The following is a 1,114,521-nucleotide window of genomic DNA, read 5'->3' as shown; positions in this document are numbered from 1 at the left end:
GTCTCTCACTGTTTCCATTGTTTCCCCATCTATTTGCCATGAAGTGATGGCACCCCACTCCAGTACTCTTGCCTGGAAAATCCCATGAACGGAGGAGCCTGGTAGGCTGCAGTCCATGGGGTCGATAGGAGTCGGACACGACTGAGCGACTTCACTTTCACTTTTCACTTTCATGCATTGGAGAAGGAAATGGCAACCCACTCCAGTATTCTTGCCTGGAGAATCCCAGGGACAGCGGAGCCTGATGGGCTTCCATCTGTGGGGTCGCACAGAGTCGGAGACGACTGAAGCAACTTAGCAGCAGCAACAGCAGCAGCAGATGGGACCAGATACCATGATCTTAGTTTTCTGAATGTTGAGTTTTAAGCCTACTTTTTCACTCTCCTCTTTCACTTTCGTCAAGAGGCTCTTTAGTTCTTCTTCACTTTCTGCCATAAGGGTGGTGTCATCCGCATATCTGATGTTATTGATATTTCTCCCAGCAATCTTGATTCCAGCTTGTGCTTCATCCGGCCTGGCATTTTGCATGATGTGCTCTGCGTATAAGTTAAATAAGCAGGATGACAATATGCAGCCTTGACGTACTCCTTTCCCGGTTTGGAACCAGTCTGTTGTTTCATGTCCAGTTCTAACTGTTGCTTCTTGACCTGCATACAGATTTCTCAGGAGGCAGGTAAGGTGGTCTGGTATTCCCATCTCTTTAAGAATTTTCCACAGTTTGTTGTGATGCACACAATCAAAGGCTTTGGCATAGTCAATAAAGCAGAAGTAGATGTTTTTCTGGAACTCTCTTGCTTTTTCGATGATCCAGTGGATGTTGGCAATTTGCTGTCTGGTTCCTCTGCCTTTTCTAAGTCCAGTTCAAACATCTGGAAGTTCATAGTTCACTGTTGAAGCCTGGGTTGGAGAATTTTAAGCATTACTTTGCTAGGGTGTGAGATGAGTGCAATGGTGCAGTAATTTGAGCATTCTTTGGCATTGCCTTTCTTTGGGATTGGAATGAAAACTGACCTTTTCCAGTCCTGTGGCCACTGCTGAGTTTTCCAAATTTGCTGGCATATTGAGTGCAGCACTTTCACAGCATCATCTTTTAGGATTTGAAATAGCTCAGCTGGAATTCCACCACCTCCACTAGCTTTGTTTGTAGTGATGCTTGGTAAGGCCCACTTGACTTTGCATTCCAGGATGTCTGGCTCTAGTGAGTGATCACACCATCGTGATTATCTGGGTCATGAAGAACTCGGTGCATCTTTGTGGAATAAAATTTCCCTTGGCCCCGGGGTCTTTTCTCATAAGAGACACACTTCAAAAGGCAGCCGTTATCAAACAGGAACAAAGCTGATCGCTAGTTAAAGTGGTAAGGACTGATTTTAATCAGTCATGTATCACTGCAGTAGGGAAGAGTCCAGTGTGAACTGGACTCACTTTGGTTTATGCAGGACTCACTTTGGTTTATGCAGCAGTGTTTTAAATGAAGTATGAGGGAGCGGAGGTGGGGTGGGGGGAGGAGCTCTGTATTCTCAGGGAAATGGAAAATTACAGAAGGGGGAGGGGCTGATCCAGGTGAATCTCAGATGTGCCTTTATGCGTGTTAGCAAGCCCATGGTGAAGACAGGGAAACCTTGTGTCTGCAGTCCATGGGGTCGCAAAGAGTCAGACGCGACTGAGCAACTGAACAAAAAAAAAAAACCAGGCCTTTATCAAAATGGAGCTCCTACCCTCCCACAAAGACTGGGAAACGGGGTGCTATCTTCAGATGCTGGGTGGAATGATCAGTACATTATTTTGGCTGCCTTGAGTGTTTTCAGGCAGACACTTTAAGTGGGGGGATGGGTCATCCTAAGGATGTGGCCTTGAGCTGTTGAAAGCTTTATTAGTGTTTGTTCAAGTCTTTACGGCCACGATCCACAGGCCCAGTAAAGAAGAAGGAGCCTGAGTAGAGTTTGGGCAAGGAGAGTCTTTGTCACCGTTCACTTCTGGAGAACGCCTGGGGAATCTGCAGCTCTGACTATTACAGTCCAGAGAACCCCAGACCCACACTGCCCTCACAGGCCAGCCCAGCCCAGCCCTCGCCCGGCCTCAGGGCACCTCTGACGACGAGGGGGTCAGCACATCAGGTACAGGCAGGGTCTTCCAGTGCTTCCTTCTGAATTAAGACTGTGATCTGGGGGAGGTGAACGAAGCAGTCACATCAGGCACAGAATTCAAGGGGTGCCCCCCAAAGTAGTCAATAGAAATAATATTTTAATGCAACATTGTAATAAATCAAAATTAATACAAAAAAACGTTTTGATGAACAAAATATCAAAATGTTAAGTAAAGATGGGGTCTGACAGTGCCGGCATTCGGGCAAGGTAAGGGAGGCCCAGTTATGCAAGTATGCCTCAGACTCCCTGGGCAGCCAGGCCCTAGAGGTGGAAACTCTTCTTCAGTCCCATGGGCGTCATCTTCACTCTTTCCACTAGGGGGCGAGCGTCTACCACACAAACCTCACCAGTCCCGCCGCTTAGAGGCTGAAGACATCCCTGGTGTCTTCTCTCTACTGAGAGATTCTGAGCCAAAGGGGAAAAAAAGGGCGGGGGTGGGAGGTGGGGAGAAAGAGAGATTCTGATCCATGATATTATTCGACCATGACCCTCTGCTGGAGAAAAGAAAAAGAACCCAAGAGCCACACATCTTCCTAGCATTTTCAGTTAAAGGGATTGTGCGTGCCTGCTGTGCTCAGTCACTCGGTCGTGTCTGGCTCTTTGTGACCTTATGGACTGTAGCCCCCCAGGCTTCTCCGTGCGTACATTCACAATTACAGAGGCAGCTGGCAGAGCGCAGGAATACAGCAGTTGTCCAGGAAACAAGAAATCTGGGTTCCAGCCCTAGCTCTGTCTTCCCGTCCCTTGCGTGGCTTCAGCCAAGCCATTTCACGTCAGATGGCCTCAGTTTTACTACCTGTGAAGCGAAGGATGGATCAGATGATCTCAGAATCCATTTAGCGCTAAACATTTGTGCTTCGGTCTCCAAGGCAGAGCTAAGAAAAGAGCCTGAAATTACTGAAACATAAATTAAAACAGCTGGATGAATCAAGCCAGCATGCTCTGAAGCACTGAACTTTCACATCTGGCACTTTGCTTCTTGGGAAGACAATCGTCGGTTGCTATTATTAGGTTTCCTGAGCTGGAAGACAAGAAGACTCACTACTAGTGAACGTTAGCCACATGCTGGGTGTTACATGTATCGTCTCTTCTGTTTCTCAACCCCGCTGTGAGCAGTTATCATGATCACCATTCCCACTTTACAGATGGGGACAGTTGAGTCCTCAAAAGCTTGGGTCAATGCCAAAGGTCAGTCTGAAGCAGGAGATAGATGGGCTCCAGTTTAGACATTTACAGCTGGCCTCCTATTTGCATTTCATGGGCCACAAAGAAGTGGGCTTCAGGCTGGATGCTTACAACTCTTAGCATTTCCTGAGACAAGAGATAGGTGGGCTCCAGTTGAGCAATTTTACAATCAGCCTCCTGTTTTCCCTCCAAAATGAAAGTAACAACAGAAACAGGGTAAACAGCCAGTCTTTGTCTCTTGTAAACACCTTAAGGTAATAGTCATGACAATAGTCAAGGTAATATTCACGGCAAGAACAAAGAGGGACAAAACTCTGTTTGAGTAAAGGATTACGGGACCTCCGCTTCCCCACCACCACCATTTTTTGGGGCCAGGAAGACACTACACATATGTAAAGTCTCCTTGTGGGTCAAAAGTCAGGGGATAACGCCAGTCCATGAGTCTTGCTCCTCCCGGAAGCCTTCATTTCAAGATCCATCTTGGCTGAGGGGTGCATGCACACTCAGGGGAGTTTCCTAAGAAAGGTCTGGTGTGGAAAAAGAAACAAGATAACTGGCTAAAGGTAAACAAAGACCTAGAAGAACTGACCTATATCAATGACTTAACCGCCCCTTTACTGCGCTCACTATGGGGGACACTCACACCCTTTCTCTTTGGGTGTACATCTCTACCTTACTTCTGTCTTAACTACACAAGTCATTTCTCACAAACAAATTGTTGTTGTGCTATGTGTCTAGTAATAAACTTTATACCTGCATTTATAGTTTTTGCCTCCGTGATAAACGCATTTTTCACTGGGGGCATTTGCCCCTGGATCTTTTTTCCCTGGATCTTTAGCCTATATCTGTGGTTGGTCTGGTGGCTAGGGTTCCTGCTTTTCATCCAGGCTACCCAGGTTTAATTCCTGGGTGGGAAATTAAGATCTCACCTCACGCCACCGCTCACTGCTGCCTCGCCAAGATCAAATCCAATAACTAAGACTGGAGCCAAATGGACGAATCTTGAGTCTGCACTTTGAGCGACATTGGCCATGAACAGGCCCTTCGGTGGGCAACAGGACTTCCCTGCCACACTGTGTGCACCCCGCACCCTACGGGAGGGGAGCCAGAGAAACCAGGACAGCCCAGATTTAGAAGTACTCCTGCATGGTGTGGGTTGGGCCCCAGATACTTCCCTCCCACAACATAGGATTCTGTCCAAGCTATTAAAGATTACAGATTTCATTTTCAGCAGACATCTCTAAGGCCTCAGTGTGGCAAGGCCAGGGGACTTGCCCGTGGTCCCTAAGACAAGTGAGGAGTCAGAAGCTCCCGGGGCAGAGGAGGGTGTGGACAAACCACACCTCCTCCAGCTTCCTCAGCAGGGCTTGGGAGTCTGGCCCATTAACCAAGCTCCTCAAGCCAACTTTGGAGTATAGCCACTTTGCCGATCCCTGGGCCAGGCTGAGGGGAAAACTACCAAACAAAAGACTCGGACTCTACTCTGCAATGAGGGCTGGAACCTGCGTGTGTCCCTTTTTCGTCATTTTCTCCTTTCCTGGAGTCCCTTCCACAGCCATCCTCAGGCCCCGCTGGCCGCTGACCGTGGCACTCTGAGGGTGAGATGGAAGCTAACCTCCCCTGAGAAGCCCAGCTCCTCAGGCAGCAGCCAAGGACATGAGGAGAGCAGGTGCTTACTTACTGGCTCCTAAGAACCTCTGCAAAATTCCAGGCCTGTCCCTGCTTCAGAGACAAAAGCCTAAATAGAATTTCTCAGAAAGCACCCCAAATGGCTCTGGGCAAGTCACTTCAAAAAAAAAAAAGGCATTCATCATCTGCTTTATCATTTTGCCTCAGACTGACCCTGATGAAAAATAAGAAGGAAGGAACTTCCCTGGCAGTCAGTGGTTAGGACTCTGCACTTTCACTGCCATGGGCCTGGGTTCAATCCCTATTCGGGAAACTAAGATTTCACAAGCCACAGAGCACAGACAAAAAAGGAAAAAAAAATTTTTTTAAAGAAACAAAGAAGAGTTCAGCTTCATTCTTGGAATTTATTTTCACCGACACCCTTGTAAACTCACAACACGCATTCATCCCTACCCCAAATGATTTTTCAAGCTGAGGCTGACAATTGCCCCAAGTGGCCTCCTGGTGTGAAAAGATGGTATTCCACATGGGGCCTTCCCATTCTATAAAACTCATTTAATGTATCAGCTTAATTACATGGAGAACAAGGGCCTCGGAGGTGAAAGGCTAAGGAGGGCTTTAAATTCTGAAACACTTCTGAGCAGCCCCTTCACCTGGCACAACTGTACAGACAAATCACACTTAAGCTCCTGAGCACACAGAGGTCTGGAAGAGGCACCTTCTGTAAGGAATGGAGAGGAGAGAAGAGTAGGGGTCCCGAGGGTACCTGCCCATTCCTGTAGGGCAGTCCTGTAGTCCAGGGCACTGACGGCTGGGAGTAGCTGAACTCAAACTGGTGGACTTGATCATGAGACCAATTTTGGCCAGTTCATTTATTCAACAGATATTTGAACAACCCTCAACTCAGCACCAAACCCCGAGTTAGGCACTGGGGATGCTGGGATAAGCAAAATGCAAACATGGTCTCTGTCTTCCTGAACCCTTGAGCCTAGCACAGGCAACCAGCACTGGGCAAATGACCAGGGTAATAAACGTAAAATGTCAGCTGCCAGATGGTGTCATGAGAATGGCAAGGTAGGAGAACTTTACTGGTTGAGTGATATGGACAAGCTGAAAACTGCAGGATAAATTATTGGAGAAGCAGGGTGTGTGTGTGCTGAGTTGCTCAGTGGTGTCTGACTCTTTGTGACCCCATGGACTGCAGCCTGCTAGGCTCCTCTGTTCAGAGGGATTCTCCAGGCAAGAATACTAGAGTGGGTTGCCATGCCCTCCTCCAAGGAATCTTCCCAACCCAGGGATCGAGCCCAGGTCTCCCACATTGTAGTCAGATTCTTTACCAACTGAGCCACCAGAGAAGCCCAAGAACGCTGAATGGGGTAGCCTATTCCTTCTCCAGGGGACTTTCCCGACCCAGGAATCAAACGAGGGTCTCCTGCATTGCAGGCGAATTCTTTACAGCTGAGCCTCCAGAGAAGTCCTGAAGCAGGGTGGGGAAGGTATCTGAGGGAAGAAGGAGTGAGAGGATCATATGCAAAGGCCCTGTGGTGGAACCAGAAGGGCAGGTTGGAGGAATCAAAGTAGGATGACCACCATGATCCCCAGGTCATGATGGAGGGATGGAGGAACACTGCAAAATAATAAGGTGAGGGGTCTGAACTCAGAGCTTGAAGGCTACTAGGTCAAATTCAAGACTTCTGCCTTGACTCGGAGAATAAAGGAAAACCACAGAATGATTTTAAGTGGATGGATGACATAAGCAAACTTGGATTTTGGGAAGATCACTCTTGTTGTAGCCATTGCAATTTAACCTAAAGAGGAGCTTTGCAATAGAATGCTTAATCTTGGGAAAGTAATAACAATAAACACATGAATTGGGTTTGGTTGCATAGGAACCTGGAATGTTAGGTCCATGAATCAAGGTAAATTGGAACTGGTCAAACAGGAGATGGCAAGAGTGAATATTGACATTTTAGTAATCAGTGAACTAAAATGGACTGGAATGTGTGAACTTAATTCAGATTACCATTATATATACTACTGTGGGCAAGAATCCCTCAGAAGAAATGGAGTGGCCCTCATAGTCAACAAAAGAGCCCAAAATGCATTGAAACATGTATATTATCATATGTGAAAGAGAACACCATTCCAGGTTCAATGCATGAGACAAATGCTCAGGGCTGGGGCAATGGGATGACCCAGAGGGATGGGATGGGGAGAGAGGTGGGAGGGGGGTTCAGGATGGGGAACACATGTAAACCCATGGCTGATTCATGTCAATGTATGGCAAAAACCACTACAATATTGTAATTAGCCCCCAACTAAAATAAATAAATTTATTTAAAAAAAAAAACAACAAAATGCAGTACTTCAATGCAATTTCAAAAATGACAGAATAATCTCTGTTCATTTCCAAGGCAAACCATTCAATATCACAATAATCCATGTCTATGCCCCAACCAGTAATGCTGAAGAAGCTGAAGTTGAACAGTTCTATGAAGACCTACAAGACCTTCTAGAACTAACACCCAAAAAGATGTCCCTTTCATTATAGGGGACTGGAATGCAAAAGTAGGAAGTCAAGAGATACCTGGAGTAACAGGCAAATTTGGCCTTGGAGTACAGAATGAAACAGGGCAAAGGCTAACAGAGGTTTGCCAAGAGAACGCACTGGTCATAGCAAACACCCTCTTCCAACAACACAAGAGAAGACTCTACATGTGGATATCACCAGATGGTCAACACTGAAATCAGATTGATTATATTCTTTTCAGCTAAAGATAAAGAAGCTCTACACATTCAGCAAAAACAAGACCGGGGGCTGACTGTGGCTCAGAACATGAACTCCTAATTGCAAATTCAGACTGAAATTGAAGAAAGTAAGGAAAACCACTAGACCATTCAAGTATGACCTACATCAAATCCCTTACAATTATACAGTGGAAGTGACAAATAGATTCAAGGGATTAGATCTGATAGATAGACTGCCTGAAGAACCATGGATGGAGGTTCGTGACATTGTACAGGAGGCAGTGATCAAGACCATCCTCAAGGGAAAAAAAATGCAAAGTGGCAAAATGGTTGTCTGAAGAGGCCTTACAAATAGCTAGCAAAAGAAGAGAAGCTAAAGGCAAAGGAGAAAAGGAAAGCTATACCCATTTGAATGCAGAGTTCCAAAGAATAGCAAGGAAAGATAAGAAAGCCTTCCTCAGTGATCAATGCAAAGAAAGAGAGGAAACAATAGAATGGGAAAGACTAGAGATCTCTTCAAGAAAATTTGAGATACCAAGGGAACAATTCATACAAAAATGGACACAATAAAGGACAGAAATGATATGGACCTAACAGAAGCAGAAGATATTAAGAGGTGTCAAGAATACACAGAAGAATTATACAAAAAAGATCTTCATGACCAAGATAACCACGATGGTGTGACCACTGACCTACAGCCATCCTGGAATGCAAAGTCAAGTGGGCCTTACCAAGCATCACTACAAACAAATCTAGTGGAGGTGATGGAATTCCAGCTGAGCTATTTCAAATCCTAAAAGATGATGCTATGAAAGTGCTGCACTCAATATGCCAGCAAATTTGGAAAACTCAACAGTGGCCACAGGACTGGAAAAGGTCAGTTTTCATTCCAATCCCAAAGAAAGGCTATGCCAGAGAATGCTCAAATTACTGCACAATTGCACTCATCTCACACCCTAGCAAAGTAATGCTTAAAATTCTCCAACCCAGGCTTCAACAGTGAGCTATGAACTTCCAGATGTTTGAACTGGACTTAGAAAAGGGAGAGGAACCAGAGAGCAAATTTCCAACATCCACTGGATCATCGAAAAAGCAAGAGAGTTCCAGAAAAACATCTACTTCTGCTTTATTGACTATGCCAAAGCCTTCGACTGTGTGCATCACAACAAACTGTGGAAAATTCTTAAAGAGATGGGAACAGAGACCACCTTATCTGCCTCCTGAGAAACCTGTATGCAGGTCAAGAAGCAACAGGTAGAACTGGACATGGAACAACAGACTGGTTCCAAACAGGGAAAGGAGTACATCAAGGCTGCATATTGTCACCCTGCTTATTTAACTTATATACAGAGTACATCATGCGAAATGCTGGGCTGGATGAAGCACAAGCTGGAATCAAGATTGCTGGGAGAAATATCAATAACCTCGGATATGCAGATGACACCACCCTTATGGCAGAAAGCAAAGAAGAACTAAAGAGTCTCTTGATGAAAGTGAAAGAGGAGAGTGAAACAGTAGGCTTAAAACTCAACATTCAGAAAACTAAGATCATGGCATCCGGTCCCGTCACTTCATGGCAAATAGATGAGGAAACAATGGAAAAAGAGTGAGAGACTTTATTTTTTGGGCTCCAAAATCACTGCAGATGGTGACTGCAGCCATGAAATTAAAAGATGCTTGCTCCTTGGAAGAAAAGCTATGACCAACCTAGACAGCACATTGAAAAGCAGAGACATTACTTTGCCGACAAAGGTCCATCTAGTCAAAGCTATGATTTTTTCGGTAGTCATGTATGGATGTGAGAGTTGGACTATAAAGAAAGCTGAGTGCTGAAGAATTGATGCTTTTGAACTGTGGTGTTAGAGAAGACTCTTGAGAGTCCCTTGGACTGCAAGGAGATACAGCCATTCCTCCTAAAGGAAATCAGTCCTGAATATTCATTGGAAGGACTGATGCTGAAGCTGAAACTCCAATACTTTGGCCACCTGATGCGAAGAACTGACTCATTTGAAAAGACCCTGATGCTGGGAAAGAATGAAGGCAGGAGGAGAAGGGGACAACAGAGGATGAGATGGTCGGATGGCATCACTGACTTGATGGACATGACTTTGAGTAAGCTCCGGGAGTTGGTGATGGACAGGGAAGCCTGGCATGCTGCTGTCCATAGGGTGGCAAAGAATCAGACATGACTGAGTGACTGAACTAACTGATTGTGTTTTATTAGGATTGAGACCTCTGTGCCATGTGTTTATCATGGATTAATATCTTTGGCCTTGAAAACAACATGTAAGGTATTTGTATTACTATGATGCACTTTTCACAGATGAGGGAATCAGGGCTCACAGCGGCTCAGATAGTTGGTTGAGCTCATTCAGTTGGTGAAGTTGCAGAGCTGAGAGCTCAAATCAAATTTCATCTGACTTTCAAACCACCGAAAGCTCCTAGCGGCCACAGCCCTGGTCCTCAACAGAGGTTGCACAGTGGAATCTCCTGAGTGGGGTGTAAATATTCAAATCCTCCCCTGAAGAGGTTATGATGTAATTAGCCCAGAGTACAGCCAGGACTTTGGGACTTTTTGTAGATAGGTGAGTCTATTATGAATTCCCTTCCTGCTCAAATTGGCTGTGATTTCACCAGTTCTGCTGCTAGAGGCCTTTCTCCCAAAGTGACTAGGTTTCAGGAACTGACAGATGAAAGCTGAGGGATCTTGGTGACATCAGTTTGGCTTTAATGGCTGAGCAGGGAAAGCCAAGTCCTCCAGGCTGCATCTCTAAGCCCTGCCAGCCACTCACCTTTGGCCCAGACCCAGCCTGCAGACAAGTGGAGAAGAGGAAGAGAAATGGTCAGCTGATCTCAGGTGGCCCTGTTATCAGAGACTGAAGAACTCCTCTGAGAGCCTCTGGAGCTTTAGAAAGTAGTGGGAACAGCTCTTACTGCCCCCTTGGGCCTGCTTGGCTTCTTAGGGGTTCTGCTGCTTGGAGCAGGATATGGGTATTTGACCCTCTCCTCTTTCCCTCTCCAGACACTTGGTCTGCTGCCACTCGAACCTGCCCAGTTCATTCCCCCTTCTAGGCCTTGGTATTTGCTGATCCCTGGGCTTGGAATGACTTCCCCCAGCCAGTCACTCGGCAACTCTAGGTCTGGAACCCAGGTGGGGCCTAGACAGAGCTCTGAACAGACTCTGAGTTGAGAGGCCCAGAGGCAGGCTCTATCCAAGGCTCCTGCTCCTGCCAGACACCTCCTCTCTGATACCTGGGATGAGTCTTTATCCGCCTCCAGAGAGACCACCCCCCACCCCACCCTGATCCACCATCATTCCTGCAGTCCAAAGACTCAAGTCACAAATGCTTACTTGACCCTCTCTGAGCCCATTACTCCACAACCGCAGGAAGTTAGAAAGAGATGAGGCAGCAGAGAGCAAAAACAATACCTCACATCTGGGGGCTGCTTTCTGCCTTTTCCAGAACCTTCTGCAGCTATTATCTCACTTATACACTCAGAATCTGACAGCTTTACGGAGACTACATATGCCCTGTCCCCATAATGCAAATAAGAAACTTTGAGGGGTGGTTGTTGCAGAGATTTTATGGCTGATGCAAGTCATGCGGCCTAAACTACAACTGCTGATGATGTCAATGCACGTTTGATTTTCAGGATAACTCTGCAAGACTGGCAGAACAGTATCATCAGCCCATTGGACAGATGACAAAATAGAGGTACAGAGATGAACAATCTGCCCAAGGTCACAATGGACCTCACTGGGGAACAGAAGCCAGAAACCTGCACCCTTGGCCCTTGCCAGTATGACACCACACAGCTCTGCTTCTGACAGGGGCAGAAAGAAGGCAGGCTGCTGCTGCTACGTCACTTCAGTTGTGTCCGACTCTGTGTGACCCCATAGATGGCAGCCCACCAGGCTCCTCCGTCCCTGGGATTCTCCAGGCAAGACTACTGGAGTGGGTTGCCATTTCCTTCTCCAATGCATGCATGCATGCTAAGTCACTTCAGTCGTGTCCGACTCTGTGCAACCCCATGGACAGCAGCCCACCAGGCTCCTCTGTCCACAGGATTCTCCAGGCAAGAATACTGGAGTGGGGTGCCATTTCCTTCTCCAGAGAAGGCAGGCAGGGTCCCCATAATGCCAGTTGACGTGAACGGAAAAGTTGCTTTTAAGACTATGAGTTCTCAACTGTTCAATGTTAGAGTTTGCCTGACAAGCTCAATCCCAGCTCAGCTTTTTTCCTTGACCTCTTAGGAGTCTCGGTTTTCTCATTTATTAATGAGGATAGTAATAGTCCTTAGTTCATAGATCATTGTGAGGATTAAATGAGATAAAAAGCCCACCAAATGAATAAACTGTACTCACAGGCAACAAAGAGTAGTTGCTATTTTTACTTTAATAACCCTTAGTAGAATTTCCATTATAATACTAACCATTCTGGGACTTCCCTAGCAGTCCAGTCGTTAAGACTCTGAGCTTCCACTGTAGCAGGCACAAGTTCTATCCATAGTCAGGGAACTAAGATCCCATATGCCTGGAGACCCAGCCAAAAATAAAAATAAAACATTCTGGAAAACAAGCCATTAAAACAACTTCTCTGAGGATGAAGCCTCCTGGGCTCCCAGCTTGTGAAATCAACCCAGAGGGAGTCTCTCCTTTTTGTCTTTCCTTTTTTTCCCCTCAAAATACATTGGTATACTGGAGCCAATTTGTACTGGCTTCTGAGGGCCTATTGTTCCATTTTCAGGAACTTTGTGGGCTGGTTGTTAGACACAGCCATTATTAAAAATTAAATTATATAAGCTGTTTGGAGCCAATTCTTCAAGAGTTTTTCTCATTTCAGTCAGTCCCGTGAGAGGGAGCACTAACAGTCTTTGTTCAGGATTATCTTTTCAAGCTTGTCTGTATAGTGTTTCCCTTCAGAAAAAAAGGGCAGGTTTGCTTATCGTCCAGAATAATAAAGATAATGTCTGGCTCTGAGCATTATAAAAGATGATTACTTAGCATTATAAAAGATTTGGGTCCCTAAGCTCAGGATCCCTCTCTGCACTACAGGTGAAAGTCCCAGCTGGTCCATTTTGCATCACCATTTGAGAACTGGGGCTCAGGGAACCAGTACAAGACAATGCTTACACTTTAGTTACTGCAGTTGCTGTAAATAATGAAGTCCATTGTCTCTGACCCAGGAGTCTCATGTGTTCCATTAGCTTCCATGAAACTGACAATGTATTAGTTGGCAAGTACGACAAACTCTTAGAACCTCCAAAGTTTTTGACATACACTTAAAACTGAATAAGTTATATTTAAAATAAAGTTGATAGATACTCAAAACGCATCACTTCCTACCACCTTTTATTATTCTCTATACTTCTGAGGTCATGTGCATCTATTGTAAGTGTGAGCGTATTACATAACAGCGTGCTCATACGAATCTCTTCCTAACTCTGTGCTCAGGGGCATCCTATTAGTTGCTAGCAATCAGCTAGAAGTGTTGTAATTCTACCACAGAAACTACCCCTCCCCCACCAAGATCTGGCTGTGAAACATTTACCATCACATCACCATCTAAATCCCACCAGTCCCTCCTGGAAATTTCTCAGACCTTGATATTCCCAAAGATCTGTTAAAATGCAGGCTCCGTATTTAGACATCCATAGGAAAAACAAGACAAACAAAAAAATCTCAATCTAATCTCACACTTTATTACACAGAGTAACTCTAAATTGATCATAGATTTAGGGAAATTCCCTGGCGGTTCAGTGGTTAGGCCTCTGTGCTTCCACTGCAGGACTGCAGGAACAGGTGTTTGATCCCTGGTCAGGGAACTAAGATCTCGCATGTGGCAAGGCCATAAAAAGAATTCAGTGAGAGAAAAAGTAATAGGTAAGAAGCAGATTTATTTAGAGAGATACACATTCCACAGACAACAAGCACTCTGTCTCAAAAGGCGAGAAGGGCTCTGGGAGAAACATATTCCACAGACAAAGTGGAGGCCATCTCAGAAGGTGAGAGACCCTGAAATACGGGGTGGTTAGTTTTTATGGGCTGGGTAGTTTCATATGCTAAATAGTGGGAGGATTATCCCACTATTTTGGAAGAGGGAGGTGGAAATTTCCAGGAATTGGGCCACCACCCACTTTGGGGCCTTTTGTGGTCAGCCTTGGAACTGTCCTGGCCCTCATGGGCGTCATTTAGCTTATGCTAATGTATTACAATGGCTTCCCAGGTGGTGCTAGTGGTAAGGAACCATCCTGCCAAAGCGGGAAAAGTAAGAGACTTGAGTTCGATCCCTGAGTTGAGAAGATCCCCTGGAAGAGGACATGGCAACCCACTCCAGTATTTTTGTGTGAACAGAGGCTAGGTGGTTACAGTCCATAGGGTCGCAAAGAATCAGACATGATTGAATCGACTTAGCACACATGAATATATTACAATGAGCATGTAATGAGGTTCAGGATCTCCTGGAACCTGAATCTTCCCGTCTTGAACCTAGTTGGGTCTAACCAATTTATGCTGTATCCTCAAGGATTATGTCATTCTTTTGGAGGTTGTGCCCCGTCCTCTTGCCTCCTCTTTTAGTTCCAATTTAAAGAAAGGATATGTGAAATACATAAAGACTAGTTCTCCTTTTTTTGTTTTGAATAATTTTATTGACTGATTGCTTTTTGACTGTGCTGGGCCTTCATTGCTATGTGGGATTTTCTCTACTTGCAGAGAGCAGGGGCTACTCTCTGGTTGCAGTGTGCTGGCTTCTCACTGCAGTAGCTTCTCTTATTGTGAACTACAGGCCCTACAGCAAGTGGATTCAGTAGGTATGCCTCCCAGGCTCTAGAGAACAGGCTTAGCAGTTGTAGCGTATGGGCTTAGTTGCTCTGCAGCATATGGGATCATCCCGGACCAGGGATGGAACCTGTTCCCCCTGCATTGGCAGGCAGATTCTTTACCACTGAGCCACCTGGGACACCTAAAGATTCGTTCTTACTGAGTAACTGTATGTGCAGCTGTGTTCTGGACGGTGGTGATAAAGCAGCAAACACAATAGAGGAAGATTCCTGCCTTCATGAAACTTGTACTCTAATAAAGAGAGGCAATAAACCAGGTAAAAAGGTAACATAATATGTTGCATGTTCTTAATTACTATGGAGAGAGAATAAAATAGGAGAGGACATAGGGAGCTTGTTAGAGGCAGGTAAGGAATTTAACAACAGAAAAGATGAACTGTGTTCAGAAAAGGTGAACTGTGCTGTGCTTAGTCATTCAGTCCTGTCTGACTCTTTTTGACCCTATGGACTGTACCCCGCCAGGCTCCTTGATCCAGGGGAATTTTCCAGGCAAGAATACTGGAGTAGGTAGCCTATCCCTTCTCCAGGGGATCTTCCCGACCTAGGAGTTGAAGCGGGCTTTCTTGCATTGCAGTCCGATTCTTTACCAGCTGAGCTACCAGGAAAACCCAAGGTGTTACTGCAAAGGTGGCACTTGAGCATTAGCCAGCTCACTCTTCAAGGATGAGTTGCAACTATCTGAGGGTGCTATGGGGGAGGGGAGCATTTCAGGCAGAAGGAATGACACACGCAAAGGCTTGAGCTGGCGGCTCACACCCCGTGTTCAGCTAACCAGCCACCTTGGCTAGAGAACCAATGGCAGGAGATCAGGGATGGCATTAAGGGCCTTTGACCTCACGTAGGCTTAGCATGCAGACAAAGAGACTGCAGCCATGAAATTAACAGATGTTTGTTCCTTGGGAAAAATACCTGTGACCAACCTAGACAGTATATTAAAAACAGAGATGTTACTTTGCCAACAAAGGTCCATCTAGTCAAAGCTATGGGTCTTCCAGTAGTCATTTATGGATGTGAGAGTTGGACTACAAAGAAAGCTGAGCACTGAAGAATTGATGCTTTTGAACTGTGGTGTTAGAGAAGACTCTTGAGAGTCCCTTGGACAGCAAGGAGATCCAACCAGTCAATCCTAAAGGAAATCAGTCCTGGATACTCATTGGAAGGACTGATGCTGAAGCTAAAACTCCAACACTTTGTCCATCTAATACAAAGAACTGACTCACTGGAAAAGACCCTGATGCTGGGAAAGATTGAAGGCAGGAGGAGGAGGGAACAACAGAGGATGAGATGGTTGGATGGCATCACTGACTCAATGGACCTGAGCAAGCTCCGCGAGTTGGTGATGGACAGAGAAGCCCGGCATGCTGCAGTCCACGGGGTAGCAAACATGACTGAGTAACTAAACTGAACCTGGAGAGTCCCAGGAACGTTTGAACAATAGTTTTGCATAAATGATGCACAAGTAAACAGGAAGTAAATGCAGGCTGCAGGTCCCTCTGTGGAGGTGCTGAACGTGTGGGAGAGATCTGACAGGGTTCTGAAATAGGATTCAAGGTGATCAACAAAATAAAGGAAGGGGGGTAGGAAATAGCGTCAGAGAAATCCAAGTCCCTGAACCTCGTTATGACAAATTATAGATAAGAAGTAACCCTGCAGAGCCGGGTAGGGATGTTTTCCTTCTCCTTTTTCTGCCTTGCTCTGCCAGGTCACAGCGTAGATAAGATGACACGGAAATCTTAGCAGCAATCAGGGCTGGGAAGGGCGACACAGAAGGCTACAGCATCCCTTCCTCCCCACCCTCCAGGTCCAGGCACTCCCTTAAATGCTTTACCTACAACAACTCATTTCTGCTAACTTAATCCTCTCAACAGCCTTGTGTGCTGCATCAGGGGCCTCTCTGTTTCACTATAACTCAACACTAAGAAGTAGAATTGCTTTCTGTTTTATTCTTTTTTCATTTAAAAACAAACACTATTCCTTCAAATGGGTTAATTTTAAGACACACTCTCAATATTAGAAATGTCAAAAAGTGAATGACAGAATTGAGGCAATTTGGAGTCATCCATTTCAGATAATGAAATCAAGGCTCCTGCAGTTAGAAGCATAAAACCAGAGACTTGAACCCACAACCCTTGGTTCTACCCCAAGGGCCCCCATTTGGTAGCTGGAAGAGGAGCTCGGTGGGCTACAGTCCGTGGGGTCACAAAGACTCAGCCTCAACTTAGCAACTAAACAGCAACAACAAAGGTCATCACGTTTGGTGCTTACTCAGGCATATCAGGCCGTTCCCTCTGTCACAGTGCTGACACACGGCGTTCTTTTAAATCCTCAACTAGCAGGACCTCGGCAGATGGAGCCTCCTACCACAATTCCCATCTGTTGATTTTTTGCTCCATGGCCCAGCTCCTGAATTTTGCTGATACATTTTAATCTTTAAAATATGTGTGACTGACATTCTATCATTAACATTGTATGAACACAGAAACAATATGTTTTTCTCAGCCAAATCTTTGCATAATATTGAAGTTTGATGGGAAATGGGCCTTGGCCTTGGATATGCAGAACACATTGATAAAGTCAATCCATTTGCTTCTGTGTTTCCAATTAGTCAACCAGAGCTTGCCTCTTGGCAAATACGGGTAACAGATGAAAAGGTACTTTCTGGGTCAGCATTAATGCATCGCTGAAAGCAAGTCAGTGACAATTTGTAAGATGAAGCATAAATCTAAGAGAAAGCCACCAGTATCATCAGGCTGAAATCTTTGGTGCATGCATGCTCAGTTGCTCAATCATGTCTGACTCTGTGACCCCATAGACTGTAGCCTGCCAGCCTCCTCTCTCCATGGGATTCTCCAGGCAAGAACACTGGAATGGTTGCCATGCCCTCCTCCAGGGGATCTCCCCGAGCCAAGGATTGAACCCAAGTCTCTTATGTCTCCTGCATTGGCAGGTGGGTTCTTTACCAGTAGCGCCACCAGAGTGACTCAACTGATTGACCCTGGAACTGAATCTGGACAAGGTGAGACAGTGGAGAGGTATTAGGATTCAGGACTTTAAGGATTATTGGGGTCTGGGTTCTAGAGGGAGAAAACTAGAAATTGAGCTTATGGATGGGGTGAGACCATGGTAAGGAAGATGGGGTGATTGGAAGATGGGAAGTCAAGGAATAAGAGGCCAGAATCTTGGAAGGTACATCTATCTGCTTAGATATTAAAAATACAAAGAATTAAAACAGAAGTCGGTTAGAGAGAGTGACAGTGAGCCAGACAGGCATTAAAATCCTCAAGCAAAGAAGTCATGGCCTAGTGGTCAGGAGGTGACTGCCAAGGAAAGGTGACAGGAGCTGCACTCTGATGACAAGCGGTTCCAAGCCAGAAGGTTTTACGGGAACGACAGTGGAGGAAGGTCGGGCAGAGACAAGGGGGAGCAGGGAGAGCCCCCCACCTCCAGGTCCATGAGCAGAGAGGCAGGAGCGCCACAGCTTCCAGCTGCAGAGAGGGCTGAGAAGCTGAGCTCCCTGGAGAACCAGGGTCTGTGGTTCTCCACCTGAGCCACAAATGATCAACATGGGGGGACTTTATGTCTCTGTCCGTGGTGGGGTCCACGTCTATGGAATTCTCCAGGCAAGAATACAGGAGTGGAGACTTCCCTGGTGGTCCAGTGGCTAAGACTCTGTGCTCCCAATGCAGGGTGCCTGGATTCAATCCCTGATCAGGGAACTAGATTCTGCATGCCACAACTAAAAGATTCCACATTCTTCAACAAAAATTGAAGAGCCTGCAGGTTGCAACTAAGACCCACTCAGTGAAGCCAAATATATAGATACGTTTTAAAAAAGAATACTGGAGTTGTATGTACATACAGGAAAAAACATGGTATATATAAGATTTGGCACTATTCAAGATTTCAGGCCACCACTGAGGATTTTGAAATGTATCCTCCAAGGATAAGAGGGTATTGCCACAGTCAGAGCCTAGACTATGGAGTCAGGTGAACTTGATTCAAATCTCTGCTCTGGGTGACTTTAGGCAAATTAATCTCTCTGCGCCTCCATTTTCCCAATGGTAAAATGGGGCTAACAATAGTATCCAAAACAGAGGAATTTTGTGAGCATTAAATGAGTTAAATTATGTAGGGGATTAGAAGAATGCCTAGCATACAGGAGGCCCTATTTGTGTTTTTCATTCTTTTCTTTCTTTCCTTTTTTTTTAAGCCGGGTCAGGGGGCAGGGGGACACCCTGCCTGTGGGATCTTAGTTTCCTGACCAGGAATCGAACCCATGCCCTCGGCAGTGAAAGCACAGAGTCCTAACCACTGGACAGCCAGGGAATTCCCCTGTGCTTTCCATTCTTTATCAAACATATCCCAAATCTCCTTCTCTTTATCCCTGTTGTGATAACACTGGTGCAAGATACCGTCATTGCCTGCTGAGAGTCCTGTTTTCACTCCCGTTTCTAACCCACTCTCACACAGCAGCCAGGGTGATCCTTCAAAACTGCAAATCAATCTGTGTTACTCCTTTGCTTAAAATCTACCTCTGACTGCTCACCCATGGCATTTAGAATGAAGTCCCAGATCATTATTCCTGGATTACTACGTCCCTCACCATCTGGTCTTCCTCTCTACCTCATCTCCTCACCTACTATGTCCCAGAGTCACTGACCTTTCCCTTCCTTAACATTCCAAGCACGCTCCTGAGTTGGGTCTTTGCCCAGCTGTTTCCTCTGCCCAGGTGATTGTTTTTCCTAGTCTTTGCACGGCTAGATTCTTCTTGTCCCTGAGGTCTCAACTGAGGGCTTCCACATCCCCAATGTCACGTGGCCTTTGCTCACTAATTTTGTTCATGCCAATTTCAGTTCTTTGAGGATCCTCACTACACTGTTTGCTTTGTTTGTGTCTGTTCTACTCTGCATTCCCCTCCAGACAGAGACTGAGACTAGAATTTGGGTACAGATGGCTTATTTGGAAGATATGGCCAAAAAGCAACAGTGAAAACGCAGGAACGGTGAGACAGGGAAGGTGCAAGGCCAGTGTATGTTTACAGACTCACTACCAGGGAATTCGATCCCTGGTCAGAAACTAAGGTCCCACAAGCAGGGTGGCCAAAAAAAAGGAAAGAAAGAAAAGAATGGAAAACACAAATAGAGCCTTCTGTATGCTAGGCATTGTCCTAACCCCCTCCGAGATAAGTTAACTTGCTTAATGCTCACAAAATCCCTCTGTGTTGGATACTATTATTAGCCCCATTTTAAGCACAGAGAACACCTCACAGGGTTGTCCTGCTATATATAGGGGCTACGCCTTCAGCTGCTGGCTCTGATGGCTCTTTCACTGAAGGCTGTCTCTGCGGCTTTTAATTCCCTGACTTCTAGGCTCTGCTTGCCTTTGAGCCAAGCTAGTTTCAGCTGCAAAGCTGTATTGGAGAAGGCTCTGGGCTTCCCTGGTGGCTCAGATGGTAAAAAATCTGCCTGCAATGTAGGAGACCTGGGTTTGATCCCCGGGTCGGGAAGATTCCCTGAATGAAGGGGATGGCAACCCACTTCAGTATTCTTGCCTAGAGAATCCCATGGACAGAGAAGCCTGGTGGGCTACCGTCCATAGGGTTGCAAAGAGTCGGACACGACTAAGCAGGTAACACTTGCCACCAGAGGCAAGTCAGCACAGGTCTATCTAAACTCAAAGCAGGGCTGAAAGCCTTCACTATGGGCTCAGGTGTCTGCTGCCTGACTGTCTGTCTCCCCACTAGAGTGTAGACTTTTAGTGAGGGAGACTGTTCTTTCTGCTCACTGCTATATTCCAAGAGCCCAGCATAGTGCCTGGCAGATAGCAGGTATCAATAAATACTAGTTAAAGGAATTTAATCCCTTCATCAATCCAAGCATATGTATTGCTGTTATCCTCATTTTTCCATAAGAAAATTAAGACTCAGTCTTGCTTACTTGTGGTTGCAGTTGTGGTACAGCTGGAATCATCAACCCAAGCACTCTGACTTTAGACCCCAAAGCTGAGAACTATAAGAGCTTCCTTCATCAGCAGCTATAGTTACTGAGAAAGATCATTAGACTTGGTCATCACATTTAGTTTTGGCAGTATAAAGGTACTTTTTAGAGATTGTCTGGCTTCTATGGCATAAGGCTTTCATGTCGTATTAGGATGTGATTTAGAGAATGGATAAGAATAAAAAATGCAAATGACTCAAAGGCCTTGGAGAGCAAGATAAATACTTGTAGTTGGCTGGGTTTGATATAAGAACAACTGGGGAAGTTCTGTCACAAACTGGAGGGCATGTGCTCCATTTAGAGGAAGCTCCGGTGGTGGCCCACAGCTGGTGTCTAATAGCAGGGGTCAGTGACCCTTTTTTGCAAAGGGCCTGGTAGTAAATAGGCTTAGGGAGCCGTATAATCTCTGTGGCAGCTACTCACCTCTGCTTTGTAGCATGAAAGTAGCCACTGAGCATTTGTAAGCAAATGGGTGTGGCTGTGTTCCAATAAAACAACATCCTTTACAAAAACAGATGATAGGTGATTTGGCCCTTGGTCTACAGTTTACTGACCCCTGCCTTAAAGGAATGTAGTCCAGATTTTCTGATTTTCCAACAGAAGATGGAAATTGGGACTTTATGTGAAATTTCCCAGTTCTGAAAATATCATATAGACTGCCAGTTTGTGCTCACCACATACAGTGGCTTCTCATATTGCCTGAGTTCTGTATACTTCTGTTCAGGAAGTAAGGCATAAATATCCATAGCCATAATGCAGGTGGCCTGTGAAAGACACTGTCGTTCAAAGAGAAAATTCTCTCTGGACTGGGAAGCAGTTACTAAAGGCTTTATGGAGAAGGCGGTGCACAGCTGGAGTTAAAAGTTAGGTAATATTTTTCCACATAAAATTTACAGAGTGGGAGCATTGTAAAGGCATAGGTAATGGTATGAACAGAAATATTTGGGGAACCACAAATATTCATTTTGACAGAAAGCAGGAGTTGATAAGCCTGGGAAAACAGGAAGGGAGATCAAAGGCCTGCTTGGAGTCTGGTAACGAACCTTGAGCACGGTGTTCCGAGCTTCCCTTTAGGAAGGTCCCTGTTGATAGCAATGCCACTTAAAGACCGCACTATGAAGGGACTTCCCTGGTGGTTCAGTGGTTAAGAATCCTCTTTGCAATGCTGGGGATGTGGGTTCAATCCCTGGTTGGGGAACAAAGATACCACGTGCCACAGGGCAACTAAGTCCTCGCACTGCAACTACTGAGCCCATCACCACAACGAAAGAGCCGCAAGTAAGACCCAATACAGCCATAAACAAATAAATAAAAGATTAGACCGTGAAGGGGTGACAAATGTGATTGAATGTTTGTATCCCCCACCCTCAAGTTATACATTGAATTTCTAATCCCCAAAGTGATGGTGTTTGCAGGTAGGGCCTTTGGAAAGATTACTTTCCAAAGTTTGAATAATGTCAGAGAGGTGGAGCCCCTGTGATGGGACTGGTGCCCTTATAGGGGGATGACTGGACCAGCGCTTTCTCTCCCTGCCATGTGAGGATACAGCAAGCAAGAAGCCATCTGTAACTAGAAATAGGCTTCTCTCCAAAAACCGGACCATGCTGGCACCCTGATCTTGGACCTCCAGACTCCAAAACTGTGAGAAGTAAATGTCTGTTGTCTAAGTCACCCAGGCTATGGTACTTTGTCATAGCAGCCTGGGGTAAGACAGAGTATTGAAATTGGCAATGACAGCTTCTTGAGATGTGAGCTCAGAGGCAAATTTACAGTTCTAGAACTAGAATCAGAGAATGCCAGAGCTGGGAAGAAGCTCCGAGGTCTAATCAGATCTGCCCCCCACTGCCAGGCAGAGACTCTGTGATCTGAGAGATGTCACCTGCCTGCAGGTGTGTGTCAAGTTAGGGCAGGAAGGGCCTGCACTCTGGCTTCCCAGGTACGGTTGGAAGCACATACTCTTAGGAAGGGAAGGTAGGTTTGACTATATGTATCATAAAAATCTAACATAAAATTTAAGACAGCAGGAAAAACATTTGCCACAAATGTAACAGTCTTGCTAGTTTTAATATATAACTAGCACTTTCTTTAGCAAAACTCTAACAGGCCAACACAAAGATAGATAAAGGACAGTTTGTAGAAGAAACACAAATAATCACATTTTAAAACTCCAGTCTCACTGGATAGCAAAGAAATGTGAACTGAAACAATATATTCAATATATATTCAAATATATTCAATTTCATAATCAGTTTGGAGAAAATTTTAACATACTTTCTCTTAAAAAAATTTTTTTTAATCATAATTTAGTCTTGGTGGGTCCAGGGAAGCAACATTGTATTGACAGAAATGTGTTTTGGTAGAACTTTGCTAGAGGCCCATTTATAATCTATTTTAGAAGGCGTAAAACTGTCATACTCTTTATCACAGCAATCTCACTTCTAGGAGTGAATCCTCAGGAGAGAATTGGAGAAGCATAAAGACAGTATGTCTTTAGGATTTTATTTATATTATACACACACACACACACACACACACGAAAAAAAAACAACTACAGTGTGTTACCAATACTCTTAGTCATATTTTAAATTATCCAAAAATAAAAGACTAATTAAAGAAATGATTTGGCCCTTACGCTAGAACATTATGCAGCCATTGAAATATATTGTTACCATTTTAGTTTGGCTGTGCTGGGCAGCTTGCAGAATCTTAGTTCCCCAACAATGGACTGAACCCGAGCCACAGCAGTGAAAGCTCAAAATCTTAAACACTAGACCACCAAAGAAGCCCCTGAAAATATTTTTGAAAGATATTTTTAACATAGCTCATAAAAATACTCATGAGATAATTTGGGACTTAGAAGCAGCAGGATACAAAACTGCATTCAGGTGATTACAACTTCATGATTCTATACTAATTTTGGCTCACACTTAGTGCCATCTACATACTGGGCATGAACTGATCTTCATATAACTCTATAAAGGAGGTATTTATTCCTTATTACCCCATTCTACAAATGAGGAAACTGAGGTTAAGTAGCTTGCCTCAGATCATCAACTAGAAAGAAGCAAGGTCAAGACTGTAGCACTGACATATATACTACCATGTGTAAAATAAATAGCTAGTGGGAAGCTGCTGTATAGCACAGGGAGCTTAGCTCCATGCCCTGTGATGACTTAGAGGGTGGGATGCGGGAGGAGTGGGAAGGAGGCTCAACAGGGAGGGGATATATGTATGTATATTTATAGCTGATTTAGATGGTTATATAGCAGAAGCCAACACAACACTGTAAAGCAATTATCCTCCAATTAAATTTTTAAAAATTAATTAATTAAAAAAAAAAGATTGCAGTCTGGGCAGTCGCACTCAGGACTCTGATTGAACCATGGAGCTTGCAGAAGCAGAGAGGCTAGGGTGGGGGAGGGCAAGACATCAAAAATATCCTGGGTGATGGGATTAAGGTCTCAGGAAATGAGAACTTCCACCTTCAGATACTCAGAACTAAACCCTTGGTCTCATCTTCATTCCCCTATTTCACACCCCGCATCTGGTCCATCAGCAGATCCTACCAGCTCTAACTTCCAAACATGCTCAGAGTCTGGCCCCTTCTCACCTCCCCCATCACCTCCACCCTGAGCCTCGGACCTGGCCGCTCTTGCCCCCACCATCTATGTCCCCAGCCCAGGACACCATCAGACTGATAGCGCATGGTTGCCTAGTGGTAGTGGGGCAGTGGGGTTGTTCAGGATCTTAAACATATTTTAAACATGCTTTAATAATATTTCAAGCAGAGTGATACCTGTGTAACTTAAAAATGTCAAAATAGAAGATTGCCCAGCACCCTCCCCCACCCTTGGCCTCAGGGTCCCCAGCTGAGCAACTGCTGCCCTAATTCTTGGCTCTTTGAGCCTGGGTCTCTGTGCATTTGCAAGCTTTGGAAGCCCCTCGTGGAAGGAGACCTCGCAGCATCCTGTGGCCTGAGGAAAGTGGTGCCCAGCCACCTGCAGTCAGGACCCTCTCAGCTTGAGGGGGCCATGGGCAGGCCCCAGCAGGGTTGTCTGGTTGCTTTTTACTGTCCAGTCTCAGTTTCCTTCCTGTTCATTGTCTGTCAGAGGAGGGGTGTCTGGCAGGCTCGGGGGCTTTTAAGTTAATGACGGCTTTTATTTCCTCCTGGAGTCTGGGCAGTTCTTAGGCTCCTGTTCCATTGTTCCCCACAGACTCCTAGTCAGGCTGGAATGCTCCTTATCACACACCTAGTCCAGAGTTCACAAACTGGGGCTGATTGTGAGTGTGGCCACAAGCATAAAAAAAAAAAAGGAAAAAAGGTAGATGCACACATCATTTAAAAATGGACGTTTAAGTTCCCAATATGTGGGAATTTGTTTAAAGGGTCTTAAATATTAATTTCTCACTTAAATGCTTTCTTCTCTGCAATCACCCTCTGTGTTTTTTTCAGTCTAACTTTATTGAGGATTTTGATGGCTAAGTTGAAGATTTCTCTTGGTAAATGTCACATTGGACTTGAAAATATATTTGGGTTATTTTCAAATATCTTTTGATATTGATTTCTAACATAATTCCACAATGATAAGAGCATAGACTCTGTATGATTTCAATAACTTTAGACCATGAAATTTTTGCACCTTGTTTTATGTCCCCGGATATGTTCCAGTGTCTCCTAGTTTACAGTCTATGGGAACTTGAATAGAATTTGTATCCTATTGTGTGAAAATTGTATAAATCTTAATTATGCTGAATTGATTCACAGTGCTTTTCAGGCCTACTATATCCTTCTACTTCTTTGTATATTCATTCTATTAATTTTTGAGTGTTTGATATTGAAACTCCAACTACAAATCTTAATTTAATCTACTTAAAAAATAATTGTAATATCTAGTGGAACTATATGTAGTTCTGTATTTTCCAAGTCTCCTGTAAATGTGTTATCTACTGTCATAATCTGAAAAAACAGGAAAGGAAAGGAAAAAAGCCAGTATTTTAAAATTCAGAAGATTGCTTGGTTTCTTCTTTGAAAAATCTAACCACTGGTGATAATGGAGCTGGAACAATCAGAGCAGCACAGAGGGGGCTTCCCTCTGGATGCGCCGTGAGCTGTCTGACTCACCTCAATCCTCAGCACCCTGGTTGTCCTCACCCCCCACCCCTGGCACCTTGGTGGCATGGCTGTTGACCATCAAACTTGGGCTGCCATTGTCCTCACAGAGAATAGTACTTCTCTATCTCTTTGTCTCTTTCAGAATGAGGAGTGGGGGTAGGGGAGTTACACAGGAGGGCTGGGAGCTTTCTTCCACCCAACAAGATTCTCTCATGTTGATCCCCTTGGGTTTGTGCCCCCCTAGCCCCTGCCAGGATCTAATTCCATCCTCTCCTTTGATCCCCTCCTTTGACAGAAGGAGAGACTGAGCCCTGTGGAAGAAGTGTTGCTTGTCAAGTCCCTACAGTGAGTTTGCACAGCGCTTGCTTCAGGCTCTGAAGTGCAATATCCTAGGAAGGCTCTGGCATGTTTTGTTATGAGTGATGCTATTAGAGAGCCCTTTGTACTTCCACTCACCTTTCTTTTTTTTTAAAAAAAATTGTCTTTAAAAATTCATTCATTTGACTGTGCCGGGTCTTAGTTGCAGCACGCAAGATCTTTAGTTGCAGCATTGGAACTCTTAGTTGTGGCATCCAAACTTTTATTTGCTACATGTGAGGACTAGTTCCCTGACCAGCGATTGAACCTGAGACCCCTGCATTGGGAGGGTGGAGTCTTAGCCATTGGACCACCAGGGAAGTCCCTTACCCTGCTACTTTTCATCGTCACAACAGTCTTGTAAGGAAACAAAGTTCCTCCTTTTGAAAACCAAAGAGCATAAGTGTCTGGAGTCACACAACTTTCTGAGTCTCATTTAAAAACTGGGGGTAATGCCTCACGAAGCAGAAGTCTGAGCCAGGTGATTCCTTCAGACCCTATTAGCTCTGCTAGCTACATATCCCTCATTATCTGTTAATTCGGGTAACCTGTATTGACCACCTGCTTTACATAAGGCACTGTGCTTTTCCTCAAGGAGCCTAAGTGGTGTGAGCGTAAATACTGAGGGTGAGAAGAAGGGGAAATTTTTGCCCCAATGATTGCCCGTGGAGGGGGATGGGGGAGTTCAGATTAAGCATTATAAGGTATAAGACTATCTTTGAAAGGAATGTAAATGGGTGTCTTACCCTGTTCAGGCTACTATGACAAAATAACACAGACTGGGTCACTTATAAACAACAGGAGGGCTCCCCTGATGGTCCAGTGGCTGAGACTCTGCACTCCCAATGCAGGGGCCCCAGGTTCCATCCCTGGTCAGGGAACTTGGTCCCACACGCTGCAACTAAATATCCTGCATGCTGCAACAAAGATCGAAGATTCTGTGTGCAGCAACTAAGACCCAGTGCAGTCAAACAAACAAATAAACAACAGGAATTTATTTCTCAGAAGTTCAGGAGGCTAGGAACACAAAGATCAACTTGCCAGCATGGTCATGTTCTGGTGAAAGCCCTCCTCCTGGTTCACCACCAGCGCTATCTCTCTTTGTGTCTTCCACATGGTTGAAGGGGCCATGGATCTCTCTGGGGTCTCTTTCATAAGGCACTACCCTCAAGACCAAATGGTATCCCAAAGGCCCCCAGCTCCTAACAGCATCACCTTGGAATGTTAGGATTTCAACATATGAATTTGGGAGTTGGGGCAAGGGGTGGACACAAACATTCAGACCATAGCAGTGGGTTTCCCCTTAGGTAGAGGTCAGAGGACCAGAGTAGGGAGCTAGGCTAGCTCTGGTCCTCTACAGGGACTAGTGCAAAATGAAAACACAGGGCCCCTTGTTCAAAAAGCACAGAACAGTGCTGTTAAAGTTATTAAAACATTGTTTTTTTCCACTTCATCTGCCATCTCTCAGCTTGTCATGGTTTTATTTGCTATTTAATGTTCTAAGTTAAGAGAAATTAGGAATTCCCTGGCAGTGCAGTGGTTAGGACTCCAAGCTTTTGTTATTGAGTCCAAGCTCACTATGACAGGCTAATGAATCGGAGATGAAGTGTTGAGGTGAGGAATATTATTGAGAGAGCTGATGGACCAGGAAGATGGCAGATAAATGTCTCAAAATAACCAGCTTATGAGGTGAGGGTCTGGATGCCAGGTTCTTCTCTAGATCAGAAATGGGGAGAGGTGAGGAAACAAAGTAAAAAGGCTGTTAATCCTGCAAATATATCCTAGAATGGCAAGCCTCAGGCAGGGTATGTGTTGATTCCTCCTTCCTGCCCTCTATCTACAGGCGGACAGGGTTCTGAACAAAGGCACTTCAGTTTAACAGTGAGGCAGAGGGGCTTGAGTATAAGAACAAAATCAGTGAAAAGCACATCAAAGAAGCAGTTCCAATGTGGAGTCAGAATCGGCTTTTCCCTGCAACACCCTGACGGCCAAGGCCACAGTCCCAGGCTCATTCCCAGCTTGGGAAACTAAGATCCCCGAACGCTACCTGGCAGACCAAAAATTTTAAAAAGAAAACAAAAATTTTTTTAATTTAAATATTACTGTGAGTTTTATCACTCATCTTTATATTGTGCATTGTCACTTTTCACTGCAAAAATCAGAATTTAACTCATATGCAGGATCCCTGAAATTACACAATTCGTATTTCACAGTTTGTATGTACATATGTATTTAGTTTACATAATAGCTGTGGAAATGCTGCACACGGCTAACACCAACTTTTTTTTTTTCAGATTGCAACAGGTTTAATAGTGGCCCCCAAAGGTACGCCCCAGTTGTAACCCCCAGAACCTGCAAAGATGACCTTATTTGGAAAAACAATCTTTGTACATATAATTGACATGTAATTGTGGGTTTTGAGATGAGATCAACCTGCATTAAGGTGGGCCCTTGTTTGTATGTGCTCAGCTGCTCGGTTGTGTCCGATTCTTTGCGACCCCATGGACTGCAGCCTGCCACACTCCTCTGTCCATAGACTTTTCCAGGCAACAATGCTGGACTGGGTTGCCTTTTCCTACTCCATAACACCAACTTTCTACTTCACTTCTTTTTTGTTTGTTTTTGTTTCAATAATCTACCAGTTTTTATGAACAAAAAATACTGACGCATATAAAAGGGTATTTTTGCGTGTCACTGAGCCTGGTGGGCTGCAGTCCATGGGGTCGCAAAGAGTCGGCCACGACTGAGCGACTAACTCACTACTAGATGTCCCCACTTTCTGAATGGGAAGTTGTCTTCTCCATGGATTTGACTTTCTGTTTCTCCCGGGGCCCCAGCTATCAGGGTGAACGTGGTTCTGTCATAACAGGGCAGGAGCTGCCTGTGTGCGGGAAAAGCTTGTGGCTCCCATCTGCAGCTCTCATCAGCGTTTTCACAGAGTAGAAATTGCTTTTGTCCTCTGCCTGAGAAGGCCACCAGTGAGATTAAAATATCTGCTGCAAAATGGATGTCAACCCAGGTTCCTTATGTGAGGAAGGCTAATCTTCATCTTGGAGCCCAACCCTCTGCCTGTAGTTCTCAGTTTAGGACAGAGTTGTTCTTGGATTAACTTTCAGGCATTTAAGGACCCAGCCCTCCAGCGGTGCGGGTCTGCACCTGGGCAGTGTGACCCGGGAAGGACAGAGAGAGGAGACAGCTCTAAGGGAACATATGGAGGTGGGGCCTCAGGCCACGCAGAGTCAGAGGAGGAAGGAAGGGAGCAGGTGAGCTCAGAGCCCTCCAAGTCCTGCCTCTGAGGGCAGGTGAAGCAGTGGGGCCGCAGGGGCCAGCTGAGGGCGCTCACTCTCGTGCCAGGGCCAGGGCGAGTTCAGCACGTGAGGCAGAGTAGGGTTACCAACCACTGCCCCAAAAGTCAGGTGGCCCACAAGCAACGCCCAGCACCAGGCCCTTCCCCTACAAAGAGAACCAGCAGCTGGCCAACAAGAGTGTAGCTGGCAGGCCTGACCCAATCCTTTGACAGTGGGCACAAGGTTTCCCTAAAATAAATATTAGTTCCAACTCACCAGGCGTTGGCCTTCTGTGCAGGGCAGGGGCTGGGGGTGGAGCTCAAACTCGTTGAGCAGCCCCCTCCAGACAGCCAGACCCAGCTCAGAGCCCCAAGGCAAGGGGGTCTAGGACCACTCCAGACGCTTTCCAGGCTTGCTGCCAATAGGAACGGAGGCCCAGGAGAGTCCTGGGCCCGAGGGCACCTATGTGGCCAAGACTGCAACTGCTGGCCACACATCGAATCCCCACCTGAGTGCAGGCAGGGCCTCGGGGAGGCAGAGCCTTGTCCCCTCCTGGGCCAGGGACCAGTGGACACCAAGGAGCTCTATCGAGCACCAGTCTCAGGAGGTCAAGGCTTGTTCCCTTTCCACTCCATCCTGGTCGCCCACCCTCCTCCGCTGCCCCTCCTCTGGACCCACTTTGCTTCCTACCACCCTCACCTCCACACAGGGCTGCCTGGAGGTGAGGAATCGGTGACTGAGGGACTTTTGTTTTTGTTTTGTTTTTTTAATAAAGTTATTTATTTTAGTTGGGGGCTAATTACTTTACAATATTGTAGTGGTTTTTGCCATACATTGACATGAATCAGCCATGGGTTTACATGTGTTCCCCATCCTAAACCCCCCTCCCACCTCCCTCCCCATCCCATCCCTCTGGGTCATCCCATTGCCCCAGCCCTGAGCATTTGTCTCATGCATCGAACCTGGAATGGTGTTCTGTTTCACATATGATAATATACATGTTTCAATGCTCTTCTCTCAGAACGTCCCACCCTCACCTTCTCCCTCAGAGTCCATAAGACTGTTCTATGCATCTGTGTCTCTTGTTCTGTCTCACATATAGGGTTATCGTTACCATCTTTCAAATTCCATATATATGCATTAGTATACCGTATTGGCGGAGAAGGCAATGGCACCCCACTGCAGTACTCTTGCCTGGAAAATCCCATGGACGGAGGAGCCTGGTAGGCTACAGTCCATGGGGTCGCTAAGAGTCGGACACGACTGAGCGACTTCACTTTCACTTTTCCCTTTCATGCACTGGAGAAGGAAATGGCAACCCACTCCAGTATTCTTGCCTGGAGAATCCTAGGGACAGCGGAGCCTGGTGAGCTGCCGTCCATGGGGTCGCACAGAGTCGGACACGACTGAAGCGTCTTAGCAGCAGCAGCAGCAGCAGCAGCATACTGTATTGGTGTTTTTCTTTCTGGCTTACTTTACTCTGTATAATGGGTTCCAGTTTCATCCATCTCAGTAGAACTGATTCAAATGTATTCTTTTTAATGGCTGAGTAATATTCCATTGGTTTTGTTTTTTAATAAAAACTATATAATTTAAAGTGTACAACATGTGTTTTGATATACATCGAACCTAGGTCTCATGCATTGCAGGCAGATTCCTTACCCTCTGAGCTACCAGGGAAGCCTTACCTATACACAGTGAAATTATTACTACAGTTGAGCTAATTAACGTATCCATCACCCCCATCAGAATATATAGTTACCTAGGGTTTTGGTTTCGTTTGTTTTGGAGGTGAGAGCACCTGAGATGCCCTCTCTTGGCAAATTTTCAGTATATAATGCGGTTTTTGTTTATTTGTTTGTTTTTGGACATGCCTCATGTGGGATCCTAGTTCCCTGATAAGGGAGGGAACCCATACCCCCTACCTTGGAAGGATGGATTCTGATCTACTGGACCACCAGGGAAATCCCTACAATGCAATTTTATTGACTATAGCCACTGTGCTATACATTAGATCCTCATAACTTATCCATCTTTCAGAACTCTAACTTTGTACCCTTTGAACTATAGCTTCCCATTTTCCTTAGCTCCCACTCCTGGTAATCACTGTTCTATTGCTTCTATGAATTCAATGCTTTTAGCTTCCACATGTAAGTGATACAGTACTTGTCTTTCTGTGTTTGGCTTTTTTCACTTAGTATAATGCCTTCCAGGTTCATCCATATTGTTAAACAAAACAAGATTCCCTTCATTTTTATGGTTGAATAATATTCCATTGTGTAAATATACTACAATTTCTTTATCCATTCATCCATCAATGGGCACTTAGTTTGTTTCCATATCTTGGCTGTTGTGAATACTGCTGCAGTGAACTTCTTGAGATGTGCACATCTTTTCAATACTCTCTACCTCTGGCTCACTCATGAGGAGGGAAGAGAGGAAAGGAAAAAAAATGACAGGTTGCCCCATCTGTTCCTTTCCTTCGTTGTCATAATATGTGGTTGCTTAATACAAGTAAGCAACACCAATAAGAAAGACTTTGATAGGCTTCCGTGGTTGTTCATATTTCTCAGAACGCTACTACCTTCTGTTATGGGCTGAATTGTACCCCACCAAAGTACATTAATATTTTATTTGGGCATAGGGTTGTTCTAGTTATAGTTAGTTAAGATGAGATCACAGTAGTGGGGTGAGCCCTTAATCTTAGATGACTGACTAGTGTCTTATAAGAATGTTATGGAGATGAAGGCAGATGAAGAAGATGCAGCTGCAAGCCAAGTCACCATGGGTTGACAGCCACCACCAGAGACTGGAAGAGGCAAGGAAGTGTTCTACCCAGAGCCTCCGATGGAGCATAGCCCCACTGACACCTTGATTTCAGACTTCTGTTGTTGTTCATTTGCTCAGTTGTGTCAGACTCTTTGCAACACCATGGAGACTTCTAGCCTCCAGAATTGTGAGAGTACATATCTGTTGTTTTAAGCCACATGGTTTGTGGTATTTTGTTAATAGCAGCCTTTGGGAAACTGTCACACCTTCTTTTTGCATTCAAAGCAAGTCTATTTCAAGTGGAAAGTATAGAGTCTCAGGGTTGTCAGTTCTTCCTGCCCTGTGACCTGCAGTTACAGATGTAACACACTTACCTTCTACTTCTTTGGATTTCACTGAACTCCTGTGCCTTGTAGGTCCACTGGAATTCCATGCTCCCAAGGCAGCAAGGAATAACTCTTTAAGAATTTCAAGGTGGTGACAGTAGAACATAAAAAGCACAAGGTCCGTCTGAGCTTCAGACTGTACAACTGCATAAGTCACACACCCAGGAATTGACCCAGTGAGAGGGAAATTTATTTTTTCTTATTTCTTTTGTGCCTTCTAGATTCCATACTACATTTTTAATTGAAAAAAGTAGTGTGGGCCTGCTTTATAAATATCCTAGTTTTCAAGTTTTGTTTGCAAAGTGCTACTTTTAAAAATTTGTCCTGCTGGGGTCTCAGACCTAATCTGTAGAGTTATAAGTCAAGAATTTCTAATCAAGGATCATAAAGGATTTGACCAATGTTCGTTTGACTCTATAGAGCACAGAGCTAGAAAGAGTTTAAAGGGGTTGGACTGGTTTTTGGTTAAAGACCAAAGTGGTAAACAAGGCTTATGTCTCAAAGTTTATAGCCCAGATGTCTTCCTTCTGTCCCTATAAACTGAGCCAGGCTTCGTGCTTTTAGAGCACGAAGGTCCTAAATAGAGCAATGCAAACCATTAAGACACTAAGGAAATAAGGGGGGGGGGGAGGGATAAATTTGGAGATTGGGGTTTACATATACACATTACTATGTATAAAATAGATAACTAATAAGAACTTACTGTAAAGCACAGGAAACTCTACTCACTACTCTGTAATGGCCTATATGGGAAAAGAATCTAAAAAAAGAATGTATATGTATAACTAATTCACTTTGGTATATGCCTGAAATTAACACAACATTGTAAATCAACTATACTCCAATAAAAATTTTAAAACAAACAGACAAAGCCTCTAAGGAAATACTACTCGAAGTCTAACCTCAGCTTAGGACCTGCAAAGCTGAATGCCTGAAGAATTTGTATCATGGACCCCCCTGCCACCCAGGATATTTACTGTAGTGAGGTTATGGCAGCAAAAGACTGGAGACAATGTCCAGCAGAAGAAGACTGGGTCCATATATCATGATGGATGGATCTATACTATGTGACTATTGGGTAACTGTGGAGCTTCCCTGATGGCTCAGTGGTAAAGAATTCTCCTGCAGTGCAAGAGATGGGGGTTCGATCCCTGGTTTGGAAAGATCCCCTGGAGAAGGAAATGACAACCCACTCCAGTATTCTTGCCTGAAGAATTCCATGGACAGAGGAGCCTGGTACAGCACAAAGGGTCACAAAGAGCCAGACATTACTGAGCATGACTGATCTACTAAGCACATACACACACACACAGGGTAACTGTACAGCTCTATGGGCACTGCCATGGGACAACCGAGAGGGAAAAACAAGATGCAGAAGGATGTGTTCCATACACTGCCATTCACGTAAAGGGGAAAAGGCATGGGTATTCATATTGGTAAATGCGTGGATCACTTCTGGAAGGAAATGTCAGGCACTGCTTATCCTTGGGGAAGAGATCAAAGCCTGGGAACAGGATGAGAACACATCCTTTTCACCATAAATATATATTTATAATGTGAGAGCTTGTATCCTATGAGGGGAAAAAAGACAAAGGAAAGTTAAAGTGAGCAATTGAAAAAAAAAAGTGAGCAGTTGATAATATTAGATTGATTTGTCCTCTGAGGAAGATTGGAAAGATCAGAGAAAAAAAATTATTTTCTCACTTTATAGCTGGGAAAGTTTTAGATAAGTAGGATGGTCTTGCTCTAAATCTTTGCTTCCCATACTGTGAGTTTCAGAGATTGGAAGTGGGAAGGCAGTAATTGGTTCATAGTTCATATTTGATAAAATTGTAGTTTTTGAATGAATGAATGAATACTTCTTGGCTTATTTAGTTCTCATAATGCAATGAGTGGGAGAAGTAACTCCAGTTGCATTTTTCCTCTGTCATCTACCACAGGAAGCCTCTTCTGCTAAGGGCACCGACATCATTTCTACCTGCGGACAGGACTCACTACCAAAACCATCAGTGCAGCATGTTTTTATCTTTCAGAGACACAGGGAAAATGAGAGACTCCTGAGAATGATACACAAAAGACTGAAGAACATGAATGATGTTTAGTATCCTCTTAAAATAGCCCTGGGAGAAAAGACCAAAGTCTCTGCATCTCGCTCACCTATTGGGACTCCGGATAACCGAGAACCTGAAGTCAGGAAGAGAGAACTCCAACTCAATGAACAATAAAGACCTGACCTCCTTTGGTGTATCCTGAGAAAGAAATAATAGTGCTATGAAAAAGATAAAACCAAACCAGAAACAAAACAACACTGTGAATTGTTACTTGATGGAAGGCCACGCTGTAAATATATCACGTGATTTTTTAAAAATAGCATTCATTCTTTTTTTCTGATTGTGAAAGTAATACATGTTTCTTAAAGAAAATTTAGAAAATTCAGATATACTAGAATAAAAACTAAATTAAAATTTCCCATAATACTACCACTCTGATTACACAGGGTAATGTTTTAAAAGATGCTTGCTTGCTCCTTGGAAGAAAAGCTATGACCAACCTAGGCAGCATATTAAAAAGCAGAGACATTACTTTGCCAACAAAGGTCAGTCTAGTCAAAGCTATGGTTTTTCCAGTAGTCATGTATGGAAGTGAGAGTTGGACTATAAAGAAAGCTGAGTGCTGAAGAATTGATGCTTTTGAACTGTGGTGTTAGAGAAGACTCTTGAGAGTCCCTTGGACTGCAAGGAGATCCAACCAGTCCATCCTAAAGGAAATCAGTCCTGAACATTCATTGGAAGGACTGATGTTGAAGCTGAAACTCCAATACTTTTGCCATCTGATGTAAAGAACTGACTCACTGGAAAAGACCCTGATGCTGGGAAAGATTGAAGGCAGATGGAGAAGGGGACGACAGAGGATGAGATGGTTGGATGGCATCACCGACTCGATGGACAAGAGTTTGGGTAAGCTCAGGGAGTTGGTGATGGACAGGGAAGCCTGATGTGCTGCATTCATGGGGTCACAAAGAGTCTGATATGACTGAGTGACTGAACTGGACTGACTGAATGTTTTTATGGACAATTTTTTTCTTTTAAGTGTGTGTATGTGAGCATAATGTATAATTGGGATCATAATCTAATCTCCTTTTTCACTTAATATCTTGTGAACAATTTCTCAAACAATTATTTATTCTCTTAAAAAATGTTGAGCCAAATTAATATTTAACCAGTCCCTGTTTGCTTTAATGGAAAAGCTTTGTGATGAAACCCCCTGTAAAGAAATCTGTATACTCAACTGCTTATTTTTTTAGAGTGAATTTCCAGAAGAGGAATAGCTGGATCCAGTGATACATTTTTAAGGTTTTTTTGTTTTTTTTAGTTTGAGGAAGTTTATTGTTACATTTTTACAATAATAGATGAGGCATAACTATCTCCTGCTTTTCCAGCATTTCAATATAAAAGACACTAATTGAGTGTATCAGTTAAAGTTAAAAAAAAAGCAAAAGCCTATGGTTTTGGACAGAAAAGTAACTATAATCTATGTGCTGAAAGGCTGTAAATGGTTTTAGTTGAGCCTTGCAACTAGCGATCTTTGTCTCAGATGAAGAATTGAGGCCAGGCACCTTACAGGAATAAGATGTCTGCTCAGCTCACCATGAAGTGGAGGAAGCCTTGCTGCAGGGGAGGATGTGGGTCAGTTTTGTGGGCCACGCAGGGCCCAGGCCCTCAGGCTGTCTGGCCTGCTTCCCAGTCCACTCAGAACTGCGTCTGAATACAGTTATATCGTTTATCAGAAGATGGTATTAATTTTGATTCCCACCAACACTGTATTTGTCAATCCTGTATATCGTGTTTTAAAAAATTCTTGTCAAAGATACACCCTGTTTCTAAAACATGTTTAATGTCTTGGCTAGTGAGTATGAGCATTTAAAAAAAGCTTATTTAAAAATTATAATTGTCCATTTGAAGTTCTTCTTTCACGCATGCCTGTTCATCCATTCCTGCATTTCAGGTGTTAGTGTTTTACACAGTGATTTACAAGAGGTCTATATGGTAAGATCAACCATTGTCATATTTGTTAACAACATTCTCTCCGGTTTATCATTTGCCTTTTTGGTGCTATTTGATGGCTGAGTGCTGAGTGCTAAGTCATTTCAGTCGAGTCCGGCTGTGTGATCCCACGGATGCAGGCTCCTCTGTCCATGGGATTCCTTGGGTTTATTTATTCAAATGTATATATACTCATCCTGGCCGTTTGTTTCTTCCTGTGCCTTAACCTCTAGCCGTCGTCTGAAATAATTCACCTATGTTTTCTTTTAATTATCTTGTGATTTTTTTTTTTCTTTAATGGGGGAGGTTGTCATTTGTTTGTAGTTCTTTGGGTTTGATAAAGTTAGTTCTTTATGTGGAGGCCACCCCAGGGGTCTGGCCTACATCACATATCTAAACCTAAGTCAGCCCACACCGACTGGAAACATCTCACTGTCTAGGGAACCTAAGCACAGCAATCAGAGTCCTCCAAGTGAGCTAAAGCTGGCTCACCTGACCCTAAAAAATAGGACCCCTCGTCAATCATGCCCTGTTTTCCTCCTTCTTTTAACACTCTATAAAACTATCTCTCTTTTAAAATTTCTGATTAGAGGATAATTACAATATTGTGATGGTTTCTGGTCAGCCATGGGTATACATATGTCCCCTCCCTCTTGAGCTCCCCTCCTCCGTTCCCATCCCTCCCCTCTAGGTTATCACAGAGCACCAATCTCCTGCAGGTGTTTGAGTCAGACACCAAACTCCCACAGGCTATCTACTTTACATATGGTAATATATATGTCTCAATGCTATTCTCTCAAATTATCCCATCTGCTCCTCTCCTTCCCCTACTGTGTCCAAAAGTCTGTTCTTTATGTCTGTGTCTCCTTTGCTGCCCTGCAAGTAGGATCATCGGTACTAACTTTCTAGGTTCCATTATTATGCATATAAAATTCACTTTTGCCCAAAATTCCTTGGGAAGAATGTTCTACTGTTTGTAAGGCACCGTACTCTCTCAATCCATGAGTTATTTTCCCTTGAATAAATAACATCAAACTGTCACTAAATTGTTTCAGTTTTGTCATTTGACAGGTTCTTATATTTATTTTGATGATGGTTTAAATAAATCCCTAATTTTACTTTTTTCCCTCAAATTAACTAATTTCCCCTGGCCAGTTTATTGAAGAATTTATCCTTTTCCCCTCAAAAGTGAAATGCCACATTATCATAGTTAGTTTCTAAGTATGTAGGATATATTTCTAAACTTTCGATTATTCCACTGATACTTATCCACCCAACTCTTGTGTCAACACCACACTGTTTGAATTATAAATCTTCGATGTTTTAAGATTTGGCAATATATAGCTCTATCCCTCATTTTTAAAAGATAAAAAGCTTAGCTTTACTCATTGATATTCTTCCATTTAAGTGTTAGAAAAAGAAGTGTTGCCATCCCTCACCCACTCTCCATCTACCCACAATCGTTAGAATTTTATTAAAAGAGTTAATTTGTGTAAAGTTGGTATTTTCACCTTTTTCTATTTCCTCAAATTTCTCATTCTGCTCAATCTTTGTCTTTATTAAGAGCCTGTATTTATTAATGCTTCTTCCTTGATATTTTTCACTTTTACAAGGTGGTTTTTTTTTTTTTAACATTAAAACTTCTCTTTAAGCACCTATTGAAGCTTATTAAAGCTTATTTAAAAAATTTTTTTCAGGTGGGTTCCTGCCTGTAGGAAACTAGTCAGAAACTAAAGCCTCCTTAGTAGCAGCTAGTTATTGAGTGTTTGTTTTATACTTGGCATGGGGATTATCCCTTTATACGAATTATCTTATTTAATGATGCAGTATCTCCAGCAGATTGGTGCACTTTTAATTCCCAATTTTCACATTAGGGTTCCCAGGCTTCGAGAGTCTGAGGAACATGGCAAACGTCATCCAGTCGGTAGCTGGATTTGAAACGAGTCTGTGAATCTCCAAAAGTATCACAAAAAGCAATCAATCGGTTGTTCCATCAGAGGGGCTGATTCAAGGGAGTGTCTTTTCGAAAACAAATTAAAACTAAATTAAAAAGACAACGCTTTCCATCCACCGGACCCTCCAAAAACACTGGTTTACTCCCAATGTAACGAGTAGATCTTTACTTTGCAGGAGCACAAAAGACAATCCGCTGATTTACTGAGCCTCCTTTAGAAACAGGGACTCGTGGATAATCAAGAGCGGGTTTTGGCGGCGTCCGTGGGAATTTTACATTTAGACATCCACCTCCGCATTGTAGGGCTAGTTAAAAAGAAAAACAGGTGGAACCGACTAAACGTAGGATAGAACAGCGCACGCGAGAGACAGAACTTTCTGGGGGCATCCTGCCCCGCGCCTTTCACGAGTGGCACGCGCAGGTGGCGCCGCGGTCCTAGCGCTGCCCGCGTGAGCACACCGGGTGTCCAGAAGACCACAGGGAGTCCCCGCGAAGGTAAGAGGAAGCTTTCCGCCCAGGCGCGGGTGGAGTGCGGACAGGAAAAGCAGCCAGCTCGCGCGAAAGAAAGACTCCAACTCCCAGCCCCCCGCCCCGCGGGGTGCGGGGGCCGGCGGCGCATGCGCGAGGCCCGGCCCCCAATTCCCCCAGCGAAGGAGGGAGGCCCCCGGCGGCCCGGAGGCTGCGAGCCGCGGCGGGACCCGAGCGCACACAGGGGCGCGGCGGCGGCAGGGGCGAGTAGGGCTACGAAGGCGGCCGTCAAGAGCGTGGAGCGCCCCGCGCCAGGGGCCCCTTCTCTTGCAGGCACCCGAGGGCACAGCCGGCTCGGCCCTGGGAAGGGCCCGGCGCCCGCAGCCCCCCACCTCCGGAGAGGGATGCGTGAGTTTCGCCCCGGCTGGAGGGCAGGATGTGGGAGCAGGACAAAGGCTGGGTAGCGGGGGAGGAGTTGGGGACGGCGAGCCGGTGGCCGCTGCCGGAGCTCCGGCCTCTGGAGAGCTAGCGGAGTCTGCAACTTTCTGTGCAACTTTTGCAAAAAGGAAGATAAAAATTCTGCAAGTTGTTGCAGAGCCCCAGGTCGCCTCAGGTCCCGCAAGTAAAGGAGAGGGGACGCTGCAATCTTCTTGGGTTGGGAGGCGACCGCCCTCCGCTGAGTGGGGTAGAAGGGGGCGCCCGGCAGAGCCCCGGGCCGAGGACAAGAGACGATGGGGATGCCGAGGGTAGGAGCTGGGGGGCGCGCTGCGGGCTCCGAAGTTGCTTGTGTCCTCTCAGGGTGCGCCCTCAGAGCCCGGTAGCCTCGGAGAGCGGCGCTGCAGACGCGGTGATGGATGAGCCGTGGTGGGAAGGGCGCGTCGCCTCGGACGTCCACTGCACCCTGCGCGAGAAGGTCAGTCCCTCCTCGTCCTTGTCACTCGCAGGACTGGGTATTTAAAGTCCCTTTCGCTCTTGACTGCATATCCTCAGGTCGCACTGCGTCGGAACTAGGAACTCCCGGTGCCTTTCTTTCCTTCTGCTCTTAGCCTCCTCCTGGGACATTCCCGGGGAGAAGGGGAATGAGAAACGGGACTGGAGAGCTTAAATTGATTTTTCTGCACAGGAATCCAGAGTTATTAGACAACTAAACTGTACTCCTTAAGGTGGTATTTCCCATAGTATTGTCACTCTAGATTATTTTAAAGGATACATGAACGGACTTAAAAAAAATAATTATCGTATATTTAATGTGCAATTTAAAAACATGTATCTAGCAAGCTCTGCGTAGAGTAAATGATGCTGATTTTCCATTTATTGTAACGATATAGCAGTTCCTTTAAATATAAGTTTATTTAAGTAAAAGTAGTGACATGATATAAAGAACAGTTAGGTTAATGCTAGACTAGGGCATATGTAGTAATGCCCCACCCCAAATATATCTAGGATGGGACTGAATAAGATTTTAAGAAACACTAGTCTAAAGGAGAGGCTACAAAACAAGGAGAATGTGGAGAGAAAACCAGCACTCCCCTGCCAGTGTGCCCCACTGGCAGAAGGTGGGAACAGCTGAAAGGTGATCTCTGCTCTCCCCCACCCCTTAAAGGGAGAAGTGCTGATGGGCTCTGGGAAGGTGGAGGAGTCCAGGTGGGTTAGAGGTATGGCCTGTCTTGTCTCCTGCCCCTGGGCTGAGACTGGGAAGGGTGTTTTGGGGAACAGGTGTGAAATAAAAGGTGTGTATTCGTTTCCTAGGGTTGCTGGACAAAGTACCACAAACCTGGGGACTTAATAAAAATGTACTCTCTCACAATTCTGGAGGTTGAAAGTCCAAAATCAAGGTGTTGGCAGGGCCATGTTACTCCTTGGCTTTCCTTGGCTGGTAGATGCATCACTCTGTCTCTGCCTCCGTTGGCACATGGTGTTCTATCGTATATCTGTCTATGCCTCTGTTTTCTCGCCTTATAAGGACACCAGTCGTTGGAATGGGGGCTGCTTTAATCTAGCATGACCTCATCTTAATTGAACTAATTACATCAGAAAAGACCCTATTTCCAAATAAAGCCATTCTGAGGTCCTGGGTAGATGTGAATTTTGGGGGGACACTATCCAACTCAGTACAGGGAAGGGGAGGTTTGCTTAGTGGAGTGCCTGGGTCCCTGCACAGACAGGTCTCAAATCCAGTGCATTTGCACCCAATGCCTGTGGAGTTCTGCTTAAAAAAGTCATTAGCTATTCAGAGTTTTTTCCTCATGAGGGGGTAGCTGTATTCCAGTCCAGTTATCTTTTTTCCTGTACCTACTAGTCCATCTCTGTTTTGCATTGCTTGTCAGGGCTGTGGCTTTCCTCTGCTTCCTTGGTTTTCTTCCCAGAACAGTATGGCCCAAGGTGCAAGCATATCAAGGCATCTGGAAAAGAAATCCAGATCTTGGTGGTTCAGTTAACATGCAGGGAGTGGGGGTGGTAGACCAGGTAGTAAGGTCTTGGTCCTTTTCTGGAGGTGGTGGCTAAATGAATTAGTGAGGCCTGCTGTAAAAACTGGGCTTCCTTGTTCTTTGCAGGTGCCAGTGGTCATCAGTTCTGCTTGTAGCTTAGGGGAATGGCTTTGACCTCATTGGTTCCTTTCTGGCAGGAAGGATTTCTGAGAGCAGTATAAACTCAATCAGCTCAGTTACCTGAGAATCCTCGACCTTTTGTATATAAATAAGAATGTTCTAATCTCTCCTTCAGCCACTCAAAGGAGCAGGGCAGGCAGTTCCCCATTAATTGAGCCTCACCCATGTCATAGTAGTTCACTGTTGGGCTGCCTACCTTGAGGGAGGATGGGTTTGTCCAGGTCTTACGTGTTAAGAGATTGAAAACTCACTTGAGTTAATGCCCAGAGTCACCTGTGACTTGAAACTGGTCTTATTAGTTTCTTTTTCTTTTTAATTGAAGTATAGGTGATTTACAATGTTGTGTCAGTTTCTGATGTACAGCACTCTGATTCAGCTATGCATATATATACATATTGTTTCATATTCTTTTCCATTACAGGATATTAAATATAGTACCCTGTGCTATACAGTGGGACCTTACTGTTTATCCATTCTCTATATAATAGTTTGCATCTGCTAATCCCAAACGCTTAGTTTATCCCTCCCCTCCCCTCTTCCCCCTTCAGTAACCATAACTTTGTTTTCAAAGTTTGTGAGCCTGTTTCTGTTTTGTGAGTAAATTCATTTGTATCATATTTTAGATTCCACATGTAAGTGATATCATATGGCATTTGTCTTTTTCTTTCTGACTTAACTTCACTTAGTATGATAATGTCTAGGTTCATCCATGTTGCTGCAAATGGCATTATTTGATTCTTTTTATGGCTGAGTAGTATTCCATTGTATATATATCACATCTTCATTCATTTGTTGATGGACATTTAGGTTGCTTCTATGTCTTGGCTATTGTAAATAGTGCTGCTATGAACATTGGGTTGTGAATGGCGTTTCAAATTTGTGTTTTCTCTGAGTATGAACCCAGGAGTGGGATTGCTGGATCATATGGCACCTCAATTTTTGTTTTTTTTTGAGGAATTTCCATACTGTTTTCCATAGTGGCTGCACCAGTTTACATTCCCACCAACTGTTAAGGAGGATTCCCTCTTTTCTACACTCTTTCCAGAATTTTTATTGTTTGTAGACATTTTAATGATGGCCATTTTGAGCAGTATGAGGTGATACCTCATTGTAGTTTTGATTTTCTGTTCGCTAAAAATCAGTGATGTTAGCATTTTTTCATGTGACTAATGGTCATCTGTCTCTCTTCTTTGGAGAAATGTCTGTTTAGATCTTCTGCTCAATTTTTTATTGGCTTGTTTGTTTTTTTTGTTATTAAATTGTATGAGCTGTTTGTATGTTTTGGAAATTAAGCCCTGTAGGTTACATCATTTGCGAATATTAAAGTATTCCTTTGAGCATCCTACCTGGCCCTACTGCTTCTGCTGAAGCAGACTTAGAGCTCCTCCTCATTTAACTACTTTTCTGGTGGGGTCTGGGGTGCCAGCCAGTACAAGGGAGTCAGGATTCTTCCCCATCACACCTGTGCCCTTGAACTTCTTCGCTGAACCTGAGAGAGGAGCAAGTCATCCCCACCAGGCTGGTGGTGACAGTGAGGCTCTTGGTGATGTTTTTCAGGCATATGGCCCAGGGAGTGTTCGGATTAGACCAGGTCCCACTTTTTTTTTCTTTTTTTGCCAAAAGATGCATCCAGCCATCTAAAATGAGCAGGTTCTGGATACACATGATGGAATTAAGGCAGGGGGTGGCTCTCAGCTTGAGGCCCAACTTCCTGGTCCTTCAAGCCTCTCTCCCCTCCCCCAAGTGTCCTGGCCCCAACCTCATGCTTCCCTCATGGTCCTGTTACCTGTGTCCTACTCACCAGACTGTGAGCCTCTCACAGGCGTGAGGTGTGTTGTGTGATATCTCAGCTTTCCCAGATCGGTGTGTGGTATGGAGGGAAGACAAGGGGTGTCCACTGTCTCACCTGCTGCAGGCACAGCCATTGGGGGAGCACAGAGGGGAAGGACCAGGCTCAGGTGGACTTCCTGCGGCACTTGAATGGTGGTGCAGGAGTGCTTCCCAGGGACCTTCTGTCGTGTCTCAAGCATGTCCCAGGAGGTCCCCCTGGCCTGGTGGGGGCAGTCCATGTGAGCGGCTGCAGTGCTGGCTGTGGTGCCAGGGACAGGATCAGCTGAAGGCTGCCTCCTGGCCTGCTATAGACTTAGACAGTAGATAGTCTGATTCTCTTCTGGGATAATGTGGGGGTGGGGGTGGGGAGGAGAGGAATAGAGGAGGGACTAGGAAAAGAATCCCCCACAAAGACAGATCTACTGACCTGGACCAAAGTCCTGCCTTGGGATTGTAGGAAAAGAACTACAGGTTTAGCCTGAATAATAGAAACCTAGATCATTCCTCCCACACTTCTGCCGGGAGGTTCCATTTTCCTTCCTGAATTTTATCTTTGGACGAGCAGTACAATAGATAGAACTCGCTCTGGTCTCCTTTTGACTTATGTCCATTTTACACATAATCATCATTCCAATTAGGAGGAAGTGCTTATGTTAGTAAAACAGAATGTTTGATAGCCCTCATCACTGTGATTTAAGGATTCTTGGGTATGTGGAAGACTTTCTGAATATGGGGATTTGAGCGGAGTACTTGGGGAAGAAGTACCCCCACCCTCCCAAAGCCACGTTGGCAGCGCTGGTAGCTTTCTCTTCCGGGACTCTGGGAGCCTGTGTGCCAGAGGCCTCCTCCTCCTCCAGCCCCCTCTTCCTCCATCGGGCATTCACCTTCTCCCAGGATCAGAGTCACGTGGTACCTTTGGGGTCTTCTCCATCACCCCAGATTTGAGATCAGAGCAAGCAGCCACGGAATGTATATTCCCCAAAACAGCCAGTTTTCCTGAAGCTGGCTTTCTTGTACACTTAAAGGCCTTTAACTGTGTGAGACTGTGTTTTTGGAACCAGTGGAGTGTTAAAGGACATTTTTACTGATCTGTGACTTAATTTACACAGAGAACTTCTGAAACACCAACAGAAATGATGTTTAGTGATGATAATGTTAGTGGCTACTGTTTTTTGAGCACTTCCTATGTTTCAGGCAGTGTGCCAAGCACACCCCTGTGTATTATCTCACTTAAACCTCATATTTGCCCTGGTTCTGGGACTGACCCTGTAGATTGAAACTGTAAGACAGAGTGTGTCAGTAACTGTCATGAGATCAAATCCCTGCTTGTATCAGAGCCTGAACATAAATTTTGCTTGGGAGAAAACCACCCATTTTAACCAAGAATGGAAGTACAATGCCAAAAACAATCAAGGCTCTGCCCTCCGTGACAGTGGAGGCTCTGTATCTTAGTTTGTGGTCCGATGGCTCTCTAAGAGCTGGGTTCTCCTTAAACCATCCTGAGAAACCTGGGCATGGGGAGTTGCTGACTACCTGCAGGGCCTCCCTTATCTGGTCCTGGTGGGTCCTCATGCCCCACCCGTGCATGTTGCTTCTCACCTTGAAGTGATCTGGCCTCTGCTGTTGCCTGTTCCCGGGTGCACCTGCTGGGCTGCTCCTGTTTCTCCTGGGGTGAGATGCCTCGGGACCGTCCTCTTCCTGGAACTCTGACAGCTGCATGTGGTAGGCTCTCACCCCAGCTCTGTCCTTCACCTGGATTAAAACCGCACTGCCTTCTAGTGACCCCTAAAGCATGTACATTCTTTCATTTTTCTTTTCCAACTTCAATATTCCCTCTTCTCACTCCTTCCCTTACATTCCTTGAATGTCCCCACTGCAGAGCTGAACATCTGTCTCCTTATAGAAGGTGTTGACCCAAGTTACCACTTAGTTGGTTTTTCTATTCCCTTCTCCTCAGTTTTGGGTTTCTGCACCCCCAGGGAGCAGTTTTTCCTAAATCATGAGGCACACCCAGGTCTACCCATGAGAAAATGTTCCACATACTGGGATGTGTCTGCCCAGCTTAGTTCCAGGAATGTGTCACCCAGGCCTTTCAAACCCAACTGCTGGCTGGGACAAGCCCTTGGGTACTGACAGGGGCGCTGTATGGTGGTGGTCTTCAAGCGGGAAGACAGCCAGCCCAGGGTGAAGCTTTTAGCGTAAGCAGAAGTTTCTGGCGTGCATCCTCCAGAGCTGATGCAGGCTGCCCTGGAGGTGTGTGCAGACAGAGGATGGAGGGTGGATTGAGAAACGGGGTTCAGAGGCAGGAGGAGATGGCCTTCAAAGTGGCATCTAGCTTGCAGACTCCCTGACTTCTCTGCCTTACCTGTATTCTCTAGGAATCTGGGGACAAAACTGAACCAGAACTTGGCATTTTCTCTCGAGTCCTAGCAGCCTTAGACTGTGGAAGCCCCCAGTGTGCCCTCAACACTCAGCTGAGACTAGATCTTTGCATGTTATCCGTTATCTGTGGAAGAAGCAGATTATGTCGGAGGCTTCCTTTCATCTGTAAACCAGGAGAGTGATTCCTGGTCCCTGCCTCCTAAGTATCCTGGGAGAAAATGGGTATGAGTATCCTCCTTCAGTCTCCAGGGCCTCTGGATTGTGGAGTGGGGAAGGGTCTTGGCAGGCATCCTAGTTGGCTGGGGAAGTCTGTGCTCCCTAAGTGAAGGGAGGACAGTTAAGACTTTGGGTTGGCTCTGTGCCCTTGCCCTTGACTTGTTCTTTGTCTTCCTAAACCACACAGCCCCTTGGGTAAAGGGAGTGCAGCCAGCAATTCTCTCTGAGAGAACCTGGCAGAAAGAGGTGACGTTGTTGGTCTGCTGTTTCTTTCTTTTCTTTCTTTCTCTTCTTTTGGCCATGCTATGCAACTTACAGGATCTTAGTTCCCTGACCAGGGATCGAACCGATGCTCCTGCAGTGGAAGCATGTAGTCCTAACCACTGGATGGCCAGGGATTTCCCTTCCTTTTTTTAAAAAAAGTTATTAAACACACAAAGTACATTTTTTGTTTCTCTAGGAAACTACGAAAATAAATACAAGCAAACAGAAGAAAGTAATATTCCCCCCACGATCCCACTGCTTGGAGTAATCTGTTGACATTTTAGTGTAGATTCTTCTGTTCTTTTGTGTGTGTGTCATCACATTTTTATAGAGCTTTTATTTAGTGAAGATGGAAAATATCGTTTCTTAAAACATTTGATTTCATAATATATCATGCTCACATTTCCATATCATTCTTCTTCACCCAATCCTGATTATTGGACTTTTGCAAAAAAATCGAAACAATTCATTGTGTTTATTTAGAATAGACAATATAAGACCATGAAAGGGAAAAACTCATATGAAAGGTTGGATGGTGAAGAGGCTCTGGTTCCCTCCCTGAAAGGCACCGCTGACCCCAATTTCTCGTGAATCCTTCCAGAGTTATCCTGCGTATGAACAAACCATGTGTGTGTGTTCTGACACAAGTGGTAGTAGAATTTATACCCTTCCTTGTACCATTTGATTTTTTAAATGTTTACATTTTAATAATTTAAATATTTTTATGAAACCACCAACAGAAGCTCCATGATCAGAAGGGAATTTTTTTGGTCTTTTCTGCTCACTGTAACAATAAAGGTATAGTGTAGATAATATATTTGTGTTGAATGAATGAATGAAATGTTTCTTTTTGGCCATTTTTTATCCAAATGTATACATTTTATTTTATATAAATGTTGTCATAGTGTATTACAGTATATTATAGTTTCATAACAATTTTTTTGTTAACTGTATATACTAAATAACTTTCTAAGTTAACTGTTGGTCTACAGGTACCATGCATAATGTTTTATTGTATGGGTATACAATGATTGGATTAACTCATTTCTTGGTTGGATACTTAGATGGAGCTGCTTATTCATTTTTTTAAGCTGAAGTTAATTTATACATGATACAATGCACAGATCTTAACTGGTTATGCAGTTTTAAGTATACAGCAAGTTTTGACAAATGTATATACATGTAACAACCACCATAGTCAAGAGATAAAACACTGCCATCAACCTAGAAAGTTCCCAGGTACCTTTTCTCAGTCACTCACCCCATCTTGCTCCCAACCCCAGGCAATCACTGACCTGTTTTTGGTCTGTGTGGATTAGTTTATCTTTTCCAGAGTGGAAATGGGTTTGCATATATATGCTGTTTTCTGTCTGCCTTTTTAAACTTAGTTTTTTAACACTTTTGAGATTCACCTGTGTTGTATCTATTAGGAGTTTATTTCTTTTTTGTTGCTGAGTAATATTCCACTGTATGTATATTAGATACTTTGTCCATCCCCCTCTTGATGGCCTTTTGGGTCATTTCTGCTGTACCATTTGATTTTATACAACACTGCAATAGTGATCCTACTCTGCTGTCTATGAGTGTGCTCATGAGAATAAATGCCTAGAATGGAATTGCTTGTCACAGGGTGTGATTTTAAGAGCTTTGTATTTCACCAGTTAATAAATTCTCAAAAGTTGCACCAGCTTTCACTCGTATCAGTGGTGTGGGAGGGTGTATGCTCCAAGTAACTTTGCCAGCCTTGGTATTAGCATTTTCTAAAAGTCCAGGGACTTCCCTGGTGGTCCTGTAGTTAAGAATCTGCCTTGCAATGCAGGGGACATGGGTTCAATCCCTGGTTGGGGAATTAAGATCCTACATACCTGGAGTAACTAAACCCACACACCACAACTACTGAGCCTGCGAGCCAAAACTAGAGAGTCCATGCACTGCAACGAAGATCCCACATGCTGCAACTAAGACAAGTAAAATAAATGGTAAAAAAAAAAAAAAAATAGTCTGTTCCATTTTAGTAGGTCAAAATGGCATCTCTTGTCTGTGTTTAAAAAGAATCAGGAACCCTGAATAGGAAAAATACTAAAAGATGCAAAGGAAGGGGTAGAGAACTGTGAACACTTTCCAGGATCCGGGGAGGCCCATCTGCAGCAGAGAACCATCCTGAGACTCGTGTCACGCTAGGGAGGCCTGCTCACCCTGGGCTCTGGCCACGGTACCCTCCAAGCTCCCCCTGAACCCCCCCACTGCAGTGTGTGCTTCCCTCTATCCTCACATGGCAGCTACTTGGAAATTGAATCCTGAGGCTGAATTTGAATTGTCCTGAGGCACTGGCCCCCTTGCAGGTCACTGGAGCAGATGGTACCAGAGCCTGGGTGTTCTCTTGGTAGGGACATCCCTGCTGGTAGCACCAGCTACTTACTGAGTCGAAAAATGGTCATCTAGTGACTTGAGTGGGTGGGTTGGGGTGACAGGGAAGGGTAGGGAGGATCATAAGAACGGCAAGAAGCATCAGGAATTGGATTGATTTAATTATTGTAAGGAAAAGTTGTAGAAAACCTCAGTGCCCATCAGAGAAGAATTGGTTTCACTGTGGTTCATCCACGCACTAAAATAGGTGGAATTATTAGATGTGACGAGGTACATAACTTTATACTTAATAACAATTGATTTTTCTGATCATTGTAAAAGTGATCAAATGACTTAATACTTCTGACTCTTTGGAGTGAACTTGTCCTTAATTTTTTATTGTAGAAATTTAAGAAGATACACAAAAGTAGAGAGAAGAGTGGAGTGAATCCCCGTGTACTCTCCACCTAGCTTCAGTACCTGCTTCATCTCCCCTGGACAGCATGTCATTTCACCCATAATTATCTACTAAGAGATAAAGGCCATTTAAAAAAAAAAACATAACAACTATGCCATCTTACAAAACTCACTGTCATTCATTAATAGTCTTCTGTGGCTCAGTTCATGTTCAGTTCTCCCAGCTGTCTCATAAATGGCTTTTATAGTTGCTTTGTTCCAATTGTGATCCAGCTAAAGTTCATGCATTACATTTTCTTAATTGAGTGACAGGTTCTTTAAATTCTATAGTGCTGTAAAATTTTCAGAAGTTTCACATACATGATATAATATAATCCTGTAATAACACTTTTTTAAAATCCCCCTTCTCCTATATTGTCCCTCCTCTTTTCCTCTCCCCCACTGGTAACCAGTAGTTTGTTGTTTATATCTGTGAGTCTGCTTCTTTTTGGTTATATTCACTAGTAACATTTTTTACATTACACATGTAAGTGATATCATACAATATTTGTCTTTCGCTGACTTATTTCACTTAGCATCCGTCATTGTTGCTGCAAATGGCAAAATTTCCTTCTTTTTAGGGCTGAGTAGTATTCCATTTTATATATGTATACACCACATCTTCTTTATCCATTTAGCTGTTGAAGGACAGTTAGGTTGCTTCCATACCTTGGTAGTTGTAAATAATGTTGCTTTGAATGTTAGAGTACGTGTATCTTTTTGAATTTGTGTCTCTGGTTTTTTCAGCTGTCTGCCCAGGAGTGGAATTGCTTGGTCATATGGTAGTTCTATTTTAATATTTTGGAAAATCTCTATACTGTTTTCCACAGTGACTGTACCAGTTTGCATTCCCACAAGCAGTGTAGGAGGGTTCTCTTTTTTTCTCCACATCCTTGCCAACATTTGTTACTTGTATTCTTTTTTTTTTTTTCCTTTTGGTTGTGCTGGGTCTTTGTTCTTGCAAATGGGCTTTCTCTAGTTGCAGCAAGCAGGGGGCTATTCTTTGTTGCCATGCATGGGCTTCTTGTTGCAGTGGCTTCTCTTGTTTCGAAGCACCAGCTTTAGGGCCATCAGGTACTAGGGCTCACAGGCTTCAGTAGTTGCAGCACATGGTTTTGTTAGTTGTGGTTCCCAGGGCTTTAGAGCAGGGGCTCAGTGGTTGTGGAATCTTCCCAAACCAGGATCAAACCCATGTCTCCTGCATTGGCAGGTGGATTCTTATCCACTGTACCACCAGGGAAGTCCATTACTTGTGTTCTTTTTGATGATGGCCATTCTATAGATGTCAGGTGATATCTCGTGGTTTTCATTTGCATTTCCCTGATGATTATTGATGTTGAGTATCTTTTCACGTGCCTATTGACCATCTGCATTTCCTTTCAGAAAAATGTCTGTTTCAGTTCAGTTCAGTTCAGTCGCTCAGTCATGTCCAACTCTTTGCGACCCATGAACTGCAGCACGCCAGGCCTCCCTGTCCCTCACCAACTCCTGGAGCCCACCCAAACCCATGTCCATCGAGTCGATGATTCCATCCAGCCATCTCATTCTCCGTCGTCCCCTTCTCCTCCTGCCCTCAATCTTTCCCAGCATCAGGGTCTTTTCCAGTGAGTCAGCTCTTTGCGTCAGGTGGCGAAAGTATTGGAGTTTCAGCTTCAACATCAATCCTTCCAGTGAACACCCAGGACTGATTTCCTTTAGGATGGACTGGTTGGGTCTCCTCGAAGTTCTACCCTTTTAAAAATCCAGTTGTTTGTTTTTTGATGTTGAATTGTATCAGTCTTATCATTGCAAATAATTTCTACTATTCAGTTGGTTTTCAAAAATTATTCTTAAGTCTTTCATTCTGTAATGGTCTCTCTACCTCCCATTGCCTTAAAAAATTATTTTTCATGCCATTGAATTTTGGCTAAACCAGGTCATATGTCCTGAAGGACACCCGTATTCTTGATTTGACCTATTACTTCCTCATGGTGTCTTTAACTTCACTGTTAAGTTTGGCTTGTATACTTCCCTACTCTGTGGGACTAGAACATGCTGTAACCTTCTTGTTCTCTAGCTGTCAGTCAAACATCACTTCCTCAGAAGAACCTTCCCTGGCCCCCACACAAGGTCAGTGTGGGCCCCTGCTGTGTTCTTAGATAACCCTTGATTATTCCTTCAGCACTCAGCACAATTTGTAATTGTATACTTATTAATGGAGTTACTCCGTTTGCATCTCCCTGGATGGCAGGTCTGTGAAGACAGGCTGGGACTGTGTCTCCCCAATTCTGCGCAGAGCAGCTGCTGCATATGAGCGCCCCCCGCCTCCGTTGGTATGTGCTCATCACGGACGCCTGGGCTGGGGTCTGTGCCTTATAGTCCATACCTCACATTCCTGGACCTCATTGCCTGGTGGGGTAGGTAGCATGGCTGCCAGTAACTCCATCTGCTGGGAGAGAAACAGCCTCCAAGGATTTTGGCACTTGGCCATTAAGTGGGAGAGCTGGGACCTTAAAACCTTGAGATCTGCTGTCCGGAATCTGACTTTCAACAAGCAGAGTTGCACGCAGCCTTGAAGGCAGTGATATGTAACAGGAACTTCCCCTGGTGGCGGGGCAACACCCGGGCACCCACACAGGGAGGTGAGAAGGCGGGGGCGAGTGGTACAGAGCTGTTGGCTCTGAGTGGAAATCTCTCTTGGGTCTCTTTTGTTAACTTTCTGTTTTGAAATAATTTCAAACTTGGCAGAGTTGCCAGCACAGTACACAATTGTAAACACTTTAACACATTTGCCTTATCATCACCTTTTTCTTTCTTTAGGAGTTTTTTTTCCCCTCTTGGATCAAGATGCAGACCAAGATGCAGATGCAATGCCCTGTTATCCCTTAACATTTCAGGGTTTCTTTTGCATGGTTACTTTTCTTTTTTTTGGCTGTGCTGGGTCATAGTTTCACCCTGCAGGATCTTTAGTTGTGGCATGTGGGATCTAGTTCCCTGAACAGGGATCAAACCTGGGCTCTCAGCATTAGGAGCTCGGCGTCTTAGCCATTGGACCATCATGGAAGTCCTTACATGGTTTCTTTTAAGATGGGCCGTAAATTCTGGGGGAATTTTGGTCAAACCACTAGCAACACCTTCCCAGCTAGGAATCCTCTCTGGAAGCCTGTTTTGGGTGACAGGGATATAGCAGTCAGATCAGGAGGGAGAGTGACCTGGATCTGAGTCTGGGAAGGCTAGTTCTGGCTCATTTCCCTGGACTCTCCCGTGCCTTGTTGGCCGACAACTTCTTTATCAGACAGTGCTATGGTTTTTCCAGTAGTCATGTATGGATGTGAGAGTTGGACCATAAAGAAGTCTGAGCACCGAGGAATTGATGCTTTTGAACTGTAGTGTTGGAGAAGACTCTTGAGAGTTCCTTGGACTGCAAGGAAATCAAACCAGTCAATCCTAAAGGAAACCAACCCTGAATATTCATTGGAACAACTGATGCTGAAGCTGAAACTCTAATACTTTGGCCCACTTCACTGATGTGAAGAACTGACTCATTGGAAAAGACCCTGATGCTGGGAAAGATTGAAGGCAGGAGGAACAGGGGACAACAGAGGATGAGATGGTTGGATGGCATCACTGACTTAGTGGACATGAATTTGAGCAAGCTCTGGGAGATAGTGATGGACAGGGAAGCCTGACATACTGTAGTTCATGGGGTCTCAAAACCTCATGCGTCACCTACAGACACCGAGAAGCTGTACAGAAGATATCACAGCCCCTAGCCTCACTCCTGGGGGGTTATGCTTAGTACAACTGAGGATAATCATCTCAGACCACTTTTGGCCATTGTATTTGTCAATGGTCGTAATAGCCAGTGAAAGGTAGCAAAGCTCTTTCCCATTAATGGGTGCTTGTTGTGTGCCTGACTTATGTTACCTCCCATTATCTAAATCCTCTGCTGCTGCTGCTAAGTCACTTCAGCCGTGTCCAACTCTTTGTGATCCCATGGATTGTTTTCCGCCAGGCTCTTCTGTCCATGGGATTCTCCAGGCAAGACTACAGGAGTGGGTTGCCATGCCACCCTCCGGGAGATCTTCCCAACCCGGGGATCGAACCTGCGTCTTTTAAGTCTCCTGCATTGACAGGCAGATTCTTTACTGCTAGTGCCATGTGGGAATCCTCTAAGTCCTCTAGTAGGCATTAAATTGTCTTCATTTTACCCGCACTTTACAGATGAGACAGATGCTAAAGTTTACAGAGTTAAATAACTTACCCAAAGTCATGCAACAGATAGATGAAAGAGCCAAGATTTGAACCCATGCAGACTGATTCCAAAGTGCACACTCTTAACCACTATACCCATGATGACATCCCATTGCCTGGGAAAATACGAAAAGCTTCCAAAAGAAGGTGAGACATAGAGGAATTTCATCTGCTAGGGCCCAGGGCCGCAGCAAATGGTGGTCATGCATTGGTGGTCTGCCTGGGGCAGCCTGGTAAGTAGCGAGCGGGCAGGTGGACCAGGAGTATTGGCTCTGGGATGTGGGTCTCGGTAGATGTTTACACTTATCCTGAGACATAGAGAACTCTGAGGAGTGGGGACTGGATCACTGGAAAATATCCTTGGCCTTGAAGACCTGGATGTTGGCAGTGTTCCAAAGAGATGGCCTCTGAACCAGGGCAGGAAGTGGGAAGACTTGAGAATATTAGGCAATAGGATCATAGGAACCAGTTAACAAACAGAGTGAAAGATTTAAAGTTTCTTACTTGTTGGAACAAAGTGATTTTCCATTGCTGAGGGATTGGCCTTTTTCATGGTGAAGATTGTTGTTGGAATGCTCTTTCCAGCAATTGCTAGTTTCTGTGTAATTTTTCAAGGCTCCCACTGCCCTCTAAATTAAGGGAGTAGGCGTTTATTAGGTACCACATGCCAGACATTGTTGAATGTTTGATGCACATTATCTCATTTGATTGTTAAAGTTGCTTAATTTGGGGAAGGAATACATCAAGGCTGTATATTGTCACCCTGCTTATTTAATTTACATGCAGAGTACATCATGCAAAATGCTGAGCTGGATGAAGCACAAGCTGGAATCAAGATTGCCGGGAGAAATATCAGTAATCTCAGATATGCAGATGACACCATGCTTAGGGAAGAAAGAGAAGAACAAAAGAGCCTCTTGATGAAAGTGAAAGAGGAGAGTGAAAAAGCTGGCTTAAATCTCAGCATTCAGAAAACTAAGATCATGGCATCCAGTTACATCACTTCATGGCAAATAGGGAAAGAATGGAAACAGTGGCAGACTTTACTTTTTGGGGCTCCAAAATCACTGCAGATGATGACTGCAGCCATGAAATTAAAAGACGCTTGCTCCTTGGAAGAAAAGCTATGACCAGCCTAGATAGCATATTAAAAAGCAGAGATATTACTTTGCCAACAAAGGTCCATCTAGTCAAAGCTGTGGTTTTTCCAGTGGTCATGTATGGATGTGAGAGTTGCACTATAAAGAAAGCTGAGTGCCAAAGAATTGATGCTTTTGAACTGTGGTGTTGGAGAAGACTCTTGAGAGTCTCTTGGATTGCAAGGAAATCAAACCAGTCGATCCTAAAGGAAATTAACCCTGAATATTCTTTGGAAGGACTGATGCTGAAGCTGAAACTCCAATACTTTGGCTACCTGATGTGAAAAACTGAATCATTTGAAAAGACCCTGATGCTAGGAAAGGTTGAAAGCAGGAGGAGAAGGGGGCAACAGAGGATGAGATGGTTGAATGGCATCAGTGACTTGATGGACATGAGTTTGAGTAACCTCCAGGAGTTGGTGATGGACAGGGAAGCCTGGTGTGCTGCAGTCCAAGAGGTCGCAAAGAGTTGGACACAGCTGAGGGACTGAACAGAACTAAAATGTCCTGACCAAGGCGGAGTTAGTTCTTGCATGCTGGTCCACCTTGATTCTTTCATTCAGCACATGTTTTTTAGCAGCTGATCACATGCCATGCACTGCTAGCTGGGGATATAGCACACTGGGGATATAGTGAAAGTGAAGTCGCTCAGCCGTGTCCGACTCTTTGCCACCCCATGGACTGTAGCCTACCAGGCTCCTCTGTCTGTCCATGGGATTTTCCAGTCACGAGTACTGAAGTGAGTGGCCATTTCCTTCTCCAGGGGGATCTTCCCGACCCAGGGATTGAACCCGGGTCTGCTGCATTGCAGGTAGATGCTTTTACCATCTGAGCCACCAGGGAAGTCCATATGCTGGGGATATAAGTGTGAGCAAAACAAAATTCTCCACCTTCATGGAGCTTACAGCCAAGCACCAGGCTCACATGAAGTGCTTGTAAAGCGCAGAGAGATGCCCAGCTCCATCACAGGAGGACTGAGTCAGCAAGATAGGAAATGGGGAGTATAGTAGATTACTAGGGCTGCCTCAAACTGGGTGACTTACAATAGCAGAAGTGTATTCCCTTGTAGTTCTGAAGGCCAGAAGTCTAAAATCAAGGTGTTTACAGTGTGGTGCTCCCTCCAGAGGCTTGCAGGGAGGATCCTTCCTTGCTTCTTCCAGCATATGGTGGTTGCTGGCCATGCTTTGACATTCCTTGGCGTGTAGCTTCATCAGTCTGTTCTCTGCGTCCATCTTCACCTGGCCCTTTTCTTGTCTTTGTCTGGTCTTCCCTCTGTGTGTCTCTGTTTTCTCTTCCTATAAGGACACCAGTCATTGGATTAGGGCCCACTCTAATTATCTTGATTGCCTCTGTAAAGACACTATTTCCAAATAAGGTCACATTCTAAGGTTCTGGGTGGATGTGAATCTGGCGGAGATGCTATCCCAACTCAGTACCGGGGGGCAGCCTCCATGTCTCAGTAGATCCCCATGAGATTCCAGTGCCTGTGATCAACTGGCCACAGGTGCGGGAGCCCAGGTCAGCAGGGAACTGGAATCCCAGCTGGAGCAGCTGGGGCTTAGTGGTGGTGGTTACCACTACCGACCTGTTTCTGGCTGCACAGTAGGGTCAGGATGCCCAGGAGAATGCATCAAAAGGAATCTGGAAATTAGGACAGGTAGCTGAAAGTGTGGAGTGAAAGCCACAGCTTAGGAATGGTGACCCAGGGGAAAAGAAGAGTTGTGAGGGTTGGACCTATTGCAAAGAACCAGTGTGGAAGGGGGCACACCATGACCCCTGCCCCTAGGTGACAGAGGGTGTGGAAGAATGAGGGGCACCTCCAGTTCAGAAGGTGTGGGACAGGGTCATATCAGGAAGCTGTTAAGGAAGAACTCGGGGGGGGGTGGTGGCATTTTTTCGGGGGGGTGTAAGGGTGTCACCTGGGGGGTGGTGCTCAGACTTGCCTTTGTGCCCTGAAGGGCAGTGGCTCTGTCTCCTGGGAATGAGGAAGTGTGTTTGGAGCTGGCCTTCCTACCATTTGCAGAGTTCGGGGGAGGAGGGGGGCCATGAGAGGTGGGGTAGCTCGGGGTGACCTCTCTCTGCTGGAAGGAAGCTGCAGGCCAGACATCAGCAGGAGAGGATGTGACCAGCCTTGTTGGCTTCGTGTACCGCAGGCCACCCTCTAGAGGATGTTGAAATAATGTTCCAGCAGAGAAGTTGATTCTTTACGGAAAATGCCTGCTCGAGCTCTATGAAGCAATCAGTTCGCGAAGGGGAGGGAGGGGTGGGTGATCCTCCGGCTTTGCAGGGCCTCCCAGGTCTGCAGCCTGTCCTCCTGAGGCCTCTGAAGAATCAGCCCACCCCTCCCCTTTCTCTCTCCCTTTCCATTTGCAAGTCTCCACTTCCTGTTGGTCACCTTGGTTACCCATGGTGTTTCTTCACCATCTTGCTGCTCTTTGTTCTCAGGCAGACTCAAGCCCTGGAGCTGTTTCCCAAGCAGCTGGCCCAGTGCCTGGAGGCCCAGCCTCCCTAGGGAGGCAACAGTTGGCAGCAGGGAGGAAGAGCTTGGTGGGAGACCCTGGGAGGAGACCCCGAGTGGGTTTCTTTCAGTGGCTGGTGTGGGAGGGCAGCTCGGCCCTGCTCTGCACCTTGGCCTGTTTATGCAGCAGTTGTCACACTCAAAGCCATGTCCCATCCCAGGCCTGGCCAGCTCCTCTGATGTCCATGCCAGGATTTGCCACTGACCTGCAGTGTGGCCTGGGCCATTGCGCTTCTGAGCCTCAGTCTTCTGGGTTCTGCTAGTGTTAGCGGCAGTTCCCCTGCCTGGGCCCACGTCAAGATGGGGAGTGTTGAGAGGAGAGCCTGAACTGGGTTAGGTTGTTGGGGGCATCTCTGTGTAGAGAAGCAATGTCAGAAGGGCATGTAACAAGACTTGTATGGACTCACAGTTATCTCCCAGTGCGGGATTACTGGTGATTTAATGTTCTTAGTACTCATGACATTTTCTAAAATTTCTATAGTGGTAAGATATTTTATAAACGGTTTCATATAACATTATTTTGGAAGGAAAACACAAGCCTAAATTATCCCATGGAGGCCCCAAAACATAGTATTAAGAGCACAGAGTCAGAAAGCCCAGATTCAGATATAGCCTTCATTAACTGGATGGGCTTCAGCAGGTTACTTAGCTTCTCTGAGTCGTCCTGGTCTAGAACACCAGGATGCCGGTGATCCCCATCTCATGGGCCTGTTGGAGGATGAGAGGACAAAATGCATGAGATGTAGTGTCTGCCTAATGACGTATAAGCTTTCAAATTCTGTATATGATTCATATATATGAAATGGGAGGTTATACAAAACTATTCGTCATAATGAGCAAGTCCAGGTTCTCATGAAGACCAGAGGGGAGGTGTAATCCAGGACAAAGAGAAAGCTCTGTCCTTGCCTTGGGATAGCATGTACCTCAGTCTATCCAGTAACAACAGAGATTATCAAGGAGGAACCCAGGTCTGTGTTTATGGAGGACAGGATGCTGCCAAAGTTATATATATGTTGTGTAAGATGGGCTTCCCTGGTGGCTCAGCAGTAAAGAATCCACCTGCAATGCAGGAGTTGCGGGAAACATGGGTTCTATCCCTGGGTTGGGAAGACCCCCTGGAGGAGGGCATGGCAACCCACTCCAGTATTCTTGCCTGGAGAATCCCCCCCATAGACAGTGGAGCCTGGCGGTCTACAGTTCATAGGGTTGCAAAGAGTCGGACAGGACTGAGGTGACTGAGCACGCATTCGCAGCACATGCATGAGGTGGGATGGGGTGGGCAGGGGTTAATCTGGGGCCCAGTCCCCGGACCGCTCAAGGCAGGGCACCCAGCACCTGGCTGCCTGGGACTTCTGTGGCTGGCGTCTTTGACCTCTTGTGCCCCTCCTAGGCTCCTTAATACCACTGCCATGTGGAAGTTCTTACCAGGGTCCATTCTGCAGGTGGAAGCTGTGGTTTTCCATCTCAGCAAACTTTTCAGTTAGTCTCTAAGTTTAGAGTCATCAGATTACTAGGCAATGTGCCAGGGATTTTCACCAGAGTCTTGCCTTGCAGATGTGCTGGGGTCCCAGCTGCCAGCACCGTAAAGCACCGAAAAGGATGGGTGGGGGTGATAGTGGTCAGTGGATAAATTTAACCCAGAGTTTCTCAAAACTGAGTTTTTTCTGAACAAATGTTTCTGGGCGTCTAATGTGCTGATATATGATGCCTTTTAGGAAGGAGCAATGTAGTAGTGGGCTTCCCTGGTGGCTCAGAGGTAGGAATCTGCCTGCAGTGCAGCAGACTTGCAGGAAGACACCACTTTGATCCCTAGGTCAGGAAGATCCCCTGGTGCAGAAGATGGCAACCCATTCCAGTATTCTTGCCTGAAGAATCCCATAGACAGAGGAGCCTGGTGGGTGACAGTACATGGGGTCACAAAGAGTTGGACACAGCTGAGTGACTGAGCGTGCACACTCAGTGCGGTATGCAGTGTTCCCAAACTAATGGCCCCCAGAATCCTCTTCTTCAGGGGCTGGGGTGACATGGGACACGTGTCAGGAAGCACTATTTTTGAAATGACCAAGTATGGAGGGTCTGATTTAGATTCTTAAAGCTTCCAGTCCTCTGTAAACACTGACCTGCTTCTTCCTTGGTTACCCTAGGTTGCTGCTGGGTAGACTGAGGCATACGCCACCACAAGGCAAGGACAGCTTTCTCTTTCCCCTGGAATTCAACATCTCCCCCAACCCCCGCCCCCACATTGCCAGGCTTTGAGTAGTTCAAATTGCCCAGCTAGATGAATAGTTTTATTCAACATAAGATCAGGAGTAACTCGTTTTTTCCTGCCTTTTCATTTCCAGTATTTACTGTTCCCAAAATTTGGAGATTAGAAGAATTGAGTATCTCTTTTGTGTCAGGCGTTGGTGTCCTGGAGCTGAACAAGACGAACGCAGTCCCTGCCCTCATGATGTCTGCAGTCAGGGGCGAAGAAGGATAGTGGATTGATGGATGGAGGGATGGAGAGAAAGTCCTGGACGCCCCTGAGTTCTGACAGGGCCATGCCCTGGGGACACTCTCTTCAGAAGTGACCTTTAAGTTGATATCGGCAGGAAGAGTGGGTTAATAGGCAATTAGAAAGTAACACAGCGCAGGACATCACGGGGTCAAATGAAGACTTCCTTTGCTCCCATTGTGAGAAACCAGGGGTGACTGGCTGAACTTTCACAGTGCACGTGACCCTCAGAGCCCTCTGAGGTTAGCCTCAAAATGTGAGCAGAGCCTGTGTGTGAGGAGCACACTCTGAATTTCCTGCCCACCCGTCCTGCAGCAGTGACAGGCTGGGGTCCCCGCCCAACTCTCCCGGCTGTGGGCTCCGGGTCTGTCAGACTGCCCTTGCAGCTGGCCTCACTCCTGTTTCCAGACACATCTGAGCACAGCGCAGGTGTGCAGGGCTTGCCACCTCTGCCAAGGTCAGTGCCTCTGTGCTGGGGGTGAGGGAGGGGTCTGGACACCTGGACTCTGGCCGGCCCTGCCGCCTCTGTGTGTCACTTGGTTTGGGGCTTCGTGTAGGTCGTGATTCGTTTGTCCCTGGTCTTTCTCGGAGCCCTGTCCCTCTCAGGCAGCCCTCTTTCTGCTTTGGAAGCCTCTGGAAGAGCCCTTGGGTAGGCAGGAGAGTGTTTCTAAAGGACTCCAGCCTGTCCTGACACCCATCACCCTCCTCTCTTCCAGGATGGCACCTCTGGGGTTTCTCACCCTGGGAGTGTCCCCCAACTAGGTTGGTTACCCCCAGGGAAGAGTACAGGACCAGGTAAGGGAGACCTGGGGGAGGAGGGCAGAGAAGGCCCCAGGTGGAGGAAAGTTCCCCAATTGGTGTTGCTTGGGTTGTACCTGTGTTCATCACAGAACACTCCATTCATTCACTAATACATTCATTCCCTCATTCAGCAGATGCTCATTTGCCCTTAACTGTACCAGATCAGTCCCTGGCTCAGGAAGATCCCCTGGAGGAGGGTATGGCAACCATTCCACTATTCTTGCCTGGGAAGTCCCTTGGATAGAGGAGCCTGGTGGGCTACAGTCCATGGGGTCGCAAAAGAATCGGACACGGCTTAGTGACTAAACAATAACAACTGAGATAGCAAAAGCAGGGGGTTTTTTGTTTTTTTTTTTGTTTGTTTTTTAAGATGGATTCCCACCTACCCACCCTCCCCAACCCCATCACAACCATCTGTCTTTGTGCCCCCACCTGCTCAAACTGGGCAATCAGCCTTCTGGGAGGGCAGACAAAAGATCTCCCGTCTGGCTCAGGTGATAAAGGTCTAGGGAGGAAGAGTTTCAGGAAGCCTCTGTCTGCCCCTCCCCTTCTCACTGTGGCTTTTGTGCCAGCCACACTGATGCTGCCCCTGCCCCCACCACGAGCAGGGTCACCCTGCCTGGCCAGTTCCTGCCCCCTTTCCGCCCTTGCCAGCAGCTGCCTGCCTGCCTGCCAAGTGCCTGCCTAATCCAGGAGCGCTTCCTGAGCACCCCCCTCGCTGGCTGCTCTTTTGTTTCTGGAATTCAGGCTGCTCAGCAGAGGGGCTGGCTTCATGCACCCAGCTGCCTTAGGTCAAGAGTGCTCCGGGAGGAATGCGATCCTTAGAGCAAAGCCCTTGTAATGGATGCCTTCCCCGGCACACACCCCCCAGCCCCCGCGCAATTGGGTTAGGGGAGTAATTGGCTGGACTCTCAACCCAGCAGGGTAGGCACGCTGGCGCCCTGCATTGTTGCTCATTTCCCAAAGAATCGCCCTGCTCTGAGGTGCAGAGCAGAAGCGAAGGCTCAGAGTCCTAATTTCCTTTGGCTCTCGGTCTCTGCACAGCACAGGGAGGCAGGCTGCTTTCTCTGCACCGCCACCCCCTTCTCCCCACCCCAGCCCAGCTATAAACCCTCAGGTAGAGTGTCTCCTTCAGCAGTACAAATCAGGTTCCTTTGAGAGCCCGACAGAGGCAGATAAGCTCAACTTATCTGAGGGTTGATTGCCCAGTTTGAGGGAAAGGCAGGCCTAAGTGCTGTTAAGTGCCACACGCTTTACATTATGACAGTGTGACCTCCTTTTCAGGTGAGGACAGTGGGGTTCAGAATTCACATGTCCAGGGTTAGTAAATAATGGAGGTGAGATTCCACCCCAGAGCTGCCTAATGTTACAATCCGTGCCAGGCTGTTTCCCTATGTGTGGAGGAGTATATCTGGAACAGGGAGGGATATCCTTGTGTTCATTCTTATTTTTTAACTGACTTTGTTTTTCAGGCAGTTTTAGGTTCACAGCATATTGAACAGAAGGTACAGAGATTTCCCGTGTACCCCACCTCCCCTCCACATCCACAGCCTCCTCCACTATCAACAACCCCCACCAGAAGGGTCCATTTGTTAACAGTCAGTGAACCTACAAATAGGCACCTAAATTCCAGAAACAAAGGAGCAGCCAGTGAGGGGCGGCTCAGGAAGCGCTCCTGTAGTGAACCTACATAAACACATTACCCCAGACCAAAGTTTACACTGGGGGTCACTGTTGGTGGTGTATGTTCTGTGAGTTTCGACAAATGTGGAATGACATGTCTCCACCATTATAGTACCATACCGAGTAGTTTAACTGCCCTGAAAGTCCTCTGTGCACCCCCTGTTCATCTCTCCCCCACCCAACCTCTGGCAACCACTGATCTTTCCTTCACTTTCTCCCTAGTTTTTCCTAGTCCAGATTGTCATAGAGTTGGAATCATAGTATGTAGGCCTTTCAGATTGCCTTCTTTCACTTAGTAACATGCATGTACGTTTCTTCCTTGCCTTCTGATGGATGTTCATTCCTTTTTTTAACTTGTGCAGAGATTTTTTTTTGAGCACCTGCCCCTGTGCCAGGCTCTGGGCAGTTGGTATTGGCAGGGTGGATGTGGCTCCTGCTCTTTGCAGCTAGAGTTTAGCAGGAAGAGACACGTAAATAAGTAAATACTGGTCTTGAAGAACAGCGTGCTAACAAGGGGCACCTGATTTAGAATGATGAGGGATCAGAGAAAGCCTCTCTTTGGAAGTGACGATTAAACCTGTGTCTGAGGGATGAGCAGAAGTGGAGCTGCGAAGCATCACAGACAGCTGTTCTCCTTCCTAGAAGCGTGCACACCCTTGAGAACAGCCTTTTCCATGAAGCCCTACCTGCTGACTCCTTCTTGAGCTATTATTGCCTGTTCCAAAGGTCCATAGCTGTTTTAGGTACTGATGGCTTCCTCAGAGAATCTGCTCAAGCTGGTGGGCTCTTTCTGCAGGAAGGTATGCAGAGGAAAGACGTACAGCATCTTGCTTTGAGCTTCTCCTACACAAGGGAAAATGCAGAGGATGGGAATGAAGCTCTGTCGGTCTGAGCTAAAACCAGAGAGAAGTCAGGACATTGCATATCTGACTTCTTGTGTTTGGAGCCTTTGAACTGCCTGGATGAGGGCATTGCAACCCAGGCCAAAGGTCACTTCGCTAATTTCCGGCAGCTGTTGCCTATGGAACACTAAGAGTCAGAGATTGTTGTTGCTTCTTGTCAAGAGCCTTAGAACCCTCTGCTTAGAGGAAATACACAAGTAAGCTGCAAAGTTGTGGGGGCTGCTTTAGGGTTGGAAGGGGGTCCTGGTGATGAGAGGGCTGCAGCTGCAAATTGGCTGCTGCTACCAGCTGTCTTTGGAGAAGGCAATGGCACCCCACTCCAGTACTCTTGCCTGGGAAATCCCATGGACGGAGGAGCCTGGTAGGCTGCAGTCCATGGGGTCGCTAAGAGTCAGACACGACTGAGCGACTTCACTTGCACTTTTCCCTTTCACGCATTGGAGAAGGAAATGGCAGCCCACTCCAGTGTTCTTGCCTGGAGAATCCCAGGGACGGCAGAGCCTGGTGGGCTGCCGTCTATGGGGTCGCACCGAGTCGGACATGACTGAAGCCACTTAGCAGCAACCAGCTGTCTGGCTATAAGCCAGAGCGGGCCTGACTGACAGATCTTCCCTGCAAGGCCACTCTGCTCTAAACCCTTCACTGTCATTGCCCTGCTCCAAACCCTTCACTGGCTCCCATTGCCCACAGAGCAGGTGGGATATCTTACATGTTAAGTCCCTTTAGTCGTGTCCAACTCTTTTGCGACCCCATGGACTGTAGCCTGCCAGGCTCCTCTGTCCATAGGATTTTCTAGGCAGGAATACTGGAGTGGGTTGTCATTCCCTCCTCCAAGGGATCTTCCCGACCCAGGGATTGAACCTGTGTCTCTTATGTCTCCTGCATTGGCAGGTGTGTTCTTTACCATCTTAGCAGGACATATACTGAGACCCTGTCCACCCTCGCAACCTGCTTTGTTCAAGCATATTCTCCCTCTCTGGCTGTTCCAAGGGCTCCAGCTTCCCCAGATGGGACACCAGTGTGGCCTTGCAGGTGCTGTGTTTCCAGCTGAACTTCCTTTCCCCCTTCATCTTCAACAGGTTAGTTCCTAGACTTCCTTCCATAATTTGACTAGACAGGTCTCCTTGAGGTTCCCCCTGACTTGCTACTCTACACAAGTGGCCACACCTTCCTCTGGGCCCTGGGCAGTCAGTACTCACTACTGCAGTCCCTCCCTTCTCCCCCCCCTCCCTTCCTTCACTCCTTCACCATTTAATTCCAGGCATCTGACCATGTTCTTGTCACACTAGGGTGGTAGCAAAACAAGCGGGAGTAAGAGCAGACCCAGACTCTCACCCTCAAGGAGCTTGAAGTCCCGTGGTGGTAGCATGAATCCATCACACAGTGAAGATGAAAAATACCCAAAGAAGTCAAATCCTTTCCTTAAAGAAGTGAAGACTTTGTCCGTGATTTTAAAAGTCTGCACATAATAAATGCTGGAGAGGATGTGGAGAGAAGGGAACCCTTCTACACTGTTTTGTTGTTGTTTAGTTGCTAAGTCTTTGCGACTCGGTGAACTGTAGCCCACCAGGCTCCTCTGTCCATGGGAGTTCCCAGGCAAGAAAGCTGGAGTGGGTTGACATTTCCTTCTCCGGGGCTATCTTCTTGACCCAAGGATTGAACCCACATCTCCTGCATTGCAGGTGGATTCTTTACCACTGAACCACCAGGGAATGGAATGTAAATTGGTGCAACCGCTGTGGAAAACAGTGTGGACATTCCCTAAAAAACTAAAAAAATAGAGTTGCCATTATCATCCAGCAACCCCATTCCTGGGCATATATCCAGAAAAGATGAAAGTTCTATCTCTAAAAGATACATGCGCACCAATGTTCATAGCAGCACAATAGCCAAGACTTGGGAGCAACCTAAATGTGCATCAACAGATGAATGGATAAAGAAGATGTGGTACATATATACAGCAGATTATTATTCAGCCATAAAAAAGAATGAAATAATGCCATTTGCAGCAGCATGGATAGACAGACCTAGAGAGTATCATTATCATGTGACTTACTAAATGAAGTAAGTCAGGTAGAGAAAGGCAAATATGTGGTATCACTTATATGTGGAATCTAAAAATAATGCAAATGAATTTATTTATAAAACAGAAACAGACTCACAGGCATAAAAAACAAACTTTGTTACCAAAGGGGAAAGGAGGGGTGGATAAATTAGGAATATGGGACTAACAGATGCATATAAAATATTTAAAGAATAAGGATATACTGTATAGCACAGGGAACTGTAGTCAATATCTTGTAATAACCTATAGTGGAAAAGAATCTGAAAAAATAGATATGTTAGCTGAATTACTTTGGCTGTAACCTGAAATTAACAAAATATTGTGAATCAACTATACTTCAGTTAAAAATTGTTTATTAGAAAAGATTTTCTCCATGATTTAAAAAAATAATAAAAGGTTGAGGAAAAGGATACATTAAAATTCCTCTAGTCTCAGATCTAATATTTCTTGTTAGTTAAGCCCTGGGGTTACAGGACTTTGTCACACTCAGTTTCTTCATGTGTAATGTTAGGGACAGGAAATAATTGATCAGGCGTTGGGCACCTTCCATGATCACAGCTTTAGGGCTACTGAGAGAGTGGTGTTGTGGCCTCAGGTTCTGGGGGAATAAGTCAGAGAAGAGATCCTAGCATGAAATCTCTACCAGGCTTCGCTTTCAGAGAGCAGACCTCCCCTCCCTCAGGGAAGACGAGCAGCTTTACCAGTGTCCACAGCTTTCCTCTGTAGTGCTGACCCCAGTTTGGAATTCTGCAGTTGCCTTACTCTTTGATGGTCATCTCTTTCCAACAGGGCCATAATCTCCATTAGAGTGGGTGATGTGCCCATCTAATTTTTTTTCATAGCAGCTTTATTGAGATATCGTTCACATACCATAACTTTCACCCTTTTGAAGTACACATTCAGTTGCTTTTAGTGTATTCACAGAGTTGTACAACCATCGACACTATCTAATTTAAGAACATTTTCATCATTCCTAAAAGAACCCTGATATCCATTAGCAAGTTCCTCGTGCCATTAACCTTCCCACCTGCCCCCAGCTTCCAGCAATCGCTAATCTACTTCCTGTTTGTATGGATTTGTTACCAGAAGCGGGACCCCTTCCAGGGCCCAAGAGTGGCCTCTTGTGTAACATCGATAGCGAATTGTCCGAGGAGACACATGTCCTTACAAAGCAAAATACTTTATTGGGAAGGGGAGCCCAGGCAGAGAACAGTGGGGTAAGGGAACCCAGGAGGGGGTTCCCTCCTCCTAGGCAAAGGGTTCCTCTGCCACATGGCTCACAGTCTCAGTTTTTATGGTAATGGGATTAGCTTACCAGGTTGTCTCTGGACAATCATCTTGCTTGTGCCCAGTTTTGGTCTGACTAGGGTCCTTCCTGGTGGTGCCAGGATCTCTCTGCCAAGGGAGGGTTTCTGGGAGGATGGCAGGACTTATTATGGGTTGGTGACTCCTCTCTCCTTTTGGCCCCTCCCACATTTTCCTGGTTAGTTTTCAGTGGCAGCACCATGTTCCTTATGGGTACCTCTGACCTCCTGTTGTGAGACAACTCATGCAAGTGGTTATTACCATGCCTGACCAAGGCAGACAGCTTTGGTCTACAGTTCCCTAATATTTTCCTGTGCTGCACATTTCATATAAAGAGAGTCCTATGATATGTGGCCTTTTATGAATGGATTTTTTTTCACTTAACATAATGTTCTCAAGGTTCATCCAAATTGTAACATATACCAGTATTTCATTCCTTTTTGTGGAATAATAATATTCCATGGGATGGGTATACCATATATTTCCATTCATCAGTTAGTGGACATTTGGGTTGTTTTCATTTTGGGGCTATTATGAATCATGCTGCTATGAACATTCCAGTACAAGTTTTTGTGTGGTCATCTATTTCCATTTCTGTTGAGTGTACACTAAGGATTGGAATTGCTAGGTCATGCGGTAACTCTTACATTTTGAGGAGCTGCCAAATCATTTTCCACGTTGGCTGCACCATTTTTCTTTCCCACCAGCAGTGTATGAGGGTTCCAATTTGTTCCAGTTTGTTCACATTCTCACCAACATGTGTTATTTTCCGTTTTTGTTTTTATAATAGCCATTCTAATGGATGTGAAGTGGTATCTGATTGTGGTTTTGATTTGCATTTTCCTAAAGATCAGTAATGTTGAGCATCTTTTCATGTGCTTATTGGTAATTTCTATACCTTCTTTGAAGAAATATCTGTTCAATCACTTGCCCGTTTTTAAATTGGGTTGTTGGTCTTTTTGTTGATGAGTTGTAAGAGTTCTTTGTATAGTTTGAATTAGAGTCTGATCTAAATCACTGATCTATGATTTCCAAATATTTTCTCCCATCCCGTGGGTTATCCTTTCATTTTCTTGATGGTGTCTTTTGAAAGTTTTAAATTTTGAAATCTAACTTATGCAGTTTTTTCCTTTTTTTTTGGGTTCCTTCGGTTTTGTATGTCATATCAAAGAAACCACTGTCTAACCTAATCATAAAGATTTGCTCCTGTTTTTTTTTTTTTAAGAGTTCTACAGTTTTAATCTTACAATCATGTCTGTGTCTGTCTCATTTCTGATTGTACCCCCTCTGCCTAGAATAATGCCTGATATATAGAAGTTACTTGATACTTATTGAGTGAAATGAATGAATTGGTATCTCTTAAATGAGTGAATGAACAGATATCTCCTTGTCCCAAAGCTGTTGCTATTCACAGCCCCAGGGTTAAAAGAGGGTGTTAGGCAGGGGAGCTTCACAGTTTGTTTTAATCTCATCCCCCTCACTAACCTGCCCTTAGTGAGCTCTCACAATTCCTTTTCTGCAGCCTCTTCTTTCTGTTTTTCCTGGATTTTTGCTTCTTTTTTGTTTCCCTTTTTGCCAAAATGTCACTAAGACATTTCCTAAGTAAATTGTGCCTGGTCTGCTTGGTTAAATGTATGATAGAGGTATAAGAAAATTTTTTCATTCATCAAAATCTTGGGTGACGTAGTTCTCTTGTTGCATTTACTTGTGTTAGACTGATAAATTCAGATGACACAGTAGTATATAAATTACGAAGGAAGAGTCACCTTCACATGGGACATAAGATGGCTGGAACTTACTTTTATTTTATTTTATTTATTTATTTTTTAAAATAAATTTATTTATTTTAGTTGGGGTCTAATTACTTTACAATATTGTAGTGGTTTTTGCCATACATTGACATGAATCAGCCATGGGTTTACATGTGTTCCCCATCCTGAACCCCCGTCCCACCTCCCTCCCCATCCCATCCCTCTGGGTCATCCCATTGCCCCAGCCCTGAGCATTTGTCTCATGCATCGAACCTGGAATGGTGTTCTGTTTCACATATGATAATATACATGTTTCAATGCTATTCTCTCAGAACGTCCCACCCTCACCTTCTCCCTCAGAGTCCATAAGACTGTTCTATGTATCTGTGTCTCTTATTCTGTCTCGCATATAGGGTTATCATTACCATCTTTCAAATTCCATATATATGCCTTAGTATACTGTATTGGTGTTTTTCTTTCTGGCTTACCTCACTCTGTATAATGGGCTCCAGTTTCATCCACTTACTTTTAGAAAAAGTGTGTATATAGAGAAAGAAAAGGTAAGGTAACAACTAAGAAATCTCGGTGAAGGCTATTTGGAGTTCTCTGTACTCTAGTTTTTCAAAAAATGTACTTATTGATTAGGCTGGGCCAGGTCTGAGTTGAGGCACTCAGGGTCTCTGATCTTCACTGTGTCATGCAGGATGTTTTAGTTGCGGCATATGAGATCTTTAGTTGTGGCATGTGAACTCTTAGTTGTGGCGTGTCAAGTCGTAGTTGTGGCATGTGGGATCTAGTTCCCTGACCAGGGATTGAACCTGGCCCCCCTGCATTGGGAGCGTGGAATATTAACCACTGGACCACCAGGGAAGTCCTTGTGCTCAAAGTTAACAACTTTTCTCACACTGAATTTTTTTCAAAACATCGTTTCTCACAATCCCACCCACAGAGGAAATTAAGCCGGGGACCCTGAGAGGTTGCTCGGTGTTTGATGCTTTACATCCGTTTTTCATTTAATCCTCAGCTGTTGGAAAGGAAGCCAAGGTGAAGGTGGGCTGACCTAGGTCATACAACCTGGTTGAGTGGAAAAACCTGAATTTGGACTTGGGTCTCCAAGTTAAGTCCTCCTATGTGTGTTATGGCCTTGTGCATCTCAGGCAGTTGACCTGTTGCTGGGAATGACCGGCTGCTTCCCTTGCCTCTGTCTTCATGTTGTTGACACTTTACGAGACTGTGCTCAGTGAGGGTGGGAGGCAGATGGTCCCAAGAGTTTCTAGAACAGAGGGATTGCCATCTGGGTCTTGAAGGAAAGCGAAGAGGGAATGGAGGGAATTGATGCTCCCTCACTAGCCAGCAGGTAGGCCCTGAGGCTCCCGGGAGGCAGCCCTGACCCCCTCTTCTGCCCTGCCTGTTCCAGGAGCTGAAGCTGCCCACCTTCCGAGCCCACTCCCCGCTCCTGAAGAGCCGCCGGTTCTTCGTTGACATCTTGACCCTGCTGAGCAGCCACTGCCAGCTCTGCCCCGCTGCCCGGCACCTGGCTGTCTACCTGCTGGATCACTTCCTGGATCGCTATGACATCACCACCTCCAAGCAGCTGTACGCCGTGGCGGTCTCCTGCCTCCTGCTCGCAAGTATGTGGAACCCACTTCCTTCGCTGTGCCGTGCCCTCCCGCTCCACGAGCCCACGTGCTCCCAAATTGTTCTACATTTCCATCGTCTTTGTGCATCTTCTGTATTCATCCTTAGCTGAATGCGAAAAAGTGAAGTTGCTCAGTCGTGTCCAACTCTTTGCAACCCCATGGACTGGAGCCTGCCAGGCTCCTCTATCCATGGGATTTCCCAGGCAAGAATACTGGAGTGGGGTTGCCATTTCCTTCTCCAGGAGATCTTCCCGACCTAGGGATCAAACCTGGGTCTCCCGCACTACAGGCAGACTCTTTACCATCTGAGCCACCAGGGAAGCCCTAGCTGAATGCAAACTATAGTAATAATAATCAACATTTTCTTTAGCATTTAAAGTGTACCAGGCTATAAGGCATAAGGATTTTAGCAACTTGATCTTAAAAGAATCCACATAATGACTCTAGAAGACAGATCTTTGAGTACTTGCATTTCACCGACGCCCAGAGAGGTTAAGAAATTTGCCGTGGGTCTATAGCAGATAGGATTTGAGCCCAGAAATGCACAATGCCAGAATCTGTATCTTAACCCTATGTTACCTCCTTTCTGACATGGTGCCTCTGAATGTGCTACGTGGGTGAGTGGGGAACTCTAACAACCACTGTCCTTAGATGTGTTTAGAAATGTGACTGCTTGTGTGGGGCCCAAGCAGGACCCTTCATATAGTTGTCAGGCCTGGGCACAGGCCTCTTTCAATGAGACCTCACTAAAACACAGCATGGCTTTGACCACCTGTCTGTCTGCCTAGGTAGGAAATGAACATGCTCCTGGTCTGGTTCAAACACAGTCTGCCATATCATGCTGCCACTTTAAAATCGCCCCCTGGTTTACCGACAGTCTTAAAAGGACCAGCTGTCAGGGTCCTGCCTCTCTGACCTCATGCCTTTCTCCTCTTCCATCCCTGGGTTCCAGCCAGTCCCCCTGCTCTCCTGTCACAGAGCTTTGCATATGCTGTTCCCTCTGCCCAGAGCGCTTCCCATTCTCTTCCCCCGCCCATCAGGTCTTATTTAGACGGCACTTGCGTCCCCAAGAAAGCCTCCACCACTGCCTGCAGAGTGAGTGTAAGGTGTCTCTGATATACAGTTCCACAGCTTCGTGGATTTTTAATTAAAACCCACCTCCCCCACTAAGCAGGCTTCCCTGATGGCTCAGCTGTAAAGAATCCGCCTGCAGTGCAGGAGACACAGGAGATTCCGGAGATGTTGGTTCAATTCCTGGGTTGGAAAGATCCCCTGGAGAAGGGAATGGCTACCTACTCCAGTATTCTTGCCTGGAGAATCCCATGGACAGAGGAACCTGCAGGCTACAGTCCATGGGGTCGCAGTCCAACCTGTAGGCTACAGTCCAAGAGTCGGACAAGACTGAGTGACTGAGCAGCACACCCCCACTAAGCAGTGAGTTTCAGAGGGGAAAAGGAGCACATGGTAAGGCCTCAGAATGTAGTATTTGTGGACTAAAGGAAATGAATGGAGCCAAGGGTTGCCTTAGAGTGGGGCATCCACACTTCTCCAAGTTGCCCTTAATGCAGAGGACCAGATACCCCAGAGTGACCAGCTGCAGTCGTATTTCCTTGATATCTAATCAGATTTTGCCTTTGTCGCTACATTATGTTATTGTCCTATTTTATTACAGGGGGCCCTTCCCCATTCTTTGATTCCCGCTGATGCTTCAAGAAGACCATGCCCATTTTCTCCAGTGGCTTTGTCTGTCCCTGGCACACTGCTATGAACCCTTCATCACCATCACCCAGTTCCAAACACATGGCATTAGAATTTTTTAACATTCTGCCTTGTTTTCCATCCTGGCACCTGCCACCTGCTGTTATCTATAATCCCTTTGCCAGCTTTGGGTTTACAGCCTTCCTATTTGTGATTTTCTCTACCTTGGGCCAGTTGGCTTTCCCCTGTGATATAGGGGATCCCGGCTTGCTGGGAGACTGGCCTGCTTGCTACTTCAAAGTCCCAAATCAGCACGCAGCTCTCTTTGGTCTTGGGAGGAGCTGGGGGGCTGGAGAGATGTCCCTGTCAGCAGAAGGCAGGACGGGCATTGCATTTCGGGGGCCCTCAGGGTGTCTGCGCCGTGGCCTCTGGCTTGCTGCTATCTGTGATCTGTGGGCTGCATCGAGGCCCCTGGGGCAGGGGACTTGGATTTCCAAGAGGCCACCAAGGCTCCAGCGTCTGTCTGGGGAGCTGGGGCAGGAGGTGTGCACTGGGGACTTCTTTGTGCTGTGGCTGTCATGACAGAGGGCGGGGGCCTTTCAGACAGAGAGGCGGACCCCCACACACACACACATGTCTGAGGGCAGCAGCCAGCCTCAAGTGGCAGGAACGGATTTTTCAGGACACCTGCCATATGCTCACAGGCCCCAGGAAAGAAAAGTTTCCATGACAGCCTGAAATCCTATTAATTCCTCCTTCTCCTCTCCCCAGGCCAACTGTCAGCCACAGGGGAGGTCACCTTGCTCAGGAGGTTCTGAGTTCTGCTAATTTCCTAGCAAATAATTAATTCCCAGATAAGAAGGGTGACAGTTCTTGGGTTTTTGCAGCTGCTTCCAGGTAAGGGTCTTGCATAGATGGAACCCTCTCACCTACACAGTCTCTCTGATCCCATAAAACAGAAGCCAGTCAAGGACCCATGTCTCCAGACTGGATGGAGGAAGAAGGGCAAGAGTTTGTGGGCTGTTCCATGGCAGACCAGTGGCAAAGCTGCCTTTTGCCTCTCTATGATCAAGTTTTACGTATTTCTTTTTCATCCCCTGCATTGCTAAGTAGATTCTTAACCACTGGACCACCAGGGAAGTCCCTGTATGACCAAGTTAACTTCATTTCCTTCCTTAACAGAGGAGAGACTCCCGTTATTGTTGTTCAGTCACTAAGTCTTGTCCAACTCTTTTGTGACCCCATAGACTGTAGCCCACCAGTCCTCTGTCCATGGGATTTCCCAGGCAAGAATACTGGAGTGAGGTGCCATTTCCTCCTCCAGGGGATCTTCCCAACCCAGGGATCAAACTTATGTCTCCTGCATTTGCAGGCAGATTCTTTACCTGGAGAGACTCCTACTGTAAGTATAATCTAGATATAAATGTGCCATAAATAGAATAGAGCCACTGTCTTCTGTAGTTTTTCATCTCATAGAGCACCCTCCCCAGCTGTCTTTTGGTTGTTGTTGTTGTTTAATTAAAAGGGCAATTTGACAGCACAGAAACCCCACCACTTGCAGGTGAGTTGGCTTTGACCATGCCACATAATCGTCATCCTAATGGGGCAGCTACATTGCTTACTGGTCCCTCTTTACCCGCCCAGCCCTAGGCCAGTCACTTCATACACACATCACTTAGAAGCCTCGCAACCAGCCCGTGTAGTCGTGCTGTCATCTGCCCATTCTGTAGGTTCAGAGAGGCCCAAAGTCACGCAGTTTGGAATTTTGCTTTTTTGTTTTTAATCGAGGTAGAATTCATATCACAACATAGAATCTACTGTTTTAACCACTGTAAAGTGTGCAGTTCCGTGGCATTTAGTTCACATACCACTGTTGTACAGCCATCAGCTCTATTTCCAGAACATGTCCATCACCCCGAAAGGTGCCCATGTACCCCATTAAGCAGTCAGTTCCCATTCCTTCCCACCCCCAGCCCCTGGCAACCACCAGTCTGTTTTGTGTCTGTATGGAGTTGCCTATTCTGGATATTGCATACGGAAAGGAATCATGCAATATGTGACCTTTTTATGTCTGGTTTCCTTTACTGTAAGTTTTTAAGATTCATCCATGTTGTAGCATGTATCAGTACTTCAGTACCTCATTCCTTGTAATGGCTGTATGGACGGACCACAGTTTTGTTTATCCATTCATGTGTTGATGGACATTTGGGTGGTTTTCACCTTTTGGCTGCTAGGATTAGTGCTGCTGTGAACATTTGAGTACCAATTTTGTTTGAACATTTATTTTCAATTCTTTTGGGTATCAGCATAGTAGTGGAATTGCTGCCCATAGGTGGTTATTCTGTGTTGAACTTTTTGAAGGAAACTTGGAGTTTTGCCTTTGCCTGGTTATTGCTGTTCAGAGATGAATGTGTGCTGAGTCCTTATCCCCAGGATATGGACCAGGGAAGGAGAGAAAGGAGAGAGAGAGGGAAAGAAAACCAGAAAGGCAAGAGGCATGACCAGTGGCATTTTGCTAGGATGGCAGGGCCTTAAATGTAGTATAAGATCTTATGATGATGATATAAAAAGTATGAGATATAGTAAGTCCCCGACATATGAACAAGTTGTGTTTTGAGAATGCATTCATAAGTCCAAATTTGTTTGAAAGTCCAGCAAAGTCAGCCTAGGTACCCAACTAATACAATCTACTATGTAGTACTGTACTGTAATAAGTTTGTAATAGTTTTCATACAAATAACACATAAAAACAAAAAATAAAACATTTTTAATCTTGCAGTACAGTACCTTGAAAAGTACAGTAATACAGTACAACAGCTGGCAGACAGAGGCTGGTATCGATTGAACAGGCAAGAAGAGTTACTGACTGGAGGAGGGAGAGGAGGTGGGAGATGGTAGTGCCGAAGGATCGTCAGCAATAGGAGACAGAGCAGGCTGCAGTTTCACTCACACCTGACATTGACGGAACACACATTTGCATCTTTGAGTGTTCGCAACTTGAAGGTTCATGTGTAGGAGACTTACTATATATATATATATTTTGTTTACTGTATATTTTTATTTTTTTATTGTTAAAAAGAATCCAAAAGGAACAGAAGCACCTAGCGTAAAAAAATCAGTTTCTCCCCAAATCCATAGTCCCATTCCCAAAGTTTGGGGTGTATCGTTCCAGATCTAGATGTACTTATGTATTTTCATAATTGAGAAAATAAACCTATTTTCATTTCTCAGGGTTGGCGAGGGAATGAATCATAGGTTAACAGCTATATAAACTGCCCAGTAAACAAAATTGCCAGATTTCCCCCCTTCCTCCTTTTATCATTCTTTTTTTCATTCTTTCTTTCCAGCTAATCCCAATTCCATTATACTTTCTCTTTGCAAGCTTCTGTTTTCTTTCATTGTGACTTTTAGACCCCCAACCGCTCCCTGGGAAAGCAAGGTTTCTGAGTGCTGAATTGTCAGTGAACCTCATCCTGCCCCTGACTTCTGATTTGTGAAAAGCTATGGGAGCTCAGGGGGATGAGTCCATGTGTTTCTTGGGATAAAATTCTGACTTCCATATTTTTGTAGCTGAGCTGGAGTCCAGTGCTGGGCTTCATCTCAGCCCCCATCCTCCTCCCCAGGAGAGGGAGGCATCAAGCAGGAGGGTGATCCCATGGTCTCTGCAAGGACCCCTCTCTGTACTCGGGTCTTCCTGCAGGGCAGGCTCCCTTAGCTGGGCCTGAGTCAGTCCTGCTGTGCTGTGCTTACCTGTAGTAGGCCCATCTCCCTCTGGTAGTTTTAAAATTAGCAGTGGTACGCTCACTTGTAATGAGATTCAAAGAATAAAATAAAAAATCTGTTGCCCATCCCACTCTCCAGAGACAACTGAGGGGAACAGTTTCTTACATCTTTTCCCTAAATCGGTCGAATCTATTTTCTAGGAATATTCTTTGTGTATACAAACATACAGTCAGCTTTCATGAACCAAGATTCCGTACTTGCAGATTCACCTACTCACTGAAATTTATTTGTGACTCCAAAAACAATATTTCTGGAACTTTGGGGGCAGCTCTGTGCTTTCTCATTTCAGCTCTCATGCTAATAGCAAATATCAGGTGGCCTTTTTTGCTCTGTTTAGTGCTTTGTTTTCTTATTTTTCTGCTTGTTGATGATTTTGCTGTGTGAAATGAGCCCCCACCATCATGTTGAACTATGGTATTCTGTTCTTGCGTTTAGGAAGGCTGTGCTGTGTGTTTCTTAGGAGAACATTTGTGTGTTAGGTAAGCTTTGTTCAGGCAAGAGGTATAGTGCTGTTAGTTGTGAGTTCAGTGATCATAAATCAATGATATATTAAACAAAAATACACAGAAAAGGTTATGTAGGGGTTTTTTTTGGGCTCCACTGGGTCTTTGTTGCTGCACTCAGGCTTTCTCTAGCTTCTGTGCGTGGGCTTCTTGTTGCCATGGCTTCTCTTTTGGAGCCCGGGCTCTAGGCACATGGGCTCAGTAGTTGTGGCACATGGACATAGCTGCTCCGTGGCATGTGGAATCTTCTTGGACCAGGGATTGATTCTTAACCACAGAACCACTAGGGAAGTCCAAAAAAGCTTATGTGTTGATTGATTGTCATCAGACTGACAGGAAGCTAACCCTGTATCTTCCCTCTAGGAGCATGGTTCTGTGTTCACCAGATCAGTGTGCACCGTGAATAATCAGAATTAGTTACATCTGCACAAGTGGGTTAACACCAAAGGTGCTTTCTTTGTGGTACATTAAGGAACGTCTTTCCTGTCAGTCTTTGTGGATGTACCTTACTCTTTATACTGAGTGCAGAGTTCTCGATGTTATAAACACTGGCATCTGTAGAATGATTTCTCTGTCAATGCATATTTACACTGTCATCTTTTTTTTTGTTTTAACACTGCTTTACACAGTGTGACAACAACTGTCCTTTCCCTTGCATCTTTGCACACTGAAGTACGTTTGTGGGATAAATTCCCGGAGATGTGATGGCTTCGGTCAGAGGTGTGTGCATGCAAGATTTTGGTAGGTTGCACTGAAATCAACAGCTGAGGAGATCCTTTTTTCTTCAGTTGAACTTAGTGGGCGGGAGCCTTTGGAGCCACGCTTCTCCACCATCAGAAGGAGAGCCATGTCCCTCCCCCATCCTGGCCCCTCATCACTGTCCACTAGGGCTTCCCAGCGGGGAGGGCATTTGCATCCTGCCTTTCTGCCTTGTGATGTCCAGGATACCCAGGTAAGAAATGAGTTCCCACAGCAACTGCTTTTAAGGCTTCTTAAGCCGGACATCAGTAGCCTCATCTCTTAGTGAAGGTACCAAAAGAAGCACTGCCTCTGGGCCTCCGTAGATTCTAGAAGAGGCCTGTCTTTCTCTCAGTAAACTGTCTTCCTCCTTCTCTCTTACCCCTGTATCCTTCCCCTCCCCTTCCCCTGCTTTGATTACTTAGCAGCTGAGAAGCAGCTTCTTTGCCAGCGGAGTGGGGGGATGGGGTCGCTCCCTCCGAGATTTTGAGATGATTTCGGAAACCTGAAAGCAGCCCTAATCCCTCCTGATGTCCCTCCTTGACAGGGATGAAGGAAGATGCCCCAGCTCCCCCTAAAGCCAGGGATGCTTGGGACCCCATTGGGGCACCAATCACAGGCTGCCTTGTGTGCCTGCATGCTCAGTCGTGTCGGAGCAACCTTTTGCAACCCTTTGGACTGTGGCCCTCAAAGCTTCTCTGTCCATGGGGTTTTCCAGGCAAGAATACTGGAGTGGGTTGCCATTTCGTCCTCCAGAGGATCTTCCCAACCCAGGGATCGAACCTGCAACTCCTGTGTCTCAACAGATGCAAATGGGGGTGATTTTTCCAGCTAGCCTTGTTCAGGGGTGTGCTTCAAAAAAAGTGTGAGGCTTATTTATAGGATTAGGCTCAAATCTGCAAGGAAACTTGGCTGTCCCTGTTGCGGAAATAATTTAGTGCTCCCTGCCTCTCATGCAAGAGTGGTCAGCCCTGTGTTTCCTTCCTGCCATCGTTTCACGTTTCAGAAGTCAGGATGGGTCTTACCTTTGATGCGTGCACTTGATATGACCAGTGTGTGTTACTTCCTCCAGAAAGCTGCTGCAGTGTCAGTGGTGCATATTCTAATCCGTAGTATTTCAGCAGTGGCCACACAGCACAAGGCAGGCTAGAAACAGTGGTCTGTCATGTGAGGGCCATGCCAAGCAGCTCCAGTGTTACTGTACAGAGATCGAGGACATGGTGATTTTCCATTTCCTGTTCCTGTTTCTGCAGCCTGGCAGGCTTAGAACTATTTGAGGGGAGCGATTTTGTGTGAAGTGCCTGTCAGACAGCTGACTGGGCTAGAAACTGAAAAACTGCACCATTTGCCCTACCCAGACCTGTTTGGCGAAGGCCTGCTGTTCTGGTCTCAGAGATTTTTTGAGGGGAGGGGGAATCTTGAGGTGAATGAGTTGATTTATCATGCAGTGTTCAAGAGCCTTTGACCCCACATGGGTAAAATAGTCAAAAAACCTGTATTCCGCCTTTGCTGTATGCCAGACGCAGCGGTCAACCTCAGGGAGATGGGGTGAACAGTAGCAGTTGACCTGGAAGACTCAGCGGCGCATAGTGGAGCACAAAGTGGATCAAGCCCGCCTCCTAAGAAAGCAGGCTTCAAGCCAAGCATGACCAGCAAGTCCTGGGCACATGCCAAGGACAAGCCAGTCACCCTGCTGAGAAGATCCAAGTGTCCTTACTGTTAGGAGAATATTTTGGCTCACACCATGACTAGGATATTGACGTTGGGTGCCCTCTCTGTTCCTCATGCTATTTGCAGTTTGGCTACTGGGATCTAGGCATCTTTATTTTCTTACTTAGAGTAACCTTGAACCCACCGAGCAGTGACTGCTCGGTGTCTTACGGTACTTTCTCCGCTCTCACAGCCAGGATTGCATTATAAGCATCCTCCTGCTAGTGCTGAAGGCTTAGAGGGCGGAGTTCAGAGTCCTTCATCATTGGGCCACCAGTTCCCCACACCCAGAGTCTGTCCTCCAGATTAGAGCCCCTCCCTGCCTTGCCAAGGAGACTTGGACTCTGCGTGGTGGGGTGTTCACACCTCTAGTCACAGCATTCTGCCCTCCATGAGGCACCCACCAATTGTCTGCATTGGTTACAGTAGGACCAGCAAGGCAGCGTTCGGTTCTTTTCTTTTCTTTTCTTTTTCTCTTCAGTATAATTTCCAGGCTTCCCTTTTCAGTGGTAAAGAATCCACCTGCCCATGCAGGAGATATGGGTTTGAACCCTGGTCTGGAAAGATGCCACGGAGCAGCTAAGCCCATGCACCACAACTACTGAGCCCACATTCTGCAAATACTGAAGCCCTCGAGCGCCCTAGAGCCTGTGCTCTGCAACAAGAGAAGGCACCTCAGTGAGAAGCCTGCCCACTGCAGATGGAGAGTAGCCCTCAAGGCAGTAAAGACTCAGCACAGCCAAAGAAAAAAATAAATAGAATTATTTTTAAAAAAGAAAAGTATGATTTCCGTTTTATTGTCTTTTCAGAGAACAGTATTTCTTCAGTCTTTAAGGACTCATCTCCTTTAATGGGCTTCGGTGGAGGTCGTGGAGCAGCACCCGCAGATCTAAATCAGGGTGGTGTTGTTCTGTCCTTCGGCGCTTTCTGAGAATGATGCCAGGTTGACTACTGTGCTGTGAATGGTACAGTTCACACAATAGTGTTGTTTCACATAGAGCTTGGGAAGCACAGAGACGTCAAAAACACTTGCTTCAGAATTGTCGTCCCTGATGGCTACGGCCTCTACGATGTTCCGAATGACAAATTTTTTTAAGAAGAAAAAAATACTTATTTTTGGCTGCACTGAGTCTTTGTTGCTGCGCATGGGCTTTCTCTAGTTGCAGAGAGTAGGGGCTGCTATCTAGTTGTGGTGCACAAGCTTCTCATTGCAGTGGCTTCTCCTGTTGCGGGCCACAGGCTGCTAGGGTGTGGCCTTCAGTAGTTGTGTTGCATGAGCTTAGTTGCCCCCGAGGCATGTGGGATCTTCCTGGACCAGGGTGTGGCAGGGACCAATGTCCCTTGCATTGGGAGGCGGATTCTTAACCACTGGACCTCGAGGAAAGTCTGAATGACAAACTTCTTAATGGCCTTATCCTTGGGCATGCATTGGGCGTAGTTGGCGCTGTGAACAGGCTGCACGTGAGCACGGATTTTTTTCTGTAGGATCATTGTTCCTTCTTTTCTTGGTGATCTAGGAAATGAGGTGAGAGAGGAGGTTTGTTTTAGAACTCCTTTCAGACCCAAAGGAAATGTGCCCGCCTAGCCTTCCCTGGGAGGTCAGATGAGATTAATCTTTTTCTTTTTTGGGTGGATCTTAGTTCCCAGACCAGGGATTGAACCTGGGCCCTCAGAAGTGAGAGTGTGGAATCCTAATCAGTGGACTGCCAGGAAATTCCCCCAAGATGAGATTGTATTATTTGTGTTTGCCTAGATTTTCAAGATGGTCTTCAAGGAGCATGCCTCGCCTCTCCCTACATCCTCGTCTTGAATGAGGACAGATCCACATTTAGGAACCTTCTCTGGCACTTAGTTTGCTGGTACTGGCTTCTAGGGTCCCAGCAATGGCATCTTGATTTCTGAGAAGTTGAAACTGTTTTTCCTTAGCGGCAGAGTGATATTTGTTCCTTGTAGAAAATTAGAAAACAGAAAAAAGTAGAAAGCATACAATAAAAGCTACTTGCAAACCCACTGCGTTTTTTCCTACAATCAGAATTTGGGGGTGGAGGGCAGATCCTGGCCTCAGTGATCATGGGATGATTAAGATTTATTGTTTATAGGCCAGGCAGTGGTTTGAACTCTTTGTGTGGATTTGCTCATTTAATCCTCAAAACCATCCTGTGAAGTAGGCACTGTTATTTCCTCCAGTTGACAGAGGAGGAAACCGAGACCCAGTGGTTGGGTAACTTGCCCACTGGGTGAGAGGCCCAGATGGGGACCCAGGTGGCCCCGAGTCCTTGCTTCCAGCCACTACACAACAGCAGCCTTTGTCACCCAGCAGGTCACTCTCTTCCTTGGCCGTAGCAGGAAGACTCAAACCAGCAACCGGAGAGGCTGCTGGGAGATGCCTGGCTCCTCTGCTTTTTGAGTCTGCTGAGCCGCGTTTTAGCTGACCTGCATGGAAACTTCAGCCCCAGGGACCAGGCCTCATGACTGGAAGCGGCTCCCCTTACTGACCTTGAGAGAGGCGGCCAAGGTTGCTGCCTCGCTCCTCCTCCCGCCCCCTCCTCCTCTTCTTCCTCCTTATCTTCCTCCCCCGCCCCTCCTCCCTTCTCCAAGCAGAGAAGTTGGAATAACAAAGGATCCAGAACTCCTGACATCCACGCCTTCAGCTCAGAAGAGAACTCAGTTGTCAGTTTTTCTGCGGCCAGCAGCCCAGTCAGGCCTGGTCCGGAGCTGCCCAGGTCAGCTGGCAGGGGCATTCTGCAAAGCAGTGACCTTCATCACAGGGGAGAACTCCCTTCCTCCGCACAAAGCACTGCTTGACCCTGGCCCCAGAAACCAGCTATGTACACGACAGGGGGCCACATTGCACACCCTTGCTGTTACACTCAGTGAAATTATTTGAGTCCCTTTTAAAGAGGAGCACAAGGAAGCCCAGGCTTTGCTGGGGTCGGCGTGTGAGGTCATCGTGCCAGTTGCTCCATCCTGAGACAGGGAAGCCCTCACGGCCAGAAGGGAAGCCGGTGTGTGACCCAGCTGGCTGAATGCCACCTGTGACTTGGAGGCATTTTTACAATTTCCTCCTGGAGAAAACAACTACCCGCAGCCTCACCTCCAGTCCAGAGTTGAACTCCGGAATTGAGTCAGCCTGTCAGAAATGTGCTTTTAGTCATTCATTCATTATTTATTGAGCTCTGCTCTGTTCTGGACCCTGAAGATGCAGCCATAACAGAACAGCCTGCTGTGGGGAGGGGAACGGGGAGACTCTGAAAGGCAAGGTGAGCCCGGGGACCTGATCTCGGGCCCCACCATCTCCCAGGCTCAGCACGTAGTAGGTGTGTGTGTGTCAAAGGAATCTTCAATTGCAGGGATCATGGACATTCCTTAAGGGTCTTTCTTTGTGTCCTGAGGAAGGCAGAGAGCTCAACCAGGGGAGAACCCCACTTTACCTTCCCACTGGGTCTCCCAGATGCCCCATTTTGGCTGGGATCACAGGCTTGTTTCTGCAGGACATATCCTAACCTCCAGATCCCTGGAGGGGCTGGGGTTCTTGGTTGCAGTGCGTCTGGAGTAGGTCTTCAAGGACAGACTGGGAGCATGGGATGCTCTCCACTTCCCACCCGCAGTGGTCTTTATAGCTTCTTCCCTTCACTGAAGACTGCCACCGAAGCACTGTCTTTTTTTTTTCTTTCTTTAAAGATCTAATTTTTTAAAAAATATTTATTTATTTGGCCATGCCGGGTCTTCGTTGTGGCATGTGGACCCTTTAGTTGCGGCATGTGGGGTCTAACCCGAATAGGGATCAAACCCAAGCCCCCTACATGGGGAGTGTGGAGTCTTAGCCACTGGACCACCAGGGAAGTCCCCAAAGAACTGTCTTACAGCGGGAGGATCTTCTTGCTCTGGCCCTGGCTTTCTCTCTCTCCCATCTCAAATCTCGTCCTCAGGTGAAGCTGTCACTGCACCTGTGGCTGACTGCACGGTGGGCTTTGAAGCAAGCAGATGTTTATAAAGCAGTGCACATTCCAGTGTTTGTTGAGCTCTGGGCACCCTTCTCAGCATGCTGAGCCCTTGTGTCATCCTCATCAGCATTTTGTCTCCTTCTGTCGCTCCTATTGCTCATGCCCTGAGGTTGAGACTCACCCCTAGCCACATAGCCGGTGATTGACCGAGCCTCCAGAGATCCCTGGTGACCCTGCGCACTGTGCTGGCTCTGGCTTCTCCATCACATTGCTCAGAATCTGTCTCCCCTGGTTCCTTGGAAAGACACTTGTCTGCTGCATATGAGCAGTGCCCGTTTGGGGATGAATAGGAAGCAACCTTCTGGCCTCAATAACTAAGAAAAAACCATTTTTTTTTTTTTTTAATAAAAAGCTGGTTTGGGTGGAGAGGAATCTGACCTTTTTTAAAAATTTCTTTTTATTGAAGTATAGTTGATTTACAATGTTGTGTTAATTACTGCTTTACAGCAGTGATTCACTTATACCTACATATATATATTTGTGTATATATATATATATATATACACACACATATATACACATTCTTTTCTTAATATATCCTTTTCCATTATGGTTTATCATAGAATGTTGAATATAGTTCCCTGTGCTATACGGTAGGATGTTATTTATCCATTCTATATATAAAAGCTTATATCTGCTAACCTCAACCTCCCACTGTATCCCTCCCCTATCACCCTCCCCCTTGGCAATCACCAGTCTGTTCTCTATGTCCCTGATGCTGTTTGTTTCATAGATAGGTTCATTTGTGTCATACTTTAGATTCCACATAGAAGTGATACCATATGATATTTATTTTTCTCTTTTGACTTACTTAGTAGCTAATCTCCAGGTTCATCCACGTTGCTGCAAATGGCATTGTTTCAATCTTTTTTATGCCTGAGTAGTATTCCGTAGTATACATGTACCATATTTTGTTCATCTGTTGATGAACGTTTGGATTGTTTCCATGTCTTAGCTGTGAATAATGCGATGTGAATATAAGGGTGCATGTATCTTTTTGAATTATGGTTTTGCCTGGATATATGCCCAGGAATGGGGTTGCTGGATCATATGATGATTCTATTTTTAATTTTCTGAGGAATCTCCACACTGTTTTCCACAGTGGCTGCACCAACTTACATTCCCACCAACAGTGTAGGAGGTTTCCCTTTTTTTCACATCCTCTAGGGGAGGCTATTCTTTATTGCAGAAAGTCTGCTTTGGAAGAAAAAACTAAATCTCTTTGATCATACACATCTTTAGTGGAAAGGCTCTGGGATTAAATTACTAAATGGCATAAAGAGGAGGATTGACAGAGATGAGTATTTGTGGACCACAGGGTGGTTAGATGAGGTTGCAGCTGGCCTGACACCCATGTTCATGGGAATTCCTGCGCCCAGATAAATATACTCATTGAGACTTTCTGGGATTGCAAGGATCTTTGTAACTGTATCTGAGATTTCTTGCTTATGGAATAGAAAACTCTGGACTTTGGAACCATTTATGTATTCATTTTAAAAAGAACTGCTTAAGTATTAAATTTGTGCTGGCTTCTGTGCTAAGTGAAGGGCATCTATAATGTTACAAAGACAGATGTGTTCCCATCCTCATGGAATAAGGAGCTAGCCAGACTTTTCATTTTGCTCTTGCCCTTCACAACTGGGTGATTGGGCAACTCACTTAACCTTTCTGAGCTTCTGATTCCAGGTGGAAAACACTCCCAACCTCTGAGGTTGTTCCCAGAATGAACTGAGTTTGCTTGTCAGTTCCTGAGGCTGCCCCTCCCTGGGGGCTGCACCTCCCTGGGGGCTGGCTGCATTGTTTGATGCCTGCTGTGTGGTGCTGGAGCCTGGGAGACAGAGCAAGAGTGAACCACATGCCCTCTGGGGCTCACATCCTGGTGTGTGGATTCTCTGCCTCTTGCCAACCAGCTAGAAGACCAGGAAAGTCCCTCCCCAGTGGGGAGGATCCATCCGGGAAAGGCCTTGGATCCCACACTGCCCTTGACCTCCCAGGCTCTGTGAATCTTGAAATCACCAGCAGGAGGGTGGAATTCAAGGTCACAGTCTAGGGCAAGGAGGCTGGAGCCACTCTGGCATTCTCTCTGGGGTCTGGTACAGCCCGGCCGGTGGGATCAGTGGGGCTGAGGGAGCCTTTGGTTGGACTTACTTTCACCCCTTTTTCAGAGCCCATAAGAAAAATGTTTGTAGTGACTGCCAACGCTAGTTCATCTCTACTCAACTAACAGGACTTTAGAAGAAGATCCCAGGTCCAGGGTGTGAAGAATAAATACCATGTTCAGTAAATAATAGCAGCAGCTGCTACCATTTATGAAGCGCTTGCTTTACCCTGGGTCCTATGCCAATCATATTACCTCCTGTCTCCTTGAGCCTTCCCAACCATCCTTTGGGGTGTAGGTTTCCATGTGATTGCCCAGAATCGTGCAAATCATAACAGCAGTGAGGATGGAGAACTAGCACCTGAGCCTGAACTTGAAATCCTTGGTGGGCGTGGGGGTGAGGGTGCGAGAGGAGGCATTCTTGTCTGTTTCCATTAAGGACCCCCCTCCCCCAGAATCTGGGCTTCCCCTGGTAGCAGGATGCTCAGCCCTAATTAAATATCTTGCTCAAAAAACCCAAAAAATTCCTGCTCCTCCTGAAGGCGACTTCTCTCCCCTCCCTTAAAAGAAGAATCTGAGGAAGAATTCGCATCAGAAAGATCTCCATTCTGCCTGGCCCAGCCTGGGAACTAAAGGGCCAAGTACTTCCTCTCCCAGCTATTGGGGAAAAGACCTTTCCATCAGGGCTTTCTCTTTCCTCTTGGGTCCTCACCTCCTCTACCACTCAGCACCTTCTACAGTCATGTCAGAAGACGTTAGGTTCACCTGGAGGGCCAGGCAGTCACTAGGGTGGCTCTTTACCTTCCGACCTGCCTACCACCCTTCCCTTTATCATCGGCTGCACACAGAGTAAGGCCAAGGGCTGCTGGAAGGAGGAGTAGCCATGGGGTCTCAATCTCTGATCGAGAACATTTTGTTTCTTGTTCTCAGATGAAAAGCAGGGGCGGTGGTTGTGGGCGGGGGGAGACTTTAGGAGAGCGCCCTTTCTTGAGAAAGAGCAGCTTTGCCTGTTTTAAAAGACTCTGCACTTCTTTAGCAAAGAGGAATTGCTTTCATAGCTGTTGCATTAAAACCTGTTCTCTTTAGCCAGGAGGCCTTGGCCTCATATCTGAGCCTAGGTTTAGCTCACGAATGAGCAGCAGGTAATCCTAAATGAGTCTCTTAAGTGTGTGTCTTGCCAGGGATGTAGGATTCTTGCAGGAATTAACTGGAATCTGTCTAGTGGAGAGTGGGCAACGCTGGGCCCAGGCGTGAGAAACAGGCAACTTTTAATTAAAAAGCCAGTTTTTTTAAGAAAAACTCCCATTCTGTGCTTGTTTACCTTTTTGTTTAAGGATTTTTCTTTTCTTTTCTTTTCCCCTCTTTTGGCTATGTGACATGCAGAATCTTAGTTTGCCAACCAGGGATTGAACCTGAACCCCCTGAAGTAGAAGCACAGAGTCTTAATCACTGACCAGCCAGAGAAGTTGCAAGACTTTTTCTAAAGACAGTGTAAATGTGGATGATCGTTAAAGCTTCATAATGCATTCGTGGGGTTCCATTATAATATTTTCTCTGTGGGTTTTTTTTTTTTTTTGGTATATCAAAATTTTCTGAAATTAAAAGAGTTTGAGGGGTTTTTGAAGCAATTAAAAATATTGCTTCTCTTGGTCCTACTTCAGAAAAGTCAGTATTCTATTTGATCTGCTTTAAGGCTTGATTGTCAGGACAGTAGGTAGAATAAGAAAGAGCTAATCTTTAGTCAGTTCCAAGAGACAGAAAGTAGAAAGGCATTTATCAGGGGCTGGGAGAGGGGAACAGAGAGTTGTTAAGTGGTTACAGGGTTTCAGTTTTTGCAAAATGAAAAGAGTTCTGGAGATTGGTTATGCAACAATGTGAATATACTTAATGCTGCTGATCAGTACAGTTAAAAGGATTAAAATGGTACATTTTATGTTATGTGCATTTTACTACAATTTTTAAAAATACCATTTTTTAAAAAAGGAAAAGCTATTGTGTGGGTATCCCTTCCAAGGCTTGCTGGCTTGCAGTGTCTGGCCACTGTGGTGGAGACTTTGGTTTAGGCCACTTGGTGGACACATGTCATCAATCTACTAACTGTGACCTTCCAAGAGTGGCTCAGGCTCTCTTTGAACCAGCCCCTAGGAGTGTGGGAGCAGTCAGTCAGCTGATGAGCAGAGCATCCTCAAAGGTGTTGTTTGCATGTTTCACCATCACCACTAACATTGGGCTCATGTGCATGCGACTGGCCTCCCAGATTCAGGGTGAGTGCTTTGATAGGCTTCTGTTCAGTTCAGTCGCTCAGTCGTGTCCGACTCTTTGCGACCCCATGAATTGTAGCACACCAGGCCTCCCTGTCCATCACCAACTCCCGGAGTCTACCCAAACCCATGTCCATCAAGTCAGTGATGCCATCCAGCCATCTCATCCTCTGTCGTCCCCTTCTTCTCCTGCCCCCAATCCTTCCCAGCGTTAGGGTCTTTTCCAGTGAGTCAGCTCTTCGCATGAGGTGGCCAAAGTATTGCAGTTTCAGCTTCAACATCAGTCCTTCCAATGAACACCCAGGATTGATCTCCTTTAGAATGGACTGGTTGGATCTTCTTGCAGTCCAAGGGACTCTCAAGCGTCTTCTCCAACACCACAGTTCAAAAGCATCGATTCTTCAGCGCTCAGCTTTCTTCACAGTCCAACTCTCACATCCATACATGACCACTGGAAAAACCATAGCCTTGACTAGACAGACCTTTGTTGGCAGAGTAATGTCTCTGCTTTTCAATATGCTATCTAGGTTGGTCATAACCTTCCTTCCAAGGAGTAAGCGTCTTTTAATTTCATGGCTGCAATCACCATCAGCGTGATTTTGGAGCCCAAAAAAATAGTCTGACACTGTTCCCACTGTTTCCCCATCTATTTCCCATGAGGTGATGGGACCAGATGTCATGATCTTAGTTTTCTGAATGTTGAGCTTTAAGCCAACTTTTTCACTCTTCTCTTTCACTTTCATCAAGAGGCTCTTTAGTTCTTCTTTGCTTTCTGCCGTAAGGGTGGTGTCATCTGCATATCTGAGGTTATTGATATTTCTCCCGGCAATCTTGATTCCAGCTTGTGTTTCTTTGGGCCCAGCGTTTCTCATGATGTACTCTGCATATAAGTTAAATAAGCAGGGTGATAATATACAGCCTTGACGTAATCCTTTTCCTATTTGGAACCAGTCTGTTGTTCCATGTCCAGTTCTAACTGTTGCTTCCTGACCTGCATACAGGTTTCTCCAGAGACAGGTCAGATGGTCTGGTATTCCCATCTCTTTCAGAATTCTCCACAGTTTATTGTGATCCACACAGTCAAAGGCTTTGGCATAGTCAATAAAGCAGAAATAGATGTTCTTCTGGAACTCTGGATAGGCTTAGGATTGCTTTTTATAATTTTATTTATTTATTTTTGGCTGTGCAGGGTCTTCCTTGTTTCGAGGGCTTTTCTGTAGTTTCGGCTAGTGGGGGGCTACTCTTTAGCTGCGGTACATGGGCTTCTCATTGTGGTACCTTCTCTTGTTGTGGAGCAGGGGCTCTAGGGTGCATGGACTTAGTTGTTGCAGCTCTCTGGCTCTAGAGCACAGGCTCAGTAGTTGTGGCGCATGGGCTTAGTTGCTCCTCGGCATGTGGAATCTTGCCAGACCAGGGATTCAACCCATGTCTCCTGCGTTGGCAGGTGGATTCTTTACCTCTGAGCCACCAGGGAAGCTTAGCATTTTTTTTTTTTTTAACTTTAGTATATTGATAGTGCTTCCACTGTTCAAATTTGGAACAGTGTGAAAAGAAAAATGTAGATGAAATGCAGATGAAATTCTTTTTTTCAACCCCAGTATAACAATTTATTCAGGAAAGGATCATCCATGGATGCTAAACCGTTAAGTTAAAGGTTGTTGGGAAACAGGGTATTCACTTCATCTTGAGGTGTCACCTCACAGATGACTTATTAATTTCACAGGAGGATGGTACCTTTAAAATAGAGAGATCTGGTTTCAGCTCCTTAACCAAGTGAGCAAAGGTAACATCGCTATTGCTGGGATAAACTGACCTTGTATAATTCCTGAGGCGATCCAGTAGGAACAAAGCATTACCTCTGCAGTCTTCTTGACCAAACTGTTTGATCATGAGGAAACAATCAGGGAAGTCCAGGATATGGGACATTGTACCAGACAACTGGCCCAAATTCATCCAGAGTCGGTGTTCATGAAAAACAAAGAGTGGGACCAAAGAGATGTAATAGACAGCATGTGTAACCTTGTTGGATCTGGATCCAAAAAACAAAGGTTATAAAGGCATTTTCAGGACCCTTGGGGAAAGCCAGATATGGATTAAATGTTAGAAAATGTTACTGCATTAATGTTGATGTTCTTGGAATTGTTAATGGCATTTTGATAATATAGGAAAATGACCTCAGGGATGGATGCTGAAGTAATGAGGCGTGGCATGTCATGTCTGCAACTTAATTGAAATAGTCCAGCAAAACCAATATTTATATACTACACACATACACACACACACACAGCAATTATGTGACTCTGTGTCAGCAGTTGGTGACTCTGGGGAGGGGTCATCTGGGTTCATTGTCCTGTTCTTTCATCTCTCTGGTGGATTTGTAAATTTTCCTAATAAAAAGTACATCAAACAAGTTGAAGGCAAACTGTAGCTCTTGCCTGACTTGGAAAGACTCAGACTTCTGTCCCCCACTCCGTCAGGGGACCTGCCTGAAGACTCTTGGCATCTGTTGTCTGTCCCCTTTGTCAATCAGGAGCAAGCCGCTGGGTGGCAGTGCTTGGTGCTGGCAGGCTGGGGACAAAGGGCTGCCTGGCCCCCAGTCCTGGGAAGAAGGATTCCGGGCACATGCAGTGCCAGGAAACTCATAAAATCTTTGCTGGCTGTGAAATGTATTGTTCTAAGAGCATGGCCTGTGTGAGGTCGCTCCTAGGTGTGAACCTGAGTGCTTTCAGGACCTTTTCCTCTGAGTCTCTGGGGCTCTGAACAGAACCTACCTGGGGGCATCCAGCGTGTGTCCAGCACAAAGCCTGGTGCCCAGCCCAGCGTGGGGCTCCATCCATTTCTCTGTGCTGGGTTCATCTTATAAGACTTTTCATACTGCACAGCCATGCTTTCTCCACATGGGGCATATTCTTAGAGAGGAAATGAACAGGTTTTGGATTTCAGTGCTTTTAGGTCCAGAGTCAGCTTGAGGATTCAGACCCAGTTCTGCCCTGCTCTGGCCTGCAGTGCAGTGAGTCCCCAGGAAGCTTCCCCAGTGTGGGGGGCAGAGGAAGCCGGTGAATCAGATTCCTCAGTAATCATTGGCCCTTCCATTTCAGGGTGATTCTTTGGGTCCTGGTAGCTGTGGGAAAGGCACAACTCTGAAAAGTTTGAAACCAACAAGGACAGGGAGGAGCTAATCTGATTGAGTACATCTGCCTGTTGGGATAGATTGATGACTGCCAGCAGAGCTGTAGAAGGGTCTCAGTGCCACTACTGGCATGATTCATATTTCTGCCAGAGCTGTGACCTTCACCTTCACCTTCTATTCTGGGAAGAAAAGAGCTCTAGCTATTGAGTGCCTGCGAACAGCATTGACTCAAGTGAGCCCACGGTTCGGGGAAACCTTAATAAGTTCGCAAAAAATTTTTTTTTCTTCTTAAGTTATCGAAAGAATACGTGAATCACTGGAGAAAAAATTAGGGAGTACAGATAATCAGAGAGCATCAGAGAGCAATTCAAATGGCTTGCAATTCAACTAGGGCTTCACTGGTGGCTCAGGCAATAAAGAATGTGCCTGCAGTACAGGAGACACAGGAGTTGTGGGTTCGATCCCTGGGTGGGGTGGGAAAGATCTCCTGGAGGAGGGCATGACAACCCACTTAAATATTCTTGCCTGGAGAATCCCATGGACAGAGGAGCCTGGCGGGCTACAGGCCTTAGGGTCACAAAGAGTTGGATATGACTGAAGCAACATGCACAATTCAACTATCCAGAGAGAACCATTCATTCTCTCAGCAAATAGGCATGGGACATCTACTGTGTGCCGGGGACTGTGCTGGGACTTCGGGCACAGCTGAGAACGTGTGGGACGTGGTTCCTATTCTTCTGGGGCTCACACTTGTTGATGGTTTGGTTGCTACGTCGTGTGTGACTCGTTGGGGACCCCACGGACTGTAGCCTTCCAGGCTTCTCTGTCCGTGGTGTTCTCCAGGCAAGAATACTGGAGTGGGTTGCCATTTCCTTCTCCAGGGGATCTTCCCAGCCCAGGGATCAAACCCGTGTCACCTGCATGGACAGGTGGATTCTTTACTGCTGAGCCACCAGGGAAGCTCTCATACTTGTTAGTGACCTATAAATGGTCAGGTGCTGGCCACTGACAGTAATATTTGACATTAAAAAATCTTGAGTGTGAGAAGTGCCTTGATGACACCCAGTGTCCTCTGATCAAAGCTCTGGAGGACACGTGATAAGGTGGGTGAGGACATGAGCACACCCCGCTGGAGGAGGGGTCACATTTCAGGTGTGGTTGGATCCAGTGTTTGAGGAGGGCGTGGGGCCCCGAGGCTGCAGAAGGTGGTAAGGCCTGATCAGCAGGCAGCACCCCCTCCCAGGATTTCATCATACAAAGGCCTCTTCCACCTGGGGAAGTGGCAGCACTGTCCTTGCCTTTTCCTGCCCGAGTTGCCCTGGTGCAAGGGAAGGTGTGTGCTCTGGAGGCAGGGCCGTGCCTGGCAGGCTGGGAAGGAAATGAGTCTGGGTTGCAGTAAGCCACTTTGGGACTGGTCAGCATCATCTCCTTCCCTCCTCCAAGGCAAAGACCAGAACTGCATGTCATCATCTCTGCCCATCCAGCGGGCTGGCTGTTGCCTGGCTCCCTGAGAAGAAAGATGCGGGCCTCCCAGAGTCAGTGTTTCATTTCTCAGAGGAATGTGTTGTCCCTGCTGCAGGGCCGCCTGCCTGAAGTGGTTACTTCCTTATCTCTCAGCGAGCGAGAGCGTCGGCTGAGAACTGGGTCACAGGGCGCTGGCAGTTGTGCACAGGTGTGTGGACGCTTTGTTGGCTGTTCCCTCTGTCAGAACAGATGTGTGCTCCAAGCTCAACTAGGTCGCCCATTGCCTTTTCCGACACCTGCTCCAGCAGCTGTTCTGCACACAGCGAGGTTGGACTTGGAGGCCAATGTGATGGGACTGAAGTCAGGCCTTGGGGTGCACCGTCTGATGTGTGTGTCAGGCAGCACGTGGGGACTGTGGTCAGGGAAGGCTTCCAAAGGGGAGTGGCTTTGAGGTGGAGGACAGGGTGAGCTTGGTGGAATGAGGACGATGGGAAAGGGTGCTTCAGGCAGAGGGGCTGTGCTAACCAAGGCTTGTTGGCAAGGAGGGCACAGTGCCTGCAGAAAACTTCAGTGGCCAAGGCCACAGTCTGGTGTGAGTGGTTTTCCTGAGCATTGGTGTGAAGGCTAGGAGTCCCCAGCAGTTTCCCCTGTAGAGCCGCCTCCAGCGCAGGCTGCCTGTGGGGCTTCCACCAAGGATGACTGCCCAGGGGCCTTACTATGGAAATCCTCCATTCCCTTGACCCTGAGCAGGATAACCCAAGGTTTGTGTTTTATTTTTGTTTGTATCTAGCTCCATTTGGATTTATTTCATGCAGTTTATTTCCAGGATCTTCCAGTATGTAATCATGATCTCAGTGAGGCAGCGGTGAGCGGTGGCATGAGGTGAGATCTTAATTTCCTACCCAGGAATTGAACCTGGGTAGCCTGGATGAAAACCAGGAATCCCAGCCACCAGACCAACCAGGGTTACAGGCTAGAAGCTATTTTTCCCTGGATCTTTGCCCCTAATGGAAAGTGCATTTATTGTGGAGACAAGAACTGTAAATGCAGGTACAGAGTTTATCATTAGAGACCGCATGACTAGTGGGAGAGCACACAGAGAAACAGTTTGTTAAGACAGAAGCAAGGCAGAGATGCACACCCGGAGAGAGAGGTTGTGGGTGACCCCCTTATCGAGGAGGAATGAAGTAAAGAGGCGGTTAAGTCATTTATATAGGTCAGTTCTTACAGGTCTTTGTTTACTTTAGCCAATTATCTGGTTTCTTTTTCCACACCTGACCTACCCTGGGACCCTCCCTTGGATGTGCGCACACCCCTCAACCAAAATAGATTTCAAAAAAAAAAAAAAATAGATTTCAAAGTGAAGTCTTCTGGGAGGATCAAGACTCATTATGGTCCGGCATTATTCCCTGACTTTTGGCCCACAAGGAGCCTTTCTGCACATATGTAGTGTCTCTCTATCCCAAAAAGTGGGGAGCAGAAATTCCTTAATCCTTTACTCAAGCAGGGTTTTGCCCCTCATTGTCCTTGCCATGACTATTACCTTGACTATTGCCATGACTATTACCTTAAGGTGTTTACGAGAGGCAAAGACTGGCTGTTTACCCTGTTTCTATTGTTATTTCTATTTTGGAGGGCAAATAGGAGGCTGATTGTAAATGCTTTAACTGGAGCCCACCTATCTCTTATCTCAGGAAGTGCAAGTAGGAGACTGGTTAGAAGTGTCCAGTCTGAAGCCTACTTCTTCCTGCTCCAAGAAGTGCAAATAGGAAGCCAGTTGTAAATGTCTAACCTGGAGCCTGTTTATCTCTGGACTTGGTTATTACTTCCTTTTTTAAAAAATTTTTAATTATTTTATTTCATTTATGACTGTGCTGGGTCTTCATTGCTGTGTGAGAGCTTTCTCTAGTTGTGATGCAAAGGCTTCTAACTGTGGTGGCTTCTCTTGTTGCAAAGCATGGGCTCTAGGGTGGTTAGGCTTCAGTATTGTGGTGTACGGGCTTAGTTGCCTCTGAACATCTTAGTTCCTGGACCAGGGATCAAACCCGTGTCCTCTGCACTGGCAGGCAGATTCTTAACCACTGGACCACCAGCGAAGTCCCTGTAGTCATTATTTCTTGAGTACTTTCTGAGCTATGTGACAGGTCTGTCTGTGGGATTTCACATCTTTTTGTCACTGTGCACTGATATGAGAATATTCCAGTTATCTGTTCCTGCAAAACAACCCCAAAACTTAGTGATTTAAAACAACAGCAATGTGCACTGCATGGTGGTTCTGTGTTGGTTTCACTTGGGCTCATTCATACAGTTGCTGGAAGATCCACTGGCCTTGAAGGTCCAGAGTGGCCTCATTCACATGTGTGAGAATCAGTGCTGGATGTTGCCTGGGCACGTCTGTTCTCATCCTTGTGGCTTCTTTGACTCCAGGAGGCTAAATGTGCTTCCTTACATGGAGGTCTGGGAATGACACTCCAGGTAGGGCCAAGTTTGAATCTGCAAGGCCTCTCTCGACATTCCTGGTAGTCAAGTGGTTAAGAATCCGCCTTGCAATGCAGAGGACGTGGGTTCGATCCCTGGTTGGGGAACTAAGATCCCACATACTTTGGAGCAACTAAGACTGCAAGCCACAACTAGAGAGTCCATGTGCTGCAATGAAAGGTCCCTCATGGTACAATGAAGATCCCGTGTGCCACAACTAAGATTCAACGCAGCCAAAATAAAATAATAATTTTTAAAAAAGTTGTAAGACCTCTTAAAACATTGTCTTGGAAGTTACATGACACTATGTTTTCCAGTTTCATTGGGATGCATTTGGCATTATGTATTGATTTAAAGTGTACAATATAATGTTTTGATGTATGCATATATGATGAAATGATCACAATTAGTTAACATCCATAATCTCACATAGAATTTTTTTCTTTTAAGATGAGAACTTTTAAGATCTACTCTCTTAGCAACTTTCAAATATACAATATGGTTAACTGGTCACTATACCCTATGTTACATCCCCAGGACTAATTTATCTTATAACTAGAAGTTTGTACCTTCTGATCCGATCCCCCACCCCGCCTCTGGCAACCACCAATCTGTTCTCTGTATCTGGGTTCAATTTTTTTAAGATTCTACATGTAAGAAATACTGTAACACGGTGCCGGGAGTTCAGCCCTTAGCATAGTAGCCATTGCTGTGCATCATTACTCTGCACTCTGTTACCAGGCAGTGGGTCCTGCTCAGTTATTGGTCGGTGCTTCAGTGGGCCCCGCCCACTGGCAACCAACTGTCAAAGAGGAACCGTTAGTGGTCCTTCTCTGCCATTGGACAGCACGGCAGTGGGCCCCGCCCACAAGCAACAACTGTTGGGAAGCGACAGTTAGTGAGGGGATTCAGGCAACTGTAAAGTGGTGGTCTTGAGGAGAGTGAGGTAAGAGGCGGATCGCGGCCTTCTCCCCGAGACCCCCAACTTGCCCAGCCCTGGGCCAGCGGGTGAATTGGGGGCCTAGAGAACAGACTGGGGACTGTGTCCTGTAGGGCTCCAGAGCCCTTGCCAAGGCCACTCACTGGCCTTGACCCAGGCATTAAGGCAACTGTAAACCTCTCCTCAGTCCCTGTCTGCGACCTAACAGCAGTAGCTGTCTGCCTGGCTCACAATTTTCAGGACCTGCCCCCGCCGGACGGGCGGCTTGAGGAGTGTGAGGGCCAGTTGGGTCCTGGGTGCCTGGCTCCCTCAGCGATGACAGCTGGACAGGGTATTGGGATGTGGCCCTGAGGGAGCTGCCAGCTGAGCTCTGCCTCCTCTCAGCCAGAACCCAGACCTCGGAGGGTGAAGGTTGTACCTGGGGCCTGGCCCTTTCTTGTCAGAACAGGGAATAACATTCATTTGGTGGAGCTTTATAGGAACATCACTACCTGACCTCAGGAACAAAGGATCTGACACAAGTAACCATGCCCCTCCCCCATCTTTTTACTGTTAAAATGGCTTTGCTGAAAGCTTTCGGTAACTTTGGGATTCTTAAGGCGTGAGTCATTCATCTCCTTTCATGTCCCTGTAATAAACCTTTCTCTGTTCCAGATTCCAGTGTTTTAGTATTGTTTGGCCTTCCTGTGTGTCTGACACACAGACTTGGTGATCTTCGGTAACAATATCATATAGTAGTTGTCTGTCTCTCTCATTACTCACTTAATATAATGCCCTCAAGGCTCATCCATGTTGTCCCAAATGGCAGGATTTTCTTCTTTTTATGGATGAATAATATCCCATTAAGCTCCAGGAGATAGTGAAGGGCAGGGAAGCCTGGCGTGCTGCAGTCCGTGGGGTCGCAAAGAGTCAGACATGATAACAAAAATGTTGTTCAGTTGCTCAGTCATATCCAACTCTTTGCGACCCCACGGACTGCAGCACGCCAGGCTTCCCTGTCCTTCACCGTCTCCCAAAGCTTGCTCAAATTCATGTCCATTGAGTTGATGATGCCATCCAATCATCCTCTGTTCCCCCCTCTTCTCCTCCTGCCTTCAGTCTTTCTCAGCATCAGGATCTTTTCCAGTGAGTCAGCTCTTCGCATCAGGCAGCCAAATATTGGAGTTTCAGCTTCAGCATCAGTCCTTCCAGTGAGTACTCAGGGTTGATTTCTCTTAGGATTGACTGGTTTGATCTCCTTGCAGTCCAAGGGACTCTCAAGCATCTTCTCCAGCATGGCAGTTTGAAAGCTTTGGCGCTCAGCTTTCTTTATGATCCAGCTCTCACATCCATACATGACTGTTGGAAAAACCATAGCTTTGACTATACAGACCTTTGGGGGCAAAGTGATGTCTCTCCTTTTCAATATGCTGCCTAGATTTGTCATAGCTTTCCTTCCAGGGAGCAAGTGTTTTTTAAATTCATGGCTGCAGTCACCATCCATAGTAATTTTGGAGCCCAAGAAAATAAAGTCTGTCATTGTTTCCCCTTTTCCCCCTTCTGTTTGCCATGAAATGATGGAACCCATTGTATATAAGTTACTGTTTTCTTTATTCATTCATCTGTCAGTGGACACTTAGGCTTTCTTGGCTCTTGTGAATCATGCTGCAGTGAACATGGGGTGCAGATACCTCGTCAAGATAAAATGCCCCTTTGGCTTTCGTCCCTTTTCTGTCTTCTACTATTTATAGATCTTCCCGAGGCTCACCTCCCAAGAAAACTGTTTCTAAGGGAATCCAAACTCAGAAACCTTTGACAGAGTTTAAGCTCAGTACTGAAGATACTGGGGAGCCACTGAAGGGCTCTTCCACATCTGCAAGGACAGGCCAGGTTTACAAGGTCACCGTGACTATGGCCCCCTGACCAGTCCTGATGTTGAATTAGTACAGACCACACAGGAGGACCCAGGCCCTTGCTGCTATTGCTAACTGCTATTTATTATCTTCTGTGATCCACGCGCTGGTCTGTACATTTGGTGTGTGTTATCTCATTGAATCTAACAAAAGCTTTAGGAGGTATAAGTTCCATTTTACATAGGAGAGAACTGAGGCACAGAGAGGGTGAGACATGTTTCCATGATCACACAGCTGGAAGTGATGGTGTGGGGATTCTAGCTCAAATGTGACAGATCTGTAATATGTGCCTTTGGGCTTGCTCTTCTCCTTGCCAGCACCATGTGGGTACTATAAAGAGAGCCTTTACAACAAGTGCTGTCTCACGTAATCTCTGCTTCTCCCTTAGGTAAATTTGAGGATCGGGAAGACCACGTCCCCAAGCTAGAGCAGATTAATAGCACCAGGATCCTGAGCAGCCAAAACTTCTCCCTTACCAGGAAGGAGCTGCTGAGTACGGAGCTGCTGCTGCTGGAGGCCTTTGGCTGGAACCTCTGCCTGCCTACGCCCGCCCATTTCCTCGACTACTACCTCTTAGCCTCCGTCAGCCAGAAGGACCACCACTGCCACAGCTGGCCCACCACCTGCCCCCGCAAGACCAAAGAGTGCCTCAAGGAGTACGCCCACTACTTCCTAGAGGTCACCCTGCAAGGTGGGGCCAATGTTAAGTCCTGTCCACCCTTCCCCACCCATATGGGGGCCAGGGTTGGGGGTCAATGCACCCACATCATCAGATCACCCCACTTTGCAGGGATAGGCAGAGACAGATTTGCAGGGGTAAGCAGAGACGGAGTGAGTTAGCAATAATGTGTAAGGGAGGAGTAGCTTGTATGCAGGCAACCTGTAGTCTGTCTATTTACTGATCACCTACCTGGTAGTTTTAACTCACTTGGAACACTGCAAATGATCTAAGTAGCACAGTGTCACAGGTAGGTCATTCTGAAAGAGTAACGTACAGGTAGGATGGGAGAGAGGATTTTGTTTCCATCTGCTTTAACAATACACTTTTACCGTTTGGAGACTTTTACTTAAAGTGTCTTAAGATCTTGGGTATTAAGATCTAGGTATTAGGTACAACACTAGGTCAGAAATACTGTTGATTTAACCACCTGATAACCCACTCCAAGCCAAAATGGTTATGAGTAACAATATCAACAATTGTGATATTAAGCAGTAAGTGAGCACTTACTATACACCAGACATCTTATTTTAGTGTTCTGCATGTATTGTTTCATTTGAACCTCACAGAAACTTCACGTGAAGATCATTTCTGCTATTCTCATTTTACAAATCAGTTTCCTTAATTGATACTCAAGATGTGAAGTAACTTATCCTAAGGTCATTGCTAGGATTTGAACCTGGGGAGTCTGACTCTGACTTATAACCATACCACGCTGCCTAATTCATACTTTAAGGGGCAAATGTTGAAATCATTGAAAGTCATGAACAGTTTAAGACAGCAAAGTAATGTGCAGATAACCAGCTATTCTTCATGAGAATTGTGGGAATTTGGGCAGTGCCTTTGCACATGTTAGTACCAGCTTTGCCAAGTTGCCAGATATCTTAGTAGGACATTAAGATTTCTCATATTATTTCACAGTATTTACTTATACCAAAACATCACACTGTACGTCATAAATAGATAGTATTTGTCAGTTGTTTGTCAATAAATCTGGGGTGGGGTGAGGGGAAGATTACCCAGTAAATTTATGAATATCAAATACTTACAGACATTCATTTGTTTGTTCGTTCTTCAGCAGATTTTTAGTGAGTTCTTGCTGTGGGCCAGGCTTTGTTACTAAATAGCCTTTAGTCAGCACCCCAAACAGAAGTCTTTGAAATGGTGTGTGTTCACCACTGTCTTTCAAAGGAAGGACAGATGTTTAGTGTTCCTCCTTGTAGCATCAGCAAGTCCCTTGCAGCCCCTGGAAGCCAGGGATGTATTTTGACAATCGCTGCTCTAGGCTGACATCAGAAATCCCAGACCGAGAGCTGAGGTGTTTTAAGAATGAAAATTCATGCTGTTTTAATTTTTCATGTAGACCCTCTGCACTGCGTATGGTGAACAACCTTATACCTAATCATTTGTCTCCCAGTTCTGAGAGAGTGCAAGGCAGAGCTCCAAGGCCAAGCTTCTGATGGTGACTCTCTCTCTGTGATTCTCTTTCAGATCATATTTTCTACAAATTCCAGCCTTCTGTGGTGGCTGCAGCCTGTGTTGGGGCCTCTAGGATTTGCCTTCAGCTTTCTCCCTATTGGACCAGAGACCTGCAGAGGATCTCAAACTACTCCCTGGAACATCTCAGCACATGCATCGAAATCCTGCTGGTGTAAGTTCCTCTCCTGATTCTTTTGTGTTTCTGAAATAGCCAAGTTCCACTTGCTCGTAAGGCCCACCTCAGGTGATTTCCTGCAGTTTGAGGCTTATGGCGTCCTGGTGGCTCACAGAAAGTGAACCACCATGACTCCTGATAGAATTCAGATTTGGGGAGTTGGTCCTTCCTATTTTGGGTAGCTTTGGGTTTGCAATTGTCAGGTCAAGAGTGCAGGAGAAGAGGGCTCACTGCACATTTTTCTGAGTTTTTGGGCTCTTTGACCCAGTGTATCAGTCAGTCTTCTGAGTGATCGCATGGAGAGACTCTCATTATGAGCTGCTTTTCTCAGATGTGGTCACAAAGTGAACTCTTAGCCTGCTCAGCCCAGAGTGGCTTTGCTTAAGAGACCATAGCCTAGGAATCTTGGGGAGGAAATGTTCAGTGTTTAGAGAGGATGCTTAAAGACACAGCACCCTAAAACTGATATTGGATGCCAAAGAGTACTGACTACAGGGAGGAGGACAGAGAGGACAGAAAGCTCTCACCTGGCTACACCTGGTCTCTCTTCCATCCAACAGCTGGCAGCATCTCCTGTGTGCTGGTCCCACTCACTTCGGGGCCACGCCTCTGAAGAGCCATCTCTCACCCTCCTGGTACAGCTGCCTTTGTTTCAATCCTTTGAAATCAGTCATGCTCCCTAGCCCTGATTTTAAAATCTCTGCCTTTTGAAAGCTGGAGAATATGGTCTGACCTGAATGAGGACAAGTGCCCCAGATACTTAGCCACCAGCCTTGCCTCTTCCCCGAGGCTCTGGGGTAGCCCCTGCTCAGACCTGCTACAGCTTCACTTGCCTCCTTCTTACCAGAGCCTCTAATTGTTTTCCCAAAACAAATTTATTATGGGAAGCTTTTTTTTTTTGAGATGGAAGAAAACCTGTTCTATCCTGTTTTTCAGATGGAGACAGTTAGGCCCCTGGGGGCAACCTGTTTGAAATCTGTTAAGTCTCATAACTCCATCCCAGCCAGGGATGGAGCTGACAAGAAGTGTCTTGAGGGCAGAAGGGGTGCTCACCTAAGCACCAGGGGGTGGTTCCTGTGCCCTGTGTGGGGATGCAGTGATGAGCAAAAGCAGACGGGCCCTCCCTCTCGAAACTTAAACTCCACACTAGGGGCCACGTAGTGACCTGAAAGTTATCATCTGCAGTGTTGACCACCAAGTGGGGGCAGTGCAGAGGGTCTACATGAACAGCTAGGTTAGTCTTGAGAGTTGCCAGGCTTTTGTGGGAAGCAGATCCAAGCTGAGATCTGGGGCCTGGATTTAGTCGGAGATCAGCTGAGGCAGTGAGCACAAGCCAGAAGTGGCCAGCAGCACATGGATCTCCTCGCATCCCACTCAGCAAGGCAGGTGACTAGCACTGCGGCCTCTGGCATCCCAAGTCTCACTCAGTCCTTTTCTTTCAGAGCTTATGACAACGTCCTCAAGGATGCCGTTGCTGTCAAGAGCCAGGCCTTGGCAATGGTGCCCGGCTCACCCACCCAGGTGCTGTTCCAGCCACCCACCTACCCGGGCCTCAGCCAGCCAACAGCGACGGCGCTGGCCCAATTCCAGACCCCCGTGCAGGACCTGTGCTTGGCCTATCGGGACTCGCTGCAAGCCCACCGCTCGGGGACCTTGCTCTCAGGGGGCACCAGCTCGTCCCTCCATGCCCTGTACCCCACCCTCCAGCCCCTGGACGTGTGTCCTGTGCCACTGCCCGCGTCCTTCAGCATGCAGATGGCCATCGCAGCCGAGCCCAGGCACTGCCTCGCTGCCACCTATGGGAGCAGCTACTTCAGTGGGGGTCATGCATTCCCCACAGGCTGTTTTGATAGATAGGGCACCTTTAGCCACACAGGGAGGCTTTGGAGACCCGGGCAGAGGTAAAGGTTGCTGACCAGGGAAGCCTAGCCCAGCGAGGCATCTGGGAGGGGCCATCCCCACAGAGAGCCTCAGGGCCCTTGAACAGAGCGTGTCTGTGGTCTTTTTAAGTAAAACTGACCCAGAGCAAAACAGGCAATGACATACCTCACCCAAGAGCATTCCTCTGGAAAAATGTCTTCCACTTGTGGCTGGGGTGCAGGAGGGTGGCTCGGTGGCCACCCTCTGGAGAGGGGCCCAGCGGGTCGAGGGAGACTTGGGAAGAGGCCAGGAGGCTGGAGACTGGCTGCAGACCTGCAGTCCACGAGCAGCTCCAGGTTTTAACATCGAAGACACCTTTATTCTTTGCCGATGGCAGCTACACCATTGAAAAAGGGGTGGCCTGACGTGCTCTCAGGAACCCCAGTAGATGCTGTATGCCTCCAGCCACAGGGACCTGGGTGTGCGTCTGCCTCCAGAGACACAGCTGTCTTGATTTGTTGTGGAACCCAAAACCTTTTTCAGCCTTTTAGATGTTTCACGTGTTGCTGCTTCCCGAAGTGACCTAGCTTTCTGTTCAGTAAGATGTCTTGTTTACATGCTATATCAGGGATTTTGTGATACTTGAAAATTCCTTAGGAGAAAAACATTGGTAATTGCTACACTGCCTGTCCCATGCGTGGGCTGTAGGTTTTAACCCAGCTTGGGATGGACCCCTGGTTAGCCATAGAGCTCCCTTTTGCAAAAGTGTATGGTTGGGGAGAACCACTTTCTAGGCTCTCGGTTCCAGAAGATTCCACATCTTGGATGCTCTGTTCATCTGTAGAACTTTGATAACCACCCAGAGAAAAAAGACTGTTGAAAAGTAGACAAAGATTTAACACCAGCAACCCCCACCTCCCTCCCTCCACCTCATGCTTCTAGTGCATGAGGTTAAACCCAGCCTTGGCCTTGTATTTGGCTCAGAGCAAAGGATCATAAGGTGGAATGTACGCCTGATGCCAGCTGGATTTGGGGGCATGTGGGGTCTGTGACGCCACTGACAGCCAGCAATGGGTTGGATCAAAAGCCAGTATTTGGGTCTCTGCAGTGAGAGGGCTCTCAGGAAGACTCTTGGAACCATGTGCAATATGTTTTTATTCTGACTCACAGCTTGCGCTCAACATATTTTATTTTTTGGTTGGTTTGGGGTCAGTGGTCACATTGTTCATCCCCTGGGACTGGGAGGTGCAAAGAACCATGAAAGCGTATTTTGGTTTGTTTCTTAAAGAAGAACCCATTTTGGTTTTCTTGACTTGGTTGCCAGTCTAGGAGACTGGCAGAAGGACTGCCAGAAGTCAGATCCGAAGGTGATTTTCGGAGCTGATGGGAGCCTCAGCACAGAAGCTGAGTGAAAGAAGAGCCTGGACGCCGGCACGGAGGGGTCACATTGTCACACTAGCATAGGAAAGTGCACGTTCGTTTTCTCTTTCCTTACCAGCCTCCTTCTACTTATGTGCAGCTGGTTTGGATTCCAAGTTATTGTGTCTGTCTTTTCTGGGTCTGGGCATTTGTGAGGGTCTCCCCCCAAATAGAGCCTCACAGCCAGCCCAGCCCCGAGAAAAAGTGGTCCTGCAATAAATACATCACCAGCTAGTGGCCTCTCTGGGTTCTCTTCCTGGCCTTCTCTCAGCCAGTCCTCCCTCTCTCTTCCTCGTCAGCCCCAGGGATCCACACTGGTACCCAGAGGTTGTCAGGGAGGAGTGGGTGACAGCAAGATGAGCTCCTGCCCTCTGAGCTGGAGCTACGCCTCCCTGGGACCTGGGATGGGCCGCAAGAGTCAGCCCAGCACCACCACCGAATCAGGCAGGGCTCTCCAGAAAAACAGAGCCCATTGTATATGTAGTGAGAGTGATTTATTCTAAGGGAATTGGCCAAACATTGCGAATGCCTGCATTAGAATCAGAGCTAAGGTTCCACTTCCTCATGCCCTGTAGGTTCAAAGTGCATCTCTCCAAAGCCATCTGTTCTGTCATCTGAACACTCCTCTCTATTAACCCCTTAATGATTCTCAGCAGGGCTAATTTTTGCCCTCCAGGGGACTTTGGCAAAGTCTGGAGATATTTTTGGTGGTCACAATTGGGAGAGGGGCATGGTTGGCACTTAGCAGGTAGAATCCAGGATGCTGTTAAACATCCTGCAATGCACAGGACGGTCCCCACAGTGAAAAACGGACTGGCTCAAAATGACAACAGTGCCATGGTTGAAAAACCTCAGCCCACAGAACACCTTCCAATCAGGTCTCTATCATCCCCCAGATCCCTTTCATTTTCATCATAGCTGTTAAATCATCTGGAATCATCTTGTTAGTTTCCTGAGTTTGATGGCTGTGCCCTAAACCACCTCCAGCCAATAGAATATATAGATACTTGTAGATAGTAGTGCTCATCACCCAACTGGCGTTTATTATTTGCTGCATAAAGCACTATGCTAAGGAATTCGTTCATATTATTTCCTGTAATCGTCCTAATAAGCCTCCAAAGTAGGAACTATTATCAGCTGTTATCTTACAAACCAGAAAACGGGCACAGAGGGGTTCTTTGCCTAAGGTCAGGTGAAGGAAGGAGCCATAATTCAAACTCAGGCAGCCAGGAGCTGCCCTGCCACCCTGAGGTGCCTCAGGGGTTTTGGATGAGTACAAGGCTCCCGCTGGCCACCCCGCTCACCTGCTGAAGACATGACAGAGTAATGGATATGGGTTTGTAAAAGGGTTGCCAGGCATTCGTGCTGCTGATTGACAGGGTCCCAGGGGGTTCTTAGAGCATGCTCAGTAGCAGACAAATAATTTTGCACAGCTGCCACAGGCTAATACAATTTACAGCTCCATCTGCCTGCCTCCAACAGGCTCTGACCTGGGAGGGGATCCCCCAGCCTCGTCTGTGAAGGTGAAGATCTGAGACCCTGCTTGGGGCATTCCCTGAGCATCCCCTGGGAGGGACCCTACCTCTGGGCTGGCTTTGGCAATAGCTGGTCCTGAGTCCAGCGAAAGAATCTTAGTGACCTCATTAATCTCATTCTCTGTTCCTCAGGGAAGCCCCTTGTGACAAATTTCAGCAGAAAGGCCATAGCCTTTAGCAGGAGTGTCAAATCCAAAGGCCCATCAGGACCAGGCAGGTAACGTAGTGAGTGGATCAGCTGGATGACTGAGACAGTGTGAAATGGTGGGGACTAATGAAGCCTGTGTTCCCCTGTAAGGGATATGGCTGGCTTCTGTTCAGCGCTGACTAATATAGCCTTTCAGGGATGTAAGCTGTATGTTGCCACTTCAGATTTTCAGAGAACCTGGAAGTCTACACTTTCTAGGAAATCTAATTATTTGTAATTTTAAAAACTACCTAAAAAATTGTAATGCAATAGAAGACCAATGAAACACATTGTAGGTTAGGGAGATTCTTAGCCTAGAAACTTGCAACTTCTGGTGTGTAGACAAGAGCATTGGACCTAAGAGATAGAAGATCTGAGTTTGCCTGCCTTTAGCTAGGTGACCTTGAGAAGAGCTTCCTCTCCCCTCTGAACTTCTGTCTCGTCATCTATAAAGGTGGGAAGGTTGTCAGGTTGGGCTGCATTTTAGATTTATGATAAGAAAGCATGGAATATATGGAATCATTATCCAATAGTGCATCCTTTGAGGACTCAAAAGTGGACCACTCCTTTTTGGGGGGTGGTGCTCAGATGAGTCCCAGAGCTTCACCTCCCTCCAGCCCAGCTCTGACTTTTAAGGGAGAGGAACTTAAGTGGTCAGCCTTCTGCTGGGCCATCTCCAACGAGTGTTTCAGGTTCTGCCCTTGCCAGAGCCAAGCAGACAGCATATACTAGAAGTCAGACCTTCTGCTACCCCCTGGCTGTGTAGACATGGGAAGGTCAGTCCCCTTTTCTGGATCTCAGTTTTTTCATCTGCAAAATGGGAGGATTGGGACTGGAATGGTCTGCGGGATCACACCTGGCTAGACAGCACTTGGGAAGAATTACAGCTCCCTGGTCTTCACACCTAAAGTGTGCCATTCTGTAGGTCTGCATTTGGGCCTTGGCTGCCCTTTTAATATGCCCCCCAAGAAATGTGTATGCACATCTGGATTTGGTCTTCTTGCTCTAGAAGCTCTGACCTACTGTATGCCCATTCCACCAGTCAAACCACCCGTAAGGATCCTGTTCAGTGAGCATTTACTGTGTTCCAGGCCCTGTACATGACACTTTCCTCATGCTCTCTTACCCCCTGCTCCTCTTTTGTGCTCACAACATCATGACCTAGCATTATTTACTATCACAATTTTCCAGATGATACTGAGGTTCAGAGAGGCCCAAGGTCTCACCACAGGCAATGGTGAACTGTTTTGCACTTAGATATCCTGGACTGAGGAGCCACGTGGCCTCTGAGTTGCCCCCTAAGCCCCTAGAGGACACGTGCACACCCAAGGCCCAGTCACTCGGGATTTCACTGGTCAACCACCTGTCTGGCCCCAGCATACATGCCCACCTAGGGGACCCTGGGACCACAGGTGCGTGGTGGGGCGCCACCTAGTGGTGGTCTTTAAAGGTACTTTGAGAAGCTCCTGTTACACCAAGTGAGCTTGGTGGGAGGGAAGTGGTTGATGGCGATGATTCCCAAGGTCCGGGTAAACGGCACGTTGGACCGTGCAGCAGAATGGTGATGCACATCTAACTTTCCAGAGGCCACTGGCATGGATTTTTACCCTTGCAACGCCTCTACAACCCAAGAAGGGAAAGCCTTATTAGCCTGTTTTACACAGGGACAAGACAAGACACCGCGAAACACTGCAGCATGCCCACGTGTCTTACAAGTGAGTGGAGGAGGTACTCCTCACACTTTCATCATGCTGGCTTGAGAATGATGGTGCTGATGATGGAGGTGATGGTGGTCATGGTCGCAGTGGCTAGTTAATTCGAGCATGACAACTCTTATTAGGTAAGTGCAGTTTTTATCCCCACCGACAGGTGAAGAATCTGAGGCTCAGAGAAATGGATGAACTTACCCCAAGGTGGCACAGCTTCTGGGTGGCAGAAGAGAGATTTGAACCCTGGCAGCATGACTCCAGAGTCAGAGCTCTTAACCTCTGTCCGTTCTTCTGGTTGAGGAAACTTTTTTCCAAGATACCGGTAAAATGGACACCTCACCCCATCTCACTTTACTCCACTTACTCCCATAAACTGGAATGAGAAACTGAAGCCTCCATCAGCCAGTGATGCCCAGCCCCACATTTCTCTCAAGAGACGTGCTCAGCTATGTGACCTAGATAAATCTCTTCACCCCTCTGAGCCTTGGTTTTCATATCTGAAATACAGAATTTAAACTAGTTGAGCTCTGAGGTTCTTCTGTTCTCTGAGTCTGTGACTCTATAACACTGGCTGCAGTGTTTGAATTTGTTCTTGAGTTGGTTACCAAAGCAAAAACAATCCCTCTCCTCCCAGCTCTTCCTTTCTTTTCTACTCTTTCTCTTATCCCTTCTCTCTCTCTCAGTTTTCCACCTAGTTGTATTTAACTCTCTATTATTTAGAGACTTATTATCCAAGCTCATTATGAGTAATTATTCAGTCTGGATGGAAAATAGGAGCACTGCTAGTTTAATTTAATGCTTATCTAGTTCACTTAATTAGCAATAAGTCTTGGCAAAATGCTGGAATTCACAGGGTCCTGGCTTGGTGGGTGGGTAGGGGAGGCTGAGTGCTGTTCTTGGAAAGAAACAAGTTTCAGGGCACAATGTGGGAGGAGGCAAGGACTGAGCTGCCAGTGAGCTGAGCTGCACCATCTGTCCAGGCTGAGGCAGGCTTCTGAGAGTGAAAGACTATAGATTACAGAGGCTGCAAGTACCTGAGGTCAGGTAGCATAACACTTATTAAGCACCTGTTGTATGCCAGACTCTATAGTAACCACTAATCTGTTTCTGCATCTATGAGTTTGTTTTATTTTGAAATCATATGGACCACCAGAAAAGTCTTTCTCCATCTGACTTATTTAATATAATACCTACAGACTTTAGGGCTTCCCTTGTGGCTGAGCTGGTAAGGAATCTGCCTGCAATGCGGGAGACCTGGGTTGGGAAGATCCCCTGGAAAAGGGAAAGGCTACCCACTCCGGTGTTCTGGCCTGGAGAATTCCATGGACTGTATAGTCCATGGGGTCACAAAGAGTCGGGCACAACTGAGCCACTTCACTTCACTTCAGGCTCCATCCATATTGTTGCAAATGGCAGGATTTAACTCTTTTTTTATGGCTGAATAATATTTGTGTGTGTGTGTGTGTGTGTGTGTGTGTGTGTATTAAACATCTTTATCCATTCATCCACTGATGGACACTTAGATAATTCAATTAGTAAAGAGGGTCCGTTCTTCTCTTGTCATGGAGTCCTTCAGGCATTTTGATAAGGAGAGAGTTTCCTGTTTGGTGCTACTGGCTATTGTACGGCTCTTTCCCTCTTCACAAAGGGAGGCCTAAGGCTCACAGCTTTGGCAGCAGAATCCAACTCAAAGTCAATATTGTTCAGCTTTGACTTTTTAAAATAGTTTTCATCTATTTATGGCAAATGATGTTGGCTTTCCATGTATGAAAGTGGTATAAAGTTTCCTTTGTAGTAAAAACAAATAAATTGTCCTGGAGAAAAATATGGGGTAAAAAGAAATCAAGGTGGGCACTTTTCTGGTGGTCCACTGGTTAAGACTCTGCACTTCCACTGCAGGGGGCATGGGTTTATCCCCAGAGCTAAAGGTCCTGTGTACAGTGTGGCCTAGCCAATTAAAAAAACAAAAGAGAGAAGAACTCAGGGTGGTACCGAGGAGAGAAGAGAATGAAAAAACCTCATTCAAGGTTAGGGATGATCTATCCATGGGACAGGCAGACCTCCCTCCACCTCTCCCATGCCCCAAACAGACACCGTGATCAGGCAGGGACATTTGCTCAGTTCAGGTGCGGCCCTGGAATCCTCCGTGATACTGGGGTCCAGGCACCTACCCAGGGTCAGAGTGACCTTTCTGATCACCTTTCCCATCCCACTGCAGCCTCTCCAAGTTTCTCCCTGGCCCCCCATCCAAGCCCTGCTAGTTCAATCCATGACATTTCAGTTCCTGCCTGGCACATCCATAACCCCTTTGTCATCTCATAGGCTCCCATTTCTCCTCAGTCCCTCATTGGTCCTCCTGGCCCTCTCTTGTACCAGTGGGTAAACTGAGGCCCGAAGAAGGACTCCACAGTGAATTAGCAGAGAGCTCTAGCCACACTGAAGCACTGCTCCTGGCTGGTATGTCCATCCCAATGTCTGTGCAGCCTCAGTGCCCAGCAGCGGCGAGTCCTTCCAGGGAATCGCCAGTCCTGCCCCTGCTTCTGATACACTTTCCTGTGTCCCATCTGAGAGTCAGTGTGTCATCCATCCCAGGGGACATTTGTCTCTTGAAAGAGTGATCTCTCCACCCTGAGTGTAGGTGGCAGGTAGGGAAAGGGACCACAGAGATGTGCCCACCACACCTCTTGAGCACTGCCTGTGCCTTCTCTCTGGGGCCAGGGGTCTTACGTCCACACCGGTCCACACCCCAAGTCTCTGTGGTGACATGGGGCCCACAGGGACCTCAGGGCCCAGGTGTGGCCTGCACAGCCATCCTCAGGGGTTTCCCATCTCCACCAGCCAAAACTGCCCCAAGACACTAGAGAACAAAGAGAGGTTCTGGAATGAGCAGAAAGTCTTGTTACACCAGCTTTATTGATATGGCTTTACGGCCCCCACGGAGCCCTACCCGCCAGCTCAGGCCAGCTCAGGCCACCTTCTTGCTCACGCGCTCGTAGGTCACACCTCCAAGGGTGGAGACCTGGAAGAAACAGCGGGAGCAGAGGGAGTCAGTGCAGGGGCCCCAAGGTGACCATGGGGCCTAGGGAAGGTAGACTGGCCTCTAGTCCCAGCCCTGATGGGAGTGAGCCTGTGGCACTGCTTCTCTGGGCCTCTGGTTCCCAGTTTGTTGCAAGGCTCACTCTGTTCGCTTTTATGTGGCCAAAGTACTAACATGTGACTTTCCTTGGGATAACCTTCCACTCATCTCTCCATTTCATGTCACCCATGCCAGTCACATTCCCCCCAACACTGAACTTGCCTAGTTGTACAGATGAGAAAACTAAAAGTTAGAGAAGTCAATCACCCCTCTAAGGTGGAAGGCCATGCTCACCCTCTACACCATTTAGCATTTATGGGGCCCCTGTGCTCAGTGATGGGGAGATACAGTCTCTGCCCTTGGGAAGTGTAAGGTTTTGTGGAAGAGGCTGAAAAGAGGGTGCTGTTCAGCAGAGGCCTGCTGTGTGCAGCACCCTGGGCTCAAGGCCAAGACACACTGTCATTGGATGTGTGCGTAGCATCAGTTGGTCTTGATGCCCAGCAGAGGAGAGCTGCTTTCTTGTGGGAGGGGGCGGGTGGCAAATGGAATTTTGTGGAGGCAGTTTTGTCTAAGGGCAGCAGTAAAGTGATGTGTGATTTTCATATGGGGTGGATGGAGGATGGAGTGGAGGGGGAGGCCAGGGCTCTGTGTAGAGAAGTGATGAGAGAAAGGGTGCTGGTGGTGGGTGGAGGTGGGAAGAGGGATGCTCACAAAATGCATCCCTGTGGGTGGAGAAGGAGGAAGGTGTCCAGAATGATTCTGGATCTCCAGAGATGGGAGGAAATATGCAACCAAGACAGCTTCTCTCTGGTACCTAGTCTGTCCATGTGCATATGTGTGTGTGCATTCTTGTGCCTGTGTGCATGTGTGTGTGTGTGTGTGTGTGCAGTGGCCATGAACTCTGGGCACTGCTCACACTGTACAGGCTCCATGGTCAGGTGCCCCCAGGAATTAGGAAACATTTGTTTCTTTGGGGAAGATGAGTTATCCTGTTGGGCACAAATGTGCTTCATTCTGCCCTGGGTTCCCTGTACCCCTCACAGGCTCTGCCCTGGGTTCTCCTTGCACTTCCCACGGGCTGGGGAGCTCTGCCTCTGGGAGGCAGTGCCCTCTGGCTTTCATCAGATTCTCCAAGAGGCCAGTTTCCATCAGAAAAAATGCTCGTGCTTGTGCTTAGTCACTCAGTCGTGTCTGACTCTTTGCAACTCCATGGACTGTAGCCCGCGAGGCTCCTCTGTCCATGGGATTGTCCAGGCAAGAATACTGGAGTGGGTTGCCATTTCCTTTTCCCAGGGGATCTTCCCAACCCAGGGATCAAACCCTCATCTGCTACATTGGCAGGAGGATTCTTTACTGCTGAGCCATTGGAGAAGCCTATGCAATATATATATATATATATATGTATGTATATGTGGGTATACAGATATGTACACAGAAATATTTTAAAACACTATAGATTTTCTTTTTAACTAAAATGAAGGGAGGGAAAGAAGACCCATGGCCGGGGAAGAGCAGGCAGAGTTTAGAAATCAGCCAATTTCATCTGCCTCCCCTACAGACTAGCTGTGTGGCCTTGGGCAAGTTGCCTATGTCTCTGAGCCTCTATGGCTTCTCTGTAAAATGGGAGAATGCAAGGGCATTGAGCCTCTTGAGCCATGTGCTGCTTTTCTCTAGACTGGACTCGGGTGAGGAAAACAAGGAAACAGGGAAGAGATTGCAAGCTAGAGAGGAATGAAGGTGGCAAACCCTGCCTCCCTCAGCACTTCCTCCTTGAGAGGCTTGGGGAGGACAGCCCAGCCCTCCCCTGAGGGGACTCTAGCCCAAGACATAGGCTCATGAGGGGGAAATGACTGACATGTAGAAGCATCTTCCTTTCTTTCTTCACCTCACATCCGTTTCCTTCACCTAGGGAAACTCTGGAGCCCCCGGGGAAAGAGGTGGATGGGAGATGGAGCACCTCCAACCTGTGTTTACCGAGAACCCACCTGCCAATGCAGGAGACACAGAAGAGGAGGGTTCAATCCCTGGGTCAGAATGATCCCCTGGAGGAGGAAACAGCCTGTGGGAGGGGTCAGTCCACAGGTGTGTGAGTTGGCCCCGCCAACATTTTAAAAAAAATCTATTAGTTGCCAATATTGGCTAGTCTGGAAATTTCACTTAAAGTGCCGATTTCCAGCTTCTCTTGAAACACCAGAAGATACAGCAGTAAGGGCTTGAAGTCCCTCATGGAAGTGAGGGAGTAGCAGCTGTGCTTGCAGAGCCCACCAGGACTCCCTGCTTCATTTATACTCTGGGAAGTCCAGACTTGTGCCCCTGAGGTGGCTGAGTGCTGGCACTGGAGTCTGGAGCCTAACACCAAATTCCTGCTCTGTCAAAAAAACTCTGTGCCCTCTGGCCAGTCTCTTAGTCATCCCGTGCCTCAGTCTCCTCACTTGCAAAATGGGGATAAGAATCCTTACCTAACATTATGATTGTGAAGGTCAGATGAAGTCATGTGCATCCAGTGATCAGCACACAACCCAGCCCACAGGGCATGCCTGTAAAGCCAGCTTCCCAGAGGCTGGCCTCTCAGGGCAGAAGAACATTCTCTGTATTATGTGGGAACCAGCAGGACACTTACCTCCACCAGCTTGCCATCCACAATCTCTGCGGTGTGGTGGTAGTTGGCAGAGTCCACAACCACCTTCCCACCCTCCATCTTCACCATAACCTGAAAGAGAAGCAAAAGGCAGCCTGAGTTGCAGAGCCCCCACAAATGCAGACCAGCCCTTGGGGGTGAATGGACCTGCCTCCAGCCCCAGCGGTCCCCCTCTAGGAATTAATTTGTCCTATGGACATGTGATGCTGCAGTCCATGGGATTGCAAAGAGTTGGACACGACTGAGCAACTGAACAACAACAACATAGACATGTGATTACCTATATCCGAAGATACAGATAACCTATGCAAGTCACTGGACCGTCTTGTGCCTCAGTTTTCTCATCTCTATAATGGGGATAGTACTTGTACCTACTCCATGGGGTTATTGTGAAGATTAAATGATTTACTATCATATATGTGGGCTTCCCAGGTGGTTCAGTGAAGAATCAAAGAATCTGCCTGCCAATTCAGAAGGTGAGGGTTTGATCCCGAGATCAGGAAGATTCCCTAGAGAAGGAAATGGCAACCCACTCCAGTATTCTTGCCTGGAAAATCCCATGGACTGAGGAGCCTGGTGGGCTACAGTCCATGGGGTCGCAAGAGTCAGACGTGACTGAGCGGTCACACATGATATACATAAAGTGCTTAGAGCAGTGCCTGGCTCCCTGTTGAGCACTCCTTGTTAGCTGCAGAATCTGTTATGATCATCGTTATTAAGTGATGCTGATGTCATCCGAGGGTGTTGATTGCAGCATTGATTGTAATAGTGAACAACCTAAATATTCAACTTATGTTATCCGCCAGTAAATAGCCTAAATATCTATTAATGAAGGAATGGTGACTAGCATTTCTGTACTGTAGGACACTATACCACCATTAAGAAAAGAATAAGGCAAGTCAATATGTGCTGACACTGAAAGATACCGTGAGAAGTTGTTAAATTTTTAAAATACCCAAGTGGCAGAATATCAATATTATGACTGCTTATCCTCCCCACTGGCAATCTGAGGAGCAGAGTACTTTTTTTGGTCAGGGTTGGGGGCTACAGAGAGGACCTGGGATGGGTGGAAGACCTGAGGGGCCATTCTGGGTAGGAAGGGGATAAACGGCCAACTTTCACTCTTTGCTACCCATGACTGCAGTTTCAAACCCAGATGAGTCTGGTTCTAGGGCTTGGGCAAGATTAATCTCTAGGTCACACTAGAGGCAGCATAAAAATGCAGTTATGCTCTCTGGAACCAGACTACCTGGGTGTGCAGGCCCAGCCTTGCTGTGGGATCCAGGCAGCTATTTAATCCCATGACTCAGCCCAACTCCCCCGTCTGTAAAGTGGGGTGGTAGTTATAGCGACCTCACGGGCTTACCTGCATTAAGATGTGTGACAGATCCACCTAGTGTCTGGGATATATGTGTGAAGGATTCGGCAGATGGGAACAATTTTTATCATCATTATTGTGTCCATTATAGACATATCATTAAAAACCAAGAGTGGCTAAATTGCCAGGTAACTCAAGCTCTTAACGCGTAGGCTAGACTTGAGAAGAAGGGCATCCCCAGTGGCGCCAGTGGTCAAGAACCCACCTGCCAATGTAGAAGACACAGGAGACCTGGATTTGATCCCTGGGTCAGGAAGATCCCCTGGAGGAGGGCATTGCAACCCACTCCAGTGTTGTTGCCTGGAGAATCCCATGGACAGAGGAGCTTGGCAGTCTACAGTCCACAGGGTCACAAAAGACTTGGATGCGACTGAAGCGGCTTAGCACTCACACACAGACTTGAGAAGAAGCCTCAGCTCAGGGAGCAGCCCCAGGGGACATGATGGGGACCAAGAAGTCAGCCAGAGGCCTGGGGAAGGAGGGAGGGGTAGCTAGCAGGCTCTCACCTTGAACCTCTTGTTTCCCACGGTCTCCATCTCGGTCTCCTTGCCAACAGTGAAATTGTTGGAAATGGAGTGGCCCCCGGGGTAGTGCTGGGACCAGGTGAAGTTCTGCCCGTCCTGCTGTATCTCCGAGACGACCTTGAAATTGCGGCCCTTTTCAATCGTGTCGCTGGAGAGCCCTGGGCCCGGGGACAAGCAGAGTGGCCATGTAAGAGCTGCCTACAACCTGTGGCTTTGGGCATGAGCTTGCTTCACCCATGGCAGGTTAGTTTGATAGTCAAGACCACAAGCCTCAATTCTGTCATGAGCCATGTGGCTTGGGCAAGTTACTCTCTCTCCAAGGCTCAGTGTTTTCATCCGCAAATTGGGGATAATAAGGCCCATTTCACAGGACTGTTGCAGGGATTAAATGACAGTGATTGTGTCTGGTAAAATTCCTGGCATGGAGTTGACAATAATAGCTGCTCTTCTATACTATACTAGAAATTTACTACTGTACTACTAGAAAGTAGTATAGTTAAAAGTAGTATGCTAGAAATTTGCCAAGCTCACAAAATCCTAAAATGAATGAGACCTGCAAGACTGTCTTCTACTGCTCTTGTTGTACAGATATGGATTCCTGAAACTACACTGTTGTAGGTGAAGCCAGGTCACTGTTCCTTCAGGGCCAGTCCCACTACTTGACTCAGAAGGGCTTTTTCCTCCCCATGACCCCAGGGCACACAGGCCCCTGCTCTTGGGACCCCTTTCCTACCTGGGCCCCAGGGCCCAGGGCCCCTGCGGCTGTCCTCTGAATCTAGACAGCTGTACTGCCTCACACTTGGCTAACACACCAAGATTTCTGCAGGGTTGTCAAGTCCACTGTCTCTTTGGTTCCTAACAACCAGTGTTACAAATCGAGCAGTCAGAAGAGTGGGGTGTTTGATCTTCACCCATGGTGCCTAGTGCTGTAAGAGGCCCTTGTTTGCTGAATGCTGGAGTGAACGAGTAGCTTGTCAACCCTGGTGTCTATGTTCCCACCCCTTTGTCACCTCTCCCCAGGCAGGATTTGTCATCTCATCCTTGGCTCCTGGGGGGGTGTCTCATGACCTCTGGCACTGATGCATGACCTTGGACAGGTCTCGCTGAAATGCCCCATCAGTAACATTAGGTTGGCCCATACATATAGCAAGCATTCAATAAGTGTTTGAATGAATAAACCAATCAACTCTCCATCTCACCCATTGCTAGCTTTGTGACCTTGCACTAGTCACTCAACTTCTCTGAGCCTCATGGAGTTTGGGTTCCCTGTGCAGAGCTGGCTGTGACAGCCCGGCCCCAGGAAGGTGCTCTCAGGAGCTCACTCACCCAGGCGCTTCATGAACTCATCATAGTTCTTCTCACTCTCAGTCTCATACTTGCCGGTGAAGGCCATGCTGCCAAAGAGCTGGAGCCTCAGGAGCAGAGGATGAGAAGGAAGAGCTGTGGTGCTGAGGGGCCTGGTGCCTCAGCTTATAAACCCTCCTGGATGCTGAGGCTCAGCCCCAAAGTCACCCCACTTCTCCTTCCCACCCCTGAAGAGGAAGCACTTGCAATTTTATGATGTGGGCAGGACGTGGAGGAGCAAAAACCCTGAGGTTATTCACCCTGGAGACTTGCTAGCTGGAATCCCATTGCCATTGGCAAGGCTAGGGATGGCTCTGCTGCAGGATATGAGTGGTTATCCATCTCTGCCCAGCCCTCCTCCATCCATCCATCCATGTCCTCCTTCCATCCATGCTCCCAGCATCCCTCCTTTACTCACTCACCCCTGCATTCATTGACCAGAGTGTGCTGGGTACCTTAGCGTGGGGCCAGCACTGAGGAAACAGTGAGAATACCCCCTTCCCCAAAGAGCTTCCTGTCTGGTCCAACAACAAAACACACCTGCAGAGAATCCCCATGCAAGCAGGATGGGATGTGTCCTGAGACACACAGATATGGGAAAGAAGCAATGGGGTCCAGCTGGCTGGTGCAGTTTTGCATAGCAAGTGGCATTTAATACAGGTCTTGAAAGAATTTGGATGTTTAGAGAAGTGGTAAGGTTGGAAGAGGCAGATAACATTGTAAGTTGAGGGAATAATGTGATGAAGGTGGGTAGGGCCACCAAGAAAGGAAACAATGAGTTTGTCTGTAGCAAAGAACACTTGCAGAAGCACAGGCATGAGATGGGTGTAGATGGTGTGATCATCTGCGCCCATGGGGTATAGCCCATGAGCCAGGGAGCCAATTGGAGGCAGTGCCAGTTGCCCTGAAGACCAGCTATGTGCTGGGCATGGGCTGGGAGTGTGGCAAATTTCACTCTGTTCCAGCTGAGCAACTGGGAGGGCCAGGAGTCCAGCCCCAACTTCCTGTCCCTGTCCTTTTGTGGTTGTGCCTGGATCTCCATTGTAAGGCACCGCTTCTCTAGTTGTGGCACACAGGTTTAGTTGCCCCACAGCATGCAGGATCCTAGTTCCCCGACCAGGGATCAAACCCGTGTCCCCTGAATTGGAAGGCAGATTGTTAACCACTGGACCACCAGGGAAGTCCCCTTGTCTCTGTTCTGACTCTGGCACCACTTCACACTCAAGGACTCCATCTCCTCATGATAACTCCTGCCCTGCCTGTCTCACGGGACTGCTCTCTGGATCAAATAGATTGACCATGCAAAGTATGAAGCACTTACAAAGGCTCTCATGTTTATTATTATTAAGGAAAGTTTTGCATCTGTCTTCTTTTATAGAGTCCCTTGGAATCCCCATTATTTATATGCAAAGCAGAATTCACCACAGTTGCTAACCCCAGACCTGGGACTGAGTGGTTTCTGAACTGAAGAAACCAGTTTTGCCACATTCTTCAAATCTACAATTTTCAATTTTAGAATTCCTTACCCTGACCAAGGGTCTTTAAAAAAAAAAAAATCAAGACATACCCACACTGTCTCCCCCCCACCCCATCTTGGATTTTCTGATGCTAAATTATATATATTAAAATTTCATAATTAGAGCAAGTGACAGTTCTGGCAGAGAAGTCCTTGATAACAGTTGGTATCTGTCCTCTCAGAGTTACTTTCTTCTGTAAATAAGATTATATTGTTCTGTCATGTATTCTTTATGTAATGATGTAATTACATGTGTGGCATCTGGTCCCATCACTCCATGGGAAATAGATGGGGAAACAGTGGAAACAGTGTCAGACTTTACTTTTTTGGGCTCCAGAATCACTGCTGATGGTGACTGCAGCCATGAAATTAAAAGACGCTTACTACTTGGAAGGAAGGTTATGGCCAACCTAGATAGCATGTTTAAAAGCAGAGACATTACTTTGCCAACAAAAGTCCGTCTAGTCAAGACTGGTTTTTCCAGTGGTCATGTATGGATGTGAGAGTTGGACGGTGAAGAAAGCTGAGCGCCGCAGAATTGATGCTTTTGAACTGTGGTGTTGGAGAAGACTCTTGAGAGTTTCTTGGACTGCAAGGAGATCCAATCAATCCATCCTAAAAGAGATCAATCCTGGGTGTTCATTGGAAGGTCTGATGTTGAAGCTGAAACTCCAATACTTTGGCCACCTCATGCGAAGGGTTGACTCATTGGAAAAGACCCTGATGCTGGGTAGGATTGGGGGCGGGAGGAGAAGGGGACGACAGAGGATGAGATGGTTGGATGGCATCACCGACTCGATGAACATGAGTTTGGGTAGACTCTGGGAGTTGGTGATGGACAGAGAGGCCTGGCGTGCTGCAATTCATGGGGTCGCAGAGAGTCGGACACGACTGAGCGACTGAACTGAACTGATCATTACATAAAGGTATACCACATTCTATGGTATGTATGTTTCACAATTTATGTAACTATTGCTGGGCCTTTAGGTTGTTCCCAGTCTTTTTCTGTTATAAATAACTCTGAGATAAAATTCTCATTCACTCCTCTTGGTGTACATGTCAGCTTATTTACTAAGATTATTTGCTAAGGATGAATTCCTAGACATGCAATTCCTAGAACAAAGGGATTTTATACCTAAAGTTATATATAAACTTATATGTAAGTTAAAACTATATCTATACTAGAACAGTTTACACTCCTATCTAGAGCATATGAGAATTTCTCTTCATTGATCCATTTCCCCTTATCCCCAAATGCTGCAACTAAGGATATTGAACACTGCAACTAAGACCTGGCCCAGCCAAGTATAATATATATTTAATGGCAGCTTTATAGAAACATGGGGCTGTGTTTACAAACCAGTGCTGAGCAAAGAAAAAGAGAATGGATTATTGCATTTACATGGTGACTATGGCTATTATAGGGCTTCCCAGGTGGCTCAGTGGTAAAGAATCCAACTGCCAATGCAGGACACAGGAGATGCGGTGACGACATAACAATGACAGTAATAGCTAACACTTACTGAGTGTTCACCATCTGTTGCGCATGATGCTGAGTGTTCTACATGGGTTATCTCATTTAATCTTCCCAACAACTCTATGAAGTAGGTATCATTATTGTCCCCATTTTGCCAAGGAGGAAACCAGGAAACCGAGGTTCAGAGAAGTTAAGTATCCCACTCAAAGTCACAGAGTCCCTGTGTATAGTTCATATTTACTACCAAGACAGTTTTCAGCATCATTTAAAGACATTTCCAAAAACCTTCCATAATCCCATTGCTTTTTCTTTCTCTTACCTCTTTCGCTCCTCTCTCTCCTCTCTCATCCTTGCTTTTTTTCTCACTGACTCTAATTATAACAGATATATAATAGCCATAGTCACCATGTAAATGCAATATTCCATTCTCTTTGTCTTTGCTCAGTATTGGTTTGTAAATACAGTCCCATGTTTCTGTAAAACTGCCATTTATATATATATATATATATATATATATTTGGCTGTGCCAGGTCTTAGTTGCAGCGTTTGAAATCTTTAGTTGTGTTATGAGAGATCTAGTTCACTGACCAGAGAGCAAACCTGGGCCCCCCGCATTGGGAGCATGGAGTCTTAGCTGCTAAAGTCACAAAGCTGCCATGTTTATTGTTATAAATGGCTACATAACGTTTGCTGTTGGAATTTTAGGGGGTTCCCAGGTTACCCCTTTAAATGAGAGGCCACAGTGAGCTTGTTTACATGTATTTTCTTGCATTAAAGTATTACAAAGTTATGGGATCTGGAACATTCTTACAACTCTTAATATATGTTACCACATTGGGACTGAATTGGTTAGCCCCTGATTGCCCGGTTGCTGATATCTTAAGACACCGTTTTCCCTTGCCTTTTCCCCCACCTAGCAGTATATCATAGACATTAATGGATCTTATTTCTTCATGGAAACTGAAAACTACCCCATTCATTATTTAAAGGGACTTTCCAAACGGAGATATCCACTGGTCTAGGCGTGGGAAGCCAATAAGAGCATTTGCCATCTCCCTGGAAAGCTTGGAGGAAAGTAATTTCACAGCAGTATTTGGGATGTAGGTTAGATGTAAGATGGTTAAGCTAGAGAGGTTTAGGGGATGGAATATACTCTCCTCAAATCCCCTGGGGTCTCTAGGAAGTATGCCCTTTTACCTGTGTGCCTTGGCCTGACTGGAATGACTGCTCACCTTTCACCTGTCTTTCCAAATTTGAATTGTCCTCCCAACTCCACCTTCTCCAGGGAGCCTTCTTCGATTACTCCAACCTATAGATAATCAGTTACAAGAATCTACCTGGTGTATACCAGCTGCTTGTAATGGCTCATGGGGAAACCTGGGCTTTAGAGTCATAATATTAACCGAGACTTCAGACAGAATCTTTAATCATTCAGAAAATACTGTCTGAGTACCTACTGTGCACTAGACCCTGGAACTGCCAAGTATCTGTCCTCAAGTCTTATGAGAGACCCAGCCTAGTAAACAGGCGGTTGCAGCATGGTGTGATAAATGAGATCAAGTCTGTTACATCGGGGTATTTTGAAAAACAGAAGCATCACTCTTGTCACCTCTTAAGGGTCAGGGAAGGCTGGTGTGAGGGAAATTGGCAAATAAATCATTAGTAAGTGGGAAGCAGAAGCTTGAGTCTGGCGCCTTAGACCACTTAGCCATCCTGACACAAGTTGGGATAAAAATACCTGTTTTCTGGGACTTCCCTGGTGATCCAGTGGTTAAGACTCTGAGCTTCGAATGCAGGGGGCTTGGGTTCAATCCCTGATCAGGGAACTAGATCCTGCATGCTGCAACTAAAATCCTACACACGGCAACAAAGATCCCAGGTGCTGCAACTAAGATCCAGTGCAGCCAAATAAATAAAAACAGACCTGTCTTCCAGAGACTAAATGAGGATTAAATGGGAGTATATAAATAAAGGGTTTAGCACAGGATCTAGCATTTTGTAGGTGCTCACTGAATGATACTATTATTTCTCTGTGTGTGTGTGTGCTTAGAGGCTCAGTCATGTCTGACTCTTTGCAACCCCATGGACCGCAGCCTGCCAGGCTTTCTGTCTATGGGATTCTCCAGGCAAGAATACTGGAGTGGGTTGCCATTCCCTTCTCCAGGGGATCTTCCCAACTCACGAATCGAACCCGAGTCTCCTGCATTGCAGGTAGATTCTTTACCACCGAGCCACAAGGGATGCCCACTATTTATTGTAGCATTAGTTTAACTCTTCACAAAATGTGTCTTTTATCTCCCAGTCAGATTATAATCCCTTTAAGGAAAGAGGCTGCATTTCCTACTTGTTTATGGCCATGTACCCAGTAAGCACTGGGACATCTCTGACTTTGTTTTATTGGTTCAGAGCAGTATGGAATAGGCTGTGAGACTGTTTTCCAAGTGTGGTCTTAATTATACACTGCTGAGGGTGCAGGAGAGGAGGGCTTGTGAAAAATGGAAACCTATGGGCCCTGCCCCACAGGACTTCTGATTAGTCAGCCTGGTGGGGTCCTGGAATCCCAAGTAGTTGTGCTGTAGTTGTTACCCCGAGAAGCTCCAGGCCAGGGTTTGTGGGCAGCAGCTGGTAGATGGACCAGATTGGTTCAGCAGACCCCGACTTCACTTTCTTTCCAATGGACTTCCTTGTGAATGGTCTGAACCGTTTTCTCCTCAGTAGCTCATCCAAAGCCAGCAGTACAGACAGGATGGGAAGGGCAGGGGTGTGGGAAGGGACAGGCTTGGCACCGGGACACCTGACTCAGCTGTGCTCCTCTAAACTAGAATCGCTGTGCGTTTGACCCTCCAGCCTTCCACCCACTCACACCCTCTCTCTGTCTCCCTCTTCAAAGGACGTTCACCTATTTGTTCAGACACTCATTGCAAACCTTCCAAGCGGGGTAAATGAACTCAAACTGCTTCCGTGTCACAGTGAGATTTTATGGGGCAATTGAACCCCTAGAGCAGCTATTCCCCATGGAGATAAAAATGGCCCCAAGGTTAATCCCCCTGGGCCACCCCAATTTCCCACCTGGACTCTGACTCCTGCGTCAAATCAGCCACCATTATTTCTGAGAATAACTAGTGAAGAAAGTAGCAAATGCAGGTGCTTGAGTCCACAGTTGGAACACGAGCCCTTGACCTCCCCCTAACCTTCTCACCCCAGGACTTTCCAGGGCCATGTATGAAGTGAGTGATCCATCAGGGTTATAGATTCCTTGATCAGCCACCCACACCCTTCCTCTTCTTTCTTCAACAAAGAATCTGAAATGCTAACTAGGGTTAATCCTGGAGTACCTGGGCTGAATGGGACCTCTGATGGCAATTTATTCCAGGACAGTTCTCCTAGCTTTGCTCTCAATGGTCAGAGAATAAGAAATTCAGCATTCCCTTGGAAAATCCAATTGACACTTGGTTTATCCACAAGTATAACTTAGAAATTTAAAGTTAGAAGAGATGGAGGCACTGAGGTCAGGCTCCCTGGGTTTAAATCCCAGCTCTACTACTTGCTGGCAGAGTGTCCTTGGTTAAGTTAGCTATCTTCCTATGTCTCAGTTCTCTCATCTGCAAAATGGAGATAATAATTGCTTCTAACTTAAAGTATTGCTATGAGTATTAAATGAGTTAATTTTCATAAAGCACTTTTTTCAGAGCCTGGCACAGTATATAAGAGCGTGTTAAATAAATGTTGTTGGGGCAGGCTGGCTATGCACTTTGTCTGGTCACCAGCTTTGAAGTGACAATTATGTCCATCATCACTAAGCATACAATGCCCCCGAGTTCAGTCCTCATTCTTGTCTTTTCTCTAAGCACTTATTTCCTTGGTGATCTCATCCAGTCCATGGGCTTATTACTATTTTTAATGCTGAATTTTTAGCTGGTTTGTTATTGTTGTTGTTTTAATTTTGACCGTGCTGGGTCTTTGTGCAATGCATGGGCTTCTCTTGTGGTGCAAAGCTCTAGAGCGTGCAGGCTCAGTAGTTGCGGCATGTGGGATCTCTAGTTGCCCACAGCATGTGGGATTTTAGTTCTGCCCCTAGTTTTATAGCCCATGTCCTTTGCATTGGAGGGGGATTCTTAACCACTGGATCACCAGGGGAAGTCCCCAGTTTATTGGCTTGAAATATCATCTGTATGTTGATGACTCCCAGATATTTTCCCCATCTGAGACCTCCTCTCTGAATTTACATTCAACTGCCCACCTAACAGCTCCACTTCATGTCTTGTGCCATCTCTGACTGACAGGTCCAAAACTCCTATTCTTATGCCCTCAAAAAAGCCAGCTCCTCCTCATCTCCGGTAATGGAGAATCCTAGCAGCCAGCATCTGTTGGGCACCTGTAGTATGCTAAATGCTTTACAAAAATTGTCACTCAAATTTTCCCAACCAGTCTATTGGGTAGGTCTTGATATTATCCCCACTATATAAATAAGGAAACAGGCTCAGAAATGTCACAGTTAGTTGACTGAGAAAGCAGTTTTACTTCAGGTCTTGCAGTCGTGACCTCTAACTAAAAGCAGGAGTTGAATTTGGGTGCAGCCTCCAGAACAGGCCAAGCTCTTGGAGACCATGATTCCTCCTATGGTACACAGCAGGTGATTCCTAAGTGCCAGACACAGTGCTAAGGACTCGACACATGGCATCTCATTTAATCCCTGCAACAAACTTCTGAGAAATGTGTCCTTATTCCTATTTACAGAAAAGAAAGCCTAGGCTCAGAAAGGTTAGGTGGCTTGTTTAGGGTCACACAGCTTGTTGTTGATCAAAATTGAATGTGAACTCAGTTTTCTCTGACCTGAAGTGATATTTGCTACCACTATGGCTCTCTGATGAAAAGCAGAATGCCAATCTCTGGCTCTAACATCCGAGTTATAACCCATGCATTCATTCATTCAAAATACATTTACTGAGCACCTAGCTATGTCAGGGAAGGAAGATACACAGCAGAAGAGAAAACAGTCCCCACCCCACTGAATGAATCTCCTAGCCTCATGGCTCATTCCCTTTCCCCAGGTTCGTCTCCTACCCTTAGCCTCATTTCCTTTCCTATCCAGCCCATGGGTGCTTCGCTTATTTATTTATTTGGCTGCACTGGGTCTTTGTTGCGGCACACGGGATGTTCGTTGTTTCATGTGGGATCTTTCGTTGTGGTACACAGACTTTCTAGTTGCAGCACGCAGGCTCAGTAGTTGCCACTCGTAGACTTAGTTTCTCCACGGTGTGTGGGATCTTAGTTACTGGACTGGGGGTTGAACCTGAATCCCTGCACTGCAAGGCAGATTCTTAGCCACTGGACCACCAGGGAAATCCCAGATGCTTTACTTCTTTTTCTAGGACTCTCAATGTCCTTTGGCCACCCTGGCTTCCTAGGTCCCATCTTTGGACAAAAAAAAAATTGTCTTTCCACTTCCTATCACTAGGACAGCTGACTACAACCAGAAGAAAATACGCAATTGAAGGTGGGGGAGGAGCACACCACCACTACAAATTCATGGTCGGCCCTCAGCCAGGTTTTGAACAGCTCAGTGGTATTACCCCCATCAGTGGTTCCCAACTCCATTATCTATGCCAACTACCCTTATCAAGTCTTCTACATCACTCTTACTGCCTGCCTGCCCGCCCCATCCCCTGCTATCACTCTAATGACCTTAAATTAATCCACCATATGGATATACTGGGGGGTTTCCTGGTAGTTCAGTGGTAAAGAATCCATCTGCCAAGTAGGAGATGCAGGTTCGATCCCAGGCCTGGGAAGATCCCCTGGAGAAGGAAATGGCAATCCACTCCAATATTCTTGCCTGGGAATTCTTCATGGACAGAGGAGCCTGGTGGGCTACAGTCCATGGGGTCACAAAGAGTCAGACATGATTGAGAAACTAACACTTTCACTTCACTCCCTGACCAAGGAACCTAGGCCCCCTGCATTGGGAGCATGGATTCTTAGCCAGTGAGCCACCAGGGAAGTCCCCCACCCGCCCTTCTTATAGTCCTCCATGCAAGACTCAAATTTCCAGCTCAACCAATCACTGGGTATATCGACAGGTCACTTAAACCTCTGTGTTTGGGACTCCTTGTGGGCAGAATGGGGCTAACAATTAAACGTGACTCCTAGAGACATTGGGAGGACTGGATAACTCAACACATGAAGGTGTGTAGGAAGGGGCATAGCACCTAGCAAATACTTAATAGATGCTACCTAATTTAAAGGACTATTTTTTAGTGGTCATTTTGACTTTTCACCTTGTGATCCTCTTTTCCTTAAATGATACTGAAGCATATTAATGAATACTATTAATATAAGAGAATGTAAAAATTCTCCTGAAAATAAAAAAGATTAAAAATAACTTTTAAAACAGCCAGGCAATTCAGCAAGTATCATTAAAGCAGGCCAAGTCTCAAGGTGCTATAGTGTTATTTATGTTATGATTTCCAAGTCTTAATTGGAAATTCAATTTATAGCAAATGATCTAGGAGCCTCTTGAGTCAGTGGAATCATACACAGAAATACATAGCTATTAAAAATACCATGACATTTTATTACAGTGGTAGGTTTGTGTTGGGCTTCCCAGGTGGCACTAGTGGTAAAGAACCTGCCTGCCATTGTAGGAGACATAAGAGTCGTGGGTTCAACCCCTGGGTTGGGAAGATCCCCTGGAGAAGGGGGTGGCAATCCACTACAGGCAAGTATCCTTGCCTGGAGAATCCCATGGACAGAGGGCCTGGTGGGCTATAGTCCATAGGGTCACAAAGAATTGGACATGACTGAACCGACTTAGCATGCATGGGTTTGTATGTGTGTGTATTTTTGTCTTTAAATTGCACATAATACTGTAAATAATTTATTACTGAACCAGTATGTAGATTGCCACCTGGGCTTCCCAGGTGGTTTAGTGCTAAAGAATCTGCCTGCTAATGCAGGAGACACAGTAAACTCAGGTTTGATCTCTGAGTTGTGAAGATTCCCTCAAGGAGAAAATTGCAACCCGCTCTAGTTTTCTTGCCTGAAAAATCCCGTGGACAGAGGAGCCTGGCAGGCCACAATCCATGGGGTTGCAAAGAGTTGGACACGACCGAGCAACCAAGCAAGCACACTTAAAAAAAAACAAAAAAGTACCAGGAGACAAAGTTCTGTTGGCCTAACTAGGTTGTACTCAACTCCTGGGGGTGGGTGGAGGGTCTTGACTGACAGTCCCATGAAGACCCATGTGCAGCAGGGGTAGAGGTAGCTCTTCAAGGAACAGGTAAGGACTCATACAGAGGAAGGGGAAATGCATGCTGGGCAGGCAAGAACCCTGAATCCTCTTTATAATTTCTCAGCACCCCAGAGCCACCCCGCCATGTCTCCCTGTCTGACCCTTGCTGAGGTCATAGCCAGCAAGGAGGAGGAAGCAAGGAAGATAGACCCAACAACATCCAAACAACCTGCCCTCCAGATTTAGAACCAAAGCAGCCTGTGACCCTTGAAAAATATTGCTTCAGGCCAAAGTCAGGTGCCGAAAGGTCTTCATACAGATCCTGTGCAGTTATGCATTGCCCCCTCTCCTGCCGCTGGCTAACCATGATTAATACCTGTGGCAGCCATAGGAATCACTCCTAATGAATTTCTAATGAACTCATTTGGTGCTAATGCAGTGTGTAATTCCACGGGACACTCATTATAATTTAGCCTTATTAAGTCTCTAGTTATTGGGAACTACTATTGCTCTAAGCTTATAAGCAGGAGAAAAGTAATTACCCAGAGCAGGCAGTTAAATTATGGAAAGGATTGAACACTCAGAGAAAGGCCAGGAAGTGGCTGCTCCTATTTTTTCTCCTTGGGTTGTACTGCTCTACAGTGGGGTTCCGGCTGTGTGGGTCTTTGAGCGAAGACATGAATGCCCTTCCTGAGTTTATGTCCCATATGTAATGTCAGAGCTGGGCAGGCTGCAGCCTGTGTGGTAGGATTTTTAAAGACCGTCTAAAGGTGGTGCTTGTGCTCAGTCACTATGTTGTGTCTGACTCTTTGTGACCTGGTGGACTGTAGCTCGCCAGGCTCCTCTGTCCATGGGATTTCCCAAGCAAGAATACTGGAGTGGGTTGCCATTTCCTCCTCTGGGGGACCATCCTGACCCAGGGATCAAACCCACGTCTCCTGCATTGGCTGGCAGGTTCCTTACTGCTGAGCCACTAGGGAAGCCCCATCCAAAGGTGACCCTGCCCCACATGGCCTACTCCCCTTGCCTACAGCTTGAGTCTGAATTTTCATCGTAGGGATGGATTCCTTTACATCAGAGTCCCTGATGCAGGTTGACAGGTGACCTATGGCACATGTCAGAGTTCACAAAGCAGTCACAGATAGGTTATCTCATCTGATCATCACAGTATCCCAGTTACCATCATTATACCTCTGACAGATAAGAGACTGAGGTTCAAAGAGGTGAGGCGACTTGCCCAAGGTTGCTGGGTACCGGAGCTGGGAACAGAACCCATGTCTCCCCACCCCCAGATGACTTAGCTCTCTAGCTCACCTCTCATTTACTGCTTGGCATGCATTTCCTGCTCATGTGACTCAGGCTGCCATCTCAGATGATCCTTGAGGTGGCAGCTGTGTCTGTGACCTTCTTTACCTATTTGTCTGGCCTTGGTTCAGAGCATGGCTGCAAGACTCTGGCGATAAGGGTTAGGTCAGGGCTCTGAGGACACCTGGAAAGGTCTGTCCTCCACAAGTTGATTTCATGTTTCCCTTCCCCGCTCCTCCCTGAAATTCTCTCTTTATTCTTCCTTTCTAACAACCAGCTTTATACTTCTGGCTAAAACGTAGACAAACTCTTTTTAAAAGAATATTATTTTTATTTATTTATTTGGCTAACTGGGGTCCCAGTTGAGGCATGTAGATGCTCAGTCTTTGTTTTGGCATGTGAGATCTTTTAGTTGTGGCACGTGGGATCTTCAGTTGCAGCATCTAAACTGTTAGTTTGGATGCTGGCATGTGGGATTTAGTTCCCTGACCAAGGATCGAACCCGGGTCCACTGCACTAGGGGGAAAGAAGGGAAGCACGGAGTGTTAGCCACCAGACCACCAGGGAAGTCCCTAAATTCTTTTTTTAGTTTGACGTCATTTTCTCTTGATGTTAAAAGTAACTTATGGTTTTTGCATAAAATTTCAAAAAATGCAGAAAAGCCTAAAAACTAGAAAGATCATTTGTAATCCCCTCACTCAGATATGACAGTTGTTACTAGTTCATGTATGCACCCTTCCAGACGTTATTATGATATGCACATAAATATACATGCCAACATTTTACCCAAAATAGGATTGTATCATACGTTCTATTTTAGAATTTGTGTTTTATTAAACTTTAGAAATATGAAATTTCTGAAACATGAGTTTACATTATCAGATGATAAATAAAAACTAATTTAACAAAAATATCCTTGGTAGATCATCTGGGTTATAGGAAGATACAAAAGAAGGGGGATTGAGAGAATAAAGTCCAAATAACCTCATAAGCAAGCCAGAAAGGAAATTTGCTTATTGCTACCTTATCTCCCAAAACATCTGGTTTATCAGTTTGATGTAGGAGTTTGGCATGAGAAGACCAGTGAATGGAAGGTGAAGGCCTAAGTGCAGAGTTGCTTGGCACTGGGAGTCCGGGTGATTGAACGGGATTGTGGAGTTTAGAGATAAACCCAGGGGCCTGATGTGGCCCTTGCCCCCCTCCCCAGCCTCATTTTCTGCCATGCCCTGACTTTGCTGCAAATCCATGGTCACTGGAACCCCACACACTGACGATGCTATTTTGCACCACGGTGCCTTTGCATGTATTCATCTTTACCTGGAATGCCCATTGCCATAAATGGTGAAAATCCACTTTTATGCAGTGTCAAATGTTTGCCCACAGAGAAAGCCTAAAGAGGGCCTTGGAGGGCAAGCTAGCTTGGGCTTCCTCACAGCACAGGTTTTGTGTTAGTGTGGAAGGAGGCACTGGGCAGCTGCGGGGGAGGTTTTCTTTCCCCTTGGAGGGTAGAAACAAGCTTCTCACAGCTTTCCTTGGTGCTGTGTTGAGTTCAGCCTCCATGACCACGGGGCTGCCATGCATGTCTAGGTCACACTGGAATTGACCTCCCACCTCCTGGGCCATGTTCTGGTCTGCAAGTCCCTGTTTCCTATTTCCAGAACTTTCTGTCAGTCCCAGGTGAGGTGCTGCTGGCCTCTGCCAGTGGCTTCTCACTGCAGCCAGGGAGCCCCTCAGAGCTCTATGTTTGTTGTCACTATTCAGACATGGGCAGGAATTGCTAAATTCATGTTGACATTAATGTGGCCAGTGTGTGTGTCTGTGCTTCTCTGTACAAAAATGCACATTGCCCAGGAGCGTTTATATCTGCAGTGCTCTACAAAGAAACTGCATGCATGTCCTGAGAAAGTATGTGTAGGTGCCCCTGTATCTGTGTACATAGAAGGATATACACTTCCTTTGTGTGTAGGTGTATATCACTGGGTATACATGTGGAGTATTATTATGTGCTGGTGTATCCATGCAAAGCAGAGTGCACATGTGCTCAGCTGTGACTTTCTGAGCATGACCCTGGATCTGTTTGTATATAGTTATGTGAGAGTGTTTATTTACTGAAGGGAGGGTAGATGTTAGTTGGATGCCTTAGACTTCAAGCAAAAACAAGCAAACAACCCTTCCCAAACAATAAATAAGCTTTTATCTCACGTGACTGAAATTCCAGAGGGAAGGAGGACTCTCAAGCTGACTGATTGCTTTGATCAATAATGTCTTTAAGGGCCTGTGGACAAAGGTGCATACATGCATGCTTAGTTGCTCAGTTGTGTCTGACTTTTTGCGACCCCATGGACTGTAGCCCACCAGGCTCCTCTGTCCATGGGATTCTCCAGGTAAGAATATTGGAGTGAGTTGCCATTTCCTTCTCCAAGTGATCTTCCCAACCCAGTGATCAAACCCAGGTCTCCTGCATTGGCAGGTGGATTCTTTACCATATGAGCCACCAGGGAAGCCCTTTTAATCAAAGCTATGGTTTTTCCCATAGTCATGTATGGATGTAAGAGTTGGATCATAAAGAAGGTTGAGCACCAAAGAACTGATGCTTTCAAATTGTGGTGCTGGAGAAGACTCTTGATAGTCCCTTGGATAGTAAGAGCAAACCAGTCAATCCTAAAGAAAATCAACCCTGAATATTCATTGGAAGGACTGATACTGAAGCTGAAGCTCCAATACTTTGGCCACCTGATGCAAAGAACCAACTCACTGGAAGAGACCATGATGCTGGGAAAGATTGAGGGCAGGAGGAGAAGGGGGTGACAGAGGATGAGATAGTTGGATGGCATCACCAACACAATGGACATGAGTTTAAGCAGATTCCAGGAGATAGTGAAGGACAGGGAAGCCTGGTGTCCATGGGGTCACAAAGAGTCAGACACGACTTAGCGACTGAACAACAACCACCTCTCCTCTTGGCTTAATTCTGCATTTTCTTGGTCACAAAATGACTGTAGCATTTCCATATCCGACAGTCAGACATTAAGAATCCAGTGACTGGGACTTCCTTGGTGGTCCAGTGGTTGGGAGTCCATGCTTTCCCTGCAGGGAGTATGGGTTTGATCCCTGATTGGGGAACCAGGATCTTGCATGCCTTATGGCACAGCCAAAAAGAAAAAAAGAATCCAGTGTTTCTGGGGTGACTTTCCCTAGAGAGGAAGTTTTCCTAGAAGCCCAAGCCTACCTCCCACTACGTCTCACAGGGTAGAACTAAGCATGGCCAAAGCTAAGCCTATCTGTTGAGGGGGTGAGACCACCAAGTTTGGTTTAGCCTCACCAGGATCCCTCTCCCGGAACTGAGGATGGAAACAGCCTTTCAAAGCCCAAAGCTGCTTAGAGGAATGGTAGTCAGCTGACAGTTCTGTCAGGAAGGAAGAAAAACAGGAATGGTTGTTGGATAGACAATCAAGAGGGTCTAATACAGGAGTTCCCTGGTGGTCTAATAGTTAGGTTTCTAGGCTTTCACTGCCATGGCCTGGGTTCAATCCCTGGTCAGAGAATCCTCCTAGATGCATGCTGCTATGCTGTGCTCAGTTGAGTCCAGCTCTTTGTGACCCCATGAACTCCTCTGAACATGGAATTTTCCAGGCAAGAATACTGGAGTAGGTTGCCATTCCCTTCTCTAGCAAGCTGCATGGCACAGCAAAAAAAAACCAAACAGATATCTAGTACAAAGATATGTGCATGTATGCAGGTATGCATGTACCTTTTCAGAAGTGTACATGAGTTTTTGTATATGTGAACATAAGTGAATATATGTTGTGTATGGTTGTTTTGATGACCTATTGTTGCACAACAAACTGTTCCAAAATATAGCTTAAACCAACAAAGTTTTATTTATTATTTCCCATCATCTGTGGATCAGAATTTGGGCAGGGTATGGCTGGGTGGTCATTTCCCCCAAATGGCATCATCAGGGGTCACTCACAAAGCTATATTACTCTAGTAAGTGGGCTGAGCTGGAAGGTCTAAGTTTGCATGTCTGACATGTGAATGCCCCTTAGCATGGCTTCGCTCTCTTTTATGACTAGCGTGGGCTTCCTTACAGCATGGTGGTCTCAGGATGTTTGCACTTCTTACATAGCTGCTGACTTCCAACAAGGAGGAAGTAAAACTCATAAAGCTTGGATTCAGAAATCTCGGAATGTTACTTCTTCCACAGATATCCAAGAGGAAAGGAATAGAATTTACCTTTGGATAGGTAGGGCAGCATGCACGTGCAGAGAAGAAACGAAGTAAAGGCAGCCATCTTTAAAGACGTTCTACCACAGCAGGAGTACGTCCTGAACATGAAGGTGGGTGTATCTGAACATGTGCACTTTTGCTTGTGTGTGTATGTTTTAAGGAATATGGGTATGTGCAGGGCAGTGTGTATATGTGTGCATGTGTGTGCGTGTCAGTTTACACACACACACCTGTTTATGTGCATATATGCACATGTAGGTGCACAAGTCTGTGTGGAGAAAAATGCATATACACACAAGGAAATGTGTAATGTGTACGTGCGTGCAGGTGCAAGTGTCCACCTGAGCCAGGGGCTCACGTGTGGGCACACAAAAAGAGGGAAAGTCAATGGGATTGACCTGCCCAAGCTGTGGCTTTCCTGGGTAAATACGCTGAGACTGTAAATCCTGGCCAAGGGTAACAATTGAATCATCACTGGGATCTTGCCCTTGACTGGGAGGCCTTGGGTCCTGAACCAGGAAGAAGACTCAGGCCTTATCAAAAACTAAAACCACACTCCTGGCAGTGGAGGAGGGGACCCACCACATTTTTTGATTCCCTGAGAGCTTGCAGTTTTCTGCCTGGGACACCACCATTCTCCAACAGCCAATGGGCAAGCTTAGCTACCGTATGGCTTCCCTCCATGATCCCCACCCTAGCCCCACCCAAGGGGATATAAACTTCAGGTCAAGATTTCAGAGAGAGCAGGAAGTGGAGCTCAAGGCTGCTGGCCGGGTGCCTCCTACCCTGGGGGGCCCTGAGCCATGGGCTTCTCTTTCACTCTACAGCGCATTTCCCAGTAAGGACAGTATGGCGGGGTCAGGAAGCAGGGAAGCCTGCAACTTCCCTATGGAATTTCACCCCATTTCTACAGGGAATTCTGAAGCGAGGACTCTGTGGGTCTTTTTATACAACAGGGAAACGATGCTTGGAAAGGGAGAGAAATTTCCCCAGTCACAGCCCTTATAAAGAGCAGAGGTGGGATTTGAATTCCAATCAGCCTCATTCTAGAGCTCACACTCTGTCAAACAGGAACACAGATGTCGAAACATCTTTTTTGTTTAATATTGATTAGTTTATTATTCAGCTGCACAGAGTCTTAGTTTCAGCACTTGGGATCTTTAGTTGCTGCATGCAAACTCTTAGTTGCAACTTGCAGGATCTAGTTCTTCGACCAGGGATTGAACCCAGGCTCACTGCATTGGGAGTGCGTAGTATTAGCCACTGGACCACCAGGGAAGCCCTTGTATGAACATCTTGAAGGAGATAAATAACGGTTCAACCTCCAAAACATGAAAGCACAGTTCAGGCTCAATGGGAGGCCCAGGTATTCAGATGGAATTGTTTTTTTCACTGCCCACAGATCATCTCTCAACATTGATTAAAGCCACTCATGGGTTACAGGCTTCTCTCGTAGTTCAGTTGGTAAAGAATCTGCCTGCAATGCAGGAGACCCTGGTTCGATTCCTGGGCTGGGAAGTCCTCTGGAGAAGGGACAGGCTACCTTACCCACTCCAGTATTGTTGGGCTTCCCTTGTGGCTCAGCTGGTAAAGAATCCACCTGCAGTGCGGGATACCTGGGTTCAATCCCTGGGTTGGGAGGATCCCCTAGAGAAGGGAAAGGCTACCCACTCCAATAATTTGGCCTGGAGAATTCAGAATTGGACATGACTGAGTGACTTTCACTTTCACTTTTCTCATGGGCTACTCATTGCTATGAGGGTAAGGTTCAAAGCCAGAGTCCTTACTGTAGCTTACAAAGCCCTAGATGGTCCAGCCGCTGCCACCACCCTTCTGCCTCAGGCCTTTGCACCTGCTTCGCCAGCTCTAAGCATAATGTCACTTCTTCTCCTAAGGAAAAGTTCCTTTTGTTTAGGCATGATCATGGTGTTGTGATTTTTGTTGTTGTTGGTTCAGTTCAGTTCAGTTGCTCAGTCGTGTCCGACTCTCTGCGACCCCACGAATTGCAGCACGCCAGGCCTCTCTGTCCATCACCAACTCCCGGAGTCCACCCAAACCCATGTCCATCGAGTCGGTTATGCCATCCAACCATCTCATCCTCTGTCGTCCCCTTCTCCTCCTGCCCCCAATCCTACCCAGCATTAGGGTCTTTTCCAATGAGTCAACCCTTCGCATGAGGTGGCCAAAGTATTGGAGTTTCAGCTTCAACATCAGACCTTCCAATGAACACCCAGGATTGATCTCTTTTAGGATGGATTGATTGGATCTCCTTGCAATCCAAGGGACTCTCAAGAGTCTTCTCCAACACCACAGTTCAAAAGCATCAATTCTTCGGCGCTCAGCTTTCTTCACCGTCCAACTCTCACATCCATATATGACCACTGGAAAAACCATAGCCTTGACTAGATGGACTTTTGTTGGCAAAGTAATGTCTCTGCTTTTAAATATGCTATCTAGGTTGGCCATAACCTTCCTTCCAAGTAGTAAGCGTCTTTTAATTTCATGGCTGCAATCACCATCAGCAGTGATTTTGGAGCCCAAAAAAATAACGTCTCACCCTGTTTCCACTGTTTCCCCATCTATTTCCCATGAAGTGATGGGACCAGATGCCATGATCTTAGTTTTCTGAACGTTGAGCTTTAAGCCAACTTTTTCACTCTCCTCTTTCACTTTCATCAAGAGGCTCTTTAGTAGTTCTTCACTTTCTGCCATAAGGGTGGTGTCATCCGCATATCTGAGGTTATTGATATTTCTCCCGGCAATCTTGATTCCAGCTTGTGTTTCTTCCAGCCCAGCGTTTCTCATGATGTACTCTGCATACAAGTTAAATAAGCAGGGTGACAATATACAGCCTTGATGTACTCCTTTTCCTATCTGGAACCAGTCTGTTGTTCCATGTCCAGTTCTAACTGTTGCTTCCTGACCTGCATACAGGTTCCTCAAGAGACAGGTCAGATGGTCTGGTATTCCCATCTCTTTCAGAATTTTCCACAGTTTATTGTGATCCACACAGTCAAAGGCTTTGGCATAGTCAATAAAGCAGAAATAGATGTTTTTCTGGAACTCTCTTGCTTTTTCGATGATCCAGCGGATATTGGCAATTTGATCTCTGGTTCCTCTGCCTTTTCTAAAACCAGCTTGAACATCTGGAAGTTCACGGTTCACGTATTGCTGAAGCCTGACTTGGAGAATTTTGAGCATTACTTTACTAGCATGTGAGATGAGTGCAATTGTGCGGTAGTTTGAGCATTCTTTGACATTGCCTTTCTTTGGGATTGGAACGAAGACTGACCTCTTCCAGTCCTGTGGCCACTGCTGAGTTTTCCATATTTGCTGGCCTATCGAGTGCAGCACTTTCACAGCATCACCTTTGAGGATTTGAAATAGCTCAACTGGAATTCCATCACCTCCACTAGCTTTGTTCGTAGTGATGCTTTCTAAGGCCCACTTGACTTCACATTCCAGGATGTCTGGCTCTAGGTGAGTGATCACACCATCGTGATTATCTGGGTCATGAAGATCTTTTTTGTATAGTTCTTCTGTGTATTCTTGCCACCTCTTCTTAATATCTTCTGCTTCTGTTAGGTCCATACCATTTCTGTCCTTTATCGAGCCTATCTTTGCATGAAATGTTCCTTTGGTATCTCTAATTTTCTTGAAGAGATCTCTAGTCTTTCCCATTTTGTTGTTTTCCTCTATTTCTTTGTACTGATCGCTGAGGAAGGCTTTCTTATCTCTCCTTGCTATTCTTTGGAACTCTGCATTCAGATGGGAATATCTTTCCTTTTCTCCTTTGCTTTTCACTTCTCTTCTCTTCCCAGCTATCTGTAAGGCCTCCTCAGACAGCCATTTTGCTTTTTTGCATTTCTTTTCCATGGGAATTTTCTTGATCCCTGTCTCCTGTACAATGTCACGAACCTCTGTCCATGTTGTTGGTTAGTCACTAGCTATGACTGGCTCTTTTGCAATCCCACGGACTGTAGCCCACTAGGATCCTCTGTCCATGGGATTTTCCAGGCAAGAATACTGGAATGGGTTGCCATTTCCTTCTCCAGGGGATCAGGGATTCAACCCATGTCTCCTGCATTGGCAGGTAGATTCTTTACCACTGACATATTTTTCTTTTTAAAGAGTTCTTATCTTTTGAAAGTGAAAGTGTTAGCCATGCAGTTGTGTCCGACTCTTTGCGACTCCATGGACTGTTGCCCGCCAGGCTCTTCTGGCAGTGGAATTCTCCAGGCAAGAATACTGGAGTGGGTTGCCATGCCCTTCTCCAGGGGATCTTCCCAACCCAGGAATTGAACCCAGGTTTCCCACATTGCAGGCAGATTTTTCATCCTTATCTTTTAGAGATACATAATGAAGTATTTGGGTTTCCCTGGTAGCTCAGCTGGTAAAGAATCTGCCTGCAGTGCAGGAGACCCCTGTTTGATTCCAGGGTCAGGAAGATCCCCTGGAGAAGGGATAGGCTACCCATTCCAGTATTCTTGGGCTTCCTTGGTGGCTCAGATGGTAAAGAATCTGCCTGCAATGCAGAAGACCTGGGTTCAATCCCTGGGTTGGGAAGATCCCCTGGAGGAGGACATGGCAACCCACTCCAGTATTCTTGCCTGGAGAATCCCATGGACAGAGGAGCCGGATGAGCTGTAGTACATGGAGTCCCAAAGAGTCAGACACAACTGAGCAACTAATCACAGCACAGCACAGTGAAGTATTTAAAGATGAAATAATAAGACTCCTGGGATTTGCTTCAAAATAATTGGGTGGGGGTGAAGTGGGAGAGTGGGTGGCACGAAGCAAAACAAGATTAACCATGTTGCTCATTGTGGGAGCTGGGTGACGGCTACATGGGATTCATGATAATATTTTCTATGTTTTTGTACATTTTTTAGTTCTTTCAAAAGAAATTATAAGAGCTTTTTCAAGAATAAAAGCGGCAGGGGGAAGTCACTTCCTCAGAAAAGCCTTTCCAACCCTGGAGGCTAGGTGAGGTTCATTTTCTGTGCTGCCACGTCACCTCTCTGTCACGGCATTCATACTAATTGCAGTGACACTGTTGGGTACTTGTGCATTCATAATATCTCTCTCCCCCATAGACAGCAGAAAGTAGAGTTATGTCTGCCTAAATCCTTCTTCTGTCCCAGAGCACATTTGGTGAATAGATCAATGACAAGTGAATGAATGAATGAGTTCAAAGACAGCTTACCGTCTGGGCTGGTCCAGAGAAGGCAGTTCCCTGAAGAGAGGGAGGAGGAAGTGGAGAAAGGAAGGAAGAAGAGGGGGATGGAGAAGGAATCCCAGATGAGTTCTCTTCAACCCAAATATATTACATTATATCATGTCCTATCATATTATGTTGTATTATATAATTTTTCTTTGGTCTCCATTTTCTTTCATTAAAGAGAGTTCTAGAATTAAGCTTCAAAATAGGTAGTATATTCACATGTTTCAGTATTCAAGAGTAACAAAAAGGGCCACAAAGAAAATCTCCCCTGGGAATTCCCTTGCAGTCTGGTGGTTAGGACTCCACAGCTTTCACTGCCGAGGGCTTGGGTTCAGTTCCTGGTCAGGGAGCTAAGATCCCACAAGCAGCCAGAGGTGACCTTTGCCCATCATAGGTGGAAGAGCTTGGGCCTGAGTTAGAGGATTCTGGGCCCAGGTCTGCCACCTTGGCTTGACAGGTGGCCTTAAGTAGGCCACTTTCATAATGATAATAGCTCTCTCCAGAAGGTGAAACTAGTAGTTTCTCAGTTGTGTCGACTCTGCAATAGGCTTCTCTGTCCATGGGATTCTCTACCCACTGGAGTGGGTAGCTGTTTCCTTCTCCAGGGCATCTTCCCATCCAGGGATCGAACCCAGGTCTCCCACATTGCAGACAGATTCTTTATGGTGTGAGCCACCAGGGAAGCTCCAGGCACAGTGATAAACACGTTGCATGTGTCACCTCCCACATCCCTAAGAGGCTGGAACATTTGTAGCCTGAGTTCAGAGAGATTAGGGAACCAACTCAAGGTGGCCCAGGTCTTAAGTGAGAGAGTCAAGATATACATCCAGCAGTTAAGACTCTGCACTTCTACTGAGGGGGCTTGGGCTCGATCTTTGGTTGGGAGCTCAAGACCTCATGAGCTATCAGGACAAAAAAAAAAAAAAAATCCAGATTTAACACTGTGTTTCACTGCCTTTGATTCACCCTCAGTGAGGTGAAGCAGAGAGACCCCAGCAAGCCTTTTCCATGTCAGAAAGTCACGTGGCCTGTGATTGCACAGTGAGGGGCTCAGAGAGGAACTGGTTGCAGGTAGCGGGTGGGGATTTGGAGTTCTCTCCATGGAGAAGGCCATATACAGCCCCACTTCTTACAGGAACACCTAAAAGAGAGCAAGAGGGAGAAGGAAAGGAGATGGGGAGAGAGAGGCCTCAGCAAGTGGGGCAGCAAAACTCACGCCCGCTGCCTCTGGCGGCCGCTGCACGGAGATGCGGTGACCTGGAGCGCCCTCTGGTGGCGCGCTCCGCAGGCTGTCCTGGACAGGCGGGGCCCAAGGGAGGAGGGGCGGCCCCTTTTCCCAGCCAGGATCATCTCTGGGCTCAGGCGGGCACTACGCCCAGGATTGTCATTCCGTGTGGAGGGAAGCCAGCTTAATAATAGTAACACTGAGGCACTCTCAAAAAGAGCGCCCCTGAGACTGCTGAAAGAAGGGAAAGGATGCTTGAAGCCGTGGAGTCATCATTAGAGGCTTTCTATGTGTAACTCCCCCAAGTGCCCCCCTCCACTGTGACCAGGGACATCTTGCATTTGCCTCTGATGACTCTTCACCCGTTCACAGGGCAGCTGAATTTGTGCCTCCTGCCCCATCACTCTGGGCTGAGCCGGCCCTGCCTGTGAGCCTCACTGAGCCCAAGGCCACAAAGCCTGTGATGAGGCACAAAGCTGTCAACTACAAATTGGCACTTACCAAGAGCATTGCCAATGACTGAACAACAAAGGCATTTGCCATCTGTCTCTATGGAGATTGAACCCATTCTGCTATAGCTGTTGACCTTCAATCCCTGAGGGAGTTCAGGGTGGAGTTAGGCACCCTGTGCTCCAGGAAATCTGGTGGGACAGGTCTTTAGATAATTGGATGTTTTTAGGAACAGATTTTATGATCTCAATCCTTCATCTCCTCATATCTAGAGAAGCACTAAATCCCTTCATGGAGACATCAGAGCCTCATGACTATGAAAAAACCTTTTGTACATGGAGTGCTTCACGGTATTGAACTCCCCCTTCACCAAAACCTTATATATTGACTTTCCCTCACTGCCACTTTCAGGCAGTCTCTCAGAGCTACCTGAGATGCTGCCTCCTGGGCTGCAGTCCTCATTTTGCCCCAAATAAACCTTAACTCACAACTCTCAAGTTGTACATCTTTTTTTGGTCGACAGAGTCATAGCAAGGACAGGGGCTCTTGAGACCATTGAATTGTTCCTTCTTTTGTTTATTGAGTAAGTGTGTATGGAGCCCCTACTATGTGCCAGCCACATGGGCCCTGTGGATGCAGGAATTAATGACAGACAAGGAATTGAGATTCCAGGCAAGGCGAGGCAGACAACAAACAAGGTAAGCCGTGTGGTCCAAAGTGCCTTGAAAAATATGCAACGGGAGAAAGTGCCCAAGTTTGACGAAATGTTTTAAGATGAGGAGGGAAGGGAAGGCCTGTCTGGTAAGGCATGCTGAGGACACAGGACTGGGGAAAGCAGGCAGGGGAACTTCAGGTAAAAGATGGGGGCTGAGGACCACATCTGCCTGAATGTGTGCCAGGGGTTTGGATGTTTGGATTTGATCCTGGGGCCCAAGGAAGTCACTGGAGGGCTGTGAGCAGGGATGGCATGATCTGAATTACAATTTTAATAATAGGTCATTCCATCTGCTTGGAGAACAAATGATAGGAAGGGTGAGGGTGGAAGCAGGGAGGCAGCTAGGAGAGGACTCCAGGTCTCCAGATACAGGCGGATGGTTGCTGAACCAGAGTGGGGTGGAGTCAGATTCTGAGGAATCTGAGAGGCCAGATGGAAAGGAACAGCTGGTGGGCCGCAGGTGGTGGGGGGCGAGACCAGGTTGGTGCCTCCCCCTCGATACTCCTTTCAGCCTGAGGATAGGGCCACGGAGTCATCTCCTGGGGTCACTTAGAAGAGGGGTAAAAGACCCTAGACTCCATTGCCATAGACCCCCATGGATGTGGCTCAGAGTGTTCAGAGGCTGGGGACCTGGAGGCCAGAGGGGCTTCCAGCCTCACAGAGCTCTTTTCCCTTCTATCAGCAGCCTCTCTCATTCTCATACCCATCACTGTCTCCTTTCTTTGTCTCCTTTCTTTCTCCCTCTCTCCCTTCCCTCTCCAGTCTTATACAAACAAACACACACACACACACACATGCATGCAGTTTACTGCAGCCTTATCAGAAGGAAGCCTCCTGCAGAGACAAAGAGTCTCCTGGGACAGAGCAAGAGGAGCTGACTGTGGAGTTTTGCGAGGAGGGGGAGGCAGGCTTTGCTGCCTTTCACATCCACCTCCTGTTCTTGCTGCCTCCATGCCACCCTCTCGGTTCCTGCAGCATTTTCCCCGAGACCCATGATTCTGAGCTGTACACAACTGTCTCCTTGGGTGATGTGGCAATACCTGGAAACATTTTTGGTTATCATAAGTTGAAAGGGGGGTGCCACCAGCCTCTGGTGGGTGGGAGCCAGGGATTCTGCTAAATACCCTTCAAGGCTCAGGATGGCCCCCACAACAGAAGAATGATCTTGCCCCAAATGTCAACAGTGCTGAGCCTGAGAGGGACTGTCCTCTTGTTCACAGTCCCACTGTCATCACGCTGTCATTTACCAGGCGGTTGCCCTGTGACCATACTGTGCCTGTGTTGTCTCTTTCAGTCTCTCATTACATTGGAAGGTAGGAAGCCACTGAGGCTGGGACCAAGGGAATGTGGCCATGAGTGGGAGACAGGGGAGATGGCTAGAGCTGGGCTAGGTGGCACACTGTCCTGTGGGCTAGGTAAGGTTTGGGATCTTATTCCAAGTCAACTAGGAAAGCTCCCAATGTTTTACTCTGCATTTTCAAAAGATCACAGTAGCCCTAAAGCAGCTCTTCTCCTCCCTCAAATGATAGGTTCAGGATATATTTTCGAGGATGAATCAAAACAACTTGCCAACATGGACACAGGGGAAGGGACAGCAGGAAACCTAGAGGGGGCTTAGGTTTGGAGCCTATTTAACCAGTTACACGGAAACTGTTCTCAGTCAAAAGGGCTCAGTTTAGGGGTCAGCCAGGCCCAGATTTCAGTGTTCAACCTCTTCAAGCCTCGGTTTTCTCTTCTGAAAAAAATGGGAGCAAAATGACAGATGCACATAATGGGAATTAATTCTCGTCCTTTGACCAGAGAGATTACAAATGCCTAGAAAAATAGTGTTCTGTTTGAGATCACATTGCTAAACTAAGCAACTCTAAGTTTTATCAAACAGAAGAACAAGGAAACAAGGAAAGGGGTTCTGACCTAACATCCAGTTCAAAGCTGGGCTCTGAGCCTCGGCCTCCTCATCTGTAAAGTAGGAATATGTCATCTTGTTAACCCCAAACTCGGTTCACCTCTTGGTGGATGTTGAGCCAAAAGACACAATCAAGCCCCAAAAAGGGAGAAGGAAGGATTAATATTGCACCATAGGAGCTTCCCAAGTGGCTCAGTGGTAAAGAATCTGCTTGCCAACGCAAGAGACACAGGTTCGATCCCTGGGTCAGGAAGATCCCCTGTAGGAGGAAATAGAAACCCACTCCTGTATTCTTTCCTGAGAAATCCCATGCTCAGAGGAGCCTGGCAGGCTACAGTCCATGGAGTCACAGAGTCAGACACAATTGAACATGTAGATGATAACAATGAGAACACTGGGGATTTTTCCCAAAGCAGAGTCTCCCAACAGCAAAATTGGGTAAGTTTTAAGCTAAGTTCAGTTCAGTTCAGTCATTCAGTCATGTCTGACTCTTTGCAACCCCATGGATTGCAGCACGCCAGGCTTCCCTGTCCCTCACCAACTCCCAGAGCTTGTTCAAACTCATGTCCGTTGAGTCAGTGATGCCATCCAACCATCTCATCCTCTGTCATCCCCTTCTCCTCCTGCCTTCAATCTTTCCCAGCATCAGGATCTTTTTCAATGAGTAGGCTCTTTGCATCAGGTGGCCAAAGTATTGGAGCTTCAGCTTCAGCATCAGTCCTTCCAATGAATATACAGGACTGATTTCCTTTAGGATGGACTGTTTTGATCTCCTTGCAGTCCAAGGGACCCTCAAGAGTCTTCTTCAACACCACAGTTTAAAAGCATCCATTCTTCAGTGCTCAGCTTTCTTTGTGGTCCAACTCTCACATCCATCCATACATCAGTTCAGTTCAGTTCAGTCACTCAGTCATGTCCGACAGACCTTTGTCAGCAAAGTAATGTCTCTGCTTTTTAATATGCTATCTAGGTTGGTCATAGCTTTTCTTTCAAGGAGCAAGTGTCTTTTAATTTCATGGCTGCAGTCACCATCTGCAGTGATTCTGAAGCCCAAGAAAATAAAGCCTGTCACTGTTTCCACTGTTCCCCCATCTATTTGCCATGAAGTGATAGGACTGGATGCCATGATCTTAGCTTTTTGAATGTTGAGTTTTAAACCAACTTTTGCACTCTCCTCTATCACTTTCATCGAGAGGCTCTTTAGCTCCTCTTCACTTTCTGACATAAGGGTGATATCTGGATATCTAAGGTTATTGATATTTCTCCCAGCAATCTCGATTCCAGCTTGTGCTTCATCCAGCCTGGCATTTCTCATGATTTACTCTGCATATATACGTTAAATAAGCAGGGTGACAATACACAGCCTTGACATACTCCTTTCCCAATTTGGAACCAGTCTGTTTTTCCATGTCCGGTTCTAACTGTTGCTTCTTCACTTGCATACAGATTTCTCAGGAGGCAGGTAAGGTGGTCTGGTACTCCCCATCTCTTGAAGAATTTTCCACAGTTTGTTGTGATGCACACAGTCAAAGGCTTTAGTGAAGTCAATGAAGCAGAAGTAGATGTTTAAGCTAAGGGTACATTCATATTCACGAAGGGTCTAGGCTTTAGTTGATTGAAGGCAGGAGTGTCTACATTATCATTCCCTCCTCCACCTGGGTGGGGGCCTTGGTTCCTGCAGAACTCAAAGACATAATCAGATTGTTATGTATATCCCTTAAGGAGGACCTAGGACTGTTTTATCACTGAACTATTGTTTCTTGACTGCTTTTCCTTTGTTTCTTCATTCCCTCACATCCCTTCTTCGGTTCAGTTCAGTTGCTCAGCTGTGTCCGACTCTTGGACTGCAGCAGGACCCCATGGACTGCAGCACGCCAGGTTTCCTTGTCCATCACCAACTCCCGGAGCTTACATCGAGTCATTGATGCCATGTCCCTTCTTAAGATCATTAATTACTGAGACCCATTCAAGGGCAAGCTTTGTGCCCTAGGCTTAGATCACAAAATGACTTACGCCAAAAAATGGTTCTCATCTGTCAAGAAAGCCATGCCTGGTTCTCCTTCTCTGGGACCCCTTACCCTATCTGCCTACAATTTCTATCTCTAAGCCTGAGATGATTGAATGGGATTTGCATGTGAGCAGCTAACCCAGTGGGCTTAGCAGGTAATGCTAATGGTAAAGAACCGGCCTTCCAATGCAGAAGACATGAGACGGGGGTTCGATCCCTGTGTCGGGAAGATTACCTGGAGTAGCAAATGGCAACCCACTCCAGCATTCTTGCCTGGGAAATCCCATGGACAGGGGAGCCTGGCTGGCTATAGTTCATAGGGTTGCAAAAAGTTGGACACTACTGAAGCGACTTAGCACACACACCGCTAACACAGTGCCTGTCACATGATAAGCACTCAGGAAATGGGGGAAGTGTGGGACCCCACAGGACACCATCTTGACTTCTAAGCCACCATCTTCTGCTGCGGACACATACCAGCTGCAACACAGAGAATGACATCAATTATGTAGTAGCTTCGTTTGTGGTCTGGCTTCATCCACAACCATGCTGAAGTTTGTCAGCGATTTGTAGATGGGAAAACAGCTCCAGAAAAGTGAAGGAGTCAGCCCCAAAGCCCACATTACAAAGCCTGGGCTGTAAACCAGGGGTTACAAACTGATTTAGCGTAGCCTGCTAGGCTAGGAATGCTTTCTGCATTTTTAAGTGAAAGAAACGATATATCTAAAAACAGCAATATTGTCTTGATGCCCAAGAATTAAAAGAAATTGAAATCAGCTGCTATGAACAAAGTCTTATGGGAACACAGCTCCACTCATTAGCTCACCATCCTCCATGGCTGCGTTTGCTGCCAAGGGCAGAGTTGAATAGTTGTGACACAGAACTCATGGCCTAGAAAGCCTAAACTTTTTATCATCTGGCTCTTCTTAGAAAAAGTGTGCAGACCTCTGCTGGGAAACACAGCTGCACAGCAACAGTTCTGCCCCCAAGAATACAAAATGGATAAATAGCATCTGAGATAACCCAGGGTCCACCTGAAGGCTACGGGGGAAAGAAGAGTTCCAAATCAGAAGGTATGTCGTTGCAGGAACTGCTCCAACCCAGAGGAGCTGAGTCCAGCTCAACTCCTTGGAGCTGAGAGAAATTCTCCTTGGAGAATTTGAGTCCAGCGTTCTCTTTTCATGTGAAAACTTAGACCCAGAGCCTGGAGCCAACCTGTCCAAGGCCACCCAGCACGTGGCTAACAGCCAGGTTGGGGACTGCCTCCCTCAGGGTAGAGAGGCGTGGGCCAGAGCCTGGGTTAGGAGGCCCCTCGGCCCCTGGGGCCTCTAAGGGTCAATTGGGCCGGGAGAGGGGCTGCAGCGGCGGGGGGCGTGGGGGTGTCTGTGGAGGCCTCTCCCAGGCGGGAAAAGGGAGGCCCCTGCTATTCGGTCTCCGCCGGACGCCCGCGCTCCCTTCCCCCTCGGTCTTTGCTCCCCGCCGCTCTGTGCATCCGGCGGCTTCGGCCCCCACCCCGCTGCAACCCAGCTCTAAGGCGAGTCCCGTGTTCTGCCTGCTGCCTACCAGGGCCAGAAGATTCCCCCAGGCTTTCCCACTTCGCCCAGGCTTCCCCCCCGCACCCCCTGATTTTGCAAAGCACGGAAGACACGCCCAGCTCCTTATGGCTCTGAAAGCAGCATTTGATCCGCGCCGGGTTGGGGAGCTCCTGGCTGATAAAGGATCGGTTGGAGCCTCCCGAGGGCAGCCGTAGGGTGCACAGTGGCTCCAGCTGCCGGGCTGGAAGCCGAGACCCGCCCCAGCCTGTTTCCCTCCGGGGTGTACTGGAAGAGCCTCCCCGGAGGAATTCAGAAGCTCCTTCCTCTGGCTGCCTGGAGAAATAGTAGAAGTAGTAGTAAACATTTATTAAAGGTGTGGAACAGAATAGGTGTAACTGCCAAACTCTTAGATCCCTCACCACCACAAACTCGAGCTTCCCACGGCGTCCGTCCATCCTCCATCTCCTGGACCCTGGTTCCCACAAGGCCCCCAGCACAACTCCTAATCTGACCCAGGGTCCACGAGCCCACAGTCCTCATCAGAAAACTGCTGGGTTTTCAGCCTCTTCTCTGTACCTTCCTTTCCCCTTTTTGGCCTGAAGCCTGCCTTCCCCGTGCCCACACTCTGCCCCGCCCCGCGCCCCGCCACCGCCGCCCCAACACCCCTACCCGTTCCCTTCCGGGACCCTCAGTGGGGAGCTGTTCATTTTCTCACCTACCCCTGGAGATCAGTCTGTAGGGTAGAGGCTTGCTTGCTCCTTGTGGAACTTTGCCACCCACTTCTCCCCTCTGTCCTCACTGCTTCCTGTGGACTAATTACTGCCAGTCTAGACTGCCCTCAACCTTTCTTGTAATTCTTTCCTACAGGATTCTCCTGGGCAGCTCTCACTGGTCAGACATTGCCTTTAATCCTGGAAACTGTATTTGCCTTTTGGTGGGTGTCAGCGGAAAGATACAACCAAATCAAAGATCGGGGTGATGAAAGCTTCATCACTTGGCAGCAAGTAGGGAGAATCTTACTTACCAGAGATCTTTCCTAAGATAGTGTCTCCCTGAACAGCAAACTTGGGGAAGTTTTAAGCTAAGGGCAATGCATATTCGTAAAGGGGTTCTAGGTGAGGAGGATTCAGCATAGAATTGGGGCCCTAGCTGACAAAGTCCAAGAATGAAATGGCAACCCACTCCAATATTCTTGCCTGGGAAATCCCATAGACAGAGGAGCCTGGTGGACAACAGTCCATGGGGTCACAAAGAGTCACACACAGCTGAGCACACACTACTACTACTAAGCTTTGGTTGATTAAAGTCATGTTGGTCAACATTATCATTCCATTCCCCGCCAGGGTGGGGGCCTTAGTTCTTGCAGAACTCAAAGACATAATCAGATTGTTATGTCTATCCCTTGAGAAGGAACTGGGACTGTTTTGTCACTGATAACTATTGTTTATTGACTGTTTTTCTTCTGTTCCTGTATTCCCTCACTTCCCTTAAGATCACTAATTACTGAGATTTGTTCAAGGGCAAGCTTTGTGGACAGGCTTAGATCACAAAATGGCTTAGGTCAAAAATGGCTTCTTGGGAATTCCCTTGCGGCCCAGTGTTTAGGACTCCAAGTTTCCACTGCCGGGGACCTGGGTTTGGTCTCTGGTCAGGGAATTAGGATCCCTCAAGCCATGTAGTACAGCCAAGAAAAAACGGAGGCTTCTTTTAAGTCAAGAAAGCCATGCCTGGTTCTCTTTCTCTGGTTCCCCCTACCCTATCTGCTAATGTCCCTACAGTGACCTACATGGCCCATCTTAGTCTGTTAAGGCTGCAGTAAGCAAATACTACAGACTGAGGGCTTATAAACAACATGAATTGGGGTCTAGCAGTTAAGACTTGGAGCTGCCACTGCAGGGGGCACAAATTCAATCCCTGGTCAGGGAATTAAGATTCTCACATGCTGAGCAGCAGAGAAAAATGAAAGACAGTGATCTCTTTGGTACCTCCTTTATAAGGGCACTAATCCCGTGAGGGGCTTCCCTGGTGGCTCAGACATTAAAGAATCTGCCTGCAATGCGGGAGACTTGGGTTTGATCTCTGGGTGGGCAAGATTCCCTGGAGAAGGAAATGGTAATCCACTCTGGTATTCTTTCCTGAGAAATCCCATGGACAGAGGAGCCTGGCAGGCTACAGTCCATGGAGTCACAAAGAGCTGGACATGACTGAGTGACTTTCATTTGACTTCACTTCAATCCCATGAGAGCTCTTCTGACTTAATCACCTCCTCTTTGGAGGTTAGGGTTTTAACATATGGATTGTGGGGGATGACAAACATTCAGACCATAGCCCCTTTCTGGCTGTTCACTCAACACCACTGGCCTTCTTCCCACTCCTTCCACAGGCTCCCTCCCCACGCAGGACTGTTGCACTTGTGGTCCTCACTTCCTGGGAAGCTCACTTCCGATATTGGTTCTGTGACACCTTCCCAGTGCCCAGAGGAGGCACTTTTCGTTTTGTTATAAAGTCTCCTTAGACACCAGAGCCAGCACTGTTGATGAGGGCAGGAATTTGTGTCTTTATTACCCTCTGATCTATACTGTGCACCTGGGACAGTGCCTAACACACAGGAGGCACTTCAATAGTATTTTCAGAATGTGCTGTGCTTAGTCGCTCAGTCATGTCTGACTCTTTGCGACCCCATGGACTGTACCTGCCAGGCTCCTCTGTCTGTGGGGATTCTCCAGGCAAGAATACTGGAGTGGGGGAATCTTCCCAACCCAGGAATTGAACCAGGGCCTCCTGCACTGCAGGTGGATTCTTTACCATCTGAATCACCAGGGAAGCTCAGGATAAATAAAACCGAATTCCCCACAGTCTTTAGGGCCTTTGCCCTAGCAGTTCCATTCCCCCAGCTCTTTGCAATTGAAAAGTCAAGGTCCCTTCTCTGTGCTGCAGCCCTCACATTTTCCTGATAATGCTTATCATCACCTGATAAACTTATTGTGTGTCTCCCCTTCCTGGTAGTAAATTTGACTGTCTCCCTGCAATATTTCCTAGTAGGCACACAATAGGCATTCAGTAAGTAAGGCAATGGCACCCCACTCCAGTACTCTTGCCTGGGAAACCCCATGGACGGAGGAGCCTGGTAGGCTGCAGCCCATGGGGTCGCAAAGAGTCGGACACGACTGAGCGACTTCACTTTCACTTTTCACTTTCATGCACTGGAGGAGGAAATGGCAGCCCACTCCAGTATTCTTGCCTGGAGAATCCCAGGGGTGGAGGAGCCTGGTGGGCTGCCGTCTATGGGGTCGCACAGAGTCAGACACGACTGACGCGACTTAGCAGCAGCAGTAGCAGCAAGTACTAACTAGATCAGGATTTCTCCACCACCACAGCACTGACACTTTGAGCTAGAAAATTCTTTGTTGTAGGGATTATCTTGTGTATTTTGGGATATTTAGTAGCATCCCTGGCCTCTCCCTACTGAGTGCCAGTAATACTCCCCCACCAGCTGGGGGAGACACCCCAAAATGTCTCTAGGTAATGACAAATGTTCACCAGAGGGCAAAATCACCCCGAGTGAGAACCATTGAACTAATTGAATGAATGGATGAATAAGTGAGTGAATGAATGAAAATTCTGAGCTCTACATTGAGCTCTTTACTTCCAACATTAAAACGAGCTTTCATGCAGAAAGTTCCCGAGCTCCATTGAGAGAGAGCACAGAAAAGGCCTGGCCATTCCTGTCCTCCAAAACAATGTCCCAAAGCCTTACACCCATAGAATGTCCTCCAACCACCCCCCACCTCCAATTCCCTCCAGTTGATAAGGTTTATAGTTATTCAGTATCTAGCAAAGGTTTTACCTCCAAAGATGTGTGTGTGTCTCCAGGGTGGGGATGAGTATTGGAAAAGGCACCATCCCTTCTATTACCCAATCCTTTCCAGGTCAACATTGCTGTTACTATACTTCTCCCCTACTCTCCAACCCAGCCCTGAATATTAAATAAGGAGGAAAAAGGTCCATGATTTATTTTTCCCTTTTTTTTAATTTAATTTTTATTTTATATTGGAGCGTAGTTGATTTACAATGTTGAATTAGTTTCATATATACAGCAAAGTGATTCAGTTATACATATGCATATATCCATTCTTTTTCAGATTCTTTTCCCATGTAGATTATTACAGAATATTGAGTAGAGTTCCCTATGACATACAGGAGGTCCTTGTTTGTGCTCAGTGACTCAGTTGTGTCTGACTGTTTGTGACCCCGTTGACTGGAGCCTGCCAGGCTCCTCTGTCCATGGGATTTCCCAGGCAAGAATACTGGAGTGGGCTGCCATTTCCTTCTCTGGGGATCTTCCCGACCCAGGGATCGAATCCATGTGTCCTATGTCTCCTCCATTGCAGGAGCATTCTTCACCTGCTGAGCTATCAGGGAAGCTGAGATTCTTGTGGATTATTTTATGTATGGTGGCGGTGGTGGTGGTGATGGTGATGGTGGTGATGGTGGTTCAGTGGCCCACCCCTGTCCAACTCTGCCACCCCATGGACTATAGTCCCCCGGGTTCCACTGTCCATGGGATTCTCCAGGCAAGAAGACTAGAGTGGGTTGCCATTTCCTCCACCAATGTATAGTGGTATGTATATGTTAATTCTAAACTCCTAATTTATCCCCCCTCCAGCCTTTCCCCTTTGGTAACCATAAATTTGTTTTCAAAGTCTGTGAGTCATTTTCTATTTTTTAAATAGTTCATTTGTATCATTTTTTTAGAGTACACATATAAATGATATTATATGATATATGTCTTTGTCTGACTTCACTTAGTATGATAATCTCTAGGTCCATTCATGTTGATGCAAATGGCATTATGTCATTCTTTCTTTATGGCAAGTTAACATTTCATCATATATATGTACTATACCTTCTTTTTTGTTGCTGTTTTTCTGGCTTGTGTGATCTTAGTTCCCCAATCAGGGAATCATATGGTAATTCTATTTTTAGTTTTTTAAGGAACCTGCACAGTTGTTGTACCAGTTTACCCTCCCACCAACAGTGTAGGAGGGTTCTCTTTTCTACACACCCTCTCCAGCATTTATTGTTTGTAGAGTTTTTGATGATGGCCCTTCTGATTGGTGTGAGGTAATACCACATTATAGTTTTCATTTGCATTTCTCTAATAATTAGTGATGTTGAGCATCTCTTTATTTGCTTTTTGGCCATCTATATGTCTTGTTGCGAGAAATATCTAAGTCTTCTGCCCATTTTTGACTGGGTTGTTGTCATTGTTTTATATTGAGCTATATGAGCTGCTTACATATTTTAGAGATTAATCCCTTATTAGTTGCTTCATTTGCAAATATTTTCTCCCATTCTGTAGGTTGTCTGTTCATTTTGTTTATGGTTTCCTTTGCTGTGCAAAAGCTTTTAACTTTAAGTAGGTCCCATTTATTTATTTTTATCTTTATTTTCATTACTCTAGAAGGTGGATCCAAAAAGATATTGCTCTGATTTATGTCAATGAGTGCACTGCTTTTTTGTTTTCCTCTAAGAGTTTTATAATATCCTGTCTTACATTGAGGTCTTTAATAATCAATTTTGAGTTTATTTTTGTATATATAATTTTATTTACTTATTTATTTTGGCTGTGCTGGGTCTTTGTTCCTGCATGGGCTTTTCTCTAGTTGCAGCAAGCAGGGGCTACCCTCTAGTTGAAGTGCTTGAGCTTTTTGTTGCGGTAGCTTCTCTTTTTGCAGAGAATGGGCTCTAGGGTACTGGGGCTTCAGTAGTTGCAGCATCTGGGCTCAGTAGTTGCAGTTTCCAGGCTCTGTAGCACAGGGTCAAGAGTTGTGGCACACGGGCTTAGTTGCTCCATGGCATGTGGGATCTTCCCAGATCAGAGGATTGAACCTGTGTCTCCTGCACTGGCAGGCGGATTCTTTACCACTGAACAACCAGGGGAACCCCCTATCTTTTTTGATTGGTGTTATAGAATGTTCTGATTTCATTCTTTTACATGTACCTGTCAAGATTTTCCAGCACTGATGACTGAAGAGACTGTCTTTTCCCTGTTGTGTATCCTTGCCTCCTTTGTCATAGATTAATTGACCGTAGGTGCATGAGTTTATTTCTGGACTTTCTATCCTGTCCCACTGATCTGTATTTCTGTTTTTGTGCCAGTGCCATTTGGTTTTGATGTCTGTAGCTTTGTAGTATAGTCTGATGTCAGGGCCAACACTGACTATAGTCTGCTTTGCCCCCAGCACTGTTTTTCTTTCTCAGGATTGCTTTGGCTATTCAGAATTTTTGGTGTTCCCATACAGATTTTTAAAACTTTTTGCTTTATTTCTGTGGAAATACCATTGATATTTTGATAGGGATTGCATTGAATCTGTGGATTGCTTTAGGTAGCATACTCATTTTGACAATATTGATTCCTCTAATCCAAGAACATGGGTTACCATTTCAAATATAGCTTGCCATTTGTGTCATCTTCAATTTATTCCATAAGCATCTCACAGTTTATAGACTATCAGAGTACAGGTCTTTTGCCTCCTTAGGTAGGCTTATTCCTAGATATTTTATTCTTTTTGATGTGGTGGTAAATGAGATTATTTCCTCAAATTCTCTTTCTGATCTTTCATTGTTAGTGTATAGAAACACAAAAGATTTCTGTGTATTAATTTTGTATCCTTCAACTTTACAGAATTCAGGGATGAGCTCCAGTAGTTTTCTGGTAGCATCTTTAGGATTTTCTGCAGATAGTATCATATCATCTGCAAAGACTGACAGTTTTGCTTCTTCTTTTCCAATCTGAATTCTTTTTATTTGTACTTTTTTCTTCTCTGATTGCCATGGCTAAAACTTCCAAAACTATATTGTGTAAAAGTGGCAAAAGTAGACATCTTTGTCTTGTTCCTGATCTTAGAGGAAGTGCTTCCAGCTCTTCACTGTTGAGAATGATGTTAGCTGTGGGCTTGTCATATATGGCCTTTATTATGTTGAGGCAGGTTCCCTCTATGTTCACTTTCTGGAGAGTTTTTATCATAAATGGAAGTTGAATTTTGTCAAAAGTTTTTCTGCATCTATTGTGATGATCATATGGTTTTTCTTCTTCAGTTTGTTAAAGTGGTGTTTCACACTGATTGATTTGTAGATATTGAAAAAGCCTTGCATCCATGGGATAAATCCCACTAGATCATGGTGTATGAAAAAGGTCCATGACTTTTTAAATTAACTCTTTCCAAATAACTCATAGCAGCCACAGCCCAAAGAATCATCCATTCATATATTTATTCCACTACCCTTTATTAAGCATCCTCATTGAGTAATGGAGGTAGATTTACATAACAGGGAATGATTAAAGGAGAGAACTCAAGAGGAAGAAATGAGGACAAGTGAGGAGAAGAGTGGTAGAGAGATTAAGATAATGGTTAAAAGTCTTCTCTGTGGAGTGAGTGAGTTGAATCATCAGAGTTAACTGGATGGGTCTACTCCAGTTTCAAGATTAGACTAGATAGTACTAACATCCTACCTGCAATAATAGCATTGCTGTGTTGAGTGTTACATGGTTTCAGATGATGGAAAATCACAGGTACTGGTGGAATGGTCTAGATAGCCAATAAAAAGCATACAAATAAAAAAAAGAAGCACCCCCACATACCCGGGACTATGTTAAATGCTTTCAACATTAACTATATACTTTATATCCTTTTACTCTTTACAACTCTATGAGATCATGTTGTTATTACCCATTTTACAGATGAGGAAACTGAGGCATGGGGTAAGGAAGTCTGGAGTCAGTTCTCTGCAAATCTTAAGACCCATAGGCCTGAAATCCAGGCGAGTAAGTCCAGCCACACTTTAGATAGAGCCCCTTAGGTTCTCACACTCAACAGGTCCAAGGAACTTGTCTCTCATCCTCCCAACCCCCAACCCCATTTTCTTGTCAGCCCAGTCAGAAACCAGACCTCTTCCCTGCCTCTCATTCCCATATCTAATCAATCACCCTAGTCATCCTTATCTTTGGAAACTCCATCAAACTCGCCTCCAGGCATCCACCCTCAGCCCACCACATCCTTCTTCCAGAGTCAGGCTTTCTAAGTGCAGATCTTCATGGAACAGGTAATATTCAAAAGTGGTCCCCATTTTCTTGGGTATAAAGTCCTCCTTCCAGCAGCTTCCTGAATCTCCATTTCCACTGGCTCCTCCCAAAGATAAATCTCTGGCCCAACCCACCTCTGGACCACTGCATGTGCTGCTCCCAGCTTGTCTCTGCTTATTTGGCCTATAAGTCTCAGCTTGGCCTTCTCTGTCCACTAGGACTAGGTCATCCCTAGCCTAATGAAATTGCTGTCTGTCTTTCCTGTCCCTCAAGTAGAATGGAAACTGCACAAGTACTGGAATCCCATTGGTCTTGTAAGCAGGGGCCTGGCAGACACAGCAAGCCCTCAATATGACATTTGTTGTCTGAGTGGATGAAGATAAACAAGTAGAAGGATCAACCTGGATGCCAAGCAAAGAGGTAGGCACATTTACACACTTGTCCTAGAGTGGGGGTCTTCACACTCGTGTGGTAGAGTGGCCTAGAGCCTTAACAGTGGAGTAAGATCAATGGGTTTGCATCCTGATTCTGACAATACCTGTGTGTATGACATTAGTTGGGCTCCTTGGCCTCACTGTGCCTTGGGCTTTCCACTTGTAAAATAAAAGGATATCTTCTTCAAGAGCTTAAAATAAAAAGCACAACCAAGTGAAGGGCTCTGCAGACAGTGTTTATCAAATGGTGGTTCTATCTATTTTTGCTGCTTGGCAAGACAGCATGATGACAAAGATGAGGACTTGGCAATCAGTGTGTGCGCATCTGAATATTGGCTCTTCCACCTATTAGCTTTGTGATTTGGGGCAGATGAGTCAACCACTCTGAGCCTCAGTTTTGGGGTAAAAGTACCTACCTCCCAGGGTTGCTGTGAGAATAAGATAAATATGTAGAGCAGTTAGCTTGGTGCTTCAATAATGGTTGGCTATATTTTTCACTGTAATTCCAGCAGCACACTTGAGTCTTGTAATGTAGTAAAATGGCCAGGAATCCTGGGTTCTCCATGAGTGACTCAGAGACAAATTCCTCTTCTCTGCTGTTTAGTTTTCACATCTCTACAAAGGATCAGCTCGGCTGGCTCCTTCCGGCTCTGAAATGTCAGACTTCTGAGTCCTTCCTGGGCTTCTTCATCGCTGACACTACCTGGCACCCTCTCCAAGGAAACTCACCTTCTAAGGAAAGAAGAAAGACCCCTTTCTGTCCCTCCAGCTCTGCTCCCTTGGCCTTATCAAAGCTGGCTCACTCCATTACTCATCCCCTCTGGGGGTCTCTGTGCCTCCTATTTCCAGTGGGTGCTAATGGGTTAATCAGAGGCACTAATGGAGCCCACAGGAACTCAGTGTTAGCTGACTAATGGGTCACCCCATCTGCCCTCCCTGTAACACAATGCCTTCACTCTGTAAAAGGCACTCAGAGATTTTCTGTTGGCTCCAATCTGCTGGTTTCTGACATCTTGAAAGGTGGAAGGCTGGAGAGGGAGGGAGGGAGGGGGACTGGGGAAGTGGAGACAGGGAGGACAGGAGAAGCTCTGCGTCAGCAGGCAGGACATCCGGACTCCCATCAGCTCTGACACTGATTTGCTATGTGAGCTAACACAAACCCATCCGCTTTTCTGGGCCTCAGTTTCCTCATTCCGCACTTCCTGGGCAGGTTGGGCTGTAAAGACTTTACTGGAGCTGTAATAACATTCTGTAATGATCAAGTCCTGTCACTTTTGCAGCGGAAGCGTAAATGTCCTTTCAGCCTCAGTCACTGTCCAAAAACTATAGAGGGCCTACGATGCATCAGCCTGGGGCTGGCGTAGAGTGAGGCACAGTCCATCCCCCCGGGGGCTCTCGGGCTCTGGCCATCCTGCTATTGTTTCTCTCTTTGACACATGAGAGAGAGTAGAGAGGCCTCTGTGCATACTGAGGATCCCATGTGTGCTAGCTGGGCAGAGGGCTTGGAGAAAATACAGGTAGCTGCAGATCTGTCAGTCCTCTTGATTTTCTGATTATACCATGTTCTCTTGCCTCCTGGTCTTTGCACAAGTCAAACTCTCTGCCTGGACTAGCACTCCCTTCCCTGCCCTTTGCCTGTCTAACTCAATTCATTTTTCAGGTCTCACCTTCATTCATTTGTTCGCTCATTCATTCAACCTATACTCAGAGAGTTTACCAAGGTCAGGGCTGTGCCAAGGGTTTGGGATCCAGAAGTAAGAAAGACACAGTCTGTTCCTGAGTGCATACAGATTCTTATAGGAAGAGATGGTCAATTTAACAAGTTCAGGAAAAAAAAAAATTAAGTTGAGATGAACATAGAGGGGATAGAAACAGCCTGAGAAGTGGACACTCCTAGAAGAGGCAACTGTATGTGCACAGCTCAGAGGCAGGAAAGAAAACAGCTTTTTAGGAGAGTAGAAATGCAAGGAGACTGGGGTTCAATTCCTGGGTGGGGAAGATCCCCTGGAGAAGGAAATGGCAACCCACTTCAGTATTCTTGTCTGGAGAATCCCATGGACAGAGAAGCCTGGTGGGCTACAGTCCATGGGGGTCGCAAGAGTCGGACACAACTTAGTGACTAAACCACCAGCGAGGTAAAGTGATATGCCCAAGTTCACTCAGCTAGGAAGTGATGGAGCCTGGATTCAAACCACCATGCCCCAGTGGTTTGATCACACTAGCAATTATCCTAGTTGCTCCTAGGAAACTCTCATGGCTGTATGAATGAATGAACGAACGAGTGTACAAATTATAAACACTTGAACCGAGAGGCATGGCTGAATGAGAACATTTCCAGCCCTAAGAAGCTCACCGTCTTCATCTCTTGTTTTTGGAACAGAGCGAGAGCAGAGTGCTCTCACTGGCTGAGGGACTGCTGTGTGCCGGGTACTGTACCCAGTGGCCCTTGTGGTTATCTGCTCTGTCCAGAGTGGCTGCCATGTCAATCTGGGCTGCACAGAGGTGGGGGATGGACCTCAAGGAGCACACTGCTAGCTGGGGGCTTTCCCTGGGCAGCTCAGCTGTCTTGTGAGAGCCCTGTCTCTGGCTGGCTGTCCTGCCAGCCAGAGCTCCCTAGCTCATCAATCACTCCGCTGCGCTCTGCCAGGCTGGATCTCAGAGGGAGACGAGTCAGCTGAAGATGGAATGGGCAGCAGGCTCAGGAGGGAATCGAAGACACTAGGGAGTGGGGGGTGGGGAGAGAGGCCCAAGGGGATGGCTGAGGAGGGGATCGATCCCCCCTCCACTGAGGAGGGAGGGGGGCAGGGTTCCCATTGGAAAAGCAGCAGGGTGAGCAGGAGAGGTGGAGAAAATGGCTAGTGTGGGCGGAGGTGGTTTCCCATCACAACGGAAATTCAGTCTCCCCTGGTGCCCTGGCTGCCTCCCTCGGCCCCAGGGAGCAGACTGAGGTGGGGGAGGCGGGCAGCTCTGGGCAGCTGTTGACCGCAGGCTCAGCTGCCCTCCAGCACTGCTGTGGCTCCCTGTGGCCTGGTTTCCTGGCACCCCCTGCCTCCTCTCACCACTGCTGGAGAGGCTGGGGCGTCTCTGTCTTCACCACCCCTCTCCTTTCTCAGATCTGAGCCTCCTGGGATTGCAATTGCACTGTCTCCCCAGTGAGACTCTGCTGAGAGTCAAGATGTCTGTGCAGAAGACTCCTTGGAGATCTTCTAGTCCAGAGAGGCAAACCCACAGACTTCTGTTTTTGTTTTGCTTTTCAGTCTACTCAGTTAAAAACAAACATACAAAAAGACTAGTTGATAACTTTAAAACAAAAATAGATTGTGCATAAAAATCTGATTTCTGCATTCTATTTTAAAAATCCAAAGACCTGGCTACTGTGAGCTGGCTTTCAGGAGCTGAGCCCACCGTGCTCACTTTGGCCCTCTGTGTTACTGACCAGGCCCCTGTGCGCTGTGAGTTTCCAACCCTCACCTCTTCCCAACCCCTCACTGGAGAGGGTGAGGCCCATAGTGGGAAAGAAAGGGTGAGAGCAGGGTCCCAGGACCTACAGTAGCCCTGAGACGTTAGAGGCCTCCTTGTTTCTTATCCCAGGGCTACATTTTTTTTTTTAATGTTTATTTTTTAAAAAGTATTCATTTGGCCCTGCTGCGTATTAGTTATGGCCCGCAGGATCTTTGGTTTGCATTGTGGCATATGGGATCTTGTGGCATGAGGGATCTAGTTCCCTGACCAGGGATTGAACCTGGGTCCCCTGCATTGCAAACGTGGAGTCTAAGCCACTAAACCACCAGCGAAGTCCCATAGGGCTTCTTTTCGTGAGGTATGATCTTGGACAAGTAACCAAAGAAACTCTCAGAGCTTCAGTTTTCTCATCTGTGAAATGGAGATACAGTGAACTTGTGAGGAATCATTGAGATACTGCACATTTAACATTTAGCACCATCCCTGTGTGTTTACAAGGAAGTTGCTCTTAGTTTTGAATAGGTAATATGTGCGATGATATATATGTTTCAGTTAATAATCACATATACAAAGAACTACCCCAAAACTCAGTGGCTTGAAACAGCAATGTGTCATTGTCTCTTTTGGTTCTGTATGACGATGTGCTTCATATAGGGGGTTCTCATTTGGGGCCTCTGGCATTGCCTTGGTCACATGGCAGCTAAGGGTGCAGTCATTTGAATGCTCCTCGGGGGACTGAACTTCCAAGATGGCTCTCTCACATGGTTGCATATGCTGTTAGCTGAAGCCCAGGTGGCACTGGACCACAGTGCCTACCCAGGGCCATTCCACGTGGCTTGGACTTCTCGTAGCATGGTGGCTGGGGTCTGAGAGAAAGTGTCCCAGATCTAACCGCAGGACCTCTTATGACCTAGCCTTCAAAGTCACATAGTATCATGCCTGCCATTCTTCATCCTTCTAAGCAGATGCAAAACAGTTCTGATGGAACAGGACAGGACATAGACTCCGCCTCTCAAAGAATGCGGGGGCCAAGTTTTAAAACCACCACAACACATATTTGTAAACTGAAAAACAAGTCTCACTTCTACCTCATTTCCCCAGGGCTGAATTACCCTTCCTCGTGGCAACCACTGCTAACTAATTCCCTGTGTATCTTTCCAGAGAGAAGATACATACAGACACAGGCTTTTTTTTTTTTTTTCCATATACAGACATATACAGTTTTCCATATACAGACATCCCTACTGTCTACCCTGGTTATCCAAACACTATTCCAACTCAGGGACAAAATGGATTCATATAGCCTCTTGGATGAACTGTTTGTTAATGAACTCTTGCTATTTGCTATCTGAAAGGAAAGACAGGAGCCAAAGATTCCAATAATGTAGCATCCCTTGCGTTGAATCCCTGCTATCTGAATTAAGAAACCAAATAGATCTGGATAGCAAGAGGTGCTTGTGTAAACATACACAGATATATGTGTAAATATAAATATGTAAATATATGTAAGAATATCCCCTGCTGCCCTGCCCCCTCAGCACACTAGGCACACTATTCTGTCCCTTGCCTTTTTTACTGTAGAATCTGTCTGGAAGATCAGCCTTTTACAGCTCATACAGATGTTTCATTCCTTGTAGATGCACAGAGCATTCTGTTGTTCAGCTACACCATTATTTGCTCAATCAAATCAATTCCAATTGGCTACTTTTTCCCCCTGGTCTTCTGTGAATCATAATCCACAGTGCGGTGAATAGCCTTGTCCAAAAGCCTTTATGCACTTGTGTAAGATTCAATTCAGTTCAGTCACTCAGTCGTGTCCGACTCTTTGCGACCCCATGAATCGCAGCACGCCAGGCCTCTCTGTCCATCGCCAACTCCTGGAGTTTACCCAAACCCATGTCCATCGAGTCGGTGATGCCATCCAACCATCTCATCCTCTGTCGTCCCCTTCTCCTCCTGCCCCCAATCCTACCCAGCGTTAGGGTCTTTTCCAATGAGTCAACTCTTCGCATGAGGTGGCCAAAGTATTAGAGTTTCAGCTTCAACATCAGTCCTTCCAATGAACACCCAGGACTGATTTCCTTTAGGATGGACTGGTTGGATCTTCTTGCAGTCCAAGGGACTCTCAAGAGTCTTCTCCAATACCACAGTTCAAAAGCATCAATTCTTTGGCGCTCAGCTTTATTCACAGTCCAACTCTCACATCCATACATGACTACTGGAAAAACCACAACCTTGATTAGTCAGACCTTTGTTGGCAAAGTAATGTTGCTGCTTTTTAATATGCTGTCTAAGTTGGTCATAACTTTCCTTCCAAGGAGTAGGCGTCTTTTAATTTCACAGCTGCAATCACCATCTGCAGTGTAAGATTATCTCTGTGATAAATCCCTAGAGGCAGAATCCTGGTCAAAGGGAAGGGTTCCAATGACCACCTCTTATCCATCCTGGCAGCACCTGCTCAGACTTGATATCTCTTGTGCTCTGGCCTGGACTTTTTGCCCATGCTCATGCTGGCACCTGTGGAATCCTGCCAGCTTCCAGGGCTGCAAGTGGCAGCTGCTTCCCAGCTACTCATGCAGATTATACGGAGCCCGCAGGGGACTTTGCAGGGACAGAGACAATGACCTCTGCAAAAGGAGGGCGTGGGGAGCTGAGAGGCACCTCACCCCACTTATTTGCCTCCTGGTTTTCAGCAGCAGCTGCATCTGTTTCTCTCAGATCTCAAAGCAGTTGCTGGGGATATTCAGGCTGCTCTCACTCCCTTTAAACAGAAAAACAATGCTTGCTTCTTGTGGCAGATCTGCACCCAGCTGTGTAGAGCTGGGTATAGAAGATGTGCCAAGGCCACGACCAGGAGGCACCATAGGAGCCCCAGTGGCCCCTTCCTCTGCTTTTCAGTGTCACAGGATGCTCAGAACTGCTAGGTTCTACTCCTGTACCAGACACAACATTAAACTAGAACTCAGGGATCTAAATTCCTGTCCCTACAATTCCCATTTGTGGGTGCAGTTGCCCTCATGTGCCCTGCATTTTGATGAGGAGGCTAGATGACACAAGGGGGTGGTGGTGTGCGGGTCGTTTACTGTTTGCTCTCAGACCTGTCCCTTGCCCACTGACTTCCTATTGTGTTGTGCTTAGTCCCTTGGTCTAAGTGTCTGACTCTTTGTGACCCCATGGACTGCAGCCTGCCAGGCTCCTGTGTCCGTGAGGATTCTCCAGACAAGAATACTGGATGGGTGCCATGCTCTCCTCCAGAGCATCTTCCCAACCCAGGGATCAAACCCAGATCCCCTACATTGCGGGCAGATTCTTTACCAACTGAGCCACCAGGGACTTCCTGTTAAGTTTGGCCAATGGAAGGTACTGGCAGATCAGAGAACAGAGGGTAGGGAGAACTTGGGTTGTGCCCACCTCCTCACCCCCTCATACCCCTGACACCACCATTTCTGCAGCCTCTGGCAATGACTCCAGAGGATGGCTTCTTCCACCAATATCCTAGCTCCTACCAGGAGCCAAGGCCCTTCTTGGGCTGCAGTGACACCAACTCCTCCCTTGGTCCCTTTAGCCCTGGGGAAACAGTGATTTCCTATATGGTTGTTAGGGCTCCTAGGCGGTGCAGTGGTAAAGAATCCACCTGTCAATTCGGGAGACGTGGGCTTGATTCCCTGGGTCAGGAAGATCCCCTGGAGAAGGAAATGGCAACCCACTCCAGTTTTCTTGCCTGAGAAATTCTATGGACAGAGGAGCCTGGCAGGCTACAGTCCATGGGATTACAAAGAATCCAGATACAACTGAGCACACACATGCACACAGTTGTTAATCTCTATAGTTGCCCCGCCTTTCCTTGGTTTTCATCTCTTCTAGCCCCTCTCTAACTAGTTGCCCATATTAAATTCCTTATCTTGAACTGGCTGACATGGGTTTTTGTTTTTCAATATTTATTTATTTGGCTTCCATGAATCTTAATTGCAGCACGTGGGATGTTTAATTGAGGCTTATGAACTCTTAGTTGTGGTATGCATGATCTAGTTCCCTGACCGGGGATCAAACCCCAGCCCCCTACACTGGGAGCCTAGAGTCTGAGCCACTCATGTGGACTCAAGTCGGAATGTCTGGATTCACAGCCCATCTCTAGCCCTTCCTAGTTCTGAGACCCTGGGCAAGTTATTAACCTCTATGTGCCTCAGTTTCTTCATCTGTAAAGTGGGAATGATAATAGTAGTACCTACCTCCTTGGCTTGTTGTGGAAGTCAGTTGGACTAAGTTTGTAAAGTGGTTAGAACAACGCCTGGAATATATCAAGCATACTGTCAATAATAGGCACTATTAACTTTTTTCTCATTTAGTCCTCACAGCTTCTCTGAGAGACAGGAGCTGTTTTATAAACAAGGAAAGAGGAGCCCAGAAAAATGGTGACTGAGTCACACTTCTGCAGTGATAGGATTCAGACCAGACCAGGGGGACTCCAGGTGATGGCCACTCTACCAGGCAGTAGATCCAAATCACACTCAGTGGGCAGGCTGGAGACCTAGGGGAGCTGCTGCAGCTCTGTGCTGTGCTAACTACTGAGCACTGGGTGCTTGGCCTGCCTGTCACCATATCCCTCACCCCCAGCCCATTCTTTTTTTTTTTTTTTGGTAATAGAGACATTATTTCCAATAACTCTTACATGAAATTATAATGTATGAAACAGGACAAACTCAATGTGCTCTGCTTTAAGTAATTTTATTTACTTATTTTTGACTGTGTGGTATTTGTTGCTGTGAGGGTTTTTCTCTAGTTTTGGTGAGCAGGGGCTACTCTGTAGTTGCAGGCTTCTCATTGCAGTGGCTTCTCTTGTTGCAGAGTACAGACTCTAGAGCTCACAGGCCCAGTAGTTGTGGCCTGTGAGCTCTAGAGCACAGGCTCAATAGTAGTGGCACATGGTCATAGTTGCCCCGAGGCATGTGGGACCTTCCTGGTCCCGGGATTGAACCTGTGTCTCCTGCATTGGCAGGTGGATGCTTTACCACTGAGCCACCAGGAAAGCCCCAAGCTGCTCTGCTTTAAGCTGACAAGGGTTATTACATCCTGATTCCTTCTGGCCCAAAGCTTCCTATGAAGCTACACCAGGGAAGTTCCATGCTCACAGGGAGACCAGATTGAAAGCCTCTGATGAAGAGAAATCTTGAGCTGATTTTTTTAGCCAACTTTCTTTAAATTGGAGGATAATTGCTTTACAATGTTGTGTTGGTTTCTGTTGTACATCATGAATCAGTCATAAATATACATACGTCCGCTCCCTCTTGAACCTCCCTCCCACCCTTTACCCCCCAGGCCATTCTTGCAAATGGGAAGCCAACACAGTCAGCAGCCCGTTCCCCAGGCTGGATGCAAAGGAGTGAGACTGTGTTCTGGGAAGGAAAGGGGTGACGGTGAAGGAGCTTAAGACCATTTTCACTTTTTTCATTGTGGTGACAATTCACTGAGCTCTTCCTATTTTGTGCTCAGGGTTTCACATGCCAAATGGCTTAAGAGTCTTGGAGCTTCAGGCAAAGGAAACCAAACTAGATTGGCGTGATGAAAATGTGAATGAATTTGTTCTTCAAACCAGGAAGTTCAGGATCAGATTTGATGATGCCATCATCATGATGGTGGTTATCATTGCCATTATCTTGTCTCTGTTTCCTTCTAAGCAGTGACTTCACTCACAGGTAGACGGGCTCTCCCCAAACTCATATTCTTGCAGCTCAGTACCACCAGGGAGGAGAGATCCAGACTCTGGCCAGCACACTTGAGTCTCTAATCCACCCTAGGGACCAATCAATGTTGCCAAGAAGAGGATAGTATAACTGACTGGGTGCGGTCCATGCCCCATCCCTATGGCCTGGAAGAGGCCAAGGCTCTGTGACTGAAAGTCTTTTATTTATTTTTTTAATATTTATTTAACAGCCCAATCTTAGTTGCAGTACGTAGGATCTTTAATCTTCGTTGTGGCATGAAGGATCTTTAGTTGTAGCATGTGGGATCTAGTTCCCTGACCAGGGATTGAACCCAGGCCCACTGCATTGGGAACATGGGTCTTAGCCACTGGACCACCAAGGAAGTTCCTGTGACTGAAAGTCTTAACGGAGGACACAGCGTGATGTGGATCCCAGAAGAAAGGGATGCTATGAGACAATATTTAAAAAAAAGAGTAAATGGATGAATTCATGACTCACCAGATAAGCATTCCTTTATTGAATCAGTACTATTGTTAGCTTTAGTTTGCAGAGGAGGAGACACAGAGAGGTTGAAGAAGAGGTTGAGGGTTCATGGCCCAGCTAGGGCTGGAGCCCAGTACCTCTCAAAGTACCTGCTTTTACCCTTGATCACTCCCATCCTCACAGGCCCTGCAGAGCTCAAGGAGAAAGGAGTGGGAGAGGAAGAAATCAGGAGTGGGAGAGGAGATGGAAGACGAGACTCTGGGCCCTGCCTTCAGTCATTTCCAATAGGGAGGGCCAAGCTCCCTCTGCGGGCAGAGATCACCAATACTTGTGCGGGGGGGCTCTGTTGCACATTCTTGACCCAGGGCCCTGGCTGGGGATCCTCCGCTTTGTTTTTTCCTCTGAGGCATGAGTCAGGCTTTGCCCTGGCCTCGTGTTTGGTGCTGAGCTATCTGTGTGATCACACACGCAGGAAACAGTGCTCATCCAAACCAGCTTGTCAAACAGGCCCTGCTCCCTGATGACAATCCCCTGCCCCTCCTCCCGCTCGGAGTCTCTCCCTGTCAGTCCCACTGACAGGCCGAAGCCCCGCCCACCCCCTGGAATTTGTATCTCCTGTTCCTTCCGCCTGCCTGGAAAGTACATCCTCTACCCTCTATCCGGCTGGGCTGACTCCTTCTCATCCTGTGGAATTCATCTCAGGGGTCACTTCCTTCAGGAAGCTTCTACAACATGCCTGTCACTCTCCCCGGTCTGGAGGTCCCTTCTCTGTGTTTATTTCTAGCATAGCAATCATCACATTCTGATGAAGTCAATGTATCCATCAGTCTGGTCCCCTCTCCCTCCCTCTGTCTGGTTCTCTGCCTCTCTTTCCATGGGGTCTCCTGTGATGGCGTCTTCCTCAAGCAAGCTCCCCATGTGTCATGGCCAATTGGTCTCCAAGCACCTCCAGCTGTGCATGAAGCTGATTGCTGACAATGTCTCTTTTCTCAAGAGTTCCAGCAAAATTCCTTGGGGTGATCTCATTGGACCCAGCAGAAGAAGAAATGGGCTGATCAGTCAGGCCAGGCCTGACCCATTTGCCCATCCGGGAGCCAGGAAGGAAGGAAGGCCAGGTTAGCCTCACCTGATCCACATGGGCTGAGAGTAGAGGAGGGGTGGCTTCTGGAAAGATAACTAGGGTGCTGCCAACAAAAGGAGCAAAATGGATTCCAGGTGAGGGGCAACCACATATGCCGTCTATACAGAGAGAAAAGCTGAATCACAGTCATGGACTCACAGCATCTCAGAGGCTGAAAGGCCCCTTAAGTGAACTCGTGCAACTCTTTTGTGATGGCTGCTTGCCTGTTGCCCAGGTGCCCATCTTGTCCATGCTGGTGCCCGAGTCCAGGGAGCCTGAGAGGCAGGGGGAAGGGTCCCTCTAGTGTTCCTCTTCCCTGATTGCTTCTCTTCTTCTGAAAGATTCTGGGTCACAGCTGCCCACCAGGGGCCTTGTTTATACTCCTTCTCAATGTGCTCTGGGTTCTGGCCACCTGCCAGGCTGGCGGTCGGCCATGCTGACCATGGGCTATAAACTCCCTCCTTGACACAGTTGGAAAGATATCTGGGGCTCCTCGGGAGCTAGAAGCAAGCCAGGGAGCAGGCAGCAGTCCAGCCTGAGGCTGAGGCCTAGGGCCCCCTCTGCCCTAGGATGCTGGGTCCCCTCTCCTCTTCTCTCCTCTCCTCTGCTCTCTCCATCAGCCCCGGCAGCCAGGGCACCGCCTCTCCAACCACAAACCGGAGCCTCCTGTTCAGACCTGCTCAGACACTCTTGAGGCCTGGGGCCATTATGTTTCTCCCAAGTGAGAACTGAAAGCAAGAGGAAAGGATAGTTTACTAAACACAGCCTCCCAGCCTGGAACGGACACCGCCCTCCCCCCGCCCCCCCCCCCCTTGCTGAACCAGCAGAGGTTCTGAGGCTCAGCAGAGGCCAAACCAGGTCTCAGAGATTCCCCTGCGGCTCCTGCCATCTTCTTTCCTTCCTGTCCTCCTCCTCTCTTCACTTCTCCTTCCACAGGACGTTCAGCAGAAAGGGAGCTTTAAAAACACCGGCTCCAGAGGTCACAGACTGGTGGATCGCAGATCAGAACATGTTGTATTTGGCTCTCCCATTGTTTAAGAAAAATTTGAGCCAACGTTCTAAAAACTGGGAGGTTTCACATAGAAATTCATGTGTCCAGCTTTTTTAGAAAGCACGTAAGATCCGCTAACACCAGACCTGCGTGTCCACATGGGTGCTGCTGAGGGTCAGCTGCTCCTGTCGACAGAGTAAGCATCCCTCAGCTGCCCCTGCAGACAGGAAAGGGGCTACAGACCCCTTTTGTCCCCTCCACTGAGATCAAGTGCCCCTTGCCATTTTCTTCACCGTTGGCAGTTTTGTCTTTGTTACTTTAGATAGTTTGCCTCCATAAGAAATAGAAAATGAGAGTGGCGTGTTTTAAGGAAATCAGAAGAGAACCTTTTTCTTTGTAGAAGTAATGAATACTCCTGGATATTTCTATCATTAGCTTGGCCCCAGTGAACATGTGGGTTTGCAACCTCAATATAATTACCCCTGTCCCCGCTGCAGTTTTGCAAAAGGACTAACCTGGGCCCAGAAAGGTGCAGTCCAGTCTCTGACCAAGGATGCATAGCAAGCCAGTGGGAGGGTATCCACAACTGCACTTCTTGGATCGAGAAGGGTCTTTAGGCTCCCTCCTCCATCCACACCAGCTGTCAGCAGGGACAAAAACATTCTTTCTGAAGCATTGCCCTCATCTCTACTTCTCCTGCTTTGAGAGGGAGATAAGCAGCTGGATGAGAGGCTTGGGCTCCCTGCCTATCAGAAGCTTTCTAGGAAGCAGGGGTGGGATGGGACAGACCCAGGGCTGTCCTCTGAAGAGCCATCTGGGAGCTGACATGCTCTCCAAGGCTCCAGGCTCTGTGCTGTGAGCTCTGGGAGGCACCATCATCTCGGCAGAGGGGAGAAGTTGCTATTGAATCTTGCTGTTTGAAGAATTAGCTGCCTGGGAAGTAGGATGTTCCCAGTCTTGGAGATGGTCAAGCAAGGTTGAAGGCCAATGATGAGGGTGTTGTGGGGAGATTAGAAGTAGAAGGTCTAGATTGGGCTGAGGTTCCTTTTGGGAGGTTTTCTGATAAATATCAGACAGAGGCTTTGGAAAGTCCCTAAAATCACAAAGAGTTATGTGTCTAAGGAGAGTATTTATGGCTTTTTATTTTTTTCAGATTCACAAAGGGTCACCTGAGCCTACAAAGCAACAAAGTAGGTCATTTACCAAGAGGTAGGACAGGGCAAGGTGAAGACACAAAATTGCCCTGGGCTTGCTTGGGTTCAGCTCCCTGCTGTGCTTATCGGCCATCAGCCACGCCATTCCAGTGGCCACTTACTTAACCTCTCTCTGCCTCTGTTGGGCAAGAATAATAATCGTTCCTACTTTGTGGGCTTGTTTATAAAGTTTAGATGAGCTTACCAGAATAGTTGACAGGGTATTAGCTGTTATTATTGCTAATACTCCTGTCAGCACTGAGATGCTACTGTGAACAGATTCATACATTTTGAATATACACATAATTGCTGGGGCCTAGTATAGTCTTATATATTATAGTAAGTATAGTATGTGAGATGCAATGATCTGGGAATTCTGTGGCGGTTCAGTGGTTAAGACTCTATGCTTTCACTGCTGAGGGCCTGGGATTGATCTCTAGTTAGGGAGCTAAAATCCCACAAGCAGTATTGTACCTGTGTGTGTGTGTGTCCGCGCGCATATGTGCAAGCACGTGTGCTCAGTTGCTTAGTTGTGTCCGACTGTTTGCAACCCCATGGACTGCAACCTGCCAGGCTCCTCTGTCCATGGAATTTTCCAGGCAAGAATACTGGAGTGTTTGCCATTTCTTCCTCTAGGGGATTTTCCTGGCCCAGGGGTCAAACCCACATCTTCTGCATCTCCTGCATTGGCAGGCAGATTCTTTACTACTGCACCACCTGGGAAAGCCCACAAGCCATGTATTATGGCCAAAAAGACAAGAGGAAAAAAAAAGATGCTATGATCCACAGGAGGACTTTTTAATACTGGAACGTCAATCTGTGGTAGGGTAAAGAGGGAATGCCACATAATTCCACTTAGAACTTTGTTTTCAATTAAAAAATCTTTTGTATTTATTATTATTATTTTTTGGTCATGCCTTGTGACTTGTGGGATCTTAGTTCCCAGACCAGGAACTGAACCCATGCCACTAACTACTGGACTGCCAGGGAATTCCCTAGAACTTTTTAAAATATTTATTTAATTAATTTATTTTGGCTGAGCCGGATCTTAGTTACAGCATACCGGATCTTTAGTTGGGGGGCATGTGAACTCTTAGTTGCAGATCTAGTTCCTCAGGAATTGAATCCGGATCCCACCCAAGTCCCCTCCATTGGGAGTGTGGAGTCTTAGCCATTGGACCATCAGGGAAGTCCCAGAACTTTCTTATTATGGCCTTGAATCAGTTAAACTTCTTATGGCCTTAATTCCCACATCTATAAAGTGGGAGTCATGACAGCTCCTACTTGCTAGGGTTGCTCTGGAGATTAAATAACATAATTGTTTTAGACACTCAAACTATGTCTTACACATATGAGAAAGTACTCAATAAACTATATTCGTTACTGTCATTCTGGATAGGGGGTTCTTTCTGAAGATCCTAACTTTGTAAGACATGTGTCTACTTTACTGTACATACTAAGCCTCATTTGTCATCCTTGTGTTGTTGTTCAGTTACTAAGTCATGTCTGACTCTTTGCCACTCCATGGACTGCAGCATGCCAGGCTTCCCTATCCTACAGTATCTCACAGAATTTGCTCAGATTCATGTCCATTGAGTCAGTGATGCCATCCAACCATCGTGTCCTCTGTTGCCCACTTCTCCTCCTGCCCTCAATCTTTCCCAGCATCAGGGTCTTTTCCAATGAGTAGGCTCTTTGCATCAGGTGGCCAAAGTATTGGAGCTTCAGCATCAGTCCTTCTAATGAATATTCAGGGTTGATTTCCTTTAGGATTGACTGGTTTTATCTCCTTGCAGTCCAAGGGACTCTCAAGAGTCTTCTCCAGGACCACAGTTTAAATTGATGCTTTCGAACTGTGGTTGAGCTTGTAGTTGAGATTTATTTTGTACATATTCAGGCTCCCCTCTTAGACCTAAGGCTCTGGGGACAAGAGATGGCAGCCACCACAGAGAGTGGACACAGCAGGAATGGATAGCAGTGAGTTCTAAGCTCTGCCACCAACTGACAGTCATGTCCCTCTATGCTGGATCTCAGCATTTCATCTGAATGAAAACAAAGCTAAGAATGACTCTGTTACTCCCCTGTGCTGAGTGTTGTTAAAAATGACCAAAGAAGACAATTCAGATGATACAAACACTTTAACACTTCATGAAGAGGGCAGTCCCTGTTCCCAAGGGTCCAAAAAATTGCAAAATGGGTCAGAAGGTAGGAAGCTTTTATAGGATAAAGAATAAGGAACAAGGAAATAAGTATAGAGCCCAAAGTTAGTATGGCTTTTGGTGATTGGCTGTCTGGGGATACTGTGTTTCTGGTCAGGTGGAGCATTTACAGGGACATGGAAGTTATCTGAGTTTTGGCTTGCTGACTTGGCACCCCAGGCAGAAGTGGCTTCATCTCAGGAATAGAAATATATTTCAGTAGCACACCATGCTAACTGTTGGGTGACTGATCTCATTTAACTACAAGATAACTTTGTAGTTTTCTTTGTAAGGTACCTTGTATTATTATCATCCCAATTCACAGATGAGAAAACTGAAACCTAGAGAAGAAACACACCTGACTTCAGGTTGTTACTGAGCCAAAGACTCACTGCCTGATGTGCATAGAAGTTGATACTATGGCACCAGGCTTTGAGAAAAGAGTGACCTTTATTGCATGGTGGGCTGGCAAGAAGACAGGAGGATCAGCTCAAATCTGTTTCCCCATTTGGTGGTTCTGTCAAATTTTTATGAATTAGGGGAGGAGGGCTGTTATGCTTCTTTTTGTTGTTTGCTTTTGGCCTCACCTCGGTGCATGAAGGATCTTAGTTCCCTGACCAGGGATCTAACCTGTGGCCTCTGCATTGGAAGCACAGAATCCTAGCCACTGGACTGTCAAGAAAGTCAAGGGTTGGGATGCCAGAGCCCTAGCCAGGCAGGTTCTGATTGGAGGGCTCTGGAACCTGGCCATTTAGGGTCAGGTGTGGGAAAGGGGCATCAGGCAGATCTTCCTGGACAACCAATCCTTCCCTTCTGGATTCCAGCATTCAAGTTCCAGTCTTGTCCTGGTCCTTTGGTTCCGTGGGTGGAGGGGTAGAAGGTGAATTTGGTTCCAGGTGTTGTTTGAGGGCAAAATTTTCTCCTCTGCACGCATTTCTGCATGACTTGCAGTTTTGTTTATCACCTCTGAAAAACAGCTCAGTGTCTTGTTAGGACCAGGATAGGGCCAGTGTGGCCTGGTTCTGTGGTTACAGGATCACACAGGAGGTAAGGGATGGTCCTAGGACCTAGAGCCTATGTATTTCACTGCTAAGCTGCCCTGGTTTGACACAGTGATTTCTAAGAACCCAAGTCCACAATGTACTGCCTAGACAAGAGTCAGAATCCTAGAAAAGCCAGTCCCACTCTGGGTTGTTTTATTCCCCCACTCAGCCTTATCCTCTTTACATCCATCTCCTTCCCACCTTTACCCTCAGAAACACAGGGCTTCTCCCAGGTTACCTAGACACTGGGTTCCAGCAGAGGAGTGTCTGGTACAAAAGGCCTTCATTTTCTCTCCTTTTCTTGGAGATATGAACTATTTCTGGGCCACACAGATAAATGTATCTCTCTTAGGCTGATGACTTAACAGTTACTGAAATAATTTACCTAAAGTGCCCATGTGTTGTATGACAATTTGAAGAAACGAGGCTCAGTGTAACCCCAGAGTGACTCTTGAGTGCCATTTATTTCACAAACATTTACTAAATGCCATCAACATGCTAGATTTAGCCTTTGGTGCTGAACCAGAGTGGGTCAGAGTTACTTTCTGGCAGAGGAAGGGCGAAGAATAAAACCAACAAGTATACACATAAACAATCTCAGGTGAGGATAAATGTCAGGGAGACAATAAAACCAGGTGAGAGATGGAGTGTGAAAAGGTGGTGTTCGTGCAGGGGGCATTCTTGGAGGAGTTGCAGTCAAGCTTCCCTCCAGCCAGCTGCCTTGGAGTTCATTCCTCAGAAGATCTCCAAGAGAAAGGTACCATTATCCTCATTTTACTGAGGACGAATGATGTTTCCAGAAGTTAAAGAACTTGCTCTGAGTTGCAGAGTTTGTAAGTAGACAGCTGGGATTTGAACCCGAGTCTGTAGGCTTCTCTGGCATTGTGCTGGCTTTGCTGTGAAACAAGTGGGTTAGATTAAGGCTGCTAAAAATCTTTCCCCTAAAATGGTATACATACAAACAATGTTGCAACTGACACCTCTAAGAGCAGGTGCTCTGGCTATTTTCCATCTACACAAGGAATAAAATACAAATTATGACACAAAAGCTGGGAAGGCCAGGTTGACTTATTTGCTGCCTGCCCATTGGGTTTCAGAGAGAGCATATCAAGGTTTAGCAGCTGCTGGCAGGTCAGCAGTCAAGATACTGAATGCAAATGTCTCAAGGCCCAGAAATCCCTGCCTGGTGAAGACAAAGGATGGACCCTCAGGCTGTTAGGGGGCAAGGCCCAGGTGAACTCCCCACCCCCACCCCAGCTTCTGCCCTGGAAGAGTGTGGAGACCCTTCTAGAGACTGATAGCCCTGGTGGTTTCAGGCTCATAGAAGCTACAGCTTTGGCTTCCCAGACCTGTACCCTCCATCCTGTAGCAAGGCCTCACTCCAGTGTTACCTCAGCTGTGAATGGTCCCTGGGGCAGACAACAGACAGGGAGCCAGCTTGCTTGCTTCTGCTCCCCTAGCTCTTGGTTCCTCCCTTGATTAGAACATTTGTAGGGGGAAAAAAAGGAGAATAATGAATATTCCTATGCTAAGAGGCCTTATAAAATGATCTCATTTAATCTTTTTGTTGGGATTTCCCTGGTGGTCCAGTGGTTAAGAAGCTGCCTTCTAACGCAGGGGACACTTGTTTAATCCCTGGATGGGGAACTAAGATCCTACATGCCATGCGGCAACTAAGCCTGCATGCCACAACTAGAGAAGCCAACATGCAGCACACACACACAAAAAAGCTTTTTGTTGTGATGGTGGTAAAATATACGCAGCATAAAATTGGCCGTCTTAACCATTTTTAAACATACGATTCAGTGGCATTAAGAACATTCACACTGTGGTGCAACCAGCCTCTGGTCACCACCATTCTATTTTCTATCTCTATGAATTTGCCTGTTCTAGGCATCTGATTAAAGTAGAATCACAAAATATTTGTCCTTTTGTGTCTGGTTGATTTCATTTAGCATGTCATCTTTAAAGTTCGTGTTGTAGAGTTATGAAAATTTCATTTAGTCATGTATGGGTAATATTCTATAGTATGTATAGACCACATTTTGTTTATCCATTCACCCACTGACAGATATTTGGGTTGCTTCTACCTTCTTGTTATTTTGAATAGTACTGAAACCACTCTCTATGAACATGGATGTACAAATATCTGTTTAGGTTCCTGCTTTCAGTTCTTTTGGGTATATACTCTGCCAACTGAAAGAAAAATGCATAATATAAATGTTGTGAGTTAAGTTTTATTTGGGGACCTTACTGTGGACTCTAGCCTGGAATGCAGCCTCTCAGATACCTCTGAGAAACTGCTCTGAAAAGAAAAGGGAGGAGCCAGAACGTATATAGACTTTTTGCTAGGGAAATATGTAATTAAGCATGGAAAGATTACTGCTAATCACAAAGAACAGACATCTCAAGTTAAAGATTTTAGTATTTTCCTATGTATGGAATAAGGGTTTCCCTAGTGGCTCAGTGGTAAAGAATCCACCTGCCAATGCAGGAGACGCACGTTCGATCCCTGAGGCAGAGAGATTCCCTTGGAGAAGGAAATGGCAATCCACTCCAGTATTCTTGCCTGGTAATTCCTATGGACAGAGGAGCCTGGCAGGTTACAGTTCACCGGGTAAGAAAAGAGTCAGACACGACTTGGCAACTAAAGCAACAACAACAATGTATGGGGTAGTTTGACATTTTTCATTATATACGCACTTGAATTCTCTAGAGGCCAGTATATCTAAAGCACAGAATGCTTCCTGTTTTTTCCTCCATCCTAAATTACCCTCTGGTGGGTGACAGCAGTGGCTAGTGGCTTAATTCATGGAAAACTGGAATGGCAACATTTTTTCTTTATAACCCAGAAGTGGAATTGCTGGATTGTCCACTTAATCCTAATACTTAGTTAAGAAGGAGGGTTGCCAGTGTCATCTGCATTTTACAAATGGGAAAACCAAAGCTCAAAAGAATTAATTTGCCCAGGCCCAGGAAGTGAATGAAAAGATATGCCATCCCTGCCTTCTTGGAGCTTCAGTCTAGTGGGGAAGAAGAAAGACATTAAGCAGCTAATTATGTTACTGAACTAAATTGGGGTTCACTCACCCGACATGTAGCAAAGCCAATATGCGGACACCGCGGGTTGTGCTAAAGGAAAGTACAGTGTATATTTGCAGGGTGCCACACAAGACATACAATGGCTTGTGCTCAAATGGCCTGATTTCTTCCATGGATTTCAGGGGAGAGTTTTTATAGGTAGCATTTGGCGTGAGGTAGGATTTTCTCCTGATTGATAGGTGGTGAGATAACAGGGTGGTTTTGGAAATCTTAATCACCTACCCCCTGGTTCCAACCAGTCTGGGGTCTGTGTGCTTATGCTCAGCATGAAGTCACCATCCTCCCCTTGCGTGGGGGTCTTAGTTCCGTCAAAACAACTCAAAGTTGTGTGTCAGATTGTTATGTAAATCCCTTGAGGATGAACTAGGACTTCTATGCTGAACTAATGTTTCTTGACTGCTTTTCCTTTGTTTCTGCATTCCCTCACTTCCCTAATTAGTAACAGCTTGAGTCTGCTCTTTGGAACTCAGGGAAGACCTAGGAGACTAAAGCCTTTTTCTGCAAACAAGAATAGGGGGGGCACAGAGGGACTTTTGTACCCAGGAGGGCCCCGCAGGGTCCTGCTCAGTTTCAATTATACAAAAAGTTATTCAGTCACAGCAGCGAAAAGTGCTCAATTTTCTTCTGTTCTACCTCAGCCATTCACCAAGCCCCATAGCTCCTCCATACTCCACCTTCTTTACTGTGTCTTTGCTGTGTCTCCGTGGCCACCACCACCAGTAGCCTCCCGAGGCCTCCGAGCTTCCAAGCCCTTCAGTCTGTTGGTCACCCGGTAATTAGGAGGGGTGTCAGGGAGGAGGAAAATTTCTCTTCTATCCTTGCTGAGTTCTGTGGCTGGACTAACAATAAAACTGGCACAAGACAGATTAACAGGAGAAAAAGAAACACATCTTAATTTGTGTACAGAGAGGTCCCATAGGACTGAAGTGGCCAAAGCAGGCGGCTTTTATACTTTTTAGACAAAGAAGCAATGTATTCGTGAGGAATTGACAGGACAAAGAAACCTAGGCTTTATGTGCTCAATTAATGAAGAATCTAAACAGAGTCTGGGCTTGGAATAGTAAATAAAAGATGTAACAAGGTTTGTTTATATAGGATTCTCCCCCTAATTACTTATCTTTGGTGATAAGGGTGTCCTTCTGTTAGGGGACCCACTGACTGAAACCACCTGACTTGGCCCTGCAAGATTGTAACCTTTTGTATGAGTTATCTTACAACAGGAGGCCCTGGTAAGGAACACAGAATTAACAAGTTATGGACAGTCAGAAGAATTTGGGAAAGGTCAAAAGGAGAGAAGAGACACCAATCTATATGTCCTACCAAAGTCCCAGAATCCTTCTCGTTGGAATCCATCTTGGCTGAGCAATGCGTGCACCACCAGGAAGGACCCTGAGTCAGAATGGTTGGTCAGAGACAGCTCTATTACCATAAAACCTGAGACTTTGAACCACAGGGCAGCGCAGTTCTCCTGGGTTCCCTTACCCTGCTGCTCTCCTCTCGGGTTCCCCTTCTCAACAAAGCCTCTTGCTTTGTCAGTACATGTGTTCTCCTCAGATCATTCACTTCCAAGTGTTAGACAGGAGCCCACTTGTGACCCCTGGAAGGGGTCCCCCTTCCTGCAACACCTCTATACTTCCAGATGCAAGAAGTGTACGTTTTCACAGGAGAGAGATTTCCTGTTTTTAGGGAGACAGAAAGGAGGCCAGAGTTTCACTCTTGCACTGGCCGTTTCATAAGAAAGTTTAATTCAAAATGATCAATATGCCATTGAGGCACATTTGGGGTGGTTTACCCTGGACCCCAACACGGGCTTTTCTCAAGTGCAGATCTAATCCCGTCGCTGACTCTGTTAAGCTTCTTCAGTAGCTTCCTGTGGCCCTCTAAACTAGCTTCTCAGTTCCTGTGTGCTCTTACTGACCATCCCTCCTCATGGCCATGGGACTGAAGATGGCACATGCAGATCTCCAATATAGACCTGGCCCAGGGTTTCTCTACCCTGACAGTAGCAGTATTTTGGGTGGGATCGTTCTTTGTCCTGGGGGCTGCCCTGTGCATTGTAGGATATTCAGCAGCATCCCTGGTCTCTTCCCACTAGGCTGCCAATAGCACCCCTTTCCCCAGTTGTGACAACCAAAAATGTCTTCAGACATTGGCAAAAGTTCCCTGGGGGACACAGTCACTCCACAGCTGCTCACTTCTCTGTCCTTTGTGGTTGCAAAAACCACTTACTTACCTGGAAAACTTTCTACAGATGTCCTTCCTGGATGCTTCCATCAAGGTATACCTTGTGTTTCCCCTACTAGATCTCAAGGTCAAGATCTGCATCTAATTAGTCTTAGTATCCCCAACACCTGGCTTCCAGGTTATGATACCCATTTTGTAAGAATATCTTTGTTTAGTAGCTGTTTAAATCCACTTCATAGTAGTTTCTGCTTTTTAACGAGTATTTGATATATACCTTAATTCTTTCTTCTACCCTAGAATGACTCAAAGTCATTCTTTGAGAAAATGAGTATGGTAATACTCTAGGTTATTCTATTGTAACAATCTCTTAATGTTAAACTTAAGTTAAACTTCTTGATTTAACTTAAGAAGTTGGCAGAGTTATTAGGGAGTTAATTTCATTCTTAGTCATGATAAGGTTTGGTTGGCTATGTATAAATTCCCAAAAAGTACCAGTAGTATTTGGGCTTCCCAGGTGGCTCAGTGGTAAAGAATCTTCCTACAATGCAAGAGATGCAATGCAGGAGACTTGGGTTTGATCCCTGAGTCAGGAAGGTACCCTGGAATAGGAAATGGCAACCCATTCCTGCCTAGGAAATCCCATGGATAGAGGAGCCTGGCAGGTTACAGTCCAAGGGGTTGCAAAGAGTCAGACATGACTTAGCAACCAAACCATCAATAATAACAGCAAATCCCCAGTACCTAACTTAGTGCCTGAATCTAGACTGAACTTGATAAAATATTTGTTGGATGGATGAATGAGTAAATAAGTATGAACTATACATCTTTCCTGACAAATAATGACTTCCTTTTGCAGAAAACAATCCATCTCTGGATCCCTAGTAGCCCCAGGAGGACTTGCACTTAGGTAGATCTGTTCACATCCACATTTACATATCCCTTATCATGACTCACCATTACCAAGCACTGACAGATGGGTTGCTAAGGGAAACAAAGGTGTTTGGGGGATGTCCTAACTTTTGAAGTTGAGGACAAAGAGGCAGCATGGGTAGTGGGTCCAGGGCCAGTGTAGCCCAGTAGAACTCTTCTCCATGATGCAACTGTTCTAATAACGTGTGTTTGTCAAATAGAGTAGCCGTCAGCCACATGTGGCTATTGAGTGCTTGAAGTGTTGCTGTTGTTGTTCAGTCACTCAGTCATGTTCCACTCTTTGCAACCCCATGGATTGCGGCACACCGGGCTTCCCTGTCCTTCATTATCTCCCGGCTGCTGCAGCTGCTGCTAAGTCGCTTCAGTCGTGTCCGACTCTGTGCGACCCCATAGATGGCAGCCCACCAGGCTCCGCCATCCCTGGGATTCTCCAGGCAAGAACACTGGAGTGGGTTGCCATTTCCTTCTCCAATGCATGAAAGTGAAAAGTGAAAGTGAAGTCACTCAGTCATGTCAGAGTCTTAGCGACCCCATGGACTGCAGCCTACCAGGCTCCGCTGTCCATGGGATTTTCCAGGCAAGAGTACTGGAGTGGGTTGCCATTGCCTTCTCTGCTATCTCCCGGAGTTTGCTCAAACTCACGTCTATTGAGTCAATGATGCCATGCCATCCAACCATCTCATCCTCTGTTGCCCCTTTTTCCTCCTGCCTTTGAGCTTTCCCAGCATCAGGGTCTCTTCCAATGAGTAGGCTCTTTGCATCAGGTGGCCAAAGTATTGGAGCTCCAGCTTCAATATCAGTCCTGCCAATGAATATTCAGGACTGATTTCTTTTAGGATTGACTGGTTTGATCTCCTTGCTGTCCAAGGGACTCTCAGGAGTCTTCTCCAGCACCATAATTCAAAAGCACCAATTCTTCAGCACTCAGTCTTCTTTATGGTCCAACTCTCACATCCATATGTGACTACTGGAAAAACCATAGCTTTGACTATATAGACCTTTGTGGGCAAAGTGATGTCTCTGCTTTTTGACACACTGTCTAGGTTCATCATAACTTTTCTTCCAAGGAGGAAGTATCTTTTAATTTCATGGCTGCAGTCACCATCTTCAGTGATCTGGCAGCCCAAGAAAATAAAGTCTCTCACTGTTTCCATTTTTTTCCCCATCTATTTGCCATGAAGTGATGGGACTGGATGCCATGATTTTAGTTTTTTGAATTTCGTGTTTTAAGTCAGCTTTTTCATTCTCCTGTTTCATCAAGAGGCTCTTCACTTTCTGCCATTAGGGTGGTGTCATCTGTCTATCTGAGGCTTTTTATTTCTCCTGGCAGTCTTGATTCCAGCTGTGAGTCATCCAGCCTGGCATTTTGCATGATGTATTCTGCATATAAGTTAAATAAGCAGGATGACAATATACAGCCTTGACGTACTCCTTTCCCAATTTGGAACCAGTCTCTAATTTTATTTAATTTGAATAATTTAAATCTAAATCTGAACAGGTCTAGAGCATCAGTTTCAGAGTCAAGGGACTTGTACTCTAGTCCTGCCTCTGATTTTAACTCATCTGTGTGGCCTTGAGCAAGTGGCTTTCTTTCTCTGAGCTTCAGCTGCTTCTTCTTTTTGACATGGACCATTTTTAAGTCTTTATTGAATTTGTTACAATATTGCTTCTGTTTTATGTTTTGGTTTTTTGGCCCCAAGGCATGTGAGATCTTAGCAGCCCAACCAGGGATTGAACCTGCACCCCTCACATTGGAAGGGGAAGTCTTAACCACTGGACTGCCAGGAGTCCCTGAGCCTCAACTTCTGACTTGGTAAAATGAAGCGTTAAGATTAGAGTAGGGATGACACATGTGGTTTCTCTTGCATGCCAGCCCCCATGGATTGCTGATGGCTTCCTGGAGCAGTCTGGAGGAGAATCCTGAAGCTTTTAGAAGAAATACAACGTCTCCATGAACGCATATGATGGGTTCTCAAGCAGGTTTACGACTCCAGGATCAAGTTGTTCATTCGCCTGTCTGCTGAGGGTGTTATTGGGGTGCCTCTCCAGAACTTGCCCGTGGTTGTAGTGCTACACTCCACTGGTCAATGTACATCAAGAGTAGGAGGCAATGCTGCCCAGTCATTCCAGCTCCTGAGCTTCCAGTAGGATGCACTGGGACCTTTGATGCATATACATCATAATTCAACTTCTGCAGTGCTCCAGTCTGCTTCCTTCCCACCCTACAGCTGTTGGTCCTGAAAGCATCTTTAGTAAATTTTTCACATGCAAATCTCTGTCTCAGAGTCTACTTCCAAGAGAACCCCGCTCTCAGACAGCATGGTGTTGAGGGGTGGGATGAGGTGGGCAGGTGTGTGATACTTGGGCCATGAACTTGCCGTCTAGGGCCTAGAGAAATTATAAGCCCAGTTTTCCCACAATGGCTCTGGGTACCTATACTAAATGACAAAAAAATAGCCTCACTACAGCCCTGTTTCTGGGAAACTATATCCACACCTGCATCCAGCATCTGGTGCTGCTGTTGTTAAGCAGAAGCCAAGCGTGAAAACCAGAGGGAAAGCCCACAGTTCACTGATCTCTGAAGGTTCTTTCCAGCTTCTGCCTTGCCCAGAAGACTGTGAGGCTACTCTGAGCTCTGTGACGTGCTGGCAGGCCCCAGGGAGCATTGAAAGGCCAGAGAACCATCTGACACTGACAGAAGAGACAGCCCTGGGAGGAGGGGACTTCAGGGCAGCACATGTCAGGAGCCACTTGTCAGGGCTTCTCTGCTGTGGGGGATGGAGAGGGGAGCATAGCAGGGTGGAAGACAAATCTCTTAGTGTTGGACACACTTGCTGGATGGGTCTGTGTTCGGTGTGCAAGCAAAAGGTACATTATAATCACTATCTAATTTCATCTGTACAACCCTGTATGTGTGATGGCCCCTGATCCTGTTTTATAGAGAAGACTAAACCGAGGTTCGATAAGAGCTAATTTACACAAGATTGCAAAACTAGTAAGTGGCACTGTTGGGATTCATACCCAGGACTTTCTGATTCTATCGCCTGTGTTCCTTTCCTACCACTCCCATACCCTCTTTCTGTTGTGATTGCAAACCTAGAGGCTCAGATTCATCAGGATATTAGAAACAACCCAATTCAGACACATAGCTAGTAGGTGCTAAGCTTATGTGCTAACTCTGAGCCATTGGTGGTATGGTAGCTGATTAGAACACTGTGTTGAGAAGGATTCTGAGGCTGAATCTCGAGTAGTGTGACCTATTTTAGTGACATCTGCATGGTAGGTGTGTGTATGGCCGAATACTGATCCTTTTTTTCCTTTTTCTTTAGTATTTATTTATTTGGCTGCATCAGGTCTTAGTTGCAGCACATGGGGTCTTTCAATGCATTGGGCAGACTTCTCTCTAGTTGCAGCTCGTGGGCTTAGTTGCCCCGTGGCGTGTGGGATCTTAGTTCTCAGATCCGTTTCCCCTAGACTTCCCTCAGCTCTAGGCAACAACTAATCTCGTTTCTGTCTCTACGGATTTGCCTATTTTGGACACTTAATGAAATCAAAAGATATATGGTCTTTCTGTGTCTGGCTTCTTATAGTTAGCATGGTGTTCTCAAGTTTCACCCAGGTTATAGCATGTATCAGGACTTCATTTCTTTCTGTTGCAAAATAGTTTTCTGTTATATAAGATTCCACAGTGCATTTATTAATTCATCAGTTGACGGGCATTTGACTTGTTTTTGCTTTTTGGCTATTATGAATAATGCTGCTATGAACTTTCACATACAAGTATTTGTGTGAACATATACTTCCATTTCTCTTGGATATTTACCTAGGCTTGGCATTGCTGGGTCACGTGGTAACTCTCTTTTAACCTTTTGAGGAACACCCAGCTGTACCCTTTCACTGCAGCCACACCTTTTTTATGCTCCCATCAAGAGTATATGAGGGTCACAACCTTTCCACATACTGACCAAACATTGCTGTTCTTCATCTTTTTAATATAATAGCCATCCTAGTGGGTGAGATTGGTATCTCTTAATTTTAATTTACCTTACCTGATGGCTAATGACATTACACAGCTTTCCATGTGTTTTTTTGGCCATTTGTATATCTTCTCCAGAATAAAGTCTACTCAATGTCTTTGTCCATTTTTAAATTGGGTTGCCTTTTTAATATTGAGTTATAAGAATTATTATATGTTCTAGATAAAGCTCCCTTATCAGATATGTTTTGCAAAAATTTTCTCCCATTCTGTGGGTTCTGTTTTCACTTTCAATACAGGTTTTAACATCAGAAAGATTGGGTTTAAATTCCAGTTCTCCTATCAACTTCTTTCATCCCCAATTTCTTATCCATAAAATAGGCATGAAAATACCTAACCGGTAGACATATTGTGACAATAAAAAGAGATAAATAGTGCAAAGCAATTGGCCCTATGGACATCACATGTGGTAACTCTTAGCATGATTGTCATGTGAAATCAATCAGAAAGCAACACTACATCAAACTCCCAAAAGCTTCTGGTACAATGATGTCCAAACTTATTCTGGGGACACCTAGAAAGGTCTCTAGTACCCTAGGGAGATTCTGTGAATATTTATAAAAGAGGTAATGTCAGTTTATCTAACAAAACCTAACCCCGCATGTCCTAAAGGAGTGGGCCTCTCTGTGTGTATTAGGAGTGAGTAATGAGGAGAGAGGTGATGATTGAAAGTCAAGCAAAGGCAATTTCTCCTGGTGGTCAGTGCTGAGTAAGCATGCTCCAGCCTCCTCCCACTGCTCTCCACTTTAGTTAGAGGCTCCCAAAGAGAGCCAACAGCTGTGAGGCTCTTTATTAGAGCCTTGAGCTTTGAAACAACAGATCAAAGTCTGAGGAGCCATCTTGAGCTGTCGGGAACGCTTGCTCACGGACTGAGGTCAGGAAAGGTCCAAACCCCGAGCATTCCAGGGCTTTGGGCTTGTCCCTTGCCACTGTGGAGGAGGGGGCTGCAGCCATGGGTGCGAGGCCACACAAGGTGCGTGGCAGAGTCGTGGAACCAAAGAGGGCTGTGTCCAGAGAGGATTCTCAAAGACCAGGTGCCCCTTTAACAGTGACAAATATTTTTGTTGGCAGCATTAAAGAAGATACTGAAGAACATCATTCAAGAGGTTCTTTTGAACACTGTGAGAAAACTGAAGTGTCTGAAAGCATGACTGACTGAGGCAGTGGCGAGAAGAAGGCATCTATGCTTTTGTAACTGCTGATGACCATGACTCCATACTGTCAAAAGGTACAAGCTTCCAGTTATGAGTACGTCCTGGGTATCTGGTATGTAGCATGGTGACTGTGGTTAACAGTGTTGTATGGTATATTTGAAGTTTGTTGAGAGTAGATCTCAAAGTGTTCTTACCCCACACATGATATCTATGTGAGGTGATGGCTGTGTTAACAGACTGTAATGTGATGATCATTTCACAATATATATGTATATCAAATATCACATGCTGCTGCCGCTAAGTCGCTTCAGTCGTGTCCGACTCTGTGCGACCCCATAGACGGCAGCCCACCAGGCTCCCCCGTCCCTGGGATTCTCCAGGCAAGAATACTGGAGTGGGTTGCAATTTCCTTCTCCAATGCGTGAAAGTGAAGTCGCTCAGTCGTGTACAACTCTTAGCGACCCCATGGACTGCAGCCTACCAGGCTCCTCTGTCCGTGGGATTTTCCAGGCAAGAGTACTGGAGTGGGGTGCCATTAGCACACCTTAAACTTATACAATGTTGTCTGTCAATTATATTTCAATAAAGCTGGAACATAGAGAAAGAGAAAAAAATTGTACTGACGAAGTAAGGAAACTTGGGCTAAGCAAGAAATAGCTAGTGCTTTCATCCAGCCAAAGAGTGATCCTGAAAGTCTGTGGTTGTCGTTGAGGCGGTTTTGATGGGAATGACAGCTTTGGTCATGGAGGAAACTTCAGTGGTCAGTGTGGCTTTTTTTGCAGTCATGGTGTAGTGGTGGATATTATGGCAGTGGGGACAACTGTAGTGGATTTGGTAATAGTGGAGACAATTTCAGAGGTGGTGGAAGCTAGTGATATTTACAATTACAATTAATTTTTGAATTTGAGGCCCACAAAAGGAGGAAACTTTGGAGATGAAAACTCTGGCCTTTCTGGTGGTGGAGACCAATACTTCATCAAACCATGAAACCAAGGTGGTTATGGCAGTTCCAGCAGCAGTAATAACTATGGCAGTGGCAGATGGTTTTAATTACTGCCAGGAAATTACACTTAGCAGGAGAGGAGAGCCAGAGAAGTGACAGAGAAGCTACAGGTTACAAGCGATTTGTAAACTCAGCCAAGCAAGGTGGTGGCAGTTTCTATAAAGGAGGCGTGTTTTAGTCACTCCTTATGTGTAGGGGCAAAAAACTCAAGGACTGTATTTGTGACTAATTGTATAAAAGGTTATTTTACTTTCTGTTCTGTGGAAAAATGTAAAGCTTCACAACAAAGAGTTTTTTTTTAATTGAGGTATATTTGATGTACAATGTTGTGTTAATTTCTGCTGTACAGCAAAGTGATTTAGGTATAATTTGTATATATTCTTTTTTGGAATATTCTTTTCCATTATGATTTATCATAGGATACTGAATATGGTTCTTTGTGGTATATAGTAGGACCTTGTTTTTTTATCCATTCTATATAATAGTTTACATCTACTAACCCCAACCTCCCACTCCATCCCTCCCTCAATCCTCTCCCCCTTGGCAACCACAAGTCTGTTCTCTATGTCTGTGAGATGGTTTCTGTTTCATAAGTAGATTGACTTGTGTCATAGTTTAGATTTCACATGTAAGTGATATCATATGGTATTTGTCTTTTTTTTTACTTACTTCACTTAGTATGATAATCTCTAGTTGCATTCATGTTGCTGCAAATGGCATTGTTTTGTTCTCCGTTACGGCTGAGTAGTATTCCATTGTATGTATTTACCACATCTTTATCCATTCTTGTGTCAATGGATACCTAGGTTGTTTCCATTAGCTATTATGAGTAGTGATGCTATAAAGATGGGGGTGCATATATCTTTTTTAATTATAGTTTTGTCCAGATATATGCCCTGGAGTGGGATTGCTGGATCATATGGTAATTCTATTTTTAGTTTTCTGAGGAAACTTCATACTGTTTTCCATAGTGGCTGCACCAACTTCCATTCCTACCAACAGTGGAGGAGGGTTCCATTTTCTCCACATCCTTTCCAGCATCTGTTATTTGGAGATTTTTTAATGATGGCCATTCTGACTGGTGTGAACTGGTACCTTACTATAGTTTTGATTTGCATTTCTCTAATTACTAGAGATGTTGAGCATCTTTTGTGTGCCTATTGGCCGTGTATTTATCTATTCTTTGGTTAAATGCCTGTTTTTTTATTGGATTTTTTTTTTTTTTTTCCTAACTTGTTCCACTTGAGGTCTCCTTTTCCCAGGCTTTAGGGTTATATTCCTTCTTCCTTTTCGTTTTTGCCCTTGGAGGGAAAGGTTGGTTGAGTGGTTGGTTTTGATTTCTTGTTAGGGGTGACTTGTGCCTATGATCTGTCCAACTGCAGGTTCCTAGAACTACTTCCTTGTCACCAAGCACATGTCTCCATGTTTTCACACCACTAGGCTCTTGCATATGTTATTCCTTCTTCTATGAGTTGCTTCCATTCTTTTCATGCTTGGGAAATTCCTCCACCACCTCCAGGTATCACAGGGCTCCAAGGGGGTCATGGGGCTCCATGAAGGGATTTTCTTGTTAGATTTCAGTTCCATTAAGTGTATCCATATCCTTACTGCATTTATTTCCTACCTCTCGTTGACTTTCTTCTAGTTTAAAATGCTGCTACTAATATCCTGTCCTTCAAGGAACCTGTGCAAATACTAGGTCTCCAGGGCAAATGCTTGATAGGATTGGATTGTTTTGTTTTGTTTTTTTTACTGTTGAGCTGTACGAGCTGTTTGTACATTTTGGCAGTAAAGCCCTTGTCAGTTGCATTGTTTGAAAATGTTTTCTCCCATTCTGTAGGTGGTCTTTTAGTTTTATTTATAACTTGCTATACAAAAACTTGTAAGTTTGGGTACCATTTGTTTATTTTTGTTTTTATTTCTATTGCCTTGGAAGACTGACCTAAGAAAACATTAGTACGATTTGTCAGAGGATGTTTTGCTTGTGATCTCTTCTAGGAGTTTCAACAAAAGGTTCTAATGTAGGTTTGGGGTTTTTTCTTTGTATGTTGCTAATGACTAAATCTAATAGTCTGATCATAGAAAGTGAAAGTCACTCAGTTGTGTCTGACTCTTTGCGAGCCCATGGACTATACAGTCCATGGAATTCTCCAGGCCAGAATATTGAAGTGGGTAGCCTTTCCTTTCTCCAGGGGATCTTCCCAACCCAGGGATCGAACCCAGGTCTCCCACATTGCAGGCGGATTCTTTACCAGCTGAGCCACAAGGGAAGCCCAACAATCCTGGTATGGGTAGCCTATCCCTTCTCCAGTGGATTTTCCCAACCCAGGAATCAAACTGGGGTCTCCTGCATTGTGGGTAGATTCTTTACCAACTGAGCTATCAGGGAAGCCCAAGTCTGATCATGATGCTGAATAAATGTGTCTTCTAAAAAATCAAGCAAATCCAATTAGATGTCCATAGGCAAAAAAAAAAAAAAAAGAAAAAAAAACACCTCCACATAAACCTCACACTTCATGTCTGGTGGTGGTTTAGTCGCTAAGTTGTGTCTGACTCTTACAACCCCATGGACTGTAGCCCACTAGGTTCCTTTGTCCATGGGATTTTCCAGGTGAGAATATTGGGGTGGGTTGCCATTTCCTTCTCCAGGGGATCTTCCTTATCCAGGGATCAAACCTGGGTCTCCTGCAACTGTAGGCAGATTCTTTACTGACTGAGCTACCAGGGAAGACCCAACTAGGTGAAGAAGTATTCATACAAAAGTTAAATCAAAATGGATCATAGACTTTAAAACTACAAAACTTTTAGAAAATACGTGACTATTGGAAAGACCATAGCTTTGACCGTATGGACCTTTGTTGGCAAAGTAGTTACTGCTTTTTAATACACTGTCTAGGTTTGTCATAGCTTTCCTTCCAAGAAGGAAGCATCTTTTAATTTTGTGGTTACAGTCACCATCTGCAGTGATTTGGGAGCCCAAGAAAATAAAGTCTATCACTGTTTCCAACTTTTTCCCCATTTATTTGCCATGAAGTGATGGGCCCAGATGTCATGATCTTCGTTCTTTGAATGTTGAATTTTAAGCCAGTTTTTTCATTCTTCTCTTTCACCTTCATCAAGAGGCTCTTCAGTTCCTCTTCATTTTCTGCCATTAGAATGTTATCCTCTGCATATCTGAGGTTGTTGATATTTCTCCCTGCAATCTTGATTTCAGCTTGTGAGTCATCTAGCCTGGCATTTTGCATGATGTGCTCTGCATATAAGTTAAATAAGCAGGGTGACAATATACAGTGTTGATGTACTCCTTTCCCAATTTGGAACCAGTCCATTGTTCCATGTCTGTTTCTAACTATTGCTTCTTGTTCTGCATACAGGAAAACAGTTTAGCGGTTTCTTTAAAAACTAATTATTGCAACTAGCATACAATCCAGCAATAGCACTCCTAGGCATTTTCCCCAGAGAAATAAAAACTTATGCTTACAAAATGGGCCAGTATATAAACACTCATAGCACCATTATTTGAAATAGTCGAAAACTGGTATTAACCCAAATACATTTCAGCGGTGACAGGTCAAGCAAACTGAAGTACAAACATATCATGGAATAATTTATCACTTAATAACATAAAAGAATAAACTACTGACCCATGCAACAACCTGGGTGAATCTGCATGGAATTTAGGGGGGAAAAGGTCAATTGCAAAGGACTTCATAGTGTATCTATTTATACAACCTTTTTTTTTTTTTTTTTTGCCACTCTGCACGGTGTGTGGGATCTTAGTTTCCCAAACAGGGCTCGAACCTGAATCTTAAGCACTGGACAAGCGGGAAAGTCCCATACATAATGTTTTGCAACGACAAAATTTTAGAAATGGAGGACAGATGAGCTGCAGGGGTTGAGGATGAAGTGGGGAGGTAAGTGTGGTTACAAAAGGGTAACACAAGGGGTCCTTCTGGTGATGGAGCTATTCTGTATCTTGCCTGTGGTATGGACATAGGAACATACACAGGCGATAAAATGACAACTCCTCATTCCCCTCCCCTCACCAGCCCCTAGCAACCTCTATAGTATTGATTCTTTCTATCTTTCTGAATTTGACTACTCTAGGTAGCTCACAAGTGGAATCATACAGTATTTGTCTTTTTGTGACTGGCTTATTTCACTTAGCATAGCACCCTCAGAGTTTATCCATATTGTAGCAGGTGTCAGAATGTTCACTTTTTAAGGCCAAATAATATTCCTTTGTCTATATGGACCACATTTTGTTTATCTGTTCATCCATCGATGGACATTTGGGTTGCTTCCACCTTTTGGCTACTGTGAATAATGCTGCTATGAGCATGAGTGTACAAACAACTCTTATTTCCTCCCTTCCTGGCCTGGTGAAGGCTTCTGTCCTGCCTCCTAACCCACCCAAAGACTGTTCTGCCTCCTTGGCTTGAATTCCATGCTGTCAGCCTTTGGTTCATTTGTCCATTTCTTTTTTTTTCAACGTTTGAACGGTCTTTGATTTCTCCAAAGTGCTTGGCACAGGGCCTTGTTATGGTCACAAGTCTGAAAAGCTTTGGGCTGGTTGCCAGAGTTGCCAGATGGTTGTGTAAGCCAGCCCTGCCTACCCTCAAGCCTCACCTCACCTCTCCCTCTCTGTGTAGCCACACCACCTTCTCCCAGTTCTTCCTGCAGATGCCTTCCCTTTGCAGCGCCTTTGCACATTCTCTTCCCTCTGGCAGAAAAACCTTTTCCCGCTTGTACTGAACTCCTAAAATTCTTCAGGTGCCAGCTTGAATATTATTTCCTTGGCCAGGCATTTTTTATGCCTATATGCGTGTGCTAAGGTGCTTTAGTTGTGCTCGACTCTGCGACCCTATGGACTATAGCCTGCCAGGCTTCTGTGTCCACGGGATTCTCCAGGCAAGAATACTGGAGTGGGTTGCTGTGCCTTCCTCCTGGGGGTCTTCCTAACTCAGGGATCGAACCCTTGTCTCTTATGTCTCCTGAATTGGCAGGCAGGTTCTTTACCACTAGCACCACTTGGGAAGCCCTCTATGCCTGTACTTTTCCTTTATGGCACTTTTCACAATTATGTATGTGAGGTTACTTGTTTATTTTTTGGCTGTACCATATGGCTTGCAGGATCTTAGTTCCCCAACCAGGGATCGAAGCCACCCTCTTCTCCCCACCCACGGAGGTGGAAGTTCAGAGGCCTAACCACTGGACCACCAGGGAATTCTCATGGTTACTTATTTATTCGTGCTCTTCCTCTCTAAGCTGTAGGCTTTCTGAGGCCGGGGGCTGGGATCTATGCTTATTGTGGTATCCTTTGTACCTAGCCTAGTGCCTGTCACATAGAAGAGCCTCCGTACATATTTGGTGATTGAAATAATTTACAGGAAGCAAAATGCTTGGACTAGGAGACCTGATGTTATATAATACCTTGGAGGGCGGGGGAAGATAATAGTAATAGTTGTACCAAAGATCCTAAGAACTGGGGTAGAAAGAAGGCTGACTTTTCGCTCTGTGCTCTTGAGTGGTCTGAACTGTTCACTGTGTACATGTGCTTATTGGGAAAATGTTATATATAAAGAGGGGATCAGAGGCCTATCTTGAAAAGGGGGCATTTGGACCTAGGTCTATGTACGAACTCCCCCCTGTACCCCTTTCCCTATTCTCACTGGTGCTCCAGAGAGTGATTTCAGAAAGAGATCCATCATCCTTGCAGGAGAGGTTCTGCCAGTTATTTGCACAGCCAAGCAGAAATTTACTCAACCAAACAAAGACCCAATGGGACGAGCTTTTGAGCCTGACTTTTCCTTATGCTTAAACTTGCCACAGTAGCCTGTCCCTACAAAAATACTGTCCTTCCTAGCTTGTCATGGGTCCTGGTCATGGGACTCAGGTCATTTGGAGTCCCAAATCATTCAGTCCTTTAAAAAGTACTGACCTTTGTCTAGAAAGAAAGGAAGAGAGGGAGGGAGGGAAGAAAGAAAGAAGAAAGGAAGGGAAGGTTGGAGGGAAGAAGAAAGAGGAAGGAAGGAAGGAAGGAAATAATGAATAAAGACCCCCCCTCCCCCACCCTTTTGCCTGTTTCTGCTTCTGAGATGCTGTCAGAGGAGACGGCTTGGTTGGGCTTGACTCCATTCTCAGGGCGATTTTTTTTCACTTGATTCTGTGCTTTTCAGTTTCTCCATGTGGCTACTTGTCCAAGGCCCTGCTTCGGCCACCTCCGAGAAATCAGAGCCAGGTCTAGCAAGCCTGTATCCTAGCTACCTTGGAAAAAGAAAAGGACCTTGATGAGAGACGAGCTAGAAATAGCAGAAGTGTTCAGTGAGGGAGCAAGCAGACGCAAGCAAAGGCCACAGCTGCTTTTGTATCTCAGCCGGAGAATGTTTGTTGAAAAAAGCTAGAGCCTGAGCTCAGTCTTTAGACTGAGATGCAGAAAGGGAGAAGTTGATTAAAGAAAGGAAACACTGTGTTGCATTCCTGCTCTCAGGTATGGCACATTGTGGGAAATTGTTTCATGTATATCAGGTCATCTAACCTTCGTAATAATCTTGGGGGTGATAATTACTAGCCCACATAGCCTATGGGAGAACTTGAGTCCAAAGAGAGTAAGTGATGGAGCCAGGATGTATCTCAAGGGTACCTTGCATCTCTCTTATGGCTGGTGCTTGGCCACGTTGCCTGGACACTCTGATCAGCCCTGCCCAGGCAGACATTAGCCCTAATATCCAGGGCTTCCCTGGTGGCTCAGATGCTAAAGAGTCCACCTGCAATGCAGGAGACCTGGGTTCAATCCTTGCATTGGAAAGATCCCCTGGAGAAGGAAATGGCAACCTACTCCAGTATTGTTGCCTGGAGAATCCCATGGACAGAGAAGCCTGATGGGCTACAGTCCATGGGGTCGCAGAGTTGGACACAACCAAGCATAGTGTTCTGTCTGTCTGCCAGCAGGTGAACTGTGGGCGTGGCTGCTCCACAGGCCATTAATGGAACCATCAATTGATCAACCTCTGTAATATGAATCAGTCAAGAGTTTCAAATTTGGAGTTCGACAGCTTGGGTTTGAAACTGGGCTTTACACGTGGACTAGTGTGGTGTGTTTGAGCCGTTTAGACTCTTGTGACCACTTGGTCTTTCAATGCCACAGTATGTTCATATGTGAAAGGGGGATTAGGTTGTGGCAAGGATTAAGTGACTTAATAAACATGAAGTGCTCAGCACAGAACCTGGCACATAGTAGGAGGTCTATACAGGTTAGCTATGATTTACTGAGCACCTACTACATACTAGATCTGGGGCTAAGGTTTGGAGATAAGCAACACAAGGCCCTGGTCCTTGCTCTGTTTGGTCCAGTGCAGGGGGAAACAACAAATATTAATCACACAAGTAAATAGGAAAAGCTTTGTGGGAAGCTGTCATCTGAAAGATGGAGGGGTATGTGCTAAAGAGGCAAGGAGGAGGGTATGGGGCTCCAGGCTGAAAGAAAAGCACCTTCCTGAGCTTAAAAGATATTATTAGATCATCTGGGTTTTTGAGACCCTTTCTGTTAGACTCCTCTAAGCCTGTGGGCTGGTTCCCATTACTCCAAAGACAGAGTCACATGCTGAAAGCTGATCTTTGGACCACAGCCTTCACAAAGATCATCAATGGTTCTACCAAACAAAGATTCTTCTGGGGAAGTAACAAAATATGATTAGTACTGGGTCCAAGGTGAGTGAATGGTTAAAAAGGTGAGTTTGGATTAAGACCAAACTGGGCCTAGGTCTTCAGCTTTTTGTGAGTTTCAGGTCACCTATGGATACTTTGCAGTGCATCCCAGAGCCAGACACTGGGAAATCCTGAGTTGGTGACTTTAGGTGGGGTCTGCTAATCTCTATTCTCTCATGCTTAGCGAGGAGTGAAAACAAAACCATAATGCTCTCATTTTGGATGCTGGCTCCACCACCTGCCATCTGGGTGACTTTTCACTTCTCTGAGACTAAATATCTTCAATGAGAATAATAATATTACCCATAGGGCTGTCATAAAGATGAGATGATATTAATACACATAAACATTTATTAACATAGACCTTGGCATGTGGTCAGTCAGTCAGTTCAGTCGCTCAGTCGTGTCCGACTCTTTGCAACCCCATGAATCGCAGCACGCCAGGCCTCCCGGTCCATCACCAACTCCTGGAGTTTGCCCAAACTCATGTCCATCGAGTCAGTGATGCCATCCAGCCATCTCATCCTCTGTCGTCCCCTTCTCCTCCTGCCCCCAATCCTTCCCAGCATCAGGGTCTTTTCCAATGAGTCAACTCTTCGCATGAGGTGGCCAAAGTATTGGAGTTTCAGCTTAGACATCAGCATGTGGTAAACATTCCAAATATGGAAGTTGTTTTTATTAACACTTTTGGCCAACAATGAAATATTCTATTCAAGTTTGGCAGTGGGCATGATTTATTATGGGAATCCTGTCCCATTGCAGGCTGCCGATGAGATGGATCAGAGATCTTTTTTCTTGGTAATTTAATTTATTTATTTATGGCTGTGCTGGGTCTTTGTTGTGGTGCACAGCCTTCTCACTGTGGTGGTTTTTCTTGTGGAGAGCACAGGCTCTAGGGCCTGCAGGATTCAGTAGTTGTGGCCCATGGGCTTAGTTGCTCTGTGGCACGTGGTCATCCTGGATCAGGGATCAAACCCATATCTTCTGCACTGGCAGGCCGGCAGATTCTTTGCCTCTGAGCCACTAGAGAAGCCCCAAAGATCTTTCTTTCTTTTTTTTTTTTTTGCTTGTACCAGGTCTTAGTTGCAGATGCGGGATTTAGTTCCCTGACCAGGGATCAAACCCAGGTCCCCCGCATAGGGAGTGTGGAGTCCTAACCACTGGACCACCAGGGAAGTTCCCAGAGATCTTTTTATATGACATTCTTGTCCTTCCCTTCTCCATTTCTCTTCTTTGAACTCCTGGCTGGAGTGAAGATAACAGCACTTTGGCCTTAGGGGAAAGTCAGGGCGAGAGTGAACTCATTCCTTCTGCAAAGCTTTTTTGAGGCCTACTGACAGCTAGAGACTTATCTAGGTGCAGGGATGGGGGCAGTGAGAGAGGTGTACAGAAGGGACACCCATCATTTCTTATAGTGACCAGTGGTGAAAAGAAAATAAAACAAGTAAAGGGGTATAAAGGAAAGGGAGAGGAGCAGAGTCTGAATAGATTATCATTCTTTCTTCAAATTAGTCACTTTGAGCTGCTTTATACCCAGTCCAAAGATGTTGTTATTGATTATGATTTTCCTTCTCTTGAAATAGCTTTCAAAGACCAGAGCATATACTTTTGAATAGTTTTTATAGTGGCTAATATTTATCCATTAAGGGGAAAATATCCTTATGGAAAAATTTTTTAAATTTAATTATTTACAATGTGGTGTTAATTTTTGCTGTACAGCAAAGTGATTCAGCCATATATATATATATATATATGTATTTCTTTTTTATATTTTTTCATTATGCTTTATCCCAGGACATTGAATATAGTTCCCTATGCCATATGGTAGGACCTTGCTGTCCATCCATTCTATATGTAATAGTTTGCATTACTAACCCCAAACTCCCAGTCTATCCCCCTCACCACCTCCTCTGCCCCTTGGCAACCACAAGTCTGTTCTCTATGTCTGTGAGTCTATTTCTGCTTCACATGTGTGTGTCTACGTGCGTGCTCAGTTGTGTCCAATTCTTTGCGACCTTGTGGACTGTAGTCGGCTAGGCTCCTCTGTCTATGGAATTCTCCAGGCAAGAATACTGAAGTGGGTTGCCATTTCCTTCTCCAGGGGATTTTCCCAACCCAGGGATTGAACCCAAGCCTCCTGCGTCTCCTGCATTGGCAGGTGGATTCTTCACCACTGCTCCACCTGGGAAGCCCTCCTGCTTCATAGATAGGTTCATGTGTCATATTTTAGATTGCTCATATAAGTAATGTCATGGTATTTTTCCTTTCTCTTTCTGACTTACTGAATACTTAGTATGATAGTCTCTGGTTGCGTCCATGTTGCTGCAAATGGCACTATTTTGTTTGTTCAATCCCTGGGTGGAAGATCCCTTGGAGAAGGAAATGGCAACCCACTCCAGTATTCTTGCCTGGAGAATCCCATGGACAGAGGAGCCTAGTAAACTACGGTCCATGGGGTGGCAAAAGAGTCGATCACAACTTAGTAACTAAACAGTAACAGCAATAGCAGTATTTCATTGTAAATATATAACACTTCTTTATCCATTCATCTGTCAATGGACATTTAGGTTTTTCCGTGTCTTGGTTATTGTGAACACTGCTGCTGTAAAGATAGGGCTGCATGTATCTTTTCAAATTATAGTTTTGTCTGGATATCTGTCCAGGAGTGAAATTGCTGGATACCATTTATATTTGGTTTTCTGAGGAACTGCTATACTCATTCTCATAGTGGCTGCACAAACTTAATTCCCCTCAACATTTTAGATAGCATTTTCTCCACACCCTCTCCACATTTGTTACTTGTAGAGTTATCTATTTATTTTTGGCTGTGATGGGTCTTCATTGCTGCAGGTGGGCTTTTTCTAGTTGCAGGGCGTGGGCTTAGTTGTCCCTTGACATGTAGAATCTTCCCAGACAAGGGATGAAACTCATGTCCCCTGCATTGGCAGTCAGATCCTAACCACTGGACCACCAGGAGAGTCCTATTATTTGTAGACTTAACAGAAACAACAACAACAAAATATATATATATATATATATATATATAAATATTTATTTTGCTGTGCCAGGTCTTAGTTGTGGCATGTGGGTTCTAGTTTGCTGACCAGGGATTGAACTGGGGCCCTCTAATTGGGAGCTCAGAGTCTTAGCCATTGGACCACTAGGGATGATGGCCATTCTAACCGATTTGAGGTGGTACCTTATTGTAGTTTTGATTTGCATTTCTACAATAATTAGCAATGTTGAGCATCTTTTCATATGCGTATAGTCCAATGTATTTTTTCGTTGGAGAAATGTCTATTTAGGTCTTCTGCCCATTTTTTGATCCTGTTGTTTTTTGTTATTGTTGAGTTGTGTAAGTTGTTTGTATATTTTAGAAATTAAGCCCTTATCAGTTGCATAATTTGCAAATACTTCTCCCATTATATAGGCTATCTTTCAGTTTTGCTTATGGTTTCCTTTGCTGTGCAAAAGTTTGTAAGTTTGACTGGATATCATTTGTTTATTTTTGTTTTTATTTCTATTGCCTTGGGCGACTGACCTAAGAAATATTGGTGTGATTTATGTCAGAGAGAATGGTTTGCCTATGTTCTCTTCTGGGAGATTTATGGTGTCTTACATTTAAGTCTTTAGGCCATTTTGAGTTTTTTGTGTGTGTGCATGGTGATTTACATGCAACTGTCCAGCTTTCCCAGCACCGCTTGCTGAGGAGACTATCTTTTTCCCATTTTATATTCTTGCTCCTTTGTCAAAGATTAATCGACCATAGGTGTGTGGGTTTATTTCTGGGCTCCCTATTCTGTTCCGTTGGTCTATATGTCTGTTTTTGTCCCAATACCATGCTGTTTCTTTTTAATTTATTTGGCTGTGACAGGTCATAGTTGTGGCATGTGGGATATTTTAGTTGTGGGAACACAGAATCTTTAGTTGCAGTATGTGGGATCTAGTTCCCTGAGCACGGATCCAAACCTGGGCCCCCTTCATTGGGATCATGAAATCTTAGTCACTGGACCATCAGGGAAGTCCCATGCTGTTTTGATAACTGTAGCTTTGTAGTATTGTCTGAAGTCTGAGAAGATTATGTCTCCTGCTTTGTTCTTTTTCCTCAGAATTACTTTGGCAATTCTAGGTCTTTTGTAGTTCCCTTAATTGTATAAACTGTAGGATAATTTGTTCTAGTTCTGTGAAAAATGTCATGTGTAATTTGATAGTAGTCGCTTTAAACCTATGTACTGCTTTGGGTAGTACGGCCATTTTAAAAATAGTAAATCTTCTAATCCAAGAGCATGGGATATCTTTCCATTTCTTTGAATCATCTTTAATTTCCTTTATTCATGTTTTATAGTTCTCAGCAAATAAGTCTCACCTCCTTGGTCAAGTTTGTTCCTTATGGAAAATTTTAATCATGCAGAAAAATAGATGAAAAATTACAATGCATCCAAAAACTTATATCATAAACACTTCTCATGTTAATGCAAATCTTTACGAATACAACTTTTTTTTTATGGTGATGATATTCTTTTATTTTTGAATGGTGAATTTTCAAAACTTTCTTAGAATTTCTCAATGGTATACTGTTCTTCACATGTCTGAGATCCAAGAACAAGGTAAACTCTTCATTCCAAATTCAAATACCATTTTTTACAGCAGCAACCTGAAGACAACTTTTAAAGTTGCATAATATACTACTGAGTGGCCATATTATAATTAATTTACCAAACTTTGTTAGTTAAATTTAGGTTGTTCCTTTTCCCTCGCCTTTAATAAGGTGAAAATGAAAGTTTCTCAGTCGTGTCTGACTCTTTACGACCCCATAGACTATACAATCCTTGGAATTCTCCAGGCCAGAATCCTAGAGTGGGTAGCCATTCCCTTCTCCAGGGGATCTTCCCAACCCAGGTCTCCTGCATTGCAGGTGGATTCTTTACCAATTGAGCCATGGTGCATAGTGATAAAACTCTTTGTATATAAAGTTAAAAAAAAACACGTACCTAGAAATTGAAAAATTAAGGACCTCGTTTATATTATCAAGTTGCTATTCAAAAAGAAATATCAAATTGCAGAGGCTTGAGTGCCTAAAGGAAAGCTCATCTCACTCATCTTCACTCACATTTGATATCACCATTTCTTTCATCTTTACAAGTTCTCTGGGAAAAGGCATGGTCTCTCATTTTTGTTTTAATTGGAATTCTGATTCCATCTCTTACAAGCCATGACATGACCTTGGGGAAGCTAGCTTACAGTTCTAAGCTTTGGAGTCTGGGACTTCCTGGTGGTCCAGTGATTAAGACCCTGCCCTTCCAATGAAGGGGGCACAGGTTCAGTCCCTGGTGGGGGAAGTTGCACATGGTGCGATGTGTGACCAAAATATATATATACATATATATAACATATATATGTGTGTATAAACAAATAGGTTTTGGAGTCTCTTAGGCCAGGCTTGGGGTCTTGGCTTAGCTATCACCAACTGTGTGATCAGGGGCAAATCACTTCCCTTTCCTTAGCCTGTTTTCTCATTTGTATGATGAATAAGAGTTACTGTGAGAACAAAATGATTTATTTGCAAAGCATCTAGCAAGTAATAGTTATTATAATCACAAGCCCAATATGACTAAAAGATGTGACTATTATGGCCTCCCTTTATACTTGTGGCTTTAAGATGCCAGTCTCCCTAATTACCCACCCTGCAAATATGCAATGTCAGGATTTGAATTTGGAGGTTCACACCCAGCAGCTTTCTCCTCAGCTTTCAGAAGTGTGATCTCCCTGAGAGCTGAGCTTGGAGAGCTGAAAACCAGGAGGTGGATAAGTTAGAAATCAATTGTAACTCAAGCATGGAAAGCTCAATTCTAATCCTCTGTCAGGTAGAAAGAGGGCAGAAGTGGAGTGGTCTCCCAGGGCCTCAGGCCCTGCTTGGAAAGACGTGGGTAAGAAAGAGACAGCCAGCCCAGCTACAGCCTGGCCTTCTACAGAGCTTCCTGACAGTTGCCAGCAGAAGGGAAAATGAGAGAGACTAGTTAGATAGAAAGTCCTCTTCCATATTCATGCAGGATGAAGGCAGAGGTGTTGATTTCCTCTTAAGTACACGTGTCGCTTCAACTGTAATTACCTTTCTGCAAATTTGGGAACAGACTGGAGTGGGTGGGGAAGGAAAGAATGTGAATCTATGATGGGATTCTAAAAAGAAAAACAAAAGCCACAACAGCTCATCGAATTTATAACCAAATGCAAACTGTAGTCACTTTCTGGGACAATTATTGGGACGTAGAACTGATGGAGAGCTTGCTTTGGTTGACCAGATGTGGGTTCTCATAAAGGAAATTCACATATCAGGACCCACAAAATGGAGGTTGCCCCAGTGGCCCAGCCCAAGTCACAAATCTAAGCCTAAGTCAACCCCCATCTTTTAAAAACAGCCTATCTCTCAGAGTAAGAAAACAGTATAAAATGGGATTTCAAATAAGATACAATTTGGAATCAAAACAGGTCCAGATGACCATAGGACCAATCTCCAACAATCATACCTTTCTACTCTGTGACTCAGCCTCTTTGGAATTTAATGGGCCAATATCTTTGATCTCAAGTACAAGGGCAGGGACTCCTCTGGTGGTCCAGTGGTTAAGAACCCACCTTGTAATAACGCAGAGGAAGCAGGTTTCATCCCTGGTTGGAGAGCTAGGATCCCATATGCCGCAAGGCAACTAAGCCTGTGCGTGGCAACTACTGAGCCTGATAGCTCTGGAGGCTGCACCACAACTTGAAAGCCCGCACTCCACAACAAAAGGCCCCACATTACACAAGGAAGATCCCAAGTGTCACAACTAAGGCCACATGCAGCCCAGTAAATAAATATTCTAAAAATAAGTTACAAGGGTAAGGGGAGTTCCCTGGCAGTCCGGTGGTTAGGGCCCTCCACTTTCACTGCCATGGCTGCAGGATCAGTCCCTGATCAGGGAACTAAGATTGTGCAAGCTTAGCCACCAAAAAAAAAAAAAAAATACAAGGGCACATAAAGATTGCACCCAATGGAGAAATAACCCTTGAATTCCCTGGCCCACCTGAATCACAATTATTATGTACTCCACAATTTGCAATGAATAGTATTGAAGATGTTTCACCCTATGCGACTCCAGAGTTATCTGAAGTTCCCCAGAATCTGTGGGCAACTTTATCATCAGACATTTGGCAAAATCAAGAGTGCTAAACTCATAAAAATATAATCTAGCAAATTTTGTCTAAATTGATTGGATATCCATTAATATCAAAGGCTACACAAGGAATCATCCCCATTGTTGAATCTTAAATTTTACAAAGATTACTTGTTGCTTGCACCAGGCCTTGTAATACTCCCATCCTCCCAACTAAAACACCAAGTGGGCAAGTATAGCAATTTGTCCAAGACCTAAGGTCGATAAATAAAGTTGCAATTCCTCATTTTCCAGTGGTACCCAATCCAAAGACCTATTATCACAGGTCCCACCAACTGTTAAATGGATCACGGTGGTAGACTTAAGCTCAGCTTTCTTAGGCATCCCTGTGGATCCGAATCACCAACATTTATTTGTCTTTCATGGAACACTCAGCTATATACTTGGACCACAATGCCTCAAGGATTTACTGAGGCTTCCACGTATTTTTCCTAATCCCTCTAGCAAGATCTGAGCACCCTACAATCCCCTCAGTTTTACAATATGTGGGTGATGTGTTGTTATGTTCTCCCACACAGGAAGTCTCTAAATTAGACTCAATATATTTACTCTAACAGTTTCCAAACAAAGGTCACAAGTCCTCAAAGAAAAAACTTGAGTTTTGCAATCAGTATATTTGCTAATTAGGACATGATTTAAAGTGCTAGGGGATTTTACTTTTCTCTAAAGTGCATACAATGAATACAAAACTTTCCCAAGCCTACCACAAAAAAAAAAAAAAAAAAAATGGTTTTAGGCCTGGCAGGATATTGCAGGCTTTGGATTCCTAATTTTTCCTCAAAAGCTTCCCTGCTTTATGAATTCACCAAAACCACACCAGAACCACCATCAGGGGAAGACAAACATGAAAAAGCACCTACTGACCTTTAGATGGTCCTCCGGCATGGGGTCTACCCAGCTATGACAAGTCTTTGACTGTAGTCCTCCATGAAAGGAGTAATCAGGCTTTAGGAATTTTTTTTTTTTTTTTTTTTTTTTAATTTTTGGCTGTGCAGGGTCTTCCTTGCAGCTCTCCAGCTTTTCTTTTTGCAGCTCATGGGCTTTAGAGCTCGTGGGCTCAGTAGTTGCTGTGCACAGGCTTCTCTAGTTGTGGCACACAGGCTTAGTTGCCCCACCCAGCATGTGGGATCTTAGTTGCCTGATCAGGGATCATACCCATGTCCCGTGCATTGGAAGGCTGATTCTCAACCCCTGGACTACGAGGGAAGTCCCAGGCTTTAGGAGAGGAAGAATGAGACCTGCCGAATATAACAGCAGGCCGCTGAATGAGCCAAGGCTCACCCAAATCAGCTTATGGCAGTCACAGCTGCAACTCAGTTAATAATAGCCTCAACAGGTCTGAACTGTTTATCTCAAACATCTCATGCTGTTGTTCTAAGATCAGCATCTTCTCTCAAGTAGACCCACTGCTTATAGATCCTGCTTTTGTCTCCATCTAACATCTTAAACGCTGCCTGGCTTCCCTTATCAGGTGCAGAAGAAGAACATGGCTGTGAGACAGTCACTTTCCAATTAGGTACCCTACATCCAGATCTAAAGGGCATAGGCCTACATAACCCAGATTTAATTCTCTGTGTGGATGGGTCTCATACTGAAAATAAACAGTGAAAATATCAAGCTGGTGATGAGATCACTACTCAATATGAGTTCATTGAATGCAGACCTTTCCTGCAGGTAATTCAGCACAACAGGCAGAATTATTTGCCTTGACCAGAAGAGCATGCATCATAACTCAAGAAAAATCAGTTAACATTTACTGATAGCCACCATGCCCTTGGCATGGTAGATAGATTTCCAACTTCAAGCAACTCCTATTAAAAAGAGGGAATAAGTGGAAGTTCTTCTCTCCACCATTCTCCTCCCTTCTAAACACGCTATCATTAAACTCACTCTTAAAGAACTGAGCCTGAAATATCAGCGAAAGGCATGGGAAAATTTTCATGCCACAGTCACTACATCCACACTTCCCCTACTAAGGACACCAATACTAGAAATCATTAAAACAAATTATTTAGGGGACTTCCCTGGTGATCCAGTGGCTAAGACTCTGAGCTCACTGAGAAAGGCTTTCTTATCTCTCCTTGCTATTCTTTGGAACTCTGCATTCAGATGGGTATATCTTTACTTTTCTCCTTTGCCTTTCACTTCTCTTCTTTTTTCAGCTGTTTGTAAGGCCTCCTCAGACAACCATTTTGCCTTGTTACATTTCTTTTACCTGGTGATGGTTTTGGTCACTGCCTCCTGTACAATGTTATGAACCTCTGTCCATAGTTTTCCAGGCACTCTGTCTACCAAGTGTAATCCCTTGCATCTATTTGTCACTTACACTGTATAATCATAAGGGATTTGATTTAGGCCATACCTGAATGGCCTAGAGGTTTTCCTTACTTTTTTCAATTTAAGTCTGAATTTTGCATTAAGGAGTTCATGATCTGAGCCACAGTCAGCTCCCAGTCTTGTCTTTGCTGACTGTATAGAGCTTCTCCATCTTTGGCTGCAAAGAATATAAACAATCTGATTTTAGTATTTGACTATCTGGTGATGTCCATGTATAGATTCCTCTCTTGTGTTGTTGGAAGAGGGTGTTTGCTCTGACCAGTGCATTTTCTTGGCAAAACTCTGTTAGCCTTTGCCCTGCTTCATTTTGTACTCCAAGGCCAAATTTGCCTGTTACTCCAGGTATGTCTGGAGAAGGAAATGGCAACCCACTCCAGTGGGATTCTTGCCTGGAGAATCACATGGACAGAGGAGCCTGGCAGGCTACAGTCCATGGGGTCGCAAGAGTCGGACATGATTTAGTGACTAAACCACCACCACCACCAGGTATGTCTCGACCTCCTACTTTTGCTTTCCAGTCCCCAGTGATGAAAAGGACATCTCTTTTTGGTGTTAGTTCTAAAAGGTCCCGTAGGCCTTCATAGAGCCATTCTACTTCATCTTCTTTGGCATTAGTGGTTTAGACATAGACTTGGATTACTGGGATATTGAATGGTTTGCCTTGGAAATGAGATCATTCTGTCATTTTTGAGATTGCCCCCAAGTACTACATTTCAGATTCTTGTTGACTATGAGGGCTACTCCATTTCTTATAAAGGATTCTTGCCCACAGTAATAGATAAAATGGTCATCTGAATTAAATTTGCCCGTTTCCTAACCATTTTAGATCCCACATACCTCAACTTAAAAAAAGACCCTCTTGCCACAGCCAAGACCCGGTGCAGCCAAATAAATAAAAATAAATATTAAAAAATACGTTTATTTGCCTGCACAGGGTATTAATTGTGGTACATGGGATCTTTAGTTGCAGCATGTGGGATCCAGTTCCCTGACCAGAGATTGGACCCAGGCCCCCTGCATTAGGAGCACAGAGTCTTAGCCATTGGACCACCTCAAAAGGTTTTATATCAATAAGATCTCCAAGCTCTGGGAAATTCAGAGTGGCCATTTGGTCCTCCCACAATCTCTTTTCCATAACTTATGTTCCATGACACACCATAGGAATAGGAAAAAGTATTTACAAGCTATCAGCACTTTCTTTCATGAGGGGGAGAGTGAGGAGAGTGCCAAATAGTGGCAGACTTTTAAACTTTAAAGAGGTCTGAGTGCCTGAACTGCTAAATCAATAGCTGTCCAACAAAAATCCCTGGACTCTGACCAAAGTTGTTCTTGATAATAGATAGCCCTTGATTATCTTTTAGATGAGCAAGGAGGTATCTGTACTGTGGCCAACACCACTTGCTGCACTTGGATTAATAATTTAGAGAAGTTGAGACTTGGCTGTGTAAGATCACTGAGCAAACCATTTTACTTAAGAAAGTGACTCCTTCAACAGGGTTTTTCTTTGATCTGTCTGATCTGAGTTGGTTTGTGTCGTGGGGACCTTGGCCTCAAATATTGGGTGGCATCCTGCTTATAATCATTCTAACAGTCTCCCTGGTGTGCCATGTTCTCTCAAAGGCTTTAAATGCACACGCGCAGCCTCTGGCAACCAGACAAATGATCTCTGTTTGCCTATAGCTGATCTCAGGTGGCCTCAGCCTGTGGGGGCTTGAAGCAGGGTTTTAGTTCCAGACCAGAGATGGAGGTCAGGCCACTACAGAGAGAGTGCTGAATCTTAGCCACTAGACCACCAGGTACAAGACCCTGGCTTGTCAGCTGTGTAGACATGAATTTACACATAGAGAAGAAAAGTAGTGAAACTAACAGAGTGTTTATCAGGAGGAAAAGAAGTGTAAGTGTGGATAGACACACTGGCAGGCTCAGAGAGAGAGTCGCATCCTTGCAGTGATTTGAATCACTCTTAAAGGATATTTCTTCTGGGTTTCCTTTGGCCAGTCACCTTGCTTTTCCTAGTTGTAAATGTAGTTGGCATATCTTAGGATCCTCCCATGTATACCTGTGCATCTCTTAGCCAAGATGGATTCTAGTCAAGTGGCTTATGTGTATCTTGACACTACTTATTATGAGGTGATACCCCCTCCCTTTTGACCTTCAAGGAGCCTTTCTGTGCATGTGTAGTTGGGAAGGTCTCCTGGACTTGGAGAATGAGGAGTATGTGGTCTTTTATCTCTTATCTGGGCAGGACTTAGCTATTCTCTAGATCATCATCTGGGAGTATCTGTCCCCAGGGGGACAAACTCTGGCTGCTGAGCCTGGGGCCCATTTATCTCCTGCCTCAGAATGTCAAAAATGAGATGAAGACAATAGCCAACTTAGGGACCAAGACCTTGGTTATCCTAGCCTATGAATTCCAGTTAGAGAGCCAACCTGATCCCAGCATTCACAGAAAGCAGTAGTGCAGAACAGAGCTAACACCTTAAGTATTAATCAATGCTCTAGTACAACTGAGAGTATTGATTAAACGTGAATTGATAAATCACATTCATATATCAGGACCCACAAAATGGGGCCTGGGGCTTCCCTGGTGGCTCAGACAGTAAAGAATTCACCTGCAAAAAAAAAAAAAAAAAGAATTCACCTGCAATGTGGGAGACCTGGGTTTGATCCCTGGGTTGGGAAGATCTCCTGGAGGAGGGCCTGGCAACCCTCTCCAGTATTTTTGCCTGGAGAATCCCCATGGACTGAGGAGCCTGGCAGGCTGCAGTCCATGAGGTTGCAAAGAGCCCGGGTGAGCGACTAAGCATAGCACACCATTGGCCTGATCCAAGTTATAAATCTAAACCGAACTCAGCCCACATTATCTGGAAACACCTGACTGTCTAGGAAACTAATCATAGTCCTCCAACTCAGCTAAAGCTGGCTCACCTTACCCTAGAAAGCAGGACCTCCCTGATCTCCTGTCAATCACACCTTGTTTCCACATTGCCTCATCTTATGCTCTTTTGCCCAAAATCCCTTAGAAGGAGTGCTCTGCTGCTTGTGAGGCACTGTACTTCCCCATCCATGGGTTGTTTTCACTTAAGTAAAGGACAGAATACTCATTTCTAAGATGTATTATTTTTGTCATTTAATGTTCAAATTCTGTTACCTGAAAAATGGGTTTGCCCCTTGGCTCTTGGTATGTGTTGAATCAAAGGTGGGGTTAGAAGGAAGGATTGATTATTACTAGCAGCAAGTGAGGAGAACACTGGGGATCTTTCTTAAAGCAGTGTCTCCCCAACAGCAAAACTGGGAAAGTTTTAAGCTAAAAAAAAAAAGTGTTAATCACTCTGTCAGGTCTGACACTTTTTTTGACCCCATGGACATGCAAAGTCCTGAACAGGCTTGAGCAGAGGAGGATTCACCATAGAATTGGGGCCAAGGTCGCCTTTCGTTAATTGAAGTCGGGAGGGTCAACATCATCATTTCATTCCCCACCAGGGTGGGGGCCTTTGTTCCTGAAGAACTTAAAAGATATATTATTATGTATGTCCCCTGAGGAGGAACTAGGACTTACCACTGCACTATTGTTTGACTGCTTTTCCCTGCTCCTGCATTTCTTTGTTTTCTAAAGTCAAGGATTACTGAGACCTGTTCAAGGGCAAGCAGTGCAGCCAGGCTGATTACAAAATGGCTTAGGCCAAAATGGCTTCTTTTATATCAAGAAAGCCATTCCTGGTTCTCTTTCTCTGGGGGCCTTGTAACCTATGTTCGTATAACCCCAATTTATAAGCTAAATGGCTCTCGGAGCCTCAGTTTCCTCATCTGTTAAATGAGGATAATAGTACCAATCTCATGGATTTTATAGAAATGAATGATATAAAGTATATATTATCCCAGTGCCTGCAAAATAATAAGAATGCCTGCTTTTTTTTTTCTTATGGGAGACAGTTGTGGGGGTTAATATACTGTGTTATATAGTTGAAATGTTCAATTTTATTCTTACTAAAGTCTTTTCTTTATGAAATGATATAGTACATAATAATAGTGATTTGGTGACTTTATCTGGCAAAATGAAGGGTTAGTATCCCTAAGTTTGTCCTCTACTAGTACAATATAGATAACAATATCTTTCAGATAATATTGCTGTGACAATTAAAGGAGAGAAATGTGAGGAGATGTTCTACATAGGTCAGCTGAGCTAGAATTAGAATTTTCTATACCACCTTAGTTTTATAAAAATACAATATGTATCACATATATAACTGAAAACTTTTTGGTAGCTGTATTAAAAATATGAAAAGAAATGGGTGAAATTAACTCTAATAATGTATTTTGCTTAAAATATCATTCCAGGGACTTCCCTGGTGGTCCAGTGGTTAAGGCTCTGTATTCCACTGCAGGGGCTGTGAGTTCAATCCCTGGCCAGGGAATTAAGATCCTGCATGCTACATGGCATGGTGGCGGGGGTGGGGGGGGAATATATATATATATATATATACACACACACACACATATATATGTATATATACACATATATATGTATATATGTGTGTGTATATATATATATAATTATTCCCAACATGAAGATACTCTATTTTTGAATTTTAATAATTTATTTCTATTGATGTTGATTTGCAGTATTGTGTTAATACTGCTATATGGCAAAGTTATTCAGTTCTACATATATATATACACACATATATTCATCTTTTACTATATTCTTCTACATTATGGTTTTATCATAGGATGTTGAATATAGTTCTCTGCGGTATACAGTAGGATCCTGCTGTTTACAATGGGATATTTTATAAAATTTTTCTCCCACAAGTCTTTAAGGGTCAGTGTGTATTTTATATTTACATCACATCTCAGTTTGGACCAGATACACTTCATGTCTTCAGTAACCACACAAAGCTGGCAGCCACCCTGCTGGGCAGCATAGGTCTGAAAGTATTGGCAGCAAGGCTATAGGGAGGTACAGATTTCCATTCTTCCCTTCACTTCCATTGTCGAAATCTTTTGAAAATTGAAAATCAAGCTATGAAAAGCATCTTCCAAATTCACTTTCCTCTCTATGGAATGTCCTTTTTTCAAGTACTCTGCTCCTTGGCTGACACACAGCAAAGGCTTTGGGCTCTGGGTGAGTCTGGAAGAAGATTGTAGACTTTCTGTTTTTGTCTGTGACCAGAAGTTCTAGCAGGAGAGTACTTTGTAATTTTGAAATAACAAAAACCACTTATTGACTGTCAGGCATAGTCCCAAGTGATTTATATTCATTACTTTATTAAATCCTCACAATGACTTATAAAGTGGGTTCTATTATCATGTTTGTAGGGATGCAGAAATAAAGGCTCAGAAAAATGAAGTAACTATCAAAAGTCACACAGCAGGAAAATGGCTGAACTTGATCTCAGTGAATTTGAAGCCATTGCCTGAACTAATGAGCTATTGTACCATCTTTTATCATTAGTAAATTGCAGAGTAGCATTCAAATTCACCTCTGACTCCAGTAGACCCATTCAACCACTCTCTGAAGCTTCAGGTTTCTCAATTTAAAAGGAAATAATGACAGTCACTTTGCAGGGTAATTTTAAGGATTAAATGAGCTAATTTACTTGCAAATCTGTACTGGAAATCAAAATGCTTTGTCTCCCTATGGGGAACTCTAGTTCTGGCCTTTCACCAGGGGCTCATCACAATCTGATTACCATAAATTTGGTAACCTTTAGTGACAGTCCCAGAAAGTGTGACCCCAGTGCTTGGCACAAAAGGCCAAGAAGTTAGAAAATTTGGGATCAGAACATGGGCTCTGCACACCCTTGATGATAAGAAACTGTGGGTGAGTCCTTTCTCCTCTGTAAACTGAGGGGACAGAACCAGAAGGGGTCTCAACCCCTTCCCAGCTCTGACCCTTCCCTCTGCACAGCAGAGCACTGCCTCTCTTCCACCAGGCTCAGCACCACCCTGTCACCCTCCCCTCCCTGGTTTAAAGGCCCAGGGTGTCAGCTGCACGACTGTGAATGTACTCAGTGCCTGTTCCCCCGTGGGTGGAAAATGCAGAGGTGGCCTTGTTATGAATGAATATTGAGCAAAAACCACAGGGTTGAGGCTTCAGAGAGAAGTCACTATGGTGACCAAAGCCAAGAGACGGAGAGCACAGGCTCCAAGAGCCCTCCAAGGTCTCTAGCCTTTCATTCCAGAAGTCTGCCAGGCTTCCCCCACTGGGCTCCCCCCGACCAGGAGCTCTGCTGAGTTAAGTGCCTCAAGGTCAAGGGAACAAAGCGAGGACGACAACTAAATTGGCTTGTCTGTTCCCATCTTGCCCAGCATCCACAGACCTGGGTGGAGAGGGCCGAGTATGGAAGGAATTCAGATTTGGATATGGGGGCCAGCACTTACGGAAAGGGGTCACCTCTGAGGGTTCAGGGACAGGCGGAAGGTGGGAGCCACGCCACCTCTAACAAACGCTGAGCCACAGAAACAGTCAAGGTCGAAGAGCTCCTTATGAATCATTCACAGTCCTTGAAAAACTCTTTGGGGACTTGCTTCTTGTTTTCACCCAGTAAACATATGAGAGCAAAATATGATGTGCTGTGACCCAGAGGAGAATGGAAAGGGCAGGCTGGCCAAGGCTCTGGGTTCTCAGACTGGAACTCTTGTGCCTTCTCCCCATCACATCTCAAGTCTCTGAGTCATGCTTGAGGCTCTGCACACCCAATCCAGACAGCCCATGTTTGTGATCTTCCTATTACAAGACTTCCCAGGTTCTATTTTATACACTTATTTATTTGCTGAAGAAAGATTTTAAACATTTTCTGTAAGAAATACATGTTCCATGTAGAAAAATGAGAAAATTAAGATAATTGGGACATGTAGATGGCCAAAAAGAAAAAGAGAGCCCACAGTGATCCTACTCCCTATAAATAACTATTCATTTAGTCATTTGTTTATGAATTTTACAATTTTTTTTGACAGTCCTGCGTTTGGGATCTTAGTTCCCAGATGAGGGACTGAACCCATGCCAACTGCAGGGGAAGCACAAAGTCTTAACCACTGGACTGCCAGGGAGGTTGCTACAAATATTTTTGAGGATCTCCTGTATGCCAGGCACTGTGCTCTGTGCGAACTCAGACGTGTTCAGACTCTTTGAGACCCCATGGAGTGTACCCCCCACCCCCCGACCCCTGCCCTCTGGCTCCTCTGTCCATAGGATACTCCAGGCAAGCGTACTGCATGGGATGATTGTTCCCTCCTCCAAGGGATCTTCCCAACCCAGGGATCCAACCCATGTCTCCTGCATCTCTTGTGTTGGCAAGCTGATTCTTTACCACTGAGCTGAAGCTCTGTGCTCTGTGGGAGAGGTCAAATGATGCACAAGACTGATGTCACAAGGGCATTTTTCTATGTATAGCTGTACGCACATTCCTTCCTAAGGAGAATCTCTGCTATTTTAAAAACAAATACAAATAAAACAGAAAGTAGGAATTTGATATAAAAATGAACCAAAGCAACATAAAACTGAATATTCTATTATGTTTGTATTTGCAAATGGAACAGCTCTGTTGTTGCTGTTTAGTTGCTAAGTCGTCTCTAACTCTTTGTGACTCCATGGACTGTAACCCACCAGGCTCCTCTGTCCATGGAATTTCCCAGCCAAGAATGCTGGAGTGGGTTGCCATTTCCTTCTCCGGGGGATCTTCCTGACCCAGGGATTGAATTGGCATCTCCTGCATCGGCAGGTGGATTCTTTACCACTGAGCCACCTGGGAAGCCTGTGTAGTGAGAGAAATTACCTGTGTAGTGAGAGAAATTACTGGGGGTAAGCACGGAAATAGCTGCTTAGAAACGAGTAGCCACGAACTGAATGCTAAGACTAGGGCCTGGCTGGCAGCCTCCATCTCTGAATTTATATTGTGTGCGTGCTCAGTCCTGCCCAACTCTTACATTGGATGAACCAAATGACCCCCACACTCCCACCCAGGCCTTCAGACCTTTGGGGGGGATAGTGAGAAGAGTTGCTGCTTCACAGCCCTGATCCAGGTAGAGATGATTGCTTTTTTGAGGTAGAGGTGATAGTTAACATTTGAGGCAGAGATGAGGAAACCAAGACAGAAACTGTGATGACACAGAAGTAATTCTATCAAAATGAGTTTGTGGTTTTTCAAGAATGGATGTCATATCATATGAACCTCTTTAGCTGAGATTTCCACCTGTTTTTCAGAAAGATTCACTTAAGTCTGCCAAAGCAAATGATAGTTTTTTTTTTTCAGAAAAACCACAGGGAGCTCTTTGTAATCAACAAGCAAATAGATGTTACTCTTTGGTGCCTATATTTACTAGCTGTGTGACCTTGGGCAGCTTACTTAATCGCTCTGTTCCTCAGTTTCCTAATCTGTAATGGTGATAATTATGTGATTATACCTCATAGGGCTTAATTGATTTAAGGCTTGATGTAAAGTCCGTACTTGATAAATATTAGACATTATTACTTGGGCTAGCACTGTGCTAAGGAAGCTATAAAATTAAGTCCTTACTTTACAAGGATTTAATAATCTAATAGCTACCACATTTGACATGAGGGGAGAACCCAACCTAGAGGAGTGTTAAGTAAATAAATGTTCTTGGAATTATTATGAGGGGGTGGGTACAATCAGAGGTGTTCAGAATCTAAGGTCAGGTTTTTTTTGTTTGTTTTTTTAGATTTTCTACTTTAAAGGTCAGATTTAACCTGTCAGTTTGAAACTAGAAGGCTAGACCAAAAAAATGCACACTGATTTGCCATTTACCCAAGGATCCTGTCCCAGGGGATGGCTAAGGAAACATAAGAAACAGCAAAAAGATCAAAGCTGCTGAGAATGCATTCTTTGGAGACTGTGAGGCCCAGTCTCTAGCTTTGGAAGCTTTCTTTGACCTCTCCAAGGCTCCCTTTCTTGCTCAGTTGTTGCAAAGATCAATGTTCATTTCTGTAAGATACGAAGCATGAAGTCTGGCCAACCATTGGGGTTTGCCTAGCTAGGCCTGACTGACTTGTGTTTTGTTTTGTTTTTAATTTGGGTTTGTTTGGTTTTTTTTGACCGTGCCATGCAGCATGCAGGGTTTTAGTTCTTAAGCATTTGACCACCAGGGAAATCCCAGGTCTGTTCAACTTTTAACACTGAACATCCTGTGTCGCAGGAAATATTTCAGTCCCAGACAAACTGAGACATTCAGCCTAGAACCACTGCCTCCAAAGCAGTTCCCTTAGCGTCCCTTTTGAAGGAAATATGTTGACATGGTAGCTGTTGAGCATATACAGAGAGGGGCAGGGACCACGTGAAGGAACACCTGAGACCAGGGAGGAAGATGACTCAGGACGGTGCCCACCTGTGATGTGCTTGATTCCCCCAGGCTCATCTGGCTGCTGTCTCAGCCTGACACATAATAGGTGCTCACTTAATAGCTGGAGAGATGATGGCTCTCTTTACAGAGATTTTCCTCAATATTGGGATTTACTTTTTTTTTTTAAATATTCATTTATTTATATGGCTGTGCTGGGTCTCAGTTGCAGCATGCAAGATCAATCTTCCTTGTAGCATGTAGGATCTTTAGTTGTGGCATGTAGGATCTAGTTCACTGAGTAGGCTCTAGTTCACCGACGAGGGATTGAACCCGGGGCGCCCTGCACTGGGAGCTCAGAGCCAAGGAAATCCCAGAATTTCTTTTATTTAGTATGATGGCTCCTTCCACCTGCCAGTCTGAGGTGAGGATCTGTTACTAGAGGCAGGTAATATGGTGTGGAAAGCATCTGCATTGAAAAAGAGGCTTCAGCAGAGTCTGTGGATAAGTGTGTGTGTGTGTGTGTGTGTGTGTGTGTGTGTGTGTGTGTGTGTGAGGTCTGGGGAAACATCTAGAATATTTTTTCTTTTCATCTTTTAAAACCTTTAAATGAGGTGACCATCAGCTCCCAGTGATCCTCGCCTTCTTGGTACTCATGCCCTTGTGTGATCTTCTCCTCTTGTGTTTGGGCTGGCTCTAGTGACTGACTTTTGAACAGAACACAGTAGAAGCGACAGGATGCCTCTTCTGAGATTAGGCTATAAGAGACTGTGACTTCTGTCTTCCTTGCACCGTTTCTCCCTGGCTCTTCTCATTTGCTTGTTCTGATGAAGCAAGCTGTAAATCACAAACTGTTCTCCGGACAGGCACACATGGCAAGGAGTTGAGGGTAGCCTCTGGCCGGCAGCCACTGAGGAACTGAATCCTGCCAGGATCATGAGAGTGAGCTTAGAAGTGGGCCCTTCCCTAGTCACACTTTCAGATGACACTGCAGTCCCTGCTGGCATCTTGAGAGAGACCCTAAATAGAGGACCCAGTTAAGCCTTGCCTGAATTTCTGACCTGAGACACGGATAAAATAAATATGTTGTTTAAGACACTAGCAGTAAAGGATAACTAATATAAATCTATACACAAAAAAGCACATATGTGCGCAGCTTGATGAATTTTTACAAGCTGAACATTCCTTATAACTAGTGAGTAGATGAAAAACAGAAAAATATCAGAGTCCCAAAAAACTCCATTCATATTCCCTCTTAGTCACTAGATGTACTGTCCTACTTCTCCTGCTAAGAATAACCTCTCTTTTGAGTTGTAACAGCATACGTTTGTTTTCTATGTTTTTGTACTTTATATAAATGTGATTACACAGTAGGTAAAACAACTTTTTAGCGGATTCTCAGAGATCCCTTAATACATTGAGAACCGCTGAGACACATGGAGAGCCAGTGACATGTCTGTCAGTAGTTATCATCACAATCTTGGTCTGGGAGTGGGTGATCTGATTTTAGAAGAGAAATATTGGTTACTTGGACAGAAATAGGCCTAGAACAGGAGGAGCAATTTATTCAGCCACTATGACTTCACAACCATGTGCTGACAGTTACTTCCTTTTGTCCTGAGTCTCCACTACCCATGCTTTTGTCTGTCTAATTTGATTTCCCGAGAGACCGGGCCCAGGAAACAAAAACTACTAAGACATAATTAGCCATATTTATCCATCTTCATGAAACACCACCCCAGTGTTTGGGTTTTTACTTTATCTTCCCTGGGTAGGGACGATTCTCTGGAGGAGGGTATGGCAACCTACTCTAGTATTCTTGGCCTGGAGAATCCCATGGACAGAAGAGCCTGGCAAACTACAGTCTGTAGGATCACAAAGAGTTGGACACAACTGAGCGACTGAACACATACACAAATTGTAGTACTCTGGAGAACTCAGAGATCAAAGTCTATTTGAGACAGTGAGAACCAGCTTGATTAGTCAGCTGGATTTCTTATCCCGGCCATTCATCTCTCAATCCACTCATCCTTTCAACAATTTGTCCAACCAAATAACTATTCATCTGTTATGGTCTGAATGTTTGTGTCCCTCCCAAATTCACATGTTGAAATCTCAACCACCTAGATGATGGTATTAGGAGGTAGGACTTTGGGGAGATGATTAGGTCACTAGACTGGACTTCCCAGGTGGCACAGTGGTAAAGAATCTACCTGCCAGTGCAGGAGATATAGGTTCAATCCCTGGGTTGGGAAGATCCCCTGGAGTAGGAAATGGCAACCCATTCCAGTATTTTGGCTTGGAACATTCCATGGACAGAGGAGCCTGGTGGGCTAGAATCCAGAGGGTTGCAAAGAGTCAGATGTGACTGAGCATTAGGTCACTAAAACAAGGCCCTTATGAAAAGAGACTAATGCCTTTATGAAAGAGACCCAAAAAAGCACTCTTGCCCCCTTCTGTCCGTGAGCATACAACAAGAATTATGCAAGCTGAAAGAGGGTCCACACTAAACTGTCCTGGCACCTCAATCTTGTATTTCTAGGCTGCAGACCTGTAAGAAACAATTTTCTGTTGTTTATAAGTCACCCTATCTGTGGCATTTTGCTCTAGCAGCATAAATGGACCAACCTTTCAACCGTTCATCAAAACCTCTCTCAATTCAGCAACAAATGCCATGTGGCTATCCATTCTATAGGGGTTTCCCTCATAGCTCAGTTGGTAAAGAATCCACCTGCAATACAGGAGACCCTGGTTCGATTCCTGGGTCAGGAAGATCTGCTGGAGAAGGGATAGGCTACCCACTCCAGTATTCTTGGGCTTCCCTTGTGGCTCAGCTGGTAGAGTTGAGAAGATCCTCTAGAGAAGGGAAAGGCTACTTACTCCAGTATTCTGGCCTGGAGAATTCCATGGACTATACAGTCCATGGGGTCGCAAAGAGTCGGACACGACTAAGCAACTTTCACTTTCACTTCATCCATCCTACAAATACCAAGGCCCTCCTCTATGCTGACCCTATGCCAGGAGAAGGCTGAAGGCAGTGGAGACTAGGATAGAGTAGCTGGATTCCCAGTAGATCTGGAAACCCCTGAGGGCAGATCCTTGGTTTTGTATTTGAAGTACATAAAATATGACTTCTGTTTTCCTTTCCAGCCTCATCTCCCTAACTTATCTTCTTGCTTATTCCTCTTCAACCACATTGAATGAGAGAGATTTCTCGCTCATTAGGGTCTGACTCTTGCAACTTCATGGACTGTAGCCCACCCGACTCCTCTGTCCATGGGATTCTCCAGGCAAGAATACTGGAGTGGGTTGCCATTCCCTTCTCCAGGTGATCTTCCTGACACAGGTATTGGACCGGGGTCTCTGCATTGCAGGCAGACTCTTGACCATTTGAACTACTAGGGAAGTCACACTGGTCTCTCTGTTTCTGGAGTATACCAAGCCCTCTTTTGTCACAGGACTTGAGCAATTGCTGTTCCTTTTGACCCAAATGTTCCTTCAGCAATGTCAAGAGCTGGCTCCTCCTTCTTCTTTTTAAATATATTTATTTACTTAGCTGCCTTGAGTCTTAGCTGTGGTATATAAGATCTAGTTTCCTGACCAGGGACTGAACTCAGGTCCCCTACATTAGGAGTATGGAGTCCCAGCCACTGGATCACCAGGGAAAGTCCCTGGCTCCTTCTTAATCCTTTGCATTTTGGTTAAAATGTCTGGTCCTCAGAGGTCTTTTCTGACCACCTTATCTACAAGAGACACTCTCTGCCCCTCCCCTAGCTATTCCCTATCACCTCACCCTGTTTATTTCTTGTATGGCATTGCTCACAGTTTGTAATCATGTTATTTATTCATTGCTTATTTTCTAGCTCCCTAACTAGAAAAAAAGTCCCAGGAGGCTTACATGTTCTTTCTGCATGCCTTCTGACTGCTAGCCTGGTAACTGACATATAGTGTGTGAGTGCTCAGTTGCTCAGTCATGTCCGACTCTTTGTGGCCCCACAGATTGTAGCCTGCCGTGCTTCTCTGTCCATGGGATTTTTCCAGGCAAGAATACTGGAGCTTGTTGCCATTCCCTTCTCCTGGGGATCTTCCCGACCCAGGGAACCAAGCCGGGTCTCCTACATTGTAGGTGGATTCTTTACCACTAAGCCACTTGGGAATCCTCAACTGACATACAGTAGGCCTTGAATATTTATTTGTTGAATAAATGGATGAAAGATCTCCCCAGTATTAGAAAGCTTGAAAAGCAGGGGAGAACAGACCCCAAAAGATAAAGTAGGAACAGAGAGAGCCTTGAAGGACAAGCAGAAGAGGCTAGGAAGCCAGTAGAGACTCTTGAGCTGCAGGCTGAAAATGGTGATTTAGAAGGGTTACTTGGTATGCCACTACCTGCTATAAATCCTTAATTTAAAGGATTTACTGCAGCATCTTGCAGTGAATTACTGCAAGAGGTAATCACATCCTAGGACCTGAACTATATTTTTCTCCTTGTGGGATATTATGCAATGTGGGAACTCAGTGTGGGTCTCCAAGTTTCATAGAACTATATGTTATGTTTAATTGATTATGTTGAAATATAGAAAAGCAATCATGGTAAAAACTCTGTAGGGTGGGATCCATGGCTGTTTCCTGCAAGAGATCTAGCCTGCAGGGGACAGATTATTTGTTCAATGAATGAGTGAAACAATCATGCTCTTGGAAGGGCCTGAGTTCTCTAGGATCTGTTGCTAGCCATCTGTGTGATGGCTAAGAAGACCTGTAACCTGGCTAAGGATCGGTTTCCTCACCTGTAGAACAGGGAGAAGGTTTAACTCACAGGGTTTTAAATGAGAGCTTATGGGGAAAATCTCTGGTACAGAGTGGATCAGTACATTTATTTCCTTCTGTTACTCTGGAGATGCTGAACGTGCCCTGACTGGGATTTCCTACTTGCCTTTCCCAAGAGCTCCAGGGCTTGAAATAAGGCATATGGTGATATTTCTTTCCCATTTTCAATCCTTTCAATGTAAAACTGCAGGGTTTTTTTTTAAACTGAAATATAGTTTATTGATAATGTATTAGTTTTAGGTGTAAAGTGATTCACTCATATATACACACATTCTTTATCAGGTTATTTTCCATTATAGGTTATTATAAACTATTGACTATAGTTTTCTGTGCTATACAGTAGGTCCTTGTTGTTTATTTTATATATAGTAGTGTGTATTTATTAATCCCAAACTCCTAATGTATCTACCCCCTCCCCCCAAAAAACCCCACACAAAACCTTGGAATTCTGACTGCAATTTACTATCTGAGTGACCTTGGGCACCCATTTTGTGCCTCAATTTCTTTATTTATAAAACAGGTATAATAAGAGTTGGGCTTCCCTGGTGGTTCAGTGGTAAAGAATCTGCCTGCAATGCAGGAGATGTGGCAGGAGCCATGGTTCCATCCCCGGGTTGGGAAGCTCCCCTGAAGGAAATGGCAACCCATTCCAGTATTCTTGCCTGGGAAATCCTATGGACAGAGGAGCCTGGTGCACTTACAGTCTATGGGGTGGAAAAAGAGTTGGATACAACTTAGCAACTAAACAACATTAACAGTAACTGCCTTATAGGAATATTTTAAGGATTACATGAGGTGTTATACTATGTGCTTGTGCTAGTGCCTGGCACATAGGGGATGCTCAGTAAATATTGGCTGTGATGAGTCTTTAGGATTCCCTTTTTCATTTCTAATTTTGGTAACCGTTCTCCCTTTCCTCCTGTAGGCATTCTCAGTGCCTACGATCTCTTCTGGAGAAAAGGCTCACTCTGAGGTACACTTTGAGAGAAATGGGTTCAGTAGAGTCTTCCAAACAAACAAATCAAGAAACTTAAAGTGGGAACAGACAAGTAGGGGCATTAGGACACTGGAGAGAGGCTTTTTGCACCTGTAGCATACACGAGGCAACGGTAAAGGCTGAAGCAAGAAACCGGGTGCGACCACTTTCCAGTGAATTTGGGTTGAAAAATTGCTGTTCGTGTGGAAGTCCAGCAATGCCTCGGAACTAGTCTCTGAAACATTCATCAGCTTAATCCAGTGTGCATGGTATTCTTCCTGTTTTCATTAGCATTTTCCTACTTTGAAATAAGTAGGTGCATTGTTCCTAGAAAGTGGAGAGTACTCAAGAAGACACTCCTTGTGTGGGAGCTGAAGCGGCTGCCATGAGGTTATGGAGAATGTCTTTCACATCTTTTTATCCCTAGCACTAGCACAGCGCCTAGCATAGTAGGAACTCAAAAAGTGTTTGTAGAATTATCTTCAAACTTTAGTTGTCCTTCCCAAAGAAGCTTCTCTTGCCCACACGCGGCCGCAAGCAGGTCCGCTCCTAGAAATAACATTTATTCTAAGGACCTCTGCGCAGAGATTCTTGGGAAGCGGTTCCCCTCCCTCATTACCTCGTTACTCCTCCCCTCTGAAGCCTTTGAAAGAACAGGCACGCCACGTGATTCCCTCCTTTATCCCACCTCCGAAAAACCTGGTTGATAATGGGCAGGAGCGTAGGCCAACCATAAGACTTTACTTTCTCTTCCATCCAACAGAAAGAGGCGATATGTACAAGGCTCTGCTTTTGTGACTTCCCCCGCCCCCTTTGAGCCCGCCCCCTCGCTTCTCCTCTAAGATTCGACATTTGACAACTCGTCTGGCCAATGAGAAGTTCCTACTCTGTATGAGAAGGCTGGACCGACTGAATGATAGACGTCCCCACCTGACCAATGAAATGTCAAAAGTGCGGGAGGGGTGTAAGACAGGACCAATGGCGCGGTGCCAATAACGAGCATCGGGGTAAGGGCGGGACAAAACTGTTTGCTAGAGGGAGGGGAAGGCCTAGGGAACCAAGCAGCGCTGCCGCCGCCGCCGCCGCCGCCGCTACAGCCCGAGCTGGAGGAGGGAGAAGCCAGGAAGAAAATGGCGGCCGTGGCTGCAGAGGCGGCAGCGACTGCAGCGTCCCCCGGGGAGGGGGGCGCCGGCGAGGCCGAGCCGGAGATGGAGCCCATTCCCGGCAGCGAGGCCGGCACTGACCCCCTCCCGGTCACGGCCACTGAAGCATCTGTGCCGAACGGCGAGGCCGACGGGCAGCAGTCCTCTCCTCAGGCCGACGAACCGCCGCTCCCGCCGCCGCCGCCGCCGCCGCCGGGGGAGCTCGCCCGCAGCCCGGAGGCGGCGGGGCTGGAGCTGGAGCCTGAGGAGAAGCTGCCCGCTCGAGTAGTGGAGCCGGCGGCAGCCGCGCCTCAGGAAGGGCCCAGCTTGCCACCTTCTCCTGCCCCGCCGCCGGAGGAGCCCCCGGCTCCCGAGGAGCACCAGGAACCGCCGCTGCCCCAGCCAGCAGTCCCGGCTCTCGTGCCGCCGGCGGGCGGGGACTCCGCGGTGTCGCAACTGATCCCCGGCTCGGAGGTGCGGGTCACGCTGGACCACATCATTGAGGACGCGCTCGTCGTGTCGTTCCGTCTCGGGGAGAAGCTCTTCTCCGGGGTCCTCATGGATTTGTCCAAAAGGTACCGCGCCCGCCCCCAACAGCCCCCCGGGACGCCCCGGCCTGCTCGGTCCCCGGGGAGGGAGCGCGCCCGGGCTGCCGCTTTACACTGGGCTCCCGCCTCTCAGGCGCCCCGCCGCCTGCGCAGCCCTCGGGTACCGCGCGGCGCGTGGCACGCGCTCCGAGTGGGGCAGGCGCGCGGGGCCGCGAAAGGGCGATCCCTGCCCCAGGTGGGCGCCTGGAGGCAGGTGTGCCGCCAGGTGGGGGGCGTGAGTGCTTGAGGGGCTCCCGGGTCTCACCCCGCAAGTCCCAGCCTCCTTTCACACCTGACCCTGGTTTACCCACACTGAGTTGGGTGGGTTAATGCAAAATGCAGAAGGATTTTCGCAGAGTATGGGGTACAGGGTGGGGGAGATTGCTGTATTCTGAAATTAATGAGGTTGGAGAAAGGGGTGTGTGCATTGGGGTTCTGGAAAGGTTAACTGTCACTCCTTATAAAGGGAAGAGCATTTATTCAAAATGAGCCCTTTGATTGTTATTCTTCATGTTAGAACTAATTTCCCCTATATAACTGTTCAATATGGAAGCACATTTGGGTAATTATGATAAATTTTAAGAGAAGTTTAAAGAAGAGATGGGATTTTCGTTATTGTTTAACTTTTAATATCAAGATGATGTGGTAGAAAAGTGGTATAAAATACTAACTTCTATAACTGTGGATACAGTTTGAATGATTGAGTTCACCCATAAACCTCTTTAGCACATTTTCATTTTTTACATTAAGTTGTTTTGGGGCTTTTTGTTTAGACAGGTGAAGATACTGTGTTCTGAGTCTAGAATTAAGTTAACCTTTTTATTCTCTTCTTTTGCAGATATGAAGTGCAGAGACTCCCATTCACAGCTCTCCATTCTGTTTCCTGCAACAGCACACACTCTGATGGTATCTCACCTGTTTAGAAATGGCTTATTTTAGTGTGTTTTACTTTTAACTGCTTGCCTTCCCATCAAGACACAAGAATCTTTCCTCGTTTGGGGAAGAAATACATAATAGAAGTATGGGAAAAGATGGGAGCCTTTACCATTACCGCAAACATTTCTCAAAAAATTTTTTTAGTTTTTTATTTATAGAGAATTTGGGGCTAGGGCTTTTGCACTTCTGTTTTCATAAAACAGAAAGCAGAATAAGACCAGTATGCTTTCTACTGATGTATTTATTAGCAAGAGAGAGAATGTATGGTCAGTAGTGTGTATGCTATTGAATCAAACAGAAGTGAAGGGCAGTGATTGTGTGAGAATCTGGATTTCAAATCTGCAAAAGGAAGGTGCAAAAAGGTAAGTTGTTTCTGGAAATGGAATCCATAGTGCTTTCCTGTTCGGAGGTGCTCACTGTCCAGGTGTTTTGTTTGTTTTTTAAAATTTTCTTTCATAGGAAATTGCAGTTCTATTTTACCTACAGTACTTCTAATGAACAGCAGCAGCTTTTGTTGCTCTTGTTATGAACCTTTTACATTTTAATGTTTTGAAATGAAAAGATCCTGTCATTGAAGTAGTTTTTAAAAAGCCATTAAGGGAACCATATTAACTTTTCATTCCACAAATATTTATTGAGCACATTTATGTAAGGCACCCTCCTAGCTATTCTGAATATTATATGTATGAGACAAAATCTGACCCTCCTAGAAGTTTACATGGGAGGCATACACACTATGGAAGTGGTGAGGAAATAAAACAGTTTTTAAACTTTAGCTCTTTGAGGAATTATTGGATCAGTGATTGATTAGTTGAATATCCTTTCATAATATAATTTGGAAAAATAGATCTGCCAATATTATTTTGTAATCTATGCTTACTTTGATTGCATACTTTCATGCACAGTTTTGGGGTTAACTGATGATCCAGGAGAGAAATCTTTTCAGATTTTACCAAGACTTTTTACCTGTTGCTTTAAAAATAGTTTGTATCAGGAATTCCCTCTCTGTCCAGTAGGTAGGATTCTGCACTCTCACTGCCTGGACCCAGGTTCCATCCTTGGTCTGGGAACTAGGATCCCACAAGGTCGCATGACCAAAAGATAAATAAAAATAAGTTGTTACCTATTTGAATTGGCCATTGAGCGAAACCTTTAGGTAGAAATAACAACAGTTTCCTCTATATGGGAAAAGAATATGAAAAAAATAGACATGTATATGTATAACTAAATCACTTTGCTGTACACCTGAAATGAACACAACACTGCAAATCAATTGTACTCCAATATAAAAATTAAGACAAGAGCTTCCCTGTTTTTTTTTGAGTACCTGTTAAGTAACCGGCTTTGAACCTCATGCTTTAATCTTCATAATTCTGGTGGTATTTTTCATTTATATGGGAGGAAATTCCGTCAATTTGGCCAGTTATTTAGCTTGTAAATGGCAAAGATTCAGATGTAGTTGATCTGATTCTAAAGCCTGTACATTTTCTAATTCCATATTAGAAAGGCAGTTGGGCTGGCAAATTTCCTGTTAAGTAGTAAGTAAAGAAGTGCATGTTTTTGAAATATATGCTTATCCTTCTGTTAAAAGGTATATGGGATAATACAGAGGTTGTGTATGTTGGAGCCAGGCAGATATTTTTGTCAGCTCATAGCCATGGAACCTGCTCTGGAGACTCCCCGTTTTCATAGCTGTATAGTGGGAATGTAGTAAGCTCTGAGGCCGTGGTTATTGCCTCTTCAGTGAGATACCAGAAAATAATTAACATTTGGGAGGCTACTAGGTGCATCATTGTACATGTGCTCTTCTTCAGTCTTCCAGTGGGCCAGTTAATGCTTTTATTAATTTGTTTATTCTGACATGTGTGGCACAGAAATGTCTTTTAAAGTTGGAAGAGTTGTTCATGTAGAAAGAGTGTCTGATCCTAGAGTACAGGATTTTATATATATGTGGATTGATCAAGAGTCTGCTTTTTGCAAGCATTTGTTTGACATTCTTTACCTTCCTGTCATTGAATTATTTTTTGCTTTATTTTTAGAATTATTTGATTGAAGAAGACATTTTTGAAGAGAATCTTTTTGTGGAAAAGGAGCAGGACACATGTAATTAAAAAAAAAAACCTAAAGAAAAGAAAGTGGTGCTGAATGGTACATTGATCTGGACAGAGTTTCAGGGTACATGGGTGCTGACTTCTAGCATCTGCCTCTCCAGTTAACACCTTGACTTTGGGCAAATCTCTTTGCCTGTGTGGGCTTCAGTCTCTAGTCTTTATGAGGCTAATTCATTTTGACTTAAGGCGATTCACTTTAGACACAAAGAAGCAAACAAACTTTACACCTCAGTTTATAGACCTAAATAGGGTGACCAAGTGGTCTGGTTTTCCTGTACCATCCTATATAGGTATCTGGTTTCCTGTATCTGGTTTGATTGTTATCTCCTTTCTTTATTCAAAGTAGCTTGCTTTGGCAAGTAAAAAACATGGTCACTCTAAAAATGAGGATATTTGAATATCTAGTTAAAACAAATTTTGTGTAGTGGAGTATTTACTTGAAACTGAACGGCTTTAAGTTGAGGCTTGCATTATTTATTCTAGGCCTACCCACTGTTTTATCCTCAGCCCTCTTAGGTAATTTAAATTAACCCTGTCTACTGCTGACTTCATTAGCAAAGTCTAATGACAGTAGTCTAATAACTAGCAGATAAAGTAATCAAGTAACTCCCAAATTTAGTTTGGCTTTCCTAGTGTCTTTTCTTGCTTAACCTTATGCTTTTGAAATTTTGACCTTGGTACGCTTGTTTCTTCATTTAGCATTATATAATATTATAAGCATTCCTTCAGGTTGCTAAATTGTCTTAATGCTTATTTTAGACAGAATAATGATTGGTTGTACAATATTTGTTTAATTTTCTTATGGTGAATGAACGTCCATGGTATTATGGGAAGTGGATGTTCCTTGCTCTGACATATATCAACTGTTAGCCAGGTTTGTTTTATCATATGCACACCTCCACTGGGTTATTTTGAAGCAAATCGTAAACATATCATTTTACCATAAATATTTTGGTACAGATCTCTAAAAAGATAAGGACTTTAAAAATTTAACTGTACTACTGTTGTCACATCTAATATAGTAGCAATTCCTTCACATCATCAATATATGCAGTCAGCGTCTCAAAATTAACATCTAAGTTTTGTTCAAATTAGAATTCCTAAGGTTTTCATCTGTAGTTCTCCTGCCATTACTTTTATTCTATTGCAGTTTATTTGTTAATTCATAGACTTTTTGGTAGAATTTTCCACATTGTGAGTTTCTTCCAATTGCATCCCCTTGGATGCATTTCCATAACATTTTAAAAATAGTTCTTTTCCCTCAGGAGTAAATAGATGGGACAACTGTAGCCCCCTACAGGCCCCCAAGGGCCTTGTTTTGGGTCAGTAGAAATGATACGGTATCTCTTGCCTGCCTGCAGACTTCTAGGCCTCTCCCTTAAACACACCTCCAACTTTAGTAATTCCAAACATAGAAAAGTTTAACCAGGCAAGATAACTTGCTGAGGGCAAAAGCCTTCAGTCGGAGCTTCTGAACATGTAGTTTCCCAGGCATCTCAATGTACACTTGAAACAAAAGAAGTCTTTCTGTAAGTTGTGACTGACTGCCCCACCAGGCTTCTCTGTCCATGGGATTCTCCAGGCAAGAATACTGGGGTGGGTTGCTGTTTCCTTCTCCAGGAGGTCTTCCTGATCCAGGGATTGAACTCTGGTCTCCTACTTGGCAGGCAGATTCTTTACCACTGAGCCTTTTGAAGGGACATATGAGACCTGTGGTTTCTTTCTATAAGAGGGATCTTTAAACTGTTTGTTACTATTCTTCACATCTTTAAAGTTATAAAGCCACGTTGAAGTTCTGAAAAATCTTTCTGATCCCATATTTTGGGAACTGATATGAATTAAGGGATCATGAAGTAAATGCTTACGCTTAAAAATCCTTGTGCATTCTAATTTCGTGGTACGTACTGTTAAAAGATTGTAGCTAGTTGTATTTTAGAAATGATCTTTTACAAATATTGACTTTTGTGTGTGTATGCAGGTTGCATTAACAAGAACTGAGGTGATTTCTTTAGACAACTTCAGAATTCACTAAATTCTTAAGACAGTTTATAGATTTACTTGTTTTTTTAAGGAAATATAAACCAAGACAATGATTTTTTTTCTTTACAGACATCATGAAACGTATGGTGCAATAGCCCTACTTTTGGTGGGAAAAATATACAGCCATTCTGGTGAAGCAGTGAGTAGTGGTATGAGTAGCTTATACTAAGTGTCCAGGTTGAGAATTTAGGCCCTGAAGTAGTATGCCTGAATGATTGTGTTGAGTTGTGCATATTTAAAACACTTAAAAAATATTTTTGATTATTCTGCTTATATCCAAACATGTTGATAAAGAATTTCCACAGTAAAATAGCATAGAGATGAGTGCCAATCACTTTGACCCAGGCAGCTTTAGGACAGCCACTGCTGTACTTGTATATATATGTATTGAGAGGGAGCTCTTCATTGCTGGTTGGACTGCAGTGATTTTTTTGGAAGTGATTAGTTATTGAACATTAAAAGTCTAGTTTGAATGTAAAGAATCTTGTAATATCATAGTATTGAAAATGAATTTTATAGACTAGATAACTAGATGTGTTACACACAAATTATGCCAGGCATATTTTATTGGAGTTGGGTCTCCAATAAAATGGGTTAAATTTCAGCCTTTTATGTGTGAATAAGACCATACTTCACTGTGTACTGTCTTAAAGCAAAGCTCTTGATGGAACTAGGTTTAATCTTCCTAAAATCAGCTTTTATGTGGGGAGCCATTACAGAATTTGTGTTCATCTTCTCTGTTATGGCTGAGTTAATTTCACATTGATTAAAAATGAAAGATATTTTTAGTAGTTAACTTGTGCCTCTGAAGTGCATCCTTGTTTCTTGATATTTATTGGTCCCATTCTGTCTTAATTCCCTCATTAGTTCAGGCACACCAGCAGCTTGCTTTAGTGGCAGATCATGCAGGAAAGTGGAGGTTAAATTATCCTCTGGATGGATCTAATAGAGAATGTTTTGGCTAAAATCTTTTGGGCAGGTTTTCTCAAGACAAATGTGCTTTAAGATTTCTGAGCCTTGCTCCCCCAATTTGTTTTTAACAAGCTGATTCTGATACAGATGATTCTTAGAGCATATTTGGAGATTACTGACTTTTAGGGGTAGTTTTGCCAAGATAGTAGGACCATAAATTTGTTAAACCAGTTTTTAAAGTTATTGGGTAATTTGATTGGAATGTAGTTACAAAGTAAGCAATACATGGGCCACTTGGGTGGCAGATCCAGATCCTTTGTGTAGAACTGGTAATTAGACTTGCAAATTGATCCTTAAGTCTGGTTGCCCACTAGAAGTTTAAGAAGTCAATTTTTGTCTCTTTACCTTTGGACCAAGTGGCTTTAACAGAATTGTGGGGTTTTTTAGCCTTTTAAAACACATAATTCCCATAATAATTGACTTCTCTTTTCTGCTTATTCACACCATCTAAGAAGGTTGCCAAGCTTTACTTTCTTTAATTAACAATAGTTACTATGTATTTCCCACTCCCATTCTAGGCACTGTGCCAGGTACTTTGTATATATTGTTTCATTTTACTCTAGGAAGTCCAATGAAGTTAAATTCTATTAATCCTCATTTCACAGATTAAGACACCAAGGCTCAGAGATTAAGTTAATTGCCTAAAACTGTAAGTGGTAGGAATTAGTAGGTGTATTGAAGACACCTTTTTGCTCACGCAATAAGATGAACAGCTGATAGTCACAGTGGTTTGTGAGAACTACATTTTGTGATTTGAATAGGAAAGCACTGAGTAATTGCGGAACCTTTTTTTTTTTTAAGTCTTCATTGGATTTGTTACAATATTGCTTCTCTTTTACATTTTAGTGTTTTGGCCAAGAGGCATATGGGGTCTTAACTTCCCAAGGAGGGATGGAACCTTCCTGCCCTGCATTGGAAGGCGAAGTCTTAAGGACTGGACCATCAGGGAAGTCCCTGAGGATGCATTTTTGAATGACATACAATTCTTTAAGATTTACAAACAGCCTTGTTCTAATTCTAATACATTTAACTATTTTTTCCCATTACCATTTAGCTTACAATTTTGGTGGGGAGTTACCCTTGCAGAGCGCTCTGTTCCTGACGCCATCAAAAGTAGCTGCTTGACTTTAAAATGTGAACTGCTTTTCAGTTAGCTCAATTTAGTGAACACTTTGGGGCATTTTTGAAAATGGGGTTTCTTCATATATGGTCCTAGGTCTTAAATGTTTTGCCTTGGTTGGCCTGGTCCTGGCAACAGTGGAGTCCGCTTCATGGGAGGAATCACAAAATGTCAGATTGGAAGCTTGTTGAGCACAAGATCAGCATTGATTTAAGTGCTGGATGATTGAATTGGAAAAGACTTTAAAGACTATCCGATTGTAAGTTGTTGGACAGCCTGTTTGTGGTAAAATAGAAATAGTGAAATTAGTTGCTTTTTAAAAAGTCCATCCATTGAGAAATAACTTGGACCTCTGTGTGGTAGATCCTATTGGATATAATACAGAAGAAATATCAAAAGTACACAGAAATCATAATAGAAACATAGAGAACTTAAGACTGTGTATTGGTGTCTTAGAGCCAGGACCAAGGGAATTCTTTCCAAGTGTTTGAAAACTCTGATGAGTATTTATGTTGATAATTAAGATTTCTTTTATGCCGCTGTTCATTTTCAAGTATCTTTCTCTAAGTGATGTGGTACAAAAGTGAAGTCAAAGATTTGTCAGCTCTTAAAAATATTTTGCCACTTCAAGGTCATTATCATTTTCTTGGATGGTTATTTTAAAAGAAGAATTTACTGTTAGGGAGTTAAATAATTTGAATACCATACAGATGTTGTGACCATTTTTGCTCTGAAAAAGATTGAAGTGTGTTTTCTCTATAGTTGTTTCCGTATTTCCAGAATATCCAGGTAAGTAGTTGTTTTTAGAGCAGCAGTTACCAGCCTTTTTGGCACCAGAGACTGGTTTCGTGGAGCAGTTTTTCCGTGGACCGGGGTGGGGGGTGGTTGCAGGATGATTCGAGTGCATTACCTTCTTGTGCACTGGATTCTATTGTTGTTGTATCAGCTCCACCGGAGATCATCAGGTATTATTGGGGGCCCCTATTTTGGAGGATTAGTTGAAGATATATGAGTGGGAGCTTAAACTCTAAATTATTCATGATTAACCTCTTTTTTTCTTTTCCTCCAAAAACTATATTTATGGAAGGGAATTACACAGACTTTTTAGAAGATGGAGTAGATTCTTAGGATTTCAGAGATGTTCTTTTAAAACTTATGCAGCCTGCCCATGCTCTGCACCCCCAGTTAATTCTTCCTGGCATATTCTTGTTCATAATATGTGGATGTTTTGTTTTTATGTTGAAGTCATCCTCCCTTCCTCCTCACCCGTTTGGGTACCCACAGTCCCTGCAGATTGCCTTTATAATACTTAGGGCTTTTAATTAAAAATATCCATTCACTCAGTTAACAAAATTGAATATATTTTATTTTTTAAATATTTATTTATTTATTTAGGCTAGGCTGTGCAGGTTCCCAGCCAGGGATCTTAGTTCCCCAACCTGGGATCAAACCCATGCCCCCTTCAGTTGAATGCAGAGTCTTAACAACCAGACCACCAGGGAAGTCCCAGATATGTATTAATTTTACTATAATAGTTACCATATATTATACCTAGTATACAGTAATTATATATACTCTTAATTAATCTTGACAATTCTATCAAGTTACTTCAATTCCAACACTGAAAAAGCTCTGAAACCCAATTTTCTGTTAAATTTTTTGGTGGTAAAACCTAACCTGACTGAAATTATATGAGGATATTATATGTATTTATCCTATTTAGTATGAAGTTGTTTCATTTCACCACTGAACGAGTAATATGCTTGATGAATCAGTGCTTATTGTCTTTTGAAAGCTGGGAAAATTCTGAGGCCTGTCCACCTCCATGGGGTTCAGAAAACAGTATGTGGGCCTGTTAGCTCCTCCACTCCCTTAGAGGTGGAGGAGAGGGGTCAAGTAGCTTGAGGAAGCCCGGATTTGTATCTTGGCTGTACTGCTTACTAGCTGTGACCTTGGGATGCCATTACACTGTGCTTTAGTTTTTCACCAGCTACAAATTGTGATGATGAATCAGTTGGTGTAAATAATTTAGAATAGTGCCTGGCACGAAGTAAGTACTATATAGTTGTTAACTCGTCATAGTTTTATGAAGTAGCTATTAAGTGGCAGAACTAAGATGACAGCAGCTGTTACCGTCATTTAATAGGTTTGCTTGAATAGCCACCCCACCTAAAGCATTGTGGCCTGCAGTATAATCTGCATCTTCAAATAACTTGAAAAAGTCTGTAAGCTTCAAGTAATACTGGTGAAGTATAACTTTCCCATTTTAATAAGGAAGGATGACACATATTTTATGAAGGAGTAAGATAACTAGGAGTTTTCATGATGGATGGTGAGTTATGTGTCTCAATTTTTTCTTCTCAATGAACCCCTTGGGGCAGATGGCTTTTGAGGGAAATATGAGCTTTGTCATGAAGAGAAAGTTATGGTGTCATTTGGGAAATTTAGTCCTGCTTCTTACGTGCTTCTAAAACAAAATTGAAAAGGGCTCACTTTTGATGAAGACAAATTTCAAACTTAGGGAAAAGAAGATGTTTTGTGTTCTTTTTACTTATTAAATGGTGGGACCAGACTAGAACAGCTGAACTTTTTAACAAGTGATTTGTACTTGTGGTCCCATCACTATGTAATCAGTAGTACTCTTCATCCCTCACACTCTTACCTAACCCTCCTTCATACACACGCTCGTCAACATATCCTCTCTTCCCACCAAATGGATTATCTGTATTTTATTGCTTGAGTAAGCTTCTGAACTGTCTACTATGGAAGGGGGTGTCAGTTTGCTGACGGGTAATTCCTGTGCTGCATCTTTTCACCTGTTGGCTTTTTACTGTACCTGCTCAGTTTTTTGCTCTTTAAAACTAACTTTAGTTGGTTACCAACATTCAAAAACAGGCAACCTCTCTCTGCCACTCTTGTTTTGCTCTTCACTTAATCTGCTTGGGCCCTTCCAGGTGTAGTGTATTGCAAGGCTCATTGCCTAGTCCCTAATCCTCAGTGCTTTCTTTCCCTGTAGTCTGGAACCTTTTTTTAGCAGGGACTCTTGCATTCTGTCTCACCTACTGCAGTTGATCCTAGGGCTGGGAACTAGTTTTATACTATCTGACTAATTAGCATACTTGTATTTGAATAGATTTTGTGCTTAGTGGTACTTGAGTTTGTGGGCATTTATGCTTAAGCAGAACAAATTTTCTTTTTTGTATACTTTCTTTGGAAGTTTTTTTTTCCTCCTTTTCTTGTCTGTGCCATAGCATGTGGAATCTTAGTTCCCCGACTGGGGATCTAACCCCTGCTCCCTGCAGTGGATGCATGGAGTTTTAACCACTAGACAGCCAGGCAAGTCCCTGATTGAAAGTTTTGATGGAACTGAGGTGTAAACTAAATTTAAGATTATACTTTTTAGAATAATTTTTAAACTTTGAAATAATTTCAAAGTAGAGAACTTAAAACTCTTATCTAACATTTTGCCACATTTGCTTTATCATTCATTATATAAACATGTTTTTCTCTTGAACTCTTTGAGAGTAGGTTGCATACATCATTCTCCCTTACCCCTTAATATTTGAACATTTATTTCCTAAGATCAAAGGTATTTTCATACATAACCACAGTATAGTTTTCAAATTCAGGAAATGTTGATAAAAGAACCTTTATCTGTTTTGTAGCTCGGGTTTCATTACTTTGTCAGTTTTCCCAAAAATGTCCTTTAAAACTTTTTTTCCTTGAGTAAATGTACTGCATTTAGTTGTAGTATAATATAGAATGCATGAAACGGGGACTACTCCCTTTAGTTGTCTGTTACTTGCTCATCAGAGGCTCAGGCTATACAGGCAATGCTGTGTGCTCAGGGCACCATATCTGTGGTCACGTGCCCCCACTGGTGGTGTTCAGTTTGAGTCTTCTGTCAGGTCAGGGTGTTGTCCTGTTATTCTCCACCATAATTACTATTTCCCCTGCAGTAATAATTCCTTTATCACCATGGAAATATACTGCTTCTCATCAAACTTGCCCCTCTTCATTAGACAATTAAAAAAAATTTAATTGTGGTAAAAACATAAAATATACTCTGTAAGTGTATGTAGTTCATCAGTGTTAAGTACATTCATATTGTTGTGGAGCAGATCTTCAGAACTTTTTATCTTACAGAACTAAAACTTTGTACCCATTAAGTAACTCCTGCGAGTTTGACTACTATAAGTGGAATCATACTGTCTTTTTGTGATGGACTTATTTCACTTAGCATAATGTTTTCAAGGATAATACATGTTGTAGCATGTGATAGGATTTCTTTAAGTCTGAGTAATACTGCTTGTATGTTTATCCATTTTTCTGTTAATAGGCATTTGGGTTCTTTCCATCTTTAGCCTATGGTGAATGCTGCTATGTATGTGTGGGTGCAAATATCTCTTTGAGAACCCTTTTTTTTTTCAGTTATTGGCTAAATACTCAGAAGTGGATGTGCTGGCTTGTATTTTTAATTTTTTGAGGCATAGATGCACATTGTATTTTATTTTTATAAAATTTTCTATCACACGTAGCTGACTATAGAACTAATTTCATTTGACCTAACAACCAATCCTGCAGAGATGCAATGTGAACCATAATCAGCCAGCTTCAGTTTTCCCTCCCTTATGATTGAACCTATTGGTAATTTAAGGAGGGAGGTAGATGTTCTGAAAACATCTGCTTGAAATGAGTACATCTAGATATTTTTTAAAAAGGGTTAATTGCATATAATTTTTCCTACTGTAGGTTTTTATAAGAGAAAAGAATTCTGAGAAAGGATTCCCTTTGTCTTTGCTTCATACACTTGATTGGAGGGAGGTTTGGTCCAAACGGAACACTGTCTCAACTAACTTGCCTGAACTTCTTTTCTGAGCTTTTGTTTCACATCTACATTGGCTGAAGATTCTTTTTCATATGATTTTCTCTTGCTTTGACACAAAATAACTAGTAAGCCCCAGTATTTGCCCTCAGAATTTTGATACTCATTACTCCTAGATTATTAAGATGATCGCTAGTTTTAAACTAGTTCTGAACTAGATTCACAGGAATCTGCAGAGGTAGGGCAGGGAGGTCTCCTGTCTACTTTATCCAAAAGCTATTTTTAATTAAGCCATAATACCTGAATAATTTTCCTTTAGAAGATTTGGGTACTAAAGATTGGAAATGGATAGGAGTTAGAATGAGTTGTTGCTAATGTGTTAATAAATATCCTCATGCTGCACAAAGAATGGGAAGGGAAAGAGGAGAGATGGTTTGAATCTTTCTACTCAACTCTTGGAGTATTTGTAAAAAGTTCTTTTGGAAAAAGCTCATGCAAGGAATACTAGGCTGCTTTCTTCCTCTCCACTGACCATTAAAATCTTACTCGGCTGAGGTCACTCTTTGGTGAGCATTCCACATGGGACATAAATATCTTCACCTTAAAAAAGGTAAAGCAGATACACTTGCTAAAAACTTAGATCCTGTGTTCCACCCTAGGAGATTCTTCACATTCAGTCTTGGGGCAGGGCTTAAGAATCTCCCTTTTCAAACACCGTCGTTTGGTGGTGTGTTGTAGATTTCCCCAACTGTATTTGAGAAATTAGATTTTAGGGTTTTGAGGAGACCATAGTTTTGTTGCTACTTTATATTCTTATTAAGGTTACAGTTTCATAAGTCATTGGCTTTCACACTTGAGCATAGTAACAAATATATTTTATCTGTGACCACTGTATATACACATATACATGAGACAGATGCACTGCAGTTACGTATATTTACACTTTTTAAAAAATTTAAATCATAGACATGACTCACAAAATTGATTCTGCAACCAGCCTTTCCACACTCAGTTTGAAAACAGCCATGGTATTAAGTGTTGTTCCTGGAACCGTAACCAAAATGATCACTAAGATGGAGTAGGATTGCCCTTTTCCTCTTAAAATAATTTATCGTTCTGGTTCTTTTTGGAAGTTTTGTTATCAGTTAAAAAATATTTGCCAATCCACTACCCACATTTACCAGCTAGGCTTCTTTCTTTTTTTTCCCTCTCTTTTTTGGCCTGCAGTTTCCATTATCATTATACAATTAAGTGCCTCCCTATGTTATTAAAAATATGTAATACTTGTCTTATATATGCGTAAGAGGGAAAGGCAAAAAATCTAGTGGGGAAACTAATGTTCTTATTAAAAACTCCATGAAGGTGGACATATCAGATTTCACAGCTTATTTGATATAAACAGCTTTAAAGTAATTGGCCAGATGATACATAAGAGATATAGAAAGGATCTGAAACTCAGGTAAATTATTAGTTGAAAGTAAGATCAAATTACTTGAAAAATGGTTAACATTTATTGACCTATTAACCTCCCTGAATTCTCTAAGGTAGGAAATAGTGCTATTCTCTTTTATACAAGCAAAAACTGAATTTAGAGGGGTTTTACAAAGTTGTTAAAAAACAGAAAACAAACTAAGATGATTGCAGTTTAGTTATCCATAATGAAAGGAAGAAAATTTGTTCTTTTCTCAGTTACAGAAATAAGTGAAAGTATAATGGGACAAAATGATGGCTTCTTATAGAAATTAGGGAATTCTGTTGTTAATACAAATAGTGGTCTCACCTCATTAAGTTTTTTATGTAGTTCCAGAATAAAACACAAAAATAACCTTTGCCTTCCTGTCATCTTGAAAAAGTGTTGAGCACTTATGTATAAGGCCAAATACTCAAAGTACAAATTTGCAATTAAGTAGTCAGGAAGCAAACACTTGGGTACAGAATGCTACACTGGAATAGAAAGCTACTTTAAAAAAAATTTTTTTTTTTGGATTGAAGCGTACAGTTGAAAGCTAATTTTGCAGAGTCTGACATAGGAATTTGTCCTTCCTTTGTGGATTAGCACAGACCCAAACTTGTCCCACCCTAGGTAAAGAAGGCTTTCCTCTTCCTTTGTGGCTTATATTTGCTAAAAGTTGCTGGTTTGTGGTAGTCAAGCTAACAAAAGACTTCAGGAAGAAAACCACTCAGGCCTTGGAACCAAATATCCTGGTGTTGGCTCTTCCTGTATCCCTGCCCAAGTTTAGGTATCTGTAGCCCTAAGAACTCAATCTTAAGATTTCTTTCCAATGAAGAAGTCAGTACATTTTCAGGGACATAAGGATGGTCTAGAGAATGTGAGAACCGAGACTTACCCATTCTCCAGAAAAACAGATTTATACAAAACATTTGCATCTAATAAGATCAGGGGTTCTACCTGACTATTTGAAGCCAGCTCTTGGGTTCTGCGCACTTTTGCTTTAGAGGATTGGCATTAGAACTGTATTGTGTTCAATACTGTTTTACTCAATTAGTGCTTAAAATTAGCACGTTAACATGTACGTGATGAAATTGGTAGTGTGATTTTATTTTTATGTGCAGGATTCTGAGTATATAGCATGTTTAGATTTAAGGGTTCTTGATGTTTAGCTCAGGCAGATTAAACCACAGTAAGTCCACCTGAGAAGCAAGGTTATTTGGCCCCTGTTTTATTAGAAATTGATCATTGTAGAGATTTTTGTTCTCTACGAGTGCTTCACAAACTGGGTTTGGATCTGTAAGGGAGTGTTGAAATCCATTTAATGCATCTGACTAGCATCAGAACAAGTGAAAATAGACCAGAGTAGAAAAAAATACAATTATGTATAACATATTATAAGGTTAAGTGTTAAGGACGCTTTACTCAGTTGTGTGCATTTATATATGTATGCATGCATGTGTACATGCATAAACATTTTATTGGATTGCAATGTGAAAATATTTCTTAATGTGTGATGTGGTTTTAAAAAGCTCGAAAGCCATAGTTCTATAGCTCTCTGCTTTTGAGGTTATCTGAATTTCTAATATTTCTGTTGTCCCCCCCCCCCACCCCCGATAGGGCCGGGTGGATGAAGGCACTGAGCTACAGTAGAACAGTAGAGAAGCAAATACCTGTGAATCTTTAGGGTTTAAACAATAAAGTTGAGACAGGATTTTACTGATTCAATATTTTGGAGTAAGGCCAAATTTGATTTGTGAAGCTTTTAAAAGCTATTATATAACCAGAGGAAGATCCATATACTACACATTTATAGTTGCATTTATTGGACATGTCTGTAGTTGAGAGAGTGGTACAGCAACTGACATTAAATATTAAGCTATCTGACAGAACCTCCTTACTGATTCAAGACTGAAAAGATCTATTTTAAATAACAGCAACTATCATAGCATTGCTTAGAGCAACTATTGAGTATTTCCTGTTGAGTGTATGCCAAAATGTAAGACCAAAAAAATGGAATGGTACGCTTTGGGACTTTTGTGGGGAGGTCCATCTGTAGGTTTTTGGTTTGTTTTTTTAAAGTGAAGTAGCTTTCAAGAAAGGTCACATAAACAGTAGGTGGTCTTTCAAGAAATGAAATTGTAGATACTAACTTAATGGCTTCTTTTTTTCCTTTCATTTCTTTCAAAGGTTTGGGCCCCATGGGATCCCTGTGACAGTATTTCCCAAAAGGGAATATAAGGATAAACCTGAAGCCATGCAGCTCCAAAGTAATACATTCCAAGAGGGGACAGAAGTCAAGCGTGAAGTGAATGGTGCTGTTCCCAACGACCCTTCTCCTGTCCCGCCTCCTGAGCTCAGCTTGGCCGAAAGCCTGTGGACTTCCAAACCACCACCTCTCTTCCATGAAGGAGCACCTTATCCTCCCCCTTTGTTTATCAGGGACACATATAACCAATCAATACCTCAGCCGCCGCCTCGGAAAATTAAGCGACCCAAACGAAAAATGTACAGGGAAGAACCTACTTCAATAATGAATGCTATTAAACTACGACCCAGGCAAGTTTTGTGTGACAAGTGTAAAAACAGTGTTGTTGCTGAAAAAAAAGAAATTAGAAAAGGTGGTAGTGCAAGTGACTCTTCTAAATATGAAGATAAAAAACGGAGAAATGAAAGTGTAACTACTGTGAACAAAAAACTGAAAACTGACCATAAGGTGGATGGGAGAAACCAAAATGAAAGCCAGAAAAGAAATGCTGTGGTTAAGGTTTCAAATATTACTCACAGCAGAGGCAGAGTAGTCAAAGTTTCTGCTCAGGCAAATACATCAAAAGCTCAGCTAAATACTAAAAAAGTGCTCCAGAATAAAAACATGGATCATGCAAAAGCTCGGGAAGTGCTGAAAATTGCCAAAGAAAAGGCACAGAAGAAGCAGAGTGAAACCTCTACATCCAGAAGTGCGCATTCAAAAGTCCATTTCACACGTCGCTATCAGAACCCTAGCTCAGGCTCCCTCCCACCCCGGGTTCGTTTAAAGCCCCAGAGGTACAGGAATGAAGAAAATGACTCTTCTCTGAAGACCGGACTGGAGAAAATGCGAAGCAGCAAGATGGCACCCAAGCCCCAGTCCCGTTGCACCTCTACCCGCTCAGCAGGTGAGGCCCCTTCAGAAAATCAGAGTCCCTCCAAAGGCCCTGAAGAGGCCAGCAGTGGGGTTCAGGACACAACTGAAGTGCTTGTGCCTGGTGAGCAGGAGGAACCGCAGACACTGGGCAGAAAGGGCAGCAAAAGCAGTATCTCTGTTTACATGACCCTAAATCAAAAGAAATCTGACTCTTCCAGTGCTTCAGTGTGTAGCATTGATAGCACAGATGATTTGAAATCCTCCAACTCTGAGTGTAGTTCTTCTGAAAGTTTTGATTTTCCTCCAGGCTGTATGCATGCACCTTCCACCTCCACTTCCTCCTCTTCAAAGGAAGAGAAAAAGCTCAGTAATTCCTTGAAAATGAAAGTCTTTTCCAAAAACGTCTCTAAGTGCGTCACACCAGATGGCAGGACCATATGTGTAGGGGACATTGTCTGGGCCAAGATATATGGCTTCCCCTGGTGGCCAGCCCGTATTCTTACCATAACCGTGAGCCGGAAAGATAGCGGCCTTTTAGTCCGACAGGAGGCCCGTATTTCATGGTTTGGGTCTCCAACAACATCTTTTCTGGCTCTTTCACAACTCTCCCCCTTTTTAGAAAACTTCCAGTCACGCTTTAATAAGAAGAGAAAGGGCCTGTATCGCAAGGCGATCACAGAGGCAGCTAAGGCTGCCAAGCAGCTGACCCCTGAGGTGCGGGCTCTGCTGACACAGTTTGAAACGTGAACATGGACAGTAAGGTAGGCAAGAACCTTTGGGAGGCGCCCCAGGTTTCCTAGTCTAGTGAGGAGTAACTTCTACAAGACAGCTTGGCTAAATCCGAGAGAGTTGGCTGCTTTTTTATACTTAACCTTAGAGCCATTTTTAGACAGAGAAGCTTAAACTGAACAAGCAATCAAATTTTGTCTTTAGGAAAGGAGATTTTAGCAGTATTTTTCAGTTTTGAAGTCTAAAACCATCCCAAGGCATAGGAGCCATAGCCTCAACTGAAAATGAATTTTTGCAGGGACTGTTAATTGCCATTTGTACCTAGTACTGTGTGTATGTGTATATGTATATACACACATGTACATGTATGTGTGTGTACATAGATGCGTACATATATAAAATATCGCCTGTCACTGTGTGACACAGGTTGCATATCCGGGATCTTAAGGGCTGGTGAGCTGGGGGGAATAGTGAGGATATTTAATGACTTCTTGTTTTTTAACTAATCAGTACTTTGTATGTGCGTAATGGCACAGGAGTTTGATATTTGGATGTCTGACAAACTGAGATGCTTGGTGTTAAGTTGCAGACAGGGGAAGCAGCTCAGTACTGTGGGTTAAGACTGTCAAGGCTGGCTGGGTCTGAATCATCGCGCCTTCTCTCTTGTCCAGTGGGGACTTAACAAAAACTTTCAAACTTCTGGTTTGGGAGTTTAGATAGGTTTGTCTTTGGATATGTAAATAGTTGATTGCTAAATTTGGTCAGATTTCTCCTGACTGACTGGCTGTTCCTAAATTCTTAGGATACGTCCTGGTAAATTACACTTTGTGAATTAATTGTCATATATGTAATTGTTGGATTCTGGATGTACCTAGTTTGATAATTTTTAAAAAAATATTTCCGTTTAAGGTTATCTGTTTGCAGGTCAGAAAATGAGAAACTGTAATTGTGTAATGCTTTGAAATGTAAAAAAAAAAAAAAACAAGCTGTAAATAAAATCGACTAAATCCAAATTATTTGTGTGTGTTTCTCAAAAAGCTTTGAAAAATTTCAGGATGGTAGAAAATTATTCTTTGTAATAGTCTATAGAGAAGATGAAAAAAAAATCACATATATTTTCCTATTTGCCCTATCAGGGAATATATAATCTGAGCAGAGATAAAATTCAAATGAGGGACTAATCAATATATTCTTAAAATGAGGTTTTGTAGTTTAGAGGTCTGATAAGCTTCTAGATTTGAGCCCGTCCTCCAGCCAATTTCTCATAAGTACATGGGTTTTAATTACTTCATATTTAGCTTTAATATTTCATCGCATGCTTCATTTTTTTTTGGTTTGTTTTACATTTGGGTAATTACAAAGACTCTCTTTTCTGCTTGATCTTCTGCCTCAGGTATCATTGCTTTTGGGGCTTGTAACTTAGCTAACTATTTTCTGCATGGTCCATCTGTCCCTAAGATTTGATCTCTTATTTTTCCTTTTTAGCTTTTGTATTCTTAGTGAAAAATCTGATGGCCTTTTGGAGGCAAGTTTCTCCCAGTATTTGTAAGTTGCTTTCATATTGTATGCATCCAGCTTAACCTTTAAGTATGATATAATGTCAATTTGACACTTTTGGAAACTTGGAACTTTTAAAGAGAGCAACTTTTTGTGGATTCCTAAGTAATCAGTTTGAAATACTGTAGTTCCTATGGAATTATGAAAAGATTTTAATGGAGACTGAAATGAATAGTCTGTCAGCTTCCTTAAGGTAAGGTACTGATTTCTACAAGTAGAATTTCTTCTGGGGAACTCAGTCAATGCTTTTTGATTATAATAAACACACAATTTAAAAAAGATGTTTCACTTGAATAGAACATATTCTTTCCTGCAAACAGAAATAACTAGTATTTTTAAAATTCTTTGATTATAATAGGCTGAAAGAAGTTCAGTGTGATTGAGGGGTTTTAAGGAAGTATCTTAAAGGTTTTCAGAGTATTTGTTTCAGATTAGTGAATTTTTTCATTCAGTTATTTTTTGAAAGTTTCACATCTAAGGTTTAGGAAGTTTTAAACTAGGCAGAGTCACCTAAGTTATGTCATTCCAATGTCTTGTGAAATGATCCAGGTGAGTTTTATCCTAACATGTTTTTGACAGTGGATACTGCTAATGTAGCTAAGTGCCTGGGCAAGTGTGCTCTTGTGGGATAAACTTTGTTTCAGAAGCCCTGGGGAAAAGAAAAAATCATGATTGTTGAATATAAAAGTAAAAATTTGATACAATCCATACCTTTGAGGAAAAAGTTGAAGCATAATCACAATTGTGCATGATCTCTAATCATGCCAAGTAAGCCCTCAGTTATAAACCAGCAGTCTGGCATATTTCATCTAAATTTTCAATAAGGAAACTAGTTTGGAAGAAATTCTGTAATCTTTAAGATGTATATTCTAAACACTAATCCAATAGCTGCATACTAAACAGTGTTTTATTCAAACAAATTTTTTAAGCAGCTAAGATATATTTGTCCAGGGTCTACTGTAGATGGAGATAGAATTGAATTGGGTAATTGTAGTCATTTTTCTCTTTAAGTTTCTTTTTAATGACAAAAAAGGAGACACATCTTTTTGTGCTGTGCTTAGTTGCTCAGTCGTGTCTGACTCTTTGTGACCCCATGGACTGTAGCCTTCCAGGCTCCTCTCTGTCCATGGGATTTCCTAGGCAAGAATACTGGAGTGGGTTGCCATGCCCTCCTTCAGGGGATCTTTCCAACCCAGGGATCGAACCCAGGTCTCCCGCGTTGCAGGTGGTTTCTTTACTGTCTGAACCACCAGGGGAGCAACTCTTTTCTATGCAGACAACCAAGTCGGTATTTTCCCCTGTGCAGAGAGAATACTAGGCTTAGGCCACGTCTCTAGTGGTCCAAGAAGAGTGGTTAGAACAAGATTAGCAAGGGTGAAAACTAAGCGAAGTAAAAGCTGTGAAGGCTAAAGATGTCTGTTTCTAGAAATCTTCAGAAATGTAAAGCATCAGAGTGTGTTTTAGTTTTCTAGAATTTATAAACCAGAAAGGGTCTGGTTTAAATTTGGAAGCTCTTTCTAGATGTGGAACCAGAGATCTAAGATATCAGTGAAACAGAGAAAGCAGAATTGACTTGTCTGAAGCCCATTTGCAGGACTTGACAGTGTTCCTACTTGGATATTATGAGTAAAGTATATAGTAATGAGTAGAAAAGACAGTAGGAATATAGATACGAGGGTGGACTGCAGGCAAAGGAATATGGAACTTAAAATCAACTGAATGAATATATACATTAAGTCTGAATATCTAATGTGAAAATACTGAGTTGCACCCCTATTTGAGCCGGTGGTACTTACTAGTGGTTATGCTGAAGAACACATTTACATTCCTTTATATACATATACATCCTTTTTATATAGAGTGAGTTGGGAACTGGAATACCTTAAGAAACCAATAATTTGGGTCTAAAATTAGATTTTCCCTTTTAAGTTGTGAATTTCTCTATACTTTGTGCTGGACTGGTTCACATTTGTTACTACTCAGCAGAGAAGAGACTGGCAAATGTCTAGAAAAGTTGGTAATATGTAAAGTCAGGACAGTGTTCTGATTTGTATCCAGTGGTGGTCTCCAGTAGGGGATTTGCCAGAGAATTCTGAAGACCCTATTTGTAAGTTGGGACAAATTTACTTTTTTTTCTTTGGGACTGTACTAGTATGGTTGATATTAAAACAATTAAAGTGCCTGATAGAGGGAATGCAGAAATAGAACAGGAGGCTGATGCCATGCCAGTTGTCAGGAGAAATACAACAGCTAAGCTGTCTCAATTACTTTTACCTCGTTGTGACTTAGTTCCTAGGCTCTTCATACTCTATTTGCTTGTGTATGTTTACTGTATACCTTATTTCAACAAAGAGTGAACAGGAATGTTAAAAGATGAAAGCTTTAGCAGTTAATCATAGGGATATAGATGATCTGTGTATTTTTAGTTTTCCAGGATGTCTTGGTGTTTTTACCATGGAGAGTTGATGCTGAGATGAGAAGAGAAACAGCTCAGCTCTTTGTTTACTCAAGTAAGAGACTTAACCTTTATAGACTCAAACAGGGCCTTTTTCCTGTTTACTTTTTTTGTGACTTTAGGTGGAACTCCTTTCTTCTCTTATATTAATAGAGCATTGTAATTTGCTGGGATTTTATTTTTTTGGTATTTAAAAACTCATTAAATATACCTAACCCAGTTTACCATTTTAACCAGTTCTGTGGCATTACGTGCATCCACATTGTTGAGCAGTCGTCACTACCATCCATCTGTAATTTGGTTTTGGGTAGAAGTCTTCTAAGTTTGGATGGTATTGTTCTGGCAGCCTGGTTTCCAGCATTCCTTCCTAACCAGCCTACGGTCCTGCACTGTGCTAGTGGTGCCCATTTTTAAGAACTGTAACTACCTCTTGGTAAAATTTTTAAGCAATTAGTATGACTGTATTCATCAGAGTAGGTTTTGGGTTTAAACCATCCCTTCCTAATGACAAACAATTTTGTGAATATGAAAATCATTTAAATGATTTTAGTAATGGAATTAATTAGTTTCCAAAACTTGGTTTACATGCCATCACACTCTTTACCATATTTTCATAATATGGGTACTGTTTTTCCACTTTTTATGTCAGTACTACTAATGAAAAAACAGATATTCCTTGACATAGGTAGATAATTCTGTTTGGAATTCTAAGATCATCTTGTTTGCCACACTCTGGTAGGAAATAATGAATTTTTATATCCTGTCTTAAAGTCCATCTTGGATAGAGTCAGGTTTTAATGCATCTAATTAATCTCTGAAAAAACTAATAGCCAAACTTGAATTTTTTCTTATACGATCCTATGTCATGCTAGCATAAATTAAAGACTGGTTGTGGGGATGTGTAAAGGAAATGAAGAAACCAGACTCAGAAGTTTCCAGGATTTATCAAAACAGTGAATTTGAGTCAAATTCTCACTGTTCACTGAATAAATTAGATGGCTGTAGTATATGTAGTCTAACTTGTGGGCCTTTTGTTTTAGACATTTGGGTTTGTGAAACAATTTCATAAAACTTTGATATTGAAAACTGGCCAGTTCTAAAATTACTTGTCTTTAAGCTTAAACATATATATTCTTTTAAGTTTTTGATATTTGTAAGATCTCATTAAAAAATAATTTGAAAACACAGCCATTATTTAAGTATGGAATTTTCCTTAAGAATGTGACAGTTAACTTCCTTTTATTGACTTAGAAATCTTAAGAGCGCTTTTATTGCCAGAACTGTAATTTAAACCTCCTTATGATTTTTTTCTATCCAGTGCAGCTATCTAGAAGTAAAACTAGGTACCTCTAGTTACATAGCCAAAGTGTTAATGGCTGTATTATAGTTTTTTTCATGTAAACTAAACTTGTAATTATAATGCACATTAAGTTTTAGCAAGGGCCTTTTGTTGTTTAAATATTTAAGATAATTTTGTAATCCTTGGTATCCCTCACTTAGTTGTCTGCAGCACAAAGATTCACTTAAAAGCTACGGAAAAATCTTGATAAATGTGCTCCCGAAGTGAGCACAAAAGCTACTGAAAAAGCTTGGAAGGAGTACATCCCCATCCTCTCCCTGCCACCCCCACCCCCACCCCCACCCCCACCCCCATTCCCCCAGGTACTTTACCTATTTATAATAGGCCCCCCCCCATTGCCTGGGGAGACTTCCTTTTTTTTTTTTTTTTGAAGATGTGAGAGGATCATCCTGTTGAGTGTAAATGATAGAAATGGATACTTATGAGAATATAACTTGCCAGATGCAGGTGAGCTGGAGTGTTTGTTAACATTTTGAGCTAATAGTGCTTGGTATCAGTCTTTTAATTGAGCAAAGGATCGTTCTTTTTCACTTTTCAGGCACATGGTGGAAAGTACAGGCTCTTGAGCTAGACTCCTAGGCAAAGCCTGACTTGGATCTGCCACTTCCAAGCTGTGTGATCCTAGGCAGGTTACTTCAGTGTCATGATCTGTGAAATGGGGAGAAAAATAGTACCTCTTCAAAAGGTAATTGTGAGAATTTAAATGTTCAATGCCTGGCCATAAGACCTAACATAAATACTTGCTGTTGTAACTACCACTTTCTGTATGTGGCATAGAAATTTCATTCTGGTAGCTCTGGATAGTATCTTTCTGTAACACACATGCAGTATAAACTTTTTTTAAAAAATGTTAAAATTTTCTTGTCTGAAAGTGAAGTCGCTCAGTCGTGGCCGACTCTTTGCGACCCCATGGACTGTAGCCCACCAGGCTCCTCCATCTGTGGAATTTTCCAGGCAAGAGTACTGGAGTGGGTTGCCATTTTCTTATCTGAAAATCCCATTAATCATAGTATGATCAGATACCTAAAAGTGGCATGATCTGAGTAGTCTGAACAGTCACCTGTGGAGAGCAACTGGGTTGGAGGTCATGGAGGTTGTAGTGAGAAGTCCATGAACATTGCATCTCTTGAATAAGCTTCAGACACTTGTGTACTAGTTACCAGTCACCATCTCAGGCCTTCAAAGGCATGAGCAGCGTCTGAGCTGGCAGGGCTCAGTGGGGCAGAGGTCCTCTTAGGAAGACTTTCCAAAGGCATTAGAACCACAGAGGTATACTTGTCAGCTTTTAAGTACCATAAATGAGCATTTTTTGGTTTTCTTGTTTTCCTGGAACCTCAGTGTTTATTATTTTAATTTTGCCAATTAGTGAAAAAGTGGACATTAATTTGAACATTCCTTTTTAGTGCCACTGGTATGATTGAGTAGGAGATTGTTTCCCATTTCTAGCAGGGAAATACCTCACATTCCAAAGGCCTTGATCTGTGTGTGTTGTGGTTGTATTTTCCAGAGGGTAGTCATTTCTACCCGCGGCTCATTTTTGAGGTGCTGTTGTTTACCAACCTGTGATTTCCCCTCACCATTTAGTTTTTAGCAGGGAGTCCAGCTGGGAGTGGCACATCTTGGTGTGAGTCCTGGAATGCAGGGAAGAACTATGCAGTTTGTCTAAAACCCTAAAAAAGAACTGGTTAGAAAAACAGCATTGAGGCTGAAAAACCAGAATGTCTATTGTAAAATGCTTTTCCTGGTGGTTCATGTTGCATCATGCTACACTGTATTAAGAGAGGCAGCAGGATGTATGTAATTTTAGTTCTTTAGTTTTTAATTCTGGGCTTTGCTCTAAGAGTGTGACATCTTCTACTTCATCCCTTCATGTGCTCTAAAAAAAGGAAAATCCTTATCCTGTTCTGGTGTGCCCCTTTATGTCTTTGCTTGCATCCCAGGGAGTAGTTGCCATCGTTGCATGTAAGCGTTTCTTCTTAAAAGGGACAAAATAAGTAATTTCCAGTGACATTCCTGCCTTTCATGAGGTTCTCCTTCTATTTACTACCTCACTGTCAGGGTTTTCTGGTTCTTCCTAATGGATCCTGTGTGGTCAATTCTAAAGAAAAACCTTGAGACCCTAAAAGCACTGAGGGGAAACGGAGCATTAGCATAAAAGACTCACAGGCCAAGCTCTGTGGACTGGGGTCTTGCATGTTAATATTTTACACAGCATTTCTGGGCACTGGTGGGGTTAATGCATAGGGTACGATTATTCTTTGATGCAGCTTTTTGACCCTCCTCCTGCCTAGAAGTGAAAAGGAGATTCTTTAGAATGATTGTTGAAACCTAAGTCTTACCCATGGAGGGAGAGGTTCAAAAGATAATTCTTTGTGCATTCATATTTCTACTTGTGTGACTGCTGTTGGGTTATAGCTAATAGTGTATTTGTTTTCCCATAAACAAAACCGTAAATAACCTCATTATTGAACCTCATTTAAGAAATCTGTTTTCTTGAGTTAAAATTCAGTAAGTAATCATGTTTATAGATCAGGTGTGTAAAGTTTCTTGTTTTTCAGTATCAGAAAAGCCTTTTTTAAGGTTTTGATTAGCTACTATTTCTGATTTAGAACTTAAAAATATTATAGGGACTGGACATTATCTAAATCAGTGATCCCAGAGTTGCCTACACTGACATGATACATGAGTTGTTTCTTATACTGTACTTAAAGTAGGGAAAAAAGGAAACAAGCAAATAGGTTAATAAAAAATAAGGCTTAACAGTAACCCGTTGCTTAGTGTTTGGTCTCTCTTAAAGCCTCAGAGAAAGCTTACCTTGTCAAACCTATTTCAGGCAAGTGTGACCTCACAGTAAGTTCAGCTGTTGAATAGTACGCAGAGGTGCCACTGGCGTTACAGAGAAGGGGATTCAGGCAGTTTTGGCGATTCTTCAAAGCGGAGTCTCTGAGCTCGTTAATGATATGATACAGGTAGGGATGACAGCTTTGGCCCTTGTTGAATACTGAGACGATCAGGACCAATCAGGACTGTTTCACCACTAGGCTAGTACAAAATTTTTGTCAGGAGAATTAAACCGTGAGTTAGCTTTGGCGGGCAACATTTTCTTGAGCCTTAAGGCATTTTGTGGCTCAACTGACTTGGGCTGGAGAGTGCCCTCTCCTGGCCAAGACTGGTGTGTACACACCTCAAGTCTACCAGCGCTTCCCACTGTGTGAAGCCAGCAAGCTATCTAGAATAAATTCATTATGAAAATTCAACTGAATTTTAGTCTATTTTTATTTTTTTTTTGGTAAATGGATGAAAAAGAACTCAAATGCTCTATTTTTGTTAACTTGGTTTTTTCTACCATAGGTCTCAACAAATGGCAGCTATTACATCAGACAGTGACGAGTCCTGCTGCTCCCTTACAGTGTCTGACAGACCACTGTGGATTCAGACTGGGAGCATTGAAGTTAACAGTGAAACGGGCAGGTCTGTCTGTGTTAAGCCCTGCCACAAAGTGAAGAGGGCATCATGTCATCACTTACCATCCCTAAGTAGATTAGGCTAGACGTAAAAGAATGCACTGGTTCTTTTTCCTTTGTTTTCATTGACCTTGGTAGCTGGGTGTACCTCATATTTGGTGATAGTTTTTGTGAGTGAAAATAGCTTTCGGTCAGTATTACTTGTTGTGTTAAAAAAGAAAAAGAGCCGCCTCCTGAGCACTTCATGAATGGAGAGGAGGTATCTCCTAGGGTGGGAGAAGCTGGGTGTCCAGTTGCAGAATTATGTCAAGTAGCGACTGAGGCTCCACAGAAAGTCAACTAGTGGACTTGTCTTTTCTCAGTTTTTTGTCTCTTTTATATTCATTACTTTAACTATTTAGTCATTATTTAATATATAAGAATATGTATCTGTATACGAACATACACAAGTGAATTAAATCAACCTCAAAACCATTGTCATTTACATAAGGCAAGTCAAAATTCAAGACGGTGGCGAAAAGATAATGCTGAAGTACAGCTGTAATCTATTTCTTCACATTTAGTAAAACCTCCTTGGATAATGCACAAAAAGCTTCTTTGGGACTTTTGTACGGCAGGAAGGGCTTAGGGATTTTTGTCGTCATGCTGCTTTTGAATTTAGGATCTTTTTTTTTTTTTTTTTTGCTTCCTTGAATTAATGCTACTTAACTCTGCTGTTCGAAGCTAGTGAACAGCTGTAATTAGGCTGTATTGTTGTGTATGAGCTGAAATTTGCAAACCAGGTCAGAATGGCACATTTTGGATCAGACATTGTGGCTGGGATATTTTGGACTCTATATATTATATAGGAGTCTTAGGTACTGGTGACCCCTTGAGGGAATAGCATTTTCAGTTTTCTTCATCTCCCATAGGAGGAGTAGTAAGCTTCGATCCTTGGCTTTCTTGCCGACTTGAATAGGCCTAAGGTTGAAGCCAAATATTGAGAGTCATAAATAGAAATAGAATTGTATACGGAATTGGCTCTTTACCTTTTTTTCTCTTTCAGTTTATAAAATAGGGATATTTACTTCCAAATTTCCATGAGTCTAAATTTATTATTATCATATTAGTGTTAATAGTCTTAGAAAAGAAAAACTTTTCTTAGCTCAATGTTGGATTTTAAAATCATGTTAATGATTCCATTGCTTTAGTAAGCATGGACTACTGTTGTTTTGATGTGTGCAGTATTTATGGCTAGAAGTAACTTTCTATTGCTTGAGAAGAAATGTGATAGAATGCCCTGTGAAATTTATAAGCCTTGATCCAGTAAGTGAATGAAGCATGGCAGCACTGGGAAGTTTACATAAGATCAAGAGTGCTATCAAAAAATGAGAACTACGCCTACTCTGAAATGTTTGGAAGTCAAATACTGGGAAGGATGGGGGTGGTTTTCCCTTTTTGCTTTGCCTATTATTCCACTGAAGATACCATATCTTTGGTTTAAAAATACATTTGACAAAAAGTCATCATTCTTTCCACAGATCACCTCTTTTGGAACTCAAACCCTTACTGGTACTTAGGCTTCCAGGTTGGAAAGGCAACTGTAGAGGGTTTCAGTGGGATTGTACCACTTCTTGGGATCAGAGCGAGGTCGTAACGTTGGGCCTTCTGGTCATGCTCCTTAGCAGTGATTTTGATAAGCCTCGTCCTGTATAAATATTCTGTTCAGAGTCGGGCTTTCTGGGAGGTACAGCGTAGAGTGGCTCTGCTGGTGAAACAAGGACACTGTGGTCAACGGAACCAGTTGTCTTCTAGCTGCAAAACAGTACTGCCGATGCCTTTGGATGCGCTGTGTGTCTACCCCGGGGAGGCCTCCTCCACCCCTCTCTCTCTCTGTTTCGCTCTTAGATGTGTGTAGACAGTGTCATCTGCAGCAGTTTTTACCTGGTTTTGTATATAAGTTTGCTTCTTAATCCTGTAGGTAGCCTGTGCTAGAGGAAGACTGCTGGTGTTTCATGGTCCACAGCGGCAAAGCTGACTTGCAAACTTTTATATTGTTACTTGTGAACTGGCAGCATAAAGAACAAACCAAGATCCCCCTTTTATTAGGCAAACATTCACAAAGTGTTGAAAAATGCACTCAAGTGCAGATCGACCATGTGAAGGTGACAACCATTTTATTTGTGTTGGAATTTGGCCAGATATACTTTAGAAGGAATAGGAATGCTTCTGCTGGTTTACAGTGGCAGTAAGTTGTTTTCTCAAAAAAATGCACACTGGTCAAATTTAATTGATTTTAAGTAAAAAATCAGGTGTGATCCCACAATCTATATAGGGCTTAAAAAAACAAGGACGTCATTTTTTATCATAATTACTTGTGCTTAACTACATTTTCTTCCTTTTCTTTACTATATTTCAGCACAAAGACATTAGCAGGCTGCTGGTTTCATGGACCTGTACCACAATGACAGAACACCAGAGCATCAGGACTGAATGAAATTGGAGACTCAGATTTTTAAAGCTGCACTAAGAAGTAAATGTTCAGGCAGTGGTTAAAACCAACAGTCTATAAAGAGGCACTTGCAAATTGTGCTATATTAAACTGAAGAAAAGGTATTAGGGGAATATTTTATTAAAAAAAAACTATTGCAATAAATTATGCATGAGATGAGGAGGAAAGTGATGTGAAATACGCAAGAACTCTTGAATTCTATGTGTGAAGAATCACTGACAGTACCTTCTTTTGAACGTGAAGTTCTTCTCACTACAGTTTGGACACGCCTAAAAGGCACAGATGATGACAGAAATGCTGAATTATTTTTCATATTAAAACTGCTTTCTCCAAGGTTTACCGTTAATCAGCTCAGAAAAGATTATCTAACATCCTACTAAAAGGATGGTAAAGTGTCCCTACACCCCACCAAGAAAATTTGGATCTTTTCTTTAATAAAGCAGGACTATATTATCTTAAATATACATTTGCTTGTTAGAACATATTAAGATGTATTTATTTGCCACCAGTATTTAATATTTTCTGCACATTTTCATAACTACATTCTTACCTTTCAAATTCTGACTCCAAGTGGATAGGCTAGTGTCAATCTTGGAGTGAAAACATACTCTAGGAGCTAGTTCTTAATCCTGCTGAGCTGGAAAGGCTTTATTCTCCCTGTCCTTACTGATTTTATTGAGTTCACAAAAGGTGGTAATATCTGAATTTTGATATTGACCTCTCTCCACAGAGAGCCCCTCTTTCTAAGTGCAAGAATTCCTCAGAGTGTCCGATGGGACTTGATCCTGGGGAACAAGCAGCAGGAACCATAAAGACGGTGAAGTTTTCATGCATAAAGTATGAATTCTTATTCACAGAGACCATGTTTTATCTATGAAAATTACACACTATAAAAAACCTTACTTTTTCTTTTTTAATGAATGGAGAAAACATTGAGAAAACCAGATGAACTTGTTAGTACTACATTTTTAAGGCATTTTATATTTGATGGTGCCGTACTTTTAATAATATACCTGAAGTTTTTTAGTGGCAATACTGATTTATTTTTTAAACCAGAAAGATAATCCATATGTGATTACTTAATACAAAAGGAAAAAAATGCCAAAAATAAAAATACAGAATTCATTTAAAGCAACATAAATGATATCTGAGCATTTGGCTTCAGTGCTCAAACTTTGCATAATCTTACTATATGTGTTTGGAATTACTTATTAACCCCACACTCAGGATTAACACCAAGTTCTGGGTAAGTTTTAGAACCTTGAATGTACCAGCTAGGATCTACAACTCTAGAAAAGGTAGGCAGTCTTGCTTCTAGCAAGTTTAATGCCAACCCTAATTACGCTGTAACTGAAAGTCCTGATTCCATTCTAAGAGTGTCTTTATGGAAAATTTTTTATCATGAAGTCACTGTACATTTGATCAAGTCTGAAAGAATCAGCTCAGGAACTGCAGCAGCCGGGAGCTCTAAACACAAGCGGTGCCCTGCTCTGGCCCAGAGCTCAGGCTGGGGTCCCTCTTGTTCTTTCAGATCCGTAACCCAGCAGTACCACTTCAGGCTCACTCCAAGAACCTGGTAACTCCCAGATCATAGCAGATTGTGCATAATCAAAACTTCTAATTGCAGAGTGATGGAAGTGACGAGGAAGTGTAACATAAAGGCAAAAAGAACTGGGAGAGATCAGGTTTTAAGTATCTAAATATTTTTTATGACAGTTCTCAGTGGTGTTTGTTATAAACCAGACTTTCATTTTTTAAGAAATGAAACTTGGTGGTATTTAAAATCTAGACATACCATGTTTGCTATTTCACCTTCTTTAGTTGCTTAATATTTAAGCTTTGCTTCATGCTACCTTCATCTGTATTTCAAATTTTCACAAGCCTATTTCATTTTGTAGACTTGAATGACAATTGTTTCTCATCTAAACTATGCTGAGACCTAAATGTTAAAGAATGTTGTGTAACATATATTCAATAAAGTCTTGATTTTTTTAAAATTTAGTTATTTAAAAACTATTTGTTTACAACTTAGGAGTTAAGTTTAAAAATAATCTTTAAAACCTAACATTCAACCACTTATTCTTTAGGAAGCTGTTTTTAAGTAGCACTGCTTCCTTAGGAGAACCTATAGTTTTAATCACTGGGAGATTTTACGGGATGTCTTTATGACCAAGGATAGAGGAAGGGAAACTAGCTTAATAAGGAACTTGTGCACAAACATTACTGTTTTCTGATTGCAACAAATAATCTACCATTCAGAGCCAATATCTACTGTTGGGTTTGCCTTAATTTCAAGTAGTTCTACTCTTATGGATAAATGGTTGCTTCTTTAAAAGCGGGGTACCTCCAATCTGAGGTCAAGTGTTTGACCAGGAACACTCAGTTGTTAGGAAAAATTAGCCTCTGGATACCTGCCAGACAGCTGAGATTTTTTTTTAAGGTTGATCCAGGAACTACAGTCAGGTAAATTTTTTTTTTTCTTTCATTTAAGTAAAGCAATCCTTTAGAAGGCTGCCTGTTATTCCAGAGGATATACACAGAGTCTTTAACTGCAAACATTCTCCCATTTCAGTTTACCTAAATGAGTGTAAGAAGGAAGCCACTGGAGTGTCTCCCTGGGAATGCTGGCATGTCACTGCACATAAAAGTAAGCCGTTTTCTTGCTTTTATATGTGACAGCTCATTTCTGCTCTTTCAAGTAATGATTCTTCCCTCAGTGCTTTGAAGAGAGTATACTGTAGGTGTTTCTTAAGCATACTTTTCTCTGGTGAACAGCACCCTGCCAAACCTTGGCTTATTTACAAAAAAGTTTCATCGCTTAACAATCCCTTTGCTTTGATATCAAGAGGGTGATGACCTTGGGATGAAAGAATACAACTCAGGCATTCTGTGCCAGAGGAAGAAAGAGCTGGCCAAACTAGTGGCTAGGTCATTGTCCTAAATGGTTAATACTTCTAGGATTAGCCCTTCATTGCATTGTGGAGCACGGTTTTAGAAGCAACCTCACATATAGGAGGGAAAGTGAGTGGATGATATTAGGATGATGCTTCTATCTGAATAACCTGTTTTACTCAGTAAAGACATGGATTTTAATCTTTGTTCTATCAGTTACCTTATTGACAGAAGAATCACTTAGTGGCCACACTGGCCAAGATGAGGTATGGAAAATAGGTGTCTCACTCAACTAGCTTGAGTTCCTATTCAGCCAAGGCCCAAAACACAGGTGACATCAGGGAACTCTATAGAATAGTTCACTCAGGGAATAATCTTACGTTTCTGAATTCTGCCTGTGCCCAGTGCCTGTGGATACTGAGCAGACAGCCCACACCTGTAATCTAACGGAGGCAAATGGATTCAGCAATGGGCAGTGCCCTGAGGTAAAAAGGAATCTGACGTGTCCCTGACCTAGGAAAGCATGGCCAGGGGCTTCGGTGAGACACAAAGCGACTTCTTTAAAAGAACGTGCTTCCACATAGCTGCTTTCATGCCGGTAGAAAGGGAGCGGCTGGAAAAGCTGCCTCCTGGCCTCTGGAGCCAACTGAGAATCCAATCACTCACACAGCTCTTGGAAATAAGACTTTGTCTCTCAGCTAACTCCCTGAGGTAGGTAGCACTGCAGATGACAGCATATCTATTCTGGGCAGCCACACTATCCCTCAACAACAGTCCTGTGTCCTTGAGATCAAGTACTAAAGAGTCCTCCAACGGCTCCATCCTTTGAAATGTAAACAACTTTCCTATCTCACACTGTTTCCTTGCTTCCCAACCCTGGCCTCCTCCTCATCTTTAGTTCATGCTTGCTGATTTCTGACTTGGAGGGCACTGTGTGCCTGGTGTGATGGGGTGGGGTGTCAGATGCGGACCTCCGCTGGCACAGCACTGCACCTGGTACTAGGAGGTTCCACTGTCTGCAGATCTGGCTCCTCACACCTGGAACTAAAGGCTTCCTGAAGAGCATCTGGGTTGATTCCCTTCACATCTGTCATGATGCCTGATGTTGGAGGAGCCCCAGTGCCTGATTTGGGGTTGCCATCTGGGTAGGCTGTATTTTTCTTTTTTTTTTTAGCAAGGTAGAACTAGCAGCTGGGCCTCAATCTCAACCACAGATTATTAGCTGTGGGTTTCCCTGGCAGTGGGGTGACAGGCTTTGCCGTGCTTTAGCTAAGGCGGGAATGTGAAAGGAAGCTGTAGGGAGTTGCAGTCTGGCCGAGAGAAATTCTCAGAGCTTACTCCTAGCTTGCAGCCCTCAGAGGGTTGAGAAATTAGAAAATGGAGTATTTTTTTAATCCTAGAATATTTCAAACATCTGTAAAGGCAGACTAGTGTAAGAAATAAAGCCCATGTACCATCTTTACCTTAAAAAATTACTCACAGGAAGACCGAAATTTTTGATACTCTGAAATATGAAAACATCCTCACTAGTTTCCATAAACTAACCTTCTCATTAGTTTCCTTGATTGCCCTTTGGAAGTTCTTAAGCAGTCACTCTGATGTTCATGGGCTGGCTTGTAGAGTAACCCATTTCTCATTTTCAGGAGTACTAATGGACTCAGTCTAGTGTGAGCTGAAGGCTGCTCTCCAGACAACAGGTAGTGACTGGAAACCGCCATTCTCTGCATTAGCTGTGTAGCTTCCCTGAAGAAAGAGAATTTCCAGCCACTTCTGGTGGAATGTTCACATATCAATGCTTCCTTTTGTAAAGGAAATCCAGATGATAGAAGGACTAAGTTGCTTACTACTGAAGTGCAGAGAGGGGCAGGCTGCAAAGGATGAGGAACATCTCACTGAAATTGCTTCCAGGAGATTTTTCCTAGGGTGTGGGCATGTGTTATCAGGTACACAGGATACACCCATAGGAGGCTTAGAGGAAGATTTCAGTGCCTTAAGAAGTAAGGCAGGGTCGAAAGTGATCAGAGAGCAACATGGACAGGACTGTGGGCTGGCAGTGACCCCAGGGCTGCAGGCTCAGCAAGACTGAGCTCTGGTAGCCCTGGGCCTTCCTTTTCCACAGGGGAGCGCACGCAGAGCTGACGAGGAAATGCGTTTCAGTTGCTGTTGGCTCCTGTCCAGTGTGGTGTCTCAGATTTACACTCTGGTCTTGGAAGGTTATTGGGTCCTGTCCTTTAAAGATCCTTCTCAAGATTAAAGCCGCCATTAACTTCTTTCCATCCTCCTTGGCCTCCTATCATAGCCTTCCCCTTTGACATTCCAAGTTTTGCTAAACCGGTTGTAAGGCAATTTGCAGGTCTGCTCATTAGCTCTTGGGAACAGATAACCTTCCAAATACACCTTCTAATTGGGCTTAGATTTAACAGCCACTGCTAGCTCCCCATTCCACTCCAGTACAACCCGAGAGTAACATGCCTCCATAAAGTCCCTGTGCCTGGTCTTCCTAAAGCAGTCTGGATTGAGAGCCTGAGAAACTCAACCACAGGCTCAGACACCAGCACAGAGATCGAGGAGCACCAGAAATAACTACCAGGCGCAGCCACACCTCCTCAAGCAGCTCTTGATCTTCCAACTACACAAAGTGCTGTAGGACTAAACAAACATTCACACCTTTGACTCTACTTGAGAAACTCTGGAGGTCCAGTGTGTGAGGTCTTGTCATCTTACTGCAGCTCAAACACAGGCCCAGTGCTGCAAAGTTCAGGTCATAACCTAGCAGGCTCGGCCACTCCCTGCCTCAGCATCTCGGCATGCGGTAACATTCTCTAGTCCAGTAAGCACGATAACTTGATTAAGTTATGTTATCTGGGCAGTGGGTCAGACAAGGAGCAAAAGGATAGGGAAACAACCCAGCTGCAGTGCTTGTGATGTAAGAGAAACATAGAAAAGGAGTTTTTAGAAAAAGGCTGTATTTTAAGAATAGGATTTAACCATACTTCAGATCCATGATGTGTGCAAAATGAACAAAATCCACAGTACACTCTGCACAGAAAAACTACCATCCAAGTGTGACTGTAACAGAGCCAAGCCCTGGGTAAGCCTACTGCAGAGGCTCCCATGAATGAAACAGCTGCTCACGTGAGAACCAGGAGGTGGCTAAGACATGTGGACACAAAAATAGAGAACACAAGGTGATCTGGAAGATGGAGGGGAGCATGAAACCAGAGGACAAGCTGGGGATTTCTCAAAGTCTCAAGACAAATCCTTGTAAATATCCAAGATGCAGAAATGAAAATATAAAAATCAGGAGGCATTATGTTTACAGGCCAGGGTGAATGATCACCATCTGAGGATATTCTACGTGGCTGCACAACATGGGCTCGACTGGCTTTAAGGGACTCTTCACAAATGTCTTTTTAAGCTTCAAAAAACAAATAAACCAACCAACATAGGTACTAAATAAAGAAAGGCCACAGAATCTAGAGACGTTTGGATAGAATGATTGTTCACACTGAGACCACTTCTTGTGGAATATGCTTTAACAACAGTTTACTAAGTTTCTAGTAAAGCAGTAGGTGCTACTAAAAAGATAAATATGGCCCTTACCTTCCAGAAGCTCACGGTCTATTCATGGAGGCAGATAAGGAATAAGTAATACTTTTAAAAATGTGTTTGAGTCTTCAAGGAAATTCTAGGAGATCCAAACTTTTTGTGATCCACTGCAATGTCACTGGCATAAAAATAAATGTCACAGCGTGGATTACCTTAGAAGTCTATTCTGGTATACCTTTTTTGTGGGGTGACAAAAGCATCACAAACTTTTAAATCATACATCTTATAACATGAGGTAAATACAGGCCACCATAATCTGACAAAATGACTTTCAAGGTGGTCCAGGTCTCCCCAAGGGTTCCTGGGACCCTTTCAGGTGTCGACGAGGTCAAAACTTTTCATAGTGGTTATGAAATAACTTATTAACAAAAAATAAATTTTGTTATTTTAAAGGAATATTTTTTAAATTTCTATTTTAATTTCTATATAAATACTGATAAATATCAAAAGATTAGTCCACATAAATCAAAGTGCTCTTTAAATTTTTTTTGCTTTATTTTTTTGGCAGCACAGTGTGGCACGAGGGATCTTAGTTCCTTGACCAGGGACTGAACCCATGCCTCCTGCAGTGGAAGTGTGGAGTCTTAACCACAGGACTGCCAGGGAAGTCCCCTCCTTACATTGTTCTGAGCGTGGAGTAGTGCTGAAATCAAGAGGTCGGTGGAGTGCTGGGCCAGCAGGGCACTGTTGCACAGGAAGCATGGACCACCACTGGCTGGACCATGCAGCTTTCAGCCAAGGTTTCTGTGCTACTTGTGTGATTTCTCACACACCTTCTGGGAAAAATTAGATGCCAGATTTATCATAAAGACAGCAAAGTAAATTAACCACATTCTTTTTCTTTCTCCCCTTCCCCCTTATAAACTGCATGAAAAATTTCATTTCCATCTAGGAGACAGGACTTCCCTGGGGGTCCTGTGCTTCCACTGCAGGGGACATGGGTTCAATCCCTGGTTGGGGAACTAAGATCTCACATGCTGCCCCTGCCAAAAAACCTGGGAGACAGGCTTAGCAAACCACAGAGTGTGGATACAGCAGATCATTCCACTGCCTAACAACACACGCTATGAGGCTTTGAGGAACCAATCAAAAGAACAGCACAATTCTTAACACTGGGAGCATGCCTACTGCATGTCACTTACAGAATTATACGTGTACTTCATTTCTGACATAAAACCTGAATGTCACTGCCTTTAACACTTAAACCATAACGATCAAAAGCTTTTCACCAGCATTGAGGATTAGAAAAAACTACCTTTGAAACTTCTGGGTTCATGGAATCTTTTCTGGGATTCACATACCAGCATTCCTAAATGAAGTTATTTTAAGTTGAAATCACTAAGACTGGTACTTGGTGAAAAACACTGATTTCGTAAGTATCAGCACAAACCTGGAGAGGCCCAAGACAGCTTGTGAGATGGGGTTTCTGAATCTTAGTATGTGGTGGACGCTCAGCTCCTCCAGATCGTCTTCAAGGTGGCAGCTAAGGCTCTGGGAGGACTAGACTCCAGTAACACTGCTCAAAATCAACACCGCCTCCTACAGCCAGGACGCCTTCTGCTCTAGCTGTCATTTTGGGGACAAAATTCACAACCCAGCTCAGACTGTCACAGAAAGCATTTATTACAGAGGAAACCAGGAGATGCTGGAGCCCACGCAGGGTAGTGTGCGCGATTGGAGTGAGGGGACAGCAGGCGGGGACCCCATCACGCATGGCCAGGTAGTCTCTGCCTGGCAGGTTTGCTCAGCCCAGGAGACTCCGGCTGGGTTTTTGTTTGTGGAGCTCAGGGAGGTGAGTCTAGATAAGCAGGCTTTCTCCTGGACAAAACAAAGGACAGCCAGGACCAGGGCAACAGCAGCACAGACATCACTGTAAAATGGAAATCAAATTAGGCTCACTGTATCAGGAAGTGCATTTCACCCTGATCGTAAAACAAGGGGGAGAAGGGAGTGCTGGGCTCTATGAGACAGCCTGTCTCTGAGATCAGATGCTTTTAGAAGTTAAACACTGGCAGGGCCTTGCCCCTTGCTAATACAAGCAGCACACAATTTCCAAGCCAGCTTTAAAAGCTATTGTTATCTTTGTTATCTGTTGTTATTTGGATTTTGAACAAAATTGATGGAGTAGGAGCCAGTAGAGGAATCCTGTTTGATCTGGAAATTCTCTGTGGAGAGTCCAAAAGGCCGGAGAACCAAGTTCCCAAGATCTTTTAGTTTACCTGCAACGTAAAAGCAAAAAGTCCAGTAAAAACAGGGAGTCGGCAGAAGGAGGAGATTCCAACTGCCTTCCTATCGGACTACAAAATAGAGTATCTCTCTGCAGTTAAAGAAATCCCTGCTTTTAAAATTATGAAACCCTCAGCCCCCAAAGTACCAACAGCAGAGCAGTCATTTCAGTGCCATCCACCTGAGCCATCGCTCGCACAGATGAGCACAAGGGGCCCTGCTGGGACAGCAAAGCTTCTTGGCCACGCCGGCCAGAACCCCCAGGGGACAGGCTCTCTGGGCTGAGTGATGCGCTGCTGCTCTGGGGACTGAAGGCCAAGCCTGGTCGGGGGGGGGGCTGAGGCACCTCCAAGTCTGTTCTCCATGAAACAGCAGAGCCACTTGCTGAATCTAATTCCACTCAGCAGATTTCTACTGAACCTGGGTTGAAACTCAAGAGCCTCCTGCTTTTCCAAGTCAAGTCTCAGCTTCCAAACCAAACTCATCATTTCTGGGGAAATGGGAGATCTTGTTCTCCTGCGCAGCTCCATCAACCTCAACAGCCTAGTTTCCCTCCCCTAGTCTCGGGCTTTCTTTGTCAATCACCAGGTGAGTTCACGTCATAAAGTCAAATGAACACACACAGCATAAGATTCTCCGTGTAAGAGGGACATGGAGCTTATACAAAAGTTGGGAGTTTTCAAGACATTTGGGAAACTGGGATTTGTGGGGTGACAGGATGGAATATTTGAAACTAGGGTATTTTAGAAAATCTTGGCTAGGATGGGTGAATACCTATTTCAATCATTTCTAAACTGTTCTAATTTTTCTTGCAGGTCTGCTTCCAGTGGAGAGAAGGAAGAGGGTAAAAGAGAAAGAAACCCCTGCTCATCAGAGGTACAGGTTCCTTCTCACCTTGTTGCCTTTGTTGGCAGCTTTGTTGCTGAGATCTCTCACTTTGAAATAAATCCCAGGTAAGGAACTTAAAGATGCATGCCTTTAAATGCCAAGGCCTCTCCTGGGAACTCCTGGAATGAACTTTTGCACTCAGTCTGAGATTTAGCCCCCAGAAAAGCTCACCATATTCACAGAAACCCAGACTGATCACTCTCCAGACAGGCTTCCCAGACCCGGAACACGTGCTCAGTGCCGCTGATGGAGGAACAATCAGTGCACAGGCCTTGTCCCCGCGCACTGGGGGCAGCACAGAGAGGCCCAGGGCGTGGGGCAGGAGACGGATGCGTGACTAGGAAGCCAGGAGTCAGGGCCTCCCCAGGAGAGCGGGAGTCAGCCAGAACTCTGGCAGTTTGTCTGTCTTGGGACCGAAGAAAGAGGACAGGGAGGGAACCAAACATTTAAAGAAGCCCAATAAAATGTCACTGCTGGCACAATCCTTGGCTCCTCTGACACAGAGTGAGTGAAGCAAGGAGGTGCCTGTCCCAAGGCTCTGGACTGTCAGCCAAGCCCGGGGCCACCACCCCGGGGAAGGGATCATTGCATGTCCACGTCCATGGCCAGAACAACAATCTCCAGGGCAAATGTGTGTATCAGCTGGTGTCTACTCCAGGAGGCGCTGGGATCTAAAGAGTACGAGTTACTCTGGTGTAACTTCTGAGATGCTCAGTCTAGCGAGCAGACACAGATTGGGGTGAGCCCAGAGGAGCCCCCAGGCCCGTGCGGGGGTGTGAGGCAGGCGTTTCAGGAGGGCAGAGGCTCTGAAGGATGGGAGCAGGTACTGAAGGTGGTGAGGAGGCCCCTGTATCTTGGAGATGGCAGTGAAGCCAGGGCACGAGTATTCACACTGCAGACAGAGTGGAGCTGGGGACCTCAGCATGGTTGATTCCACTGAGTGGCAGCCAGAACGCGCACTTCTCCGGTTGCAGGGCGCCTCCACGCCAAGGTCGCAGGTCCCACGGCTGTTCAGTCAGTGACCGAGCTCTGCAGGACAGAGCAGGGGCCCCTGTGACAGGCGGTGTTGGCTCCCCAGTGGCTTTGCTGAAGCGTCCCCGGGACTAACCTGCAGGGCAGGACTTCTCTGACCTAGGTCCCTGCTCCTCTCGGGGACCTGACGGGATCCCAGTCACATCCAGTTCCCTCTCTGCTCACTTCCCCGCGCAGGTGTTCCCTCCAATAAACCCCTCATATTTCTAATCAAATCTTGGCTTCTGTTTCTCCAAGGTCCCAACCTAACACACGTGGCATCACTTTTTCCTTTTATTCTCATATCTCTGCCTTCATAACATTCCACAGCAGCTTGACTATTATAGCCAGAACAGCAGAACAGAAGATGGGAAGTCTGCCTGCTGAATAGATAATGCACATAAAATCCCTGGCAGGTACCAGACATGTAATAAAGACACATGATTTAACAGTCTCCACGTAAGAAAGGACCTGAGGTTACCTGAGTTGAATTAACCAACATGTACCAACTATGTATGTGCAGTGGGGGATGCAAAGATACGTGACACTGTCTTTACACCAAAGCAAGCTTCGGTCTGATGGAAAAGCACACGCCCACACAAGCCAGTTCACATGGAGCTGAGATGTAAAATGCTCTGAGAGTCAGTAAGCAGATGATCCCCTCCAGCTTGGGCAGGGAGGAAGGAGACCTGGCAGAGCTGTGTATGTGAATCTGCATTTCAGTCACCAAAGACAGGCAGGACTGCAGTAGTCTGAGACAGAGGGCGTAGGCAGTGCAGGCAAAAACGGATGGAGACAGGTGGGCAAGGGAGGACAGTGAGTCCACAGGACTGAAAGGAAGGCGGGAGGGTGTGACCAAGGCCACTGATAGTTGGAGAACAGCTTTCAGTGTTAATAATGCTGTGGGGCAAAGTGAAGAATAAACCCAAAGAAGAGAGTCTGGAAGCGGTTCTGACAAAGAGCTAGTGCAACATTACAGGAAAGAGGCCATTTATTCACGGAACAAACAGCTGATGTCTATCCTGTCGGGTAAAGAAGCTCGGAAGTTAGGGGTATGGAAGTAACAGACACAAACTACTATATATAAGATAGATAAGCAAGAAGATACACTGGGAACTATACCCGTTATCTTGTAAAAACTTCAAATGGTGTATAATCTGCAAAAATACCAAATCACTATGCTGTACACGTGAAACTAACACAATGGTGGTGATGGTTTAGTTGTCAAGTCATGTCCGACTCTTTGCGATCCCATGGACTATAGCCTGCCAGGCCCTTCTGTCCGTGGAATTCTCCAGGCAAGAATACTGGAGTGAGTTGCCATTTCCTTCTCCAGGGGATCTTCCCAACCTAGGGATAGAACCTGCCTCTTCTGTACTACAGGCTCTTTTTTTTTTCTTCTGCTGAGCCACCTTGTAAATCAACTACAGTTCAATTTGACGATGCTCTAAGATCAGCGTAGGACCAATGAGGACATAAGGAAACAGAGCCCAACATTAAGGTAGAACCAAGCTGTGATGTCTGCACAATTCACCCTTACTGTTTACGATGGTGGTCGAGAAGCACCTTCAGCGAGAGCAAGCTTTCGGCACACGCTCACACGCTCACAGGCTTCCTGCTGCTGCTCAGTCAGGCTGGACTCTCAGAGACGCGAGCAGCTCCTCCGGACCCCAGACAGGACCATCTGCCATCTGGCCCATCTCCCACACTCTCCACTGGCTGCCAAATTTCACCCGCCCCTTATCTGGGCAGTAATCAATCAGGTTCCCTTCTTTTCACTTGTAGCAAACCTGGCACCACCACTCAGCCTGAACATGTCCACATGTCCTTAACTGTAACGATCTCATCTCTCAGACCAGATCCCATGGCAAAGAGAAGAGTCCAAAAGTGCTTGGGCTCAGACAAGAACACTTACGACTAGAGATCAAGGCTGGGCACTGGATCCAGTTCTGATAAATATTAAATTTCTGTGTCTGCAAGCAACACTGTATTATAATAAACCAACTGACTTGTTATACATCACTTCTCTTTGGAGATAGTGACTGTGCCGTAGTCAGGAGAGGCGGCAAGTCCGTTTGTTTTCACCTCCTCAAGATCACTGAGGCCTGGGCCTCATGGAATACATCCTCTATTAGGAGAATCAGACTGCACACAAGTGAATCCTGACACTGCACTTCCTCTTCTGAGGCAGGAAACTAAGCCATGCAACTGACTCCTAATTTCCTCTGAGCAAAAGGCAAACTAAGAGACAGCACAGAATACAGAAAATAAAATTTACACCCAATTCAAATGCTTATATATTAGCTCCTGGGTGAAAGTGGAAGCTCAAAGAAGCCTTACCAAGAACTAACTATCGAAGCAGCAGGAGTGATCCTCCCGAGAGGAGGAGCTATGGCAATAGCAACCAGGAAATGAGGCCCCAAAGGGAGGGAGGGCACTGAAAACCCAAAACTGGCATTCCCTACTAAGGGGCACAACAGCAACGTGGAACTGGCTGAGATTCTCTGGTGGGCAGATCACACCGCATGGCAAGTGCACAGTCTGAGGTAAGTACTACAGAGTGCAGCAGGAAGAGAAATGTGGGAAAGGAGCCTGGATTTCCACACCCACATGTATGGCTGCAGCAGCTATCAGGGACAGTGACAGGCGAGGGAGCGACCTGATTCTAGGACCCTGAATCACTTGCACAGAAGCACTTAATGCATAGGAATAGTCAAAAGAACCCTTACAATGACATGAACAAGTTATCTCTAGCTCCAAATCTCCCTTTTTAACATGGATCATACAAGATGGTATTCTTAATTTAGTTCACAAATGCACACTCATTAGGATGCTAGTGGCCAGGAGCGAACACCTGAGTAATAACTTCAGGACTCAGAGGACTGGTAACATGTTCCAAGAAGGTGGAAGGAGGGGATGGTACAAGTGGAAAGCTGGACTGGATGATGAACGAGGCCCCCGTGTGTGCCGAGCAGCTGGAAGCTAGTGAAAGGAAAGCAGGGTCACTGGCGCAACACCTCGCCCACGGCTCTTGACCTTTGAGGGAGTCAATGAGTTTCATGTCCAGTTCTAGGTTTTCCAGGTCAGGACAGACTCTCAGCTGAGGTGGGAAGACAGATCATCCAGAATGGGTGGAACAGAAGCTAGATGCTCTGTCCAGGGCATCTTTCCCACCTCATCAAACCACTGACTATACCCTGCAGTCCTTTTAAACCTTATGTTCCCTGGCTACAACAGGGAGGCTGTCTTCCCAGAGAAGAGGGCAAACAAGTAAACACTCCAGTGACTGACCCCTTTCCTCTAATCTAACGTCAGCACGATCATCCTCTCTGGCAAGGACTGTGGCACTATGACCAATGGCCACTCCTGTTCGAAGGATGACATTTACAAATGATAGGCTAAGAAGAAAGGAGCAAATATGTTCTACCCACTCATAGTTTCAATTAGAATTTTTTTCCCAAGGGGGGGGTACATTTCCAACAAAAAGGAAGCCAAGTTACAGAGAGAAAAGGAAAAGAAAATCAAGAGTACTGAACAAACTAAAAGTCATGCAGTCCACTGCAAAAAGCCTGCACAGGACTTCTAAATAAGTGACATGGCTCTGCGCATCTGGAGGGACCAGCCTCCAAGGATCTCAAAGTGCACAAATCAAAGCTAGTTCATCTGTAACGAGGAAGGAACACACCAGGGAAGCTCATACAATGCTGAGAGTGACTTCTCCCTTTAAGGCTCTCCTATGCTAGATGACACCAAAAAGCAGTATTTTATTCACTATCATTATATTCATGAAGAAAATAAAGGAGTCCAGTCATTCACACTACCGATGTGTAACAACAAACTGACATTATTTACCAAGCAACTTAAGTTGTTCATGAAAGGAACAACATAAGTAAATGCTAAAACCACAAGACAAGAAACATCAGCTTATGAGAACTGAGCGACAAGGACGGATGGAACTTAATTCCGTCTGGAACTGACAATGGCAGTAAGATTCAGTTTATATCTATCCATTTATTGTTTCATGGTGATTAAAAAAAAATGGACCCAGAGATCAGTGCCTAAGTGACTACTACGGTCATTCACCAAGTCTTTTCTTTCAGCACAAAATCCAGCTCAGCTAAATGCAAATACCTTTTTCCTTTTTGCTAAAATAAATCATCATTGTGAATAGGTGAGGAATGCCCTTTTCTTCCTTCTTTGAATAAAAAGTACCTCCAAAATAACTTTTAGGCTCAAACATGGTGTCAAATTTGATTAAAAATGTAAATTAGGGAAAGAGCCAATTTTGGAAGAACTGAGGAAGGCTCCCGAGATCTGCCCACGCCTGAAGCAGCTCTCCTTGGAGTCTGAGTCCACCCAGCAGGGCCCACACTTGGATTTACTAGGTCAGTAGTTTCTCCTCAATCAACTCTCTGTCAGAGTGATCTTTTGGGAAATTTGTCTCATTCTCTGATACTGATGCCTAAAGGCCATAAATGACCAGGCTCAATTTATTTTAAGTGATCTTTCCTTTTGGCCCACGCGACTGCAATTCATGATATAGATGATTCATAAGGAAAACACACAGGAGGTCATGAATAGACAACTATCACACAGGTTATAAGCAGCCTGTGCTGGGCAGGTCTCTGTCCAGGAACCTTTACTCCTGTTGATCAAGCAGACTGTTGACAATGAAGAGCCCTCTAATAGCAACCATAAACACGGTTTGGCCAATACAAGAAGTAACTAAAACATGGGTCAAATGAAACCATTTCCCCTGACCCTCCACATACAGTGTTTTTTCTCCTCTTCCCATTTACTACTAATTCTCACCCTCTCATGTCTTCTCAAATACTAAAGGGCCTCTGATTGTTATTTTCAAAACAAAAATCCCCTTGGTTTTCACAGGGCTTGTACTGATTGCATCCTAATGAACTTAAAGCCTGGCGTTGTTTCCTCAATGCACAAACTCAACTGTTTTTATGAAACTGATGATCTGAAAGAGAGGTTGGTGGCACCCCCAGGGTTGGGAGCTAATTATGTTTGCATTTTGAAGGCAGGAAAACTTACCAAAAAAAATAAAGAAAAGCAAAATGGAAGTTTAGTTTTTGAAAAGCTGATATGCACTGTAAACCACACCGGTCCTTTAGAGTCAAAATTGAGTAAGAACTTACAAGCCCCATGGTGCTGGTGCCCCATGATACAGGTACTGAACCAAAGAAGGGCCTCAAAGCTGTTTCCAACAGTTGAGTTCTCCCCTAATGAATAAAAGGACGGATGGCCACATCCCCCAGCTTCTGAGCTATTTATGGTAAAGAGAAGGTAAGGGAGGCAGACTTACCTAACATCTCTTCCTTCAGTCTTTCATTACGTTCTTCAATTTGCTTAGGTAGTCTCTAAGGGAAAAAGCACCAAAACAAAGGTTGTGAAAATCTTTTGGCTTTATTTTGAATTTGAGAAACATTTTAAAAAACCTTGTGTGAAAATGAGATCAGGTTAAAGCACACATATATGATCCCACTAAATATAGAAAAATCCCAAATATTTCTCTGTGGGGGCACTACAGAGACAGGGATTTTGTTTGGTTCAACGCTATGCACAGTTCCTGGGTCACTGGAGTGGACTCGGGGGCCTCAATAAAAGTCTGGTGAAAAATACACACACACACACACACACACACACAGAACATCTGAAAGGATACACATCAGATGTTTACAGTGGTATATTCAGGTAGTGGGATAAGGGCTGATATTTATGTATATTTTCTGCTCACCTGTATTTTTTAACTTGAGGTCCTTTCTTTATGTAACTTAATTGTTGAGAAAGTATCAGATCGATATTAGATATTCTGAAATGATCATCCAGTTTAGGGTTTTTCAACCTTGCTACTACTGATATTTTGGACTGGGTAGTTTGTTGGGGCTGTCCTGTGCACAGTGGAGTGGCCAAAGCATCCCTGGCCTTTAGGGATGCCAACAGGACCCTCCTATCATGATAAAGTGAGCCCCCACATAGCCAAATGTCCCCTGGAACCAGACCACCTCCAGCTGAGAGCCACAGATCTTCTCTGGGCACTTTTAGCTCTGGAGTTGCCCCTATACACTCTGTGATTCCAGTATTAACTCTGTTGTAATAATTCAAGATAAAATAAATTCTTTAAGCCTATAACAACAAGCTTTAATAAAAGGCTCCCTTTGTCGTAACACTAATTTGACAAGGATAAAGGCCACCAAGAATTTAGCCAAGATTTTAAGAACTCTATTCCCTTTCCTCATGTCCAATTTAAGTTAATCCTAACACCATTCAGAGATACGTTAAAAGTCAGATAAAGGATTAAAACTGCTTTCAAATTGCGTATGTTTTTTAATTACCCAAATGAACCTTTCTCTGATTACTCCATTTCTAGGTAAATAGAAGACCTGTTGTAACTGAAGGAACTCACCTCAAGTGGGTATAAAAACAAAGCAAAATAAAACCCAAACTACCTAGGATATTGATATTAATGCAGGGAGATGAGTCAACATTTCTCAGGTCTGCTTGGTGGAATAACAGTCCCATGAACTAAATGGGAGATCCTGTGGAGTAGGGGCTCAGATGCCCTCAGGGGACTGACAGGAAATGTAAATAAGTAATTGACCAGGTGTAAGGCAATAGCACTGGTGTGCTCAGCCATGTAATCAGAGCACTTCAGCCCCATGCCAGCATGTGCGAGTTCAAGGAGGAGCCAGCATGTCGACATTTTCCAGTTTTCAAGAGAAGTCCGACTTAGATTTTTATCCATTTAATTTTATCCATTTTAAATGGATAAAATTTTATCCACTTAAAAATTCTTTCCATTTTTAAATGTTGGCAAGTAGCCTCAATTAAAAAAACAAAACCAAAAGTCTGGCTAAATAAAAGATGCCTGTAGCTCTCTGGCTCCTGCCATCTCTGCTACATACTGGGTTCAGGACAGACCTCCCCATCCTAATGCCCCTCTGAAAAGTCTGGCAACGAAGAAACCTGTTTAGTTAAAGCCAGTGTTGGTCAAACTTATTTGAATACCTATTATTTTGGGGCAGTGAAACACACATCCAATTCTGTAGCAAATCCTTAAGAGTATACATTACTCTATGCGTTGGAGATAAAGAGTGGTGCTAAAGGTAAAAGCACAAATCTACAGTTATTTTTAAAGAGAGGAAAACAGGTAATATTTAGTTTTAATTTACAACTGACATAAAAATATGACATTTAGAAGCAAAAGGATTTTTAGTGACAAGGACAAGAATTAGAGTCATTTTAAGAAGGATAAAAAGATTAGGATACAGTCAACTGGAAATGTTCTGCACATATGACAATGAGTAGAAACCTGGTGACTGAGTAAGGAAAAGAAAACCAGACATTTATTATCTATTATCTATAATATTAAGGCTCACTTTCGACTAAACTGTACACCTATAAGGAGACAAGGTTTCCCTAGTCCAACAATGAAATAAAGTTCTTGTTAACCCTAGAGGTCAAAGGTTTATACAAGACAACAGTTTTAGAATGAAGATTAAATAGTACAGGGCGCAGTGGGTTGCAGCCACCACTTCAAAGCTCTATCTCCTGCATATTCCTTCCAACAAACTTCTCAAAAGCATAGAAATGGCATGTAGTTGTGTCTCAAAGGATTATTTAAGATTCAATGACTAGTAACACAAGGAATAGAAAATGCTTTTGTAAAAAATTAGGTTTACCATGCAAGCTTCTCTTGCTTGATGTACCGATGGGTCTTTTTCTAATATGGATTTATAGTCTTCCAGGGCTTCATCCAGCTTGTCAGTCTTCTCATACAACTCTGCTCTCCTCAGTATTGCTCTGATATAGCTGGGGTTTAGCTGAATTGCTGTAAAAAGGGAAGAAGTAACTGTTACCATGAGGAAAAAGGGCCTACACACCCTCAGTTATATTGTTTCCTCATTAATCATTCTCCATGACTCCAAAGGAAGAGTTACTTGTTAAAGGTTATACCTAGGGTCAGCAAACTTTTCTGGAAAGGGCAGGTAGTAAAGATTTCAAACTTTGTGGGACAGACTGTTATGACTACTGAACTCTGCTATTGCAGCATGAAAGAAAGACACAGACAATGCATAAGCAAATAAGGGTGACTGTATCACAATAAAATTTTATTGATGGGTACTGAAATCTGAATTTCACATAATTTTCATGTGTCCTGAAATATTACTTCTCTTTTGATTTTATTTCCAATGATTTAGAAATGTAAAAACCATTCTTAGCTTGCAGGCTGTACAAAAGCAGGCGGCATGCAGGCTGCATTTGGCTTGTGGCTGTAATTTACCAAACCTTGGTCTATACCCCAATTTCTGGTTTGCACCTACTTATCCTTCACCCACTTCAGAACAGTCCAGAACAACAGAGCTCAAATGCACAGTGAAAAAGAGAGGGAATTTGAAGGTGCATGTTAAAGAACTGAGGGAGAACAGTGGCAGACTGTCTATCATTTATTCTTTTTCTAGGACCAACTACAGAGGTCACACAATGACAACTGAGGTTATATTTTTAGCTAAATGCTCACTGTTCCTTCACATTTTTGCTCTAACATCCTTAGGTCACTAGTGTATAACATCCTTTCTTTTATCCAACAGCAAATGCCTTGTAATAATCCAGTGCCCATGTTTTGGTTCAAGTATACCACATTCTTCTATTCTTTTTTGTGTTTTTCCTTTTTCTGTTAAAAAGCAGTATCATGGCTCTAGAACTTTTTTCTTTTCAAATGATATCCTCATTTTTAAATTCATTCATGCTTTCAGTAACTGTTTATTTATACGTAATATATGCACCTGGGTAGTGCCCCTCTAGAGTACAGTGGAGACCAGAACAGACCAGGTCCAAGTCCTCATGAAGCTTTAAGCTATTCCAGGAGGCAACAGAAGATGGCATACAAATAATTTCAGATAGTGACAGAGCTACAGAGAAAAATAAAACAAGGTGATGCAAATTCAAGAGAAGAGGGGAATAAGTGACTTTATAAAGAGTGGAAAGAATAAGAAAAGGGATTATTTGAGGGAAGCCAGCTATTTGAAAAGCTGAGGGAGACAGTATAGGAAAAAGAACTAAAAAGAGTAAAGGATCTAAAAGCAAGAATAACTTTGGCATCTTGGTGACAGGTAGAGGTGCAGAAGAGATGAGGTTGAAGATACACAAGCAGGTCATGGAGGCCTTGCTGGCCAGGGAGAGGAGCTTGGACTTTTTCTGTTTTGTATTTTTTAAAAAGCTTTTATATTGGAGTAATACAGTTGATTCACAATGTTGTGTTAGTTTCAGGTGTAGAGCAAAATGATTCAGTTATACACACACACTTTTTAATATATATATATGTATATATATAAAACAGTTTGAAGGAACAGTTTTATATATATATATATATATATATATATACACACACACACACACATATCTATTCTTTTTCAGATCCTTTGCCCATTTAGGTTAATACAGAGTACTGAATAGAGCTTCCTGTGCCATAAAGTAGGTCCTTGCTGATTGTCTATTTTAGTTATTATAATTTTTATTGGAATACAGTTCATTTACTAGACCTTTTAAGTGTGATAAGCCACTGGAATTGTTTCAAGTAGATTAAGACATACTGATTTACAGTTTTAAAAGCTCACTTTGGCTATAGTGTGAAGGGTATGGGTGGAAGCAGTGAGACAGCTGGGAGGTCACTGCAATAGTCAGATGACAGAGGATGCTCACTAAGCTGCTAACAGTGGAGATAGAAAGGAGAGGCCAGATTAAGGAAATGTCTCTGAATCAGAGCCCAATGGAATGAGAGAATAACTCAGGGATGACTCCAAAGGTTTTAGAATTTCATCAAGTGAACAGATAATAATGCCATTCATTAGTATGAAAAAAACTAACTGCAAGTTGTTTTCATGCATTCATGTATGCATGGGGGCTGGGAGGCACCAGAGTCTGTTCTGGGCACGTTACATCTGCCATGCCATGGGATCAGATGTTCCAGGGAGATGTCAAGTTTGCAGTGGGATACCGGGCTCGACTACAGGGCAGGGCCGAAGATATAAACTACACGGTATGGATGGGCTACTTAACGTGCAGACAGTCTTTCAATGAAGCAGATGACAGAAATGGTGCAGTGGTTGGAAGGGGATATTGGTTTAGGAGAAGGTTTTCTGAAGAACCCAAACTGCAGGATTTCAACTTTACACACTGTCAACCTCCCCTTAGTCCAGCACACCATATTGTCTTAAAATATTTCCAACTATATAATACCATAGGAAAAAAATGCTCCAGTGACCTCTACTATATCATCTTTTAAAAAACTGAACCCTCTAATTTACACTTTAACTCCTATACTGACTGCCCCCTTGTCAACTAGTGGATAACTTCTAACAATGCAAATATTGACTGAAGAGATGGAATCCTTCCAGGATTACTCTTTTTATTGGCCGCACAGCTGACAGGATCTTAGTTTTCCAACCAAGGATTGAACTTGGACCCCAGCAGTGAAAGCACTGAGTGCCAACCACTGTACCACTAGGGAATTCCCTGTAACTACTTTATAAAAACCTCTAACATCAACTTATCACTCTAACTTGTGATTTGCTTTCTCAACCCATACAAAGAGAATTAACTTAAACTTTACTTACATGCTAAGGCTAAAAGCATAAAGGTGACTGGCATTAAATATTGTTCCACAGTTTTCATACAGTTTCTTATATAGTATTTCACAGTCAAGAATTCCAAATGAGTTAGGTCCTTTGCCAAAGTTTGTACACAGAGTGGGCATGTGTTTACTTGAGGGGCAGGGGAATGAAAGATCCTATATATCCAAATAATCTGTACTACTTAATCTAAATAAACTGTACTACTGTTAATGTATTTTGCGCATGGATTCAATAAACCATATGTAGCCATACCAACTAAGTATAAGCACATGTATTTTGGTTTAACCAAAACCAAATCTGGAAAACAAACACTTTCCCCCACTTCCTCTTATTCTCCTGGCTCCTAGTCTGAGGGCGACAGCTAGAAATGAACTGTTTTTTAGTGTATTCCCCGCTAATCAGCTTACAAGCCATTTTCTCACCATTTGGTTACCAAGAGAAGAACTTTAAAATCGAAGCTTGTTCCTAACTTAAACTCATCAAACCCACACATCTCACAGAGATTAAGGTTAAACACCTTCTTGCAAACAAAATAGTACATTTAGAATTAGTTCCAGCCCAAGATAGTAAGAGATCAGAATAAGTTTGCTAGATCCTAATGTGTTAAGTTTCGTTCAGAGACTCTAATGAAATGCCAAGTATAAAGAAGAGAGGGTGACTAATTAATGTTATTAAAAAATCTCAAGAAACAAAACAGATGAGGGAATTCATGCTTGGTCTGAGAGTAGGATTAGATAATATATAAGGTTCTTTTTTTTTTTTTTCTAATAAAGTTCTTTTAAACTCTGATTCTCTCAGAGAAAATATTATCCAAAATGGAAAAGAAAATACAAATTTAAAAAACAATATTAGCTTGAAAAACTCATGCGAGTAGCAAGATGCAAGGAACAAGATTATGTGTGTTCCCCACACCAAGCAGGTTATAAAGACAAGATAACCATCTGGCCTGTCAGGAAATTTTGGGGGGGAAAAAAACAATAATGACCCTATGTCTGGAGCTGTCTCTATGAGGTGGTAGAATGAAAAGATCATTATGGAACTCAGACATCAGATGACAAAGACTGGATTCACCGTGTTGAACTTGAAAGGATAAAAAATGATGGCAAGGAGGTTTGGATGAAGTACATCTGAACGGAGTACCAATTCCCTAAGAGCAACCACCACCACTCTCCAAGCACACAGACTCAGAAGCCCCAATAGCAGCTAAGATCTTCAATTTCAAAGGCGTGCGCGCAAGAAGTATATACTGTTTCTGTGGCCAAGGTAGGTTTGAATTTTCTCCACATATTTACCAATACAGGATAAACTGACTGAACTATCCATTCAAAAAATGCTTTCACTAAGATGACTACTGTGCAGCACACCTCTAAGAAAGACCCAAAGCTTCTCCTTAAGCAGCCCCAGAAGGGTGCATGTGTACACGCACACAGCTGACTGAGAGCCTCTGTATTTGTTGTCTAGCTGACGTAACACGCTTCCCAGGTGACTCAGTGGTAAAGAATCCACCTGTCAAAGCATGAGACAAAGGTTCAATCCCTGGGTCAGGAAGAGCCCCTGGAGAATGAAATGGCAACCCACTTCAGTATTCTTTGCCTCGGAACCCCATGGTCAAAGGAGCCTGGTGAGCTACAGTCCATGGGGTCACAAAAGAGTCGATCACAACTCAGCAACTAAACAATAGCTGAGGTAATGCTCTTGTAGGTTAACATGTACAAGACCAAAAAGCTGTACCTTTGCTGCAGTCACTGATGGCCATCTCTTTCTTGTCCTAAAAGGAAATAGATCATTAATATGTGTCACCCTAATTCTGTCTCAACAGCTCAAAGGCTCAATGACATAAACTAATCATTAATAATTGCTTACAGAGATAGGTGCATGCTTTTCAAGGAAATCACACCACAACATGCATGCCACTTCCAAGCTAAAATTCAAACTATGCTGACAGCTGACTTGAAAGCCTCCTGGCAACAAATTATTCACGGCGCTTCCTCCGGAAGTATCTTTATTTAAAGATTGCTGCAACTGGCCTGCGACATTTTACATTAGAATGTTGATAGTGATAAAACTCTGATCAATAAAAAGGGCAAATGACTGATACATGAATAACTGAATGAGTAACCTTCCTCTTTGGTGAACTGTTACATGTCACACCCAAAGTGGTATTTTCCAGAAAGTACAGAGGTGGTCCATATATAGACGAGCATGGCTTGTCAGGTAGTCTCAGTTATGAACCTTAACTGATCCACCGACCAAACAAAAATACAAAAGAATTTGCCAAATTGAGAAGCATGGCATAGTGAAAACAACACAGGATTTCAAAAGAACTAGATTTTAGCTTGAGAACTAGATTCTCAAAAGAATGAGATTCTAGCTCTGACATTCATCTGCTATTTAATTTTTCTAGGCTCTAAAATGTCTATTTTTTTCCAAATTGGAAATGTTCTACAATGTTAGAGAGATGTTCGTTCAAATAAGTGTTTAATACTTCTATAATGGCTACTATGGCAAGTGCCAAATACTTTGTAGAATATTTTAGAGCAATGTCTACCAAATTGAGCTTCAGGATTCAATCAAAAACAGTTCCAGGATGGGGAGTGACTGCTTAATGGGTTTCTCTTAGGGTCATAAAAAATTTCTGGAAATGGACACGGTGATCATTGCCTAATACTATGAATGTATCTAATGGCACAGAATTGTATACTTTAAAATGGCTACAATGGTCAATTTTATAGTATGTGTACTTTACCCACAATAAGCAAAAAAAGGTTCCATAGTCGTCTGGGAAACACTAACTACATTATCTCTTCCAATGTCCAAAACAGCAATTCACATATTAAAAACTCTACCAAGAAGTCCTGCAGTACAGACAACTGGAAGTCAGTATTTCCCCAACTTTTAGATAACTGTTAAGTCTGAGACACACAATGTCATTTTTAAAGCTTCTGATATAGGAGTAAATCTCTATAACTTGTGTGTACAGCTGATGTGGTGGCATTCTTTGTGTCCCCAAGTAACTATTTTTAGAACCTATTTTGGGGGGGGACTTTGTTTACTCTTGTGTAGTCAGGCCTAGAGCTGAAACGCTGCCCTAACTCCAAGTTTGCCTTTTCCCCTCCAGACGCAAAACATAAAGCCTGGCCAGGCATACCCCATCAGGGATGCTGAGCCTGCAAAGTTGTCTTTCAGAAATTCTTCTTAAAATAGTTAACCCATCACTTCCTTAAACTCAGAATAGGCTCCTTAAATCACTTTAGTACATTAATCCTGAGAGTCTCCAAGTCTGTAATTTTAGAATCTTAAAATATTAAGAATGAAAGTTGAAAGAATAAAACAAACAAAAACAGCCCACCAGCAAACCTATCCCTTGTAGAGGTGAGAGTTACACAGCGAGTCTCTCTGAGTTCCCCTCGGCTGTGACAGACGGAAGACTAGCAAGGCCATCCATTTTCCTAACTCAGGGACGAGTTCCTCATACTAGCCTAATGCTAGCAATGTCATTAATTTGGCAATTGTGAGAACAAAGAATCCCAAATTCCAGGAGCCAAATGGGTATAGTGTGTTTTCTCTGACACTGAAGGTGTCCTCGATCTCAATTCACAAGGACAATTTCCAGTCTATGAATGTGGCTTGATGTCTCCCAGAGGCAAAAGTGAAATCAGAATTTTCCAGCTAAGTGGAAAGACCGTTAGTTGTGAATGCTGATCGATGGTAGAACGTATTAATGAATGTTGTTTTAAATAAATCTAAAAACTGTTTTATTTCCCTTAATACAAAATGTCTGTTTGTATACTCTCTATACTCTAGAATTATTACCTCTCTCATGTCACATGAATCGCTCTAAAAATATTAATACTTCACCCTGGACACTGAGTCCAGTAACAAAACATACAAGCCTGGATTAAAATAAAACTTTTTGAATGTCCAAACATTCAAGCGCACCCCCCACTCTCCCCTTTAAAAGCCCTCATCATCCAAAGTGACTTTGGTAGAAGCATTAGAAAATTTCAGTCAACACCAAAAAGAAAATGACATAGATACCTGATCAAAACAAATAGAAAACCACTTCACCCAATCTTATGCCTGCTTTGTGGTTGCTTAAAGGTGTGTTAAAAAAAAAAACAAACTCTACCCTTTGTGCTTTGAATATAAGTAGTCTTTAACAAGTGGTACTGTTTTTTTTCAAGCTCTCACTATTTCAATCCAGCAAGATTTACTATGCTGTGTAAACAGGAATATCAACAAATCACCAATCTAACTTTTAATACTAACATGATACCAAACAAATATCACCACACTCTCCTCTACTCTACATTCACCCTGCAATACCAGGTTCTCAATCCTTTGGAAATACAAAAATGCTTTTGAATTTTCCCTGACACCTATTTTGCATTTCAGGGTACTTTTCACCCCAACTGTTGGACGCTTCTCCCTATGTCCATACTTTCAACAGAAAATCAGAATCTCAGGGATGAGCACCTTGAAGTCCAGTTTCAAGCACTTTTTCCTGTCCCTTCGAGTCTTATCTCAAGTTCCAGAGGCCTGGAATAAGCGGCTGGAGCTATTCTAGGACATGTACTATTTGGCTGTTTGCTTCATTAACCTACCTTGGTTTGGCAGAAACTGTGCCAGGCTTCCTTCTGTGAAAGTATTCACTCAGCCACTTTGATAAGGAATACGAACAGTAATCTGACTTAAGTTTTTCAAAATTATGTTTCTATCCTTCCCATGTCCTTTAAATCAGCGAAATATAGGAGTAGGAAAAGAGCAGCAGCAACTAAAGCCCCTATGCTTGTTTCTGGAGAGAAGCTACCCTACAAAAACAGTGCAAGTTCATGTGCTTCTGAAAAAGACAGGGGCCAAGATACATACCTGTTTCATCCTTGCTGCAGCTCTGTTTGAAAACAGAATAGACCGGTCTTTCTGGAAGCAGCAGGGACACGACTGAAGGGCTCGAGTATAAGAACTTTCGGCTTCTATGTAATCTGAGGATAAGGGAAAATATAAGAAGTTGTTATGATTTTATTTCTGATATCACTGTATTCCAAATGACCTCAGAATGTATAGCTTTCCATTCTATACATTCACCTTTCACTTGGCTTATCAATTTAGTAAAGAGTTTTGAAAGGGGATTAGGAAACTGGACAGATGAAAGAGACTAAAATCTGGAGTTAACAGCCCAGGATGAAAATTGTACATATATTTTTCATTAAAGATATTCTGCTTTCATGGAGTCAACCTGCCTAAAAATGCTTCCATGAAATGTCTGGAGAGACATTTTATAGAGCTAAAAGCAACTATGTTAAAAACCAGCAGTTGACTAAACACCTTAAGAGAGAAAATGGTGATAAACTCATCCATTCATTGCCACATACAAAATTATAGTTAGGATACTAAAAGATAATTGCCTAGTCACTCCTTTCTCAGGTTTGAAATATTTAATACTAAAATATAAAGAGATAAAACTTTCAGAGAACCTTTAGTTCTCATAGAAAAGAGAAGTGATAATTGATAAATCAGGATATATGAAAAAAAAGTTTTTTTTTAACCTAAAAATAACAAAGGGAAGATGTTACTGCTCCTAGATATCCAAAGCATACATGCTCTGAGACGTGACAGATTTGATAATAAGATCAAACAGTTCTCCCAAATTATAAAAATGAACCTCAATTATCCCTAAGCAAATAAAAGAAATGCAGAAGGACCATCTCTCTAGTTAAGGCATCTACAGAAAAAGGAACTTGAAAGAGCAACTGAAGTGTAAGCAAAACCCTTCTCCAGGCAGCACAGGACGCACTGGGCCAGTATTCACAGCATCGTCTCCAAGCGAGGAACTGAGACCCTCTTTTTACAGCAATGCAGCAAATAGCCTTTTAACATTCCAGATTAGAGTGTCCCAAAGCAAAAACTCAAAGGGCTTTGTTCTTCAGTATTGTTAGCAGTTCAGATCTGCTAGCTGTTTCCAAACATTCTTCAGTGTTTCTTCACAGACGCTACAAAAGAATGAGGAGTCAAGATGGCCAGCATCAGTGCTGAAAGACGCATCTTACCTCCCTTCTTAAACTGCTCATTTCCCTCCTCCTTTAGTCTCAAGCTCTCTTCTCTCCTTCTCTGAAAAAGATCAGAGAATGACATAAATACAGTATTATGATAAGTGAACAGAAAGGCCAGCTTTCATTACACATTAGGCTATTCAACGGGCAGCAGCTTGACTTTTCAGAACTGGGTCAGTTTTATCTAAATCTCAAACACACAGGAAAAAAACACATGACCATCTGGCTAAACATCAAGTGAATTCTTGACACTAAAAAGATAAAACCCAGGTTTTCTTTGTTTCTGGCTTTTGCACGGAACAGTAATTTCCATTTACTAAAAATGAAACTAATATACCCACTGGTATGCTTACCTTTATAAATTAAAATTCTGGATCTGCTACTTATTAATTGTAGATGATCTTGGACAAGTTTCAGATCTTTCTGGGTGTTAATTTCTTCATATAAAAATTAAGGCTGTAATCGATTTATGGGTTAATGTGATAATGTACGTAAAGCTTCCAATACACTGGTGAATAAGGATTCAAAAATTAGCTATTATTTTTCCGTAAAATAAATAATGTAATACTTATTTAGCTACAATTGCACTGTGTCATGAAGCAGACACACAGAGGCTGGCCGAGTGCACTATGGGGGATGAGTCTTATCTGCAGGGTCAGGCACTGTGCTGTTAGCACGTAACGCAGGGAAATTTAAAGAAACCCAGAGAAATCTCTTTTCTTAGCCTCTTCTATCAACAGAAATTCACGCAGATGGTAAAGCACTCATGGGACTCAAAGGCAGAGTGAATGTTAGTCTGTGGAGCAAAAAAGACACTTGCCAAGTCCCTATGTGCTCTCAGCCCTGAACACCTCAGCAAGTTGGCCGGCATAAGCAGAGCTAGCATGCCACCTTTGACAGCATTAAAAAAAAGAGAGAATCTCCAAAAATCTCTTCCTTCATTCTTGAAGTTTCTGACTCAATAAAAACTTCAATGGGAGGAAACAAAATTAACAAACTTTTTCATCAACAGTACAAGCTGACATCCTCAACAATTGGTACTCTAAAGATTAGGCACCAAATTAAAAAATATAATACTTCTGGAGAAGATCTATAAATGAGCTGCTGAGATCTGGGTGCTTTCCAAATACCTTATTACTATACTCTGCAAGAAAGAGAACACTTGATGAATCTCAATAAAGAAACTAAGAAGCAAGTATAAACAGAATCTAATTTTTACAACATCTATTATAGGCCAGATGTTCAGCAGACAATAATAATTCATTTTAGGATATAACATATCTGAAGAAGCAATATTCCAAGGGAATACAGGAAAAAATAAGATGGGCAGTGGTGATGACAATCAAAATACAAAAATGTGGCCACATTTACCTACTACCACCCAGAGGAAGCTGCCTGAACTGTAATATCCTCTATTGAACTGGTTAGGATTTTTTGTTGTTGTTTAGTCACTAAGTCATGTCTGACTCTTTTGCGAAACCATGGACAGTAGCCCGCCAGCTCCTCTGTCCATGGGATTGACCAGGCAAGGATACTGGAGTGGGTTGCCACTTTCTCCTCCAGGAAATCCCGACCCAGGGATCAAACTCACGTCTCCCTGCATTGGCAGGCAGATTCTTTACCACTGAGCCACTTGGGAAGCCCGGTTAGGATTTCTGGAGGCAAGCAAAAGGACTGTCTATCTCGGGCAAGATATATATATATATATATATTTTTTTTTTAAGGGAGTAAGTTTACTGGAAAGCTACCGTGAGGCTCACACGATCACGGGGAGGCCTAAAATATGGGCTTATAAAACAGACAGGACTCAAGGCAACTCTGAAGTCAAAAAGCTAAAAAACATTGATGTGTCTTCTAGGAGAAGAGTCTCGCCAAGATAGGGCTGTAATAACAGCCAACAGACCCTAACCATTTCCCTGTCTTTGTCCTAATTTACATTTAAAGTTTTGGTCAGAAGCATCCAATGAGCCAAGCGTAGTCACATGCCTTGGCTGTCAAGAAAACAGAGTGAAGAACACGGGGAACTGACCAGCATTCAGTAAGGGGTATTTCCTTCACATAAGAAAGGGAATTCTATGCTGGAAGCAAAGAAAACCCCATACTAAATCCAGTTAAAAGTTATTTCAACCCCAAATAGACAAAGAGACCTGGAGAAACAAAGCTGGAGGCATCATGCTCCCTGATCTCAACCTCTACTTACAAAGCTATAGTACTAAAAATGGTATGGTATTGGCATAAAAACAGACACATTGATCAGTGAAACAGAATAGAGAGCCCAGGAACAAACCCACACACATATGGTCAATTAATTTATGATAAAGGAGCCACTAATATGTAACGGGGAAAGGACAGTCTCTTCATTAAGTGGTGCTGGGAAGACTGGACAGCCACATGCAAAAGAATGAAAACAAACCACAGTGTTATACCACACGCAAAAGGTAACTCAAAATGGATTAAAGACTTGAACGTAAGACCTGAAAACATAATACTCCTAGAAGAAAACATAGGTGGTAAGCTCCTTGAAGTAAGTCTTGGTGATGATTTTCTGAATCTGACACCAAAAGCAAAAATAACCAAGTGGGACCACATCAGACTAAAGAGCTTCTGCACAGCAAAGGAAACCATCAACAAAATGAATGAAAGAAAATAGTTATAAATCATATACTTGATAAGGGGGCAATATCTAAAATACATAAAGAACTCATATAACTCAAAAGCAAAAACTCCCCAATCTTATTAAAAAGTGGGTCAAGATCTGAATGAACATTTTTCCAAAGACGACATACATGGTGAACATGAAAAGATGTTCAACATCATTAATCAGCAGGGAAATGCAAATCAAAACTACAATGAGATATCATTTCATGCCTGTTAGAATAGCTATTATCAAAAGACAAGAAAAAACCAGTGTTGGCAAGAACGTGGAGAAAAGAAAACCTTTGTGCACTGTTGGTAGGAATGTAAATTGTGAAGCCACTGTGGAGAACAGTATGGACATTTCTTAAAAACTTAAAAATAGAACTACCATATGACTCAACAATTCCACTTTTGGGTGTTTATCTGAAGAAAATGAAAGCACTAACTCAAAAAGATAGCTGCGTCCCTGTGTTCAACTGCAACATTATATACAATAGCCAAGATATGGAAACAACCGAAATGGCCATCAGTGAACAAATGGATAGGGAATTCCCTGGCTGTCAGTGGTTAAGAATCCGCCAGCCAATCCAGGGGACACAGGTTCAATCCCTGGTCCAGGAAGATCCCATACACCATAGAACAACTAAGCCCATGTGCTGCAACTACGGGGGGCGGGCCCACATGCCTAGATCCTGTGCTCTGCAACAAGGGAAGCCCCTGCAATGAGAAGCCCACCCACCACAATAAAGAGCAGCCCCTGCTCACCACAATGAGAGAAAGCCTGCACATGGCAAAGAAGACCCAACACAGATAAAAACAGAAGAAACATATCTCAAAAAAAACAAAAAGGCAAATGGATAAAGAAACAGTGGTTATACACACACAAAGGAATATTATTTAGCCATAAAAAGAATGACATCTTAGGGAAAAACAAACAAACAAAAAAAGAATGACATCTTGCTATCTGCCACAATATGGATACACCTCAAGGGCATTATGCTAAGTGAAATAAATCAGGGACAGACAAGCACCATATGGTCTCTCTTATATGCAGAATCTAAACAAATTATGCAACAATAAACAGCAAGCTCACAGGGTGGGGCAGGAGGGTATGTGGAGAAATGGGTGAAAAAAAAACACTTAAAAATTCTAAAATAATTTCAATTAGGATAAAATGAAAACCCTATCAATAGTAGTGACTTCATTCAATTAAATCTTAAATTCACACAAACACAAACAACCATATATCACTGGCTAATAAAGTTCTAACAAAGTTCTAATGTGAAAAATTGGTTTCACATTAGAAAATATATTAATGCAGGGTAGCATATTAATGAGTTAAGAGAAAATTACAGGATCACATGAATACATGCATCACAGGTCTTTAAGGCCTGTAATATATATTTTTTTAAAAACAGTACTATCAAAAATAAAAATTCTTCAGGCAAGGGTGGCTCATCAAGTTATTAAGAGTTCAATGCCCATCCATTAACAACTTCAATCTCTCTAATTTTAAGCTACTTTCTTATCTATAATCTGTTCTCCAATGCCAATTTACCAGGAATGTTGTATGAACACAGATCAGTCATTCAGACTGCCAGATCAGGCTCTTGTGAAGAGTGTGTTTTAAGAGTTTAATCATTATTTGGTAAATTTAGAACATTAATATTCCAACGAGAAAAGCCTAGATCCAAAGTCCACCCAGAAGGAATTATTGATAGGGGTCAGCTTGAGCAGGCAGCCTGAGAGAAGTTCACAGTGTTGTTACAACTAGGCCTAAAAGTTGAACTGGCCAAGAGGCTCTGGAACATACTTCAGAGGCCAATTATTCTAAGGGAGGCATTTTATTTTTTTGGTCTGATAAATCACAACTCAGTGACCCATTAAGTAATAAACACTGGAAAAGAGCTGTTGCTTTCACAGATTGTGTTAAATTGAGGATTAATGCAATTATCAATATCATGCTGAATATCTCCTTGGCAACAGCTAAAAACAGCACTTTGAAAAGAAAGCTGCACTGTCTCCCGGCTGTGCCAGGAGACTAACTTGATCCCAGTACAAAGACTAGGATTTATTCTGCCGCCGGAACACATTCTTTAACCAAAGGATGGCACGCACACTGTGTAATGCTATGGAATCCAAGGACAGATTCTATAGTGCATAAGTCTTACTCAGCCTGCTAAGTGCCAGGAGCATTCACACATAAGTGAACTGGTTAGGGCTGGTATCCTGCAGCATTACTGGGTACAAATCTTCCAGGTTCTGGTCTAGTGTGGTTAGGGGCCCTCTCACATGCCTGCACATTCTGGGGAGGCCTCATGGGGTAACATCTGTTCTAGAATTTTATTTCCTTAAGAATGGGAACCAAAGAAATTTTACAGGGCTCTAAACTCAGTACACTTCCCCATCACTGAAAACTCAGGGGGAAACCGTGACATTATTTTGCATTGTGAATCATCACAGGAACTGCCAAGGAAAACCTCAAAAACAATGCCCTTGATGAAGGGAATTTATTTCAACAGTTATCACAACTGCCAACTTTTCAGCCTGTTACTCAGTTCACTATAAACTCTACCAGTATAGATTTCACTGCTTAACATCTGCAGTCATACACATTAGAGCTCTACTCATCTGCTTCCCAAGATAATTCTGAGAGATGGGCATGGAGGTATTTACCTATTTTACAGGTTAAAAAGAAAATTCAAGATTCAGAAATCTTTTATTTTTTGCAACAAATTTCTATTCCAACCTACTCAGCCTTATCTCCCATTACTACACAAGCCCTCTCTTCTACATAGTTGGATCTCTTATTCCTCATTCCATTCTTTTGCTTATGCACCCACCTTGGAAATGCCATTGTTTTTCTTCCAGATTTTCCTTTCAACTGCCCAAACCAAATTTTGCTGTTTTCCAAGTCTAACACAAACCAGACCTCTTCCCCAAGACTACCTTCATGTCCTTCCCCACATGATCTTCCTCTGAATGTAAACTGTACAAAACGCCTTTAACTGGGCAATTCAATTCTACCTCAGTTTATTTTTAAAAATTATAAGAGAATTTTTTTAAAAAGCACTGCAGAAGTCTAGAAGGTTACAAAATGCTTAGATGGTTTCATGAGTTGAAGAATATTGTACATTCCTCAGGCCTGGGCAAAATAGTCCAGTCAAGGTCCTCCTCTGACTGCACTCTTCCTCCCGTGGGGCCCCTTTAGGCCATACTCCAGATTTCTTACCCAAGACTTCTTAGCCCACTCTCAGGATCTGCATGAATCTTTGCCTGGATCTATCCCCCTAAGGGTAAGCTTTGCTGCAGGTGTACATTATATTCCAAGTGCAATACTTTGTACTCTGCCTTCCCCGAACCTGGAATCAGTCATGTCTCCAAAACAAAGATCTAGGTGTTTTGAGGGAGTCATTGCTTTTAGGTCCTCTCAGTGAAGAGACTCATGAAAATACATCTTAAATAAAACAAAAATCCCAGGAGTCAAAAAGAATACCTAAAAGTGAAATCTATGTATGTATTCATATAAATGAAAGTGAAAAAGAGAGTGTTAGTCACTCAGCTGTGTCCAACTCTTTGCGACCCCATGGACGGTAGCCCACCAGGCTCCTCTGTCCATGGAATTCTCCAGGCAAGAATACTGGAGTGGGTAGTCATTCTCTTCTCCAGGGGATCTTCCTGACCCAGGGATTGAACCCAGGTCTCCTGCACTACAGGTAGATTCTTTACCACCTGAGCCACCATACCACATCAATTCCAGTAAAAACTCTAATTCCCAGTAACAGCAAAATACTTAACTCATTTTGCTCTATCCAACAATAAACAAAAGTTTCAAATACTATGCAACTATCACTACTTATAATCTACTACATAAAGTTCAAGATTTCATTTTTTTCCAACTTCAGAATATATTCTACTAAGGATATACAGCCAGAGTATTATATCCAAATTTATTGGAATTACCTTCTCTATGTAATTAACTCGAAATAGTTATGCTAACATGTAATCAATTTGTTACAGCAACTTGTTTCTGTCTATAGTCCATTTTAAGGGTTAATTTTCCTTATCCTTTCTGATTTAATTTTAACATTTGAAAGTGTAAAATACTTACACAGTTCAAAATAATACTAAGTGAGACTTCTGATGTGGCTAAACGAGAAGGTTTCCAAACCCTCTAAGAGCAACTACAAAACTGGACAAAAAGATCAAGCACAACCATTTCAGTGTCTTGGAAATGGATTACAGGCTTATGACAATGTGAATAATGCTTATTTATGAAAAACTATTGAACTTCAGGAAATCACCATGAAAATCCTTGGCATACTTCCTAGGGACTGCTCCCTTTCTTCCTCCCATCATTCAGTGTGGTAATTTTCACACCACAAGGTAGGTTGTGAATAACCAGCAGTTTTACTGCTGGAGGACTGACTTGATTTAAAGAAGGTGAAACAATCCATGCCTCGTGGTGCTGCAATCTGAGAGCCAAGCAAATGGGGAAAGCCAGGGGTTCTACTGATCTGTGGTTGCAGTCCTGGTTGGGCAAAGACAAATGTAAAAGGGCCATGAGACAGACACATGCAATGGGAAGATAAAAAGAGCGAGAGTCATAGAGGCACTTGACAAGCATTTCAAATATCCTGGCTGCCTGGAGTTGGTGTGCACGCTCGAGAAGGATGAAACTATTCACTCATCCTTGTTTTATCAGAAGCCTGTGCACATGTACTAAGGAAACACAAGAGGTGCGGACCTGAAAACTATCTAAACTTGGAATATACTTCTAAATTCACATATAGATCCACTGATAGTAAGTGGAAGCCATACTGGTTTGGTATGTTTTAATATAATCTCTGACCAGTACTGGATGGCCACTACACTGTGAGGAAACAGACACAACCTCAAGAAAGCCAGAATTAAAATTAAAAAAAAAAAACAAAAAAAAAACAAGAACAAAACCCAAAACCAACTGAACAGAGCCAGGAGCAGCCACACATCCCAGAGGAAATGAACCACACTGCTAAGTCCAGGTAACCAGATAAATTACTACACAAATAAGACAGGCAAAATAGCAACAACAAAAATAACTGAGGCATGGGGGAGGGTCAGACTTTAGAGTTGCAACAATATTACTTAAAATACCCAGATTCATCAACAACAAAAAAATTGTAAGACAGGCAAAGGGAAAGTTTGACCACAATCAGGAAAAAGCAGCAGTGGACAGAAACATCTGATTATACAGGGAGACCAGATCTAACAGACAAAAAGCGGCTATAGAAGGGAGGAATCAAGATGGTACAGTAGGAGAACAGGGAGTTCATCTCTCCTCACAAATGCATCAAGAACACAACTATGAATGGAACTATTCTCACAGAGTACCTGCAGAAAGCTAGCAGAGGACCTTGGACACCTGAAAAGACAAAAAAGATCCCCACATGAGGGGCTGGACAGGAGAGAGAGAGAAAGGAGAGAGGAGGCAGGACAGGACCTGCACTCCTGGGGAGGGGTGAGGAGCTGAAGGAAAAGAAAGAGTCCCGCACCTGGGGAAGCCCCCTAACCAGAAAAGGAGCTCTGGGGGCTCAGAGCAGAGTGCAGCAACTGGTCGGTGGCAGGCAGGACAGAGTGAGACCTACCCGGATGGTGCGTGCCACAGCCCCGCGCACCCCAGCCTGAAGTGTGGGTCTGCTAGTGTGGATGGGGTCTGGGAGCTGGAACGTGGGGTTTGGAGAACAGATCCGGGTAGAGGACTTCTGTTGGCTATGAAGAAACAGCCTGTAGGGATGGGAGCGAGAAAGTCCACAACCAGGAACCAGGAAAGTTTGTTGAAGGAGCCCGGGCCTTCGTAGAAATGAAGCTCCATGGTTGAGCGGTGCATGAAGGGCGTGGGCACTACTGCAGCCTTTTCCCCCTCACACTGGCTCCTGCCACCACGGGCACTAGAAGGGGTGTCCACGTGGGCATACTCATGTGCCCTGGGGCAGCCTCAGGAGAAGACACCAGCTGGGGAGCCCACATGGAGAGGGGGGCTGACACCACAGCTGAGTCCCAGGGGCCATGCGACTAAGAGAAGAGCTGATATCTGCTCATGGCTGTGCAAACCGCAGATTTACATCCGTGCTGCTGATTCTGTAAATTCAGCACCTATAGAACATCCCAATAAACAACAAGTGCTCCTGAAGCTGAGATGCATCCAGCTTTAGAGCTGTGGGCTTTGTGGGCAGATACACGTGGGGGCGGGGCTGGGCCAGGCCAGAGTCTGAGCTGCTTCTACAGCAACCACAGCAGGTCCAGGGGCCTGACTACTACAGTGCTGAGACCCACCTTCAGTGAATCTGTGCTGGTGGCCTGGTGAAAAGAACGCCTGAGAGACGCCAGGGCCAATCGCAGGCCCACCCACAGTTACGGTAGGGCTGAGAGCAGTGCCGACAATGGTGTAACCTGTGAGCCTGCACAATGGTGAAAGGTGACACAACAGACACACTCACAGGTGAACAGCTCCAAAGGAGGAATACTCAGTGACTTCTCTCCCAGTGGGAGTGCTCCAATCCCACCTATCTTGCACCACAGCTCAGAAACGTACCTCAAAAACACATCTGGGGGCTTCTACTCCAATAGCGAGGGAGCAGACAGCACCCCTGACAGGGCAGTGACAACCGCAGAGCAAAGGGGAGGTCTCGCTCAACAGTCAGTGCAAGCCCTGGTCACCACATCAGTCAGCCTACAGCTGTACTGAGATCACAGCCACCTCAAAACATACCCCTTGACATCGCCCTACCCACCAGAGGGACAAGACCCACCAGGCGGTAGTCACTAGAAGCAAGAGGAACTACCACCCTGCACCCTGTGGAAAGGAGCCCACAAACACAGAAAGTTACACAGAATGACATGGCAAGAGAAATGTGTTTCAGACAAAGGAACAAGATAAAAACCCACGAGAACAACTAAATAAAGAAGAGATAGGCAGTCCACCCAAAAAAGCATTCAGAGTAATGATAGTAAAGACGATATGAAATCTTGGAAAAAGAACGGAGGAACAGACCAAGAAGATACAAGAAATGTTTAACAAAGAGCTATAAGATTTAAAATACAAATAGAGATGAACAGTATAGTAACTGAAATGAAAACTAAATTAGAAGGAATCAATAGCAGAAAAACTGAGGCAGAATGAATAAGTGACCTGGAAGATACAGTGGTGGAAATTATCACCACAGAACAGAATAAAGAAAAAAGAAATGAAAAGAAATGAGGACAATCTCAGAGACCTGACCTCTGGGAGAACATTAAATGCACCAACATTCATATTTTAGGGGTCCTAGAAGGAGAAAAGAAAGGCCTGAAAAAACTATTTGAAGAAATTATAGCTGAAACTTCCCTAATATGAGAAAGGAAACACTCAAGTCCAGGAAGCACAGAGATTACTATACAGGATGAACCCAAGAAGGAACACATCAAACTAACAAAACTAACACAATCAAACTAACAAAAATTAGACACAAAGAAAAACATTAACAGTAACAAATAATTTTAACATACAAAGGAATCCCCATAGTTATCAGCTGATTTTTCAGCAGAAACTGCTGAAAAGAATGGCATGACATATTAAAGGTGATGAAAGGGAAAAACCTACAACCAAGAATACTCTACTCAGCAAGGCTCTCATTCACATTTGACAGAGAAATCAAAAGCTTTACAGACACGCAGAGGCTAAGAGAATTCAGCATCACCAAACTGGCTTTACAACAAATGATAAAAAGTAACGTTTGTAGGCAGGGGGTGGGGGTAGAGGGGTGGGAGTGGAGGGGTGGGAGGTGGGAAGGAAGAAAAAAAGAAAAAGCCATAACCTGAAACAAGAAAATCGCAAGTGGGAAAGCTCACCAATAAAGGCAAATAAACAGTAAATGTAAAAACTCATCCACACGAATAAGATATTAAAACCAGCAACTGTGAGATGAGACTACAACTGCACGAAGTGGGAGATGCATTTGAAAATAAAAATCCAGTTAACGTAAAAACAATCTTGTATAGCTGGCTTAAAATTCAACATTCAGAAAACTAAGATTACGGCATCTGGTCCCATCACTTCATGGCAAATAGAAGGGGAAACAATGGAAACAGCGTCAGACTTTATTTTTTGGGGCTCCAAAATCACTGCAGATGTTGACTGCAACCATGAAATTAAAAGATGCTTGCTCCTTGGAAGAAAAGTTATGACCAACCTAGACAGCATATTAAAAAGCAGAGACATTACTTTGCCAACAAAGGTCCATCTAGTCAAAGCTATGGTTTTTCAAGTAGTCATGTATGGATGTGAGAGTTGGATGGTGAAGAAAGCTGAGTGCTGAAGAATTGATGCTTTTGAACTGTGGTGTTGGAGAAGACTCTTGAGAGTCCCTTGGACTGCAAGGAGATCCAAACAGTCCATCCTAAAGGAGATCAGTCCTGGGTGTTCATTGGAAGGACTGATGTTGAAGCTGAAACTCCAATACTTTGGCCACCTGATTCGAAGAGCTGACTCATTTGAAAAGACCCTGATGCTGGGAAGGATTGGGGGCAGGAGGAGAAGGAGACAACAGAGGATGAGATGGCTGGATGGCATCACCGACTCGATGGACATGAGTTTGAGTAAACTCCAAGAGTTGGTGATGGACAGGGAGGCCTGGGTGCTGCAGTCCACGGGCTCGCAAAAAGTCAGACACAACTGAGCGACTGAACTGAGCTGAACTGATATAGACTGCTATATCATAACCTCATGGGAACTACAAACCAAAAAACTACAACACACACGAAAAAGGAAATGCAACCCAAACACGACACTACATAAAGATGATCCTCAAGTCACAAAAGAACAAAAGGGGAAGGGGAAAAAAAAAGACCTACAAAATCAAGTTGAAAATAATTCACAAAATGGTAGTTAAGAATTCAGATTGATAATTACCTTAAATGTAAATAGATTAAATGCTCCAACCAAAAGATGTAGAACAGTTGAATATATACAAAAATGAGACTTGTGTATAGGCTGCCTGTAGGAGACCCACTTCAGATCCAGGGACACACACAGACTGAAAGTGAGGGGATGGAAAAATGTATTCTGTGTAAATGGAACCAAAAGAAAGCTGAAGTAGCAATACTCACATCAGATAAAACAGGCTTTTTTAAAAAAGACTGCATAAGAGACAAGGAAGGACACTATATAATGATCAAGGGGTCAATTCAAGAAGATGATGTAACAACTATAAATATATATACACCCAACCTAGTCACACCTCAATATATAAGACAAATGCTAACAGTCATAAAAGGGGAAACCGACAGTAACACAGTAATAGTGGGGGACTTTAACACCCCACTAACACTAATGGACAGATCATCCAGACAGAAAATAAAAAAGGAAACACAGGCCTTAAATGACACATTAAGTGAGACAGACAATTGATATTTATAGAAAAATTCATCCAAAAGTAGAATACACTTTCTTCTCAAGTGCACATGGAACATTCTCCAGGATATGTCACATCTTGGGCCATAAATCAAGCCCCAGTAAATTTAACAAAAGTGAAATCATATCAAGCATCTTTTCTGACCACAACACTATGAGATTAAAAATAAATTACAGAAATAACAACTGTAAAAAAAAACAACAAACCAGAAACACATGGACACTAAACAATGTGACACTGAACTACCAACAGATCACTGAAGAAATCAGAGGAAATAAAAGATACCTACACACAAGTTATAATGAAAGCATGATGATCCAAAACCCATGTGATACAGCAAAAGCAGTTCTAAGAGGGAAGTTTACGGCAATGCAGTCTTACCTTAGGAAACACAAAAAAATATCAAACAACATAGCCTTGTGCCTAAAGAAACTAAAGAAAGAAGAACAAACAAATCCAAAGTTAGTAGAAGGAAAGAAATCATAAAGATCAGAGCAGACAAATGAAATAGAGATGAAGAAAACAAAGGAAAATGTCAATGAAACTAAAAGCTGGTTCTTTGAAAAGATGTAATTGATAAACCTTTAGCTCGACTTACCAATACAAAAAGGCAGAAGGCTCAAAACAATAAAGTTAGAGATAAAAAAGAAGTTACAATAGACATCACAGAAATACAAAAGATCATAAGAGACTACTATAAGCAATTATACCCACCAATTACATGGATGACCTAGAAGAAATGGACAAATTCTTAGAAAGGTACAATCTTCCAAGACTGAACAACAAACAGGAAATATGAACATATCAATCACAAGTATTGAAATTGAAACTGTGATCAAAACACTTGCAACAAATGTTAAGTCTGGATGTTAAGGACCAGACTGCTTCACAGGTAAATTCTATCAAACATTTAGAGAAGAGTTAACACCTATCCTTCTGAAATGCTTTCAAAAAATTGCAGAGGAAGGAACACGCCTAAGCTCATTCTACAAGGCCACCATTATCCTGATACCAAATCCAGACAAAGACACCACAAAAAGGAGAAAATTACAGGCCAATATCACTGATGAACACAGATGCAAAAATCCTCAACAAAATACTAGCAAATCAAATCCAACAATACATTAGAAGGGTCATGCACCATGATCAAATGGGATTTACCCCAGGGATGCAAGGATTCTTCAACATATGCTAATCTATCAGGAGATACACCACATTAACAAACTGAAGAAGAAAAACCAAATGGTCATCTCAATAGATGCAGAAAGATTTTGACAAAATTCAAAAACTCATTTATCATTAAAAAAAAAAAACCTCTAGAAAGTGGGTACAGAGAGAACCCATCTCAGCAAAATGAAGGCCATATATGACAAACCCACAGCTAACATCATTCTTAATGGTGAAAAATTTAGAGCATTTCTTCTAAGATCATCCAGGTGGCACAAGTGGTCAAGAATCTGCCTGTCAATGCACGAGATGCGAGAGACAAAGGTTTGATCTCTGGGTCAGGAAGAGCCCCTGGAGAAGGAAATGACCACCCACTCTTATTTCTTGCCTGGAAAATTCCATGGAGAGAGGAACCTAACGGGGACAATCCACGGGACAGCAAAGAGTTAGACATGACAGCACACACACACCACACCTTCTAAGGTCAGGAACAAGTATGTCTACTCTTGCCACTTCTATTCAAACAGCTTTGGAAGTCCTAGCCATGGCAATCAGAGAAGAAAAAGAAATGAAATCCAAACTGGATAAGAAGTAAAACTGTCATTGTTTGTACATGACATGATACTATCCACAGAAAATCCTAAAGATGCCATCAGAAAACTATTAGAGCTCATCAAGGAATCTGGTCAAGTCACAGGATATGAAATTAATACCCAGCAATCTCTTGCATTTCTATAAACTAACAATAAAAGATCAGAAAGAGAATTAAGGAAACAAACCCAATTACCATCACATCAAGAATAAAATACCTAGTAATGAACTTACCTACGGAGGCAAAAAGACCTGTACTCAGAAGACTACAAGATGCTAATGAAAGAAATCAAAGATGACACAGATGGAAAAATATATAGTGTTCTTGGACTGGAAGAGTCAATACTGTCAAAATGACTATACTATCCAAAGCAATCTACAGATTCAATGCAATCCCTATCAAATTACCGATAACATTTTTCACAGAATTCGAACAAAAATTTTAGAAATTTGTATGGAAACACAAATGACCCTGAACAGCCAAAGCAATCTTAAGAAAAATGGAGTTAGAGGAATCAGGCTCCCTGACTGCAAACTATACTACAAAACTACAGTCATCAAAACAATATAGTACGGGCACAAAAACAGAAATAAAGCTCTGTGGAACAGGACAGAAAACCCAGAGATAAACCCATGTGCCTATTTTCAACTAACCTACGATAAAGGAGGCAAGACTATACAAGGGAGAAAACATGGGTCTCTTCAATAAGTGGTGCTAGGAAAATTGGACAGCTATATGTAAAAAAATGGAAATTAGAATCCTTCCTAACACCATAGACAAAAATGAAAAGGATTAAAGACCTAAACGTAATGCTGGAAACTATAAAACTCTTAGAGGGAAATCATAGGCTCTCTAAGTCATAGCAATATCTTTTTTGATCCACCTCCTACAGTAATGAAAATAAAAGCAGAAATAAACAAATGAGACCAAATTAAACTTTAAGTTTTCCACAGCAAAGGAAATCATAAACTAAACAAAACTAAAAGACAACTCACAGAATGAGAATAAATATTTTTAATGAATGCAATTGACAAGGGGTTAATCTCCAAAACATACAAACAATTCATGCAGTTCAATTAAAAAAAAAGAAAAACCCCAAACAACTCAATCAAAAATGGGTGAAATATATAAATAGACATTTTTCTAAAGAAGATATACAGATAGCCAAAAAGCACATGAAAAGATGCTCAACATCACTAATTATTACAGAAATGCAAACCAAAACTACAATGAGATATCACTTCACACTGGTCAGAATGGCCATCATCAAAAGATTATATTAAGTGAAGTTAAGTCAGACAAATATCATATGAAATCACTTTTATGTGAAATCTAATAAAAAATGATACAAATGAACCTATTTACAAAACAGAACAGATCCACCGATCTCAAAATCAAACTTACGGTTACCAAAGGAAAAACACAGAGGGGAAGTGATAAACTGGGAGATTAGAATTAACATAAACACACTACTATATACAAAATAGATAACTAATAAAGACTGTATATAGCACAGGGAACTCTACTCAATATTCTGTGGTGACATATATGAGAAAAGAATTTGAAAAAGAATGGATATATACACACACACACACACATAACTGATTCACTTTGCTGTATATATGCACTAACCAAATTATAAATCAACTACACTCCAATAAAAATTTTTAAAATTTTAAGATGATAAAAAATAAAAAGTAGTTATAAATAATTTATTGAAAAAACTAAAAGGGGTATGTTTAAAGACTTAAATGAGCATGATGACAATGATTAAAAAAACAGAACCATGAAAAAAGGACAGACATTATTTACAAAGAAAAACAAAATGAAAACAAAGATGGAAGGAAGATTCAATAACTGAAATAAAATAGTCACAGATGGTCTCAGCATCGGCATAAGGAATAAGTAAACTTGAAGTTAGAGCAATAGACATCCAATCTGAAGAACTAAGGGCAGAAAAAAAAGATGGAAAAAAAAAAAAAAAGGACCTGTCACAACATGTGTGATTAGAATCCCAGAAATGTGGAGAGAACAGGTATTTGAAAAAATGACTAAAAACCTCAAAACTGTGATGAAAAGAGTTAATCTAAAGATCCAAGAAGCTCAATGAACCCAAGCACACAGATCCATCTCTAGAGACACCAGAGTCAAATTTGCTCAAAGACAAAATCTGAAAGCAACAAGATAAAAACAACTTATCAGGTATAGGGGAACAACAAAACTGTCAATATCTTATCTCTCACCAGAAACAATGAAGGGCAGAGGCAGTACAATGACACATTCAAAATGGTAAAAGAAAAAAGACTGTCAATCAAGAATTATATATTTAAGAAAACCATACCTCAAAATAAAGGCTAAATAAAGACATTCACAGATAAAGACAGAGAATTTGCCGCTATCATACCTGCCTTACAAGACATACTAAAGGAAGTCCTTTGGACTGAAAGATGACACCAGACAGTAAAAATTCATGAAGAAATGAAGGGCATTATAAATGGTAAATACACCAAATTCTCTATAGATACATTATTTTCTCTCTTAGGGCTTCCCTGTGGCTCAGCTGGTAAAGAACTGTCTGCAATGTGGGCGATCTGGGTTCGATCCCTGGGTTGGGAAGATCCCCTGGAGAAGGGAAAGGCTACCCACTCCAGTATTCTGGCCTGGAGAATTCCATGGACTATACAGTCCATGGGGTTGCAAAGAATCAGACAGGGCTGAGTGACTTTCACTTTCAAGAAAATTTAGCTAAGAAACAGATGGCTAAAATATCAGAAATATTAAAATGGTACAGTAAAAAAATTATCTAACACAAAAGACTGTAGTAAAAGAAAAAGGAATAAAAAAGACATGAGACATGTAGAAGACAAAATGTCTGATATAAATTTAACCATGTCAATAAGCATAATGTGAACAGACTAAACACCAATGAAATGACAGAAACTGTCAGACTGAAATTAAGATCTAATCACATGCTGTCTATAAGACACACTTCAAACATGCAAACAGGGTGAAAATTTAAGGATATAAAAAATATATCATTCAATCAGTAACCATAAAACAGAGTGGATGTCTTAGTTTGGGCTGCTATCACAAAAGTATCAAAGACTGGGTGGCTTATAACCAACAAGCATTCTGGAGGCTGGAAGTCGAAGATTAAGGGGCTGACAGATTCAGTATCTGGTGAGTGCCTGCTCTCTGGATCATAAAGGTCTTCTCACTACAGCCTCACATGACAGACTGGTCAAGGGCTCTTAGATCTCTTATTAGGGCACAAATTTCACTCATGAGTACTTCACCCTCACGACCTAATCATTTCCCAAAGGCTCCATCTCTTAATTCTGTCACATTGGGAGAGAGCTTCTAAGATATAAATTTTGGGAGGATGAAAATAGTGTCTATAGCAGTGCCTATGGAAGTATCAGACAAAACAGTTTTTAAAACAAATATTGCTAGAGACAAAAAAGGAACATTTCATGATGATAAAAGAGTCAAGTTAGGAAAATATAATAGCTATAAAAATGGATATGCACCTAACAGCAGTTATAACATACATCAAGAGGACAAACTGCCAGAACCTCAGACACTTCCCATGTGTCCCTTCCAAATTTGTAATAGCTTCTCTCTCACCCCAGCCCCACATCCCCAGGCAAACACTCTATTTGTTCTTCACAAATTAACTTGAAGGATAATTTATGTATTATTAACTGAGGTTAACACAATTCTAAAAATTTGAAATATTCACTTATGCTTGCCACCTTGTGGGACCTGTGTCCAAAAACGACTCAAAGATCTTAGAGGCTGCTCTAGACCCCTAAGTATTTTGCAGTCTATACTCACATTGAATTTTAGCTACAACTTAGCTAACAACTAACACTTCCTGATTGCTTTCATGTGCTAGTCATTTAATCCTTAAAACAACTTTGTGAGAAAGGTACTATTGTTATCCCACCTTATACCAAGTTAAAGGATGGAGCTAGGACAGATCTGTCTAACCCTTCATGCTTTTACCTACAAGAGTATATTGTCTTCCACTGTATGGAAATACTAAATTGTTTGCAGGAAGAAATAACTGAGCAAGACACAGAAACTGCTGCAGAAAGGTAATAAGCACAGAGCTTACACATTTCACTGTCCTAAAGAAAAAGTGACTTTAAATTCCCTTGCCACCAAGAATTAGGGCACCTGAAAGGAAGATGACACTACTTCAGAACATGTCATCTAGTCCCAGAGATTTGCTCTATAAAGATTCTGAGACCTATGTTAAAAATAAACCTCTACCTCACTGTGAATCAGGGACTTCTACCACTGGTCTCGGGTCTTTCTTCTACAGTTAATCCAAGTTCATTTTCCAGTAAGTTAGCAAAACAGATTCCTTGCAGATGGATGAATTCAATCTGCAAGTACTTAATCTTTGAAAGTGAAAGTCGCTCAGTCATGTCCCACTCTTTGCGATGCCATGGACTATACAGTCCATGGAATTCTCCAGGCCAGAATACTGGAGTGGGTAGTGTTTCCCTTCTCTAGGGAATCTTCCCAACCCAGGGATTGATTGAACCCAGGTCTCCCTTATTCTTTGCCCTTACAAATATACAGATGCATGGGATCTTTTATTCTGTTTTCTAGGAAATTATTTTCTTGGATAAGGTAACATAATTTCACATGATACAGGGCACAGTACTTTATGAAAGAACTGAAATACTACACTGCAGAAAGCCATCTCAACAGCATGCTTTTATACTTTTAAAATAATTCTCCAGTTATTTTTAAATTTTATTACCACTCAAATCTCTGGTGATCCTATCTGAGTCTAAACGAGGTTCTAATGCCACTATAACCTAAATTTAAGTAATAATCTGACAAACAGGAAGAAGGTAAGCATTTGGGAAAGGAGACGAGCTCAGCTGACACTGAAGCATCACTGGATCACTGAGGCGGAGATGGACGGTTTGCAACAGTCCTGGGACAAGTGGGTAGTTATTTGGAAAACAAAAAAATTGCTTTTCTATGGCACACCACACACAAGAATAAACTCCAACTGGACTGCAGAGCTAACTGTAAAAATCTTTAACTACTGGGGAAAAAAACAGGTGAATTCCTCTTTAAACTCAGGATAGGGAATGGCTTTCTGCGACTCAGAATCCTACAGAATTTCAGCTGACACAACTTTAAATATTGGTGTAACTGGGAAAAAATATCAGAAGCTGTTCAACCATTCCCTTATTAATCACAAAACAACCACTCTTCACCAGAGACCCTCTCGATGCAGTGGCTGGCTAGGGATATTTCCTATACTTTAGGTTAGTGAACAAAACATAAACACAACGCACTTGACTTGGAGCTTACAAGTGTATGTCCCTTCTATCATTATTAAATGATAAAAATGTGCATTAAGTAAATTAAAAAAAGCTTCTCTTAATTAAATAATTTTGTAGTGAATATGTGTTTAATAGACAACAGGGAGAAAAACAAGAGGTTCACTATCAGCAGATTAATGTCCATATTGTAAATCTACCAGCAGCTCTCTGCCTCCCCCTGCAGCTTTGTAAAGTAATTTCTACAAAATAAAACAACAAACTTTTAAAGCAGAGTAGGCAGAGATCAATCTTATCTGGGTAAAAAAGAGGAATAAAAAAAGCTACATATTTGCTAAAGGGCTGGAAAGTGGAAGCACAGACAACAAAACTTTCTGCTTCAGCCTTATTTAGATGGGAAGAGGAACCCTTACACTGAAAGGGCTAGATACACCGACCTACAAATTACCCCGAAGGGAATGGTTTATCATTAAAAAGGAAACAGAAGCTCAGTTTTGTTTTCTTTGAAATAAGCCATCATTTGCTTTCCACATTTGCTCTTTCCACAAGTCATTTTTATTAGTCTACTAGGAGCTTGGAGGGAGAATCTCTAGATTGCAGCTGTTTAGAACCTATCACTAAGTCTTATCCTTCTGAGGACAGACGACTGATCTTGGAAATAGTTTTCTGTTTCTTAGCTCAGAAAATCCCATCTCCCAAACTCAACTCAACAGAAATAAATTTTCTTATTTTGGTACTGCTTAAATTCTGCCCAACTCTTTTAATCTTTTAGAACCCTGAGCACAAGATCAGGGTAAAAAAAAATATATCCTATTAATAAGCTCTTCTTCTGATGTTAGATGGAGTCAGTATACTGGTTAGTCAATATTTCTTGTTTTGGAAGCTTAGCCATCTGCATCCATCTAGCTCTGTCTCTGAAAGTGCAGTCACAGTTCTACCTGAACCAAAATGACATGGAAAACAAGCCACAAGGATTTATTGTACAGCACAGGGAACTACATTCAATATCTTGTAATAACCTATAAAGAAATATAATTGAGAAAAAGTACAACTGAATCACTATGTTGTACACCTGAAATGAACACAACACTGTTAATCAACTAACTTCAATGGGAACACAAACAAACCTCAGGATGCTTGTTAACAAAGGAGACTCCTGGCTGTTACCTCACAATTTTGTGGTATCAGACGCTTCTCTGGGCTTCGCATGGTTAGTAAGGTTCCTGTGATTCTTAGACACAATTAAGTTTGAGAACCACTGATCTACACAATGAGATCTTCCTTAGTAAACAAAAGAAACAGTGAATGCCATTTTAACTCTTTCATCAGCAAATAACTTCCAAATGTTTTAGAGTAAACGACTCTTACTTCCCCTGGCTTAAAATCAGGATCAGAAATCTAAGGTGCCTTCCAGTTCTTAAATTCTAGGATTTTATTTAATCACTTGTCAGTAGCATTCATTAAACTTAATACTGGTAAACGCTTTGAAATTAATAAATATGGCAACCTTAGTTCAAAAGGATGCCCATTAGAAATGAAATAAAAGGGAAAGAACAAATCAGAAAGGGTTTTCCCATGAGGTTAACAGAATATGCAAGGCACTATAGAAAAGTTACTGAAAAATTTCTGGAAGCAACCAAGAGAACTGTTCCTGGTAAACATGCCCACGGTTACAATAACACTGATAAGATTATGAAAACTATGCAAAGGGGACTTCCCTGGTGGTCCAATGGATAAGACTCGGTGCTCCCGATGCAGGGGGCCTGAGTTCAATTCCGAGTCAAGGAACTAGATTCGACATGCAGAAACTAAGACCAGGCACAGACAAATAAATAAAACAAATAATATTAAAAAAAAATAATGCAATGAGGCAGCAGAAACATGGAAATCAAAAGGATAAAGTAATATGGGATTTAAGAAATACGGGAGTGACAGGGGAAAGACTAACAGAGAACTTCAGCACTAAACCAATAACTGTTTCTGGTTAAAGATTAAACAGCCTTAAAGGAAAAAACAATCCTTTACAATTTCAGAACCTAAGGAAAATGTTTTAAAATCGCAGAAACAACATGCTCTGAGTCCATGCTCACCAACCAACAGACTTTTTGTAAATGAACTCGATGTGCAAACTGGCAACAGGGAGCAAATCCATTAAAAGGATGTAATCTGCACTTGGGCTGACAAATAAAAAACCTTTTTCGTTTGCACACAAAAATGAAATCACCAGAGACCTGCCAAACTCAAAAAGCCCTCCATCATCTGCCTATTTGTAATGGGCATCACCAGCTACGCAGTAGCCAAAGCCAAGGAATCATGCTTATTCCTCTGTCCAGCCCTCCCAGTGGAATCCAGTATGTCTCGTCAACTCTTCCTCCAAAATGCATCCTGAAGCATTCACCTACCTTCACTCAATCCACAGTTCAAGCTACCATCATCTTTCACAGGCTACAGATTAGGCCCTAACTGGTCTCAGTGTTCTGCACCATCCCTGTCCCCATGACCAACAGAATACTCTTAATAAAATGTTAATAACTTTCATCTTTCCTCTGGCTTAAAATTACTGCACTCGGACAAAAAATTCAAATTCCTTACTCACGGCTCCCAAGGTATTCCATCATCAGACTCTTTCTTACTTCATCACCCCATTCTCTTCCTTAATCACTCTGCTCCAGCTCCCGGCCCCTGCACTCCTTGCATGCTCATAAACTGTAGCCTGCCAGGCTCCTCTGTTCACGGATTCTCCAGGCAAGAATACTAGAGTGGGTTGCCATTCCTTTCTCCAGGGGATCTTCCTGGCCCAAGGATAGAACCCAGGTCTCCTGCATTGCAGGCAGATTCCTTACCATCTGAGCCACCAGGGAAGGCCATGCCAAAAATACATCAAGCTTACAGCTACCGTACAAACTTTATACTAACTGCTCCCTTTATATGGAATATTTTCCCATCAGATCCTCACACACTTGACTCCTTTTTCCTGCAAAGTCTTTCCTGAAATGGCACGTCCCCAGAGAAGTCTTCCCTGACCAACCAATTTAAGGTAGTTCTGCCTACACGAAGCAACCTAGATAGATGTCCACTGACAGATGAACATATAAAAAAGATGTGGTACAGGTACATAGTAGAATATTACTCAGCTATAAAAAGGAGTGAAATTGAGTCAGTTGTAGTGATGTGGATGAACTTAGCATCTGTAACATAGAGTGAAGTACATCAGAGAGAGAGAAACAAACACCGTATATTAATACACATATATGCAATCTATAAAAATGGTACAGAAGAACCTACCTGCAGGGCAGGAATAGAGATGCAGACATACAGAACGGACTTACGGACACAGAGGGGAAAGGAGAGGGCGGGATGAACTGGGAGAGCAGCACTGCCATGTATAAGACAGAGAACTCGTGGGAAGCTGCTGCACAGCACAGGGAGCTCTGCTTGGTGCTCTGTGATGACCTAGAGAGGAGGGATGGGGGGAGGGAGGTTCTAGAGAGAGGGGATATATGTATACATATGGCTGATTCACGTTGTTGTATTGCAGAAACTAACACAATATTGTAAAGCAATTATATTTCAATTAAAAAAAATATAGTAGTCCTGCCCACCCTTCCAGGCCCCATGCCATTTTCATCTTATCGCTCCCCCCACCTCCACCCATACCTCCCAACTAGAATATGAGAAATGAGTGTTTTATTCACCACTGTTTTCCTAAATGCCTCAAACAATGCATGGCACGTGGAAGAAATACAAATATTTCTTGAATAAATGAATGATACAATCTCTGAAATCTGTAAGACCAATTACTGGTGCTCATGGGAGAGAGAAAACCTTACTCACTCAGCTATTTAATGAAGGAAGACAGTGTGCACGGTTCCAAGATAGTGGTCTTCAAATTTTAGTGTGTGCTAAGAACACCTGGAGAACTTCATTTTGATAAGCAGCCCACAAAAAAATGATTCTCTTACATCAATACCAGTACAAAGAAATATATTCTATAGTTTCCCAAACTATAAGCATCTTTGTATCATAATATTATTATAATAATAATTCTCATCTGCTACCAGGTAAGTCCACCTCAGTCAAGCCTTTAAAAATCATTTATTTGCTTTGCAGATCTAGTACATCTCAAATGTGAGCTAAAATCACATCCCTCCGGGTAGTCATCTCTACCATTTAGGTTTTCACAAATAGTCAAGATTGCTGCTGAAACACACACACACACAGTGCTTTCTTGAAGCGATTCTGCTGGTTTTAACCAAACCCTGTCTCCCTCCCTCCATTCCTCCTGATCTATGAGTTCTGCTGAGAATTGGCACCCACGGGAGCCTGGATCTTCTTCTCAGCCACAGGGCAAGTCAAGTCAGCTTGAATAACAGACTTCAGCTATTGATACTTGATACGTTTGGCAATACATAGATCCTATGACAGTAAATCTTTCCCAGATCCCCAAAGGTCAGCTTTATGTGCTTATTTTAGTAAAAAGTCTGCCCTGGTTATAAAGAATCGAAATTTTATTTATTTATATACTCAAAGTGAAGTTCCTTTTTTTGATGTTGGTCATAAATGTAACACATGCTTACCATAAAAAAAATCCTGCAAACATTATAAAATTGTATTAAATATAAATGAAAATTCTCCAATAACCACATCCTTCAGAGCTACTCACTTTATAATTTGGTGTATACCCTTCCAAGCATTCCTGTATAAACATATTTTCATGTATAAACTATTTTCACACAGGTTTTTAACTTGAAAGGAATCACTGACTGCTCTATAACCTCTGGTAAAACACCCGCATGTCTCTTCTACTCTCAACACTCACTGAGAACATGGGTAGAAGTTTCTCCCACACCAAGCAGCTCCAGCTCTACAGTGGACACTGGCCAGTGTCCTACACTTTAACTCAATTATGTCACTATCTACCTGGACACAGTGCCAGACCCCACAGGTTACGGGCTGAGTTCCACAAGACTGGCTCCATCCCCACTTCAGATGCTAATTGCAAGTCCAGGCTGTCACTGCTGGGTTTTTTTTTGGTTTATATACATATATATATACATTTTTTTAAACTAAAGTATAGTTGATGCACAATATTATATGTTATATATAAAGGTGTACAACACAGTGATCCATGATTGTAAAGGTTATACTCCACTTATAATTATTATAAAATATTAGCTATATTCCCTGTGTTGTACACTATATCCCTATAGCTTATTTTATACACAGTAGTTTGTACCTCTTACTCCTCTACCCCTATACTGCCCCTCCTTCCTTCCCTCTCCCTACTGGTAACCGTTGGTTTGTTTCCTGTATCTGCAAGTCTGTTTCTTTTTTGCTATATTCATCAGTTTATTTTTTAGATTCCACATATAAGTGGTATCATATAGTATTTGTCTTTCTCTGACTTCTTTCACTTAGCACAAGGACCTCCAAGTCCATCCATGATGTTGCTGTCACCTCTCCTTTTGACTCATGGGCTATAAATGGACAGTTTCCATGACTACCTCCTCAGGTTCAACTAATTTGCTAGAGGGGCTCAGAGAACTCAGAAAAAGAGTTCACTTATTAGATTATCACTTTATTATATAGGATATAACTCAGGAACAGTCAGATGGAAGAGATGCATAAGGCAAGGTTTCGCTCTATGGACGTGCACCCTCTCAGCCTCTATACGTGTTCACCAACTCCGAAGCTCTTTGAACCCCATCCTTTAGGGGTTTTATGGAGCTTCCATTAAGTAAGCATGATTGACTAATCACTGATCATTAGTGATTAATTCAACCTTCACCATCTCTTCCCTCCCCAGAGGTGGGGTGGAGTGGGGGTGGGGCTGAGAGCTCCAAACTGACAACCAGACCTCATCCTTAGGGGTTTTCCCAAAGTCATCTTATTAATATTAACTCAGGTGTGGTTGAAAGAGCCTTGCTATGAATAACAAAATATACCTTCATCTCTTTTCACTTAGCAAATTTCAAAGGTCTTAGGAACTCTGCGTCAGGAACTGGACAAACACCAAATATGTATTTATTACAAATCATATTATAATACCTGCTTAATTCATTTAACATTCAGGCATTAATCCATGTCAATACGAAGATTTATCTCTTTTTAATGACTACGCTGTACACCACACATAAATATGCCAAAACTGTTTAAAGTAACACCCTCTGTTCAACATTAGTTGTAGTTTTCTGAAATTATGAATGATCCTGCAACATGTCTTTTTGGTACTCACCAGCCATGTGTGACTATTTAACTAAAATTAAAAAAATAATTTTAAAATTCATTTTGTCAGCTGCACTAGCCACATTTTAAGTGCTTAATGGCCAGATGACTGTTAAAATGTGGTAGCCAGTGGCTACCATATTGGACAGTGGAAATACAGAACATTCTCATCGCTGCAGAAGGTTCCATGGTAGCCGTGATCTAAAGAAATGTTCATATAAAAATTTGCTATCTGTACACCACAGAAATGATGTAGCAATTCAAACGCTCACTGTTACTATATTAGTTCCTACTTCCTTTTCTTGTCAACATCTGAACAATGCTCTGATCTGAGAAATGAGATGTTTTAATTTGCATTTAAAAATTATTACTGAGGCTGAAAGTCTTCCCATGCAGCCCTTTGTGTTTATTTGTTGTTGTTGAATTATCTCAACTGCGTATACTTTAAAAGAATCAAGCTTAAACATATCCTTTTCCCAATGACCTATAAAACTAAACCTTATGTGCAACAAAGAGACATTTTTTCATCTGTTTAGCTGATTTCCTAATACTAATGTCACAAAGATATTTATCAAAGCATCATAAAAGAAAGCTAATACTACAACTGGTGTGAGTTACACAGGTATACACAGTTGTCAAAATTAGTGAGTTTAAGTTTTAGAACTTAAACAGTTTTACAACATGTAAATTATATTTTAATTTTTAAAAGGAAAAAAGTTTAAAAAGTATTCTATTTAGAATATTTGATTCATAAGCAGTAAAAAGAATTATTTCTAATATTTATAGAACTTAAAATTTTCTGGCCAGGAGACAAAAAGTGTTTTGCTATAATGAGAATGGGAAGCATAGTATGTAACAAACCACTCAATTGTCAAACCAATGGCATTGGAGAAAATTCACTATAGCAGGGCAAACTACATTAACGTATCAGAAAAGCATTGCTAATATTTTAACATAGTCATTTCATATCTACACCAGTGTTACGAAAATTGAGCCAAACACTTTCTGGAAAATCATTTTTCTAATGTTACTGAATAGTACTTGATTTAATTTTCTGAGCTGTTTCTGCTGGAGGTGGTTTATGAACTTGGCTCATTTTTGCCCTTTCTCGTTCTCTAGTGGCAGACACTAGCACAAAAGCTAACACATGCACGTTAAAACCAAAAGATTTGATAATGAAAAGTGACTAAGATGCTTCTCCTCACTTCCTGCTACATCTCCCCTCCCATTATTACACTGCATGTTTACCATCTCAGCCCATCACCAATGCATCATAACCTGTTCAGCGAGTGAGCGCTCCAGAGGCATAAGCTACAAATCTCACTCATGTTCTCTGCAGACAAACTCAGATGTTACAGTACCTCTTTAAGTCACCTTGCTCATGAGATCAGAAGGAAGAATATATGGAAGACACCAAGCCTCTGTCTCCTAAAATAAATGCTTGCTCAGTCACTAGCCCAGGGGCAAAGTAGCAGGACAGTATACATTTTATTAGTGCATCTGCTTTGTAGGAAGACAGTTGTTTTTGTTATTAAATTCTGCATTATATTTTACCTTTGGAATCAAAGAGATCTGGGTTTGAGAAACAGTTCTGCTACTTAATAGATATGTGATTTCAGGCAAGTTACTGTACTACCCTAAGCTGCTGTCTTATGGAGATGCTAACAGTATACGTTTCATAGGCATGTTGTGAAGATTAAATGAAAACACAAGCAACATTTTAAGCTTAGTGGTTGGCATATTATTGGTGCTTAACAAATGAGCTACTATCACACACAATTCTGTTCCTTAAGAACAAAATGTAAATGACACAGGTCCCAGTCACTGCCCTCTGTAAGCAAATCAACACCAGGATATTCAGGCAGTCATTTTTTGCTAACGAAGGATTAACAAACAGGCAGCATACCAAATTCTAAAGTTTGACCAAAAAATATACATGACAGGAATTTCAGCAGCCAACCATAGATAAGGTCATTAAAAAAAGCTAAAAGGTGTGTGTGTGTATATATAAATATATAAAATAATTACACAAGATGAACATAAGAACTTAAAGTGCACAGAAAAAAATGGAAACTTCTTTGCTAATCAGACACACTCAATGCAGCCCCACCACGTCACTGATTTATCTCAGATCCATCATTACTAAAGCAAAAGGACACAGAGGGGCAAGTCACTCTTTACCATAAATGATGCAATCTATGACATAGTATCAATCCAATTTAGCACTTTAAAAAAGTTTACATGGCAAATCATGCACAACAAATAGAATACTTACCTTTTTCTCTTCATCTGGCATGTTCTTTTCCAGCTCCATTAGATATTCTTCATCTAGTTCAGAGGAATTCATATTATCCTCAGGTTTGTTCTCAATCTTGTCCACTCCCGGCTCCTCGGTCTCAAATGAGGCACTGGCGTCATGAAAGCACTCCTCCTCCCCCTGGTCCTCCTGGGGCTGGGCGTCGACATCCTTGAGCAGCTCGCTCGGGGAATGATGCTCTTTGGCACTGGATACTAGAGGGTTAACACACTCTGCTTCCTGGGGATCTGTAACTTTCAAACCAGTGAACAGATCCTCTGGAACCCTACAGTTCTCCGACTTTTCCCCCATGCTGAATCAGTGAGGGAGGTGAAGCTGAAACTGCGAAAGAGAAAATAGGTTAAGTAATGCTATATACCTGCCTATCCTATCCTAACCATCACATTTAAACAAACTTCTGCATCAAAATTCAAATCACACCCTATCTTTTTTTCATTGATTCAGTTATATATTCATATATAAAGGCTTTTCATAAGCCCACAAACAATGCCAAATGTAATTTTAACTGCTAGCCTTTTCAGAACTTCTTACAAGCCAATAGGAGACACCGATTTTAATGTGATTCTTCCATCTTCTACTGCTCCCAGTTTTTCACGGTTGCAAAAAATTGGCAGAAGCGAAAACAATGGCAAAAAAACAATGCGTTTCTAATTTTTATTCAGAATGAATAACCAGGTCGTAAATAAGAAACTATGACCTGTCTTTCCAGCACCACTGTAGGAAGCTCAAAAATAAGTTTCTGGTAGAGCTCAAAATACAATCTGTGCCAACAGAGCAATCATCAACTTCACCCACTTGCATGTGATACAGCCCACGCAGGTTACAGTGGAAGGGAGGCCTTGGCTCAGGGAGCCCTAATCAGGATACTCGAAGGGGTCAGAATTAGCCATGAAAAGAGCGGTTCTTAACTCTGAATGCACAACGTTTACACTCGAAACGCTTTAGCAAGTATTGTTGACCAGACTGCATACTCCACAGATTCTGATTTACTGGTCTGCTGTGGAGCCAGGGCATCTGTAGTTTTAAAACGGCATCCCAGGTGACTTTCAGGTGCAGCCAATTGAGAACTAGTGCTGTAGAAGCTGAGTCAGACCATCAGCAGCGCCACTCCTCCGGTCGCAGTAAAATCACGCCAAAGACCCGTGGGTTGCGACAGAACCCGAATTCGCCCCTATCTCGTCCCAAGAAAACTTAAAACAGCACGATTTTAATACGGAGACTTTGCCCCCACAACGTTTTGTTTTTCCCCGCTCCCAGTACTAGTATAAGAACGCAGGAGTCTGAAGCTCCTGAGTTAAGGAGCGCCACCCCCACACTTCCCAAACATTCCTCCCCTAGCTGTGTCCCTCACCGCCAAGACCACAGACCCATGTGGCTACTCACAGCTTCACAAGTCCTCTCTTCCTCACCTTCCTCGCCTCTGAAATCTCTACTTCCGTTCAGTCAGGTGCTCTTCCGTCGGCGCCGGCCAATAGCGTCGTCGTTGGCAAAGCATGCTGGGGAATGTAGTAAAACCTCAGGGAGAGGGTGCGGCACTGTCGCTCTATCACGTCATTGTACGGACTGAAAATGAGCGATGGTTGCCATCTTGGGTTACGGCAAGACTCCGCGATACTGGGCTCTGGAGGAAAAAAGGAAAAGAAAAAGGCTGTTTCTATGGTGTTCCTTTTACTCCTCTGCTCTGAGCTCTCTCATGCCAGCTGTGCTGTGTACAGAAGAGCCCTGAAACATGAACCTTGTTCAAAAATAGTTTTCCCTCTAATGTTTCTCAAAGTGTATTTTTGTCGAAAGGGGTCTACAGCTAGATCAAAACCGCGTTGTTAAGTTGTTAATGCCCTCTCCATACTCCTCTCATGAATGTACAATGGATTTTTCCAGAGGATACGTGTCCTGTGATAGCGCAATGGATTGAACGCAGGAGCGACGGGAATCCAGATGTCTTGTATTAAGCCAGAGATTTGCAAAAATGTAAGACAATGCCACTCTTCACTATATATACATTTTTTTTTGTTTTGGAAAACTTAGTTATCTATAGAAAGATTATTTATGTTAGCATAGAATGGGTGTATTGTTATTTTAAGTGAATTAATAAACTAATATTACAATATTTTCAGTTATAGGTAGAACCCACATAAACAAAAGCTTTTTGTGGTCCTCAATAATATTTGAGAGTGTTAAGCAGTCCTGGAACCAAAAGCGAACTGTTGGCTTATACATTCATTCAAGAAATGTTTACTGAATGTTAATTAGACCCCAAGCATTGCCTGCTATGAATACAGAACTGAGATATCCTTTAAGGTAGCCAGATACATAACCAACGATAACAGCAGAATATTAGTTTTCTATAATTCACAGAACCTACTGCAGAGAAAGCTAGAAGTGACTTTCAAGAAGGGTATCACATTTGGTTTTTGAATTTGTGTCTGAATGAGGTTATACGTACAATTATGTTTTTGTGTGAATCAAAAGTTTTAATATGCCAAGAGCAAATATTAAAAATGTATCAGAATTTTAGAAACCTTTTAATATATTTTTTATTTTTTTAAATACAGTAAGACCTTCAAAAAGTTAAGTGATTAGGTCTTATGATCTTCAAGAAGTCCTGTTAAATTCTGGTGTGATAGGCTGTAAATTTCAGAGCAAACTAAGTAAGTACATAAATTCAACAGACACATTACAATGTCAAGTTTTTTACTAGCTGTCCAACTTTGGATGATAGTTCTAGTAGCTAGCCTTTATTGATTACATGCTTATTAGGTGCTATATGCTGTGAAAAATGCTTTAGGTGGATGAGTTGATTGCTGCTGCTGCCGCTGCTAAGTCGCTTCAGTCGTGTCCGACTCTGCGCGACCCCATAGACGGCAGCCCACCAGGCTCCCCCGTCCCTGGGATTCTCCAGGCAATAACACTGGAGTGGGTTGCCATTTCCTTCTCCAATGCGTGAAAGTGAAAAGTGAAAGTGAAGTCGCTCAGTCGTGTCCGAGTCTTTGCGCGACCCCACGAACTGCAGCCTGCCAGGCTCCTCCATCCATGGGATTTTCCAGGCAAGAGATTATTTGAATCCTAATTCTAGCTCTGCCATTTGACTAGCTGTGTGACATTGGGACAAATTACTTAATGCTTCTAAGCTTAATATATAAATGTACCTCATATGTAAAAATTGGGATGGAGCCAAGGGAACATTTCATTCAAAGATGGGCACAATAAAGGACAGAAATGGTATGGACCTAACAGGAGCAGAAGATATTAAGAAGAGGTGGCAAGAATACACAGAAGAACTATACAAAAAAGATCTTCATGACCCAGATAACCATGATGGTGTGATCACTCACCTAGAGCCAGACATCCTGGAATGCAAAGTCAAGTGGGCCGTAGGAAAACATCACTACGAACAAAGCTAGCGTAGGTGATGGAATTCTAGTTGAGCTATTTCAAATCCTAAAAGATGATGCTGTGAAAGTGCTGCATTCAATATGCCAGCAAATTTGGACAACTCAGCAGTGGCCACAGGACTGGAAATGGTCCGTTTTCATTCCAATCCCAAAGAAAGGCAATGCCAATGAATGTTCAAACTACCACACAATTGCATTAATCTCACACACTAGCAAAGTAATGCTCAAAATTCTACAAACCAGGCTTCAATAGTACGTGAACCGTGAACTTACAGATGTTCAAGCTGGATTTAGAAAAGGCAGAGGAACCAGAGATCAAATTGCCAACATCCGTTGGGTCATAGAAAAAGCAAAAGAGTTCCAGAAAAACATCTACTTCTGCTTTATTGACTATGCCAAAGCCTCTGACTGTGTGGATCATAACAAACTGTGGAAAATTCTTAAAGAGGTGGGAATAACAGACCACCTCACCTGCCTCCTGAGAAATCCATATGCAGGTCAAGAAGCAACAGTTAGAACTGGACATGGAACAACAGACTGGTTCCAAATCAGGAAAGTAATACGTCAAGGCTGTATATTGTCACCCTGCTCATTTAACTTCTATGCAGAAATACATCATGAGAAATGCTGGGCTGGATGAAGCACAAGCTGGAATCAAGATTGCTGGGAGAAATATCAATAACCTCAGATACGCACATGACACCACCTTTATGGCGGAAAGCGAAGAAGAACTAAAGAGCCTCTTGATGAAAGTGAAAGAGGAGACTGAAAAGTTGGCTTAAAACTCAGCATTCAGAAAACTAAGATCATAGCATCCGGTCCCATCACTTCATGGCAAATAGATGAGGAAACAATGGAAACAGTGAGAGACTTTATTTTTGGGGGCTCCAAAATCACTGCAGATGGTGGTTGCAGTCATTAAATTAAAAGACGCTTGCTCCTTGGAAGAAAAGCTATGCCCAACCTAGACAGCATATTAAAAAGCAGAGACATTACTTTGCCAACAAAGGTCTATCTAGTCAAAACTATGATTTTTCCAGTAGTCATGTGTGGATGTGAGAGTTGGACTGTAAAGAAAGCTGAGTGCCGAATAATTGAAGCTTTTGAACTGTGGTGTTGGAGAAGACTTGAGACTCCCTTGGGCTGCAAAGAGATCCAACCAGTCTATCCTAAAGGAAATCAGTCCTGGGTGTTCATTGGAAGGACTGATGCTGAAGCTGAAACTCCAGTACTTTGGCCACCTGTTGCAAAGAGCTGACTCACTAGAAAAAGACCCTGATGCTGGGGAAGATTGATGGCGGGAGGAGAAGGCGACGACAGAGGATGAAGTGGTTGGATGGCATCACTGACTCGATGGACATGAGTTTGAGTAAGCTCCGGGAGTTGGTGATGGACAGGGAAGCCTGGCGTGCTGCAGTCCATGGGTTCGCAAAGAGTCAGACACTACTGAGCAACTGAACTGAACTGGATGAATCGCAAGGTGGAATCAAGATTGCTGGAAGAAATAACAACAACCTCATATATGCAGATGATTCCACTATAATAGCAGAAAATGAAGAACTAAAGAGCCTCTAGATGAAGGTGAAAGAGGAGAGTGAAGATAGTCAACATCAAAAAAATTAAGATCATGGCATCCGGTCTCATCACTTCATGGCAAACAGATGGGAAAAAAAAGTGGAAGCAATGACAGATTTTAGTTTTTTGAGCTCCCAAATCACTGCGGCTGGTGACTGCAGCCACAAAATTAAAAGACACTTGCTCCTTGGAAGGAAAGCTATGACAAACCTAGACAGCATATTAGAAAGCAGAGACATCACTTTGCCAACGAAGGTCCATCTAGTCAAAGCTATGGTTTTTCCAGTAGTCACGTATGGATGTGAGAGAGACTATAAAGAAAGCTGAGCACTGAAGAATTGATGCTTTTGAACTGTGGTGTTGGAGAAGACTCTTGAGAGTCCCTTGGACTGCAAGGAGATCAAACCAATCAGTCCTAAAGGAAATCAACCCTGAATATTCATTGGAAGGAGGACTGATGCTGAAACTGAAGCTCCAACACTTTGGTCACCTGATGTGAAGAGTGAACTCATGGGAAAAGACCCTGATGCTGGTAAAGATTGAAGCAAAAGGAGAAGGGGGTGACAGAGGATGAGATGGTTAGATAGCATCACTGACTCAATGGACATGAATTTGAGCAAGCTCCGGGAGATAGTGAAGGACAGAGAAACCTGGCGTGTTGTAGTCCATAGGATCACAAAGAGTCAGACACAACTTAGCAACTGAACAACAACAAAACAGTGGTTACTCCTTCTTCAGTTTTTTGGCAGAAAATGATATAATCTAGAAGACAAGGACCCACAGGCTTGGTACATAATATTTAATGCACATTAGGGACAATAATAATATGTGACAGGCCTTGTGACAATAGCTGGGTACAGGACACCTAATAAGAAACAGTCCTTGCCTTCCTCCATCCACATGAGCTCACAGGCTAGAGGTGAAGGCTGGGAGACTGGCGATGAAGGAAGGCATTACTGAGCCTGAAGGAAGAAGCACTCCATTCTTTTCCTTTTATACCGAGAACAAACAAGCAGTTGGACCTGTTTGGTAGATCTTCACTAAGAAGATATCTGAGTTAGTCTGTTGGAGGAGGAATAATTCATTAAGAGGGTAAAAAGGACAAAAAGAGAGGTTGGAGGACACCATGAAAACCTTCGGAGCATTTCGGGGAATGAGGAGTTGGATGTTGCAGAGGTATAGAGCATGAGACAAGAAGCATTTTTAGAGATGCAAGCCCACCAATCAGTTCCAGAAACTCAAGAGATTTTGTCTCTTCGTTCTTGCAACCCTGCTCTGTCAAAGGAAAAGAAGTGTTTTCCATCTAGAGGGCGGTTCTGTTGTGATTTTCCCAGTGCAGAGACCATGTCTGTTTTGTTTACAGTTGTAAGGGGTCAGTGAACATCCTGCTATCACATGGGTGAATGATCCTCTTTCAGGACTTTTATGGCCGAAACACTGGGTAACCCAGTGCTCTCGTGGGTTGTGTAGTATTTTCAGGCTTCTGGAATTTCCTTATACCATTGTTAGAGTTAAACACAGAAAGTGAAGTGCTCAAGATAGAAAAAAAGTTACTAAGTGCTAATTAAGTGCTATTAATATTAACAGTACTTAGCATGGCAAGTGCTCCACAAATATTATTATTAATGAGGGTGTTACAGTATTATCACTATTATGACCAATTACTAATAGTAATATAACTTGATTATTAGTGTTACTAATGATAACCAATAATATTACTAATAATGATAATATTTGTGAAGCTTTCATTCACATGCCACAAGACAGGGAACTGATCGCCTAAGTTTATTGAAAGAATGAAAGCTGAACATGAATGAATGAATAGTGGATGAATGCTAGGCAGCAAAGTAGACCCTGTGGTGGGTACAGTGATAAATCTGGAGAATAGCAAAATAATCATTTACTCTTTGCTTTTCTTTCTGGAGGGAGCAACTGGGTGATTTCTTAGTGGCACACACCCATCTCTCAATCATAAGGAGTTGCCCACTTAGTCATGGCCTGCTAGCTCTGGGCTAGGAGCAGAGCAGGGACTAGCAAGGGGTAAGCAAGTCTCAGCAATGGCTAGAAGTGATGGAACTAGAGAAGAAGTCTTATATTCAAGGGTGGTCCTTGGGTCACTGACATGTCAACAGGATGCTGCCTGTTTGGTGACTAAGAGTGTAGGTTCTGGTGTCAGGCTGCCTGGGTTTGCATCCCTGCTCTGCCTCTTAGCAGCTGCGTGATATGATCTTGGACAAGTCACTAAACCTTAACACCTGCCTCAGAAAGTTTCATGAAGTTTAAATGGGGTAACGAACCTAAAGCACTACATACAGACCCTGGTACAAACTTTAACTATGCTTTAAGTTAAAGCAGTTTATTTAATTGCTTTGTGGAGAATCTGCAGGCAGAGATGGAAATCACTCCTACCTCTCCCAGTGACTTACTATGAACACACTGTCCTAAACCTTTAGGAGGCTCTGTGCATCTGTGCTCCCTGGAGCTAGAGATTTCAATCTATGCTAGACTGACTCAGTCCTTTTCCTGCTCAAAGTGAATATATTAATACCACAAGGTTACTGAGCCCGGCTTTGGGGATTCATCTTTACACCTGCAGGTTCTCTAAGTCCTGGGCTCCTTCTCCCAGAGTTGGAGTGCTTGCATTTGCTAAAGTAAGATCCAATATCCAGGAGTAGTCAGGGATGCCAAAAGAATTCCCCAAGGATGAGATACACATCAAATATATAATTAACATGCAGATCCTGTATTCTTAGTGTCTCCAAAAGATGCTATTGCTTTTTATTTTTTCCCAGTGAGACGTGAGACACTTATGTGTAACAGACAAGAACAAACCTGACTCCATATTGGATCTATTTCTTTAGCTCTAACCCATGTGCTGTGTGGCCCATGCTTAGTCATGCTGGCTTTGCACCTTTATAAAAGAATGTTGCCTATAGCCTGCAATATACAGCAGAACCCATTCTCAAGGCTCTGACCTTTAAAAATATAACACTTTTCCTCTCAAGACCACAGAACAGAGAATGACATTTGTCTTGTTGGAGGTTTACAGGAACATTGTTACCAAACAGACATACAGGAAAGGCAGCAACAAAGGATTCTGGCACCAAGATGTGCAACATCAAGCCACACCCCCTTTCCTTTTAGCATAAAAGAAACCTGAATTCTAACCTAGGGAAAATAGTTCTTTGGGACACTGGTCTACCATCTTCTCAGTCTGCTGGACTGCTGAATAAAGTCTGTTCCTTGTCGCAACATCTCACCTCTTGATTTATTAGCTTGCTGTATGGCAAGAAGTAGTAACCTTGGCCTCAGTAACATATGTTATTCTAAAAATCTTTTAAAGCTTTAAAAACAGTAAAATAAGTGAAATTAATTTATTTAAGTAATATTTAATTTAACCTAGTATGTCCAAAATTTGAACATGTAATCAATATGAAAATTATTAACAGAATTTTACATTTTCTTTTTCATACTAAATCTTTGAAATCATGTGTGCATTTTACTGTTATAGAACATCTCAATTTGGACATTAAATTTTCATCAAAAATAGTTGAATCTGTACTCAGATTTCATAAAATTTACAGCTAAAAAATGGACTCATATATCCAAGTTTTTCAAAAGTACTTCCCAAGTGACTAAGTCAAATACTAGTTTTTAAATTTAACTAATATGAAATAAAATACATTTACATGATTGCACTAGTCACATTTCAAATGCTCAATAGCCACATGAATCCACTGTCTACCATATTAGGTAAGACAGGCTTAAAGATTTTTCAGAAAAACAGCTAACATTCATAGAGAAATTCTATGTGTCAGGAGGTGTGCTCATTATTTTACCTTTGTAATTGTAGGTGATCCTTACAACCTTGGCCTCCCTGTTTTTACCCTTTTTCCCTATGATCCCTTCACCATGCAGTAACCAGACTGATCTTTTAAACACGCGAATCCTATACATATCTCAATCACTTTCATTGGCTTCTCAGGCTGATTAGAATAAAACCTAAAACTCCTTGTCATGACCCATAAGGCCCATGTGAGCTGGTCTCTATCCACCTCTCTGACCTTGTCTTGTACCACTGCCCCTGTTGGATACTGACCACTCTGTCTTCCTAAAACACATTTTCCCTGCCTCCAGACCTTTCTCCCTTTGCCTGATGTCATTTACAGCTCTTCCCATGGTTTGCTCATTCTTATTCTGCAGGTCTTGCCTCAATATCACTTAAGTAGCTCACTCTATTACATCACCCTGTCTCCTCCATATCACTGATCACATCTGTAACAATCTTAAGCATTTATTTACTCTATTATAATAACTCCCTCTACTAGACTGTAAGAGCCACAAGGATCTCATCTGTCTTGTTTGCTGTGAAATCCATAGAGCCCAGGACAGTGTGTGGCACATAAGAAACACTCAAATATTGTATAAATGGATGACAGTAATAGATATTATTATTACAAATGACAAGACTGAGGATCAGAGAAGTTAAAAGTTTTCCCCAAGGTCACACAGCTAGTTGAACAGAACAAGGACATAAAGCCAGGTCTAACCACAAAGTCTGTGTTTTTCTAAAGAACCAAAGAGGTGGGCAGATATAGTAACCTTAACTGTTAAGAGGAGAAGTGGATTTGAAGGCAATTTATATCTATAAAAAATATATGGATATATACTTGGCAGGAAAACTCAGCAGTTTTTCACTGTCAAGCAAATGGCCCAGAGCCTAGTTAAAGATGAGGCCTTTAATGTTGGTAATGGATGGATGAAGGTACCATATAAAATGGAGACTGACAGTCTTGGAGGGACTCATGTGGAAGACTGCCAAGGCAAGCATCCTGCACCCACTCGCTCAACCCCTCCTCTGTCCTCAGCCTTGGCCATTTGGATCAAGAAAGGGAATCTGCGCCCCCACCCACAAATGGAATGACTTAGCTAGCATATTTTTCCCCCTGGGACTCATCCACTGGACCAAACAATTTATTCTGAGTTAGGACACATACTTCCAACCCTCACTTTACTATATTAAATGTCAGTGCCCATTTTAAAGCATAAAGCATTGTGTTCGTGATGTATAAAACTTTGCAAGTTTAGGCAGCAAACCAATTTTGGTTCAGCAGGTGGCAAGGACGGAAGACAGAAGGAAGGAGGGCTGTTTGGTAAGTGTCAGCTGGGTGTCAAGTACCATGCTGAACGTTTTCATTCGTCATTCCCCTCACTGAATCCTCCCAGGCTCCCATTTAAAGGGGGAGGAAATCTTTCAACTCCAGAAAGGAGACTGGTTTCTTTGTCATCCTTTGCAGATGTAGTGGATATAGGGGGAACTAAATAAGCTACAAGTTCCTCAGCGAGAAGCTCTGTCCCAGGTTTCGGATCTCAGCTTGAAGGTCGCTCTCTGGGGACTCACATTTTAAAGAGCTCATGCCCCACCACTCCAGTGATTCTTTTTCACAGGGTTCCATTTCATGAATCATGGTATGTTAAAAAATTATTTTCAATTGTTTTACTTACCTCTTGTCATTTCTGTGGGAGAGGAAGCAGCAGGAGTTGGAGTTTTAGGGCAGTTTTGGAGCAGTCCCTTTTCTGTAAAGGGACAGGTAAATAGTTTAGGCTCTGTGGGCCATGTGGTCTCTGCTACAACTGCTGGACTAATACTGTTACATGGAAGCTGCCCAAGGCATCATGTAAATGAATGGGAACTTGTCTGTTTCAATAAAACTTTCTTTACAAAAGCAGACATTGGGTTGGACTTGGCCAGTGGGCTGTAGTTTGCCAACCCCTGTTTCAGAGCACAGATTGTGGCATCAGATTGGCCAAGACTGAATCCCAGCTCAGTCCCTGACTAGCCCTGTAAACTTGAACAAGCTCCTTAAACTTCTGATACCTTATCTGTAATGTAACGTGGGGTAACAGTATTTTCCTTCTAGGGTGACTGGGAAGTATTAATGAATTCACGTAAGTAAAATACTTAGCACAGAGCCTGTCTCTTAAAATTTTTAATGTTATCAACATTAGTCTTAAGTGTCAGGAGGGCAGGGGCCACATCTGTTGTGCTTGGCATAGTGCCTTGCTAAAGGTGGGCAATCAAGGAACACTTGTAAACAAATGAACGAGTAAATGAATGAATGATCTCTCATTAACATCAAGATGAGAAAACCAGAGTTTTTTGTTTTTTGTTTATAATATAGAAGTAGGCTTTTTTCTTTTTTAGTAGAATAAAAATTTTCCTCAATTCTAACTTTTAGTCAAGTCCTTCTCTATATGGCTAAGAGCAGAATCAGAGTTCCATTCTCTCAAAGCCAGAAAAAAAGGGCAGTTTCCATTGTGCAAACCAGACATCCTCTTCAACAAAAACATTGTAGGGTATTTCCAAGAGTCCTTGGGGAAACTAATCAAAATATCACCTTGTTTAGGAACCATCTTTCTTGGCCAAGCTGACTACCTCCCAGTACATGTGTCTTTGAGTTTGAGGCTATGAAAGCATGAAGTAACACCCCAAACATAATTTGAGCTCGTTTCTAAAATATTGTTTAACAAATAAGATATTTGTAGATATTTACTTTGCTTCTTAAAACATTAATTATAGTCACCTCAGCAGATTTCTTGGATGAATAAATATTTGGTAAGTACTCACAGATATTTTAAAGGCACAGACTATGAAAGAAACAAAGCAACTTTCTCAACTTTCTAGTCATTTGTCCAATTATCCCTGTATTTAGAGATTACAGAGGAAATGACTGACTGATCTGTGATTTTTTCTCTTTTAGCCATGGTTTATTGACTGAAGTTTTTCAGAAGTGAAGTGAAGTCACTCAGTCGTGTCCGACTCTTTGCCAGCCCATGGATGGAGTAGCCTACCAGGCTCCTCCGTCCATGGTATTTTCCAGGCAAGGGTACTGGAGTGGGTTGCCATTTCCTTCTCCAGGGGATCTTCCTGACCCAGGGATTGAACCTGGGTCTCCCACATTGCAAGCAGACACTTTTACTGTCTGAGCCACCAGGGAAGCTGGGCTTCCCTGATAGCTCAGTTGGTAAAGAATCTGCCTGGGTTGGGATGATCCCCTGGAGAAGGAAATGGCAACCCACTCCAGTACTCTTGCCTGCAAAATTCCATGGCTCCTAGTTTTTCAGAGCCTAGGATAATTGGAGTTACATGATCCATTGGGAAAAATCTCATTTAATCTTCTGTGTTCTTAAGTAGTTCTATCCAAGTGCATTTAAGGTACAATTTCCCCTTTATTATTGAGTTTTTTCCTAGTTCAATCCCAATCTGTATGACTATCTCAGGACACTTATCTAGAAGTGATTGAAAAAATCAGCATCTCTGGGAAATAGGTCTAAAGTTGAACAACTTAATAACCCTCATTTATTACCACTTCAGAAGCTGACTCTGCACAACTGAACAGGCATAAGCTCTGGATCTGTGGGTACTCACATGCAGATTTCTCTGGTTCTTTTAGTAGCTCTTAACTAGATAAGGCAAGTGTTATTCCCATTTTACAGAAGAGAAAACAGAGGAAGTGGAACGCTGAAGGGAGTTGTTCAGGATGACCATGATAGTTAGTGGCAAAGTTTCATTTACAGCCAGAGAGGCAGAGTTCTCATATTTCAGGAGCTTTGTCTTATTTGTTTCATGGGCTCTTTGGCAGTCCAATGAAGCCTATAGATCCCTTCTCAGAAAATGTTTTTAAAGGCATAAAGCAAAATATACACGATTATGAAGAAAATAAATTACTTTGAAATATGCATGCTCAGTCACTTCAGTGATGCCTGATTCTCTGCAACCCTATGGACCTTAGCCCGCCAGGCTCATCTGTCCATGGGATTCCCCAGGAAAGAATACTAGGGTGGGCTGCCATGCCCTCCTCCAGGGGATCTTCCCAATCCAGGGATCAAATGTGAGTCTCCTGAGTCTTCTGCATTACAGGCAGGAGACTCTTTACCACTGAGCCACCAGGGGAGCCCCTATTTTTTTAGTTACTAAAATATTAAAAACAAAATTTGTAAGCTATATCTATATAGATATATGCCTCTTAATCAACATATTAAATATGGCAGGTCTAATAGACAGGGAGGCCTGGCGTGCTGCAGTTCATGGGGTCGCAAGAGTCAGACATGACTGAGCGACTGAACTGAACCAAATAATGACCACAATTTTAGGTAGTGATGAACATAATAAATGACATCTTAACATATCTGAAACAACTATAATAGGCTCTAAAGTACCTGTGATTTCCTTTGGTAAAAAAAAGTCACAGAATCTGCTACTATTACTGTGGTCTGTTGTCTATAGTCATAATAGAAGGAAATGCTAAATTTCAACTAGAGGTTAGAGAAAATAAGAATGAAATGGTTTTCCCCATCCAAATTCACAACCCTTCTTCCTGGGTTTTATCCATGGTTCCTGTAAGGGTCTGGAGACTTTAAAAACACCTTTGCTAGTCTGGTCCTTCATAAAACAGATGAGAAAACTGGGAGTCAGAGATGGAAAATGATTACTTAGGACTGCTTAGCTATATAATAGCAAGGATAAAACCAGAGCTCAGGGGTTGTAAAGAGCTCTCATACAGGGCTGTTATGAAGAATAAATACATACATGTGAATGTCTGGCACAGTATCAGGCACACAATAGCCATCTTGCAAAAAAAAAAAAAAAATGGCCAGGTGATACGGTAGAAGCACATAGAGATAGAACTTTCTGGAAATCTCCTTAAATAAAAGGGGGACAGAGTCAGCAGTATGTGCCTTTTATTCTTGTCCCTTTGCTTTTCTGTCCAGAAGAGAGACCTGGTGTCCACATCAGAAGGACAACGCAGGCAAATGCTAGAAAGGACACAGGGTCTCCATCCTCAATGGTAAGGAGCAACCACACAAGCCCTGGGTTAACTACTCCCAAACTTTTCACATGAGAAAAAAAATCTTCTGAGTTGTTCAAACCACTGCTACTTGTATTCTGTTATGTATAGCCAGTTCACTCACTCATACACACCTCTTGCTGGTTAGTGGCCGACTCTCTCTGAGCTTTGCATCGGTAAGAGCAACATCAAAGTTTTCTGGTGAGGATCAGAGGATACAGAGGACTCAACACAGTGCCTGGCTCAATTTCAAGTGCACAGTTAAAGGTAGTTGTTTTTGCTCATACAACTCAATAACAGAATAAACGGAACAACCCAATCAAAAAAATGGGCAGAAGATCTAAATAGACATTTCTTCAAAAAAAAAAATACAAATGTCCAATGAGCACATGAAAAGATACTCAATGTTGCTAATTATCAGAGAAATGCAAATCAAAACTACAGTAAGGTACCACCTTTCACTGGTCAGATGGCTATCATTAAAAAGTCTACAAATAACAAATGCTGGAGAAGATGTAAAGAAAAGAGAACCCTCCTACCCTGTTGGTGAGAATGTAAATTGGTGCAGCCACTATGGAAAACTGTATGGAGGTTCCTCAGAAAACTAAAAACAAAACTACCATATGATCCAGCAATCCCACTCCTGGGCATATATCCAGACAAAACTCTAATCCAAAAAGATACATGCACCCCTATGTTCCTAGCAGCACTGTTCACACTAACAGACATGGAGACGGATGGGTAAAGAAGATGTGGGTCATATATACAATGGAGTACTACTCAGCCATGAAAAAGAACAACAACAACAACAACTAAAACGGAACAAAATAGTGCCATTTGCAGCAACACAGATGGACTTAGAGATTATCATACTAAGTAAGTCAGAAAGAGAAAGACCAATACCATATGATATCACATAGGTGGAATCCAAAATATGACACAAATGAACTTATAGAGAAACAGACTGACAGACATAGAGAACAGACTTGTGATTGCCAAGTGGGGAGGAGGTTGGTGTTAGCGGATGCAAACTATTACATAGAAGGGATAACAAACAAGGTCCCACTGTATACCACAGAGAACTATATTCAATATCCTATGATAAACCATAATAGAAATGAATATGAAAAATATATACATATATATAACTAAATCACTGTTGTACAGCAGAAAGTAACAACATTGTAAATCATTATAAATCAACTACATTTCAACTTTTTTATTTTAAAAAAGGTAGCTGCTGTTACTATTATTGTTTCAGTGCCTTGTGATTTGTTTTAGTGTCTTGCGGTTCAGTGCTCTTTCTTCCATATTGGCTCACAGCTTCAAAACCACATACACAGCCTCACCGTTCCTATCCACCCTCCCACCCCCTCAAATCCGCTCTCCCCCTTCCCTCTGGTACACATGCCTCTAATTCAACTTTGATTAAATACTTATCATGTCTCATTGAAAGGAATAGTTTATGAAAATGCTGACAGAGGCAAAACACCTAATAATTAGTGGCTAACAACCACAGACATGGAAGCAATTAGGAGGTTTATACAAATTCAGGGAATGAAAGCAACTTCTCATTTATTCCTCAGATTTCATGCATAAGCCTTGGAGATGTTATTTCCAACCAGCAATGCTGACTTCACAGGAAGAATGTGGGATGACAAGTGAGTGGAGAGGTTGGAGGGTGTTGCGAAGAACCTTCAGACCCCAAATGCCCCTTCCACCCTGCTCCCGTGGGTACTCTGCTGGACCTTTACCATCCGAGCTGGGGTCCTATGGGTGGCACTCTTGCCTACGGGTCTTGACAACAGGATGGTGCTATTTCCCCACTCAGTCCTTTCTTTCCTTAGACATCACTTGCCCCAGCAGTGATGGACTGGGAACCACTTGGGATGTTAATGCCTTCCAGGTAGGCTTCCTTAGCCGTGGGGCACTTCTCTGCACTCAGGCTGGTTGAGGCTCTGTATGTGTACTGGGCTGGCTAAAATCTGGCACCTCTTCCAATTAATATCCTTTTATCATCAACACCAACTATTAAAATAGTGTCATTTAAAAAATTCCTGTAGAAGAAATAGGACTAACTTGAACCCCAGAACCACTCCCCAGAAGTGATATTAACAACAATTTGCTGCGTATCCTTCCAGAAAATTTCCATGCACTGTAATGGACTGCATTGTGTCCCCACCCCCCAGTTCATAGGTTAGAACTCTAACTCCCAATGTGACTGTATTGGGAGATAGAGCCTATGAGCAGGTGATAAAGGTTAAATGAGATCATAAGGGTAAGGCCCTACTCTAGTAAGACTGATGACCTCAAAAGAGGCAGAGACACCAGGGATGTGTAGGCCAGAGAAAAGGGCCATGTCAGGCCATGGTGAGAAGGCACTGGAGAAACCAACATTACCAACACTTTGATCTTAGACTTCTAGCCTCCAGAACTATGAGAAAATAAATTTCTGTTGTTGCCAAGCCACTCAGTCTGTGGTTTGGCCACCTGGGCTGACTAATACTTCATTATGTAAGCCCATGATCCGGACAATTTATGAAAATATTTCACTGTGCTCAGCCTCTCTATCAGAGAAGGCAATGGCAATCCACTCCAGTACTCTTGCCTGGAAAATCCCATGGATGGAGGAGCCTGGTAGGCTGCAGTCCATGGGGTCGCTAAGACTCGGACACGACTGAGTTTGACTTCACTTTCCCTTTTCCCTTTCACGCGTTGGAGAAGGAAATGGCAACGCACTCCCGTGTTCTTGCCTGGAGAATCCCAGGGACGGGGGAGCCTGGTGGGCTGCCGCCTGTGGGGTCGCACAGAGTCAGAGACTACTGAAGCGACTTAGCAGCAGCAGCAGCAGCATCTGCATGGTTTAAAGGAATTTATCACTTTTTACCACCAGGCACTTAGGAAGAAAACCACTTATTCTCTCATGTAGGCATAAAGGAAAAACAAGAAGCAACATCAACTGTCTACCTTCCACTCCTCTTTCTCCTGACTTTGGGACAGGGGACACCCAGGGGTCGAGACCTATTCTCTAGGTGGAAATCTCCTACCCAAAGTCAACACTCCTGGATCAGAGTGTAGAACTCGGGTCTCCCACTCCTGTGTCTAGGAAAGCCCAGGGACAGAGCTGCTCATGAGGCCATGTGCTGACGATACATATGAGAAGTTCCGGGGTCCAACAAGGACCCCTTCCATGCCTGACCTTCCAATCTTGTCCCTTAAACTAGAACCAGGTTCCTACTGCCCATCTCTTCCATATTTGTAAACAGGACTATTCTACCCTAGGAGCTGAGTTCAGCTGGGGAGGGCTTTCTTTTGGCTAGGTTCTGCTGGGGAGTTATACAAAGTTATATCTTGATTTGTGACACACTTTGAGCCAAAATATAATCACTATTTGAACATCTTTTTTTTCTCTTAAATTCTGTTTTTAAAGAGAGAAGAAACATTTGTATGAGAATGTTACCAGGCACAGGCAGAACTAGAGCTTTAAAAATACTCTCTTTGCTCTGATTGCTAATGTTTTGTTGACTATGACCAAACACATGTATTGCACAAAGTTAGGCCTGTGTAAGGAAAGAGTGGATTAAAAAAAAGTCCACATCAAGAACTGTCTTTTAGAGCAAGAATGAGACCAATTAACTTTTCCACTTATTTACGCCAGTGATGTTTTAGCATTTTTTATAGATTCCGCCCCACTCCCTGTCCCCCCCAGAAGCTACAGAGCTGGTGTGCTATTTAATCCAGTTGTCTAAAGTCCAAGGGCTCTCAAGGCATCAGTTTGAAGGACACTGGAAACTCCTCAGAATGTTTTTTCTTATCTAGGAAGATTTTTCCAAGAACTAAAATGCAGAGAGCTGCTTTTATTATACCTTAAAATGAACAGCTTTTTAGATGTTAGATTTAGAAATAGTGCTTATATGGGGGCTTCTTAGTAATCATTGCTCTGAGGGGCTCCTTGAATGGATGAATGATGAAAAGAAGTCTGAGTGCTTGTGGAGGCTACTTAGAGAGGAGTGGATTCTGCCAGTAGCATCCTCATGGGAGGACAGCTATGACCAGCACTGTGAACATAACTCAGGAAGACCTGTTTCTAGAAGATCCTCTCACTTCAGGAGGATGAGCTGCAGTTTGGCAAGTAGCGAGACTGACAAGATTGGCTGATTCTTGGGGACTTCCCTGTCCAGTGGTTAGGACTCTGAGCTCCCACTGCAGGGAGCATGGTCCCATTCCTAATTGGGGAACCAGGATCTCACATGCTGTAGCACAGCAAAAAGAAAAAAATAATAATTAAAATAGTCTTGAAACATATCAAGTTGATTGATTCTTGTCACCATTCATCCATCCCTTCCCCTGTTGAGGACTTCTGTGAGAGAATCATGGCTGAGTCCCCAGTTACCCTCAAGGTCAGCTTCCAAGGGCCTTGGGTGAAAAGCCAGATTCTGCCTCCTCAGCTTTAATTTCCAAGCTGCAGGCCTCCCTGGCTCACTCCCCTTACTCCCTTATAGTGACACAGTGACAGGGTGGGGGTGGGTAGGGGCTGGTACAAGCTGAGCCTTAGCCAGAGCTTTGTCCACAGCCTATAATTTCCACAGGTTTGATGGGCTCCAGTTCCTGAAAAGTAACAGCAGTAATCAAACAGTGCATTGTTTCCCAAACTTCAGTCATTAGTATAGTCACAGCATGATATTTGCTATTTCTGGAGTCCTCTATTATTTCTGTATATTTAAGATAATAAAAATAATAAACTATATTTAAAAATAATTTCCAACTGAACAAAAAATAACTTCACCACTTAAAAAAATCTATTTTAAAAGGAAAAATTTTATGTCATCTGTATAGTTGAAATACTAGTGCCACTTGCTCTACAGAGAAGTTTTCAGCAGAAGTAAATACAATGAAAACGAAACAATTTGATTAAAGTTGAGCTCTGAGGCTGCCTGCCTAAAGCCCTAGGCCTGAGGTGTACTACTTCTTTATTTAAACAAGAGAGGGAGGGAGGAAGAGAGAGACAGAGAGAGGGCAAGTGTTAGAGGGGTGTTTGGGCTTTACTAGCATCAAAGTCAGACTTTCAATCTGATGTAATCGGAAGCACTAAAAAAACTGAAAAGAGAGTACTTTCTCATTTTATGGTCTATATTGTTGCCTATTCAGTGTTCTACTTAAGTCATCCTATAGGTAGGCAGCCTGCAAAGTACACTAGCTGAGCAGTTACGGGATCTTAGAAAGTTAAGATCAGGGACTTCCCCGGTGATCCAAGCAGGGTCCAGGTTGACCCCATATGCCACAACAAAGATCAAAGATCCCGAGTGCAACAGCTAAGACCCAGCACGGGCAAATAGATAAATATTTTTAAAAAAAGGATCAGAAGGTCATAATGCAATCAATTTCCTTCTTGCATAGACAAGGGGAGCTGAGGACAAACTAAATTTTTTATTGTAGTCAAATACACGTGAAATTTACTATTAGTGACTTTAGTATATTCACAGTGTTGTGGAACTATCACTGCTATCTAGTTCCACAATATTGCATCATCCCCAAAGGCCTCCCTGGACCCATTATCAGTCATTCCCCACTTCCCCCTCTCCTAGCCCTGGCAACCACTAATCTGATTTCTGTTCGTATGGATTTGCTCACACCAGATAATTTATATAAATGGAATCATGCAACTTCTGGCCTTTTGTATCTGGCTTCTTATACCTAGAATGATGTTTTCAAGGTTCATTCATGTTGTAGCATGTATTAGTACTTTTCATTATTTTTTTATGGCTAAGTAATATTCCATTCATAGTTGTACCACATTTTGTTTATCCATTCATCAGCTGGGGTACATTTGGGTTACTTCTACCTGTGGCTCTATGCTGCTATGAACATTCATGTACAAAGTTTTGTTTGAGTCCCTGTCTTCAGTTCTTTGAGGTATATACCTAGGAGTGGAATTGTCAGGTTAAATGGTCATTCTATGTTTAAGTTACTGAGGAACTGCCTATGTATTTTCCACATGGGCTTATACCATTTTGCATTTCAATCAGCGATGTACAAAGGTTCCAATTTCTCTGTTTCATTGTCATCACATGTTATTTTCTGGGGTTTTTATTTGTTTGTTGAATTGTAGCCATTTTAGAGAGATGGACTAACTTTGATTGAACACTAACTCTCCATTTCTTCTCTAATTCTCCTCTCATCAGCCAAATTAATCTTTCCAAAATGCACAACTGATCACATCATCTGCTTTTTTGATCCCAATCTCTTGGATTTAGACCAAAAAAGCCTGGAGAGTTCCCTCTGCCTGGAATGCTCCCTTCCTACACCCTCAAAGCTTAGCTCAGGCTTCATTCTCTCAGGAAAGCCACCCCCCACCAGGCTAGGGGACTTGTCCTCAGCTCTCGGAGCACTGTGCATTTCGCCTTTTTAACACCTTCCCCTGTTTGCAGTTACATATTTATTCATGTCATTATTTGGTCCTGTTGGAGAGCTCCACCTTCACTCTGTAGAGCAGTCAGCAACAAGGCCTTGGACAGTCCCTGAACTTGGAGCAATTGTCTTTCCTCTTTTCCATTCAGTCCTCCCAACAAAGGAGGATGAATTTTCCTTTCTCTGCATTCCCTTGTTCAAAGAGCAACTTCTCCCTTAAAACCTCATCAAGCATGCAGGGTTGTCTGCTGGGTTTGCTTGATTCTTAAATTCAAAAAACACTTATAGGACAATAAAAAGCATGAACACTGTTTAGGAATGAAAAAATGAGACAAACTGGAAGAAAATATTTGCAAAGCACATATGTATTCAAAGAATTGGGCTTAAGATACATAAAGAACTCTTAAAAGTCAATAAGATTTAAAACAAAAACAAAAATGAGCAGACAATTTAGACATATGACCAAAGATGTAAGCACATAAAAGATGTTCAATATCATTAGTCATTAGGGAAACACACATAAAAACAAGCACATAAAAAGATGTTCAATATCACTAGTCATTAGGGAAATGCAAATTAAAGCCACAATAGAAGCTATACACCTACTAGAATGACTAAATTTGAAAAGACTAGCATTACCAGGTGTTGGTGAGGATGTGGAGCTTCTAGAGATCTCACATTGTTGACAGGAATGCAAATGGTACAGCAATTTTGGAAAACGGTATGGCAGTTTTGATAAAGTTACCATACAACGCAGCAATTCCACTCTTAGCTATTTACCCCAAAGAAAGGCAAACATCCATATGTTCACACACAAAGATCCTCAGCTGCTGGCTGTGCTGAAAAGGTCTCCCCAGCAGAGGTCAGTCTGCTATGTGTTTACAGGGTATTTTCGGCCATCACAAAGGAGACATATAAGATGTTAAGTTATCCGTCTTGCCTTTGCTTTTACAGAGTTTTCCAGGGGATGAAATTCAAAAATGCCAGATAAAAACGCTATATAGACTTTGTGTTTCAGACACTAGAAAAACCTCCAAGTAGCTCATAAGATTCCACTGTGAGAAACACCGAGTCTGATGAGGGGGAATAAGAGTCAGGCTTCCCTTGTGGCTCAGCTGGTAAAGAATCCACCTGCAATGCAGAAGACCTGGGTTGGATCCCTCAGATGGGAAGATCCCCTGGAGAAGGGAAAGGCTACCCACTCCAGTTTTGACCTGGAGAATTCCATGGACTGTATAGTCCATGGAGTCGTAAAGAGTCAGACAGGACTGAGTGACTTTCACTTTTCCCATATTTAGTTCCTCTAGGAAGGATTTCATATCTGTGACACTGGGGAAAACTATAGGGAAAATCAGTGGTTTCTGGGACTGAAAGTGGGAGGAGAGTGGCTACATACAGGCATGAGTGAAATTTGGGGAGTGTTGAAATCTAGATCTTGATTTCAGTATTGGTCACACAAATGCATACAGTTGTCAAAATTGTTCACACAAATGCATACAGTTGTCAAAATTTATCAAACCATACACTTAAAAAAAGTCTAAAAAGATTTTTAAACTACTAAAAATAATTGTAGTTAATTCAGTGTTGTATTAGATTCAGGTGAATAAAAGTGAATAAACTATATATATATATATTTTTTTTTTTTCCAGATTCTGTTCCATTATAGGTTATTAGAAGACACTGAATATAGTTCCCTGTGGTATACAGTAGGTTCCTGTTATCTATTTTATACATAGTAGTGTGTATATGTTAATCACAAACTCCTAGTTTATCTCCAAGAGTTTTATTTTATATAAATTATACCCAATAAAACTGGCTTAAAAACTTACTTGAAATTCAACCATAAAAAAGAAATAATTTGATTTAAAAATGGGCAAAGAACTTCCAACAAGCATGTAAAAGATGCTCAACATCACTAACCATTAGGAAAGCCAAACCAAAACCACAGTGAGAGGGTCTTCCCTGGGGTCCAGTGGTTAAGACTTTGCCTCCAATGCAGAGGGTGCGGGTTCAATCCCTGTTGGGGGAGCTAAGATCCTACAAGCCTCCCAGCCAAAAAAACCAAAACGTAAAAAACAGAAGCAATATTGTAACAAACTCAATAAAGGCTTTAAAAATGGTCCATTTAAAAAAAAAATCTTTAAAAAAAACCACAATGAGATACCATCTCATACCTGTTTAGATGGTTACTATTAAAAAAAACCAAACAGAAAATAACAACTGTTGATGAAGATTTGCAGAAACTGGAATACCTGGGCACTGTTGGTGAGGATGTCAAATGGTGCAGTTGCTATGGAAAACAGTATGTTAGTTCCTCAAAAAATTACAATTATCAGATGATTCAGCAATTCCATTTTTGGATAAATATCTAAAAGAATTGAAATCTGAGTCTTGAAGAGGTATTCATACACCCATGTTCATAGCAGCATTATTCACAAAAGCCAAAAGATGGAAGCAACCTACATGTCCATCAAAGAATAAATGGATAAACAAACTGTGGTATATACATACAATGGAATATTATTTATCTCTAAAAAGAAAGGAAACTCTGACATACGTTACAACATAGATGAACATTATGTTAGGTTAAATAAGCCAATTGCAAAAAGACAAATACTGTACGTGATGTGTCTAGATTGGTCAAACTCAGAAACAGAAAAGAGAATGGTGGTTGACAGGGGCAGGGCAGGGAAGTGGAGGGTGGATAAGGAGCTATTTAATGGGTACAGAGCTTCAGTTTTGCAAGATGATTCTGGAGATTGGTACACAACAATGTGAATATGTTTAACTCCATTGAACCACACATTTAAAAATGGGTATGACAGTAAATCTTATGTTATGTGTGAGTGAAGTGAAAGTCACTCAGTTGTGTCTGACTCTTTGCAACCCCGTGGACTATACAGTCCATGGAATTCTCCAGGCAAAAATGCTGGAGAGGTGGAGTAGGTAGCTATGCCCTTCTCCAGGGAATCTTCCCAACCCAGGGATCTATTCCTGGTCTCCCGCATTGCAGATGGATTCTTTACCAGTTAAGACACCATGGAAGCCCTATGTGATGTGTATTTGACTGCAATTAAAAAAAAAACAAAAAAAACCTTAGAGCACTTTAGGAGTGTGTGTGTGTGTGTGTGTGTGTGTGTGTGTGTGTGTGTGTCCTGTATACAATAAAAGCCAAGACAGAGAATATACAAAATAAAAGAAAAACCTTTCTCTGTTCCTTTTTTCTCTTTAGTACATACTCTCATTCCCATTTCCTGTTGAGAGTCACACACACAAACACATAGCTTTAAAATGTACATAAATGGGATGAAACTATATGCATGGTTAGGTAACCTGCCCTTTCCATAGTGTCCACCTCATTTTAGAGATTTTCTATGTCAGTATACAGCCAGTGACCGCATTCCTTCTAACCATCACACTGCATTTCATAGCAGGGATGTGCATAATCTATTTAAGCATTTTTCTCTGGATGGACAGTTACATAGTTTCCATTTTTTCCCTTCCCCTGACAAAGCTACAGTAAACATCCTTGAACATCCCTGTGGGCTTTAAGAGTCTCCCTGTGGGTCACAGGCCTACAAGTGCTCTGTTGAAGGCAAGTTCCCTTAAAATGTTACAGATACTGCCAAACTGCCTTCCAAAACATCTTCGCTAAGACCACCCCCTAGCACTGCATGAAGTTGGCTTGTCTTCACACTCTCACTAGATTATCAATTTAAAAAATGTTTCCTGCTGGGCTTTCAGAAGCCCCCAGAACCCCAGCCAAATGGCCCACTTTTTCCACTGACACAGTGGCCACCAGCTAGGTCTTGTTGTTGCTATCTCTCTCTCTAGGAATGTCTTCCCTAAGCCCACTACCACCAGTCCCTTTCCCTTCCCTTTGCCTTTCCAAATCCTTCCAGGTGGGCTGCAGCTCCCCTGCCTCAGCAGTTTTCCTGGACACCTGGGCCTCACCTCCTGCCTGGAGGCCTCCATGGAGTCAAGGCCTATCTAACTGCACCTTCCACTGCTTCGTCAACAGCGCCTATTTCTTAATCTAGAGATTTTCATGCTTACCCACCAAAATCTCTACCGGCAGGAAAGAGTGAAAGCAGAACCTGGGATGTCTGGGGAGCACAATTGCAAGGCTTCCCCGGTGGCTCAATGGTGAAGAATCTGCCTGCCAATGCAGGAGATGCAAGTGACGTGCATTCCAACCCTGGGTCGGGAAGATCTCCTGGAGGAGGAAATGACAACCCACTCTAGTATTCTTGTTTGGAGAATCCCATGGACAGAGGGGTCTGGCGGACTGCAGTCCATGGGGTCTTAAAGAGTCGGGCACGACTGAGCATACATAGCATAGGGAGAGGAAAATTTCTTTCAAATCCCTCGGTTTACGATTCTAGTTTTATATTTAAAATGTTTTAATACGTCTCACCCCATAAAATTGGTGCTTCAGGAGATGCCCCATATCGATTCCACATTTCTGTGAAGTCCCTGGCACATTTGTATACCCAGGTAGAAAAATGCAATATTAGTTTGATCCTCCTCACTACTCCCAGAGTTCTCCAAAAGAGATTCAGATGTAGACTTACCTGTCTGGTACAGGGAGGAAGTTCAGTAAATCCATTCAGTGTTTGGTGCACTTTCCCTCTCTTTGACTTGTCAGCTGGGGAGGTCAGTTCAGTTCAGTCGCTCAGTCGTGTCCGACTCTTTGCGAACCCATGAATTGTAGCACGCCAGGCCTCTCTGTCCATCACCAACTCCCGGAGTCCACACAAACCCATGTCCATCGAGTCGGTTATGCCATCCAACCATCTCATCCTCTGTCGTCCCCTTCTCCTTCCACCCCCAATCCTACCCAGCATTAGGGTCTTTTCCAATGAGTCAACCCTTTGCATGAGGTGGCCAAAGTATTGGAGTTTCAGCTTCAACATCAGACCTTCCAATGAACACCCAGGATTGATCTCTTTTAGGATGGATTGATTGGATCTTCTTGCAGTCCAAGGTACTCTCAAGAGTCTTCTCCAACACCACAGTTCAAAAGCATCAATTCTTCGGCGCTCAGCTTTCTTCACCGTCCAACTCTCACATCCATACATGACCACTGGAAAAACCATAGCCTTGACTAGACGGACTTTTGTTGGCAAAGTAATGTCTCTGCTTTTAAATATGCTATCTAGGTTGGTCATAACCTTCCTTCCAAGGAGTAAGTGTCTTTTAATTTCATGGCTGCAATCACCATCAGCAGTGATTTTGGAGCCCCCCAAAATAAAGTCTGACACTGTTTCCCCATCTATTTCCCATGAAGTGATGGGACCAGATGCCATGATCTTAGTTTTATGAACGTTGAGCTTTAAGCCAACTTTTTCACTCTCCTCTTTCACCTTCATCAAGAGGCTCTTTAATTCTTTTTCACTTTCTGCCATAAGGGTGGTGTCATCTGCATATCTGAGGTTATTGATATTTCTCCCAGCAATCTTGATTCCAGCTTGTGCTTCATCCAGCTCAGTGTTTCTCATGATGTATTCTGCATATAAGTTAAATAAGCAGGGTGACAATATACAGCCTTGATGTACTCCTTTTCCTATTTGGAACCAGTCTGTTGTTCCATGTCCAGTTCTAACTGTTGCTTCCTGACCTGCATACAGGTTTCTCAAGAGACAGGTCAGATGGTCTGGTATTCCCATCTCTTTCAGAATTTTCCACAGTTTATTGTGATCCACACAGTCAAAGGCTTTGGCATAGTCAATAAAGCAGCTGGGGAGGTCAGGCAATTGCAAAGCAATTTCGTGCCTTCACACTCCTCTCGCTTAGGCGCGCTGGACGACAGGTGGCGCCCGGGTCCGCCTCACCGCCGTGCTTGTCCCACTCCCAGCACCTGCTCCGGAGAAGGAGCCCTGGAGCGGTGTCGGTCACTGCGGTGTCTAAAGTACTGTTTCCCAGTCTTGGCACGTACACAGGAAGGAAGCCCGACTCTGGGAGGCGAGGAGCGGTCCCGGGAGGCTTCATCTCTGCGGTGCACAGCTGGAGACGCGGAGGCGCCAGCCCCGCAGGAGAGCCCAGCGCACCTCCGCGCGCACTGAGCCCCCCGCCCCTGAACAGCGACCGCAACTCCTGGCAGCGGCAGAAAACACAGAAATCTAACGCCACTTATTTATGAGACTGCTAGAGAAGGAAATTGAAACCTCTTGGTGTGATTTAAAAGACATGGTAACAACTGCTGTCTGACTTCTGGGAACTGGCTCCCCGAGCTTGTTACAACACCGTCCTTCCCCCTCCAGGCTTGGCTTCTTATTCGCTGGAGGCAGGGGTGGGAGGTCAACAACTTGGGACAGAAGGATCAGAGGAGAGGCTTTCTCTGAAGCCACCTAGGCTTAAGGCGGATGGCCAACTCATAGTGTTTACCCAAGCAGGTCCTGGAAAACAGTAGACTCTGGTGTATGTGGAAGGAGAGTAAAACCTGATCCTTTTCCTGACAGGGTACATGTGCTTCTCCAAATGTGGTCTACCCACCAAAGGAATCATTTGCGAAAAATGCAGATTACCGGGCTTTACTTCCATATACTAAATCAGCTGGAAGAGGCCAGAGGTGGTAGCTGTGGGTCTGTTACATTTGCGGGAGTAGTTCTCTTACTTCCTGAGTCTGGCCAGCTCCGTATACCAAAAGCTCCCGCTCAGACCTAAGAACCAGCCTCTGAATGCCCATCTCCTTTCCAGACTGGACCAGCTCTAGTCCTACCAGAGGGTGCAAACTCTTCTAGGTCATGCAAATAGGTATTTTCAACGTTTCTGCCTAGTAAGCCCCTATCAAACCTTAGGCCCTCTTAGAAGTTTCCCCCCCAATATTTTTAGAGCCCTATGAGTTTCTTTTCCAACCCCCCGCCCCACCACCAAACCCCTTAATAATTGCTTCCTTCCAGTTGAATGAAACAGTAGCTACAAATGTAACCAGTGAAGCCCAAGACCAGAGAGAGGGCAGAGTTGGCAGAAAGGAGAAGGGAGGTTGGATAAGCAGGAAGGTGAGAGGCGCTTCCTCCCACAGACAGAGAAGGTTGCTTCAAGCTAGGGGTGTGCAGAGCAAAGTCCGGGGGGGCTGCTCAATTCCATTCCTGGCTTTGCCACCTGGAAGCCACAGAGTCTTGGACTAGTTACTTAAATTGTGTGTGTGCAGGCTCAGTTGTGTCTGACTCTTTAGGAACCCATGAACTGTAGCCTACCGAGCTCCTCTATCCAGGGTTTCTTCATGCAAGAATACTGGAGTGTGTCGCCATTTCCTTCTCCAGGGGATCTTCCAACCCAGGGATGGAACCCACATCTCCTGCATCTCCTACACTGGCAGGTGGATTCTTTATCACTGAGCTAAGACTAAAAATGAGATTATAATAATGTCTACCTCATTGATGTGTCCTTCTAACATTTTGGGTTTAGTCTCAGGGTTCTTGGGATACTTGTTACAGACTGAATTGTGTCCCCTCCTCAGTTTATGTATTGAAGTCCTAACCCCCAGTACTTCAGAATATGACTGTAAATGGACATAGGGTCATTAAAGAGGTAAGCAATGTAAAACGAGGTCATTCGAGTGGGCGTCAATCCAATATGACTAGTGTCCTCATAAGGACACAGACAGGCAGAAAGACTGTGTGAAGACACAGGGAGAAGACAGCTATCTACAAGCCAAGGGGGTAGGCTGTAGAAGAAACCAACCACGCGGACACCTTGATCTGACTTCTAGCTTCCAGAACAATGACAAAAATTTTATACATACACCCAGGACTATTCAGCCTTAAAAGAGAAGGAAATCCATGCAATAGCATTGATGAACCTGGAAGACATTATGCTAAGCGAAATAAGCCGGACGCAGAAGGCAAAAAAATACTGTATGGTCTCACGTGTGGAATCTAAAAACACTGAGTTTATATAAACAGAGTAGAATGGTAGTTGCCAGGGGCTGAGAGGTATGGGAAATGGGGGGTTGTTGGTCAAAGGGTACAAAGCTTCACTTATGAGGGATGATTAAGTTCTGGAGATCTAATGTACATGATGGTTACTCTAGTTAATAATACTGTATTGTATAGATGAAGTCTGCTAAGAGTAAGTATTCTTGCCACACACACAAAAAGGTACCGTGTAAGGTGATAAATATGTTGATTAGCTTGATTGTGGTAATCATGTCACAGTTTATACTTATATCAAACATCATGTATACATCTTATTCAATTTTTACTCTTCAATTACATCTTAGTAAAGCTGGGGGAAAAAGAAAAATCAAACCACAAAGTACAAACCCTTCCTGCCCTGATTCTCTATTCTTTCCTATCGTGCCCTCTGTCTCCTTCATATTCGTAAGTTAAATCTTGCCCAGCATTCCCTTAGCCCTGTCAGAGAGAATGAACATATCATGGGCATTTGCTGGTGCTAGGAGTAATGGTTATGTGTGTGGGTTCCAGGATCAGACTGTCCATGTAGAAATCTTAGGTCTCCCTTTCCTTACTAGTTATCTGTTCCTATAAAACAAACTTGGTGATACAAAACAGCAAGTCACTAATTGTTACCTATCATGATTCTGGGAGTTGATTGAGCTCAGCTGGGTGATTCTCACTCAAGGGTAATTTACACGTCTGGTGGTTGAGGCTGGCTGTTGGCTGAGACCTCAGCTGGCAGGAACATCTACTGTGGCCCCTTCATGTGGCCTAGGGTTCCTCATAAAATGACAGGTGGGTTCCAAAAGCAAGCATCCCAAGAGAGCAAGACATGGGGAAACTGAATTATGTTACATGACTTTGGAAGTTCTACAGGGTCACTAGGACCCTGCATTCTAGCTGCCTCTTAATAAGAAGCAGCTGTAGAAGTTTTTTAAAACCACATCTTCTAAAATCTGTATCCTTAGGCAAGTTACTTAGCCTCTTCATGCTTCAGTTTCCTTATCTATAAAGTAATGGTAACCTTGTTCATAGAATGTTATGAGAATTAAATGAGCATGTGTGTAAACCCCTGAGCATAGAGCCTGGCACATAGCAATTGCTCAGAGGTAGTGATTATTCTAGGGATTATCTCATTACCATCCACCCAAGCCTTTGAGGTAGGCATTTGACCCCCATTTTACAGGGGTCCTAAGATGATATAAAACTTTCCCAACCCAAACATCTTCCCAATTCTTAGCAAAGGTTCTTCTCCAGGAAGGACAGGGGGCATTAGAAAACAGTTACAGCTGAGTTTCTGGCCTGAGATAAGTAGAAACCCTCACCTGGAGCAGCATTCCTTAAACTACGGTTCTTGCACTGTGAAATTTAGCGGGCCACAGTTAGCACTATTTTAAGTGACCATCTAATTAATAATACAAAATGAGAAATAGAGTACATTCTGTAAGCAAGTATAAACTTTATGAAACTTTTGTTCCTTATATCTGTATGCCTCAGTGATTTTCAACCGTGGACAATTTTGTCTCCCAAAGAGATGTTTGGAAATGTCTGGAGACAGTTTTGATTGTCACAACTAAAGCGGGACAGGAAATGCTTCTGACATTGAGCAGGTAGAGGCCAGGGATGCTGCTAAGTATCCTACAATTCACAAGAGAGCCCTCTCCCCACTCCCTTAGGAATAAATTATCCAACTCAAACCCTCAACAGTGTAGAGAATAAGAAACCCTGGTACATGAATACCTATGTATCTATATCGACATGTACTGGGTTGCAGTGTGCAATGTTCCATTCTGTGGGTTGTAGTCAAAAAGCTTGAGAGCCCCTAGTCTAGAAGACTCCTTGGAAGTCCAGCTCCTGAACCTAGTTCTGCCACTGAGATTTGCTTGCCAGGCCCTGATAGCATTTGTCCTTGCTCAGAGGATCTGAATGCACTATTTGTTTTCTCCTGGTTTGCCTTTATTGTCACATCTCCCCAAATAGGATTTCTCGTAGCAGAGTTGGAGTGTGGACATAATTAGCTTCAGAAGAGAACCTTCTGGGACTTCCCTGGTGGTTCAGTGGTTAAGACTATGCACTTCCAATGCAGAGGTCTTGGGTTTGATCCCTGGTCAGGAAACTCTGATTCCACATGCTGGCGCGGAGCAGCAAGAGAACCTTCTAACACCCATTAGCCCTGGTTCAGACAGAAGGTTTTCACTTTCCTGTTGGCCAGTTCTGAGACCCTTGGTTTTCCTTGTGTCCTCACACTGACCTAATCACTAACACTAGCTGAACACTTTCTGTAAGCCCAACACTTCTCAGTTCCATGCATTGGCTCATTTCTTCCTCATAGCAACTGTGTGAAGAAGATTCTATCATGGAAGTTTTACTAGTGTGGGAACTAAAGCTCAGAGAGGTTAAATCACTTCACTAGGACCACACAGATGGTCAATTGCAGAGCTAGGGTTTGAATTCAACCTAATGACCAGGCTCTACTGCCACTTTCCAAGCTATGTTCTGATTGGAACCTAGTAGGCTTGAAACACATCTATCACACAGACAGACCAGGTAGGAGAGGGCAAATTCTAGGCTGGGGCCAGGCAGTGTTTAGTCTTGTTCTGACTCTCCCCTTTATCAGCCATGTGACCCCGGAAAGGAACTTTTAGAAGTTCAGCTTCCCAGTCTGTCAGGTGGGGATTCCTGTACCTGCTCAGCCTGTCTTAGGAAAACTGCTCTGGGAACACTATGGACATGGAACTGCTTGGGCCAGTCCTTTAAAGACACCCACCCTGTCACCTCTCACCTCTTTGACATGCCTCTTCATCCAGGTTCTCATTTGTTGCCTCTTGGAGCCTCCTGTATCCATCAGCTTGGGGTGCCAAAAAAACTCCACAGACGGCGTGGCTTAAACAACAGACATTTCTTTCTCACCGTTCTGGAGACTGGAAATCTGAGATAAGGCACCAGCACACCCGGTCCTCGGTGAGGACCCTGTTCCTGACTTGCAAGTGGCTTCCCTCTCACTACGTCCTCTCATGACGGAGACAGGATGCTCTGGTGTCGCTTCCTCTTATAAGGGCACCCATCCCGTCATGGAGGCCCTACCCTCCTGACCTCATCTAAACTTAATTACCTCCCGAAGGCTCCACCTCCTAACACCATCACATCGAAGGTTAGGGCTTCAACTCGAATCCTTTCTCCCTGAAACTCCCAAAGCCCTTTATCTACTGGCCTCCAATGGCAACGACACTGTGTCCTTCCAAAATTCCTGTGTCTTCAGGGAATGTCCAATCTCCTCTTCCAGACTGAAATTTTCACAAGACAAAGCCTGTGTTTTATTTGCTTTTGTTTCTTTGGCCCCTGGCTTTGTGTAGGTGCTCAACAATCACTTGTAGGATAAATGAAAGAACGTGGGGGAGTGAAGCACAGGTGTGAGTGGTTGCTGGGTTTCAGGTGGTGTTTGGCAGAGACACAAATGTGCTTCCAGAAGTAGCAGCTGGCACTGCATGTGAGAACAGTCACCAGGTTTTTACACTTTCATCTGCTCCTGAGCTGTTCTGGAAGCTTCGTATATAGATGCCGCTTTTCTGAATGAGGCCATCAGCAAGGGCCAATGCTCTTTATCCTACTAATCCCAATGAAGTTGTCTCCAAAAATAGCTTGTCTCTGAGGATTGTGCGTTGAGGAGAGAACAAAAGCGGAATCATAGATTGGCAGAGCTTAGGGGTTGTCTTTGACTCAGTGCTTCTGATTGTCAGACAATAGACAGAAGCCTAGAGAGGGGTGGGGGCTTGGGGGCTGGGCTATGACCAGATGCCTGGCCTTCAGACTCGCGCCTCCACTGAGGGGTATATGAAAGCACTAACTACGAAAACACAGGGGTGCTGGTTAGGCAGGGTCCAACTGACATTCTTCAGATGCTACTTCCTACAGGAAGCCTTCCCTGACCAGGACTGCCCCTGGCCCAGCTCCCAACATCAGGTTAGAGGTAGGAGCCCCTGCCATGAGGTCCCCGAGCACTCTATTCTACTGCTATGAGAGCATTCCGACACTCATGGGAGGTAACATACAGTATTCAAGCACCTACTATATGGGAAGCGCTACTTTAGATGCTGAGGATATAACAATGAACAAAAAAGACAATAATACCCACCTTCACAAAGCTTGTATTTCTAGTGAGCATAGGAAGACAAAAAACAAAACATAAAAACAGATAAAAATATATAACATGCACAGTTCAGTTGCTCGGTTGTATCCAATTCTTTGTGACCCCTAGACTGCAGCATGCCAGGTCTCCTTGTCCTTCACCATCTCCCGGGGCTTGCTCAAACTCATATCCATTACATTGGTGACGCCATCCAACCATCTCTTTCTCTGTCGTCCGTTTCTCCTCCTGCCGTCAATCTTTCCCAGCATCAGTGTCTTTTCCAGTGGGTCATAAAACATGCTAGGCATCAGTAAGTGCTGAATGATGTGGGCGGTGAGGAGGTCAGTTTTAAACAGGACAGCCAGAGGAATCAGATGACCCCTGAGAGGTGACACTTGAGGAAAGATGCAAAGGAGTTGAGGGAGGAAGCCACATGGACAGAAGGGGAACTAGGCAGAGGTGCCAGCAAGTGCAAAGGCCCTGAGTAGGGAGCAAGTCTCCCCAATTTGAGGAACAGCAGAGGCCAATGTGGCCACAACGAAGAGAGGGAAGGGGAGGGGCCTAGGCGAGAACGTCAGAGCAAAATGGACATTTGTCCACTCCCCACTTCCCAACGCACACACTTCAATGAACTAAGTAGGAAGACAAACATGTCCAATTCTTGGCTGTTAAGTTTCAGAAGGCAGGTCCAGGTACAAGGTGGGAGGACCGTGAGAGGATGCAAGTTCTTCTAAAGTGACATGACATTTCTCCATATCTTTACTCTCACCCTCAGCCAGCCTAAATAAAGATTCTGTGGACTGATGGGGTAGGGTGAAGATGGTCCTGAAGGAATCTACTGAGAGGAGGTGGGGTAGCTGGAAGCTACCATGTCTGTTTCCAGGGCCAGGTGGAAGTCCACTCAGAATCTGAGCTGAGGATTGGTTGCTCTTCTCCTGTTTGGCATCTGCTGAGGACCTCTTGGGGATAACAGGCAGGGTGAGGCCAACCTTCATCTGGAGAAGTGATGCTCAGTACTTTGCCTAGGTCCCATGCATTCCCCTCCCAAGGTCCCAGGGCACTTACCCGTCACCTCCATGCCCCAGATGGTAGATGGAGCCTGACACTGGGGGTCTCACCAGGAGAGGATGGTGGTAGACACCCCCCCACCCCAAATCCTGTCACACATGTAAATGGGATTCCCCGGTGACTCAGCCCCCTCTCATCTAGGCTGGGCTCCGTGAGGGCTCCATCTCTCTTGTGAATGTTTCTCTCTGGATTTGGCTTCTTCTATTTATCAAGGGAGTGAAATCTGTTGAAATCCATGTATCTGTTGGGAGATTTGGGCTGTTAACGCTCAGTTTTCTCTGGTTTTCAACAGACTCTTAAAGGAGCTGTTGGTTTAAGAAGGTTCAGTACACATAAGGTGGCCCACAGATATTAAAAATAATGCCCAGTCTGGCCAAGCTCTTCTGTATTTTGTCTCATCCCAATATGAGGTCAGTTCTAATTGTATCCGCTATTTTCGCGCAGGGCGATCAATCTCAGGCCTGAGTAGCTGGTTCAGACAGTGGAGATGGGCCTTGAGCCCAGGCACATGTTCAGAGCAGACCAGTGTCCCCTCCTCCCACTCCTTTATCATGGGATGCAGTATCTCTAAGACATCCAAGCTTCCCTCACACACATAGTCTGGCTTTGTCACTCTAGAATGTTCTATAACATTATTTTTTATTAAATTTCACTTTTTAGTTTGGGCTGATCACTGCTTTGAGTAATATGTTTCTTCATGCTATAAGACACAGAATTCTTTTACTCTGTTATAAACTTGTGTCTTTTTTCCTCAAGTTGGACCTGAGTCCTAAAACCCTGACATCTGATGAATAGCACTGAATTTTTTTTCTTTGTCCTTTTACTCAGATTTTCTAAACTTCATATATATCAAAGTAATGAATTGAATAAACTAATACTCTGAGAAAAGCTACCCTTTACTGGATGTTTTCCAAGTGACTGGCACAGTGTTGCTTTACCCTCTTAATCTCATTTGATCTTTCTAATATCCCTATGAAGTAAGTATTATTATTATTACTATTTTATAGTTAAGGAAACTGAGGTTGTGGCAGGAGTGGGATTTGAGCCCAGAACTGCAGGATTAACTATTGCTCTTGCCAAGCCACTGCCCTCTTTGCTTTCGTTGCTGTAAAAATGTATCCCTGTGCATGCCTCAGGGGTGACAAATGACCCAGCAGTGGTTGGGTAGCTGGAGATGATAAAGTAGGGCTGCTTTATGGCCAGTTGTGAGGTCAGAGCACCTACTCTCCCCAAGGGCTCTTGATGAACTCGTGGCCTTGTCTGGGGTACACCGCAGTGAGGCTTCCCGGAGAGGTCAGCGTAATGCAGGCCCTGGCTGGGGGGAGATCCGGAACCTAGCATTCTCTGGGGATGTGAGCCATGGCTTGGTCAACCTTCCTTCTGGAAAGAGGTATGAGGCTGTCACTGCTATTTTGTGCTGCCTGGGTGGCCTCCAAACACCAATCATGTCTGAGATCACTGGAACTGAGCAACTCAAGGAATACCTTTGGTGACTGTGGCTTCAGATACCCGAGGTCCAAATTATAACTTGCCTCTGCCCAGTGATTCACAGTTCAGTGTTTACACCACAGTGAGCTCACTGAATTCTTTGTGCTTCCTGCTGGGCTCTGATGATCGTGTCCATTTGACAGATGGGGAAACAGATGAGGAGAGGCAAGGTAATCTGCCCAAGGTCTTGAACCCAGGTCCTGTTGACTCCAAGTCCCGTTCACTGGTGATCTTCAGGCTTCATGCTGTGGAGTCCTTGAGTGTTTGGGGCAGGCCAGGGAAAGGGCTGAGGAGGTGGAGGAGGAGGCCAAGGGGCTGAGGCTCTGTCTTCCTTTTCCTGCTTCACTCCAGGCCACCCTTGCATCAGGATTCTGTAACAGACTTGTTTGCAATTTTTGTGTTGCTAAGAAAATGTTTCCAGAGGACTCTCTCAAATGTTACTTTCTTCTCTGGGAATTGGGTGCAGGCTCTTCCTTCCCTAGAACTCCCCTTTTTATATAGGGGCAGGAAGATACCTGCTCTTTGTTGGAGAATATACTCAATCCCAAGGAGGCAGCACAAGGGAAGGGAAACATACTGGATAAGGTTGCAGCAGGTCTTAGTCCTAGGTTAGTGTGACTTGGCAAGTTATTTGCCTCAGCCTCTGCATCTGTTAAGATGAGGGCATTGGCCCATCAGCAGACGAATGGATAAGGAAGCTGTGGTACATATACACAATGGAATATTACTCAGCCATTAAAAAGAATACATTTGAATCAGTTCTAATGAGGTGGATGAAACTGGAGCCTATTATACAGAGTGAAGTAAGCCAGAAAGAAAAACACCAATACAGTATACTAACACATATATATGGTATTTAGTCAATTGGTAAAGATAACCCTATGTGAGACATCAAAAGAGACACAGATAAATAGAACAGTATTATGGACTCTATGGGAGAGGGTGAGGGTGGGATGATATGGGAGAATGGCATTGAAGCATCTAAATTATCATATGTGAAATGAATCGCCAGTCCAGGTTCAACGCATGATACAGGGTGCTCGGGGCTGGTGCACTGGGATGACCCGGAGGGATGGGATGGGGAGGGAGGTGGGAGGGGGGTTCTAGAAGGGGAACATATGTACACCCATGGTGGATTCATGTCAATGTATGGCAAAACAAATACAATATTGTAAAGTTAAAAAATAGATAAATAAACTAATTAAAAAAAAACCCTTCAGTAGGCAAAAAAAAAAAAAAAAAAGATGAGGGCATTGGCCTACATAATTCTGAACATCCATTTTCATTCAAATCACCAGTGAATCTGGGGTATCATGCTTAGTTCATAGGATCTTAAACAGAGCTGAGTCACTTGAAATTCAATGAACATGTAGTAATTTTTTTTGTATGCATTTTTTTTTTCTGGAAAGTGTACCTATAGCTTTCATCAGAGTCTCAAAGGGGTCTGTGATACAGAACGTCTAGCATCTCAGGATTTTTTTCTTTTTCTCTTTTTGGCAGATATGCTGGGGAATCATATTTCTCCTTAGGGAGGGGGCTAAAGTTATAAGAATGGTGTGAGAAAGCTATTTGGAGAAAGGAAACAAGGGAAACTTATAAAGACAAGCAGAGCTAAAAGATGGAAGCTAGATCAATAACTAAGAGCCTGTGAGCAAGTGGGCGGTACTGTTTAAGCTCCTGGATCCAGCCATGACTAATACCCCAACACTTTTCAGCTAAATAAATGACTGCTCCTCCCTCCTTAAGGTATTTTCTATTTCAATCATCTATAGGATAAATGACTGATGTGCTAATATTATTGGAAGAAGTTACTGCCATGTAAAAAATTAATGAATCACAACATAGAAAAAGCAAAACATGAAGAGAAAGGGATTGAAGGGGTTTCCACTTAGGTTTTTTTTTTCAGTTTCAGGGAAGAAGAATGCTCCTTATTTTGTTCCCCATCCTTTATTCTTTTAGCAAACCAGTGCCTTTTAGAAGCAGAAAAGACCTGAGAATCAATCTTGACATTACACAGATGGGAAACCAAGATCCAGAGGAGATTAACTTTCTTAAGGTCATATACGACACTGGCAGCAGCACTGAGAGTAAAACAGAAGTTACCTTCTTCAAGGTATGCTCCTCCTCTTTGCAAAACATTCCTCAGTGATTCTTTCCCAGGCAGGCTCTTCAGTTAGCAGAGCTTAGGAAAGTTCTTGCACACATATGTGTTGCATTGACACATGGATCCTTATCTTGTCCAGAAAATTCTGCAGTCTGGCTTTCTTTTTCCAGTTCCATGGGCACCGGCGAACAATGCAATGCAGTGTTTTGTCCAAAGACATTGGAGGAGGTAAGGGACCCATCCCCTCACAGGTGACAGGCCCACCTAGGTAGCCCCAGCTAGGATTAGCGTCCTGGGGATCTGGACCAGGGCAGGCATTGCCCCGTCTTGCCCACAGCTGGAGGATTTGCAACTGCTAAGGGTCAAAAGCAGGCAAGCAGGATTTATGGGACAAGTCCAGGGGGTCACTTTCAGCCACAGGGTTAGATTAGTGTAGCCCTTAAAGGCAGGAATAGCAAAGGCACAAACGGAGCCAAGCCGGGGCCAGCACAACCATTACCCACAGGGTCGGCGGGAGAGAGGGGCATACCTGAACGCGAAGGTAAGGGAAACTCAAGAGCCTACCTGCCACCGCATTCACAAACTACTCAAAGTCGCACAGGAGAAATGACCTTTAATGTCCGACTTTTGTTTCCAACCCCACCAAAGTGACACCCTTCAGGGAAGTACAGGAGGGGCTTGAGAGGTAAGAAATCAGGAGACAGACAGCGTCCCGGCGCCTCCTGGGCGCACGCACACTCGCTCTGCCCCCCTCGCGGGCGGCCCTATACACGCACACACGCAATACACGCACATCGCACAGACACACGCACGTGACCCCACAGTTAAATACATGTACAGAGGGACTCGTTTAGATATATACAGAGAGAGAGACGGAAATCCCGGCCGGCGTCGGGTCCCCCAGGCTCTCAGCATGCTCGGCCCAGCTCTCCGCGCTGTACCTGGCACCCATGCCCCTGCCAGAAAAGCAGCTGCCCCTCTCCCCGCCCCCCTCCCCCCGTTTCCCGGTGGGGCCCCGAGTCTACCGGGCGCCGACACTCCCCTCCCCCCTCCGCCCGCCCTCCCCCCACGATGATGGGCTCCCCAGGGAAAGGAAGCGGTGCGCGGGGACCCTAAAACTGCCCGGGCGCCAGGGGCATGTTGCTTTTGAAGCCGGGCTGCCCGTTGGCCACGTCGGCTGCGGCCTCGTGGCCAGCGTCCCCGTCAGTCCCGGGGCTCTCGGGCTCGGCAAGGAGCTTGAAGGTGAAGAGCGGACCCGAGTCGTGGCGGCCGCGGCGGCCCGGGGGCTCGGGCGCGGGCAGGCTCAGGAGGGCGCCGGGCGCCTTCCACTCCGGGAAGGCGCACAGCTCGACGGGCGGCGGCGCGCCGCGGCCCAGGTAGCCGGGGCTCGGCGAGGCCGAGGGCAGGGTCCGCTGGCTGCCGCTCAGGCAGCTGCCGCTGTCGTCCAGCGAGTCCTTACGCGACTGCGAGCGCTCCAGCGAGCCGCCGCGCGTCCACGGCCGGTAGGTGTAGCCGCAGCCGCCCAGGCGCCGACGGCGGCGGCGGCGGCGGCGGCCGCGGCACTGGCACCCGAGGATGCGCACGAAGGCGCGCTTGAACTCCTTGCTGGAGCACGGGTAGATGATGGGGTTGAGGCAGCTGTTGAAGTAGCCCAGCCAGAAGACCACCTTGAACACGGCGTCGGGGGCCTTCAGGGTGGAGAACAGGGAGCCTGCAGGGGGAAGGGGTGGGGTGGGCACGGGCAGAAAGACAAACAATCGGTGAGCAGTCAGACCCTCTCTTCTATGTGATCTGCCCACAAACTGTCAACCGGTAGTATTCCTGTCTCCTGCCGCCTTGCCCAGGCCAGTTCCTCTGCCTGGAATACTGCCTTTCCATCTCAAAACACGACTCCTACATTCTTTTTTAAGTCCAACCTCCATCTCTTCACCTTTGCCCAGAAAATCTTTGCTGATTTAGCTAAACAGGATTGAAACAACTGCATCTATAATGTTCCTAGGATAGCGCTTACCACTTCCTTCGTGAATGATAATGATAATCATACACAGCTCTTGTACAGCTCTTGGAACGGCACTGTGTTGGTTCTTCACCTACTATTTTATCCTTCACAGCATGGCATGAAGTATTTCCATGGGAAATATGAGATGTATTAAAGACCTAAAGGTGAAAGGTAAACCTTTATAAGGTAAAAGAAGACAAGGTAAACGACAGTCTTACCGATGGAGAGGTGAAGAAAAACGACTTAACACTTCAAAAAGATAAACTATGGGGCAAGAGTCGGAGAAGATATTTACAGTGTTTTAAGACTGTCAAGGGATTGGTATTTAGAGTATATTAGGACTCCTGAAAGTCAACAAGAAAAAGACAGCGTTCCTAGTAGAAACGTGGGCAAAGAAAAGGAACAGGCAATTTACAAAGTAGAAAACTTGAGGGCTAATGAGCATATGCCAAGGTGCTCAAAATATTAGGCAGTCAAATAAAGTGAGAGCCACAAAATGAGAGAACATATTTGTTACATTAGCAAAAATTAGAAAGCTCGATACTGCCAAGTGCAGGCAGGGGTGTGGAAACATGGGGAGTCTTCTACTGGTGGCGGGCACAGGCTGTGAAGACCTGATCCCATTAAGTATACAGATACGTCTTGACCCAGCAATTCTGCTCCAGGGCAGGGATCTGAAAGAATGTTCACACAGGTCATCAGGGGCCATGTGTGACTACGCTCAGGGTGATGGTGTTTATGGTGTTTATGGTGACAGAGTTGGAAAACACCTGGGTGCCCCTCACTGGGAATTATGGAAATGTAGTTGGGAACATGCATAGCAGAGCAATTATGCAGTACCTAAAAGTCCAAATAGCAATACTGAAAGATCTCAAATAGCTTGTTCTTTGTAAAAAAAAAAAAAAGTAGGAAACAGAATGAGCTTTATAACATAACATCTTTTAAGTAACACACCAAACAACCAAACTCATTTGCAAAAACACTTTCAAGTTAAAAAATACATATCAAATGCAAAATGGGTGTCTAAGGGTGAGGCAGGGGAAAGGGGTATAGGGGATGGGAATAAAAGGAAATAAATCAATAAAATAAGAGAGATGCCAGACTTAGACCTATGATGATGGGGTGCTGATAACTGAGAAACATGACTAACTCATGCCTCTGAATCGAGGTCCAAAAGCATTTAATGCAAAATTAAGTTCAAAACTATTTCCATTTTAAATGCAAGGCAACTGAGACTTGGAGAGGTTAAATGACTTGCCCCAGGCCACATAGCATGTTTGTAATATAGCTGGGATTTAAACTCAATTCTGTTTGAATATGAAACACTGTTGTTTGTTTGTTTTGAATGCTATTAATTTCCCTTTGTGGAAAAATGAGAAACTATTAAAAAGCAAAAAGAAAAGAAAAAATATTTTAAAAGCACAAATAAACCCACAATGCAGAGATACCACATTTTGGTATATAAACTTCCAGATTTTTTTCCTATTGTATATACTACACATGTAAATACATATGTAAATGTTTGCATATGTACATGTAAATGTTGTATATACATATATATGTAAATGAATATATATTTGTTGTATATACATATGTAAATGTTTAAAAATGCAATTATACTTCACAGAACATTCTGTAACTTCAAACCATGTCCCTAAGCCTGCCACTCCACCCGCAGTACAGTGACTTTCGTATTCCTGTCTTAACCTCCTCTGTTATACTGTGAGCTTCCTAAGAGCCTGGTCTTTGGGATCACCTTTGGATCCATTTGAAGGAAGAGCGTATGAGTGGGAGAAATCTTAGCAAATCTTGAAATCCAACTTCCTCACTTGACCCATGGAGACACTGAGACCCAGAAAGTGGCTGAAGATCCCACAGTTGTTGCATAGATGCCATAAGAATCCCTGTTTTGGATTGCACTTGAGTTTCCCCCCTGCAGCGCTTGACCTTCTTGATTATTGAGCTCTGGCTGCTTGTTACAGGGGGCCTTCTGAGTCTCTGCTTGGCGATTCAGGGATGGTGGCTGGCCAGGGTTCCCGGTGCAGGGTTAAGTCGGGAGAGATTAAACTTGGAAGGAGGGTGATCCACACTCGGGGTGCGTGTGCGCCAAGCTGCTCAGTCATGCCTGACTCTTTGCGACCCTATGGACTGTAGCTCACCAGGCTCCTCTGTCCATGGGATTCTCCAGGCAAGAACACTGGAGTGGGTTGCCTTGCCATCCTCCAGGGTATCTTCCCCGATCCAGGGATCAAACCCGCGTCTCATAGGTCTCCTACATTGGCAGGCGGGTTCTTTACCGCTAGTGCCATCTAGTGTTAACTGTAAGTGTGCTGACTTCTCAACTCTGGGTTAGCGCTAGGTGAGGCCAATGAGGGCGCTACCTCGTGGTCTGATTCGTGATAAGGTCTGCACCGTTGGGTTTTTGTCCCACTGTTGGCATCACCGACTCGATGGACATGAGATTGAGCAAGCTCTGAGAGTTGGTGATGGACAGGGAAGCCTGGCATGCTAGAGTCCATGGGGTCTCAAAGAGTCGAACACGACTGAGCGACTGAACTGACTGTCCAAGATTATCCTTTGGACAGAAGGCTCCAGTGGAAATGCAAATATGACTTGTGAACACCTAGTATCCATGATGGGGCGAGTTGTTTCTGCCCATGCGTATGGTCTTGTTTCTGTCACAGGGTCTAAAGGGAATAGTTAAAATGGTCTTGACAAAAATGGGAAACTGGAGAGTAAATCTGTGAAGTGGAGAGAGGGAGCTAACACTTGGAAACCTTGTGCATTACTCTGGAGGGTAAATGCTGGTGAGCATGTGCACAGGTAGGCACACCACCCATGAGGACATGTTAAGGCCTGGGATTGAGCTGGAGGGGCACAGACAATTATGGCAAAGGTGGAGAGGGTCCAGAGCAGGAGAGCATCCTTGCTGAAGACAGATTTGTAACTCTGCTTGCCAACCCTGTTGAAAATGGTAGTAAAATGGCCTAAAGGGGGTGTATCCTGAAGGACCAACTTTTAAAGTATACACAAATTACAATAATACTGATAGCTAATATTCATCAGAACCATCAGTCACATTGTGTGTGCTTTGCACACATCCTACACTAAACCCTTTACACCATTCACCTGTTTAATGATCACAATAATCTCTAGATAAAGGGACTATAAGAAAGATAGTGCTAAGTCATGTCTGACCCTTGGAATCCCATGAACTGTAGCCCACCAGACTCCTCTGTCCATGGGATTCTCCAGGCAAGAATATTGGAGTGGGTTGCCATTTCCTTCTCCAGGGGATCTTCCCAACCCAGGAATTGAACCCAGTTCTCCCGCATTGCAGGCAGATGCTTTACCAACTGAGCTACACAGGAAGCCCCAAAAAGGGACTATGAAAGTGAAAGTAAAAGTGAAGTCGCTCAGTCGTGTCCGACTCTTTGCGACCCCATGGACTGTAGCCTACCAGGCTCCTCCGTCCATGGGATTCTCCAGGCAAGAGTACTGGAGTGGGTTGCCATTTCCTTCTCCAGGGGATCTTCCCGACCCAGGGATCGAACCCGGCACTATAGTTGGTCCCATATTATGAATCAGGACACCAGCATATGAATGGTAGCTTTTTACATTTTTATACATTCATTCTTTCATTTGTTAATTCATTCATTCCACAAATATGGAGCTCTGCTAAGTGCCAGGCATGAGGCCAACCTTTAGGGATATGATGAGGGGCGTTTCTGCCCTGTGGCAGTCCACAGGCTTGTGAGGAGGCAGTTCATTGCACCAGAACACACACAGCATTATGATAGGGCATAAATGCCATTCTCTCCTTCTGTGCCATATGGCATTTCTTCCTAGGTTCTTCTTCACCTGCATCACACTGAAAGCACTTTGTTAGGGATAAAGATGGGCTGGAATTTTGTCTTTATTTTCTTACAAAGCACTCTCCAAGAACCAGTGGGCTGAGATGTGCTCAGCCAAAGGGAAGGGGGGTGATGCTGATTTTCCCATGGCATTCACTTACAGCCACAGTTTGAGCTTGGGGTCCCTGAGATGCCTGTTCCTCTGAGAAGAAAGTCATTCTTTGCCTTCAGCCAATTTCGGCAGTGTGGCCTGGTGACTTGAGCCCAGAGTTTGGGATCGCAGAGGCCTGGTTTTGCATCCCTTTTTTTTGAGTATTGGCTGTTTGACTTTTGAAAAGCTAATTGGCTCTCTCAGGCTAAATTTTCTTATCCATAAATTGAGGATAACATCTGCTTCATAGGATTTTTCTGAATACATGAAAATACCAATATTAAAATACTTGATATGGGGTCTGGCACCTTGAAAATTGATAAATGGTGGCCGTTTTCCAAATATACTTTATATCCTGGCCCATTCATTGCCATCCTCTAGGAACTCTGCTGATTAACCCTACCCAACTGAGAGTGACTCCTTTATTCTGTACCCCTCAGAACATATACAATAAGATCTTATTCAGTTATTTTATTGTTTGTCTGTTAATGTTGCTGAGCCATCCTAGGGCTGGCTAAGTCCTTGTTTACCACCCAGACTGTAAACTCCTTCTGGGCAGAAACCACATCTTTATTTCTTTTCCATTCCAGGAAAAGAATATTTTTATTACATTTTATTAATATTTTATATTTTTATTATAAAAGTGACACAGTGGAGAATGAATGGGGGAGCACAGAGAATTTTTAGGGCAGTGAAATTTTTGGTATGATATTATATTCGTGGATATATGTCACTATACATTTGTCCAAACCCATAAACTGTACAACACTAAGATTGATCCCTAATGTAAACTGTGGACTTCGGGTGATTATGTGTCAATATAGGTTCACCACAGTACCTTCCTGTCAATTTGGATGTGAACCTAGAACTGCTCTAAAAAATTAAGACTTAAAAAACCTCACATCCTTAAAAAGAGGGTTTCCCTGGTGGCTCAGATGGTAAAGAATCTGCCTGCAATGCAGGAGACCCAGGTTCAATTCCTGGGTCAGGAAGATCCCCGGGAGAAGGGAATGGAAACCCACTCCAGTATTCTTGCCTGGGAAATCGCATGGATAGAAGAGCCTGGTGGGCTACAGTTCAGGGGCCGCAAAGAGTCGGACACGACTGAGTGACTAACACACAACACACACATCTTCACAAAGCTAAAAATAGAGTTTCCATATGATTCAGCAATCCTACTTTTAGGCATATATCTGGAAAAGATGAAAACTATAATTCAAAAAGATACCTGCACTCCAATGTTCACAGCAGCACTGTTTACAATAGCCAAGACATGGAAGCAACTCAAGTGTCCATCACCAGATGAATGGATGAAGAAAATGTGCTGGGCGCACATGTACACGCATACACACACACACACACACACACACACACACACAGAGGAATATTACTCAGTCATTAAAAAAATGAAATGATGCCATTTGCAGCAACATGGATGGACCTAGAGATGATCATATTAAGTGAAATAAGTCAAAAAGAGAAAGACAAACACCATATGGTATCACTTATATGTGGAATCTAAAATATGACACAAATGGGACTTCCTTGGTGATACAGTGGTTAAGACTCTGCACTGTCAATGCAGGGGGCTTGGGTCTGATCCCAGGTCAGGGAGTTGGATCCCTTGTGCTGCAACTAAAGCACCTGCGTGCCACAACTAAGACCCAGAGCAGTCAAATAAAAAATAACACAAATGAGCTTATTTACAAAACAGAAACAGACTCACAGACATAGAAAACAAACTTATGGTTACTAAATGGGAAGCAGGGGAGGGATACATTGGGAATAGTGGCCTTACAGATCCACACTACCATATATAAAATAAATAAACAACAAGGATTTACTGTATAGCACAGAGAACTATATTCAATAGATTGTAATAAACTATAATGTAACAGAATTGAAAAAGAATATATATATAAACAAATCACCTTGTTGTATACCTGATAGTAACACAATATTATAAATTATCTAAACTTCTACTAAAAAAACCTGTCACATTCTAAATTACACACTACAAAAAAATCTATATAATATAGAGTGAAAATTCTTTCTCAAGTAGATAGGACTCGAGTTAACAGTTCTGTTTTTATCCTTTCAGATGGAATTTTTAAATGGGGTCATATACATACCTTTTCCCAAATTTCTCTCTTCACTTAGAATATATAAAAGACATTTCCTCATGTCACAACATTACATTCTGTTGTCTGGATATATAGTAGTTCACTTAACTCTTTCCTGATAGTAGTGAAATAGTTGATTTTCAATTTTTGGCTATTACAAACTGCAGTAATGAAAAGCCTCATGCACTTTGTGTTTTTGCACACTTGAGTGTTTCTGCAGGGTAACCTTCTTCATGAGGAATCACTGGGCAGGTTCCACATTTAAGTCCTGATAGCTAGCCAAACTGCCTTCTGATTGGCTATATCAATTTACTATCCCATTGACTGTGTAATGAGTGTGATATTTTCCCTACATCTCCACAACTTTGTGGTGTGGTCAGTTTTTAATCCTCGTGTATTTGGGAGCTGAATAATGACCTTGCCCGCCCTCTTGTTCCATTTGCATTCTCCTTTATTTCGTCCTCCAGCAGACCAGAATGGCTCTCTCACCTTGAGGAAGCCCTCAGTGACTTCTGACAGGGACTGTCCTTTTCTTGTTAGATTCTTACTCTTGGGATGGAATCCTGGTTCTCTCACCAAACCTGTGACCTTGGGCAAGCTTCATACTATCCCTAAGCTTCAGTTTCCTCATCAGTAAAATGGGTCTAATAAGAGTATTACCTTCCCTGGGTTGTTTTGAGGATTAAACAAGATAAAACATGTAAAGCTTTTATTAGCATGCTGGGTACCAGGTTCCTGCCACCTAAATCAACTCTGCATTAATGCTAATTAACCAAATGATAATTATTCCTATAAACCACTCATTGGGCTAGAAATCTAATTACAGGAAATCGATATTTGTTAGCTTGGTGTATCATTTTGGGTAAGTTGCTTTCCCTTTCTGGGCCTCCGTTTCCCTCCTTTAAAAATGTATTTATTTATTTTACTGAAATAGAGTTGATGGACAATATTATGTTAGTTTTTAATAATTTGATGTAGTTTCCCTCCTTTAGTTGAGTGGTTTGATCCAAGTCCTGTCCAGCCGTATCATTCACAGTCTCTATGAGGCCAGCGCTAGAAGCCCTACCCATCCTTGCTTCTCCAGACCCACCACAGAGGGGCAGTGTGGGTCAGGGACTGGACTGCCACACGCCTCGGATTCCACACATATTTCGGCCCCTTCCTTCCTCTCTCTCCTGCCAGCAGCACAGTAGCCTTCCGGATTAGGGGCTCTGTTTGCCACACCAGCATGCTCTGGTGGGAGCCAAGAGCCCTCATCAATTAGGGAAGGTGCCAAGCCTCCTCGGGCATGAAAGCATGTTGGTGACAGGAATCCTATTTTCTCTGGGCACAAATACAGACCTTTGGGTGCCAACGAAGATGCCAAGGGGCTTCCCTGATGGTTCAGTGGATAAAGAATCTGCCTGCAATGCAGGAGACACAGGAGACGTAGGCTCCAGCCCTGGGTCATTTGGAAGATCCCTTGGAGAAGGAAAGGGTAACCCACTCCAGTATTCTTGCTTGGAAAAGCCCTTGGGCAGAGGAACTGGCAGGCTATAGTCCATGGGGTCGCAAAGAGTCGGACACAACTGAGCAATGAGCATGAAGATGCTAAAAGAGGGAGCAAATATCAATGGGAAATGTAGGTTCCTGGAAGCCTGCTCTCTCTGCTGGAAGTCAGGCCGGTGTCTGCTCTTTGCCAGGGTGACCAACTCTCAGTGCATGTCCTTGAGCCTGGCTCCACATCTCCTGCCCATGAAATGTTCCCATGTGCCTTAGCCTTGCGTCTTAGCATCATGGCTTGGCAGAACTGGGAAACTTTCTTCCTTAAGGGAAGGTCAGTTAGGGTGAGTGACTTGTACAAGGTCACTTGGCTGGTGAATGGCAGTATGAGAGCCAAAACCTGTTCAAATGTCCTTCACTTGATCCAAAAAAACATTTATCAAGACAGTGGAGCTCAGTGGTTAAGGACCTGTTCAGATAACACAGGCAGGTACACCTGGGTTCAAGCGCTGATCCTGACTTCTTAGCCGAGTGAATTCGGAGAAGCTGCTTGAGCTCTGTTTCTCGGAAAACAGGAATGGTGATAATTCTTTTCTGAATGGGTGAGTTGCGCTTAGGCTTGGTAAGTGCTTGGCATGTTGAAAGTACTCAACAAGTACAGCTATTCGACTGCTGCAAACACAACTACTGTTACTACTGCCAATGCTGCTGTTGCTGCTAGTACTATTGCTACCAAGATGAAGGAAATGGAGGAGAAGATGAGATCTCCTGTGCAGAGCAGGTGTCAGGACTCTCACCCTGCTGCTCTTTCCAGTACAGGCCCAGGGATAGGGCTCCAAGTGGTTCTGGAACTTGATGAAACTGTATGTGATATTCATGCAGTTTTCTGTGGGAGAATCCATAGCTATCATGGGCTTGATGGGGTCAGCAACCCTCAAAGGTTTAAGCCTCACCCATCTCAAGTCCAGAGCTTCCTAAGCATCAGTCACTCTCCTCCCTGGACCACCCATTACTTAATGCTTTTCTCTAAATCAACTCGCTTTTGGTATCTAAATTTTTTTTTAAAAGAAAGCTTTCTATTACTGTTTTAAAACCTGCATTATTTGCTATAAACAGAATGCAATGGCAGAGAAAAAGAAGATGAAGACAAAACATTATTAGTAGCTCTGGATGGCTCCATAGTGTAGTGTAGTGTAGAGAGCCGCCTCTCTTTTTCAAAGAGGGAGATTAGCTCAGGTTGAGGGGTGTTGAAGACTTGCTGGCCTTAAACTGAGGGGCATTCATTCATTCATTCCTTGAGGACCTGAAGGATTGAAAGAGAAGTGAACAGGTAATATTTCCTCACTACAGAACCTAGCCCCTGGCACATAATAGTGCTAAATAAATATTTGTTCACTGACTGACTGAATGTGATTCAGTTTTTTTGTGCCATCTCTGGCTCGCGTTTCAAGCTATCTTGCACATCACTCAGATCTGTAGTCATTTTGAGCAGCACTGTGGGCACAGCTCTGGGAAACCACTTGCAGGAGGCCCCATGGTTCCACTAGGATGCCTCTTGCTAGTCTCTTACTGAGGTTTTTTAAACAGATAAAATGAGGCACACCTCTGAAAGGGCTTGGAGGAGTTGAAAGCTTCACATCTGGGTGGGGCAAGTAAGAGGTAGAACTTGAGAGGAAAGTGATAAAGCAGCAAGCAGATGGAACAGTGAGCCCACTCATATCACATGGGCTTTGCCTGCTGAAGGGTGACTTACAGGGATGGAGAAGTACAAGGATCCAAAAGCTAAAGTGAAGCAGGATCAGCACAAGGAGAAGTACTTCCTGGCTGGACCATGGTCCAGGTGGGTCATCCTTAAGGTGCTATTCAACGAATCTGAACAGTGAATCCCCACTCTTCAAAACCACAAGGTTTGTTTGTGCAATAGTAGCTACTATGAAGATCCCCTGGGGAAGGAAATGGCAACCCACTCCAGCATTCTGCCTGGGAAATCCCAGGGACAGAGGAGCCTGACAGACTACAGTCCATAGGGTCACAAAGGAGTTGGACTTGACAGAGTGACTAAACAACAACAACAACAAATCCTGTGTCCATCACTGGCCAAATGCCTAACCATCTTCACACCCTTTTTTGCTCCTTCAACCATCTCTGTTCCTAAGACAGCTCAGCATGACTGCACCCTGCGTGGCTCTAGGGGGCGCCATTCTGCCCGCTTGGACTCCTTGGTGTCTGGGGGTCCAACCCAAGGGCGCTCACTGGAGGTCACGACTATTACAGTCGAGGGAACGGAACTAGCTGCAAGTCACAGAGCTAATGGGGGACAGAGTTTGAATATGAATCCAGGAAGCCCTTCCAGAGGCTGTAAATCACTTCCAAGACAATTCTTGGGGAAACAAAATACACATGCTGATGTGTATAAAGGACTGGAAAAATAGACATGAAAGGAGACATCAACTGAGTTTATCCTTCGGTGTGGAAATTATGGGTGAATTTTTCTCTTCTGGGCTTTTTGATGTTTTCCAACATTTTCTCCATAAACATGAATTACTTTTGTAATTGGGAAAAATCCAATGAATATTATTTAAAAGACAAAAAATGAACCAAAAGATACTATTTAATGTTCTACTTAAATGTAATCCACATGATAGTTCTATGAGCAAAGTGGGATTATCCGTACTTTTCAGATGAAGAAACAGCTGTAACTAGAAGGCAGCGCTTGTTCAAGGCTCTCTACATGTAAGGGGGGGAGGGGGGGTTGAAATGAGGCCTTTTGTTGTTAAGCCCAGCAGCCTCCTCTGTGAGTTCCTGATGTGTCTGTGGGTCCCCTGATGTGCCTTATTCTCTTACTATGGACCCTGTAATATACCTTCATTAAATATTAGTTGAAGGAATGACCAGGGGACTGCACCAAGGCATAGAGAGATGCAGAGCATCATTTATCTGGTCCCCCCAGGGCTAGGTGGTTTGTGACATCCTTCTGAGTTCTGACAATCTGGGTCTCTGGGATTATAAATTTGATTTGACTTATTTCACAGTCAGCATCACACAAGCAGATGACCTCAAGGGAGACAGTGGGTGGTAAAACCATTTTGATCAGCTTGTAAATAGAGTGATCAGCTTGTAAATAGAGCCTCTTTCAATGGGGCTGTTATTAGGAGCACTTGGCTACACCTTCAGCCAAGCCAAGTTTTCCCAGCGCAAACAGTTTGCCCAATAAAAACTAAAAAAAAATGTCAAATACTAGTTACTAATTCTTTCAGCATTGGCTTTGAGAAGGAGGTTTCCTTGGATTTGGAAATTCCCTTCGAGGTTTTTCCATTTTCATTTGAGACTTACCCCTGGAAAGAGATCACAGAACTGTCCAACAAATACAATATCCTCAGGGCCAAACAGATCCATGTTAAGTTTTAAAGCAAATACTGAAAACAATAATAATCACCAGAGCCACCATTTATAATGAACTAAGAACCAGTTATTAGGTATTATGTTTACAAACATTCTCTCATCCAATCCTTCCAGAAGCATTGCTATTATTATATTTCATTCTATGGATGAGGAAACTGAGGTTTAAGAGATTAATGAAGTCACATGTCTAGTAAGAGGTAGAGTTAGGATTAACATCTAACTCTAAAGTCTGGGTTCTTATTCATTGCTTAATAATAAGAAAAGGAAGCTTCTATTCATTTCTTTAAGCACTAGGCAATTTCCCCCTCAACTGGAACAATCTTTCTCTTCACTAAACTGTCATAGTATTTTATCTGAAGCTAAAATGTGGCATTTATCACTCTCTATCTTGAATTACAGTTGTTTAGGGCTATGTCTCATCTAAGATTAGACTGTGAGCTTCTAGAAAAGAGAGTTCATGTCTGATTCTTCTCTTTCTACTCAGGGCCTTGCACAGTGTCTGACACAGAATAGCCACTCAGTCAACATGTGTTGCAAGAATAATAGTTAGTAATAAAGACAGCAAGCCAAAATATGTTAGCCCTTCGCTACTCAAGGTGAGGTTCATGGATAAACAACATCAACATCACCTGAGCGCTTGTTAGAAATGCAGAATCTCAATGATCCAGTGAATCCGAATCTGCCATTTAACAAGATCCCGAGGTGAGAAGCATTGCCTTAGTCCACATTACAATTTTACTTTTAAAATTGTTTTCCTGGGTATCTTGGAATTCATGGATGAGCAAAGGCTGGGCCGTTAGCCACCTCACCATGGGACTGACTTCCTTGTCCCAAACCCTCCAGTGGCTCCTGTAGTTTATAGGATAAAGTTCAAGCTGCTTAGGTTGGAATTTAAGATCTGCTCAACCCGGCTGCAATGGACTGATTCTTTGCAACATAAGAGTTGACTTTTCTTGCTCTTTTCCTTTCATCTACTCTGTCCACTGGTCTGAAATGTCGGTTCTTTTCTCCTCCTCCTCTCTATCCCTTCTAGGCCTGGCTCAAATTTCTCCTTCTCATAACCTCAGCCCACAGTGCCCAGCTTCCTATGAAGTGTGAAAGTGGAAGGAAGGGGCAGGCTGTGAAGACCTGCTCAGATCCAGGTAACTGACACAACTTAGCTAATCTCGCTCTCACAATGAGGCAGGAGGGAGGAGTGGGTTCTGTAATTCTCAACTTGTAATTTACAGATGAGGAAATCAAGTCTTCATGTGTATGGAACTCACTCAATGTTACACAACTATTAAACTGTAGAGCTGGGATTCAAACTCAATTCTGCATGAGCTCCCCTGGTGGTTCAGACAGTAAAGAATCCGCCTGAAATGCAGGAGTCTCGGGTTTGAGCCCTGGGTTGGGAAGACCCCCTGGAGAAGGGAATGGCAACCCACTCTAGTATTTTTGCCTGGAGAATCCCAAGGACAGAGGAGCCTGGAGGGCTACAGTCCATGGGATTGCAAAGAGTCAGACACAACTGAACGGCTAACACTTCACTTCATTGCCTGTCCCAAAGCCGGGCATTTTTCATAACACAATACAGCCTCTGAACTCTTAAAATACTTCTAAGTTGGGGGAAGACCAGAATTATTTACTTTCTATTTGTAATGGTGTCTTTACATATATTTTATCTGGCCATTAAAACACAGAAACCAAGAATTTTGTGGCACTGTACCTCAGTGGTTCTTAACCTAAGTATTCTGGTTATGCAAGTAATTTAGCACTGCATAATTTCAGGAGTTCACAGACTCACTGAATCCCATCCATGGGTGCCCAGGAGATGCAAAGTCACCAGATTAAGAGTCTCTGCTAATCTCTCCACAGAATTCTATCACAACAGCTGCTGAACTTATTTATTTAAGAGTCTGTCGCCCTTGTTCACAAACTCCTCAAGGCCAGGGTCAATCTTACTCGTTTTTCTAGGACCAAACACAGAGCTTGGGTTATAGTGAATGTGTAAAACTATTTGTTGAGCACATAACCTCCTCTTCATGTGCCTAACCCAGTATCTATGTGATTCATGGTAGGTGTGGGGTGAGTTTCTTGCTTATAATGTGCTTCCTTCCTCTTCATTTGTTTAAACGGTAACCACAGGGACTTCCCTGGTAGTTCAGTGGTTAAGAATTCACCTTCCAGTGCCGAGGACATGGGTTTGATCCCTGGTCAGGGTCAGATCCCACACGTCATTAGGCAACTGAGCCCATGCACTGTAGAGTCTGTGCACCATGACTATTGAGCCTGCACACTCTGGAGCCTACAAGTGTGGCTCACACTATGAGCCACAACGAGAGAAGGCAGTGTGCTGCGACAAAGACCTGACATACCCAAATAGATAAATATTTTTTAAAAGGGAACCACAGGCCAATGCCCAGTTCAGTTTTTGTCCTCTTCCTGAAATCTTTTCCCGACTGCTCCAGGCCTCTTCTCCTGTATTTTCCATCAAAACAGGGGCCATATCACATAGATCAATATGGAATGTCATTCTTAAGTGCCATTTGTCTCTTTAGACAGCATCAAAGCTGTTTGAAGATGGAGTCTGTCCTATATTTCTAGCACAGGACTGGGGATCAGGTCAGTGACATCAATTGCCTGCTGGTTAATCGATGGACCCATTCCTACTTCAAAGAGGGAAGCGACCTCTTGGCTTAGGCCCAGAGTTGAGAGCAGATGGGATGGAGTGGTTTCTGTAGCACTTCAGGGTCTATCTTTGATGCCAAACTGAGTGTGTTCCACACTTTGACCTTAATGGCAATTTCCCAATAGAACCCTTTTAAAACTGAGCATTGATGGGATCTATGTGAAGGAAGCCATACGATTTTGTGAATGGACATAAAAGGAAGACATGTAAAGGGAGAGACATAGCTTGCTTTAGTATGTTGTTGTTCAGTTGCTAAGTCATGCCCAACTCTGAGACCCCACGGACTGTAACACGCCAGGCTTCCCTGTCCTTCACTATTTCCTGGAGTTTGCTCAGACCTATGTCCACTGAATTGATGATGCCATCCAACCATCTTGTCCTCTGTTGCACCTTCTCCTCCTGCCCTCAATCTTTCCCAGCATCACGGTCTTTTCTAATGAGTATAGAAAGTCCCTATCCAAGACAACTTCAGTTCTCCTTGAATTCATCTGTAAATTCAAGACAATCTCATTAAAATACCATCACGGTATTTTTTAGGGGCTGGGGTGGGTAGAGAGAAGAACCTAAATGATCTCAAACTAAATATATGGAAGAATATAGATGATAAAAGAATAACCATGAAAAAACATCCAGGTTAATTAAAACAAGTAAAGAGGAATGACAGGAGTGGTATGGGGAAAATGTGGAAACTTACCTGTATAGATAGTAAAACTTGCCAAAAAGTCATCTCACATTATAAAAGTATTTAAAAGACTCTAGGGCAGGAAGTGCAAGAAAAGGCAGATAGATCAATGCAATTATATAGTTTATAAAGAGAACCAAATATCCATGAGAATTTGATATGTCATTTCAATGCTTGTGTGAAAAAAGATTATTCTGTTAGTGGTGTTAGGACAGCAGTCTAGCTATTTAAAAACAAATAAAGCTGGATCCTTACTTTATTTCTTACATTAAAATAAACCCAGATGGATCTAAGATGTTAAATATTAAAAATTATTAAAATATTAGAAGATATAGTAAACATTTTTATATGATTTTGAAATAGGAAAGACCTTTTTAAGCATGATAGGAGTTCAGGATCTGTAAAGTATTGCTGTATTTGCCAGGACATTTCTATAAGGTCACAAAATTTGAAAACAAAGCTAAAAGAACTGAGAGAAACATTTGTAACTCAAATAACAGTAAAAGCAATAATATTTCTAGTACACAAAACTCTCTTTCAAATCAAGAAGAGAAAACAACTCAATAAAAACAAAGGAAACCATATGGATAAGCAAATAACAAGAGTGAGTAAAACGGGTAGCCAGTGAATTCGTGAAAACACCATAAAATTCCTTTACCAAGCAAATAATGCAGATTAAGAAGCAGCAAAATATTTCAGGTCTATTAGTTTGGCAAATATATACAAGATTTTCATACATTCTATGTGGGAGTGCAAATTTTGGATTAAAAAAACTGGTGTTATCTAATACAATTAAAAAGATCTTAGCTTTTGCTTTTGATGTAAATACTCCACATCTAGGAACATATCCTACAGAAGTACTCATAAACAGAACAAAAGTAAAAGTACAGAGGACTTCCCTGGTGTTCCAATGGCTAAGACTCTGCACTCCCAATGTAGGGGGCCCAGGTTTGACCCCTGGTCAGGGAACATCCACCTGCCACGACTAAGAGTTAGCACGCTGCAACGAAGATCAAAGATCCTGTGTGTTGCAACTAAAACCCAACACAGCCAAATAAATAAATAAATATTTTTAAAAAGTACAGGGTATTCCAGTAATGTCCCCCCTTCCAGATGGGAAATTACCTACATTCCAGCAATAGGGGATTGTGAAATAAACCATGAAGCATTCATGCATTGAAAAACCATACATCTATTAAAATGGTAAGCTAGGTCTACCTGGAATGAGGCTCATGACCCAGTTAAGTAGAAAAAAGCAAATTTCAGGAAAGAAAGTCTAGTATGATCTGATTCTTGTAAAAAAACATATGTGTGTGCACACATGTATGCATGTATGTGTGTATGTGTCTGTTTGTATGTTCATAGGGCTTCCCAGGTGGCTCAGTGGTAAAGAACCCACCTGCTAATGTAGGAGGTGCAGGTTTGATTCCTGGGTCAGGAAGATCCCCTGGAGCAGATCCTGGCAATCCACTCCAGGATTCTTGCCTAGAGAATTCCATGGACAGAGGAGCCTGGCAGGCTACAGTCCATGTGGTTGCGGAGTTGGACAGACATGACTGAGTGACTGAGCACATATGCATGCATGTTAATAGAAAAATCTGGGTGGAAAAACTTCATAACGGTTATCTTTGGAGAAAGGCTTTATGGGAAGATTTTTACTTTTTATTTAAAATTATTTTTGCAATGAATAATAATTACTTTTGTAATTAGAAATAGGGAGAGAGGGGAGATGGGAAAAGGAGAGAGAGAAAGAGAAGTTGAAAATATTAGCTAAAAGAGCCAGTCTAGGGCTAAATAGCTGACTGACATTTATGCCCGGTCATCACATTTCTGGGCCCCACCTCCTCATGTTGGGGGAGGCGCAGGTTCCTCAAATGAAACAAAACATGAACAAATGGTAAATCAGGTAAAGAGTATACAGAAATCCTTATACAGTTCTTGCAACTTTTCTATAATTTTGAAACAAGAGGGTTGCATTAGCACCCATCCTCCCTGCTTCTTGGATTCTCAGCTGTGCTCACCCCACTGTCGAGGTGAAAGGGAGATTAGAGGAGAAGGCAGGAATATACCTGTGGCCAGAGCGCCTTCGAGCCTGTAACAAACAGGTGGTGAAGTACTGGAGCCTGCCCTCTGAGGAGCAGATAGCCTGCTGCCTGGCCGAGACGCTCAGAGCCTTGGGATGAAAGGCTCCAGAGAGAACAGGGACCATTACTGGCCTTGGGGAATCAGATGGTAAAACGCTGAGATGGGACCACTTAGGCCATTAGGCACTGTGCGATGCCTTTGATCCTTTTTCTGAGCAGCTGTCTGCTGACCCCCACTGCCTTCCTCTTTCTGACTCATCCCTCTGTTCTGTCCTTTAGCTGGTGGGAGTCCAATCTTATCTGCTGGCTTGCTGGGTCCAGGCTGGGACCCCTGGACAGCTCTGCATCTCCTCTCCACTGGTCTGGCCTGGTCTAGGACACACTCCCCAGAGGGTCCACACCCAGGCGTCATGCCTCCCTTGTCACCTGCGGCCCTCAGGGTGCATGGTACCAGCCTGCTCTATCTAGGACGTCTTGCCTTCTCACCAGAGCCCTCGCCTGTCTTTCTGTATCCCGAGGGCCAGGGACATCGCTGGTGTCATGAATGCTGTATGATGAAATGATTAGTCTTTGCTGCTGAATACGTGCTGCTGTCCAGATTTCAGAAAATCCTCTTCCTGCTCCTCAGTCCAGGTTCACAGACCTGCTATAAAATGACCCCCAAACTGCTCCCCTTTCTCACAGCTCAAAGGCTTCTCGCTGCTAGGAAACTTTGCAGATGCAAGTGCCTAGGAGACCGTTCATAGCTCAACTCAAAGATGGCCTGTAGGCCAGAGAGCTGGCTGGGCTTGCTGAGACCCTGGAAGAATGTTTTCTGAGAATTTCCATGAAGGGACAGGATATAGTTGTTTAGTATTTACTGCCTATGCTGTTTATATATATATATATATGTACCCCTGACATAAGTTGGAGCCTTTCCTCCCCTTGAAAGCTAGGCAAGGTGATCTTGAATGTCCCTTTTCCTAACCCTGGGGTGTCTGAAACTCTCCCCCAATGTTCCTGGATCCTGGGTGGGGCAGGGGGGATAACTTCATTCCCATCTCTCCTGTTTCTTGGGCTCTATTTCCCTAGATGCCTGCTCTGCTTATAGCACCCTGAAGCAGTGATTTTGAAGAGGAAAGTCACCCTCACCAAGTATTTAAAGTAGTGCTCAGGGCTGGGCTCCCTGCCCCTCTCCTTGCCCTCTCTCTCCTCAACTCCTTTCCTCCCACATTGCTTCAGGAGTTCCAAATTGTTATTGTTCTTAAGGCGATAATTTCTGTTCTCTCTTCTGGTAGCTTTGGCATCAGCATTACTGAGGGCAATGAGGAAGACGGGATGTGGGTAGTGATGTGAGGAGATGGGTTTCACTTTCCACCTTCGGTCTAATTAAGATATTTTTCTTAAAGACAGTTCCTTTTCTCAAAGAACCAGATTTTCAGAAAATACAATTTTTTCACCTCTTTCATGTAAACAAATGCTTCTTTCTCAGTTTGATGTAGGTTTTTAGGTTATTGCCTGCAGTGGGAGGGCCCCAAACTTTGTTTCACTTCACAGAGTCTTTATTGAACAACATCTCCTAGGTGTCTGGAACTGGTTGAGCATTTAATCCAGGAGATTAACACTGACTGGGAAAGCAAGGAGATTTAAGCCAGTGAGTTTAATACAACCATCATGCCCATTTTATGGATGAAGAAAACTATGGCTTAGAGCAACTAAAGATTACATAGTGGTGGAGATATGTAATTACATAGTGGTGGAGAGGATTCAATCCCAGGCATAAACCCAGAGCATCTGATCTTTCTGCACCTCAGTGCTGATTCCTGTAGACCAGAGACTTGCTATTTCCCTGGAACATTATGTGTGAAGGGGCCTAGAAGAAAACCAGGAGATGCTGGTTACATGCTAAGATGGAGAGGTGTTTGTGGGTGATAGTTCGGGAAGGGGGTCATTAGATTTTGGGCTTCTCTGGTGGCTCAGCTGGTAAAGAATCTGTCTGCAATGCAGGAGACCTGGGTTCGATTCCTGGGTTGGGAAGATCCTTTGGAGAAGGGAATGGCTACCCACTCCAGTATTCTCACTGGAGAATTCCATGGACTGTATAGTCCATGGGGTCGCAAAGAATTGGACATGACTGAGCGACTTTCACTTCACTTCATTAGATTTTGCTACTTTCAGAGAAGTTTCCTGAAAAACCAATTCCATCTTTGCACATTTTGAGGAGACAGGAGCTGAAAAGACAGGGAATTGCATCCCTTTTGTGAGTGAGGGTGTAACAGCAGTGGGGCAGGTGTGTTTCAGAGAGCTGGTGACCTTAGACTATTTCGTGCTTGAGTAGGGAGGCCTGATATCCTATGCAGTGTGTCCTGATCACAAGGAAGTTGGAGAAGTTGGGGTGACTCTCATGATAGCTAGAAATGGACTTAATCCTTATGATGTTGCCCAAGAAGATACAGAAGATGGTGGTGATCTGAATTTAACAACAACAACAATAATAATAGCCGTTACCATCTACTGGGAGCATATAAGAGGCAGGGGCTGTACTGAACCCCTAACATGCATCATCTCAGTACCCAAAACAACTCAATGTGGGAGGTACAGTTACTGTTCCCATTTTACAAAGACTGAAATTGAGGCTTAGAAGAGAAGTTACTTCTTCAGAGTCACAGAGATATTAAGTAGTAGAGCTTCTGCTCTCCTATCTTTTGCCATTTGGACCTCGAGAGAAAGGCCACCAAAACACCAAAGACTAAAAGGACATTTTAAAAAGTGGAGCAGATTCCACAAGAGGGTACAAGAGGGTGCAAGGGAAACAGAAGAGCCATGTTGGGGTGTGAATATATTAGTTTTCAGATGACTCATATTCCCGGCCAAATCCAGGAGGAAATGTAATTATTTAGAATTGAAAAGTCATTGTCTGTCAGCTCCTGGCCTTGTAAGAGTAAGCCCCAGAGACCCAAAAAGGTGGAAGGTAAAGGGACGTTTAACCCACAAACCCTTTCATCACCTGCAATGCTGAGAACAAACATGAGAGGATAGGGCCTAGGATGAACAAAAATTAATAAACAGAGATAAAAAGAGCTAAGTCAGACAATAAAATGGCAGAGAAGCTCCCTTTTCATTACCACTCCTCCTCATGTTTCTGACAAGAATATGGTTGTCCTGTGTAGAATGAGACCTCCAAGGTGGCCACGGATGGGCAGCAAGGACAGGGAGCCCAGGGTTCAGCCTGAGGAGCTGCCTGCAGCCTCCATATGTGCCTCCTGGTGGTCTGGCGGCCCCAGCCTGTCTATCCAGATGGAGCTAAACCCTCCACTGGGTCACCCCAAAGGGCAGTGCACTCAAGAGTGCTGATTCCTCTGTCCCCCTCCTTCCTTGAAGGCTGGGACCAGATGTTTCACCCCTAATTCTGAAAAGGCCACTGAGCCTCAACGGATCATTATTAAAAACGGCCCCCAAAGCATGTGCTCTGGCCAAGGGAAGTTCCCGGAAAAAGCCTTTCTGGCAGAGTGGCATGATAGCAGATGGATGGGCGAGGTCCCGGCCCTCATGCTCCCCTCCCCTCTTGTCTTCCTCCACTGCTGGTGATAGGAGAGGCTTGATGGATCTGGGATGAGGTTTTCCAAATCATGAAGGAGCAGGATGCAAGGGGAGATCGTGAAAGACACTGGTGTGTGAAGAAGTGCATTTGGCAGAAGGAGCCCAGCCTTGTTCTTCGGAGGCTGCTGAAGCGCAGGAACGGGGGCAGGCCAGGGCTGACCTGTCCATCTGCTCTGAGGTCTTGCTGGTTTGGTGGAGGACAGCCCAACCTCAGGAGAGAATTTTGACCTGGGTACCGCCCCTCCACAGGGCAAATGGACCATTATTGTGCCTGGGCATTTTATTCCAGCTTCTTCTGATCTAGTTCCTTACACTGCAGGACTGTTAAAAAGAATCATCAGGTCAAACCAGCATTTGATGAGGTTCATTAGCCCTGTTTTTAGTTTTAGTTTCACTGAAAGCATAGGAGTCCTTAATGATGTCTGTGAATTCCCGAAAAACACAAGGTCATCTGATGTGCACATGTGCGTTTTCTGTGTAGCTGCTTTAGAGCTTCGATTAGATTCTCAAAGGGGCCCATGTACCAAAAAAAGGATAAGAACAATTAGTTTAAAGAAAATCTGTTTTGATTGGGAACCAGGTTGCACGCATGCTCTAAAGAGCATGAATAAGCTATCAGAACTCTTGACTTTATTTCTCTAAGGACAACATAAATTAATAATGCCCAGTGTTGGTAATGATGCAAGTGAGTGGGCATTCATATCCTGATGGTGGAACTATGAATTCGGACATGCTTTCTGCAGGGCAATTGGGCAATATGACTCAGAGACCTTACAATCTGTTGTATTTAGTTATCCTGAAATTACAATCCTAAGAATTTATCTTAGTGATTAAGGACACTGCCTCTGAAGTCATTATCTATGTCATTGTGGGCAAATTACTCAATCTCTCTAGGCCTCAGTTTCTTCACCTATGAAATGAAGGTAATATTATTTATTCATAGGACTCTTGGGAGGGTTAAATTTGATAATACAAATAAAGTACCACCTCACACTGGTCAGAATGGCAATCATTAAAAAGTCTACAAGTAATAAATGCTGGAGAGAGCATGGAGAAAAGAGAAGCCTCCTACACTGTTGGTGGGCATGTAAGTTGGTGAAACCACTACAGAAAACAGTATGGAGGCTCCTCAGCAAACCAAAGATAGAATTACCATGGACATATACCCAGAAAAAACTATAATGTAATTCAAAAAGATACATGCACCTCCATGTTCATAGCAGCACGATTTGCAATAGACAAATCATGTAAACAACCTAACTGTCCATCGACAGATCAATGGATAAAGAAAATGTGGTACTATACAACGGAATACTACTCAGAGGTTTGACAGAAAACAACAAAATTCTGTAAAGCAATTATCCTTCAATTAAAAATAAATAAATAAAAAAAATGAAATAATGCCATTTCCAGCAACATGGATGCAACCAGAAATTATCATACTAAATGAAGTAAATCAGAATGAGAAAGACAAATACTATATGATATTGCTTGTATGTGGAATCTAAAACATGGCACAGATGAACCCATCTACAGAACAGAAACAGACTCACAGACATAGAGATCAGACTTACGGTTGCCAAGGGGGAGGAGGGGGGGAAGAGGGATGGCCTGGGAGTTTGGCATTAGCAGATGCAAACTAGTATATATAGAATGGATAAACAACAAGGTCCTACTGTATTGCACAGGGAACTATATCTAGTCTCCTGGGATAAACCATAATGGAAAAGAATTTTTAAAAAATGTATACATATATACATATATATGTGTATAACTGAGTCATTTTGCTGTATAGCAGAGAGTGGCACAACATTGTAAATCAACTATACTTCAATAAAAATCAATCAATAAATAAAGATAATACATGTAAAATGCTTAGTACAGAATCTGAGTAATAAATACTCAATAAATGTTAGTTATTATTATTTAGAGATAAGAATTTTATTGCCACATTATTTATCATAACTAAAATTTTGAACCAATCTCAAATATTCAATATAAGTGTTTGGTTTAATGATCCATATATCTCAACCATTAAAGATTAAATTAGTGAATATTGTTGGAAAAATGTTCGTAATAGTAGGTTACAAAATAGCATGTATGGTATCATCCCATAGAAAAATGGCTGAGTAAATAAATATACGTCAAACATTTCAGTGGTTATGTGTGAACAATGGCGTTTTATTACCTTTTTGTTTTTCTGTATCTTCTAAAGCTGAACAATAAGACAAAACTAACCCAATAAAAGTTACTTATATAAAAAATAAAAACAGATGACTAATCTTAGTTGAGAAATACTGTGTGGCCTTGAGTAATTATTTCTGTGAAGGTTCCTTTCTTTGTGTCTAAAATAGGAGCTGTACCTCTTTCTTCCTGAGAAACCGGGAAACCCAAATGAAAGGGTGGGGTGTATGCGCTGTGTGAAGGGTGATACCTGACATGCACAAAAAGGCAGGGGTTCTTAACCAGAATAGCTTTCCCAAAATAATCTGCGTTGTCATGCAGAAGGGCCCCGGAGACCCAGTTGTCTGGACTCTGAAAATCTGCCCCCAGCTCTGGTCTAAAGTCCTGTTATGATTAACTCTGGGGAACTTGGTATGGATTGAGGATGAAAGGCACAGCGACTTTTAGCTACGAAAATTGGTCTGCAGTCAGGATTGCAAGTTTAATCTCTGTGAAATGGATGGGCAAGTGTGGCCATGCTTACTAATTAGGCAGCAGCAATGTAATTGATCAAATCAATTCCCTTTATGACGCAAAGCCAAAGAACCTAGGGACAGCTTGAGCTTGGAGCTTCCAGAAAGCCAGAGAACATGAATTGCTCTGCCAGAGACGTTAACACGGTTAATCTAGATTGTTTGTAAATTGCTGGCTCCCTTCTCAATAACGGACACAGTGTGGCTCCTATGTTCCTCAAGTGGCCAAGCTCTGAGTTGGGGGATTTAAATTGTGCTCATTCATTCTTTTCCTAGATTTACAGCAAGCATTAAACTTCATCAGGCTTAAACAGCCCTTGTTTTCTGGAAGAAAGTAAAGTTATAGCCAGGTTTCCCATTTCATTTACAAATTGTTGTTGTTGCCTCACCGTTAATTTCAAACTCCATGCATTAAAAAATGTAAATGGGAATCCATTAGAAGAAATGTGGCTTATTGCAGGAACAACATTTTCAATTTATTAAGTACAGATCAGAGGAAAAAAAAATGAGACAGGCTGCTTTGGTTGAGTGAAATGAGCATGGGATGTGGAGGCAGACAGAGCTTGTTCCAAGACTGGTCACTGTGAGTCCTGAGAACTTGGCCCAATTATTTCGCCTTTCCTAGCCTCAGTTTTAGGCTTCCCTGGTGGTTCAGACGGTAAAGAATCCGCCTGCAATGTGGGAGACCGGGGTTCAATCCCCTGGTTGGGAAGGTCCCCTGGAGAAGGGCATGGCAACCCACTCCAGTATTCTTGCCTGGAGAATTCCCATGGTCAGAGGAGCCTGGTGGGCCATAGTCCACAGGGTTGCAAAGAGTTGACACGACTGAGCGACTAAGCATAGCACAGCACAGCCTCAGTTTTTTTATTCAATGGAGAGAATGACTCTATCCTCAAAGGATGGTGAAGGTTAAATAAGAAAACATACTGCAACACCTAGTTCAGTGCCAGAGACATAGTAAGTGTTCAGTAAATATTGGTTCTCTGACAGTGTCTTGTCCCCTGAACAAATCCCGGAAATCATGGCTTTGTTCTATTACAGACTCATGTGTCCCGGTCCTATTGTCTGTGCTGTTAGATTTCCAGACTGTTCTAGACAACGGCAACTTGCAGTCTTAACAGAATTTGGACATGTGATTCTCAAGAGGGGGGCCTAACAGAATCTGGGAGTGGGAGTTTATGTCAGGTTTGAAAAAAGCACATTCAACATTATATTAGAATTTTTGTTTATATGAGAATACTGTTGTTTTCATACTACCTATCACAGAATGCAAGGCTCCAATCTCTTTGTTGGCTGTGTAAGCGAATCTCTGATGGCAGAGGGCATGCAACTGTCAGTTTGGAAAAAGGGGTCATGGGTTAGGCAAGACTGAGAAAACTGATTTCCAGAATGTCATTTTGGAAAAACATACTTGGAATGCCAGAGACTGACAGGACGGGGGGCTTTGCGGTGTGGAAAATTTTTTCTTTCTTGGTCTGGGTGCTGCTTACAATGATGTGTTCACTTTATGAAAACCAACAGGGCTCTGTCCTATGATTGGTGCGCTCTTCTGTATGTATGTCACACTTCAATAAAAAATGTAAAGAAAAACAAGTGGTACATACTTTGCACACATTTAGTATGAGATGGGACAAGGCCTAAAGATGTCTCAAGTCAATTTAGTAAGGAAGGAAGGGTTCTCTGTAAATCCTACATCACATTTATTTATACTGGATGGTTTCGCTTTTTATATATAAAAATAGAGCACAGTCCCAAGTCACCTTCACCTCTCTCCTGGACCACTTTTTAAACTGCCTCCCCAAAGTGGCCTTCCTGCCTCCACCCTTGAGTCTCTAAAATCAATTCTCCATTTATGCACAGAGGTCTTTAAAATATATAAATCAGATTATATTATTTCCTGTAAAACCTTCCAATGATTTTTTACTACACTCAGAGAAAACTAAACTCTTTATCATGACCAGGAAGACCATACAAAATGTCCATGCTGTCTTTCAACTTGACATCCTTTGTCATCTCTCTCCTCTTTCTCGTCACTCCAGCACTCTGGCTGCCACTTTCTTGTACCCTTCTAGCCCACCACCTTGTTTTATTTCCTCTCTAGGAGTTACAGTGACTGGACATATTGTTCACTTACATATGGAGTATTTGTCCAGACCCACTCCCCAAGAATGATGGCTTCAGGAAAGTGGAGGCTTTGCCTGTCTCATTAGAGCTGTAGTGCCTGGAAGAGACTTTGACACAAAGTAGGTACTTAACATGTGAGCTGACTGTGTGATTTTTATAAGCCTCTCAATCTCTGAACTTCAATGTCTAGACATCTGTAAAATTAGGTTACTAATAAGCCTCTCTTCTCATCTCTAGGGTTGTTGTAGAGACTGCAGGAGATATGTGAGGCACTTAGCACAGGGCCCGGCACATCGTACAAATGGTGGCTGTGCTGGCTGGTGCTAACAGCAGTGTCTTGTTAATCTGACACCTACTAGCGGGCTCTGATTCATTTATCATGAGCAAGCAGTCATCTTTTATTAGGGACACTTTGACAAAATTGTAACACGGTATGTCGAGGGACCTGGTTTCTGAACATCATCCTGATGTTTCTTTGGCTGTTTGCCATTCTCTACATGTTAATCAATTATTGACTGATTAACAGAGACCTTGTGCTGCGATCATCCTTCAAAAGGCAGGGCAGATGAGATTTGTTTCTAGAAGAATGAGCAGCCTGCGGGACACTGTGCCAGGGTCAGATGTAAGAAATGAAAACACAGGAGCAGGAGACTCCAGCCAGGAGGTGTTGGCTGGTGAATAAGCAGATTGCCAAGGCTCTCCGCTGTAACAAATGGGATCATTTGTTCTTGGGACATTCTGAGTAAACTGGTATCTTTAGAAATGTTTTTTCAAAAAAAGGAAAGGCTGCCTAAAAGGTTCAGAGGGAACAGAACTTGTCTGTTTTAAGAAGTTCCCAAAGGTAAACATGGTCTCTGTAAGATGATGATGTAAATAAATGGGCACATATTGAGTAAAGATCCTCATTGAATGATAAAGAGCTACTGGTCTGAAAGGAAGAGAACACACAGAAAAATAAAATTGGAAAACGAGAGTCAGAGAAAGTGAGAGAGAATGAAGGAGAATGGGAGCCAACTGTGGTCATAAGTCAGTCACTCAGTAATAACATACTGATTGGAAGAGAATCACCATGGAATTTTAACTACATAATGAGAAAATATTCCTTTGTGTTCTTTCTCATTTTATCTTTTTTCCTTGTGATTTGGGGAAGAAAAGACTGGGAAAAAAATTCAGAAAAACTGAATGAAAAGCATCTCTCTTCTTCCCAAACTCTGGGGAAAAAAAATCCCCTAAATAGGGTCACATTCAGTGTTCTCAACCATCTCAGCAGAGCATAGGCTACAGCAAGCATGAAAGAATCTCAGGGTTTCACCGAGACAGACCTCTTAGTGAGAGGTGATGACAGTGACACAGAGAGGAACTCACCCAGCTAACACATCTAATCAGGTTGGAGTGCAGGCCCTTCAGGTCTGGGGCTCCCTCAGCAAGGAAACCAGAGGAAGTAGCCCCACAGGAGAATTCCCAGCCCTAGAGAGTTCAGGGATAGGCAAAGTTTAAGTGTTGTATACAGCAGCTTCCTATGAATTATCTATTTTACACATTGTAGTGTATATATGGTCAATGCTAATCTCCCAATTCATCCCTCCGTCCCCTTCCCCCAATGGGCCCTCATGTCCGTTCTCTACTTTTGTGTCTCTATTCCTGCCCTGCAAATATGTTTATCAGGGAGCTCAGCTCAGTGCTCTGTGATGACCTAGATAGGTGGGATGGGGGGAGGGTGGAAGGGAGACCCAAGAGGGAGGGGATATATGTATGCAGATGACTGATTCACTTCACTGTATAGCAGAAACAACACTGTAAAGCAATTATACTCCAATTTAAAGAAAAAAAAAGTAGTTTGTTTAACCTAGGAGAATATAAGAGGTTAATTAACAAAGTATCTGATTATACTTAGGTAGTTTATTTCTTTGAAGCAAGCTCTTTGTTACATTTCTCTTTATTTCTATAGGGATGATCTAATTTATGCTTTTATTTTAATAAAGAGAGCTTTAAAAATCGTTAATTACACACACACAAATGAGTACTTTTTCTTTGTAAAAATTAAGAACCTATCTTTGACAACTGCCCTCAATTTCTGAGACCTTTCTTTATGTAGCTATTGATATCTTTTTGGTGAATAACCTTACAGTATTTTTCCCCTTTGTACACGTATTTGGAGATACTGCAGGTTTAGTTCCAGTCCACTGTGACAAAGTGAATATGCAGTAAAGCAAATCACCTGATTTTTTTTCCCATTGTATATAAAAATTATGCATATATTATACTAGACTCTATTTTAAAGTGTGCAATAACATTATGTCAAAAAAACTACATATAGTACCTTAATTAAAAATACTTTACTGCTAAAAAATGCTAACCATCATTACCATGAACCTGCAGTGAGTCATAATCCTTTTGCTGGTGGAGGTCTTGCCTTGATGTCACTGACTGAGGTTGCTGAAGTTTGGGGTGACTGAGGCAACATGTTAAAATAAGACACCAATGAAGTGTGCCACATCGATGGCTTCTTCTTTTCAGAATGATTTCTCTGTAGCTTGCAATGCTGTTTGAGAGCATTTTACCCACAATAGAACTTCTTTTAAAACTGAAGTCTGTCCTCTCAAACCCTGATGCTTTATGAATTAAGTTTACATAATATTCTAAATCCTTTGGTGTCATTTCAACCATATGCACAGCATCTTCACCAGAAGCAGATCCCATCTCAAGAAACCACTTTCTTTGCTCATCCATAAGAAGCAACCCCTCATCCATTAAAGTTTCACCATGAGACTACAGCAATTCAGCCCATCAGTCACATCTTATTCCAGTTCTCTTGCTGTTTACACCCCATCTGCATCGACTGCCTACACTGAAGTCTTGAACCCCTCAAGGTCATCCATGAGGGCTGGAATCAACTTCTTGCAAACTTCTGAGTTTTAAAAAACTTTTAAAATTGAAGTATAGTTGATTTACAATGTTGTGTTGGTTTCTGATGTACAGCAAAGTGATTCATTTATACATATATATGTATATTCTTTTTCATATTCTTTTCATTATGGTTTATTAGAGGATATTGAATATAGTTCTCTGTGCTATACAGCAGGACCTTGTTGTTTATTTTATATATAGAAGTTTGTATCTGTTAATTCCAAACTCCTAATTTATCCCTCCCTTACCCCCCTTTCCCTTTGGTAACTGTAAGTTTGTTTCCTATGTCTGTGAGTCCATTTCTGTTTCATAGATAAGTTCATTTGGGTCATATTTTAGATTCCACATGTAAGTGATACCATACAGTATTTTCTTTCTCTTTCTGACTTATTTCACCTAGTATGATCATCTCTAGGGTCATTCATGTTGCTGCAAAAGGCATTATTTTATTATTTTTTTTACGGCTGAATAGTATTCCGTTATGTATGTGTACCGCATCTTCTTTATCCATTCATCTGTTGATGGACACTCGAGTTGCCCCCATGTCTTAGCTGTTACAAACAGTGCTGCTGTGAACACTGGGCGCAGGTAGCTTTTCAAATTACAGTTTGATCTGGATATATGCCCAGGACTGGGACTGCTGGATCATATAGCAACTCAATTTTTATTTTTTAAAGGAATCTCCATATTATTTTCGATAGTGGCGGCAACAATTTACATTCTTACCAACAGTGTAGGAGGGTTCACTTTTCTCCAAACCCTTTCCAGCATTTGTTATTTGTAGATTTTTCTGATGATGGCCATTCTGACTGGTGTGAGGTGATACCTCATCATAGTTCTGACTTGCATTTTTCTAATAATTAGCAATGTTGAATGTCTTTTCATGTGCTTAATAACCATTTGTATGTCTTCTCTGGAGAAATGTCTATTTAGATTTTCTGCCCATTTTTCAGTTAGGTTGTTTCGTTGTTTTTGTTGTTATTGAGTTATATGAGCTGTTTGTATATTTCAGAAGTTAAGCCCTATTGGTCACATTATTTGCAAATATTTTCTCCCAGTCTGTAGGTTGGCCTTTCATTTGTTTATGGTTTCCTTTGTTGTAAACAAGCTTATAAACTTGATTAGATCCCATTTGTTTATTTTTGCTTTTATTTTTATTGCCTTATGAGACCGACCTAAGAAAACACTGGTATGATTTATGTCAGAGAATGTTTTACCTATGTTCTCTTCTGGGAGTTTTATGGTGCCATGTCTTATATTTGAGTCTTTAAGCTATTTTGAATTTATTTTTATATAGGATGTGGGAGTGTGTTCTAACTTCACTGATTTACATCTGACTGTCCAGCTTTACCAGCACTACTTGCTTTAGAGACCATCTTTTCTTCACTGTATATTCTCGCCTTCTTTGTAAAAGACTGACTATAGGAGTTTGGGTGTATTTGGTATATGGGTTTATTTCTGTCGTCTCTATTCTGTGCCATTGATCCATATGTCTGTTTTTGTGACAATACCATGCTGTTTCAAACTTCTGTTAATATTGATATTTTGACCTCTTCCCATGAATCATGAATGTTCTCAATGGCATCTAGAACAGTGAATTTTTTCCCAAAGTTTTCAATTGACTTTGTCCGAATCCATCAGAAGAATTACTGTCCATGCTGGCTACAGCCTTATGAAATGTATTTCCTAAATTATAAGACTTCAAACTGAAAATCCTCCTCGATCTATGGGCTGCAGACTGGATGGTGTGTTAGCAGGCATGAAAACAGACCTTAGTCTCATTATGGATCCATCAGAACTCTTGAGTGACCATGTGCACTGTCAATGAGCAGGAATATTTTGAAAGGAATCTTCTTTTTCTGAGCAGTAGGTCTCAACAGTGGGCTTAAAAAATTCAGTAAACCATGTTGTAAACAGATGTGCTGTTATCCAGGCTTTGTTGCTAGCTTGATAAAGCAGAGGCAGAGTAGATTTTAGCATATTTCTTAAGGATTTAAGCATATTTCTTGCAAAATGAGAAATGAACATGGATTTTAACTTAAAGTTACCAGCTGCTTTCGCCCCTAACAAGAGAGTCAGCTGGTCCTTTGAAACTTCCAAGCCAGGCATTAACTTCTTCTCTCTAGCTATGAAAGTTCTAGATGGAATCTTCTTCCAATATAAGATTGTTCTTTCTACATTGAAAATTTGTTGTTTAGTGTAGCCACCTTCACTACAATCTTAGCTAGATCTTCTGGATAATTTGCTGCAGCTTCTACATCAGCACTCGCTGCTTCACCTTGTACTTTTATGTTATGGAGTTGGCTTCTTTCCTTAAACCTCATCAATCAACTTCTGTTGGCTTCAGACTTTTCTTCTACAGCTTCCTCACCTCTCTCAGGCTTCGTGGAACTGGTGAGAAGGGCTTGCTCTGGATTAGGCTTTGGCTTAAGGCAATGTTGTGACTGGTTTGATCGTCTCTCCAGAACACTAAAACTTTCTACACATCAGCATTAAGACTGTTTCACTTATCATTCTTGTGTTCATTGGAGTAGCAATTTTAATTTTCTTCAAAAACTTTTCCTTTACATTACAACTTGGCTAACAAAAGGCCAAGCTTTTGGTCTATCTTGGCTTTCTGCATGCCTTTTTCAATTAAGCTTAATCATTTCTAACTTTTAAGTGAGAGATGTGTGACTCTTCTTTTCACTTGAACATTGAAGAGGCTACTGTAGGGTTTTAATTGGCCTAATTTCAAGATTATTGTGTCTCAGGGAATAGGGAGGCCTGAGAAGAGGGAGAGAAATAGGGAAACAGCCAGTGGGTGGAGCAGTCAGAGCACATACAATATTTATCAAGTAAGCAAGTCATGTATGGATGTGAGAGTTGGACTATAAAGAAGGTTGAGTGTCAAAGAATTGATGCTTTTGAATTGTGGTGCTGGAGAAGACTCTTGAGAGTCCCTTGGACTGCAAGGAGATCAAACCAGTCAATCCTAAAGGGAATCAACCCTGAATATTCATTAGATGAACTGATGTTGAAACTGAAGCTCCAATATTTTGGCCACCTGATGTGAAGAGCCGACTCATTGGAAAAGACCCAGGTTCTGGGAAAGATTGAGGGCAAAAGGAGAAGGGGGTGACAGAGGATGAGATGGCTAGATGCCATCACTGACTCAATGGAAAAGAGTTTGAGCAAACTCTGGGAGCTAGTGAAGGACAGGGAAGCCTGGTATGCTGCAGTCCATGAGGTCACAAAGAGTCGGACCTGACTTAGTGACTAAACAACAACAATGAACTGTTACACAGGCATGGTTTGTGCTTTGCACCCCCTCCTTACTATAGTAAACATCAAAGGTCACTGATCACAGATCACCATCACAGATTTGATGTTAATGGAAAGGTTTGAAATATTGTGGGAATTACCAAAATGTGACACCGAGACATGAAGTAAGCAAGTGTTGTTGGAAAAATGGTGCCCGTAGACTCGATGCAGTTTTGCCACAAACCTTCGGTTTGTAAAAAGCACAGTATCTGCTAAGTGAAATAAAGGGAAATGCACCAAAATGTCTGCATTTTTAGATATACACTCACATAAAATAAAATATTGGGGATTTTTAAAAAATGTGACATTTTACACTGTATGCAACTCTCTGAAACTTGTTTCTGCCCCGCAACAATTTGTCTTGCAGATCTTTCTTCACTAGATCGAATCCAGTCTTTCTAACTGCTGCACTGAAGTTCACTGTATGGATGTGTCAGGGATTTTTCCTCACTTGCCTACAAGTGGACATTTAGGTTGCTTCCCAATTAGAAGAGTATTTTTTTTTTAAATTATAGCTTCACTGAGACATCACACCATAAAATTCATCCTTTTAAAGTGTACAATTAGTGGTTTTGTGTGTATGCACAGAGTTGTACAACTATCACCACTATCTAATTCCAGAACATTTTTATCACCCTCAAAGAACATCTAGTACCCATAGGCAGTCACTTCCATTCCCCCTCTCCTCAGCCTCTGGCAACCACTAATTTACTTTCTCTCTCTGTGGATTTGTCCACTCTGGAGATTTTGTATAATGGAATCACACAATATGTGTCCTATTTGGCTTCTTTCCCTTAGCCTTTTCAAGGTTCATCCACGTTATGGCATGTATCAGTACTTCATTTTTTTCTTTGGCTAAATAATACTCTATTGTATGTATTTATCAAATTTGTTTATCCATTTTTCAACTGATGGACACTTGAGTTATTTCCAATTTTCATCTATTATAAATAATGCTGCCATGAGAGTTGATGTACAGATTTTTGTGTGAGCATATGGTTTCACTTCTTTTGGGTATATAATCAGAAGTGAGATTACTGAGCCATAAGGCATCTCTATGGTTAACTTTTTGAGGAACTGCCAAACTGTTTCCCAAAGTCACTGCATCATTTTACATTGCAATGAATATATATAATATAAAATATAAAAAATATGTATGTATATATTATTTTTTAAGGGCTTCCCTGGTGCTCAAATGGTAAAGAATCTGCCTGCATTGCAGGAAACCTGGGTTTGATTCCTGGGTCAGGAAGATCCCCTGGAGGAGGCAGTGGCAACCCACTCCAGTATTTTGCCTGGAGAATTCCATGGACAGAGGAGCCAAGTGGACTATAGTCCTTGGGGTTGCAGAGAGTTGGATGTGACTGAGCAACTAACATTCATGCATATTTTTAAAAGTAAGATGTAACATATTCATGAGGTAAATGGATGTGTTTATTCTCTGGAGACATCACTAACCACGTTGACAGCAAGCTGAGAAACACACTAACTCAGCACTGTCTGGTAGAACCTTCTGCAAAGATGTGCTGTCCATTATGTCAGCCGCCAGCCGCATATGGCTACTGAACACTTGAAATGTGACACCTGTGGCTTAGGAACTTTTAATTTTGTGAACTTTCAATTGTATTTACTTTTAATGAATAAATAGTTTGACTCATATTTTATGACCAATGGCTACTGTATTAGACAGCAGAGTACTTATTCTCTCCTTTCTGTAAAAACTCCAAGTTCCCCCAAAAAGTCACCTTGAAGATACTGAGAAAGTGACTTGCTGCCTGATCTGTACCTCTGAGCTCCAAACTAGCTCCTGTCACAGACATAATAGAGAAGAAATTCAGAGACTTCAAGGTCTTAAATCAGAACTGCACCACATCGAAATTCAGCAATTTCCCAACTTTTTCAGATATGTTTGGAAAACTGGCCCTTTGCATATCTCCTTTATGCTTTCAGCTCACTCAGTTTGAAGAACTGTCTTTATTATTTAGTTCTTATTACAAGACCAACACATATTTGGCATAGAGAAGCATGAGAAGAAAACACAAACAACTACAGGTAATTACTGCTAATATCTTGTGTGTGTAATTTGCGTGTGTGTGTTTGAATGTGTTTGAATGTGTGTGTGATAATGAATGGAATTTATTTATATTTCAGTTTTGGGGACAGGAACAAAGGTGACAGTGGAACCAACCAATCTTGTTTCTTGTTCACAGCTCCTTTTTATAGTTCCTGTGATAACGTGCTATTCGCTTACTGTGTTCTCATGTGTGCTGGGCTTGTGCTGGGCGAGACCCAGTCTCCTGGGGGAGAGGGACATCAAGAATCCATTCAGCCCAGGGTGACAAGGCTCTGATGGGGTGAAGCAAGGGTAGGGGAGCACAGGACAGGAGTGTCCACTACACTGTGGGGAGCTGTAGAAGATGGCAAATGTACATTTGAGTTGGAAGAATTCACAACACAGAGAAGAGGGGGAGGGGTACTACAGGCAGAGAGAAGAGCGTGTGCAAAGGCTTTGGACACGAGGGAGCAGGCATGTTCAGGGAAGGGAGAGTGCTCTCGTGTGGTGGGAGAGGTAATATCAGGGTCCCCTGTGGCTCATCTGCTTTACTGTCATTTAATTCTCCTATTTCCCTGATGAGATAAGTCAAATGTCATCCCCATGTAATAGGCAAAAGGTGGGAACTGAGAGAGGAAGTAATTTGCTCAAGGCTGCCCACTAAAGAGGGCAAAGCTGGGACTCCCGTTTGTTGAACATAAGCTTAGCCTTTGTTTTTTAATTTAACTTTTATATTTAATATTTTTAAATGAGGCATCTTTGTATATAATTTGAATGACTGTGGTGACAGCAATCCTGGTGCATTTACTGGCAGTTCAGAAAATTCATTCTTGAGTGACGGAGCCCAACTGCAGAAAAATATTTCTGCCATGCTCAGAAGCTCAGAAGTTACCCCCTGGTAGTTCAACAGGATGCTAGTGTGACTGGATCTGTGTTTTAGGAAGATCGTGTGGCAGAAATGCACTGGTGGTTTTGGAGAGAGCTCAACCCACACTGTAAGTAGGTCTTCAATTACCTGAGACTGAACTACTTTCAACACATCAAACACACACACACACACACACACACACACACACACACACACACACACACACACACACACACACACACACACACACACACACACACACACACACACACACAGAGCTTCAAAGACAGGAGCCTCTGAGAAGCCAGTGCCCTTTGTTTCTCTCTCCCTTTCCAAATGAAAATCCATACTAGCAGCTCAAGTTCTGTCTTTTCCAGACCACAGCAGGAGGAGGTTGTGGAGAGGGACATTGCTCCTGGCTGGAAGACCTTGAATAAATCACTTCTCAGGCCCTCTTTTGTACTATGAAGTTCTTAGAATTTCCATCTTTAAATGCCCTTTCCATCTTTTAAACTATCTGGCTCCTAAGAGCAGTGGGACCTATTAAGGGATTTCACTCTGGCCACACATCATGGTTTTTGGAGAGCTAAGACAGTCTGAGACCAGCTGCCCTCAGATTCAGAGCCTCTCAGCATTTTCTGCGTAAGTCTAGAGATCTGGCTTTCTAGGGATCATGGAGGACATAATAGAATTTTGTTCCCAGGCTAGACCAATGGCAGCAAATAACCTAATTAGGACCTCACAAGCAGCTTGCCCAGTGAAAGGTAATTTAATTAGGGTCTTATTAGTTGTTATAACTACTTTTTAATGAAGCTTTATTACATTCAACCACTCAGATACCAAGCAATTGTATTAAATGTTGGCAAACGGCTCATTAGTCTTTGATTTCACTTTTTTTTTGCATCTTTCCCACCTATCCTGATATTCAGATGCCGGTGGTTCATTGTTTCTCTTCAAAGCCAGATGCAACCTTGAAGGCATACTTCCCTCTCTTGTCCCATTTCTCATTTCTCCAGGATTCCCTGTCTATTAGAGTTGCATTGGAGCAATATGAAGGATAGGGAAAGGCTCCCCACTGGCCTTCCATATTCCCTAATATTTCTATCCTTAATCACTCCCAAGCTGCACAATTTCAAGGACTAAGGGCCTCAGGTTGAAGTGTAAATGGTATGGTGGAGGCAAACACAGAAAACCATTATTATGAATTAATATCTTAGTGAAGATTAGCTCCTCATATTAGCTAATTGGCTAATAAATGAGACTGCAATAGAATCAACCCTGAACTGAGTAGTTTTGATAGCTGTTGGTGTGTAAAGCGTGGGGAAAAAAAACAGGTTAATTAGTTTTTACTATGCAACAGGCACTGGGCTAGATGTTTTCATGTTTATTATCTCATTTAATCCTGTTAACAACCTTGATATGAATGTATTACAATAACTGATTTACATATGAGAAACAGGAGCACAGAGAGGTTGAGTTAGCTTCAAAGACACACAGCTAGTAAGAGGAAGAGTGAGGATTTGAAGTCCCAGTATATGAGGCAAGGGCTAGAAGAACACGATAGTGTGGGCAGCCTTGGATTCTAGGGGGAAGAATCAGGTCACTGGGGGTTAAGCATCCCAGGGGATTACCTATGGCCAGGTGAACCCCAGGACAGGTGACAGAGAGGCACTAAAGACTAACTTGGCAAGGCTTACAGTTTGGCCCCAGCAGGCTGAGGAGTTCGTGCTCTGTCTCTCTTCATCATCAGTGGGCAGTGTGATGTCATTGTTAAGAGGATAGGATTTGGTGGCAGGTTGACATAGATTCAGATCCTGATTCCAGTCCTCTTCTTGTAGCTATGACCCTGGGCAAGCTGTTTAGCTTTCTCAGCTGAAATTTTCTCATCTGGAAACAGGGATAACAGTATCTCCCTCATATTCTTATGTAAGTTAAAGAATATATGTGAAGCTTTCAGCCCAAGAGAAGCACCAATAAAGAGTAGCTCCTCCACTTCTGAACAGGTATTGGTGAGCTTTGTGAGCTTTGTTACAGCAGTGTGGGCCACGGGCAACAGGAAATGGACCCACAGGGAATGTGAGATGTGGCCTTATTAGGTTGTGTTTATGCTCAGCCGTGTCTGACTCTTTGAGACCCCATGGACTGTAGCCTGCCAGGCTCCTCTGTCCATGGGATTCTCCAGGCATGAATACTGGAGTGGGTTGCCATTTCCTTCTCCAAGGGATCTTCCCAACTCGGGGATCCAACTTTGGTCTCCTGCGTCTCCTGCATTGGCAGGCAGATTCTTTACCACTGAGCCATCTTATTAGATTAGTGGTTCTTAAACTTGAGAGTGCATCTGAATCACTTGGAGAACTTGAGAACCCAGACTGCCTGGCTGAACCCCCAGTTTCTGACTTAGTAGGTCTGGGACATCATCTCTACTAGCTCCTGGGTGATGTGGATGCTGCTGGGCTGGGGACCACACTTAGAGACTCAGAGCAAAGGCCTTTCCTAGTGGGTGCTCTCTGCGCGTAGCCCAGACCTGAGCCTGCGGTGAATCAGAAAAGCAGCGCTATGGCCTCTCTCCTTTTCCCCATATTCTACCTCGCTTCTGTAGTTTCTTGGGGTTTTGGGAGCCAGTCCTTGTGAGCAGGAGCCAAAAAGACTAGCTTTAATTACGATGCTTTAATTTTTTGCTATGCTAGTCCCTGGGCTTGCATAGGTTGAAGGAATATTTGTGGTTTAAATGAACCCATTTTGTGGCTGAAAGTGCTGATACAATTTGTTCTTTACAGAAGGAAGGGTTAGAATCTGAGTAACAACTTCCAGTTAATCTATTAGCCTGAAATTTTATATTTTAAGTAAGTTTACCACTTTAACAAGTAGAATAAGATATCCTCAGATAAGCAGAAGCAACAGTATTTGCCTTCTATCATTCTTTTTACTAAGAAGAAGCAACTCACTGACTACTAGTGAGATAATGCATGTGGAAATGTCTAACACAATATCGTAACAAATAAAAAATTATAATTTATTATGTTTATTGAATAAATAGTTTAAAGCCCTTACAAAATGATAGAATGCTTTCTATTAGGATTTCTCTACTTTGGCATAACTGAGATCTTGGGACAGGTTATTCTTTGTTGTGGGGGGCTATTCTGCGCTCTGTAGGACTCTTAGTTGTATCCTTGGTCTCTCCCACTAGATGCCAATAGCACACCCCAGTCGTGACCATCAAAAATGTCTCCTGACATTGCCAAATGTCCCCCGTGGGGCAAACTGATCCTTGATTGTGAACCACTGCTTTACATGAATAGTCTTATCTCATCCTCACAAAACCCAGTGAAGTGTTATTTGTCCCATTTTTAGAGAAGACCAGGGGAGAGGAGGAACAGAGAGGTTGAGCAATTTGCTATAGACTACCCAGCTAGTAAAGGAGCAGGAGCAGAATTTGAACTCAGAATTGACCTAATCCAAGGCCTCATTTTGGACCACTCTCCCCCTTCCTTCTGAGGGGACCCATTTAGGAAAATGTAGAGAAGAGAATCTACTTAATCAGAGGCAGCCTGGTGATTGCCTCTGAGAAAGAGAGAGATGAATGGGACAAGGAGTGGGGCCTTTCAGATGTACTTGCAACATTTTATTTCTTAAGAGAAGAAAGAAGATAGGTAGCAAATTCAGCAACATGTTAACATTGGTTAAATCTGGGTGTAGGAGTCACGAGGGTGTGTGTTAGTTGCTCAGTGGGGTCAGACTCTTTGCAATTCCATGGCCTGTCCATGGGATTTTCCAGGCAAGAATACTGGAGTGGGTTGCCATTCCCTTCTCCAGGGGATCTTTCCAACCTAGGAATCGAATCAGGGTCTCCTTCATTGCAGGCAGATTCTTTACCATCTGAGCCACCAGGGAAGCCCCAAGGAGGGCTGTCATAGGTATCATGGTGTCTCAAATTATTTTTGATCTCCTAATCTTTAAATGAGAAGGAAGTGATCTTATTTTTATTTCCCCCAAAGACATAGCCCATGTTGTCAACAGATACCTATTAAATGTATTCTGCAAAGTTGTTATTATATTAGAGGCTTCAAAACATTAATAGCTGAAATATTAATAGTTAATATTTTTGAAATATTTACAAGTGTCTGGCACCCAGCTGAGTCCTTTTCATCTATTTTCCTATTTATTCCTCACTCCAATCCTACGAGATGGTCTCAGTCTCGTTTTACAGATGTGTTAACTGAGGCTTAGAGAGATGAGCTGCAGAGTCAGGACTTCAGACCTGGATTCATCTGATTTCAATGTCCCTGTTCTTTCTAGTACTCTAAGTTGCCAGTCAAATGGAACTTGTGAAGGGCTAACAAGGATGTTGCAGAAAAGGGAAGGTGCCAGCCCTCTTTAATGGATGAAAGGGGTGCAATGGCCATGACAGGTGACTGGAAAGGCTTTCCTGAGGTTCTGAGAATCCCTGGCTTAGGATCTTCTTGATCTCCCAACTTGGTGGCAGTGGGTCAAAGTTCACCTCCTCCCTTCCCTGTCCAAGATGCTGGTTCCAGCACCTCTAGATTTACTACAGTCTAAAAATAACCCTGCCTCTCTATCCAGACCAGCAGCTCAAGGTCAAGAGTACATAACCACCCTGATGACCACGGCCCCTGGACTGCCTCTCAAAAAGCCTTCCCCAGCAGGATCTACTTGACAGGCCTTCTCCTTGCTTCTTAAGTAATGCTCAATTCAATTTTCACTTCGTGAGGCTGGCATCTTCCAGAGTCAATTTGAATTTTGCAACTAAAATGTGGTGTACTTACCATGCCCTCATCTAAATATAGACTGTCCACTGCATTTCCTGGATCCGCACAGGCCCTCATGGTCGGGTGTGGCAAGCTTGGATGCCGGAAGGAATCCTTCCTTATTAACTCATCCTTGAGTGTCTCAAAGCTGACTGTTTTCCTGGAGTGTGTGGGCAGGGAGGTGGGGGAGTATCTTGTTTATTGTTTTTAATGGGTACATCAGCCCCAGGGCCTCGAACCATTGATGTGGATCGGGTGGGCCTGCCAGCCCTGTGAAAGATCAAATCCGTTTAAACACTGTGGGTGACTGCTTTTTGTTCTCGGGTCCTGTGTGAAATACACACATTCCAATGCTGCCGCTTGCTCAGCTCCCCTGATGGATGGGGTGCTGCATTCCAAGAGGGCAGCTTGCTAGCCTGAACTCTGGAAGGCTGACACCAAATTAGTTGGAAGGATTTGAAACTTTCAAGCCATCTTATCACCTCTGAGGGGAAGCTGACTTGTCACACAGATGTCTGAAGTTTCCCCAGGCAGTGAGGAGCTATCAGCATAAAAAGTGGTTTCTTCAGCTACGCTGAAACACACTTAGTGGGAGTGCAAATTGCTACATCCTTCCCAGAGGGTAATCTGATAATGTGTCTGAGGCCTTTCACGTGAGTCTACCTTTGGATGCTAAGCGTTCAAAGTGGATTTTATCCCAAGGCAATCCTGAAGAGCAAGTGTACAAAAGATATTAAAGGAAAAATACATGTATAAGAAAATCTGTCACAGCTAAAAACTCAAAGCAATCGTACATCAAGAGGGGATGGATTATCAAACATACAAAAAGACATGTAACTTCATTCACAGAAATTTCACCTATCAAGTTGGCAAGATCAAAAAGTTTGATAGCAAACTATTAGGAAATGAGTGGTTACTCTCAAATGTCAGTCAAGGAAATACAAATTGGTACAATCACTATGAAGAACAATTTGATAATATTTATAAAAAATTAAAAATTTCCTCAGAATAGTCCACTTCCAGGATTTTAATCATATAATGTGGGAAACAGTGAAGTATGTATAAGAATATTCACTACAGCGTTGTTTGTAATAATAAAAGTGTTGAAACAACCTAAACATTCTTTTATCGAAGTCTACTGGGGAAAAAAGGAATACTATGAAGTTACCAAAAAGAATGAAGCTGCTCTGTTTATCCTGAAGTGGAAACATCTCCAAGATGCACTATTCAGAGAAAAAGCAAAGTGCAGAACAGCATGTTATTTCTATTAAAGAGAGCATATAAATATATTTTTATATGCATAGAATATTTCTGAAAGGATGTGTAAGAAACTGGTAATAATAGTCGCCTTCAGGGAGGAAAATTAGATAGGTAGGAGGGAAATTAGATAGGTGGGAACCATGGAAGTGAGAGGGACATGCTTTGCATTCTACACTTGGGCCTTGTGAATGTGATACCTTGTGTGTGTCTTACCTATTTACATAAATCTGACCACTATTGTCATAAGTGGACTGGTTAATTATGTTATGGTACTTCCTAGATGGCACTAGTGGTAAAGTATCTGCCTACAAATGCAGGAGATGCAAGAGACATGAGTTCCATCCCTGCGTTGGGAAGATCCCCTGCAGAAAATGGCAAGCTACTCCAGTATTCTTGCCTGGAAAATCCCATGGACAGAGGAGCCTGGCAGGTTACAGTCCACGGAGCCAAGAACAATTAGACATGACTGAGTGACTAAACACACACACTTTCCATTATGGATTGCAATACATCATTAAAAAGATGTGAAATATAAATTAAAAACTGAAATGATTCAGATTTATTGAAATGGTAAGAAGTCCACACTTAATATTTAGTGATAAAAGCACTACGTGGTCCTATTTGTGTAGATACACACAGGCACGCATGTGAAATAATGTGAAATATGAAGTAACACAGAGGCGTATAAAAAGTTAAAATCTACTCCTTCTCACTTCATGATACTCCTGAAGGTGACTAAGTTAATAGTTTTTAAAAATAAGATTATATATAATCCTGTGAATTATCATTTTCACTTCAATATCATGAACAACCCTCTTGCATGATAAATCTAACCTATTCATATTAACAACTTTACATTTTAATATATTTTAAATTCCTTAGATAGTAAATTTTTGAACACAATCAGGTTAAACCTAAAATACCAAATATTTCTTGTTCCAGTGATTCCATTTCTAGGAATTTATCCTGAATATGTGGGCAGAGACACAGAGACAAGAGTCCTCATTGCAGCACTGTTCTTAGTATGGAAAAATCAAAATTAACCTAATGTCAACAAACTGGGAAAATGTTAAATAGAGTAGGATACTCCACAAATGGATTACACAGCCACAAAAAGGAAAACAGTAACTACAATTCTGACAGAGAACTATGTTCAAGATATGCTATTGAGTGTAAAACGTAATCTCCACTATTGTGGTTATAAAATGATACTGCTTGTAAAAATACACAGGATGCACACACATTCCACACACATACAACTCAAATATTTACACATACACACATATGTATGTGGATGCTTACAAATAAATAGAATATTTTTGGAACTATATGCAATCTGGTAACAATGTTTGCTCCTGGAGAAAAAGACTGAGGGTGCTGGATACAGGTGGACCTGGGGTCTGATGTGGTTAGAATAATTTTTCTATTTTTTTCTTCTTTCTGTTTTAAATAAAAGTCTATGTGTTATTATAGACTTTGTTTTATTATAGTGCTTAAATAAAGAAACGAGATTCAAGAATTGCTACAAGTAAACATGCCAGATAGTTATAAAGCATGAAGGTGCACAAGTTCCCTGTGGTCCCAAGACTATATAATTTGAAAGAACACAATATAGAAAACCTCATGTCCTGAAGTACATCTTTATAATGTCATAAGACAGGGTTCTTGTTCTGGGGTTAGGGAGTCTCTGAATTAGGGTAGGAAAAACTACCTCTCTCTTTTTTCTTTTTTTTTTAATTAACCTTAGGTTGAAAGTTAGCATTTTCTTCAGCAGGAAGGCAGGCAACCAGCCACAGAAGAATTAGCAGGGTTTTTCACCCATAGAAATCAGATTTATGATGTTATATTACATTTGTTGCAAACATCTTGAAATATTTCCACTTGTCACTACCTCAAATTATAGCAGTTATTTATTTGACTTGCTGCTAGGTCTTGTTTATTTAATATGTTAATAAAGAAGAACATTGTTTTACTCTACAATAAATTTCTTTTTTCAACATTATAATAGCTATTTCAACATAATTGATTTTCTTTGAAATCCTGTGTATCTTATTTTATGTATCTATTGTGAGAAGGGGCTTCACCAGATTACCACAGGGGTCCATGCAACAAAAAAGCCTAAGAGCCCTTGTTTAAGATAAATTCTGCAGAGTTGGGGACAGGGAGCCGCAAATGACTCTGTGAGGGTGTACCTGGAAGCAGGTACCACTTTCTCATGATGCCAGGGGGTGATTGATGGCCTGAATATAGAAATCAGAGATGTAATTTTTTTTTTGTTTGTTCCAGTTGGTGGCACCCCGTCCTCCCCCGCCAGCTGCCTCTCTGGATCTTTGCCTGGCCCTGTGCTGGTGGTGTGAGCCCTGAGGCCCATGCTTGCGAATGACAGAGAGCCTGGCTTGCCCTTGGTCCTATTTTAACCTCCTTCTGGGGCATGGCCAGGGTGCTGAGCTCAGCCCCTAAGCGATGCATGTTAGCTTGGCAGGAAACTCTATCTTAAAGAGGAATTCTAAAAAGTGTGCTAAGCCAAGCCCCAAATGCATCCCAGCTTCAGGGGAACAAGACACTGTGGACAGATACCCCTGGAAGAAATTCAATGGGGCTCTGAAAGGAATGGTCTGCTTGCATGTGCTAGGACATTCTGTTTCTGAACGTTTCAGTGTGAACTGTTCATTGGCGTGACTTTTATAGTGCACTTTCTGTGCTCACACCACAGAGGGGCACTTGAATGCTCCGAGGGGGCTCACGTGTCCTGCCCCTGGGTGTGGTCACGAGTGTGCTGTTGACAGAATCCTAAGAACACAAGCCTGCCAGTGAGGATGGTACCCTGAGCTGACCTATGCTCTGTTGTCCCAGGACGGGCGTGAAGGATGGTTGGAGATGCCCCACCCCTACTGTCATTTCAGCCTGCTAAGTCCCTAAGACATAGCTCGCTTTTCTTCTCCTCCCTCAAATATTATTTCGGCCCACCTTCTTTCCGTCTCCTCTCTTCTGGAGACACTCACCATTCAGATAACACCATTTACCTTGTGCTGAAATGGGTCCTCTCATGAAGTATTTAGGGTCAGACAGCCATGGATTCAGATTCCAGCTCAGTGACTCACTTGTGCACATACGGTAAACTAACTGATGAAGACAAACATTTCCAACCAACTTTTACATTAACCTGTTTCCCACAAAAGCACACACATGAAATTGTGTCTTTCCTCCTTAAAGTCATGCGCACTTCATTCTCTCATTATTAATCTTTCTCTGTACTGCTGAGGCCTGGGTGCCGTACTCTTCCCACCCCCATCTCAGGTTTCTCAGGGAAACCAAGGCACCCTTGGCTGTTCTACTGTAAACACTGTTACTCCTGGAGTTAAAATATCAAGGCACTTTTATCGTTCACACTGAGACACTTTTGAGAATAAGAGAGGGTTATAGTAATCATCAGAGCCCTTGGTAACAGACATAAGTGGAGACTGGCCCAGGCAAAGTGGGATGTCTGGTCACCCCATTATGGAGCAATGCTTTATCACCCACAAACAGACTCAGTGTATCTTTAAAGTGTTACCAGAGCTGCTGGGCACCTTCACTTTTTTGGGAGATGCTTGGCTTCGATCCCTTGGTTGGGAGGATCCTCTGGAGAAGGGAAAGGCTACCCACTCCAGTATTCTGGCCTGGAGAATTCCAAGCACTGTATAGTCCATGGGGTCGAAAAGAGTCGGACACAACTGAGCGACTTTCACTTGCACTTTGATAGTAAAGAAATCAAAGTAGACTTCCTGGGATAAATTAGAATCTTGGCCTTCTTCCCATTTGTTTTAGGGCCGTGTGTGGTGTGTGTGTGTGCGCCTGAGACAGAATTTAGACTTTACATTTGGAAGTGGGGGCAGCATTCACTTCTCAGTATCTTGGACCTTTCTAAAGGTCTTAATTGGGCCCTGATGTAGAGTCACCAGAGTCATGCCCTCTTCTCCTACTTCTGTGGTGACCAACTTTGACCACAGCCCTCCCAGAGGTGAGAGGGAGGTGACAAGGGCTGAGAAGATCAGGGAAAATGGGGACTTACTGGCAATAGGTCTCCCAGAGGCAGAGGAATGGCAACCTTTTATAAAGAATTAAGATGTTGTTTAATTTTCAAGCTCATACCTTGGGTCCACTCTGGTCTTCACCTATCTAATCTTTCTTCATTGGCCCCATAAGCAGACCCATACTGACATTTTGGTTTCACAAAAGCAGTCAAGGCAGTTTCCTTTCAATGTGCTTGTGGTAGTCTCAAGGAATGGGACAAGTCACCTAACCTCTAAATCTGTTTCCTCAGTTGTAAAGTGAGCAGAATATTAATACCTATCAGATAGGTCATTGGCAGGTTTAAATAGTAGGTGAAGTCTGGCGCATACTGTATGAATCATAGCTGCAGTTGCTGTTCTTATTGGGAGTCTAGCAAATACACGTCTCTGGGCCTGAAGGACAGGAAGATGAGTGAAACCTGGACCCTTTCCTCCAGAGGTTTGCAGTCTGTTAACACTGCTGAAGATGTACCTATCAGTCCCGATTCCCATGAACAAACGTGACAAGCACCATACACATGGTATAAAGGCAACCATCACTGTCAGGGAAAGAGGCGGGGGCCAGGAAAGATTCCTAAGAGAGGTGTCCACAAAATCAGGGGTGTGGGCAGGATATGGATATTCAAGGGTACAGGAAGAGCATTCCTGCCAGAGGGGACAGTATGAAGAAACACACAGGGGGAGGAAAATACAAGGCGTACTTGGGGAAACGACAAACAATTTGAGTCACAGCACTCACCTAGCACCTGTATTAGGCAAGATGGAAAGATATGGTCCCTGTCTACAAGAAGTTCACATGTAAGTCACGAGGTTGCTAGAGAGAGCATTGCTGCAGTGTTTGGGGTGGACCACGGGCACTTTCTTAACCTCAGAGCTCTTCTCTTCATGGGGCCTCCAAAGCCCCAGGAAGGATCCCAGTGTGTCTCCTCCAGGTTGTATTATTTTGTAAAGTTCTCATGAGTAAGATCTATTACCTGCAACATCTTAGGACCACTGTCTATTTCCACTCCAACTTCCCTCTGCTGTATTTCCCTTCATGATCATGTTAATATAGGGGTCATGGACATTTTGGGGAACCAGCTAAGAGTTAAAGATATGTTTCACTTGGGTTCTCTTGAAAATACATAGGTGGTGTGTAGTATTTTCTTTCTGTATAGCTAGGTTATCACTAGTCAGGATTACTGCAAAGTGGAAAACCAGCTTTTAGAAATACTCTCTTGTCCATGATGCCAGCCTTTGTGACATCAAGAGGTAGGACCAGAGGCTGATTCAAGGTAGGAGAGAGTCCTATGGTGCCTGTGGTCTCAACCACACCTATGTGGTGCAGAGGTGAATCCAGTTCTGAAATGTATACAGCCAGAAATTAGGCTGTGAAAAGTGTTCTAAATTTTATGTGATTAACCCCAAAGCCCAAATTTAATAAAAGTCTTAAAAGATATATGGCATCACTCATGTGTTGAGAAGCTGAAAAAAGTCTAAAGCATCCATAATAAAAGAGAAATTGTGACTTAGCTTGCTAGGGGAAAGACCCAATTATTTTTATATTCTTTATGTTCTCACCAGGATATGATGCTTCTTGGTGGCTGAATAATAGGCAGCCACTCGCCCTTCCTTTCCACCTTCTCAGAATAGATTCTGCTTTCCCTAGGGCTTCTTTGAGCTTAGAAAAATCAGGGCTCAGAGTCCCACACCTAGGATCCCCCTGGTAATGAACCCTTTTAGTCTTATTGCCTAGATGTGAATTCAGGTTTTGGCACTAATCAGCTGGGTGAAAAAAGTGAAAAAGTAAAAATGTTAGTCGCTCAGTCATGTCCGACTCTTGCGACCCCATGGGCTGCAGCCCACCAGGCTCCTCTGTCCATGGGATTCTCCAGGCAAGAATACTGGAGTGGGTAGCCATTTCCTTCTCCAGGAGATCTTCACAACCCAGGGTTCGAACCCGACTCTGCTGCATTGCAGACAGATTCTTTACCATCTGAGCCACCAGGGAAACACCAATCAGCTGGGTAACTTGAGGCAAACCACTCAATCTCTCTGAACTCCAGTTTCCTCATCTATAAAATTAAGACAACAATAGTATCCACTTGGTAAGTCTCTGGAGAGGAGTGAATGAGAAAATACACAGAAAGCACCCTTATTGCGGTGTAAGCCAGGCACACGGCAAGACCTAATAAATGGAGCTATTAGTATTATTATTAGCAGACATGGTTAGGGAGCACAGTGACTGCGGAAACATCCTGCAGATATGGGAGAAAGCAATTTCCCAGTGTGGCCTGATGGCCATCCGTTATTTTTATGAGCCATACACACTCAGGTAAAGGGATCGCCTGCATTACAGATCTTACGAGGGCCATCTGTGATGGCACTGCAGCTACACACACACACCCGCTGGCATTTCTGTGCTCTGTTTCATCCCAGCAGTACTGGGTGCTTCCACAAATGGGCCCCAAACTATCGTATCTGACAATCATGATCCTACACACATCATCCTTCCCTGTCCCTAACTCCTGCCCCAGGTCTTTGACTCTTATAGCAAAGCTGAGGCTAATTTGTTTATCCATCACTGAGAGGATAAATCATCCTCCTCCTTTCTTCCACAAATATTTTTCACGTCTAATCATCACAGTGTCTTCCATGATTCTAAGACTTTAGGAAACTCACAGAGAAATTTCAAAAAAATTTTGGTGGGGACAAACATAGGGTTACCAACTGTTTATCTTGCCAAGTAGAACACTGCATGCACGCATACACACACACACACACACAATGACTATCATCACCACTTATTACCATCATTCCATTAAAGAAATGTTATTTCAGTTTCCCAAAATAGGACATAGTCTTTAGAATAAAAGAACAGTCATTTATATTGAGTACATTTGGAAAAACAGAATTTTCCTAACTTTTTTCTCATTTTTGTCATGAGCCAGTAAAAATTTTATCACTCATGGGCACTAGACCTCAGACAAATGTCTGGAAGTACTGTAGTAATAGCAAGAATAATATAACAAATGTTTATTGAGTGCCAAATATGGAGTCCGATAGACTCCATTTACTAGCTGTGCAACCTTGGGAAATTTACTGAACCTCTCTGAACTCTAGACACAGGGTGATGATACTGGCTCTGCAGAGGGACTGAGAGAATTATAAGCTGTACATAATATTCAGTTTTGAGCAGTGTACCTGTTACACTGGAGATCTGCTTCCATAGTGCTCATTCAACTCGCCTTCTCCAGGGAGGCTCTAGTTTGAAGAATTCACCTTCCCTCCAGTCTTCTGCCATATGGACTGGCCCGAAGGACTGGGCAGGATTGGTGATGCTTCTGGCTACACTGGGCAAAGTTTGACCAAACTTTCTTGGCTCTCCATGGAATGTTCATTCCAGGTACCAGGCATGGGGAGGGCTGGTGCTATGCTGGTGACATAATTGCCTGTGGGAACTGGTTAAAAATTGAGATTCATGGTGTCCCATATGAGAGAGTCTGATATAAAGGGTCTGTAAGGGGAATTCCAACAATCTACGCATTTGAAAGCAGTTCCCTGCCAGATGTTTCTACTGAGCATCCGGGTTTGCTCATGGTCATGGGTTCTGACTTTTGGGTTGGGACATTTTGTCTATTCAACTCATAAGTGTTAGTTGCTCAGTTGTGTCTGACTCTTTGGAACCTGATAGACTGTGGCCCGCCAGACTCCTCTATGCGTGGAATTCTCCAGGCCATCCTCTATGTGTGGAATTCTCCTGGCCAGAATACTGGAGTGGGTAGCCATTCCCTTCTCCAGGGGGTCTTCCCAACCCAGGGACTGAACCCCAGTCTCCCACATTACAGGCAGATTCTTTACTGTCTGAGCCACCAGGGAAGCCCCTACTCAGCTCATAAGAGTGTCTGGCATATCACTCCTGGCACGGTGTCTTGTGAGTCCTGATGAATGGGGTCTGAGGAGGTCCTGGGAGGAATCTTCTTGGTTGTATTTCACCTAGTAACCTCAAGGATATTCCAGATGCATCTCTTGCTCTCCTGTATCATAACCAATCCATCCCCAAGTCCCTGTACCATCTTCTTCCTTCCAACTTCACTGCCACCAGCCTAGTCTAAATTACCATTAGCTCTCACTGGGATTATGTTCTAACTGCCCCATCTTTGCTCTGTGTGCCATATGGCTGCCTGAGTCGTCTTTTAAACACATAATTCATACTGTACGCCTTGTTGGCTTCAAATCCTTCAGTAGTGGCTGGTGCAGTTTATCATAAAATCTAAAATCCTTAATGTGGCTTAAAAGCCCTGGCATGGCCTGGCCTCTGCCCACACCTCCAGCCTTGAGTCGGACCTGCGGGCCCTCTATTCTCCAGGCTCTGTCAGGTCCTTGCCAGCTCCTGCCTCAGGACTTTCAGCGGTGCCCTTCCTTCTGACTGGACCTCTCTTCTTCTACCTGCTCTGTCACTGAATTAACTCTTCCAAACTGTTCAGGGTTCTGCCTAAACGCCACTCAGGAACCCCTGTGATATACTGATCCCAGGTGTGTACTTCTAATAGCAGCACACCCCTTTTCTTCAAATCATTTATGTTTATTTGCATGTGTGTATTTTTCAGATTACCTGTGTTCCCCACTAGAACTAAATTCTATGAGAACATGGAACACAGCTGCTTTGCTCACCACTGGATCTGCAGCACAATGCCCAGACCTAGTAGGCTTCCAATAAATATATAATTATTCAGTGAATGAATGAATGCATGATAAAGATGTGGAACCAGATTTCCAGATGAAGGTCAAGATCCCACTTTTTCTTCCTGGTTGGGGTGACTAGATGCCCAGCGTAGAGAGACCCATATCCTACACAGTACAGGAGGTAAGAGAAGGCCTAGCCTTGAGCTAGAATGAGGATGATCTTCTCTAATATTTTATGAGTCAATCTTTTTCAGGGGTAAAAAGGGAATAGAAGGTTTTGTAACAGGGTTTTGTAACAGAAGTAGAATAATCAGCTTTTGACAAGGTGGCTCTAGGGCTCCTGACGAACGTTTGCTATGAGAGCAGGTTGGGACCAGAAAGCAAAAAGATCAGACATCTCCTTTGTGCACTGGACCAGGTAAGTACCTGTTCTGACAGACATGTATTCAATTTTTGTCTCTATCATTTACTTGCTGTGTGAATTTGGGCAAGAAGTCTAACCACTCTGAGCTTCAGTATCTTCTGTCAAGAAGGAGCAATTACTCTCCCCTGTCAGGGTAGCTGAGAGGATTAGTGAGATAATGTCTGTAGAGGGTCTAGCAGAATGCCTGGTACATAGTATGTGCTCTATGATAATATGACCTCACTGGGCTATGAGCTTCCTGCAGGCAGGGACCATGTTTGCTTTGGCTCAAGAACCCAGTGATTAGTACAGTGTCTAGTACATAGTAGGTGCTTTAGGAAGTCTTCATTAATGATTTCAGAGGTGGTTGAATATATTTTCCTTCAGAAAGATTTCCTTTTTCTAGGAAGGATTGAATGCATGTAAGTTGCTTCACTGGTGTCTGACTCTTTGCAACCCCATGGACTGTAGTTAACCAGGCTCCTCTGTCCATGGGATTCTCCAGGCAAGAAGTGGAGTGGGTTGCCATGCCCTTCTCCAGGGGCTCTTCCTGACTCAAGAATCAAACCCAAGTCTCTTATGTTTCCTGCACTGGCAGTTGGGTTCTTTACCACTAGTGCCACCTGGGAAGGCCCTAGGAAGGATTCCCTGTGTGTAAAATTTCCACTCACTCAAACCCAGTTACTTTCCTTGTGAGCAACTCAAATCCCTATGTTTTGAAACCTCAGAACCAGAAATTTCATGTGTTTGTGGGGGTGGCTCTGTCCTCAGTCATCCCTGAGACCCCCACCCTCCCTTATGCTCCTGTGGGAGGTGGAAATTCATTAGGCCTGATCTGAATGAGAGGATTGGAGAAACAAATCAATGGACAGAAAGATTCAGATTTGGTTCCAGTACTACAGAAAGCACAACTGTTTCTTTGAAATTGACCTTCATTTATTTGGAGGGGAAAGCAGTTAGTTCAATAATGGCTTCCTGGTGCCTTTCAGCATTTTAAAAGACGGAAGAAAGATTTGGAGCGAGGCAAGGTTCCAGTGTTTTCTAAACAACACACCAAGCTCAGCTACCAGTTGGCTGCCCAGCACTTCCTGCTATCCACCCCCACTCCCATCTTAACCGCCCCACCACCACCCTCCCCAGTGCAATGCACATCCCTCAATAGCCCAGGCACTTCTTGAACCCTGACCACCCCAGGCGGGTGGGAGATGGCCTTCATTATAACGCCACTCATGGACATCTTGCACATGGCCCATCAAGTAGAAATGCTGCTCTATTATATTCCAATTATTTCCTGTCCCTCCGTGGCCTGATTCCAGGGGCTGAATAAAGGGGTTCTTGTTTGGTGGATCCATCCCTGCTCCTGAGTAAGTGAGAGCTGGTCCCTGGCCCAACTCTGTTGAAGCCACAGGGAAAGGGTGGGGAGGAGATAGGGAGGGTGTTACAGGTGGGGAGGGCTCCACAGGAGATAGGAGGCCTGTCTCTGCAGGCAGCCCAACCACGCTCTCCAAAATAAAAATAAGGGAGGAAAGAAAACAAATGGAACCCCTAACCAGGACCCTGTAGGGGGTAAAGCTATTTCCTTCCCAGGAGGAATCCCAACTCTCCTCTCCCATGGAGAAGAAAAACACAGAGACAGAAATCTGGTGCCGCCCAGGCACCTGGATGTCTATCACCACTGGAAGTTAACTCCTACCAGGACTTTTCTGCTTGCCAGCCTCTGTCTCCCCCCAGATCTGCTTTCTCCTCTTCAGAGTGAAAAGCCTTTCATGGAAAATTTAGAATTTGGAATCTGCTTCAGATTCCAAAGGGATTATTGTTCTACATCATGTTACTTTTTTTTGGGTGTTATCTGAACTCAGAGGAAGTAGAAGTGCATATCTCCATTTTGCTCAGATGCTCTTTCTACATTAGTAAGAACATGTTAATCAAGTACCTTCTCTGTTTGAAACTCTTGAGCAACTTTTGAAGTCCATCCCAAACTCAATGCCTGGAGTCCACACTCTTTGCCCTCCAGGGGCTGGAGGTACTGGGGAGAAGCGTGTGGATGGAGTCTGCTCAGGACAGCACACTGGGAGAGAACGGCCGGCCAGAAAGGGTGCAAGTCAAGCAGAAGAGAAACAAGCTCTGATAAATCTCTGGGTGGCAAGAACGCCTCACTTTCTGTGGCATGGAAGCCAAGGACCTGAGCTGTTAGGAAGATAAGGTCTCAGAAAGGGATGAACAGAAAGAGGGCTGAAGTTGAAAGAGTATAAGGGAGAAAAACTGAGGGTGGGCATGAAGAGCGGAATGCGGACAGAAGCCACATTGTCTTGCACCACCGTGTGGGTGGGGGAGCACTGACCTGTGCAGTGTTTAAAAACCTTGGTGTCCAGGAGGCTGGAGGCTGAAGGGAACTGAGAGATCTCCTGGCTGGTGCTTCTCAAAGCCTGGTGGTGGGCTGGTTAAACATGTGATTCTTGGGATTTACTGAATTAGCTTCTCTATGCATTAGGCCTTAGAAGCTGAATTTTTATTAAGATCCACAAATGATTCTGATCCTTATTAAAGTTTGAGAGCCCTTGATTTAGTCCAACCCTCGGTGTTCCCTGGAAGTGAGAACTGAAGCCCAGAAGGTAAAGCAACAAACCTAGGGTCACAGAGCTAACTGATGGCAAAGCTCATGTACATACTCTAGTGCTCCTGACCCTCAGAGCACTGCTCTTTCCATTTGAGCATGTTGGCAGCCTTTTCACTTGTTTCCCTTGCCCCTAAAGTGAAAGCCTGCAACTGTGATCCATTCCCGCATCTTGCTGGGACCTTGTCTTTCCTGAGGATGCTCTGGTCACAGCCTCTGTCAGTTGGGGATCAGGGGAAGAAGGAAGAAAAGACGAGATCTAGTCAATAGTTCCCTTCTGAGCCTTTAATAACAAGTATAGGATTATACCTAAAATCGAGCATTTGCTGTGTACCACTGTATTAAGTCCTTTCCATGCACTAGCACAAACCCCATGGAGCAAATAGTAATTAGCCCTACTTTGCAGATGAAGAAACTGAGGCTCACAGAGCAGTCATCATTTGCCCAAGGTCACATGGCTAATTAGTAGCCAAATCACCCCATGTGTGACCGTGATCTTTGTATGGTACAGTGCAGTGTGAACTGTCATCCACTTTAACTGGACAGGCCTGCAAAAGGGCCCTGAGACCTCGGGAAAGAAAAGAAAGCTGGGCAGTGGGATGTGACCTACTGGGTATAGAGCTACAAAACCTCTCTGCTCAACACAATGAAAATATTTCTGAAAGGCACTAGCTCAAAAGCTAGCCTTAGAAATTACAATATGAGAGTAGGTTAAACAGCTTTTTTTCTTTGTCATTCTTAAACGGAAACTCCTGACATCTGTTTGCCCTCTTTCTATCTGGCTCTTTCTTTTGGAAGCAGTGTGTCTTTAGGATTTTCGTGACTTGAGGGATTGGTTATGTTTGGTTCCAACTGAGCCCCTGGTGTGACTGCAGCATTAGTGGTCCATGGCACGTAGCAGCCATGGCCTCTTCTGATATCACAGCACATGACTGCCATGATCACCTCCCTCCATTCATTTTCTGGAGCGTCCGCCAGGGACAGGGAAAGAAACTAAAGCAGATCATTGCCTCAGAGAAGGGACAAGTGTTTCCTGAGCTACGTGGACAGGATGTGACAGTACCCTCTTCTAGGTTTATCTCCTAACCAGACCTTGGCTTCATCCTTAGAGGAAGTCAGGTAGCGTTTTGAACAACTCACTTGGTAGGACTCCCCAGTCAAATGAAGATGGGCACATGTTTATAGGCTAGGAAGGGCTCAGTTTCATACTAGTAGGATTTGGTGTCTGGCAGCTGAAGGTGAGGGGCAACTATAATTTAATTCTGGGCATTCCATCAATCACCAGAGTTTGGACATTTTGGGATATTTTTGGGTGACCCTCTGACCATCATCCTTCTCTTTCAAATCTCAAAGCTTTAGATTAAGGTTGGTTGGGGCTGTGAGGCACAAAATGCTCTTATTAACTCATAATGAAGGGAGTATGTGGAGGTGAGAGGAAGTGGTGAAGGGATGGGGGCAGAATGCAGCCTCTGCAAAGCTTTAGAGGACCGTGGGTCTCTGCAAAAGCCCTGGAAATGCTGAATGAAAACTGCCTTCCCGTGTCTGAGCTGCCTCCCAGCTTCCCAAATGCCGTGTCTGCGGTAACTACAAACTATTTTGTATGCTGCATTAGTGACAGACACTGCCTTAGCCGACACATCATTACAACTGAAATAACGGTGGGATGATGTTCAAGTCCAGTGTCCTTTTTAATTATTAAACCAAGGCTGTTGAATGAGTCATTCCACATACCAGATTTTCCTCCCATGGTTCTATTTCGAGTAACTCATACCTCCCCTAAGCATGTTCTGCTAACACCTGAGTTGGTTCTTAGCCAGCTACCCAATCTGCAAAGCCTTTGCAGAACAAACAATATTCCCCAGCCTCCAAACACACACAAACTGCATAAAAAAACACCAAAACCCACGAAAACTTTATAGTAAGCTCATCAGTAATCCCAAAAGCTGAGGATGCCCAGTTCCCCTCGGCCAGTCCCCAACTTACCAAGTGGTAGAGCGATGAAGAAGGGTAACCAACACAAGATGAACATGCCGACCACAATGCCCAAGGTCTTGGCTGCTTTCTTTTCCCGGGAGAACTTAAAAAGTTTGACAGCTATGGAACTCCTGGGGTTATGGCCCTTGGCCTTGCTACTGCTGAGGGTATCCTCGTGAAAGTTCTTGGAGTGGATCCTCAAGGTCAGCTCCTTGGAGTTGGACATCTCCTTCATGACTCCAGCCTCCAGGTTCTTGGTGGTCCTCTTGGCAACGATGTAGACGCGGCAGTACATGACCAGAATGACCGCCAGAGGGATGTAGAAGGAGCCCAGGGAGGAGAAGAGGGCGTAGAAGGGTTCTTCAGTGACCCCACATTCCCTGTCATCGTTGGGTGCCGGCTCCTTCCACCCAAGAAGAGGCCCAATGGAGATGACTGTGGATAAGACCCAGACACCAAGGAGCGCCAAGATGGCCTTCCTCCTGGTGACCAATGATGGGTACTGCAGAGAGTAGCGCACCCCAATGTAGCGGTCGATGGAGATGGCGCACAGGCTTAGAATGGAGGCTGTGCAGCACAGGACATCCACGGCGGCCCAGATGTCACAGAAGATCCGGCCCAGCACCCAATAGCCAAGCACCTCCAGGGCAGCAGAGAAGGGCAGAACGGTGAAGCTTAGCAGCAGGTCGGCAATGGCCAGGTTGACGATGAAGTAGTTGGTGGGCGTCCGCAGGTGACGGTTGCAGGCCACAGACAAGATGACTAGGATGTTGCCCACGATGGCAAAGAGGATGAAGGCGCCCAGCACCAGGCCCACGGAGATGGCCCTGGTGATGTCCAGCTGAGGCAGTGTAGAGTTGGTCGAGGTCTGGTTGGGGCCAGTGAAGTTGGCATTTTTCAACTCTCCCCAGTGGGCAGGTGCTGATGTGTTGTGGCCGGTGTCCAGATCGGGATTCATTTTAGAGTCCGCCCTCCATAGCCAGGGGGGTGACAGGGCTCAGAAGGGCTGCGGCGAAGGCTCTTCAGCTGCCCTGAAACTTTGCTTCCCCCGTGGTCTTCTTCCCAGAGGTGCCCTCCTGGCGAGAAGTCATCTCCCCCGGGCTGCCCAGCCCGGCAGCACGTCTCCTGCCTGCACCGAGCCGCTCACTCGCCTGTCAGAGGGAGGAGGAGGAGAGAAGGGACGAGGCGGCAGCTCCAAGTTTAATGGTCCACGTCAGGCGCGCCAGGCCGGGCTCGCGGGGAGCGGCGCGGAGGAGCGGGTGGCGGGGCAGGGGGCGCCCGGCTCTGCCCGGTCCGCGGCGGCTCTGCGGACAGCGGCGCCTCCGCCCAGCCAGCGCCGAGGAGGGTCTGCTTTCAATGAGCCGCCTCTGGGCTGACTGCACGGCGGTGACATCAGGCGGGGGAGCCCGGCGCCCTGACTCCGCGCGGCACTAGGGGGCAATGCGGGTCCAGCGAAGGCGCCCGCAGCCCCGACGCCGCCACCTAGTTGAGCCCCGAGGCCGGCTGCGCCCCCGCCACCCCTGGGGGGCAAGCCGGTAGGGTGTGCAGTGGGGGGCGGGGTAGGGCGACCTCAGCGTGGGGATTCCCCCTGTCCTCCATTTCCCCCCTCCCCCCGGCTGGCCCACTGGGGTTCTTTTCCCTCCTGTTCACCGCGCAGTTTCAAAACTGGGGTGGGGGTGCTTGTTTTTAATGAGGGGGGTCTGGAGTGAGCACACAGATTTAAGGGGCTATGCAACTTGTGTGGAATCTAAAAGAGGCAGAATTCCATGGTTAAGCAGCTTAAAGGGCCTTGAGTCAGGTCTGAGACCAACCCCCATCCTTGCCTCCCTGTGCAGCCTTTCTGGTGGGAAGCTTCTTGTCATTCATTCATTCCCTCACTCACTCGTTCATTAAACAGATTGTTAATTGGGCATCCACTGTCTGCCCTGGGTTCTCTTCTAGGTGCTATGGGTATAGCAACTGAACCAAGTAGATAAAGACCCCTCTGTCCTTGGGGAGCTTACATTCTAGTGGGAGGACACAGACAAATAAGGAGGCAAATTCTGAGATGCGCCCTAGGTGGACAGGTGTAACAGAAAATAAAGCAAGATTGGGGAAATGGAATGGTTTGAGGGCACATTTGAAATTTTATCTGGGTGCTCAGGCTTTTACTGAAGTGATGATTGAGTCACAACCTGAAAGAAATGGCAACAAACTGTAGGCTATCTGGGGGTGGCAGTGGGGGTGGGGGTAGGGAGGGGACTTGGAGAATCCGTATTATTTGTTGATTTTTTCCCCTTTCTACCTGATATCCGTGTTGGACTTTCAGCTACAGGGACACACTCCCCAAGGTAGATGAATGGTACTTAGGAGAGAAGGTGTAGCTAAGGACGCTGAGGGAGAGCCTCATGTTAGTTAACATTTATCCGTATGTCCCAGTCCCAGACAGCGTGCTAAGTACTTTTCATATTTTCTCACAACACTAGGAAAGATAGACTATTCTCATAACCATTTCACTCTGTAGATGGGACACTAAGGTGCAGCAAAATTGAACTCTTTGCCTATATCCATATGGCCATCAAGCAGAGAATTTGGGAACAGAACTCAAATGCACGTCTATCCAAAGTTGAGCACTTAGCTGCTATGTCACGCTTTTCCCCCAGAAGAAAGAAGGGGGTGAATTCCCACCTCCAGCTTTATTGAGCTATAACTGACATATAACATTATGTAAGTTGATTTGAGACACTTATAAATTGAAAAATGATTACTATCATAGTGTTAGCTAATACCTCCAACATGTCACACAATTACCATTTCTTTTTTTGTGGTGAGACATTTAAAATCTGCTCTCTTAGCAACTTTCAAGTATATAATACAGTATTACTAGCTACAATCACCATACTGTACATTAGATCCTCAGAACTTATTCATCTTATAACTGGAAGTTTGTATCCTTTGACCAACATCTCCTCACCCAGTCCTTCCCTGCCAATCCATGGTAACCACCACTTAACTCTGTTTCTATGAGTTTCTTTTTTATTCATATATAAGTGATATCATGTAGTATCTGTCTCTGTGTGACTTATTTCACTTAGCACAATGCCCTCAAGTCTTATCCATGTTGTTGCAAATGGTGGGACTTCTTTCTTTATCTTGGCTGAATAATACTCCATTGTGTATATATATCAATCTTCTTCATCCATCCATCAGCTGATGGACACTCATTTCCATGTCTTGGCTCTTGTGAATAATGCTGCACTGAACCTGGGGGTACGGATATCTCTTTGAGATCCTGTCTTCATTTGCTTTGGATATATACCCAGAAGCAGGATTGCTGGGTGATATAGTACCTCTATTTTTAATTTTTGAGGAATCTCCTTATTGTTTTCTATAGTAACTATACCAATTTACATTTGAGATAAGGGTTAATTGATTGTTATAGATGGAGCTATCTTCGAAATAGTCAATTTTGGGATCCGAGCCACTAGTGGTGGGAAGAAACTTACATTTATTGAGTTTCCACTGATAGTCAAGCATTTACTCAATTTCTTTTATTCTTCACAACAATCTTTAAGAGAAGCATACCACGCTCCACTGAAAGTTGAGAAAACCGTGGTTCAGAGAGGGTTAGTGTATTACTGAGGTTGTATGGCTAGCAGACATGTGGCACAGCAATGGGTAGTGATAGCTGGAGATTGAAAAGTAAAGCCTGAAACTTTCTTTTATTCTCATCCAGAATCCTGCATCTTCCTACTTCCTGCCCTTGATAATCACTACAGCCTGGTGTTCAGGGATGGGGAACCGGGAAACCACTCAAGATGATTTACACTTCAGTTCTTCATCCTAGAGGTGGGTCCTTAATCTCTTTTCCAGGATATTATACACATATCTAAGGATTTACTCTTCTCCCACCAAAATTTACAGACTCTCAAATGCACAAAATATAGGATTTCAAGGAGTTCCCTAAGATTAAGGAATCTGTGGTTGAGAGAGCCCTGAAAACACTTTTTCTACTCAATTAAACTGGCTTAAGTTGTATTTGAAGATTTTAAAATAAGAATTCAGGTCTTCCAGAGCTGGCAGAACCCTCAACTTGCCCATTTTCTCATTTTGGAGGTAGTCTAGGAGGCAGAGGAAGTTGGTGAACTCCCATAACTACTCAGGTGCAGAGCTGGTTCTCAAACTCCATTTCCCTGGCCCACAGAGCAGAGAGAAGCCACAAATGGCAGCTACTCATGACTTATACAGTGAGATGTGAGATGGGGACAACTTAGGCAGGCCTCTGCCAGAGGTCCTTGTGAAGAGGAGAGACTGTCCTTGGTCTTGGGTGGCTCATGTACTAATCTGTCTGGAGATAGGGCCTGGGCTAGATGGCCTTTTGAGGTTTTCTAGTTTCCAGCGGTCAGCTTCCTTTGCTGGATAAAGTGGCCTCTGACAGCAACCTTGCTGCCCACCTCTCCCATGCATCATCCACAGTGGGGGTGGGAGCGAGGTCTCATACACTCAGCTCCCATCATCTTAATGTATCTTCAAGTCTAGGATGATGGCGCTTGTCTTGAACTGGTTTACTCCCAAGGCAGAGTGGGAGGAGGAAGAGAACGCCAGTAAGTTGGCAGAAAGCTGGCGATTAGCACAAAGTCAGGGATATGGGAGGGAAAGAGTAGGGCAAATGATGAGCAAGTTTCAAGTCCACATTTTGACTGTGGTGGCCCATTTCCCACTTCCCCGGGCATTAATTTTACCAGCTATTGAACAGCCAGCAACACACACTGAATTTACACAGACTGTGTCTACATAATCACAGTAACCACCTGCAGTGTGAAAACTTAGCCTATCCGACATTTTTCTACAGTGGCAAAAGAGCAGGGAAAAAAAAAAAAAGAGCAAGTATGAGATACAGATTTGGTTTATACTTGTTACAAAAGAAAATAGTTTATTATCTAATTGAGAACTTATATCTTGATTTAGGTGTCCGGATGTGGATTTCAGACATGTTGGCATTTATCGGCATCTTTCATGAAAGCAAAACACACATCCCATCATAAGGCAAACAGGTATTAGCCTTAACAGGAGCCATGTACCAGGACTCCACTAAGCATCGTGTTCATGATCTGGTGCTCCTTTCCTCCCTTCACTGGAGACGCCTCTTAACCCCTCTGGCTGATATGTGACCCACGGAATTGACCATTTGTTTAGGTGTCATGAGGATATTTCATTTTCTTGGTACTCCCTGGGGCAATGCCAGGCACAGAGCTCTGACTCACTCAAGGCTCAGGGAAGAAGCTTTTCATTATCCATTTGATTACATTAGAAACCTCTGATGTTGCAAACTCCCATTTCTGTGAGCCCTCTAGGAGAAGCTGCCACTGAGTTTGACCTGTGGGGAGCCCAAGGCTGTGGGAAATTCAGAGATCTGCTTAGAGGACCTTCTCTTGCTGCTTAGAGACCTCTCAACTGTGGTCGTCCACTTTTGCATGGTACTCCCTCTCTACCTCTCTCCAGTTTCAGTTCAGTCAGCCATACATAGGAGCGTCTACTCTGTGTAAGGCACCATGCTAGGTGCTGTGGGTGAATCAAGTTAAATCAAGCAAATAATAACCTAGACTGAGCTAAGTGCCATAGGAGATGATGATGATGGTAAAGCGCCCTTCAGAGAGGATGTGCTCTGTGGCAGGCACTGTTTTAGGTACTCTGTGTGCACTTACTCAAATCTTTACAACAATGCAAGGTAGGAAATATCCCCATTTTACATATGAGGAAACTGAGGTTCAGAGAGGTCCTGTGATATGGCCAAACCCATTCAATGAATAAGCAGCATGAATATTCAAAGCCTTATTGTCTGGCTCCAAAGCTTGCATCCTTCTCTCTGCATCAGACTGAGATTAAAAAAAGGAAAAAAAAAGGCAGCAGAATTTCCTTCACTGTTAGCCCTGAAGGAAATTACAGTAGAAGAGAGAATGTGATCAGGTTCCTGAGTGAGGCAGAGGTCAGTCAAGGGACGGCACGGCAGAGCTGTCTGGGAGAGAAGGTTCTGTAGAGGAGCTCCTTGGGTCAGGCTTTCTTGCCTCCCAGGCCAGCACTCAGTCTGCTGAAGATCTAAGAGCCAACTTAGTGACTAATCCTGCTTCCTTTATTTAGTAGCTGCTAATGTGACCTTGGGCAGGCTAGTAAAGTAACTAAGAGTCTGAACACTGGCACCAAACAGACCAGGGTTTATGTCCCAGGCCCGTTAATTTATTAGCTATGTGTCCTTGGGCAAGTCACTTAACCACTCTGAGCTGTGGTTTCCTCATTTGTGACAGGAAGATCATAATAGTGCCTATCTCAGAGGACTGACGTGGGGATTAAATGTGATACTGTGTGAAGTGCCTAGCACAGGGAAATAGTCTATCAGCCAGGGATTTAGTGCTTACCACGTGCTAGAGTACACATTGTGCCCCAAATGCCTTATGTACATTTTCTGGTTTAATTCTGATAATAATATTATAGATGCTGTTATTATTGACATTGTAGAGTTGAGCAAACTCAGTCTCAGAGTGGTTGCCCAAGGTGACAGCTGGCAGATGGCACAGCTGGAATACAGAGGACCCAGTAAATGAAACTTAATGACAAAAGAATTGAAGGTGTGAGGCCCCTGCTTCATGAGGTACACTGGGGTCTCTGGGGACCTGAAGGAGGATTTCTGTCCCTGCTGTGGTCCAGAAGGAAGAGGAGAAGCACCCTTTCTTCTGAGCAGGAGACACTGGCTGTAGTAGAGGCATCCTCTGCCTCTAAAGACAGCAAGTCAGAGGCTCCCAGGAGTGAGGGATTTCAGCTCCCTTGGGGCAAACTTGCTTTTCTCTCTGGTGATTATAGTTTGTCAATCTTTAGTGAGCAACGGTTCCCCCAGCCCAGATATTCTAGTTGCACCCCATCTCCCGGTAAGCAAGTAAGAGAGAGAGAGAGAGAAAGAGAGAGAGAACTCAGAGCAGCCCTTTGCAGTAAGCTGGTGAAGATTAATTGCCAAGTCACCAGGGGCTAAAGTCACATCACATGGTCCAGGAGAGCCCAGGAGCCCTGAACTGGGAGGGGTGGGGTGGGGTTTAAGGGGGTCAAAGCACAGAGTGTGAAAAGCCTATTGAGTTCGTAACCAAGAATGTGTCCTTTCTTCCTTATGCTGTATGCCCTAGCAGCTTCTCCTGTGGGACAAGGATCACCAACACCACCTCACAGTGCTGCAGGGAGAGGGCGAAGGGGAGCGCATGCCGTTTTCTTGAGAGATTCTGGTTGTGCCGTTACCATCCATGGGCTTTGCCCATCACTTTTTTCAGAAATCTGTGGTGGCCCCCACATTTCTCAAGAAATGGTCTTTGGGTTGCAGTCTGGTTTAAAAGCGGGCACACAGCTGTGTTTGCACCATGCTCTTCACAAGACAGATGTATTAATAGTTGTCCACATCAGGTGTCAATGGAGATTTTGCTGGAGCTAAAGCTCTTCCGAGCTGCTTTGTATTGCCACTGCCAGGATTTACTTTTTTTTTTTTTTTTCCTGAGCAATGGGTTTGCTTTCTTTCTTTTTTAATGTGTGTGTCTGTCTATATAATTTCATTTATTTATTTTTGGCTGTGCTGGGTCTTCGTTGCTGCGGGGGCTTTTCTCTTGCGGCAAGTGAGGGCTACTCTCTAGTTGAAGTGTGCAGGCTTCTCATTGTAGTGGCTTCTCTTGTTGCAGAGCACAGGCTCTAGGGGGCGTGGGCTCAGTAGTTGTGGTTCCTGGGCTCTAGAGAACAGGCTCAATAGTTGCGGCACACAGGCTTAGCTGTTCCATGGCATGTGGGATCTTCCCAGACCAGGGATTGAACTCGTGTTTCCTGCATTGGCAGGTGGATTCTTCACCACTGAACCACCAGGAAGCCCTGGGATTTACATTCTAACCACACTTGTTGACACTGCCAAACACGACAAAACAAAAGTTATGGCAACAAGCTCTGTACAGCTGACTTTTCAAGGCATTGGTCCCTTTGGGCTCCACTGCTGCAATCAGGACCCCGACTTCTGAAATGTCAGACTCAGAAGGACCCTATGGATCATCTGGTCCAGGGTCAGCAAAGTATAATCCCATGGACCAAATCCAGCCTTGTGCCTATTTTTGTACATAAAGTTTTATGGAACACAGCCATGCCTGTTCACTTGGGTATGTCTCTGGGTGCTTTCACGGTACCATGACAGAGTTGTGGAGCTGTAACAGAGACAGACTGTCTTGCAAAACCTAAAATATCTGCTCTTTGACCCGTTAGAGTAAATATCTGTTGCATACTTTGTAAACACTGTTGCATCAAATGTTTGTTTATCTAGTTTCACTCTTATTTTACATGCAGAGATACAAAGGTCCAGAAAGGGGGAGGAATTTACCTAGGGCAGAACCAGGGTCCATAGCCTGGATTTTGACTCCTCCCCTACGGCTTTTTATGCCACTGAGGTCATCAATTCCTGCAGCTTGGCATGGACTCAGAATTTGAATCCTAGCTTTGGTTTACCAGATGTGTGACCTTGGGCAAGCTACATAAACTCTTTCAGCCTCCATTTTTTCATCTGAGACTTGGGAATAATGCTTTCTCTTTCTTGAGATAACGCATAGCAACATAGGTGGTTGTAAGAATTAAAGGAACTATAGTCTGTAATGATTTAGCCTGGGACTTGGCTCATAAAAAACACTCATCCAAAAGCAGCACTACTATTATATTGATGTCCTCTGTAATGCTGAGCTTCCCAGTGGCACTAGTAATAAAGAATCCTCCTGCCAGTGCAGGAGACATAAGAAACATGGGTTCAATCCTTGGGTCAGGAACATCTGCTGGAAAAGGGCACAGCAACCCACTTCAGTATTCTTGCCTGGAGAATCCCATGGGCATAAGAGCCTGGCAGGCTGCAGTCCATAGGGTCCTACAGAGTTGGACATGACTGAAGCCACTTGGCACACGCATAATTTTATATACATTAATCTTATTCCTTGCCCTCCCTCCAAATTTCAAAAGAAAAAGTGATATCCCTTCCCAGTTGTTCTTTATCTTTTTGGGTCCTAGACCTTATTGAGAATCTACTGGAAGCAGTGGACACATTGCTTTATTCCACACTTTTCCTGAATTCCTAGTAGGGGCTCCTTCAGTGACAAATTCTTGGCAGGGCCCCTTGATCAATTGATCGCCACCCTGTTGCTTCTTATCTTTGTTTGCTCCTGCTAACTTTATCTTGGTGTAACCTCTACTACTCTTGAGCAACAGAATTAATTCAGTGTTTTACCATTCATTGTGGAGGAGAACTTGCATAGAATAAACTAAATGGATGCTGGCCTTTTTTGTCCTCCTGGAGTTCACAGTGTAAGATGGATAATGGAAATGTGCATCTGAGGACGTAGAGAGAATTGTGCCTGACATTGAACAGTAATGTGAGTTAAATAAGGAAACACATAAATATATGATATAGGTCTCGTGTTTCTCTGACTTCCTCTTCTTCCGCTTTTGAGTTCTTTGAACCAAACCATCAAACCTCTTTTGGGGGACTTTCACTTGTGGTGGCCACCAAGTTCAGAAAGGTCTAAAAGAAGTGGTGGGAACCTTTTTCCTTGGGGGCATCTAAAAATTGTATCTGGACAAAGTGTTAGAGCCAAGCTTTGGAGTAGACAGACGGGGCCCCTGGGGAGCAAGGCAAGGAAGTGATGTCATAGAGTGATCTCTGCCTTCTTTGGCAGAGGTGACCGGGTAGAACCCAGGAATCAGGGTGGACATGTTTGGGAAATGTGTATGACATCAATTCAGGCCCTGTGGACATGGCGGAGGAGGAAGGAGTGTGAGAAAGAGGCAGTTGGCTTTGCCCATCTCTATCGTGTCCTGAGGAACGCTGGGACAGGAAATGCCCAGCGTTTCTCTACTGTTTACTGGACGCCAGACCCACAGATTTGGAAGGTTGCCTTGGGAGTCATGAAAAGATGAAGGGAGAAGGAGGAGGAGCATTAGTTTTCTGCCTCTTGTGGGACTTCCCTGGTAAGTGCTCGGGGATAGGGTATGTGGAAGATTTTGTAGAAACTTCTAGATAGGGGCTTCCCTAGTGGCTCAGACAGTAAAGAATCCACCTGCAATGTGGGAGACCTGGGTTTGATCCCTGGATTGGGAAGATCCCCTGGAGGATGGCATGGCAACCCACTCCAGTATTCTTGCCTGGAGAATCCCCATGGACAGAGGAGCCTGGCGGGCTACAGTCCATGGGGTTGTAAAGATTCAGACATGACTAAGCGACTAAGCACATAGGGCACATAACTGCTCTGCCCCAACAGAGCAGTTAGGGCATAGTGTGAATTACAAGTTCTTGGAAAGGCTTCCAAATATCTCCCTAATTCTTTAGAGTTCTTTCCCTTTAGACATAAGCATTGCCCTCTTCCAATAGCCCTACGTTAATTAACTACGAGTATAGTTACGCATCAAGCCTGTGTCAAGCTAATTCACAGGCATCATCTTATTTAACCCTGCAAACAACACTTTTGTAGAAGACACTACTGGCTCCAATTCACAGGTGAGGAAACTGAGGATAAGAGTGATTTATTAACTTGCTCAAGATTATTCAGAGATGGGATTAGAACAGAGGTGGTTTGGCTCAAAGGTGGCACTTTTCACCTCTCAGATAACCTGAGTTTGACTGTAGGCTGACCTCACATATAAAGTGACAGGAATTTCTGGGTATCTCAGCAGGTCAGAGACCTTGGTCAGAGAGACAGAAGTTGTTCTGGTCTGTGTGCTATCGCACAATGTGGGCCCTTTTCTGGGTGAGATCTGAGGATTGCATCTTTCCTGCTAACCCCTGCCTGGGAACCTCAAGTGAGGGCAAGAGCTTGTATCAGGCTTGAGCCTTACTTCTTCCAAGAAGAAGCATAAGAGACCTGATTTAAAAATTGCCTTTAAGCACTGAAAAAGTTATTAATCTTATGATGGCAATCAACTGTTGTCTATTTGTCTGTCTCAGAGAGAGAGAGAGACAGAGAGAGCAGATATAGCCTCCTAAGACAGCATGAGAGATGTCAGTTAGACCTAAGGAAGTAACTTATTAAACATTGGATTAAATTCTTGTTGCTGCCATTTCCTAGCTTTGTCACTTTGGGACTTTGTTTAGTTAAGCTTCTGTTTTTTCGTAAAATGTGGATTTTAATAATTCTTATGAGGATTAAATGAAACTTTGCCTGGTACCTAGAAAGCTCTCAGCTAGTTATTGTTGATGTTCTGTATAATCTTAAAAACATACAACAGGATTCTCAGTATCTGGAGCATTTAGGTACAGATTTTCCTAGTTGATCTCTCACTGATACTTCCAACCCCTTACTTGCCAGTTGATACAACTGATTTCTTTTTTCTTCCCTTATAAATACCCCTAAACAAACAGTGGCTGGAAAAATAACATAAATATAAAGGACACTAACATTTGTTGAGAGTTTTCTGTGTGCTAGGCTGGAGTTATGTGCTTTATATGCACTATTCCATTTTAATACAAGCATTCTGACCAGTAGGTGGAAATAATATACCTGGCCTTTGAAAGGCAACTTGTGAGACTGGCTCTACCACACCTAGAGAGCTCAGGACCTGCTGGAAATATTTCTTCACACAGAGACTCAAAATGAGGTTGGAGAACACCAGTATGGGTGTTGGTGCCTTGAGGGGGTGGGGTATGTGGGTGGTGGGTTCTGTGAGCTTGCTGTGCAAAGAGAAAGGGAAACAGCTTGGCCTGGCAGGCAGGGCAGCCTGTAATTCTTGGTCTCTGGTAGACTCAATGTCAACAGGAGTTTTCTATATCAGACCAAAGAGGCTCACAGACTATAAACCATCACATCAGAGGTGACCATTCATGCCCTGGAAAGGCAGGGAAGGAAGGGGAGACCTACGTGAACCTCCACTGGCCCCCCAAATTGCAGAGAACAAGAGTCACAAGAAGGGAAAGAAGAAAGGAGGGAAAAGGGCAAGGAACAGACTTCAGTAAATATATATTTTCAAGTAAATCCCAGGAGTGGAGTGGAAGGTAAAAAGAAAAAAAAAAATTCAGGGACTTCCCTGGTGGTCCTGTGGCTAAAACTTTGCACTCCCAATGCAGGGGGCCCTGGTCCTATCCATGGTCAGGGAACTAGATCCCACATGCCACAACTAAAGATACCACACACTGCAACAAAAATCAGAGGTCCCATGCACTGCAAATAAGACCCAGCACAGCCAAATAAATAAATAAACAAAAATAAATATTAACGAAACACTCATAAACCTTAAAAAAAAAAATCAGTCTAGAGCTATTTTCTCTCAAGTCAGTCTGGGGAACTTGTCCCTAAAACAGCTGGACCAACTCCAGGTATAAAAGCTCAGACCTTTTGTTGTCACCTGAAAACTTTAGTAGGTTCCTTCGCTCAGTCTGGAGGACTGCCCACTTTACCTCTTCTTGGTGCTGCTCCATTGGGAACCTAGGAATTTAGAAAGAAATAAAGAGCCATTTAACAGGTAAAAGTTTGCCTACCCAGATGGTCAAACTTTACTGAGTATAAGAGTCACCTAGAGTAGCCTTAAAATGCAGATTCTTGGGACCTAGCCCCAGACACACACACACACACATACATACATACGTATATATATATATATATATATATTTTTTTGAGTTGTGAGTTAAATTTTATTTAGGAAGACAGCATTTCAGACAGCTCTGAGAAATAGCTCCAAAGAGGTAGAAGGGAAGGTCAGTACATATGTGATTTTGGTGAAGGGGGAGTACATGCAATCAAGCACATATTTTTTGCAAAAGGTTTCTGTTAGTCACAAGGAGCAGACATCACCATGAAGAATTTCAGTTCTTTTCTAGACATGAGGAGATACAAGAATTGTAGCCCAAGATACTTTGATCCAGTAGGTATTAAGTGAGGTCCCGGAATTTATATTTTTCACAAATAACCCATTTTTCATGTGTCTTCTGCTGCAGAAGATCAGTAGACCACTTTTTTTTTTTAATTAGTTTATTTTCTATTTTTTAACTTTACAATATTGTATTTGTTTTGCCATACATTGACATGAATCCACCATGGGTGTACATGTTTTCCCCTTCCAGAACCTCCCTTCCACCCCCCTCCCCATCCCATCCCTCTGGGTCATCCTGGTGCACTGGCCCCAAGCACCCTGTATCATGCATTGAACCTGGACTGGCGATTCGTTTCACATATGATAATTTACATGCTTCAGTGCCATTCTCCCATATCATCCCACCCTCACCCTCTCCCATAGAGTCCATAATACTGTTCTATTTATCTGTGTCTCTTTTGATGTCTTGTATACATGGTTATCTTTACCGATTGACTAAATACCATATATATGTGTTAGTATACTGTATTGGTATTTTTCTTTCTGGCTTACTTCACTCTGTATAATAGGCTCCAGTTTTATCCACCTCATTAGAACTGATTCGAATGTATTCTTTTTAATGGCTGAGTAATATTCCATTGTGTATATGTACCACAGCTTTCTTATCCATTCATCCAGCAGACCACATTTTGAGAAACATCGTTTTAGTCCATCATTACCATCTTACAGATCATCAAATGGAGGCCCAGAAAGTACAAATGACTTTGCTGAAAGTCGTATAGGAGGGTTCTTGGAGGGTGTAGGTCTTAACCTTAGATTGTGTGCATACCAGTACTACTAGTCTTGCCTTGGCTAGACCCATTAAAAATGACTGGTCTCCATTTGCTGTGGTTTATTCCTTTCCAGGGGCCCATGGTTCTTCACATCTCAAGTCAGGGGTCAATTCCTCAGGGAAGATTGTCTTTTCCCTCCCCACCTCAGTCTAGGTGAGGTTCCTTTTTTCTCTGCTCTCAGAAAACCACATCCCTCTCCTTCATGGCATTCCCCCTGGCTTGTGTTTCATACTCACACCTTCATGTGGTTGTTGGATCAATATCTGCCTCTCTCTCTAGACTTCAGACTCAATGAGAGCAGGCACATTGTTTCTTTTTGCTCATCTGAGGAGCCAGTACACTGTCTGATGGATCCTATGTGCTCAATAAATATTTATTAGATGAGTAATAGAATGAATGAGTGAATGAAAAGGGCAGGTTGATTTCAGCCTTAACTAAAACTCAAAATAAGGAAAAATCTGTGAAACTTTTGTCCTTCAATGGACTTTCTCTAGACATTTTTTTTTGTTCTTGTTTTTGACCCACTTTTTTGATCCCAACATCTAATCCCATCCCTAAAACCAGAACTTCTTGTAGGCAAAATTGTGTAGAAGGAAGTTTGATTTGTTTGATTGTCTGTCTTTCTTTACTGTTTCTATTTTTCCAGTGAATTTTGTGTTGGAAATCTATTCTCCTCCTGCAACCTTCCCTTCCTTTCAATTCTAACCCTTGTCCAAGATCCCAATGCTCTCTGACAGGTGTGAGGTGATATCTCACTGTGGTTTTGATTTGCATTTCCCTGATGATTAGTGATTCTGAACATCTTTTCATGTGTTTGTTGGCCATTTGTATGTCTTCTTTGGAAGAATATCTATTTAGGTCTTCTGCTCATTTTTAAATTGGGTTGTTTGTTTTCTTGATATTGAGTTGTGTTAGTTCTTTGTATATTTTGGATATTAATCTCTTACTGGATAGACTGTTTGCCAATATATTTTCCTATTCAGCAGGCTGCCTTTTTATTTTACTGATAGTATTCTTTGCTGTGAAAAAAGGTTTTAGTTTGATATAGTCCCATGTGTTTATTTTTGCTTTTGTTTTCCATCAAAATGACAACAAATAAGTGTTGGCAAGGATGTAGAGAAAAGGGAATCCTCTTGTGCTATTGGTAGAAATGTAAATTGGTGCAGCCACCATGGAAAACAGTATGGATCTTCATAAAGGATTAAAAATAGAATTGCCATATAATCCAGCAATTGCACTTCTGGGTATTTACCCAAAGAAAACAAAAACACTAATTAGAAAAGATATATGCACTCCACTGTTCACTGCAGCATTATTTACAATAGCCAAGATACAGAAGCAACTTAAGTGCCCATAGATAGAAGAATGGATAAAGATGTGATATATGTATACACACAAACACACACCCAATGGAAAATTACTCATCTAATAAGAAAAGGAAATCTTGTCATTTGTGACAACATGGATGGATCTAGAGTGTATTATGCTCAGTGACATAAATCAGATTGAAAAAGACACTGTATCATCTCATTTATATGTGGAATATAAAAAGCAAACAAAACAAAAGGAAAACAGACTAATAGGTATAGAGAAGAAACAGAATGAAGAGAGATGACGGGGTGGACAAAAGAGGAGAAAGCGATTAAGAGGTAAAAATCTGTAGTGATAAAATAAACAAGTCACAGGGATGTAATATCCAACGTAAGGAATAAGGTCAGTACTGTAGTAATGACTCTGTATGGGGACAGATGGTTGCTAGCCTTATTGTGGTGATCATTTCATAATGTTTGTAAATGACAAATCATTATGGAGCATACCTGAAACTAACATAATATTGTACCGCCACTGTATTTCAATAAAAATAAAATTCCCAGTGCTCTCAGATTGCTTCCAGACACCCCTAATCCTGATCTTTCTAATCTTCTGTTCCTGATCAAAGTCTACATGTCCAATGTCCTATTTCCTGAATGCCCTGTGCATATCAGGATAACTCTTTAAAGTGACAGCTTCCTGTCAACAGTGGATAATCACCTAATCTGTTGTTCCTTATCTTCCCCTTTAATCTGATCATCATTCTCTTAACCTAGGAGCTGGTCAAACCTTTGATATTAGGAATCATCCTCTATGGAGCCCAAGAAGCAGTGATAGGAGGAGGTTTCTAATGATCAGCAAGTGTTTACTGAGCCCTGTGTTAGGGTCTGAGAGACATATGAAGATGAACAAAGAACATTTCTTCCTCCCAAGGGTCTTTATGGGAAGGCAAGCATTCAATAATGGTGCGGGAGACTTTAATATTTAGTTGCTTGTCAAATAAATGATGGTAACATTATGAGTTTAAATCAGACAATGTGTATAACACACTTTGTATTAGGCCGGACACATAGTAGGTCCAGTCAGTAATGTTAATTCTTCTCTCTTAGGGAGGGAGAGATTTCTCAAGGCTGGAGTCAGCTAACTGGTCTCCACTGAGGAGGGCACTCTTTTAGTAGTTCTGGGAGCATGTTCAACTTCTGAAGAAACTCAACTACATAAATGTGCCCATTTTTATTCAGAACTGATTTCTATTAAGCAATAATTACATAAAAGGAATATATATATATATATATATAGATATATATATACATATACATTTGAATAACTGAATGACTTTGCTGTATACATGAAACTAACACAACTCAGTAAATCTACTTCAGTTAAAAAAAAATTACAAACAAACAAAAATAAACTGAACTTCCCTGGTGATCCAATGGTTAAGAATCTGCCAATGCAGGGGACACTGGGTACATGTCCACAAGCCTGGGAGCAATGAAGCCCGTGCGCCACAACTACTGAAGCCCACTTACCCTAGAGCCCATTCTCTGCAACAAGAGAAGCCACTGCAATAAGAAGCCCATGCACCACAATGAAGAGTATAGCCCCTGCTTGCTGCAACCAGAGAAAGTAGCAGTTGACTCTAGAACAGTGGGGATGGGGAGGGGGGCTGAGGAGGAGTTTAGGGGTCAAGACAGGAGGGTTTGCAGTCAGCCCTGTTCTTCTGTATCTACAGATCAATTGGGGATTGTGTAGTTATGTTACATAGTACATATTCACTGAAAAAAAATCTGTGTAAGAGTATCCACAGAGTTCAAAGCTGTGTTGTTCAAGGGTCTCTTCACATTCAAGCAGATATCCTAGGACCCAGCTGATCTGCACCTTTTTACTTGCTGTATGTACACAGAAGGGGAGAGAATCATAACTGGAAGAGACTGCAGAGGTTGTGTGACCATTCTCTCATTTACGGATGGTGGAATTGAGGCCAGACAAGTGACATGACCGTGGTCACTCAGAGCCAGAACTGGGACTGAGGCCTCAAATATCCAGCCCCAAACTCTTAAAATTCAGCATACCTAATAAAACTGTATATTATTTGCATTATTTAACCACTAAGCAAATGAAAATAGCTTTTAAAAAATTATCAAACTATGTGCTTACGGTAAACCTCTGGAAAGGATAGAAAACAAGAGAAATCAACTTCTTATTCCACTATCCAGAGAGAGCATCTCTGTAAACATTTTGGCAAATGTTTTAAGACCACACACACAGACATCCTGCTTGGGCCCTTAGCCTCCATTCCACATCCCTTTGTGCCCACTGCTGTCCACTGGGCTTAGGCTGACCCTCCCTTCCGGCTCTAGAAGTGGACACTCTGACCCAGTCAGAGCCAATGAGAGCCCAGGGACTCCTTGTTTGTGGGATTTGAGGATTAGACTACAAAGCGTTTAGAGTAAGGTCTGGAAGCATTCCAGCCATCATGCAACGACAGTGAGGGCACCTGTCTGGCTCTGGAGCTGAATGGAGCTGAGTAATAGTGTCTGTCCTTCCCCTAGGGCATAGTAGAATAATCCCTCTGCATTATAGTAACTAGCTGGCTATTAACCAGTGACTTTGATTCTCAGTAGAAGCACTTTGAGCAAGTCACTTTATCTCTCTGGGCCCACTTTCCTCATCTCTAAAGTGGAATAAATACTTTGGAGATTATAGTGAGAACAAGTTACTATTGCTGCTGTCAGTACTAATAATAATAATGACATTTACAACTGCCTCTGTTAATTGTTTGCTGTGATCAGAACTTAAGCCAAGCAGTTTAATATAATGTTTCATTTACTCCTCACACCTGCAGAGAGTAGAAGGGGGATCTGCCTATGCTTGCCTGTGTAATGGTGAAGGAATGAAGTACAGAACCAGATTCCAGCTGCCCTGGTTCCTGTCACAGTCATTTTGCTAACTGATCCCTTCTGTCTCTCTGAATGTCTGGTAGGAGGATCTTGGTGCGTTTCAGAACCTCTTGGCTGGAGGCCACCTTTGCCCTCTACAGGGGACAGGACCTTGGTTCCAAACTAGAGAGAGGGAAGTGCTGGCTGGGCTGTCGCTGGGAGGCTGGGACACTGGCCAGAGCCTTCTCTGCCTGCAGTGCCCCTCTTTCTGGCTGGGCCCCAGGGTTCCCTAAGTAACCACAGGGATGTGGCACAGATTTATGGCCCCGCTGCTCCTGAGCAAGTACCTGACATGTTCTGTCTGAGAGCAATGGTGTCTGGCTCCAGATGACTCATCAGGAGGAGAATAGACACATTCAGGCAGTACAGAAGGAAGGAAAACCCACTTCTCACCTCCCCAAAGCTAGGAGACCAAGAGGAATCACTCTATCACACACACTGTTCAAAAGGCAAATGTTCAAGACTCCCACTTTATAGATGGGGACATCTGCTCCTTCATGGAGTATGTGAGCATTGGTTGAGCTTTGTGCCAGGCTGGGTTAGATCACATGGGGAACACAAACATGGAAAAAACATAGACTCTGCCATCTACAATGCTGAACTAAGCAAAGGGAGAAGATGTGAAACAGGGAACCATCACCAGGGAGGGATGTCAGAGTGTGGCAGGGCTCCAGAGAGTCAGCATGTCAATCATTTGTATTTAAGTAGGTTCAACTTCACTTCACCTCACTTCACTTCATTCTTTTAGCATCCAGTAGGTGCTGAGGACAGCCAAGATGAACAAGAAACCCCTCAAGAAACTTTTAGAAAAGTGTTGGGATGAAACAGAGAAGTCAGGACATTTCTCTCTCATCCTCTTTCTCAGGAGTTCTTCCATAGCTCCTGCTGCACCAGAGAGGTTCAACAATGTCTATTTCAGTCTCTACCTGTTACCTCCACCTCCACCTCCATCTATACATACATACTTCTCAATGGCTTGCTATATACCAGCATGAACTTTCTATAAAGTATTATGCCAAAGAGATTTAACTCACAATAGCAAATAAATATGTAACACCCAGGAATAAATTCAACAAGAAATGTACAGGATCTAAATGGAAAAAATGACAAAATTTTAGTAAGGAGCATGAAAGAGGACTTGAACAAACATAAAGATGTATTATGCCTCTGGAAGTCTTGTAAAGATGTCAATGTCCCACAGTTTAATCTATTAATTTAAGACAATTCCATCCAAAATATCAATAGGATTTGGAATGAACTTAACAAAATGATTCCAAAGTGCTTCTGGAAGAATATATGCTTAAGAATAGCTTTTTTTTTTTTTTCAAAAAAGGAAGGCTACGTGGAGGGAATTGCCCTACTAGATTAAAATGCTGGATAATGAGACTGGCAGAGGGTAGGCTGGCAGATCACTGGAAGAGCATAGATCATCTGAAACAACATCAACTATGCATGAAAATTAATATGTGATAAAGGTGACATTTCTGTTCTTCACAAATGGTGTCAATGTTGGATATTTGGAAAAAAGTAAAGTTAGAACCTTACTTCTCACCTTACATAAAATATAAATTCCACACAAATAGAGATTGAATGCGACCATCTAAATCATGAAAATACTAAAAGAAAACATAGGTGCATAGTTTTAGCTTCTTAGGGTTAGGGAAATTCTTTTTAGCAATGGCATTAACATCATAAACCATAAAAGAAAGAGTATGACTATAAATAAAAATGTAAAACTTATGTGGAAAACCTCCGGCATTATCAAGTTAAAACACAAAGGATATATTTAAAACATACATTCAACTTGTTTAAATAATAGACAATTAACATTAGATATTAAAAAAATTCTTTTGATCAATCACAAAAAAGTGAGTAACATTCATTATAAAAATGTGAAAATGATATGAATGGATAAATCATAAATAAAATACATGAGTGATCAATAATCATATAAAAATTTGTATATTAATAAAGGACATGTAAATTGTATACAGTGGAAGTGAGAAATAGATTTAAGGGACTAGATCTGATAGACAGAGTGCCTGATGAACTATGGATGGAGGTTCATGACATTGTACAGGAGACAGGGATCAAGACCATCCCCAAGAAAAACAAATGCAAAAAAGCAAAATGTCTGTCTGAGGAGGCCTTACAAATAGCTGTGAGAAGAGAAGTGAAAAGCAAAGGAGAAAAGGAAAGATATACCCATTTGAATGCAGAGTTCCAAAGAATAGCAAGGAGACTTAAGGAAGGCTTCCTCAGCGATCAATGCAAAGAAATAAAGGAAAACAATAGAATGGGAAAGACTAGAGATCTCTTCAAGAAAATTAGAGATACCAAGGGAACATTTCATACAAAAATGGGCTCAATAAAGGACAGAAATGGTATGGACCTAACAGAAGCAGAAGATATTAAGAAGAGGTGGCAAGAATACACAGAAGACCTGTATGAAAAAGATCTTCATGACCCAGATAATCACGATGGTGTGATCACTCACCTAGAGCCAGACCTCCTGGAATGTGAAGTCAAGTGGGCCTTAGGAAGAATCACTATGAACAAAGCTAGTGGGGGTGATGGAATTCCAGTTGCGCTATTTCAAATCCTAAAAGATGATGCTGTGAAAGTGCTGCACTCAGTATGCCAGCAAACTTGGAAAACTCAGCAGTGGCCACAGGACTGGAAAAGGTCAGTTTTCATTCCAATCCCAAAGAAAGGCAATGCCAAAGAATGCTCAAACTACTGCACAATTGCACTCACATGCTAGTAAAGTAATGCTCAAAATTCTCCAAGCCAGGCTTCAGCAGTATGTGAACCATGAACTTCCAGATGTTCAAGCTGGATTTAGGAAAGGCAGAGGAACCAGAGATCAAATTGCCAACATCCGCTGGATCATTGAAAAAAGCAAGAGAGTTCCAGAAAAACATCTATTTCTGCTTTATTGACTATGCCAAAGCCTTTGACTGTGTGGATCACAATAAACTGTGGACAATTTTTCAAGAGATGGGAACACCAGACCACCTGACCTTCCTCTTGAGAAACCTGTATGCAGATCAGGAAGCAACAGTTAGAACTGGACATGGAACAACAGACTGGTTCCAAATAGGAAAAGGAGTACATGAAGGCAGTATATTGTCACCCTGCTTATTTAACTTATATGCAGAGTACATCATGAGAAACGCTGGGCTGGAGGAAGCACAAGCTGGAATCAAGATTGCTGGGAGAAATATCAATAACCTCAGATATGCAGATGACACCACCCTTATGGCAGAAAGTGAAGGAGAACTAAAGAGCCTCTTGATGAAAGTGAAAGAGGAAAGTGAAAAAGTTGGCTTAAAGCTCAACATTCAGAAAACTAAGATTATGGCATCCGGTCCCATTACTTCATGGCAAATAGTTGGGGAAACTGTGGAAACAGTGGCTGAGTTTATGCTTCTGGGCTCCAAAATCACTGCAGATGGTAATTGCAGCCATGAAATTAAAAGATGCTTACTCCTTGGAAGGAAAGTTATGACCAACCTAGACAGCGTATTAAAAAGCAGAGACATTACTTTGTCAACAAAGGTCCATCTAGTCAAGGCTATGGTTTTTCCAGTAGTCATGTATGGATGTGAGAGTTGGACTATAAAGAGAGGTGAGCACAGAAGAATTGATGCTTTTGAACTGTGGTGTTGGAGAAGACTCTTGAGAGTCCCTTGGACTGCAGGGAGATCCAACCAGTCCATCCCAAAGGAGATCAGTCCTGGGTGTTCATTGAAAGGACTGATGTTGAAGCTGAAACTCCAATACTTTGGCCGCCTGATTCAAAGAACTGACTCATTTGAAAAGACCCTGATGCTGGGAAAGATTGAGGGCAGGAGGAGAAGGGGACGACAGAGGATGAGATGGTTGGATGGCATCACCGACTCGATGGACATGGGTTTGGGTAAACTCCGGGAGCTGGTGATGGACAGGGAGGCCTGGCGTGCTGCAGTTCATGGGGTCGCCAAGAGGTGGACACAACTGAGTGACTGAACTGATCTGAACTGAAATAACCATGATATCTGGTTTTTACCTACTGAACAGATAGTAAAGAATAAAACTGAGTCTAAAAAGTCTGAAAAGGGTGAGGAAAATAGATTGTTTCATACAGCGATGGTGGGCATGTAGACTGGCACATTGCTAAGGGGCATTTGACAATATATATCAAAGGACTTGAAAATATGAAAGTCCTTTAACACAGCAATCCCACTTGTTGAAATTTATGTTAATAAAACAAGCAAACAAATGTGTAAAGATCTGTCATCATGATTTTTTATATAAAAGCAAAGACACACACACACATACTTGCAACCTGATTGGAAGCAGCTTAAATGTCTGCCAAGGGGTAACTGGTTAAGACATTACCATAAACCCACACAGAGAATGCCATGAGGTCTTTTAATGACAATGATGTAGAATCATGTTGTGTATATTTAATGACATTTTGCTTATAAAATATTGAAAATGAAAAAAACTGGGATGCCAAACTGTATAAATGGCTCAAATCTACTTTTATATAAATGTTTAGATGCTTTAAAAAGAGGTTATAAGCAGATAGACAAATATTAGCTGAGATTGTATCTGAGTAGGTAGAAAGATTATAGGTGATTTCATAATTTTCCATATTTTCTGAAGGTATTCTCTTTTTTTTTTTTTCAAACAGCAGGCCTATAATCAACTGTCTCCCTCCCCCTGCAAAAACTATTTTGAAAGGACGAAGTCAGTTGGAGTAAAATCTACTGAATAATATAGTAATCAAGATGGAAGGCTTTTTTACTTAGAAATCCACTAAAGCTGTACTTACCCATTTCCCCACAAACAGTTTGGCCTATTTTGTTCCTTCTGCTAGAAGTATTCATTTCAAGTTTCCTTCCACTTTATAATCCCAGTCCTCTCCACTGATTAGAGTCCCACCAGCCTTGGAGGGTTAGCTAAATCCCTGTGGACCTCTCTGGCTCTTGCAGCTGTATCCTCTTGCTCCTTCCTCACATTCTCCCACAGCAGCTCTGGCACCGTCCAACACAGCTCTGGCACCGTCCACACCTGCCCCTGGGTGTCACAGTTTCTTTGGAACCTGTCCTGTTTCTCTGTCTTCGGGGGATTCAAGATGGAGTTCTGCAGAATGGGATGAGGGTGGGGAAGCCCCAACCAAGAGAACAAAAGACATCAAGTTGAAAGGAAGGTCAATACTCACATCCAGGAAGGTCTAAATGCAGGAATCAGGGAGTGACCAAATCTAGCTAGGTGGACTTAAACTGGAATCAGAGACATGAGACCTACCAGGATCATGTGCTTTTAAGGACCCTTGGTTCTAGAAAACTAGCTCCAAGTAGATTAAGTGAAAACAGCAATTTACTGTGTTAGTTGAGTATCATAAGCAATTTAAAATCTGGCATGTATCTACGCTTCAGGAACAATTGGACTCAGGGTTCAAGACCCTTTGAATAACTCCTCACATACCTTATTTCATCTTTGTTTCTTTCCACAGGATGAAACCCTCTTCCTGTGATTTACAAGATGAGAAACAAGGCCACAAAAAGTCCTAGTTTTTATACCTTAGCATGTGGGCAGCCACAAAAAGCCTGGGTCCTTTACATCAATCTTGTCCCAAAACTTCCATGGAAGGGTTCAGGTAAATCTGAGGGTCGGAGTTTATATCTGAACCAATCAGCTGTCACTAGGCAATGGCTTCTGTCATTGGCTAGGCTTTGGTAGGTGACCAGCCCTGAACCATCAACACTGGCCAGGGAAAGGGCATCACATTTTTATGGCATGGCACCCACGGTGACCATATGGATAAGGGAGGGACAATTCTTAGTAAGAAGGTGCCTTGTAGGTATTTACTTCAGAGCACATAAGGATCCAGAATGGAATGGGGGAAAGAAGAGCCTGACAGTTGGCCTAGAAAACTACTTTACATTTGAAAATTATTTTTATGATCCAGCCAGCATATAATGTTTGGTTTGATTGGACACCTGCTTTATTTTTTCCTTCTAAATTATAAATGCTTTGAGGTTCTGGGCTTTTTTGTTGTCATTGTTGTTGCCCATCTCTCCGTGAGAGATTCTCTCCCAAGTCTCTAGCTTAGCTTCTATTCATTGATACTAACATCAGATAGTGAGAAAACTCCCAAGCAAAAGGAGTAGTCTGTACTGAATACTGCCAGAATAATGTCATAGAATGTTTTAAGGATTAAATGAGGTAACATATAAAATACTTAGATAATGACAGGCATCTTGCAAATGGTCAATAATTAGTAATCAAAATTATAATAAAATATTTAAAAATCACCTTGTTGGAATATATAAACATCTGTTTAATGTGCTAACAGCCTCTAATGTCTATATTCTTGATTTAACCCCTAGGTTATGAATGTAAGTCAGAAGCATACTTTGCTGAGTATAAGTGATAATTAGATGCTTATCAGATGGTGGGAATGTAAACTGATACAGCCATTATGGAGAACAGAATGGATATTCCTTTAAAAGCTAGGAATAAATCTACCATACGATCCAGTAATCCTACTATTGGGCACATACCCTGAGAAAGCCACAATTCTAATAGACACACATATCCCAAAGTTCATTGCAGCACTATTTACAACAGCCAGGACATGGAAGCAACCTAGATGTCCATCTATAAATAAATGAATAAAGAAGATGTAGTACATATATACAATGGAATATTACTCAGGCATAGAAAGAGTGAATTTGAGTCAGTTCTAGTGAGGTGGATGAACCTAGAGCCTGTTATACAGAGTGAAGTAAGTCAGAAAGAGAAAAACAAATATTGTATATTAACTCATATATATGGAATCTAGAAAAATAGTATCGATGAACCTATTTGCAGGGAAGGAATGAAGATGCAGAGGTAGAGAATGGACTTGTAGACACAGATGGGAAAGTAGAGAGTGGAATGAATAGAGAAAGTAGCATCAATATATATATATACTATCAGGTGAAAACTAGATACCTGGTGAGAAGCTGCTATATAACACAGAGAAGCCAGCCTGGTGCTCTGTGATGAGAGGGGTGCAATGTGGGGAGGGGAGGGGGCTCAAGAGAGAGAGTATATATGTATAGTTATGGCTGATTTGCACTGTTGTATGGCAGAAGCCAACACAACATTGTAAAGCAATTTTCCTCCAATTAAAAAATATTTTTTTAAAGTATATAAAAAATCTGTTAAGCATATGGCTCCCCCACCAAAAAAGATGCTTATCGTAGTTTCAATTGTCACACACACACACACACACACACACACACACACACACATACACACACACACACTTTCTGGGGATCAGGTTCTGTGATCTGCTGCTGCTGCTGCTAAGTCGCTTCAGTCGTGTCTGACTCTGTGCGACCCCATAGACAGCAGCCCACCAGGCTCTGCCGTCCCTGGGATTCTCCAGGCAAGAACACTGGAGTGGGTTGCCATTTCCTTCTCCAGTTCCTTTTAAAATCTAAAGGGCATAATTCTCTGTTATTATGCTTTATGACTATCTCAGGAGTCTCTCTCTCTTTCTCTCTCTTTTCCCCTGCTTTCTGTGTTCACAGGAAACCACTGAACTTGTTGGGTTGTGGTGGTGACAGGGGTCAACAGGGACAATTCTTCAGTAGTTCTTATGGGTGATGCAGAAGCAGCCAAATACGTTTGACAGAATCACAGATCAGCATAATTTGTTTGTTTCTTTAAAAATGTTTTTTTTTTTTTAGATCACAACTGGTTCTGCTGGTGACTTAGGAAAGGAGTAGCTCCTGACCTGGATAGTAAGTTGGTGAGATGGAATTCAAAGGACTGTGAGGGTGCCACTCGTTGTAATGGCTTTTGTGTTGTAAAGTTTTCATCAAGAAAAGGGTAGTGATGCAGAGAAGAGCCTTCCATCTCAAGTGCCAGGGGATGATAAGGAATGGCAGTTTGAGGGGAACATTGAGCAAGTACTCACAGTGTACTATAATACAAAATAAACTTCTGTGCCTCAAAAAAAAAATAAAAAAAAATGTTTAAAAATATTATAGTTGATTTACAATACTATATTAGTTTCAGTATTTTAATAAATTATAATCCATTTAAAATTATTATGAGATCATGACTACATTCTCTGTGCTGTATAGTATACCCTTGTTGCTTATTTATTTTATACATGGCAGTTTATGTCTCTTAATCCCATACCACTATCTGGCTCCTTCCCCTCCCACTCCCCATTGGAACCCCCACTAACTTGTTCTCTATATCTGTGAGTCTGTTTCTATTTTGTTATATTCATTCATTTATTTTATATTTTAGATTTTACATATAAGTGATAACATATGTCAAATATAGTATTTTTCTTATTTTACTAAGCATAATATACTTTAGGTCCATCCACATTTTTGCAAATGACAGAATTTCATTATTTTTTATGTCTAGTAATATTTCATTGCATATATATATGCAGTATATATATATGGTATATAAGATGTGGTATATATATATCCATTCATATGTTGATGGACACTTAGGTTGCTTTCATATCTTGGTTATTGTAAATAATGCTGCATGTGTCAATAAACATTGAGATGCATGTACCTTTTCAAATCACTGTTTTCATTTTCTTTGGATATATACTCAGAAGTGAAATTGCTGAATCATATGGTAGCTCTATTTTTAGTTCTTTGAGGAAATGCTGTACTACATACATTAGTGGCTGCACTAATTTACAATTTACATTCCCACCAACAGTGTATGAGAATTCCTCTTTTTCCACATTCTTGCCAACATTTGTTATTTGTAGACTTTTTGGTGATAGACATTTTGACTGGTATGAGGTGCTATCACATTGTGGTTTTCATTTGCATTTCTCTGATGATTAATGATGTTGAGCATTTTTTCATTGTCTGTTGGCCATCTGTATATCTTCCTTGAAAAAAATGTCTATTCAAGTCTTCTGCCCATTCAAAAAATTAGGTGATTTGATTTTTTGATATTGAGCTATTTATATGTTTTGAATATAAGCCCTTTATTGGTCATATAATTTGCAAATATCTTCTCCCATTCAATAGGTTGTCTTTTCATTTTGTTGATGGTTTCCTTTACTGTACAAAAGCTTTTAAGTTTAATTAGATCATACTTGTTTTATTATTGCTTTTGTTTCTTTTGCCTTAGGAGACTAATTCAAAAAACTATTGCTATGATTTATGTCAAAAAGTGTTCTGCCTCTGTTCTCTTCTAGGAGTTTTATGGTTTTAGGACTTACATTTAGGTCTCTAATCCATACTGAGAGCTTTTTATTTTTTTGGTATATGATGTGAGAAAATGTTCTGATTTTATTCTTTTACATGTAGCTGTCCCATTTTCCCAGCACCACTTATTGAAGAGATTGTCTTTTCTCCATTGTATATTATTGCCTCCCTTGTTGTTGGTTATTTCTGAGTTCTCTATTTTGTTCTATTGATCTATATGCCTGTTTTTGTGTCATTATCAAAATATTTTGATTGCTGTAGCTTTTTAATATAGTTTGAAGTCAGGGAGCATTGTATCTCCAACTTTGTTCTTTTTTTCTCAAGATTTCTTTGGCAATTCAAAGTCTTTCATGGCTCTATACAAATATTAGTATTATTTGTTCTAGTTCTGTGAAAAGTGTCATGGGTATTTTGATAGGCATTGCATTAAATCTGTAGATTGCTTTGGGTAATATGGACATTTTGACAATACTAATTCTTCCAACCCAAGAGCATGGGATATTTTTTCATTTCTTTGTATCATTTTCAATTTCCTTCATCAATGTTTTATATTTTTAAGAGTATTTTATTCTTTTTGATGCAAATGTAAAGGAGTTATTTTCTTAATTTCTCTTTCAGACAGTTTGTTATTAGTGTATAGAAAGGCAACAGATTGTTATATATTAAGTTTGTATGCTAAAACTTTACTGAATTTATTTATTAGTGCTAACAGTTTTTTGATGGAGACTTTAGGGTTTTCTATACATAGTACCATGTCATCTGCAAATAGTGACAGTTTTACCTCTCCTCTTCTAATTCAAACCAGCACAACTGGTGGAATAATAGGCAGAACCAGTGGCGATACCACAGACCAGCCTTGCCCAGGGCTTCTCTGATTGTGGTTTGCCATCCTGGCCAGGCAGGAAGAGGAGACAGGGAGAGAGAGAGAGAGGGAACAGGGAGGGGTGGCGAGTGTTATTGGCTTGATGGAGTTGGAGTTGGAGCTATGCCAGCCCCTGGGCTCTCAGGCATACTTGCTTTTTCAGGTGCCAGTGTCCCTTGTTCTTATCCTGCTACTGAGTGTTTTATAACTGGATAAGGAAGAGGTGGCCAAACTACTTATATATCCATGTAGATCAGAGTGACAGAGAAGGTCCCAGCAGACACGGACTTTGAAGATCATGGACCCAGACTATTCATTTTTTATATGAAAGCACTGGGAGTCTGGAAGGAAAATCTTGACTCAAATGTTTACCAACATGGACAGGTCTGGGTCCTTTTGAGGACCTAGATGGGACAACTCGGTGAAGAGTCACCTGTTGGTATTTGACCTTGAAGACAGGTGGACAAAGATTTCAGGAAACTTGGAAGATCATTGGAGGATACATTTCTGGAGGCAGAGAAAGTTTTAAAAATCTACTTAAATGACTATCTGTTTCATCCATAGGTGGGGCTGGTCAAGATAGCCATAGGAGCCAGTGGGAGAGGCCGAGGAGTTCAGGGAAATAGCCCCTGGAGTCCAAACCACTGCACTTCAATTCCAGCTCTGCCACCTCCTTGCTGTGTGACTTTTGGTCAGTTGCTTGATTGTCTGAGCCTTGATTGCCTCCTCAGCCACATGGAGATAATAAAGCTGTTGTCAAAAGGTTTCAAAGGGTTTCTGGGGGAAAAACTGAAAGGAAAGAAATGCAGGCAATTTCTAAATTGCCCATATTATATAAACAATTATTTGGGACTTGGACAGAGTTTGGCTACATGGAGCTTTTTTTTTAAATCTATTTTTATTTATTTGGTCATAACGGGTTTTAGTTGAGGCACATGGGATCTAACTCTCTGACAAGGGATCAAATGGTGGCTCCCTGCATTAGGAGCACATTCTTAGCCACTGGACCACCAGGGAAGTCCCACATGAGTTTTTTTTTTTTTAATCACTTCAGAAGGGAATTCTTGGATTCTTATATGCTGGGCACTGAGTTAGACACTTCCCCCAATCACTGAATATGTTTAATGACCCTGCATCTGTCTTAGCAACCTGGAGGAATAAGATGCTTGATCTACCCTGTGCTAGGCAGTGCCCTCTGCCCTTGAGAATTTTGTCCAGGGGGATGTTACATCTGAGATTCCAGTGGAGCATGGCTGATGAATATGTTTCCTGAGATGATCATGTTGGAAAACAAGAATGGATTTGACAGATAACTTAATGTGCTCTTCAACATGTGGTTAGTTTTGCATTATATTAAATTTCCAAGCCCTGTGAAATAAGGGATTCACGAGCCCCTCTCCTTCCTCCCCACTCTTCCACACCCACATTCACTGAACAATAGAGATCGTCAGATATTCCCTCCCCTCCCTGAGCGCACACCTTCCATCTGAGTCAGGAGTACACTGGAGAATTCCAGGAACACACTTAATCACTTAAAATTGGTCGGTGCCATCAATCTCTGGGGAACTGATACAAAAACTGGGAATTATAGCAAACGTTCTTCCGGAAGCACACTGCTGAAAAGATATCTCTTTTTAGGCTCGGGTTTGGTTTAAAATCCAAGGCTTTTAACATTTTAAGTTTATCTGAACTGATCTTGAATAACTGAATTGAAAGTGTTTTCTCTTCTTTCTTTGCCTATTGATAGCTTGTTTATTGAAACAGAAGAATGTTCCATTTAAAATTAATTTTCTTTTGAATTCTAGATACTAGTATCAGAAATTCTTAGTTGTGCTTAATCTGTAAGTAACAGGAGTGTTCTCTAATGATTCCACAAATCTTTACTGAGATCTTTCTATATGCCAAGCACTATGCTGGGAACTGGGATACAAGATTCATGGGTAGATGCTCAGCCATTCTTTCATTAATCTATTTCTTAATTCAACAGGTATTTACTGAGGACCTCCTGCAGGTGTCAGGCACTGCACTATGTGAAGGGGACACGGAGCTGAACAAGACAGAGATGACCCTTGCTTTCTTAGATCTTACAGTCTTTCAGTTCAGTTCAGTCGCTCAGTCGTGTCGGACTCTTTGAGACCCCATGAACTGCAGCGCACCAGGCCTCCCTGTCCATCACCAACTCCCGGAGTCTACCCAAACCCCTGTCCATCGAGTCAGTCTTTAGGAAGCACTAAAACATGGGCTGTGCCTTCTAGGAGCTCTCAGCTTGGTGGATGAAAAAGATAGAGCCACAACACCTGCAAACTACTATTAAGAACTTTAGGAGAGCTGTAGCAGAGCACTCTGGAATGCCAAAGGGAGGATGGGAATGACATTGGGGAAGGCTGCAGTTATAAATACTGAATGCAAGCTTTGGATGTCTGAGAGATGAGTATGAATTCCAATTCTACCTCTGGTTGTTCTGTGACCTTGGCCGCCCCTTGTCTTAGCGTCCTTTTCTTTTTCTGTGAAATGAAGGTAGTGGTGTCATCTACCCCAGGGTTGTCAAGCTTGAACAAGGCCGTATTTGTAAAGCACTTAACACAGTGCCTAGAGGCTACTTCTCTTTTTCAACCCTCAGAGTTCATTCTAGGCACATTCCTAGGAAGATGAAGATTCCTTTGGGTCTAAGATGCAGGGTGAGCTGGGGAAATAGGTCCATTTGGTCTTTGCTGCCATCCTAGTCTAGAAAGGTAATGCCTGGCAAGAGGAAGAATACTGGGCTCAAGCTGAGTTCCATTTGTTGGCCTAGGTCAGCATTTCTCCAAGTATGGTCTACATAGATAACTTTAGGTGGTGTGGAGGCCAACATTTTTATGTGTACTACAAAGGCACCATCTTTCCATTTATGGTGGTTCTATAATGCTTCCTTTAAAAATAAATTTACGTAAGTTAAAAAAACTGATTTGATTTAAAGGAGAACCCTAAGGACAAACCCTAAGGTATGTGAACATGGTAAAACCACAAATGGTACTTTTCTGTGGGGATCTGGGAAATACCGGCCTAGAACGAGGTTCTGAGTACCAGTTCTCCAGTCCCAGTCAAATGGAAGTGACAGCGTTGCATCCCAGGGAGCAGAGGCTTGATCCGAGACAGTGTGCATGAGGGCCCTGCACGGTGCTTCAGGTAAGAGTCCATCTTGAGAGGTTGCTCTGTTGCTGCCTCACTCAGGATTATATGATCCTCTTTTGATTATCTGCATTGTCTGTATCACTATCTAAAATTATCTTGTTTACTGTCCTCCTCTGTGATTCTGAAATTCCAAATGCCCTGAAAATGGAACATTAAAAAAAATGGGTTTGGCACTCATCAGTTTGTTCTTGATATAAATTTGCAGTTTTTGTAGCAAAATCTGACCTGAACTGATGTGAAACTATCTGTCTCCTTAATTTATCCGTCTTAGTGTAAATGTGGATATGTGCAGCTACAGAGCTGCTAAAGTGTTTGGTTATGAAGAGCTGGCCCAGACTCGATGGGGTATAAAGTATCTTATGAAATTTGAACAGCATGACCTCTCTAAAATGTGAAAAATTTTCTATCCCTCCCCGAAAACATCTGGTGGTGACTGTTTCAGATAAGGGATTGTGGCTCTCTAGTTGTTTGTTTCCCCAACCTGAACATATACCCCAAGGTGCAGGGACCTCATTTGTTTTATTTAATAATGTATCTCCAGACCTACACCAGAGACTGGCAAATAGTAAACTCTTGGTCCATGTGCATGGACCAAGACACTGAATAGATGTCTCCCTATGAGCCTGGCTCTGGTGAGGGAGTTTCTGGCAGTTCAGCAAGGATGGCTTTGGGCTGGCTGGCCCCTTGAGGAAGTAGGTAGCTGCCTCTTTTGGCCATGTGAGAGGTGAGCCTGAGACCCCTGAAACCAGGTCTGCCTCAGATCTTGGCTCTAAGAGATACTTGGTTTACTTGGGATTGTCCAAACGGGACAAGCCTTTCCAGTCTAGTCTCCCATAGCATTTTCAATTCCCAGAACCTGGTGGCAGATTGAATGCCTGTGAGGCTATCTGAACTACAGCAGAAGGCTGCAAGTCCCCGCTCTGTTTCCTGACCCACCAGCATAGCCCCACATCACTGGACTGGTATTTCCAAAAGCCTTTTGGTGATATATTGCTCTTGACTGCCTCGCGGCTCAGCTTTCTCAGACAGTACCAGTTCCTTGGCAGTAGAGAGCACCTTGCATGTAGCAAGGGCCGGGTAAATATTTACTGAATGACTGAATGGATGAATGGATGAAAGAAATAATGAATTGTATCTTTTTTGATATTTGACCTTTTCCCTTCTTCCTGGCTTGGTGCAACCCCCAAATCTTCACCTTTGAGGTGCTGGCATGCATATCTTGCTCCCCATTTTGTTTTACAGTATGTTCAACTCTCATTCTTGGTTTCCAGGCTGTGACTGTCACTTGGAGACCCTTCTTCTAGGCTGCATCTTCATCCTCATCTTCATCTTTGTTAAGCATTGCACGAACACTTCTTGTGGACCAGGGACTATACTTAAGCTCATCATCTTATTTAATTATTTTATTTCATCTCACATGGAGTCAAACCTAGCCTAAAGCAAAGGACTGAGGGAGCAAGGTTGCGGGAGAGTGTTGTGAAAATTCTCAGCAATGAATCACTGATGTTTTGCCTAAGAGCTAAAAGCAGTCAATTTATTTGGTGTCTTTTCACTTCCAAATCATCCAGCTCCTGCAGGAGCCTTTGCTTGGGGACATTAATTCAAGTTTAGGGCCTCCTTTTTCTGTCGTGGAAGCCACCATCCTACTTGGTTTCCTTTCCCACCTCAACAAGTTTGCTGATGTGGAATTTATTTTATGCTGAGGTGTCAGCCCTCGAGGCGCTAGGTCTTCATGAATATAATTCAAGGTGGCAGAAGTTGAGTGGAGAAAGTGTAGGGTGAGCAATTTTCAAGCCATGTTTGTCCTTAATACTGTGTAGTTTTATTTATTTATTTTATTATAAAAGTCATCTTTGAGTTTATTGATTAAATAAGCTGTGCATGCAAAAGTGCAGTGAGCCATAAAGGAGTGCACAGCTTCAAGGCGTTACTGAAATCAGTATCTTCGGGTTTGTGTGTATAGCAGAGAGCTCTATTGAGATGACATTTGCATTTATTTGCTTCTTCTCAGAAGAAGGATCCACAAGAACACCTGGGACTCACCGAGTGCAGTCCCCTTCCTAGAAGGTGGATGGATTCACTGAGGATGGGATACTTAGAAGGTCAGGTGCAGAGTGAGCTGCTACATGATCAAAGGAGAATGAATCCAAAGAGGCCCTTTTAACCTGAGAATTACTTAAGGTGATTGGGCAGAAAGTATTTTCAAGAAAACCATGTCAATGTATTTCCCATTCCACAGGCTTGTCTTACGATGTGACATTTCTCCATTGAGAAGTGAAGGTCTTTGTTTTCTTCCCTTGAAATGAGGTGGATCTTTGTAACTGCCTTGACCGATAGAATGTGGTAGAAGTGATGCCACATGACTTCTGAGGTTAGAATGCAATACTGCTTCTACCTGACTCTTGGAACCCAGTGCCATATTGTAAGGAAGCCCAAGCCATGGAGAGGCCATGCATGGGTGGGAGGTGTTTCAGCTGGTCACCCCAGCTAGGTCCTCAGCCAGCAGCCAGCATCACCTGCTAGATAGATGAGTGCATGAGCCCTTAGATGTATGGAACCTGCAACATTTGAGTTTTCTAGCTGAGACCCTCAAACATTGTGGAGCAGAGATAAGCCATACCTATTGTGCCCTGACTGAATTCCTGATCCTCAAAATCCATGAAAGGTAATAAACTACTCTTGTTTTAAGCCACTAAGTTTTGAAGTGACTTATCATGCAACATTAGATGACTAATTTAATAGATGACAATTTAGAATAAGAGGAGCGGGGTGAGTGTCCTACTCCTTAGAGATCCTTGGCTAACATTGCAAGGAGGCTGGAGGTTCTGAAATTGCAAGGGGGTAGAGTTTAGTAATATATGATAGTGCTTGGTCTGGGAGAGGGGGAGATGCAACAAAACCAAGAGCTTCCTGGATAGGGATGAATCTTGTGGGTTTTGAACTTAACCTTCAAGGAGAGTGACTCTTCTTCAAAGTCATGGCTGGAGACGGCTTGCTTCTACACCCCTGGATGCTGGAAGCTGGTAGCACACTCCAGCCTCTGAGGACTTCTAGAGGATTCTAGGCCAGTATGCTTGTTTGCCATTGCCTTTTTCTCTTGGATATTATAGGAGATGAAACTCCCTAAAACTCATGGGCAATCGTATATGCTAGACTAAAGACATAAGATCTCTGGTCACAAAACAAGGAAGGAGTTTATGCTAGTAGAGGTTCTCAGTTGCAAGCAACAGACAATTACTCTAGAGGATTTAAGCAGAAAATGAAATTATTAGAAAAATTTAAATAGTTTTCAAAATCCCTGGGCGTCTAGATCATGTCTAACCAGTTTGGTCAGGACATAGTTGCCACAGCACTGGAAAGCCTGGATATGGCTACTTCTACATCAGGATGCAACCTCCCTGACTTTAATTCTTTGTGTCACTAGCTCCTGGTTCCAAGTCTAAGAATAGATGTATCCGATTGGTGGAGCCTTGGTCATATGTTACCTCCTAGTTACAAGGGAAGCTAGGAAATTCAAGATCTAGGGTTTCATACTGTACAGTGGCGGATTCCCCCTCCTAAAAAAGGAAGATACTTTAGGTACTGGACAGATAAAAAAAACCTGCAATGTCTACTACTGGGTTGCTATTGTGGGTATATCACTTTGTCATTATGTATTTGTAGGGAGAGCACAGACCCTGGCAAAATTCCTGGGAAGAAGGTAACATTCAGAAAATGTGGTGTGATTGTTTCCTGCTTATTCTCAGCACCATTCTTGCCTTTCCACACCTTAATCTTCATTATAGGGCCTGGACTTCAGCAAACCACAGTTTCCATATCCCCTGTGTAGCTTCAGCCAAGGGGAAGCAGTGGTAGGATGTTGGAAGGTGGGAGGAAGTGAGAAGGTATGTTCTTTGTACAATTTTTGGGAGTGACTATTTCTGGAGATTCTAACCTCAGCCACAACAGTTCAGTACCAGCTTGGAAGAACCCTCCCTGGTAGTCCTATGACAGATGCAGAGGTCCCTCCTTCATGAGTCTATCACCCTTTCTGGCACCCCTAGAGATGCAGTCATAAGCACATTCCTGCACTTGGATAATAACATGCTGTCGTCTCTGTCCAAACCCTTGGAGTAGTAGCTGCTTTCTGCGTTTTCCTTGTCTCCAGCTTACCTCAACTTTTCGTATTTATTCTTCTAGCATTTCCAACACTTTGTAAGTACTTCGCTGGATTAAATCCTCTGATTTGAATTATTAATATGCTTGGTGTTTCCTGACTGGTCTCTGATTGATACACTTGGTAATTTGGTCAGAACAATATGCCTTATATTTATAACATAGTTCTCAATTTCAAAGAGGTTTAATGTTTGGAATTACTCCCATTTCTTCCCCTTTCCAACTGGTTAACTCATATGTACTGTTCAAAACTTTGTTCAGACATTAGTTCTCCAGAAGCCTTCCTGATATTACCCCTGCATTCTGCCCCTCTAAGCCCTATAGTACCACACACTCATAGGGAGGTATATGACAATAGTGTTTGTTGATATTCATAGTGACAGTTATGTAGATTAGAAGTGTATATTTGCAAGAGAATGCTTCAGTAGCATTTCTTAGGCAAGTGTGCTGATCTCTGAGTCTGGAATCCTAGTCCCGATTCCATTATTAGCTACTGTGCAAACTTGGAAGTCAGATGACTTCTCTAGGCTGTAGTTTCCTATCCTGAAAAATGAGTAGGTTCAATCAGGAGAGTGATTTCCAAACTGTAAAAAAAAATTTTTGAGTAATATTACATGAAAGCCCAAATGGAAACCAGAAATAGATGATCTGGTGGAAGTCAGGGGTGGGCATGCTAGAGTTCCATGAATTCCGGTCTTCCTCTAGCTCCAAACCCTTGGTAGCACTTTCACCATTCCTCTAGGGCTCCACCGAGCAAAGTTATAACTCTGCACTAGATCGTCTCTTCTATAGGCACAAGTAGGTGATCCAATTAAATATGATGCCCACATATTGCTCAAATTATAGTCTGCACATGTCCTTGCTTCATCTTTATTGCCATCATCATTGTAGCCAGCTTCATTATCTTCAAAGGCATTGAGCATTTACTATGTGCCAGGCATAACGCTCATCATGTCTAATCCCCACAATCATCCTACCCTTATTTTCCTGGAAGAGGAAACTGAGTTTCAGGGAAGTTCTATTACTCACTTTTTTGCATTCACTAGTTAACAAGTAACTGTATTGGCAGTCAAATCCATATGGACTTAATTATGAAACCATGCTCAAAATCATGACATCCTGCTGCTTATTTACTTCTAGAACCCCACAGTGTAAGGAGGGGCTCCTTGTTTCTTTTTGTCCTATTAGCATGGTGATATCAGTCTGTCAAGCCATTGTCAGTCTGTCTTCTTACTTATGGACAATGGGGGAGCCCTGGTGACCCATTCTCAGCTTGAAGCAGCTTCAGGTGTCGCCTTTTTTCCATGTCTGGGACTTGTGGCCACTACAGAGCTGTCACCTGACTTAGGAGACCCACTGAATCAAGACTGAAATCTGTTAGCAGGGGAAACCTGCCAACTCACCCTCCAAGTCCCCAGTTGATAGCCTAATTTCCCTGATGCTGAGAACTTCCCACTGGCAATGATGTTACCCCTGCCATGGGGAGTGTTCCAGGATTATCATGTCTCTCTTCAGTAGCTGCAAAATAGTCACTTAATGAGCTGAAAAGGCAGAAATGAAAAAGGAGATGGAAGGGCATAGAGAACCAGATAATGTGGCCAATGATTAAAGAGAAGGGCAAGACATTTAAGCCAGAGTATGAGTCCCATGGAAAGGGATGTCTTGGTTAAAGGAGAGACCACACTGTCTCCTGATCTCTGAAATCCTCACCATCCACAGGGGCATTGAAAGAGCACTGGACCTCTGTTTCAATCCTGGGATGATATTGACTTCTGGTGTGTTTGGAGCAAATCTTTTCCTTCTCTGCTATAGAGCATAGAGGCTAAAAGTGTAGGCCCTGGAGTCAAATGCTTAAATTCTGAATCTAGCCTCTACCACTTATCAGCTGATTCTGACCAATTATATAAACTCCCCAAGACTTAGTTTCCTCAACTGTAGAATCACATAACAATGATATTCATCTCATAGGGTAGCTACAAGGTTAATAAGGGAAAATTATTTCCCTTTGGCTTATAGGGCACCACAAGGTAAACAAGGGAAAATTATTTCCCTTTAGCTTATAGGGTACCAGACACAGTGACTGGAACATAGTAAGCATTCTCTAACTTCGGATGTTTTTGGATGTAAGTACTTGTAACTCCACCCAAGAGTGGTTTAAAGAAGGAACTGTAATAGCTCATATAACTGAAAGTTTAGGGAGAGGATGTCTGCAGGGTTAGTTAAACTAGTTCCTCAGTGATGTCATCAAGAACCTGGCTCTTTCCATATTTCTATTTGTGATCCTGAGTTCTACCTTAGGCTGGTTATTAGGATGGCTGCCTTGCTTCCAGGCATCATATCTAAATACATGAATGTCCTGAGGAAGAAGGATGTCTGTCCTATGACTCTCTATTTGAAGCAAAGAAATTTTTTTAAAAAATCTCACCAGCAAACTTTTGCATATATCTTATTGTTAAGAATTGGGTCACATGCCCATTTTGACCAATTACTTGTAAGAAGCATTTAACCAGTGGAACTCACCTTGGCTCTGAGGGGTACAGTCAGCTTCACCTGAGGCTACATGGAGGGAGGTTGGGTGTCTGAAGAAAACTGAAGTTCTGTTGGGAAAGAAGAAGGGACATATGGATGTTGGCTAGGCATTTGACTAAAATCTCTACCATCCATAAGTTTCACTATTATTGTTTTTATTATTACTTTTTTTTTTATCATCAGTTTTTGCTTTGGACTGCTTGTTCTCTGTCTCTTTTCTGTTCTGAGAGTCATGAGTCTGATCTTATTCAGCATTCTCAGTGTGTGCTGGGCTGTTTGATCCCTGCCTCTTCTAATGAGAGGGCAACCGAAATGTACCATTTCTATTTCCAACTTTTATTCCTTTCTCAGAAATACTTCAAGCCAAACACTCCAGATGTGCAGAGTTACTCAGAACAAGCCAACAGAAATTGATTTCAAGATCCCAGCAACTGTCACTTACAACAATGAGTTGTGTAACTGAGCTGATGATACAGTTGACTAAGTGCCAAAGTGTCTGCCTTTCTCTACTTCAGAAACATACCTGGGAATCCTTCCTCTACCCAAGATGGCAAAGCCACCTCAAATAGTGTTTTGGATTGAAGGGTGGCACATTTGAACATTTCTAGTGCCTCTGTGTGTTGTGGTCACATATTGTATGGCTAACATTTTTTTTTTAAAAAGAAGAATCAGTGTGATGGTTGATGAAAAAACCATTCCCATTTTGGAGAAACAACTCAAAACGTACTGGCATGCCATTTGGGGATTGGGAAAATATTCTTCAGTTATGTGGGACAACAAATTTCTTTTTAGTTCTCTCATCATGAAACACAGCTTAGTTACATGCATAATTAAATTGATTTTTTTCTTTTTAATTTACCCTTGGCTTTTGGCCACAATGAAGGCTGCTTGTTGAGCAGATGGCATAGACCATTTTTCCTGTCTGTTCAATCAGCTATCAGCAACTGCTCAGCCGCTGGTCAATTGGCCTGAGTCAACCAGAAAGTGATGTTTTTGGTTCCAAGGGTAGACAGGGTCTATCACCTCATGGTTTAGATAACATTTTTCCTCCAAGGGTCAGGTCAGACTCTGCTCTCTGATGTCATAAACTCCCAAGCAAATGGCACAAATTCAGCATTATGGTAGTGTTCTCAATGATCAGCCAGGAAGTCTCCAGAATCTGGCAGAGTGAATTATGGCTCATTGAGTAAGACATTCATCACCCTCTTCTTAGAAATAAATTCCCTTTGTTTCCTCAGAGAATCACAAACACTTAGAGCTAGAAGTGACTTTGGAGGTTATGCAGCAAAGTCCATGGGGTGGACCTAATTGTGTCTGCTGCAGGGACTCAGATGTAGGGATTCAGACTATCTGAAGTTCCCATAGATCTTCTTGGAGAACTAGTGAGGAAACATGTTGGAGCTGACTGTTTGCTCTAGGCTAAAATTCATGAACTGAGATGGGGAACAAGAGTTGCCCCTTAACTCTCGAATTGAACCAACTCTAAATTTGAGTCCAGTTCTTAGACGGCTTGTCAAAGAAGGGAGATAATTCTGAATGCTATGTTTTTTCGCATCTTGCCCTCTATTCTGGCCCCAAAGTAACCATCCCCAGATTTCCAGAAGAGAGGGCACAGTAAGAAATTGTATGGGTGAGCCGAAGGAATCATAACACTAGGTTCCAAGATACTGAGACAGCAAGGAAACTCTACTTGGGGGTCTGACAATAGTTTGGTGTTATGATTCTTAGAGTGATGAAAGCCTGACAAAAGGCAGGTCAAAGTGGGAAAGGTGAGAAGGAGCAAGGGCCACTTGTGAAATAGGTAGCCTGTGACTGCTTGAGCCATGCTACCCAAGACTTGGCTTAAGGGAAGCAGTAAATATAGTGACCTGGAGAGCCTGGAACAAGCAGTTGTACAAAAGAATGTCAGTGGATACTAAGGAGGTGGTCATGTAACCTAAGTTCATCCATCTGTCTCCTCCCATGATCTTGCAATCTTGGGCAAATTGATTGACCTTCATTCATTCCATCCATGGTGACTTGACATTGTCAGTTTGGAAGGCTCTTCAATATTCTCTTTGAATCTCTCTTTCATGCTAGTTAGAGTTGGGCTCTGTTGATTGTAATTAAATTACCCTAACTTCTACAAGATCCTTTTATGAATCAGGTAATTGCAAAATAGACACCTAAGGAGTGATTTTGGCCCTTTATGGGGCTTGAGCCCTGAAGCTACCAGTTCATCACTGTCCTACTGCTTGAACATTGCCAAGCACAGCTGTATGTCTGGGCTACTGGGTGATGGAAAAGTGTCAGGAGTGAACGTCTGACACTTTGCTGTAGGAAGAAAACACAGATGGTTAGCTGTCATGATACTTATCCCTGTCAAAAATCATTGTTCCCTTTCTTGTCTCAGTATGACCTGTGCCAACAGAGAGAGAGGGCTCTGGGAGTCAGCACAACTGGAACCAGCTCCGCTTGGACTCTGGCTGTCTGTGTGACCCTGAGCAAGTCATTTCCCTCTCGGCAGTCTGTTTACTCACCTAAGAAAGAGGGAAATAGCACACAGAAATGCAACATATAATATTAAAAACAGCAGAATTGCTGCGCTGCTGGTAAAATGCAGGTGAGCCAGGTGGTGGTAGGTGGAAATCTGCCTACTCAGCTGCTCCTGTTACCTCTTCCTTTGGTTCTTAAGGAACCCTAGAGGTCTGAGAAACACAGTTTGATGACTACAGGGCTAGATGATCTCTAAGGGACTTTCCAGTCTATAATTCAATCCATTTTAACTTCTTTTTACAAAACAGCCACATTCCCCTTTTTTCTAGCCCTTCCCTAACCAAAACCCTCATCACTCCATGTGTACATACCTTCTTTCTGAATACAGGAAAGAAGAAAATGGGCTGTTTATGTGTTTATTTGCTGCCTGAATCTTCTGTATTAGATGGCCAAGATTACTGATAAGATCTAAAGAGCCACAGTAACTCCAGTAGAACATCCTCCTGCAGGTTTAAAGCTTGAGCTCTCTCCAGGCCACCTATGGCCACTGGTCAGGCTTTTCAGGGCCTCATGGCCCTGAAGTGGAATTATAGAAACACTAGAAGTTATGAAAGTCCCTAGAGCCCACGTTTAGACATCCTAAGGATAAACTGCTTCTCTGAGAGTATCATGTGCCATAGAGATAGATGTAGAATCTGATACTTAAAGGTGTACAAGAGATGCCATCATTTCTATTCACCCATACTCCTTTTCCAAAGAATCTTCCCTTCCTTTAAAACATATTCTTGGAAGCTTTGCTAAAAAGGTACTGAAGGATGCATGTTTGTACTCAATGATCCCTTCCTGTTGCCTACTAGCCTATGCTGACTGGCCTAGAACTAGTCACCTGACTCAAGTATGACCAATCAGTTCCTCTCTACTGAGACACAGACCCCCTGTTACTTATGCTGATAGACATGGTGCTATATGGGAATATGGCTACGGGACAGTCATCATGTTGGACCGTGAGCAATAGTGGAAACCAGCATACCAAGAAGAGAATATAGTAGATACAAAAAGTGAAAGTAGAGATCAAAGAACATGAGGAAGCAGAGAAAGAGGGTGGTAGGTGCTCTCTGATATTGTTCTCATGCCACAAGTCCCTTTAATACTTTCGTGTTTAGTTTACTTTAGAGTCCCTTGGATGCTTCCTTTAAACCTGCAGTTGAACTAGTCAGAATAGGCACACTGGCAATGGAAAATCCTTAATTAAGATAAAAGTCTTAATGAAAAAAGTCATGGTACCATCTACCCTGAAAGGGCTTGTTTTATTCACTCAACTGATATTTACTTAACCAAATTGTGTCAGCACTGTGCATACAAGCATGATGGATACAGTGATGAGCAATTATTTAGAAATTCAAAATTATGTCAAGTATGGAATGGTTGAAGGAAACATTGGTGAAGAAACAGCTTGACAGTGGTCATCCTTTATTTGAAGGGAAGTGACAGAAAGAGGAATTAGACTTTGTTGGCCCAGAGGGCAAAAGAGTTGACAGGCAGAAATGAGATGAGGGTTGATGGGGATTCAACATAGGAGAGAACTTTCCAGCAGTTTGGCACTGTCTATAGATAGAACACTCTGTCTCGAAAGTTGAGTTCTCTACCAAGGGGCCAAATGGCCAGTTTTTAGGCATTTTATAGGGTTGATGCAAATATTAGATGAAAGTTTAGATGAGAGGACCTCTACGGTTCTGCCCCAAAGTTCTAAGTTCTTGGAACTTTATGGTTTGCGTGATTTCAGGTAAGTTACCTAACTTCTCTGAGGCTGTTTTCTCATTTGTGGGATGTTGTTGTGGTGAGAAGTAAATAATGTGGCACTTAGTAAAGATCTAGTATAGAGAAGGAACTCGGTAATTGTTTTCTCGATTCTCCTCTGCCACAGGTGAGGCTTTTCTTGAAATGCTTTCTCAACTGCCACTGCCAGTTCAGGGATCTTATTTGCTTTAAGCAGCTGTAGTGAAGATGATATAACTATGTCTTATTTTCCTTGCTTAGCTTAGGGCTGTGCACAAAGAAGGGCCTTAATAAATACTAGTAGATGTGACTTAATATGGAGGCTTAGCTAACAGTCCTAATGGAAAAATTTATGTGAGAATTCATGTTCTCTTTATCCTTTAAAATTAAATACTGAGTCACAGATAGATACGGTATACACACAGAATTCCATGCACAGATACGCATGCATGTGCCCAGACTGCACCTAAACAAATGCACACAGTATGCAGACAAGCATGGCCACGCACACCCACTCATACAGACAGGCACAGACTTTCACTTCCCCCTCCCTACAATCAAGAAGATGGAAGAAGAATCTGCCTGTGGGATGAGTCACAGAGGCGATCGGGATAAAGGGCAGGATTCAGCATCCCTGGGGAATCTTTATTTATAGCCCTGGCTTATGGAGAAGGGGCTGAAATCATTCCTAAGGAGCTTCAGTGATGGAGAGCGATAAGATAACCAAGAGATGTCATTCCTTACTGCCGGAGCCCACAGAAATGCTGTGTCACTCCAGGGCTTGTGGTCCACGGGGAGGAGGTGAGCTGACTATGTTCTAGCTGGGCTATAGGCAGCCACTGGGCCCCTTTCCCTGATGTGCAGACAATCTCTATGCTAATCTGAGCAAATCCTCCCAGCTCCAAACAAACAGAAACCTCTCTGAGCCTGTAGAAGCCTCTGATCACAGACGATGCAGTTTAGATTAAAAATGATACAGTCTAAACCACTTGCCCAATGGTCCTGCACCTGTCAACACTGTGGTTTCATAATGGGCAGAGCAAGTTCATGGGGGCAAATGCAACACCAGACTCAACCTGCCCTCCCAAGGGCCAGGGAAGGATAGGGAGGGGCAGCTGGCTCTTTGCTGGGCTTTGAGCGACACTGGCAAAGTCCAGTGGGAGCGGTGGGCAGGGAGTTCTTCGAGTGCAGACTCTTTGTCTCATCTCCTGTTGCATTTGAGGCACCCAGAACACTCCTGACAGAGGCAGTATCTAGAAGATTTTATCTAGAAGATCTTAGCTGACAACTGGATACATGCAGGATCTCCTTAGTTTCCTGGTGTATGAGGATGCCAGTTATGATTCTTGGGTAAGAGACATGCTAGAAAGGAAAGAATATTTTCTAGGGAGTCAGGAAGACCAGGGTTCCAATCCTGTCTCTTCTAGAAGACCTGGGGCAGGTCACCTAAGCTCTTCAACCTTGTTTTCTCATCTGTAAAATGGTAACTCACTGATATCTATTATGTTTGGGGGCTATGCTAAGGATTAGAGATGGTACAAGTATATTACTTATGTGTCCCCTGAGAGGGATGAATTTGAATATGAAGCAGTCAATAACATTTTAGCTGAACTAATTGGTCAGATTTTACCTGGCAGAACAGGGACCGCCAAAGTTGTCTGGGACTGTTTGTTCTATTGGCCCCTTGCTTCTGAGCCCTCTGCATGGCCCAGAGTCCTGCTCTGAATGTGGGTTCTCCTCTTAGCTCCCAGGGCTCTCAGTTGGCTTACGTGTGAGCCTAAGCCTTTGCTCCTAGCTGAGGTGGGCGATTCCTTGGGCTAGATATCTGTTGTCCAAGTGCAGACCCTATATTCTTCCCTCATATGCTCTTCCTCTTGGTCCCTGACCCTCACATTGGCTCCTGGCCCTGAATGTGGCATAAGTAAGAGCTGTTGCTCATCTCTGAACTCTTGATTCAAGTGGGTCCTTCTGGGCCTGCTGGTCCTGACCTCCCCAAAACGTCAGGATTGCCTGAGACTATCCTGGTGTTTGGTCCTGCCAGTTTCCACCTCTGATTCTCAGGCCTGGTTCAGTCTTGGAGTCCTGACGGGACAAAGTTGGAAGAGACCTGGACCTGTTCTTCTAGGATGTAGAGAACCCAACCTAGAACTTGAGCCTTGAAGGTTTTCCCAGGGAAACTCAGAGGGCAACAGAGAGCAGGAGGTGAGTCCGGGGAGAGAAGGAAGAAGCAGGAAGTGGAAGGGAGTCACACTAATGGTATAGTGCCCAAGCTTATCCATGAGATGAGGAGTAGTTACTCCAGCCACCATTAAAACACCACTGAAAGAATAACATAGTGATTACTAAAAGCCCAGGCTTTGGAACCAGACAGACCTGAGCTTGAAACCTGGCTCTGTTTCTTGCTACCTTGGGAAAGTTGTACCATTTTTCTAAGTTTGGGATCTCTCACTTGTAAAATGGGGTCAGTAATGATACCTGCTTCTTAGGGCTGTTGAGAACATTAAATGAGACGATGGATGTAAAGTGCTTAGCACAGTGCCTGGCATGCAGCAGGCATTCAATAAGATGGTGGCTATGTTGACAGACTTATTCTTTGACCCCATCACTGGTGGCTGCTCAGGGTCATCAGAAGTATCTGATGAGGCAGTGGGTTTGAAGGTATTCAGAAGCCTGGAGAGCATGATGTCAATATAAAGTATAGAAATCATTATTTTATTTCTCAGTTTTTGAAATTTGCTAACTGATGTGCTATTGGACATGGATTGGGCATCTGACAAATAGTGCATGAAGGACTCCCACGATTAGGCTCCTAGTCTGATATTTTAATATGCAGTGGGATGAAAAGGGCTTTGACAGGGTACTTCTATTGTCCTGGGGCCTTCTAGGACCATCAGCATTACTCAGTCCTTCCAGTTTAGCAGAGTGGGTTATAAGAGGAGAGGGTACTTAGGACCAGGAGCTAAAGTTTTACTTACTAACCATTTCCCAGAGCCTGTGACTCTGAGGATGTCTGGGACTGTGTGAGTCAAGGAAGAGGCAACAAGGGACCAGGCAACAAGCCCTGATTTATGACCTGAGGCTCTAATTCCAGAAGCCACATCATCGGTTCCTTTGGGAAAGAGCTTTAGCCAGATGAGCTGTCCTTCCAGCTGCAGGACTGAGTCCCAGGCCTGCTCCCAAGGGCAACGCTGTTTTACGCACCCTTAGGGGAAAGAAAACCTGGAGAGCAAATTCTGGGATGAGGTCAGGATGGGAATCAACCCTCCCAATGGCCAGATGAATATCTGAAACAAAAATGCTAGGCCCCTAACTGTGGAAAGGGATGATAGAATTCCCCCCATAACAAGATGATCTTACTGTCAGCTAGGCAAAATGGAGTCCATAAAAAGGGCAAATGGTCCTTCACTTTGTATTCCATCCTTATCTTACAACTCCTACAGATGCCACAGGGGCTGATTCTACTCAGCCATATTTTAGGTCTTTCCCAGCATCCCAGCTGACATGGAGCCGTCTTAGTAGAATCTTGGGATGTCCTGTATGGCCACATCTTTCACAGGTGGTAGGTTTTACAAACGTCTACATTCTTCCCTTCTTTTTAGCAGAACTGGGTGGGTAGCAATATACAAAGTGGACTCCTCTACTAGATCCAGGGATGAACCATGTTTGGGCTCATTCAAACATGATGATCCCATTCTCATTTGCTAACAATTGGCTTAGCAGTGGTCATGTGGCCTTGCTCCCACCAATGAGACCTGTGGCAAAGTCTTCTGGAAAGAGTTTTGTCTTTGATGAGAGACATGAGAGGAGAAACTCTAGTCTCTCTTTTCTTTCTTTTCTATGTCATTGAGTGAGGATATGGTATTTGGAGCTGTGGCAACCGTCTTGTCACCATGAGGAGAGAGCAACAAACACTTCAGAGAAGCTGACCTAGAGCCTTGAAATCTTGAAATTGTTGAGCAACTGATCTAACCCTGCATCTGCCAATTTTCCAATTCCTGTTAAAGCATTAAAAGTCCTTACTGTTTAAGCAACTTTTAGTCAGATATTTTGTTATGTGTATCCCAAAGCATTTTAACATACATACATCATGGATATATATATTTTACAAATAGTACCTCTTCTCATTTGACCTTCTCTCTTTCCTCTCTGTTCCCTGCCTTAACCCAAGAGACTCAGACTTGGTTGCCTGTAGGGGCCATATAGAAAGGTGAAACAGGCCCTGTGTAAGAGAAGCAAATTGGAGAGTCAGGGCTTCTTGTAAAGTGGCTGGGGTCGGTTAACCAGCTCTAGCTGGTAGTGGCCGTCAGCAATTCTAGCATGATGTGGTAAGATGGTTTTATTTTTCAAGAGAAATCAGAAAACTATATTTTTATGTGGAACTTCACAATTTTATATGTACATTTAAATTTTAAAGAAAGATACTACATGAACTAAACCAACACATCTGAGAACTATGCGTAGTCTAGAGGTCACACATTTGTGTCCTGGCTTTAGCCCCAAAGTTATATCTCTTCCTTGGTTTGATCTCAAGTGTGGGTTGTGAGTGACTGCTTTCTGATTTTGCTGTTGGATGGGGTTGTGTTTGTGGCTTGGAAGATACAGAGATGGGAGATAGAGGATAGGGGGAGGGAGAGCAAATGCCATAGCTGTTGCCTGCCATCAATGCACTACATTTGCAAGACTGCAAACCTTTGCCCCGCAGGATGAACTTCCTCTTTTTATACTGCATGTGATTCTACTAAAAGGGTCACTGTCATTCTCTCTACTAAGTCACATTACCAGAGACCCCTTTCTCTTATCCACACATCACTATGGTTCAGGCTGTAAGTTTGGGAGTGAGGAGAATCTATCCTACCGAACGGTCAAGAGGCTAATAAGATTAGGGAGATGGATGCAACCTCCTAGGAAGTCGCCATCCTATATGATGTTAGTAGTGCTGTGGAGACACAAATTTTCTCTGGGAGTAAGCTTCCTCAGTCCCATTTAGCCCAGTAAGTTCTCAGTTCTTTTTAGGAAAAACATATCCTATGGAAAATCCAAAGACATTGTCTGCGGAAAGGCTTGCATTGAAGTATCATTCCTCTTCCATGCTAAGAGCATTTTGGGGGTGGGTGGATGTGTTCAAACACATCCTCCAAGCAAAGGTTATGGACATTTTAGACCCTTGCTAAACTAACCTGGGGACTCTCCTCCCCCAAGGCGAGTCCAGAGTCCTTGGGGTCCTGCATGACCCAGGAAGGTGGCTTAATTTAAGCCTACAGGCTATAAAATTGGAAATCTTTGTGTTTTTCTTTAGGTCATCAAATTAAAAAGTTTCCAGGGTGCCTCTGTTGAAAGGCATCAGAGAAGAGGTAGCATGGATTTCATGTGGTGCGTTGTACACAGCCCAGTGATGCCCTTCGGTGACAGGAGAGGATGAGTCATCACCAGCTTTGGGGATTGAGAAGAAATGTCAATGAAGCCATGAATAATAGGTGCTGTACTGACATCTAAGAAGGGTAAGGGCAGGAAGAAAGAAAACAGTGTGTGGGGGAGGTTAGCTAGAGTCCTACAGAGCTTCTGCAGCTCACTGCCATCTGATTGGAGAGCCAAGAAAAAAGGAAATTTCTTTCATTTTAAAGGAAAAATATGGGTGTGTTGGAGAGAGGGGTCCTTCTTCAAGGTCAGAGAGGCAGACTTGATGTCTTCTAGAATTCCCTTTGTCATGGCTGAGAGGGCTGGCAGTCAGAAACCAATGAATTTAAGCACAGCTTCAAGCATTTTGCAGAAAGGCAGAGTCCAATCTTGGCAACTTCCAGGCAGACCCTAACATGCAGAAGTGCTAAGGGATGCTAGAGTGGGTTTAAATCCCTGCCATCAAGACAGTAAGGGGTTCTGAAGGCATTTCCTACCCTCTGCATAAGAAACAAACCGTGAGGTTAAAGAGCTGGGGGTTGTGCTTCCACAGAAGTTCTGATCAAATGCTTTCCTGGTGATTCATTCTGGGAGGACCAGCAAAGGATGAACATGAAGAAAATGACCAAGTGCCTCCCCATCTGAGAGTTGTTTCAGTTGCTTGTCAATCTTAATCAGAACAATCTCAGTGAGGGCAGATTTAGAAGCCTGTAGACAGTCTAAGAGGAAAGTAGGTAACATTACCCCTATTGCTTCCACTATAATGGATGTTCCTGCACCATCAACTAGTATGTGTAGATTGAAGGGTTATGGGCCAAGGTGAGAACAATAACAACAGAAGTCATCATAGGTTGAGTTCTCTAAAAGCTGGTACAGAGACAGGGTTGGTGTTAGGGACCAACACCCGTGGAAAGGAGATGGACCAACACCTCGGGGTTGGGCAGTGGGAAAGGTAGAACTCTGATGTTCATTTGTGTTGTTCTGCTGAAGTGCGTCCAAAAAACCCAGCCTTTATCAGTTATTGGACATGGGCTGCCAGGGAAGGGCACAACTTTGGACAAGGTGGCTCTCTGTAGCTGAGACAGTCCTGCTTGAGCTGATAGCACTCACAGCAGCGGGCATGGCAAGTCCTTCCATGAAGTGAGAAATGAAGCAGTACATTTCTGTGTCCTTCAAAAAATCCAAATCTCAAATCCAGAGAAAGTCCTCTTAAAACAGCCTCTCAGAACCCCAAGCTGCCTCTGCACTTAGTTGCTCAGTCATATACAACTCTTTGTAACCCCATGGACTGTAGCCCACCAGGCTCCTCTGTCCATGGGGATTCTCCAGACAAATATACTGGAGTGGGTTGCCATGCCCTCCTCCAGGGGATATTTCCAATCCAGGGATCAAACCCAGGTCTCCCACATTGCAGGTGGATTCTTTACCATCTGAACCACCAGGGAAGCCCAAGAATACTGGAGTGGGTAGCCTATCCCTTCTCCAGGGGATCTTCCCAACCCAGGAATTGAACTGGGGTCTCCCTCATTGCAGGCGGATCCTTTACAAGCTGAGCTACCAGGGAAGCCCCCGACCTGCTTCCCGAGGTAGGCATTTGGACAAAACAACTGGAATGTCCATGATGGTCAGATCAGACCGTGGCAAGAACTCAGGGTTTGGATTCAGATAGACTTGGACTCAAACTCCATACTAATACTTACTAGCTATGTGACTCTGGACAACTAATAACTTTTGCCAAGTTCCATGACCTGCTCCATAAAATGGGGATAATAATATATGTTGGGCCCGGGCCTTTGTGTCCCCAGATCCACGCCTTTTCCTCCCTCCACCGTTCTATGTCTCAGGAACTGATTTCTGCAAGCTGTTGTTTCCAGGCTCCTGTGGCAGCTAGCTTCTAGCTGGGTTTGGCCAATGGTGAGAGATCTGGGGGCAAGAAGAAGGGGCTAGCCAGGGCATTTTCCCCTTCCCATCAGTTTCAGGTGGTGTCTCTGGCAGCAGCTGCATCTCTCTAGAGGGATCTGGTATCACACTTTTTGGGCGATGCATATAGGGTTAAAAATTTTTTTTTAAATTAATTTATTTTGAAATTTTTTGTATTTTTGGGGTGTGCTGGGTCTTTGTTGTTGCATGTGGGCTTTGTCTAGTTTCGGTGAGTCAGGGCTACTCTGTAGTTGCGGTGCATGGGCTTCTTATTTTGGTGGCTTCTCTGGTTGCAGAAAGCAGGCTCTAGAGCATGCTGGCTTCAGTAGTTGTGGCTCTAGGGCTTAGTTGCCCTGTGGCATGTGGAATCTTCCTGGAGTAGGGATTGAACCTGTGTTCCCTGCATTGGCAGATGAATTCTTAACCAGTGGACCACCAGGGAAGTCTGCGTATAGGTTTTTAAATAATGTTGATGAGCCAGTGCTTTCCTTAATGAAGATTATTTCAGTTGATTAACTATCACTAGAGGAGACTGGCAGGCTACAGTTCATGGGGTCCTAAGAGTCGGACATAACTTAGCGACTAAACCACACCACCACATGTAGAGGATGGGATATGGGATGGGAGTTTTAATTAGGACATGGAAAAGCAGACATTGAAGTATGTCAATGCTTTGTGAACTGCAATGATCCCAATGAGTAATTAAAGTAAGGGAAAGGAGGGTTGCAGGGTGTCAGATAGTGGTGGTGAGGCAGAGGAGGGGACCCTATAGTATAGGTGTTTGAACAGTTGTTGAAGTCAAGGTTGCTAGCATTACAACTCTGCAAAGAACCCTCAAAGACATTTGAAATTGGCATTCAAAGCTGGTCAAAATAGAGCTTCAATCTACATTTATTACTCTCTTTCTTAAATTTTTTAGTGGTTTAGATGGTGGCTCCCCAAAGATATGTCCAAATTCTAGCCCCAGGTACCTATGCATGTGATCTTATCTGAAAATGAGGTCTTTGAAGATGTTAATTAAGTTAAGGATTTCAAGGTGAGATTATCTTGGATTTAGAGTGAGCCCTGAACCCAATGTCTTTTTAAGGCAAGGAAGAGAGAAGATTGAGACACAGGGAAGATGGCCACAGGAAGACAGAGGCAAAGATATGGGGACTTTGCTTCCAGAAGCCAATGAATGTGGAGCTACCAGAAGCTGAAAGAGGCAAAGCCCTAGAGTCTCCAGAGAGTATATGGTCCTGCTGACACCCGGATTCCAGACTTCCAGAACTATGAGAGAATAAATTTCTGTTGTTCTAAGACACTTAGTTTGTGGTAGTTTTTTATGGCAGCCCTAGGAAACTAATACAGACCCTCAAATTTCAGCTATATTGTGTAAGTAAGCTATTTCCTGAAAGCATAACTCTTTGCTGACCTCAGGTCTTTGATCATCTTACATTGGATACACATCATTTCTACATAATGCATGCAAATTTAACTATTTATTTGGCAAAAAAATAAGGCTAATTGGTAGAGAGAGGCAGAAAGTAAGAGTTAACTAATAGGTAAGCTCTTGGGGCAGCTCTGGCCCTTTCCACACATGAAGTGGTGAGCTCCATCCTGGAGGATGTGGGAGGTGTGGCAGTGACTGCTTCTCGCCTCTCCTGTGAATCTCACACCATGTGATTTAAGAATTCATATGGAAGAATTCATATTTTTCATTCAATATAGCACTTTATTTTTTAAATTAATTTATTTATTTTAATTGGAGACTAATTACTTTACAATATTGTACTGGTTTTCGCCATACATTGACATGAATCAGCCATGGGTATACATGTGTTCCCCATCCTGAACCACCTTCCCACCTCCCTCCCCATCCCATCCCTCAGGGTCATCCCAGTGCACCAGCCCTGAGCACCCTGTCCAATGCATCAAACCCAAACTGGCGATCTATTTCACATATGATAATATACATGTTTCAATGCTATTCTCTCAAATCATTCCACCCTGGCCTTCTCCCACAGAGTCCAAAAGTCTGTTCTTTACATCTGTGTCTCTTTTGCTGTCTCACATATAGGGTCATCATTACCATCTTTCTAAATTCCATACATATGTGTTAATATACTGTATTGGTGTTTTTCTTTCTGACTTACTTCAGTCTGTGTAACAGGCTCCAGTTTCATCCACCTCATTAGAACTGATTCAAATGCATTCTTTTTAATAGCTGAGTAATATTCCATTGTGTATATGTACCACAGCTTTCTTATCCATTCATCTGCCAATGGACATCTAGGTTGCTCCCATGTCCCAGCTATTGTAAACCGTGCTGCGATGAACATTGGGGTACACATGTCTCTTTCAATTCTGGTTTCCTCCATGTGTATGCCCAGCAGTGGGATTGCTGGGGCATATGGCAGTTCTATTCCCAGTTTTTTAAGGAATCTCCACATTTTTCTCCATAGTGGCTGTACTAGTTTGCATTCCCACCAACAGTGTAAGACAGTTCCTTTTTCTCCACACCCTCTCCAGCATGTATTGTTTGTAGACTTTTTGATAGCAGCCATTCTGACAGGCGTGAGATGGTACTTCATTGTGGTTTTGATTTGCATTTCTCTGATAATGAGTGATGTTGAGCATCTTGTCATGTGTTTGTTAGCCATCTGTATGTCTTCTTTGGAGAAACGTCTGTTTAGTTCTTTGGCCCATTTTTTGATTGGGTCATTTATTTTTCTGGAATTGAGCTGCAGGAGCTGCTTTTATATTTTTGAGATTAATTCTTTGTCAGTTGCTTCATTTGCTGTTATTTTCTCCCATTCTGAAGGCTGTCTTTTCACCTTGCTTATAGTTTCCTTCGTTGTGCAAAAGCTTTTAAGTTTAATTAGGTCCAATTTGTTTATTTTTGCTTTTATTTCCATTGCTCTGGGAGGTGGGTCACAGAGGATCCTGCTGTGATCTATGTCAGAGAGTGTTTTGCCTATGTTTTCCTCTAGGAGTTTTATAGTTTCTGGTCTTACATTTAGATCTTTAATCCATTTTGAGTTTATTTTTGTGTATGGTGTTAGAAAGTGTTCTAGTTTCATTCTTTTACAAGTGGTTGACCAGTTTTCCCAGCACCACTTGTTAAAGAGATTGTCTTTTCTTCATTGTATATTCTTGCCTCCTTTGTCAAAGATAAGGTGTCCGTAGGTGCATGGATTTATCTCTGGGCTTTCTATTTTGTTCCTTTGATCTATATTTCTGTCTTTGTGCCACTACCATACTGTCTTTATGACTGTAGCTTTGTAGTATAGTCTGAAGTCAGGCAGGTTGATTCCTCCAGCTCCATTCTTCTTTCTCAAGATTGCTTTGGTTATTTGAGGTTTTTTGTATTTAATACAAATTGTGAAATTATTTATTCTAGTTCTCTGAAAAATACCATTGGTAGCTTGATAGGGATTGCATTGAATCTATAGATTGCTTCGGGTAGTATACTCATTTTCACTATATTGATTCTTCCCGTCCATGAAAATGGTACATTTCTCCATCTATTTGTGTCATCTTTGATTTCTTTCATCAGTGTTTTATAGTTTTCGTTATATAGGTCTTTTGTTTCCTTAGGTAGATTTATTCCTAGGTATTTTATTCTTTTAGTTGCAATGGTGAATGGAATTGTTTCCTTAATTTCTCTTTCTGTTTTCTCATTGTTAGTGTATAGGAATGCAAGGGATTTCTGCGTGTTAATTTTATATCCTGCAACTTTATTATATTCATTGATTAGCTCTAGTAATTTTCTGGTGGAGTCTTTAGGGTTTTCTATGTAGAGGATCATGTCATCTGGAAACAGTGAGAGTTTTACTTCTTCTTTTCCAATCTGGATTCCTTTTACTTCTTTTTCTTCTCTGATTGCTGTGGCTAAAACTTCCAAAACTATGTTGAATAGTAGTGGTGAGAGTGGGCACCCTTGTCTTGCTCCTGACTCTAGGAGAAATGCTTTCAATTTTTCACCATTGAGGATAATGTTTGCTGTGGGTTTATCATATATGGCTTTTATGATGTTGAGGTATGTTCCTTCTATGCCTGCTTTCTGCAGGTTTTATTTTTTTTAATCATAAATGGATGTTGAATTTTGTCTCCAAGGCTTTCTCTGCATCTATTGAGATAATCATATGGTTTTTATCTTTCAATTTGTTTATGTGGTGTATTACATTGATTGATTTGTGGTTATTGAAGAATCCTTGCATCCCAGGGATAAAGCCCGCTTGGTCATGATGTATGATCTTTTTAATATGTTGTTGGATTCTGTTTGCTAGAATTTTGTTAAGGATTTTTGCATCTATGTTCATCAGTGATATTGGCCTATAGTTTTCTTTTTTTGTGGCATCTTTGTCTGGTTTTGGTATTAGGGTGATGGTGGCCTCATAGAATGAGTTTGGAAGTTTACCTTCCTCTGCAATTTTCTGGAAGAGTTTGAGTAGGATAGGTGTTAGCTCTTCTCTAAATTTTTGGTAGAATTCAGCTGTGAAGCCATCTGGTCCTGGGCTTTTGTTTGTTGGAAGATTTCTGATTACAGTTTCTATTTCCATGCTTGTGATGGATCTGTTAAGATTTTCTATTTCTTCCTGGTTCAGTTTTGGAAAGTTATACTTTTCTAAGAAATTGTCCTTTTCTTCCAAGTTGTCCATTTTATTAGCATGTAGTTGCTGATAATAGTCTCTTATTATCCTTTGTATTTCTGTGTTGTCTGTTGTGATTTCTCCATTTTCATTTCTAATTTGTTGATTTGATTCTTCTCCCTTTTTTTCTTGATGAGTCTGGCTAATGGTTTGTCAATTTTATTTATCTTCTCAAAGAACCAGTTTTTAGATTTGTTGATTTTTGCTATGGTCTCCTTTGTTTCTTTTTCATTTATTTCTGCCCTAATTTTTATGATTTCTTTCCTTCTACTAACCCTGGGGTTCTTCATTTCTTCTTTTGCTAGTTGCTTTAGGTGTAGAGTTAGGTTATTTATTTGATTTTTCTCTTGTTTCTTGAGGTAAGCTTGTATTGCTATGAACCTTCCCCTTAGCAGTGTTTTTACTGAATCTCATAGGTTTGGGGTTGTTGTGTTTTCATTTTCATTCATTTCTATGCATATTTTGATTTCTTTTTTGATTTCTTCTGTGATTTGTTGGTTATTCAGAAGCATGTTGTTTAGCCTCCATTTGCTTGCATTTTTAATAGTTTTTTTTTTTCCTGAAGTTGACATCTAATCTTACTGTATTGTGATCAGAAAAAAGGCTTGAAATGATTTCAATTTTTTTGAATTTACCAAGGCTTGATTTATGGCCCAGGATGTGATCTATCCTGGAGAATGTTCCATGTGCACTTGAGAAAAAGGTGAAATTCATTGTTCTGGGGTGAAATGTCCTATAGATATCAATTAGGTCTAACTGATCCATTTTATCATTTAAAGTTTGTGTTTCCTTGCTAATTTTCCAACATAGCACTTTAAAGGAAGCTCACAGATTCATCAGATGTTCAACTGAAGCCAACAGCAAATGACTTCAAGACTAGAGGAAACACTGGCTCTACTAGATTTCTTGAGTGATGGTATGTCATTTTCCAGAATGGTTCCTGCTGAAGTGATTTTCAAGGAATGTTGACTATCATCTAGTTGTGATTTTTTGCATCTAACCATGCTTTATGCACTGATTTTAGAACCCAAATGCTGAATAAGATTTGATTACTTTAAATTCACTTTGCTTAGAATTTTCTGGCATGCTTCAACAGTGGCTCAGCTGGTAAAGAATCCACCTGCAATTTGGGAGACCTGGGTTCGATCCCTAGGTTGGGAAGATCCCCTGGAGAAGGGAAAGGCTACCTACTCCAGTATTCTAGTTTAGAGAATTCCATGGACTGTATAGTCCCTGGGGTTGCAAAGAGTTGGACACGACTGAGTGACTTTCACTTTTGCTTTCAACATACCACTTTTTTCCAAACAATTCTTCCTTTATTCTCTCATCTGTGCTGAATTTCTAGTTTTTTAAATTTCCATAACATTTCTCTCCATCTCCCTGATGTATCTTCACTTACAGGAATTTGTGTACATATCAGGCTCTCTTGTGGCTCAGCTGGTAAAGAATCTGGCCACAATGCAGGAGACCTGGGTTTGATCCCTGAGTTGGGAAGATCCCTTGGAGAAGGGAAAGGCTACCCACTCCAGTATTCTGGCCTGGAGAATTCCATGGACTGTATAGTCCATGGGGGTAGCAAAGAGTCAGACACGACTGTGTGAATTTCACTTTCACTTTTCAGGCTCCCTTACAGGAGCTCCTTAGGATTGGACTCTACATATCTTTGAATCCTTCAGTAGAGATGGATGAATAGATGTAAGTATGATGGATGGATAGACTGGAATTTATAGATCCAGAGGAAAATCAAATGGTAACTAATAGCCAAAGCAAAGAGAACCTGTTTACACTAAGGTGAAACTTGATACACAAATTGGGACTCAGACGGACAAGTGACTTCATACCCTAGCATATAGCTGGTTTGCTTTCTTAGCTGACTTAAAATAAGGCCAGGCATTTGGCACCCCTTTAAATTACTGGTGTTTGAATATGTCTCTATTATAACAAGTTCTCAAAGAACTCTTCCCTGCACCTCCCAGTCTAAATGAGTCCCCAACTCCTCTCTTGTATGCTATCATAGCATCCTCTTTATTTTTTTCCTTCATAGCAATTGTCATAGTTTGAAACTGTATTTGTATTTTTTGACTTTTTGTCTAATATCTTTTATACCCTACTGGATGACATTACACTCAAGAAAGGTAGGATTCATGTTGTTTTAGTGTCTAGCTCAATGCCTAACATATACTACTACGGTTAACAATGTTTGCTATTGATTGACTGTATATTATGTGTCAGACACTGTTCAAAAGTGCTTTACACAAATCCTCTCCTTTCATCTTCACAGCAACTCTATGAGCAGAAACTATTACTGTTCCCATCTTATAGATGAGGAAACTAAGATACAGCAAAGCTAACCTCCCCAAAGTCTCATAGCTAGGAAGTGGCAGAGTTGAGATTTAAACCCAGCCATACTGGTCCCAAAGTCAGAACCAGTCACTAAATATTTATCGGGTAAATGAATAAACCATGATAAATATTCCTATATATTGTGGGACTTTGGGATTCAGAACTGGGAGGAGATTTATACATCTTCTGGGCTGACCCTGTGGAAATGTCTCCTACAGCAAATCTGAGAATTAGTTCTCCAGATCCTTCTGAAATGCTTCTGGTACTGGGGACTCACTAACTTTTCCAGTGGGGTAACTCTAACTATTGGGATGTTCTTCCTTACACAAAGCTGAAATTCACTTCTGTGGAACTTCTACCTGTGGATGTTTGTTCTGCCCTAAGTAATTTAAAAGAATTTTAGTCCCTCCCACATAGCTCTGATAGGAATTTTCAATTAGATGACAGCTTCTGACCCAGCAATAGCTCCAGCTTCTCCCCAAAGCTTAGGGTATTAAGTACTGGTATCTCTATTAAACTGTGGTGTCCATGTCTGGATACAAGGCTTCCAATGCATTCCAAGTGCAGGGTGGGATTATTCATCTTTTGTATTCCTGGGGATTGGTGTGCTGCTTGTTGAACTGAAATTGGGTGATTTCTATAGCAGTAATAAAAATCTCTTTATTTTATAGTTGAAAAATTACAAAACAGTTTTACATGTTCAATTTCAATTGATTTTCTCTGCAATGTGATACTTGATTTCTGTTATATTTTGAATCAAAGGTTTAAGGATATTAGTGCTACAAGGAGTGTGAGAGGTACTCTGAGGTTGAAAGAGAATGAGTGGCTTACCTAGTGTCAAGCTAGTAATAAAATTAAGATTCCTTTTAAGATTATACTTTTTGGAAGCTTTGTCCTTCTTACCATGATCTTTCATAAACCTGGTGTATTTCCCCTCCTCTGGTTCTTTTCAACATGTTAATTGTGGTCAAAATTGTATTGGCAATGAACCTCCTTTAACTGGAGCTGTGGGAACTGATAATTAGAGGAATTTGGCACAGGGATGTTGTACCCACACAGTTGAGACATCTACTGAATATTAGTCTAAATGTTTCCTCAGGCAATGTAATGTCTAGGCTTATACTTCTGTGTCACCCACAGACTGCATAGGCATCAGGTACAATTTCAGCCATAAAACTTTGAAGAGTTCTACCAACCAAATCATTTCTGAATATAGCAATACTGCTTCAGTAGGAGCCAAGATCATTACCTTCAAGACTGAAACACTGCCAGAAATATACAACTTTTCAACACTGATTACCAACTCCTTGTGGGAACTTCCCAGGACCATTTGTCCAAATCCTACTCATTTTTCATGCCTCCCTCAACTTCTATCTGCTCTGACTAGTCTTTCTCAATCCACTGAACTAGAGTGAAACTTTCTCTCCCAGGTACCACCCTAGTGGTTTGTGTCACTCCAATAAAAGGTATCCAAGTCTGCCTTATATTGTGTATGTTTTCCTGTTTCGTTCAACAATCAGTCTTGAGTTTTATTTTTTCCCTCCATTTATTATTATTGTTAGCCACGTGTCAAGCTGAGAATGTTACTTGTCCTGCCTTTTTTCCCTTTATTTCATTTACTCTTTGCAGTGACCCTATGAAATAAATGTTTAGGATACCATGATTTTATAGATGAGGAGACTGAAGTTTGGACACTGTCATTTCCCTAAGATTTCACAGTACGTTTATGCCAGAGATTAGCTTTTAAGTTTCTAGAGGACAGGAACAGAGTCATGATTCTTTATTCCTCCCAGTCCCCAGAATAGTGTTTTGTATTCAGTAGGTGTTTAATGATTTTTCTTTCTGTTGCTTATTGCACAGACCCAGAAACCATCACAGCACACTCAGGTAGAGAAAGCATGTGGTACCAGAGAATCAAAGCTGGGTGGATATGTAAGGCATTGGATGAGGTGAAATCAATCCTTACATTTGCATTGAGATATTATGATAGGAACTCTCTGCTACTTTTCAACATGTGACCACAGGAGACACTGAAAATAAAGAGCAGTGGTCTACAGTTTTGATTTCAGTCTTGGGTGGAATAAAGGCAGAAAATTCTTATTATCTTAGTTAGTCTGAGAATTCTTTCTAAGAAGAGATTCACCTTGGTAAGGAAAAAAAAAAAAACCTTGACAAGTCCTCTTACAATAGAAACTGGATATATAGTATACCTGTGCCTGAACAAAGAGGAAGGGCATATTTGCTGCTCTGGAAAGGGAGTAGGACATATGAAACAGAGACAGAGAAGGGGTAGTAGAACCAGCAAGATAGTGAAGCAGCTGTGCTGGGTTGTGCATGATATAATTATAGGATGTCTAGTCAATTCTTGGAAGCTAGCAAAAGATTTGTACAGTTTTCTCTTGGAAAATGGGGAAAAGACTGTGCCTTGGGACATGGGAGTAGAATGGTAGCAGTGAATCAAACAATAAGATTCTCAGTTTCAGGAAACAGCCAAGATCTTGAGGATGGTTTAAGGCTTTCTCATACTGAGGAACTGGGAGTTCAAGGCAATGTCACTGAGATCTCAAAAGTTTTTGGGTCGAGCGTCTGTCATTTGGTAATGTAGCCACAAGTGGTCACATGACTAATTTGAATTCAATTGGACAAAGAGTAAAGAAACAGTTTTTAAGGACTAACCCAATGCCAGGAACTGTGCCAGACTGGACATCTTCTGTGGACTAACAGGAAGAAATTGTAAAATTGACCTCTGGGAGTGCTTCCCCCAGTTGTTCTGCTGAGAATTCTCTCTCAGTTCTGCTGGTTGCTCATTGGTTCCTAAGATAATTAACCCAGATTATTCTTCTAAGAGAAAGGATCTCAGTCTGGGAGCTTTCTGTCCCTCACTTTTCCCCATCAAAATGTGTCAATTGACAAGAAGCTAACGGATTTCTTTGAGAGTGTTATGAGCTTAGACTTGGGGGACCTATGAAGAAATCTCTGCTCCAGAGCTTTCTGGCTGTTTGACTCAGGGCAAAGCATTTCACTCTGGGGAGTTGTATTCACTGTAACTTGTCTCTCTATAATGATTTTTACCTATCTGTCACCCCATACACTGTGAGTGTACGCAAGCAGTGTTATCTTATCTGTATCTTTAGCCTCCCTTATATATAGTGTTTGATGGTCAGTAATGTTTGCTGTAGAAATGAATTAATGAATGAGCACATAAGTCTTTGCTACTTCTGTGAAGCTTGAGTGAGTTAATGAATATGAAAGAGGTTTTAAAGAACCCCATTATTTGCTTGTTTATTAGAAATCTCATAACAGATAGCTGCCATATTTGAAATTATAAAGCTAAACCAATTTATTGAAGGCAATAATATTTGAGAGTTAGTTTTATGGGTTACCTCTTCTGGGGGGCTACTTGTGTCTATGCATGTGGATTTAGGGCAAAAGTATATTTTAGGAAAGGAATTTAATTAAGTCAGTAATTTGGGACAGCAGTGATGGGCATATTGAAAAAGATTTTTGGACAAGGAGCCGGCTTTCTTGGTTTCTTCAAACAGGAGATAAAATCTGCCAGCTTTAATTGTCCCCACAAATGCCATTACTATAGCATCTTTTCTAAGACTCCTGGAAAAATGCAGTACAGTTGTGACAGGCTATGTCTTTAACTCAGTCTTCATTTAAAATGAAGCAAAAAAGCCCAAAACAAATGACCAAGCCACATAGTGACTGTGGGAATTAGCAATCATCATGGGCTGTGAACCATACAAATTGCGTGTTTCTTTGGGTTTTATGCAAAAAACTTCTCACATTTCAAATTGTGACTGTTTTGCACAAGTGGTTTTTTTTTTTCCTGGAGCACCATCAATGATTTATGACATTCTGACGCCGCATCCCACAAGATTACATAAAGAAGAGAGAAAAACAAGAGATTGAGCCAAACGTTAAAAAAAAAATTTTTTTTAAGTAGATTTCATCTTGGCTTCAGTCAGATAACATTTTTTAGTCACTGAAAGTGCTTGCTTATTCCAAAGGGCACCCTATTTATGCAAGGATCCCCCCACTGATTTCCTCTCACTGAGACCAGCATATTACCATCGACTTGATGTTTGGTTCCCAGCACTGTCCTGAAATGTCCAATTGCTCCCGTTCCTCCCTTTCTTCCCCAGAGTGAACTGGGAAGTTGGACTGTATAAAAAGCCTCATCAGGTTGGTTGATGATTTGACAAAAACACTGATGGGAATCATATCTACCGAGCTTGTCAGTTCCTTAATTTTGAGCTAATAGAACTGCAGAGTTTGCAGGGGACTGGGACCATCTATTTCTACCTGTTATGCGACAGATAAAGAAACTGATGACAAGAGAGCTGAAGTGACTTACTCGAGGCCACACAGTGAGAGGAGCTCAAGCAGAGCGATGGTGTAATTCAACCTCAGGGTAGTGTGGTCTGTGCGTATTGACCAAAAACGCTCATCTCCTTATTCAAGTTGTAACATTGGATGTTACTTTTAAACTACAGGGAATTTGGAATCTCTGTTGCTGACTAGTTTATGAAGCCAGAGTCAGACTAGGGAAGGTGAAAAGGCTTGTGTTGAGGGTTGGGTAGCAGGATGGGTGGGGTGGGATGGCTCACCAGAATGGACAAAAGTGGCCAGATCATGGGGATGAGAGTTTGTTTGAAACCTGCGGTCTGGTCAGTGGGTCTCTATACAGTATCCGATTTGAGGGATAGGTGTAAGATGACCACCTGTAGTTGATACCAATGTGAGGAGCTAAGATATGAGAGAGGGCAGGACAGTTGAAATGAGTGGTCAGGGTGTGGGCTATGATAGAGTATTGGGGCCACCAGGTGGGACTAGGGCCAACCACTGACTTACGGGAGTAGGATTGAATCATAACAAGTTTAAAGACAAGGACTGAAAACTCTTTACCTTTGAGAAAAACAAGCAAGTTACAGAACAGTGTGTGGACTATGACTCCACATATACATAAATCTGTCTAGACCAGTGGAATGGAGGGTACCATACATATATTTTCCTGGTTAAGAGCATGGATTTAGGAGTCAAAAATCCTGAATCTGCTTTTTGGCTCTGCTTATTACCAGCTGTATGGTTCTGGGCAAGTCACTTAGCCCCTCTATGCCTTAGTTTTCCTAACAATAGAATAAAACCTACTTTATCAATTTGCTCTTCTAAGATAATGTATGTAAGACACTTAGCACAGTGTCTGGCACATAGTAAACGTAAAAAAAAAAGGTTGCTATGTATTGTTTAGACTTGTTCTTTGAAATAAGGTAAACCTGGAGTTGAAACCTAGCTCTGTTACTTGTTAACTGTGTGCTCTTGGGCAAGGCACAAACTCTCTGAGCCTCAGTTTCCAATCTTTAAAATGGGGATAATAATTGCCACATTGTGGGGACGTTGTAAAAATCATGTGAGGTAAGATAAGGGGCTCAGCCCAGTGGATTCAAAGAAAGCTAGTTCTAGGGAAATGGAAGCAGCAGGATGAAGTTAAAATGTTGGGTGACAGATTCAGAGAAGTGAAAGGAAGAATGTTCATAAAAATGTTGACAGTGATTTTTATTTTCTTCTTTGTTAGCATCTGTGCTACTTGAAAAAAATTGTGTTTACAGTTTTCCTGTTTTATTGAAAAGAAAAGAATGACTAGTAAATAGAAAACTTTAAATCAACAAAAATAAAAGCTACTGCTTGCTTTACAGTGCTCTAGTGCTAATGGTAAGTAGATAAAGCCAAAGAAAGACAAGTCTAGGCTGCAACAGATATAGGCTTATGTCTAGAGATTCCTCTCTTAGGTGGAAACCACCGTAGCTGTTTTGGATCAAAACAACCTCTTTTTTCCCCAAATCACCTTATCAAGCTAAGTATTTTGAGCTTGTAGACATGATCATAGACAGTAGCAGAGAGATCCTGACTTTTAGTCAATTTGTGTACTGAATTGCAGAATTTTAGAACTGGAAATAATTTCAGCCTTGCCAAGAGGCAAGTTTTTGATGACTTTCTCCCTGTCTTAGGCCTTGAAGAGGGGTCTAAGAACCCTCTGAGGAGGTATTGCTGCCAAATAATGCTTACTCTCCATCACTCCTTTTAATTCTGAACTCTGAACTGCATCACCCTCATTCCAGTAACATCAACCTCTATCAAAGATGCAGTTTGTTTAGAACAAATAAATGAATTCAATTTTGCAGGATGGAAAAATTTTGTACAGAAATTATTAGAAAATAGTGTATTGCATTTCTATATACTAATCATGAATTATCTGGAAGAGAAATTTTTTAAAATCCCATTTACAATTGCACCAAAAAGAACAAAGCACCTAGGAATAAACCTAACCAAAAAGGTAAAAGACTTATATTCTAAAAACTGTAAGACATTGATGAAAGAAACTGAAGATCATACAAACAAATGGAAAGATACATCATGCTCATGGATTGGAAGAATTAATATTGTTACAGTGGCCATACCATCCAAGGAAATCTACAGATTCAGTGCAATGCTTATCAAAATACCAAAAATATTTTGCACAAAACTATGCCAAGTTATTAAAACATCTGTATAGAAACACAAAAGACTCTGCATGCCAAAGCAATCTTGAGAAAGAACATAGCTAGAGGTATCATACTCCCTGATTTCAAACTATGCAACAAAGCTACAATAATCAAAATATAATGGTACTGGCACAAAAACAGACTCAGTGATCAATGGAACAGAATAGAGAGCCCAGAAATAAAACCAGACTTATATGGGCAGTTAATTCATAATAAAGGTGATGAAAATAAACAAGGGGAAAATACAACCTCTTCAATAAGTGGTGCTGAGAAAACTGGACAGCTACATGCAAGAGAAGCAAACTGAACTAGTTTCTCATACCACATTCAAAAATAACCTCAAAATGAATTAAAGACTTAAACGTAAGACTCGAAACTATAAAATTCCTAAAAGAAAACATAAGCAGGCTGTTCTTTGATATCAGTCAGAGCAATATTGTTTTGGGTCTGTCTCCTCAGACAAGGGAAATGGAAACAAAAATAAGCAAATGGGACTACATCAAATTAAAAAGCTTTTGCACAGTGAAGGAAATGGTCAACAAAATAAAAAGGCAGCTTACTGAGTGGGAAAAGATATTTGCAAAAGATATATCTGATAAGGGGTTAATATCCAAAATATATAAACAGCTTATGCAGCTCAATACCAAAACAAACAATCTGACTAAAAAATGGGCAGAGGAATAGAACATACATTATTTCAAAGAAGAGATACAGATGGCCAACAGATTCATGAAAAGATGCTTAGCATCACTAATCATCAGGGAAATGCAAATCAAAACCACAATGAGATATCATTTTACATCTGTTAGAATGGTTATCATTGAAAAGATCATAAATAACAAGTGTGGGTGAGGATGTGGAGAAAAGAGAAACTTCATGTGGGATTGTTGATTGGTACAATCACTATGGAAAACAGTATGAAGGTTCCTCAAAAAATTAAAAACTGAACTATCATATGATCCAGCAGTTTCACTTCTGGGTATTTACTTGAAGAAAATACAAACACTAATTTAAAAAGATATATGCATGTCAATGTTCATAGCAGAATTATTTACAATAGCCAAGATATGCAAGCAACCTAAGTGTTCATCAATAGATGAATGGATATATACATATACACACACACACACACACATATATATATATATATGCACAATGGAATGTTATTTGGCCATCAAAAAAAAAATCTTGCTATTCACTACTACATGGATAAATCTAGAGGGTATTATGCTAAGTGAAAAAAGTTAGAGAAAGACAAATACTAAGTGATCTCACTTATATGTGGACTATAAAAAACAAAACAAACAATACAAAATGAAAACAGACTCAGATACAGAGAAAAAATCGGTGGTGTTGCAGAGGAGAGGGACATGGGAGGGGAGAAATAGGTGAAGGGGACTAAGAGGTACAAACCTCTAGTTATAAAATAAAAAAGCCACGGGGATGTAATAGGCATAAGGAATAAAGCATATGGTCAAAAATATGGTAATAAATTTGAATGGGGACAGATAGACTTGTGATCATTTCATAATGTATGCAAATGTCAAATTAACATGTAGTATACTCGAAACTAACAAAACGTATGTCAGCAATATTTCAATTAAAAAAAAGAATGTAGTTTGTCCAGCAGGCTTATGTTTGTACCATTTGGAAGATCTCTGAATGTCAAAAAATCATCTTTTAAAAAAAGTCCCAGTTTTTCCCTTAGAAGAGAGATTCATTCATATAATCTTTCATTCAAAACATATCTGATGAGAGTTTATATGCCAGAGTCAGAACTAAACAAACAAACAGACATAAAGAAAGAACGAAAAGAAAAAGCACAGCTAAAGGAAAAAATGGTAGATTTTATCTAAAATTAGTATAGAAAAAAGGCACTAGACAAGGAATTAGGAAAAACTGCTATTTTGGTCACAGATATTCTATAAATAACTGTGAGATTTTAGGCAAGTCACTTTTCCTTCTTTGGGACTCAAATTTTCATCAGTGAAAATGAGGAGTTTGGCAAGTTGCCCCAGTTGGAATGATCCATTGAGCTCTCCTCTTAGGAGAATAGACGGAGATGAAGAGCTAATTTCCGCTGGGGTTCACACTAAACCATTCCTTATTATTTCTTTTCTCTTTTTTGTCAGCAGAGGGAAGTTCCAGTGAGGGTGCTCCAGTGAGACTAAAGAGGAGGGATTTCCCTCTTGCACTGATAAAACTGGTAGGTAGCCTTGGCTGCCTCACCTGGTTTTCAGACTGACGTCAAGACTGGAAGGAAGGCAGTCGAGCTGGAAGTTTTCAGTGCTGGCAGCAAGCAAGAGACCTGGCTGAGTGGGCGCCAGAGGAGTGGGCGCCATGCACAGATCCAAATGTTGCCACAGGAAATCCAAGAGCTCCTGGAAGTCAGTGCTGAAATCTTCCCTTCCACATCTCAATCTCTTTCTCTCTGTCCAAACTGTGAGTTCATTCCAGTTTAGTGGCCTCATACTTGGCCTTCTAGCAGGAACTTGTGTTTGAAAGTTCTTCAGGATTTTTTGTTCAATACACCTTCCTAGGAATGAGAAGATCCAATTCTGCATGGGGGTGTAGAGTCTGGACGTCCAAGATGACAGTCTTTCTGGCAGATGTGGAAAGCAGATTCGGGTGATGGCAACAACCAAAGGTGCTGACATGCCCCTTGGCTGCTAACATTTGGTTCTGAAGTGATGGGACATGAATGACAACAGATTTAATCACTTGTGTTCTTGGAGACTGATGAAGTGTCATGACTTTGTGACAGACGGTTCTCTCTTCCTCTGCTAGTCTTGGGGGAAGAGCATCCCATTCTCTCTGGAAGCAAGGGCTTCCTAGGTGCTTCCAGGGAGGGTCCTGCTGACACTGAGACAATGCTCAGGGTTGTGCCCACCCATATCGACCAACTCTCTAGGACTGTCTTTGGCTCCTAACACTAACACATGGTTTCAGCAGAGACATGGCAGCTCAACTGTCTCATGAGTAAAATGGGAGGAATTAAATTCGGGCTTCTCACTGTGGACTGTGAGGCACACTGGCTGTTCCTCACAGCTGTCTGTGTGTTGTGAGAGGAGGTGATGGGGCTTCAGTCCTTAAATCAGGCAACTCCTTTTTAATCTCATTTACATTCTGAACTTCGCTTATAAAATTTCCTTTGAAGAAAGTGTCCTCCTTAAACTTTTCTTCATAAAACCAACAGAATAAATGCATTTGTGCAACTTTGTTTTGAGCACCAACTATGTGCCAGGCACTGCTGTAGGCACTGGGGAGTCCAGCTAATCAGCCACTATCAGTATTAGTAAGTGCCCTGCTCCTACCCTTAGATTCCGCTTGCTCCCCAGCTTCTTACTGCTTGCACCTGTGATTCTGCCTGGACGCTTTCTTGGGCTGCATGCTTGGTCTACAAGCAAGGCAGTCTGGGTTCTGATATCTGCATGAGTAGCCTTTAATTCACAGATGGGAATTGGTAGAAGATACCCTTTAGTGGGAGGCAAACTGAGGCATGCTCTCCAAGTTCTCCCAGAGGTCTCCATGGGGAATATGACTCAGTTGCTCACTTACACACCTCGCCTTGGCTGCTTTCCTTTCCATCTTACTTCCCTGATTAGGGAAGGAAGCACCCTATGGGTGCTGCTTCAAATCACCTCCCAAATGAAGCACTTGCCCTTGTATCCTTGACCCACAGGCTGCCCTGGGAAAAGGGGATCCCAACCTGTCCTTGTGAAGCTTACAACTGTATGTGTGCATCATGTTCATTAGATGGTGGCAGAGGACCCTGCAGTTCGAGTCTAGTCAAGGATGCAGAGCCAAGACCTGAAGCTGCCTTTGATTGGGGTAAGCCCTAGTCAGCCTTTTAACCAACCTTCTGATTGTGGGCTTCCCTGGAGGCTCGGATGGTAAAAGAGTCCGCCTGTAATGCAGGAGACCTGAGTTCAATCCCTGGGTCAGGAAGATATCCTGGAGAAGGGAATGGCTATCCACTCCAGTATTCTTGCTGGAGAATCCCACGGACAGAGGAGTCTGGTGGGCTACAGTCCCTGAGGTTGCAGAAAATCGAACACGACTGAGCAACTAATACTTTCACTTCTGATTGAATTGTTAACTACTGACTGAGTGTCAAGTATAAGATGGTCTTGCCTGGGCTCTGGGACAGGGAGACAGGGAGCCAAGTGCTGGATGTGGAAATGCACCTTTAATATCTTCCCTTTAAGTTCTACTGTAATTCTCTTGATTTAGAAAAGCAAGAGATATTCATAGTTTGGTAAGAAAAAGAAAGAGAATAAAAGAGTGGCAACAAGAGATAAAGTTTTTTGGGTTGTATTACAGTTCACAGGTACAAGAAAGATATAACATATTAATCAATATTAATTACATGCACATATGTGTATAGACACACACACTACCTCCTAAAACTGGAGAATAAGTGCACCGGTAGCAAATGAGTACCTGTCTTAGCCTTTGGAGACAGAGAGAGACTTGGTTCCTTAAGCAGGCTGGTCTGCAGAGCACATCTGATTAGGGGCAGAGCGACCCTCTCTAAAGGGCCTAGAAGTCAGGGGGTATTGCATTACAAAGTTCAGCGTCAGCAGCAGAATGGTTCAGTCTAGAATTGTTTGCTTCTTGGTTCTTTCAGTATTTACAAGTTAAATTCCACTGGGAGAAGACCTATTGACTTAAGAGGGTGAGGCTCCAAAGAGCATTGTTTTCCACTGAGTTCCAAAGAGCTTTGGACCTTCATTACACATTGCTGTATTTGACTGTCTTCTCCGCAGTCACCTTGGCTCATGGCCTTAGGTGATTAAGTTGTATGTTTCATCAGCTCAGAAAGGCAGGGAAGCTGTTTTGTGAGAAACTTTGCTAAGCTGCAGGATAGTATGAAGGTTTTGTTGCCTGGCACTCAAACAATCGGTCTGTTTGTTGTTGCAAATAAAACGGGTCAATTCATTTAAAGAAAACAAAGAATGTGGCAGGTTGTGTGGCATGATGTAGACAAAACCACTGGCTGACGGAGAAGTCCTCATCCTTCACAGGCGGCCCAGCCACGTGCAATCTCAGACACTCTATAATCACACTTGGTCAATTTTTTTTCCTTTTTATTTTTAATAAAACAAACTTCTGGATTCAACAGCTCAGATCCCAGTTGGCTGGGAAGGATCTCGTTTCTTTTCTTGGCTCCCCCACCTCTCTCCTGTCATCGAGATTATGAATTATCATGTGGCTGGTGGCCGGGGCAGAAGAGGGGGGGCTGGTTTGGATGGAGAGAGGCTTCAAAGCCTGTTTCCTCACCTCAAAGTCCAAGTCCCAGCCCAGCTGCGGCTGTGCCTCCAGGCCAGGAAGCTGTTCCTTTTATTTCCCAGCAGATCCAGGAAGAGGCTGGCCCAGTTGCTAAACAACACAGAGCTCCCGCAAGCGGGCAGGGGGGCTGGTAGGTGCCTGCTATGTGAGGCCCAGAATCTCCTGAGGATCTGGACAAACCTCTTGTAGAGCTCAAGTTGGCTTAACCTACCTAGTTCCCTCAGCCTTCAGAGAGGCCCAAATACCAGGTCCATGCTTCTTCATCATTTGGCTCCTTAGTGACCAGCTTAGTCCAGTCCCTCATTTGGTAGACAGTGAGGAGGCACTGGCTTTCCAGACTGGTGGTATGGTCAGGACAAAAAGCTGGCTCTCCTGCCTTCCCATCAGGCTCTCAGCTGGTCCAGAGAAGAAGGCATAACGTCTAAGGAAACTAGGGTCTAAAGTGAGCAAGTAAGGAGAAAAATTGTGTGTGGTCAAAATTTTTCTTGACCATCTCTTTGAAGGACTTGCCTTGGTTGGAGACTGATGAAGTCAAAACACAGTCATTTTTCTCCCAATACTGGACCTGACTGCTGCTGCTTCTCAAATGATATAGCTGGCTTATGGTCAGGTTAAATGAAAAATCATGTCTATAATTACTCTCTATATGCTATAGCAATGATGCTACAAAGGGCATGTGGCTACAACAACATAGTCTATTTGATGCTCTCCTGGGGTCCATAGTCAATGGGAAGGACAGGTGGGACCACCTATATTATTGTATTATCTATTTGTTTTGATTGTTTGAACATTAGCTGAACTTGTGTAATTTTCATGTGGGAGTAGAGTGAGTCCACTGTATACCTCTGTCTTGTCATCTTGTGCTGTGTACTTAATTCTCTCTCTACTTCTTTCCTTATATGTAAAATGGGAATAATACTTACCTTATAGAGTCCTTAAGAGATTCAAATGAGAAAACGTGTATAGAGTGCTTAGAACATGGCTGGCTCAAAAAAAACAAAAAACCCCCAAAACACTCAATGACTGCAGGTCTGAGGATGCACATGATGATAAGCTAGTGATACTTTAATGGTGCTTCAGGGGGTTAGACACTGTACACGCCCAGAATCCTTCTAATTTGGGATTTCATGCCTTCTTTTTTTCCCTTCCTCCTCACTTCCTCCCTATCTCCTTTAATTTGGCTTGGTTTGCTCTTGCATTATTTTGAAAATAGAAGCCAAAGTACAGGATTATCAGGTGCAGATCCCAGGCACAAGGTACATAATGCATATTAATATTTAAGTGAGATTCCCTATATCCCTAGATGTGAGATAATATTTTCTTAGCTCATGTCTCAAAGTAGAAGGAGCATATTGGACTGATGTAACTTTGATCTGATTAAAGATGGAATAGTTGCACTGGAGACAGTAATTATCCAATAACTAATCATTTAGACTAATTGTTATTTATATTTAACAAAAGTTTGGAGGTTTGGAGATATAAAGGCCAGTCCTGTGTCTGTTTTATATTCACAAGGTATCCTTGGACAAGTCTCTTCACCCTGGGTCTCAGATGTTCTCTTTGTACAACAAAAAGGTTGAATCTTTTACTACTGTTTCATCAAGCAATAATCCTACACTGAACTCCAATAAAAAAACCAAAACACGTTGAAGTGGAGCCCTTCTGGGTGAAGAGCCCATGACTTGCCTAGAGTTTTTCTAACTTGAGGTCCTCTTTGTCTCCCTAAAATACTTCTTATGGACTTTTAAGATACTCCCTGGCACCAAGGAAAAAAGCCCTCTGTCCTCAATGAGTGAAAGTGTTAGTCACTTCATTCGTGTCCCACTCTTTGTGAATCCACAGACTGTAGCCCGCCAGACTCCTCTGTCCTTGGGATCCTCCAGGCAAGAATACTGGAGAAGGGTTGCCATGCCCTTCTCCAGGGGATATTCCTGACTCAGGGATCAAAGCCAGGTCTTCTGCATTGCAGGCACATTCTTTACCATCTGAGCCCTCAGATGGAAAGTCTTCGCTACTCTTAATTAAATGATACACCTGCCCTTAACAGTTTAGAAATCTCCCAGATCCCAGTGAGAAAGGGAATAGATCTAAGATGGAATTCCAAAGGGGCTGTTGAAGAACATCTTATATATCATTTTTGGACTGCTTTGTCTGAAGAAAACACCGTGCTTAGTGTCCTGCAAAGGCCAACTCATTTAATCCTAACAATCTCACTCAAAAGTAGCTACTATTATTATTCCCATTTTACATTTGAGGAAACTGAGACTTAGAGAGGTTGACTAAGTGGCCTCAGGTTACAGAGTTAGGATTTGAACTGATCTGTCTGTCTCCAGAGCCCATGTTCTTAACCATTTATCCAGCTTCCAGCTGCTGAAGTCAAGGGGATACGCTACAGGCGTGAGGATGGCTGCTCTATTTTATTATCTTGCTCACTGCTTAAAACCAGTAATTGTAATTGCTTAGAAGTAGTTGCCAGATGTAATTTTTGTTAATGGATCTGTGTAAACTTGCATGTTATGAACATAAATAATTCACACCTTGAATGAGCTTGTTCATTGGTGCACCCTCTTCATCAACAGTAAGACCTCCAGAAGAACTGTGATCTGTGTACTCTTGCAGACAGACTGTAGGATGTTTCATAGATAACCCAGTTGTCCTTGAACTAGACAGGAAAGGCTGCTTTCTCTCTTGGCTGCTGCCTTAGCTGTCTCCTGTCACTGTCCAAGTTCAGGAGCTCCTCCTCATTTAGTCATCCAATCAGCTTGGAGTCCAACTCCTGGCTGGCCAGGCACCTGTTAATCAGGATGACTTAAGCCAAGGGCTAAGCCAACAGTGGTCTTGACACGTTAAATGATGCAGACAGCTCAAGAAACATGTTGGCTCTGCACTGTCCTGACTCATCATCCTCTGTGTGACTTGACTCTCCTATTCCCCTCACCCACTTCTGGGGTGTTTTTCAGTTTTCAAAGCATTGTAAATTCCATTATCTCATTACATTCCCAAGTCACCACTAGGAGCTAGATAATTCTGGCCCCAGTTTCCAGACAAAGAAACCAAGATCCAGTGGGGTTCCATGGATCGACCCAAACCATGTGGCTGATAATTTGCAGAACAATGACTCAAATCCAGGCTTTTGGTCTCCAAATGATATGTCCTAACTTTGATGTAGTCTATGGAATTTAAAATTCTCTCTTTTTTTGTTCCCTAGTTTGACCTCTGACTTAATAAGCTTCAGTCTCTCCATTCATGATCCCATTACAGTGGCTGATAACTTTGGATCCTGGTTATTATTCCTTATGGACAACATAGTGATTCCATTTGTTTTTCAGTTTGCTCCTTGATTTTATCAGGCTGCTCCATGGAATTTTCCAGGCAAGAGTACTGGAGTGGGTTGCCATTTCCTTCTCCAGGGGATCTTCCCAACCCAGGGATTGAACCCAGGTCTCCTGCATTGCAGGCAGACGCTTTACCATCTGAGCTACCAGGGAAGCCATCATTTTATCATCCATTCACAAACATTTATTACATATCTACTGTGCACCAGGCACTGGGTTCAGGGTTGGGGTTACCAGGAAGAACAAGAGGCCATTCTGAGCTCCGCCATGTTGGATGCCATTGATCAGGTTCTTCTCTTTCCTTCATTGCCTCCTTGTCCTTCATCCATGCCTTTAATGTTGGTCCAAATCAAACAGAAAAGCACAGGAGGAGAGCATGAGCTGAGAAACGCAGATCTAGAGTACTGCTGAGGGTGAAGCTCAAGTATAGCCTGGGGCAGGGGGTGGGTCACTGCTCATACTTTGTGCTCTAAGCTCTGAAAGGAATGAGACTGCTTAGGGAGAGGCCACAGAGCAGAGGTGCCTGCAGGCTGGATCTGGGGCTCAGATGCTTGTGTGAGGCCTATACTGAGTTTTAGAAAAAATTGAATTAGTAACTGACATTTAAAAATAAAAAAAGTACATAAAAATCTACATTTTTGGCTTCTCTTTAATGATGGAAGGAGTGTGTGCTGTGCTCTGTGACTGTGAAAGTCGCTCAGTTGTGTCCAACTTTTTGCAATCCCATCGACTATACAGTCCATGGAATTCTCCAGGCCAGAATACTGGAGTGGGTAGACATTCCCTTCTACAGGGGATGTTCCCAACCCAGGGATCGAACATACGTCCCCCATATTGCAGGTGGATTCTTTACCAGCTGAGCCACCAGGGAAGCCCATTATTAAAAAAAAAAAAAAAAGTACATAAAAGTCTAGGTTTCTGGCTTCTTTTTAAGGATGGAAGGAGTGTGTTAGCTGTGCTCAGTGGGTGTCCAACTCTTTGTGACCCCATGGACTGTAGCCTACCAGTCACCTCTGTCCATGGAATTATCCAGGCAAGAGTGCTGGAGTGGGTTGCCATTTCCTTCTTCAGGGGATCTTCCTGAGCCAGGGATCAAACATGAATCTCCCGTGCCTCCTGCATTGCAGGTAGATACTTTACTGCTGAGCCATCCGGACAAGATGTGGCAATACTGGGTCCACATCATAAGGCAACAGGTGGGTGGAGATGGGGTGCTGTGGCCCCTTTAGAGGGTTCCACGTTTTCCAGGTCCCCACTGTCCCCAGAGGGCCTGGCCTTCTCATTTCCATTACTTGCCATTACCCTGAAGACTTTTGAGTTTGTGATTCTCATAGAGCAATGGGTGGGACGTACAGCTGGGGAATATTCATGCTCCTTGGATAATGTACTCCTAGGCTGTTCTCTTTTTCCTACTTTCACCTCAATATCTTTCTCTTTGCTCTAGGTTCTATTCACAAGACATGAGTTCAAGCTTCCTAAAGGGAAGGAAGGACCTCTTCAGAGGTGAAGTTCAGTATGCTGTTTATTGCAGTGGGTATGGATGGAGGTGGTTTTTCCTACTAATAGAATGAAGCTCATTCCCTGGCCTCCAGAGCATTCGTCAATAATCAATGCCAAGAATGGTGGAAATTAAAAGACTTCCCCACCCCCACCCTGGTTCTACCAAGTAAAGAGAAAAGATAAAGAGGGTTGGGACTTCAATGATCAGTTTCAGAGCCAGTAAGCACTCAGACCATGGCTAGATACCAATTTGTTTTTTGCTCTCCAATTGCCACTGGACTGATTTTCCCCCTGCGATATAATCTTGTTATGCTGCAATTACACTGGACCATGTAAGTTCATCCTTTATTCTCCAATGAGACAAACATCCTCTTGCCTGCTCTCTTTTTGCTTTTATAAAAACGATCATTACAGTATTTTCTACTTTAGTCTGAATATGCTTTTATGAAAAAAAAAAAAGGAACCCAAAGACATATCTTGCACATGCTCCAAAGAAAACAATATCTTGGGTTCTGAGTTGTGTTTGTGCCTTGCTTGAATTCTCTAAAAACTCTGAAAATGATATTATTTCCATTTTTGTGTGTGTGAGCAAAGTGTCAGAAATCCTGGAATGTGAAGTCAAGTGGGCCTTAGAAAGCATCACTACGAACAAAGCTAGTGGAGGTGATGGAATTCCAGTTGAGCTATTTCAAATCCTCAAAGGTGATGCTGTGAAAGTGCTGCACTCAATATGCCAGCAAATTTGGAAAACTCAGCAGTGGCCACAGGACTGGAAGAGGTCAGTCTTCGTTCCAATCGCAAAGAAAGGCAATGCCAAAGAATGCTCAAACTACCGCACAGTTGCACTCATCTCACATGCTAGTAAGGTAATGCTCAAAATTCTCCAAGTCAGGCTTCAGCAATATGTGAACCGTGAACCTCCAGATGTTCAGGCTGGTTTTAGAAAAGGCAGAGGAACCAGAGATCAAATTGCCAATATCCGCTGGATCATTGAAAAAGCAAGAGAGTTCCAGAAAAACATCTATTTCTGCTTTATGGACTATGCCAAAGCCTTTGACTGTGGAAAATTCTGAAAGAGATGGGCATACCAGACCATCTGATCTGTCTCTTGAGAAACCTGTATGCAAGTCAGGAAGCAACAGTTAGAACTGGACATGGAACAACAGACTGGTTCCAAATAGGAAAAGGAGTATGTCAAGGCTGTATATTGTCACCCTGCTTATTTAACTTATATGCAGAGTACATCATGAGAAACGCTGGGCTGGAAGAAACACAAGCTGGAATCAAGATTGCCGGGAGAAATATCAATAACCTCAGATATGCAGATGACACCACCTTATGGCAGAAAGTGAAGAAGAACTAAAGAGCCTCTTGATGAAGGTGAAAGAGGAGAGTGAAAAAGTCGGCTTAAAGCTCAACGTTCAGAAAACTAAGATCATGGTATCTGGTCCCATCACTTCATGGGAAATAGATGGGGAAACAGTGGAAACAGTGTCAGACTTTATTTTTGGGGGCTCCAAAATCACTGCTGATGGTGATTGCAGCCATGAAATTAAAAGACGCTTACTCCTTGGAAGGAAGGTTATGGCCAACCTAGAGAGCATATTTAAAAGCAGAGACATTACTTTGACAACAAAAGTCCGTCTAGTCAAGGCTATGGTTTTTCCAGTGGTCATGTATGGATGTGAGAGTTGGACGGTGAAGAAAGCTGAGCGCCGAAGAATTGATGCCTTTGAACTGTGGTGTTAGAGAAGACTCTTGAGAGTCCCTTGGACTGCAAGGAGATCCAATCAATCCATCCTAAAAGAGATCAGTCCTGGGTGTTCATTGGAAGGTCTGATGTTGAAGCTGAAACTCCAATACTTTGGCTACCTCATGCGAAGGGTTGACTCATTGGAAAAGACCCTGATGCTGGGTAGGATTGGGGGCAAGAGGAGAAGGGGACGACAGAGGATGAGATGGTTGGATGGCATCACCGATTCGATGGACATGGGTTTGTGTAGACTCCGGGAGTTGGTGATGGACAGAGAGGCCTGGCATGCTGCAATTCATGGGGTCGCAAAGAGTTGGACACGACTGAGCGACTGAACTGAATTGAGCAAAGTGTGTCTCATTGTAGCTTTTCTCACTGAGGCTTTCCATTATAACAGCACCAATTCTAAGGCTTCAAAGGGAGTGGCTATTCACTTCAAAGGTGCCTTTTAATTTGTCCTTCCTTAAGACACTATCAACTTAGTGACTTGAGTACAGTGTGCTGGGCAAAATACTTGGCTGAGAGTTAGGGTTCTGGATTTTAGACTCTTGCTGCCTGAAACTTGCTGTGTGATCTCAGAAAGGTCATTTTCCGTCTCTGGGCTTCAGGTCTTCAATTGTAGAATGAATGGGCTGGACTGGATCAGCCTTCCCAAAATTCAGTTGTTCAAGACCCAATTTCAGTGATTTTGTCACAGCTCAGTATTACCCATTTTATTGTTAATATACTATTTTTGACTGACATTTAAGTACATCTCTTTTATAACTCATTTCATATTGCTACTAAAAATGGAAAACCGTATCATGTCCCTCAAGTAGAAGAGAACCTTAAAAATAAGCACAGTGAGAACAAAGCTATTATTTTCCAGTCAGATACTGTTGGCTGCCAAATAATAGTAATTCCCATTGGCTGAGGGCCCTGAGCCAAGTCTGCTTCTTGTGAAATTGCTCATTTGATCCTCACAGTAACTCTGTGAAAGAGGGAATATTACCCCATTTTACAGATGAATAAATTGAGTCACAGGGAGGTTGATTAACTTGTCCAAGTCTCAAGGTCAGTGTGTGTCTTAGCTGGAATTTTAATCCAGGCAAGCTGTCCCATGTTGCCTGTCGGTGCGGGCCAGCTGTTTCTGTTAAAAAAGGACATCAGCTAGTGTTGCAGAATGTTAAAGACACATCTAAAGGAGAGTTTCTCAGTGATGCAATTGGAAGGCATTAAAGAGAATTGAAGCAGGACAATTTGCTCACCAAGTGATTCAATATCCTCTACTCCTTAACTCATCCTGTGTGTCTGCCATCCCTAATGTCTACCTGACTCTTCTGTGATTCACTTGCTCTGTTCCTAAACCCTTATCTTACTCATTTTCAATGGCTGAATACTACATTTGGCCCCTAGTTGTTTTTCTTAAACGAAAGTTTAGAAGAAAGGCACAAAATAGGATTTTTCACACAAGGCCGCTCCCCTCCATTAGGAACACAAAGGGAGTCTGAGATTAGCTGCAATCAGCTAATTCCCATAATAATTGCAATAATGACGTCCCCATAATATTGCAATAATGACTTGGAATATCTTTTAATAGCAGTTAACAAATCCTGGAGGGCCACTGTGGCTCTTTGGCAATTGTCATTCACATCACTCAACATCTCTCTTTTCCATCCCGGATTCCTGGGGGATTCAGGGTGGTGGCTGGCAACAGAAGGTAGGGGTGGAGGGACCATGGGGCAGGACCATCTCTGGAGGAGTGTGGAGCTGAGTCGAGACTGAAAGACTGACTCATAGCAGGCCTAGGGCCAGAGTCCTGAGAAGTTGATCCAAACATTTGTGCAAAGTGTTCTCTGATGTGCGATAAAGGGCCCCCATAAATGTGACACATTCCCCATTTTCTAAAAGAAGCAGTGGCAGGCACTGCTGGTAGGTGAAGTGGCCTGGAACTTTCTGCCAGAAGTATGAGTCATTGATACTATCTAAGCCCACACACTCTGGTCTTCCTCACAGCATCTGAGGAGGGGGTCCAGCGGCTGGAGTGTGGCAGAGTGACTTCATAGTACAGGGGCTGCAGGCCTGTTCTTACTTGTACCTTAATGACCATACCAAAAACAGTTATGGAGCCCATGCTGTGTATCAATATTTGGCAAAGTGCTCAGCGTGTATTATCACATTCAGACCTCACAACAAATATGTGGGGTAGTACTATTATTATTCCTATGCTACCAATGAGAAAACGGAGCTCTGGAGGTCAGTGAAGTAACTAACAAGTGGTGAAGCCAAGGTTGGAAGCCAGGTAGCCTGGCTTCAGAGTCAGAGCTTTTATTTATTTATTTTTTTTCCAGTTGTACTGTTCAGCATGTGGGATCTTAGTTCCGCAGCCAGGAATTGAACCCATGTGCCCCGGCATTGGAAGCACAGTCTTAAACACTGGACCACTAGGGAAGGGAAGTCCTAGTGTGTTAGTCATTCTGCAATCCCATGGACTGTAGCCCACCAGACTCCTCTGTCCATGGAATTCTCTAAGCAAGAATACTGGAGTGGGTAGCCATTCCTTTCTCCAGGGGATCTTCCCAACCCAGGGATCGAACTCAGGTCTCCTGCATTGCAGGCAGATTCTTTACCTTCTGAGCCACCAGGGAAGCCTGGGAAGTCCCAGAGCCAAAGCCTTTTTAAGCTGTGAAATACATTATTGGGCAGCTCCTAGGGGACTCACAGAATGGAAGGAGATGTTCTCACAGATGTATCTGAAAATGTTTGCTTAGGTCACTGTCATTGAGTGACTCAGATCTAGCCAGCCTTTAGCACTGGATGATGTATCAGCAGTTACTTTTCTGCTCTGTAGTTTGGAGGGGCAGCTGATCACAGAATGTATTGTGTTTTTATTAATCTCTTTTCTGGGATAAGCTCTGGAATTGGGGGTAAAAGGACTATCTGCTGTGTGACCTTGGGCAGACAATTTAACCTCTCTGGGCCTTAGTTTTTGTATCTGTAAAACAGGGGCAAAAATAGTACCAATCACATAGGGATATTTGGGGGATGAAATGAGTAAATATTTGCCAGGTGCTTAGATAGTGCTTGGCACTCAGCAAGAGTAACTGTCAATAAAGGAAGAGTGGAGACTTCCTTGGTGGTCCAGTAGCTAAGATTCTGAGCTCCCAATGCAGTGGGTCAAGGTTCGATCCCTGGTTGGGAAACTAGATCCCACATGCTACAACTAGCACTCTGTATGCAGCAAATAAAGATCCCGCATGCTGCAATGAAGATCGAATACCTTAGTGCCACAACTAACACTTCAGTCAGTTCAGTCCTGTCCGACTCTCTGCAACCACATGGACTGGAGCACGCCAGGCTTCCCTGTCCATCACCAACTCCTGGAGCTTGCTCAAACTCATGTCCATCGAGTCGGTGATGCCATCCAACTATTTCATCCTCTGTCGTCCCCTTCTCCTCCTGCCTTCAATCTTTCCGAGCATCAGGGTCTTTTCCAATGAGTCAGTTCTTCACATCAGGTGGCCAAAGTATTGGAGTTGCAGCTTCAACACCAGTCCTTCCAATGAATATTCAGGACTGATTTCCTTTAGGATGGACTGGCTGGATCTCCTTGCAGTCTAAGGGACTCTCAAGAGTCTTCTCCAACACCACAGTTCAAAAGCATCAATTCTCTGGCACTCAGCTTTCTTTATAGTCCAACTCTCAGATCCATACATAACTACTGGAAAACCCATAGCTTTGACTAGATGTACCTATGTTGGCAAAGTAACATCTCTGCTTTTTAAAATGCTGTCCAGGTGGTTCATAGCTTTTCTTCCAAGGAGCAAGTGTCTTTTAATTTAATGACTGCAGTCAACATATGCAGTGACTTTAGAGCCCCCCCAAAATAAAGTCTCTCACTGTTTCCATTGTTTCCCCATCTATTTGCCATGAAGTGATGGGACCAGATGCCATGATCTTAGTTTTTTGAATGTTGAGTTTTAAGCCAGCTTTTTCACTCTCCTCTTTCACTTTCATCAAGAGTCTCTTTAGTTCTTCTTCGCTTTCTGCTATATGGGTGGTGTCACCTGTGTATCTGAGGTTATTGATATTTCTCCTGACAATCTTGATTCCAGCTTGTGCTTCATCCGGCCTGGCATTTCACATGATGCACTCTGCATATAAGTTAAATAAGCTGGGTGACAATATACAGCCTTGATGTACTCCTTCCCAATTTGGAACCAGTCCATTGTTCCACATCTGGTTCTAACTGTTGCTTCACTAACACTTAGCACAGCCAAATAAATAAATATATATATATTTTTAAAAAAGAAGAGTGGCTGGTAGGACCCTAAAAGCTGTGGATCTTGAATACTCTCATAGTTTCTTACATTTTTCCTTAGACTTTGCTGTCAGCTCACCCCAAGGAATGTAACCACTTTGCCTACATGGTCCTCTAGAGAATCTCCCTACTCAAAGTGTGCTCCATGGACCAGCAGCAGTAGGATCACCTATGAGTTGTTTGAAATGCAGGTCCTACCCTAGACCTACTGAATCATACTCAGCACTTAGCGAGACCCCCATGTGATTTGTAGACACAGTCAAGTATGAGAACCAAAGCTTTGGAAATTTTAAAAACAAATGAAAGAAGAAGATAAAAATCTCAACTCTTCTGTTTGTTGGAGATTCTGTCCAAAGCGTGTACTTTTGGTTTTCTATGCTAGAACCTTTAGGATAATAATACTTCACATATTGGTCGTCCTTTCCAATTTGACTAAAGAATGTCAGGACTCAAGAACAGGAATCTTGCAGAGGATGGGTGGTGGATAGTGGGAGGTGGGTGGAACAAGCCCACCCAGTATTGCTTGCTTTGCACTACCAGCCGGTTTGGTACACAGAGCGGCCAATTTCCACTTTACATATGTGAAAACTGAGGCTTAGAGCCCTAAGTGATTTTCCAGAATTTCCCTGCTACCAAATGTCAGAGTCAGGAGAAAACCCAAGCCTTTTGATGTTCTAATTTAGGGCTCATTGCAGTTTTCACATTGTTCATCAACAATGAGTGAATCATTGCTGATTCTTCCTCAATCTCAGTTACCTACATAGCCTGTCACCAAGTGCTATGACTTTGTTCCACTAGGATGACTTGGATTCAGCCTATCATTGTGATTTCCTTGGCTCTAGCCTCAGCTAAGCTCTTGTAATGATAGCAATATTAGTTATCGCATATTGAGACATTCTGCTCAGATCTTTCTTTATTAATTAACTTGTCTAACTCTCCCAGTGACTCTATGAGATGATAATATTATCACCATCTAATCACAGATGATGAAACTGAGGCTCCAAGTGAGGAAGTTGTCCATGATCAAACAACTGCTTGTTTGACAGGTGGGATTTGAATGTGAGAAGCTGTTCAGGCCTCAGTTTCTGCACTAGCTTTTGAGCTGGTATGTCCCTCCATGGTCTGCTCTTCAAGTCAGTAGCACAGGTTCCTGTCTTCCCTCCTCTTCCTTTTGCCCTTCCAGCAAGACTTCTCTTGAATAGCCTATTCCAGTGAAGCTTCCTTCTTTTTGGATTTTACAACACTCAGAAATTTCCATCACACTTTATTATAAATTATTCATTTAATTTCTTGTTATTCTCATGACAGTGTGAGCTCTGTGCAGACAGGGTCTGGTCACAGCTGTTGTTACAACACAGTGACCAGAACAGAGTAGGTGCTCAGTATCTGTTTAATAAGTGAACACAGCTCACTGCATGAGTTTGGTTTCTTCACCTAGAAGAATCATATATGGAGAGAATCCCAAACTACATCTGTATTCCCGACTGTATGCAAAATAGCTCTAGAACCATGTGGACCATTAATATTTATTGACATGGAGTCATATGTTCCTCTCAGTTATTCCTTCACTCAACAAGCATTCACTGACGGCTGAGACAGGCATTAGTATTTAGTTCTTTGGGGTTCTTATCGCTGGCTAGCAGAAGGCAGGGTGAGGCCTTTGTATTCACTGTGTTTATCACCACCAGGATCCTGTTGGAGATTTTCAGCCAAGGTAAGAAGATACTCTACCTCAGATGACATCTTGGACACAGCTGGAGGTCCCGAGGTTCAGTGGCTCCATTGGCCACAGCCTGAATCTGGGACTATGTACCAGCAGGGGCCCAAAGAGGGTCATAGCCTGTGCCCTAGCCAGCTTCTTGGCAGAAACCAGTGTTGATGAACTACAGGAAGAATTTCTGCCTTTGAGTCATAAGCCAACTGACTGGCTGCTACAGATTAGCTACCAGAATAAGTTATTTCAGCCACTTGTGGTTCACCCAAGAGTTGGTGCCAGAGTGGAAGCTGGGGACATCTTCCTTGGAGGGCTGAGGGCTGCTAGAAATAACAGCAGAGCTCAGATGAAAGATTTCTGGGTGGGGGCATCAGACTCAAGTGAAAGTGAAAGTGAAGTTGCTCAGTTGTGTCCGACTCTTTGCAACCCCATAGACTGTGTAGCCTACCAGGCTCCTCCGTCCATGGGATTTTCCAGGCAAGAGTACTGGAGTAGGTTGCCATTTCCTTCTCCAGAGGATCTTCCCGACCCAAGGATTGAACCTGGTTCTCCCGCATTGTAGGCAGACGCTTTACCGTCTGAGCCACCAGGGTATGGGACTAACTCTTCCATCTTCAGAGCACAGTCTCACAGTCCATCTCTTGGTTGTCTTCTAACTGCTGAGAAGCCACAGCTTCCTCAGAAGAAAGCCCTCAAAGGGTACATGTAGGTAATTTGGAGGGGTAGGGGCCATGGGGTGAGAAGACCCTTCTGGTTGATTCATCATGAAGGAGCTGGCCTGTGGTCCATTCTGTCCAGCAGTCAATACTGAGTGGGCTTGTTCTACCCACCACCCACTACCCATCACTCTGGAAGAGTCCTGTTCTTGAGTCCTGGCATTCTTGTCTTCCTAGACTAAACGCAGCTGAATCCCTATGGAGGTCTCAGAAGTGTGCCTTATTGCAGTACAGGGAGGAAGGGGTCGTAACTGGGGAGGTGGTGAGGGGTGAGGGCAGAGTCTTCTAGATAGGCCTTTGGGCATTGTGCTACGGATGCCCCAGCTCCTGACTCTCAGTCTTTTTAGTAGCCCCCAGTCCCTCTTCAAGTCCCTCTCTTTTCTCTGAGCCTCAACCTCTCCCATGCAGTTGAGCAAAAGTTAAAAGAACCTTCTTGCAAATGACAGCTGGCTCAGGCTCAGGCACAGGCAGCAAGCAGGGGCATGTGAGGCATCAGAGTGACTTGTAAGGCAAGATGATTTATTGGAACAGTAATTTGTTTTTGAACTTCCTCAATTCTCTTCTTCCTTCCCATTTTAAGCAGGTATCTTGGCCCTTCAGGGCTTCTTGCTCAGGGATTCCTATTAGCAGAAGCAGCCTACAGCCCATCTGCAACTTGTGAAGAAATATTACTGGATGTCCTTGCGGGGGGGCAGGAAAAGGAGGCAGTGAGCAAGTTGGTCCTGGTATGGAAAGGGAAGAGCGGTCTGGGGCAGGGGCAGGCTGGGGTAGGAAGCAGGTGATACATCCAGCACATTCTTCAAGAGTGGTGCTTTCTGACAGACCCACACTTATTGGCTTACTTGATTTTTGGCAGAGAGAAATGTAGATTAGCAGGGAGGTAAATGGCCTTTTCAGAGTCACGAAGACAATTAGACACTCATATGAAAAAAAAATTGTATCTCAGCCTGTACTCAAGAATCAACACCAAACAGACTTAAATACAAAAGGCAAGATGGCTACACTTTTAGAACAAAATACAGAGAATATTTTTCAGACTAGTGTTAGAAAGAGGGTTACAAACAAAGATTACAAGGCAAACTATAAAGGAAAAATTGATAGGCTTGAATATTTTAAATCAAAAACATCTATTCTCCAAAAGACATCATTTTAAAAGTTAAAGGGAAAAAAGCCAACAAATTATAAATGGAAGAAGACATTTCCAACATATACAACAAACAAAATATCAGGGCTTCCCTGGTGGCTCAGACAGTAAAGAATCTGCCTGTAATGTAGGAGACCTGGGTTCGATCCCTGGGTCAGGAAGATCCTCTGGAGAAGGGAATGACAACCCACTCTAGTATTCTTGCCTGGAGAATTCCATGGACAGAGGAGTCTGGTAGGCTGCAGTCCATGGGGTCACAAAGAGTCAGACATGACTGAGTGACCAACACACAACAAAAGATTAGTGTTCCTAATATATAAAGGATTCCTTAAACAACCAGATTAAAAATTTGAGCAAAATATTAAAAACATATATTATCACAGAAAAGGAAACAAAAGTGGCCAGTAAATATATTTCTTACAGCTTTCATATATAATTGTGGAAAAACAATATCACTATGGATGATAATTCACATTCATCAGATAGAGAAAACTGATAAATCAAGGGTTCATAAGCAGCTGGGAGTAAGGAAACATTTATATGCTGCTGTTTAAAATACCAGCTGTTAAGTAACACTGTAGCTACTAATTAGGTACTACCTAGATGATGAAGCAAGAAGGATGCAAATACACTATGCTGTAGCAATTCTGCTCCTGGGTTCGTACCCTAGAGAAACTTTTTCACGTGAACTCCAAGGGCCATGAACAAGAATCCACTGTGGCACTGTCTGAAATAGTAAAACACTGAACATAACCCAAATGGCCACTCATTCATATGAATAAATAAATTGTCACATAGTCTACACAATGAAAACTAATTACTTCATGGATTAAGCTTAAGGACATGTTGCTGAGCAAAAAATAATAATAATAAAATTACTAAAATACACACACACACAAGAAAGTGCTTTCTGCTGTGTGTGGAGGTCCTTCAGGCCATATGGACTGGGTCACTTTCTGTGGCAACTTCCTAAGGGCATAAGGAGACTTTGTGGGGATGGCAGCTTGGAGCCGCAGGAAGATAGGACCCTGGAACATGAGACCTGGGTCACAGCAGAGCACGGGGGAGGGAGTAGGTCTGCCAGGCTTTTAGGATCACTGTAGGAGGTGGACCTTGACACTTCCTGTGATTTCCATGGTAGGCTGGAGAATGCAGACCGTTTTTCTGTTTCCAGAGTGTCACATGATTATACTGATTAGGCTGTGTTCTTATGCTGGGAGGGCATAGGGTGCTCCAAAAGAGACTTTACTTCTCCAAGTTGTGGAGAAAAGAGAGCGCTTGCACACTGTTGGAAGGAATATAAATTGGTGTAGCCACAATGGAAAACAAGTAGAGGCTCCTCAGAGTTGCCATGTGATCCAGCAATCCCACTTCTGGGCATATATCCAGACAAAACTATGATTCAAAAAGATACAGGCATTCCTATGTTCATGGCAGCACTATTTACAATGGCCAAGACATGGAAACAACTTAAATGTGCAACAACAGATGAATTAATAAAGAAGATGCAGTGTATATATATATATATATACACACATATACAATGGAATATTACTCAGTCATAAAAAGAATGAAATAATTCCATCTGCAGCAACAAGGATGGACCTAGAAATTATCATACTAAGCAAAGTAAGTAAGAAAGACAAAGACAAATAGCATATGCTATCACTTATGTGTGAAATATGACATAAGTGAACATATCTATAAAATAGAAACAGACTCACAGATATAAAGAATAAACTTGTGGTTTCCAAGGGGGGGCTGGAGGAGGGAAGGATTGGGAGTTTGGGATTAGCAGATACAGACTATCTGTTCAGAATAGGAAATAAACATTTTAAGAATAAAGACAGCAATATTCCTTTCAAACTTGGATTTGAGGGTATCCAGAGAAAGAGGATCTTTTCCTTTGACATGATTTCCATCACAACTTGCACATACCCTCTATTCTTTTAGCATTTCCATTTATTCATTCATTCTATAAATTTAATTGAGAGTCTACTATTTGTTAAGTACTGGGTTAAATGCAGAGAGTTATAGTGATACACAAAACTGGCTCCTGCCCCGCTTCCCTTCTGTCACCCTGGATCTTACAAGTCTTACAGGAGAGACATTTGTTCATCAAATACTTCTATAAATATACATATATATATATATTTGTACATATATATATTCACCTAGATAAAGACATAAAGATAAATAGATGCTGCTATAAGGGTGGTAGCAATAGATTTGGGCTTCCCTGGTGGCTCAGACAGTAAAGAATCTACCTACAATGAAGGAGACCTGGGTTTGATTCCTGGGTTGGTAAGATCCCCTGGAGGAGGGCATGGCAACCCATTCCAGTATTCTTGCCTGGAGAATTTCCCATGGACAGAGTAGCCTGGCAGGCTAGAGTCCATGGTGTTGCAAAGAGTCGAACACAACTGAGTGACTAACAACCTAGCAAGCGATAGATTTGTTATAGTCTGGAGTGGTGTAGGAAGTTGTAGGGGGCAAGGTAGGAGAAACATGTTATGATGTTTGAGTTGAACTTTTAAGACTATGTGGTGTATGTGTATGAATGCATGTGTTACTAAGAATGTGTGCATATGTGTGCTATATGTATGTAGATGTGTTTGCATGTATGGGGGGCATCTCAATGAGAGGGCAGAGCACTTTGGAAGGCTCTAAGGTACAGGAAGGAACCTGGTGCCTTTAAGGAATGAGAGCAGCTGGTGTGGCTGCCAGAGGTGAGTCCAGGGAGGGAGTGAGGAGCAAGGTTACCTAAGGCCTTAAGAGATCAGATTGGGCAGTTTGGCCTTTGTCTTAAGAGTAATGGAAAGCCACTGAAGGTTTTTAAGCTTGGAGGTAATAAGACCTGATTTACATTTTAAGAAGATTATTCTGGCTGCTGTATTCAGCAAGGATGATGAGAACGTAAGAACCAAAGCAGAGAGAGCAGGATTTTATAAGGAGGTAGATCTAGCTGTAATCATGGGGAAGATGGTCAATACATTAGTAAATGAAAAATAAAATGAAAGCAAGCTGCAGAAACATACATATGATTCTATATGTCTTAAAAAAATACACATATCTTTGTACATATATATTCTGCACATATATGTGCATATATTCACAGCATAGATGTTTGTGCTGGCCTAATTTGTTTTCAGGCCTTCTGTATTACTAACACTTCATTGTTGACTGGAAAACACCCCGGATTTGAGATCCACCAGCTTCAACTACTACTCCTAATTCCTAGCTTTACTTTAGCTTCTCTGTACCTCAGTGTTCTCATCTGTAAAATGAGGCTATTAGGCCAGATAAGCTCTAGACATGAATTCCTTCTGCTTCTGGATTCTTGTAACTCTAGGTGGAAAGAATGAGGGGAAGAAGCACACATTATGGAGGCAGCTCACTCACCTCAGCCCTGTGTCAGCAGCACAGAGCCAGGATGATATTCTAGAAGAGCAACAGCAGGACTGCGGAGAGCGAGAACATCTCGCAGGGCAGCCTGACAGTGTGAGGAGTGGGCAGCTGCCTCGGCGCTGAGATTTACGCCTGCTAGGATCAAAATAGCCCCACCTCCTGGCCTGCTCCAGGAAGCTCATTCCTGGTGAGCATGAAATGCAATACCCAAGGACTGTGCTAGATCTACGTTAAGTTATTCCCCTCCAGGATCTCATGAGCACAGATGAAGTAATTATACTGGCAGAAATGTAAGAAGGGGATGATGAGGGGAAGGGAGGACTGAAGGCCTAGCCAGCCTTGAAAAGGGAATCTTGGAAGAAACCTCCAGTTCCCGCAAGACTGGGGTGAGGGTGTGAGCAGCATTGGAGCAGGGTGGGAGCATTGTTTTCATAAGGCTATACCTTGGAACACAAGTCTGCAGGATGCAAATAGGTGTTATTCAAAATGGGGATTCCGTGGTCAAATAAGCTGGGGACTCACTGGCTTAAATAAAGTTGGGAAAGATTTTCTACCATAGGACTAAGAGCTTGTCAAGATGACTTCATCATGCGTGCTTGAGGAGGAGCAAAATAATACACCATGTACTAACCTTCAGTAAACAATCTGTCTGCCAATGCAGGGGATGCAGGTTCGATCCCTGGGTCAGGAAGATCCCTGGAGAAGGAAACGGCAACCCATTCCAATATTTTTGCCCAGGAAATCCCATGTACAGAGGACCCTGATGGGCTACAGTCTATGGGGTTGCAAAGAGTTGGATATGACTGAGCAACTAAACAACAACAATCTACCTTTTAAAACAGCACTTTGTATATGTAAACAGGGAATTATACCCATTATCTTATAGTAACCTATAATGGAATATAATCTGCAGAAAATACTGGATCACTATGTTGCATACCTAAAACTAACACAAAATTGTCAAGCAACCATACTTCAATTTTAAAAGGTTACAGGACAACAGTGAAACTGCCTAATCCTTTTACCAGGGATCATTGGAAACCTTGATATAGCCTGCCACAGACAAGATGATATTCAAGCTTCTTCAGTTCTAGCTTTAGTATTCCAAGCCTCCTAGAATAAATTCAAGCTTTAGTATCCCTATTTTTTTTCCCTAGAACAAAAAACTCTGAAAAACTGGTTTCTAATGGAACTTAATGAAAAAGAGACAATCAGTTCAGTTCAGTTGCTCAGTCGTGTCCGACTCTTTGCGACCCCATGAATCGCAGCATGCCAGGCCTCCCTGTCCATCACCAACTCCTGGAGTCCACCCAAACACATGTCCATCGAGTCGGTGATGCCATCCAACCATCTCATCCTCTGTCGTCCCCTTCTCCTCCTGCCCCCAATCCTTCCCAGCATTAGGGTCTTTTCCAATGAGTCAACTCTTCGCATGAGGTGGCCAAAGTATTGGAGTTTCAGCTTCAACATCAGACCTTCCAATGAACACCCAGGACTGATCTCCTTTAGGATGGACTGGTTGGATCTCCTTGCAGTCCAAAGGACTCTCAAGATCTTGTCTTCTCTAACACCACAGTTCAAAAGCATCAATTCTTCGGTGCTCAGCTTTCTTCACCGTCCAACTCTCACATCCATACATGACCACTGGAAAAACCATAGCCTTGACTAGATGGACCTTTGTTGACAAAGTAGTGTCTCTGCTTTTAAATATGCTATCTAGGTTGGTCATAACCTTCCCTCCAAGGAGTAAGCGTCTTTTAATTTCATGGCTACAATCACCATCAGCAGTGATTTTGGAACCCAGAAAAATAAAGTCTGACACTGTTTCCACTGTTCCCCTTCTATTTCCCATGAAGTGATGGGACCAGATGCCATGATCTTAGTTTTCTGAACGTTGAGCTTTAAGCCAACTTTTTCACTCTCCTCTTTCACTTTCATCAAGAGGCTCTTTAGTTCTTCTTCACTTTCTGCCATAAGGGTGGTATCATCTGCATATCTGAGGTTATTGATATTTCTCCCAGCAATCTTGATTCCAGCTTGTGTTTCTTCCAGCCCAGCGTTTCTCATGATGTACTCTGCATATAAGTTAAATAAGCAGGGTGCCAATATACAGCCTTGACGTACTCCTTTTCCTATTTGGAACCAGTCTGTTGTTCCATGTCCAGTTCTAACTGTTGCTTCCTGACCTGCATACAGGTTTCTCAAGAGACAGATCAGATGGTCTGGTATTCCCATCTCTTTCAGAATTTTCCACAGTTTATTGTGACCTACACAGTCAAAGGCTTTGACATAGTCCATAAAGCAGAAATAGATGTTTTTCTGGAAGTCTCTTGTTTTTTTGATGATCCAGCGGATGTTGCCAATTTGATCTCTGGTTCCTCTGCCTTTTCTAAAACCAGCTTGAACATCTGGAAGTTCACAGTTCACGTATTGCTGAAGCCTGGCTTGAAGAATTTTGAGCACTACTTTACTAGCGTGTGAGATGAGTGCAATTGTGCCACTTGTTGGCAGTTGGCAGCAAAATATTTTCCCCACAGACAGCGATGAGCATTTGGATTAAGGAGTGGTTGTCCTTCACCCTGGTCCTCTAAAACTCATACCACATGTATCTTATCTGGTTTTAGAGAACTGTGAGACTGGTGGCTCTGGGGAATGTAGACACAGTGAGGCTAGTTTCAGCAGAACTTCAGTAGCATCTCTTTTGGATGAGATGAGGAATGTGACTAGAATGGTTTATTTATTTATTTTTTGCTGAGGGAGCAACTGGATCTGGCAAGTAAGAATGAGAAGGTTGAGGTTTGCCTCAGGGCTCTGCACTCAGGCTGCCCCCACTGGGTCCATACTTATAGCAGCATTTGGGTTGAACCATGGTTCATCACATCTATCCCTGATACTAGCCTGGGAAGGGTAATGAATACACAGTATGATGGAACTGGGAACTCTAAGCGAATCATCATAAGTAAGAATCATGGGTAAAACCATCAGAATGAAGTTGAACAGAAGTAAATATGAAGGCACAGTATTTACATTCCAATAATCAAATACACAGAAAGAATATCAGGGAGATGCGACTTGATAATTCTTCTTCTATGGAAAGATTATAAACCTTGGAAGTTTGGTTGCTGCTGCTGCTTCAGTCGTGTCCGACTCTGTGCGGCCCCATAGACGGCAGCCCACCAGGCTCCCCTGTCCCTGGGATTCTCTAGGCAAGAACACTGGAGTGGGTTGCCATTTCCTTCTCCAATGCATGAAAGTGAAAAGTGAAAGTGAAGTCACTCAGTCGTGTTTGACTCTTAGCAACCCCATGGACTGCAGCCTACCAGGCTCCTCCATCCATGGGATTTTCCAGGCAAGAGTACTGGAGTGGGGTGCCATTGCCTTCTCCAGAAGTTTGGTTGAAAATAAGTTTAATACAAGCTAATATAAAATGACTGCTAAAAATATGATGAGGCTAATTATAGATTATAGATTTCATTAATAGAAGTATAGTTAAGTATAGTTTCAAGTCTATGGACCTGCATGAGGCAGCAGGATTAGAGAACGAGAGAGGGAGAGAGAGAGAGAGACAGAGGCAGAGAAACTAAAATTAGTGCGGGGGCTTTGCTTACCTTGCCACTCAGTGACTGTGTATGTTTCAGAATAAGAGCTGAGATGTGCTAGTTTCATTTCCTTTGTGTCTCTCTAAGCATGAGTACTTCCTTGTGTTGAGTCTGATTGTACTCCCTATAGGTACATATTATAATATCATGTGTTAAAATGCAAGTGGTCCCTGAATGGAACACATGATCATGTGATCAAAGAGCAATGATTTGTTGTAACATTAGTGGAAAACTGGAAGTGTTAGATTTCTTGAGTGGTGACAATACTGTTGTCCAATATGGCCTCTGTTTTCAAGGATAATTTAAGAAGCACTCAGTTTTTGCCTCGTGTCCTGATTTTAGAGCCCACTTTGCACGTAAGTTATGACTCACATGGGGCAGGATGGATGGGTGTGATGGTTCTGCTCTAGTTTGAGAGGAACACTGATAGGTCATGGTTCACAAGGGGGAAAGTGAAATAGCATTAGAAGAACTGTTGAAGGAACTGGGATGTTTTGCCTGTAGAATGGAAGCTGGAGAGGATTATGAAAACTATCTTTGATTATCTAAAGGGCTGTAACGTGCCTGAATTTGCTCCTCCTGTATTGTTGTGGGACCACAGTCAGAGACAGTTTGTGGGAGTTATACATGACCCAATGTATTCTGCTATCAATTTAGCACCTGACAATTCTGATAACAATTTAGCACAAAAAGAGGAGTAGATAACTTTCACAAGGTAGTAAGCTTCCTGTACCTTAAGGGAACCTAGAAGGAGCTGAAGGACCATGTCTCTGAGATGTTCATTCACAGGAGGCTTTTGTTAGCCAGCAAGCATTCATCTCCCCTTCTTTTGGTTATCATAGCTGATTTCCTCTAGAAACTCTAATATGTTTTGAGTGAAGTAATTTCACTTGGGCCTGTAGATTCAGGTCTAGCAACTCATCCTCTGACTGTAGTGAATGGTTAGGTCTGGGTATGTGACCTACCTCTGGCCAAAGAGAATTGGTAATCATGAAGCATATCCATCTTTTCACTGGGTTTGAAGCAGAAAGGATAAAGTCAGGAGAGGATAGCCCACTTGACACCATAGGAAGCTTGAGAATGGAAAAATCATGAATGGGAGCAGAGCTACCAAGAGATGGAGAAAGACCAGGTCCTGATGACTGTCAAATCATGAATTTAGTAGCAATCCTTCAGGATCTATCAGTTACATGAGCCAACACATCCCGTTTTGTAGGAAGACAGTTTGAGTAGGGTTTTCTATAACTCACAAACAAGAGTCCTTGATAGTTATAGTATATCCCATGAGGTTATTGCCTAAGATTCTTCACGAGGTGAATTACAATGTTATTCACCCATCCATCTCTCAGATGTATCAGTGCAGGAGATAAATGCCATCATAAGACTCATAAGCAAGAAATACAATGCAAGCGGCGGAGCACTCCTGGGCACAGAGCTAGAGCTAATTCCTCAAATATTTCTGGATACATCTTCTCCAGTTGAGGTTGACAAGACAGGCTGGGTCTTGTGTGGAGCTTCATTGTTCCTGCTAAGAGTTTGGATTTTATTCCAAATGTGATAAAGAAAGAGTTGAAAAGTTTTGGCAAAGAAAATGATGAGGTCTGATTTAATGATGGTGGAGATCCCTCTGGCTGTTGTGTGAATGGATCATGGGGGCCAGGGGAGGGATGAAAGCAGAGAGCTGAGCAGAGAGGCTTCTGTATTTGTCCTGGAGAGGAATTAGGGTGTGGGCTCTGGTGTTGGGTGGAGGTGGTGAAAAGTGGTCAGATTAGGGACATGCTTTAATGTGAGAGGGCTTCCTGTGTAGCTCAGTTGGTAAAGCATCTGCCTGCAATGTGGGAGAACTGGGTTCAATTCCTCGGTTGGGAAGATCCCCTGGAGAAGGGAATGGCAACCCACTCCAATATTCTTGCCTGGAGAATCCCACGGACAGAGGAGCCTGGTGGGCTACAGTTCGTGGGATCGCAAGAGTCAGACATGACTTAGTGCTATCTTTCTTCTTTTCTTTTTTAATGTGAGAACTGACAGGACTTGCTAATATTAACAGATTGAATGTGGAGTGTGAGGGGAAAAGATGTGCCAAGGATGACACATTTTTAGCCTGAGAACCCAAGTGACTGGGGTGCCATTTAAGCTATAAAGCACTGGGAGAAGAGAAGAATTCTTTAAAGTGGAATTCAGGGAGAGAAATCAAGAATTCTGCTTTGGACATATTAAGTTTGAAATGCCTGAAAGCCATTAAGAATGAGAATTTAGATAATCTGAGTGTGGAGTTCAGAGGACATGCTGAGCAGAAGATGCATGTTTGGGAGTTAGCATTTGGATAGTCAGCTCAGCTGGTAAGGAAACCTCCTGTAATGCAGGAGACCCCAGTTCAATTCCTGAAGTGAGGTGAAGTCACTCAGTCGTGTCCAACTCTTTGCGACCCCATGTACTGTAGCCTACCAGGCTCCTCCAGGATCCCTCTAGGCATGGGATTTTCCAGGCAAGAGTACTGGAGTGGGTTGCCATTTCCTTCTCCAGAGGTTCTTCCCGATTCCTGGGTCAGGACGTTTCCCTGGAGAAGGCATAGGCTACCCACTCCAGTATTCTTGGGCTTTCCTGGTGGCTCAGACAGTAAAGAATCCACCTGCAATGTGGGAGACCTGGGTTCAATCCCTGAGTTGGGAAGATCCCCTGGAGGAGGGCGTGGCAACTCACTCCAGTATTCTTGCCTGGAGAATCCCCATGGACAGAGAAGCCTGGTGGGCTACAGTCCTTGGGGTCACAAAGAGTCAGATACGACTGAGCGACTGAGCACATATGGGTAGTATTCAAAGTCACAGGCAGGACTGGATGAGATCATCATGAGAGTAAAGATAGAAGCTGGAGATAAGAGGACCCAGGGTAGAGCCTCAGGACTCCTCCAACATTGAGAGGTCAAGAGTATGTGGCAGCAAAAGAAATAGAGAAGGAGGTCCAGAGAGTTGGTAGAAAACCTGGGAGAGGATGGGGTCCTAGATATCTGTGGAGAAAAAGGAGGGGTGATTGACTATGTCAAATGCCCCTGGTGGTTTAAATAAGAATTGCTAGCAGGGGCTAAGGATCAGCAACCCATTGGGTTGGCATTATGGAGGTGGCTAGTGACCTTAGTGGGGAATGTTTCTGTACAGCAGAGGTTTGGAAGCCTGGCTGAAGAGGATGACAAAGCCAATGCATGGGTAGGGATTGAAGGTGGTAAGTAGAGACAATTTTTAAAGGAGGTTTGCTCTGGGAAGTCAGAGGAAAGAGGGTGGCCACTGGAGGCAGATGTGGATGCCAAGGTGATGGGGAGATATTACAGCCAGCCCGTAGACTTAGGGAATCAGCCAGTGAAGAAGGAAAGCTTGTTCACAAAGGAGCACATGGGGAGAAAGATGTCAGCAAAGCCCTGAGGAGGAGAGAAGAAATGCACAGATGGAAGTGTTGGCCTTAGTAGGGTGATCAGTGGGATCTGAGATCTGCAGCCCAGAAGTTAAAGTAAGAACTGACATCCCTGTTAAGCCTTCTTTTCTGGCCACAGTGTGCAGCTTAGGGTGGAAGGAAATTGGATTTATTCAGGGCTGGGGTTCTGCCAGGAGGTTAGGACAGAGTGGGCATGTGGTGAGGATCTGAGGGTGTGTGCAGGGGATGACAACACAGATCATAGGGAGTGGAAGGAGGGAGGTAAGGAGCTGCAGGCTTTGAACCAAGCGTTATCCCAGCCCAGTATGAACACAGCTGTGTGAACTTCCTGAGGAGTCTCTGTACCTCTGTCTTTCTTTTGTGATCTGTGGGCCATGTATTGCCAACTTACTGAATCTAAATCTTTGGAGATGGGCCTAGTATCTGTCTATGAAGCAAGGACCCCAGTGCTCCCAGTCTCACTGGGGTTGAGAACTGATGCCTCTAGAGTAGCAGCTTGCTTCTAAAAGGAACCTTCACTTGATTTTGTGCTCTAGGTCAAAGCAGGTGCTTGGTTTGGAGAAACTGCCAGGAAATTTTGATTCTTCCTTCTAATCAGCACTGAAAAAAACCCTCCCACACTGCCCACCTTTTTAAATTTTGATTTTCCTTCCCTCCTGAAAAGCTATCACTGACCACTGCCCTGCCAGTGAAAATTCCTGAAAGATGCTAATATTTGGTATCTGGAGGTTCCTGGGGTGTGCCGTGTTTGGCTAAGAAAGCTTTGTGGACTCAAGGATAAACTCAAAGGACATATTCTACTCTCCTTGAAAGTTTATTTCCCAACAGGAAAATCGTCTGTTTTTCCACCACCACCCTCAGCTCCACAATATACGAAAGAGTGTTTACCCCTTCCTTTTGGCCATGAACACAAGGCATTTGGCTTCACAGAGATATCCATTATATTCAGAAAGTAGCAGGATACATGCTCAAATAGATTTGTTCCTCTTGTCAGTGGGTCAATGCTAGTTGCTATGAGAACCATCATCTTTGTTCTACTAATGGCCCAGCTACCCTGATATGCTTTAAGTTTCAAGTTTCTTTTTCAGACAAGGCTCTTTCCTGTCCCAGGGACTTTGCACATGTCACCATCGATATTGCAAATCTCCCCCTCCACTCTCATTTCTCAGGGCTGGTTCTTTGTCATTCTTCCGCCCTCTGTTTAAACTCATCTCCCCAAGAAGCTCCCCTGATTACCACGTCTACTGCAGGGCTTCTGACCACTGCTACCTCCCTCATTCCTTTTCTTGGCACCATACTGGTTTCATTTATTGTTCTTGTTACATTCTGTAGGTATTATTTATTTACCTGATCATTAGTCATACCCTCTAAGAGACTGTAAGCAATAAGAAGGCAGCACAGCACTTAGTCTGCTTTTTCCCTCGTTTTCCCCCCAGTGACTGGGACATTATGGGTTCTCAACTTGTTGGTTGACTAACTTGAGTAACCCCAACACAGGGAGTGGTGTGATTAAAATACATTTTGGTTCCTATTCCTTCTGTTCCAGTTAGGATTAGGTTCAGTGGCAGGTGACAGAAATCTAAAAATAACAGAGGCTTAAGCAATATAGGACCTTATTTATTTCTCTGGTATGGTGCCTCCCAGGCAATCAGGAGCTCAGATCCTTTTCAGTTTTCAGCTGTTAGGCTATGGGTATGGCCATTGTACTCAACGTCAAGTTGACAGCTAGAGCTCCAGCCATCACATCCATATTCCAGGGAGAAGTTTACAGGAAGAGGTGAAACATATGATAGAAAAAGAGCCCATGTCACTTGTCTTTTAAGAAAGTTCCCCAGAAGCTGCCACCACACATTTCTGCTTCCATTTCACTGATCAGCACTTACTCACATGGCTATATCTATCTGCAAAGGAGCCTGGAAAATGTAGTCTGTTTTAAGGACATATTTTTGCTCTAAAAGAATTTGGAGGTTTTCTTAATAAGGATAATGACGAATATAGATATTTAGGTAGGCAAATCTTGGTCTCTGCCATAGTCTCTTGCCCAAAAACCTTCTATGCCTCCCTAAAACTGAAGTTAAGAGTTCTTAACTAGGGTTGTGCATCAGAAACACTTTGGAAACTTTTCCAAAGGACATATGCTTGGGCTTCAACCTCTGAGATTTAGCAGGTCTGGGGAGCGGTTTGTTGTTTGGGCTACAGGGGATCAATCATATCTTTCCCCAACCCCATTGCAAGCCTGAGTTCTGAAACATTTGAGGAAACACAAGAATCAGGCAAGCCAGGAAGAGAAATTTGCCTTTCTTCTTTATGAGGCTGATGGAGAGTGCTGCTTTTAGTTGTACTGACCGATAGGCTTTCTAGCACTACCATTCCTGGATAAGACAGACTTATCTCTGCCTGTGGGCAGAGAAGGCCTGCCATGTGCCTCCTGGGCAGAGACCTTGGCCTCTGATGCCATGGAAGAGAACACGCCAGAATACAGGTGCCACCCACACTCATTTCTTCCTCACAAACCCAACTCATAGATCAGATGATTTGTGCCTATTTCCCATCCTCCTGCAGGGGAGACATCAGTAAGGAGTGGGGTCAAGAGGCCAGGAAGGTTGCTCAGGGAAAGCTGAGGAGTAAGGAACAATATAAAACTCTAAAGTATATTATGGTCTTCCCTGGTGGCTCAGCAGTAAAGAATGCACCTGCTAATGCAGGAGACATGGGGTTTGATCCCTGGGTTGAGAAGATGCCCTGGAGAAGCAAATGGCAATCCACTCCAGTATTCTTGCCTGGGAAATTGCATGGACAAAGGAGGCTGGAGGGGTACAGTCCATGGGGTTGCAAAGAGTCGGACATGATGAAGCAACTAAATAACAACAATAACAAAGCTACATTATAAGGCCCAATTTCCTTGATAAAGCATCTGAGCAGCTTTGTGACCTTTATGGGACCTACATTTCCAGCTTTATCTCTTCATTCTTTATATTCCCTCTGCTCCAACATTTTTATTCCCCCCAGTGGCTTTACTTCTGCTGCTTTTCTGTCTGGAAGGCCTTTCCTTTTCACCTTGCGTTTTGGACTCCATTCCGCTTCAGAGTCCAGAGCCATTGCCAGGAGGTCTCTATCAACTCCATCATACAATATCCATCTCCCTGCACTCTGTGTTCCCATGGCACCTCGCTTATGCCACTGATACCACCTTCTCCTTTTTCACACATGCACCTATGGCAGCATGTGCCATATGCTAGCTGCCTAGCGGATAAACAAGAGGGAGGTTTGTTTGGAAGGACACAGAGTAAGTCAGAGGGTTGGGAGGCATGGAGAAGATGAAAGGAGGGCTCTATTTGTTGGAGCACCTTGGTGACTCTCCCTTTTAGACCAGATATGTGCTCTCTGGTCATCATTGGCCTTACCATGCCCAGCATTGCTTACACTGGGTCTGCCTCACATAATTATGTTACCTGCCTGGTCCCGGTAGGTGTTTAACATTGTTTAACATTGTGAGTCATGTTCTACAGCCTCCCTGAGAAGTGGTTGAGACCACTTTGTCTGAAATAGCTTCAGAAACAGAGAAATGCTCTTGTATGGGTCAGCCCATTGCTTTGTAGATGCCACCATTTGTCTTCCTGTAGCTTGCACTCAGTGGCCCCAGTTTTATCTCTTGGGGCTATCCAGATTTTATTGTCTCTTGCACATGAAAGTTCCTCTGACATTGAAAGTCAGATGCATCACCATTGTTTCAACCTCCTCTCAAAAGTAAGCATTCAGTAACTATCAGCTGTTTTTATGAATGATGCTAATAATGTTATGACTGTTAAATGCCAGATATGAGCATTTAACAAATGAATAAGGCTGGGTCAGCAAAGGGAAATGAAAGTGTCACAGTTTATGAGCATTTTAGAAATTCTTAGCCCAGGGATAATAGACAGCCTCACGTGTTCACTGATAAGTGGAGGTAGAGAGTGGTTGCTTAGAGCATGATGCTGATTCTCAGGCCACATCTGGGCCTCACTGGGAAAGGATTCTGGAATGGATTCGTGATGGCTGCCAGGAAGAGGAAAGAGGGGATGGTGGAGGGATGTCAGTCATTTGCCATCTTGGATTTTACCCAACTTCAAGGGTTCAGAAAGGTGGACAAGGTTTGAGTGTGCAGCAAGGTGTAGTATGGGATCTAGAATTCCTGGCTTCTGGAGTCTTCCTTCTGTCCAAACTGCCTCAATGTTGTTGGTGTCTACCAGAAAAATTCAGAGTCTAATGAAATACTTATTAAGAACTTAGTGGGTTTTTTGATTGTTGTTCCTTCATTTTCTCACCTGCTAGCTATCTCAGCTACCACCTCCAAAGGCTGCCTTTTAATCTGCCTATGCATCTCTTTCCCTAGTTAAATAATAAAGAATCATCCTGCTTCTTCCACTGCCATTCTTTTCGGAAAAGCACAATAATCAGTCTTTAATGAGCTTGTGACTCTGAACCAAAGTATAATAATTTTGGTGAGTCTGCAGCTTCCGTTGATGGAAATATATTTATTTTAGCAGCTGATGACCTGTGGGAAAAGACTATTATTCTAAATATCATGATGAGGTCATGGGAGCTGATAGAGGGCTTGGGGAGAGGGGGAGGAAAGGGGAAGAGAACCAGTGAAAATTAGAATTGCATATGAATGAAAATAGACTACTTTCTATTCTGAGCAAGAAACACTGACTTAGTGATTCCTTAGGGGTGTTGAAGAAAAATGCACACAGATGGGAGACATTTATTGAGGCTAGCTCAGCCCTTTGCCTAGGGTTTCATCAGGTGACATGAGAGATGGCAGTCGAAATCAGCCTTAGGTCCTAGGATGGAAAGCTACTGGGTGCTAGAACCTAAGACTAAGATAGGACTAGTAAATGGGGTATTCAGTGACCTGCTTCATATCTTTATAACAGACTTGTTCCTGTACTGAAATTGACATAAAGTACAATATTTTATATTCTAGAAAAGCTAGATGAGCCAAAACAAACTACTAAACAAATAAGAGTGCATAGTTACCTGGAATGCTATCCCTCAGTTATTTCGACTGAGTGAATTTTATACACACACACACACAAATCTATTTTGTAAGATATCTAATTTTTACTGTCAGTATATTATGAACATTTTCCTTGGTCAGTAAATCAGATCTGTGATGTTTATTGGACATTCCCTAATTAACTTCCAAACAGCTACTGATATCTTCTCATTTCTTAATAGAATGCAGAGTTTTTAAGCCATGTGGTTTGGATAAGTCATTCTACCCCTAGTTCCAGGGTAAACTTTGATCAGATTGAGCCAGTCAGCTTATCTTATTATCCAGACCTTGGTGACTGGTTCAAGGGTGGGCACCTGATCCAGTTTAGATCTAAGAAGGGACATCTGCTAAGAATTTCTAGGTTAGAAAGTGTCTCTCTCTCTTTCATGGAAACTTCTGGAATTGGTTCTATCTCTTAACCTCGGGTGGTGTGGCATCAGAAAGTAGGATTAGAAGTCCAGCAGTTGTTGTTACTAACAGGAGGGTGAACTAGCTGAGACTGAAGCTATAGAGAGCAGAATGGAAAGAAGAGCAGAAAACATGAACCAGAGCCTGGATGCCCATGGGATCCTCTGGATCAAACCATGCCTAAGGCTCATGCCACCTCTATACTTTTCAGTAAATTGAGTCAATAAATTTAAGCTTGTTTGAGTCATACTATCTATTACTGGCAATCCAAAGCATCCTAAACAATAGAAACATTTTACATAATGATATAATATCCCATTACATACATGTGTTAAAAGCATTGTTATGCCTACTATTCAATTTAATCTTTAAGCCATCTTATGAAGTAAACAAGTATCTATTTGTCAAGTGGATAACTAAGGCCCAGAGTGAACAACTGAGCTATTCAAGATGACACAGCTAGTTAGTAGCAGAACCAGGGCTTCTGACTTCCTGAACAGAGCTTTTAATACAATAACATCTTAAGGCAGAGGGATTACGGACCAGTGAATAGAATAATTCTGAAGGATGGGGCCCCATTATTAGGTTGACAGGTAGGATGTAAAAGTGATCAGTCATATCAATCAGCTGTACTTAGAATTTGAAACCTAGGATATAAGGCACGAAAAGGTTTGGAGATTAGAGTAATGGTTCTCAAACTGGCCTGGGAACCCCAGGAAGTTCCTCAGATCTTTTTAAGAGGTTTGTGTCAAAACCATTTTCATAATAACGTTAAAATGATATTTGCTCCTCTTCTATTCTTATTCTCTCATAACTACACAGTAGAGTTTTCCAGAGGCCACATGACATGTGACACTCAACAAAAAGAATGCAGAAGGAAATATGAAAATCTAGCTATCTTCTGTTAAGCTAGACAGGAAAGAACTTTGCAGAAATGTCAAACAATGCCACTCTTCTTACAAGTTATTTTTGTTGTTGTTTGAAAATACAGTTATTTTTAAAAAAATATTTTATGTTTATGTGAACACAGTATTTTTAATATTCTTGAAAATAAAGTTATAAATAAATATTTTTCAGTTTTCACTTTGAATACAGTAATTGTGGATAGATATAACCTACACAGACAAACATTGTTTATGTCCTCAGTATTTTTAAGAATGGGAAATCATTTTGAGGATATAATGTTTGAGAACTGCTGGGTTAAAGGATAACTGCAATTTTCAATTAAACTTCTTTCAGAAGATTCATTTGGGCAAGTCTAGTTTCTTTTTGGTTCTGACACCTAGACTCCAGGAATAAAGTTCAGTGTGAACTGGAGATTTAGCCATTGATGAGTTGTATGATCCACATGGTTTAAACCAATTTATACAACTCTGGCCAAAAGTTCCTTTTGGGATCAGAATGAATTTGTTGCCTACTTTGACCAAACTGATTAGAAATTGGCTGGCTCTATTCATTACTATGTAGATACATAAAGCAACTGGGGAATCTGTGTAGTGATAGGTGTCACTCTGGTGGCAAGTAGCAGAAGGTGACTCTGCCAGAGAAGCTGTTTATTGAAAGGATCTTAGGAGCTGTCAGATTTGCTAGGAGAAAGGGAGAGTCAGGCTTGAAGCTAAGCTTCTAGGAGCAATGAAAACATCACTTCGCAGAACTGGACTGAGAGGGACCACTGCCCCTGCTGTGGTGGACACACCACCAAGACCTCAAGGAAACCACACTGACCCTGTGCCAGAATACCAACCTTGTAAACATTGTCATCCCAAAAGTAAGGCTCCTTGCCACCATTCTGCCAGCAAAATGGATCTCCTGGAAATCTCTTTCCTTAAGTTCCTCTCTTTGGAATCAAAATTTAAAGGAGTGTGTCCGATTGGCAGAACCTGCTGCTGCTGCTGCTAAGTCACTTCAGTCATGTCCGACTCTGTGCAATCCCATAGACGGCAGTGCACCAGGCTCCCCCGTCCTTGAGATTCTCCAGGCAAGAACACTGGAGTGGGTTGCCATTGCCTTCTCCAATGCATGAAAGGGAAAAGGGAAAGTGAAGTGGCTCAGTCGTGTTTGACTCTTAGCGACCCCATGGACTGCAGCCTACCAGACTCCTCCGTCCATGGGATTTTCCAGGCAAGAGTACTGGAGTGGGGGCAGAACCTGAGACATGCCTTTATTCAAGTTGCAAGAAAGGCTGGAATTTGATTTGAGATTTCTAAGTTCTGCTTTGGAAGAGTAGGATGCACAGGGAAGAAATGATCCCAAACATAGCAAAAACATTTAAGAAGAGCTAAGAAGTCAAGTTGGTGATGGACAGAGAGGCCTGGCGTGCTGCAGTTCATGGGGTCGCAAAGAGTCGGACACGACTGAGCGATTGAACTGAACTGAAGAAGTCAGAAAACACAACTGATGCTTGCAACCCATGTTGTAAGATGTCATAGAGTTGTGGTTACACGCAATGTTCCAGGGTTAGGCAGATCTGGGTTCAAATTCTGGATCAAATTGCTGCTACCAGCTATAGGATCTTAAGAAAGTCACTTAAATTTTCAAAGCCTTAATAATCTCACCTGTATCCTTGGGTAGATATGAAGATTAAGTTAATTTCCTGGATGAAATGACACATAATATAATATTGTGTGTACCCAGTAGGTACCCAGAAATTATAGCCATTAATATTACCAATCTTCAGGATCTGCACTAGGCAGACACATTTCCCCCCAAAGTGGTAAGTGGAAGCTGGGGCATAAGGAGACCAAGGGACTTGTATAAAATTTGAGCAAGAACTAACATCAGGATGTGTTTCTGAGATCAGTGATTCTGGGTCCAGCTCCCATCCCGGTTTCTAAGCCATCACCTCTTTCTGCAATCAAAACATGGCAGAAGTAATAAACATCTCATATTAGTCAGTTACTTTTGGGTTGGAATCTTTAAGGTGAGCTTTACTTATCTTCCTTATTCTTTTCTGAAGTTTTTGAAAATGAACTAATGAGTTTATATTATAGTATACATATGTATTATAGTATATAATAGTATTAAAAATAATTTAAAAAAATTTAAAAATAGCTATAAAGCCATTTTTTTTTTTACTCTGGGGAACAAAGATCTGTCTCAGCTTAGGTTCCCCTCAAAGTTGAGCCTGAAATGAGGATTTGGGATTTGGGGGTAGTTTATGTAGGAGGTGATCAATGTCTAAGTCCTGGTTTTCTAATGAACTAGAGGTGATGTTAATCTAGATGAGAACATTGAATGTTACCAGAGATTATCTAAATAGTAGGGTTCCATGCTGAAATGAGTGTGGAGCTGCTGGGACAAAAAGGTATTTTTACTGCAGGACTTGTTAGGGCCTTTGACCTGCTAATGTACACTGAGAATCTCTGAGAGGGACTTATAGCACCAGTCCCCATTGTTATCCCAAGAGAACTTTGTGGGGTTAATACTCTCATGAATATTTTACTTTGAGAAATGTTGCATGATCTCAGAGGTCACTTCAAGCTATAAAGTTAGTGATGTCTGTGATCTCATTTCATCTTTTTCCCAACTCAGCAAGTTGGAAACCACATTGAAAATCACTTATCAAAACTAAGAAGCCAGTTAGGGGTATGTGCATGTGTGCTCAGTTGCTCAGTTGTGTCCAACTCTTTGCGACTCCATGGACTGTAGCTCACCAGGCTCCTCTGTCCAAGGGATTTTCTGGCAAAACTACTGGACAGAGCTGCTGTTTCCATCTCTAGGGGATCTTCCTGACCCAGATCAAATCTGATTTGACACAGATTAAATCTGTGTCTCCCACGTCTCCTGCACTGCACGCAGATTCTTTGCCATTGAGCCACCAGGGAAGCCCCAGTTAGGGGTGTAGCCAGACTCAAATTCAGATCTTTTGAGCCAACGTTTTTCCTACTGTGTGAAAACGGCAGATATTATGGGTTGGCTTGTGGTCCCCAAAAGATATGTCATAGTTTAACCTCCATACCTCAGAATGTGACCTTACTTTGAAAAAGAGCTTTTATAGAGGCAACCAAGTAAAAATGAGGTCATTAGAGTGAGCCCTAATCTAAATGACCCGTGTCCTTATAAGAAAAGGAATTTTGGACACAAGTGCTCATAGATACAAGATGGTGTGAAGATACAGGGAGAATGCTATGGAGGAGGCAGAGACTGGATCTATGATGCCACAAGCCAAGGAATACTGGGGCTACTGAGACAGGCTGGGACCTGAGACCCTTTCCTAGAGTGCTTGCACCTGGACAAACATCTCCTTGGAGCAGCACAGCACAAAGAAAGGGACTAAAATAACTGCATGCATGCACAGCTGGAATGATTATGAACAATAAGATACAAAAAGGCTACAAACCCAACCTCCACTTCTGAGGTGCTGGAAGCAAAAGCAGGGTACAACGCGTGGTATCTGCACATAGCCTCATTAAAGGGATGGGCAGACCACCTAAGCCACCCCTTTGTCCCACCCACCCATCTGCCCTTACCTTCCTTCCACTTAAGGAACCAGCTCAGCCCTCTTTAGGGAGTGAATAAAGGAAACTGCTACTTGTTTTTGCTCTCTCACCATATAGCACAGTTCCCAATAAAACCGTGCCTGAATTCCTCATCTGGCCTCTTACCAATTTCTATTGATTAAAGAGTCCAAGGACCAGAGTCAGTAACACTATCAGAAGCTCAAAGAGGCCAGAAGGATCTTTCTCCTATACATTTCAGAGGGAGTATGGCACTGCCACCACCTTGACTTTGGACTTCTAGCCTCCAGTAATACACTTCTATTTCTCTAAGCTACCTAGTTTGTGGGTACGTGTTACAACAACTCCAGGAAATGAATACAGCAGATGTGACACGAGTTCTGGAATGATGCTTTCAGGCTCCTGTTTGTTAGACCCTGGTCTGAGTGTGGAACACAGCAGTGCATAGCCAGCCTGTAGGGAAATCTATTGACCTCAATCTGGGGGAGACAGTGCTTCTGTTTAATGGCTAAGAACAAGGAGATCCTCCATGTTTTCCTTGGACCCAGTCTCCTTCCTTGTCTTCTCACCTTGGCACCAAATGAGAGCTCGGAGGCTCATAAACCTTTTATAAACACACAGAGCTCCTTTAATGTTCACTTTCCTTGTGTCTGGGCAGGGTTGTTTCCTGGTGCTGGGCTGCTGGGCTGTGGAATGTGACTTGTCTCTGTGGAAGAAGCCAAGAGCTTTTGCCAGCAGAGCTGGCGGGGACAGAGCTGCCTCTAGTGCAGACACCTGTGACTCCAGTCTATTTGTGGAGACCTCCTGGGTACTCACGGCCCCAGGCAGGACTTGAACCTCTGACTATGTGAGTCACTTCTGCATAAATATGATAAGACCTTTTGGTTATGTGCCCAAAACAGGTTTCTTAAGTTTTAGGAGCAGAGGACTAAATTCCTACATTGACTATATAAAAGGCACCTCCATTTTATTGATGAGCAAACCAAGGCACAAATGATGAAAAGGACTTTTTCCAGGGTCAAAGAACTAATTCATGGCAGAGTTGAGACTCTCCTGAAAAAAAGAGCTGCATGTGGGAGGAACAATGTTTACCTGAGAAACTGCAGCTTCAAGGCAACGGGTACTTGGTGGGTAGAGGAAGGGGCAGCACATTGAGAAATAGGAGATTGGGGGGGCACAGAGCCCCAGCTTTGGAGTCAGAACCAGCTTTGAACCTAGGTTCTGCCAAGTACTAGCTGCAAGTTGCCCTCTGGGCCTCAGTTTATCTGATGAATGAAGAAAATAGTTGTACCTACTTCATTAAGCTGTTTTGGCCATCAGATGTCAGGATCCATGTATTTAACTTGGTGTCCACTGTGGGAGTCATTAGATAGATCAGGGGTGTTTCGGTGGTGGTGGTCATTAACAGCTCTAGTCTTCCTGCACCTCTGCCTGGAGCCAACCTGGTGAATGCTGGCCCCTTTGTGGAAGGTAGGCTCAGTTTTGGAAAGAAGATGATCATACTGATGAGGACTTAGGTGTGTCTCCAAGCCAAGAAAGGCCCTCGGCTGCTCATGGGAGCTGGGGAGCCAGGGTATCCAAGCCCGCAGAAGTCTATTCCTGTGGCTTACTTTGAGGGCCTGTGAACAAAAAAAAGCAAAACCTGGTATGAAGTTTCCAAACTGCTCTCAAGTGCGGCCAAGCTTGGATCTGTTTTCTGAGCCACACAAAGGCAGTTTCATCTCCCAGTCCTTCCAGGGTCAAAGCCTCCTGACACTTGGAGCTGGAATCCATCCTGAGTGACTGCTGGAGAGAGCTTGTGCTCCCTGGGGTGCTTCTGGTTCTTACCCCTGCATCCCCCAATGCTGAGCCATGCCAAAAGGTGGAGACATAGGGTTGGGATAAGATCCAGAAGATCAACTCTGATAAAGGTGAGTATTCGCCCCTCAGGTATTGAATAAGAGAGTGAGTCCTCACTCCTTGCCTATTCCCCAGCATAGGTCTCACAGTGATACTTCCTGCTTCTGAGTCTCCCATGGCTCCTCATGACCTCTGTGCTATAGGATGAACTTAAAATTCAAGACCCTTTAAGAGCTGGCTTCAGTCTTCCTCTACAGACTGGCCCTTTTTGGGCCCCACATGAACCCACACTCTAGCCATATCCAGGACTTGCAGTTCCTCTTTTCCAGACCATCTCATGACAGAGCATAACTGGAGCCTTCTCAGAGGGCTCCTCCCTGTCCATCACAATCACCATCTGTGATAATCACTTCATTTCACATTCTACACGGCACTCAACAATATCTGAAGTTTTCCTATGTATTTGTGTACTTGTCTAAGCATATCCCCGGTGCCTCAGTTGGTAAAGAATCCTCCTGCAGTGCATGAGACTCCCTGCAGCACGGAAGACCCAGGTTCGATCCCTGGGTCTGGAAGATTCCCCGGAGAAAGAAATGATAATCCTTTCCAGTATTCTTACCTGGGAAATCCCATGGACAGAGGAGACTGGTGGGCTACAGTTCATGGGGTCGCAAAGAGTGGGACATGACTTAGCAACTAAACCACAACCTAAGTCCCCCACTAGAAAGTTAGTGCCATGAAAGCAGGACTCCTCCTGTCTTGTTAACCCTTACATCCTAGTGCTTAGGGTCATGGCAGGCAGTAGGAAGCTTTCAACCTTGGTAGATCAGTGATTGACGCTTCTGTTCTTTCTTTCCCATCCTCATCTATTCATCCTTCACTACTAGTCTAAATTTTACCTCTGAGGCCTATGTAACTCTTCCCTTTTTTGACTCCTCCTAGCACTTGATAGAATCTGATTGACTTTTCTACTCTGTTGTGCATTTAGATCCTGCGGGTATTGTGTTGACCTTTCTGCCCTACTGTAATCTCTTCGAGGACAAGGACTGGGCTTTACTCCTGGATGTAGTTCCTGGTTTCCTCCCACAGTCCACCTTGCATAGAGTGCTGCTTAGATCTTTGTTAATGCCTGTTGCCTTGAATTCCACTTTGACTGCCTCCCACAGTATGGACAGAGAGTTTTCTCCTCCAGTATCTTCAAGGTAGAGACAACGCCTTTAGCAGACTAGATTTCACATCCAGTGATTTTCAAGCAGACAGGCGGTTGTTAAGGCAAGAGATTGTTGAGTCAAGCTATTGTTTGAGCTCCTTTAAGTGTATATTCTCAGCAGAATCAGAGAATTTATGAAAGGATAGGTAGAGCACTGAGAAACTTGCAAAATTCCATGCTGTCAATGAAATGTGGTTTCTGGTCCCTGCTCAACTGCTCCTTTAAGCTGGCTCGAACAATGTTCTGAGATTCTCTTTTTACTAGAATAATTCCACTGAAGAATAGTAAGTGTTACATTCAAGAGAGTTAGAGCCAGAAGGGATCTCAGAAATAATCCAGCCTGACTCTCCTTATTAAGAGATGAGGAATCTGAGGCTTCCGGAGGGGTTGTGTCCAACATCACACAGAAGTCAGGGGCAAATATGTGATACACAGGCAGGTCTCTTGGGCTGTTTTCAACTCAAGTTTAGTCCCTTTGTCTCCACAGCTCTTTTGATACTGTCACATAACTTATTTCTTCCTCCACATTGCAGGTTTTAGTCTTTTTTGCACCCTGGCAGATGAAATGGGGACTTGCCTCCATGATCTGAGTTCAAGGACATCAGGAAATCTTCCTTGTTCCCTTTGTGCCCCAGTCTCCCACCCTGGCTAGTCACTGCTGCCAGAATTGTGCCATGGGAGACAGTTCTACTACTTCATGTCTGGACATAATCTGCCTTTAGGTCAAAGGTTCGACTTCAAATGCCTATGGGGGCTAAGAAGGTAATATGAATGGTGAGTTGACACAAGTGGGACAGAGAGGCAACCGTGGCTCCACTCCAGCCAGAAGGGCCATATCTTCTGTGTTGCCAAAAAAAGCTAGAAATTAGGATGTTTTTTTCCCATTGGAACTCTTCTGAATTTTAAGTAATGGCAACAACAACAGAAAAAATGCAAGTACTACCTGGCCAAAAAACAAACAAACAAAAAGACCTCTTCAAGCTAGTCTTGATCTTTTACAGAGAAGCCATGCATAGATTCTTTCTAATGAATGGAGTTTGGGAGAGGTCAGAGAAATGAAATATATCCTCAGGGAGCAGGTTTAGGTGGCATGTGCAGGACCTGTAGTAGGATGGTGAGAATGAGGCATCCAAGGTACAAAAAACACTAACCTTGCATGATCTGAAGAATGACCGTCCGGATAATTTTGTATCCTGTGTGCTTCACTTACCTCACCCTACCTCCAGCCCTGAGCATGACAGTGGTGGAGTGTAGGGGAGAGAGGTGAAATGAGTTAGGGGAAATCATATCTATAGGTGAGGCTGAGCGAAGACCCCAGGAAGTGAAAAAAGTGGCAAGAAGGCCACTCAAGGCCAGTTTTGCAAGCTGTGTGATGCAGCTTTCATCCCTCTGCTGTGGAGGGGGCTGGGTAGAGTGTGTCCTACGCTAACATCACCACTGTTTGCTTCTACGCTATTGCCAGACCTTCTGGAAGCCTTGACTCAGTCTTGCCCCAAGTGACCTCAGTGGAAAGTGTGAGAAAGCAAGAAGCAGCAGTTGTTTTTATCTCCAAATCAAGCAAAGAAAACAGTTGTGCACATTGCCGGGGTCTCAGGCCTCAGCCTTCTAACTCCCTGGGAGCCCCTGGAGCTGCTGGGCACCATTCCTGGCAGGTAGGGAAGGGGCGTATCAACTAACCCAGAGGCCCCAGGAGTTTGCATAGGCCTCTGCCTCCTAGGAGCTCCCTGGAGGCAGGGCAGAATTGTTGCCCTTGAGGTGTCTTCCTGCTTAATTTTGAAGAAGAGGAGGCTGGGCCTTTGCAGAACACAGACTCCCTGCCTCCTGAGTAGTGCCCAGCAGGAATCTGGAGGAGCCAGACTCTGAGCAGCTCCTCCTGCTGCCTCTTTGGCTTTCTAGCCACACGCCTGTGGTTTGGACCCAGCATTGAGGACAGCTGGGTTTGTTTTGGTGTTCAAACCAGGGGGGAGGGACATGATTTTAACATTGAAAAAAATAAATTGTTTTCGAGAGAGAGAGAGGGCTTCCAGCGGGAGCACTTGAAGGTTTCTAACCTCGCCTGCTCCCTACCAATGTCAGAGAATTAACGCCTGATGAGATCCAGCAGTTAGCAACAGCCCTAGAGAAATGAATAAGCAATGTCATAGGAGTTGGACCAATTATCCCCAAGATGTTGGGAGAGTCCATGTAGCCTTTACAGTGGGGGTCTCTGGGACCCTCTTGTTTACGTGGATCTTTTCTGCTAAGAACTGTTATTAGGAACTGTCTGTTCTTAGTAACTACACGACATGTCTGGGTCTCCTAAGCCTCTGGAGCCTGCTTCAAGGGGTTTAGGGGGAGGAGGGCCTCGTGGGGATAGGAGAGATGTGATAGCTGTCTGCAAATGCTGCATGCTGGAGAAGCTGTCAATTGGCAACAGCAAAAAATAGACTTCTCTGGGACCCCAGACTATATAATTAGGACCCGATGTGGGGTAAAGCAGATTTATCTCTCTGTTAATATAAGCAAAACAACAACAACAAAAACCTCGTGATTTTTTTTTTTTTTTTTAATGAGTCAGGGATGTCTGCCAATTGTTGTGTCTGGTCTCAGTCACCTCCTCAGAGAAGATTTCCATGAACTCCTCCCCCTCTCTTCCTCCACTACATTCGACCCTCCCTCAGTAATTCTGTGCCATGAATCTGCCTATTTCCCTCAAGTAACTTATCACAGTTAATAAACATTGTGTCTACTGTCTATTCACGTGTTTGATTTCTGTCTACCTATCTGGGCAAAAAACTTCATGAGGGCAGAAATCTTGTGCCTCATACATCCTTGCTTCCCTAGTGCCTAGCATGGGGCCTCATGCATAGTAGGAACTCAATTAACATTAGTTTTACCCAAGGCAATCTACAGATTCAATGAAATCCCTATCAAAATTACCAATGGCATTCTTCACAAAACCAGGACAAATCATTTTAAAATTTATATGGAAACATTAAAGACTCTGAATAGCCAAAACAATCTTGAGAGAAAAAGAACACAGCTGGAGGAAATCCTTACTCTAGACTATACTAAAATGCTACAGTAATCAAAACAGTATGGTACAGGCACAAAAACAGAAATATAGATCAATGGAACAAGATAGACAGCCCATAAATAAACCCATGCACTTATGGTCAATTAATTCATGATAAAGGAGGCAAGAATACATAATGGAGACAAAGTGGCATCTTCAATAAATGATGCTGGGAAAACTAGGCAGCTACATGTAAAAGAATGAAATTAAAATAGTCTAACATCATGAAAAATACATTAAAATAAACTCAAAATGGATTAAAAACCTAAATGTAAAGCCTGAAACCATAAAACTCCTAGAAGAGAACATAGGCAGAACGCTATTTGACATAAATCATAGTAATATTTTTTGGGGGTCTGTCTCCTAAAGCAAAGGAAATAAATGCAAAAATAAACAAATAGGATCTAATTAAACTTAAAAGCTTTTGTACAGCAAAGGGAACCAAGGACATAACAAAAAAAAAATCTATTGAATGAGAGAAAATATTTCCAAATGATATGACCAATAAGGGGTTAATATTCAAAATATACAAACAACTCATCCAACTCAACATTAAAAAAAATCAACCTAACTAAAAAATGAGCAAAAGAATTGAATAGTAATTTTATCAAAGAAGAAATACAGATGGCCATTAGGCACATGAAAAAATGCTCAACATTGTTAATCATCAGAGAAATGCAAATTAAAGCCATATGAAATATCACCTCACACTTGTCAGAATGACTATTAGCAAAAAAGATCACAAAGAATAAATGTTAGAGAGGATGTGGAGGAAAGGGACTGTTGGTGGGAACGTAAATTGGTGCCACCTCTGTGGAAAAGATTGTGGATAGATGTTCCTCAGAAAATTGAAAATAGAACTATCACATGACCCAGCAATTCCACTTCTGGGTACATATCTGAAAAAAAAAAAGCCCACCAATTTGAAAAGATACACACACTCATATGTATACATATGATAATGCATATAGCATTATTTACATTTGCCAATGGAAGCAACTTAAGGATCTACCAACAAATGAATGGGTAGAGAAGATGTGGTATATGTATGTGTGTGTGTGTGTATATATATATGTATATATATATATATATATATAAAGTAGAATACTCAGCCATACAAAGAATGAAATGTTGCCATTTGTAACAACATGGATGGTCCTAGGAGATAATTATGCTAAGTGAAATAAGTCAGATATCACTTAAATGCGGAACCTAAAAAATAAATCTAGTGAATATAACAAAAAGACTCACAGATATAGAGACCAAAGGATTGGTTACTAGTAGGGAGATGGAAAGTGGGAGGGGCATGATAGGGTTAAGGGATTAAGAGGTACAAACTCTTATGTATAAAATAAGTAAGGTGCAAGGATATATTGTACAACACATTTACAATACCTATAAATGGAGCACAACTTTTAAAAACTGTAAAATCACTGTTGTATACTTGAAATTTACATACATATATTTTGTACCACATGCCTCAATAAAAACCAGACCAAAACCCATTAGTTGATTGAGTGAATGAAGAGTGAACAAACCCTTCAGGAAGAAATTCCCCACCACTGGAAAGATTTAGGCAGAGGTTGGGTGGTCAATAGCTAGGGATGCTAGAAAGTCCTCCTTCCTCCTCCTTCCTCTACTGGTTAGTCAGACTAGCTGCTGAGACAAACAGACCCAAAACATATACTGGTTCAACCATCTAAGTGAGTTCTTTTTGCTTTATGTCAATTTTCAGTTGGACAAAACTTTTGATCAGTAGGCATAACCTCTTTCAGGGTTGATTCAGAGACTCAGGGCTGTTCTATCCTGTGGATCCATCATCTTCAATACAGTAGTTCTCACCATATCTGTAGTTTCACTTTCTCCAGTTTCAGATTTCTATTGTCAACTATGGCCGCAAAATACATGGAAAATGCCAGAAATAAACAATTTGTAAGTTTTAAATTGTATGCCATTCTGAGTAGTGTGATGAAATATCATGCTGCCTGGCTCTGTACTACCTGGGATGTGCATCTTCCCTTTGTCCAGTGTATCCTGCCTATTAGTCACTTAGTAGCCATCTTGGTTGTAAGATTGACTATCATAGTATTGCAGTGCTTGTGTACATGTCACTCTTATTTTACTTACTAATGGCCCCAAAGTGCAAGAACAGTGAGGCTGGCAATTTGGACATGGCAAAGTGAAGCCATAATACTTCCTTTAAGTGGAAAGGTGAAAGTTCTCTACTTAATAAGGAAAGAAAAAAAATCACATGCTGAGTTGCTATGGTTTATGCTAAAAATGAATCTTCTATCCATGAAAATGTGAAGAAAGGAAAAGAAATTCATGCTAGTTTTGCTGTCACTCCTCAAATTGCAAAAGTTATGGCCACAGTGTGTGATAAATGCTTAGTTAAGATAAAAAATGCATTAAATTTATACGATAAGAGCAAGACTTGTGTCATGGACCAGAAGAGAGAGGGGATGAGTTTGGTTCATAAACCATCAAGCTGCGCTGTGCCTACCTGGCCAGAAGGTGGGCACAGATCTTTTCTCAGAGCCTCTCCAGTCCCAGTATTTGTGTTGTAAGGTTTAGGTTTCCTTTTTGTGACAGCTTAACATGTAAGGAAAAATCAGGCACTTGTCACCTCTCTTTCTTTAAGTTTTAAAATCCTCTTCATTTTGCTCAAGAGTTCCCTTAAGCATTTCTGGTGTGTCATCAGGGACAGTGAGGACATTTGCTTAGGCAACCATAAAAACGCCCAGTTCCAACAAGCCTGTCTAGGAATCCCAGCTTTATCACTCCCTAGGTATGTGGCACTGGGCAAGTGATTCAAATTATCTGTCCCTCCACTTTCTTCTCTGGAAAATAAGGACATTAACAATAATAACACCTATTTCGTAAGACTGAGAGTTTTAAAAGAGCAGAGGTATACATGATTCACGATGCATTCACTCCAGGTTGTTGCCCCAGGTGTTTTACTTTTATCATCTTTTTAAAGTTCTCACAGCAATTCTATGACATACAGACTACTGTTAGTCCTAGTTTTTTTAGAGGACAACACAGAATAACTGAGAGATAAAGTAGTTTGCCTAAAGTCACACAGCTAATAGATTGGGAATGTGGACTTGAATGAAGTCATCCAATTCTAGAGTCTACAAGGTATGTAGAAGATGACAGCAATCATGATTACCAGGAGAATGCGTTTTTGTTGTTATTATTCACTCTGGAGCCAGTCTTAGGCTTACTTATAAGTCAGGATTTGCAAAACATTTCACAGTCTATAAAGTGCCTTTATGGCTCTTAGCTAGATAGCTCTTCACAATGATTCTGAGGTATAATCACCATGGTAGTCCTTTTATAGGTGATAGAAATGAGCCTTGGAAGTCATGAGTCACTGGCCCGATGTCACACAGCTAGAATCTGGTGGTGGTGGCTCTCAAACTCTGATTTTTAACAAAGCCATTGCATTGGTTAAATTCAAGTTAATATTTTTTAAGTACATAGAATGGTGCCTAGCACATAGTAAGCATGACATAAACATTGGTTAAATGAATTAGTTAAATAAATATTGAACAACACTGATCTCCTCAGCAAATATTTCTTTAGTACCTGCTACCAACTGGAAAGTGAGGGGGTTATAGCTGTGAGCCTGGGTCTCTTGTCCCTATCTCCCACCCCACCTATCTTGTGTCCAGTGCTCTTAGGCTGCTTCTTGGCTGGGCTAATCTATTTCTGTTCACCTTCTCCCCTTGCTCTGGCCTGCTCTTTCTGGCAGCTCCCTATGATCTGGGCTCCTCCCTACAATTAAAAAAAAATCTGGATTCTCATTGTTCCTGTTTTTCAGGACTCTGCTTGCTACAGTTCAACAGAATGGTCTTCTAGAAGGGGTTGTTAACTAACACTGTGATTCCTCATGGGTCACAGTGCCCTCTCACATTGCTTTTTTATAGGGGGCTTCAGTTAACCCGAAGGAATGATTAGTAGTGGAATTTCAGGCCTCTGCGTAGGCCAAGGGGGAGACATTTTTTAATGAGAGGGCCTGAAGTCACAGCATAAGAAACTTGTGAAGCCAGAGGGCCAACTCTGCTCAGGGTTTCACATGAAGTCCATTCTGACTGGAAGATTGATGCAGCTTCTCTTTCACTCTGCCCTCTTTCATAAAAGTTCTTCCTTAAGCTGCTTCAGAAGATTCCTAACATTCCTTGTCAAATGGAGCCCCAAATGATTTCTAACTCATGTTTTTAATGGAACAGACCCAGAAATTCCTAAACAATGAGGAAATAGAATTGAGAAACATGTGTACACTTAGTCAACAAGTTTATTGAGTCTTTATTATATAGCACGTAATGTTTTAGGTACCGAGGAAGTGAGAACAAGCAAGTAAGCCATGGCTCACAAGAGCTTTGAGATGGCCTGTAAAACATGGTTCTGCCTTTTAAACTAGGTGATCCCCTAAAGTATTCTGAGCTTTGAGACCTATGATCACATGACATGATAACCTATGGTTTTGCTAGTTCAAAGAACTCCTTCCTTCTACAAGTAAAAACATCATGAAAATGGGGTGTGTCTGAGACTCCTGGTCATATTCTGTATTTCTTCTTTATTCACCTTTAGTAATAGAACTTCTGACTTATAGATGGGAGTTTGGCTACAGGTGAGAAAGACTGTACTGTCTATCTTCTTTTGCAGTGGAACGTGGCCATGTGACTAACTTCTGACCAATGAGACGTGAGCAGAAACACCCATGCAATTTCTTCTGGCCGTGCTCTTAAAGTGAAGGGATATGCTCCCTCCCATTTCCTCTTCTGACTCTGAGCGTGAGGATCTGGTGATGAGCCATCATGGGCCATAGGGATAGTGGAGCAACAAGATGCAAGAAGAGATGTAAATAGCTTTTTTTGTTGTTTAAGCAACTGATATTTGGGAGTCTCTATGATAACATCCAAGGAGCTCTGTCAATTAATGAAAGAGTAGGGTTAAATTTTTCCATTATGATCATTGATTTGTTTATGTATTTCTTTGACTCTGTTCATATTTATGTCTTTTGAAGTTTTTTATTAGGCATTTACCTATTTATGATGCTTTTGAACTGTGGTGTTACAGAAGACTCTTGAGAGTCCCTTGGACTGCAAGGAGATCCAACCAGTCAGTCCTAATGGAAATCAGTCCTGAATATTCATTGGAAAGACTGATGCTGAAGCTGAAGCTCTAATATTTGGCCACCTGATGCGAAGAACTGACTCAATGGAAAAGACCCTGATGCTGTGAAAGACTGAAGGCAGGAAGAAAAGGGGACGACGGAGGATGAGATGGTTGGATGGCATCACCGACTTCATTGACATGAGTTTGAGCAAGCTCCAGGGGTTGGTGATGGACAGGAAAGCCTGGTGTGCTGCAGTCCATGGTGTCACAAAGAGTCAGATATGACTGAGTGACTGAACTATTTATGATTATGTGTATTTTTGATGAATTGACACTCTGTTATTTTGAAAGGCCCCTATTTATCTCTGGTATCACTTTTTTGTCCCACAATATGTTCAATTTTCATTTAATATAACCACTCCAGCCTTTTTATGCTTACTATGTGCATGGTATAGTGATTTACTCCATGGATGTGCATAGGACATCCATCTACTTTCAATCTATACATGTCTTTATGTTTAAAGTGTGAGTTGCAGGCAGTATATAGTCTAGTTTTGATTTTACATCCATTCTGATAATTTAGTTGGAGTATTTAGTCCATCATATTTTTAAAAATAAAGTTTCTATTTTAAAACAGTTTAAGAGTTACAGAAGAATTGCAAATACAATTCAGAGAATTTCCATAAGCTACATGTGTAGTTTCCCTATTAGTAACTTCCTACATTAGTAGCTCATTACTTTTAATATAATTATTGACTTGGCTAGATTTCAATCTACCATTTCAATATTTAATTTCTGCTTTTCCCTCTGTTTTCTATTCTTGTTTTCTTTTGAATTATTTTAAATTTAGAATTCTCCATTTCTCTATTGGATTTTTAGCTATATGTGTTTGCACTACATAGTGGCTACTCTAAAGGACTACAATATAAAATTCTCACTTTTCAAAGTTTAATTAGAGTTAATGCTGTGCCATGGCATATAAAATGCAGAATACTTGCAATGATAGTTTTATTTACCTCCCTGTAATCTGTCATCTTTTATGCTATAGTTGTCATGTGTAGTCTATCTACTTATGTTATAAACCCAGCAAGACAATATTATAGTTTTTCCTTAAACTGTCACATGCAATTTGAAGAAGTTAAGAGTAAAAAATAGTGTTAATATTTATTGAGAGATTTACCATTTCTTGTGCTCCTAATTCCTTCCTGAATTTGAATTTTCCTCAGGCATCATTTGCTTTAAGCTTAATGAATTTTATCATTTCTTGTAATGCAGTGCTCTGGCAAAAAACTGTCTTAATTTTCTTTTACCTGAAAATTTCATTTTCATCTCCTTTTTTAAGAGGTTGGGTATAGAATTATGTCTATGGATGAATTCAGTTCAGGTCAGTTGCTCAGTTGTGTCCAACTTTTTGCGACCCCATGAACCGCAGCATGCCAGGCCTCCCTGTCCATCACCATCTCCTGGAGTTTACCCAAACACATGTCCATTTAGTCAGTGATGCCATCCAGCCATCTCATCCTCTGTTGTCCCTTTCTCCTCCTGCCTTCAATCTTTCCCAACATCAAGGTCTTTTCAAATCAGTCAGCTCCTCACTTCAGGTGGCCAAAACATTGGAGTTTCAGCTTCAACATCAGTCCTTCCAATCAACACCCAGGACTGATTTCCTTTAGGATGGACTGGGTGGACCTCCTTGCAGTCCAAGGGACTCTCAAGAGTCTTCTCCAACACCACAGTTCAAAAGCATCAATTCTTCAACGCTCAGCTTTCTTCACAGTCCAACTCTCACATTCATACATGACTACTGGAAAAACCATAGCCTTGACTAGATGGACCTTTGTTGGCAAAGTAATGTCTCTGCTTTTTAATATGCTGTCTAGGTTGGTCATAACTTTCCTTCTAAGGTGTAAGTGTCTTTTAATTTCATGGCTGCAATCACCATCTGCAGTGATTTGGGAGCCCCCCAAAATAAAGTCAGCCACTGTTTCCACTGTTTCCCCATCTATTTGCCATGAAGTGATGGGATCAGATGCCATGATCTTAGTTTTCTGAATGTTGAGTTTTAAGCCAACTTTTTCACTATCCTCTTTCACTTTCATCAAGAGGCTCTTTAGTTCTTTGCTTTCTGCCATAAGGGTGGTGTCATCTGCATATCTGAGATTATTGATATTTCTCCCAACAATCTTGATTCCAGCTTGTGCTTCATCCAGCCCAGCATTTCTCATGATATACTCTGCATGTAAGTTAAATAAGCAGGGTGACAATATACAGTCTTGACGTACTCCTTTCCCTATTTGGAACCAGTCTGTTGTTCCATGTCCAGTTCTAACTGTTGCTTCCTGACCTGCATACCGCTTTCTATGGCTATAACAATATAAATTGATTGCTTATTGCTTGCAGCGTTTTAAAGCAGCTGCTCCCCTGTTTTCTAACCATCATGATTTCTGATAAGAAGTTCATGGTCATTTGAGTCATTGGTCCCTTGCACGTATGTGTGTATATATAATGTGATGTTTTTCTCCAGCTTCCTTAAAGATTTTGTATTTGTTTTCTAGCAACTTCACAATAATCTGCTAGGCATTTCCCCCCTTTTCTGCTTGGATTTTGCTGAGTATTTTGAATCTATAAATTTATGTCTTTCAACAAAATTTAGAAAGCTTTCAGTCATTATTTCTTCATATTTTTTTGTTCCATATTTTCCCACCTTTTCCTTCTGAGAATCTAGTTACACACACGTTAGATCTTTTGGTCTAACCCATAGTTTCCTGAGGCCATAGTCATTTTTTTTTTTTATCTTTTTGTCTTTTCTTTAGATGTATCATTTTTATTCCTCTGTTTTCAAGTTTACTAAATGCTTTTCTGTCAAGTTCATCCTGCTATTAAATTCATCCAATGGCTTTAAAAAATTCAAATATTACGTTTTTCAGTTCTAGAGTTTCTATTGGGTTTAAAAATATTTTCCATTTATCTGCTTACATTGACTATTTTTAAAATTCATTATAAGTATTGATATATATTTTTTCTCATGTAAATAGTTATATTAGCTGCTTTATAGTCCATGTATAATTCTAACATCTAGGTTATCTGGTAGTTTAATCATGTTTAGAGAATGATACACATTTTCTTGGTTCTTCATTTGCTGAGGAATTTCGAGTAAAATCCTAGATATTACAAATGCTACATAGTGATGATTCTGGCTTCTCTTGTATTCCCTGAAAGAGTGTAGATGCTTTTGTTTCACTGGAAATTAACTTGGTTAGACTAAAATTAGGCAAATTCTTGCCTGTGATGAGTGACAACTCAGATCTTGGTTCAGGTCTGGCTGCAAGATTCTTTGTGTCTGCTTTACTCATGCATGGTGTATGAGTTAGCCAGATACTAGGGAAGAGTTTTTACATATAAGTTGGGGCACCTCCTTTTCTGTTCCTCTCTTCTCTGAGTTTATCTCTCTCTCTAGCATCTGTGTTTACCTAGTCTCTGTCCTCTAGTTCTTCAGGTTAGAAAGATGGTGGGTTTTCTTTGGGGGTTTTAGCTGCTTCATGTTGTACTGCCACTTAGGTCTCATCTGAGGCTAAAGCTATAAAAACTGGAAACTCTGTACTAGCCTCTCTTTTCCAAGTTTTGATTTTCCCCCAAACAGGCGTCCTTTTGTTAATTTCCTGGAGCTTTCTGATAGTAGTTTTTAAATATGTTCTCCAAAGTTTATAGTTGTTTGAAGCATGCTCAATCTGTTAGGAGTTTAATTTGTCACATTGAAATGGAACACTGGACCTTTTTCCAGGGTATTAACTTTTTATACGTATGTTTAAAACTACTTGAAAGAATCTAAAAATTCTGAACTTATATTATTGAATATCAACTTAATAGCATATTCTACAGACATAAAAATGACTTAAGACCAAGTAACAACTAAGAAACATTTATGATTAAGTGAAATTTTCATTATGTAAAATCAGATCTCTGCTTTGACTACAGCTTTGTAAGAATTTGTGAATATGTGTAAAAAAGAAATGGTAGGAAATAAAAAGGGAAATGTTTTATTTTTAATGTATTCTTTTTTTTTAAAGGTATCTCTGTTGTCCTTGAAATAAATTTCAATGCAGTTAAAAATAAGTCAGAGAGAGAAATACTAGGTTCCAACTGTATACTGAATTTTGAACTGAGTATTGGAGGAAAAGGAAGATGAAACAGATTCTGATTCTGGGCTGGACTAAGACTTCCAAGAGAAGAGTAGAGAAGTGGACCCCAGCCACATGCTGGAAACCATGGCACCTTGGAGCTTGGAATGCACCCTCTTCCTTCTGAAAGTCAAGTCCGGTGCCCTCATGGGAAATGTCACTTCCTGCTTTAAAGACAAGTAGCTCAGAGCAACTTCAAAAGTCACAGACTTTAAATGGGCCTTGCAAAGCACAATAAGTTTAGGGCACTGAATCAGAAACATATGGATAAATTTTGCCTGAAACTACACAAAGACTTTAATACACAGAAGAAAACATTCTCAAGGGAACAAGCATATTTTAGCATCCCTTACCTAAATCCCAAACATTTGTTAGATGCTTTTGAATAATTTCTTTAAAAACCAAAACCAATCCCCCTCCCACAAGCCCTCCTGAGTCTTAGAACTTGCAAAGCTGAAGTATTATGTCTTTTCCATAGCTTGTCTCCAGCCACTCATTCTATACATCAAAGGATTTTCCTGGTATAATACTGCTTCAGAGAGGTAAAAGGAAAAAGATCTGTGCCTTGCTGTTTACCACCTTTGGGAACTAGAGTAGTTTATTTTAGTGGTATGGGCTTTAGTTTCCCCATCTATAAAACAGGGCTGTTATATCTTCTATGTAGAGTTGTGGATGAGAGATAATATGCAATGTCTCTGTATAAAATGTCTGATCCATAGTTAACTCTTAATAAGTACCTGGCAATTGTTATTGCATTGCTAAATAAATCTGTCCATTCAACATAGGGTTTTACTTATTCTCTAAATATATAGTAGTAATTTTTCCTAGTTAAACTACTATTTATTGTTTGCATTAATAGAAGGGAAAAGATAGAGACTGAGCTAGGAAATTGATTAAATATGCAATTTTTAAGTCATTAGAACTGGGTTAAAAATTTGCTTCTACTAGATATGGGCTCTATGACAAAGTTAAGGGATTTAACTTCTTTTATCTATAAAATGGAAACAATAGCACTTATCTCTTAGTGTTGTGAAGATAAAATAAGACAAGGGATTAATCTCCAAAATTTACAAATAGCTCATGTGGCTCAAAATAAAAAAACAAAGAAACAAACAATCCAACCAAAAAATGAGTGGAAGATCTAAATAGATATTTCTTCAAAGAAAACATACAGAAGGCCAAGCGGCACATGAAAATATGCTCAACATGGCTAATTATTAGAGAAATGCAAATCAAAACCACCAAGAGACATTACCATGCACCAGTCAGAATGGCTATCATCAAAAAGTCTACAAACAATAAAGGCTGGAGAGGGTGTGAGGAAAAGGGAACTCTTCCACAGTCTTGGTGGGAATGTAAATTCGTGCAGCCACTATGGAAAACAGTATGGAAGTTCCTTAAAAAAACAAAAACAGAGCTCCCATATGATCCAGCAACCCCACTCCTGGGCATATATCTGGAGAAAAACATGGTTCAAAAGGATACCTGCATCCCAATGTTCATTGCAGCACTATTCACAACAGCCAAGACATGTAACCAACCTACATATCCATTCACTAATGAATGGATAAAGAAGATATGTGGTATGCATATATACACACATACATACTATGGAATATTACTCAGCCATTAAAAAGAATGAAGTACTGCCATTTATAGCAACATGAATGGACCTGGAGATTATCACACTAAGTGAAGTCAGTCAGAGAAAGACAAATATCATATGATATTGCTTACATGTGGAATCTAAAAAAAAAAGGTACAAATGAATGTATTTACCAAACAGAAATAGACTCACAGACTTAGGAAAGAATGAATTTATGGTTACTGGTGGGAGGATGGGAAGGAGGGACAGATTGGGAATTTAGGATTCATATATATACACTGCTATATTTAAAGTTGATAACCAACAAGGACCTACTGTATAGCACAGGAAACTCTGCTCAATATTCTTCAATAACCTAAATGGAGAGAGAATTGAGGCAACTGGGAAGCCTTTGAAAAAAAAAGATACAGTATATGTATAACTGAATCACTTTGCTGTACACCTGAATCTAACACAACATTGTTAATCAACTATACACCATATAAAATAAAAATTAAAAAAAAAATCACAATTATGTAAACTGGCATAGTACCTGGATGTAGCAATTGCTCTTAAAACAGTAACTGTCTTTTCACCTTGCTTATAGTTTCCTTTGTTGTGCAAAAGCTTTTAATTTTAATTAGGTCCCATTTGTTTATTTTTGCTTTTATTTCCAATATTCTGGGAGGTGGGTCATGGAGGATCCTGCTGTGATTTATGTCGGAGAGTGTTTTGCCTATGTTTTCCTCTAGGAGTTTTATAGTTTCTGGTCTTACGTTTAGATCTTTAATCCATTTTGAGTTTATTTTTGTGTACGGTGTTAGGAAGTGTTCTAGTTTCATTCTTTTACAAGTGGTTGACCAGTTTTCCCAGCACCACTTGTTAAAGAGATTGTCTTTTCTCCATTGTATAGTCTTGCCTCCTTTGTCGAAGATAAGGTATCCATAGGTGCGTGGGTTTATCTCTGGGCTTTCTATTTTGTTCCATTGATCTATATTTCTATCTTTGTGCCAGTACCATACTGTCTTGATGACTGTGGCTTTGTAGTAGAGCCTGAAGTCAGGCAGGTTGATTCCTCCAGTTAGACAGCCTTCAGAATGGAAGAAAATAATAGCAAACGAAGCAACAGACAAACAATTAATCTCAAAAATATACAAGCAACTTCTGCAGCTGAATTCCAGAAAAATAAACGACCCAATCAAAAAATGGGCCAAAGAGCTAAACAGATATTTCTCCAAAGAAGAAATACAGATGGCTAACAAACACATGAAAAGATGCTCAACATCACTCATTATTAGAGAAATGCAAATCAAAACCACAATGAGGTATCATTTCACACCAGTCAGAATGGCTGCTATCCAAAAGTCTACAAGCAATAAATGCTGGAGAGGGTGTGGAGAAAAGGGAACCCTCTTACACTATTGGTGGGAATGCAAACTAGTACAGCCACTATGGAGAACAGTGTGGAGATTCCTTAAAAAACTGGGAATAGAACTGCCATATGACCCAGCAATCCCACTGCTGGGCATATACACCGAGGAAACCAGAATTGAAAGAGACGCGTGTACCCCAGTGTTCATCGCAGCACTGTTTACAATAGCCAGGACATGGAAGCAACCTAGATGTCCATCAGCAGACGAATGGATAAGGAAGCTGTGGTACATATACACAATGGAATATTACTCAGCCATTAAAAAAAATACATTTGAATCGGTTCTACTGAGATGGATGAAACTGGAGCCCATTATACAGAGTGAAGTAAGCCAGAAAGAAAAACAACAATACAGTATACTAATGCATATATATGGAATTTGAAAGATGGTAACGATAACCCTATATGCGAGACAGAATAAGAGACACAGATGCATAGAACAATTTTATGGACTCTGAGGGAGAAGGTGAGGGTGGGACGTTCTGGGAGAATAGCATTGAAACATGTATATTATCATATGTGAAACAGAACACCATTCCATGTTCGATGCATGAGACAAGGGCTCAGGGCCGGGGCAATGGGATGACCCAGAGGGATGGGATGGGGAGGGAGGTGGGTGGCGGGTCCAGGAAGGGGAACACATGTAAACCCATGGCTGATTCATGTCAATGTATGGCAAAAACTATTACAATATTGTAAAGTAATTAGCCCCCAACTAAAATAAATAAATTTATAAAAAAAAATAAAAATAAACACAAACAAAAAAAATAAATAAAATAAAATAAAATCTGAAAATCCTGATGTGGGCTCTTATTTTTCACAATGCCTTTTTTATTGAATAATACTGTGCCTTTCAAAGAAATAATTAGAATACGGTGTTAAAACTTTAATATGTCACTGTTATTTTGATCTTATGAAAGAGCTTGAATTGTTTTTGCTTTCTTTGTTTCATATAAATAGTATTCTCAACAGTGAAAAAAACAAAACAAAACAAAAACAGTAACTGTCATCATCATCATCATCAATGTTCTATTAGATGAAAAATATTCTTTTCTCTCCTTTCTCCTCTCTATCTTAAATACCCCAATTTAGTTCTATATCAAATCACCATCTATACTACACATAAAATACATAAATATACTACATTTTTGGGTTCTTTCATCCTTTCCTTTTTGGGTCAACTTAATATTATTATTCATAATTGGAAGCATTTGCAGCTAAAGTTAGTGGGAAACATGGTGTCAAACTACATATTCATTACAACTAAATTCATTACTATAGTAGGATTAAAAGTTTTCATGATATAGTGAAGGATCATTGAATGAGTCAGTTTCATATTTCTTAACATGAACCGTGAGATTCTCAGGCCCTCATTCTACAAAAAGAGTAGGCAATTTCAGGCGTAAATTTGCCATCTGTATCTACTTGAGAGGTCTGTTGGAAGTAGTTACAGCATGCAAACATCGAAAGGCCCTTTGGAGGCAATCTTTTGATGGATATTTATTGATCCCCTGCTCTGTGTGCAATACTATGCTAAATGCAAGGCATAAAAAGGAAAATCTGTAGGTACAGTCCCTAACCTCAAGAAGCTCATAACCCAGGTAGGATATTGCTGCTGCTAAGTCACTTCAGTCGTGTCCGACTCTGTGCGACCCCATAGATGGCAGCCCACCAGGCTCTGCCATCCCTGGGATTCTCCAGGCAAGAATACTGGAGTGGGTTGCCATTTCCTTCTCCAGTGCATGAAAAGGACAAGTAAAAGTGAAGTCGCTCAGTCATGTCCAACTCTTAGCGACCTCATGGACTGTAGCCTACCAGGCTCCTCCATCCATGGGATTTTCCAGGCAAGAGTACTGGAGTGGGGTGCCGTTGCCTTCTCCGAGGTAGGATATTAAAGGGTACTAAAATGCAAAATTTCCCCAAGGAGTAATACCTTCACTTCACTTCACTTCAGTCACTCAGTCGTGTCTGCCTCTTTGCAACCCCATGGACTACAGCATGCCAGGCCTCCCAGTCCTTCACCAACTCCCAGAGTTTACTTAAACTCATGTCCATTGAGTCGGTGATACCATCCATCCATCTCATCCTCTGTCATTCCTTTCTCCTCCTACCTTCAATCTTTCCCAGCATCAGGGTGTTTTCAAAAGAGTCAGTTCTTTGCAGCAAGTGGCCTAAGTATTGGAGTTTCAGCTTCAACATCAGTCCTTCCAATGAATATTCAGGACTGATTTCCTTTAGGATGGACTGGTTGGATCTCCTTGCAGTCCAAGGGACTCTCAAGAGTCTTCTCCAACACCACGGTTCAAAAGCATCAATTCTTCAACGCTCAGCTTTCTTTATACTCCAGCTCTCACATCCATACATGACTACTGGAAAAACCATAGCCTTGACTAGATGGACCTTTGTTGGCAAAGTAATGTCTCTGATTTTTAATAAGATGTCATAACTTTTCTTCCAAGGAGAAAGCGTCTTTTAATTTCACGGCTGCAGTCACCATCTGCAGTGATTTTGGAGCCCAGAAAAATAAAGTCAGCCACTGTTTCCACTGTTTCCCCATTTATTTGCCATGAAGTGATGGGACCACATGCCATGATCTTAGTTTTCTGAATGTTGAGCTTTAAGCCAACTTTTTCCATTCTCCTCTTTCACTTTCATCAAGAGGCTCTTTAGTTCTTCTTCACTTTCTGCCATAAGGGTGCTACCATCTGCATATCTGAGGTCATTGATATTTCTCCCAGCAGTCTTGATTCCAGCTTATGCTTCTTCCAGCCCAGCGTTTCTCATGGTGTACTCTGCATAGAAGTTAAATAAGCAGGATGACAATATACAGCCTTGACGTACTCCTTTTCCTATTTGGAACCAGTCTGTTGTTCCATGTCCAGTTCTAACTTTTGCTTCTTGACCTGCATACAGGTTTCTCAAGAGGCAGGTCAGGTGGTCTGGTATTCCCATCTTTTTAAGAATTCTTCACAGTTTGTGGTGATCCACACAGTCAAAGGCTTTGGCATAGTCAATAAAGCAGAAATAGATATTTTTCTGGAACTCTCTTGCTTTTTTCAATGATCCAGCAGATGTTGGCAATTTGATCTCTGGCTCCTCTGCCTTTTCTAAAACCAGCTTGAACATCTGCAAGTTCACCGTTCACGTACTGTTGAAGCCTCCTGGCTTGGAGAATTTTGAGCATTACTTTATTAGCATGTGAGATGAGTGCATTTGGGCAGTAGTTTGAGCATTCTTTGGCATTGTCTTTCTTTGGGACTGGAATGAAAACTGACCTTTTCCAGACCTGTGGCCACTGTTGAGTTTTCCAAATTTGCTGGCATATTGAGGGCAGCACTTTCACAGCATCATCTTTTAGGATTTGAGATAGCTCAACTGGAATTCTATCACCTCCATTAGCTTTGTTTGTAGTGATGCTTCCTAAGGTCCACTTGACTTCGCATTCCAGGATGTCTGGGTCTAGATGAGTGATCATACCATTGTGATTATCTGGGTCATGAAGATCTTTTTTGTATAGTTCTTCTGTGTAGTCTTGACACCTCTTCTTAATATCTTCTGCTTCTGTTAGGTTCATACCATTTCTGTGCTTTATTGAGCCCATCTTTGCATGAAATGGTCCCTTGGTACCTCTAATTTTCTGAAGAGATATCTAGTCTTTCCCATTCTATTGTTTTCCTCTGTTTCTTTGTACTGATCACTGAGGAAGGCTTTCTTATCTCTGCTTGCTATTCTTTGGAACTCTGCATTCAAATGGGTATATCTTTCCTTTTCTCCTTTACTTTTCGCTTCTCTTCTTTTCACAGCTATTTGTAAGGCCTCCTGAGACAGCCATTTTGCCTTTTTGAAGTTCTTTTTCTTGGGGATGGTCTTGATCCCTGTCTCTTGCACAATGTCATGAATGTCTATAGTTCATCAGGCACTCTGTCTATCAGATCTAATCCCTTGAATCTATTTCTCACTTCCATTGTGTAATCGTAAGGGATTTGATTTAGGTCATATCTGAATGGTCTAGTGGTTTTCCTTACTTTCATCAATTTAAGTCTGAATTTGGCAATAAGGAGTTCATGATCTGAGCCACAGTCAGTTCCCAGTCTTATTTTTGCTGACTGTCTAGAGCTTCTCCATCTTTGGCTGCAAAGAATATAATCAATCTGATTTCAGTATTGACCATCTGGTGATGTCCATGTGTAGAGTCTTCTTTTGTGTTGTTGGAAGAAGGTGTTTGCTATGACCAGTACATTCTCTTGGCAAAACTCTGTTAGCCTTTGCCCTGCTTCATTCTGTACTCCAAGGCCAAATTTGCCTGTTACTCCAGGTGTTACTTGACTTCCTACTTTCACATTCCAGTCCCTTAGAATGAAAAGGACATCTTTTTTGGGTGTTCGTTCTAGAAGGTCTTGTAGGTCTTCATAGAACCATTCAACGTCAGCTTCTTCAGCATTACTGGTCAGGACATAGACTTGGATTACCATGATATTGAATGGTTTGCCTTGGAAATGAACAGAGATCATTCTGTCGTTTTTGAGGCTGCATACAAGTACTGCATTTTGGACTCTTCTGTTGACTGTGATCGCCACTCCATTTCTTCTAAGGGATACTTGCCCAGAGTAGTAGATATAATGGTCATCCGAGTTAAATTCATCCATTCCAGCAGAGGATATTAACTGACTTGGTCTAGGGAATAAATCAGTTTTCTAGGGAAAAGGTCAGTTTTCATTCCCTTCTCAAAGAAAGACAATGCCAAAGAATGCTCAAACTACCTCACAATTGCACTCATCTCACGCACTAGTAATGCTTAAAATTCTCCAGGCCAGGCTTCAGCAATATGTGAACCATGAACTTCCAAATGTTCAAGTTGGTTTCAGATAAGGCAGAGGAACCAGAGATCAAATTGCCAACATCTGCTGGATCATTGAAAAAAGCAAGAGAGTTCCAGAAAAACATCTATTTCTGCTTTATTGACTATGCCAAAGCCTTTGAGTGTGTGGATCACAATAAACTGTGGAAAATTCTGAAAGAGATGGGAATACCAGATCACCTGACCTGCCTCTTGAGAAACCTGTATGCAGGTCAAGAAGCAAAAGTTAGAACTGGACATGGAACAACAGACTGGTTCCAAATAGGAAAAGGAGTACGTCAAGGCTGTATATTGTCACCCTGCTTATTTAACTTCTATGCAGAGTACATCATGAGAAACACTGGGCTGGAAGAAGCATAAGCTGGAATCAAGATTGCTGGGAGAAATATCAATGACCTCAGATATGCAGATGGTAGCACCCTTATGGCAGAAAGTGAAGAAGAACTAAAGAGCCTCTTGATGAAAGTGAAAGAGGAGAATGGAAAGAGTTGGCTTAAAACTCAACATTCAGAAAACTAAGATCATGGCATCTGGTCCCATCACTTCATGGCAAATAAATGGGGAAACAGTGGAAACAGTGGCTGACTTTATTTTTCTGGGCTCCAAAATCACTGCAGATGGTGATTGCAGCCATGAAATTAAAAGACGCTTACTCCTTGGAAGGAAAGTTATGACCAGCCTAGATAGCACATTAAAAATCAGAGACATTACTTTGCCAACAAAGGTCCATCTAGTCAAGGCTATGGTTTTTCCAGTAGTCATGTATGGATGTGAGAGCTGGAGTATAAAGAAAGCTGAGCGTTGAAGAATTGATGCTTTTGAACTGTGGTGTTGGAGAAGATTCTTGAGAATCCCTTGGACTGCAGGGAGATCCAACCAGTCCATCCTAAAGGATATCAGTCCTAGGTGTTGATTGGAAGACTGATGTTGAAGCTGAAACTCCAATACTTTGGCCACCTCATGCGAAGAGCTGACTCACTGGAAAATACCCTGATGCTGGGAAAGATTGAGGGCAGGAGGAGAAGGGGACGACAGAGGATAAGATGGTTGTATGGCATCACTGACTCGATAGAGATGGATTTGGGTGTACTCTTGGAGTTAGTGATGGACAGGGAGGCCTGGCATGCTGCAGTTCATGGGGTTGCAAAGAGTCGGACACAACTGAGCGACTGAACTGAACTGAGGGAATAAATAAGAGGAAGACCTAGTGGTGGTTTACACAAACTATCTCATTTAATTCTTATAAACATCCTATGAACACAAGTGATTCATTATCCCCAGTTAACAGATGAAGAAACCAAGACCTAGAGAGGTTACATAATCTCGTCTACTAAAAGAAAACAAAACAGAACAAACCAGTGAGCTGGCTTTATGATTAGGTTCAAAGTCAGACAGAAATGATCTTTCTAGTTTAGGGGGAAAAAGGAGAACAAATTTTCCATTTTACCCATCTATAAAATGGATTAACAGCAACTAACAAGGAAGGAAAAGGAGACAAAGTGAAATTCACCACAGGAAATATACCTTTTTATGGTTAGAATACTATAAAAATGTTACAGTTCAATTCAGACCTCTAAGCTCTTTCTTCTTTTTGTGACAACTTCCCTAAATTGAGTTGGCTTCTAACAGTACTGCTTTGAATGTTCTGAAACATCATCTTACTTCACATAATAAAGCACCATGAAGCCTACATGCAGATCATTTTTGCAATAATGTTATAGTGACAAAAATCAACAAGTTTCTTGTCAGAACATCTTGGTCATTAAAAATACATTAATAGCTCATTATTCAAGACACTACTAATTCTGCTCACTTCCTATTGAAACTTACTAAATACTAGGAGCCTAATCAACTAGAAGTAGTGTTCAGTGGCCACAAAGAGATGCTCCATTAAAGAAAAAAAGAATTATGACCAAAATGGTAACTATAATACATTATACTTATCTGGCACTGAGCTCCTCTAATGGTTGAATGGCTTTGTAATTCACACAGAAAAGGATTGAAGATGTAATGTGTTCAAAAGTAAAATTAAAGACAGCGGTAGGCAATAAGGTTTAAGAGCTTTTCAGAACTCTTTAGGAAAGAGGGTTTGCTAAAAGTGCTTTTGAAGTGGGTTTTCCTTTTCCTGTTTTTTCCCCACTGTCTTAATATCTACATATCTAAATGATCAGAAATGACTATGATCCACCTTGCAACCAGAATTCTCCATTTTACTACATTAGAATAGTGTGATTTGGGGCATTCTTAACACTTTATTTGGCCTCTAAATGACTATCAGATTTTAGGCATCATTCTCTGGTTCTCAGTAAAATCATATTGAAATAATATGTCATATTTTTCAGGGGTTGTACTAAGACTTAAGATTAATGTATAGTCCCTGATGCTGGAAAAGACTGAGGGCAGATGGAGAAGAGGATGTCAGAGGATGAGATGACTGGATGGCATCACCAATTCAATGAATATGAACTTGGGCAAACTCCAGGAGATGCTAAGGGACAGGGAGGCCTGTTATGCTTCAGTCCAAGTGGTTGCAGAATCGGACATGACTGGGTGACTGGACAACAAAATGTGGAATATAGGCATATTGTATACACTCAGTAAATGGTGGTATTACTGTTCTTATTCCAAATAGATGAGGCCTTTTATGGGTGGGGATTATATTTTGTTCAACTTTGTCTCCACAGCACTGGTACCATGCTTGGCATATGGTAGATAATTAGGATATGTTTGTTGCACTAAACTGGAGTTCCAAATTTGAAGCAATGTCTGACCTTTAAGGTCCTGCTGAAAATCATAGCATCTTGTTCTCTTTGGGTACCCACCCCTATGTTTGCTTTTGACTACTCAATAACAATGTAATGATTATTGATTAAATATTGAGTTCTGTTTTTACCCTCAAGGAGCTTAAAATTAACATATGACAATGAGAGAACACAGCCTGTGATAGATCTTCGTTTCTCTTCTCTGTCCAATATCCATTTCCTCATTTTCTGGTAACACATCTTGATTTTCCTTGCTGAAAATGACACTCTACACTTCATGCTATTAGGAACTGTACAGCATTCTCCAGAAAATATATACTATTAAAGAATCCAAAACTATAGTCATTTCTACCATGTGGAGCTACTCAGGTCATTGTATGACTCAGGCCAGATTAACTGGAGCATCATATTCTTGTGGCTACAGCAATTGATTCAGACGTGGGCAGAAGGTTATTTGAAGCTTTAAAAAATGTACCCTCTGAACTCACTCTTACAGAAGTTACAGACTATTCTGATAAGCTCAAGGGATATATTATCAGCAGAATATACCAAAACACAACAAGTTGTAGGATGTTCAGAGACTTAAACTTTTTGATATGCCCTAGTTTCCTATGGACAATTCTCTTGGGTTGGTGGTGATGAAACTGGCCCATCAGGCACAAGATCCTTATAGTTTCATGAAGTTCCCAATGAGGCATCATACTGTAAAACCAGAGCATCATGGTTGCAAAAACTGGCTTTAGCAAGTCTTGTCAATTTCTTAGTTTGCCATTAATACCAGCGTGCTGCATCGTGCACAAGTCATATAATAATAATCAAGTGTCCCTATGCTGGCATGACAATTATCTAATGATGACAGCCATCTCCCGGGTCTAAGAGGAGGTGAACACAGCAGGCCAACAGCAAGCATGTACCCAATCAGACCCAATGAAACTCCTACATGGGAATTCTGTGGAACTGCTGGGAAAGAGGAAATCTGCTTCCTGCTGGCACTGTTAAGAGGACAAGATTCAATGTGGAGCTGCTGGTAGCCTTTTGGTATTGTGAAGTGAAGCATTTGAGAAAGGAGCTCACCCAGAAGAAGAGGGAGATGGAGAAAACCTTGCTGAGTCCTGATCCTGTCATCTGAGCCTCAGGATCCAGTCATGACTGAAGTAAATTTACCCCTGGACTTTTCAGTTTTGCAGCTAACAAGTTTTCCTTTTTTGTTTTCACTTAAGACAGTTTAAATTGTAAACCATCATTTGCAAGCTATAACACAAACAAATGCATGACTCAGACTACAAATGGGGTGATTTCAGAGAACGGAGCAGAAATTATTCCTAGAATAAATAGGTTAACTTGTTGAAGCATGTGGAATATAGACTGCCCCTTTGCAAAGTGGAGAGTATTTGGGTTAGTACAAAAGGGAGGATTTCTATGTGCTGGAACAAATTTCATAAAAACAACATAAAAGAGGATAAGCAAAGAAAGGGAATGTGGAAATAGTCCAATGACAGAAAGGGCACCAGAGGGTCAGTGTTCTAGTCCTCACTTGGCTACCAGCTAACCTTATAGCCTTAGAAAGACTGCTTTTCCTTTTCAGGACTCAGTTTCCCCTTATGTCAAGCATAGATTTGGACTCATAGATCTTTAAGATTTTCTCTAACTCTGCATTCTGTAGGTCTATGAACTCTTAAAAGGCTGTTCACAGTCCTGTACATCTAAACATCTCCACAGAGTTACTTATATGCTCTCAGAATATAGATTCTTTTTGGTCTTTTGTCTTCCTCTTTACCCACTGTGTCTTATCCACTTGACAAAGAGCAATCTCTTTGCTTCATGTTCTGAATGAAATGGAAATGGACAAGGTACATTCGCTGAAAAGCCATGACTTTCAAGCTTTGAAAGCACTTGATTGTGCCCAGAGAAAGCTCCTCTGAGTGAGAGTGATGAAAGCTGTGGGAAGGGGCCGCCTGGTTAATTGCACCTCTGTGGAGATTAAAGCACCAGCGAGGGATTTGGAGGAACTTTGCTCTTCCTGAGCCGTCTTCCTCTGCCCTCTTTCCTTTCTGTGGAGAAAAGCTTTGGCATCAAGGTCTAAACTAAGATTCAAGCTGTATTATATGCAAAACAGATACTAAACTAGCTTATAACTGTGCAGACTATAGCATCTACTAAAATAGCATCCTGTATCCCCCCAAAAAACATTTTCATGTTCATAATCCTATGAAAATTGACACCAATTCTCACCAGGGCTTGCATTCTTGGTTGGAGTGTGTTCCAGCTTAAAACCATTGCAGGAAGATATGTAAAAATAATCAGAACTCTTCAGGCTGGATTTAAAAGGGAGACATATAGGTATGGATCTTTGAATTCTAAATCCCTAAGTCATTGTCTAACACTGTTATACAAATTTATTTATTTATTGTGAATAGACACATTTATTTATTTACTGTCTGCCACCACCTTGAAGGCAGCAACTTCATCTTCTTTACCACTGAATAACTGAGTCTAGCACAGACTAATTGATCAATAAATGTTTACTGAATGATCAAATTTTAAGTAGTAAAGGATTTATGTGAGCTCTTGAATTAACCAGAATCATAGATAGTTGTTATCAGAATTTGGTGAGAGAACCACAGATACCACAAAGAGCTGATATAATTCAAGCTTAAAGCAAAGACACCTGACATTGCATGTACCTTCACTGTAGATAAATGCATTGTATTAATCTGGAGTTTGAAAAGAGTTCATGGTATTGGTGTTCAGAGAACCCATCTTTGATCTCTCTTAGCTCCTTGATTTTGCATATAATGTATAGCAAAAGACTTGTTTTCTTAGACACTGAGACTCCCATCTAGAGAAAACTCTGGCGTTATTGACACAATGCTTGGTTGGCTACGCCTACTTGGCCAGGGAGTTCCTGCAGGCCACAAATGTTGGCCAACCTCAAGGCTTTTGATAAAGGGCCAAAAGCTGCACCCAAGCTACACCCAAGCTGCATTTTGGGGCCCTGGGGGAAGAAGAGAGACAATTAGCCAGATAGGGTGGGATGAGGGAGAGGGTGAAATGTGAGCTGTGACTCCTCTCGTGACCCCTCAGGATTGTTTTTCAACTCACTAAACCTGTGGACTCCTAGGTGCAATTTCCTTTTATTCTTTTATGGATGCACAAGACATGAATTTCTCATCTGGGAATGTTGGCGTGGAATGGACAGAGACAGGACTTGCAGAACCAAAGTCAGAAATGCCCATGAAAAGAGATACCCTTGAGGATCTGGAGAAATTACAATCTGCCACAGGCAGTGGATGGGGAGATGTTTGAGTTGAGGTTATTTAGATGTCTGAGAGATGGCTGGCTTCAGTGCCACTGGGGCTGCATGCAATTGAGGAAGCTAAAGCAACAAGACATTGGTAAAAACAAACACACACAAGACAACAAAGAAGATTCTGGTTCTAGAGCCAAATAGCTTGTATTTGAGTTAGAATCCCAGTTGTCATAACAGCTTCAATGGGCCCTACTCAAGTCATAAGCCCTTTGAGCCTCCATTTCCTTGGCTGCTACCTTAGAAGCTTGTCATGAAGGTGACAGGAGATGAAGCTTACCAGCTGTTAGCACAGAGCTCAACAAGAGTTCATATTATTTTGTTTAAGAGATTTGCCCAAAGCATCCAGACCAGAAACGAAAACAAGGATAAGAACCTGGCCCTCCTGCCACCTCACTGGCTGCCCTTTTCCCAAACTCTGAGGCTCCATCCATATTTTCAAGGTAACAGCACAGATGGAAGTGCCAGCTCTGTGTTTTTTAAAGGACCAGCTGCTTACTTGATAGAAAACATCCTGCCCAGTGTGACTTTATGAAAGTGAGAACAACAGGACTACTTTAAATAATAGCAGTGAATTATGACTTCCTGTGTATTTATTAGGACAACACTATAAATGGGAAATTGTTGTGGTATCCTTGGGGAGAGGAAGAATTCCATGGGAATCCCATTGTCTTCTCCCATTAGGGCTCTTTGCTGGGGAGAAGTCACATTAATCATCTGACGTCTAACATGACATTTAGAGTCTTGTTGAAGTTGTTTGCAGTGCTGATGGGCCACTGGCTGGAATCGTCTGAGCTTGGAGCTTCACTGAGGCAGTGAACCAAGGAGAGAATCTGGCTGGATGTGGAGTCCAGCAGCCTATATTCAAGAACCAACTCAATTTTTTGTGTGGACAGAGGAAGATCATTGTCCATCTCAGGGCCTCAGTCAATGCAAGCAAACAGTTAAAAGGTTTGGCTTAGACAAATTTTAAGAGTCCTTCCATCTGTAATATCACATTATTCTAATAATTGAAGCCATTTTCTTCACTAGTCAAAAGGGAAGTTATTCCTTTGCTGACATTTGGTTTGTGTGCTATTTGTGTTGGGTCTCCATATGTCCATGTGCTAGCTGCACAGTAGACAGAAAAAAAATTTCTGTTTCCAAAGTGAAATTCCAGGCGTCTGAGCTCTCAGTTAATTTCCAATTGTCAGCCTTGTCTGTCAACCAAGATCCTTCTCGTCACTCTGTGCTCTGCACGTGGCATATGTCTGGGCTTCTCCAAGGGGATTCAGACTTACGTGGAATTCACGTCTTCTTCGAAGGCAACAGACTTCTTAGGACTGCAATGACGAAAATGTGGAACTTGGTGTATGAGAAATTGTGGTGCTTTTAGATGATGTCATCTCTCTCCAGGGAAAACTTTATTTTCTTCTGGCCAGCAGTTACAGGAAGAATGGATCCTGCCTATCCAATCAGGGATGGAGATGAGTCTCAACTGAGAGTTAGTAGGGGTTAGTCTACTTCCAGTTTGTCAGTTTGTCTTTACTCCTGGTCTTAACTGGAAGCCCAGAGTGCTTAGTCAGGCTCCTCATTCTAATGTCTATGAACTTCACCTTTGTCTCTCCAGCTCTGTGAGAGTTAGTTTTTAGCTTCTGACTGGCTGCCTTCTGCTTGGTTTCCTGACCTTTCACTCCCACCCAGTTTAGGATGCAGCAAATTCCTTATGGTAAAAAGCAGAGCAAAATGTCAGGCTCACTTCTCTTGGAGTCTCTATTCCCTGGAATCTCATGCCCTCAAGTCCTGGCTGCCATGGTTATTCTCTGATGCCATCAAACAGACTCTTCTTTATTTCTGTCTTTGAATTTAATCTAGCTTTCATAGTTATTTTTAATTAAAAGTGATGGGATGGTTGGTCAAAATCAAGGTGCTCTATCATAACGGGAAGCAGAAATTATATAATGAGTTAATTTTAACTATAACCTTCAAGAGGCAATTGCCTGCATGCTCTGGTGGAAGAACCCAGTTTAAATGATAATGCTGACTTTCATTCATTCATTCAAGAAATATTTATTGAGTGCCAACAATATTCCAGGTACTGCATACTAGAAACTAGAGAGACAGTGGTGTACAAAACACAAGATCTCTATTCTTATAAAGCCTACTTGGGAAGTATATACATTAAATAATATATAGATACAAATTGTAGTAAGATCTTAGAAGAAAAAGAACAAGATGCCTAGTCAGAAAATAACAAGGTAGAAATAATTTAGAGGGAGCTAGTAGTCAGGGAAAGTCTCTCTGAGGAGTAATACAGGATGAGAGCTGAAGGCTACAGTATAGTTAGCAGGATTGAAAATGCAGATGTTGGGTGGGTGGGAGCATTCCAAACATAAGGACCGGCAATATGCAAAGACAGTGAAATGGTGGTCTGATGAATGAGAATAACTAAAAGTAAGTGAACCTGGATGAAACACAGAGATCAAGGATGAGATGAGGTAGGATTGGAACAGGGACTAGAACTTCTGGCCTAGGAAAAAGTTCAGGTTGCACCTCAGGAGGACTGGGGAGCCAGTGTAATGTTTTTAAGCAGGGGAGTGATGCAGTATGATTTATTTAATAAAGATTATCCTGGCTACTCTGAGGAAAATGGATTTGTGTTGGGGTAGGGCAAGAGTTAGGAAAACCTGATGCAAAGTGATTGTGGTGATGCAGCTGAGAGATGACAGTGGCCTGAATGACAGTGATGTCAATAGAGATGAAAAGAGGTGATGAATTAGAAATATTAAGAAGGAAAATGTCAGTAGGATTTGGTGATGGATCAGACTGGAGGGTAGAGGAGAATGAAGAATCAATAATGACTCCCAGGTTTCTGACATGACAAACAAAGTGGTCATTTGTGGATCTGTAGTCACTATATTCGGAGAAGGCAATGGCAGCCCACTCCAGTACTCTTGCCTGGAAAATCCCATGGATGGAGGAGCCTGGAAGGCTACAGTCCATGGGATCGCTCAGAGTCGGACACGACTGAGCGACTTCACTTTCACTTTTCACTTCCATGCACTGGAGAAGGAAATGGCAACCCACTCCAGTGTTCTTGCCTGGAGAATCCCAGGGACGGCGGAGCCTGGTGGGCTGCCGTCTATGGGGTCGCACAGAGTCAGACACGACTGAAGCAACTTAGCAGTCACTGTATTAATTTGCCACAGCTATTATAACAATGTATCACAAACCAGGGGGCTTAAACAATAGAACTCTATTATGTCACAGATCTGGAGGCTAAAAGTCTAAGATCAAGATGTTGACTTGGTTGGCTCCTTCGGAGGGCTGTGAGAATCTGTTTTCTGCCTCTCGCCCCAGCTTCTGGTGGTTTTCTGGCAATCTTTGGCATTTCTTGGCTTCTAGATGCTTCACCCCACTCTCTGCCTTCATCTTTATGTGGTGTTTTCCCTCTGGGCATGACTCTATGTCCAAACTTCCCCTTTTTATAAGGATACCAGTCATATTGGATTAGGGCCCACTCCAATGACCTCATTTTACTTACCTAATTACATTCCCAATGACGCTTTCCAAATAAGGTCACATTCTAGGGTACTGGGAGTTAGGACTTCAATGTGTGTGTTTTGGGGGAAGATGCCATTTAACCCAAGTAGTCACTTAACATCTCTGTGCCTCAGTTTTTTCACCTGCAGACTGGGGACAAAAATATTTACCTCGAAGAGGTCTTATGAGGAATAAACAAGAAGATATATTTAACCTGCCAAGAATAGTATTTGACACATAATGAAACTGAGGAGTTGTTAGTCCCTTTCTGCTCTGTTGCCTAATCCAGATAGCATGGGGAAATTCAGATTAGGAGGGAGGAAAATCCATGAGGATGCCTCCTGGGGCATTTGGGGGTTTCAAAGTATCCCCAAATCATGCTCTGTTGGTGATGCCTCCAAAACAGGGCAGGCCTTGATTCCCCGGGAGTAGCCAGGAGTGGTGGAATGATTAGGATGCTACTGCTCAGGTCAGGGAAACAGCACTGGCCTGAGACTTGGACCCCAGAATTCTAATGACTGTGTGAGTAACCTCAGGCAGGTGCCTGCCTCTTCTGGGCCTGAGATTTCTATTCAAATTATCAGGCTATTTATTTGTTGGCTGAACCCACAATGAATGAGAAAGTCACAAAGCACTTACAGCCCCTGTGCTAGATGGTTTATATCCATGCTCTAATCTAATGCTATCAGTAGCCCTATGAGATTTCATAGGTTGGGAGTCTTGTACTCCGAGAGTCAACCACTTGTCTAAGCTGACACCAGGTCTGTCCTTCCTTATCATTTGGGTTCTGAACTTCCCTGTTCCCAGGCTTTAATATTCCAACACTCCATACATTCCTGCCAACATGCTCACACTTGTTTGCCTCTGATGCCTCATCGATGAGGTTGGACCCTGGTACAGCCCAGGCACATGACATGAGGGAGGAGACCCGGAACTCAGAACATGGCTGCTGCATGGCTTCCCAGCCTTGCCCGGGAAAGCCCATTAAACATGAAAGGAGAAATTACAAACTACAATCAGAGGCACATGAATCAGAGATTCCTTCCCATTCAGTACTTTGACTCACTTGTCACTTAATTTGAGTTCAAGTCTGTATTTTTGCCTTCGTCTTTCTGTAACAGATTTCAAAAGAGATGGGAGAAGAAGGCACAGAGATGGAAGCTTCTCTTTCTGGACAAGTAACTAAGCTTGTTTACTGCAGGCTGACTTTACACTTAAGTAATTTCAAGCCTCCTCCTTCTTGTTTGCCCTAGTAATATTAATTCTGATTTCTTCTCCCAATATTTGGGCTGTCCCTGTAAGGATGAGGAATCATGCGGTGATTCAGAGGCAACGACCATGGCAGTGTCATTTGAATACCAGAACCTGAAAGTTGCTCAGATGGAGTCCCTAGTACAGGATGTGGCTGTAAGGGATATACGATCCTCATTGTGCTTTCTTTCATAATGGATGGAGGAAAGGCACAAAGGACAGTAAGAAAAGGACAACCCCATGGGTCTGATCTAGAGTACATCAAAAGCTCAAATCTGCAAAGGGAAGGTAAACCAATCTGGAACTTGCCTTTTTGAGGGAGTGATATTAAAAATATATTTTAATAGAAACACTTTCTCACCATCTTTAAATGAAGATGATTTGCCTTTTAAATCTGAAAATGCTCCAGCATTAGGACTTAACTGCTTCCTGAACCATAGATGCCATGTACTGCTAACTCCCATGTTCCTGAGGCAGGCATTACACACGTCCTCCTCTGCTGGAAGTCCTTGTGGCAACTTCAGGGGTTTGATTCTTATTAAATGTTTAACCACTTGCAGTTTTGTATTCACTTAAGGGATGTTCTTGTGAACCTGAGGAGTAGGTGTTTTTTCTAATCTAACCGTTTTTATTATAATCTTTCCCCCCAGTAGATGTCCTTTCCTGCTTCTTATTCTGGTAACAATATGAACTTAATGAAGGTGCTATGGATCCGCACCATATTTTTCATGGTCTGCAGGTGAAGGTTGAAAAAATATTATCTGGAATTCTTGACCTGATAAATTTGTGATGAATCAATTTGTACAGATGAGAGACTCCACACTTTTTGTCACTGTTTGTAGTCTGTTTGCTGGCCGCTGACCTACTGAGTGTAAAATCCCTGCAGTGAATATGGTGATTATTCTCTTTAGAGGTCACTGAGGGAAAGCCAAACAGAGGAAGGAACTTGTTCTCATAATATTAATAATAGTATCCACTCTTTGAGAGTTTGCTAAGGTAGATATTGTCATCACCTCCACTTTGTGTATAAAAAAATGAAGCTCAGTGAGGTTACACAGTATGTCCCAACTGTCCTCTGGAAAATGGCACACATGGGATACAATCTCAAACTGTCTAAACTAGAGCTCTTATACACTTGACTACTGTATCTACAAACACATTTGCAAAGTAAAGTCCCCTAAGGCCCCAGGACAGCTAATGGGCATCTTGGGCAAACAGCCCTGCCCAAACCACAGTCATTCATAGCATTTATGATGAACCATCACTGTATTTAACACATATTTAAATGCATTATTTCACTTAATTCTCACAATGTTCCTAATGAAGTGGGTACTATAATCATTCCCACTTTATAGGTGAAGAAACTTAGGTTCAGAAAAAAAAAATGACAACCTTGTGCCATGCCACTAGTAAATGATATAGCTATATTTTATTTTTTTATTCCCCTCTCCACATCAGTGACTTAGAATTTTTTTTTAATCAGCTGGAGATTTAAATTGGGGGCATTTTTATGAATCTAAAGCAATGATCTTTTATAAGTAAGCATTTGCAGTCTTCTCCTCTATAGGAATATATTCTAAGTGAGCTTTTCTTTCGCATCTTAAATACACATGGCCCTAATAATCACACATTGACTGGCAGGTACAAAGCTTTTTGCCAACTCTAATTCTCTTCCCCTCAGGGCTTAGATCACATCATTCTGTCCTCAGACCCTTGAAGGACTGGCAAACCCAGTGTGGCTCAAATGGAACCCTTTGTAATGTCCTCCACTTACCTGAACCCCGGGCCTTTCTCTCTTTTGAACAAACCTCCCTCCACACTAAACTGCTGTCTATCCCTTTGCACCTTCATTCTCGGACTCTCACTTATGCCCTCCACCCTAAAACCCTTTGTCTTCATCCTTCCTTCTGTAAATAGTGTTTAATGATGCACTGGAAAGAAGCTCATGATCCCTTAAAACCATGGTCAGATTATTGCATCCTTGCCTGGGGAGGTTCTCTCATTTCCCTCCAAAGGAGCTGAGAAACACAGAAAAGAGAAATAGCTAAACACGCTAAGTGATTATGGGTTAAAGGAGAAGTCAGCACAATCATTTCCTGGTGTACATGGTAAAACCTCGAGTAAATGAAAACAGCAGAATAGGGAATTCTGGGTAACAGAATTTTCTGGATAATTCAGGATTAATCTTTCTACAGTCTATCTACTTTTCTGTTAACACAGCAGAAAAAATGACTCTCTGTGGACTGAAAACTTTACACAGTCCAGACGTCATGTCCTGGGCAGCCATAGCTTCCACAGTTCCTTAGGTAGATCCAGGCCTGTGATTTCCTTCCCTTGTAAGACATGCTACATCTAAAGAATTGTCTTTTTTCTTCATTCCTGGCAACTGCTGACTTTCTTTCCTGATTTTCAGCCAATAAGTTTGTTAAAAATTAAAAACATTATTTAGTTTGGTATTTCTAATGTTGAGAGGGCAGGACTCCTTGACTCTGTTCATTCTGCCATCTTGACTGAAGTTGATCCTGTGTCTACCAGTATCTAGTACTCAGCCATCAGGATGTTAATTATAGTGGAGGGCTCTCTTATTTTGTAATATTTGTCCAACTGTTTATTTCACTGGGGTGAGCAGGAAGGAAAAGTAAGGCACCTATTACCTAATTCTTTTAATCCTTACATAAAACCAGAGATAGGCACTTATTGTTTTCAACTTAGAGTCTGGGGAAACTGAGGTTCAAAGAGATTAAGTAAGTTGTCCAAGGTCAGTGAGGAACTGGCTAGGAGAGGATGTGAATTTAAGATTCTCTGCCTTCAATGCAGTTGCTTTTCCCACTAACCTCTGCTGCCTGAGATACAATCCAAATCTGAAAAACAAATTCCTCCCAATTTGTAGCAGTCCTTCTTCCCTTAGGCGGTGGCCTTGAGCAAGGGTGGGCCATTGGGTGCCTGGGAAAGGTACATTCTAGAGGCTTCATCCTGTCAAAGGGTCTAACCGCACCAACATGGTCGCTGAACAGCCTCATCTAGAGCATCCCTCCCTTTCATGAACTTGTCCACCTGCTCTCCTCCCTCCCTAGCAAATAAACTTCCATTTACTAAGGTCAGCCTGGGAGCAATTTTCTTATCATCTATGGTACGAGTTCATTTCCCAAACCAGTGATGCTTGGCTATGCAGCATGGCCAAATCTGGTACATTTCTGAATTTAATTTACCTCCTTGTATATAGGGACTCATAATTCCACACAGTAATATGTAGTGTCCCAAGCACATTACCATTCCCATGATTTTATTTCCAGGAAGTTAAATTAATAGTACTTTTTAAAAGCTCACAATTATTGAGCACTCACATGCCAGGAGCAAAATTTGTTTACATTCATGTTCTAGTTTATCCTCAAAACACTTTTATATAATAGTCATTTCATTATTTCCATTTTAAAGACTAGGAAACTGAGATTAAGTAACTCATCCAAAGTCACCTACCCAAGAAGTGAAGGAGACTATCTGAATTAAGAGCTCAAATACACGACTTCTAGTCTTTATTAGATTTTAAAGTGTTCTTCCCATTTTTCAGGCGTCAAGAGACATGTTTAAACTCACACATCAGCAGAATAAGGATTCAATCCAGCCTGGGGCTTAACTTTATGGATGGGGCTTTTCTGACACAATCACACAGTCTCATAAAGACGGGGAGACTCAGAAATTCAGTGACTCCCTGAAACAAAATGGGTTTGGATGAAGCCTCCAGGCCCAGCCTCCTCCCTGCCAAGGTCTGGAGGATGCCTGAGGTCTTTCCTCAAGCAGTTGGCCCTCCCTGTCCACAGCTCTCTAAGTGAGCTCGCTGGCTCTGTGCCCACGCCCAGGCCACGGATTTATGGCCTTGGACTGCCCTCACACCCCTGGAGGCCCTCCCATAGCCTCCCGAGCCTGGACTGTGGCTGAGGTCCGAGGACCTGGCTCCCCTAGAAGGCACTGCTCTCTGCTGGCCAGGTACCAACTGTGGGTGGGGTGGACTAAGACTGGGGCAGGAGAGGAATGAGCACAGAGACAGCTTTTCTGTGCCCTGACCTTGGCATGGAGAGATGCCTGGGGGAGTTTGAATCCCAGTGACCAGCCCCAGAACTTTCAGGAATTTTAGATTCCTGGCTTGGCCCTGAATAGCCCCCTGCTGGATTTGCAGATGCCTCCATTGCCAAAAGGCCCAAGGATGACACAAGTCCTCTCCCACAGAGTCCTCCTATCCCACTCAGGAGGTCTGGGCCCTGGACCCTCCACTCAGGGAGAGTGTGCCTCACTCATGGAGGTCAGCTGAGGCTGGAAGGACAGCTGGGGCACAACACCCAATTCCCAAGGGCTGATGGTCTTGTTTTATGCTTTAACTCCCCCTCCTCCCCACTTCCTTAAATTCTTTTCTCTTCTCTTCTCTCTCATCACAGAGCCAACATATCCTGGGTTCAGATACCAGTTCCACTTATAATCAGTCACATGTCTACTAGAAAACTATTTAACCTCTCTGTGGCTCAGCTTTTTTTAACCTGAAAAGTAAGGGTGCTAAAATCTTTTACACTTCTAAGAATCAGAAATAGAGTGTGTTAAATACCAAATAGTTGATAAATGGCAATAATGATAATAACTTAGTATTACTATTACACAGTGTAGTAAGGAAACTAGCTAAAGGGGGTTCAGTTTATCTCCAAGTATACCTACCAGATATGTAGGACATTACAGCTCAAGACTTAGGAATAAGCCCTTGAATCAAGGTTCAAAGGCTTCTAAGAATAAAAATAAGGACTTAGAATGAATAGAATACTAGATTTCTAATTAAAAAAATGGATAGGCAACAAGCAACAAAAGTTTACTGTAAAGCACAGGGAACTATAGTCAATATCTTATAATAACCTATAATGTAAAATAATATGAAAAATAATATATGTATACATGTATAATTGAATCACCTTGCTGTGCACCTGAACCATTGTAAGTCAACTATATTTCAATAAAATAATTATATTAAGAAAAAATATGGGCATTACAGTTATGGAAAACATTGCAGAGACTGCATGAGGATCAATTACACATCACCCTATGCGTGTGCAGATTTTGAGTCTCTCTAGGTCCCCGGATATGAGTTCTTTTATCTGTCACTGCACAATATGCATACGCTCACAGGCCACTCCCCCTTTGGGCCCTTCAATCTTGAAGAGAGAAGAAAAATGAATCATAAGTTCACTGCTCAAGCTCAAGAGAGAGCAAGAAATCTGCTGTGATGATTGACAGGCTCAGCATCCCTGTCAGCAGAAGACCCTATGGCTTATGAAACTGACTGTGGGGATGTGATGGAAGTGCCCCCTGGGGGCAGTCTGTGGGGAAGAGAGTGGGGAACAGTCCCTTGCAGGTATTTTGCTGTCCCAGATTAGAGTCTATCCCATATTACACCAGTGCCCTCTTCTCTAACCGAATGGCTGTGTGTTACACGCTAGTAACAGATAACTAGATCTGAAACTGGGAGTTCAGAAGGCTAGCTCTCCAAGCCCGGAGATTTCACCAGGTCAGGGAGTAGGGTGCTAGAGCATCAAGTGCAGCAGGCAACAAACAGACTGCATGTTCTTCATGTTTAAGACTAATTACTCAAAACTGGGAATGGGGTGCTAGAGTGAAAAAAAAGACAGAGAGGGAGAAAGAAAACAAGCCTCTTATCTAAAACTGAAATCCTTCCCCTGACGAAGTACACATCTGGAACTCATTCTCTGCTACAGCAAGCCACGGACTAGCTCTTTACCAGGACCTTCCCCAGCCACCACCGCACCGCTGTGACTGAACTCAGGCTGTGCTGTGCGAGGGGCTGATAGAATTTTTTTGCCCATAGATATTCCTGCCAACGTTAGTTTTCAAGCCATGGTTCATAAATATACAGTATTCCAGCAAAAAAGTACAGAATGTCCTCCTGGGGTTGACAAGCAAATAGTTTTATAAATAACCCTCTTGACACGTGCAAGATGTTAGCATTTTTGAGGTTTGGTAGGGGCAGACACAAATTTAATTGCTCGATTCAGGCTGGAGCCACTCTGGACTTGGACATTACCTCTTGGGGGATGATGGAAATGTTTTTCTTGGCTTGGGAGAGTTTGTGTTGCTTGTCAGCACTGAGGACAAAGGCCTTTCCTCAGCAGTTTTGGGCCAGTGAGATGCACAGGTGAGCCTGACCAGATCTGCTAGGGGACCTGCACTGAGGCATCAAATAAAATGCAGTCCCTTATGTAGGAGGAGGGCTGGGCTGAGCCACGGTGTTGGCTGCTGTGAATGCACTGAGTGCCCAGTCTGGGCAATGTGTACATGAAAGAAGGAAAAGTTTCCAAAGAAGCCTCTTATTTTGACAGTAATTTTATTTTCTTTTTAAACAGCAAATTTGTGGCAGATCCTGGAGTGGGCCAGATAAACACTGAGTCTAAGGGGATTTTAGTATCAGCAGCACCACTGGATCTTAAAGTCGTTTGTGGGACAGATTGAAGTTTTTCAAATATGCTTTGCATACTGACTCTAGCACATTTCCACCTCTGAAGTCTACTGGAGTCCAATCTATTCACATGCAGAATGTTATGTGGACTTAATGAATGAGGACATTACACTCCTGAGTTTCTCAAAGTTACTTCTACGGTGCTTTAAAGTTTTCCTAACCCTCTCATTGACAGGGGCAATTGGATCCCAGCATAACCTTGTGAGATAAACAGGGCAGGCACTACAACATCCATTTTGCAGATGGAAATTCAGAAGCCAAGTGAAAGAAAGAAAATTGCCCAGGGATCCTAGATAGTAAATGGCAGAACAGGAATTCACATTTGAGCCCTCAGCCTCTTGAATCTCTGTCAACAAATGGCTTGGTTTTTCTCTAGGAAAGCAGAGAGCAGGGCCAGGAGAAATGAGGAAGATTCTGATGAGGGAGAGACAATGAAAGGAAGGCTCATGCTGGGGACCTTGTTCTGATGGGAGGCCCACAGTGTCCGACTTTCATTACACCTTAACCAGGTGTTGGGAAGACAAGCAGTCACATCAGTAACCTCTTGCTCCAACTCTGTGGCTGAAGCTGGTGACAGACACAATATCACCATGATGTTCTGAGGTGTGAGAAGGGCCTTTGCAGCTCTGAATTATAATATAGTGATGGACTACACAGCAGCCTGGTTCTGTAGGTGGTTCTGATTTTCCCCATGAAGACAGGAGCTTTCTAAATTTTTTAAAGCAGAGTAAGAAATGTCTCCATCCTCTTACTTACTAGGCATACTGTGTTTCTGTACGTTGACTAAAAGGTATAAATCAGCTTGCAATGAATGTTAAGATAAAGGTAATAGTAGTAACCACTGACATCTGACAGCTGAGTTAGGCAGCAGGGCCTGAGCTAAGCACTTGGTGTATGTACCCAATTTATTGAGTGGGCTGAACTCAAAGGAGGCACAAGCAAGAAGAGGATTTCTTTAGCCCTCCAAACGCTGCACCCCCAATGCTCTGCAGACCACTTGATGACATCTTGGACAGTTCCATCTGTTGCTTTCTCATCAGTTTAAGTTACGAAAACAAGTTCTATTTGTTTACACTCAATTCAGGTGTTAAATGGTCCCCTTGACATGAGGTCAAAACTTCAATATCTCAGGACATCCCAGGTGGCCCAGGAATTAAGACTCTCAATGCAGGGGCCCAGGTTCCATCCCTGATCAAGGAACTAGATCCTACATGCTGCAACTAAGAGACTGCAGGCCACAACAAAAGATCCCATGTGTGGCAACAAAGATCCCATGTGCTGCAACTAAGACTTGGTGCAGCTAAAATAAATATTTTACCCTTCAATATCTCAATATCTCATCTCATTCAACACCGCCTCCCGACCCCACAACTCAAACGATAGGGATCTGCAGTGGGGACTGTGGGGCAGTGTAATCTCTTTTTTCACTTATCCTTACCTTTCTTTCCTGTCCCTGTGACTGGTTGGCTTTCTCAGAGTCAGAGTAGAGGTGGGGATGAAGAGAAAAAGGGACCACTTACAGAGTTTCTTGAATCAGTGCCCTTTGGCAGGTGCCTAATAGGTGTTCTCAGAGGCCCTGGTTGTGCACTCAGGCTGATCTCCATGACATTCTTGGCTCTTGCCCTGGTTGTCTGTGCTAGAGCCTTTTACTGAGGGCTCAGGCTCTGCTGGCTTCTGCAGCATTCCCTTGGCCCATGGGACACTCACAGATTCTTGCCTTAGCAATGGGCAGGCTGTTGTCTACCAAGTCCTTTCTCCTGGCCTGAGTGTGCTGTGTGTCTCCACCCAACCTCCTGTCTTTTGTAAACCAGCCTCATGACCATGAACGCCACCAAAAGGATGCCTCCCACTGTTATCGGCCCTAGCCCCAAGATAGCACTGGATTCTGTGATTCTGCACCTTTGTGAAGATATGGTCAGGTGTAAGTGTCTGCCTCAGCTTCTTCCAGGCACCGCTAACCTCTGCGAATGTTTCTCTTGGCTGCACTCTCCCCTCCAAGACATTTGGGTTATGAAGGGTCAGTCCTGAGCTGGGGAGGGGATATGGAACAAAATGTCTTTCTAGAGTCTTTCAGCACCTTTTGAATTTCCATTCTTCTTTTCCCTTGCTGGTTCATGGGGTTACTGTTGCTGGATTGTTTCTGCCCCAGGGAACTAGCACCCCTGTTTAGCATACAGGAGTACTTACATTATTCAGTGTGGGAGATTTAAGTGAATTTTAGAGACAATAGAAATTTAAATTTAACATCCTATCTATGTACCTAAACCTTACAAAAACACATGCCAGCTAGCTCTAATTATTTCCATTTTAAAATAAGGCTCAGAGACACTGAGGCTGAGGCTCAGAGAGTTCCATGATTTGCTAGACAACATACACAGCAAGGCAGCAGAAGAATCTGGACTGGGTCTCACTCTGGTCTGTCTGACCCCAAAACCAGTGCGCTATTACCATGGAACATGAAGACAGTGACAAAGTCATTGGCCAAAAAGTCTGAAGACACAGCTAACAATAAAAGTGAGAAGGACAAATCTCAAATCTGGGTCCTGTTTATACTCGTTTTCTTTCAAATAACTGTCATGTGTTAATCCAAATAACAATATTCAAAAGCCTTGATTTCGGTTGTTTGTAAGAAATGGCAGTGCCGGAGCAGCTCAGTTAATCTTGTGAAAACTCAATCACACTGGCCTTAATTGACAAGCACAAATGGCGGTGACGAAGGTGAGGGAGCCAAGTACAAATAACAATGCCATTAGAGGTGACAGCAGAAGTGTGATTAAAGAACGTGCTAACCAGAGTTCCCTGTGTGATGTCAGTCCTCTCACTGATCTCCTGCTTGTAGTCAAATGAATAATTATACTCAATCTGTGAACACGGAGTTTCCCTTTCAAAATACATTCACATTTGTGACTTTTAACGTGGCCCCTCCAATAAGGCAGCGGGAGCAGGGATTGCATTATTGCCCCGTTATTACCTAAGAAAGCTGAGATCTGTGAAGACAGATATCCCAAGTGCCCCCAGTAGGTAAGTGGCAGGGTAAGGACTCAATTCCTTTGCTCAGGCAACAGTCCTCAACAGTGTATTCAAAGAGGCCTCATTCCCTGGTGGCTCAGGTGGTAATGCGTCTGTTTGCAATCCTGGAGACCTGCGTTCGATCCCTGGGTCGGGAAGATCCCCTGGAAAAGGAAATGGCAACTCACTCCAGTACTCTTGCCTGGAAAATTCCATGGACAGAGGAGCCTGGTAGGCTACAGTCCATGGGGTTGCAAAGAGTTGGACACGACTGAGCGACTTTACGAGGAAAGTGACTATCCTTGGCTGCCTGCAAAGCTGAGTTCCTGCTGACTGCCTCTGCGGGCACAGTGAGAGCTCCTTCCACCTGCCTGCGTCTTGCTTTTGTTCCATCTCCCTGCCTGCACCCTCATGGTAAAATTCTTTTTTTTCCAGGAGAAAACAGAAGACAAACCATGGGCTAAAAACATAATGACAAACTTGATCCCATCCTGTCTGTCTTTAGGGGACCCACAGACCTTGCCTCCCAAATTCCCTTTCCCTCTGGATGAACAATAACTTCAGTAGTAAGTCCTGTTTGTTGAGCACTTACTTTATGTTAGGTATGGGGTTCAGTATCTTGCAAGCACATTTTCCTTTCTCCTATCAGGTCTACAGTGTCTGCTTTAAAACTTTTGAGGCCAGGTGTGTTTCAAAAATCAGAGTTCTTTCTTTCTTTTTAAAATTTTGGCTGTGTAGGGTCTTTGTTGCAGCATACAGGCTCTTCACTTCAGTGTGAGGGTTTAGTTACCCCGTGGCATGCGGGATCTTAGTTCTCCGACCAGGGATCAAACCCACGTCCCTGCATTGGAAGGTGGATTCTTAACCACAGGACCACCAGGGAAGTCACCAAATCAGAGATTTTAGTTTTTTGGAAAAGTAGATGGTACACCTGCTATACATTATTCTAAACTCAAGGGTTTGCAACAGTATTTAATTATCAAACCCATTCAATATTTCTGTAATGAAATGCAGAAATAGTCATAGAAACATAAAATAAAACCTATAAACAGTCTCATGTCAGTATAGGTCAGCTTTTTCCACCAGGTCACAGTGTGCCAAACTTAGTGAAGAAACCTGAAGAAGCCAGAGCTCTCTGGATTGTGAAATCACAGATGACAAATGGTGGATCTGTATTATTATGCTCACTTTACAGCTGTAGATACAGACGTTCAGAGAGTTTCTATAACTCACGCAAACCACAGAACTGCTGAGTAGCAGAATTTGAATACCAACCCAGGCCTCCTGATTCTAACACCTGCTCCATCAGCCTCCAAGGAACATTTGTCTCTGGAAGCTTCAGACACAGAAACTTTCACCAACAAGCAGCTGTAATTTCCACTCATCGAGGGCAGGTGCAGCAGAACCTTTGGAATCCCTCAATCCAGTTAGAAGAATAATCTACCACGTCTGAACACCGTTTGCTCTAAAATCCTTGCTACTCAGGGATGGTCCATGAACGAGCAACACAGGCATCACTGGGAGCTTGTTGGGAATGCAAGATCTCAGGCCTCAAGGAAGACTTCTGAATCAGAAATGCAGGTAAATAAGCTCCCTGAGTTGTTTGCTGGCACAGACTAGTTTAAGCAGCTATGGCCTGAAGCTTTTTTCTCATATATTCTTATTTAATCCTCACAATAACCCCATGAGGTAGGTGCTATTGTCATCTACCTTAGACAGCTGAGGAAAGTGAGATTCAGAGAGATTAATAATTTGCCCAAGGTCACACAGCTGGTAAGGGTTGGCCTGACTCCAGGGCCTTAGCTGTTCACTGCTACACTGTCCTTTTTCTTGTGGGGAGGAAATGAGGCTCAGTACACACTCAAGGACATTCGATAAGCCTGCTCCTGACTCTTTGTGACCCCATGGACTGTAGCCCACCAGGCTCCTCTGTCAGTGGCCAGCAGAGGTGTTTACACTTTTTCTCATTTTCTTCCTCCTGGACACATGATATTTTTTCACTTTCTTATCCCACTTCAACACAAATAGGGTGATGTGACACTCTGGCCAGTGAACATCAGTGAAGATGCTATGCATCATTTCCAGGTTGGTGCATTCAATTGTCAGTACACAACAGCACAACACCCCCGACCTCTATAATGATCCTGGAAGCACATGCGGAGACGACGCCTTTATCAGCCTGGGTCCCTGACTGATTACAGGGAGAGATTGTAAACCCACCAAACCCACCCACGCTGAACAGATGGTACGAATGAGAAAAAAAACCCACTGTGCTTTGAAGCCCTGAGATTTGAGGGGTTGTTTGTTACCCTGGACTAACCTAGCCTATCCTGGCTGATTCTGACTCATCTTCCTCCTCTCTGGAAGGACTGATTTACGCTGCAGGAATGCCAGCCAGCAGCTCTGTGGGTGGGAAAAATGTACCTGTTGTTATGTACTCAAGCTAATAGCCTCTTTCTCCCTTACTTCTTGTGAGAGTTCATCTCCTTCTCCTCCTTTCTTTCTTGGTGCCAAATTTATTTCTGATTTGTTTTCCTTGTTGAACCTCTACAACTCCTTATTTTCCAAGGCTATTTTTAGTGGCTCCATTCTACCCTGAAGGAAATAGTTCACATCTTGGTGCCCAGGGCTTTTTTAGCTCCTTTTAATGGGAGAGGATAGTACATATCAACAATTCTTTTAGCCACCATGTCATTTCCCCAAGAGGTTCAGAGAAGAACAAAATGTCTCCATTAGATGAGTTTTAGTTATTAGTCTCCAAACTCCTCAATGTACACAATAATCCTCTTTGGTGCAAATGATATTTTAACTTTCCATTGTTTCTTTCCTTTTGGAGATTAATCCTATGTTTGTTCTACTTGGTGATTTCCCCTTCTGACTGAATCAGACTTTGGGAGGGGGAGTCTATGTCTCCCATAGAGAACAGACATGTGGACACTGTGGAGAGGAGGAAAGGGAGGGTGAGACAAACTGGGAGAGCAGGATTGAATACCTGCTCCCAGCAACATAGATGGTCCCAGCAACACAGATGATCCCATCTGTAAAATAACTAACTAGTAGGAAGCTGCTGTGTAGCACAGGGAACTCAGCTCAGTGCTCTGTGGTGAACTAGAGGGGTGGGATGTGGGGGGAGGCTCAAGAGGGAGGGGATATATGTATACTTATGGTAGATACATGTTGTTGTACAGCAGAAACTAACAGCATTGTAAAGCAATTATATTCCAATAATAAAAATAAAGTAAAAAAAATCTGACTCCTATAAGCTCCTTGAGAGATTTATCTACAGACTATTTCAGGGGGCAGGTGTTTGGGAGGCTTTCGGTTGGCTATGTATCCTACTTACTGAGTCACATATGTTTGTTGTAACTCATCCTCGTTCATCTAGAAATCATTGATTAGAAATACAATTAAAAACAATATTCTGCCTGAATGTTTATAGCAACTTTATTCATATTTGCCAAAAAGTGGAAACAATCAAGATGCCTTTCATGTGAATGGATCAATAAACTGTGATACATCCAGACAATGGACTATTACTATCCATCCATGAAAACACATGGAGAAACTCAAATGCATGTTACTAAGTGAAAGAGACCAATAGGAGAAGGCTACCTACTGTATGATTCTAATTACATGATGTGGTGGAAAAGGCAAAATGATGGAGACAGTGAAAGGATCAGTGGTTGCCAGGGGTCACAGGGGATGGAAGGATAAATAGGTAAAGTACAGAGAATATTTAGGGCTGTGAAACTGTTCCACATGATACAGTAATGGCAGATGTGTTAGTATACATTTGTTAAAACTCATAGAACGCACAACACCAAGAATGAACCCTAATGTAAACTATGGACTTTGATGATAATAGTGTATTAATGCAAGTTCATCAATTGCAACAAATGTTCCACTCTGGTGTGGGATGTATATAGTTGAGGAGGTTGTGCATGTGTTGGGGTAAGGTATACTTGGGAGCTCTGTGTTTCTGCTCAACTTTGCTGTGAACCAAAAACTGCTCTAAGAACAAAGTCTATTTAAAAGAAAATTCTTTCATATTTCTGGAGAAAATTGTGTCCCTTTGAGCAAGGCAGAGGGGAGAAGTCAAAACTCCACTTCTTCTATGGATTTTCCATTTTCAGTGTCTTCCATCTTACCAGGAAGGCTGGTCAGGACTAAAGAAGCCTCAGTGATCATGTGAGGATGAGTTTAGGCCCTGGACTGGATAATAAGAAAGAACAAGGCTCTGTTTGTGGAAAGTTGTGACCTATTTCTTGTCCAGCAGTTTTTAGTCAGATTGCTTTGTTGTCGTTGCTGTTGTTCAGTCGCTAAGTTGTGTCTGACTCTTTGCAAGCCCATGGACTTCAGTGTGCCAGGCTTCCCTGTCCTTCACTATCTCCTACAGTTTGCTAAAACTCATGTCCACTGACGGAGAAGGCAATGGCACCCCACTCCAGTACTCTTGCCTGGAAAATCCCATGGACGGAGGGGCTTGGTAGGCTGCAGTCCATGGGGTTGCTAAGAGTCGGATGACTGAGGGACTTTACTTTCACTTTTCACTTTCATGCATTGGAGAAGGAAATGGCAACCCACTCCAGTGTTCTTGCCTGGAGAATCCCAGGGACGGGGGATCCTGATGGGCCACCGTCTATGGGGTCACACAGAGTCGGACACGACTGAAGCGACTTAGCAGCAGAAGCATGTCCATTGAGTTGGAGATGCCATCTAACCACCTCATCCTGTGTCGCCCACTTCTCCTCCTGCCCTCAATCTTTCCCAGCATCATGGTTTTTTCCAATGAGTTGGCTCTTCTCAGCAGGTGGCCAAAGTACTGGAAATCAGCTTCAGCATCCGTCCTTCTAAAGAATAGTCAGGGTTTATTTTCTTTAGTATTACTGGTTTGATCTCCTTTTAGTCCAAGGGACTCTCAAGAATCTTCTCCAGCATCTCATTTCCAGGAGATGTTGGGGAAGGTATGGCTCTGTATTTCTTCTGTTGGGGAAGACATGGTCATGATGGCTTACAAAGACTAGGTAGGAAGTTAGGGGGAATCAGGCAAAGGGGCAGTGTGTATCAAAGGAACATCAAGAAGAGAGAAATCCAAGCAGACCAGACATGAGGAGTCAAGAAATACATGGAATTTGGATGGCAGGAGCCTAGAAGCCAGGCAAAAAGACTAGGTAATGGATAGGAGGCAGGAGCACCTGACCAGTGGGAAACATCTTGTCAACTTTTTTCTACAGGGGAGCTGTGTGAAATGGAGACAGCCTGCCTGAGGGGTGGTGGGGGCTGCCATAGTGAAGAACAAGTAAGGCAATCTCCCTGTGGAGGCAGGGGAAGTGCTCAGAGTGCAGGATGTTAGGGGCTCACCACTGGAACATGTGACAATGAGTTTAACCAGTTTTCACAAAGTCTTCCAAAACCAGCCACTGAACTGAGGGTCTCCACTCCTTGGGAAGGAGAAGAAACAGGTTAAGAGACAAAGACATAAGTGTCTCTCTTAGACCACAACTCTGTCTTGTGCTTATTACCCCCAAAGAAATCCTTCCTCCTTAGTTCCAATTCTATTTAAGTTAACTAGACATCAAAACCTTTCCCTTTGATAGTTTGTGAATATTTTAAGAGAACATCTGTTAACACTTGAAGTGAATAAAAACAAAAGGAGCAGCCCAGTCGTGAAAAGCTGTGAAAATATAATTGACAGTTGAGCTCATATGTCACAAAGGAAGCTGAAGTTTGCTCGACTTGTGTTTAGATAGTAGAAACACACTAATGGTAATAGTAGTAGTTGTTGCTGTAATAATAATAGCAATAATAAAAACATGTTAGTAACTGCTGAACATCTATGCTATGGTTCAGAGATTTGTGGCTTGGCAGGTCTGGATGGGGCCAATTATCTGGACTTGACTGTGTTTTTCTAGCTTTCTTTCCGCTGTGTTATAATCCACCTTCAGCACAGGATCTGGTATGGTTTACACTACTGTGCTAAAAAAATGTGATTGTCAATGTGATGCTTGTTTTAGGGGAGGTAGTCTCTAAATCTTATTTTAACATGGAATGAGAGTTTAAATCTGCTGATGTTGGACTTTAAGGTTAAGGGGGGGGGTGGGTTAGGGGTAGTATTTGGGTGGGTGCAGCCAGGGTGATATTGGGGCTTTTTAGGGGTTCTCTCACAGTTCTTGAAATCATACTTAATAAGTGAAAACCTTTGCAAACTGTGAAGGATCACTAGATGCCAAAACAAATTATTTTTCTTATTTCAGGTGACCAAGAGCAGATGCTGATACCAGGGAAAGACCAGAGGGAACTGGAGGGGTGATGGCCAAAATGTGAATTATTAACAATTTCCAGGCATTAGAGTACAGACGTTAAGAAACAGCTGTTCTCTATAGCCACAAAAGCCAAAAAATAAGTACTACTGAGTGCAGGAGGTGAAAGTTAGGAAAGATACAGAACAATATTAACTACAGGAGGGAGTGGGAAATAGTGTTCATTCACGCAGTCATTCAGCAAGCAATTATTAAGTACCTCCTATGCAACAGGAACTGGGGTAGGTGTTAGTGTTAGTGACTCAGTCATATCTGACTCTTTGTGACCCCAGGGACTGTACCCCGCCAGGCTCCTCTGTCCATGGGATTCTCCAGGCAAGAATACTGGAATGGGTACCCATTCCCTTCTCCAGGCGATCTTCCCGACCCAGGGATGGTACCCAGGTTTCCCTCACTGCAGGCAGATTCTTTACCATCTGAGCCACCAGGGAAGTAGGGTAGGGGTAGCTGTTGGGAGTATAAAAACATAGGGAAAGCTCTGCCTTCACATGCTCACAGAACCATGAGCTTGCTTGACTGTAAGTTGCTAAGGGCAGGAGCACAGCAGCACAGTCATTACATCCCCAGATATATGTCTTCTTCCTAGAAGACACCTCATAGATAATCTTTGCATGAATAGCTGAACTAAGACTGAATCAGCAGACAGGACAAGGAAGTCATTAGGTATCACAGATCCTTTTCTCTAGCCTGCAGCTGATGTATTTCTGTCTGAAGGCAGGAGGGTGGCTGAAGGAGATCTATGTGCAACTGAAGCCTCCACTTATCGTTAGGCCCGATTCCCTGGAGTGCTGATTTTGGAGAACCTTGCCTGGTCTTTGGAGTAGGCCAAGTTGAACAAGTCAGACCTGAAACTTCACCAGTCCTCCAAGTTGAGTTCTTGGGCTGAGCATTTATATTAAATTGTGTGTTGTCACCAGTCATCTGCTGCTCCAAGAATACAGAACACTGCTTCCAAAGCAGATACCTTTTTTGGAGCTGCACTTCCCGAATCTTGACAACTAGAGTCAAAACGGCGCCTGGCAGCATAGCTGACAACTGCACACAGGCGAGTGGTTGGAATCACTTGACTCAAAGATCTGGAAAGCTTCCACCTTCCTGCCTGCCTCCGTGAAAAGAGATGGGCTAGGTGTGGCTGCCACAATGAACTTACACACCATTTGCATCTGGCTGGACATCCACCGGGTAGAGACTGCAGCTCTGCTTATGAATCCCAGCCTTCTCCTTTCTTCATATCCTAAGCCATCCCCAAGTCCCTTGAAGCCCACTGGAAGATGCCCACACAAAGGCCTTTCTGCCCACAAGAGCTCTTCCCTGTTGCTTTGCCTTCCTTTCTTCTTCACATATTGATAAACCCTTCTCATCTCATATATATCAAATGCAATCACAAAGGGACCACTTAATTAACAGGCGGCCGTTATGTGGAAGATGACTTGGAAGCTTAAAACCATTTAAGAAACCTCACACTGTTCCAGACAACAAAAACAGCGGGATGCGCCATCTGGGAGGGAGCTTCCGCCGAAGCAGATGCCAGTGTTTCCATGATTAAGAACCTAATATTATACCATCATAGTACGTGGTGCCATTTGGTTAGAAGAGACAGCCTTGTGAGTGAGTGTTCTTAGGTCTCGCCTGCTTGGATGCAGCCAAATCACTCAGCACCAAAATATTTGCTCTGGCAAGCGGCCCTGGTTTATACGGCTCTTGCATCTATTCCACAATAGACTCTATGTGGGCTGAGTACATTGAAAGAGCTCAATTAAAACTTGCTGAAGCATTTGTTGGCTGTGACTGGCATATGTTGATGGTATGGTCAGTCTGTGCTATGAAGATGACTGCAGGTAAATTAACAGTTTCAACAGTTTGTTACGAGGCTAATTGATTTTTGACACGAGGACCAGAAAATTGTTTCAGAACAAAACACCAGACTTGGCCCTCTACCATCCTTAATCCTGTCTCCACTACTTTATCTTTTAACTTATTCGATTGAACACTGACTATGTGCCAGGAATTTCATCTTCCATCCATAGGAGGATGAAATAATAAAGATGATATAGTAACTTCCTGGGAGAACTGAAAAACCTTACATGATCCCCTGAAAATATAACTGCTAGTACTTCCCCTGTTTATGCAAGAAACAAATTTTCATTATGGGAAATTAAGAAAACACAGTCAAGCAAAAATTAAACAGTAGAAATTACCCATAACCCTTAGAGGTAAGCTTTTGTGAGCAAACTCTTTGTACATTTCCTTCTAGTCTTTTTTTTCCCCTCTTTATGTTCTAACAGGAAGTTCCTGCATTGCTTCTCTTTCAGGCCATTCTTTGTTTCATCTCTATGTTGCTGATTACCCTTAAGGGGAGAGCCTTTTCACTTCCCTTCTGGCTATCCAATTCCTACTTTGTACTAACTTCTGGCCATTCTTCTGGGAGACTATGCTCATTCCCATTAGAAAGATTAGGGATTACGGAGACTGTCATTTGGACTGTCTTAACAACCTGTGGATATAGGCAAATCATTTAACTTCTTTGAGCCTCAGGTTTCTCTTCAAGACACTGGACTAGAAACTTTCAGAGTCATTGTCAAAGTTAAATGAGGCATATTTGCTGGCATATTGAGCGCAGCACTTTCACAGCATCATCTTTCAGGATTTGAAATAGCTCAACTGGAATTCCATCACCTCCACTAGCTTTGTTCATACGCTTACTCCTTGGAAGGAAGGTTATGACCAACCTAGATAGCATGTTTAAAAGCAGAGACATTACTTTGCCAGCAAAGGTCCATTTAGTCAAGGTTATGGTTTTTCCAGTGGTCATATATGGATGTGAGAGTTGGACAGTGAAGAAAGCTGAGTGCTGAAGAATTGATGCTTTTGAACTGTGGTGTTGGAGAAGACTCTTGAGAGTCCTTTGGACTGCAAGGAGATCCAGCCAGTCCATCCTAAAGGCGATTAGTCCTTGGTGTTCATTGGAAGGACTGATGTTGAAGCTGAAACTCCAATACTTTGGCCACCTCATGAGAAGAGTTGACTCACTGGAAAAGACCCTAATGCTGGGAAGGATTGGGGGCAGGAGGAGAAGGGGACGACAGAAGATGAGATGGTTGGATGGCATCACCGACTCAATGGACATGGATTTGGGTAAACTCCGGGAGTTGGTGATGGACAGGGAGGCCTGGCGTGCTGCGATTCATGGGGTCGCAAAGAGTCGGACACGACTGAGCGACTGAACTGAACTGATTTCTTTCACCAGTGTTTTATAGTTTTCTATATATAGGTCTTTTGTTTCTTTAGGTAGATATATTCCTAAGTATTTTATTCTTTTCGTTGCGATGGTGAATGGAATTGTTCCCTTAATTTCCCTTTCTGTTTTCTTGTTGTTAGTGTAATGCAAGGGATTTCTGTGTGTTAATTTTATATCCTGCAACTTTACTATATTCATTGATTAGCTCTAGTAATTTTCTGGTGGAGTCTTTAGGGTGTTCTATGTAGAGGATCATGTCATCTGCAAACAGCGAGAGTTTTACTTCTTCTTTTCCAATCTGGATTCCTTTTATTTCTTTTTCTGTTCTGATTGCTGTGGCCAAAACTTCCAAAACTATGTTGAATAGTAGTGGTGAGAGTCCCACAGACATTTAAGCCTAGCAGAATTATGCTGCATTAGCCCTGCTCCAATGAATATTTCCCGGCCTCTCCAAAGGGTCTATAAAGAGCTGGATGAGGTTCTACATCATCCATCCTGTTTCCAAGATGGTTCCTCCTTCTCTCTCCCCTTCCCCTTTCAAGAGAAAGTCTATCAACCAGGCACAGCTTAAATGCCTCCTCCACCATGAAACCTTCCATGGTATCCCTTTCCCATTAGCATGGCATTTTTCTGCCCTCTTTGGCACAAATAGAACTGATATCACTCTGCTCTTTGTAAAAGAAGCTGACTGTGTGCCAAGTTGTTAGTTTGTTTGTCCTCTGGCTGAGTCCCAAGTTCTTCGGAAGTTTCCCTTCCCTCCCTGGCTCTTATTTCCTATTTCTCATCACTGTAGCTCCTTTGTCCTCGTCACTGCATGTATACTGAATGCTTTTCAGTTCTTCAAACTCAGCGTGATGTCTCACATTTCTGGGCTTAGGCACATGCTCTCTGAAACTCTTTTCCACCTCCTGTCCATGTGCCTAACTTCCAGTTATCCTCTAGGACTGGGCATCAAGGTTGCTTCACTAGGGACCTGGGTTAGGCTGGGTGCTCCCTCTCAGTGTTGTGTCCCTTGAGCACTTGATGTGGCACTTCTCCTACCTTGTTTGCCCATCTTCCCAAGGTGGTGTGGGCTCCAGGATTACCTTGCTCACCTGGAGCAGAGTAGGTGCTTAATAACTACTTGGTGAATGAATTAAGTTACCATAGTCACCTCTGTAACCCTCATTCTGTTCCCTCTGCCACTGTGCTCTGTGGAGTAGGGCTCAGAAATGTCTGTGGAATAGAAAGGGATGGATTTGAGTTCCCCCAGGTAAACACCTGCAAAATGGCACAGAAAGAACATTCATGAGTCTGCCCAGCAAGGTCCATGCTCATCCATCTCAATGTCACCAGCACAGGCCTAGGGACACAGCAGGGGTTCCACAGTATCTGTCAAACTACAGTTTGACTGAATATACTGAGAGACTTGGTTGTACCAGTGGTGTCACATCTGGCAAGTTCCTTTCTCTCTGGCCTTAGTGTCCTGATCTGTAAAGGAGAGATGATCAGGTCACCTCCTTTAAGGGCTGTTTTAAGGATTAAGTGAATTAAGAGCAAGAGTGCTCAGGAGCGCGGAGTGTGAGCCACCTGCCATTTGCAACCTGCCACATGGGGCTCTTCATCTCATGAAGACTGACTCTGAGCTCACAGTGGTGGAACCCAGGCTGGGCGGCCAGATTGAGGCAGGGGAGTTGCTGCCGGCCCAGAGGACTCCAGGCTCCTCCCTCCCAACCCCTTGCCACGGTCCTAGCCACTGTGCTTTCGATACACACCTGGCCACAGCAGCCTGTCACCCTGCGTGCTGCACAGGCCTCTAACTCTATCCCTGCACAGCCGCGCTGGTGCCTGTGTAAGTTTCTGAGGTGAGTCATGGCCCTTTCTTTAGAAGCTGTGCTGGATGTGCATCATAACTCACCATGGACCCCCGAGAGCCAGCTGCATTGCAGCCTAGGTCAATGCAGATGAGCAGGCAAAGGTCAGGTGCTCTGACACTGGATGTGGAGTGGGCTGCGGAGCGGGGGTGTGACCCCAGCTCTCACCACTCTGCATTGCCCTGCAGGCCACAGCAGCACAGCCCACCCGCAGGTCCTTGAAGCTCCGGGGCAGCTGGGATACTGATGAAGGATGCTCACCCCTCGGGAGTGCCCTGGCAGGGTCTGTCAGTATGACTTTAAGGCCTCAGAACTGAGGAAGGATGGGCTATGGTGATTAAGGGGAGAAAAGCAGCCTTCTGTGCGTCTGTCCAACTGTTAGTCATCCATCCAGTTATGGGCCCAACTACCAGACTTCCCATCCATCTGGGTCTTCCCTATACACTTAGTCACCTAAGACTCTTACTCCTACCTACCCACGCACCCATCTCTCCATCCATCCATCCACCCACTCATTCATCCACCCATCTACCCATTCCATCACTTATCCACCCTTCTGCTCCACCACTCAACCATTTGCTGCCCCACCCAGGCATTTGATATACTAATCATATAAGGTCCTCCCTTTCCACACCCACCACCAGTAATGCACCCATTTATTTACCTCTCTCCCATTTACTTGTCTCTGTCCCTCTTTCCATCCATCTACCTACTCATTAATTCAAATTAGCATCCACTATACAGGATGCTCAGAATTCAAAGATGATTAGAGCAGCATCTCCACTCTTGCAGAACTCAGAATCAGCATGGTTTAAGGTGCCCCAGGAGAAAAACCCTTGTCCTTATTTTTCTCAGAATTAAAGAAATATGTGTGCTAGAAGCCTATTACAGCAGGATGCTAATAGTAATAAAAATAATAGTAGCTAATATTTATTGAGCACAATTTGCCAAGCAATGTTCTAAACTTTTCACAAGTAGTATCTCATTGCATCCTCGTACCAACCCTGGAGGTAGATACTATAAAATTATTATATCCAATTTTCAGATGAAAGAAACAGAAACTCGCAGAAGAAGGGTCTGTAGCTACACAACTGTTAAATGACCAAACAGATTTGGAAACCAAACTCCGATCTGAAACCAGTACTTGTAGTTGCTTTACTGGCATTTGTTACCCAGGAGAAGAACATATTAAAAGGAGTTAAGTTGAATCAGCCTTGGTTTTGTTTTCTGTAAAAGTATTTTCAGAGATAATGTAATATTCAGCCTTGTACCCATTTGCAAGTACTAATGTGTGTGATAAACTTGTTACTGGCCAGAATTATAGAATAAAAGTGGGATCCAAAGGAAATGTGACATATCTATTATTATCATCCATGCTCATTATAGAACAATTAAAAGTAATTTTTAAAATCTCTTGTGATTCTATTAATATTATCTAGAAATAACAGATGCTAACATTTGGCTTGTGTTCTTTAAAATGTTTACTATCCATATATACAGATGTACGTGTATATATTTTTTCTTTGCAAAAATTGGATATTTATACACATTTTTAAAAGATGTAGTATTTGCCATGGACATTTTTCCATGGTTTACCATACTTTTAGGAAATCTATAAAAAAAAAATAAACTGCCTTCTTGATTGCTGTCCCTCTTTTGGTAATTTCCTCTTCACCTCCTCTTTCTGTTTCTTCCCTTTCTCCTCCTTGATACTGGTGAGAGGTCCTAGTTGTAGGCAAAAGAATCCACTCTAGTAAGTTTAAATAGAAGCAGGTTTAGCTGCTGTATAGCACAAGGAGCTTAGTTCAGTGCCCTGTGATGATGTGGAGGGTGGGATGGGGTGGTGGGAGGGAGGCCTAAGAGGGAGGGGATATGTGTACACACATAGCTGATTCATGTTGTTGTATAGCAGAAAGTAACACAACACTGTAAAGCAATTATCCTCCAACTAAAAAAAAATTAAAAAAATAGAAGGAGGTTTATTAATAAATAGATCAACAGTGTTTATTACTATTCTTGTTGTTAGAGGATTATTATTAAATAGTTCATATAATTATTGGGTGGGCTGACTAGCACACAACTCTGCAAATGATAGGATAGAAGTGGGCCTCCAACAGAGCTGCAAAATGAGAAACTGCCACCATGGCCACTGACTCTAGAAGTATGCTACCATCCACTGGCAAAATGCACATCTCTTACTCTGTCTCTCTCCTTCATTCACTTCCAGATCAAAGTATTGTGCACATACATCTAATGGGTATAACTTAAAACACACCTGAATCTTCGCTAAAAGGGAGTCCGAAAAGCATTGATTTTAGCTTTCCAGCTATGGCACACTAGAGTGAGGCTGAAGAGGGCATCAGGTGAGCCCGTCCACAGGACCTGCTCTGGGTTATTTTCCTAGAAGAGCTAGGAGGGCTCTTCCTGTTGAACATCCTCATTTTTTATAAAACTGATGTAGGGAAACTGAGGCCTATGGGAGAAACTTCCTCATAAGTTTTTATTGAAATACAGCTAGAGGGACTTCCCTGGTGGTCCAGAGGTTAAGATTCCACCTGCCAGTGCAGGGAACACGGCTTCAATCCCTGGTCTGGGAAGATCCCACATGCCGCGGAGCAACTAAGCCTACATTTTAGAGCCCGCAAGCTGCAACTTCTGAGTCTATGCGCTGCAACTACTGAAGCCCAGGTGCCTAGAGCCTGTGCTCCTAAACAAATAAAGAAAAAGAAAGATATCTAGAACTCAGAATTGAAGCAGGATCACACTGTGGGACCTTGAGGACACTGGGGATCCATCATTCCTGTGTCTAAATCGAAGACATTAGACAATTGGATTTACCCTGTATTTGTTCATCACCACCCCTGTCAACATTTTACCTGAAATTCATCATTAAAATCCCCAGGGTTATCAGAATCAGGGGAGCTTATGTGTTAAATTGTTATAACTGTTGCTGACATCCTCTTTACCCATCCTCCTTATTTCTTGGCCAGGCTAACATTATAGGATGTCCATCTATTCAACAACCTTACAGAGTTGGTACTACTTTCCCCATTTTAAAGAGGAGGAAACTGAGGCTTGGAAAGGTGATTTAATTCCTGCAAGGATAAATACACTAATAAGCAGTTGAGTTGCGAGTAAAGCCCAGTTGTACTAACAGCCTATTCTCATGAAGCTCTGTATTTGTTAAACACATTTATCTGGCAGGCTCACTCACTCCAACTCTTATCTTTGTGAATGCTTTCCCCTGTTGTTGTACAAACTATTCCTTGCATCTGGACTGAACACTTGATCTCTTTCTCTTTGGGGGTTAGGAGTTGGGAGGAGGGCTTATTCATTCTGAATAATAAATAAAAGCGTTTGTAAATTATAACTGCCAACTCAGCCATAGTGAGATGAAAAAAAAATAGTCATAGTTGCTTTGTTACAATTTCTTTATCAGATATTTATCGAGGGTCTTCTGTGTGCCAGATACTGTGATAGGCACTGAGATACAAAGTTGAGGATGAATTAGATACAGACCCTGATATCATGGACAATATGTGCTAGCAGCAAAAACAGTAATCAGACAACTGCAATATAGTGGGACACCTGCTGAGATATGATGGGGTACACCAAGTTTGATGTGGAAACACGGAGAAAAGCCATCTAACCTAATCTGGAGGTCAGGTGTATTAGTTATTACCAAAATAATGCTGCATAACAAATCACCCCCAAACTCAGTGGCTTCAACAAGCATTCATTTACCTTATGAGTCTTGTTTGGGTTAGCTGGTTGGTTTTTCTGGTCTTGGTTGGGCTCATTCAAATATCTGTGGTTGGAGGGAGGTTCAAGAGGGAGGGGATATATGTATACTTGTGGTTGATTCATGTTGTTGTGTGGCAGACACCAACACGATATTGTGAAGCAATTATCCTTCAATTAAAAACAAATTTTAAAAAATTTGTGATCAGTTGCAGGTCAGTCAGTTGGTAAATTAAGGATTTTAAGATGGATTATCCTGGAATATCTGGGTGGATCCAATGCAATCACAAGGTCCTGAGAAGAGCAAGGCAGGAGCGTCAGAGTCGGAGGAGATATGACCAGAGAAGCAGAAGTTGAAGTGATTCAGAGTCATATGCCAAGGTGCAGACAGCTATAGAAGATTAAAAGCTAAGAAAACAGATTCTCCTCTGAATCCTCTAGAAGGGATACACCTCTGCAGACACCTTGATTTTAGCCCACTGAGACTAATTTTGGATTTCTGACATCTAGAATTTTAAGATATTAATAATAAACCTGTGTGCTTTAAACTATTATGTTTGTGAAAATTTGTTACAGCAGCAATAGGAAACCAATGCAAGAGGCTGGTGAGATATCCAGATAGGAATGGATAGAAGCTAAGGAGAGAAAATCCGAGATGGGGAATTGAACATGATGGAGAATAACTGGCAAATGGACTGGATTATAGCATCGGATCTTCCAGTAAGACAGCATTGAGTGAGAGGTGAGGACAGCCTGGTAAAAGCTCAATTCAGGGGAAACCTTTGAAGGAAAGTGAAAAAGAGGACCTGGAGAAATGTGAGGAAATCTAGTGATGGGAAACCTGAGAGTAGAGTTTCGGGAAAGAAACCCTTCCTGTGGGTCATCACAAAGCAAGCCTGCTAGATCTGATCATCAAGAGCAGAGTCTCGGTGAGAGCAGTGTCAGAGGCAGAACAGAAGTGGAACCCATCTGACTGCAGGAAGAAATAGTGGGGGGTGAGGAATTGAAGACATAAGCAGAGACAGGTTTCTTAGGTCATTGGTTTTGATGGGGAAAGAGATAGGATAATAGCTGGAAAAGGAGGGGGGATCAAGAAACGGCTTCATTTTTTTAAGATGAGAGAGAGCTGTAAGTTTAGTTGCTTCTGGGAAGGAGCCAGCTAGGGAGCTGGGGGATGGCTGAAGATGAGGGACAGAGGGAGAGTTTATGAAGTAGTCAGTTCTCTCAGGAACTATGTGCTGGGTGTGGGATCCAAAGTGCCAGAGGGATTATCCTTAGATTGAAGGAGGATGATCCTTCCATCAGGGAAGCAGGCAAAACAGCGGTGAGGGTGTGAAGGTATGTAAGTAAGGATCATACAGGGGACAGTTTTCCATGTGCTGGTTAAAGCATTCCAACATTTTAGGACAATTCCTTTCTGACTTGCTATAGTGAACTGCCACCAAAATGCCACTACTCAGATCAAGAAAATAGAATTCAGAGGGAACAAACAGACGGGGCTAGTGGTCAGTGGATCAGCATAGAAACCAAAGTAATGGCTAAAAATTTTTTTAATCTTAAGAGTCATAACACCATAAAATACAGGCATTGCCATACTGGGGCAGACCCACGGTCCACTCAGACTGACACTCTGCTGCCAACAGAGGTCCCATGGGACGGCACCCAGAGAGCACAGTCGTGCTGTACTCACTCTTGACCTTGGTTTAAGAGACAGAGAAACCGTTTCTGTCCTGACGTCAACATAAAGGTTAGGTATATCCCAGCACCCATTTATGGCTCTGTCATGCACAAATACACCCAAGCCCTCTCCAACTGCCTGCACCATCCCCCTGGGGGTTATGTGTTTCATTAGTTTATTTACCACTGTGTGACCCAGAACTTTTAAAAAAAAATCTATTTCTAGCTTATTTTGCTTAGAGTTTCAAGGATGGCATCAAATATAATAATGCAAAGGAACTACATTTAGCACATCATAAAACCTGACACATTATAAATGATTCATAAAAGTTAGAGATGATGATAAAGATAAAGATAAAGTGAAGTCGCTCAGTCGTGTCCGACTCTTTGTGACCCCGTGGACTGTAACCTGCCAGGCTCCTCCATCCATGGGATTCTCCAGGCAAGAATACTGGAGTGGGTTGCCATTTCCTTCTCCAGGGGATCTTCCTGACCCAAGGATTGAACCCAGGTCTCCTGCACTGCAGGCAGACTCTTTACCATCTGAGCCACCAGGGGCTCCTAATGATGTTTCAATTCTCATTAACCCTGTCTGCTATGCATTATCAGCTCCTTTCATAGAAGGGAAAACTAAGGAAGGCTCAATGAAGTGACTAGACTTGATAAAGAAGATCAGAGGAGAAAAATAATTGGAGATCAGAGAGCAGCAGTTCATTGAAAAGTTGAAGCTTGGGGTGTGGACTAGAGGCTTAAGGAAAAGAAGCTTGCAAACATCCTCTGCTTGCCTCCTATAACCCCCACCCCCTGCCCCTGGGGCTACATTTGCTGGTCATCTTCCTTTACCATAGGTGGAGAGTCTGAACCCAGCTCAACCAAGCCCCGGGGCCAATCAGCCTGACATGGATCCTTGAGGATCAGAGAGCAAAAGGATCCATCTTATTTATTCTGCCCTCGTGATGGAAATAGCCCAAAAAATGTCCTTGTGCTTACTAAGCTAATTCCCAGCCAAAGCCAGCCAGAGAATGTTAATTATCTCATTCCTTTTTCTCCATCCACGATGAATTATTGACTTTCAGGGCATGCTGTCTTTAATTGTGAGGTATTCCAGAATGAGCAGGTTATCAAAAATGTGCAGGGGGGAGAGCTTCGGTTCAACCCTGGGAAGCTAAGGTGGGGAAATTTATCCTTCTTTATTTACATAGTAATAGGATGAGATTTTGCCAGCTTGCTAATGGGTTCTTAAAGAGAAACAAGCTTCCTGTGGCCTAGTTAAAACGATTGGTTGCCCTGCCACCACATAAAACATCAGATCAAGAAGGCAGTGGCTCCTTTTTTCTAGAATAGTCTTCTGTTTGGGGGACTATCTGAATTATTTGCATGGGAGAGGTATTTGTAATTTATAGTGGGAGGTGGGATGATAGGGTGGACATAGCTGCTGTATGGTTTAAATGCACCAGCCCTTGACTCTGTAACCAAACAGCTACTGGGACTCAGATGGTACATTTAATCACTCCCAAGTCTCAGTTTTTCTATCAATCATGCAGGGATGGTTATCATTTGCTCCAAATCACCTTAGCAAGTTTGTTGTAAAGACAAGATAAAAAGAGTTGGTTTTAGAGTGCTGAATGATTGTATTTTGTATCTCTGAGATGCTCATGTGATAGTCCAGAAAGCAAGAGACAGGTCCTAATCGCATTTGAAAATAAACCTTAGCATTTTCTAAGTACTCCAAATAATATTCATGCCAGAGGCTGCTGCGGTGGTGGGGGGTGGGGGCGTGGGGGACAAATCACGTAATGAATGTATTAGAGTGTGGAGCAGCCAGAGAAGGGCTATAGTGTTTCACTCCAAAATCAAGGAGAAATGATCCAATCCACAGACATCCTCAAACCTCTCTCACTGAAGCCATCGGTTTCTCTTCCCTAGAGATGCCTGGAAACCTCTCTGGGTTCTTCCTACTTTGTCTTCTTTACCTTTTTGGTCTTTTTATTGATTCAGTACATGTTTATTGAGCACCTCCTATGAACCAGGCACTGGGCTAGGCAAAGGGTAGAAATTCAGCTTGGGAGAAGAGAAGAATTTAAACCAACCCACAAATAAATATGCAATTACAAAAGGAGGTAGGACTATGCGCTTTGAGAGAGAAGGTATGGGATGGGGGCAATTTACATCGGAGGGTGAGGAAAGGCTTCTCTGAGGTCCTTACATTTGAACCAAGGCCCTAGAGATGCACTGGTCAGATGCAGAGCAGGGAGAAGAGCATTCCTCTCAGAGGGAACAGCAGTTGTGAGTGGGGAAGAGCTTAGTGTTTTGGAGGACTGAAAGCAGTGGGGTGGGTGTGGGTGTGAACTTTGTGTATGTGTGTGTTTGTGAATGTGGCGTGTGAGAGCATGTGCATAGAGAGGGAATGGTGGGCTCAGGTGAAGGAGAAGGGGCGAGATAGGCTCTGCTAGCTGTTTTCTGTATAATCCTGGGCAAGTTGCATCAGCTCTTTGAGCTTCCGTTCTCTCCTTTGCAAAGGAGAATGGATGACAGGTAGCTAATGAGTCAACCTGAGGTTCAAAGGTCTCCATGATAGCCTATAAGACCCTCTTCATCTGGCCCATGTTAGTTCTTGGACCTTATCTTTGATTAGTCTCCCCCTCCCTCTCTCAGCTCCAGCCAAGTCACCTCTTTTCTGTCCCTCATACACACTAGGCACATTCTACCTCAGGGCCTTTGTACTCACTGTTCTCTCTGTTGGCAATGCTCTTCATCTGCAAGTCTTACTCCCTTACTTCCTTCAGATAGTTACTCAAATATTGTGTTCTCAGTGAGACTCTCCTGATCACTTTATTTAAGATAATCACCTCTATTTTATTCTAAACATCCATTCCTGCTCCCTGCTTTATTTTTCTCCAAAGCACTTAGCACCATCCAGCCCACTAAATATACTTTGTACATTATCTGCTCTCCCCATAAGAATGAGAGTTCCATGAGGACATGGAGTTTGTCCATTTTGTTCATTGTGTGTCCCAAGCATCTGAAGAGAGTGCCTGGGATATATTAGGAGCTCAATAAATAATGCTGAATGTTTGCAAAGATATGTGATAAGTAAATAGAACAGTTGCATTACTTTTAGCTGCCTTTTTTTTTTTTTTTTTTGCCTCAAGGTCTCATTCAAGTCCCATCTCCTCCTTAAATCCTTCTCTAACTTCCTTCCTCAGGCCATCAGGATCTCTCTCTCCTCTGGTCACTTCCAGCACTTTCAATCCTTATCTCTTCTATGGGCCTTATTATTGAATGCTTTGTGACATCTTCTGTTCTGTTATCTTTTTGATATATAGGCTCATCTATCTATCTATCTACCTACCTACCTACCTGACTTCTAACAAACACTTAGAGCCATGAATTCTAGAAGTTTAGAGTGGGGAGGGATCTGAGTGACCCCTTTCTACAATTTTACGCAGCAGGACAATTTTTGCAAGCTCTTAGAGGCACAGGTCTTAGGCTAAATTTCTCTGAACCCTCTTATTACTCTATTCAGGAAGTGTTTGTTGAATGTTGCTGTGTGCCACGTCATGGATTAGGTAGTGTGCTGCGCTGATAAACCTGACATAGTTTGAACTCTCAATTTCTGACGTGTTGGAGCTCTGCACACAGTAGACAATGAATAAATTGTGCTAAAAGGATGAAAAAATGAATGAGGGTTCATAGCCAATTTGAAATTGACTGTGGTAAAATGACTTACAAATAATTAGGTTGCCTTTATGAATGATAGGATGTCAGTCTTTTTAGAGGAGTACATACTACTCCATGAAGATTTGGGATGGATAGAGGTGTGGAAGGTCCTTGAATGATATGAGAGGTCCTGCATTAAAATTCTCAAGAGGGCCAGAAGAGGGAATTGGATTAACCTCTCTGTGGGAGACCCAAAAAAGCTTGGATGATGTGGGGGTAAGGGGTATGTGATAGTTACTAGCGGCTTAGAGGTGAGTCAGCTCTGATGTCAATAAGGTGAAGGTGAAGGATGCTACATTCTGGCATCTAAGATCTACTTGGGAAGACCCGAAGATCCACAGGAGATTCTAACCATCTCACTGGGGACCTTTTTCTCTAGAGGACAGAATTCTCTTGCTGTCTTGCAAGTGATTGCTTATGGAAAACACTTTGATGCTTGGCAATAGCACACACTGTCAGGTTCATTTATTTCCCTTCCAGTCTGCTTCCCAAGGGGGACGTTGTACTGCCAAGTGGCTCTGCCTATGTGCCAGGCTCCAGTGGCTTCCAGCACCTGGGGGTCTGATTTCCAGTGATGCTACACTCCATCACTCAGCCTGAGAACATCTTAATTTAGCACAAAGTGTGACTGCCAAGGCTGAAAGCTGCTAAGGGCAAAGAGTTGTCAGTGGTGGTCACTGCTAGTTGCAAATGTGGTCAATCTTTGGATCTTGGTTCTTCAGAGTCTGCTATACATTTGGCATTGTTTATCATTCCAACACTGTATCATCATCATCATCATTACCCACCACCACCACTATCATTATCATTATCATCAATCACCATTATAGATTAAACCCCATCAGATAGGTTTGTAATTATCCCATAATAGGGGCAATTTTCTGGGTGAAGAATTGCTAATCAACAAAATCTGCTTGGCCCTTCCATAACCTCCAAAATGTTTGTCACTAGAAATCACAATTCTGAAAACAGTGCTATAAAACTGGCAGATGCAGAAATGAAATGTGGGAGGAAAGTTGCGGGAAGATTTAACAAAAGAACTTGAACTAAGAATCAGACGACCTGAGCTCTAATTCAGGGATTTTGTTTTAATTTGGGGATTCCCATAGAGAGTGACAGTAACTCAGCTTCTTTGGGTTAAAATTAATGCTTCTGTCTACTGGGATCAATAATTCTTACCCTACTCTACTTCAGAAAATTGTAGTAGGAATTGAGTAAGTTAATGGATGGGCAGGTTTAGGAAGAACAAGTAAAAGAGGATAGTATGAGATGTTCTTTGTGAAGCATGTTAGATGTTACAGTCAAGATGTTATATTGAAGGGAGGCTAAGGATTCTAACACTAAAGACTCTTGGTTATAAATGATAGAAAATCAACTCACAACACGTTAATCAAGAAAAGGGATTTGATTGGTGTGTGTATTAAAAAGCCCACATTTGGAACTTGCTTCAGGCACAATTGGATTCAGGACCCTGTCTCTGTGTGGTGTCTTCCTCTTCAGGATTTGTGTGATAACAAGGGAGCTAAGGGAAGTCCAGCCCTTCCAGTTCAAGCCTGGTGGGGGAAGTGTGAATGGCTCTTTCTTCCTGGTCTTACAAGTGACGTTCCTCAATGAACTTCAAGTGAACTTGATTAGTTTGGTGTGGGTCACATATCTATTTCAAAGTAAACTCTGTGCCTACTAAATGGAGTTGACTTAGGCCTCAGTGCTAGCATACAAGTTTTATCTCTGGAGCAAGGAGTGGGGAGCCCCATGTATATCACCATATGAAGATTAAGGGAAATATAGTGATATTGGGTAATCAAAACATTTCAAATGTCTACCAGGATGTAACCAAGCAGAAACTCTTTAGAAAAAAAATTTTCTAAATCAGTCATCACTACCAGGAGATTGTAATCTATTAAAACTAAAATCTCCTTATTATCTTACTAATCCCGACAGGTAATGTGTTTACATTTCACATATATGTGCCATGTATTTTACATCTTAAGTTTTCTAGAAAGTATCCAAACTCATCCAACATTTTCCCCTAATGACATAAATGATTAAGGCTATAACTAATGTCTTCATGCTATCTCCATCACCCTAATTCAAAGCACTCATTTGGCAACTAACCATGCAGTGACTGTGATATAGTTGGCATTATTATTTGTATTATTTTAACCCACGTAATTAAAAAAAAAAGTTTTAATCAGTTTGCGGATTGTCTTCCCATCCAGACAGTGATTTCCTTGGAGGCAGAGACTATACTTCATGCTCCTTTGCCTAATACTGTATGCTCAAAAACTTGGCTTCCAATTAAAGCTATAATATCTAATAAACAAAAATACCATGTAAATACCACTAGAATTTTAGGCAAATAAACTCATTTTTGTATTGAAAGTATAACCATGAAAGCTTAATTTGGTGACTATTGAATGGTCAATAGTATCTTATCAAGGTTATAGAGGTACCCTTGATAAGATGGCAATATTATCAAGGGTACTTGATAAGTGTAACTCATTTTTGCAGGTCCATGGAAGCCTCAATTAATTAATCACACCACTCTTTAAATCTGGATGTGGTTTGAGAATCTGGATGTGCCTTAGCACTTTAGGATGGCATTATCAATTGATTAAAGTGTTGGCCCAAGAATAAAACCCATTTGTCATCCTTTAAGTCCTGCTTTATGCCTTAAGTGGTTGCCCTCTTTGCCCAAATTAAGAGCTTTAAGGGGTGTACACATGGAGCTAGACAGGATAAAAAAGATATTTGCTCAGTTAGCCAGAGCAGTCAGTTCAACTCAGCAACTGCAGGTGACAGAGGACAGAGCCAGACCACCTTCATAGTTGACATTAAATTAATATATACTCTGTATTACCATATAATCCTGAATACTAAGATGAAGTCTCTTGTAGTCTCTAGTAGGACCAAATTTTCTTTGATGTTTATGAGTCAGATAAGATGCATTCATTCATGTGAGCTTGTCCAAGAAAACTCACTCACTCATTGACAAATCTGAAGCAGAAATTACCATGTGCTGCATTATCCCAGGGAGACACCTTTTAGAGGGAATCAAAGGAGTTTTTTACAACTGGTCTTTCCAGGATGTGTAAACCTTTTCCTGGGAAACGAAACATGTATGTAGGGAGGGAGAGGTGAGACTATTGGGGTAGAGAGGATGGTCACATTTTTTGTAATATTTGCAAAGGAAATAAATAGTATGACAAACAAAGTATAGTTTGTAATTGAGGAATAATGAGTCATCAACTGTGGCTATGATGTAGAGTTCATGAACAGATGTATCAAGAGGTAAAGCTGGAAGAAATAGAATGAGATTCTATTTTGAAGAGCCTTGAATATCATATTAAGGAGATTGGATTTATCTCATGAACAATAGGAGCCAATCATATTATTAAGTAGGAGAGGGGATGGATTGGGAATTAGTAGATGGGCTTGGGTGCAGTGCAGAGTATGGCCAGGAAGACCAGGGAAATGGGCAGGGAAAAGCCACTGCATCTGTCTAGATAAGCAATGATGAGGATCTGTGCCAGGATCTGGGACAAGGGACAAGGAGGGAACAGAATAAAAAAAGACATTAAGTTTATGAGATGCCTAAAGGGCAGGATGGGAATCAAGGAAATTATTAAGATTTCTGGACTTGATGGTTTTAATTGAGCTAGAAAACACAGACAGAGGCCTGTTTTCAGGAAGGAGCTAGTGAGGTTTGAGGTATGTGAGGTTAAGATTTTAATGGGACACCCAATTGGAGATGTCCAGTTACTTGTTGCTGATGCTAAGTCGCTTCAGTCGTGTCTGACTCTGTGTGGGCCCATAGACAGCAGCCCACCAGGCTCTGCCGTCCCTGGGATTCTCCATGCAAGAACACTGGAGTGGGTTGCCATTTCCTTCTCCAATGCACGAAAGTGAAAAGTGAAAGTGAAGTCGCTCAGTCGTGTCCGACTCTTAGCGACCCCATGGACTGCAGCCTACCAGACTCCTCCTCCATGGGATTTTCCAGGCAAGAGTACTGGAGTGGGGTGCCATTGCCTTCTCCCCCAGTTAATTGTTAGGTGTGCCAATTTAGAGCTTGCAAGGCATTATGAAATTGGCAGTAGATATTTGGAGTTCAGCATAAATGAGACAAAACCATGAGAGTGGATAAGTTTACATACAATGAGAGAAGTGCTGAAACATAGATCTGACCAACATTTGTGGTCTAGATTAAAGGGGAAGAACTCTCAAGGAGAGTAAGTTATAGAGTAATTACAGAGACAGGAAGAGAAATTGTGTCCTAAGACTACAGAAAATTCCAAGGAAGAGGGAACTACCATTGAAATAAGATTGGAAGAGGGAAAATTTGCTACAGTTGTTAGGTTTAAAAATAAAAATATAGGCTGCCCAGTTAAATTTGCATTTCAGATAAATTATACATATATAATTATATACGTGTGTATGTGTGTGTGCACGCATGCACCCAAATGATGCATTTAACTGGGAATTTTGTATTTTATCTATGAACTCTACAAGTTGACCAAAGGATGACTGGAAATCATTTGCTTTGACAATCAGAAAGCCGTTGATGTGCTCCACATGGGCAGTTGCACCACAGCAGTGTGAGTAAAATCTGAAAACTGGTGAGCTCGTGACAAGGAAATGAAGATGGTAAGGAAATGATGGTGGTAAGGCAGAAGATTAGTGAGGGAGTCAATTTTGTGGAGGATTTTGGTGTTCAACAATGGTGAGAAATGGTAAAAATAGAAAAGTAGTCTGAGAAGAGAGGATCAGGGAAGATATTTTTTGTTTCATTTTAGAAAAAGAAACATCCATGCTTGTAGGCTGGCAGGGAAAAGATGTAGAGAGGAAAATGAATGAAAGAAACAAAAGAGAGGAGACAAACTGATGGAGTGTGAGTCTAAAAGAAGATTAAGAGAACATTGTCCAAGATTAGCCTTGGACAGGAGATGCAACTGCTTTTCTAAGAGTTGGGAGGCAAGGAGGAAGGATGAACTATGGTATAACTAAATCTGGAAGTGTAGGAGAGAAGTTGAAGGAATTCATGCATGACAGTTTCTCTTTTTCTTTGTGATCTAGGAAAGCTCATAATTTTATGACAGCTGGTAGAAGGGCTTCTGTGAGATTAGGATTTTGAATCTGAAGTGCGTTAGTCATTCAGTCGTGTCCAACTCTTGGCGACCTCATGGAGCCCACGAGGCTCCTCTGTCCATGGGATTCTCCAGGCAAGAATACTGGAGTGAGCAGCCATTCTCTTCTCCAGGGGATCTTCCCAACCCAGAGATCGAACCCAGGTCTCCTGCATTGCAGGCAGATTCTTTACCATCTGAGCCTCAAGGGAAGCAAGGAAAATAGTAAAAGAAAATGTCTTGAGTGCTAGAAAGGGGAGAGCTTAAAGATAGGAGTCTGAAAAATTGGTATCTGCCAGTGAGGCTAAAATAGACTGGAGTGGATAGATAGGAAGTATGTGATGTATAAAAGGGCATCAGATTTGGAGGTGGACAGGTCTGGGTAGTGGTCTTGGCTCTATCTTTATTTAGTACATTTTAGTAGATCGTGGCTTACAGAAACATTTCCTTCTTTCTCATGTTACATGGTAGTGGCTGCAGGTCAATTGTTATGGCTCTTCTTCAGGAAATGGTAGGTTTCAAATCCATTTCATATTCCAGGATTCATGTAACCAGAAAAGTAGCTTTTGGGGCATAACTCCTCATGGCAAAGGACAGTTCAGTTCAGTCACTCAGTCGTGTCCGACTCTTTGCGACCCCATGAATTGCAGCACGCCAGGCCTCTCTGTCCATCACCAACTCCCAGAGTCTACACAAACCCATGTCCATCGAGTCAGTGATGCCATCCAACCATCTCATCCTCTGTTGTCCCCTTCTCCTCCTGCCCCCAATCCTACCCAGCATTAGGGTCTTTTCCAATGAGTCAGCTCTTTGCATGAGGTGGCCAAAGTATTGGAGTTTCAGCTTCAACATCAGTCCTTCCAATGAACACCCAGGATTGATCTCCTTTAGGATGGATTGATTGGATCTCCTTACAGTCCGAGGGACTCTCAAGAGTCTTCTCCAACACCACAGTTCAAAAGCATCAATTCTGCGGCGCTCAGCTTTCTTCACCGTCCAACTCTCACATCCATACATGACCACTGGAAAAACCATAGCCTTGACTAGACCGACCTTTGTTGGCAAAGTAATGTCTCTGCTTTTAAATATGCTATCTAGGTTGGCCATAACCTTCCTTCAAAGGAGTAAGCGTCTTTTAATTTCATGGCTGCAATCACCATCAGCAGTGATTTTGGAGCCCAAAAAAATAAAGTCTGACACTGTTTTCACTGTTTCCCCATCTATTTCCCATGAAGTGATGGGAGGAGCAAGAAACCAAATTGAAGCAAGCCATCACATTTAAATTTTTTTCTTGGACGATTTATGTCATGTTCACTCATGTTCTGTTGGTCAAAGCAAGTCAAATGGCCAAGTCCAATATATATGGGGTAGGGAAATAATATACTCCAATATGGAGAGAGTGAAATGAATATTTATAGATAATAATACAATTATCACTTCATCTAAAGATACTGTAACTCTGGTCAAGTTACTGCAGCTTTTTGGGCTTCAGTTTCCCCATGTGTAATATGGTGATATTAGCACCTGTTTCCTATGGTCATTGGAAGGATGAAATAGATTAATGTGTCTAAAACCTATTACAATGTCTAGTACATAACAGATGCTTTATACGTATGAGATTGCCCTGCCTTGATACTGAAATTCTACAAATCCACGATCATAGGAAATCAAATTAAACTTTCTGCTCTATATTTTCTTTCCCCCAACTGACTGGATGAACTATAAGACCCTTTCTGGCTCTAAAATCGGTGATAAAAATCTTATACCAAATAATCAAATAGTCCCTTACCTCCGAAGAACCCTCTGGCTTGAGAGGAAACTACAGGTTAGTAAATAGTTTAATTTCGTTTATATTTCCTTGGCTCAGCCAATTACCAAGGGAAGAAAGCAGACTTGCTCAAATAAACCTAAGAAATCCATAGGAACCAGAGTGTATGGTAGACCATTTCATCATCCATTAGCAACACTGTTTAAAGTTTAGATAAAGGGTGATGTTTCACAGAGAAAGGTCAAGATAGTCTCACTTCTCCTGGAGGAGTTTAACCACCTTGAATAATAAGCTTTTTGGTGAGATGTGAAATCTGAATAGCAAATGAGAAAATAGTTGAAGAGGAGGCATTGGAAATGCCAGGAGGCTTCCCAGGTACTACCTGCTGCCTTAAAAACATGCAAAAGCCTTGAAACAGTGTCTGACAGAGCCTCTGGAAACTACCCACTATACATCACTGACTGCTTCAAAGAGTGGAAGCAGATAGAGACATGTCTGAACAATGTTTAAGTAACCAATTATATATATCAATTAGTATTATGGGTGGCTACAGGGTACAGAGACCAGACCACAATGGCTTATATAAAACAGTTATTTTTCCCAGGTAGCCATCCTTTGGAAGTAGATAGGCAACTATTTTTATCATGGTATCAATGTCATGGGATTTCCTTTTATGCATCAGTCTAGAAGAAGGTTGGCATGGAACATTTTACTAGCTGGCAGATTGAAATTTAAGCTTAAACCCAAGGATTTCACAGGTGCATTCCAATTTTAATGTGTAGATTAAGGGAGTTGACCAGATGGACAGTTTAAATATCTCGCTTTAAAACCAAGTGTAGTTAATTGGTCAAATATCTAAGTACCTACCACAGGTCCTGTTCTGCTTTGGGTTTATAAATAATAGAACAAAATACAAGATTCAGTCCAAGTTTAAAGGAAAACAGAGAATATACAGAGGAAAGAGATTATTACATCCAGGGAAAAGCTAGTAAAAAAAAAATCATGACAATTTTTCTCATCTTTGTCCAAATCTTACTTTTAGTGGAAAAGCTACAACACTCACCTGTCTCTCCAGTTTATCTAGTCTTGACATAGCAGTTAAAATGATCTTTAATAAACACTAATCAGGTGTCACTTCTACGCTTAAATTCCTCCAATACTTCAACTGCATTAAGAGCAAAATCAGACTTCCCACCCTGACATAGTTGGTGGGCCAGACCTTCCTCTCCAGTCCTATCCTGCACTACCAAACTCTCATCCTCTTTGCTCTAGCTACACTGCTCACTAGCCTAGTTTCTACCTCAGGGCTTTGGATTTGTAATATCTTTCACCCTAGCTGCTCTTTCTGCAGAGAAGAGGGTTGCATCTTTTCAATACAAACGTCACCTTCCTAGAGATCTTTCCCCCCATCACCTTATATGAAGCAGCCCTCCAATCCTCCTATTCATTCTATTTCATTATCTCATTTTTGAAATTATTACTACTACTATCTGACGTATCTTATTTACTTGTTTGTGGATTCACTATCCTTAATAGAGCTTATAGCTCTCTGAGGGTAGAGCCTGGCACATGTATTACTAGGTAAGCATGTGCTAAATAATTTCATTATGAACTGTTTCAGGCTGCTCTAATCATTCAGAAAAGAGGAATACTCCATGAGCCCTCAATCAGGGAACTCTTCATGGAGGAGAAGCAAATGGGTTGGGTTGGACTTGGAAGAAAGAAGCTTTGGATTAGAGGTACATAGGTGAAGCCATGGGTGAGGTTTGTGGGCACGACCTTTCTCTGTGGCGGTGTCATTTCTGAACTGACAGCAAACAGTACCCATATCTCTGCCCCTGGCAGATCAGAGAGCACAACCTTTCTTAAGGAAATATGATCAAGGGCATGGAAGGAAAATACTCTGATGACTTCATCAAAAGAAAACATGTGACTCTTGCATAGACCAAAATAAATTCCCAGACCGAGGGGGTAAGGCTGAGAGACAGTTCTTGAGCTGAAGAGAAAATGCAGGACCTTCCAAGGCATTCTGTGAAAAATGCTCTTTGGATATAACTGAAACTTAAAAATAACTTCTGTTGGGTGTGGAGAGAACAACTCAAATATTGGGGCCAGAAACCCAGGATGAGGGCCAAATTTGGGCTAAGAAAATGCTAGATTTTTGAGACCTTTGGAAGGCAATTCCCCTCCCCTTGTCTATTTACAAGAAACAAGGTTTCTTAGAGCAAATATGAGGAAATTGACAGTTTGTGATTTTTTAAAGTGTTAAACCTTTCACTGTGATGAGGGAAGAAAACCTCTGAGAAAGACAGGTCTGTGATCCAAGACAAACAAATATGACACCACTGGAGAACAAGATGGTATCTAGAATAAGGCCAAGTGGAGTGGTCCTGACTTGAGGAGCAAGTGGTGTAAGGCAGCTAAATACAGTAGAAATTGAGAACTTTCATGAGAAGCAGGCTCACCAGCTCTGCCACTCTTCCTGTGTGATCTTAGGTATCTACTCCTTTTTGCCTCAGTTTCTTCATCTGTGTAATGGAAAAATGTCTATCTGCCAAGGATATTGTGGAGAGTAAACGGACTACTTCATAAAAACTACCCCACAGAGTACCCGAATGTTAGAAAGCTTTAAAAATCTTGGAATTCTACTTCAGTCCCTACTCTTGAGAGGGTTGGGGAAATTGGAGAACTTCAGAATTATGATGGATAAGATTTAAAACAAGATTTTTGCTTTCCTAGGTAGGGAGTATAACACTTATCTTTAGCTACAATAGTGATGCAGAACAAACCAATAGTAAATTCAGTGGCTTAAAATGGTGAGCATTTATTTAGCTCACAGATCTGCAAGTTGGAAGTTTAGTCTAGACTCAGTTGGCTGGTTCTTCTGCTTTAGGCCCATAAGTCTGGGGGGTTGACTGTTGGTTGGTAGAGTGGCCTCACCCGAGGTGATGGACTGGTTGGCTTGGCTCTCCTCAGGAGGCTAGCCCAAGCAGACTCTCATGATGAGGGAGGAGGAGCAAAAGTGAGCAAGCCCGGTTGTGAAAGTGTTTTTCAAGGCTCTGTTTAAGCAGGTCACAAGGTCAAATCAAGTCACAGCTGGAGGGCACTACAAGGTTACAAAGTACAGGAAGGATAAAAAATGAGGCCATTGATGCAAATAAGCTACTGCAGGGAGACTAGACAGAGGCATGCATAGATAATTAAATTCTATAAAAACATATAATAAAATACATATACAATTAACATAGAATGAAAGATAATGGCTTATAATCCCATAGCATTTCACTGATTCTAAAGAACTTTTCCCCGAATCTTCTGTCTTAATCAACCCCTGTGATTAGGAAACAGGCATCACCATTCCCATCTTACACACAGTAAACAGAGAAACCTACATCCAAACTTCTAATAACAAACCTCCCTTTTATCCAATGGCCTCTTAAACCAAGACTTAAACAAGTGGAACATACACAAAAGAGACAGGGATTTCCATAAGCCTAGGTAGCCAAGAAGCCTTTGTTGAGACCAAATCTACTTCAGACATGGATATACGCACAATGATGAGTTTTCAACCTTTCAAATGCATGAAACCCACTCTTTTTGGAAAAATTTTTATGTAGAAATTGCCAACTATATAATAAAAGAGCTGTATTATTAGTGTGCATTTACTTTTAGATTCAAATGTACAAGATTTACTTATTACCAAATCAATATGTAAGATGATAAGGTCATTTAGGGGCAACTCAGGGGCTTGGTATCAAAGGGAGACAGTGCAGCCTTGGGGGAGTTTGCTTAGCCTGCCCAGTAGGATGGACTTCTCCTGTTTTGCTGCCCAGTCCCTATTCCTTATTTCCCATCTCTCACTTCTGGTCAAGTGGCTCTGGAGTGGCTGGTCCCACTCCCAGCTACAATAGTGGGTCTTGGAGGCAGAGACAGGGAGTGCTGGAAATGGAAGCTCTTCCTGGAAACTGGAATAGCATCAGCCTGGAGTTTCTGGGGACTATTGTACACAGACTATCTGTCCAGGAAGCCAACACAGGGGAAAGCTCTGTCAAGAGAAGGAGGATGTGATGCCACCATCAAAGTGTATGGATCTTATTGGAACTTAATCCAACTTGACTCTTGGAATTTGCTATTATTTAAGCCAGTGATGCCCCTTTTGCCTTTCAGACGAATTTGACTTGGAGCTCTGTCGCTTGCAACTAAAACATTTCTGACTATTATCCAGTATTAAGGAAATCTGATTCAAACAGAAAAGTAGCCGCAAGTAGTCTTACAATGTCAGGACATTCTTCCTAAAAAAAAAAAAAAAAAAAATAGGAGACGCTTTATCCCAAATCTCTACTCACACACACATGAATGCTTAACTCAACAACACAGGTAATATCTATGATAGACTCAAAGAGCTAAAATTTGGTATACAGCACACTTAAGAGGATATTTGCTTGTTAGAGATTTTAAGATTGATCATATGTACTTAAACATGAAATTTGATGAGTTTTTTAAGAACTCAAGATGTCCTTTGAATCCCTTTGGTTTCCAAGATGTGGTTGAAAAACTATTGACAAGCAGAATAGAAGGGGTCTATGAGAATATTCTAGGCCTCTGATAGTTGCCTTTTAGCACCAGAATTAAACTAACAATGCCACCTAAGAAACATTAATTCATTGACAAGTCCAATTTAGTTGTTCTGATTGAAGCCAGAGCAGTTCCATAATCATCCAGTAGACAAGATGTGGGGTTGTCAGCATGACCATGCCACCCCTTTTTCTCACTTCACTAACTCTCACAGCCCGTCCTAGGACAGGATACTCCTTCCTCCCCTGGGGTGGGGGTGGGGTGTAATAGCACAGAGCAGATAAGTGACTAACTAGTGTGGCTCTGCCCCCAACCCCAGTGAATCATCAAATAGAGGATGAAAAGCATTGAATCTGTAGGGATGGGAACAGCCTCATAACCTGTGAGATGGTTCAGAAATGCCCAACAGTAATGTGGTTCAGGAAAAACGGTAGAGAAAGTCCAGAACTGTTCTAAGCTTTGCTATGTGATTAAATTCCATCCTACCTGGAACTTGAGGCAGGTGGTACATCCTCCTCACCTTCCCAAGGAAAGGCAAGAAGCTGCCCTTTTCTTTCTTCACCCCTCCTGGCCTCTTTACACTCTCCCGTGAACATACTCCGGCTTCTCTGTTCTTTGATCAGTATTCCTTCCCCTCATACTACTTTCCTGCTACTTAGCATCCCTACCCTGTACAGATCTGTTTCCCTCCTGACCCCTGGATCCTTGCCTACTGCTTTGTCTTCAACAAACTTAGCTCCCCTCTGTCCCATGTCCTCCAGGTCTTACTAAGTCAGGGAAGCCAGGTCACAGTACTTTCACTGATACTATGATGTTTGATCAGCACACCAATCCTGAGGGCAGGTAAGGCAGTTATGATGGTTTTTCACCTCATTTTGTAGATGAGGAAATTGAGATTTTGACTTATAAGCCACAGAGCAGGGAAATGAGAGAGCTGCTCAAATCCAAAATGTTACGATTTTCCCCACCATTATTATAGGTAGTAAGACACTAAGTACAAACAACCAGTTAACAGTCTATGTTTTTAGGATAGCTTTTTGTAGTGAAATGGTACTTTGCATACAGTTTGTAGTCAATAAACATGTTTGGAAGGAATTTTTGGAAGCAGAAAGGAAAATTCCTGGCAGAAGGTACAGCTTGAAAAAAGGCACGGAGGTGTGAAAGCACATGAGTGCTTTGGGAATGCAAGCAGCTCAGAAAGGCTATAACACAGTGTATACAGAGATGGACGGTGATGGGGGTGGAAGGAAATAAACTGAAAAGGTAGACTGGAGTCTGAGTAAGAGGATAACTGAATACCATGTGATAATACAAGATGACTTCCTAGGCAATAAGACCGTTAAAAGTTTGCTTATGGTTTGCTTTTTAGAAGTAGAAAGAAGGCATGATTTTATCTGTGCTTCAGAAATAAAAATTGTCCAGGCAGCAATATGAAGGCTATATGAAATACACAGTGAGTGGGAAGGAGGCATGTGCAGAGTGAGAGATATAATATGCCCCCAGTCATGTATGCAGTTACATTTTTTGTCCACCCACCAGACAGCAAAATGACTGAGAGTTTGGAAATAACTGTGTGGTTAGATGTGCTGTGATCATCAGACCAGAAACTCAGTGATGCCACCTCTTCTACACTCAAGGGTCTAGATTACATGAGTAATGCATGAACACTTGATTATTAGCTAGTCTTGTGCCTGAAACCCCTGTGCAAACTCTTTGACAAGTTGGGCTGGAATATTGAGCTTAGGCTCAAGGCCAAAGCTTTCTAGCACACTCACAAGGACTGCCCACTCTTGTTGGGACCCAATTAGCCTCCTCAAGCGGGAACCATCAGATAACTTTTTCCTTTTGGAAAAAAGGTGGACAGGGAGGTGCTAGGAGAAAAATGCTAAGACCTTCTCCTTGTCTGCTCTCCCCAAACCAGTGTTCTAAAAAGGTTTGATTTTTTATTTTTGCAAAATATAGCTGGTAGCAGTGTTTGTGAGAACAGCAACAAAACCTCTTCGTTGCACAAGCTTTTCTTTTTCTTTAAAAATAAAGATACAAAAGTTTCTCTCCACTAATGTGGACAACCTCCCCCCCCCGCCAAAAAAAAAACACCAGGGAGAGAGAAATTGCCTCCTTAAAGCAAATATTATTATTTTGGGGGTTCCTGAAGAATATGATATGAAATATTCATAAATGTAAAATCATGACAAACCATGCTGTTGTCTGAGCATGCTCTTGTCTCCAAGTATGAGTTCATGGAAAGCAGGAGCAATGATTGCCACTTTGGATGGTTTCTGATGCAGTCAAGCAAAAGTGGAAATTCTTTTATAATAGCATTTGCATGCCTATAATTATGAAAATGCGAGTAGAGGATTCCAATCTTGTTTTGGTGACCTCTGGAAATCTCAAATTCAAAGGCGTGGAGGTTCAAATGCCAAGGATGCTTACTGCCATCTTAAGATAAGATTAATTAAAAGAAGCTGGGAGAGTTTGGGGAGTTCTTCCCAAACTGTCGGGTCTTAAGACACTAGAGATGGAAGGGATTTTAAATCTGTAGTTCAGTTTCCTCCCACTACAGGATTCTTTGATCTCTTCTCAGCTCTGTTCATTGCTAAATGTTTTAAAATGATCTTTTATGTTGAGGTAAACCTTGTTGTTTAGAAATATAGACCCATCTTGTCAGAACATACTGATTGTTTCTACCCTGAGAGATAGAAAGTGGAGTTGGGTGGATCACGAGGCAGGCACTTGTGGGATACATTGATGGTCTTCCATGCATAAGGGAGAAGCCAGGTCTGGACAGGGTCCTGTGATCAAAGGAGGACTCAAGACTTCTAGGGGGTTTTGGAAGATGAGAGTGGTGATAGAATCATTTTGAGTTTACCTCACTGCTACTGCTGCTAGGTCGCTTCAGTCGTGTCTGACTCTGCGACCCCATAGACGGCAGCCCACCAGGCTCTCCCGTCCCTGGGATTCTCCAGGCAAGAACACTGGAGTGGGTTGCCATTTCCTTCTCCAATGCATGAAAGTGGAAAGTGAAAGTGAAATCACTCAGTTGTGTCCAACTCGTAGTGACCCCACGGACTGCAGCCCATCAGGCTTCTCTGTCCATGGGATTCTCCAGGCAAGAGTACTGGAGTGGGGTGCCATTGCCTTCTCCAGAGTTTACCTCAATTTCCATGTAAAAACAAAGAGAACAAATACATAACAAAATCAAAACATTTGCTGTTCCCGTGAATCCCAAAATATAAGCTATGGGGACAAAGCAGCAACTGCCCCCAGACTCACATGGTATTGGTGCCTATTGGTGAAGAAGGAAGGAATTGATCGGCTATCTGACAGCCCTGAGAACAGGAGAAATCCAACATAGGCAGCAGGAACCTATTGGAAAACACATGAACCAATCTGAGAGTGGCAGCTGAACCAGGGAGATTTTGCTGAAGTCAGTAGTGGAGGAATATAAAGGGTCCAGAGAGAGGGTGGAGAGCTGGAGCAGTCTAGCCATCATGGGCTCCTAAAATTGACCATTAGGGCTCACCTTCCACGACAGGGACCCACACTGGGGAGAAGTTTCTGGAAGTCGAACAAGAATTGAGCAAGAAATGGACAAAAGAGATGAAAAAAAGAGAAGTTCAGGTAAAAGCTGGAAGTGAGGGAAGAGTCAGAAATCTCAGAAAGCAAGTTAGAAAAATTTTAAGAGAAAGAAAGAACTGGAAGCAGGTACAGAAACCTATAGATTAAGAGACGTAAGCTATCCTAATGAATGAGCAAAGCTAGCTGTAGTGTCTAGGGAATGCACACTGAGTGAGAAAAATAAAAGGAAATTCAACAAATTATTGCAATGGACAAAATATTTATATCTCCTGCTCCCCTTTCTAATTCTTATGTTGAAATCTTATCTTGCAGTGTGATGGTATAAGAAGGTGCAGTCTTTGAGATGTGGTTAGGTCATGAGGGTGGAGCCCTCATGAATGAGGTTAGTGGCCTATGAAAGGGATCCTAGAGAGCCCTCTTGCCCTCAATCCACCATGCAAGGACCCAATGAGAAGTTAATTTGCAACCTGAAGAGGGCCCTCTCCAAAACCAGCCATGCTGGCACCCTGATCTCAGACTTCCAGCCCCCAGAACTGTGAGAAATAAATTTCTGTCATCTATAAGCCACCAAATCTACAGCAGTCTATTATAGCAGCCTGAAATGACTAAGAGGTATTTCCACCAAAGTCAAGATCACAGTTACTTTTGGTGGGCATCTCTGATTAGATGTGGACTGTGGGTGGACTTCTGGGATTGGTATGACTTTCTATGTCTGTGTTTCATTATTTTCACCACAAACAAGTAATAAAAAGAGAGAAGGATCGAGGGGACCTCAAGTCCTAACTAAATACTAATACTAAAACTGATATAATTCTAGCCTACATCTTTGAACACATGCCTTATGCAAGGTGCTATGCTAAATGCTTCACCATAGTGTTTATGTGCGCTGATCTAGAGTCAAGTGGCTTGGTTAATTTCTTTAACTAGCTGTGTGAGTTTAGGCAAGTAGGTAATTCTCTTTGTGCCTCTGTATTCTCATCTGTAAAATGGGATGACAGTAGTATATCTCTTGCAAGGCTGTTAGGATAAGGGAGTTTTGCTTTTAAAGCCTTTGACACAGTGACTAATTCATAGAATGTGCTTAACCAAGTGTAACTACTGGTGTATCCCAGGGAGGTTGCTATTAATACTCTCAAATTATGGGTGAAAAAATGAAGGATTGGAGAGGTTAACTCGTAGAATTATTCAGTGTTGAAGCTAGGCTCTCAACCTTCTCCTTCTGTTTTCCCAACTCATAAACTTCCTTCAAAAGAAAGATAGTGAAACAGCAAATGACAGCAACCTGGCTTGGATCCACAGCTCTGTTTTGAAGGATATCTGGGGTCTTGTTCCCTCCCTTGCCCCAACACATGGTGTTGCAATTTCACTACAAGACAGAGCATCCAGCAGTGTTGTCTGAAGCACGTCTTTCTGAAGCAATCTTGGAAGAGGGAGTAAAGGCAAGAAGGATGCAGGGCTATGCATCCTCTTCAGCAGAGGCATAAACAAGCCCCATTCCCAGAGAGGGCCAGGAGCCCAGTGAGGCAGCTGGCTGGATGTGTCACACACATTGTGCTTAAAAAGAACATAAGTGTCATTCCTCGGTTCTGAAGTTTAAGTATAGACAAGCAGCAAGGAGTTTTCATGATAATTAGCAAATACTAGAAATGTATTGTTCCTTTCCCACTCCCAGGACACTTCTAGGAGCTCCAGCTGTGCTAATAATGTGACGGGAACCACTTCCAGAGCCAGAAGTATTGTTCCAAGACAAAGGCTCTTCATGTTTGCTCTTATTTTCCATCAACACTTGAAACCTAGTTCACCTAGGTTTTTTTAGGACTCTGTGTTTCCTTTGGGGAAAAAGAAAACATCATTTGGAGTTAAGATCTTAATTTGGAGTTGAAGTCTTAATTTCTTTGATCCCTATCTATGAGAAGGGGAAGTATTATTTACACAATAGAACTGACATGAAGCACCTAGCATAGAGCTTGGCATATAGTAGACACCATAAATGAAGTGCCTCCCTCACTGCCACACTGGCACACCTTGAAAATGAGAGCCAATATGGCAGACACATAACACACACACTTCTTTCCTCTATGGTATCCGTGGTAGACATTATTAATCAATCATAGTATTCTTTCCTGCTTGGATTAGTTTGCTATTGCCACAGCAGCAATTTACTACAAACTCAATGGATTAAAACAGCACAATTTTATTATTTTACAGTTCTGCAGGTCTGAGGTCCAACAGTTCTCATTGGATTAAATTCAAAGTTTTTGCAAGTTCGCTCTCCTTTTTGGAAATGCAAGGAGAGAATTCATTTCCTTGACTTTTCCAATTTCTAGAGACCGCTCTCCAGTTCATGAACATAGCTCCCTATATTTCAGAACCAGCAACAAGGCATCAAATTCTTCTCATGCTGCTGTCACTCTCTGACCACAGTCAGGAAATGTTCTCCACTCCTAAGTCGCTCAGTCGTGTCTGACTCTTTGTGACCCCATGGATTATACAGCCTATGGAGTTCTCCAGGCCAGAATATTGGAGTAGGTAGCCATTCCCCTCTCCAGGGGATCTTCCCAACCCAGGGATCAAACCAAGGTCTCCCATATTGCAGCAGATTCTTTATCAGCTGAGCCACCAGGGAAGCCATTTCTAAGGACCTATATGATTAGATTGGGCCCACTGGATAATCCAGGGTTATATCTCTGTCTCAAGATCCATAACCTGCAGAGTTCCTTTTGCCATATCAGGAAGCACAGTCACATGTTCCTGGATTAGGATGAGGACATATTTGGAGTTATTATTCTACCTATCACACCTCTCAGTACACTACAACCACTACCTATGGATTAGAATTTGACCTGTAAGATCAAATCTATTTGGCCAGTGAGATCAAAGTCATCCCTACTTTAGAGAGTCATCAGGAAAGAAAGGAAAAAACTAACAAAGTCAATCAAGGGATAACTGGAAACAAAAGAAAGTACCTACTATGTCCTAAATACTTTAAAAAATCTGACTGATTCTTATTGCCACCATCAGGAGTATAAGTGGTAGCAGACAGGCGCTCAGCAGCTACAGAAAATGGAATGTTCATTTGGGGTTGCCTTTCTACTAAAGGGGTCCTACAGTCCCACCTCCAGGCCTCTCAGCTTGAGGTTGCCTTCATGTGGGATCATCCATGGCTGCACATCAACCTAAATACATTTTAAAAAAACAAGTTCATTAAGGTATAATTGAGATATAACAATCTGTACATGTTCAAAGTGAATGGTGCAATATGTTTGACATGTATATATTAATACCCGTAAAACTGTTACGTTACTCAGGATTATGAACTACCCTTCCTTACCAAGAGTCTGCCTATCCCCACCTGTTCCCAGGTAACCACTGATCTGCTAATGTCACTATAGATTAGTTTCCATTTTCTAGAATTTTATATAAATGATATCATACAATAAGTACACTTTTTGGGTCTGGTTTCTTTCATTTAGTGTAATGATTTTGAAATTCATCCATGTTGTATGTATCAATAGTTTGTTGTTTTTACTGCTGAGTAGCATCTCAATGTAAGCCACAATTTTGTTTACCTTTTCACTACTAGAAATTTTCAGTTTTGGGGCTATTATAAACAAACTCTTATGAATATTCACGTACAAGACTTTGTACTGGGCATACATCTGCATTTTTTTCTTGGGTAAATATCTAAGAGTTCAATGGCTGGGTCATAGAGTAGGTGTATGTTTAACTTTCTAAGAAATTGCCAAATTATTTTTCAAAGATTATTTTTCAAAGATAGTTGTAACATTTTACATCCTCATCAACAGTGTTTGAGAGCTTCAGTACCTCCATGGTCTTGGCAGTACTTGGTACGGTTAGTCTTTTTAATTTTGGCGATTCTAAGGGGTGCATGGTATTCTAACAGGTTTTATTTGCATTTACTTAATGACAATGAGGGCTTCCTAGGTGACTCAGTGTGTAAAGAATCTGCCTACAAGGCAGGAGATACAGGAGACACAGGTTCAATCCTTGGGTTGGAAAGATCCGCTGGAAGAGGGCATGGTAACCTATTCCAGTATTCTTTCCTGGAGAATCCCATGGACAGAGAAGACTGGAGGGCTACAGTCCATGGGGTCGCAAAAGAGTTGGACACGACTGAAGCGACTGAGTACAAGCACAATGACAATGATGTTGAGTATCTTTGTGATTTGCTTATTTGCCATCCATGTATCTTCTTTGGCGAAGTGTAAGTTCAAATCTTTTATCCATTTTTAAAATCAGATTTTTCATTTTCTTATTATTGGGTTTTCGAGTTCTTTATATATTCTGAATACAATTCTCTTGACAGATACATGGTTTATAAATATTGTCTTTCATTTTGTGGTTTGTCTTTACATTCTCCTAACAGTATAATTCAAAGAATAGTTCTTAATTTTGATGTAGTACAAGATATTGATTTTTTTCTTTCATGAATTGTGCTTTTGTGTTACATTTAAGAAATCTTAGCCCAAACCATAAAGATTTACTCCTATGTTTTCTTCTAGGAATTTTATAGCTTCAGGTTTTACATTCAGGTCTATGATACATTTGGAGCCAAATTTTGAATATGGTTTACAATATGAATTAAAGTTCGGTCTCCCCAACTCCCATACTGATATCTAATTATTCTAGCACTATTTGTTGGAAAGACTTTCCTTTCTCCACTAAAACGCTTCTGCATCTTTATTGGAAAACAGTTGTCCATAAGTCCGTGGACCTAATTCTGGGCTCTCTATTCTGATCCATTTATTTATTTATCTATCATGACACTAACATGACACTAATGATTAGTGTATCTTTATAATAAGTCTTGAAACTAGGTTAGCAATTCATCTGCAATGGTGGTCTCACAGAATGAATTGGTAAGTACTGCTTCCTCTTCAACGTTTTTAGAGTTTGTATATTATTTTTCTGGAATATTCGATAGAATTTCCCAAGGAAACAACCTATTCTTTGAATTTTTTTTTTTCCCTAAAAAATTTGGTAACTACAAATCCAGGCTGCTTATTCTTGAGTGAACTATGGTAGATTGTCTTTTGAAGCATTTGTCCATTTCATTTAAGCTGTTAATTTTATATGCATTTATTAGTTATTTTACAAGCAAAGAGTTGTTCATAACATCCTCTTATTATTGCTTTAATAGCCATAGAATCTGTAGGGTTGTCACTTCTCATTCAAGACATTTAGCAATGTATGTCCTCTCTTTTATCCTATTCAGTTTGGTTCAAGTTTTATGAATTTTATTGATGTCAAAGAATAAGCTTTGGATTTCAACCGTTTTCTTCATTGCTTTTCTATTTTCTATTTCACTGATATGTCCACTGATTTTTATTTATTACTTCCTTTCTTCTTCTTACCTTGGCTCTAACTTCTTCTTTTTTTAGTTTCTGAAAGTGGGAACTCATGTCATGGATTTGAGGCCTTTCTTCTTTAAAGCACAAGCATTTTAGTGCTATAAATTTCCCCTTGAGCACTGTTTTAGCAGCTTCCTGTAAATTCTTATATGCTATGTTTTTATTTTAACTCAGTTAAAAAGATTTTATTTCCCTTTTGGTTTTTTCTTTAACTCAAGGGTTATTAAGAAGTGTTTATGTTACTTCCAAATATATGAGAATTTTATAGTAGCTATGTGTTACTTATCTCTAAGTTAATTCCATTTTGTTCAGAAAATATATTTTGTATGATTTTAATCCTTTTAAATGTATTAAGACTTGTTTTATGTCCCAGAACATGGTCTATGTTGGTAAACGTTGCAAACAGTATTAAGCACTTCAAATATTTTTTTTTGTATGTAATCTTCACAACAATGCTTACTTTATATCTCCATTTTAATGAAGAGGAAATAGGTGACCCTGTTTTAAAGAGAAGAGGTTGAGGGCCAATCAATTTAAATAATATTTCAGTGCCAGACAGCTAGTAAGTAGCAGAACTAAGATATGCTCCCAGGTCTAACACCAAAGCCAAGCTATAACCACTCTTCCACAATTCCTCCATACCCATCCCTCATCCTGATAGGCAGGAAGAACTGCTTGTGCTCAAGACGCTGAGTTTAGAAGTTAATATCCTCTTTCTGAAAGTGCTGGGATCTATCTCCTTAATTGCTCTTTCCTAGCATAAATACAATTGTTTCAACTGTTGATGCAAACCTAAAGGTGTGTTCTGCCTGATGGTAAGTGATGCCCCAATCCACAACTGCTAATCTGAGTCAGAACCTCGCAACTGAGTCCTGCTGCTGAATGATGCTCAATCACCAGGTCATTCTAATAACTCCCCAAACCAAAGAGGCATTAGGTGCTTTTGCTTGTTCCTAGCAGGTAGCAGGGGATGGCTGATTGCCCTCAGAGCCCAGTGATAATTTAGGAAGCCTCTGGACTAGCAGACTCTATTTATATGTTCCTTGAATTTGCATAATAGTTTTCACATCAACGTGGGTGAAAATGACTATTTTCTTACTTCTTTCTTGAATTTAACAGTCAAGCATTAAAAGCATGATCTTATTGCTAATAAATGTGGTTACAGTTCTTGTTCACTGGGACTGATGCTGATCTGGGACCTGTTAGTTGAATTCAACAAGAGAGATTTTGCAGCTCCAATTATCTAAGTGATCCAGCCCCTTTCTTCCTCCTATTACCACAGTCATTTGACTGAGCCTGTTAATGATCTTTTTGGCTGCATCCATGGCCCTGCACAATGGGTTTATTTGAATAGGTGTCTTCCAGGAGATCATTTCTCTTACACACAGGGTCAATTTAACTTCCACGGTTATTTGCAGGGTCCCAAATTGTCCATAATTGACTGCTTCCTAATGCCACTTATCCTAAAATCTGAAAGGAAAGGAGTGTGCTACCTGAGTGAGCTATTCATTCCTAGTGCCATTTCTTCATCACTTAAAATGCTAAATGGTCAGCACTAAAGGAAGGAAAAGAACTCCTGGGGATCTTCATTGAGTAGCTAAGCATCTAACCTTTCCCTGAAGTAGGCTGGCTTCTACATGCTAATCATTAGCCTCAGATTACTAAGGAGCTAAAATAAAAACTCTTTGCTAAGAGTACACAATCCTCAGAAGTTAACTGTAGTGCATAGTATCTGATCTTTAAATTTCTTCTGAGGAATGATGTAAAGAATATAGAATGGAGGAGTTCTGCAGCAAGCTCAAAGCCTAAAGTAGTCACTATTCTTATTGCATATAATTGCCTAAGTCTCTACTTTCTCCTAAGTGGAAACTACATGGTTGACAGAAATCTTTCCTTAAGATTCTGCAAACCTTTGACAAAATTCTATAGTTAGAAATGGCAAATCAGTTTTGGCTTATGTGTCAAAGATATTGGCTGGCATTAGATTCTTGAGATTCTGAGATCACACTTTTTAAAAAATGACACAGTTGATTTACAGTATTAGCTTCAAGTGTAGAGTACACTGATTTAGTATTTTTACAGATTATACTCCATTAAAAGTTATTGCAAAATAATGGTTATAAGTCCCTGTGCTATACAATATATGTTTGTTGCTTATCTATTTTATACATAGTAGTTTCTATCTCTTAATCTTATACCTCTACCATGCTCCTTCCCCTTCCTTCTCCCCACTGACAATCTCTAGTTTGTTTTCTGTATCTGTGAGTCTGTTTCTGTTTTGCTATATACATTAATTTGTTTTATTTTTTAGATTCCACATATAAGTGACATCATACAGTATTTGTCTATTTCTGCTGGACTTGTTTCACTAAGCATTATATTGTATAGATCCATCCACATTGCTGCAAAGAGTAGAATTTCATTCTTTTTATGGCTCAGTAGTATTCCAGTGTGTGTGTGTGTGTGTGTGTGTGTGTGTGTGTGTGTGTGTGTGTACACACATCACATCTTCTTTATTCATTTGTCTGTTGATGGACATTTGGGTTGCTTCCATAGCTTGCCTATTGTAAATAGTGCTGCTATGAAAACTGAGGTGGCATATATCTTCTTGAATTAACGCTTTCATTTTTTCTGAATATATATACCCCGGAGTGGAATTGCTGGATCACATGGTAGTTCCAGTTTTTGTTTTTTGAAGAATACAGTTTTCCACACTGGCTGCACCAATTGACACTCCCACCAAAAGGTGTACAAGAGTTCCCTTTTCTCCCCATCCTTACCAATATTGGTTATTTGTATTCTTTTTGATGACAGTCATTCTGATAGGGGGAAATATCAATAACCTCATTATGCAGATGACACCACCCTTATGGCAGAAAGCGAAGTAACAAGCCTGCGATGAAAGTGAAAGAGGAGAGTGAAAAAGTTGGCTTAAAGCTCAACATTCAGAAAACTAAGATCATGGCATCCGGTCTCATCACTTCATGGCAAATAAATGGGGAAACACTGTAAACAGTGGCTGACTTTATTTTTCTGGGCTCCAAAATCACTGCAGATGGTGACTGCAGCCATGAAATTAAAAGACGCTTACTCCTTGGAAGGAAAGTTATGACCAACGTAGACAGCATATTAAAAAGCAGAGACATTACTTTGTCACCAAAGGTCCGTCTAGTCAAGGCTATGGTTTTTCCAGTGGTCATGTATGGATGTGAGAGTTGGACTGTGAAGAAAGCTGAGTGCCAAAGAAATGATGCTTGTGAACTGTGGTGTTGGAGAAGACTCTTGAGAGTCCCTTGGACTGCAAGGAGATATCCAACCAGTCCATCCTAAAGGAGATCAGTCCTGGGTGTTCATTGGAAGGACTGATGTTGAAGCTGAAACTCCAATCCTTTTGCCACCTGATGCGAAGAGTTGACTCATTGGAAAAGACCCTGATGCTGGGAAAGATTGAGGGCAGGAGAAGAAGGGGACGACAGAGGATGAGATGGTTGGATGACATCACTGACTCAATGGACAGGGGTTTGAGTGGACTCCGGGAGTTGGTGATGGACAGGGAGGCCTGGCGTGCGGCAGTTCATGGGTAGCAAAGAATCGGACATGACTGAGTGACTGAACTGAACAGAACAGAACTGATGCTGTTTTGATTACTATAGCTTTGTAATACAAACTAAAGTTAGGGAGGGTGATGCCTTCAGCTTTGTTCTTTTTCCTGAAGATGGCTTTGGCAATTTGTGGTCTTTTGTGGTTCCATATATTAATAAGTTCTAAGATTATTTGTTCTAGTTATGTGAACAATGTCATGGATATTATGATAGGGATTGCAGGATATCTGTAGATTGCTTTGGGTAGTATAAACCATTTTAAAAATATTCATTCTTCCATTCCAAGAGCCAAGGTTCTTTCCATCTCTTTGTGGCATCTTCAATTTCCTTCCAATGTTTTATAGTTTCCAGAGTACAGGTCTTTCACTCCCTTGGTTCAGTTTATTCCTAGGTATTTTATTCTTTGATGCAATCTTAGATGGGATGTAATTTTTTTCAACTTCTTTTTCTGATAGTTCATTATTAGTGTATAGGAAAACAACAGATTTCTGTATATTAATCTTACATCTCACAACTTCACTGAATTTATTAGTTCTAATAGTTTGCTTTTTTCTTGGTAGAGAGTTTAGAGCCTTCTATGTATCAGTTCAGTTCAGTTCAGTCGCTCAGTCGTGTCCGACTCTTTGCGACCCCATGAACTACAGCACGCCAGGCCTCTCTGTCCATCACCAACTCCCAGAGTCTACACAAACCCATGTCCATCGAGTCGGTGATGCCATACAACCATCTCATCCTCTGTCGTCCCCTTCTCCTCCCGCCCCCAATCCTACCCAGCATCAGGGTCTTTTCCAATGAGTCAACCCTTCGCATGAGGTGGCCAAAGTATTGGAGTTTCAGCTTCAACATCAGACCTTCCAATGAACACCCAGGATTGATCTCTTTTAGGATGGATTGATTGGATCTCCTTGCAGTCCAAGGGACTCTCAAGAGTCTTCTCCAACACCACAGTTCAAAAGCATCAATTCTTCGTACTTCTATGTATAGTATCATGTAATCTGCAAATACTGACAGTTTTACTTCTTCCTTTCCAGTTCAGATGATTTTTATTTCTTTTTTCTTGTCTGATTGTTCTGGCTAAGACTTCTAATACTGTTAAATGGATGTGGTGAGAGTGAACATCCTTGTCTTGTTCCTGAATTTAGAGGAAAGGCTTTTAGCTTTTCATAGTTCCTCTGATGGTAACTGTGGGTTTGTCATTCATTGAGATATGTATACCAAATTTGATGAGACTTTTTATCATGAATGATGTTCAAATCCTGAAAGACGACGCTGTGAAAGTGCTGCATTCAACATGCCAGCAAATATGGAGAATTAAGCAGTGGCCACAGGACTGGAAAGGTCAGTTTTCATTCCAATCCCAAAGAAAGGCAATGCCAAAGAATGCTCAAACTACCGCACAATTGCATTCATCTCACACGCTAGTAAAGTAATGCTCAAAATTGTCCAATCCAGGCTTCAGCAATACATGAACCGTGAACTTCCAGATGTTCAAGCTGGTTTTAGAAAAGGTAGAGGAACCAGAGATCAAATTGCCAACATCCATTGGATCATAGAAAAAGCAAGAGAGTATCAGAAAAACATCTACTTCTGCTTTATGCTATGCTAAGTTGCTTCAGTCGTGTCCGACTCTGTGAGACCCCATAGACGGCAGCCCACCAAGCTCCCCCGTCCCTGGGGTTCTCCAGGCAAGAATACTGGAGTGGGTTGCCATTTCCTTCTCCAATGCATGAAAGTGAAAACCAAAAGTGAAGCAACCATGCCAAAGCCTTTGACTGTGTGGATCACAACAAACTATGGAAAATTCTGAAAGAGATGGGAATACCAGACCACCTGACCCGCCTCTTGAGAAACCTGTATGCAGGTCAGGAAGCAACAGTTAGAACTGGACATGGAACAACAGACTGGTTCCAAATAGGAAAAGGAGTACGTCAAGGTTGTATATTGTCACCCTGCTTATTTAACTTATATGCAGAGTACATCATGAGAAACACTGGGCTGGAAGAAACACAAGCTGGAATCAAGATTGCCGGGAGAAATATCAATAACCTCAGATATGCAGATGACACCACCCTTATGGCAGAAAGTGAAGAAGAACTAAAGAGCCTCTTGATGAAAGTGAAAGAGGAGAGCGAAAAAGTTGGCTTAAAGCTCAACATTCAGAAAACTAAGATTATGGCATCCGGTCCCATCACTTCATGGCAGATAGATGGGGAAACAGTGGAAACAGTGGCTGACTTTATTTTTCTGGGCTCCAAAATCACTGCAGATGGTGACTGCAGCCATGAAATTAAAAGACACTTACTCCTTGGAAGGAAAGCTATGACCAACCTAGACAGCATATTAAAAAGCAGAGACATTACTTTGTCACCAAAGGTCCATCTAGTCAAGGCTATGGTTTTTCCAGTGGTCATGTATGGATGTGAGAGTTGGACGGTGAAGAAAGCTGAGCACCGCAGAATTGATGCTTTTGAACTGTGGTATTGGAGAAGACTCTTGAGAGTCCCTTGGACTGCAAGGAGATCCAACCAGTCCATCCTAAAGGAGATCAGTCCTGGGTGTTTGGAAGGACTAATGTTGAAGCTGAAACTCCAAACCTTTTGCCACCTGATACGAAGAGCTGACTCATTGGAAAAGACCCTGATGCTGGGAAAGATTGAGGGCAGGAGGAGAAGAGGACGACAGAGGATGAGATGGCTGGATGGCATTGCTGACTCGATGGACATGGGTTTGGGTGGACTCAGGGAGTTGGTGATGGACAGGGAGGTCTGGCATGCTGCGGTTCATGGGGTCGCAAAGAGTCGGACACGACTGAGCGACTGAACTGAACTGACCTGATGTTGCATTTTGTCAAATGCTTTTTCTGCATTATTTGAGATGATCATGTGATTTTTATTCTGACTTTTGTTCACTGGGAGATTTTTCTTTTTTATTACAAAGTCATTTTCACTACCAGTGATTGGTTTATTTAAATTGTTTCTTTTTGATTCAGTCTTGGCAGACTGTACACTTCTAGAAATTCATCCATTTCTTCTAGGTTGTCTAATTTCTTGACATATAATTATTTGTAGTACGCACTCATGGTTTTTTTTTTTTTTGTATCTTGGTATTGATTGTTATTTCTCCTCTTTTGTTTCTTTTTTTTCCTCTTTCATTTTTCATTTTGTTTATTTGGGTACTCTTTCTTCTTCATGAACCTGGCTAAATTTTTTTCTATTTTGTTTATGATTTCAAAAAACTATCTCTTGGGGAGAACAAGATGGCAGAAGAGTAGACGGACATGGAGTACATCTCTCTCCACGGATACATCAGAAATACACCTTCAGACATAGAAGTGTATGCAGAACACTAGCTGGGACTGGACAGGAGTCTACCTGACCAGCGGAAAAGAATATATAGAACAACACAAAACTCCATAGGATGAAGGAACTAGGGAGAAAAACAGGAGGGTTAGTAGGACTGCATCTGCCCTCAGTGAGTGGGGGAACTGAAGCAGGGGTCCAATCCCCACATCAGGGCAACTGTCTGAGTCAGAGGAGAAACACTGAAGGCTGAGAGTGAAACATCTGATCTGTGGCTGCCTAAATGGAACGAGAATCAGACAGTCCTTGCCACAGCCATACATACCCCAGACAGGGGTATAGATTCCCTGGAAGGTGCAGTGGCTGGGAGCTGGAGGTTAAGGACTGTGGAGCAATCACAGGGTGAGGGCTGCTGCTGACTGCGGAGAGACAGATCAAGAAGATGTGAGGGAGGAGATTGTGGTGGGAAGTGCCTGTGGAGGAAAGCTGGGCAGCCATGGAAGCAAGGTGATACTGCTGAGTTACACGTAGGTGTTGGAGCCATCACTAGAGTCTCTCTCCCCCTACACGTCAGCATTGGCAGTTGAACAATAGAGGGGCTAGCCCATGAAATGCCTGACGCACTGAACTACAGAGTAGCACCCCACCCAGGGTGCTCCTTTAAAGTGCCTGACACTTCAATCTACAGAATAGGACCCCAGCCAGGGGGGGCCCTCTATGTGTCTGATGCACTGAACAACAGAGAAGGACCCCAGGCAAGGGAGCCCTCTAAGTGTCTGAACAGGGGGAGCTATGGAGAAAGACTGGCCAAAGGGGCCTTTTGATCACCAGCTACAAGAGCCTCCCTAAAAGACTCTGATAGGGTCATAAATCCTGCAGCGGAGGCAATCCGTGTCCCTGCACACTTGGCTCCACCAGGGTCCCCGCAAGCCAAGCAGCTGTACCACCTTCACGATCAACTCTCACTGGGGCAGAGCTACCACAAGCAAAAAAAGTCTTGTATTGTGCACGCAGGGTCACTTTGGTCACAGGGTCCAACTCTGTGATCCTGTAGACTGTGGCCTGCCAGGCTTCTCTGTCAGGGGGGGGAGTTCTCCAGGCAAGAATACTGGAGCAGAAGGGACAATACTGGTTTCCATACCCTTCTAGAGCACTATATTTCCTGCTGCCCTAGCTGCCAACTCCCCTGAGTACCTGGTGCTGCCAGAATCCCTGCAACCCAAGCATTTGCAGCACCTCCACACCTGGTCCTCACAGAGGCAAACCCAAGTCCTCTAGGGCAGCCTCAGGAGCAAACCTCAGAGGACGACCCATATCCAGAGTTGGTAATAAAACCACAGTTGAAACTCAGGGGTAGTATGGCTAAGGAAGAAGACCCAAAACCCTCCCACCAGCTGTACAAGCTGCAGATTAAATCCACATCATCAACTAGGCAGATTCTGTATCTATGGAATATATAAAAGGTCACTGAAAGCTGTCACAAAAGAAAATGCACTAGTTCTGATACCTTTGGACACTAGAGGCAAGAACATAGAAGAGTAGGACCAGATTAGAATCTGAGCTGCCTCTACAACAGGTCCAGAGATCAGCACAGTGTTGAAGGGCATCCTCGGGAGGTGAAGTAGACTATGACTCCCAGAAAGGTAAAGGACTCTGACAGTGAATCAAGAAAAACATTTATTATTCTTATGTTTTGACTTGTTCTATAGATTCCTTTGGATTTCTTTTTTTCTACTTCCCTCCCCCCCCACCTCTGTTGTAGGTGTCGATTTTATTGGCACTATGAAATCTAATTAAGCTTTGGAGCTTTTTTTTTTCTTTTTTTTCTCAGTCACATTTTTTACTGTTGTTATAAACCTCTGCCTCTACGTTGGGGCTTTTGTAGTTATGGGAAGTTTTCCTTTTTTTCTCTCTTTTTAAATTTTTAATCTATTATTATTTTTTCCACATTTATCCCTTTGTTTGCTTTTCCTACTGTTCTTTTCCACTTGCAGTTCATCTTTAATGTATATAAATCTTCTTTATCTACCTCTATTTAACTTTGCATATCTATTCTTTCTTTCTTTCTTTTCTTTGCTCTCTTCTCAACATATTTGTTAGTTTTATTTTCATTGCTTTATTTCCCAATTGGCATCTTGCTTTAGCTTTGTTTTCCAGTTTGTGCTTTAGTTAGTTTTGTTCTGGCAGACGTAATTTTTGGTTTCCTTTGTTCATTGGGTCAATCTATTTTTGTTGGACTGTTTTGATTTTGTTTATGGGTGTATACATATATGTGTAAACAGTCACACTTTTCATTGTTGTTATAAACCTCTACAACTACATTGAGCTTTTGCAGTTTTGTGGAATTTTCCTTTTCCCCCCCCTTTTTTCTTTCTTCTTGTGGTTTTTTTCTCTTTTTTATAATTTTAACTTTCAATTTTTTTAAACCTATTATATTTTTTCTACATTTATTCGTTTGCCTTTCCTACTGTTCTTTTCCCTTTGCAATTAATACTTAATGTATATAACCCTTCTTCATCTACTTCTATTTAACTTTGCATATCTATTCTTTCTTTCTTTCCTTTCCTCTCAACATATTTGTTAGTTTTGTTTTCAATGCCTTATTCCCCACTTGGCACCTTGCTTTAGTTTTTGTTTTCCACTTTGTGCTTTAGTTAGTTCTGTTCTTAACTTGTAAATATAATTTTTGATTTCCCTTGTTTGCTGGGTCAACCTATTGTACTTTATTTTTGTTGGACTGTTTTGACTTTGTTCATGGGTGTATATGTATATGTGTATATTCCATTATTTAAATTATGATTTGCCTGATTTTGTAACTGCCATTTGTGTGGGGTTCATCTGTGGTTTCTCATTTTTGGATATTCGTTTTAATCTCACTTAATGCCATAACAAACCACTTGCAGAATCTTTGTTCCTGACCAGAGATCAAGCCCTGAGCCTTTGGAGTGGGAGCACTGACTTTAAGACCTTAGACTACCAGAGAACTAACCCTAGGGAGTATCAAATAGTGAGAACTCACACAAAGGAAACCACCTGAATACAAGACCTGGCATCACCCAACCACCAGTAACATCCTGTGCAGGATGCGTCATCTAAACAACAAACAAAACAAAAATACAAACCCAATCATCAGCAGACAGGATGACCACCTCACTCAGCCTTGCCCATCAGAGGAAAAACAAAGAAACAAACAAACAAAAACTCAACACAAATCTTACCCTATATGAAGCTTACACAACCACTGGACCAACCTTAGGAGGGCAGAAATCAAAAGGAAGAAAGAAATCAACCTTGAAGCCTGGAAAAGGAGACCTCAAACACAATAAGTTAAAAAAAAAATAATGCAAAGGCACAGAAATTCTACACAAATGAAGGAACAAACTAGAAACACAGAAGTGTAAATAAATGAAGAGGAAATAGGCACAATACCTGAAAAATAATTCAGAAAAATGATAGTAAAGATGATCAAAAACATTGAAAACAAAATGGAGAAAATGAAAGAATCAATTAGCAATAACCTAGAAGAATTAAAGAATAAACATACAGAGACAAACAACACAATTACTGAAATTAAAAATACTCTAGAAGGAATCAATAGCAGAATATCTGAAGCAGAAGAACGAATCAGTGAGCTGGAAGAAAGAATGGTGGAAATAACTTCTGAAGAGAAAAATGAAGTAAAAAGAATGAAGAGAACTGAGGACAGTCTCAAACATCTCTGGGACAATATAAAATGCAACAACATTAGAATGATAGGGGTCCCAGAAGAAGAAGAGAAAAAGAAATGGTGTGAGAAAATTTTTGAAGAGATTATAGCTGAAAATCTCCACAACATGGAAAAGGAATTAGTCAATCAAGTCCAAGAGGCACAGAGTCCCATACAGGATAAACCCAAGAGAAACATGCCAAGACACATACTAATCAAACTAACAAAGACTAAACACAAAGAAAGAATATTAAAAGCAGCAAGGGAGAAATAGCAAGTAACGTACAAGGGAAACCCCATACACTTAACAGCTGATCTTTCAACAGAAACTGTGCAGGCAAGAAGGGAATGGCAGGATATATTTAAAGTACTGAAAGGGAAAAATCTACAACCAAGATTATTGTACCTGGCAAGGATCTCATTCAAAATTGATGGAGAAATAAAAAGCTTTTCAGACAAGCAAGTTAAGAGAATTCAGTACCACCAAATCAGCTTTACAACGAATGTTAAAGGGACTTATATAGTCAAGAAATACAAGAGAAGAAAAAAGATCTACAAAATCAACCCCAAACAATTAAGAAAATAGCAATAGGAATATATATATCAATAATTACTTTAAATGTAAATGTATTAAATGCTCTAACCAAAAGACACAGACCGGCTGAACGGATACAAAAGCAAGACCCACATATATTCTATCTACAAAAAACCCACTTCAGATCTAAAAATACATATAGACCGAAAGTGAGAGGATGGAAAAATATATTCCATGTAAATGGGAAGCAAAAGAAAGCTGGAGTAGCAATCCTCATATTAGACAAAATAGACCTTAAAATAAAGAAGATTACAAGAGATAAAGAAGGACACTACATAATGATCAAGGGATCAATCCAAGAGGAAGACATAACAATTGTAAATATCTATGCACCCAACATAGGAGCACCTCAATACATAAGACAAACACTAGCAGACATAAAAGGAGAAATTGACAGTAACACAATAATAGTAGAAGACTTTAACACCCCACTCACACCAATGGACAGATCATCAAAACAGAAAATTAATAAGGAAACACAAGTCTTAAATGATACTTTAGATGAGATGGATCTCACTGATATCTTCAGGACATTCCATCCAAATGCAGAATACACCTTCTTCTCAAGTGCACATGGAACATTCTCCAGGACAGACCACATCTTGGGTCACAAATCAAACCTCAGTAAATTTAAGAAGATTGAAATCACAACAAGCATCTTCTCTGACCACAATGCTATGAGACTAGATATTGATTATTAAAAAAAAAAAAACCTGTAAGAAACACAAACACATGGAGATTAAAAACAACATGTTTCTAAATAACCAACAGGTTACTGAAGAAATCAAAAGGGAAATCAAACATTCCTAGAAACAAATGACAATGAAAACACAACTCAAAATCTATGGGATGCAGCAAAAGCAGTTCTAATAGGGAAGTTTATAGCAATACAATCCTACCTCAAGAAACAAGAAAAACATCAAATAGACAACCCAATTGTACACCTAAAACAACTGGAAAAAGAAGAACAAAAAACCCCAAAGTTAGTAGAAGGAAATAAATCATAAAGATCCAAGCAGAAAAAGAAATGAAAGAAACAATAGAAAGATTAATAAAACTAAAAGCTGGTTCTTTGAGAAGATAAACAAAACTGATGAAACTTTAGCCAGACTCATCAAGAACAAAAGAGAGAAGAATAAAATCAACAAAATTAAAAATGAAAAGGAGAGGTCACAACAGACAATGCAAAAATACAAAGGATTATAAGAGACTATTATGAACAACTATATGGCAATAAAATGGATAACCTGAAGAAATGGACAGATTCTTAGAAAAGTTCAATCTTCTAAGACTGAACCAGGAAGAAATAGAAATTATGAATAACCCAATTACAAGCACTTAAATTGAGGCTGTGATCAAAAATCTCCCAAAAAACAAAAGCCCAGGACCAGATGGTTTCACAGGAGAATTCTATCAAACATTTAGAGAAGAGCTAATGCCTATCCTTCTAAAACTCTTTCAAAATATTGCAGAGGAAGGAACATTTCCAAACTTATTCTACAAGGCCACCATCACCCTGATACCAAAACCAGACAAAGACAACACAAAAAAAGAAAACTACAGGCCAGTCACTGATGAACATAGATGCAAAACTCCTCAACAAAATTTTAGCAAACGGAATTCAGCAACACATCAAAAAGCTCATACACCATGATCAAGTTGGATTTATTCAAGGAATGCAAGGATTCTTCAATGTATTTAAATCAATCAACGTGATACACCATATTAACAAATTGAAAGATAAAACCATATGATCATGTAAACCTATGGCTGATTCATGTCAATGTATGGCAAAAACCACTACAATATTGTAAAGTAATTAGCCCCCAACTAAAATAAATAAATTTATTAAAAAAAACAAAAAGCAAAAAAAACCATATGACCATCTCAATAGATGCAGAAAAAGCCTTTGACAAAATTCATCACCCATTCATGATTAAAACTCTTCAAAAAATGGGCAGAGAAGGAACCTACCTCAACATAGTAAAGGCTATATATGATAAGCCTACAGCAAACATTCTTCTCAAGGGTGAAAAACTGAAAGCATTTCCCCTAAGATCAAGAACAAGACAAAGGTGTTCACTTTCACCACTATTATTCAACATAGTTCTGGAAGTCCTAGCTACAGTAATCAGAGAAGAAAATGAAATAAAAGGAATCCAGATTGGAAAAGAAGAATTGAAACTCTCACTGTTTGCAGATGGCATGATATTGTACATAGAAAACACTAAAAATAGAATCAGAAAATTACTAGAGCTAATCAGTGAATTCAGTAAAGTTGTAGGATACAAAATCAATACACAGAAATCACTTGCATTTCTATATACTACCAATGAAAAATCAGAAAGTGCAATTAAGGAACCAATCCCATTCACCATTGAAACAAAAAGAATTAAATATAGAGGAATAAACTTACCTAAGGAGACAAAAGAACTTTACACAGATAATTATAAGACACTAATGAAAGAAATCAAAGATGACATAAACAGATGGAGAGATATTCCATGTTCCTGGGTAGGAAGAATCAATATTGTGAAAATGACTATACTATCAAATACAATCTACAGATTCAATGAGATCTCTATCAAATTACCAATGGCATTTTTCACAAAAGAACAACAACAAAAAATTTCGCAATTCATATGGAAACACAAAACACCCTGAATAGCCAAAGCAGTCTTGAGAAAGAAGAATGGAACTGGAGGAATCAACCTTCCTGACTTCAGATTATATTACAAAGCTACAGTCATGAAGACAGTATGGTACTGGCACAAAAACAGAAATATAGGCCAATGGAACAAGATAGAAAGCCCAGAGATAAACCCATGCACCTATGGGAACCTTATTTTTGACAAAGGAGGCAAGAATATACAATGGGGCAAAGATAGCCTCTTTAATAAATGGTGCTGGGAAAACTGGACAGCTACATGTAAAAGAAGGAAATTAGAACACTTCCTAACACCATACACAAAGATAAACTCAAAGTAGATTAAAGACCTAAATGTAACACCAGAAACTATAAAACCCTTAGAGGAAAACATAGGCAGAACACTCGATGGCATAAATCAAAGCAAGATCCTCTATGACCCACCTCTGAGAGCAATGGAAATAAGAACAAAAGTAAACAAGTGGGACCTGATTAAACTTAAAAGCTTATGCACAGCAAAGGAAACTATAAGCAAGGTGAAGAGACAACCCTCAGAACTGGAGAAAATAATAGCAAATGAAATAACTGACAAAGGATTAATTTCCAAAATATACAAGCAGGTCATACAACTCAGTGCCAGAAAAACAAACAACCCAATCAAAAAGTGGAGAAAAGACCTAAACAGACATTTCTCCAAAGAAGACATACAGATGGCTAACAAACACATGAAAAGATGCTCAACATCACTCATTATTAGAGAAATGCAAATCAAAACCACAATGAAACATCACCTCATACCGGTCAGAATGGCCACCATCAAAATGTCTACAAACATTAAATGCTAGAGAGGGTGTGGAGAAAAGGGAACACTCTTGCACTATTGGTGGGAAAGTAAACTGATACAGCCACTATGGAAGACAGTATGCAGATTCCTTAAAAAACTAGGACTAAAACCACCAGATGATCCAGCAATCCCACTCCTAAGCATATACTCTGAGGAAACCAAAACTGAAAAAGACACATGTATTCTACTATTCATTGCAGTACTATTTACAATATCTAGAACATGGAAGCAACCTAGATGTCCATTGACAGATGAATGGATAAAGAAGTTTTTGTACATATACACAATGGAATATTACTCAGCCATAAAAAGGAATGCATTTGAGTCAGTTCTGATGAGGTGGATGAACCTAGAACCTATTATACAGAGTGAGTGAAGTGAGTCAGAAAGAGAAAGATAAATTTTGTATTGTAATGCACATATATGGAATCTATAAAAATGGTACTGAAGAATTTATTTACAGAGCAGCAATGGAGAAACAGACATAGAGAACAGACTTATGGACATGGGGAGAGGGGAGGAGAGGGTGAGATGTATAGAAAGAGTAACATGGAAACTTATATTATTATATGTAAAATAGATAGCCAATGGGAATTTGCTGTATGGCTCAGGAAACTCAAACAGGGGCTCTGTATCAACCTAGAGGGGTGGGATGGGGAGGGAGATGGGAGGGAGGTTCAAAAGGGAGGGGATATATGTATACCTATGGCTGATTCATGTTGAGGTTTGACAGAAAACAACAAAATTCTGTAAAGCAATTATCCTTCAATAAAAAAATAAATGAAAAAAAAACTCTTTCTTGATTTTATTGCTCTTTATATATATATGTGTGTGTGTGTGCACGTGCTCAGTCACTCAGTTATGGCTGACTCTTTGTGACCCCATGGACTACAGCCTACCAGGCTTCTCTGTGCAGGGAATTTTCCAGGCAATAATCCTGGAATGGGTTGCCATTTCCTACTCCAGGGAATCTTCCCAACCTAGGGACTGAACCCACGACTCCTGTTCTTTATCACTGTGCTATCTATCTATATATAGCTTTATTTTATTTATTTGTTCTCTGATCTTTATTATTTCCTTTCTTCTACTGACTTTGGGGCTTTTTGCCCTTCTCAAATTCCTTTAGGTGGTAGGTTAGGTTGTTTCCTCTGAGACCATACTCTTGATCAATGGAAAAAGTAAGGTGATTGATTAGTGATGCCTGCCATGAACAAGAATAAGGAATGCTGGCACACCCTTGTGTTCTAGACATTATGCCAGCACTAGGAATACAGCAGTGAACAAGACAGATTCCGCTGATGAACTTAGAAAGCTACAGGGTGGGAATGATTAATAAAGCCAATTCTTACTTTGTTATTCTAAAGTTTGATGGTCCCTGTTCTGCCCACCACTGTTACTATTAACAGATTATTACAAAATAGACATAATGTTAATTAAGATCTCTCAGTACAGTTCTCTAACAGGAAAAACTAAGTTGGATTTTTTTTTTTCTCTTTGAGAGCACATGGCCAAGAAGACCTTTATCTTCATGAAGATACCCCTTGCCAAACCAGTACATTTCTCCATAGTGGTAGGCAGCTACAATTCTGGTCAAAGCCAACTCTTGTTTATGGAGAATGGAAAACAATCAACAAGAAAAGATCAAGCATAGGGGTAGAATGGTGAATTATTGTCTTTTCTGGGGCCACATGAAAAAGCAATTTCTGGGATTTCCCTGGTGGTCCAGTGGTTAAGAATTCACCTTGGAATGCAAGGGATGTGGGCTTGATCCTTGGTTTGAAAACTAACATCACACCTGCCAAGGAGCAACTAAACCCATGTGCTCTGGAGCCCAAACACCGCAACTAATGAGCTCATGCTCCACAACTAGAGAGCTTGCGTGCTGCAATGAAAGATCCTGCATGACATAACGAAGATCCCACATGCCACAACTAAGACCCAACACAGCCAAATAAATGAAAAGATAAATCTTTTTTAAAAAGATAATTTTTGAGCTAGAGCAATCAGACCAAGACAAAGGGTATTCACCTTCTTGCTAATTGACCAGCAGCTGTCCCCAGATTTTCCCTCATGCTGGTTATGTAAACTGTGTTCAGTAACATGCAAAGTTCCTCTTCACCTAGTTAGCAGATGCCATCATTGGCTCTTCAGTCTGGTGGGGACAGGCTCTCTCTGTGAGGGCCTCATAAGTGCAACTTTGAAATGTTAGCACCAAAGTCATAGTTTGAAATTTCCTGCAAAAGGCCCCCGGCATGCACACATGATGCAATGGATTGGTATCTTTCTCACCATGGTGACAGCAGTTGACATGGAAACAGTCGTTCCTGCTTCTACACATAATCATTGCCTTTACTCAGGCTTGCCAAATGCCAAAAATATTTGCCTGTTTAGTACCCATTTCTTCTATCTCTAGGAACTGTATAAAGATTATCTTTTGGGAAATCATTCTTTCTGAACATCCAGCCCAGTGGTGTTGGATAATATCTCAGCTCAGCAGGTAACCAATAACTGATCAAGCTGAGTCACAGGAACTGGTTTAAGTATAGACATGTGGCCCATTCTGAGTCTCAGTGTCAGGTCCACATTCTGTTAACATGATCTGGGAAAGTGACAGGGTTTTGCCTGCTGTTGTCAAGCTGATCGAATATAAGCCTGAAGCTGTTGGCAGCTCCTTGCCACCAGCTGTGTAGAACATGCTTGAAAATTAAGAAGAAAAACAGAGTGGAGGACTGAGACATAGTCCTGCTGACAAAATTTGAGGACCTGCATCCAGCTTTACCTGAACTTAACTACACCTTTGGACTTTTTCAGTTATACGAACTAATTTCTGCCAGTTCTTTTTCAGTTAGGCTTCCAACACTTATATGCCCCAAAAGTCTTGATGAATATATAATTTTCTCCCTTTATAGAGATTTTCATAGGAATGCGATAAAACTATAGACATGCCTCTGAAATTTCCACCATTTAAACAACCTGTATCTTTCTATAAGCATTGCTGATGAAATATAAGCCAGAAGCTGTTAAGTCTGATTTATCAGTTCATCAGCACATGATTAGTTAACAACAGCCACATGCCAACCAGTATACTGAGTACTATGGTGGGGAGGGAAGAAGTCAGCAGGGTTCCTGTCCTCACAGAGTTTACAATCTAACCAGGAAGGCAGAAGTAACACAAGTGAAAACTCTAGTAGAAGTTTTCACCTTCAGGGCCACAGTGCACTGGTGAGTCACCATATATTATGAGATCTGCCACAAGGAATGTATGACTCATGAAGCTAAAGTACCACTGTTGGCAGATGGTTAAAAAATAAACATGAATTAGAGTGGATTCAAGGTTATCATAATAATAATGTCACATCCATTCACTTAGCTCTCTAGAATGTTTTCCTGAGGGGGAGAGAAAGGGCTGGAATAACAGCTAACGCCACCGCACCCATGGCCCCAGTGGTGTGTTGTTCCCAAGGATGCCATCCACCATGTGTTCCCAAGCAGTGACAATAATACCGATGCGAAGGAGGAGGAAGAACAGCAGCAGCAGGAGAACTGCCAGCACTTACTGTGCACTGATTAGGCACCAGGTACTGTGCTGAGTGCTTGTAAGAGTTGTTTCATTTACTCTACACGAGAAACCTCTGAGTAGTCACCTTCTCTGTCTGGCAGGGTAAATAACAACTTCAGTGCTAAACAGCTTGAGTCTGTCTTTAGCACAACTGGAGTTCAGATACAGGAGAGATTAGCATAGCCTGGGCTGCTGGAAAAGTTTTTTCCAAGCAGGGCATGAGCTTGAGCAGGGCCACAGAGGACAAGTGGGCTCTGCACAAGCAGGGGAGAAGGGAGGGCATACGGGTTCTGGTATAAATGAGACAACTGCAGTACATTGGTGACAATCTCACCTTCTGGGCACCTCTAAGCAGGGACCAGCGCTTGCAATTGCCCTGTGCCTGCTTGGCTATTCCCTGCAGTGCATTCTACCCCTAGGTCTTTGTCTGTGCTGTTTCCTCCACCCTTGACCCCTTTGGTTAAATAGCTCCCGAGGGGACACACTGGATACTCTGAGATCTTGTCTACCCTCTCTAGAAAAGAGAAACTGCTTTTTGGAGACAACGAAAGCAAACTATTCCCCCTGTGACTGCTGAAAAAATTCAGCTTCCCTTCAGGCTCCCCCTCTGTGGTGCTGCCTGTGGGCCCAACCCCAGCTATAGACTTGTCCCTGTCCTTCCTCTTAGCCTGCCCCCAATTCTCAACCAGCTTCTCCTAAGGCCAAAAAGGAGCCACCTTGCCCTAGAGCCTCCCTCAGTTCCTTGCCCTCAACCAGACAGCTTGTCTGGGTAGCCATGAGCTGTATGTACCCTGAAAAAATCAACCCACATACCTACCAAGCACCCCTCAATTTAATCATTTCCCTTACCAAAACTTTGCAGTTCGTAATGAGCATTTATCAACTGCTTAGTGTGTGCCCGGCGCTGTTCTATGCAGTCACATGCATTACTTTATGAAATTTTTACAAGGAATCTATGAGGTAGGACAATTGCCACCTACATTTTATAGACCAGGAGTCAGTGGCTCTGAGAAGTAACTTCTGTGATACTAAAGGAGGACAGCAGCATGATGCCAGGCAGACTGCTGCTCCTAAGCGTGTTACTCTCCTGCATCAGCCGTGGCCTTCAGATCAACCTCTGGCAGTCAGGCCCTCCACCACCAAGACTGGGTTTAATTCTCTAGTCCTAACTTCCCATGTAGCCTCTTAGCATGCTCCAACCACCTGTCTAGATAACACATAGTTGCTGGGTGTACTCTGCCTTCCCCCATTACCATGATTTTGTTTCTGCTGGTCCCTCAGCCTGGAATGTCATCCCTCATGACCTTTTCTTGCCACTTCACCCTTTAAAATCTGCCTATTCCTCGAAGTTTTGAAATTTAATCTCTCAGCACATTGCCATTGATACCACGCAGGGCCCTGAGGGGCTCCTGGGCAAAAAGCCTTTCTGTGTCCCCCAAGGCCTTCCTTTGATTATAGGAAGCAGCCTTCATTCAGCCTCCATGACCCTTCCTGAGTTCCAATGGGCAGATTCAAGCAGTTGTTAATTAGGGAAGGGAGGGGATGTGAGACCTGGGAGAAACAAGCAGTCAAGAGCAGTCTTAGGGTAAGGTCCTGTTTCCCACCTAAACATATACACAACAATATCTTTGAGCTACATTGCAGATACTGAAATCGCCTCAGGTGGGAGAAATTTAACAATGGTATGCTGCCCAGAAGCATGTAGACCCCAGGGCAGTTGGACCTGAAGGTTGATGATGGTGACTCCTACTTATCTCACCACCAACCCATCAGAAGAATGTCCACAAGCTGATCACATCCAAAACCTCTCACTGTGTTTCCTAAATTGGGACACAGGGTTTTGATGGCATTAGCCTGCTGTGGCCCCCTTTGCCTGGCAAAGTCAAAAATGCTATCTTTCTACTTCAACAAAATTCTGTCCCCGAGATGCGGCACCAGTGTACTCAGAAACTGAGCTTTCAGCAGCATCATCAAAATTAGTCTCTGCCTTTCCCATGTATGTCCTTCACATCTCTTTCATAGTGCATCTCCCTTTACTGTTATTTGTCCAGTTACTTTATCAGCAATCCCTGATAGGCAGGAATTGGGATTACGGTCAGTAAGTTCCATTTGGGTGTTAAGATCAGTGCCCTGCATGTGGAAGCTGCTAGCCCCTACAAGAAATGTTAGCAGGGTTAAACTGGATGGCCACAGTTCTACCTTTCTTCAAACACCTTCACACAGCAGCCCTCCAAAGCGCATGACAGTTCTACCATCAGAGCCACTCCCTTGATTTAAAAGCTTGTCTCCAGAAGGTCTCTGCTGAAATGTAGACATAATAGCTAGAAATGTAATGGGTTGATTCATTAATACCTCAGATTGTTAGTTACTCAATCATCAGAGTTCAATCCCCACTGGTCTGGAAAGAATGGACTCATTTTCCAAGGTAAGCAATGCCTCATTTCTTGGTGGTGGACACAGGTGAGGAAACTCTTAAACTCTTTAAACTCTTAAACCTGGGCTTTGTGCCCAGGTGAGGAAACTCTTAAACTCTTAAGCTTTTAAATCAAGCTTTTAAACCTCCTTCACCAGCAAAATGATTCCCAAGTGGTTACAAGCTTCTAGTCCATTCCCTGTGATGATTCAATAGTATTTACAAAGAGACAGCATGAACTTTCCGGTTCTAGACGGGATATGGGTGAAACGGGGTGGGGGTGGGGGAGACCGTGCGATGCAAGGCTTCAGGTTCTAGAACATAAAGCCTGCTATATCTCACTCAAAAATCTTGACTCAGAAACCTTGTAGTGAAGAGAGGTTAGAAAGGGACTAAACTGAGTTCAATAGTTGCCCTCCCAAATTCATGTCCAACTGGAAGCTCAAAATGTGACTTTACTTGAAAAAAGGGTCTTAGCTGATGTACTCGGGACAAGATGAAGACATATTGGATTAGGATGAGCTCTAAATCCAACGACTGGTGTCCTTAGAAGAAGAGGAGAGAACTCACAGACACAGAGTAGAACAGGTGAGGATGAAAGCAGACAATGGAGGAATGGAGCTAGAAGCCAAAGAAAGCCAAGGGTTGTCTACAACGAGTTCTTTTTCAGAAGCTAGAACCAGAGGCACGGAACAGATTCTCCCTCTGAGCCTCTAGCAGGAACCAATTCTGCCAACACTTTGATTTTGTACTTCTGGCCTTCAGAACTATGAGAGGATATATTCCTGTTGTTTTAAGCCACCAAGTTTTTTATGGCAGCCCTAGGAAACTAATACAGTAACCAACTTGCAGAGATGGCCTAATATGTACCAGGCACTTTACTTCAGTGCTATACAACCCTCACGAAGGGAGTTGTTATCATGTTTTTACAGATGAGAAAGACTGACATCCAAAGAGGTTAAGAACTTGTCTAGTGTCACAGAGCTGGGAACCTGGAACTGGCAAATTTGGTTTGGAGGCTATGAAGTTGTATTAGATTGTTGGTATTCTTCTGTCACTGACGTCCTCTTAATTTCTTTCCCTGAGGGCTTTACTAAATTACAGGAACTCTTTCAGAAGATCTACATGTTGGCTCCTAATCTCTACCTATTTTGTTCACAGAAGTATCCCATGTGCACAGGGCAGCTTCTGGCACATAAAAGTTGCTTAACAAATATTTGCTGAATAAACGAATCCTCTCCTAAATCCCATGGTGTAGGTATAATTATCATACTCCTTTTGCAGAAGAAGAAAATGAGGCACACAGGGGGTCAGGGACTTTCCCAGAGTCTTGATCTGACCTTGGTATCAGATCACAATGGGATTCATTCCCTCACCCCCAAGCCAAGGGACACTGACATTCATAAACCTAGTTTCTCAGAATTGTCTGTACTTCATCAAATTCAGCATATCATTTATTCAGCATTGCCCAGTGCAGCACTGGGTGAGGTGTTTTGCAAACAGTCTCACCTTTAACCCTTATTATACTCCTATGGGCTAGTTACTATGAGCATCCTGTTTTAACATACTGGGATGTGAGGCACAGAGAGATGAAGTAATGTTTTTGATGTCACAGATTGGTGGACTGGTAGGTGACAGGACCAGTGTTCAATCTCTGATTTCAAAGCGTGTGCTCAAAGTCATTAAGTAGACTGTCTCTCTTAGCAGGAACCCCACCCAACATGAACAATGTCAAAAGAATGAAAGCTGAAGGCTGGTGATGGCCTCCTCCAGGGTTCCTCCTTTTGTGGCCAGTGGATGAGACCTCCAACTCCATGCAACTCTGAATTCTCTGTGCTCACTCAACTCATCTTAGGTTGGTTCTATTCACCCTTTGCCAGAAAGCATAGGCTCTTCCCAGGAATTCTCTCTCCCTTCCTTCATCCAAAGCTGAGGACTGTTCATTTACTTCTCTGTCAAATAAAGATGGGCTTAAAGATAAAGAGGACCGTGGATATACCAGGAATATAGCAGTGAAAAGACAAATACTGTTTCTCTTCCCAAGAGACTTCACTCAACGTTTTGTCCTTGCTAGTTTCCAAAAGTTCTATCTTATTTATTTCCCTTGGCAACTGCTGGCTTCACACCACTATGAAAGGTTTGTTTTTTGTTTTTTTTTTAAAAATGCAATCCCAAGATGCATTCCCCTTCAGAGTTAAGGATACTTAAAGCTAAGATTCTGTAATGATACTGCTTTTTAACATGGGTTTAGTCTTGGCAAATGACTATACTTTGGCAGAGTTGCTATCATCAGGAAAGTGGAAGGGCCTCCCACTCCTGGAATTATACCACAGGGGCGGATGTCTACCCTGCCTGCGAGGAAGCCAGCTTTGCCTAGAGTGCCCCCGCATTCCCTTCCATCTGGCTGAGTGTCTAAGAAGATCTTGAATATGATAGTGGTAACAATAAGGAAACCCAGAGAACATCTCGATCGCCTTCCCAGTTCACTCATGGAGAAAATGGGACTCCCCAGAGGGAATTCACTCTCCCAGCTGACAAGCACAAGCTGGCCTGAATCCCTTCCCATAAACACTATTGGGCCACCACATTACTGGTCTTTGTGGATGTCAGTAAAATGTCCCAAAGTAGAAGGAAAGAGTTTATCCTGTGAGAAGGGAAGGGAAGCAGGTTCATCTGAGGCTCTTCTGGAACTTGCCACTTATAATCATGTCAAGGTAACCTACCATGGACTTGACCCTAGCACCCAGGAATAGGAGTGGGAGGAGGAAGGAGTGTCTCAGAAGGGACCTTGATACAAAGCAGGCAAAGGCAGCAAAGGAGTACATCAAGGCTGCATATTGTCACCCTGCTTATTTAACTTATATGCAGAGTACATCATGAGAAACGCTGGGCTGGAGGAAGCACAAGCTGGAATCAAGATTGCCAGGAGAAATATCAATAACCTCTGATCCGCAGATGACACCACCCTTATGGCCGAAAGTGAAGAAGAACTAAAGAGCCTCTTGATGAAAGGAAAGAGGAGAGTGAAAAAGTTGGCTTAAAGCTCAACATTCAGAAAACTAAGATCATGGCATCTGGTCCCATCACTTCATGGCAAATAGATGAGGAAACAGTGGAAACAGTAGCTGACTTTATTTTGGGGGGCTCCAAAATCACTGCTGATGGTGATTGCAGCCATGAAATCAAAAGATGCTTACTCCTTGGAAGGAAAGTTATGACCAACCTAGACAGCATATTAAAAAGCAGAGACATTACTTTGTCACCAAAGGTCTGTCTAGTCAAAGCTATGGTTTTTCCAGTGGTCATGTATGGATGTGAGAGTTGGACAGTGAAGAAAGCTGAGCGCCGCAGAATTGATGCTTTTGAACTGTGGAGCTGGAGAAGACTCTTGAGAGTCCCTTGGACTGCAAGGAGATCCAACCAGTTCATCCTAAAGGAGATCAGTCCTGGGTGTTGATTGGAATGACTGATGTTGAAGCTGAAACTCCAATACTTTTGCCACCTGATGCGAAGAGCTGCCTCATTGGAAAAGACCCCGATGTTGGGAAAGATTGAAGGCAGCAGGAGAAGGGGACGACAGAGTATGAGATGGTTAGATGGCATCACCGACTCAATGGACATGAGTTTGGGTGAACTCCGGGAGATGGTGACGGACAGGGAGACCTGGCATGCTGCGTGCGGTTCATGGGGTCGCAAAGAGTCAGACACGACTGAGCAACTGAACTAAACTGAACTGAAAGGCAGCAAAAGTGATACTGAGTGACACAAGGGCTTGAGGATTTATTGTCTACTCACAGACAGACAATAGTATGGCCAGAGGGCCTTAGCAGTTCTGCAAATCATGGGGCCCCTCAGGGCAGGCTCTTCCCACTGAGCTGTGCATTCTCTGGAAAGAATCACCTAGCTTAAGAACAAGGCCAAGTGGTGTGCCCAGTTTAGGGCCATGTGGTGGGAGGAGGGGAACTCTTCATCTATTATGACTCCACTTTGAACTGATTCTTGGAGATTCTAGAAGCTCCTTTATGCATCCCTACATCTAGGGTGCAATAGAGGATGCTCAATCAATATTTATTGAGTGAATGAGTCCCCTGGGAAGGGTAATATATTAACATATTATCTGCTGCTAATAGCTTTGTGCAAATTAGTTTAAAATTAAAATGAACACTTCTTCAGTACTTTGCATCTTATTACAGTAGCACATGCAGAATCCCATTTAGTTTTCACAGTATTCTTAGGAAAGCTGTATTTGTGACCTTGGGTAAAATAGTTAACCTTTCTATGACTTAGTTCCCCCATCTATAAAACGAAATTAATAGTACCTATCCCATAGAGGTAGAATGAATGGGTAATACATGTAAAGCATTAGAATCTTTCCATAGGGACTGTTATTTCTATGTTTTGTGTGGCCTGTTCTCCATTCCAGGGAGACAGGCTATTTAAATGGTGCCTTGGGATGTGGAGACAGAGCTGTGACTAATGTCAGCTCCTGCTCAAGGTTGCCATCATGGACCCTGACCGCTGGCAGACAGTTCCTCACCAAGACAGAATGTGGGCCGGAGTCCACTCTGGCTTCACAACTGTAGCCTAGGATTTTACTTTGGAAAGCAGTATAAATTTTTCCTTTGGTTGTTTACTTATTGTTCTCAGATCATGCGGAAAGGCCTCTGGAACCTTCGGACAATGTTATCACGAGCCTGGAGAACTAGTGAGGGAGAAGCTGAGAGGATAATGAGAGAAGAGCATGGGGGTTGCTTGGGACCCCACCTTGGCATTTGTTTGCCACATTTTTCTAAGCTGGATGTTCATTAGTACCCAGGGGCTATGGCCAAGCCAAGTTCCTCCACTCTACTCTGTCTTCTCACTTCTACTGCAAGCCTCCAGCCTGAGCCTAGTAAATGAGCCCCACTTCTCATGCCCTCAGCTTTCTTCTCTCCACTAACTCTGCCTTATGAGGGAACACAACTCTGTAAACATCAGAACACAGGAAGAGCAAAGAGAGAGAGAAAATAAACAAATTAAAAAAAAAAAAAGGAGTGCATGGAGTACATGCTGGGCTGTGGCGGGGAGGGTATGGTGGGAAGGGAGGTGGAGAGTAAGACAGGATGATGAAGTCCCAGGAGTTGGAGTGGGTTCAGCCATTGATAAGGACTGAGCCAAGCACATTTAAATCAAGTTTGCAAATAGACAGCCTATGGGCTGAATCCAGCCATGAAAAAATTTGGAGTTTTAAAATTTGGGGAATTTTCCATAAACCCCCAAATATCCAGCTTAAAAAATCTAGTCATGCTGGATTCACATTTCATAGCAACAATGGACCAGAGCTGTAGAGTAGCTGTCCCCTCTAAAGGGGCACATGCCATTCCTTCTTGACACAGTCTCCACCACTCTCTACTGTGTGGCACTCAACCTAGGTCACTGACTTAAATTATTTAAGCCCCTGTAGGTACCTGAGATTGGGAGACTTAGTTTATATGTATCATTCTTAGTACCAGTTGGTGAAACTACCTCCTTCTTATCCATCTATCTCCAAAATATAGACCTGAAAGATGGTTTTGAAAGCAGTAGAGAAGGGTGGAGATGGGGAGCAGAGGTGAAAAGGGAGAGATAGTTTGCAACTGGGAAAGGAAAAAACCCATAGTGAGGAGAGGAAGGTTTGACAAGTAGAGAGAGAGGCAGGAGTTAGAATTCTCCTTTCCCATCTGTTCCCACTGACTTCCTGGATTTCCTTAAACAAGGCATGTAATCTTTGTGGATCAGTAACTTTCCTCATTAGTACAAAGTTGCATCACCATATTCAATATCAAATAATGAAACTTCCATCCAGCTCTTATGAGAGTAAATCAGATGGAGATTCTGAAATAAATTAATCAGTGATAACATACTGTTTATATTGGCTTCCCTGAAAGACTGATTTAATATTTATCAAGCCTAGAATTTGTGCACCTGTATAAATGATACCTTTACTATCTTCTTCCAGCTTGTATTAATTTCACAAAATAAGGCATTTGGTCTCAAGAATTTCTAGGTTAAAGCTTTCAAAAGGGTGGTGGAGTCGTGTGTGCTGGGTAAGGAGAGAGAGAAAGGTGAGGTTTATTGTACGTCATTTCATTAAAACATCAGTCAATCTTAACCATCCTTTAAATAGTTCTCATCTCCCTGACAACCAGTGTTTGCCAATATTGCAGCTGATTTGCTGTAAAAATTCTGAAATTGCTTGCTATTTCTGAAAGAAAGAGCTTTCATGCTAGAGAGATTTAAGGACTTTGTGTTTACGTGTTTGCATCTATCTGGATTAACTCTGATCAGCTTTTTCTAACCCAGACATCAAATTGGTCTAGAAACTGTACATTTCATTCATTCACTGAATAATTACTGAGCACCAGCTACATACCAGGCACTATTCTAGGTACAGGAACAAAGAGAGGCCTCTCCTCTCATGAAGCCTCCAGCCTAGAAGGTGGACACAGACATTAAATAAACCCACACAGGTTCAGATTAATTCCCAGTGCAGGTTGGGAATGAAAGTAGCTTAAACCAAGGTGAGTTGAAGTTGTGTGAGGCGGAGAGGGCTCTTTTAATAAGGTGCCCACAGAGGAATGAACATGTCCTGGCTCCAGTGATAAGAAGGAAAGTTCTCTGTGAAGATCTGGGGGAGGGTGTTCCTGCAACAGAAATAGCAAATGTAGAGGTTTGGAGGGATGGAAGAGACTGCTCTGTGTAAAGAAATGGCAGCATCAGATGGAGGTGGGAGATAGGGGTGGGGTGGGGGCTTGCTGGAATAGTAGATCAATTACAAGATATTTTAAAGGACATGCAATTTTGTTACTTTTAAGCACTGAATACTAATTGGAAGCAGGCTAATAAATGTACTAAAGAACCCCCTTAGGGAACCTACTTTAATGAATAGAGAAGAAGTGTTTACAATTATAGTAACAGGGTTGTCTGCAAATAAATGCGTCTAAAAATGCCTAATTTGACATTTTAAAAACAATTTGTCCTTTTAAGCAGTTTAAAAGCACTGTTTCCCAAATGTTGTTAAGATCTTCTATTTGCATTCTAAATCTTTCATCTCTTCTCTCCCTCTTCCCCTCAAGTAAGTTCTGACTAGCTCTTAAGAGCTTGGAGGTCTTCATAGATTTTGAAAAGGCCAACACCAATCAAGTTCTTACTGAAACTACCACAAATTTTTAATGAATAAAATCTAGATTTTTTGCAGCATTCCTAGAATAATGGTTGATAGTTATTATATTAGCTATATTGATTCACAATGTATGTACATTATTAACTCCATCTTGCAAATGAAGAAAATAATGCTTAGAAAAGTTATATAGCTTTATCAAGGTTACATGGCAAGGAATCAGAAGGGTCAAGATTAAAATCCAGATCCTCTGAACAACCTACACACATATAAGTATAGTAAGTATGTTGTATTAGAAGTTAAGTTGGCTTAGGTTCTAGTCTTTAATCTCTTGCTAACTAGCTCATGACCTTGGATGAGGTGCTTAACCTCTCTAAGGGCTTAGTTTCTTTATCAGGAAAAAATGTTGCTCAGGATACCTGCTTAGTCTCACCAGACTGCATCCATTTCACAAATGTGTCCTACATGCCATGGAGTGTGCTGGGGGCTGCATATACCAGGGAAACAGGATGCAAAAGCTGGCTTCATGGAGATTAACATCATGGGGAAGGAACAGGTATTATTCAAATGATCCTACAAATAGTAGTAAGAAAAAATCACAGTGAAAGCAGGTCTTCTGAGTCTTACAGGAAGATCTGACAAAGGGCGTACCTTACCAAGGGTTTTGGCATTGCTTTGGGCCAATCTTCATTGCAAATAGTCAACAAGCAGCACAAGCAAGGCTCTGACCCGGCATTTTGGGGCTCAGGAACCTGTTGCAGACCAGTGAGACAGCATATTCTCTTCTAAGACAAGAAAGATTCTGAGTTCTTTGGCAAAAAAGTCAGACCTGCCAGGAAGACTCAGTGGTCAAGTCCTCAAATGCTGGAAAGGAAATTAGTTTCAACATAAACACAGAGCTGAACATTAGGCCCTTCCACTTTCTGCCTCAGATGCTAATCTGGCTGGCAATTGTGGTGTACAGCAGACAAAAGGTCACATAGGTACTCTGTGCTGTATGCCTCTCCCCCACCAACACCTTTTTAATCTCTGATAGTGTGATGAAGGATTCGGGATGTTGGGCTCCTGCCTTAATCAGATTCATTCCACTCTGTTGATGGTGGTTGTGGTGCTGTTTTCTGGTGTCTCTGAGGAAATAAAGATGATAAATAGAGAGAAGTCTCATATTTTATTAGCATGGATGGGCAGAAAGATCCCAGTAGTAATTAATCCCAGGATGCTTACAAATTTTTCCTTCTTTGTTAACCAAGAGTCGGGGTTTGCAGTTGTTGCCATAAAGGAAGAATGAAAACTGAACAACTACTTCCTCCTGATGGAGTTGGAAAGAGAGATGGCAAAATATTAATTAATCATCCCATGATGCTTAACAAATAGCAGTGTCCTACAAGTCAAAACCTTAGGTGCTTAAGGAAAAACAAGTTATAGGCATGCAGTATCCTCTTAGGACAGCATAGAAAATTCTGTAGCTTAAGCCTGAGTTAGCAAAGACCTTTATTTTTTGGGGGGGAGGTAAGGAAAAAGGGAATATAGAGAAGGTAAGGGCCCCCCAAATAATGTAAAACAGCAATGAATGCTTATGGAAATTGGGTTGTTTTGGAACTTTTGTGTATAATTAAGGATCAGGCAGAAAATCCTTTTGTTTCAGTCCTGGGATTGTTCAACATGTTTCCAGAAACCTCACGTTCTCTTTCTTGCCTAGTAAGGATTGCAGAATGGCTAAAGGTCATTCATTCCAGGACAGTCATTCTGGAAGGATTTGAGCTGTTGTGAGATTTTGGGGACATTATTGTGACCATTAATTCTTTTTATGCTCTGACCTAAGTAAGAATTGGAGATTCAAATTTTGGTTTTGGCTCTATAAAGCATGAATCATGTGACCTTGGGTAAATCATTTTACCTCTCTGAACCTCAGTTTACTCATCTGAAAAATCAATAATTATTTCCAGGATACCATGAAATTCCTATGTTCCTGAATTTTAAAAGTTTGCATTTAAAACAATTTTAGGATACTGGGCTGAGTATATAATCAAACCAGGACAGATATCTCTCATGCTTTTTAAATATATTTGAGAGGTGAAAGGTGTATTTGTGGAGTGGTGGATAAATCCCATTTGAGATGGGATTTATCTATTTCTTCTTAAGATTTCTGGGAAGAATTAAAGATAAACAACTAAGTCCTTCTCAAACTCTTCCAAAAGGTTGAAGAAGAGAGAACATTCCCAAAATCATTCTCTGAAGCCACCATCACCCTGATACCAAAAGACAAAGCCACTACCAAAAAAGAAAAGTACAGGCTAATATCTTTGATGAATATAGATGCAAAAATTCTCAACAAAATATTACTAAAATGAATCCAACAACACATAAAAAAGATCATATACTATGATCAAGCTGGATTCATTCCAAGGTCACCAGGATGATTCAACATATGAAAATCAATAAAAGTGATACTTATATCAGCAAAAGAAAAAAATAAAAACCTCATGATCATCTCTAGATGCGAAAAAGTCATTTGATAAAATTCAACATTGATTTATGATAAGAACTCTTAACAAAGTGATATAAAGGGAACATATATCAACATAATAAAAGCTATTTATGACAAACATAATACTCAATTGTGAAAAGCTGAAAGGCTCCCTGCTGAAATCTGGAACAAGACAAAGATGGCCACTCTCACCACTTCTATTCAACAGATTACTGGAAGTCCTAGCCACACCAATCAGGCAAGAACAAGAAATAAAGAATCCAAATTAGAAGAGAAGAGGTAAAATTGTCATTGTAGGCAGATGACATGATACTAAAAACATGTGCTTAATCGCTCAGTTGTGTCCAACTCTTTGCAACCCCATGGACTATAGCCTACCAGGTTCCTCTGTCCATGGGATTCTCCAGGCAAGAATACTGGAGTAGGTTGCCATTTCCTTCTCCAGGGGATATTTCTGACCCAGGAATTGAACCCTTGTCCCCTACATTGCAGGCAGATTCTTTACTGTCTGAGTTACCAGGGAAGCCTGATACTGTATAATATAGATAACCCTAAAGAATTCAAACAAAAACTACTAGAATTGATAAATTCAGCAAGGTAGCAGGATACAAGACTAACCTGCTGCATTTCTTTATACTAGCAGTGAAATATCACAAACAGAAAGTAAAAAAAACCACATAAATGTATTTTTAAAATATCTTTTAAAATCACATAAAATTCTTAGGAATAAACTTGACCAAGGAGGTAAAAGATATATGCTGAGAACTATAAAACATTGATAAAGGAAACTGAAGATGATTCAAAGAAATGAAAAGATATCTCATGATCTTAGATTGGAAGAATATTGTTAAAATGGCCATACTACCCAAAGCAACCTACAGATTTAATGGGATCTCTATCAAATTACCCATGAAATTTTTCACAGAACTAGAATAATTCTAAAATTTAAATGGAACCATAAAAGACTCAGAATTTCCAAAACAACCCTGAGGGGAAAAAATAAAGCTGGTGGCATAACTCTCCCAGACTTCAGAATACTACAAAGTTATAGTAATCAAAGCAGCATGGTATTGGCGCAGAAACAGACATATGGATAATGGAACAGAACAGAGAGCCCAGAAATAAACTCACACACTTATAGTCAATTAATCTTTGACAATGAAGGCAAGAATATACAATGGAGAAAAAATAGTTTCTTCAGCAAGTGGTATTGAGAAAGCTGGACAGTCAAATGTAAATCAATGAAGTTAGAACACACCCTCACATTATACACACAAAAAAGCCTCAAAATGGCTTAAAGATTTAAATATAAGACATGACACCATCAAACTCCTAGAAGAGAACATAGGCAAAGATTCTCTGATATAAATCATATCAATGTTTTCTTAGGCCAATCTCTCAAGTCAATAGAAATAAAAGCTAAAACAGACAAATAGGATCTAATCAAGCTTACAAGCTTTTACACAGCAAAGGAAACCATAAACAAAATGAAAAGACAATCTGTTGCCTGGGAGAAAATATTTGCAAAAGATGAAACCAACAGGGTTAACTTTCTAAAATATTCAGATAACTCATATAATTCAATAACAAAAAACCAACCAACCCAATCAAAAGTTGGTGAAGACCTAAATAGACGTTTCTCAAAAGAAGATATTTAGTTGGCCAATAGGCACATGAAAAGATGTTCAACATCACTAATCATCAGAAAAATGCAAATCAAAACTACTGTGAGGTACCACGTCATACCCATCAGAATGGTTATCATTAAAAGTCTGTTGTTGTTGCTGTTTACTCACTCAGTCGTATCCGACTCTTTGCAACCCCATGGACTGCAGCAAGCCAGGCTCCTCTGTCCTCCACTATCTCCCAGAGCTTGCTCAAACTCATGTTAATTGAGTTGGTGATGCCATCCAACCATCTCATCCTCTGTCATTTCCTTCTCCTCCTGCCTTCTGTCTTTCCAGCATCAGAGTCCTTTCTAACAAGTCGGCTCTTCAGATCAGGTGGCCAAATATTGGAGCTTCAGTTTCAGCATCAGTGCTTTCAATGAATATTCAGGGTTGATTTCTTTTAGGATTGACTGATTTGGTCTCCTTACAGTCCAAGAGACTCTCAAGAGTCTTCTCCAACACCACAGTTCAAAAGCATCAATTCTTCAGTGCTCAGCCTTCTTTATGGTCCAACTCTCTATACATGACTACTGGGAAAATCACAGCTTTGACTAGATGGTACTTTCTTGACAAAGTAATGTCTATGCTTTATAACATGCTGTCTAGGTTGGTCATAGCTTTTCTTCCAAGGAGCAAGCGTATTTTAATTTCATGGCTGCAGTCACCATCTGCAGTGATTTTGGAGCCCAAGAAAATAAAGTCTCTCACTGTTTCCACTGTGTCCCCATCTATCTGCCATGAAATGATGGGACCAGATGCCATGATCTTAGTTTTCTGAATGTTGAGTTTTAAGCCAGCTTTTCCACTCTCCTCTTGCACTTTCATCAAGAGGCTCTTTAGTTCTTCCTTGCTTTCTGCCATAAGAGTGGTGTCATCTGCATATCTGAGGTTATTAATATTTCTCCTGGTAATCTTGATTCCAGCTTGTGCTTCATCCAGTTCAGCATTTCACATGATGTACTCTGCATAGATGTTAAAGAAGCAGGGTGACAATATGCAGCCTTGACGTACTCCTTTCCCGATTTGGAACCAGTCTGCTGTTCCATGTCCATTTCTAACCGTTGCTTCTTGACTTGCATATAGATTTCTCAGGAGGCAGGTCAGGTGGTCTGGTATTCCCATGTCTTCAAGAATTTTCCACAGTTTTTTGTGACCCACACAGTCAAAGGTTTTGCCATACTCAATAAAGTAGAAGTAGATGTTTTTCTGGAACTCTCTTGTTTTTCTGATGATCCAACGGAGTGGGCAATTTGATCTCTGATTCCTCTGCCTTTTCCCCGTACAATTTTACAAACCTCAAAAGTCTACAAATAACAAATGCTGGAGACAGTATGAAGAAAAGGGAAGCCTCTTATACTATTGGTGGGAATGTAAATTTGTACAGCTACTATGGAAAACAGTATCAAGGTTCCCTAAGAGATCAAAATTAGAATTACCATATGATCTAACAATTTCACTTCTGAGCATATATCTGGGTAAAACTATAATTTGAAAAGATATATGCATCCAAATGTTCACAGAGCACTATTTACAATAGCCAAGACATGAAAACAATCTAAATGTCCACTGGCAGATGAATGGTTAAAGGTGTGGTACATATATACAATGGAATACCACTCAGTCACAAAATGAATGAAATAATGCCATCTGCAGCAACATGTTTGAACCTAGAGATTATCATATTAAGTGAAATCAGAAAGAAAGGTAAATACTTTATGATACCACTTTTATGTGGAATCTAAAATATGACACAAATGAATTTATTTACAAAACAGAAACAGACTCACAGACGAAAAGACAGGATTACCAGAGGGGAAGGGATGGGGGAGGGATAAATCAGGAGTTCGGGAAGCAAATACAAACTACTATGTATAAAATAGATAAACAACAAGGTCCTACTGTATAGCTTAGGGAACTATATTCAATATTCTGTAGTGGAAAAGATATGAAAGAAATGTGTGTGTATCCAAATCACTTTGCAGTACAGCAGAAAACTAACAAAATATTATAATTCAACTATACTTCAAATAAAAAATAAAATAAGAATTGTTTGTAATTTGTATACTGAATACATAGGTGTTTCTAAAGAATTTTACAGTGTTTAAAATTGTTTATTCTCATGGACACTTTAATTTTACTCCTCAAAGATTTTTTGTTTTGATTTTTTTTTTTTTTGCATACATCGTCATTTTGTTTTCAAACATTTTATTCTTAAAACATGGGGAGGTCAGCCTCAGCCAATAGATTAAATATGTGTACTGCCTGAATTAAGTAAAACTTCTTATACTTTCTGGATCTCTGAGCAACTCAAGCTGAATCTTCTGAGTTCTTTGAAGCTCCAAATCCACTTGCTGAGGCAATAAGAAAAAAAAATTCTTGGAGGGCATCCAATAGAATCAGACTGAATTTTCACTGGTCTTCTGTTCAACCCTAGCCTCTTTGACTTGCCATGGGTCCTGCCCATCGTACTCTATTAATGAGAAAATGGCCAAGAAACACCTACAGGTTTTTAGCAAACAAACGCTACTTTACTGGAGATGTGCTATTATGCATTGGAACACTAGGCAAAGCTAACAGTGCCATACAATAAATAAATACACAAATAAATAAAGGGAAACACAAGGTCTTTTTTAAAGACGCAAAGCGGGAAAGAACATTATTTTCTCTCTCTTGAGACTCAGCCTCCACTCTGAACCAAAAACCAGAGTTCACCACCCTAATACTCTAAACCTATTGAACCAGATCAAAATCTCTGTATCTAAATATGCCTTGAGCTGAACCTGAACAGAGCCAATATTTCATCTGGTTCAAATTCATGTTTTGTTTTTTTTTTTCTCTGCTCACAGAATTACCTAAGTGATTTAGTGACCAGCATTTCTCACTTGAAGAACCTTAAGAAATGGTGCTTGCGTGTGTGCTGTGTGGCAGTGATCAAGATGAGTACTTTTGTTTTTCTTAACATGAAATATCTATTCCAAGGCTATAGAGCTCAGGTTCCTCATATCTCTGGTATGTGGTGGGACAAAATTTTGTGGATTTGAGGGTTTTCTTTCTTTTTTTCTTTTTGGTTAAAAAACCAACACGGCTTTGAGACTTTCACATACAATAACCCAAGATAGTTCCTGTCTGCTCAGTTCCCAGATAAAAGAAAAACAAAATGAGTGTGGAGCAGTTGATAATTTTTTTGAAACAGGATACATTTTTCCCATGTTCAGATCTGAAAATACTCAACTGTAATTTAATCTACCTTTATTAGATTACACAGTTATGTCCACAAAATTGTGGAAACCATCCTAAATTAGTAAGGGCAGGGAAGAAGCAGGCTGGATATGAGAATTTCTGCTGCTCTTGCCTGCCATGTCTTCTGAATAGAGAGGCAAGGCATAGGCAAAGCACTCGATTTATCAGGGACAAGGGAGCTCAGCACCCCTCGAGTGACCCCAGTAGGAAGCTTACCTTCTAATCTGGAGTCACCCCAGCCCTCAAAGAGTCTGCTGGACAGCTGCAGAACAGGTCAAAAATGGCCAGGTCATCCAAAAGTCACCATTTACTGGCCCAAATATGCTTCATGCTTACAGAGGCCTACATAGTGTTATGGACTAAAATATGGGACACCCAATTGAATTTATATTTTAGAGAAATAAAGAATACTTTTTAGTATATCTCAAATATTGCCTAGAATATACTAATACTAAAAAATGTTTGTTCATCTGAAATACAAATTTAATTAAGTATCTATATTTTGATTTGCTAAATCTGGCAACAAACTTCAAATCACCCCAAAATATCACAACACCTTTTACAATAGCAAAATTGAAATAAACCATGTGGTAGGAATGAATCTTAGGCTGTAAATATAGGTGTGAAAGTTATATATATATATATACATATATATATATATATGTATATATATATTTCTTTTTGTATTTTAAAGAGCAACATATTCTTCTTCCAACTGCTCAAACCAGCAGGAATTTCAGCCTCAGTCCATTAGGGGACCCTGCATTTTCTTAGGGCTCCATCTCAATCCAGAGCCTTAGGTGGTGTCCAGAGACTAGGGTAGTCAAGCTATCATGGTGGCCAGTCACGTCCTCACAGCTTGGGATTCTGTAATCACTTAGGGATAGAGGCTCTATCCTGAGTTTTCTGTGGGGATAGGTGAACTTTTTTTTCAAGACATAGCATCTCTGTACTTAGGAGCTCTGTTTTTGTTGTTGTTATTGTTTCGTTTGGTTGGGGTTATTTCTGTGCCACCCTACACAGCATGCAGGATCTTAGTTCCCTGACCAGAGATCCAGCCCAAGCCTCCTGCATTGGGAGAGTGAAGTCTTAACACCATTGGACTACCACTTAAGTCCCAGGAGCCACGTTCTGATCAATGATCTTTCCATCCACACTGACTTTTACTTAAATTCTGTGAACTCTCTTCCTTTTTCTCTCGCTAACTTCAAAGGCATTCTCTCACTTCCAGTTGACCTCAAATATATAGTTGCTTCAGTAATTGTTAGGCTTTTATGACAGACAGGGAAGTTTCTGTCTTCAAGTATTACTAGTCCTTCCAAAGTAATCCCTGAGGAAATAATCCCTTATGGGGCTGAATATCTGCTTGAAATGGAAGCAGGTAAGATCATGGAGACTGCACAGGATGAGTTTTTGCTCAGTAAATATCCTCTCTCCCTACCCTTATTTCACCTCCATGGGAGCAGCCTTCCTCCCTTACCCATTGATTTGTCATGTGACTTGCTTGATTTGTCATTACCCCTGGGATTTGTCATGTGACTTGCTTCATTCAGTGGGATGTTAATGGACATGACCAAGCTAGGCCTTGAAATGTGCCTGTGAGGTTCGGTGTTCTCTTTTGTACTCTGCCATTATCCATGCCACATGTCCAAGGAAGATAAAAGACATGTAAAGCAGACCCAGAACAACTCAACAACAAACCCAGCCAAGTACAGCCCAGATCAGTTGAATTCCAGGCAATCTTCTGACACACAAACAAGAAATAAATATTGATTACTGTATGCCATTGAGTTTTGGAGTAGTTTGTTATGTAAAATAATAAACATAGGTACAAATAAAAATTCATATTTCAGTAGATTACTGAATTCAGTAAATTATCTTGACACACTTAATGCTCAACCATGATACTGAAGCATTTACTATATCCCCAAATCACAGCTATAAGCCTGTGATCCTATGGCTTGCTTGCTGTCTCTCCATAACATCTGACATCATTTTCTAAGTTATTTATTTCTTCTAACAGCTAATATTCATGTAATGCCTTGAAGTTTGCAAAGTGCCCTCAAATGCATTATCCTATTAGATCTTTTTAACAATCCAGTTGTGAGGTAAGGTTGATATTACCAGCCCCATTTGAGAAACAAAGAAATTGATTCAGAATGAAGTCAAGGATTGTCCATGGGAACAAAGCCAGTTCTGAGTTCCAGGCCAGAGCTGAAGTTCCAAACACATCTTCTCACTCCTCCTGCAAAGCTCCTGCCACCATCCTGTGGCTGCCCTGAGAACACCCAGCACAGGTCTGGGCACATTACAGTCCTCAGTAGACACCTGAGGACTGAGGGGGAGACCAGTGAGTATGAAGTCAACGCTCCCAGGAAATATCTCACTAGCAATTCTCACCCCGTAGTTTTTATTACTGTGTTAACTGGTATTTGGGGAGTGAGTAGAGGGACAGGGTAGAGAAGACTGGATGCTATTTAATACATTTTAGAAATTCTGGTTTAACAAATTAAATGTCTTTATTGCTGGGTCTTTAGTGGGTTTGAGGGGCTTATTTGCATGACTTTCTGGGTGAGGAGTAGAGTATACTGCTTTTCTCTAACTGATTTGGCCATGGAATCTTTTGAATCAGAAACCATTTTTCTGGATTTGCTGGGATCCGTGGAACCCACCTTAGGAAATACCAGTTTATAGCCTTGGACTACCTTGGTTCTGTCCTTTGGCATCTTCATTTTGCATTATCCAGAGCTGTTTGTGTTGTGGGCACCCTCCAGGCTCTTTAAGCTATTGTTAATGACTCTGTTCTAATTCCAAGAAACTTTTAACTTAATGGGATGATAACTTGCTATATTAATTAAAGTTCTTTTGGTTTCAAACACAAAAAGCAACTCTGGCTAACTTCTTTTAAGATTAGGAAGACTCACGGAATCATAAGAAGTGTCAAACCACTGGTATTTGAAAAGAGAAGGAATGGGGGCAATTTAGGGGATTTCAGCCCCAGGAGTCACTGAAGCTGCCACTCAAATAACTCTGCTGTGGAAACATCTCTGTCTGCATCTTTTCACTCAGATTTCAGGTTCCTGGGATGGAGAATCTGATTGTCCTTGCGTAGGCCATGTCTTTGTTCCAGGATCATTCAGCCAGGTAAGAGAGGAAACTGCTGTGATCTGAATAGCCACTCTGATGCATGGCTCCCATGTCTGCCTTGCAGTGAACAGAGTCCCATCTTTTGTGGGGGTTGGTGTGAAATTGGTGGATAAAGCTATAACTACCCTTCAAAGTCTGTTATGTTTCTTTCTAGGTATGTAGGACATTGCTTTTTCTTCCTTTGATCACCAAATAAGTTTTAAAACTACACTACAAAAAAATTGAGTTTCCAGCACTAAAACACATACTTAGCCTGGAGAACCACTTTTGCAATTAGAGCATCCCATGAAACCAATGAACATTTGCTTAGGGGCTAGTGAAATAGTGGCTGGTCTTGCTCACACTTTTCAAATCCTCTTAACCTCTTCCTCTTTTGCCAAATGCAGACAGCTGAATTCACAGAGTTTAATATATATTTGATGCAACTTGAGTACACCAGAGATGGACTAATATGGAACTTCCCTGATGGCTCAGATAGTAAAGAATCCACCTGAAATGCAGAAGCCCAGGGTTCAGTCCCTGGGTCACGAGGATCCCCTGGAGAATGGAATGGCAACCCACTTCAGTATTCTTACCTGAGAATTCCATGGACAGAGGAGCCTGGCAGGCTACAGTCTATGGGGTTGCAAAGAATCAAACATGACTGAGCGACTAACACACTTTAAACAATATAATAGTGCTACACAAACCTTAGAAGTAAGAGGCTAGCATCCCCCTGGTTAGTTACCAAAAAAAAATGGTGAGGTAATCATCAAGAATGGTATCCCAAAAGAGAGCTTTGAGGGATTCTTTAGTCTTGATTCAACAACAGTCTAAACTATTTTTTAAACAAGTCAAAACAAGTTTTCTTCTGCCTCTTGAGATTCCAAATTCAAAAGCAAATGAGGCATTAAAAAAAAAAATTAAGCCTCACAAGGCTTCAGTACCTACTACTATGCTATACTGTGGGGCTTTATTTGAATATATTTTGCTTTTATTGCTTTGTGTTTTTTCCTGTCTGTGATTTACAAAGTAGTGTGGGAAAACAGTTAATACCGAATAAAAGTTAAAATTAAAACCACTTTTTCCACTATGGTGCTGTCTCCTTCCCACCCCCTCATCCCTGGGGGCCTGTTCAACTGAGTTTAGTAGCACAAAGCCTACTTAGTTCCTAAAGTCATAATCAACCTAAAATGAATTGATTTCTTAGCTCCAGGTCAAGATAAATGGTTAGTTGATGACTATGGTTGATAATATGGAGAGAACTGATAAATAATGAAACAAGTTCATTTTAAGATACTTGTAGAGTTCTGGAAGTTTGTGGCACATATTAAACAATTTGGGCTAATTCAAACAACATTATGTTTGGAGCTAAGCTTGCTTTGGTGTCCAAATAGTTTCTAAGAAGAACAACTACTGTTCACAGCCCTCTGACACTAGACATGCTAGATCAGCAGGAAAAGCTTGTTTCTCTCTGCCTACCTGAGGAATGACACCTAAATCTTTTCAACCTAAGGAGACAGACATACCCCATCCCAGTTGGTGACTCAGCCAAGGCTCTGACAATCCCTCCAAGTCTTTGCTGAATACTTACTATGTGCCAGGCACGGTCTGCTGTGCTGTCACTTTCATACCCATTTTTTGGTTTAACCCATAAAACGTTTTATACAACACGTTAAAATCCCATTGTACATTTGAGAATATTGAGACTCACGATGATCAAGAATCTTTTCTTGGTCAGACAGTTCTACTCCCTATAGTAACAAGAACTAAAGTAAACAGGAAAGAGGGTTCACACAGAACATAGAGTAAGGAAGGAAGATAAAGTCAGTATCCATGAGATACATTAATGCAGTAACAACAGTGTGTCTGAGACAGGGTGCTAGCATCTTTAGGTACTATCTTTAATCATCATATTGACACTAGGAAATAGGTAGTAAAATGGTCTCTATTTTAGTTCTGAGGAAGGTTAGGAAAACTGCCAGTAATGAGCATTGCATGGTAACTCCTACGGACATGCGAGTACAATAAAACAGACACTGGTGCAAAGGACATTGAGAAAAGTCAGGATAGCTTCAGCCTGCAAGTCATGACAATGAAGACTCTAAGTGGGAAGAAAGGCCTTCCACTTAAGCAAGTTTATAGGCTGTAACACACTCAGTCCAAGTGTTTGGTGACAAGAGCAGATAGTTATCTCTGAGTCACAGCTCAGTAGGAAGTCTTCAGAAAGGAGAGGCTGACTGGTTGCCATGAGTCAGGAAGCTTCTCTAGGAGAAATGACATGACATGAACCTTATAGCACAAGAGCATTTGGCTAGGGCTTCTAGTGCCAACCACACTGCAGAGTTTTCACGGGGAAATTGGGTTCCAAGGAGTGTTTGTGGATGAATAAGTTACCATTATAACTGACCTTTTTCTCCACCAACTACTACCATCCAGCAAGCAAAGGGATTCTATTTTTAAGTCAAACTGTGCATTGGGTATCTATGTGAAACACAAGCTGTGTTGAATTTTTAAAGGGATCAAAGCCTTACTATAAAGGAATGAATTTTAATGAGTCAGTTAGCAGAGTGGCAGGTATCAGAGAAAGGAACAGTGGGATTTGAACAACAATGCTTCCCTAAGGTGCTGGAACAGACAAGTAAAATGATAAGATTCCCAGTATTTGCTTCAAAATATTCTTAGGGCTGGTGGAGGGTGATAAGAGTAGCTGGAAATATAGAAAAAATTAGATAGGCCATAGGTTGATAATGGCTGAATCTCTGTGATTAATATGTTAGGGTTCAGGATACTCTTCTACTTTATGTATGTTTAAAATTTTCTAAATAACTTAAAAAAAGAAACAAGTATAGATAAGGTCTACTATCCTATTCAATAGAAAATTTCATACCACTGGGAATATAAAGGTGACCAGGGGGATGGCTTGGATTTCCTGCACAAAGTTGTAGGTTCTCCCTACATCCAAACAATATCTAGGTCCTATATGTCCAACCTCCAAAATTCACCTCCAGTGTCCACTTCTCTCCATCTCCCCTGCAACACCCTAGTTCCAACCACCACCAACACTGTGGTCTCTTAATATGCTTCCCTATTTCCAGTAGAATGTCTATTTCCAGTCTCTTCTGCCTACAGAAGGAGTGATCTTTTCAAAATGCTAATCTGATATTTTCATGAGAAAAAAGCAAGCTGCAGAACAGTATAAGAAAAGGAAAACCATACACATTCATACATACATATGTATATACTACTTGCTTATATTTGAAAGATAAACAAATACTTATAAAGATAAAAGAGGAGGAAGCGCACAATTGAGGACATAAGTTGGCAGCAAAATTTATCTGAATATCCTCTTATAAATCTTGACTTTGGAATCATGTAATGTTTACACACAAAAAATAACATTAAGTAAAAATAAAATAAAATAAGACATTTCTGAAAATTGAATACAAATTGAAACAAAAAATAAAAACAAATGTTTATTAACTACACAAAGAAAATAATTATTTCAAGTAACTTCCATAAAATTGTCCTGACTTTACATTCTTGTGAAATATATTTTAAAACCAAGAAAAGCTGCAAATTAATCTTAGCACTTCATTCAGTAGTCTTATTGTTAGTATTAGGTGGAACCATACAAAATTGCCAATATTTGGCCACTGTTGACCTATAAAATGAAAATTTCTTTTATTGCAAATATAGTAATATATTATTATATAGTAATATTATTTTATACTATAAATATAACAATATATTTTGCATGTAATCTAATTCATAAAATATAAATATAGTATGTTATAGCAATATTATTACTTTGAGAAATACTTTCTATATATTGTAAGCATGAAACAAGTAATCAATGTTGTTAAGACAAAGTTTTTAGCAAAGTAAGAGAATTATTATTTTAGAAGTTAATAAATATCTTGATTTTTAAATGAGATATAATTGACACAACATTTTATAAGTTTGAGAGATATAGTGCATTGGTTTGGAATTTTTATACACAGCAATATGATTACTATAGTAACATAGCAATCATCGTTTCTTTGTGTTGAGAACTATAAAAATCTAGTCTATTAGCAACTTCAAAGTTTATAATATAGTAATGTTAACTATAATCACTATGCTGTGCATTAGATCTCCGGAACTTATTTATCTACTAGTTGCAAATTTGTACCCTTTAACAGTATCTCCCAATTTCCCCATTCCTATCCCCTGATAACCATCATTTTACTCTGTGTTTTTACACATCCAATTTTTTTAGGTTGCATGTCTAAGTAATAGCATACAGTACCTGTCTTTCTCTTTCTGACTTACTTCATTCAGCATAATGCTCTCAAAATAAATTACAAGTATCAGTATGAACCTGTGATTCTTTTTCAAAAATGTTAATTCCTAATTTTCTACTAAAAAGGCCAAAGCCTAAGACCCAGATTGTGGTGTCTAAACATCTTCCCACTAAAAGAAATCAGAGATGCTGGTGGAAATGGCAAGTGGAAAAATTAAACTGGGGATATAATATTGTGTAAGAAAACTATCAGAGTAATGAGGTCCAGTTAAAAAGATGAAGATCTGACATGAGTGACTTCCCACTGGCTAAAGCAGGACAATTTATGCATCAACAGGATAATGACTAAAATTAATTAAAACACATTGAATATATAAAAACCATAAATTCATAATGATACTCAAAAAAAGAGAAAGTGAAAATAAAAGGAAGGGGGGAAAAAAAGGAAGAAGGTGAAAAACACATTGGAAACACAGTTAGAAGTAACTAGGTCACACTTTACTCTGCAAGCTTGTAATTAAAGTGAAAGAATCAAATATATATCTTGCCTTTCCTGGAAGAACTGTTTTCCAGAGTAGCATAACAACCCTTGATGATGAGAGACATTTTTATCTTTTACAGAGGGATTCTAACTAATAAATGTGTTAGGAAGGATAGCATTAGAAACTCATCATTCTGCAATCTTTAATGAAATAATTGATTCAGATAGTGATCATCATTGGATGAAATCATTGGTTTAAAGGTTGAGGAGGAAATTTACAATGGAGGGATTTAAGCTTTCATCTCCTTAGATGCTAAACCAGTTTTGTTTTCCTGGGATAATTCTCATTTGATCATAATGTCTAATCTTTTTATGATATGAATGGTTTGCTAATATTTTGTTGAGGATTTTTATGTCTATATCGGGGATAAAAGTAAAATGAAGTCGCTCAGTCAGGGCCGACTCTTTGCAACCCCATGGACTGTAGCCTACCGGGCTCCTCCATCCAGGCAAGAATACTGGAGTGGGTTGCCATTTCCTTCTCCAATATTGGGGATATTGGCCTAAAATTTTTTATTTGTATTATGTCTTTGGCTTTGGTATCAGAGTAATACTGGTCTCATAAAGTGAGTTGCAAAGTGTTTTTTCCTCCAGTATTGTCTGGAATAATTTGCGAAGAACTGCTATTAAAATCTTTAAATGTTTGATAGAATTCACCAATGAAGACATCTAGGCTTAGGTTTTTTTTCTCAGAAGATTTTTAGTTACTAATTCAATTTCTTTACTTGTTATGGATCTATTCAGATTTTCTATTTCTTCCTGGGTCAGTTTTGGTAATCTGTGTCTAAGAATTTAAAATTTTTTCATTTGGTCTATTTGTTGGTACAAAGCTATTCACGGTCTTCCCTTATCTTTTTAATTTCTGTAGCTTTTACGGTGATTTCCTCTCTTTCATTCATGATTTGATACTTGCCTTTTCCTTAGTTTACCTAAAGGTTTGTCAATTTTGATGATCTTTTCAGACATCCAACTTACGATTTCATTGATTTCCTTAACTTTTTGTTCTATATTTCATTGCTTTGCTTTCTAATCTTTATTACTTACTTTCTTCACCTTACGTTGTATTTGCTTTGTTCTTCACTTTCTAGATTCTTAAAGTGAAAGATTTGGTTATTGATTTGAGATAATTTTTATTTAACATAGGTATTTAAAGCTACATATTTCCCTCTTAGCACTGCCTTACTTACATCCCATAAATTTTGACATATTATGCTTTCATTTTAATTCTGTTCAAATCTTCCTTGTGATTTCTTCTTTGACCCATGAGTTATTAAGAAATGTGTTGTTTAATTTGCAAATATTTGTGGTTTCTCAAATTTCTTTCTGCAGTTGATCTCTAATTTAATTCTTCTGTGGTTGGAGAACATACTGTGTTATTTCAATTCTTTTAAATTTATTGAGATATTTTATGGTCAGCATATGATCTGCCCTGGAAAATGTTCCATGCATGATTGAAAAGGGTGAATATATCAACCAATTACTACAGGTGGAACATCTAGACATTATGCACCTTATGATCCCATTCTATATACTGGTCAAAATGGACAAGATTATGTTGCAATAACAAATATATCTAAGTGATTACTTACCTAACCAGGATCCAGGCTGATAGGCATGCATCTCAACATGGCCTCCCACGTCACACTGGCAGAAGGAAAAGAAGAAGGCAAATCATACATTGGCTCTCAGAACTCTTCCCAGGAACAGACACATTTTGCTTCCACTCTTATTTGATTAACTGAAGCTAGTCACATGATCATGTGCGTGCATGCTAAGTTACTTCAGTAGTGTCTGACTCTTTATGATCCCATGGACTGTAGCCCTCCAGGCTCCTCTGTTCATGGAATTCTCCAGGCAAGAATACTGGAATGGGTTGCTATGTCCTCCTCTAGGGGATCTTCACAGCCCTGGGGTGGAACTTGTCTTTAGGACTCCTGCATTGGCAGGCGGGTTCTTTACCACTAGCGCCACCTGGTGGGGCAAGGAAGTGCTCTTCTACCTTATACCCAGGAGACCTGACAATTTTTGACGAAAAGCACTTATAATTGGCACACTACTATGAAATATTCCTGCGAAAATCTGCTGAACTCAAATCTAATAAAAATTTCAGTTATCCTTAAAATTATAAGAAAACTGAAGTATAGAGGAACAAGTTAAATGACACCATAACTAGGCAAAAAGACCAATCTACTTTTTTTTTTAACTGTGGTGTGAAAAAAACATTAAAACAACAAAGAGGCTTAACAATTGAATGTAACACGTAGGCATTGTTTAGATCCTGATTTCAACCAACTAAGAAGCCATTTGAGACAACTACACAAAGTTGAATATAGAATGAGTTTTATATAATACCAAGGGATTAACAATGCTGTTAAGTATGAAAATGGCATGGTAGGATTGTAAGAAAATATCCATATTTTTACAAGGATTCAGTTATATCTGTGACTGCTTTATGATACTTTGAAATTCATAAGCAGAGGAAAAATTGATAGATGAAGAAAATATGGCAAAATCAAGATATCTGTGGAATCTGAGTGGTATGTATATGAGACTATATTAAAGTATGTTCTCTTCTTTTGTATTATTAAATTTTATTTAATAAAAATATTTTAAAAATTTAATTTGATCATGTCACTTCTTTAAAACCTCTTAATGGTTTTAATGGTTGAATAAAAAGTTCAAATTTATTTGAACTAGGTTCTTCAAATTTAGCATCTGTTTATCATCTTCCCCATAATCATCTTCTTCACTGGTAACACTTCTATTGAACACTTACAATGTGTCCAGGACTAACTTGAGCCTTTTGCCTGCTTTATTATTTTCAATACCACAATAACCAGAGTTATTTTGTTATCCACTTTTTGCAAATGAGGAAACTAAAGTACAGACAGATTCAACAACTAGTCCAAAATCTCAGAGCTAGTGGGTTGGGAAACTGGGATTTGAACTCATGCAGGCTGACGCCATCATCCATGCCATTAACCCCTTGATTTTATGGGCACTCGATATTCCTCTCTCATATGCTCACAAATTAGTGTGGTGCCTAGCACGTGGTAGGAGCTTAAAATTTTTTTGTTAAATGGATGTTGATAGCTAGGTTTCTATCACTTTTTCAGTGTCCTTATCTTCTCATTAATTCTGTTGCAAATATAGTTACTTTCCTGTTGATACTCCATTGCTGTCATGATGACCGATAAGTATGTCCTGAAAGGAGCATTACAAGCACAGATAGAAAGAGCCCACTGAGTCCTTTCCTCAGCGTGGCTTTCCTTATGACTGTCTTGGGTTCTCTCAATGACTCTTGCTCTTAACATACTGCAATGTAATCCTTTGTTTATATATTTACCTCTTGTCCAGTCTATGAGTTCTGAGAGGCCAGGGACTCTATCTATGTACCTCAGCCTCCAGTACCTAGCACAGTAATTGGCATGCCCTGTGCTATTAAGTTTATTGAGTAAATCAGTGTACAAGAGCTACTAAAGAATTCCTATTTATCCTTCAAAGCCTAGCTCAGATGTTTTTATAAAAAATTCCTGCTGCCTTCCAAAGTTAGTCTGTCCCTCCTCTGTGCCATTATTGTACCTTCCATACACACTTATAATTTTCTTCATGTTGCACTGTACTTTTCAGTCCACTTGTGTTCCCAACTAGACTGTAAGCTTTGCAAATCTGGGACTGTGCTTTATTCATCTCTGTCTTACTAATACCTAGCAACATTACTAGCACAGAATAGGGGCTCAATACATTTTTGTTCAAATGCAAAACTATCAAAACTTTTAAAATGCACAATTACCAATATATTTATTTATTGCCTTTAGCAGATACTGCAAATAAAGAAATGTTTTACATTCTGTCTTAGAAAAAAATTCTGATGGGACTTTGGAAATGGGACACACACCTTAGAAGAATAATACTGTGCTGTGTGTACTGAAGTGACTGTGGAGTCACTTCAGTCATGTCTGACTCTTTGCGACCCCATGGACTGTGTAGCCCGCCAGGCTCCTCTGTCCATGGGGATTCTCCAGGTAAGAATACTGGAGTGGGTTGCCATGTCCTCTTCCAGGGGATCTTCCTGACCCAGAGATTGAACCTATGTCTCTTATGTCTCCTGCACTGGCAGGTGGTTCTTTACCATTAGCACCACATACCATCACCACCATTTCAAGTCTTCTGCCACTTTCTGTTATTTGCCTTTGAGCTATAAGTGAGTCATGGTCACTTTGTATTTATGCTACTTCCTCTGCTAAACTTGCAGTATGTCACATGGCATTAATTTTTTTTCCCAAAAGATTCAATATGGGAAATTTGATGGCCATAACTGAGGAGATAAAGTGGGAAAAATAATAAAGCAAATGAATATGGCACTATGGAAAGACTGGCAGTCTGCTTTTCTGCTTTGGGCCTCAGCTTCCTCATTTGTAAAATCAGATCTCACCAGATGATCCCAGAAGCCTCTCCTATGTTCTAGAATCTCGGCTATCTTGACCTCAAAGAGGTCAAAGGAAAGGAAACAATAGGCTTCTGCAGCAGGCTGGTCTCACGCCCTGGGGAGATATCTATCTGACCAGGTGAGCATCCCTCTGCAAGAGGAAACACAAACAAAAAGCTATTATCCGGCTAGCCCAGGACCTGACTTAGAAACTTATCTTCTTATCACAGGTAGGATGGGGAGTAACCTGGAGTGATGATTTACAGTCATTATGACCACATGCAAAATCAAATACACGATAGGACAGATAGAAACAGAGGGACTGTCTAGGAAGAAGGAGAGAGAGTACAATAAGCCCAGCTTAACACTGGACCTTCCCACCCCCACCCTGGCTGCAACCACCTGCTGGTGCAGTCGTCAAGGTCAGTAAACTTGTGGCTGTTTTCCATGGCAGGCACTGATAATTGATTACAGAACTATTTTCTTCTAAAGCCAGACTTCATAATACAGTGCTGCTCCAAACTCCAACAATTGTTTAGAGCCGGAATGTCAGCTAAGATCTATTTGGCATCCTGAGCTCAAATTTCCTCCTTATTCCAGCAGAGGAAAGTACTGCAAAGAGGTTTGTAATTTTAACTAAATAAGAAACCCTGGGCAAGTTCCTTATTTTGGGCTCTGAGTATTGCCTAGTCCCCTCCATTCAGGCATTCTGTGTTTTGAGGATTCTAGGAGTTCTCATCCCTCTTTGGAAAATAGGAACATTTACATGGCACTGCTATCCCAAAGCTCCAGCTTCTTCATGACATGTTAGCATTTAGTTAACCTGGACTGTATCTGGACACATCGAGCATGACAAGTGTTAGGTGTCCACACAATTGCAGGGGTCATGAAGTATGGTTTATTAGCCCTTCCCAACTTCCAGACAAGTTCTCTGGAGTCTAACAATCAGATTAAGCTGAAGTGAAGCTTGACTGACAGTGTCAAAGAAAACTCTCAGGGCTATCATCTGTTAAGCAGTCATTGCTAGAATCTTCCTTGGCAAGAAACTATGTTTCCTTGTCTTATTTCAGGCCTCAATTGTTTTTATTTGTCCTGGAGACTAGATCAATAATCTCTCTCTCTCTCTCTGCTAGTATATATGAAATAAATAATTTTATATGAAGAAAAGTAAGGCAATTGGCAGAGTGGCAGAGGGTAGAAAAGTCAGTATTTGAGAATGCTAATAGGAAAAATAATAGATAATATTAGATATTGTGTGCTTTCTGCGTGTCAAGCATTCTGTTATCACATTTAATTTTGACAGCCTAGGAGATATGTACCATCATTACTCTCTATTTTACAAATGAGAAAACTGGCTTCCCTGGTGGCTCAGATGGTAAAGCGTCTGCCTGCAATGTGGGAGACCCGGGTTCAATCCCTGGGTCGGGAAGATCCCTGGAGAAGGAAATGGCAACCCACTCCAGTACTCTTGCCTGGAAAATTCCATGGACTGAGGAGCCTGAGTGGGCAACAGTCCATGGGGTCTCAAAGAGTTGGACACGACTGAGCTACTTCACTTCAGGCACAGGGTGTTAATTTTTCTAGAGCGCTACAGTGATTTTGTTCTAGAGGAAAACCTGAGTCAGGGCTCTCTGCCTTCTTCCACCACACCACACTGCCTCTCCCAATTCAACACTGAAGAACTTTCTCAAACCACCTCAGGTTCATTCAGTGTAAATAGTAGAATACCCATTATCAGGTGACTGTTCCTCTCCATCTATTGGCTCAGCTTTCACTCTCTTCTTTGGCAATCTGTTCCTTCATGGTGACAAGATGGCCACCATTAGCACCAGACATAGATCCTATGCCTTCAGTAACCCCAATAGGAGAAATGATTCTCTCTCTCCTCAGTCCTAGAAAAACCTCAGATTGTGCCTTTTTGTCTCTTTTCCCACCAGTTCCTAGCCTGAAGCATCACTATGGCCAACTGGAAGAAAATGATTGTCCAGGCCTGGGTCAACTGTTATCCCTGGAGGTAATGGGGAAAAAAACTCCTTCCAAATTACAGGGTCAAAAATTAGGAGGGGATATTCTAAGCAAAGTTTGTGTATGGTGTCTTGAAAACAAGTGGATGGCAGGCAAAAACATTAGATGTCCAGTCACTAAACTTGTATCTATGCCACACTACAATATTCCCAAAGAACTGGCCTTGTGATAATGCTAAAGAAAGCAGTTGGAAGCTTTGTTTTGGTAAAATTCTAGAAGTTTAGAATTTCTCCTGGTACCTGAGCTTGGACCCAGATGTAATATATTAATATCGTCACTGTGAGCAGCCTCTCCGTTGTTCCCCTTCTGCACCTCCAACCAGCGCCTCACAAAGCCCCCACCACCCTCACTGGCAGAAACAAGCACAAGTCTCTTTCCTCATTTTAAAAAAGGCTGCACATTTGCCCTAAAAAAGTTTTAAGCACTGCCTTGTCGCTATACTGGGTGGTAGGAGGGACTCTACCTCCTCTTCAGCCACTTGCCACTCATTAGTTTCATTATTCTTCAAATCCTATTTATAATTCAAGGTCAGGTTCTCATCCAGCTTCTTCATGAAGCCCTTTCTAGTCTTTACACTGTAGCACTTACCCAGTATCTCTCATGATGCAGGGTTTTCTTTCTTTAAAAATATTTTTAAAATTTCAAAATGTTTGATGCATACAAAAGAGTACTTGTAATATATGTGCAACTTGTAAAGCATAATTGCCAAGAAAATGTCCATGAACCTACCACCTGATGTAAGAATTCTGTTTTGGCTAGTGTTTAGGAAAGCAACTGATTTTTGTATTTTAATCTCATGTCCAGTCACTTTCTTAATCACTTTTTATTATCTCTTTATAACTGTTTTTTTATTGTTTTACAGCATTGCTTAGATATCTAGAATACATACACACACACATATATATGTGTGTGTGTGTATATATATATATGTTTCATGTAAAACATTATATTTCAACTTCTGTATATAAAATAGTGTGCTCATTACCAAAAATTTAGTTTTCACCCATCACCATGTAGTTGGACCTCCCTTACGCATTTTACCCTACCCACTCTTCTCCACTGGTAATCACTATTCTATTCTTTATATCTGTATTGCTTCTGTTTTGTCTGGATTATTTTTGGTCAGTTTATTTTTTATAATGTACATATAAGTGAAATCATTTGGCGTTTTCCTTTTCCATCTGACTTCTCTCACTTAACATAATACCCTGTGGGTCCAATTATGTTGCTACAAATGGCAAGATTTTATTCTTATTTATAACTAAAGAATATTGTATATGTATATACCACATGTTGCTTATCCATTCATCTATTGATGGGCACTTACATTGCAAATAATGCTGTGGTGAACATAAGGGTGCATAGTGAAAGTCACTTAGTTGTGTCTGCCTCTTTGTGACCCTATGGACTGTAGCCTGCCAGACTTCTCTGTCCATGGACTTCTCCAGACCAGAATACTGGAGTGGGTACATGTTCCCTTCTCCAGGGGATCTTCCTGGCCCAGGAATTGAAACAGGGTCTAATGCATTGCAGGCAGATTCTTTACCAGCTGAGCCACCAGGGAAGCCATAAGGGTACATACAACTTTTTAAATTAGTATTTTATATTCTTCAGATAAATTCCAAGATGTGGAATAGCCAAATCATATGGGATTCTATTCTTAATTTTTTGAAGACTCTTAATACTGTTTTCCATAGTGGCTGCTCCATTCACATTCCCACCAACAGTGTATGAGGGTCCTCTTTTCTCCACATCCTCATTAATGCTTGCTATTTCTTGTCTTTTTGATAATAGCCATTCTCATAGGTATAAGGTGATATCTCATTTTGGTTTTCTTTTTCACTAATAATTAGAGATGTTAAACATTTTTTTTTCATGTGCCTATTGACTGTCTTTTATGTCTTCTTTGGAAAAATTCTAGATAATATTGAATAGAAATTGTGTTAATGGGAATATGTGGTGAATAATGTAATGTACTATCCAGACAACTCTTTGAGAATCAAAGAGTCATTATCATGGTTGCTGGGAGTGCTATCGGAAATTGGTCTTCAGTTGTGAGTCCTTTCTGGGGATCACCTTGCTTGAAGACAGAACTCATGCTCAAGGTATGGTTCTTCCCAGGACCAACCCTCATCCAATGACTGACTGACAAGATGGTGTAAAGACCCAGAGGCCACTCTGGCTGCAAAACTCTGTGAGTTTGGTTGAGGTCTTCATTAGAAGTACTTCCTAGCTCAATTTCTCTTTCTGCCTAAGCCAGCTTTCTTCTTCTCCCTTCCACATATATCAATCTCAGAAGAACTCCCCAACAAGCATTTGGTATGTCGACCTCTCTCAGGTTCTGCTTCCTGTGCAACACAGCCTGTGATAGCTTCCTTACTTGGGTCCTCATTTTCAAGAGAATGTTAGTGTATCATCAATAAGATTGCAGTAGGGGTTTTGATGGGCTTCCCTGGTGACTCAGTGATAAAGAATCTGCCTGCCAATGCAGGAGATGTGAGTTTGATTGCTGGGTTAGGAAGATCTCCTGGAGAAGGCAACACACTCCAGTATTCTTGCCTGGGAAATTCCATGGATAGAGGAGCCCGGTGGGCTAGAGTCCATGGGATTGCAAAAGAGTCAAACATGACTTAGTGACTAAAAAAACAAAATACAAAGGGGTTTTGATAGGTATCCTTCATTTGGTTAAGAAAATTCCCTTCTATTTCTCATATACAGAAAGTTTTTATTATGAGTGGAGTCACTTTTTTCCTTCCCTGAAAGACAGCAAAAATTCTGTGATACAGATGTGCTGGAGATAACTCCCCCAGTTTCTCTGAAAATATTTTCTTTTTATTTTTCCCTCATTCTTGAAAGATAGTTATTAACCTAGCACGCAATTTTAGTCTGATAGTATTAACTTGCAGCACTTTGAAAACTGTTTTTCTCTATCATTTGACACCCACTGTTACTATTGAGAAATCAACATCATTCAGGATAGGGAACACATGTACACCCATGGCTGATTCATGTCAATGTATGGCAAAAACCACTACAATATTGTAAAGTAATTAGCCTCTAATTAAAATACATAATTTTTTTTAAAAAGAGAAATCAAAATCAGTCTTTATGTATTTTCTCGCTCTGGCCACTTTTAAGACTTTTTCGTTGTCTTTAATTTTTCTTCAGCTTCACTGTAGTGCATGCACACTACATGGGTTTCTTTTTATTTATCCTAATTGTTATACATTGTGCTTCCTGCATCGGTAAATTCAAGTCAATGATCCATCCTGGGGAATTCTCAGCCATTACTTCTATAAATAATCTCCTCTATTCTCTTGTCCTGGGTCCCTATTAGATAATGCAAGCAATGATACCTTCTCTTTCTAATCTCTGTACCTTTTAATCACTCATATTTTCCATCTCCTTGTCTCTCTATGGGGTATTCTAGATAATTTCATCAGCTTTTTCCACCAGAAAGATGTTTAGATGTTGTGTTTCAAGCTATACTTACTATGCTCTTGAGCCCTGACACTGGTGTAATAGCAATAGTTATAATTTTCAAAATGTTCCCTTTTTTCATAGTTCAGTTCAGTTCAGTCACTCAGTTGTTTTTCATAGTAGCTAGTAGTTATCCTTTTTTCACTGATAGCTAAGTCATCAAATAAAAACATTTCATTTAAAATACATTTTGTACCTATATATTTTACATCCTGTATAGATTAATTTCAAATTTTAAAGTCCTTCAGTTCAGTTCAGTTTAGTCGCTCAGTCGTGTCCGACTCTTTGCGACCCCATGAATTGCAGCACGCCAGGCCTCTCTATCCATCACCAACTCCCGGAGTCTACCCAAACCCATGTCCATCGAGTCCATGATGCTATCCAACCATCTCATTCTCTGTCATCTCCTTCTCCTCCTTCCCCCAATCCGTCCAATCATTCGGGTCTTTTCCAATGAGTCAACTCTTCGCATGAGGTGGCCAAAGTATTGAAGTTTCAGCTTCAACATCAGTCCTTCCAAAGAACACCCAGGACTGATCTCCTTTAGGATGGACTGGTTGGATCTCCTTGTAGTCCAAGGCACTCTCAAGAGTCTTCTCCAACACCACAGTTCAAAAGCATCCATTCTTTGGCACTCAGCTTTCTTCACCGTCCAACTCTCACATCCATACATGACCAATGGAAAAACCATAGCCTTGACTAGAAGGACCTTTGTTGGCAAAGTAATGTCTCTGCTTTTAAATATGCTATCTAGGTTGGTCGTAACTTTCCTTCCAAGGAGTAAGCGTCTTTTAATTTCATGGCTGCAATCACCATCTGCAGTGATTTTGGAGCCCCAAAAAATAAAGTCTGACACTGTTTCCACTGTTTCCCCATCTGTTTCCCATGAAGTGATGGGACCAGATGCCATGATCTTTGTTTTCTGAATGTTGAGCTTTAAGCCAACTTTTTCACTCTCCTCTTTCATCAAGAGGCTCTTTTTGCCATAAGGGTAGTGTCATCTGCATATCTGAGGTTATTGATATTTCTCCTGGCAATCTTGATTCCAGCTTGTGCTTCTTCCAGCCCAGCGTTTCTCATGGTGTACTCTGCATATAAGTTAAATAAGCAGGGTGACGATATACAGCCTTGACGTACTCCTTTTCCTATTTGGAACCAGTCTGTTGTTCCATGTCCAGTTCTAACTGTTGCTTCCTGACCTGCATACAGGTTTCTCAAGAGACAGGTCAGATGGTCTGGTATTTCCATCTCTTTCAGAATTTTCCACAGTTTATTGTGATCCACACAGTCAAAGACTTTGGCATAGTCAATAAAGCAGAAATAGATGTTTTTCTGGTACTCTCTTGCTTTTTCTATGATCCAATGGACGTTGGCAATTTGATCTCTGGTTTCTCTGCCTTTTCTAACACCAGCTGGAACATCTGGAAGTTCACGGTTCACGTATTGCTGAAGCCTGGCTTGGAGAATTTTGAGCATTACTTTAGTAGCCTGTGAGATGAGTGCAATTGTGCAGTAGCTCAAGCATTCTTTGGCGTTGCCTTTCTTTGGGATTGGAATGAAAGCTGACCTTTTCCAGTACTGTGGCCACTGCTGAGTTTTCCAGATTTGCTGGCATACTGAGTGCAGCACTTTCACAGCATCATCTTTCAGGATTTGAAATAGCTCCACTAGCTTTGTTCGTAGTGATGATTTCTAAGGCCCACTTGACTTCACATTCCAGGATATCTGGCTCTAGGTGAGTGATCACACCACTGAAGTCCTTAGGGACCTAATTAAAATTGAATTTGCTTATATTGATTACTTTTTACTCATAGTGACTTATTTCTTGTGATTTTGGTGATTTTTGGAATTGTGAGCTTATATTCTGTTTAATTTATTGAGAATGATGGGTTTAGTAAAAAAAGAAACAGACATGAGCTCCCTTAAAAGGAAGGACAGACATGAGGTCTTGTGCACGCACCAATCAAAGGCCATTTAAGAAAATATGGAATATAAGGAAGAGAGCTTTCACCAAGAACCCAACCATGCTGGTGCCCTGATTGCAGATTGCCAGCCTTCAAAACCATGAGAAATAAATGCTGTTTAAGCCACTGTCTGTGGTATTTCATTATAGCAGCCCAAACTAACTGAGATGTATATTTTCAGAAAGTATTTTCTGTTGTTGTTATCATCCATCTTCTTCTTTTAAGCAATGTCGTAAGTACTAGGGGCTAAATAAACATTTTCTTTTAAACAGTGGATAAATGACTTTGTAGATGAATCTCTTTGAGTCTTCCTCATCTGGTTCTGTTTTAACAATGATTAATTGTTACCTCTTCCTGCTCTGAGTCTTGCCCTTTCCCCATCAAGAACCTCCAGCATCTGGGATCAAGCCATCATTCATGTTAGTCACGGATCTCTCCTAATTTCGGAGTTGAAGATATTTCAGTCAGGGATCAGATCAGCTCCTTTCAGAGAGGAATTTTTATCATGTTCTTTCAAATGTACATCCAAGGGCAGAGTTCATAAGAAGATCCAGGCAAAAAATGTTCCGCTGACTTCCTCCTAGGTCATGAAGCTTATTCTGGGAAGAGTCCTATGTATATCTGAAAGCTGATGCTACCTATCAAAAAATGTCATTTGAATCTCGTGCTGCTTTAGTAGGAGGACTACTGAATTGTTGATTATATTCACTGTCTGAACACTTAGCAGTACAGTTTAAGGGAAGCCTAAGAAAAATAACTCAGTAGAGTCAAGGAAGAGCAAGAAGAGATAATGCCCACATAGACGATTTTATGCTGCTCAGCTATTTTGGGGCCTTCATCAGTGGCTTAGCAATAAAGAATCTGCCTGCAATGCAGGAGACACAGGTTTGATCTCTGGGGTAGGAAGATCCCCCGGATGCTGCTGCTGCTGCTGCTACTGCTAAGTCGCTTCAGTCGTGTCCAACTCTGTGCGACCCCATAGACGGCAGCCCACCAGGCTCCGCCATCCCTGGGATTCTCCAGGCAAGAACACTGGAGTGGGTTGCCATTTCCTTCTCCAGTGCATGAATGGGAGAACTGAAAGTGAAGTTGCTCAGTCGTGTCTGACTCTTAGTGACCCCATGGACTGTAGCCTACCAGGCTCCTCCGTCCATGGGATTTTCCAGGCAAGAGTACTGGAGTGGGGTGCCATTGCCTTTCCCCTGGATGAGGACACAGCAACCCACTCCACTATTCTTGCCTGGAGAATATCATGGACAAAGGAGACTGGTGAGCTACAGTCCATAGGGTCGCAGAGTTGGACACTACTTAAGCAACTGAGCACACCCACATGCACACAGCTATTCTGAGGGTATATAGCAACTGCTTGGGGGAGTTCTTGCAGTTTTGATGACTGTGTTCTAGTATTGCCCTGAAAGAAGGAAGGAAGACACTAAGGCCAAACTACTGACCCATTTACTGTCCCTTCTTTACTGCAAGGGACACCAAACAGGTGCTGTCTCAGGTTAGCACCTGTGGACTAAAAAGGTGTACAATGTGAGAGTTGAGAGTTGTTTTATTTGTGGTAAAATGAGGACTGCAGCCAGGGAAACAGTACCTTAGATAACTCAAAGACTGCTCCAAAGAGGCAGTGGGGAAGGTCAATATATAAGATTTTGGTGAAGGAGGAGTTCAATGTAATCAAGCGATTAATTTGCAAAAGGTTTTCTACTAGTCATGAGACGCTGATGCCACCATAAAGAGATTTAGACATTTTCTAGATATGAAGAGATGCAAGGACTGGATGCTGTTAAAGTGCTGCACTCAATATGCCTGCAAATCTGGAAACTCAGCAATGGCAACAGGACTGGAAAAGGACAGTTTTCATTCCAATCCCAAAGAAGGGCAATGCCAAAGAATGTTCAAACTACTGCACAATTGCACTCATTTCACATAATAGCAAGGTAATGCTCAAAATCCCTCAAACTAGGCTTCAACAGTATGTGAACTGAGAACTTCCAGATGTACAAGTTGGATTTAGAACAGGCAGAGGAGCCAGTGATCAAATGCCAACATCCACTGGATCATGGAAAAAGCAAGAAAATTCCAGAAAAACATCTACTTCTGCTTCATGGACTACACTAAAGCCTTTGACTGTGTGGATCACAACAAACTGGAAAATTCTTAAAGAGCTGGGAATACCACACCACCTTACTTGTCTCCTGAGAAATCTATAGGCAGGTCAAGAAGCAACAGTTAGAACTGGACATGGAACACTGGTTCAAATTAGGAAAGGAGTATGTCAAGGCTGTATATTGTCACCATGCTTATTTAACTTATATGCAGAGTACATCATGCAAAATGCTGGGATGGATGAATCACAAGCTGGGATCAAGATTACTGGGAGAAATATCAACAATTTCAGATATGCAGATGATACTATCCTAACTGCAGATGGTGATTGCAGCAATGAAATTAAAAGACACTTACTCCTTGGAATGAAAGTTATGACCAACCTAGATAGCATATTAAAAAGCAGAGACATTACTCTGCCAACAAAGTTCTGTCTAGTCAAGGCTATGGTTTTTCCATTGGTCATGTATGGATGTGAGAGTTGGACTATAAAGAAAGCTGAGCACAGAAGAACTGATGCTTTTGAACTGTGGTGTTGGAGAAGACGCTTGAGAGTCCCTTGGACTGCAAGGAGATCCAACCAGTCCATCCTAAAGGAGATCAGTCCTGGGTGTTCTTTGGAAGGACTAATGTTGAAGCTGAAACTCCAATATTTTGACCACCTCATGCGAAGAGCTGACTCATTGGAAAAGACCCTAATGCTGGGAAGGATTGAGGGTAGGAGGAGAAGGGGATGACAGAGAATGAGATGGCTGGATAGCATCATGGACTCGATGGACATGGGTTTGGGTGGACTCCGGGAGTTGGTGATGGACAGAGAGGCCTGGCGTGCTGCGATTCATGGGGTCACAAAGAGTCGGAAATGACTGAGTGACTGAACTGAACTGAACTGAACTGAATGGCAGAAAGCAAAGAGGCACTAAAGAGCCTCTTGATGAAGGTGAAAGAGGAGAGTGGAAAAAGCTGGCTTAAAATTCAACATTTAAAAATGAAAATCATTGCATTTGGCCCCATCACTTCATGGCAAATAGAAGGGGGAAAAATACAAAAAGTGGCAGATTTTACTTTCTTGGGCTCCAAAATCACTGTGGATGGTGATTGCAGCCATGAAATTAAAAGACACATGCTCCCTGGAAGAAAAACTATGACAAATCTAGAGAGTGTATTAAAAAGCAGAGGCATCCCTTTGCAGACAAAAGTCTATATAGTCAAACCTATGGTTTTTCCAATAGACATGCATGGTTGAGAGTTGTACCATAAAGAAGGCTGAGTGCCGAAGAATTGCTTTTGAACTGTGGTGCTGGAGAAGACCCTTGAGAGTCCCTTGGACTGCGAGGAGATCCAACCAGTCCATCCTAAAGGAAATCAGTCCTGAATATTCTTTGGGAGGACTGATGCTGGAGCTGAAGTTCTAATACTTTGGCCACCTGATGCAAAGAGCTGACTCATTGGAAAAGACCCTGATGCTGGAAAAGATTGAGGGCAGGAGTAGAAGGGAGTGACAGAGGATGATTGGATGTTATCACTGACTCAATGGACATGAGTTTGAGCAAATTGTGGGAGATATCCAGAATCCACCTGAAATGCAGGAGAGCCTGGTTTGATTCCTGGGTTGGGAAGATCCACTGGAGAAGGGATAGGCTACCCACTCCAGTATTCTTGGGCTTCCCTTGTTGCTCAGCTGATAAAGAATCCACCTGCAATGCGGGAGACCTGGGTTCAATCCTTGGTTTGGGAAGATCCCCGGGAGAAGGGAAAGGCTACCCACTCCAGTATCCTGGCCTGGAAATTTCTATGGACTGCATAGTCCATGAGGTCACAAAGAGTTGGACACGACTGAGCCACTTTCACTTCACTTCACTGGGAGATAGTGTGAAGCACAGGGAAGCCTGGCACGCTGCAGTCCATGGGGTTGCAAAGGGTCAGACTCGACTTAGTGACTGAACAACAAAGGATCGGGATCATGAAATCAGTTACTGAAAATATCTAACTATCTAAAGATCTGTTCCACCAGTTTCTCGGAGCACAGAGCGCCTCATTCTCCACCCTGAATTCCCCTCAGGGGCTGTTGAAGTTCAGCAGCTGCAGCAGCTGGGCTTACCTGGTGGCTTGGATGGTAGAGAATCTGACTGCAATGAGGGACACCTGGGTTCGATCCCTGGGTTGGGAAAATCCCCTGGAGGAGGGAGGGCATGGCAACCCACTCCAGTATTCTTGCCTGGAGAATCCCATAGAGAGGGGAGCCTGGTGGACTACAGTCCATGGGGTCACAAACAGTTGGACACTACTGAGCGACTAAGCAGAGCACAGCATATGGCAAACACCCTTGTTGTTGTCATTCCATTGCTGGCAAATGTTCTTGGCAAGTGCTAGTTTGTAGATGACACACCCTATGGGCAGACAAATTAATGAGATGGTGGCGTTTTGCTTTTATCCTATAAGCTCCAACTGTGATATTTTTTTGGAACCCTCAGATAGATTCCCTCTTCATCCTCACCCCAACCCCATGTCAATAGAACTCTGACCTGATTCCATCAAGTAGTGAGAACTTGCTTCTCTCCATCTTTGTTTTCTTGCCTGGCCAGCATTTTGCAGGATTTGGCTAAGATTCCTGGTGTTCTCCCTGGAGTCAGAAGGTTTGCTGGCTTTGAGTCTGTCTGTTAATTTCAAGTGTTCTGGAAGGGGAAATTAGAGGGACTTGTGTGTGCTTAGTTGAGAATGAAATTTCATCAACTGGGAGAGAGGGAGGAGGATGAAGGAAGAAGAGAAGGGGTACAGAAAAGTAGGATAAAAGACCTGAGGTCATGGTTGGGCTGGGAAAGAGGATCAGCAAGGAGCAGTGGTTAAGAGAAACAAAACCTCACTCAAATCCCAGCATTGCTACCTGCTGCCTCTGGGACTAGGAAGAAGTTACTAGCTTCCCTTTCCTCTTCTCTAAAATGATATAAAAATAGCATGTTGCTGTAAGAAGACTACAGTGCATAACACACATAGATCTCTCAGTAAATTATCTGCTATTATTATGATTATCCCTTCTACTGGATTGGATCTTCCTGTTTTTTAAGGCTGAGTGCTAGCTGTACTATTACTGTTATCGGTGATGATTTGGTATAATTGGAGTAACCCACCACCTCCACCAAATATCCCCCTGACCAGCCAAGTGAATGGGGCCTGAAATTCCCATCTTTGGAGTTAATCCAATGGGCAGCAAATTTCCTCCATTACCTGTCTGTTCTTTAACATATTATCCAAGAGTCTACAACATCCTAAGGCCAAAAATCTTAACTCCTTCACGACACAGTCATGTTCTATTTTCCTATTTTCTTTCTTTCAATGGGGGAGGAGCACTTTCCTGACTACTCTTAGACAATACAAAGTGTGGCTGATCACTTTAACTCCTGAAGCGCCGTCTCATTCGGTCCTAAGAAGGTCAAAGGATCAAAGCTTCATCCTTCACTCATATTTGTCACCCACCTTCATCTAGGTTAGGAGTGTGGGAAAGGGGCCAGTAGCTTTCTTTCTCCATCCTCTCCCACCACTCATCTGGTTTTCCTCACTCATGACCCGTGTCTGGTCCACAGGAATACCTGACTCTGGAAAATTCTGGGAGTTCAAGCCGATTCCAGCACGGCACCTCTTCTCTGCTTACCTATGACTCTAACCAGCCCTTCTCTCACCTTCAGATTCAGTCCCTGTGTACCCTCAAGCCCCCTGGATATCTTTAAAGTCTCAGATAAAGGCCTCAGGTTGGGAGGAAGTGGACTGAAGAGGAGAGTAAAACCACAGCTCAGCTTTCTCCAAAAAATGCTCACTACAAAAAATGCTCTCTCTCAACACATTTATACCCTCACCATGGGATTCAAGAGTCACCTAACCAATTCTCAAAGAACATTCTGCATTTTGGTCTGTCTTACCTGACTTTAGCATTTGAGGTCTCAGTTAAAACTTCTAGTTTAACACATTGTCCCATAAACCTATCCCCAAGGGCACCATGGTAAATGTATGTCTTCACAGAGCATGCATTTGTCACAGGTTTGTGGTGAGAAGGGAAGGGACTGGAGGGGTGTTGTGCAGGGCAAGGGTTTGACTGCTTTACTTGGTAAGAAATACAAATTAAAAATTAAATCAGATTATATTGTGGGGCAGAAAGCAAAGTTGAATGAATATTAAAGTGTAACACGAGACTTCAAGGAAATGTCCTACTTGTTGTGGCTTTTGCAAGCAAAGCCTCTAACTCACCCTAACTCTCCACCACCTCCAGGAGTGAATGTTCACATATCTCTCCCATTAGGAAGGTGCTGAGGGTGGGCAGGAGGAGGCATTCCTTGCAAGATATGCATGAAGACATTATTAGCTATTTATTAATTTCAGTGGAGATAGTAATCAAGTCACCTAGTCGCTATACTGACCTACCAACATTCATTATCACATTTTTTTGCAGATTTGTATATTAAATTGTCAGGGATGAGGAAACAGAACAACAGTCTGTTGTTTTGAGTTTTCTAGTAGAATGTCAGGAATATGTACAGAGTAGGAAAAAACCTCTCAGAACTGCACTGTCCAGCATGGTAGTCTAACTACAAATGCCTATGCAATGTGGCCGGTCCAACTGAGATGTGCTGGCATGTAAAATATAGTGTAGATTTTGAAGACCTAGTATAAAAAATAGAAGGGAAACTATATCATGAATAAGTTTCCATGTTGATTATATAATGAAATAGTCATGTCTGCATATACCAAGTTAAATAAAATTCATTATTGACATTAATTTTACTTTTTAAAATAGAACTTAAAGAAAACAGCTATCAGAAAATTCTAATTACATATATGGCTCACATTTGTGGTGTACATTCTAGTGCTGTTGAACAGCTTTGTATTTTGCTCCTTTAATCCAAGCGTCACCAAACAGTGGGCCAAATCTAGCCCACTGCCTGTTTTTGTCAATAAGGTTACAATAGAACACAGTGACACCATTTCTTTGCATATTGAGTGTTTTCATACTATAGTGTAAGATTTGAGTTGTTGCAAAGGAACTGTAAGGCCCTCCCAGGTGGCTCAGTAGTAAAGAATTTGAATGCCAAGCAGGAGATGTGAATTTGATCCCTGGGTCAGGAAGATCCCTTGGAGAAGGAAATGGCACCCCACTCTAGTATTCTTTTCTGGGAAATCCCATGAACAGAGGAGCCTGGTGGGTTACAGTCCATGGGGTTGCAAGGGGTCAGATATAACTTAGCAACTAAACAACAGTAATAACAAAGAGAATACATGGGCTGCAAAGCCCTAAAATATTTATTATTTGGACCTTTATAGAATGAGTTTTCAGATTCCTGGTAATCCAATTCCCTATATTTTTCAAGGAAGAAAGCAAAGCCCTGATAGAGAAAATGATTAACTTAAGGTCATATGAACATGTGAGGCAGAGGCAGGGCTGCACCTGCCCTTGCTCCTTGCATCACACTGGGCCTCAGTGTACTTGATGGAGCTGAGATGGAGGAAATTATTCCGTGTATGAGGGTGAACTCTGCCTGCACCTCATAGTGAGAGACTCAGTTCCATCCCAGGGCACAGGAGGGCCTGAACAAAAATGCAAGGCCCAAGGAAAAGGTCCACAGAGAAGGCTGAAGCCCACCTTAGGGATGGGGAGATGGCAGGAATTCCAAGGCTAACTCTCCTACCATGATATTTTGTTTCATATTATCTCAAAAATATCTTCACTGCCTCACAATTTAATGCTATTTCCACTACATCTTAGAGACAGTTGATACAAAATAAACAAAAATCCCACTTCATTTAAAAATATTGCTGAATTAAATATTTACAAAACCCTTTTCAAAGATCTGGCCATTCGATTACTCTGTGATCTTTAATAAGGATAAACCACATGACATAGTTCTCCTAGGACTTAGAGAAAGGAAAAATGTCCCTCCAGATGGACTTGCATAGGTTTTGAAACAATAGAATGAGAACTCTATAACCCAACATGTTGTTCATTTCGTGTGCACTCCCAGGATGACTGGAGCTAAAAGTCTGCTTAATTTCAGTTACCAAGGGGTAACTGAAACACACCAGTCTTGAAACAGAAGACCAAGGGGTCTTATGATGGTTAATTTTATGTGTTAAGTTGACTGGTTTATGGAGTGTCTAAAATTTGGCTAATCATTATTTCAAATGTGTCTGTGACCGTGTTTCCAGAAGAAATTATTCTCAGTAAAGCAGATTACCCTCCCTTATGTGTGTGGGTATCATTCAATCTGAATATAATCAAAGATGGAGGAAGGAAGAATTTGTTCTCTCTTGGCTGGGACATCAACCACCTGCCCTCAGACTGAGACTTACACCCTCAGCTTTTCTTGTTCTCAGGCCTTCAGACTCAGACTGAACTATACCACTGGCTTTCCTGAGTCTCCAGCTTGCAGATGGCAGATCTTGGGACTTTTAAGCTTTCATAATTGTATGGGTCAATCCCTCATAATAAACAGAAGTAAAAGCATATATAGAGAGGAAGATTAAATATATTTATCTGAAACTATATATTTTAGATACATTTATAGTTTATAAATACATTTTATACCATAAATTAATATATTTATAATAGATAAATTTATATAATATATATTTTATTGTATATACTATATAAATATATTATATAATAAATACATATCTATAAATATTAAATAAATATATATTTAAAAATATACATATTAATGGGCTTCCCAGGTGGCGCTAGTGCTAAAGAACCCACCTGCCAATGCAGGAAATGTAAGTGACGCAGATTCAATCCCTGGGTCAGGAAGATCCCCTGGGGGAGGACATGGCAACCCATTCCAGTATTCTTGCCTGGAGAATCCCATGGACAGAGGAGCCTGGTGGGCTACATTCCATAGGATCGCAAAGAGTAGGACATGATTGAAGAGACTTAGCATGCATGCACGCATACATGTTTATATATAAATATAAATACATTTAATCTTCCTCTTTATATATCTTATTGCTTCTCTTTCTCTGGGAAACCCTGACTACTACAAGTCTGTTACATTATACCCTTCCTGGGAGAAGGCAATGGCACTCCACTCCAGTACTCTTGCCTGGTAAATCCCATGGACGGCAGAGCCTGGTAGGCTACAGTCCATGGGGTCGCTAAGAGTCGGATACGACTGAGTGACTTCACTTTCACTTTTCACCTTCATGCATTGGAGAAGGAAATGGCAACCCACTCCAGTGTTCTTGCCTGGAGAATCCCAGGGACGGGGGAGCCTGGTGGGCTGCCATCTATGGGGTCGCACAGAGTCGGACACAACTGAAGTGACTTAGCAGCAGCAGCAGCAGTCTCACCTAACCTTTATTTAGTAGCACATTTCTTTCTGCACTTACTGTTATCTCCTTGTGCTTGTTTCAACAAATATTTATTTAGGGCCAACTAGAGCTGCACCCTTGATATACAAAAAGAAAGTTTCTATTCTCAAGGAATTTACAATATAAACGTTGAAGTGAAGAAAAACCCTTATCCACCGGAAATACAATCTATAGTGGCAACCAACCTTTTGAGTGGAATAGGCGATACCCTTTACAATGTGATTTCATGAACCATATAGAGGTCTCCCTGCTATGCTAAATAATATTGCTCTCTCTTACAAACTATAATCAGGAGGGTAGACACATGATTTATATACGGCCACTCCCAATTTCTGTGCCCATGGCAGAAACCACAATGTATCACAGTATTATTTTCCACAAATCTATTGTAAACAGTCTGTGACATGAATCAGCCAGCCACTGACAATCAGAAAGGAATATATGCCATCTCCTAATATCCACAAATAGAAGATCAGTCATCGTGATACAACTTCAGCTTCTTATTAAAGAGTAAAGATTGCAGAAGGAGCAAAGCTAGATGGAAAGTGATATCAGCCATTAACTATTCAGTATAAGTTAAATAACTCTCTCTCTCTTCCCTACTCACTGCCCCCCCCACCCCAGTAGCAGGTTTACAGTAGTTTGATTGACCTTAAAGAGACTGGCTTCTAGGGACTTGTACAGAAGAAAAATGGAGAGACGTGAGAAGGTTTCAGAACAAATGTTGCTTACTCCATTAATTTGCATATTAATAATATTCTACTTGAATAATAAAGGATATCCAAACTTTCTCCCTGGCCTTCAACAGGACTTCTGCCTTGAATCTCTACCTTGTTCCTTTACCCTTTGCTTTCTCTCTTTTCATTACGTATTCCTCCTAACTGTAAAATTCCTGAACACATGTGTATTTAAAGGAGATTAATCATTCAAATACCATAATTAGTTCAAGAATTGTGTCTTTTCTAGATGGAATGAGCTAATTAATTTTTTCTCCCAGGGAACCTGCTCTCAGATGTGAACTAATTAGTGAGCTGCACATCAAAAGAAGTGAAGTGTTTCTTGTAAATAGGATTTCATTTAAAACAGATCAAAAGAAGATTTACCCAAGTCACTCACCCATCCTCTGATTTTTTTCAAGCATCAGGCAGACACCAAAGAGAACAACAAAAACAACAAATTACTTCATGATACACATCACACTGAAAGAACAACTGTGATGCCAAAGTCAAATATTAATGAGAAGGGTGATGGAATTTCACTTCTTGGAACTTTCACAGCTGGGTTTCTGATATAGATCAGCCAGGCAGCAATCTGTGTTTGTGCTTTACTCTACGTGGAAAGTGAGAGGGTTGGAAATATGGTCTCTAGACTTGGTGATCTCTGGCTGGAAGCTGTGTGACCTTGCACAAGTTACTTAACTTCTCTGGGATTCATGTTCCTCATCTGTAATATGTGGGTCCCAATCCCTTCTCTATCCACCTCTCAAGAGACTTGTGAGGATCAAGTGAGATGATTACTGTGACAAGGGTTTAGAAAAAATCTAAAATGGCTATACAAATGTGAAGCATTTTGGGCATGGTTAACAAGGTCTCTATAGGCATAATAAATTAGAAGAGGAAAATTTCCCAGATGATTTTGGCCAAAATTATAGCTCCTGAAGAAAGCAGTATCCCAGTGGGCTGCCTCCGTAGATCAGATTCACAGCATAATTGCTCAAACCTCTTTTCTCCTGTGATTACAGTTAGAAATTCACTTCCAAAGAAGAAACAAGTCAAACTAAGCAAAAGGATGAAAAGACCTTTTTGTTTTCCTTTGAGGTTCCAGATCCCTGGACATGACACATTTCCCAAGAACAAGCTTACTTGTCCTTCTAAATGTTTAGTCACGTGTCCATCAGCCTAGAAGGGCAAATGGAACCTAAGCCGCTGGTGATTGACTGTGAAAAGAGCTCCTTGACTTGAATTTAAAATGCAAACTGATGTAAAAGAAATCAATAACTACATTTTTTATTGCACAAATAGCTTCATGTCACTTTTCGGTGGTTGTCGCTGAACATCGAGAATTTCAAGGTGGATGAGGAAGCAGGTAAGATGTTCCCTAAAGAAAAGTTCTTCCAGAGAAATGAGGCCAGTGTATTCCTGTAGATGGGAGCATGAACACAAATGGAGAGGTACACTTTGATCTGATGACAAGGAGCGACGCAGGGAGCAGCTGGCAAGGAAGGAGGTGGTTCTGGAAAGCACTGAAAGGACCTCAGGTCCCTTTGTATACAAGTAGTATATGCAGTAAAACTGATAACAGTATAAATCCAGAACTGCTAAGTAGGTCTGCGGATGACCTTAAGACAAAGACATGAGACAGTTTACTTTTTACCCCAACCCCACCAGTCTGGGATGGCACACCTCTTCTCACAGGTAAGACAAAGTAAGAGAGAAAAGGAGGTCTGAAAGCTACCTTCTCAATGCTTCAGACAAGTTGAGGGTTGTGCGTAATGGATCCAGTGGGGAATGGGGGTTGGAGGGAGGTGGTGGTAGAGGATGGTTAGCCCTACCATGAACAACAGCACTGTAGGCACTATGGCACTGGGCAGAGGAAATTCTTTCTTCACTTTTCTAACTATTTTTACAGAGGAGAAATTCACATAACATAAAATTAACCACTTTATGGTATACATTTTAATGGCATTTAGCACATTCACCATGCTGTATAACCATCACCTCAACCTAACTGCAAACTTTTCCATCATCTCAAAAGAGGCTCTATACCAGTTAAACAGTCATTTCCCATTCTACCCTGCCCAGAGGCGATACATATTTTAAAAAATTTATTTATTTGCTGTGCTGGCTTTTCTCTAGTTGTGACAAGGTGGGGCTACTCTCTAGTTCATGTGTACAGGCATCTGAGTGTGGTGACTTCTCTTGTTGTAGAGCACAGATTCTAGGATGCATGGGCTTCAGTAGTTGCAGCACATGGGCTCAGTAGTTGTGGCTCATGGGCTCTAAAGCATTGGCTTAATAGTGTGGTGCACAGGCTTAGTTGCTCCACGGTATGTGGGATCTCCCCCGACTAGGAATTGAACCTGTGTTTCTGGCATTGGTAGGCAGATTCTTTAACACTGAGCCACCAGGGAAGCCCAGAAGCAATACTTTCAATAGACGCCTTCTTTTGCCCATCTCATCCAAACATTATAATACTCAGGGCTCACTAGTGTCTTCTTTAAGCCTAGTTGTAAGTCTCAACCATGTCAACTGTTTAGACACAGTCTTTGCATCTCTGGACTTGGCTCAGGCAGTCCAGGGGCCCTCCCCAGAGTCCTGTACCTAGTGCTGTCACAGACATCTTTGGCTGAAGGATCACATCTCTAATAGAGGCACATCAGGCGTTTGGAAAGGAGTTCAGAGGTGTGTTGTGCCAGCACTCAAGGCACATCTAAGGCTATCTCTGGATCCACCTCAGGGGTGGAGCTTTACATTTGATCATGAACAAATTTCCAATTGGCTACAAGCCCCTTGCTCTGGACCAATGCTTGAAGTGATGACAGGCAGCTTTTTGAGGGACTTGACAGTATCACATCTCTTATGATGCCCCCACAAGGCCAGCACAATATAGTAGGTGCTTCATCCACAATGATTGAATCATCCACTAGGAGGGAAAGGTGCTGACTGATGAGGTACCAGTTAGCTCTGAGGAAAGGCCTGGCTTAGATTCTTGCTTCTATTTCCATGCACCCAGATCTTGGTATTTCTGAGCTTCAGTGTCCTTGTTTGCAAAACAAGTTTATAATACTGCTTCTCTCTTAGGGCCTGAGTGAATATTATGTAAGCTATAATAGATATATAATATATATATTATATATATACACTAGATAATATATATAATATATAAATATAATATATAAAATATAATATAATATATATATATAATAGATGCTTAGTCCAGCTTCTCCAATACTGGAGGACTCTGTACACTGTAACAAAGGTGATTTCAGTGGTAGAAATGAAAGAGAGGGCTAGAAGGTACATGACATTTTTGAAAAAGTAAGAAAGAGTCTTAGGTCAAGAAACAAGACTATAAGGTCAGCTGCTGCTGCCGCTGCTGCTAAGTCGCTTCAGTCACGTCCGACTCTGTGCGACCCCAAAGCCGGCAGCCCACCAGGCTCTGCCTAGGATTCTCCAGGCAAGAATACTGGAGTGGGTTGCCATTTCCTTCTCCAGTGCATGAAAGGGAAAAGTGAAAGTGAAGTCGCTCAGTTGTGTCCAACTCTTAGCGACCCCATGGACTGTAGCCTACCAGGCTCCTCCATCCATGGGATTTTCCAGGCAAGAGTACTGGAGTGGGGTGCCATTGCCTTCTCCGATAAGGTCAGCTAGGAGATACAAAGATGGTTTAAGGCCAACTAACAAGAAACAATGACCCTTCTGCTTTTGGCTCCGTGAGTTCCAGTGATGCTACTCTGAAAGACCTCTTCAAGCAGTAGGGGATGATGACCAAAGAAAAAGATTGATGTGGTCTGTATTGTACAAACAACCAGCCCAGCGCTTCATTCCGTGCGCTCTTGCACTATTAAAACAAACAAATAAACAAACAAACAAAAACCCCCAAACCCCAATGACCCCTATTGGTTAAACTTCTACAATAGGAATCAAATGTCCCATGGAAGCCTGTTCCTTGACATCCTAAATGAACCTCTCAGGCTGGGGTGTGAGAACAGAATCTATGTTAAGCTGCAAGAGGCAGATTCCCAAATACCAAGAGGAGCTTGTATTCTGATGTGGTGTTATCCTCCCGCCCTGCAGATCTGGATTCCCACGGGAGGCAGGGCACAGCTCTTCCACCCTATGTGTGCCCCTAAATTCTTCCTAGATCAAGCTAAACAAACTGTCAGCGTAAGCCGAACTGATTCTGTTTCACCCAAGCACATTGTTTTCCAGGGCCATGGTGCTTCTTGTAACTTGAAATGCTGGAAAAAGAAAAATTAAAGTATTTTGGAGATATAATGGACAGATCGAAGTTTTCTTTGTTAAAAGAATTGCCTTTTGTCCTAGTTAACTCTGCAGACTCAATCAATTTAGGTGTGACTGGTTTATTTTACCAGGTCAATCAAAAATAGAAAAATAATGGAGATGTAATAGTACTTGAATGCATATGTGTGTATAACTATATTGCACTTGGTATTTTCCCATTCCAGAACCAATTTTGTTGTTCACAACTGGAATTAACTGGAGAGTGATGTTTTGAGATGTACCAAGAACTCAGTTCTTGGCCCTTCTACTTTCTATTGATCAAAACAGACGTGGCCTGCCTTATGGATGGTAAGAAACTTGAAATATAACAGAAACTTGAATGAGAAAAGCAAGACTAAATAAGATCCAAACAGACTAGGACAATAGGCCAAATGTAGCAAGATAAAACATCGTACGCAAAAACATCACGCTATGAAATTTTTAAAAAGTCAACCAGAATACACGAGGAAGGAATAATATGGTTTAACAGTTCACTTGAAAATGATCTGGAGAGAGAAAATAGTTTCATCTTTCATGGAAACTTCTGTCAATTTATATCAGACTCCAGGAACACTGTGTTGAGTAGGATTCTGAAATACTGATATATGCTGAGCTCATTGGACAAGAGGGCTATGACCAATTTACACTGTTGGCTTTGGGTGAAGAGTGGGAGGACACTGATACAGATATTGCCTATTATTAGCCAATGGTGGGGTAAAATTGATGTGTATCCATAAAATGTGTGAAGTTCTCTATTGTTTTTTTCTTGTCCAATATCCATTCATCCTTCTTCTGATAAGTGAAAGCTGTTTTTGTCTGGTTATACACCCCTCCACCACTCTCAGCACAAATGATTCCAGTGCTGCTGACTCTGCTCTCAGCCCCATCAGTGTATCACATCCTCGTGGCCACAATGATTATTTCAAGGATAATCAGGTTCCCAGCAGAACAGATCAAAGGCAATTCTGAGATTTTTATTTAAAATGTTGAGCAAAAGGAAATCTCTCTGTTCAGCATGATTGTTGGGAAAGTAAAAAGTGACCCTTAAGCTGCTTGGCAGTATTTTTTATCACCATGAGGAAGGAAGCAGCCTGATAATAGAAGCAAAAAGAAGAAAATAAAGAAAACAGATGGAGAGCTCTGTTGAAATTATTTAAGCAAAGGATTCAACTGTGTCTGAAGCCTACTATCCCTGGTCTTTCAGTCATATGAGCTGGCTTTTTGTTTAATTTTGTTTTTAGGACATTTTGTGCTTGGTTTCCTGACACTTTTAACCAAAGAATCCTTAATATTGTGATTTAATAGAGTAAATACACCTAGGAGATGATGGTCCCATTGTTTTCTGTGCTAGCCACAAAGTTTAAGGTTAAGAAAGGAACTCCTAATGCCACACTCCATTCTCTTCTTTGCAATTCATTTAAATAATGGATATTTTTCCCCTTGGGGAAAAAAAAAGGAAAGAAAAGGACTCCAGGTTGTAGGAGGAGATGAGCCAGTATTTATTGAACGCTTACTATGTGCCAGATACTGTCCTCATTAGAATATCATTACAACTCTTTGTAGAAATAGAATTATTTCTATGTAGAAGTTATTTCTACATAGAAATATGAATTATTATTCCTCATATTACAGATTAGGATACTGAGGCTTAAAGAAGCTAAGAAATTACCTTAAAGTCACACAGTTGATCAGTGAAGGAGCCAAATTTGCATCCATAACTGCCTGGCCCCAGACCCACATTCTTTACTTCAAAACTGAACTGCTTGGTCCTCTTTAGTCTTTGCTAGTGTGAAATACAGAGAAATATCCACTCACCAATAAATATGTATCTGAAAAAATATGCCTTTTTTTTTTATTGCCTCCAACACATATACATACCCTTCTGAAGAAGATGGGATCTGGTAATGGAAGGTTCTTTTATTAGTTGAGGCTGGTGATGGATTTATGGAAAATTTAGGAAAATTTAAGAGAAATAACACTATATGCTACAGTGAAATTTCTCTTCATGGTAAAAGGTTGGGTAATTTAGAGGCCAGTGAATGATCTGGAAGGAAAGATAAGCCAGGAAAACTGAGTACTGCAAATAAGAAATGGAGGGAAAAAAGGATTCCTTCCAATCCTCTCTTATTTTCCCTTGTTCTCCAGCCCTCCTTGGGAAGACCTCAGGGATGAAGAATATCTAAGCAGTAGTGATGGTCATTACTGCTGTGTACCAAACATCTCTTCCTCTACTTCCCAGATACACACAGTCACATTTTCCTTTAAAGTTAAGTGTACCATGTGACTGGCTTCAGTCAATGGAATGTGAGCAGAAGAGAGGAGAAGAAATACATGTTACTTATGGGTATTGTATTCTTCCCCTCGCTGAGGTGATCATGGAACCACATATCAAGATAGAAACTCTGTCAGTCTCTCTCCCTGAGGAAGCACACCAAGGAGAATCTCCCTGTAGATACACTTTGGGTATTTAATGTGAGGGAGAAACAAATTTTGGCTGTGCTAAGACCCTGAGATGCAGAGACTGTTTGTTATTGCAACATCACTTAAATTTTATTGCCTGATGCAGAATATTTCAGGTTTGTTCACTGTGGTTAAACCCTCTCTTTCATCTCTCCTGTGAGGTCCTCAGCTAATTCAACATTGTTCACTGATCTGTTGTTGTGAGGGGATTCCTTTGAGGAAGCTCCAGAAAGATGTAGGATCTGTTGATACCTGGGGTTCCATATATAGTTTGTACGCTTATCTACTTTTTCCTGTGAATTCAATTTGACAGTTTTTCCTTTCCCACCTAGTGTAACATATAGGTCATTTTGTTCACCAGGTTATCTAAACATTTGAGGACTTTGGGGGATATTGTATTACTTATGAGGAAAAACTGCTGTTGAATCTAATGTGTTTGATTGAAAAGAGAAGAAGATAAATTATATATGAAAATCCAACAATTTGCCATAATCACCAAAAGGAACTTAAGTAAGATTTATTATCATTTTTGAAGGACTTCAAATTACACAACTTACAGAATTATTTCCTAATTTCCTTTTAATTTTACATTTTGACTCTCCCCTGCTCATTTAATAATACCATTGTACATAAGCTTCTTCACATTTATCATTTAATTCACTCCTGTAGATAATTCCCCTTTGAGGTGGCTGAAAAGTGAAAGTGTTAGTCGCTCAGTTGTGTCTGACTCTTTGCAACCCCATGAACTGCAGCCCACCAGGCTCCTCTGTCCATGGAATTCTCTAGGCAAGAATACTGGAGTGGGTTGCCATTTCCTTCTCAAGGGGATCTCCTGACCCAGGGATCAAACCTGGATCTCTTGCATTGCAAGCAGATTCTTTACCATTTGAACCACCAGGGAAGTCCCTGAAGTGGCTGAGACAACTGTTTTTAAACATTATTTCTGTTTTCATTTTCCCATATACTCCACCCAACGAATCTATAAGGTGAGCAATGCATCTTTTATTACCTCATTTGACAGATGGGAGCACTAAGCCTGAGAGAGACCATGTGACTTGTATGTGGCAACAAAGTAGTGAAGAAAAACCTAAAGACAAAATCTCATGGCTCAGAGCATTAATATAAAACCAGGAAGATCTAGATTGCCATTTTTTAAAAAATTACCCTCCACTTGAGAAAAGACTGAAAAGGAATGGGGAAAATGAAATGAGTTGTGTAAAAGGGCTGTGATTATGGCTAAGTGCTTATTGTTTAAAACATTTTCTTTAATGTTTTTATAATGGTGGTTTAAATATGAATGAATAAAAATCAGAAAAGGGAAACAGAAAACTTGATGAAGTTTCATGGAAAGTGGTCTTGTCTTCTGTGTTCCTAAGAGGGAAGGGACTGATTTCAGCTCAAATATTTCTGGAGTTCAAGATCCAGCCCTTGGTTAATTTTATGCTTATAAATTTGTCAATTCTGAGAAAAAAAATAAATAACTAATATTTATTAAACACTTACTATGCCTTAGGCACTGGACTAGGTGATTTACAAGGATTATTTTATTGTGCCCTTTGCAACTATCTGATGAGTTAGATAGGTTTATTAGTTCTGTTTTACAGATAACAATACCTCTGAGGCTCAAGAAACTTGCTCACAACTACATGGCTAGAACATTGTAAGACATGGACTGCAACCCAGTCAGCTTGACATCAGTGTTTATGTTCATAATCACTGTGCTACATAGTCTCTAAGCTATTCTATTTGTCATTGGAGGGGAAGCCTGAAGACATAAAGCTCACAATATTTTCTCAGAATATAGATTGGTCCTTTTCTTCTTGTATCTAGTTACATCACTTTCTTCTCACATCTATTTAGTTTTTTTTTATGCTCGGGATGAAAAGTAAGTGTCATCTCTAACACCACCTCCTATTGATTAGCAGCATCTGTCTGGAGTATGGTATTGACAAAGATTCTAAGACTACAAGAAAAATTGCCATGATTGGATTTGCAATGTCTGCCACGGGCACAGGAGAGGGAAGGGTTGACCAAGTGCAAGCAATTTGACAGCCAGGATCTGAAGGTGGTAAAAAGAAGCATTTGGATAGCAGGGCTAGGACCCAAATCATTCAAGGGCAACAGAAGCGATTTTGACTCTAAACCAATCAAAAGTGATTAGGGAGAAACCATGAGTCCCAGGTGAGTGATAGGAGCCTGGCCCATAACAGGACTTTATTACTCCCCCCTCTCATTAGTAGACTCTTGTTCTTTTTCTCTGTTGTGCTCACTTATTTATTTGACAAATACCATATGCCAAACAGTATTCTACCAACTAAGGAAAATGTATAAAACAACATGGACATAAGCTCTGCTCTCCTGTAGCTTATATTCTAGTGGGAATAAAAGCAATAAACTGGTAAAGCAGCAAAAAATTTCATACAATAATTCAGTATTAAGTGCCATGAAAAAGTTAAGCAAATAAGGAGATCTAGCCATGAGGGTGGGGTGCAGGGTGAGAGGTGAAGACTTAGGTAGGGGTTAATGAGGAGAGGGTCTGGCTATCCAGTTGTTAACTTCACAATGACACTAGTACATTTGTACCCTCAGGCTCTCAGCTTCAATAAAGTATATACTAACATGCACAGCTTAGCACACAAGATATCTTGGTTCCCACATCCTTTCCCTTCTGCTATGTGGACTTTGACTCATTTTCTATAGCCATATTTCTTGTGCTTCTCAGTAAATTTTTCCTTTGTGGATTTTTTTGTGTATTTTTCAAATTTCCACAATGTTTTAATCTATGTATTGTATCATTATTATTGTCTTTTCCTATGCTGTTTCCCCCTCCTAGAGTATATTTCCCACTTCTCTAGCTCATGAATATGACTCATTCTTGAGATCTAGGTTGAGTTAACCCAAATTCACCCAAGTGGAGTTAGATATCTTTTCTGAGGTCATCATGATCCTGTGCAGACTGTTTTTTGGGTGTTCCAGTGACAACTTCTGGGACACCACCCTTCTGACTCCAAAGCTTTTCAACTTCAGCTTCATCTACCCCAGAAATAGTGATGTAGGGGTCTTGTTGAAGGTTCCTTTGTAGCCCCAGTCCTAATTCAAAGCTTGATACATGCCAGGGACTCAACAGCTATAATACAGAGAAGATCATGGCTGGAGAGATGGGTCTGTGGGCCTGACACATGCTCTATGCTTGACCCTCCACAGATCACTTACACTCTCTGAAATAGTTTTCTCATCAATTTAAGGTAAAATAAAAACTCATTTCAAAGGATGATTATGAGGATTAAAGAAGATGACTCATAAAACATTTTGTAAAATATCTGACAAAAACTTAGCTTTCATTTACTACATATGATAGTAATTAGTAAGTTCAAAGTTGAATAATTAATAGTTGTGATAGCAGTAGTATAACAGATAGATAATGAAATATGGATGAATGGATGGATGAGTAGATGCTTCTACTTTTGTGGTTACATCAATACTTGACTTGGAATGACTATGATGTTCTGAATTCCTTTGGCTTGGCTTCATGTTCTTCTTGGTTGTAGACTACCTAACATTCCTTCTGTCTCTAGCCTTTGCCTTTGGTACCTTTTGCAGGATTTAAAGACTATCTTCTTAATCCACCACTGTTCACAGTGGATTAACATCCAGAGATTTAGCAAATAGAAGACTGACATCTGCATCATATACAGTTGTGCTAATTTTACTCCTTCATTCACCTTCTCTTTTTTTCATCTACTCACCAATAACTAGTCATTTATGTGGCATTTAATGCTTCATAAATGTTATGAGGCTTTATATAGCACTAACTGAGAGGGATATGGTAAAAAGAGTTTATTTGGTATTTTAAATCTAATTTCTCAACATTATCCTTTTGGTTCTCCCCAGTGGTTTGCATATTTAGGTCCAGCACCCGGGGTTTTGCCAAGCAAATTGTTATTGATGTGTGGAGTTAAAAAGGCAGGAACAAGAGGTTTCTTACTGTGCTAACTGGTAACTCTGCGTGCCTTAAAATAAATCATGCCTGGAACTGCCAAGCCATCTTGTTGTTCTGCTTGCTGATCTGTGAAGAGGCTTAGACCTTTTCCTGAGTGTGTCTTGATTCCCAGTCTGATGGCTGCAGAACCCTCCTGGCTCATGGGCAGAGGGATAAACAGCAGCAAGATGGCCTCTGCTTCCAACATCTCTGACAGTCTCCTTCTTGGCTGGAAGGTCGAGCTGTGGCAGGGGCTGATGTGGGGTATAGGGCTGGTCATCAAATCCCTGAACACTGAGACATAGGCCAAGGAATACAGGAAGAAGCCAAGCCTGACTCCACAGCCCTTGATATCCTTCCTGATTCTAGAGCAGAAGGTTAACTCAGGAAAGATGAAAAGCACAAGGAAGCACAGAGACGTCAATGGACAGACATACCCACCCACACATGCACATTATGCTTCCATTAAGGTCATGTCATGCTTTCAAAAATATATAACCTGGGGCAACAATGGAGAAACAGACATAGAGAATAGACTTATGGACATGGGGCAAGGGGAGGAGAGGGTGAGATGTATGGAAAGAGTAACATGGAAACTTACATTACCATATGTAAAATAGATAGCCAACGGGAATTTGCTGTATGGCTCAGGAAACTCAAACAGGGGCTCTGTATCAACCTAGAGGGGTGGGATGGGGAGGGAGATGGGGGGGAGGTTCAAAAGGGAGGGGATATATGTATACCTATGGCTGATTCATGTTGAGGTTTGATAGAAAACAGCAAAATTCTGTAAAGCAATTATCCTTCAATAAAAAATAAATTAATAAAAAATAATTGTTAAAAATAAAAAATTTAAAAAATATATATCACGGTGGAATGTACCTAATGTAGTGTCAAGAGAAAAAGTAAAGATAAGAAACATACGTACAACCTTATATGTGTATACGTGTATATGTTCAGTTCAGTTCAGTCGCTCAGTCATGTCTGACTCTTTGCATAAATGATAGAAAAAAATGACTGGAAGAAAACAAAAATAATAATTGTGTATTGGTTGTATCACATGCAAATGTTATGACATTTTCACTTAAGATTTCTTTGTGTTATCGTTTTATATTCTCCAAATTTCTACCATGTTCTAATTTCATTTTTTAAGTTATTATCATTTAAGGCAAAGTGGTAAGACAAGAGACAGAATCAGAAAGGATGAGAGGCATAATATTTTAGGCAAGTTTCAGGGGATAGAAACACAATTCAAACTGACTTGAAAAAAAAAATAGCGTACTGGGTTACCACTAGGCATCCCGGAACCCCAGGTTTAGGATCCAAGAACTTCAGCAATGTCCTAGGGGCCCATGTATCCTCCTCCTCCCCTCTTCCCCTTCTCCCTCTCCTCTTCCTCCTTCCTCTCTGTCTCCCCCTCCCCTCCCTCTCTCCTTTTCTTCTCCTTCTTCCTCTCCTCCTCCTCCTTCTTCTCCTCCCCCTCTGCCTCCTTCTCCTCCTCCCCTTCCTTCTCCCTATCCTGTTCTGTCAATAGTGCTAGAGGCTGCAGAGTGAAATGGTTGAGAGCACAGGCTCAGGAGCCAGGTTGTCTGGGCTCAAATTGTGCCTTCCCCACTCAGGAACTTTTTAAACCTGGACTTATTTAACCACTAAATATCACAGTTTTCTCATCTGTGGAATAGGGATGATAAAAATAGCAACAACAATTATAATAATGATTATTAAGTATAAGCTCTATGAAGAGTAAATGAGTTAATATATGTAAAGCATTTAGATTAGTTCTTGGCATATGGCTGGATTTCATTAAATGTTATCACCACCACTGCCACCACTGTTATCAGTTTCCTTTGTTGACTACATTTTGAAGATAAGATCTCATCAGTGACAAAATGGCTACCAGTTGCCATACACCTACAACCTTTGAGCTTTGCATCCTCAAAGGAAAGAGGATTTCTCTTCGTCTACGTTCAATTATCAATCTCGTGTGTGTGCTCAGTCGCTTGAGTTGCAACTAACCCTTTGCAACCACATGGACTGTAGCCCACCAGGCTCCTCTGTCCATGGGATTTCCCAGGCAAGAATACTGGAGTGGATTGTCATTTCCTTCTCCAGGGGATCCTCCCCACCAAGGGATCAAACCGAACTCTCCTGCATTGGCAGGTGATTCTTTATCACTGAGCCACCTGGGAAGCCTCTCAGGAGGCTCTAAATGACTTGGTCTGGTTCCAAGCCCAGACACAAGCCTGTACTAGGCCCAGGAGGTCAGGGTAAGGTAGATTGGCCAGTCTGGGTCACAGGTGTTTCCTACTGTGGGGCTGAAACACTGTAATGGACAACCTCACCAGGGCCTCGGAGAATGAAAGAGATCCCCCAGAGGAAAAAAAGAAGACTGTGAATAGCAATCAAAAAATTATTGCTATTAAAGAGGGACTTTCTTGAATTGAGTCTTCTAAACCTCTTGCTATTCAATCACAGAAACCGGTGATTAAATCCTTAGGGTATGGACTCAAATTGGATTCCATAGGGCCACAACTTGCAGTGGAAAAGTGGGCTCTATTCCAGATGGATGATAAAATGTAGCCTGGGATGGAATGAACAAATATGTGAAATACTACACTTTCCACACTATGCTCAATAGATAGATGGGCACGTGGCATCTAGACACCTGAAAAAGATACCTTATTGGAGTAAAGGTGTTACAGGTTAGAGTGAGGGGGACCAGTTAGAAACCATAGCTGTCATCCAGACGAGAGATTTTGGTGTCCTGAACCAAAGGGAATGGAGAGATATGAGAAGATGGGAGTAAGCTCAACAGAACTTAGGAGAAGGCTATGAGGAGAGAGGAGTTCAAACGGTGCTCATAGTTTCCTCTCTAAATGAATATCATTTAATGAGATGGAAATACATGGGGAAGAACAGGTTGGAGACGGAGGAAGATGGAGGTGAGATGAAGACACCAAAGCCATTCCCTACCAAGGGGTATCACATGTCCTTTTCTCAGAAGACTATGATGGCAGCACTGACCAAAAACTGTTAAATGAGCCCTGGCAATTTCTCCATGTTGACATAGAAGATTGAAGACAACTGTTTTGTAAGCAAAACATACTCATTCTGACTTTAAGATCACCAGGTATTTCTTAAAGTTTATTTGCATGCTGGTGAGTCAGTAAACAAAAGCCCTGGGCCACACAATGCATTTGCAACATTTTCAAATTCAGGAGAAAATCTGCAGTTCAGTAATCAACATGATCAGCTCAAACAAACAATTTGTCATGAAGTAATCTGTGTAAATTACTATAGTGAGAATATTTTCTATCATCTGCATGGTTTTATGGAAAGAATTTCTCCTATTATTTAATCCCTTGGGCTTCAGGGAATTGTTTTACAGTGATCTAATACAGCAGAAGCCGGGTTTATTTACAGTACTTGTTAGAAGTGATTTTGCCTTCTCTCTCCTTGGCTTTGAGGCTAAAATAATGGATGCACAGAGCAAGTCCAGACGTTCTTGAGAAAACTGGAGGAAAAGGGAATCAAGCATAGATATCATTCGAATTCTCAAAACCTTTTAAGATTCACATGCTAATTTTAAAGACAGGCATTGAAAAACAAAAGCACAAAAACATATATCACATTGTTGTTGTTCAGTCACCAAGCTGTGTCTGATTCTTTGCAACCCCATGGACTGCAGCATGCCAGGCACTCCTGTCCTTCACTATCCCCTGGAGTTTGCTCAGACTTATGTCTATTGAGTCAGTGATGCTATTTAACTATCTCATTATCTGCCACCCCCTTCTCCTGTTGCCTTCAATCTTTCCTAATATTTTACATTGGTGAGTCTTAATTCTTATGGGTTTTAGGCACCTTTGAGAATCTTGTGAAACTATGGAAACTATGCCCAGAAGAATACGCATGCATGTGGATACATATCATATGCAACATAGCAAGGACTCATGGAATGCTTTAAGCCCATCTGTGGACTCTAGGTTAAGGACACTTAGTGTGTCCATAAGGAGACCTACTACTGTCCATGAATTTTCATGACCACTTATCTTCATTGTTCTTCACTTTAATTATCAGTATGAGGACAACGAATGGTGCATGAACACCATGGTGCATGTACTAGTGTATATAGCACACATTTCTTGATTGTCTAAAGATTAGTATGTAGTCTGATAACCTAAATTATCAGAACACAACTGAGAACCCAAAAGGAAGCAAGGTACAAAACTACAGGAAGACCATGTACTAAAACTGAGGCACTTCCCTCTAAGAGAGTTACTCTTGTGCCATGCAGAATTTTGTTTTTCACAAAATTCTAATAAGTTCAGCTATATGCTCTCCTAGCCACCAGCAAATCAGACAGTGGAAATTGGGCTGCTATAGGTAGGCATACTGATCACCTCAAGAGCTCAGCTTATTGAGAAACTGACAACAAGGAAAGAGGGGAAAAAAATTCTCAATGAATTGTCAAGGGCCCACTTTACACCTTCCTTTCTCTTAGTTCAACTGCTTGCCTTGCCAGTCCCATCAACGCTAGCTCGAGTTTATCTTCCAAATTGCTTCTGGAGATATCTTTCATAAATCTGATTCCTTCAAGGTCCTATCTTGTGAGTTGGGAAACTATTACAATGGTCTGATTGTAAGATGAGGAGGACATGAACCAAGGCAGTGTTGGCAAAGATAAACAGAAGCATGTGTGCACACAGGTGTGCATATGCGCAAGAGGAAGAGAGAAAGAAAGAGACGGAGAAACATTATTTGTGTGCTTGTGTGTTGTATACATGTGTTGATATGAACTAAGATCCTCAAGCCTTGGCAAGGTGTTGAGAAAGAGAAAGCAAGAGGAAGAAACTCAGTAATTTCATTGTATATATAAGCACAATATTTACATCCTGTCACAACCTCACCTATTTGGATCTTTGTTAGTTTAAGAAGACATGGTTATTTGAGTGGCACAATCTCAAGTTTGCCTTTGAAATATCTATGTAGATTGTGGTTACCAAATGCCAAACCATAGGTTTTCCATATTAGGATTTCTTGGGGTCTTCATTGAAAACAGATTCCTGGGAACTTACCACAGATATAACAAATCACTTGGGGTGGGAGCCTGGGGAATTCACATTTTTAACTAGCTGGTTAAATGACTCTGCTGGGAAGCTGTGACTGGAAAAAACCACTGTTAAAAACTTAACTCTCAGTCAACTTAAAGGATGTATAAGTATTCTGAAGAGTAAATCTCTCATGCAACATTCAAGAATGCATACACTACCAATATTTTCAGTATACAAAAAGATATAAGGCCCCCCATTTGATACCACATTTGGAGGGGCCTCATCTCAGAGTAACTGCATATGCTTTAGCCTAACTCATTGCATTTCTTTCTGCATATTCCTTAATTAAGTCTCTTCAGTAATTTACCCTTAGCCTAAAGCTTTGATAAATATCAATGAGTAACAGGCCAAGCTAAAGCTAAGCAGTCTGCAGAAAATCATCAGTCAAAGGTCCTATTTTTTTTTTTTTTTTCTCTTTACCTCCCACCCTAGGTGAGCTTAAAAAGCATCTATGTGCCGATGACTCACAAATTCCTATCTCCATTGTGAGCCTCTCATCTGGACTTTAGGGTCATATATCCAACTGTCTCCTTGTCATCTCTAGTTGGCATCTCATACGAATCTCAATTTTAAGAATGCTGAAAAGTACTGAACTCTTAAATCATTCCACCTAACCTTTTCCTCTCCAAGTCCAATCTTCTCAACCCCAGCAAATGGTACCACCATTTACCCAGTCACTCTAGCCAAACTCCTAGGGGAGATCAGTCTTGATCCCTCTCTCTTCCTAACCACCCCCTTCCACATTTATTTCTAAATCCTGTGACTCTTACTTCCCAAATATATTCCAAATCTGGCCGTGACTCTTCACCTCTACTTCTATGACCTTGATCCCAGCCACTACCATCTTCTGCTTTATTTAACAGGAACTGGGACCGTTTCTCCTCCAAGCCACTCTGACCACTGGAGTCAGAGGATTCTTAAAGAGGGCTCTATATTACAGAACCTCATACATTTGCTAACGATCCCCCAGTGGTGTTTCAGTGCACTCAGAATCATATCCAAATCCCTTTCTAGGTTTTCCTTTCTATACCATCTCATCCAGGCCTTGTCTCCTTCCAATCAAATGGACTTTCCTCCAGGTCCTTGAACACACCTGACTCCTCCCCGTTGCAAGGTCATCACTCCTGCTCTTCCCAATGTATTCAACTCCTCAAAGGCTCCTCCTCCAGCCTGAGTTAAGTCTCTTTTCCAAGAGGTTTGCTCTGCTCAGCTAAGATTCAGCACACATTTTCTGTAAGGGGCCAAACAGGAAATATATTAAGGTGTGCAGGCCCTCAACTCTGTTTTTGTAGCAAAAGCATCCATAGACAATATGTAAATGATATGTGTGACTGTGTTTCAATAAAACTTTATTTACAAAAATAGGCAACATGCAGATTTGGCCTCTCAGCTGCAGTTTGCTGATCCCTGACCTAAACCAAAGTATGACTTGTCTGTTACTCCTTCTCAGGGCTTCTCATGAGTCCTAAACATGTGCCCACTGCCTGTCTCTCTCACTAGTCTCTTAACTCCATGAGGGTAGAGAGCTCAGACTCTTATGTATTCCCATCAAATACACAGTTCCTGGTAGAATGTTTGCTGCAGTGAGGCCTCAGTAAATACTGGCTGGATAAAGGAAGAAAAGGACAATTGAGGAAGGAAGGGAGAATTTCTCTTTGAAGTTCAAGCACATTTTGTAGAAAGGCAGCAGCCATTGCTGGCCCATACTTTTTAGCTCCTCTTTCTCAACAGAGTTCTTGAGCGAATCATTTATCAGTCTGTTCATTCTGCCATTCGTTTAGCGATGCAGTGTTAACTAATATCCAAAATATTAGTAATGGCAAAATGGCAGGCTGAGGGTTCTTTGCAGATCTCTGATCCCAGAAGCCTTCTTTCTGGTTTTTCTACTGGGAGGCCAGTGCAAGATTTAAGCTTTGTGAAGCAAAATTGAGAGGCTGAATTGATTAGTAAAAAAAAGCCAGGAGAGGTACCTCTCAGCCAATAGGCAGCCCTGCCTTCTCTGCCTGACTCATTACTCTGAAACAGCTCTCAACGTCACTCTTCACCATTTCTCCACCTGGACAGATGAAAAGCAAATAATTGGGTACACTGAAAGCTTAGCACCAACAATACTTTGAAAGAGATGCCTCCCTGAGGGTTGTATGTCCCACTCCTCCCTCCCTCCCCCCGATCCCTTCCCCATCTTCCATCCTCCTCCATGCTGACTGGAACACCAGTGAGGAAGCTGAGAGCTGGGCAGTATTAAAGATCATCAACTAAAGAGCTTTTCACCAGGCAGGATTACGTTTAATAGACAGCAAGAGTATTCCTGCTGGCTCACGTTAAGTTTCATCAAAACTGTGCCTAATTAAAATCTTCAATTTAATTACACTCGTCTGCATTACAAATTTTGATCAAATTGATTCAATATGGTGCAAGGAGAGATGTTCCTTCACATGCAAAGTGAACCCATCCTGAGGCTAGCTAGCTTCTGTGTCCAAAAATCTCTTGGGATCCCCATGTCTAATCCGGATTGCCTTGACCCTCGCCAATTTTGGGATGTGGTGAATCGCCTTTGGCTCAGGGAATTGGCAACTGTTGCTCTCCCCACATCTGCAAGAGTTGTCCTGGAGCCACACAGAAGCTGACAGCTGTCTTCCCCACTCACCTCCCCCTTCCCAGCCTCTCTTTCCTCCTCTGCTTTTGAAATACCCCCATCTTGGGAAAAAATCGCACCCAATCTGTCAGAGAAATAAGCTGTGGGACTGAAGTTCTGGTAATCTGTTTCACTCTCAGCTTGTTAATGGCCCTACAGAGAACTTTAGAGTCCTCGATTCACAGAGTCCCAAAGTAAACAGTGCCCTGATCACCCAGCCCAAGGCATTCTTCCCCTCCTTTCACTCATGGTCAAAAGCATTGCCAAGACTCAGCTTCCCAACACTTCTTTCTCCCTTCCAGAGCCCTTCACTCCATCCCGTAAGGTCCGAAGACCTGACGTCACCCAGGCAACTCCCTCCACCATATACTCACCGAGCAACCAGACCTTTCCTGATGGTCTTAGCCTCAACAAAATATCCCCATATGAGGTCCCAATCCCTCCTCTAAGGTTTCTCCTGTTAACTGACTAGCCAATCTGACGATCAAATTTCTGCCAAAACAACAAAAGCAGCAACAAGGAAAAAAACCTGTGAAAAGAATGCTCCCTACTGCTTAAGCCAAAGTACAAGCTTCCTTCCATGTGGGTATGCCTGGGATAGTTTGTTCCTATGTGAAGCCACAGGCTACATGCTCCTTGTCATCCTATAGAGTCAGTTTTACTCAGAAATAATTTAAACTCTTATTTGTATATTGCAGAGTAAACTGGAATATTCACACAATGTATTAAGACAGAAGAGGAGACTTGAAGGTAAGCCTGCTGGGGGCTGGCCCCAGGCCCCTTGAGTCTCAGTCAGTTTCCTTCATCTTGGTCAAAGAAGCATATGTAGTCCTAGTGACGTTATTTCTCATCATGTTAACATGTGTCCCTCACTGGGACTTCTGACACCAGAAGACTTTTATTTTAAGCGTGACCATCCCCCCTGGGAAGGATGCCTCAGTCTACTTCTTCCTCATCCACTCCCTTCAGCTCCACTCTGAAATCATCAACTGTTTGATTGGACAGTTTCATTTGAATGGCCTGCCATGGCCTTGAAATGAACTTGTCTACCATTCTACACCAGTACCATCAAACCTGCTATCCTTTGTCATTAATGGGGTCCCAATTTCACCAGGCACTGTGTTGGAAAACATAGCAGACATCCTCAACATTATTCATCAAATAAGTAAATAAATAATTAATAGTTGTTTTTGTGTTGTTGTTTCAAAACCACCACATAAGAAATCCTTACCTGTTCTTTAATGAGTAAATTGACTCGATTTTAGTGTTTCTTTCTTTAAAGCAAATATGCTTCTAGTTACTGATTCTATTTGAGCATGCACTCCATAATAGTTTAGGACAAGATGTTTCAACCTAACTTAATAATCCTCTTTTCCCCAAGCAAGGCCGTTGCCAAGTCCTGCCAGCACATTGTAGGGCTCAACAAATGTTAGGTGTTAATAGAAATTATACTAAATAAAAATATATCACAACATGGTAAAAGATGTCAGTGGATGGTATGCAATTAGCTACCAAGCAAACAAGAACAGAAAGCTAAGAAAGGCAGAGAGACAGCTGAGAGGTCAGGAGAGAGCAGTCCCTCCCACCCTGACAGTGTTGTAAGACATACCGTCCAAGGAGATTTAGGAAGGTACCCAGGAGAATTTGAGGCCTTCTTGTAGCCAGACCAGCCAGCTTCCCTAGAGCTTGTGGTTTATGCTTCTTTGGCATGATGATGCTGACTTGAGAGCAGAATCCAGTGGAAAAGTAGACTCGCACTAGGGTAGTGGCAGGTGTGGCATGAAGTCAGAGACCTGAAATGAAAAGTACAAAAGACATTATGGAGGAGGCATTCAAGTATTTACAGAGTGAATTAATTATAACAATATCTTAATGGCTAAAACATTTATTGAGAGCTTGCTCTGAGCTGAGTAGTATTTAAGTGCTGTACAGCAATTAACTGTTTAATCCCTACCATAGTCTGGAAAGGGACCTTTTATTATTCTAATTTGATAGATGTGAACTGAACCCCAGAAAGGGTAAGTAATCTGTGCAAGGTTGCACCGCTAGAAAGTGGTAGAGTTAGGGTCTGAATCCAGAGCCTGAGTATTTCATCCTCAAATCGTTCTTCCTCTTACTTAAATGTTTGCATTTTTATTTAATTTTTCTTTTTCCTCTGACAATGCCTCAACTTCACACTCAGCAAACTCTCTGAAGGTAGAGGTAGAGTCTCAGAGTTCTTAAAATTCTTCTCAATGACCCACCCAATGCCTTCTAATGTAAATATGTAATAAATGTGATTGATTTATTGATAGAAATATTTGTTAGTTGCCACACCGAGAAAATCAGGCACTGTAACAAGGAGGGGAAATCTGTCTAGAAAGGATCACTCAATATTATCTGGTGAAGTCAGTGTACTGTCAATAGGCTATATGTAATAGTTTCTCCTGGCCCACTCAGCACTGCTGTTTCTATTGCCCGGCACTCTCTTTTCTCACCTCTGCCCTTTTCCTGGTTTATTTCCTCCAAGAAATATTTAATAATCTTCTATAGGCCTTAGCACAGATGCCTTTTCCTCCAGAAAGCCTTTCCTGATTCCCTCAAAATTTGGGTTAGAAGGGCCCACAAAATCCTATACTCCTCCCACCAGAAGACTTATCCCATTGCCTTATAATGATCTAGTTCATTGTTCAGTCTTTCCCAAGTAAATCATAAGCTTGTTGAAAATAGGGTTGTCCTCAGCACCTAGCACATGGTATATATTTTTGAATATATATATATTCTATATACATACATATACTGAGTATACTATATACTTATTGATATACCAAGGAGAAAAAGTGATGGAGAGAAGCTAGAAAAGATAAACGAGTTTACTTTCCTCATCTACAAGATAGCCCCAGTTACCCAGGCTTTGTGATTTGGGGCAAGTTCTATATCATCTCAAAATTCAGGTAAGGAAGTGTGAACTACTCTACTTCCCTCATGGGATTGTTGTGAAGATTTGTTAGGATGTAAAACAGAACAGTACCTGGTACACAGTATCTGCCCAGTAAGTGTCAGATGCTGTTATTATTTTATAGCATCAGCTGGTGTTTGAGAGTGAGATTTTCCATTTTTACTTATACAGAGTAACTCTGCCCGAACACTTTAATGTCATTGGTAAATTATTATGCAGTTAACATATACAAGTAATACTGCCAGTAATACATGCAATTAATTAAATGTATGGAGATGTTGACATCTTGGGAGCAAAGTCAGATTGATTGGCAAACCCCAGCTAATCCAACTGACCACGAGTGTGGTCTAACTGGCTGCATGAAGAAGGTAGGCTTTGGCTGGACCAGAGGATTCATCAAAAGTCTCAGATCCCTGGCTCAGCAAGAGTTCTCACTCCTCAGCACCTTTTCAATTCAGTCCACACAGCTGAAAATTAAAACAAGCTAACAAGAGCCATAAAATTTTGATACCAACAAAATGTTCTTAAATTTTACTCAGCCATAAAGCTGTTTATGACAGTAGAGTAGAAAGTTTCCCTCTCGTTTTTTAAGCTGTGAGCAGCAATGTTAACAAACAATGCAGACTGTACGTTCAAGAACAAAGTTTGGAGCTGTGATCAAATAAATTAACAACAGAGCGAATCTGACATATTTAATGATAAATCTTTTTACTGTGCTGTGTGGTAATTAGACAAAATGAGAAGTTCACATAATGGCTGTAATTATTTAGTCGTATTACTTTCATACTGTCAAACCAAACTTTCATGGATTTTCTTTATTTTCTTAGTTCTTCTGCACTTATGAAAAGCCCGTGTTGACCATTTTCTCTGCTGCTATTTAAAACTTCAGTGGACTCTAATTGCAAAAAAGGCATAATTAGACATCAGAAAACACACATTGGAACACAGAGATCTGGAACCCAGGCCTCCATGTCCTGTGCTCCTGCATGCTTCTCTGCCTCAAAGCAAAAGCTCTGACAACCATCTGTTTTTCTTTTCCAGTCTGTGAAGTCAAACCTTCCCCCTTACTTCTCATTGTCTCCTGAGATAAGACTTGCTGAACAAGAAGATTGCAATAGCCCCTTTTCCATAGAATGATCATTAACCTCATTTGGTGACACTGGCTGCTCTAACAAATAGATCCCCAATTACGTAAAAGCTCTAATATAATAGAAGTGTATTTCTGCTCACTTAACAACACAAGGCAGGTGGTGTCCCTGGTTGGCATGAGATTCCATCCAGTGATCTGAGGACACAGGTTTCTTTATATCTTGTGGCTTCACTGTTCCCTAGAGCTTTGTCTTCACTGACTGCACTCAACTGGCAAAAGATCATGGATAAAATCTTGCTACTTCTTAAAAATCTTGACCCTGACATTGTACCCATCACTGCCATTAGAACTTGGTCAATAATCACACACCTAATTTCAAAGGAGACTCAGAAATGAAGTCAAGCTGTTTGCTCAGGAAGAGAAACGAGCTTTGATGTACAGCTGCAATCTCTACCCTTCCTGAAATCAGTGTGGAGATGAGGAGGTCGAGTCAGGAAACCAGAGGTAGAATGTGGGGAGGGGTATGAATGAGATAGCACAAAACAAAACCAGAGGCTATAAGGCTCATTACTGGGACCACTGTGAAATACGAATTTTGTCTGTACAACAGTATTATATTAATGCTAAATTTCCCAAGTGTGATAATTATGTTAACCTTATTCTTAGATGATAGCTCCCAAAATGCTCGGGGGTGAAGTGCCATTGATGGTTTCAACTTATTCTCAAATGTGTCTCGTAGTGCACATACAGAGAGACAGAGACACAGAGAGAGACACATACACACACACATAGAGAGAGAGACAGGATGGAGAACAAATGTGCTTAAATGTTAACAATCTGTGAATCTTCATGAAGCCTATTCAAGGAGCAAAGGCCTACAGGTATGACAAAAGCAAGGAAGGACATAGTATGCTGAAGACAGGAAGTGGGTCAGGGTTGCTGGAGTATAAAATGCCCAGCAATGAGGGCAGGAGATGAGTCTAGAGAAAGGTCAAAATCAGGACAGGGCTTGCATAGTGTGAGGCTTGACTTTATCTTGCAGCCAATGAGGACCAATTTAACAGCAGGCAGGGATAGGTCTGGTGCGTCTTTCAGGTAGAATGTACTCGATGATTTAACAGAAACAACTCTGGATGAAGGGATGCAATTTCATTCATTTAACAATTTCAGGTGCCAGCCCTGTGCTAGAGACTATAGATAATACAGAACTAGGGTAGCCACCAGATATGTGGAAGAGCAAAATCAGACATGGTTCCTGCCTTCTTGGTGGTTAGGGTCTAGTGAGTGGAGATACACATCAAGTAATAATCGTAAGTGTGAAATACAGCTGTGACAAGAATTTGTTGCTATTTAGTCACTGAGTTGTGCCTGACTCTTTTGTGACTCCATGGACTGTAGCCCACCAGGCTCCTCTGTCAATGGGATTTCCCAGGCAAGAATACTGGAGAGGGTTGCCATTTCTTTCTCTAGGGGATCTTCCTGATCCACGGATCAAACCCAGGTCCCCTGCATTGCAGGCAGATTCTTTACCACTGGAGCCACCAGGGAAGATCATGACAAGAGTTAGGAAGGAGAATTTTGTGATGGCCTAGGAATCCATGATGGCTACACATGATTTGACCAAGGAAAGTAGCATCTCCAAGAAATTGGTGTTTTAGCTAAGACTCACAGGATGAAAAGGAGTTATGTAAGGAACACCATACAGGGCAGACGAAATAACATGAATAAAGGCTCCTTGGTTGGAAGGAGCCTGGTTTACCTGACTGAAAAAAAGACCAGTGTGGCTAAGAGGCAGTGAGTGAAAAAATGTAGGCATAATTATATCGGAGAGACAAACAGGGACCAGCCCTTGCAGTGCCTTGAAACCATATTCATGGATTTTGACCTTTATGCCATGTGCACTGGGAAGCTATTTAGAGTATGTAGTGTGGAAGTATCAAGGGAGAGGTGAGAGATATAATCCCTGTAGCTGCACAGTGAAGAACAGGTTATGCTATAAACTTCAGCAGACCAGTTAAGAAAGATGATAAGAGATGGAGTAAGGGGATGGAATCAAGAAATCCTTTGACCACAAAACGAGTATAATTTTGGAGTTTGGTTTGAAATGCCATAGTTGCAGGGCTGAAGTTGACAAAAACTGGTCAGGTGATGGTGTTATCAAGTGAAAGAAAGAATACTGATGAGGAAGCAACTAACGACAACCACGAAGAATTCAGATTGAGATGGGTTGTGTCTGGGGTAACAAGTGAAGCTATCTGGCAGAGGATTAGATAAATGAGTCTGAAAGTTAGAAAGTAGTGACTTGTGAGTACTCAACAGTTAGATTTAAATTGAGGTGATGTCAATGCCACAAGTCTGCCATCATTTAAGGTCAGAGAAAACAGAGCACATTTCAGAGACAGGGAATCCAAGTTCATAGAGAGACCAAAAAAACTCAGGAGATTATGGTATAACAAGAGGCTGGGTATAGGGAGATTCAAACTGTCAAATATTCAGCATATCACTAGAAAATAGGAACTGATGAAAATCCAGGACTGTGGAAGTTAAGACTATCAATCACTGTGGGGGTTGGAGGACTTCCCTAGCAGTCCAGTGGTTAAGACTTTGCCTTTCAATGCAGCGGGTGCAGATACAATCCCTGGTTGGTGAACTAAGATCCCACATGCCTTGTAACCAAAAAACCAAAACATAGCACAGAAGCAACGTTGTAAAAAAGATTTTTCAAATGGTCCACATTAAAAAAAATCTTAAAAAAATATCATTGGACACCTCAATAACAATACTTTCAGCAGAGTGATGGGGCTAAAGTCAGAAACCAACTATGTGAGGGTATGAGGAAAAAAGGCAGTGGGCATAAATCACTCTTGGTGGTAGTTTAGATGACACAGAGAGATTTGACAGTAGCCATGTGGACTTGGGATCTGGAATGAAGGCATTTAACTCCTTCACTCATCCACCATAGTTATCTTGAGTATATTTTATGTGTCAGTCATAAAATAGGCACATAAAAAACTAAAGTGGTATCCTGTCCTCAGGAAGCAATGTGTGCTGAGTGATTTTCAAACGATATTCCATGAGTCCCTGAGTTCTGGAGCACCACTGGAGGAGGGGAATCGGGAAAAGCTGAGCTTGTGGGCTCCGTGACTCCTATCCCTCCACATATCACCCCATATCTTTTTCATGAGTGTCTACATTTAAAATAGTCTTTACAAAAATGCACTCTGCTGCCAAGGGGGAAAGTTTATAAAGTAGTGCTCTAGAGGATACAAAAGTTTAGGTCAGGGGTCAGCAAACTTTCTGTAAAGGAGCAGATAGCACATATTTTGGGTGTTATGAACCATATGGTCTGCTGTAACTATTCTGCTGGTGCAGAGTAAAAACAACTTTAGACGATTAGGAATGGGCATGGCTCTGCTCCAATAAAACTTTATTTATGAAAACAGGAGGCAGATGGCAGTTTGTTGACCCCTGTTCAAAATGTTGATGAGACACAGCAGGACTGTTCAGGCTATTATTCCTGATAGTATTTCTAGAAGACATAGGATATCATACAAGGGTAACTATGTTCTGGCCCCTCTCAGTTTTGCTAGTGTCCAGCATTCTCTGACCCTTAGTTGCCTCACTTCGCTGTCTTACCAACTGGAGGCCTGTCATCTCCTATCTGCCACTGAAGATTGCTAAAATTAGTCTTTTCAATCCTGCTCCCCCCTATTTATCTTCTTAATCTACTGTCCATTTTATTTTTCCTCTCAATTTAAAACAAAGGAGTTTAAAAAAATATCATTCCTTCAAATCAAGCAAAAGCAATCTTTAAAAATGCTGGCTGAAGACACACTGCCCTCATTAAACACAGTACTCATGAAATGAGTTTTCATTAATAGTAATTTGGGGAAACATTGGCCTTGAGAATTCTGATATGATAAGCCTCATGTCACACCAGAAATCTATAAACAGAAAACCAGGGCTCCTTGGGCCAGGCCATGCCCAGAAGAGAGGCTGCCAGCTCCCTGGAAAAGGAATTGGTGGCATGTAGGAAATCTATGGCAGCCTTCTCAGATCAGAGCCGAGTTGGACACTCTCTGGAGCGTAATAAAATGACAAAAGGCGAGAGGAAGGAAACCTTCCATATCAGAAAGGAAACATCCCATTGCCTTGTTGTGGAAAATAAAGGAAGGGAGAGCACAGGAGAGAGAATGAAGGAGTCCAGGAAGCAGGCTGACCAGCATGAAGGCCTGCTGGCCTGACTTGCGATGGTTACACAGCTGGGGGACAGTGACCCTTGTCCCCAGTATTACCCTGGCTGACCTGGTGCTGATGTCATGCCCAGTGACTCCCCTACTTTTAATATAATACAACTGATCTCTGGCATTATTAAAATGGCAGATTCCCACCCACACTCCTGGTGACTCTGATTCAGGATGGAACTCCAGAGTCTTCCCTTTTTATGCATGCAGCTGGTGATTCTGAAAACCATTGCCTTCTAGGTTGTGATGACAGTGTTAAGAATCAGCCGTTACATTGCACCAGGCTTCCTTTGATTCACTGAGCAAACATGCCTGGTCTGAGGATGCTGAGTACGAGTATGCCATCATTAGACTGAAGGGGGAAAACACCACCTCTTTATAAAAATTTTGTGACTTCTAACATGTAATGTTTTATAAAGTTATTTCTCATTTGGTCTTCCTGACCAGTGAGGTAAACAGGGTGTGAATTATGGTCCCCAATCTACACATGAGACACTGAGCTTCCTGGTCACATCTGCCTAAGGACACACAACTAATAAATGACTGGGCAAGGACTGGAAACTAAACCTCTGATCACTTGTCTGTTCTCTCCATCCCACTCCTCCTCACTGCCCCACCCAGAATCCTCAAGATTGGCAGACTGAGGCCATAGAGTTAGCAGTTAGCTGGCTCGAGTTGCAATTGGCCCCATGACTTATAAACTTATGAATATCATGTTTTAATGCAGCAGTATATGACCACCCAAACTTCCTGTTCAACATGCAGATGCCCAGGCTACAGTGTAAACATGCTTTTCAGGACCTCTGAGGGTGGGGCCTGGGAACCTGCAATCTTGTAAAAACACTCCAGGTGATTCTAATGTTGAAATTTTTGTGACCTGATGCAATATACTAAGCAAAGTTCAAAATCAACTCTCTACCTAACTTATTACCCAGGTAATGGTTTCCACAGCATTTAGATTCTGCCTCCATGTTCACTCCCACCCCCAATTCTATATTTTCATTGTTTTGTTCATTATCAGCATCTCTAAAGGAAGAGAGAGACAATATAATCTGGGTTAGCCTTTCAATTTGGGAGTGCCTATGATGGTTTCTGCATAAAAAAATCGAAATTCTTCTCCTCCTCTCCACTCACAAATCATGTGCAGTCTGTCAGAACCTTAGAATATTGTTTAGAGGGGAATAATATTGTTTAAAAAGCTGATTTAAAAAAAAAAAATCTTGAATCTCAAAAACTGCAGTAGATGCTTCAAACACACACCTGGTATGATTGCTCATTCCATGAGGGTTCTGCATGGAAAAGATCAACACACTCTTAAAATAGAGTCTAGAGATACAAAGAATCTGCAATAGTCTCACGTATTTGTATACAATGCAGTGTAGCTTCTGGTATTTTTATTAGCAATGAGAAGAGGCTTGCCACAGTCAGCCATCTGCTTGAGTCACTGCCCAGCTGCAGTGGCCATGGCTTTAGAGTAGGAACACTGAAATAAAAACCTAGACTTACAGAAGAGTCACAGAGCAGGGAGCCAACAGTACCCTGCAAGTGACACCCTTCAGTGTCCAGAAAGACCCAGTCATACCTTACGTCATGAAAATTCACCTTCACCCTTGGATTCTTAAAGAGAACAAGTGGCTGTGACATCAGGTGGAAGCTATTATATTTGCTCTCATGAAAATGTTCGATGTTTCAAAGTGGCCTCTGCAGTTCCATTAAAATTACAGACTTTTTTCTCCCCTCTGCTGCTTTCCCACATTCTAATACAGGCTTCTGAAAGAAAAAATGAGAGTAAGCTAGCATGGGATTTTTCTGGAATCAAAGAAATCCTGACTCTGATTATGGCCTGACATCCAAGAAATCATCTTATTTTTTTCATATTCTTTGTTTTTTACTTTAATCAATGTATAAAATCCTTTCATGCCAATAGAAAATTTTCTGAATCTGAAATTACTGTTTGACCACAAAGTTAATAAAATGTTTTAAACACTTTTTGCTGCTGTTTGTCGCTAAGCTGTGTCCAACTCTTTTATGACCCCGTCAGGCTCTTCTGTCCATGGGATTCCACATCTAATCCTGACACTTGAGGTTTAGGAAGAAGAAAGCAAAGACTTGCCAAACCAAGGGCTAGCCTAGTACACTCTGCACCAATGAAGATGTACATCCTAAAATAAAGGCTGTTAGAAAACAGGATGTTTAAAAAGTTGAATTCAGTCAGCACCAATGAGAAAGGTGTTTGGAGTTGAGGGTCACCACAAAAAGTAGATTAGAAAAAATTATTCTGAGATGTGGAAATGAAGGTGAGTAGGTCCTCCTTATCCCCTGCCTCAAATAATAAGAGGTGGCGTTTTGAAAAGTAAAGGAAAAGAACAAACAGCCAGTTGCTGACCAGAATGTAGTCAAGGTTTTACAAATCTTGTCTGCCATGGAGCACAGTGATGATCTCAGAGGGTCCTTAATCCATCATGTAAATGTTATTATACTTGGCATTTATGCTGGGTATCAAGGACAAAATAGGTGGGAGAATTCAACATCTCTTTCTCTAGAAAACTATCCCAGATTTGTGGGAGGAGGTCAAGGAACAAGCAGAGGGTTGGTGTACTATAAGGAAATGGCTGGCTCTGCATATGAAAACACACTATTGATGGAATCTGTTTCAAGCCAGCTCAGAGCTCAAACTTGATGACCAGGCTAACACCAGCAACTGTAGCTGCTGTTTCCTTTGTTTCTCCACCCATCACAGGTAAGAATGCTTCACATTTGCACAACCATATCCCTGTGACTGTTGTACAGCCAGAGAAGTTTTCTATTTGTCTCTTTTCCTTTTTTAAAAAAAAAGACTCCAGGGACTTCCCTGGCAGTCCAGTAGCTGAGACTTCACCTTCCAATGCAGGCAGTTCAGGTTTGATCCCTGGTCAGGGAGCAAAGATCCCATATGCCTCATGCCCAAAAACCCAAAACATAAAACAGGAACAATATTGTAACAAATTAAATAAAGACTTTAAAAATGGTCCACATCCAAAAAACTTTTAAAAAAATACTCCGAAGTCTATTTCAAGCTAATAGCCAGATTTAATCATCATCGTCATCATTTTTTCTGGTAATCATCAAGAAGCAAAAGATTAGAAGTGCAAAATATCAATCATGTAATTTTAATTGTTTTCAAAGGGAGAGAAAATAAATGTCAGGTCCAACAAGGTCATGTGCCCCCTCAGCAAATAATTGTCTCCACAAGAAATCTTTTGATGTATTGAAACTGAAGGAGATTGTTAATGCCTTTCATTTACAGAGGGGAACTCAAGATTCTGTAACATTATACAGTTTAGAGTATAAAGCAAGCCCCCCAGGCATTAGTCACTCTTTCTGGGTAATCATCTAAAAATAGGGATGGCCTTTCCAGCTACCCTTTGTAGTTGAAAATGTGATGATAGAGGTGCCTTCTAATGTCCATTTCATAGACTCTCTCTGATACTATTTTTTCTTTTCTCTCCCAAACACTCATATTTGGGGGAAAGGAAGCACATTATATTAAAGGTTAAGAAAATTGGATTATGTTTCCTGACCTGTAGCTTAAGCAAGATTTTTTGGTACTGAGTATACAGAAACGCACTCAGACAAAAATAAAATAGAGGGAGTTTATTATAGGAGTGCAGGAATGAAACTCTGAGAAAATGCAAGAGGAATGTACATGGGTTCAAGTGAAACCAGCAAATGGAAAGCTACTGGATTCCAGGGTTCCTGTCTCTAGAATGCCACCTTCTCTTGTGTCTGTACCCATCTGCAATAGATTCATCCTCTTTCTTTGATCAGGTTTTTTTCCCATGCCATGGCAAAGATGGCCACTCTATAGGCCTCAAGTTCAAATAAGCACCAGACACTGACTAGTGCCTCTCAGAATCAATTTAAATTCTCTGGAGAGGAAATAAGATAGCCTGAGGTGAGGGCTGGTGTCTACTTCTGTCCAATAGCTAGGACAATAGTCTGAGACCTTCTCAGTTTGCTTCTCTTGGCATGAAACCCCAAAATCATGAGCGAGGGTAACGGCAACCAGGATGCCACTATCCTAAGCACACCATGTCCAAGCTAGAGCCTCATTCCATGAGTGGGGAACGGGCAGAAGAAGAAGGTCTCCTGCTCTGGAACTTAGCTTCACCAGCTTGTCACTGGAGACACAATGGAAATGCTGAAATGCCCCTCCTGGGAAAAAAGCCCTCCAACTGGGAGATGGGGGTAGGAGTCCTGCATTCTTGGCTGCACCCGTTAGAGTGAAGTTCCACTAATCATAGAATGGGGATAGAGAGATTTTTTTTTTCCAAAAAGCTAAAGATTCTCACTTTTCTTACAAAATTTTCATAGATGCTCTAGAACATATGTTTCTTCATTTACTACATACACTTCGGATCATTTCCAGAGGATTTAAATGGTTATTTTTAAATACATTTCACCAGCTTTCCTGGGGAGTGGGTTCACAAAGCCCCTCATGTTATCATTCAAGAAAATGATCTCACTGTCTGCGTTAGATCTTTATATTTGATAGATTTATATCTGGGACATGCTAAGTCGCTTTAGTTGTGTCTGACTCTGAGACCCTATGGACTGTAGTCGCCAGGCTCCTCTATCCAAGGGATTTTCCAGGCAAGAATACTGGAGTGGGTTGCCATTCCTACTCCAAGGGATCTTCCTGACCCAGGAGTTGAACCTGTGTATATGGTACTCTTAAAATTAGAGAAGGCTTGGGCTGGCTTTCAAAAAAGGACCTATTCTATTCTTTTTTAAAATTAGAGTTTATAGTAGGAACTAGGAGTCTGAATATTCTTTACATGGTTAGTATCTAGTTCTACCAGCAGTTTATTCATTCATTCAGCAAGTTTATGTCTAATGCCCAGCAGTCCCCAGCATTGTTCTAAATGCTGCAGACATTAATCTTAAAAAAAGAAAAAAAAAAGTTCTTTTCATATCTGGAGCTTGAAATCTAGTGGATCAAGACAGGCAATAAACAAAGAGACACATCAGCAAGGTAATTAGAGATTCTGGTGAGTGCTATGAAGGAAGTAGGATCACCTGATAAGTGTGAGATTCTCTAAGGTGGTGAACAGGAGCTGAGATTTTAAAGATGAGAAGGATCCAGTGATGCAAAAGCCAAGAAAGAGAATTCCATGTAGAGGAACCAGTGAATGCAAAGGACCTGAGTCAGGTGTGAGCACAACATGTTCAGGGAACAGAAACTACACTAGTATGGCTGGTGGAATAAAGGGAAAAGTGGAATGAGAAAAGGCTGGGAAGGCAGGCAGGAGCCAGTTTAAATACAAACTTGTAGGCTGTGGAATGGAGTGAGTTTTATTTTAAGTGCAGCAGGAGAACATTGGTAGGTTTTAGGCAGAAGACCGGGGGTGGTGACATGAGGGAAGCTATGGGAAGCTGATTTTAAATGTTTAAAATAAAAATTTCCAACACTGAACTCTACCCTCAGCAAAATTCCATGTAAATTTTCTTGTTTTTGACCCTGTTTCCTAAACAGTTCAGTTCAGTTCAGTCGCTCATTCATGTCCAACTTTTTGTGACCCCATGGACTGCAGCACGCCAGGCCTCCCTGTCCATCACCAACTCCCGGAGATTACTCAAACACAAGTCCATTGAGTCGGTGATGCCATCCAACCATCTCATCCTCTGTTGTCCCCTTCTCCTCCTGCCGTCAATATTTCCGAGCATCAGGGTCTTTTCCAATGAGTCAGCTCTTCACATTAGGTGGCCAAAGTACTGGAGTTTGAGCTTCAACATCAGTCCTTCCAATGAACACCCACGACTGATCTCTTTTGGGATGGACTGGTTGGATCTCCTTGCAGTCCAAGGGACTCTCAAGAGTCTTCTCCAACACCACAGTTCAAAAGCATCAGTTCTTCGGCACTCAGCTTTCTTTACAGTTCAACTCTCACATCCATACATGACTACTGGAAAAACCAAAGCCTTGACTAGATGGACCTTTGTTGGCAAAGTAATGTCTCTTCTTTTTAATATGCTGTCTAGGTTGGTGATAATTTTCCTTCCTAAACATCCTTCTCCCTACTTAATGGAAGTTGACCTATTTCTCTACTCTACTATCAGAACAAGATGTACTTCGGACTTCTCTCTGTAGAACCTTATTTCTGCCATAGTCTCCTCACTAGTCTCAGAAGAATGGCAGGTATACACCCATTTTTGTAAAGGAAGCCTTCCTGAATTTGTCCTATGTAATGCAATTCTCTTTCCCCATTACCTTTTATATCCCGAGGTGTCTCTGACTATGAAGCAGCTCCAAAATCTGTAATTATACAATGCCTCTCTGCCCCTCTTCCAGTGAAGAGATGCTTTATCTTAATTTCCCAACAATCACTGGAGGCTAAAAGTTAGTTGCGTTCTCTGATTCTGCCAAGCCCCTATGTCAAGTAGTAAATTCTGTGAAAACAAACACTTTAAGTGCTCCTGGTGGAGAGTTGGATTTAAACAACACTGTGTTTCTTCTGCAAGGATATACATCTGCTTTATAGCTTCAGATTTTCCTTTATATGGTTTTATTAAAGAAGGCATGCCCTGAGCATCATTTTCTCCCTGTTCACTCCCATGGTAATGGTTTGCAGCAATGGAGGTTGCAGAGCCATGATTGAGAGTGTGGCCTTGAATTCCTGGGACCAGGTCCTGGATCAGTCACTTCACACTGAGTCTTTGGACAAGTTGATTGCTATAATATCCCCATGCTTCATATGTAAAATAGGGGTAAAATACTGCTGGCCTCACAGGGCTGTTGTGAGAATTAAATGATGCGATGCCTGATATATCGGCATGCACCCAATAAGTGTTAGTATTCCCCTCACATAAGAAAAATTGACTAGTTTATTGACATAAAAAGACACATGATATGGAGAAACAGCACGAGAAAACACCATCACCACCCTCCATCCTGACTGATATCATGGCTCTGTCTGCGAACTAGGACACAGAGTTTGAGGACAGATGCCAAGGCTGATGAGAAATGAGGATTAGGGAGTCTTCCAGAAGCTTTGAAATGCAATCTCATCTTAATCCCTGGGCAGATGACTAGGCTGAAGAATGTAACTCATCCATTCTATCTAGAAACCTTCACCCTGACTGTCCTCACCACCCAGAGGAATGGGCTCCAGACACAGTCTGATGGACTATTGACTATTACTCTCTCCAAAGAATATCATCAACTGCCAAGTTTGGTAGTGAAATTTGGAAATTATAATGAAGAAACAGCATAGGGAGGCAGATAAACCAGTGGATTCAGGATCAGGAGGCTTGAGCCCTAGTCCTACCTCAGGCATTAGCAGACTGGAAGATTCTGGAAAACTCATCTCCTCCTGCTTAGTTAGTTTTCTCATCTGTATAATGAGGAAGTGAGATAGAAGATCTTAAAAGACATCTCTTCAGTTCTAATATCCCATGGTAGTGAAAACAGAGTTGTCTCTATGTCTCCAAATTCCCTAGCAGAAGGAGTACAGAAGGGGATGGAGCTGTCTACAATAGGAAGTGACTAAGAAATGACATGCAGAGTCTTCGAATCAGTGCCTCACTAATGTGTGTTAGAACTTACTACTTGTGTTCACCTAAGAAACAAGGTGACTAAAATCCTAACATAAACTATTGATAGAATGACTGAAATGAAAAAGAACACAAGTATTGGGAAGGATGTGGAGAGACTGGCACTTTTGTATATTACTACAGTTGTCTGGAGAACTGTTTGGCAGTGCCTGCTGACACTGATCCATACTCTAGACCCAGCAATTCCTCTCCTCAGATTATCCCAACAGAAATGCTCACCTATGTACACCAAAAGATATGTACATAAGTGCTCATAGCAGCACTATATGCAATAGATAAATACTGAAAACAGCCCGAATGCCTGTCTAGACTGCTCTAAGATACACAGATCCTGGAACATTCATATAAGAAACATCTTATCATCACAGAATGAAATGAACTATAGCTAAATATGACACCATGGATGAATCTCAAAAACAGGTCCAGCAAAAGAAGTCAGACACAAAAGACTACCCTTTTGATTGATCCCATTTATATAAAGTTTAAAAACATCCTAGGGAATTCCCTGGTGGTCCAGTGGTTAGGACAGCAGACTTTCATTGTTGAGGGCACAGGTTCAATCTTTGGTAAGGGAACTAAGACCCCACAAGCCCCGCTGCAAGACCATAAAGAAAAAAAAAAAAAGAGCAGAAAAGGAAACATTCTAAATGATTGACTGAAGTCAGGAAAGTGCTCACCCTCTAGGGTGGATTAGTGTGATTAGAAGGGAGTATGTGGAGGTTTCTGCAGTGCTAGTCATGTTCTGTTGTGTGGGTGCTGGTAATATGGGTGAGTTTACTTTGTGAGTATTAGTTGAACTGTGTACTTTGATTTAATACAGGTTATACTTCAATTACTTTTACTAAAAAAAAATAATAATAAATAAAAGCTCAAATACACAGATCATGTCTGAGCTTATTTCCCCTTGTGGGAAATAAAAGAATCACTTTCTTGTGGCAGACATGTATGTGAGTGTGTGTATTAGCTGCTCAGTCAGGTCCAACTCTTTGCGACCCCATGGACGTAGCCTACCAGGCTCCTCTGTCCATGGAATTCTCTAGGCAAAAATACTGGTGTGAGTAGTCATTCCCTTCTCCAGGAGATCTTTCCAACCCAGGGATAGAACCCAGGTCCCCTGCATTGCTGGCAGACTCTTTACTATCTGAGCCACCAGGGAATATATATCTGCTCAATCTTGGGGTGTGCAAAAAGCTACTTTGAGTTTTCTAAATTGAACTTCATCTGTATTCTGGATCCCTCTTCTCATCCTGCTCCTAATACACGTCTCATTCTGCTAGTGGTGGAAGCAGCATCAATCAAGCTTGCATCTCTCTCCTCCCTTGGTCTCCCCTGGATTGTGTCTAGGCTTCCGGAGTTGAGGGAGCTGAACCCTCAGCACCACAGCACCACAGCCCAGTACCCAGGTGGGATCCACTGAGAGGCCCCTGCTTTCATCTATCTTTGGTTATTTGCCCCTCCAGACCACTGCTTTGTTCTCTTCCTCCCATTGTAAGCCTTCTCTGCTTCATGCTGTAAACTCAAAACCAAGACTTAGTAGTGCACTCCCCTGAAGCAATGAGAGCTGGCATCCAGCTGTCCAAATGCGAGGGGGCAGCATGAGGAGAAGGTGTAGTTGTTATAGAAAATACAGGGTAAATTCAATGTCAACATTTCAAAGGTATAATTTCCTCACATTTTCACCCACTAAACATGGTGTTCCTCTTGGTAGCCTGCATATTCTATGTTGGGAGTACCTTTTCCAAAGGAGGAGGAATAAGAGGTGGGATTGGGTGGAAAGAGAGGGCAAGATAAAGTGTCAGTGTTAGTCCCTAGGACTGCCATAACAAATCACCATAAAGTGGGTGGCTTAAAACAAATTTTATTCTCTCACAGTTCTGAGGCTTGAAGTGTGAAGTCAAGGTGTTGGCAAGGTTGGTTCCTTGTGGAGGCCTCTGAAGGACAACTGGTTCTATGCCTGTCTCCGAGCTTTTGGTGGTCACTGGCAATCATCAGCATTACTTGGTTTCTATATGCATCACTCTGATCTCTGCCTCCATTGTCATGTGGTGTTCTTCCCTGTGTATGTTTCCCAAATTTCTTTTTCATGCAAAGAGTACAGTCTTAGTGTATCAGTTTGCTAAGGCTGCAGCAACAAAATATCACAAACTAAGTGACATAAATAACAAAATCGCACTGCTTTTCAGTTTTGGAGACTAGAAGTCCAGAATCAAGCTATCAGCAGGGTAGGTTCCTTTTGAAGGCCACCAGGGGAGGATCTATTCTAACTCTCTCTTTGACTTCTATATGGCCATCTTATCCCAGTGACTCTTTACACCATCTTCCCTCTACACATGTCTGTCTCTGTGTCCAAATTTCCCCTTTTTATATGGACATTGGTTGTACTGGATCAAGACCCACACCAAGAATGTCGTTTTAACTTAACTGCCTCTCTGAGTCAGACACAACTGAGCGGCTTCACTTTCACTTTTCACTTTCATGCATTGGAGAAGGAAATGGCATCCCACTCCAGTGTTCTTGCCTGGAGAATCCCAGGGACGGCGGAGCCTGGTGGGCTGCCGTCTATGGGGTCACCCAGAGTCGGACACGACTGAAGCGACTTAGCAGCAGCAGCAGCCTCTATGAAAACCCTATCTTCAAATAGAATCACATTCTGAGATACTGGGGGTTTAGACTCTAACATATCTTTTTCGTTTTTTAAGCAGGAAAGGCAACAATTCAGCTCATAACAATTTGCAAAGACCCTATTTCCAAATAAGGTCATGTTCACAAATATCAGTAGTTAGACTTCAAAATACCTTTTTTTGAGAGACACAATTCCACTTATCCATTTCCAGTAGCTCAGACAGTAAAGAATCTACCTGCAATGCAGGAGACCTGGGTTCAATCCCGGGGTTGGGAAGATCCCTGGAGAGCGAATAGCTACCCACTCAAGTATTGTTGCCTGGAGACTTCCATGGACAGGAGGAGCCTCCTCCAGGACAGAGGAGCCTGGAGCTACAATCCATGGGGTCGCAAAGAGTCAGTCATGACTGAACGACCAATACTTACTTATTTCACTTATAACAGTCAGATTCCAAGAACCCCTGAGAACTGCAAGAGTGCTGACTTCATCACTCCTCAGGTCAGGATATGATTCTAGGAAATTTTTGTTTGAGTGGTCTGAGCTGCCCCGGCATCCCCAGTGTACCTCTAACCTAGTACTTACTACATCATGTTGAAACCTATGTGAAATCTGTTTATGCGTTTGCCACCAACCCTCCTCATCCTATCCAGGACTATGAGCTCTTCCAGGATAGGGACCAAATCTTATTATTCATCTTTAAGCCTCCACTCAGGGTCTGGCATAATATAGGTGCTCAATGAGTGTTAGACTGAACTGAACTGTTTGCCTATCATGTAAAAAATTGTCATTTCATACTTTGTCATCAGCCATGAGCAAATAAGTAAGCCAAGTATATTCCTGGTTGATTATATAAATCATGCAACCACAGGCTATCAGAATCAGGGCGTATCCTACAGATTTTCTAACCTAAGACTAGCAGATAGCCAACATGCATCTCCTCACTGTCAGCTCTGCACCTATGCAGACATCATTAATCCATTACGGCATTCTTTCCCACACAAAGCTTAGGTATAGCTTCAGAATCATTCTCAATATGTAATTCCAAATGCTGAAACAAATTTGCTTTTGGTAGGGGGCATGGTTCAACTCTATTCCTCCCAATAGATGAGAAAATGGAGACCCATAGTAAAGAAGTATGTCCAAAATGATGGTGACAGAGCTAGAAATGGAAGCCTGATCTCCTAATTCCTAGGGCCCTGTTGGATCTGCCCCCTCCCTCGTAGTTTTCTAAAATGTTCTAGTGAAACATGAATCACTGATATACTGCTGCATTAAACAACACTGATTAACACAGTGAGAAAAATCATTCCTTTTTGAAACTTTCTGATCATATCAAAGAAGTCCTAGTTTGATGCTATCATGTCTTTAATATTCTAAACCCCATCCTTTCTTTTATTATTTTTTTAAGGAATAAGAAGTCCAAGTCCAAGTTTTTAGGAGGCAATAGTATCTAGTTAGAATTTAATATCACCATACTGTTTTCCTTTTCCTTATGATTATGATCACCATCCAATCATAACAAACTATCCACATGCAGCAGTGATAACATTTTCCTTTTTAAATAAACTTGAAGTTTTCAGGAGTCAGCATAAAGACAAATATTAATGAAATATAGCATAAGTAAACTGAAAGTCGCTCAATTGTGTCTGACTCTGAGACCCCATGGACTGTAGCCTGCCAGGCTCCTCTGTCCATGGAATTCTCCAGGCGAGAATACTGGAGAGGGTTGCCATTCCCTTCTCCAGGGGATCTTCCCAACCCAAGGACTGAATCCAGATCTCCTGCACTGCAGGCAGATTCTTTACCATCTGAACTACCAGGGAAGCCTGAAATATAGTATAAGTAGCACACAAATGGGGCAAAAGAAAAAAACCAACTTGGGAATTTTTGTGTAGCCATGCAAGTATCCTTATGTAGGGCTCCTTGATGCTTTCCTCTCTAAGACAAATAATACTTTTCCCCTTTCTTTACCAAATTTATTGGAAAATGCTTCCTTTAACTTTCTCTCCTGGCTTTATCGTAGGTTTTCCTCTTGCTCCCAGCCTCCTCCCTAGATTCTCGCCTGACAGCCCCTTGCCTCCTCAGTTGCTAGACTCCCATCATTTTCAGCATTGCTCCCTCCATCTGCCAAAACCCAGTCCACAGCTGTCTCTCTGTAAACCATATGGCCTGGCTCTAGGCAGCCTCAATGTGGATTCAAGAGTTGAAAGTAAATCCAGCTTAACCCCCATCCTCCCTGCTCAGCAGGAGAGGAAGCAAACTTAGTTTCCTGTCTCTCCTAAACCCAGCCAGAGAAAGGCAGGTCCCAGCTAGCTTCATGTTGCCTGGTCCTGCCTGACCTGGATCCTGCTGCCGCCTTCCCCAACAACAGCTATTCTTAGACCCTTCTGTGCTCCCTCCTAGAAAGGAACATTTTTATGCTCCTCATTGGATAGACTTGAAGCTGACAAACCTTCCTTGGATCAGAAGGGATAGGCCATTCAGCCTCCCTTATAATTCAGGGCAGTGAAGGCCCACAAAGGCTTGCCATAGGCAGGAAAGATCCTCGGGGCAGGCTAGGCAGCCTTAAGGGTCGGCACATTTATTCTCTGATGGTGCTGTTCCAGGGAACCCCACACCTGGTCCTGAAGGTAAGAAACACCATGTATCCTCTCCCAATGGACAGAGTGAGGTAAAGTCACATTATACCATGAGAAAAGGAAAAGAAGAAAGAGAATATGAATGAAGGGGAAGAGAAAGGGAGAAAGGGATAAGAGGATGGTAGAGAGGACCCACCCAAGACTAGGTGTAGAGTTTTTTGAGACCAAATAAAAAGTACCATAAAAGGGCATCCCAAACCATAGTAAGTATGACGTGTCCATTCACAAAGATTCTTTAATGGCAGGAACAAGTGCTGGCTGAGCCCCACCGTGCACTGAATGGCTTTCATTCAATGAGCAACACTGAGTGCCTACTACATGCAAGGAGCTGGAGCTCCAGCAGTGCACAAGACAGGGTCTTTGCCCTCTTGGAACTGACAATGGAGTGGAGTAATAGAGTCATGATAGCACTTGGGCAGCAATGTGGAAGCAGAATACTGAGTATCAAGCCTGTTGCCCTACATCTTAGCTATATGTGACCTTGAATCTTCACTTAAAACAAGTAAGTATTCTTATTTACAAAATGGAAATAATAAGATTCCCACTTAAATGGTTTTTGCAAAGATTAAAAAAAAAACAATTAATATATGGCATAGTGAACTTGTGATATCTCACTGCAGCTTTAATTGCATTTCCCTAATGTCTAATGATGTTAAGCATATTTTCATGTGTTTACTTGCTATTTCAATATCTTTTTTGGTTATGTGTCCATTCAAATCTTTTGCTATTTTTTATTAGGTTGTTTGTTTTATCACTAAACTATAAGAAATTATTTCATTGTCTAGATTCAGGTCTTTTATCAGGCATTATGTATTTTGTAAATATTTTCCCCATATTAAGACTTATTTTATTTTTTGTTTTCTTGGTAGTGTCTCTCTAAAAGCAAAGGTTCCTAATTTTTATGAAGTCCAATCTATCAATTTTTTTATAGATTTTCTTTTGATAGCTCATCTAAGAAATCTTTGTCTAACTTGGGTTTTATAGTTTTATTTATTATATTTAGGACTTTGATCCATTTTAAGCTAATTTTTCTGCATAGTGTAAGGTAAGGTCAAGGTTCATTTTTGGTATATGGATAATGAAATTGTTTACAATTCCCTTTATACTGCCTGGAAAAAGAGAGAGAGAGAGACCCAAAGAGGCCAGGTGAGCAGCTCCAAATCGCACAGATTATAAGGGACTGAGCTACACTTGAACCCAGATCTCCTGATTCTAAATGAAGTGTTGTTTGCACGCTGCCTCCACTTGCCTAGGTGCCTACATTTGCTTTAAGGCTGTGGTATGAGCAGGCTTGGCAATAGACTGACAACATTTCAAGTCCTGGCCCCATCACTTAACCCAGGCAAGTTACTTAGACCTTCTAAGCCTCTGTTTTTTTTCCATTTGTAAAATGGGACTAATAAGAGTACCTCCCTCATAGGTTGTAATAACTATGCATATAAAGTAGATAGCACAAGCCTGACATTTAGCAGGTGCTTCATACAAGTCAGAATATTGGGAAGGTTTTTCTTATCCCCTCAGTCCTTGCCTTGACTGGAGCTCATACTCATCCTCTTCCAAGCCTTGGGATGCTCCAAAATGGCAGGACATTTGGGTAAACTGAGAGAAGGGACAGACACTTTCTATGATAATAATCCACTGAGGTTATACTGCATGAGCTGTTTGGCCTCAACAACTGCACAGTTTATTTGTCTAATAGGCATTTCCACCTTAAAGGTGTTTTAGCCAATTTTCCCATCCCCATCTCCCAAGCTAGAGCTGCACAAGGTAGAGACATTAGAAGCTGTAGTGGACCCAGTCCAAGATGTTCCCTCAACTATCCATGCCTTCTGGTATTCATGCCCCTGTATAATCTCTCCAGTGACCTGCTTCCAACCAACAGAACTGAAGATGAAGGTAATGGGATGTCAAGCCTGTAATTACATTACAAAAACTTGTAACACCAATCTTGCAAAACAGACTTTGTCCTGCAGGCACTGGCGAAGCAAGAGGCCCATGATCTGAAGGTTCAAGCAGCAAAGAACTGAGGGCAACCTTATATTAAAAAAACAAAAGCAAAATCTCGGGTAGAACCTGAGGGCAGCTCTCATCGATCAGCCAGCAAGAAACTGAGGCCCTTAGGTTAAACAGGACACAAAGAACTGAATTCTGCCAACAGCTGTATAAGCTTAAAAGCCAAGCTTTCCTCAGTGGAACCTTGAGAAGAGATCATAGTTCCTGCCAACACTAAATTTAAGCCTTGTGAGGCACTCAGCTAGGCGTGGACTGGACTTCTGTCCCTCAGAAATGAGATAACAAATATGTGCTTTTATTAAGTCACTTCAGTTCAGCTCAGTCACTCAGTGGTGTCTGACTCTTTGAGACCCCTTGGACTGCAGCATGTCAGGCTTTTCTGTCTATCAACAACTCCCGGAGCTTGCTCAAACTCATGTCCATCGAGTCAGTGATGCCATCCAGCCATCTCATCCTGTGTCGTCCCCTTCTCTTCCTGCCCCCAATCCTTCCCAGCATCAGGGTCTTTTCCCATGAGTCAACTCTTCGCATGAGTTGGCCAAAGTATTGGAGTTCAGCTTCAGCTTCAGCTTCATTCCTTCCAATGAATATTCAGGACTGATTTCCTTTAGGATTGACTGGTTTGATCTTCTTGCCATCCAAGGGACTCTCAAGAGTCTTCTCCAGCACCACAGTTCAAAAGCATCAATTCTTCAGCACTCAGCTTTCTTTATAGTCCAACTGTCACATCCATAAATGGCTACTGGAAAAACCATAGATTTGACTAGATGGACCTTTGTTGGCAAAGTAATGTCTCTGCTTTTTAATATGCTGTCTAGGTTGGTCATAGCTTTTCTTCCAAGGAGCAAGCGTCTTTTAATTTTGTGGCTGCAGTTACCATCTGCAGTGATTTTGGAGCTCAAGAAAATAAAGTCTCTCACTATTTCCATTGTTTCCCCATCTATTTGCCATGAAGTGACGGGACCAGATGCCATGATCTTAGTTTTCTGAATGTTGCATTTTAATCCAACTTTTTCACTCTCCTCTTTCAGTTTCATCAAGAGGCTCTTTAGTTCTTTTTCACTTTCTGCCATAAGGGTGGTGTCATCTGCAAATATGAGTGTATTGATAGTTCTCCTGGCAATCTTGATTCCAGCTTGTGCTTCATCCATCCCCAGCACATTTGCATGATGTACTCTGCATAGAAGTTAAATAAGCGGGGTGACAATATACAGCCTTGACGTACTCCTTTCCCAATTTGGAACCAGTTCTGTTGTTCTAACTGTTGCTTCTTGGCCTGCATACAGATTTCTCAGGAGGCAGGTAAGGTGGTTTGGTATTCCCATCTCTTGAAGAATTTTTCATAGTTTGTTGTGATTCACACAATCAAAGGCTTTTGTGTAGGCAATGAAGCAGAAGTAGATGTTTTTCTGGAACTCTCTTGCTTTTCTGATGGTCCAGTGGATGTTGGCAATCTGGTCTCTGGTTCCTCTGCCTTTTCTAAATCCAGGTTGAACATCTGGAAGTTCACGTACTGTTTAAGCCTGGCTTGGAGAATTTTGAGTATTACTTTGCTAGTGTGTGAGATGAGTGTAATTGTGCGGTAGTTTAAACATTCTTTGGCATTGTCTTTCTTTGGGATTGGAATGAAAACTGACCTTTTCTAGTCCTGTGGCCACTGCTGAGTTTTCCAAATTTGCTGACATATTGAGTGCAGTACTTTAACAACATCATCTTTTAGGATTTGAAATAGCTAATTAAGTCACCACGTTTGTGGTAATATGTTACACAGCAATGGATAACTGATCATGCATGCATGCTAAGTCACTTCAGTCATGTCCAACTCTTTGCAACTCTATGGACAGTAGCCTGCCAGGCTCCTCTGCCCATGGGATTCTTCACACAAGAATACTAGAGTAGGTTTCTGTGCCCTCTTCCAGAGGATCTTCCTGACCAGGGATCGAACCCATGTCTTTTATGTCTCCTCCATTGGCAGGTGGGTTCTTTACCACTAATGCCACCTGGGAAGCTTGGATAACTGATCAGAAACTGTTAACAAGATAACGAAGAAACAGAAGGCTAGGGTAAAGAGCAAAAGAGGTGACAAACTGGGGAAGGAATAGGAGAGGGTGTTCCTTTATGCCATCTGGGAGTCTTTCCTCTATCCTTTTAAATATGCTCAGTGACCCAGGTGAAGACTCCAGTAGGCCTGTGACTTTTTGTATTACTCTTGGGTAAATGCAAGTCCTACCACCACCTTAACTACAAAACATGGTCTCATTTGGATACTTAATAGCATACATCCTGTGATAGTCAAAAGTGGACCATAAACAAGACATCTTTTCTCCTTTCCTTCAGGTAGGGTGAGTATGGGGCAGCCTCCTGCTTCCTCAGTGGACATGGGGTCTGCTTTTCATTTCTTTCTCTCTTTCTCTTTCCTCAGACTGCTAACTATGGCTTCTGTTCTCGCCACTGTTGGAGTATGGAAAGGGATAGGGGGAGGTGGATGGAAGAGAAGAAAAAAATGTACTTATTTGTCTGGCACTGTTGCAAGATAACTCTGGGCTCTCTGGGCCTGGCAGAGATATACACTGGTTCTTTATTTTCTGAGCACTTTAGGGGGTCTTCAAGAGCTCTCCAGTTGAGTCCTTCTGTCAGCTATTCCCATGATCCAGGCAAAATCTCTCCTTTGTGTGAATGTTCTCCACAGCCCTCCTTAGCTTCAGTTTATTTTCTGAAAGGGCCACATTATACAGGCTCTCTGTTTGGGTAACTTGCTTTCTGGAAGTAGCTCTTTGGGGCAAGATTCCTTTTTAAATAGCCCCATGCAAAGATCCCTACCATAGATTCTACATCTGGTCCCTGGGATCCATGTATCTGTCACCTGCCAGTGGTGGAGAGAGAAGTTACTCCCAATACAGTAGCAAACTCCATTTCCTTCTGCCTTGACATCTCCACCTAGAAATTCTTTAGATTTCTTAAGTGTGTACCAAACATTAATCTGCCATGCCTATCTCATGTCCAAGGGACATACATCAGTATGCCAAGCTCTTCTGACAAAGCTTTCTCCTTACACTTGTAGTAAGGGGTAAACCATCCCCCACATCTCCCTCTGGAAGTTGGGACTTGCCAAATAGCATCAGATCAATACAAAAATTGTTTGTCACACATGTTTCTTCCAAATCTACTCCTGATCATTCAGTGCCCCCAAACTGGTTATTTTTTTAATGTTGTATTTTCAACACTTTGTATTTTCATTTCATTTTGAAATTTCATTTCTCTTGTATTTGCTCCTCCCATTGAAATGATCTCAGTTTAAAACCTTGTTATGTGACATATTGGACTGGTGGTCTCATCAACAACCATCCCCCTTTTTCCCTTTGGCTGACTCGAGTGAACAGACATAAGACAATTTGTTTGGCAAATACCACATTCTTTTTAGTGTGCGTTGGTGAGCCTCTGGTGGTTAGAGGCCAGAGAAGGTGAAACGGTCCTATTCTTGCAATCTTGTTCTATGGTGGTATCATCAAGTAAAAAGAAGTCTCAGGCATAATCAATATGCATACAGATATCTACCAGCAAGCAGGCAAACAACCACTCTGCGTCTAAGGAGAGACTACTCATCTCTATGCCTTTAGGTTCCCTGGCAAGCCCTTTGCAGGAACAACTCCCTCAGAAACAGATGCCCTTAAAGAATAATCAGAAACCTCATCACCAGGAGAGGGGCTCCTCCATGGGAGGATGCAGGCCAAGGGGCTCCAGAACTTCTATCTCTGGTATTGACAACTGAGCATGTTCATTTCTTCTACCTTATTCATGTGGGTCTTGCTACCCAGCTCCTAACTGATTTAAACACAACTCATTTCACCAACAAAAAATTATTCCTAACATTCCTTATGCTAATTAACTAACCCAAAGGTAATCATTCAGACAAGGACTCTTCATATACTAATTAACCACTCATTCCTAGAGTGTTGATTAATATTAACTTGCACACATACACATCACACCACTTATACTGAAGTACTTTAAAGTAAATTACCATGTATACAATACAGCACTAACTGAATCCTGATTTTGTTTGGGTTTGCAAGTACACAACCATGAGAAGTGAATCACGATTGCTTCTGCTAATTCAATCATGACAAAGGCAGCCTCTTTTTATCAGATACTCTCCAGCTTCTCCTTGTGGTCATAGGTGGCCACATGATGGAATACCCATCTATGATATGGAAGGGGAAGTATGCTGACAAATACTTTCCTCCCTGATAAGAGAGACGCACATAAGGCAATTTCCTCAACATTTTGGCTGCTTTTGTTTCTGTCTTTCTATGTGGTCGGAAGTAAATGTGATGCTTGTAGCTGAGGCAGCCATCTTGTAATCATGAGGCCTCCAGTATGACGGCAGGAAAACTAAAATGCTGAGGGTGGCAGAATGGAAAGGCCTAGCTTCTAATGATCTTTTTGCCTTACCAATCCTCCCTGTGACTTCTACCTTTTTTTCTGTGAGAAATACAGTTAACTATGATTTTAGTTGTTAGTTTTCTATTATTTTCAGCCCAAAATATCACAAACTACTACATTTGGCCTGAAATAAAGATATAAGGGAGGGATCTTTCCTAAACAACTAATGCCTAGGGTCTCTCACCCCCACACACACACTCTCCCAACCCCAAGCCTGAAGACCTATTCTCAAAAAGTTATTTCAAGTCCATCATTTCAGAGTGATGTGGTCAGTTCTAGTCTCAGTTTTTTCATCTCTAAATTAAGAAGAATAGCATCTTCCCTAAAAATCCTATGGGCTTAGGATAAGAATTTTAAGGTAGTTTAAACGAGAGATGATTTAGAACAGGGCTTAAAATCATGTACCCTGGAGCCAGACTGCCTGAGTTATAATCAGTTCTGCTGCTGCTGCTGCTGCTAAGTCAATTCAGTCGTGTTTGACTCTGTGCGACCCCACAGACGGCAGCCCACCAGGCCCCCCCGCCCTGGGATTCTCCAGGCAAGAACACTGGAGTGGGTTGCCATTTCCTTCTCCAATGCATGAAAGTGAAAAGTAAAAGTGAAGTCGCTCAGTCGTGTCCAACTCTTCACGACCCCATGGACTGTAGCCTACCAGGCTCCTCCATCCATGGGATATTCCAGGCAAGAGTACTGGAGTGGGGTGCCATCACCTTCTCCGAAAATCAGTTCTACTACTTGTCAACTGCATGAGGAAATTATTTCTCTGTGTCTTAGTTTTCCCACCTGCCAAATGAGGGTAAAAATACTACCTGTTTCAAAAGGATTTGTTAGGCTTTAATGAGCTAACACATGTAAGGCACTTACAACAAAGCAAGCAACAAAAGTAAGCATTATACAAGTATTAACTATCTTCATCATAGTTATTACTATTATATCTGAAAGGGCTTTGAAAAGTATAAGTGCACTATATAAAAGCATAAGGAGATAATAAGACAACTCTGATCACCTCAAGTTAGAAATGAATATTAGTGAAATTAATAGGACTTATAATTACAGTGAAAGAAGGAAAAGAAAGAAGAGATAACCAGAAAAAAAAAAAAAAAAGGAAGGAAGAAAGTGAAGAGAAGGAGGTGAGCAGGGTTGGGAAGTTAGAAGGAAAGGAATAGGAGAGGAGAGAAAATGTATGGCAAGTGAAATTGCACAGAGTGGAAATACAGACTAAGCGACAAGAGCAGAAAGAAACTGCTCATTTTCTTTTCAGCAGGCATCACTGTAACTTTGGGAGAACATCATTCAGAATGTACCATTTCCCATAGAGAATAATGTAGCTTACCCACAATTTCATCAGTTATGCTCAAGTTGCTTTAAAAGCATTGAAGTTAGCCCTTCATCTTAGGGCACGGTCATGTGGTGTCATTATTTCCATGACAAACACAATCTTTCCCAGGAAGAGAACAGGGTAAATAAGGGAAATGTCCATAATGCAGTGAGAAATTCAGGGTCGCTAAGCATTCCACATTTGTGAGATTGTCCTATGTTTGAGATTCCCACCCTGGTGGCGCCTACGGGGTCCTATTTTTGAACAAAGAACCAAGCATCAGCGTGTATAGCACACATGTGGGGTCCAGATGCCTCATTTCCTGGCTCCTGGTACACACTAAATCAGGAACAAGTAAATGCATTGCCCAGTCCAATACTAACTACTTGGCTTCCCTCATTGCTCAGAAAGACCTATTCCCCATCTCTATCTATGTTCCCTGGCTGGGATCTTGATCCTGTGATTCCCATGCAACTGCCATCTCTTCCAGTTTCCTCCACTCCCGTGTAAATGCCCAATAAACATTTTTACATTTAAAAAATGTTGTATGTAAAGGGCCAAAAGGAGATTTTAGGGACACACTATATGCTAGCAGCTCACAAATATTAATTACCCTTCATTTCCCTTCTATAAATTAGGTCTTTCATATCATCTCTATGTCAACTTCTCAAGAAGGCAGGGAAGTATAATATTGAAGGTGAGCTGGCTACAATTGGGAAAAATCATCTGCAAGTGGATTATAATTTCATAAATCATTAATCACTGTTTTTAAAATAAAATGGGTTGTTAAAGGAATCTACTATTTAAATTAACAGAATCAAATTCAAGAATTCTACTATCAGTTAGCATACTAGGTTTATCAAACACTATCACTCCAAAACAACAACAAAACCAGGTCGAGTTTAATAAAAAAAAAAACAACTTCACTTCTCTTTAAAGCTTTTAAAGCCTGTAAAATAAAAATCTAAATAAACTGAAATGAAGACAGGGAGATTTTTTTTTAGATGCACATAGACTGGAGACTACTTCAATCTCTAGGGACCTGCTGAGTCTGAAGGAGAAGCAGGACTGCTATAGGCAGAGAAGTTTTGTGGGAACAAGGAGAAATCAGCCAAACTTTTCAAGGCTATGCATAGGCTGGCATGGCACATTGGAATCTGGAAGAGTCCCAAACTCAAAGTTAGCTCTCCCCATCCACCCAGTTTCTCCCATGGAAATTATATTCAATAAGTAGAATCACCAGAAAGCCTAGAATAAGGTGAGGGAAGCAGAGAGAGGTCTTAACAGTGTTCACATCTCCAAACCCTGCTGGAATTGGGGGTGCTGATCTCCCTCAAGGCTTTTAAATCAAAGGTGAACTAAAACTAACTCTACTGGCCCTATTTCAGCTCACTGCTAATTAGATTGATGAGCTCAGCCCCTAATAATAGCTGCATGTGAGACAGAAGGGTCAGCCTTTTTTGGAGAAAATGATCATCTACTTCAGTCTCTCCTGGTCCTTTATTTACTATATCTGGTATACAATAAAAAAACTATGACATAAGAAGAGGCAGGAAAAAGTGACCCATAGTCAAAAGACATAAAAACATATCAATAGACTCAAACCCACAGATAAGTCATATGATGACATTTTCAGAGAAGGACTTACAATTACCATACATATGTTAAAGAGTTCAGAGGAAAAGAATGAGTCAATGGGGTGAGAGATTGAGAATGTCATCAAATAAATGAAAACTCTATAAAAGAACCAAATAGAAATTCTATAACTAAAATATACTGTATCTTAGGAAAAGGAAATTGTCAGATGGGCTTCACAGCAGACTGCACAGGGTAGAACAAAGGATTAGTGATCTGGAGGTAAGTCACCAGAGATTATACAACTAAAGTAAAGAGAAAAAAAAAGTGAAAAAATAACAATATCAAAGACCCATGGAACAATATCAATTCAACTAACATTAATGTAATTGGAATCTCAAGAGTAAAGACAGAGAACAGAGAAGAAAAAATATCTGAATTGATGCTACCCCCAAATTTTCCAAAACAGGTGAAATACTTCAACCCATACATTTTAAAACCATGGCAAACACAAAACAGAATAAATATAAAGAAAAATCACACTGAGGTACATAATAGCCATACTGCTAAAGAGCTAAGATAAATAGGAAATCTTAAAATCAATGAGAAGGAAATAATCATTACTGGAATATCGACATCAATTACAGCTGATTTGTCATTGGAAATATTAGAACAACATCTTGAATGTACTGAAAGAAAAAGAAAACCGTGAATCTAAAATGTTCTACTCAGTGAAAAAAATCCTTCAAAAATGAAGGCAATTCAAATATTTTCAGACAATTAAAAACATAGAATTTATGATCAGCAGACCTGCAGTACAAAGAGCTAGAAAAATTCTTCAGGCCGAAGGAGGAATGATCCCAATCAAGTCCACAGCTGCAGGGAGAAATGAGAAGCACTTAAAAGGATAAGTATGTGAACAAATATAAAGGAAGATTTAAAATTTTTTCTTTATACGACTATTTGTTTAAAGCATGTATAATAATACAGCCTCAGGTTTATAATATATTTGAAGTAAATTACATGACTAACAGGCTTCCCTGGTGGCTCAGACAGTAAAGAATGGGCCTGCAAAGCAGGAGACCTGGGTTCAATCCCTGGGTTGAGAAGATCCCCTGGAGGAGAACATGGCAACCCACTCCAGTATTCTTGCCTGGAGAATTGCCATGGGCAATGCTGTCACAAAGAGTCAGACACAACTGAGTGACTAAGCTAAAGGCAAAAGAGGGATAAATAGAATCATACTTTTGTAAAGTTCTAACATTGTTTACCATTCTTTGTCTCCAAAATCACTGCAGATGGTGACTGCAACCATGAAATTAAAAGATGTCGGCTCCCTGGAAGAAAAGCTATGACCAACATAGATAGCATATTCAAAAGCAGAGACATCACTTTGCCAACAAAAGTCCATATAGTCAAAGCTATGGTTTTTCCAGGAGTCATTTATGGTTGTGAGAGTTGGACCATAAAGAAGGTTGAGCGCCGAAGAACTGATTCTTTTGAACTGTGGTGCCAGAGAAGACTCTTGAAGAGTCCCTTGTATAGCAAGGAGATCAAACCAGTAAATCCAAAAGGAGATCAACCCTGAATGTTCATTGGAGGGACTGATGCTGAAGCTGAAGCTCCAATACTTTGGTCACCTAATGCGAAGAACCGACTCATTAGAAAAGACCCTGATGCTGGGAAAGACTGAAGGCAGGAGAAGGGGACTACAGAATACAAGCTGGTTGGGTAGCATCACTGACTCAATGGACATGAGTTTGAGCATGCTCCAGGAGATGGTGAAGGACAGGGAAGCCTGGCATTCTGCAGTCCATGGGGTCACAAAGAGTTGGACACAACTGAGAGACTAAACTGCAGCAAAACATTGTTTATAGATTTGTATACTAATAATTTAAGGTGGATTGTGGTGTTGAACATTATACTCACTAGATAAATAATTTCTAAAAGTAATACAAAGACATATAGGCAAAAGTTGCTAGAGAAGGTGAAATGTAAAAATATAAAATACTTGACCAATCCCAAAGAAGCCAGGAAAAGTGGATGGACAAGTAGGAGAAGAGTAAACTATTGGTAACTGGATTAAACATAAATGTAGTAAACATTTCAACAAATGAATAATTTAAAAATAAAGACACAGAATTTTAAAACAGGAAAAAAAAACATAAGCATTTCACAAAAGAAAATATGTGAATGGTCAATAAGCATATGAAGGGGTAATCAGAGATATCAGCCATCGTGGAAATGAAAATTGCAACCACCATGAGAACACAGGCACTAGAAAGACTAAGCTTAAAAAGACTAAGGTACCAAGTGCTGGCAAGGACATGGAGCAACTGTAACGCTCACAAATGGCTCATGGGAGCATAAACTAACACAACACTTTGGAAAACTGTCAGTTTCTAATCAGGTTAAACAGATACTCACTCTATGACTTAACAATTATACTCTCAGTCTGCACCAAAGAGAAACAGTGGATTAAAAAGACACATAAAAGAATGTTCATAGTGCGTTTATTCCTCACATCCCCAAATGTCCTTTAACAGGAGAGCAAATAATGTTGTATATTCATACAATGGACTACTATTCAGCAAAGGGAGTGAGTTACTAATGCCTGCTACCACATGAATCAATTTTTTAAATGTAGGGTAAGCAAAAAGAAATGACACACAAAGTATTAGACACTATCTGAACCCACTTACATGCAGTTGAAGAACAGAGGAAACTGGTCTAAAAGGACAGACGTGAGAATACTATTGACTACTTTGGGGAATACGGATGGAGTTTTTTAACTGGAAAGGGGAATGAGATAGTTTTCTGGGGAGATGAAAATATTTTACATCTCGATCTTGCTGGTGGATACATGAGTATATACTTGATAAAGACATGGAGCTTTGTATGCTCAAGATGTGTGCATTTTACTATGTATAAATTATACCTCAGTAAAACTGCTGGAAAAAACTGAGTAGAAATTCAGGTGATGTAGGTCAACTATTCCCTTGGCATCTGGGACACCAAAGTTTCTGGATTTCCTCCTGCCTCTACCCTCAACACTCCTTCTTAGTCCCTTTCATGAATTCTTCTCTGATGGATTGCCTCTCTAGGTGTATGTATGTGTGAGATGCTTTTATTTTATGTTTATTTTCTTTTTAAAGAAATTCCTGCTTACTGGAACAAATGAAACAGAATGGTTATATATAAAGAATATTTAATTTCATCTGCCATTCAGTACTGTCTCCTTAAAGAGGGATCCAAACTATCATTGGCCCTACTCAATTCAAGAGAACACCACCCATCTCCATCAGATTCTATTGCAGAGCAGGAGAACCCCTGGACCATGAGCTGGGTCTGACCATTTACTAAATTTCATCAGGTCACAGAGCATAAGCCCCAAACTAAATGTCCTAATTGGGGTTCAGAGTTAGAAAGTTTGACAACTGCCTTAAAAGAGAGTAATCCTATGCTCTGAAAATGCCTGGTATTACTTTTATGCATTTGTGTCATCTATAACCATCCTATTTTTCACTTTTACTCTTTCTCCCTATACCTCTTTCTTCACCTTTATCTTTCTTTTTCTTTTATTCCTAACTCTCCCACTTCTCTTCCATAAGGTGTGCTATATGTATTTTTAAAATTTTATTTATATATATATGTTTAATACATAGGTATGTTTAATTCTTTTTTTCTCAGAGAGGTGAAATGCCTTATATTTTCATTAAAAAAAATGCAGTGAAAAAAATGAAAAATAAAGTGGATTTTTACTTTGATCTTTTGTTAATTTTTCATGTGAGTCATACTGATCTTTGCTCTAGGATAACACATTAAATTAACTGTTTCTTTTCTGTGTGACTATGTGTGTGTGTATTCTTTTTCCAAAAGGGAGCAAGTCCCAAGCTCTGTATTCTAAACTTGTAAGTTTCTCTAGCTTTATTTTTTAGTTCAATGTATTCTGAAGTGGCTACTGCTGCTGCTGCTGCTAAGTCGCTTCAGCCGTGTCCAACTCTGTGCAACCTCATAGACAGCAGCCCACCAGGCACCCCCGTCCCTGGGATTCTCCAGGCAAGAATACTGGAGTGGGTTGCCATTTCCTTCTCCTCTGAAGTGGCTAGGAGAAAGTAAATGGGCTTCAAAACAGAATGCCTGGGTGGTGGGGAAAATACTCTATCTCTCCAGGAAAAAAATTTGAGACATATTTCAAATGGCTGGTTCATCTAATTTGTAAGTTACAACTGCTTGATCATTTCAAACAAGAGGTACTAGCAATGTGCATGCACACACACACACTTGCATACACACACTGCAAGATCTTTCAAGATAAACAGTCAAATATGTCTTATAACAAATTTTCTCTTGTAAATCTGAACCATTATCAACTTGCAGTTTCTGAAGAGAATTAACTTTCCTTGGCAACCATATTTTACGTAAACCTAAGGCTGTCCACCCTGGTGTTTTCTGCAGTCAGGAAAAAAGTAGACCTGAGAATGAAGTGACCTGCCATTTGGGCGACACATTAGCTGTTGGAATGTTCTTATCATCTTCCTGGCAATTCACTGAAGAAACATTTCACCCTGGCCACTCCAAAGCACAATTGCTGTCACTCCAGTGTGGTATGTGTGGAAGGATCCAAGTTCACTCCACGTTTGTCTGGAAACATGCCCACAGTTCATTACCAGAGAGCTCAGTCTATTTTGATCTTAACTAAATGAGGGTTTCAGAAGTGTTCATTTTGTGGTGAATCCAAATTTTCCTTGTCATTGACCCTTATTCCTTTCAGAGAACCAAAGTAGAGAAAGCTTAGCTGTTCATAAACACAGTATACAAATTAATCATGATTTGGGTTCTGAGGTATTTTTTTCCTAATAGTAAAATGGTCAAAGTAAATGCCATGACACAGCCTGTCTTTCTATAATGAACAGCTGCTTTCCTAAGAAAAAATTGCACTAACAAAATTCTCCCTATAATAATTTCTATTATTTATTGACTGTTTATTGTCTACAAGACACTGTGTTAAGCCTCACAAGATTATTTCACTAACTCTTCAAAATCCTGAGATAAGCACTGTTCTGAAATGTTCAGTTCACTAGCTCAGTCGTGTCGACTCTTTGTGAACCTATGGTCTGCAGCATGTCAGGCTTCCCTGTTCATCACCAACTCCCGGAGCTTACTCAAACTCACGTCCATCGAGACAATAATGTCATCTGACCATCTCATCCTCTGTCATCCCCTTTTCCTCCTGCCCTCAATCTTTCCCAGCATCAGGGTCTTTTCCAATGAGTCAGTTCTTCACATAAGGTGGCCAAAGTACTGGAGTTTCAGCTTCAGCATTAGTGTTTCCAATGAATATTCAGGACTGATTTCCTTTAGGATGGACTGGTTGGATCCCCTTGCAGTCCAAAGGACTCTCAAGAGTCTTCTCCAACACCACAGGTAAAAAGCATCATTTCTTTGGTGCTCAGCTTTCTTTATAGTCCAACTCTCACATCCATACATGACTATTGGAGAAACCATAGCCTTGACTTGATGGTCCTTTGTTGACAAAGTAATGTCTCTGCTTTTTAATATGCTCTCTAGGTTGGTCATAGCTTTTCTTCCAAGGAGCAAGTGTCTTTTAATTTCACGGCTGCAATCACCATCTGCAGTGATTTTGGAACCCAGAAAAATAAAGTCAGCCACTGTTTCCACTGTTTCTCCATCTATTTGCCATGAAGTGATGGGACCAGATGCCATGATCTTGGTTTTCTGAATGTTGAGCTTTAAGCCACATTTTTCACTCTCCTCTTTCACTTTCATCAAGAGGCTCTTTAGTTCTTCTTCACTTTCTGCTTTATGGTGGTGTCATCTGCATATCTGAGGTTATTGATATTTGTCCCAGCAATCTTGATTCCAGCTTGTGCTTCCTCCAGCCCATCATTTCTCATGATGTACTCTGCATATAAGTTAAATAAGCAGGGTGACAATATACAGCCTTGACATACTCCTTTTCCTATTTGGAACCAGTCTGTTGTTCCATGTCCAGTTCTAACTGATGCTTCCTGACCTGCATACAGGTTTCTTAAGAGGCGGGTCAGGTGGTCTGGTATTCCCATCTCTGTAAGAATTTTCCACAGTTTATTGTGATCCACACAGTCAAAAGCTTTGGCATAGTCAATAAAGCAGAAATAGATGTTTTTTCTGGAATTCTCTTGCTTTTTCAGTGATCCAGCAGATGTTGGCAATTTGACCTCTGGTTCCTCTACCTTTTCTAAAACCAGCTTGAACACTTGGAATTTCACAGTTCACGTATTGCTGAAGCTTGGCTTGGAGAATTTTGAGCATTACTTTACTAGCATGTGAGATGAGTGCAATTGTGTGCTAGTTTGAACATTCTTTGGCATTGCCTTTCTTTGGGACTGGAATGAAAACGGACCTTTTCCAGTCCTGTGGCCACTGCTGAGTTTTCCAAATTTGCCGACATATTGAGTGCAGCACTTTCACAGCATCATCTTTTAGGATCTGAAATAGCTCAACTGGAATTCCATCACCTCCACTAGCTTTGTTTATAGTGATGCTTTCTAAGGCCCCCTGACTTCACATTCCAGGATGTCTGACTCTAGGTGAGTGATCACACCATCCTGATTATCTGGGTCGTGAAGATCTTTTTTGTACCGTTCTTCTGTGTATTCTTGCCACCTCTTCTTAATATCTTCTGCTTCGGTTAGGTCCATACCATTTCTGTCCTCTATTGAGCCACTCTTTGCATGAAATGTTCCCTTGGTATCTCTAGTTTTCTTGAAGAGATCTCTAGTCTTTCCCATTCTATTGTTTTCCTCTATTTCTTTGCACTGATCATTGAGGGAGGCTTTCTTATCTCTCCTTGCTATTCTTTGGAACTCTGTGTTCAAATGGGTATATCTTTCCTTTTCTCCTTTGCTTTTCACTTTTCTTCTTTTCACAGCTATTTGTAAGGCCTCCTCAGACAGCCATTTTGCTTTTTTGCATTTCTTTTTCTGGGGGATAGTCTTGATCTCTGTCTCCTGTACAATGTCACGAACCTCTGTCCATAGTTCATCAGGCACTCTGTCTATCAGATCTAGTCCCTTAAATCTATTTGTCACTTCCACTGTATAATCATAAGGGATTTGATTTAGGTCATACCTGAATGATCTAGTGGTTTTCCCAGTTTCTTCAATTTTCTTCAATTTAAGTCTGAATTTGGCAAGCGCAGCAATGGAGTGGTGAGTGGTGGCTGCACCGTGCTGCTGCAGTGAGTGGCCGAGCGGAGATACTCCATGTCCAAGGTAAGGTGCAGCGGCTGTGCTTTGCTGGAGCAGCCGTGAAGAGATACCCCACGTCCAAGATAAGAGAAACCCCAGTAAGACGGTCGGTGCTAAGAGAGGGCATCAAAGGGCAGACAGACTGAAACCACAATCACAGAAAAGTAGCCAATCTGATCACACAGACCACAGCCTTGTCTAACTCAATGAAACTAAGCCATGCCATGTAGGGCCACCCAAGATGACGGGTCCTGGTGGAGATTTCTGACACAATGTGGTCCACTGGAGAAGGGAACAGCAAACCACCTCAGTATTCTTGCCTTGAGAACCCCATGAACAGTATGAAAGGGCAAAAAGATAGGACACTGAAAGATGAACTCCCCAGGTCGGTAGGTGCCCAATATACTACTGGAGATCAGTGGAGAAATAAATCCAGAAAGAATGAAGTGATGGAGCCAAAGCAAAAACAACACCCAGGTGTGGATGGGACTGGTGATAGAAGCAAGGTCCAATGCTGTAAAGAGCAATGTTGCATAGGAACCTGAAATGTTAGGTCCATGAATCAAGGCAAATTGAAAGTTGTCAAACAGGAGATGGCAAGAGTGAACATCGGATGGGACTTCCCTGGTGGTCCAGTGGCTAAGACTCCACGCTCCCAATGCAGAGGGCTGGGGTTCAATTCCTGTTCAGGGACCTAGATCTCAAGTGCTGCAAGTAAGAGCCACATGCCACAACTGAAGATCCCATGCATGCCACAATGCAGATGGAATATCCCACATGCCGCAACTAAGATCTGGCACAGCCAAAAAAAAAAAAAAAAGAGTGAACATCAACATTCTAGGAATCAGCGAACCAAAATGGACTGGAATGGGTGAATTTAACTCAGATGACCATTATATCAACTACTGTGGGCAGGAATCCGTTAGCAGAAATGGAGTAGCCATCATAGTCAACAGAATAGTCTGAAATGCAGTACTTGGGTGCAGTCTCAAAAACGACAGAATGATCTCTGTTCATTTCCAAGGCAAACCATTCAATATCACGGTAAACCAAGTCTATGCCCCGACCAGCAGCACTGAAGAAGCTGAAGTTGAACGGTTCTATGAAGACCTATAAGACCTTTTAGAACTAACACCCAAAAAAGATGTCCCCTATGAAAATTATAGGAGACTGGAATGCAAAAGTAGGAAGTCAAGAAACACCTGGAGTAACAGGCAAATTTGGCCTGGAATATAGAATGAAGCAGGGCAAAGGCTAATAGCATTTTGCCAAGAGAACACACTGGTCATAGCAAACACCCTCTTCCAACAACACAAGAGAAGACTACACATGGACATCACCAGATGGCCAACATCAAAATCAGATTGATTAAATTCTTTGCAGCCAAAGATGGAGAAGCTCTATACAGTCAGCAAAAACAAGACCGGGAGCTGAATGTGGTTCAGATCATGTCCTTATTGCCAAATTCAGACTTACACTGAAGAAAGAAAACTCTCACTCAAACCCAATCATGCCAGCACCTTGATTTCAGACTTTCAGCCTCCAGAACTGTGAGAAATAAATGTCTTCTGTTTAAGCCACCCAGTTTATGGTAACTCATTATGGCAATCCCTTCAGATTAAGACAGTCTTCTAAGACTTTCCCTCCCTCCTTTTCTGGGACTGTGCTCTCCACTTTTATCCCTTCCACAAGGGGAAGCTGTCATCTTAGTACAACAGGAGTCATCCCAGGTCACTGCTGACTGGTTCCCAATGGATGAGTACCTCCCTCTTTTCCCACCCATACTATGGCTGATTGGCTCAGGGACAGGCACCTGATCTAGGTTGGACCAGTTAGAATTTTCATAGGCTCTGGAAAACTCCAGAAAAGGCAATGGCACCCTACTCCAGTACTCTTGCCTGGAAAATCCCATGGGTGGAGGAGCCTGGTAGGCTGCAGACCCATGGGGTCGCTAGGAGTCGGACACGACTGAGCGACTTCACTTTCACTTTTCACTTTCATGCATTGGAGAAGGAAATGGCAACCCACTCCAGTATTCTTGCCTGGAGAATCCCAGGGACGGCAGAGCCTCGTGGGCTGCCGTCTATGGGGTCGCACAGAGTCGGACACGACTGAAGCGACTTAGCAGCAGCAGCAGCTGGAAAACTCACAATGAGTAAGTAATTATCCAGTGACAGAAGCAGAAAGTGTAAAATTAGGAAACACTGATGGACATTTTTCTACCATGTTGGTAATGACACCAATACAGGGCAGAGTAGATGTAAGAACCAAAGAGTCCTGACACTACTGTTTCTGCCTCTAGTTTTCCCAAGGCCCAGCTGTGACCCTGCCCTTCCCATAACTTTATATTCATGCTTGGTTTCTGGAGCCAATAAATTCCCCCTATACTTAAGCAAATTTGACAGGGGTATCTGTCACTTGCTCTAAGAGGAATTAAATGTAATTCAGAAAGCAGAACAAAGATTGGGAGACTAATAAATACTTGTTGATTGCCTGCTTGCCACTTATTGGCTTCAGTCTTGCTGAGAGATAACATCTTGGGAAAATATTGACTGCCATAGACTCCAACTGGGAGATGCAACTCAAGCAATTCACATTTGCAGTACTTGTGAAATTCAAGGCCGCTAACTAGCTGGAAGGGTGAAAATATATTAAGAGGCCTTCACTAACAGCAGGGAGAAAGAGATGTTACACCAGGGTAACACACTCAAAATGATGACAAGAAGTCAAGAAGTGGGGAGTTGTCTGGGCCATGGATCAGAAGACCTGGCTCTCCATCCTGGACCTACTTGGCCCACAGTGTGCCAAGCTCTGTAGGTGGCAGTTGCCAGTGCAGATCTACTGTCTGAAAAGAGTAGAGGTGGTCGTTGGGAAGTTCTTTCCTTCGATGGCGCCTTGGACATCACCAGTCTGGACCAGTCAGATTGTATAAGAGGGGCTTCAGGTGTCACCACATTGAACAAGGAGAAGAACATGGGCTTCCAAATCAAGGTGGCAGAGTGACAATGCTGCCAGGACAGAGAACTGTGCCAGGCAGAAATGGGGGCCAAATGGAGAGCAAAGGGCTATTCCTGTTTGGCTGGTGATTATGAGGACCTAGGGAAACTAGATCTTGCGATATAAGAAACTAACAACAAAAATCAGATCATCATGTGAAATCTCATAGTTTTAAGATGTGTCAAAAACAACAACAAAAACCCAAACGCTGTCTTGGCAAAAACTAAACAACAACAACAAAACACTATGCCTTCATATCCAACATGAAGCATGGCCTTTGCACATTATGGTGTATATGTTAAATTATGACTCTAAGTCACATAATGCCTTATCATATCAATGTCAGCAGGAGAGCTACCATGTACTACCAGGATCTACACATTAGAGATGCCTGATTTGCCTAAATGTAAAGTTGATGGCTTTACATCCTGACAAGTAAAACTGATGGAGCCAGCATGTATACTAGTCAAACTAGTAACGTGTACCAAATACGAGAACCTTGAGCTTCCATTAGCACCACTACTGACATTTGAGCCCACAGCAGGGCTCATGCTGTCCTGATGCTCTCCTGATGCTTGAGGGTCTCTTCTCTGGCTGGGGACTCTGGACCTCACCCTAGATCCAATCTCCAGTGGTAGGTTAGGTGTTTGCTGGAAAGAAAGCTTTAATCCAAATTCACATGGAAAGGTAGGGATACTGTGGCCTCCCCTGTCCCAAAGGAATGTGTATGAGCCTATGTAAAGGTGTATCTTAATAGGAAGGTTTGGTTTCAAATGAGATAGTCTCATATTGGATGATCTTTTACTATGTTCTATAATTTTATAAGAAATAGGAATCATTTGGAAAGTCTACCTCTGGAATTTTCCACCTGATATACCAAAGGCATGGAGCCAATACTGAAAGCTTTAGACTTCCAAATATAAGCAGTCGGTCCTCCAAAAATGACAGAGTGAGGCTGGCATGTATGTCTCAATGGATACTCTGATTCCCAGTTTCTTGTTCTTCTTTCTCTCCCTCTATTCTGATGCCAACTCTATTTCCCAGCTCTCCAAGGTTAGAAGACACAAAGAAGTCCAAAGTCATTAGCCAAAATCTTTCTTTGGCAGAGAAAATGGCAAATTTATAAAGGGACCAAAGAGAAAAAGAAGAGGCAGAAAAATCAGGGGGTGGATATTCTAAAATTAACTCATTCATCTATATTTAATTCTGCTGGTTCTTTATGTTAGTTAACATTTATTTTCCCTTTACTTCTGTTTGTTTTGATAATTAGGAAGCAAAATTCAGATATCTTTGGTGCCCGAAGGGGACGATGTTACAACCACCCTTGTAACTAAGCCCTTAGACATGCAGACACATATCTCAAGCTTGGTTCAGCGGAAACAGATTGGGGATTTTCACCACCTAAGTCTGCAGTGTTAAGGGCTGTCAGCTCTAATCATCTATCTTGTTGATTATCCAGGTGCTTTGCGTTTTTTGTTTTTTTTTTTAACTTCATCTTGCCTACTGCCTGAATTGGCACAATGCCATATTATCAGCTTGGTGAATGAGGAAGCATGGAAAAGGAGACTTAAGGAAAAGAGTAGAAACACACTCTCCATCACATTGGAAGCAACCCTCTGAAAGCTTACCACTGATTCCTAAGCTAGAGTGACTCAGGTTCCTTCCTGTTCAGGCAGTGGGTAGCTGGGGACATCAGCCTAGGCAGTGAGCAAGAGATATAACCAGTAGTCCTAACATCCCACTTGAACAAAGTTCTAGACTCTTCTTTTCAATCTAGGGCTGAAAGTCATCTGAGAGATGTACATCTGTATCATACAAAGAAGCAAGGCAGGCCCGTTAAAGCTTGGAAGTCCAAAAAGTCGTCTAGACAGCTTGGACAGTGAAAGGAAGTACTGTTCATAGTTATGTGAGGACATTAGCTATGAACTGGTAGCTCTTATGTTCCCACCCTTCCTATGAATCATGGAGACAAGCAGTCCCAACCCTGTTTTGGTCACAGATCCCTTCAAATATGAGATTAAATTTATGAACTTTCTCCTTGCACAAACATATTTTGTATAAAATTTCTAGAGTTCCAGAAGTCCTTCTCACTCAAGCCATTGATCCGAGCTAGAAAATTTTTATGGCAAAGATACTAATCATGGCTTATAAAAGCATCCATTCCCTAGCCTCTGCTGACTAAACATATGGACAAAGAGAGGGGCCCAGAATTCTTCTTTTAAGAAGAAGTGGCAAGAATACACAGAAGAACTGTATTAGAAAGGTCTTAATGACCCAGAAAACCACAATGGTATGATCATTCATCTAGAGCCAGGCATAATGGAGAGTGAAGTCAAGTGGGCCTTAGGAAGCATCACCATGAAAAAAGCTAGTGGAGCTAATGATATTTCAGCTGAATTATTTCAAATCCTAAAAGATGATGCTGTGAAAGTGCTGCACTCAATATGCCAGAAAATTTGGAAAACTCAGAAGTGGCCACAGAACTTGGACTTTCATTCCAATCCCAAAGAAAGGCAGTGCCAAAGAATGTTCAAACTACTGCACAACTGCACTCATTTCACATGCTAGGAAGGTAATGCTCAAAATCCTCCAAACTAGGCTTCACCAGTACATGAACCGAGAATTTCCAGATGTTCAAGCTGGATTTAGAAAAGGCAGAGGAACCAGAGATCAAATTGCCAACATTCTTTGGATAAAAGAAAAAGCAAGAGAATTCCAGAAAAACATTTGCTTCATTGACTACTCTAAAGCCTTTGACAGTGTGGATCACAACAAACTGGAAAATTCTGAAAGAGATGGGAATACCAGACCACCTGACCTGCCTCCTGAGAAACCAGTACGCAGGCCAAGAAGCAACAGTTAGAGCAGGACATGGAACAACAGACTGGTTCCAAATTGGGAAAGGAGTATGTCAAGGCTGTATATTGACACCTTGCTTATTTAGCTTATATGTACAGTACGTCATGTGAAATGCCAGGCTGGATGAAGCTCAAGCTAGAATCAAGACTGCTGGGAGAAATATCAATAACTTCAAATACACAGATGACATCACCCTTATGGAAGAAAGTGAAGAGGAACTAAAGAGCCTCTTGATGAAGGTGACAAAGGAGAGTGAAAAAGCTGGCTTAAAGCTCAACATTCAAAAAACTAAGATCATGGCATCCAGTCGCATTACTTCATGGCAAATTGATGAGGAAAAAATGGAAACAGTGACATTTTCTTTTCTAGGGCTGCAAAATCATTGCAGATGGTGACGACAGCCATGAAATTAAAAGGTGCTTGCTCCTTGGAAGAAAAGCTATGATAAACCTAGACAGAATATTAAAAAGCAGAGACACCACTTTGCCAACAAAGGTCTGTCTAGTCAAAGCTATGTATTTTCCAGTAGTCATGTATGGATGTGAGAGTGGACCATGAAGAAGGCTGCCTTTCAAATTGTGGTGCTGGAGAAGACTCTAGAGAGTCCCTTGGACAGCAAGGAGATAAAACCAGTCAATTCTAAAGAAAATCAACCCTGAATACTCATTGGAAGGACTGATGCTGAAGCTGAAGCACCAATACTTTGGCCACCTGATATCAACAGCCATTGGAAAAACTCTGATGCTGGGAAAGATTTAGGGCAGGAGAAGGGGGTGACAGAGGATGAGATCATTGGATGGCATCATCGACTCAATGGCCATGAGTTTGAGTGAATTCCAGGGGAGAGTGAAGGACAGGGAAGCCTGGCATACTGTGTTCCATGGGGTCACAAAGAGTCAGGCACAACTGGGCAACTGAACAACAACAACCAGAATTCCGTGTGTTCATGAAAGACAATCACCCCAGTCTCACCCCAAAATGTTCTCTGCCTTGACACTGTCAGGTCAGAGTTAATCTGTTTATGCCTCTTATCCAAGATTTCTCCAGTCTTTACAACCTGCCAATACTCCTACATTCCTTGTATCCCACACTGCACTCCCCACACAGCACTCAGGTAGGAGGTCAGAAAAATGAGCTGAGCCCACCCTGCTATTCCACAGCCCCCTCTCTGCTTTGTGCTTGCCAGAGCGCATATTACCATAAGTGAAGTGAAAGTCGCTCAGTCGTGTCCAACTCTATGTGACTGTATAGTCCATGGAATTTTCCAGGCCAGAATAATGTAGTGGGTAGCCTTTCCCTTCTCCAGGGGATCTTCCCAATCCAGGGATCGAACCCAGGTTTCCTGCATTGCAGGCGTATTCTTTACCAGCTCAGCTACAAGGAAGTTACATTTTCCTGTCTGACCCCTTTAGGCACAAAGGTAGGAATTCCTATCTGTTCACTGCATTAGCTTCAGTACCTAAAAAGAGTGCTTGGTGCATAAAAGGCATCCCATACATGCTTTGTGAATGAAAATCCAGCTAACATTTATTGAGCACCTACTACATGCCAGACGTGTAAACACTTTTTTACAAATACTGTTTCAATTCTTCTTTGCAACAATCCAATGAGGGAAGTATTATTATTTTAATTTTACAGATAATTTTTAAAAAATTATTTTAATTTTTACAGATAAGGAGACTGAGACTTAGAAAGGTTATGGAAGATGGCCAAAGCCACAGAGCAGTGAATGATGGAGCCAAGATTCACTCTGGCATGTGTGCTCCCAGATACTGTGATTTAAAGTCATTACATGAAATACCCTAAGGCATGACTTATTCTGTGTTGCAAATGGGACATCTTGACCTCTGTTTCCTATTTTTGCCTAAGCTGTTTTCTGTTATTCTAACGATGAGGAGATAAACCTGATCTATTTCACATAACACACTACAACACTTCTTCCCATAGCATGTTTGGGAAAGGATTTGGAACACCAGACCTTAAAATATTTGATTAAAAAAAGTAATTCATGAAATTACTCACTTTCCACCACCCTCATACAAACAATATCCACTACATAAGAAGTCAGGTTGGAGAATGCCAGTGGTCCCAATTGAACATTCATGGCATGCCTGAAGCGGAAACCAAGGAATCCCACACTTGCTCAGAATGATGCATTGCACCTGCAAGGCTGCAATGGCACATTCATTTCACATTCATGGGGAGAGTGGGACACCTCTGGAAAGAATGGTCTGGAGCAGGCAACTAGGGATTGACCAAAAGGCAAGCAAGATGTCAATATGAAAGGGTATGACCACCTTCCAAAATAGAGCTCTCACTGTGGCTAAGATGCTATTGCAAGGAGACAGATTTGAGTTCCTAAATCACCAAGAGGAAAAAAATCATTTGTGAAAAATCTGTGTTAACATCCACATTTCCATAAATGCTAATCCTTTGTATGCTAAGCAGGATCATCCTTTATTTATTTCTATTAGTGATATTGTTGAAGGTTCAAATACAGAGGATTCCCCTTTTCCCCCTCCAAAGCCTCAGTTGGGCTAGAGATCTCCACATTAAGATGTTAAAGGTTTCTGACAAAATTAACTCATTTAGTATGCACAGACATGCCAGGAATTGGTCTGGAGGACACAGAAATGAAAAAAAAAAACAAAAACAAAAAACCAGACCTTTTGTCTCTCGTCCTCCTATGGCTAGACTTCAAGTTATGCTAAGGATGTAATATTAGGTCATAATCAGCAGTATATCAGCAAAAACTGTGGTGCTACTGAGTTATTCAACAGGACCAGAGACCCAGAGATGAGCATCTCAAAGCATCTTAGTTACAGCACTCTGATTGCAGGGTTTTTTATTAGGATCTTAGAAATTGTGATGTCTCTCACTAGACTTAGGCTATCTAGACCAGAATCACTGTGGATGCTGGTGTAAAGGCAGATACCTAGGTCCCATCCTCTGTCTATGAAATCAAAATCTTTGAGGGCTCAATCCAGGAATATATGTGCATGTTAACAATCTTCTAGGGAGAGTCTAATACTCACCCTTCATGTAACCAATCGTCTAGGAATCATGGCTCTAGATCCCTAAGCCTACATCTGGGATCCAGAGAGTCAACTTGTTACTTTATGTTCTTTTTCACCTTGTTGACTTTTCTCATTGTGCTAGAATAAAACCATCTATTTAGAGCTGATAGAGAATTTATTGAGTGCTTCAGATTTATAAATCAGGAGAGCCATGTCCAAATCTGTCACTAAGTAGTTACAGTAAACTTGGACAAGTTACTTAACTCTCTAAGCCTCAATCCATTCATCTCTTAGCTGGGGAGTGATACCTACCTCTTGGTATTTTTGAAGGGGTTAATGTCATAATACTCAAAATGTGATTATAATACATAATACAGTGCTTGGCAGGAGCAGGATAACAACAGTGGTGGTGGGGGAGTGGGGGTGACATTGAGGCTCATAGCCAGAACGAGGGTTGCTGACAGAGCCATGTAGAGTTCCAGGTTTGGAATCTGATAATTTGATGAAGTGAGGTAAGTAAAAGAAAGATGGGGAAATGTGTATGAGGGTGTTTGTCAGGGACAGAGGGAGCACTCTGATTTTAGGGTTCTGCAAACTATATCCCTTGGGTCAAATACAACCAGATATCTGTTTGCAAATAAAGTTTTATTGGAATTCAGCTACATCATGTGTTTAAATTTTGTCTTTGGCTATTTGCAAGCCATAACAGAAAAAATGAGGAGTTGTCACAGAGACCATATGGCCCACAGAACCTAAAATATTTTCTGTCTGGTCCTTTTCAGATGAAGTTTGCCAATTCCTACCCTCGTGGGTGGCAAGAGGGGCTTTTACACCAGAAGAGGGGGCCCAAGAGATATTGAATAATGAGGAAGATAAAAGCGCTAGCTGAGTTGACTTATGCTGCCCACCAAAACACCACACACACCACAGACCACACAAATGCCATGCACACCCATATACAACATCCTCCAGGCTTACTACCTGTGATACACACAAACCCAGTACAGAGCCTCTATACCCCCACACACTCCACCTTCCCCAGACACTCCTATACATTCCACATGCCCCCACACACCTAATACATATCCCATGTTTCATACATACACCACACATTCCACACATAACATGCCTTCCCAGATGTAAGCACTTTCCTCTGACATTATACATAACCCACTCCACATGGTACATCACCCCCCTTCCAGGAGATCATTCAATATTCTCCTGCTATGGTTTTCTCAGGACACCCATCTCCTAGTCTGGCCAAAGGGAAGAAGTATAAAGTTGAGAGCCAGAACACTTAGATTCAGTGCCACCCCTGCTATTAACCAGCTCTATGACCTTGGGTAGGTCATTATGTCCTTCTGAGCCTCAGGGCCCTCATTTGTAAAATGAGCATGCTGGAATTGTTGTGCTATTTACTAAGGCTAGACATTTCCTAAATACAGAGATTATATATATATGTATTTATGCATCTGTTAGGGACAAAGGACTTGAGAGGAAAGGAGTTGACCAGATTGCTGGATATTCCCTTGGTTCCTTTTAGTATCAGGGTTCAGGCTTATGCTCTAGGAATGACATTCTTAACCTCTACCTTTGGTCATTATGTCAACACTAAACAGGTGTTGATTAGCATTATGAAATGAATCATATCCTCCACCCCCAACCAAATTCATGTGTAAAGCCAGCATGAGGTTTTGGAGACAAGGCCTTTATGGAGGTAACCAATCTGATTTAATAGGGTTCATGTCCTTATAAGAAGAAGAGACATCAGAGCTTGCTCTTTCCATGTCTGCATAGAGGAAAGACCACCTGAGGACACAGCGAGAAGATGGCTGTCCACAAGCCAGGAAGAGAGACCTCACCGGAATACTATACTTTGATTTGGAGGAATTACAGCCTCCAGAACTGTGAGAAAACAAATTTCTGCTATTGAAACCATCCATGGGGTGGTCCTAAGATGGTGGAGGAATAGGACGGGGAGACCACTTTCTCCCTCACAAATTTATTGAAAGAACATTTGAACGCTGAGAAAATTCCACAAAACAACCTCTGAACACTGGCAGAGGACACTAGGCACCCAGAAAGGCAGCCCATTGTCTTCGAAAGGAGGTAGGGCAAAATATAAAAGATAAAAAGAGAGACAAAGAGTTAGGGACGGAGATTCATCCTGGGGAGGGAGTCGTAAAAGAGAAGAAGTTTCCAAACACCAGAAAACCCTCTCACTCTCACCAGAAGGTCTGTGAGAAGTTTTGGAATCTCAGAGGGCAACATAACTGGGAGGAAAAATAAATAAATAAACAAAACCCACAGATTACATGCCTAAGGGCAACTCCCAGTGGAGAAGTAGCCCAGACACTCGCATCCACCACCAGCAAGGGGGGCCTGAACAGAGAGGCACGGGCTGCATTGCTTAGGGTAAGGACCCGGCCTGAATGCCCTGAGGGCAATCGGAGGGAGCTAACGTGAGATAGCAACCCAAACTGTGGGATAGCCAGAGAGAGAGAGGAAAAAAAAAGAGAGAGAGAGACAACTTTCCCAGGAAGAGCCCTAACGTAAGGCACTACCAGGCCGCTCACAGAACAAAGGACTGAGTGAATACCAGAGGAGAGCTAGCCAGCAGCGGACCGGCCCATCCCCCACCAGATGCAGGGAGGCAGGCAGGCGGCAGCCAGGGCCAGAAAGGGGCAATCTTGATCCCAGAGACAGCATGCTCTACCCAACTGTGAGCAGGCTTCCAGATGCTAACCAAGTCTTCTTGGGATCCTGGATGGTTGACATCCACCAGGAGGGTCGCAGCCTGGGATCAGCTCCCCAGAGGAAACACACAGCACACCTGAGATAGCGCTCCCGCTGAGCACCTAGGAAACTGAGCGACTGGGACGGGGGAGGCGACAAGACACACTGCACTGGAGGAGAGTGCCACCGCCAAGCACCTGGTCGCCTGAGCTTCTCGGACCTGGGAAGGGCACAAAACACAGGCCCAACCAAGTCTACACCTTTGTGGAGTAACCAAGAATCTGAACCTGAGCAGCTTAGACCTGAGAAGTGCATGCAACCCAGGGCCCGCTTTAGACAGTTCCCCTGCAGAGCAACCTGGAGCCTGAGCAGTGTAGACTGTGAAAGCACACACGCCATGAGCAGGGGCAAACCCAGTGTGGCCGAGACACTGCAAGCACTCCCCACACACGTCAGTGATATTTGTTTGCAGTTTCCCTCCCTCCCCACAGCACGACTGTACAAGTGAGCCTAAATAAGTGACCACATTTGCCTCCTTGTGTCAAGGTGGAAATTAGACACTGAAGAGACTTGCAAACAGAAGAAGCCAAAATAAACAGAGGGAATCGCTTTGGAAGCGACAGATGCAACAGATTAAAACCCATAGTTAGCACCGACTACATTGGAAGGGGCCTATAGATCTTGAGAATTATAAGCTGGAACAAGGAACTATACGAAACTGAACTGACCCTACACTGCCCGCAACAGCTCAGAGAAATTCCTAGATGTATTTTTACTATTATCATTTAAAAATTTTTTTTAATTTTCTTTTATTTTTAAGTCCTCTATTACTCCTTTAATTTTCATTTTTAAAACCTACTATTACATTGCAAAAAACAAAAAGACCCTATTTTTAAAGCAAACTTCATATATATTTTTTATAATTTTTGTGATTTTTTTTAATATTGTATTTTTGAGTCTAACATCTACTCTAGATTTTTAATCTTTGCATTTTGGTACTTGTTATCAATTTGGTACCTTAAAGAATCCAATCTTCAGTACCCATTTTTACTTAAGAATGTGATTACTGGCTTGATTGCCCTTTCCCCCTTTTGACTCCGCTTTTTCTCCCCTAGGTCACCTCTATCTCCTCCCTCCCCCTTCTCTTCTCTACCCAACTCTGTGAATCTCTTTGGGTACTCCAGGCAGTGGAGAACACTTAAGGAACTGATTGCTGGCTAGATCTGTCTCTCTCCTTTTGACATCCCACCCCCCTTCTCCTCCTGGTCACCTCTATCTCCTTCTTCCCTCTTCTCTTCTCTATGTAACTGCATGAACCTCTCTGGGTGTTCCAGACTGTAGAAAACACACAGGGATTTGATTACTGGCTAGATTACTCTCTCTCTCCTTTTGATTCCCCCTCTTCTCCTCTTGGTCACCTCTATCTCCCTCCTCCCTCTTCTCTTCTCCATGTAACTCAGCGAACCTTTCTGGGTGTCCCTCATTGTGGAGAATCTTTTCCCCATTAACCTAGATGTTTTATCATCAGTGATGTGTGGGTGGAGAAGTCTTGAGGCTACTGTAAGAATAAGACTGAAAACCAGAAGCAGGAGGCTTAAGTCCAAAACCTGAGAACACCAGAGAACTCCTGACTCCAGGGAACATTAATCAATAAGAGCTCATCCAAAAGCCTCCATACCTACACTGAAACCAAGCTCCACCCAAGAGCCAACAAGTTCCAGAGCAAGACATATCACGCAAATTCTCCAGCAATACAGAAATATAGCCCTGAGCTTTAATATACAGGCTGCCCAAAGTCACACCAAACCCATAGACATCTCAAAACTCACTACTGGACACTTCGTTGCACTCCAGAGAGAAGAAATTCAGCTCCACCCACCAGAACACCGACGCAAGCTACCCTAACAAGAAACCTTGACAAGCCACTAGTCCAACCCCACCCACAGGGAGGAACCTCCACAATAAAGAGGAACCACAAACTGCCAGAATACAGAAAGGCCACCGCAAACACAGCGATCTAAACAAGATGAAAAGGCAGAGAAATACTCAGCAGGTAAAAGAACATGACAAATGCCCACCAAACCAAACAAAAGAGGAGGAGATAGGATGTCTATCTGAAAAAGAATTCAGAATAATGATAGTAAAAATGATCCAAAATCTTGAAAACAAAATGGAGTTAGAGATAAAGAGCCTGGAGACAACGATTGAGAAGATGCAAGAAATGTTTAATAAGGACCTAGAAGAAATAAAAAAGAGACAATCAATAATGAATAATGAAATAAATGAGATCGAAAACACTCTGGAGGGAACCAACAGTAGAATAACTGAGGCAGAAGATAGGATAAGTGAGGTAGAAGATAGAATGGTGGAAATAAATAAAGCAGAGAGGAAAAAAGAAAAAAGAATTAAAAGAAATGAGGACAACCTCAGAGACCTCAGGGACAATGTCAAATGCCCCAACATTCGAATCATTAGAGTCCCAGAAGAAGACAAAAAGAAAGGCCATGAGAAAATACTTGAGGAGATAACAGTTGAAAACTTCTCTAAAATGGGGAAGGAAATAGTCACCCAAGTCCAAGAAACCCAAAGAGTCCCAAACAGGATAAACCCAAGGCGAAACACCACAAGACAGGTATTAATCAAACTAACAAAGATCAAACACAAAGAACAAATATTAAAAGCAGCAAGGGAAAAACAACAAATAACACACAAGGGTATTCCCATAAGGATAACAGCTGATCTTTCAACAGAAACTCTTCAGGCCAGAAGGGAATGGCAGGACATACTTAAAGTGATGAAAGAGAAAAACCGACAGCCCAGATTACTATATCCAGCAAGATCTCATTAAAATATGAAGGAGACATCAAAAGCTTTACAGACAAGCAAAAGCTGAGAGAATTCAGCACCACCAAACCAGCTCTTCAACAAATGGTAAATGATCTTCTCTAGACAGGAAACACAGAAAAGGTGTATAAATTCGAACCCAAAACAACAAAGTAAACAGCAACAGGATCATACTTATCAATAATTACCTTAAATGTAAATGGGTTGAATGCCCCAACCAAAAGACAAAGGGTTGCTGAATGGATACAAAAACAAGACCCCTATATATGCTGTCTACAAGAGACCCACCTCAAAACTAGAGACACACACAGGCTGAAAGTGAAAGGATGGAAAAACATATTCCATGCAAACGGAGACCAAAAGAAAGCAGGAGTCGCAATACTCATTTCAGATAAAATAGACTTTAAAATAAAGGATGTGAAAAGGGACAAAGAAGGACACTACATAAAGATCAAAGGATCAATTCAAGAAGAAGACGTAACAATCATAAATATATATGCACCCAACATAGGAGCACCACAATATATAAGGCAAATACTAACAAGTATGAAAGGGGAAATTAACAATAACACAATAATAGTGGGAGACTTTAATACTCCACTCACGCATATGGATAGATCAACTAAACAGAAAATTAACAAGGAAACACAAACTTTAAATGATACAATAGACAAATTAGATTTAATTGATATTTACAGGAGTTTCCACCCCAAAACAATCAATTTTACCTTTTTCTCAAGTGCACATGGAACTTTCTCCAGGATAGATCACATCCTGGGCCATAAATCTAGCCTTGGTAAATTCAAAAAAATTGAAATCATCCCAGCCATCTTCTCTGACCACAATGCAGTAAGATTAGACCTCAATTACAGGAAAAAAAACTATTAAAAGTTCCAACATATGGAGGCTAAACAACACGCTTCTGAATAACCAACAAATCACAGAAGAAATCAAAAAAGAAATAAAATTATGCATGGAAACGAATGAAAATGAAAACACAACAACCCAAAACCTATGGGACACTGTAAAAGCAATACTAAGGGGAAGGTTCATAGCAATACAGGCGTACCTCAAGAAACAAGAAAAAAATCAAATAAATCAACTAACTCTACACCTAAAGCAACTAGAGAAGGAAGAAATGAAAAACCCCAGGGTCAGTAGAAGGAAAGAAATCTTAAAAATTAGGGCAGAAATAAATGCAAAAGAAACAAAAGAGACCATAGCAAAAATCAACAAAACTAAAAGCTGGTTTTTCGAGAAGATAAACAAAATTGATAAGCCATTAGCCAGACTCATCAAGAAACAAAGGGAGAAGAATCAGATCAACAAAATTAGAAATGAAAATGGAGAGATCACAACAGACTCCACAGAAATACAAAGGATCATAAGAGACTACTATTTATGCCAATAAAATGGACAACTTGGAAGAAATGGACAAATTCTTAGAAAAGCATAACTTTCCAAAACTGAACCATGAAGAAATAGAAGATCTTAACAGACCCATCACAAGCACGGAAATCGAAACTGTAATCAGAAATCTTCCAGCAAACAAAAGCCCAGGACCAGACAGCTTCACAGCGGAATTCTACCAAAAATTTAGAGAAGAGCTAACACCTATCCTACTCAAACTCTTCCAGAAAATTGCAGAAGATGGTAAACTTCCAAACTCATTCTATGAGGCCACCATCACCCTAATTCCAAAACCAGACAAAGATGTCACAAAAAAGGAAAACTACAGGCCAATATCACTGATGAACATAGATGCAAAAATCCTTAATAAAATTCTAGCAAACAGAATCCAACATCATATTAAAAAGATCATACATCATGACCAAGTGGGCTTTATCCCAGGAATGCAAGGTTTTTTTAACATCCGCAAATCAATCAATGTAATACACCACAATAACAAATTGAAAGAAAAAAACCATATGGTTATCTCAATAGATGCAGAAAAAGCCTTTGACAAAATTCAGCATCCATTTATGATAAAAACCCTCCAGAAAGCAGGAATAGAAGGAACATATCTCAACATAATAAAAGCTATATATGACAAACCCACAGCAAACATTATCCTCAATGGTGAAAAATTGAAAGCATTTCCCCTAAAGTCAGGAACAAGGCAAGGATGCCCACTTTCACCACTACTATTCAACATAGTTTTGGAAGTTTTGGCCACAGCAATCAGAGCTGAAAAAGAAATAAAAGGAATACAGATAGGAAAAGAAGAAGTAAAACTCTCACTGTTTGCAGACGACATGATTCTCTACATAGAAAACCCTAAAGACTCTACTAGAAAATTACTAGAGTTGATCAATGAATATAGTAAAGTTGCAGGATATAAAATTAACACACAGAAATCCCTTGCATTCCTATACTCCAATAATGAGAAAACAGAAAGAGAAATTAAGGAAACAATACCATTCACCATTGCATCAAAAAGAATAAAATACTTAGGAATATATCTACCTAAAGAAACAAAAGACTTATATATAGAAAACTATAAAACACTGATGAAAGAAATCAAAGAGGACACAAACAGATGGAGAAATATACCGTGTTCATGGATTGGAAGAATTAATATAGTGAAAATGAGTATACTACCCAAAGCAATCTATAGATTCAATGCAATCCCTATCAAGCTACCAATGGTATTTTTCACAGAACTAGAACAAATCATCTCACAATTTGTATGGAAATGTAAGAAACCTCGAATAGCCAAAGCAATCTTGAGGAAGAAGAATGGAACTGGAGGAATCAACCTGCCTGACTTCAGGCTCTACTACAAAGCCACAGTCATCAAGACAGTATGGTACTGGCACAAAGATAGAAATATAGATCAATGGAACAAAATAGAAAGCCCAGAGATAAACCCACGCACATATGGACACCTTATCTTCGACAAAGGAGGCAAGAATATTCAATGGAGAAAAGACAATCTCTTTAACAAGTGGTGCTGGGAAAACTGGTCAACCACTTGTAAAAGAATGAAACTAGAACATTTCCTAACACCGTACACAAAAATAAACTCAAAATGGATTAAAGATCTAAATGTAAGACCAGAAACAATAAAACTCCTAGAGGAAAACATAGGCAAAACACTCTCCGACATAAATCACAGCAGGATCCTCCATGACCCACCTCCTAGAATATTGGAAATAAAAGCAAAAATAAACAAATGGGACCTAATTAAAATTAAAAGCTTTTGCACAACAAAGGAAACTATAAACAAGGTGAAAAGACAGCCTTCAGAATGGGAGAAAATAATAGCAAATGAAGCAACAGACAAACAATTAATATCAAAAATATACAAGCAACTTCTGCAGCTGAATTCCCGAAAAATAAACGACCCAATCAAAAAATGGGCCAAAGAACTAAACAGACATTTCTCCAAAGAAGACATACAGATGGCTAACAAACACATGAAAAGATGCTCAACATCACTCATTATTAGAGAAATGCAAATCAAAACCACAATGAGGTATCATTTCACACCAGTCAGAATGGCTGCTATCCAAAAGTCTACAAGCAATAAATGCTGGAGAGGGTGTGGAGAAAAGGGAACCCTCTTACACTGTTGGTGGGAATGCAAACTAGTACAGCCACTATGGAGAACAGTGTGGAGATTCCTTAAAAAACTGGGAGTAGAACTGCCATATGACCCAGCAATCCCACTGCTGGGCATATACACCGAGGAAACCAGAATTGAAAGAGACGCGTGTACCCCAATGTTCATCGCAGCACTGTTTACAATAGCCAGGACATGGAAGCAACCTAGATGTCCATCAGCAGACGAATGGATAAGGAAGCTGTGGTACATATACACAATGGAATATTACTCAGCCATTAAAAAAAATACATTTGAATCGGTTCTACTGAGATGGATGAAACTGGAGCCCATTATACAGAGTGAAGTAAGCCAGAAAGAAAAACAACAATACAGTATACTAATGCATATATATGGAATTTGAAAGATGGTAACGATAACCCTATATGCGAGACAGAATAAGAGACACAGATGCATGGAACAATTTTATGGACTCTGAGGGAGAAGGTGAGGGTGGGACGTTCTGGGAGAATAGCATTGAAACATGTATATTATCATATGTGAAACAGAACACCATTCCATGTTCGATGCATGAGACAAGGGCTCAGGGCTGGGGCAATGGGATGATCCAGAAGGATGGGATGGGGAGGGAGGTGGGTGGGGGGTCCAGGAGGGGGAACACATGTAAACCCATGGCTGATTCATGTCAATGTATGGCAAAAACTATTGCAATGTTGTGAAGTGATTGGCCCCCAACTAAAATAAATAAATTTATAAAAAAAATAAAAAAATAAAAAAAGTTAAGCATACATCTATTATATGACCAAGCCATTCCATTCCTAGTTATTTACCAGAAATAAAAACATGTGTCTATACAAAAAAAAAAAAAAAATTCCAACATATGGAAGCTAAACAACACGCTTCTGAATAACCAACAAATCACAGAATAAAGAAAAAAAGAAATCAAAATATGCATAGAAATGAATGAAAATGAAAACACAACAACCCAAAACCTATGGGACACTGTAAAAGCAGTGCTGAGGGGAAGGTTCATAGCAATACAGGCTTACCTCAAGAAACGAGAAAGAAGTCAAATAAATAACCTAACTCTACACCTAAAGCAACTAGAAAAGGAAGAAATGAAGAACCCCAGGGTTAGTAGAAGGAAAGAAATCATAAAAATTAGGGCAGAAATAAATGCAAAAGAAACAAAAGAGACCATAGCAAAAATCAACAAAGCCAAAAGCTGGTTCTTTGAGAAGATAAATAAAATAGACAAACCACTAGCCAGACTCATCAAGAAACAAAGGGAGAAGAATCAAATCAACGAAATTAGAAATGAAAATGGAGAAATCACAACAGACAACACAGAAATACAAAGGATCATAAGAGACTACTATCAGCAACTATATGCCAATAAAATGGACAGCTTGGAAGGGCAAATTCTTAGAAAAATATAACTTCCCAAAACTGAACCAGGAAGTAATAGAAAATTTTAACAGACCCATCACAAACACAGAAATCAAAACTGTAATCAGAAATCTTCCAGCAAACAAAAGCCCAGGACCAGGTGGCTTCACAGCTGAATTCTACCAAAAATTTAGAGAAAAGCTAACACCTATCCTACTCAAACTCTTCCAGAAAATTGCAGAGGAAGGTAAACTTCCAAACTCATTCTATGAGGCCACCATCACCCTAATACCAAACCCAGACAAAGATGCCACAAAAAAAGAAAACTACAGGCCAATATCATTGATGAACATAGATGCAAAAATCCTTAACAAAATTCTAGCAAACAGAATCCAATAACATATTAAAAAGATTGTACATCATGACCAAGTGGGCTTTATCCCAGGGATGCAAATATTCATCAATATCCGCAAATCAATGTAATACACCACATTAACAAATTGAAAGATAAAAACCATATGATTATCTCAATAGATGCAGAGAAAGGCTTTGATAAAATTCAACATCCATTTATGATAAAACCCTCCAGAAAGCAGGCATAGAAGGAACATACCTCAACATCATAAAAGCCATATATGATAAACCCACAGCAAACATTATCCTCAATGGTGAAAAATTGAAAGCATTTCCCCTAAAGTCAGGAGCAAGGCAAGGGTGCCCACTCTCACCACTACTATTCAACATAGTTTTGGAAGTTTCGGCCACAGCAATCAGAGAAGAAAAAGAAATAAAAGGAATTCAGATTGGAAAAGAAGAAGTAAAACTCTCACTGTTTGCAGATGACATGATCCTCTACATAGAAAACCCTAAAGACTCTACTAGAAAATTACTAGAGTTAATCAATGAATATAGTAAAGTTGCAGGATATAAAATTAACACACAGAAATCCCTTGCATTCCTATACACTAACAATGAGAAAACAGAAAGAGAAATTAAGGAAACAATTCCATTCACCATTGCAACAAAAAGAATAAAATACTTAGGAATATATCTACCTAAAGAAACAAAAGACCTATATATAGAAAACTATAAAACACTGATGAAAGAAATCAAAGAGAACACAGACAGATGGAGAAAATACCATGTTCATGGATTGGAAGAATCAATATAGTGAAAATGAGTATACTACGCAAAGCAATCTATAGATTCAATGCAATCCCTATCAAGCTACCAACGGTATTTTTCACAGAACTAGAACAAACAATCACAATTTGTATGGAAATACAAAAAAACCTCAAATAGCCAAAGCAATCTTGAGGAAGAAGAATGGAACTGGAGGAATCAACCTGCCTGACTTCAGGCTATACTACAAAGCTATAGTCATCAAGACAGTATGGCACTGGCACAAATGGAGAAAAGACAATCTCTTTAACCAGTGGTGCTGGGTAAACTGGTCAACCACTTGTAAAAGAATGAAACTAGAACACTTTCTAACACCATACACAAAAATAAACTCAAAATGGATTAAAGATCTAAATGTAATAAGACCAGAAACTATAAAACTCCTAGAGGCAAACATAGGCAAAACACTCTCTTACATAAATAACAGAAGGATCCTCTATGACCCACCTCCCAGAGTAATGGAAATAAAAGCAAAAATAAACACATGGGACCTAATTAAACTTAAAAGCCTTTGCACAACAAAGGAAACTATAAGCAAGGTGAAAAGACAGCCTTCAGAATGGGAGAAAATAATAGCAAATGAAGCAACGGACAAAGAATTAATCTCAAAAATATACAAGCAACTCCTGCAGCTCAATTCCAGAAAAATAAATGACCCAATCAAAAAATGGGCCAAAGAACTAAACAGACATTTCTTCAAAGAAGACATACAGATGGCTAACAAACACATGAAAACATCACTCATTATCAGAGAAATGCAAATCAAAACCACAATGAGGTACCATCTCATACTGGTAAGAATGGCTGCTACCCAAATGTCAACAAACAATAAATGCTGGAGAGGGTGTGGAGAAAAGGGAATGCTCTTACACTGTTGGTGGGAATGCAAACTAGTACAGCCAGTATGGAGAACAGTGTGGAGATTCCTCAAAAAACTGGAAATAGAACTGCCATATGACCCAGCAATCCCACTGCTGGGCATAGACACCAAGGAAACCAGAATTGAAAGAGACGCGTGTACCCCAGTGTTCATCACAACACTGTTTATAATAGCCAGGACATGGAAGCAACCTAGATGTCCACCGGCAGACGAATGGATAAGAAAGCTGTGGTACATATATACAATGGAATATTACTCAGCCATCAAAAAGAATACATTTGAATCAGTTCTGATGAGGTGGATGAAACTGGAGCCTATCATACAGAGTGAAGTAAGCCAGAAAGAAAAACACCAATACAGTATACTAACGTATATATATGGAATTTAGAAAGATGTTAATGATGACCCTATATGTGAGATAGCAAAAGAGACATAGGTGTATAGAACAGTCTTTTGGACTCTGTGGGAGAAGGCAAGGGTGGGATGGTTTGAAAGAATAGCATTGAAACATGTATATTATCATATATGAAACAGATTGCCAGTCCAGGTTCGATGCATGAGAGAGGGTGCTCAGGGCTGGTGCACTGGGATGACCCTGAGGGATGGGATGGGGAGGGAGGTGGGAGGGGGTTTCAGGATGGGGAACACATGTACACCCATGGCTGATTCATGTGAATGCATGGCAAAAGCCACTACAATATTGTAAAGTAATTAGCCTCCAATTAAAATAAATAATTTTTGTTTTAAAAAAGAAAGAAACCATCCAGTCTGTGGTATTTTGTTACAGCAGCCCTAGCAGACTGATATAGCTAGATTCCAGGCTTGGTGATTTTGTAAGGAATAATAATGACACAGTCCTTGGCTCAAAGGGCTTTTTTGGTAGATGAAGATTAGGAAGGAGTAGTGGTAGATACTGAGTATTGTTATGGTTCACCCCCAGGCTAGTTCAGTTTCATCTTCTTGTTTAGCCTGTGAGTTGATGGACCTGGTGGTTGCTTTTATGAAAAATAGGAGGGGGGAATGGGCCTTGAGGTCAGGAGGTCTGCATTCCAATCTCAGCTCCACATATTAATATTATGTAAATCAAATCTAGCATGGGGTTTGGGGTTCATCAGATCTGAAGTCAAAACCTGTTCATTTTAGTTGTGTGACCCTGGACAAGTGACCCAAACTTGCTGATGGACAGTTGCTTTTATGTATAAAATGAAAGCAACATTAGTCACTTATCAGGTCACTGTGAAGATCAAATGCAATAGAGCACATATAAAACCTAGTTCATGGTAGGTAATTCCGTGCACTATAACAAATCTAGCCTATAAGAAGTTGGTTGCATTGTTATCTTTTGCTAGTAATGAGTTATCCTAAAATTCAGTGGCTTGATACAACATTTTAAATTATTTTTAAAACTAGCTTAGCTTTGTTGTTGTCGTTCAGTCACTAAGTCATGTCCAACTCTTTGCAATCCCATGGACTATAGCACACCAGGCTCCTTGGTCCTCCACTATCTCCTGAAGTTTGCTCAAATTCATGTTCATTGAGTAAATGATATCATCCAACCATCTCATCTTCTGTCACCCACTCCTCACCCTGCCCTCAATCTTTCCCAGCATCAGGGTCTTTTCCAATAAGTTGGCTCTTCACATCAGGTGGCCAAAGTATTGGAGCTTCAGCTTTAGCATCAGTCCTTCCAGTGAATATTCAGGGTTGATTTCCTTTAGGACTGACTGGCTTGATCTCCTTGTAGTCTAGGGGACTCTCAAGAGTCTTCTCAGGCACCGCAATCCAGAAGAATCAATTCTTCGGTGCTTAGCATTTTTTAAGGTCCAACTCTCACATCCATACATGACTACTGGAAAAAATATAGCTTTAATTAGACGGATCATTGTCTGCAAAGAGATGACTCTGCTTTTTAATATGCTAAGTTTGTCATAGCTTGTCTTCTAAGAAGCAAGCATCTATTTATTTCATGGCTGCGGTCACCATCCGCAATGATTTTGGAGCCCAAGGAAAGACAATCTGTCACTGCTTTTACTTTTTCCCCTTCTATTTGTCATGAAGTGATGGAACGGAATGCCATGGTCTTAGTTTTTTGAATGTTGAGTTTCAAGCCAGCTTTTTCACTCTCCTCTTTCACTCTCATCAAGAGGTTCTTTAGTTTTTCTTCACTTTCTGCCGTTAGAGTTGTACCATCTGCATATCTGAGGTTGCTGATGTTCTTCCTGGAAATCTTGATTCCAGCTTGTGATTCATCTAGTCCAGCATTTGGCATTAGCTTACTGCCTCTGATTCTCAGATTTCTTACAAGGCTACAAATGATATGTTATCCAGCACCACTGTCCCATTTGAAGCTTGACTGGGGAGGGATCTGCTTACTCAAGAACTGGTTCTTTACTATATCAATGGTCTCACTTCCCTGCTGAAACTATCAATTCCTTGCCATGTTAGCCTCTCCACAGTGCAGTTCATACTATGGCATCTGGCTTCCCACAAAGCAAACAAGAGAGTGAAGGAGACTGTACAAGATGGAAGCCATAGTCTTTTGTAATTGAATCTTGAAAGTGACATCTTACTATGTACTTTGAAATCAATCATTAGGTCGAGGATACTCTCAAGGGTAGGGGATTACCAAGGGCATGAAGAACAGGAAGTGAGAATCACTGAGGGTTATCTTAGGGGCTGCCAATCAAAGCAGTGTGAAGTGTGAAGAAGAGCAGAAAGACACTGTGGAATAAGATCACAGACAATCCTCATTATTGATAGATTCTATATTTTTTAATTTGCCAGCTTGCTAAAACTTGTAACTTCAGAATCAATATTCATGGCACTTTCTCAGTCATTTACAGACAGGTGCATAGCCATGAACAATTTGAGTCACCCAACACACACATTTACAGCTGGGGTGGGACAACAAGAGGACCCCATCCCTGTATTTCCCCCAAAGCAATGGTTCAGTATTCTCTAACTCATTGTAGAGACGTTATAGACTATAACTATCATGAATAACAAGCATCAATTGTAGTGGGTTTGAAATCCAACTCCATCACTTGCCCAGCTGTGCCATTTGGGACCAGTTTTTTTAACATCTCTGTTTTATTTTCATTAAGAAGAAAATGGGAATGGCAATAGACATTCAGCCATGGGCTTTGGGGAGGATGAACTGTAATGTTCTAAGCACAGTGGACAGCACAAAGGAAGTGCTTAATAAACAAGAGATATTTAAGTATTATTGTTTGAGCTCAGTTTCATCTGAATTACACCAGGTTTTCTGAAGACTTCCTTTCTTTTATTCTGGGATAGTGCTGGGCACAGAGTAGGCACTCATAAACTACCTGTTGAATTAAATACGGATTCCCTGACTCCATCAGGCAGACGATCTAGAGCTGGAAGAGAGTGAAGATGTCTGTATCTGGCCTCTGGGTTTGATATCATAATTGTGGCTGGTGGGGGTGGGAGTGTGTTAAACATTATAAGAACTCTCACACCAGAACCCACATCAAGACACTAAATCCATAGTATTGATGGACTGTTGACTCACTGCCCCCAGGAACTGGGAGAATGTCTGGCAGATGGAAATGTACCCAAGACACAGCAGTTGTGGTATTTTCCCCACATTACCAGGCATGAGGCCAGAACTGGACTTGGCCATAGTACACAGTGGGATCAATCATCTGTAAATAAGTCGCCTACATAGTTTCAGAGATGATTTTTCATCTCTAAATGCAGAGTCATCGCTGTAAGAGCTGAGATGTAAAATCTCTATGGCCTCTGGGTTTAGGATCTGACCTTGCTTTTGCAGTTTGCTCTGCAAGCCAAGGGCACTGTCTTCCTCCAAAAGGGAGAGCATTTGGGAGCTCTCCAACACAGACTGTCTTGGGAGGGGGCCCAGAAGGATTTCAAAGGCTACCACCACTAGCCCTCTCTCAGGAAGGCATAAAAGCTATTTGAGAGGATTATTAGGATCACAGCTGAAAAGAGAGTGGGCATTATACCCTGTTTTTTGCGGGCATTCTGAAGAAGCTTTGTGACTCAGGTCCAATTAATCTCTCTAGGTGAAACAGGAATGGTAAACAGTACCTATTTTGCAAAGCCCATGGAGACTGACCTCCATGAAAGAGAAAGCAACTTAAATATATTTCCAGTGAGGTCATTTGCCACTCACCTCATCTTCTCAGAGTTTATTAACAGCTTCTAATAACAGCTAACTTTTATTGAGCACTTACGACCCAGGTGTTATCTTACCTATTCTTCACCAAACTATTATTATTCTCACTGTTAACAGATGCTGGAACTGAGACACAGACACATGAAGTAACTTGGCCAAGGTCACAGAGCTAACAAGTGGCAGAGCTTATCCCCACCTCATCTTGCATGACCCAGAAAAGATACCTGTATTTTAACAAGAGTAACATTTTAAACTAAATACACAGTAGGAATTTCAGGTGGCATATCCACCTGGTGAGAAAGACATCTAGGGAAGACAGGTCCTGCACTGCACTTTACCCATGATTATCTTATTTCTGTTTGAGAGCTGACCAGGGATTGGACAATTAACCTCACTTATCATTTCTCCCTTCTCAGACATGTCTCAATCTTAAATAAGGAACTGTAATCAATTTGGTGTATTAAGAGAGTTTAGGGTCTCAAAAGTTTAGGGAGCTGAGGAATGAAGTGGAGCAGCCCCTCAAATTCCACAGACACCACCGTTTCTGCTTTATTTTTAAACAAAGTATCATTTATCCCATACCTGTTTGGTCCAGAGACTGGACTCAGTAGCTAAGAGACTTTACTGCTACCCCTCGCAAAAATTCATGAGCTAACTACTAACAAGTCCATTTTACAGATGAGAAAGTGAAGCCAAAATCGTCATGTGGCCTCTCAAGATGGACAACCAGTAATAGATGAATCTGGGGTTCCTGTCCAGGGCTACTGAGCTCCAAAGCCAGACCTCCCACTTCACTACACTATGATCCCAGAAAGCTTCTTTGATGCTGCAAATCTGCTCCTAGTGCCAAAAATTTTCATTAGTCCAGTTGCTACTGGGTGGCAGCTGAAACTGCCAGGGTGGATAAAGGCTGTAGAGCTTTGCAGGAGATGGATGTGCCACATAAAACAAAAGCCTCTTTGGTGACAGAGAGGAAATGTGGCCCAAAACACCAGCTAACAAATAGTAAGGGTATAATGTGACTAAGGCAGTAAGTTAACTTTTATCAAACCAAGGAGAGGTGAAACAGGAAAGCCTTGTGTGCCAGGATTCCTACCTTGGATGTCAACCACAGCTCTAAAGAATGTTCTTATTCTACCACAGAAAGTTCAATTTATAAGCCAGCACTACAAAAATGCTTTCAAACAAGAAAAATTTTTCATGCAGTTATACCATCAACTGGAAGAAATTGAGATTTAAAAAAAAAAAAAAGTCATAGGACAGATTCTGACACCCAACTCTGGGCAATTTGGTGCCTACTGAACCAAAATTGGCTTCAGCCACACAGATGGGCAAAAGTATAAATTGAAATGACATTTCTTGGGGGGGAGGGGGGTAATTTAGTAATGCAGATCAAAGAGCTTAAAAATGTGCATTGTCTTTGATGCAACCATTCTGCTTATAGAACTGTATCATAATATATAAGCACAAGTGAGGTCATCACAATATCTTTTTTTAAGAAAAATAGAACAAGTAATCTACATGTCCGATAACAAGGATGGGTTATATTTACAGCACCTTGTAAAACAGGCAGGTGCTGGCTCAAAGCTCATGCCTTTCCTTGTCAATCCTGCATCTGCTCCAGTGTTCCCTACCTCATCTATCCAGGTGCACCAGGTAGAAATCTGTCCTTATCTCCCTTATCCAAGTCAGTCACCAAGCCCTGTCCCACACAACTCCTAAAATAGATCTCAAATCCGTCTACAGTCATACCTCATTACACTTTCTTTTACTGCATTTTTTACCAATTGAAGGTTTGTGGCACCCCTTGATGGAGCAAGTCTATCCAAGCCAGTTTTCTAAAGGTATTACTCACTTCACATCTCTGTATCACATTTTGTCAATTCTCAGAATATTTCACCCTTTTTCATCATTACTGTATTTGTTATGGTGATCTGTAAACAGTGATCTTTGTGCCCTCCAAGATTGGAGTCTCTGTTTCCCCCAGTCCTGTGGAAGTTTTGTAATCAAATCCCACTGGCCTTAAAGGTCAGATTCCCTGGGAATTCCCAGTCCATTTGTTGGATCCCCAGGCTAGGAAGCCTGACGTAGGGGTCAGAACCTTCACAACAGTGGGAGAACTTCTTTGGTATTATTGTTCTGCAGTTTGTGGGTAACCCACCTGGTGGGTATGGGATTAGATTTTATCATGATTATGCCCCTCCTACCATCTCGCTGCAATTTCTTCTCTGTCTTTGGACATTGGGTATTAGTTTTTGGTAGGTTCCAGCATCCTCCTGTCAATGGTTGTTCAACAGCTAGTTGTAATTTTGGTCACAGGAGGAGATGAATGCACATCCTCTGCCATCTTGAACCAGAAGCCCTGTAATTAGTGATATTTGATGTTACTGATGTAATTGTTTTGGGGCACCACAAAACACACCCATATGAAACTGCAAATTTGATAAATGCTATGTGTTCTGTCTGCTCCACTGACCAGCTCTTCCCTCATCTATCTCCCTCTCTCTGGGCCTCCTTATTCCCTGAGACACAATAACATTGAAATTAGGCCAATTAATAACCCTACAATGACCTCTAAGTGTTCAAGTAAAAGGAAGAGTCACATACCTCTCACATTAAATCAAAAGCTAGAAATGAAGAAGTGAAGCTTAGTGAAGAAGGCATGCTGAAAAACCAAGATAAGCCAAAAGCTAGGCCTCTTGTCCTCTGAGCCCAAGTTGTAAGTGCAAAGGAAAAGTTCTTGAAGAAAATTAAACACACTACTCCAGTGAACACACAAATGATAAGAAAGCAAATCAGCCTCACTGTTGATATGGAGGAAGTCTTAGTGATCTGGATAGAAGATCAAACCATCCACAATATTCTCTTAAGCCAAAGCCCAATCCAGAGCAAGGCCCTAATTCTCTTCAATTAAATGAAGTCTGAGAGACGTGAGGAAGCTGCAGAAGGAAAATTTGAAGTTAGCAGAGGTTGGTTCAGGAGATTTAAATAAAGAAACCATCTCTATAATATCAAAGTAAAAGGTGAAGCAGCAAGTGCTGATTTAAAAGCAGCAACAAGTTATCCAGAAAATCTAGCTAAAGTCATTAATAAAGGTGGTTGCACTAAACTACAGACTTTCAGTGTAGGTGAAACAACTTTATTTTGTATATATTGGAAGAAGATGCCATCTAGGATTTTCATAGCTAGAGAGGAGAAGTTAATGCCTGGCTTCAAATTTCTAAAGGACAGGATAATTCTCTTAGGGGCTAAAGCAGCTGGTAACTTTAAGTTGAAACCAATGCTCATTGACCATTAAGAAAATTCTAGAACCCTTAACACTTACACTAAATCTACTCTGTCTGTGCTCTATAAATGAAACAACAAAGTCTAGATCACACACACACACACACACACACACACACACACACACACTGTTGAGACCTGCAACCCAGAAAAAATATTTCCTTTAAAAATATTACTGCTTACTGACAATGCACCTAAGAGGTCTGATGGAGATGGACAATGAGATTAATGTTGTTTTCATGCCTGCTAACACATCATCCATTCTGCACCCCATGGATCAATGAGGAATTTCAACTTTTGTGTCTCATTATATAAGAAATACATTTCATAAGGGTATAGCTGCCATAAATAATGATTCCTCTGATGGATCTGGGCAAATTGAAAATCTCCTGGAAGGATTCACCATTCTACACACCATTAAGAACACTCATGATTCATGGGAAGAAGTCAAAATATCAACATTAACAGAAGTTTGGAATAAGTTGATTTCAACCCTTGTGGATGACTTGGAGAGGTTCAAGACTTCAGTGCAGGGAATAACTGCAGATATGCCAGAAATAGCAAGAGAACTAGAATTAGAATTGGAGCCTAAAGATGTGACTAAATTGCTGCAATCTCATGATAAAAATTTAATGGATGAGGAGTTGCTTCTTATGGATGAACAAAGAAAGTGCTTTCTTGAGATGGGATCTGCTCTTGCTGAAGATACTGTGAAGACTGTTGAAATGACAACAAAGGATTTAGAATATTGTATTAACTTAGTTGATAAAACAGGAACAGAATTTGAAAGAACAGACTCCAATTTTGAAGGACACTCTATTGTGGGCAAAATGCTATCAAAGAGCACTAATGCAAGATACAGAGAAATCATTCATGAAATAGTCAATTGATGCAACAAACTTCATTGTTAACTTGTTTTAAGAAATTGCCACAGTCACCTCAACCATCACCAACCACCACCTCGATCAGTCAGCAACCACTGACATTGAGGCAAGACTCTTCACCAGTGAAAAGATTATGACTCACTGAAGGCTCAGGTGATGGCTAGCATTTTTTAGAAATAAATTATTTTTAATTAAGGTATGTACATTGTTTTTTTAGACATAATGTTACTGCATAATTAGTATATGCAGTATACTACAGGATAGTATAAACATAACTTTTATATGTACTGGAAAACCAAAAAATTCATGTGACTCTCATTATTGCAGTATTTTCTTTATTGTGTACTTGTACCAAACACCCAATGTCTCCAAGGTATGCATTTACTTCTCTCTATGTCCACTTGCCAGTGTCCACTTGGCATAACCCTAATCCAAACCATTAGTCCTTCTCTCCTGGACACTTAGGTTCCCTGTATCTGCAAAGGATTTCCACTATGCCTAGAGTTGTCCTTTTAAAAGGAAATCTGATTAAGTTCCTTCCCTGCTTTCCTCTCAAAGCCTTCTCAGTGTATTACTGATTTAAAAATTTCACCGCATGTCCAACTGCAAGACCGCAAAGCAGACATCAGCAAACTTTTTTGTAAAAGCCAGCTAGTAAACATTTTAGGTTTTGCAAGTCATTCAGTCTTTGAAGCAACTATACGTTTTTGACATCACAGCATGAAAACAACCATAGACATTACATAAGTGAAGATACATGTTTCTGTTCCAATAAAACTTTATTTTTAAAAGTAGGTGGTGTGCTGGATTTGGCCCAAGGACAGTAGTTTGCTGATACTTGCTCCTTAGGATATGACTGTTATTTCCCTCTCCAACTTCCACAAATCCCTCTCATCTAGTCATTCTCTCCTCATCAGGACCCCAAGAAAGCTGTTCCCTCCACCAAGAGTTTTCCCGTTCCCTTCTGCTTCCTGCCTGCACACTATTCTTATCTTCTTGACCCAACACATACCTTCCTTTTCTGGCCAGCAATTTCTCACTACTCTTGTCTCAGTTTCAGGGTCCATTCCTTAGATGATCCCTCTGATGCACTATAGGTTAGGCTAGGACCTCCATAATCTCAAAAGATTCATGATTTGTACTTTGTGGCGTTTGCCAAATTTGAGATTAAATATGTCTTAGTGCAGTTGTGTATCACTTCTGCTAGAACCACAGTCTAGGTAAGAGATCATGCATACTATTCATCACAGTTGTATTCTCAGTGCCTAGCAAGGTGCTTGATACACACAGAAGCATGAATATTTGTGGAATTGTTGACTGAATAAGTGATCACACAACTAGGGAAAAAACCCAAATGGATATATACTGAAATATTAGGAGATAAATGTATAGTTGGGTTTTATTTTCTTCTTATACATTTTCTACATTTCTCAAGTTTTCCACAAAGAACATATATTACTAGTATACTCAGAAAAATAATCAATGTCAAAAAAATAGAAAGGGCTAGAAAAAAGAGGGATTCTGCTTCCATCTTTAACTAAGCTGTAAGATGCCTATTTTTGGTTTACTCCACATTTTAGACCATCATCTTTCCTCTGCTTGTTCAGAGCTGCCTAATAAACCCCTCAACTTCTCTTCTTGTTGCCTTTACCTGGCCATTCCTCATGTTTACAGGTAACTCCATCAGATCCAGGAACATCTGTGTACCTAGGCAGTGACTTGAGTCACCACTTTCAGGAAAGCCTGCAACAGATGGACACTAGTGCACCCATACCCATGAGGTCTAGTTGGCCTTCAAGGGTCTTCCAGCTCCAAGTTTAAGAAGGGGTTAAGTGATCAATTGCAGCCCTATGAGATAATCAGCACCAGTGGCTTTCCAATGCAGAAACTGTCCACGCAAATGAAAAGTATGAGAGCTAACTTATTTCTTTCACTCACCAGTGGCTCAACTTCAAACATCTGGTCATTTCTATGCCAGGCTGATCTCCAAATAGTACTCAGGGGCACTAGGCCACATGGCCACTGTGTTCATATTCTTTCATCCAGTAATTCCCTCTACATTTAAGAGGAAGCCAATGAAGATAAGACTAATTATTATCTCCATTTAGAGATAACATTTTAGTCATCTTTTGAAAGAATTTATGTGAATAGAATAAATAAATAAAAATGTGTGGATTATGTAAAGGATTGTGGAGCTACACAGAAGTAAAAGGCTTACCTCTGTCCTTGATTCAGAAACTTTCCAGACTACTGCTTATTCAAAAATATATCAGAAAGACAACAATACAAGGTAAAGTAAATAGCAGTAATAGTTGTCAAACAAGTGCAGAGACAGTTGAAGGCCAATTAGACCTCATGGGTGTGGGTACACTAGTGTCCATCTGTTGCAGGTTTTCCTGAAAGTGGGGACTCAACTCAAATCACTGCCCAGGTACACAGGTGTTCCTGGAGCTGATGGAGTCACCTGTAAATATGAGGAATGGCCACGTAAAGGCAACAAGAAGAGAAGTTGAGGGGTTTATTAGGAAGCTCTGAACAAGCAGAGGAAAGTTTCCTCCCTTTGTTAGGAAAGCGAGGAAACAAATGCAGCTTACACTTTCCCTAGATCTCACAAAATCAAGGCCATTTTCTCACACCCCTAAGTTTCTCGGTATATCAGAATGTTATTGGTTATTCTGTTATTGGTTATGGAAAATTCCAACTCAAAAAGGACTTAGGTAAAAAAGCAAATATCATTTCACATTTAATAAAGTTCAGGGGTAGGGAAGGGATTGGTTGTTTGGCAGCTCACACAGTCATCCAGAATCCAGCTTTTCTCCAACTCTTCACTCCACGACCAGTGATTGCTTCAACCTCATACTTAAAATTAAAACAGCTGCAGCAACTACAGGCATAATATCGAGACATGGCAATCCTTTTGGTTTTCTGGTAGGAATGAGAAAACTTTCCTTGGAAACCCTCCAAGAGATTCCCTGAATATACCACTGGCTAGAGTAGGGTCATGTGACCCATGAAACAAACATTGCAAAGGGACAGGTATGACCTTTAGACCAGCTAGATCCACCAGTGGAGCTAGGGGTAGGACCAGCTTCTCTTGAAGCATGTGGTTACATAGGAATGACTTTTGTTAGGAAAGGGAGGAAACAAATGCTAAGCAGACTACCAATAAAGTCTATCACTTATGGTTAATTCTAAAGGTAAAAGACATTTTATACCTGCAGAACCTGACACTGCAATTACCTTTCCAGCTTCGTCTCTTACTACTCTACCTTCCCCCATCACACACACACACACACACACACACACACACACACACATCCTAGACTAATCAGATTGCAATTCTTGCAGTCCTTCAAAAGCAATGTGCTTTTCATACCGCTCTAGAATTCTTCCTATCTCTCATCTCTAGGCTAATTACAATCCTCGTTTGCCTAGAGCAGTTCCAGCTTATACCAGTTGTCCTAACTTAACCACTAACTCTGCCCCCTTTATTTTTGAAATGTTCCAATTTAGGTAAGAGCACCAAAAAAATATTAAGGAAAGAAAAAAAAAGAGTTTGGGGGATTGGGTGTGGAGAATCAAAGAGAGAAGTTGGACTCTCGGGTATCTGACATTAAGAGGCTGGATATAAGTGTCATCAGGGAATTAAAGAGAGATTATAGTTTAGGGGAGGGGCTTCCCTTGTAACTCAGTTGGTAAAGAACCTGGCTACAGTGCAGGAGACCCAGGTTCAATTCCTGGTTGGGGAAGATCCCTTGGAGGAGGAAATGGCAACCCACTCCAGTATTCTTACCTGGAGAATCCCATGGACAGAGGAGCCTGGCAGGCTACAGTCTGTGGGGTTGGAAGAGTCAGACATGACTTAGCAAGTAAACCACTATAGTTTAGGGGAAGAAGTTAACAAGTGAAGTTTTGGACTTGGGAGATAGTCAAATACAAATGACAATCTTAAAGCTAAGTTTAAAATTCAAAAGAGAAAAGCCTCACCTGGAGACAGAAAGTTGTGAGTCAATAGGATCTCAATAACCTGAAGTCATGAATATAAATGTAGAATTAGAAGATGCCCAAAGCCAGAACTGTGGTGAGTCAATATTTAGAAGTCATAAGAAAGGAGAGGAAGCACTGTTGCAGATTGAGAAAAACTGGACAGAGAGAAAACAGGAGAACTGAGAGAATGGAAGCACTGCAGCCCAGGACGATGAGAGTTTCAAGAAGTCTACAATTCACAGACAGCTCAAATAAGTTAAGAACCAAAGAGAGTTTATTGACATCAGAAATTCACTGGCCACCACTCCTGGAGTATTCAGAGAGAACAGCAGAGAATAAAAATTTTAGGATAGAAGAGGACATCATAGATGACCTAATTTTAAATAGGAAAAGAGATCTTAACGAGAAATCACAAGATTAGTAAAGTTTCGACGGCAGAGCGTGGACAAAAAACTCCTGACACTGACTCATTATTGTCCACCATATTATGCTGTCCCTTTCTGTGCAATACAACTGTAGAGATGGGTAAAAGTGGGAAACATGCAGCATCAACACAAATCACTCACTGTTAGTCTAGACAAACAATTCTACTTCTCCTGTCCTTCACTGCTGCTGCTTGATTGTGACCACTATCATCAAGTCTGTACTGCTGCACTAATCTCCGCATGGATCTCCCCACTGCTTCCCATCTGTTTCCCTCACATCAGCAAATACATCACATTCCTTCTTTGCTTAATATTCTTCAAAGAATGACCAATCCATTCTGGCACTGGAACAACTGGATAAAACAAACTAATCTCTATATGGTCAAAAATATAATTCAAAGTGAATCACAGTTCTGAACACAAAAAATAAAAACAACCTTGGAGAAGGCAAATGATTTTTTAGATACAAAACATAAAGCGCTAACTATGAAAGAAAAAAGATCAATTGGACTTCATCAAAGTTAAAACCTTAATGCTGATCAAAAGACACAATTAAGAAAATGAAAAAACAAGACATAGACTGTGAGAAGATGGATTAATATGTGTGAGTGTGTGCATATAAAGCAATCAATAGTACAAAAACAAAAATCTCAATTAAAGAAACTTCACAAAAAAAGACATATGAATGGGCAAAAAACAAATGAAAAGGTGCTCTAAATTAGTAGTTATTTAGAGAAGGCAAATTAAAATTATAATAAGGTACCACTTCAAATCCATTAGAATCCTGAAAGTAAAAAAAGAATAGACAATCCAAATGTTGGAAAGTTTGTGGAGAAACTAGAACTTGAATGTACTGCTGTTTGGAGGATAAAATCCACAATTACTCTGAAATACTGTAGACAGTTAAATATACAACTATTCAAGGGAAAAGAAAATTGGAGAACAAAGCATATAATTTCAAGACTTACTATAATATTATAGTAATCAAACAGTATACTAATGGTGTAGGGAGAGACACATAAAACAATGATAAAGAATAAATAATCTACAATACATGGTATAGACCCACAATATATGGTAAATTGATTTTTTTGAGGTAATTCAGGTAATTCAGTGAGGGACAGGATAGCTTTTCAACAAGAGGTACAGAAACAAGTGGACATACATTACAAAAAATGAACTCAAAACGAATCACAAGTCTAAACATAAGACCAAATTTATAAGACTTTTAGAACAAAATCTTGTGAGCCTGGATTAAGGAAGGATTTCTTAGAAAGAACACAAAACATGAACCATGAAAGGAAAGTTTTATAAATGTAGATTCATCAAAAAATTTTTCATTGCTTTTTGAAAGATACCATCACAAAAATTGAAAATATATCCTGTAGACCATGAGAAAATGTTGGCTAAACATATACCTGATAATTTGTATATGAAAAATTTCCAGAACTAACAAGAAGATAAATACCCTAATTGTAAAAAAGAATTTTAAAAATTTGAGCAAACATTTCATCAAAAAATATAAGAATGGCACATAAGCAAATGAAAAGATGCTCAATATTATTAGCCATTAAAATGCAAATTAAAACCAAATGAGGAAAATGGCAGAGCAAGGATCTCTGAAAAATTCTCTTCTCCATAAAAACAATGGAAAACTGGCCAAAAAAAATGGTTAGAGTCAACTTTTTCAGAACTCTGAAAGTTAAACTATCTGGCAGAAATCTGCAGAGTATTTATTCAAGAAAAACAAATGAATGTCAACAAGAACACAAGCTCTGCAGCATTTCAACTTGCCCTAGTTCCATCCCCACTCTTCAGCTTCAGAGTGGCCTTGAAAGCTTCCAGGCCCAAATCATGGAGAAAAATAGTAGCCTTGTACCCATAAGAGGAGGTACTACGGGGTTAGAACTACTTCTAAGCCCTATTCTCAAAAAATTGCCATCATTTGACGTATCTGGAAGATTTCACTTGCAAGTCTATGTTTATTTGACCTGAGAACTCACCCAGTTTCTCCTTATGAGCATTTATCAAAAGGAGTTACAAGCAATTGCTTAATTTTATGGTTGTCTGAGATAGCTGATAATACAATGAACTTACAAAAAAGTTTTCCTTAAAAGGAAAAGTTGGAGAATGAGATACCCACACAGGGCTTTGAAAAGCTCTGACATATTCCTAAGAATCTAAAACGCCGCGTGCAGGCGGGATGATATGGGAGAATGGCATTGAATCGTGTAAATTATCATATGTGAAACGAATCACCAGTCCAGGTTCGATGCATGATACAGGGTGCTCAGGGCTGGTGCACTGAGATGACCCGGAGGGATGGGATGGGGAGGGAGGTGGGAGGTGGGTTCTGGAAGGGGAAAACATGTACACCCGTGGTGGATTCATGTCAATGTATGGTAAAACAAATACAATATTGTAAAGTTAAAAAATAGATAAATAAACTAATTTAAAATAAAAATAAATAAATAAATGAAATGCCATGTGCATGCATGGGACTGTCTACAGGCACAGGAAAGACTTGAGAAAGCCTCTCACTCTCACCTCTGGCTGACCTTGAGTATCTGTGCAAGCAGGAATTGAGAGGTAAGGTAGAGTTGTCAGCCACTTGGCTGAGTGTTCAAGGCATGCTCAGACATTCATACAGAGCTCCTTTTGCAAAGACTGGGAGTCATCCTGGTTCTTGGTGTTTTAAAGCAATCTCTGTCTAATCATTATCTGACCACTAAGCTAACTAAGGGGCTTCCCAGGTGGTGCGGTGGTAAAGAATCCACCTGCCAATGCAGGAGACACAAAGGACACGGGTTCTATCCCTGGGTTGGGGAGATGACCTGGAGTACAAAATGGCAACCCACTCTAGTATTCTTGCCTGGAAAATTCTATAGACAGAAGAACCTGGTGGGCTATAGTCCATGTGGTCACAAAGAGTCAGACACAAGTGAATGACTGAGCACACAAGCTAACTAAGCACTGTCTTCAGTGGTCACACTCAACAAAAATTACATATTTTACAAAAATAGGTCAGAAAACTCAGGAAACAAACAACAATAACCACAACAAACTGCAACAAGAGACCCCAGGGAGAAAAAAGAATCTGATTTCCAGAGTTGTCATATTATATTACTTAAAATATAACTCCAGTTTTCTATTAAAAAATGAGATATGTAAAAAAAAAAAAAAAAGAAAGTATAACCTATACATAGAAACAAAAATAAAATTCAATCAGGCAATTGCTGACCACATTAACACAGCAACTCCTCTTAAAATTGTACCCAAGAGAAATGAAAACACACAGCTTCATAAAACTTACATTTAAGTATTTATAGAAGCTTTATTCATATTAGCCAAAAACTATAAACAACTTAAAAGTTCATCACACAATAGAATACTACTCAGCAACAAACAGGAATGAATTAATATAGTACTAGTACTGATACATGCAACATGCACTAGTAAGCCAGAGCTTTTCACATGCTATCCCCTTTGCTAGATACCCTCCCACATATGTTCACATGGTTGGGTGATTCTCATGCTTCAGTTCTCAGATAAATAACCACCTTCTCCAAGAGACCTTCCTTGACTACTCTCAAAGTATCTCTCCTTGGTGGCTTGCCTCTGACCCTAGATTGTTTCACTCATACCATTTATTAACAATTTGTTGCATTTTGTGATCTAGTTACTTCTTTCTGCCTGTCTACAGGATAAAAGTTACCAGCCATATAAATAATAGTTCCGTGTTTTAATTTTCATGGTGTTGAGGTGTGGGCATAAAGTGTTAGGATTTGTTTTTATTAAAAAGTAACATACATCACTTTTTTTTTCTCTAAACCTGTCTCAAGCACTTTTTCATCCCCACTAGTACTAACTTTCCAAATTAAATTAGAACTTTCTACGGGTCAGTGTCAGATTTATTTATTTTCAAATGGGACTCCGTAGACACTCACTTGGTTTAATTTGACCTGGTAAAAAAGCCCTACAAGTCCCCAAATTATCCAACTGACCTGCTAGTATGTCAGAGTATCAGAATCCCCAACATTAGAAAACTTTGTTGGGTTTAAGATTAAATATCACTAGCTGCACAAACTACTAGATATAAGATGAATTAGATATAAGGATGTAATGTACAGTATAGGAAGTACAATGATTATTTTATAACTTTAAATGGAGTATAATCTATAAAAATATTGAATCACTATGTTATATACCTGAAACTAATAAACCATTGTAAATCAACTATACTTTAGTTTTTCAAAAATTGCTAGAAGGCCCCTGTGGAAATATAAATATATTCTCTGGGTGTATAAAATATTGTCATATAGGTGTAATTATTAACAACATTTTTTACTCTTAAAAGTGTTCCGGTTTTCATCAACAAAAAGACAGCCTATGGAATGGGAGAAAATATTTGCAAACCGTGTGACTGCAAGGGGTTAATATTCAAAATATATAAACAGCTTATAAAATTCAATATCAAAAAAGCAAACAATCCAGTCAAAAAATGGGCAGAAGATCTAAACAGCCATTTTCCCAAAGAATACATACAGATGGCTAACGGGCACATGAAAAGATGCTCCACATCACCAATCATTAGAGAAATGCAAATCAAAACTATAATGAACTATTATCTCACACTGGTCAGAATGGCCATCATCAAAAAGCCTACCAACAATAAATGCTGGAGAGAGTGAGGAGAAAAGAGAACCCTCCTACACTGTTGGTGGGATTTAAATTGGTGCAGTCACTATGAAAAACACTATGGAGTTTCCTTGGAAAACTAAAAATAGAGCTACCATTTGATCCAACAACCCCACTTCTGCATATTTATCCAGAAGAAATGAAAACTCTAATTTGAAAAGATACATGTACCCCAAAGTTCATAGCAACACTATTTACAATAGCCAAGTCATGGAAACAACCCAAGTGCCCATCAATGGGTGACTGGCTTAAAAAGATGTGCTATATATATATATATATATATATATATATATATATATACACACACACACACACACACACACACACAATGGAATATTATTCAGCCATAAAATGAATAAAATTTGCCATTTGCAGCAACATGGATGAACTTAGAGAATAGCATATCATATCAGACAAAGAAAAAATACTATATGATATCACATATATGGAATCTAAAAATAATACAAATGAATCTATACACAAAACAGAAACAGACTCACAGAAATAGAAAACAAATTTGTGGTTAGCAAAGGGGAGAGGGAATGAGGGACAAGTTAGGAGTATGGGATTAACAGATATAAACTAGTACACATAAAATATTTAAGCAACAAGGACTTACACAGGGGATTATATTCAATATCTTACAGTAATCTATAATAGAATATAATTTTAAAAAATAACTACTTCGCTGTATACCTGAAACTAACACAATATCATAAATCAGCTATACCCCAAATTTTTAAAAAACTCCCGGTTTGGACACTAAATTCTATGGTCACCCAACCCAGCAGGAAACCTAATTGACACAGTGGCATACAGGAGAGGTAAGTGGTAGAAACTGAGACAGGTGGCTAGCAAGTAATATATGTGCATAAAGATAACAGGAGGTGCCAGGGACACAGGAAGGCATAGGAATGGCAAATGGTAGGCAACAAAAGGCAACAGACAAAATACACTCCTTTACAACTTCATCAGGTACCAATTCAGCCTGCAACACTCCAAAACTCATCCACCTTTCCTTGAGGCAAAAAGATTAGCACTAGTCTTGTCCAGAGGAAAATTCATACATGCTTGCAATTTATGTTCAATACAGAATCTTTGTTTATTCTGGAAAAGGAATTAGAAACTTCTCTTTCAACACTATAATCCTTTGGCCTAATCATCTTCCAGCAATAGCTGAAACAGTGTACAGGGTAAGTGCTGAGGGAGGGCTGACAGGGAAATCCTTTGTGAGTCAGGCATGCAGTCAGATTCAGTATCAAACACTGGCTAGACAGTGCCAGTTTCTCAGTCCCTCTGGGAATGTGAGTGCAATTCACAGCAACGCCTACCTCAAGGTTCCCTGGCCTGACAAGCTCACTCTTAGCATCTACTAAGCTGGACTGGTCTGTGGAGGAAAACTCCTTTTCAGACTTATCTTTCACCTGAGCCTAGAAAAGAATCTTCTTCTTGTGACCTCCAGCCATGACTATAGGCAGGAGGTGTAAAACCCAGGGCCCATTACCCAGTAAAACATTTCTAGGTGTTTCCATTCAAGATCTGCCATAGAAAGGCTGAATTTACCTCTTGCTCCATTCTCCACTAGCCAAAAGAGCAATAAGCAATCCCACCCCGAGCTGTTTCACACCTATATTCACCATATACCAGGCAAAGGGGGAGAAAAAAATTCATGGTCTTCATGAACTATAGAAACTTGTACCCAGAATATGGTCACTTGGCAGCTGTTTGGATTCCCACATTTTCTTCCACCCTAGCTGGGTTCTACCTCAGAACTGTTTTCCAAGTGGCAGCTTGTGTTTATTCTACTGGGCTTTTGGAGAACTTAGGATAAAAGAAAAATCAACAGTGTAGTTAGGCACATTGAAAACCATATGCTTCCTAAAACTGCATATGTGATGTAGTTAAGATGTAAAGAAAGATATGCAAAAATAAACATCTGCCAACTTCATTACTTACCTAGACTAGAAAATTCAAAAAGCCTATGTTCATAAGCAAAAAATACAGCATGCCTTAAATTTCACAGATTGTTAAAGCTGAAACAGCTCATTCAAGTGTTGCAAATTCCAATTCCAATGGGGCATAGGCAGGTAATACAAAGGAGTGAAGTGGGCCAGGTAGGGCCTTGGGAACTGGGAGGTGGGGGTGATCCCTAAACAGGTGAGTTCTCCTGACTTTTTCAATATTGTTCAGTCATTCAGATTTATTTAAAAATACTGTATTGGCCAAACGATACACATATACTTAAAGATTTGATCCATGGACTTTCAATTTGAGACCTCTGTTCTAGAAAGATTTCATAGCTGATAATGTGATATAAAGGAAGATATTTTCTCAGAGTCCCGGATTGTGAATCCTAGATGTGTCATCAAGACTCAGTTTTTCTAATTCTCACCCTAATACTCCTTCTCCTCATTCTGATATTATATGCACTACCAAACACAAGAAGTTCCGTACACAAGTATTCAGATGATCAATTTCATTGTGTGTTTGTCCTCATTATTTTTCATTTGATGTCAAGATCCATTCTGCGTCCTTCTTTACCTCATGTCACTGTGTCTCAGGGGGTGACTTTTATGATCTATGTCAATGGGTCCTTTGTTCTCTGGTTTTTAGTTGAGTTAAGCCAATGAGAGGCCTCAACAGGAGTTCAGGGGGAAGGTAGGAGGAACTTGGTATGTTTCTCTACACTAAAGGCTCCTATGAGGCAGCATGCTCCACAGAGCTTCTTTATTTAGCTTATCTGGGTTTCAGTAACCACACCTTCTCCTTGCCCCTTCAGGTTTAGGGGTGGTAATGATTCCCCATTATTGTTAGGTCCAGGGTGCTGCATCCTTCCTTGTTGGGTTCCCCAAACTCTATCCACAAGTTATAAATAGTCCCTTTATTAAAATCTCTTCAATTATCAGTTGAAACAGTGCGGACAACCATCCTGGTTCATCAGAGACCCTGTTTTAGCCCTGAAAATTCTGTGTTCTGGGAAGTCCCTCAGTCCTGGGCAAAGTGAGATAGCTGGCCAACCTATATACAAGTTCTATCTGTATATTTCAAAATCTTCTGCTTCTTTTATCATACCATTCCTCCTCTCACATCTTTAACCATTTCAAATATTCTTATTTTATAGTCTCTTGCAGTTTTGGCTATTATTTCTCATTCTTGGGGTACTAACTATCCTTTTGCTGCACCTGCTGGCTCTCTCTCATGGTGGTTAATTTTCTTTTGTGAGTTCTTCGGGCCTTGAGTTGTAAAAACATCCCAAATAAAATAGTTTTACAATTGTTTGGGTTGTACCCTGGGTGTCTAATTGACATGAGCAGTTTGTGCTAACTCAGAAGCATATACTTGGATACCATACCCGCTATGTACCACAGACCTGGGGTTTTAGTTTCCTGGATATAATTTTTCTTATTTTAAACCATGGTCTTAGACAGGTGGTAATCTTGGGTGTCAGGTCCCCAACCCTCAGCTCTTAAAGCCTCTATATGGATCAGAAATTCTGCTGAAATGCCAGTCCTCCATGATTATCCTGGCTTTGATTTCTATCTTCATTTCTTGCACTGGGAGGTTTTTCTGTCTTTCATGTCAGAGTGTTTTATAAAATTCTATTTTTTATTCAGTCTTTCTATAAATTTGCTTTGTCATACTGTCAGAACCAAAGACCACTTGGAAATACTGAAGTTCATACCCAGCATAAACTGGAGACAGCCTTATGTGATTTTGCTTCCATGCTTGCAGAGTCAGTAACAGAATTCAGCTGATGACTTGAGGCCAAAATGTAGCACGTCTGAGGGGACCAGACTTGGATACCTAACCAAGTGTGAGTCACTTCTGATGTTAATCTGATCTCATTTAAGGCAGCCTCCACCATGAGGCAAGTTGGAAATGAAATATTCATTGCCCATTCAATATTACCTCATTTGTATGTCCAAGTGTTGACAAAAGAGAAACCTTTGCCGTCTACTTTATGAGTAATTGTAAATTAATATGCAACCCTGCACCTATTCTAGTGAGAAGAGAGTAACTTAGATTTGCCAACTGTTCAACAACATGGCCTGGTTTCAGTTGCAGATGTCACCCATCCTGTTTCCCACTGTTGAAAATTCAGAGGAATAGAGAGACTTACTTAGAGAAGCAATCTTGAATAACATAATAAAACCTGGAATCTAAAATCTTAAATAACCAAGGTTAAAATAAATATTGAAGATCATTGCCTTATTTAATAGATGAGGCCCAACTTCTATTTCAGGTTTAGACAATCTTTCAAACTCTTCCAAGCACAGTTACAGCATAGCCAAACACAGTCATTTTTGCTCCTGCAGCTGCTTTCTCCTTATGTGGCTTGCTGGCTTTTTTTTCACTTGAGGAGTTGTATTGAACAGATGCTGGAATGTTCGATAGCTATACAGATCTAGCAGGCAGAATTAGAGTGCAATATCCATCAGCATGACCTAGGGCCCAAAGATTCTCCATTTGCCTAACATATTAGGCCCTGAGGTTCCCTGGGGGCTCAGTTAGAAAGGAACCACTCAGAGCTTTGACACTTAGCAAATGCCAACTTGAAATTCCAGACATGCCTCCCAACAGGTAGGCTGTTGGCACAAAAACCAGGCCCCCACAGGACAAAGCAGGTGCCCCTACCATTCCCAGCCGGAGCTCTCTATATGGGGAATTCAGTTCAAGTCAAGAGCTAAGAGTGGGAGGTCACCTCTATGAATCCAGTTTCTTCATTCAGTAAAAGGGGCAGGACTAGTGAAGAGGATCCCAGAGGAGTAAGGTAATGTGGTTGTGAGGCTCACAGTAAAAGCATTAGTAATAATGGGAAAAAGAAGAAATGGTCATGATAAAACTAGCATTCTTTTTTTTATTTTATTTTTTTATACACAGATGACACCACTTTTTTTTTTTTTTTTTTTATAAATTTATTTATTTTAGTTGGGGGCTGATTACTTTACAATATTGTAATAGTTTTTGCCATACATTGACATGAATCAGCCATGGGTTTACATGTGTTCCCCTTCCTGGACCTCCCACCCACCTCCCTCCCCATCCCATCCTTCTGGATCATTCTTCATATCCTTTGTATCCCTTATCTTACAGAATCATTAGCAAAAAAGTATGTTATGTCATATTCTGGGGACTACCATAGTTCAAACATAATATTTATCTGTCTCTGTTCCTTTTTTAGGCCTGCTCCCTTCTGTTATAGTCTTAGATTTTAATAAAAATATATACCAAATACTTCTTATATAAAAACACTTGGTCAAATGCTTTATATGCATACATTTTCTCTTTTATCCTCACAATCCTATGAGGTATTATTATTCCTCATTTTATTGATAAGAAAACTGAAGTTGAAAGAAAGCTAAGTTACTAGCTCAAGGTAACACAAGTAGAGGCCACATTCAAATCCAGACTAACTTTAAAATCAGAGCATTCATTCATTACTGTGACCCTAGATCTCAAAATTTAATGCATACTCTGAGAATCTTTTAAGAAAGCAAATTTCAGTCCTCTACTCCCCAATTCTAAATCAGTAGTTCTGAGTTAAGCCCAGAAATCTTTATTCTCAACAAATATCCCAGAACTTGAGGACTCTACTTTGCCAAACCCTCACTATGCCATACTACTTCTATGACTATAATAGGTCAGGCATAAACTGGTCAGCTGCATTTTAGCCATGAAATAACAAACTAATATTGCTAAAGTCTGTTCCTCTTCTGGTTGGGATTACCCAAACCCAATAGCAATATATGCTAATGCTCACTGTACTTGCTTATTCATTGCAGAAATCCTTTTTTCTTCTCCCTGCCTATCACCCTGAGTACCAAAGTAACTGTGTTAGTTGGGACATTCATCAATGCAAGTGACAAAACCCAACTAAAATAAAGTTTACCAGAAGGGGGACTTCATCAGCTCATTGAACTGATGAGTCCAGAGGTAAAACTACCTTCAGGTATGGCTTAATCTAAATGGTCATATACAATGGTCACCAGAAATTTATCTCTCCACTGTTCAAGTTTTATTTTCCTCTGGGTTGGCCTCATTCTCAGGTATTGGCTCGCCTCAAAAGTTGATAGCCATATACAACTGTAGAGAACTAGGGAAGATAACCCTTCAGGATTTCCCCATACCCATAACTGAGTTAGGTAGGTTTGGGGGCCCTAACATTTTGGGTACTAACAAAACAAAACAAACTTGGTCCTTGATGAACATAATAGAATACACGACAGAATTATCGTGTTGAAAGGATCTTATTGAGCTTCCAGTCCATCCACTTCATTTTGACATTTAAAAAAAAAATCAACCGTTTTGAGTTAGAAAAATCAATAAACCATTCACTAAGCATGCAAATTTATTGACATCTATGGAAACAGCACTAGGAGGTTTAGAGTCCCAGAAAAAGGAGGCAGGTCACTAGAGCAATATGGTCCCCACTTTCTTTCATTGGGTGATTTATGAGAATTTCCTCAGTGATACAATATCAGAGTCAGGACTAGAGCCCAAGTCCCTCAGCCAAGGACTCTTTCTTCCATCACTGCAATTCTTTGCAGGAGCATATTCCTTCCCTATCTTGGTCCTACTTTCTTTCCTCTTTATTCTGGTTATACTTTCTGCCAAACAATGATTTTCATTGCTCATTTACTGATCAGCCAGCATTTACTGATTGCCTACCAAACATGTAAGGATGATGGGAAGGCAGCAATAAGTGAGCCAAAGTTGGTGGCCTCAAATTAACAACTTGTATGTCCTCAAGTTTCTTGGAAAATGCTACTTTCCTGCCAACTTACCTTTTTGGTCACAATTTCCCTTCAGTCTTAACAGTACATCCTCTTCCCCAGTTTTTCTCATCCCTCTAAGCCCCTTCCTTCTCATGGAGGTTGTGTGGAGACAGACTCACTCCCTTTCTCTGCTTTCCTATCCCACAGGCCCAGAGTAAGCTTTCTCAAAACTCATTCTGCACCAACTGACACCTCCTGTTAAAATTTAACAAGTGCTTAGCAAAATGATGATAAGTTTTACTGGGAATTCAAATCAGATTATTGGGCATCAATATTGCCTTCCTTCAAACTAGTGGGAAGAAGGAATGGATCTTTGTGGTATTATTTTTTAGATTACTGCAAAGGATCCTAGAGTGCTGCTTCTTGATCATGTTAATTCCCACTGTTCAGTTCAGTTCAGTTCAGTCGCTCAGTCGTGTCCGACTCTTTGCGACCCCATGAATCGCAGCACGCCAGGCCTCCCTGTCCATCACCAACTCCCGGAGTTTATCCAAACCCATGTCCATCGAGTCGGTGATGCCATCCAACCATCTCATCCTCTATCACCCCCTTCTCCTCCTGCCCCCAATCCTTCCCAGCATTAGGGTCTTTTCCAATGAGTCAACTGTTCGCATGACGTGGCCAAAGTATTGGAGTTTCAGCTTCAACATCAGTCCTTCCAATGAACACCCAGGACTGATCTCCTTTAGGATGGACTGGTTGGATCTCCTTGCAGTCCAAGGGACTCTCAAGAGTATTCTCCAACACCACAGTTCAAAAGCATCGATTCTTTGGTGCTCAGCTTTCTTCACCATCCAACTCTCACATCCATACATGACTACTGGAAAAACCATAGCCTTGACTAGACGGACCTTTGTTAGCAAAGTAATGTCTCTGCTTTTACATATGCTGTCTAGGTTGGTCATAACCTTCCTTCCAAGGAGTAAGCGTCTTTTAATTTCATGGCTGCAATCACCATCAGCAGTGATTTTGGAGCCCCCCAAAAATAAAGTCTGACACTGTTTCCACTGTTTCCCCATCTATTTCCCATGAAGTGATGGGACCAGATGCCATGATCTTAGTTTTCTAAACGTTGAGCTTTAAGCCAACTTTTTCACTCTCCTCTTTCACTTTCATCAAGAGGCTCTTTAGTTCTTCTTCACTTTCTGCCATAAGGGTGGTGTCATCTGCATATCTGAGGTTATTGATATTTCTCCCGGCAATCTTGATTCCAGCTTGTGTTTCTCCCACTGTAAATGGGGCCAAAACATCATGGAGGGCAAGTGACAGTGAACATCTCTATCTGCATGCTATAATTATGTGACAAGCAGAGTGAAGTGTTCCTGTCTCCTTGTCTTCATCCTATCATCCTCCCACCCCTCACCCCACCCCTAGACCCTCTGGAGATAAAGCATATAGACTTGTAAACTCCAAAGTAGTCAACTGAGACTCCATGCGAGTAACAAGAGTGCAGCTAGAATATCTCACCTCTTCCATAGCCTGTATCAAATTTAAGCCAAGTCAGTGGTTATATTTCACCTTCCATCTCAGTTCCTGAGGCAGTCAGAACCCCAAAGAAGAATCTCTCCAGAAAATACTAGACAGGTTAAGTCTGGACTTGACTGAGGATAGAAAGATGAATCCATATGAATCAGGGAGGTGACTGGGCTTCCATGGTTTCCAAATCTGAGTGAGCACATGATTCCTCTTGGACAATGATAAAAAGGCAGCTCCAAAGACCCATTCCCAGAGACACAATTTAAGGGAGTTGGGTGGAAGCAGTGAATTTACTTTTAACAAAATCCCTCAATAATTTTGATGCAAGGAATTATTCCCAGGGCTGACCTTTAGAAATTCTCTCCATGTTTTGTGCACCTCCCCCAGGCTGTCATTCCAAAACTCACTCCCTGATAGGCATTGGCTCTGGAAGGCTCCAGTTTAAAAGGAAACAGGTTCCCCAAGAGATAAACTGTTAACTCATTAGCAACTGCTACCCAAACAGCACAGATTCATGGGCAGATAGATGCCCTGCCCTCAGAGGGACAAACACAGGGCTGTCCAGTACTGATAAGCTACAAAGGCCTGATCATGGGCTTCCTGGGAGCAAAAATGTAGAAGAATGGGAAGGTAGGGGTGGAGGAAGGGAGATGAAGACACTGCATCCCAAGGGATTTGGAGGCAAGGGTGGAGTTCTGCCAGGAAAAGAAAAAAGAGAGAATGATGGAGATCTGGAGAAGTCAGGCAAAAGGATGGGGAGATCACAAACATAATTCCTGCTAAGTTTTATCTAGAGTACATTTTCCAGAACAGAAGAAACACCAGAGCATTTAGTTTTCACATTCTTGATATAGTACCAGGTATTTGGGAGGGGTGAGTGGATGTCGACATTAGCAATATTCATATGAATACATTAATAAATTAAAATTATCTTATTACCCTAATTCATTTTGTTTGTACATTATAAAGCATAAAGAACAAGTTTTGACAATTTCTGGAAGCAGTCATTTCATGTGGAAGGACTTTGTACAATCTATTTAATGCAACTGTGCATTATATTTTACAAGCTCCCATTGGTGTCCTGTCAGTACCTCATATTTATAAAATTATTTTATTAAATAACTTTGGAAACTTCTGAAGTCCAAGCACTTCACTTCTTCAAACCCTCTTGTTTACACACATCCTGTCATGGGAAATGCTATTCCACCAGCAGTGACAGCTCAGTTTGCTGTTAGAAAACTTCACTGGGTGGAGCATTGTCCCTTATGTGTCTAAACATCACAATCAGTGGTAGGTTTGTGAAACACAAGTTTCTGTCTCAGTAGGTCTGGAGTGGGGCTAAGAGTGTGTACCTGAGACAAGTTCCCAGGTGCTACCCCTCCAGGGCCACAGCTGAGAACCACTAGCCTAACCTCATCCACCTCATAATTTCTACTTTCTCTTCCCTAACTCTGATTCCCAGGATGATCAAACAAGTCTAATTCATTTTTCACTGCAAAGAACTTCAAATATGGGATTTCAAACATGCCTGTTCCCACAGCAACATAAGTATAAAAGTACCCACTAGGTCCACAGCATTGTCCTTGCTTACTCCCAGTGACTCTAACAGTGCTGGCAACTTAAGTGTGCTTGCAACAAAGAGTTGTTGATTGACTGGCACACAGTAATTGCTATATAATTGTTGCCCATTATTCTTATTACTTCTGAGGAATAAAAATCTCACAAGATAGACCTTCCTTCTAAAGAACCTATAAAATGCATTCTAACTTTGTCTTCTATGGTTCCAAACTTCAGTAGGGCCTAGAGTCAAAGAAGGCACGTTTACCTAGGATAGGGGGTTTCTAGAATTTTACAGGATTGTGTCACTCTCCATCTCTTTAAAGAATGGGGTCACAAAAGGAATAAAGTGATATTTTAACCAAAGGATGTTTTTATTCTTTAATTTCCTTCATTTAAAAAAATTTATTGGAGTAATTTGTTTTACAACTATTTGTAGTTGTGTTAGTTTCTACTGTATAGTAAAGTGAATCAGCAATATACATATATATATATATATATATATATATATATATATTCCCTCTTTTTAAAATTTCCTTCCCATTTAGGTCACTACAAAGCATCGAGTAGAGTTCCCCGTGCTATACAGTATAGTTTCTCACCAAAGGACTTTCTTATTGAGTAGAGGAAAAAGAACACAACTCAGCAATCAGATGGGATATGGAAGAGTAGAACCAGTACCCCATAGGAGATGTGCTCCAGATATCCTAGTAGTAATTTATCTCTCATTAACTCCCCACAGCTGGAAAAAAAGCAATCATGCAAAGGGCCTGATATGATAGTAGTGTTTCTGACTCATGGCCTTCTGAGGGGAGTGAAGGCCTCTACTTGGTCTCATTCCTTATTACGGGTCTTCCCAACTTAGGCCTGGTTTTTCTCCATCAGTAATGAAGTTGATTGCACCCTGTAACTGGCCTCAGTGCTCCCCAACCAAGTGCTTCCATTTGAGGAAGAAAAAATAAAAAGCTTTTGAAATGAGTAACTCTAAAAGTAACTCATTTTTGTCCTAATGCATGCATAGGATTTTGAGAGTTAAATGGAAAACTTCCTTTTTACAGCCCTTCCCAGGCTCAGGAACAAGTTATTCCAAAGCCATCACAGACGACTGCCTCAGCAAAGAGACAAAAACAGAAGAAACTATTGCTATAATTATGACTAATTACAATCGCATGATTCCATTTAATCTCCACATAAGAAGTTCACCAAATGGAGAATGCCACTGATCCTCTCTGCCTGAGCCAATTAGATATTTTGGTCCAATCCAGAACAGTTGCCCAGCCTTTGCCAGAATGAAATTGTGTTCAGAATTTTATTTTTACTGCCTCTGAGGCATCCCAGATTTTAACAGGACGTTGGAAACCATCCATTTGTAGCACATCTGCTCCAACAAGATCTGCATATTTCAAAAATCATTAAGAAGTTAATACTGAAACCCATTTTAACTTTCTCTCCAATGACAAGTTGTTTTTAAACATTCAAGTGTTTAGATTTCTTTCGAAAGATGGAAATGATTCTTTAATACCTTAGAATTTTGGTCAACAAAGTCTAGGAAGAAAGAGATTTTAAGTGACATCTCAATTTTTGTCATCTCATTAGTCAGTGGAATTGGGTTTCTGATCACTGCTCTTCTAATTGACCAGTGGTGGACTGTTGCTCTCTGGGGTGTTGTAAGATTCCATGAATCTTGCTCCCAGCCCTCCAGGGATTTAAATAGACTGCAGCCTTTCACTGCCTGTGATATCCCTGGGCCTCAAAATCATGAGCGGCAGAGGGCCTCTGCCATTGTACTACCCTGTTACCTGAAGTGAGTTATTTATCCCCTTATACCTTCCAAATTCTCAGGGTATAAGATGAATAAAACACTACCTGCCTGAAAATTTGATGTGAGGCAGGTCAAGAAGCAACAGTTAGAACTGGACATGGAACAACAGACTGGTTCCAAACTGGAAAAGGAGTATGTCAAGGCTGTATATTGTCACCCTGTTTATTTAACTTCTATGCAGAATACATCATGCAAAACGCCAGGCTGGATGAAGCACAAGCTGGAATCAAGATTGCTGGGACAAATATCAATAACCTCAGATACGCAGATGACACCACCCTTATGGTAGAAAGTGAAGAGGAACTAAAGAGCCTCTTGATGAAAGTGAAAGAGGAGAGTGAAAAAGTTGGCTTAAAGCTCAACATTCAGAAAACTAAGATCATGGCATCTGGCCCCACCACTTCATGACAAATAGATGGCAAAACAATGGAAACAGTGAGAGACTTTATTTTGGGGGGCTCCAAAATCACTGCAGATGGTGACTGCAGGACTGCAGCCATGAAATTAAAAGATGCTTGCTCCTTGGAAGAAAAGCTTTGACAAACCTAGACAGCATATTAAAAAGCAGAGACATTACTTTGGCAACCAAGGTCCACCCAGCCAAAGCTATGGTTTTTCCAGTAGTCATGTTGGGATGTGAGAGTTGGACTATAAAGAAAGCTGAGCGCCAAAGAATTGATGTTTTTGAACTGTGGTGTTGCAGAAGACTTTTGAGAGACCCTTGGACTGCAAGGACATCCAACCAGTCAATCCTAAAGGAAATCAGTCCTGAATATTCATTGTAAGGACTGATGCTGAAGCTGAAACTCCAATACTTTGGCCATCTGATGCGAAGAACTGACTCATTAACCTGAGTTAATGAAAAGATCCTGCTGCTGGGAAAGATTGAAGGTGGGAGGAGAAGGGGACGACAGAGGATGAGATGGTTGGATGGCATCACTGACTCGATGGACATGAGTTTGAGCAAGCTCCACGAGTTGGTTATGGACAGGGAAACCTGGCATGCTGCAGTCCATGGAGTCACAAAGAGCTGGACAAGACTGAGCAACTAAACTGAACTGAGAGTTACAATATGTGCTGTTCCAGGGCTGAGCAAGGCAGTGCCCAAACAAAATTGTTTATTTGTTCATTCAACTAAAATTTAAGCACAAGAGTGACTGCACAATATACAGGCTCTGCTTTCCTGTCTGTTATGTTCTAGTAGAGAAAGGGGATATGAGTCAAATAATTATTCAATTTAGTTAGAAAAAAAGATAAAACAATAATAAAGCAAAATTTAAAGCAGAGGAACTCTCAGTGAGGTGGAGATAGGGCCAGAGGAGAGGGTCAGGGCAGAGATCAGGGAAGGTTGAGGAAGTAACACTAGAACCAAGATATAAAAGATGGGGGTGCTGAGAGGGAGTCTGTTGGAGGCAGAATCAGGAAAGGAGGACCTCAGAGAAAACAATGAGGAAAGATGGCAGAGATGGGGCTGAATTAATCACCAGCAATTTCACATAAATTATTAGCAAGCTTTCTTCAGTGCAGCCTTTGATTTGGATATCAAAATTTTACAAGTATGTCTTAGAAACAAACTTTTAACCTTGTTATGAAATAAAATTTATTGACAGGAACACTTCATGATCCATTTCACTAATTTCTCTGAAAAACTAATTTATGTGAAAGAGAAAAAAAAAAAAGGAAGGAAAAGATACACAGTTACCTAGCTAAGATAGTACGGAATGAAACCATTGTAATTTATCATAAATTATAAGGAGTAGACTTGGAGTTGAGCAATGATCTAAGACAGAGGCTTATTGCTGGTTGTGTTAGCCTAAGCAAGCCATTTAGAGCTGTCCCCTGGTATCAGTAGGAGATTGGCTCCAGGACCTCCCTAATTCCCATATTAAATCCAAAGACGTGCAATCCCTTATATAAAATGGCATAGTATTTGCTTGTAACCTATACATATCCTCCCGAATGCTTTAAATTATCTCTAAATTACTTATAATACCTAATACAATGTAAACGCTAGGTAAATAAGTATAAACAAAATGCAAATGCTATGTGAACTCAAGTTTTGCTTTCTGGAAATTTCTGGAACCTTTTTTTTCAAATATTTTTGATCTGTAGTTGCTTGAATCTGAGGATTCAGAACCTGTGGATATGGAGGGTAACTGTACTCAGGGTTTTCTCTGTGCCAGACAGTGTGCCAAGTGCTTATGTGACATGTATCACTGAATTTTCACAACAACCCAGGAAGCTACCCAATGTCCTCCTCCTTCTCATCCTTATCATCATCATCATCATCTGCCCTTTACAGAAGAAGAGACAAGCTTAGAAAAATTTAGTAGCAGGCCCAATTTTATATAAGTAGTAAATAATAAAGCTCGCATTTTAATCCTGGCAACTAGCTCCCAAATCTGCACTCTTAAAGCCACAGTAGAAATCATTTGTTCTGTCTTGCCTGGAAGGTGGTTGTGAAGATGAAACAATCATGAACGTCCTTTGTAAAAACAAACAAACAAAACACCCACAAGACCCCCACACCAAGTTAAAAGACTGGTAGGATGAACATATCTGCTCTCCTGTCATGAAACCCAGATCCTTTCAGATTCACTCCAATTTTATTCCAGCTGTCTAGGCTGGGATTTCAGAAGACTTTTTCTTAGCAGGGTGCTTTACCTGAGCCCAAGGGCCCATGGATCCACTAAAATTGCTTGCAAAGTATTACATGCAGATTGACAGGTGCATTTTTCATATGGTTGGTTACCCAAAATGTTTAGGAATGTCTGGGAAGAGGAATATTCTCACTAAATTCTGATTCAGTGAAGTTGGTTCAGGACAGTAAGGGGCTGGGAGTTCAGGAGAGATTTTTAATTCTCTCCTGGAATGACCTGCTCAGTAAATACTTCTGGTGGGCCTATAATGTATGAACCTAGAGGTCTAGCCACAGTGAGGCTCCTTTAAAAATTACTCCTATTTACTCAGTTTCAAAAAAAAGTCGTATCTTTTCTATATAACTTTGTATATTTAGGAGTTATGTAACCTTGCAGGAAAAAGAGTCTAAAACACGTTAAACTCTGAACTATCTGAATCCTTCAAAATTCTGCACAGTCTGTACCACTGTATATTAAGATTGCTTTAGCAGATCAGTGATCACACACTCCTCTTTGTACTGGGTTTTCACGAGTGCTATTTCACATAAACATTTTCCTGTACTGGCAGAACCCACATACTTGTGATTTTAATAACCTGATAGCTGCTGCTGCTGCTAAGTCGCTTCAGTCATGTCCGACTCTGTGCGACCCCATAGACGGCAGCCCACCAGGCTTAGCCGTCCCTAGGATTCTCCAGGCAAGAATACTGGAGTGGGTTGCCATTTCCTTCTCCAGTGCATGAAAGGGAAATGTGAAAGTGAAGTCGCTCAGTCATGTCCGACTCTTAGCGACCCCATGGACTGTAGCCTACCAGGCTCCTCCGTCCATGGGATTTTCCAGGCAAGGGTACTGGGGTGGGGTGCCAATAACCTGATAGAAGTCCACTCTATTAACATATCTTGAAAAAAGAATTTTTAAATATCTTGAAAGTATTTAAATTTTAAACAGAAAAAAAAAAACCCTCAATTTTAGATTTGCAATTCCTCAATTTTCACTTTTAAAACACCCTGATATCATGGGCTTTGGAATCCAACTAGCCTGTATTTAAATCCCATTTGTGCCTCTTACAAACTGTGTGACCTTGAGCAAGTCACTTATGATCTCTGAGTCCCAGTTTCCTCATTATAATATGGGGATAATGGCAATATCTCCCTCTTCAAAACTGTTGCAAGATTAAGCTATATAATATGCTTAAAGTGCTTTGCGGAGTGTCTGGTACATGCGCAAAGCTTGGTAAGTGATAGCTATGGGCATAATAGACAGAAAATAGAGAACAGGATCCACCTAGAGCATTTTCTTTAGGAGAGGTGAAGACATATTTTTCCAAGGTCATAAGGAAAGGAAATCTGGGGAAGTAAGAGATTAATTGGCCACATGGTGGTATAGATTTATCGGCCAATTCCAAGTTTGAGTGTCTGAAACAAACATTTTCAGTCCTAAAATAAGGATGGCAACTTGGGGCTGGTAAGCATGAATAAATATAGCCAGAGAATAAATACACCCTGCGTGTCCCTGGCACGGTACATCTGTTCAGCCCCACTGTTCCCCACCTCCCTGCAAAGCAAATCCTCCCAAGTCAAGGCAGCCCTCCACCATCAAGGAGCATCTTCTGACTCTTCCCTGACCAAATGTTAGAATATGTAAGCTAGACAGAACCACAGCGATTCTCTCTTGTCCAACTCACTCACGTAACAGATCAGAAAACGGGAGGCTTGGGGAAGGGAAATGAATTTTCAAAGTTTGTCCTGAAGGGCAAAACAGGTACAGAACTCAATCCCAAAACATCAGGCCAAGGATCTTCCAGTCAGTCATTTGTGTTTCACTTTCATGGTATTTTATTTTACTGTGGACCTCCTAATATTTACTTAACTGTTAATTATCTCTCTTTTTGCTAAAAATATAAAAAGAAACTTTATGTGTACTATTAATGGGAAAGACAGTATTACTTAAATAAAAGATAGTCATAAAACTTAACAACAGAACAATGATATTGAATTCCAGTTAAAAATACAGTATACTAATGCATATATATGGAATTTGAAAGATGGTAACGATAACCCTATATGCGAGACAGAATAAGAGACACAGATGCATGGAACAATTTTATGGACTCTGAGGGAGAAGGTGAGGGTGGGACGTTCTGGGAGAATAGCATTGAAACATGTATATTATCATATGTGAAACAGAACACCATTCCATGTTCGATGCATGTGACAAGGGCTCAGGGCCGGGGCGATGGGATGATCCAGAAGGATGGGATGGGGAGGGAGGTGGGTGGGGGGTCCAGGAAGGGGAACACATGTAAACCCATGGCTGATTCATGTCAATGTATGGCAAAAACTATTACAATATTGTAAAGTAATTAGCCCCCAACTAAAATAAATAAATTTATTAAAAAAAAAAAAATACACTTATATTCTATCTAAGGATTCTATCTAAGGATTAGAGCCTGAGGTAAACGCTCTTCTTTTACATATAAAGGAGATTAGCAGGGGTTCAAATGGAGCTGAACAAGGACCATGAAACTGATTCTATCAAACGAAAACTTCATCAAACTTTTCTCTTTGAGAATGGAAAAAGAGTGTAAAGGGAATGGCTACATTGGCTTGGCATGAGGGCTGTGACTTTGGGAAATACCAGCCTGCTCCATTCTGCTTTGATTTTCTTGTGTTCCCTTATACTATCTTTCACTGGTCACTCACTTGGGAATGGTCCCTGAAGGCCTTTTGTATTTTGAGATTGATTCTAAGCTCCAATAAAGTTGTCAACTTCTCCGCCTCCTTTTACAATGGGAAGCCCTGGTCAAACCCTGCAATAAAGTTTTTCACGTGCTCATTTGCAGATAATCTTGGCTATGGGACAGTCTTGTGTACACATATTATCTTATTCAATCTTCATCAGTAACTTTTTAAGTGGGTTCTACTAAAATTCCCATTTTACAAATGGGAAAATTGAGGCACAGAGAAATTACTGAATTTGCCCAAGTCCTTAGCTGGTAACCTATAATTACATGATTCCTTAGTCTATATATATTCTCTGTTGTTGTTCAGTCACTCAGTCATATCCAACTATTTGTGACCCCATGGACTGCAGCATGTCAGGTTTCCCTGTCCTTCACCATCTCCCAGAGCTTGCTCAAACTCGTGTCCATTGAGTCAGTGATGCCATCCAATCATCTCATCCTCCGTTGTCCCCTTCTCCCTTGCCTTCAATCTTGCCCAGCATCGGGGTCTTTTCCAATGAATTAACTGATTGCATCAGGTGGCCAAAGTATTGGAGTTTCAGCTTCAGCATCAGTCCTTCCAATGAATATTCAGAATTGATTTCCTTTAGTATGGACTGGTTGATCTCCTTGCAATCCAAGGGACTCTCAAGAGTCTTCTCCAACACCACAGTTCAAAAGCATCAATTCTTTGGTGCTCAGCCTTCTTTACGGTCCAACTCTCACACACATACATGACTACTGGAAAAACCATAGCTTTGACTAGACAGGCCTTTGCTGGCAAAGTAATGTCTCTGCTTTTTAATACTCTGTCTAGGTTTGTCATAGCTTTTCTTCCAAGGAGCAAGCGTCTTTTAATTTCATGGCTGCAGTCCTGAAGTCAGCATCTGCAGTGATTCTGGAGCCCAAGGAAATAAAGTCTGTCACTGTTTCATTTTTTCTCTATCTATTTGCCATGAAGTGATGGGACCAGATGCCATGATCATTTTCTGAACGTTGAGTTTTAAGCCAGCTTTTTCACTCTCCTCTTTCACTTTCATTAAGAGGCTCTTAATGAAACTAAAGAGAACTAAAGAGCCTCTTTGCTTTCTGCCATAGGGTGGTGTCATCTGCATATCTGAGGTTATTGATATTTGTCCTGGCAATCTTGATTCCAGCTTGTGCTTCATCCAGCCTGGCATTTTGCATAATGAACTCTGCATATAAATTAAATAAGCAGGGTGACAATATACATCCTTGACGTACTCCTTTCCCAATTTGGAACCAGTCTGTTGTTCTATGTCCAGTTCTAACTGTTGCTTCTTGATCTGCATACAGGTTTCTCAGGAGGCAGGTCAGGTGATCTGGTATTCCCATCTCTTGAAGAATTTTCCACAGTTTGTTGTGATCCACTAAGTCAAAGGCTTTGGCTTAGTCAATGAAGCAGAAGTAGATGTTTTTCTGGAATTCTCTTGCTTTTTCTATGACTGAACGGATGTTGGCAATTCAATCTCTGGTTCCTCTGCCCTTTCTAAATCCAGCTTGTGCATCTGGAGATTCTTGGTTCACATAGTGTTGAAGCCTAGCTTGGAGGATTTTGAGCATTACTTTGCTAGCACGGGAAATGAGTGCAATCATGCAGTAGTTTGAACATTCTTTGGCATAGCCTTTGTTTGGGATTGGAATGAAAACTGACCTTTACCAACCCTGTGGCCACTGCTGAGTTTTCCAAATTTATGGCATACTGAGTGCAGCACTTTTAACAGCATCATCTTTTAGGATTTGAAATAGTTTGGCTGGAAGTCCATCATCTCCGCTAGCTTTGTTTGTAGTGATACTTCCTAAGGCCCACTTGACTTCACACTCCAGGATGTTTGGCTCTAGATGAGTGATCATACCATCATGGTTATCCGGGTCATTAAGATCTTTTTTTGTGTAGTTCTTCGGTGTATCTTAATATCTTAATATCTCCTGCTTCTGTTAGGTCCATACCGTTTCTGTCCTTTACTGGGACATGTTCTTTAGGACTGTGATATAGTGCTTTTCAGCCTAACTTCTGTTCATTTAATCTGCTTCAAAAATATTTTTTGAATATTTCTTATGATCCCATAAATGAATTCAATATAGTACAGGTTAGCAAGGAAGGATATAATTTAGTCTTTGTCCTTAAGCTTTACATGTCATTCAATACTTTCAGCAAGCACTTGCTGGCCTCTTTTCAAGCTATAATCTTATTGAAGAGCCAAGACATATACTCATTAAATCATGCATAAATAAATGTTGTGCTGTGCTTGGTTGCTCAGTCATGTCCAACTCTTTGCAACCCCATGGATTGTAGCTCACCAGCCTCCTCTGTCCATGGGGATTCTCCAGGCAAGAATAGTGGAGTGGGTTCCCATGCCCTCCTTCAGGGGATCTTCCCAACCCAGGGATTGAACCCAGGTCTCCCTCATTGCAGGCAGATTCTTTACTGTCTGAGCCACCAGGGATCAAATACCAAAATATACAGAGTAATTGTTAAGAGTTATAGGCAGGTCAGGAAGGAGATATAGCATTGTGATCTGGCATTATTGGGGAAAGTTTCTTGGAAGACAGGACTGTTGAAAGGAGGGAGGGCATTCCAGGCAAAAGGACACAGTGATCAAAGAGACAGACATGGCACCAAGCATCAGGGCAATAGGACCTTCCTTTTGTTAACATCTGATAAACTAACAACAGAACAAATAAACAACCCAGCCACATGGCAGCAGGGGCTTATACTTCTTAGCTATAATTTTCAGGAATCAACTTTAATAAATTCTCTGAGAAAAAGGTTTCTCCAGTCTTAAGAGTGGCATTGGATCTAGGAGGAGGTTTACTCAAGGAAGCTTTAGACTTCAATTGTATTCCTGACAAAGGTCTGCATGCCCTACAATATCAACGCAGGGGCAGGAAGCATTCAGTCAGCCTGAAAGCTGCAAAGGGAGGGGAAGAGCCTACTTATTAGGATTGTTCATCTCGGAAGCCTCAAGGTATACTGGCAAGGCAAGAGCTAAGAAACAAGACTTGCTCCTTACAGTCAAGGGCCAAATGCTGTCAATAACTTAGGGCGGGCTCATTATGGGCCTATTTCTGCTAATTCTCTACAGGCAACAGTTCTCCTCTTTTCAGGGACGATAGAAGTCTGGGGAAGGCTATTCCTTTTTTTAGTCAGGGATGAGGGCAAAAAGCCATCCATCTTTAATAAATCTCCAGGATCATGGCATTCTTCTTATTGTAGTTAGTGCAGAATTTGTAGGTCCCTGAAATGTTCAACATCCATTCTGTCCCTTCTGATTAAAGAATGACAATAAACTGTTTATTAGACATCCTAGCTATCCTCTGTTCTAGATGGTAAGTTTCTAGAATAGTCATCCATATATTCACTTACCTGTGCATTAATTCAATTAAAAACTGAATGTCTCCATTCTATGCACCTCCATTTTAGCATTTGGACACTAGATGCACTCATTTCCTCTTGGGGTATAGCCCTTATCTCCATTTCCAGTCTCATCTTTCACTACCCTGTGTCTAAAACTCTAGGCCCCATCCACAAGGACTCTGCTTCCTGGTCTGTGAGCTGGGCTTCTTCTTTCCCACCACAAGGCTTTCACATATATTTATCATGACAATCTTAGTTTAAGTCTCACTATGTCTTCCCCCTTGCAACCCTCAGACCAGTTCAGCTTCTTGAGTTACAGGCAACTGAATATCTTTTCCCTCACTAGTGTGTAAGCTTCGTGATGCAAAGATCTTCTCTGTTTTTGCTCCCCAGCACCTAGCACAGTGCTTGGCCCATTGTAAGCATTACATATAAATCTACTGTTTGAGAGAATGAATGCATGAACAAACATGGTCCTTTCTCCCAGAGAGCTATCACACCCTTGAAGGCAATGATGGCATCTCATGGTCCTAGTGACCAGCACAAGGTCTGGCATACAAGCAGTTAGTAAATGCCTGTTGAAACGAATGAAACTTTCATGTGCAAGCCACCATTATAACGTACTGTGGAAAACAAAACAGCAACAACAAAAATTGAAATGACAGACCTATAAATACATGGTCCCAAATCTTAAGGAGCTTTCAGCTAAAGAGAGGAAAAGAGGGCAAGTACACAAATAACCATAATGTATGGTGAAAAGAAATATGTGGCTCAAAAGGAGTGCAGACCAAAAGGCTCAGGAAATTCAGAGCCAAGAAAGATAACATAGGAGAAAGGGGTAGGAGAAGGGGGAACACAGAGCACAGGAAGATGAATGGAGAGGTTTTAGGGAAGAAGTGGCCCTAAGCTCAGTGATTGTTCTAGTTTTTATCTGTAACCATGTGTCCAGGGTTCTATTATTCAGGGCTCTTTCAGGACTAACTCGGATGAAGGGGGTACCCCCTACCACTATCCCACTTCTGAAGCTTTTCTCTATTTATGAAGACTAAAAATAGGCCAGACAATTTAAAAACCTACAGGAGCCAGGAAGCCAAGATAACCAAGAGATATAGGTTGGCTATAAAACTCTGGCCAGTTTTCAAAGAACATCCCCTGCCTGACAAGCAGAGGCAGCTGCTTCTCAACTACATTGTCAGGTGTGAATGAGGGCTCTGTGAGGGCTCTGTATATTTCTGGGAAAAAACCCCAGAAATCCAGATTCTTAAGTGAAATCTTCCAAATTTTAAATATTGGCAACTAATTCTTTTTTTTTGGTTCAAAAACACCCTTCAATCAAACACAACATATCCATGGATAGCATCCAGACTGCAGGTCTTATTCAGCCCATGCACAGCTGGTTTGCAACCTCTGGCCTAAACAGATGGGATTTATGAAAATTGAAACTACCATTTTGCACCTACAAGATTAGTAAATGTTAAGAAATCTGTTCAAATCAAATGTTGCCAAGGAAGTAGAGTAGCAGGAACACTCAGACACAGCTACTGGGAGTGCTGATTGGAACAGTCATTCTGGAAAATAAATGGTGTTATCTTGTAAAGATTAAGATATGCATATCCTGTTACTTAGTAGTTAAACTGCCGGGCATGTGCTCTAGGGAAATCATTGCAAACGTGCACAAAGAAACATACATAAGAATGTTGATAACCACATTGTTTATTCCAGCAAGAAACCAAATGTCAATAACCAGAAGAATAAATAAGTTGTGCACACTCATAGAATAGACTGTATAGAACAAAAGTGCTAACAATTAACATGGATCTGGTATTAGATTCGCATGACCTCCAAGGTCTTTCCATCTCTAAAGTGAAACATTCCTGGATATTACTAACTGCTAGTGGAACTTTTACTCATCCAGCAGCTATAAGCATTCACATGCCTCGTACTCTGCTGGGTACTGGGAAAGCAATAGCGAACCAAACAGATTATGTCCCTGCCCTCACAGTGTGGTTGGAGACAACAGTAAATAACTAAACAAGCAAATAGAGAATTGGTGAAAAAGCAGGGTGCCATGAGAAAGCTCAGTGGAGGAAGAACACAGTGCAGATAGAGTGGGGAGGAATACAGAAAGTTAGGGACATCGTCCCTGTGCATGCTCAGTACCTCAGTCATGTCTGACACTTTGCAACCCTATGGACTATAGCCCGTCAGACTCCTCTGTCCACAGGGTTTTCCAGGCAAGAATACTGGAGTGGGTTTCCATTTCTTACTCCAGGGCAACCCAGAGATCGAACCCACATCTCCCGCATCTCCTGCATTGCAGGCAGATTCTTTACCACTGAATCATCTGAAAAGCCCTTGTCTTCTCCATAGAAAAGATATTAACATTGAGACCTGAGAAGTTATACAGGACAAGAGAGCAGAGGGAACAGCCTGCAAAGGCCCCAAGCTTGGAAAGAACTTAGGTGCTCAGATGTTCAGCATGGGAGGAACATGGAACAGTAACACTTGAAGGCTTGCTAGCAATGAGGAATAATCTGTGTTCAACCTTCTACTCAATTTTCAAGATGGTTGGTAAGCCAGAATGATGTATGGAATCTAAATGACAGAACAAAACTAACTGGATTTAATCCACAAGCTCTTGCTGCATTAACATGAAATTCTATCAAACTACCCATTGGCTAGAAGGAAAAGAAAAGTAAGCTCCAATTTCTTCCTTCTACTCACACTGAGGCTTCAAGATAAGGTTAAGCCCAGACACTCAGGGGATCAGTATTCATTACCCAAAACGGTTTCAGATATCGACAATAGACAAATTCACGGGTGATACTTATGCAAAAAAGGTATTATAAGCATTCAGTAGTTACTTTTGCTTTTCTCATGGTTTCTAAATCATATATTGTTGTATCTCTATGCCATTTCCATATATACATACACACACCAACACCCATGCATACATATATACTACATAGACACACCAATAATTTCAGAATCTAAATTAAAAGTTTTCTGTTTTCACTATTTGATTTTCAGTACATTGGCCAAAAAACCCCAACTGAGCACATCTCATATGCTACTGCTGCTGCTGCTAAGTCGCTTCAGTCGTGTCAGACTCTGTGCGACCCCATAGACGGCAGCCCACCAGGCTCCCCCGTCCCTGGGATTCTCCAGGCAAGAATACTGGAGTGGGTTGCCATTTCCTTCTCCAATGCATGAAAGTGAAAAGTGAAAGTCAAGTCACTCAGTCGTGTCCGACTCTTTGAGACCCCATGGACTGCAGCCCACCAGGCTCTTCCATCCATGGGGTTTTCCAGGCAAGAGTACTGGAGTGGGGTGCCATAGCCTTCTCCAGCTCTACTTAAATTTTTTTTTTACCTTCTATGTTAACTATAAACAAGACAACAACAGGGAACCTTGCAGTAGCCCACCGGGGCCTCATAGTGCACACCACCAAATTTTTGGAATAGGCAGGCAGTGTTTTAACCTCAAGGGTGGCTTTTGCCAAAAGCCATCCATAACTAATTTTGCAGTCAGATTCCACAAGACCTATTTAGTTTGGCTAAATCTTATGGAACATCTCATTTCCTTTCAGTTTTTCATTAGTTTGAATTAAAAATTTTCAAAAAGCTAACAAGCGTGGTTTGCACTGATAGTTCTAAATTAAAACACAGCAGCATTCTCATTCATTTTGTTGTTTACAGAAACGACTCCCACTTCCTTTTCTCCCTCAGTGTGAAACCCCTTTGTATCCACAGCTAGTTTTGCAATGACCTCTCTGTGCTCTCATAGAGCATGACCCAATCTTGTTCCAAGCGAAAGACATAGAGAATGACTTCTTTCCTATCACATAATTCTAGGTGCACTGAGCATTTGCATCTTAAGCTCACACAGCTTCCATTTCAAAGAGATCCAAATGAACTAGCAATCAAGGAAGGGTGGGCAGCAAGGATGCAGAGTAGAAGTGTCCTGGAACTTTGGGCAAATGAATTCTCTTGCAGGATCCACACCTGCATCAGGTGTCTATGAAACTTTACATGAAAAAAGATAGTCCACTTTTATGTGTAGTCCACTTATATGAGCTCACTGGATTCATAAAGTCTATTATTTTCTGCTCTCAAATTCTTTCTAAAATTGTGAGGTCAAATCTTCCTTGAGTTTATGAACACTGCCTATTTTTTGATCTTCTCTTGCCTCCCTGATCATGTGCAACCATTCATTCGTTCAACAAATATTTGCGAGCACCTGTTAGGTGCCAGGGATTGTGCTAAGCATGAGGGTTACCTTGGTAGGAGGGGTAAGTTATGGTTTGCAATCTTTCACCCCTGACCCACATCTCTGTAAAAGGGTTGCACATTCGCTCAGCACAATGTAATTTGCTGTGCTTCCTGGAGGCTGCTTTCAGGTTGGCCATGTGTCAAGTCCGAGCCAAAGGAATGGGAGCAGGCGTGACACACACCACATTCAGGCAGAAGATTTCAGAAGTATCACCAGTTTCTGCAGACCTCTTGCACATCCTAATAACAGCATGTCCCAGATAAAGACTGTTCTTTTCACTGAATCCTGGAATGGGAAAGTACATAGAGCAGATGGCTGGCTGGAACACAGCCACTGTTGACCTACAGTAGAACATGAGTATTACAAGGGTAAAAAGGAAGTGTTTGCTGGCGAAAAACACTGAGATTATGGGGTAGTTGGCTACTGTTACAAACTAAACTAATGACCTTATTAATGCAACAAAACCAGACTTGATCATTGATCTTACAGATCTAATAGTCTAGTCAGAGAAGTCAGAAAACAAGCATATGAACCAATTAATAATTATGTCACTATCTAATAACATCTCTTTATTCTACCCCAACTCCTCTTCCTCATTTAATAAAAGGTGATGTGGGTCCTCTATCTTGGCCACATTATCTCCTTTGACAACTTACCTATTCCCACTTTTCATAGCTTCACATCTCTTCAAATGACACTCCAATGCCAGATCCGTACTCCCAGCAGATAGCTGGATATCATGCCTGCAGGATACTTTTGTACACTCAGAATGACTAGAACCAAATATACCTATTATTTGTCACAGTTTCTGTGGGTCAGGAATTCAAGTAGGGCTTAGCTGAGTGGTTCTTCCCTGGTGTATCTTGATAGTGCTGGAACAGTAAATGAGGGGCTGCACCCCTGTTCCAGTATCTCTCTCTCTGAGTGTGGTCTTAGGGTCTCTTTGTGATCTTTCCATAGGTACAAGTTTGGGCTTTCTTGGGGTATGGCAACCTCTGGACAGTCGGCTCTTTACATGGTGACTGAAGATGTCAAGGGTGACAGCATGGCAGAAGTTGGGTCACTTTTTATGGTTGCCCATGAGAAGTTATATGTGTCACTTCTACCATATTCTTTTAGTTGCAACTGAACAATAAGCCCACTCCAAATCAAAAGTAGGAGAATTAGACTTTATTTTGAAGTGGTTGGATAGAAGATACTGTTGTGGTCATCTTAGGAAAATACACTTTGCCCCACCAACCCTCAGATCCTCTTCCTAACTTTCCTGAGACTGTAAGAAATCTGCCATTTTACTTTTACAGTTGTCCTCTGCTTTCTGCTCTAATAATACTACCTTCATGATCAGGCTCAGATAAGTTTCCATATGAGTCAATAGTTATGTTAGCTGACTCTCTACTCCAATGTCTCTTGTCTTTACTCTATCCAGTCTCTCTTCCTAAAACACAGCCCTGATCATGTCACACATCTGTAGAGTGGATGACACATAGTTGGTGCTCGTTAAATATTGGGTTTTCCTTAAAATTTTTAGGTATGAAAAGCCCTTGGTCTGACATTGAAAGCCTTCCATAATATTCATTAATCTTTTCAATATTTACTGAGCATTCACTCTGCCAGACACTGCTTTAGGAGTTGAGGATAAAATGGAGACCAAGAATATGTTCCCTGCCTTCATGGGGTTTCTGTGTAGTGGAAGAAAGGGGTAAACATGCATTCAAAACTTTTTATGTTTTGAAGATTTATCTGTTTACCAAATAGATATGATCCTAATGCTTCCTAAGTGGAATGGCATTAATATAATATCAATATGACAACATTTTTTCATATTTGACACAATAAATTGAATTTTCAGACACCTGACCTTTTGAAATACCTACTCTGAATAATCTAGATTTTGTATTTATTCCCCTTTTGTGTCCAGAAAGTTTCCATTTCTACATTTTAGTTTATGTTGGTCTCTTTGTCTGGGATTCTTCTTGTTCCTCCCCAATCTTCAAATTTTATCTCAAATCCTATACATTATAAGAAATGTCTTATTCTGCTCTCCATTTGTGTGAACTCTTCTCCTTCACACCTCCACAGCATACTGTATGCATCTCCCTCGGGCCATTTTCACCTACTACTTTGTATGTTAGACACAAGTACTTAAGTGTCTAACACTTAAGTGTTCTAGCAGGGAGTCGTCGCTCCCCTGCTGGAATAATGAGCAGCTGAATTCAAGGACTATGTTCTACTCATCTTTATTGATCTTTGTTACCTGTTCTTAATGATAGATACTCAATATTTATCTAAGTAATGGATAGCCTAGGAACAAACTTGAGAAAATACTGATCTATTGGTATATTAGGAGTATTGCAGAATTATTTGGTTATAAATTCTCAGGAATCCAACTCAAATTGGCTTAAGCAAAAAGTGAAAGCATTGGCTGATGTAATGAAGTCCATCAATTGTCACTATGCTGCTTTGTTCTCCAACAGGATCTCAGGTTGCCCACCAGGCTTATAGTCTGTGAGCTTACAACTCCCTAGGAAAGAGAATAACTCTTTGCTAAGTTCCAGAAGTGAGTGTCATTGACTCAGCTGAGGTCACATGCACAACCCTGGAAATGTCACTGTGGCCCAGGGATGTGATCCTCTGCACCACCCATCCTAGGAGAGTTGGAGGACTGCCAAGGCTCTGGAGAGGAGGAGGGATGAACTGTCAAGTAGAGTTGTGAGAAAAACAGTCTGATGGGAAATTGAAGAGTGGACTGATGACAATGACTGATGAAAGAGAGGAGTCAGAAATGACACTTGAACTGGGACCTGAATTCCCTCTTTGCAGGCAAGATCAGCAAAAGCAGAGGAGGAGGACGCATTCTATGAGACCTAACCTGAAAGCCATGGGCAACAGTTGGACAGGACTTGTCATCAGGACCACAGAGCAGTGAGAGAATCATGGATCAACAATAGAACAGGAATTAGGACACTCAAGTGATCTCCCTGGCTCTGCCACTGACTCTCTGCATGATCTTAGGCAAATCAGTTAACCTTTCTGGATCTCAGCTTCCTCATTTCTAAAATAAGCCAGGAGGACTGCGTGGTCACTGACTTCCTTTTCTGTTCTGACATTCTGCACTGTAATTTCTGGAGATGAGAAGAGCTCATCCTTCCTCATAATAGCTCTGGAATTCACTTCTCCCTGCCTCGTGGCCCAGGTCTTCACAGAGTCACAAAGTACGAATTCTGTTCCGCATTTCTGTCATAATTATGAGTAGATTTCATTAGCCTGAATCCACAGCTCTGTCTCTTCAACACACTTTAACAGCGCAAGAAGAAACACCACATGCATTAGGCCCAGACTCAGTCATACTATGCTCTTGCTCCCTGAGAACTGCTTTCTAGATGCTTCAGGGACAGAACAGCACTAGGGAAGAGAAATCAATTTCTCTCTCTCTCTCTCTCACACACACACACAAACACACACACACACACACCTCTTTTTTCTTCTCCCAAAGGCTGAAGTTCTACCAGTTTCAGGCAACTCTAGCAAATTCCAGATGAGTCATTTTCCAAAATCTCTCTTGTCAGTACTACCTCTTAGTATCAAATTCCTATGTGCAGAAAATAAAAATAAAACAAACACAATAAAATAACAAGACCTAAAATTGATGGGCTTTGGCTGGCTTCTGAAAACAACTCCATTTCATTTATGATGGTTACTAGGAATTGTTTTCAAAACCCAGTGCCCCTCTACTACAAAGATGTCTTGAGGCTGAGGGCAGAGGAGGAGAGATCCTGACTGGCCCTGAATACTGAGGGCCTTGGTCAGAACACCAATTCACATCTGTGTTTTTACTTCTAAGGGCTGTGCTGTGTGCACAGTCGCTCAATCATGTCCAACTCTGTGCAACCCCTGTCACCTGCCAGGCTCCTCTGTCCATAGGGATTCTCCAGGCAAGAATAACGGAGTGGGTTACCATGCCCTTCTCCAGAGGATCTTCCCAACCCAGGGATCGAACCCAGGTCTCCTGCATTGCAAGTGGATGTTTTACCAGCTGAGCTACCAGGGAAGCCCAAGGGCTACAATGTCTATTATTATATCCATTTCTCACAACAACTCTGTGGGTAGGTACTACCATTATTGTCATTTTATAGACACAGCAACTGAGACTTAGATAAAGGAAATGACTTTAAAAAAAACAGTGTATGTTTCAACTGGCCCCAAAATCTGTGTCTCCTCAGGCTTTTACTTCAATGATTTTTCTCAAGAATAACAAATAGGATTATCTTCATATGTCATTTTTAGTCTATTGAGGGTGGCTAACCGATACCTGGGCTTCCCTGGTAGCTCAGCTAGAAAAGAATCCGCCTGCAATGCAGGAGAACTTGGTTTAATTCCTGGGTCAGGAAGATCCCCTGGAGAAGGATAGGCTACCCACTCCGGTATTCTTGGGCTTCCCTGGTGTCTCAGACTGTAAAGAATCCACCTGCAATGCAGGAGACCATTTGATCCCTGGGTTGGGAAAATCCCCTGGAGGAGGACATGGCATCCACTCCAGTGTTCTGACCTGAAGAATCCCCATGGACAGAGGTGCCTGGTGGGCTAGAGTCCATGGGGTCACAAAGAGTTGGACATGACTAAGCAACTAAGCACAGCATAGCACAACCAGATACTTATCATTGGAAAGGATTCTAAAGTTATACCTAGGGTTGTGATTGACGAGCAATGTCCAACATGGCATGGATAAGACATTGGGAGCAAATGTGCCAGCTGTTTGCCATCTTATATTATATCTTGGTATCTATACTCACACCTTGTCCCTACGTTTCAGCAATCAATAAGACAGATCACTATATTTCAGAAGTATGTCTTCTCATTGCAAGTAAGCTCAAATAGACTTGAGCCAAAAAGGTCATTTTATTAAAAGAACATGGAGATGTATCTTAGAACCAAATGAATGGAAATGCTGCCAGCCTCTCCATGAGCTGAAACCAAGAACTGAACTGTCATCAGGGACCCAGGCAGACTTTCCCTGTTCCTTTCTTTGCCTTTGTCTGATTCTCTATCTCTGACCCTTTCTAGTCCACCTCCAGCCCCACCCCTTCTTCTCCTTCTCTCCCTCCTTCTCTCTCTCTCCTTCAATATTTCTCTCTCCTCCTAGAACCACATGTTTATTTGTATCTGCATCTCTCTGAGCATCTGCTTCATTCTTCTTTTCCTATGGATCAGTTTTCTCTCTTTCTCCAGACACATATGACAAGATCAAGAACAGCACTTTCCAATAGAAATACAATGTTCATCACAAATGTAACTTCAAAAATTTTAGCATATATATTAAAAATAAGTTTAAAAGGTAAAATCATTTTTAAATATGCTTTTCATCAATATATTCAAAATACAATTTAACTTGATCAACATAAAAGTTTTTAACGAGATAAACTTTTCCTCATATCAAGTCTTTGAATTCTAATGTGTAGTTTATTTACACTTACACAGTATCTCGATTTGGACCGGCCACTTTCAAATGACCATTGCTTAGTGGCAGAAACTAGAGAGCACAGATCTAGAGTTTCTCATCTTTGATTCTAGCAACCATCTAGGAATGGATGGCATCTCCGTATCTTCACTTTAACCTTTCAGGATAGAGAACCTGTCTGCCCCACATTGACTTGGGTGTTCTTATCTCATCCTGTCAGCCTTGGCCAGGAAAGCAAGGATCACATCCTATAAGCATGGAGGCCAAAGGAGAAGGCAGTTCTCAGAGAAGAGGATGGAGGGCTAGCCTGGGTCTCAATGATATATAATGCAACATTTACAGAGGACTTGTTAGGAAGTAACATCTAGTATCACCTGAGTTCTCTAGAAAATTCCAAAATTTCTCAGTAATCTTGCATTTGTGGGATATAAGATGAAGATGCTCCCCAAGGCAAGAAAAACCCAAAAAGAAAAGTGTGCTGCCACCTGGGGGAGATAAGTCAAGGTGCATCCCTAATTCAAGAGTGACTCAGAGCTGCCCAGAGAGAAGACACTGCCATGCAGAATAAGTGTTAGCCACTCAGTTGTGTCCGACTCTTTGAGACCCCAGGGACTGCAGCCCGCCAGGCTCCCTTGTCCACGGGATTTCTCAGGCAAGAATACTGGAGTGGGTAGCCATTTTCTTCTCCAGGGGATCTTCCCTACCCAGGGATTGAACCTGGGTCTCCTGCATTGCCTGCAGATTCTTTACTGTCTGAGCCACCAGGGAAGCCTCATGATAATAAACTCAGACTGCTGGATCAGAAGTCAGAGGTGGAGGCTGGGAAACATACATTATTATGACCACCTCCTTAGGTTCAGGATTCATCTTCAAGAACAAAATTAATCCAGAAAGGACAATCCCATGCAGCTTGGGAATTTGCCCTTGCCCTCTGCCCTGGCACCCCTACCCCTACCCCCCAGGCCTCTGGATCATGCCATTTGCCAACACCAAGAGTCCCCTTTATATAGACTCCTCTCAGTTACACCATTTTTGTGGGAACATCCAGTAATCTCTGGTTTTGTTTATGGAAGCTCTCTAATATGAAGAAGGCTTAAGTCCTTAACAAGAGCAGAGGAAACAGCTGTTCTTTCTCTCTTCAGGACACCCGGGCCTCTGAAGGAGTGTATGCCCCTTAATCAGCTATGAACATTTTATGAGGTGACTGTGTCAACTGTCTGTCATGGTGCCTCAGCCAAATGTGTTCACATGGCCCTCAGGTAATAACAGTGACAGAGAAAGATGACCAGCACTGCACATGATAGCTGTTCCGGGAACAGCAAATGATGGGGAGGTGATCGGGTGAGTTTCCCTGAAGCCAAGCCACACTATCAGTGTTTCTCAAAGTGTAGTCTAAGGATGACAGCTTTCTGCTGCTTTAATACTTTCTAAAGCTTCACACTACTCTTAGGATAAAATCCAAACTCACCATCATTGCCTACAAGGTGTTATATGATATGGCTCCTGCATGACTCTCTGACCTCATCTTATAGTTCATTAGTCCAATATTGGTCTCCTTTTTGTTCCTTGAACATAGTAATCCCACAGAACCTCTACCTAGAACCTTCTTTCCCAGTTCTGTGCATGGCTGGTTCATTCTCATGCTTCAAGAATCAACTCCAATGTCAGTCTTTTACAGAGGGCTCCTCTGACCCCTAAGCATAAAGTAACCCATTACCCTCCCTGCAGGCCATTCTTCAACCCATTGTCTACTTCATAGTATTTTTCCCAATTTGGAATGGTCTTATTTATTCACTTTTATCTTCTCTGATAAATATTACACTGAGATGTTAGCTCCTTACAAGTAAGAACATATCTATCTTATTAACTGCTGAACCCCAGGGTCCAAGACAGTGTCTGGCACATAGTAGCATCTCAAGAAATATATGTTGAGTAAATGAATAAACAATCTTGTGTCCTCCAGACTCTCTAAATCACATCCTCTAAAAGCAGTGCCTGGAATCATCATTTTCCACATGTACCTCAGATGATTTGTATATACCCTGGAGTTAGAAAAAAAATTGCATTACTCTTACCTACCTAGTCAATAGCTCACCTTTCCCACTTATTCTCAACCTGAAGGCTCTATCTTGCCTGGGACTCTGAGGCACATTAGAATTTAAGACTCTTCAAGCTTTGTGGCTCAATTTGTTCTTCCTGTGACTATTCATTGAACAATGATACATTAGCTGCTGCTGCTGCTGCTGCTGCTGCGTCGCTTCAGTCGTGTCCGACTCTGTGTGACCCCATAGACGGCAGCCCACCAGGCTCCCCCGTCTGTGAGATTCTCCAGGCAAGAACACCGGAGTGGGTTGCCATTTCCTTCTCCAATGCATGAGAGTGAAAAGTGAAAGCGAAGTCGCTCAGTCATGTCCGACCCTTTGCGTCCCTTTGGACTGCAGCCTGCCAGGCTCCTCCGTCCATGGGATTTTCCAGGCAAGAGTACTGGAGTGGGTTGCCACTGCCTTCTCCATGATACATTACGGGTGTGGGCTAACAAGCTTGATTCAAACAAGAGCCAGGCAGGTCTTCTTCACTGCTTATCCCCACACTTAGCAGAGTCTGACATACACAGTGAAGTGAAAGTTGCTCAGTCGTGTCTGACTCTTTGCGACCCCATGGATGATACAGTCCATGGAATTCTCCAGGCCAGAATACTAGAGTGGGTAGCTATACACTTCTCCAAGAAATCTTCCCAACCCAGGGATTAAACCCAGGTCTCCCACATTGCAGGCAGACACAGGGCCTACAGTAAATATTCAATAATAAATATCAGCCAGTAAACAAAGTAATGAGCACTAATATGAGTTCCAGGCAATGTGCTAGACACCAAATATATAAAGTTGGTATATGAGGAAATTGAGAGATTTCCATATCTACAGATTTGCATATAATTACAAGGTGCTCAAAGTCCAGAGCAAAGGCAAAAATGAACATTTATAATTATATGTTATATCTACAAGGTGCTGTGGGCTTCATAGTGAAGATAAATTTTGAGCTACACAATGTTTTATTTCTTCAGCATTCCCTGGATAATCTCTCATGTCAATTAAATGTAGGTAAAATATTTTAGTTTTCTTGAGATATGGTAGAGAATAGTAATTTGTTTCATGGCTCCATCATTTTCCTAACTGTACAAAATTAACCAAAACTCTCAAAGCCTCAATTTCTTCATGTACCAAATTCATTGGGCTGAGGTGAGAATTAAGATAAATCAATACACATGTAAAGCTTAACCCAGTACTTGAGACATAGTAAGCACTCAAAATATATCAGCGAGTATTATCATGTAGTTTTAACTCCCTCTAAACCTCACATCCAGGCTTCTACTTCATGCACATGGAAGAAAAATATGTCTTGAGAAATTAATTTACCAACAGCTAAAGCAAAAGAAAAGACCAGTCCCAGTCTTTGCCCAAGTTAGTACAAATCCCAGGTTATCAGAGTCTGAAATTAATTGACTTTCTTCTCCTTGTGATATAGTAATTTAGAATGAAAGTCTTTTCTCCCTAGATGGGAGAGGAATTTGTTACTTCACACAGAATGGTATCCCCATGGCTTGCTGAAGCTTCTGCAAAGAAAAATTTTATTATAATAAAACCACATGCAGAAACCAAAATCTTCTGTTATGTGAAACTTTGATGTCAGTTAAAAAACAAAAAAGAACTCTTATGTAGGTAGATTATTATTGTTCATGTCTTTGATAAACTTTGAACCTCATGAAATGTAGGACAATGAATTTGTTAATATTGCTCCAGTAGCCAGTAAATTTCTGGAAAATAGCATCTGGGCTTTGTGGCTACAGAAACTATATAGCCTGGTTTACCAGGGATAGTTTCAGTTTATACCCATCATTACTATTTAATTAACTCCAATACTTTGGCCACCTGATGTGAAGAGCTGACTCATTTGAAAAGACCCTGATGCTGGGAAAGATTGAGGGCAGGAGGAGAAGGGGACAACAGAGGATGAGATGGTTGGATGGCATCACCGACTCAATGGACATGGGTTTGGGTAAACTCAAGGAGTTGGTGATGGACAGGGAGGCCTGGCGTGCTGCGGTTCATGGGGTCGCAAAGAGTCAGACACGACTGAGCGACTGAACTGAATAATAGTACTTTCCTGCACTCTCAAAATTGTCTCAATTTGGGTGACAATTATATGGTCACCCCAGTCATGGTTCTTCATGACACCCTAGTGGAGAACCCACTGTCTAATGTGGAGGAATAACGATGAAAAAACTGCACATGCAAAGCCCTTGCTGTGTTCTGGGCACTGTGCTGACCACTCACTATGCATTATTTCATTCACTACCCCCAGCTGGGTTCAGATAAGACTTCCAAAAGACTTGGTCACAGGAAAGATGACAGTGCACTTCCTCAACTATATTCAACATAAAAATAACTACACATGGCAAAACAAATTTTAAAAGCCTGCATGCATTTTGAAATTAAAATAACTTCTTTCTTGATGTGTCATTGCAAAATTCAGAATTCATTAATCAAAGCTGAACTTTTCACATTTCTTTTCCTTCTTCTCTGGTACCTTGAGAACATATTCAATCTGCCTGTGCTCACAAATCTAGACCTGTCCACAATAACCCAGCAAGGTAGGGGTCCTTGCACCCACTTTGTAGATAAAACATCTGAAGTTTGGAGAAATCACCCCACTGTCCCACCCTATTTCCTTGATTTTAACATCTCTAGAATAAAGATAATCTTATAATGGATATATATTTCTAATGTAGTACATTTTCTGTGACCCATCTTTATTACCTTAATGATATTTCTTATAACTGATAGGTTCTTAGGATCCAGGATATATAATGAATAGAGGAGCTGACATTCAAATCTGTTCCACCTGATTCCTAACCCTAACCACTGTGCAACACTGCACTTAATGAATATTTATTTAATATCATTATAAATGAAGAGAAAAATTATTAATAACACTTAACTGGTTATGCATGGTAGTTCAAAAGTAGAAGAATCCCCACTTCCACAGTTTCCAGGCTTTCAACTTCTCCTTTCTAATATTCTGTGTAACTAGTGGGGGTGGGAATGGGGAGATAAAAATAGAGAGTGAGAAGGTAATCAGTAAAGGGTGAGGAGAGGTGCCTAGAAGAAACATGAGAGCAATGGTCCCCAAATTAGGCTTTCTGATCTCACATTTTTCAGGGAACAGACACTGCAAACTGTCAGTAGATTAGGTCCTACTTGACTTTGACCCTAATTAATTATTCTGTGCCTTAGTTTCACCATCTGTGAAATGGACATGAAAAGTGTTATTGTTGTGAGTATCAAGGAATTATTACAGGTAAAGCAATTAGAACAGGGCCTGGCACACTATAAGTCCTCAAAAATATTATCTATTCTTCTTAGTCATCTGCTCAGTCTCATTTGGGGCCACTTCTCCACCACAGACACACATACACACACACACATATATATATATATATATACATTCCCTAGCCATGTTGTTTTTTTTTCCAGTTATTCCAACAAGCCAAGTTCTTTGACTTCTTTACAGTCTTCACACACACTGTTCCTTCTTCCTGGAATGTTCTTCTTCTCCTCTTTGAAGGGCCAATTCATGCTCATGCTATGAGCCTTAATAAATTATCACCTCCTCAAAGAAGTCTTTCCTAACTTCTTCAAACAACAGTCTCTCTCTGTCTCTTTTATATTTCTCTGCTTATTTCCTTCAGAGCCCTCATTGGAATCTAAAATGGTCATATTTATTCATTTGTTTCATTATATACTTATGTCCTGCCACTTACCCTCACAGGGATGTTAACTGTCTTACTAGTGTTGTGTCCTTCTACCTAGCACAGTGCCTGGCATGATGGATGTTCAATAAAGATTTGCTAAATTGCATTTCCCAAACTCAATAAATGAAAACTTCAGATTCTAAATCCAGGTCAGGATATAGCCAGAAGCTCCATGTGCAAAGGGAAATGGTTTGTTGTGCAAATGGATTTCTCTCCCAGAGGAACTTCGGTCACCGTCAAGCGCTCTGAGCCTATGATTTGGCATTCCATCCCCAGCACCCCTTCCCATTTATCTCCTGTCATCCATACCTATCTAGTAAGAGTTAGTTTGTCCCATTCATGCATTTGATGAGTTGGGTCCATTTCTGGTTCCTAAGGAGAAGCAGAAGTCTTCCAATGTACATTTGATAAGAAAGCAATGAAAGTTGACTCAAAAAACTCTCATTACTTGTGCTGTTTGGGGAGCAACAGTTTTATTGAAAACTTTACCTCATGGCTTCCTAAATAAAACATTTTCAAACCAATGCCTGTGGGATTTGGAGAGCTCAGAATTAGGTTAGGGATTTTCCTGTCCTTGACAGAGACAAAGGGGTTATCAACTTTCTTGTACATAAGGGTTACCTACAGATCTGTTTAAAATGCATGTCTCAGGCATCTCATTCCCTAAAGAGACTAAATCAATGGAACTTTTGTTATAGTATTCAGATACATAGATATACAGATAGAGCTAGAGATATACCTTTTATAACTGCTGACTTGCCCAGTGCTGTGATAAGCAGCTGTATATATATATATTATTTATGTAATCTAGCTAACAAACCTCTGATGTAAGCACTTCTTTCTTCCCCTTTATAAAGAATCTGGAGCTGAGAGAAATTAGATACTTTCCCTAAGTCATACAACTCATGAATGGAGCTAGGAAGTCTAGCTACTAAATTTGGTCTGTGCACCAGCGGCTTCAGCCTCACCTGGAAGTTTGTAAGAAATGCAGACACTTGGGCCCCACTTCAGTCTTCCTGAATCTGAATCTGCACTTTTAAATTAGATCCTCAATTAACCTAAGTGCACATTCAAGTTTGAGAATCCTACTCTAGTTTATCTGATGCAAAGTTGGCACTCTTTTTCATCTCTCCCCTTCTTCAGTAGCTCTCAAACATGAGTTGCCATAGGAGTCATTTGGAATCCTTATTAAACAGGCAATTATCCAGGCTCCATCTCCAGAAGTTCTGCCTCAGAACTTCTGCCTGGGTATGTTGAAGCCCAGGCATCTGTATTTCTAACAGCAACCCAGGTGGTCCTAAAGTGGATGATCTAAGAATCACACTTAGAGAAACAGATGTAGAAATGGTACAAGCTTCCTTTCCTTCTATTCAGCCATAGAAAAGAATGAAATTTTACCACATGCAACAACATGGATGGATTTGGAGGGCATTATGTGAAGTGCAGTAAGTCAGATAGACAAAGACAAATATCATATGATATCACTTACATGTGGAATCTAAAAAATACAACAAACTAGTGAAAATAACAAAAAAAGAAGCAGATTCACAGATACAGAGAACAAGCTAGTGGTTATCAGGGGGAGAGGGAGGCAGCAGAGGGCCAGCATACAGGTTGGGGAGTAAGAGGTATAAACTATTAGGTATAAGATAAGCTACAAGGCTATATTGTACAACACAAGGAATACAGTCAACAGCAACTATACTTCAATTTTTAAAAAGGAAAAGAAAAGACTAGGAAAAAAAGAAAAGGCATCAGCCTCTCTTTCCTGATCTGTTAAGAGTGAAAAAGGATCCTTTTTTAAATGAGCTTCCAGCTATAAAGACTGTGCTATTAAGATGGGTTCCCATATTTGTGATGAAAAGAGAGGAAGGACCCCGCAGAACTTGAAACTTGAAGGTAGAAAGACTTGAGAGATCATGCAGTCAAAGCCCTTCCTTTTGCAGGTAAAAAAAATTGAGGTTCTCAGGTGACAGATAACCTGCCCATGGTCACATGGCTCTTGGGAGCAGAGCTTAAACCAGACCCCAGGACTCCTGATTTTTTATTGAAACACAGATCACCAAACACATCACTTGGCAGAAGGAACAACATAAGAGGATTATAAGGTTCTTAGTATGGAGCAGTAGTTCTAAATGCTCTTACAAATGAATTCAACAATTCATAAAGTAAGCACTATTATTCCCGGTATATTGATGAAAAAACTGAGGCACAGAGAAGGTAAGTTACTCGCTTAGCTAGTAAGTGGTAGAGGCAGGATTCAAAACCAGGCAGTCTGGCCTTAGAGTCCAAACTCTTCAGACGGTGAAGAAACAGAGATGAATGAATGAATGGCTGAGCTAAGTAATTAAATATCAAGTGCCTTCAAATTGTTCCAGAATATATCCCTTCTGTTTCATCTTTCTTTGTCCCCAAACAAATGAGTTCAGAAACAGATTAGAGTGGAAATGCATCAACACCTTGTGAGCATCTGATGAAGAGCCTGGGAGTGGGAGTTACAGACCTGAATCCAAACCCAGTTTTTCTGCTCATTAGCTGTGTAACTTTGGGAAAGTCACAAAAGCTACTTAAATCTTAGTTTCCATGTATACACAACAGAAGTAATAACAGTTATAATCCCCAAAGGTTGAGGTAATGAAAATAAGACAATGCTATTAAAATGCATTCTTGTTTTAAGCACTGACACACATTTTTACAGCCCATGTTTAGTTTTTAAGTGAACTTAAAGTTGTTTTAATTGCTTTAAAGCCTCCTGAGGATAAAGGACTGTTCCTTGAACTTCCTTATCATCACCACAATCCCCAACTGGATGTACTCATGAGCCCCTGCTCTGCGATAGGAATCAGCCCAGTCCTGTTACTATGTTTACATACCAAGGGAGGGAAGAAACTCTCTTCAAGGCATAGTTTCCCTGACCCATCCCTCACCCGGTTTCTCCTTTTACAGAGAGAATGCAGGAATGTGCGGAGAAACTTCTACCAACTGCAAAAGATGAACTTTGTTTTAGAGAAAAGTTACCTTGAAAAAGAACTGGGCTGGGCATCACCAGAAGACTTTTACCATTCTGGTTTGTAGCCTTAGGCAAATCATTTGGTCTGTCAAGGTCTCTAGATCCATCCCTCTGAAAAATAAGCAGGAGAGGGTGAGCTGAGATCTCTCAGGGCTCTTGCCAGTATTAACATTCTAATTCCTTGAATCTTTATTCAGTGACTCCCAAATTGCCCATCCACCCCTCTTAAGTTTCACCGTGGGATAGTGATGGGGAATGAAAGGATCTCAGGAAATGGGCGGTGTGTAAGAACTGCTAAATATAACATCTCTAACACCACTAGAAGTACTACACTGAGCACCTACTATGTGTCACATGCTGTGCTGATACTTACATATATATGTAACTTTCACAGCAACTTGAAGGTGGGTATTATTGTTCTTGCTTCCCTGGTGGCTCAGCCGATAAAGACTCTGCCAGCAATGTGTGAGACCTGAGTTCGATCCCTGGGTAGGGAAGATCCCCTGGAGAAGGAAATGGCAACCCATTCCAGTATTCTTGCCTGGAAAATTCCATAGACAGAGAAGCCTGGAGGGCTACAGTCCATGGGGTCGCAAAAGAGTCAGACACTCCTGCATTATTGCTCTGATTTTACAGATGCGAAAAATGAGGCTCAGACAGCTTAAGATACATGCCCAAGTTCACGTAGCAGGCATAGGTGGGATATGAACCCAGTTTTTTTGTGATTCAGGACATATTATGAAGCTTAAAAAGTGAAAAATAATGTGTAGTCATACACATTAATGTATATTAATTAATCTGAGAAAGGAGAAATGCGAGTACAACTTGGACACATGAAACATTAAGTGTCTCTGTATCAATATCTATGTAATATAAAGATAAATCATAAAATTTTTAAGTTGTTACTTATAGCAAGAAAGAAGGAAATAGGTGGCAGGGACTTTCAAAAACAATATATATTGTTGTAAAAAGTACAAAATTCAAGGTAAATGAAGCAAAGATATTTAAATGTGTAACAATTTGTTGGTATGATCACAGAAAGAACTATTCAAAGCACAGTTAATTGACTGCCCATCTTCACTAGGACATGTCCTAAGGACAAAGGAAACTGGGGGAAAAATTTTTAGTAATTGTATTGATGGTGGTAGTGTTGGTATTGTAATTTCGAGACTATTGTGAGATGAGTCAAAAGAATAATTTCATATTAATATAGAAAATCAAGGTTTTCAACATGGGAGAAAGGAAAGACAGGTGGAAGATAGATGGTAGTGAGTAAAAGCCCTGTAATGCTGAATTTGAATAAAAACTATCTGTACGATACGTATCAGTATGATACATATTTCCTCATTCTAGCCACAGAAAAGGCCTAAAAACAACCCAGAAGCCCTGAGCACTTCTTGTGCCTAGATTGTTATCTCTAAACACCATTTCTCACAAAAAGAAATCAAGGCTCCTTGGAGAAATGACAGATTTCATGTCTGCGGCAGGAAATATACAAAATGAGCCTGGAAAATTTGTCATACCAGAAAGCAAAGAAGCTATCAAAGATTATGATGATTATACCAAAAGGATTTAAGAGCCAGCTTGAAGAGACTCCCATCAGCCAAGATGGAATAATTTGAGCATTTAACCAACAAATCACATCTAATATATTTAAATTTATGATCTTTAAAACACTCTTTAATCACCCATAGTGGTTGCCGTGGTACCAACATATTATTTAGAAAACTGGTAAATAAAGGGAAATAATTGAGTATTAATTATATTTTTCTCTAAGAACTATGCCCCAGCATAACCAAACAGTTAACAAGGGAAATTTTCTCTGCAGAGAGGTATTCTAGCTAATAAAAAAAAGATGAAATATGGAATTAATCCATGTCATTTTGCAATACAAATTAAAGGATCTGAGCAATGACTACTCATACTGCAGAGAGACAATCTGACAGAGAGACACTGACAGAAGAATAGAGCACCACCAATGAAGCCACAGTCCCCCAAAAAACTGATTATGAATGCAATCAAAATTCAACATCCAACTACCAATTTACAGTAGGCATAAGGGAAACGAATCTGTTAAATGCCACCACAGAGATGTCATCAGTAAGATCAAGGTGGGAGAAACTCTACATGACACCCACTCATTTTCTTCTACAAAATGTTTGCAAGAAAAAATTTTAAAAAGAGATCAATAGAGGGAAAAGCTTAAAGATTACAAGGGACCTAAAAGGCATAATAATCAATCACAATGTGTGAACTTTATTTGGATTCTGATTCAAGTGAAGAAATTAAACAACAGAAACTTTTAAAATAAAACATGGAAAACTGCACAAATATCAATTATTTAATGATGTCAGTCACCTTAATGCATTATAATATATAATTACAAATATGATATTTCTAACTGTTAATATTTCTAAACATATTTTTTAGATTAAAGAGTCCTTATATTTTTAAAAAAAAATATAAGATATTTATAGATGAAGTTAAATGCTGCCTAGGATTGCTTCCAAAGGATACAGGGGAGACAGACTATGAGCTGAGGCAGCTGATGGCGGGCTTCATGATACTGTTCTTTTTCTTTAACAAATTTGAAATTTTCCACAATTAAACAGTTAGAAGCAATACTCTCACCATGCCGCTGACGGAAAATCCTAGATGTGTGGCCCTTGTTTCTGTGGCTCCTGTATCTCAGGGAGTTGACAGTGACTCATGCACCACCTTGGAACAGCATGCACTTGAGTAAAGAACCCTGCTCTCCTCTACCTCATCCTGTTCACAGCTATCGATCTCCACACCCATAGGTTCACCGCCCCCAGGGTAAGAGCAGCAGAAGAGGAGAGATTTGCAAGTGAAAGCAAATGCCCAATTACAGTCTCAGTTACAGAAATCAACATTCCTCCTTTGGAGCCTGAGGTGAGAGATGGCGCCCCAGCCTGAACTGCAGGTCTGGGGGTGAAAACAAGTTGTGTTTGCCTCTTCTGTGACTCTCTCTGAGTCTACCACAAGCTTCTTCCCAGGGCTCAGAGCTTTTTGGTTGGTCCAGACGACCTATATGTTCCCATGGAGCCTACCATAGGCTCCCAGGGAAATAGGAGCTGATGGAAGAGGAACTGGCCACCAGTTCAGAAAAATTTTCTTCCCACAGTCTTGATAGAGCTCCTCAGTTTTCTCTAACTCTACATCCTAACCATCCTCCCTTTATCCCTCTTCTCTGCTCCTCCCACTTACCACCTACCCCTCCAAACCATTTGATTCTCCATATTACAGTCAAAATGACCTTCTCAAAGCCCAAAGCCCTTATTAGGTCAACTTGTCCTGGCTGAAAATCCATTACTCTGAAGCTGAAGACCCAAGTCCTCAACACAGCTTCAAGGGTCTACAACGGTCTATGCTCCTCAGGCCTTCTCTCATACCACACCTTCCATCTTCTCCATTCTATAGCCACATTGGTTTTCCTGACAGAGACTTTCCACATGTCCCTCACTCATTCATTCAGCAAATATTAGTTGAGGAGTTACCATATGCTAGGCATATAAACAACTTTTATACCTTCATTGATTATTCAGATCTCAGCTTGAGTATTAATTTATCATGTAAGTCTTCTCTGACTTTCTTAGTTATGGCTTTGTTCTCTGTTTTTATGTTCTTACAGCATCAGATACATCCATACATAGCCCTTTGATTTATGCAAGTGTGTGTGTGGTTATTTGATTTCTTTCTCCTGCCACTAGACTACAAACTCAGGAGAGCAAAGATTATGTCTGATTTTGCTCACCATTAATAACCCCAAGAACCTAGCGCTGTGCCTTGAACACAGTAGGTTTTGGAGTAAAGATGGCCATAAATTCTCTGCAATTTATCATCAAAAAAATGGACTCTCTTTAGCTTCCCCTTAAATCTGGACTTGCCCCATGACTTGTTTTGACCACAAGAATACTGCTGAAATGAGATTGTGTAACCCCTGAAGCTGTGCCTTTAAAAGGACCTGCAGCTTCTACCTTGGCCCACTTAGAGACCTTTTAGGAATCCAGTAGAAGGGCCCAAGAAGCCATGTAGAAGGGCTCACATAAAAGGATAAACAGTCCCTTATGACTTACTGGCATCTGAGTGCCCTATCTGTGAAGCAGAATAACCTCCCATAAGATCTTGAAAAATACTCAATTATTGTTGTCTTAGGCCACTAAGGTTTGGCATGGTTTGTTAACAATGATATACAACAACAACAACAAAAATAGGGGTTTGGCAAATACTTGTAAAAATTACTGAATAGTCTCTTGTTCTCAAGTTTTAATTCTTTAAGTCCAATGGGAAGTGTTACACATTCCATCTGTTGCTAGATGAGGTTAGAGTCCTGCTATAGCATAGTTAAAAGACAAGGAAGTCTCTACTGAAGTATTGGGAAAACTTATCAGTCAATAACCCAGAACTGAAGAGATCCCAACCACTGGGAAAACAGTGGCAAAGGTCAAAGAGGCAAGGCAGCCCAATTTGTCATCTCAAGTTCCATTGGGAACCCTGGGCTCAGCAGCACCAAAGCTTGTCTCCCAAGGGTCTCTTCAGGCCCCTCCCAGCCACCCTGGATACCCCTGAGACATGAAATAACCTCCATGATGAAGCAATCATCCCCATGTAGGGATTATTTGCTCAGACTCTGGAATTAGTTGATCAGGGTGCATATCCCAATTCTGACACCAGTCTTTGAGGGAATACTTCACTATGTTAGTCAGCAGTTTACCAAGGATGTTTTGCCATTATGGGATATCAGTATCCTCTCACCATCACAGCTCACAGTATTTACTTCATTCCTTCAACACAGAGATATCAGCCTGCATCTGTAGCTGTTGCGCTCAAGGTGATTCTACATATAATACAACCATCAACTACTTCATAATGCTTCTATAATCCTCAGGTTAGAGCATTTTCACATTGAAATATGTATTTTTTATAAATTATCTTTCTTTTTGTTTATATTATAGGTGGGCATTATATTATTTTAAAAATTATGTATCTAAATGAACATTATGTTACTCAGGCATAAAACAGACCACATATGAGTCAGTTCTAATGAGGTGATGAACTAGAACCTATTACACAGAGTGAAGTAAGTGAGAAAGAGAAAATCAAATATTGCATATTAACGCATATATATAGAATCTAGAAAGACAGTACTGATGAACCTATTTGCAAGGCAGCAATGGAGATGCAGACACAGAGAACAGACTTATGGACACAGGGGTGGGAAGAGGAAAGAGAGAGTGGGACAGATGGAGAGAGTAACATGGAAATATATACACTGCCATATGTAAAATATATAACCAATGGGAATTTGCTGTATAACTCAGAGAACTCAAACCAGGGCTCTGTAACAACCAAGAGGAGTGGGATGGGGTGGGACATGAGAGGGAGGATCGGAAGGGAGGGGACATATGTATACCGCAGATGACACCACCCTTATGGCAGAAAGTGAAGAAGAACTAAAGAGCCTCTTGATGAAAGTGAAAGAGGGGAGTGAAAAAGTTGGCTTAAACCTCAACATTCAGAAAACTAAAATCATGGCATCTGGTCCCATCACTTCATGGGAAATAGATGGGGAAACAGTGGAAACAGTGCCAGACTTTATTTTGGGGGGCTCCAAAATCACTGCTGATGGTGATTGCAGCCATGAAATTAAAAGATGCTTACTCCTTGGAAGGAAAGTTATGACCAACCTAGCTAGCATATTGAAAAGCAGAGACATTACTTTGCCAAAAAAGGTCCATCTAGTCAAGGCTATGATTTTTCCAGTAGTCATGTATGATGTGAGAGTTGGACGGTGAAGAAAGCTGAGCGCTGAAGAATTGATGCTCTTGAACTGTGGTGTTGGAGAAGACTCTTGAGAGTCCCTTGGACTGCAAGGAGATCCAACCAGCCCATCCTAAAGGAGATCAGTCCTGGGTGTTCATTGGAAGGACGATGTTGAAGCTGAAACTCCAATATTTTGGCTACCTCATGCAAAGAGTTGACTCATTGGAAAAGACCCTAATGCTGGGAAGGATTGGGGGCAGGAGGAGAAGGGGACGACAGAGGATGAGATGGCTTGATGGCATCACCAATGCGATGGACATGGGTTTGGATAGACTCCAGGAGTTGGTGATGGACAGGGAGGCCTGGCGTGCTGCGGTTCATGGGGTTGCAAAGAGTCGGACACGACTGAGCGACTGAACTGAACTGAACTGAGTCATTTTGACATATGGTAGAAAACAACACAATGTTGTAAAACAATTATCTTTCAATTAAATTAAGTAATTTTTTTTAACAGCTCAGCTTTTTATTGAATGTGTTACTAAGTAATTTTTAAAGGATGCTTTTGAATGAATATTATGTTTGAACTTCATTTCATAATAATAAAGGAAGGTTAAAAATATTTGTTATGAAAGGGTGCACTGGATCTGATGGGGCTCAGAGCAAGCACTCTTTATCAGATATCCAGCTGCATGGCCTTGAGTTACACACCCTCCCTGAGCCTCAGATTTCATATCTGCACAATAGTTACAATATCAATACCTACCTCTCATAGATTTACTGTAAGAATTAAATAATAGCAATAGGCTTAATATATGTAATTATGATTTTAATAATTATTATTAACTAATCACATAAAATTTCTCTTCACAGCTTTATCTAATTTAACCTGGGCCTCAGCTTAGTACCCAAGGTCTTCATGACCTGGCTCCACCCACATCACACCACCATGAACCCTGTGATCCAATTGCACATAAAAACTTGCAATCTTTCTGCCTAGAAGTTTCTTTCTATGACCCCATCCTTTCCACTCTTCCCTCAAGACCCAATTCAACTATCACCTCTTCCAGGAAGCCTTCACCCACCAATCAGTCTGATGTCACTATTTCTCTTTATTCTCCAAACACCATGCTTCCTGCACCTCTCACAGCTATAAATAATTCTTGGTTTACCCATCTCCAGTATTAGACTATGAATCTCTTGAGAGCTAGAGGATTTGTGTGTGTGTGTGTGTGTTTTAATTTTGGCACATGAGTTGGTTCTCAATAAATTTTTGTGGATTGACTGAATGAATAAATGAATGAGTGAATGAATAAAAGAATTGTACCATTTTCTTAGCAATCCTCTCAAAGGCTGATGAGTAGTAGAATCAGGCCTGAAGTGTAGGTTTTCAAACATCCAATCTAGGGTTCCTTCTGGTAGTAACCCAGCTCACCACAGTGGTTTGGCCTGATCAACACTACAGAACAAATGTTTTCCCTCTTGGGAAATTTTATTTCCAATTCCAAGATTCCTAGGTGTCTTGGACAAAGTGCTACTTTCAAAACAATGAAGAGGAGCAATATGAAAATGAAAGGGCTCAGGAGGTGCAAAGTCTCTCAGGAATCAGACATCCACTGGGTTTCTAGTATACCATTCAGTTCTTCTTGGATTTTCTCCCCAGGGTTTGCCCTGGTGAGAATTGCAGCTTTCCTAGCACAGTCCCATTATTCCAGGCAATTTTGTCTCCCCAGGAGGTCCCTGATGGACCATAAAAGCACTCAAGATCCTAACCTGACAACCACCATAAATTACCAGTTCCAACCAAGACTCAGGAAAACACCAGCAGTTTTGCTTTTCTCAAATCTGTGGCTGTTAGGTGACTGGTCAGTAGCAACCAGCTCTTTAGTGAAGAGGGTCACAGTCCAGGGTCCCAACTTGGGGACCACTGGCAAAGTGGACTTGGACATTGGCTTCCCCAGGTCCAGATACTTCTTTTAAGTGTTTACTTTCTAGCATGCCTGGCACCTGTTTCATATTCCTGCCTTGCTTCCTTCCTGGGGAAGTAGAAAGAGTGCTGAACTGGGGACAGTGGTTCTGCCACTAACCAGCTGTGTGGCCTTGGGGAAGTCATACAACCACTCAGGGCTCCAGGTGTCCTATTTGTAAAAAGACTGGGTTCAAGTTTATCTCTAAGGTTGCTTCTAATTTTAAGCACTCTACAACCTTGCTACATTGTGCTGTCCACAGACCAGCAGCATCAGCATCCCCTAGGAGCTTGTTAGAAACACAGAGCCTCAGGCCCCACCCAGAACCTCCTGAACGAGCATCTGCATTTTACCAAGACCAAAGGTATAGGGAGGGATTCCTATAAGTTCCATATTTAGGAAGCACTGCTCTAAGAGACCACACTTTTAACTGTAGGTTTGAGTCTTCCCTCTTTCTAGAAAAGTACTTATGAATTTGCACAAGAGCTATATCTACATAGGAGATTAATGTCACTCAGAGGAGGTGGAAAGATGGCATTTTGTATAGGGTTTGTTAGCTCATATTGCCTAAATAAATTCTAAACTGGATTCTTTCTCTCCCTCCTTCCTTCTTTTGTTTCTTCACTTCTTCCCTTCTCTCCTTCCTTCGTTCTTTCCTTCCTACCAGGAAAATGGAGAGAAGAAAGATCTTATTATCTTGAAATAAAAGAATTATCCAACTTCCATCTTCCCAGGAGCCCCTGAACCCTCTGGGATAATCCCTGCCAGTGTGGCCTGACACCTGCCCTAGAAGGCAGCCCCCTGGAGCCTCCAGCTGAGGAGGCAGAGGAGAGATTCTGGCAGTGAGAGAATGAGAAGCAGGAACAACAACAGAGAGGATTCTGCAGGGAGCCAGGCCCCCCTGAGTAAACTTCTAAAAACAAACATTCTGGATGGCTTTTCTCTATTCTTGCCAAAATTTCCTTTCTGGGAATAAGGCCAAAAGGACCCTCTGTGGGCGCCATGCTTAGGCAGCCTCAGGGCCGATTCAGAGACCAAAGCTGCCTGCTGCTGCACACCATGGGTATGCAGCCCCTAATAGAAGATGAATGTCCATTTGTCTGAGGAAAAGCTGAAAATGAGCACATGAGTGCTCACGGTCCACTCCCTATCTGGAGTTTGGCTTTGCCTGTTTAGTTTGTTCCTCTCCTCACCCTTTCAGGGAGGCCAGATGTATTCTTTGGAACATGCACATAGCAGGAAAAATGGAAAGAGGAAAAGAGGTACAAAGTTTAGGGATGATAAAGATTTAGGTTTAGATGGGTTTTTAGGTGAGTTTTTAAAATTTATTTATTTTTAATCTAAGGATAATTACAATGTTGTGTTGGTTTCTGCCATACATCAACATGGATCAGCCATAGGCATACATATATCCCCTCCCTCTTGAGCCTCCCTCCCACGTACTATTTAGGTAAGTTTTAGAGAGAAATCCTGAGAACAGCTAAGGAATGTAAGGGTTGTTGATGAGAGAGGAGAAAATTGATGAAGTATTCTTTAAACCAGTGGTTCTCAAACTGTGGTCCTAGGACTAACAACATCACTTAGGAACTTGCCAGAAATGCAAATTCTAAGACCTACTGAATCAGATACTCTGGGGAGAGGGTCCAGCAATCTTTATAAAATATTCTCCAGGTGATTCTGATGCCTGTTTAATTTCAAAAACTGTCACAAATTGTGTATTACTGCCATAGGGAATGAGAACTGGAAGTAAAAAATTTTATTTCATTTGAAATTTTTATATTCATTCTTTGGCCACACTCTTTGGCTGTAAGACTGAAAGATGTGGATCCCTGACATGATGGGTTACACTTTTCCTCCTGATACTGCAGGAAAGAGTGGTCTGATGCCATGTATCTTCATTCCATTCTTATGCAGAATCGCTTACAATTACCAGACTTCTATTTTGTCCCTGCATGGGCCAGTGCTCCTACTCGGGAAACAAGTCACAGAATGTATTCAAAGTCAAAGGAATGCTCTTCCATGCTTGGGGTACTGTGCTCAAGAGCTGACATCTACAAAACCCTCTTCGCATTCAATAATGGATGGTACATTTAACTTCTACAAATGCAATCTGACCTAAAATTTTAACCGAAACTAGCCAGAAGTTAGGGGGCTGGGGAGAAAACATCTTTATCCCTGTGATCCAAATTTTCCTATCTCCCACCAGTCTGTAAGTACAGAGGAATTTCAACAGTAACCCAGATATTTCACTGTTTCTGTTCTACTTTGTTCACAGAAGGCCTCAGCTTCCCAGAGCCTACCACCAGCATCTCATGTGATGTCATAAATTAGTCTGGCATTACCACATGGCATCTGTCCCACACAGAGACACCCTCTGCTGGGCCCACCCTACCCAGTAAGTTTACATTCATATGGAACACAGACTTGTAAATAGAATATTACATTACAAGGAGATTTCTGCAAACCTTTTCAAAAAAATAAAACCAAGACATGCAAACCATGTCTTAAAAAACATGAATATAATAGAAGTATATGAAACAAAAAGTAAAATTGCTTTCTCAGTCCTGACTAATCCACTCTCAAAATTTTTTGTGTGAATCTTTTTAGAAATGTTTCATGCATTAATTAGCATATATATTCTTTTTTATTCACACAAATAGGACCATTTTGTGCATACTGTTATATACTTTGCTTTTCTAATAGATTGGAAATGATTTAGCACATCCTTTTTAATGGCTGCATAATATTCTGTCATATGACCATGCCATAACTGGAATAACCAATCATATTTATCACCCTTTCCAATTTCCCCTTTTACAAACAATGTTGCGAGGAATATTTTTGTAGATATAATCTGGTATACTTTTGTGAATGTATATGTGGATTGAACCCTTACCCATGGATGAAAGGGTACATGCGTTTACAATTACCATTGATATTGCCCAAATGCCCAACTAAAACATAATATTCAGTAACATGCTCACTGACTATGAATGAGTCTGTTTCTTTATTCACTCAACAACACTGGGTATTACCAAACTTTTTAGATTTTTGCCTATCTGATACATGAAAAATGGCATCTCGTTGTTTAGATTTGCATGTCTTTAATTAGAAGAAAGTTGAAAATCTCTTTATACATTTATTGGCTATTTGCATTTGTTTTTATGTGAACTGTCTTTCATATCCTTTGCTCATTTCTTGGTTGGTTTGTTCATATTTATTCTTATTGATTTGTATGAGCTTTTTATAAAATACAGAAACCACCAGTTATCAAGCCATTAAGGAGGTTCATCAAGAAACTCACTGTAAGTGGGAAGTCCTATACAATTGGTTAGTTGAGGTCATGGTAACTCCTGGCATGAAAGTATAATTAGATAGTTGATACATACCCCACCTTCATGATGAACAACCCCAGCACTAGACCTCCTCCACAGAAACCCCCAGATAAGGTCCATTCAGAACAGATGGGCATATCTTGGGGAAGACAGGCAGGTCAATTTCACTGTCACACTGAGAGCATTGGGCAGCTTCAGATATCTCTTGGTGCTAGTGAACATGTTTTCAGGGTGGGTAGAAGCATCACCTTGCGAGAACCGAAATGGCAGCCAAAGTTGCTAAAGTATTACTAAAAGAGATAATGCCCAGATTTGGGCTCCCAGGATTCGGACAAAGTGATAACGGCATAGCATTCATGTCTCAAATGACAGAAGGGATACAAGTGCCCTGGACCTTACACTCAGCCTCAAGACCCCAATAATCAGGGAAAGTAGAGAGATTCAATTAGACCTTAAAATGAACCTTAACCCAGATACACCAGGAGACTCAAGAAAATTGGATTAAGTTACTCCCAATTGCCCTGTTTCATATGAGGTTACCTCCAAGAGATATGTTAAAGGTAAGTGGTGCATCTGAACTTATGTATGGTAGATCCATTCCCAAGCCTGAGAGAAAGAACATCTTAGCCCTGTTGAAATGGAACAATGCACCATCTGCACCATGAACAAAAGAAATGGAACAAAAGAAACACTGGTTTCTAGGTAGGAGAAACTGTGAATATGGTTTCCATATTCCATGAGAAACCCTTATGGAATATGGTAACCGGGTGCTGCCCACATCCATTGGCTGTCCACTCCTACTAGTCAGGAGACTGGGTGAACCTAAAAATCCTGGATAACCAGCATCCCATAAGAACAATTCACTCTTAAATGGAACAGACCTCACTTGGTGACTGTGACCACTCATTCTGCTCTGAAGTTGCGGGGGGTTACTCTGTGGGAACATCACACTCAAGTGAAGAGGCCTCCAAGCCCCAAACTCCAGAAAGACAAACAGGGGCAATGGACCCCCTTGACTACTCATGTGAACTTCTGACCTGAAGCTTCTCTTCCAAGCAAAAACAAAAGTGTGACCAGGGATTTTCAGAAAGGACGGAACTTCACTGACAGTTTGATATATATATCATGCCCAAACTGAAATAGGAAAGGACCACTAACTGCAGGAATCACTATACTCATAGGGGTGCTAGTGACCTTGGCCAGGGGAAGCATATATAACAGTATCACCATGAAACAGGTAACTGCCATGGTGGCAAATGAGAGCAGCTTCACCTTCAAACTATTTAGCACAATTTGACCAAACAAATCTTGAATGTGGTAAAACAGGCCCTCCCTAGCGTCACTTGATTTTTACCTTTCCTGGGCCCCCATAATGACCACTATTCTCTTGCTAATATTTGGGCCATGCATCCTAAACTGTCTGGTACACTATCTCTTCAAAGGTCAGAACCTATAAAACTTCAAGTAGTGGTCACTTAGGGCTCAGGCCTGGTGACAATCAAACACATCTAAAGGCAGCTGGGGAGAAGCTCTGCCCCTCTACCCGGGGCTATCAGGACACCACAAAGCAGCAGAAAGTAGACCTTCATCCCTCAGAGCCCCTCAAGAATGAGGAGAAAGACAGAGGAGGGATCTGTCACCAGCAAAGCCCACTATCAATTCCTGCAGAATAAAAACAGAATCTGGGTAAAAAAATAAAGTCTAACCTTTTTTTTTTTTCCTTTTCCTTTGGTCTTAGTCTGGTTTCACTTGCTCATGGGGGCCTGTAAGCAGAAGCCTTGACCCAGCACTTCAGACCTGAGTTTCTAGTGCTCAACAGTTGCACTCAAAACCTTAAACCAAGATGGCAGCACCATCGGGCTGTGTGCAGAGATGTTGCACCCAGGACTACAGACTGGAGCATGAGTGGCACAGCTGTGTCCACCCCGAAAGAACTCTGCCCACCCCCACCCCACTGACAGAACCCTTTAAAGCAGCCCCACCCACAGCCTGCGGAGGAGAATGTGTGCTCTAGAGTGCAAGCTCACAGTCCTCCGTCTTTAAAGAATAAAGCCCTCCTTTGCTTCTGAACCACACTTGTTCTTGTTCTATTGGTGCAAGCATGACACTGGGCAGGAGGACCTTTGTTGGAGACCCACTTGGGAGGGTCGATGACACAGTGGTCTCCCCCAGCGTCAACTCCCTCAATCATCCTCCACTTCCCAAACCATCTCACCTGACTCAAAATACGCCATTTTAATTTTACCTTTTTAACCACACCTGCTGATCACACCAGTTGCCACAGCAAGTGTCTGGAATTACATGTCAGAATGGAGATGGTTGAGTTGAGAACCCTCTCTACCATACTGTTTCTGGTTGAATGGAGGGGGAGCAGCACAGAGACACCCAAAGTGACAAGCTTACATAACTCATATTCCACGGTAACCTATATGTGCCTAACGCCAAGGAACGGGTATGAATTTTTCTTCACAGCCTCATTAGAAGAAACATCGCATTACTTCAAGTCAAATGAAATCCAACCCTTAAGCCCTTGGTCGCCTTGTTGATGAGAAATCTAATCTGAGTGATTCTGAGAGTCCTTCCACTCCCTAGATTCATACCCAACCTCAAAATAAAATCCTAAATTCTTGCTGAAGTGCAGACTGTTTAACCCTGTGTCCTTCTTGAAGACAAGCAGTGCTTCCATGCTGCTTGAATCTCTGGGCTTTCTTTTGAAAGCCATGATCCAAGTGTTCTTGGAGATTCCATAACCTCTTCAGGGCACTGGGCAGAGGGAAAGCTAACAGCCTTGTCAACTATGGGACTTGCCAAACCCCCGAACACTTACCCAGTTGTGGTGGTAGATAGCACCCTTGAACAGATAAATAAAATCAGACCATTAGGCTGGGACCTTATCCAATCTGATTGGTGCTCTTCTAAGAAGTGGAGATCAAGACACACACACAGAAGACCATGTGAAGACACAGGGAGAAGACAGCCATCTACAAACCAAGAAGAGAGTCCTCAGAAGAAACCCACCCTGGTGACACCTTGATCTTGGACTTAGAGCTTCCAGAACTATGAGAAATAAATTTCTGTTGTTTAAGACTCCCACCCTGTGATCCTTTGTTATGACAGCACTAGAGAATTAACACACTTGGTGACTCACTTCTAACGAGTGAGTGAGAATGCAGTTAAAGTGACAGAGCAGGACTTCCCAGGCTAGGTTAGGAAAGGTGACACAGCTCTGCCTGGCTCTCCCTCCCATGATGCTCGCCCATGGAAACTCCACGTGGTGAAGAAGCAGCCCAGGCCACAGGAAGAGGTGTAGGTGTGCTGGCTGGCAGCCCAAGCCAAGGCCCCAGCTGGCAACAAGACATGTGAGTGAACAAACCATGAGAGGATTCTATCCGCCCCAACAGAGTGGAGAGAACAAGACACTGTTTGCACCCAACCACGCCAAACTGCCAATTCATGGGCAAAATAAATGTTATTGTTGTTCTAAGTCACCAAGTTTTGGGATGTTTCTTTAAGCAGCAGTAGATTAAAAATGAACAAAATAGTCGAGATATCAGCATTTTCTGCCTCTCTAGTCTGAAGGAATACTTCCTGTCTCCTCCTCCCCATTTTCAAAGATCCCATATAATCGACTTTAGCAAAATAATGTTGCTTCTCTTTCCAAGGAGTAAGGATGGGAGGAGGAGAGGCTTATGCCAACCAGCTTTTCTTATTAATTCACATTAATACAGCAATGTGACTACTCTCCATATGTCACTTTTTAAATTTCATGTGGAAGGTTAGATCTGCATAAGTAAGCAAGTTATTGCATCTTTATATTAATACAATGGTGATCAATACATACAGGGTTCCCTCTGACTGCTTCTGCTCTTGATTGATGCCAGCCTTGAGTTTACATTCAGTACTCTGCCACATCCCCCAAAACAAACTCAGTTCTCCATACATTTGGAAATGAATGCAGGTTAAGTTGAACTGGAGGATGGAGAGAGGTTTATATCACACACTACACAGGACACCTGTTAGTCTTCCACAGACATCACTAGTTCCTCTCTCCAGTCTTCTCGAAATCTATTCCCTCTCCCCAGGTGCCATGTCACCAAGACTCTTTCTGTCTCCACCCCCACCCCATCATTGAAATTCTACCTCCTTTCTGTTAGTGTATTACACCCAGCAGAATAAAAATCCCTGGGCAGCCAAATAGGAACAGCGATGTCCCTGAAGCATGCCCCCGAGGCTTTCAGCTCATTCTAGCACACCCCAATCTCATTTTCATGCTGTTACTCATGTTACTTGTTTCTTTTCCTTGGAGCTCAAGGAAATTGGCAAGAGTTACACTGTTTTCTCTTTGCTGCTCTGAAGAATGCAACCATGGCAGCCCTCCACCAAAGTCCTGAATGCCAAAGTCAACAATCAAGTGGAGAACCCAGAGCCAGTCACCCTGAATATGACATCCTTGTCCTGCTATGGAAGAAGCCTTACCTGCAAAAGGTGCACAGCCCACAGTTCCAAAATAGTAAGGAGCTGGGAATTCCCTGGCAGTCCAGTGGTTTGGGCTCCGCACAAGCCACGCTGTGCAGCCAAAAACAAAAGAAAAGAAACAGCAAGGAGCCAAGGCAGACACAAGAGGAAATGCTCCCAGTGTGTCCATCCTTATACTGAGTATTGGAGTCTAGCCCTTACCCCAGAGATAGGCAAACTGTAGCAATCATGCCGGGGTGGGGGCACCATAGATGCTGGTTGGTGAAAGCCAACTACCTCCCAGACAGATATAAGATGTAATAATTATAACAGGAACTCACAGCTATTAATACCACTATTTCAGCACTTACTATGCAATAGGCATCAGGCCAAGCACTTTATGCACTATCTTAATGAATATTCAAAACAACCTTATGAGGCAGGAGCTCCCATTTCAACCCACTCCAGTATTCTTGCCTAGAAAATCCCGTGGACAGAGAAGCATGGTGGGCTATGGTCCAGGGGGTTTCAAAGAGTCAGACATGACTGAGCAACTGAGCATGCACACACTCCCATTTCACAGATGACAAAACTGAGGCTCAGAGGATGTTAGGTGGCTTATTTAAGACTACAGAGCTAATGAAGTCAGGTAACTAATGAGAAAATAAGGACAGGCTCTTATCTCTTATCAAAGGAATCCAGTCCAAGAACGCAGGGACCATCATGCCCCCCACAAGAACAACTACCTTTCCTGAATACATGCGTGTGGACCATTCAAGATAAGTTCTCTCCTCTATTGCTCACATCAACCCTAGGAGGAAGATGTGCTCACCATCGTCATCTTACTGATAAAAGATTTAAAACAGGAAATGATGTTACCTAATTTTGATGCTTTTGAACTGTGGTGTTGGAGAAGACTCTTGAGAGTCCCTTGGACTGCGAGGAGATCCAACAAGTCCATCCTAAAGGAAATCAGTCCTGGGTGCTCATTGGAAGGACTAATGCTGAAGCCGAAACTCCAATACTTTGGCCACCTGATGTGAAGAGCTGACTCATTGGAAAAGACCCTGATGCTGGGAAAGATTGAGGGCAGGAGGAGAAGGGGACGACAGAGGATGAGATGGTTGAATGGCATCACCAACTCAATGGACATGGGTTTGGGTGGACTCCAGGAGTTAGTGATGGACAGGGAGGCCTGGCGTGCTGCAGTTCATGGGGTAGCAAATAGTTGGACACGACTGAGAGAATGAACTGAACTGAATTTATATTGTCAAAGGTCCCTCCAGCTCTTTGTCCAGATTCCTAAAGTCACTTCCTACTATGTGAATAAAGGAAACATGGAGGCAAAAGCATGAAAAGCAGTTACAGGGTTTATAATCATACACGTGATGAGGTATTAGTAGCAGGGAGATGACAAGACTGTTGAGAGATGCATGGTAGAGCTGTAAAACACAGGATTTCTGATCACTTTGATGGGGGTTAGAAACAACGAAGACATTGAGCACGTGTGGAGTCAACTGCAGTGGGTTCAACCAGTGGGATGGAATCAAGAATGCAGGTATAGACAGGTAAGGGCAAGAGATCTGTGAGTCATTGGCTTGCAGGTGGTTTTTTAAGGTAGACAGGTTTTAGGAGTCACTCTTCCATTTCAGTGAACAATAGTCTGAAACATTCCTCCTCGACTTTATCACACACACATAGATGAGTCATTTTCGATTTCTTTCCCTTGTTTCAATGTCACTCTCTGAAGAATGCTTACTAATTTGTCCAAATCCCTACAGGTCACTTCTCGTCATCTTTAGACTTCAGTTTACATTGCTTTGACAGTGGAACTTCCTGCAGAATTCAACATACAACATCAAAGCTGGCCTTCCTGGAGTTGACAGCATGGTCCATCCAATCATTGGTGCCTGAGAAACAGGCTCACCTTCTCATATTACTCTATAAGGTGTAGTGGTGTCCCTGCCACTGTGTAAATGCAGCACACCCTGGTGAGAGGGCCCATTTCCCATTTCACCACAAGCTCATCAGCACTGGGTATTAACATCTTTGCCAAGTGAAAAGTGAATTATATTTTAATTGGCATTACAAAATAAATCTTTTATAATGCAAAGCACAGTATAAACTCAAGTCCAACACATAAAGTTAGCTAATTTGCACACAGTCTACATGATGACAATGTTTAGGATTACAGGGATAAAGTGGCATTCACTGGGCACTTGCTAAGCACTTGCTAAATCTCTTGTAATTCAAGGATATAGTAATTCTGATATTAAGCTTGTGCCATCTCTGTAACTTCGCCTTTTGCTGTCTTTGAGGCAGTAAATCTATAATACCTTGTACCTTTGTTATTAACAAATGACTTACACTAAGAAGCTTTCTCATATCATGTAGAAGGATTGAACTTTCAGTCCCACCCTTACTAGCATGGGCATGTTCCCCTTGTGTATGCGTACATGTGTGCTAAGTAGCTTCAGTAGTGTCTGACTCTGTGTGACCCTCTGTACTGCAGCCTGCCAGCTCCTCTGTCCACAGGATTCTCCAGGCAACAATACTGAAGTGGGTTGCCATCTCCTTCTCCAGGGGATCTTCCCAACCCAGAGATCAAACCCACCTCTCTTCCATCTACCTGCACTGGCAGGCGGATTCTTTACCACTAGTGCCATCTGGGAAGCTCCTTTGTGTATGAGATGTGGTTTTGGTCAGTTGTATTAATCCAAAAGCTTGTTGATGCTCTTAATCCTGGAGGTCCTTAAAGAGGTGGACAGAAATTCAGACATGTGGGAAACTTTAAAAATACCCTATAAGGGAAAAACCAGATTCCAAAGCTTGGGAAATTAAGTTTGTTCAGAGCACAGTAAATCTAGAAGGAAATCTAAATGTGGGCTGAAGATTGCTGAGGTGGGAAGGGGGGATATTTACTAGGTTGAATTAATCACTCCCACGGAAGAACGTGTTGCATATACACAATAAACAATGAGAGATTTGTAAAGCTCGTGTACCACTTCAGTAGCTGGAGCAGTTGAGGAATAAGGTTGGAGTTAGATTTAGAAGAGAGTGACAATTTGGTTTTCCAATTTCAGGTTTTTTACTTCTAATAGGATAGTTAAATCTGAACGCAGTTACAATAGGCATCAAAGCAAGAGTTTTGGTAAGAGTGAGGGAAACGTTATTTTGTTTTGAAAAGATAATGAAGATGCCAATAGTTTTAAAAGATTAAAAAAGTTTTGGTGCAGAGTATAGAGTGTTACTATATTGGCTCAGAAGGTAAAGAATCTGTCTATAATGTAGGAGACTCAGGTTTGATCCCTGGGTCAGGAAGATCCCCTGGAGAAGGGAATGTCTACACACTCCAGTATTCCTGCCTGAAGAATCCCATGGATGGAGGAGCCTGGCAGGTTACAGTCCATGGGGTCGCAAAGAGTCAGACATGACTGAGTGACTAACACATTCTGTTTTCATTTTCACAGAGTATTATACATCCTGCATATCTATATACTCTGATAAGCAGTTTATATACCTCAATTAGTCCTCACAATTAACCTTCTGTGGTAGCTGCTGTTATTGTCTTGTTTTCAGGCAAGGAAGCAGATGATTAGAGCTATGAAGAAACTTGCTCCTGGACTTACAGCTACCACAGAGGGTTAATTGTGAGGACTAATTGAGCCAGCATTTCCCCACTGCTGAGGCTGGTGACAGCATTTAGAGCCTCAGTCCCCTTTCTGTCACTCAGGCATGATATGCCGTTTGTACTCATCTTTAAAAGGTTGAAAATCCACTTGGTTGGGAGATGGAAGAGGGAGAGAGGAAGGGGAAAGCAAAAAAGGAAAGAAGAAGGTAAAACTCTTGATTAACAATGACCTGTCCAAATGTTCCACACACCGATGATTCTCACTAAAGATATTTCTTCAAGTGAATTCTGGGCAAGTCAGTTACTGGCTGTGGGTGTCAACCTAAGCCTGATCACTTCCCCCTCCTTGGAAGTCTTCATAAAAAGAATGACACTGGCCATCCCTTAAGAGACCATGGAGCTAGAGAATGTGTCATGTTTGGGGTCAGCATTCAGCCCCTACTCTCCTGACTTCCCTTTCCTTTGTCCTGTCCCTGTCACCTGCCAGCCACCAGGTGGGCAGGTTGCTGCAGCAGCGTCTACAAGCAGGGAGCCCTGTGGCTGCTCAGGGTGAAGGCTCAACACTCAGAAACAGAACTTCACTGAAGTTGGGGCATGATCTTTGGTTTTCTTTAGATCTCAAGTCTGGGGGAAGAGTCTGTGTTTGTTAACCAATCCCATGCATCAGAGAGTAGAATTCTTGGTAATGAGAATTATTGTTCTCTGTTACCTGTTCTATAAAAACTGGCTGGGAATTTTGCACTGTTTTCTCAAAGATATATTTAGGATTGATCTTAATTTCCTATAAAGCAGGCAACAGATTCTGTTTTATTTCAAGGGTAATAGGAAGGCATTCCTTATTCCTCCAAACAGTCCTGTTTTCCCCAAGCCCATCAAAGAAGTCTGACTTGCTCCCATTATCAGTTCAGTCCTTTAGAATAAGCTCTGACCTCTTTAAAAATACAAACCCATTGATGGAGATATTCCATTAAATCTCTACATCCTACTATAAACATCCATCATCAGATTGATCATTTTAATTATTCACTCAATCAGGAGGAAATCACCTTGAATCTCTGTGACTCCACATTCTCAGCCTGGAAGTAGGAATAGCAACTGTTACAAAGACTGGATGGCATACCCTACATTCAGGGCACCATGCCGGGTACAAAGTTACTGAATCAGTGGCAGGTGGCGATGGTAATAGGAATGCCAGGAGCAGCAGTAGAAGGAGTTACTATTGTCTATATGGGAAGAGATGAGGAAAGGTCAGACCACACTGTACCTTAAAGGCAAAGGTGTGTTCACAAAGACAAAGTCATCAACTAGGCCATTTTGATGAGAGCTGATCCTGGTGACCATGTGTTAAATAGAATGACAATGATACCAACCACCAACTCAATATATGCCAGGCTCCAGGCACCTTGCTTCTCACACTGAATTCATATTTTTTGGATCCTCATAGAACTCAGTGAAGTAGGTTCTACTAATATTCTCCATATATGATTAAGGAAACTGAAGCTTAGAGAATGAGGCAACCAACCAGGAAGCAGCAGAGCCAAGAGCCAAATCAGCTCAGTCTGTGGGCCAAACCAAAGTCCAAGTTGTGAACTCTGCATTGCCCCCTGGGAAGAACACTAGTTTGAGCAGCCCATTCTGCACCCTGTTAATACAGAGGAGGGTGAGGGGCTGAGGGAGGGAGGACTCTCTCAGCTCTTCTCTCTTCAGGGTCTGGAGATCATGGCCCTGCAGCAAGCAGACAAGCCCTGGGCCAGGCAGGGCCAGATCTGAAGCCCTGCTATCTCCTTCATTTCATCAGGCTGCTGGGCAGCCGAGCACAGGAAATTAAAAGCAACTCATAGATCACAAAGCAAGGCATCAAGTGATCTCAGACAAAATCTGTCTCCCTTCCCTCCCTCCTCTCCCTCCTGTGAGAAGTTGGCTCTTAGCAGTTGGCTGCTGAACTTCTGCAGCGAGCCAAACTATTCTAGTTGCCAGTGCCCCAGAGGCAAAGGAGGCTCTGCCTTCAGAGCGCTCTGAGTCAGAATGCCAGAACCTTACAGTGACAGCATTAGTGTGTGTGTGTGTGTGTGTGTGTGTGTGTGTGTGTGTGTGTGTGTGAGAGAGAGAGAGAGAGAGAGAGAGAGCGAGCAAGCACGTGCATTGTGGAAGGAGACAGAGGAAAGAGTGGTAGCCTCTATGGGACAAACTGAGCTCAGAGGTAAAGGGAAGCCCAACTTGTAACTTGATTCCTTCTTGCAGGGTTGCATTTTGTACCCTGTGTTTATGTTCCTTATTTTTACAAACAATACAAACAGCAGCAATATCTCCTAGCTAAGCTACCCTGACTGTAGACATTTGCTACTTCTGCTTGACCAGCAACCCTTCTGAGTTTTGGCTAAAGTACCTCCTTCCCTTTTTTAAAAAATTAAAAAAAAGATTTTTTTCCACGTGGACCATTTTTTAGAGTCGTCACTGAATTTGTTACAATATTGTTTCCTTTTTTATGTTTTCATTTTTTGGCCATGAGGCATGTGGGATCTTAGTTCCCCAACCAGAGATCAACCCTGCATCCTCTGCATTGGAAGGCAAAGTCTAAACCACTGGACCACCAGAGAAGTCCTTCCACTTTTCCTTCTTTGAAAAGTTTCCTCTTACTCGCTCGTGGTCCTGAGAAGATGGTCAATGATGACCACCAATGACTCCACGTTACTTCAGCCGAGCAGGGGGAAGGGTGGTGGCCCACGGGACCCAGTCTCCTCCACAGGACTTCTCCCTGAGGTCTGATCTTGGTGGGAACCTCATTAGCCTGGCAAAAGGCTGGGCTGATTCACCCACATGGGGATGTCTTGAAGAGGTACCCTCTGGTTCCTACTCAATGTGACCTGACTTTATCTTCAGTTCTGTGAGCTATCCAGGATGCACTTAAAAACGTCCTTTAATTGCTTTTTAGCCAAAATCCATTTCTGTTTCTTAAAACCAAGGAAACCTAGTGAATGCTTTTGCTTTTTGAATGTCAAATAAAAATTAGTTTGAGATTCCAACCTACATGTGATGCATGATCCTTATCCCTGCCCACCATTCTGAGGATATCCTACTGCTTCTTGTCTTGATCATCTGTTTCCATTGAATTCTTTTAGTTTATGGATAATCTCAACATTCTGTATGGGCTGTTTGTACCAATACAAACAATAAACTCAGCACTTTCCTTGTGATTTCTTTCTTTTTTCCCCCTACCAAGACCCACTTATACAAGGGATGTGTGTGTGTGTGTGTTTACTGAAGACAAAGAAGGTTTACAGCACTAATATGCTGCTGCTGCTGCTGCTGCTAAGCCACTTCAGTCGTGTCCGACTCTGTGCGACCCCATAGACGGCAGCCCACCAGGCTCCGCCGTCCCTGGGATTCTCCAGGCAAGAATACTGGAGTGGGTTGCCATTTCCTTCTCCAGTGCATGAAAGAGAAAAGTGAAAGTGAAGTCACTCAGTCGTGTCACAGCACTAATATACACACACAAAAATACATGCAATCAAAAATTATATATCCCTATTCTTAAAATTCTACTAATGCACACTTCAAGCTCCAATATTCCCCAGCTGGAGTCCTCTCCCTTCTATTTCCATTCTCCCTTCAAATTCGCTCATGCAAACTGCCTATTAGTTCTCTCTTCACCACTTTATCTCCCACCAACTTTGTCCTTAGGGTCTCAAGATAGTTTTCCTCCAAAAGGGAATTCTGGGGCCAGGTGTCAACATAGGTCCACCCTGCTACAATGATTTCTGCAGACAGAATATTAGAATCAGACCAAATGACCTGTTCTATCTCCTTCCAGTCATAAGAGCAATGAGTCTGGGCTCAGGAAGGGTCACAATCCTTCTTTCTATTTTGTGTTGAATTAGATGGGGCAATCATCTCTGTAAGAACTCAGAGCTCTTTCAAAGGCCACACTCATTTCTTCCCAGAGGCAGAGGGCCCTGTAAGAGAGGGAAGCTGTGGGAATAGGAGCCACAGATGGGCTAAGAAGGTGGCCAGGGGCCAGCAGTGATTCTGGACAGGGTGGGTGTCTGGCTGGTGCCTGCCTTCTCCCTCTGATGAATCTTTCCCACACTACTTTGTAAGCAATAAAGCTGGGACACATGGTGGGGGCTTGATTATGTACAGAATTAGCATAATCATTCTCTAGAACTCTTCCTTCTCACTTATCATTCATTCAATAAACACATATTAAATTCCTTCTCTGTACCCAGCAATAGACACAAAAGCAAAATAAGACCAAGTCTTTGTCCACGAGAGTCCAAGACTCTATTGGGAGATCCATAGGGAAGAAATAGGCAGTTATTCAAAAGTAGGGTAAGTTCTGGGTAATAGCTGTTGAGCATATTTGATGTGCCAGGCTTTGTCAATTACTTGAGAGTCAAGGGAAATAAGACATCTCTCTGGAAAAAAAAATCTGTGAGTTTGCTTATGCTGGGTGCCTAGAGGACAGGGAAAGTGGGCAGGAAAAAATTCACAAACATCTAACACAATGTCAAGCACACAGAATCACTCAGTAAATACTCATTAAGTGAATGTCGACTAAAAAATTACAGAATGTGATATGTGCTACAACAGAAACAAAAGGATATCGTGGCTAACTGCTTGGAAATCAGAGCATATCTTCAAAAATATAATGGCACCTGAATATTGCTTGAGCGGGAACTGTGTTGAGAGGAGCATGAAGTTTGGTGGGGGTGATGGAAGGATGAATTTGAAAAAAAAAAAAAAAGTCTGGGACTCTGTTGCTGAAGACTTTGTATGACATCTTAACAATTGAGAAACAATCACTCCTATCTTCCAGGCCGAGCTGGGAGTAATTGCTGCCTCTATGTACCTGTTTTTACAGTATAAAGTGGAAGGCACCACTCATCCACTAGATAACAGAGTAGACAAGAACATGGGATTTAGAAACAAGCAGACCTGGTTGGCTTCAAACTTCAGCTTTGTCACCTTTTTTAATAGCAAAATGCTGGGCAAGTAACTTAACCTCTCTGAACTTCAATAATTTCATCTCCAAAACAAGAATCACAACACCCCCACCCCAGAGCAATGCTATAAAAGGTCAATACGGTAATGTACCATAAAAGAGTGCCTGGCTTAGAGTCAGTACTTTTTAAATGGTTGTTTTGTTATTATCACTATTAAAACAATTATTACTATTGTCATTCTGTTTGGAAGTAATGCTGCTTCTCATTCATGCTCTACTGCCTACAAAGAAAGTTAACTGTGAGGCCCACCTTTTCCAGATTGATCATCTCAGTTGATCAAGTGAACTTAGAGCAATCATTTGATGGGAGGTGTGATTACTCACCACGAAAAGGTCTCCAAACCCATGTGACCCAAGTTCCCTCAATTTACCATAAGGAGACTGAGGCTTGTCCCTAGTCCCACAGTCCCACAACTGCCTAGAGAGAACTGGGCAAATCCCAGACCTCTATCCTCTGGGTGCAGTTGACTGCCTCCAAGTTAACTCTGTTGCTGTGTATACAAGGCCAAGATTAAAATCAGCTTCAAATGCCAGCCCTCCAAAGCCAAATCCTCCTCACCAAGCCCTCTCTGTGGGGGGCTGTTTTTCCTACACTTTCTCTGCAGCTCCTACAGGCATCTGCTGGGTGTCTGAGAACAGACTCTGCTCCTGAGCCCTCCTGACCCCACAAGGAGGAGGTGAAAGGCCTCTTTCTGCAAGTGTCAGCTTACAGTGGGGAAAAGGCTTGGGGACACAGCCAGAGACAGGCTGACATCAACAGTGTTACTGCTTCCCCAGGCTCTCCCTCCAGTGGAGGCGGCTGGCAGGTCAGCCTCCCCACCGGATGGACTTGTTTCTCACCACAGGCCTCAGAGTTTGCTCTGGAGTCAGCCATCCTCTGGCAGGTGCTCAGGCTCCTCTGGCTTCACAGAACTCTCCACTCTGTCTAGGGTCACCACTCTCCTCTGGAAGACAAGCCCGAGGGGAGACCCTCAGCAGGACAGAAAAATTCGGCTTTTTCTGGAACTCCCCCAGCTCTCCAAACCCTTCACTGAGGGCTCAAATGGCCTGGACAAGCCAAGAAAAGTGCCAAGCTGCTATTCTGTCCCTTTTGTGAGACTCATGAACTTGTGAGGCTTTGTATTTATACCACAGGATAAATACAACTTCTTGTACAATTTTCTACATTGCAGTTCCCTAATCTGGTGGCTCAGATAGTAAAGACTCTGGCTGCAACACAGGAGACACTGGTTTGAACCCTAGGTTGGTAGAGAAGATCCTCTGGAGAAGGGAATGGCTACCCACTCCAGGATTCTTGCCTGGAGAATTTCATGGACAGAGGGACCTGGCGGGCTACAGTCCATGGGGTCGCAAAGAGTCAGACACGACTGAGCCACTTTCACTCGCTCATCCACAACTGGTTTGACGTAACCGATAGCCAGGCTATAAACTGGTCACGGCCCATGTGGGAGTCAGTGGACTAGCCAGTGGGACTCTCTTGGACTGAACAGTGACTGACCAGCCAAATCAGTCAGATCCTACTTCATGCCCTACTTTATTCCTACATACATACTGGGACCTTCTACGTTCCAGGAACTACATTAGTTTCCAGTGATACAAATGGAGAAGTAGCTTTGTAGCCCTAGATAATTTTGCCCTTAACAGGAATTCAATTTATAACTCTATTCCTTATCAGCAAATTTGACTGGCTGTCAGATTTTATGGTGACATATACACAAGTCTCATTTATAAGGTAGCCATTACTTTAAACAGACAAATAAATTTATCAGGAGCCTTGATTTCAAGGAGCAGAAACTGAACCCAATCTGGCTTAAGGAAAAATCAAGAATTATCTGGCTCATATCTTAGAAGGTCAGAACTAAAGTATCCTCAGTAAATAAATGAGATCAATTCTCTCTCCCTCCATCCTCCTTCTTCACCCCATATCTCCGCTCCCTGCTTCTCTCCATGTGTTGGGTTTATTCTCTCCTAAGATGCAAGACCTTTATCCACACAGCAGGAGACATGGCACAGACAACTGCAGACTTCAGTCCAGATTAGCAATGCCCAAAGAGAAACATTTCTCTCTCCCAGAACTCACATGTAAAATTCAGGAGGACACCAATACTAAACCAAACTTAGATCACCTGGGCACTAGTGAGTCAGCTGCTGTGAGAAGGGAATGAGCTACCATGATTGGTTGAGCTTTGGTCACATGATTCTCCTTAGCCGCTCCTAAAACCAGATGCTGAGAAAGAGGAACAGTTCTTGAAAGAAGGAAGTAAGCTCTTTCCATGGGAGATGGAGCAGATGCTGAACAGGTTGGAGAGGAGGGAGCAGGGGAGACATGGTAACATGTCTGTATACCCGAAAGAATAAAAAGAAAAGGTTGTGTTGTATAGAGAAAAAACAGGGAAGGCTTCACCAAAGAGTAGTTAGCTTTAAGTTTGTTTCTAATGGCCAGTTACTTTAGAATATGGAAAGCATGAATATATTTTAAAATATATAATGGATTGGCAACTTTTGTAGGATGTATGACTATGGTGATTCATCACACAGCTGATTTCCAAAGTGACTGAGGACAAACCAAATAAATATCTTTTGGGGGGAGGAAGAGATTTACATTCATTGAATATCTACTGGGGTGCTGGGAATTGTACCTCCACATTACTCATAAAGCTATAGGGCCATCCTATGAGGCAGGTGCTACTGTTTCCCTCCAATTACAGGAGAGGGAACTGATACTCAAAGAAATTTTTTTAAAAGAAATCACCTCACTAAAGGCCCCACAGCAAGTAAGCAGTAGAGCTGGGATGTGAACTCAAGTTTATCTAATTCCAATCCTTGTGCTCTTTCCACAAGTCAGTTCTGCCAGCCAAAGGCAAAATATAGCCAGATGAAAGGGTGGAGGGGCAAACAATGAGTCCCTCCTCTATTTATAGACAGAGAACAAAACCAGACAGCCGCAAAAGGCAGAAGTGCCAAGAAGAGAAACAACTTTTCCAGGTCCTTTGTGAGGACATTCTTTGCTCCCAAAATGGAGATGGCACTCAAAAGTAAGATTACACATTATGAAGTGTTGCAATGGGCAGGAGAATGTGGCCAAGAACAAACAATCGTTTCAGTGACTCAGCGGTGATCAGTGGCCTGCAAAAAGCCAGCTCAGTGGAGGAGTGTGTCTGGACCCCCTATTTAAAGGGAATTATAGCATAACTGGTCAAGACATGGAGGCTTCAAAGGCTGACTTCCTTATTTGAGAAATTTGGCAATAAATGTGAAGATATCTGCATAAAATTACAACGAAGAAATGACTGAAGAGTAAGGATTTAAAAAATCAGATTTTCATAGGGTACAGTGGTAAAAAGTCTGCCTGCCAACGCAGGAAACACAGATTTGATCCCTGGGTTGGGAAGATCCCCTGGAGAAGGAAACAGAAACCCACTGTAGTATCCTTGCCTGTAAAATTCCATGGACAGGGGAAGACTAGTGGACTACAGTCCATGGGGTCACAGAATAGGACACAACTAAGCATGCACACATGAACCTTATTTACTGACAGAAAAGTAGAAAGGACAGGCCATTAACAACAGAAATAAAAATCCGAATTAACTTGACCAGCTGAAACTGTAGACCAAGAACACAGTGAGTCTGGCAACACAGTTCTTTGTTGGTTTATCTGCAGACACTATTTTCCAGACCTTTCCTGTGAGTGCCAGGTGCAGCCTCCTACCACATAAGGTGTCAAATAAATTGTCCAGCCTCTTGTTAACACTTTATTCCATTGGATGCAATAGTTGATTGATCTGGTGTGACTCAAGCCAAGTCAGCCTGTCCCTCTCTGGGACTGACATGTGGATGTTATGGAGAGCAGTCCTCTCTTTCCACCAGATTAAGCTGAGATCACATAGCAAGAGACAGGCTCAGGCCACTTCCAGCCTCATCAACCCAGATAAGGCAGGCCCAAGACAAAAGAGAACTGCTCTATCTCAGTGTTCACATGTTAAATCCAAGAGAAGGCATAGGCCATGTGAAGGGAGCCCTTTTTAAAAAAATTTTTTTGTATTTATTTTTTTATTGAAGGATAATTGCTTTACAGAATTTTGTTGTTTTCTGTCAAACCTCAACATGAACCAGCCATAGGGAGCCCATTTTTAAGTAAAAGAAAATGAGACCAGCCCAGAGAAGGAGACAGACAAACAGACAACATCCTTTAAAACTCTGAATTCAACCATATTTCCACTTGATCCTAGACTCTCCCCACTTTTAAAAGAGAATTTGAATTGGGCTTCTGTAACAACCCGAGTGCGCTTCTCTGGTGGCTCAGTTAGTAAAGAATCTGCCTGCAATGCAGGAGACCCGTAAAGCTCCCTAACATTAACTCTCATCAATTAACAGGATGGGGTGCTCTGTGAATAGAAATGAAAATTATAACCTGCCAGAGCCACTGATAATGAATATAATTAAAAAAAAAAAAAGACAGGGTCCCTGTCCTCAAGGAGTTCACAGTTGTGGCAAGTTCTTTTGCTTTCCTGCTACAAATAGGAACCTGCTCAGAAATGTGTCTACTATCAAAGTGTGGGCGGGGAGCGAAGAGGGAAAGAGAGGAAATCTTATGTAGTTGCAATCCTTTTCCAAAACAAAAATAGTAAAAGCCAAGCTAATGACTGAACTTGACAAATACAGAGAGAAACCAGAGGAGTGGTGCACAGAACTTTGTATTTGAGACACAGCAGTACCCTCAGAGCCCCTCAGGGGGCTTCCAGAAGTCTCTTCTTTCTCACCTATCTCCTCCTCTTTTGGGGCTCCCTTGTCCTCTAGGCTGGGAGGGCCCCTCTTCCCTCTTTCCTGAGTTCCCAGAAAACCAGTTCCATTCATCCCCATGGGCAGCTAGAGGAGGTTGAATCAGATTCCCTTGAGGAAGGGACTTCAGATCCCTTCATCACAAACACAACAAATTTTTCTTTACCTGATAAAGTCATCTTTCCTCTTATAGTACCTCTTCTAGGAGCTATTGCTCCATTTTACCAAAAACAAATATTGCTCTATTTTACCCAAAGAAGAGAGTTAGAAAAAAAGAAGAGAATTGGAGAGGGATGAATATGTAGGATTGTCCTTAGATGTCAGCCCCCTAAGCAGACCACAAAGTGAAGAATTCTAGGCAGTCCCCTCTCCCTGCCTCCACAAAACAATGCCAGCTCTTATGCTTGGCACATCACTTACAAATGATAAAGTCACACTTTACACCTGATAGATAATATTTATAAGATCCTACTAAAAAGATTTTGAACACGTAAAAGACTTACAATAAAGAGAGGTTTTCAACTGATAGATTTCACTGGGTTATAGAATGATTTTCAAACTCAAAGACCCCTGCTCTGTCTCAGATAATAAGGATAAAACTTTTCTGGTAGGCCATTTGGAAGTGTGTTTCAAAAGCCTTGAAAATGTTCATATTTTTTAAATTTTTTATTTTATACTGGATTATAGATGATTAGCAATGTTGTGATAGTTTCAGGTGGACAGCAAAGGGACTCAGCCATACATATACATGAATCCATTCTCCCCCAAACTCCCCTCCCATCCAGGCTGCCGTATAACATTGAGAAGAGTTCCCTGTGCTATACAGTAAGTCCTTGTTGGTTATCCATTTTAAATATAGTAGTGTAGCTTTGTGCAGTGGCAGTATCGTACCTAATGAGGTTTATCCTAGGTGTGATTATTGCTAATTAAATATAGTAGTGTATACATGTTGATCCCAAATGTGTTCTGATTCAGCGATTTTAATTCCCAAGCATGGACTCAGGAGTCAGATTGCCTCCACCACTACTCAATCACATGATTTAGCCTCTTGGAGCTTCAGTTTCCTCATCTCTAAAATGGGGGTGATAATAGTAGCTACCTGATAAGATAGTTGTAAGGATTAAATGAAATATATGTAATGCTTTAGAGCAGTATCCAGCATATGGTTACATACTATATGTGTTAGCTAAGTAAGTGATCAGAGATAGGAGTAGAAATACATCTCAGTATTAGTTCAAACAGCAAAATTTTAGAAAGATGTCTATTAACAGGTAATGGGCTAAATATTTGTGGTGCAGCTGTAAGATGTTAAACCACATAGCCACTTTAAAAAAGACTATGTCTTAGGAGAATATTTAGAGATTTGGGAAGATGTTCATCACATATTGTTAGGCCAAAGAAACAAAATCAGGTTTCAAATAGTATATACAGTATGATCCAAATACAAAAACGGAAAATAAAGGAAATACTTCAAAGTGCTATTGGCAAGTATCTCAAAGTTGATGGTTTAGGCTTGCCTACACATTGGAATCATCTCTGAAATTAAAAAAAGTATATATCAATGATGATATAGGACCCCATCCATAATAATACTGATTTAATCAGTCTGGGCTGTTGTCTGGGTCTCAGGATTTTTATTTTCTTCTATGTGCTTGGTTTCTTTTTCCAATTTTTTTCCTGAAATCTTCTAAAATAAACATGAATCCCCTTTATAACTAGAAATTAAAACCATCAAATGCCATCTAAAAGACATTTCAATTACTCCCGTGAGTAGTTGACTAAGCAGTTGTGCCAGTCCCGGTTTACCAGATTGTTTTCTTCCAGGGAGAGCTGGAGGAAGAACGATGGGGGAGCTAGAGTTGGCAGAAGACTGAGAGGAGGCAGATTCAGAGCGTGAGTCACTGCCCTGGAGAACAGACCTGGGAAAGGGCTTTAGACGGAGAGAGGAGGGGATGGGGCTGCAGGAAAATAGGCTAGACACCTGAGGGGCGGGGGCAGGGGACCAAGAGTCCATGGCTGGCTTCACTAGCTGAGCGATTGTGCTCAGGCAGCTCTGTTATTTATGGCCCTTCGGTCTGAGGCCTTGCTCAGTGGCCACTGTGATACTGGGAATTCATTTATGTGTGTCAGCATCATGCTTTCTCTTTTACAGCATATGCTCTTGATAAGGGCTGAGAGGAGTAGGCACAACAAGGAGAGAGGAAGCAAAGGAAGGTCTAAAACTGCTAAAAAATGTAACAGACAAAAAAGTCCAGGGCTATTGGTATTTTTCTCCCTCCATGTCTAATATTAAACGCTTCAGGTCTGATGATTGAGCTTCTTCGGCCAGTATAGCATATTTTTTTTCATTCATTCAGCAAGTCCTTATTGAACTCTTAGTATGTGCCAAGCCCTGTGCCAAGTGCTTTTCATCATTTAATTCTTATTTAGAGCTTTAAACAAATGACCCAGGTACTATGGTTAGCTTGCCTTGTACAGATGAAGGATCTAAATCTCAAGCAAGTTAATGGCCCCAAATCACCCAACCAATGTTACTTATCACCAACATCATCAGAATGGATGGCTACCATGTATGAGCACCTACTATGTGCCAGGCACTACGAAGTGAAGAGTTAGTCTCTTAGTCATGTCCGACTCTTTGAGACCCCATGGACTGTAGCCCACCAGGGTCCTCTGTCCATGGAGTTCACCAGGCAAGAATACTGGAGTGGGTTGCCATTTCCTTCTCTAGGGGATCTTTGTAACCAGGGATCAAACTCAGGTCTCCTGCATTGGAGACAGATTCTTTACCATCTAAGCCACCAGGGAAGCCAGGCACTATTTACTAAGAGTTTTATACACATTTTCATTAATCAGCCCACTCCACTATGAGACAGTGGTTATTATTATCTCTGATTTACATAGGAGGAAAGTAGGCACAGAGAGGGAAATTTCCCCAGCTTCTAGGCAACAGCAAAGGATTTCTATCCAAAAGTGTCCAACTCCTGGCTCTTGTTCTTAAGCCTAAATTATGCTGCTTCCACAATTTAGTGACCAAGCTTCAGAAGTCAGACCAGGCTTGATGCTCTTAATAGGCAATATATTAAAGACACTCACATCAATTAAAGATGTTCACCTGTCTTGGCCTGTTTCTCATTACCTGAGATTGCCACATCCTACAAGTAAATAATGTGATAAGCTAGCTGCTGCTGCTGCTAAGTCGCTTCAGTCGTGTCTGACTCTGTGCGACCCCATAGACAGCAGCCCACCAGGCTCCGCCGTCCCTGGGATTGAGAACACTGGAGTGGGTTGCCATTTCCTTCTCCAATGCATGAAAGTGAAAAGTGAAAGTGAAGTCGCTCAGTCGTGTCCGACTCTTAGTGACCCCATGGACTGCAGCCCACCAGGTTCCTCCATCCATGGGATTCTCCAGGCAAGAGTACTGGAGTGGGATGCCATTGCCTTCTCCGGTGATAAGCTAGAAACCTACTCTAATCTAATTTGCTTTAAAAAAAAAAAAAAAACACCTGTCTTTTAACTACTCTTTCAGGCACATGCCGTTATTATCCAAAAAGCCATGGCAGAAGAGAATTATGGGAAGATGAAAGAGAAGGCAAGAAAAGGGCACCTGCTGGTTGCCACGGTGAAATGTTCCCGGGAAGCAGAAGACAGTCATTAGCATTCAGTTTAATGGTGTGTTTAGCCCCATCCATAACTGGAAGTGTGTTTACTGTTTCATACTTTCTTTGTGAGAGGGAGCCACAAATCTCATTCTCCATATTGAGAGCAAGTTAATGGTTCAAATTATGCATCCATTCACACTGTTCCTCAACCAAAGGACGGGGCAATCAGAGTTACCTGGTTAACCCAGGCTGTGCAAGTGGATACCGCAAACCCTGGTTCCCAGTGGTTATCAATGATCCAAAACTGCTAGGGATATGGTCCGGAGCACCATCCCACTGAAACTGAAACAGGGTCACTTCAAAGCCCCAGGGACACTTCAGCCCAATACTTTCCATTGAAATGGCACTTTACAGGCTGTTTATCTACCCAACCCCCTGCAGTGTTGTCAAGCTCCATTGCCCACGCACTGCAAATGGGGATACTGAGATAAAGGTACACCACCTGCAATGTGAATCAGTCCCTTCCAAGGAGGGAGTAGAAAGGTTCCTAACCACGAGGAATTTGCTAAACCCTTCCTGACCTTCTGCTGCTCCAGTGGTCCTCAAACCTGGAACCCTATCAGAGCCACCTGGGAAGTTTCACCTCCATCCAAGATCAAGAGCACCAAAGTTTTGGGGGGTCCGAACAGGCACCTCTATTTCATGAATGCTTCCCAGGTGATTCAGGTGTGCAGCAGGGAGTAAGAAGCATGGCTCCCATTCCTCCCTGGTCTCTCACTGCCCCTGACTTACACATTGGGCATTTTACTCCCTTTGCCAAATAGACATCTTTATCAAGCCAGAGTTTCCAGGAGACAGCGTTGTTCGGTGGTAAGCAGGCAGCCACTGAGGCCCAACTGGCCTGGTTTGAATCCCAGCTCTGCACTAACTGGCTGTGGACAAGTAACTTAAACATGTGCTGCAGTCATCCTACCTACAAGGATGGGAATAGTGGCTGCCTTAGAGGACTGTTGAGAGCATAAAGTTCCGGCACACTTAGTGTTCAATAAATGACAGCCATTACCATAGGTAAACATGGTTTAAACCATTTCTAATGGAAGAGGGGAAGGAGGGCTGTCCTGGACCAGTGGGTTTCCACTGTAGGCAAGCAGAGCAATGCCCAACTTTATATTCTCAAAACACAGTTTTAGCACATAGTGGGAGAATGGATTTTCCCCTTGATTAGTTAGGGAGAGGCCAGATAGCAGCAACAAGGACCTCAGACTGTGTATTTCAAGATGAACAGCTCTGAACAACCCTGCTTTTTCCCTTTTCCAGTCCTGAAAGTAGTGAGGTTGGGTATTCAAAATACTCAGGTGTAAATCAGGGGGGAAAAAAAGCAAACAGAAATGAAAAATCAACAATTACCTGGCTTGGGGCAACACAGATAGATTCAGATAATTGCAATGATTTTCCAGTTTCCACGTAGGCTTATAGGTTCTTCACAGACATTAACAAATATGCATTGAGTTCTTGCTGTATACCAGAGCCAAATGGTTTCCTTGCACACTTTTCTCATTCTCACAGCAGGCGCCTAAAATAGATGCTATTTTAAGTAAGCCACCAAGGCTCAAAGAGGTTATATGATTTATCCAGGGTTACACAGTAAGTGGTAAAATTGGGACCTAAAATCTAGAAACCCCAATCTTAACCAATATACTGTACCCCCTCCTAGGTTTCTGTTAGGCAGAATAAATACATGATGAATATCTCATTACAAGTGGGTTGCAAAGGCTTACCTACAACCAGGCACCATCCCCAAATCCAGCTCAACAGCCTGACTGTCACCTGCCTCGCCACACTACCTGCTCCTTTGTTCCCTGAAGGGCCTTTGGGAAATAATAACAGCACATCTGCACAGAAGTCTTGGAGTCCCACAGAAATATTACATGATCTGAAGAACCCCCCCCCCAATCCTGGTGTTAGTTCATGAAGCAGTATCTCAATCTTTGCTTGCCAAACTCTTCAAAGCTAGTTCCCACCTCCGATTGCATCCTCTCCTCCAAACAATCCTGTAAGTAGCTGTGTTCCCAGTGTTCCCAATATACAAGACAAACTCAACAAGGAATGAAAACTAGTGCTAAAAAAGAATCGAGCTGTTCTCCCTCTCTCCATTTGTTTGCCTCTGTTGTACATCTTTATGGAGGTGATATCATCTATTGTAAGAATGGCAAATAGACAACATATGTGCTACTAGATATCCCATCTGGTCCCCTGCAGACAGTACTAATTGATCTCAGCACTCCTCCCACTAAGTCAGGAAACTGCTTCAAAATTCTTCTAGCTAAGGGCTCCTAGAAGCAACTGCCAATCAAATAATGCTGGCATTGCAGATAAAGCACATTTTATTCTTGGTATAGTGGTTAAGAGCCTATACTTTATTAAACCCATATTAGAATCCCAGCTCTGACTGTGTGACCAGGAACATGTTACTTAACCAGTCTGAGCCTTATCAGTAAAATAAAGACTGTCACACTTCCTTGAGAGAACTATCATTAAGAGAAGATGAGAAATGCCTGTACATCTCCGGGCTCCTTGTCTGGTACACAGAGGGTCCTTGATAAATGGTATATTTCCATCCCATTCCTTAACAAACAGTTTTGAGCATTACCATGTACAACCCCACCAGCAACTGGAACTATAGGAATGAACAGGTCAGAAAAGGTTATTGATCTCATGTCACATGCTAGTGGAGAGACCAGGGGTTTTTGTAAATAATTATTTATCAAGTAATTTCAGCTTGTGATGAATGGAATAAAAGACAGGGCTGAGTGATGAGATAAACAACATCAGGATGGGGTGGGTGAGAACATGGAAGAGTCTCAGACACTACAGAAAGTTTCATCCCTCTCAAGTGCCAGCCCTTGAATCCCTGGCAGAGGAAAAAACAAGTGGAAATGGAACCAAGTGGTGTTTTGAAGCACTGTGATGGTAAAGGAAGCAGATTATTCAGAGTGCCTCTCCCCCTGACCCTCTCCTGTTTGACTGGCTCTAGTCCCAGGATGAGAGAAATAGAACACTCAGTGCTATATTCATGTGCTCTGACAAGGCCCCTTTTAAGTCCCGGCTAATCTGTTGCAATCAGCCTGCAATCGGTAGCACAGAACCAGGTACCCCAGCAAATCAGCCCCACACCCCTGGAAACCCATCCTGGCACATGACCCCCTTTCTCTCTCATGCTCCCTCCCCCTTCCCTGCTCCCATCTCTCTCCTCCTCCACTTCCCCATGCCTGTGAGTACAGAGCCCACTGAAGCCAGGGGTAGGACTCTTCAGCCCCCTTGACAAATACTCGCTGCAGGACTGGATTTCATTCCCAGGTACAGGCCCAACAGCCAGAGATACAGACAAGCATCAATGCCCGTGAAAGGTTCAGAGAGAGGTATAGGCCTGGGGGCCACTGAAGAGTGACCCTAAAGACACATGTGCATTCAAAGGAAAACATAACCAGATAATAACCACCTGTGTGTGTATGATGCTTCACAAATCATTTTCATAGTATCTTTCTTCTAGCAACCTTGAGAGGCTTTAAGCAGAGGCTTGAAGAAGCTTAATAGTACCAAATTTTGCTCAGGGTGGCTCAGTTGGCCAGTGGAAAAGCCAGGACTAAAACCTGTTTTGTTTTGTTTTTTAAATAACCCTTCCCCAAGACACACACAGACACTCAAAATCCAGAGTTTTCTCCCTCTGCATCAGTCAGGGTTCTCAAGGAATTAGTTCCCATGATTGTGGAGGCTGGTAGATCCAAAATGTCTAGGGCAAGCCAGTAGGCTGGAAATTTAGGTAAGGGCTGATGTTACAGTCTTGACTTTGAGATCCATAAGGCAAGGTATCTGGATGGAAACAGGAAGGATTTCTGTGTTACAGTCTTGAGGCAGAATTCCTTCTTCTCTGAAGATGTGGTACATATACAAAATGGAATATTACTCAGTCATAAAAAGAAACAAAACTGGGTCATTTGTAGTGCTGTGGATGAACATAGAATCTGTCATACAGAGTGAAATAAGTCAGAAAAACAAATATCATATATTAATGCATATGTATGGAATCTAGAAAAATGGTACTGATGAACCTATTTGCAAGGCAGGAATAGAGATGCAGATGTAGAGAATGGACTTGTGGACACAGTGGAGGGAAAGAGAGAGTGGGATGAACTGAGAGTAGCATTGACATATATACACTACCACAGTGACATATATACACTATTTTATACACTAACTCTGTATAAAATAGATAGGTACTGGGAAGCTGTTGTATATAGCACACAGAGCTCAGCTTGGTGCTCTGTGATGACCTAGAAGGGTGGGATGTGGGGGGTGGGGATGGGAGGGAGGCTCAAGAGGGAAGGGATATATATATACATATTATTGATTCATGTTGTTTTACAGCAAAAATTAACACAACATTGTAAATTGTACTCCAATTTAAAAATACTTTTTTAAAAAAAGAATTCCTTCTCTGAAAATCTTCAGCTAAATGGATGAGGCTCACCCACATTATGGAGGGTAGTCTGCTTTCCTTGGGGTCCCCTGGTGCAATGGTAAGATGGTAAAGAATGGTGAAGAATCTGCCTGCAATGTGGGAGACCTGGGTTCGATCCCTGGATTGGGAAGATGCCCTGGAGAAGGGAAGAACTCCCCACTCCAGTATTCTGGCCTAGCAAATTCCATGGTCAGTGGAGCCTGGCAGGCTACAGTCCATGGGGTCACAAAGAGTCAGACACGACTGCTTTCCTTGAAGTCAACTGATGGTAAATAATCACATCTACAAAATACCTTCACAGCAACAACATTTAGACTAGTGTTTGACCAAAAAACTGGACACCATAGCCTGGCCAAATTTACCACATAAAATCTACCACCACACCCTCCTTGGATCATTTTCATACATTATTTCACTTAATCCTCACAATAACCTATGAGGGGACTGCTTCCGTTTTACAGATGAGGAAACCACAGAGACATCTCTTTATTTAAAAGAGAGAAAGTCATTTACCAGGTCTCTCACATAGCTCAGGTGGCTAAACCAGGAGACCACCTCCCATTACAGAGACTTCTCAGGGTCCCAATTTATCCCTAAGGAAGGCAGCAGTTTATACCTAAGGTAAGATAACTAAAAGTCATGAGACCTATGTTTGGCATAGACATATCAGAATGTACACACAATTCAGTGAAGTGAACCTAAAAGGCATTCAAGCAATGCTTCAATTATTTATAGATGCCTCTCTGGGCCTTCTTCAAGGCACTGAAGTGATATACAGGGACTGTCTGGAAGAATACATACAAAACCTGGAAGGAAAACTGGGTGGCCAGGGGACAAGGAAGCGAAACTGACTTTTTAACACTCATCCTATTGTGCCCTTTGAAATTTGAACTATGTGAATGGGTTGGTTACTCAATTAGCGAAATTAAAATAAATAAGTAAAAAATAAAACAAAAAATTTTAAATGAGCCTACAAGGACCATGTCAGCCTCATGATTGCATAACTGCAACTTTGCTCAAGACACAGAAGAAAGGATGAGGCAGGCAGCCATGCTTGCCAAGCTGTTTATGAACACTTAGCTCTCAATGACTCTGGTTTCTTCCAAAAATCAGAAATGTTCTCAAAGACTGAGGATTTGCCATAGGTAGAGGTATTCAAAGAATTTACTTCAGGCTCTGAAAACAATTCCAAGAGGAGTCTGAAAATCCTTTTGAGCAAAAGCAGTATCATCAGAGAAAGTATATATCACTCCCAAGGTGACACTTTGAATGAGAAGAATTCACTGGGCAGTGTAAATTCAAGTTCCATCCTTTTTCTTTTCTGTTTTTCCTTCCTTATTTTTTAAATCTGTTACACTACAGTCTTCAAAGCACCTGATCAAGCACCACATGAAAGAATTAGACCAGGAATTGCAAAATCAAATCCCTTCCAAGTTCAGGCAGGAAGTATAAACAAACATTTGAAGTTCTCAGGGAGCATAACAGGGATTTGTGGAGACCACAGGGAAAAGACCCTGCCTGCCCACCTGGAGCACCCATAATCAACTGTACTCAAAATAGTGTGCCGAGCAATGATCTCATCTCCGATCAGGTTTGCCCATTGCTGTTGTTGACTCTTAAGACCCCGTGGACTGCAGCACTCCAGTCCTCCCTGTCCCTCACCATCTCCCAGAGTTCACCCAAGTCCATGTTCATTGAATTGATGATGCCATCCAATCATCTCATCTTCTGCTGCCCTCTTCTCCTTTTGCCTTCAATCTTTTCCAGCATCAGGGTCTTTTCCAATGAGTCAGCTGTTCGCATCAGGTGGCCAAACTATTGGAGCTTCAGCTTCAGCATCAGTCCTTCCAGAGTATTCAGGGTTGATTTCCCTTAGGACTGATTGGTTTTGTCTCTTTACTGTCCAAGGGACTCTCATTTGCCAACAGCCTACCACTTTACCTCTGCTGAACTAAGAATTTCTCTTTAAGAACAAGAGAGAACTGAAGACAGCAAAGAGTTATAAGAGGAAGGTTTCAGATCACCAAAAGGACTAATATTGTTTAAAAAAAAAAAAGAGAGAGAGAGAGACAGCAGGCCCAGCATGACTCAGGGAATTCAAACAAGGGTTCTGGGATAGGCTGAAGGGTGGGATGGGGAGGGAGATGGGAAGTAGGTTCGGTAGGGAGGGTCATGGATGTACCTATGGCTGATTCTTGTTCATGTATGACAAAAAGCCATGAAATTCTATAAAACAATTATCCTTCAATTAAAACAATTTTTAAAAATAAATAAAATAAAAATAAAAAGGCTTGAACCCACCTTACTGAACATTGGGTGAAATGTACATGAGTAGTTGGGGGCCAAGAAATTCTAAAGGGCAAAATGGTTGTCTGAGGAGGCCTTACAAACAACAATGAAAAGAAGAGAAGTGAAAGGCAAAGGAGAAAAGGAAAGAGATACCCATTTGAACACAGAGTTCCAAAGAATAGCAAGGAGAGATAAGAAAGTCTCCCTCAGTGATCAATGCAAACAAATAGAGGAAAACAACAGAATAGGAAAGACTAGAGATCTCTTCAAGAAAATTAGAGATACCAAGGGAACATTTCATGCAAAGATGGGCTCAATAAAGGACAGAAATGGTATGGACCTAACAGAAGCAGAAGATATTAAGAAGAGGTGGCAAGAAGACACAGAAGAACTATACAAAAAAGATCTTCATAACCCAGGTAATCACGATGGTGTGATCACTCACCTAGAGCCAGACATCCTGGAATGTGAAGTCAAGTGGGCCTTAGGAAGCATCACTATGAACAAAGCTAGTGGGGGTGATGGAATTCCAGTTGAGCTATTTCAAATCCTAAAACACGATGCTGTGAAAGTGCTAAACTCAATATGCCAGCAAATTTGGAAAACTCAGCAGTGGCCACAGGACTGGAAAAGGTCAGTTTTCATTCCAATCCCAAAGAAAGGCAATGCCAAAGAATGCTCAAACTACTGCACAATTGCACTCATCTCAAATGGTAGCAAAATAATGCTCAAAATCCTCCAGGCCAGGTTTCAACAGTACATGAACAGTGAACTTCCAGATGTTCAAACTAGATTTAGAAAAGGCAGAGGAACCAGAGATCAAATTGTCAACATCCTTTGGATCATAGAAAAAGCAAGAGTTCCAGAAAAACATCTACTTCTGCTTTATTGACTACGCCAAAGCCTTTGACTGTGTGGATCACAACAAACTGTGGGAAATTCTGAAAGAGATGGGAATCCCAGACCACCTGACCTTCCTCTTGAGAAATCTGTATGCAGATCAAGAAGCAACAGTCAGAAAGGAACATGAAACAACAGACTAGTTCCAAATTGGGAAAGGAGTACATCAAGGCTGTATACTGTCACCCTGTTTATTTAACTTATATGCAGAGTACATCATGAGAAATGCTGGACTGGATGAAGCACAAGCCAGAATCAAGATTGTTGGGAGAAATATCAATAACCTCAGATATGCAGATGACACCACCCTTGTGGCAGAAAGTAAAGAACTAAAGAGCCTCTTGATGAAAGTGAAAGAGAGAGTGAAAAAGCTGGCTTAAAACTCAACATTCAGAAAACTAAGATCATGGCATCTGGCCCCATCACTTCATGGCAAATAGGTGGGGAAACAATGGAAACAGTGACAGAGTTTATTTTTGGGGCTCCAAAATCACTTCAGATGGTGATTACTGCCATGAAATTAAAAGACTCTTGCTCCTTAGAAGAAAAGTTATGACAAACCTAGACAGTATATTAAAAAGCAGAGACATTACTTTGCTGACAAAGGTCCATCTAGTCAAAGCTGTGGTTTTTCAAGTAGTCATATATGGATGTGAGAACTAGACTGTAAAGAAAGCTGAGTGCCAAAGAATTGATGCTTTTGAACTGTGGTGTTGGAGAAGACTCTTGAGAGTCCCTTGGACTGCAAGGAGATCCAACCAGTCAATCCTAAAGGTAATCAGTCCTGAATATTCATTGGAAGGACTGATGCTGAAGCTGAAATTCCAATACTTTGGCCACCTGATGCAAAGAACTGACTCACTTGAAAAGACCCTGATGGTAGGAAAGATTGAAGGCGGGAGGAGAAGGGGACGACTGAGAATGAGATGGTTGGATGGCACCACCAACTCAATGGACATAGGTTTGAGTAAACTCTGGGAGTTGGTAATGGACAGGGAGGTCTGGTGTGATGCAGTCCATGCGGTCACAAAGAGTCAGACTCAACTGAGTGACTGAAAAGAGTTGGGGGCCCAGCTGAATGTGGGTTATGGGTACTTCTGCAAAGTTATATATAAATTCAACTTTTGTAAATAAAAAATAAATAAAAATAATAAATTCAACTTTTCAGTTACATATTAAAAAAGAGAGAGAGAGAAAGACAGCAGGCCCAAAATGGAGTCACTTGTGCTAAGCCCAAGTCACCAAACTGAGACACAATACTGAAATTAATTACAGTTTCAACCTCTTCCAGGAGTGGAATCTTAAACCAGTCAACTTGGAGCACCAATGAGTTAATCTGCCTGATAGACCTATGCTGTCCCTTAAAGGAAGGTGATCTTGCCACAAGCAATCCACTCTTTGCTAGTAACTTTCTTGTCTTGTCCCCTTCTGCCTATAAAGGTCTTTTCATTTTATACAGTTCTTCACAGCTCCTTTCTATTTGTTCTATGGGATGCTGCTCACTTTATGAATCATCAAATAAAGCTAAGAAGAGTTTTAAAATTTATGCAGTTGAATTTTGTTTTTTATCCTAAGCTAATAATGGGAGATAGTCAATGTGAAATGATTAGCAACAAGAAGAATGAGTTTCCTGTTGTTTGGAGGTATTCAAGGGCATTGGTTTCATGCTGGCTATTTGTTTTTGTTGTTCAGTTGCTCAGTCATGTCCAACTCTTTCCATCCCCATACGCTGCAGCACTCCAGACTTCCCTGTCCTTTACTATCGCCAGGACTTTGCTCAAACTCAAATCCATTGAGCCCATGATGCCATCCAACCATCTCATCCTCTGTCACCCTTCTCCTCCTGCCTTCAATCTTTCCCAGAATCAGGGTCTTTTCCAATGAGTAAAAGTAGTCAAACTATTGGAGATTCAGCTTCAGCTTCAGCATCAGTCCTTCCAGTGAATATTCAACATTGATTCCCTTTAGGGTTGACTGGTTAGATCTCCCTGTTGTCCAAGGGACTCTCAAGGGTCTTTTCCAACACCACAGTTCAAAAGCATCAATTTTTTGGCACTCAGCCTTGCTTCTGATCCAACTCTCACATCCACACATGACTACTGGAAAAACCATAGCTTTGACTATACTGACCTTTGTCAGCAAAGTGATGTCTCCGCTTTTGAATATGCTGTCTAGGTTTGTCATAGCTTTTCTTCCAAGGAACAAGCATCTCTAATTTCATGGCTGTAGTTACCAGCTGCAGTGATTTTGGAGCCCAAGAAAATGAAGTCTGTCACTGTTTTGTTTCCCCACTTATTTGCCATGAAGTGATGGGACTGAATGCCACGATCTTAGTTTTTCAAACGTTGAGTTTTAAGCCAGCTTTTTCACTCTCCTTTTTCACCTTCATCAAGAGGCTCTTTAGTTCCTCTTTGCTTTCTGCCATTAGGGTGGTGTCATCTGCATACCTGAGGTTATTGATATTTCCCCCAGCAGTCTTGATTCCAGCTTGACATTTAGCTGTAGGAGATTCCGGCATTTGATGATCATGTGGAAGTGATGACCTCGAAATTTTTCTCCTACCTAGAAATTTGATGGGTATGTAACTGATGAAGGACAGACTCGGGGGAATATTCAAATCAAACGTTAACACGCACAGCCCTTCCTCTTTCTTCCTTTGTACCCCTCTATTTTGAACAATCAAAAATGTTTCACAGCATAGATTTATTTTTCGCATCTGTTGTTATTATTAAGTCACTAAGTTGTGTCCAACACTTTTATGACCCCATAGACTGGGGCCCACCAGACTCCTCTGTCCATGGGATTTCCCAGGCAAGAGTACTGGATAGGTTGCCATTTCCTTGTCCAGGTGATCTTCCCGACCCAGGGATCAAAGCCCTGTATCCTGCATTGGCAGGAGGATTCTTTACCATTGAGCCACCAGGGAAGCCCTTCACATTTGTTAAAGATGTTATTGTTAAAATAAAAGATTTCTTTTCTTTCTTCTGTCCTTCTTTCTTACTTTCCTCCTTGAAATTTCTTTCTATTCCTTCCTTCATTTTTTCTTCTTCTTTCCTTTTCTTTCTTTTTTCCTCCCTCCTTTTCTTCCTTCCTTCCTTGATATTTCTCTCTCTGTCCCTCTCCTCTCCCTCTCTTCTCTTTTTCTTTCTTTCTTTCTCTCTCTCTCATACATAATCTCTCCCACACATATATATATTCCTCTGCTAATAGCCTCCTAAATTTCTTTAGGAAACCATTTTCAGTCACATGATTCTGTTCCATCTCTATTTCCTACTTACAGATTGGATCATGCACTCCAGGCCTGTCCAATCATTGCAATTTTACCCCCAGGAACCACAGTGATTGGTTCAGGGATGGGCGCATGATATAAGATGGTACAATCAGAGTGACACAGAGACCACTATGGTAGTTTTCGGAAAACAACCCTCTTTCCACTAGACTTAGATAAGGAAGATATCGATGTAGAGATGCTGGCAGCCATTTTGCCTCCATACTCAGCCTAAAAATGAAGAGTTCCTGGAGGACAGAGGATGTAGGAGATGAAAAGAGATTGGGTCTAGAGCTGCCAGATCAAACTTTCTCTGGATTTTTCTATGTAAGAAAAATCCTCCCTGTTTTGATAAAGTCATCTTGAGTTTTGTTTTCTGTCATTTCTCACCAAAATAGTTCTAATGAATACATGTGCCAGTAGCAATGTGTTCCTTTGGATTTAAGAGTTGATATTCTAAATCTGCCATAATCCCCATGAAAACAAAAACACTTTGGGGAAGGAGACTGGTAGAAGGGGGAGAATTTAGGAGTTATAATGATGGTAGGGGCTACAAGAATTTCCTTTTAGATAACTCCAATGATTTTCAAGTTTTATTTCAACAACAAAATGCTCTTTCAGAGAATATCATGCATAGAACCCTAGATAGAAAGCTCATTCCACTCTGGTTGTATAAGTTCAATGGGAGTGCCACTGGGTCTTTCCACATGCTGTTTCTACTATCTAAAGACTTTTCCTACCCACCATTTTCCCCCACTCACCCTAAGTCAGTTTGGTAAATAAATTATTACCTCTGAATAATTCAGATTAAATGTTACATCCATTGAGATGACTTCTCTGAAGTGTAAGGATGGGTGCCCTGCTCAAGTGCTCCCACATCATCCTTTATGTCCCACTATGGTAAATAGAATGAGTTGCACAATGAGTTGCAATTGCTCACATCTTTATCCGCCTGCCCACCTGGAAATTGGTTCTGAGGGTACAGATCATGTCTTATGCACTTCTGTGTATGACATACATCATGCTCAGAAGGATTTGGTAAGTGAATGAGTGAATAAATGGATGAATGAGATCATGTGCCCTCAGGAAGCAGTGAAAGGGAAAGTGTTAGTCACTCAGTCACGTCCAACTCTTTGTGACTCCATGGACTATAGCCCACCAGGCTCCTCTGTCCATGGGATTTTCTAGGCAAGAATACTGGAGTGGGTAGCTATTCCCTTCTCCAGGGGATCTTCCTGATTTGGAATCAAACTTAAGTCTTCTGCGTGGCAGGCAGATTCTTTATGGTCTGAGCTGTCAAGGAAGCCAGGAGGCAGTAGCTACTTGCTTCTTCAGATCAAAGCTCATGGTTTAAGCTTAGCTCAGAGGCTGAGCTACAGAAGTCATAATTGGGAGCAGTGTTTCCTACTTGCCCACAAACTGTCCTTCCCTACTCTGTTTTTAACAATTCTACTTGAATATTTTATTTCTTTGAGTTAAGAGGTAGAAGTCTCTTTTTTAAGCATAAGCATCCTTTGAAAGAGTGACATCAAGACATTAAGACATAAGCTCCAGAAAAGCAGGAATTTTCTTGCCTTTATTTTGTACACTAAATAGTGTCTGCCCATAATGAGGGCTCTATAAATCTTTGTTTAAGGGCTTCCTTGTTAGGCCGGAGGTTGAGACTTAGCCTTCCCATGCAGGGAGAATGGGTTAAGTCACTGGTCAAAGAACTAAAATCCTGCCTGACGGCTGGTGCAGCCAAAAATAAAAAATAAATAAAAATAAACACTTCAAAGATTGGCACAATAAAGGACAGAAATGGTCTGAACCTAATAGAAGCAGAAGATACTAAGAAGAGGTGGCAAGGATACACAGAAGAACTATACAAAAAAGATCTTAATGACCCAGATAACCACAATGGTAACCACACAGAGCCAGACATTCTGGAATGTGAAGTCAAGTAGGCCTTAGGAAGCATCACTACGAACAAAGCTAGTGGAGGTGATGGAATTCCAGTTGAGCTATCTCAAATCCTAAAAGATGATGCTGTGAAAGTGCTGCACTCAATATGCCAGCAAATTTGGAAAACTCAGTAGTGGCCACAGGACTGGAAAAGAAAGACAATCCAATGAACGTCCAAACTACCACAAATTGTTTTCATCTCACATGATAGCAAAGAAATGCTCAAAATTATCCATGCGAGGCTTCAACAGTATATGAACAAAGAACTTCCAGATGTTCAACCTGGATTTAGAAAAGGCAGAGGAACCAGAGATCAAATTGCCAACATTTGTTGGATCATAGGAAACGCAAGAGAGTTCCAGAAAAAACATCTACTTCTGCTTTATCGACTATGCCAAAGCCTTTGACTATGTGGATCACAACAAACTGTGGAAAATTCTTCAAGAGATGGGAATACCAGACCACCTGACCTGTCTCCCGAGAAATCTGTATGCAGGTCAAGAAGCAACAGTTAGAACCGGACATGGAACAACGGACTGGTTCCAAATTGGGAAAGGAGTACATCAAGGCTGTATACTGCCACCCTGCTTATTTAACTTAATATGCAGAGTACATCACGTGAAAGTGCCAGACTAGAATGAAGCACAAGCTGGAATCAAGATTGCCGGGAGAAATATCAATTATCTCAGACATGCAGATGACACCACCCTTATGGCAGAAAGTGAAGAGGAACGGAAGAGCCTCTTGATGAAAGTGCAAGAGGAAAGCGAAAAAGCTGGCTTAAAACTCAACATTCAGAAAACTAAGATCATGACATCTGGTCCCATCACTTCATGGCAAATAGATGGGGAAACAATGGAAACAGTGACAGACTTTATTTTCTTGGGCTCCAAAATCACTGCAGATGGTGACTGCAGCCATGAAATTAAAAGATGCCTGCTCCTTGGAAGAAAAGTTATGACCAACCTAGACAGCATATTAAAAAGCAGAGACATTACTTTGCCAACAAAATCCCATCTAGTCAAGGCTATGGTTTTTCCAGTAGTCATGTATGGATGTGAGAGTTGGACCAGAAGCAAGGCTGAGTGCCAAAGAATTGATGCTTTTGAACTGAGGTGTTGGAGAAGACTCTTGAGAGTCCCTTGGACTGCAAGGAGATTCTACCAGTCCATCCTAAAGGAAATCAGTCCTGAATATTCATTGGAAAGGCTGATGCTGAAGCTGAAGCTCCATTACTCTGGCCACCTGATGTGAAGAACTGACTCCTTGGAAAAGATCCTGATGCTGGGAAAGATTGAAGGCAGGAGGAGAAGGGGATGAGAGAGAATGAGATGGTTGGATGTCATCATCGACTTGATGGATATAAGTTTGAGCAAGCACTGGCAGTTGGTGATGGATAGGGAAGCCTGGCATGCTGTAGTCTATGGGGCTGCAAAGAGTTGGACACGACTGAGCGACTGAACTGAACTGAAATACTTCAAAAAAAGTCTTTATTCTTTAAAACAAAACTCATCAATGAATGAATCAGAGGACATTCAAGTTTGAAATAAACTTATAGAGAAGCTTGTTCAATGATTTCCAAAGACTGTGTCCTAAGGGACTAAATTTTAAGAGTGCTACATTCAAATAAGTATATGAACCACTCTATACTATTTCTCACTGTTAAAGATTCACACTGCACATTAAATAGTAATAATTTCTATGGCAACAATGCCTATTTAAGTTTGCTCAGCCCAGAGTTTTAAATTTACTTGGGCAGAGAAAACTTGTTTGAGGCTTTAGTGTAACACCAACTGACATTCCATGGAACTAATGTTCCAGACAACACATTTTGGGAAAAGGTACCCTTGTCCAATTTGCTCATTTTTCAGTGGAATCATAAATGGTTTACCTCTATACAATTTTTATTTTTTAATTCAAGTGCTTGCTTTGCTACCATCTCCTTTAAGGCTCACAAAATTCTGAGAGATCACTGAGATAGTATCCCTGTTTTGAAGATAAGGAAATAGAGGTCCAGAGGGTTTAAGGGATTTGCTCAAGGTCACACAGCTAGTTAGTGACAGAGACGAGAAGAGAACCCAAGTCTCCTATTAATGCAGTTATCACCAATTAACACCTTAGCAGGTGTCTAGCCAATCTTTTTCCATATCAGGAAAACACATTAAAAGCAGTATCTTTCTCAAAGAAACCTAGAATGGATCATTTTGTTTGAGGAAGATAGAAATATTCAAGAATGCCAGAATTCTTGTTAAGAATTTGAATTGATTTTCCTCCTTACTGACAACTTCAAAAGATTAAGAATGACCTCAAGAATCCTACTTACCCTTATCATCTGTCCAATGCATTCTTCAAGCCAAGAGGTGGCACATTCATGGCACATATGCCATTCCAGTCCCTCCCTTGACCTAATTCAGTACCAGCCACCAATGGTGGGCATGGCCTGAGATTTTTTGAATCAAGCTCTTTAGGCAGCCACTATGGATAGATTAGAGTTGGCCCCACATTGAAGTCTATTTGGCATCTTGGTTTTTTCCTCCTACACTGCCCCCTCAGGCCAATCAACTATAAATGTACTCCTCAAAGTGACAAGCAGGGTTTCCTTTTTATTTGCCTGGAATATACATCTTTCAAAGTACTGATGTTTATTCTTATAAGAATCCAGTGTTTTGTATATGTGAATACATATGTATAAATGAAAGAGCTTTGGAACCAAAGAATTATACTAGTAAAGGCATTATTATTGTGGTTATTGCTCTTTTGGTTCATCTATATAAACTAGTGCCAGCATGCTTTATCTTCCTACTTTCTACTTCTAATTTAGATCCATTTGTTCTAAGTATTAGATGCTTTATCCCAAGTAGCCTCAAATAATTTTTAAAAATCAAAATGAAGTTGAGCTTCATTTTAAATAGGCCCTTGATTAGTGCAACATTTATAAATGTTTAAAGTGTAACTAGATACAAGTTGAAGAGCAAAAAACACTCAGTCTAATTCCAACTATCACTGGATTTAGTGCCTCCTGTAGACCTGGCCAAGAGGGGTCTGTGCAAGCCCCTGCACTTCAGAGATGCCTGTCTGCTCCCTCCTCTGACCCCACGTTACCCCATGGAGTGAGGCCTCCCAGGACCCAAGGGAACTGGCTCCCGCACCCACCTCTTTCCTATCTAAATGGCCCTACATTCAATTTTGGGACCATGCAGACCTCTTGCTTAGGGTCCACTTTCCTGAGAGGGTGTGGATGTTGCTCAGTGTGGGGCTGCGTGTGCACTCACCTGCACTCAAGGAAGGATGTGCATGTGTGGTGCAGGATGCAGATGAAAGTGGAAGAGAATGAGGGTACCCAGGTCAGACTCTCCTCACCCCATCATGTTCCACAGGGAAACTCTTCTGAGGTGTTCAAGAATTCTCAATTCAAACTGGCCTTCCAGAGCATTATGAACGTCTACTTATCAAGGTAGAAGAATGGAATATATTTTATTTAGCAGTTTCCTGGCTTGGTTTACACATTTTAAATATTCACACATAAGTAAGTGAACTTCCATTTATAAGTACTCTCACTCTGGGCCCAGAAAATCTTCGATATGGACCTGACTGGAATTTTCTGTACTTTGTAGCTCTCAAAACAGCCTTCTCTGATTTTTCAAAATGTGATCTGTCACTCAAGGTCAATCTGAGGTATAATCTTAACTCTAGAGGGAAGATGCAATGATGGTTCTGTCTCAACATTACACTCAAACAGGTATTCGTTTATTTACTGAACACCCAGAAGATTCTTCAGCTTTATGAAGGATTTAAAGTTTATCAGATGGTTTACCTTCTTTTCAATCATATTCTACGACACAGGTAGAAATGCTTGTAAACTACAAAGTGCTATTCAAAGGTAAGAGATTTTTATTTCTATCTTTCAAAGCATTTCTTACAGAAAGGACAGGCTATGATTCCTTTCATCACTGTATGACTGGAGTTGTTGGATATTTCTTTAGTGATTCTAAGCAGATGTATAGAAAATGAATGACTTTTTAAAATACCCTGGTTTTCGCCATGTTCTCCTCATAAATAATTTTATTTGGGGTCCTTATCACTGAGGAAACACACTTGCTTAAGGTAAATGATTTAAATTTCACATCACGTGTAGAAAGCCACAAGCAATACTAGCAAATCCACAGCCTTTGTATGTTTCCATGTTTATAGGTTGTCTCCAAACACCTGGGCAGGTGCTCAACTTTCCCTGAAGCCTAGAGGCATAGCCAGGCTGAGGAGAGCTCATCCCTGCAAAGCAAATCAAGTAAAACTGAAAGAGAGTCCATGTGGGTTTCCAGGTGCTGCAGACTTTGCAGATTAGGAGAGCCCAGGATAGAAAGAACTTCACTAAAGAGTTGCTTCTCAGTTATCCAGGCAGTGAAACAGGAAAAATAGAAACCCAGAGAGGATACAAACTTTATCCCAGTCTAGAGTTCCCATCCGCTTCTCCCACTAAACTCTTCTCAACTCAGACATTGAGAAATTGCATTTTTAGAACCAACTGACGTCTATTGATCTCTCAGCGCTCCTGGCTGGCAGAGATTTACTAGTTTATATATTTTTATTGAGTAGCTACTTTGTGCTAGGTTCTTCTGAGCACTGGGAATAATGGTGAATAAAATGAATATGGTCTCTGCTCTCATGGAATATTTTTATGGCTTTAAAGAATGGTCTCTTTGAGATTCCTTCTCCAAAACTTCTCCATCCTTATTAACTCCTCCCCTGCCAAAAAAAAGCTTTGGACAGGTATCAGAGTGCTACCAAGGAAATAAAACAGGAAGTGTAATAAAGGGTGACTAGAGGGGGCGCTATATTAGTCTAAGTGGTCAAAGAAGGCATTTCTGGGGATATAAGCTTTGAACGAACACTTGGATAGAAGGAGTAGTAGGCAGGCAGGCCTCTGGGGTGGGAGCACTCTCACAGTGGCTAAATCCTGACTACCCTCCCTCCACTGTGCCTACCCAGCCCATAGGAAACACATTCATCCTGTCCCACAAATGACACAGGATTGTTGCTCCCATTGCTCCCCTCCCTCCTGGCTCCACCATCACAGACAGTTCCAGTCAGCCTCCTGCCTGCAGAATCTTCTAGGCAAGGGCATGCACCCTTAATACCTCCAGATATTCATTCTATATTTCTCTTATTTGCCTAGAAGTGGTAGCAGTGGTCAGGAAAAATTCAAAGTGTTCTAAGACACCCTCTCTGTTAATCCCATCTTCTCCAATTTCTGGTCTTCCTCTTACGTAGGCTGGAGATAAGCAATAGACAGGAGGCACAATTTTTGCTGACTCTCAGCAATTATCCATGGACAAGTCTAATGTCTAGCATATTTTTTTCCCAGAAGGCATGAGTACTTATCACTCACTACACTCAACCATGGGGACTTAGTTAAGCCTCTGAGAATACAATGAAAATCAATTTAACATGCTGGTATGAACATGAGAGCTGGACAATAAAGAAGGCAGAGTGCTGAAGAATTGATGCTTTCTGACTATGGTGCTGAAGAAGACTCTTGAGAGTCCCTTTGAAAGCGAGATCAAACCAGTCAATCTTAAAGGAAATCAACCCTGAATACCCTTTGGAAGGACTGATGCTGAAGTTGAAGCTCCAATAGTTTGGCCACCTGAGTGCACAGCTAACTCACTGGAAAAAGACCCTGATGCTGGGAAAGATTGAAGGAAGAAGGAGAAGACGGTGACAGGGGATGAGATGGTTAAATGGCATTACCAATTCATTAGACATGAACTTGGGCAAACTCTGGGAGATGGTGATGGACAGGGAAGCCTGGCATGCTGCAGTTCATGGGGTCGTGAAGAGTCGGACACAGCTTGGCAACTAAACAACAACAACATTGGTTGTTAAGCTTAGAAGCATTCAGTTTTGTTCCATCAATCATATCCAAGAAGTAACAGGATCTCCCTTCTTCTCCAAGAAAGGTGACTTCCCATATGGACAAGCTGGTTGACATCTTGGGGCAGGCAGAATGATTATGTTTCTCCTTGGATGTCTGACTGGTGGTCTCAGAAGCAAAGAATGCCATTTTCCATTAGTGATGTCTGTTCTGTGTTTGGGAGGGAGAGTTGAGGCTCAAGTACCATGTATTTGCTATCCTTGGATTCAGTTCAGTTCAGTTCAGTCGCTCAGTCGTGTCCAACTCTTTGCGACCCCATGAATTGCAGCACGCCAGGCCTCTCTGTCCACCACCAACTCCCGGAGTCCACCCAAACCCATGTCCATCGAGTCGGTGATGCCATCCAACCATCTCATCCTCCGTCGTCCCCTTCTCCTCCTGCCCCCAATCCTACCCAGCATTAGGGTCTTTTCCAATGAGTCAACTCTTTGCATCAGGTGGCCAAAGTACTGGAGTTTCAGCTTCAACATCAGTCCTTCCAATGAACATCCAGGATTGATCTCCTTTAGGATGGACTGATTGGATCTCCTTGCAGTCCAAGGGACTCTCAAGAGTCTTCTCCAACACCACAGTTCAAAAGCATCAATTAGGGTCTTATATTTTTAAAAACCTCATGTAGAAACAACCTCAGTAAATGCTAACCTCCTGCTGGACCATAATAAAGTCCCTCTCAGACTAGCATGAGAATATGAACCACTCCATCACTGTATATTTTTCTACATCATTCAAGTTAATGAGATTTTCCTAAATAGACAAATATAAATGTGCATACATTTTCAGCCTTTCTCCCAGGGAAACATGTTTGGGGGCATTTTATCTGCAAAATTGGATCTGATCCAATTCTGGGCCTTGCCAGATACTTACTTAGGGAAAATTGAAAACAATTCTATTCTATACAAACTTTTCAGTGAGCTCAATATCCCCTCACAGAGAGGTTAGCCCTGCCTACTGTCCCATGACCACACACCCTCACCTGGACTCGGAGGCCATGTGGCCATGAAACCATCTAACCAATCAGAGCTGGTAACCAACTGGGCTTCCTGCCAAGCACAGACACCTAGCAATGGTTGTTCATGTCAATGATCCAAAATCTCTAGTCCAAATTTATTTCTAAATCCTCATGAATAGAATACTTAATAAACCACATAAGCCCATTTAAAAAGGTGACTCATCCATGGTTAATGAGCAACAATAAAATAATACAGTTATAACCCATTGTATAAATGTCTACAAATAGGAAAGAACTTGACAAGGGCAAAACATGAGAATCAAATTATGCAAATAGAGGGGGAAAAAATGGCTTTCTCCAGAAGAATTTAGTTTGTTTAATGCTTGACTTTTGGCTACTTTTACAGGCCCCAGAAAAGCTTCTGAGCCCATGGGTGAGAGAAAAATATATGTGTTTATTCATTCAGTTATTTCCTACCTGGAAGCAAAGTGAAAGATATGGTTTGATTACCATTATCATCTGAAGTCAAGATAATGTTGAAAAATCCAAAGTCTAAGTAGCCTTAGGATCTTTGGCCATTAGAAGAGAAATTTTCCTTAAGATCCTGTGGCCCACACCCTGGTGAAATCCAGAGAGATATAAGTGATTTCTCCAACACCACACAGCTAGTTGGTGATGAAGCAGGACCAGCATCCTGGGGCCCAGACTTTTCTTGTCAAATTCTTCTTCCTGGACCCTAATTGCATTCTCTTGATGGAAGCCCGGGTCTTAACATTCTTCATGCCTTTCAATTTCTTGCTAAAAAAGATGTTCTTCTAAGTTGATAGAAGAGTCATGAAGTATTTCATCACCTCCCTGGATTTCATATTCATCCCAGTTTAGGGGCTACTGGACTTATATCACTGCTATGGCTCTCTGAAAGAAACTACTGCTGGAGATGTGCCCTCCCATGGGCCAAGACATCTGGGAAAATGATGCCCAGGACAGCATTAGCAAGAGACACATGCTGAAGAAGGGTGAGTCCTTCTCTCAGAATCTCACCTGCAAAATTCAATTCTCTATTATTTCACATGCAATCAGGGCTTTGTAAACCCTTCCCTTCCAGAATGAAAAAAAAAAAAAAGCTTCTCTACAGCCTATTAAAAGAAGCATCCCCTGAATTAATCAAATTAATGAGGAAGAAAATCAATAAAGGTAATTATCTCAAATATACTCAAGAAAATAAACAACTTATTTACTGAACTATTTGCTGTGCCACTAGGTGCTTTGACTTCAAAATGCAGTTTTAATGAGGTACAGGCTGCTTACATGAGCACAGACTAGAAAGGATTTGACATGAAAATTTCTAAAAACAATAATGCTCAGTGTGGGCACAGAATATATGCACACTCATACATACTCCAAGAGTGAGCTTAAGTTTATACAACTTTCTCAAAAAGTAATTTGGCAATATGTATCAAGAGACTTAAAAATGTCCACACTCGTTTATTCAGAAACTCTGTTTCTAGGGAATTTATTTTAAGGAGATAAACAGAGAAGTACTCAACTTTTTTTGTTGAAGAACATTCAATAGTTCTATAATACAAAGGAAAAATAAAAGGAAACAACTGACAATAAGGAGGGAGTGGATATTCCTGGGGGTTTTCTGCTAGCCGTATCCTAACGCCTTTCCTGTTTGGGGACAGGCCCTATTGGCTGAGTCTTTTTTTTTTTTTTTTTTGGCTGAGTCTTGATGGGACACAGGGCCCCAATTCTTACTATAAAAGTCTGTTCCAGTGTGGAGAGTCCTTAAAAAACTGGGAATGGAACTGCCATATGACCCAGCAATCCCACTGCTGGGCATACACCCCGAGGAAACCAGAATTGAAAGAGACGCATGTACCCCAATGTTCATCGCAGCAATGTTTACAATAGCCAGGACATGGAAGCAACCTAGATGTCCATCAGCAGACGAATGGATAAGGAAGCTGTGGTACATATACACAATGGAATATTACTCAGCCATTAAAAAAAAATACATTTGAATCGGTTCTATTGAGATGGATGAAACTGGAGCCCATTATACAGAGTGAAGTAAGCCAGAAAGAAAAACACCAATACAGTATACTAATGCATATATATGGAATTTGAAAGATGGTAACGATAACCCTATATGCGAGACAGAATAAGAGACACAGATGCATAGAACAGTCTTATGGACTCTGAGGGAGAAGGTGAGGGTGGGACGTTCTGGGAGAATAGCATTGAAACATGTATATTATCATATGTGAAACAGAACACCATTCCATGTTCGATGCATGAGACAAATGCTCAGGGCCGGGGCAATGGGATGACCCAGAGGGATGGGATGGGGAGGGAGGTGGGTGGGGGGTCCAGGAAGGGGAACACATGTAAACCCATGGCTGATTCATGTCAATGTATGGCAAAAACTATTACAATATTGTAAAGTAATTAGCCACCAACTAAAATAAATAAATTTATTAAAAAAAAAAAAAGTCTGTTCCCTTGTAGGTAGGGTGGGACAGACTTTCTAGGCTTGACCAGAAAGATCCTCCTTCTCAGAAACACTGAGACCTAAGGCATTATTTCTGCGGTTAACCCTAAATAGGGTTCCTCTGCTGAACGTATCTTGATTCCTGCCCTTGTTCTTAGCCTATTTTCCCAGCCCTTCCATAGATTCTATGACAACCTAATACTATTCCAGTAAATTCCTATTCCACTTAATTTAGCAGGGGTTGGTTATGGTGGCTTAGAAACAAAGACTCTGTGGACACAAAGAGAATGATCAAATACATTATGAAACATCTAGTCAATACATTCTTTGCAGCCAAAGATGGAGAAGCTCTATACAGTCAGCAAAAACAAGACCGGAAGCTGACTGTGGCTGAGATCATGAACTCCTTATTGCCAAATTCAGACTGAAATTGAAGAAAGTGGGGAAAACCACTAGACCATTCAGGTATGACCTAAATCAAATCCCTTATGATTATACAGTGGAAGTGAGAAATAGATTTAAGGGACTAGATCTGATAGACAGAGTGCCTGATGAACTATGGACGGAGGTTCTTGACACTGTACAGGAGACACTGTACAGGGATCAAGACCATCCCCAAGAAAAAGAAATGTAAAAAAAGCAAAATGGCTCTCAGAGGAGGTCTTACAAATAGCTGTGAAAAGAAGAGAAGCAAAAAGCAAAGGCAAAAAGGAAAGATATACCCATTTGAATGCAGAGTTCCAAAGAATAGCAAGGAGAGATAAGAAAGCCTCCCTCAGTGATCAATGCAAAGAAATAGAGGAAAACAATAGAATAGGAAAGACTAGAGATCTCTTCAAGAAAATTAGAGATACCAAGGGAACATTTCATGCAAAGATGGGCTCAATAAAGGACAGAAATGGTATGGACCTAACAGAAGCAGAAGATATTAAGAAGAGGTGGCAAGAAGACACAGAAGAACTATACAAAAAAGATCTTCATAACCCAGGTAATCACGATGGTGTGATCACTCACCTAGAGCCAGACATCCTGGAATGTGAAGTCAAGTGGGTCTTAGGAAGCATCACTACGAACAAAGCTAGTGGGGGTGATGGAATTCCAGTTGAGCTATTTCAAATCCTAAAACACGATGCTGTGAAAGTGCTAAACTCAATATGCCAGCAAATTTGGAAAACTCAGCAGTGGCCATAGGACTGGAAAAGGTCAGTTTTCATTCCAATCCCAAAGAAAGGCAATGACAAAGAATGCTCAAACTACCGCACAATTGCACTCATCTCACAGGCTAGTAAAGTAATGCTCAAAATTCTCCAAGCCAGGCTTCAGCAATACGTGAACCGTGAACTTCCAGATGTTCAAACTGGTTTTAGAAAAAGAAGAGGAACCAGAGATCAAATCGCCAACATCTTCTGGATCATTGAAAAAGCAAGAGAGTTCCAGAAAAACATCTACTTCTGCTTTACTGACTATGCCAAAGCTTTTGACTGTGTGGATCACAACAAACTATGGAAAATTCTTCAAGAGATAGGAATACCAGACCACCTGACCTGCCTCTTGAGAAACATGTATGCAGGTCAGGAAGCAACAGTTAGAACTAGACATGGAACAACAGACTGGTTCCAAATAGGAAAAGGAGTATGTCAAGGCTGTATATTGTCACCGTGCTTATTTAACTTATATGCAGAGTACATCATGAGAAATGCTGGACTGGAGGAAGCACAAGCTGGAATCAAGATTGCTGGGACAAATATCAATAACCACAGATATGCAGATGACACCACCCTTATGGCAGAAAGTGAAGAAGAACTAAAGAGCCTCTTGATGAAAGTGAAAGAGGAGAGTGAAAAAATTGGCTTAAAACTCAACATTCAGAAAACTAAGATCATGGCATCTGGTCCCATCACTTCATGGCAAATAGATGGAGAAACAGTGGAAACAGTGGCTGACTTTATTTTTAGGGGCTCCAAAATCACTGCAGGAGGTGATTGCAGCAATGAAATTAAAAGATGCTTACTCCTTGGATGGAAAGTTATGACCAACCTAGACAGTATATTATAAAGCAGTGATATTACATTGCTGACAAACGTTCATCTAGTCAAGGCTATGGTTTTTCCAGTAGTCTGGTATGGATGTGAGAGTTGGACTATAAAGAAAGCTGAGTGCAGAAGAATTGATGCTTTTGAACTGTGGTGTTGGAGAAGACTCTTGAGAGCCCCTTGGACTGCAAGGAGATCCAACCAGTCCATCCTAAAGGAGATCAGTCCTGGGTGTTCATTGGAGGGACTGATGCTGAAGCTGAAACTCCAACACTTTGGCCACCTGATGTGCAGAGTTGACTCATTTGAAAAAACCCTGATGCTGGGAAAGATTGAGGGCGGGAGGAAAAGGGGCAGACAGAGGATGAGATGGCTGGATGGCATCACTGACTCAATGGACTTGAGTTTGGGTAAACTCTGGGAGTTGGTGATGGACAGGGAGGCCTGGTGTGCTGCGGTTCATGGGGTCACAAAGAGTCAGACACGACTGAGTGACTGAACTGAACTGAACTGAATCAAAATCCACGTTATCAATACATATTTAAAGGCATGGAAAAGACAGCACTGAAAGTACATAGAGATTATGATCACAGTTCTAAAACCTATGTATGTCTATCTAATCATTATTATTACCTTATATCTACCAACATATCTATGTGAATAGGGAAAAAAAAGCACTAGAATAAAATACACATAAATGCTAACAGTTCTTTTACCTGTGGAGGATTATAGCTATACAGGATGCTTCTCCACCACCCAATCCATTTTATCTTCAGACCCAGCCTATCTGTCAATGCTTCCAGAAAGCCTTTGCCAACCAAGGTTAGGCCTCTTCCTCCCTGGTGGCTCAGATGGTAAAGAATCTGCCTGCAATGCAGGAGACCCAGGTTCAATACCCTGGTCAGGAAGATCCCCTGGAGAAGGGAATGGCAACCCTTTCGAGTATTCTTGCCTGGGAAATCCCATGGACAAAGGAGTCTGGCAGGCTACAGTTCATAGGGTCACAAAGAGTCGGACATGACTACATGACTAACATTTTCACTTTCAGTACTTTGAGAGCACCTAATATATACCCTTACAGTGTAACACCAAATTGCTATCTCTTGTATGCCTATTTTTATTGTTCACTCTCTATTCCTTATGCTCACACACTGCCTCTTCATAGGAGACATTCAAAAAAATCTGTAGAATAGATACATGCAAGAATTGTTGTTATAATAAAAAAATGATAATAATAATAAATATAATCAAAAATAAAGGGCTACGAACAGGAGATATTCAGGTGAGAAGCAGAGAAACAGAAAACTATTATTGTAATAGTGAGTAAATTACATATGACAGTGAATTGACTATTTTGGACCCAGTGAAACAGATGTTGTGTTGTCTAGTATACTGGATTGGTGTAGACAGATCACCATGGCTTTTTCTTCTGGGTCTAAATCACTGCAATAACTGCCTCTGCTCTCCATTTTTTCTTTGCTCCCAGAGATATTGCCTGTTCATGCAGCAGCTTCTGTCCTCCAAGTATGTCTTCTGAGATTACCATCAGCTAAATATCACATTGTCTTTGGATGATTTTCCTACATTGTAACTCCCCATCACATTTTCAGTGCTTTTCTAGTTCCAGACTTGCTACAGGCTGTTAATTTACCCTTGCCTTTGCCTTGCCCAAGGAAATTGAAAATAAACTTTAATTTCCTAGTCAAGCGATATGAGTGCTTTGTGTAGTTCGGAGAAAAAAGAGTGATTATTGTTCGATAGAATTAGGGAATATTAGGAGAGTTCCTGAAGTTAATGAAGTTACACAGTAATTGGTCATTTGTCCACGTATTTGGACTTCGTTCCAATGAGCAGAGGTTTTGTCAATATCCGAGGTCCGTTTGATACCTGGCCTCAACCTGTCAGTCATTCCTGTAACCATATTCATAGACTTCAGATCTGAATTCTGAATTCCATCAAAAGTTTTCAAATGGCCTTGAAGATGCTACTGAAGCCATTCTTAAAGTTAGTTACCTCTCTGACTACATAAAAATGAAAGAAAAAATTTCTTTGGGGCAAGTCAACAATCTCTGGAAGGATAATAAATGCTTCAGAATTTCAGACGCCCAAGCCTGAGCATCTGGGAGCAAAAGTGGATAAGTCTTTACTATTAAGTGTGAACGCCTAAAGGAATTTAACAGATGTCTTGGAGTTGCTCAGTGAAGTACTAGAATGAGTCTAAGTGTGATGCTAAATGACTGCAGAAGGCAAAACGAATTGTTATTTCTGCGAACACATTGACTTTAGGCAGTTTGGGTTTTTTGTTTTAGCTTTTATTCCCTCTCTGGGGAACTATTTTACTGTAAAAATATATAAACTAACAAAAAATAGTCAACAAATATTTATTGTGTATCTGCTATGTGATAAGGACTAGATTCCATATACTAAAAAGAAATGGCCCCCACATGCACACAACTATTTATGTATTTTATGTCTTTTTTACACCTATTTGCAATCATTTCTTGTATATAAATGTTTTCTTTTCCCTCAACATTAGTATGTGTCACATTTTCTGGTGTTTCCCCATGGTTTTCATGGTCAACAACTTAATTCTGACAAGTGACCATTACTTTTCTAAAGGACAAATTGCTGCTACAGTAAATGAGACCAAGGAGAACACTTTTGGCACATAGCATTTTTTTCTCCCATTGTAATTGTTTCCTGAAGTAAACCCTTGGAAATGAGATTCTTGCATCCCGGAAAAATCAAATATAGTAGATGTATATTGCTCCACTTTGATGACACTGAAATTCATTGTAGCACTGCTTCTGGATGAGTCTAGATACTGCTTCAGAATCTTTCTTAACACAATATTCCAAGCACTCTTTAACATTCAGCCTCAGTAACCAGCCCTGGCAAACAAATTTATGATTTTGATATGTACATCATACCAAAATATTACCTTGGAGATATGTCAGGGGGCAATGCCACTTTCATTTACTTTCCCTTCCTAGGAAACCAGCAGATTTCCCTTTAACTGACTCAATCTTCCCTGCAGTTCCTGTGGTCACTCTTGTGTTTCTAAATATTCAATACCCCCCTCCCTGAACATGGTGTTCCATCAGAGCTCAACATACCATGATGCAAACTGCCTTTCTAGGTGCAATGAATTTCTCCAGGGTTTAAACAAGAGCAGTAAATTTCCTTTAGCTAAACTGGCAGCCTTCCTGACAGCTCAATGACCACCAGCAATGGGAAAGAAACCTCCCAGAGCAGTGAGAAAGAGGCCCCGACATCTTTGTTATTTAAGTTAGAGAAAACAAGTTTAAACCAAGAGGCCACCAAGGGTCAGTGTCAAGCTCCCTCCGGCCTGGCACAGTCCATGACCTTCACATAGGAAGAGGCATGACCGGCTCTTGCAGTTACTTTTCCAGCAGTGTCAGGGCCTGGCCAATGCCCAACTTTCTTTCCATCCACACCTAAAGGCTCTAGCACCCTAAAAGAAATCTTTAAGTATTGCTGTCTACTTCAGAATTTCTCCATGCTCTGCTTCTTTTCACTCCAAACTTTATTGCTCATTTTTTTCTGATTTTCCTGGTGTGGGAGACATCTGTTACTTTGCTTTATCTAATCTCTCTGTCCTCTGGTTCATTGGATCACAGCCTCCCTGTGCACACACCTCCATTCATAGCATCACTGCTGCTTCATTAGGCTTCCCTTGTTTATCGGTGGGACTGCCAATCCAGGTCCATGCTCATCTCTCTGAAATAATTAGTATATGACTCATCCTCATCTCCCTGGCTGGAGAGATTGGTTCAAATGCAGGGCAAGAGACCCAAGACAGAGTAATAAGTCTCTTCCAGAGTTCTAAGTCTTCTGAACTCATGGTCCTCTGTTTTTCTCCCAAGGTTGCTATACTTGGTTATTATGAATTTGGAGATGACTGTGGCCATGACCCTATGTCCTCAGCCACATGGTAGAAGCTCAGCCACAGCAGAAGAGAAGGAGGCCTATCTACAGAGATGGGGGAATGGTCTATTGGCAAATGCAGAGCTCTGCATCTAGTACAGCCAAGGAAAAGGAACAGGTTCCAAGTGCCTCCTTTATCCTAATGTACTCAGAGCCTGTTCTTGCCCCAGCAAAAGAAGTGAGATTGGCATGACCACTCTGAGAAAGTACTAGGTCACTGGTATAGGTCACTAGGTCACTCCACTCCACTGGGTGGAGTGAAAGGAACATGATCTGAGGTAGAGCCAGCTGGTCTTCTTGGAATTTAAAATGCTGGCTTCTGTGTGAAGGTTCCTCAGAAAACTAAAAAAAGAACTACCATATGATCCAGCAATCCCACTCATGGGCATATACCCAGACAAAACTATAATTCAAAAAGATATATGCATCCTTATGTTCGTAATAGCACTACTCACAATAATCAAGACATAGAAACGGACAAAGAAGATGTGGTACATATATACAATGGAATACTACTTGGCCATAAAAAAGAATTAAATAATGCCATTTACCAGACCACCTGACCTGCCTCTTGAGAAACCTGTATGCAGGTCAGGAAGCAACAGTTAGAACTGGACATGGAACAACAGACTGGTTCCAAATAGGAAAAGGAATACATCAAGGCTATATACTGTCACCCTGCTTGTTTAACTTATATGAAGAATACATCATGAGAAATGCTGGGCTGGAGGAAGCACAAGCTGGAATCAAGATTGCCAGGACAAATATCAATAACCTCAGATATGCAGATGACACCACCCTTATGGCAGAGAGTGAAGAAGAACTAAAGAGCCTCTTGATGAAAGTGAAAGAGGAGAGTGAAAAAGTTGGCCTAAAGTTCAACATTCAGAAAACTAAGATCATGGCATCCGGTCCCATCACTTCATGACAAATAGATGGAGAAACAGTGGAAACAGTGACAGACTTTATTTTGGAGGGCTCCAAAATCACTGCAGATGGTGACTGCAGCCATGAAATTAAAAGATGCTTGCTCCTTGGAAGAAAAGTTATGACCAACCTAGACAGCATATTAAAAAGCAGAGACATTACTTTGCCAACCAAGTCCCATCTAGTCAAAGCTATGGTTTTTCCAGTAGTCATGTATGGATGTGAGAGTTGGACTATAAAGAAAGCTGAGCACCAAAGAATTGATGCTTTTGAACTGTGATGTTGGAGCAGACCATCCTAAAGTCCATCCTAAACGTAATCAGTCCTGAATATTCATTGGAAGGACTGATGCTGAAGCTGAAACTCCAATACTTTGGCCACTTGATGCAAAGAACTGACTCATTTGAAATGACCCTGATGCTGAGAAAGATTGAGGGTGGGAGGAAAAGGGTTGACAGAGGATGAGATGGCTGGATGGCATCACTGACTCAATGGACATGTGTTTGAGTAAACTCTGGGAGTTGGTGATGGACAGGGAGGCCTGGCGTGCTGCAGTCCATGGAGTCGCAAAGAGTCAGATATGACTGAGTGACTGAACTGAGCTGAACTGATGGATGCAACTAGAGATTATCATACTGAGGGAAGTAACTCATAAAGACAAAGACAACTACCATATGATATTACTTATATGTGAAATCTAAAATATGGCACAGATGAACCTATCTCCAAAGCTGAAACAGACTCAAAGGCAATGAAAACAGACTCGTGGTTGCCAAGGGGGAGGGAGATGGGGGAGGGAAGGACTGGGAGTGTGGCATTAGTAGATGTAAACTATTACATATAGAATGGATAAACAACAAGGTCCTACTGTATAGCCCAGGGAATTATATTCAATATCCATGACAAACCACAGTGGAAAAAGAATTAAAAAAAAAAAGAATGTCTATATGTGTATAACTAGGTCACTTTGCCGTACAGCAGAGATTGGCACAACATTATAAATTAACTATACTTAATAAATAAATACACAGCTGGCTTCTTAGCAGAGATCTGAACTGAGTGGGTCAGCCTCAAAATTGTTTTTCATGAGCACACAGAGGGACAACTTGTTAGTCATTCACAAATTTTAGGAATACCTCCCAACCACCCCTAAATTCTTGTCAATAAGTTTCTTCCCCTAAGAAGGCAGTTTCTCTAGGACAACAGCATCAAATGCTTCCTTTTGGCATAGCAGCAGAGTGATTAATGAGCAGATTAACTCATCAGCCAATTGAGTGTGCTCACCATCTCCTGGACATTTATTCTGCATACTCAATTCTTTCACTCAGTGCCCTTCCTCATTTCTGCCATTGATTCCAGGGACATTCAAGTTTTTTAACTGTGCCACTTGTCATCCAAAATCCATGTGTGGGCAGGGACTGGCTGCTGGAGTGATTTATTGATCAGAATGGTGGGTGAGAGACTCCACATTTGGTATATGACTTTTGGATATGATTCAGTTGTTAGTCGAGTGTTCGTGGAAGGTTTACTGAGATTTATTTTTCTTTTTGTTAGTAATCCCACAGAAGACTCAGGTTTTATGAGTTTATTTTAGTGGGGTGAAGTTAAAGGACATCTAGATCATATCATTTATTTATATTCAACTTCAATGACAATTACTACTTGATTCAAAAGTTCCAGCCAGCACCCAACTGAAGTGATGACAGATAATTTTGGTCCCATGGCCATAGCCCTCCATAGCTACTTGGGGAAACATTTCAATTTTACAAGGTCAAATGAGCTATGTTCCACACTCAGGCCACAGATGGATGAGGGAGATGACTCTAGGTGCCCCTCCTCCATGAAGCCTTCGAGCTACTCTTTGTTTTGTGTTTCTCATTAGCTTTTGATCATTTGCTGCTTCTCATTCATAAACATTTACTGGGCAGACACCAAGTGCCAGACACTCTGGTAGGTATTGTGACGAATCCTTTCCCTTTCTCCCTCCCGGAGGGACATATGTCTATCCCTCTCTACCCGTTCCTCCACACAGGAAGGGAGGCTAATCCTACTGATCATCCCTTGACATTTTGCTGTGAGCAGTATTACTCCTGGTTCTGCTGGCCCATCCCAGCTGGATGGTGGCAAGCTTGCCATCCTGATCCGCTTTGCTGGTTGGGCAAATGGACGTGGGATCTGCTGCACGTCTCCCACTGCTTGTCAGCATGCCTGAGTACGTGGGTCCCCAGATTCATATTCAAGATACACAGAAGAGGCCTGATTAGCCTTGAGCCTGGGCCAGATATTCTAGTCCAGCTTTCACCAAATCTTCTGCACATGGATATGTATCAGGCACTCACTGGGCTGCTATGACTGTTGAATCCCATCTAGATATTGAGACTTGTGTCTCTGTCCTCCTTAGTTGGACAGACACATGGGTTGAGTGGCAGATCTCCAACTGCCAATACCAGGCAGTACTGGTATCAATAATAGCACTCTTTCTTTTTAGTGTGAAAGGTGACCATAAGAATAACAGAATTACCCAGAGTTTAGAAAATGTACCCATCTCAAACTATTTTGCGGAGAAGGCAATGGCAACCCACTCCAGTACTCTTGCCTGGAAAAGCCCATGGACAGAGGAGCCTGGTACGCTGCAGTCCATGGGGTCGCGAAGAGTCAGACACGACTGAGCGACTTCACTTTCACTTTTCACTTTCATGCATTGGAGAAGGAAATGGCAACCCACTCCAGTGTTCTTGCCTGGAGAATCCCAGGGACAGCAGAGCCTGGTGGGCTGCCGTCTATGGGATCGCACAGAGTCGAACATGACTGAAGCGACTTAGCAGCAGCAGCAGCAAACTATTTTGTGATAGTCTTGTCTGGGCCACAGGACCTGACCAAAGTTACTTGAAGTGGATGGGGTTTGCTCTGAAGAGAAATAGCATTCCCACTGCTAGTGCTCCTGGAAAGAGGCCAGTACTTACACATGCATGAGAGGAAACACTTTCTGCTCTCTGGGGTTCGAAAGATACCTAGAACACTGCCAGAAAGAGGGAGGGCAGAAGTGGGAAGTTGCTGCTCCAGGTAACACAGAGGCAGACTCTAAGCAAGGTGAATCTGCCCTAGACCCAGAGGCAGTTCTATCCCCTGTAGTATACTGTTGCATGTGTCTTTCTCTTCCACTGTTCCCAGCCATCACTACGTTCTCCTTGGAATCTGTATACTGGCTTCTTGGCACTATGGGAATTGAAGGAATTTAGGTTTCTGCTCAACATAAATATATACAGAGAGGGCAGATAGCCCACCCTTAGAGCCAGAGGGGGTAGAGCAAGAACAGGCAGCAGTGGATGACAGCATAGTGACAAAACCAGGGGGCTGGGAGGAAGAGAAGGGATGTAGCTACTAAGATGGCACACCACCATGAAGAGCATCTCTTCATCTTTGCATTACTCAAAAGAGTCAAAGCCCTGGGTAGAAGGGCCCTTTTTATTGAATGTCTGTTTCACCAGTCACAACTACAACCTTCTACTTTGGAGAAAGAGCGCTCCTTCTGAGTGGGACGGCCAGCCCTCAGCCAGCCCTCAGGACCCCATTTGCTTCAGGCCCTCCCTTCAGCTGACTCACCTTTGGGTATCATGTGTCCATACCTTAGCTGTTGGGGTTGGGAGAAGATAGAGAGGAGTTCCACAGGGAAGGCAGGGCAGTGCCGCCCACCAATACCTCACACAGTGGGGCATTCCCTCTCCTTAAACAGAAAGCAGTGTTAGGAAAATATTTATACTGAAAATTCTCTACACAAAACCAAGCCCTTCTACTTTCTTTGAAAGCACCTGGAATTTTCCTATTAGTAGCTTATTCTTGAAGTTATGTTGTTGTTATTTAATCTTTAGGAGTTATCGATTAAACTGCAAATGTCTGTGAGGAGCCATAAGTTATTAAACCCATACTGATCGATACCTGAGTATGAGTTTGGACAAATGATACCCAAAAGTGAGTCAGCTGAAGGGAGGGCCTGAAGCAAATGGGGTCCTGAGGACTGGCCCTTGCACTCAGAAGGAGCGCTCTTTCTCCAAAGTAGAAGGTTGTAGTTGTGACTGGTGAAACAGACATTCAATAAAAAGTATTACCATTAACCTCTCTAACATGGAAAAAGTATCCAAGATACCAGTGAAAAAGAAAATGGAAGACAATTTGCATTAAGGAAGACAATGATCCAAAGATGGGAAAATTAAAAATTTCATTTTTGTAATAGTACACATAGAAAACAAAGGCCAAAGGAATAATCACCAAGCTATTGATAACTAATATGTAGAAGGTAAGATTAGAAGATCCTTTTTTTCCCTTTGCTAAGTTTAAGTTTAAATTTATCAGAGCAATTACTGTAAAACCTTTAGAAAGAAATAGTTTCACAAGGCCTTTGCCAGAAGAGCAAGAGTTTCCCTTTATCAGTCCTTGTATCCCTGACTCCTTTCTCCAAGGCTAGTGAATTTCAGCTCTTTGGAATGTTTCTCCTGTTATTTATTTTCATATACTAAAAAAATTCATGAACTGATATTTCCTGAACATTCCATTTTAAACATTAGCTATAGACTTCCCACTGTGGCCCTGACCTTCTCACACAGTTCTCCTCATATGCCCATCCTCTCTCTCCACTTTCCTAACATATTTAGATCATGATTTAGGTAACCATTCAGTTCAGTTCAGTTCAGTCGCTCAGTCGTGTCCGACTCTTTGCGACCCCATGAACTGCAGCATGCCAGGCCTCTCTGTCCATCACTAACTCCTGGAGTCTACCCAAACTCATGTCCATCGAGTCAGTGATGCCATCCAACCATCTCATCCTCTGTCGTCCCGTTCTCCTCCTGCCTTCAATCCTTCCCAGCACAGAGTCTTTTCCAATGAGTCAGCTCTTCGCATGAGGTGGCCAAAGTATTGGAGTTTCAGCTTCAACATCAGTCCTTCCAATGAACACCCAGGACTGATCTCCTTTAGGACGGACTGGTTGGCTCTCCTTGCAGTCCAAGGGACTCTCAAGAGTCTTCTCCAACACCACAGTTCAAAAGCATCAATTCTTCAGCACTCAGCTTTCTTTATAGTCCAACTCTCATATCCATACATGTTCAGTTCAGTTCAGTCACTCGGTCGTGTCTGACTCTTTGCAACCCTATGAATTGCAGCATGCCAGGCCTCTCTGTCCATCACCAACTCCCGGAGTCTACCCAAACCCATGTCCATCAAGTTGGTGATACCATCCAACCATCTCATCCTCTGTTGTCCCCTTCTCCTCCTGCCCCCAATCCTACCCAGCATTAGGGTCTTTTCCAATGAGTCAGCTCTTTGCATCAGGTGGCCAAAGTATTGGAGTTTCAGCTTCAACATCAGTCCTTCCAATGAACACCCAGGACTGATCTCCTTTAGGATGGACTGGTTGGATCTCCTTGCAGTCCAAGGGACTCTCAAGAGTCTTCTCCAACACCACAGCTCAAAAGCATCAATTCTTCGGCGCTCAGCTTTCTTCACCGTCCAACTCTCACATCCATACCAGACTACTGGAAAAACCATAGCCTTGACTAGACGGACCTTTGTTGGCAAAGCAATGTCTCTGCTTTTTAATATGCTGTCTAGGTTGGTCATAACTTTCCTTCCAAGGAGTAAGCATCTTTTAATTTCATGGCTGCAATCACCATCAGCAGTGATTTTGGAGCCCCAAAAAATAAAGTCAGCCACTGTTTCCACTGTTTACCCATCTATCTGCCATGAAGTGATGGGACCGGATGCCATGATCTTAGTTTTCTGAATGTTGAGCTTTAAGCCAGCTTTTTCACTCTCCTCTTTCACTTTCATCAAGAGGCTCTTTAGTTCTTCTTCACTCTCTGCTATAAGGATGGTGTCATCTGCATATCTGAGGTTATTGATCTTTCTCCCGGCAATCTTGATTCCAGCTTGTGCTTCCTCCAGCCCAGCGTTTCTCATGATGTACTCTGCATATAAGTTAAATAAGCAGGGTGACAATATACATCCTTGATGTACTCCTTTTCCTATTTGGAACCAGTCTGTTGTTCCATGTCCAGTTCTAACTGTTGCTTCCTGACCTGCATACAGATTTCTCAAGAGGCAGGTCAGGTGGTCTGACATTCCCATCTCTTTCAGAATTTTCCACAGTTTGTTGTGATCCACACAGTCAAAGGTTTTGGCATAGTCAAGTTAACCATTATCTAGCATTTAAAATACTGTAACTGGGACTTTCCTGGTGGTCCAGTGGTTAAGACTCCACACTCCCAATACAGGGTACTGAGTTTCATCCCTGGTCAGGGAACTAGATCCCATAAGTCACATCGAAGATCAAAGATCCCACATGCGGTAACTAAGACCTGGCACGGTCAAATAAATAAACAATAATAAAATAAAATACTGTAACTGTGTGTGTATTGCTCATAGAAATGGCCATCCTATGACTTCATTTTCTTTCTTACATAACTTTTTGATTTTCCTGGCGTCGTCTTGTTTCTGTTGTGATTGTGATTGACATTGTCATTTGCTTAGTTTTCTATGTGTCTATTACTAATTTATCCCCAAACATTCCCTTGGAGCTCTTAAGAATTTCTTTCAGCATACCCAAATCCATTAGCAGTCTCTCAAGGACAGTTTTGCTTAGGGACATCCTCCTAGAACCCTCCATCTTTCAATTCCAACCTGTACTTGGGTGCTCTCTAGACCAGCTAAGCAACTGTCATTTTGGAACCTCTTCTACCAACTGTCTGGGAATTCTCTTCAGCTCTTATCTGTGCTGGATCCCCTATTTCCTATATCCCATGAATTTCTTTCTTATTGTACTTTTTCAATGTGGTAGAACACAAACTGAGAAATATTTCTATGGGATGTAAAATTTTCAAGATCATATGTATCTTTTTTTCATTCTTCACAATTGATTCACCACTTTTCTAGGAAACCAACTCCAGAGTCGATGTCATTTTCCCTCGACAATGTAAAGACACTTTTCTGCTAACTTCATCTTCCAATGGAGCCTTTAAGAAGCCCAATGCCATTCTGATTTTTCTCCTTTGTATATAGCCTTCTTCTCCCTGAAGTTTTAAGAGCTTCTCTGTTTCTGGCATTCTGGAATTTAACAGTGATGCACCATGTGAGGGTCCTGTTACTGTCCTTGTTTTGAACATTTTGGCAGACACTTTGCATCTAGAAATACAGATCCTGCCATTACAAGAAATGTCAATTCTTTGATACCATCTTCTCCTCTATTTTCCTTTCCCTTTTTCTAGAATTCTTATTAACTGATGTTTGACCTCAGAGATAGATTCTCCATTTTCTCTCTTCTTCTGTCTTTTCTCTCCTCCCTTCCACCTACTTTCAGGGAGGTGTCCTCTACTTTATCATACAGTATTTTATTGAAACTTTTATTCCTGTTTATATCTATATATACAGATAGATATAGATACAGATAGTTGCCATACAACTTCCCTGACCAGAGATTGAAACCAGGCCACAGCAGTGAAAGCCTAGAATCTTAACCTCTAGGCCACCAGGGAACTCCTACCATATTTTTAACTGTCAAAATTTTGAGTACTTTTTACAATACCCTATTTTTGTCTCATAGATATAACTTCTTTGCTCTCTGAGGATAATACTAATAACTTTAAACCTTTCTTTTTATCACTGCATTGTCTTTGCTTCCTCCATGTTTTGTTTTCCCCTTTAATTTATTTTGATATCTGTGTTTCAAATTAGAAGCAATCCTCAGTATTTGACTACACTGAGAGGAGGCTGCTATAGTCTGAATGTTTGCATCCCACAAAATTCGTATGTTGAAATCCTAATGCCTGACGTGATGGTATTAGGAGGTGGGGCCTTTGGGAGGTGCTTAGGTCAGAAGGATGGAACCCTCATGAATAGGAATAATGTTCTTATAAAGAGACCCCACACAGCTCCCTGATCCCTTCTACCACATGAGGACACAGTGAAAAGGTGCTAGCTATGAACCCAGAAGAGGGCTCTCACTGAACCATGGCAGCTCTTTGAAGCACTGACCAGGAAGTACCCAGTAGCTATAGAATTGTCTCTTGCGTTGGTCCATTCCCCTAAGAACCACCATCCAGTCTACCTGTGTAGAGATGTGAGACTGACCACAGCATCCTGGGAGCTGAGTGATGGAAAGAAGCTGGGGTCCTCCAGAGCCAAAGAAGAGCCTTTCACTTAACATCCATTTCCAATGAAGAGTATCACTTCCATGCTCAGCTGTGTCCTAAGCCCAGAAACTCAAGTTCAACCTCCCCAAAGAAAACACATTTCATCTTTAGCTAGGATGAGGAAGGGAGAGTTGTCCAGCTGCTCAGGCTAGGAGAGAGGCCCTGTGAGTCTAACTACCCTTTAAACAACTTTTAAACTCTTCCTGTGTTTGGGGTACTTGCACTCTGGCTTGCAGAGGAGTCTGCAATTCCTGTATCTCCAATTCCTGAATCTCTAGACATTCTGTGGGGTGAATCAACATGCTTTTTATAGCCCCCATGCCCCCTACCTTACAGGCTCCTAGGTCTCAGCTCCTTGAGAAGTCCCTTAGCACTCCTAGCTCACATCTTCCATCCTGCTGACTTCTCATTTTCTTTCTTTGTTTTTATGAGTTTTACCATCTTCAGTTAATTAGTGTCATTTTAGCTGGGTTTAGGGAGGAAACCCAGCTTAATAGTGCTGTTCACTCTGCCACATCTAAATGGAAATATTCAGAGCACCTTAATTCTTTATGTTAAAGCACCTTTTTAATGCTATTTATTTTATGTTCAAATAAATATATTTTACCTCCTATTATAATTAGGAACAAGTTAGCACCTTAAAGAGCTTTTCTGTAATCTTATTAGCTTTAGCCATATATTTTCTCAATTAAAACAAAACAAAAAACAAACAGCAGGGTACACTAAAAGTACCATAGTTGGGACTTCCCATGTGGTCCAGTGGTTACGACTGCATGTTCCCAATGCAGGGCGCATGGGTTCAATCCCTGGTTGATGCCACTTGCCACATAGTGCAGCCAACAAAAAAGAAAGATAAAGTACCATCTCTGTCTGTGACAGCTTTTTTACATTAAAAAACATAGCCTGAATCACAGAAAGGGCTGGAGTTTCCTGGCCTATAGGGTCAATTCAGGTTGGAGAAAGAGGGAGAGCTCAGTGTGAGACACAGCAGAGGGAAAATGCAAAGAGAGGGGGGTTTGGAGGGGAAAGAGAGTGAGGAAGAGTGACCCAAACCCAATTTACCACCTTCACAGTTCTTCTCGGGGGCAGGGGCTGCCCAGGAGAACAAATATCATCTGAACGAAAGTCTCTCCAAAACAGAGTTTGAAAGCCCAGCCAGTGTTGAGCCCAACACCAACAATACCACAAAATCACAACAGAACTCAAGAAGTAGGGCAGCCCCTGGTAATGAGTTGTGACGGCCCATGACCCGCCCTTGTACCTGGGGTGACCAGCGAGGAGGGCCTGTTCACTGGATCTGAGCTAAGGACACCACAGTCTCACCCCTCCCCCTCACACCCTCCCCGTTTTTCTGATGAAATTTAATTTTCCTCTTTGTGTTTTTCTCCCCTGACAGTATCCATTATTCTTGATGAGGCCACAAAAAGCTCCACTTTGTTTCTTTTTGCGTGCATTCCCTGATTTTATATGCTTAGGCAGAAATCAAATCTGAAATCCAGTTACCTTTATTCTTTTGACTATTGTTTGAAAAGGCAAACAGATAGGTTCTGAACTCTATTATGTCCTATCTGTCTCCTCTGGCCTCAGGTGCGCTGGAATGCTCCATATCACCCTCTCAGGATGACTTGCTATTAATATTTACCAGACGCCACTCTCTGTCTAATCCTCTTACCCTCCAACGCATTTTAGCCACTCACTGCAGCATGGAAACACACCACAGTAACTATGTACTTAAGAGCCTGTGTTCCTGGCCCTTGATTCTGAACCAGAGAGGAAACCAAATAATGATCAACTCATAAAATGAAATGCCCAAACTAGATTTTGTTCTTCCCAAGGCCTAGGCCCCAGGATTACAGTGACTAATGCAGCAAACGGAGTGAAACATAGAGATCTGAGGCCCTGGGGGAGAGCGTGGCCTTGGCAGCAAGTCAGATGGTCAAAGACCTGGGGAGGGGGTCTGCTTGGAGGGGTTCTGTGTTAAGCTAAAGCCACGGGGGGACATCTGGAAAGCATGAAAGTGGTTGTCTCATCCAATTCTATCTTAAAACCACTGGAGGAAAACCACAATATGTGGTTTCTAGCCTATACTTGCTTCTAGAAATAGTGGCTCCATTCCTTTGGTGCTGGCCCCAAGCAGCCCCAGCTACACACTTTAGCAAAAATTAGAAGTCAAGGCAGTGGTTACAGCGGCCAGGGGGGCAAGGGTGTGATAGGAAGGGGTTAAGGAACAGCTTCTGGGGTCCTGGCAGGGTTCTGTTTTTTGATTGGGTGCTGGTTACTTAGGGATATTCAGATGGTGCAAATGCAGCAAGCTGTGTACTCATAATGTGTACACTTCTCTATACATATATTATCCTCAGTAAAGTGAATTAAAATTAAACCAGTGATTTTCAGCTTTCTGGAGCCTCTGGAGTCACCGATATCTTTGAGAATCCAATATATAGGTCCTTTCCCAGAGAAACTTGCAAACACCCTAAATTTTGCATCTAATCTTACTTAGGAGTGCCTTTGATGACCTGAGTCACAGACAGCGAAGAGCCTTCCAGGGTTCTCTTCCCTCCTCCTCATTTCTATTTAACTGCTGAGTTCCAGCCATTGCTCCTGGAGACAGGCTGCCTGTCTCCATTTCCACACTGCCAGCCTGGCCCCGCTCTGGCCCCCACAGTCCCTAAGCCATCCTGAGCACCACTGTTTTCATCACAGAAGGTTTCCACTCAAAAGTCTACACTACGTTCTCTTGGCTAAATGGAACAAATAGAAATATCTTATCTTATCCCGGAACTATAGACCCTCCATCAGTCTGCCCTTTCTTACCTACCCAAAACCATTTCATACCCTTCTCCAACCATAACCTGCAATTTCAGAGACGTTCCCAATATGTTAATTCACTCCTGCTCTTAAACATTCCAATTTTCTCAGCCAGGAGCCTCTCTCCTTTAGTTAAGCTTATAAAAGACACAACTACAATCCTGCCTTCCCCCAAGAGCCCTCCTTGACTACAGCAACAAAGAACTCTCCCTCCTTTGAACTCTGTGGCACTTCTCTCTCTACTTCGATTTTATTACATGCACCTGTATCATTCACTCATTTATTCACTTGTTTATTCATTTATTCTGTTTGAAATATCTTTTACTATGTTTGAAATCTATTGATTTTCTATTGTTGTTTCACTATTATAAATACAGTGACTTGAAACAGCACAAATTTATTATCCTACAGTTTTGCAGGTCAGAAGTCCAAAATAAGTCTCACTAGACTACAATCAAGATATCAGCAGGGCTGCATAACTTTCTAGGAGAGTCTCTAGGAGAGAACCTACTCCTTGATTTTCTACCTTCTGGAAGAGGCCTACACTCCTTGGCTCATGGTCCCTTTCCTCCATCTTCAAGCCAGCAACCGTGAGTTGAGTACTTTACACATCTCTTTGTTCTGACATCCTCTTCTGCCTCTGTCTTCTCCTTTTAAGAATGCTTGTGATTGTGTTAGACATACCCAGAAAATCCAAGATAATCTCCTTATTCTAAGGTCATCTGATTAACAACCTTAATTCCATCTAGGACTTAACATATAGTCATAGGTTCCAAGGATTAGGATGTAGACATCATGGGAGGATGGGGGGCATTATTCTGCCTGTCACAAATTCTATAGCCCTTTCTTTTCAATATCTGATTTTGTTCAGTTCAGTTCAGTTCAATTGCTCAGTTGTGTCCGACTCTTTGCGACCCCATGAACCGCAGCACGCCAGGCTTCCCCATCCATCACCAACTCCCAGAGTTTATTCAAACTCATGTCCATTGAGTCAGTGATGCCATCTAACCATCCCATCCTCTGTCATCCCCTTCTCCTCCTGCCTTCAATCTTTCCCAGCATCAGGGTCTTTTCCAATGAGTCAGTTCTTCACATCAGGTGGCCAAAGTATTAGAGTTTCAGCTTTAACATCAGTCCTTCCAATGAACACTCAGGACTGATCTCCTTTAGGATGGGCTGGTTGGATCTGCTTGCAGTCCAAGGGACTCTCAAGAGTCTTCTCCAACACCACAGTTCAAAAGCATCAATTGTTCAGCGCTCAGCTTTCTTTATAGTCCAACCCTCACATCCATACATGACTACTAGAAAAACCATAGCCTTGACTAGATGGACCTTTGTTGACAAAGTAATGTCTCTGCTTTTTAATATGCTGTCTAGGTTGGTCATAACTTTCCTTCCAAGGAGTAAGCATCTTCTGATTTTATTACTTGGTTCTATATAATTTATTTATTCACTCATTTGTTCATTTTACAGTGACCATCTATTATTTCATGGCCCAGCATCCATAAGGCCCCTTCTAATATAGTATCTCAAATTTTCCCCTGGGAATCACTACCTCTCTCTCTTTCTCTCTCTCTCTCTCTCTCTCTCTCTCTCTCTCAGTCCATATGCTCCAGGAGAGGAAACCTCTACTCCAACTCCACCCTGGCCATAATGACTCTTGTAGGAATGAACACACGACCTAATCAGAATCAGTGAGATATCTGATAGAATTCATAGGAAAGAGGAGCAGGTTCTTGCCACAGGGATTAAATTAGGAAGATGAGAACCTGAAGATGCCAAGGAATGCCATAGAAAGCCTGAAAATAAACCTAACACTTGGCAAGGCAGGGCTGAGTAATGAAAAGAAACTGAATATTAATGTCATTGCTTAAGCTCCTGGATCAAGCCACACCTGAAGTTAGCACAACTTCTGGCTCTTCAGTTATAAGGTTCATAAGTTTCTTTTTGATTAAGTCAGGTTAAATCAGCTTTTTCTCTCACCCCTAAAAGAGTGCTAAGTGAAACACATTCATTTACTCCTTTATTTAACAAGTTCACATTGCACAATTACTTTGTGTTATACACTGCTGCTGCTGCTGCTAAGTCGCTTCAGTCGTGTCCGACTCTGTGCGACCCCATAGACGGTAGCTCACCAGGCTCCCCCGTCCCTGGGATTCTCCAGGCAAGAACACTGGAGTGGTCTGCCATCTCCCTCTCCAATGCATGAAAGTGAAAAGTGAAAGTGAAGTTGCTCAGTCGTGTCCGACTCTTCGCGACCCCATGGACTGCAGCCTACCAGGCTCCTCCATCCATGGGATTTTCCAGGCAAGAGTACTGGAGTGGGGTGCCAGTGCCTTCTCCTGGAAACTATAATATAATGTTGCTGTCCTAACAAAGATTATGAAAGAGTTCAGCATACACAGGTTACCTAAAGTTTGGGGACAGGGAAGCAACTGAGCTGACATAGCAGGAAGAACAGGAGTGTGCCAGACTAAGACCGGGGCGATGAATGATAAACAGTGTTACAGACAGAAAGTAGAGTATGTGCAATTGTTAGGAGGCAAAAGGCTCTCTGTTTGTTTTCCAAGTGTAAGTCTTGCCTCTGCAACCAGACATACGCTCCTTGAGCTTTTAAATCTTCCTAGACTGTAAACACCATGTAGCACAGAGAATTCGCTCCCTAAAAACTTTGCTGACTAATACCTGTCCTAATATCTGAGGTAATTGAGGCCCAGATTTTCCTTTTCTTCAGTGGCAGGTTAGGATTTTACCTATCTAGATTTAGGGTGACATTATAATAACAATCAGAATAAGAACAATACCAATAATACGAACACATTTTAAGTCCTTACTATATATCAGACACAATCCTAAGTACTTTACATGTGTTATTTAATCCTCGAAACTGTCCTTCTAAGTGGCTATTATCATCACCATTTGATACATGAAGATACTGAGACAAAGAAAAGATAAGCAACTTCCTGAGTGGCAGTCCCTTCTGATTGAGTAACCAACAATCATTTCTGTGCCTCTGCCTCACAATCAGAACTTCAGCCTTGTTCAAGGGATCATGTCTTTCAGGGGAGTGGAGTTCTTCCAGGGGCCCAGGAACTGGTTCTAACTGGCCTAAACCAACAGTGATCCCCTTCCCATTGGCAATGATTAGAAATGTAAGGCACAATTATAGATAGTAAAACATGAGAAGTCTGCTAGGAATCCTTGCTGACCAAAACAAGATACAGTAGAGGCACTTCTTTTCTCCTCTGGACATTGTCACTTTCATTGCAGTACCTACAACTGGGGCTGCCATCTTGGGGCCATGAGAGGAGCCACCTAGAAGAATAGGCCAACAGACTAAGGATGGCAATGGGGAAGGAAGAGAAGAAACTATATCCCTAACAGTTTTCTTGAGCTGCTGAATCTGCTGAATTAGCCAACCCCAGCACTGCTCTCCCTCTGGCCTTCTTGTGATATGATAAGCTGCATTTCTTCTCATCTAAGAGGCCATCCGTTGTAAGATGCACCACTGTGTTGTGTCCAACTAGAAAGAAAAAAATGTTGCCAAGTAACCTGTGACACCATACTCTGATCATTTAGAATTTTTATATTATACTTGGTGAAAGAGTGCCTTTAGACACTTATTCCTAGATTTTTTTTCCTACCACTTATTTCCCTTATGTGCATACATGCATGCTAAATCACTTCAGTACTGTCCAGCTCTTTGCAACACCATGGACTGTACCCTGCCAGGCTCTTCTGCACATGGAGATTCTCCAAGCAAGAATACTGGAGTGGGTTGCCATGCCCTCCTCCAGGGGATCTTCCCGACCCAGGGATCACACCAGGGTCTCCTGCTTGGCAAGTGGATTCTTTACCATGGAGTATATTAGTCAAGGTATTCCTAAGTCTGCTTTCCAATGAAAGTCTAAACTCTCCTGAATGACTTCTGCATTGAGTCATCAATGTTCAAGTTTTTCCATATGCGATGATCCTCTGTTCTATCAAAAGCTTTGGTGATACAGTGTTTCTCAAAAGGGTATACTGCTGTAATCTTTTAGCTTGGTTTCTGTTATTTGCAGTCAAAAGTGGCCCTTTTGATTCACTAAGGTCACCAGTATCATACGTGGCAGAGTTTAGATTCAAGCCCAATCATTCTGACTTCAGAATAACTAACTGATCACTGTGCTAAACAACTTTTGTTTCAGCCAACGTGACAGATCTGATTAACGGATAGCAACTCCCTATAAGTGTCATGTGGAGAGGGAATGTGAGACCATGACCTATTATCTATGACTGCCGTGGAACCCTGGGTGATGATTGTACAAGTCATGTACTTCCCTTTCCTAGATAATTATCTCAACTCTCAACTTTTATGCAAAGATATGGATTCCTTCAGCTGGAATAAGACCAGCTTCAACCTAAACATTTTAGGACTAATAGGCAGGACTGCTACAAAGGACCATGCAGGTTGTGTATTATGTAACTTCCGAAGAATGCTTATTAACATATTCACTATGGCGTAAGTGGCAGTCCCTAGTTTTGTGTATACAACCTGCACAGTTGTACCTGGAAGCTGTTCAAATACTGATTCTCCATTTAAGCACCATGAATACAACCTTCACAGTGAATTGCCATCATTTATTCTGGAATTTTATACCTAGTATAAAGGTCAAGTTATTTTTATGTCAAATTAAATTTCTCCTGTTTAAAATTAAATTCACTTCTTGAATGACACAGACTTAAGAATAATATAAAGCATTTAGTCTGGCTCTGTCGGGGCTCAATATTCATCAAACATAAGTGAATCATTAAAAATCGTTCATATATTTGAAGACAATAATTAAGTCTCCTATTCTTATTAGCTTCTCCATGCTAAACAAATCTAATTTATTTAACAAGTGATCATCATGTGCCAGGAACCATGCTCAGCACTTTAGTTTGTGATGTCATTTCACCTTCTCTATAACTTTCTGAGTTAGATATGCCATTACTCCCACTTTAAAGATGAAGATTGTAGTGACTAGAATGCAGGTGCTAAAGCTATACTACCTGAACCCATGTGATCTTGGGTAAGTCACCCAGTCCCTCTGTGCTCCAGTTCCCTCATTATGAAATGGAGATAATGACAATGTCTACTTCATAAGATTGGCCCAATATTTGCAGAATTGAACATAATGTCTCACCAGTAAATAACCTATTCTTGCTTCTATTATATTTATATATATATGTATTTCTAGCACCCCAGTAAAGGAAGGGACTGAGCAAGGAATTGAACTGCAGGATTTCTTCCCTCTCTGCCTTTCTAACTCTATCCCAGATTCAAAAAGCACCTTGAACCTATTCTGCAGACAAAGGACCTGAGGTCCATCATGGATCATTATCATCCATGCTGCTAACAGTGAGAATCTGGCTCTCTGTACAGTCACTTGCTCCTCTGGACCACCTGCTACCTATATTAATGCTTTGAACCTGATCTAGGGCCAAGTTTTCAGCCTCCCATTGGGATAAATGGAGAGATTTTTGAGAAAAAAAATTGGCCAACTTGTATAGGACCACTTGGAGTCATTCTGCTTTGTGGCATTGCCAGAGATCATCCTCCCACCAGGCTAGGCTGGTCAAGGGTCTAAGAAGTTCCCAGACCTGGCACCTGCTTGCAGACCTGGTGCCCTGTGCTGCCCAGGAGCCAGCGCATGTTTGGACACTCCAGAGACCCACAATTACAGGGCACCACTCATTTGCCCCAGGGACTTCTTGTATGAATTAGTATCTCCTATTAAAAATGAAATCCAAGATAATAAATTGTCCTTAAGGGCTCAGATGTCTTTAATCATGGTTTTATCTTCTCCCTCAGGCTTGGTGACTCCTAATGAGTTCCAGCTCACATCCTGGATGAATTATCGTTGGAGGAGTGTGTGCACTCAGTGAAAATAAACTAACAGTAAGATTCGTGTTTATTCTTTAATTCACTCCATCCAAAAATAGTTTCCTTTTTAAAGAACATTTTTCACATAGAGGAGTAAATACTGACTAACCCTTTGTGCTTAGCACCAAAAAAGAAAGAGAAAGACAAATACCCACAGTCGGATTTATGACTGTTGATAGATGGAGTAATGTGAACTTGAAATATCTGAGACCTCTGACAAGTTTTTTCACATCCTGAGCCTCAGTTTACTCATTTACAGAATGAGGATGGTAATAGCTACCTCTTATAGCTCTTGTGAGGATTCATGTAAGTATACTAGTTCAGCATATAGTAGTAAACATTAGGTTTTCACGAAAGCTATTATTTTATAATGCTATGCAAAGTGGCATATACATTTAATTTGGGAAATCCATCCTGTTTTTCCATTGATTTGTATCATTTCAGAAGTACTTCACCTTTTTTCTTCATTCCTCCTGCATCTATAGTAGATGAGGCCTTCTACTATATTTTTCTGCTTCCCTCCCCCTTCCATCCAATAGTCATGATCTATAAGCAAATTCTTAAATGCCTTAGGGAGCAAATGCTCAAAGGAATCCCATATTGAAGCAGAGCAGTTGTCTATATAAAGTCGATCTGGCTTGTAAATTAGTACATTGAGTTTCTATAAGTTAAACCCACACTGGGGGAGTCATCCCATTTCAGTTTCCTCAGTATCCTTATTTGGTGCAAAATAAATTAAATGGAATTGCTGGCACTCCCAGGAAAGGAGTAGGTTTTTTTGGTTTTGGTTTTGTTGTTTTTTCCATGGTTGCTTCCTCTTCCTGCCTTTGGAAGAGGAAAGGGCCTCAGGGCAGGGTCAATGCTAGCTGTTGTGGTGAAGGATGGTTCTTCTGTGAGTGTGTGAATCTGAGAGTGGGTGTTGGAGAAGTGAGCTGAACTTCTGAACTGGAGCCTGGGTCTGAGTAAAGATGGAGCCACTGACAGAAAGAACCCCTTGTTCAAAATAGCTGCCACCTCTCTCGCCAGCACCGCCTGTCTCTTCCCTCGTGTGCTCGCACAGGGCCACCTTGACTCCACCAAGAAGTAACTAGGAGCCAGAAGGACTCTGTTAGTCACTCAGTTGTGTCCAACTGTTTGTGAGCCCATGAACTATAGCCCACCAGGCTCCTCTGTCCATGGGATTCTCCAGGCAAGAATCCTGGAGTGGGTTTCCATTCTCTTCTCCAGGGGATCTTCCTGACTCAGGGATTGAACCCGGGTCTCCCACCTTGCAGGCAGACTCTTTACCAACTGAGCCACCAGGGAAGACTCTAGTCTAGAATCTAGAAGGACTCTAGTCAAAGGCATTAAGTTTTTCCCCTCAGCTCGTCAGGGCAAGTCCTTCTCTAGTTTCTCCGTTGATTAAAAGATGAATATGAATATGTGCTCCCTCGGAGAAACGATGGAGTCTACAAATGAAGCCTCAGCCATTATTCATGGGCTTAACATCCACCTAGGCCCTGGCATGCACTTTGGATTATGAGGAGGCTTTGTGAGGAGAAAGCAAGAGTAGGAGACTAGAAAAGAAAATATTTAAGGACCTTTACTTAAACTCCTCTTGTGGATATAAAATTCTCAGTCAAAATTTGGAAACCTCTGTTCTTGCAAATATTTAAAAAAAAACCTCAATCTTAGCACATTACAATAATGTCATCGCTTCTCTGCTAAAGCTCATCTCAATGGGTAATTTATTACACTGAATTGAAAACTCTCCCTTTTCCCTCTCCTTCGTGTCTCCCTTGAGAGGGAAGCTAAATTCCCGGGAAGATTTTTCCCAAATCACCCCCTGGCCTCATGGGAAGGTCATCTGTTCCAGATAAAGCCTGTCATCCTGGCAGGTCCAGGTACCACTCAACATCACAGCTGACCTCAGCCGAGATATGTCTTTCTGCTGGTCTTAGATGGTAGCTTATCCCTTGTCATTCCTGCTTCTAAAGTGCCCACAGCTGATAGGATAGTGGCACAGAGCAAGCAGGTTTTCCTCCCCGTGACTCAGCATCTTCATGGCTCTGCTGATCCTGAGGCCCCAACCATGGCTCATCTACAGTAAAGACTGCCATGACATCACCTTAAATCACATCACAGTGACCCCCATCGCTGGCACCCGACTCTGACTTTTTAACTACCTTCCTCGCCTCTATTAAGGGACATTTTTAGATTGCATCCACCCACTCTGCACTTGAAAGAAACTCAGAGGCAAGATGCAGGGGAGCTATCGCAAGCCTCTCCTACTCAAAAAATGCTGCCATTTCTACTCTACTGGTGTCACCCCATGTTGGTATGGGGCACCCAGTCAACAAGTGGTTTCTTCCTTCAGGTTTTGACTCAAGGGGAATTCCCTGAGCCCATCAATTTCAAATCTCTAACCCTTACCCCTCCCTCATGGATTCAACTTTAAGCAGAAGGTGGGTGAGAGGCTGGGGAAAGCGGGAGATAAAAGATAATTATTCTGAGTAAAGATGGAGCCACTGACAGAAAGAATCCCTTGTTCAAAATAGCTGCCACCTCTCTCGCCAGCACCGCCTGTCTCTTCCCTCGTGTGCTCGCACAGGGCCACCTTGACTCCACCAAGAAGTAACTAGGAGCCAGAAGGACTCTGTTAGTCCTTTCAGATCTCTAACCCTTACCCCTCCCTCATGGATTCAACTTTAAGCAGAAGGTGGGTGAGTAGCTGGGGAAAGGGGGAGATAAAAGATAATTATTCTGTCTTCCACCTGTCTCACAGTGTTGTAAATCCTCACAGGATCCAAGGAGAAATGTATGGCATTAAGCATGGGGCTTGGCACAGAGAAAGTGCTGTATCAGTCTTACAAAGATGAAGACACCCCCATTAGCTTGCACACTGTAATCAAACATTTAATCAGTTCCTTAACTGATTTAGTATCTTTGTGTTCTTGTCATCTGTGCCAGCATAGTACTTTCTACATAACAAGGACTCAGAAATCAATTGCTGAATTCGTTTTAAAGGATGAAATATAATCTGCTTGAAGACAAATCCTTTCCCTCCCATGGGACCAGGAGAGAGGGGGTTACTGATAGCTCACATAGGGACTGAGAAGAGACCAGGATGTGAGCTGGTAAAAAGGGGCAAGTGTGTATGGGGCTTTCCCACTCACAGTAGTCCTACTTCATGTTCTTCTTTCTTAATTATTTGTCAGGGCTCCCCTTGAAAGCAAGTGGCTGAGTCAAGATTATTAATAGAAAATGGTTTTGAAATTGATGGGCTCAGGGAATTCCCCTTGAGTCAAAACCTGAAGGAAGTGAGTACTTCTGAGCAAAGGAGCTCATCCTGCCTCAAGACTGGAAGAAGTTGTGGGAAGAGACACAGGATCAAGAGGTTCAAACTTCGCATGGTGCCCAGTAGGCCCTCATTTGAATGAATGAATGAATCATGAATACTTGATTCTATTTTGGCATTCTATACCTCACTTTTTACCCTGATTTTTTCAGAGAGTGACCACAATCCATGTTTACTAGACCATATCTTGGCTATTTCTGCTCTGAAAACCAATGTATACAGAATAGCAAATGACCCAAAGAATGTGATTCACTACTGCACACGTAGGGATTAATCTCTGGAGCACCACATCCCCAGCTCTACTAGCAACTTAAACAAAAGCTGGCTGCCTCCCAAGCCCTACAATCTATTCAACATGAGCATCTACTCTGTGTAAGAACAAGTAACAAGGCTTTGAGGCAGGGATGCAGGAATAAAACATCATTTCTGTCCTCAGTAAATTTACAATCTTGTTAGGAGAAAAAAATAAACAGAGGTGTAAATTAGTCATACCAAGAAACATATGTTAAATTAAATATGAGTAATGTAGTGGTTATTTTGTGCTACAGGTTTTCAAAAGGGCAGGTGATGCCTTTGAGGACCAGAGAAGTCAGGAAAGACTTTGTCTAGGAGCTGAGATTGCCTGAGTCATGAGGCATGAGTCAGATTCAGATGAGCAGAAGCTGGGGGGAGTCAAGTCAGTGAGGAGCCTGAGTCTCCAATGGCCACATTACTGGGGGGTCCTCCTCAGAGAAGACATTGGAAAGAGTATCAGTTGCAAATGATAGTTACATGTCAGGCATTGGGCCAAGAATTTGACATTTCTCAGGGAGTCCTCTCAACAACTCCCAAGATTGTGTTGCAGATATGCTGGGGTCTCTCCTTCTTGCTTCCTCACAGGACTTCAGTTATGTTTGAGGCAACAATATGTCCAGTTAAAATACTTGATATCCCAGATTTCTTTGCAGGTAGGGATGGTCATCCCAGCATAGCTGTGGCCAATGAAGGATAAGATAGAATAACTAAGTAGGGCTCTCCAGAAAGCTCTTCAAACCTGACCTCTTGCCATTTTGCCTGGAACTGGAATAGCCCCCTTGTGGCCCTGGATGCTGGGGCAGCAAGACCCTGCATCCTTGATGGGTCCCTTGAGCAATGGAACCAATTCCAGATTGCCTACCCCTGAATGACTTGTTCCATGAGAAAAATATGCTTTTATTTGGTGAAGCCAGTGCCATCCGACTTCTGTTATTTGCCACAGAAAGCAATCTTAGCACACACAGAGAGGTGATATTACTATCCTGTTACAGACTAGGAAATTAACCTCAGAGAGTGTCACTACTCTGTCAAATACAGATGGCAGAACAAGGCTGGTTAACTCCAAAACTACTACACAGAATCACATATAAAATAAGTTAGAGAAAGAAAGCAACCTTTAGCAACTTTTTAACCTCTCACATAGCCCTTATCACAGTCTACCTTTTATCAGATCCTGGTAAGCATTCTCTCTCTCCCCCCCACCCCACCCCGCTCCAGCACATCACTATGGAATCTCCTGGAAGGCAGCACCAGGACATGACCATGCTGATGGCACCCCCTCTCTTCCGCTCCCTCAACACTTGGTTCAGGCTAACAAGACACTGCCAAAAGGCTGGCTGGGTTGAGTAGTTTTTAAAAAATCACTCAGGATAACTGTCTGAGAAAGTCCACCCCTTTGTGTACATATGTGCATGGTTGTGCTGGTGTGTGCTTAAGGAACACATGTCTAAGTGTCTGAGAGGGAGGGCCAGAGGAGGAATTTTTTTTATCGCTGTCAAATCCCATTCTCCCCCCTCCCGAATCCTACAGCCCTGTAGTGACAGCACAGATGATTATATTAGCGATAACCAAGCTTTTGTGCAGTACCTGAAAATTTAATTTCCTTGTGGGAAGCTATAGAGAACTAAGCGTATTTAGAGCCAAGAACCCATGAACTTTGCAGAAAGAGAAGAGTGAATACCAGATACAGCCACTGGCCTCTAGATTTTCTTGAAAAATTAAAAGGGCACCAGCTCATTTTGAATACTTCCTTTAGAAATAGCTCTCGATCCTTTTTTCTCTATACTTACCCTATAGCAGAGCAGGTGGGAAGGCACAAGTAACCCTTGAGAAATCTCTAATTCATTCCAATTTATTCCATGATTGTTACTTTCATTTACCCACTGCTTAAAGAAGTATAACCCGATTAATTATTTTTTCTCAAGTTGCTTGAGTGGTCAAGACCCAGATAAAATTTACTGAGTGCTATGTGCCAGGCACATGCTTTTCCATGCTTTAACTCATTGAATCCTTGACTCAGGCACAGAGAAGACAAGTAACTTGCCTAATGTCACACAGCTAAGAATTGGCAGAGCTGAAAGTGAAATCAAGCAGTGCAGCTGCAAAGCCCAAGACTGTAAACACATCAGCATATGCCCTGAGAAGTCTGGTATCTGAGTGTATCAGTTTTTTAATGCATGGAACAAGCATTACCTCTGATCAATTTAAGGGAAAGAAGGTAGAGAGCAAGAAAAGGGGTACATTGTCCATCGTCGGTGGATTTGACAGGCTGATTCCCAGGGAGAGACTGATGGTCTCAGTCTTGGTCATGGTTCACTCCTCCACTAGGGCTGAGGTGACCATCCCTAGTCTGCTTCTGAGGAAATGGAGTGGATGCTATCAGACCAAGGTGGTATGCAGAAAGGGTGGGAGAAGATGACTCATGTATAAGCTCCCGGGCCTCTCAGGAAGGAACAGATTCTGCTAAATTTAATGAATTTGGGATTGAATCTTGATATAAACTTGGTACCATGGGGTTTTCTGGGTTCCCCATCCTTAGGATTCATCCATTCACTTAACTGCACAGGTATTTATCCACCAGAAATCTCCCTTTATGTGCAAGCATTGTGCTGGGAGATTCACTGTTCTCAAAGACATTTATGGCCCATGAGAGGACATCAGACATATCGACCCACTCATTCACTCATTTCTCAAGCACTATTGCACACCACTGCAAACCGGGCACAGTGGTAGGCACTGGGAATAGAGCAATGAACAAGTCAGACACAATCCTTACCATATACTTAATCTCCCAATGATGGTGGTTTAGTCGTTAAGTCGTATCTGACTCTTTGTGACCCCATGGACTGTAGCCCACCAGGTTCCTCTGTCCATGGGATTTCCCGGGCAAGAATACTAGAGTGGGTTGCCATTTCCTTCTCCAGGAGATCTTCCCAACCCAGGGGTCGAACCTGCATCTCCTGCTAGGCAGGCAGAGTCTTTACCACTGAGCCACCTGGGAAGGCTTAATCTCCCAACAGAAACAATAAATTAGAATGAGCATTATGATGAGGAAATGCAGTCATCTGGAGCGGCCAATAGGAGAAGGACCTAGTTTGGGATGTGCTGGATATTTTCCATTTGCCTCTCCCAGATTCACTTTCCATCTATCTCCATCCTTTGTACCCTCAGGAGGCTAACATATATGGACTGTTTAAACAGCATCTCTTGTCTCCTGGCTTCCAGTTAGATTCAGAAAATCAAGGCACTGGCAGGAGAATGGAGAGGAGGAGAGAGTGAGGTCGAAATAGTTACTTTCCCAGCTGCTTCCCTAGTGGGTTGGCTGCCTCTCTGCCCCTGAGGCCACAGGTCCTGCCAGGCACCCTCTACACAATCCCTACAACTCTGACCACTTTCTCGACCCCAAAGGCTGCTCCCACTCCTACCTATTCAAGTATAGCAGAGGTAAGGCTGCCAACTTTTGCTAGCTCCAGCAATGCATTAACTTCCCTGTTAGATTCCCTTAACTCTGCCCTCACCTTTGGGAAAGCACCCTTCATTAAACTTGCTTGAGTGAAGGAAACGCTGTTTCCTCAAGGGATCAAGTAAGGTTTACTGAGGAACTGACATTTAGGCTGATCATCCCTTTTTAAGCAATAACACTAGACAATAATGCATCAGGGGACCTGTAGAGTGGTTGGTCCCAAAAGAAACTACCATGTTGGTCCTGTTATAGAACTTTTATCTCGAGATTTATTGATTCAGTATTTCAAAGGATGTGTTAAATTTGGGGAGTTTGACAAAGAAATACCCTAACATCCATGTGATAAATCCCTGTGCATGCGCATTTTGGGGTGGTCTGCCCAACCTTCACAGCTACTTGTCTGAACACACTTTTGTACTGGCCAGCCAGCCCCCTGCATCTGCTGACTGAAGCATAGGCAGGTGGACACCTGCCCCAGGCTGGACCAGAGTTTCTCTGGGGTTCAGACTCAAGAATGTTGGCTCTTCTCTGTGGCTGCTTCTGAGGATAACTGGAGGCACCCTTGAAGTCACAGCACACAACACTATAAGCTGTTCATTAAACAACTCTGGAGTGGATATTTACATTTGCACTCCTCCCTTATTTATGTATTTTTAATACGGTATTCAGCAGATGGTAGTAAGTGTTTCTGTGAAAGGGCAGCTTTTCCAACTGGTACAAAGGCACCATCTGAGCTACAGGCAGGACTGGGGATCCATATGTCGTATGCCCACCATGGCCGCATGAAAGCCAGTCCCGAGAGAGAGGAGCCAAGTAGACATTCCAAGAAGGGCAGAGATGAGAGATGGTGGGATCCATGCAGTGACAAAGGTGAGCATGCCTTCTTCCAGCTTTTCATGCTGCCCGGCTCCTGAACCCCATCATTTGTGACAGCCAGATGTTTCTCTCCATGCCTTGCCTAAACCTCACTCTTATCATAAACTCCTCTAATTTGCTTAGGCTAGGTTGAAAAAGTTTCTATAATTTGTGCAGTGGGATAACATTTCTAAAATATGCACCAATATGCTTTTTCATTCTGGCAATTCCTTATAGCCCTGTGCCTCTCTTTTTTATTTAGCCCAGCAGTCTGCATTCCTTGCCTTAAGGAAGCGATGGCATAAAATAAAGCAGAGGAAAAGAAAAAAAAAAGTTAATGACTAACTTCGAGCTTCAAAAGCCAAGGCACAGGCAAATAAGAAGGGCTTATGCACAGACAATATATTTGAGAGAACATAAGTAAGGGTGAACTTACATCTCCCCAGAATAGAAAGGTGTCGCTAGACTGGGGCCTGAGGTGGGGAGAGAATGGGGGTCAATTAGGACACAACTTGCAGGATTCAAAGACAAGGCAGAAAAGCATCAGGGGTGGCTCAGCCTCTACTTGAGTCAGCACTGTCCTCCAATACTGCCCAGGAGCTACACAAAGAGTCATAGACATAACAGAGTCCATTTGCCATGTATATGTCACCTGAGCAAAGGCACCTGGTGGAAATGCACTCACAGGAGTTAACATCCCGACACTGACTGCAAAAGGGATGCCCAGTGGGCTCTGGGGTTGGGTTCCATCCATTCTGACCCACTCACCCACTGTGGGGCCCAGAGACTACCACCTAGTGACCATCTGAGCCAGTACCACACATAGTTTTACTAGACGAGTAGGATCAAGCAGTGTGGCCACTTAGAGAATTTGTAGTTCAGCAAGAAATAAGACATGACAAAAATATCGTTTCATCCTTGTGGGCAAGCTGGAAAAATGTGGGTTAGACAGCAGTACATTAAGGGAGCTGGGGAGCCATCTGAACAACAAAAATGCTATTACCCCAGTGTCCTCTTAGAACACGGTCTCTTCACATTCAGGTGAAGAGATCAGACAGCTGATCAAAGCTAAAGCCACATCCAGACTCAGCAGGAAAGACTCATGATCAACCATAACACCAGACACAGGTTTGGATGTGGCACATGGCACAAGCTCCCAGTGCTTGCCTTCTCTACACTCTACCATGCAAGATATCCATGCTACACCTCCTTCCTTCCTACATGTGGACCACACAGAAGTCAGTCCATCACTTACTTTACTTTTTTGGTTGCAAGTTACAGGAAGCCACTCATACTAACTTAAGAAAGAAAGGAAAGTGTATTAGAAGCAGCATAGGGGCATTTCCAGGTACCCAGGGAGGAGGAACTCATCTGGGTTCTTCTGCAAGTAGCTGATGTCAACAAAGCAAAATCTTCTGTAACAAACTAATGATGCCATAGTCAGTTTTGTTACATCTCCACCTGCATCAGTCCTAGATGGGTAGGGAATGCAGCTTGACGTGAGTACCTGTGGTAAGAATGCTTCGGATTTTACTGCCAACTCGGGATGTCAATGGTATGCTCTGACTGCCAAAAAACAGAACAAAACAGAGAAATCTTGGACTGCACTAAAAAAAGAGGCGGTGATCGTGCTGCCTTCAGTTCAGGCATCATGTAATCAAGGCACAGTGAACAGAGAAAGGTGGCCACGGTGGACTCAAAAGTTAGGCTCTCCAGGGAATAGTGGGAGTACCTGGGATATTGCTGTTCGACCTCCTTTTGGAGGATTGGTAGGAATTTCCAGGACTTGGGCCCACCAGTGTGGAGTCTGGAGTTAGACTACCTGATTTGAATCCCCCTACTCAGCCATTTCCCAGCTTTTCCATACTGTCTAGTAATATCCTAAACATTTCACATGAAATATCTAAATTAATCTTCACCACAGCCCTATAAAGGAGTGCCATCTTGATCCCTATTTTACAGATGAGAAAACGGAGGCACAGAAAAGTTAAGTAACTTGCCTAAGGTCACACAGCGAGCAAGTTGAAGAGCTAGGCTTTGAAGGCAAGGATAACACACTTTCTTTGCTCTGCCCCTAACCAATTATATGTCCCTGAATTTTGTCCCCTCCCCTCACTGTACCTCAGTTTGCTTAGCTGGGGTATGGAGTAAATAACTCTTGTTCTACTCCAACCTGGAGGCATATGGTGTAGCTGAAATGAGATTACTGATATGGAAGTGTTGGAGAAAGTGTAAAATGATGCACCAAAGGATCTTATTACGTTAGCTTACAGAGGCCTCTCAGGGAAGAGATGAGGGAGAATGCCCCTCCCTATGCTGCCATATATAGGGCTCTCATCCTGATTGCCCTCATTTGCACAGTCCAAACCTTCTGGTATCAAGCAATCTAATTAGCCTTTATGATTTCCCATAAACTCCTAGTCAGTATGAATTGACACACTTTTTGGACACACTCAAAGGCCTAGGGGCTGGAAGAGCTGGGGTTCTATCTCTGAGGGGTCTCCCCACATGCACTTTTCAGCACAGCAGCCACAGGATAACCACACAGCTTACATCCTGGTTCATGGCTCCCTGGGCACGTGTCTCAAGACAGACTGAGAGAGTCAGGCAGACACTTTTATAACCTAGCCTCAGAAGTCACCTAGCATCACTTCCATCCTAGTCTGTTGGCCAAGGTGATCACAAAAGTACCTCCTGGTTCAAGAGGATGGGATCTAAACCCAATGGTCAGTGAAGAAGTGTCACTATCACAGAGTAAAAGAGCCTGTGGGATGGGACAGATACTGTTGTGGCCATCTCTGAGTGGAACCACCTGCCACAGGCACTTACTATGTTCCAAGCATGGAGCCAAGTGCTTCACAATCATTATGCCTCATTATTACTAAACTCACTCTGAAGTCCCATTCTAGTGGGCATAATGGTCTCATTTTACAAAAAAAAGGCAGACTGAGATACAGAGAGGGTAAACAACTGACCCAAGTCACATGCCAGCCCATGGGGTGAGCTAGAAACAAGCCCTCGGTGTGTGTCTGACTGTGAGGCCAGGGAAACAGGGAAGGTGTCCCTTCCATGAAGGAACACACCAGGCAGCAGCCAAGTGACAACATGGGAGGCTTCACATCAGCCTGCTGGGGTTCACGTCAGGCCCCCACTGCAAACTGCACAGTCTCACCCAAGCTGCTTCTCTCTCCGAGCTTTTGTGTGTTCATTAGTAAGATGGGCACAACCACAGTGCCCACCTCTGAGGACGGAGTGAGACAGCACAGGAAAAATGCTTCACACATCATCTGGACTCGTGAGGACTCTATACATGTCAGCTGGTATTACTTTAAAAGCAGTCCAAGAAAGACATCTTAAAAAGACGAACCTGCTATGACTGCCAAAATTATGTGTCATGCATCCTCAAAGTTCAGCAAATACTTTTCCTTCACTGGCGTCATTACTGATGCTGTGTAGACCAGCCACTGGATCTTGCTGGCCTGAGCAGTCACACCCCCTTCCTCCTGCCTGATAAAGCAGGTGGTTCTGTCCCGGAGGGCCACTCACAGCCCATCCCAGGAGGGGGCCCTGGGCTGACTCAGCTGGGAGGGCGTCCAGTGACTCATTAAGTCTCAAAAGCTGATTAAACACCCTGCAGGTTTGGGAAGAGAGCTAACACCCAGGAGACCAGAGGATCTCTCCTCACCCCCAGTCTCCAGTGACTCCTCAGACAGAACACAGGCGTAAAAATTAGTGAGGTTTCCATATCAGCAGAGTTTGTCATTTTGGGCACACACATCTCCAGCTTTAACAAGAAGAGTTTTCAGCTCACTTCTGAATCTTCAAACTCATGGCCAGTACCCCTCCCTCCTTCCTCCATTCCCATGGCTTCAATTACCACCCAAGCTAATGAGTCCCAAATCCATGGCTCTATCCAGATTTCTTTCCAGAGCTGGAGATCGGCCTCCACTCAGATGTCCCACTGGTCCCTCAAACTCAGCATGTCCCCCCATCACCTTGGACCCATCTCCACCCGTTTGCCTGGGCCACACTCTCCTCCAGGACTCTCAGTTACAATTTCCACAGTGCACCCAGTAGTCCAAACCAGGACTCTAACTTACTCTGTCCAGACCCCTTGCAGGTGACCCACCACAAGTCGTTGCTTCTGCTCCCTGCATTTCCTCTCTGGCAGGTTCTCTTAGAGAGCACCCCCAGCACTTTCAAATCCATCTTCATCCTCCTCCAAGTCTTTTCCCTCACACTGCTTCTGTAAGAACTCTGTAAAATGTAAACATGAGCATCGTCGCTCTGTGTGAGACTTCAGATTAAATCCATGCCCCCTCACACAGCTCCCGGGCCTTTCCTCATCTAGCCACTGCCCATCTGCTATGGGCTGAATTGGGTCCTCTGCAAAATGCATATGTTGGAGGCCAGCCCCTAGTACCTCAGAATGGAACTATGTGGCCAAAAGAAAGCCATTCTCTCATAAATCTGTGTTTCTTGGGCCTCCCTGTGGACTGTGAAAATAGAAGATGCTTGTGGGCTCTAAATAGAAGGTGACTAATGCTGATTTGGTTCAGGTACCAGAGCCCCATTTAACATGTAACAACATGGTGGGCTTATAGCCACATTTTGTGTTTATAGTCTCATGTTAGGGAAACTCAAGCCCCAGAATGCCCAGCCATGTTAGCTGCCTGGCCACCTCTCTAGGGCCCAGGACATGTATGCATTCTGGCCTTGAGCACTGAGATCCACTGATAGAAGTGTTCCCATTCCCACCATCCCAGGTTCCTGGGCACCCCCCTGCACCCTGGCAGCTCAGCTCAGTGTGCCTGGGTCCCATATGGAACACAGAGTAGCTTCACTGTTAAGTCGCTCTTTAACTCTGGGTGCCAGATATTGAACTTGCCTGCATTTTACCTAAATGGAGTGAATATGAATCTGACATCTCTGAATAATGACCAGATTGATTCGAAGAAAAAGAATCTGATTCTAGCTCCATGTGGAACTACAAGGAAGATCCATATACAGACAAGATTCCACCTCACCAGTCTTCCCTGCCCCCTTCCCCGGTTTGCTTTCCCCCATGTCACTTGTCACTGTCACCTAATTTACTAGGTATTTGCTTTATTTGATCACCCCTGTCCCCCCCCCCCCCATCATCTCCAGGAGAATGGGAGGAGGGCATCTTGAGGGCAAGAATTTTATCTGTTTTCTTCCCTGCTTCAACACTGCTTGGTACAGAATAGGTGCTCAATGTGTACATGTTGGGGCTTCTCAGGTAGCTCGGTGGTGAAGAATCCACCTGCCAATCCAGGAGACACAAGAGACACGAGTTCAATCCCCGGGTCGGGAAGATCCCCTCGAGGAGGAAATGGCAACCCACTCCAGTATTCTTGCCTGGAGAACCCCATGGACGGAGGAGCCTGATGGGCTACAGTTTACAAGGTCACAAAGAGTCAGACACGACTAAGCGGCTAAGCATGCACGTGTGCATGCTGAGTGAATGGATGAATGACTGAATGACAGAATGAATGCACACGTGTTCTTCCTCCCTTCGTCAGGTAGACACGGACGTGAGTCTCCACTCTTCCCATTACCTTGGAAATTCCCCTCAGTCCACACTGGGAATACCCTCCGGTGCCCCTCATACCTCACCTCCCTCTAAATGAGACTTCTGTTCGTGCCTTGTCCATCTATGCATAAGCCGCTGCCCTACAAATGTCCCTCCAGGGCCAAGGCAGTTTCTGGTCACAGATGTGAAACAAGTTAGGATTCCACACATCCTAAAACCCACATAAATAGATCCATCTGGGGTTCCTGTCCCCTGTAGGCCGAGTTCTCAGGGGACAAGAGCCTGAGGCTGAGATCTGTGGTGGTGTTGGGGACACTCACAGTCCATGGGCAGCTGCTGACTGGGGACAGACAGGAGGAAGCAGTAGAGGCCCTGAGGGCTGGAGGGCAGGGGCAGCAGAGAGAGCACTGGGCCAGCAAGCAGGATCCAGTCTCCCAGGCCAGTTCCACAGTCTCCGGCCTGGCAAGACAGACTCCTTGAGCCTCAGAGACATTTCTGGAGCTGTTCTGAGACTAGGAAGAGAACCACTGGGAAAGGGAGCAGGAGAGTAGGCAGCGGCACTGGCTGTTCTTGAACCTTCCATCCACTTCCTAGCTATAACACCCGACCTCCACCCTGTCTTCATTATCTTCAGGGTTGACAGGTGGTTAATGAGTTATTATTATTATTCAATGTAAAACAATGCAAGATAGTAACTGGATGCCAGGAGAAGGCAATGGCACCCCACTCCAGTACTCTTGCCTGGAAAATCCCATGGACGGAGGAGCCTGGCAGGCTGCAGTCCATGGGGTCACTGAGTCGGACACGACTGAGCGACTCCACTTTCACTTTTCACTTGCATGCCCTGAAGAAGGAAATGGCAACCCACTCCAGTACTCTTGCCTGGAGAATCCCAGGGACGGGGGAGCCTGGTGGGCTGCCATCTATGGGGTCGCACAGAGTCGGACACGACTGACGCGACTTAGCAGCAGCAGCAGCAGCAGGAGTTGATTCTGAAAGGCCACCATTCTTTCCCTCTCCAATTCAGACAAATGCAAATCTTGGGGTGAGTTAGTTGTAACACTAGGGAGGAGCAACGGGTTAATTCTCACTGAAGATCTGGCTGTGCTTTTGACAACAAAACTTTCTGTGCCCCACGCAAAAGGAGGGGAGAGAAGGGCAAAGAGCCAAAGCCAGGGGGAGTTCCCAAAGTGACTTTACCTACTTCTTGGTGTTGACCGTGCTCACAAGCAAATGGGGGCATAACATGAAAGATGGCTCCCATGAGCCGAGGGCTTTGCCTGAGGCACCAAGCTGGAAACTTTCCACATGTTCTTTTTGGACTTCATGACAAACTTGCAATATAATTCCTCTCCCTCTTTAGGAGAAGATTGTCACTCTTGAGGTGACAATTCTGACCTCCAAGAACATAAGTGACTTTCCCAAGGTCACACAAGCTGTGGCAACATGGCCCAGATTCAAAGCCAGGTCTCTCTTACTCCAGGGCTCATGGAGAGGAGCAGGGCAGGTGGAGGAAGGGGAGAGAATGTTCATCCACCAAGAGTACACACCCCCATGATGCTGCTGCTGCTAAGTTGCTTCAGTCGTGTCCGACTCTGTGCGACCCCATAGACGGCAGCCCACCAGGCTACCCCGTCCCTGGGATTCTCCAGGCAAGAACACTGGAGTGGGTTGCCATTTCCTTCTCCAGCACACCCCAATGATAGGTCAGGAAAAGCAATCTGTAGAAATGTATGGTTTTATTTACGGAAAATTAATTCAGCATACAACTTCATCATAATACCATTTCTCGAAACATTAACTCCCATCAGTGTTGTAAAAGTCTGGGAAACTGCAAAATGTCTTTTCTTTAAAACTGCCTATTATCTATAAACATCCACTTTTCAGGCCAACCAAGATGTTCCCCCTCCCCTTGATCTGTTGACTTTAAATCTACAAAGGTCAGGGGTGGCCCACGTGTTCCTGTGGTTTGAAAAAGGTTCTCAGCAGCCTGAAAGCCCAGGGGAAAGCAATGCTCACTTTAATTGCTCTGTGAATTAGAGCCTCCCCTTTTGGTTTAAATCCACACCACAAATGTATTTTTAATATTTTCTCCAGTCCTAGAAACAGCAGTGAAGCATCTTTTTTTCCTTTCTCTTGTCCGACATCGCCCTCTAGTGGTCACAACTCTAATTGAAAAATGGAGACAGTAACCCCACCAGAGAGACAAGGGTGCCACCCAGACCCCTTCACTCCCTCACCCACCGACCCACTCAGCTATCCCTATGGCTTCTCAGTTAGGCATCATTGCTTGAGAACCTACTTTGCACCAGGTACAAGCAACAAAGATTCTAGCTGCTTAGTGATTTGTTTGCTAATGTGGAACTTGAAGGGCTGGAAGAAACGGGCAAGATCTAGAATCCAGAAATCAGGGTTGCAATGCCAGCTCTGCCCCTTAAAGCCTGACTGACCCTAGGGATGGAGGTCAGTTCCCTGCTGGACTTATTTCTTCCCCATGCGGGTAGTAATACCAACCTGCCCATCCTCAAAACAGCAGTACATGCATGCACCTCGTCAATCTTTAATTCTCACAACCACCTTACCCTCTGCTCCTGGAGCAAACAGGTTTTCATTACAAATGAAAGGCAAGGGAGCTAATTCCAGACAATGGCTTCAGAAGCCCTGGGTTCAAATTGTAGTTCTGCCAGTTACTTACCTTGTTACTTTAGACAAGCTTTAATCTCTCTCAGAGGCTATTTTTCTTGTCTGTAAAATGGGCATAATCATAGGGTTCAACAAGATAATTTACATTTTTAAACTTTAGTGTGAGCAAAATCCCCTGGGAATTTTGTTACCAGAACAGCCCCTTCTCAAACTTACTAGTTTCTGAATTTCTGAAGATGACCCAGGCATCTGAGCAATAGCCGAGCTACTCAGGTGACTCCAATGTACAACAGCCTTTGACAGCAAATAGAATACACCTGGACCCCTGGTTGTCAAGCTTCACCTCACATTGGAATCTTTAAAAATATCTCCCTGTCGAGATTCTGCGAGAAAGGATGCAGGGGAGAGCCTGGCACTGGGATTAGTAGGAATTTCTAGAGGGATTCTCACTTGTAGCCAGGGGTGAAAACCACTGCCTTAGCCCCATGCCTGAAACAGCTGCAGCTGCTATATAGTCGCTAATTCGTGTCCCACTCTTTTGCGACTGCATAGACTGTAGCCCACCAGGCTCCTCTGCCCAAGAGATTTCCAAGACAAGAATATTGGAATCAGTTGCCATTTCTTTCTCCAGGGGATCTTCCCGACCCAGGGATCGAGCCTGCATCTCCTGCTTGGCAGGCATATTTCTTATCACTGAGCCACCTGGCTTCCCATCTGATACAGAGAAAGTCCTAACACATGTTAAAAGAAGCCCTACTAACACATCCACGTCATGACTTAAACACTGAGCCTTCATTCAACCACAACATATTGAGAACCTCCACCAGGCACCAGGCACTGGCAAAAGAGCGGCCATCCAACGAAAACAGAGACGCAACTCTGCCCTCAGGGAGGTCACAGTAATGCAGGGGCCGACTTGTCATTCTGTACGGGGCCCCCAAGATTATGGAGCCCACCCAGGGCGTGGAGGTTGCATATCATACAGGGCCCTGTGGGTCAAAGTAAGAACTTTTTCTCTTTGAGATGGAACTATTCACACATCCCACAGTTGTCTGTCTTGGTAAAGAAGAGATTTCAAGATGCCATTTTACCTTCATAAAAGTGTCAGTCGCTCAGTCGTATCTGACTCATTGCAACCCCATGAACTGTAGCTCACCAGGCTCCTCTGTCCATGGAATTCTCCAGGCAATAATACTGGAGTGGGTAGCCATTCCCTTCTCCAAGGATCTTCCTGACCCAGGGATCAAACCTGGGTCTCCTACAACACAGGCAGATTCTTTACAGTCTGAGCCACCAGCGAAGCCCCAGAGTAGAGATTTCAAGATGCTATTTCACCTTCAAAAACATGACCATCCAATGGCAAGATTTCTATTGGGGGACCTGGGTTGGGGGAAATAAATTTGGTGCAGTGAGGCCCGTTCTGACTCACTGTGTCCCATGTGTGTCTGTTCCCCTTTGAGGAAGGCTGTCTGAGAAGATGGGTGACCACAGGTTGGAGTGGCCTTTGCCTCTGCTGCTCACTGTCCGGCAGCCAACACCACCTTCCTCCCAGCAGACTCAGCCGGTCAGATGTTTCCAGTTGTACAGGCAAATGGGAATACTTATTCTTAATTAGGATTTCAGCTTTGCACCTGCTCCCCTTGGCAAAGGCTGAGCCTACTTCAGAGGCCAGAGGGTGGAGGGAAAACCCTTTTTCAATCCCTGTAGTTAGTCACTCAGCCAACCCCCGTTAGCACCCAGGAGTGAGGCCAGGGAAGCCCCGTGAAATCTTGTTAAATCACTGAGAGCTTGGGGGAGGGACTGTAGAGAGGCCTCTCTCAGCCTTCCTACTAAAATAACTGCCTCCCTAACTCTCCTCTATGTTATTTTTATTCACAGTGCCTATCATAAGCTGACACTTTATGTTTGTTTACTTCCAGTAGTCTGCCTCTCCCACTAGAATGTAAATTCTGTGTTCATCACCCATGGTGTCCACAGCACCAAATGGTGTATAACACCTAGAAGTAGATTTTTTGAATAATTGTTGAATGAATGAATGGATCAATGACTGACTTGTTTTCAGTTGACTCCAGTTAATACCAACTTGGTTGTTATTAAATGCTCCAGCAAAGAGAACAGGAGGTTGGCCAGAACTGACAACAGCAGTTCTGTGTAAACAAGACAGGAAAGTATGTTTCCCTTATGAAGAGGGAGGATTCATTCATTAAGTTTGCGGGGTTTTTTCACTGGAAAGAGAAGGGGGAAGAGGAGGGATCAAATGGGATCACAAGCAGGAAGCCCAAGTAGAGCCATCAGACGTGTCCTGTTGGACCTGCAGCTTTTTTGTTTTGTTGGTTGGTTTTTGCTTTTCTGCAAATAGCATGTTTCTATATCAAAAACCTAGATAGCATATTTAAAAGCAGAGACATTACTTTGCCAACAAAAGTACGTCTAGTCAAGGCTATGGTTTTTCCAGTGGTCATGTATGGATGTGAGAGTTGGACGGTGAAGAAAGCTGAGCGCCGAAGAATTGATGCTTTTGAATTGTGGTGTTGGAGAAGACTCTTGAGAGTCCCTTGGACTGCAAGGAGATCCAATCAATCCATCCTAAAAGAGATCAATCCTGGGTGTTCATTGGAAGGTCTGATGTTGAAGCTGAAACTCCAATACTTTGGCCACCTCATGCGAAGGGTTGACTCATTGGAAAAGACCCTAATGCTGGGTAGGATTGGGGGCGGGAGGAGAAGGGGATGACAGAGGATGAGATGGTTGGATGGCATCACCGACTCTATGGACATGGGTTTGGGTAGACTCCGGGAGTTGGTGATGGACAGAGAGGCCTGGCGTGCTGCAATTCATGGGGTCGCAAAGAGTCGGACACGACTGAGCGACTGAACTGAACTGATATCAAAAACCCAGCCTTCCTGGAAAAGCCTCCAGGCAGTGAAGGAGCCCTATTCCTGCAGGGGAACAGCAGCCTGTTGCTGCAGGGCCACTGCCCCTTTACCCAAGCAGGACTCTCCAGGACCCCCCTCCTCTGGGCTGCCTCCTCCTCACATTTCCTCCTTAGCCCGGGCTCTGCATGGCAGGCCTTTCCTGCCTCTGTCCTGCTGCTTTGCTCTTGGTCTGGGCCTAGGGATTTCTGTGCCCACTCCCAGTGACTGGCTCCAGACTGTACTGGGCAGTGGACTCCACCTGGTTCTCTGCCCTCCATGGCTGCCAGGCACTGTGCAGTCTCCCAAACCTGGGAGACAGTCCACAGAGCCATAACCCTGAGCAGCCAAGGTCACCCGAGGGACACTCAGCATCACTCCTATGTAACCACAGGGCCAATCAAGGTGGGTTTACTCTTTCTCCTTCCCTCATGTGGGAATTCAACCACCAGGGTGATTTCATTCAGGTCACCTTCCCCAGCTCAGAAAAATCAGTTCCCTCCTTTTTGCTTAGCCTGGTAGACATGAACCCCTGCCTTCATGATCTCTGGTCCCCTTCTCCCTTTTATCCCCTGCTTAAGTATTTCTCAACCAGTCTCATTCCTTTTCATTTCTCTCTGCACCCTCAATCATCCAGCCCTGCAAATCGACTCAGCTATGTCTGGCACACAGCCTGTTCCTCCTTGTTATTAACAAGGTTGAGAAGAGTGGATAATAAATGAGACCTTGCTTTCAAAGGGCTTTCACACCACCAACTCAGAGCCTCCCAAGAACCATACCGGTAGACACTGACAGGTGGAGTTTACCTTTGTCTATGATCAGCAGCTAGATATCAGTGGAGCCAAGTCGGGAACCTATTTTAAGTGCCATTATTTATGTCCTATCAGGAACTTACCATTTTAAAAAATAAGTGAGAGGAAGAGACAGTCCAGATTTTAAAATATGACTTTATTACATGTCAAGGGCAAGATTTATTCCCCCTCCTTAGTATTATAATGCAAGTAGATGGAATAAGATTTGGTATTATATTTGCCTTTCAAACAACCTTTCAGAAACACCTGCATTGCTCTGCAAAAGGAAAACCATTTGCTTATTTATTCACTCCATTAAACAATCACTCATTCACTCAATCAACAATTGTGTTGTACTCTTACTATGTGCCAGGTCCTGGGCTCGACACAAGGCAAACATTGGTGAGCAAAGCAGGCTGGCCCTGCCCTCGTGCATTTAGAGTCTGGTGGTAAAGTGACGCATTAAACCAAGATTCACACCAAGAATGTATAATTAGAAAGAACCACCATATGACTCAGCAATTCCACTCCTACGTGTATATTTGAAGAAAATGAAATCAATAAAGCAGAAGTAGATTTTTTTTGGAATTCTCTTGTCTTTTCTATGATCCACTGGATGTTGGCAATTTGATCTCTGGTTCCTCTGCCTTTTCTAAATCCAGCTTGAACATCTGGAAGTTCATATACTGTTAAAGCCTGGCTTGGAGGATTTTAAACATTACTTCATTAGCATGTGAGATGAGTGCAGTTGTGCGGTAGTTTGAATATTCTTTGGCATTGCCTTTCTTTTGGGATTGGAATGAAAACTGACCTTTTCCAGTCCTGTGGCTGCTGCTGAGTTTTCCAAATTTGCTGGCATATTGAATGCAGCACTTTCACAGCATCATCTTTTAGGATTTGAAATAGCTCTACTGGAATTCCATCACCTCCACTAGCTTTGTTCGTAGTGATGTTTCATAAGGTCCACTTTTCTTTTCATTCCAGGATGTTCTGGCTCTAAGTGAGTGATCATACTATTGTGGTTATCTGGTTCATGAAGATCTGTTTTGTACAGTTCTTCTGTGGATTCTTGCCACCTCTTCTTAATATCTTCTGCTTCTGTTAGGTACATATCATTTCTGTCCGTTATTGTGCCCATCTTGCATGAAATGGTCCCTTGGTATCTCTAATTTTCTTGAAGAGATCTCTAGTCTTTCTCATTCTATTGTTTACTTCTATTTCTTTGCATTGATCACTGAGGAAGGCTTTCTTATCTCTCCTTGTCATTCTTTGGAGCTCTGCATTCAAATGGGTATACTTTTCTTTTCTCCTTTGCCTTTTGCTTCTCTTCTTTTCTCAGCTATTATAAGGCCTCCTCAGACAACCACTTTGCCTTTTTGCATTTCTTTTTCTTGGAGATGGTCTTGATCCCTGCTTCCTACAATGTCACAAACCTCCATTCATAGCTCTTCAGGCACTCTATCAGATCTAATCCCTTGAATCTATTTGTCACTTCCACTGTATAATCATAAGGGATTTGATTTAGGTCATATCTGTATGGTCTTGTGGTTTTCCCTACTTTCTTCAGTTTAAGTCTGAATTTGGCAGTAAGGAGTTCATGACCTGAGCCACAGACAGCTCCCAGTCTTGTTTTTGCTGACTGTCTAGAGCTTCTCCATCTTTGGCTGCAACGAATATAATCAATCTGATTTCCATATTGACCATCTGGTGATGTCCACGTGTAGAGTCTTCTCTTGTGTTGTTGGAAGAGGACGTTTGCTACGACCAATGAGTTCTCTTGGCAAAACTGTTAGCCTTTGCCCATAAATGAGCTATTGTCACAACGATCCTCATATTCCGTCGAGGCCAGCTCTGCAAGTTGGGCATCAGTTGTTGCTGATGCTGGTCAGGAAACCAGGCAATGCCTAATTCATTATATGCCAGTCTCTTGGTTCTTCCCCAGCCTATGGTGACCACTGAGCAACAATTCCAGCTCCATCATTGGTGTCTGTCACCCATCAGGGATGGCACTGATACTGTCACCTTGGAGCAAAGTTTTGAAACGTGATGTAAGATAGTGTTTGGACAGCTGTTTTCTCCACTCACAATGAAACCACTTCCTGAAACACCTATTCCCCAGACCCAGAGGGGAGACCTGACTTTTGCAGGCTCCAACTCTGAGGCAAGATTTTGCTGTAACATCCTGGAAGCAGTCTTGGCCAAGAGAGGAGGTGGGTGTGGCTGGGGCAGAGCCGTTGCTCATGATGTTTATGTCCTACTGTGGGATTTCCAAACTACGAAAATAAAACTCATCCTTTTGAAGAAACTAGAGCCAAACATCACAGGCTGGTGAACACAGCCCTCTGGTGAGGGCTCCCCAACCAGGCCCCTATACTTACTTTATATCATCTTTTCTCACTCCATCTCCTTCCTGGGAGGCTGCAAGTTCAGACTGCAGAATCTGAAAGATGTGAGTTCAAATCCCAGCTTTGCCACTCGCTGGCTGTTTGACCTGGGGCCTATTTGAACTCTGAGCCCTATTTGAACTCTGAACCCTGTTTGAACCTCTGTTTCTTCATCTACAAAATGAGAAATAATAATAAGAGCTGTGTTGCAAAAATAATAAACATAATACTGAAAATGGGGAAGCAGCAGAGGACAGCAGTTAGGATGGGCTCTGGAGTTTGAATCCCACTTCTTCCGCTCTGGCTGACCTTTGAACAAGTTACTTAATCTCTCGTTTGTCTCACTTGCAAAGAGGGGTAACAACTGTTCTTCCCTCAATGACACACTGTGGGAACTAAAGGTGTTAACATAGGTAAAGATCCTTGGACAGAGGCTGACACTAAGAAAGTGCCCACCCTTACCTTTATTTCCACACACTTTCTGTAGCCATCAGGGAACTGACTGGTGAAGAGCCTGGGTGGAAGGGAGGTCCCAAGATAGATATAACCCATCATTCCTTCCATAACAAAGAGAATTCATTGCAGTCTTCCTTGTTTTTCAGAATGCTTTACAACCAGTCGTGAACTGACTCCTGAAAGAGAAGCAGCTGGGACCTGCCTAGGACCAGTCTTCCTGCAGGGAAGACAGACAGGCAGTCACAATTTCTGAAGAGACAATGGACTAACACAGACATATGGAAGTCTCCCACAGTGGTGCCAGGATGTGTGATTCCGGGCCTCTCTGTGAATTCCTGCTCACCAGAAATCTTTTGAAGACAAAGTCCAGCAGGACAGAAAGGGATGTCTCATCAGACGGCATGCTGAAGGTGGTTCCCTGCCCAAGACGGTCTTTGCCACATCACAGGCACAAAGGTGAGCCAGTCAATGGGTGGCCGTCATCTGATACAGAAGATGCACAGACAGGACATGCCAGATGGTTTGTGGTACTGCACACAGAAGATAGGTTCTCCAGAACCCTGAGAGCTGGGACATTTGTTCTCTGGGGTTGCTCTTGGGCCTCAGAACAGAAGGGACCTGGGGCAGGATCACTCTTGTTTGGGTTAGGGGGACACCAGTACCCTCCTCCCTATGCTGTATGTTATTATCAGTGTCTTATCAGACAGACCTGGGTATAATTATGGCTGAGTAATCCTGGGGGCCTGGCGTATCCTGTGTAAGGTTTAATTTCCCCCATCTGTTGAATGGAGTTGATGGTGGGACGATGTCATAGAATTGTTAGAATTAAATGACTCACTCCACATACGTGCTAAGAAAGATGCCAGGTACGCCTTTTTGCATTCAATAATTTGCTTTCAGTAAGTGGTTATTGCCATTGTGGTTGGAAAGACTCTGTTTTTATTCTCCAAATTCCAGTGCACATCCAGCCTCTCAATTTCCTGACACAAAGCAGCATCCAACTCTCTATAAGCCTCACAGAAATTAAGGGACTGTTCAGAGAGACAAAGCAAGCTAAAAGTGAGGTCCAAGAAAATAATAACAAATGAAACAACTGACAAAGGATTAATTTCCAAAATATCCAAGCAGCTCATATAACTCTATGCCAGAAAAACAAACAGTCCAATCAAAAAGTGGGGAAAAGACCTAAACAGACATTTCTCCAAAGAAAACATACAGATGGCTAACAACCACACGAAAAGATGCTCAACATCACTCATTATTAGAGAAATGCAAATCAAAACCACAATGAGATATCACCTCACACCCATTATCAAAAAGTCTACAAACAACAAATGCTGGAGAGTGTGTGGAGAAAATGGAAAGCTCTTGCACTGTTGGTGGGAATGTAAGCTGATACAGCCACTATGGAAGATGGTTTAGAGATTCCTTAAAAAACTAGGAATAAAACCACTATATGACCCAGCAATCCCACTCCTAGGTATAAGCCCTAAGGAAACCAAAATTGAAAAAGACACATGTATCCCATTGTTCATTGCAGCACTATTTACAATAGCTAGAAATGGAAGCAACCTAGATGTCCATCAACAGATGAATGGATAAAGAAGTTGTACATATACACAATGGAATATTACTCAGCCATAAAAAGGAATGCATTTTGAGTCAGTCCTGATGAGCTGGATGGACCTAAAACCTATTATACAGAGTGAAGTGAGTCAGAAAGAGAAAGATAAATATCATATTCTAACGCACATATACAGAACCTATAAAAATGGTACTGAAGAATTTATTTACAGGGCAGCAATGGAGAAACAGACATAGAGAATAGACTTATGGACATGGAGAGAGGGGAGGAGAGGGTGAGATGTATGGAAAGAATAACATGTAAATTTACATTACCATATGTGCAATAGATAGCCAATGGGAATTTGCTGTATGGTTCAGAAAACTCAAACAGGGGCTCTGTATCAACCTAGAGGAGTGGGATGGGGAGGGAGGTGGGCGCAAGGTTTGAAAGGGAGGGGATATATGTATACCTATGGCTGATTCATGTTGAGATTTGACAGAAAACAACAAAATTCTGTAAAGCAATTATCCTTCAATAAAAAAATAAATTAAAAAAAAGTGAGGTCTAATCTATGTTTACAGGGAATAGATGAACAGATGCAGGGGAGGATTGGATTTGGTTATTCATGTATTCATTGATTCATTCATTCAATTATCCAACAACTATGTACTGAGAGACTATTGTGTGTCAGGCCTGTTCTGGCTCCTGGGACCTGAAGAAAGGGTGAAAGGATAATTTAACTCCCTCAAGTTAGCTCTATCAATCTGCTATGGTGTCCCCACACTCCTCCATATACAGAGTCTGTAAGGCAGTAAAGGAAAACAGCCTAGAAGCCAGAAGACCTGGTTCTTTCATCAGTGTTTCTGCCTGCTAGCCATGGGATCTGGGCAAAGCCCTTAACTTGTCAATTCCTTTAAATAGAAAATTAAGATGAAGATGATGATTCAGCCTCTGGTTTTCTACAGGGCTATTGGAAAAATCAAATAAGTAACACATGAGAACCTGCTTTTCAATATGGGAGCAATTTACATATGTGAGGAACTTAGTATTTTTAAATTTGCAATAAAGACCTTCTTGACAAAAGGACCATATTTTGCAGAAACCTAGAGCTCTCGGGAAAATCAAGAGGGAAAAATTCAATGTCTGTGCAATTCTCAGCCACCCACACTGGTCAGTGTCACCCTGCCTTTAGGCTCAGGGGACCAGGAGTCCATTGGCCTCTTGGGCTCAGGGGAGCTATCATCAGCCCAGATGCACCCTCACTCACACTCCCATCCCCTCTGAGCCCTCAGAGGAGGATCTGGCCTGCGGGCCTTTCTCCTGGAGGCACTTGGCTCTTCACTAAGAACTAAAACCCCACTTGAGTTGGAATGTATGAAGCACCCAGGTCTAATCTCAGGTTTAATCCAAGGGGTATTAGCTAGATATGTTTTTCCCTTTTGATGGAAAGTTTAAATAATGAAACTTGAGAAATGAAAAGAACTACAAAGTGAAATCAGAAAAAAAAATACTGTAGTATCTCCTCCCAGGATGTTTCTGTTCTCTCTAGGAAATACCCCAAAATGTAGACTTTTCATCCTTACACATTATCATTTCTGCCAAGTTAAGTTAGTCGAGATAGTCATCAAAGTCTACCCAGGTTTGAAGGGAGAGAATACTGACCCTCCCTCCACCCCAACCCAACTTCAATGGAGATGTGTCACATTACAACAATATCCCACCAAAGAGCAGCATGTACAGTAGGATATACATTGCTATGGCTACCTTTGGAAAATTCTACCTGCCGCACTAGCTTTTTAATGAAAGCAGAAAAGCTCTCATTAAAAACTAATGAATCAGGTTGAAAAATAAAATGCAAAGCAATGAATTACTATAGGCATTACTATTGTAAGAAAACAGCATGCTTACCAAAGCATCCCCCTGGAACATATTTTGACGATAATGACACCAGTGAGGTTTCTCACCCTGTAAAGTGTCTCCAAATCATGATCTCCTTTAATCCAGCAATGCTGTCAAGCAGGGGTATCCACTTCCCAGCAGGGGAAACTGAGGTTTCCAGCAGTAGGTGCCCTGTCCTGTGTCACACACTGGTTAGTGACAGTATTAGTTTAAACCCAGGGCTTCTGACTTCAATTGTGGTGTCCTTTCCACATCTGACCAGCAACTAGATTGAGTGATATTTAGCTCCCATTTGAGAGGGCACAAAAGTCCTCTGAAATTTTCAGTCTAGTAATCAGGTTCTAGATGTGGCTTTGCCGCAGTTTGAGTTGGAGCAAATCACTTTCCTCTCTGAGATTCAATCTTTGCATCTACAAATGCAGAGGATTCCACTGGAGGAATTTAAACTTTAAAAGAAAAAAAAATTTTTTTTAAGCAACCACACCCTTTCCCCAAGTGAAACCTTATCAAGATTCTCATTCCATGAAACATCTATTCAAAAGCAAAGCTGCTCTACCCACCAGAGCTAAGCATGCAGCCACGCTATGCTTCATTCATGAATATACACTCGACACAAATGCATTCATCTGTCCACCACAAATATCAAACCAGTCAATCTGAAAGGAAATAAACCCTGAATATTCACTGGAAGGACTGATGCTGAAGCTGAAGCTGAAGCTCCACTACTTTGGCCACCTGAAGCAAAGAGCTGTTTCATTGGAAAAGACCCTGATGTTGGGAAAGACTGAGGGCAAGAGAAGAAGGGGGCAACAGAGGATGAGATGACTGGATGGCATCATCAACTCAATGGACATGAGTTTGAGCAAATTCCGGGAGATAGTGAAAGACAGGAAAGCCTGGCGTGCTGCAGTCCATGGGGTCACAAAGAGTTGGACACGACTGAACAACTGCAGTCCACCACAAGACTTGTGCTGAATGTTCATGGCAGCTATGTTCATGATACCAAAACCTGGAAACAACCAAAAGGTTCATCAAGAATGAAAAAGATCAATAAAATGTGGTGTAGTCACACAACAGAATTCTACACAGCTGTGCAAAAGGACAGGCTACTGCCACCTGCAAACACATGGATAAATCTCTCAGATATAATTTTGAGTGAAAGAAGCCAGACATGAAAGAGCATAAACTTTGTAATTTCATTTATATAAAGGCTCAAAATGAGCAAAATCAGAATGGTGGTTACCTGTGGGGAGGATGTGGTTGTTCTGACTGGGAAGGACAGCATAGAGCCTGCCCGGGGGTACAAAAAGTGTTCTTTACCTTGATATGAGTAACGGCTACACAGACGTATACATATATAAAAACTCATCAAGCTTTATCATTGAAATTCCTATACCTTATGTCATGTAAGTTGTACCTCAAAAAAAAAGGTAAAAAAGTGGAATTCCTATGGCTGAAGTAAGAAAGAGGGTTTTGAAGATCCATTAGCTAAGGCTTTACCCTATTACTTCCATCCACCCACCCCTTGGGGGACCCTAAGGGACCAGAGGGTACAGTATTAAAGACCACCAGACTCGACCATCTCTAAGGAAAGAGAAGATCCAACAGATTCACTTTGAGAACTCACCTTTAGTCACTTTACCTCAACATCACCTGCTTCAAACACCCAACTTTTCATTTGCTGGTCTTACCCTTGTTCTCATCACCTTCTTCCCCACCCTGCAATGCCCAAAGCCCATGTGCTGCTCCCAGGACCAAAGCTCCCTGTTCACCCTCCCTAAGCATCACTGCCTCCTTCCAACTTCCCAAGAAGGCCCATGCAAGCTTCCTTCTTGGTGGTGAGCACAAGCTTTCCTCCTGATGGTGAGCATAAGCTCTCAGGTCCATCCACTGAGGTTCAAGTCCTGGCTCCTCTACTTGCAGCTGGATGTGCTGCTTCTTTGTGCACCGAGGTTGTTAATTGTACAGACCTCACTGAATTGTTAGGAAAATCAATGAAGATAATACATGGAGAAGACTTAGTACAGTGTCTAATCCATCCTGGGTGCTCAGTAAGTGTTAGCTATTGTTCTGATCATTGTCTGTTCTTCAGTTCTGTCTTTGGTTGCTCATAGCTAGTGAATATATAGCTTTTAAAAAACAAAATAATCTTGTAAAACGCTTACCATATGCTTTGTTGAACTTCCTCCTCACATCCTAGCCTCCTTCTGAGTAGACTGAGGTTAAGTTTCCAGAGTCACACAGCTGATCAATCAGTGATGAAGTCAAGACTCTAACCCAAACTCTCCTGACCCCAAAGCCCATCACAGTCTGAGCTCTTGACTACTTGTTTAGTGAACCACATGACAGAATTGACAGAGAAGGTACCCAATCCTAAGAGAGTGTATACTGGAGCCACCAGTGTGATAAGAGTTTGGAATCAAATAAATCCAGGTTCTAATCCTGGGTTGTGTGGTTTACTAGTTGTGCGAACTTGCACTAATTATTTAGTTTCTCCCAGCCTCCATGAGCTCATCTGTAAACTGAGACACAGTAGTGAAATGCATTAAAGGAGCTTCCTAATTGTAGCCAAAAGGAAAGAAATGTTAACCCCGGGGATTTCCAGCATCATGGGATACTGAGGAGGAGTGATTTGGGGAAGGGACCTTATACTTCACCCATGTTTGCTCAGTTCAGAACAGAACCCCTTATCCAGGGACAACCCCCTCTAAGATTAGGGAGTTTTTTAAAGATCAAATGATACTGAAGTACAAAATGTTAAATTTGTCTGTGGTTCTGGTCTCTCTTCCCTTGTTGTCAGTTTTAAAAAAAAACAGTTGCTAAAAACTAACCTCCCCTCTCAGCCTATCTTCCTCTTCTTGTTTCTAAGTCAAAGACTATATTACAATTCAAGGCAGTTTTAGTTTTCAAATAGTCCATCTTTCAAATTCTCTGTTTCTTATCAGTCATGATATTACTTTCTCTCCCTACCTCATTCTGGACAGCTATGCCTTAAGTGAGAAGAATTAGGGTTACATCCTAGACCTCGTAAGTTCGGACTCCCAGGTTGCTCTGAGAAGCGAGTGATTGGAACAGTGACTCAGAGTCAGAAGGGAAGGATCTGGCAATAAATGTGGGTTTAAAAGGTCCTGATATCCATACACACTCACTTCATAAACCTTCACCACCCCCAAGAGGACATTGGGGCAGTCATGCTCTCTCTCTCACCTCCACACACATTACTGAGGCTGCAATTCCTTCTTTTGACAGCCCCCTCTTCTTTCCCCTGCAGCATACCCCTGATGGCCAATGAATCAAGATTGCACCTCTCCAGGCCTGAAAGAACATCATCATGTGAAGTGAGTGTATTCAAGCAACTGGGGACAGTCCAGTCTACCTGGAAGAGCAATTTGGCTATCAGAATTGAATCTTTAAAAGGTTGATACTCAGTGTCTCAAATTACACTCGGTTTGTTAAGGAGCCCTGGTTTGCAGGGTATCAAACATAAATTTATCTCCAATTGTGTACTCTCAAATCCTCTTTAACAATGCTTAACATCATTTTGGTCCAATTCTATTTAATTCTAGTTATTATAGATTATTCAGTCCCATTTTGTTTCCATAGAACTCTGTAGAATTTGATGTTTTTGCTGATCACAGAGTTATAATAATCAAATGTCAGTGAGAAGTAAACCTCCCAAAGGATCTAGAAACCTGGAAAAAGAAAACAGGAAGGTTAGAACGGGAGGCTAAGAAGTGACAAGGATTTCCAAAAGAAGTTCAATTAGTGCTGTCATCCTGAGTGAGAAGCAGTCCTGACAGCAGAAGGTAGGCAGGCACTGGTTAGGGACACTCTTCCTGACCTGGGGTATGAATCCCAACTATGCCATTTGGATAAGTTAATTTCCCTTGGACTCAGTTTCCACATTTGGGATGCTGTGGGAATTAAAGAGGCATCACAACTGCAGTGTCTGGTACACTGAGGGATTTCAACAAGTATTAACTACCATTACTATTTGAAATTGCCCTCAAATTTCTGAATAATTAATGGTGACTGTGAACTTTTGAATGAGTCTGTGTATTGCAATTTACATGGAGAGAGTTCTTTATGCTCTAAAAGCACATCTTTGCAATACAAACTGAAACATGTCACCATCTATCTCCATCAAATTGGAAAATAATACTGCCCAGTATTAATGAGAATGTGGGGAAATATACATGGCTTTGCTGTTGATGGGAATGTAACTGAGAAGAGCTATTTGACAATATGTATCAGCTCCCTTGAACATCCACACTAGGACCAAGCAGGATGAGGAGAAAAGTAATGTGGTGGCAAAGGGTTGAGCAGAGATGGGAGTAGGATGTCTGCTAGAGGCAAAATGCAGAATCTAGGATGAATCCATGGAATTCACAGATCTTTAAAGTGTCCCAGACATTCCAAGGAGGAGATGTAAAACGTGTGGTCCAGCAAATCAAGTCTCACAGGATTGTTGCTTGGATGTTAGGAAAAATGCTAATCTCTTAAGACTGGAAACATACAAAAAATACATCTCTAGCTGCCAATTGCGTGTCCCCACCCAGAGATCTCACAGTCATCTTCGTCTCAGCACACCCAGGTTGGACCAATTGACTGACCACACTCCCCACCCAAAACTATTTGTCTTCCAGTAGTCCAGTCTCAACAAGCAACATAAAAGATACCACAACTTGCTGGTTGTTCCAGTCCCAATCTGAGTGGTCATCCCTGATTTCCATTTTCCCTTCACCAATAAAGCACCTCTCCAAACCCCCACATCCAATCATTCAATGGATCCTGTTTCTTCTCCTTCCAAAATATATCCTGAATCCAGTAACTTCTCTAAGTCTCCTCTGCTACCATCTGATCTAGACCACCATTATTTCCTACCTGGACAAGCCTTTATCTTACTTCTACTCTCAATCCCTCTAAGTCATTCTCCAGGTAACAGTCTGAATGTTCTTTTAAAAAGATAAACCAGATTGAGTCACTAGATCAACCAGATGAAAACTCATCAATTTCATGCTGCCAATCTCTTCATCTTTGTCTATCATCCATCTTCCCTTCACCCACTACCCTGCAGACACACAGACCTACTTTCCGTTCCGTGAACCCCACACACTCATGGCCTTTCCCCTTTGCTCTTCCCTTGGCCTAGGAGACTCTATTGTTAGCTCTTCTCAACTTTCATATCTTTCCTCAAAGAGGTCTTCCCTTGATAGACCACCCAAAAGAGCCCCTCTAGTCACTGGAGAAGGCAATGGCACCCCACTCCAGTACTCTTGCCTGGAAAATTCCATGGACGGAGGAGCCTGGTAGGCTACAGTCCATGGGGTCACTAAGAGTTGGACACGACTGAGCGACTTCACTTTCACTTTTCCCTTTCATGCACTGGAGAAGGAAATGGCAACCCACTCCAGTACTCTTGCCTGGAGAATCCCAGGGACGGGGGAGCCTGGCGGGCTGCCGTTTATGGGGTCGCACAGAGTCGGACACGACTGAAGCAACTTAGCAGCAGCAGCAGTCACTATCACAATACCTGTTCAGTTTCACTTACAGCAGTAATCTCCAGCTGAAATTCTTTTGTCAACTTGTACACTGCTTGTGTTCCCTACCACCTCATACCACTAGAATGTGAGCTCTGCGAAGGTAGAAGCCTGCTTATCTCATTCATTGGTTATCCTCAGCATCCAGGGCATGGAAAGTACTCAATAATTAGTAGGAACAAATTAGTGAATAAATATAAAATCTGGGTCAAACAAGGTAGTGGTGCCTCCCCCTCCAGGGTCCCCTGGCCATTGATGACTTCAAGGTTGGTGGCGGGAGAAGGGGGCAGAGAAGTTGGAGAAGAACAGGCCACCAGTTCTGATGGAGAGACAAGGATGAGTGCTTCTTGTTTAACCAAGGGGAAAGCCACAGGAGAGCTCAAGATTTGGTCCAGGCTTGCACAGCAAGTTGACGGCAGGAGGATAAGCTAGTTTCTGCACCTTGGCACTTGTCCAGGTGATTGCTCCAGATATGTCTTGTCACTATCTCTACTGGGGTATTTCACAATGGTATAAAGTAGATGAGAAGTAACTCCATCCCAGAGGAAATTCTCTTGGGACATCTGGTCATGAGGTATGTAGGAAGTTGATTAATGAATAAGCATTCAGATGATGAAATGCTAAAACGTCACTGCCTGGTATGCAGCACAACAGAGATCCCTTAACTTAGTATTGAAGGCACACCACTCTTTAGCCTCTTTCCAGATCTGAAGTCTCTTTCGACCTCAATTTCCGCAAAAATGGGAAATACAATGAGAAGCAAATAATCAGCAAAGTCCCTTTCAGCCCTGATAGATATATATAGATATATAGAGATATGGAAATATAGAGATAGATAGATATAGATAGGCTGTGCTGGGTCTTTGTTGCTACATGAGGGCTTTCTCTGGTTACAGAGAGCAGGGCCTACTCTCTAGCTGCAATGCATGGATTTCTCTCTGTGGTGGCTTCTCTTGTTGTAGAGCACAGGTTCTAGAGCTTGCTGGCTTCAGTGGTCATGGCACATGGGCTCACTAGTTGTGGTGCATGGGCTTAGTTGCTCTGCAGCATGTGAGATCTTCCTGGACCCATGTCCCCTGCATTGGCAGGCATATTCTTAACCTCTGGGCCACCAGGGAACCCTGAACCCTGACATTTTAGAATGCTTCTCTTAGACATGAGTTCCTTCCCTAAGCCAAATTGCTGTGCTTACTATTCTTCCTGTCCCCTACCTGTGTATGTGTGCCTGCTAAGTCCCTTCAGGCATATCCAACTCTTTGCGACCCGAAAGACTGTAGCCTCTCAGGCTCCTCTGTCCATGGGATTCTTCTGGCAAGAATACTGGAGTGGGTTGCCATGCCCTCCTCCAGGGGATCTTCCCAACCCAGGGATCAAACCCATGTCTCTTATATCTCCTGCATTGGTAGGCAGGTTCTTTATCACTAGTGCCATCTGGGAAGCCCCACCTACACATAAACCTAAAAATACTTGCTTTTGTTTGTACTGCCCCTCTATTAGTAATTCTGTCATGTCCTCTATGCTCTCTGAAATACTGTGTAAGCCTCAATGACCAATGGAATTTCTGCTTCCACTCTTCTTCCTTATTTGTCCCAACTGAAAATATTATCCTTTTATAAACAATCGGGCATTTATTGTCTAATCCAGGAGTTGGTAAACAGCAGCCTGCAGACCAAATCCAGGTCAAATCTGTTTGTTTTATAAATAAAGTTTTATTGGAACACAGCCATGCAAATCATTTGCATGTTGTTTATGGCTGCTCCTGCTACACTACAAGACAAGATTGAGTAGTTAGAAACAGTTACAACTGGATTTAGAAAAGGCAGAGGAACAAGAGATCAAATTGCCAACATTGGTTGGATCATAGAAAAAGCAAGAGAATTCCAGAAAAATATCTACTTCTGCTTTATTGACTATGCTATAGCCTTTGACTGTGTGGATCACAACAACTGTGGAAAATTCTTAAAGAGATGGGAATACCACACCACCTTACCTTCCTCCTGAGAAACCTGTATGCAGGTAAGAAGCGACAGTTAGAAGCAACAGAACCGGACATGGAAAAATGGACTGGTTCCAAATTGGGAAAGGAGTATGTCAAGGCCATATATTGTCACCTTGCTTATTTAATTTCTGAGTACAGCATGTGAAATGCCGGGCTGGATGAAGCACAAGCTAGAATCAAGATTTCTGGGAGAAATATCAATAACCTCAGATATGCAGATGACATCACCCTTATGATAGAAAGTGAGGAGGAACTAAAGAGCCTCTTGATGAAAGTGAAAGAGGAGAGTGAAAAAGCTGGCTTAAAACTCAACATTCAAAAAACTAAGATCATGCATTCAGTCCCATCACTTCATGGCAGATAGATGGGGAAACAATGGAAACAGTGACTGACTTTATTTTCTTAGGCTCCAAGATCATTGCAGATGTTAACTGCAGTCATGAAATTAAAAGATGCTTGCTCCTTGGAAGAAAAGCTATGACCAACCTAGACAGCATATTAAAAAGCAGAGACATTACTTTGCCAACAAAGTCCCATCTAGTCAAAGCTATGGTTTTTCCAGTAGTCATGTATGGATGTGAAAGTTGGACCATAAAGAAAGCTGAGCGCTGAAGAATTGATGCTTTTGAACTGCGATGTTGGAGAAGACTCTTGAGAGTCCCTTGGACTGCAAGGAGATTAAACCAGTCTATCCTAAAGGAAATCAGTCCTGAACATTCACTGGAAGGACTGATGCTGAAGCTCAAGCTCAAACTCTAATACTTTGGCCACCTGATGTGAAGAAGTGACTCATTGGAAAAGACCCTGATGCTGGGAAAGATTGAAGGCAGGAGGAGAAGGGGACGACAGAGGATGAAATGGTTGGATGCCATCACCGACTCGATGGACATAAGTTTGAACAAGCTCCAGGAGTTGGTAATGGACCGGGAAGCCTGGCATGCTTGAGTCTATGGGGTCGCAAAGAGTTGGACACGACTGAGCGATTGAACTGTACTGGAGTGGGTAGCCTATCCCTTCTCCAGCAGATCTTCCAGGAATCGAACTGGGGTCTCCTGCATTGCAGGCGGATTCTTTACCAGGGAAGTCCTAAACTGAACAGAAACAGTATGGCCCACAAAGCCTGAAAGTTTACTGTCTGGCCCTTTACGAAAACGAGTTTGCCAACTCCTGGCTAATCTGTGCTTCTCAAACATGAGTACACAAAGATCCAGAATGGGTTCTACACATAAGATATGTACACACAAAGTCACTGGATATGTTCTACACAAAGTCACTGGATCAACACAGGGTATCTTCTTGAAGCACAGATTTTACTAGAAGACTAGGGAGAAAAACTGGATAGTAGAATGTCAATGTGGACATTAAAGCAAAACATATTTATATTAAGAAGTGGATTCCAGCATATGCATGAAATATTATGTAAAATCCCAAATATGACCAAAGCTTGGGAAGGGCAGCTTCACATTATTGCTGCTCCTCCACTGTTACAAATATTTTGCTATAAAATTTTGGGAAATACCTATCCATGCCATTTAATTTGAAGTGAAAGTACATAAATCTTATAGGGTTTTGTATCCTCACCAGTTCTGACACAGTGCATGACTATAAGAACTCCAGAAGGTCTAGGGTCATTTATCAAGATAAATGCTAAAAGGTCCTCACCTGTCAGGATGGTTAATGGGGTCCTGCCTGATGGCAGAGGAAGGAACCAGAGAACTTAACCAGCAGTGGTCTCTTTCACTGTGGAGGAGCAGGGCAAGGGGCTAATTAGTGCTGTGACTGTCTCTCTGGCAACAAAATGTCTGATAGCATTCTGTTACCTTAACAATATCTGCAACAATACCATTATCAGGGCTTCCCAGGTGGATCAGTGGTAAAGAATCCTCCTGCCGATGCAGGTGACACAGGGTTCCATCCCTGGACTGGGAAGATTCCACATGCCAGGAAACAAAGAATCCCACATGCCACAACTACTGTGCTCTAAAGGCCGGAAGCCACAACTACTGAAGCCTGTGCACCCTAGAGCCAGTGCTCCAAAATAAGAGAAGCCACCACAATGAGAAGCCTTCACACCACAACTAGAGTACCCCTACTCACCATCACCAGAGAAAAGCCCGCACAGCAGTGATGCACAGCCAAAAATAAATAAAAATTAAAAAAAAAAAAATACCATCACCAACTCAAACCACTAATTAGTTCCTTCCTGAACTGAAGGTAGAACCTATCTTCTAGGTGAGTGAGTGATGATCTAGTTGCTTTTTATTTATATCTGCCTTTTCTTTTCCTATTTATTTATTTCAGAAGAGAAAATGGGAGAGGAGATACTAGAAAGTTTATTCCATCCCTGGTGGCCGACACCACCATGTTGGCGTTCCCGCCAACCATTCCCCTCACCTCAAAGCATCTCCCTCTGACTTCTGAGATCAGAATTACCCCTACTGGATAAAGACACTCTCTATGCTAATATGGGAATTTCTTCAACACATATTAAGCAAAAACAAAAAACGTGCAGAAGAATGTGTAAGTATACTACATTTTGTGCAGCAGAGGGGAAAACGAGCCTAGTTATCCATTGTTTTCTATATGTGCATAAAGAAACTCTGAAAGTTTACATACAGAAACTAATAATAGTTTGTTGTTGAATGTTGTTGCTTACGTTTGTTTTGTTTTTTCAAGACAGATGTTCCTAGGAAAGGATAACACATAAAGTTACTAAACTCCTAGTAAGAATCGGGAGATGGTTTTGGCTCTGGGCGTTGGAATAGAAAGAAGTCCCAAACTCCTGTCAAGGTGGGAAGATCTAAGGCCAACCCCAATTCTGCCATTCAGCTGCCGGACAAATTACTTTCCATTTCTGCACCTTCAGTTATCTTTCTTGTAATGTGAAAGTTGAGAGCTGGGTAATCCCCAGGAGTGTTTCCAGTTGTAAGATTCTACAGTTCAAGGCAGCATAACTAATGGAAAGATTAAGGTCATGACCACGTGAATAGACCTCAAAAACATAAACCAAACTGGAAAAGGTTAGTTGCAGAATGACATGGACTATATGACACCACTCTAACTTTCTAACTTAATTTTTTCAAGTAAGTAACATAGTCCATCCACATTACTCAAAAAATCTTTAAGGAATACACTTAATATCTTCCTTCCCATCTCCCACCCCTCTTTCCTCCCACATGCAAAACTGTTATTAGTTTTTGTACGTAAACTTTCGGAGTTTCTTAATCACTCAGTCATTTCCCACTCTTTGTGGCCCCATGGACTGTAGCCCGCCAGGCTCCTCTGTCCATGGGGATTCTCCAGGCAAGAATACTGGAGTGGGCTGCCATGCCCTCCTCCAGAAGATCTTTCCAACCCAGGGGTCGAACCCAGGTCTCCTGGATTGCAGGCAGATTCTTTACGATCTGAGCCACCAGGGAAGCCCAAGAATACTGGAGTGGGTAGCCTATCCCTTCTCCAGGGGAACTTCCTGACCCAGGAATTGAACTGGGGTCTCCTGCATTGCAGGCAGATTCTTTACCAGCTGAGCCACCTGAGAAGCCCATGAAGCAAGCATGGCAAAGAGGAAATAAAAGAGGAAGGAAGGAAAAAGAAAGAAAAAGAAAATAAACTTTAAAATCAATGAACCTGAACTTGAATCTCAGCCCCACCATACATGTTCTATCTTTCTCAACTTCAATATCTGTATAATATAGACAATGCCTACCTGTCAGAGTGAGAGTTAATGTAATAACTAAAGATAAACCATGTGAAACCATGATTAGCACATAACTGTGGCTCAACAGCCTGGAGGAGGGCATGGCAACCCACTCCAGTATTCTTGCCTGGAGAATCCCACAAACAGAGGAGCCTGGCAGGTTACAGTCCATTGGGTCGAAAAGAGTGGGACACGACTGAAGCAACTTAGAGTGTGTGTGTGGCTCAATAGCCATATTATAATTCTTAACATTAATTTGGTTATTATTATTCAAATGTAAACAATACTTCAAGCCAAAGAAAACTTTAGTAACTTTTCTCAGCTCCACTACCTCTTTTTCCCTTGGGTTTCCCAAGGAGTCTTCTTGATGACACCACAGCAACAGTTTCAACCCCTGTAACACCTTTTCCAAATGTCCTGCTCAGAGTTGCCTCTGTCTGAATGAAGACTTGTGTGACTGGCTGAAAGAAGCTAGGGTGTGGTCAGGGGCAGAGGGGGTAGTTTCCTCTGTGTCACAACCTCTGTTCCCAAGAGTTCTACCTCTACTAACACCCAATGAGACTCTGGCTTCCCACTGTGTAGCAACTAGAAAGTCCAAGTCCGACACATTCCTTCTGTGGGAGCAAACCATGGGCAAGAATCTCCACCCCAACTCTGCCCATCCCTCTGCAGGATGACATGTGGGAGAATTACAACCATGCTTTACCTGAAACCTATAACCACTGTGGTCTCAGAAGTGGCCATTTCCTCCCTTGGGCCTGAGTCTGCATTACATCAACAGGCAGCAAACTGCACGCACTCCCCAAGGCAGCGCTGCTTCAGCCTCTTACTGCCTCACTCTCCCAAAGAGAACCAGGAAATATTTGTCTTTGCTGTAAATTCCTTTTATCAGAACAGAGGAGATTAGAGTAGTCAATTTTTGTTTTGTTGGGGGCAAATTGTGCTCAGAGATTGAGACTGTCTGTATCAATATTTAACACAGGTTCACTGCAGCAATTATAATAATTTCACAAGCAAATAGCATAGGATAATGTCTCTCAATAAACTAGTAAAGAAATAACATAGCTCAGCTGGTAAAGAATCTGCCTGCAATGTGGGAGACCCTGGTTTTATCCCTGGGTTGGGAAGATCCCCTGGAGGAGGGCATGGCAACCCACTCCAGTATTCTTGCCTGGAGAATCCCCATGGACAGAGGATCCTGGCAGGCCACATACAGTCCATGGGGTCATGAAGAGTCGGATACAATTGAGCGACTAAGCACACACAAACCAATAATATATTAATCACACTTTTGTTCCATGGAAGATGAGATAAAAGGAATAAAGTCCCAGTTTAGTAAAGGTGTGCCTTTCTTCATGAGTTGGTTCCTAGGAAAGTCAGATTAACCAACCGAAGAGTCTGACACCCAGCTACTAGCAAAACTCAAGTCCCCTCTTGCTGGAGCAGGTTGCTAGGGAATCAAGATGCCAGTGTTGACAGGCAAAATGATCCCCCATGCAGGGAGCTGCACTGCTTTTCCCCTGTCCTTACCCCATTACCCACACAGGACCTAACGCTCCAATACCTAGCTGTTTAGGTCAGTGAAGGGTTGCCTTGCCCAGACCAAAACTGTCAGATTGCCCTCAGAAACTCTGAGTGTTTATAGTCTAAATGTCCCCTCACCATAGATGCTCCTTCATATTATTGCAAAGCCCCCAGGCACCCCTGGGCAGCTGAGCTGCTGAGGGCTTATGGGCAACCATAGATGTCAAGAGATGTCTCGATGCAGCTTCTTCATATCAAAATGACTTTCTTATAAAGACAATTTCATTCTTCAACCAAAACAACTTCACTCTTAAAAACGATTTCATTTTTGTCATAAGCAAGTGGATTTGATATCATATCAAACCACCACATAACAACTGAGCACATTCCTTCTTACATCTCTGGATTATTTCCAGAGTTGAATTGGTTTCTATTCTTTTTCATTATTTTGACCCTAAAACATCACAAAACTAGAAAGAAGAGAGAAGAGGAAAAGGAGGATGGCAAAGATACAGAAATAAAAAGGCTAGAAACAGACAGCATCTTAGCAACATAACTTACTAGACTCTTTAGGGAGAAAGATCCAGAAATGAAATAAAGATCTGTGTCACCAGGTCCCTGATTCATGGCTGAACCCACTATAGAAGCCAATAAGAGAATGCAGAGCCAGTGCTACTAGCTGGGTGAGCTGAAGTCATGCCTGCTCTAATAACATCTGGACGCTTCACCTAAGCCAGCAAAGAAAACATCCTTCAAATATTGGTAGCAATGAACCAATAACAACCCATCAATCAACTAATTAAAATCATGAGGAAACATATTATGATTATTCATGGCAGGTGAAGATTACTTTCTCCTTGGCAGAACAGATCAGAATCAGAAAGGAAACTGCAAGACACATAAGTTTAACTTTCGGGAACTTGTAAGTATTTCTTTATTCTTTTAGGGACCTGGATTCCATGAAGCCAACATCCTCTTCTTGTCACATCCCTCGCAGGCCTGCCAACACATTTACTGCCAATGCCTTAAAGCTCTTCCCTTTATCCAAAATTCTCTTTCACTGGCCTCATTTCCCATAGCTCTTCGCTGAGAGACAACTACCTGCTCTGAGAAGCCAATCCTTCCAAAATGATAATGGATACAGTGGTAGTCAAAAAAATAACCCTTCAAATATATTCATGACTCAATCCCCAGAATCTTTCAGTCTTTCAAGGGGATTTCATGAATAGCATTAAAGTTAAGGACCTTGAGATGGGAGGACTATCCTGCATTATCTGGGTGAACCTAATAATCTAATTACTTGGGTCCTTAAAGGTGGAGGGGCTTCCCTGATGGCTCAGACAGTAAATAATCTGCTGCAATGCAGAAGACCCAGGTTCAATCCCTGGGTCAGGAAGATCCCCTGGAGAAGGGAATGGCAACCCACTCCAGTATTCTTGCCTGGAGAATTCCATAGACAGGGGAGCCTGGTGGGCTACAGAGTCAGACGCACAAAGAGTCAGACATGACTGAGTGACTAACACTTAGAGGTGGAGAATCTTTCTGTGCTGGGTCAGAGAGATGAGAGGGAAGAAGAAGAGTTGCTAACTTTGAAGATGGAAGAAGTGGACACGAGTCAAGGAATGTAAGTGGCCTCTAGAAGCTGGGAATGGCCCTCAATAACAACGAGCAAAGAAACAGCATCTCAGTCCTATAACCACAAGGAATTGAATTTTGCAAACAACTCAAGTGTGCAAGGAAACAGATCCCTCCCTAGAACCTCCAGTAATGAACACAGCCCTGCTGATACCTTGATTTTACCCTGCTGAGACACATATCAAAAGTTTTACCTACAAAACTGTAAGGTAATAAATTGATGTTGTTTAAACCATTATATTTGTGGAAGTTTGCTATTCTAGCAATAGAAAACTAATACAGATGCTAATATGAGACCCTGTTGGCAAGGCTTTCAGTTAGTTTGCTTGCTGAAGCAACTATGATGGTATCAGATAAAAAAAAATCTCACATATATTTTAGAACAGGAAGATTGCTTTATGACTCGTGGCTAGATGTGTCATCCACTTTGTTCATTCACCTGTTCCACTACGGAATGCCAACTGTGTACCAGGTACACAGTTCCCTATACATATGGCTCCTTCTAGATTATATCTGCTATACAAGCATTTTTTTGTTTTTGTTTTTGGCTTATTGCGCTTAGCATAATGTCCATAAGGTTCACTCATATTGTAACAAGTATAAGAATTCCCGTCCTTTTCAAGTCTGAATAATATTCCATTGTATTTATATACCACATTTTGTTTATCCACTCATCGATTTGGGTTGCTTCCATTTCATGGCTATTGTGAATAATGCTGCTATGAACATGGATATACAAATATCTCTTCAAGACCCCACTTTCACTTCCTTTGGTTATAGACCAATGGAGCTAGAATTGGAACACAATTCACTCTGACTCTGATGTTCATTTTCTTTCCAGGGTGCCACACAGCCTGGGGTGAACTTATGGTTTTCTGTGCTGTAACTAACCAGATATGTGAAGGTTTTTGCTCTCAGTCCATTCTACACAGAGCTAGTTTTATTTTATGATTTTTCAGTGATTCAAATACAACCAGATATTTTGCACTTAGAATAAAACTCTAATTCCTTGGCCCTATATGATCTGGCCCTTATCTTCAGTCTAACCTGATTTCCAACCACTTGCTACACTTTAGCCAAGCTGGCTCTGTTTCTGTCCTTCAAACATAAACTCTTCCTACCTCAGGGCCTTTGCATTTGCTGCACATTCTCTCTGGGATTTTGTATAACTGGCTCCTTCCTATCATTCAGGTCTCAGCTCTAATGTGACCTCTTCAAAGAGACCTCCCCCCACCACACTTTACAAAGTAGCACCTCCTAGCACCATCTAGCACATTGTTCTCATTTGCTTTCTTCAAAACGATCTAAAATTTGTTTTGTTGTTGTTGTTTTCTAATTTATTATCTATCTCCCTCACAAGAATGTATTTTCCATACAGAGATCTTATCTGTCTTATTCCTCCAGTATCCCCAGAGCATAAAGCCATACCTGGCACATAATAGATGCTTATTAAATATTTGTTGAATAAAGGAAGTATCAAATACTTGTTGAATAGAGGATCTTCATTGCAGTACTGTTCATCATATCCAAAAAAATGGAAACAGTGACCTGAATCAAACAGATCTTATAATCTATCACGTAGTAGTACAGCTCACCTGGGGCTTCCCTGGTAGCTCAGACAGTAAGGAATCTGCTTGCAATACAGGAGACCCAGGTTCAGTTCCTGGGTTGGGAAGGTCACCTGGAGAAGAAAACAGCAACCCACTCCAGTATTCTTGCCTGGAAAATTCCATAAACAGAGGAGCCTGAAGGGTTACAGTCCATGGGGTCACAAAGAGTCGGACAGGACTGAGCGACTAATGTCATCATATTGAGCAACTAATGTCATCATGTCACAGCTCACTTAGAGAATGAAAGAGGTTATTGTTGATAATCTGTAGGCAAAACCAGGATTGCATTCCCAGTCTACCTCAATCATTTATTCCAATCCTCTCAATTTGCTGATGAGGACACTTACGAGACTCAGAGAGGGAAAGTGACCCAGTGAAGGTTGCACAGCACATTAGGGGAAGAGGTGGAAGAAGTCTCAACTACTGACACTCAGACTGGGGCCCTTTATTCCTCACCACTTGGTTCCTCTGAGGCTCAGCAAAACATGCCCAAGTCTGTCACTGTGCCCTCACATGACTCTGGGAAAAAAGAGAGCTCATTTTTCTGTCCCAAGAAGCATGTGGTTTGGAGCTCTTCTTTTTCTCTTATTTTTTCTTCCCCCTTTTTGTGGTCATATATGGGCTGGCTAGAGGGGAAGCACTTAGGTATCGTGGGGTTTCACTGCTGTTCCATTACATAAGTGAAAGCCCTACCAAGGGGAGAATGAAATGCAAAGCAGGGCCATCTGACCAGCTCCTTGGCTGGTCCCAGAACTGCCTGGGTCACCCCAGGGCTTGGTTCCAGGAAATGCTCATTTCAGTACATTCCTCATCCAACTATTTCTGGAGCATCTTCTGGGTTCCAGGCACTGAGCTATACACGTGGTATATAAGAATGGATAAGAAAGATATGATCACTGCCCTCATGGAGAGCCCATTATGGAAAAAAGTGAGGGTTAGAAAATAAACATACATACAGATAAATTAATTATAGACATGGTTAGTTCTCAAAAGGAAATACAGTGCTCTGATGAACAGTAATAATAGTTGACACCTCTTGAAGTCATCTTTGTCTATACCATTTTGTGAGATAAATATTATTACGATCTTCATCTCATAGATGTGGAAATAGAAGCACTGGGTCACATAGCTGGTACGTGTCAGAGCTGAACTTGAACCCTAGAGACTTGCTTCAGAGCCTGGGTCCTTAACCATGAGCTATCTTGAGCAGCAGTGGCTCAGAGGGGAGTGCATGCTTTCAGTAGGTCAGGGAAGGCCTTTCTGAGGAAGTGGCATATAAGCTTAGATGAACTATAGAAAGAACTGGCAGGAGAATGTTCTAGGCAGAAAAAGGAGCACACAGACAAAGGTGGGAAAGAGGGTGATGTGCTCTATAATCCATCAAGAGGCCTGGGAGACTGGGGCAGAGGTTGGATTTTATTAAGGTGCCCCACACAAAGAGTCTTTGCAGACATCTATTTTCTCATTTGATCAAATAGCCTGGTTAGGCCAGTCAAGCAAGTGTTATCATCTATGTTTTACAGAACACTGTACATCATTTCTGGAACTTGGAGTTGGAGGTGAGACTGGCCCCAAGACTTTGAACTTGGGTCAAATGCTCTTTCTCCTCAACCTCCCTGCAGCTGCCCCTTTGCTGCCCCATGGTCCCTTAACTACAATGTACCCCTGTGTCTTTAGCACCTCCTCCTCCTTTCAACTCAGAATTTACCTCTTCAGCTGCCCTAACACCTTAATTTCCAGGGAATCTGATAAACCGAACTGTTCTCATCCACTAATGGGGAATGGAGCGCTATAGAAACATAGAAGGAACATGCTGTTCTATCTCTATGCAAACCTACAACAGCCTTCCTTTCTTCCAGTCACAAAAGCAGCCTCCAGCTAACTAGCATCCCCTTCTGTGCCAAAGTGGCCATCATTATATGGTTCATGGCCTCTTCCCAGAGGAGCCTGGCAGAGTTTGAGCTTTGGGCCTTTGGTTAACAGGTAGCAGTTGACAGATGCCAATAATCCATGCATTGTTCAAATCAGTTAATTCCTGGTCTGAGAATGTGATTGCATTCACCCTCAGAAACCAGCCCCATGAGATGGGGCTCTGGGCTGTCATCTCCTCATTGTGGCACATGGGCCCTCCAAGTCCCAGACACCACCTTCCTCTTCACCTCAGCCTGACCCCTTTCCTACCTTGACCCCGGGGACCAGACTCACCAGAAGCTTCTCACCATAGGCTCTGAGCACATGACACCACGAGCTTTCACACCTGCATGTGCTCTGCTTATGACATCCTCCCCACCTTCTTCACTGGCCCCCCACTTTACACCCGTGAACACAACCCAGATACCACTGGCCCAGGAAGCCTTCCCTAACTGCACCTCACTGAGTCGTACACTCGCCTTCTCCACGCTTCCAATCACAATAAGTAATGTTCTTTGAGTACCTGAGATGTACTCAGCACCCATGGCTGAGCAGAAAGCACTGCAAGTAGGTTATAAGCCAGGCAGTCTGAGTTCTGGGTCTTGATCATCACCATCTGCTGTGTTTCCCATCACAACTAACATTTATAGGGCACTTACAGTATACCTCCCATAGCTCTAACACACTAACATACATACTCTCATTGAATTTTCATAAATCCTATAAAATTTAGTCACTACCAGCTAAGTGTTATTATGTCTATTTTGAAGGTGAGAAAACTAGGGCCCAGAGTGTTTTAATTATTTAGCTAAACCACACATTAAGCGGAATGCAGGGACTGTTCTATCATGCATTGAAATTGCCCAGATGAGTTGAGGCCACTAGTGATCTACCCAGCACCTCTTCTCCTTTTTCATAATATCAAAAACTGTATTGTCAGAAATTAAAATTGTTCAATTTAAGTTAAAAAAAAAAAGATAAATAAAACCTCTCCCAGTCACCTCTGCAGATGGCATAGCCGAAGATACATAAGTCAATACCTCAGTGTATCACTTTCAGGAAACCAATTCAAAGAGGGTATACCCTACTATTACATACCTATTTGCATTTGGCCCTTTCTTCTTCTTCCTGTTTGAGACACGAAGACTGGATGTCCAACAGCCATCTTTTGACCATGAAGCAATCCTACAGGGAAAAAAATGGATCAGAAGAAAAGAAGGAAACTGTGATCCTGGTGACACCACAAAGCAACCAAACCAGTCTTGGGTTGCCCAGCTCCCAACTTCAAGGAATTTGGAAGAAAAAAAAAGTCTTGTTTAAATCACTGTTGCCTTGATTCTTTGTTACTTGAAGCCAAATGCAATTCCTAACTCACTTATTTTACTATGTATATGACCAACCATCCCACTGAGCTGTCTGGTCCTCAAGGGTGAATTCAAAGTCCCTTTTGCCTCTGTACTGACATCAGGAGCACACCACTTGTATTGACTGAAACAATTCTAACTTTCTCGCCATCTTATTCACCCTCCCTGGAGGCAAAGGACGTGAAGTTAGGAAACAAAACATTTCCGATTTCACGGCACAGAATTAAGGGAAGGGTTAAGAAAAGTGTGGAGAGAAGTTGGCTCTAATGTGTGAAGTACAAACACTGGGAAGAATTGACCCAGCCTCCAACTGCTCCTTTCCATGCCTGGGAAACCCAGGGCCAGGAGCCAATTTAAACCTGGAAAGTGAAGTCAGGAGAGTACCTGAACCAGAGCTGGCTGTCAGCCTATGCAAAATAGCCAGCCTCTCCAAGTATTGCAAATAGAGGAATTATCTTACATCTCCACCCTCTGCTCACCACATCTGAAATCCAACCACAAGACAGTTGATGCCAGTGAGATATAAGGCTTGCTATGCCATGCCCCTGAGATGATGAGTGCACTGGGTGTTGGGAAAGTCAACCTCTGGGAACCTTGGTTTCCTCATCTGTACAGTGGAAATAATACTGTCTACCTCTGCTTCCATATGCGGAGTTGGTAAGAAGGTCAAAAATAATGATTAACAGGAAAGTCCTTTTGTAAACAGTAAAGCATTATACAAACCTGAGATAGTGCATGTATTCATTTTTCTGGGGCTTCCGCTTTCACAATTATGGAAAATTCCTTCTAGATCCCTCATTCTATATTCATTACAATGTTTTCTACACTCAAGTGTATACAGTATTGAAAAGTTGTTAAGAGATAAATCCTAATTTCATCCTAAGAACAATTTTTTTCCTTTACTATTTTCTTATTTTCATTTTATTGTGTCTATATGAGAAGATAGATGTTAGCTGAACATACTATAGTAATCATTTCACAATCTATGTAAATTGAACCATCATGCTGGGTACCTTAAACTTACACAGCGATGTATGTCAATTATTTCTCAATAAAACCAGGAGAAAATGACTTTAACATAGTTTCCCCACCCCTGTCATCTCCCACCTCCTGTGGGGCCACCACATAATACAGAAACCAAAGTTTTTAGTCCAGTCATTAGGCTCTGGCCATCTTATTGATGCCACAATTGCAGGGAAATAAGTCTAGGTCACATGTTAGTTCCTGCCCAGCCCTGGGCTAGGTGCTGTCCCCAGGGTGTAATTGCAGGGACACGGGGTACGGAAGTGTGAATCCCCATCATTTGTCAATCCCCCAGGTCAAGATCAGAAGGAATGTACTTTAATCCAACTACAGCATTAAGTCATGGGAGGAGTTGCCCATTAGCTAATCTGCCCAGAGTAGAGGTTAGCTTATCTGATTAGCTCATTGCCACTACCTACTCCTACCAACAGAAAGCAGAGCCTGAAGAGAATACAAAAAGGATATGCTAGTTTTGATGGGAGGCAAAAAAAAAAACAAAATAGACATTGGAACTCAAAAGGACCTAAGAGATGATCTAATCAGGACACCATAAACCCAAAGGCTCTAGCTTTATCCTGTTCGCCAGTGTAATGGGGTGTTTTCCTCACATCTGAAGGCCTTTATATGTACTTTCCATTTATAGCTCTCCTCTCCCTGTTATCCTTTTCCTGACTGCCTGCCATCGCCATGTTATCTGCTCAGCCCAATGAGTGGCCCTGCCAGGACTCAGTCAGTTCAGTTCAGTTGCTCAGTCATGTCTGACTCTGTGACCCCATGGACTGCAGCACACCAGGCTTCCATGTCCATCACCAACTCTCAGAGCTTGCTCAAACTCACGTCCATCGAGTTAGTGATGCCATCCAACCATCTCATCCTCTGTCGTCCCCTTCTCCACCCACCTTCAATCTTTCCCAGCATCAGGGTCTTTTCCAATGAGTCAATTCTTTGCACCAGGTGGTCAAAGTATTGGAGTTTCAGCTTCAGCATCAGCCCTTCTGATGAATATTCAGGACTGATTTCCTTTAGGATGGACTGGTTGGATCTCTTTGCAGTCCAAGGGACTCTCAAGAGTCTTCTCCAACAACACAGTTCAAAAGCATCAATTTTTCAGCACTCAGCTTTCTTTATAGTCCAACTCACACATCCATACATGACTCCTGGAAAAACCATAGCTTTGATTAGATGGACCTTTGTTGACAAAGTAATGTCTCTGCTTTTCAATATGCTGTCTAGTTTGGTCATAGCTTTTCTTCCAAGGAGTAAGTGTCTTTCAATTTCATGGCTGCAGTCACCATCTGCAGTGATTTTGGAGCCCCCAAAAATACTCTCTCACTGTTTCCATTGTTTCCCCATCTATTTGTCATGAAGTGATGGGATGGAATCTAGCTCTTTGGGCACTATCCTGGGGCACTCTGGTTATGGCTAAGCATCTATAAGGATATAGGCACCTAAAGGAGAAGGGGATAGAAAAAGGAGTAGAAGAACTGGACAAACAACACAATCTCTCCAAATCTCAGAAACCTCTGAATATTTCTTATAAAATGGAGCCAATAGTGCCTAATGGAGCTGAAGCTCCAATACTTTGGCCACCTGATGCAAAGAACTGACTCATTGGAAAAGACCCTGATTCTGTGAAAGATTGAAGATAGGAGGAGAAGGGGACAACAGAGGATGAGACGGCTGGATGGCATCACTGACTCAATGGACATGAGTTTGAGCAAGGTCCGGGAGTTGGTGATGGACAGGGAAGCCTGGCATGCTGCAGTCCATGGGGTCGCAAAGAGTCAGACACTACTGAGCAACTGAACTGAATACTGTCTATCCTTAAAAATCTAATCAGAGAAGCCAGGTGAGTTGCCTGGGATACAGCATGTCCTCATTGAATGTTTCTTTCTTTTCCTTCCCAGAAGCCGCAAGATGCTTTCCAACACTCCTGCCTTGTGACTCCACATCACAAGTATGATCAGGGTGCTTCAGAGGGGTGAACAGAAACAAAAAATCAGGAAGTGACCTGCCCCTCACCACTCAAGCAACCACTTCCACTACAGCTGTCACCCAGTTACCCAGCCACATCCTAACAGTGGTTGGAGTTATGCTGCCAACTCTACCCACAACCTGGATGCTGTATGGTGTCAATACAACTGGTTATTGGACACTGATTCTACACAAGTAAACCAGCCAAAGGCAGAGACTAGTCACGACAAACAAGCCAAGAGGTTTCTCACTGGTTTATTTCCCTTGCTTTATTCTTTTGAAGAACAATGAATCTCACAGATTCTTGTCTTTTGAGTTGTCCCCTGGGTCAGCTCACTATTGGCACATGGAGACCAACCTAGCCAGTCATCTCAGCAACCTAGCCAAAACTTCAGTTAACAGGGGCAAAAAGATCCTTTGACATCATGGAAAGCCACCACCCAGGGGCTGGGCACTATTTGGCCTTATGAGTTGGGTGCCCAAAAAGACTGCTCAGCTCCAGTTGGCTGATCCATTGGTGAGATTCCTGTGCCCTGGTCCAGTCTCCTGATCTGTTTGTTGGTGAACACTAACCCTGCTTTCAATGACTAAGTCAATCAGATCACAATAGAAACCAAGGGGATCTGGCCCTGGCTGAAATCTTGGCATTTCTGCCACTAGTAAGCAGTGACCTTACAGCTGAAACCCACCTCTTCTTTCTCTCTCTCCTCCTAGTATTATCTTTCTTTGGATTTTCCATGGAGTTTCATTTCTTAGCAGCTGTTTCCCTGGGTTTTTATCATTTTACACTAATTTCCTCTTTGTCACTAGTCTTAAGTCCTACTGTCCCTCTGCCTCTGCCTCCTCCACATTACTCTTTCTTCCTCCTTCTCCTCCCTGTCTCCTTTCTGTAAACATTCCTTGAAATACTTGGGCTCTGATGAGAATTGAAGAAATCTGTCAAAGAGGGAGAACTAGGAGAATTTACTGGTTAAAAGCAGAAGCCTTGGTGCCAGCTTTGAATTTGAAGCCAAGATTTGCCACTTAGTAATTGTGTAAACTTTGGGCACATGATCTAGCCACCCTGAGCCTAAGTTTCCTCAACTTGACAACAGATGTAACAAGACTCATTTCATGGGATCAAGGGGAACACTGTGTATATATAAACTGTTTTCTCAGCAACATGCCTAGTATATGGTATACTGTAAATAAAATTTAAGTTGGCAGGGGGAGAAAATTTAACTTAGGAGGGGATAAAGGTATTAACACAATCATTGTTCTCTTTCACAAAGTAAATCAGCAAGGTTCCAGCTGGGTTTGTTGAAGGTCTGAGGCTCTAAGACTTGCTAGGGATTGGGAGACATGTGGTAGGTGGCCAAAGGCTGAGTCCAATTATTCTCCCACGTCCAAAACAGATCCTATTTTCTCTCTTTTTCATGTTGGGTCTCTGAAGAATATTCTGAAAAAAGGATTCCATAGCCATGAAAAAAATTCTGAAACTGGCTTAAACTGAGTTTTCACCTGTCCTTTTCCTGGTATTTTCCTCTTTGTGTTTATTCCAAAGAGTAAGTCCCTGACACGCAGAACCTACTAAATCATTGTTCCAGTCCCTGTCACTTCCTTGAACTTAAACCTTCCTCTCTCCATGAAAAATTGTAACTGACATTTCTATTTTGCAAAGAAGATGTTGAGGAGTTTAACCCATACACCACTTTCTTGGGAGTTCATTTTCATAGGCCCGACTATCAGACAGTGAAAGACAGTTATTAGGTGCTCAGTTTCATTTGAAAAAAGAGTCAATTGCCCATTTCTTTACCATTTGAGAAATGTGGTTACACTCAGAATTTCACAAGACAGCCTGTGGTTGTGAATTGAATTTGAAAAAGTATTCTCCATCCTAGGCAATGATGTTTCACTACCCTAAAAAAAATTCTCTTAAAAAAAACAAGCATGACCTTATTGAAAACAGACCAGAAACAAAGGTCATCTTTATGATCTGTAATTCCCTCAATGATCCCCTGGAGGTAGAGGCCCTGGTCACCTCATGCTCACAAATGTATTCAGGCTTCCACAGGTTCTAGGCTTCTGGCAGGTAAGTTCAGAGGCCTCTTTCTCCCCCCACTCCCCCCACCTCACCCTATTTTCATTTTGCATCCCCACATTTATTTGCATCCCTTGTGTTTTGCTGAGGGAGGTAGGACACTGCTAGTGCCTAGGGAGGAAAGAATCCTATGGGGTTACTCCTCCCAGTGGTGAGCCCACATGAAGGTGCATGTGGTTCAGATAAACCACTGTAGGATTAATGTTCACGAAAGATGATATGTACAGACAGAACTATTTGAAGATCTAGGAAACCAAGAGGGACATTTGACTGAAAATTCAATGGTAGCAAAGCTCAGGCCAATATCATACATCAGTGTAGTCCAAGGGCCTAACACATTGCTGGCACACAATAGACACTCAAGAGAGAGCCATTGAATGATGAATGAATGAATGAAAGAAAAGGGAAAAAGAGCTTAGGAAAGAGTCATTCTCCCTTACCTCCCCTACCCATTCCACAATAGTTCATAGTGGGGCTGATGGCCTTTCTGCTTCCCCTCATGTTACTCTCCAATTTACCCTTCCATGCTGCAGCAAGAGTGAGCCATCTGAAACTTAAATCAAGTCTGCCAGGCCTATGACAGGTATGGTCCCTGGCTAGCTCAGTGGCCTCATCCCCTTTCTTCCTAACCCTTTAATTTCTCTACTCCAGCCACTCTGATCTATTGTCCATTCCCTGGACAAGCGAAGCTCATTCCTGCCTCAGGGCCCTTTCACTTACTGTTTCATTAGCCTAAAACACTCTCTAGACTTTTAAATGAAAAGATACTTTCTTATCATTCAAAACTCATGTCAAATGATACCTCCTCAGAGTGTCATTTCTTGAGCACTCAATCTAAAGTAGCCACCTGTTCATTCTCTGTCATGTCATCATTTTCTTTTTCCTCACAATAGTAAGCACTTGGGAAATTATTTTGCTCATTTCTTTGTTTTCACAATTATTGTCAGTCTTGGGCTCTAGAATGAAAGCTCCTTCAATTGTACTCACTGTCTAATCCTCCAATGCCTGGAACAGAATGGCACATGCAGGCCTCTATAAATATTTTGAATGAATTAATAAAAGCAGCCTTGGCATGCTAAGGGATCTGGGAAACAAGTGAATTCTCCCAGGAGGCTAATGCATCAGAAACAGAAAATAGATGCCTCAAATATAAGTACCAAGAAGGAAGAAATATGAATGACAATAGCTAACATTTGTATAGTACTTACTATATGCCAGATATTTTTCCAAGCCCTCAATATTTATTACCTATAATTCTCACAGCCATCCTTGGAGGTAGGTCAAATTATTTCTATTTTTTAGATAAGCTGATGCTTTTGAACTGTGGTGTTGGAGAAGACTCTTGAGAGTCCCTTGTACTGCAAGGAGATCAAACCAGTCAATCCTAAAGGAAACCAGTCCTGAATATTCACTGAAAGGACTGACGCCGAAGCTCCAGTACTTTGGCCACCTGATGCAAAGAACAGACTCCTTGGAAAAGACCCTGATTCTGGGCAAGATTGAAGGTAGGAGGAGAAGGGGATGACAGAAGATGAGATGATTGGATGGCATCACCAACTCGATGGACATGAGTTTGAACAAGCTCTGGGAGTTGGCGATGGACAGGGAAGGCTGGCGTGCTGCAGTCCATGGGGTCACAAAGGGTTGCACACGACTGAGTGGCTGAACTGAACTGAACTGATACAAAGAGAGTAAATAAAATATCCTCTGACAGAAGTAAAAAATAGAAAAGCAAAGAAACAAACCAGACTATGAACCACTACACTACAGTGCTTCCTTCACACTGTCTTACTCAGAGCTGTTAGCATGGGCTAACAGCCACTCCTGGGGAGAGACTATAGGAAGCAGGTAGAATATGAAGCAAGTCATAACATCACTAAGTATTAGAGGAATGCAAATCAATGGTCAGAATGAAGTATCACCTCACAATGGTCAGAATGGCCATCATCAAAAAGTCTATAAATTTGATTATGCTGGAGAAGGTGTAGAGAAAAGCAAACCCTCCTACACTGTTGATAGAAATGTAAATTGGTATAGCCGCTATGGAAAACAGCATGGAGATTCTTCAAAAAACTAAAACTACAGTTACCATATGATTCAGCAATCCTATTCCTGGGCATATATCCAGAAAAGATGAAAACTATAATTCAGAAAGATACAAGTACCCCAATGTTCACAGCAGCATTATTTACAACGTCAAGATATGGAAGCAACCTAAGAATCCATCAATATATGAATGGATAAAGAAGATGTGGTATATATATATATATACACACACACACACATACACACATGCATATATATATATGTACGTACACACACACACACACACACACACACACACACACAATGGAATACTACTCAGCCATAAAAAAGAATGAAACAATGCTATTTGCAGTGACAAGGATGAACCTAGAGATTATCATACTAAGTGAAATAAATTAGACAAAAAATGACAAATACCAAATAATATCACTTACATGCGGAATCTAAAAAAAGATACAAATTAACTTATTTACAAAACAGAAACAGACTCATAGACACAGAAAACAAACATATGGTTGCCAAAGGGGAAAGGTGAGGGAAGGATAAATTTGGAGTTTGGGATTAATAGATATACCCTATTATATATAAAATACATAACCAATAAGGACCCACTGCATATAGCACAGGAAACTATTTTCAATATCTTGTAATAATCTATAATGGAAGAGAGTCTGAAAAAAAAAGAATATAAATGTATAATTGAATGGTCTCATGTTAATAGAAAATGCCCTGGAGTCTGCCATTTACCCTTTTGGCCAAAAATATGCCTGGTAAAACTCCATACCCACAGCTGCAGCAGTACCTGGTGGCAGTCCCTCTGCCACCATCCAGGTTTGTGTGACCTATAGCCTGAGAACCTAAAGACATGTTTTGCTGAATCTTCATGGTATAGCCTACATAAACATTCTTTAAAATTATACCTGTGGCCAACTCTTAAAATTAAGATACTGCACATTTAAGTTCAGATTTCTGGCTTCCATCAAAACACAAGAACTTATAATACTCATCTTGGTTTAACACCTAGCATAGTCAGTCAGAACTGCTGGAAAGGAGCATGTGCATCTAGTTCATCATGGTCTCCATCACTCCCTAGTTTGTCTTTAATACTGAGCCTTATACTTCTATCTGTGTGTATTCACTTACATGAGCTGTGTATGTTTTGAGTGTTTGAGTTAATGATCAGTGGCGGGCATTTACCACCATAGGGGTCGCACAGAGTCGGACACGACTGAAGCAACTTAGCACCTGTACTGCTGGGACAGCTCTAACTGGTCTCTCAGCCTCCAGTCTTTATCAACCCACAGCCATTATTCCCAGTGCTACCAGATCCCAACTAATGGCGAGGGAAAGGATCAGCCACATAGCTAGGATTCAAACCCGAATTCATCCCTGGTACTACCACTTGCTGTGTTGCTGTCCTCCCCTCCCTACACTTTCCTCACCTTTAAAATGGGAGAATAATAATACCCACTTTGGATGGCCAAAGAACATTTTTTAAATATGAACAAATTCCATGGCACATATGCCATTCTGGGCATCATATACTATTTATATCTGTCTCCATTGTTCTTTTACCCAGAATCTTCGTCATTTGATTGAAAATAATAAGATACACAAAGAAGCAAGGAAAAAATACTCTCCTGCCAAGAAATAAAATATACAACAGAACCAGACCCACAGATAACCTAGATTTAGAAGTATCAGACAGGGACATTATAACTACTATAATGAATAAGTCAAAGGACTTAGTATTACAAAGGTGGACAAAATGCATGGATGATGGGGAGTTTCAGCTATTAAAAAAGGGTCAGATGAAAATTCTAAACATGAAAACACAACATCAGAGATGAAGAATTACCCAGCAGACTTGGCAACAAATGGGACAAGCAGAAGAAAGGATAAGTGAATTTGAAGATAGAAAATTTTTATACAAAAATGAAAAGAGAAGAACAATCAGTGAAAAAAACCCAAGAGCTGTGAGATAATATCAAATTGCCTGATATAAATGAAACTGAGTGCCAGAAGGAGAAGAGAGAGAATGTGGCAGATGAAGTATGTGAACAGATCATGGTCAATGAGAGAAACAGACAGAGCAACAATTATAGTTGGAGATTTCAACATTTTTCTTGTTAATAATTGGTAGAAAAGTTAGAACAATAGCAACTCGACCTAATGCATAGAATACTGCATCTCAGAGAATTTACTTTCTTTTCAAGTGTTCATGAAATATCCAAAAGTAGACCATATTCTAGGCCATAAAACTAATCTTAATAAATTTAACAATAAAAGAATTAAAAACACAGAATGATATATTTTCTGATGACAATGATGTTCAACTATAAATCATCAACAGAATGACACTGAGAAAATTCTCAAATATGTGGGTAATAATCAGAACACTTCTAAATAATCTACAGGTCAAAGAAATAACAAGGAGGATTAGAAAATATTTTTTAACTAAATTGAAATGATAGGAAGTCTTAAAAATTTGTAGGATTCAGAGATTTCTCTGGTGGTCCATTTCCCAGTGCAGGAGGTTCAGGTTCGATCCCTGATCAGGGAACTAGATTCCATGTGCCACAGCTAAGAATTCACATGCTACAACGGAAAGATCCCATGTGCTGCAACTAAGACCTAGCGCAGCCAAAGACCTAGCGCAGCCAAATAAAAAATTTTTTAAATGTGTAGGATGCAGTTAAAGCAGAGCTTAAAGAGAAACAGATGGCATTAAATTTTCATATTAGAAAAGAAGAAAGGTCTAAAATCAATTACCAAAGTTTCCACTTTACAAAACTAAAAACTTAAGAGAAAATTAAACCCAAAGTAAGGAAATATAAAGATAAGAGCAGAAAACATTGAAATAGAAAATAGAAATATAGTAAACAAAACAGAAATATAGAAAGTTGATGCTTTGGAAAGATCAATAAAATTGGTAAACCTGATCATGAAAAAAGGACAAAGACCCAAATTACCAATGCTGTGAATGAAAGAAGGACTGTCACAGAAGATCTATCAGACATTAGAAATGATAATGTAATTTTATGAACAAGTTTCTGACAATTAATTTGACAACTTAGATAAACAAATCTCTGACTAAAATTCATTCAAGAAGAAAGAGAAAACTTGGGTGGCCTTATATCTATTAAAGAGATTGTATTCATAGTTAAAGTTCTTCGCACAAAGAAACATTTCAGTTTTACTAGGGAATTCTACCTAACTTTTAAAGAAGATACAATATCAATTCTACATGAACTCTTTCCAAAAATAAAAGAGGAAAAGAATACTTTCTGGGGACTTCTCTGGTGGTCCAGTAGTTAGGACTTTAAGCTTCCAGTGCAAGTGACATAGGTTCAATCCCTGGTCAAGGAATTAAGATCCTGCATGCCACATGGCTTGCCCCAAAAATAAATAAATAAATAAATAAAACACTTTCCAACTTGTTTTACCAGGTTGCCATTATCCTGACATTAACCACACAACCCAGTGATTCTATTCCAAGGAATTTACCTGAGAGAAATGAAAACATATGTCCTCCCAAAGATGTATACAGGAATGTCTATTGTATATTTATTGCTAATAGCTCCAAACTGGAAACAACACAAATGTCCATCAATTGGTGAGTGGATAAACAAATCATGGCATATAGTGGAGTACTACTCAGTAATAAAAAGGAACAAATTAGTCAGAAACATGGATGAATCTCAAAAGCAATATGCTAAGTGAATAAAAAGACACAAAAGACCACATATTGTATGATTCCATTCAAAAGACAGTATGCTGCTGCTGCTGCTAAGTCGCTTCAGTTGTGTCCGACTCTGTGCGACCCAATGGACAGCAGCCCACCAGGCTCCTCTGTCCACGGGATTTTCTAGGCAAGAATACTGGAGTGGGTTGCCATGTCCTTCTCCAAAAGACAATCTAGAAAATGCAAAAATATAGGCACAGAAAATAGGTAAGTGGTTTCTAGGGACTAGGAATGGGGAGAGGGGGTTAATAGCAAAGAGGCATGAAGGAACTTCTGAGAACGATGAAAATGTTCTATATTTTGATTGTGATAGCATTTATACATTCCTGTATAAACTTATACATTCCTGTTGGAGAAGACTCTTGAGAATCCCTTGGACAGCAAGGAGATCCAACCAGTCCATCCTAAAGGAAATTAGTCCTGAATATTCATTAGAAGGACTGATGCTGAAGCTGAAACTCCAATACTTGCGGCCACCTGATGCAAAGAACTGACTCATTGGAAAAGCCCCTGATCCTGGGAAAGATTGAAGGCAGGAGGAGAAGGGGACGACAGAGGATGAGATGGTTGGGTGGCATCATAAACTCAATGGACATGAGTTTGAGTAAACTCTGGGAGTAGGTGGTGGACAGGGAGGCCTGGTGTACTGCAGTCCATGGGGTCGTGAAGAGTCGGACAGAACTGAGTGACTGAACTGACTGATAGCTGATTCACTTTGTTGTATGTAAGAAACTAACACAACATTATAAAGCAATTATATTCCAATAAAAAAGTGATTTTTATCATATCTAAATTATATCTCCACAAATTTTAAATCTCTTTAAGAAGGTCACCATTAGAGGAGATTGGGTAAAAAGTACACAGGATTTTTGTGTAGCATTTCAAACAGATGCATGTGAATCTACAATTATATCAAAATTTAAAATTTTTAAATAATAAAAAATATTAATTATAAGACACTTTAAAATCTCTTTAAGAGAAGGATAGAGCAGAAGATGTTATTTCTAATGTTACTAAAAAAAGGAAGAAAAAGGTTTATCCTATAAATCAAAGCTCAGAAATAATGTAGATCACACCCCTGGGTAGAAGTTCAAGGTAATTTACCCAGTGTTGTATTCATCTGAGGCAAAGTGATGATTTCTCCTCTGAGTTTGCTCAATCAGAAAGCCACTGCCAATTATGATTCAAAATGGTTCCAAAGTTTAGAAGGAATTCTGCAATCTTCAGCAACAAACTTCAGCTTGAGATCTTACCAAAAAGGCTCATATTGACAGTTGTGCTAAGAATCAAAGTCAAACAGCAACTATTCCAAATCTCCCAGCCGTACTTTCCACTAGTAGAGAAGGACAACCCAGGACAAGCGGCCCTTGCCTAACAAGAGACTGGTGAGCCACAAAAATACTTCCCCAAAAGTCCACGGGGGCATAAAGGGCTAGAGCTGTCCACAGCAGTTGGTGAAGTTCCTCTTTTGGGCTCCACATCTGTCTGGCAGACTTCCTCCCTTTGGTCTTGCTGACCAGGTTCCAATAACCACAGGCTGGCATCACTATGGACTAAGCAGGGGGTGAGGCATTCTGGGAAGAAGCGAAGGGGCAAACGGTTAAACAGGGCCTGAACTCTGATCTGGGCAAAAGGCTCTCCATGCATTCATCTAGAAGCTAGAACCTAACTTTCATCAGAAGACTTGAGGTTCATCCTGGCTCAGTTATTGTGGGACCTTGTGCAAATTCTTTGACCTCAGTTTTCTCAACACTGATGGTCATGATACATCATGAGAAAGATATTAAAACATAATGAGGTCATGGTTATTCAAATGTTGGATTTCTCTTTTTCCCTAAGTCAATGTGTTTTCCACGGTGTAGCACCAAGCAGGTACATCAGAAAATTTTAGGTTAGACTTTTTTATTTTAATACTTATAAACTAATTTAAAGGATATTAGAAAAACAGAACTAGTTCATCTACCTTGCTAAGATGAAATTTAGTTTAAAATGGAATCCAAGTGAAACCTATGTTAAAACTATATTAGGTTAATAATTTTTAAACATAGTAAGTAGATATGGCAAAATAATAAAGATGATTAAAATTTGAGATATAATACTGCCAGCTATGAGAACCAGGGCTGTGAAATTTCATCACTGGGTCTCCTGGAAGGAGCACTTGAGGCCTTTTACATTATATAACACAATACTCTCTTTGTAAGAACCCAGGGACACATAATTTTTGGTCATAGGATCAGATGCAGTTGTACTTCTCTCAAGTATTTGGTTTATCTAATGGACATTGCAAACTGTATAATTGATTGTTTCCTTGTTTGCACTGAGAAGAAAGCTTAAAGCCTCAACTGGGGACCAGTCACCACATACGTATAGGACTGTGTTATATTTGTTGTTTATGAGCCTCACTACTAACTCTTAGTATCATTTTTAAAAATTTCTCTTCTATATTTGTCTTCCTATATTTTATATCCTTTTAAACCACCTTAAGCCTTATTTGAAATTAAAAAGGAGAGAAACCATTAAATGTTCTAAGTTTTCTTTTCTTTTTTTAAAGACAGCATAGGCAAAATGTGTCAAACTCCAGGGATTGTTCTTTCTGAACCTTTTGGTGTCCCTAGGTTAATACAGATTCATGTGGGCTTTGATAAGAGTGAGACAATCAAATCAGTTTCATTTTGAAATTACTCCTTGTCAAAAGTCATCCTTTTCAGTATTACATCACTGAGGTACAGAGAGTTTTGACTGATATCATACCTGGGTAACCCCATGGACCTTAAATAAAATGGGAAGTGGGTGCTGTGGCGGAATTGGGCTTCCTCCTTTTTCCTCAAAAGCCAAACTTGCTGACAAAAAAAAAAAAAACAAGCTAAAATGATACCAAAATCTGGCGTCAGAGCACTCAGAATGCCTGCAACAATGGGAAGCATTTTATTCACAGTTTATACACTGAGTCTCCTAAACCAGCAGACTTTTGCTGACTGCATCTCCCTGCATCCTTTCCAGTGTGAGAAGGGTGGGTATTTGTTTTGTATCTACCAATCATATTTTTCAATATTTTGGTTACATTTTACTTTCTGAGCCTCATTTTCTTCTCTGTAAAATAATCTCTATTCTATTTCAACATGAAGTTACAATAAAATATTCATCAGGATTCTTAGTTGGATGTGACAAAAATTTAACTAGAACTGCTGCTGCTAAGCTGCTTCAGTCGTGTCCGACTCTGTGTGACCCCATAGACGGCAGCCCACTAGGCTCCCCCGTCCCTGGGATTCTCCAGGCAAGAACACTGGAGTGGGTTGCCATTTCCTTCTCCAATGCATGAAAGTGAAAAGTGAAAGTGAAGTCTCTCAGTCATGTCCGAGTCTTCGTGACCCCATGGACTGCAGCCTACCAGGCTCCTCCGTCCATGGGATTTTCCAGGCAAGAGTACTGGAGTGGGGTGCCATTGCCTTCTCCACAACTAGAACTAGCTAAGAACAAAAGATAGATTGGGGTGGGGTGGGGGAGGGAATTATTACAAATTATTCATGTGAAGATTGAACAACCAAATCAGTGCATAAAGTGGGTCTCAGAGACCTCTAGAATCAGAAACTTTAATGCCACCAAGACCCTCTCTGTGCCTCTCATCTGTTTCATTCTGTTAAGGTCAACTTTCTTCTTCTTTGGATTAGCCAGGAACATGGCTACTCATAGCTTCAGTATCTCAAATCTCACAATGCACAAACCCACAGACAAACCCAGACTTACTTTCACTAGTCTCAATCTCAAAAATGCTACAAATGGATCCAACTGGCTAATTCTGGGTCAGCTACCCATTACTGAACTCATCAATGGTGGCTTAAGTTTAGGTATTAGATCAGGTGCCAATCTGCAAGCCATTAAACACTGTATAGGAGAGAAATCTTTAAGAAGATGAAGCCCTCACTCAAGTCACATTTTTTAAAATTAGAGAAAGAAGAAAGATGGAGAAAGACTGTTATGAGCAGAAAAAAAAATTACTATAGAGTGTTTTAGGAAATCAGAATTATTAGACAAACATACAGTTTTCATGTCAAGCAGAATTTCAAGACTCATAACAAGTGCCGCCTACTCCAAGAAAACTTTTCTGCTAATTATTGCCAATTATTAAACCTTTCCCTCACTGGCCTACCCATTATGTTTATGTGAACTATAGAAAAGCAAAGTGAAAGTGATAGTCACTCAGTCATGCCTGACTCTTTGCGACCCCATGGACTGTAACCCGCCAGGCTCCTCTGACCATGGAATTCTACAGGTAAGAACACTGGAGTGGGTGGCCATTCCCTTCTCCAGGACATCTTTCCACCCAGGGATCAAAGTTGGGTCTCCTGCATTGCAGGCAGATTCTTTACCATCTGAGCCACCAGGGAAACCCAGGTAGCTGCCAGGGAAGCTACCAGGGAAGTGAACTATACCTTCCACTAATTATATTTAATTTCTCATTTGAGTATATACTACATTAAATTGCCTTCTAGCATACTGTTTCAAATTTTTTCTTCTCTACTTGATTAGAGTAGATCATTACTTCCCTAATGATAAAAACTGGCCATTTCTTGCTTATATAGTCACAATGATTGGTATTAATTTATTATTGCTCCCAAGAAAGATACTGCATTTTAACTGGGGTCTGCCACACACAAAGTCTGAACCCAAGGGAGTAATTATAATTTTGGGAATATTACATATACAACAGAACATCTTTGGTAGTCTAATCTACAACCCAAATACTGTCAAATCAAACATAACCCCCACCATAGTACTCCATTATTATCATCACTGCTGTCATCATCAATTTGGGTTAAACTCAGAGCAATTATCCATCCAGGGGTACTATCTGGAGCTAGAGAGGGGAGGACAGCATCACATTATGGTTAAGATAGTGGCCTTTGGAGTCAAGCAGACCTAAATTTGGTCTAAGTTCTGCCACTTAGTTGTGTGACTAAAGTCAAATTACTTCACACTTTTGAACATCAGTTCCCTCACTATAAAATGGGTGCAACAAGAATACCTACTTCAGGGAGCTGTTTTCAGGATTAAATAAAATAAGATGTCTGAAGCCCCTGGTACCTGGAAGTGTACCTCACACGCAGGAAGTGTTATTGAAACACAAGTCTGTGTGCCCGACACCATGCCCAGTGAAGCTAAGCAATACCAAACTGTCAGAGTGTGGAACAGAGAAAGGTTTATAAAGGGTCATGCAAGGAGATGGTTGGCTCATGCCTTAAAAACCCCAAACTCCCTGAAAGCTTTCAGCAAAGCCCTTTTCTAGGAAAGCTGACAGAGGGGCATGGTTAGTTGTAAACTTTTTGGTGTCAGATCCTTTGTTCTTGAGGTCAGGTCATGGTCAGGTAACCACGTTCCTGTAAATCACTACCAAACGAATATTATTCTCTGCCCTGACAAGAAAGGGTGAGGTCCCAGGTACAATTTTCACCCTCTGAGGTCCAGGTCCTGGCTGAGAGGAGGCAGAGCTCAGTTGGTGGCTCCCTCAGGGCCAAGTCCCCAGACCTTGCCCAGCTGTCATCACTGAGGGAGCCAGCACCTGGGGCCCAACTAGCCCTCACGTTTCTCAGGCCACCTGTATGGCAGAGGCAGGTCCCGCAAACTGTGCTCCAGACAGACGGCCACTTTTAGGTCGCAGAAACAGGGACTGGGAAGAGGTTCACCACCTCTTCAAGGGCTGAGCCTGGCCAGTGGGTGACCTTGGCAAGGTCTCTGGAGACTGCAAGAACAGTCCCCAGCCTGTTCTCTGGGACCCCCAGCTCACCCACTGATTCAAGGCTGTGTGAGCCGGAGGTCCCTGGTGAGGCCTGGATCTGCCTCTTACCTCACTCTTTGGCTGACAACCACCACTCCTCTGACCGCTGGCTGAATGGGCGCCTGCTGCTGCTGCTGCTGCTGCTGCTAAGTCGCTTCAGGCGTGTCCGACTCTGGCGCCTACTGACAGAAGGTTGCTTGTGGGAGGGGCCGACTGCACCGCCAACCAATGGCTGAGCAGGACCACTAACGGTCGCTCATTGACGGTTGGTAGCTTGGGGGAGGGGCCCACTGTGGCATTGACCAACGGCTGAACAGGACGGATACCGGTCCCAGGTTCCTTGCCTGCTCGACAGGGTAGGGGGCAATGGCACAACAACTAAGTGCACAGTGCTAAGGGCTGCACTCCACCGAACTCTGTTACATAATTGCTCAATAAATGATAGCATTTTGTTAAAGTTCTAATTCAAATAATGTGTCCCATTCCCCCATAAACATATATATTCATCAAGACACATGACACACATGCACACAAGAGATATGTGACACAACTTTTAGTTGCAGAATACAATAATTATGTCTAAACTCTCTGTGGAAGGGGCTAAAAAATCACAATAGTGTATTCAAGTGCGAGCATGCTAAGTCACTTCAGCTGTGTCTGACTCTGCAAACCTATGGACCGTAGCCCACCAGGCTCCTCTGTCCATGGGATTCTCCAGGCAAGAATACTGGAGTGGGTTGCCATGCCCTCCTCCTGGAGATCTTCCTGACCCAGGGATCGAACCTGCATCTCTTACATCTTCTGCATTGGCAGGCAGGTTCTTTACCACTCGCACTACCTGGGAAGCCCTGGAGACCTTATACAAAAGACTTAAACTCTCTGTGCCTCAATTTCCTCATTCATGACGAGGCAGTTATAATAGAATTGACCTCATATGGCTGTGGCAAGGATTAAATGAGTGGCTTTAGAGACTTTGGCATATGAACATTAGCTCTTACTATAAGTGTTAGGTCTTATTATCAAGGAACACCCTGGGTATTACTGAATAGTCATCATCTCAAAAACCTCTAACAGAAACTTTAAAAATACTTTACTATCATAAACTTATTTTTAGAACTAAAAGGGATCTTAGAAACTACCACATCTAAGAACTACCAACTGTCATCTTGAAGAATTATTGTTTAGACCACACTATGGTTTTTAGAAATTGAATCTGAATATCTTTATTGTGAGACTGTGCTCTCCACTTGACCACAGGCTTGCCCACTTCCAATTCCCTTGGTAGAGCCTCACATTTGGGTTACCTCTTTGAGGTGGAAGGCATTTGGGTTTGGACTTCATCTGAAACTGGTCCAAGCCCCTCATTTTCCTGCTGAAGAAACAGGGGCCCATGGAAGCAGACACTCAGCTGGTAGGTGCAGAACCAGGACTATGATTCAGTCTGCAGACAGCCAGGCCAGCACTTCCTCCATGCACACCAACATCTAAAAGATCCTGGTTGAGAGAGTGGGAACACAAGATGTTCAGCTACTGTTAGAACATGTAACCCTTGGAGGCCTTGGTGGGACTTTGAGTTGCTTTTTATTTTACCACTGGAGCATATCAATCATTACTGGATGCTATGATAACTTTAATGAAGACCAGTGGGTCATCCTGGCAGGGAGAGAAAGAAGATAATACCTGGAAATCAGTATTTCCAAAGAACCTGGTCTAAGATGCCCCAAGTCTTCCCTGGTGTCTCAGCAGTAAAGAATCTTCCTGCCAATGCAGGAAATGCGGGTTCAATCCCTTAGGTCTGGAAGATTCCCTAGAGAAGGAAATGACAACCCACTCCAGTGTTCTTGCCTGGGAAATCCCATGTACAGAGGAGCCTGGTGGACTAGAGCTTATGGGATCAAAAAGAGTCAGACACGACTTAGCAACTAAACAAGATGCTGCAAATCCAGTCCTGCATAAATCTGCCAGCTAGCCCTCCCTGCAGCCTTATTTCCTTCCTCACATTTGTTTAGCAAACCAAACTTAACAAAGCTCAATCATTTGATTCCCAGCATAAACCCACTGAGAAGAAGGTGCCCTGGGGTAATTATTTCCATTCTATTTTTGAGGAGACTGGACCAAGAAGAGGTCAGAAATTAAAGTTTGCTCAATGCACATTTTGTTTTTGCCATATTCAAATGCTACCTGCACTATTCATTTGGTTTTTTTTTAATGGCTGCGTACCAATTTTCTTAAGTCAACTGATATTTAGAAGAAACTTTACTTCACTACCTGAAACAGAAAACCAGCATTGCTTGCCATAAATAGATTAATAAATACAATGTAAAATTCTAATTAGAAACTGCTGCTTGGAGAGCTTTTTAAAGTCCCAATGCCCAGTTCATACCCCAGACCTACTAAAACAGAATTCCAGCAGGGGAAGTGGGGAGGAGACCAGAAAAAAAGTAATTTTTAAAGCTGTCTTCAGGAAATAGTAGTGTGAGCCAAGGATGAGATCCTCTAGAATTGATATGCCTGCCTTGTAAAACCTCTGCACCTGAGGTCCGCTCTCTGTTGAAAAGAGAAATCAACAAGTAGTGGAGGGACTTCCCTGGTGGTCCAGGGGCAAAGACCCTAAGGTCCCAATGCAAGGGCCCAGGTTCAATCCTTGGTCAGGGAACTAGATCCCACATGCCACAAAGAAGATCCTACAAGCTGCAATGAAGATTAAAGATCCTGTGTTCACAACTAAGACCCAGTGCAGTCAAACAAATAAGTAAATAAAGGTATTTTTTTTAAAAAAAGGAAAAACAACAAGTGTAGAGAGGCATTAAGGACACACTAGCCCCAAACTGAGACCTCCTCCTTAACTGCATCAGAAAAACTTTGAAATGGAAAAAAGTTCTCATTTGGGATCTGTAACTGTTTAACGAGTTGTTCCCTTATAGTCTAAAATCACCTCATCTCACACTCGCCCTTTGGAAAACACGGGACCAGAAGACCCTAGGTGGCTGGTTTCTATTTCTGTGCCCTTTCCACTCCCACTTCCCAGCCAAAGACTCCACCAAGGTGATTCTGGAGAACCCCTACTCACCTCTGTGTGTTCTCCAGGAGGGACTCCAAACGCCTGCACTTACATCACACTTTCAGGCCTATCTTTCTATTTCAAAACGAAAGGCCCATTTTTCAATTTCAAAAAATCCAGCTGTTCACATCAGAAAATCTTAAGGCAAAACCACATTTCTATCTTCTTTCATTTCCTCCTAAGAAGCCCCTCTTTTTCACCCAGGAATATCTGGCCCTAGAGATGGTTAAAGTCAGCAATGCCCTTTTGGATCTTAGAAGGAAGTATCAGTAGAGAAGAGAGAACCAGGAGAGATGGTGCAGAAAGTCACATGACTGGCAGAGGGGTTTCTGCTATTCAGTTTCTCTTTCTCCCCTCACCTCTGAGCACACACAAGCACACAATGACAGACCATCCTGATCTAAGGACAAGTTTAGAATGAAAGCTGGATTTCTGAGTGGAGAATCCTGATTGCCAAGACATCATTCCCTCTTCTGGCCTGGACTGGATCCCTCTAGAGCTGGATCCCTGCACGGACTAAGGTTTGCAGAGCTTTCCCCTAGAAAACAGTATGGCCTCAAGAGTAGGCAGCTTGGCTCACTAAACAGAAAGTTGAGCAAAGCTCTGATCTCCTCACTTCCTGTATTTAAAACCTCAAATGCTGACACTGGCTACCACCAGACATCCAGGCCATTTTACTGCCTTGTCAGCTGAACCCTTATCTCCTGCTTCCCTTCTGCTTTATTGGCTACGCCAAAGCCTTTGATTGTATAGATCACAACAAACTGTGGAAAATTCTTAAAGAGATGAGAATGGAAGACCACCTTACCTACTCCTGAGAAATCTGTATGCAGGTCAAGAAGCAACAGTTAGAACTGGGCATGAAACAACTGGTTCCAAATTGGGAAAGGAGTACGTCAAGGCCATATATTGTCACCCTGCTTATTTAACTTGTATGCAGAGTACATCATGTGAAATGCTGGGCTGATGAAGCACAAGCTGGAATCAAAATTGCTGGGACAATTATCAATAACCTCAGATACGCAGATGACACCACCCTTATGGCAGAAAGTGAAGAGAAACTAAAGAGCCTCTTGATTAAAGTGAAAGAGGAGAGTGAAAAAGCTGGCCTAAAACTTAACATTCAAAAAAACTAAGATCATGGCATCCAGTCCCATCACTCCATGGCAAATAGACGGATAAACAATGGAAACAGTGACAGACTTTATTTTCTTGGGCTCCAAAATCACTGCAGGTGGTGACTGCAGCCATGAAATTAAAAGATGCTTGCTCCTTGTAAGAAAAGCTATGACCAATCTAGACAGCATATTAACAAGCAGAGACTTACTTTGCCGATGAAGGTCCATCTAGTCAAAGTTATGGTTTTTCCAGTAGTCAAGATGGATGTGAGAGTTGGACCATAAAGAAGGCTGAGCGCCAAAGAACTGATGCTTTTGAACTGTGGTGTTAGAGAAGACTCTTGAGAGTCCCTTGGACTGCAAGGAGATCAAACCAGTCCATCCTAAAGGTAATCAGTTCTGAATATTCATTGGAAGGACTGATGCTGAAGCTGAAACTCCAATACTTTGGCCACCTGATGCGAAGAACTGACTCATTAGAAAAGAGTCACTGGACAAGAACTGACTCTCTGGGAAAAATTGAAGGCCACAGGAAAAGAGGATGACAGAGGATGAGACGATTGGATGGCATCACCGACTCAATGGACATGAGTTTGAGCAAGCTCCAGGAGTTGGTGATGGACAGAGAACCCTGGTGTGCTGAAGTCCATGGGGTTGCAAAGAGTTGGACACAACTGAGCTACTGAACTGAACTGAACTGAACTGGTCCTAATTGGGCTTTGCTCAATGTGCTTAACAGTTCTTATCAATTATTTGTATATCTATCTGCTGTTATCTTTCTAGCTTCATTTTTTCACTTTTTCTTTTGTGGATACTAGACTCCAGGGTAGAAGAAACTGGTGTCTTCTGGACACTCAGTCCCTGCATTGTCCTAGCTCAATGCCCTCTCCCTGACTGTCGTTCTCCTCCTTGTAACAATACAGCCTCCCCTTCAAACCTACTGTGACAATGCCTCCTTCGTGTAATCTACCTTCAACCTCCCAAGTAGGCATGGTCTCTACATTTCTTACCTTCCCCTAGCAGTTCTTTTGAACTTGGGCCCTTCTCTCATTCTGTCCTGTTTAATAGCCATCTGAGCACTTGGTTTATTTCCACTAGACTGTAAACTTCTTATGAAAAGGAATTTGCTCTCAACCAAACAATACACTAGGCATTCAATAAAAGAGTGATGGATGAAGAAATGGCTAAATAAATAAAATGTGTTTGTTTTGATGCTTCCTTGGAGAGAGGATCCCTGGCTTCCTGGGTGTGTTTGGTATCTGCATTGCACTGAAAGAATTTGTCCTGAGCATTTTGAAGGGGAGATAACTGTTCATTCATCATATTTATCTAGTCCTGGATGACAGGAGTCTCCAAAAAAAAAAAAACAAAACGAAATCTTAACCCTTAACAGGTACCGAATGTCTGTTGTAAGCTATGAGGGTCCTGTTCATAGAGCATATGAACTCTCCTCTGTGCACAAAATTTCCTTCAATTTTCACAACAGCCCTTTGTGGCAGGTACTAGAAAAACCATTTCCATTTTAACATAAGGAAAGTACAGCACAGAAAGACTAAGTATCTGTTCCAATGCCATATAAACAATAAATGGTAGAGTCAGTGTTTAAGCATCTGGGCTCATAGAGACCATTACATTTAACTATGCACCATATTCCATCTCAAAAGGTAGCAGGAGCTTACTTTAATGTAATATGTAGTGAAGAAAGGTGGCTCCAGTTCTGGTCATCCATGTTTGAAAGGATATAGCACTGTTTTCCATCCCCACTCCCAGTGCCCAACAAAGCCATGCTTTTTCTTCATAAATTAATCACTGGAACCACTCTCCATATGGCAAATCATGACAAGTCACTGGATCCAGGAGGGAACTCAGATGACTACACCTTGTGCGAAGAACACGGACCCTTCAATATGACAACTACAAGTGCAAATTTTCCAAGGCGAAGATTTTCCCTGGGTAAGTATTTCTCTCTGATCATCTGCCAGATAGAAGGAGATAGCCTAAGCCTACCTAACAGTTCTTCTTCATCCAGTGTAGATTTTTCTCATGTCTAAAGTGTGGACCAATGAGGACACATTTCACCTCTGATGATACTGTGGATTCTCTGGCTGTTTTCCTGGGTACAGCCATCAGAAAGATGATGTAAGGTCATCTCCCTGCTGCCACAGGAACTGGATTCATCAATGTCTCAACCTGCCTGGAAAATTTGCATACATGATGTCACGCAGAAAGAGAAAGTTAAACTGCCTTAAAGTCAACAGGTTCTACTGGCTACTGTTGATTGAAACAAGACAGTACTCATATTGCATCAAGGTTCTGGGGGCATTCCAAAGACAGGGCTGCTCTTCTGCTCACTAATCCTCACACTTTCTCTCAGTCACCAAGAATGGCATCCAACCAAAGAAACAGATGAGAGCAACCAGAGGAGTGTGTTGCTGGAGCTGGGTGTTGAATTCCTTTCCTGCACATTCCATAACTGCCTTCTGGCAGGATGTTTCTGTTTACAAGGGACTATATACCGAGGCTTAGCCAGCTTAACTGCGGGTTCTGACAACAACCAACCTTTCAGAATCTTGGCTTTCATTGCTTCATCAGGGACCCTCAAATCACTACTACACATCACATATTCATTTATGCTGAGCACATGCTTTCATGCTATTGCTGAAGATCTATATGCACTTCTCACCTTTTCTCTCTTTTCCTTTATCCAAAGTAGCCAGACTGGGTTAGCATTCTGGGGCCACCCCTATTCTTTTATGTGCAAATAGGACACAATTTCCAGAAAATGTGGTGATTTTCGTTCCTGGAATCCTCACCCATCATGTTACTATGTGCTCAAATATGGCTTTGAGAAAGGATTTAGTGGCAAAGGAATAGCTTCATTCCATAGTCTGAAAGTAATATGTCTATTTCTGTGGTCCCCCAACTGTATACCAAGTCACCCCAGGGCACCGTATAAATTTACAGAAGTGCTGGAAGAGACTTGAAATTCCCCAAGGGAAATGGGAAATATTCAACATCTGCTGAACGCCTCCCTAACTCAGAGTTATTCAGTGTTAACATGAGATCAGGCTGCATTCCTTTCAATGATGGCGTATCTTTGTGAAGTCATGTTTTCTGCAGTAGCTGTGATGAAAAGCAAGTTCCAAAAGGAAATCTGTGGAACAGGAAATGAAGGTGTCAATGTCCAATCTGATTTCAAAGTCTGAGTAGTTGTGCAGTACCCAACAGGCAAACGCATCCCATTTGCAGTGATTTAAGAATGCAATAAAAATACTATTTTTTTGGTTCAATTTGTGGGTATCATCTTCTTTTAAATGACTGCTAAAAAACTGCTAGGACATAAAGATATTACAGGACTTCCCAGGTGGCACCAGTGGTAAAGAATCCTCCTGCCAATGCAGGAGACATAAGAGAGGCGGTTTTGCCCGTGGAGAAGGAAATGGCAACCCACTCCAGTATTCTCGCTTGGATATTACATTGTTTGGAACTAACTATTTAGTAAATGGAACCATTATGTATTTCTTTTGGTCTAAGGGCACCATAAAAAAAAATCACTGGGGCACTGAAGGCTCCATGAACCTCTGGTCCAGTCAGTGATGCTTTGCAGTTCCCAGGGACCTCATTTGTACTTGATCATGGTTTGGATGTTGGGGCTGCTTCAGCTCAGTGAATTTTCCACCTTTTGGTGCTCAAGGTACACAAGGTCTTTCTGATACAGCATCTAGCCCAGGGCAGTGTCTCAGCCTCTCCAGGGCACCTCTCCTGTCTGTCCTCCATGTTCGCCTCACACTGCCCTCCTCCCAGTTCCAAACCCTTTCCCATGATGGGCACTTCGTACTGGCTCTTATCCTGATTTATTCTCAGGTCCCATCTTAACTGCCACCTTATCAGAAAAGCCTTCCCTGGGGACTTCCCTAGTGGTCCAGTGGCTAAGACTCCATGCTCCCAATGCAAGCTGCCCAGGTTCGATCCCTGATCAGGGAACTAAGATCCTGCATGCTGCAACTAAGACCCAGTGCAGCCAAATAAATATTTTTAAAAATAAGACTTTTTCAACTTGAAAAAAAAAAAAGACCTTCCCTGACCTATTGCAGCAAGGTCTCCCCATTACCCTGTCTCACACACAGCTCATTTCCTTCACAGGATTCTGTTCTCTGCACATACATGTTCACCTTCATCAGGATAGTGTGCTTGTCTATCTGCTAACAGCTTTGTCCACTGAACTTAGCACAGTGACTTAGCATATAATTGTCATTCAATAAATCACTGTGAAATAAACAAATGCCAGGACTGTGACTATGGCCCTATCAAGTCCAAAGCATTCAGAGGTTTTTCTGGCAAATAGTCTTTCAAATAAAAATGAGGGCCAATTATATCACCAGCCCTGAGCAGAGGTGGTCCAGGGTAAGGTTTAAGGTCACAAATTCCAGCTCTGCTACCTCTACGCTGGCAGACACTGGGCAAGTTGCTCATTCTGTCTCTCTACCCACAGCCACTTTGCCTGTAAAAAGGTTGTTAGCAGGACTAACTGCAAAGCTCTTAATTGGTGTCTGGCAAGTAGCTAGTGTTCAAGTTCCCTGCCATTATGAGGACAGCATTCAAGGATTTCCCCACCAAGGACCACATATTCTTAGGGGAAGTTTCTACCTCCCAAACTGATGGGTCCAAATGACTCTTGCTCACTTTAGAATACACGGTTCACTGCAAAAAGTGATACATGACCAATTAAATCCCAGACCCATTGGTGTTCCTGGCTCAACTCACAATTGGAACCAAAATGAATTTGTATGGAACTTTGATTATCCAGTTGGAGGACAGAAATGGAAAGTCTCAGCTGGGTTATTGCTAATTTGTCTAGACTTGGCCTGCACTGTGGCCCCATGCATTGAGTGTGTTGGCTTTTATTTTTTAAATTAATTTTTATTGGAATATAGTTTCTTTACAATGTTGTGTTAGTTTCTACTGTACAGCAAAGTGAATCAGCTATACATATACATCTATCCACTCTTTATTGGATTTCCTTTCCATTTAGGTCACCAAAGAGTACTACTGAATACAGTAGGTTGTCACTGAGTGTGTTTGCATGATCCTTTCAACTCTTTGCTTGCTCCCCCTTAACCAGCTCTCTTTATGTTCTTAAAAGTAAGCCCAGTGCACCCCAGTATCTGTCCAGTAGTACCTGGGGAGCCCTCATTCCCAGAGCAGATGTGCCATGTAGCTCCCCTCCATGCAGGGAGAGGAAGCATGAGCGCTGTCTGCATTCACTCACACCAGTTTACTGTGAACTCTCTTTCCTGGGCCTTCTGCCCCAGCCTCTCCCCACCGGATCCTCATATCTGGATGCATCATTCTCAGAAACCACTGGAATCATAGCATGGTCCTCCTCAAAAGCTCTCCACACCTCCTATTTCATGTGTACCCACCTCTCAGAAAACCATTTATCCTTTAGCCTTCTCTATACGTATGACTGAGGTGAGGATGGGCTTCCCAGGAGGTGCTAGTGGTAAAGAACTCACCCGCCAATGCAGGAGACGTAAGAGACAAGGGTTCGATCCCTGGACAGGGAGGATTCTGTGGAGGAGGGTATAGCAATACACTCCAGTATTCTTGCTTGGAGAATCCCATGGACAGAGGAGCCTGGCGGGCTACCATCCATAGAGTCGCAAAGTGTCAGACATGACTGAAGTGATTTAGTACACACAAGGAGAGGATAATGTCTTTCCTGCTAATCGGAGTTGCCCTCACTGTATAAACATAGTGGGCCTTACATGATGATACCAATGAACTCAAACATGTGATATGTTTCGATCCCAGTTTCTCCATTTACTAGCTACATTTTCTAGGGCAAGTGAACTACATCTACGAGCCTATTTCCTCATCTGTAAAGAGGGCAGGATGGTACCTACCTCATAGTTTTGTTGTGAGTACTAGATAAGAAAACACATGTGAAACACCTAGGCCGGTACTCAGTAGACAGGAGCATGCTCAAAAAGTTAGCTATTATTGCTTCTCTTACAAACTCCTCATTCTCAAGGTCTCAGCTTAGACATTACCTCTCCTGGGAAGCCTTTCCCGACTACCACTTCAAAAATCTGTGTGCCTCTAAAGAACCTGTCCCTGACCACCACAGTAAGATGTGTCACACTGCTGTGTCCCTGCCTCTTGACTTTCTGACTGCCCCCTACAGTCCTATGAAACATCACTAGTGAGGATAGTGTTCCTCCTACACTAAAATAGCACCTGGCACAAAGCAGGTGCCCAGTAAAAGTGTGGCCAAATAAAAAGTAATGAATTAAATAAACAAACAAAGACAAAATAATTGTTAAACCTTTGCTATGTCATCTAACCTAACAATCTCTCCATTGTAAGACCAGATGCTTGTTTGGCAACCAACCACATCCCTCTTTCATAGTATTTAAGTGTAATAAGAGTTATCATCGACTGATCCATCTTCTACACAAAATGTAATTTGATCCTGATAATTCCTCCGAGGTAGGTACTGTGAGCAGTGCCATCTTCCTCAGATGAGGACACCGACCGAGGCTCAGAGAATTGAAGGAATTTGCCCAATATCATCCAGCTAGTGGAACAGAGCTGAGGCCAAAATCCAAGACTGTTCAACTGCAGGGTCTGTTTGTTGTGCTGCTTCTTGCTATACTTGAAGATGCTGCTCTTCCTTTTTGCTAAATTTCTCTGGCATCTCAAATGCTACAGAGTGGTGTTTCATCACCACTGGTGCTTACACCATAAGCATGATAATGCCTCAGGCATAAATTCATTTGGTTACTAATCACCCACGCAGTACCTTGCCACATTTTTGTCTTGGCATCATTTAACTTTCATGCCTTATCAAGTCTCCCCAGAGTAAGCACAACCTGTTGATGGCAGTGCCCAAGTCTGACAGTTTTAGCCCCCAACACCTACAGGAACATCTTTCATCTGGGAAAAACATAAGTAAAATTAAGTTCCATATATTTGGTGTAGGGTATAGTTCAGGCGAGGCAGAAAAGGAAAGATGACCTCAACGGAAGTAGGTTACCTTTATTCAGGCAAGGAGGGGCAACAGTCGGCCTAACGACCAGGCTGAGCGCTGAGAGAGATTAGGGGGGCTCCATATTTATAGGGGGTTTGTGGAAGGTTTCTGGACAGGGGGTGATAAGTCTTCTGGGCAGGTGTAGGGGGTGTAGGTGTAGGACAGGGAGTGATAAGTCTCAGATAGATGCAACCAGCCTGGAGCATCAGGGTGGGAACTAAAATTCTGTTTTATTTTCTCTGAAGTTAGGTGATTCAGCAAGGGCCTTTGAGACTGTTGTTTTCTTTTCTAGGCCCAAAAGACTCCTTCATTTGGTTGTTACATATTCAAATACAATGACTAAAAGATTATCACCAAATGTGAACGGTAAGTTTAGGACAGCCTGACTTGGCTATGGTAAAAAACAATTTCACAATGGGGAGTCCAGGAGCTACTTCAAGAAGGCAAACACATTTAATAACCTTAGTACTGTTTGATTTTTTTTAAGCCAGAATCATGAGTTATTTTTTAAAGCACCAGCAAACATAAAGATAGATAAATAGACAGGAGTTTTAAATTCCCAAATTGGAATGAAAATGACAGGGCAAAAGACTAGGGTCAATAGTTATCTTCCTGAGCAGACCTCCAGAGCAAGATATAATAAATGCCCAGAAGAATACGAACTCCTATGAACAAAGAAATGAATGTAACCTCAAATGTGAGTTCCAAAGCAACAGTCACAATGGAAGATGCACCAAATCACAGACCCTGTTTTTTGGTCAAGTTACTTCTTATTTAGAGGCTTCCATGTACACCAGGAAGAGTAGCAGAAATATTCTTTACTAAATGGTAGTTTAACAATTCATCCTGCAAATGCAGGCCAGTTGATAGGCAATAATCATCTTTTTGGTTTGAGTTGATGTAGAAAGGGACCATCAGACAGCAGATGGTAGGGCTTCGCCCCAGATGCCGACCCTGTCACCTGTGTCCCACTTTGCCTTGTTCTATCTGTCTCTGCTAGTTGCAAAACCAGACCAATTGTTTCCACACCTTTCCAGCATAAGCATTTAAACACCTCGGCAGTTCTACAGGACACACCCACTTCCTTCCGGTTGTCTACACACACCCATTCCTTTCACTGGGATTAACATAAAACTGCATTTATAGAGGAAGAGAAAAGTATTTCCATATGCAAAGTGAAAAATCTATTTCCGACTGGAATATCTGACTTACTCTGCAGTCAGTCCAGTAGAGCAGGTCAAAGATGCCCACTTGGTTGACGAGCTTCAGAAGTGACTACATCCAACACCTGCTGCCTACATAGCACAGGCCCAGGAGAGAAGGATGACATAGAAATGTGATCAGAGCCATGGCTGAAGGGGAGGAGGCTGGTGAAGACAACTTACTCTCGGTAAAAATGAAGCTGACTTTAGGGATCTTTTACAAAGTACTAAGACAAAAAATAGGCATCTCAAGGACACTTGAAGTAATTGAATGAGATCACTTCAGGCAGTCTTCTGCCTCAAGGAAACATCATAGCTAGGGCAGACATCTCTCCATCACTATCCATAAAATACAGCCCTTCACAGTGACTTGGCAACTTTCATCCCTGGAGAAGTTTGTAATCCAGGAACACGTTCAGTTGTATCTGACATACAGATCATGTTCAAACACAAGACTGTCTGGTTACAGAGCCACTAAACATCCTGCCCTTTTTGTATATTTCATTCACCCTTTTTCAATGACATTTTCCGATTAGGAAAGCAATACAAGTTCATTCTAGACATGCTGGAATATTCAGGAAATCACAAAAAAGACAAAAATTAATCTACTATTGTACCACTCCGATATACACTGTTAAATTTTTGTCTATAAAATTCCAGCGACTTCCCTGGCGATCCAGTGCTTAAGACTTTGCTTTCCAATGCAGGGGGTGTGGGTTCCATCCTGGGTTGGGAAGCTAAGATCTCACATGCCTAGTAGACAAAAAGCCAAAACATAAAACAGAAGCAATATTGTAACAAATTCAATAAAGGCTTTAAAAATGATCCACATAAAAAAATCCTTAAAAAAAAAACTTCCAATATTTGCTTCTGCAAGAGCACACTTCTGAGAAGGCAGGTGGGAATTACTGCCAATGCCTTTAAACTGCAAGTGTTCCTTCAAAAGCAGGAGACCAAGTCTGTGTAAATAAAAAAAGTTTTATTTTACTTCAGAAAAAACAAACAACAAAAGCAGCTGACCAATTTGGGGAAGAAGCCTTGGTCCTCATGAGCCACAAAACTGCCATATTGCTTCACTCTGTTGGCAGTACTAACCAGTCAGGCTCACCTAAAAGGCACATTTGATCCTTGGGGACCGCCATTTCCATCTGGTTGGAGTATCCACTCCTATGGGATCCTGATCCTCTAGCAGTTCAGGGGCAAACCTAACTTGGCTAACACTTTCTTTGTAAAGACAGGTGGAGACTGCTGGACACAAAACAGACTATCACAAGGAAAGAGCAATTTGCAGAAGAATGTGTATAGCATGATTCCATTCTGATAGATAGATACAAACACATAAAAAAGGCCCAAGAGTAGTCTCTGCAGGAATACACATCAAAATGTTGGCACTGGTGACCTCTGGGAGCCACATGAATCGGCACCGCAACTTTTTATTCTATCTTTATTTGTATGGTTTGAAGTTTTCACAATAGCATGCATACATGCATTGCTTGGGTAATTTTTTTAAAACATTTCAATTTTACAGATTACACATGGCTTCCCCTTTATTTGAAACTTGTATTAGAAATTCAGAGCATTCTTCTAGAAAAAAAAGTTTGTGGTCAAAAATTCTTCAAGTTATTTTTAGTTTCTAGGGGGATCCTTTCTATCTTACAGTTCAGCATGCCTGCTGTCTGTCAGCAGAACTGCCTTTCCCAGAGGAAAAGCCACAGGGAGATCACGAGCTCTGGTTCAGTTTGCCTGGGGTCAGGCTCGGTCTGAATGGTGAAGTGGGACAGGGTGATAAACCTCTTCTTTGAAGTCAGGACATGGGCTGACATCACCAGCGTGCTGGCCGGCCTTGTGGGGTGTCCAGAGATGAGTAAGGTGTGGATGTTATCTCCAGGAGGTAGAGCACAGGGGTTGTGTAGCATGTATCAAAGTGTGGACAACAGTTCCCACATCAGAAACACCTGAAAACTTGTTAAAAAGGAAATTCCTGAGACCCACTCCAGATCTCGTGAGTCACAAGCTCTGAGGCTTGGTCCCCCAAACCTGAATTTTTTTTCTTATCTGTTGATAAAGTATGAGAACTACTTTCCTCAGTGGGTGAAGTGGCCTCATCAAAATAGGTAGTCAGTCCTCTGGGCAGAGGTCGGACAAGTACAGATTCTTGTTTCTCATCTTGGCTACCTGAATGGTCAGAGCCAAATTAATGGCCCAACTGTAGTCATGTGGTTTCATGGCATGAGGACAATGAGGAGCCCTCTTCTTGGTTCCTCACATTAATTCCCCACTTCTTTCATTCCTCTTGCCATCTTCGATGTCCCCATTTGAGCTAACAAGAGTCTTCCTGACATAAGCAGGACAAAATGAATAAATGAGTAAAAGCAGCCATTTAATAAGCACTTAGCCAGATACTGTACTAAATGCATTACATCATATCTCATTTAATCTTCACAACAAACCTAAGACCAGGTACTATTATTAATCCCACTTTATAGATGTGGGAACTGAGGCTTAGAGATGTTAATAATTTGCAGAGCAGGTGCTGGAATCCAGGTCTCTACTTTCAGAGCCTATGTTCTTAAACATATACTATTTGTCCTTGGCATAGGTGAACAGTAGTGGCCCCACTCTTTCCATATAAAACTTGCCCTGAAGCTGCAATCTGAGTGGAAAAGGGGGTGGTGATGGAAAAGGCTTATCTTGAACCTTTTATTTTTTATGTAACAAGCACACTATTTCTACTTAGATTTTTATGCTTCAGATAAATTTTTTAAAATTTTGAAGAAGATTTTATGAACATTTTTAAATGTTTTGTCTTATTTTATGTATGTATATACTTACAGAGGGTCACAAAATGTCTTATCTGCTTTGGTGCAGCCATTGTAAATGAATTAGTAAAACTCATGTCAAATTCATTTTCAATTTTCTGTTCAGTAGCCACTATGACTTGCTGGGGGAAATGAATGTCTTTCTACAGGAAGGACTCCTCAACTTCGTACATATTCTAATACATATTTAATACATGTGTATATTATATAAAAACAACAAAAAAGTCAAACTGTGAAAAGGCCGCATCACTGCCTAGCTATACTCCTCAAGGGATGCCCACTGTAAAAAGCGCATACACACACACACACACACACACACACACACACACACCCAAAAACAGTATCATATTACCAACATATAATACAACCTACTTTGTTCACATAACCATATATCTCAAACATACGACGTTTTGCTTTGTTGTTTAACCTGAGAATTCCGTTCACCTTCAAGCCTGGAGGGCAGAGGAGCCCGGAGATGCCCCTCTGAGCTGGAGGTACCGTCTCCGCCCAAGTCAGAGCACAAGGCTGGATAACCAGTGGGACTGCCTGCTAAGCGCCCCCGCCCTCCCGCGGCCGGGACTGCGGCGGGAGGGAGGAAGTGCGGCTGGGAAGCTCCGCCGCTCTCGCCCGGGTTCCCCGTTTTCCCTGACCGAGACTACGAGGAAACTTTGTGCGGAAATCTGCACCCACCTTAAACCCGGCCGGCCCCAGGAACTTCCCTCGCGGCTGGGACTTGAGGCCTGGATAGAGAAGTCACTACAGCGTGCGCGGACCCGGGTCGCCGCGCGGGGACCGTTTCGCTGCAGCGCCCTCTGTCGGCGGTGTACGTATTTGAGCACGGCTTGCACTTGCTCCCTGTATTACTTGGTGTAGGTCTTTTTAATGTTTCTGTTCGTGTGCAGATGGGGGTCGGGGTGTCTAAAACCGATGTACGCCTCTGCACCCCTCTTAGTTAAATTCTACTGGAAATCTCCAGATAGTTCTGCTAACTCTGTGCATCTGTGTAGAACTCCTAGGGTCAAAGATTTGTGTGAAAATGAGTGTCAAGTCTGGGTGCCCAAAGGAGTGTACCTAGAGTGTGGACATGCCTGTGGATATTTCACTTTCTGCTCACATCCGTCTATCAGTAAGTACCTATGAGCGTAGACAGTATTCCTACATATTTTAGTGTTATTAGTAATACACATGTTTATCATCTTCCCAGGGCTGTGTCTTTATGAATGTGCACGTGTGTTGGAGGGTGGGGAGGGACACAATGGGTGGTAAGAGTATGTTTCTGAAATCCTCACGTTAAAGGAGTAATATGGGGAAGAGTGTTCAGGACATAATAAACCTTTGCCCTCATCTCATCCTCTTTGACTTCAGGAGGACCGTAGATTTTGCTTTCCAACCCTCTAGTATACAATTGCTGGATCCTGACCTGAACTCATCCTCCTGCTCCCCGTCTCCTTGTTCTTCCTTCTTCTCTTCTCTGCGGAGTCCAGGGAGGTTGCCTCTAACTGTCTCTAATCTCTTCGGCCATGATGTCAACTCAAAGAAGTGAGCATCCCATCTCCTTCCTTTTTCTCCACCCGAAAGTCATTTCCTCTTAGTTCACTACCTGGGATTTTGATGCCTGTGTTCCCTCTGCATTATTGATACACATAGAGAGTGAAAAAAAGGAACTACTTGAAATTCCCCCAGAAGGTTGTGAGAGTTGTTTTCAGTGTTGCAATTTGGAACAAGTCAGTTTCTAGTGTAAGTTTCCATCAGAAAGCTTGTTAGGAGTAGGGTATATAAGCTCCAATAGTAGCAACAGCAGCAGAAGAAGAACCAACAGCTGTTTCAGACCCAGCGAACTCTGCAGCCTGAGCAGAAGCAAGGTAAGCATTTCCCTAGCCCCTGCTGCCCCTTCCACAGGGCCACAGGCTGTCTGAGGGTATAAAGTATTCATTTTAAAAGTCAACTAATAATAATTATTTACTAAGGTCTATGAAGGAATACATATTTTTAGAAAGATTTGTCTTATTTTAAAGTAGTATGTGTATAAAAATATTTTCTTCACTATTAACATTGATCAGTTAAAGGATTGTGTAGAATTAAAGTGAGTGGTGCTTCCCTTGTTATTGTAAACTTACTAAAAGCCTTTCATTCAATAAGTAATAATAAATTCAATAAATAATTGAATTCATGCTTATACCTCATAATTGTATATTGTTAGCATAGTTAGTCCCATATTTGTGGTGGGCTTGTGACAATCAACTAGATTAATAGTTGGGTTATCTAGATCTTTTGGATTAACTAATCACTTAAACAATGGAAAGCAACTCTAATGTTTAAAATTACTTTGTGAAGTTTTAAAATCTGTAAGAAGAGGGAAAAATGATCATCTTTACTGTACTGGTGTCTGATAGTCACCCAGGTAAATCATGCACAATCATCTTCAGGTTAAAAAAATAATCATTAGTTTAAAATATCATTTTAAAAAAGAGATTACTAAACCTGAGCTGATGGCCCACTTTTTTTTCAAATGAGGAATTTCAAGGTATTAGAAAGAATTTGGGCAGCCTCTGAGACTTCATTTTACTGGGGTCTGAAATGTTATGGTTTCTGTCCATTCATTCTTCTAATAATTAATGAAATCCCTCTAAGATAGATTCTCTCTGCTAGACTTTGGGGACAAAGTATAGAATAAGACAGACATGGTTGCTGCCATCAGCGAGCTCAGTGTGGTGGGGAAGACAAACATGAAAGATTCATCAGGGCACTGTGCTGAATACTTTATGTGAATTATTTCCTTACCATATCATCACAACAGGGTGACCATTTTACAGATTAGGAGTGTGAGGCTTAAAGAGAGCAAGTGACTTGACCAGAGTCACACATCTAACAAGTGGCAGAGCTGGGATGCCAACACAGAGCTACCTATCTCTAGAACTAGGACCATTTGCATTTGCTACACATGCCTTCTGTGACTATGTCTCTCTATCTCTAAATGATAATTCTCTTTTATGATTAAAAAGTAATGAACAAAATAAAACTTGAAAGAGAGATGCTCAGCCAAATGTCACTGGCATGCCCATGTTAACACCAGAGTTAGGGAGCCTTAATACACTACAGGATCTGGGGATCCTACGTCCCTCATATAAAGGTTTCAAGAGTTTAGAAAACCTGTGAAATTACATTTTCAAACATTTAATCCTTAAAACTCTCAAATTGAGCATGCTGAGGAAATATAGTCTGTGGGATACAACCCAACAACCCTTTGAGATGGATATTACATCCATTTTACAGCTGAGGAAAATGAGGCTTAGAGAGTAATTTGGCCCATATCATATGACTAGTGAGTGGTGGAACCAGAATTCAAGCCCATGGTATCAGGTGATCTAGAGAACAACAGGGTAACTGCAAGCAGCCTCTTTGTGGTTTCCCCTGGGTTTGATTAAGAGAGTAGCCCAGCACCATCTCCACCTTCTGCCACTGTCCTATGGTTTAAAATGTGGAGGATACAAAAATGGGAGTTGCTTCTTAGAACCATCACCAAGGCTCTCTTGACCATGAAGTATGGTTCACCTGATATTCTCAGATGCATCTGAGGCCCAGAGAGGAAGTGCTGGGCACCTAGCTAAAGGGAAAACCCCAGTGTTGAGAGAGCATAAAAGACTCACCAGAAGGTGCCAGGAATCTCTGTTTTTTCATTCCCAGAGTGCTGACATCTGGGTTTTATAGGCCTGTATAATTGCAGTGCCTCTATGGGCATGTCCCTACAGCCAGGCATGGCTTTTTTTTTCATTTTTATTTTATTTTATTATTGGAGTATAGTTGCTTTACACTGCTGTGTCAGTTTCTGATGTACAGCAAAGTGAATCAGCCATATGTATACATATATCCCCTCTTTTTTGGATGTCCTTCCCATTTACGTCACCACAGAGCACGAGTAGAGTTCTTAAAATGGGTGTTATACCCATTTTATAGATGAGGAGACTGAGGCTCAGAGAGTCATTTGGCCAATATAAAACAACTAGTGAGTGCTCAAACCGGAATTCAAGCCCATGCTGCTGGACTGCATGCCTACAAATGTACTAACTGGTCCTCTGTGGCAACTAGAACTTCGCTACAGTCACAGCTTGAACTAAACTGATAGGTGTGCTCCTGAAAGTTCCATGCTGCAGTGACAAGAGTGCTGATGGTGCTCAGGAAGGGCTGACTTCGAGTCCTGACTCTGCCACTCATAACCTTTATAATATAAGGGAATAAAGTAGGTGGCAAAGTGCCCCTAGGATTAGCATCATTCTGACAGCCATGATTTGTCAATATTTAGTCACCCTGTCCAAGGGGTGCTTATTTTTAAGGTATTTTGCCAAAAACTTTTTGAGTCTGGTCTTCATATAGCCCAGTGGTTTTTGAAACTATATTCCTACAGAACGTTGGAGAGCCAAGATGGATAGAGGTGTGTCAGATTGAAATTAAATAATAGTCTCTATCTAATTTTCAGTCTGAAAATTTTCATTAACCCTGGATACTATTCGTGACTGAGTTTCACTGTAACATGGTGAATTCACTATAATATGGCTGATTTAGCACAAAAGTATGCATTTAATTACTCTGTGGTGGATAGTCAGTATTTTATGGTCTTCTCCCAAGGAACATCTTGATTTTCAGGGGCTCTGGACCCTGAACATGGATTAAATCAATGGACCTTGAAGAGTAGTCCTCAGACCAGCAATATCAGCTTCCCCTGGAAGCTTATAGGAATGCAGATTCCCACACCCAGACTGCTGAATCAGTTATTTTAGGGTCAGGGTAGTGGGTGAGGTCACCAGTCTGTGCTTTAGCAAGGCTTCCAGGTTATTCTGACATACACTAAAGTTTGAGAACCACTGGGTACCTTACAAGGGAGGAAATAATCTTTGTGTTTGGAACAATTACAGCCTAAACAGGAGAGAAAGGAAACTTCTTTAACAAGGGCTGAACTCATTGCCAGAACTTGAAAGATCACATCAAATATGACTCCCCCGCCCCACAACACAAATCCTATAGTCCTGGGTGTCACTGCACATACTGCCTTGTGCTACAATAATATGGATATGTAGCTTATTTCCCCAACCGGAGGATAGGCATTTAACAAAATGACTTAAGAAATACTTGTTGAATTAAAGTATTTGCTCCTGGAAGTCAGGATCCAGGTAAAAATCCTTTTCAGTTTCAGCTGTTCTTGCTCAGTACCCTCTACATAGGGAGTAAATAATGACTGAATGTCAGTCCAGACAAGTCACGCTCCTTCTCTGAGCCTTAGGTTTCTCATCTTAAAAATAAGAGGATTGTATCAGATGGCTGGCCTTAGGTCTCTTTCAGCTCCAGATCATCTGTGGTTCTCTGTTTGGAGATGTTCTTACCCAGAGACTGGCAGAGGGCTCCTGGAATTCACTGCAAATTAACCTGACAGCACAGAGAAGGAAGCAGAAGATAAAGATTAAAGACAAATGGAATACATAAAATGTGAATATGGTTTCCAAATGTGACTGTGTAACTACTGACATTTTCTCTTCTCCTATCACTCCTCTTCTTTTCTCTTTTCTTCCTTCTTCTCCTCTGTTTCTGCCCCTCATGCAGATGCACCCTCAGCAGTTGGTCGTTCCCTGGTTTTCCCTGGTTTTGCTGGCATCTCCCATCGTGGCCATATGGGAACTGGAGAAAAATGGTAACCAGCCTTTCCTGATTCTCTTCAAAGGTCCCAGGGCCTAAGCCAGGACTGTCAGGCAGTCCTGTTGAGAAATTAGACTGAAATGGGCAGGCACTGGGGCTTCACTCTGGGATAATAGCGGCCCTCTGTCCTTGTTCCACCTTCGAGGGTATCTGTATTGTATGGCTTGAGGGTATCTATATTGTTTGGCTCTCACATTAAATGTCAGAGAAGGAGCTTTTGGTGGACTCTGGTAGGAAAAGAGATACAGACTTTACCAGTATTACTAAAAATCAGCTGTATCATATGATTAAGATTCCAAAGTGAGGGATTTGAAAAGTATAAGAACTATGTCTTCCACTCCACCATGCAATATCAGCCCCTCAGTTGGCAATGAGATGACTTATCTCTGACCAAGCACTTTGGGGAAAGCATGGGATTTTAGACCTACATTGACTTCCGTTCAGGGCTGATTCTGCCACTTATTAGTTATGTGACCTTGAGCTGGGTCACCTCTGAGCCTGAGTTCCCTCAAGTAAACTGAAGATTACAAAGTTATGTCTACTACAAAGATTATTAAATATACTAGTGAATACAAAAGACAACTCAATCGATGACGAAGTGACAGTGAATGTTAGCTAGTATTATTGTTTTGGTTGTTTAAAATAATGTGTCTGGTGATTCAAGGCTATCTATTTATTATCCCAATGATCAATAAAAATTATTAGTAGAATAATAGGTACTTATTATTAGAATAAGGAATTCCCTCTATCCTTCTAGTATCTCACACACAACAAATATGTATTAACAGATTGTTAGCTGTTCCTGAAAAGCCCTCAGATATTTCTCCTTGAGGTCAATGTAATAACATAGACAATTACTGTCTTTAATTGTATAATAATAATGTTTATTGAGAATAGCATCTCATTTAATTCTCACAACAACCATAAGAGATAGGAAGTGTTTATACCCTATTTTACAGATGTTAAAAGTAGCGGCTGTAGAGATTAAGTAACTTACCAAATTTCACCCAGTAAGGGTGGAACAGGAACTTGACCCCAATTCTGTCTCATTTCAATGCTTATGCACTGAAGTATTTGAAGAAGGTTTTACCAGAAGGACATGAAGCAATTGTTTCCTCTGTCCTCGGACAGCTGAGCAAGAGGAAATAGGCATGCATTTAAAATGAAGACATTACAGCTGATCATCAGAAATCATCTTTCAGTAGTGAGAAGAATACACTACAATGGATCCCTGAAAGAAATCTGGGGCTCTTCCTCCATTCTTAAGAATTTATGGAAGACAAGGATCCAACCATCCCTACTCTGCCTCAGGAGACCCTTCCCTGAATAAAGAGAAAGGTCTGAGCCAGATGATTGTTCCAAACCCTTCCAACTCTGGGATTTTGAGCGAGCTCAGGAGGTATGGCCCTTGCATAGCCTGCCCTTAGTTATTTCTGATTTGGTAAAACACAGAAATTCCAGAAAGTCAAAATGAGAAACAATGAGAGGGCATGCAACTCTGGCAATGAGACGAGATGCCGCCGGGCGCTAGGTTCTAGACACATCTCCTCATGCAGCTGTTTCCCCTGCCCTTGCCCCTGCTTCTGAGTCTTAATTGTGACAGGAAAATAGCCTTTCTGGTCAGTCACCAGTGTGACAGAGAAAGTCGAAGGTGCCGTGCGGTTTTATATCGGCACAGCTGACCATTTTCAGAGCTGGGCCCCAGGTACTTTTTACATCGGGTCTGTGATACCCATTCAGTAATTATAAATCCCTTTCATGTCAAGTGGGAACTTTATATTCCATGATGATTCCCATTGGGATGTCAATCACAAGAGCCAGCAGTGACAGAGCATTTAAGGGCACTGGGTCAAGCTCTTAGATGAATTAGCTCTTGTAATCCACATCTTCACCTTCTGGAACAAGTTCTAATATGTTGCTTATTTTAAAGATGATGACACTCAAAGCTTAGAGTAATTGAATGCTTTGCCCAAGGCCACAGGCCAGTGTAAAAGATAGAGCTGAGTCCTAACCCAGACCTGTGTTGACTCCAATATCTGGGCCTTTAACTACCATGGCTCTCTAGAGTGGGTTTCAGAATCATCTGCAGAGATTACAAACAGGTCACTGGACCCAGCTCAAAGTTCTTGATTCAGTAACTGAGAATTTGTAGTTCTAACAGAGTCCAATGTGCTGCTGCTGCTGATAGTAGTTGAATGATCATGCATTGAGAACCACTACATTAAACAATTCTACTTAATTAATAATTGATGCATGAATGAATGAAGGTTTGATATGAAATACTCTTCAGAATACGATATTAGGCCATTCCTCAAGTGCCAGTTTAGATGCTGCTATTAAAGCTTCAGTGCAAAAGTCTGAGATACAACTCTTGTGGTTCTAACTTGATGTAACCTTGCCTAACCTCTTGGTCTCAGTACCCTTCTCTATAAAATGGGAAGACTAAGATCTTCTGAACTGCCTCATAAGAGTGCAAAGTAGCTTTTAAAAACACAGAGAGAATGAAAATCTCCATTGGTGAGTTTCATGCAGTAGGAAATAAATCTTTCAATCTCCATGGAAAATTAGAAAGCAGTTTCTGGCACAGTTGTCTAAACTTTGGTCTGTGAATAACAATAACAACTAATTCTGAGTGACAGATTCTGTGCTAAGTGTTTTACATGCTTTTTTCATTTAATCCTCACAGCCAAACCTACAAGGAGGATACTATTATTATTGTCATTTTACGGACAAGGAAGTTGAGGCACATGGTGATTAAGTATCTTTCTCAAAATTCCCCAGCCAGGTAGTGGGGACAGGATCTCAGTCCTCCTCAGTCTTTTTCAGCACTTATTCTCTATGAATGTGAATTGTGCTGGAAGTTTCCTATGTCCACCAAGACTTTGAGAAAGAATATTGTGCTATTTGCATTTTTTGGTGTATCAAGGTCTTCCTCATCTGCCAGCTAATCAGAAGTTAACTATTAATGGCAGCCTGACAATCAGTCAGTGGCAGCTGTTACACTCAGCTTCCCTCTTCCACAATTTTGAACCCAAGTGAAGCCTGATAACCTGAGGTCATCTTCAGCAAGCATTTGCTGTTATTAGCAAGGTTGTGCTTCAGCCATTCAGATACCCAGGTGATAAAAAAAAACACAGTCCAGTTCTCCAATCCTTGTGCTCTCCAGTTTATGTTGTAGAATTGGATTGGTATCCTGATGCTCCTGGAGAAACGGTGGTCCTCACATGTGACACTCCTGAAGAAGACGGCATCACCTGGACCTCAGACCAGAGCAGTGAGGTCTTGGGCTCTGGCAAAACCTTGACCATCCAAGTCAAAGAGTTTGGAGATGCTGGGCAGTACACCTGTCACAAAGGAGGCGAGGTTCTGAGTCGTTCACTCCTCCTGCTGCACAAAAAGGAAGATGGAATTTGGTCCACTGATATTTTAAAGGATCAGAAAGGTAATCCCATCCCCTTGGATGGTGTCAGGTTTCTCTTTGGCTCCATAAGAGATTAAAAAAAATTTTAGAACTTAAAAGGCAAGACATGCTTAACGTGGTTAATGAAGTCATACCAAGTCCCTTACTGAAACCACCCAAAACCTATATTTTCCTTTGCTTTCTTTTTCCTTTGCTGGACACTTTGGATTATCAACCATCAAAATCTCCTGTTGAGAGAGTTTCGGAGGGAATCTAGATGCTTTTCCTGAGGTTCTTTTCAAATAGCAGTAATATGATTGGATGACTAACGGAAGTTAATTAACATGCAGTGTGCGTAACTCAACTCTGGGCTGATAGATAGCCTTGAAAGAAATTAATACTTCCCTCTGATATGTTAGGTGTGTAGTATAATCTACAGAATCAACATCCTCTTGGGACCTTCCCAGTCCTTGCTGAACTGCCTGCCAGGGGAACAGCAGCATTTTCCAAGGACATAAATGGAAAATCTCCACTCTTATACCATACGGTGGTCTGTAATTTATGGCAATAAAAATCTGTGTAATTTTAAAAGAAAGAAAATCCCTAAATATTGAATTTTTGTTCTTTTCAAATCCAGAACCTAAAGCTAAGAGTTTTTTAAAATGTGAGGCAAAGGATTATTCTGGACACTTCACCTGCTGGTGGCTGACAGCAATCAGTACTGATTTGAAATTCAGTGTCAAAAGCAGCAGAGGGTAAGTGAAACCATTGGGGTTTCTCAGCATTTCTCTTGAACTTTCTCATTCAGAAAACAAGGGCAACCTAGCAATGGCCTATCAGTTAATGAGAAGGGAGAAAATAAAATCAATCCTGTTTTTAACCACCCCCCTCCACATATACACACCTTTGCCTAAATTAGGGAAAGAACATGAAGGTTTATGCTAATTGCCCGAATAAATGTAAGCATTAAAACAGGATATTATTGGGGCTTGGAATAGCCTCTGCTGTGTATGAACCCACACAACCAAATTGCCTGGCAATGCTTCATTAAGGCTCATAGCACCACAGGGAGAGAATAAAAGGAGAAATCAAAGCTATGAAGGACTTGCCAAAATTGCACCTTGAGTCAAAAATAGAGACAAGAACCCTAGGGCATGGATCTTGTAAGCCCTGAAACCAACTCCAAAAGCTCTGTGAAGCTTCTAGAAATTTTCCCAGGGCCACTTCAACTCCTTTTTCTTCTGCTGACACTGCTAACTTGAAGTTCACTGTTTGTCCAATGCACTTAGACTTACCCCAAGAACCCAATTCCCTTGGTATGGAACCTACGTTAGCCCTCTATGTGACATCCTTTCCTCTCATCTAAGTTCCCAAACAATATAGGCTAACGGAACAAACCCTAAGTGATCACCCTGGCCTGGCCACTATTTAACTGAGTAAACCATTGGAGTCTTACTATTCCATTTTTAAAATGAAAATGCTTACTAAAGAAATGCTTATACAAGTGCACAGAGACATAGATGCAAGGGTTCATCGTGATGTTCTTGGTAATCTGAAGGGCAAAGGTTAAACAGTGAGGTACATTATACCCCCTCTTATTGTGCAGTCTTCAAAATGAATAATCCAATCCATTTGGTGTGTCATGGAGTACTCCATATATTCAGAAGGGGGAAAGATGGCTGCAGAATTATATATATACATACATATGTATGTAAATGTGGGTGTCCCTGGTGGCTCAGTGGTAAAGAATCTGCCTGCCAAACAGGAGATGAGGGTTTGATCCCTGGGTCAGGAAGATTCCCTAGAGAAGGAAACGGCAACCCACTCCAGCATTCTGGCCTGGAAAATTCCATGGACAGAGGAGCCTGGCAGGCTACAGTCCGTGGGGTCACAAAAGAGTCGAGCACAACTTAGCAACTAAACAACAACATATATAATATAATAATATGTTAGAATTTTAAAACTTATAAAATACGTATTTTATATGTATATATAATTTGATCCTTTTTCATAAAAATAAACCTATGTATGTCTATATAGACAAATACGTGTATATGTATATATGTGTGTGCGTGCTAAGTCACTTCAGTCGTATCCAACTCTTTGCAACCCCGTGAACTGTAGCCCACCAGGCTCCTCTGTCCATGTGATTCTCCAGGCAAGAATACTGGAGTGGGTTGCCATGCCCTCCTCCAGGGGATCTTCCCAACCCAGGGATTGAACCTGCGTCTCTTATGTCTCCTGCATTGGCAGACAGGTTCTTTACCACTAGTGCCACCTGGAAAGTCCTTATGTATACATACATGTGGATAAATGATTGCTTTGAATATTCATAGAATAATGTCTGGAGGGATACAACAAGCCAGGAAAAGTATTTGTATTTATATCTAGGGCATGAGATTATGGTTAAAAGGGGGACTAGAGTTAAAAGAGGCATACACATTTCATTTATACACCATCTTTATCTTCTTAATAATAGGTGTGTATTGATTTTTGTTCAGGAAAATGAATTAAAATGTTTAATAAGGAGATTTAACCAGGAGCTTTGGATCCAAAAATTTTCAGATTCATTTAGGCCAGAGGCATATAAGTGCCGAGTTGTTTCTAATCATTTGTACTACTTTTCGAAGCAACATTTGGTCTCATGGGGAGAGCAGTTGCTATCCCCTTGAGAGAAATCAAACCAATTGGAGAAATTGCATCCTTGGACAGATGTCTGGCTACAGTGGCTAGTGACTCGCCTGCAGTCGTGTGACACAGGATAACTACTCTTTGATTTCAGCTCCTCTGACCCCCGAGGGGTGATGTGTGGAGCAGCATCGCTCTCAGCAGAGAAGGTCAGCGTGGACCATAGGGAGTATAAGAAGTACACAGTGGAGTGTCAGGAGGGCAGCGCCTGCCCAGCCGCCGAGGAGAGCCTGCCCATTGAGGTCGTGGTGGAAGCTGTGCACAAGCTCAAGTATGAAAACTACACCAGCAGCTTCTTCATCAGGGACATCAGTGAGTCTGCTTGATTGTATGTTGCTTAATCAGGATGATGCCATTCATCACATGTTCACAGTGCCCCATGCGGTGGGGTGAGTGTTTATACATGCAGTGTCTCTCACTCTTCACCTCCAGCCCCAAATAATTACAATGTAGATACAATTATCTGCTTTTAAGGAAGAGGAAATTGAGTCCTGGCTAGGTTGAACAACTTGCCCCAGATCTCACAGCTAGCAATTCAGACCTAGACTGCCTCAGAAAAAGCAGGCTCCTGGTTATGCTTCTGTTCTGCTATCCAAGCACCTTCCATGATGAATCCAAGAGCAGTCCCTCAAGCATAATATTCATAAGCAGAACCAGAGCTTCCCCTCCTAATTGCAATTATTCCCAACTAGTCTTTCTCTAGCATTTGAAAGAGACTTCTTTATAAATTGGCAGACAGAGATTTTGCCATTTGTCATTTCCTTCACCGTTTATCCAGTGAACATGCATCGTGACATAAAATATGATAGAATCACAGAACCTACTCTAGCATTTGTGGAGGGACTGCCTTTGGTGGGAAGGAGAAGGTGGAGTCTTGTTCACGTGAGGTGGCCAGGGAAGGTCTCTTGTGAGGAGATGGCATTATCTGAGTCCTAAAGGAAAGAAGCTGTCATTGTGTTAAGAAAGAGGAAAGAGTATTTGTGGAACATCTAGGAGCCTTTGTGTGGAGAGGTGCTGGGTCCAGATGTCTCAAGCCCATTCTATGAACTCCCTCTCCTCCCTACACCCTTCTGGAAGAAGGCGTATTATTTGAGGACAGAGTCTTTCTGACACTCAGGGCTGTGCTTTCTGTGCACAGTCCAGTGGCTGGCACATAATGAGGGCTTTTTATTGAATGAATGCGTGACTGAGCATAGAGACAAGTTGGCTTAACTGCCACAGGACAAGTCAGTGTCAGATTCCATGAAAAGGCGAAAAGAGAGAGCACTAAGTGGGAATCTCTCATCTAGTCCCCAGCCAGAGGCTCCGCCCTTTCTGAGTTTGGTGCAGAGGGGATTGATTGTAGAGAGGGTGGTCCTTCACTGCCAGCCCAGATGTAAGTCTTGTTGTCTCTGAGATCTTTCCTCTGAGCACCACACAGAGGTGGTTCTACCCGCCCCCCACCCCCCCGGCCTGTATAACTGCACAGTGATGAGGATTCTGAGTCTCTCTCAGGTTCAGCCAGAAGGAAGCAGCAGTTGGTGAGGACTGCCTCCCACAGGCATCAGCATGAGCATCACCTGCAGGGGTGACTCATGTCTGCCAACCAGGAGCTCAGAGAAGTTCAGTAACTATTATATGGACCTAGACTCAGAGCTGATCAACAGCGAAAGTGGGATCAGCAGCCAAAACTACCTTACCCCAAAGCCCCATTAGGAAAATAAATGTTTCTCTCTCTCCTACAGTCAAACCAGATCCACCCAAGAACCTGCAACTGAGACCGTTAAAGAATTCTCGGCAGGTGGAGGTCAGCTGGGAGTACCCTGACACGTGGAGCACCCCACATTCCTACTTCTCCCTGACGTTTTGTGTTCAGGTCCAGGGAAAGAACAAGAGAGAAAAGGTAAGATGTGATTCAGGTGCCGTCTGTTCTGTAGTCAGGTTTACGTAGGCTCACATCGAGGAGAAGATTAATAATGCTAATAACAGCTAACGTTTAGTTGGTACTTTCTATGTGCCTGAAACTCTGCTGAGGGTTTTCCCTGCATATCTCACTTAATTCTCACAGTAACCCCAGAAAGGCAGGCAGTGTTATGTGTACCACTTCACTAGTGAAGACTTTGAAGCTCAGAGAGGTGAAGTGACGTGCCCAAGGTCACCCACTTAGGAAGTGGCAGAACCGGGACACAAACTCAGTCTCCTGGACACAAAGGCCATGCACCTAAGACCCTAATGCCACCAGCATGGTTGATCATTAATTTTTGCTCTCAGAATTGGCCTTAATATAGGAAATATGGGCTCTAGGAGCCTAAAATAATTGTTTCTAATGAATGAATATAATGGGTGATAGAACATTCATGCTATGTTTCATCTAAAGTGTTAGATAATTTCCACCTTGTGAAATTATCTTATTGAACAGAATGTTGGCTCAGACGTTGGCTTTCAAACTTCCTTGCCTGAGCATCATCATCATCTCAAGTTCCTTGAGGCCCTTTTATAGAGCCAAAGACTCCTAGGACCCCAGTTTTAGAAATCACTAGATAAAGGCCTTATTCAGTATAGTGTTTATATATGGTAGAAATTCGATGATTCAGGAACTCCCTGAGAATTTTTTTCTGAAAAGGAAGGGCTATTCAGGAGTAGATTTTACCTAGATATTATTTAAAATCTTGCTATGTGCTTCTCAATATATTATTAATATATAGTATTAATAGGTAGTAGTATTTACAGAGCATTTTCTACATGATTAAATACTTTGCTACTTTAACTTTTATAAAATTCTATAATGGAGTGATTATTATGATTATCCCTCTTTGATAAATAAGGAACTGAGACACAAAGAGACTAAGACATTTTCCTCTGGCCACATAGCTAATAAACAGCAATGCCTTTGAACACACAGATATTTCTGATAAAAGGATCAGACTATGGAATTTCAGAATATCCAGGGGACAGCTAGAGGAAATCCGTCTTAGCCAGCCGCTGGCCTAGTACTAGAGTGAGTGCACATGGGGCCTTCAAGCAAGGCAACTGCGCTGAAAAAATTGAAGCCTAGACCAATTTCTTCCTCCAGGCTTTGGTCTTTCAAGGTAGAAAAGTCGTGTCTATGCTGAGAGCTTCTGTCAGTAGGTGGCGCAAGTTCTACATACGCCCTGTGAATTCCAAGAGTAGTGTACTGAGACTAAGGTGTGGATGTTGTGGGAGACTGTACTTGCCAAAATACGCCCAGCCCACCTTGTGATTGTGTTGTCAAAAAGTCCCCTTTCCTTTGCAGAAACTCTTCATGGACCAAACCTCAGCCAAAGTCACATGCCACAAGGATGCCAACATCCGTGTGCAAGCCCGGGACCGCTACTACAGCTCATTCTGGAGTGAATGGGCATCTGTGTCCTGCAGTTAGGTGAGCAAGCCAGCAAAGCCCAGCCCAAACTTGTGCACTCAGTGTACCCAGGTTCAGGACAATGGTGGGGATGGTGTGGGGCAGGAAGAGGGGGCGGTGCCCAACACACAGTCGCCAGAGATAGAAACGTACATTTGTTCATTAATGGGTGTTTATTTGATGCCTATGGCATTCAAGCACAATGCTGGGCACAGGGACACACAGTAAAGAAAGCAGGCACAGATCCCGCCCTTCCAGAAGGGAAGGCAAAGAGAGAGAAGTAGCTGAAAGTCAGAGCACAGGTGGCCTGCAAGCTGTTTCCAGGAATTAAAATCTTATCTGGAAACCCCTGAGGCCACTGAAGGGCTTTAAGGAAGAAAATGACATGATCAGATAGATAGTCTTTTAAGAAAACTCCCAAGAGACCCTCTGGCAAGTATAGTACCAGCAAAGTCTTAGGCCACATAAGGAAGGGGAGGACTCTTCTGACATGAATCTCCAAAACCCAACTGCCCAAATAATGTGTTGTGTGAAATAAGGGTTTGCTACTGAATTTCGAATCCACATAGATGCTCGGTGTTCTTTTTCCAGGTTCTAACCTCAGGATGAAACCTTGGAGGAAAAGTGGAAGACATTATGCTAAATTTTTAAAAGACATGACGGAACAGTCCTCCCCAAAGATATTTTCTACCAATTTGCTTTTTTTTTTAGGATGATAAAGATGTCTTTGCTGTATTTTTATATTTAAATGCTAAATGCCCACTGAAACAATCAGTTAATTTATTTATAGTGTTTCCAGCTAGCAGGTCACAGCTGACTTTTATGTTATTTAAATATTTAAGTAATTTATGTATTTATTAATTTATTACTGTTATTTAACATTTGTGTGCCAGGATATGTTTCATACACTCATAACCTGATATAAGGAATGGGCCTTATTATGCAAAATGTGAATTTATGTGTTATTTATACTGACAACTTTTCAATTGAGGCTGCAAGTGCATCAGTTTTATGACAACCAGTAAGAACACAATGTTCTGATGCCAGCACCATAATATATTTGTGATGGATGGGAACACAAGAGATAATTAAACAGAGACATGAACATACAAACTGAGAAGGTCTTAAGACAGCAGATATTAGTTCTCGTGTCCATGAAGATTTCCTTGAAGTGGTGGTGATAACTCAGGGCTTTTTGCACCTCTAAGCAAGTTTAGTCTTTTGATGCCTGAACTTAGAATTTAAAAAGATGACTGAAATTGAAATTCAGCTTCAGCCTTTCTGGCAGCCCCCTACCCCCTTCTATCTGTAAGACATAGGAGAGTGATATGGAGAAATCGTTAGTGTCTGGAAAATACAAAGAACTTACAATTCAAGAGAGAAGACAAGTATAGTTATGGCTAAGGACATAAAATTGTCAGAATTGCCAGTTGTTCCTTAATAGCCACACAAAGAAGCAGACAGATGCAGAGAAAACAGCCAAGAATCTCCAACTTGTCAGCATGAGGGAATACGACAAGCGGATATAACCAGAAAGTACCAAGCCATTAAAATGCTACTTTTAAGTAATGAATGTGCTTTCTGTAAAATGACTCCATTTGTTTTCTGTTTACTTATTTATTTTTATATTCTGATGGTGAACTAATAAAAATATAATTCTTCTTTGCAATAATATTTTGGACTTTCTCAGTTAACTGTGTATGCCGTTCCCACATTGATCAGGGCTGCATTATTTTTCCCCTGTTGTTGAAGAATCACCCCACCTTGGAGCAATTTCGTTTCTGGTTTTGCAGAATGGACCCTTTCCCCTTACAGGAAAGTCAGTGTCTTGCTGAGCTCAGGAAGTGTCCCTGTGGTCTGACCACAGGGGACTCTGTGAGGGCACTCAATTGCATCATGCCCCTTCAGGGATGGGATATTCTTGCTTCACCTTCTAACCTGGAATCAATCCTACTGGTTTCCAAAGCATCATGAAAAAAATTTCCCAACTGGTAGAGCCATGGGCAGCCCATCCCATAAGTCCTTGTCCGATGTTTATTGAGGGTTTACAGTGTGTCGGGCCAACTGCTTGGGCCCTGGGTTGAGCAGTTCCAAAAATCCTTGTGTTGCTGCCCCCAAACGGTGCCCACTCCTGGCAAAGCTTATAGGATTAAGATGAAAAGTTAACTTCAACACCACCAAGTGCTAATATGTTCACTGTATATGGCACCCTGGGGTGAGAATGAAGATGGATCGGTATAATCAGGAGTCACCCAAGAAGGCTTGATAGAGAAGGAGATGTGCCTACTCTGGGCTCAAAGAATGGCCAGGGCCTGCCAGTTCCTCTTTGGTGCCTCCCATGGAAAGAACAAGTGGTGGAGTAAAAGAGAATGGTGTCCATTCTCTATCTTCAAAAGCCACATGTACACATCTGGCTCCCTGGCAATGGCAAGGTAATTATAATAGGGATGTTTATTTACATTCCTTATTTTAAGTGTCCCCTGAACCCCCAACTTCACTACTCTCCTGGTCTGGACAGATGTTGTGAAGTTTCTGTCATCCTAATCCAACATTTGAAACATATCATCTTGTGTGATAAGCCCACTCTTGACAGCACATGATTGGTTAATAATAACTATATGTATCCTCCTGAGTACTTTTCATCCAGAGATACCAAAACACTTACTGGGCACTTACTGAACAATACTAACCAAGAAAAATATAATTACATCTCATCAGCACAGAGACATGGGGGCCTTTCCCCAAACTCCCGGCCAGCCTGGGGCACCGCTCAGGCTCCTGGCTCCACCAACGCCCAGTGCTTTCCTAACGCAACCTCTTAGCAGCTGATTAATTTTAGTTACATATAAGATATGGAGAGTTTTCCTCTTTGAAAGATACTCTCCAGGACAGTCCTTTTTATTGGGAAAATAGCCACTACAAATTCATCAAATGTCCCAGCAAAAGAGCTCAGGACGGGGAACCCAGAGCCTGGGTCCTGGGCCTGGCCAGCCCTGCTGTGTTACCATGTGACCTTCAGCAGGGCAACAGACACAATCAGTTCTCACTTCCAGAGGCCTTCTCCCCTCATGCACCTCCTCAGCTCAAAGGTTGGGAAGCTAAGTAATCATTTTTCCGGTTGCCCTTGCTTCTGAGCAAGGCCATGCATGAGACCCAGTTCTGGCCCACAAAATAGAAGAAAACTCTTCTGGGAGTTCACCTGATTAAAAAAAAACAGAGCTATGGCTAGGATCTCCCTTCCCCTCCTTCTTCCTCTCTTGAGCAGATGAAATTTAAGACGTTTTAGAGGATACCTTGAACCCAGGATAGAAACCATCATGCTAAGACAGTAAAGAGAAAAAGACTCTGAGACCCTAGTGACATCATCAAGGAGCTGAACCAACCCAGACTTACTGTTGTGTTAGAAAAGCAGACCCATATCTGTGGTTTTTTCATTCTGGTAAAATACATACAACATAAAATTTACCATTTTAACCATTTTTAGGTGCAGAGTTCAGAAATATTAACTACAGTCACACTGTCTTGCAACCATCACCACCATTCAGCTCCAGAACTTACTCTCCTTCCGAGGCTCTGTACCCATTAAACAACTGTTTTTAAAATAGAAAATGAATAAACTGAAAATTAAATAAAGACATCCTCTTAAACTCAGATCCGTATCAACAGGAGGCTGTTGGCCAAGTCAGATAAAGGAGCAAGGTCAGCACAGGAAGGAACTGGCATCAGAAAATCTGGTTCTACTCCTTTCAGTTGGCACAACCCTGGGGAGGCCCTGGAGGACTTGATCCTAATGATGCCAGGTGGGGTCCTGGTAATACCCTATCTAGCCTGGTAGGGTTGCCATGGTCAGGAAGCCTGCTTCAAGGGCAGCCTGAGTGTCAGCAGGATTCACATGGTGGGGTGCAAGAGGAGGAGTTGAGGGGTTACCTCTTGAGGGTTAAGAGCACTATGAAATGAGGTCATCAGTTTATCGTGATCAGTACAGAACCCGGTCTACCATAAGCACCCAGAAAATGGAAGTCATTTCCACTGACTAGCTCTGTGATCTGGAGCAAGTTACTTAAGCACCTCAAGCCTTAGTAAAATGAGATAATAATGACATAGTTCCTATCTCACAGGGAAGTTGTGAGGATTAAATGGAATAACACTCAGAAAATACTTAGAAAAATACCTGATCCATAGAAGTACTCAATAAAAGCTTGTTGTTAATATTCTTACCATATTACTTATCACCTGAAAGAAGCATAATTTATCACCTGTGCTTTTGGGAGGTGGTGAGATAGAGAAGTCATTGTTAGGAGGCCCTGATGTCTCTAAGAACTAGGTTGGGATGGAGGCAGTATTAATCAGCCAGTGGGGAAGAAAGAGGCAGTTCAGACCCGTGAGACTGAAAACAGTCTTCAGTGTAGAATCTCTTTCTTATAAATAAAGTTGCAAAAACATCCCCATGGGGGATACTAAGATGCAATGAAAGCAGTTGCTGCCCTCAGGGATTGTAGTGTAGTCTAGTGAGAGAGAAATGGGCCAAATATAGCGACTATATTAAAATACAGGCTAGCTAGCATAAGAGCATGTGCGCCCTAAAAATTTCTTTTTATAAAGGTTTACAGCTTCTAGGAAGAGCCTGTCATTCCTTTTCACCTTCCTGGATGCATAATTTGGCGTAAACCTACCAATTCACTTTACCTATAAATCAGACTGTAATCATTTCTTTCCATTTCATTTCAGTACAGCCTATCTTCCAGGACAGTGTGAGCAAAATGTATTTGGACAAGACTTTCTCCAGAGGGTCATATTATACCAAGGAAATGAATTCCCTCTCTCAAGCTCATAAAATGCAAAAATAAAATCAGCTTTCGGGCTGAAGGCGGAAGAGACCAGGCATGCATACTGAAAAGCCGCCTTCTGCGGGAAGCATAATTGATTCACATTTTCCTTCACGCAGGTCTGGGTGCCAGGGCAGTGGTTGTGCCCAGCCTCTCATCAGGTGGATGCCTGTGTGTGATGGGCTGCAAGGCTCAGCAGCTGCTCACTAGCCTCCCGTTTCCTTTTTTCTTTTTATATAACTTTTATTTTATTGGAGTTTAGTTGCTTTACAACATTGGGTTCGTTTCTTCTGTACAGCAAAGTAAATCAGCTATACATATACATATATACATATACTCCCTCTTTGTCACCACAGAGCATTGAATAGAGTTCCCTGTGCTATACAGTAGGTTCTCATTAGTTACCTATTTTATCCATAGTAGAGTATACATGTCATTCCCAAGCTCCCAATTCATCCCACCCCTTCTGACCCTCCTTGGTGTCCATACATTTGTTCTCTATGTCTGTGTCTCTATTTCTGCTTTGCCAACAGGTTCATCTGTATCATTTTTCTAGATTCCACATATATGTGTTAATATACGATATTTGTTTTTCTCTTACTTTGCTCCCTGTGACAGTCTCTAGGTCCATCCACTTCTCTGCAAGGGGCACAGTTTCATTTTTTTTAGGGATGAGTAATATTCCATTGTATATATGTACCACATCTTCTCTATCCATTCTTCTGTTGATGGACAATTAGGCTGCTTCTGTGTGCTGACTATTGTTAAGTAGTGCTGCAATGAACACTGGGGTGCAGGTATCTTGAATTATGGTTTTCTCTGGGTATATGCCTAGCCTGAGACTCCCATCTCCTTTCATAAGGAGCACAAACTGACTCTCCCCTGCCCTCTATTCCAGTCCACCTGGCATCTTTCCTGACCGCTTGCTAACTTGAGCAAGGAGGGCTCTAGGGAAGTGAGCATTCTCCCTGTGGTCCTGGAGTTTGAGGGAGTAGGAAAGTTGGGGGACAAATCTTAGGTAAACTACAGTGTCCAGCCAGCTTTATTCTCCCCATACCCACCAGCCAACATTCAAACAGGTGGGAGGGAGTTAAAGTGGTGGCAGGGAGTGTGTGGGAGGATTGCCAATGGGGTGTGCACATCTGACCCAGGGCTGAAATCCCCACACCCTGTTTACCAGTGATGTGCCTCTAGGCATTTCCTTAATCTCTTTTGGCCTCAGTGTCCTCACCTCTAAAACAAGTATGCTGGCAGGGCCATCACCTCCCAGAGTTACTATGAAGGTTACCCAAGACCAGGCTCAGAGCACCCAGCACTCAGCAAGTACACAACAAATGTTAGGTACACTTGCTGTTTTTCTAAAGTCAGGCCAAAAAGAAGCAACACTAATGCCAACTCATCTTCCCTCCCTATGGCAATGAGAGCGGGTTCAAACATGTACACAAGCCTTCCCATTCTAATTTGTAAATGTATCTCTTCCTGCCCACAAGCCCTCTCCTGGGTACACTGCCAGCTCACAGCAGTGACACCACCCCCAAATTACAGCACCCAGAGCAATGCTCCATTTCCATAAACCATTGCATGGGTTTCCATTCAACCTTGTGGAACCAGTGGTGGCTTGCCCCTTTCTCTGAAATCCCCCTTTTTTGCGTTTTTGGGATCGTTGGAGGCTAATCAGACCAATGGTCCCCTAGCTTGTTTGAGCCAGGATCTCTGTGGTCAAATGGAAATATTAAATGAATTTCCAACATATACAGGGATGGGGGAGGATGGGTACCAAAGGGGCCTTAATTGTGTCTGCAGTATTCTAATTCCTTACAAGACGGATATATTAGTAGATTTCTTGCAAAATTAAAAATTAATTTTTTATAAAGTCCTACATGTAAAGTAGACAAAAGCAGAACTTCTGGCTGAAGCTTCCCACCCACTCAGTCTCACCTCCCTATTTACCACTGAGAGCCTCAACACCCTTAAACTCTGCAGGGCACTGTGTGAGAACCTCCAGTTTTATAGGTGAGGAAACTTGAAGGCCAGAGAAGGTCGCTCCTGCCCAAGCACTGATTAATGTCAGGGCTCACACTTGAACTTGGGTCTCCTGACTTCCATTTTGGCAGTTCTTGTTATATTAGGTTATAATTTCCAGAAGACTGCTATTAGAATGACCAACCTATTGCTAAAAAGGGGAGGCACATTAAAACCTAGGAGCTCCCACAAGCACTTTAGGACTAATGAGTTTATCAAAATAGTCACCATGCTCCTTGGAACATGGTATCCAGGACCCAAAGAAGATCCTCTACTCCATTCTTTGGGAGAGTGGAAAACAAACAACAAGGGCATGTACTCTATCAGACAAGAAAAGTCAGAACTGGGGCTGTCATAGCACTGCTACCAGTCCTGGAGTACCTTACTGCTAATACAATAAAGTGCCCTCTCCTCTGGGCTGCCTTACCAAGTGGAGAGCAGGCTAGATTTCAGCCCCAACATGCTCCTTCCACCAGGGACTCTTGTGCAGTACACAACCTGCCCAACCATACGCAGCCCTCACTTGTGAGACACTAAGCAGAGAACCCAGCCAAGCCCACATAGAGCTGTGACTTCTGAAATCTGTAAGATAATAAATGGGTATTACTGTAAGCAACTAAATATAGGCAATTTGTTGCAGAAGCAATAGAAACTAAAACAAGATCCCAAATGAGAATGCACACATGCTGTGACTTTATGAATTAAGAACTGCCAGGTGAAAGGGCTAACATGAGCACAAGTCTGAAAGAGGGAAAGATATCTCTGGAAACCAGCAGAAAACTCATTTCAACTGAAGCATAGGAGCTTCAGTTGCACAGAACCATGGAAGCATAGGAGCTAAGAGGAGAAGAGTAGGAGAAAGATGAAAAATAAAGATAGGCAGATATGTAGGAACTAAACCAGGTAGGTCCTCAAATATCAAGCATGGGCTGCATCATGATGACAACAGAAAGTCATTGAAAGGTTTTAAGCAAACAAGTGATGAGGTCTGATTTCTGTATTTACCAGTTCATTCAAGTTGCTACATGGAGAACAGTTTGGGAGATGGCATGAGAGAAGGCAAGCATAAGGTAAAGGTCACAGCTGTTGTCTGGGTGAGAGAGTACAACAATTTGGACTGGGAAATGAGAAGAGAGGACTACTTTGAAAGAAATGATGGAAAGAACTGACAGCACTTATTGCTTGCAGTGGTGAGAGGCAGAGAAAGGAAGGATGAAAGGATGAAGCCATTCATTCACTCACTCATCAGGTCATTATTTGCACTTTTCACAGTGAATGGTCCAAGATTGAGCTAGACACAAAATGTTGCCTCAGCATAAACAAACAGTCCTTCTTTACATGGAACTGAGAGGTTTCTGACTTGATCAACTGGGTCACTGTTGATATCATTGAGAGAAGGGAGGAGAAGGATTGAGTCGGGAAGGAACCGAGAAGAGGGAATAAAAATGATGAGTTCCACTTTACATCTGAGAACATATATGTGACAGGTAATTGGAGCATCCAATAAACTTTGGATATATGGGTCCAGGGACTTCCCAGGTGGCTCAGTGGTAAAGAATCCGCCTGCCAATGAAGGAGACATGGGTTCAATCCCTGGTCTGGGAAGACCTGCTGGAGAAGAAAATGGCAACCCACTCCAGTATTCTTGCCTGGAGAATCCCATGGACAGAGGAGGCTGGTGGGCTATAGTCTATGGCGTCACAAAGTGTCAGACACGACTTAGTGACTGAACAACAACATATGAGTCCGGAGCCTATAAGTGAAATTTAGGCTGGAGATAGGGAGCTGGGGATCACCAGTACATACAAGAAAATTACCTGCAGTTGCTCAAAAGACAATGCCTATGAGGAAAAGGGTTAAGAATTAGGAAATGGGGATTTGCTTTCAAAAGCTCTCATCTCCACCTTTTTTGTCTTGGGACCAACCCTGAATGAGAGACTAACTGAAACCTGGGACTATCTTCTTCCTCAATTTATGCTGGCTAAGCCTGGCACCAAAAAGCCCAGGGGTGCTCAATAAAGGTTAATTGAATGAAGGAATGACTCAAGAAGGCAAACAAATGAAACCCAGTGGACTATTCTCTCAGACTCTTTGCTCTAAAATAGACGAAACATTTGCTCTCCACTGTTTTAAGTAGCTCCACTGCCCTAGAATGCAGTCTCCCATGTATTTGAATAACAGAATTTAATTCCAAATATTCCCTTAAATTAGTTGCTCACTTTTAAAACAGAATCTCTCCTTAATGACTAACACTTCTTTCTTGGGAGACTGAGACACAGGAAATACAGTGTTCCCAAGGAGGCAGCTATCTGATTTCACCAGGCTGGGGTCGTTGTGGGGGAATGGACAGTAAGGAAACAGGATGGGGCATCCAGCTGTGCACTTGACTATTCTTCACCCTTGGAATTTATATATGATATAGAGAGAGAAATTGGGTTTCCCTGGTGGCTCAGTGGTAAATAATCTGCTTGCAGTACAAGAGATGTGGCAGAAGCCACAGGTTCGATTCCTGAGTCGGGAAGATCCTGTGGAGAAGGAAATGGCATCCCACTCCAGTATTCTTGCCTAGAAAATCCCAACAACAGAGGGGCCTGGTGGGCTACAGTCCATGGGGTTGCAGAGTTGGACACAACTGAGTGACTAAACAACAAATAGAGAGCAATTGATCAAAGGTAACCATTTCACACCCTGTAAGAAACCTTTGGCATTGGCATCCAGAAGCGTGTGTAGTGGATAGGAATATGGTGGTGTCAGAATATGGAGGTTTTAACCCACCCCGTATATACCAGCTGTGAAAGCCAGGGCAAGCTACCTATCTACTCTGTGCATCAATTCTCTCAGCTATAAACTGGAAGCAATAATAACACCTCCTGCAAAGTGATGGGGTGAAGATAAAATGAGATAATGCATATGAAGAGCTCAATGTTCTAAGTTCTCAGTAAATGTTAACTAGTGTATGGGTTTGTTAGGACTGATGTAACAAAGTACCACAATCCAAGTGGCTAAAACAACAGAAACTTACTGTCTCACCATTCTAGAGGCTAGAAGTCCAAGATGAAGCTGTTGACGGGGTTGATTTCTTCTGGGGACTGCCAGGGAGGATCTGCTCCATGTCCTAGCTTCTGCTGCTTTGCTGGCAATCTCTGGAGTTCCCTAACTTCTGCTACATCACCCCCATCTCTGCCTTCATCTTCACACGGGGTTTGTTTTCCCTGTGTGCCTGTGTCCAAATTTCCCCCTTTTGTAAGGACAAGATGGATTTGGGGGATACCCGACTCCAGTATGGCCTCATCTTGACTTAATTACATCTGCAGGGACCCTGTTTCCAGAAAAGGTGACATTCCTGAGGGTATTAGAACTTCAACATGTAAATCGGGGTGGGGGGCAAATCCAACCTATAACAGCTAGTATTACTACTGTTAACTTTAATACTATGCTCAGTTCAGTTACCAAATAAATATACCTATCTTTCAAGTTTTTATTTTGAATTCATTTCAGACAGAAAAAAACTTCAAAAATAGTATGTTGCCTTATAACTATTACCCAGCTTCTCCTAATGTTAACATCATCCATAATCTTAGTACAAGTACCTAAATCAGGAAATTAATGCTGATACAGTCCTATTAACTAATCCATAGACCTTATTAAAATTTTTCTAATTGTCCCACTAGTGTCTTTTCTCTGTCCAAGAATCTAATCCAGGATCCAATACTGCATGTAATTTCATATCCCCATTATCCAATCTAAACTCTTTGGTCTTCCCTAATCATTTGCTATTGCTACAGTTTGAAGAGCAGTGACCAGTTATTTTGTAAAACATCTCTTAATTTGGGTTTACCTGATATTTCCTTGTGATTAAATGTGGATTCTGAATTTTTGCCAAGGATCCCACACAACCGATATTGTGCCTTCTCAGTGATCTTGCCAGGCGATTCAGCATCACTCAGAGTTGATGTGCTGGAGCCTTAGGACTGCTTATCACCTGGTGTCGCTGGTATCCGCCAGGCTTCTTCACTGTGGAGGTTCTATGGTTCCCTTGAGAATTAATATAGCTCTCTTGTGGAGAGATACTGGGAGGCTATGTTAATATCCTCTTTCTCATCACACTTTCACCTGCTAATTTTAGAATACAGTGATGATACTAGCCTGCAGCAATAGTTTTGCCTAATGGTGATTTTCTATTTCCATCATTCGTTTTACATTTATTGATTATAATTCTACCATAAAGGAGGCTTTCCCTTCTTCCTATATTATTTTGATAAAACATTCCTACATTTGAGGTTATCAGAGGCCACCGAGTTAGTTTCTTAGGGTTCCTTAGTATCTTATTCTTGGGTCTGCCCATTACTGAGGTATTCACTTACGTGCTAGAACAAAGAAAAAAAATGACCTTTGTTTTGCATTTAAACCTCATGGTTTCAGTTCCCATTAATAGAATCTTTGAGGGAAGAGTATGCTAAATGCTTTTCAGGGTGAAGAGGATGTTTAAATTATTCAAGAGAACTGCTTTTAAACAATCTGGATGTACCCATTTACACATAAAAATTAATGCTAACTAGATATAATTTTAATCTACTTATTAGAAGAAATCTCAAAGTATTCCAGAAATTCTTAGTTAGCCTAGTGTTATTCTAGGTACTTGAAAACAAAATCACTTTTCTTCAAAAAAGAAAAATCATGACTTTGCCTTTTATGAAAACATTTATAAGCAATAACGGTGAAGCTGCTGGCTCCTCTTTCCAAGCACCCACTTCTTTTGCTTTTCCTAATCTATCAGGCATTCATTCAACAATCACTCACTGAGAACCTACTGTGTGCCAACCTCTTCTCTAAGTGCTGAGACCAAAGACCCGAATACCTGCCCTGTGGAGCTTCCAGCTTCACGAGGAGATAAACTACAAACAAAATAACAAATCCCGTAAGTGGTAGCTGCTTTGAAGAAACATGAAGTGAGCTCGAGTGAGGGAATAGAGAACAATAGGGCAAGAAAGCCTCTATTCAGGTAGGGTCAACCAACGGGATGACCCCTCAGACCAGGTAAGACGTGACAGAGACTGAAAAGAAGGGAGGGAGAAGCCCAGGGTGGGGGTGGGGGGCAGAGAGGATGCCAGCCAGTGCCCCAGGTTTCAGTTCTGTCTTAGGAGCAGTGATTGGGCTACGCTTGCCAGTGGGAGCGGCTGTTGTGTGTCCTTCCCCAAACTGGTCCATTTATGCTCTATTTATAAACAGCCTTCGTCTGCTAAGTCTTCAGCTTTTTGTGCCTTCCAATTTCCCTCACCTTCCCTGCTTAATTTTTTTAACATACACTTTTGAAAATCTTTCCTCATCTGGAAGAATACTTCATGTAACTAGATAGATAACTAAGATAGATATATAGGGCTTTGGTTTATTTGACTTCACTGTGTGTCTGGCAGACAAATTTACATTTAGTAACAAAACTTCAGTGGATAAGACAAACACTGAGTACTGACTCCCAAAAGACTAATATATAGAAATAGCAAATTTGTGAGTTTACACTCAGCCCTAGATCCACAAAAAGAGAACCATTTCACTTTTAAATAATGAAAAACTTATTTAAATATATAGAAACAAACTCTCATTTTAGGCTTCACTTTTCTAACTTCATAAACTGAAGCTACTAAAACTTAAATATCAAAAATTTTTAACAGCTCTAATGAGCATAATCCACACAACTGTGCAACTGACTACTTAAAGCATAAATTCAATGGCTGTAGCATATTCACAGAGTTGTGCATCCATTACCATAATCAATTTTAGAATATTTTCAATACTCCATAAAGAAACCCAGCACCCCTTAGTCATCAGCCCCAATTCCACCATCTCTCTCCTCCCCTTGCAAGTCCCAGGCAACCACTAATCTATTTTCTGCCTCTGTGGGTTTGTTTATTCCATTTCACATAAATGAAATTATATGATACACAGTTTTCCAACTTCCTTCTTTTCCTTAGCATGTTGTCAAAGTTCAAACATGTTATAGCATGCATCAGTACTTCACTCTTTTTATCACATTGTGTTGATATGACACATTTTATTTATATATTCATCAGTTGATGGATATTTGGGTTGTTTCCACTTTGGGGCTATTTATGAATAATGCTGCTTTGAATATTCATGTACCTAACTTTAAACTTAAGTGATTCTGCTTTAGGGCTCAGATGCATCCAAGGAAAGTGAGTATAAAACAAACTTTATCAGTGATTGCCACTCATAAATCATGTTTTTCCAAGGAAAACATTCCCTAACAGCCTGATTTGAAAGCATTAAGTCTCTCTGAAAAAACTGTTTGATCCTTTCACACACACATATTTATCTCATGGCTACCTGATGCAACATACTGTTTATGCTGGATTGATAAATTTGAACTATTAAACAATGTTTTTTCCCTGTATTTCTTTGCACCTCTTGTTCTGCCCCCTCTTTGAGCCATCCACTAAGAAGTGTGTGGGGAACAGATACCTCAGAGAAGAGCAAAGTAATCGGCTTTGGGCTTTTGAATCTCAAAAGCCCGGCAATAAATTTGGGAACACAGGTGATAAATTAGATCAAAGCTTCCTCCCACAAAGACTAGGTTCTTTTGGAATTGAGGGAGTGTAGAGGAACCAGAGATCAAATTGCCAATATCCACTGGATCATCGAAAAAGCAAGAGAGTTCCAGAAAAACATCTATTTCTGCTTTACTGACTATGCCAAAGCCTTTGACTGTGTGGATCACAATAAACTGTGGAAAATTCTGAAAGAGATGGGAATACCAGACCACCTGACCTGCCTCTTGAGAAACCTGTATGCAGGTCAGGAAGCAACAGTTAGAACTGGACATGGAACAACAGACTGGTTCCAAATAGGCAAAGGAGTACGTCAAGGCTGTATATTGTCACCCTGCTTATTTAACTTATATGCAGAGTACATCATGAGAAACGCTGGGCTGGAAGAAACACAAGCTGGAATCAAGATTGCCAGGAGAAATATCAATAACCTCAGATATGCGGATGACACCACCCTTATGGCAGAAAGTGAAGAAGAACTAAAGAGCCTCTTGATGAAGGTGAAAGAGAGGGAAAAAGTTGGCTTAAAGCTCAACGTTCAGAAAACTAAGATCATGGCATCCGGTCCCATCACTCCATGGGAAATAGATGGGGAAACAGTGGAAACAGTGTCAGACTTTACTTTTTTGGGCTCCAGAATCACTGCTGATGGTGACTGCAGCCATTAAATTAAAAGACGCTTACTCCTTGGAAGGAAGGTTATGGCCAACCTAGATAGCATGTTTAAAAGCAGAGACATTACTTTGCCAACAAAAGTCCGTCTAGTAAAGGCTATGGTTTTTCCAGTGGTCACGTATGGATGTGAGAGTTGGATGGTGAAGAAAGCTGAGCGCCGCAGAATTGATGCTTTTGAACTGTGGTGTTGGAGAAGACTCTTGAGAGTCCCTTGGACTGCAAGGAGATCCAATCAATCCATCCTAAAGGAGATCAATCCTGGGTGTTCATTGGAAGGTCTGATGTTGAAGCTGAAGCTCCAATACTCCAATACTTTGGCCACATCATGCGAAGGGTTGACTCATTGGAAAAGACCCTAATGCTGGGCAGGATTGGGGGCGGGAGGAGAAGGGGACGACAGAGGATGAGATGGTTGGATGGCATCACCGACTCGATGAACATGGGTTTGGGTAGACTCCGGGAGTTGGTGATGGACAGGGAGGCCTGGCGTGCTGCAATTCATGGGGTCGCAAAGAGTCGGACACGACTGAGCGACTGAACTGAACTGAACTGAGTAGGAAAATGAGCCCAGGAGAGGGACAAGGAGAATTCCATGAAGGTTCATGAGATCAGAGAGCAAAGCAAATGTAGGCCTCTCTTCTCAGGTAGTGTCTACGAGGGGTACGATGATCTCAGAGAAGAAATGGCTGTGTGGTGTGCCTTAGGCAGAGAGAACCTAGACAGCCTCCCAGAGTGTTACCGTGGCTCAGCTTCCTCTTTGGTGAAGGGAGAAGGCTGACCTGATGAAGGCTCCTGAGTGGCTCTGAGGTACCACAGGGTTTTGGCTCCACAGAGTGACTGAGGGAAGCACAGGAATTCTGTACATTCAGCAGAAGTCCAGATATAACAAGGAGCATCCCTGGACCTGACGTGGAATGGGGGTTAAGGTGGCAATGACCCATGTGGACCAGTGACCAAGGTCCAGAGCAGATTTTGGAGACTTTAGCAAATACAAGTGTGGCTAATTGACAACCTAGAGTAGAGCCCTCCCCATCTCAATCCCATGCCCCATGAATGTTGCCAAAATCCTCATTATCTGGATTACAAGACTTTATCCCCTTTCTGGAGATGGCTTATCTGTTTTCACCAGCCCCCCCAAATTTGCTACCTTCCTGTCTTTGTATCTGACCTCATCTTGAAAGGGGAAGGAAGGAAGCAGGGCACAACCATTAAAAGAATGACAGAGCCACTGAGAAACACAGGATACGACAAACACTGGTTAGAACCAACTAGGCCCAATGGGGCAAAAGATTTGACTTCTAGCAGATTCTTCCCCAATATAGCCTGGCAGATACCTTGTTGCAGCCTCGTGAGACCCTGAACAGAGGATCCAACTAAGCAGTACACAGACTCCTAACATCATGAGGGACTAAACAGGTGTTGTTTTAAGCCACTGAGTTTGCAGTAACTTGTTATGTAGCAATAGGAAATAGAGAGAGGTTATGTTTCTTATCTTAGACCCCCACATAAGTTGTAGGACTGGAGATCTAACATGGGTCTGTTGACTCCCATGTTCTTCAGGGCCAAGTCCCACCTGTTGCATCTATGCTGTACTTTCAAGACTGTTTCAGATCTAAGCCTGCACTCCAACATGCTGCTGCTGCTGCTGCTGCTAAGTCACTTCAGTCGTGTCCGACTCTGTGCGACCCCATAGACGGCAGCCCACTAGGCTCCCCCGTCCATGGGATTTTCCAGGCAAGAGTACTGGAGTGGGGTGCCATTGCCTTCTCTGGCACTCCAACATGGGACTCAGTTAAATTTCTCTAATTGCTCAAACCAAAGGACCTTCCCTGACTTGGATCACCTGCAGGACCTCTCTACCTTCTCAAGTGGGCTGCAGATGCCTGATGGAGTAATGATAATATGGGCCCATCCTGGGAGTTAGCGTTTGAGAAGTGTCGGTGGTCAGTGGTCCTGGCAAGACTTCCTACAGGCAGGGGCCCCCATGCACTTTCCCTGCGCCCCACAGTGGGGCTGGATGTGGGGATGTTTAGTTAGTTGCTCAGTAAACTGGATGGTGGCAGGCAAATGGCAGCACTTTGTTTTTGATGATTTGCTGCTCAGTGGTATCACCATGATACCTATCAGTGTCCTCTTAATCAAAAGAATTGTCTAGCCTTGAGCTCCCAGAATTCCCTAAGAATATCAGTTTATGAGAAAGAATTATGGTGTTTAGATATGGTGCTGTGCACTTTTATTACTGTCTGGTAAAGGTATTTGTAAACTATATGAATCAATTTACTACTAAAGAAGGTACCTAAGAAATAGATGACAAACTCTCTTGTGCATCATGAGACATGAATGTGTAACAGTGCAGCCAACCAACATTCCATCAGTAACTAGAACTTACAAATTTCATCTCTAATAAGCTTTCATAAAAATATTTTCCTTATTTCAATATATACTCCTCAAAGGTAGATGGGAAAAATCAACATGCAGGGATGCAAAAAGGGAAATACATATATTATAGTCATGAGTCTCATTATGGTTGGAAGCATTTAAAGCAAATGTTTCAAATAATGACATTACGTAAGTGTATATTTTATGGCTTGTTTATATATTCATTAGTTAACTCACATATGTCTTGTATCCACCTAGTTCAGAGGCCTACTATGTACCTGGAAAGAATTCAAAAGGAAAATAAATACAGTCTCTTCTTCCAGGGGCTTTCCAACTATATGGATCTGAAAATAACCATATGGGCTAATTCAGGCACATGGAGCCCCTAGGACATATTTTGACATTCTTGTACACGTATTTCACCAGCACACATGAACACTGACAAAAACCTGGAAGTACATCACAGTGTTAATCATGGCTACCTTGAGGTGGTGAGATTTTATGTAATCTTTAAAAATTATATTTATTTCTTAAATAAAATCGCCCTTAAAATGAAAATAATCATGCATTGCTATCAAATATCTTTTAAACCACTAGGTCTAGGAAATTCCCTGCTGGCATAGTGGTTAGGACTTGGCACTTTCACTGCAGTGACCTGGGTTCAATCCCTGGTCAGGGAACTAAGATTCTACAAGCCTCATGGCCTGAAAAAAAAAAAAAAAAAATAACGACTAGGTCTAATGTTAACTAAACAAACCCACCAAACAATGAATACCTATTCTTCCTGAGCAAAGAGCCATTTAAGGGAAAATAAAGAATATTAACAGTCCCACATTCTTTTTTTTTTTTTTAAATGACTTCGGAATTCCCTGGCAGTCCAGTGGTTAGGACTCTGTACTCTCACTGTCGAGGGTAAATACAAAACAAAACAAACAAAAATGTCTCCTTAAAGTTGAGTGATATATACGATAGTGTTTAAGTGTTCCTTCATCCTCCGCCCCCCCAGTAGAGGGGAGTAAGTTCAGGCTTATTTTTTGACTAAAATTTCAAAAACTTTACAGCTGTGCCTTTTCTTAAAGATCTGACTGTAATGCAGTACATTTGAATCCGTTTGCAGATGAGACTCCAGAAGGCTGTAAGAGGGGGTTTCAAGAATTCGGAGTTGAAGAAATACCTGGCAGAATTTAGCCACAGGTTTATGGCACTCACTGTAACCCCATTAGATAGTGGGGAAGAAGTGACAGTATATTGAGCATTAAGCGCAAAATACTCTGTAAGTGGCATTCTTGGCTGTTTGTCTATGAAATGGTTAGAAGAGGATGTTCTCACTGCGACTCCACAAAAAAAGAGGAGGCAGCCTTTGATCCATCTTCCTGAGTACTCTCTCATCACAGGCCATGCATGCTCATGCAGGACACTCCATACCGGGTCTAATTCTGGACAGCACTGAGGCCTTTTTCACTGTGGGTAGTGGGTAAAGTGAGAAAGGCTCTTTATATGTTGACTTTGATATGTTGAGTTCTCTATTCTTCAAATGAAATTTCTTACCAAGTGGTAAAGCCCAGAGGGCTAAGTTTGCTATAGGTTACCTTATGTTGAATCTGCATAACCACCTGTGAAGTAGGTTATTTTTAGACCAACTTTACAGATTAGGCTCAGGGACTGTGGCTGAGAGGCCATAAAATAACTCAATGATTCCCCACCCCCACCCTCTCCCAGTGTTCACACATTTGTTTAATCTCCTCCCGAGTGTGGGAGGTATCTGTTGCTTGACTCTAACAGAGGGTGGCAAGAGTGATGGGCTGTCACTGCCATGATTAACTCCATGTCACAGAGACAAGGCTGTTTTAGCAGGTGTAGTCAGAGACTCTCCCTGCAGGTCTGATGAAAGAAGCATCCTCCTCAAACCTGCAAGGAGACGCACAGTCCGTGCACTGCTGTGTACTCCACACAGACCACACCTAATATCGTCTCCATCACTGGAGACCTGACTCCTGGCACAGGGCCTAGCATAGAACACGGGCTCAATAGGTAGCTGGCAAGTGATGCAATCAAAGAGTGAAAAAACGCCAATTTTCCTTTGGTCACTTTGAAAATCTCTCACCTGGGTAACATCAGTAGCCTCTTAACTGATACTGTCCTTTTATCCTTTTCCCCCTCGATAATCCATTCTCCACACAAGAGCCAAGATGATCTTTTAAACAACAAATCAGATTCTAAACTTAGATCATGGTGATGGTTGCACATCTCTATAAATATGCTAGAAAACATTCAATTGCACATTGAATTCAAACGGGTGAATCAAGAGTATGTAAATTATATCTCAATAAGGTTGTTTAAAAATTGTCATTCCCTTGCTGTAGGACTCAGGCAACTCAAATCAGGGCTGGGTAACAACCTAGAAGGGTGGGATGGGGAGGGAAGTGGGAGGAAGCTTCAAGTGGGAGGGAACATGGGTAAGCCTATGGCTGATTCATGTTGATGTTTGGTAGAAATGAACACAATACTGTAAAGCAATCACCCTTCAATTAAAAATAAATAAATTTTAAAAAATTGTTATTCCCCTAAAATCTTTCACTTATTCCCATTTCACTAAGAATCGTCACTGGGAATTCACCAGGTTACTTATAGTGATCTACACAATCCAACCTATCCCATGGGCTCTGCCTCCCTCCCCATCCTCAGCTCTCCTCAGCCACCACTTGCCTCCCACTAGTCCCTGAATCTGTCCACTTAATTCCTGCCTTAAGGTCTCTCACTTGCTCTTAGCTTTGCCCACAATACTCTTCTTCATAATATTCTGAGTAATGCCTCTTATCATTCAGGTGATCCCACATTAGCCCCTGCTACTGTCAGTCACTACTCTACAACCCCACCACCCCACACACTTTTTATCACATTACTATATTTTTATAGCACTTCTTACTCTTTGAAAAAAAAGGTTTTAAACTGTTTTCCTTACTGGAATATAAACTCTTTGGGAGTAGAGAATCTTGTTGTTTACCTTTGAAGAACATATCTGAAACACACAATAGGTACTAACAAATCCATGTTAAATGTTGATTTCCTGGTCCCTACACAGACAGTTTATTCTGCCAGAACTGTTGAGGAAAAAACTAACATGTATCTTAGTATCCTTGTGTAAGAAAAAAAAATGTTTTAAAAAATTCAGTGCTTTGGAATGATATCTTATTTTTCACATGGCAAAATTAGCAAGCTTCTATCTGGGAACAGCTGGGTTCAGTGAAAAGATTAAAATAATGTTAATATTCCACTATACAAGATGTATTATAACACTGCAAAAGTTTCAAACATCCCAGCAGATCATCCATTCACACCATTATTAAGTGGCATTTGCAGACTAAAAGCATTTGGATATCTACAAAAACATCGGGATCATAAGAAGAGTTTCCTCATTCTACTTTCCTTGATTATTTAGAACTCTCAGAAAGCCAAGGTAATATTGTAAAAAATAAACTTCAGAATTTTCCTTTTACTACTACATTCTTGTTAATTATAATTTCAAGAATGAGCTAGTTCAGTCACAGCCACCTTGTTCTGAACTACTTTTAATAATATCTAATTCACACAAGCCTTTGCTACTTGAAAGTACTTACACATTGTCTCATTTGACCTTTGCAACAGCCTATGGGGTCACATCATTAAAACTTTTGTGAAGGGAAAGCTCAAGGAATTACAGACAGTTGCCCAGGGTACCAGTAAGGAGGGATTCTTTTCTGACATATCCCTTGCCCTTTCTTCTTAAGGTTTGGGAAACCATCACTGTTCTCCTTACAAATTATGCAACAAGAAGTGACAGCTATCAAAAGTGCTCCAGGCAATCAAGACCTGGGAATAGTAAATAACACTGCTATGAATATTGGGCTGCATGTACCTTTTCAAAGCAATCTAAGTGTCCATCAATAGATGAATGGATAAAGACTATACAATGAATGATGAATGAATATGCAATGGAATACTACTGCCACTAAAAAAGGTAATTTTGCCATTTGCAACAAAATGGATGGGGTTGGAGGGCACTATGCTAGTGAAATATGCCAGAAAAAGACAATACTTTACGATACCACTTACATGTGTAATCTAAAAAATACAACAACCTAATGAATAAAACAAAAACAAACAAAAAAATTCAGATTCACAGATATAGAGAACAAACTAGTAGTTAACAGCAGAGAGAAGGAAGGGGTGGGGGGCAACATAAGTGCAGGGAAGACAGAGGTACAAACAATTGGGTATAAAATGAGCTCTTATGCAAGGATATATTGTACAACACGGGGAAGACAGCCAATATTTTATAACTATAAATGCAGTATAACCCTCAAAAATTGTGAATCACTTTATTATGTACCTATAACTCATAAAATACTGTACAGCAACTATACTGCAATTTAAAAAAATCTCAAAGGCATTATAATGAGTAAAGAAAAAAAAAGGCCTGTGAACAGAATTGAGAGAATTGCGTTCAATCAAAAAGTGTTACTTTAATAACCTATGTGTTCATCAGTTTGGTCTTTAGCATCACAGATTAGACACATACACAATCTAATTTGTGTTTTTTGTGGCTATATTGACTAATAAAATATCTCTGGTTTTGGTATTTTTAAAGACTGTTTTCCCGCAGTTTATACAAACAGTAAGTTCAACTTTTAAAGCTTTTCAAAAGGAAATCAGTGTTTTAATAAGCAACACTGTGTATCAGGAAATATCCTTAAACTAGCATTTAAGAGGTGCTTACTTACGTACAGTTTTGGGAATTCCCTCTTGGTCCAGTGGTTAGGACTCCATGATGTGACTGCCAAGGGTGTGAGTTCAATTCCTGGTTGGGGAACTAATACCCCACAGGCCATGTGGCACGGCCAAAAATCAGAAAAAAAGAAACATTCAGAGTTTTAAAAGTCACTAGAGTGAGAGGTTTTAAAGATCTTATGTTCTACATGGAACTTCATTGACCTTAAGGAACTGACACCCTTTAGTAAACCTAGAGGATGCCTGATACTGATTTCTGTTCAAATTCTTAAAATGCATTAGTTTCTCAGTCTTTGATAAATCTATCCAACTAATCATCAAGGATTTCTCCTTAAGTGCTATATCCTTAGCATTCCCACAAGACCCACACAGCTTTTTCCAAAGTTAATTGTAAAAACTAATATATCCTTACATAAATACCTAAGCATTTAATCTCTAGAGACACCACTTGGGCTGCTACTCCAGCTAAAAACATCAATAAATTCTGATGTACCAATACTTTAGGGGAAATTAACAATCTGTCCCTCTGAGAGAGTTCTGTTGATTATTTGGGATGAGAAAAATCCTCAACCAGTTTATTTACTTTTTACATTTTACTCTTCTTGGCAACTGTCATTTAAAAACCAAGCAACACCCTGAACGATCTGCCTTTTCCCATGTTGTAGTTTTGCATATTCTTCTTCTTTCCCAGTCCCTATACCCATACAGCTTCACCTCCTCCCCACGACAACCATCTTCCTTTCTATGAATGAAGAACAAGATGTGGTTCCTTACTATTATGACTTGCTTATCTATTGTCTTTATGCAACTGAGTAACTCCTACAGATACCATTAACCCAATACCTTGATTTTCATAAAGGACCTGAGGCGCTACCAGGTCTCAAACAGCCCTATAAACCAAAGATTTAATGATGTTCTGCAGTTTTTACATTAAATATACTTTGTTAGGCACTAATGTCTGAAAGTTTGGAAAATTTACATATACAAAACTAATTTGCTATTTCACTAGAATATGCATCTGAATTAAGTCATCTCTTGGTTCTGTTGTGTACACCACATACACAGATATATATAGATATATCTGTTCAATAAATCATGAGATGCTGAAGACAAACTAAAATTCTCACTATGAATGTAGTAACCACACAAGCACATGTGATTCCAATAAGCTGACAATGAGGAGGTTCACTCAGGACTGCTTAATTTATCATATCCACTAATAAACTTTGGTTTAGGGCATCACCTAACGGCAGAAAAAAATTTTCTTGAATCCTATTCTGCTTTGCTTCCTGAAGCTTGCTAAGTTTTATATTTTAGTTTACATTGATTTAGAAAATGTTTGCTCTTTATCAACCTATATAAACAGCTTGAAGTTTTCAACTTTCTTAAAAAGATCAAGCCCTTTCCATGCCTAACTTAGAATAATAAGCTGCTTTTTACAGTGGGGAAAATGTGCCAAAGAAATACTCTAAAAGATTCTATCTTTAAATATTTAAATTTAGCCTCATAATTAAAATGCTCTCATTGAATCATTTTAATTAAGGGTTCTCAAATGCTTCTACACTCTGTGTATCTTTATAATAACCACACAAAACAGTTTATCTTTCTGAAAACATGGTGATTAGAAATAAGTAAGCTAACATATCTAATTAGTTGCTAAAATCAACTCCAAATGCATGAATAGTGATATAAACACTTTTAAAACTATACACACTTAATTTTTTTCAACAAGTGCCTACCTGAACCCAGTGTTTGTTTCATGATTCAACAAAGAGGCAAAATATCTGGGATAATATAGAGCAGATAACCAATATCTTAAGAAAAGAAATTTATTATTTACACCACTGAAATAGTCCCCCATAAGAACAATATATACCATGTTTATTTGAAAGAATCAGATTCTTTTCAAATAGAAGAACTGTATAAAGCAATACTGTCAACACAAAACAGTGGTCACATTACATATCTGCGGGCACAAGCATTGCAAATAAATTTTTTTTCATCTTATGGCTAGGTATTTTCACTGAAACACAGTGTCTGCACTTCTACAAGACAGAGCTGGAACAGAACAAAAACTTTTTGTTCATGCTTTTCAGGGCTGAACCAGTGATAAGTCCCATTTGAAAATGTATTGCTTTTAGGACAATGGTTTGAGGCAGGAGTGCTTCTACTTGGCCACCACAAAGAAACACACTCTAGTTCTGTACTTTCATCCCTCAGTCTTATGTTTACTATTTGTCATACTATGACATATGTGTATCACAGCAGACGTTTTCCAGTTTTACTCAAAGAACACTGACACATATACAGACCAAACTGAGACAGGTCAGAATTTAGAAGTGTAAGTAGTGGAGTAAGAAGAGAAACTGTGTTTATGAGAAAGGAATAAAAAAAAAAATGTTGGTGATTTTAAGCAAACCAAATTAGGTTCCTTACTAAAAACATTTCTTTTTTTGGTTTTAAAGAGAAAAACAGTAGTTTCAAGATGGGTTTGGGCTTAGACAACACACTGAGACAAAAACACAGACATACTTGTTTCCAAAGTCACAAAATAACATTGTTAAGTATACATTTCTGCCACTTTGTGTATGTGTGTGGGGGGGTGGGGGGATGGGTGGGGGACTCACTACTCTATGCTGGAGAAAATATTTTTTAAGAGTTACAGTGTATTCATATGGGGGGAGCTTTTTTCTTCTTTTTTGGCATATTGCTATGATCTTCAAAAAATATAAAATTAAATTTACAAAAAAACTGGAAGACCAAGTATAAGCAGTTGGTATTTGCTGCAGTGTCCAGCACTATCATAATGATCTTTAGCATAAAAGCAAGAAGTTGTTCCTGGATATCAAGTATCTTCAATAACTGCCAGTACAGCTTGTAACTACTGTCCTTGCTTCTTTGAGAGATACCTGCAAGAAATCAAAATAAAGATGTCTAAGCTGTATTACACTGAATTCAAGTTAACAATCTAACTCTCCTTCCCAAAGAAAGTTGATTATTTTAATAACAAACCTTTCCAAGATAAGTAATAACTGTTAATAATCCCTAACATGCATTGATTATGTGCCAAGTACTGTTCTAAATACATGCATTAATTCATTTAGTCCTCACAATATTCCATGAGGAGTTTTCAATGACAATTTATTTCTATTTTACACTCACAAGAGGTTAAACAATTCATCCAAGTTCATACAGCAAGAAAGTGGTGGAGTTCAGATTGAAAACAAGACTCTGGAGGCTGCACACTGTCACTACATACTGTCTTACTTCCAAATGTGAAACCAATGTATTAGCTAATATTATAAATTTCCCCCAAAACTCAAAGTCCATTTAATGGTCTTCTTGCATAAAGGTAGTGAGCCAAAGCTGCTAAAGAACTCTGATCAAGAGTGTAAAGATGTTAATTCACTAAACAAATTTTTGTTCATATTATTTTATAGGAGTCTGCAAACAAACTAAAATTTTTACATCTCTATTTCTCCCATTTATGAATTGCTATACTCAGAGCTATAGGGATGGAGAAAGAGTTGTTAAAATCAGGAGATCTAGATAAGTCTTGATGGTAAAACCTGTTCACACTGACATCTATTATTCCTATGACTTAGTTATTACACCATTTATAGGAACTGGGGATAAAAATGACAGTCCTAGTATTATGAGACTCTAATAAGAAGCATATTACAAGTTTATGTAAGTATATAAGTATATCTAAGTACATAAGTGTACGAGTGATCTGAAAAGCCAAAAGTGTAATTCAGCCACAGTGTTATATTACATGAAGTTTCTTTTGTTGCTGTATTAGTGAAATCCAATCTTTAAAGATCTACTTCCAAAAGAGTATTGCAGTACATAATCCTGTCCACTCCTGCAGAGGTTTTTCCTGCAAAATCTTGATGTTTACATGCAATCTCTGTGTAGATTTATACTTAAATTTGTGCTCAAAAAAAAAGACTAGAAGACAAGACACCAAGCTGGTATCTTTCATAATCACAACTGTTTGCCTAAAGGAATTAATTTTCTAATTTTTCTGCTACACAGAAAGGTTACTTGTAATTTTTAACGAAAAATATTTTAGCATATTTTACTTTATCCTGACATTATTTTACAGTATGAGAACAGGGATTACATTCTCATATGATTCATAAAAGAGTGACCCACTTAATGTCACAAAATAATTAACAGGTAGCATTAAAAACAGGTACTAGCCTCTCAGATCCTCTCTACTAAAGAAGTATTGAAGGTCTTAAGAGATGTGGGTTTATGAACAAGTTAGAGGTTAAGACGAAAGGGAAAAACACTTCCAGGGGAGATGTCACTGGATTACAAAACAGCTTTAGAATTTACCCATTTTAAATAAAAAATAAGAGTTATGTGTATACCAGAGTTACCAGACAATTTTTTCATTCATTAACATATAGACAAAATAAATGAATACGCAAATAACACTTACCTTTCCCAATATTTGTGATTCAGGTCCAAAAAATCATCTAGTTTTGCTATTTCCTTGAGGTATTGGGTTAATTTTAAAAGTTCTTTGTCTTTATCTCGATTTAGGTGTGCTTTCATAAAAGGTCTTATCTATTAGAAAACAGACATTATCCAACAATTCACATTGCAATAAGAAAAATAGTACAAACTTGTACATTTAAGTTACAGGCAATGAAATTAATATCACCAAGGATGCCAATACTAAGAATTACTTTTATATTATCTCACTGACAGTCATGGTGTGTTTATAACAGAAGACTCCTTCCACCTAATTTGCTTTCTATTAGCCTTTCAGTCTGAACTTGACAACACCAGCTATCTTACAGCACTTCAACCCTACATGGCTTCTCTACTTTGCAGAACTACTTAAGACTTTTCCCCCTTCTAACTAGTTGCTTCTTACTAATTAAATAATCTCATTCACGTCACTTCATTCATTAAAAAGATACACAATACAAGCTTGATTTATAGTAGAGATAAACCTTTTTAAACCATAAATTTATTATTACAAATAATTTCAAAGATCAAAAACTGATAAAAAAATTCTCAGACAATAAAATGCAATATTACATATGCATTTAACCCCAGAAGTCCTCCACAGAGTTGTTTTGTTATTTAAAAAAAAGAAAGAAAAGAGAAAACATTTAAATAAATTTTAAAAATCAACTTTGTATTATAATACTAGAGAATAAAACATCATTATCATATATTAGTATGGAAGAACAAACAATGAAAAATAAATATCTGATTATTTTCACATCAGTATTTTTCTATGAAATTTTTACATAACTAAGATATTATGCATGTGTATAACCTGTTTTCACTCACATTTTATCATAAGTATTTTTCTTTATTATTAAAGTCTCCATTAAAATATTTTTAATTATATGAGTTTTCCCATAAAAAGTGGTCATAGTTTCTGAATTTTTAAGTTCAATATATTCTATTATGATAAAAAGTTCATTTCACAAGCATGAAAGTCAGTACGGTAGACAGGGTTGAAGACTATAATTAGTAAGGAATTTTATATCTTGACTTGAATGGTAGTTACACAAGTTCTCTGTAAAACAATGTTAAACTATACATTTTATGTACTTTTCTTTATGTTACAGTTCCAATAGAGTTCTACTTTTTTAAAGAATCTGCTCATCTATATACCACTCAAGATATAGCATTTCATAAACCTTTAACTAATTTTAGATGAAATAATGTCTAGGATTTGCTTCAAAATATCAAAGAGAGGAAAACAGTTAAGGTATAGAGCAAACATTCATGAATTAACAAGTTGTTTAAACAGGATGATGCATACATGGGGGTTAATTTATACAATTCCAAGCAGTTCTATTTTATGTTTGAACTTTTCCATTATAAAAAAATATTTTTTTAAAAAATCAAACATACTCCTGTAAGAACTGAATAAATCACTTTAGTAAAGTATTAATATATCCTTATTGTGACTGAGAGAAAATGCAAACTGGTCAATTTTACATAGGGACATTTAAAAATATGACATTTGATCATTGTTACATGAGAACAATGAGCCCGTGGGAGTCGTTACTGTGTCAATCAAGAGTAGAGGTTTAACAAGAATTTTTATATACTTCTGTGTCAATGGAAAAACACAACAACAGCTTGAAACCAACAGAAGAAAATATTCCCATACATCCCAGGTTCTACTTGCATCAAAACAGCTTAGGGCCAAGGACCTCCACAGCTGTGCGTCAGCAGGTGGCTGACTGGCACCAGTAAGAGCTGTCAGAGTCTGCACAGATGCAAGCTCTTGTAGGAGATCCTACTTCCAAACAGGCAGTGCTGCTTCACAGCAGCAGCAGTGACTGCAGGAGATCAAGCAGACTCTCTGCAGGGGCTTGCGTAAGTTCTGCAGCTAGGTATAAAAGGCATGATATCAGAATGTAGTGACATGAGTTTTTGCACAATCCTGGGCAATACTGTAATATTTTAAAGTATTCCTTCATGTAACTAAAGATTGTAAAAGCAACATATTAACTTCTAAACTATTAATATACAATGTACCGAAGTGACTTCCAGTGTAAAAGCAGGAAAAGATTTAGGCTGAAAGAGAATGTACAGAGTCAGTGCCTAGTAAATAAGATTTTCGACCCAAGGCCCTGCTAAGCAACTTTTACTTTCTAAATATTTGGTCTTAAGCACTATTAACAAAACTAAAATATCCCAAAGATTCTAGATCTAAAAGTTAAACCAGTTAAGTGGAGAAAATTCAACTAATTGACTTCAACTGTTTCAGTATAACCACTGTTCCATTCTCAAGAATAATCTAAGTGATCAACATATATTACCTCTATTGCTGCAGAATAATCTAAGTGATCAACATATATTACCTCTATTGCTGCATAACCAAAAAAACATTTTTAGGAACTTAGGAATATTTACATGTTCTGCATTCTCTTATATTTCCACTTCCTTATATAGATAATAAAAGTGAAGTTCAGAGTAACTACTGTTCATGCATGACCAAAATTCAAGTTCCTTTAGTTCAGTACTATACTTATAACTGACAAAGCCTCCTATGTTTTATTTCAAACCTTAAGATTAACAAACTTTTATTATGAGAAGTTAACTACTTCAAAAATAAGTAGTCTTTAAGATCTCTGTGAAATCGTTGAGATTTCTACCAGAAGTATTATGAAACAGTGGTAACAAACACAGAATTTAAGAGTATTTCTCAATTTCAAAACCACTTCTATGTCAATGTGGGCAGAACATTAATTACTACCTTCTTAAAAGGGGTTTTCAAAAGGAGACAAGAGAGATTACTGTAGAATGCTTAAAAATACCTCTCCTGAATTAGAATTTTTGGAGGTGGAAACTAACATATTTTTAGGAACTCCTTCAGTGATTCTACTGAGTACTCTGGTTAAAAAAAAAAAAAGTCTTGCTCTAAAGTACTAGAAATTTGTATCATCACCTTGCTGCATCCAGAGATGAGGAGGGCCCAAATGTTGGCTGGGAAAATGTTTCTTCTAAAAACACACATGAAAGTAATACATATTTTGTTTAATTTAAGCTCTTCTCAAAAGTCATTCCCTGTCTCACTTATATGCAGAATCTAAAACCAAAAAGAAAAACAAAACACACACACACACACACACAAAATCAAGCTCATACACAACAGAGAACAGAAAGAACATATTGGTGGTTGCCAGAAATGGGCAGGTGGGAGAAATGAAGAGTCAAAAGGTACAAACCTCTAGGTATAAAATAAATCATGGGGATATAAGGTAGAGCATAATAACTATAGATAATAATACCGTATCGCATATTTAAAAGCTGCTAACAGAGTAGATTTTAAATGTTCTCATCACAAGAAAAAAAACAACTCTGTATGGTGACAGATGTAACTAGACTTACTGTGGTGATCATTTTACAATATATACAAATATCAAATCATAAATTATATTATACACCTGAAACTAATATTCTACCTCAACCAAAAAAAAATTTTTTAATCATTCCCTGAATACCATGACTTTACCTCCTTTCCAGTACAGATACCACTGGTTTCATACAAGATTCAGTTTATATCAACTGAATCTTTGCTCAAGACTGAAGAATGTACCTGGTAAACCACACAGGGGAAAAGCACTTCTCCTAAAGCCTCAAACAGAAATCATTTTTAAAGGGGAACATAACCACCAATCTATCCCTAGTACTTTTCTTCCAAGTCAACAGTTTTTATATTTGTGACAATTCACTACCTAGATTAATAAAAATTCCCTCAACTATCCTCATTGTACACTGAAGACCACATCAATAGTCTGCAAGGATAGCTTCAAAAATGTATCTTCTTCAAGTTTTTCTCTTGTCTTTTAAAGTCATCAAGAATTCAGCTTGTGGAAAAGTTTAGGACTGAGACTAAAAATATCTTAGTGTCAGGATTTATACTTCAAATGGAGATTTCATTTGCATTAGTACCATAATATAAAGCTATCTTTTCCATTTTCATATTGTATTGACACATAGGCAGCCACAGGTACCAAAAATTTTAAGTTTCAATTTCTCTCTTACCAATTTTACACTGCTCAGACGGTAAAGAATCCGCCTGCAATGAGGGAGACCTGGTTCGATCCCTGGGTTAGGAAGATCCCCTGGAGGAGGGCATGGCACCCCACTCCAGTATTCTTTCCTGGAGAATCATCATGGACAGAGGAGCCTGACAGGCTACAGTCCATGGGATCACATAGAGTAAGACATAACTTAAAGAGTTAACAACAACAACAACCCTTAATCCTTAATCCAACAATGTCTCATGCTTTCACTTTTGATGCTGAAAGTCAATGTCAGTAAGCTCATGTTCCTCAGAGCTAACTGAAAGTAAAACACCTAGATGAGTTGGTTAACTAAGGAGATACCATGCGAAAGAGAAAATGTTCAATTTTATATGAATTTTTCTAAACATATAAGCTTTTCTGGCCAGCACAATACATTACTTGAAAAAAATTTATGAAATTCAATAGTGCTAAAGTACTACTGCATATATCAGCATATATGAGAATAGCAAGCAAATTATGTCTTACCTTTAGTCCATTCTGTGGGTTCATTAGAAAATTTCTTCCTATGTCATCAAACATGATGGTGTTTTTCTTGCTGTAAAACTCAGAAAACTTTCCCCATATAACACCAAGAGGCTTTACCTTAGAATAAAAACTTAGATTTAAATCAAATTTCGTAAATAGTTCATCCTTTCTCAGAAGCAAAAATACTGCAAAATGCCTGCAGAACTATGCCAGAGTGTTCCTTTACTACAAGACAGTGATGGCTGGCTCTCTGAACAGACCAGAACCGAAAGGCAATACACTTTAAGGGACCGTGTATATCTCCCAATGTTAACTTCTGAAAGGTCTGTTCATGTCTAATGGAACTAAGCCCATTTTAACACTTTCCAGAACTATGCCAGAGTGTTCCTTTACTACAAGACAGTGATGGCTGGCTCTCTGAACAGACCAGAACCGAAAGGCAATACACTTTAAGGGACAGTGTATATCTCCCAATGTTAACTTCTGAAAGGTCTGTTCATGTCTAATGGAACTAAGCCCATTTTAACACTTTCAATAATTTTAACATGAAGATTTGGGATCAAAATAAGAGTATTTAATCTAAAAAGTAAGAATCTAGTAATTGTTTAGATGTCTGCTGAGCAGTCATATGTCCCCAGAACCTGAGGTTTCACTTGGAGTCTGTTTTCAAAACTAGCAAACCTTAACAACAATGTATTTGGCTCTTTTACAGTATTTGAATATTTTGTAAAGCAAAAATTGACTTTCTCTTTAGTTCAGTAGTACAGGTACACAATTTCTAGTGCATTTGATTGCTTAACTTCAAAATTACCAAAATTTGTAAATTCTTGCTTGTATTTCTGAATTCTTAAAATGAGCCTTCAAAAAGATAATTCCTCAGATATTCATATCTGTTGATACTTGCATAAACTCTCTGTAAGATCGCATGAGAAGTAATAGTGACTGCCTACAGGAAGGAGAGTTAAGTGGCTAGAAGGTCCAGGACAGAGGAAGACTTTTCACTACATATTTTATTTGTGAATCATGTGAACATATTTTATACATTCAGAAAATTTTTTTAATACACTAACTTTTAGAAGAAAAACTACTTTTTGCTGAATGCAGGAGTCTCATTTGTGATACGAGATTATATGCTAGTAATAATAACTATATGAAATTAAATGGTAGTAAATAAATGGTGATAAGAGTTGTCATTTAAAAATGTTTTCTTTTTTTTCCTTCTATAATTTATTTTAATATGGAGAAAGTCTCTTTTCCTATCTTAGTGTTCTCGCTACTACAAAAAATGTTATTGAAATATTTTAATTTCACTAAAATTTTTTTTGCTGTATGTGTTTATACTATCTGTTTACTACTGGAACAACCCCCCCAAATACTTGAAGACAAATATATTGGAACTAAAACAATAAACCAGATTTTTGGTTTTCTTAGCCAACATAAGTCTTAAGAAATAAGACAAGAGCTTTATGACAGCCAGGGTTAGAAATCCTACATCCTCTTAAATAGAGCTGTCATTTTGAAATTAGGTCAAGCACCATATGTTCCTCAAAACATGTGCTACTTTGTTCTCAATTAGAGAAGTAACATTGCTGACTGTAGGGAAAAAAATTGTGAAAACACAAAAAAAGGAAAAAGGAAAAATTTTAAATATCTATAATCCAGTTAGTACCAAAGATTGCAACTAGATATTCTGGTATATTTACCTCCAGTCTTTCTGATAAACAGCGGCAGCCTCAAAATGTTCACAGATCTTTTGTTAAGCTAAGGGAAACCCTGAACCAAACAAAGGTTAAAAAACTATTTTCTAACAGTTTGCAAATACTGCTAAAATACTTCTTTCACTTTAATAATGTATCATGAAAAAATTTTAAAGCACTAAATACTACATCAAATAGTTAGCTGCATTCCATTAAATGGGTGAACAAAAATTTATACAATCAACTCTCTACTATGGTGGGGATTTGTTTATTGAGGATTTCTTTTTATTCCTTTTTCATTATTAGAAACATTCCTACGTTAAACATTTGCCACACTTCTTTTCCCTGTAAATGTACCACTTCAGCAGATAATAAATTACATTTTCTCCTGATGTATATTTAATTTCCTTTACTGAAAAATCCCCATGCACATAATTTGACTTATGATGGACAATTTTAACGCTGTCTCTTCTAAATTTACCTAGTTTGCTAAGTTCTCCCCAATTCCTATTAGTCTGTGTTTCCAAAAGGCAAGGACTGTGTGTTCTCATCTCTTTATTTCCAACAGTGCCCACTACAGGGCTTTGCAGATACTAGAAGTTCATAGTATGACTAGTTACTTGATGAGTAAACAAAGTGAAAAATCTTAATCTTTTTAAGCACAAATCTTTTTTGATGGTTCTTCTTATTTTCTTTAGGCCTTCACATATGTCACCCCAAAAACATGCATCATGATGTATCTGCTTTTATTTATCAGTTTCATATAGGCCAAGACAAGTATGTTCTGATCTGTTTCTACTATCTTCCCTGAAGATATCCAGTATTTTTTCTCATCTATCCTGTCTTTAGCAACACCATGCTGCTATCATCATGGGACAATTAACCATGACTTTTCCTGACAGCCCTTCCTTAAGCTTCTTAATTTTGTCACTAAAATTCAAATCTATTAACCTGAAATATAGCTTCCTATGTCAAAACTCAACTGATACTTTATTATGCACTCAGATGGATTTCTAAACTCTTTGTGTAGTTTATTCCATCAATATAAATGCAAATAGTATATCAGAAAACAAGCAAGTCTTTAAATAAAAGAAAAATGACTTCTTACATCTATTAATCCTCTCCTCGGAGTATGCACTGTTATCATAGCAGCACTGTCCAACATGAAGGTAATCTTGTAATTTGAATTTGTACTCACTCCCAGCTCCTATAAATATAAATGTTCATTCACATGGTTAAAATATAATAATGTGGAAAAGCCCAGGCTTTATGAATAGTCCAGCATAATTTCCCATTACACCATCTTTCTATGCCCCTGGCTATCACATCTTGATCAACAACTGGCAAGCATTTTAGTTTCACTAAGCAGATTCAGTAAGTGGTAGTCCAAACAAGCCCAGTCTATTTATCTTCCAAATGAGGGGCCCTTTTCAATATACTATCAGAAACAGGTTACTTCCTAATTCACTATTTTAGAAGAGCATCACTCCTTTAAGCATCACACACCAGGCAAAAGAAGGAAAATAAAGTGTTAGCGTAAAATGAGGGAAAGAGAAACAGGAGCTTTGCTGTACTTTATCTTGAAAAAGACATAGGTCATCAAAGCAAAATACCACTAAGCAGACTTGAAAAACACCTCTAACTCCTGATACTGGCATTTGTTTTGCTACTAAATGTCCTCCAATGACAATGAAATTAATTTAATTCAGAACTTTCTAAAAAGACAAATGCAGTTTCAAAATGTTCTTAAATGGATTGTTTTCTAACACTTACTTTCATTTTAGCTTCAATCCACTTCATATTTGTTGCAGCTAAAACATGAGGAATGATAACACAATATATATGAAAAGTTTGAACTTAATTAAAAAAAATCTTTCTTCTGTATAAATCAGTTTCTAAGCAATACTAAAAGTTCAAATACATCACAAATAATCCCTAGCATAATTTATGGTTAATTTTCTTTTAATTATTTATAAAAATAAACTTATTTTACTGTGTCTTCAAGACAATAATTTTTAACTTTTCTCTAAAAGATACCAGTCACCAATGCTCAAAGGAACCCTGAACCTAGGAAATTCATAAATCAAGACCTAATCACCCTTTTAAAAACAGCCCTGCTACTATTCTCCATCAGTTCTAAATTTGAATTTAGGGTGCCTGGATCTCCATTTTCTTCTGTGTTCCCCAGCCAGGTAACACACAGGTGGTGGTGGGGTTGGGGGGAGAGTTGTGTGGGCGTGTGTATGTATGAATGTCAATATAAGCTAATGAAAATTAGAATTTTTTCAGGCCCAGCAAACTTAAGTGATCACTGAGTCCAGCAGCTTTTAACAAGTCTGAGACAACTAAATTCATAAACCGCATCTATGTCATGTACCTGGTCACTGTCAGTCACCAACCACTTTGAGATCACTGACATGAAAATTCAACCTTCAGCTTCATGTGCATTACTCATCTCAAGTCACTGGACTAAACTACATAGGTATTACAGAGTAAGGTATTTCAAAAGTGAAAAAGGAGTTCAATTATTTAAAGTGTGGATACACATGCACGTATGTTATCTTTTAAGGGCAAATGAGGTACCTAAGTTCTCGGAATAAAAATCTTTAGCACATATGCTGCTGCTACTGCTGCTAAGTCGCTTCAGTCGTGTCTGACTCTGTGCGACCCCATAGACGGCAGCCCACCAGGCTCCACCGTCCCTGGGATTCTCCAGGCAAGAATACTGGAGTGGGCTGCCATTTCCTTCTCCAGTGCATGAAAGGGAAAAGTGAAAGTGAAGTCGCTCAGTCATGTCCGACTCTTAGCAACCCCATGGGCTGTAGCCTACCAGGCTCCTCCATCCATGGGATTTTCCAGGCAAGAGTACTGGAGTGGAGTAAGAACCAAAATCACCTTACATGCAACACTGGTCAGCTGAAGTAAAATTTTAGAGAATGTGTCTACAATGACAACAAATCATGTGATAGGGAAAAATAATTTTTTAGTTCAGTATATATTTTGCATCTGTAATTCCCAGATGAAAAACAGAAAGATTCTCAGCTAATAAAAAGGATTTCTAACTATTAAGCAATTATTACATGTCAGACACATTACTAGTTGCTATATCGATATTTTATTCTTATAACTACCCTGTAATACAGGTTTCCTTATCTTCATTTCTCAGATGAGGAAGCTAAGGCTCAGAGCGATTAACTGACCTGCCCAGTATCAGTAAGGTCAGAGCCAGAATTAAAACCTTAGTCTACTTAGCTACAAAATGAGATGTCCTTTTCAATGTACTACTATGAAATTTATAAAAATAACCTATTTTAAATATATGATTGTAAAAAGTTCTCAAAATCCCTAAGTCTACTCTAATAACATTTAGAGGATAAATGTTTTTCTCAAATGTCATCTCAGAAGTCAGAACTGCTGAACACAAAACTGTTTTTCAGGAAGTTTTCTTCTCTGTATTTTAAAAATCAGAAAAATTATATATTTAACTATGTAGTTATAATGGCTATGCACTCATATTAATACTAAACTACTGAAATACTCTGGTTATAAGAGAAAATACAAAGCAAATTTACAGACTGCAGAAGTATGTAGCCTCTATAATCAGTAACCTAGTACAGTTAAATGCACCATCTTTAGCTGATGGGAGTTCATTTAATTCACAATTAGGATAGCTCTTTTCTGCTTATGACATTGCCAAGAGAAAACTTAAAATGTTCATGGGAAGGTGAGATGTAAATCAATACACCACTCCCCTTTCCTTTTCAGGAAATCATGCCACAAAAAAACAATGTCACCTGAACTAAACAGTGTGCTCAGTAATGCAGTAAATTTACTTTTCTGGAGCAAACTCACTGTAAGTTCCTGGAATGGCAGACCCCAACTTGAGTCACACTGCTTTAACCCACTTATTAATTTTCCCTAAGTAAATTCACATTGCCTTTATCTCTGAACTATATCACTGTAAATTTTTTTTAATACATATGTTTCTCCAATGTTCCGAGACTAGAATAATGAAGAAAGGAGAAAGTAACAGTATACTAAAAACATCAAAGATTCTATAGTAAATATCAAAAGAAAAGATCCTTATCAAGGTGGGGTCTTGTGAAAACACGCCATTTTATTTCACACTATAAACAACTCTCTTCCTATATATAAGTATTTCAGTGGTACTGGCAAATATGTGTATAAGTTTATACTGTGATGAAAGAAAGTATCAAACATGCTTCATCAGAAATTTGCAAAATAAAATTTAAGTCACATTTTATAAAGCAAAGTAATATAAGCAACAACCTTATTTTCATGAAAATCTAAACAAGAAATACAGCTTACACCAAATAACAATGTCATAATCCTCATATGCAGATGTTAGGAATTCATGAAGATATGGCCGCATTAATTCTACCCCAGTCTCTGCACAAGACCTATGGTCTAAAAGAAAATCAGTTAGAGATGATGATTAGTTTATTATCATGGACAAGTATCTAATACCGATTAAACTTCCAAAATATAACAGAAACACTCAAAATACTAACTACTTCAGGCTAACTTCTATCAGCTGACAGAGGGACATCTTCAAAGCACACAATTCAGTATTCTTGCAATTCAATTTTAACTGATCAATTCTGTTCAATTTGCAAACAGCCAATACCCAGAACTCAGGCTTATATAATAAACAGTAAGTTTTCTTCTCATCTAATCTCTAAAACATAGATCTTATTTTAGGATATGAAAAACAAACTAGGAACAGATATACTCACTTTTTAGCCATTCACCTTCCAAATATAATCACATTTCACTAAAATGACAGATTCAATTAATTTACTAATCAAATTTTAAAATAAAGGTACACTAACTTATGACATGTTCTTAAAGGTTAGGATTAGAGGTAAATATGCTCATTTTAATATCAGGAGTTAACTAATTATTTCTGATAATATTAAAGGATGAAATGAACATCTTTTTTTTGTTGACATGAAATATCAAATGTCAAATTCTTAAATTCAGGAGTCTGTCTTGAACATAATAGAAAACCAGGAATAAACTATCAAAAATGATTTTTAAATAATCCTCATAAAATGTTAATAAATAGGGAATGGCTTGATTAAATTATCACATATTTATAAACCAGAAAATCACCAAACCAAAAAATACATATATTTAACTCACAATGAAAACAAAATGACTGAAGTGTTGAATATATCATTAAGTAAACATGAAAAGGATATATACATAAATATCCAGGAAATTAACACATAAAAAAAGATCTCTGGATCTTGGGATTACATATGACTTCTTTTTTTGCTTACAATAAATGATTTACTTTTAAAATAAAAAGAAATGCTTTCAAGTAATTCATAGCGCAAGGAAAAAACAAATAAAAGGGGGAAATGCTGTTATGGGTAACAGACGATGAAGCACCGTTTCAGCTGACTTACCAAATAACGTATAATCAACATCTAGCACCAAAAGTTTTTTCCCTTCCCTGGGAGGATTCAAAATTTCCACTTTGTACTCTTTTACTCTGCGGGAAATTTTCAGTAGGTTTTCCTCCCTAATGAAAAATAAAATCAGATGAAAGATTCACTTTTTCTTGTATTACAACCAATTCCCTTTGATGATGAAAAGCACTCACCTATTTTCTACTTCAACTACTTCATCTTCAATATCAAAGTCGTTAACAACATCATCATTGTCAGGAGGTGGACCTAAGACATCTTCCTATTAAGATGAAAAATAGTTTTGCTTTACCATATTATCTTTAACATAGCAAATATGTGCATAGCATAAAAAATTAAGAGTTACAAATTGAGTCCAAGAGTCTTGCAAGCACACGCTATGGGAAAACTTTCACATTTTATGTATGTTCACTGGGCAGATTTACCATGATAAATTTGACCATTATCACTACTACTATACTAAAAGCTGTCTGTGTACACTGACAAGTTCCCCAGTGTTTGCTTTCTGCTGAGTTAATACCACATTCATTGTGCAGTTTTTACTTTCTATTGACTATTAAACTGATAATTTTACTACAATTAAAACTATGATGCAACAGCGTGATATAAATCATATATCTTCAAAGGGAGAGCTTCCTTGGTGGCTCAGTGGTAAAGAATCCACCTGTAATGAAGGAGACGTGGGTTTGATCCCTGGGTCAGAAAGATCCCCTGAAGGAGGAACTGGCAACCCACTCCAGTATTCTTGCCGGAAAAATCCCATGGAGAGTAGTCTGGAGGGCTATAGTCGTAGGGTCGCAAAGAGTCGGACATGACTGAGTGACTAAGCACGCACACATCTTCAATGGGACAAATGTAACAAAAGTAAACATTTACCAAGCTCTCCTCACGAGTTCCCATCATCATGATTTTAGTATTTGGTTTCAGTTTGAGAGCTCCAAGCTTAACATCATTTTCTGCAGGTTTGCCTACAATACAAGCAAATGACTGTTTTCTCACTAAAGTTCAGGTGCTGGTTTCACTATCCCATTATACAAAACCCTAACATTAAAAGATTCCACAGCAGGTTCTTTTCCCTTAAATTAATAAACTATTAGTGCTGAATTAGCAGTTTCTAACACACTATGAAGAGTAATTAATACAAGGTTGGGTTTTTCCCCCCAACTCTGTCTTAGAGGAACATCTTTAATTCAACTAACTAAATAAATTCATGTTTTATTCTTATTCTGTTGTTCAAGATGCAGATAACTGTTTTCCAGAAAGTCCTGAAAATTGAGTGCCTGGGCTAACTGTAGATTTACTGCTACACAGAACTCACTCTTCAATGATAAAACAAACACAAACACCTTAAAAGTGCCTTTTAACTGAATATGAACATTGCTGATAATTTCTAAATTGCTATTAGTTTCAAAAGAAAAAAGGTAATTTGGAGAGAGTAAAAGGCCCAAGCTGTAATGAAAAGACTGTATTAGAAGACAGATATTACAAATTACACTCTTTACCTGGGACTTTCATGTCCAAGGTTTAACAAGCAAACATCAACTGTCAGAGGAAATCAAAAGTAATCTTAATAGTGGTGTTATTTCCAAGTATCCTTAAATATTCTTACTTGTATCACTAAAATAGTTTCAGGGATATCCCTATCAAAGAAACCTCCAGGGGGAAAGGCTTATTAAGGTGAACTGATAACAGCTAATGTAAAGATTTATAAATATATCAATGCAATAAATTTGAAGAAGGGAGAAAATTACCTTTAACTTTGAGCCCAAGTAACTTCTGGCGTTCTGGTAGCACTCCTGTGAGGGTCTTGAGAAACTGTTTGAGATCCAGCACAGTATCATCTTCTGAAAGTGTGGTCACTGAATATTCCTGTCCACCCCATTTTACAATGATAGGAAGAGCCATCCTTGAAACATATAAGGCAGTTTTCCTTCTGAAAAAGATACCTAGAAAGAAAGCCATATACATGTTGAAACAGACATATCAAAGATGTCATGTCATACAGCAGAAACTGACACAATGTTGCAAAGCAACTACATTCAACAAAAATTTTTAAAAAGATGTATCGAAGCTCTAAGTTTTATACACTGCATCCTTTGAGTCCTATTTTACAACTTGATGGTAGAGAAACAGGATTTTCTACTTACAGAAATGTTATCAGAACACCAAAAGTTATTAGGAGTCAAAGTTAAAATTCCTCCACGCTCTCAACTTTTAGCTTAGTTACAACCCTCTAATATTCTATCAGATTATTTCTGTTCAATTGGAAAGCTGCGATAATGAGCTACATTTTTCTCCCTCTCTGATCAGGTTTATGCTATGGGCAAGTTCCTCCATGATGGACCATCCATGTTCATTTACCATTTGCAAGGTAGGACAGTGAGCACAAACTCTTGAGTCAGATTACCTGGGTTTGGAGTTCCAGGAATCCCACTTATTAGCTATTTAACCTTAGAAAGTTAATTGACTTTTAGTGCCTAGGTTTCCTCATCAGTAAAATAGGGATGCTAATACTACCTACTTCTCAAGGTTCATGAGGAGTAAGTTAATTTTTGTAAGTCACATACTACCTGGCACATAGTAGCACTATACAAGTAAGTATTGGTTAAATAGTTTCAAAAACTAGAACTGAAGTGTTTTAGGCACAGCATTAAATAAATGGTAAATGGCCAGTATTCATTTCAGATTTAACACACAGGGCTTCCTCGATAGCTCACTTGGTAAAGAATCCGCCTGCAATGCAGGAAACCCCAGTTTGATTCCTGGGTCGGGAAGATCCACTGGAGAAGGAATAGGCTACCCACTCCAGTATTCTTGGGCTTCCCTTGTGGCTCAGCTGTTAAGGAAACTGCCTGCAATGGCGATACCTGGATTCAATCCCTGGGTTGGGAAGATCCCCTGGAGAAAGGCAAGGCTACCTACCCACTCCAGTATTCTGGCCTAGAGAATTCCATGGACTGTATAGTCGGACACAACTGAGATTTTCACTTTCACTTTTTCTCAAGGGATGAGATGGTTGGATGGCTTCACTGACTGGATAGATATGAGTTTGAGCAAGCTCCGGGAGTTGGTGATGGACAGGGAAGCCTAGCATGCTGCAGTTCATGGGGTCACAAAGAGTCGGATACAACTGAGTGATCAAACTGAATTGAATACACAGAACAGTTTTTACACAATCTGATTTAATAAGGTTGTTTGGTAAGAACTGTCTCTCTTTCACTGTGAAGGAAACAGGAGTTAAGAAGTGAGGTGAAAGTTGCTCAGTCGTGTCTGACTCGTTGCAACCCCATGGACTATACAGTCCATGGAATTCTCTAGGAGTTCAGAGAAGTTATGTAATTGGCTCATGGGCAAACAGCTGATAACTGAACAGGTCTTCTGACTAAATCTCAAGTTGCTTTCCCTTGTGTCGCTCTTGAATTGAATCTAAGGTACCAAAGATCAGTAAATACAAAACCCACAGGCACAGATAAAGTACACAAAGATTATACAGCAGCTGCCGCTCATCAATGATAGCAGGTAGGTCTTCCCCGCCATAAAGATTCCTACCAGTTTTCACGTTTGTTTCCCCAGCAGGTCAGAGCACTAGATTTTTTTCATCTCAAAGCAGTGGTATTTCCAAATGCTGTCATAATATATTTAACACAACATTTGACTATACTCTTCAAGTATTACAACCGACAACAAGAAAGAAGGCAAATTCTGAATCTTAACATGTAAATGTAATTTGCAAACTCAAGATGTCTTCAGCATGCCCATGAGAAAAGAGCACCATAAATTCACTTACATTCATTCTATGTTTATAACCTACTCTATCTACTAAAACTTTAAAGAAGGTATGCTACTTTAGAGCAATGTATTCTATTTGGCGAGAACGTGCTCTAACAAATGCTATACTCCTCAAAAAAAAAGCCAAATAGGCCTTTTGTGTCAAACTGAAATACCATTTAAATATTATTTTTCTGTGAGAAGTGGAAATAAAAATGAAAACTTACAAGAGCTAGGAATGCAAACAGCGCTAATTCAGCATGTCGTATTGGGCAGAACAGAACATTTGAAGTGAGATCATCTGAACTCTAGGTGGGTGCGGACAAATCATTGTCCCTCTAGATCAGTGTTCTCAAAGTGTGGTCCCCAGACCATTCAACAGCACTGACCCCACCTGGAAACTTGTTAGAAATGTAACTGGGCCTGGAGAGAAGACACCTAGCAATTTGTGTTTTAACAATCCCTGTTCCCACCTCTCCCCTCCATCTTTGAGGCATGCTAAAGTTAGAGAGGCTCTTCAATTTTCTCAGCCTTAAAAAAGAAAATGTGCCAGACGGCATGGGCTCTGTGTGCTTAGTAAAGCAGTATACAAATGTTACGTATCGCCCACGCCACAAGTGGATTTCCAAACTGACAACTGCTCTAAAGGACTAGGCACAACAAAACAAATACCATGAAAAAGTTTAATGCAAAAGCCCTTAAAACTGTTTTTCAAAGTTATACTGAACTTTACTCCTTGAATATTTAGATCATTCACAAGAATGGAGGCAATGCAACGCAAATGCATGAGTCATTTTCTGTTTTCACACTTGGCCTTTTCTTACACAATTTTAATGTTTTGTGTCATTTCAGACCTTATCAGATTTATAAAGTGAAAAACGCTTTTGGGGGTAGGGATGGTGATCAAACCCAAACAAGTTAGCAAGGAACATACCTTTATGGTGGTGAAACTACTGTCAAGAACAGCTGTCTGGATAAATTCTTCCACATAACATACAGCGGTGACTTGTCTAGTCAAGGTAGTAATGTTTACCATGACGACAGCGTTAAGCCGTGCAATAACAGCCATGACAGCACTTATAAGCAATACAAACGGTGGTGAAGATAGAAAAATTACAATATGCTCGACAATTTTATTGAATAATCTCATTTAATCTTCACAATCCTAAACTGACAACTACTGTCTTCACTATACAGACTAGAAATTTGAAAAAGAAGAAAAACAAGCTGCTCCAGACCACACAACTAAAAAGTAGCAAAGGCGGTCAATTTGAAAGGACCATCAGCCTAAGTTAACACCTTAGGAATTGAAGGGAATTAACTTTTCAACCTGCCTAGTAAAGGTTAACTACTGAAGTACTGTCAACTCGTTCTCTGGACAGCACGGCTGCAGCAACTGCGAGCGACTGCAGAGGAGAGAGCTGTGGTTTTAGAAGCGGCAGCTATGGGACAGCACAGAAGGCAGGCAGAGACCCCAAAACCCAAAAGGGCCGAGATACGTTCAACAGGGAGGGGGAAGAAATGGACAAACCCCAAAAGAGGGAGGAATGAGACGGGAGGACGCAAAACCCACATAGGCGCGGGAAGCCCTCCACCCAGGCGAGGAGGCTGGATGCGAGGGTGGCGGTCCCCGTGATGAACGGGCCGGGGCAGGAGGCCTGGGCCGCGCACGGTCCAGGGCAGCCGAGGGCGGGACGCCCTAACGCAGTCCCAGCCGGCCTGCCAGGCCACAGTGAAGGTCGCGCAGCGAGGACAGCACAGCTGCGGTCCTCCAGCCCAACGGTGTTTCCGCGGGCAGTGGGCAGGGATGCCCGGCGTCCCCTCACCTGGAATACAGCGGAACCGACAACAGCGGATGCAGGAACCGACCGCAGAGGAACCCAAGGCGACCGGAAGTGAGAGGCGGGGACCGGAACCGGCTAACGAACCGGAAGTTATGGTTTGAAACGGAAGCGCGCCAGAGATGGGACAATCTCTTCCTTTGTTTCTCTTTGGGTAGTGGTACTACATAGTCGCCGCCAGGAACTGCCTCACCGCGACGAGGGAAGCAGGCCTTTCCGAGAATGTGACCGCTGTACACACGCCTGCGACCCCTGGCTGGCTGCTAGCCCTTGCCGGTTCTGCGCATGCGTCCGCTGGCGGGCTCTTCAGTTGGGCGGGAGCCGCGAGAGTATGACGTCTGTGGTATTATTTCGACAAAGTCGAAGCTGGTTCGGAGGCAGTGCGCTGTCTTACTCAGGTGAACGGAGATCCTCGTGGGAGACGGGCCTAGGACTCGTGTGGCTTTGTCATGTTCCGAATGAGGCCTGCAGGTGATGTTTGAGGACTGAGGACTTGAGAACTCTACCTGTCACCAGGGGCCACCAACACTAGTAATTTCAGGAGTTTAGAATTCTACCCGTTTTACCCAATCCCAGAGGAAACAGGGTCGTCAGGAAAGGGGCAAGCCCAAGTCTCAGAGAACCATGCAAGCAGATCTCATTATAAGAGCTGCCATCGAGATTACTGTATGTAGTCTTGTATCGAATTATGTCTACATGCCCATTGCCATCTCCTCCATTACGTCTTCCCTCATAGTGCTAAGAAAGCCAATTACAAACCCTAACAAAAGAATTACAGACTTTAATGAAAATTTGGAGCACGCGCTCTCTGGTACAGCGAACTCCCAACGTGCATCCCTTTATGTTAAGCAGGAAAATGATAATAATTGCCCACTAGATTGTTGTCTGTGGCGGCAAATGTATTAGGCTTTGAAAAGGAAGGGAAAAGGTGAAAATAATATTGGCCTCTAAATATGCATTAGTCCGGGCTTCCCTTGTGGCTCAGCTGATAAAAGAATCTGCCCGCAATGAGGGAGACCTGGGTTCCATACGTGGGGTTAGGAAGATTCCCCTGGAGAAGGGAAAGGTTACACGTTCCAGTATTCTGGCCTGGAGAATCCCATGGACTATACAGTCGCAGAGAATCGGACAGGACTGAGCGACTTTCACTCACATGCACTAGTCGAATTATTTGTATTTTTCTTCTTGATAACATGTAACTGATCCCTGTTTCCCTTTTGGCTGTTGGAAAGGGAGCAAAGAGCCAGGTTTTGTGTCTTAACAGTTTTTAATTAAGACACACAAACTCTGTTTTCCTCCCCCTTTTTGGTAATTCTTATTGCGCTAGTAATGATGAGTATCGGCTCATTTTTTTAAATGAAACGTATTTTCAATAAGAAGTATTCCTTCTATTTTTCAAAAAATAGGAAAGGGAAAACCCCAGATTAAAAGAATTTGTACAAAAGTCACATATTAGCAATCTAGCTAAAGAGATGGTCAAAAGACAAAGATCTAGGGAATGAATTACAATTTCTTTCACCCCAATGTTTTTTGCTTTATTCAGGTTCTAAACAGCTTCTTGGCGACTTTATATTTTTGCCATTGTGGTTAGAGAAGATTGTTTCTGTTAACATCAGTTAAAAACAAGTTTAAGCTTCACTATTTCTAAGCAACAAAATTCACGAGGAGATTCTTTTTAATCACAAAATAGCCATTGTACAAAGGGTCTGATATGTCTCTTATTACTAAATGTAAATAATTTAATAATTACAAATTATCTAACCAAGTGTTGAACAGTAGTATTTCTCAGAGAATAATGATTGTGGAGTATTTTACAAGTTGTTCATGTAACAGATGATTTTTAATTATGCCCATACCTCAGTTCCTCCAAGTCTGTTTATATTTAGCTAAACATTCATTAAATCAAAAATAATGTTAAGAAAACATTGAGGTCAATTGAAAGATATCATTTGAGTAAAACAACTGGACTCAGTAAGTAGGAATATAATAAAATGAACCTAAAAAGGGACTCACAGCAACTCACAATTGCCAATAAGAAGAGAAAAATGTCAGCCTGCTGTTGCTCACTAGAGTTGCTCTTCTAATATGTGGAAGATGATACACTTGTGCCTCACTCATCCTTCCCTGCAGCCACCGAAGGTGCCTAGGAATTCCTCCATAGGGTTTGATAGATTATCAGGTCTAAGAGACTAAAAAATGTGGAACAGTTTCACAAAATTTGATATCACAGTGAAGATTTCACATACTGAAGATATCACAGTGAAGATAAACTGATATCACAGTGACCATGCTGGGACTGGAGGACAATAGGACATTCCTGACCCCCAACTGGAAAGCTGTCACCCTGTTCGCATCTCCATCTTTCTCTTTACTTCCTTCCCTTTCTCGGGCCATTTTCTTCCTCTCTTTCCAGTTGAAAAACATCCTCTTTCTAATTTTTTTAAAAATATAGTGCACTGTAGCACTTTGTTTCTCTCTTTGAATGTTTGTACACTTGTTTTTTCCCTGACTTCAGTCGGTTTGCTGAAAATGGTTAGAATCTGCTTCATAGAACCGACTCTACAGGCCCTCAACTCACCCTGGCAAGGGTACTACAGCGTATCTACTCATCTTGCTTTCCCAAATGACTACTTAAAATCTCAACTCTCTTCTAACCTCAGATCTTCTGGTTTATATCCTTAGTTTTGGTAGATGACATTGTCTTGTATTTTGCTAAGGAAATAAACAGTCTCAAAGAGGAATTGCCTGAACTTCAGACCTCTAAATCTACAAACTAAATTATAGCTGCACCTGTCCTCACTTCTTATGCTTGTTTCAATGAGGCATTTTCCTTTTACCTGAAACCAACTCATATTTGTGTTGTGGCTCCTTCTGTTTCAGGAAGCTTTCATACAAAATCAGTTATCCCTCTCTCTTGCTGTTGTATTTTTAACCTCTTTTCTCTCTGCAGGCTTACTTCTACTAATGATAAACATGCCATGGTATCTTGCCATAACTACTGTCCTCTCTTTTCATAGGAGGGCATTTCAAAGTATTGTTTGCATTTGTCTAAACTTGACATTATAATTGTGTATTTCTTTCAGTTTTTTTAGTGACAGTTTTTACTATCCTGTAAACTTTGTGAGGAAATGGATGTCTGCTCTATTCACTACTGTATATCCTCAGAGCCTCACATGATGGTGGCTAAAGCAGGTACTCAAATACTTTTGAAATGAATGACTAATAAATGAAAAGAATGTCAAGTAATGAGAGATATATATTATATATATATGTTAATACATATATATTGTATACATATTATACATAAAATAGTACATATTGGTGATTACAATGATTATAATTTGTAAATGGATGCACAGGAAAGTTCTGAAATACACACCAAATGTTAACCATTCATGGCACCATAGGATGCACTCAGTATTTGTTAAGTGAATGAAAGAAATCACATGATGGCATCATAGAGCAAGTGAGTTTCACCTTATTAGTATTTTTCTGTATTTGAATTTTTTATAATAATTTTACATTCTTTTTCTCTCAAAAGTACTGTACTTAAAAACAGTACAGGGATTTCCCTGGCAGTCCAGTAGTTAAAACTATGCACTTCTACTGCAGGGAGCACAGGTTCAATCCCTATTAGGGGAACTAAGATCCCACGTGCCTTGTGGCATGTCTCAAAACAAAACAACAGCAAAAATAATACAGACATGTCCTTACCACTATTTTTATGCCTATCTTTGAAAATCTTTTCTGTGTTTTAGGTAAGGGTATACAGTTCATACATGATATTTTAAAATAATTGTAGGTTTATAGGAGGTTTCAAAAAGAGATCATGTGTACCCTTTACCCAGTCTTTTTCTAATGATCACATCTTAGGTAATTATAGTATAATATCAAAACCAGGACACTGACATTGCTACAATGTGTATGCATGTAATTCTGTGCCATTTTATCCTATAGATTTATGTAGCCACTACTGCAATTGATACAGAACTCTTCCATCACCACAAAGATACCCTGTGTGCTGCATCCTCATACTCACAGAAACCCCCATTTCTTTCACCTTTTCTAACCCTCGATCACTAATGTTTTTCTGTCTCTTTGATTTTCTCATCTCCAGATGTTATGTAAATGGAGTTATGCAAGTATATGCCTTTTGAGATTGGCCTTTTTCACTCAGAATAAGGCCTGTGAGATCTTCTCAAGCAGTTGTGTGTATCTGTAGTCCATTTCCTTTTATGATTGAGGATTTCCTGGTATGGATTTAACACAGTTTGTCTAATCATTCACCTATTGGACATTGTGGTTGGTTCCGCCTTTTGGCTTTTACAAATAAAATAGACCACTTGTATGTAATACAATTATTGATATTTTGAAGCTTCAGTCTGCCACTTTATTGTTTTCTGGTTTTGGTGGTTTTTCTATGTTGTCTGTCTTTCTGTTGGTTACTCGAGCATGACTTAAGAACTCCATTTTGATTTGTCTGTATTAAAGTGTATCTCTTTATATAAATTTTTGTAGTGATTGCTCTAAGTATTATATATACATAACTTATCAGTCTATTCAGTTCAGTTCACGACTCACTCAGTCGTGTCCGACTCTTTGCTACCCCATGGACTGCAGCACGCCATGCTTACCTGTCCATCACCAACTCCCGGACCTTGCTCAAAGTCATGTCCGTTAAGTCAGTGATGCCATCCAACCATCTGATCCTCTTTTGTCCCCTTTTCCTTCTGCCTTCAATCTTTCCCAGCATCAGGATCTTTACCAAGGAGTCAGTTTTTTGCATCAGGTGGCCAAAGTATTGGAGTTTCAGCTTCAGCATCAGTCCCTCCAATGAATATTCAGGACTGATTTCCTTTAGGATTGATTGGTTTGATCTCCTTGCTGTCCAAGGAACTCTCAAGAGTCTTCTTCAACACCACAATTCAAAAGCATCAATTCTTCAGCACTCAGCTTTCTTTAAGGTCCAACTCTTACATCCATACATGAGTACTGGAAAAACCATAGCTTTGACTAGATGGACCCTTGTGGGCAAGTAATGTCTCTGCTTTTTAATATGCTTTCTAGGTTGGTCATAGCTTTTCTTCCAAGGAGCAAATGTCTTTTGATTTCATGGCTGCAGTCACCATCTGCAGTGATTTTGGAGCCCAAAAAAATAGTCTCTCACTGTTTCCATTGTTTCCCCATCTATTTGCCATGAAGTGATGGGATCAGATGCCATGATCTCCATTTTTTGAATGTTGACCTTGAAACCAGCTTTTTCACTCTTCTCTTTCACTTTTATCAAGAGGCTCTTTAGTTCCTCTTCACTTTCTGCCCTAAGGGTGATGTCATCTACATATCTGAGGTTATTGATATTTCTCCAGCAATCTTGATTCCAGCTTGTGCTTCATCCAGCCTGGCACTTTGCATGATGTACTCTGCGTATAAGTTAAATAAGCAGGGTGACAATATACAGCCTTGACGTACTCCTTTCCCAATTTGGAACCAGTCTGTTGTTCCATGTCCGGTTCTATTGCTTCTTGACCTCCCTTACAGATTTCTCAGGAGGCAGGTAGAGTGGTCTGATATTCCCATCTCTTGAAGAATTTTCCAAAGTTTGTTGTGATCTACACAGTCAAAGGCTTTGGTGTAGTCAATGAAGCAGAAGCAGATGTTTTTCTGGAACTCTCTTGCTTTTTCTATCATCCAGTGGATGTTGACAATTTAATATCTGTTTCCTCTGGCTTTTCTAAATCCAGCTTGAACATCTGCAAGTTCACAGTCCACGTACTGTTGAAGCCTGGCTTGGAGAATTTTGAGCATTGCTTTGCTAGCATTTGCTGCTGCTGCTAAGTCGCTTCAGTCGTGTCCGACTCTGCGTGACCCCAGAGACGGCAGCCCATCAGGCTCCCCCGTCCCTGGGATTCCCCAGGCAAGAACACTGGAGTGGGTTGCTATTTCCTTCTCCAATGAGTGAAAGTGAAGTTGCTCAGTCGTGTCCCACTCTTAGCGACCCCATGGACTGCAGCCTACCAGGCTCCTCCATCCAGGGGATTTACCAGGCAAGAGTACTGGAGTAGTTGCCATTGCTAGCATGTGAGATGAGTGCAATTGTGTGGTAGTTTGAACATTCTTTGGCATTGCCTTTCTTTGGGATTGGAATGAAAACTGACCTTTTCCAGTCTTGTGGCCACTGCTGAGTTTTCTAAATTTGCTGGCATATTGAATGCAGCACTTTCACAGCATCATCTTTTAGGATTTGAAATAGCTCAACTGGAATTTCATCACCTCCTCTAGCTTTCTTCATAGCGATGCTTCCTAAGGCCCACTTGACTTTGCATTCCAGGATGTCTGGCTCTAGGTGAGTGATCACACCATCGTGGCTATCTGGGTCATGAAGATCTTTTTTGTATAGTTTGTCTGTGTATTTGTGCCACCTCTTCTTAATATCAGTCATTTGGTGATAGTATTTTACTAGTTCCAGTGAAGTATAAAGGCTTAACCTTTACTCTGTCTAGTTCATATGTGTTTTAATTATTTCCTCTACTTACATTGGGAGCCATTTCAAACAATGTTATAATTTCTGTTTCAGTCATCAAATGTAACTCAGAAGTTTCAAGCAGAAGGAAAGTCTGTTGTCGTTACCCATGTTTTTATTCTTTCCATTGTTCTTCCTTCCTGATGTTCCAAGATTCCTTTTTGGTTAAAGAACTTGTTCTAAGTTGTTCTCTTCAGATAGGTCGGGTGGGAACAGATTCTTTTAGGCTTCCTTCATTTGAGAACATCTTGACTTATCCTTTATTACTAAAGCATATTTTCACTGGTTATAGAATCTGGACTGACAGTTCTTTCCTTTGGGCACTAGAAAAATGTGTGACTTTCTCCTGCCCTCCATAGTTTCAGAGAAGAAATCTGTCATTTGAATTGTTTTTCCTTCTATTTATAAGCTGTTGTTTCTTGATGACTATGCTGTGTCTTGGTGGAGATTAATTTAGGTTTATTCTGTTTGAAATTCACTCAGCCTTTTTATTCTATAGGTCTGTGTTTTTTTTTCAAGTTTGGAAAATTTTCAGACATTATTTCCTCAAATACTTTCCCTGGTTGTGGTATAAGTCCAGGTTCCTCATTACGCTCCTTTGACACCCCAGGTGGGCAGGAAAGGGCACCCCATTACTCTTGTACAGAAGTGAGGGTGAGGGTTCTTTACCAGCCTCTACTGATACCACCTGAGTTGGGAGGCAGAAGGGTGCTTCATCGTTACTCCATGCAGCCTCCACTGGAAGAAAGTCAAAGTTCTGGCTTCCTGTGAGCACCATCCTGGAAGAGGGTGGGAGTACCTCTTTATAACCTGGCATGGGTGAAGGCCTAGACTTCCTACTGGGCTATTGCTGACGGAGGTGATAGAACCACCACTTTCCCTGTGATGTTTGGCTGGAATGTGTCTATTTGTCAGCAGTCGCCAAGAACACTGCTTTGTTCAATGATTCACCAGGAGGACTCACAGACTCAGTTTGTTGTATTCATAGTTGAGATTTACAGCAGTAGGTTACAAAGCAAAATCAGCAAAGGGAAAACCTTCATGGAATGAAGTTCAGAGGAAATCAGGCACAACATTCTATGAGTTCTGTCTCAGTGGAATGGCCCAGGCTGTGCACAGTTTTTCAATCATGAATCGTGACAACACGATGATGTGTTTTTTCCCTGAGAAACTCTAGAAACTCAGTACCCAAGGTTTTTTGGAGGGCTGGTCATGCAGGTACTCACTTCCTAATACCAATTCCAGACTCCCAGAAGGAACACAGGGGAGCATAATAAACCACATGATTTCCATGAACAATCTAGGCACAATGAGACACTTCTCATTTAGGGAAAGTTTAATATCAGTGTAGGAAACTATCAGTGCAGTTCCCAAATATCAGCCAAGGGCCAACCTTGCAAATAGGACTTTCTGCAGACAACAGGCTCAGGCTTTCAGTGTTGACTCTTCTGCACAGGTGGTTATTAACTAAATGTTTTCTCCCTTGCTAGGCTGTGGCTTTCCTGTTTCCTTGTCTGAGCCCAACTGGCATTTCTGGGTTGCCTGTATCTCTAGTACCCCATCTGAGAAATATGAAGTAGAAAGAAAACTCAGAACTCACTGCCTTGTCTTTCCAGGTAACTAGCCAATCTGCCTTCTCTCCACCTTTCAGTTTTCTTACATTTGTTTTATAATGTCCAGGGTTTTTAGCTGTACTTGGCAAAAGGAATGGGGAGAAATGCAGCTACTCTGTCTCATCTCGAAGCAGTAAGTCTCCATTACTTCTATAATTAAGAAAAAGTGACTAAAAATTTTTCATTTTGAAAACAAGTTATATATGTATACAAACAAAACACACATGTATGCATACATGCATATATATATAATAGGTTTAATTTTTTCAGTTGAATTAAGAACACTTAACATGGGATGTATCCTCTTAGAAAAATTCTAGGTCCACAGTACAGTATCCTTGCAGGCAGTTGCCCATGCAGAGTGTTAACTGTAAAACCTTTGCTTCTGGTTTATAACCAAAGTCATGTGCACAGGAGACCATATCGTCTCAGTCACAGGAGAAATAATTATAAATGTCCCTAACCAACAAATTCTAGACTAATGAACTATTTCTGAGATGAAAAATTTTGTAAGATATACTACTACCTAATAAACATTCAATTTGAAGTCTTAAACAAGAACATCAAATTGCTATTCTGTTGCAGTATTTCAAATTATGAGGGCAGTTTGATTTGTTTTTTATATCCACAGTGACTCATAAGTAGGTAAATTAATATTTCTCAAACTTGCAATAAATATTAATGAAATGTCTAGACTGTTACAATCTAAACATTTACAAGCAAGCTTTGATTACCAGTAAGTTGTAATGAATAGGTTACCATTGTTTTAATCATTATACTTCTCATTGTCAGGAAACATTTCTTTAACAGTGTATTTGTGCCCAAAGAGCAATAGTCAGGGTTCTGGAAGCAGGCTTAAAATTATCCTCCTGACTTTGAGGTAATCAATTTCTACTACTTCAATCCCTGTTTACAAAAATGAGCTAATTGAATAACCAAAATATGCTTTTAAATTCTGTATTTTAAATCTTTAGGTTTTAATTCAGTAGTTCTCAAACAGCTGCCCATGGACCTATTGTGTCATGATTTGCATCAATCTTTCACTTTCAAAATTAGAATTATAAGGATCACCTAGTGCATTATCATAAAGCTAAATGGAAAAATCATGTTCTTTTTTATTGATAGCTTTTATTACTTCTCTCATGTCTATGTTTATCTTTCCTGGAATTTCCAGAACTTCATTATTCATATTGAAGTAAACTTCATAGAGTATTTACATTTGGTATTTAAAATCTCATTGATGACATGAAAGTGGTACATTTTTTTTTTGATGCTATATAAATATTACCTCAAGTGATTTGTTTTGAAATATTATTTATGGTTTTACCTATAGAAGCCTAATCAGGCTAGCTTGTGCTAAAAAAGTGGGGACTGGCGTGAGAAAGAAGCAAAATATTGCAAGGGCATAGTACCTGACAGAGGATATTAATTGAATGTTGCTGAACCAGGTACCGAGGCAACTTTAAGATCTTTTGCAATAAATTCATGGACCTTTATCCTTAGAGTGCTATTATTTATATAATTTTCAGTCTCTATATCACTTAGCTTCAAATTCCAAAATCCTGGGATCAGATCTTGATGGCATAACTTAGGTCCCATGTCTATCTCTGGACCAGTCAACTCCTTCAGGGGCTTCAATTTCTGCCTAAGCCTGCCCCTGGCTACTGGGGAGGGTTCTTAAGGAAGATAGCCTCCCTGTAGGTCAAACACCCACTCCTGAAGTATCTTCTGCACTGATTGTTAAGGATGTCAGTTCTCTTCCCCACAGGTCTCAATATTATTCTTTTTCTCTTCTTAACATTCTGGTTAATTCAGTATGCATTTATCTACTCTATTCTTCAGTAATACTCACATTTTATCAGTAAGCAAATCATCCGTTTTCATCCTCTCTATCAGCTCTTTGGATTTACACTAATTTTATTTTATTTTCTTTGAATGAACATTTACATTTTTTTAACACCATAAAATTCACCATTTTAAATTATACAATTCAGTGGATTTTAGTATATTCACAACCATCACCACTATCTAATCTGAAAAATTTCCATCACCCTGAGAAGTAATCCAACATTTGTTGGGTTGTTCTATTTCCCCCTACCTCTAGCCCTTGGCAGCCACTAATTTGGTTTCTGTCTCAATGGGTTTGCCTGTGATGGACATTTAATATAAATGAAATTATGCACTGTATGGGCATTTACGTCTGACTTCTTTCACTTAACAGTGTTTTAAAGGTTTATCCATATACTTATGTGTATTAATATTTTGTTCCTTTTTATGATTCCATTGTGTGGCTATGCCACTTTTGTTTATTTATTCATCAATTGATGGACATTTGTGTTGTTTACATGTGTTGACCATTTAGATAATGCTGCTATAGACATTTGTGTACAAGTTGTTGTGTGGACATACTTATTTTCAATTCATTTGGGTAGATGCCCAGAAGTGGAATTTTCTGGGTCATATGGTAGCTCTATGTTTAACTTTTTGAGGACCTGCCAAGCAGGATTTACACAAATTTTAAATTCTACCACCTGCAAATGTATTTTATGCTATCACTGTTACTAACATAGAAAGAAATATTAAACAGTTCCAAATTAGTTCATAGCTCTCAAATATGGATATATTTTAAATTAACATGAATCTCTCCATTATTTTTTTTCTTAAAATTGCCCCTCAGAATTTGATTTCATGTGAATAGCTCCAGTTTTTAAGTGAGTCACATTACTATTCTCTTTTTGGTGTAGTGCATCTGTAACTCTTCTTTCTCTTCATTACTTTCCTGTACTAATATTCCTAATTAGCAGTACCAGTGATAACAGCTATTATTTATTCATGTAAGCACCTTAGGTATATTATTTCATTTAATTCTCATAACCTTATGGTTGTCAGATTGAGTTTTTTTGTCCCAAAACAACAAAGAGCAGAATCTACATTCTGCATTTTGCTCATTGTTTGAGAAAACCACTGGCAGCAGTCTGTTTAAAACCACAATTCATTACTTGATGTTCTACGCTTAACCCCAGTTTAACTCAGTTTTTGCCTCCTCAACAAGGCTGGAGAATGAAACCTTAGGACTCCAATAAACAGTCTCAGACGTATCATTAGCATTGCTTTTCAGTCGTATTGATTTTTATTTCTAATCAATGGTCAGTGCATCTGACATCTGGTACTATTCCTTCCAGATGTCTTCTGTATCCACTGACTTGAACATAATGCTTTCATGACCATGAGAAATGAATCTTCAAATATTGCTTAATTAGGTGCCTGTTTTGCTCTTTGTTTTTGTTTGTTTGCTTTAAGAAGCTGCTCCGATGATCCTTCCATTTCTCAATTATATCCCATTTCCGAGTCTGTTCTCTGAAGTGCTCACTCTTTGATCATTCTGCTGGTTTCCTTAGTATTAAGTTACTCATCACTGACACATGCCCGTATCAATATGTCTAAGAAATGCCTTTAACCCAGGTTAAGTATTATTATCACCCCTGTAGTGCAGATAAGGAAACTGAGACATAATGATGACACACCAAGGGATTAGTAGAAGATTTGCACACAAGCAGTTTGGCTCTAGAGCAGCATTATCCAATAGAAACATACATATTTTGAGCCACATATGTATAATTTTTAATTTTCCAATAGTCACATAGAACCAGTAAAAATAGGAAATATCCATTTTAATAGTATTTTTATTCAACCAAGGGTATCCAAAATATTATTATTTCAAATGTAATTAATATAAAAAATTAATGAGATATTTCTTTTCTTCATGCCAAATCTTCATACCATACATGCTTTTCTTCATACCAAGACTTTGAAATTCATTGTGTCTTTTATACTCAGGGCATATCTCAGTTCACATTAACCATATTCAAGTGCACAGTAGCCACATGTAGCTCGTGGCTACTGAACTGGACAGCAAAGCTTTGGAGTATCCTTTTTTAACCTTTTATTCTGCCTCCCCCAGTATTCTTCTATACTGTTATATCTTCATAATGAATTTTTAAAGTTTCTTTGTATTTCCTCAAATTTTATCATATTGGAATTGAAATAATCCATAACTTGGGCATGGAAATTTTTTTAATCACACCATTCAGAAGGAAAATTTTAAGTACCCCTTCCAAACACTTAGAATGCTATTATTGCATTTATAATTCATTTGTGGGGGAAAATGTAGTTTTTGGTATCTTTTAGTCTTTAAAACATCATAAAGAATTAATTAGTATCTATGGGTTAAATTTAGTATCTGTGGCTTCCCTGGTGGCTCAGTGGTAAAGAATCTGCCTGCAGTGCAGGAGCCGCAGGAGACACAGGTTTGATGCTTGGGTTGGGAAGATTCCCTGGAGGAGGAAATGGCAACCCACTCCAGTAATCTTGCCTGTAAAACCCCATGGACAGAGCAGTTTGGCAAGCTCTAGTCCATGGGGTCGCAAAGAGTTGAACACGACTGAAGCAACTGAGCGTGCATGGGTTCAAACTGGAGTTTAACTCACTCAACATCTGTTGGACACCTGCAGTGACACAAACTACCAGTTGGCAGAAGGAAGACAAAGATTCCTTTGAAGGAGGGAATGCATATGGGAGAGATAGAACCTGTGTAAGCACATCTGTTGCCTGCTTCTCCCAAGTCTCCTGCAGAGGGAAATTCCAATCTTAATTGTCAGTGTGCATGGTAAGTCTTTAAACTACATTGCAGGCGGACATTTTTCCCCTTCATTTTAAAGGTATGTTGTGTCTTTAATCAGAAGGTTGGGATGGTAAAAGAAAACCCAAATCCCCAAGAATCTATATAGCATAATTGACATAAGAAAATTAAGAATGTAGCTGTTTCCTAGATTGCCTCTTGTAAGTCATACAGAAGAGGAAATTATTTTAACACAGCTTGTTTTTAGCCAGAATTTGTTTTGATATGTGTATTAGTCTTTCACTAGAGTAAATTGAGCCACTGGTATAGAAAACTAGACTTTGAATTTCAAATGTCTTTATGTGTTATAATTGCTTATGTAAAACAACTCAGTTACACATAAGCAATTACAACTACAATTCATGTTATCAGGGACTTTAAAGTAGACACGTATAATGGAAATGTCTTCATGCTGTCTAGAGATAGAAAAAAATGGCATTCCCTTTTACACACATTTATAAACACTAATTTTAAAATTATAGTTCTGTTCAACTTCCATTTGAGCAGTTGTGAAATCACATAACTATAGCAGAAAAACGAAAGAGAACACTGAAGAATACTTTAGGGGACAAAATTATTGTGTTTTCCAGTATCAATAGAAGAGACTTGTTAAACAACAACATCAAAAAATAGCATACTTTATGTAGAAATTGAAAAAAAGGAAGCAATTTAGTAATAAAACTCCTATTCATATAATATATATTTCTAAAACTTCCTGAGAATTATATCATGCTTCCACGTGAGCACTTCTATATCACTTAACTAATAGCAATGAAACTAAAAGAGAAAATAGTCAAATTATTAATATACTAGATTGAGAGCAAATCACTGTAAACACAAAAACTAGTGGCCAATGATAAACGCATGGAAATATCCAGCTTTTTACTTGGGGCTAAAAGAGAGAGACTCTGAGGAGAGATCTAAGCATTAGGAACAAGTTTGACATTACAAGAGAGACTTGATCTTTGAAAAAACGCATCAGAACATACTCAGTTGCAAGTAGCTGCAACCAAAACAGCCTTAAAATATACATTGGCTAGTGCATAATTCAAGGCGGCAGTAAAGGATGGTTTGGATGAAAGCACCTATCCTTAGGAAAGCATAACGTGCTTTCATGGGAAGCTAAAGAATGAAAAGAAAGAATAAATGAACTTAATAAACAGGAAAAATTAGAGACGATGAGAGAATGGGCTGCTGTTATTGAAAAAGAAAACATGGACAGGCTGTTGGGACTGAATATAATGAATGCTTCAGACAATGAGATTTCATAGTATATTGACAATTTTTTTTTTTATTGAGGTGAAGTTCAAATAACAAAATTCATTTTAAATATAATTCAGTGTCTTTTACTACATTCACAGCATGGCCCAGCCCATCCTTTGCTGCAACAATAAATATCTCTTAGACAAGTTCTGGATTTTGGTTTTTGTCCACACAACTTGAAAACAGAAGTGATGATGTACCTCCTAATGAGTCTATTTCTGAAGGTCAGAATCATAGGAAAAATGCATCTTTGCTTTCTCCTAAAGTAATTGGATATTTTCTCTTTTAGTATCATTCCTATTAAGCAGTCATTCTAAGACTCAAATGGAAGATAGAATTATAACAATAATTATACTAATTCTTAAGGTATTGTTGTATAACTGTAGATTATTCAAATATGAAAATGAAGTGTTTACTTTTTGAATTTTACAAATTAAAATTTGTAATTTATAAATTAAAAGTTAATTGATTCCATTTCATTCTTTTTGTAGGTAGGGTAATTACAGTATTTTTGTTGTTGACAAGTTCACTAAAATAATCCAGAAACACAGAATTTTACCTTCTAAAATATTGCTATTAATACATTAAAGAAGATTGAAAGCCTCTAAATTCTATCTGAAAGACTTAGCTTGTAAAAGTATTGATCTTTCTTTTAGGGGTGCAAAAATTCCAGTGATCGGTCGTTTGTTTTTATTTGCATGAAGTTGTATTCTTAATTATTAAAAAATCTATGACTGCAGTTACTGTTGTATCTCACAGCGATTGATGGGGATCTGTGCTCCAGTTTGAGAAGCATTGTTACAGTTAACTTCGTTCTTCAGCCACTAGGCACCCTTACCTCAGGTAGGCTTTTGTGAATTCACTTAACTCAGGTCCTTGATTATAAACTCCAGAGAAGCAATAGTCCTTTCCTTCAGAGACTCACTGTAGTTTGTAATCACCTGCCTATTTCCACCCAGAGGTAGCCATCATCCTGAATGTTAAGAACCCCTGCTTTACTTTAGAACTCACCGTATTTGTGTGTACTTCTGATACAGAGGTAAGCAGGAAAGGACAGGGAAGGGATCTAAGCACTAAACATTCTCAACATCCTTTAAATATTGGGGTTCCTAGGATTCTGTCCTTTGTCCTCTTTCTATCTCATGTTTCTGGGTGACTTTAGTAGGTGATTTCATCCATCTTCATGACTTGCAACTTCCACTTTAGTAGTGATGGTTCACAAATTTATGTCTTTCCTAAACTCCAGATCCACACATATATCTACTGATTAAACATTCCCACTTGTTGGTTCCATAATGCTTCAGACTCAGTTTGTCTAAAGCGTAACCACCAAGCAAACTCCCTCTCACGGTATACTTTTCCTGTATTTTATTCAGTTGCTCATGGTCAATATTCAGAAATCACCCAACACTACTCCTTTCTTCTGATCCATTTCCTGATTATAATCAGTCACCCCAAATCCTGGCAATGCTACCTCATTTACATCTCTCAAAGAGGCACTCTAAAAATTTATTAAACATACATTAAAAGTATTAAAGATATGGTGTGGATTGAATTGTGTCCTCTTAAATTTGTATGTTCGGAGAAGGCAATGGCACCCCACTCCAGTACTCTTGCCTGGAAAATCCCATGGACAGAGGAGCCTGGTGGGCTACAGTCCATGGGGTCGCGAAGAGTTGGACACGACTGAGCAACTTCACTTTCACTTTTCCCTTTCATACATTGGAGAAGGAAATGGCAACCCACTCCAGTGTTCTTGCCTGGAGAATCCCAGGGACGGTGCAGCCTGGTGGGCTGCCGTCTATGGGGTCGCACAGAGCCGGACACGACTGAAGCGACTTAGCAGCAGCAGCAAATTTGTATGTTGGTTTTCACATCTGTTATCTAAATGTCACCTTATTAGGAAATGGGGTCCTTATGGATGAGGTCGTACTGGAGTAGGGTGGCGGCCTAGTGCAGTATGACTTGTGACCTTATAAAAAAGGGAAATTTGTACATAAACAGGCATGTAGGGAGAGTGCCACGTGGAGATTAATGCCAAGATTGGGGTGACGGAGCAGAAGCCAAGAAACACCAAACATTACCAGCAAACTAGCAGAAGCTAGGAGAGAGGCATGGAGCAGATTCTCCCCACGGTCCCCGGAAGAAATCAAGCCTGCTGACACCTTCATCTTGGACTTCAGGCCTCCAGAACCGTGAGACAGTGCATTTCTCTTGTTTAAACCATTCATGTTGTGATACTTTGTTTCAGCAACCCTAGAAAATGAATGCAGTATATGTACCTTTGACCAGAATTTTCACACCTGGTAGTTGATCATATGCAAATTATTGCACAAGTGAACAAAGGAAAACAATAATGTTTATAATTGGGTAACAAAGGGAAACTGGAGAAGGAACTGGCAACCCAGTCCAGTACTCTTGCCTGGAGAGTTCCATGGCCGGAGGAGCCTGGTAGGCTACAGTCCATGGGGTCGCAAAGAGTCGGACACGACTGAGCGACTTCACTTTCTTTCTTTCTGTAGTGTCTTTTGGAGAAGGAAATGGCAACCCAGTCCAGTGTTCTTGCCTGGAGAATTCCATGGATGGAGGGGCCTGTTGGGCCTTGGTCTGTGGGGTTTCAAAGAGTCAGACATGACTAAGCAACTAACACACACACACAACAAGGGAAACAACCTAAGTGTCTTATAATGGAAACAAAGTTCATAAATTATAGCATATTCAAACAGTGGAATATCATGTAGCTCCTAAAAATGCTGATGTGCATATAAAGCCTAAGAGAGAAAGACATTCATAATATAGTTAAGTTGCTTAAATGTTGAGGGGCTCCAAAACTATATATAATTTTATGAGGCCATTTTTTGTCATTTATATGTTATGTGTTATAAATGGGGAAAAGTCTGAAAGTATATCAACATGTTTACAATAGTGGAATTTCAGGTAATTTACATCTTCCTCTTTTTGCTTATTCATATTTTCTTGAGATGTGGTTAAGAAAGTATTTTTATTTGTTGATATGTGTTTATTTGGCTGTGCTGGGTCTTTGGCCCTCGGGATCTTTGTGGCTGCATGTGGGATCTTTAGTTGTGTCACATGAACCCGTAGTGCAGCTTTTGTGATCTAGTTCCCTGAACAGAGATCAAACCCAAGCCTCTTGCACTGGCAGTGCAGAGTCTTAGCTGCTGGACCACCAAGGAGGTCCCAAGAAATTAACCTTTAGTTTTCTATTTCCCGACTACCTTCTCATAAGGAGGTTGCTTTCTTTGCCTGCGTAGATTCACAGTCCTCCTCTACCTTGAGAGGGAGGAAGAAAGAAGAAGGAGGAGGAGATAAAGAAGGAAAGGAAAGTTAAATAGATCTATTAAAGAACTAAGTTAGAAAGATTAGGGAATTTAGAAAGCGAAATATCAGTGCAAACTGTAGGAAAAAAGTTTTGGGTAGGTAGAGGTGTAAATGAGAGCATCCAAAGCACTATGGGGTGTGAGGAGCACGTAGAAGAGAGAAGAGGGCAGAGGAAGAATGTTCCCCGGGGGGGTTAGAAATGGATCCTGTGTGAAGATTTTTGAGCAGTGTAATTTCAAGCTCAGAATTTTATTTGCGTTCTTTTTAGCTGTTTGCATTTTACTGCTTTGAATGAAATCTATAGAGAAAAGACCCAGTGAGTCTCAGATTTACGAAGTTTATATTGTTATTTTTCTATATTAATAAACATACAGACTCCAGTTTACAGACTGAAGTGTGTAAGAACTGTGACTTTGTTTTTCTATACCTGGAACTTAATTTTTATCTTTTGTTATTATTCTACCTAGTGACAAAAGCTTACATAATGTGAGTTTTTCTGAGATTTAAATGGAGGCAAGGGTCGGGGGCACAATCTTAAGCAATGTTGAGTCAAATGTGAGGCACATCTGGGCCTCAGCCCTTGGAATAATGGCATCTTTGAAATGTACCTCATCCCACCTGGTCTTTGGTCATTATCCAGGACCCTGTCTTTACTGGTCTGGTGAGTCTCTTCTCTGGGCACATGCTGTTTTTAAGTCAAGGGGGACTCTCATTGGGTTCTTGAACGACACTGGGCCATGTCCACTTTACTCTCTTACACAGTGGGCTGCAGCTGAACTCTGAGATCTTGTCACCTCCTTGGCTCATATGGGACTTGGGTAGCAAAACCACAGATCCACTTAAGCCATACTATGAGTCTGTAATTCCCAAGTCCTTCTGGGGTTTTGCTGTTGAATTCCAACAGTCGAGCCATCTTATCCCCCAACACAGATACAACAAATTTGACTTCTTTTCTCAAGGACACTTGCTAATATTTAACTCTTTGGAATTATCTGAAATTCTCTTTCTCCCCTTGGTCCTGGAAAGTCTTGCCACAATTTTGTGCCTTCCAGATTCTTCTTAGGCCTCTGAGTATACCTTCACCATCTCTTTCTTGAACTGTTGTCCCATCTTTTGCCTATGAAATATTCAGCTTCCCAGTGTTCCATCTTCAGGCCCACTGTCTTTCTCAGTTTTCCCAGGTTACCTCTTCCACTCCCAAAGATTTGACTACTGTCTCTAAGCTAATGACTCCCAAATCTTCAGTTCCAGCCCAAAATCAATGTCCAGTTGCTATATATCTCCTCTTGATCTCTCACAAGCTAATAACAACTAGTCCCAAACTCTGTATGTATCTTCTGGAAACCTTTCTCCTGCAATTTTGTCTCTCTGTCCCTCTTTCATTCATTTGGTAGACATGATTATAAACTGCTAAAGTTATCAAGGAAAAGCGCTTAATGCTCTGAGAATGTTTCCTGTATGGGATGGCGAGTGAAGATATAACAAAAGATCCTCTCACTGAGCTATTTTTGCCACCAACATCTCGGTATCTGCACAGGTCAGGAAGCTGACTGTTACTTCTTGGCCCCAGATTTTCAGGAAAAACATGCAGAATGCATTCAGTGGGGGTTCCCACCTTGACAGAGGGGCGTGTTTTATTACTGTTTAGAACTGTTGGCAATTTAGTCATTATTGCTTTCAAATACCCCACAGAAAGTGTGTTCCCTTTTTGCCTGCACCTGGGGCAAAACACTCCAGTTGCCCTCTCCTTAGTATACCATTGAACATTTGGAGGTCTTCAACTTCTTCGCTAGTGGAGGTGATGGAATTCCAGTTGAGCTATTTCAAATCCTCAAAGGTGATGCTGTGAAAGTGCTGCACTCGATATGCCAGCAAATTTGGAAAACTCAGCAGTGGCCACAGGACTGGAAAAGGTCAGTTTTCGTTCCAATCCCAAAGAAAGGCAATGCCAAAGAATGCTCAAACTATTGCACAATTGCACTCATCTCAGAAGGCAATGGCACCCCACTCCAGTACTCTTGCCTGGGAAACCCCATGGACGGAGGAGCCTGGTAGGCTACAGCCCATGGGGTCGCGAAGAGTCAGACACGGCTGAGCGACTTCACTTTCACTTTTCACTTTCATGCACTGGAGAAGGAAATGGCAACCCACTCCAGTGTTCTTGCCTGGAGAATCCCAGGGACGAAGAAGCCTGGTGGGCTGCTTGTCTATGGGGTCGCACAGAGTCGGACATGACTAAAGTGACTTAGCAGCAGCAGCACATGCTAATAAAGTAATGCTCAAAATTCTCCAAGCCAGGCTTCAGCAACACGTGAACCGTGAACTTCCAGATGTTCAAGCTGGTTTTAGAAAAGGCAGAGGAACCAGAGGTCAAATTGCCAATATCCGCTGGATCATCGAAAAAGCAAGAGAGTTCCAGAAAAACATCTATTTCTGCTTTATTGACTATGCCAAAGCCTTTGACTGTGCAGATCACAATAAACTGTGGAAAATTCTGAAAGAGATGGGAATACCAGACCATCTGACCTGTCTCTTGAGAAACCTGTATGCAGGTCAGGAAGCAACAGTTAGAACTGGACATGGAACAACAGACTGGTTCCAAATAGGAAAAGGAGTATGTCAAGGCTGTATATTGTCACCCTGCTTATTTAACTTATATGCAGAGTACATCATGAGAAAGGCTGGGCTGGAAGAAACACAAGCTGGAATCAAGATTTCCGGAAGAAATATCAATAACCTTAGATATGCGGATGACACCACCCTTATGGCAGAAAGTGAAGAAGAACTAAAGAGCCTCTTGATGAAGGTGAAAGAGAGGGAAAAAGTTGGCTTAAAGCTCAACGTTCAGAAAACTAAGATCATGGCATCTGGTCCCATCACTTCATGGGAAATAGATGGGGAAACAGTGAAAACAGTGTCAGACTTTATTTTTTTGGGCTCCAGAATCACTGCTGATGGTGACTGCAGCCATGAAATTAAAAGACGCTTACTCCTTGGAAGGAAGGTTATGACCAACCTAGATAGCATGTTTAAAAGCAGAGACATTACTTTGACAACAAAAGTCCATCTAGTCAAGGCTATGGTTTTTCCGGTGGTCATGTATGGATGTGAGAGTTGGACGGTGAAGAAAGCTGAGCGCCGCAGAATTGATGCTTTTGAACTGTGGTGTTGGAGAAGACTCTTGAGAGTCCCTTGGACTGCAAGGAGATCCAATCAATCCATCCTAAAAGAGATCAATCCTGGGTGTTCATTGGAAGGTCTGATGTTGAAGCTGAAACTCCAATACTTTGGCCACCTCATGCAAAGGGTTGACTCGTTGGAAAAGACCCTGATGCTGGGTAGGATTGTGGGCGGGAGGAGAAGGGGACAACAGAGGATGAGATGGTTGGATGGCATCACCGACTCGATGGACATGGGTTTGGGTAGACTCTGGGAGTTGGTGATGGACAGAGAGGCCTGGCGTGCTGCAATTCATGGGGTCGCAAAGAGTCGGACACAACTGAGCGACTGAACTGAACTGAACTGAACTTCCTCGCTTTATTCCTTTCTATAATACCTTTCAGGTAAGGACCTAAGCTGAATTAGGGTCTACCTTGGTGGTCCAGTGGTTAAGACTGTGCACTCCCAGTGCTGGGGATACAGGTTCCATCCCTGATGGAGACTCCCTGCTTGGTGCAAGGTGCAGCCAAATAAAAAATAAAGCTGAATCACTGTGCCACTTCTCACTTCTGTGTCTTTTGTCATGCTCTCCCTTCTGCCTGAAATTCCCTCACTCCATGCACACACTTCATCTGGTTTCCCCCTATCCATTAAGCTTCAGATTAATATCATTCCCCCAGTAGCTGCCTCTGTTCCTCCAATACCGAGTTGTGTCCCCTCCTTGAATTTCCATAGCATCTTCTAAATACTACTGAATTCCTGCATTATCCAGTTTGCCCCCTAATCTGTTTTTGACTTTATCTGCCCTAACTGGTCTTCCCCAGTGGCTCAGAGGTAAAGAATCCACCTTCATTGCAAGAGACACCATAGATGTGGGTTTGATCTCTGGGTTGAGAAGATTCCCTGGAAGAGAAAATGGTAACCAACTTCAGTATCCTTGCCTGAGGAGCCTGGCGAGCTATAGTTTGTGAGATTGCAAAGAGTCAGACATGACTGAGCACACACCCTACCCCAATGACTCTGCCCAAGTTATTCATTTTATCTCCAGAATTTAGGGAACTACTTGTCACATAGAATGCCTTCAACAAAGGTTTACTGAAAGAGTGAAAAATAATGAAATCATTATTTTATTTTATTCTTTTTTTTTTTTCCAGTTCTTTTGAGATATAGTTGACCCACAGTACTGTGTAAGTTTAAGGTGTACAGCATGATGATTTGACTTAAATAATCATGAAATGATGACCACAATAAGTTCAGTGAGCATCCATCCTCTCACATAGATGCACATAGATGCAAAAGAAAAGAAGAAAAATTCCTTGTGATGAAAACTCTTAGAATTTATTCTCTTAGCAACTTTAATGTGATGAGCAGTGCTCATCATATTAATCACTTTGTACATTATATCCCCAGTGCTTAGCTTATAACTGGGAGTTTGTACCTTTTGACCACCCTCATCCAGTTTCCCTTTTCTCCCTGCCTCTTGTAATCACAAACATGATCTCTTTTTCCGTGAGTTTCTTTATGTTTAAAATATAATTGATCTACCGCACTATGTTAGTTTATGATGTACAACATAGTAATTCAACATTTCTGTACATTACAAAATGATAACCCTGATAAGTCTAGTTACCGCCTGTCACCATACAAAGATAATACATTATTATTGACTATATTCCCCATGCTGTACATTTCATCCCAATGACTCATTTATTTTATAACTAGAAATTTGTGTCTCTTAATGTCACTCACCTATTTCACTAACTCCCCTCACACCCGTCTCCTCTGGCTACTACCTGTATGTTCTCTGTATCTGTGACTCTGTTTCTGTTTTGTTATGTTTGTTCATTTGTTTTGTAGATTCCACATGGAAGTGAAATATTATATTTTTCTTTTTCTGTCTTATTTTACTTAGGATAATACCCTCTGAGATCCACCCATGTTTTTCCGAGTGGCAAAGTTTTATTCTCTTTTATAGCTAAGTAATATTCCATTATATATATATATAGATAAATAGATAGATAGATAGATAGATAAAGGAGATGTGATATATATCCATTCATCTATTGGTGGACACTTAGTTTACTTTCATATCTTGGCTGTTGTGAATAATGATGCAATGAACACAGGGATGCATATCTTTTAGAATTAGTGTTTTTGTTTTCTTTGGATAAATACCCAGCAGTGGAATTGCTGGATTGTATGGTGGTTCCATTTTTAATTTTTTGAGGAACCTCCAAGTGTTTTCTATACTGGCTGAGTCAACTTGCATCCCACCAACAGTGTACGAGGATTCCCTTTTCTTCTCATCCTTGCCAACACTTGTTTGTTGTCTTTTTGATAATAACCATTCTGACGGATATGAGGTGATATTTCATCATGGTTTTGATTTGCGTTTTTCTGATGATAAGTGATGTTGAGCATTTGGTGGTCACCTGTGTGTCTTCTTTGGAAAAAGTGTCCATTCAGGTCCTCTGTCCATTTTTTAATTGAGCTGTTTGGTTTTTTTAGTATGTTGTATGAGTTTTTTATACATTAACCACTTATCAGATATATCATTTGCAAATATCTACTCCCATACAGTAGGCTGCCTTTTCAGTTTTTTCTTTTTTTTGCTTGTTTGTTTTTTAATATTTATTTTTATTTATTTGTTTGGCTGCAGTGGGTCTTCATTGTGGCATAGAAGACCTTCAATCTTCGTTGCAGCCTGTGGGATTTTTTAGTTGCAGCATGCAAATTTAGTTGTGACATGTGGGATCTAGATCCCTGACCAGGAGTTGAGCCAGGGTCTCCTGCATTTAGAGTGTGAGTCTTAGCCAGTGGATGCTCAGCGGAGTCCCTGCCTTTTCTTTTTGTGGATAGCTTCCCTCACTGTGTAAAATCTTTTTAATTTGATGTAGTCTCATATGTTTATTTTTGTTTTTTTTCACCCTTGTCTGAGGAGACAGATCTAAAAAAACTATAGCTGAGGCTGCTGTCAAAGAATATATTGCCTATATTTTCTTTTAGTTTTATGGCTTCAGGTCTTACATCTAAGTCTTCAATCCATTTTGAGTTTGTTTTTTAATTTTTTATATATTTATGCTTTTATGCAATTATCTTTTAAATATTGATTAGGTGTTAAGACATTTAGTACTTCTGAAATGCTAAATGTATGAGCCTATAATAAAGGGTATTCAGTATTATTCTTGGGATATAAGTTTTCAATCCTACAGACTACTTATTTTCATGTAAAAAAAATGTTTGGAGCAGTCCCTCAGTATCTCCTTCTACTTTCTTTCCTGATGCCCTTTAGAAACCCTTCTGTGAACTTTTCAACACATCTATTGAAAGCCAAGATTGGTCTCCACCCAGGCTGCCTTGATTCTGCAACATTCACAAAGCAAAAGATGTTTTTTAGTTTTAAAGAATGTCCTTCAGATCTCTGCAGAGCTTTTGTTTTGGCAAGACAGTTACACTCAGTGACTGGGAGTTTGGGATTCAATGATAATTCCATTTATTTAATTCCACCAATAAATAGTGATAGAATTCAGAGCTACAGTAATGTGGAATTTTAAAAACATACTTGAAATCCTTGACAGCTAAAGCAGGAACACTTAAAATACATATGACAGGGAACCAAATTGTGAAATGTTCTCTCTGTTATCTTCACCAAAGAGATGTGCTCCGGAGATGATTCCTTATTCCAGCAGAGAAAATACAATCTGCTCCTCTCTTCCCATTGCTGCCATTTATAAACCAGCAGGTCCTACAGAGTTTTTTCTTCCCTATCTCTCTCATGACTATCTCTCTCATTTTAACTATAGCAGTCTAGTGAATGTTCCATAACTTCATACCATATAATATGCAGTGATTCTTTAAATAGTATTCTAGAGTTGAAATATCAAAAAGGGCCAGTACTCTAGTAAATGTATCACAACCAACTCTCTGGAGAAAGAAGCTTTCTTTGTAGCACTTGCCAGTTTTCATGGTTTAAATACTCCTACCAAGGCAGTTTTCATACCATTAACTTGGCGTCACTGAATGATGAATTAGGGAGAGGTGCATATGATCAGCTTTTATGAGCCTGAGCATTGTGTTTCAGGTTAGCTCCAGCTCACTGCAGGCTGGAAGACTGATTTTGCTCGAGCACCATTTAAATCAAGCTGCTCTCAGATTTAGGAATCTACCTAAGCCTCTGCTGCTTACCATGGAAACAGCAAGCATGATCTGTCTGCAAATATTATGCTAGGCCACTTGATTGAAGACTGGATTAGCCATTTAAATGATCTCTTGCTTCCACTCTGGCTATAATTCTTCTCCATGCAGCACCCAGAATCTTCTTTTAAAAATCTACTTTGGGGACTTCCCGGTCCAATGGGTAGGGCTTCTTACTCCCAATGCAAGGGGCCCCGGTTCGATCCCTAATCAGGGACCTAGATCCTGCATGACCTGCCACAGCCAAATAAATAAATATTTTTTAAAATCCTTAATTTGATTGTGTCACCTGCAGGGAGGTAATGTTATGCCACACTAGGAACTTTGTCAGCAGTGTGTCATGGAGCAGTGCAGTTCCCATACTCAGGACCTACAATCTCTTTTTAAAATCCTCAGTGGTTTTCTGTAACAGTTAAGAACTTGTGTCGTATTTGTATTTGTATAATAGATGACATAATATGACCTCTGGGGGGTTGCATGATCAGACCCAAGCTTCCTCTCCATCCAACCCTATCTGTGCTATTCTCTCTTTGATTCCTTTTGTTCCAGGTATACATTGGACTCCTTCAGTTCCTCTACCATATCAGCTCTTTCCGGGATCCTACCTGGAACTCTTCTCTCCCTTGTTCTTCCCTTGGTAATCCCTTTTTCTAAAGTGTCTGCTCACTAGACACTTTTTTAGAAAAGCTTCCTTGAACACCTAATTGAAATTAAGTCTCTTCGGTTAGTTTCTTTCATGGCAATATATTCTTTGTCTTCAAGGCACTATAGTGGGTACTGTCAGTATGAGTTTTGGGTGGCAGTTTTTATGTCTGGAAAAAATAGCAATGATTAGTTTGGTTTTAAAATTTAATACTCCACTAAAGGTTATAATATCAAAAATCTATTCATTCTTAAGTCTGTTGACTGAAGAAAAATGCACAACCTAAAATTGAGAGTTACGTTTATTTGAGGACCTTCCTGAGGACTACAGTCTGGGTTGACAGCCTCTCAGGTAACTCTGAGGAACTATTCAGAAGAAATAAGGGAAGAGCCAGGGTATATAGAAGTTTTGACTGGAAAAAAAAAGTTGTCAAACATCAAAAAATTGCTGCTAATCTTAAAAAACCTCCAGACATTTAAAAAGTTAGTGATGTATGGGAAGATGCAAGAGTCTGAGCTCAGTGAAATCATTCCTTAGATACTTAGATATACATCTTAACTATCTTGGGCTGGTATCCTGTTTGTCTCCATTCTGAATTCCCTTCAGGGCATATCAGAGGCAACTACAGTGACTGATGGCTTGATGGTGGCAACATTTGTAGTTTACTGGAATGGCAGACAATAATTTTTATCCACAAGCCTCTGAATCCAAAATAAAAATTACATTGTTCCCTTTATAAGTAGATAACACATTTCACTTTTAAGGAGACCTTCATTAATGCATGAGGCTATTTACAAACTTAATTTTGGTTTCTCAAACATTTAAAATTGCACTTATAAATCTAATGTAATTGTCTTTAAGTCATTCAATTGTCGAACAAAAATAACTTAAGTAACTGTAATATATTAAACAAATATGGTGAATATTATATTATCTTAAATATGTCAATACTATCTTTAACTTCAGTAAAATATTCTTATTAATTGGACTTAAAATCACAAATCAAGTGATTGTTCAATTTATAGTATAATTTGAAATCACAAGGCAATTCTGTTTGATTCTCCAAAACAAGCACTCTAAACAGCAAGCATACCTCTGTTATTCCTCCACTTAAAGATCCCCTGGAGAAGGAAATGGCAACCCACTCCAATATTCTTCCCTGGACAATCACATGGACAGGGGAGCTTGGCAGGCTATAGTCCATGGGGTCGCAAGAGTAGGACACGACTTAGCGACTAAACCACCACCACAAATATATCAATATTATAAGTTTGAATTAGTTATCATCATTTACTCCATTATCTGTAATCTCAATTGTAAATCTTGGAGTTAAAATGGACAGATGAAGCAGACAGTGGTACTAAACCAAACAACTTGGGGTTATCTTTCAGGCAGGATGGCAATGAGGATACACATTGACAACATGATTTGGCTGAGGCTTAGTATTTTGTATTCTCTCAACAAACGAAGGCCTGTTTGTTCATTATAACAGGAATTCCATAGCCAGAAAGGGTCCTATATTTACTTCCCTAAATCTAGTCAAATTTACGTCTCTAATCCCTCACCTAGGTTGTTTAACTTTATAACTGGATTTATTTAATCTCTTAAATTATCTTCTAAGTTAAATTATTTCTAAGTTAGCTTATTCTTCCAAGCTGGTCCAGCTCATCTCATATTGATATTTGAATAGCATACAGTTGAATTTTCACATATCTCTTATACTTTCTATAGTGCTATTTAATGACCGAGATGGATCTGAAGCTACAAACTCAGTTCTGAAAAACTGTTACTTTTAAAAAATGTAACTCACCTTAATTAATAATTTGAGCCTCCATTCAACCAGAAATTAAAAACAATATTAGAATTGGTACTTACTCTCATTTTCTTCCTGGGGTCCTAGGATACTTAGTGCCATGACATTAGGGGAGAGGGAGTATGGTTCTTGACTGTCATTCAAGCTGATGTCTGCTGTGAAGTCCCTTGTCCCCTCAGTTTCCCAGTGACAGCCTACACTGGCCTCTTCTGCCACCTTCTGGCTCTCATCTGTAGGACCCTCCAGGTACAGGTCTGCCTTGCTGCTTCCATTTATCTCTTAGGCCGGGGGCAATCCATACTGCTGCTCTTGCACCATGCTGAGCTTCAGAAAACTATGTGTTTTATAATACAAAATATATATACTTGGTTTTGGTTCCTGGTTCCTGGCACAGAATTCGTAAAACCCTGGGCATTTCCAATAGGAATGTCTTTAAAAAAAAAACCCACAACATTATTTATTTGTACTTCTGGCTGCCCTTGGTCTTGGTTGCTGCTCTAAGTTCAGTTCGGTCGCTCAGTCGTGTCCGACTCTTTGCGACTCCATGGACTGCAGCACGCCAGGCCTCCCTGTCCATCCCCAACTCCTGTAGTTCACTCAAACTCATGTGGATTGAGTCAGTGATGCCATACAAGCATCTCATCCTCTGTCGTCCCCTTCTCCTCCTGCCTTCAATCTTTCCCAGCACCAGGTCTCTTCCAGTGACTCAGCTCTTTACATCAGGTGGCCAAAGTATTGGAGTTTCAGCTTCAACATCAGTCCTTCCAATGAATATTCAGGAATGATTTCCATTAGGATGGACTGGTTGGATCTCCTTGCAGTCCAAGTGACTCTCAGAGTCTTCTCCAACACCATAGTTCAAAAAAGCATCAATTCTTTGGTGCTCAGCTTTCTTTATAGTCTAACTCTCACATTCATACAAGGCTACTGGAAAAACCATAGCCTTGACTAGACGGACCTTTGTTGACAAAGTAATGTTTCTGTTTTTTAATATACTGTCTAGGTTGGTCATAACTTTTCTTCCAAGGAGCAAGCGTCTTTTAATTTCATGGCTGCAGTCACTGTCCACAGTGATTTTGGACCCCAAGAAAATAAAGTCTATCACTGTTTCCATTGTTTCCCAATCTATTTGCCATGAAGTGATGGGACCAGATGCCATGATCTTAGTTTTCTGAATGTTGAATTCTAAGCCAACTTTTTCACTCTCTTCTTTCACTTTCATCAAGAAGCTCTTTAGTTCTTCTCTTTCTGCCATAAGGGTGGGGTCATCTGCATATCTGAGGTTATTGATATCTCTCCCTGCAATCTTGATTCCAGCTTGTGCTTCACCCAGTCCAACATTTCTCATGATGTTCTCTGCATATAAGTTAAACAAGCAAGGTGACAATATACATCCTTGGCGTACTCCTTTCCTAATTAGGAACCAGTCTGTTGTTCCACGTCCAGTTCTAACTGTTGCTTCTTGACCGGCATACAGATTTCTCAGGAGGCAGGTCAAGTGGTCTGGTATTTCCATCTCTTGAAAAATGTTCCACAGTTTATTGTGATCCACACAGTCAGAGGCTTTGGCATAGTCAACAAAGCAGAAGTAGATGTTTTTCTGGAACTCTCTTGCTTTTTTTGATGATCCAAAGGATGTTGGCAATTTGATCTCTGGTTCTTCTGCCTTTTCTAAATGCAGCTTGAACATCTGGAAGTTCACAGTTCATGTACTGTTGAAGCCTGGCTTGGAGAATTTTGAGCATTACTTTAATAATTGTACGGTAGTTTGAGCATTCTTTGGCATTGCCTTATTTAGAATTGGAATGAAAACTGACTTTTCCAGTCCTGTGGCCACTGCTGAGTTTTCCAAATTTGCTGGCATATTGAGTGCAGCATTTTCACAGCATCATTTTTTAGGATTTGAAATAGCTCACCTGGAATTCTGTCACCTCCACTAGCTTTGTTTGTAGTTATGCTTCCTAAGGCACACTTGACTTCACATTCCAGGATGTCTGGCTCTAGGTGAGTGATCATACATACCATCATGATTATCTGGGTTGTGAAGATCTTTTCTGTATAGTTCTTCTGTGTATTCTTGCCACTGCTTCTTAATATCTTCTGCTGCTCTCAGGCTTTCTCTAACTGTGGCTGGGGGAAGGCGGAGGCGCTATTCTTTGTTGCAGTGTGAGAACTTCTCATTGTGGTGGCTTCTCTTGTGGAGCATGAATTGTAGAGCATGGGCTTCAGTAATTGTGGAGCACCGGCTTCTTGTCTCACAGAATATGGGATCCTCCCAGGTTTGAGCTGTGTCCCCTGAATCGCAGGCGGACTCCCAATCACTGGACCACCAGGGGAGTCTAGTAATGTCTTTTGTTATTTGTAACAAGCCCCTTTCTTTCAAACCTGAATTTATGCTAATGAGGTGATTCTTCAGTTCTCAGACAGCTTCAGGATGGGGGCTGGTCACTAGAGGTACCAACCAGAATTGCTTAGTTGCTCAGTCGCATCCAACTCTTGCGACCCCATAGACTGGAGCCTGCCAGGCTCCTATGTCCATGGGATTCTCTAGGCAAGAAAAGTGGAGTGGGTTGCCATTTCCTTCTCTGGGGGATCTTCCCGACCCAGGGATCTAACTCAGGTCTCCTGCATTTCAGTCAGACTCTTTACCGACTGAGCTGTGAGGGAAGCCCAACAACATGGTTAGAAGGTTGGAACTTCCAGCCACATCTCCAACCTTGGGGAGGGGAGAGGGGCAATAGATTGAGTTCAGTCACCAATGGCCAGTGATTTTACCAATCACGGCTATGTAATAAAACTTTAATAAAATCTTCAGATCAGTGAAGTTTGGGGCTCTTCCAGGTTGGTGAACAAATACATCAATCTACTAGGAGGATGGTGCACCCACGGAGGATATGGAAACTCTCTACGCTCCCTACCCACTTGCCTTGTTTATCTCTTTAATTTGGCTATTTCAAAATTGTATCTTTATAATAAAACTGTAATGCTAGATATAGCACTTTCCTGAATTCCATGAGTTGTTGTAGTGAATTATTGAACCTAGGGGAGGGGAAATTGTGGGAACTCCCAAATGTGTAGCCAGCTAGGCAGATGCAAGCAGCTTGGGGATCCTACTTGTGGCTGACATGCGAAATTAGAGGCATTTTTGTGGGACTGAGCCACAAACTCTCTTAACTTGTGTGTTGGAACAACTTCCATGTAATAGGATCAGAATTGGTTGAATTGTTGAACACCCTGTTGGTATCAGAGAATTAGAGAATTGGTTGTTGTTGGAAAATGATAGACTTGCTGTCAGCAAAACAATGCCAAGCTTTTTTGGAATTTTACTCCTCTGTGCCCTTGGATCACTTTACACTTTCTTTACCAAAGAGAAGCACTGGTGACTCTGTGAGGCTTGAAAGGTCAAGTGCCTAGACCTATCACAAATCCATTTTTACTCTGAGGCTGGTTGGCTTGCTGGGCTGCATGTGAGAAGCGAGCTCCATTTTCTGCTTTCATGCACCACAGGCCTACCTTGGATGTCTGTCATTCACTGGAGCATGGCCTGGCAGTGAAAGAGGATAGAGGCTCCTTTGCCCAGAGATCCAGCAGCACCTAAGCTCTAATCACCTACCTTCTGACACTCCTCTTCTCCAACCTGGAAATGTGCTAGTCTCTGGGCGAGGAAGATTTGCTCTGACTCATCGGGTATTTTCCAAAAGTACTCTTCATGCCAGAGTTACATTCTGTACCTCTTGAAGACTGGGATTTTAAAGTCAAGAGCTGGGGCAAGATTCCTACTAGTTATTTATTGGGTTCTGCTGTGTTGTACTTTTCTGAGTCATTACATACAGAATACTAAGCTGAGTAAATGAGTAAGGGCCAGAGGGGGACAGCAAATACTGGGAGCAGAAACCACATTAATTCATGTTACGAGAATATTAACCCAGTACACACTTTGGTAGTTTGCTTGGCAATTGCAGATGTTTATGGACTATTACTATTTGATGTCCTTCTTCCACTAGATTGTAAACACCAGGGGAGCAGAGATTATATCTCTCTTGCTCATATTGTATAAGAATCACCTAGATTGTACTTACATGTGTCCTCAGTTGTGTCTGACTCTTTGTGACCCCATGGATGGTAGCCACTAGGCTCCTCTGTCCATGGGATTCTCCAGGCAAGAATACTGGAGTGGGTTGCCATTTCCTATACTTAGCACCCAGTAGAAACTTGATAAATATCTGTTGAAGGTATAAATGAATTTAAACTTCTTAAGTTGACATTCAATATGTTTAACCAAATAATGATGACTCCCTGCTCTGATAAACTAATTTTACTCTGGTATTGACCAAGTTTCCACATCACCTGAATTAGTATAGTTACTGGCCTCTGTCCCTTATTCAAAACTGGATCACTCTGTTGAATATATTCTTTGCTAAGTGTCTTTTCTCCCCTCTAATAATTTATCATCTTCTCTACTTTCAGACTGTGTCTTAAAACTGACCTCCGAACAGCCTTCCATGATTGACTTTACTTATATGTTCACTCATTTTCATTCATTCATCTATTAAAAATATATACAGAATAATTGGTATGTATTGGATACTCTAGGCATTGAGGAAATAACTGTAACTAAGACAGAAGTCTCTGCTCAAATAAACGAATACATAAATAAGGTATTTTCAAACAATGACAAATGCTATTAAAACAAAAACATAGGGCAGTGTGATAGAAAGTGGTTGGGGAACAACATTAAGTAAGGGTTGAGCTGAGACCTGCATAATAAGAAGATGTGAGGGTGGAGCATTTATGACAGCATTTCCAGCTTGAAGATGAACAGGTACAAAGGACAGTACAGGCACAAGGTTAGGGTATTCTGGGAAAAGCAGAGGTGAGGTCATGTCCAGAGCTATGTGAGCAAAAAGAGAGTGGTAGGAGTGAAGACAGAGAGGTGAGCAGAGCCAGATCAAGCAGGGACTTGTAGACTAAGAACAAGAGTATGCATTTTATTCTAAATGTAAGCAGGTACTTTGAAGGCTTTGAAACTGGGTGTGTCATTTTGATTTATGTTTCAAAAAACTCATTTATCTGCTGAATTACAGATAAACTACAAAAGAGAAAGCAGAAAGACCAGGTGGAAGTTAACTGCAGTAATTTGAGAGATGATGATAACTCATTGTGAACTAGGATGGTAGTGAAAATGGAGAGAAATGGGCAGATTGGGGATTTATTGATTTATTAATTGGCTCACTGATGGATTTTTGGGGGGTGGGAATAGAGGCAAGGATGGATGAAGGAAGAGCAGAATCAAATTTGATTTCTACACATTTTAGTTTGAGAAACTGGGTGTTGGTGGTACCATATATAATACTAAAGTGTGGAAACAGGGAAGGAAAGACTAAGGTGGTAGTTTAAGATTAAGGTGTGTTGCCATCCTTTAATGGACTGGAACCTGGTGGTCCAGAGTCAACGATAAGAAAGTAAAAGAGAGAAAGAGGCTAAAATTCCCTGGTTTACGCAGAGAACCAGTAAAGCCTTAGCACAAGGCTTGTACCGCTCACGAAGGCACAGGGCGTCCTCTCGAGGAGGTCTTGAAAGCCTGGGCAGGAAAGTGAGCTCAGCAGGCCTCCACGCTCCAGAGAACTAGCCCAAGAAAGAGAGAATGAGAGAGAGAAAGAGAGAAAGACACGGGGACCCAAGCCTCTGGTGGAGCAAGGTTGCTTTATTCAACATTGTGTGAATATATATACTGTTTTACAAGGTAGCTTTTTCAGTCAAGATAAAGATCAAAAGACCAAACTTACAAGTTACCAAGGAAACAAGGAGTAATAGGGGTCATAAAGCTAGGAGACAATCCATATCAAAAGAAAGAGGGTTGTAAATAATCACTTTCATCTATGGAAAAGCTAATGAAGGAAATCCATGCATGCATTCCATCACATGATCTCAGTCCTGGGAGCAGCATGCTGCTCCACTCCACTGGTCCCTGTTACCAGGAACTGATAAGGAACAAAGGGCTCATGAGAGACAGAAAACATCACACAGGAATCCTTCTGTTAAATGTTCCCTGACAATTAACTGATAAGGAACAGAGGATTTATGAGAGACAGAAAACAGCTCACAGGAATCCTCCTGTTAAAGGTTCCCTGACAAAGGGGCATTCTATTTAGTTCACGTCCAGACATTTGTTGACGTCTAGTTGCAGATGTGAAGTATGTAGTTGAATATGTGATCCTGGAGCCCAGTAAAAAGCCAGAATATAGAATGGTCAAGAGAGGAGGCTTTGGACCCAGTTCACCCAGTTTCAAATCCTGGCTCCTCTTTGCTATGAGGGCTTGAACAATTTACTTAACTTCTTTGTGCTTCGGTTTCTTCATCTGTGAATTAGGGATAAAAACAGTGCTCAGCCCGTAAGCTTGTTGTAAGAATTAAATGAGTTAATACATATAAAGCTGAGCATGGCCTGCACATGGTAAGTATTCAATAAGTGTTAGTTACCATTATCAGTGTGTGGCTAGGATCTGAGTGTAGATGAGGGCTGGAGCATAAAGTTTGGGAGTCATCAGTGAAATTTCAAAATCATGATATTATTTGATGGGTATTCCTTCAGGAGATAGTGGATTTAGAGAAGGCCTGAGGACCCTGAGCCAAACCTTGGGTGATTGCAACATTTAGAGGGAAGGGAAAACAAAGTAGCTACCAAAGAAGAAAGAGAAGGAGCCAGCCAGGAAGCAGGAGGAAAGCCAGCAGTGAGCCATCACAGAAACTGTACTGTGTTGAATAGTGTATTTCCCACTCCCTGCCCCCTACTACCCTCTGGATTCATGTCTACCTGGAATCTCAGAATGTGACTATATTTGGAAATAAGGTTTTTGCACATATAAGTCATTCAATTCAGATGACATCATTACTGGGTTATGGTGTACCCTGGGTCTAAAGACTGATATTCTGTACGGATGCCATGTGATGATGGATGAATCATCTATAAACCAGGGGACACCAAGGATTTCTGGGAACTGCCAGAAACTAGAAAGATGCAGGGTATGAGTCTTCCCTAGAGCCTTCAGAGGGAGCATATCCCTGTCAGTACCATGATTTTGGACTCTTAGCCTCCTAAACTGTTAGAAATAAATTTCTGTTGTTTAAGCCACCCAATTTGTGGTAATTTGTTACAGCAGGCCTAGGAATTCAATGCAGAAAACAAGAAATGGACGTGTTTTATGAAGGAGGTTTAATGAACCCATGGTATGCTGGCTGAGAAGGAGACTAAGGTGAGGACTGGCGAGGGACCGTTGGATATGACAGTGAGGAAGACTTTGATGACCTTTCTGGGAACAGTTTCAGCTGAATATTCAGGATGGAATTCTTATTAGAGTGAATCGGGGGGAGACTGGGGAGGAAGGAAGTTGAGACAGTGGCTGTAGACAACTTTTCAGAACATGTTCACAGTGGGGATGATAGTTGTGGGGTACAAAGTCAGGGGAAGATTTTTTTTTAACAATTACCATCCTAAGTATGTTTTTATGCTAGTGGCAGTCATCCAGTAGTGAGAAAAGTTGATGGTACAAAGGAGAAAGGGAATTACTACAGATTCAGGTCTTTGAGAAAGCCAGAGAGGCTGAAATTCAGATCACTCAGTAGAGGATCTGGTCTTTGATAGAAGAAGGGAACTTTCTTCTACTGTACAAGAAGGAAGCCCCAGAATATCATTCTAAACACTGGTGGATTTCCGGTGGAAGGATGAGGAATTTGATAGACTGCTTCTATTTTCTCAGATACTCACTCAGCTAAAAGTGAGTGGAGGAGAGAGAGGATGGGTGGTATTGGAGGTTGGAGTAGAAAGTAGAGTGAACCACTCTGGGGAATGGAGAACAAACTCATCAGGACAATGCAGTGGATTTGTGGAGCAGTGCTGAGGGCTAAGTTCTGAGATTTGTGATCAGTTGTGTGGTTTATCCAGCCATATCAGCCTTGCAGATGCAGGGCAGATAGAGGGGAAAGAAAGTTAAGGACATTTACAAACAAGACATTTAAATGGTAGACTATAGAATCTGTGGGCTTCCCAGGTGGCTCAGTGGTAAAGAATCCACTTGGCAAGCAGGAGACATGAGTTTGGTTCATGGGTTGGGAAGATTCCCTAGGAAAGGAAATGGCAACCCATTCTAGTATTCTTGGCTGGGAAATCCCATGGACAGAGAAGCCTGGCAGGCTATACTCCATGGGATTGCAAAAGAGCTGTACACGACTTAGAGACTACACAACAACAACAATAGAATCTATGGTGGGTAAAGAGAGATGTAAAGACCTACGAGGGATATGTAAAGAGTTGGTAGGTTCAGTGGATTGGAAGCTTGGTGCTGAGAAGAACATGAGTGTGGGCACTATAAAAAAACAGAATCAGCATATTTGTAGGAGAGACCAGAGAGAAAGATGCTCAAAATAGAAATTTTAGAAGTTGATGTTAAAAGACAGCTTGAGAGGTAACTATGGGCATAGGTGGGTTGGAGGGAAAAATCGTTTAAGTGAGGGGGTTAAACTAGGAGATTGGGGAGGGAAGAATGGGAAACAATTGCTCAATCGGCACAGGATTTCCTTTGGGATGATGAAAATGTTCTGGAACTAGGGAGAGATAAGTTGTACAACATGGTGAATGTACTACATGTCACTGAATTTTTCACTTTAAAATAATTGATTTTATTGTATGTAAATTTCACCTCAATAATAATAAAAAAAATAATAAAAAACACATGGATTTTCTATGTGGTTGCTGAAGTTACCAAGAATGAGGACACCAGCAGAGATAGAGAAGAACTCAGTGAGCCAGGCAGAAGGTTATCAGTGAACTGGGGAGAGTGACTAAGCATGAAGTCATACCATTCCTACTGTTGGCAACAGTGTGTCATCCTGTAAATTTGTTTCTGGCTTGCTCCATGTTCACTCAACCAGATTTTAAAAGACTTAACTATATACAGTATCCTAAACAGAAGGGAATGAAGGTGAGAGGGTAAAAGAAAAATAAACATTGACTCATACCATGAAAGCATTTATAATCAAGCAAAGGAGAAGATACACAAAAAGCAGCTTTAAAACAAGGCAGTATAAGTAGTCCATCCATCTAACATCAGTAAGAGGTTTGAAGGCAGGAATTATCTGTTTCATTTATATCATACTTAACATCTTCAGAAACTATGTGTTCCGATTCATTTATATCCTATCTAGCATCTAAGAAATGCTAAGAATGTGCTTTATAAATATTGACTGACATTTAGTCTCTTTAGTATCCTTGAATAGTGAAGTTATAAGCATAGTAAGCCAAAGTAAAAACATCAATAATAACAATAGGTAATGCTGCTTTTCTTGTGCCCAGAATTGTTCAAAGCAATATATGTATTGTGTGTGTGTGTGTGTGTGTGTGTGTGTGTAAAATGTAATCTATGAGTAAGGTGTTATTTCATGGGAAATTAGGCACAGGAAGGTTGAGAAACTTGCTCAAACCCACACAGCTAAGAAGTAGCAGGACCAGACTATGAACCCAGACAGAGTAACTCCTGGCTCCACTCTTTTAGCTACCATCTCCCTCTTCTACTTAAGAAAAGGAACTTTTCCATACTGTACTCTGAAGTCTGTGTCCCAAAGCAAACTTTCTCATTTTGTGCAGTCTTATACAGACATCAAAGAGTGCTCACAGGACATATTTCTGAAGAATTACTCTCCTTCTTATTTGTATAGGTAGTTCAGGGAAGAATAATGACAATGGATTCATTACCAAAGGGAGACCAGTGGAGGTTGAGTTCTAGACTCTGAGAGGTGGCTCTTTGTACAAACTTATTACCTCTCTGGAATGGTCAGTCTGACAGAGGGCAGGGTACAGTAGTCAGGGATGCAACGCAACCAACCCAGATGTGTCTGTGTTTAATCTGAGCTATGCTCTTGACTAGTTAGTTGTGTGACTTCTGGTAAGTTACTTAACCTCTCTCTACCTCAGTTTCCTCATTTTAAAGGTGGAGATAATTATTCTACCTACTTCCTAGGGTTTTTTGTGAGATTAAGTGTGATGATTCATGTAAACCACCTCGTCCAGAACCTAGAGCAGAGTGAAGGCCCAATACAAACTACTCTCCTGCACACACTCTTTACTGCTGCTCCATTTCTTGTTAAAGTACAAACTCCTTAGCATGGCCTGGAAGGTCTTTCCTTAATTCCTGAACCGACTCCAGCTTACCTCATCACTGTCCACTTTTCCTCTGTAAATCTGTGTTTATGTGCATGTGTGTGTGAGTCGCTCAGTTGTGTCCAATTTTTTGTGACCCCATGTACTGTAGCTGCTCAGGCTCCTCTGAAGTGGGTTGCCATTCCCTTCTCCAGGGGACTGTAAATCTGAGATCCTGTCATAAATGTATGTTTGTCATTCTTGCATGTACTTCACACTCTGGGGGTACCCAGCAATATTCCTAATGTAGTTAAAACACAATCCAATTCTGTTACCCACTAGCCCTTAGCATTTTTATTCAGAACAGGTAATTTTGCCCTGCCCTCCAGTGTAAACATGGGCAGATCCCAAGACTTCTTAATTAGTGTGGAGTGCTACTCATTTTATAAGTCACAAATAACAGTGTTGATTTGTAGTTAGAATGTGTCTAGTTAAGGAATTAGTTGAATGCCTTCATCTCTGTTCAAAAAATGAGAGTTCTCTCCATGTGAAGGCCTGTGGTCACCTTCTGTTTTCTCCTCACTCACTTCCTCCCTGTGCAATAGCAGCTGTATCAGACTCCACCTGGGTGGAAGCCACCTGAAGCAGGACAGGTCAGGGAGAGGCTGTTCTTACTTGTTAACATGTCTTCAGTTTCTCTGAATCTGGCAGGTAGCTAAACTTGGGTCTTTCTTTTCTAGTGCCTCATGCACATCCTTTTTTAAAATTATAATTTATTCTTTGCTTTTTAAATAGCAGCTTATTGAAAAGGATATTTGCAGGGGTCCTCAACCTCTGGGATTAATGACTGATAATCTGAGGTGGAGCTGATGTAATAATAATAGAAATAGAGTACACAATAAATGTAATGCACTTGAATTGTTCCAAAACCATCCCTCTACCTCAAGTCCATGGAAAAATTGTCTTCCACAGATTATTCTGTCTTCCACAAACAAAAAGGTTGGTGACCACTGGATATATAGCAGAAAGTGATATAATTGATAGAAGAGGACCCACAATATCAAATTACTCTAATTGCTCTGAAAACTACTCAATACAGTGACTAGAATAGGGGCCTCATTGCAGAGTGCACAAGCTCCTTCCACACTGGTTACTAGTTATTTTGTAGAATCTGAACAGTCAGCACGCTAATACTACTACTTCAAGTAGTGGAAGCTAGCTGGCTTTTTTGTTTTGTTTTTTAATTGAAGTATAGTTGATTTACACTGTTAATTTCAGGTGAACTGTGCCAAGTCGCTCAGTCATGTCCAAATCTTTGCGACCTCATGGACTGTAGCCCACCAGGCTCCTCTGTCCATGGGATTCTCCAGGCAAGAATACTAAAGTGGGTTGCTATTTCCTACTCCAGAGGATCTTCCCTATCCAGGGATCAAACGCAGGTCTCCCGCATTGCAGGCAGATTCTTTACCGACTGAGCCACCAGGGAAGCCAAATAATACAGCAAAGTGATTCAATTACACAAATATATATATATATATATATATATACACACACACATATACACATATATATACATACACACACACACACACATATATATTCAGATTCTTTTCACTCAGCAGTGGCCAAAGGACTGGAAAAGGTCAGTTTTCATTCCAATCCCAAAGAAAGGCAATGCCAAAGAATGTTCAAACTACTGCACAGTTGCACTCATCTCACACACTAGCAAAGTAACGCTCAAAATTCTCCAAGCCAGGCTTCGACAGTACATGAACCATGAACTGCCAGATGTTCAAGCTAGATATAGAAAAGCCAGAGGAACCAGAGATCAAATTGCCAATATCTGTTGAATCATAGAAAAAACAAGAGAATTCCAGAAATACATATACTTCTGCTTTATTGATTACACCAAACCTTTGACTATGTGGATCACAGCAAACTGGAAAATTCTTTAAGAGATAGGAATATCAGACCACCTGACCTGCCTCCTGAGAAATCTGTATGCAGGTCAAGAGACAGCCGTTAGAACTGGACATGGAACAACAGACTGGTTCCAAACTGGGAAAGGAGTATGTCAAGGCTGTATATTGTCACCGTGCTTATTTCACTTACATGCAGACATGACTGACGTGACTTAGCAGCAGCAGCAGTAGCAGCGTACGTCATGCGAAATGCTGGGCTAGATGAAGCACAAGCTGGAATCAAGATTGCCAGAAGAAATATCAGTACCCTCAGATATGCAGATGACACCACCCTCATGGCAGAAAGTGAAGAGGAACTGAAGAGCTCTTGATGAAAGTGAAAGAGGAGAGTGAAAAAGCTGGCTTAAAACTCAACATTCAGAAAACGAAGATCATGGCATCCAGTTCCATTACTTCATGGCAAATAGATGGGGAAACAATGGAAACAGTGACAGACTTTATTTTCTTGGGCTCCAAAATGACTGCAGATGGTGATTGCAGGCTTGAAATTAAAAGACGCTTGCTCCTTGGAAGAAAAGCTAGGACCAACCTAGACAGCAAAAGCAGAGATATAACTTTGCTAACAAAGATCGGTCTAGTCAAAGCTATGGTTTTTCCAGGAGTCATGTATGGATGTGAGAGTTGGACTATAAAGAATGCTGAGTGTGGAAGAATTGATGGTTTTGAACTGTGGTGTTGGAAAAGACTCTTGAGAGTCCCTTGGACTGCAAGGAGATCTAACCAGTCCATCCTAAAGGGAATCAGTCCTGAATATTCACTGGAAAAACTGATGCTGAAGCTGAAACTCCAATACTTTGGCCACCTGATGTGAAGAACTGACTTCTTGGAAAAGCCCCTGATGCTGGGAAAGATTGAAGACAGGAGGAGAAGGGGATGACAGAGGATGAGATGGTTGGATGACATCACTGACTCGATGGACAGGAATTTGAGCAAGCTCTGAAAGTTGGTGATGGACAGGGAGGCCTGGCGTGCTGCAGTCCATGGGGTTGCAAAGAGTCGGACACGACTGAGCGACTGAACTGAACTGAGTGTGTATATGTTCTAGTTTATCCCTCCCCTGGCCTTCCCCTTTGGTAACCGTAAGTTTTCTATGTCTGTGGGTCTATTTCCATAAAAAGCTAGCTGACTTTTTATTACTGGTCAACTATGGTAAGAAGCTGGTGGACCTCCATGTGTTGTTTGAGAATTCTTAATTCTAGTATCAATGACCTGGATGGGTACATCTCTGTTCTAGGTGATCACATGTGACCCTATGAATAGGATTTTTACCTCCAGCTTCTCAGTACCGGCTCCTTCTTTCCTTGTGTTTAGTCCTATGGTATAGGACCCTGGACAACCAGAACCAGCCCTGTTTCTCATGTGGCATACATCAGGTCCCTGAGAAACACACACACACTGACAAACTCGAGCAATGCTCCTGCATCCCAAAGCAGCCGCTTCTCTTCTATAGCCATGGGTAGCTTTCACTTTCACAGGGGGGCACCAGGCACCAGCCGTACACAGGGAATACATTTTAGCCTCTGTGAATGGTCCCTTGAAAGATCACATCATCCCTAGACTAGAGCAGGAAGTATTATCTCCCCCTCCCCCGCCAGAAGCCTTGCTTTCCTCAGAAGTACTGACAGCAATAGCTCCCTCCAAAGAAACCTTTCCAAAATTCTGTCCCTGCTCACCATTTGATAACCTTATCTAGCTAAAGGGGTCCAGGAATCTTGGAACTAGTTTGCTCACATTCCTTTTATAAATTATGGCCACTGGGGAGCTTGCCTCATACTTAAACTGGTCTCTGAATCTTGATTTTTTGGCACTTAATTTGGCACTGAGATTCCATCTTATCATCTGAAATGTGTGTGTCACGTGTGTGCTCTCCTTCCCTCTATTTGCTTGCTCTTGACTCACCTAGCTGACCCTTGTCTATTTTCAACACTTAGAATGTCTCTCCCTTCCTCCTAACCCATAACCCCACAAAATGGGTTCTCTTCTGTTTGTATTTCCATGGTAACCTTTGCCCACCTTTATCATAACCAGTCCAGTTCATTCTGTGTTAAAACCATTCCTATGTTTGTCCCTAACCTCATGAGACTGGAAGTTCTGGAAGACAAGAGATTCTTGAAATTTACTGTTATATCCTCAAAGGCTAACAAAATACAATCTAAATTCACATTAGAAATAGCATAAAGACCCTCAAATATCTTAGGAATTTATGTAATAAAAAAGATATGCAAGACTTCTATGTCAAAAACTAAAAATCTCAGTGGAGTCTTGGAAAACCCAACAAGCCAAAAATCCAAATTCGATCCCATAATCGAGAAGAAAATGCAAAGAGCCAGGATCCTCTTGAAGAAAACAAAAGAAAGAAAGCCAGGAGGGGAGACTTGCTCTACCATATATTAAGACTTCTTATTTAGTCAGAGTAACTGAAATTGTTGTTATTGGCACAAGTAAAGACAAACACATCAGTGGTTTGGAATAGAAAGTTCAGGAACAGATCTCAGACACATTGATATATGACAGCAAAGGCACCACAGAGCAGTAGGAAAAACAGGCTGAAAACAACCATTAAACATAAAAATATGAAATTTAAATTAAGAAATTATGTTCATCAAAAAAACACTATTTAGAGAATGAAAAGGGAAGCTGTAGAACAAAAGACTTTTGCAGCATATATAATTTAAAAGGGGTTTGTATTCAGAATATATTGGATTGGCCAAAAAGGTCATTTGGGTTTTTTGGAAATAGGTGTTATGAAAAAACCCGGATGACCTTTTTTGGCCAGCCCGATACTAAGGATTACAAAACAAAAAGCAAAAGGTAAATAAGACAGGAGAAAATTGGGTAACAGACTAGAGCGAGTCATAAAAAAGGAAGTACAAAAGGCCACCAAACATGAAAACATACTTGACCTTGTCAGCAATTAGGGAAATGCCAAGTTAAAAACTCCACTAGAATGGCTAAAATTAAAAGGACTGACAGTCTTAATTGCAGGCCAGAATATAGAGCAGTAAGAACTCTGATAGATTGCTAATGGGAGTGTCAATTGGTACAAACATCTTGGAAGACATTTTGGAGTTATCTGAGAAAGTTGAATACAGGCAGACCCTTAGGCCCGCAGTTCTCTTCAAGAGAAGTATGTGCACATGGACACCAGGAGACAAGTGCAGAAATGTTGATATTAGCATTCAGAGTAGCCTCAAACTGGAATTTGGTTTGAACCAAAATCGGAACCAAAACTGGAATGTGTTCATGAACCCAAAGGTTCGTAAATAGAAGACTGAATAAATAATAGTGCTATATTCATAAGATTGAATTCTACACTGCAGTGAAAATGAACTGCAGTTTCACACAAGAATATAACTGAATCTCAAACACAATATTAAGCAGAAAAAGCTCATCACAAAAGGATAGTTACCATATGATTTCATTTATATAAAATTATATAAAATTCAACAACAGGCAAAAGAAAATACAGTATTTAGGGATTCATACTCAGGTGGTCAAACAAACAAAAAAAGTCACTGTTAAATCAGAAAAATGGTTACCACTGCAGTTAGTGAGACAGTTGTGAATAGGAAGGAGTATGTGGGAGACTTCTGAGAGTATTAGCAAACTTCTATTTCTGGACAGTAGTTAAATCAGGGGTCCCTAACCTCTAGGATCTAATGCCTAATGATCTGAGGTAGAGCTAGTATAATAATAATAGAAGTAAATAGAAATAAAAGCAATGTGCTTGAATCATTGCAAAACCATCTCCTCACCCTGCCTGCCCTGGTCCATGGAAAACTGTCTTCCACAAAACCCGTCCCTGGTGCCAAAAAGGGTGGGGACTGCTGAGTTAAATGGTTGTGTTTTATAACCTGTTCAGTTGAACAGTTGTGTTTCTTTGTGCTTATCATCATCATTTTTTTTTTGTAATTACTTCCTCATCTTCATAACAGCATAGTTTACTGACTAGCAAATTGAAAGGATTGAAGGCCTTGGGACTCTTTTACTACAGATAACAGAAAACACAACCCAAACTGGTTTAAGCAAAAAAGATAATTTTATTGGCTAATATGATTAAAGATAGAGTATGGACATGCTGGGTTCAGATGAGGCTTAGATTGGGACTCATACATGGTGACCAGGTCCTAGTTTCTTTTTACATCTCAGGTTCTTTTACTTCCTTTGGAAAATTTTCAAATTAGCTCTTCCCTTTTGGATCTAGGATGGCTTCCTGTAGTCCATGAAATTACAAGAAATAATTAGTATATATGACAATCAATAACCATTTGTTGGGATGGCCAAAAAGTTTGTTTGGGTTTTTCTGTAAGATGGTATGGAATAGTCAAATGAACTTTTTGGCCAATCCAGTATTTAGTTGGATATCATCATGCTTGAAAAGCAACACAGTTTTATTTTGCTAACCATCTCAGACTTACTTAGAATCAAGACAAAGAAAGTGACTGGGCAGGACAGAGGGACACCAGTGGAGCTTAAATCTGAAGACAACAACAAAACATTTTTTTCCTCTGCTGATGTGAGAGATTCAAAATAGTCACAGGCACTCAGACTGATTAAAAACAAAGCTGGCTTGTAAGACATAACAATAACATAATGAGTGAAACTTGATTGGATCTTGGTTAGAAAAACAGTTATCTGTAAAAGATATTTTAAGGAGAATTGGGAAGAATGGAGTATTGGCTGGATGATAAAAGATTTAGGGAATTACACTTTGTTTTCTTCAGTGTGGTAATAGCATTTGGTAATACTGGAAAAAGCTCTTATTTTTAGAAGAGGCAGACTAGAGCATTTAGGGGTGCAACATGTTGATGTCTGCAACTTACTCTCATAGCTCAACAAAAGACACACACATATAGATAAAGCAAACATTCAAAACTTTAACAAATGTTGAATGAATCTAGATGGTGAGTATATGAGTGATGATTCTAATATTCTTTTAATTCTTGTATATATTTGAAGCTCTTCAAAATAAAAAGTTGGTGAAATAAAAAACGTTTGGGGGGAAAAGCTTTAAAAATGCTGACCAAGCAAAAAACTGACATATTGCTATGTTTTTTTCTTCCTGCAGCCTAGGCATTACTTGTACATGAGGCAGAAAAAGATAAATTTATTTTGGTATTCAAGCAGTATACAAGATCTATTGCTTTTCCAATTGTCCATGAAAATATTTATTTAGCACCAACTATGTGTATGCATCTCATTGTTAATAGGGAGTTATAATTTTATCTCTGTCTGATTTTATTACAGATTAACTATTGCCAACTGAATACCAAAGATGGGAAGAAGGAAACTAATAACATTTACTACCGGCTTACTTTGAAACATAAACATTAGCCTACATTGTTTATTTATTTTTTGTTATAATCCTGTGAAGTAAATACTGTCGTTATCCCTGTTTACAGATGGTAGATGGAGTCATTTGTATACTTGGCACAGACAGGATCCTGCATCTAACAAGTGGGGGACATCTGAACCTAAAAGTAAATCTCTCATCATACACTGCTGGTGGGAATATAAAATGGAGTGGCCACTTTGGAAAACAGTCTGGCAGGTTCTCAAAAAATTAAATATTGCATTACCATGTGCATGCATGCTAAGTCACTTCAGTTGTATCCCACAGATCCTATGAACTGTAGCTTTCCAGGCCCCTCTGTCCATGGAATTCTCTAGGCAAGAATACTGGAGTGTGTTGCCATGCACTCCTCCAGGGGATCTTCCCAACTCAGGGATCAAACCTGCATCTCCTGTGGCTCCTGCATTGCAGGTAGATTCTTTACTGCTGAGCCACTAGAAAAGCCTTTGAGTTACTGTATAACCCGGCAATTTAATTCTACTAAGTTTATACCCAAGACAAATAAAAATATGTTCACACAAAAGCTTATACTACATAAATGTTCATAGCAGCACTATTCATATGAGTAAAAAAGTGGAAACAACCCAAATATCCATCAGCTGATGAATGGATAGACAAAATGTAACATAGTCTTACAATAGAATTCTATTTGGCAATTAAAAGAAATGAAGTACGTATACATGCTACAACGTGTATGGAACTTGAAAACACTATGCTAAGTGAAATAAGCCAGATGTGAAAGATCGCATCTTATATTACTTCATTTATATGAAACATCTAGAACAAGCAAATCTGTAGAGACAGAAGTGGTTGCCTAAGGCTAGAGGAAGGGAAAGTGACTGCTAATGGATACAGGGATTTTTTTTCTTTAAAAGGGAGATGGTGATAAAAAATGTTCTAAAATTGATGGTAATGGTTGTACAATTCTGTAAATATACTAAAACCCACTGAATTTTACAATTTAAAATAGGTATAATGTATGGTATGTGAATTATATCTCAATTACATTTCAGAAAGAGTGACTCTACTAAACCTTGTTGCCTAAGAAAACTATAGATTTTCTCTTAGAATTGGCTTTCAAAATCAAACCATGGAGGTAGCAGGTTGAATGAGATTTTATATCTCATAAGAGAGTTAACTCTTTTTGAATTGGACAGAGAAAACCCTCGAAATGCCCATAAAATACTAGGAATGAATAGATGAATGAATAAATGAATTCATGAAAAGACTCCTTTCCCTGTATTTCCATTGTAGGCTATCCAGGTTCTTTGGATTTTGGCCCCATTATGTGAAGTCTGGTATATGAGATTTTATCTCTGAATCTAAAAGGTGGTGCGTAGCTAGCCACCAGTTATCTGCAGATTCGAAACAAAGGGCTATTTCTGTGTGATCATTCAGTTCAGTTCAGTCGCTCAGTCGTGTCCGACTCTTTGAGATCCCGTGGACTGCAGCACCCCAGGCCTCCCTGTCCATCACCAACTCCCGGGGTTTACTTAAACTCATGCCCATTGAGTCGGTGATGCCATCCAACCATTTCATCCTCTGTCGTCCCCTTCTCCTCCCGCCTTCAATCTTTCCCAGCATCAGGGTCTTTTCAAATAGTCAGCTCTTCGCATCAGGTGGCCAAAGTATTGGAGTTGCAGCTTCAGCATCAGTCCTTCCAATGAATACTCAGGACTGATCTTCCTTAGGATGGACTGGTTGGATCTCCTTGCAGTCCAAGGGACTCTCGAGAGTCTTCTCCGACACCACAGTTTAAAAGCATCAATTATTCGGCGCTCAGCTTTTTTATAGTCCAACTCTCACATCCATAAATGACTACTGGAAAAACCATAGCCTTGACTAGACGGACCTTTGTTGACAAAGTGATGTCTCTGCTTTTTAATATGATGTCTAGATTGGTCATAACTTTTCTTCCAAGGAGTTCAGTTCACTTGCTCAGCTGTGTCCGACTCTTTGCGACCCCATGAATCTCAGCACGCCAGGCCTCCCTGTCCATCACCAACTCCCAGAGTCTATCCAAACCCATGTCCATCGAGTCAGTGATGCCATCCAACCATCTCATCCTCTGTCGTCCCCTTCTCCTCCTGCCCCCAATCCTTCCCAGCATCAGGGTCTTTTCCAATGAGTCAGTTCTTCGCATGAGGTGGCCAAAGTGTTGGAGTTTCAGCTTCAACATCAGTCCTTCCAGTGAACACCCAGGACTGATCTCCTTTAGGATGGACTGGTTGGATCTCCTTGCAGTCCAAGGGACTCTCAAGAGTCTTCTCCAACACCACAGTTCAAAAGCATCAATTCTGCGGCGCTCAGCTTTCTTCACCGTCCAACTCTCACATCCATACGTGACCACTGGAAAAACCATAGCCTTGACTAGACGGACTTTTGTTGGCAAAGTAATGTCTCTGCTTTTAAATATGCTATCTAGGTTGGTCATAACCTTCCTTCCAAGGAGTAAGCGTCTTTTAATTTCATGGCTGCAATCACCATCAGCAGTGATTTTGGAGCCCAGAAAAATAAAGTCTGACACTGTTTCCACTGTTTCCCCATCTATTTCCCATGAAGTGATGGGACCGGATGCCATGATCTTAGTTTTCTGAACGTTGAGCTTTAAGCCAACTTTTTCACTCTCCTCTTTCACTTTCATCAAGAGGCTCTTTAGTTCTTCTTCACTTTCTGCCATAAGGGTGGTGTCATCTGCATATCTGAGGTTATTGATATTTCTCCCGACAATCTTGATTCCAGCTTGTGCTTCTTCCAGCCCAGCGTTTCTCATGATGTACTCTGCATATAAGTTAAATAAGCAGGGTGACAATATACAGCCTTGACATACTCCTTTTCCTATTTGGAACCAGTCTGTTGTTCCATGTCCAGTTCTAACTGTTGCCTCTTGACCTGCATACAGGTTTCTCTAGAGACAGGTCAGATGGTCTGGTATTCCCATCTCTTTCAGAATTTTCCACAGTTTATTGTGATCCACACAGTCAAAGGCTTTGGCATAGTCAATAAAGCAGAAATAGATGTTTTTCTGGAACTCTCTTGCTTTTTCGATGATCCAGCGGATGTTGGCAATTTGATCTCTGGTTCCTCTGCCTTTTCTAAAACCAGCTTGAACATCTGGAAGTTCATGGTTCACGTATTGCTGAAGCCTGGCTTGGAGAATTTTGAGCATTACTTCACTAGCATGTGAGATGAGTGCAACGGTGTGGTAGTTTGAGCATTCTTTGGCATTGCCTTTCTTTGTGATTGGAAAGAAAACTGACCTTTTCCAGTCCTGTGGCCACTGCTGAGTTTTCCAGATTTGCTGGAATATTGAGTGCAGCACTTTAACAGCATCATCTTTGAGGATTTGAAATAGCTCAACTGGAATTCCATCACCTCCACTAGCTTTGTTCATAGTGATGCTTTCTAAGGCCCACTTGACTTCACATTCCAGGATGTCTGACTAGGTGAGTGATCACACCATCATGATATATCTGGGTCGTGAAGATGTTTTTTGTACAGTTCTTCTGTGTATTCTTGCCACCTCTTCTTAATATCTTCTGCTTCTGTTAGGTCCATACCATTTCTGTCCTTTATCGAGCCCATCTTTGCATGAAATGTTCCCTTGGTATCCCTAATTTTCTTGAAGAGATCTCTAGTCTTTCCCAATCTGTTATTTTCCTCTCTTTCTTTGCATTGATTGCTGAGGAAGGCTTTCTTATCTCTCCTTGCTATTCTTTGGAACTCTACATTCAGATGGGAATGTCTTTCCTTTTCTCCTTTGCTTTTCGCTTCTCTTCTTTTCCCAGCTATTTGTAAGGCCTCCTCAGACAGCCATTTTGCTTTTTTGCATTTCTTTTCCATGGGGATGGTTTTGATCCCTGTCTCCTGTACAATGTCACGAACCTCTGTCCATAGTTCATCAGACACTCTGTCTATCAGATCTAATCTCTTAAATCTATTTGTCACTTCCACTGTATAATCATAAGGGATTTGACTTAGGTCATACCTGAATGGTCTAGTGGTTTTCCCTACTTTCTTCAATTTAAGTCTGAATTTGGCAATAAGGAGTTCATGATCTGAGCCACAGTCTGCTCCCGGTCTTGTTTTTGCTGACTGTATAGAGGTTCTCCATCTTTGGCTGCAAAGAATAAAATCAATCTGATTTCGGTGTTGACCATCAGGTGATGTCCATGTGTACAGTCTTCTCTTGTGTTGTTGGAAGAGGGTGTTTGCCATGACCAGTGCGTTCTCTTGGCAAAACTCTATTAGCCTTTGCCCTGCTTCATTTTGTACTCCAAAGCCAAATTTGCCTGTTCCAAGGAGTAAGCGTCTTTTAATTTCAAGGCTGTAGTCACCATCTGCAGTGATTTTGGAGACCCCCCAAATAGTCTGCCACTGTTTACTGTTTCTCCATCTATTTGCCATGAAATGATGGGACTGGATGCCATGAAATGATGGGTCTGGATGCCATGATCTTAGTTTTCTGAATGTTGAGCTTTAAGCCAACTTTTTCACTCTCTTTCACTTTCATCAAGAGGCTTTTTAGTTATTCTTCACTTTCTGCCATAAGGGTGGTGTCATCTGCATATCTGAGGTTGTTGATATTTCTCCCGGCAATCTTGATTCCTGCTTGTGCTTCCTCCAGCCCAGTGTTTCTCATGATGTACTCTGCATATAAATTAAATAAGCAGGGTGACAATATACAGCCTTGACGTACTCCTTTTCCTATATGGAACCAGTCTGTTGTTCCATGTCCAGCTCTAACTGTTGCTTCCTGACCTGCATACAGATTTCTCAAGAGGCAGGTCAGGTGGTCCGGTATTCCCATGTCTTTCAGAATTTTCCACAGTTTATTGTGATCCACACAGTCAAAGGCTTTGGCGTAGTCAATAAAGCAGAAATAGATGTTTTTCTGGAACTCTCTTGCTTTTTCGATGATCCAGCGGATGTTGGCAATTTGATCTCTGGTTCCTCTGCCTTTTCTAAAACCAGCTTGAACATGTAGGATTTCACGGTTCACGTATTGCTGAAGCCTGGCTTGGAGAATTTTGAGCATTACTTTACTAGTGTGTGAGATGAGTGCAATTGTGCAGTAGTTTGAGCATTCTTTGGCATTACCTTTCTTTGGGATTGTAATGAAAACTGACCTTTTCCGGTCTTGTGGCCACTACTGAGTTTTCCAAATTTGCTGGCATATAGAGTGCAGCACTTTCACAGCATCATCTTTTAGGATCATTACCAAGAGTTAATTCTATAAGGAACTCAGAAACCAGCCTTTTGGAATGGCTGGAACTGTAACAAATACACACTCTTGCAAACCCTGAGCTGACTTCTTCCTCAATGTTGAATATGGTTAATGACAGTAAGATAACCTTAGGGCTTCTCTGATGGCTCAGTAGATAAAGAATCCTCTTGAAATGCAGGAGTCTGCCTGCAAGGCAGGAGACCCAGGTTTGATCCCTGGATGGGGAACATCCCCTGGAGAAGGAAATGACAACAGGCTTCAGGATTCTTGCTTGGGAAATCCCATGGACAGAGGAGCCTGGTGGGCTACAATCCATGGGGTCCCAAAAGAGTCAGACAGAACTGAGTCACTAAACTGCTGCCGAGATAACCTTTAGAATCCTGAACTGCCTGCCATTCCACAAACATAAACACTCCACTTGTTTCCTTCTAGCACATTAAGTTAATTCCTTTTATGACTAAGATATGGCATTTGGGTATATCCTTAAGCTTGGTTCCAGGTACTTACCATGTTTTTCTCCTGACCTTTCCCGATTTGTGTGCTTTGGGCCGTCTCTAGAAAGTACTTGCTCTCTTTTATTTGAGATTGTAAAAACAGGAAAAAAGTCACATGAGATTGCCTCTTTTATTTGAGCAGTCCTCTCTAATACCCCACCCCCCAGCCCCTGCTCTTTATCCCACTGCTTTTCTCTTTAGTGTGATTTGGTTACCTGTTTCTGGCTCTTTAGAGCTTTTTCAAAACTGGATTAGCAGCAGTGTAATAGCAGTAACTCTTTAATTACAGGAGTAAATTTCTTTGCTTGTTTTGAACCCCAGCATTTATAGGCAGCTGCTATAAAAACCAAGTGTGACTTTTTTCCTGCTTTTCCAAGTTCAGGGAACTTACAGTAAAGGTTATAGGACTTTGAACCCAATTTTTCCCTTTAAAAAAGGAAAGGTCAGAGCTGAGGTAGACTTCGCTTCCATTTAAACAAAACACACAAATCCAGTATCAGTGCTAAAGTAATACTTTCAGGATTCTGTAATTCACCTGGGAAGAATAAATAAATCCAGTTAGAATCTGTTTATGTAGTTTTGACTTCATCGTAATCTTGTTTCTGGCCTTACATTTGCTTGACTGACTCAGTAGTAAAATTGTGAAAACAGGAGGAAATCAAAGGAAAAGCCTTGCTGTTTTGGGAAGTTTCCTATTCCAATCATTAGTTATGTGGCCTATGTAATTCTGTGTGTGTGTGATTTCTCATTTACCAGGCTATATTGAGAGACTCATAAAACTGCCTCTTTGCCATGTAGCAGCCTTAATGATTACCCTTAAGTAGTCTAAGGCACAAGGATGAAAGTTGGCCAATCCCCAGAAATTTTAAATACTTAAATTTCTTTAGGGATATCAAACTGGTGGAAGGGAAGTTACTCGAATTTGATTGATTGATGCCTCCAGAAATTACATTTTCTAAATGTAGAGCTTGTGTTTACAGTTTTTGCTGGATACAGAGGTGGGCTTCCCAGGTGGCGCTAGTGGTAAAGAACCCACCTGCCAATGCAGGAGACGTAAGAGATTCGACTGCAATCCCTGGGTCAGGAAGATAGCCTGGAGGAGGGCATGACAACCCACTCCAGTATTCTTGCCTGGAGAATTCCATGGACAGAGGAGCCTGGTAGGCTACAGTCCACAGGGTTGTTAAAGAGTCAGATGGGACTGAAGTGACTTAGCATGCAAAGGCGTCTCAAAATTGGGGGTTTAGCCTACCAATGCCAAAGGATTGAATTTCCAAGGAGGGCCCCCCAACGCAAATCTAGGTGGAAGGACCTTAATTTCTTTTCTACAGGCAGATGTTGAGACTTTACAATTTCAAGATGATTCAATCTAGTGGCAACATTTTATCCACTACTGTGTGATTTTAGGTGTGTAGGCATTGCCAACCTCCAAGTGACTGTCTAGGAACTAACCAAAGACAAAGGAACAATGTAGGGCTTTTTTTTTTTTTTTTGGGAAGGGGCTGAGGGTGAGGGAATTTGTTGAGGGTGGTTGAGGCAAGGAAGTAGATAAAGCCCAGAAGACCAGCAACATTCTTGATTCATTCTTGGTACAAACAATGTGTTTCAGGTTTTTTACTGTGGGTAAATGGGGAACAGTTCCTGCCCCACAAAGTATGTTAACATTTGTCAGTTCTAGTGATTTGGACAGAACAAATGGATTTCCTAATCTTGGGAAGTGTGATGGTACATTAATCTGTTTTTAACCTTAGACTAAAAAAGAGGACACACACGTACCATTTAATTACATACTACAGTAAAATTCTTTGAACAAGGTCTTTAAACCAGAGTTGGAATTCTTAAAGATACTCAATGAATAGTTCCAATTCACTTATTCATATATCCACTCACTTATTCAACAGAAGTTTTATTGGCGCCTGTTCTGTGCTGAGCCATCACAGATATGGTCTCTGACGCCAAGGAGTTGACAGCCTAGACCAGTCAGTAGGGAGTTAAAAAAATCTGTCCTCTTTGCTACTGCGGTTGCATCGGGTTAAGGATCAGCCTCTCCAATTCTCCCACGTGGTCCTGGCAGGTAAGTGTGGGTGTGAGCGCGTGTGGCTCCTGGTGTTTGGGGAGTGTGAGAGCGCACGTGTGTCAGAATGGTGCGTGTCACAGTGCGCGTGCAGATGTCGGCGTGGCACGCGTCTCCATAGCGGCGGGAGCCTGGCTGTGTAGGCTGCGGGAGGCGTGTGTCTCCCACCCGTGTACCGGAGGCGGTGCGGGAACCACCCGGCGGCGCGATTGTGAGTGAGCGCGAGGGCGCGCATACGCGCGCCCGTACGGGGGAGGGGCGCGCCGCGCTGGCAGCGCCGCGCGCAGGCGCAGAGCGCTGAAGCCGGGCTGCTGCCGCCGCAGAGCGCCGGGGGCGGGAGGAGTGAACGAAGAAGGCCATGGCTGCCGCCGGCTGCTAAGGAGCTCGGCCCGCGAGCGCCTGCCGCCGCGGACGATGGTGACCGCACGGGTCGGGCTGCTGCCGCCTCCGCTGCCGCCGCCTCCCGAGACGCAGCATCCAAGGCCCGGCGCGGAGAAGCCGCCGCTGTGAGCCGCGCCGTCCCAGCGCCTGCTGCCGCCGCCCGAGAACAGCGGGAGGGCAGGCGAGCGAGAGAGCCGGGGAGTTGCGGAGCCCTTCTGTCCGCCGGCGGCGCCTCCCCGTGGGAAGGCCGCAGCCTGAGGTGAACGAGCCGTCCGCCCGGGTCGGCCCCTTCTCCCGGCGCCCTTGCCCGCATCCTGCATCCTCTCTTCTCCCCCTCCCCCGTCCCTCCTCACTCCCTTCCTCCATCCCGTCGCCCGCTCCGGCCTCTTCTCCCCCTTCGCCCCTTTGCCCGTTCGTCTCCTTCCTCTTCTCCCATTCTCGTCCCCACTTCACCCGCAGCGCCCCCTCCTTCCCAGCCGCCAGCCCCTCCCTCGGTCCTCCTGGCCCCCGCTTCGGCTCTCTCCGGCTCTGTCCTCCCCTCCCGGACCCCTCTCAGAGCCCCCTTTCCCAGCTCCCGGGCCTTGCCTGGCTCCTCTTCAACCTCCACCCTCCCGGACAGAGCCCTCGTCTCCCCAGCATTCCTAAGATGCCCTTGCTTTGAGCGCTGCCCCATCACCTCCCAGGACCCCATTTCAGGGCCTTTTCCAAGCCACTTCTGAGCTGCCCCTTTTCCAGCTACTTTCCTTCAGTTCCCACTTACAACTTTCGGTCTTTTGCGTCTTTGTCCACTTGGCTCACGAGGTTCCCTCCCTCTCTTATTTCACCCTACTCTTTGCTTTACGCAGCCCCAAACTCAGCTTCCCCCCTTTTATTCGGTTTGAGGTGGTTTTAGGGTGCAGAAAGGCCTGCCAAGTCATTCTTCAAATGGGGACCCATTTGCACTATATCATGTCAGCCCTTTTTTACAGTATGATCGGTCCTCATCCTTCCCTTTTTGTTCTCATCGCTGCTACTCTCGTTCGCCAGGCCTTCTGCATACCTCTTCACTTTTGTTTTTCTCAACCAAGTATCCCAAGACCCTTGCCCGCCCTTTGGGAATAGATCCCCTTTCTGTTCAGGGATGAAGAACTTCGCCCGCGACTTCCTTCAGAATCTTTTTGGTGCGTGGCGCGGCGCGGCGGAGCCAGCATCCTTGGCCAGAGGGGAGGGGAGCTCCCTGGCACGGGCCTCTTTCCTGGCAGAGTTTTTGTGGACGTAATCCCCTAGCCCCGCGGCGGCAGCGGCCGCGCTGCTGCTGCTGCGCTGCTTGCTTTGCAGCGAGCTGGGCTGGGGTTACTATAGTTCAAACGCGGCTGAGATCAGCAGGCGGGGGAGGTGGTGCGGGGAGTGAGGAAGGGGGCTCTGCTGTGAGAAGGCATCAAAGATTAATGGATGGCTTTGCATCGCAGTCTGCAGTAAACAGGAAACTAGTTTGAAAGGAAAGGAGAGAGACTGTGTGTCTTTTTATTTTTTAAAATACGGACTGTGCAATTCTGGTGAATCTTGAATCCTGCCCAAAGGATGAGCTGTCGGTGCTGCAGTCGTGACCCAGGCTGAGCGCCCAATGGCAGAGATAGCAGTTTTTTATTTCTTCTGTCTGGCTGCTTAAGTTGAAAGATGGCCCTTGTATTCAGAGTGGATTCCCAGAGTGGATGTTTGCTGATTTGGAGATGACCAGAAACCACAGAATCGCTAGTAGTTTACGTGGAAATCAGGTACATATACAAAGTTAGCTATCAATGAGTGGGAGTGGGAAGGATCAGCTATATTTAAAACATGTGCCAATGCTTATGTAAGAAGTGCTTTCTGCTCCCCGGTATCTGAGTTTTTGCCTGAGTTTACTTATGATTTTAGGCTTTAGCTCTGCCCTCTGACATTTTCAGAACTTAACATCCTAACATCCGGACAGCCAGAAAATGTCTTGCTTATTAAGTTTGGCTTTAGCTGGTGGTAGAATTTTTTTTTCTCCCAAATTGGATTGGACAGAGAAAGGAGACTGATGATGAATGATAGTTTTTTGTTATTGTCCTTATGCTGAGGAGGAAAGGTGTAAAAACTTTCCCAATTATCTAATATTGTACTGAATAATTTTAAATCGGGTTATAAGGCATTCTTATTTTTTGTTTTTTCTAGGAGATGTGAATTCTGTTCCCTTTTTGGGTAAGAACATTTTCACTTCTAATTTTTTAGCATAATTCTTCAGCTGATGAGGAGCTCTGATGTTAAAAACTTATGTTTTTCATATTGGTGATGATTTGTTTGATTTCTTCATATTCAAAACTGAAATGTAGTATTATCTGAAAAGTGTAGAATGAGGTCCCCGGTGTATCCTAAACCACAAAAGTGAATGATGAATTGTTCAATGTTATGCTGGTACGGGACATTCTTGTGTTCCTAGGTAGCAATTTGCTGCTTCCAAGCCTAGGAATGTCATTTAATGAAATCCTATGGTCCTGTTTTTGGTTAGCTTTTGTTGAGCCTTTCTTTTTCTGTTACTGGAAAGGGATGGATTTTTATTTAAAGCTGTTTTACTGTGTAAAGCATCTTTGAGTCACATTTAGTTTTCATTACTTTCAAAGACAATTTGTTGGAGTGTTAACTTTCTCAGTTCTTTACCCATTTCAAGGAGGAAATTTAAAAATCATGCACAGAAGGCAAAATGTACATAACTGAACAAGGCAGGGAGTATCTTTTATATTTGGCTTTAGAGAGTGTCAAGCCTTTGAATTTTCTTTTCCTTCAGCTCTTCTGTTTATTTTTGAGGGTTAGTTGATATTGTTTGGTTTTAGGAGAATTTTGAGCTTCCTCTGACTTAGAATATGCTCCCTAACTCTGTTTAACAAATCTGAGAAAAAGATAAATTAGGCTTGAACCAAACATCTTAGAGGTATAGCAGTCTTCACCCCAGGAAAGAAGGCTCCAATTTTATTTATTTTATGTTTTTAATTTAGTCTTTTGGCAGATGTGATTTGGCACATGTGAGTAATTTCAGGTTTCAGCAAATAAAATATATTTCAACATTTTGTTTAGTTGTTAGTTTAGTGTGTGAGCTCGAGTGTAGTGTATGGTATTTATTTGTAATGGTCACACCCTATCATGTGGCATTTATATGAAGAATGATCCACAATGTCCCCCCCCCCCCCGCTTTTCTTTCCATAGCTCTTGTGGGTAACATTTTAGATTCAGCTTTCTGTGTATTAAATTTTTTTCCTCCACGTCCCTATACATGGCCAGCTTGCCAATGACTTACTGAAATGTCACTCACATACAGAAATAAATGAAACATTTAGTAAGCAATATATTGTTGTTAAAGGGGATATTTCGTTCCATCCAGGCAGTAGAGTTTAGGTGTCTGTCTTGGATGTTCTTCTGTTATCAGTAGGTTTAGGGACCCAAGATTTTCTTTTTATTCTTGTTCCGTTTGTGTTCTGTTTTTGCCTGTGAAGTAGTGGTAATGTAAGAGGAAGCATATACCATTCTGCTAGTGGCCTTCTTTTGTAATAGAGATATGGCCCTTTGTAAGAATTAGGGAGTTTTTTTTCCCTTAGCATTTCAGATCTTGATTTCTAATGTAGGAATGGTTATTTTGTTTAGTTTTTTTTTTCTTTACCCCTTTAAGAGCTATGATAAATAGTGAAACTGAGCACATTTAAAAACAAGAAAACATTAAAAACATATGAAGGCTCTAAGTCAGATGAAATGAATATGAACCACAAATATGAACTCAGTGATTGTCCCCTTTTTTGTTACTTACAAAAGCAGTATTGATTCATATTAGAATATACAGTATGGAAAGATAGTTACTTTTCCATTACTGAATAAAGCCTGTCAGTGATATTTTTATCTTGGTATATGGTAATTTTCACACGTGACTGTTGGTTTGTGAGAAAAAAAAAAAAATCTATCATTTGTGTACTCTGAAATGAACTCCCAAGAGTGCACTGAGTTATTAGGTTGACCACCAGAGTAAGTAGTTACTTCCTGTGTATTTTCTTAAGTTATCTAGATAGCTTAGGCACATTATATTACACTTTTCCTAGTAATATATGGGTATACCAAAACATTTGTCAAACAGAAAAAGAGGGGAATAAAAATCACCCCAGGGCCACTGTTGAAAGGATGTTAATATGACTATTTGCTAGAATTTTTTTTCTTAATAATATCATGAGCTTTGAGAAATTTAGGCTCCTAAATGGTATGCTGCTGCTAAGTCACTTCAGTCGTGTCCGACTCTGTGACCCCATAGACAGCAGCCCACCAGGCTCCCCCATCCCTGGGATCCTCCAGGCAAGAACACTGGAGTGGGTTGCCATTTCCTTCTCCAGTGCATGAAAGTGAAAACTCAAAGTGAAGTCGCTCAGTCGTGTCCGACTCTTAGCGACCCCATGGACTATAGCCCACCAGGCTCCTCCGTCCATGGGATTTTCCAGGCAAGAGTACTGCAGTGGGGTGCCATTGCCTTTTCCTAAATGGTATAATTTGTAATAAATGTTGATTCGAGATTTTATTTTTCAGTGCTTTTTTTTTCCCCCTTAGGACACAGCTATTTGGTTATGATTCTCTGACAATATTCTGTTTTGAAATTTTTTTTTCTTGAAGTTGATTTATAATGTATTAGTTTCAGGTGTATGGCACAGTGAATCAGTTATACATATATGTAAATTCATTCTTTTTTTAGATTTTTTTCCCCATATAGGCTGTTAGAGAATATTGAGAATATAGAGTTCCCTGCGCTGTGCAGTAGGTCCATATTAGTTACCTGTTTTATATGTAGCCGTGTGTCAGTCCCAATCTCCCCGTTTATCCCTCCCCTCCATTTCTTATGTATGAAAATGATTAAAGCAGTCTTGTTCATTTAAAGTAATCAGAATTACAGTAATTATTTATAAAAATGTTAATTTTGCATTATTGGTAGGACATACATAACATTTGAGTAGTGGGAATGATATATAATAAATCAGTTTAGTGATGGAAAAACTTATGTTAATGGTGTGCCAAACTGAGCAGCATTTTCCCCCCAACTATCTGAGCTAGGAAGCTATGAAAATTAGAGGGTGAAATGGAAATACTGACAAATATTTAACCATAGCATAGCAATCTGTCACTATAATTTTCTTTGGAAATAAATATTTTCATTTGTCCTGTAATGTCTGAAATTACTGCCAAAGCTAGAAGTGTGTTTTGCTTTCTCAGCAAAGTTCTTAAAAGGATATTGTCAGAGCCAACAATCTGAATTATCATTACTCCTAAAATTATCCTTTACCACTTTACTTCTGTCTTCTTTTCTGTAATTCCTTGGATTAATTTGCAGCTCTGTCATATAAAGCAGTATTACACTAAATTGTCCTTTATATAGTAGATTGTCTGGGAGATCCTTCGTTTCCTTCCTTCCTATTTTTTTTTTAGGCTCCCCATTCACCAATGCTAATCAACAGCTAAGCAAAGACAGAGGCCGCAGACTCACAATGCTTGACTTCTTCCATGTGCCAGCGTGTCTGTGTGTCACAAGGAAGAATTTGATGAGCTTTTTCCTACTTTGAAAGCAGATGGTGGGAATTTCAGACTAAGGTTTTTTTTTCCTTCAAGATTTATTTATTTATATTATTGGGCTCTGTTGGGTCTTTGTTGCTGTGTGCAGGATTTCTCTAGTTGCAGTGCATAGGCTTCTCATTGTGGTGGCTTCTCTTGTGCAGAGCACAGGCTCTAGAGCGCACGGGCTTATGGGATCGTGGGATCTCCATGGCATGTGGGATCTTCCTGGACCAGGGATCAAACTGGTGTCCCCTGCACTGCAAGGTGGACTCTTAACCACTGGACCACCAGGGAAGCCCTAAAAGTTTAATTTTGATGATACAAGGAAACAGTGTTACTTTTACCTATATCTTGAGTTCTCTGCATTCTATCTGTATCATGTAAATTGAGTACTTCAGTTTTGATTTTAAGTAATAAGGAACAGGATAGACTGTGAGATGCTGTATACTCAATGTGCAGTTATTAAATTTTTATTAAATACCTTAGGCTTTTTCATGTAATAATTTTACAATTTGCTCTCTTTTAAAAAAGCTGCATAAATCTCAAGGAATTTTGTAGGAGTGAATTTTCCTTCTCAAGATAATTGGACAAAAGCTACAGTATTCTTATAGGCTGTTTTGTTAAGTGCCTAGATTTGGAATTAGAAGCTTTTTAAAAAACAAATTTTGAGGCCCGAACATTTCCTCGGAGCCTTAAAGTTGAGCAGACCCAAGAGAGTCCATGTGAAAACATAATAGAAAGCTTATTTCCTAAATATCTGAAAGTAGTAGATGCGTCTAAGGAGCTTCTTACATTATAACATAGCTTTTGTGTAGTATGTGATCCATTAGACTCATAAAAGGATATCTAAAAGCTATTTGAGGTGACTTCTCTTTTATATTGCGTCTCCTGAATTTTAGGTCTGCTCCAAGAAAAAACATGGCTGCAAAGGAGAAACTGGAGGCAGTGTTAAATGTGGCCCTGCGGGTGCCAAGCATCATGCTGTTGGACGTCCTGTACAGATGGGATGTCAGCTCCTTCTTCCAGCAGATCCAAAGAAGTAGCCTCAATAACAACCCTCTTTTCCAATACAAATATTTGGCTCTCAATATGCATTATGTAGGTAAGTGTCTACATCCTGTTTCCTAAGCTTTTAGTGAGCGTTCTGATTTATGTCTTTGTATACTCTTTAATTTGGGTAAAATCATGTCCTTTTACATTGAAGTGACAGTGATACAGTTGTTGATGAATGTTTATTAATCATGTTTATAGTCTTATTTGTCTCACAATTGCATATAAATTATTAGGGGTAGAGGAAAATAGACAGAGTTGGATTTATTTTGCTGTGAAATAAATTTTGATGAACCTGGAAAGCAGAAGAAAACATTAGGTTTTTTTAATTTATTTTTTGCTTCTGGTTTATTAGATGTAATTGACATGTATCAAAGAAAACATGTATTAGATTTTAATACAGTAGAGTTAAATAATGGGAAATAACCTTTTCAGACATTTGCTGTGTTGTGCTCATTCATGTCCGACTCATTTGGTGACCCCATGGACTGTAGCCTGCCATGCTCCTCTGTTCATGGAATTTTCCAGGCAGGAATACTGGACTGAGTCTCCTGCATTGGCAGTGGGTTCTTTACTACTGCGCCACCTGGGAAGCCCTTTCCAGACATTTGGCCTGTTAAAACTTCTCATTAATTTGGGTTTTGGTAGTAATTCAGAATGTAAGCTCTTTTTTTTTTTTTTGTAAAATTATTTATTTATTTATTTTTGGTTACGCTGGGTCTTTGTTGCTGCATTCAGACTTTCTCTAGTTGCACTGAGCAGTGGCTTCTCTTGTTGCAGGCCACAGGCTCTAGGCACATAGGCTTCAGTAGTTGTGGCTTGTAGGCTTTAGAGCTTGGGCTCAGTAGTCGTGGCTCATGAGCTTAATTGCTCCTCAGTATGTGGAATCTTCCCAGACCAGGGATCAAACCTTTGTCTCCTGCTTTGGCAGGTAGATTCTTATCCATTGTAATACCAGGTAAGTCCAGAAAGTAAGCAATATTCTTTATTCTTCCAAAACATTAATATCATTTGAAGGTAAAGTATTCATTTCAGTTAAATGTCAAAACTATATCATAATATTAAAAAAAGAAGTGCTTGAAATATGTAATTGATATGATTTTTTTTGAATCAGTGGTAGAAGTAATGTGAAAAGGTTTAAGAAATTAAAGTCGAGATACACAGGCAGAGGACTTCCCTGGAGGTCCAGTTGTTAAGTTAACTGTGTTTCTACTGCAGAGGGCATGGGTTTGATCCCTGGTCAGGGAAGATCTCATATGCTGTGGAGTACGGCCAAAAATAAGAAAATTAGGAAGCAGATAAAGTCATCTAGAATAATAGTCATGATTCTTAATTTTTAGGTTAATTTTTGTTTTATATGTAATAATAGCGATAGTATATTTTCATTAACATCAGTAACTCAAGATGTGGCTTGAATGATGTGTTGCAGTGGTTTTATTAATATTTTTGTTATTAGAATTGCCTATCAACAAGTGTATCTTTTTTAAAATTTGAAGATTATCTTTTATAAAATTGTTAAGGGTTGTCCTGTCTCTGAGATTTATTTTTTATCTATAAAAGAACTTTCTAGGTTTCAAAGCTTAGCCCTGAGAACCCCTTATAGCTCTGAGAGATCACCAGGTAAGCCATTGTGGGAAGGAGTATGGTACAGTAGAAAAGACTGCACTAGAGATAGAACATCTGAGTACAGTAGACTTCTCTCTCTCTGTTGGCACTACCTTGGAAAGCCTCTGAAATGAGAAGGTTCTTTTATGCTGCAAAATACTAATTCTCACCCCTTTGTTAAAGGTTTGTATGTTAGTCAGTTTATGGAAAATAATTCCAGTCTATTGTAGAAGAACAATTGGGTACTTGGTTTAGATATTTTTTCGCTTAATCCAGCAAAAGTAGTTTGTTCTGTGGTCTTAAACATGTACTTATCACATGTATTATTTCTGACTATATTGAAGTATTTATTATAAAAACAGCTACCTAATAACAGTAACATTCATTTTAGAAGTTGTATAGGTTCTTGTACAGTTGCAGTTCATACTCTTTGGCTTTGGGAACTCAACTGAGCCTTCTTAAATACACTTATTATATGCTATGGTAGAGTAAGCTCAGTGATTGCACTAGTAGATATTTTCAGCTTGAACAGATTTTTGGTTACAGTAACCTCTGTGTCAGAGCATTATGTAGTGTTTATGTAATGTTCCAATTTACAGAATTTCACCCTTAAATGGATTTTAGAAATTGTAATTTATGTTCAAAAACCAAAAAGCATAAAAAGTATACAGTGAAAAGTGCCTCCCTTCTGTCTCTGTGCCTCATCTACTGAGTTCTCACTTTGAGTCCCAACAAGTAGCTGTTTTTATTTTCTTGCACATAATTCTGGAGATATTTTATGCATGTGTAAGTAAATATAAAGATATATTGATATATAAATAACAAAAATATAAATATCTTTCCTCTTTTTTAGTACAGATGATTACATAGTACATTACTCTTTTGAACCTTTTGTTTGTTTTAACTTTATGATGTATCATAGAGCCATGTTATTTTTAGATATTCACTGTTTTTTCATGCTGACACATTCTGATCTGCCATATCTTAAGATCTGACGAAATGTTGAGGCCTCACTTTCTTCCCCAGCCCTCCAGTTCTGTTTCATAGGGGCATAGTACTCTTGTATGACTGCACCATAATTTATTGCATGAATTACTTCAGTGGAGGACATTTGAGATAGCTTCTGTCTTCTACTGTTTCATTCAGTGTTGTACTAAATAGTTTTGTATAGCTATCATTTCAACAGATGCAAAGATAGCCATGGGATGAGTTATTAGAAGTGATTCTGCTGGGTTAAAGAGTATATATACATTGGGACTATTGATTGATACTGCTCTGTATAGACTATTTTGTACCTACATAAGCAGTTGTTGATGGCTCCTGAAATCCTACATCCTTATCAAAACAGTATTATCAAACTTTAATATTTGGCTGCTCAGTGGGCTTCTCTGATGGCTCAGCAGGTAAAGCGTCCGCCTGCAATGCAGGAGACACAGGAGACGCGGGTTTCATCCCTGGGTTGGGAAGAGATCCCCTGGATGAGGAAAATTGCAAACCACTCCAGTATTCTTGCCTGAAAAGTCCCATGGACAGAGGAGCCTAGTGGGCTACAGTCCAAAGGGTTGCAGAGTCGGACATGACTGAACTAGTAAACGTGACATGGCATGTAGGTGAAAAATGGTTATTTTTAAATGTAGTTTTAATTTGTGTTTCTCTTTTGAATGAGATTGAATTTATTCATGTGTTTAAAAAATTTGTAATTTCCTCCTTTGAGAGTTGTCAGTACCTGTCCCTTGCTCACTTTTCTATGGGACTGTTAGCCTTTTCTTACTAGTTGGTGGGGTTTGATATATGTTACAGAGAAGGCAATGGCACCCCACTCCAGTACTCTTGCCTGGAAGATCCCATGGACGGAGGAGCCTGGGGTGCTGCAGTCCATGGAGTCGATATATGTTAGGGAAATAAACCCTGTGTGATGAGTTGGAATTTTTTCCAATTTCAGTTCTCTTTATTTTGCTAAAGATATTTTTGACACGCAAAATTTGTTTTTAATGTGATTGAATTTATCATTTTTTCTTTCATATAGCTTTAGGATTTTTAATCAATTAAAAAAGCCTTCTCTGTTCTTAAGTTTACAAAGATGTATGTCATGTTTTATTGCATTCTTTTTGTTTTTTCGTTTTTGCATTTAAATCTTTGCTGCATTTAGAATTTATCTGTCTTATTCCATTTCTGAACTTTTTTCTGTTCATTTCTTATTATTGAGGATTTAGATTTTATTTTACTGTCTGATAGAGTTAGTCCCTTTTTCTTTATTTCCCTCTCTGAGGTTTTTTTTTTGGTAGTTGTTGTTAGTTTTCTATATGAACTTCACAATTATTTAATCTTCCAAACACAGCCCTGTTGACCTGTTTGCTGAGATTGCTTATTATTAAAAGTTCAGTTAGCGTGAAGAGAGAGCTTAAGGGTGCTAACTCTTCTTTAGGAAAGAACACAAGAGACTTACTATGTTCACGATTTCTTGTGTGTCCTTCTGAAGTGTTTTAAAGTTTTCTTTATATAGGTGTTAGACTTTTATTTTTCAGTTCATTCCTAAGTTTTTTTTTTTAACTATTGTGAGTTTTTTTCCCCCTTATATCCTCTAATTGTTATTAAGAGCTTAAAAATCAAGGTGGGGAGTGTTAATAATTGTGTTAATGCTAAGTCACCTCAGTCGTGTCCGACTCTGTGCGACCCCGTAGACGGCAGCCCACCAGGCTCCCCCGTCCCTGGGATTCTCCAGGCAAGAATACTGGAGTGGGCTGCCATTTCCTTCTCCAATGCATGAAAGTGAAAAGTGAAAGTGGAGTTGCTCAGTCGTGTCCGACTTGAAGTGACCCCATGGACTGCAGCCTACCAGGCTCCTCCGTCCATGGGATTTTCCAGGCAAGAGTACTGGAGTGGGTTGCCAATGCCTTCTCCCAATAATTGTGTTAATGGAGTATAATTGTACCTTTGAAATTAGAAGCTTTCCAGTGCGGGTCCTGTCTGAGGACAGCAGAGACAGTAACTATCCAGATGTTAATTATAGAACTGTTTGCAGGGTGGAGGATATATAAAGGAGAATAGAAATAATATTGAAAAGGAAGAATAGGGCCAGTTGTGAAAAGTCCTGAATGCAAATGTTAGATATTGTGCTTAACTTGATAGATAGTGATGGGTCAATAAGGGATTTAGAGCAGGTGAGCTGCATCTTAAGATTGGTTAGGCAGTGTTGAATAGGATAGGATAGTGGACTGGGGAGGGGAGAAACTGGAGGATAGAAGACCATTTAGGATTTTTGGCAACAGGTAATGAGATCCAGAGCTGGCATGGTAGCAGTTGCAAAGAAAAGAGTGGATATGAGAATAGTTCTGTTGTAACTATGATCACTAAAATCATTAGTGACCTAAAAGGTAAAACTCAAACTTCATTTGTATCCCTGTTTTGCACACCATTCCACGTTTGTGAAACTGTTAACCACAATCTCCTTCTTAAAAATCTTTCTGAATTTTTCTAATCATTCCTTCTGAGTCTTTTGCTGTATCTTTGGACTCCTTTAGTGTTGATATTCCTAGGATTTGTGTTTAATTTTCCTATTTTGTTGTTGGGGTGGTTTCACATAGTTTTGGCTACAAATCTCCATCTCCACTTTTCACTGTTTTTGACCACTTTAGTCTCCATTATTGTTCCTCCTCTTTGATCGCATGGTATCCAGTTCATACCTCCACCATAGTACTTACTGTGCTACATTCTAAGGGTCCTTAAGCCTAGCTATCTTCTCAACTAGATAGTTAGCTCCCTTAAGGTAGGAATGGTGTTGTCTATTATCTTGTCTATTATCTCAGTATTATCAGTACCTAACTAGTGCCTGGTGATGAATAAATGATTTCTAACTATGGTATGGACCTAACAGAAGCAGAAGATATTAAGAAGAGGTGGCAAGAATACACAGAAGAACTGTACAAAAAAGATCTTCACGACCCAGATAATCACGATGGTGTGATCACTCACCTAGAGCCAGACATCCTGGAATGTGAAGTCAAGTGGGCCTTAGAAAGCATCACTACGAACAAAGCTAGTGGAGGTGATGGAATTCCAGTTGAGCTATTTCAAATCCTGAAAGATGATGCTGTGAAAGTGCTGCACTCGATCTGCCAGCAAATTTGGAAAACTCAGCAGTGGCCACAGGACTGGAAGAGGTCAGTCTTCGTTCCAATCGCAAAGAAAGGCAATGCCAAAGAATGCTCAAACTACTGCACAATTGCACTCATCTCACACGCTAGTAAAGTAATGCTCAAAATTCTCCAAGCCAGGCTTCAGCAATACGTGAACCGTGAACTTCCAGATGTTCAAGCTGGTTTTAGAAAAGGCAGAGGAACCAGAGGTCAAATTGCCAATATCCGCTGGATCATCGAAAAAGCAAGAGAGTTCCAGAAAAATATCTATTTCTGCTTTATTGACTATGCCAAAGCCTTTGACTGTGTGGATCACAATAAACTGTGGAAAATTCTGAAAGAGATGGGAATACCAGACCATCTGACCTGTCTCTTGAGAAACCTGTATGCAGGTCAGGAAGCAACAGTTAGAACTGGACGTGGAACAACAGACTGGTTCCAAATAGGAAAAGGAGTATGTCAAGGCTGTATATTGTCACCCTGCTTATTTAACTTATATGCAGAGTACATCATGAGAAACGCTGGGCTGGAAGAAACACAAGCTGGAATCAAGATTTTCGGGAGAAATATCAATAACCTCAGATATGCAGATGACACCACCCTTATGGCAGAAAGTGAAGAAGAACTAAAGAGCCTCTTGATGAAAGTGAAAGAGGAGAGTGAAAAAGTTGGCTTAAAGCTCAACGTTCAGAAAACTAAGAAAGATCATGGCATCCGGTCCCATCACTTCATGGGAAATAGATGGGGAAACAGTGGAAACAGTGTCAGACTTTATTTTTCTGGGCTCCAAAATCACTGCTGATGGTGATTGCAGCCATGAAATTAAAAGACGCTTACTCCTTGGAAGGAAGGTTATGGCCAAGCTAGATAGCATATTTAAAAGCAGAGACGTTACTTTGCCAACAAAAGTACATCTAGTCAAGGCTATGGTTTTTCCAGTGGTCATGTATGGATGTGAGAGTTGGGCGGTGAAGAAAGCTGAGCGCCGCAGAATTGATGCTTTTGAACTGTGGTGTTGGAGAAGACTCTTGAGAGTCCCTTGGACTGCAAGGAGATCCAATCAATCCATCCTAAAAGAGATCAATCCTGGGTGTTCATTGGAAGGTCTGATGTTGAAGCTGAAACTCCAATACTTTGGGCACCTCATGCGAAGGGTTGACTCATTGGAAAAGACCCTAATGCTGGGTAGGATTGGGGGCGGGAGGAGAAGGGGATGACAGAGGATGAGATGGTTGGATGGCATCACCGACTCGATGGACATGGGTTTGGGTAGACTCCGGGAGTTGGTGATGGACAGAGAGGCCTGGCGTGCTGCAATTCATGGGGTCGCAAAGAGTTGGACACGACTGAGCGACTGAACTGAACTGAACTATCATTAGCTATCTCAACCTAAATATTTTACAAGCACCTCAGCTTATCACTGAACTCATCACCTTTACTTAACCTCAAGCCTCTGCCCCCTTATATATTTCCTGTCTTAGTAGAAAAGCCATCCTCTCAGTTATCCATGCTGGAGACATTAGAACCATCTTCACTTCCTTTTTCTCAACCATTCACCAGTAGATCACCATTAAGACCTATTTAAGTATATATCTCATAAATGACCCTGCCAACTTCATATCCAAAGCTACTCTTTTATTCCAAGTCCTCATTTTTTTTTCTCCACTACTAAAATTAACTCTTTAAATAGCAGAAATTCGTGTATTTCATTAGGAAGTTTCACCAGTGTTGTTTTAAGCAGATCATTATTTTCAAATGCTGCTAGTCTTGCTTTTTTTAATTCCAAATTACTGTTGAGTTAGCTTTATCATAGGGGTGGCAGAGGATGAGATAGTTGGATGGCATCACTGACTCAATGGACATGAGTTTGAGCAAACTCCTAGAGATAGTGAAGGACAGGGAAGCCTGGCGTGCTGCAGTTCATGGGATTGCAAAGAGTCGGACACGACTAAGCAACTGAACAACAACAAAGCTTCATCATTATCAATTTAGTTTGTTTTGGTTGGTTCAGTTAACCCTGTAGTCTGAATAATGATGCATATTTGCATCAGCAGTAGTTTTGTATTTTTCAAGTAATTAGATGATGTATACAGTTGACCCTTGAACTCTGTAGGAACCACAGGTTCGGAAGGCTGACTGTAAAGTTATACTCAGGTTTTATACCATGAAGAGGGCTTGGTGCTCTTGATCCCTGCATTGTTCAAGGATCAACTGTTTATTGTAGTTCAGATGATTTAGTCATACAGCTCTTAATACATCAGCGTAAGTATTTATAATCTCTCAAAAATCTTCCTGTGCAATACATTTTATCACAATTATTTTTCACTGAAACGTGAAAATGGGGGTATAAGTGAACCATAGGGTTTTTGTTACCATTTTGTTTTTTGTTTTCTTACCTCACCTGTATGTTTTTCATTTTCTTACCTCACCTATATGGTATTTAAAGGATCTGAGAACATAAGCCCAGGCTAAACTCCTTAATTATTGTTGTTGTTCAGTCACCCAGTCATGTCCGACTCTTTGCGACCCCATGGACTACAGCACCCCAGGCCTCCCTGTCCCTCACCATCTCCTGGAGTTTGCCCAAGTTCATGTTCATTGCCTCGTGATGCCGTCCAGCCATCCCATCCTAAGTTAGTTAGTGTTAGTCACTCAGTCGTGTCCAACGCTTTGTGACCCCTTGGGGTGTAGCCTGCCAGGTTTCTCTATCCATGGAATTCTACAGGCAAGAATACTGGAGTGGGTAGTCATGCCCTTCTCCAGGGGAATCTTTGCGACCCAGAAACCGAACCTGGGTTTCCTGCAGTGTAGGTGGTTTCTTTACTGTCTGAGCCACCAGCTCTATCAGCAGCATCTCCCAGTACCCTCCTAATAATCTTTCTACTTACACCAAAATCTAGTCTGGTCTATAGTTTCCTGTCTCCTGAAAATTTCCTTTGTACTTCTGTGGCTTTCAGACCTGCTGTTGCTGTTCTCTTAGAATGTTTCCCCTTTCTCTTAGCCTGGTAAAGATCCATTTACCCTTTGAGGTCCAGGTCAAACAATCACCTAACCATAGTCCTTTTAATTTTTGTTTATGAAACTACCAAGGATGTATCACACTTTTGTCCTTGTTTGTTTTTTCATGAGACTGTGATTTCTTTAATTTTTCTTCTTGAATTTTCCATGCCTCTGAGTGCATCTGGATCATACTTTACACATACTAATGCTGATTAATTGAATGACTGAGTAATTGAAAGAATGAAATGAATATGTTCAGTCTAGAGAATTTGGCAGCTGATTTTATGAGATACACAGGAGAGGGGAAAGATAGGGAAATCGGGAAAGGAAAATGATAGTTTATTAAACGTCAGAAAATCTAAGGAAACATTTCATGCAATAAGACTGATTAGAAAATCCTTCAGCCACAAACAGTAAAAATACTTGCTAAATATAATAAACATCCTTTTAAGTACTTCTTAAGTCCTACGAGAAAGAGATTAACAAAATTAATTGGAGGAACTTATTTTACAAATGAAAAGCAAATAGAAATATGTATCTCTGGCTTCCCTTGGATGGTTCTTGAAGTTAAGATGTGTGGAAAATGTGTAGTGCCTAGCACAGCTCCTGTTTCTTAAACTTTAAGCATGATCGATTCAGCATGAGGGACACATTAGGAGCTAAGAAGGGATGTCTATGCCCTAATGAAGACTCATTCATGAAAGGACAATAAGCCAGGGCCAGATTTTTGCAAGATGTTTAATGTTACACTGAGAGGTTAAAGTGTTAGTCGCTCAGTTGTGTCTAACTCTTTGTGACCCTATGGACTATAGCTCGTCAGGCTCGTCTGTCCATGGAATTCTCCAGGCAAGAATACTGGAGTGGGTTTCCATTTCCTTCTCCAGGGGATCTTCCTGACCCAGGGATTGAACCTGGTCTCCTGCATTGCAGGCAGATTCTTTAAAACTTTTGAAAGTTTTAGAGCAGAAATTGTCTAAACGAAAGTGATGGTTTTGGGAATATTACCCTGGTAACAAAGCATACTCTTGCCTGGAAAATCCCATGGACGGAGGAGCCTGGTAGGCTACAGTCCATGGGGTCGCTAAGAGTCGGACACGACTGAGCGACTTCACTTTCACTTTTCCCTTTCATGCACTGGAGAAAGAAATGGCAGCACACTCCAGTATTCTTGCCTGGAGAATCCTAGGGACAGCAGAGCCTGGTGAGCTGCCGTCTATGGGGTCGCACAGAGTCGGACACGACTGAAGCGACTTAGCATAGCATAGCAACAAAGCATAGGATGGATGAGGAGGGGAAGAGACTGAAAGATAAATAGCAGTCATCATACATTATTGTATTACAGAAAGGGTTAGGTAGGGGCATAGGGACTAGAAAGGAGGGGTAACTTATGAGAGACTCAGTGAAACTGGGTGATCACAGGTGACTCGGGTTTGAATCAGAGTGAATGGAGGGGGAGGTGAGCCAGCCTGTTGAAGGAGGAGGATGGGAGCTCAGTTTGTACTCCTGTATGGGAACATTTAAGTGGACTTTATCTCAGACATCATGATCTATAATTGTCTGCTTAGAATAGGAAATGACTAAGGTTTTTATGCTTATGTAGTAGGTTCTCAGAACTACTGTTGTATCATCTAGAATGGTGTATTTGAAGCAGGAAAATAGATTCTTTGAGTTAGATACTTACATAGAGAGTAGAAGTTATTCAGAAACTAAATTTCCTGTGTTCACTTGAGAAGGGTGAAAAGAAAATAGAGGGGAGAATTATTTAGAGGGTAAATGGAAATCCATGTCACAGAGCCAAAGAATAATAGGTTTGATGATAGTTGTTGCTTCAGGTGCTGGGACAAGGATTTAAATAGGAGTCTTAGATTTGACTTAAATTTCAGTCTTAGATTTGACTCCTATTTAGTAGGTAATTGTTGACTTCCAAGTTCTTTAGAGAAAGCAAACAGGTTTGTAGAGGATCTAAGATTGTAAAGGGTAAAGAGGGAATAATAGTTAGAAATTAGAGGCTTCGGTACAGATAGTTTATAACATTTGTCATTGGAATGAAAGAAAGGTAATAGGAAAAGGAGAAATGAGTGTGGTGAGGAGTTTTTCTTTACGACTGGGGGAAAGAGCCCTGCACGTTCTTTGAGAGATGAGGATGGTGTCAGAGGAATGATTGAAGACATAGAAGATGGAGGGTCTTTTGGAGTTGGAGAAATAAGACCTGAGTCACACTGGCGGTGCAGTGGTAGAGGGACAGTAAGACCCCTGTTCTTCCTCTGGGACTAGAGAATGGGACAGTTGGTGTAGAAGAAACAAGGAGACAAGGAAAGGTAGTTGATGAGGAGAATCCTGTTGTACTTTTGTGTGATATATTCAATTTTAAAGTAGAAAAACCTACAAAGGAAATGAAAAATGCTTTATATTTTCAATAGAAAAATCCATAGTGGTTTTACTGTGGTAAGCTTGCTGTGGTAGTGAAGTAAAAAACCTCAAAGTTGTTGAAACCTAATTGGAAAGTAATTTACTTCAGGCTCTTTTTATTACTGTAATTAACTGGAAGACTAAATTAGAATCAAATTTTATTTATATCTCTTTTCACTTCTACTACAGGATATATCTTGAGTGTTGTGCTACTAACCTTGCCCAGGCAGCATCTGGTTCAGCTTTATCTATATTTTCTGACGGCCCTGCTCCTCTATGCTGGACATCAAATCTCCAGGTAAGAAGGTGACACATTTTTGAAAATGTATGACTGAATTTAAAGTTTTCCTTTACCAGTAAAATACTTTTCATGAACACTGTTAGGAAGCTGAGGCTTTGATAAGTATCCCAAACATTTTTTTTTTTTAATTGACACTTGTTTTCTAAATAAATATCATACAGGGTTAGTAGCTGGGGTTGTGTCTATTTCTGCTTTTACAAATGGTCTTACTGTGAAATGGACCATAAGAGTATGTTTCCAAAAATACCCATGGGCTTTTCTGTATAACCTGAGAAAAGAAATTTCCAAAGGCAGGCTGTAAGAACTATAGCAATTATAGATTTCATTGCTTTCATTATTTTATTTTATTTTATTATTATTTTTTTTAATCAATTTATTTATTTTAGTTGGGGGCTAATTACTTTACAATATTGTAGTAGTTTTTGCCATACATTGACATGAATCAGCCGTGGGTTTACATGTGTTCCCCATCCTGAACCCCCCTCCCACCTCCCTCCCCATCCCATCCCTCTGGGTCATCCCATTGCCCCAGCCCTGAGCATTTGTCTCATGCATCGAACATGGAATGGTGTTCTGTTTCACATATGATAATATACATGTTTCAATGCTATTGTCCCAGAACGTCCCACCCTCACCTTCTCCCTCAGAGTCCATAAGACTGTTCTATGCATCTGTGTCTCTTATTCTGTCTCGCATATAGGGTTATCGTTACCATCTTTCAAATTCCATATATATATGCATTAGTAAACTGTATTGGTGTTTTTCTTCCTGGCTTACTTCACTCTGTATAATGGGCTCCAGTTTTATCCATCTCAATAGAACCGATTCAAATGTATTTGCTTTCATTATTTTAGGAAGTTACTTTATGATGCATGAGAATCAGTGTAAGGTGAGACCTTGTATATAGTCAATGATTGATATAAATTATTTCATGAGGTTAATTGTATAGGTCAGAACGTCTGTTTGTCTTGGGCTACTCATCCTAAATTTGAAGACTCTGGTCTGCCAAAAGAATATGAGCTTCCAATCTTGAAACAATAATAATAAATTACAAGTGTACCAAAAGCCATACCATAAATGTGGTGGGGTATAATAAATTTTGTGGGTATAATATTTCTTTTGTTTTGATTGAAATGTATAACTGTGACAAAATGTACTCCCAGTTATAAGAAGAGTGGCAATTACTTTACATATATAACAGGATGTAATTGTCTAGAGGTTTGAAACACAGATTTTGGTGTAGGCTTGAAATTTAATCTTAGAAATAGCATTTTTATATTACTGGAATTGATTGGTTGACTTTTTAAAAACCTTTTTTCCCCCATGATTATAAAATTACACTCATCGCTGTAGGCAGTTTATACAGAAAATTTAAAGGCAGTAGCAATCACCTGAAATAATACCACCATGTGATAAACCTGTTAGAATTCTGTTATTTCCTTCCAGTTTTTTAATAGCCTCCAGTTTTCACCACTTCAGTGGATACAAAAGAGTGAAAATTACTAACAGTCACTGACTCTTGGTCCCTTTTGTTGAAGCAGGACCTCCATCTTCCTTATTTCATCTACTTATGCCTCAAAGGCCCCAAAGTATTTCCCAGAAACTCAGTCTTCTCACCTCCTGTTCCTATCTGGATGCCTCCCTGCTCAAAATGGTACTTAGAGATGGGGAGGTCTGCTGCTATCCTTGCCCAGGGAATGTCCTTGGATGTCAGAATTTCAAAATACGGAGCTACAAGAGCAGTGCTGCATTTCTGTAATTGTCTCAGTGTTTCAGATCCAGCTCTTCACTCTAAAGTGGAGATGCTGACTTTTCTGATTTTGCGTCACACAAATATTGTCCCCGTGCACTTAGCCTCCTTCACAGGAACAACTTAAACCTTTTCCCTTAACATCTTTCTCCATTGAACCTAGACTAGAAGTCCAAGAGCCAGTATTAACTCACACAAGAGGGTCCTTCCCATTCCAGGACCACCAGCCCCAAACCCTTACAGAATTTATTCCTATGGTCTTACGTAGACATTTATGAATCTCAGCTCAAGCTTAAGGTGAAGACACTTCCCTATCTTCATTTATACATTTTTAAAGAAAAATGATATGTATGGGGTATAATGCAGTAGTTAGAGTGTAGGCTCCTGAGTCACCACTTTAGTGTGTAAATAAGTTCCTGGGCACCTAAGAATGCCATTTGAAAAAGTGGATGGGAATTGGATAGATTCAAATCCTGTGTTTCTTATTTACTGCTCTGTAACCTTAGTGTCATTTATCAGAAAGATACGTCTCAGTTTCTTCACCTGTAAAATGCTAATAGTATTTTAAGGAGCTGTTATAAGGATTTATTATGATTAAGCATGTTAAACTCTTAGCACAATTTCTGACATGTTGTAAGGGCTCAGTGGATTTTAACTTACTCTATTATGTCTCGTTTTTATTATGCAGCAATGTTTTGTGAGCATTTTGCTGTGTTGTTAATCTTTAAAAAATGGTTTTTTTCATGGTAGAGTATTCTATGCTGTAGCTGTGTTAACGATAGCTTTTTAGAGTTGATAGGATTTTGATGATCAGTCAAAGAAATCTTAAAGTTGAAGGCAGAGCTATTAAAATTAATTTTGTTATTATAATTCTGGGTGAAAAAGCAGTGAACCTGCACTTTCCCTTTATGGTTTTTTGGTTTCTGTGTGGTTCAGTGATGGCCGAAACCATGTAGCTGTATTTTCATCTGCAGTATCATCATCCAGGCTTTTCTAGAGAGGTCAAAATTCTATCATGTAGGGATAAAGGGGACCCTGTAGTGTCAGAGATAAAGAAAAGCCTTTTTCTAACCATTCTTTAGCAATTTTGACTTACTACTTTTAGTTTATGGGAATATTTTTACCAGTATTTACAGTTTATTTTCATTATCAGAAAGTTTGTATCTATTTTAAACAGTAAAAAGAATTGTAAGAAAATTTTACAGTGTACAAAAACATTTCTTATTTTTTTATGTTATTTTGATCCTTACTATAATCCTTTGAGATTTACAGGTGAAAGAACTGAAATGGGCAAACAGCTAGGAGGGGATGATCCCAGACTTTAACTTGAATCCAAGTTTTCTGATTTTTAGTTCAATTTTTGGGAGAGAGCATGGTTAATGGAAAGAAAACTAGTTTTAGAATTAGTAGGGTATGAAATAGTTTCCCTTCTTAGGAAATATGTTACCATGACAAGTTATTTCTTTGAAACTATAAAATAAGACAGTGCCTATCTGATGGAGTTGGTTTTGATATTAAACTAACAAATTTCAAGTTGTGGCATATTTTAGTGTTTCTCTTTTTAGTGTAATTTACACTATATGATGCTATCTCAAAAAAGTTAGCAAAGATGTGTTAATTCTTAAATCATTAATAAAATGTCAACGTTTAGTAAATATTGAGTCTTGGCCAATCTCATAGAATCTTAAGGCTGAATTTTTTAGTTTTAAAAAGCTTAATAGTTCATATTTCATGTGGCAGCTTCATAAACAAGTATCTTTAAAGAAAACAACTTTATTAGGATGTAATTCACATACCTATTTAAAGTATACAGCTCAGTGGTTTTAAATACATTCACAGAACTGTGTAAAGCATCACCACAATTGATTTTAGAACATTTTCATAACTCCAGAAAGGAGCTCTGTACTCATCCGCAGTCACTCCCAATTTCCTACCAGCCCCTCTCCGCAGCCATAGGCACGTCAGTCTGTTTTCTATCTTACGGTTTGGCTCATTCTGGATATTTCATGTACATTGAATTGTATGGTATGTGGTCCTTTATGCCTAACTTCTTTCACTTAGCCTGTTTTCAAGGCTCATCCATGCTGTAGCGTGTATCAGGACTTCATTTTTCTGTCCAAATCATATTTCGTTGTATGACATTTTGTTTATCCATTCATCCATTGGTGGACATTTGAGTTGTTTCTGCGTTGTTGCCTGTTAGAGTAACACTGTGAACATTCATGGTTTTGTGTGGACATACTTATGGGGGGGGCTGCTTATACATTGGAGTGGGATTGCTGGATCATATAATATGTTTAAACTTTTGAGGAACTACTAGACTGCTTTCTAAAGTGGCTGCGCTATATTATATGTCTACCAGCAGGGCATGAGGGTTCCAGTCTCTCCACATCTTTGCTAATACTTGTTGACCTCTGTCATTTTCAGTATAGCCATCATAGTAAGTATGGAGTGGGATTTCATTGTGGTTTTGATTTGCATTTCACTGATGGCTAATGATGTTGAGCATGTTTCATATGTTCATTAACCCTTTGTGAATTTTCCTTGGAGAGATGTTTATTCAGGTTCTTTACCCATTATTTAACTGGTTGTCTTTTTTAAAAAAAACTGAGTTGTAGGAATTCTTTATGTATTCCAGATAGAAGTCCCTTATCACTTACATGATTTACGGATATTTTCCATATCACTCTAGTCTAGTTATATCAAAGCAGAGTATAGTATGGCCCTGAGACAGAAAGTCAATACTTGGATATTTTAAATAATTCATTTGATACTTCACAAATGGGCTATAGAAAAAGACATCTGCAAATATTAATTCCTTAAACAGCAAATTTCCTACTCTTGAAAAGCTGAGTCTCTCTTTTCTTTAATTCATGTACAGGCATACCTTGTTTTGTTAGGCTTCCCTTTGCTGTGATTTGCAGATCCTGCGTGTTTTACAAACGGGTTTGTGGCGACCTCGCATCAACCAGATCCATCCTGTCATGTTTCTAACCGAGCTTGCTCACTTCCTGTCCTGGTCATGTTTTGGAAATTCTTGCAATATTTCAAACTTTTTTCATTATTATTGTGTTTGTGATGGTGATCTACGATCAGTGATCTTTGATGTTACTATTGTCATTGTTTCTGTGGCATCGGAAACTGCACCTATATAACATGGCAAACTTAACAAAGGCTGTGTGTGTACTCACTGCTCCACTGACTGGCTGTCCCACATCTCTCTCCTGCTCCTTGGATCTCCCTATTCCCTGACACACACTAATATTGAAATTAGACCAATTAATAACCCTATGGTGGCCTCTAAGTGTTCAAGTGAAGAGTCATGTCTCTCATTTTAAATCAAAAGCTAGAAATGATTTAACTTAATGAAGGAGGCATGGTAAAAGCTGAGATTGGCTGAGTGTTAGGCCACTTGTGCCAAACACTTAGCCCAGTTGTGAATATGATGGAAAAGTTCTTGAAGGAAGTTAAAGTACTACTTCAGTGAACACAGGAATGATAAGAAAGCTGAACAGCTTTATTGCTGATGTGGAGAAAGTTGTAGTGATCTGGATAGATGATCAAACCAGCTACAACATTCCCTTAAACCAGGGCCAGAGCAAGACCCTAATTCTTTTTAATTCCATGAAGGCTGAAAGAGGTGAGGAAGCTGCCTAAGAGAAGTTTGAAGCTAGCAGAGGTTGTTTCATGAGCTTTAAGGAAAGAAGCTGTCTTCATCACATAAAAGTACAAGGTACAGCAGAACGTGCTGATATAGAAGCTGCAACAAGTTATCTAGATGATCTAGCTAAGATCATTAATGAAGGTGGCTACACTAAAGAATTGATGCTTTTGAACTGTGGTGTTGGAGAAAACTCTTGAGAGTCCCTTGGACAGTAAGGAGATCCAACCAATTCATCCGAAAGGAAATCAGTCCTGAATATTCATTGGAAGGACTAATGCTGAAGCTGAAACTTCAATACTTTGGCCACCTGATGGGAAGAACTGATTCATTTGAAAAGACCGTGATGCTGGGAATGATTGAAGGCAGGAGAAGGGGACAACAGATGATGAGATGGTTGGATGACATCACTGACTCAATGGACATTAGCTTGAATAAGCTCTGGGAGTTGGTGATGGACAGGGAATCCTGGCATGCTGCAGTCCATGGGGTCACAAAGAGTCGGACACAACTAGCAACTGAACTGAACACTAAAGAACAGATTTTCAGTATAGACAAAACAGTGTTCTGTTGGCAGAAGATGAACTTTGTACCTAGAGAGGAGAAGTCAGTGCTGGGCTTCAAAGCTTCAAAGGACAGGCTGACTCTGTTTGGGGCTAATGCAGCTGGTGACTTGTTGAAGCCAATGCTCTAACCATTATGAAAATCCTAAGACCTTAAGAATTATGCTAAGGTCTACTTTACCTGTATGCAATAAATGGAACAACAAAACCTGAATGACACCATAACTGTTTACAGCATGGTTTGTTCAATATTTTAAGCTCACTGTTGAGATCTACTTCTCAGGAAAAATGATTTCTTTCAAAATATTACTGCTCATTGACAATGCATTTGGTTGCCCAAGAGCTCTGTCAGATGTATAACAAATTTGAATGTTTTCATACCTGCTGATATAATATCATTTCTGCAACCCATAGATCAAGGAGTAATTTTGATTTTGATTTTCAAGTCTTATCATTTAAGAAATATATCTCTTAAGGCTATAGCTGCTGTAGATAGTGAGTCCTCTGATGGATCTGGGCAAAGTAAATTGAAAACCTTTTGGAAAGGATTCAACATTCTAGATACCATTAAGAACATCTGTGATTCATGGGAAGAAGTCAAAATAGCAACACTAACGAGCTCGGAGGATGATTTTAACCCTCACGGATGAATTTGAGGGGTTCAAATCTTCTGTGGAGGGTATCACTACAAATGTGGTGGAAACAGCAAGAGAACTAGAAGTGGAGCCTGAAGATGTGACTGAATTGCTGCAAAAATCATAACAGAAACTTTCTAATAGATGAGATGCTGCTTCCTATGGATGAGGAAAGAAAGTGGTTTTTTGAGATAGAATCTACTGTTGGTGAAGGTGCTGTGAAAAGTGTTGAAATGACAACAAAGGATTTAGAATATTATATATTATATAAACTTAACTGATAAAGCTCTGACAGAGTTTGAAAGAATTGACTGTAATTTTGAAAGAAGTTCTACTATCAGTAAAATGCTTTCAAACAGCATTGCATGCTGTGGAGAAATCCTTCAGACTCACTCAGTGAAGCACTCTTCTTTGTTATCTTAAGACATTGCCAGTCACCCCAGCCTTGAGCAACCACCAGTGTGATCAGTTAGCAGCTGTCAACACTGAGTCAAAACCTTCTATCAGCAAAAAAGATTTCTCTTTTGGCCATGCAGTGTGTCGTGTTGAATCCTAGTTCTCTGCCAGGGATCCAACCCATGCGCTCTGCTGTGGAAGTGCAGAGTCTTAACTTCTGGACTGCCAGGGAAGTCCCAGCAAAAACATCATGCCTTTCTGAAGGCTCATATGATGGTAAGCATTTTTTAAATTAAGGTATGCACGTATATTTTAGACATAAGGCTATTGCACTCTTAGACTACAGTGTAGTGTAAACATAACTTTTATATGCACCAAGAAACCCCAAAATTCATGTGATTCACTTTGTTGTGGTATCCACTTTATTGTGGTGGTCTGGAACTGAATGCACAGGATCTACAAGGTATGCCTTTAATTCACACAATGAAGCTGATTCTTCTTAAGTGTTTAGACCATGTCTATAAAATGGTTATAACCTGTATAATACTAATTATATGTGGAATCTAAAAAATTGTACAAATGAACATATTTGCAAAGGAAAAATAGTCACAGATGTAGAAAACCAACATGATTACCAAGGAGGGGAAGGTGTGTGTGGGATAGAATTGGGAGATTGGAACTCACATATATACACTACCTTATATAAAACGGATAATCTATGAAAACCTACTGAATAGCACAGGGAATGCTACTCAGTGCTCTGTGGTTACCTAAATGGGAAGGGACTCTAAGAGAGTGTATATGTATATATGTATAACTGATTCACTTTGCTGTACAACAGAAACTAACATCACATTGTAAAATAACTATATTCTAATAAAAATTAATAAAAGACAAAATGGATGTAACTTTCACTTCAGAAAAATTCAACTTTAGAAAATCCCATGGGCTCAGTTAGTATAAAATTGAATATTACTATTCAGATTGAACTCACTGAATTTGATAAATGTCAGGTTCTTTAATTCTTAAAATTCTAAGCTATGCTTTTCATTTTGAGTGGTCTAAGGCAGGGATCCCCAACTTCTGGGCTGTGGACCAGTACCTTCTGTCAGATCAACAGCAGTGTTAGATTAGAAATACAGTGCACAATAAATGTAATGTGCTTGAATCATCCTGAAATCATCTCCCTACCCCTGGTCCGTGGAAAAATTGTCTTCCATGAAATCAGTCCCTGGTGTCAAAAAGGGTGGGGACCACTGTTCTAAGGAATATATTTTCCAGTACCAATCCTACTTTAAAATTGAGACTCCAGCACTGCTGTGGAAAAAAGAGAAACTTGACAGACTGTTATGACCATTCCTGTGAGGATGTTTTGATGGTTTACCTCCACAGTTAAGTGTTTCTCTCTAAAACTTTTAAACTTCATTATTTTTAAATTTCTTGTTTTATTGTTTAGGTTTATGAGCCAGTGCATCAATTTTGTATGTGTATGACTTTAAGAGCCTATTGGATTTAAACAATAAAAGTTTACTCTCTTTCATCCTTTTCTTCAGTGTGTAACTGATTTCAAATGTAAAACTTTCCCAAGAGTTACGTATATGTCTCATACAGATAACTAGCCCTCCATTTTAGGAAAGCTTGTGTCATTCAAAGCTACAGATGAGGGTTTCTTTGTATTGGAATTGTTAGCATGTTGGGCTGGGTTATTCTTTGTTGTGAGGCAGTCGTGTGCATTACAGCATGTTATCAATACTGTGTCTCTGCTCACAGATTGCAGAGCACCCCTTCCCCACAATTGTAAAACCAGAAACTGTCCCTAATGGCCAAATGTTATGACCTGGGGAATAAAATTTTTCCAGCTGACAACTACTGCTGTTAGATAACAGAACTGAAAAGTGAATTTTTTCACTATGTAATTAAAAGTTAAATATAAGGAATAAAATTGACCCATTTCAATGTGTGATGTGTTTTCTTCTTTTGGACATTATCAGATCCAGGCACTAAATATTTAGCAGGTAGTCGGAAGCTGAAGAAAGAAGCAGGGTGCCCAGAGAAGATTTAAATACTAAAACCCTGGGGAAATGAACTCTTAAATTGCTTATTCAGTGCTTAGGGTGTGATAGGTACTCAGATGGCAATGTTTGAACATCTCAGGGTAATTCCTTGGCCATCCAGTGATTAAGTGAGCAGTGCCTTTTGTTTGCACACATTGCGAAAGATAACTTGAAGGGCTCACGGCTTTGTTCTGTGTACAAATAGATTAGGTTTCTTTGGAATTAATATTGTTGGGAAGCTTTAAGTGGCCAGAATGCGCAGATTGTTCTCGGTTGTCCAGCGACCCAGACAGGTTGCTTAAGAGACTTAGAAAGGAACGTCTTTGATCTGCTGATGAATTGATAAGCTCCTAAGTTTTGCTGTTATTTGTTTTTTATAACTCTTATGCTTCTATTTATAGCAGAAACTTTTCCAGTTGTAAGCCATCCTTGGGGCTCTTGGTATACATCTTACACATTCCTTATTTCCCAAAACAGTTGGAACCACAAGAGAAGGCTGCCATGGGGAATGTAGAGAAGTGGGTTTTCAAAGTGTTCAGTTTATTGGTGCTCTGTGTTAATTGTCAGCATTGTATAAGTTGTATAAGTGGTTTAAGAAGGGGAAGATATTACTCAGTTACAAGTAGAAAACAGCAATTCTTGCTTCTGACCTACTTAATACATTCTACTCTTTAGATCTTTAAATTGGAAAATTCTAATTCTACCTTTAAACATCTCCTTTGATTCAGATTTAAGATTTTTAAGTATAAAATTCTGTTAAAAATCTGAATTTCATGACTCTTGCCTCAGACTAAATTTTGGCCTAAAATAACTTACGGAATTTTGGATAATTCCTTGTCTGAATCCTTCTTCATTAGGCTTACCGTTGTGTTTTTTAATGTTGTAAGTGACCTGCTCTGTTGAGACTGAGTAATAACCAAGAGTTGCCAGGATGAGATGTCCTGAAGTTGTATATAACTTAGATGTAGAGATCTTTGTTAATGTTGTTTTGATTTTTGATTTTTGTTTTATTTCTTCTTCCAGTCTTTCTGTATAGTTTGGGAGACAGTGCCCAGACAGTGCCCAGATTCTTCTCTCAGAAGAGACAGCTCAGTAGTGGCTGCTTGGCAAGACCAATTGAGTCCCCACCAAAGTCACTGCCCTGGCTCTGGCAAGCCAAGCTCAGCTGGCCCCATGAGGGACTCCGGGCTTCCTGGTCCTGGCTGTCTTTATTGAAGTGGGGCTTATTGAGCCTTAGTGAAGGCTCAGTAAGCTTTCAGAGATTCTGAAGGCTGTCTTTAAGAGAGGGGAGCTGAGGAAAGGAAAGAGGGTCTAAGGTGCCTAGGGAAGATGTTAATTTCTGGGGTAGGACGATTGTTCCCCTGACAGGTCGGGCAGTCCTTGAGGGAGATTGAAGCACTGAGAGAGCTAGTCAAGAGGGGAGAGTGGGAGAGCTAGTAGGGAGGAAACTGCTTAACATCAGGGTGTTGTCATTTTGGCTAAAGGTGGTGATTATTCTGAAATGTAGACATCCCTTGTAGTGCTTCCCTGGTGCCTCGGCAGTAAAGAACTCTCCTGCCAATGCAGGAGACACAGATTCGATCCTTGGGTTGGGAAGATTCCCTGAAGAAGGAAATGGCAACCCACTCCAGTATTGTTGCCTGGAAAATCCCGTGGACAGAGGAGCCTGGCGGGCTCCAGTCCATAGGGTCACAAAAGAGGCAGACACACTTTAGTGACAGCACTAGCATGAGATGTTCCCTAGGGTCCTATAATCTCAACAGATCACAGAATTGTGACACATGGAAAGAGAGAAGGAACCAAAAAGAAAATCATAAAAAGAATTAGAAAGCTGAGAGGAGACTTAAAAAACACCAAAACAACCAAAGGAATATAGGTTAAAAGAAAAGGAAACTGTTGCATTAAATCCATTATAATCACCTTATGAAATAAAATGAGAGATAAAAAGCAAGCTAAATGGAAAGTATAAATCTAGAAGTGAAGATAATAAAAGATAATTTTTAAATAAACAGGGCTGTGAATATAAAAATTAAATTTTAAAAAACCATGACAACATTCTGTATTTTTTTCTTCCAGCATTTGTAACAATTGTAATTAAGTAATTGTTAGGATAAGTGTTGAATGTATATCTTCTTTCCTGGCCTGTGAGCTTCATCCTAGCAACAGCTGTGTTTTTCTTGTCTACTGCTGCATTTTCAAGGCCTAGCAGTGTGCTAGCAACACAGGTATACAGCAAATTCCTTTTGAGTTAAACAAGTGTAAAAATGTTAATTTACCTTAGAAGTTCTGTTATGTGAAATTAGAATTTTCGGTAAGGGACTAAAGAAAAACAAAGAGGATTTTAAAAAGAGGATAAACTGAAGTAGGCTTGGAAATAATACAGAAATAATTAGCAAATGTCTCAGCAGTAAGAAATTCTTGATGTTGAGTTTGCCGAGTTTTATTATGAAACACCAATAACATGATGACAAAAGCAAACGTGGGAGGAAACAGGACAGGGAACCCAACTCTGCCGCCTCCTTCCCTCGCCCTCAGCAGGAGAGAGCTCCGGGGACTGAGGTCCTCTTCTGGCTATCTTCTAGCTGCTCCCGCAGGCTCCCCTTTTTTGTAGATGTGAAATTCACGTAACAGATTTAACCTTTTAAAGTGAACAGTTTAGTGGCATATAGTGCGATCTTAATGTTGTGCAACCGTCACCATTATCTAATTTCAAAACATTTTCATCCCCCTAGAATAAAACCTGCAGCTCTTGAGTACTGATTTCCATTCCCCCTCCCCTTTGCCCCTCCAGCAGACACCAGTCTGCTTTCTCTTTATGGATTGTCTTTGTTACTTTATTTAAACTGGATCTATTTGAGAGAGAGATGCTTTGGCCAAAAAGAAATTATTTGATTTTAAAGGCCTAGGTCCTTTTGGGACTCAAAAGTTGTGTGCTGCGTGCTAAATCACTTCAGTCGTGTCGGACTGTTTGCGGCCCTATGTACTGTAGTCCACCAAGCTCCTCTGTCCATGGGATTCTCCAGGCAAGAATACTGGAGTGGGTTGCCATGCCTTCTTCCAGGGGATCTTCCTGACCCAGAGATGTTATATCTCCTTTTCTGGCAAGCACATTCTTTACCACTAGCACCACCATTGGGACTCAAAGTTAGATCTCTTTTAAATATAAATTTTTCTTTTAATAGCATTTTCAGAGACTTCATAAATGTAAATGGTACTTATATGTGTATTTTATTTAAAACTTCGTAATTCTCATTCTTTAGCTTTCTATCCTAAAACTATATAAAATATACTAATTACATTGATCAGATATTTATATGTAATTTGCACGTGTAGCATTTGTGTCTCTCTACATTAAAACAGGGCTTCAATCACTGACCTTCTGGAGTGGGCATTTCTTTGTTGTGGGGGCTGCCCTGTATGCTGTGGGATGTTTTGGAGGCATCTTGACTTAGGTGCCAGGAGCACTCCACCCTTTGAAGCTGTGACAACTAAAAATGTCTTCAGACATTGCAGAATATCGCCTCAGGGGCAAACACACCTGGTTGGCAACTGCTACATTAGAAGCATGCCCCTTGAGGATTTGGTTTTCTCTGTCAGTAGAAAGACTGTTAATACATTATTTGTTAGAAATAATCCTCAGAGAGTGATAGAGGAGAGTTGCTAAATCACCCAAGAAGCCTAGTCATTCATTGATTTTTATAATCGTTCCCAAAACTGCCTTAAAATTTTTATTTTAGTTTTTTTTTAGTTTTGATTTTTGGCAGTACTCGCTTGCTGATTATGTAAGGATCATTTCTTGGTTAGCTGTGTTATGCTAAAGGAATTCCACTTGATTGCCTAATAGGAAGTAATTTCATGGAAAAGGTAATACAGACATATGAGTTTTTCAGAAATACTTGAAGTATTTAACCTGTTTTAAAGTACAGTGAATAAACTATTCAACAATTGAAGAAAAGGAGAATTTTTTAACACAAATTTTCCTACTTTGATGTCAGAAGAATTTAAGGCAACCATGTTCTATTACCACTGAACTTAACTAATAAATTCTTCCTTTCTGCCTCTATCTTGAAAGTTCTGTTTTCTCAGAGCGTAAAGTCTCTTTGACCGCTAATTAAATCTTGTTATTTCTCAGTGATCAATGTTAAATGAATTATGTTTTATAAGAAATAATTTGATTTGATTTAAAATTTATCTCAAATTTGTAGCCTACTTAAATATCATAATTCTAATTATAAATTTCCTATAGACTTGAAAATGACATCTTTTAAGGATGGTCATGCTACAAGCCAGTTTTCTAACTAGTTTGTGTTTTTACCTATAGCTAGTTAAGTATAACTGGAGAAAAAACTTTGGGGAAAATAAGATGGGAGGGATAATGGAAGCTAGTGAAAAGAGGGGAAATTAATGTAGTAGTGTTAAGTGTTATCAGTTAAGTAGTAGGGTTGAGAGGTGGCATATCAATTGGCTTTTTCCTGGGAATAAATTATGTAATGAGACCGTGGGAAGAAAGAGAATCCAACAGAGTGGAGTTTTGGCTGCTTCACTGCAAGTAAAATTCAGTTTCAGTGAATTCTGTTTTCATCACATGGGCGAAGGAGGTGAAGGTCATCCCTCTATAATTTTTTGTACCTAAAAATTTCCTTTGTATAGATGTGAAGTGTTATTAACATAATATGTTTTTTGTAAGAATACTGTGCTTTAGCTGCTTCTCTCTCCTATATGTGCTTAGAATATATCTAATACATTCTTATTATTTTACTTATTTAGGGACTATGTTAGGAGTGAACTGGAGTCCGCCTATGAAGGACCAATGTATTTAGAACCTCTCTCCATGAATCGATTTACCACAGCCTTAATAGGTAAGTATTATAAAAGAATCAAAAGTGTAGGTAGGAACCAACCAAATATTAATTACTATCTTATAAAATTAGTTCATTCTTAATACAAAAAAGTTGGAAAACTTGAAGTTATTCTTGATGACTCTTTAAAAACACAGTTACTGTTAAATGTTACATTTTTTTATTAGTCTTTTTCTCTCTAAATAAGGTTTTTCTTATTTTACATGTTTATGATTATATAGCCTGTAGTTACTTGTGATTTTTAAGGATAATTTAAGTAATTGGGAAGGTTAGGTTTTAAATAAAGCTAATAATTACTTTGTAAGATTAAAATGAAATATGTAATGTCTTAATATTGGTTACTGTTGTTGAAAGCCATTATCCTCTAGTCTATAATAAAGTACCAGAAACATCAAGAACTTGAGATGTGATTGAAACATTCAGGTAGCAGAATGTTTAAAATAGAAGGATTGTGTAGGACCCCAGAACAACATAGATGCAGCCCAAAATGAAGTACCAGATCTTACCATTCCAAAATTGCAAAAAGGAAGTGAGAGGAATCTTGTATCTGTTTCTTAAACTCACCCATGTAGAAGGTGTTAAGAGGTTTAATGTTGGAATTTGTAGGAGAATTTCTTTAGATAGCTATTTTCTCTGAAATACCTTCCCAGCCCTTCTCATGTGGAGAATTCAGAGGGGGACGATTTGGAAACTCCCAGTTTTTTTGTGTGTGTGGCTTAGGAGGGATCCTGCAGACTGATGTCTGACCTAGGTCTGCAAAATCTAAAGCTGCACCATCCAAAACAAGCCATAAGTGCCTTATGAGCCCCTTGCATGTGACTAGTCCAAATCAAACTTAGTACAAAAAGGATGCAAAATGTCTTGTTCATTTTTTGGTATAGATTGAATGTCTATATGATAATATTTAGGATCATTGTTATTGTTCAGTCACTAAGTTGTGTCAGACTCTTTTGCAGCCCCATGGACTGTAGCCTGCCAGGCTCCTCTCTCCATGGGATTTCACAGGCAAGAAGACTGGAGTGGGTTGCCATTTCCTTCTCCAGGGTATTTTCCCAACCCAGGGATTGAACCTGAGTCTCCTGCATTGCAGGTAGATTCTTTACGAACCACCAGGGAAGCCCTAATATTTGTGATGCATTAGGTTCAGTTCAGTTCAGTCGCTCAGTCATGTCCGAGTCTTTGCGACCCCATGAACCGCAGCACACCAGGCCTCCCTGTTCATCACCAACTCCCTGAGTCCACCCAAACCCCTGACCATTGAGTTGGTGATGCCATCTAGCCATCTCATCTTCCGTCGTCCCCTTCTCCTGCCCTCTATCTTTCCCAGCATCAGGGTCTTTTCAAATGAGTCAGCTCTTCACATCAAGTTGCCAAAGTATTGGAGTTTCAGCTTCAACATCAGTCCTTCCAATGAACACCCAGGACTGATCTCCTTTAGGATGGACTGGTTGGATCTCCTTGCAGTCCAGGGGACTCGCAAGAGTCTTCTCCAACACCGCAGTTCAAAAGCATCAATTCTTCAGTGCTCAGCTTTCTTTATAGTCCAACTCTCACATCCATATATGACCACTGGAAAAACCACAGCCTTGACTAGACGGACCTTTGTTGGCAAAGTAATGTCTCTGCTTTTTAATATACTGTCTAGGTTGGTCATAACTTTCCTTCCAAGGAGTAAGCGTCTTTTAATTTCATTGCTGCAATCACCATCTGCAGTGATTTTGGAGCCCAGAAAAATAAAGTCAGCCACTGTTTCCACTGTTTCCCCATCTGTCTGCCATGAAGTGATGGGACCGGATGCCATGATCTTAGTTTTCTGAATGTTGCATTTTAAGCCAACTTTTTCACTCTCCTCTTTCACTTTCATCAAGAGGCTCTTTAATTCTTCTTCACTTTCTGCCGTAAGGTGGTGTCATCTGCATATCTGATATTATTGATATTTCTCCCGACAATCTTGATTCCAGCTTGTGCTTCCTCCAGCCCAGCATTTCTCATGATGTACTCTGCATATAAGTTAAATAAGCAGGGTGACAATATACAGCCTTGGCGTACTCCTTTTCCTATTTGGAACCAGTCTGTTGTTCCATGTCCAGTTCTAACTGTTGCTTCCTGACCTGCATACAGGTTTCTCAAGAGGCAGGTCAGGTGGTCTGGTATTCCCATCTCTTTCAGAATTTTCCACAGTTTATTGTGATCCACACAGTCAAAGGCTTTGGCATAGTCAATAAAGCAGAAATAGATGTTTTTCTGGAACTCTCTTGCTTTTTCGATGATCCATCAGATGTTGCATTAGGTTAAATAAAATATATTGTTAATCAGTTGTACCTTTTTTTAACTTCATAAAATGATGCTACCAGAATATTAAATATTACATATATGGCTCTTATTATTTCTAATCTGATATAAAGGCCACTAGTGGGCTGGCTGGCTGTTGAGTTTCTAACTGTGAAGTGAAAATGTCTTGTGAGGTTCTCCTGTATCATCTAATCTCTGTAGGCAAAGAATGTTAGTTTCCTGTGGACTAGATGAGGGTCCCAAGAGTCAATGGAGTTTTCTTAGGTCTTTCCAAGAGGGCCCTTAAAAAGATGAGAAGACTCCAACAGGCATTGTACTTCCAGATTCCCTGGAGCTGAAGAAAGAACCAAAAGGAGCCAGAGGAGGGTATATAACAAGCATGAAAAGTCATGCAGATGAGAGATCCATGGTAATGGGAACAATCAGGAAAACACTTAAAAATGCCCAGGAGAAAGGAAAGCCATTTTAAATATTTCAGCTGTAGAGAGCACCAATACCATATCATTGTAAGAAAATAGTCCAGTAAGAATTTTCTACTTCTCTCCCTCTCCTTGCCTGCCTGCTTCAACTGTGGGTAAGTAAGTCAGGAAGAATACCTCTGTGCTGGCAAAGAGGAAGAAGCTTGCCATAAGCTCTCTACTCCCTCTCACAATTGCTGGTTTTCTGTGACCCCAAAGGAGGCCTCTTGCCCACCGTAGTAGATGTAATGGTCATCTGAATTAAATTCACCCATTCCCGTTCTTTTTAGTTCATTGATTCCTGAAATATTGATATTCACTCTTGACATTGCCTGCTTGACCAGGTCTAACTTACCTTGATTCATGGACCAAATAGTCCAGGTTCCTATCCAGTATTCTTTACAGCATCAGGCTTGACTTTCACAACCAGATACATTCACAACTTAGCATCGTTTCTGCTTTGGCCCAGCCTCTTCATTCTTTCTGGAGCTATTTCTCTGCTCTTCTGCAGTAGCATATTGGACACTTACCGACCTAAGGGACTCATCTTCCAGTTATATCTTTTTGCCTTTTCATACTGTTCATGGGGTTCTTGAGGCAAGAATACTGAAGTGGTTTGTCATTCCCTTCTCCAGTAGACCATGACTCATTTTCTTGGGTGGCCCTGCATGGTGGGCTCATAGCTTCATTGAGTTGCATAGGTCTGGTCCCATCATTTCATGGCAAGTAGAAGGGGCAAAAGTGGAAGCAGTGGTAGATTTCATTTTCTTGGGTTCCAAAATTACTGTGGTTGGTGACTTTAGCCATGAAATTAAAAGATACTTTCTCCTTGGAAAAAAAGCTGTGACAAACCTAGATAGCCTATTAAAAAGCAGAGACATCACTTTGCTGACAAAGGTCCGTCTAGTCAAAGCTATGGTTTTTCCAGTAGTCATGTATGGATGTGAGAGTTGGACCATAAACAAGGCTGAGCACCGAAGAATTGATGCTTTTGAACTGTGATGCTGGAGAAGACTCTTGAGAGTCCCTTGGACTGCAAGGAGATCAAAGCATTCCTGAAGGAAATCAACCCTGAATATTCATTGGAAGGACTGATGCTGAAGCTGAAACTCCAATACTTTGGCCACATGATTTGAAGAGCAGACTCATTGGAAAAGACCCTGATGCTGGGAAAGATTGAGGACAGAAGGAGAAGGGGGCGACAGAGCATGAGATGGTTGGATGGCATCACTGACGTGATGGACATGAGTTTGAGCAAATTCTATGAGATAGTAAAGCTCAGGGAAGCCAGGTGTGCTGCAGTCCATAGGGTCACAAAGAGTCGGACACACTGAGCAACTGAACGACAACAATAGGAGCCTCAGCTGGAGTAAAGGAAAACCTTCATCTTTAAATCAGAGCTTTTTTTGCGTCAACTGAGATTAGATTAGATTGGATTGTGCAAACTGTACTAGTTTAGAAAAGTTATGGGACTTGCATTATAGGGGCAGGAGAACACTCAGCCTCAAAGAGTGGCTTTTTAAGAGAGTAGAACACAAAAATAATGTTGCTTTATGGCCATATCCCATGGCTGTATTCAATAGTGGTAACATCCAAATATTACCACATATTCAATAGTGGTAATATTTTCATCCAAGTATGAAAATATTTGCCTGATTCGAAAATTCAGAGTGTTTTCTTTCATTCTATGGTGGATATGATTTAGTGTAAATCTGTATATTTCCCTAAATTTTTCCCATTGGTGCTTAGGATAGTGTGTTCACTCAGCCAAGATTCATTTAACTGGAAATCCATAAATTATTAAGTAGCATTTTTTTCTTTAGACTTTGATTTTAAAGTAGCTTTCTACTCCCTTTCTTCCATTTCACTAATAAACTTTTAATGAAAAACTAAGTAATATGAATATGCCATTCTTTCTTTGGGTTATGGACTTCTTGGAGATAGTTCTTAATCCTGAAATCCAGAGTACATTGTGATTTTGTTTTATTCAGAATTGTTAGTTGGAATAGGCATATCAAGTTGAACAACTTCCTATTTTTCTGGCGCTATCGGAAAGATTTCCACTAACAGTATGACTCTTTTCTTGTTTCACCTAAGTAAGAGGAATGGTCTTCCCTTCAAGAGAATCATAGCATATGAGTCATACTCTTCTGTGAAAAAGGATAAATGAAGCCTCTAACTTCAGAGCTGAGAACTGAATGTGCTGGCCTAGACTTATGGGAGCTTTCAGAGCTTAGAGGAAGTTTGCATCATGCGGAACAAGGAACTTTAAATATCATAGCTATGAGTACAGTGAAAGTAAGACATGCCAAAATGAAAATTCCTAAATATTCCTAGTATTAAAGCACTTTCTCTTAAGTATTTTTTCAGAGTTTCAGCTAATTTTTTTTTCTTTTTTTTTTTTTTTTAGTTTTTTTTTTCAGCTAATTTTTTAATCAAAGAAATATACTTATTTTTAAAAGTCCAGTTCAGTTCAGTTCAGTCGCTCAGTCGTGTCCGACTGATAAACACAATTTTAAAAAATTATTGGGGGTGATACCACAATATTATGATGAAAATCTACTCTTTCCTGTACCACTCCTCTCCTGTCAGGCATCATTCCCCAGACGCTTCTCTTCTTGCAACTCACCATAATTTCTTCCCTGCTGTTTTCTCTTTTGTCCCTTTCTGGAAATCCTTTTAATTGGATAAGCTTTCTCCCACATTGAACCCCTAACTTTCTTACTGTTCTGTTTTCCTTTTTCTGTCTCTCTTTGTTTTTTGTTTCACTTTCTGAGATTTCCCAACTTTTTTTTGTTATATATATATTTTTAATATCCTGGGGTTTGTTTTCTTTTTATTGTAACAGTCTTTTTAATTTCTTAGATATATTATTTACTTTGAAGCTTTCTCTTGTTCCTTGCATTCTTTCCATTTTCTCTGAGATTCTTTTTGTCTTTGTTTTGGTCTTTGCTTTACATGGGACAGCAGTAGTTCTTAAGCCTGAATTAGAATCACCTGGTTATTATTTAAATATCCTTCTGTTGTCATTTGTATTAAAGTGAATTATTAAGTTGCCAGTTGTAATCTCTTTAAGGCATACCAACTGGTGTTTTTCATAGTTGATGTTCAGGTGGGACTGACCCTTATTGGGGGGACCCCCTAAGTGTGCATATTTGTAGTCTTTTCACTGGACTTGGGTCAGTTTCCTGAAGAAGAATCTATCTCCTATAGGGGGAACTGGTGCCAGGGACAAGAGCTGAATGGCAGTAAATGTGGCAGTGGTGTTTGGAGACCTAGAGAGCTATCGTCTTTGTGGGTACAGACTTTTAATCTCCTGTTTTCATTTGGGCACCGCACCTCACCTCTGCCCTGGGTATGCACAGTGTCCAGGAGCCTGTTTCAGCCTTTCCAAAGAGCAAACTTCAGTCTTCCCCTGCTGGGGAAAGACTAGTGGCCTAATTATTGTTTTCTATCCCCTAAAATTTTGTTGACTTATTAAGTGGCCTCTCTTCTCGGTTTTCTTCATTGTTATGAGTTTTTCTCTTTTTTCACACCTTTATGAATGTTTTTCTTGTGATTTGAGTATCAGTTCTTTAAAGACTAAAATTAATACTTTGTGGGAGAAAATACCACATATGTTACATACAGCTTAGTAGATTGTTAAGAAATTTTCAGCTTTGTGTAAAAATGGTTGCCACTTTTGTATTCTTCTAACAATAATATGAATAGAACACAAATTAAAATATAAAAATGTTGATTTGAAATCAACATATTCCAATAAAAAAATTTAAAAATAGAATAAAGGATTAATAAGGACTTCGCTGGTGGTCCAGTGGATAAGATTCTGTGCTTCCAGTGCAGGGGGTGTGGGTTCAATCCCTGCTCAGGGAAGTACCACATGCCGTGCAGTGTGGCCAACAAAAAAGCATGAATAAGATGGTAAAAAATATGTATTTTGTTTTGCTTTTCATTGGCAAGAAGGAAGAGAATTTGACTGATTCTTAATTTGGAAGATAACGTGTTCAAGAATTTCTGAGAAATTCTGAGAGGAGACTTGTCCAGTCAATGAAATGGAATAGTGTGTACTGTCATCAGAGAAGATCACTGAAAAAAAAAAAAATAGCAAGTTCCAATGCAGACACAAATACACTGATGATTTTGCAGTATACCAAAATGGCATTTCAAATTAATGAGAAAAGAATTGGTTGATTCCAGTAGCTAGTTTTGAGACAACTAACTACACATCTGAAAAAACAAACTTAGATTTTTGCTTTTTATCTTATTGTAAAACAGTTTCCAAATATGTTAATTTTTTAATTAAAGAAAAAAAGAAAATATAGGTGATTACTTGTATAACCTTGAGTAGGGGGAGCCACGTAATTAACCATGGCACCAAAAGTAGAAACTGTTAAAAAGGTGGACAGATTTGACTCTTTATAATAAAAACTTTTATATTATAAGAGAAAAAAGTTACTAAAATATTCCAATGATAAATAGGGAAAATACAATTATATGATAAAGGAGGTTAATATCTTGTTCAAACAACAGAAGTCTACATATCCTAGTAGAATAGGCAAAGAATGTGAACAAGCATTTTGTCAAAAATTGCAAGTGCTTTTATATACTTAACTGGTAATGTTCAGTGCTACTAGTGATGGACAAAATACAAATTAAAAAAAAATTAGGAAATATTTTTACCCTTCCTTTTCTTAAATTATTTTCACTGTTGGCAGATAGGTGGAAAAAGGGGCACCCTGTACACTGGGTGTTTTGTTTCGGTAGAGCAGTTGACATATGTGTCAAAAGCTTTAAAAAATGTTTCCTCTGACTCAGTAATCCGTCTTGTAGGAATTTAGGCTAGAAAACATTAGGAAATGTCCTCCAAGTAGTTTATACAAGGATGTCATAAATGTACAAGCTTATTCATAACAAAGCATTTTATAATTGTAAAATATTTGAAGGTAGTCAAGTGCTAATATTATCATATGTGTTCAGTTTTTTTAACTAAAAAGCCCATATATATTTATATATACACACATATATGTATTTATTAGTTAGGTGTATGCATAATATGTTTTAAATGAAAAGAGCTGATTGTATGTACATTATAATCATCTTTATATAAAACATTTGTGTATAATCACATGCATAGAATAAACTGAAAAGGTAAGAAATAATATGGATAGTTCTTTTTGAGCACTGTCTAGGTTTCAGATAAAATACTACAGCTTTGCATGCAGTGTTTTATGTAATAAGCCCAAGACCTTAACAGTGCTAACTTGGGTGGCAGGATTGTAGGAGATGGATTGTTTTTTTCCTTTTTACTTCTCTGTACTTCCTAACTTTCTATAATCATGCACAATCCTCTGTAAGAATTTGTTGTTTAAACTTTTTGAGTTTTAATTTTTCATTATTGAGCCATACGGTAAGGCTTCCATGGTCCTATAAAAGCAGTTAAAGATTGAAAACCTCAGAATAAGTCTTGTCACAGCATGATTTTAGACAAGTTATTGTATCTCTTGGGTTTTATACTTTCACCTCTAGACTAGAACAGTTAAATATTGAGGGCGTTTGTAAAAGGAGCTAAATATATATAGTAGTAACTGAATTATTGTAATACTGAATTAGAGATTTAAAAAAATTTCCATATTATATATGCCATCTGGAATGTGATAAAGACCAATGGATATTTGTGCTGCTTTTCTCAGATCAGTCCTAGGGAATTGGTGCTCAAAACTCACAGGACATGTGAACATTTAATTATGGTCAAGTGAAGTTAAAATTTGATTTAAAATATTATCTAAGAGATCCTAATTAGACTCCTTCAAAAGCTGTGTCATCATCATTATCGACAGTGTTTTTATTTTGTGGATACCAAATCTCAAATGCTTTGTACCCCCCTCATTTTAGGTCAGCTGGTGGTGTGTACGTTATGCTCCTGTGTCATGAAAACGAAGCAGATTTGGCTCTTTTCAGCTCACATGCTTCCTCTGCTAGCACGCCTCTGCCTTGTTCCTCTGGAGACAATTGTTATCATCAACAAATTTGCTATGATTTTTACTGGATTGGAAGTTCTCTATTTTCTTGGGTCTAACCTTCTAGTACCTTATAATCTTGCCAAGTCTGCATACAGAGAGTTGGTTCAGGTAAGACTGTAGATAAAATTCTACATAAATATTAAGTATATTAAAGATCTAGTTCACTTTTATTTCACAGTCATGGTTGTGGTAACGTTATGTTTGACACTTGGAAAATAGTAACTATTTTCAACATAATTTAGGAGCATCTGAGATTTTTAAGTTCTGTTGAGAAGCAGTAAAGTGTAGTAAGTTCATCTAGATGCAGTCAGTCTGAGTTTTCACTCTGATGCTGCTGTTTACTAGCTGTGTAACCTAGGGTTAGTCACTTACGTTCACTTATCTGAAAGATAGAACTGATAATTACTGTTGTAGCTAACATGTAGGGTAGCCATTAGATTTGAAGGAGTTCAGTGCCAGGCAGATGACGTTTGCTGGTAACTACCATAACAAAGACAAGAGTGATATAGAATTGAATGTGTAGAGGTCAGTTCCTGTTTTTTTCCTGATATAGTCCTGCGTGACTAATGTATTTTCCTTACGTTTATTTATTTAGACCAAGACGTTAAGTAGTTCTGGGCCGTGATATGACAGATTTCATTTAGATGTGGTCCTTGGATTGATTTTGCCAACATAATGTGCTTCTGTTTCTCCTACTTTTTTCAGTCTTGGCTCTCAAACGGATTATTTTCAGTCACAAACAGCTGAAATTCAGGAAAGAAATAGTTCTATTTGATTTAATCAATAAATTTCAGTATATAGAATAGCTCTTAAAATTGACATTGGTATGAAGAGAGTATTAAAATGGGTATGCTCTTCTGCCTTTTTACTGTTCACATGACCTTAAGGTACAGGAAGCTTTCAGACTGACCATACTGGTACTGCTAAGTGAGTCCTTTCCTTATTGTTGTGGCCCCAAAGGCAGATTTCCCAGGAAAATTCTGTAAGCTCTTAACCTTAGCCTGATTCTCCTGATTTCTTCATCTTTCTTAACGATCAACTTGAGCAACTCTTCCTGAATGTAGATCTTCCAAAGAAGATAAAATCATTTTCACAGTCTCATTAAAGAGGTTCTTCATGGGGAAGGTTTGTTGTATTCAGAGTGAAGATGACACATTTATGTATTTTTTATTTGAATTCAATCTTGTGGTGCTACCCTAGTTTGTAAGGAGCAGTAGATATTCAGTAAATATTGCTTGGATACTCACTGTTTATTTAATTACCCTAAGGACAAAGCCTCCGTTTTACAGCGTCATGTTTACCTTCTTTTTTTTTTTTTTTTATAATAATTTTTAACAAACCCTTGTGTCGAGGGCTGACTTTCAATAGATCGCAGCGAGGGAGCTGCTCTGCTACGTACGAAACCCCGACCCAGAAGCAGGTTGTCTACGAATGGTTTAGCGCCAGGTGCCCCACGAACGTGCGGTGCGTGACGGGCGAGGGGGCGGCCGCCTTTCCGGCCGCCATGTTTACCTTCTTGTTTGTCATAAGGTTCATGTATCACTAAGCATCATAGTTGGGAATAAAATACAGGTTATGAAATTCATGACCTAGAAAGAATTGGTTAGGCAAGAAATAGAAACCATCAGATTTTTTAGTGGTCTTTTCCTTGAATGGAAAGGAGAAAAAGTACTGTGCCTCTCAGTAATCAGTTTGCTGCTAATAAATAATTTTGCAGCAAGCTAGACAATTTGTTTTCTTTCAGTATCTTCCAATTGAGGAAAAATGGGGGTTACTCTTGCTTCAGTTTTAGAAAAGGCATTTGATTTACAGATGAAAAAGTTTAAATAGAGAATAATCTGCAAGTCAGTGTATTTTCATTTAAGGTCTTTATAGTTATTGAAACATTCTGGAATCACATTGAGCCTTCTAGCAAGACTGTTGGCTGCTTAGGTTAGAGTTTGTAACCTACCTGGCAGAACTCTGTTGTGTTACCAGGATCTGGTCCCTGTCTTGGTAACTCCAGAAACGTGGTAACCATTTGTACTCTTAGGCCGAATCAGGTTTTGAGAATTCCTTCTAATCAATCTCATATGAGATTGTTCTATAAACTAGACAGCTAACTTATTAACTTATAGTAACTTAGTAAACTTTTTTTAGGTATACCTTTTTTCCTGGTGTTAATGCACTTGGCAAACCAAATCATTTGAGAAATGTTACTTGATAAATACACAGAAGGAGCAAGGGGAATTAATTTGTCTGGGGGAAAAGACTTTGTAAACTGTCTTTGCTGCAAATGAGAGTAAACTTCTCCAGTGATTATTCTGTCTTCCGTCAAACTACTTCTCATCCATGATATTCCTGAATAAACTCTGGAAGATTCTTGTCTATTTCCCTTCCTCCTAGCCCCGCAAGCAGTATTGCATTGTTCACACTATGCTGTGTTCTATGTTCCATTGCTTAATCGTGTCCAGTTCTTTGCACCCCATGAACTGTAGCCCACCAGGCTCCTCTTCATGGAATTTTCCAAGCAGGAATACTGCACTGGACATTTCCTATTCCAGGGGATCTCCCCAACCCAGGGATGGAACCCAAGTCTCTGCTGTCTCCTGTATTGGCAGGCAGATTCTTTCGCACTGTGCCACCTGGAAAGCCCATTGTTCACACTAGTTCTGATCATTTTGATTCGACATAAGTTTGCCAAACCTCTTCAAATTGCCTGTGATGTAGTTTTCCTCCAAATGTGACTTTATTTTGACATTATCCCTGAATTGTTAGGGCAGTTTGCTGTTGCCATTTGATGAGTGTGTTTCAACTGCTAATAATAATAATAATGTAAAATTAGTAGATTTAAAAAGACATGCTATTTTCTAATTGTATGCATAGAGCTAACTTTGAAGGAATTTGGCTGAATATGCAAGAAAAGCTATTCAGTTTTTAAGTACTGCAGGTTAAACACTTTTGTGTTTAAATGTGTTTATTGAAGTGATAAAAGATGTTTTCCTGTCTTATTTTCTTACTCAGGTAGTGGAGGTGTATGGCCTTCTAGCCTTGGGAATGTCCCTGTGGAATCAGCTGGTAGTCCCTGTATTGTTCATGGTTTTCTGGCTCGTCTTATTTGCTCTTCAGATTTACTCCTACTTCAGTACTCGAGATCAGCCTGCCTCACGAGAGAGGCTTCTTTTCCTTTTCCTGACAAGGTAATTAATTAGAGCGTATGATACTATATATAGCCTTAGGAAGAGAAAACTTTGATCCAGGAATAGTAAGTTTTGCAAATTAACTTTTGTCAGTCTTTTTTATAGTGCTTCATGTGTAATTAAAATGGGATTTTCACTTAGCAGATGCCAAAGTCTCACAGTGCAAGGAAGTGATAATACAATATTGCTGGTTTATTTGGCCACACTGTGGACCATAGTACAGCAAATGATTTGTGGAAAGGGACATCACAAATTGAAAAAATGTTTTTTCTATTTCATGTTAAACTATTGGAAAAGAAATATGTTCTAAAAATAGCTATTACTTTTATTGAGTATTTAATATGTAAATGGACATAGAAATACCAGACCACATTACCTGCCTCCTGAAAAACCTGTATGGAGGACAAGAAGCAACAGGTAAAACTGGACATGTAACAACGGACTGGTTCCAAATTGGGAAAGGAGTATGTCAAGGCTATCTATTGTCACCCTGCTTATTTAACTTATATGCAGAGTACATCATATGAAATGCTGGGCTGGATGACTCAAAGGCTGGAATCAAGATTGCTGGGAGGAATATCAGCAACCTCCGATATGCAGATAGTACCACTTTAATGGTGGAAAGTGAAGAGGAGCTAAAGAACCTCTCGATGAAGGTGAAAGAAGAGAGTGAAAGAGCTGACTTAGAGCTCAACATTCAAAAAAACAAAGATCATGGCATTGGGGTTCCATCACTTCATTGCAAATAGATGGGGAAAAAGTGGAAACAGTGTCAGATTTCATTTTCTTGGGCACCAGAATCAATGCAGATCCATGATATTAAAAGACCCTTGCTCCTTGGAAGAATAGCTAGGACAAACCTACACAGTATTCTAAAAAGCAGAAACATTGCTTTGCTGACAAAGGTCCATATGGTCAAAGCTATGGTTTTTCCAGTAGTCATGTATGGATGTGAGGAGAGTTGGACCATAAAGAGGGCTGAGCACCAAAGAATTGATGCTTTTGAACCGTGATGCTGGAGAAGGCTCTTGAGAGTCCCTTGGACAGCGAGGCGATCAAACCAGTCAATGCTTAAGTCAATCCTGAATATTCATTGGAAGGACTGATGCTGAAGCTGAAACTCCAGTACTTTGGCCACCTGATGCAAAGAGCTGACTCATTGGGAAAGACCCTGATGCTGAGAAAGATTGAAGGCAGGAGCAGAAGGGGACGACAGAGGATGAGATGGTTGGATGGCATCACCGGATTGATGGACATGAATTTGAGCAAGCTCTGGGAGCTGGTGATGGACAGGGAAGCCAGGTGTGCTGCAGTTCATGGGGTCGCAAAGAATCAGACATGACTTAGCAACTGAACAACAACAGTATGTGCCAGCCACACTATTAAACTGTTACTCATACTCACGTTTATAGCAACCCTGAAAGAAAGATGCTTTTATTCTCATTACCATTTTAGAGCTGAGGAGACAACCAAGAAGAACTTGCCTCAGGTGACAGCACCAGAAGAAGGGGTTTTGGCATTCAAACCCCATCTGAGTCCAGATCCTATGACTGCATATACACTTTCACTATACTCCTTTTTTTTTTTCCTTTGGCCACACTGCTCAGCTTGTGGGATCTTGGTTCCCCAACCAGAACCTGAACCTGCACCCTGGGCAGTGAAAGCACAGAATCCTAACTACTGGACCACCAAGGAATTCCCTGCCCTGTTACTTTTGATGTTTTCCTTCATTATTGAGATAGAGTCAAATAATGATAAAATGAGTATATCATAGTACTTTGCTGTTTAATTGAAAGGAATTCTAACACTTGGTTTTTAAGGTAAATTATTTTTTAAAAATCTTAAGTATTTAGAATCCGTTTCCCACCTGTCTCTGTGAGCTTATCTAGACACTTGTCATTTTCCTTTTTTGAATTCTCCGTCTCAAGCCCTCAAAATCTGGCAAATGGGTCTACATCTTCGTCCCCTGACTCTTTAAAAGGAAACACTTTAAAAGGCAAGAAACTAACTCCTCCTGGGAAGTAAATATAGGCGAATACAAGTTTTGAATTTTAGTCAATAGAGCCATTGTTTCCCAGCCATCCAAAATGATGGTGTACTGTGCACTAAGTGGTATAGGGTAGGAGAAGCTTAAGACAGATTTATTCTCTTTAAGGAGCATGTTACTTGTTAAGATTGAAAACATTACGAAGTTAAATGACAATATAAATGACATGAGGTGATACCTATTTTGACAAATAAATAAAATAACTTTTGGTCCTGGGTCAGATTTTGTGCTGAGACTTTTAATTAAAAAGTAGCTTCTATAAACATGGAATAAATTGATATCAAATGTGTTTTAACGGCCAGCACATTATTAAGTTGCACTGTTACTTGTTTTTAAGTATTATGGAAATATTATGCAGAGTTTTAAAATGATCCAAAAAGTAACTGAATTTAAAGGGAAAGAGAGATATACAGTTCTGTGGTTAGGATAACCTAAATGTGGGCTGGGATTGGTCTTGTTTTAAGCCAGATTGTTATCCATTGTGAAGCACGATCAAATGAAGCATAGTATAGTGTAAGAGGCTTAACAAATCAAAAAGCTGTGAATGTGTTTGGGCTTATGGAGTAAGAGATTTTAGGTGAGGCCTAGACATCTTGCCAAATAATTTTCTTCTCTATTCCTTTTCCATACATAGGATAGATTGCTGCTTCTCAGTATAAGAATGTTTTAATTTGTAATAGAGAAGTTCCTGTGTGGTTCTTTAACATGTATCTCTGTAAGCATTGTTCTTTGTCCTTCTTGATGGTCTTGTGTGCCAGTTTGTGTGTGTGTGTGTGTGTGTGTGTGTGTTGCCTTGCCAAAGAACAAGTTAACTTACAAAAAGGATCTCAAGTTTACCACAATAACCTGACTAAAACAAACCAACAAAACACAGCAAACAAAAAAAGGAGGGATTTTTTGCAGCCAGGAAATAGAAACTGAAATCAATAAAATGTCTCATTGACAAGAGAAGGGAAGAAAAATTTTATAAATTTCCCGACCTCTTTCACTTCCCTAAAGCTAGGTTGAGACCTTTTGTGTTCTTTAGTATACTCTTTTGAAAAGTGGCACCACACTCTTTTTTAAAGTAAGACTGAAAGAATGTGCTCCTCTTGAAAATGTAATTAAATCATACTGTTTGGGTGTAAAAGATTTCTTTAAATATAGATGGACACAAGAAAAGAGAAACTGTATGAACATTCAGTAAAATTTTCAGGCTTTTGCAATGGGAATGAAGTAAAATTTTTAGTGTTATTTTTAGCCACGATCCTCATATTTTTAGGTAATTTAAAAATTTGTTGAAACATGTTATGTAATGATTTTTCTGAGAAAAATATCAAACATTGCAGAAATTAGATTTATAAGAATGCCATAAAATTTTTTATTCTTTAGCTGTGAACTATCATGATTGGCTCTTAATGGAAAAACCAAACTTTTTTTTCTTTTTGCATCATAATGCACACTGGTCTATGTGAAATTAGATGATTTCACATAAAAAGTAACTTTAAAAGCAGTTATGTAAATGTAGCAGAGGCGAGGAGCTACATAGTGAAGGGCAGATACTGATTTGCCTGAATGAATTCCTCATCAGTGCAAATGAAATTCTTCACTGAAATTTTAAAACTTGAGATACTGTGCTTTGAACCTTTTTTATTAGTTGTTTTGTAAATGCTAAATCCAAATTAATGGTATATAATGTTACATATATTTGCAAAATACTTGTTAAATTAGTTCTTAATATGTTCAATGAAAGTATTGAATGTATTTCCATAAAACATGAAAATATTTTCAAGGTTTAGTGTAAGCCCAGTTGTCCTTATTAAAAATTGATATTAAATTATTTTTAAATGGTCTTGGGCTGTCTTCTTGAATATAACTTTTGAAATAACCCAGAAAAAGAATGCATTTACCTAAACGTAAGTTCAAGTGTAAAGCACCAGTAGTATGGAAGCCACTATGGGAGTGAGAGGTGTTGGGAGCTGCAGTGTTGAACATAGGCCCCGTAACTGTGATCAAAGAAGACGTTTTGATGAGTAACCACATTAGCAGTACAGCCTGATCAATTTGAACAGCCAAAACGTTCCAGAAGGAAAAATGGGCAACCATATGAGTTTCCTTTGAATATTATCAGTATGTTAAGTAAATATTTCTTAAGCTTTGAACAAGGTTTAGGCCCTTCAAGTTTTACTACCTTTGAAGGAGATGATAGATAAATAAAAATAAAAGACTGTTTCAGATTTGGTGCTATATACTAAATATTTGTCAAAGAGAAACTGAGGTTAGGATAATAATGAGAATGAGAATGGATTGAAATTATTGTAACAGAGTGGTTAGGTGATCTTATCTCAGAGTTTGGGTGTTTTTATTGAGGGTCAGATCAAACTTTGTGGTTATTTAAAGGCCTAAGATGTTTTAACTTTAGGTAAACAATTTTTATCTGTCAATATTTTCTCCCCCCTTTTTTTCTAGTATTGCTGAATGCTGCAGCACTCCTTATTCACTTTTGGGTTTGGTCTTCACGGTTTCTTTTGTTGCCTTGGGTGTTCTGACACTCTGCAAGTTTTACTTGCAAGGTTACCGAGCTTTCATGAATGATCCTGCCATGAATCGGTAAGTTCTTTGCTCTGAACAGCTCTAGAAATTTAAATCTTATCTAACTTAAAGAAATAATGATGAATTTCTTTGTTGATGAATTTTAGAGGAAATGGAAATTTTGAGGACTTTTTTGGGGGGAAATGGTTGCTATATTTGGGTTAACATGCTATAAAAAAACCCCTAAATTTCTGTGTATAAAAGATTGTATTTTTATTGTATGTACATAACATGTATATTAGATACTTTCCTTTCTTAGATTTATTTAAGAGATTTTTGATAGCTTTTTCCATTTGGAATTTGTGTCACTCTGCTAAAATCATATTTCTATATTGGATACTCCCTTAAAGATTTTTTTTTTATTTTTGAACATAGTTTTTATACCAATTGAAGTTTCAAAAGACACATTAATGAGGATGCAGAATAGTTATTCCAGTTGTTACTAAATCACTGAGATCAGGTATTAGGAAACTATCTCTAGAACTTGTCACGATTCCTGTTATCTTAATTAATATAGAGGTTTACTGATTTTATTAAGTTTACATAACCTCTTGAAGTATTTAAATCGTTATGGGATATTTCAGAAGTAGTAGATGCTGAGTACCTTGTAAATTGAGAGGAAATTTTTATTTTGTTGTATATTAGTTTTTTAATGGTAGAAAAGAGAAAAAACCTATGCTCTATAATTTTCCTGCCAGTCCCAGCTAACACCTTTATAATGGAAAGGGGGTGGGAGCAAGAAATAAAAATAATTCTTGTTTAAGTTCACAAAATTCATACCATTTAAAGAGCACTAAAGGGAAAGTGACAACTTTCTCCTCCTACTTCCCATTTTCTCTCCACAAAGATAACAGCTATAGGTGGTTATTTTAAAAATTTCTTATAGGGAAAAGTGTATATATATATATATATATATACTCATATACACACATATATGTATATATTATTTTACACATACTATACACATTGTTCTGTACCTTAGTTTGTCACTTACTATGGGTTAGATAGGTTTTTTATATTTTGTTTTTATGTCAGCACATTCAGATACATCTCATTCTTTTTGATAAATGCATATTATTAAAAAAATAATGTATCTCTTTTTTTTTTTTTGCTACTTACATAATGCTACTATCAGTATCTTTGTTCATGTCTCTTTTTTAAAACCCTTACATAGGAAGATTCCACCTGTTTTGTCCCATAACCTAGCTGCATTTGTTTGGAGCAAGTCCCAGATACAGTATTATTTTACCTCTGTATCTTTTAGAAAAAAAAAAACATAACTACAATAGAGCATTCATTTCTAATAGAAGAATTCCTTGACATCAAATACCCAGTTGGTGTTCGCATTTCCTTAATTATCTGCCTGCATTTTAAAAAACATTTTGTTTGCTCAACTCAGGATCCAATTAAGGCCCATATTTCAGAGGTTGGGCATGCCTCTCAAGTTTCTTTCAATATTTAGGTCCTTGTTATCTCTCTATTTTTTCCCTTTAATTTTATTTGTTGAAGACATCAGACTGTTTGTCCTACTTAATTTTTCAGTCTGGATTTTACTGATTATATCCCCATAACACATAACATGTTCCATTATTCACTTTCTCATATCTGTATATCCTAAAAATCTTTATTTATATATCTTAATTTTTGTACTACATCCATAGGGTGAATTACCAGTAAGATTATTGAATTGAAGGGTATGTACATTTTAAATTTATTAGCAAATTCTTCTCCAGAAACGTTTTACCTATTTACATCTCAACATTAGCCTGCTCATATTTCTTTACATTCTTTGTCAGTACTTCGATCATCAAATTTTGAAATGTGTGCTAATTTGTGGATTTGAAAACTGTACCTGTCCTTTGCTCATTTCTCATTTATTTGCCAGATCCTTTAGAATTCAAGTCATTAGGATAATAAGGTCTTAGGACTTTGTATATATATTCCATAAGGAAATTGAATTTCAAAAAAAGTATTTGTATTTATGTCTCTGGTTCTTATGGACTTCTTAAAGAGACATTTCCTACCCAAAGATTATACAGACATTCACCTAATGGTTCTGTATTTTATAATCAGGAGATAGTTCATAATACGCGTGACGTGTGCTAAGTCGCTTCAGTCGTATCTGACTGTGATCCTGTGGACTATAGCTGGCCAGGGTCTTTGGAATGGGTTGTCACTTCCTCCTCCAGGTGATCTTCCTGACCCAGGGATGGAACCTGTGTCTCTTACGTCTTCTGCATCGGCAGGCACCGTTAATACCACCTGGGAAGCCCAGTTCATAATATAAGTGTATATAATTCAATGGCTAGCTAAGAATGGTAGGGGTATCTGGCTCATTAGCAAAGCCTGGCTAGAGCACTTTTACTTATCTTAGACCTTGCTTTAGTTCTCCTCACTGTATGCTGAAATTATAGCTATTATGTTTTGCATATGTAGTAATACATTATGATTGTATATTATTACATTGACATTAATATTCTGACCAGGTGTTTTGTCTAAGAATAGAGCAGAAATATGTAACAATAGTCTAAGCCTTTGGATTATTTTCTCTCAAAATTAAATGTGATTCTGATTACTGTTTGTTTTTCTGAAAACGTACGCTTTTCCAGGGGCATGACAGAAGGAGTTACACTGTTAATCCTGGCGGTGCAGACTGGTCTGATAGAACTGCAGGTTGTTCATCGGGCATTCCTGCTCAGTATTATCCTTTTCATTGTTGTAGCTTCTATTCTTCAGTCTATGTTAGAGATTGCAGATCCTATTGTTTTGGCGCTGGGAGCATCTAGAGACAAGTAAGCAACTTCCTAAAAGACATTTTTGTTGTATTCTTTACATGAGTTCATTGCCTGAAGACTTAGATATTGTTTACATACAGAAGATAACATTAATAATTGGTATTAGCTTATTAACAAGTTTACATTTTTAGTTTTTATATGTGTTTGACTTTTCTGTTTTTCCTTCAACATTGCTACAGTTAAAAGTCACATTAAAGGCCAAGTAATTTACAAATTAGCTTTTCTTCTTCAGAGAAATGTAATACTTTTTTTATATTTATCCAGTTTTGAAATAAAGAATATAGAGCGTAAAATTTAGTCCAGTAAATGTAACAAATAATATACAGTTTTATTCTGTGTAGTACTAAAGGAGAGGAAACATTGAGCTACAAACGAAGGAGAGAAAAATAAAAGTTGTCAGGCATTAATGAAATTTTTACAGTCTTACCTGATGGCTTGTTTGCAACTAACTGAGGTTATAATGGGGATTCTTGACACCTTATGAGACAAATTGGATTCAAATTCATTCATCTTGTATTACAAAAATTTTCTTAATGAATAAAAGCCAATTGTGATTTGGCTCTTTAAGATACTATTTTGGCTTATGGTAATTTGTATAAGGACGTGCTATAAGGAATTGCTTAAATTCAGTGCCACTATTTTTTTTCCAGTATCCTTCTGTACATCCTGATTGTTGATTATTGAAATACCTGATTTAATTGCTTCTTTGGTGGTACGTTTATGAGTAAGGGGGCAGGCAGTCTTGGGGAGATAGAATTTTGACAGAAGAGTTTAAAAACACTCCAAATTAGCATTTTAATTATGGTTAATCAGATGTACCTTTCTATCCCCATATCCCTTATTGTCAAACATTCTGAAAACTTTCTCAAGTGGTAAAATGGCTGAAAGAGTCAATTTTATTTAAATAAACTCTTGGATATGTTTCAGATAATTTTAATCATTATAGTTATTTGAGATTTGGTTTTGAGGTTTAGAATTTCTTAGTAGAAGCTTTTAAGATGTTGAATTCAATGGCGAACTCAGTTAAATAGTCATTTAAATTGTTTTGACCAAACTTCAATTACTCTTTTGTCATCTCTGACAGTATCTTTTAGTAGTATTAACTATACTAGTTAGAAGACTAATATAATACTGTAGAAAGTTTGGGAAAGAGGAAAAAAGATCATAATTTCAGTGCCATAAGGATCAGTAAATCCAGTTCTGGGTCTTTCCAGGGTGCTGAACTAGCATCATTACTGCCTTCTTCCTTCGAGATGAAATGCAGAGGAAATTTAGAGGGAAAGGAGCAAGACTGAGAAGCCCTGTGTGTGGGTGTGGAGTGGTAATTTTGGATGGGTGTCACTGTTACTCTTGTATATAGCAGCATTATTAGCCTGAGGCAAGTCAGGCTCTTGGCTGTGAGAGGATGAGATGGGAATGAACAGTTGGGTTCTGTTCTTTCCCACCAGTTAAATGGCAGTACTTTTTTTTTTTTTTTTAAACAAATGAAATGGAAAAGTTGTCAGAAAAATATAACTTACCAGAGCTGACTCAAGAATTGAAAAGCTTGGCTAGTTCTGTAACTGTTACAGAAATGGAAACAAAAGGTAAACATCCTGACCCAGGTGGCGTTACAGATGAGGCAAGTGCTACCAGACATCCAAGGAGCAGATATCCATGCTTTAAACACAGACTTCCAAATCATAGAAAGAACCTTTCCCCCAGCCCTTCCCCTTCTTTGAAGCCAGTATAAATCCATATTGAAATCAAAACAGACAACTCGAGAAAGATAAAGTTTATTTCACTCACAGTAGGAGATACTATGAAGTTTTTAGAATAATTGACTCAGGTACAGACAACTTGACCGATGGAATGGAGCACCCAAGCAAGTGCATATATGTATGGATGGACCTTTGGTGCATGACAGAAGGGGCATGTCAGGTGATGGGGGCAGGTGGTCATCAAATGTAGCTGGAAAAAAATGATTTCTATTTGGAAGAGGATGGAATTAGATTCCTGTCTCATAGCCGTAAACAAAAGAATCAGCTCCAAAATTGTAGAGGCTTAAATGTCAAAATAAAAACTTAAATCTGTATAGAGTAGTATATTTTAGACCTTCAAGTAGGAAAAAAATTTGTTAAACTGATGGAGCTGGTTGTGAAAAGACCGACTAAGAATGATTATGAAAGAAAAGTGATAAAACTAATTAAAATTAATAACATTTTCTAAACCTAACGGTAACTTAAATTAGACATGATAGTTACAAACCTGGAGAAGATATTTATAGTATTCACATTTGCCCAAGAATTAGTATCTAGAATATATAAACAGCTCAGATCAGTGAGTGAAGTGGCTAAAATACATCATCAGGCTTTTAGTGAAAGAGCAAACAATGAATATGAAGAGAGGTTCAATGTCTTTAGTGGTCAAAGAAATGTGAAGCAAGACCTCTCTGAGTTACTGTTTTGAATCCATGGAAGTGGCAATGAATAAAACAATAGAAAGGAAAAAAGAAAGGGAGAGGGGCTTCCCTGGTGGTCCAGTGTTTAAGACTCTGTGCTACCAATGCATGAAGCCTGGGTTCAGTCCCTGGTGAGGGAACTAGATCCCATATGCTGCAACAAAGACACAGAGCAGCCAAATAAATAGATAAACTTTGTTAAAAAATTAAAAAGAAAAGGGGAGAGAGAGAGAAGAATGTCAGCTGATACCTAAGGTAGAAGAAAACATAGGTCCCAGGATATGGTAGGTTTCTGGTGGGAATGTAAATTAGTGTAATCACTTTGGAAAACTAGCATTTTCTCCTATGTACATACTCAAGACATTGTTGCACATGTTCAGGAGCGACATGTAGAAGAATGTTCATAGCACAATTTCACAATAGCAAAAACCTGGGAGCAAATCATACACTAATCAGACAGGAAAGGAGGTGAATCAATGTGATAATAGCCACAGTGGAATGTTAAAAGCATTAGTGACACATTAAATACTATGAATGATTCATAGCAGTATATAAAGTAAATCAAGAAAGATGACAATGTAGAATGTCATTTTTATGTTAGAAACAGAATTTTAAAATACATTCTTTAGGAATACATGTGGATGAAGCAGCACTATAGAAAAGGAAGCAATCAAGTGAGTGAAGAGCACAGGATTCATGACATGGTTTCATTGGATTCAGTGGTTTCATGGGGAGGCAGGTCCTGGAGTAGGCCAGCTGCCTCATGCTTAGAGTAGATTGTGGTCCAGGCCCTCTCTTTTTTACTGAGAGATGGGTTCATGAATGCTTGTTAGAGTTTCAGTTCAGTTCAGCCACTCAGTTGTGTCCGACTTCTTGCGACCCCATGGACTGCAGCATGCCAGGCTTCCCTGTCCATCACCAACTTCCAGAGCTTGCTCAAACTCATGTCCGTTGAGTCGGTAATGCCATCCAACCATCTCATCCTCTGTTGTCCCCTTCTCCTCCTGCCCTCAATCTTTCCCAGCATCAGGGTCTTTTCCAATGAGTCAGTTCTTCACATCAGGTGGCCAAAGTATTGGAGTTTCAGCTTCAGCATCAGTCCTTCAGGTATAAATCCTTCACATGTAAATACTTAGGGTGTAAATGCCTTTTAAAGTTTAGGTATTTAAAATTGCTGATTGGATTATTATTAATAACTAATGAAAAGAGGGGCTTGCACAGACCAATAAAGATAGTGCATTCTGAATCAAAGATTATGATTAATTCAGTTAACTGCACTGGGGATTAAAAAAGGAAATGAAGAATGTTCTAATTCTCCAAGTTAGAAGAACAATTAAAAGGTAATACCGAAACACTGTTTGTCTCTGTTACAAAGGAGGTAATTATTAGGGGGACATCCTCACATGTCTTTGGCGTTGCTTGGACTAGAGGTAATTTCCAGTGTTTAACTTAAAAAGGTGCCTCAGATAGTTTTAGCTATAGATATAATTGTTACTTTTATCTGTAAATTTGATTACAGTTGTTAGCATGGAATTTTACAACTATAGTCTCTTGTATTCAAATTATATAGCAAATTTTTAAATGATCAACATTTCATGAAATGGATTGAGGTGAATTAAAAAAATTTTTTTTCACTGTATAGCACTTAACTTGTTAATGGAATGAATTTCCAGTATCACTTTCTGCTATACTTTTTATTTTTAATTTTAAATTAGATTTTTGTTTAATTTTAACTAAAATAAGGATATATATGTATGTAATGTTTGTGTGTATATAAAACAAATTAGACATAAGGTTAAAACTGTTGGCATAGTTATTTACTTTTCTGTGTACATGTATAAATATATGTAAATATATACCTACATTATGTAAATGGATCATAGCTAGCTTGATTTTGAAAAATACACTTAAAAGTTTTCAGGCAAACTGCCCTATTATAGCTATTGTTACAATAATTCCTATCTGTCTGCTTTTTTTAAAAAAAAAATAAAAGTTTGGAATCTCAAAGCAGAGCTACAGTGGCAGTTTAAGTTTGTCCCTTAACGTCTCATAAGAAAACTGACAGGAAAAGCTTTAAAACACTTTCCAAAGTACCTAGCTTTAATTTTAACCATAATGATAATTTACTTTCTTCTAATGAGAATTGCGGATTGTGGACAGTCCCAGACACTGCAGCATTTTCCTTTGTGTGGTTTCTTCCCCCCGCCCGTGTTATAGTAGAGTTAAAGGCAGGGAGGGTGCTTTATGCTACTTCTCTGTCTCCTTTGCAGTACTTCGAATGGATTTGAGAACATATCACACATGCTGATATTTAGTTAAAACAGCATAATTTTGTTGTAGCCACAAACTTTAAACTACTTTGGTTGAAATTTACGATTTCTTATAATATTTTTAAATAATCTGTGTGTTTTATAGGAAATCATTAAATGATTTAAGTCTCAGCGTTCCGTTTACATGGATTATAACTGAGTTTTGTTTTTAAGAGAGGGGACAGCTGTTTGGGGCTCATGCTGATTTCTAGATTTGTGATCCTTATGTTATAAAATTACTCCAGCTTTGGCTTTTATTTGCCCAGTAAGTGGAATTACCTAGCATCTTTTTAAATCCCTTGTTGGAGTAATAAGTCATTTCATCATCAAATGGCTTATAAATTGAATATATTGGGTTGGCCAAAGAGTTGGTGTTCCAATTTTTCCATAATGGCATGGAAAAACTGGACTGAACTTTTTGGCCAACCCAATGTAAAGTAAGCAATAAATTTGTAGGAGGTTAAAATCATACCTTTCTTTTTTTTTTTTTTTTTGCATAAAAAGAGTTTTTCAAAGTTCTGCTTAAGGCAGTTGTTGTGGGAGGGTTGTGTCATTTTTCTTTTAGAAATTGATATACAATCTGTATTAAATTTGGAATATATTTAAGGAATTATCTATTAGAATGTTACAGTGTGTGAAGATGTAAACAAAAGAAAAGATAATATTCCTTTTTTTGTGGTAACCAGGGGGCTCCTGCTGTGTATTCCACTATTGATAGTAAGGAGGGTTCAAATAGAACCAAAAGCTGAAATCTAAGGAATCTCGTAATATGTTGTGTGTGTTAAAAGCATAACATTATGTGTGTAACTATTCTTGTGTGTAATAATTATGGTTAGCTTTTGTCTTGCTTACATCATAGGGCTTTGCACTTGAGTGGATAGATGGGTAGGTAAGAAAAGGAGGTAATAGATGGAAAATAATTTGAAAATTTTCAAGCAGAAATAATTTTCTAGTTTTATTTGGCACTTACTTCAAACATGCCTTTGTGCTCAGGAGCTGGAATTATCATATTTTTCAAGCAGTTTAAATTTGGGCAGTAAGACTTTTTTTTTTTTAATGTGTGTACATATATAAAAATATGTTTACTTAAATAATATAAAGTAAAAATATAAATAAACGTTTAGATGTATATTATATATAATAAATGTTTTATATATAAATATATATTGAAAGAAACAGTGCTTCAGTTCATTGTATGATTGTTTGGTACAGATGTTAAGAATTCTTAGAAGGTAGGTAATTCCTGGGGAAAAAATTACATTACCTGTATAAATACATTTGTTTAGCTTGAACTAGTTGAATGGGTTTAGAAAATGAGAGTGGGATGGAGACATTTCTGGTGGGATGTTTAAGACTGCTTGTGTTTTTCTGGGAAGACAATTAGCCATCGTTGCTTATAGTGAAGGACAGATGTTGATGAGTTTGAGCCAAAAAAATGGGAGTGGAGGCCCTCAGATTCGAGGCTAGGAAGTGTAGAGAAGGTATTGACAGTATTATGCTAGTTGAGCTTTAGGACGATTAATCTATTCAGAAATAGGGGCCAGAAGGGAGGAGGATCAGCTACTAGGTCTTAGATTTCCATGGTTCCTAGTTTTTCCTCATCCTCAGCACATGTGAGGGGTAATACGCCGGCTCATCGAGGGCCATTCCTTTCAGTAACACTGAAGGGCCTTGTTCCTTTCAGTAACACTGCACTTGCGGCCACACAGATGGCCACAGAGCTTTTCATCAAGGGTGGTGCGGGCGAGGATAGGACGTCATGACGTAACAAAGCAAATTACTGTCAAACTTGTTAAGGTTTAATGCTGTGAAAGCCTGAAATTGCTTTGTAATTGCTATGAAATTGCTAGGAGTGGGAGTGAGATTGAAAGCCAACTATTGAGGAAAAAAAAAAAAGAATTGGTAGTACTTGGCAATTGAGTGAGTGCCCCAGGTTAAGGGAAAAGAAATCAGTCATGTCCTTTGAAGTACGATGCCTTGGACGTGACTTGCCCTGAAATCTAGCCCTGTGACTGGCATGAAGAAGGGTGTGTGGTAAAATGTTGTGAAATTGAAGCATGGCACAAGACCTATGGGTTGTCCTGCTAGGTGACAGACACGTTAAAAGAATACTTTTCTTTCTTTAGGAGTTTATGGAAACACTTCCGTGCTGTGAGCCTTTGTTTATTTTTACTGGTATTCCCTGCTTATATGGCTTACATGATTTGCCAGTTTTTCCACATGGATTTTTGGCTTCTTATCATTATTTCTAGCAGCATTCTCACCTCTCTTCAGGTAAGTCCAGGATTAATGAACTTTGTATAATAAATAACTTCCTTATTTTTCCTTCCAGAAAGGAAATTACAAACTTTTTCAAGATTAACAATTATAAGTGGCTTTTTTAAGGTGATTCCTTCCCATGCACTTTACTAGAGGTTATTGAAGTACTAGGCCAGTCTATGTCACTGTATTTTTTTAATCAAATTAAACTTTGCAATATCTCTTTTTCAAAATGGTATGGCATAGAACTGTCATGAAAACCTTAAATAGATAAGTAACTACAAAATATTAAAAGATTTTAGTGCTTGTTTGGAACACATTTTTAAGTAAATGCCTATTTGAAAATATCCATAATTTAATAATGTATATAAATGCATGATATCTGTGTATTACACAGATATGATATACACAGACATGATACACAGACATATACTTTACACACACATATACACACAAACTAAGCTTATTGTAACTTGCAAGTGGAGCTTGGTTGCCTAATCAGTAAAAAATAAGAATGTAGCACTGGTGATACAGATTAGTCATTGTTCCTTGTAGAAGTAAAGGGTTCTTTGAAAGTTGAGGAACAGGTGTGAATAACAGAATTAGGAAAATTCAGATAAAATTTTGGGGGCTTGGGGGGGCAGGGGAAAAGATAAGTCAGAGAAGACTGATTACTAATCAGAATCACTTTAGGAAAGTTAACTCAGGGTCCTTTTCCGTATCAAAGATCTGCATTACTGAGATCACCCACATTTTAATTACACCACTGTCTCCTCTGCATATTAAATCTAGCATCCTAAAGGTATTAGTAATATGTTACTGTTTAAAGTCTGTGAAAAACTTTTCATAGTGATTACATGCATACCTATTTTTTTTTTCAGGTTCTGGGAACACTTTTTATTTATGTCTTATTTATGGTCGAGGAATTCAGAAAAGAGCCAGTAGAAAACATGGACGACGTCATCTACTATGTGAATGGCACTTACCGCCTGCTGGAGTTTCTCGTGGCCCTATGTGTGGTGGCCTATGGCGTCTCAGAGACAATCTTTGGAGAATGGACAGTGATGGGCTCAATGATCATCTTCATCCATTCCTACTATAATGTGTGGCTTCGGGCCCAGCTGGGGTGGAAGAGCTTCCTGCTCCGCAGGGATGCTGTGAATAAGATTAAATCATTACCCATTGCTACGAAGGAGCAGCTGGAGAAGCACAACGATATTTGTGCCATCTGTTATCAGGTAACTCTTGCAGTAAGAAGCCATTTGGGTAGGCCATACCATGTACCCTGTGGGACTTTAACCACATTATCCAAATTCAAGTTGAATTTCCTGGGTGAAAAATAGTGGGCCTCAGAAATTATTGAAGACCTGATAAAATATTTCCAGTTTATTTCTAAAGTAAGTTTTAAATTTAGTCCCTCAAATTCTAATTTACTGTTATTTTCAACATTATTGCTCACCCATAAATAAAGGAAAAACAGGTCAGGTGTATTTTATATTTACTCCTGAATATGTATAAGTATATATAGTATATACACACTCAAACATATATATGTACTATCAAATATATACTATCAATCAGGAGTCAGCAACTTCTGAAAAGTGGTGTGCCAAGATTCTGACTCTTTCCTTTCTGGTATTTCCAGGGTGGGGAATAAATGTTCATTCATACAATTAGTGTAGGTGGAAAGAGTAGTGCTTCTCTATAGTTGAAGGGTGTCTGAGTTGAGTGCAGCCTCTGTGTGGAAGTAGGGGCAGGAGATAACAGTAGAGGCAGCCAGTTGGTGTACATTACAGGTGGCCTTCCTGACATCTTTGGCACAAGAGCCCTCCATAGAGGATGACTGCCGTCTATCAAGAATTGAAAGATAGTATTTAAATCAGCTTGGGGATATAACAATGACATACAACAGGCCTAGACTTGAGTCAGCAGTCACCTGTGCAGGAGGGTGACAGCAGCTTCTCAAGTTAAACCGTACTGTAGGAAGTATGGGCAGAAATACTGGGTGACAACACAAGCTGTTCCTTTACAGTCACTCTTAAAAGAGTGTAGGCTGACGGAATAAAACTATAGATAGTGTCAGGGGCTTCCGTCATGGCTCAGATGGTAAATCATCCACCTGCAATGCAAGGGACCTAGGCTCGGTCCCTAGGTTGGGAAGATCCCCTGGAGAAGGGAATGGCAACCCACTCCAGTATTCTTGCCTGGAGAATGCCGTGGACAGAGGAGCCTGCTGGGCTACAGTAAATGGGGTCGCAAAGAGTCAGACACGATTGAGCGACTAATGGTGTCAGTGTACAGGGGAGGGACTTGCTCCAAGCTGCTTTATAGTGTAGATGTTATGTGCTTGTGTGTTAAGGCTGTCAGGAAAAGGAATTTTTCCCAATAGTAAAATTCAGCTGTCACTTTTTGATTGTTACTAGAGCATACTTGCGGAGAAGGCAATGGCACCCCACTCCAGTACTCTTGCCTGGAAAATCCCATGGATGAAGGAGCCTGGTGGGCTACAGTCTATGGGGTCGCTAGGAGTCGGACACGACTGAGCGATTTCACTTTCACTTTTCCCTTTCATGCACTGGAGAAGGAAATGGCAACCCACTCCAATATTCTTGCCTGGAGAATCCCGGGGACGGCGCAGCCTTGTGGGCTGCCATCTATGGGGTCGCGCAGATTCGGACACGACTGAAGCGACTTAGCAGCAGCAGCAGAGCATACTTGGGGTACTAGCAGAAGAATATTTTCCAGGTTGGTTTTGCATTTGAGGGGATTAAGGAGCAGTGTAGATTCCTCCCAGATTAACTAGCCATTGTCTTCGTTCTGGCTCCTTTGTGCTCAGTAGCCTTGTAGGACACAGGACAAAGCACAGCGGAGACAGATTTGGGGCACACCGGCTTCAGCGGCCGATGTCTAAGTATACCGTCTCTGGGACTCGAGAGTCCTCTTTTTGTGTTTCCCGTTGTCACATCACTTTTTTTGAGGTGCCTGGACTACCTGCTGATACCACACAGAAAACAAAACTCAAATCGCTTACCTTCCCAGCTGGCTGCTCTTCCTTGGATGGCTTTCTACTTAAAAGTTCACTCCTAGGTGTTCCTGGTTCTTGGCAAGGAATTTCTTCGATAGCCATAACTCCATGTTTTGAGACTTTAGACAAAATTAATGGTCAATTCACCAAATGTGTGTTGTTACAATTTAAACTTGATATCCTCAGCCTTCCCTCCCCAAATACTTCTTACACAGGGAAGGTATACTTTTATTAGTGCAAAGTATACCACTGCTTATTCCAGTGGTTATTGAACTTAAATGTGCATTAAAGTCCCACGAGTGGCCTGCTGTACCTGTGGATTTGTGAATGCCATCTTCAGATAGCCAGATCAGAAGGTCTGGGATGGCCCCAGAATGTGCATGGTTATTTAGCAAGCACTCCGGTTGTTCTGATGCATGCCGAGAAACACTGGCTTATAAACTGGGATGTACATTGTCCTTGACGAAGTTCCCACTTCCTTGCCAATACCCTGGTGTTATGTGGCTGATTTTGTCTCCTTGCCAGTAATCTCATCATGGAGTAATCTGTTGAGCTGTATAGAAGCGAAAAATGGAGAATCCCACCTTCATCAGATTTCCTGAAGTTCTAATTAGACTCGTGGAGACCCAGTAATCGTACTGCTACAGTTTTACACCTTTGTGTTCACACTAAGACAGAGCCCAGTTACATAGGTTGTTTCTTCCTCATGTTTGGTTTTTACTTCCTTTTAAAAATTGCTTAGCCAGTGGTTCTTGTATTGTTTGTATAAAGGGGTCTCTGATGGCAAGAGGATTATTACAAACATACACAGTGAGTTTTATTGTAAGATCTGTGTTACAGATTTTCTTTGGAGAATTTGTAGGAAAGAAAAGTTGGAACTAGAATGCACGCGTAGCAGCAAAGATTTTAGACAATAGACGTTCATGAGGTATCTCTTTCCCCCCTTTTTAGGACATGAAATCTGCCGTGATCACACCTTGCAGTCACTTCTTCCATGCAGGCTGTCTCAAAAAGTGGCTGTATGTCCAGGAGACCTGCCCTCTGTGCCACTGCCAGCTCAAGAACTCCTCGCAGCTGCCTGGGTTAGGCGCTGACCCGGTTCCACAGCCTCCCGCTGGAGCCGAGCAGCATGCGCTCCAGGGAGGTACTGAAGTCCCAGGCCAGGAGCGGCCTCTGGGGCCTGGGGCACAAGAAGGATCTAGGGATAAGGACGAGGGCGTTGCCAGAAGATCAGATAGCCCGGAAGGGACTTGTGATCCCAAGGAAAATCCTCCTGATGCAAAAGATGAAGCTCTTCCTGTTGAGGTCCGCCTTGAAGAGAAGCAGCAGGAATAGCACTTCACTCTCCGGAGATGAAGTTAACTCACGTGGAATCTGTGCTCAGATTTGAGGAGCGAATGTATGAGGTGATTAGGCAGGAAGCTTGACATTCCAAGGATCTAATCCAGGAAGTGCTCTCAGTGGAGACCACCTGCTTTCATCCCCTTGACACTGGGGGAGAAAGTTTGCAGTGTATGCTAATCAAAATGTGTATATCCTGTGCTGGTGTTCGGTAGAGGTTTGCCAAGAAAATTCAACCTCAGGAACTTCAGAAACAGCCCCTGATTTGTAAGGGATAAATAAAATCAGATTTGAGCATCTGAAAGGGGCTACAGGAAGGAGGATGACAAGCATGAGGACGGCACAGGAGACAGCAGGCAGAGGTGGAACTGATCCTTCACTTTCTACGGAACAGGACCGTTCTTGTTACAGAGTATGAGTGGTGACCAGCCCTTTCTCTCCACCCCCTTTCCCCTCAGTTAATTGGAACTCAGTCAGGTGATTGTCTGTACAGCACTGAAATGAAATCAAAGATGTAAAAGCATTGATTGTATTCAAAGATTGAAGCACGCTCATACTTCGTATGTGCTTTGGGGGAGGGGGTGGGTGGGCACATGGGCCTTGTGGGTGCATTCATGTAATCTGAGACTCTTGAACTTTATGATGGAGTCTTCAATATTTTGATGTATATGAAACTTTTGTTAATACACTGTATACTGTGTTGGCTGTGTGAAGTAAACTAAAACTCTCATGAACACTTTGGAGTCCATGTTCGTGTAGGAGACCAAAGTGGGAAGGGCTTTAGGGCACTGAGAAAGGCCCTGAGTGTACTTTGCAATCCTGTGTAATGTTTAATTCTTGGCAACTGAATCAAAGCAGTGTTAAATTATGGCAATATTTGCACTTGGGGAATGAGTACATAACGTATGATCACACTCTGCAAATGCCACTTTTAAAGCTGTTAATAGACTTTGCACCTTTTCTTTGACAAGGATGTGTCATATTTAAATTTTTACATTCATCATGGCTACAGGTAGAACTAGGGAGGGGGGGAATGTAATTTTTTATGGGAATTTTGATATGAAAAGAAACCAGTCATTTATTTATACAATAGGCTTGGCTCAAAAAGTGTTTTTCAACTCGGTATTCCTAATGTGGGATGTGACTTTATTTTATTTTTAGTAGCAGATTTGGGTGTAGACTGACATAGCTGAATGTCTTAATAAATCTAAATTTGAAGATAACAATGTTTTATTCCTGTGGTGATTTTTATTGTAAAGTGTCTTGCCGAAATTCTTTTCTTAGGAGGTTTTGCTTATCCAGCTGGGCTTCTGATATCTTGATCCCTGTCAGAAAATGCCCGGCAGATGGCAAAACTTTTTGACTGAAAAAGGATCAGTTCTTTGCAATCTTCTACACTGCTGGCTGGATGAGTTACAAGCAGGAATCAAGACAGGCAGGAGAAACATCAACAACCTCAGATATGCGGATGATACCACTCTCATGGCAGAAAGTGAAGAGGAACTAAAGAGCCTCTTGATGAGAGTGAAGGAGGAGAGTGAAAGAGCTGGCTTAAGACTAAATACTAAAAAACTAAGATCCTGGCGTCTACCTCCATCTTGCATGGGAAATAGAAGGGGCAAAGGTGGAAGTAGTAATAGATTTCCTCTTCTTGGGCACCCAAGTCACTGCGGATGGTGACTGCAGCCATGAAATCAGAAGTCGATTGCTTCTTGGCAGGAAGGCAATGACAAACCTAGACTGTTGAAAAGAGAGACATTACTCTGCTGACAAAGGTCTGTATAGTCAAGGCTACAGTCTTCCCAGTGGTCATGTATGGTTGTGAGAACTGGACTGTAAAGAAGGCAGAATGCCAAAGAATTGTTGCTTTCAAACTGTGGTGCTGGAGGAGACTCCTGAAGTCCTTGGACAGCAAGGAGATCAAACAAATCAATCTTCAGTTCAGTTACTCAGTTGTGTCCAACTCTGCGACTCCATGGACTGCAGCATGCTAGGCTTCCTTGTCCATCACCAACTCCCAGAGTCCACCCAAACCCATGTCCATCGAGTCGGTGATGCCATCCCACCATCTCATCCTCTGTTATCCCCTTCTCTTGCCCTCAGTCTTTCCCAGCATCAGGGTCTTTTCAGATGAGTCAGTTCTTCGCATCAGGTGGCCAAAGTATTGGAGCTTCAGCTTCAGCATCAGTCCTTCCAATGAATATTCAGGACTGATTTCTTGTAGGATTGATTGGTTTGATGATCTTGCAGTCCAAGGGCCTCTCAAGAGTCTTCTCTAACACTACAGTTCAAAAGCATCCATTCTTCCACGCTCAGCTTTCTTTATAGTCCAACTCTCACACCCATACATAAGTACTGGAAAAACCATAGCTTTGACTAGATGGACCTTTGTTGGCAAAGTAACATCTTTGCTTTTTAAAATGGTGTCTAGGTTGGTCATAGCTTTTCTTCCAAGGAGCAAGCGTCTTAATTTCATGGCTGCAGTCACCATCTTCAGTGATTTTGGAGCCCCCCAAAAATAAAATCTCCCAAATCAATCTTAAGGGAGATCAACCCTGAATATTCACTGGAAGGACTGATGATGAAGCAAGCTCTAGTATTTTGGTCATCTGGTTCAAACAGATGACTCATTGGAAAAGTCCCTGATGCTGGGAAAGATTGAGGGGAGGAGAAGAGGGCGTCAGAGGATGAGATGGCTGGACGGACATCACCGATGCAATGAACATGAACTTGGGCAAACTCCGGGAGATGGTGAGGGACAGGGAGGCCTGGCATGTTGCAGTCCATGGGGTTGCAAAGAGACAAGACTGGGCAACTGAACACCACCACCCCCAGTGGTAGCAAATCTAGCTCTGCATCAGAAGTGTCTAGGGAGCTTTTTTTTTTTTAATCTACGGAGCTTTTAAAAACATTCTGAACCCTACTTCCAAGGTGGCACTAGTGGTAAAGCTGCCTGTCATTGTAGGAGATGCCAGGGACAAGGTTTCGATCCCTGGGTTGGGAATATTCCCTGGAAGAGGACATGACAACTCACTCCAGTATTCTTGCCTGGGGAATCCCATGGACAGAGGAGTCTAGTGGGCTACGGTCCATAGGGTCGCAAAGAGTCAGACATTACTGAAGTGACTTAGCATGCATCCACAAACTCCACTTCAGGCTTACTGTGTCAACAACCTTTGGGGTACCCAAGAACATGCATTTCATAGCTTCCTGCGTGATTCTATCCAACTAGCCCTACACCAGCATGATTTTACATTTAGAAAGGAAGAGGCTAGACCAGAAGGAATTTCTCTCCAGGTGTAGCTGGAAGTTTCTCACTGTCCTCCTGGCGAGCCTGGTGAGGCAGAAAACAGAGCAGATGGCTCCCTCTGGTGGTGTAGTTAGGCTGTTGGACATAGAGGCGATCTCGAATTTAAAACGATTTCAGCCCTTGTGTTCAGTTCAGTTCAGTCGCTCAGTCTTGTCCGCCTCTTTGCGACTCCATGTACCGCAGCATGCCAGGCCTCCCTGTCCACCAATTCCCTGAGGCCACCCAAACCCATGTCCATCGAGTTGATGATGCCATCCAGCCATCTCATCCTCTGTCATCCCCTTCTGCCCTCAGTCTTTCCCAGCATCAGGGTCTTTTCCAATGAGTCAGCTCTTCGCATCAGGTGGCCAAAGTATTGGAGTTTCACCTTCAACATCAGTCCTTCCAATGAACACCCAGGGCTGATCTCCTTTAGGATGGACTGGTTGGATCTCCTTTCTGTCCAAGGGACTCTCAAGAGTCTTCTCCCACAACACAGTTCAAAAGCATCAATTCTTCGGTGCTCAGCTTTCTTTATAGATGTTAAGCTTCCTGGTGCCTTGTGGAATAATATTGCATATGAAACTAATATCATTTATGGCACAGTGAACTCGGCATCCTTTAGCATCAAAGGATGCTCTCATGTAGACATAAAGTTCTCAGATGTTTTCACCAAAATGGGGACTTCTTTGTCATCAGTTTCACAATACCATACACTTTTTAACCTCCTAAGAGGACAGAGACCCCAGCTTTACTTACCAAGTCACATGAGCCACTCAGTTCAGCAGCCTGGTGGGCAAATAACACAAATAACAATACCAACAAATAATAGCAACAAATATCAGTGCATATCCTTTGGTTTCAGTTAGGAGAGCAAGACTACATTGTAGTAAAAAAAAAAAAAAAAACAACAACAACCCTCAAGATATCAGTGCTTCAGAACAAAGTTTTAGGACAAACACTGCACAAGTGTCTGGTAGTGCATAGGTGAGGCTGCTGTGTCTGGTGCAGGCGCTCAGGTATCTAGGCTGAAGGAACCATTACTGTCTTGAACCTGCCTGATGGTGATGGCAAAGCAGAAGGCTCTGGAAGGCTGTCCATGCTGCTCCTGGCAGTGGACCCATGTCTCTTCTGCTCACCACCCCCTGGCCACAACTGTGGTCCCATCCACACAGAGACTGGAAGTTCAGTCTTCCTCCTGGGCCTGAAAAGAAGGCATCAGTTGTGCTGATGACTGCCACACCTTGGTTGAAGCAACAATTTCTTATCTACACATTATGTAAAATTTGGGAATACACCTGTGAATGGTTCAAAATACACCCGTTGAGAACCTCTCTGACTTAATTTGTTCCTTGTTCTAATATGCTGGGACAGTGGCACTGTGTGATGCCATCCATATTTCAAATTTCTATTTTCCAGTCATTTTTCAAATGTGTCTTCAGCACACAGCCAGACATTTGACATAGGAAGAAGATATATAGTTTAACCACCTAGATTGTACTACTGAGGAGAAAACCAGAAAATTAGATTCCATTTCCCTTCTATGATATTTGATCAAATTAAGTGAGAAAATGGACCTTGTCTGCTTGATTGCCATTGTTTTTTAGACAATGCATATGTCTTTCCACTCATCTGTTTTCTCTTAATGTTATCATCTTATGAACTTTGACATCAAATTTAGTACTACAGAACTGAAACTGTCATACTAGTTATCAACATATATTTCCACTTTGTGTTGCTTTTCATTTTTTTTGTGTACAACTATTGTCCTAATGGTCTAAATCATGCTATTTGCACAGTGTGTCTCTAGAGGCCTGGTTTTCCAAATCTGAACATGAGGGGCCCTGAAATCACTCATTAAGTCTTCTGTGTTTTCTCTTAAGAACATGCCCTGTTTTCATGAGCCTTTTATGTTGGAAACACTGCTTTCCCAGAAGGTTTTGACATATGTCAAATTGTGAATAGAAATGGTTAATGGAGAAGGAAAATCTTTTCAGTTTCCAGGTTTAAGTGGGAGAGCTTTTTTCTTTGCCTGTGTTAAAGGGACAAAAGCTTTACAGAGATTTAAGTATTACTAAATCATGGGCCGGGCTAGGGAGGTGGGGGGACGTTAAAGAAAGTTTTACATTCTAGTTGCTTCCTCTTTGGCTTTCATAAAAATTGAATTTTTCCAGTTTTAGAATCAGGGAAAGTTGAAAACAGGAATTAATTATAAGGTTTTGATTGTTTTTTTAAAAAATGCTGCATGATTAAAAAAACCTGTTTCCTCATTTTTTCAACACTATTTGGAAAGTAAAGCATTTAAAAAGAACAAAAATCACCCATAATCTCACTTTTGGAATTAGTGTCTTCAAAGCTGCCTTTACATTCAGTGATAGCAAAACTAGGGGCATTGACAAACACTGCCTACACAAGAGTCTCTTTCACTTCTCTTTTTGAAGTCCGATGCCTGTCATTCAGGCTTCTGAAATTAAAATACATTCCAAACAATTTTGTAATTTATCAGTTAAGGCACACCTGTTTCTCCACCTCTGAAGTAGAGAATGCCCCTTTAAAAATAGGCTTGTATTTGTAGGTAGTACTTATTTAGAAAATAATAAAAAAATACTAAGAGCAGCTTATAGAACTAGTGATTGTGGCCACTCAGAGAAGTCCTTTCTTTCCTGAGTACTCTGCAGTATGGTTGAGAATAAAGGTAGGATGTTTCCAGTGAAGACAGTAAACCCTGCTGTCAACCTCACTCCTGGCGTCCTGTTTCTCTGCCCTCTTCTCACTGACACTAAACTTTGTGTTCTTCTCCTAACCTAACTTTCATACATGTTAGCTCATTGACCCTTAATTTTTATTTCTAAATAGATATAATCAACTCCTTGCATTGCTATTGTGTTATATATTCTAAGGTAAGAGAGAATGGCCTCTGACTTGCAGGAAATAATCAACTCCTTGAATGTAGATGAAATTCTGAGTCAGTTCTAGATGGAATATTCTGTTATTTTCCAAATGACAACTTGCCAAACTGAAGCTGTCTCTCCAGTTGGCATTAAACCTACTAATTTCCTTTGATGATCTTTTATCAGCCCCCCTGGATTTAGGGAAGTGGGCAGCAGAAGCGGGGAGAGGAGCCTAGAGTAAAGACAGACGCTCTGGGCTTTAATTTTTACTCCATTTCAAGCTGTGTGATCCTTGGCCAGTCTTTGTTTTTTTCTGGTTTTCAACCTCATCTGAAAGAATCATCATTCTGCTCTTAAAATTTTGTCCATCTGTATTTTTAATCCTTACCACTGATGGAATGGTGAGCTTCATGTATTCTTTTTTAATGTGAAGTGCCAAATATTAAACTTTAAGGTTTGGTTGACCGCTGTATTCTCAGTGCCTGGCACAGGGCAAGAGCCTCGCCACACCTACTGGGTGAACAAAGGAACTTAGTATGTAGCACCTGTATAAGCCCCTTAGCTAAAAAATGGCCAATAATTCTGTTCTAGAGGCAGAGAGCATTACATTATGTGTCCGCTAGAAGTAATTTCTGCCAGATAATAATTTTTGATTAACTGAATTCAGAAATAGAACTCAGAACTTGTAAGACAGAACTTCAGATATTCAGGTGAAATCTGGGCTGATGAATTTTGCTTTTTCTGTTGTTGTTGGGCCACAATGGTGCATTTTTAGATGATGTTTTAAGAAAGCATTTGAATTATTTGCCAATCATTTAAAAATGACAAGACGATACATACAAACTCAATTTCTAGCTTCTTTTGGAAAATCAGAAGAGCTGGCCACCTGGGGTTACACATTCCCACCTGGTGGCAGTTGTCAGAAGTTGAGGTGGGTTGAGTGGGCTTTCTAATCCACCCCAGATACTCTCTCCACCACTACCTGCTCTAGAAAATTAGATTGTAATCATCAAATCCCTCTGTTCACATGAGAGATGCTGTGATGACGGGCAAGTTTGGGTTCTTCTTTAAGAAAATCACACAGTGCAAATATTCTGCATTGATCAAAGAATCGGGATAAATCT

The 1,114,521-nt window shown here is 41.9% G+C and overlaps 11 protein-coding genes, 4 long non-coding RNA genes and 2 pseudogenes across 115 annotated transcripts; 6 read left to right on the top strand and 11 right to left on the bottom strand.

The window, feature by feature from the left end:
- The first annotated feature begins 22,353 nt into the window (after positions 1-22,353).
- CCNJL (cyclin J like) lies at positions 22,354-102,143 on the top strand. Of its 4 annotated transcripts, XM_081500580.1 has the most exons (7): positions 38,930-38,952; positions 39,241-39,333; positions 39,724-39,838; positions 69,337-69,550; positions 96,647-96,949; positions 98,468-98,627; positions 100,073-102,143. In XM_081500580.1, the coding sequence occupies exons 3-7, from the start codon at positions 39,776-39,778 to the stop codon at positions 100,485-100,487; spliced, it is 1,155 nt and encodes a 384-aa protein (XP_081356706.1). In that variant the 5' UTR covers positions 38,930-38,952; positions 39,241-39,333; positions 39,724-39,775; the 3' UTR covers positions 100,488-102,143. The 4 variants fall into 4 exon arrangements, with proteins under 4 accessions (XP_081356707.1, XP_081356708.1, XP_081356705.1 ...); XM_081500581.1 differs by lacking the exons at positions 38,930-38,952; positions 39,241-39,333; positions 39,724-39,838 and adding exons at positions 22,354-22,519; positions 34,401-35,417; XM_081500582.1 differs by lacking the exons at positions 38,930-38,952; positions 39,241-39,333; positions 39,724-39,838 and adding exons at positions 22,377-22,484; positions 34,401-35,417.
- Positions 78,667-79,504, bottom strand: LOC145509406 (small ribosomal subunit protein eS26 pseudogene; annotated as a pseudogene).
- A 3,152-nt stretch (positions 102,144-105,295) lies between the features above and the next one.
- Positions 105,296-257,087, top strand: PWWP2A (PWWP domain containing 2A). 18 transcript variants are annotated; one of them, XR_014056749.1, is made up of 8 exons: positions 105,296-105,471; positions 142,518-142,660; positions 179,158-179,314; positions 229,969-230,933; positions 240,355-240,474; positions 242,866-242,979; positions 245,531-245,605; positions 252,501-257,087. XR_014056749.1 is itself a non-coding variant. In XM_081500572.1 (6 exons), exon 6 carries the CDS (start codon positions 230,036-230,038, stop codon positions 231,647-231,649), a length of 1,614 nt encoding a protein of 537 aa, XP_081356698.1. In that variant the 5' UTR covers positions 105,296-105,471; positions 130,037-130,169; positions 138,894-138,986; positions 142,518-142,660; positions 179,158-179,314; positions 229,969-230,035; the 3' UTR covers positions 231,650-232,644. The 18 variants fall into 18 exon arrangements, 12 of the variants coding, with proteins under 12 accessions (XP_081356698.1, XP_081356697.1, XP_081356691.1 ...); XR_014056750.1 differs by lacking the exons at positions 105,296-105,471; positions 179,158-179,314; positions 245,531-245,605; positions 252,501-257,087 and adding exons at positions 143,990-144,056; positions 235,615-235,698; positions 237,542-237,688; positions 239,837-239,972 and having other exon boundaries at positions 242,866-244,955; XR_014056746.1 differs by lacking the exons at positions 105,296-105,471; positions 142,518-142,660; positions 179,158-179,314; positions 245,531-245,605; positions 252,501-257,087 and adding exons at positions 213,711-214,312; positions 235,615-235,698; positions 237,542-237,688; positions 239,837-239,972 and having other exon boundaries at positions 242,866-244,955.
- Positions 108,219-114,349, bottom strand: FABP6 (fatty acid binding protein 6). Its single transcript, XM_081500590.1, has 4 exons — positions 114,283-114,349; positions 112,939-113,114; positions 111,037-111,126; positions 108,219-108,359 (listed from the first exon to the last, which is right to left on the bottom strand). Exons 1-4 carry the CDS (start codon positions 114,347-114,349, stop codon positions 108,306-108,308), a joined length of 387 nt encoding a protein of 128 aa, XP_081356716.1. The 3' UTR covers positions 108,219-108,305.
- LOC145510142 (uncharacterized) lies at positions 161,297-164,098 on the bottom strand. The gene is made up of 2 exons (XR_014056801.1): positions 163,916-164,098; positions 161,297-163,137 (listed from the first exon to the last, which is right to left on the bottom strand). It is a non-coding gene; the product is annotated as an uncharacterized LOC145510142 (long non-coding RNA).
- On the bottom strand, positions 251,062-299,401 carry TTC1 (tetratricopeptide repeat domain 1). 2 transcript variants are annotated; one of them, XM_081500584.1, is made up of 8 exons: positions 299,374-299,401; positions 297,923-298,285; positions 270,281-270,341; positions 269,103-269,215; positions 265,965-266,001; positions 261,282-261,430; positions 258,905-258,959; positions 251,062-251,678 (listed from the first exon to the last, which is right to left on the bottom strand). In XM_081500584.1, the coding sequence occupies exons 2-8, from the start codon at positions 298,253-298,255 to the stop codon at positions 251,545-251,547; spliced, it is 882 nt and encodes a 293-aa protein (XP_081356710.1). In that variant the 5' UTR covers positions 298,256-298,285; positions 299,374-299,401; the 3' UTR covers positions 251,062-251,544. The 2 variants fall into 2 exon arrangements, with proteins under 2 accessions (XP_081356710.1, XP_081356709.1); XM_081500583.1 differs by having other exon boundaries at positions 299,348-299,392.
- A 36,070-nt stretch (positions 299,402-335,471) lies between these two features.
- On the bottom strand, positions 335,472-391,945 carry ADRA1B (adrenoceptor alpha 1B). Its single transcript, XM_081500578.1, has 2 exons — positions 390,597-391,945; positions 335,472-336,586 (listed from the first exon to the last, which is right to left on the bottom strand). Exons 1-2 carry the CDS (start codon positions 391,543-391,545, stop codon positions 335,988-335,990), a joined length of 1,548 nt encoding a protein of 515 aa, XP_081356704.1. The 5' UTR covers positions 391,546-391,945; the 3' UTR covers positions 335,472-335,987.
- Positions 390,072-441,326, top strand: LOC145510139 (uncharacterized). 2 transcript variants are annotated; one of them, XM_081500592.1, is made up of 6 exons: positions 390,078-390,193; positions 391,654-392,122; positions 394,303-394,415; positions 395,535-395,620; positions 438,005-438,206; positions 441,110-441,326. In XM_081500592.1, exons 1-2 carry the CDS (start codon positions 390,135-390,137, stop codon positions 391,961-391,963), a joined length of 369 nt encoding a protein of 122 aa, XP_081356718.1. In that variant the 5' UTR covers positions 390,078-390,134; the 3' UTR covers positions 391,964-392,122; positions 394,303-394,415; positions 395,535-395,620; positions 438,005-438,206; positions 441,110-441,326. The 2 variants fall into 2 exon arrangements, with proteins under 2 accessions (XP_081356717.1, XP_081356718.1); XM_081500591.1 differs by lacking the exons at positions 438,005-438,206; positions 441,110-441,326 and having other exon boundaries at positions 390,072-390,193; positions 395,535-399,892.
- On the bottom strand, positions 398,111-918,398 carry LOC145510137 (uncharacterized). Of its 50 annotated transcripts, none has more exons than XR_014056762.1 (11): positions 918,294-918,398; positions 901,318-901,404; positions 898,294-898,379; positions 777,509-777,611; positions 773,678-773,765; positions 671,799-671,986; positions 663,554-663,737; positions 622,983-623,037; positions 494,930-495,253; positions 428,449-428,525; positions 398,111-403,030 (listed from the first exon to the last, which is right to left on the bottom strand). XR_014056762.1 is itself a non-coding variant. In XM_081500587.1 (10 exons), exons 2-6 carry the CDS (start codon positions 903,591-903,593, stop codon positions 663,730-663,732), a joined length of 372 nt encoding a protein of 123 aa, XP_081356713.1. In that variant the 5' UTR covers positions 903,594-903,763; positions 918,294-918,398; the 3' UTR covers positions 398,111-403,030; positions 413,324-413,634; positions 428,449-428,525; positions 622,983-623,037; positions 663,554-663,729. The 50 variants fall into 50 exon arrangements, 2 of the variants coding, with proteins under 2 accessions (XP_081356713.1, XP_081356711.1); XR_014056752.1 differs by lacking the exons at positions 671,799-671,986; positions 898,294-898,379 and adding exons at positions 413,324-413,634; positions 727,512-727,666; XR_014056753.1 differs by lacking the exons at positions 398,111-403,030; positions 428,449-428,525; positions 671,799-671,986; positions 898,294-898,379 and adding exons at positions 637,929-638,078; positions 660,403-660,540; positions 661,280-661,365; positions 727,512-727,666 and having other exon boundaries at positions 494,581-495,253.
- On the top strand, positions 807,316-807,448 carry LOC145511876 (U4 spliceosomal RNA; annotated as a pseudogene).
- LOC145510140 (uncharacterized) lies at positions 840,790-853,495 on the bottom strand. The gene is made up of 2 exons (XR_014056799.1): positions 852,594-853,495; positions 840,790-841,851 (listed from the first exon to the last, which is right to left on the bottom strand). It is a non-coding gene; the product is annotated as an uncharacterized LOC145510140 (long non-coding RNA).
- Positions 877,328-878,555, bottom strand: LOC145510143 (uncharacterized). The gene is made up of 2 exons (XR_014056802.1): positions 878,376-878,555; positions 877,328-878,019 (listed from the first exon to the last, which is right to left on the bottom strand). It is a non-coding gene; the product is annotated as an uncharacterized LOC145510143 (long non-coding RNA).
- LOC145510141 (uncharacterized) lies at positions 892,117-896,701 on the bottom strand. The gene is made up of 2 exons (XR_014056800.1): positions 894,750-896,701; positions 892,117-893,164 (listed from the first exon to the last, which is right to left on the bottom strand). It is a non-coding gene; the product is annotated as an uncharacterized LOC145510141 (long non-coding RNA).
- A 15,574-nt stretch (positions 918,399-933,972) lies between the features above and the next one.
- IL12B (interleukin 12B) lies at positions 933,973-950,260 on the top strand. The gene is made up of 8 exons (XM_081500562.1): positions 933,973-935,319; positions 939,050-939,137; positions 942,309-942,584; positions 943,180-943,297; positions 945,325-945,542; positions 946,955-947,112; positions 948,484-948,609; positions 949,180-950,260. Exons 2-7 carry the CDS (start codon positions 939,050-939,052, stop codon positions 948,607-948,609), a joined length of 984 nt encoding a protein of 327 aa, XP_081356688.1. The 5' UTR covers positions 933,973-935,319; the 3' UTR covers positions 949,180-950,260.
- A 21,373-nt stretch (positions 950,261-971,633) lies between these two features.
- Positions 971,634-991,667, bottom strand: UBLCP1 (ubiquitin like domain containing CTD phosphatase 1). Of its 2 annotated transcripts, XM_081500558.1 has the most exons (12): positions 991,402-991,667; positions 990,720-990,790; positions 987,769-987,963; positions 986,894-986,985; positions 986,194-986,279; positions 985,997-986,112; positions 984,891-984,989; positions 982,335-982,372; positions 981,670-981,768; positions 978,865-978,981; positions 974,271-974,398; positions 971,634-972,729 (listed from the first exon to the last, which is right to left on the bottom strand). In XM_081500558.1, exons 3-12 carry the CDS (start codon positions 987,920-987,922, stop codon positions 972,702-972,704), a joined length of 957 nt encoding a protein of 318 aa, XP_081356684.1. In that variant the 5' UTR covers positions 987,923-987,963; positions 990,720-990,790; positions 991,402-991,667; the 3' UTR covers positions 971,634-972,701. The 2 variants fall into 2 exon arrangements, with proteins under 2 accessions (XP_081356684.1, XP_081356683.1); XM_081500557.1 differs by lacking the exon at positions 990,720-990,790 and having other exon boundaries at positions 991,612-991,667.
- Positions 991,668-991,721: 54 nt separating this feature from the next.
- On the top strand, positions 991,722-1,108,440 carry RNF145 (ring finger protein 145). Of its 27 annotated transcripts, none has more exons than XM_081500533.1 (20): positions 991,722-992,097; positions 999,637-999,762; positions 1,004,271-1,004,425; positions 1,006,460-1,006,543; positions 1,007,705-1,007,895; positions 1,023,316-1,023,421; positions 1,026,009-1,026,101; positions 1,036,365-1,036,442; positions 1,043,938-1,044,110; positions 1,046,664-1,046,690; positions 1,050,962-1,051,164; positions 1,062,452-1,062,560; positions 1,076,390-1,076,481; positions 1,085,124-1,085,359; positions 1,088,255-1,088,430; positions 1,092,926-1,093,066; positions 1,095,658-1,095,840; positions 1,102,719-1,102,866; positions 1,103,733-1,104,089; positions 1,106,828-1,108,440. In XM_081500533.1, exons 11-20 carry the CDS (start codon positions 1,050,981-1,050,983, stop codon positions 1,107,209-1,107,211), a joined length of 2,010 nt encoding a protein of 669 aa, XP_081356659.1. In that variant the 5' UTR covers positions 991,722-992,097; positions 999,637-999,762; positions 1,004,271-1,004,425; positions 1,006,460-1,006,543; positions 1,007,705-1,007,895; positions 1,023,316-1,023,421; positions 1,026,009-1,026,101; positions 1,036,365-1,036,442; positions 1,043,938-1,044,110; positions 1,046,664-1,046,690; positions 1,050,962-1,050,980; the 3' UTR covers positions 1,107,212-1,108,440. The 27 variants fall into 27 exon arrangements, with proteins under 27 accessions (XP_081356659.1, XP_081356661.1, XP_081356673.1 ...); XM_081500535.1 differs by having other exon boundaries at positions 1,026,006-1,026,101; XM_081500547.1 differs by lacking the exon at positions 1,023,316-1,023,421 and having other exon boundaries at positions 991,722-992,024.
- Positions 1,034,983-1,046,052, bottom strand: LOC145510130 (uncharacterized). Of its 3 annotated transcripts, none has more exons than XM_081500560.1 (4): positions 1,043,927-1,046,052; positions 1,042,252-1,042,571; positions 1,042,050-1,042,114; positions 1,034,983-1,035,175 (listed from the first exon to the last, which is right to left on the bottom strand). In XM_081500560.1, the coding sequence occupies exon 1, from the start codon at positions 1,044,802-1,044,804 to the stop codon at positions 1,044,076-1,044,078; it is 729 nt and encodes a 242-aa protein (XP_081356686.1). In that variant the 5' UTR covers positions 1,044,805-1,046,052; the 3' UTR covers positions 1,034,983-1,035,175; positions 1,042,050-1,042,114; positions 1,042,252-1,042,571; positions 1,043,927-1,044,075. The 3 variants fall into 3 exon arrangements, with proteins under 3 accessions (XP_081356686.1, XP_081356685.1, XP_081356687.1); XM_081500559.1 differs by having other exon boundaries at positions 1,042,428-1,042,571; XM_081500561.1 differs by lacking the exons at positions 1,034,983-1,035,175; positions 1,042,050-1,042,114; positions 1,042,252-1,042,571 and adding an exon at positions 1,040,095-1,041,775.
- Positions 1,108,441-1,114,521: the final 6,081 nt, after the last annotated feature.

Source organism: Giraffa tippelskirchi, chromosome 6, assembly GCF_054371585.1.
Source record: "Giraffa tippelskirchi isolate mGirTip1 chromosome 6, T2T-mGirTip1v1.2.pri, whole genome shotgun sequence".
NCBI classification, from domain to species: domain Eukaryota; kingdom Metazoa; phylum Chordata; class Mammalia; order Artiodactyla; family Giraffidae; genus Giraffa; species Giraffa tippelskirchi.
Note: the sequence above shows the minus strand (reverse complement) of the source record. Positions and strands in the feature narration are given on the sequence as shown.

What these genes read in the sequence shown, in the direction of transcription:
- CCNJL (XM_081500579.1), top strand. Translation starts at nt 39,776, where the DNA reads ATGGATGAGCCGTGGTGGGAAGGGCGCGTCGCCTCGGACGTCCACTGC. An exon ending in CTCCTGCCTCCTGCTCGCAA is followed by an intron (nt 69,551 to 96,646) that starts GTATGTGGAACC and finishes CTTCTCCCTTAG; the next exon opens with GTAAATTTGAGGATCGGGAA. An exon ending in CCTAGAGGTCACCCTGCAAG is followed by an intron (nt 96,950 to 98,467) that starts GTGGGGCCAATG and finishes ATTCTCTTTCAG; the next exon opens with ATCATATTTTCTACAAATTC.
- FABP6 (XM_081500590.1), bottom strand. Translation starts at nt 114,349, where the DNA reads ATGGCCTTCACCGGCAAGTATGAGACTGAGAGTGAGAAGAACTATGAT. An exon ending in TGAGTTCATGAAGCGCCTGG is followed by an intron (nt 113,115 to 114,282) that starts GTGAGTGAGCTC and finishes CCCCGGGCCCAG; the next exon opens with GGCTCTCCAGCGACACGATT. An exon ending in TGGATGGCAAGCTGGTGGAG is followed by an intron (nt 108,360 to 111,036) that starts GTAAGTGTCCTG and finishes TGTTTCTTCCAG; the next exon opens with GTCTCCACCCTTGGAGGTGT.
- PWWP2A (XM_081500564.1), top strand. Translation starts at nt 213,726, where the DNA reads ATGGCGGCCGTGGCTGCAGAGGCGGCAGCGACTGCAGCGTCCCCCGGG. An exon ending in CTCATGGATTTGTCCAAAAG is followed by an intron (nt 214,313 to 229,968) that starts GTACCGCGCCCG and finishes TTTCTTTCAAAG; the next exon opens with GTTTGGGCCCCATGGGATCC.
- TTC1 (XM_081500584.1), bottom strand. Translation starts at nt 298,255, where the DNA reads ATGGGGGAAAAGTCGGAGAACTGTAGGGTTCCAGAGGATCTGTTCACT. An exon ending in CTGCAGCAAGGATGAAACAG is followed by an intron (nt 266,002 to 269,102) that starts GTATGTATCTTG and finishes ATTTCCTTTTAG; the next exon opens with GACAAGAAAGAGATGGCCAT. An exon ending in CATCAGTGACTGCAGCAAAG is followed by an intron (nt 261,431 to 265,964) that starts GTACAGCTTTTT and finishes CCCTTTTTACAG; the next exon opens with CAATTCAGCTAAACCCCAGC.
- LOC145510139 (XM_081500592.1), top strand. Translation starts at nt 390,135, where the DNA reads ATGAAAACTGCCTTCCCGTGTCTGAGCTGCCTCCCAGCTTCCCAAATG. An exon ending in TCCCAAATGCCGTGTCTGCG is followed by an intron (nt 390,194 to 391,653) that starts GTAACTACAAAC and finishes TCTTCTTCCCAG; the next exon opens with AGGTGCCCTCCTGGCGAGAA.
- ADRA1B (XM_081500578.1), bottom strand. Translation starts at nt 391,545, where the DNA reads ATGAATCCCGATCTGGACACCGGCCACAACACATCAGCACCTGCCCAC. An exon ending in CTTCATCGCTCTACCACTTG is followed by an intron (nt 336,587 to 390,596) that starts GTAAGTTGGGGA and finishes TTCCCCCTGCAG; the next exon opens with GCTCCCTGTTCTCCACCCTG.
- LOC145510137 (XM_081500585.1), bottom strand. Translation starts at nt 903,593, where the DNA reads ATGCTGAAGCTGAAACTCCAATACTTTGACCACCTGGTGCAAAGAATT. An exon ending in AAAGGGCCAAATGCAAATAG is followed by an intron (nt 898,380 to 901,317) that starts GTATGTAATAGT and finishes TTTCTTCTCCAG; the next exon opens with GTGACCTTCCCAACCCAGGA. An exon ending in CAGCCCAGTTCTTTTTCAAG is followed by an intron (nt 773,766 to 777,508) that starts GTAACTTTTCTC and finishes CACCCCCACTAG; the next exon opens with TTACACAGAATATTAGAAAG.
- IL12B (XM_081500562.1), top strand. Translation starts at nt 939,050, where the DNA reads ATGCACCCTCAGCAGTTGGTCGTTCCCTGGTTTTCCCTGGTTTTGCTG. An exon ending in AGTGTCAAAAGCAGCAGAGG is followed by an intron (nt 943,298 to 945,324) that starts GTAAGTGAAACC and finishes CTTTGATTTCAG; the next exon opens with CTCCTCTGACCCCCGAGGGG. An exon ending in CTTCTTCATCAGGGACATCA is followed by an intron (nt 945,543 to 946,954) that starts GTGAGTCTGCTT and finishes TCTCTCCTACAG; the next exon opens with TCAAACCAGATCCACCCAAG.
- UBLCP1 (XM_081500558.1), bottom strand. Translation starts at nt 987,922, where the DNA reads ATGGCTCTTCCTATCATTGTAAAATGGGGTGGACAGGAATATTCAGTG. An exon ending in ACTTGGGCTCAAAGTTAAAG is followed by an intron (nt 986,986 to 987,768) that starts GTAATTTTCTCC and finishes CTTGTATTGTAG; the next exon opens with GCAAACCTGCAGAAAATGAT. An exon ending in GTAGTTGAAGTAGAAAATAG is followed by an intron (nt 986,113 to 986,193) that starts GTGAGTGCTTTT and finishes ATTTTTCATTAG; the next exon opens with GGAGGAAAACCTACTGAAAA.
- LOC145510130 (XM_081500560.1), bottom strand. Translation starts at nt 1,044,804, where the DNA reads ATGCGGGCAAGGGCGCCGGGAGAAGGGGCCGACCCGGGCGGACGGCTC.
- RNF145 (XM_081500550.1), top strand. Translation starts at nt 1,050,981, where the DNA reads ATGGCTGCAAAGGAGAAACTGGAGGCAGTGTTAAATGTGGCCCTGCGG. An exon ending in TCTCAATATGCATTATGTAG is followed by an intron (nt 1,051,165 to 1,062,451) that starts GTAAGTGTCTAC and finishes CTTCTACTACAG; the next exon opens with GATATATCTTGAGTGTTGTG. An exon ending in GCTGGACATCAAATCTCCAG is followed by an intron (nt 1,062,561 to 1,076,389) that starts GTAAGAAGGTGA and finishes TTACTTATTTAG; the next exon opens with GGACTATGTTAGGAGTGAAC.